The sequence below is a fragment of the Pinus tabuliformis genome, chromosome J (genome assembly GCF_031772625.1).
Source record: "Pinus tabuliformis cultivar Carrire ecotype Pingquan chromosome J, CPIR1, whole genome shotgun sequence".
NCBI classification, from domain to species: domain Eukaryota; kingdom Viridiplantae; phylum Streptophyta; class Pinopsida; order Pinales; family Pinaceae; genus Pinus; species Pinus tabuliformis.
This window is the reverse complement of record NC_142295.1, coordinates 1,347,251,143-1,348,404,575: the sequence shown is the minus strand read 5'-3', so window position 1 is coordinate 1,348,404,575 and position 1,153,433 is coordinate 1,347,251,143. Positions and strand designations below refer to the sequence as shown.

The following is a 1,153,433-nucleotide window of genomic DNA, read 5'->3' as shown; positions in this document are numbered from 1 at the left end:
ATTTGCCACTACAATATGTAATATTTACCGCAAATGATTTCTTACCAACATTTCAAAAACTACTTATTATATATTGGGGTCATCTCCCCTGTATATCCATGTTTTATTACTATTTTCAATGTGTTTAGGTGACAGTGTTATTCTTATTTTGTTTTTCTAAACTCATGCTTTTATAATTTCTATTTTTGTAGTTTTCATATTGTTGTGGGTGTTTAAAACCTTATGCTTGATAAGTTATATGGTTTTTTAGTTTTTTATGTGTTCTAAAATCCTCCATAAATTCTCACATGTGTACTTTTCTAGAGTGGTTTTCCCGAGGATGCATTCATTTACCTAGAAAATACGAAGGAAAATTCTAATATTGTCTAGGTTGTATTGCATGTAACTGTGGAGGTGGTATTATTGTTCTCTTCACATTGCAATTTTTTTTCATTTTTATCTAAGTGTCCTTATTTATATATTTTCAAACTTCATGTAAATTATAGTTATTGTGAATAAAAACACTCGAGAGAGGTAAAAAGGTGTGCAAGCTTCTCTGTCAATGTTGGATTTACAAGTTTCAAGCAAGGTGTCATTAGCTTTTGACCTTACTTTTAAGGGCTTCCTAAAAGGTGTCTCATTATTTTTTCCTTCATGTTGTCTTAGGATAACATTCATTTATCTTGATGTCAATATAATTTTATCCTATTTTTATTGGGTTTTAGCTAATTTAATATAAACTAAGAGATTTACATTGTATGTAATTTTGAAGTTCATTTGAATGTAAATTTCTACATAATTATATGAAATTAGAGATTTAGAAATTTACATATGATGTTGAGCTAGGTTGTCATTGATGTCAATATGGCAATATTCTGGATACTAGAGGATGACATGAAGCCAAGGGGATGCAGAGCAGATTCATGAAGAGACAGGAGCAAGCCCATTAGGATAGCCAAGCCATAAGCAAAGAGGAGTTACCTAAGGAGGCATATCAAAGCATATTATAGGATATCAAAGCAAGAGAGGCATTCATATATGCAAGGAGGTCTTTGAAAGACACTGCCAAGCCAGAGGAGCCACATTGGACTAAGAGGAGCTGCAGAAGAAACCATAAAGCAAGGAGGCATATCAGAGTCATCAGGAGCCATCGAAGGAGCAATGGAGACGAGAGGAGCAGATGGAGACGAGAGGAGCCATAGAGGAAGCAGACAGAGTTAGAGGAGCCAAGAGGAGCACACAAGAGGAGCCAAGAGGAGCACACAAGAGGAGCCAAATGGAGAACACAGAATGTTGTAACACTATCCACGGCATAAACATGCATATGGTGGCAAAGACTTGTATATGCATGTAACACAAACAGAGCTATCAAAGGCGGAAGACTTAGACTCATATGAAAATACACTGACGAAGTGAAAAAGGTAGAGTTTATATTGTATGAGCAGGCTACGTTATCGGGCTTGTAAAACCCATGTATGCATGCTTTAACAACTGTTGAACACTGTTGAAAAAGTTGGAGAAAAGTTGTTAAAACATCAATTTCTCTGTTGCTGAAACACCAGTTTCAGTGTTGCTGAAACACCAGTTTCGGCGTTGCTGAAACACCAGTTTCGGCGTTGCTGAAACACCAGTTTTGGCGTTGCTGAAACACCTCCGTGATGAAATTATATTTCTACGTTGCTGCAACACCAGTTTCAGCGTTGCTGTAACACTAGTTCGGCGTTGCTGAAACACCAGTTTCAGCGTTGCTGTAACACCAGTTTCGGCGTTGCTGAAACACTAGTTTCGGCGTTGCTGAAACACCTCCACGATGACATTATATTTCCGCATTGATAAAACACCTTCGTGACGACATTATATTTTTGTGACAAAACATCAATCGAAGGTAATCATGAGGAAGATAAAGCGAATGGAGGAGGGAAGCCGGAAGGTCAAGCGAGTGTTGAGGAAGCCGAAGCTCAAGCGAGCGAAGAGGAAGCCAAAGAGCCATTGAGTAAGCGGAAATGAATGGACAAAGGTATGAGAATTTATAAAACAGTAAAAACAGAGAGCTGTGGGAGTTGGAGCTATTGTGGTTGTGGCAAAGAACCAGAATGTATGCCAACAGACGCAGTAGAGGTGGTTAAGCGTTGTATAATGTTGTTGTAGCTGCTGTTGGTGTTGGTGTTGCTGCTGCTGCTGTTGTTGCTGCTGCTGTTGCTGGAGCTGCTATTGCTACTATTGTTGTAGTTTTTGTTGTTGCTGCTGCTGCTGTTGCTGCTGCTGTAGCTGCTGCTGTTGTTGCTGCTCTGTTGTTGCTGTTGCAGCTGTTGTTGCTGCTTTGTTGTTGCTGTTGCTGCTGCTGCTGCTGCTGTTGTAGCTGTTGTTGGTATTGTTGCTGCTGTTGGTGCTGCTGTTGTTGCTGTAGCTATTGTTGCTCTAGATGTTGCTGCTATTGTTGCTGTTGTTGTAGCTGTTGCTGCTGTTGGTGTTGCTGTTGTTGCTGTCGCTGCTGCTGCTGTTGGTGTTGTTGTTGTTGTTGTAGCTGCTGCTGTTGTTGGTGCTGCTGCTGTTGCTGTAGCTGCTGAAAGTTGCTGAAATACGCTGTGAAGGTCGTTACAGCTGCTGAAAGCTGCTGAAATGCGCTGGAGGAAATAGAGGCCATGTGAGGGTCCAACAGAACAGAAACAGGGTGCAGCAGAACATAAAGAGGGATGAAGGACCAACAGAATAGTAGGCAGTCGAAGGGGAGAAACAGCCAGTAGAAAAACAGTCATGCTGAAGCATTCATTGTGACAATGAGAACATAAGCTTGAATAGAAAATTGTTCTTTATACAGAGTTTAGTGCAGCTAACAGAAGATTGACTAAAGCTGTGTGAAGACATTATCAGAGAGAAAAATGGCTATTGGAGACTATGTGTGGGCAGTTTGTAGAGTTGTAAAGACTCATTCTTAAGAAGACCAGTTGTCATTGATACTGTAGCCTGGAGACTACACTGAAGCTGTAAATAGACAGAACTCAGCAGAGAAGAGTTCTGAGAGCCAAAGATTACCATCAAACAGTGCCTTGACAAGATAGGATTGGAGTCCTTGGGGCTGGTGCCTCAAAAGCAAGAAGGATTGGAGTCCTTGGGTTGGTGCCTCAGAAGTAAGTAGGATTGGAGTCCTTGGGGTTGAAGCCTCAGAAGTAGGAAGGATTGAAGTCCTTGAGAGTTTGTGCTCCTAAGTCCAAGATTGGTGTCTTGGAAAAATAGAGTTGGTGCTCTGGAGGTTGGAGCCTCACCAAAGTCCAAGTTGGAGCTTGGAAACTGATTGCAACCATCTATATATTGTATCTATTTTACTGCACAATTTATATTAATAAAAGCATTTATTCTTGTTGTTCATCTTGTGTTCTGAATATATATGTTTTAACTGGTAAAACAATAGTGGGAAAAAGAAATACTGATTCACCCCCCCTCTCAGTATTTCCAACAATTGGTATCAGAGCAGGTACCTTCATTCAAAGCTTAATAGCTTGAAGGTCGACATTAGGAACACAAATGGCGAAGTCAAGGAAGAAAGTCTCCAATCCTCCTAAGGATGTGTCTCCCTCTACTACTAAAATAGAAGACAATCAATTTGATGAAGCTCCAAGGCTCAATGGGAACTTTAATATATGGGAAGCAAGAATGAGGAATTTCTTACAGACTCAAGGGATTGAAATCTGGAAATCAGTGATTGAAGATAGCAGGATGGATAGAGAATCCAAGGAGTACAATGCAAAAGCAGCAAAGGCAATCTTGAATGGGCTACCTGATTCTGTAATAAACAATCTAGGAAAATATTCATGAGCAAAGGATATATGGGACAAACTTCATGACCTTCACTCAAAAGGAGCACTGACCATGACCATCAATCAGGAAGGAGATCCTAAACCTATCATAGAAGCTGAAAATGAGAATGATGACATCAAGGCTAAAACAGACTTAGAAGATGAAGAGAATGAAAAAGATTTTGTAGAAGAACTCCTCGCTAAACTTATGATTGCCATGGAAGAAATTAACAATTTGAAAGAGGAAAATGAGGAACTTAAGAAGAGAGCAATAGTTGGTAACCAAGATCAAACAAGAAAGAAAGTTGACCTCATCAAGCTTCAAGTACAAGAAAGGGATGAAGAGCTTGCCAAGCTTAAGAAGGAATATCATCAAAGCAAAAGAAAGCATCATGAAGAAGTCATATCCATGACAAATAAATTGGATAAGGCAAAGAAGCAGGAAGATATCTTGTCAAGCCAACTTGAACAAAGGCACAAGAGCTTGAACAAACTTGAAGAAGAGATTGGTCAGTACAAGGTAGAGGTCTCCTCCCTTAAGTCTCAATTACAAGAAGCCAGGAAACAGGCACAAGGAGCTGAGAAGAGAATGGAAAGCAATCAAGCAAAGAATGAAGAAATCTTCAAAGTAAAGTCAGATATCATCTCCCTTAAAATAGAAGCAGATGAAGCTACTCGTATCAAGGAAGAAACTGAGGAAAAACTTGCTAAGAAGAATAATGAGTGTGAAATATTGGAAGAAGAGATTATCTTCCTCAGAACAAAGGTTGAAAGGATGAACAAAACCTTGAAGAGCTCTCAAGCCTTGGATGATATGCTCAGCTATCACAGATGTCCATCTGATAAATCAGGTCTCGGATATGTAGGTGAATCCTCAAACAAGAATGAAAATGCTTCAAACAAAAGAGATGTGAAGAAGCTAGAAAGAAATGGTGATGCTCCCAGTTCCAGCAAAGGCAAGGAGAAAAATCAAGGCTACAATAGAAGAAATCCTATTCCAAGAAGAAATCTTGCTCCAAGAAGAAATGTAGATGATGACAAAGATGCAAGAAGAAATGGTTATCATCAAAGGATATCAAGGCAGAAAGGTTTCAGAAGTACATCAAGGAAACCTCCATCTCCCAGGTACCAAAGTTCATTTTTTGGTTATTGTTATTCTTGTACAAACTTTGGTCACATGGCAAAAGACTGTAAAGCATATCATAAAGATAAATGTTATGGTGCCCAACCACTCTATAGAGATAGATATTATAGTCCCCAACAATCTACAAGAAAGAATTTTGCAGGAAGAAATCATGAATTCTTATTCATGAACAATGTAGAATGCTTCAAGTGTCATAACATTGGTCATATGGCACATGATTGTAACTTACCATGGGCTCTTACACAAGCTAGAACCATGCAAAAGAAGAAAGTTACACAAGTATGGAGAAGGAAGGAAATACAATCTGAAAGTCCCTTGAGCTCTCCAGCCAACAACATATGTCATTGGCCTAAATTTTGACAATCTAAGAATCTTATAAGAAGACTCTGCCAAAAGGAGATGATGCATACAGTTAGGGAATTTTAATATGAGAACAGAGAAACTCTAGACACTAATAGAGGCAGTCTTCAAACAAACAGATACATCTGGAATAGAGTTTGAGGTAAGAGCAGCCGGGAGCATATAACAAAATTGAAGCATTGCATGAAGATGCAAATCAGTAGAAGCAAATCAGCAAAACAAATTTAAAGGACAATTACAGATTGGATATATGAATCTACAGAGATATGTACAAGAACACAAGGAAAGGATGGCAGTGAGTTAATAAGAAGCACAGAGACACAAATGAACTCAAATCTGAAGAAAGACAGCAAGAAAGACAATCTCAATGGCAGTTTCTCTTGATTTGGACTATGAAGATTTCTCAATGTTACCTGTGGAGACAGCAATATGGATTGAAGTATAAAAAGCCTGGACTTGGACACTTGGTGTATGACCGTTTGCAATCTAAATGAAAGCATTAAACTAGAGCATCATTAAGTATTGTTGAAGCCATGATAAAGCAATTCTAAGACATGAAGAGGGAATAATGTGCAAATTGATAATAAAATATCAATCCTTGTATCTTGAGTAAAAAGGAGAAGAGCACTATGACAGGGGGAGTCACAGACCCATGAAGATCTACCATTCATGAAGAACAGAAGCAGTTTGATAGGGGGAGTCCCAGAGCACTCCTTTGCCATTGATGTCAAAGGGGGAGAGAAGAAGAATATTGCCATCAATAACAAAGGGGGAGATTGTTGAGCTAGGTTTTCATTGATGTCAATATGGCAATATTCTAGATACTAGAGGATGACATGAAGCCAAGGGGATGCAGAGCAGATTCATGAAGAGACAGGAGAAAGCCCATTAGGATAGCCAAGCCATAAGCAAAGAGGAGTTACCTAAGGAGGCATATCAAAGCATATTATAGGATATCAAAGCAAGAGAGGCATTCATATATGCAAGGAGGTCTTTGAAAGACACTGCCAAGCCAGAGGAGCCACATTGGACTAAGAGGAGCTGCAGAAGGAACCATAAAGCAAGGAGGCATATCAGAGTCATCAGGAGCCATCGGAGGAGCAATGGAGACGAGAGGAGCAGATGGAGACGAGAGGAGCCATAGAGGAAGCAGACAGAGTTAGAGGAGCCAAGAGGAGCACACAAGAGGAGCCAAGAGGAGCCAAATGGAGAACACAGAATGCTGTAACACTATCCACGGCATAAACATGCATATGGTGGCAAAGACTTGTATATGCATGTAACACAAACAGAGCTATCGGAGGCGGAAGACTTAGACTCATATGCAAATACACTGACGGAGTGAAAAAGGTAGAGTTTATATTGTATGAGCAGGCTACGTTATCGGGCTTGTAAAACCCATGTATGCATGCTTTAACAGCTGTTGAACACTGTTGAAAAAGTTGGAGAAAAGTTGCTAAAACATCAATTTCTCTATTGCTGAAACACGAGTTTCAGTGTTGCTGAAACACCAGTTTCGGCGTTGCTGAAACACCTCCGTGACGAAATTATATTTCTACGTTGCTGCAACACCAGTTTCAGCATTGCTGTAACACCAGTTCGGCGTTGCTGAAACACCAGTTTCAGCGTTGCTGTAACACCAGTTTCGTCGTTGCTGAAACACCTCCGCGACGACATTATATTTCCGCGTTGATAAAACACCTTCGTGACGACATTATATTTTTGTGACAACACATCAATCGAAGGTAATCATGAGGAAGATAAAGCGAATGGAGGAGGGAAGCCGGAAGGTCAAGCGAGTGTTGAGGAAGCCGAAGCTCAAGCGAGTGAAGAGGAAGCCAAAGAGCCATTGAGTAAGCGGAAATGAATGGACAAAGGTATGAGAATTTATAAAACAGTAAAAACAGAGAGCTGTGGGAGTTGGAGCTATTGTGGTTGTGGCAAAGAACCAGAATGTATGCCAACAGACGCAGTAGAGGTGGTTAAGCGTTGTATGATGTTGTTGTAGCTGTTGTTGGTGTTGGTGTTGCTGTTGCTGCTGCTGTTGTTGCTGTTGCTGTTGCTGGAGCTGCTATTGCTACTATTGTTGTAGCTGTTGTTGTTGCTGCTGCTGCTGCTGTTGCTGCTGCTGTTGCTGCTGTAGCTGTTGCTGTTGTTGCTGCTCTGTTGTTGCTGTTGCAGCTGTTGTTGCTGCTCTGTTGTTGTTGTTGCTGTTGTTGTTGCTGATGCTGTTGTAGCTGCTGTTGGTATTGCTGCTACTGTTCGTGCTACTGTTGTTGCTATAGCTGTTGTTGTTGTAGCTGTTGCTGCTGTTGCTGTAGTTGTTGCTGTTGTTGCTGTAGCTGTTGTTGCTGTTGCTGTTGGTGCTGTTGTTGTTGCTGTAGCTGCTGTTGTTGTTGGTGCTGCTATTGTTGCTGTAGCTGCTGCTGTTGTTGGTGCTGCTTCTGTTGCTGTTGCTGCAGCTGCTGAAAGTTGCTGAAATACGTTGTGAAGGTCGTTACAGCTACTGAAAGCTGCTGAAATACGCTGGAGGAAATAGAGGCCATGTGAGGGTCCAACAGAACAGAAACAGGGTGCATTAGAACATAAAGAGGGATGAAGGACCAACATAATAGTAGGCAGTTGAAGGGGAGAAACAGCCAGTAGAAAAACAGTCATGCTGAAGCATTCACTGTGACAATGAGAACATAAGCTTGAATAGAAAATTGTTCTTTATACAGAGTTTAGTGCAGCTAACAGAAGATTGACTAAAGCTGTGTGAAGACATTATCAGAGAGAAAAATGGCTATTGGAGACTATGTGTGGGCAGTGTGCAGAGTTGTAAAGACTCATTCTTAAGAAGACTGGTTGTCATTGATACTGTAGCCTGGAGACTACAGTGAAGCTGTAAATAGACAGAACTCAGCAGAGAAGAGTTCTGAGAGCAAAAGATTACCATCAAACAGTGCCTTGACAAGATAGGATTGGAGTCCTTGGGGCTGGTGCCTCAAAAGCAAGAAGGATTGGAGTCCTTGGGCTGGTGCCTCAGAAGTAAGTAGGATTGGAGTCCTTGGGGTTGAAGCCTCAGAAGTAGGAAGGATTGAAGTCCTTGTGAGTTTGTGCTCCTAAGTCCAAGATTGGTGTCTTGGAAAAATAGAGTTGGTGCTCTGGAGGTTGGAGCCTCACCAAAGTCCAAGTTGGAGCTTGGCAACTGATTGCAACCATCTATATATTGTATCTATTTTACTGCACAGTTTATATTAATAAAAGCATTTATTCTTGTTGTTCATCTTGTGTTCTGAATATATATGTTTTAACTGGTAAAACAATAGTGGGAAAAAGAAATACTGATTCACCCCCCCTCAGTATTTCCAACATATGAAACTTGGATGTAACTTATGAATTTAATGCTTGTTAATCACAATTTCAATAATCTTTCTGAATTTTCTTACCCAATTACAATCATAGTTATTCCTAAACTAGATATGAACCAAAAAATTGGCTATAGAGTTACAATCAAGGCTTTTAGTTGAAACTAATCAATGTGTTGTGATTTTTGTGGTCATCTCAGTGTTTACATATGATATGTGGGTTTGCAAGAGTCATTCAAGTTTGATGCTTCCACCATCCCAGCCTCAAGGATTGTGAAAACAATAAGACATTAACAACTTGGGTTGGGTACTAAATGTTTCAGTAAATTCTTATTTAATTTCTTTCTCAATCCAAAATATGGATCCAAACTCTTTTATAGAATGAAATTAATTGATATTTGTTTTCAACATATCCAAAAAAATATACAAGACCAATTGAGAAGGGAATGTACTATGTTTTAACATAATCATAAAAAAAAATAAGAGGAAGAAAATTTTCTATAAAGACATCTCTTTGTCTCATACACCCTTCATGGACATTATTGCAAATTACAAATTGTTACACTTTAAGTTTCTTAAAGCTAAACTACAACCATTCTGCAGATGTGTCCCTTCCCTACCATTCCCTTGTCCTAAAAAAAAAATGCAACATAGGAAGAACTGAATTCCACCAATTCAACATAGGTAGAACTCCATTATAATATAAACATTACTCTTTTAAACCTAACTACTTTAACTAAATCTAACCAGTGCAACATAGGAAGAAATCCATTTGTGTAAATGGTTTTTTTGAACACAACTACTTTAACTCAATCTAACTAGTGAAACATAGGAATAAATCCATTCCAAAAAAAAATGCTATTTTAAAGACATACTTCATCTCAATCTTAGCCCATTTAGTAATTTTGACTAGAACCATAAACTAAATATTTGTATTTATCTTAAACAATTATCTAAATTTACAAAAAAAAAATGTAATTGCAATCTCAATCCGTTAAATAATTTTAACCAAAACCTTAAACTAAATATTTTCCTTCCTCTTAAACAATTATCAAAAATTTTAGTGAAAACAAGTTAAATACAAATAATGTTAGATCCCTATAATACTAGTGATTACCCCATTACTATTATAATTGTATCCCTTATTAATATTTTTTTTCTTGTATTGTTCCCATATTATTATTATTGTGCCCCATAGGAACTCTCTATTGTTATTTTTGTGCCTTTATATTATTATTGTTAGGTAGGCTGGGTTATATTGTGACTCCTTATATAGAAAGGAGGTTTTTTCATTTGTACCATGGAAGAATTGTTCATTTATGTAATGTAAGGAGTTTTCCCACTTGAAGAGGCTGAATTCTAAGGTGTTGATCTATCTTTTCTATCTTTTCTTGAGCTGGTTTCATGACATTTGGTATCAGAGCTTTGGATTCTAGGGTTTCGCTGCTCCACACAGGTCATCATGGAATTTTCACTAAAACTTTTTTTCTGTGATGTTTCAGAAGCTAAAAAAAAAACATTTGATAAGACATCGCTCTGAATCTCGGGTGCAAATTTCATAGCTTTTCACGCTATATTTGCGGAGATAGGATCTGAGGAAGTTGGTCTTTTTGCAGACTCCTGAATTACATTCCAAATAGGTGACCTGGGGAAAATCATCATAACATTCTCTCTGAGCATCAGATTGAAATTTTGTAAGAAGGTATAGAAAGAATACGGACTTTAGTTTTCTTTTATATATTTCTCGGAGCCAAAGGTTGAAATGGTGACTCGTGGCAAGTCGTACAAATTCGCTCTACTGAACTAGTCTATAATCAGGTCACTGTGGGAGATTTGGCATAAATCTTCCCTGGAGAATCCAATTTGGATCACACTAGTGGCATTGGAAAGAGGACACAGAGGGCTATCACAGCTTTCAATTTCAGAACTAGATGATTCGAAACTACAGAGATACATCACATTCAATATCAAGCTCCTACAAAGTGAAAAAACGTGTGTAGTTTTTTTAAATTTTTGCATAAGCTTGGTCTGAAAAATTAGTTTGAAGGAATTCAAAGGGCATAGTAAAGCATTATTATCTGTAATTGATAACTCGAGGGAAGAAAATGCAAACACCTAGTAGGCAACCTGAAAGCTCTATCATGACTCATGAAGAAGAGGAAGAAATGCAACATGATATATCAAAATTACGAGACCAAGTGCAACAAGTGTCACGTGCACAAAAAGCAATAGAATCTAAGGTGGATGGTTTAAAGAAAGATGTAGAAGCTAAGATGGATGGTTTAAAGAAAGGCATAGAAGCTAATATTGATTGTTTAAAGACAAGCATGGAAGATTTGAAGACAGATTTGACAAAGTTTCTACAAGAAATGCTTACTAATGGTGAAAGGGTAGTAAAGGAAACTCATGATGAGAACAAAAGAAATGTTAATCATGATTTTATAGACTCTAATGTTGGATCAAATACCCACCATATTCCAAAAATCGATATGAGGAAGTTTGATGGCAAGGATCCGGCAACATGGATATTACAGATGGAGCAATTTTTCGATCTCAATAATGTGAAAAACACACAAAAGGTACATATTGCAACTTTATATTTGGAACCAAATCAGTTTGTATGGCATCAATGGCTTTGCTCTCGTAAACAAATTATCACTTGGGAAATTTTTACAGAAGAATTGACAGCACATTATGAGGATACAAAAAGCAACAATTTTTTTAGCAAATTGATAAGTCTCAAACAAAAGGGTTCAATAATGGAGCACATTGAGGAGTTCCAAAAATTGAACATAAGGGTAAAAGATATTCCAGAGGAGCATAGGATTGATGTGTTCATAGGGACATTAAAGGATAATATCCAACATGATGTTCACCTTTGGCAACCTGATTCATTAGAGAAGGCATTCAGGTTAGCAGGACAAATGGAAAGAAAAATTATGGCAACCAGGAAGCATACCTCACACAACTATAAAGATGGAAGTGTTGTTACCCCTAGTCTTCCACAACCTATAAGGTTGACACCACAACAATTGGATGAAAAAAGAGCAAAAGGGATTTGTTACAGTTGTGATAGCCAATACACTAAAGGTCATAAGTGTGCTGAGAAGAAATTATTCTACATAGATTGTGAAGAGGAAGAAGAAAAGGAGCAATAAAGGTCAAAAGAAGAGGATATACTCCAGGAACAAATCCTAGATAAAGAAGAAAATGAATCCGACCATATCTTGTAATGCATTGGAGGGAATTACCACTCCTCAAACCATCAAGATAGAAGGACAAATCAAGAAGAAAAAGGTAATAGTGTTGATTGATTCAGGAAGTACCCATAATTTTATTCATTGTAAGGTAGTAAAAGAATTGAATTTCTTCTTATATCCAGCACCAGAGTGTCAAGTGATGGTTGCAAATGGAGGAACAATAAATTGCTCTGGAAAGTGCCATAATATCAAGCTATCCATGGGACAATATGTATTGACTAGCCCAATGCTTTCCATTCCAATGGGAGGTGCAGATGTTGTACTAGGAGTCCAATGGCTATAATCCTTGGGTACAATATTTTTTAATTTTAAAGAACTTTTCATGAAATTTTATGTGGAAGGAAAGGAAGTTGAAAGGGGTATGTAGGGAAACCATGAAAGATAATCAACTCTAACGGTACGAAAAAGCTTCTAAAAAAGGAACAAAGAGGTGTAATTGCACAATTATGTTCGCTAGATGTTTCCACATCGGAATCATATATTTCTCCAGATCTCTAAAGAGTCTTGGACAATCATTCCAAGGTATTTGAGACTCCCAAAGGTCTCCCACCTATTCGTGATCATGATCATGCTATTCATCTGATTCCAGGAAGTGTTCCTCCAGACATCAGGCTGTATAGATATCCCTATTCCCAAAAGAGTGAAATTGAATGTATGGTTGCAGAAATGCTAGAGGGTGGTATAATTCAACCTAGTCAAAGTTCTTTCTCTGTTCCAGTAGTATTGGTGCACAAGAAGGATGGATCATGGCACATGTGTCCAGATTATAGGGAGCTCAACAAGCTCACTATTAAACATAAGTTTTCCATTCGTGTCATTGATGAATTACTGGATAAATTGCATGGATCAATTTACTTCACCAAGTTGGATCTTCATTCAGGATATCATCAAATCAAAATGGAGACTGAAGACATTTCGAAAACAACATTTAGAACTCATGAGGGTCATTATGAATTTTTGTTCATGCCTTTAGGCCTTACCAATGCATCTGCTACATTTCAAGGTTTGATGAATTCCATTTTCAAACCCTTCCTTAGAAAATTTGTGTTAGTATTTTTTGATGATATACTAATCTACAGCAAGTCTTGGAAAGATCATGTTGAACATGTTGACAGGGTGCTACAACTATTGGTGGAGAAACAATTATATGCAAAAATATCCAAATGTTTCTTTGGAGTACAAGAGGTGGAATATCTGGGTCATATTGTATCTCATGAAGGAGTTAAGTTAGACCCTAGCAAAATTAAAGCCATTAAGGAATGGAAAATCCCCACATCCGTAAAGCATCTGCGAGCATTTCTCGGTTGACAAGGTATTATCGCAAGTTTGTTAATGTAGAGATGTAACTAGGGTTTCTCACACCACTAATTATTCCACATTAATAAGTCAATCCAGGAACGTTTTGTTATTGCAAGAAGTAGCTCAATCCGAGGCTATTTGTCCGAGTAATGCTTAGTAGTACAGGGTTGAGAAGATCAAAGGAAAACAGATGCTAAGCTGTAACTAAACTAACTTAAAAGATGGAGTCACACAAAACAGTTGATCAGTCAAGGGTACGGAAACAATATCCCATCCCTTTAGAAACTGATTAAAGAAGGGAAATTAGAGCATGGACTTATAGGTCTGGGAGCTAAGCAGTGTCTTGCTGAGGCTCACTACAGCCTTAGGCCTTCTCTCACACCAAATCAACAAAGGCAGGCAAATAAATCAGCGGAAAGTAAAATGGAACAGCGAAATGGAAATGGGACAGCAATAAATGGTACAGCAGTAAAATGGAACAGCAATAATCAAATGGAACAATAGTAATCAAATAGAACAGCAAATGGGACATCAGTAATCAAATGGAACAACAATCCTTAATGAATTACGAAACAACAACCATCACCCGTATGTACATGATTTACATTAATATAGCAATCTGAGAGTATTGAATGATACAACTATGTTTCTAAACAGAATGATGCTACTCTCGAATCCCACAAATATGGTTTAACATAAATCCAATGACAGTAACATTCATACCAGTACTCTGTTACAGAAATGGCTGAATAAAGATACAATCTGACCCTGTGTAAATCCAGTTATACAGTGCAGAATCTTTACATAGAGAAATCATTCATTCATTAAACATACAGAGTATAGTGTATCATATAAAGAATTCATCAGACTGCTAAGCAATAAAGATAAAAAAACCACAAATAACCATATAATGATACAAAAGCAAGTGTCCTTCGGAGCCGGGCCCTTAGCTGCCAATGGTACACTGCCTTAAATTACTCCAGACGCAGAGATGGAATAAACACCAAGTCTTTTATATTAATCGCATCCACAAAAGTATAACAAAATCAGGTCTCAATGAGACTCAATGATTAAAGTTTGTTCTGGAACTGAAAAATTACAAAAACAATCCTCCTCTTGCTTAATGATGCTATGCCATTATATAATAGAAATGACGGAGATATCTAGATAATCAGAGATAAGTAAAGCAGCGATCCCTCAGGATCGAAGATCCTGAGGGATTCGCTAATCGTTCAATCTTTCCTGCGTTTGCCGAGCCGGTATCCCGCATTCTTTTCCTGGACTATTCAATTCTGATTTTGCTTGATCGTGTCCGCATCCGGTTCCCTACTGGAGGAACAGCAGTTATTTTTCCTCTGCTTCTCGCTTTTGGGCGGGAACTCCTTGCTCGCATGTCTTCCTGCATAGAAAACGTCAATTATTAGCACTTGAGCTTCCTTTGTCTATTTTTGCACATTTTATCAAAATCCTTTATCTTCTTCGAATTTCTCATGCAGAAAAGGTTACAATTATTATTGAAAAACCACTAGATTGCTAGTCAAAAGCATACCTTCCAGGTGCTCCACACACCCCCCTGCTTACCCTGTTTCATGGCCTCATGAAAACATTGTAGTTGACATGCAAGGCGGTGAGAGAATAGGTTGGAGAAGGGATCTCTTGAGGAGGCCGACAACCGTGATGAGCAACTAGATTATCAAAGAACTGATCTATTTGATCTGCAGGCATCTCATACAAGGCCTGATATCTGGGTGCAGGGTGCCAAAAAATTGGATTGTGAAATCGATACCCTAACCAGGATGGCCCTGCTTGCAGAATCCGTTCCCCATAAAGGTTCAATCGGCTGGCAGCCAGCTCAAAATTCTCATATTTGAATGGTTCCCTGAGCTGGATGTTTGGACTAGAGGTCCGGTATCGAAATTTTGCAGCATCGAGGGCAAGATCTTTAATAGTCAGGAAATATTCCAGACCATTTCGGATCAAGTCTTCGTGCATGGGTCCTATTATCTCAATGGCACCTGGGATCCTCATAAGACTCCTATGCTCTCTCCATAGTGTCACTGGGTCTCTAGGTTCAGCTCGTATCCACAAGTCTAGGCTATTTTCTTGTCTCTGAAAGGTGTTATAAGCTCTGAGCCATTTCACCTGATTAACCCCAAATGAGATGAAGGCTTGGGATTGTATATCGCCAACAAAAGGGCCAGGATTTAAATCAGTTTCCTGGTCTAGCACAAGTTTGTGCAAGTAAAACTCGCACAATAACCTTTGAACCTTAACCCCATAATGCTTGCAACAGTCTATAAAATCATTAACAGTGTTGATGTGGATAGGTGCTCCTGCCCTAACGGCTTTTATTTTCAATCTCAAATATCTTTCAAGAAAAAATAAAGCATAATTTTTAGCAGGGGCCCTACAAGTCAAAACGTCATTATATAAGGAACACACAGTGTCCATCTGCTTAACAACACTATCTAATCGACGAGTTACCTTAGCAACCTTTTTCTTGTTCCTTCTGCCACCCCTCAAAGGCTTGGCTTTCAGATTGACTAATATTCTGAAGTTGCTGTTGTAATTCTTCATATTTCTCTCAGGGGATTCCTTGCTCCCTTAGTTGTTCAGCTTCTTGTTGGGCTTGCTTCATCATCCTGTGCAATTTTCTCGTTTTTGGATCCTTGTTCCATTGAGCCGTAGAGGCCGGGAATTTTGCCTGCAACTTTTTATTGCGCTGTCTAGAGTTCAGAACCCGAATAACCCCTGAGGGTGGTGCCTCTGTTTGGGTCTCCTTATTCTCTTTCTCTTTCTTGACACGAATGAAAGGTTGCTGAGGTCCCCCTGCCATTGGAACATCTTGCTGTTCTTCTCTCTTAATTGGAATGTCGATTTGTTCTCCAAGGTCAGATGGAACAACAGTCTGTTCCTCTATGTTATTTGGAACAGCACCATGTTCCTCATTAACATTTGGAACAACAGACTGTTCCTCGGCAGTAGGTCTCCTGATGGGGTTTCGACCAACAAAACGGGTTCTTGTCCTTGGGGTTTTTGCTATAGTGGCCCTCCTCCTTTTCCTTGAGGTCATTTGTATTCTCAAATCGGCTTTCAGAATTCGAATTTGCTGCTATTTCTTCTCCTGCCTTTTCTGCATGTGCTTCCTCAGGTAGTTCTTCCTCTGCGGGACTGTCAGGGACGCCTGCTATGCCGGAGGGCTGGCCATATTCCCCCATATTGGCCAGAACTGCTGCCAATTCCTCTTCACCTACAGGGTCCTGCAACGGGCTACCCCCTGGCTGTGCTATTTCTTCTTCTTGATTGCCCTGTTCGGTAACCCTTTCTTCCTCAGAGTGCTCATTTTCTTGATTGTTCTGTTCGATAACCATTTCTTCCCCTTCCGGCTGGCCAGTCCCAGGCCCTGATTGCTCCACATTTCCTTCGGAAGGTCCTCCTTCTGGTTCTGGAGGTTCGTCCTCAATTTCAATTGGCTGAGCCGTTGCTTCCTGAATTCTTTCCAACCTTCCTCGTATCCGGGCCAGCCGAGCTGACTTCCTTTGTCTCTCAGGTAGGTCGGACGTGCCAGCAGGTTCTCTGGGTTCCTCTGGTCGTTCTGGCGTATCGGAAGGTTGTTTCCATTTTGAAGCGGCATGTCTTTCTGTTGCTGTCTTCTTGCGTTTCTCTAATCATTTCGGCGTGCTAGAGGACTGTTCAGGTTTTGGGGGTGGTGCAGCCAATCCTCCTTCGACTATTGCGATCAATTCCTCCCAAGTGCTTTGCTGTTGAGTGAGACTGTGGCTCACTATCAACCGAATCAGCCCATGGTGGCTAACGACTGCATCCGTGTGCTGGGCCTTTCTCAGGTTTCGGGCCGCGTCATGTAGTAGCGAATTTAAAAGTGCAGGGAGATTTACAGAACATTTTCCTTTTAAAGCAGCTAAAAGTTTCAAGTGACGAGGTCTTACCATGTCTTTTCTCCCTTCGCAGGTGATATAACTTTGTACTGTCTTTGCTAGCTCGGTCCAGGGTTCCCCTAGTGTTGCCGGCAGAACTCCTTTCCCTTTGACTGTCAAGCTTTGACCTTCGTCTTGGAAAATTTCCATAGCTTTTTGTAATCTTTCCTTCTTCGGCGTCCATATGGGTCCAGCAGCTGGTAATCCTGAAACTTCTGCGATAATATCCTCTGTAACCGCTATCCGCTTCCCTCCTACTATGGAGTAATTTTCCTGCAAATTCTGCAGGAATTCCAACGCCACGGCTTCATTTGATTCTTGCAGGTGGCTGAAGTAATTCAACCACCCTACGTTTTCCAGAATTTCGCGAGCAGCAGCGGAAACTGTCAGCTTGTGAGGTTCACTTCGGACCGTCTTTCCGCCCATGATTCTTCTCAGAAATGGAACATCAACTGCTTGCAGTGTTTGCCACGTAGAGAGGATGATCACCGAGCATGCAACTAAAATAAAAAAAAGATCGTGGATGGCAATTTCTGTAGAATGGAAGCATCATACCGTTAACCATGTCATTCCTTCGTACATTGTCTCGCCCGAATGGTGTGCAGCCACGTAATCATAGAGTAATGAGATTACCTTCCCCCCTGCGATCTGATAGGCTGTCCCCAGCCGTCAAAGAGAGGAGCAACAGCCAGTTCAAAGGTCCAATCATAAAGTACAGCATATGAAATTATGCCATGTTTTAGAAAAACAACGAAGTGCCGAAACCGAGGCAAAAAGGTAGATCGCGTTTTGCATAAGAGCCTGCATGATATAATGAGGAGCTAGGGGATGGGACATCTGTCAAGCGTACGAAGTCTCCAGTGGTCACTGTCAGTTCCGTTGCCATGATTGGTGGTAATAAATATTCATGCGATATATTCATCGGGTGTGACATATGATCTTTGCAAAGGATAAGAGACAGAAAAATTTAATATCATACCTGTTGGTGTAATTATTACGACTTCTATGCCATTAACAGAGCTCTGCTGCCAACAGGTGTTCATAACCTTGGCAGAGTTGTTTATTTCACCCTCCGGAACCATGATCCTTTGTGTATATTCTGAAGAGTGCTTTGTCAAAATGCAGGCCATTATGCTGGCTTGGTGACCAGATAGCCATAATGCCATTCACAAGGTAGGCATGAAACGTGGTCAGGCCGGCTCGCGATGAGACCTCCTATTCCAAGATTTGCTTGTTAATTTACCTTTGGACCATATCCCTGGTGTGGTGGCCATTATGGGAATGCCACTTCGCTTCCACCCTTATGATCATGGTAGGCCGGCTCTGAATGAGACCCCCTATCCTGCATTTGACAATTTTCATATTTGTTTTTGTTTTCTTTTGCAGAGCACCTCTCTTGTTTATTTTCACATAAGGGTGGTTCCGCACTCCTTAAGAGCGGGGAATGGTGGAAGAAGTCTTACGATCCCAACAGATAAATATAAATCGTTCGTTCTTACTCCTCAGTAATGATCAAAAAGATTTTTAGGGGAATCGTCATGATAAAGATCACCAATAACAATGGTACCGGTAAATGACAATGACAGCGAAGATGAAAAGTTCACGTCCCTCCTCTTGTCCTCTTATACATACTGGCTTCATAGTGATAGCGATTTATGATGTGCTGATTTCGGTATATCATGGCTTTATGTTCACCGCATAAGTTCATTGTTGTATCTACAAGATTGAGGAGAACATGGGGCAGAGCATCCTCCATAAGGGCAAAAACATGTCGATGGCATTCCTGAGAGAAGAATTCATTCGTAGGATACCATTTCTTTGAGAGGAACAACGGAAAATCGCAAATGTTGTTCCTTTTGAGAAAGGAACAGCAAAGACACTCAAATGTTGTTCCTTTTGACAAGGAACAGCAGACGCACTCAAGTGCTGTTCCTTTTCGCAAAGGAACAGCAGGAACACACAAGTGTTGTTCCTTTTTGCAAAGGAACAACGGGAACACACAAGTGTTGTTCCTTTTCGCAAAGGAACAACAAAAACACACAAGTGTTGTTCCTTTTCGCAAAGGAACAACAAAAACACGCAAGTGCTGTTCCTTTTCGCAAAGGAACAACAAAAACACACAAGTGTTGTTCCTTTTCGCAAAGGAACAGCAAAAACACACAAGTGTTGTTCCTTTTCGCAAAGGAATAGCAAAAACACAAGTGTTGTTCCTTTTCGCAAAGGAACAGCAAAAACACACAAGTGCTGTTCCTTTTCGCAAAGGAACAACAAAAACACAAGTGCTGTTCCTTTTTGCAAAGGAATAGCAAAAACACACATGTGCTGTTCCTTTTCGCAAAGGAACAGCAAAAACACAAGTGTTGTTCCTTTTCACAAAGGAACAGCAAAAACACACACGTGCTGTTCCTTTTCATAAAGGAACATCAAAAACACACACGTGCTGTTCCTTTTCGCAAAGGAACAGCAAAAACACGCAAGTGCTGTTCCTTTTCGCAAAGGAACAGCAAAAAACACACAAGTGTTGTTCCTTTTCGCAAAGGAACAGCAAAAACACAAGTGTTGTTCCTTTTCGCAAAGGAACAGCAAAAAGCACACAGGTGTTGTTCCTTTTCGCAAAGGAACAGAAAAAACACAAGTGTTGTTCCTTTTCGCAAAGGAACAGAAAAAAGCACTCAAGTGTTGTTCCTTTTCGCAAAGGAACAGCAAAAACATGCAAGTGTTGTTCCTTTTCGCAAAGGAACAGCAAAAACACAAGTGTTGTTCCTTTTCGCAAAGGAACAGCAAAAACACACACGTGCTGTTCCTTTTCGCAAAGTAACAGCAAAAACACACACGTGCTGTTCCTTTTCGCAAAGGAACAGCAAAAACACGCAAGTGCTGTTCCTTTTCGCAAAGGAACAGCAAAAAACACACAAGTGCTGTTCCTTTTCGCAAAGGAACAGCAAAACACTGGGAGTAAAAAAATAAAATCAAGGAAACATATATACAAGATATTATGTACAAGTTATAAAATGAATTTCTTAAGCTATAGGTGAGGAAGATTTCGCTTCCTCTCCTAAAATTTCCATATCAGTATTTTGTCGCAGCTGTTGACAGAAGGATTCCCGAGTGAGTGGCTTTCGATAAAGGCGAACTCAGTGGCCATTTACTTTGAATGCATATCCATAACCGTCAATTGTGATCAGGGTAAGGGTCCCATTGTCATGTACCTTCTGGATTTCGTATGGTCCTAACCATCGAGTCTGGAGTTTCCCCGGGAAGTCCTGAAATCAAGAGTCATATAACAAAGCCCAGTCTCCTTCATGAAAGAATTTATTCTTGATAAGTGCATCATGCCATTTAGCTCACTGTTGTTGAATTAATGTTGTATTTTGTAATGCAGAGAGCCTGATTTCGTCCAATTCATTAATCTGCTGTAATCGATTGATTTGTGCCTCACTCAGATCTAGGCCGACTTCCTGTGTAGTTCGTAGCGTTCGGATTTCGAATTCTATGGGGAAAATTGGCTACTTTCCAAACACTAATTGATAAGGTGAATAGCCTGTAGTACTTCTCCATGTGGTTCTGTAAGCCCACAGTGCCTCAGGTAGTCGAGCGGCCCAATCTCGCCGATGCGATGCAATGGTATTTGTTAAAATTGATTCTATTGCCTTATTACTACTTTCTACTTGCTCATTTGCCTGCGGATGGTATGGGGTAGTGATCTTATGTTGGACATGATAATTGTTAAGTGTTGCAGCTAATTTATTTCCAACAAATTGTGGTCCACCATCGGTGATTAGTTCTCTCAGAAGTCCATAACGTACAAACAAATGGAACAAGAATTGTATCACAGAGTCTTCTGTAACCCTAGGCAATGATTCAGCCTCGACCCATTTAGTAACATAGTCTGTCGCCACCGGAATGTATGTCCTCTGATTTGATGATGGATTGATGGGCCCAACGAAGTCCAGAGCCCATCGTTCAAATGGCTCAATGACCAACTGTGGTCTCAGAGGCATTTCATCGGCTTGGCCAGGTCTTCCTGCTCGCTGGCAGCTGTCACAGGCTTGTGCAAATTTTTTCGCATCCTTGAAAATTGTAGGCCAATAGTATCCGGTCTGGAATACTTTATGTGTTGTTCTTTTTTCAGCGAAATGTCCCCCGCATGGCCCATCGTGGCAAGCTTTTAGAATGTCGAAGATTTCGTCTTCTCGAATACACCTTCTGATTTGCATGTCTGCCCCTGTATGGAACAAATGGCCTCCAATCCACGAAAACCGAGTGCTCTTCTGAACAATCTGCTTGCGTTCCTGAGGGGTTAAGTGTTTTGGTAGCTTACCGATTGCAAGGTAATTAGTGACATCATCATACCAGGGTGTTCGAACAGCAACAGCAAACAGGTGCTCGTCAGGAAATTGATCTTCCATTGTTGCTGTTTCAATTGCTTTCGGTATTCGTGAGAGAAAATCAGCTACAGGGTTCTCCTTGCCAGGTCGATCCTTGATTGTGATGTCGAACTCCTGCAATAAGATCAACCATCTGGTTATTCTAGCTTTCGTAACAGGTTTATTTGCCAAATATTTGATAGCAGAATGGTCTGTATATAACACAACGGGATAGCCTGTGATATAATGTCTAAATTTTTTAACAGCATGTATTACAGCCAGGAATTCCTTTTCCGTAACAGTATAATTGAGTTCGGCAGAGGATAAATTTTTGCTGATATAGTAGATAGCGTATGGTCTCTTATCCTCTTCTTTCCCTAGGACTGCACCAATTGCTGTGTCCGAGGCATCAGATGAGATTTGAAATGGCAAATTCCAGTTGGGTCCTCGAAGGACTGGAGCTGTTGATAGCAGGTTCTTCAATTCCTTAAAAGCCTGGTCGCATTTTTCTGTCCACAAGAAATCAACATTGCTAGTTAAAGCATATAGAGGTGCAGCAATACGTGAGTAATGTTCTATAAATCGTCTGTAATACCCAGAAAAGCCAAGGAAACTGCGTACCTCCGTTTGAGTAGTGGGGGTAGGAATAAGCAAAAGAATCTAAATTTTAGCCGGGTCTACCTGGATGCCAGCTGCTGAGATGTAGTGCCCTAGAATGAGCCCTTCTGTCATCATCATGTAACACTTTTCGTGACTCAGACAAAGTCTGGTAGCGATACAACGTTGTAGGACTTTTTCCAGGGTATCTAGAGCTGGGTCAAAATCATCTCCATATGGTGTAAAATCGTCCATATACACTTCAAGTCCATCATTTATCAGATCTGCGAAGATACTAAGGACAACCCTTTGGAATGTAGCAGGGGAATTACATAGGCCGAAGGGCAAAACTCGATAGGCAAACGTTCCCCAAGGGCAAGTAAAGGTAGTTTTATCCTGGTCTTTAGGGGAAATTTGGATTTGGTTATATCCGCTGAAGCCGTCCAGAAAAGAAAAGAATTTCTTTCCTGCCAAAGTGTCCAATACTTGATCTATAAACGGGAGAGGGAAGTGATCCTTCTGTGTGGCTTTATTTAACTCCCTGTAATCTACGCAAATCCTCCATTTTCCGTTTTTATTGGGTACCACCACCAGGGGAGAGACCCACTTACTGTCGGAGATGGGATAAATAAAATTAACATCTAGAAGTTTCTGAAGTTCGGCTTTTACTACCTCTTTTAGATGGGGGTTAAGTATTCTTTGCGGCTGACGAACAGGTTTTGCATCTTTTTCTATGTAGATGTGGTGGGTGAATAATTGGGGATCAATCCCTTTCATGTCAGGGTAATCCCACGCAAATGCTCCTTGATATTTTCGTAACAGATTTACAAGTTTTGCTTCTTGGTCTGGTGTAAGGTTGGCGTTGATATTTAGGGCCTTACCAGGTTCAATTTCCACTACTTTACTATTGGCAACAATAGTCACTGGTATTGTTTGGTCATGTGCGTCTTTCAAAGGGTCTTCCTCTAGCTCACTATCAAATGCTGCCTCTATCATAAAACACTGTGTGTGAGATCTAGATTCGGTTTGACTAATGAAGTTATTGATGGCATCATCTTCTATTTGATCTTTAAAATCTAAAGCCTTCTGTACAGTCAATGGGGCTCTGATATTGTTAGTAAGGTATGACACAGGATACTGATTTCTTTTGATCATTGGTAGGCTTGGCTGTGCTGGAGGATATAGAACTAGATTTTTAACATCTGGTCCTTTAGTTATAGTCATGTTTTCCTGCCGACAACCAATGTAGGCATCGGCAGTAGCAAGCTAAGGTCTTCCTAATATTAGCGGATGTCCATCCAGTCGGGTTTTTGGATTAATTATCAGGAAATCAGTTGGATATTCCCAAGAATCTACAGAAACCATGACATCGTATAGAGTGCCTTCTGGTGGAACTACAGATCGATCTGCCAATTCTAGCAAAGTAGAAGTAGGTTCTACTGATGTGATGCCAAGCTTTTGGCAGGTAGAGGTTGTCAAAATATTGATTGCAGCTCCTAGATCAACTAAAGCGTTAGTCAGGGTTTGGCCATAGATTTGGACAGTCACAATTGGATTTCCGGGATCTTCATATTTGATAGGTGTCTCTTTCCCTGATAATAAGTCAGATAAGGTGCCGACGACTTGGACTCTTGGGTTAGTGGCTGTATTCCTCCTTGATTTTTTATGCACAGTTCTTTTATAGTTTGTGCGTATATGTGAATATCTTGAATGGCCTGGAGGAATGGAATTTTTATGTACAGGTTTTGTAACTCTCCCAGAATGTCAAAGTCTGGATGTTGCACTGGTCGTGGTATGACTAATCGTTCCGGGAAAGGAGGAGAGGATGTATTTGTTTGTTGATGGGTCTGTTCCTTATTTACACCCTCTTGTTGTGGTGGTTGTTCTATTGGTAACTGATTTTCAATGTGAACTGTTTTGTCTCCCTCTGTTTCTATGATACGTCCAGATCGTAACTGAAGGTCATTGCACTCCCTTAGGTCAAGTCCAGTTTCTAATGTTTCTATAATTTGGAGGGATTGGATTGTTCTATTATTAGGATTGGGATTGGGTTGGGCTGGGAGTTGCGGCCTTAAATTAGACTGGGGGTTTTGTTGTAAGGCTGGCAGAGTCGGTTGAGGGAGTGGAATAGTTCCTGTTGACTGATATTTCGATCTTGGCCAATTTGTCTACCAGGGTGAACCTTGTGAAGTAGGGGGAATCCATTGCGGAGGGTATGAGTTATTCTGCCAATATGGTGGGGTGTAGGGAAAATTTGGCCATCCTAATTGGCTTGTCTGATTCATCCATGGATTTGGAGAAGGAAATGGCTGTGATGACCAATTCGGGACTGGGGGTGTAGATTGGTTTTGCCACATTGTATTGCGGAGGCTGAAAAGAAGAAGTCGGGTCAGAAAACATACCAGATTGCCTAGGTTGCCATTGGCGACGTTGGTTAACAAAGTATGCTGGTTCTGATTCTTCTTCTGCTTCCTTGTATACAGCCTTCAATCCAGGAAGTGAGGGGCAGCTCTCAGTAAGGTGGTCTTTCGTACAGATAGCACATGTTTGAACTGTATCTAGTGGACATTCCTTGTGGCTGTGTTTTCTTCTGCATCGGGGGCAGAAAATTGCTAGATTTTGCTCTGCCTCCATTTGCTTTTGTTTAGCCTGCACAATATCAAGCTGAGTAGTTAATGTCCCCAGAATATCAGTTTTAAAATTTTCTAATAAATTCCCTAATTCTACACGTGTTACCCTTTCTGTTGATATTTTGTTGTCTTTAACAAACCTATCATATTCTGTTGATTTTATCCTTGTGCTGCCTCTTGAACTCCTGATGCATAAATTAATGATATCAGCAAAATTTTCTTGGTAAATATCCCCTTTTCCCATGATATTCAATGTTTCAATCCAATGCTCTTTCATTCCTGTAATCAGTGCAGTTTTCAACACGTTATCGGGCAGAGGTAGTGATGCATAGGGGGATGTCTGTAAATTATACTGGAAACGTTCTACGTATTCTTCCAAAGTTTCATTTGGTCTGGCCGTCATTTGGAAAATTTCATCTTTTAGCTCTCTTGATCTACAATAATCCTGATATTTTTTAAGAAAGGATTCTTTCATTTGCTCCTAGTTGTTTATGACTCCACCACCTAAACCCATGAACCATCTCAGAGCTGCTCCTTTTAAAGTGGAGGGGAACAGCTTTAATTTCTGGGGGTCAGTGGTGTAATCGTACCCTCTACATAGCACATCGAATTCAAATAAAAATGCATCGGGGTCTTCTGATATAAGTCCATGAAACGTCGGGATGTGTTGAAGAGGTATTGCTTTCATGGGTGCATTTGCAGCAGAATCTACTATAGGATATTGCAATGTAGAAGTTTGAGCCTTTGGCTGATTCTGCGCCATTGGATCAAATATGTGCCAATATCTTTCCGGAATTTCTAGGATGGTATTCCTAGGTTGAGAAGGGATGGCCTTGGCAAGAACTTTTTTAATGACAATTCCCTTATCTGGGATCTCTGTCTGAGGGAATGGGGTGCCTTCAAGGTTAATTTTGGCAGCGCTTCCTCTGTCTGGGCTGTTTAACAATTGGATTATCCTAGAAGGAGACCTTGGTTCCTCTATTTCCCCTGTTTCCCCTTCTCCTTCACAAATATTACTTAAATTCCCTTCTTGCAGCCGTTCTGACACAGAATTTTCAATTTCTTGGAAGTCCTGTTCATCGGTCTGACTATGCACCTCAGCGTAGGCTCCAGATGGTGATGTTGTAGCCTGAAGGGAACTAGTAGGCTGCTTAGAATGAGTCTTTCTGAGGCCTACTGACGGCTGAGATTCGGTTTTCTTATAGATTTCGTCTATGAAGGTTGTTCGGCCAAGGGTCACCGGTCCTTTGGCTTTCTCAGGTTTGACTAGAGGTTTGATATTCTTTTCTAGCTTTCTCTGCTTAGTCATGCACTCTAAAAACTACTGAATCCTATTCAACCAACAATTCTGCTAAGAGAGCGGACGGTGGAGCAGGGCTTTTACATGCTCCGTACGCAGGTTCTTACCTTCCGTTTTTAAAAATCCAACTCCCCCCTAGCAGCTTTGTGCATTACTCTGTAAAGGGCAAATGGCTATACTCCTTCCCTGGCAACGGCGCAAAAAAGTAGAGCTGTAACTAGGGTCTCTCACACCACTAATTATTCCACATTAATAAGTCAATCCGGGAACGTTTTGTTATTGCAAGAAGTAGTTCAATCCGAGGCTATTTGTCCGAGTAATGCTTAGTAGTACAGGGTTGAGAAGATCAAAGGAAAACAGATGCTAAGCTGTAACTAAACTAACTTAAAAGATGGAGTCACACAAAACAGTTGATCAGTCAAGGGTACGGAAACAATATCCCATCCCTTTAGAAACTGATTAAAGAAGGGAAATTAGAGCATGGACTTATAGGTCTGGGAGCTAAGCAGCGTCTTGCTGAGGCTCACTACAGCCTTAGGCCTTCTCTCACACCAAATCAACAAAGGCAGGCAAAGAAATCAGCGGAAAGTAAAATGGAACAGTGAAATGGAAATGGGACAGCAATAAATGGTACAGCAGTAAAATGGAACAGCAATAATCAAATGGAACAACAGTAATCAAATGGAACAGCAAATGGGACATCAGTAATCAAATGGAACAGCAATCCTTAATGAATTATGAAATAACAACCATCACCCGTATGTACATGATTTACATTAATATAGAAATCTGAGAGTATTGAATGATACAACTATGTTTCTAAACAGAATGATGCTACTCTCGAATCCCACAAATATGGTTTAACATAAATCCAATGACAGTAACATTCATACCAGTACTCTGTTACAGAAATGGCTGAATAAAGATACAATCCGACCCTGTGTAAATCCAGTTATACAGTGCAGAATCTTTACATAGAGAAATCATTCATTCATTAAACATAACAGAGCATAGCGTATCATATAAATAATTCATCAGACTGCTAAGCAATAAAGATAAACAAACCACAAATCACCATATAATGATACAAAAGCAAGTGTCCTTCGGAGCTGGGCCCTTAGCTGCCAATGGTACACTGCCTTAAATTACTCCAGACGCAGAGATGGAATAAACACCAAGTCTTTTATATTAATCGCATCCACAAAAGTATAACAAAATCAGGTCTCAATGAGACTCAATGATTAAAGTTTGTTCTGGAACTGTAAAATTACAAAAACAATCCTCCTCTTGCTTAATGATGTTGTGCCATTATATAACAGAAATGACGGAGATATCTAGATAATCAGAGATAAGTAAAGCAGCGATCCCTCAGGATCGAAGATCCTGAGGGATTCGCTAATCGTTCAATCTTTCCTGCGTTTGCCGAGCCGGTATCCCGCATTCTTTTCCTGGACTATTCAATTTCGATTTTGCTTGATCGTGTCTGCATCCGGTTCCCTACTGGAGGAACATCAGTTATTTTTCCTCTGCTTCTCGCTTTTGGGTGGGAACTCCTTGCTCGCATGTCTTCCTGCATAGAAAACGTCAATTATTAGCACTTGAGCTTCCTTTGTCTATTTTTGCACATTTTATCAAAATCCTTTATCTTCTTCGAATTTCTCTTGCAGAAAAGGTTACAATTATTATTGAAAAACAACTAGATTGCTAGTCAAAATCATACCTTCCAGGTGCTCCACAGTTAAGAACTATGGGAGAATAGCAGCACCTATAACAACATTATTGAAGAAAGATTCATTTTCATGCACTCCAGAAGCAACAAAGGCCTTCAAACATCTTAAAGAGGCAATGTGCCAAGCACTGGTCTTAGCTACACCAAACTTCACAAAAACCTTAATTGTGGAATGTGATGCTTCAGGAAATGGAATTGGTGATGTTTTAATGCAAGATGAAAGACCCATTGCTTTTGAAAGTCGTCTAATCAAGGGAAAGTTTTTACACAAAGCTATTTATGAGAAGAAAATGTTGGAAATACTACATGCACCTAGAAAATGGAGACCCTACCTAATGAGAAGACACTTGAAGGTAAAAACGGATCATGATAGCCTTAAATACTTTTTAGAACAAAGATTATCCTTGGAAGAGCAACAAAGTGGGTCACAAAGATGTTGGGTTATGACTTTGAAATCATCTACAAAAAAGGGAAGCAAAATGTGGTGGAAGATGCACTCTCAAGAAAGGATGAGGATGTGGAAGCATTGTTGTGCACCATTTCTATTATCCAACCAGATTGGATAAATGAAGCAAGGGAGGAATGGAAGAATGATGAAGAAATGTTGGCACTTATTCGAAAGTTACAACAATATTCCATTACATCTGATACATTTAGCTGGAAAAATGATTCGTTATGGTACAAAGATCGCTTATACCTTTATAAGAATTCCCAACTGAAACAAAAGATTCTTATGTAATTGCACACTTCTCCCTTAGGAGGGCACTAAGGATTTTTAAAAACTTACCACAGGGTTAAGAAGGAATTTTTTTGGGATGACCTTAAATCGGATATTCAAAAGTTTGTGGCGGAATGTTTTGTTTGCCAACAAAATAAAGTTGAAACAATTAAGACCCCGGGCCTATTACAACCTTTATCCATTCCAAGCCAACGTTGGGAGGAGGTTTCAATGGATTTTATCATAGGTTTACCCAAGTCTAAGGGAAAGAATGTCATCATGGTGGTAGTTGAAAATCTTACCAAGTATGCACATTTTTGTGCATTATCACATCCATTTAAAGATAGCACAGTTTCTACTGAATTTATGGAAACAATTCGAAAGCTACATGGAAATCCAAAGATTATTGTAAGTGATGGAGATCCCATCTTCACCGGAAATTTTTGGATAGAATTATTTTCTTGTCTTGGTACTCAGTTAGCTCATAGTTCATCCTGTCATCCTCAATATGATGGCCAAACTGAGATAGTAAACAAATGTCTGGAAGGATATCTTCGTTGCTTTGTCTCTGATAAACAGACAAAATGGGTCAAATGGTGGTGTCTATCTGAATGGTGGTATAACACATCCTTCCATACAACAACAAAAATGACCCCATTTATGGCACTTTATGGATATCAGCCACCATCCATCACATCATATTTAAGAGAAAATTCTAAGGTTCAAGCATTGGAACATCACATCGAACATCAACAACAAGTCCTTCAACTCTTAAAGGATAACCTCGTGTTGGCACATAATAGAATGAAACAACAGACAGATCAACATCGCAGTGAAAGAAGTTTTGATGTAGGTGATTGGGTATTCCTACGGCTACCACCATATAAACAAATGTCCCTGAAGCAAGCTAGGAAGGATAATAAATTATTACCAAAGTATTATGGTCCATACAAGGTGTTGCAAAAGATTGGTACTATGGCATACAAATTGGAGCTTCCTGCAGCTTCTCGAATGCACCCAGTTTTCCATGTTTCATGTTTAAAGAAGGTTATAGGTGACAAGCTCCCAGTTTAAACAATATTTCCAGAACTTGACAAGGAAGGAAAAATTATATTGGAACCGGAAGCAGTTACAGAGACAAGAACTAGACAGCTATGAAATCTATCAATTTCAGAGTATCTCATCAAGTGGAAGAACTTATCCGCTAAACATTCCACATGGGAGGATGAGAATTTTATACAGAAGCATCCAGATCTACTCAAGTGTTGAGGACAACACTTTATTGAAGGAAAGGGGCATGTTAGATCCTTATAATACTAGTGATTACCCCATTACTATTGTAGTTGTATCCCTTATTAATATTGTTGTGCCCCTATTGTTCCCATATTGTTATTATTATGACCCATAGAAACCCTCTATTGTTATTTTTGTGGCTTTATATTATTATTGTTAGGTCGGCTGGGTTATATTGTGACTCCTTAGACTCCTATATATATAAAGGAGGTTTTGTCATTTGTATCATCGGAGAATTGTTCATTTATGTAATGTAAAGGAGGTTTCCCCCTCGAAGAGGCTGAATTCTAAGGCATTGATCTATCTTTTCTATCTTTTCTTGAGCTGGTTTCATAACAAATAAACTCTAACTTTGTTGAAGTTCAAGCCATTGAATTTGAATGTATTTTTAGACAATTGAGAAATATTTCTCCACAACAACATCCATGGAACTTGAACTTGAACTTAGAGGGTGGGGATGGTGGGAGAGGGTGCAATGTCTGAATTCTATGGTATGGTTTTCATTTATTGTTAATGAGATTGTATTAATTGTATTGAAAAAATACTACATATATAACATTTTAACAACACTTAACATTTTTATAATAAAAAATATCTAATATAATTATAAATAAATAAATAAGATATTACATATTATAATATTATAATGAATATGTTGTTATGATATCAATTATGAGTTCATGAGTATAAACAGAAGGTATTTCAACAAATTTATTTTATTTCTTAATATCTCATAAATATGTAATGAAATTCACTATTATTTAAAACTTTACTAAAAAACAAAAAATAATCACAACCAATAAATCTTAATGACTAAATAGAACATTAAACATACAGGTATACAAATGCTCATTTACATCGGGAGATGGATATGCATATGTATAATGTACAAATATTTGTTTTTCAACACTAGCAGCTAAACCTTCATTATGAATTAACATCACAGTCTTTTAAGAGAAACCAACAAAGACAAATAAAATTAAATCCAACTTCAACAACAATCATTAAGAAATAAAGAGGATAGATGTATAAACAAAGAAAATTTGTAACATGTGGAAGATTATAGTCATGTGTGATGAATCCTGACAACTTCTTGAAGATTATATGGTATGATGATTCCTCAGTACTCCTTTAGGGGTGTATGGAAAATGGAATTTTTGAAATACAGCCTGAAGGAATAGGTTCAATTTAATTTTTCCTCAGTTGAATGAATCAACTTAAAGAGAATCTAACAAATTGACTAATGCAGAAAGTAGTAATGCAGTAATTGCGAACTAGGTGTCATTCAGTTACAATAATTGAAGCTAATTTGAGGGGGATGGGAAATGGTAATACAATTGTTGTGAATTAAATGTGAATCTAAAACAACAACTGAATCTAATATGAATGAGATTCATAATCACTTGGAAATAATGGAGATATTAATAAGTGTTTAGATGTGCATTATAATTAGGAATTATTATTAACTATCCTAGTCTTATGCATATTTATAAGGTTATAATTAATTGTTGTTAATTCAATGAAGAGGGTAGCACTATGGGAAGCTGTAGGGACTCCTCACCCAAGGAATATCGATTTCATTCAATATTTTGTCTTCCTATCTTTATAGTTGGTATCAGAGCGTGCGGTTAGAGGTGTTTTGGTCGTCTATCAAGTGAGGCATTTGCAACCTCGTTAATTAGTTATAAAATATAGCCCCATTAATTATCAAGAATGTTTAATGATATTATGTATTTGTGGCACCTCAGGCTATGTAATCTATGTTGACGATTCATTATATTGTGTATTGAGTGTGATCTCTAGCGATGCAGAAAAGGGAGCTGCTATAGAATGAATTGCTCGTGGGAGAGCAACATTGTCTAGCTCGTGATAAAAAGAATTAGTGGTGCTATAAGGATCTAGGTTGTTATGCTTTTATGTGACCGGTGAGCATGTATCTATCAATTGATGCAGTGATGTGTTAGTTAATTGATGTCGAGGAAGATTTCAGAGCGATTAAAGGATGTTTTTAGAGCGATTTGTAGCAAGAAACCAAAAGAAGGCACGTAGTTGTTGAGTGGCTGCAAATACACCTACTCATCTGTGAAGAGGCTATATGTAAAGATACCAGTGGCATGACTGTGTATTCGCGAAGTCCGTCGATCTACCAAAGAGAGTCAAAGTCATAGTTGTTGCATTGATCGAGCCCTGAAGTTGTGAAAAGGTAGAAAATCCATGCAGCCAATTAGGTGGAGCACCGATCATGGTGGGATGAGATTCTATGAAGAGATAATCTAAAAAGGTGGAGAGGTGCAAATCATTTGAGTCTTGTAAAAAGGTGTGTTGATAACAAGAAACTTAATAAATTAAAAATATTGAAGGTGCAACACTGGTTAGGTCTATCAAGTATTTTGTTTCTTCACCAAAGGAGAATACGTTGGTCAGTCCTGCTTGTCTTGCTCAAAGGAGAATATGTTTGATACTGAAGTCCTACCTAAATTGGAGGTGAAACATTGGTTAGGTCTATCAGATACTACATTTCTCCGTTAAAGGAGAATACATTGTTCACTCTTGCCTGTCTCAGCCAAAGGAGAATATGTTGATCACTCTTTCATGTCTTGGTCAAAGGATAATATGTTGGATACCGCAGTCCTGCCTAAATTAGAGGTGTAATGATGGTTAGTTCTTTTGGGTATTGCCTTTCTCGGTCAAAGGGGAATTCATTGGTCACTCTTACTTGTCTTGGTCAACGTATAATACACTAGACACTACAGTCTTGCCTTAATTGCAGGTGCAATGTTAATTAGTTATGTTGGGTACTGTGTTTCTTGGTCAAAGGAGAATACATTGGTCACTCTTACCTGTCTTGGTAGAAGGTGAATATGGTTGATACTATAGTCTTGCATAAATTGGAGGTGCAAGGCTAGTTAGTTCTATCAGGTATTGCATTGTTTAGTTGAAGGTGTATAAGTTGGTAACTCTTTCATGTCTTGGTCCAAGGAAAATACATTGGATACTACATTCCAACCTAAATTGGAGGTGTAACACTGGTTAGTTATGTCAGGTATTTCATTTTTCAGTCAAAGGATAATATGTTGGTCACTCTTTGCTATCTTGGTCAAAGCAGAATACATTGGATACTATAGTCCTGCCTAAATTGGAGGTGCAATATTGGTTAATTCTATCACGTAATATGTTGCTTGATCAAAGGAGAATACATTGGTGACTCTTGCCTCTCTCGGGCAAAGAAGAATATGATGGATAATGCAGTCTTGCCTAAATTGGAGGTCAAAAATTGGTTAGTTTTTTTGGGTTTTGTGTTTCTCAATAAAAGGAGAATACATTGGTCACTCTTACGTGTCTCAGTCAAACGAGAATACATTGGATATTGTAGTCCTCCCTAAATTAGAGCTGCATTGTTGGTTAGTTTTATTTGGTATTGTGTTGCTTGGTCAAAGGAGAATAAATTGGTCATTGTTTCCTATCTTAGTCAAAGGAGAATATGTTTTCCACTCTTTCCTGTGTCGGTCAAAGGAGAATTCATTGGATAATGCAGTCCTACCTAAATTTGAGATACAACACTGGTTGGTTATGTCGGGTATTTCATTGCTCGGGAAAAGGAGAATATGTTGGTCAATCTTTCTTGTCTCAGTCAAAGGAGAATATGTTAGATAGTACATTCCTACCTAAATTGGAAGTGCAACATTGGTTAGGTATATCGGGTATCCGTTTCTCGATCAAAGGATAATATGTTGGTCACTCTTTCCTATCTAAGTCAAAGGAGAATACATTGGATACTGCAGTCAATCTAAATTGGACATGAAATGTTGGTTAGTTTAGTCAAGTTATACATTCCTCGACCAAAGGATAATACGTTGGTCACACCTGCATGTTTCGGTCAATGGAGAATGCGTTACATATTGTAGTCTCGCCTCAATTGGAGGTGCAACACTGGTTACGTCTATCAAAGACTTCATTTCTCAATCTGAGGAGAATATCTTGGTCACTCTTGCATGTATTGGTTAAAGGAGAATACGTCAGATACTACAGTCTTTCCCAAATTGAAGGTGTAACATTGGTTTATTATGTCGGGTATTGCATTGCTCAGTCAAAGGAGAATACATTGGTCATTCTTTCCTGTCTCGATCAAAGGAGAATACGTTGGATACTGCAATTCTACATAAATTGCATGTGCAATGCTCATTAGTTCTATCATATATTTCATTTCTCGGACAAAGGAGTATATGTTGGTAACTCTTTCTTGTCTCGGTTAAAGGAGAATATGTTGTATACTACATTCCTACCTAAATTGTAGGTGTAACACAGGTTATTTTTTTTGCATAATGCATTGCTTAGTCAAAGGGAAATATGTTGGCCACTCTTTCCTATCTTGGTCAAAGGAGAATATGTTTGATACTACAATCCTGCTGAAATTGGAGGTGCAATGCTAGTTAGTTCTATCGGGTATTGCGTTGCCCGGTCAAAGGAGAAACCATTGGTCACTCATTCCTATCTCGGTAAAAGAAGAATATGTTGGATACTAAAGTCCTATCTAAATTGGAGGTGTAATTCTCATTATATATATTGGGTACTGCATTGCTCAGTCAAAGAAGAATATGATGGTCACTCTTTCCTATCTTAGTCAAAGAAGAATATGTTGGATACCGCAATCCTCCCCAAATTGGAGGTGAAATGTTGGTTACTTCTATCGAGTATTGTGTTTCTTAGTCAAAGAAGAATACGTTGTTCAGTCAAAGAAGAATATGTTGTTCACTCTTTCCTCTCTTAGTCAAATGAGAATACATTGGATACTGCAGTCCTACCTAAATTGCAGTTGAAATGTGTTGTCACTCAGAAGTCTTCCCTAAAATTTATAAAAAGAAGGAATAATTGAAGGTAACCACAAACCTAATATTTGAGACTCAGGTTCTAACCAACCTAAGTCCGGAGGGGGCTCTCCTTTTATAATTTAACTTTGTTTTGGGTGGGATTTCAGGCTAGTTGTTAGTGCTCATGAGGTTTTGATTTTGTTTGGGTGGTGGAATTTTGGGAACAGATGGGCAGAGCAAGCCTTCAAGCCATTGGGTTATGGATTCAATCAAAGAGTGGCTTAACTGGATCAGATCAAATACTAAGGGATAATTTCACAAGGCAGGATATCGCAGTAAATAGAAAATCTGTAGGTTCAAATGGATGAGGTAGTCCTAACCAGGGAAAATTGGCAATGAAGAATCCTTAAACTGGGATCAAGATGAAGAACAGAGGGAAATTAGTAGCAAAGGGAAACTAAGAATCCTTTACTATGGCCTGAGGGGGGAAAATACAACAGTAAGGGAGAAATTAAGAATTCCCAGACTAAGATAGTTTAGTGGAAAACAATGAGAATGTAAATAGTCAAGACAGAGAGAATTAAAACTAATTCTAAAATATCATTCCTTGCTTACCATTCAGATTTCATAGAGAAAGATATGAATATTTATAAATATGAATAGAAAACAATAATAAACATGAAGATATAATACTTATTTGATTTCCATTGTGCACAAGAATCCTGTGAAATGTCTTTAACTTTATTCCATGATCTAGCAGCCAATCCAGTCTTGATTACATTAGCTCTTTAACTTGATATGAAATTTCTACAAAAATGTCTTTGAATCCACCCCAGTTACTTCCAAATATGAGGTATTTATACAAAAAATATTACAAAATATCTCATAATAGTTTGAGAATTATTCTAGGAAATGAAAAATATCTTCAAGCATGAAGATAGAGATAGATGGAAAACTATTTCTTGCTATCCCTTTTATTGTGATTTTGCTGGATGTTGTAGTTCGAATTCGGCTCTTTCATTTGATAAATATCTGTGTGTTGGAATCACTTTATGTCTCTAACCTACTGATACTCTTTACCTGCTACACTTTGACCCTGTTTCACCTGTTTTACCTGGCTGCCATATGGATTTACTGCAATAACTTTATACTAAATCTATTAATTTTACCCACCATTCATCTTCAAGTAATTTTATTTTTAACATCTTTCTATATGTCTCATCAGCTTCGTTGTACTTGGAAAAAATTGGCTTGTTGAAAAACAGGTGTTTTACCTCATGCTCTAAGAAGAACAAATTTTCGAGATTATCATACAATACCTTTCCTGTGGGTAAAGCTTTTACCCCTGAAGTACTAGCTTGGTCCCTTGACAACTTTTTTAGTCTTTGACTGTAGTCCTCTTGGGTCATAAGCTTGTCATGGATGACCATAGGATTGGGGAGGCATTTTTCCCTCAAAATACCAAACTTTATCATGAATCTATCAATATTAGCTTGTATGGTTTGGTATTTCTTCTCAAGATTGAGCATAAGGTTCCTTTTAGTAAGAACCTTCTTGATTTCTATGATGGTTCCTATCCTATATTCTATGCATAGTTTATCCAATTGATACATGTTCTTTCTGTTCAAGAATTTTATCAGTTGGTTGGCCTCCTCAAGCTTGTCTCCCAGATCTTCTCTTGTCTTTTGAATTGCTTCAGTTGCCACTTTCACGAGTTTAGTTTGCTAAAAAATTACTTGAATTGATGAGCAAGCATCATTAGCAAAATCAATGATGTTGGACCAGAGCATCTCGTTTGTTTCTCCTAGTGGTTGTTGGAATGTTAAGTCCTTTTCAAGGAATTTTATCCTTTCACCCATTCTTTGACTCTTCTAAGCTTCTTATTTCTATTGTATTTGTGCAAGCTTGCAGTGAGTTTCAAAACTTGACACTTTTTCACTAAGCCTTTTAAGTTGTGTATCCTGGATGGTCATTTCCTCCATGGCTTTTACTAATTCAGTTGTCTTCTCTGTAGATGTACCTGAACTTGTAGATGTACTTGTGTCTAGAATGGTTGTAGCTAGTGGAATTATTGGTGCTATGGAAGTAGCCAATGTAGAAGGCACTATTGTAGAGACTGTAGGAATGATAGTCTGTGGAGTGGTGGCCAACTCACTCTGTTTAGACTGAACCAGTTTGCGTAGCACTTTCTCTGTTTCTTTTTATTGATCATCTAGCTTGAGGACTAAGTCCATAAGCTCCTCTTGCTCCTTTTGGGTTTCTAGTACTTCAGTTGTTTGTGGATGATATAGATGGGGGATTTTGAGTTTCTTTTTCAAGGCAGCTATGTCATCATTCTTCATTCTTATTAGCCTTTCTGTAGCCTTTACATCCTTGGGATCATGCCCCAACTCTATGATTAATTCCTCTAAGGACTTTATCCTTCTATCCTTGACCTATGAAGAGGCCTTTTCTAGTTGGAATTGCGTTGATATATTGTTCAACAAATTTTGTAGCTCATTTGCTGCAATGGCCTTGTCGGTCAGTGTGGAATAGACCATTTCTCCAGTCTATTTATGCAATTCTATTTGGTCGATAGGATGTATATCATTCGCCAGCACCTCAAAATCTATCTTTAAGTAATCTTCTATAGAGCTGGGCATCTGTATGGTGGGCTTCGTGAAAGTCATTTGCATCTTACCTTCTTTTACATCAATGGCTGACATTAGCCTTCTTTGATTAGTTGGAGCCATTTTAAGGTATTTTGCATTGCTTTGAGCCTTCCATCTTTCATTTCTGGCCTTTATTTCTTTGTACCTCTCTCTAATGTCCTAGTCCTGGCCAGTTGGAGCCCTGAATGAGGATACTTCCATTCTCTATTGTCTTTCCAACATTTGAGCCTATGTAGTGGAAGGTTCTTGTGTTCCTCCAGAGGGAGTGGCCTACCTGCTCTCTTCCCTTTCTATACCTGTGGTTCCAGTTGTTTCCTCTATGACCTCTTGTTCTAATAAAGGATTTAACCTTTGCCTTTTGACATAAGTCTATGCAATAGGTCTGCTAGAAGAAGTGGCCTCCTCCCTGTCTCTTTTGGTATTATTTTCCTCATTTAGAGGAGTCTATACAACAGGAGGAGTACTCATGATGTGTTATGGTTGAGCCAAATATTCTAATATATCTGGTTGGTCTGATTCTTCTTGCTCTTGAGGTCTTTCTTCTTATGTTCTTGTGTTTCCCTTTGGGACAGGGATTCTCCTGGCTCCTGTACAAAATAATCTTCATCAAGTCTCCTTTCTAGATCAATCAACACATTATCAACAACAACTTACATGTTATCTCTATCTACTAGAGTGTTCTCCACCCATTCTAGTTGATTTTCATATTGTTCTATCTCAGGATCCTGTGATGGATATAGGGAGACAATTTATTGTTTTGTCTTCTATTGCAGATGAAATCAAAAAAGTCATATCTCCATATGAAGCTTTGTTTCAGCCTAAGCCTTCGAAGGATTTCTTTTGCTTCTCTTCAAACTTCCCTACTGATGCATATACAGGGGCCAAGATGGTCTCTTATTCTGATTTGAGCTTTCTTCTTGGCCTTTACAAAATGTACCTCATCTGAATTAATTATTTTCCTATAGTACTCTAGAGAAAACAATCTCATGGGGAGGTATCTTGGTAGTTTGTAGGGTGCTAACTCACATCCATATATTCTGATTTCAGTTTGATTTTGGTACAAGTACCAATCTCCCACTTTGTATTGTTTGGACAGCTATAGGACCCTCCTCATATCTACACTAATCCTGCGGGGAGGACTTCCTAACAACATAGTTGCCACTGGGTGCACAAAAAGATCTATGAATTCTGTATAAGTATATGGAGAGTCATATTGTTGGATTAATGGGGTGCAAAAGACTACTGATCTAGGGTTGCCTCTGGTATCAATCTTTTGAAGTGTAAATGGGAATTTATCAGCTTGATAGTGTAGGAAAAGATGATATAAAACTGATGAGTACTTGAATACTCTTTCATTGTCCATTCTCATGAATTGATCATGCATTTTATTTGCAATGAATTTGGCATAACCAAACATGATGGCAAGGAGTTGTCCAGGGGTGTAAATGGACATGAATGCTACAATAATCTCATCAACAAACTCACTGGTAGTCTGTCCTAAAACACTAGATATCATTGATATAATGTCTCGGCCAAGTTCAGAGCATATGGTCCAAATATATGGGGGGGGTTCCTTTGGAATGTATTTCTATTTCATAATGAAGGTTTGGAATAATTTAGCATGTTTGATGGAGGTGATTCTACGGAATCTGTCAAGTAGGTCTCCAACAGAACTGGGGGTCACGATTTTCCTTGGTTGCAACTACATTATTTCATTGATGGATTTGGCAATGATGGTGAATAATACAGTATGATCAGGAGTCATCACCGTCCTTTGGCTGGGACTATAGTTCATATGGTAATAGTGGATAATTTCAGGGAAAATATGAACTCTAGGGAATTGGTACTTGGGAAAATTTGATTCCCAAAGACCTATTTTGTCTGCGTGGTTTAAGTATTGGTCTCTATACCTGTAGTATAACTTCAGTGGGGATTCATGGACAGAGGTGTCTTTGATTTGAAAGTCATTGTCTGCCAAAGGGAGATGGTCTAAGTCCTGGTGGGGAGTATTACTTGGTACGAAATTCAGCGCAATTAGAGAAGCCATTGTTGTACTTACCCATCTACTCATCCTACCATTTTTACTTCTCTTTATTAGGGTTCACTTAAGCTAGCAAACCCTTTATCAAAACTTTTCTTTTCTTTTACAAAAGTAATCTATCTAAGTTTAACCTTATTACATCCAAGGGCTCAGATTAAACAATTGAGCTCCTTTTATTTACTCTAACCATTTACTAATCTGCCGACATTAAACAATTTGGTCATATTTTATTCTCTATTTCTAAGTATAAAATTGAAAACATGAAATAGCCAAGTTTAAACATTTTGACCATCCATGGATTGTGGCAAAGGTAACAAGTTGCACACAATCTTTTATTCTGCATAAAAAGTAATAGTAGTTGCATTTTGACTTGCACACTCTCATGGTATTTTTTCTTTCTTAAAGTTCATTTTTTTATCTTTTTTGACCTTTTTTTTATTCTTTTTCTCCTTTGATTTTTCTTTTAAGACATACCATTTTTACATTTTTCCATTTTTTTGATTTTTTGAATATGGAAAACATTTGAAGAAAACAAAGGTATGTACATATTATAAATTTGACCCTACCCATTCAAAACTTATGACCCCTATTGGTATAGGAACATAAAAATGGCTCCACTTAGGGATGTCATTTCCTAGTCAAATGTCAAGAACTAGTAGATCAATGGCCTTCTGAGTTACTAAGATCTTACTCTACAACTTTTCCCTTTTACTTTGCTTCATTATTGGTATTTATGACAGTGAACCTTTGAAGCTTAGGGACTTCTCTTCGGGTTTCAACTCCAACATTACCATCCAATCAACACTAAAATTTTGAAAAATAGAATATGTACAAGTGATTAGTGAAATCAGTGACTAGGATCTATATAGTGCTTAAGCATTCGACTGTTAACGGGTCCTCCTTCTACTTCTGCACCATCCAATTCTTTGAGGAAAGAATATTGATTACCCCTAAAAGCATAAGTAATGTAAGGGCCTCTCCATAGGAATTAGAACTTCCCATGTTTACCTTTATCCTCCCTTCTGGAGTCCCATTTCAAAAAATTTATCTCCTAGGTAGAAACATTCTTCCTTAGTCCTTTTGTCAAAATATTTCTTGATTCTCTCGTGCACAACTTGGGATCTGATATACACTTCTTTCCTAGTCTACTGTAAGTGAATTGTCTAGCTAATCCTCATTTGAATATAATTTGGCTCAAATTGTACTTCTTGGAGAAACTTCATCACTCGTGTTCCCAAGGGAGATGGGAAAACAACCTCCATTCCATAGACTAACTGATAAGGACTGGTACCAATGGATTTCTTTGTGGTCAGCCTATCTACCCATAAGGCATTCACTAGCTTCTTGTTCCAGGTTTTCTTGTTATCTTCCATAATTTTTTTGATGATATTGACTAAGCTCTTGTTGGAAGATTCTACTAGTCCGTTTCCTTGGGGATAGTAGGTTGTGGAGTGATCTAGGCTTATATGATATTTGTTGCGGAAATCAATCATCCTCTTTGATTTGAAAGCTGTTGCATTGTCTATGATGATTTTGGTTGGGCAACCAAGTCTAGACAGAATGTTGGCCTCAAGGAAACCTATTATGACAATATCAGTAGCTTGTCTTGAGGGTATGGCTTCTATCCACTTTGTAGAATAATTTGTAGCAGTCAAGATCCATCTATGTTGGGTAGAGTAAGGGGGCCGAATTTCACCAATGAAGTCAAGAACCCACTATTGAAATGGTGCTTTAGTAGATATTAGCATTAAAGGTAATGACAAAAGTTTTATTTTTCCTTCAAAAATATGACATTTATGACATGAGGTTACAAACTTCTTTACATCAGAAAACAGACTGGGCCAGTAAAAACAATCTCTTAGGATCTTTTCAGCTGTGGCTTTCTAGTAAAGATGTCTGCCATAGTCATCTGCATGAAACTCTTATAATATCTTGTCAGATTCTTCCTTTAGCAAACAATTAAGAAGGATGCCTTCATGATTTTTCAAAAATAAAGCATTGTCAATTATGCAAAACTTCAAAGGTTTCATCTTTAAGAACCTACTTTTAGTCCTGGATAATTTAGGAGGAGATTGAAGATTTTGTAGAATGTATATATTGTCAGCATACCATGGTGATTCTATGAAGGCTTGGTTGATCTATGGAGTCGCCATCTCCTCTTCATTATCCAATTCTGCAATTAAATTAATGTCTAGGGCCTAACAGTTCGATTCAGCCATAAGATTGGCTAAACCTTGGCCTTTGATCAATTTTGTAGGTTTAATTTCTAAGTCATATTCTAATATAGTAGATATCCATTTCCATCTCTTTCCATCTGGACCATCCTGTATTAGGATGTCTTTGACTACAACATTGGGAACATAAGCTATTACATGAGAATATAGGATGTAAACTCTAAAATCTTTAATGGCTTTGACTAGAGCGAAAGCTTGCTTTTCCATTATATTAGACTTTAAAGGTGCACCTCTCAGGGCTTTGCTAAAGAAGGCTATTGGTTGTTCAAAACCCTGATCATTTTTCTGTAGTATGACTGCAACAATGGTATGTTCTGAGGCAAAGGAAAATATGATGAAATCCCTATCAAACATTGGACTGATGAGAACTGGTGTTTGTGTCAAGGCTAGCTTTATATATTCTAAATATATTTTAGCCTCAAGTGTCCATTTAATAGTCAAATATTTATTTATCATGTTATTTAGTGCTCTAACTAGTTCAGCTATGTTAGAGATAAATCTTCTCAAAAGGTTTATTTTACCTAAAAGGGCTTGTAGTTCTATGATGTTCCTAGGATGTGGTATACATAAAATGGCTTCAATTCTCGTTGGGTCGATCTGGATACCATCTTTGGTGATTATGTGGCCTATTGATTTTCCCCCTTCCAACCCAAGTAAATATTTTTTAGGATTCAAAGAAATTACATACTTCCTACACTTGGTGAAGACCTGTCTTAGGTGATCCAGCTGTTGCTGATCCAATTTATAGAATACCATGATATCATCCAGGTATATTACAAGGGAGTCATGGATTTCCTTAGCAATGGCTATGTCCATTTCTCTCTGAAAGGTGGCCCCTGCATTTTTTAACCCAAACGACATCTTCACATACATGAAAGTTCCCCAAGGAGTAGTGAATGGAGTTTTTGCCTAATCGTCTCAGTGGACTAAAATTTGGTTATAACCAGAAAACCCATATAGCAGTGAGACTCTTGTTGAACCTACTACCCTCTATAATATGCGATCCATTTTGGGAAGAGGGTAGTTATCCTTGAGTGGAACTTTATTTAGATTCCTAAGGTCAACACACAGTCTAATTTCACAAGTTTTCTTTCTTGTAGGTACCAAATTAGAAACCCAATCTGAGAATCTAATTGGTGAAATGATCTTGGCTTCGTACATTCTTTTGATTTCCATTTCAATAGAAGGAAACAGAATGGGGTTAATCCTTCTAAGCTTCTGTCTAAAAGGCTTTTGGTTTCCGTTTAAGGGAATGGTGTGTTATATTATGCTGGTATCATAGGATTTAAGGTCCTCATAACTCCAAGCAAAAACATCTTGGAATTCCTTTAATAGTTCTATGTATTCCACTTTTTCATTAGGAGGCAAAGACTTCGAAAATCTTATCAATTTGGGATATTCTTCAGAGCCTTTGTTACACTCCGCTATGTCTGATTTTAAGGGTTCCATTTTTCAGCTTTCTATGGACATCATTTGAGTCAAACAAGTCCTCCGAAGGAGCTAATTCTTTGGGAAAAAAATTGTCATTAAGATTGATGACTTCAGATTTGTTACACAGTAATTTGTCACCATTGGTCACCGTCCCTGTTACCCCTGTTTCTGTACATTGGAGGATGTATTCCGGGACCTGTGAGCAGTGACATAACCTAAAAGCACTTGCATTATGTTCCCCTGAATATGTACTTCATGTTCCCTGAAGACACTTTCTGCAAAATATCCCTGAAAAGTGCCCTTTTTCCATTAGCGCGGGTCCACAATGTCTTACCCGCGCCAATAAATGAGATCCTCAAAAGAGGGTGCGACCATTGGCGCTCTGTCTTAGAACAACACCCGCGCCAACCAAATTTGGGAAAGATTTTTGACAAACGCACGCCCGGATGTTTTTTCCTTTTATTGTCATCAGTCTTTTTGGAATAAAGCTGGCTTTAAAGATGTCGAGACTCATCATCTATCCTCATCATCTATCCACAGCAGCTTTTTGGGGATAATGTCAATCCACAATGAGTGTCTGGATGCATTGTATATTCTTCCCTTCTCCATCTATAAAAGCCCATCCTCATGCACTTGACAAGCTAGTTCCGAAGTGCTGGAGTTCTTGAGTTCTGATGTATTGGTGCTAGTATTGATTATAGTGAGTTTATGCTGCCGGAAGTCTGAACTGTGTATCCACAAGTAAAGAGAGAGAGAAGGATCTATTGCAAGGCATATGTAGCTGCTTGCCCAGCCAGAGGAGAGATTCAACGTCAGAACATTGGTTGTAATTTTCTCTGTTTGTTCATTAATAAACGACTATTATTATGGTTCCAATCTTACTGTTCATGATGATGATGTTTGATTTATGTCCTTTCTGACTGATATATAGTTGTATATAATGGATTTTATGCTTGTATTCGCTTCGTTCTTTGCATGTGCAGGTGTCCATATGCGGAGATCGTTAGGATTCTGACCTGCCGGAGCTGGAGAACGGAGATATCGACTCGTCTATGACAATAGCATTGGATTCCAACTTGGTTCTTCTTATCCACTTTCGATTTACAACTAGGAACTTGCATAATAGCGTGATTGATTGTTGCTAGACCCATTTTGGGCTAGTGGGATCGCCTCTGTCCGCAAAGGGGATTTACCTCTCCAACAAGATTCTTCATTGATTGCCTCATCAATGTCAATTTGTTTTAGGTTTTGAAAATATGATTTTGAAAACTTTGTGGGATGGAATTTATCTATCCTTCCATCTTCTAATTTGTTAATTTCTATTTTATCAGTGTAATCAAAATCTAATGGTATGTCAGTATCTATGTTGCTACTTGCAAATTCTTCATCTAAAGTCAGAAAATTGTTAATTTGTTTATCGTTATTGAATACTTGCTAGTTCTTTAAGTTGTCAGGAATCTTAGGTCTATGCCTAAACTCAATAGTGTATTGATGGTTAGGCTGAAATGGTAACTTGCAAGTACTGGAAAACATAGACATACTATGAGCTTGCATATTGTCTTTTCTTGGATTAACAACAAGCTTGGTTTCTAAAAAAACTATTTAATATTGTTCCTCCATTATATCCTAACCTAGAATCCTTAGTCATATAAACATCATTGATATGTTTTATTAACAACTTAGAATATCCCATAATAAAGACTCTTATGGCTCCTAACCTTTTGCCCAATTTGAGACCTAAAACAAGTGCTTCATACTCAGCCATGTTGTTTGTACATTTGAAGTTCAATTTGTAGGCATGACCCTCTAAATGATCATTTTCTAAGTTGTAAATCCATACTCCTACTCCTGCACCTAGTTTTTTTACTGACCCATCGAATTCAAGATGCCACATAATTTCATGTTCATAATTCTTACTGTCTAGGGGCACAAAATATCCTTTCGCTAAGGTGTCTAGGTAATCTTTATCATCTAAAATATCTCGAATTTGGACACTTTGATTTTCTTTTAATTTCTTTTGGTTCTGAAATAATGTTGTTTGAAGTGTCTTGTTGGTTTGATTCAGCATTGTAAAGAATGAAAGAATATTAGAATGCATTGAATATATAGTAAAGTTTTCAAGTATCTCCTGGGTACTCACTACATACTTCATCAGAGTCCCTCTATAAAAATTTTAGGATGTCAAAAGACTGATATGGTAGTTCACGACATATCAACTTGTAGAGATCCCTGAAGTTTAGCACCCCACGATCTAGACAATAGCATTCCATATTTAGGAGGTATATCAGCAACAACTATGTCCAAAAGAATGGTCTTAGCAGGGTACTACACTAGGGGAACACACAGGTCTTCTATAAGTCTTAGGAACTTAACTTGGCTTGAATCAAATGAAGACAGGTCTTTGTAAGGCCTAGTGATATCCAAGTTTAGCTTCTCCATAATCTAGATTTTGGCATCAGACTGTGTGAAGCTCTAGAGTCTAGCATGGAATTATGTAGGATTTTATCGTGGATGTTAAGGCGAATGTAGAAGGGTGGTATCCCTCCTTCCACTGGTTTTCCATTAACATCAGGATCGAAAACTAACTCATGTTAACCATCAAATAAGTTAATAGAGTCTTCATTCTCAACGAAGTTTAAAGATTTTCTTATTTGATATTTGTAAGTTTCATGTTTAATCAGTTCTGTTAAAGGAACTGAGATTTTAAGTTTGGCCACCTCTGCTCCCAAATTGAAAGGAAAAGGGGATTTATCTATTTGAACATTTGAAATATTAACAAGGGTTTACTGATGAATTCTAGGTGGGACAACTAGATATTTTCAAATCTAAAAGGTCTGTTCTTGGGAGTACCAATGCCCTTGATCTCTAATTGAACTGGCTAGTGATCTGAGTCTCCGAAGGGAAGAACTCTCGCTATTACTTCCTTATCTAAAAGCATAAGATCCTCTAAGATAATGAATATGTCTAACTTATAGGCTACGTGAGACTCTCCTCCTCTTTTATTGTTCCAGGTAAAGAGGCCCTTATTCATATCCGTATCAACTAGTTTCATATTATCTGTAAAGGTTTGAAACCCTAAAGAGTCTTTACTTAGAGCTCTGGTTCCCCCTTTTTTCTCTGAAAGCGATTTGATCATGTTGAAGTCCCCTCCCATGATTCAAGGAATTCTTGGATGTTTGTCCCTGAGATCCACAAGGGAATCTAGAAACTTGAGTTTATCATCTATTCTTTGAGCGCCATACACATTCGTGACCAGATAGGTATCCCTTTCTCCTACAGGTTGAATAACCACTGATAAATAATTCCTAGATGCCTCTACATCTATTATGCCAATTTTTTGGGGATTCCAAAGAGTGAGAATTCCCCCCGCTGTATTCTCTGCTTCGACTTCTAAAAACTCAAATCTACTGAGCCATTTGCTATGAATTTTTCTTAATTTTTGAATGGGACATTTTGTTTCCTGGATGAAAATTATATCCAACATTGCTTATCTCATTCTATCGCTAAGCAATGTTTTCTTTCATTTACTACCTAGACCCCTAATATTCCAAGATGTGAACTTCATGATTAAATATTTGTAAAGGAGTAGTTGGTTAGGTCTTTCATCTTACCTAAATATATCATTAGCCTTCCACACTCCATCAAGAGTTCATTCTGTTCTTTTCTACCTCTTTTCTTCCCTAGGTTTCTGGTAGCTAATCCAAGAGTTGTTTTCATGGCTTTCACACCTTTGTTGTCCTGCTTGTCAATTTTTTTCCCCTTATCCACACCTTTGGCCTGACATTTTTGTTAGGGCCTAAATCTGCCTTAGGCTGAGAAAGGCAGAATCTAGGGTAACATCAAACCACACTTAACCTGGTAGCTAGCACTACCAGGAGGGGAGAGGGCTCTCTCCTTGTCAATATCAGAATAATATGGTCAATATAGCTTGAGATGAGTAATGTAAAGACTAATTTTAGGCTAGGTATATGCTCAAAGGAGTTTGATTGAATTTAATTCTAGTTTGCTCGCTCAAATGTAAAAGGAAAATTTGGGTCTGGGGAATGGACACAGTCTTGTAGAGATCTCTATGGTGCGAGGTAGGCAAATATTTTAGTACTTTGAAATAAGTGAGATGGAGAGGCTTAAGATTGGTGAGGATTTGGGGAGGGCATGAAAGTCTCGGGGATCCTCTTCAAACAACGGAAAACATAGATAACTAAACAAACCCTAGGTAGAGAATTGCAACATCAATGAATTCTACCTTTATCCTTGATTCATTTAGTTAATATGAATGGAAAGAGATGATGGCATACATAAACACATTTAAACATGAATTACAGAAGGAAAAACAATACCAAATCAACTTGCCACAAGAATCCCACAAAGTGCTGCAAACCCTGGTCTATTCCTTTGCCAAATTCAGAGAATGAATGTACAATAATGCTCAAAGAATTCACACGAGTCCAACCTTTACAAATGACTAAAAAAATACTAGATAGAGCCAACAGATAACTCATGCTAGGCTTTAGGGGTCGAATTCATGAGTTTAGGAGCTGTTTCAAAAAGATCTAAACTAAGAACTGAAAAGTAGGTAGTGAAACAGCTTGCCTTTAAAACCTAGGAAACTGATTCATTCAGTTTCAAACTACCCTTTCATGATGTATCTACCACCATGAGTGAGTTTTTAGAATATTTACATCAAAGTCAATCAAGTTAAATAAAATTACATCATGGTTTTGACTATGAGAGGGAGAAAATTCAAACTGAGAAAAAACTAGGCAAAAAAATAGAATTTTTTGGCAAAAAAGTTTAATTTTCCATCCTCTACGCCGTGTCGCTGTCCTTGTGCATCGCGCCTTTTTGTAGCTAATTTTGGAGGCCTTCCATTGCACCAAATTTTCTCCAAGTGGGCTTGCTGGAAAGATATGTCTGTCTACTTCTAGAACATGTGGAATTTCTGAACTTGGTGTCCATTTACCCCTCCAGAAGTGAGTTCTCCCAACACTACTTCTTGTGTGACCAAAAAGGGGTAGAAAGGGTATTTTTGAGGTGTTTTTGACCTTTTTGGAAGCTCAAAACTTGACAAAATCTCTTTTCCATTTGTGGGAATTCATATTTTTTTATGAGGAATCCAAAAATGTTGATTTTTCCACCAGAGGAGGTCCCTAGCAAAAGCACGCACCAGGTGGCACGGCGTACCAGCTAGAAAAATATGTGTTTTTCTTCAAAAATTCAAAATTGACAAAATGTATTCAAAATTTCTTGAAATTTGGGCTGAGTGTCTTGCATCAAGTGATATGTTGGGCTAAGGAAGCCTCAGCAAAAATCTTGAGCTTATCTTGCTCTTTCTTGCTCCTAAAAGCTTTCCTCAACTTGGCCTTCAAAATCCTAATTCTCACTTTGCAAACATTATTTCTCGCCAAATAGTGATAGGCCATGTGCCTCAATTTTTTTTTCTCTTTGTTGGCCTTCTCCAGCATCTTTTCCAAGTACATTTTTTCCCTCTCAAGTCAAGACTCCTTGTCATTCTCTATCTCTTGTTCAATGGAAGTCAACGTGACATGGTCCTCTTCGTCATTTTGCTTCTTCAGTTTCAGCATTTCTAGCTCCATTAGGCTTTGCTTATCCTCCAAATATTTGTTTGTTTTCTTGTTTGTCATCTATATCATCCTCATGCATCTTCTCTTTTCCTTTGCTTTTCTGCTTATGTTTCTCCATAGAACTACCACTCATTGTCTCTTCCTCATAGTGCTTGTCTTAAGAAAATGATGAGATGAAGGTATGGTGGAAAAAATTGATTATGAAAGAGTGATGAAAGAGAACAATGGTGATATGTATGAAGAGATTTTACTCTTGGGAAATTAAATTGGGGAAAGAAGGGAATAGTTTTGGGAGATTAGGGTTTAGTGAGGGATTTAGGGTATTATGAGGGAATTAGTTACTTTAGGGGAGTGGGATATGGGAAAATAGGATAAATGGAGTGTATTAGGGTAATAAAAGAGCGAAAAGAGTTTTTCATGCTATATATAGTGGCTTTTAGGGAGTGATAAGGTTTGGGGATGCCAATTAGGGTTTGGGGATAGTAGGAATTAGTTATTAGGGTTTTGGGTATAAGGGGATAGATGAGTGTGAATGAGAGGGGTAAGGGATATGAAATGAGGGGAGCATAGTGGAGGAATGTGAAAATTATTGCAAGGAGCAAATAGCAACAATGACAATTTTTGCAAACCCTAGACAACTTTTTCAATGGACTGTGCAACAAACTAGGATTTGAATTTGCACCTACCTAAACACCATCAAGGAGGAGGAAAACTCTTGTAAAGGCACTTTAGGATGTTTCAATTACTTGGAAGGAAGAATTTTTCAAGATTTGGAGGCTTTTCAAGATGATTTGAGTGAAATTTGTGCTAAGCAGGCAGGTGTGTCGCGCCACTACCCACGTGAGCCGCGCCCTTTTGCATAGCAGTTTTGAAGTTCTTCTCGGTGTCCAAATTGGGCATAGGATAGTTTGTTGTTAATATTATTGAGTATAATTTCCAACTTGGAGTTCATTTTCCAACTTTTGAGTATAATAGTTTGGGCTTGAATTTTTCAATTTGGAGTTCATTTTCTCTTTCAAAAGTCAAATCTCCCAAGACTGGTCAAAATGTGCAAAATGAGGCTGCCTAATGGAAGAGTGTTATTGTAGTCAACTTTTGAATGTCTTCCTCAACCCCAAATTGAGCTCATGATAGCTCATTAGAATTATATTTTTGTCTAGTGATCATTTGACTCATCAAGAAAGTTATTAGGCCAAACCAGCTAGGAAAAATCTTGATTTTCCCAAGGTCACTCCAGAGGCGCATCAATTCTCCTGAGGCAACTATATTTTTGACATTTCTGTATTACCATGACACATGTGTGACAGGTGAAGGAGTTTTTTCTTCCTTGGCCTATTTTGGAGAAAACCCTCTCTCAGGTTTCCCAAATTCATCTTTTCTTGCTCAGAAACATGATTGGAGTAAAACCTATCCCGATGTGTGCAACAGGGGATTTGTCAAAATGAAGTGAAATGAATAGGATAAGGGGCTTCTAAATTCTTGAGAAAATTTTGGGAAGTAGGGATAGATGTTGGGAAGCAGGGGAAAGTGGAATTTCAAAGATTGAGTGAGGGGAAGGGATCTGAAAGGGAAAAACACGGGCCTAGCCTAGAAAACTGTCAAATTGTAACAAGAAACTAGGGTTCAGGAATTTGAGGGATATTAGTGATGGGAAGTGTTTAATAAGGTACACTAAGAATAAGGGAAGGTGTATGAACATTAGGACATAAGTTTTGCTAAAGATTTGACCATCCAAGAGAAATTACCTTCAAAACCTTAGGAGAGGGAAATGAACCTTACCTAGGCACGATTGAGGCATGAAAAAGGTGTAAAATGACCCATTTGAACCTGACATGATGATGGAAACCCTCTGAATGATGGTACACTCAACTGAATGGTGACATGGACTCACACTTGGACATCTTTTAAAGGAGTGAAAAAAAACCCTAAACCTAATACCCAGTGACCAAATTTTATTTGAAGACGCACTAAAATGACAAAATTTGACCTTAACACCTTAAAATCACTTTGTAAGAGCATGTTTTATCACTAGAGGAAGGCTGCAAATGTTGACACTAACATTGGCTCCAATGGGGATGGTAACAACTTGGAGTTGTCAAGAACGATAGATCTTTGGGAGAGTAGACGAGTGCCTTATCCATTGGGCAATGGAATCAAAAACTCAAGCTGAAATGCATGACTGAAAACTGAAGACTTGATGAAACAAACTGACTCTCACTCAACTAAAACTGACTCGATACTTAAACACAATCGATAAACTAGAAATTATTCTCAAAGTAGAGATTATTCATCAAAACCTACTCTAGCAGTTTCATTCATCACATGATCAAGTAAAATGAAACAAACATTGCAACCAAGTAAGTATTCTGGCTGCTGTTTGAATTCTCCGCAAGTTCTTTCTTATGAACCATAAGAGAGAACTACTAAAAGGAAAATCCCTTTAAAGCTTGTGAACAGATCCGTTGAATACTATGGATTCTCTATCTGCCTCTAAAAACACTACATAATGATTTCTAAATTCATGCACACTGGGACTTATCTCATCCAATGGATTTCTTCTCTTCTCCTCATACCATGAATGCAAACTTTGATCTAAGCTTTGTGACGAGACTCCTATTGAAAATGACAAAGAAACCGGCTGCTGGATGAAGTTTGTATCAATAATTTTGTGAGGCTCACAGATAGGAGAAGGACTTTGACTGCAAACATCATCCAACACATCAGCTATTGGATCATGAAAAACTTTAAAATATTGTTGCAACCCATTTTCTATTGAGTCTGATGAAATTACATGATTTCCTACAGGTTGCTCATTTGAATATATACTATGCAATTTTCCCTTTAGAAACTGAAATGATTCAAAACAAAATGGTACGGAATCATCTTGCATCATTTGATCATATGGTCTAGCTTCTAATTCTTCATCTGCAACTTGACAATCAATGGTATTCAGATGCTGCAAATCTGTATATGAAAATTCTTGAACAAGGTTTTCATTGCTCTCAAGACAGTCCAGATCAAGACTTGTCGAGAGTTGATTTTTGATTGGTTGAAAGTTGTCTCTGATGAACTAAAATGAAGCAAAACAAAAAAGGCAAAGATTTGTCACTTACTTCAAAATTTGTTGCACTTTCCTCATCATTTCCATAGCTGATATGCATTGGTTGATCACTATATTCGGGCTGCTAAAAGTGAACTTCCTCCTTCCACAAACTAGCTGTTGATTTGTTTGCAAGAGTAGCTTCTGTTTGGAGAACATAATCATCATCATACTGATCAAACTGAGGAAAGTTGTCAGTATAAAATACATCATCAAGCATACATTTCATATCAACAAATCTCTCTTCTCCAAGATGATCTATAAAGAAATCATTATTAGATGTATGACAACTCGAATAGGAAAGAAGATGTTTTGGATCAACAACTTGTTCTTCTTCAATCAATGAGTGATGGGCTTGAACATTATACTCATTCCTTGTGTTGATCCTTTGTATCATCTCTTCCACTGCACTTACCAAAATGTCAAGCTTTACCTCTAGAGATGTTGATTCCTCTAGATCTATGCTTGTCATCTCTTATTCCTTCAACATTTCCATTCAGATTATTAAATGAGCCTCTACATCTACTTCATTGTTTTGCATCTCTTCAAGTGTTGTAAGATTCCTTTCTCTTAGCTGAAACTCCATTTCAGGATCAAAGCCATCTAGGTAGTGCAAGAGAACGGATCCAAGAGGAGGTCTTATATTAACCAGCAACGAAAAATAGACTTGGCTAAACCTGGCAGAAAATTGTTGTATTGTCTCCCCTAGCAATATTTTCAGCTGGTTATACTCTTCTATAATCAAGAAAGGGTTTTGTCTGATCATCCACTTGTCGAGGAAAACTTTGATGAACTACTGGAAATTTGAGAATGCTCGCGATAGGCATGGTTTTGTACCAATTCTTGACTTTGCCTTGCAAATAAAAAGAAAAAAGCCTAATACTGAAATCTTCTTCATCAAATTCAAAAAGGTCAAGAAAGAACTCAAAATTCAATACATGTCTCTCAGTAGTGACGTTGTCACTTTCACTGTCAAATCTTGGTAGATATAGATCATGATTTTTAGGTAAGGCATGGAATATAGGAGATAAAACCAAAGGCTTGTATCAATCTGCAATTTTACAAGGTATAGGGATATGTATAGAAGGTGTAGAATTAGTCTTGGTCTCTTTATGCTCATCAGTTTGAAAACGGTCATCACAAGATTCAGAAGAAGGGTCTTGATCAAGATCAAAGGCGTGCGAATATTTGGTATTCACAATATTCAAAGGGAAGGAATCAAATGCAGGCCGAGGATCTTTTCTCAACTACAATATACTTTGCAAAGCCTTCTTAACATTGTCAGGAAAAGAGAAGAAATAATTTAGAACAAAGAACAAAATGTCTTGGATTAAATTCCAACTTGAATACCTGATTTTTCCATATTTTCCTTCCATGTTTCTGCTGGTCAGGTTCATCCTCCACTGGAGTCCTTGGATCTGATCTCAAAACTGATTTAGAGTCGCAAGGTGAATGATTTCATCCTTGCAGTGTCTGATCGTTGTCCACCATCAACAATTAGATCTGAACTTGATTATATTTCGCTAAGGAAACCAGATGTTCAGTTCATAAACTAAATCGGAGATTCACTGAAGCAACGTTCACCTATCATGCACTTGCAGAGCAAGAGCAGTTCGAAGGCTACCTAGCTAACTTCAGGCTCTATCTGTAGTTTATAAAGCAAACTTTTCATTTTCCCAGTGGAGTCGCCAATATGTTAGAGCCTAAATCTACCTCAGGCTGAGAAAGGCAGAATCTAGGGTAACATCAAACCACACTTAACCTGGTAGCTAGCCCTACCAGGTCGGGAGAGGGCTCCCTCCTTGTCAATCTCAAAAGAATATGGTCAATAAAGTTTGAGATGACTAATGTAAAGACTGATTTTAGTCTAGGTATATGCTCAAAGGAGTTTGATTGAATTTAATTTTAGTTTGCTGCCTCAAATGTGAAAGGAAAATTTGGGTCTGAGGAATGGTCACAGTCTTGTACAGATCTCTATGGGGTGAGGTAGGAAAATGCTTTAGTACTTTGAAATAAGTGAGATGGAGAGTCTTAATACTAGTGAGGAGTTGGAGAGGGCATGAAAGTCTTAGGGATCCTCTTCAAACAACTGAAAACATAAATAACTGAACAAACCATAGGTAATCAATGAATTCTACCTTTATCCTTGATTCATTTAGTTAAGATGAACAAAGAGAGATGATGGCATACATAAATACATGTAGACTTGCATTACAAAAGGAAAAACAATACCAAATCAAGTCGCCACAAGAATCCGACAAAGTGCTCCAAACCCTGGTCTATTCCTTTGACAATTTGTAGACAATGAATGTACAATAATGCTCAAAGAATTCACAAGAGTCTAACCTTTACAAAATACTGAAAAACTACTATATATAGGCAAAAAACAACTCATGCTAGGCTTTAGGGGTCGAATTCATGAGTTTAGGAGCTATTTCAACAAGATCTAAACTAAGAACTGAAACCATGGAAACCTAGGAACAACATGCTTCTAAAACCTAGGAAACTGATTCATTCAGTTTCAAACTACCTTTTTATGATGTATCTACCTCCACGAGTGAATATTTAGCATATTTACATAAAATTCCATGAAGTTACATAAAATAACATCATGAGTTTGACTATGAGAGAGAGAAAAGTCAAACTAAGAAAAAACTAGGCGAAAGACAGAGTTTCTTGGCAAAAAAGTCAAATTTCCATCCTGTGTGCCATGCCACTATCCTTGTGCATCGCTCCTTTTTGTAGTTGATTTTTAAGTCCTTCCCGTGAACAAAATTTGTGCCAAGTGGGCTTGTTGGAAAGACATATCTGTCTACTTTCCATAACATGTGGAATTTCTAAATTTGGTGTCCATTTTCTCCTCCAAACATGAGTTCACCCAACACTGCTTCTTGTGTGGCCAAAAAGGGGTAGAAAGGGCATTTTTGAGGTGTTTTTGACCCTTTTGGGAGCTAAAAACTTGAAAAAATCTCTTGCCCATTTGTGGGCATTCATATTTTTGCATGAGGAATCCAAAAATGTTGAGCTTTCCTCTAAAGGAGGTCCCTAGCAGAAGCGCACACTAGGTGGCATAGCGCACTAGGCAGAAAAATCTGTGTTTTGCTTCAAAAATTCAAAACTGACAAAAAATATCCCAAATTTCTTGAAATTTGGGCTGAGTGTCCTGCATCAAGTGCTATGTTGGGCTGAGGAAGCCTTAGTGAAAATCTTGAGCTTATGTTTCTCTTTCTTGCTCCTCAAAGCTTTCCTCAACTTGGCCTTCAAAGTCCTAATTCTCATTTTGCAAACTTTGTTTCTCACCAAATAGTGATATGCCATGTGCCTCAACATCTTTCTCTCTTTGTTGGCCTTCTCCAACATCTTTTCCAAGTGCATGTTTGCCCTCTCAAGTCAAGACTCCTTATCATTCTCTATCTCTTGTTCAATGGAAGTCAAAGTGACATGGTCCTCTTTGTCATTTTGCTTCTTCAATTTCAACATTTCTAGATCCATTAGGCTTTGCTTATCCTCCAATTGTTTTCTTTCTTTCTTGTTTGTCATCTATATCATTCTCGTGCATCTTCTCTTTTCCTTTGCTTTGCTGCTTATGTTTCTCCATAAAAATATCACTGATGTCTCTTCCTCATAGTGCTTGTCTTAAGAAAATGATGAGATGAAGGTATGATGGAAAAAATGAAAATGAAAGAGGGATGAAAGAGGACAATGGTGATGAGTAGGAAGAGATTTTACTCTTGGGAAATTAAATTGGGGAAAGAAGGGAATAGTTTTGGGAGTTTAGGGTTTACTGAGAGATTTAAGGTATTATGGAGGAATTAGTTACTCTAGGGGAGTGGGATATGGGAAAATAGGATAAATGGAGCATGTATTAGGGTAATAAAATAGTGAAAAGGGGTTTTGATGGTAGATATAATGGTTTTTAGCGAGTGATTTGGTTTGGGGATGCCAATTAGGGTTTGGGAATAGTAGGAATTAGATATTATGGTTTTGGGGATAGGGAGATAGATGAGTGTGAATGAGAGGGGTAAGGGATATGAAATGCAGAGAGTGTAGTGGACGAATGTGAAAATGATTGCAGAGAACAAACAGCAACAATGACAATTTTTGCAAACCCTAGACAACTTTTTTAATGGACTGTGCAACAAACTAGCGTTTGAACTTGCACCTATCTAAGCACCATCGAGGAGGATGAAAGCTCTTGCAAAGGCACTTTAGGATGTTTCACTTACTTGGAAGGAATAATTTTCCAAGATTTGGAGGCTTTGCAAGATGATTTGAGTGAAATTTGCGCTAAGCAGGCAGGTGCACCGCACCACTACCCAAGTGAGCCACTGCATTTTGCAGACAAGTTTTGAAGTTTTTCCCGATGTCCAAATTGGGTGTGGGATAGCTCATTGGAAATATTATTAAGTATAATTTCCAACACGGCTTTAATTTTTTAATTTGGAGTTCATTTTCTCTTTCAAAAGTCAAATCTCCGAAGACTAGTCAAAATGTGCAAAATGAGGCTGCCTAAAGGAAGAGTGTCATTGCAGTCAACTTTTGAATGTCTTCCTCAACCAAAAATTAAGCTCATTATAGCTCATTGGAAAGATATTTGTGTCTCGGGATCATTTGACTCATCAAGTAAGTCATTAGGCCAAACCAGCTAGGAGAAATCTTGATTTTCCCAAGGTCACTTCAGAGGCGCATCAATTCTCCTGAGGCAACAATATTTTCGACATTTCTGTAAAACAATGACACCTATGTAAAAAGTGAAGGAGTTTTTTCTTCCTTGCCATATTTTGGACAAAAAACTCTCTCAAGTTTCCCAAATTAATCTTTTCCTGCTCAAAAACATCATTGGAGTAAAACCTATCCCGATGTGTGGAACAGGGGATTTGTCGAAATGAAGTGAAATGAAGAGGATAAGGGGCTTCTAAATTCTTGAGAAAATTTTGTGAAGTGGGGAGAGATGTTAGGAAGTATGAGAAAGTGGAATTTAAAATATTTAGTTAGGGGAAGGGGTCTGAAAGGGAAAAACATAGGCCTAGCCTAGGAAATTTGTGAAATTGTAGCAAGAAACTATGGTTGAGGAATTTGAGTGATATCAATGATGGGAAGTGTTTAATAAGTTACATTAAGGATAGGGGAAGGTGTATGAAAATTAGGACACAAGTCTTGCTGATGATTTGACCATCCAAGAGAAATTACTTTCAAAACCCTAGGAAAGGGAAACGAACCTTACCTAGGCACAATTGAAGCATGAACAAGGTGTAAAATGAACCATTGGAACCTGACATGATGATGAGAACCATATGAATGATGGTACACTCAGCTGAATGGCGAGATGGACCGAAATTTGGACATATTTGAAACGAGTGAAAACAAACCATAGAACTAATACCTAGTGACCAAATTTTATTTGAAGACTCACTGAAATGACAAAATTTGACCTGGACACCTCAACATCACTTTGTAAGAGCATCTTTGATCACTGGAGCAACGCTGCAAAGACTGAAACTAACATTGGCTCCAATGGGGATGGTAGCTCCTTGGAGGTGTCAAGAACGACAGATCTTTGGGAGAGTAGACAAGTGCGTTATCCATTGGGCAATGGAATCAAAAACTCAAGATGAATTGCATGACTGAAGACTGACGACTTGATGACACAAACTGACTCTCACTCAACTAAAAACTGACTCGATACTTAAACACAACCGACAAACTGGAAATGATGCTCAAAGTAGAGCTTATTAATAAAATCCTACTCTAGCAGTTTCTTTCATCACATGATCAAGTGAAATGAAACAACCAATGCAGCCAAGTAAGTATTATGGCTGCTGTTTGAATTCTCCACAAGTTCTTGCTTATGAACAACAAGAGAGAACTACTAAAAGGCAACTCCCATCAAAACTTATGAATAGATCCAATGAATACTATGGATTCTCTATCCGCCTCTAAGAACACTACATAATGATTTCAAAATTCATGCACATTGGGACTTAGCTCATCCAATGGATTACTTCTCTTCTCCTCATACCATGAATGCAAACTTTGATATGAGCTTTGTGATGAGACTCCTGTTGAAAATGACAAAGAAACCGACTACTAAATCAAGTTTGTATCAATACTTTTGTCAAGCTCACAGATAGGAGAAGGACTTTGACTGCAAGCATCATCCAACACATCAGCTATTGGATCGTGAAAAACTTGGAAAGACTGTTGCAACCCATTTTCTATTAGTTCTTATGAGATTACATGATTTCCTACAGGTTGCTCATTTGAAGATATACTATGCAATTTTCCCTTTAGAAACTGAAATGTTTTAAAACAAAAAGGTACAAAATCATCTTGCATCATTTGATCATATGGTCCAGCTTCCAAGTCTTCATCTGCAACTTGGCAATCAATAGTATTCAGAGGCTGCAAATCTAGATATGAAAAGTCTTGAACAAGGTTTTCATTGCTCTCAAGATGGTCCAGATCAAGACTTGTCAACACTTGATTTCTGATTGGATGAAAGTTGTCTCTGATGAATTGAAATGAAGCAAAACAAAAAATGCAAGGATACTTCACTTACTTCAAAATTTGTTGCACTTTCCTCGTCATTTCCATAGCTGATATGCATCGGTTGATCACTGTATTCAAGCTGCTGAAAGTGAACTTCCTCCTTCCACAAAGTAGCTGCTAATTTTTCTGCAAGATTAGCTTCTATTTGGAGAACATAATCATCATCATACTGATCAAACTGAGGCAAATTGTCAGTATAAAATACATCATCAAGCATACATGTCATATCAATAGATCTCTCTTCTCCAAGATGATCTATAAAGCAATAATTACTAGATGTATGACAACTGGGATAGGAAAGAAGATGTTTTGGATCAACAACTTGTTCTTCTTCAATCAGCGAGTGATGGGCTTGAACATTATACTCATTCCTTGTGGTGATCCTTTGCATCATCTTTTCCACTGCACTTACCAAAATGTCAAGATTTACCTCTAGAGATGTCGATTCCTCTAGATCTATGTTTTTCATCTCTTCTTCCTTCAACTTTTCCCTTCGGATCAACAAATGAGCCTCTACATATACTGCATTGTTTTGCATCTCTTCAAGTGTTGCAAGATTCCTTTCTCTCAGCTGAAACTCCATTTCCAGATCAAAGCCACCTGGGTAGTAAAAGAGAGCGATCTAGGAGGAGGTCTTATATTAACCGACATCGAAAAATAAACTTGGTTAAAACTGGTAGAAAATTGTTGTACTGTCTCTCCTGGCAATATTTTTAGCTGGTTATACTTTTCTCTAATCAAGAAAGGGTTTTGTTTAATCATCTACTTGTCAAGGAAAACTTTGACGAATTGCCGGAAATCTGAGATGCTCGCATCAGGCATGGTTTTGAACCAATTCTTGACTTTGCCTTGCAAATAAAGTGAAAAAAGCCTAATACTAACATCTTCTACATCAACTTCAAAAAGGTCAAGAAAGGACTCAAAATTCAATACATGTCTCTCAGCAGTGACGTTGTCGCATTCACTGTCAAATCTTGGGAGATATGGATCATGATTTTTAGGTAAAGCATGGAATATAGGAGGTAAAATCAAAGGCTTGTATCGATCTGCAATTTTAGAAGGTATAGGGATATGTATACAAGGTGTAGAATCAGTCTTTGTCTCTTTATGGTAATCAGTTTGAAGACGGTCATCAGAAGATTTAGGAGAAGGGTATTGATCAAGATCAAAGGTGTGCGAATATTTGGTATTCACACTATTCAAAGGGAAGGAATCAAATGCAGGCCGAGGATCTTTTCTCAAATACAATATACATTGCAAAGCCTTCTTGACATTCTCAGGAAAAGAGAGGAAATAATTTAGAAATAAAAACAAAATGTCTTGAATTAAATTACAACTTGAATACCTAATTTTTCCATATTGTCCTTCCATGTTTCTGCTGGTCAGGTTCATCCTCCACTGGAGTCCTTATATCTGATCTCGAAACTGATTTAGAGTGGCCAGGTGAATGATTTCAGCCTTGTGGTGTCTGATGGTTGTCCACCATCAACAACTAGATCTGAACTTGATTACATTTTGCTTCGGAAACAAGATGTTTAGTTCATAAACTAAACCAGAGATTCACTGAAGCAACGTTCATCTACTATGCACTTGCACAAAAAGAGCAGTCTGAAGGCTACCTAGCTAACTTCAGGCTCTGTCTATAGTTTATAAAGCAAACTTTTCATTTCCCGAGTGGAGTCGCCAATATGTTAGGACCTAAATCTACCTCACGCTGAGAAAGGCAGAATCTAGGGTAACATCAAACCACGCTTAACCTGCTAGCTAGCCCTACCAGGTCGGGAGAGGGCTCACTCCTTGTCAATATCAGAAGAATATGGTCAATAGAGCTTGAGATGACTAATGTAAAGACTGATTTTAGGCTAGGTATATGCTCAAAGGAGTTTGATTGAATTTAATTTTGGTTTGCTGGCTCAAATGTGAAAGGAAAATTTGGGTTTAGGGAATGGACATAGTCTTGCAGAGATCTCTATGGGGTGAGGTAGGAAAATGCTTTAGTACTTTGAAATAAGTGACATGGAGAGTATTAAGACTATTGAGGAGTTGGAGAGGGCATGAAAGTCTTAGGGATCCTCTTCAAACAACTAAAAACATAAATAACTAAACAAACCCTAGGTAGAGCACTGCAACATCAATGTATTCTACCTTTATCCTTGATTCATTTAGATAAGATGAACAGGGAGAGATGATGGCATACATAAATACATGTAAACTTGCATTACAAAAGGAAAAATAATACCAAATCAAGTTGCCACAAGAATCCCACAAAGTGCTGCAAACCCTAGTTTATTCCTTTGCGAACTGTAGAGAATGAATGTACAATAATGCTCAAAGTGTTCACAAGAGTCCAGCCTATACAAATGATTGAAAAACTGCTAGATATAGGCAAAAAAAAACTCATGCTAGGCTTTAGGTGTTGAATTCATGAGTTTAGGAATCTATTTCAACAAGATCTAAACTAAGAACCGAAAAGTAGGCAGTTGAACAACTTGCCTCTAAAACGTAGGAAACTGATTCATTCAGTTTCAAACTACCTTTTCATGATGTATCTACCTGCATGAGCGAATTTTTAGAATATTTACATCAAAATCCATCAAGTTACATAAAATTACATCATGAGTTTGACTATGAGAGAGAGAAAAGTCAAACTGAGAAAAAACTAGGCAAAAAAACAGATGTTTTTGGCAAAAAAATCAAAATTTCCATCATGTGCGTCATGCCACTGTCCCTGTGTGTCATGCCTTTTTGCGGCTGATTTTGGAGGCCTTCCCATGCACAAAGTTTGTGCCAAGTGTTCTTGTTGGAAAGGCCTGTATGTCTACTTTCTAGAACATGTGGAATTTCTAAATTTAGTGTCCATTTTCTCCTCCAAACATGATTTCTCCCAGCACTGCTTCCTGTGTGGCCAAAAAGGGGCAGAAATGGCATTTTTTAGGTGTTTTTGAGCCTTTTGGAAACTCAAAACTTGACAAAATATCTTGACCATTTGTTGGCATTCATATTTTTGCATGAGGAATCCAAAAATGTTGAGTTTTCCTCTAAAGGAGGTCCTAGCAAAAGCGAGCGCCAGGTGACGTGGCGCACCAGGCAGAAAAATTTGTGTCAAGAAATTTGGGCTGAGTGTCCTACATCAAGTGCTATGTTTGGTTAATGAAGCCTAAGCCAAAATCTTGAGCTTATCTTGCTCTTTATTGCTCCTCAAAGCTTTCCTCAACTTGTACTTCAAAGTCCTAATTCTCGTTTTGAAAACTTTGTTTCTTGCCAAATAGTGATAGGCCATGTGCCTCAACATCTTTTTCTCTTTGTTGGCATTCTCCAGCATCTTTTCCTTGTGCATGTTTTCCCTCTCAAGTCAAGACTCCTTATCATTCTCTATATCTTGTTCAATGGAAGTCAAAGTGACATGGTCCTCTTCATCATTTTGCTTCTTCGGTTTCAACATTTCTAGCTCCATTAGGCTTCGCTTATTCTCTAACTCTTTGCTTTCTTTCTTGTTTGTCATATATATCATCCTCGTGCATCTTCTCTTTGCCTTTTCTTTGCTGCTTATGCTTCTCCATAGAACTATCACTGAGTGTCTCTTCCTCATAATGCTTGTCTTAAGAAAATGATGAAATGAAGGTATGGCAAAAAAAATTATGATTAGATAGGGATGAAAGAGGACAATGGTGATGAGTAGGAAGAGATTTTACTCTTGGGAAATTAAATTGGGGAAAGAAGGGAATAGTTTTGGGAGTTTAGGGTTTAGTGAGAGATTTAGGGTATTATGAGGGAATTAGTTACTTTAGGGGAGTGGGATATGGGAAAATAGGATAAATGGAGTGTATTAGGGTAATAAAAGAATGAAAATGGGTTTTGATGCTGGATATAGTGGTTTTTAGCGAGTGATAGGGTTTGGGGATGCCAATTAGGGTTTGGGAATAGTAGGAATTGGGTATTAGGGTTTTGGGGATAGGGAGATAGGCAAGTGTGAATGAGAGGGGTAAGGGATATGAAATGAGGGGAGTGTAGTGGAGGAATGTGAAAAGGATTGCACGAAGCAAACAATAACAATGACAATTTTTGCAAACCCTAGACAACTTTTTCAATGGACTCTGCAACAAACTAGGGTTTGAATTTGCACATATCTAAACACCATAAAGGAAGATGAAAACTATTTCAAAGGCACTTTAGGATGTTTCACTTAGTTGGAATAAAGAATTTAGCAATATTTGGAAGCTTTGCAAGATGATTTGAGTCAAATTTGGGCTAAGCAGGCAGGTGCGTCGCGCCACTACCCAAGTGCGTTGTGCCTTTTTGCAGACCAGTTTTGGAGGCCTTCCTGGTGTCCAAATTGGGCACGAGATAGCTTTTTGGAAGTATTATTAAGTATAATTTCCTGCAGAACTTGAATTTGTCAATTTGGAGTTCATTTTCCCTATCAAATGTCAAATCTCCCAAGACTGGTCAAAATGTGCAAAATGAGGCTGCCTAAAGGCAAAGTGTTGTTGTAGTCAACTTTTGAAGGTCTTCGTCAACCCCAAATTGTGCTCATGATAGCTCATTGGAAATATCTTTTTGTGTAGCTATCATTTGACTCATCAAGAAAGTCATTACTCCAACCAAGCTAGGAAAGATCTTGATTTTCCCAAGGTCACTTCATAAGTGCATCAATTCTCCTGAGGCAACTGTATTTTTGACATTTCTCTAAAACAATGACACCTGTGTAAAAAGTGAAGGAGTTTTTTCTTCCTTTTTTCTATTGTGGACAAAAAACTCTCTCCTTTTTCAACAAATTCATCTTTTGTTTCTCAAAAACATCATTGGATTAAAACCTATCCCGATGTGTGGAAGAGGGATTTGTCGAAATGAAGTGAAATGTAGGGGATAAGGGGCTTTTAAATTCTTGAGAAAATTTTTGGGAAGTAGGGAGAGATGTTAGGAAGCAGGGGAAAGTGGAATTTCAAATATTGAGTCAGGGGAAGGGGTCCAAAAGGGAAAAACACAGGCCTAGCCTAGAAAATTGTCAAATTGTAGCAAGAAATTAGGGTTTGTGCAAAAGTGAGGAATTTGAGGGATATCAGTGATGGGAAGTGTTTAATAAGGTACATTAAGGATAGGGGAAGGTGTATGAGCATCAAGATACAAGTTTTGTTGATGATTTGACCATCCAAGAGAAATTACCTTCCAAACCCTAGGAGAGGGAAATGAACCTTACCTAGGCACAATTGAAGCATGACAAGGTGTAAAATGAGCCATTGGAACCTAACATGATGACGAGAACCCTCTAAATGATTGTACACTGAACTGAATGGTGACATGGACTGATATTTGCACAACTTTGAAAGGAGTGAAAACAAACCCTAGACGTAATACCTAGTGACCAAATTTTACTTGAAGACTCACTGAAATGACAAAATTTGACCTTGACACCTTAAAATCACTTTGTAAGAGCATGTTTGATCACTGGAGGAAGGATGCAAAGACTGAAACTAACATTTTCCATAAGAATAATTGTTGTATTCTATTGAGCTCTTCTTGTGGCAATGAATCTACCCCTCCCATGGTTCCCTTAATCAAGAACCCTTCTAGATCTAGGTGCTCTTTATCAAGAATATCTTGTAGCTCATGATCCTCCTATTCAATTTCACTCTGGGTCATCTCCTGATCCATCTCCAGTTCTATATCACTTATCATGGTCTTTTTATGAAGATCAATATCCTCCGTTTGATCACGGTTTTCTTCTACCTCCTTTTCCTCATAACTTCCTCCCATTGCTTGATCTTCTTTTGTGGTTTCTTCTTCTTCTTCAAGAACATGCAACTTGTTCTGACTGACTTGTTACCCTTCATTTTGATGTAGCTTTGGCCCACTCTTGCTGCCTTTTCCTTTATTTACCATTTTGTGAAAGTTGTCAGTATCCTTCATTGTGTTAGCTTTTCTCTTTTTTACTTCTTTACTAAGCGGGCAGTACTGAATAGGTGCCCATGTTCATGACATCTGCAGCATCTAAATGAAATGTGCTCATGGTCTATTGTTTGCACCCAATCTTCATCAAAAACTTCCAAGATCGCCTAATCTGGAACAGTTCCTGATAGGTCCATTTCCACACAAATCCTTGCAAAGGAAGTATATTTTCCCCTTCTTGTAGCTTCAGAATCTTTAACAAAACACCCTAATTTATTGCCTACGGCAGCTAGTGATTTAGTTTGCCAATAGTCAAGAGGTAGAGATTGGAGCCTTACCCAGATAGGTATCGAAGTAAGAGTTTCCCATTCTGGGACAAAATTCATCATCCATGGCCTCATATAAAGGCCAAATGCTGCATAAAAGTAGGGCCCTCCTTCAAACACTCTTTCTTTGTCTTCAATATTTGTAAACACCACAGTGGAGAATCCCTTTGACCCTGGATGTAAGTCAATGCTCCCTTTAGGTTTCCAGTGGTACTTAGTCCATGTCTGTAAAGCTTTTTCAGTAGGCCATACTCCCATGAATTTACAGATGATTGCATAAGTCTATATGTGGTCTCTATGCACCTGTAGAGAAGGATCATTTAATACTACTCTAGGTGTGATCTCAGCTTTGGGTTTGCAGGGTCCCTTTTGTTTTTTGTCTTTGGATCACTATTTTTTGTCTTCTTCCTCCTTGTCTTTAGTGCTCTTATTTTCCTTAGTTTTGGTTCCTTCTACCTCTTCTTCCATATTTCATTTCCCTTTCTCAATAGTGCCTCTGGAATTCTCTAGAGGTTTCTTGCCTATGATTGCTATGGCCTACTTATAGGAGGGAGTAGAGCTGCTTCCTATGTGGATTTCCATGAAGATCGACCCCTGAAACTGTCTAAAACCCTCATTATTCACCTTGTCTTCGCTCCCCCGATGAAAGGTCAACTATATCAGCTAATTCTGAAATATCATTCCTTGTTTACCATTCATATTTCATAGAGAAACATATGAATATTTATAAACGTGAAGAGAAAACAATAATAAACATGAAGAGATAATACTTATTTGATTTCCACTGTGCACAAGAATCCTGTAAAATTTCTTTAACTTTATTCCATGATCCAGTAGCCAATCAGTCTTGATTACAATAGCTCTTTAACTTGATATGAAATGTCTACCGAAATGTCTTTGAATCCACCCTAACTACTTTGAAATATGAAGTATTTTGTACAAAAAATATTACAAAATATCTCATAATGGTTTGAGAATTATTCTAGAAAATCAAAAATATCTTCAAGCATGAAGATAGAGAGAGAAGGAAAAATATTTCTTGATGTCCATTTTATTATGATTGTGCTGGATGTTGTAGTTCAAATTTGGCTCTTTTAGTTGATCGATATTTGTTTGCTAGAATCACTTTATGTCTTTAACTTGCTGATACTCTTTACCTACTACACTTTGACCCTTTTTCACCTGTTTTACTTGGCTACGATATGGATTTACTGCAGTAACTTTATAGTAAATCTCTTAATTTTACCCACCATTCATCTTCAGGTAATTTTGTCTTCACCATCTTTCTATATGTCTCATCAGCGTCGGTGTACTTGGAAAAATTTGGCTTGTTCACAAACAAGTGCTTTACCTCATGCTCTAGGAAGAACATATTTTCCAAATTGCCATACAATACCTTTCCTATGGGTAAAGATTTTACCCCTGAAGTACTGGCTTGGTCCCTCGTCAACTTGTTTAGTCTTTGAACATAGTCCTCTTGGGTCATAAGCTTTTCATGGATGACCATAGGACTGGGGAGGCCTTTTTCCCTCAAAATACCAAACTTTGTCATGAATCTATCAATATCAGCTTGTATACTTTGGCATTTCTTCTCAAGATTGAGCATAAGGTTCCTTTTAGTAAGAACCTTCTTAATTTCCATGATGGTCCTGTCCTATCTTCTATGCCTAGTTCATCCAGTTGATACCTATTTTTGCTATTCGAGAATTTTATCAGCTGGTTGGCCTCCTCAAGCATGTCTTCCAGATCTTCTATTGTCTTTTGAATTGCTTCAGTGGCCACTTTCACCAGTTCAGTCTACTAAAAAATTACTTGAATTGATGACCAAACATCATTGACAAAGTCAATGATGTTGGACCAGATCATCTCCTTTATTTCTCCTAGTGGTTGTTGCAATGTTAAGTCATTTTCAAGGAATTTTATCCTTTCACCCATTCTTTGACTCTTTTGAGATTCTTCTTTCTGCTGTATTTGCGCAAGCTTGCAATCAGTTTCCAAACTTGACACTTTTTATCTAAACCTTTTAAGATTTGTTGCCTAGATGGTCATTTCCTCCATGGCTTTTACTAAATCAGTTGCCTTCTTTGTAGATGTACCTACACTTGTAGATGTACCTGTGACTAGCATGGTTGTAGTTGGTGGAATTGTTGGTGCTAAGGAAGCAACCAATGTAGAAGGCGCTGTTATAGAGACTATAGGAATGACAGTTTGTGGAGTGGTCACCAACTCATTCTCTTTAGAATAAACTAGTGTACCTAGCTCTTTCTCTATTTCTTTAAATTGATCATTTAGCTTGAGGACTAAGTCCATAAGCTCCTCGTGTTGCTTGTGGGTTTCTAGTACTTCAGTTGTTTTTGGATGATGCAGAGGAGGGATTTTGAGCTGCTTTTTCAAGACAACTATGTCATCATTCTTCTTTATTATTAGCCTTTTTGCAACCTTTACATCATTGAGATCATGCCCCAACTCTATGATTCACTCCTCTAAGGACTTTATCCTTGGCCTATGAAGAGGCCTTTTCTAGTTGGAATTGCGCTGATATATTGTTCAACGAATTTTGTAGCTGGTGTGCTGCAATGGCCTTGCCAATCAGTGTGTAATATACCATTTCTTCAGTCTATTTGTGAAATTCTGTTTGGTTGGTAGGATGTATATCCTTTTCCAGCACCTCAAACTCTGTCTTCAAGTAATCTACTATACACCTAGGCTACTTTATGGTGGGCTTCATGAAAGTCATTTTCATCTTACCTTCTTTTACGTCAAAGGCTGACATTAGCCTTGTTTGATTAGTGGGAGCCATTTTAAGGTATTGTGCATAGCTTTGAGCCTTCAACCTTTCATTTTTGACCTTTATTTCTTTGTATTTCTCTCTAATGTCCTGGTCCTCACCAGTTGGAGCCCTGAATGTGGATGCCTCCACGCTCTATTTTCTTTCCATCATTTGAGCCTTTGTAATGGAAGGTTATTGTGTTCCTCCAGAGGGAGTTGCCTGCCTTCTCTCTGCCCTTTCTGTACCTATGGTTCTAGTTGTTTCCTCTGCAAACTCTTGTTCTGAGAAAAGATTTAACCTTTTCCTTTTGATATAAGTCTGTGCAATAGGTCTGCTATAAGGAGTGGCCTCCTCCCTATCTCTTTTGGGATTCTTTTCCTCATTTATAGGAGTATTTACAATAGGAGGAGTACTCATGCTGTATTCTAGCTAAGCCAGCTCTTCTGATATATCTAGTTGTTCTGATTCTTCTTTCTCTTGAGGTCATTATTTTGCTTGTTGCTCACTGTGTTCCTATGTTTCCCTTTGGGACAAGGATTCTCTTGGCACCTTCACAAAAGAATCTTCATCAAGAATCCTTTCTAAATCAATCAACACATTATCAACAACAACTTATGTGCTATCTCTGTCTACTAAAGTGTTCTCCACACATTCTAGTTTATTTGCATATCGGGAGACAATTTGTTCTTTTTTCTTCTATTGCAGATGAAATCAAAAGGGTCATATCTCCATATGAAGCTTTGCTTCAACCTAAGCCTTTGAAGGATTTCTTCTGCTTCTGTTGCAGCTTCCCTACTATTACATATAAAGTGGCCAAGCTGGTCTTTTATTCTAATTTGAGCTTTCTTCTTGCCCTTTACAAAATGTACCTCATCTAAATTAATTATTTTCCTGTAGTACTCAAGAGAAAACAGTCTCATGGGGAGGTGTCTTGGTATTTTGTAGGGTGCTAACTCACGACCATATATTGTGATTTCGATGTGATTTTGGTACAAGTACCAATATCCCACTCTGTATTGTTTGGACAACTATAGGACCCTCCTGATATCTACACTGATCCCAGGGGGAGGACTTCCTAACAACATATTTGCCACTGGGTGCAAAAAAGATCTATGAAATCTGTATAAGTATATGGAGAGTCAAATTGTTAGATTAATGGGGTCCAAAAGACTACTGATCTAGGGTTACTTCTAGTATCAAGCTTTTGAAGTGTAAATGGGAATTTATCAGCTTGATAGTATAGGAAAAGATGATATAAAACTGATGAGTACTTGAATACTCTTTAATTGTCCATTCTCATGAATTGATCATGCATTTTATCTGCAATGAATTTGGCATAATCAAACATGATGGAAGGGAGCTGTCCAGGGGTGTAAATGGACATGAAGGCTATAATAATCTCATTAACAAACTCATTGGTAGTCTGGTCTAAAACACTAGATATCATTGATATAATGTCTCAACCAAGTTCAGAGAATATTGTCAACATGTATGGGGGAGGGTCCTTTGGAATGTATTTCTCTTCCATAATGAAGGTCTGGAATAATTGAACAAGTTTGATGGAGGTGATTCTAGGGAATCTGTCAATCATGTCTCCAACAGAAACGGGGGTTAGGTTTTTCACTGGTTGCAACTGCAGTATTTCATTCATGGATTCGACAATGATGGTGAATAATACAGTATGGTCAGGAGTCATCACTGCTCTTTAGTTGGGACTGTAGTTCATATGGAAATACTAGAAAATTTCAGGGAAGATATGAACTCTAGGGAATTAGTACTTGGGAAAATTTGATTCCCAAAGACCAATTTTATCTGCGTGGTTTAAGTACTGGTCTATGTACCTGCAATATAACTTCAGTGGGGATTCATGGACATAGGTGTCTTTAATTTGAAAATATTTTCCTGCCAAAGGGAGATGGTCTAAGTCCTGGTGGGGAGTAGTAATTGGTATGACATTCAACGCAACTAGAGCAACCATTCTTGTACTTAACTGTCTACTGATCCTACCATTTTTACTTCTCTTTATTAGGGTGCACTTAAGCTGGTAAATCCTTTATCAATTTTTTTTTTTTTTTTTTATGAAAGTAATCTATTTAAGTCTAACCTTATTACATCCAAGGGCTTAGATTAAATAATTGAGCTCCTTTTATTTACTCTACCCATCTACTTATTTTCCAAGATTAAATAGTTTGGTCAGATTTTATTCTCTATCTCTAAGCATAAAATTGAAAACATGGAATAGCCAAGTTTAAACATTTTGACCATCCATGGATTGTGGCAGAGGTAACAAGCTACACACAATCTTTTATTCTGTATCAAAAGTAAATAGTAGTGGCATTTTGACTTACACAATCTCATGGTATTTTTTCTTTATCAGGGTTCATTTTTTCATCTTTTTTGACCTTTTTCTTTTAATTCTTGTTGTCCTTTTATTTTTCTTTTAGGACATAACCTCTTTACGTTTTTTTTATTTTTTTTTTATTTTTTGAATATGGAAAATATTTGTAGAAAGCAAAGGTACATACATGTTATAGATTTTACCCTAGCCATTCAAAAATTATGACCCCTATTGGTATAGGAACATAACACAATGCTCATTAGTTCTGTCAGATATTGCATTCCTCGGTCAAAGGGAAATACATTTGTCACTCTTTCCTATCTTGGTCAAAGGAGAATATATTGGATACTGCAGTCTGTCCTAAATTGGAGGTGCAACGCTGGTTATTTTTATTGAGTACTACATTTCTTTGTCAAAGGAGAATAAATTGGTCACTCTTTCCTATCTCGATAAGAGGAGAATAGATTAGATGTTGCAGTCCTACCTAAATTATAGGTACAATGTTGGTTAGTTTTGTTGGGTACTGCGTTTCTCGATCAAAGGAGTATATGTTGGTCACTCTTTCTTCTCTCGATCAAAGGAGAATACATTGGATACTACAGTGCTGCCTAAATTGGAGGTGCAACAGTGGTTAGTTCTATTGGGTATTCTGTTTTTGGTTAAAGGAGAATACATTAGTCACTCTTACATGTCGCAGTCAAAAGAGAATATGTTGGATACTATAGTCCTGCTTATATCGGAGGTGAAAAATTGGTTACTTCTGTTGAGTACTACATTGCTCAGTCAAAGGAGAATATGTTTCTCACTCTTTCCTATCTCAGTCAAAGGAGAATATGTTGGATACTATAGTCCTCCCTAAATTGTAGGTTCAACTCTGGCTAGTTCTATTGGGTACTATGTTTCTCAATGAAAGGAGAATACGTTGTTCACTCTAGCCTCTCTCTAGTTAGTTATGTCAGGTACTACGTTTCTCAACAAAAGGGTAATTCATTGGTCACTCTTGCTTGTTTCATTCAAAGGAGAATACTTTGGATACTACAATCCTGTGTAAATTGGAGGTGTAATGGTGGGTAGTTCTATCGGGTACTATGTTTCTCAGTCAATGGAGAATAAATTTGTCACTCTTTCTTGTCTTGGTCAAAGGAGAATATGTTGGATACTCTAGTCCTACCCAAATTGAAGGTGGAACATTGGTTACTTTTGTCGGGTACTGCATTGCTCGGTCAAAGGAGAATACACTGGTCACTCTTCCATGTCTTGATCAAAGGAGAATATGTTGGTCACTCTTTCCTATCTCGGTCAAAGGAGAATACACTGGATACTACAATCCTTCCTTTATTTTAGGTGCAACTCTGGTTAGTTATATCGAGTACTCTGTTTCTCGTTCAAAGGAAAATACATTGGTCACCCTTTCCTGTCTCAGTCAAAGAAGAATACATTGGATTTTGTAGTCCTCCTTAAATTGGAGGTGCAATGCTGGTTAGGTATGTTGGGTACTATGTTGCTCCTTCAAAGGATAATATGTTGGATATTGCAGTCCTGCCTAAATTAGAGGTGCAATACTGGCTAGTTATGTTAGGTATTGCATTGCTTGGTAAAAGGATAATATGTTGGTCATTCTTGAGTGTCTCGACCAAAGGAGAATACATTGGATATTGCAGTCCTTCCTAAATTTGAGGTGCAACTATGGTTACTTTTATTGGCTACCACATTGCTCAGTCAAAGGAGAATACATTGGTCACTCTTGCTTGTCTTGGCCAAAGGAGAATACTTTGGAATCTATAGTCCTGCCTAAATTGGAGGGAAATATTGGTTAGTTATATTGGCTACTATGTTGTTCGGTCAAAGGAGAATACGTTTGTCACCCTTTCTTGTCTCAGTCAAAGGAGAATATGTTGGATATTGCATTCCTACCTGCCATAGTTGCGCTTTTCTCAACACTTACAAGGTGTTCATTTCATTTAGGTCGCTTAGCTAATATGTGCATAGATACTGCCCCTTGGGATGACATATATTCTATTGTCTTCATTGGAGCATTCAAAACCCATATTTTAAAAAAAATGAGAGGCCGATGGTGGTTGAATTGGAGTGTTCAATTTGAAAGCCAATATTCAAAGTTTGCTTAAAAGAGGCTCTCACATGTTTTTCTAAGGGGAGCACTAATTTGAAGTTTCTTTTGGAAAGGAGTCGTGATATTTTTTTGGGGATCTCATCTATACATAGATATATATATATATATATATATATATATATATATATATATATATATATATATATATATATATATATATATATATATATATTGTTTTAAAAGAAAATAAGGGCTTTATCTTTTGTTTTGTTTCATTAATCCTAAATAAAATTTTATTTAGCCTCTGTCTAAATCATTTGAAGCATGTGGAAGTACTTTTTAAAGACAATGGGAGAAGATGGTGAATCCTCTTGCAGAGACATACTTGAATGAAGCCAATAAGGTAGATGGAACAAACTATGTCAACTGGAAATTCAAGTTGTAGACACTGCTAGAAGGCTATGGTTTTTGGACTATTGCAAAGGGGCATGAAGCAAAACCTGTTGCAGGCATGACAACGGCAACATTCAAGACTGGGAGAAGCAAAAAAAATAAAGAAAGGGCACTGCTTAGAATGTCTGTCACAGATAGAATAATTCCTCATATCTGTGATTGAAAGACTTCTACTGAAACTTGGAATGCACTAAAGGAATTATATGAGACTAGAAACACAAATCAAGTTCTCTTCTTGAAAAGTAAGCTCATGTATGTTAAAATTGAATAGAACAAATTTGTCAATGCCTTTATTTCCAAAATTAAACAATTGAAAGATAAGTTGGGAGACATAGGAGAGTCAACACCTAGTATTGATCTGGTAACAATCACGTTGAATGGAATGTCAGAAGACTACCATATGTTTATTACAGGTCTTGCAGCTAGGGAGAAAGAACCAAATTTTGAGGAATTGATAGGTATACTAATGAAGGAAGAAGAAAGGTGTAAGAATTTGAAACCCTAGAATATAGATCTAGTGCTTGTGGAAAAGAAGAAATTATTCAAAAGGAAAAAAATACGAGAAAATAAAGGTGGAAACTCATCCCAGAAAAGGCCATTTCGGAAATCAAATCAAGGTATGTCATCTAGAATAATTTTTTTGTTCTTGTAGAAGTTAAAATATTTATAGAGACTATTATAATAAGAAAAATGATGAAACTAGGCATAAACATTGAAAACAATCAAGACATTTTGGAGGAGAAGCCCCAAATTCTGATCTCAAATATCTCAATCTATTTGTGTCTAATATTGTGTTGTCTGTTGAAACAGATGATGCTAATACATGGTTTATGGACTCTAGAGAATAGATTCATATGACATGCAATAAGGATTGATACAAAAACTTCAAGGAAATTACCAATGGCAAAAACATCTAGCTTGCAGATGATCATGCATGGAAGATCATGGGATATGGTGATATACATGTGAAATTATTGAATGGAAGCATGATGTGCATCCATAATGCTATGTATGTGTGTGGGATCAAGAAAAAATTCATCTTTGTGGCTACAATTACATATCAGAACCTGAAGGTTGAATTCTTCAAATAAAATTGTATAACGAAAGATTTGCTAGACCACTGCAAACATATTTCTTCAAGAGTCATAGTTGGAGGCTTGTACAAGCTTGATGTTAGCATCAAAAGTAATCAAGCACTGAATTCTACAACTATTTCAACAGAAGGTCTTTGGCATAAGAGGTATGGTCACATCAATCATCATTATTTATTGTTACTATAGAAACAAACTATGGTCAAAAGTATCCCTATGTTAAAGAATGAATATGCTGCTTTTGAAGGTTGTCCATTAGGTAAAATTCACAGAGAGGAATTCCGTTCGAATTCTTATAGGAGAAGAAGAGATGGATTAGAACTCGCGCATTTTTATGTTTTTCGTCCCATGCAAACTAGATCCCTAGGAGGAGCTTATTATTTTCTCTTGTTTATTAATGATTGCACAAGGTACACTTGGGTGTACTTCCTTAGGAAAAAGAGTGAACTTTTTTAGTATTTCAAAGAATTCAAAAACTTGGTAGATAAGTAGACATGGAAGTTTGTAAATATCCTTCGTTTAGATAAAGGGGGAGAATATAAATTGGGGAACTTTGTCAAGTACTACAAGGATCATGAAATGGTGCAACAACTAATAGTACCCTACACTCCACAGCAGAACGATGTTGCAAAAAGGAAAAACATGAGATTGGTGGAGTGTGCATGGAGTATGATCAAAAGTAAGAATCTCCCAAATTATTTTTGGGCATCCATTAGTACTATTATTTATCTAAAGAATAGAATTTAAACAAGGTACCTTGATTTCAACACTCCATTCGAAGCCTTGTATGGTTTTAAACCAACATTTCATCATTTGAGGATATTTGGGCATAAGGCCTTTGAACATATTCTAAAGGGAAAAAAAAAAAAAAAAAAAAAACTTCATTCTAAAGGTATCAAATGTATTTTTGTAGGATACTCTTCATAATTAAAGCATATAAAATGTTTGATCCATCTACTCACAAGTATTTGCGAGTAGATATGTAATTTTCCATAAACATATAGATGAAGGAAACAAGGATAACAACTGTGAAAGATGGCACATTCTTCCTGAAGTTGAAGACAATAAGGTAGAGGAAATAGTAGAAGACAGTGAGAAACACAAGCTTGGGGAAGAATCCAATGATGTTAAAATCATCAACAATTAGAGCCCAATAGGTAGTGGAGAAGTACTTTTAGAGAAGAGAGGTGAAAATAGTGAATCATGAAGGAGATCTACTCGGTAGATTCAACTATCTAAAAGGTACAAGGACTATTCTCTCATGAATAGTGATTTGAATGTCATAGAACCCATGCATTTTAATGAAGCTATTGAATATGAAGAGTGGAGAAAATGTATGGGGAAAGAATATGAATCTACAATTAGAAATAAAATTTGGGAATTTACTAAATTTCCTAAAGGAAAAGATCCCATAGGATGAAAATGGCTATACAATCCCAAGTTTAAAGTAGATGGAAGAATAGATAAATATAGAGCTATATTGGTGGAAAAAGGGTACTCTTAGAAAGAGGGTATTGATTATGAAGGAAAATTTGCACCTATAGCTAAATTGCACATCGTTATATTGTTAATTACATTAGCTACAAAGTATAATTGGAATTTGCACAAACTACATGTAAAATTTTCATTTCTGAATGGTGACTTAAAGGAGGAGGTGTATTTGACACAACTTGAAGGCTCTGTGTAAAAAGGGTAGGAATATTTAGTTTGCAGATTAAAGAAATCTTTGTATGGGCTAAAACAAGTACCTAGGTCGTGGTATGAAAAGATAGATTCTTTTCTTTCTCAACATGGTTTATGAGAAGTCAAAGTGATCTGAATATGTATACTAAATTTGATGCAAAGGGGTATGTGGTGCTGACTTCTTTACATGTTGATGACTTGATCATTACATGAAATTCAGTCAAGTTGATTAATGAAATTAAGATGCAGAGGTCACAAGTATTTGATATGAGAGATCTTCATGAGTTGCATTACTGTTTAGGTCTTCAAATTTCATGAGATGTTGGTTGGACTTTTGTTTCACATGGTAAATATGTCATCAAAGTGCTTAAATTTTTTATTATGGATCAACGAAAAGTTTCTTTTTTTCCTATGCAACACAATGTGAAGCTTCATTTTGATGATGGTTCAAAAGAGGTTGATGGTATATTGTATAGATAGCTAGTTGGAAGTTTGAATTATCTTACTACCACCAGACGTCACATTGCATATTTAGTTAGTATATTGAGTCAATTTATGAAAGGAACTCTAAAAAGCCATTAGAGAGAAGAAAAATAAGTACTCAATTATCTTAAAGGTGCAATTGATTTTGGTCTTAATATACTGATTCATTTGATATTAAGATGACATGTCACTCATATTCAGATTGGGTCAATAATCAAGATGATAGAATATCTATTATAGGTTATGCATTCAATATTAGACTTGGTATTGTTTCATGGAGCAACAAGAAGTAAACTATTATATCTTTGTCATCTATAGAGGCAAAGTATAAATCTTTGTGTGAATCAACTTGTGAATCCCTTTGGTTTAGGCGAGTTCTTCAAGATGTTGGAGAAGAACAAAATAAGAATACAATGATCAAGTGTGACAACCAGAGCTCAATCAAGTTGGAAAATAATCCAATCTTTCATGCAAAGACAAAGAATGTTGATGCCAACTTTCATTTTAATAGAGAGAAGATATAGTTTAAGGATTTTTTTATTTAATGTTGCAGTACTTGTGAAAATGTTGCTGAAATTTTCATAAATCCCCTTAGGAAGATAACATTTGAATTGTTTAGAGACATTCTAGGTTTAAATCAATCATTTCTCCATTAACAGGGAAACTTGAAAATATTGGAGAGACAAATAGTTGTTTGGTTGTGTGTTGTAATTAGTAATTAGTTCCTCATTTTTTGGAATTAGTTCAAACTATCTTAGTCCTATCCATATTTATAAGGTTGTAATTGATTTTTGTTAATCCAATGAATATGACAGTGATGTGGGTAGCCTCAGGGACTCCTCACCCGAGGACTATTGATTTCATTTAATATCTTGTCTTCCTATCTTTCTCGTTAACCCAATCCATATAACACATAACCAATCTTGAGTTTAGAGGAATGTTGGTGAATTGCATATATTATTCTTGATTTTCAAAAGAAACTAGGGTTATTCAGTATTAGTAGAATCTCATGACCAAAAATGATAAAGAAAAAGATTATAGTGTTAGAACAGAAAACCAATTATGATGCCCTACAAAATGTTATTTAAAAACTCGCACCTTCGGATCTTAATAACACTGAAACATGGAGGTCCCAATAAAGATAAGATAAAAATAATATTTCAAAACTCCCAAAACCAACAATTATCAATGTTTGGCTTATAGTGAGAGAAGGGTATATACATTCTCATGGATGTACGGAAGTTATTCACCCAATATGTTCTATTCATAATATTTACTTCGAAAACAACTCTTGGTTTTTAGAATCTAAAACTATTGTGCGCAACTCCAGTGGTAAAGTAGTATTGACGACCACTTCCAAGTTCCAAGGTTTGTTGAAAACATGTAAATGGAAACAAAATGTTGTAATTTCTTAATGATTTCATATAAATTTAGTATACAATTTATAGTGAACTTTACTTCAAATACCAAGAACGCCTAGCCCATCAAAATATTCTAGAAGATATTTTATATGTAAGAGAGAAAATTTAAATAGTCACAAGGAGTACAAATCAAATTAAAATTCAAAAAACCACAAACCAAATTTCAATACTTGAATCCAGATAACACTGTCGAATTTAATCCTAAAGTAAATGGTGAAACAAAATAATAGAGAATGCAAGGCATAAAGTGTTTAAATATTGCAATCCAACATATTCAAAAGCAAATGGAGCACATTTGGGAATTTAATCCTAGAGTGAAAGGTGAAATGAAATAATAGAAAATGCAAATCATGGAGCACTAAAATAATACAACTCAACATATTCAAAAGAAAATGGAACACATTTGGGAAAGAAAATATTTTTTTTTTGTTTTGTTTTGTTTTGTAAATATTTTTTTTTATGCTACATGTGTAGCTGATGGGCATGAGAAGAGATTCCCAAAAGGATTTAGACTTTACTTTCTCATAAAAACACCTTTTCAAATTTTCATAGAACCAATTTTGATTTTTCATAACCACGAGTTTTATAATTGTTACTTTGAATTTTACTTTTATGTCTCCAAACCCTTTTATGTCTTAAATGCCAAAAAAACTATACATCTCAAAGAATTTAACTACAAGATGCCATAAAAAATGCACCGCAAAATTTATATGAAATGTTTGAAAATTTTAAATTTTACTGTTGACTTCCTCTCAAACATTTATTAATATTTAAGTTTACCATGCTTCTCAGAATCTATCCATTAATCATGTAATCACATGCTTTGTTGATATTGGAAAACGAAACCTCGTGTATAATAAATTTCTCCAGTTCAAGCTTTTGCAAACAATAAACAAGGATGTTAGATTGGAAGCTTCTACAAAAAATAAATAGGTTAGATTGAAAGACAAATTACATTGAGACCAAAGAGTAGTGATTTCTACCAGTAAAGAAAATCAGCGAGCATGGCTCGAGAGTGCCATTTCTATCCTAAAATATAAGCAATGAAATGAACCTTGATAGAATAAAAAATGATAGAACACTAAAAAAATATATATTCATAAGAGATAAAACAAATATGCCACAAATACCATGAAATTTGATAATCAATGAAACTACACCAAAATTGTGACCATATTAAGAATATTTTACCATTCAAAACAAGTAAATGAAAGAACCCTATCCAAGTTACCTATGAATTTAATTGGGCTGTCACTTTGTAAAGTAGATGCATACACTCTCTAAAATTTAATTACCTATTTTTTGTGCATAACTCATTGGTTCCCACTAGAGTTGAAGCTCTTCCATGGATGAACAATCATGGTAGAAGATAATTCTTCTCCACTTGTTCTATCGTTACCTAGAAAATTTTCATATATTAGCATAATAAAATTTTCTAGAGCATCAAGATATATGCATGTGTACAATGAAATAGAGCATCAAATATACCTGGCATGGTAGGTAAGGTTTCATGGTCTCACATGTCCCTTTGGTCTTATTTTATTGCCATGGTTGTGGATTTTTGCATCACTATAAAAATAAACATATCGCCTGTTAAAGAATGATGATGAATAAATATACAATTCTAAATCCATCACTCTATTCAACACATGAAACTAACCTAGAACCATATACATGACACTATTTCATCAAGGACATCCTCACCTATTGAGGTATTGAAACTCAAATGGTCCATATTCTAATGGATCAAAATGTAAATCAATTTCCAAACCGTTAATGTATCTATTTCTTCTTCATTTCTTTGTGGGGCTAAGGAAACTATTATTCCTATTCAAAGATGAATCAAAAGAACCCAACCGAGGTGTGAAATCAAAATCCATAATGTGCAAATTTTTGTCCTCATCTAGCATGTTTTTAATTAGACTAGTAAACTTGGTTGCCTTCACCAAGGTAATTGGAGGGTTATCTAAAATGAAATGTACATAGCTAAAAAACTCTATTCTTGCTAGATGAAGTTCCTCGGCATCTGCATCAACAATATTTGTGGTCATAAGAGTGGCATCAACATCTACATTAGGATTTTGGGGCTCTATATTGATATTAGGAGAGTCATTGAATATGCTATCCTTTGTATCTTGATGAAGTAATGGATTTGAATTATCTGAGTGGAAATACAACCAATTAATCCTTATGACATGCTTGAAAATGTTTCCATGAGTAGACCATATACATTCACACTTTATAAAATCCATGTGATACCATGTGACAAGGTATTTTTTACCTTGATCTTTTTTACTTCTCATCGAGTAGGCACGGGTTACGATCTCATGAGGAAAACAATCCCTATTTGGAATGTTTCTTACTCTTTCCACTTATGATTCGCGTTGTTTTTCTTTCTTGTAGTTGTTTATATATTCTTCTTATTTTTTTAGTTCCTTGAACCAATAACAAGATTCAAGTTTTTTTAGTAGTATATTCAACAATCAATCCATCTTATAGGCACACTGTTTTCTTCTATCATATAGAAAGACTATTTTTAAACAACAAAGGAATGACTGAATAACATTATTGGTCTCCTAATTTTCATGAGGAACTCCTAACAACATTTCACCAACATCCCTAATTGCAAAGAGAATTATGTTAGTCCTTCAGATTTATAGATAACAAAAATGGATACACTATGGAAACTTTGTTAACTTACAAATCCTATCTCCACCAACCCAATTGTTGTCGAAGTAGTTTAAGAACTTCTCTTCATCTGCAAATTTGATAAACAAAAGTATTGATTGCATTATCCACTTCAGTATTGAGAGTGTGTTTCATGATTAAAGTGAACTTGTTGAACATATAATTGGATTTTCTGGAACTAGTAGCCAATTAGTTGACATTTTCTAACAATTCCCTTCATACATGCCGAACACATAAGATCACATCACAAATTGTGATCTTCTTACCATATTCAATGCATTTTAGTATGATATTTTTAGAATAAATTAAATTTTGATTATATCATGAAAACATTAAAAATACCTCAAGGCAGTGAGTTCATCTAATGCATCATCATTGGATTTCCAATCAGGATAGCTTTGGGAACACATGTGCATGAGATGCTCCAACCATATTGTTATAGAGATTTTTGGGCACTGAAACCCCAATCATAAATGTCCATAAACTAGGGGCTATTAAGTCCCTAAAAGTGTTGTTCCAACCTCTCAAAGGACAAGGTCAACTGATTACATCTTCTCCCAGAAGTTCTCCATGAAAATCTACTCAGAACTGATCAAAACTGGACCATCTCACCTGCTCCATGGTCAAAGTGCGCTGCATCCCACCTAAATACACATGGGAGGTGTGATGCATACTGAAAAGCCCTTCTATGGGGTGCGATGGGCGAGAGTGGACAAATGGCAGGGTCAATCTGCAAGGTGGAGGATCATGGAATCTTCCAGAAACTTCTCCTGTGACACTTGCCTCTCTGCATTTGCCCAGGTATGAGTAAGAGATCATCAATCTCCAAGTGGAATCAAGAACTATCAGAGAGAGGACACTAATCAAATCTCAAAATATGACTCACTCCCCTTGCAAACATCTATATATGGATCCCTCATCCAGAGATCCAGAGGCTAGAATTTTGTATGTTGTAAGGAAGTGCTGTTGGTTTCTTGGTGTAACATCATAGCGTTGGGTGATCTAATATTTTCATGAGGTGAAGAAGGGCTTTCTTGTTGAGAGGATGATGTTGGGTCAGAAAAATTGGTTGTAATCTTCTTTGCTATTCTTGATTATTAATAAAGCTATTCAAGTTTTCCTTCACATTCTTGTATGATTGATGATATATGCATTCGTGTGGTCAGTATATATCTAGTCCTATATTGTTTATGATAGTAGATCTATGTTCTTATATAGTTTTATGTTGCTTTGATTCTACAAGTTCTCTTTAAAGTTGGGTAGAAGAGGAAGCGAGTGGCAAATATCTATCAGAAGGGAGAGGAATCAAGTGAGGAACCAAGCGCAAGACAGAGGTTGGTCTCCTTATTTCCCCTCTTATCTACCTCTCATAAAGGAAAACGAAAGTTGTTTTAGTTTGTTTGTTTCTAAGGTAGCTACCAGCCTTAGTGGGACTAGCAACTCTGCATAGACACTAGATTTCCCGATAACAAAATGGCGGCTCCGCTGGGGAGTTAATAGATTGTTTGTTTGTCTATATTTGTTTACTTTATAAACTTACAGATGAAGCCTGAAGTCAAGCTAGCTAGCCTTCGAACTGCATTTTCTATGCAAGTGCAAAGTAGATCAATGTTGTTTAAGTCTATCTCCGAGTTTTGTTTATAAACTGAACAATCGTTTTACAAGCTCTCTAATTGCCCTTGTGGTGTCTCTAGTAACCTCCTTAGAGCTACCCCTGTGATTTATTTACTGATTACCACTTGCTCAGCCTAAATCCCTGAAATGAGCTGCAAACTCTGACCTGGAACCCAGTTGAAGCCTTGTCCCTGGATCATCGCACTATCTCTTCTTTGGAATCTGGATGCATCGCACTTCCTGAGTGTAGTAGGTGTGCTGCATCTCACTTTCCCTGTGTTATAGGTGCGCTGATCAGACTGGACCTCTTCTGCTCCTAGATTTTGGTTTCTCTCTTCACTCTTTTCAGCTCTATTCAGGAGTTTTGCTACCTCTAGTCAGTATGCCTCTATTGAAACCCCCTTCCTTGACATTATTCCACCTCCATTGTGCAAAGAACTGTTAATTTTTTTATGTATTTTGAGCCATTTTCAGTTCTGTTTTACAAACAAGTAGCGTAATTGAACTGGCGTTTCTTCATTTGAGAGTGTTTCAAGTGTCATTTTAAGTCATAAAAGAGAATCTAATTTTTTTTGATAGTCGATTACACTGTTACTCTTGTATTTGATTTGAATTAGTAGTTTTTCAAGTGTCGAAAGCAAGTTTTCAATTCCAAATCGCAAAGTGTCGTCATTGTCTTCATTTTGTCTTGAAAAGAAACTTTTTAGTAATGTCGCTTTGAAAAGTAATTCAGATTTGCGATTAGCTTTCTTTTTATCATTCACATATTAAGGAGGCTGAAAACAAATACATGCATGTGCATTTGCATTTAGACTGTTTGATGGTTTGATTTAGGACAGTGCATTTAGTGTGTGCTCTCTGCTCTATGATGAAAGAATATCATCTCTCTTTCCTTAGTAGCTAGGATTTTCATTGCAAAAAGAAGATTAAACGATTGTTTATAATCTTAGATTGCATTTTAGGAATTGTACATCTACATCACACGACGAACCTGAAAGGAAAATTTCTTAAGCAAGATCAACTGTAAAATAAATTTAATGAATCTAAAAACACTTTGGAACCTAACGCACAACATTTAGAAGTCTAGGCTAGAGACGTATTCCGGTGTCGTAAAGCCTGGTAACTCTTGTTTTCATTGCTAGTTGGGTGATTCCTCCACTTTGAGACGACAAGTGCCAGTATGGACTTGTGCTCCCACGTACCGTTGAGTATATATTGGGGGACCACAATAGGCTTTATCCTTTAGCCATAGGAAGCTGTGTCTACCACCCTATCGATCGCAATGCACCAAACACAACATTCGGGAAGATTGACTGCCATACCGTAAAAAGTATTCTGCAATTTTGCGATTGGTTTGGTAATCCCTCTGTCTAGATTTCCATAGTAGTCTCTTTCATTCCTTTTCAGACTCCTTAAAGGAAAAGGTCCATCTGAGCACTTGTCACTTTAGGCTCATTAACAATCGAAGGTGACTAGAGTCATATTTTTTTATCGACTCGTAAAAATTGAAAAAACAAGTTGTGTCAAAGCCTCTAAAATTCACTTAATTTGGAAACATATTTCCCCTTGATTTTTAGTTGCTCAAGTAATCTGCAATCGTGGAACAAAGTCAATTGAAACCCCGTCGTTCGTGGAGGGTTACGAGTCAACCATCTTTGTGTCCAGAATAAAAATTGTTACGGACAAAGCGAACTCGTTTAACCGGTTCCAAATCCCCTGGTAAAGTTAGAACGAGTGTTCCAACGCCATCGGAGACTCTGGTTACTCCAAACATTTCTGGTATCCCTGCCTTTACAACAGAATTTCCGTAGCCACCAAGGGATAGCAGGGCTGAGCCTAGTGTGAAGGTAAACACTTGTATTACTGAACCAGCTCCATCTACAGCTGATTCAGAAGGTGTTATTCCCCAAACATTTTTTGTTGCAGATTCTATACCTTCTTCGGCACCAGAAATATTTTACGGACCTGATGGTCTACCTCTTCCACCTAGTCTGATTGCTATAGAAGAGATTGTGGAGGATCCTCCATCCAGTACTCCATCGAAATTTGGAGTTGGGATCACCCTATATCCTTCTTCGTCAGAAATTAGTCTACTGTTATCAAAAGCTCTTGTTGAATCACTAGGAAATATTTTGGATAGACTAGAAATGTCTAAACAACCGTCGACATCTAGGACTGTGTCATCTGACACAACAACGACAGAATTTCCTGCTGTCACTCCAACAATGTTCGCCGGCATACCATCTGTCCCAACTAGCTCTCAATCACTAGATGGGGTCCACTCAGGGGCTATTTTGACAGTATGGTCCGTTCCTGTTTGTCCATCTGGAATAATATCCGGGAACTCTTATGTTGAGTCTCAGTAAATTGATCCTTCATTGTGTCAATTTGGGCAGTTCGGTCCTTAAGGTCAAACCATTCCTTTAAGTACCGGATTACCGTTGTATGGGGGGCAATATACCCTTTCATTGTCTCCTCCGGGAGGACAACCATGCGAGAGTTCACAACAAAATTCAAGCTATGCTGGAATTACATCTAGCGGTTGGGTGCCAATACTGCCTCAAAAACCAAGAGTTGTATATTCGATGCAACAATGTTTACCTATGTCAAATATACCAACTACAATGGCTATTTCGATGGTGTCACAGGTACAAACATTGCCTGTTGTATGCGAACGTCAGGTTTCTCAGGTTGTAATGCAACAGCCTCTTGTCCCTGTGACTCAACCAGAATCGCCAACTAGGGGAATGACATAGGCCCAAATAGGTATAATTACCCCTCATCTTCGTCAAACAGCCAATATTGGACAACAGCACATGGCTTCACAACCATGGCTGGTGCAATATCAACAACCGTAATTCCAACAAGTATACCAAGGATCTAAGCAACAAATATTTGTAAATAATGGGCAGCCATATATTCAAAATAGTCAAAATCAACCATTCTATAATGGTTATGCCCATCAACCTTACCAAAGTTACTAGCATCAAATGCATTATGCTAGTATGCAAAGACCAACTGCTCAAGCAATTCCATCTTATCCTCGGTATGCTTCGCCAAACCTGAATCAGCGGTTACCCTTCGTGGCAACTTTATAGTTACCGAATCTAAATCGACTAATGGACGATCCAATTTCTTATTCCCCTTGGTGGCCAGTGATTCCGCATAAACTTCCGTCAGATATTCCTAAATTTAATAGAAATTCGGGTGAAGACCCATCGAATCATGTGATGACCTTTCATCTGTGGTGATAATCAAACATCGTAAACGATGCTTCGATTAGGCTTTGCCTTTTTCAGAGGACATTAACTGGTCCGACAGCAAAATGGTATATCGAATTACCTAGAGCTTCGTTTGACAACTTCAGTGCCCTAGCCACAACCCTTTTAACCCATTTTCAGTTACCCATAAGGTACGAAATGGGAACAGAACTTCTTACCAATTTCAAGCAAACAACGATCACTCACATATCTGATCATATTCATGAGTGGCGACGTCGTCATAGAATGGTAAAAATGTATGTTCCTGATCAACTTTTAGCTCAATGGTTTATTAAGTCATTATTACCTTCCATTACAAAAGATGTGGTAAAAGGAGGAGTCGTTACTGAAGAGCAAGTTATTTCTCGTGTGAAATATTTAAACTTGATTTATACTCAGTCTGGCACGCTCTATGATAAGATTCCTGACACACCGAGGCCAGAATTTTTCGTTCCTCCCCGTCCTAAATTGAACAATGACTCTCATGCCGCCGATGGCGTGATTGGCACGACAGACACGAAATCGACAAAGGCTACATCTGAAAAGGCCCGTAAGATTTCTAGTCAAAATGCAAAAGAAGAATTTCTAGCCTCGGAAGTAAATGTCATCTCAAATGATAAAGGCAAAGAAACCAAGCAACCAGGAGGCAAGAAAAAAAACAAAGGGAAGAAGAAGAAACAAGAGGAATCATCACCTGAAAAATCTTCTGCAAACCCTTATGGAGATAAGAAGCCAACTCGTCCATGTCTAGTATGTGATGAGGATCATTGGCTAAGAGATTGTCCATATAAAGCTGAGCTTAGAAAATTCTTCAAGAATTCAAAAACCTCGGCGGTATTGACTGATCCGTTTCCAAATCTTGGAACAAATCTATTTGCTAGTGACAATGCTTCCCCATCCCAAGTGCTGATGTTGTCGGTTTCGAAACAGCAAAATGATGCTTTGATATCGACAAGGAATAAATATTACGGGAATCCACAGCTGTCGAACAACAAGGATAAAGATCAACCTAGTAGTTCAACAACAACTTCGACAAAAGTTACGCCACCCATCGTTCCAGAGCTAACAATAAAACTGCTAAAGGGAGTAGTACACAAGTCGACATTTAATCCTCGTGCCAGAGCAGCACAATATTATAATATAGTGGAAGATCTGGCCCAATCGCCATCCGCTATGTCGACACTTGAGGTACTGCAAAATTTCCCCTCCCAAAAGCAGGCTTTATTGTCAGCAATAGGTGGGATAGACCCAAAGGATTCTAATCTTGTGTCCTTTAATCACAAAGGATATGATCCTCAGTTACCAGCACAACTAGCTTTCCTCATTCAAGTGAAATCCCTCAACAAAAATGTTCATCGAACAATTATTGATGGGGGGGCATCTACATGTATTATGTCGATGAGTTGCTGGAAAACTTTAGGATCTCCAACCTTGTCGCGATCTTCGACGACATTAAAAGCATTTGATGGACGAACATATACCCCATATGGGATTCTAAGTAACTTACAAGTTGAACTGGGGGGAAAAACAACAGAAATAGATGTTGAAGTAATCGAAGGAAACCTCGATTACAACATCCTACTGGGAAGGCCCTGGATATATGCTATGGCTGCCATTGTGTCGACCTACATTCGGAAGATTACATTTCCTTTTCAAGGAGGAATTACGATCGTCGACCAACAAACATTTCTCCCCAATAGTTCCCAAGTTACGCGAAGCATTCCAATGATGCATGGAAGCCCCCATTCGCTTCAAAATATCGGAGTAGGCCTATTGAAAGACCCTTTACTAATGGGGACTTTTGCCCTCCCGCCTCCAATAAATCTAGCGGAAGTGGTAACAGTAGGAATCTGCAATATGATATCTTCCATTTAAAAGATCTCGGAAAACGATATTAACATGGATAATTTGCAGGTATTTTCTCCAAGCCCAATAGAAATATTGTAGCAATCAATGTTTTTGGCATGGGAGGCAGACCTGAATCCATGCTCATCAAGCGTTTGGATAGATAGGTCTAAGGAATATGGCACCCCTTCAGATCCTTGGTCACAAGTGCATTACATCGACGAAGGAATTGTTCAGTCAATGATAATTGGAGGGTGCCATGGGAAGATTACCACCATCGTTCCCATCTTCCAGATTGTCAAGAAGATACTCTTGATGACCTTCATCATCCCTCAGTTTTTGATTTCATATCAAATACTGTAAACACGGTGGATTCCGAGTGAAACTTGTCCAATATTGAAGAGACTATCGACATAAATATCTCGACCAGAATATTTATGTTGGAAAATGTTGTTCTCCTTCAGAACTGGAAATATATAACGCTCTTTTTCACGAATTCAGAGATGTCTTTGCTTGGTCATATGATGAAATTCCAGGCATTGACTCGAGTATAATTGAACACGAAATAAAGATGTATCCATATGTCAAACTAGTACGACAATAGCTACGGTAGGTGCACCCCATGAAAGCCGCTGCCATCAAGGCAGAAGTCGAAAAACTTCTCCATGCTGGTTTTATTTACTCGGTTACTCTAACCGATTGGGTATCGAACATTGTTCCTGTGATGAAAAAACAAGGAATGATTAGAGTGTGTGTCGATTATAGGGATGTAAATCAAGATTTTCTGAGAGACAACTACCCTACACCCTTTATTGACCAAATAATTGATGAATGCGCCGGATGTGAAATCTTTTCATTTATGAATGGATTCTCCGAGTATAGTCAAATAAATATCTGCCCACAGGACGAGTCAAAGACTGCATTTATTTTTCCGTGGGGCACATTTGCATATCCTAAATTACCCTTTGGTTTAAAGAACTCAAGGGCAACATTTCAGAGGGCAATGAATTATGCCTTCCACAACATCAAAAACATCGTTCAACCATATCTCGACGACCTTCCAGCTCATTCGCGAAAGCGGACCGATCATCCGGAGCATTTGAGAGAAATATTTCTACGTTGCCGACACTACAAGATATGTGTTATGAAACCAACTCAAGAAAAGATAGAAAAGATAGATCAACACCTTAGAACTCAGCCTCTTCGAGGGGGAAACCTCCTTTACATTACATAAATGAACAATTCTTGGATGATACAAATGAAAATACCTCCTTTCTATATATAGGAGTCTAAGGGGTCATAACATAACCAGAGCCGACATAACAATAATAATGTAAGGGCACAATAATAACAATAGTAGGCTTCTATGGGGCACAAGAGTAACAATATGGGCACTACATGGGTACATCAATATAATAAGTGGGTTGTACTAATAAAAATAAGGGGTTACACTAGTAGTATAGCAGCCTAACATGCCCCTCTCCTTCAAAAAGTGGTGTCCTCAACGCTTGAGTAGTTCTTGATGCTTCTGTATAAAATTATTGTCCTCCCATGTGGAATCTTCAGCAGGTAGGTTCTTCCACTTGATGAGATACTATGAAATTGATCGATTTCGTAGCTGTCGAGTTCTTGTTTCTGTGACTACTCTAGGTTCCAATATGATTTTTCCTTCCTCTTCAATTTCTGGCAATATTGTTTGAATTGGGATCTTTTGCAACTTTTGAATAAGTGGCCATACTTCTTTGTCCTTCTTCCATTCATCCCTTGCTTTGCTTATCCAATCTAGTTGGACAATAGAAATAGCACAAAACAATGCTTCCACATCCTCATCCTTGAAGAGTGTTCCCATTCGGTAAGGTTGCCATTTTTTAAGTGCGTGTAGTATTGCCAATATTTCCTTCTCACAAATAGCTTGCTTGAGATGTAGCAATAAAAATACCCAATCACCTACATCAAAACATTTTTCACTACGATGTTGATCTACCTGTTGTTTCATTTGATTTTTCACCGAAGTGGCGTTATCTTTTAAAAGTTGGAGAACTTGTTCTTGATGCTTGATGTGATCTTTCTCTACTTGAACCTTTTTCTTTTAGATATGTCCTTCTACCTCTAGAGTTTGAGGAGTGATAATTTCTTCCAATCCTTTACAAGATATGGTTGGATTCATTTCTTGATGCTCGATGTGATCTTTCACTTCTGGAACATTTTTCTTCTTGATATGTCCTTCTATCTTGATAGTTTGGGGAGTGGTAATTTCGACCAATGAATTACAAGATATGGTTGGATTCATTTCTTCTTTCTCGATGTGATCTTTCACTTCTTGCACCTTTTTCTTCTTGATATATCCTTCTATCTTGAGAGTTTGAGGAGTAGTAATTCTTGTCAATGCTTTACAAGATATGGTCTGATTCATTTCTTCTTTCTCTGGGGTGGGGTCCTGGAATATATCCTCTTCTTTTGATGTTTCTTGATCCTTTTCTTCCTCCTCTTCATATTCTATGTAAAATAATTTCTTCTCATCACACTTATGACCTTTAGTGCATTTTTTATCACAATTGTAACAAAACCCTTTTTCTCTTTTTTCTTTCAATTGTTGTGGTGTAACCCTTGTAGGTTGTGGAAGGCTGGGAGAAGCAACAGTTCCATCTCTATAGTTGTGAGGGGTATGCTTCCTGGTTTCCATAATTTTTATTTCCACTATGTAACAAATCCCTTTTACTCTTTCCAATTGTCATTGTGTTGCTCTAAAGAAGGTGTTGCTCTTTATATCCTCATAATGTGCTATCATTTCCTCCATGAAAATTGACCACGTAACAAGTTGTTTAGGAGAAAAAAGCCCTTTATACCATAAAAATTGATCTGGTTGTAAATATGAAGATGGGATACATACCTTTTGTAACAGTGGTACACCATGTAGATCAAAATATTGCTCCATCTGAAGTATCCAATTTACTAGATCCTTCCCATCAAACTTCCTCATCTTGTTTTTTCTTGATTTTATGAACTCGATCTTGAAACGACTGTAACTCTGTACTTTTGGATAATCAAGTTCTAAAATTGCGACCTGTAGTAGCCCTCTAAGTCCTCTTTCTAATTCCACCAATCTAATCCAAATTGAGTTCTCCAAGAAAGAGTTATGCACAATCTCACAAGATGACCTGATTATAGACATTTCCAGAAGAGCGAACTTGTATGAAGTTCCACATGTCACTGTTTCGACCTTTGACTCTGAAAGATATATAGAAGAAACTACAGTCCTTCCTCTTTCTGTACCTTCTTAAAAAATTTCAATCCAATGCTCAGAGAGAAAGTTATGACGATTTTCCCCAGGTCACTTGTTTGGAATGCAATTCAGGAGTCTGCAAAAAGACCCACTTCCTCAGATCATATCTCCAAAAATATAGCGCAAACGTTGGGTTGTGTTATATTGTTTCCATGACTAACCTACGTAGTGAACCGGGGCGTTAGAGGGGGGCTGGATCCCCCCCTTCGTTGCGCTGATTGCGCAACAAGGGGGTCACGGGGGGGCGGCAGCCCCCCCTTTCCGGGGGGTTTGAGGGGGGTGGGTAGCCCCCCTCTACGGGGTCTGGGGTAGCGCCCCAAGAAATTTTTTTTTTGGACACTATATTAGGTTGGGCGAACCTACCTATGGTTTTCGGTCCATGGTTTTGGATGCGATGGTTTTCGGTCCATGGTATTGGATGCTTTGGCATGTATAAATATGTATTGTAACATTGAAAGGAATATAATGAAAAATCAAGCTGGTAGTCCCGGTTTTGGGATCCAGTGGGAAAATCTCTGTGTATATGTGTTTTATGTGTTATTCTCTCCCATTGTTTATTTTCTAAGATTTATAATTCGTATGCAGGTAATTACTGTACGGGGTTAAAAACTACATTTGGTATCCGAGCTATTTTGGCTTCAAAGGGATGCCTTTGTTGCTGAGGGGTTTCGCTCGGGCCTGTGGTAGACCCTGTTCAGTGGGAGATCTGTGAGATCGATTCTGGTGGTGAAAGAAGATGGCGAGCAGTGGAAAGATAGAGATCAAGAAGTTCAATGGTCAGAGTTTTGAGTTGTGGAAACTCAAGATGGAGGATTTGTTGGTGGATAAAGATCAGTGGATCGTGCTAGATCTAGGTACTAAACCAATGGGAGTGACCGATGAAGAATGGAAGAAGTTGGATCGGAAGGCAAAGAGAACAATACGATTGTGTGTCTCAGATTCAGTATTTTTGAATGTATCATGGGAAGCTACGACGAAGCCTTTGTGGGACAAGTTAGGGACTTTGTACCAATCTAAGTCTCTGGTGAATAAACTATTCCTGCGGAAAAAGCTGTATAACCTAAGGATGAAAGATGGAGACTCGATGACAGAGCATATGAATGCATTTTATACTGTGGTAAGTCAGTTAACGTCTATTGATATTAAAATTTCAGATGAAGATAAGTGCATCAGTTTGTTGTGTTCTCTACCAGATTCGTGGGATAGTCTGGTTATTGCAAGAGGTAGCAATGCAACTGCTTTGCAGTTTGATGAAATACTCTCAGCCTTGCTGACGGAGTAGATGAGACGGAAAAATATGGAGAGCCAGAATGGTGATGCCTTGTCTATACAAGGACAGTCCCAGAATAGAAACAAAAATAAGTCATCGAGTGGGAGATCTAAATCTATAGGGAGATCTAAATCTCTAGGAAAAGCTCTAAAGGTGGTGTGTTGGAAATGCGGAAAGGAAGGGCACTTCAAAAGGGACTATAAATCTAAATCTCCTGATAAAGGAAAGGGATCTGATGATGCTCCTTCTGCAGAGGCGAAAACCGCCTCAGATGAAGGTGGGGATGTGTACTTGGCTTCTTCAAGTACACATGTAGATCATGAGGCATGGTTGATTGACTCAGGTGCATCCTTTCACTTCACTCCCCATGGAGAGTGGTTCTGCGAGTATGAGAAATACGATGGTGGTGATGTCTTCTTAGGAGACGATAGGAAGACTAGAATCATTGGTCGTGGAAAAGTAAAGTTGAAGTTGCAAGGTGGAAGGGTTAGAACACTTTCGGGTGTTCTGCATATTTTTGCATTGGCCAGAAATGTGATTTTTGTAAGCAATTTGGATGATGCAGGTGTAAAAACAGTGTTCGAGAAGGATACCTGCAAGGTGGTTCGGGGAGCACTGGTATTGACACGGGGAGTTCGGACTGGAACTCTGTACAAGCTGCAAGGTATCACTGTTGTTGATGGGTGCAATAGTTCTGTGGTTCCTGAAAGTGGAGCTGAAAATCTAGTGGTCTCTGGAGAGAAGACCATGCTGTGGCATCAAAGGCTTGGACATATTGGAGAGAAGGGCCTTCGAATTCTTCATGGTAAAGGTATGGTAGAAGGTATGAGTAATAGCTCTCTGGATTTTGATTTCTGTGAAAATTTTGTATATGGGAACCAGAATCGAATGAGTTTCCCCTCTGGTGTTAAGAGGGCAAAACAGATATTAGAGCTTGTGCACAGTGATGTGTTTGGACCCGTGAAAGTTCCATCACTGGGTAAGTCTGTGTACTATGTATCATTTATAGATGACTTCTCAAGGAATACATGGATATATTTCCTTAAGAAGAAATCTGAAGTCTTTGACAGGTTTAAAGAATTTAAGGCTCTGGTGGAAAATCAGACAGAGAAGAAGATAAAGGTGCTGAGGACAGATAATGATGGAGTGTTTTGCAGCAAGGAATTTGAAGAATTTTGTAAGAAGTGTGGTATAGCACAACAAAAGACTACCCCATATACACCTCAACAAAATGGAGTCGCAGAAAGAATGAACAAGACGTTGATGGAAAGGGAAAGAAGCATGCTCAGTTGTGTGGGGTTAGGACAGGAATTCTGGGCAGAGGCGGTGGATACTGCATGTTACTTGGTCAACGGGTCACCTTCATCAGTGTTGGAGGATAAGACTCCACAAAAAGTATGGATTGGTAAGAAATCCTCTCTTTCACATCTGAGGGTATTTGGATGTGATGCATATGTACATGTTCCAAAGGAGAAACGAACCAAGTTGGATAGTAAATCTGAAAAGTGCATCTTTATTGGGTATAAGGATGGTTTAAAAGGTTATAAGCTTTGGAACCCAGTCACACGGAAGGTTGTGTACAGCCAAGATGTGGTGTTCAGAGAGGTAAAAGATGTTATTAAACATGAAGTCAAAGCAAAGGAACCTGAGAAGATAGAGTTTGAGCTAAATGAGGAAGAATCAGGCTCTGCAGCAGAGGAGGAATCAGCAGATGACGAGCCACAAACTCTGGTTGTGAGAAGATCAGTTCGAGAAAGAAGGCAGCCAGAAAGGTATAGTCCATCTGCTTTTTGTTCAAATTTTGCTTTATCTATTATTGATGATGATCCCATAACTGTGAAGGAAGCAGTAGATTCAGAGGATGGAAAACTCTGGAAAGAGGCCATGGTTGATGAAATGGCATCTTTGTACAAAAATGAGGCTTGGGATCCGGTGGAGTTGCCGACTGGAAAGAAACCCATTGGCAGCAAATGGGTGTTCAAAAAGAAGACAAATGCAGAAGAGAAGGTGGAGAAATACAAAGCTCGATTGGTAGCAAAAGGATATTCCCAAGTGCCGAGAATTAATTTTGGTGATATTTTTTCTCCTGTTGCCAAGGTAACTTCTATTAGATTACTTTTATCTGTTGCTGTTGCTTTTGATTTTGAGGTAGAACAGATGGATGTGAAGACAACATTTCTTCACGAGGATTTGGAAGAGGAAATCTACATGAAGCAACCTGAAGGCTTTGTGTTGAAGGGTAAGAAGGAACTGGTATGCAAGTTAAAGAAGTCTCTTTATGGGTTAAAACAGTCACCAAGGATATGGTATCAGAAATTTGATACATTTATACGGGGACTTGGCTTCACTAGAAGTAAAGTAGATCACTGTGTGTATTTTAAATTGATTGGTGACCGTGTTATTTATCTGGTCTTGTATGTGGATGATATTTTGCTGATTGGAAATGACAATGAAATTATCCAGGACTTGAAGACCCAATTGTCCTCCAAATTCGACATGAAATATCTTGGTGCTACAAACTATATTTTGGGCATATAAATTAAAAGAGATCGGGCAAAGAGGAAGCTCTCGTTAAACCAGAGGAAGTATGTCGACACAATACTACAGAGGTTTAATATGCAAGATAGTAAATCGGTGAAGGTTCCTATTCCTGTAGGTGTGAGGTTATCTACTGAACATTGTCCCAAGACACAAGAAGAGGAAGAGGACATGTCTCGTGTTCCATATGCAAGTGCAGTTAGTAGCCTGATTATATGCAATGGTCTGTACTAGACCAGACATTGCACATGTAGTGGGAGTATTGAGCAGGTTTATGTCAAAACCAGGGAAGGAGCACTAGACAGCAGTGAAGTGGGTTTTCAGGTATTTTCGTGGCACTAGTGATTATGGTTTGTGCTACTAAGGAAGACTAGGATTGGATAGAGTGTTGGATATTCATGGCTTTTGTTGATGTAGACTGGGCTGGAGATCTGGATCAGAGAATATCTACAAGTGGGTATGTGTTTAACCTATTTGGAGGTGCTGTCAGTTGGATGAGTAAGAAACAATCTATAGTGGCACTATCAACTACAGAGGCAGAATACATGGCAGCCACTCATGCAAGAAAGGAAGCAGTTTGGTTGCAGAGATTGTGTTCAAGTATGGGGTTAGTACAGGGAGCTATAAGAATAGACTGTGACAGCCAAAGTGCAATTTTCTTGGCAAAGAACCTTGCTTATCATTCAAAGACAAAGCACATTAATGTTCAGTATCAATTTGTGAGGGATATGATAGAAGACAAAAAGGTGTTGCTGGTAAAGGTGGACACTTTGAAGAATACTGCAGATGCATTGACAAAATCTGTGAGCTCTTAGAAGTTCTCTCGGTGTAGAGAAACAATGGGCATTTCAGGGTTGGAAAAATGACTAAGCTCTCTTGTGGTCCCCTGTGGAAAGAAAACAACAAGTGGGAGATTGTTGGGTTGTGTTATATTCTTTCCATGACTAACCTACGTAGTGAACTGAGGGGTTATAGGGGGGGTGGAGCCCCCCCTTCGTTGTGCCAATTGCGCAGTAGGGGGTTCACAGGGGGGCGGCAGCCCCCCTGTCCGGGGGGTTTGATGGGGGCGGGTAGCCCCTCTCTATGGGGTCCGGGGAAGCGCCCTGGGAAAATTTTTTTGGACCCTATATTAGGTTGGGCGAACCTACCTGTGGTTTTTGGTCCATGGTTTTGGACGTGATGGTTTTTGGTCCATGGTATTGGATGTTTCAGCATGTATAAATATGCATTGTAACATTGAAAGGATATAATGAAAAATCAAGCTGGTAGTCCTGGTTTTGGGATCCAGTGGGAAAATCTCTGTGTATATGTGTTTTATGTGTTATGCTCTCGCATTGTTTATTTTCTATGATTTAGAATTCGTATGCAGGTAATTACTGTACGGGGTTAAAAACTACAGAAAAACGCTCTGAAATTCGGACCCGAGCTTCAGTGTGATCTTATCTCAAATGGTTTTTTTTAGCTTCTGAAACATCGCAGAAAAAAAGTTATAGCGAAAACGCCACGATGACCTGTTTGGAGCAGCGAAACCCTAGAATCCAAAGCTCTAATACCAAATGTTATGAAACCAGCACAAGAAAAGATAGAAAAGATAGATCAACGCCTTAGAATTTAGCCTCTTCGAGGGGGCAACCTCCTTTACATTACATAAATGAACAATTCTTGGATGATACAAATGAAAATACCTCCTTTCTATATATAGGAGTCTAAGGGGTCATAACATAATTAGAGCGACATAACAATAATAATGTAAGGGCACAATAATAACAATAGTGGGCTTCTATGGGGCACAAGAGTAACAATATGGGCACTAAATGGGTACATCAATATAATAAGTGGGTTGTACTAATAACAATAAGGGGTTACACTAGTAGTATAGCGGCCTAACAATACAACTCAATCCATGCAAATGTGTGTTCTGTGTTAGTTCTGGTCATTTTCTTGGCTTTGTAGTCTCAAAGGATAAGATCTGTCTTGACCCCTATAAGGTTCAAGCAATCATAAATTTGCCTCCACCTTCAAATTTGCTTTAGATTCAGAAACTCCAAGTGAAAGCAAACTTTCTGAGGAGGTTCATTCCAAATTATGCTGAACTTGCTAGAGGTTGTACATGTCTATTGAAAAAGGAAGTACCCTTCGTCTGGGATCAGGTCGTGCAAGCTTCCTTTGATGCTTTAAAAGAATCACTAATGAACGCATCATTAATGTACGCTCTTGATTATCAAAAAGACTTTAACCTGTATCTGGCTGCAGCGAATTCAACCATCGCAATGACTTTAGTTCAAGAAGACAACGGAATTGAACATCCTATATATTATTTGAGTAGGAACTTAAATGATACAAAAATCAAGTATTCCTATGTTGAAAAGTTGGCTCTTGCAGCTGTTCAAGCGATTCAGAGATTTCGACATTATGTCCTCTTTCGAAAAAGTACCATTTTGTTAGATTGCAACCCCATGACTTATATATTGTCGCGACAGTTGCTGTGGGGTAAATATTCAAAATGGATAGCAATTCTCCGAGAGTTTGATCTGGAATTTGTAAAATCCAAATCAAAGAAATCCCTGGTTTTCGCAGAATTACTATGCGATCTCCCATCGTCATCCAATGATGAAACATCCGAAGAAGCCATCGTGGATGAATCTTTCTTTCTACTATATTCAAGAAATCCGTGGTATGGAGATATAATCATCTATCTCCAAACCCAAAAATATAGGTCTAATACCTCTCTCTTGGAACAAAAACACAGTCGATACCAATCAAAAGACTACATGATCGTCGGTGATACACTTTATCGTCATGGTGTCGATACAGTTCTGAGGAGGTGCCTCACCCATGAGGAGGCCGAAAAAGTCCTGAATGATTGCCATTCAGGCAAGTGTGGGCAACATTAATCTGGTTACTCTACGGCGCAAAAAGTTTTACGAGCATGATACTTCTGGCCAACAGTGTTCAAAGATTGCATAACCACAGTCAGAATTTGCCATGCATGTCAAATTTTCAATAACAAAACCAGAAAACCACCCACACCTCTACAACCGATTTTTGCTATCGGGCCATTCACCAAATGGGGCATTGATTTCATGACATGTAACCCCACCTTGACCGGGGGGCATGGATATATCATAGTCGCAGTAGACTATTTTACCAAATGGGCTGAGGCGATGCCTACATTAGATAACACTGGTGAAACAACTGCCCTTTTCTTTTTCAATCATGTAGTCGCCAGATTCGGCATTCCACAGGCTATAGTCACATATCATGGACCACATTTTCCCAATCACATGATGGTCGAATTGGCTGCCAAATTGGGGTTGTCCCATGATAGCTCTACTCCATATTACCTGCAGGCCAATGGACAAGTTGAAGCAATCAACAAAGTCCTGAAGCGAATGTTGCAAAGGATGATTGGAGTCCACAAAAGGAGTTGGAACCTGATCTTGTACTCAGCCTTGTGGGAATACCGAACATCGGTAAGGAATGCAACCGAGTTCACACCTTTTCAACTGGTGTATGGCCTAGAAGCAATCTTACCAGTTCAGTGTGAAATCTCGTCTCTCAAACTCGCAGTCGACCTTCTCCCCAGAACTTCAGAAGAGGAGGCTCATTTCTTGGAACTAATCCAATTGGATGAAACCTATCATGATGGTGCATTGGCTAATGAAGGCCATAACAAATGAGTCAAGGGGAAGTTCGATAAGAATGTCAAACCCCGCGTCTTCTCAGAAGGTGACTTGGTCCTACTTTATGACCAGGAATCCCATAAATTGGGAGTAGGTAAATTCAAGTCTTTGTGGATGGGCCCCTATATTGTTAACTGTGTATTAGCAAAAGGATCCTATGAGTTCATGGATTATGACGAGATTCCACTGGTGCAACCCCGTAACGGGTTGTACCTTAAGCATTACTACGCATGATTCAGTGTGGTAACCCATATGCTTTTGTTACATTTTTGTTTTCGCTGAGAGTAATCATTTTTGTCAAGTAATCCACTTTTTACATTTGTCACAGATGTCGAACCTATTGGAATCGTTTGTTCGATATGCCGACGGGGCGAGTCGTAGTTCGCGGAACCTATCTTCTGCGGCCTAGGCCATTTTTGATCCAAGCGGCGAGTTAGTAAGTTTCAGAGGGGTATGTATTGGTCAGTCAACAAATAACATCGTTGAATATAGCGCGTTGATAGAACTTCTCTCTGATGCCATAACACATGGCATAAGCCGACTTGTCGTCAGGCTAGAATCACAGCTCATCATAGTACAACTCACTGGTATCTACTCCGTCCGAAATCCAGCTATCTATCGCATGTTCCTAAGGGTCAAGATTTTGGAAAGACAATTTGATTTTATTCAATATCAGCATATTTCCAAAAAATTAAACACATTAACAGACTCGTTGGAAAATTATGTGTTAGATAGACATTTGCAACATTTATAAAAAGAAGAATTTTATGAGTATTTGCATTAGGATCATGTAACTTAACCAAAATAAAACTCCGAAAATCAAAAATATATATATAACTGTTTATGGTTTACACATAATGTTCTGTAACCAAGACAAAATTGTTCAAATGACCCAAAACTCAAAATGCTAGGGGGCACCCTAGTCTAATGATGTTGGTGATAACAAGTCATCGCCTGTGCAATCATGCGTAAAAGCCTAGTCCATCGACTCGGCACGCCCGTAGTATGTTGCTGCAACCTCAGAGGCAGCTCGTCGGTCCTCACATCCGGAATACCAAGAGTGAGGCCTTCGACCTGATCCTGCAATGCTGAAAGAGTCTCGACCACATCAAGGTCGCGAAGGATAGCCCTTCCCACAGCCTCTCTTGCTGGAGTGGCAGCTGGCACTCTCAGGCGTACTACTCGTCGGACTGGTCCAACATCTGCATGAGCACATGAGTTTTGATTAGTCTTGATAGAAGAAAGAACAAGAACATTATAAAGAAATGATAAACGGAGATATGGTCAGAGAATTTACCGATTAGACCCCACTGCTCACCAGCAGGCAGTACCAAATCCGGATCACCCCGGAAGACCATACCAACATATGGATACTCGGAAAAAACCATCTCCTGATGGTTGAAGCACTCAAAAAAGGTATCAGAAAAGGAGACTTGAGACTGACCAGCATGTCTGGCCATAAGGTCGACCCATCTCTGCATCCGTGGCTCAGTCGGTGGAGGTAAACCAAGTGAAACATATTGCGGCTATATCAGCGGGATCTTTTCCAAGGCAAAAGCTGTCAAGATAGAACCATATCCAAAGTTCTTCAATCTTCCATTTTTCACCTTGGTCAGTTGTTCTTTCATCACAGAGAGTACTGCATCACACCAGTTGAACACCTTTGGTTCGAGGCATTCCAAGGCATACTGCATATAAGACCTGTTGGCCACGTGAAGTGCCGCACTACCAGCCAGTCTAGCAAAAGTGAACAGAATGGTCCTCAGGGACCTTTCAGTGACATCTCAGATATTGATCTTTCCATCCTTACTCGACTGAGATCCCTCTCTGCAATACCTGCAAATGTAATCTCTCACAGATTCACCCCCACAGGCCGAACCTGATAATGAGATAGGGGAACCCCGCCTCGATAAGTCGGTCAAAAAATAAATGTCCACGACAGTCAAGGGGATGGACTTGCCCCTAATCTGGAACACCTGGGTGGTAGGGTCCCATGCATCGAGAAAATATTGCAAGAGGTTGATTTGTTGCCTCATGCAAGAGATGCGGAAAAACTTGAACATGCCACAGTTCCGCAGTGCATTTACCATAACCGGATCATGTAAAGCAAGCATGTCCTCTTCTTCATGCTCATGTTCTCACCATGTAACATGAATTTTTCTCGAATGAATCTCTAAAACAAGCGAGAGAAGAGTTAGGATCCTGATTTGGTGAAAAATAGGCAAAAATTTCCATGAAAAAACTGTGCATAAATTTCCCTCTTTGCGTCCATCACACCCCCAACAGTGTTCTGGGTGGGATGCATGCTGACTGGCCAATGGCCAAGCTAGCATGCATCGCACCTTTTGATATAGAATAGGTGCGATGGAGCCAGGGAAAGTTTTTCAAACCCCAGAGGCTCAGAAAAACCACAAAACATGCTTAGAATTCAAAAAGGAAAGGATGAAACTGAAGAGCTCAGGTTTAGCTCCTACCTGGTCCAGACGGCGCCGAGAATCATCCAAAGAATCTCCCAGAATCAGCTAGTGAAAATCAAGGGGGAAAGGACCTCCAAAGATCCAACAAACCAAAGTTCAAATCAAATGGTAAAATGAGAGGTAAAAAGCACTTTTAAATTACTTTTCACGTAATTCAAGTAAAATATTAGTGTTTTAACTCAATTTTTAAACATATATTGTTTGTTTCTAACTAGTTTGATGAAGCAATTGAGCAGGCAGTACAACCTTTGAAAGAACAAAGTTGTCAATGGTAAAATCAAGATAATCAATGACCATTATATTGAGCAGTTTTAACACGGAATTCAAACTCGTTAAAAAATAAACATAAGCAATGAGAAAATGTTCCCCCAAAGTTTAATCTCATTAAAAAATGAACCATTTTCCGGTAAATAACCATCGTGAATGTATTATCATCAGCCTTTAAATCCTTGGTCAAGTTCTCATCATCACCTCCACTCTGTATTGGCCAATCATTCACCTCCATTTGATTGTTTACCCTTTTTGAGGAACAACTGCGAAGAGTGATCCTGTTAGCCATCCTTGTGACACTGCCATGATTGGAAAATTCCAAACCTTACTTGGAATTAGCTGCTACCCGAATTTATCACTCGTTTCTCAAAAAGCGAGTCTCCTTTAAGCTCTTTTCAATTGACTCGTAAAATATGAAAAGATTGTCGAGCAATTGGCCTCTCCAGCTAGTTAAAGTGACCGGAAGTGCTATCCCTCCTTTATATTTTAACCTTTTTGGACTTCAGGGATTATTACACAAAAAGATCGAGCGCTTGTTTTGTTCAGCTCATTAAAAGTATCGAAAATTCATCCCTTTTGTATTGTTTTATACTTTTTCGGACTCAAGGGATTATATGACGAAAAAGGATTATTGGATTTTTCTTTACGTCCCTTTTTCGGACTCTCTAAAATTGAAAAGGACCGAGTTATCTTTGTCATTAAACTCGTTAGAACCAAATAGCGACAAACTTGTCCATACAGACAAGAACGACTTTCACTATCGCTAGGCTCGTTAAAACATAGCAATGTGTTTTCCCGAAGGGAAAATTATAGAACAAGCATATGTTATCCTCCTCAAGCTTGACAAAAATAAAGAGGTACTCGTCAGTAATGACTAGGGAAAACTTGAAGAAACTTTATTGGTAGCAAGTCGCTCTTGAGCATGACACTTTCACTCCGCATCCGAGCCATGTTCGGTTGTTCTGTTCACTTGTCATATCACCATGGGTCCATCACACCATCCATATTTGGGGTTAACGCTACCAATCCATCATGTCAGTGTCGCTGATATGTTCAAGAGAAGTCGCTCAGTGAATTCATCGGTGTCTCACCCACTGTAATACATTAACGCTCCATTCTTTCATGACCACCACCATGAACCTTATATCACTAGATCGTTTTCACCTCCATTAAAATCATTTGCTCTGTTCTATGTCATTGATGTGGGACTCACTAAGGCCCTCCTATGATGTATCGATTCTTGTTGACATTAGCTCATTATCCAAGAATTTGATCTAGGAACAACCCTTTCAGTACTTTGAAGCTTGCATGCCTCAATGGCAAGTTTCTCACTTCCGGCGACAGTGGCCTTCGACCGAAAGATTTTCCCATGGTGTTCAACGCCAAGTCCCTTTAGTCACACCACGTGAATTGTATTATAGTACCTTGAGGGTCATCATCATTATGGGTGATTCCTCTCGCACCTGTTAACAGATTACATCATTGGCTGGTAATCAGGTGATGTCTTTCCATGTTCGACTCCAGAACATCTCTCAGATGGATCGACTTGTACTTTGAGTGAATATCAAACGAGATTGAAGATCCCGGATCTAGTTTCATCCATCTGGGTTATGATATATATTCAGGAAAATAAAGACATCAAATGTACATCATTACTGCACAGATAATCATCCAACATAAGGGATGATGGCTCTACTAGAATCATTAGTCTACACTTAGACGGTTGTCTGTCTTATGTACATGAAAATGAATTTATAAAGTTGAGCATGGGAATGCCCACCTCAGCTAGATCATGAAAATATTATGAAGATAATGTATTGTATTTTATCTTATTACAGGTCACCTTCCAGCTCGAAAAAACTTCAGATCCTCATGATAAAGCATTTCACCCAACATCAACAGATTAACGACCTCATGCTTTAGGGGGCAACTGTTATAGACATTTTTGGGCACTGTAACCCCAATCATAAATGTCCATAAACCAAGGGCTCTTAAGTCCCTAAAAGTGTTGATCCAACCTCTAAAAGAACAAGTTCAACTGATTACATCTTCTCCCAGAAGTTCTCCATGAAAAACTACTCAGAACTGGGCAAAACTGGACCATCTCACCTGCTCCATGGTCAAAGTGCGCTGCATCCCACCTAAATACACACGGGAGGTGTGATTCATACTGAAAAGCCCTTCTATGGGGTGCGATGGGCAAGAGTGGACAAATGGCAGGATCAATCTGCAAGGTGGAGGATCATGGAATCTTCCAGAAACTTCTCCTGTGACACTTGCCTCTTTGCATTCGCCCAGGGATGAGTAAGAGATCATCAATCTCCAAGTGGAATCAAGAACTATCAGAGAGAGGACACTAATCAAATCTCAAAAGCTGACTCACCCCCCTTGCAAACATCTATATATGGATCCCTCATCCCAGAGATCCAGAGGCTGGAATTTTGTATCTTGTAAGGAAGTGCTACTGGTTTCTTGGTGTAACATCATAGTGTTGGGTGATCTAAGCTTTTCACGAGGTGAAGAAGGGATTTCTTGCTGAGAGGATGATGTTGGGTCATAACAATTGGTTGTAATATTCTTTGCTAATCTTGATTATTAATAAATCTATTCAAGTTTTCCTCCACATTCTTGTATGATTGATGATATATGCATTCGTGTGGTCAATATATATCTGGTCCTATATTGTTTATGATAGTATATCTATGTTCTTGGATAGTGTTATGCTACTTTGATTCTACAGGTGCTCTTTGAAGCTGGGTAGAAGAGCAAGCGAGTGGCAAATATCTATCAAAAGGGAGAGGAATCAAGTGAGGAACCAAGCGCAAGACAGAGGTTGGTCTCCTTCTTTCCCCTCTTATCTACTTCTCATAAAGGAAAATGAAATTGGTTTTAGTTTGTTTGTTTCTAAGGTAGCTACTAGCCTTAGTGGGACTAGGAGCTCTGCATAGACACTAGATTTCCCGATAACACATATTGCAATATCATCTGATGTGTATCATCATGCCATGACCCATGCAACTAGCACCCCGCTTTGTTGTTCATCAAATGCCACAAGTGTATACAACTAATACAGTCATATTCAATGTACCATAAAGCCAAATACAGGTTATTAATCATATTGAATGTCTACAACTTAAATAATTATATTTAATCAATCATTAAGATCTGACCTACCCCATATTTATTTGTATTAAATGTTGAATCCAGGGAAATTAAGATATTGGGCAATAGCTTGACCATTATCTCCAACATCCACTTTGTTTGAATCCCTATTACAAAAGGGACCTCAAGACCATCGCGATTCTAGTAAAATAAGAATCTTCTCCATGATTTTGATACCAAAGGCTTACTCTCATTTAATCCTTCTTGTGGAGATGATAATTTCCCTTGGAAAATTTGTTATATATTTTTACAATATATTTCTTGCATAAGATGAAATCCCTATCTCAAGTTGCTACATCGATGTCAACATGTCTCTTAATGTGGGTTCTATGCACTATATCAATTGACACTCCTAGAAATAAAAAGCTCTCTACATACACAACAATATCCCTTGAAATATTTGACCTATGCAAGGCCTTGGTGTCAGTTGAAGTGTCATGTTGATGATGAACAATATAACCTTCCCCATTTTCATGTTCTTAGGTATTTGAAGTTAGTATTACTCTATCAGGACTTTCGTTCATAACCTTAACAATAAAATGGCATTGATAACCCCTCTTGTGCACAAATGAGGTCATTTGTTTAGTTGAAATCTCTCCTCTTATATCCTTTGGGCCAAATTAACAATGATATATAAACCAAAATTTTTGAAGTGTTAGTACATACAAAGAAAGATAAATGCAGTTTCAAAGTGTTGAGAAATCTAAGGCATAAGAGTTGAAATATTCTATGCTTGATAATTTATTGTGATATACTTTTACCTTTTAGCTTATAATCTTCTCTTCATTATATTATTATTGTGTTATTTTCATTAAAACAATTACTAATATGCACAACAGAAGACAAGTGATAGAGTATGTGGACTTGTCCGCCAGGGCCAAAACCTCTCACCTCTTGAGAGGAAAAATCGATCGGAAATTCTTCTTATAGATCTTCAATTGATGAGTACCAAGACCATGACAAAGACCGTTGACTCTAATATCCTCCCAAGAACCTTGTCACTGCCTTTGATGTTCAGCCTCTTCCATGTCTCAACTTCCTTCTTGATCTTCAAACTGCTTTCCATGACTTTCTATCCTTCACACTACTTCTTCTTGGCTTCCGCTAGAGAATCTCTGTCTCTAGGATCTCACTAGTCTCCTCTAGAGAATATCATTCTCTATCTCAATTCCTATCTCGGTTACCTAGAGAATCTCAGTCTCTTAGGTATACCTTAGATCAGAAACCCTAGTTTCCTTAATCAATACCTATATTGCTTCTCTTTTGTTTCTGACAAGTTATTCTTTCTATCACCTTGTGATGTCTTCATTCCTTCTTCCGTTACACGTTGGAGAGAATATATAACCCAATACAAACCACAAAAGAATCCTTCCTTCATTGATCGAGAAGAATCCATCCTTTTCTATCCCCGGAAGAAACCTTCCTTCACTATACCCGAAAGAAGCCTTCGTTCGTTATACACAAAAGAATCCTTCCTATCGATTCTTTGTACTTCTATTTTTTAGGCATCTTCTTCGCACTTATATTCACTTAGTTTCTTTTCGAGTTTCTTCTCTCTAAGTGAGGCTAAGTGTGGCTACTTGTACACATCTATTCATGTCCCTTAGGGAAATAGGATCTCAAATAGGGAGGCTGAATTCTTCTAGCAAGTTCTTTCTTCATTGTAGGCTGACTTGAAGAGGATAAGTGACAAGGTCTTGGACGATACTTTACATATACAAGTTTGACCTTTTACAAAGTGTAACATGACTTCATTACATGACAATGAATCTATCATTTTATGACTAGATGATAAATAATTCCTAAAGACTTTCAATGGGAGCCTTGACTCAAAAATAAAATACCTTGCTCATGAAACCCACGAAGAAAGAAATAAAATAATTTTATTTTTCTTATTTACTTCTCATTACATAAAATCATAATTACATGTTATTATGAAGACCGAACCTAATTACACCTTTCAACACAAAGGACCTAGACAATCGATTTTTCAAATACTTATATTTCATATTGCAATGGAGTGATAGCTCTTTGTCGTGGTTTTTTGTTTTGTTTCTCTATGAAAATACGTCATGTAATTATATTTTCTTCCTCCCCTATGATAAATACAGAAACTCTTTGTGAAGGTACTAAATAAACTCAGTCAATACTATTTTTATTTCAATTTATTTCAGTCCAAACTAAGTCTTTACTAGAGAAGGTCATGTTGTATTTGAGGTCTTTCACCTCAAGATCCATGATATGTTGTCATTTTCTTGGTTATTTTGAACTGATGTTGTCATAAAATATTAAAGCACATCAAATAAATATCCCATATAGAAATATGTTAGCAACAAAGCTATCCATTCTAAAGAAAAACAACAAAAACAAATTGATCATAGAAAAAATGTGAATGGATAATGGGAATACAATAGATAAAAACCAATCTGTATAGATCAAGAATCCATGAAAAATTACACCTATTATGTTTTGTTTCACTCATATATATCTAGTGGAGTACAATGTATAATGCATGCAATGGAACAATCTCCTTGACAATATCTAGTTCTAGTCGTTTTATACATTTTCCTATGTCTCAAGTGGTAGTGCCTTAGGGGTCATTAGTTGTTTCCCGAGATTGTCATGATGTTGAAATTTCAAATTCATTCTTAACCACAGGTTCATGTATGCCCTTTTTACCTTCTCTTTGTTATACTAGCTCATATCAAAAGGAGAGGGAGAATGAAAATTCATTTTTTTGGATGAAAAAATAAGTTGTATAGAGCAGGTTAGATTCAAAGCACTCAAAAATAGGTTACTCAAACTCAAGAAGAATAAGAGGTTCTATAATATTATAACTAGGTTCACTAGGTTCCAATAATAATTAAGACCTTGATCACCAGTTTTTGGGTGTTCCACACATGGTAAAAGGAGCCATAATAGAGGAAATGAAAGGAAATACGGTGCCCTAGAGGGGAATTTCATTCTAAGATAACAGGTTAGAAATTTCATCCCAATAATCTAATAATATTGAAATGTTAATAAAATTGTTCTTGTAACAACACTTTTCCAACATTTCAATTCCCTTGAAATATAGCCATGACAACTATTGTTGAAAAGGCATCTAGCAACAAGGTTCCATTAACATGGGAGTGAAGCATGAGTTATTGTATATAAGATCCTGTCAGTTGAACTTGCTTGATTGAGTTCTATCTTTCTACAATATTGATAAAAAATATGGACGAAGCCTTTTAGAAAGGAATCAAGACTGACTCAAAATTATATGTATGTGCTAGAGGATTTTCTCCATGTCGAGGTGACGTGAATTTAGTAAGTGTAAGGAAATAATTTTAGTCAAAATATGGTTATTTTATTAGTATGGAAATTTTGTTCAAATCCAAAGAAACTAGTAAAAATTATCAACAATTAGAAACAATAAACTTCATAAACTCCTAATCATGTTGAGTACAACTTAAACATATCTCAATATGAGGAAGCATTTCCCTTTTATTTATAAAAGAAAATTGAGTATTGTTTCCCTTCTGTTTGTAAAAATCCATTATAATTTCTTAGTAGAAAAGTGATTTGACATGGAGGGCCTTCTAATCAATTTGTTTGTTTAGAGAATCATATGATATCTATGGAGTAATTTTATGCATCAAAATTCTACGTTAGTCAGCAATGTTTATGGATAATAAGAAACTTTTCAAGAGCGTATAGATAATAATACATTTATTTATTTACTCTATTTCTTTCTAATATAAATGAGAATTTGTGCTGAAATTATTTGAATAATAAATTTAGGAAATATGTTGTAATTTGATTAACAATAGAAAAGTGAAAAATTAGACCAATCGCTCTTTTCTTTGTCGCTGTCACTTTATATTGAATTGAATTCATTATATCCTTATGTGTTATGCTTTTTTTTACATATGGGAAAAGCCCCATACATAATGGTATTGTACTTGTTGGTGGTTTATATGAGAAACTATTAGAAAATTAGAGATAGAGAGCAAAGAGAGATTGGGCACACAACAAAAAAACTACGCACTCAATTTTTTATCACATAAATGAGTTATATATATATATATATATATATATATATATATATATATATATATATATATATATATATATATATATATATATATATATATATATATATATATATATATATATATATATATATATATATATATATATATATATATATATATATATACATATAGATATAGATATATATATACATATATACATATATATATATATATACATATATATATACATATATATACATATATAATAATTAGATCACCAAATTTTAGATGATATGATCTAAAGAAGATGGATCTATGACGCATAGACAACTTACATACATATGGAAATAACTACTTCTAGAATCACACCTAAAGACTCATAATAACACATGGAAGAATTACTTCCAACACCCTCCCTTAATGCTTACATGCAATACATTGAAAACACATATTACAAAAATAATATTAATATTTGTCTCAATGGTCTTCATTAGTAGTTACACCCATTCTGAAATCTCGGAAAGAGCACTCTTTCTTCACTTCCACATCTTTCAGATGTTACTTGATCCATTTAAGTCATAATTGCTTCAGACCATCTTTGACATTTTTTTGCAGAATCGATGCTTCTTGACCTCCCAGATCATGATGGGTCAACCTTGATATTGAACCATCCTATGGACGTATCTCCATTTTTTGAACACATGGTCTTACGTTGTATTCCCAAGTTATCTACGAAGGCAACCTAAGTACTGAATGCATTAAAAAGTCAATTATACAAGGTGACCTCTTAAACACATAATCAAATTAACCAGTAAGTTGATGTTCGTGGCTCCAAACGACACCACCAGCTTATAACAGATTATATATAATCAAACTAGTAATATGTTCTTATGTCACCATATTCATAAAAAACAACTGACTTGAAAATATGTTAATATGTTCTATAATTGTTCTTCATTTAATTTTTCACATTACATTGTTGGAAAGGCGGAGGAGACAAAGCATGAGTTCACACATAAAATATGAGTTGTTGCTCTTCTATTGATCACACAAAACATGATTCTTACAATGAACGCAGTGAAGGGTATTTGACATTTTCCAAGTAGTGACTTGCCTAAAATATCTTGACATGCACACACTTAACTCAGTTAACTCACACTCTAAATATGGACTGGTCTTAACTAGTCATCCATCACTTGACCTCACTCAACAATCACTTAACTTCTTCAGTCGTCACTCACTTGAGTCAACGCTCATAATTGATTCTTTAATTTCAGCTAACTCCACATTCGGGAGTAATTACAATTTCTAACACTCCCCCTTAATTATGACTGTATGACTCAACATGACTTAACTATCACGTAAACATGCCCATTGTTCTATGTCTCAACTAGGCTTACAATGACTCAAGAATTTTACAATTTTTCATTTTCTTTTTCTCGTCCTCCGGATTCCATATCCTTGAAATTGCTTCATTCTTTGTTGAACTTTCTTGCTGTAGGCTTTATTCACTTGTTACTGCTGCAATTTTACTTTGACATGTCTTGAACTTGTTCTGAAAAACAATTGGATCATATCTTCTACAAATTTCTCTTCAAATATTTGTTCAACTATGGATTGTTGCCATAACATTACATCTTCAAACTATTTTATTTGTTTTTCTTCTTGTGCTTTATATTCCATATTTTCTTTCTGCCATATTTCTTGATAGAAAAATCTTATCTCCTCTTGACTCCATTGTTGAAAAACAGTTTCAATGCATTCATGTTTGTCTTCAGAAACACCCATATCATTATTTTTACTTTCATCATCAAGTACTACTACTTTTTTCCTGTAGTCTGCATGCTCAAGATAATTATTCACCATTTCATTCAATTCTTTTATTCCAGATGCTACTTTAAGACTCGCTTCAATTTTTTCTATTGGTTTCTGAATCCATTCTTCAATGAGCTTCAAATATACATCAAATTTATTAACAACCTTTTTTTCAAGTTCTCGTCCCATGCTATTTTGAACACCTTCATATTCAAAAACAATGTTAAAAAAATCTCTAATATGGATCTCTTCAGTAAGAGATTCCTGCTCTACATCTACCTTCTTTTCAACTACATGGAGGTCGTCTTCCACTGATATGTTGTTAGTGGATATTCTCACTAGAAATTCTTAAAACACTTTATCATGTTCTTGATTATCAAGCTTTGCTAGATGACATACTGCTTTATGAATAGTTCCAACTGTTCCATATCTTGCTTCTATAGTTGCAACTTCAACCTTTAATTATTCATCAAACATGGTGCTTATCATATTGCCATAATCAATCCCTGTTTCAGAAACGAAACCACAAATATCATCAACATAATGTTCATCCACACTATGGTGGGATACCTGTGCATGCATGTGCTCATTGTCAATTTCATTGATAATTTCAAATTCACCAAATCCATCAACTACAGCTAGACTCACCAAATCACATATAACTTTGCAGTCATCATCCACATGTGTCTCATCACAGTGGGATTCACAATCATCTGTATCATCCACATTACAGTGGAGTCCTTGATAATTTATTTCTCTTGATCTGCTTCACATACAGAAAGATAGAGGTGGCTCCAAGCACATGCAGAAGTCCAAGAGGACTCAAAAAGGGTCAAAATTCAAATTGGTTAGATTGCTCCCAAACTAGCACCAGATTGAAGTTCTCTTCGCGTTGATTCTAGCAGTGTTAATGGCACTCAAATCCCAGCTCGTATGGGGCAAACAGAGCTCTTCAAAGTTTGACATGAAAACAAAAGAAGCAAGGCCCACAATGCACCACATGGCATCCCAATCAGCAAGTGGGACCCACAGATTAGATAACAATCAACTAATGGCCTATTAGTCATTGACACTTGGTGCTCATCCATTGGTTCCTTATCTCTTGCAAAAGGACAAAAAAGACATGATATTAAAATATCTCATAAAATATAAAAATAAACATGATAACCAAACTTCATATATATATTAACAAAAACAAAATTTAGTATATTAGAAAAATGTTATTATATTAAACACATGCCTTAAAAATTGGGCATATTAAAATTCATCGAATATTAAAAATAAAAAGGAGATATGGTTATATGAACCATAGTTATTGACAAATATATGGTTATAAAAATCCCAACGTATACAACCAAACCTTATTTATGGGCCAGCGGAAATCGAGCCCGCTTGGCTACATGGCTCTCCCACTCCACATGCGATCTAACACAAACATAAACATCAAACTACTTGCCTTTAAAAACAAAAACTGTCATAACAAAATATCCAATGGTCACACCATTTAAATCAAATAATTATGCAATATAACAGTTAATTCAATCAAAAGAATCAAAGTCACATATATTTTCGAGGAGTCGGGATTTGATCCCTTGACCCCTGCACCTCTATTCGTCTACCGCCACCAACATGCCACAACGACATCATTGTTAACTATTCCCTCAAACAAATATATAAAACCTTTCATTCATTATCTCGGTAGAAGGGAAAGTAGAATGGAGGCCAAGGCAGAGCACAGAGTTTGAGATTTTTTTTTTTTAATTGCAGGTGGAACCATGAGTGTGGAGTAGAGGCAGCTAGAGCCATGATTGAGCCCAACTTTTAGGGGGGGCAAAATTTTTCCAGTGTCCAAATTGGACAAACTTTATGTCGATCCTACACCTCTAGAAGACATGAACCTGATGTTGCAGAAAGAATTTTGATCTGACAAGCATGTCTTTGAATGACCCAGAGAAGGGAATCTTTGAGGAATCTAGGGGGAATCTGAAAGATTCTTATAGCCCCAGATTTTCAGTTTGTCAGAATTCTGAAATTTGACAGTCAATTTTACACTATTTGATGCCACAAATCTAATGGTGTGATCAGATTTTCCATTTGATCATTTCATTTTTTGACCACTTTTCAAAGTGGAGTGCAGGTGTCAACATTTAATGTGTGAGCAGTGATTTCCATGATATTCGATGCCACAAAATTGATGGTATAGCCAAATCCAATAGTTTATCATCCTCTTCTTCAAATAAATCTATGATGTGAGGTATATGCAATGTGATCATGTACTTCTTTGTCTCATTGCTTGAGATGCATTGTGTTGTATAGATCCTTGTTTGATGTTTGATGTGGGATCTTATTTTTTTCTTGATGTGAGATTTAGTTATTGTCACATTTTGATTGAGATACCTTTGTCACCATGTTGACGAGATACTCATGTGTTGCCATGTATGTTTGAATGAGAGTTCCTGCAATGGAACATCTCGTGGAGCCACTCTTGCGTGAGGGCATATTCCCTGCATGATAGAGAAAACACATGCATGTGCATCATCACTCTTTCCACCACTTAATGAGGCTACCAATACCATCTTGACACCGGCCCTAGAGATGTAGTCCACACTGGATGAACTACATTATCAATGTCTTGTGTTCTATGTTGCTGATTCTTGTCATGTTCCATCTTCTTTACAACGTGAATATATGTTCCTTTATGCTCTTTTAAATGCAACTCTAACAACATCACGGAAGTCAAATATCTTGGTTAAATCCGGGAGTTGAGTCAACTTGGATCAAGTTTGGTATTAGAGTTGTCTTCTCATGAATGTGAATTGCGAGCGTGAACAACGGAATGTGCTGTGATTGAGGATGACAAAGAGATGTACAGGACCATGCTCAGAGTGTCCCAAAAGGTGGAAATAATGTATGAAGCTCTACAAGAAGAGACATAGGAAAAGAAGTGATTGCAACTTTAGTTGCGAGCCACGGAAGAGGCCCTAAAAGAACTGAAGCACAACAGCCAGAGTCTTCAAGCAGAGAACATTGAATTGAAGATGCTCCTACACGAAAAGAAAGACAAGAAACAAATTTTTCTACAATAGTAGCAGGCTAAGTATGAGACCTTCGAAAATCTATAGCATGACCCATGTGAGGTAAAAATTAATTCTCCAAATTCATGTATGTTTCCTAATGATGATTTCGTTGTTTTTGAAAATCATACTATAGGAATTGGCTCCAAACTATTGAAGAGAATGGTGTATGAAGGAAAAGGCTTGGTCATTAATGGCCAAGTGTTGTGGGGAAAAATGCCTATGCAGGACGATCCTATCCACCTAAGGTGTGACAGTGCCTTAGCAACAAACAGAAACAACTATTCTAGTATTCTTCCTTTATGAATTAAGAATGAAGAGAGATGGATGGACTAACCAGTGTCTTCCGTTTTTCCCTCGATCCGGTTTCTCTTCTCTTTGAGAGTTCTCAGCTACTTGCCTTCTCGCTCGCCCAACTTCAACAAGTTCCTGCAAGATCACAAGAAGAGAACGCTACACAAAGACATAGATTCATATTCATAACTAGTTCAGGATTAGAAATAAACTAAACATACTAATGCAATCATACATCAAAGATACATCAGTATATAGGAGAAACCAAGATAGCTTTATTGATGAATAACAAGGTTCAGGAGGAGATACAACCAAGAGGGCTCCAATCCAGCATCTACCTCCTAGCGAATGAAATTCCTATCTTCACCTCCCTTCAAAGCATTAAGCACCCAATGATTCTAATCTCAAACCAACAACAATTCTTTGCAATAACAAAATTCCAGCCTCCTGGATCTCATGGAGGAGAGATCCATATATAGATGTTTGGAGAGAGGATGAGTCAGCTGGAGATCTGACTAGTGTCCTCTCCCTCTATCAGTTCTTGCTTCCACTTGGAGACTAAGAGCCTCTTACTCATCACTAGTCCAATTCATTGAGGCAAGTGTCATTGGAGAAGATTCTGGAAGCTTCCAGGGTCTTTCCACCTCGTTGAATGAACTTGCCATTTGTCATTTCCCGCTCAGCACACCCTGGTAGTGCTTCTACCTGTGTTGCAGTGCACCTAGCCAGTGTAATCTCTGCATTTCAGTGCAGACAGATAGTGGAGCCTCTGAATTGATCCTGAATTGACTTGTTTTTAGCAGTTTCTGGTGGAGAACTTCTGTGAATTGCTGTGGTTTGTTAGCCTTGTTCCTCTAGGGGTAGGAACAAGATGTTTAGGGAATTTGGATCCCTTAGATTATGGACATTTCATGCTCAATGCTGTAAGGCACAAAAATGTCTATAACAGTTGCCCCCTAAAGTATGAGGTCGTTTATCGGGTGAAATGCTTTATTAGGAGGATCTGAAGTTCTTTAAATGCTGGGAGGAGACCTGTAATAAGATACAATACAATACATTATTTTTCATACTGCTTTCATGATCTAGCTGAGGCGGGCATTCCCATGCTCAGCTTTATAAATTCATTTTTCTGTACATAGAACAGACAATCGTCTGATGGTAGACTGATAATTTTGATGAAATTATCATCCTTTGGGTAGGATGATTATCTGCTGCAATGATGTACATGTCAATGTCTTTATTTTTCTTGAATATATATCACAGCCCGGATGGATGAAACTAGATCCGGGGTCTTCAAACTCGTTTGATCTTCACTCTAAGTACAATTCGATCCATGTGAGAAATGTTCTGAAGTCGAACATGGAAAGACATCGCTTGATTACCGGTCAATGAGGTAAACCGTTAACAAGCGCGAGAGGAATCACCGATAATGATAATGACCCTCAAGGTATTGCAGTACAATTCACGTGGTGTGAATAAAGGACTTGGCGTCGAACACCATGCAAAATCTTTCGGTCGAAGGTCATTGATGTATACCTGTTGCCGAAAGTGAGAAACTTGCCATTGAGGCATGCAAGCTTCAAAGTACTGAAGGGGTTGTTCCTAGATCAACTTCTTGGATAATGAGCTGATGTCGACAAGAAGTGATCCGTCAAAGGAGGGCCTTAATGAATCCCACATCAATGACATGGAACGGAGCTAATGATTTTGATGGAGGTGAAAACGATCTGATGACATATGATTCAGGGTGGCGGTCATGAAAGAGTATAATGTATGGTAGTGGATGGGACACATGTGACTTCTCTGAACGACTTCTCTTGAACATATGGCGACACTTATGCGATGGACCGGTAGCATTACCCCAAATATGGATGGTATGGCGAGACCATGGTGATGTGACCGGTGAATGAAACAACCCAACCCGACTGTGGTACGGAGGAAAAGTGTCATGTTCAAGAGCGACTTGCTACCATCAAAGTTTTCTTGAGTTTCTCCCAATTTTTCCCCAGTCATTGCTGACCAGTACCTATTTATTTTTGTCAAGCTTGAGGAGGATAACATATGCTTGTTCTATAACTTGCCCTTCGGGCAAGCCCATCGCTATGTTTTAACGAGCCTAGCGATAGTGAAACTCGTTCTCGTCTAAAGACAAGTTTGTCACTATTTAATGCTTTTAACGAGTCTAACGACAAAGATAACTCGGTCCTTTTCATTTTTAGAGAGTCTGAAAAGGTACGTAAAGTCAACTCCGAAAGTCCTTTTTCGTCATCTAATCCCTTAAGTCCGAAAAAGTATAAAACAATACAGAAGGGATGAGTTTTCGATAGTTTTAACAAGCCGAACAAAACAAGCGCTCGATCTTTTTGTGCAATAATCGTTCAGGTCCAAAAAGATTAAAATCTAGAGGAGGGATAGCTCTTCCGGTCACTTTAACGAGCTGGAAGGCCGAAACTCGGCAATCTTTTCATATTTTACGAGTCAGATAAAAAGAGCTTAAAGAAGACTCGTCTTTTGAGGAACGAGTGATAAAAAGGGTTAGCAGCTGATTCCAGGTACGGGTTGGAATTTTCCAGTCATGGCAGTGTCACAAGGACGACTAGTGAAATCACTCTTCGCAGCTGTTCCTCAAAATGGGTAAACAATCATATGGAGGTGAACGATCGGCCAATGGAAAAGTGGAGGTGATGGTGCAAACATGACCAAGGCTTTAAGGGCTGATAATGTTACATTCACGGTGGTTATTTACCGAAAGATAGTTCATTTTTTAACGAGCTTAAACACGGAAAAGCACTGCTCAGTCTTATGTTTATTTTTTAACGAGCATGAACTATGTCCTAAAACTGCTCAGATCTTGCGTTTATTTTTTAACGAGCATGAACTGTGTGCTAAAACTGCTCGATTAATCCAGTCATATGATAAGAATGTCTCATTAAGATTCTATTTTTTATGGAGCTTCATCTTACAAAGCTTTGCTCCGGATCCTTTCTTTATGCAAGTTTGGAAACGACTAATCCTACGAGTTTAAAGGGTTAGAGGTCCTAAAAATTTAAAAAATAAATAGCCGCCCCTTGCTTGCACTCCAAAAGGTTTGCATGCCCCCAGGCATAAAGTACGATTTCAAGGTTACCCCTCAATTTGCAGATAAAACATTTGTTTTACCAGGAAAGGCCTACCTCTTTCAGGTTACCCAAAGATTGTTTCATCAATGTAGCGAACAAAACACTTCTTCGGCGATGTCCACCGAGATAGACAAAGGTGAGAGACTCCGTCTGTAAACTCACATAACTTTGACAAAAGAATCTTATTCTAGAATAACCCCTCTTCCAAGACGGACGGGGTACAGACTAGTCATATTCTCCCACGGAAACATACACTATACCCAAAGTTTTCCTGCCGAAGCAGACCAGGACGCATGCCCCCTGGGTTCTAGTCATATCCCTCCGAATTACTCACGCTCATCGGGAGGACGGACCGTGGGTTGAGACATTTCTTGCGTGAAGAGACCATTTAGGGATGGTATATGACTATTTGCGATGCGTGATCCAGGAAATGAAAGCTGGTCCACGAGCTTGACCACTCCTCCTTTGTGCGGAAAACACATTACTCTAAAGAGTGAGGAGACGATGGATCCCATGCAATATATATAGTCTCGTCCAAGGAGTAGGTTATAATCCAAGGGTCCTTGAACGACCATCACATTCATTTGAACGGTCTTCCCTTTCAATGTGATAGGCACATTGGGGAGGATCCATAAAGGTCGACTGGTTCCTTTATCAAAGCCCGTCAGATTTCTCATTTCAGGCAAAAGTGCTGGCAAACCAAACGCTTTCCAAGCAATAGAGGAAAGGATACTCACAGATGCCCCCTCATCAATGATAGTGCCAACCATTACCATTCTGTATATTTGAACGATAATTCTGAATGGTATGCTTGCCAGCAACCGGGGTCTGCCTAGTCAGTTCCAATCGAAGGATACAACTAGGTTGCTTGGTGGTGGGACCGAATATATGCTCGGGTATGACTCTGACGAAGTTCCTTCCTGCGATAAAGGAATGGGAAAATTTCCCCCTTGTTCGTTGGAGTCTGTGTTGATGAAGAGAATTTGGACGGTGTCGTCTTTATTCTCTTCTGTGATGATATCATTCGAAGATAAAACCTCTAAAGGCAAGACCGGGTCAACTGCCGCCTCGACCTTTTGACTTTCGTCAGGTATGGATTTGGACGGTTCATCCTCAATGATAGGTGCTTCGGCTGACCCCCTGAGCGGGCCAGCCGGGTTCTCAACTGGTGAAGGACATGGCAGGAGCTTTTGATATCCAGGAGGAAGTCACGCTGGTAAAACCGGGTGATCTTACAAAACTCTTTTAGCCTCGTCTAAGAAGGGACAACGGTGGATGGCATGGTCGCCTTCACACAGTTTGCAGGGAAATCTAGCTTTCCCTCTCTGTCCTGTGGCTTCACTTTCACTAGTTGACAGTGTGCTGTCAACATGGCTATCAGAGGTTGACGCCACCGAATTGTGCAAACGGGGAGACCAGTCCCTTAGTATCCGAGGGATGCAGGGACAATCTCTGTGGAAGTGGTCTCCCTTGCATATGACACATGGCGATTTAGGCCTAGTCAGTGCTGTGTGTGGATTTTTGTCAGACGACACTTGTTTGCCCCCAGTCGCTTTTGGCTCCTTCTTCTTCTTCTCTTTCTTCTTCTTTTCCTTCTTCTCCTTAGGAACTTGGTTTTTTGTTTTACCAGTTCCGTCAAGCGAAGAGGAAGGAGGAGAGGAAGAATTAGATGAAGTAGAAGGCTGGTGGGTAACTCTGGTCTGGTCTAACTGTTGATTCGACTGTTCAGGAATAGTGGTGTTCTGAACGACATTGGTTGAGAAGAGCCAGACCGGCAAGCCAATTGTCAGTCCTGGAAGCGACAATGTGGCCATATGTGGCGCACCAACATCTCCCCAAGAGGAGAAGGGACTAGGATTTCCACCAAGGGGAATTCCTTGGTTGGTGTGCTCCATTTTCTCAACCTAAAGATCAACGCAGGAAAAAGGGGTGATTGTTCCATTTAAAATAAATTTTAACGACGCTTTAGACACAACTTTCTTTTTCAATTTTAAAGAGTCGAGAAAAAGCTAAAGATGACTCTAGTCTCCTTCGATGTTTTAACGAGCCCGAAGTGACAAATGCTTGGATGGACTTTTTCCGTTATAGAGTCTGAAAAAGGCCAAAAGGAACTGCTCTGGAGTTCTAGGTAGAGGGTGTGCCAAACTTTTCGCAAAACCGCAGAATACTTTTTAAGGTACGGGCGGTCAATCTTCCTGAATGCTGTGTTCAGTGCATTGCGATCAGTAGGGAGGCCGACACGGCTTCCTAAGGATAAAGGTTTTATGCCTATAGGGGTCTCCCAATATATACTCGACGGTACGTGGGAGCACAATCCATACTGGCGCTATCGTCCCTCAGGAGGAATCACCCACCATCAGCGAGATCAACAGTCACCATGCTTTACGACGCCGGAACACGTCTCTAGCTTAGACCTCTATGTTGTGCATTAAGTTACAAAGCGTTGTTAAGTTCATTCAATTTATTTTAGGTTGATCTTTCTTAGAAGTTTGCCTTTTGAGGTTCACCACGAGATGTAGATACAACTCCTAAATGCAATCTAAAAGATGATAAGCAAATTTTATCTCTTTTTCAACAATGAAAATCCTAGCTACAAAGGGAAAAGAAAGACACCATCTTTTCTCAAAGAGCAATCAGCACACTCTAAATGCACTTTTCCTAAATCAAACATGCAAACTATCAATATGAAAATGCACAATGCAGGTGTTTTTTTTCCGCTCTCTTAATATTGATGCCTAAAAAGAAAGCTTTTTGTACAACTTTGAATTTTCTTTTAAATGACAAATACAAACAATTTTACTTTTTTGAAATGAGAAAGGGTAGAAGAGAATACAACACTTTACAACTTTCAAAATGAACACTTGTTTCGACACTTAAAAGAGACAAACTCAAACCAAAAGCAAAAGTAAATGTATAATCAACTGTAAACAGCCAATGAACTCTCTCCTAAGATCACAATCAATAGATCTGAATCAAGGGCTACAGGATGACTATTGCACTCTTGCAAAGGAAAATTGTAAATGACGCCACAAACACATAAAAACACTCACAGTCTTTTTGTACAGAAGGAGGCGGAATTTAAGCAGAGAAAAGGAGTTATCAGACAGGTACCTATGCTGGTTACAGGCTGTAGAAATCAGAGATCAAAAAAAGGCAAAACAGAGCAAAGAACCCCAGCTGCACAAGGCCTAAACTGGATCAGCGCACTCCTAACACAGAGGTTTTGACATTCAGCACAGGTAGCCTTCACGGGACCTGCGTTGAAATGCAGAACCTCTTCACAGAGTCTGCGCTGAAGCAGAAACGAGAGTTGTTCCTGGGTTCTGGGTTACAGTTTGCTGATTAATCTACGGTTTCAGGCCAAATAAAAGCAACAAGCGAGGTACAATCAAAGGGATGATTTGAGGGAGGGCTAAGATCTATCACAAAGGATCATCAAATCATTTGTGAGTCCATTGTTCAGATCATAGACAAATCCAGTGATTGGATCACAGCAGCAGCCATCTACTTTGCATCTGAAAATAGCAGATGCAGTTCGATTGCTGCTCTTGAGTCTATGAAACAAAGAATGATAGAGACACAAATAAAATGACTAAACAGATCTCCCCAGCGGAGTTGCCAATTTGTTGTGGGGAAAAATTCCTATGTAGGACGATCCTATCCACCTAAGGTGTGACAGTGCCTTAGCAACAAACAGAAACAGCTATTCTAGTATTCTTCCTTTATGAATTAAGAATGAAGAGAGATGGATGGACTAACCGGTGTCTTCTGTTTGTCCCTCGATCCGGTTTCTCTTCTCTTTGAGAGTTCTCAGCTACTTGCCTTCTCGCTCGCCCAGCTTCAACAGGTTCCTGCAAGATCACAAGAAGAGAACACTACACAAAGACATAGATTCATATTCATAACTAGTTCAGGATTAGAAATAAACTAAACATACTAATGCAATCATACATCAAAGATACATCAGTAATAGGAGAAACCAAGATAGCTTTGTTGATGAATAACAAGGTTTAGGAGGAGATACAACCAAGAGGGCTCCAATCCAGCATCTACCTCCCAGCGAATGAAATTCCTATCTTCACCTCCCTTCAAAGCATTAAGCACCCAATGATTCCAATCTCAAACCAACAGCAATTCTTTGCAATAAAAAAATTCCAGCCTCCTGGATCTCATGGAGGAGAGATCCATATATAGATGTTTGGAGAGAGGATGAGTCAGCTTGAGATCTGACTAGTGTCCTCTCCCTCTGTCAGTTCTTGCTTCCACTTGGAGACTAAGAGCCTCTTACTCATCGCTAGTCAAATTCATTGAGGCAAGTGTCATTGGAGAAGATTCTGGAAGCTTCCAGGGTCTTTCCACCTCGTTGAATGAACTTGCCATTTGTCATTTCCCACTCAGCGCACCCTGGTAGTGCTTCTACCTGCGTTGCAGTGCACCTAGCCAGTGTAATCTCTGCATTTCAGTGCAGACAGCTAGTGGAGCCTCTGAATTGATCCTGAATTGACTTGTTTTTTAGCAGTTTCTGGTGGAGAACTTCTGTGAATTGCTGTGGTTTGTTAGCCTTGTTCCTCTAGGGGTAGGAACAACATGTTTAGGGACTTTGGATCCCTTAGATTATGGACATTTCATGCTCAATGCTGTAAGGCACAAAAATGTCTATAACACCAAGGCATTGTCAACCCCATCACAGTAGAGGAATTACACCGTCAGGCAGGACTTGGGTATGTTAGGAAAGAAGTTGGGGAATCCACCAAGGAATACAGTGAACCACCAACAACATATGATGAGCAGCCCTCATTGTTTCTTTCCAACTTGACAATGGAGGTAAAAGATGTTGATTTCCCTTAAGTTTTGTCTTCACATAGTTTGATTTCTATTGGAAATGTGGAGATACCATTACAGGGACAAACATGAGGCTCCTTACCAGGATGAGGTACAAGGAGGAAGAAGGACTTGTTGTTAATACCTAAGGCATAACTCAACCATTGGGGTTGTGCAAAGACCTCAATTTTTACGCTTGGGATACACCGAAGGAGAATGCTCAATGGTGTCAGATGCTTCTGAGACATCATCGAAATTTTCGAGGAAAGAGAATGATGGGAACACATCCCCATCATCCCATGGCAGTGCCCGTTGCAGGGAAAGAGCTGAGAAAAGCTCTCATCGCCATAATGACACCAAAGACAACAAGGAAAGGTATAACAAGTCTAAATATTCGAATGTTAATTTTGATTACAATCATGTTGTTAATGATGGACATAAAAATCATCGAAAAACATGTGCCTTTTGTGGTTTACATAACCATATATTTTCTATGTGTTGGAAAAGAATAGCAGTAGAAAAAAGGATGAGGCGTGAGAGACCCTCTCAACAGTAGGAAAAAAAGAAGGTAAAGTAATTCTGGAGGAGGAATACCTATTGCAGTCATTGTGACAAAGGTGGACACCAAAGATCCACGTGTTGGAGGCTCCATCTAGAGTAGCGCCTCAAGGAAAAATCATATGTGCATGAACTTGGGGAAACAGTCATTCAACAATCTAAACCACCACATGGGGATGACCCATTCACATCAATAAATGAAAAATGGTTTCTAGAGATATTATCTTGTCATGCTTGTGCTTTTTTAAATCATTTGTTGCATTTTAAATTGTAAAGGTGATGGTGTGTTTTCCATCACTTGTTGCAGCAACAATGATGTCTGGTCTGATTTTGTGATGCATGTTAAACAATGAAAGTCATGTTTTGTTTCCATTACTTGTCAAAGCAACAATATTGTTTGACATTATTTTTGCAAATCATGTGTTGTAGTGATGATGTGTTTTCCATCACTTATTGAAGCAACAATGATATGTTGGCCTTGTTTTCATAGCCAGTGTATTGTTTTCATTTTGATGTAAACTTGACCACCAAGTGTGTGTTATAAACTCGTGGAAAGCATGGGATGCTTGGGTCATTACTTGGTCTTGTAAATCAAGGATGTAATTTGAAAAACAATGTACTACAAGTTTACAGAGGTTGTAGGTGTCAACTCGTTGCTTATGGATCCAAAGGACAAAGGTGAAGGAGAAGGAAGGGTGACTTATCAGATACTTGTAAGTGCAGACAAGGTACAAATGCAGATTATTTTTCATGCTTTTGGAGGACCAAAAGCTCATCCGTGGGAAGGATTAATCCAAGTGGCTCCACACACATGGCAAAGTCCAAGAGAACTCAAAAAGGGTAGAAATTAAAAGTGGTCAAATCGCTCCCAAACCAACACTAGATTGAAGTGCTCATCACCTTGATTCCAACAGTGTGAACGACACTCAAATCCGAGCTTGTATGGGGGAGATAGAACTCTTCAAATTTTGACATGTCAAGGGCAAAAGCGGAGCACACAATGCGCCACATGGCATCCCACTTAGCAAGTGGGATCCACAAATTACATGTCAATCGACTAATGACCTATTAGCCATAGAAACTTGGTGCTCATCCATTGGTTCCTTATCTCTTGCAAAAAGACAAAGAAAAAATGATATTAAAATATCTCATAAAATATAAAAATAAACATGATAAAAAAGTTCATATATATATTAACGAAAACAAAAGTTAGTATATTAAAAAAGGTTATTATATTAAACTTATGCCATAAAAATTCAGCATATTAAAATTCAACGAATATTTAAAAAAAAGAAGGGAGATATGGTTATATGAACCATGTTTATTAACAAATATATGGTTATAAAAATCTAAACGTATATAACCAAACCTTATTTATGGGCCGACGGGAATTGAACCCGCTCGGCCTGCTCCATGGGCGGCCCAACCCAAACATAAACATCAAACCGCATGCCTTTAAAAACAACAACCGCCACACCAAAATATCCAATGGCCACACCATTTAAATCCAACGGTTATGCAATATAATGTTAATTCAATCAAAATAATCAAAGTCACTTATATTTTGGAGGGGTTTGGATTTGATCCCCTGACCCCTGTACCTCTATTCATTTGCCACCACCATCATGCCATAATGACATAACTGTTAACTTCGCCCGCAAAAAAATACATAGAAACTTTCATTCATTCGCTCAGGAGAAGAGAGGGAGGAATAGAGGCCAAGACAGAGCATGAAGTTTGAGACAATTTTTTAATTAATTGTAGGTGGAACCATGAGCATGGAGCAGAGGCAAGCATAACCATGATTTAGCCCAACTTTTAGGAGGGCAAAATATTTCCATTGTCCAAATTGGAAAAACTTTATGTCGATCCTACACCTCTCAACGACACGAACCTGATGGCATGGACAAAATTTTGATGTGAGCAATAGATATTTAGATGACCCAGACAAGAGAGTCTTTGAAGAATCTAGGGGAATCTAAAAAATTCCTGTAGACCAAGATTTTCACTTTGTCAGAATTTAAAAATTTGGCAGTTGATTTTACATTATTTGACGCTATGAATATGATGGTGTGATCATATTTTTCCTTTGATCATTTCATTTTTCGGCCACTTTTCAAAGTGGAGTACAGGTGTCAACATTCAATGTGTAAGCAATCATTTCCATGATATTCGATGCCATGAGATTGATGGTACAACCAGATCTAGCAGTTTATCTTCCTCTTCTTTAGATAACTCCTTGATGTGAGGTATATGCAATGTGATCATGTACTTCTTTGTCTCTTTGCTTGAGATGCATTATGTTGTATAGATCCTGGTTTGATGTTTGATGTGGGATCTTGTTTTGTTCTTGATGTGAGATGTAGTTATTGTCATGTTTTGATCGAGATCCATTTGTCACCATGTTGACGGTATATGCATGTGTCACCATGTATGGTTGATTTGAGATCCATTTGATGTCATGTTGGCGGGATGCTCATTATTATCATACATGAAATTATGTCATGCTAATATGAGTCCTTTTGTGAATGAGAGTTCCTGCAATGGAACATCTCGTGGAGACACTCCTGCGTCACGGCATATTCCTTACATGATAGACAAAACCCATGCACGTACATCATCACTATTTCCAACAGTTAATGAAGCATCTGACACCATTTTGACATCAGACCCAGAGACGTAGTCCATACAGGACGAACTCCATTATCAATGTCTTGTTTTTAAATTGTTGATCCTTGTCATGTTCCATCTTCTTTACAACATGCATATATGTTCCTTTATGCTCTTTTAAATGCAATTCTAAAAACATCACGGAAGTAAAAAATCTTGGTTAAATCCGGGAGTTGAGTCAATTCGGATCACAGAGGCTACTGCTTCTCTCTTTGCAATATTTGTTGTGTCTTCTTCATCCATGTGCATGATTGTTTAATGGGTTTCAATTTTATGGTTTTGACAACCATCATCCACTTTTGACTGGGGTTCTCCAAGCTCTGTTTTCCTTTTAGAGTCTTTCTCATCTACTCTTAGATCTGTGGTTGACTTCTTTGCTTGTGACATAACCTGCTACTGCATGTCACTCTCCCTTGCACCAAACTCTGCTTCCATGAATTTCCATGCTTCCTTGGAAGTTGTAGCTTTTGCTACCCTGCACAAACACTTCTCATCCAATGCTTGTTTTATAAAATTGAATGCTAAAACATCACATATGAGATCATATGGGTTATTAGATTCGTACTCAATTAACTCTCTAGCTCGAAGAAAAGTTAACATCTTGATAACCCAATGATTAAAATATTTACATGTAAACACAGGAGGTGATAGCAAATCAATGCTACAGCAATCACTCTCGATTTCTTCTTTGTCTTCTACTAGACTTCTTAGTTCCTCAACTCCTTCCTCAACCTCTCTAAGCATGGCAACAATCTATGCCTCTTCTTTTTTATTCTTTTTCTTAGTCTTCTTTAGTTGCGCTTTGCGACTCGTAACTTCTGTCATTCCTTTTCTTATGACTGCTTCGCTAATTGCATGAGGCTATCTTCCATATCGCCCTCGAAAAAAATATGATTTTCAATATGCGCCCATATAAAGCACAATATTCACCCAAAAATTATCATGCTTGAAAAACACCAAAAATTAACTAGCTTTACAGAGCCCTCTAAATTCTCTGGCCAAAATAAACCTTGTAAAAATTTCTTAATCCAAAATTTTATATGTTTTACCTTAAAAAAAAATTAGTTTTCCAAAACCCTTTTAGAAAACTCCTTTGATTTCTCAAAAAAATTATTTTCTTTACACCACGTGCTTTTAAAAATGTATCTCTGTAACACCAATTTGTTACTTGAATAGGTCAAATCACGCGGAAAAAAGCAAAAAACCTTTCGAATTTTTTTGTAAAAAGAACTTCGCAGCATATAAGCCCCGTGTTTATTAACGGGTGCCTGTGGTGATGGAGAGCGTATTAACACTCCCACGGTGATGAAGGAGAGCGTTAGTCCTCTAACTCTACACCAACAATCGTGACCCGTGTGCATGCAAATCGACACAAAGCAACGACGGGTAATGCGGCTCTTTGATGAGTTCGGCTGTGGGTGCGTTATAAAGCCTTGTTAATGCTTAAACCACGGGACAAAATAGATTTCTCCTTTCACACAGACCATTGCAAATCCGTTTTCTTTAGTTCTTTGTAAACCTGCCTTCATATTAATTTGTTGAAAAGGTGGAGAGACAAAGTATGAATTCACACATAAAACATTTCAGTTGGCGCTTTTTTATTGATCAAACATAATATAACTTTTACAGTGAATTCAATAAAATATCTTAACATACACATTTAATTCAATTAACTCACACTCTAAATATAAACCGCACTTAATTCTTCATCGATAACTCCTTCGCTCAAAGCTCACTTAACTCCTTCACTCAAAGCTCACTTAAGTTCTTCATCCATCACTCACTTGACTCGCGCTCACTTAACTAATTTTTTAATAATAAAAAGCTTTGACAACAAGGCCGATCAACTATTCTCCTCTGAACATAAACTCTTCCCATAATTGCTGGAATTTTTCAAGAATTATGCTCACGTCCTCCAACAAATAATGCATTAAGTGACATCCATCCTTCGTCCTCGACTGTCGTGCTGATCGGCGTTATTGGGCGATTAATTCTGCTTGAATCAAATTCTTACCCACCAATTTTGAGCACCCGCTGGACATTGACTTTTCAATGATCACAAGGTATCGTGAGGCATACAGATTAAAAAGGGGTCCCAGATACCCACACTGGCACCCTTTGGGTATCACACCTTGATTTGCGTCGGCGGCACAGTTTAAATATGCAACCTGACAACAAGGCATCACGTTGACCATCAAATTCACGACGCTGACCATCTTGTAGGCATCAGTGCAGAGAGTTTTGTAGAGCAGACGTTCGTGTTTGTCTATTTCAATCTCCAAACTCCGTTAGGGATATAGGGTTTAGTCGTTCCAGTGAAGATGAAGAACTTGCGCCATTTCTGCGAGTTGACCCTATGAAATACGAACGTATTTGAGAAGTGCCTGCTCCGCTTCTGCCAATTGGGCCTATGGAGGACTAGGTTATTCTAATAGCGGCTGGACGAATCTGATTGATGTATCTTAACATGTGGTCAGCCTTTCCAAATTATGTAATGGAAGAGAACAAACAACTTTGGATTCGACCATCTCCTTGACTGACTTTTGATTGGAATTTTGTGAAGCTTGTCCACTAGATCAGTGATTGTAACCATGTACATGAATTCTGCCTTGTCGGACAGAGCGAGAGCTTTTGACAAAAGTCACGGAAGGAAGCCAGTCAATACTTTCACCCTCGGTGCCAGCTGAAATATTTAACGGACCTTCCAGATCTTAGCAGTTGTAAATCTCCTAAAGAAAACAGATCTCTCGCTTTAGATCAAATTCTTTGGATTTTGTTTTACCAATTTGATCCACGCTAGAAATAAATAAAATAAACAAATATTTCCATGCTACCTGATCCATGCGGCCACTACGTCCTTGGGAAGTATTGAAGAACGTAACAAAAGAGCCTGATCTTGGTTTACTGAAGCGAGGGAATAACCCTGATCCGTTGTCTTGGAAAATGACGTCTCTAAGTTTCTTTCGATAAAATTGGTGGCCCGAGCAGCTCAAAAACACACAAAAACAAATCTAAACACAAAAGGTAAAATTTACGTACATGCTCACAAAAAATACATCAAACACTCTTCTACCCTATCTATATACTGAGAATTTAATATAGCTAAATTGCATAATCAAAAACCCTATACTCTTAATCGAAATCCCTAAGATTCAATTTTGAACTACCTTTGATACCATATTAAATTGAGCACACAATACAAAATTAAACATTTAATCTTTTGTTATATAAAACAGTTACATATATATAAATTAGATCATCTATTTTTAGATGACCAAGATCTGAAAATATAAATCTACCATTTATAGAAAATTTACGCACATAAAAAAATAACCACTTCTAAAATTATACCTAAAGAGTCACAATAACGCATAACGCATAGAAACATTACTTTAAACAAAAATACCTTTACAATAATATGTAATTTGTAACCTGTAGACTTTTTATGGTTAAAAATAAAATAAAAATATGTGTGGCCACAACGTGTTGCCACTTTAATCAACTTGATGATCAAATAAAGACGATGAGAAATGCAGTTCAACGTGAGTGATTGATAACCACTATCGGGAAATCTCCAATTCCTTGAGACCATAACTTCATCAACAATAGTACCACGAAATATCCAAATTCAAATTCTCTAAAACTAGATATTCTTCAATATTAAGAGGCTTGATTGAAGAGAATTATTCGAGTACTTATTCAAAGTCCATTGTTGACTTTCTCCCATATCCATTAAAGGAAATATCAAACAAAATCCTATGTTTCAAAAAACAAAAAAAAAAGAGGTTGATGAGAAAAATACAATACCCATTCTCTATCATGGTTTTGAGGATGTCCTTCCTCTGGTAGGTTTTTTGCGAGTTTGATGGAAATGGTGGCAAGGTTCGGGGATATTTTAGTTGCACCTGAGGATTTATTAGATCAAGTTGATTTAAAATTATCTATAAATTAATATAAGATTTATTTGAATTTAAGAATCATTATTTGTTGAGACCATGAGTTTACCACCGAAGGAATTATGAATTCTTTAATGATTAATTAAAGAATTAAAAATAGGGAAAGTTCAAAATTTAGGTTTCAAACTCTCTCAATTTAAAGGAATGACGAGACCTTTAATGAAACTTCATAGTGGAGAACATGTAATAACAAGGGCAACTGCATAGCGGTAGTACTCGCGGACATCGGTCTATGATTTCATTTCACTCCATTTCAGTGAATGTTGTTATCAGTTGGGAAACCATAAAGAAATTTATTTAATTAAATGAAAAATGGAACCCAAAATCAACCCCAAAATCTTACCAGTTTGGCCTCTACATTCTACTTGCTTAGAGATTCCCCTCGTTAGGATAATTACTCTGCTGCTATGGCCTATGTCTCTGTATCCTTTGGCTGTACTGATACTGATGAGTGGGTCCACTACTAAGTTTGCATAGGCCAAGCCCAGCCAAATTGAACGATGTTTTCATAAGTTGAAATTCTGTGAAGGTTGTCCAGTGAAACGAGTTGCTGTGAGGCCTAAGCTGAGTGGACACCAGTTTGTTGATCGTATTCGTCGGGCCAAATGAGTAATAGTGCAAAACCAAGGATAGGAGTCGGGAACCTCCTTATGTTCACCTCGACTCGAGTGAGCTATTCACCGGGAAGGAGAGGACATGCCTTTTGGTGACCATTTTTTTATATAAACTATATCATCTGGCCACCTACGAAGACATAAAGCGTGTCGCACATGTGATTATCATGCATGTATAAGCTAGTGCCAGTTGATCTATCTATCTATATGTTCCCTAGGCTCATTATCATTATTAGTGAAATAATCAAACATATGAGTTCAAGGCAGGCTTATCCCGATCTCAGTTATTAACTTATTAGTACCCTTCTCCTCCCTAGTTCTGGTTCCTAGAGATATCTGCGAATAAGATGTATAACCCACCTACTAACGAACAAATGGATTCTCCATGGCGGATGAGAATTATAGATATCTCGTGTTCCCATTGAAAGGCTGGCTCAGGATGAGATTCCATAATTCGCTCCAAATTTGGTGCGTTGTGCTAAATCAATAAATAAATTCGGGTTATCAACTATTCTAGCTGGTTCCGAGCTTCTGAGACCTGACCTTGAATTTGTTCATGAAGGACTGGGGATTCCTAACCACTTTAGTTCCTCACACTCGACGAGGGATTGCAGAGAAAATTTATTACTCACTTGCTTGTAAATGAAACGGTAGGGGGTTAGCTTACCTACGCCCTTTATCTATTTATTCCATGCTCCTCTCAGCCCTCAAATAGGTATTCACCGGTTATTCTATTTGTAGGAGGGTTGATCAGGGAGGCAGAGTTGGCATGGTAGGAAATGGAAACTGCATCCTTTCGTTACTTGTTAGCCGGGCAGATCTCCCAAAAAAGAATGGGCTTATTCATCAAGTCAAGTTGACCTCATCGGCCAGTTGCGCCTTATGTCAGAAGGTGCTACCACATTGGCTTCGTACCATTCCTCCATTCGAGCTCAGACTCTAATCATAGCATGGTCGGGTTCTCGTTCATTTTCGATACGGGCTTTTTCTTTCAACTCTATATTTTTTGTTTCGATCCTTCTGCTAGAGATGTTTTCTCTGCATAAGTATTCGATTAAAACCCCCTTCGGCTTCAGGAGCTTCTATTTTCGGATGGTAAATATCCTGACGGCTAGATCTCTTCTTAAAATAATCCTTCTATGGAAGAGATCATTGGTATTTTCTAGGCTATTTGAATGTTCTCTACCCTGGCCTGATTCGGTAATAAGAATTTCTGAAACTTATATTCAGTACAACTACAATGGCGACCACTCTGATGTTTAGACTTGTAATATATTTTATGATAGCCAAAATAATAAATTTCAACATATATTTCACAAACCTTTTATCAAAGCCCAGTTTTTTTATGGATTGATCTTTCTATATTTTTTTTTGGTAAACAAGCCTTTAAGGATTAATGAGTGTATTCTGCTAAAGAAATTTTATCCATTTTTTTAGAAGAGTTTTCCATGGAAATCACATCATAGCATTTTAAACCAATCAGTGTGGTTCATGGTTAGGGCAAGTTCAAGAAGGAGATCATGGTTGCAGTATAAATAGAGAGAGCAGGTTATCTAACGGCTATATTTGAACAAGAACGACTATATTTGACCAGTAGACAGGGTAACCTCAGGTCATCTAACGGCTATATTTGACCAAGAACAACTATATTTGACCAGGAAATGACTACATTAGACAGGGTAACCAAACAAGACCGTGAGATATGGAAAGGGACCTATAATAAGTCAATTCAATAATTAATTAGTTAATTCTTAGTTGAATGCAAGCAATTTCCATTTAATCGCAAAAGAATTAAAACTAACTAATTAATTATTGAATTGACTTATTATAGGTCCCTTTCCATATATCTTGGTTTAGACTGGTTAGCCTGTCTAATGTAGCCATTTCCTGCTCAAATATAGCAGTTCCTAGTCAAATATAGCTGTTACATAACCTGCTCTCTCTATTTATACTGCAACCATGATTTGGTTCTTCAACCTGTCTTGACGATGAAACACATTGGTTGGTTTGAAATGCGTCGACAAATGAATTATGATGTGATTTCCGCCGAAAATTCTTCTAAAAAATATTGATATATATCACAAAACTCTAAATTCAACAAAATTTATCCATCTTAACCATCTATGAAGGGTGAGTTTCTCTGAAAAACTCTAGAATCTTTCCTTGCATTAGTGCTAAATAGTTCTAGCCATAGGCAATGTTATCAAGATCGTCTATCTAATAGAGAAAATCCTACACGGTATAGAGAAATTTAGTAAGTTGTGTTATATCACAGGGCTTTTGTTTCATAAGAAGGTCAAATGGTAATTGTTCGTCAATCGGTGCATTTCTATAGAAATCAATTTTGGCTGCTCTAATTAATTCTCCAACAAGTTTTTCAACGTCCATTATTCTCAGTTTTTCAATGAGCTCTAGTCATTCCCACCATGGTTCTAAGTTCCCTATGAATCCCCATGTCAGTGTAAGAGCTAAATCACTCCATGCAACTCTGTTGTGAACATGGAATTTTGGGTTTTGGCCCAAACAATCCATATTTGCAAGATTCAATATTTCCTTTTGTTATCTACAATTTAAAATAGAGATAGCAACTGAATCAATATTACCCCTTACTGATTGAGGATAAATCCTTATTACTAGGATCATAGGGAAACTTTCTGTTGGAGCCATATTTGGCATCATACAACTTCTTCCATGCATAGTGGAATGGTCTTCCAAGAACATCATCTTCAACAATTCTGGGAATATCATGAGTTATTCTGGATGTTTCTTCGCACTCATGATTGACCATTATCATCATTAGCCATTGTTTATTTGCTTTATGTTTTAGTAAATCAGCAAGTTGAGATTTTACCAATGTAATTTTCTCCCTAATTAATTTGAAGGCTGATTTTATTTTCTTAATTTTCTTGGTATCATATTTTGAGTTGTACGTATCAATCATGCTCTTTTCCTTTGGAAAAGCTCAGTGAATCGGACACCACATTTTAGATGCACAAGAGTTTGAGGAAACACTGAAAAAAAGCCATCTCCTTTCAGATTGTTTTGCAAACTATGAACGACTTCCAAGAGTGATTCTATTTTTTCGTGCAACTCTTGTACTGCATAATGCAAACCCTCATTGTGCATCGCCTTTGTATTAGGGGAGACTAACTCTGGATATTGAAATACAAGAAACTTATAATTTAAATTTATATTAAATATTTATTCTTAAAAGTTAAGACTTTTAAGTATTAAATATATAAAGTAAATATATTTTATAACAAGTATTCTAAATTTAGTATATAATAAACAATTTAATAAATCATATAATGATAATAATTTAATAAATCATCTAAGGATAAAACTTTTAAATCGGAGTGTCCAGATTTAACAACCTATGTATGCTAGCTATTCTTAGTTTATAGCCAAGTGGTGTTGCATGCATTCAAGCAGTTCTCCCATTTATTGGTCGCTAGCCTCTCCAATGTTTTTTTTCTACGCCATGGGAATGGCTTGGCTCTTCTTCGCCATCCAAATGTTTTTCAAGAGACCATCTAGTACATCACTCTATACAAAAGAATCCTTGGTTAGTTTCCCAAATTGGTTTTTTCTCTCGACTGCCTAGACAATCAATTCACCTTCAATAGAAAAGATGCATTGAGCCACCACCAAAGGAAAACATTGTGTTGGGCTAAAAAAGTAAAAATTCTCAAGCATCAACAATTTAAATTAGATGAAAATTGTGCAATTTAACATATGGATAGATGTATTGTGTAAGTTATCCATCATGATGTATCTGTAACATGTTTTTGTAATATGTTTTTAAACCTCCTTGGCAATTAATTTCTAAAGGTTTTCGATGAGCTAATAATGAACCAAAAAGGCTGGAAGACAGGCATTTGGCCGTCATTGTTGAGGTGAAATTGAGAAACTTCAGATTAGTTAGTGCGCCGCTGGACCTTACCAAAAGACTACCTAATGAGCTTTGTGCAGGTTAGAGAGGGTTAAGTTTCTCAAGCATTAATGCCAGTAACGATCTCAAATAGGATGAAAATTGTGCATGTTAACTTATGGACAGGTACATTGTGCAGGCAAACCATTATGTTCGTGTAGAATATTGATTAAGTAGATGCAAAAGAATGTTATTTCAAGGGGAATTATAGATGTTATTTGAAACTGAATTACACTTATAATACTCGAATGGTAATTTTATTTACAATGCTTGAATGAAAATTTTATTTATAACTGTACCTGGCATAAAATCACATACAGAAAACCATTTCCTAATTTACGTCTGTCACAGCTGGAAACATATAAACTATTTCCTAATTTATGGTATAGGGTATTTATGTGAAACATTGAAAACTAGATTCCTAATTAGTTATGGTATAGGGTATTTATGTGAAATTTGAAGTGAACAAGTGGCGAAGAGGTAGGTGGAAAATATGAAATAAACAAGGGGAGAAGTAGGTGTGTGGCAACAAAGGAAAGGAAAGGAAACATGTGGCATCACACTAATTGACACCTCAATATAGAAGCGATAGTGAGTGAAAAAAGGTTAGTATGCATTCATGAACATTAGATATGATGAAAAGCACAATACAACCGCTTGGGGTAGCCAATTTCTTTTAGATGGTTCATGCATTCAAATTTCACTATTATTGGAATAGGAATAGCGAAAAACATTGGATAGAATAACATTGGATATGCTATCAATTCAGAATATTGCTTTCACATTAGTTTCTTTGGATTAAAAAACTTTGGATAAAATAACACTAGTCTTTCTTTGGATTAAAAAACTTTAGATAAAATAACATTGGTGGATTGTAGCAACTTCGATATACGTGAAGTTTGTAATAAAAGTTCCAGCACAAAAGTTTGGTTGAATTTTGGTGGAATGAGATAGCGAGAAAAAAAAGATTGGTTAAAATTTGGTAAGAAGTTTGTTCAACTCAAACTCATATGAATTTAATGATAGGCTGATCACTATTGTTCCATAATAGAGGTAGAGAATAATAAGAACAAGGGATGCTGCATGGCAGCAAGTCCTTGCTTTGAGCTGGATAGCTCTACAAGGAACAGTACAATGCAATTTAATGCTTTAGAACAGTACAATGCAATTTAATGCTTTAGAGGAATATTTCGTCTGGATGTTGGTCAAGAATGCAGCCCTCACAGATTCATTAGCATAATTTTCCTTTGAGTTTCATTAGCAAAAAGCACCATTCACTTGTAATCCAGCCCAAGCAACTCACTCCATTTCATTCTTTCGATTAGGTAATGAATAAAAGATATGGAAAAGCTCTCTTACATCATAGAAGATGACGAAGAATAAGAGGAAGATGTTGACAAAGGGTGCCCCCAAGGTATGGCCTGTTCTTGCAGTCTGTCAAATACTTGATGAAAAAGTTGCAGTCCTTGAAGAGCCTAACAATTGCATATGTATTCCAATCCATCCAACAGAAGATGATAAGTGGATGGAGATGCTGATCAGATCTCTAAAAGCTAAAGATAAAGATAGCAGAGGAGTCATCACCCTGGCTTCGGATGCCCTACAGAAGGACATTGATTAGAGTGGAATATGTGATGCAGAGGAACAATATTTTTCTGTTTCATTGACATTGATTAGAGTGGAATATGTGATGCAGAGGAACAATATTTTTCTGTTTCATTGATGGTGCCAAGGGTGGTAGAAGCATTAGTCAACATTACCCTAACCGGTTGGTTGAGAGTAGATGGTTTCTCCACCGCTCTAGTATCCAGAAGGTCAATAAAAGACTACATTGTGGACAACAGAGGAAGTTGGATTGCTACCAATGCATTTTTAAAGAAATCTCACCTATATTCTAATCCAGAAAACACTAGTGTTTGCTAGGTGCTCACTTTTAGAGGTGCTATTCTTAGCTTTGGAACCCTATCTTTTACAATTGGTTCTGTGAACTTGATTTTCTCTGTTGCTTGGGCTGTGCTAATTGCATTGGATGGAGGTTGTGGAAAATGGTATGAACTGTGCACTGAGGTACCCTCTAATGGTATGAACCGGTATGAACCGCTCACTGAGGTACCCTCTAACCTTGTTGTTGATTTCATAATGGTAGATGTTGGTATAGATTTGGTAATATTCTGGTTGCAGAGATTTATTTTAGAACTGTCTCTACATAAGAAATGTCATTGGGGTTAGAAATATGCTTCAGACAAATTGGTGCTCTTTGAGATGGATTTTAAAGAATGGAGTGTTCCCTATGGCGTTGTTTCGTGTGATGGTGCATATGGTAGTTCCAGTGTTGTAGATATGGTGCATAATAGTAGGGGTAAGATCACATTTAAGTGCTTATGGGAGATGGATTTATTGTGCTCCCCAACTTATGGTTGTCAACCCTAATTGCGAGTACAAATAGGCCTTTGAGTTCTTAATTACCAAGAAAACTACGAGTCTACTACACTTTCCCAACAATTAGCTGTCAAGAAGCTCGCCTTCATGGTCCATCCCATTTTACTGAAGCGTTTGGCATTTTCTTGGGATCCCTTTGTTCGGTAGCAACCCTTTGTTCGCCAGCATAAGAACACATGTCCACATGTGCAAGAAACCAAGTAACACTTGCAATGACATTTATATGTTGAATTGGAACGCAACCACATTTTTTATATTTCCCAAATATGCAAGTACCTAAGTAACACTTGCAATGACATTTATAGGTTAAATGGGAACTTAGCCTATATGTTGAATTGGAACGCAACCACATTTTTTATATTTCCCAAATATGCAAGTACCTAAGTAACACTTGCAATGACATTTATAGGTTGAATGGGAACTTAGCCACATTTCGTATATTTTGCATGCAAATATTGCATATTTTATGGTAGTAAGTCCTTTGAAAAATTTTCATTGTCATATCCTTGAAATATGTATAAAACAGAGGTGGGTAGTTAGAAAGAGGCAGACAGACCTTAAAATATAATTATTTATTTCCCCTCCCCAAGTCTACCTTTAGTTCAAAACTAAAATGAATGCCAGCAGGGAACCCCTCCAAACACCTACTGAACTTGTTGAAATCTAATTCTAATGAAATGAAGAAATGTTTTTTTTTTGAAATGGAGGAAAGCAGGTAACCTGATGAGTTTGCTTAGCCAGTCATATTGCATGTTATGGTAATTCAATCATGTGAAATGAAATTCTTAAAGGTGCATTTACCATCCTAAGTAATGCCAGCCGTAACACCCCCAAAATATGTGAAATTGACTAAATAAAGGTGGCGTTGCTATCCCGCCCATTGATCGAGAACCCGCTAGGCATTGGATGCATGCAATGCATGTGTCTGTACCCGTAGGTGATGAATAAATGTCTATATTTGCGTCCCCAATATCTGCATTTTACAGAGAGATAGCCCGTGGCTCTTCCAGTTTCTCTTCAACGAAGAATATCAATTTTATCTGATGTTAGATTGTTATTTGCCTTTTTGTTTTTCCGCTTGCAAGATTTCTTATGTCAAAATTCATACAGATACTCTGTAAAGTTACTGTTTTGTGAATTCTTATCAGTGACAGCTGATTACGGTGTAAAGAGTAGTAAGGACAAGTGGAGTTATGATTAGTGCAACAATGATGGGCATATCCAATTTGAGCGCTAGGTTTTGTGTAGAGAATGGAAATATTCCTGTGTTTGTGTTAAAGGGGGTGTGTTTACACTTTCATAATGTAATGAGGTAAGAGCGCAGACAGTTCTTTCGTAGAGGAATTCCTGTTCCGCTCGGTCAGGTTATCATGCCCCCCAACTGTCAAAAGGCACTTAAGTTGAGCGAAACGGGGTTAGTAGTAATATTATGTATTTAGCATTATCAACTTTGGTGAATAGTTCGAGTTTGTATTTCCATTTTCTCAATTATTAGACTGTAAAGTGATTGAAATTATGCAAATTCTTCTTGATATTCCAGAATTTTATACAATGGAGTGTCTGCACTTTTTAACATATTGTTCATAATTTAGTAGTCTACGAATCTGGTAGGCTTGAAAATGTATTCTCATATCCACACTCCACATCAAGCTATAAACCCTTTAATATGACAGATACTTCAACAAGTTTGTTGCTATTGTTGCAGTCATTTCCAGTGAAATAGCTTAAACCCCATATAACATAGTCTTTTAGAGTGGGTGTCTTCTGGAAATTTTATAGCTGTAACACTCCTTGCCCTACATGCAATACCTTTCCATTTTTAGGTAACTCCATGCTCTTCAATACTTGACGAAGAAGTAGCAGTGAATACAGAGGCTTAGAAAAAAGTAGTATCAATGAATACAAAGGTGCAGAAAAAAATAAAGCCTTGCAATAGCTTAATGTGTTTAATGTGTTATGCCTCTTCCATGCATGCACTGGGGGAGACCCAATTGAAATACGGAGAAAAAAATAGCAAAAGGAAAACAAGTGAATTGGGGTTACCAGAACGGTCTTGTTCGTCGCACCAAGAGGGGTGATAATCAACTTGTCTCCCTCCCTCCAAACCATCGACTCCTTCCTTTTCAATGAAGGCCCAGAATCTGTTGTCGAACTCATCATGCCAGGTTTCCTTTGGGACTAAGTCTTAATGTCAAAACAAATCTGAGATGTTTAACACTATAAAAACAAATATGAGATGTTTCATAACGTATATTCATATGTACAATAAGTTAATATTATCTCTAGCATTCATGGAGGATGTAGCTGAGGAAAGATCAGAAGCCCAATTTGCTTGATCTGAAAGTCGCTACTGCCACATCACGCCCCAGGAAGGAACGAACACAAATTTAGGATGAGGAAAGATCAGAAGCCCAATTTGCTTGATCTGAAAGTCGCTACTGCCATATCACGCCCCAGGAAGGAACGAACACAAATTTAGGATTAGTAATGGGATGAGAAAGATCCTTTTCAAATAGCTATTGTTCATATTGGCCATGCTGCAGTGACACCGAAGCACCATGCAGTAACTGGTGGCAACAGGGGCAAGCACGGGTGGCAACAGCCGCAAGAAACATGCAGTAACGGGTGGCAACATGGGACTCTCAATGTTTTATGAAGCATAATATGAACCAAATATTATGGAAATAGCATTTAATGTTTGTTAACTAATGCTAATATGATGTTTGCTCTAACACTGGGGAAAAAATAAATATAACTTATGTTTTTGCCTCTGGCCTTGGGAAGAGGCCCAATAACATAGTAAGTTACTATGTACCAAAAAACTTTTGGTATACTCCTTCAACCGACAGTAAGAAGCAGGTCACAAGCAGGTCAACTAATGTTAACATCATAATGTTAACATCATAGTTTCTGATTACTATAGTCCCTGACAATTGCCAAACAGCAAGGAATAATAAAAAATTAAAATACATTCTACATGTTCATTGCTCTAAGCCACACATTTTACCTATCAAATCCATTAATTTTTTTCGGAAAGAACTAGAAAATAAACGCTATTCCTTCCATCCAAGTGGTGGTTTTGTTTTCCACCCAAATGAAGAATATCATAGAAAACTATGATTCTAGTATGGAAAGGAGGCAAGAGAGAGCAAAGCATTTTGGGGCTTCGCTTGCCACTTGTAATGATAATATGTTGCCAAAAATTTCCAATTAATCAACGATGCACGAAATAATGAGTGAGTAATTTGCAAATAGAGAAAACACCAAAAAAATATCTCATGATAAGGTGATTAAAAAAATATTTGCTACTCTATAAATCAACGAGACAATCACAACATAACTTTTGCATGAAAATAAAAATAGTTTTTTTCTTTTTTCTCATTCTTTACCTGCAAATGTTGCTGATAGTTTTGGATGTCTTCTGAGTTATTTGGTAACCTGCAAATGTCGCTGATAGTTTTGGATGTCTTCTGAGTTATTTGTTACCAAAAATTGATCAACCTATTTTTACTCAGAATGACCGTAAAAATCCCTACAATGAATATTATTGAGTTATCTATTTGGAGAAATCGGGGGAGGAAGTGTATAAGGCTCAATCACTGTGTATTTTCTCGGAGTGGATGCAAAAATGGCTCAATTGAAATGGAAAATATGAAATGAGTAGCAATGAATATCGTCTAGTTGTACAATGAGATGGAGTACACACATGATTTTGAATTTTTGTCGTTTTGGAGAGACTAGTGAGCAATGATCGTCCAGCTACCACCCTGTGAATTAACTAGCAACCGTTGGATAGTATGAACTCTGACTAGTCCCTGTCATTCGTAACTCGTAGACGTTCTAGACTTTGAATAATCCCTGTCAGACGGACCACTGCTGACTATGTTTTGATATCGCTATTCTCGATGTGCAGAAACTGAATTTTTCCCGACCCACACCAATTTCCAGTTGACACTTGGGTAGACTTCTCTGATAATTAAATAAAGTTGATGGATGAGCAACCTGAGGTACTTGGAATCCTATAGTTGTGTGTGATGATAATACATGCTCCTTCCTAGGGTTGGAATTTATTTTACGGTTTAAAAGATCATTTCTTGGGATGGGTTTTGAAACGGTTTTGAAACGTAGAGAACTTATTCTTAACGGTTTATACTTTAATGAAAGCGTCATTACTATCTGTGAAACCGTTGAAAGACACTTTCTCTTGAGCAACCTGCCTAGAATTTGATGGCACGTATTTACTTGTGAAATATTATATTGACACCTCAATAATTAAGTGTTATGATATTTCAAAGTCATGTCGTAATATTTTCTTTTATTTAAATATGTTAGGTTTATGTTACTTAAAGATATATGTGTATTATTTTATGGAAAAGATTATATTTTCCATTTTTACAAAACCCTTATCCTAATATGGTTTATGCCATGGTTATGTTTTTTCTAAAGTTGTTTAAGTCTTTTCACACGCTTATTAATAAACTATAGGAAAACAATTGGCAAAGTATACAAAGGTTTTAGAACAAACATAAAGTGGTTTTAATTCTCATCTAAAATAGGATGAAACAAATCAGATTGGAAGTCGTGCTCATTAGATGGTATCTTCTTTCAGACTCTAACGCAGAACTATTCCGTGTATGTCTTACCAATATGAAATCACTTTAGGACATGAGATGAATACAATTTTAATATTATTCAAGATACCCACAATGACCGAATCAAACAAAATAAAAGTTTGAAATTAGAATTGAAAATGGGAAGTTGAAATTGGAATTGAAAATGGGAGGTGGTCAGAAGATATTGAGCGAGTGACATAAATGTGGGTAGATGGAAGAGTAAATGAATGAACTATTGAATAAAATTGTTATAAAAAAAAGACTAGGATAAAAAGAGATTAGAATTTTGAGGTAGAATCAATTGTAGTTTATTGATAGATCTGAGCATATTGATAACATGAATTCATTATAGTTTATTAATAGATTTGAGCATATAAAGAGAAACCACATGCCCAAATTATGTTGAAAGAAAACATATAAGCAAATATGCATGTAGTGGAAGTTCTTGAGAAAACTATATTGTGGAGTTATTAGAGAAAGTAGGGATCATGAATTTTTAGGAATTTTACATTATGGATGCAACAAACATTCCAGAACTATTACACCATTACCATGGTTCAATAATCACTAAGCTATCAAATTCTAGTTTAAGCCATACTTCCAAGATCTCCCTAGTGTGATTTGCTAGTTCAAGTTTCATCCTTGATAGGATGGTCACATGGAAGCTACCTAGAGCATGAGGAGAATTTTTCTCTAAAAAGTTGTGTAACATTTTGAATTCTTTAAATTTAGAAACCCGTACAACACTTTGGAAGCTTTGATAAGTTGTGGAATGCCATGGAAAATACCATCTTGGAGGAACCAATGGTTGGGCTTAGGAAGATTGTAGCAGAGCTTTAGCACAAATTATACTTCAATACAACATGTTGAAGTGTTCTTTGACCCTCATTACGTTAAGAATGGGATGTTTCCTAACACTTTTTACTTCATCGGGAGTGTAGATATTATTACCCAAGCTAATCCATATGAGTTTTAAATGTATTTAAGTCTCTTACCATTAATAATATGTTTATTACTATGAAATATGTTTTCTGTAATTTACTATTTCACATACCCCCTTTAAGTTGCAAGCTCTCGAAACCTCTTACTCAAATAGATGCAACTTATTTTTATAAAAAAATCATTTCTTTGTTCTTCTTAAGAATCCTCTGCTAAAAATTTCTCATCATTACTAACCAACAAAACTTGCTTTAGGCTTAACCAAATACATTTTTTTTAATTAAAATTTATAACAATTTATAATTTAAGTAGTGGAAGGAATACTCATCTAGTTAAAATACGCCTAATCACATTACTAAAAAGTTAAGTTTGGAGAGTTATTAAGCCTGAAGTTTTGCGAGGCCAAATCTAAAATCAGTGCAAAGGAGCCAAAGTGTTTCCATTAGTCTAACATTGTAAATTCAAAAGTAAGAAATTTGCATTAGAAATATTATCTACCTTTAGACTTTTTTTTTTCAATTCTACAAATTCAACATTATATCTACAATTTTCGTAGAATATGTGACAATTTTGATAGAATATGGACTAGTGCATGTGACTTTTGCAGGTCACACCAAGTACCTCTATTTAGATGTGGTGACTATAAAAGAGTACACCTTACGAATTGTTCACTTGACAATAAAGCCAAAATTCCTACAATTGAAAATGCCTCCAAAATTCCTCTGAACTCACCACCATCACTAAAACAACCATATACAAGATATAACATTAGGAAAATAAATAGTTTTAAATTTTGACGATGGTTATGAAAAACAAAGTTAAAAATGATATTTGTTTATGTATGATTGACTACCTGATACTTTCCCAAAGATTAAAAGTTGTCATCTTAATGATGTAGTGGTAATGGTGTACCCTACTCTCTTTGTTTGTCACTGACGAGAAGGAAAATAAATAAGGTGGATTATAGTTGAGTTGGTTATTAATGTTAGATGTAGTAAGTTTTTTACAGTACTGATTCTTTGTCCAATTTTATGATTTCCACTATTGATAATAGGCTATCGACCAAGACTCCTATGTAAAACTTTATGAAATATTAAAACACTTTTAATACATTGTCTTGGTTTTACTATAAATTTGGTAACCACATTCATTCCATGTGATTATGATGGTGGAGAGGACAACTACGGAGTCCTTGAAATGGAAATTTCTTCTTGGGAAACATTCATGTTAGCATTGGTGAAAAAAATCCATTTGTTTGTTTTGAAATTGCAACATTTAAATGCTTTGATAGAAATCCAATTTGAGAATATTGAAATAGTAGTAGATTGATTGCAGGCCATATGTGAGTAGAATATATTTTTAGATTTTCCCATAATTTTTGTATCTTGTGTTTTAGAGAAGAACTCATAAGTGGAATATGGTTGGTTTGGGAGTTGTGGATATGTGAGTAAAACAGACTTCATGATTCAATAAATTGTGTTATGGTTATGTTGTTTTTTCTCTTGTCATAAATATGTGGAAACACTTTACATAATTGTGTTATTGAAGGGCATTGTTTAATTAAAAAATCATTGGCGAAGGGTCAATTTATTATCAGAACATTATAATCGAACGAAAAAATATAAACATAACGTTTTTGGATGGGAAACCCAAAAACCCAAAACCTAAAAAAAATATTATTTCATCGGTAATGAAAAATCCAAATTCCAACCATGGTAGAGAGGACAAGGAGCCTAGATTATAAGTCAACTCCAACGTCCTTGAAATGGAAATTTATTCTTGGGAAATGTTCCTATTGACATTAGCGAAAAAATCCATTTGTTTTTACTGAAATTGTAATATTTAAATGCTTTGATAGAAATCCAAATTTAGAATATTGAAATAGGAGTAAATGGATTGCAGGTTAGGTGTGAGTAAAATATATTTTTAGATTTTCCCATAATTTCTGTATCATGTGTTTGGGAGGAGAATTTATAAGAATATGGTTATTGAAGGGTAATTTTTTAATTAAACCATTATTGGTGAAGGATCAATTTATTATCATAACATTATAGCCGAAGAGAGAAAATTTAAACATACCGTTTTTGGATGAGAAACCTAAAAACACAAAACATAAAATAAAAAAAAATTGACAGGTAATGAGAAATCCAAATTCCAACTCTTGTGGAGAGGACATGGATCTTAGATGATGAGTCAACTCTAGAGTCCTTGAAATGGAAATTTATTCTTGTGAAACTTTCTTGTTGGCATTGATGAAAATACATCATTTGTTTTTACTCAAATTGCAACATTTAAATGCTTTGATAGAAATCCAAATTGAGGGATCTTAGATGCTAAGTCAACTCTAGAGGCCTTGAAATGTAAATTTATTCTTGGGAAACTTCCTTCTTGGCATTGGTGAAAAAACTCCATTTGTTTTTACTGAAATTGCAACATTTAAATGCTTTTACCGAAATCCAAATTGAAAATATTGAAATAGGAGAAGATTGATTTCAGGCTAGGTTAGAATAAATTATATTTTTAGATCTTCCCATAACTTTTGTATTATATGTTTTCGAGAAGAGTTCATAAGTGGAATCTGGTTGGTTTTGAATTATGTATCGTATTGACAAGTGAGTTAAATCATCCCATCAATATGTCAATAAAATGAAATTTATGATTCAATAAAACATGTTATGGTCATGTTGTTTTTTACTTATAATAAATATGTAAAAAAAAAATTAACATAATTGTGTTATTAAAAGATACATTTTAATTAAATCGTTATTGGTGAAGGGCCAATTTGTTATTAGAACATTATAATTGAAGAGAAAAAAGTTAAACCTAACATTTTTGGACACGAAACCTAAAAATCCAAATGTAAAAAAAATAATTATTTAACGAATAATCAGACATCCAAATTCCAACCCTACTTCCCTAAAAAGTTCTCCATGACTATTCATCAAACTATGGCTAGCAGTGTCCACACGTCATTGCAGCATTAAATGTTGCTAAACGACAAGATGGATATTGGTCACCTTTATTTATAGTGTGTAGTTTAAACACCGTTTGTTTATGATGCGTAGTTTAAATATTTAAACTTTAAATTTATCTGGACTTAATTTTTTAATAATTTTTGTTTAAAATTTGGTGATTTTTTTTTAATTTAATAATAATTTAAAAAATATTTAAAAAATAAATATTAAATTCTGAAATTAAATAATTTCTATAGTTTATGATCTTGACTTTATCTACAAATTTAAAACATTAATTTAATTAAAACCAAATCATTTCAATGTTAATCGTTTTTTTAATTTCTATAGTTTATGATCTTGACTTTATCTACAAATTTAAAACATTAATTTAATTAAAACCAAATTATTTTAATGTTAATCGTTTTTTTAATTTAATGTTATTTATAAGTTAACAAAATGATTTTTAATTTACATTTCATATTTCACATTATTTATTTATTGTTTACTTTTAAAATTAGCAACGTGATAATAATGGAAATGCTAATAAAATTATAAACACGTTCTTTAAAGTTCTTTTACCTTTGACTTAATAGTTAAATGGACACTTAACTTTAAGGGAAATCCCCCTGAAACATAGCCGCGTTTTCCACAGCACTTTTTTTTTACCATTTATTTTTGAAATTAACAACGTGACAATGATTAAAGCGTTAATAAACCTATAAAGATAATATTGATTTTACTATTTAATTATTATTAAATGGACACTCAACTTTAAGGACAATCCCTAGACACATAAATGCATGTTCCACTATTTTAAGCATTTTTTAAACGATTGAATGAAATCAAATTGTGAGGATATTGAAAGAAAAATCCCTTCATTACATAAGAAACATAAACGCATTTTATATTATTTTTAAGTATTTTCCAAAAGATTGAAACAAATAAGATATATTGAAAGTTATTTTATGTGAAGTCAAAAAACTTAAAAAGTAGAGATATTCAAAATCAATGAAAAGGATTAGGAAAATATAAAATGAAGTATATGTGAATTTTATATATATATATATATATATATATATGAATTTCATTTGGGCTAATCTCTTTTCCTATGAATAAAAGATATATATAAATAACAGAAATTATAAATAATAAATAAATAATTAATAATTAGTGTTGAAGAGTCATGTCTCCAAACACATGAATATTTATTAATGGGTGTCTACTTAGTATATAATTGAGAGCTTCAGTGGTAACATGAATATTTATTAATGGGTGTCTATTTAGTATATAATTGAGAGCTTTAGTGGTAATCAAATGATATCATATATCTTCTTGTATGTATTGTTGATGTTCTATCTCCAATTACTATCAATGATGATAAGACATTGAAGTAATTGTTTCAAACATAGAACATACCAAAAAAATTAACATGGTATCAAATATTTAATGTAGAAAGGCCTCAAAGGAGTGTTAAATTTCTGGGGTTGTTATAATATTTACTTACAATGTATTTAATCTTGTACTCCTGAATGCAAAGAATTCCGTAAATTATGGTGGGAAGTAATTCTTGTTAAAGGTGGGAAGTAATTCTTGTTAAATATGTCTAATTACCAATATATAAACAATGTAAAGAATTGAATCAATTATCGTGGGGCGTAATTCCTATTAAATATGTCTAAATAAAAAAATATAAAGGAAACAAAGAATTACATGAATTATGGTGGGAAATAACTACTAGTAAATATGTTTAATTAATGAAATATAAAGTATGTATTGTCTAATAGTATTTTTTTTTAAACAATCTACAATATCTCTGTCGATATGGAGTAAGGCATAATTGAAAGTCTATGATTTAAGCATATGCCTTTTGAAGCCAGTTTACTCAAATAAGGTTGGTTAAGACCCTCTTTCAAAAATCTTGTTTGGCATTAGAATAAATAGGTGACAAGATTGAAGAGCTTTCAAATTTACATATTGCATTGGCTCCTAGATTGATAAAAGTTTCCATGCATAACATACTATAATGTGAGAACTAAGTTTAAAGATCAATGACTTCTTGAATCATTGGAATGAAAGTTATGCATCATCACTACAATATTGTTTGAAGTATTCTTAGATAATATCTTATCATCATAGGAGAATCTCTGTTAGAAATCCGATGACTTGCATCATAATATTATGATATACCAAAGTGTGATCCTACATTGACTAAAATAATAAGTACAGTAGAGAGATGAAGCGGTTCAAATTTTCATTAAGGAGGGTGTATTTGAAGTCTCCTAGACTAATGAAGAGGCTTTAGAGGGAAGATACGACCCTCGCATGAATTTTTGATGTTTATAATTAAGTAACACATACTATGAAGCTACTTTCAGTTCTTCAAGAAGATGAGTAGGATTCATGGTTACATATTGAAGAATGTAGTATCTCATTAGTCTCAGAGGGAGTTGTCTGTTGAAGCCTCTAGTTAATTATAACAAAGGATTTCCCTATGGAAGTGAATTGTTAGAAGCACACCATGTTGATTGGTAATTATTTAGGTTATTGCATCCAATAATGAGCATGCTTCCACGTGGATCGTTTGTATTACTGCATGCACCTTAAACTAGAGGGAGTCTCATCGTATGAGAGAAAATTGTGCAAAACAGACATTGGGGCTCCTTCATGAATTAGACAAGATTAGGCTCATGGTTTCCTGAGTGAGAGAGAGTAAGGTTAGTTAAATATTCTCTTTAACATGATTTTTGATTTGGTATCTTGGATGTACAGGAAATAGAGGATTACTCAAACCATTGCTGCTAGAATGGCTAGTTGTAAGACATTGTGTTTTGAATAAGCTCTTTAGTGAGGTGTGATCATCTATATGTTGTTGGGAGGAGAAATGAGGCTCCCATTGATGGATGGTAAACTTTCTAATATACTCACAAAGACTTTGGGAAGGAAAAAGTGTAGCCTTCAGAGAGAAACATTCCCTACATAGAGCTATTTTTATTAGGTTAAGCATTGAGTTGTAGGAGCTTCTAGGGGCCTAGAGTACTTCCTGGAGTTATATGCGCATAGGGTGAAAAGTTTTCCTTCCATTATGGAGTACACTATATGAAAAGAGGGCGAGTGATTCACCTTCCCCTATGGAGTACATACACCAACATGTGAGTAGAGGGTGAGTGGTTCACCTTCCCTTATGGAGTACGCTATAAGGAGACAGGGTGAATGGTTCACCTTCCCCTCTATAGTACATATTCTAACATGTGAGAATATGGTGAGTGGTTCATTGTCCCATATGGAGTACACTATATGAAAACAAGGTGAGTGATTCACCTTTCCCTGTGGAGTACATACCCCAGCATGTGATAATACTATGAGTGATTGACCTTCCCCTATGCAGTAAAATATATTAAAATAGGGTAAGTGGCTCACCTTCCATTACCAAAACCCCAACATACATCCTCCCCTTCCAATATAGGACTCTTGGGAAGTACTTCTCATCAGGACAATGAGTTGGGAAAAGTGGTTATCATTAATTACTACTGCTGATGGACTCGTGAGGTACTATTGTATTCCCTATGACTAGGATACATGATGTTCAATTGCTTGATCTCTAAGGGATGAATCCTGATGTGGGATCTATCCCTAGACATAAGGACTTGCCTCTGTCATTTTGGTGAGGATGGAAGGGTCTTGTTACCCACCCTCTTTCATTACTTTCTCAGTGGACTATGATTTCAATCTCCGATAGAGATGAGACAAGTTGCATAGATGTCACATGATCGACACAATGACCTAACAATGCATGGATGCTAACAAGGTGAAATTCCTTCCTAATTGAGAGGAGTGTTAAAGAGTGCAAATAGGGGCTAATTCCCCTTCCTAGAAACATGTTATGAATAATATATTATTATATATATATTAACAATCATCAATAATGAATAATTAACTATTAATTAGTGTTGAAGAGTCATGTCACCAAGAACATAACCATTTGTGAATGGGTACCTACCTGAGTATATAATTGGGACCCTCAGTTGTAATAAAATGATCTCATATATCTTCTTGTATATATTATTGATGTCCTATCTAGAATTATTGTAAATTGTGATAAGACGTTAGGGTAATTATTGCAAGCATAGAACACACCATAAAAGATTACAATATCCTATTAACGTTTATATACTAATATACTTCTAATTTTATCACCCATTGTGCTTTTCCAATTACTTCTTTTCTTAGTGCTGAAAACATTTTAAAAGGTTGAAGATATTGATACTATCTAAGTTAGTGAAAGAGAATTCTATGTTGTAGAAAATATAATAGAAAACATTGATTAGTTATACAAAGGGTATATCAAATTAAGTAATGCAGTTCAATCTTATTTTAATATCTCCTAGTGTTTTTATTTAATTTAAATAATTTTAGATTAATAATTTATGAGTAATTTAAGTGTTTTGCTTATATTTTTAAAAATATGTTTTCTAATAATAATTATTAATGTTTATAAAGATTTTTGACTATTTTTAATTAAATATTAAAACATATTTTGAAGTGCAGGAATTGATGTTATGGATCATCTTGATGAAGGTGATCTGTTGATGAGGTAATATGTAGTCTCCACTGCGTCTGCCTAGAATTCCTGTCCTAACCCAGCACCACTGAGCATACTTTTTGCCCTTTCCATCAACGTCTTGTTCATTATTTCTGCAACTCTATTTTGCTCAAGTGTGTATGGTGTAGTCCTCTGCCATGATATACCACACTTCTTACAGAACTCTTCAAATTCCTTCTTGCAAAACTATCCATAATTATCTATCCTCAACACCTTTATCTTCTTCTATGTCTAGTTTTCCACCAGAGCCTTAAATTCTTTAAACTTGTCAAAGACTTTATATTTCTTCCTGAGGAAATATATCTATGTATTCCTTGAAGAGTCATTTATAAATGATACATAGTACACAAAATTTTCTAGGGATGGAACTGACATAGGTCCAAACACATCACTCTACACAAGCTCTAACATTCATTTTTCCCTCTTACCAATAGAGGGGAAACTCAAATCATTCTGCTTCCCGTATACACAATCTTCAAAGAAATCAAAATCTAGAGAGAAATTGAACATAGCTTCTACCATACCATTACGATGAAGTACTCAAAGGCCCTTCTCTCTAATGTGTCCAAGCCTTTGATGCCATAACATGGTATTTTCACTAGATAACATTAGATTTTTTGCTCCACTTTCAAGACCATAGAACTATTGCACCCATAAATATCAGTGCCACCTGGAAGCTTGTACAGAGTTCTAAACCGAACTCCCTGCATCAATACCAGTGCTCCCCAAACCATCTTATAGGTATCTTTTTCGAACACTGTTTTCACACCTGCATCATCCAACTTTCTTCGATAAATAAGATTTTTGGCCAATGTAGGAATATGCAGAACACCCGGAGTGTTCTAATCCTTCCACCTTGCAACTTCAAATTAAATTTTCCATGACCAATGATTCTATCCTTCCTATCATCTCCTAAGAAGACATCACGACCAATATATTTCTCATACTTCCAAAACCACCTCTATGGGGAGTGATGTGAAAGGATGCACCTAAGTCAATCAACCATGCCTCATGATATACATGTGTACTTGAAGAAGAATCCAAGTACAGATCCCCACCTTCATCTACAGTGGTTTTCACCTCTACAGAAGGAGCATCAACAGATCCATTTCCTTTCTCAGGATATTTAGATTTACAGTCCCTTTTGTAGTTCCCTTCCTTCAGCATTTCTAGCACACCTTTATAGGTTTTCCTGGAGATTTAGATCTCCCACTTGAGGACTTATTTTTGTTTTTCTTCTGGGATCTTCCTCATACAGACAAGGCATTACCATTCTGGCCCTCCATATTTTTCTTTCTCATCTCCTCCGATAATAAGGATGAGACTATTTCATCAAAATGCAAGGAAGTTGCATTACTATCTATTTCAACAACCAGACTATCCCATGAATCTGGTAGAGAATGCAACATACTGATGTACTTATCTTTATCTAAAATTTTAATATCAATAGATAACATTTGACTTACCATAGTATTAAATGTGTTCAAATGCTATGTCACTAAGTTTCTGTCTTTCATCCTTAGGTTATACAACTTTTTCTGTAGGAATAGTTTTTCACCAGAGACTTAGATTGGTACATTATCCCTAACTCGTCCCACAAAGCCTTTGCCTAAGCTTCCCCTGATACATTTAGCAATACTGCATCTGAGACACACAATCATATTGTGCTCTTTTCCTTCTGATCCAACTTCACCTGGCCTTGAGATGACATTGTTGTTGGTTTAGTACCTGAATATACCATGGTCCACTGATCTTTATCCACTAGAAGATCCTCCATCTTGAGTTTCCGCAACTCAAAAATTAACCATTAAATTTCTCAATTTCTATCTTTCTTCTTCTTGCCATCTTCTTTCATCACAAGAATCGATTCCAAAGATCTCCCACTGAACATGTTCTACCACAGGCTCGAGAAAAAACCCCTCAGTAGCAAAGGCATCCCATTAAAGCCAAAACAACTTTCATACCAAATGTAGGTTTTAACCACATACAGAAATTCCCTGCATTCGAATTCTAAAAACATAAAATAAAAAATGTCAAGAGAATAAAACATAAAATAGATATACACAAACATTTTCCCATTGGATCCCAAAAACAATATTCCCAGATTTATTTTTCATTATGTCCCTTTCAATGTTACAATACATATATATACATGTTGAAGCATCCATAAACCCCAATTCATTAACCTTGGATTAGAACATAACTCTAGTTCCCTTGACCGGATCTACAAAATAACATGGACAGTGAACAAACATGCCCGAAACCATGTGTGAAATCCATGCATAAAACCATAGGTAGGTCCGCCCACCTAATATAGGTCCCAATTTTTTTTTACTACGGTGCTGCCCCAGACCCCGTGAATGGGATAGCCATGGAAATAATATAACACAACCAAACATAAATTACCCACATTTGAAAATCCATCTCCCATGTAGCTTCATTAGGCCCAAAGTGCTTCCACTACACTTTAACTTGCTCGAGTGCTCTATTATGGAGCCTGAGATGTTTCCGCTGCAATATGCATTTAGGTTCCGACTAGAATTCTCCTTCTTTCTCCACCTATGATATAGACCAATCAATAACATGATCAAAATACTTTACATATCTTTCAAGCAATGAAACATGAAAAACATTGTGGACCTTCATTTTCGGAGGCAGTGTAAGTCTGTAGACCACTGGTCCAATCCTCTCATGGATTTCAAAAGGCTTACAATATCGTGGTGCCAACTTGGCACATGATCCAATCCTCAATGAGCTCTTCTTGGGCTTGATGTGCAAATACACATGCTCCCAGCCTTGAAACGCCTTACATGCCCTATGCTGGTATGCCTAACTTTTCTGTTTCTCTTTTGTTGCTTTTAGATTATCCTTTATAACTTGCATATCTTGTTTGATGTTTGCCAACATGTCTATTCCAATACCATGTTCACTGGATAACTCCAGCTAATGGGCAAGTTACAACTCCACACATACAGTGCCTCAACGTTCCTCATCCTCAATGACTCCTCATAATTGTTATTTTATGAAAACTTAACCAATGGAAGGTAGTCCTCCCATCTCCTCCGCTAATGCATGACATACATCCTCAACATCTCCTCCAATATCTTGTTTACCCTCTTTGTCTATCCATCTCTCTGTGGATGATAATCTACTCTAAAGGCTAACCTTGTCCCCAATCTAGCAAACAACTCTTTCCAAAACTTGTAAGTGAACCTAACATCTTTGTTTGGCACATTCTTCTTTAGAACACCATGTAGTCTCATGATCTCCCTAATGAAGACCTATGTTACCTCAATATTTGAATAAGTATTCTTCACTAGAATGAAGTGAGCTACCTTTATCAACATGTATACCACAACCATGATAGAATCATGCTTCCTCAACGTCCTTGGAAGATCTGTAATGAAATCCATGGAAATGACCTCCCATTTCCACTCCTTAATCAGAATAGGTTGAAGCAACCAACATGGATGCTCACACTTTGATTTGGCCTATTGAAATTCCAAACATCTTGCCACAAATTCTGCCACTTCCTTCTTCAGATTCAACTAGTAGTAGAACTTCTTTACTACTGTCAATGTCTTATGATATCCTGGGTGAACTAAATATGGTTTTTCATGAAACTCCCTCATGGTAAGCTTCTTGAGTTCAATATCATCCAACCATAGATATTTTCCCTAAATATCACCAAGCCATTTGTTGTAATATGATAATCCACATTCTGATCACTTGTAGCCTACTTTAACCTGTGCATAAGCTCCCTATACTTGTCATTTTGTTGTCCTTCCTGTAAAATCTGATCTTGTAAATCTATCCCATATGAGGTCATTGTTGCATCATGGTTCAACTACACTTTGCTATTGATGGTATCCACAAACCTACTCTCATTTCCCTTAAAGTGCTTGATCTCAAAGTCAAACTCACTAAGGGTAGCCAACTATCTGGCTTACCTAGCATTCGGATTCAACTAGTAAAATAAATATCTCAACCCTCTATGATCGCTCATCAACACAAACCTCCTACCAAGAATATAATGTCTCCACATATTCAAAGCATGAATAATATCTACCAACTCAAGATCATGAGTCACATATTTCTTCTTGTGCTCATTCAATTTCGTGGAATCATGGCATATCACTTGTCCCTCCTACATAACGAATCCACCAAGAGCTCTCTTGCAAGCATATGTACACACTATGAACTCTTTTTCCGGGTTTGCAATCTTTAACACTGGAGCATTTGTTAGTAACTTCTTCAACTACTCAGAACTGGCTGTGCACTCCTCTATCCATTCAAACTTCTTACCTTTCCTCTGTAATGATGTAATAGGATATGAAATGTGTGAGAAGTTCTTGATGAACCTCCTGTAGTAACTTACTAAACCAAGGAATGATATGACTTCCTCCACATTTCTTGGAGGTTCCCAATCCATGATAGCCTTTATCTTCCTTGAGTCTACTTCTATGCCATTATTGGAAACAACATGTCCCACATAGTGTACTTATGTTTGAAAGAAATTTCATTTCCTAAGCTTAGCATACAACTAATCCTCTCTTAGAAATCTCAACACTACCGCTAAATGCTCGACATGATCTTCCTCATTCTGAGAATATATGAAGATGTCATCAATGAATACAATATCAAACTTGTCTAGATAAGGACAAAACACACTATTAATCAAACACATAAAATTAGTTGGAGCATTAGTCAAACCGAGTCAAACTACAACAAACTCATATTCCCATACCTCGTCTTGAAGGCAGTCTTGTAGATTATCTTTTCTTTGATGTGTAACTAATGATATCCTAATCCTAGATCAATATTTGAGAACATTGTTTCTCCCTTCAACTGATAAAATAAGTTGTCAATCCTTGGAAATGGGTATCTCCTCTTGATCATCTTCTTGTTGAGCTACCTATAGTTAATGCAAAATCTAAGAGTACAATATTTATGCTTCAGGAACATTACTAGTGCACCTCAAGGTGATAAACTTGGAATAATGTATCCCTTATCAACCATTTCCTTCAGCTACAACTTCAACTCTACTAATTTTGGAGTTCTCATCCTATAAGGTTCCTTTAATGCTGATGATGCCCCTAGTACCAAATCAATATAAAAGTATACTTCCCTGTGTCAAGGAAAGTCTAGAATTTTTTTGGGAAACACATCCTAAAATTGATGCGATACTGGGTATCTCTTGAATATTAATATATCCTCAACATCCTTAACCTTGTGACTGGAAATATGAAGTACAATCATCACATACCCTTTTCTACAACTACGTTTAGCCTAAATTGTTGTGACAACCCTAACTGATGTAGGCTTCTTCCTTCCTTAGAGGGTTCTCTTCTCTCCATTATCATCCAAGCATTTAATAACCTTGTCATAGAAATCTACTTTGGTCCTGTGAAGATACATCCAATCCATACCCAAGAACATACTATATGATCCCAATGGAAGTACATTCAAATGTATTACTATAGGCATACCATTCTATTCAAATTCACACACTCTTATCAAGCTATGAAATATCTTCTTCATACCTATAGCCAACTGCAACAACCAAGACTCTACATGCACTTTTTTTCTCAAGCCACACTTATCCACCAAGTCAATATTAACATAACTATAATTAGATCTAGAATCAATGAAAATAGAAATAACGTGATCACAAATCTTACCATCCGTCTCAATTATAGATGCCTAATGATCCTTCTGCCTATTTTCCACATCTGCATAAATTAGAGGAATACTATGTCTAACATCCCCAACTGTCTGCACCTAGTGAGCACTATAAATTTGAGGCCTACATCCCTAGTACAATGGACAATCCTTCTTATAATGATCTTTACCACATATACAACACTACAATGGTGCTCTACGATCACCTCTACTCTACTGCGCTCTAGGCTACAATACATTCCCCTTCTCAATTGTACTGAACTTCTTGTAAGGAGAAACATTTTACTTCACACCTTCATTTGGAGGTCTTCCTCACTTCGGTGGCCATTTTCCTTTTACTTTCTTGTTTCCATACAATTCATGCTTAGGATCAACTTTTCACTTTGATTGCTCATGAAAATGCTTCAATTTACAGATGACTTCCTCTAATGAACTAGGCTCATCAAACTAAATATGGTCTCTATATGTTGTTGGTAATCCACTAATGAATCTATGAATCTTAGCCTTCTCCTCCTTGAGATGTGGCACATACCTCAACAACTCCATGAATCTACAAGTGTACTCATCATTTGTCATAGAACCCATCTATAATGCATAAAACTCCTTAGATCTACCATCATAGTACCTCTCTGATAAGTACTTCTTCTTGAAGAGCCTCTTGAACCCATCCTAAATCAAGTCTTCTTCCTAGATGCCCTTCACATTCTTCACATCCTCCCACCAGATATATGCCCTCTCTTTAATACTTAAAATGACTATCTTAGCTTTCATGTTCTTTTAATAGATGTGAAATCTGAAGAACGTCCTCATTCCTAGCAACCATGGCTCTGCATATTTCGACTTCATCATCTCTTCATCAAATGTAGGATGTTTCACCTTCCTAAATTCCTCAGGGAAATACTCCTTCCTCCTATAAGGGTAATGATGATGATGACTGTAATGATGTATTTTGGATGAGGAACTAGAATGATTCCCATACACACCAGTCCTGTTGTTAGGTGTATCCAATGATCCTCCACCTATGATTGTGTCACCTGTATCCAACCTATATATGGACAAAGATATTCTACCATAGGCTCCATTAGTTTTCTCTTATTGCTCTTGACTAATACTCAATTGTCCCTGTCTATGTAGCTCTGACAAGCTCTAAAGGATTGATGCATTAACCTCTACCAACTTCTCCTGAGACATTACATGTCTTTCCTGAGCCTCAACCAACCTATCATTATGTACTTTGCAACTTCTAATCTCTTCCCTCAATCTCTTGAATGTATCTTCTAGACGAGGAGAATACACTTTTCCTTTTTTCCCAACTGATCTGTAGGGGGAGTCACGGGAACTGTAGTCTAAAATCTTTATTTTCATCTTAAATTCTCTTGTTCTTGCAAGGATAACACTTCATATAAACCAAAGAGATACCTCAACCAAATCCATACCTTAGTGATTTTCAGGGGAGGCTTATCTCATCTACAAGAGCAATCCACATTAACATGTACATGTATAATCATAAACATATCCATGTAATAACATAACATCACAACAATATCATGGATGATCATACCACTTGTATACCATGATCACATGCATGACAACCATAACCTTGAAAACATTAGAATTACCCAAATAGAGTGAAAAGAAGCTCTGATGCCACCTTGTGGTATCAGATATCAGCCAAACAAAGAACAACCCACTCTAATACCACCCTGCAACGTCACCTCCTCTGACATCTACCCACTTTCACTACCTTACCTGATGTAAGCATGTTATGAGGGGTTACTATGATATGACTCAACCTCCCAGATGACCTTAAGGCAATAGAGTTGACAAAAAAAGACTTTACTAACTTCCCTCAGGTGCCACATGACATCCAGGAGTAACAAAACCCTGTAGGTGTCCAAATCCTGAGAAAACTGACCTTTTACCTGAGCTAGAGCCCTAATCTCTCCCTTTCCAATCCCTCCATGTGACTATGGGTTCTGAGTCACTACCATAGGCCTACATTAGTGTGACTATGGCCTTTTTCTGCCAGTGTTGTGCCAACGACTGTGAGAATTACAGCTGATTTCTAGCTTTGGGGCTAAGACTCTACCTAGAAATCCATCAAAATTCCAAAAATCATTAAATACATGAAGAAAATGCTTGTAAATCAAAACTAGAACGAAGACTTAAACTGACTATCCTCAACTGGGACTCAGATTATATCAAACACTTGGTAGATATGTCACCTACAGGTCATGAATGCAACTGTGAATATAAGGGACTGAAAACTCATATCTGGTTTAACAAGAAGGGTCTCTACTTTCTTACATTAGCTATCATGATATTTGTTAGGTATTTAATTCATTATTTATTCAGTTATAAGTGAAAACACTAAAAGAGCCATGACTGAGATCTGTCATAAACCGTGCTTATAACCAACATATAACCGGATAAATAACCATAAGATAACAACCATTAAAGCCACATAGTAACCAACATATTTCCTTACCAAAAGAAAGAGAAACTTAGCTTTTATTAACCATAGGCAATTACCAATTAGGTTCAGGTCTTCCACGTTCCACCTTACCATATATTGGGTGAACCATATCTTTCTTTCAACAAATCACCCCCATGCCATATTTTAAGAATGAATGTGGGATCTCATAGGACAAACCAATCCAAAGACAACCAAGGGAATCGAGAGGTTAAATAACATCCACCCTCTCCATACCGTGATCACACCTACACTAGTGCCGAGATCACAAAACCAAACCAATCTTGGATGCCTCAGAACAGGGAAAATTTGAAGGATGGAAGTCTATATTAAAATTTAGAAACCATGGCAAATCTTACTAGTCTTGAATATGGAAATTGTAAAAATTTGGTTCACGTTTTTGTAGAAAAGTTTAGATTTCCAATGATTTTATATTATATGATTTAATATTTTGGCGATTTTTAAGGTAAAATAATGGTGTACTATAAAATTTTGGTGAATCATTTCAGTAAAAAATGGAAATTGGCTAATATTTTTTTTGGAAAAAACATGGAAAATTAGCCCATCCACGAATATTAGACCCTAAAATTTTCCTTGCCTCAGAATGTCTTCACCATCCTTGAGGAGTTTTATTCTCTCCACCCTTAGGCTTTACAATGTATCCTGCCACTACTGGTTAAGGGATTCCTAGGCCTTTCAGAATTTTTCTGAGACCACCTCACCCTAGATTCCAAAACCATTTGCTAATCCAAAGCTCAAATTGGGAACAATCCCATCACACCATGGATATCCACAAATGGAAAGGAAAGACTAAAATCCGTTGTTGAATCCTGAAAAAGTCCATTCCAATGATAACAAAAGAACCAAATATCAACATGCACATACCATGCATGCCAAAACTAGCTAGGGAATCACACATGCAAACTATTGCCTATAACTATTCTTGCTGAACTACTTGATACATGCCTTTATTTTCTTTTCCTTTTTTTCTTTTCCTTGCTTTTCCTTTCCTTTCATTGCTTTTCATTTCCTTTCCTTACTTCCTTACTTCCTATCTCCTCTTTGTGCTTTTCCTCCTTGAGACAATGCTAACAATATCTAAAAAAATACTAACCAAAAGCTACCAACTAATACTCTCAGGTCTTATTATTGATGAGGCCTATAATTTATTCAATTTTCCATTATTTTCCTCCTCACATGCAACCTATGACCTTTGACCTTCCTTTTCTCCTAATTTCCATTATTTTCATAAATAATGTGCCAAGAATACCTTTTTTCCTTTCCAAATCCTTAGCCATTTCTTTTTCCAATTTCCATTAGCCATAAAACACAACTAATGATGCCCACTATGATATTTTTCCCAACATTTAGCTTGTTATAAGTGTCCCTTTCTCATGGTCTTATTTTATTTTTATTAGCATTTATTACATGAACTTTTAATCCGAGGTTGTTACAAATTTTCTGCATTTCATTTAGATTTGATATAGAGTTAGATTAATTGATTTCATTCTTAAAATTCCCCTCACACAAGGGAAAACCTTAGGTGTAGTTTATCTCAGCCATCAAATAAGATTAATGGTAATTTTCTTCGAAGGGCTCTACAAGAAAGTGGATCTGATATCTCTCTTTCATTAGTGAATAACTAGACATATTATAAGTCAGTGAGGAGAGAGAGGGGATGATTGGACACAATAGAAATAGTCAGAGCCATCATTTAAATGGATAAGAGTATGATTTGGGACTATGACCGTATGACCTTCCCAAATTTTCATGAGGTCATTTTTGGCCATAAACAAGAGGATAACTTATGAATGAAAAAGAAATGTAGTCCTGAGGCATTTTTGTCGCATATGCCAAAATGATGAAATTGAAGAAACACTAGGGATGTTGTTTACTTCAAAGGGGGGAATGTGATACCCCTAGTGTATTTTTTTTTTTTATAGACATGATTTTTTGGATAAGGTTGTCATTAATGTCAATATGATCTCCAACATTGTTGATATCCCTAAATGATCAAAAGCCCTAGATGTTTGATGACATGCTTGGTGATTTTATGATATCCTAGAATTTTTGGAGCATACGATATGAAAAATACATGAATTAAATCCCTAGCATAAGAAACCCTAGATATGATGTATATGCCAAAATTAGTTTTCCTGCATGGAAGAAACCCTAAAACAAGGTTGCAAAGAAATACAATTGATATTGTTAATCAAAGAAATAACTTCTTGAAAAAATAATTGCACTAGCTTTTGGAGGGATTCTACCCCTTTTTAATGAGTACTCACGTTCCATTTAAATCCTTTTTCTAGGGCAATTTATTTTTTGAAGTAAAAAATGTATTATTTATTAAGCCTACATAAGCCTACTCATGACAACCTTCTTACACATAGGTCACCTCTTCAATTCTCATGACAGTTCAAACATACAAGACAAGTATAAAAATGAATCTAGGGTAGTTCATTTATGGAATACAATTTTGTTCATACATATACACAAGAATAAGAGGAGTAAATCTAGTTCACAACTAGTGAACATAGAGAGGCAATGAAGAATAAGAATTGAAGAACATTTTGTTGGATTTTTTTTGTGGTTGAACTTTGTTTTATCTCTAGTATACTGTGAAGAATCCAGACCTATAACACAATTGAAAAAACCTATGTAGCCTTAGACCTATGATAGGTATGGACAACATAAAATTATGACATGTGACAAAAGTGCAGAAGCCTTAGAAGGCTCAGATCTATATCTTCAAAACCTATGGAAGATTAGAGCTTGACAAGTGAAGACTTATTCAAAATATTGTGACGTTTGGATATTCATGATCTGAGGTTTTTTCTATGTTGTGGAGTCTTTTCATTCTTCATATATGTGGATAATATTTATATTCATACCTATAAATGTGTGAATAGCCTTTAGACCTATGGTGAAAAGATTGAGCATAGCCTTGTGGAGAAAAGTTGTGATAGTAATATCTCAAGACGGTAAAAAAAAATCCTTTGAAAATGAAATAATAGGAGTATCAAACATGCATTGAAGTCTTCAACAACATAAGACATAGACAATGGAGAAACATTTATCCTTTGACTATTTTTAACGATGACAAAATTTTGAGACAATTTGAGAATTAGAGGTATTGAAGAATAAATACTTCACAATTGAGAGTCGTTGGATAGTGGATAACTTGAAGCATTCACTAGTGAAGACAAAAAAGTATGTTTTTAATTTCCCAATCAAGTTGCAACTTTGAATTTTCTTTAAGGATTGAATTCTTAACTATTTTACCAAGTTGGAGCTTGGTGGGATTGGTGTCCTAGTTATTTATCAAGTTGGTGCTTGGGATTGATTGTGAGGATTAAGTTCCTCATCCAAGATTGAGGTATTGAGAAATTTTTGTAAAGGTTGGAGCCTAATTTGTTGAAATAGGATTGGAGCCCTCATCATCTTGTTAATAAAATCATTTTCATCTTTTTGTATTTTATCTTTTGGGTCATTTTGTGAAAAAAAATATTAACTGGCATAAATAACTATTGAAAGAAATATGGATTCACCCCCCTGCCCCCCAGTATTTCCAAAAAATATTATCAGATCCAACTTATTTATAATCAAATTAACAAATGGAAGAAGGATTTTGAGTCAGAATGGCCAGTATGGATGTAGGAAGCATCCCTCAATTTGGTGGAACAATTTTTTCTTTCTCAAAAGTTAGAATGGAATTTTACTTAATGTCTCTTGGAGTTGAAGTTATGTAATCTGTCACCAATGGATACAAAATCCCCTATTCTCCTTCAACAAAACAAAATGGAATAGAGGTGAATATGGAAAATGAAAATTCCTTAAATGCTATTGCAAGTGGTCTATCAGATTCAGACTTCACTAAGGTCATAAGCATTAAAACATCTAAAGGGATGTGGGACAAGCTCATTAGCATCTATGAAGGATATGAAAAAATTTAAGAAGGCTAAGCTCCAAACCTTTACAAGGTATTTTTAAGGAATCAAAATTGTTGAAGAAGAGAACATTGCTTCATTTTTTCAAGGGGTAGATGAAGTTGTAAATTCTCTCAAATGTCTTGTTGAATATATCAAGGAGAATACCATTGTGATTTTTTTTTTGAGATCTACCCTAAACATTTTGATGCCAAATTCAGTGCCATAGAAGGGTTAAAATACCTAGACACCTTATCAATGGATGAGATTCATGGACTTTTCATTTCATATGAAGTGAGAATAGGAAATTCAAACAACAAATAAGATGCATTTAAGGCATCAAAATCATCAAGAAAATGGAAGAATTCTAGCTGGAGTAGTGATGAGTCTAATGTTGAAATAGAATTGGAAGAATTGGTGAAGAAGCTAAATAAAGGATAAAAAATCAAAGGTAAGTTCCCTTTAATTTATTATAAATTTGTTAAAATAGAACATTATGATGCAAGGTTCCCTTTCATTGATGATAGTGATGATTCAAATGGACCCAAAAGAAGAGCATTCAAGAAGAAAGGACCAAATAAGAATAACTTTTTCTCCAAACAAGAAAGTGATGATTTTGATGAAGATGAACCTAAGAAAATATTATTCAATAAGAAAGGATTTACCAAAAGGAATTTATTCCCTAGGCAATATAGTGATGAGTCTAATGATGATTATGACTATGTTGGAAGTAGTGAAGTGTTGTTCATGGCATTCACAAATGATAATGAACCTGAAGAAGAAGAGGAAGAAATGTGGATGATTTGTTGATTAGTGATATTAAAGAAAATGAAAAACTAAGGAATAATATCATGTCCCTAAAAATTGAAAAAGAAGCAGCAAAGATGACATAAGAAATCTTGAACAACAAGTTGAAGGAAAAATACGAAATCTGTGAAAAATTAGAAGCCAAAGTTTTCTCTTTAAAGAAGGAATTGAACGGGATTAATAGAAGTTTGCAAGTATTTCAAACCCTTGATATCATCCTCAACACTCAGTGACCACAACATGATAAATAAAGGCTTGGATTCATAAGTGAATCATCTGAATCAAATGAGAACACCTTGCTCATCATGAAGAAATACCAAAAGGCTATGCTGGTGTTGTTTGTAATGATCCAAAAGGAGAAAAGAAGTTCTGTCCAAGTAAAAAATCATATCACAATAATCCAAGGAATGAAAATAAGTATTTTCCAAAAAGGGATGTCTCATCAAGCCAATGCCATCGTAATAGGTACCAAAGTACTTTCCCTCGTCATTTGTCCTTTTTTGAAAATTGTGGTCAGTAAGATAAGCATTGAAAGGGTTGTGGAAAGAATGTTAACTCAAGAGGGTATAGGACCAACTTCTCAAATAATTATGCTAATTCAAGGAAACAAGATCAAATTAGTACTTATTACTTATTTTATCCTTTATCAAACTATAGTATAGAATTCTCCAAATTTAATAATCAAGTTCATGAAGCACAAAATTGTCCACTTGAACAAAGAGAAAACATTTGGAGAAGAGAGGAATCTACTACAGATAAACGTGATCTACATTTGTGTGCACAAAGTAAGGAAAAGAAGTGGTTTGTTGATAGAGGATGTTCTACGCACATGACTAGTGACCAAAAGAATTTTGTATGACTAGAAAAAAAGGATGGAAATGTATCTTTTAGAACTAGATCTACTAATAATGTTGGTAAAGGCATAGTGACTCTTGTTAATGGGAAGGGAAAAGCACAAAATTCACTACTCATTGAAGGAATCAAGCACAATATTATAAGAGTTAGTCAAATTTGTGATCAAGGACATGATATGATTTCTTGTGCCAAGGATTATGAGATAAGAAAGTCTGCCTCTTCAGGAAAACTTGTGGGAAAAAATATGAACATCAAATAATGTATATGTTCTCAGTGAAATTCAAGAATAAAAATAATACATAAGTCAAGAATATAAAATTTTGTTATGGCACAAGTGATTGGGACATCTAAACTTTGACAATTTGGTGGTGATAAATAAAACAAAACAAACGAGATACATTCCCATAATTTTAAAACCTGAAATGTTATTTGTGCACCATGTTAACATGGCAAGCAAACAAGGACCATCTTGAAGACCAAGGAATCCTAAACATCAAAGCATTTAGAGATCATCAATTCATATATATGTGGACCCACTAGAACTCCACTCTACTAGGGAAAAGTTTAGGGGCTATGTGCTAATGTCCCAAAAACAAATCGCCAATTCCCATTTTTTCCTAAAAATGATTCGCCCAAATTTTATAGGAAAAAAAGTTTTACCTTAAAAATCAACAAAATTTTATAGAGAATATATAAAATCATTATAAGTTTGAATATTTTTACTAAAATATCACCAAGCATTTTTCATTTTGCATATTATGGGTTAGTAAGATTCGTTGAGGTTTCTAATCTTTCAGATAAATATCCATCCTTGAAATTTTCCATGAACTCTATAAGGGGAAAGTTACTTTGTATTACTTGTAGATGATTATGCTATAATGACATGGTTATTTTTCAAAAGAGTTAAATCTGAAGAACTATAATGTTTTAACAATTTGAATTTTCTTGTCGAAAATTAAAGGGACTCAAAAATCAAGTCCCTTAGAATAGATAAAGGTGCAGAATTTATCAAAATAATTCAATTAACTTTATGAAACACATGGAATCAAAAGGGAATTTTCCATTGCTAGAAATACATAACAAAATGGAGTAGTTGGTCGAAGGAACAAATAGGTACGAGAGTTGCCAAGAACAATGTTTCTTGCAGCTAAGTTGCAACCAATTTTTTTGCAGAGAAGTAGTTGAGGCAATAGTATATACTATGAACAAGGCTCAAATATGAACAAATAGGGACAAAAATCCATATGATTTTTTTAAAGGAAGAACTAATTCAGTGAAATATTTAATAATATTTGGAAGTTAATTCCTTATGAAGATAAATGATCATTCACCAAGCTAGTTCGATTCTTGTGTTGATGAAGGAATATTTATTGTATATTCTACAATAAGTAAAGCCTACAAATCCTTAAACAATTAGTTGAAAAATGTATTTGAAAGCATTGATGTAAACATTGATGAGGCACTTCTTGAAAAATAAGATGAAACCAATGAAGAAGATCTTATTCTTGGAGAACTTGATGAAGATGCTCTAAAGGAAGAAAAATAAAAAGAAAATAAAAAGGAACCATTTCAAACTCCATCACAGATAAAGTTAATTCAACATCATCATCCAATATATGAAGTTACTAGTGATATAAATGATGGAATACTTTCTCAAAGGAATATGACAAATACACCAAAAAGGAATGATGTTGCCTTACTATACATGTTAGAACAAGAAAATTTCACTCAAGCTAATAAGGATACTCATTAGATAAAATCAATGGAAGAATAGATGCATCAAATTGAAAAGAATAAAACATGGGAGTTAGTACCTCATCCAAAGGACAAAAATGTTATAGGAACCAAGTGGGTGTTCGAGAACAACATGAATGAAGATGGATATATCATCATAAACAAGACAAGGTTGATGTGTAAAGGGTACTCACAAATGGAAGGAATTGACTTTGAAGAATCCTTTTATCTTGTAGCCTAATTGGAAGCTATAAGGATGTTCTTAGCATTTTCTTGTTCAAAAGGTTTTGAATTTTATCGAATGGATGTGAAATCATATTTTCTAAATGGTGACCTAAGAGATGTTTCCATGGAACAACCAAAAGTGTTTGATTTAGAAGAAGGAAAGAAATTTGTTTACAATTGAAAAAGCCTTGAATGGATTAAAAGAAGGTCCAAGATCTTGGAGTGTGATATTAGATCATTATATTCAACACCAAGGATTCAATAGAGGAGTAGCTTGTTATGCAACTAACTCACAAAATAGAAGAAAAAATAGATCGACAACTTCAAAATCAGCTTCTTGGACGAGGCAACCTCATTTACATTACAGCTGAACAATTCTTGGATGATACAAAAGACAAGACCTCGTTTGTTTATATAGAAGTCTAAGGGGTCACAATATAATCAGAGAAAACATAACAATAATAATGTAATGGCACAACAATAACAATAGTGGGCTTGTATGGGGCACAATAATAAAAATATGGGGACAACATCGACACATCAATAACAATAAGGGGCTAAAATGGAAATAATAATAAGGGAATGTACACTATTATTATAGGTACCAAACATACCCCTATCCTTCAAAAAAGTGTTGTCCTCAACGCTTGAGAAGTTCTGGATGCTTCTGTATAAAATTCTCATCCTCCCATGTGCAATATTCAATGGGTAAGTTCTTCTACTTGATGAGATACTTTGAAATTGATCGATTTTGTAGTTGTGGATTTCTTGTTTCAGTGATTGCTTCAGGTTCCAATATCATTTTTTCTTCCTCATCAAGTTTTGGAAATATTGTTTGAACTGGGAGCTTGTCAACTATAAACCTATTTAAGCATGAAACATGGAAAACAGGGTGCACTCAGGAAGATGTAGGAAGTTCCAATTTGTATTCCATAGTACCAATCTTTTGCAACACCTTGTATGGACCATAATTCTTTGGTGATAATTTATTATCCTTCTTAGCTTGCTTGAGGGATGTTTGTTTGTATGGTTGTAGTCATAGAAATACACAGTCACCTACATCAAAACTTTTTTCGCTGTGATGTTGATACGCCTATTGTTTCATTTTATTCTACGCCAAAGTCAGGTATCCTTTAAGAGTTAGAGAACTTTTTTTTATGTTTGATGTGATCTTCCACTGCTTGAACCTTAGAATTTTCTCTTTGTTATGAAACCAGCTCACAAAAATATAGAAAACATAGATCAATGACTTAGAAATAAGACTCTTTGAGGGGGAACCTCCTTTACATTACACAAATGAAAATTTCTTGGATGATTCAAATGACACAACCTCCTTTATATATATAAGAGTCTAAGGGGTCACAATATAATTAGAGCCAACATAACAATAATAATGTAAGGGCACCACAATAACAATAGTGGGCTTCTATGGGGCACAAAAATAACAACAAGGGGGCTACACTAATAACAATGAGGGAATACACTAGTATTATAGGGACCTAACATGCCCATCTCCCATTATTTCTAGATTGTTTTGTATAAAATTCCCATCATCCCATGTGGAATATTCCATGGGTAAGTTCTTCCACTTGACGAGATACTTTGAAATTGATCGATTTCGTAACTATCAAGTTTTTGTTTCCATGACTTCTTCAGGTTCCAATATGACTTTTCCTTCCTCGTCAAGTTTTGCCAATATTGTTTGAATTGCGAGCTTGTCACCTATAACCTTATTTAACCTTGAAACATGGAAAACTGGGTGCACTCTCGTAGATGTAGGAAGCTCCAATTTGTATGCCATAGTACCATTTTTTTGCAACACCTTGTAAGGACCATAATAGTTTGGTGATAATTTATTATCCTTATTAGCTTGCTTGAGGGACATTTGTTTGTATGGTTTTAGCCATAAAAATACCCAGCCACCTACATCAAGACTTCTTTCACTGTGATGTTGATCTGCCTCCTGTTTCATTCTATTCTGTGCCAAAGTGAGCTTATCCTTTAAGAGTTGGAGAACTTGTTGCTGATGCTCGATGTGATATTCCACTGATTGAGCCTTAGAATTTTCTCTTAAATATGACATGATGGATGGTGGATGATATCCATAAAGTTCCATAGATGGGCTCATTTCTGTTGCAATATGGAAGGAAGTGTTATACCACCATTCGACCAAAGGTAACCATTTGAACCATTGTGTTTGTTTATCAGATACAAAGAACAAAGATATCCTTCCGAACATTTTTTTACTTAGTTTGCCCATCTGATTGAGAATAATAAGATGAGATATGAGCTAATTGAGTACCTAGACAATAAAATATTTCCGCCCAAAAATTTCTAGTCAAAATAGGATCTCTGTTGCTTACAATAATCTTTGGGTTTCCATGTAGCTTTTGAATTGTTTCCATAAATGCAGTAGAAAATGTACCAGCTTTAAATGGATGAGATAATGCATGAAAGTGTGCATACTTGGTAAGTCTATCAACTACCTCCATGATGACACTCTTTCCTTCGGACTTGGGTAACCCTGTGATAAAACCCATTGAAACCTCCTCCCAATGTTGACTTGGAATGGATAAAGGTTGTAACTCACCGGGGGTCTTAATTGTCTAAACTTTATTTTGTTGGCAAACCAAGCATTTCGCTAATTTTTTTCAATGTTGGGTTTAAGGCCATCCCAGAAAAATTCCCTCTTAATCCCGTGATAAGTTTTTAAAAATCCTTAGTGCCCTCCTAAGGGCAAGGTGCAATTACAGAAGAATCTTTTGTTTGAGTTGGGAATTCTTACAAAGGTATAAGAGATCATTGAACCATAATGCATAATTTTTCCAGCTAAATATATCACATGTACTAGGATCTTGCTGCAACTTTTGGATGAGTTCTCACACTTCTTCGTCATTCTTCCATTCATCCTTTGCTTCGGTTATCCAATCTGGTTGGATAATAGAAATGGAATAATGAAATGCTTCCACATCCTCATCCTTTCTTGAGAGTGCATATGCAACAACATTTTTATTCCCTTTTTTGTATATGATTTCAATGTCATAACCCAACATATTTGTGACCCATTTTTGTTGTTCCTCTAAAGATAATCCTTTTTATAAAAAGTATCTAAGACTATCATGATCTGTTTTTACCTTCAAGTTCCTTCCCATTAGATAAGGTCGCCATTTCTTAAGTGCATGTAGTATTTCCAACATTTACTTCTCGTAAATAGTTTTGTGTAAATACTTTCCTTTGATTGGATGAATTTCAAAGGAAATGGGTCTTCCTTCTTGCATTAAAGCATCACCAATTCCATTTCCTGAGGCATCACATTCCACAATAAAGGTTTTGGTGAAGTCTAGCATAGCTAAGACCAGTGCTTGACACATTGCCTCTTTAAGATGCTCGAAGGCCTTAGTTGCTTCTTGAGTCTAATAAAATGCATCTTTCTTCAATAATTTTGTTAGAGGTGTTGCTATTCTCCCATAATTTTAACAAAATTGTGATAATACCCTGTCAACATGAGAAATCCTCGCAGATGATTTATGGATGTGGGGATTATCCATTCCTTAATGGATTTAATTTTGTTAGGGTCTACCTTAACACCATCATGAGATACAGTATGACCCAAATATTCCACCTCTTGTACTCTAAAGAAACATTTGGAGGTTTTTGCATATAATTGTTTCTCCTCTAATAGCTTGAGAACCCTGTCAGCATGGTCAACATGATCCTTCCATGACTCGTTGTAGATTAGTATATCATCAAAAAATACCAACATAAATTTTCTAAGAAAGGGTTTGAAAATGGAATTCATCAAACCTTGAAATGTAGATGGTGCATTGGTAAGGCCAAAAGGCATGACCAAAAATTCATAATGACCTTCATGAGTTCTAAATGCTATTTTTGGAATGTCTTTAATCTTCATTCTTATTTGATGATATCTTGAACGAGGTTCCAACTTGCTGAAGTAAATTGCTTCATGTAATTCATTCAACAATTCATCAATGACAGGAATGAGAAATTTATCTTTAATCATGAGCTTGTTGAGCTCCCTATAATCCATACACATGCACCATGATCCATTCTTCTTGTGCACCAATACTACTAGAGAAGATAAAGAACTTTGACTAGGTTGAATGATACCTGCCTTTAGCATTTCTGCAATCATTCATTCAATTTCACTCTTTTTGGCATAGGGATATTGGTAAGGCGTAATGTTTGGCGGAATACTTCCTGGAATCAAATGAATAGCATGATCATGATCATGAATAGGTGGGAGGCCTTCGGTAGTCTCAAATACCTTGGAATAATTTTCCAAGACTTTTTGGAGGTCTAGAGAAATAGATGATTTTGATGTTTGAACCTCTAGAAAATATAATTGTGTAATTACGACCCATTTATCTTTCTTTATAAGCTTTATCATGCTATTAGAGTTGATTCTATTTCCTGGTTTCGCTCTGATACTACATAACTCAACTTCCTTTCCTTCCCAAAAAAATTGAAGAAAAGTTCTTGAAAAGTAAAAGTTATTGTACCCAACGATTGTAACCATTGGACTTCTAGTACAACATCAAAACCACCCACTGGAATGGAAGGAATTGGACTATTCAGTAAATATTCTCCCATGGATAGCTTGATATTATACCACTTTCCATAGAAATTTATGGTTCATCCATTTGCAACGATCACTTGACACTCTGGTGCTAGATATAGGAAGAAATTTAATTCCTTTGTTATCTTACAATGAATAAAATTATGGGTACTACACGAATAAATCAACACTATTACCTTTTTCCTCTTGATATGTGCTTCTATTTTGAGAGTTTAATGAGTGGTAATTCTTGCCAGTGCATCAAAAGATATGTTCGGATTCATTTCTTCTTTCTCAGGGGTTGATTTCTTGTGTATATTCTCCTCTTTTGATGTTTCTTTTTCGTTTTCTTCCTCCTCTTCAAAATCTATGTAGAATAATTTCTTCTCAACACACTTATGACCTTTAGTGTATTTGATATCACAAGAGTAAAAAGGCCCTTTTGCTCTTTTTTCCTCCAATTGTTGTGGTGTCAACCTTGTAGGTTATGGAAGACTAGGAATAGTAACATGTCTATCTTTATAGTTGTGATTGGTAGACTTCCTTGTTGCCATAATTTTTCTTTCAAATTTTCTTGCCACCCTGAATGCCTTCTCCAAGGAATCAGGTTCCTAAAGGTGAACCTAATTTTGGATGTTATCTTTTAAGGTCCCTATGAAGACATTAATCCTATGCTGCTCTGGAATATCGGTTACCCTAATATTCAATTTTTGGAAGTCGTCAATGTTCTCCGCCATCGAACCCTTTTGTTTGAGATTTATCAATTGGCTAAAGAAGGTGTTGCTCTTTGTATCTTCATAATGTGCTATCATTTCTTTCATAAACATTGATCATGTGACAAGTGGTTTACAAGAAAAAAGCAATCTATACCAAAAAAACTAATTGGGTTCTAAATATAAAGATGCAATATGTACCTTTTGTGAGGGTTGCACATCATGTAGATCAAAATATTGCTCCATCTATATAATCCAAGTTACGAGATCCTTTCCATCAAAATTCCTCATCTCTATGTTTGGAATGTGGTGGTTCTTAAACCCCACATGGGAGTCTCTAAAATCATGATTGATTTTTCTTTTGTATTCATCATGATTTTCATGGATTGACTTGTCACCAATGGGACGCCTTTCTTCTAGCAACTTTGACAAACTTTCTTTCAATCATTTTATCATGACATTCATCATTGATTCCATGTCTGATTTTAAACCATCATTCAAAACTACCATGTCCATTTTTATACCATCTATCTTAACATTCATCATGGCTTCCAATTCATTTTTTGTTACTTTTTGCGAGAGCAAGATTTGTTGCATTTGGTATTGCAATTTTGATATATCATGTTGCATTACTTCCTCTTCTTCATGTTTCATAGTGGAGCTTGCATGTTTCTTTCTAGTTGTTTCCATTTTCTTTCTTCAGGGGATCAATTAATGATAATTATTCTTCACTATTCCATTTTGAATCACTTCAAACTAATTTTTCAAACCAAACTTATACAAATTTTTAAAAAGACTACATACATTTTTTGCTTCGTAGGAGCTCGATATTGAATCTATTGTATCTCTACAATTTTAGATCTCCAAGGTCGGAAATTTCATCCTATGGTAGCCCCATGAAACATCTTTGCAAACCCATAGGTATGATCAAGGTTGGAGTATTCAAGAAAGAGTTAGGAAAAATTTCCCACACTGACGTGGTTATGGATTTCTTGAGTAGTTCAAACTTGTACAATGTGCCACACATCACTATTTCCAACTTCGGACCTAAAAATGCTACAATGAAAACTAAAGTCCATCCTCTTTTTGTAACTTCTTACGAAATTTCAATTTTATACTCAAAGAGAAAGTTATGAAGATTTTCCCAAGGTCACATGTTTGGGATGTAATTCAGGAACCTAGAAGAACCCTAACTTCCTTGGATCATAGCCCCGAGAACATAGTGAGACAAGCTCTGAAATTCGGGCCCACGCTTCACCATGATTTTGCTTCACCATAATTTCGGTTTAAATCGGTTTTAATTTCGGAGTCTGAACCTTCGTAGAAACAAAGTTATAGTGAAAATACCGCGATGATCTATTTGAGATAGAATTATGGAGCTTGCAAAAAACATAACTTCCTCAGGTCATATCTCCAAAAATATAGTGAGACAAGATCTAAAATTTGGACCCGAGGTTCAAAGCAATTTTGGATCAAATGGGTTTTCTTTTTAGCTTCTGAAACTTCGTAGAGAAAACATTATAGTGAAAATTCCACGATGGCCTGTTTGGAGCAGTGAAACCTCAGAATCCAAATCTCTAATACCAAATGTTATGAAAGCAACTCCCAAAAAAATAGAAAAGATATATGAACAACTTAGAAATAAGCCTCTTCAAGGGTGCAACCTCCTTTACATTACACAAAATGAACAATTCTTGAATGATTCAAATGACACAACCTCCTTTCTATATATAAGAGTCTTAGAAGTCACAATATAATCAGAGTCGACATAACAATAAGAATGTAAGGGCACCACAATAACAATAGTGGGCTTCTATGGGGCACAACCATAACAATAAGGGGGCTACACTAATAACAATGAGGGAATAGTGGGCTTCTATGGGGCACACCAATAACAATAAGGGGCCTACACTAATAACAATAACATAATATACTAGTATTATAGGGACCTAACACTCTTAAATATGATGTGATGAATAGTGGATGATATCCATAAAGTGCCATAAATGGTGTCATTTTTTTTGCACTATGGAAGGAAGTGTTATACCACCATTCAGCTAGGGGAAACCATTTGACCCATTGTGTATGTTTATCATATACAAAGCCATGAAGATATCCTTCCAAATGTTTGTTCACTATATTAGTTTTCCCATTAGATTGAGGATGATAATATGATCTATGAGCTAATTGAGTACCGAGACAAGAATATAATTTTCTCCAAAAATTTCCAGTGAAAATATGATCTTTGTCACTTACAATAATCTTTGGGTTTCCATGTAGCTTTTGAATTGTTTCCATACATGAAGTAGCAACTATATTGGCTTAAGAGGGAAATAATGCAGAAAAGTGTGCATACCTAGAAAGTCTATCAACTACCACCATGATGACACTCTTTCCTTCAGATTTGTTTTTTCAAGAAAAGTTCTTGAAAATTAAAAACTATCGTACCCAAAGATAGTAGCCATTGGACTCCTAGTACAACATTAGCACCACCCATTGGAATGGAAAACATTGGACTATTCAGAACATATCCTCCCATGAATAGCTTGATATTATGGCAGTTTTCAGAGCAACAACACCTCCATCTTTATAGTTGTGATTGGTAGGCTTCCTTGTTGCCATGATTTTCTTTCCATTTTTCTTGCCAACTTGAATGTATTCCCCAATGAATCAGGTTCACAAAGGCAAACCTCATGTTGGATGTTATCATTTAAAGTTCCTATGAACACATCAATCCTATGCTCCTCTGGAATATATTTTACCCTTATATTCAATTTTTAGAAGCCCTCAATGTGCTCCACCATTGAATCCTTTTGTTTGAGATTTATCAATTGGCTAAAAAAGATGTTTGTTTTTGTATCGTCATAATGTGCTATCACTTCTTCCGTAAAAATTCTCCAAGTGACAATTTTTTTACGAGAGAAAAGCCATTGATACCATACAAATTGATTCGGTTCCAAATATAAAGTCACAATGCGTACCTTTTATGTGTTTTGCACGTTATGGAGATCAAAATATTGCTCCATTTGTAGTATCCATGTTACAAGATCCTTGTCATCAAACTTCCCCATATCAATCTTTGGAAAATGGTGGCTCTTCATTCCAATGTTAGTCTATGAAATCATGACTAGTAACATTTTTTTTCTTATTATGAGTTTCCTCTACTACCTTTTCACCATTAGGAAACATCTATTGTAGCAAGTTTGCTAAACCTCCTTTCAAAATTTCCATGACTTTCTTCAAATATTGAATATTTACCTTTAAACCATCCATATTAGCTTTCACACCATTCATCTTAGCTTCCATGCCATTCATCTTAGCTTCCATGCCTTTCGTATTAGCTTCCACGCCTTTATTTAAACCCTCCATATTAGCTTATGTTACATTTTGTGAGAGTGAAATTTTTTGCACTTGGTATCTTAATTTTGATATATCATGCTGCATTTCTTCATGTTCTTCATGAGTCATGCTAGAGATTTCAGGTCGCTTACTAAGTGTTTCCATTTTCTTTTTTCGTGTCATAAATTAATGATAATTATGCTTCACTATACCCTATAAATTCCTTTAAACTAACTTTTCCAACCAAAATTATGCAAACTTTCAAAAAGAATACGCACATTTTTCACTTTGTAGGAACTCAATATTGAATATGTTGTATCTCTATAATTTCAAATCTCTAAAGTTTGAAATGGCGTCCTGAGAAAGTCCTCTAAGTTCTCTTTCCAACCCCTCTAGTCTGATCAAGATTGGATTTTCCAATAAAGTGTTATTCCAAATCTCCCATGATGACTTGATTATAGACTAGTTTAGCAGAGCGAACTTATACGGAGTTCCACATGCCACTGTTTCTACCTTCAGACCTGGAAAGGATACACATAACGCTACAATCTGTCTTCTTTCTGTACCTTTTTACTAAATTTCAATCTGATGCACAAAGATAAAGTTATGATGCCTTTACCTAGGTCACCTGTTTGAGATATAATTCGGGAGCTTGCCAAAACCCTAACGTCCCTGGATCATATCTATTAAAATATAGCGAGAAAAGATCTGAAATTCGTACCTGAGGCTCATCACTATTTCAGCTGAAACGGGTGTTAATTTCAGCTTCTGAAACAACGTAGATTTTTTTTTTATCGAGAACATGCCATGATGACCTGTTTTGAAGCAACAAAACCCTAAAATCCAAAGCTATGACACCAGATGTTATGAAACCAACTCACAAAATAGAAGAAAAGATAGATCAATGTCTTCAAAATCAACCTCTTTAAGGGGTGAACCTCATTTAGATTACACAAATTAACAATTCTTGGATGATACAAATGACAAGACCTCCTTTCCATATATAGGAGTCTAAGTGCTCATAATATAATCAGAGCCAACGTAACAATAATAATGTAAGCGCACAACAATAACACTATTTAACTTCCATGGGGAAGAATAATAACAATATGGGGACAACATGGGCACAACAATAACAATAAGGGGATACAATGCCAATAATAATAAGGGAATACACTAGTATTATAGGGACCTAACATAGTTGGAAGTAAGCTTAAGATGAGTATATAAAATGACAACTAGTTAATTACACTTGAGTATGTTGATGACCTGATTTTTGCGAGCAACAATGATGAGATGGGTCATGAATTTGCTCAAATATGTCAAAATAATTTGAAATGTAAATTATTGGTGAGTTATCCTACTTTATTGGACTTCAAGTAACTCTCAAACAAGAAAAAATATGTTCATATCCCAAACAAAATATCTTAGAGACATGATTAAGTGATTTGGAATGGAAGAATGTGTTATTGTGGGCACACCTATGACTACAAATTGAAAAAAAAATACGATGAATCCCCTGTGGTATATGATACTCATTAAGATCAATGATTGGAGCTCTTTTATATATGAGAACTTCATGACCAGATATCATGCAAGCAATAGGAATGGTGTCAAGATTATAATAAGCTCCTAAGGAATCTCATTTGCTAGATGCCAAAATTATACTCATATATATTAAAGGAACTCTTGACATTTGATTGTGGTTTTGTAAGAGCTCAACCGTTATCTTAACAACATATAATAATGAAAATTGAAGAGGAAGCATTGATGATAGAAAAGGTACTAGTGGGAATGCATTCTCTCTAGGAGATTCTCTTATACCTTGAATTAGAAATAAGAAATCATCTATATCTCTTTTCAATGCTAAAGTCATGTACATAGCATTATAGATTGTTTAAAAAGATCTTATGGATGAAGGAAGCCTTGAAATATTTCAACATAGAAACAAATTTTCCGGTCACCATATACTGTGACAACACCAATGCAATTTGCCTTTGAAAGAATCTTGTGACACATTCAAAGACAAAACATGTCCCAATCAAGTATCAATTTCTCCAAGAATAGGATATAGAACCAAATATTATATTAGAGTACATGTCAACACAAAGGATAAACTCACATATATCTTCACAAAACCCCCACCATGTGAAGCATTTACATATCTTCGTCAAAATATCAGGATCATATCTCTTATATCCCATTAGAGCATCTCTTTTCTACTCATTCAAAGAGGGGGCTTCATGATAGGGGGAGAAACATGATGTCAAAGGGAAAAGGAGAATGATAAGGGGAGCACCATATGAAGAAGTTACCATTGATGTTAAAGGAGGAGAAAATGTTGAAAGGGGGAAAGTATTTCCATCAATGACATTGGGGGGGATTGTTAGATAAGGTTGGCATTGATGTCAATATGATGTCCAACATTGTTTGTAACATGTTGATGGCCCAAAATGACCATGTCAACATTATAAGGCACCACCAGATTGGGAACATAAAGAATATCCTTTTCAGTTTGGGAGTGGTTTTGACTACTTCAATTGGGTCAAGTTACCCTCTCTCTTTAGCTACTGTATTACAGTATGTCTATTACTTGCCAATAGGAAAGAGACATCAAATATTCTGTCTTCTAGAGCTCATGCAAGAAAGTGATCCTTAAGTTCAATTAATGGCTCAATTTAGTCGCTCTAAAGTTTGTCCCTATGTAAGAGGACTTCTAGAATGCAATAATTATAACTAATTGCAAATGTACTCTAAGTAACGGAGATTAAATCCTAAATCTATCTCAATTGAAATAAGGATTAGTCCCCATCTCAACTAAGAGAAAGGTCAAAGGGGATTTGAACCAAATTTGAATTTGAAATAAAAATGAACTCAATAAGCCAAAGAAATAGTTACAAGGCCTATTACTTATTCAAGAAAGTATATGTATTCAACTATATAATGAATATTCATGAGATCTCTCATGCACATACATCAAAATTCAAATAAAATGAATTTGTAAAATGATATATGACTTCATTAAGGAAATAGTATTCATAAAACAATCATTTAAAGCTAAAAAAAACATTTCATGAATTTAAATATTTAAAAAGTATTCCTGGTTTATCTATTTGAATTTCCAATTTAACTTGACAAAAATTAAATCCATCATTAAAAGATAGGTTTCAAATGATTAAAATAAACATGTATTAAATGAATTCACAATAGTGAAAAAATTTCAAAAACACATACTTATTTGGATCTAAAATTGCCTCAAATTTTATTAATTGTAGGCCGTCAATCAACCTCTACCTCTCACAATAGTGTACAAGAATTGAAGATCTGATTACAACCTTTGAGTACATGAAATTATCACAAAATTTCATCATAGCATGAAATTTTCACAGCTGGAATATATCTCTTTCTAATCTCCACAAGTCTTATCCAAGCTAGCTAATTCCGTACAAAAATATTTCTCCCTACAATAGTGAAAAAATAACTCTCTTTGTAGAGAAGTTTCTCCCCAAGTTTCAAATCTGGAAACCCCCTTCTTAATTCAACAAAAGCCATATTTATAATAACAAGATGAAAACCAAAACAAGAGAGTTGTGGGAGAAATAAATTTTCTTCAATGAATTGATTAGCGAAAATTCTATTTCCTCTCTTGCTGGAGAAATTCCATTGTTCCATGGCTTATCTTCCTCATCTCCCAAATTTCTCTCCTTTCAAAAACCAATCAGAAGTAAATTAAATTAAAAATCAAAATTGGAATTAAAAAATTCAGGAAAAAAAACATTCCTAATCAAAATTCAACTAAACAAATAAACAAAAAAGAAATATGATCTTCCCATTGATCCTTTTAAATATCTTGTTGATCATAGAGAACATAATTGAATGGGTCTGCAACCAATAAATGATTTGGGAAAATGAAAAAACTAAACTCAAAAAATTAGTTTAGGTTACAAATTCAAAGCTTACCTTTTTGCAAAATTTGAGACTCAGTTACTTTCTAAATATGGTCATTCAAACACTTCATGAATATTATCCACTATTTGTCTATCTAACAAGTCATCCTCACCCTTATTTGGCCAATTGAAACTCAACTTATGAGCTTACAAAGTTGAGGTGTCAAACTTGTCATAGTTCCGGAAAAATGTATGCCTAGGAAAAAATTAAACAAATTTTAATTAAAAATTAGTCATAATTAACTCTATAATTAAATTTAACTATATTCAAATCAATTTAAATCAATTTAATTAATTACAAATTAAAATTTAATTTAATTAAAATAAATTTAAAGATATAAAATAAATAAAATTATTTAAGTTAATGTGTAAGAATTACATTGTACTTCTTGTGATATTATAAGTGGCTATTGACTCCACGAATGGGCCTTAGTGGCTTTGGTCGCACATGTATGAAACATCATGAGACTAAGTGGGAGGCGTAAGGTGCTTTTTTATATAATACATCAAGAAATGGAGGTCGTTTTAATTAAACAAACCTAATGTATTAACCTTTGTACAAACCCCCATTATTTTATATGACAAACCAAATTGAATTTTCTAATGAGCTCATCGAATTTTAATATGGAAAACCCATTAGGGTTATGCTTTATAGAGGGTATGAAGACGTCGGGATCTTGGTCATTGGATATCAGAGGTGCTCAATATTGTAATTTTATAAACAGATGCTCCGATATCTATAATATTCAGAGGTTCTAACATTTTTATGTGCCGAGGAATGTATTGTTAATATTAACAATCATAAGTAAGAGAACCACATCATATCAGAAACCATCGAAGAAAATATCGGAGGTTTAATTTTGAAGAGGACCCTATATAGGATTACATCGAGGTATGGGGTATCAGAGGTATAAAGATATCGAAGGTTCTTTCAATTGAGCTTTGATATTATAAAAATTTTGAGGTTTGGTGGATGAGTGAATTAATAAGAGGGAGTAAGGTATGGTGTGAATATGGAGAGGAGTGCCCGATGGAGTGCGAAACTCTCTTCTATATATAATTTACAACCACTTGTAATTAAAGTCCCAACGTAAAAATTAAAAAACTACAACTACCTCTAATTTTGGGATTTCGGATCCTCTTAATTTTTGAAATTGGGATTTGGAATAAACTTCTGAAATCCCGAAAACACATAATTTTAATTGTTCTAAAATTTGGTTGTGGTGATTTTGTAGGACCATTAGTAAAAAATTAATTAATTAGTAAAATTTAATTAAAAATGAATATGTACAATTAATTTACAAAAACCAAAATAAAATAGATTTTTTACATTTTTAAGCCCTAGCGGTAAAAATTATCGAACATCGGATGAGCACCATTTGCAAACCATGCATCCAAATGCGAGGAAACAAGAACTGATGGAAATATTTTGAAAATTCGAAAACAATGAAGAAATCAAAGGAAGAATATAAATAAAATTGAAATTTTCCAAAATTTGTAGAACACTTGATCGAAAGAAAATATTAAAAAGCGATTTAACCAAAATTTATGTAAAGGGTCCCCATTATTTGAAATAAATAAGTCAAATATGGGGGTGTTTAGTTTTCATCTCAAAAATTGGCGACACATGGGCAAAAACCAGTTATTTGTCGTTAAATGATGATGAACTTCACTTTACCCAAAGGTTAAAAATCATGGACTCCATCAAATCATTAATCAGTAAAACATTTCGCGTGGGTCCCATATTAAATAAATTAAGGAATATAGGTTTAAAAAGTTAAGTAATCAACGTTGATTGAGTTTAGAATCATGAATCCAAAATTTGGGAAAATTTATTTTAAGATTATCTCATGTGGAAAATAGAAGAAGGTACAAATATGAGTGGTTTGATAAAGCATATATGCATCGATATGAATGATATATCACATCACTTCACTTCCAGCAAGCCTAAATATCACCCCTATGAAGTTTCCTTTTATACCATACAAGCATGTCCCCACTGCCAAGGAGCATACATAGCCCCAACGAGTTGACTTGTACTTCCCATGCTTCCCCTTTTGATCATCCTTTTTATAAATGCATTTGAGAGCTTTGTTTATGATTTCCATGTGTGTAAGAGGTGGGATGGTAAAATAGAGTTAAGAAAATGGATATAATACTTCCATAATGTTGACTCCATGTCTTTTCTCTTGACTATCAATTAAAGGTTTTTACATGATGTGGAGGGATGGGAGGGATCCGTTGAATTAAACTCAAGTCAATTCTTTCTTTGAAAATGTGAAATACATCACTTAGAAAGGATGTGTGTTCCTTTGAAAAATATTTAATCTAAGGGGACTTTATGATTCCATAATGATATACCTTGGAGGTAAATGAAACTCATTGAAGTAGACAAGATAGAAAATTCCCATGTCTTCCAACAAATATTAGGTGAGAAGAAATGCCTTACACATTAATCTTGGCGGAGTCACCAAAATAAGAACATAACGAATATAAAGAAACAAAAGAAATGAAAATTTAAGTAAAAGAAATCAACAAACTCGAAAAATGTAAAAATGAAAGGAAAAGATAAAAGATAAACCCCCACATGACTAATTATACAAATGTCTCAACAAAAGAGTGAAATAAGACAAGCATGTGGGTTCATATTATGTTGAGATTTAATAAATTCTATCTTACAGAGTTATAAGAAATTAGGATCGCAATAATAAGGTGAATAAAAGTCATGACAAATAATAAGATAAATGGTAAGTTTCCTCCTTTGCAATATTTTTGGTTTCAAATCAAAGTCTGCATAAAAGCATCTTAACAATGTTTCTAATAAAGAAAAGTGCTTGACGACCAGACTAAAAAGTTTAGGGACTCCATAATTAAGCTGATTTGTTGGACATTGTGACTACTCTTATAAAAATCAAATTCAAACAAAAAAGGGAATGAATGCCAAATATGAGTTGGTAGAGGTGCAAAAATAACTCATGGAGACCTGCAAAACATAGTTTAGAGGTGTGAAAATAACTCATGGAGACCTACAAAACATAGTTTTATATCAACAAAAACTATAACAAGGCTGAAACAAAAATCAAGAAAATAAAAGGGATGAAAATGGGCATATGAAACTTACCATTAGAGAATTTCACTTAATTTTACGTGAAAGATGTTGATTTTATCCAACAAAAGATAACTTCATCTTTAAATTGGAATTAAAATCATGAAGAAGTGACTTTCAATATAGTTTTCACTGGCCCAAAATCATAACCTTTTAGAGCTAGACTAAAGTAAGCTATAAAACTATAAAAATGATGTCTCATGTTCAAGGAGTTGGAAGAAGAAATAAAAATCCATCAGAAATGATAAAAAAATATGTTTTTTTATGAATTGTAGTGGGAATTGTTCTCTTTATATTTTAGATTTTATATCTACTCCATGATTTTTGCAAAATATTAAAATTCAAAACCAAGATCCAACCTATGTAGTACTTATGTGTGTATGTACATATCTTGAAATTTTTCATGCAAAATATGGATTGATATATCAAAAAATTCAACAAAACAAAATTCAAACATGAATTAACCGTGATCCATACTTTTACATGTTCCAAATTCTTAGCAGCTGGTTGCATCATCATAGCGGTTGTTAAACAGTTTCTTTAAAAAGAAAATAAATATGCATATTAAAATCTGATTAGGATGATGGGATGAGCATCTGAGAGTAGGATAAAGATGAAAATGTAAGTGAGACATCGGTGATGCACTTCTCATTAGCTAGGAAGATCTCCCTGAAGAGTAAAAGGAGGCCCAAATGCACACACAATGAAGAATGTATATCCCCAAAGTCACTTAGTCACTGTGACAAATGAAAGCTTGGATGTTGGAATAAATCATAACTAAAAATGCATCCAAGCTCTTGAATACTTGAGTAACATGAAAGTAAACTTGAAGATACAAAGGTAAGCAAAGATGACTCCATGTGAGTATAATGATAAGTCGGACTAGATAGTAGTGGATTAATTTATGAGAGGCCAAAATATTATATTAGTTTGATATCTCATTTAGTCCGAGATGTTAAGAAGAACAAAGGAAATCTCAGGAAGAAATTTTAATTGATTAGTGATAATAACCTGATATACCGAGGTTCTGAATTTCAAAGAGACTTGGGAAAGATTTCTCGCAAAGTCTTTAAATAAGAGTTCTGATAAAAAGGAAGTCTGAGGTTACTTATTTAGTAGAGATATAATATCAGAAACTCATATAGAATGATAATTTAATGTAACTTTATGAGACTTCAATGCTGAGGAGATCGGGCAGAGAAATAAAATAGGCCACATGGATCTCGGAGAGACAAATTTCAGAATCTGTTTTAAAATGATTATGATATAACATAAACCAAAGGGTCTAATGTGCCAAAAGGTCTGAAATCTCAAGATTTTTAAGTAAGGGGTTATGAATGACATTAGCAGTGGAAATGTGGTTAAGGTGATGTGAAATGAATGAATGCAATGGAAGGTTTTTGACTGAACCAAAAATTGTAATAATCATAACACGCAAAGGTAATATCATGGAAAAAGTATTTGTTGAAACATTTTTACAATTTCCTTTGCTTGTAGAAAATATAAACAAGAATGAGTCTAACATTCCATTTTAGCTACATTAAGAATTATTGGTTCATCTCATGCATTTGTGAAGAAATGAAATATGAACATAATAAAAGCTTTAAAATACCAAGATTTTGATTAAAGAACAAATATTTCCCTGAACCTATTGCAGATGGGATAGGGTTGGTTGCTCATTTTATTATAAATCTAACTCAATTTTCTTATAAAAATCAAGTCTCCAAATTAAGCTAATGAATACCTGCAAAAAGAAGCAAACAAAAATAAGAAGGAAACTATGAAAAAGTAAAAGTAATAGTAGATGAACATGAACATGTTTATGCATACCCAGAAAAGTCAAATTGCGAGAGTAGCTTATTGATTTCAGCATTTTCTTATGTATTATATCTGATTTTACATATGTTATAGATAATCTCATTGTTCAGTCCAAATTAACTACTAAGTAATGAGCTATTGATTTATATTCACTTCATATTGAAACACAACAACGGTGGAAGAGCAAGAATGAAGAACAAGATCACAAGATCACAAGATAGTAAATATGTTTTGAGCCACTCTTTACCAAAAACCCAATGAATATTAAGGTAAATTTTTGGGCTTCATTACTGGTCTAATGGAAACCAACAATATTGCAAAAATGAAAGAGAAATATAACTAAACTAATTATTTTCCTAATCTAATTGACTAAGAAAGAATATGACTATGTATACTCATACTTACATTATAGCCATGCAAGAATTTTATTTATTGTGCATATGAAGATGTCACAGATAAACAACAGAAATAAAAATGCATCTAAATTAGTAAAAGAAAAATCCAACCTACTATGTACATCTAACAAGTTTGGAAAAACTAACTTATTTACAAAGTTCTTACCTCGAAATTATTCCAACCATATGCCTATAGGATCATAAAAATTAGCATGTGTTTCAGTGAATGGTGGAAAGAAATTCACAGGAAGATGAAATAACAGGTCTGAATTGAATGATAAACCTCTAAATCTCATAACTTGCTGAAAATTGGAAATGTTAGGAATATTCTTGAGCACTCGAACTTCTAGATATGACTGGACATTTGAAAATCAGAAATAAATCAGCCAAACATGATCATCAAATAAAATTTAAAAAAAAAGTTAGCTGATGTTCACGCTTGAAATTTTGAAATTGATTTTCATATATGCTCACTAATGTGCCTCATTAGTGTTGAATGTTTGAGAACTCAAAATTCTTGTACAATGTGCTCAGAAATTAAAAAGTTAAATTCGAAAGGAAAACAAAATCAAATTGGGGAAAATGAAAATGAAGAAAATTAAAATTTACATTAATGTTATAAATAATAGTATGACATGGGTACAATTCATTTGCAAAGATCTACTTCCCACAAGTATCAACTAGAATTATGAAATTAAACTCATAGCTTGCATTATTTTGTGGGATTGGGAAGATTTCAAGATTATGATCCAAAAGGGAATTCCATCATCATAGGAATAAAAAATTGGGATAGGCTCTTGAATACCAAAATTATGATGATTTCATGTTTGAAAACTAGAATCGATCGGAATAATTCCTTGATTAAATTTCTCTTTATCTTTAAAACCAGATTAGCCTAAGGAATTGGGAATATGAGAGTCAGAAAAAAACCATGTATGAAGAAGAAAGAGGTTGAATATTTTCATTTTCCAAGTCATCATCACAAATAACTTCTTTATCTTTCTTTCCCTCTGAATTAAATAAATCAGAACCAGATCATTAATTGAATACCAAATTAAGAAAATATTGAGGATTATTGATCAAATAATTGATTGAGTTATCTCTACCCATATTAGAAATTCATAATTCATTATTAATATCAGTCACTATGTTTTCTAAAATTAAATGTTATAAAACCAGCTCACAAAAAGATAGAAAGGATAAATCAACGACTTCAAAATCAACCTCTTCGAGGGGGCAACCTCCTTTACATTACACAAATGAATAATTCTTGGATGGTACATATGACTAAACCTTGCCTCTATATATAGGATTCCAAGGGGTCACAATATAATCAAAACCGACATAACAATAATAATATAAAGGCAAAACAATAACAATAGCGAGCTTCTATGGGGAACACTAACAACAATATGGGGACAATAGGGGAACAATAATAACAATACGACCTACAATGAAAATAGTAATGGGGTAATCAATAGTATTACAACGACCTAACATGTCCCTCTCCTGAAGAAAAGTGTTTTCCTCAATGCTTCAGTAGTTCTAGATGCTTCTGTATAATATTCTTATCCTCCCATGTGGAATCATCAGCAAGTAAGTTCTTCCACTTGATGAGATACTATGAAATTGATCGATTGTGTAGTTGTCGAGTTCTTGTTTTTTTGAATGCTTCAAGTTCCAACATGATTTTTCCTTCCTTGTCAAGTTCTACCAATATTCTTTTATCTACGAGCTTGTCACCTATAACCTTCCTTAAACATGAAACATGGAAAATTGTGTGCACTGGGAAAGCTGCAGGAAGCTCCAATTTGTATGCCATAGTACCAATCTTTTGCAACACCTTGTATGGACCATAATACTTTGGTGATAATTTATTGTCCTTATTAGCTTGCTTGAGGGACATTTGTTTATATAGTTGTAGTTGTAGGAATACCCAGTCACATACATCAAAACTTCTTTCGCTACGATGTTGATATGCTTGTTGTTTCATTCTATTATTTGCCAAAGTGAGGTTATCCGTTAAGAGTTGGAGAACTTGTTGTTGATGCTCGATGTGATCTTCCACTACTTGAACCTTCAAATTTTCTCTTAAATATGATGTGATGGGTGGTGGATGATATCCATAAACTGCCATAAATGGGACCATTTTTGATGTAGTATGGAAGGGAGTGTTATACCACCATTCAGCCAGAGGCAACCATTTTGACCCATTGTGTCTGTTTATCAAAGAAAAAGAAATGAAGATATCCTTCCAATTTTTTTTTACTATCTCAGCTTGACCATCGGGTTGAGGATGATAAGATGAGCTATGAGCTAACTGAGTGCTAAGACAAGAAAATAATTATGTCCAAAAATTTCCATAAATGCAATACAAACTGTAGTGGCTTTAAATGGATGAGATAACACACAAAAGTATGCATACTTGGTAATTTTGTTGACTACCACCATGATGACACCCTTTCCTTCAGACTTTGGTAAACTTACGATAAAATCCATTGAAACCTCCTCCCAACACTGGCTTGGAATGGATAAAGGTTATAATAGACCTAAGGTATTAATTGTTTCAACTTTATTTTGTTGGAAAACCAATCTATCCACCACAAACTTTTGAATATCCGATTTAAGGCCATCCAAAAATAATTCGTTCTTAACCCTGTGGTATGTTTTTTAAAATATTGAGTGCCCTCCTAAGGGAGAAATGTGCAATTCCATAAGAATATTTTCTTTGAGTTGGGAATTCTTACATAGGTATAAGTGATATTTGTACCATAACGAATCATTTTTCCATCTAAATGTATCGGATGTACTGGGATCTTGTTGTATCTTTTGAATGAGTGCCCCACTTCTTCATTATTATTCCATTCATCCCTTGCTTCATTTATCCAATCTTGTTGGATAATAGCAATGCCACAAAGCAATTCTTCCACATCCTCATCCCTTCTTGAGAGTGCATCTACCACAATATTTTGCTTCCCTTTTGTGTAGATGATTTCAAAGTCATAACCGAATATCTTTGTGACCGATTTTTGCTGCTTTTCTGAAGATAATCTTTGTTATAAAAAGTATTTAAGCCTATCACGATCCATTTTTACGTTGAAGTGTCTTCCCATTAGGTAGGGTCACCATTCCTTTAGTGCATGTACTATTTCGAACATTTCTTTCTCATAAATAGCTTTGTATAAATACTTTCCTTTGATTGGATGACTTTTGAAAGAAATGGGTCTTTCTTCTTACATTAAAACAACACCAATTCCATTTCCTGAGGCATCACATTCCACAATAAAGGTTTTTGTAAAGTCTCGCTTAGCTAAGACCAATGCTTGGCTCATTGCCTCTTTAAGATGTTCAAAGGAATTTGTTGCTTCTGAAGTCCATGAAAGTGCATCTTTCTTCAAAATGTTGTTAAAGGTGCTGCTATTCACCCATAATTCTTAAAAAACTTGTGATAATACCCTGTGAACCATAGAAATTCTCACAGATGCTTTATGGATGTGGGGATTTTCCATTCCTTAATGGCTTTAATTTCTCTAGGGTCTACCTTAACACCTTCATGAGATATAATATGACCCAGATATGCCACCTCTTGTACTCCAAAGAAACATTTGGAGCTTTTTGCATATAATTGTTTCTCCTCCAATAGTTTCAGCACCCTGTCAACATGTTGAACATGATCCTTCCAAGACTTGTTGTATATTATTATATCATCAAAAATTACTAACACAAATTTTCTAGGGAAGGGTTTGAAAATGGAATTCATCAAACTTTGAAATCTAGAAGGTGCATTGTTAAGGCCAAAAGGCATCACCAAAAATTCATAATGACCCTCATGAGTTATAAATGTTGTTTTCAAAATGTCTTCCGTCTTCATTCTGATTTGATGATATCCTGAATGAAGATCCAACTTGGTGAAGTAAATTGATCCATGCAATTAATCCAATAATTCATCAATGACAGGAATGGGAAATTTATCTTTAATAGTGAGCTTGTTGAGCTCCCTATAATCTGGACAAATGCACCATGATCCATCCCTCTTGTGCACCAATACTACTGGAGCAGAGAAAGAACTTTGACTAGGTTGAATTATACCAGCCTCTAGCATTTCTGCAACCATACGTTGAATTTCACTCTTTTGGGCATAGGGATATGTATAAGGCCTGATGTTTGGAGGAACACTTCCTGGAATCAAATGAATAACATGATCATGATCATGAATAGGTGGGAGGCCTTTGGGAATCTCAAATACCTTCAAATGATTGTGCAAGACTATTTTGAGACATGGAGAAATAGATGATTTCAATGTGGGAACCTTTAGCGAACATAATTGTGAAATTACGCTTCATTGTTCTATCTTTAGAAGCCTTTTCATTCCGTTAGAACTGATTATCTTCCCTTGTTTCCCTACAATACCCCTTAATTCAACTTCCTTTCCTTCTAAAAAAAATTTCATGAAAAGTTCTTGAAAATTAAAAGCTATTGTACCCAACGATTGTAGCCATTGGACTCCTAGTAGAACATCAACACGACCCATTGGAATGGAAAGCATTGGTGCATTCAATACATATTCTCATGTGAATAGCTTGATATTATGGCACTTTCTAGAGAAATGTATGGTTCCTCCACTTGCAACTGCCACTTGACACACTAGTGCTAGATATAGGAAGCATTTCAATTCCTTGGGTATCTTACAATGAATAAAATTATGGGTATTGCCTGAATCAATCAACATTATTACCTTTTTCTTCTTGATATTTCCTTCTATCTTAATAGTTTGAGGAGTGGTAATTCTAGCCAATACATTACAAGAGATGGTTGGATTCATTTCTTCTTTCTCCAGAGTTTTTTCCTGGTGTATATCCTCTTCTTTTGATGTTTCTTTTTCCTTTTCTTCGTCCTCTTCACAATCTATGTAAAATAATTTCTTTTCATCACACTTATGACCTTTAGTTTATTTGCTACCACAATTGTAGCAAAGCATTTTTTCTCTTTTTTATTCCAATTGTTGTGGTGTCAACCTTGTAGGTTGTGAAAGGATAGGGGAAACAACACTTTCATCTTTCTAGTTGTGAGTGGTAGGCTTCGTTGTTGCCATAATTTTTCTTTCCATTTTTCTTGCTGTTGGGTGTGGTTTTTAAACTATTTTTTTCACATTCTTTCCATAGTTTTGACCTTTCTATCCTCTAGGCCTATGTCTTTACATGATCAAATTCCCTATATTCTTACCTTTTTAACCTATTCTACTGTCATGTTACTTTGTTGTATTTTAACGAATAATACGAGGCTTTATTCCTTTTTTTTGGGTAACTAGGAGAGTATTGAAGAAGTATTTTGGGAAGCTCTTCTTTTCAGGTGATGGCTCATGAGAACAAAGCTATAAAGTAGATAGGCAATGTGGATTAACTGTAGAAAATGGTAGAATGGTTTGCTGTTACACATTGGATGCTATTAAAGGATGCTGTTACACCACGCACAAATACAAGAATCCGCTGTAACACCAAAAGAGTTGTCGCTAGTAATGCCGTAACATCCCAAACCGCCATTCATTCGATGATGTTGTGCTGAATCTAGGCAATGTGGCTACTATTGCACATAATAGTTGTCGGCAGTAGGGATTTTTTATTTTTGAAGAAAGAATACCCAAACAGTTGCAATTATAACAGATGTATATTTGTATTTAGAAATAGTTGTAATTAATTTAATTTTTTATCAGCATGAGAATCATGAGATTCTCATGACTGATCTGTTTCTAAATTCAGCTTGTAATAAGTATAAAGGAACTTCATTTTTCATGTACAAGGATACATCATATGGAAAATCATTGCTACTCTGCTTCTGTAATTCTGAGTTTATTTTTAATATCAATCAACACAGTGATGATACTATTGTTCTTCAAGTGATTTGTTTATCACCTTTGTGTTATTCCTGCACCCTACTGAGGAGGAAGGGCCCTCCTCTTTGGCAGGGATTGTAGTGATAGGAGTAGTGTACATTATATTTTAGTTAATTGATTTATGGTTTCTCATTGTTGTTGTACAAATCATGAATTACATTCGCTGCTATTTCCATTTATATTATGTTGTTACACTGAGTTAATCAACAGAATGTTTGTACCCAACAGGAGTAGATATTAGTTCCTATGTGTCGTGCCTTTACTTTGATAGCTATGAGTTGTGATTTAATTCTATAGAGCGTTTTTATGCCTACATGCATGGTTTTATTCAACAATTTAGATCAGAGACATCCTTTATTTTTTTCTGCATTTTCTTGTTCTTGGTTGGAGTGTATTAACATAGACAATGCGAACACCATTGAAATAGAGATACCTACCTTGGGTTGAAAATTAAATGTTGCAATCCCAGTCAATTAAGATTGATTAAAACAAAACTACATTTTGGTGTCATTACTGAGGATGGTAGTTGGAGACATAGTTAGCCAGGTTGTTTTTTTGATATATAGTGTTCCTAGTCCACAGTTGTTCGGCGGTAAGATGAGAGGTAAGAACCTGTGAATTGCTCTAACATACTTGGGCGGGCTCACCATTGTGATTACTAGGATACTTAGAAATTTTTATGTTTTTATTCTTGTGTCTTTAGCTCTTTAGTTGCTGGGTGGTAAGACAAGAGGTAAGAACCTGTGAATCACTCTAACATACTTGGGCAGACTCACCACTGTCAAAGAATGAGATACTTAGGGTGTGATTTAATACACATAGGGTTCATGTGTGAACTTGTAGGAATTACAGAGATAATGAAAGCACCCCAAGTCTAATAAGTCACAGGAACAATGTGTCGTGAAAAGGAAAGGAAGGGTGAAGATTTTGGAAGGAAGACATTTATCCAGGAACTAATCTCCAAGGCAGAAAAATAACAATCCATATCTCAAAGGAATGCAAGGAAAACATGACCACAGAAAGTTGTTACTCGCATATTGAAAGCAGAAACCTCTAATTCCTCCATCTCGGGACCGTATCATTCTAATTCTAGCACCCATACCCCCAAGATGAAGGATTCAATTGATGAACAAGAAGAAGAATTTAGTAGCCAGGATTTGAGGACCGAGGGACAAGGGGAAACTGAGGGGGAACATCAGACACTTGAGATGGAAAAGCACATGTTGGTTTATCAATATCCAGATATAGGTAGTGCAATGAAACAACCAGCCCTAGGGGTATCTGAGGCACTAATCACGTCTACAAGGCCATCACAAAAACAATATTAAGGACATCTGCTACAACAAGGGTTAGAAGAATTAATCATGGGGGACAACAATGATAACAATGACAACAATTCTAAAATAGATGCTACTATCACCATCTTTGAGTTTCCAATTGGGAATATCAGAGGTGAAGCTCCTATAAAAAATATTCCTCTATCATCCTTACCATCCTTTCAGGGGATGATTGGGGAAGATCTAGACACCTTTTATTTGCGTTTGATGTGTTATGTAGAAGTTATGATGATACCATAGATGCTCAGAAATTAAATCTATTTCCTGCTACTTTAAAAGGGGCAGTCTTGATATGGTTCATGGGATTGGGCTTCTCTTCTATTTCAATGTGGAATGATATGAAGGAGACATTCTTATCAAAGTACCAGTATTATTGCAGGACTAGGGACTTAAGGGAGAGATATTTAGAATGACAGAGAAGGATGATGAAAGCCTGGAAGATTATGTGGAATGGTTCCACTATAATATGCACAGGTCTAAACACAATGATTTAGATCAGGAAATCCTGAAGACTATATTTATCAGAGGAATGAGGGATGACTGCCTTGACAACCTAAACCTATTAGGAAAAGGAGATATATCACAAGATTCATTCGCTAAAATTGTAAAGATCTGCCTAAGATTATCTCGAGGATCGTCAAAAGGAAGGAGTACAATTCGAGATGCCTCTGCCTAGATACAAAAATTTGTAGGCGGAGGAGTAACCAGAGTGGAGATAAGGAATTTGTTTGAAAATTTCAAGACCAATATCATCAGTACTCACTCTGCACAGTTAATAACAACACAGATCAAGAAAACACAAGAAGAAGCTGACACATCTCTTACTGTGTTCTATCTAAATTGTCAGAAGAAACATCCTTTGAGGGAATGTAAATTAAATAACATCAGCCTATGCAATATTTGCAAGCCGTAGCACTCGATAGAGAAATTTCTAGAGCTTCCTAGACTAGAGGAAGTTCTCATAGAGTCAACTGAGGAGGTGTAGTAATCTTATTTCATCGCACCAAGGAGGTCATGGAAACCGCGACCTTTAGGTATGTTTGAAGCCTTTTCCTCTTCCAATACGTGGAACAATGCATATAATACATAGCAATATCTGTGGAAATATCCTACCCCTCCTTTAGCATAATTTCATTCACCCTAGAACCAATGGTCCCCATCTCCTCCTATTAAAGATCCTCAATCTCAATCGTATCCTTGGAACCAAAATTAGAGAGGAAATGCCAAAAATTCAGCTCTCCCTGGACTACCCATGCAATAATAGCTACAATTACCTCCTTTCCAAGCTCCTCCTCCTCCACCACCTGTGAAACCCCAACTACCTATGAAACCTATCCCAAACCCAAACAATAAAGAAGCTCAGGGCATATCGGCTCTTACGACCTTACAGACCGTTATTACCCCCATAGGACTTAATGAAATACAATTGCAATTAGGCAAGGTAATTAACCCAAGTCACTCCCCTATCATTACAGAGGAGGGTTGTGAACCATCTAGAGGAGATGTCAGACGTTTTGAGGCGACTACTCCACTTACAACAATTGATATAGAGGAAGTTGTTACATCTGTAATAGTCGACCCGTGAAGAACTATTACTACTATAACAACCATTTTGGGGAAGGCTGATACACATGTAACAGAATATTTGACTATTTTAACGTGGGAGCCCCCGTATCCTGAGAGATTGAGTAAACCTAGGCTAACGTCATGGACCAAATCTGATTTTCTTAGGGAATTGCAAAATTTGCGTGTACGAATTCCTCTACCGCAAGCCCTTAAAGAAGTACCTATTTATGCTAAGATAGTGAGAGATTTGTGCATCAAGAAAATTAGGAGGAAGCCTAAAGACCTGCCACCATACATGTGATGGGAAAATTATCCAAATTAATGTCTAGTCAGCCTCTCCCAACTAAGTACAATGATCTAGGAAACCTTATGGTCACTATCTACATTAATGATCAACCCATATCCAACACATTGATCGATCTTGAGGATGCCATTAATGTAATGGCAAAGGACCTATTTATCGCTCTCAGGCTACAGGGACTCAGACATACTCCTACTGTGCTCGAATTAGCAGATAGGTCCCGTGTTAAACCTGAGGGGATGCTAGAGGATATAATGATTACAATAGCTTGCTAGAGATACCTGATTGATTTTCTTATCTTACAGCCCAAATTCAATTTGGGGGGCATCCTTTGATCCTAGGGAGACCTTGGCTGGCCACTACAGTTGCAGTTATAGGCTATTAGATAGGATCTATGTTGATCTCGGATGGAAATGAAACATAGAAACTTAATCTTTATCCCCCAAAACCAAATGTGGATGTGTACAACCCTTGGTGGGATGAGTTTGAGCCTGAGTCAAATATTTCCCTGCCACTCCTCACTCTGGGGAAAGCCCAATATTTCAAAGATGAGACAGAAGATGATGTCATTAACAATTTTATTAGTAACTCACTTTCTGTTGCTTCTGTTAAGAATGCAAATGAGGAAGAAGAGGTGTAAGATATAGATTTTGAACAGATGAGAACCACCACGAATATTGATAACAGTCTGATTGAGAATGAATCTGTAAAGCTTTTGAATGTTAATCCCAAATTAGCTGCGGAGAAAAACGAATGGTTGTTACAATTGTTGCAGAAATATAAAAAGGCATTTGTGTAGGACTATACAGATATGAAAGGGATCCACCCTAACCTATGCACTCACCATATTTATTTGAATGACTGTTGCAAACCAGTTAGACGCCGATAGCGCTGCATGAACCCTGCAATAAAGTTGTGGTGAAAGAATAACTACAAAATCTCCTGAGTGCTAATTTTATTTATCCAATATTTGAAAGTCAGTGGGTGTCACCACTTATCATTGTTCTTAAAAATAATGGCAAGTGGAGAGTCTATGTTGATTATAGATAACTCAATAAGGCCACTCAAAAGCACCATTTTCCCTTACCATTTATAGATCAGGTCCTTGATATCCTCTCCGGAAATAAATTATTTTCATTTTTGGATGAATTTAGTGGCTACAATTAGATATAGATTGCCCTAGAAGACTAGGATAAAATGACCTTTACTTTTCCTTGGGGAACCTACGCGTACAAAGTACTTTCTATTAGACCCTGTAATGCGCCAACGACCTTTCAAAGGGAAATATTGGGAATTTTCTCTGACTTTTCTCTGACTTCCTGGAAATCTTCATGGATGATTTTAAACCTTATGGAGATGCTTTTGAAATAGCATTAGTGAATCTAGAAAAAGTGTTGGAACGGTGTGTATAGTCTAATGTTTCTTTGAGCACTAAGAAATGTCACATGATGATGACTAAAGGGATCGTGTGTGGACACTACATTTCTATTGACATAATTAAGATAGACCTTGTAAAAATAGAGGTAATTCTAAAAATTCCAACCTCCAAAATGCAAAAGAGGTACGTAGTTTCTTGGGGTATGCAGAGTATTATAGGAGATTTATAGAAAAAATTTCAAAAATGCATCACCATTATTTTCCTTGCTCATGAAGGATGTTTATTTCTTGTGGACAGGGAAGTGTGAGTAGGCCTTCTTAAAGTTAAAACTATTAGCAGCTCGGTCTTCTGAGGACCTAATTGGGAACTGTCGTTTCACATAGCTATGGATGCATCGAATATTCTTGTAGGTGCTATTTTGGGCCAACTAGATGATAAGAAACCTTATGATATCTACTACATAAGAAAAAATATAACCTCGACTGAGCTCAACTACATGGTGACCGAGAAGGAGTTCTTAGCAGTCATGCATGCCATTAATAAATTCTGACATTACATCACCTGGTATCAAGTATTTGTACACATTGACCATTCTACCATTTGTTTTTTAATGAACAAGCCAATTACCAATGGTAGGATTACACGCTGGTTATTGTTCTTACAAGAATTTGATATCACTATTGTAGATAAGCCTGGAAATGATAATGTAGTAGCTGACCTTTTTCTAGGCTAACTATTGATGACAGTTGCACTCCCACTGAAGATTCTTTCCTTGATGAATATATTTTTGATATTTCAACTTACTCGCCTTGGTATGCAGATATATCCAATTATCTTTCTGCAGGGAAGTTTCCACAGTATTTTTCCTCCAAGGAGAAAAGAAACATCATATATAAAAGTGCTACATATACCTGGATAGATGGGAACCTCTATCACACTGGGCCATATTTCCAGATCAGATGCTGTGTTAGAGAAGATGAGGTCTTTGATATCCTTAAAGCCTGTCACAAGGAACCTTGCGGAGGACACTTCATAGACAAATGGACAAGGTACAAGGTCCTTTCAACATGGTATTATTGGCCAACAATATTTTAGGATGCCAAGAAGTTTGTGAAGGGATGTGATAGTTGTCAATGATTGGTCCAACCATTGCAATCAGACAATATTGTGTTATAGCCCCAAATCGTCTTAGAACCATTTGAGAAATGGGCTCTAGATTTTTTGGCACCAATTAATCCTTCATCTAGATAGAGATCCTACATCTTGGTCTGAACTGAATATATCACAAAATGGGTCAAGGTGAAGGCATTAACAAGATCCATAGAGTCGACTGCCTCAGACTTTCTGTTTGAAGACATCTTTATTCGGTTTGGCATACCCAGGGAGATAGTCATAGACGGAGGGCCCCAGTTCACATCTCATAAGATCCAGGAGTTTTTCGAGAAATAGAAAATCCATCACAGAATCACAACACCTTATCATCCATAAGAAAATTTCCAAGTAGAAAGCACTAACAAAGTCATTGAGTGGATCGTTACTAAGACTGTGGCCAGTCACCGAAGAAATTGGGTTGACAAACTTCCAAAAGTGTTATGGGCATATAGGACTACATGGAGGAATACTACTAGATTCTCACCATATGAACTTGCGTATGGAAAGAACCCCTTATTCCCAATTGAATTTGAAATAAATACACTAAGGACAACATTGTATGTCAATTTGTATTTGGCTACAGCAAAATGGTAGAGATTGAACCAACTGAATGAATTGGAGGAGAAATAGTTGGCTGCTATCTAACAAATAGAGATTATCCAGCAACCGAGAGCTAAGTGGCATGACAGATTCATAAAGAAGAAGAAGTTCTAGAAAGTAGATTGGGCTCTCCTATATGACTCAAGATTTAAAGAGTTCAAGGGTAAGCTTTGCACCAGATGGCTAGGTCCCAATGAGGTAGATACAGTCTTTGATAATGGGACTGTAAATTCGGTGACCATTGATAGTGTGAGGACACCATTGCTTGCAAATGGGCACCATCTTCGGTTATATCACCAACCTACTTCAAGGGCTTCATTTGTCAACAATGTCACAAATTCAGATCTATAGATTATGGGAATAGGGAAAAGTCCCCCTGTGCTACAAAAATTTTAATTTTTTCAATAAGTGTAATAGCTGAAACTCAACATCAGTTGGCGACTATTACACCTTCAAAAAAAAAATTAAATAAATAAATATATATAACAGTAATAATAATATGGCTGTGAAAACCTTTCCCAGGCGCAGACATGCATTTTTGTAGCAGTTGAAAACCACCTGGTGGCGGCTGTTACACACTCTATAACAAAATTTGTTATTTCAAAGCATATCTTACGATAAGTGTTTTTACATGCTATTTTCTTCTTTATCTTTTTGTAGAAATTAAAATAATATATATAAGTCACCTTGGATGTTACACCTATAACAACCGATGAATTTTTAGGAATAGTGAGATATTTTATTGTAATAAGTAGCAGAACATCACCATGATCCTCATCATCAGAATTAAGTTTGCGTGTCTCGTTTCTGGAGCTTGGTTCGCGCGTCGCGCTGCCCATTACTTTGCCCCCCGTCACCAGGTATGTCACCAAAAGGGTAATATTGAATTCATTTTATTTTGTAATTATGACAACATAACATGACTTTTGATAGTCGAGGAGGACTGTCATATTGTGACATGATTGTGACATGATTTGTGATTATTTGAAAAACCCTGCAATTAAGGCATGATGACTTGGTAGTTATTGTTACTTAATGTTGATCATACCAAAAAGGGTAAGTGTACCATCAACAAGACCTCCCCATGACTCACCATTAAGGGAAAATGCATTTTGCAGTATAGACCATAAGAGCCAAATCCCAATTTGAAATCCTCACTTGCACCACCCTGCCACCCTACCATTTACCCCTGCTGGAAGCACTGAATCCCCAAGTGGAAGATATCAGCAGAGGTTGAAATAGCTTGGTTGTGTGTCAACCACCTCGAAGCACCTAAATGGAAGGAGAAGCAAGTGGAACAACACTAAATATGCATAAATAATTGGAGGAGTAGAAATACGGCACGAACCAGGGTGCACAAAAGCCTTGAAGGATTTCCTGAAAGCATGCCAGATTTTTAAGGATGTAGGATGCTTCGAATTCTTCAAAAGGTCGGAAGGATTAGACAATGGTGTTGCCATGGAATTTGCAAAGAATCTAGAGAGAAACTAGACATAGGTTAGAGGGTTAAAGCTCGAGGTCACGAAAGAGGTGATTGCTAGAGTAACAATATTTCCAGTGGAAGTGAAAAGGTGGTTCAACATGAAGGCCAATGACCCCTCACTGAAAGAGGATTTCCTTCAAGAAGAAGAGTTTTTGGTAAAGAAAGGAAGGGGAATTAATAGACTATCACTCACCTAGCCATAGGTGGATGTTTCCCTCTACCTCATCAAGTTCATTAATTGTGAGGGAAGGGCACCAATTGTGTTTAATTATCACCTTCCATTTCTGAACCACCTATGGCATCAGTAGTTGATCATCCTTCATTATTTATTGTTGGGAAACATTAGGCATATCGACATGGATGTGAAAACAATTGTGCATCCAGAAACGTGTGTTTCCAACCATGGCCTGATCAAACTCACTATGCTATATTCTTTGAGCCAATAAGGCAAGAATTCAGAAGAATTCATGAGGAAGAGGCCCAGGACCACCTGCAGAAGGCAAACGAAGACATCTAAGTAAGCTACAGAGGTGACAAAGGAGCAACCCCAACCTTCGACAGTAAGAGATAGCAATAGGTCTGTTGAAACCAATTGGTGAGAGGAGGCCGAAGTAGAGGATAATGGTTAGCGGGCACCCAGAGTCCCCATTCATGTCAAGGAAGAATAAAGAAGCAGTAGAGCAGAAGGATAGGGAGCAGGCTGAGCCAGAGGAACCTTCTTCACCTGGTAAGAGTGAAACCCAATCTTTGCTATCAAATATTGAAATTTTAGAGAAAGAAAATAGAGAATTAAGGGAACAACTAGAAGAAGGAAAGGTAGAGCCAAGAGCCCCATGGGTAGATACTTTGGCAGAGGTCATGGATAGGGCAAGAAGGGGAGATGTCTCAGGCACTCTGTGTATGGCCTCTGCTGAGAAGTTGGTGGCAGTAGGATTTAAAGTTTGTGCAGTAGATACCACCTCGAGGGAGACTCAAACTAAAATTTGGGAAGATGTTACACAAGAACCTATTGAGGATGTCGTTGGTACATAAGAACAACCAACCAAGACGACACAATCCACTAGAAGTGATCGGGTAATGGATACACATGAGCCCTTGGCTGATACTACTATTTCAGTAGAACCAGTAGTGGAGGAGGAAGTCATCCAAGGGAAGGAAGGGAAAGATAAAATCGATGAGCCTACGACCAACACTGTTGTTACACTAGAATCAACATTAAAGACAGAAGCCAATTTGGAGAAAAACAATGTACAAAGGTCTGTCGGTAACACTACTTCTACACAAGAACTAGCAGTGAGAATGGAAGCTAACCAGGAAGATAAATAAAACACGATAAAATCCACTAACAAAGTCATTGTTACATAAGAAACGTAGTTGAGGTGGAACAGTTTTGCCCTTAGGAGGCTGCTACGCCCTTAATTGATAGTGCATGTGGAAGAACACTGGGTCCCGATGAAGGATGGTGTTTTAAGAGATTGTTGTTGTTACCAAACTTGCAAAAGTGGAACCAACTATCACTCTCTCTACGGGAGGGATTGATTTCATTTGAAGTGCATAAAGAATGATGGATTCCCTGAGAGAAAAATGGCTAAAAGAAGAATGGTAAAGAGAAGAGGAAGCAAAAAGGCACAAAAAAGTTATAAATAAGAAGGATAAACAATTGTATTAGCTACATCAACACGTCTTAGACTTGATGAATGCTAAGACCAAACTCCATGACCTTGCTCTAAACCTGCTAGCATGGAGGTGGCCATCCTCGCCATACCTAGTGTTCCTTTGGGAACGTTATTACTTATTTAAATTAAAGGAATTTTTTGAGAATAGGTCCTATTTGGGTTCTTTAGCCCGTATGTTTTTGGAAAATTTTCGTTCCTGTGACCTTCATGACCAAAGCTTTCTGTGCAAATTATTCTTGCACAATATCATGTGCGAATATGTTAGCACGAAGATGATGGAAAATGTCTCATCCTACATGGGGGATTTGCAGTTGCATGCCTTCCTTTCATTCATGATGAATCATATTTAGTGGCACCTGGCAAAGAAAACAGCAGAAGCCAACGAGGACAAAACAACATTGTGGGTAGCGGCTAAACCTGGGATGGCTCATGAACTCTGAAGAGAGTTTAAACTATTCCTGAGCACTCCAAAAATCAAAGAACAATCGGCCACCTATAGAAAAAGGATCGTGAGGATCTGCCTCAACCTATATATAGATATGAAAAGCAAAGCATTGGTTAGATGTTTCAAGTGCACTGAGGCCTGTAGCACAACGTTATAGGAAGGGAATCCCTTTGAGTAGAGGAACTTCATGGCTGCTATTACACGGGTGCCAGAATATGCTCAGGTTGTGTAGACACTAGTGGCATTCTGGGTTGGCCTCAGATTCAAATTTTCTTTGATATGGTTGCCATTAGATGAGTATCATCCTGATTACCACTTATGTGACTATGAATAGGAATCTTGGCCACGTCAATTGATGGCCATTCAAGGATTCAGAGCTCCCCATGAAGACACTATTGATGCCTACAATCTCACAAAATTGCATCGACGATACAGTAGAAGGAACTGAGATTCTGTATAGGGACTATTAGTTGCTTCAGCTGGGGGGAGATGTTCGGTGTGGTTTTTTAGCTATTTTCTGTACATTCTTTCCCCAGTTTTGACCTTTCTATCCTCCAGGCTTATGAATTTACAAGATCAAATTCCCTTTTCTTACCCTTTTAACCTATTCTACTGTCATGTTACTTTTTTGTATTTTACCGAATAATACGAGGCTTTATTCCTTTTTGTGGCTAACTGGGAGAGTATTGAAGAAGTATTTTCGGAAGCTCTTATTTTTAGGTGATGGCTCATGAGAACAAAGCTATGAAGCAGACATGTAGTGTGGATTAACTACAGAAAAGGGTAGAACGGTTCACTGTTACACCCTGGATGGTGTTACAGGTTACTGTTACATAGTGGATGTTGTTACACATTGGATGCTGTTACAGGATGCTATTACTCCACGCACTGATACAAGAATCCACCGTCACACCAAAAGCATTGTCGCTAGTAATGTCGTAAAATCCTGGACCATAATTCACTCGATGATGTTGTGCCAAAGCTAGGAAATGTGGGTACTATTCCACATGATATTTGTCGGCAGTAGGGATTATTTATTTTTGAAGCAACAAGACCCAAGAGCTTGCAATCATAACTGGTGTATATTTTTATTTAGCAATAGGTTGTAACTACTTTTATTTTTTATCAACATGAGAATCATGAGATTATCATGACTGATCTATTTCTAATTTCGGGTTGTAATAACTATAAAGGAAGTTGATTTTTCATGTACAAGGATACAGCATATAGAAAAGAACTGTTACTCTGCCTTTATAATTCTGAGTTTATTTTTAATATCAATCAACACAGTGATGCTACTACTATTTTTCAAGTGATTCGTTAATCACCTTTGTGTTATTCCTGCACCCTGTTGAGGAGAAAGGGCCCTCCTCTTTGGCAGGGATTGCAGTGAGAGGAGTAGTGTACATTCTAGTTTAGTTAATTGAGTTATGGTTTCTCGTTGTTGTTGTACAAATCATGGATTACATTCATTGTTGCTTCCATTTATATTATGTTGTTACACTAAGTTAATGAACAGAATGGTAGTAACCAGCTCAAGTAGATATTAGTTCCTGTGTGTCACGCCTTTACTTTGATAGTTGCAAGTTGTGATTCAATTCTGTAGAGTGTTTTTATGTCTACATGCATGGTTTGATTCAAAAATTTAGATCAGAGACATCCTTTACTATTTTCTGCATTTTCTTATTCTTGGCTGGAGTGTATTAGCATAGACAGTGCGAACTCCATTGAAACAACAAGACTTACCCTGGGTTGAAAATTAAATGTTGCAGTCTTGGTCAATTAAGATTAATTAAAACGACACTACACTTGTCAACCTGAATGCCTTCCAAAAAAATGGTGGTGGGCTACCAACCCCGCCACACCACAAACAAATACATAACCAAAGGAGGGGCGGGCCATGATCCCTGACCCCTCCCCTAGCCACAAAACTTACAAACATATAATAGGAGCGGAGTGGGTGGGCCAGCCCTTGGGGCACGGACCAAACCTGAAACCAATAATCCAGCACAATATTACAATGGCCATCACCAGAAAAGAATGCAGAGTGGAAGAGGGTATGGTGGGTGGGCCCGACCCAACCAAATCTCCAATTTAAAAACAATTTTGTTGGTGGTGTATAAAAAAAGGAGGAGGTAGGGTTTGACCTCCCGACCTCCTCCATGTTAAACAAATCCTTGACCAACTGCGCCAACAAATTTATTGAGATATCCACCCCATAATTTATATTTAAATGTAATCTTTCAGTGCGCTCAGGTAGAGGAGGCAATGCACGCGGTTCAAGGCAGAATTTTGTAGGAGAGGCGAAATTTCACTTTGTCAGAATTTGACAAATTTTATATGGTTTCAACACTTCTCGACGCCATGAATGCAATGGTACTGTCCATTTCTCCATCAGAGTTTTGCATTTTTCAGCCATTTTTCAGTATGGAGGTATAAGACTCCTTTTTGTAACTAATGCTTGTACTCTTCCTTTACATGCCACTTAATGAATGAAGGCCTCCCCATTCATAGAGAAGGGTCCAAAGACGTAGTCCAAGTTGTATGAACTCTGTTATCAAGTCTTGTTGTCTTCTTTCATGCATTATGTGTTTCTCCTCTCGTATCATGTGCACATTAAGTTTTCTTTATTAAGCTACAATTTATGCATGTAATTTTTTAACACATCTATAAGCAAAAGATTTTGGATGAAGTGGTATCAAAGTAGGTCTTTTTTAGATGTGAATTACATGTTTGTATGCTAACAAGAAACAGGCTTCAAAGAGGTGAAGGGAAACTAAAGTCTTTTGATCCCGAAGCAGGGTGTGCAGATCGAAGGAGAAACATGGCAGATGAAGAGGCTCGTCATGAAGAGGAGCACAATTTCTGCAAAACTTTCTATACAATGGTAGAGAATGTTGGTTAGTTGCTTCCAAGGTTGGAGAAAGAAGAAGAGAGAAATCCAGAATAAAAAGGTTCAGTGCATGGAAATGGTTGAGAAGAACCCCCTCCTTCTCCTTCCACGAGTGAAAGTTCTTCTTCCTCTCATCACGATAATCATAGAAATTCAAGGGATGCATCTAAGAAACCTTTATTTAAATTAGATGTCAAATTTGATCTTCCCATGTTTAACGATGAAAGTAATGTAGAAAAGCTTAAGAACTGGATTAGGAAGATTGAAATCTACTGTAGGATTCAGTAGATCGATGAGGATGAGGAAAATATTCAACTGGCCTCTCTTCGGCTGAGTAGCACCGCTCTCGTTTGGTGGGAGAGAAAATTGTGAAGCAGTAAGAGTGTGGGTAATCTTCTTTCCTAATGGCCTAGTTTCATTTCTGCATTAAAGGAACAATTCTATCCCTTGGGTTACAAACAAGAAGCCTTAATGGATTGGGAATACTTAAGGCAAGTCAGAGGTCAGGATGTTCAAATCTTTACAGAGGAATTTGAAAAGCAGGCACTTAATTTGGACATTGCACTTGACTCACCTGAAGTAGTAACTAAGTATATTGGATCATTACATAGTTACCTTAGACATTCATTATTATTGTTTGAACCAACTACTATTGACTCTGGCAGTGTGAAGGCAATCCATCTTGAGAACGGGGGAAAAAAATGAAAGAGATGATCATTTCCGGAAACCACCTTTCAAACCTGCAAATAGTAAACCTAAAATGAAAGGAAAAGGAAAGGAGAAGAGGACCGCATCAACCAAGAAAGATGAAGGAGAAATACCTTATTGCAATCACTACAAAAAGGAAGGTCATGACGATGATCATTGTTGGAAACAGTACCCGGAAAAGAGACCAAAGAAGTATGGAGGAAAAGGAAAGAAGAAGACAGTGGCAACTATGCAGCAAGACCTTGGATCCGATTTGAGAGATGAAGCATTGATCACAGTAGCAGGAACGAAAGGTACTCTTACACATGTTAATTTTGAATCACATGAAGGCACTAGTTCAATAGATGAGTCTGTTCCTAATGAACGAAAGAGAATTGAGCTATTTCATAATAGCGTTGTCACAAATCATACAAAAGTGGAAACTCTATTTGATACTGGATCCTAATCAAACTTAATTTCAGAGTCCTTGGTAAAGAAGTTAGGCTTGGAAACTACACCACATCCAAAACCTTACCCACTCGGATGGATACATGATAAGGCAAAACTGAATGTAACTAACTAGTGTAAGGTTAAATTTGTGATCACTTCTAAGTTAGTGGATGAGGTAAAACTTGATGTAATACCATTGGATATCTATGACATGGTGTTAGGGAGTCCATATCTATATGATAGAAAGGCAATCTTCTTCCATCATGAACACAAATACCAAATCACAAAATGTGGGGTAGAATATATTATAAGGGCTTATCAAACTAAAATTAGTGCTAGCCTTGTAAGTGCGGGACAAATGAAGATTTTGGTAAATTCTAGTAAGGGTTACATGCTTATGATTGTAAGGGGAAAAGATGTAGAATTATTTGATGCTTTCCTAGGTTGTGATCATGCGCATAAAAAGGAATTATGTGAATTAATTTCTAACTATGGATGTTTCAGGAACCAAAGGGATTACCTCCGAAGAGGGAAATCCAATATGAGATCCATTTGCAACATGACGCTGATTTACCGAATATTGGCATGTACAGGATGTCGATCATTGAGATGGAGGAGATCAAAAAGTAGGTATAGGAACTATTGAACCAAGGGGTCATCAGACCGAGCATGTCTCCATGCGGCTCACTGATTGTTTTAGTGCCGAACAAAGATGGCACATGGAGGATGTGCGTGGATTATTGTGCACTAAACAAAATCACAGTGAGAAATCGCTACCCTCTTCCCCGCATTGATGACTTATTAGATCAGTTAAAGAATGCTATCTATTTCACCAAATTGGATTTGCGTAGTGGTTATCACCAGGTCAAAATTACAGAGTAGGATGTGTGGAAAACCGCTTCAAGACCAAATAGGGGTTTTTCAAATGGATGGTGATGTCATTCGGACATTGCAACACTCCAACCACTTTCATGAGGGTCATGAATGTTCTCTTTAGGCCTTTCATTGATGAATTTGTTCTTGTATATCTAGATGATATCCTCGTCTTTAGTAAAAGTTGGAATGAACATGTATGTCATGTGAAGAAAGTGTTTGATGTATTGAAAAACGAAAAAGTCTATGTAAAATTGTCATAGTGTGAGCTTGGGAAAACTTCTTTGGTTTACCTAGGTCATATTGTTGGTCATGGTTAGTTGAAAATTGATCCTTCTAAAGTTGAAGCAATTGTAAATTGGCCTAAACCGACTAGTGTAACTGAGGTTCACAGCTTTTTGGGTGCAGTACAATATTGGAGGATATTTATTGCCAATTTCTCTATTATTGCAACACCTTTACACGCATTGACACGTGTAAAGTAAGTCTTTCAATGGGGATGAAAGCGGCAGAAGTCCTTTGAAACATTGAAAGAAAAGATCAGCACCGCACCAGTCTTGGCCTTACCACATCTCCAACAGCCATTCAAGATCGAGACAGATGCCATCAGGTATGCCATGGGAGCTATACTGATGTAGCAAAGGAAGCCGATAGGTTACCATTCCGAGAAGTTCTCTCAGGCTGTGATAAACTATCCCACTTATGACAAGGAATTATATGCCTTGGTCCAGAGTGTGAAAAAATGGAAACACTACCTGATCGACAAGGAGACCATAATCCATACGGATCATCAGCCCTTATAGTATCTTCAGTTGTAAACCAAGTTGCAACAATCTCATCATTTCAGGTGGATGGGTTTTCCTTAGCCGTTTCATCCCCCAATAAAGTATAAGAAGGGCACTAGCAACAAAGTGGCCGATATGCTATCTCACCCTCGTATTTCTGCTTCTGTTATTTTGCATAATGCTTCAAATTATCTTTTGAAAGTTATGCTAAATAATATGATAATGATGATGACTTTAAAGAGATTTATGCAAAACTAACCCATGGTTCACAGGTGGACAACTATCACTTGTAGGGGAAACTATTGTATCACCTTGGAAAATTGTGAATACCCATAGGAGGAAGGGTACATGTAATCCAAGAGGCCCACACCTCCCTTATGTCTGGTCATTTTGGTGTTGAAAAAACTTTGTGTCATGTACAAAGATTTTGTTTTTGGCCTCATATGAAGAACATTGTGACTCGCTATGTAAAGGGTTACGTGATGTGTTTTGTTTAAAAGCCCTCTAATAGAAAACTCGGGCTGTACACACCATTCCTTATTCCTAGTCATCCATGGGAAAGTGTTTCGATTGATTTTGTAGGAGGTTTGCCTTTGTTTAGAATTTGTATGTCGTCGTTGACCATTTTAGTAAAATGTGTATTTTAATGCCTTGGAAAAAGCAGATCACTGTAGAGCAGACTGCTCATCTTTTCCTTCAGCATGTTTGGGTCCATTTTGGGTTACCCACATCGATTGTGTCAGATCGAGACTCTTGAATTCTCGGAGAGTTTTGGACCAGCTTGTGGAAGATGATGGAAACCAATTCGAAAAGAAGAATGCCATTCCATCCACAGACTAAAGGAGAGATAGAGGTTGTAAACTGCACAATGGTACACTTGTTACAAGGCTATGGTGGGAAACATCCTAAGTTGTAGGATGAGCATCTTCCATATGTGCAACATTCCTACAACCGAGCAGTGCACTCATCTACGCAGCGTTCACCATTTGAGACATGTTTTGGTTACCTGCCAAAGGACCCTTTTGATATGGTATTTGGAAGGGAAGATGACTACAGTCGACGTAATGATTGGGACAAAGCACAACAGTTCATTTAGCGGATCCAGTTGATTCACCAAGCAGTACAGGAGTCGTTTGAGAAAAGTCAAGCCTATTACAAGGCTCAATATAACTAACACCAAGTTGACCATCAATTTCAAGTGGGTCAAAAAGTGTGGTTCCATATCTGCAAGGACAAGATGAAGGAAGAAGGGAAGAAGTTGTGACCAATCCGGTATGGCCCATTCACCACTTTGGAGAATATTGAAAACAATGCCTTTTGTCTCGATTTGCTAATATATATACAGATGTACTCCGTAGTGAATGTGGAGAACTTAAAGCTGTATGAGCCACCATTGATCATGGACACCGAAGAGGTGGGCACAGTTCCTATAATTGATGATTTTGCACCAGAGTGTCTCGATGAGTTACCTGAAGACATCATCCTTGATAGAAGAACAAGGACTTCATGACGGGGGGATGTGGAATACCTTCGAGTTCGTTTCAAGGGGATGCACCCTAGCAAGGCAAAATGGCTGGAGAAGGAAAGAATGAGGGAACAATTCCCTCACTTTTCGATTGACTGATAAATATTTTGGTGGTCCAAAAGCTCCTCAATGGGGAAGATTGATCCAGGTGGATCTTCAGACGTAGTGGCATGGAAAAAGCTCAAAATTCAAATGGTGAAAAGCTGATTAACTTGACATCAGATCGAAGTGCTCAGCTCCCTAATTCCAATGGTGCGAACGACAGAGATGAAGGAGATAGAGGTAGTCAAAGTTGGGTTGACATTTGATTACTAGGCGGGTTTAACGAGGACACAATTCACACTTTTTTGACAGACGGAATCCTGCCAACTCTAGCTAAATTTCGGGAAAAATTGTGGCCTCGTTAAAATGACCCCTTCGGTCCAAAACTATATTTCCAAAATTGCATAATTTGTTTTTATTAACAAAAAGAAATTAAAAAAAAAGGTGGTGGGCCACCAATCTCAGCACCCCAAAAACAAATACATAACCAAAGGAGGGGCGGGCCACGACCCTCGACCCCTCCCCCAGCCACGGAACTTACAAACATAAAATGGGAGCGGAGTGGGTGGTTCGGCCATTGGGGCGCAGACCCAACCCAAAACCAACAACCCAACACAATATTACATTGGCCATCACTAAAAAACAATGTAGAATGGAGGAGGGTATGGTGGGAGGGTTGCCCAAGGCGAGCCCAACCCAACCATTACTTTAATTTAAAAACAATTTTGTTGGTGGTGTATAAAAAACGGATGAGGCGGGGTTTGACCTAACGACCTCCTCCCTATTAAATGTATCATTAACCAATTGTGCCAACAACTTTATTGAGAAATACGCCCAAGAATTTATATTTAAACGAAAATTTTTAGTGCACGTAGGCAGAGGAGGAAGTGCACACGGTTCTAGGTAGAATTTTGCAAGAGGGGCGAAATTTCACTTTGTCAGAATTTGACAAATTTTATATGGTTTCAACACTTCTCGACGCCACAAACGCAATGGAATTTTCCATTTATCCATTATAGTTTTGCATTTTTTGGCCATTTTTTAGTATGGAGGTATAAGGCTCCTTTTTGTAACTGATGCTTGTACACTTCTTTTACATGCCACTTAATGAATGAGGCCTACCCATTGATCGAGTAGGACACGAAGACGTAGTCCAAGTCAGATGAACTCCGTTGTCAAGACTTGTTGTCTACTTTCATGGTTCATGTGTTTCTCCTCGTCTCATGTGCATGTTAAGTTTTCTCTGTTAAGCTACAATTTATGCATGTAATTTTTTAACACATCTATATGAAATTGATTTTGGATCAACATTCTAGTTTAGTTAATTGATTTATGGTTTCTCATTGTTGTTGTACAAATCATGGATTATATTCACTGTTTCTTCCATTTATATTATGTTGTTACACTATGTTAATCAACATAATGGTAGTAACCAGCTCGAGTAGATATTAATTCCTGTGTGTCGCGCATTTACTCTGATAGCTACGAGTTGTGATTTAATTCTATAGCGTGATTTTATGTCTACATGCATGGTTTGATTCAACAATTTAGATCAGTGACATCCTTTACTATTTTCTGCATTTTCTTATTCTTGGTTGGAGTGTATCATCATAGACAGTGCAAACTCCATTGAAACAACAAGACTTACCCTGGTTGAAAATTAAATGTTGTAGTCTCGGTCAATTAATATTGATTAAAACAACACTACACTTGCCAACCTGAATGCCTTCCATAATGAATCAGGTTCCCAAAGTCAAACCTCATGTTGGATATTATCCTTTAAAGTACCTATTAACACATAAACCCTATCCTCCTCTGGAATATCTTTTACCTTTATATTCAAGTTTTGGAATTCCTCAATGTGCTCCATCATTGAAACCTTTTGTTTGAGATTTATCAATTTGCTAAAAAAAGTGTTGCTCTTTGTATCCTCATAATTTTCCATCATTTCTTCCATAAAAATTTCCCAAGTGACAATTTGTTTATGAGAGTAAATCCATATATACCATACAAGCTTATTTGCTTCCGAATATAAAGTTGCAAGGCATACCTTTTGTGTTTTTTTCACATTATGGAGATCAAAATATTGCTCCATCTATAGTATCCATGTTATGGGATCCTTGCCATCAAACATCCTCATATCGATCTTTGGAACATGGTGGGTCTTTAATCCAATGTTAGAGTCTATGAAATCGTGATTAACATTTATTTTGTTCTCATCATGGGTTTCCTTTACTACCCTTTCACGATTAGTAAACATTTTTTGAAGAAAATTTGTCAAATCTATCTTCAAATATTCCATTTTAGCTTCCATTTCATTCATCGTAGCTTCCATGCCTTTCTTTAAACCATCCATCTTAGTCTCCACGTCATTCATCTTAGCTTCCATGCATTTCTTTAAACCATCCATCTTATCTTCCATGCCATCCATCTTAGGTTTCACGCATTTCTTTAAACCATCCATATTAGCTTTTGTTACTTTTTGTGAGAGTGAGATTTGTTGCACCTGGTCTCGTAATTTTGGGATATCATGTTGCATTGCTTCCTCTTCTTCATGAGTCATGCTAGATATTTCAAGTTTCTTACTAGGTGTTTCCATTTTCTTTCCGCGAGGCATAAATTAATGATAATTATGTTCACTATGCCCTTCAAATTCCTTCAAACTAATTTTTCAAACCAAACTTATGCAAAATTAGAAAAAAACTATACACCTTTTTTCACATTGTAGGAGCTAGATATTGAATCTGATGTATATCTGAAATTTTGGATCTCTAAGGTCTAAAATTGCAAAATTCAGTATCCCTCTGAGTCCTCTTTCCAACTCCAGCAGTCTGATCAAAATTGGATTCTCCAAGAAATAGTTAAGCCCAATTGCCCAAGATGGCCTCATTATACATATTTTTCATGGGGTGAACTTGTACGAAGCTCCATGTGTCACTGTTTCAACCTTCGAACCTAAAAATGATGCAAAGAAAACTACAATCCATCCTCTTTCTATAACTTCTTACTAAATTTGAATTTGATACTCAAAGAGAAAGTATCATGATTTTCCCACGGTCACATGTTTGGGATGTAATTCAGGAGCCTGAAAAAACCCTAATTTCCTTAGATCATATCACCGCAAATATAGCGAGACAAGATCTGAAATTCAGACATAAGGATCCTCGTGATTTCGGCTCAAATTGTTTTTTTTAGCTTCTAAAACGTTACAGAAAACAAGTTATATCGAAAATTCCATGATGTCCCATTTTGAGCAACGAAACCCTAGAATCCAAGGCTCTGATATCAAATTTTATGAAACCAGATCCCAAAAAGATAGAAAAGATAGATCAACGACTTCAGAATCATCCTCTTTTAGGGGGAAATCTCATTTACATTACAAAAATGAACAATTCTTGGATGATACAAATGACTAAACCTCCTTTCTATATATACGAGTCTAAGGGGTCACAATATAATCAAAGATAACATAACAATAATAATATAAGGGCACAACAATAACAATAATGGTCTTCTATGGGGCACACTAATAACAATAAGAGGACAATCAAGATACAATAATAAAAATAAGGGCTACAATGACAATAGTAATAGGGGAATCACTTGTATTATAGGGACCCAACATTAAATCTATATTGAAAGACACTGCTGATTGATTATGAATTACATTATTATTGTTAAAGATATCAGGGTAGAGAGAAGAATAGGAAGTTGAATATATATACCTGAAGGTTTATCTATGCATAGATGATTTTTAATTTTCCAAAATAGACAATTCAAATTCTTCATCCATTTGATTTGATTTGTGAATTGTTGATGAGCTTCTCTATCATTTGCATTTTATTATCAACAACTTGTGAATTAATTTCAGCAATAGAATGTGCATTTCCAACATTCTTTGGTTGATTTAATTGTTTATGGTTTCTGTTAATAAGTTGTGCATTTCGTTGAATTTCTACTTAATCAACATTATGTAAATTTGGAGTAGTTCTCACATAATGATTAGTATTTATAATTTCAATTTATGAAGAACCAAAGTTGTTATTTTGAGTAATTGATCATTATCAATAATGGATATAATTTTTTGTTCTTCATAGTTATTACCGGGAAAAGACACTAAATGTTTGAACCATCTGATTAATTGGAATTGAGGGGAAAATATTTGGATTGAAATTGCATCAAAATTAATTTAAATCTAATATAAAAAATATTTGAAGTCTCACCTTTGATCACATGTGATTATTCTAACTGATCACACACCTTTTTGTAATCATATTCCTAAAAAACATGTAGGAAACTCTTTGAAGACTCATCCCAACTATGTATGGAGGCAACTGGAAGAGATAGGTACAGCCTTTGGTGTCCTATCAAAGTGAGAGTGAAAATCCTGCAAATAATATCTTCATCAATATTGAAATTATTGCAACTTAAAATAAATTGAAGGAGATGATTAAAAACAGATGTCTTACCATTATATCTTACCATAGAAAAGGTCTAGACCACCTTTATCGGAGTAGTAGCAAGATGAAGTCCAATAAAGAAACTCCAAGGAGGTATTTTACATTGAACCATAGCAATAAGATAAAACCTTAAATATATTCAAAGAAAACAATTTACTATTCCCTCCTTCCAATGCCAAAAATGTCGATGGCCCAAAATGACCATGTTAATATTATAATGGAGACGACCTGATTGGGAACTTAAATCAACTCCTTTTCTGTTTGGAATGGTGGTTTTAACTAGTTCAATTGGGTTTAGTTACCCTCTCTATTTCTCTACTGGCTTATAGTATGTCTATTACTTGTCAATATGAAAGGGACATCAAATCATCCCTCTTGCAGAGCTCATGAAAGAAAGTGACCCTTAAGTTGAATTAATGGCTCAAGCTAGCCACTATAAAGTCTGTGCCTGTGTAAGGGGACTGCTAGAATGTAATAATTAAAACTAAATGCAAATCTACTCTAAGTAACAGAAAGTAAATCCTAAATCTATCTCAATTGAAAGAAGGATTAACCCCCTCTCAACCAAGAGTAAGGTGAAAGGGGATTTGAACTAGCTTTGAATTTGAAATAAAAATGAAATCAATAAGACAAGAAAATAGTTCCAAGACTTGTTACCTGTACAATCAAGTACAACTATTTAATTGTCTAATAAATAGTCATTAGATCTCTGGTGCACATACATCCCAATTCAAATAAAACGGATTCAAACTAAAAAGATATATAACTGTGTTAAGATTTTTTTTTTATAGGAAAATCATTTTAAACCAAGATAAACATGTCATGAATTTTCTAAATAGTTAACAAGTATGCCTTATTTATCTATTTGCATTCAGAATTTAACTTGACAATAATTAGATCCATCATTAAAATATAACTTTCAAATGATTAAAACAAGCATGCATTAAATGAATTCACAATAGTGTAGAAGTTAAAAGACACATACACATCTGGATAAAAATTTCCTCAAACTTTATTAATTGTAGGCCACTAATCAACCTCTATCTCTAACAATAGTGTACAAGAATTAAATATATGATTACAACCTTGGAGTACATGAAATTCTTAGAAACTTTCATGATAGCATGAAATTTATAGAGTTGAAATAGATATCTTTCTAATCTCCAGAAATGTTATCCAAACTAGCTAATTCTCTACAAAAATCTTGCTCCCAACAGTAGCATAAAAATCCCTCCATTTGTAGAGAATTTACTCCCCAAGTTTCAAATATGAAACCCTCCTTCTTAATTCAAGAAAAGCCATATTTATAATTACAAAGATTAAATCCAAAATGAGAGAGTAATTTGCTTCAACAAACTGATTGGCCAAAATTATATTTCCTCTCTTGCTGGAGAAATTCCATTTTTCCAAGTCTTCTCTTCCTCATCTCCCCAACTGCTCTCGCCAAAAGCCAATCAAAAGTAAATTAAATTGCGAATTAAAATCATAATTACCAAATTTCGAAAACAAACATTTCCAATCAAAACTCAATTTTAAATAAATAAAAGGAAATTTGAGTTTCCCATTGATCCTTGTAAATATCTTGTTGATCCAAGAGAACAAAATCGAATGGATGTGCAATCAAGAAGAGCTTTGGGAAATGAAAAATCTAAACTCAGAAAATTAGTTTTGGTTACAAATTCAGAGCTTAATTTTTTGCTACATTTTAGACTTTGTTATTGATCAAACGTGGTCATGCAACCACTTTAGAAATATTCTCCATGATTTAATGTATCTAACGAGTCATCCTATGCCTCATTTGGCCAAGTAAAACTCAACTTATGAGCTTCCAAAATTGAGGTGTCAAAACTATCACAGTTCTAGAAAAATGTCTGTATTAAGCAAATTTTAATTAAAAATTAATCCCAGTTAACTTTAAAATCTAAGATAATTAATTATTAATTAATTATAATTAAATTATTTTTACTCAAATCGATTTAAATTAGTTTAATTAATTATAAATTAAAATTTAATTTAAATAAAGTAATTATAAAAATATAAAATAATTAAATTATTTAAGTTAATATATAAGAATTACATTTTACTTTGTGACATATTGTAAGTGGCTATTAGCTCCACAAATAGGCCTTAGTGGGTTTGATCTCACATGGATGAATCATGGTGAAACTAAGTGGGAGGCATAAGGGGCTTTGTTATATAATACATCAAGAAATGGAGGCCTTTTTAATTAAACAAATCTCATGTATTAACCTTTGTACAAACCCCATTATTTTATATGACAAACCAAATTGAATTTTATAACGAGTTCATCAAATTTTAATATGGAGAACCCATCGAAGTTATGTTTTATGAAAGTATGGAGACCTGCGGAGCTCAGGCTTTCGATATCATAACTTTTATAAATGGATGCTCTGATATCTATAACATCTCGAGGTTGTGACATGTTAATGTGCCGAGGAATGTATCGAGAGTATTAACAATCAGTGGAGGAATGTAGCGAGAGTATTAACAATCAGTGGTAAGAGAATCACAACATATTTGAAGCCATTGGAAGAAAATAGTAGAGGTTTCATTTTCAAGAGGACCTAATATAGGACTACATCGAGGTATGGTGTATCGGAGGTGTAATGATATCGGAGGTTCTTTCAATTGATCTCCGATATTATAAAATTTCTAATGTTTGATGGATGAGGGAATTAATAAGAGGGAGTAAGCAATAGTGTGAAGGGGGAGAGGAGCGCCACTTGGAGTGTGACTCTTTTCTTATATATAAAATACAACCACATTTAATTACAGGATTTCAGATTCTATTAATTTTTGAAATTGGGGTTTAGAATAAATTTTCGAAATTCGAAAACATATAATTTTAATTGTTATATAATTTGGGTGTGGTTATTTTGTAAGTCTATTAGTGAAAAATAAGTTAATTAGTAAAAATAATTAAAAATCAATATCTACAATTAATTTACAAAAATTAAGGTAATATGCATTTTGAACATTTTTTAGCCCTCGCATTGAAAATCATCAAACTTCAAATGAACACCATTTGCAAATTGTGCATCCAAATGAGAGGAAATAAGAACGAATAGAAAGCTTGCAAAAATTTGAATGCAATGAAGCAATCAAAAGAAGAATCTGAAGAAAATAAAAATTTGGAAAAATTCTAGGAAACTTAACCAAAAGAAAATATTAAAACGTGATTTAACCATTATTTATGTAAAGGGTCCCCACTATTTGAAATAAGTAAGTAAAAAATGGGGGTGTTGAGTTTTCACCTCAACATCACCCTAGATATTTCATGAGATGGTTGGTGATTTCATGAGACACTAGCCTTCTTAGAGCATACCCTATGCCAAATACATGAATTTAATCCCTAACATAAGAAGCCCTAGATACAATGGCTATACAAAATTCCTTTTTGTTGCATTGAAGAAACCCTAAAACAGGGTTGTTAAAGAAATAAAATTTATATTGTTAACAAAATAAATAACTTCTTCAAAAATAATTGCATCATCTTATTGAGGCATTCTATCCCATTCGATGTTGAGATTTTTTTTGTTTTAGACGAAATAGGCAAAAATCCCAGTGTGTGAAAACAATAGAAAATCTGTTGCTGGATTAGCTCCAGGTTGTTGGGAGAAAATTAATGCATCCTAAATTTGATGTGAGAGGCAGTTAGATTCTCCTTGCTATAAAATAGGTAGTCATACAGATAGCTGGGTTGAGTGTGAGAGTTTATGTAATCTCCTGTTTATTGATTAATAAGGTTGTCGATGCCTTAGTTGTGTGGATGTAGCCCAGATTGGTTGGGTGAACCACGCTAATTCCTGTGTTGCTTGTGCATGTTTTTATGGCTCTATATATGCTTTTATGTTTGTTGTGCATCTGGTCTCCAACAATTGGTATCAGAGCAAGTTGGAGATGCTGAGATTGCGTGCTGGAGGTGCGTATGACTGGAGACGTATTGCTGGAGACGTGGATCATTTTACTGTGCGTGGAGGCATGTACATTACTGTTGGTGTGTTTGACTGGAGCGTTGTGCACACCAGATCAGCGTGGACCTGCGTGGAGGAATTACCAGCGTCTGCGTGGACAAACTTTGTCATTGCAATACGTATCAATTCCAAGGTGCTGTTGGCACATCATTGAATTGCAAACAACGACATCTTAGCACAGCGGAGGAGTGGTTGGACCTGAAACGGGCGTGGCACGTTGCTGGAGGAGCTGCGCGGCACGGTTTACACCATTTTTATAGTGGAAAATCTATAATCAGTGTGGATATATATATGCGAAAACGGCGTGGATCTACGAACAACGTGGGTATGTTTTTTAAAACAGCGTGGATATGTTTTTTTTTAAAATAGCGTGGATATGTTTTTTAAAACAGCGTGGATATATATTTTAAACACCGGCATAGTTAAATTTTAAAACTCCAATATATGCACTGTGTTTTTTAAATATATGCGCTGTGTATATATGGTGTGCTGCGATTGGCGCGGATTTTATTAATGACAGTCGCGCCAACAAATTAATTAAGTGCGCCAACGAATGAATTAGCGCGGATACGAAGTAATTAAGTGCGCCAACGAATGAATTAGCATGGATACGAAGTAAATTAAGAGCGCCAATGCGCTAATGAGCCGATTGGCGCGCATATGAGTGCGATTCTCGCGCCAATTTGTCACCACTTAGAGCGTTTTTTAATAGGCGCGCTTCAGGTGCTCATCAGCAAGCGCCATTTGACTTTTACATTAAAATCTGAGCTTGAAAGCACAGGGGGTTGTTGTTTTTTTTTAAGGCGAAGATAATATGAGGCATAGGCATTTATTGACATTCAATTTTGTTTTTTTGTTAAATTGAAATTGGAGATTCTTTGTTTTAGCCGAGATGGAGAAAACTCAAAGTGCCCGGTTCGAAATCGAGAAATTTAATGGAAAAAATAATTTCAAGATCTGGAAGGTAAAGATGCATGATCTGTTGGTACAGCAGGGCGTGGCAAAGGCGTTGTTGGGCCGGTCCAAACTGCCTTCCCCCGTGACAGATGATGAATGGTCTGAATTGGATGGAAGATCCTTAAGCGGAATTCAGTTGTGTTTGGCTGATCATGTTTTATTTAACATCGTGTCAGAGAAGACTGCAGCTGGTTTGTGGACGAAGTTGGAGAAGCTGTATATGACGAAATCCTTGACAAATCGGATTCTCCTGAAACGGTAGCTTTACGGTTTGCGAATGAAAGAAGGTACCTCAATCACTGATCACCTGAATGTTTTTAATACCTTACTGGTGCAATTAGACAGTCTAGATGTGAAATTTGATTCAGAGGATAAGGCAATAACTCTATTGTGTTCATTTCCCGAATCCTGGGATCACTTTGTTACTTCCATAAGCTTTAGTAGAGCAGAAATTCTTGAGTTTGATGATGTTTTTGGAGCCTTGTTGTCTGAGGAGACGAGGAAGAGGTCGAATGCAGACACCTCTACGTCAGAGGTTATGATGGCCAGAGGTCGCTCAAGAGAGAGACACTCCGGGGGAAAGCATAGCGACTCTCGTTCAAAGTCCAAAGGAAAGAAGACAAAGGTGAAGTGCTGGCATTGTGGCAAGGCTGGACATCTGAAAAAGGATTGCTGGAAGCGAAAGCAGGCTGCTAAAGAAGGCTCTTCGACAGAAAAGAAGGAAGCCAACACCACAGATACAGGTTCAGTATCTGGTTCAGGTATGAGTGATGAGGTGTTGTCTGTTAATGCTTCAAAACATGATCAACATTGGTTGTTAGATTCCGGGGCATCTAACCACATGTGTATACATAGAGGCTGGTTTAAGACAGATAGATCAGTGAATGATGGAGTCGTGTACATGGGTAATGATGTCACTTGTAGTATTGTTGGAATAGGAAGTATACAACTGCAAATGTTAGATGGCACAACCAAATTGTTAACTGATGTGAGACATGTACCAGATCTAAGGAAAAATCTAATTTCATTAGGAGCACTGGATACGAGTGGATATAAAACTGTAATTCAAGGTGGAGTTATGAAAATCTATAAAGGTATCTTACTAGTGATGAAGGCTAAGAAGGTAGGAAATCCTTTTCAATTAAAAGGTAGAACTCGGTCAGATCATGTGTCGGTGTCTGAACAGGACAGTAGTTCCATTCTCCTATGGCATCAAAGGTTGGGCCATTTGAGCGAACGAGGGTTGAAAATTTTGGCTAACCGCAAGTTACTTCCTAATCTAAGATCTGGAAAGTTAGATTTCTGTAAACATTGTTTGTTTGGTAAACAAAGTAAGCAAAATTTTAAAACAGGCAAACATACTAGTAAAGGAATACTTGATTATATCCATTCAGATGTTTTGGTCCAACCCCTACAGTGTCATATGGTGGCTCGTCATATTTTGTATCGTTTATTGATGACCTTTTTAGAAAAGTGTGGGTCTACATGTTGAAAAGGAAATCTACTGTTTTTACAGTTTTCAAGCAGTTTAGAGCATTGGTAGAAAACAACACTGGTAGAACTATAAAATGTTTAAGAACTAACAATGGTGGTGAGTTTACTTCCAAGGAGTTTGACAGCTATTGCAAGGATGCAGGGATCGAGAGACATAAGACCACGGTTTATACTCCTCAACAAAATGGAGTTGCTGAACGCATGAACAGGACTCTTCTAGAGAGAGCACGGTGTATGCTGAGTAACGCCGGGTTGCAGAAGGAGTTGTGGACGGAAGTAGTGGCAACAAATTGTTATGTGATAAACCGATCTCCATCAACGGCGATAGGCTGCAAGGTTACGCAAGAGGTATGGAAAGGACACCCTTGTGACTATTCTAAACTCAGAGTGTTTGGTTGTGAAGCATATGCTCTAGTGCCTAAACATCAGCGAACTAAATTAGATCCGAAATCGAAAAGGTATGTCTTTGTTGGGTATGGGATCCTACTACCCGCAAAATCATCATCAACAGAGATGTAAAGTTTAATGAATCCTCTCTTGTACAGTTAGATGTAGATAGTAGATTGAAACAGGATGATGTATTTGATTTCCAGCACATTCAGTTTGACAGCATTTCTAATGATAGTCATAACGACCATAGTTCAGATTCTAGTCATGAATAGGTTTCAGAATCAGATTATGAACAGGGTACAGATGGAGGTCATGAACAGGTCTCAGATGGCGATCATGAAGAAGTTCCTACATATGATAGAAAGCCAATTGTGGAAGCACCAGAAACATTCTTAAGGAGGTCTACAAGGATCAAACGCCCTCCGAGAAGGTATGATGATCATGTTACTTCAGTTGCTTTGACCGCTAATGATGATGAACCTTTGTGTTATCAGGAAGCTGTAGAAGGTTCAAATAGTGACAAGTGGAAAGCGGCCATGAAGGACGAAATGATGGCCTTAAGTAAGAATGGTACATGGGATCTGGTTGAGCTTTGAAAGGCAGGAAAACTGTGGGGTGTAAATGGGTTTTCAAGCTGAAATGGGGTGTGAATGATATGGAAGACAGGTACAAAGCACGGCTGGTTGCAAAAGGGTTTTCTCAGAAATTCGGTATTGACTTTCATGAGATTTTTTCACCAGTGGTTAAAATTGTTTCAATTAGAATTGTGTTAGCGTTAGTGGCTTTGCTTGATTTAGAGTTGCAGCAGTTAGATGTTAAGACTGCATTTCTACATGGTGACTTAGATGAGGAAATATATATGGAACAACCGGAAGGGTTTGTTCACCATCGTAATGAGAAATTTGTCTGCAGGCTCAAGAAGTCATTATATGGCCTGAAGCAGTCGCCTCGGCAGTGGTATAAGAAGTTTGATTCTTTCATGTTGAGTCAGAAATATGTAAGAAGTGAATATGACCATTGTGTTTACTTTAAGCAATTAAATAATGGTATGTTCATTATCCTAGTATTGTATGTTGATGATATGCTTTTAGCAAGCAAAAGAATTGAAGAAATCAACAGGTTGAAGACTCAGATGGCAAGGACGTTTGATATGTAAGATCTAGGAGCAGCAAGACAGATTTTGGGCATGGAGATTTTCAGAGACAGGAGTAATGGTAAGCTGTGGCTATCACAACAGAAGTATGTTGAGAAAATAATTTTGAGGTTTGGTATGAATAATGTGAAGCCTGTGTCAGTCCCTTTAGCTTCCCATTTCAAGCTTTCTTCCAGTTTATGTCCTAATACTGATGAAGAAAAGGATTGTATGTCTCGAATTCCATATGCCAATGTAGTAGGATGTTTGATGTATGCGATGGTGTGTACGCGACCAGATATTTCACATGCAGCTGGGGTTGTCAGCAGGTACATGGAAAATCCGGGTAAAGAGCACTGGTCAGCAGTAAAATGTGTGCTTCGGTATTTGAGAGGCACCAATAGTTATTGTATTACTTATAATAAGAGTAGTGAATCTGTTTGCGGATATGTTGATTCTGATTTTGCAGGTGATTTGGATAAGAGAAGGTCAACTTCAGGGTATGTCTTTACTCTTGCAGGTGGAGCTATTAGCTGGATGTCAAAGCTACAAAACATTGTTTCTTTATCCACTACTGAAGCATAATACATTGCTGCTTCGCATGCTTGCAAAGAGGCAGTTTGGTTGAAAGGTTTGCTTGGTGAGTTTTGTAGGTTACAAGACAACATCAGGTTACTTTGTGACAATCAAAGTGCAATACATTTGGCTAAGAATCCGGCCTATCATAGTAAATCAAAGCATATTCCAATTAAGTACCATTTTGTAAGACAGGTTATCACTAAAAGGGGAGTCTCTCTTGAAAAGGTGCATACAAAGGAAAACTGTGCAGACATGTTCACGAAACCAGTTTTGTTAGAGAAGCTATGTTGGTGTTTGGCTTCTCTTGGCTTGCAGAAAAAATAAAAATAATAAACAAACAGGGCATCAGGCTAATTGTTGTCAAGGTGGAGATTGTTGAGATTTTTTCTGTTTTAGAAGAAATAGACAAAAATCCCAGTGTGTGACAACAATAGAAAATCTGTTGCTGGATTAGCTCCAGGTTGTTGGGAGAAAATTAATGCATCCTAAATTTGATGTGAGACGCAGTTAGATTCTCCTTGCTATAAAATAGATAGTCATACGGATAGCTGGGTTGAGTGTGAGAGTTTATGTAATCTCGTATTTATTGATTAATAAGATTGCTGATGCCTTAGTTGTGTGGACGTAGCCCAGATTGGTTGGGTGAACCACGTTAATTCCTGTGTTGCTTGTGCATGTTTTTATGGCTGTATATATGCTTTTATGTTTGCTGTACATCTGATCTCCAACATTCGAATCAGTACTCACATGCTCTAACTCATTTTTCTTGAGAAGAATTTAATTTTTAAAGTAAAGAACAGATTATTAATCAAGCCTACATAAGTCTACTCATTTCATCCAATACACACAAGTCGACTCTTACATTTTCATGAAGGTTCAAACATAAGAGAAAATTATAAATACAAATCTAGGGTAGTTTGTTTATGGAATTCAACTTTGTTCATAATACATAGATGAATAGAAGAAGAGTAAAGCTAGTTCAGAACTCGTGAACTCAGAGTGGTTATGAGGAATGAGAAACGAAGAATATTTTGTTTGTATGGTTGAACTTTGTTTTATATTGTGTATAATGTGAATACTTCAGACCTGTGACACAATTATAGAAATCTTAGTAGCCTCGAACTTGTGAAAATTGTGGACAACATAAAATTTGAAATTTTGACACAAATGTAAAAGCCTCGGAAAGCTTAGACCTGTAGATACTTTTTACACATTGGAGATATGGATAGTACTTATATTTAGACCTTTGGAGAAAGCTTCAACACAAAACTGTAGAGAAAAGTTGTGATACTAATATTTCAAGAATGTCTGCATAATCCTTAGACAATGAAATAACATGAGTATCAAATGCACATTGAAGTCTTGAACAACAAAAGAAGCGGACAATGGATAAATAATGAACACTAGACTATTTTGAACAGTGAAGAAATTTTGAGACAACTAGTGAATTAGAGAGAATTGAGGGGTGACGACTTCATAGCTGAGATTCTTTGGATATTGAAGAACTTGAAGCATTGATTATTCAAGCAAAAAAGTAAACTTTTTTTTTCAATCAATTTAGAGCTTGGTATTTTCTTTTAGGATTGAAGTCCTAATTGTTTGACCAAGCTGGTGCTGGGTGGGATTGGTGTCTTAGTTTTTTTATCAGGTTGGTGCTTGTGATTGATTATGAGGATTGAAGTCCTCATCATTTTCTTTATAAAATCAATTTTCATTTTTTTGTCTTTTAGCTTTTGGGTCATTTTGTGAAAAAAATATTAAATTCCATAAATAAAAATTGGAATAAATAATGGTCCACCACATTTAAGTATTTCCAATAATTTATTTTATATTTAATTGTAAATATTGTTTGACTATTTGGTTGTGGGGCCATCACTGGAGTAGACTGATTTATGTAAATATTTTTATAATGAATAAATATTTTATTCCTCTTCGAAATATTATGGGAAATGACACATGAGTGATGTTGGTTTCATTCAAAATAGTGGCCTTTCCCAAATTCTCCTTCCCAAAATTCCTCGGAGAAAGATTGCCACAAGAGAAACGAAATAACGGGCAATAAATAAAATGTTGTGTGGAAAGGTAAGGTTAGGTAGAGAGAAATTTCATGTTTGGTAAAATATAAACATAAGCATAGTGGGAGAGAAAGGTGTGCTTATGACGAAAAAACCTTAAGATAAGCCTAGTTAGAGAGAAATGTTAAGTTGAAAAAAGAAAGATATGTTTCTTACCTTGAATAAAAGAAAGTTTAGGAAAAAATGCAAGTACACTTGAAAACCAATATGTTGCTACAAATATGCTGGGAAGAGAATTAATAAATACCATTGAGTGGAAATACATTATATACCCTTGGCATAGAGAAACCAAGAATGAATCAACGAGCCTAAGATCGAGGGAAATTATGAGGCATGAAACTCATGGTTGGAGGAATGTGCCTTTTTTTTTTAGCATTTCCAGGAGAATATTGTTCGTCAAATAAGTGGGTTTTGAATTATGAAATAATAATTGGATATTGTAATTTAATTTTAACAAATTTGTTATGAATACGATGAGGGTTAAAGATTGGAATAGTATGAACTTTGGTCAAAGTGATGGATGGATATTTTCTATTCCATTTAGAATAAATTAATGAGATTTTAGGTGTTACTTCTAAACGAGAGTTATTATAGCATGAAAGGAAAGGATGTGTAGGTAGGTTATTTAGTAATTTCTTAGAAATTAGTGAACATTGACACATATTAATGCATGTTCCTATATAGTTATGGGTATATGTGTTTTCAACTATAATATAATAAATTCAAAAGAAATACTGAATCCTAGTTACTCTACCTCTAACAATTCAAAAAAGGTATGTTGAAATCTTTATATATACTACCATAGAAGTGGTAGTAGGAAAGATTTTACATAATTCTAGCTACAGAGCTTTGATATGTTTAATGAACTCCTATTTAGTTTATTGTACACTCGTGGATGAAGATGTATGTATGCCAAATATGCTTGAATAATTTAACTAGAGATTATTATAAAGAAAAGGTAGTTAATGATTATTTCTTATTGTTTCTAGTTGTCCATATAATTGAGCAAGGGACTAAGATAATTGAACTGGAGCCAATAGTTTACTTTATTGGTCATAATACAATATGGGAATCTTAACACTTAAACAAGTATATAGTCATAAATTATAGTGTAACACCAAGTTAATAGAAGTAAATTATTCTATAGATCTATAGAATAAGAAAACATGGAAAATAATCTTATAAAGTATTCAAGTCTATGTGGTAATAAGAAGCCATATATTTTTAAAATCTATTACTACTACAATTAAATTAAGTAAAGAGAAACATAGAGTTAAGTTGTATAACTCTCTTGTACTGAAATTCATCTTTATGGTCCAAAACAGGTTGCTAAATTAACTAGGAGAACCCTATGGGTAATAGACTTCATGATTCCTATGTATACTATAGTATTAAATAAGAAATCGAGAAAAAAGATATGATTATTATGCTCATGAGTGAGATTATAAACTATATTTTTTCCACTTCAATTAAGATGGAAATACCACATGTTAAATAATAGAAAGGGTATAATGGTTAATATATGTGGTATATGGATTCTATATTCTAGAAATGTATCAGAACTCAATTATACATCTAAAGTTTGGTATAAAATAGACAAATGAAACCCTTGGAGAATTTTCTCTTGAATTATCTATAATGGGGTATTTAAGCCTTAAGTAATTGTGTGCCACAAAGAAGAAAAAACCTACAAGTAAAAGAGTGACGAAAAAAATAACAAAAAACTTATGACAATTTTATATAATTATAGTGGTAAGGAGACTAGCTATGGTAGGAGGCATAAATTGCTAACATTTTCACTTAAGAAGATATTTACTGACTAATATGCACATACACCATATTTAAAGTTACACATTAATGGTGATATATTGGTAGGAAAAATATGTAGATATAGGAGACATATCAATCATGGAAATTCCATCCAAGAGTATTAAATATTACATAAAAACACTAAATATGGCTTAAAATAAAAATTGTTGAGTTAACTACACATTGTATGATAAGAACCTGAACCGAGCATGCACTTTGACTATTGAGCCAAGTGTAATAAAATTCCTACTCAGGTTTCAATACATGTTGATTAAATTGAGAGATATTTTTTATACCATACGAAGTTGATGTCAGAAGAGGAAAAGAATATAAGCATGAACCCCAGAAGAACTTGCAAAGGTATAGAAGAATTAGCTTAACAATGGTACCAGGGTTTCACTTGAAAGAAAGAACGTGGGGTCATGTTTTTCTAAACCAACTTGCAACAATGCCATAAAGAAATTGAGGTTATAGTAACTAACCCAATGATAATAAGGAAAGGGTAGTAAACACCTAAAAAATGGAAACTTTCTTACCTATTTCACCATTGTGCGAAAGCGCAATGTTGCAATTTACTTGGGACATACATTTCCCATGGTTAATAACCCTTTTAAAAAATAAACATAGTGCAATATGAGAACATCACTCTGGAAACCATGTACATTTAGTGATTCCTGAGAATGAGCATAGAAGTAAAACTTGAATGACAAGGGTAAATTTCCTATAGGGTTGAAAGTGAGACATTATTGACGTGACTCCATGGAACATCTCATCAAAGCATTTAACATTGTTGGTAGTAGGGAGGATTCCTTTGGCAATTGACCACTATAAGTAAAACTTTAATAGTATGTTAAACAAAACCCCAAAATTTGGAAGAATCCATACAAAATAAGTCCTAAAGTGGAAGAGGTGGATATGGGTTGTTTAACTAGGAAGTCACGATGAAGGAGGTTTTGTCACCTTAGCCAAGAGACAAAGATTCCTCTCCCCTCATAGCAGAGTAGTAATCGTTGAGATGACCTGAGTGAAAAATCCATAAGAACCCCAAGGAGGCTCTTTGCATAACATAGAAACATCATTAGACTCTGAAATAAATAATGAAAGACAAAAAAAACACAAATATCAAAGAGAAAATGCATCATTCAATTCTTCGTTGGACCCCTTTAAACATCCACCAACAACCAAGTGAAATGAAATAGTTGGATTCATGGTAATTTTGTAAGGAAATGTAGGGAGAGTTACAAGGGTTACCCTTAGTAGAGTAGAGCTACGGTCAAAGAAAAATGAAAAGTAAAATGATGACCACGTGGGGTAGGTATCTATTTCAGAAAAAACCCTATTCCCTCCATATAGTTGTATCATTTCATAACATCTAAATTATCCACAAAAGTACCACACAAATCATCAAGTAAAATAAATGCACTACCGCTTATTAGGGGGAATGTTACAATACCACGTGGCAAGTCCACATGCAATAGAGCTCACCATAAATTTGATTAATCATCCAGGATAATGAGTTATTGTGTAATATGTACGTATGTTATGAGTCAGTGTGTTACAACATCGTGAAATGACATGTGAAAGATGGTGTTTTAAGTATGTATTAATGTATATTATATTATAGGTTAATGGGTGTTCTCAAGGTGGAGAGGTGGAATATCTTATTCTAGTCCTAAGAGAAGATTGTTATAATTATACACAAAGGGTGATAATGGTATGGATAAAACCAAGTTTCACTTAATGTCAAGGTAAATATTATACCAATGGTCGATGTTATGTAGTGGTACTCAAAAGATTATAAGTGGTCAAACCATGGACATAACCTAATATAAGAAAAGGAACTTGGGTAACATATTGATATATGTGTATAGAGTAGGAGGAAAAAACATGGTCTCTATTTTTGACGTATGTACATGATGAATTCTAATGGTGATGAGGGAACACCATTAGAATTACTTTGTAAACCTGCAATAGGTACCAAGTGAATTAGAAAGAAATCCATAGCGAATTGATTGTTACAATGTGTGTGAGGTGTGTGAATAAGAGAAAATACTATTCCGTTTTCTATGTAAGTCATTCTTAAGAGTAGATTTGTTTAGGAAATAAAAATATCATCGTAAGTATGTGCATTACCAATGAGGTGGACATCTTTGGAAGTGGAAAATTATCAATCATCAAGCTATTTTGTGTATGTAAAGAAGGGTACATTATAGAGCAAATGAGAAAACAGATCATAAAGACTTATTAGACCACCCGGATTAGGTTTACAATGTCACAAAATTGAAAGAAGCATCAATCACTACCAAACAAAATTGAACGAAGCACCCAACCTTGACACAAAAAAACTAAAATTTGAAATGAAGTAATAGATATCACCAACAATAGGTCAGTTCAACCATATTTTCAATATATATGATCAATTATAGACAAAGGATGAAAGGCATAGAGTCATTGTAGTGGGGCTTGATGAAAACCATACCAAAATATTATTCTATCGAGATAAGTCACTCTCGAACAATAGGAAAGGAGGGTGCCCACTCACTACAATGAGAATACCCATGGATCAATGAACCCTTAATGGTTACTCTGTAAATGGCTAAAGGGGAGCGACTAATGTCGAAGTGTAAAACTTTAAGGATAAAGATACTCATATCTAATCAATCCAAAGAAAATATAGCTTGTTATAGGCCTAAACATGGTTGAAATAGATAGAGAATCACTTAGGCACAGGTAAAAGTCAAAATTCAATACCAAGGAAAGATAAATAAAAAAGTAGGTAAAGACTCCTACTCAAGTTTCCAATTTTGTTACCTCTAAATATTTCCAAAAGGTAATTAGTTATTACTACATATATGTTTCCCTTAGATCTATAAAACTCATGTGGTAAAGAGGACATGAATTCTCAAGCACTAGATCAAATACAAACTATTCATCTCATTAAGTAAGACATAAGATACATACTTGAAACCCTCATAAACCAGTGAAGTTTGCAGAGCCTGTGGACAACTTTGGAAACCTTGCTTTAGCTTGAAGATCCAACTCCTCGCTTCTTGATCCAATTCCATACACATGAGGATATTCAAATAGAATGATGTTTTGCCTCCATAAAAGGTAGGTCAACATGTACTATCAATAATTGTAACCACATACACATAACAAAACAAAAAATATGTAGGACAAAACTCACAAATACTTTTATTAATCAAAATAGTAGAAATAAATTATATATTGATGTATATATGAAAACCTCTTTTATCCTTGGCATGATCCTTCCTTGAAATCACTATAAGATTGGGATTACCTCACATATAAAGGATGATTTTGTACAAATATACCAGCAGAAATGAGCTATATTTTTTATTTGTTACCTTTCCTCCTTATAGGTTCTCTATATACAATATTTTTTCTTTTTTTAACTCACTAGGATGTATTTAGACACCTAGACCCACACTAAGTTATGAAAATTCCAAAATAATTTACCCTAAACTCATGATTAAGTGAATCGAAGTAATCTCCTTAGGAGTAACCTATTCTAAAAAGATTACCTCCATCACTCCTATGCCAATGGAAAGCATGGAACCTAGGTGTTAGGTTGTCCCATTGCAAGGGAGAAATGGGAGTTAAGATGGCAAGATTGTGGGACCAATGGAATACTAAAAATGCATTGTAAAGAATGTATAAGATTTTATTCATGCCAACAAGTCACAACGTGGAACTGGGGTTTCTATACTTCACATAAGGTGGAAGAAATGGGCTATAATATAAGGTAGTATTCTTCCTTAATAACACCCCTAAAAGATCCCCAAATGGGTACGAAAATAAGAATTACAAAATCCTCTATGGTCTTTTGTTCGCAGTGTGTATCCTATCAATCCTTGACATGGGGGATAGAGTTAGGAGTGAAAAGGTAATATTTTCTCTATCAATAATAGTGTTGATATACAAATACCCTTCTAGAAAATGTAACAATTTATTTAGAGAATCCACATCTATCTGGCCTTCAACTATAGGAATATCAAAACTACCTTGTACCTTAAAGGATGCGACACCTCCAAAGTGGATGTTTGATGAAGATGCATTTTCTGTTGTATATTATCAAAATATTTGGACAAAATTGTCCATCAACTTCTTCCTTTTTTGGATGAGTCCTTCCCTAAGCAACAATATAATAGGATCTACTGCTCCATCATATTTTTTTCCTTCTTCCATGGGTGTCCATTGGGGTGCACCATCTCTTCAAAATTACTTATAAAATTATTTTCCATATCAACATATTAATACGATAACTCTTGAATTTCACTTTATAGAGGAAAAACACCTCAATGGTTTCCATCCTTTACTCTCATTATCCTGCATCAAGTAACATTGTAATGATCCCACCATTTTTTTTACTTGAAATCCTAGCATGGCTTGATTGTTCTATTGGTGTAACATAACTCCAATCGCAAGCTTAAATATGATGAATTTTATTTTTTTCCTCTTTATAGTACATTATGCCAACCCATCTAACCGTTTTTCAGGACTTACACATACAAATGTGACTACTCCTATATCATTACGTCAACACCTGATATATCTATATATATATATATATATATATATATATATATATATATATATATATATAATAATAATGACCAAGCTTACAATTCCAAATCCATGTATAACATATTTGGAATGTATATCCTTGATATTATTCTCCATGAAAAGTTATATAATTATTGATAGTGAGCAATGTTTTCGACCTTGAAGGGCCTCATATAATTGGTGTATACATGGAGGTTATTTCGCATTTCTATCACACATTATGACCACATGGAAAAGGGGCCTTCATATATCAATCAAACCCTATCCATGTGTCATGATCAACAATGGTGATCGATTTGGCTCGACTGACCTTACACTTCCAAATCCATCTATATTTACAATGTATATCCTTGATATTATTCTCCATGAAAAGTTATATAATTACTAATAGTGAACAATGTTCTAGACCTTGAAGGCCCTCATATAACTGGTGTATACATGGATGTTGTTTGAAATTTTTATACCGTGTTACGACCACATTGAAAAGGGGCCTTCATATCTCGATCAATTCCTACCCATGTGTCATGATCAATAATGGTGATCGATTTGGTTTTATTGATAGTGGTGATTGATCCATCACCATTAGGGTAAGTACCACCCTCATCCTCTCCACTACAATGGTGACATTTTCATTTTGAATCGGTTGAGACCTGAGCTCTGTAACCACACGGTTATTTTGCTAAAATGACAATGGTTCTACACAATGTTCGACTAATTTACCACTGTATTTAAATATGTGTAGCTTAGCACTATAACAAGGATGAATATTTATTTCCATACAAGATATGATGTGTTGAATAGGTCCTAAACTTTACCCTATTCATTCTAATTTATTATTTCCTCCTTGTTATACTTATCAGTGCAACTTTGCAAATATGAACTTAGATTGCAACTATTAATTTTCTTAGTTTGGTGATATGTTTGCAGGTCAAATTGTGGCTACTTCTGAGGATTTTTCATAGCACCTAACCTTTATCATGATTTCTGTAGTATATACACATTTCTCATGGGCTACCACGACAATAATTTTCTTAGAACCTAAATTTAGATTAAAAATCCCGATTTATTTTCTTCTAGAAAGGTTTCTTTATATATATATATATATATATATATATATATATATATATATATATATATATATATATATATATATATATATATATATATGTATGTATGTATGTATATATATATATATATATATATATATATATATATATATATATATATATATATATATATATATATATATATATATATATATATATATATATATATATATATATATATATATATAAGCTATTTAATTTTATTTTCTATTGAATTAAGGAAATAGATAGGATATTGTTCACTTACCCTTCCTTAAGGTAAGATACTCATTGCAATATATTTTTTAATAATATTTGTATAAAAATCTTGGTTAAATCAGGACAAAACTAAGGAGTTTCCTTTTATTTCCCACATGTTATCCTTCAACCCCAGCTTAGCTTTCATTTTAAGACATTTTTGGGTTTACTTACTTACAAGGTTTCTTATTTCTACTCGACCTATTATGCAACTAGATTAGAAAATAGAAGAAGAGATAGATCAATGATTTCAAAATTAGCCTCTTCGAGGGGAAAGCCTCCATTACATTACACAAATGAACAATTCTTGGATTATTCAAATGACAAAGCCTCTTCTCTATATATAAAATCTAAGGGGTCACAATATAATCATAGCTGACATAACAATAATAATGTAAGGGTACAACCATAACAATAGTGGGCTTCTAGGGGGAACAAGAATAACAATATGGGCACTACATGGCACAACAATAACAATAAGGGGGCTACACTAGAAACAAAAATGAGGGAATATATTAGTATTATAGGGACCTAACATGCCTCTCTCCTTCAAGAAAGTGTTGTCCTTGACGCTTGAGTAGTTATATATCCTTCCGTATAAAATTTTCATCCTCTCATGTGGAATCTTTAGCCGGTAAGTTCTTGTACTCGATGAGATACTCCAAAATTTATCGATTTCATAGCGGTCAAGTTCTTGTTTCCGTGGGTTCGACTGTGATTTTTCCTTTCTTGTCAAGTTAAGACAATATTGTTTGAACTGGGAGCTTGTCACCTATAACCTTCTTTAAGCATGAAACATGGAAAACTGGGTGCACTCGAGAAGATGCACGAAGCTTTAATTTTTATGCCATAGTACCAATCTTTTACAACACCCGGTAAGGACCATAATACATTGGTGATAATTTATTATCCTTTTTATCTTGATTGAGGGACATTTGTTTGTATGATTGTATCCATAAAAATACCCTATCACCTACATCAAAATGTTTTTCGCTGTGATATTGATTTACATGTTATTTCATTCTATTCTACACCAAAGTAAGGTTGTCTTTTAAGAGTTGGAGAATTTGTTTTTATGCATGATGTGATCTTCCATTGCTTGGAGAACATAATGATTGTCCAAGACTTTTTGGAGATATGGAGAAATATATGATTTCAATGTTTAAACTTCTTTTGAAATTATGCCCCATTTTTCTTTCTTGAGAAGATTTTTCATGCCATTAGAGTTGATTATCTTCCTATTTTCCCTGTGATACCCCTTAATTCAACTTCCTTTCCTTCCCAAAAAAAATTCAAGAAAATTTCTTGAAAATTAAAAGCTCTCGTACCCAAATATTGTAACCATTGGACTCCTAGCACAACATTAGCACCACCCATTGGAATGTAAAACATTGGACTATTCAATACATATTTTCCCATGGATAGCTTGATATTATGGCACTTTTCAGAGAAATTTATGGTTCCTCCATTTGCAACCCTCACTTGAAACGCTGGTGCTAGATATAGGAAGAACTTCAATTCCTTGGCTATCTTACAATGGATAGAATTATGGGTACTACCTGAATCAATCAACACTACTACCTTTTCCTTCTTGATATGTCCTTCTATATTGAGTGTTTAAGGAGTGGTAATTCCTACCAATGGATTAAAAGATGTGGTTGGATTCATTTCTTCTTTCTCTGGGGTTGGTTCTTGGTGTATATCCTCTTCTTTTGAGGTTTCTTGTTCCCTTTCTTCCTCCTCTTCACAAACTATCTAAATTAATTTCTTCTCAACACACTTATTACCCTTAGTGTATTTGCTATCACAACTGTAAAAAACACTTTTGCTTTTTTTTTTCCTTCAATTTTTGTGGTTTCAACCTTTTAGGTTGTGGACGGCTAGGAACAACAACACTTCCATGTTTATAATTTTGACTGGTAGGCTTCCTTGTTTCAATAATTTTTCTTTCAATTTTTCATCGCAACCTGAATGCCTTCTCCAACGAATGAAGTTTCGAAAGGTGAACCTCATGTTGGATGTTATTCTTTAAAATCCATATGAAGATATCAATCCTATTCTCCTCTGGAATATCACTTATCCTTATATTCATTTCTTGCATTAGGAAAATTTTGAGGTCTAAAATAGGCTCCCTAAGCAAATTATAAAGTAATAGTGGAAATAATAAAATAATATTAGATTACATCACCAAAATGTTAGAGGGAAAAAATAAAAACTAATTTTTCAATTCCTTTTTTCAACTTATCTCCTTATGGGTTTACTCAAATTTTGGGCGGCAACACTCGGATGGAGAATTTGATTCCTCAACCAAGGATTACCCATATTTCATATTTATGATGGACCCTACTACACGAAAAATGAGAAATACATGAAAAACATAATTGTAATCACATGTTTTCATGTGTTTCTCATTTTTCATGTAGCATGGTCAATTGAAAGTATGAACATGGGTACTCCGTGGATGAGAAATTAATTTTTTCATCCAACAAGTACTCTCACTCGACATTTGAGTAAACCCTTAGGGAGATAAGATGAAAATATGAGTTGAAAAAGTAGCTTTATTATTTTATTATTTCTTAATCTTTTTACCTTTTTAGTGCAAAAATGGTGAATGGTCCCCCATGGTTGAACTTATCATCTTGAATCCTATTGGTTCATATAAAGATTATTTTGGTTGTACATTTTTCTTAGCAGGTTCACTTTAGACATCAAAATTCTCCTAATGGAATTCCTCAATGTGCTCCACTATTGAACCTTTTGTTTGATATTTATCAATTGGCTAAAGGAGGTGTTTCTATTTTATCCTCTTAATGTTCTATCATTACGTCCATAAAAATTGACCATGTAACAATTCCTTTACAAGGACAAAGCCATCGACACCATACAAACTAATTGGGTTCTAAATATAAAGTTTCAATGTGTACCTTTTGTGTGTTTTTCACATTATGGAAATGAAAATATTGCTCCATTCGTAGTATCCCTGTTACCGGATCCTTGTCATAAAACTTCCTCATATCAATGTTTGGAGTACAGTAGGTCTTCAATACAACACTACAGTCTATGAAATCATGGTTAACATTTATTTTGTTCTCATCATGAGTTTCATCTAATAACCTTTCGCCATTAGGAAGCATTTCTTGTAGCAACTTTGTGAAGTGTTCCTTCAACCCTTCCATGTTTTCTTTTAAACCATTCTTCAAATATTCCATGTTGCCTTTCATTTTTTCTTCTATACCATCAATCTTAGCTTCCAAACCTTCCATGTTTGATTTTAAACCATTCTTAAAACCATCCATCTTAGCTTCCATTTCATTTTCTGTTACTCTTTGTGAGAGTGCAATTTGTTGCACTTGGTTGTGTAATTTTGATATATAATGGTACATTTCTTCCTCTTCTTCATGCGTAATAGTAAAGCTTTCAGGTTCCTTACTAGGTGTTTCAATTTTCTTTCTTCGAGGAATTAATTAATCATATTTGTGCTTCACTATGCTATTTGAATCACTTCAAACTAATTTTTCAAACAAAACTTATGAAAATTTAAAAACAATACACACCTTTTTCTTTCTTTGTAGGAGATCAATATTGAATCTATTGTATTTATGTCATTTCAGATCTCTAAAGTCTAAGATGTCATCTTGTGGTAGCCCTCTGAGTCGCATTTATAACCCCACGAGTCAAACCAAGATTGGATTCCTCAAGAAATAATTATGCCTGATCTCTCACAATTACCTAATTATAGACAAGTTACATAGATCGAACTTGTGTGGAGTTCCACGTTCCACTATTTTGACCTTTAGCCCTCGGATTGTTACATGAAAAACTAAAGTTTGCGCACTTTCGACTAATGTTTACAGAATTCGAATCTGATGATTGAAACGAACGTTATGACGATTTTCCTTAGGTCACCTGTTTGAGACAAAATTATGTAGCCTTCAAAAACTGTAACTTCCTAAGATTCATATCTCCAAAAGTATAGATAACTAAGCTCTAAATTTTTTAAAGAAAATGCACCCATATTTTGGATCCATGTGATACAAATTTTAGCTTCTAAAGCTTCATAGAAAAATATTTATAGTGAAAATTCCAAGATGACATGTTTGAAGAAGGAAAACCTTAGAGTCCAAAACTTTGATACCAAATGTTATACAACTAGCTCACAAAATAAAAGAAGAGGTAGATCAACAACTTTAGAATTAGCCTCTTTGAAGGGGAAACCTCCTTTAAATTACCCATATGAAAAATTCTTGGATGAATCAAATTACAAAACCTCCTTTCTATATATAGGAGTTTAAGGGGTCACAATATAATTAGAGCCGACATAAAAATAATAATTTAAGGGCACAACAATAACAATAGTGAGCCTCTATGGGGCACAATAATAACAATATGGGGACTGCGTGGGAAGAAAAATAACAATAATGGGGCTACAATGACAATAAAAATGAGGGAATACACTTGTATTATAAGGACCTAACATGATCCTTACATGTACTCATTTATTGTACCCCATACACCTTCCAAAGCGATATTCAGGCTTCAACTTGTATGTGGTTTGCATACATTTTTTGTAGTTAGGTTTTCTATGAACACGTCCTTGACTGGCCAAGTTTTAAATTTTCTTTTGTTATTTAACTTTTTGGATGTTTTCATTAGAATTTTTGGTGAAAAAAGCTCGGTCATCATAGACAAAGTTTTATAAAAGTTATTTTTAAGTGAAGGTTTACCCCTTTTGTTAACTTCAAATTTTCTTACTCTATGACTCGGACTGTGGCCCATACTCATATGTACAAAAATGTAAATTTATCCTCTATATTTTAAGAAAAGAAATATGTATTTTATTATCTTATGTGATATTGTGCACGCTGGTAGAAACAAAATCATAGTTTTTACTACATTGTTAGATTATTTCCTTTCTATATCCATGCATGCATACAAGTGTATTTTTGTTATTATAAAAGTGCACTATGACATCTATATTGTTATGACCACACACAGATATATATATATATATATATATATATATATATAGATAGATATATAGAACTATGGGACTATTAATTAATTTAAAAAACACTAGCTAGGATAGAAGCCTGGTGGACTCTTGACATGAGTGTGCACCTAAGGATTTCGTTAGGCCCTACTAGTTTATTGCCATAGATTGCATGTCGTTTATCTAGTTGACAGAGTTTTCCTTCCTTGTCCATGGCTTGTAACATGATAACTTGGGTTATAAAATTTACTTGATTTTTATATAAAAGATTTTTTACTCTTTAAAACATATTATTTGCATGCTTCTACTTTCCATGGATACTTGGGTAAACCACTACGTTAGTTCATTCTTATTGTTTCTCTTTCTAACTTCACTTGTATAGTGAATAGCAAAAAGGAATTTTTGACACAGGAAATTTTTGGTCTTTAAATGTCATAAAACCCATAGTTAATCCCACTATTCCTTATACATCAACCTTCTTGCAACTAAAGATAACAAAGATACATATATATACATACATTTCATTCAAAGAAATACTAGTAAGTTTTAGCCATTCACTTTATTGAATATACCTAGGAACACATTTAACCATAACGAAATCCTACTTCTCATTCATAACTCTGAACTATAAAAGTATTATATTTAATGCATATTCTTCTAGTTATTTAAGTACTTATTTAAATATTTCTTGGGAATAGATTAAGGACTTGTTGACAAGGCATTTTGGACTATACCTCAATAAGAGGATGTGGCACATACTAAAGTTCCTCACACAACCTAAGTCATTTAAATAACCATTCTCGATGGGTTTAGAGGCTCTGTTAGCATGTATATCTCTTATTTTTATGAGGGAAAGAGAATGGGGGAATCCTAAAATGTTATCACCTAAAAGATGATAAGCTAGCCATTTCTTACTAGGTTGATTGAAATACACCATATAGGATGAGTTCTCCCATAGTAAACCCACTTTCACCATAGTAAATAATTTAGCAAACCATTTTTCATAAAATATTTCTCATTAAAATCCAAAAGCCCCATGAGAATAATTAAATACATAATTATTCATTTATTACTCTCTAGAAAGAATCATTACATCAGTATTTGATGATTATTTCTTATCAGTTTTGAATTAATCATCTTCGAAAAATTAAATAATTTGTTATCTATTTATTATTCTTAATTTATTCCTTATCTTACTTTGGAGATAATTGTCAAATTATTATTAAATAATTATTTTGAATTCATAGTTTTCTTAATTCTCACAAAGTGATTAAGAAATCATTTATATTTGCTAATTACTTCAACCACTTTATAAATAAAGATAATTGACCATTTTGAATATATTTTACCTCTCAAAAAATATAATAAAATATTAACAATGGCTAGATTTCCAGTAAATAATATTTTATTCTTTTTTTAATTCTAAATCTATGCTAATATTTTGTTATAATTAGATGGTTTTATCTCCATTCTTGACCATGGCCATTTTCATCATCCCCATTATCGTTTCATAGCATTTGAGCTCCCAATTGAGTTCAATAATATATATTTTCCCTTTTCATATAACATTTTAGGAGGGAGAAGCACGTTGTTGAAGCACAAGGTGAGGAAGGACCCATTCCATGGAGGGGGGTCTACATACCCAATTTTATAAGTTCTCCTCACCAAGTGTATCATTTTGATTACTAAAGATTACTTATTCATATTATCCATTGGGTTTCTACACATTTATTTCTAATGATATATGTCTCTATTTCCATACCATCTTTTGATACAGGGTTTTTCTTATGTTTTGTTGTAGATGTGAAGCACAAACACAACCATATTTTGTGGTTAAGCTTATAATTCACCTATAACTTAAGTGATGGGTTTTCGCTCACTTGTGGAAAAACTTTACACTAACAAATGGTGACTCCTCTGGGTCTATGAGGATTTTGTCATCAACAAATTGTGACTCGAGTGGTGTAATGATTCAGAACCTTGGTGATTGTTCTCTGAAATTTGTTTAGTTTTTTTCTAGAAAAATGTTTCCTCACAATTTCTATCTTTTAATTTTTCCTATTTTTTGGAAAATTTTATGTTTTTGTAGAGGTTTAGCATCTTTCCATAGGTCACAATTACCATTCAAGATTTGCATGAGATCTTCCAAGTGAAATATTTGGGAACATAGCACACTTATTGGTCCAAAATAAGCTTTTGGCCACACTTTTAGGCAAAAATATGCTTCGGGGGGCACTTTTCAAGTTTGATAATGTGCCCTCCATTTTTTCCAAAAAAAATCATTTTTTCCAGTTTTTTCTAAGATTGTTGTGTGTGCTAGGAATTCTTTTTGTCCATTCTTGAGTCACCCCTAGGCCTAGATCCACTTAGTAGTTTCTAATTGAGTAAGGAAAAAACCCCTAGGGTGTAGAGTGAATCTCTATCATTTAGGAAGAGAATGGTTTAGTTGAGGAGTCTAGTGTGCAACATTTTTAGTTGTTTTTTTTTAGTGCTTTTCCCAATATTTTGCAGTCATTTTATTCATGTTTTTACAACGTTTTATTAATTTAGAATATTTTTTCCTTTTTTATTTAGGGGCTCCTTGTGTATCCTAATTTTTTTATATTATTTCTTGTAGCTTCATTTGATGAATTGTCAATGCAGTTAGACATCTCTCAATCATCACTATAATGGGTCTCTTCTTGTTTTTGGTAATTTAAAACTTCCATCAGGTCTCACTTTGCAGCCTATTCAATTTGAATATTTTCATATGAGTCACCCATACTATGGTACCACTTTCACTTTGCACTTGTTCACATATGTGTCAATTTTCGTTGTGAGTAACCATTATTTACTCATGTTTTTATGGTCCCCTTTGGGCCTCCCCATTGTAGCGGCATCATAGAGTCACTTGTCTTCATAACATCTGAGACAAGTCTCCCTTATATCCATGGAGTCTATTATGAGTCCCACCAAGTCCTATTATAGTACATCATAAATATTTGTGTCACATTCATCTTATTTTTCTCACATATGACCTCCAGCTATTTTGGCCTATCTATGAAAAGTCATCCTTTGATTACTTCACCATCCCCTGTCGAATTTAGTATGTAATTTCCAAGTAAATGATGAAAAATATTCTGTGACAAGGGAATTCGTCATTCCACCACTACTATTATTCTTTCTTCATCGTCCCTAGTATCAATCTATTAGATAAATTACTATATCCCTCGTGCCTTTGTTAAGGAATCTGCATTGCCTCAACTCTAGCCGGTCCTCTTTTGTCGAAATCAACACATATTTTCGAGTTGAGTGGTCTAGACTGTGGTGCACCTTGGTTACAACCTTCATCATTTTTCGGTACCTCACATTAGGAAAAGACAATAATGATATCCCTTTGACTTGGTTATTTCCCGTGTGCTCAACTCTCGCTCATTATGTAGGATCAAGAATCATACATGTAATGGGATAGTGATCTAGAAGATTGTACCAACCTTTCCTAGGTATGTGTGAGATGTTCTAGATCTCCTGAGGGGGTGGCCCTTCAGATATCCCCCCACATGCCTTGATGTGAGTAGATCATGATTCAACTTCTAATGTAGTTATGTAGATTTGACTGGCTCATTTTCCACTAGTTGCAGATTCCAAAACATGCATGTCTCCTTTAGATAACCCATTCATATCTTCATAGCACTTTCATTTTCACTCGGGCTTATCTACTTGTGATCTCCCCTCATCATGTCAACTTCAGGGGCACTATGTCTCATGTAGTCAAATTATAGGATTTCATTGTATCAATCCTAACCTTTGTTTTCTAAGTATATTATGTATATGGGACTCATTATATCATTGTATGACCTTCTTCCCATTGATCCAAGCATATCATGTATCATGTAATTTTTTTCTCAGACCCACATTGTTGGGCATGTCATTATTATTTGTGCTTAATTATCTTTGCAGGTATGGGTATTTCTTCCTAGCGTCATTTGAGATTATGTATATACCAATAAAATGTGACTTCCATGAGATAAGTAGGTCTCGCCCCCTCCATTCTTAGTCCTTCCTTGCCTTGAGTCAACACATGCTTTCTCTATATATGACTCCCCTTCTGTGTCCCATGAAAGTGCAACCTACAACATATTTCGATCATACAATTTCCTCTTGATACTCTTACATTGAGAGGCAATATGTTATAACTAAAAAAATTATCACCTAGCCATTTCTTCCAAGGTTGATAGAAATATACCATGTAGAAATATCATTCTCTAGAAATAATTATTTGATCATTATTTCTTATCAATTTTGACTTAATTACCTTGGATAATTGAATAAATCATTATCTATCTATTATTCTTAATTTATTCCTTGTTTTCCTTCTCAGATACTTGCTAAATAATTATTTCAAATTCATATTTTTATTGATTCTCACAATGTGATTAATAAATCATGTTTATTTCTCAATGACTTCATCCACTTTCTGAATAAATATATTTGACAATTTTGAATATATTTTCCCTCTCAAAAAATAAAATAAAATATTCACAACTACTAGATTGTGATTTAATCAATAATATTATATTATTTTCTAATTCTCAATCTACTTCAATATTTTTTAATAAATAAAGAGTTTTCTCTCTATTCATGACCATGGCCATTTTCATCATCCCCATTATTGTATCATAGCATTTGATCTCCCACTTGAGTTCAACCACTTTTCCTTCCCATTCCATCTAACATTTTGAGAGAGAGAAGCATATTGCTGAAGCACAAGGTCAAGAAGGACCCATCCCACTGAGGGGATATATAGAACCAAGTTTATAAGTTCTCCTTGCCTGGTGTATCAATTTGATTAATAAAAATATCTTATTCATATTATCCATTGGTTTGCTATACTTTTATCTCTATTGTTATATGTTTACGTTTTCATACCATCTTTTGCTACATGGTTTTTCTTGTGTTTTGTTGCAAATATGAAGCATAGGCAAAACCATATTTTGTTGTTAGGGTTATAGATCACCTATAATTTAAGTAAGGGATCTTCAGTCACTTGCAAAAAAAAACTTTACACTAGCATGAAGTAATCCTAAAGTTATATATGCATTAACCTAGAGTTAATATTTTATGTTAATGTACTTAACTAATAGGATACAATGATAGAGTTATGGCTTATTAATACATAATTCTAGAATACAATGAATGATATAAAAATTATATAAGAAATATAATACAAAAGAATATAAACCAAAAACTTATGTAACTGTTAAAGAAAGAATTATATTATGGTTGTACAATGTTGTATATTCCAAATGCAAATTGAATAAGTAAATTTAAATAATAAATGCAATTAATTCTTAATGCAATTAGGTTGTACAATGTTGTATATTCCAAATGCAAATTGAATAAGTAAATTTAAATAATAAATGCAATTAATTCTTAATGCAAAGTTTTGATAAAAGATAGAAAATAATAATTGTGCAATTCCCTTGTCCTTTCAAATAAATGCAGAGAAATTTTAACTCATTTCACATCAAGAATCAATATGAATGAAGATATGTATATAGAAATAACTAATACTATCTCAGCCCAGGCAAAATTAAATAACGATAACAACTCCCATAAAATAATAAATCTTTTAGCGCTTAAAATCTTGAAATCATTCAACAAGCAAAGGCTATGTAAACATAGAAATTATTACAATCCAAGTATTAGTTCCACATATATGAAAAAAACATACAGGAATGACCTAAATCCCCAAAATTCATTCTAAAAATTCATATCTGGGCAATGGAAAAATTGAAATTATCTTATAAAACATTGGCCTTAAAAGGATACACAATCAAATATCTATATAAAACAGAACTAGTATAATAAGGAAAGATGGAAATACATTATTGTTTATTTTGAGACCATGATAAGACAATAATAGTGTTGATCCTTCATAATTTCCAAAAACATGGTTATAAAAAACTTATAAAGGATTCATAGAAAACTATGGATTTCAAATATCATATATAATTAACTGTTGATTTGTTGAATTATTTCAAACAAAACCGATACTTATATTTAACAAAATGTATATGAAATGTTCCACAGTCACCAAAATTTTAGTATCATCCTCCTCCGCATTCTAAAAAATTGAGGCTCTTATATAAAACAAAACTACATATGAGAAATAAAAATAATCTCCCAAAAATAAGAACCATAATCTAACTATCTTGACCACTTGACCACTCGGGTTGAATCATAATTGTTTCAAAAGAACATGGCATGAATAACTAATAAAATGGGCACACGTGGTTCCAAATGGCATGAATAACTAATAAGATGGGCACACGTGGTTCCAAATAGTTGAGAGATATCCACAACAACCAACATAATGAGAATCAATGCCAACATTCGAGAGATGTGGATTAACTGTTACAAATCGAAAGAATGAAGTTAATAACTTATATTATTATCAACACAAGACATGTATAACATCTCACGTTCTGTACATTCCTTTAAAACTATCAAACTAAATAATATAACAAAGCATACCTTGGAAAACTTCCAAGCTATAAATGGGAAATCGACATCATATTACTCAGCACATTTTTTATCTTCATAATCTAAAGTTACCACTACTTTGACATTCATATACTTAATAATAATATGAGTGTCTGATGACTATGGTTTTTCCTCTAATCTAGAAGCCTTGTTATTCTTTTGGTTTTCCCTAAATTGGTTCATCATTCTTAGTTGGTTATTTTCTTGTTGAAGTTGTTGGATTCTATACTCCAGACAAGGACCCATAACAAAGTATCATTGCTGTCAATACATGCTCTGTTTACACATATTTGAGTCATCTTTGTATTGATAGTGGCTATCACAATTATTATCATTATATTTAGTATGAGTATTGTCATCGACAAATTCACAATTTTGATTTGGTTTAGGTTTTATCGTTTTCAACATATGCTTATCATGAGAATGCACATCGACGAAAATGTATTTAACAAGGACCTTATGCCTATATTTTGTTATGCTCAAGGTATTTTATGATCCAACTATTTACTTTTAATTCAAGGTTGAAGTTCTGCACTTGGTCTACTATTTTCTTTGTTGTGTCCATATTGGTTAAACACACTACGCTCGACATCTTCGTTGAAATTAGGTTTCACCTCGACATGATGAAATCCAATTTTTTCACCATGTTATGGGTTATTCAAGTGAGAACCAAACTAGGTGTTACCGCTGGTTTGAACACATACATATGACTCATCTAAATGGCATAGGTTAGCACTGCCCAAATTGTCAATGTTGTGAGACATTGAAGGTTTTGGATTAATTGCTTGAAGACTAGGGGAAAACTTAGGAGGGATTTATTTCCTATCAGTAGCATCAAGTTATTCAAAACCATTCAAGCAAAGGAATGAGTCCCATACACTCCCTGAATTAAGAAAATAATTCTTAATTGGAATACAAATCAACCCATGATGAAACATGGATTGTTCATGGTTTTTGTGCTTGCCTTGGTATCAAATAGCCACGTAGGAAACTCCTTTGTGGAAACAAAATGGAATATTGAGCTTGAGTATGAGAAACACCATCAAAGGGTATATATGATAAAAAGAAAAATCCATGTCTACCTTTTCATCTTAGTATTTTGTGAACCAAATTGAATCTTTGAAACTTATTTTCAGATTAATCAAATCATCATTATTTGTTGACCAATGTTGAACCTCTAAACCAAATTAGAGGGTCCAAAACATCGATAAAATTAATCAAAAATCAGCTTCAAGGAATCCATATCTACCCTAACAAGTAATAACAAATGTAACAAAATAAACTACATCCTTTCATTTGGTTTTGAGGGATTGAATATGCATACCTTCACAATATAGGTGTAGTTATTTGAAACCAAAAACTATTTCCAAAGAATGGCACGTGCAGGAACATTTTTAGACTAGTTTTCATTCTCAAAATAAAGACATGTCACTTCAAAAATGAATGTTACATCCACACGCACCTCAATATCACCAACTTTTATATTTTTCCATTGTAAGTAAAGGAAAAAACTTTTATCACATCATCATTATTACCCTAGAAAATCTAAATGAGATCCCACCATCTAGCTTCTTGGAATAGGGCAAGGAATTACTCATAGGCCTCAATAAAATCATATCCAAGAAGCTTTGTTTAGACCACAAGTGCCACTACAAGGTATTCAAGAGAATTTGGCCATGGTTTAGTTTGAAAGGGCGGTCATACTCCAGACAGGGCTTCAAGGTACAAACCTTAACCTTACATAGCCACAAGTAAAGGTGTAAACTCGAAATTTGAATGTAGGGTATGCAAGAATAGAACCCCAAGTCCCAAAATGGCCAATTGGCATGTAGTACTAAAAATCCTAGGCTATACTGATAACATTTCAAAGCAGTAATAGAACCACATACTTGGAGATATTACAGTCATGTAATGAGCTTCTAAGTATTAAGAAATTTTGTTTTCTAACTCCGATAGGTAAAGCCATGTCATCACATAAACATATAATTTCTTGAACACCAAATCCCACCATGTTTACATATATCACCTATTCGTGTCAAGCATTACATATATGAATTATAACCTATCCATTGCACAGGTGCATAGAGATTTACCGATTATGAATATAACCATGAAAATAACAAATGTTCAAAGTGTTAGGTTATGCCACCTTAAATCATAATAACAACTGCTCAAACATATGTAACAAAAGTAGTAGTGCTAGCTAGTTTTAAATGATTTTAAAGCCAAACCCTTTTTATATAACATGGAAGATGAAAAACATAGTTTCACATCTAATAAATTTTGAAATAATAATTAAATCATTCATTTCCCATGACGATATAGAATATAAAAACACCTTGTCAATAGCAAAGTTCAATCCATATCTAGAGAGAAGGAAGTCCGCAAGAATAAAAATAATAATTCCAGGTTTATATGTGGACTTGACCCAACAGATGTGTAACATTATCAACCTCGTCATAATAAGAAAAGAAATGTGATATCTAGAGCAGTATAAGGATGATGTTACATTGTTCATGTAATAAAAGACATTTATCAACCAATTTTTTTAGGATTTAGAATATTCCCTTTAGTTCATTTATGATCAACCTATGAAAAGAAATCATGTAAATTTATAAAACAAATTAACACACTCATATCACAAGAATAAAATATCTTCTTGGAAAGCTTAATCATCATTCCATATCACTAAAGCAAAGTAACAAATCCAAAATAAACAAAAAGATAAGAAGAAGGGTCCATTTCATTTGAAAAATGTAACAAGAGTTGGTTGGATAGCAAAAAATGTTTTCATGTTTCTCCCAACCATGAACTACCTTTCTCAATAGTTTCCCCACAAGATATGCTCCTTACTATTAGGGAAACAACTTAGGATTTCTTCCTCAACTTCCTTAACCCCTAGCAATGGCGTGCTCATTTCTAGATTTAGGTCCAATATTTATCTCTCACTAGCCATTATTTTTTAAATATCATTTTATGTTGTGGTCATCCTTAAACAAATTCGGCGGATGAGATTTATCTTCTATCATGAAATCCTTTTGGTGGCATGCTTCAGACAACATTTTTTTTTTTAGGATTTCCATTTTTTGTTCCTGCCTTACTCTTGGGCATAACTGCTTCCAATTGTTTTTCTGGTGCTTAGGAGTAAATTATCTCTCATGATAGCCTTTAATATATTTCTAGGAATAATAATAAACAAAAAAAAATTATTAATCAAATAAAATTTACACATCATAACATTACATGTACCACTTGACTTTTTGGTCACATGTCCAAGATAAAAGTCATAAAAAGACAAATTTACCAGGGGTATCAGATGGGGTCAATGAGGATAACCTTTAAAAGGCCTAAGTAGTTCTAGTCATATCTCTTTATTGTGGACATGCAAAAAACAAGTAAATAGTAGACCACTCTTAAACACTAATGTGAATTTATGAAGGGAATGAAATTGAATAAATAATGATAACAAAAAACAAAAGGATGTAGTAAAACTTGTCCTTTGTTAATAAATGGAATGTGATGAAACTGTGAAATATGTGGAATGAAACAAAATCACTTGAATGGTGCTAGCTTATCTCTAAGATGTGACAATTGCAATTATTTTCATAATTGGTATTGCAATGGAACACGAAGTGCAAGAACTAATATGCTTGTTGAAATCCTATCAGAGTGTTATATAGTATAAATATTTTTGTAGCATCATCACTACACTTTCCACACCACAGTGTCTTTCCATTCAACTATAATTTTCTTCCAAAATTAGCTTTCCACGCTCACTTGAAGGAACATAGAAATGGCCAAATTGCATTATGTTTCATCTTAAAGATGAAATTTAATGATGGTCATGCATGTGCTCAACATTTTGTAGGTGTTAAAAAAGTTAGGATCACTTTCATAGTGTTTGGGCCATAGATACACCTCTTGTCCATAAGAGTGGAGCGTCATGGTTAGTGTTGCAACTAGGGGTCAATTGATGAAATCAATGATGTGATTGGTTCTCCTTATCTTATATTTGATATTGATATGAAATTGTTGCAAGTATGTGCACCACTTTTGATGACAATTGTTTTGTGATTTTTATTGTGTCTACATGTACTGCAGATGCTTCTCATTAGTGTGGATGATTATCTCCTTCCTGAGAATGTAATGCTTCCATTTGTAGTAGGATTCTATAATGGATACCAATTATCAAGATTTATGAAGGGAATGAAATGTAATACAAATTTATAACAAAAACATAGAGATATCATAAAACTTGACTTTTATTGATAGATGGAATGTGTCAAAACTATAACAGATGTAGAATAAAACAAATTTACTCAAATGGTGGTATATTATCTCTAAGAAAATATGCGATTGATACATGCATATGCCAAAGTTTATTACAATGAGTTTGGAAGGCCCCTTTTAACATAAAATAAGCAATGAGAAAACCCTAAACAACCAAAACTTAACCATAAAAGGTGAAATGCCATTTTTTTATCCTGATAGGGTTAATTAGTACATCAAATTCCTAAGGTTGTAACTTATACATACAATCTTTCTTTGGCACACTCAATATCCCATTGTAAATTTTTAGCTAAGAAGTACACATTTCCACTAGGCCCAAACTAGAGGTGATGGTCATCAAGTGCGCCTTTTCCAAGTCAAGAAAACATTGTCTAGTGCCTCAAAATGGCCCTATTAAAACTCAAGAACCTTTAAAAAATTTCTACCAATATGGAGAAACATGCTTTGAGAGAGTGGAATAAATGGGTGGCCATTGATATCCACCTCGATCAAATTCATACTTACCTCAACACATCACCCCTTTTCTTTTGATATATTTATATTTTAAACTCATTCTATATCTTTATTCTTTATTTTTTTTCATGTTTTTTACTTTTCATTATTTTATATTATAGTCTTTACCTTTTTTAGTATTTTATGTTATTATTTATAATTTTTATATAATTTAATTTTAAGCTTATACTTTATTCTTATTGTATTTTTTTTAACCTTATTATTTTTATTATTCATACTTTACTATTTATACTTCATTATTTTCATCCTTATCTACTCTATTGAGATTTTAAACGTTAGATAAGTAGCGTACAATATGTTTAATTGTATAATTTAATCCATTATATTGAATTTGAACTTTATTAATTCTAGTAAACTATATCATAGAATGCCTATTTCCATAGAAATATATAGGTTAATATATTAATTTATATTAAAAAAAATATGTTCCTAATTTTTTTCCAAAGAAACCCATATATTAGATACTATAATTTTCGACCAAATTAGCGGTATGGATAGCATAGCCCCCAAGGATCACACAAAACCAACAAGGTTTAGGGAGCACAACTAACTCGGCCAACACAATGAGAGTTATATTACTATGCTTTGTAATGATTTAAATCAAAATTATCCAAATACATCTATTTATTTGTGTTTTTAATTATAGTTGACAATATTTTTATTTAGTGGATATTTTATTTTTATTTTACAATAGACATGTTTCAACACTTAGTTGAGTACCAAAGAAATTACATATCTCCCTTATAGTAGGGTATAAATTGTGCTTCTCAAAGAAATAATTGTATCTTTTTGTTTTTGTATAGGAATTATATAACACTAAAATAGTATTTGGTTAATTATCAAGTAATACTACATTATTTCTATACTTCCTATAGAGGTTTCTAGACTAATGAGGAAAAATTCCCTAATTCTCTAATGACCTAATAGATCGAGTTAAAGTTAGACTAATGAAATTTCAAAGTTAATATGATAATTAGATATTTTATAGGTTACAACCTTTCATTCTAATTGTACTTTTTTTTCATATATATATATATATATATATATATATATATATATATGTAAAATTGGTTTCCTCTCAAAGTGTACCCAAAAACAAGGAAGGTTGTGTACAACCAAGATGGGATGTTTAGAGAGGTGAAATATTTTATTAAACATGAAGTCCTACTAAAGGAACCTGAGAAGATAGGGTTTGAGCTAAAGGAGGAAGAATCGAACTCTACAATAGAAGAGGAATCAGAAGATGAAGAGCTACAGACTTCGGCTGTGAGAAGATAAGTTTGAGAAGGAAGGCAACCAGAAAGTTATAGTCCATGTACTTTATGTTCAATTTTTTATTTATCTATTATTGATGTTGATCGCAGAACTATGAGGGAGGCAGTAGACTCAGAGAATGGACAAATCTAGAAAGAGGGTGTGGTTGATGAAATGACATATTTGCACAAAAATGAGTCTTGGGATCTGGTGGAGTTGCCATTTGGAAGGAAACCCATTGGAAAAAATAGGTGTTCAAGAAGAAGATGAATGTAGAAGGAAAGGTGGAGAAATAAAAAGCTCGGTTGGTAGAAAAAGGTTATTCCCCGGTATCGGGAATTGATTTTGGTGATATTTTTTCTCCTATTACCAAGGTAGCTTCTATTAGATTACTTTTATCTATTGCTACTGCTTTTTGATTTTAAGGTAGAACAGATGGATGTGAAGACAACATTTCCTCGTGGGGATTTGGAAGAAGAGATGTACATGAAGCAACCTGAAGGATTTGTTGTGGAGGACAAGAAAGCATTAGTATGCAAGTTAAAAAATTCTTCGTATGGGTTAAAACAATCACCAAGGACGTGGTATCAGAAATTTGATACATTTATATGGATACTTGGATTCACGATAAGAAAAGTATATCATTGTGTGTATTTTAAATTAATTGGGGAGTGTGTTATTTATCTAGTCTTGTATATGGATGATATGTTGGTGGTTTGAAATGACAAAGAAATTACCTGGCATTTGAAGATCCAATTCTCCTCCAAATCCGATAACAAATATCTTGGTGATGTAAACTATGTTTTGGGCATGGAAATTAAACAAGATTAGGCAATGAGGAAGGTCTGGTTAAACTAGAGGAAGTATGTGAAGACAATACTAGAGAGGTTTAATATGCATGATAGTAAACTGGTGAACGTTCCTATTCCTGTAGGTGTAAATTTATCTACTAAATAGTGTCCCACAACACAAGAAGTGGAAGAGGACATGTCCCATGTTCCATATGCAAGTGTTGGCGGTAGCCTAATGTATGTAATGTTTTGTACTAGACTAAACATTGCACATGTAGTGGGAGTATTGAGAAGGTTTATGTCAAAACCATGGAAGGCGAATTAGACAACAATGAAACATGCTTTCTAGTATTTGTGTGGCACTAGTGATTATGCTTTGTGCTACCATGGAAGACCATGCTTTGACAAGGTTTTGGACATCCATGGCTTTGTTGGTGCAGAATGGGTTCGAGATTTGGATTAGAGGAGATATACAAGTGGGTATGTGTTTAAACTATTTGGAGGTGAAATTAGTTGGATGAGTAAGAGACAGTCTATAGTGGCACCCATACAAGAAAGGAATCAATTTAATTGTAGAGATTGTGTTCAGGTATTGGGTTAGTACAACTGTCTATATGGATATATTGTGACATCCAAAGTGCAATTTTCTTGGCAGCGAACCTTTCTTATCACTCAAAGACAAAGCACATTGATGTTCAGTATCACTTTGTGGCGGATATGATTGAGGACAAAAAGGTGTTACTAGTAAAGGTGGACACTTTGAAGAATATTGCAGATGCATTGACAAAGTTTGCGAGAATTTAGAAGTTCTCTTGGTGTAGAGAAACAATGGGCATTATAGGGCTGGATCAATGACTAATATCTCCTGTGGAAAGAAAACAACAAGTGGGAGAATGTTCGTTTGTGATATATTCTTTCCATGATTAGCCCACATGCACGGGCGTTACAAGGCAGGCATAAGTTCCCCTTGTATGCTACGCAGGTTGCTGCCAGGGGGTCACAGATGGGGTATACAGGGCGGAAGTAGCCCCCCTACACGAGGTTCAGGGCAATGCCCCAGGAATTTTCTTTGGACCCTATCTTAGGTGGGTGGACATACCTATGGTTTTGTGCATGGATTTCGCACATGGTTTGGGGCATGTTGGTTTATTGTCCATGGTATTTTATAGATATGGTCAAGGGAAATATGGTTATGTTCTAATCTAGGGTTAATGGATTGGGGTTTATGGATGCTTTGCCATGTATATATATGTATTATAAAATTGAAAGGAACATAATGAGAAACCAATCTGGTAGTCCTGATTTTGGGATCTAGGGGAAAGTATTTGTGTATATATGTTTTATGTTTTATGCTCTCACCATTGTCTATTTTCTGTTTTTAGAATTCGAATGCAGGTAATTTCTATACAGGGTTAAAACCTACAATGTATCCTTCATTGTTTGTGAGTGAATGAAAATGAGCCTTGGTATCTGTAAATATTTATGTATGGTTTCTATTGTAAATACCACAATGAGTTAAGTTTTAAAGCTCCAATAAGCGGTATGGTTGTCATGTTGTCATATTTTACATTACAGGTTTTCTTTTGAGCAGAATGTTATTGTAAATACTGCAGCGAGATGGGCTATAAATCTCCGTGGGAAGTATGCTCTTTCCCTTCATCAGTTTTTCTGGGTATAGGTTTTTTTTAACACCGAGGATGGTGTTCCCCTAAGATGGAGGGGTCTGTAATAGCCCTGGGTTAAAATTTCATGTAATAAAAGTTGAAGAAGGTAAAACCAACCTAGATCCATCTTAACCCCAGACCTATCAAGCATCGAGAGCGATCGAATATCTCGAGTTGCAAACCTCTTTCTTTGAGTGAAAAACTTGAGGAAAGGTTTGCACGTCGAGAGATTTGATGCCTCTAGGCGTTTGATAGTTCCAAGGTTAAGATGGATCTAGGATGGTTTCAATCATGTGCAGTCATACAAAATTTGTTGAACATATAATTATTTTGATCATTTTGAATATGTTAAATATGTTTAATATTAATTTGGTCAATTTAAATTTAAATTTTCTTAGTTACCTTAGTTTGATGAGATGAGAGAGACTCTTAGTAACTAGAACGATGAAAAATGATGAAATAAAAATTTTAAGTGCAAAGTGACAATGTAACAATGTTGAACGATGGAAAATGTGAATAATAATAATATAGTGAATAAAAAAAGTCTTCATTGCGATCAATTTGAAACTATTTTCATCTACTAATGTTATTGTCACACCTATTAGTTATTTTTTATTACCGCGCTTAAATGAAAAGTGATTAACAATATTGAATAATGGAAAATGGGAATGATAAGAATGTAGCCAATTGCAAATAGTTTACATTTTTAAGAAGAAGAAATTTTGGGTAAGTGAACACTTTATTTAGGATGAAATTTCAAGTATTGTATTTATTGTTGAATTACTATAACAAAGAAATCCAGTCAAGTCATGAATAATGTAGATGTGTGCACACTCAGAGAGAGTTAGTATGTTTTCAGGGTGAGATAGAGATATATATGGAGGGGGGAGGGAGGGAAGAAAAGAGACGTAAGGACATGGAGGAAGCAAGAGATATATATATCGAGAGAGAAGTGTTAGAGAGAGAGATAAGGGGAAGAGAGAGGGGGAGTGGAAAATGGAGGGAGGGGGAGAGAGACAGATAGATATGGAGAGAGATTGTGGATGTTTGGGGGTTGAGATAGAGAGATGAAGAAGGAGAGACAATGGGAGATAGAGATATAGATGGAAGGGGAAAATATATGCTTATTATGAAATCAGTGCACACTAATAATCTAATTACTTTGCAATTAATGTACATCATACATCTAGTTGCATCAAATTAGAAATAAAAATCTACACTGAAATCAATGCATCTAGTGCAATCAATCAAATAAGATTCGAAATCAATAGCTACACTAAAATCAATGCATCTAGTGAAAACAATCAAATACATAAAAAATAAACATATACGCTAAAATCAATACATCTAGTGCAAGAAATCAATATATAAACTAAAATCAATGCATCTAGTTGATCCAAATCGAAAATGGCATCCACCCATGGTATTCATCCACCCATGTTATTTACCCATGGTATTGTAAGTGAAATCCTTCGATGGTATCTTAAGTGATCCGAATTGGATCCAAGAAGAGTTATAAGAGAACCATGACTCCATCATATCGGGATAGAGTTCAAAGAATTAAGAGCATAGAGCGATCAGAAACACCTCTTAACAGTGGCAGTTGGTAGCCAGCATGGAACAACAAGGACCTCAGTCAAATTGCGTTGACTGAGGCCCATGGAGACTACAAAGGAGGCGAAACTAGCCCCTGGGAAGCCCGGATCAGGAAACAGAGGCATTTTTTGATGCGCAATTAGCGCTTAGCACTAATCGCGCATGGCTACGCAAAACCCCTCGAGAAGGAGAGGCCCCAAGCACTCAGTCGCATGGGGGCCAGGAAGATCATGGGGAAAAAGGCTAAAGGCTAAAGGTGTGACCTGCACTCAAAAACTGGTTGTATTTATCGGGGGCACCCTTGGGCGGTAAGCAGATTTGGCGAAAACGGAGCAATTCCACTCAGTGCCCGACGCATGGCAAGTGAAGGAGAGAGAAAACCATTGCTCATTGTGTGCTAATAGTCGAGCAAGTCAACTGCATGAAATGATTGAATGGCATCGGATCTAGGGGATCCAGATCTAATGGCTGAGATCGCGCCCAATGGGGAGACCGAAACTGACAGGGGATTAAGCCGCGATCTATAAGAATTTGAGGTCTGATTTGACAACCAAGGTGGTGGATGACCCATTCCATGACGTAACTAAGAAACCGAACCGATGAATCAAGTTGGCACAGTTTGCAGGAGGACAAGTGGCCACTCCGTGTGAGCCTGATGATGATGCCGAGACAGGGAACTCCAAGCGAAGCTGCAACAGGAGATCCGACGAAAGTGGAAGGGCAATCAAATAGACATGAGAATGAATGGATTTAAGGCCATGAATAGAGAAATTTGAAGACACCGAACACAAAAGAACAAAGAAGAGAAGAAAAGGAAGAAGATAGAGAAAATTAAGAAAGGACAGTGAAGCAAAAAGTAGAAAGAAGACAGAGGGCCGAGCCGACCAAAGGCAGCGTCAAGCACCAGAGAGCTTGAGAGATTCAAGCCATCCCTCAGAGGATTTGTCAGGACTGAGCACCACATTAGTCTCCTTCCATTAAAGACCAGAGAGGTCAAGAGCTGGTAAGGAAAAGAGTCTCTGCACTCTAGTGGCTTGGGGAATCCAGGGACCACCCTGCCAAGAAATTCTGTTTCAAGAGACTCATATTGAGCTCCTTCATCGTAATTCTCTGCTTTAAGACACAATAAAATAAGGCCACCACTGAGAGCTGGACCAGAGATGTAGCCTTGGAGGATAGGGTGAGCTCCTTATTAACTTTTTGTGCTCCTGTATTTGCTTACTGTGTTTCTCTGATGTTTTCCATTTCATGTGTCTATTTTTTTGCAATCTGATCGATCTATTACCTAAATAACATAGACACACACCAGCACATGAGTCTGTAATACCTTCATCTAAGAAATATTTAATTGAGATCACTCATAGGGTGATTATCAAATCAAGTGGTATCAGAGCTCTAGACTGTAAAGGTTAGACAAGATTGTGTTGGTTTAGCTATTGAATGCTCACTAGATCAAAGATCAAATTAGGAGAAGGAGAGTTGGTCGAAACTAATCCTAAAATTGGGAGAGTCTATCCTCAGAAGACAATGTCAGAGGAAGGTTCTATGGGGCTAGACCCTCAATTCATAGAATGTTTCCTAGCCATAAAGTCCATGGTAGAAGAAATGTATAGGGACTTTAGAAAACACAAGGATGAAGATTCATCAGGTTCTAAACAAGACAAAGAAGAAGATGAGTCTCACTTCCATGACCACTCCAAAAAAAAAGGGGAAGGGGAAAGCTCTCTCACACTTCCTAATAGCCCTGTGCATAACAAGAAAGCATCTTTGATCAAGCTAGATGTTAAATTTGATTTGTCTATATATGATGGAGAGCTAAATGCAGAAAAGTTGGACAATTGGATTAGACAAATTGATGTTTATTGCAGAGTACAGAACATGGACTCAGACAAGCGCAAGATTCAGCTGGGAAGCCTATGCCTAGGAGGCACTCCCTTGGTTTGGTTGGAAGGCAGAACCCAAACTGACATGAAAAGACATGATAAGACTATCTCTGTCTGGAGTGAATTTGTTTCTGCACTTAAAAAGTAGTTCTACCCATTGGCCTACATGCAACAAGCCATGATGAGTTGGCAAACTCTTCAGCAGTTGAAAGGGCAAAGTGTGCAGGGGTACACTCAAGAATTTAGAAAGAGAGCATTGATTCTAGGAATCTCATTAGACTCACTAGAGACTCTTTTGAGGTACATTGGTGGTCTACACAGCTACATGAGGCATACAATCCTCATGTTTAATCCCACTAGTATAGATGAGGTATATGTACAAGCTACTCATCTAGAAGCTAAAGGAAAGAATGGAAATCTAGAAGTTGGGGGACCATCCCAACCCACTGCAAGCAAGAGAAAGGAGAAAAGAAAGCAAAAGTGGAAAGCAAGGAAGGCTAACACTGCACAGAAAAGTAAAGCTTCATGCACTCACTGTAAAAGGATGGGAATGATAATGAGCATTGTTGGATTCTGCATCCAGAGCTGAGACCTAAGAAATTGGAGGGCAAGAAGAAGAAGATTGTTGTAGCTATTTAGAATGATTTGGGGTCAGACTTGGGAGATGAGACAACCATTGTAGCCACAGGTATAAAAGGTAAGAATTCTAAAGCATATACTAGTAATTTTGCTCAATCTATTATTGATGAAGAGAATGAGAGAAAAAGATATGAGCTTTTCCATATTCGAGTTGTTTCCAAAGATCAAAAGATTGATACTTTGTTTGATAGTGGCTCACAAGTAAATTTAATTTCTGAAGCAATTGTAAAGAAGTTGGGATTTGTAACTACACCTCACAAGAAATCATACCCATTAGGATGGTTGAATGATAAAGCACAACTACAAGTGACTAGACAGTGAAAACTCAAGTTTTCTTTTGGGTCAGCATTTGTAGATGAGGTTGCGTTACACATAATTCCTTTGGATATATGTGGAATTGTTTTAGGAAGTCCTTACTTGTATGATAGAGAAGCTATTTTCTATAGAGCTGAGAATAAGTATCTACTAGTTAAAGATGGAATCAAATACTTTGTAAGAGCTCATAAGCTCAAGAATAACTATACTCATAAACTCAGGGCAGATGAAAAGAATGATAAATTCATGCAAACAATTCTTACTGATGGTTGTAAAGGAAAATAAACCTGATAAAACCAATGTATTTGAGGGTTGTAATGCTAAACAATAAGCTGATATAGAAAAGGTTGTTTCAGAGTATGATGTCTTGTTTCAAGAACCTAAAGGTCTGCCACCCAAAATGGAAATAGTACATGATATTATTTTCCAGCAAGATGCTCCATTGCTTAACATTGGAATGTATAGGTTGTCTGCTTTAGAGAATACTGAAATCAAGAAGCAGGTGTAGGAGTTGCTCGAGAAGGGGTTCATTAGGCCTAGCACATCACCATGTGGGTCACCAATCATTTTGGTGAGAAAGAAATATCGCTCGTGGAGAATGTGCGTTGATTACCGAGCATTGAATAAGATAACAATAAAAAATCATTATCCCCTTCCTCGCATAAATGATCTTTTGGATCAATTGAAGGAAGTTGTTTATTTCAACAAGCTCGACTCGCATAGTGGATAACATTAGGTCAGAGTTGCAGAACAAGATGCATGGAAGACTGCTTTCAAAACAAAGCAGGGATTGTATGAGTGGTTGGTTGTACCTTTTGGCTTGACCAATGCTCCTGCTACTTTCATGATATTAATGAATGATGTCCTCAGACCTTTTCTTGATTATTTTGTTATTGTGTATCTGGATGACATTCTGATTTTTAGTAAAACATGGGAAGAACACTTAAAGCATGTCAAGCAAACATTATATGTTTTGAAAAGAGAAAAAATTCATGTTAAACTCTCAAAGTGTGAATTTGGCAAAACATCTCTAAATTATTTGGGTCATATAGTAGGGGGTTGTGAATTGAAAATAGATCCCTCTAAAGTGGCAGTCATTGTAAACTAGCCTAAACCCAACTCTGCTACAGAAGTGAGCAGCTTCTTAGGAGCAACACAATATTGGAGGAAGTTCATTTCTAACTTTTCCTCAATTGCAACTCCCTTACATGCTTTAACAGGATTGAACAAGGTGTTTCAGTGGGGAGGCAAACATTGGAAAGCCTTCGACACCTTGAAAAAAAAGATTAGTACAACACCTGTACTAGCACTGCCTGATCTACAAAGACCATTTGAGATCCAAACAAATGCCAATGACTATGCCATGGGAGTAGTGTTGACACAACACAGTAAACCCATATGTTATCATTCCGAGACTTTTAATCATGCAGTAGTTAACTATCCTACCTATGATAAAGAATTGTATGCATTAGTTCAGAGTGTGAAAAATTGGAAACATTACTTAATGGGCAAAGAGATAGTAATACATACTGATCATCATCCACATCAGTATCTACACTCCCAAACTAAGTTCCAGCAATCAAGACACTACAGATGGATGGGTTTTCTACAATAGTTTCATTTAGTCATTATATATAAAAAGGGCATACATAAAAAAGTTGCAGACATGTTATCTAGACCCATTATAAATGCATCTACTATACTTAAGCATAATTTTGTGATACATGAAAGCTACATTGAAAAATATGCTCAAGATATAGACTTTAAAGATGTATATGCAACTTTGTGTCAAGGAAAAAGAGTAGAAGAATTAGATTATCATGTAAAGGACCAACTCTTATACCATTGTGGGAAAATCTGCCTTCCACAAACTCAGAGATTAAAGATAATTAGAGAAGAACACACTTCTCTAATATCAGGTCACTTTGGGGTAAGTAAGACAGTTGCACAGTTGCAAAGATTTTGTTATTGGCCAAACGTGAATGAGACATTTTCTAGATATGTAAGAGGGTGTACTATGTGTGCTAAAAGCAAGCCCAACAATAGAAAACTAGGCTTGTACACTCCATTACTAGTTCCTTCTCACCCTTGGGAAAGTGTTTGCATGGATTTTTTTGCGGGACTACCTAAATCTAGGAAAGGTCATGATTACCTATATGTTGTTGTGGATAGGTTAAGCAAAATGTGTATTTTGATACATTGTAGAAAATAGATTACAGCTGAACAAACTGCAACATTGTTCTTTGAACATGTATGGGTTCATTTTGGATTACCCACTGCCATTGTATCTGATCGAGACACCCAATTTGTGGGAAAGTTTTGTTCAAGTCAGTGGGAACTGATGGACACCAAAGTAAAGAAAAGCACAACTTTTCATCCACAAACAAAAGGCCAGACAGAAGTAGTTAACACGATAGTGATCCAGTTACAGAGAGGATATTGCAGCAAACATCTTAAGCTTTGGGATGAGCATTTGTGTTATGTGTAGCATGCTTACAATAGAGAAAAACATTCTTCTACATGGAGATCTCCTTTTGAGACCTGTTTTGGTTTCACACCAAGGTCTCCTTTGGGTTTTGTATTTGGTAAAGATACCATAGTTGAGGGACACAGTGATGTGGACAAGGAAACTAGGTTCAATGAAAAATCCAGGAGATCCACCAGGCAATACAGGAACAGTTGGAAAGGAGCCAAGCCAAATACAAGGCTGGGCATGACAGGCATTGGATGGAGCATAGTTTTAAAGATGGTGACCAAGTTTGGTTGTATATCAGCAAGGACAGGATGCAAGGTGAAGGGAAAAAGCTAAAGCCTATCAGGTATGGACCTTTTAGGATACTTGAGAAGATTGGTGAAAATTCCTTTTGCCTTGATCTACCAGCTTACATGCACATCTGCTCAGTCGTAAATGTAGATTTCTTAAGATTGTTTGAACCTTGTCTGATTAAGGATCTTGAAGAGCAAAGTCAATTACCTTCTATTGACGACCTGCTACCTGAATATCTTAATGAATTGCAAGAAGATATAGTGCTGGATAGGAAGGTGAGGACGACGCACAGAGGAGATGTTGAGTACCTCATAATAGGGCTCAAAGGTTCAAAGCTCAGCAGTTCAAAGTGGATTGAGATTGGACAAGTGAGACAACAGTACCCTCACTTAGTCGATGCTTGAAAACCAACTTTTGGTGGTCCAAAGATTTTTCAATGGGAAGGTCGTGATCTGAATTGGATCCGTGAAGAGTTATCAGAGAACCATGACTGCATCAAATTGGGACAGACTTTAAAGAACTAAGAGCATAGAGTGATCAGAAACACCTCTGAACAGTGGAAGTTGGTAGCCAGTGTGAAACGAGGAGGACCTCGGTCAAAGCGTGCTAACCGAGGCCCATGGAGACTGTGTAGGAGGCAAGACTAGCGCCTGGGAAGCCTGGATCGAGAAAAGGAGGAAGTTTTTGATGTGCGATTAGCGCTTAGTACTAATCGTGCATTGCTGGGAAAAAACCCTCGAGAAGGAGAGGCCCCAAGCGCTCGGTCACATGGGAGCTGGGAAAACCATTGGGAAAAGGCTAAAGGCTAAAGGCGGGACCCACACTACAAAACTAGTGCTATTTATCGAGGGCACCCTTGGGCAGTAAGCAGATTTGGTGAAAATAGAGTGATTCTAGTCAGCACCCGACTTGTGGCAAGCGAAGGTGAGAGAAAACCACCGCCCATCGCGTGCTAACAGTTGAGCAAGTAAACCACGTGAAATGAGCAAATGGCATCAAATTTGGGGGATCTAGATCTAACGGTTGAGATTGTGTTTGATGGGGAGATCGGAATTGACAGGGGACTAAGCCACGATCTATAAGAATTTAAGGTTCGATTTGACCACCAAGGTGGCAGCTGACACATTCCATGATGTAACTGAGAAACTGAACCAATGAAGAAAGTTGGTGTAGTTTGCAGGAGGACAAGTGGCCACTCCTTGTGAGCTTGATGATGATGCCGAGATAGGGAACTCCAAGCGAAGCTGCAGCAGGCGATCTGACAGAAGTGGAAGGGGAATCGAACAACCATGAGAATGAATGGCTTTAAAGCCATGAACAGACAAAGCAGAAGACACCAAACACAAAAGAATGGAGAGGAGAAGAAAAGGAAGAAGACAGAGAAAACAAAGAAAGGATAGTGAAGCAAAAAGCAGAAAGAAGACAGAGGGCCGAGCTAACCAAAGGCAACATCGAGCGCGAGAGAGCTTGAGATATTCGAGCTATCCCTGAGAGGATCTGCCAGGACTGAGCACCACATTGGGCTCCTTCCATTAAAGACCAGAGAGGTCAAGAGATGGTAAGGAAAAGAGTCTGTGCAATCTAGTGGCTTGGGGAATCCAAGAACCACCATGCCAAGCAATTCTATTTCAGGAGACTCATATTGATCTCCTTCATTGTAATTCTCTGCTTTAAGACACAATAAAATAAGGCCACCACTGAGAGCTAGATCGGAGATGTTGCCTTGGAGGATAGGGTGAACTCCTTATTAACTTTTTGTGTTCTTGTATTTGCTTAATGTGTTTCTCTATTGTTTTCCATTTGAAGTGTCTATGTATTTGCAATATGATCGATTCGTTACCTAAATAACATAGACACACACCAGCACATGAGTCTATAATACCTTCATCTAATAAATCCTTAACTAAGATCACTCATAGGGTGATTATAAAATCATTAAGTGGCATCCACCCATGATATTCATTCACCCATGGTATTGTAACATCCACCCATGGTATTCCTTCACCCATGGAATTTACCTGTTGTATTCTAACAAAAAAAGACTATAAGTAACAAGTCACATTTTGTAAAATGACAAATTGTCCACCACAATGTATCTTTTACAGTTATTCTCCATTTTAATAAAAAAATTCTTTGTGGTTTTGTTTATTGGGCGTTCTCCTCTTTTTCTTCTGGCAATTCAATTTTTCATATCTTGGGGGCCTACCCCCCAAAATCCATTTCAATATTTTAGTTCTTGAGGGCCTCCCCCAAAGATCCAGATCAGTGGCACCAAAGCAGCCTGCTCTTACTTTGGTTTTCTTTGCATGTCCCCAACAAGGTTGAGATATAAGGAGTTAGGGCTTGCATTGGTTGAATCCTTGCAAGACGAGCCTCACAAATCCCGATGGCCTCCCATGGTAAATGAAAAGAGAGATGAGGGGGTAGGAGATCTTATCAAAATATTACTACAAGAAGCCCTCGAGTGACAAATGAATGTGATGATGGACAACATTGACTAGATCCTTTAGCGGCTACCCATGGGCAACACATCTACTTCCAAGAGCTACTCTGGAAGTGAAACACCCTTTAAGGTACATGTTAACTTTGAAAATCCCATATCTTAGTGCTAGATAGATGTAGATGCCATAGATAAATTGTTAAATCTACTAGAAGGATATTTTTCTGTTCATGATTTTTCCAGCCAGGAAAAGATCACTTTTCTACTTCCTAAAGCCGCCCCCCACGTCAAGGACTAGTGCGAAACCTACTACAAGCAGAAATATGAAAATACAGCCTCATTATTTTTAGCCACACCCACTTAGAATTCATTCTAGGATGCCATCAAGGAGAAGTACTACCCTATCGGAAGCTATGAGGAGCAATGCATAGAGTGGACCATGCTGCGATAGGGAAGGGACCAACACGTGCTAGAGTCTACCAATATTTTTCATACCCTTCACACAAAGTTAAGTATCAAGGATTTTGAGTGGAATTTTGTGCTAAAATATCATAGCTACCTAGACAGATACATCTAGGATGAGATGGATTTATTGGACATCTCCTCCCTTGGCACGTTGTACCGATATGTTGTTAATATTGAGTAGAAGTTTAAACAAAATAAGTGAGACTTTTGATCTGTGAAACCGAGGAACAAAGGAAAAATCCAAGGCGGGGTGATGCAAGACAACCCTTCAAGGCTGCAAGAAAATAACACCACCACGAAGTCAATGAAGCACATAGAAAGGTGGTGTGAGATCCATAAGAGACCCATTGCCAACACAAGTGAGTGTCAGGCCAAGAAGTCACTGGTGGCCGAGTTGAATGCTTCAAAATGAGATGCATGTTTTGAACCTGAGTCAAAACTCGACAAGAGGAATGACAAAGGGAAGAATATTATTGATGTGGATCCTACCACAACTATTACCACTACCAAGATCCAAAAGAATGAGCCTAATGATGTAGAGGAGGGGGAGCATCTTTTCCACTCACAAATGTGGGTGAAGGGTTCACCGCTACAATTCATTATTGACAATGGCAACCAAATGAACCTCATTTCAGTAGAGGTAGTGAATAGTCTAGGCCTTCTCACCATACCACACCCACAGCCATATAACATCAGGTGGATTCACCAAGGATGAGATCTCTGAGTCAGCCAACATTGTCACCTTCCCTATAGAATCATGCCCTTCACATATGAGTTATTATTTGATGTTGCTCCTCTTGATGTTTTTGATGTATTATTAGGACAACCATACTTGTGGAAGAGACATGCTATATATGAGTCTATACCTTACTATACAATTATTTATTTGGGTAACACATTATACAGGACACTGGAGGTAGCCCCACCTAATCGCCACCTCTTTGATCTCTCCCAAGAAATGTAGTAAGATCATCTCCCAGTCTAGGAAATTTATTTTCTTTTTACTTTTATCTTAAAGTAAGGTGAAGATCATAGCCACATCCATGGCCCCTGTGAAGGGTTCCTCCATGTAACAGATTCAGGTGGATATGGTCATGAAAGAATATAGGGACATCTTCTCCTCACCCACAAGGGTGTCGTTGCACTATCAGGTTAAGCATTCATTTGATCTAACTCCCAGAGCACCTCTACCCAATGGGTCAATATCATTGCTCCATTGTGGAAAATGCCAAGTACAAGCAGTGACATGATCAACATTAGGTGCCACACAAATTTCAGGTGGGTGACAAAGTTTGGTTGCATTTATAATGCCTTACAAGAGCCCATCAGAAGCTTAAACCACTCTGATATGGTTCGTACACCATTACCAAGGTTGTGGGAAATAATTCCTTGGAGCATAAAATTCTCCCATTAATTGTCTTGCACACATTATTCAATGTGGACCACCTTCGATCATGTTTCCCACCATTACTGGACATGTCAGAGACTGTAGAACAACTCACTAGGGACCAAGTTCATCAGATGTTTCTCCATCTCATGGAGGAACTCAACACAATGGGGGATAATTGTTTCCTAAGCGAGGAGGAATTATCTAGGTGAATTTTGGTGGCCACCACCTATTCCACTTGGACCTCCACCATTGCCTCTTTTAGTTCATTAGTTTCCTTACTTGTAGCACAATTTACTATTTTTAGCAGTTTTTCGGTACTCAACTTCCGGAGCCATTTTAAGGCACTAAACTATGTTTTTTTAGAAAATTTGTTTCAATGATTTCAAAGGAATTCCTCATAAGTTGTATTCCTTGGAGATATATTTTCAAGGAGGTATCATAGGCATCAAATGGAGATACTATGACCAAGTTACGACCTTGGGAAGTTGGTTGTCCAAGTAGGCCCAATGGTGCCCATAAACTCTTGGTGTTACATCTCCTTCAAATTTAGGTTACGATTCCATGGGAATGAGGTTTTGATGCATATTTCAGTTTCACATTTTTGTAGAAATAGTCAACAAACTTCAGGCATCTGCTACAACCTCCGCATAACACTTTCTTGGGCAAAGCAGGAAGAATTTTTCTTTTTTCTTGCAGGAATGTTTTCTTGGGTGGTGATTTTGCAGATCAGATATGAAACTTTTGGTACAAAATTTACAATAATAAGTAGAAGATATAGATTCCTTGCGAAAAAATACCCAATTTCAAAAACGAATCAACTGAATCTGAGTCTGGATGTGGGAGATATCACTGATTTAAAATTAGCTATGTTGTAGAAATTTTTCTGATGACAATTCGTGGACGAGGACTCTCCTATCAATTTTTGCAGTTTTTGTGCAGAATTTAATAAAAATTATTATATAGTGGAGCTCCTATCAAAAAATCAGCCAATTTCAATAAAACAATTTCTCAAATCAAAGTTCGGATAAGGGAGATACTCTCGATTTAAAATCAGCTATTGTTTTTCAGAAATTTTGTGATGGCGGGACAGTTACAGCACGAAACTGATTTTCCAGAATGTCCATGTAGGGATTTCAATCACATGGTAAAATTCACAATGGTCATTCTATTTCTAAATATAGGTTGTAATAAATATTTAGAGTTATATTGACCGAGTTACGCCCATTCTAGATCTAGAGCAATATTCAGAGCAGGTTCCCTTTGGAGATGTGCCATCCCACCCTACCATGATTATGGGTCAAATACACAAAATTCTTATCATAGAAGTCCATTTACTATGACTCACTCTGTTAGTATCACACATGGTCACAAGCATTACAGGGTATCACTATCCTCACATCTTCGTTTTTCATGGTTATGGGTCATCAACAAACCCACACTTCATCGAAGTCCATTTTCTAGGCCACACACTATTAATATCGTAGTTGGTCACAAGAATTACATGGTATCTCTATCTTTCGATATTTGTTTGTCATGGTTCTAGGTCATCCACAAATCCACACTTCATCAAATACCATTTACTAGGCCGCACATTGTCAGTATCATAGATGGTCATAAGCATTACATGGTATCTTTGTCCTCAGATCATTGTTCATCATCGTTATGAGTTAACCACATAAAACCATTCTCTTCAGTGGATATTCATATTCAACAAAGCCTTCACAGGAGGGAACTTCACACAATGGGGACCATTTCTTCTTAAGGAGGGAGGAATTATCTAGTTGGAAAATGGCATCCACCCACGGTATTCATCCACCCATGGTATTCATCCACCCATGTTATTTACCCATGGTATCGTAAGTGGCATCCACCCATTGTATTCATTCAACCATAGTATTTTCCCATAGGATTCTGGCATCCACCCATGGTATTAATTCACCCATGGAATTTACCTATGGTATTATAACCGAAAATGGCTATAAGTAACAAGTTGCATTTGTAAAATGACAGATTGTCCACCATAATGTAGCTTTTACAGTTATTCTCCATTTTAATAAAAAAGTTTCTTTGTGGTTTTGTTTATTGGGCGCTCTCCTCTTTTTCTTCTGGAAATTCAATTCTTCAGATCTTCGGGGCCTCGCTCCCAAGATCCATTTCAATCTTTTAGATCTTGGGGGCCTCCCCCTAAGATCCAGACTACCAGTGCAAGCAATCAAATAGGGGTAGAATTCAACATCTACAATGAAATCAATGTATCTTGCATAATGTATTAAATAGGATTAGAAATTGAGATTGACACTCAAATCAATGCATCTAGTGCAAGCGATCATATAGGATTATAAATTAATATCTGCACTGAAATAAATTCATCTAGTATAAGGTATTAAATAGGATTAGAAATTGACATCTACACTAATTTAAATCAATGCATCTAGTGGAAGCGATCAAATATGAGTAGAAATCAATATCTACATTAAAACCAATGCATCTAGTGCAAGCAATCAAATAGGATTAGACCTCCACATCTACATTGAAATGAATGCATCTAGTGTAAGCTATTAAATAGGATTAGAAATTGACATCTACACTTAAATCAATGCATCTAGTGCGAGCGGTAAAAAATGATTAGAAACCAACAACTACAGTAAAATCAATACATCCATTTTAGTGGAAAAATAAAATATTCATTGCTTTATAGATCCAAATTATATGTATATATTTGTCTATTTGTGTCTCTTTCTTCTTCCCTCTCTCTCCACCTTCCATTATGTTTCTATCTCCCTCCCTCTCTCCGCTATCTCTCTCTCTCCACATATCCCTCCCTTTCTCTATATTTCTCCACTTCCCTCTCCCCCGTGACATCTATATCTATACCTCCCTCCATCTATCCTTATTTGTCTCTCTATATTATCCCCCTAAACACATCTCTCTCTCTCTCTCTCTCTCTCTCTCTCTCTCTCTCATATCTTTGTCTATTCCTCCCTTCCTCTATTTTCCTCTCTCTTCTTCCCTCTCCCCCACTGCTCCATCTATATGTCTATCTCCTCTTGTCTCTCCTTCTCAACCCCAAAACATACTCCCTATCTCTCTTTACCTCTATCTCTCAATGTATTTGTTCTTATGTCCCTATTTTCCCCCTCCCAATTGCATCTCTTCCCCCCCTCTCTCCTCTCTATCAAGTCCCCTCTGTCTTCCTTCCTCTCACTTCCTTTCTCTCCCACCTCCCTCTATCTATTCCCCCATCACACACTCTCTCTCTCCACCATCAAGCTTTGTCACTATATCCCTCTCTCTCCCCTTCTCACTCTCCTCCTCTCACTCTCCCCCTTTCTCTCCCTCCATATTTATGTCTCCCTATCTCATTCTTACTCTTATTTCCCTATCTCTATCCTCTCATTTTTTCTCCCTTCCCTCATCTCCTCTCTCTATTATTCAATCTTCATCTCTCCCTTATCACTCTCTCTATCTCTCTCTCCACCTCTATCTCTCAATGTCTTTGTTATTCTCTCCCTTTCTTTCCCAATCCAAATCCATCTCTCTCTCCCTCCCTCCCTCTCTCCTCCTCTCTCCTCCGTCCTCTCTCTCTTCCTTCCTCTCTCTCCCCGTCTCTCCCATATCTATGTCTCTCTCTCCAACTCTATTCCATTTCCATCTCACTCTCTATATCTTAAATATGATCCCATTGTATTGTATTTAAGAAAGTATCTAAATTAACAATATATATAATCGGTTGTAAAATGATAAACCTATATTTTGGATCAATCATTTCAAAGAAAATACAATAATAAAAAAATTAAAAGAATCATGAACTATCTTTCTTCTATCATTGTTAGCCACTTTGTTTATCTCTTTTCTTGGATCCTTGGTTAAAATGAACGTGCCTCAAAAGTAATTATAACAATTTTTCTTTTAGATTTAATTAAAAAAATATAATAAAATTAAATTAAAATAAAGTATTTCTAAATTTTTTGATTTTGAAATAAGTTATGGTTTTTGGGCATGTTGTATTGATAAGCCATGGCATTGGCCCATGGAATTGTAAAAATGCCTCTTTAGAAGCTAATAATATCCATGGTAAATATTCATGATTAAAACTCTTGTTATATTGTAAATATTATTATTATTTAAATTTAAATATGGTTATGCAATAATTATTTTAATTTGTATGAAAAAATGGACGTTAATTTATAATTACTATTTAGATGCTATATATTTTAATGTGATATGTATATTATACTTTCTTTTATCTAAAAAATCATTCGTAATTTTATTAATAAAAATAAAGCTAGAATATTAAAAAAAATGAATTTAAAAAATATCTCACAGCTAATGCTCACCCATATAACACTTACGCATCTAATGCTCACTCATCTAACGCTTGCCCATCCACCCTAAACTAGGTTGTAGAGCACCTCTGAGTGCAATAATACCACAGACAAGGGACACTTATTCTAAGCTAAATGTTGAGCAAAAGATCATGGTGGGCATCACTTGTTGTATTTTATGGCTAAGGTGAAATTGGCAAAGGCAATGGCTACGGCTTTGGAAAGGAAAAAAGGTATTCTTGGCACATTATTTATGAAAAAAATGGAAATTAAGAGAAAATGAAGGTGAAAGGTCATAGGTTTCATGTGAGGAGGAAATTGAAGGAAAATAATGGAAAATTGAAGAAATTAGAGGCCTCATCAATAAAAAAAACCTCATTGCATCATTTCATAGCTTTTGGTGAGTCTTTTGTTAGTCATTGTTAGAATTGTCTGAAGGGCCAAAATCACCAAGAGGAGAAAGGACGTAAGCAAGCAAGAAATGGAAAGGAAAAGCAAAGAAAGAAACGGAAAAGAAAAGGAAGGCAAGGATCTAGCAACTTTAGCGGGAATACTTGCAGGTAATAGTTTGGATGTGTGATTTTGTAACTGGTTTTGACATACATGGTATGTGAATGTTGGTCTTTGGTGTTTTTGCTGTCATTGGCATGGATTTTGTTGGGATTCGACAGTGGATTTTATCCTAGCCTTTCCATTTCTAGATAGCCATGGTGTAATGAGATTTTTCTCGATTTGAGCTTTGGATTTCTGGATGGTTTTGGAATATGGGGTGAGGTGGCCTCAGGAAAATTCCCAAATGCCAAGGAATCCCTAGATCAATAATGGAAGGATACATGGTAAAGCCTGAGGGTCGAGAGAGGAAAATCACTCAAGGATGGTGAAGGCATTCTGAGGCATCCAAACAAGGTTTGGTTTTGTGATCTCGACATTGGTTTAGGTGTGATCATGGTATGGAGAGGTTGGAGCTGGTTTAATCTCTGGATACCCTTACTTTTCCTTGGATTGGTTTATCCCATGGGATCCCACATTCATGCTTAGAATCCGACATGGGGGTGATTGGATGAAAGAAAGATATTGTTTAGCTAATCTATGGTCAAGTGGAACATGGAAGTCCCAAACCCAATTCGCAATTGCCCATTGTTAATAAAAGCTAATTTTCTCTTTATTTTGGTAAGAAAATGTACTAGTTATTATGTGTATTTATTGGTTATTCTCTTATGGTTATTTATCTGGTTATATGATGGTTATAAGAATGGTTTTAGGACAGATATGAGTCACGACTCTTCTCATGTTTTCACTCATAACTGAATAAATAATGAATGCAATACCTAATGTATGTCATGATAGTTAATTTAAGAAGGTAGAGACCCTTCTTGTTAAATTACGAACAATTTTTTAGTCCCTTATGTTCAGACTTGCATTCTTGACCTGTAGATGGCATATCTACCAAGTGTTTGACATAATGTCAGTCCCAGTTGGGGCTGGTCAGGTCACGTATTGGGTCTAGTTTTGGCTTGCAAGCATTGTCTTAGCATTTATTCTCGAAGTCGTTGACGCAACACTAAAAGAAAAAGGCCACAGTTTCACTGATGCATTCCTATGGGAGTGACTCAGAACCCAACGTCACATGGAGGCCATGGCAAGGGAGAAACTAGGGCTCTAGGTTAGGGAAAGGGTGAGTTATCTTAGGGGTTAGACACTTGGAGGGGTCAGGTTACTCCTGGAGGTCCTGTGTGATCTAGGTGGCTCCAGGAACACAATCAAGAAAAAGAGGACTCAGGAACACTCAAAAATCAAAGTGATCAGAATGATTTTAGACTAGGACTAGAGCGTAGATCTCATTGTCCTAATTGCGGTGGTGTGAACGGTATGTCAATCCGAGATCGCAAGATGGAGAACGAGCCAATCAAAGTTCTCGTCAAAGTTGAGCTGTGGGCTAGGTTTAAGTGTCCTATAATTTGACTGGCCTCGAGGCATGAAACCTATCTCCCGAAATTTTCAAAATTATGGCCACGTTAATTCGCCCAATATCCCTTATTTTCTAAAGGTTTTAAAATCTCCCCTTTTATTTTAAACTCAAAAAAATAATATATATATATATATATATATATATATATATATATATTGTGGCAGGCCATGACCCTCACCATTGCCCTCGGACCCCAAAACTTACATAACAATTATAAAAATTTTGGTCCAACAGGCCGTGAACCCCATCGGCGCCTCCCCTTCCCAAGCATTACAAAAAACTAAAAAAAATTATCACTCAGTGGCCATCACCATGACGAGCTCTCCACCATACTTGTAACCATAAAACATTATGTATTAATGGGGTGGGCACAGGCCACCTCCGGTGGACCCAGCCCACACCTTGAGACCTCTCCTAAATAAACAACGATGCCAGAAATTGGGTAAGGGAGCCAGCGGGGGTCGAACCCACTCAGCCCACGTGGCCGACCCTCGAACGGCTGGCCCCATATAATACAACAAAACCTTTGATGCACCCACGGCACTGTAACACACAACGTGCCGATGAAATAAATGCGCCCAACAGACAACGACATTTACAACATACAAAGGGCTAAGGGGCAGGCCGCCCAATGTGGACCCGACCTCAAAATTATTGTTTCAGTTTTTGAAATGGCGCATTAAAATGGAGGGGTTGGGGATTGACCACCTCACCTCCTCCTTCTTATTTGAATTCCTAATCATTTTCTCCAAACAAGTCCATTGATACCTTCGACCGAAAAATGATATAAACCTTCATTTTCCCAGTGTGCCTAAGAGATGGAGGAACCAGGAGAAGGCACGGATTTTGAGGTGGATGAGGTAGTGCACATAGTTCGAGGCAACATTTTGCAGGAGGGTTGAATTTTCACTTTCTCAGATTTTGACAAATATTATATGGTTTTAGCACTTCTCAACACCACGAACGCAATGTCGTTGACCGCTTCTCCATCATGTGCTACATTTCTAGGCCATTTCTCAGTATGGAGGTGGAACCATGACTGTTGTAGAAATAGGGAGCAGAACCATGATCGTTGAAATTTTCGAGACGAGATAATTTTTCTCCATGTCAGAATATAGTCAAGTTTATAGTCGTTTTTTCACGGTTTTCCACACGGATCACAATGGCGAGGATGGATACAACTTTTGAGTTGTAGATTTCCAGTCCACCCATGGAGTAGAATCTTTGAGGAATCTAGGGGAAATCTAAAAAATTCCTTGAGCCCCAGATTCTCAATTTCTCTGAATTAAAAAATTGGACAGTCGATTTTGCACTATTTGACATCACAAATCTGATGGTGAGTTGAGATATTTCATTTTCGCATTCTTTTTTTTATCCACCTTTCTAAGTGGAATGGAGGTGTCAACATTCATGTGTGAGCAGCCATTTCCATGCGATTGATGTCGTGAGATCAAGGGCACAAATAAATTCAACAGTTTCACTTCCGCTTTTTCAGATGGCCCCTGGTTGGGAGGTATATGCAGTGCGTTCATGTACTTCTTTTTCTATACATTGTGTTGCACAGATCCATGTTTGATGTTGATGAGGGATCTTGTTTATTAGTTTTTTTCATGATTCCTGATTGATGTGACGCAGAATCGTATATGTGATGTACTTGTTCTCATGATTCGTCATGTTGTGTTTTGACATCCCTTTGTTGTATTTTGGTGGGATACTCATGTTTTCGTCATGCATGCATTAAGATCCCTTTTATGCCATGTTGGCGGGATGCTCTTAATCATCATGCATGAGTTTGTGTCAGACTGATAGGAGTCCTTTTGACTGAGAGTTCCTGTAGCGAAACATCTCTTGGAGCCACTCCTGTGTGAGGGCATTTTCCTTGTATGATAGTGACGTCATCTCTTATGTACATCATCACTATTGACAACACTTAATGCAGTGGCCTACACCATCTTGACACTGGGGCCCAGAGACGTAGTCCCTCTTGGATGAACTCCGTTATCAATGGCTTATTTTTTTATGTTTCTAATTATTGACATGTTCCTCTTCTTTATAGCATGCACATGTATTCATTTATGTTATTTTAAAAATGTAATCTAACACATCACGAAAGTAAAAGGTCATAGAAGGGTCCTTTGCCACACCCCGACCTGGATCATTGTGGCACCTGAGGGAAGTCATTAAAGTCTTGTTGTTTTGACTCCGTTTCCTTAAGTTCATATAGAAGGTTGTGTCATATCATAGTAACCCCTCATCTCATGTTTACCCTAGATAAGCCAATGAAAGTGGGTGGATGTGAGAGGAGGCGACGTTACAAAATTAAAGGAAACTAATCTAATTTTATACTTAGTAGATAATTCCCAAATACCATGTGAAAGACTTTGAACAAATTTGGGATTTAATACATTCTTTTAATCATGAATAATAGATTGCAGAATAAGCTATAACATCTATTTGAAGATTTAAAATAGTGAATGATTAGCCACTTAAGCTAGGAAATAGTTCACTTAATTTTAATGACAATTAAATTTATTTTAGATAGAAAATTTATGAGTGAATAGTTACTGAGAAAATTGATTTAAGTGCATGAGGAAAGTAAATATCAACAATATATCCATGTGAGTAATGGATCAAACAGATTCAGTATAAGACAATAATAACCATATTTAACAAAAGTGCACAACATGAAGTAATGTACACAAATCTACCATAAAAAAACGATTTTTTCATTACAAATAAAAGTGATTAAATACAAATTAGTAAACTTGTATTCTTTTTTTTGTTTCCCAATGGATCCCCAACAATCACTTGAAAATGATCAGCTCTTCTTGTAGAATGAAGAATTGAAAAGGTGCAAGTTTTTCCCCATTAAGAAAGATTTATCTCTAAAAATAAAACCCCCAAATATCTTGAGACATAATTTTTCCTCATTATCTACAAATTAAATTCTCTCTACAAATCTTCCTAGGGTCTCTAAGTTGTAGAGAAGATGAACACCTTCCTCATTCTCATAACTAATATTTATAGTTTACAAGAATAAATCTAAAATTGGAAATTTGTTTGAGGTAGTTATGATCCATCAAATTTGGAGCTACCATTCCTCTTCTCGTTCTTTGTTGGTGAAATCTTATTGATCCAAGATCTCTTAGCTTCATCCTCTCCAATAGATTCCCTGTAAAAACCAATCAAAATTGAAATTAAAATCAATCAAATTTGCATATCAAATTGGAAATACAAAATTGGGAAAATACATTTCTCCAAACAAAAGTTAATAAGATAAATAAAATAAAATAAAATAAAATTATGCCTCCCATTGGTCCCTGTAATAATCTCTTCAGCCCGAAGAGGTAGCCTTTGAATGCATTTGAAACAACAGAAGTTTCATCCAACCAAATTTTCCAAAACAAATTTTGAAATTGGTTTCTTTTTGTGCAAATTCAGATCTCCATTTTCTGCTAATTTTTAGGCACAGTTAATGACCAAATCAAATCATTCAGCCACCCAAATGTTTTCACGATAATGTTATCTTTCCAATGACCCATCATCGGCCTCATTTGGATATTTTATTAAAATTATAATTTTACACTATACATCTAAAATTTTATTAATTTTAATAAAAATATCTTAAACTAAATCATTATTAAACTAAAGTATTAATATGTATATATATATATATATATATATATATATATATATATATATATATATATATATATAGATATATATATATATAGATATCTATAAATATTAAACCAAAAGAGAAAATATAAATATATATATATATATATATATAGATATAGATATATATTAAGAAACTATTCAATGGGTTTTTGGGTCCCTGAAAGAGCCTGAGAGTACTAATGGAGAGGAAAGGAAGTGAAATGACCAAATTTAAATAGAGGGTCCCAATTATCATTAGGAAGATAATAAAGAAAAAAACTAAGGGTTTTTATTTCCACAATAATGGTCACATGCGTGGAAGAATTAGTTATCTTTCATTAAAAATATAATGAGTTCAAATTTACGAAAAGGTTGAAATAATGAATTCTATAAATCCCCCAAACATTACAACATTTTTCATGGGTCCCACATTAATTGGTCAAGCAATATAAGCTCAAAAGATAAGTACTTAAAACAAACTGAGTCTAAAATCATGAATCCATGTATTTAGGGAATATTCAATTTTACATTTAGCTCATGTGATTGAAAAACGAGGTACAGATAGGAAGTTTCAAATAAAGCATATATCCAATTATATAAATTGTCTCTCACATTCCTTAGCTTCCATCTAGCTTGCGAAGTAGCTCAACGAAGTTGTATTTAACGGTGTAAAATCATTTCCCCACTATTAGTGAGGTTGGTTAGTATCCCGATAGGTTTACTCGTACTTCCAATACTCTCTTTTTGATCACCCATTTTATCATTATATTTGTGAGATAAGTTATAATCTAGCTGAGTGAAACGAGTGAGATGGTAAAAGAGACTAAGGAAAATGGATATAGTAATTTCAAAAGGTTGACTCCCTCATCTTTCCCTGGGACTATCTTTCTAAAGGCTTTTTATGTGAAGTAAGGCAAATGGGTGGAATTTATTGAGTAAGACTTAAACCAATTATTTCATTGAAAAGAGGAATTATATTACTCAGAAAATATGAATGTTCCTTCATGGAAAAAATAATTAAGACCACAGGAATTAGAATTCAATAAAGATGTCCCATTGCGGTAAATGAAAACCCATGAAGTTAAGAGAGTAAAAATTTCCCATGCATGCCAACCAATGTTAGGTAGGAAAAAATTCCTTCCATATACATTTTGGTAATATCATGAAAACCAATCCCAAGAAAAGGTGAAATCAACACTCCAAAAAGTTTCAAAAAGAAGAAATGAGATGCAAACTAAAAGCGAAAATTTGAAAGAAAAGCTCAAATCGAAATAAAAACTCAACAAGACAATTCATGAAGAATATCTCAACAATAGAACAAATATGAGGGAAAAAATGCAAGTTTTTCTTAGTCTAATATTTTGTTAAGTTATCTTGCAAAGTTGTAATTGATTAGACCTATATTAGAAAATAAATTATAGCTCTAGGATAGAAGTTATGAAAAAAAGTGAAGCCAAATAAGAAGTTTCCTCCCATTGACATTTTCTTGTTACAAAATTAAACTTGCATGGAAACATTGTAGGAATTTTCTAATAAAAATAAGGTTTTTGAATCAAACTATAGGTTCAGAGACTCCCAAATTTAGCTAATTTGTAGCTTGATCAACATCATAATTGTTTTTCCAAAGCATGAAAGAAAGCAAAACAAGGAGAGTAAATTCTAATTCTGAACAAGCAGGGGTGAAATGTTTTCAAAGAAATTCTTCAAGATCTACAAAACCAAAGCTTTAGATAAAAAAACACTAAAAACAATTCTGAAATAGTGTAAAGAAAATGGAAACAAATGAAAATGAGAATAGAATACTTACCATTGTATAATTTCATTTAAATTTAATTGGAAGATGTCAATTTTTCTCAGAAGAAAGAACTCTTATTTTGATTGAGATAAGAAGTATGAATGGATTACATTCTATGCGGGTTTCATTTGCCCAAAATAATCAATTTATTAGATCTAAACAAGAGTGAGAATTAATCTAGAAGAATAATAAATCATGTTCAGAAATAAGTACGAAAATTGTGCTTCATTACGAATTGTAGTAAAAATTATTCCTCTGGTCACTTTTAGTTTTATACCATCCCTAAAATATATGTAAAATCTCATGGAATCAAATCCAAGTTTCCCACCAATGAAAAGATTCATATAAACATAGAGAGGGGAATTGATTCTCACATGCTCGTTGAAGTGGAGCACTACATCAAAAAACAAAAAAATCACAAGAGAATTGTAAATCAAACATAAATTGACCATGATCCATTACCCTTGTGTATTCCATATTTTCTTACCAATCTGCCACATTACCATAGTGGTTGTTTAGGAGTGTCCCAAAAATATGAAAGGTGCACACCAAAAAGAAGGTCAAAAGAAGGTTACGATGATGAGATCTAAGATTGAGAGAAATATTAGTAAAGGGATGTAGTTGTAGTATCCTGGAGGAAGTTATGTCAGCTTATCCATAAAGGTGAATTAGAAATGTTTTCTGGCTCGAAAGCACTAGGTATATCACTAGTGTAAAGTGGGACCTATCCTATCTTATAGAATCGAAGTTCCCATAAGAGAATTGAAATGCAATTTTATTAATTAGTCAAGCTTTCGGGCTTCTGGACTTGCAGGTGTTAGAAGAGTGAGTGTCGAAGTAGTTTGCTAGAAGGGAGTGACCATATATAGTTAGAATCAATTTCTTGGTATTAGAGGTGTGGGCTTAGTTGACGAGAAGAGTAACTAGAGCCTAGATGCTCGAAAATTATTATGAATTGGAATCTAGAGAACGTTATGGGGTTATGGGTTCATGGGTTATTGAAGCGGATTGGTTCCATTACTGATAAAATAGTGTGGTAATATGTAGGAGTTGGGGTGAAACCCTTTACTCCTATAAGTTGAAACTAGTGATCACGTGGATCCCGCATTCCCGAAATCTTTTCCTTTATATTCTAAAAATTTACGGGCTTTTGGGTGCCAGGGGTAGCATAAAATATGTGCCAAGATAGACTGAAGGTAAAAGAGGATCATATATACTTGTTATCTTGGAAGAAATGCTCTAGAGACCACTGATATGAGGTGGTTTCAAGCTCAAATGGAAAACCAAGAATGAACGCCAAACCAAAATACAACAATAAATACCCATGTGCACACAACATATAAAATGGATAATCCCATAGGGAATTTATTCATGTTGGGGTCTCAAGTAAAGGGTAAGATACATGAAGAACAAAAGTTATAACAAAACCCTACCAAATGAAAAATCCGAGAAAGGGTAGAAGTATAACCATGGAAAGGAGTTTTTTTGCAATTGCCGCAAAATTCTTTGCGATTTTCCTTTGCTTCGAGTAACTTTCTTTAATTTTCTATTAAAATGTAGAAAGATACAAACCCATGGAAAAGTTAAAGGAGAAGGGGAGTGTTATATTTCAGCTGCATCAATAAGAAACAAAAAAATGATCATGACTTATCTCACACATCTAGAAAGTAAAGGGAATATGAAGCAAAACAATTGTACAAAGCATAAAAAATAAAAATTATGATGAGAAAATAAATAATTCCCTGAACATATTTGTGACTCGGAAAAGGCTAACAACTCTCTTTATTCATTCGACCTCCATTATTAAAAGAGAAAAAAAATGGAAAAACAAACAAACTAAAATAATTCTACTCATATCCTAACTGCATGAGGGAAGATATGACTAGGTATAGTCACACTTCCAATTTAACTATTCAAGCACTTTATTTGTTGCATGTATGTATACATAAAATATCAATAAAAAAGGTATGTTTATGTTTAATATATATATATATATATATATATATATATATGAATGGAATATGTACATCTTTTGCTAACATGTCTACCAAAAGAATCTTATTTACAATAACTCTATCTTCAAGGTTTGTTTCCAACCAAATCTCCATTGGATCATAAAAATATGGATAAATATTTGATAGGTAATGGAACAGTAAAATGAAAGAGAGGTCGAGTAATCATTAGTGTTATGTACATAAGACAAACTATTAGTAATCTTCTGTTGAAATTTAATTTCCAAACAACTTTTGAATGGATCAATGAAGTGTGGATGGAACATTAATGAATCTATTAGAACATATTTAATTGAATTATATGGTTGCTCATATTGTATTAATGCACTCCCAATAGTTGATTCATGTGGAAAATGAATTCTAGAAGAAATAGTAAGTTGATAAGACACGAACATCAAATGAATTTGGAATATTAAAGTATTTTTATATTCATGATTAAAACTTTGAATTTCATATTTACATTCTTCATGTAACATAATTTCTAAGTTATTTAGGCTTGATTGTTGAATATGATAGAATAAGTTATCGAAAATTTGAAAAATGAAACAAAGAAAGAAAATCTAAAAATATCCATAAAAATGAAACAAAAATAAGAAAATGAAATCATTATTCGCAGTAGTTTTATAGTTAGTGTTACAACACAATTGGGACTTGTTTGAAATAATTTCCTTCCCACATGAGTTATCCAAGATAATACAATTAAAATTATTACTGGCATCTACTTCTGGAAGAGGTAAATGCTCAAATACTATGAAAAAAGTGAGAACATGATCATTGTAATAACAATACATTGGGATGGATTCTTGAACACTAAAATCATCAAACCGATTGAATGTTTAGAAATGAGAATTTAGAACAATTTATAAATTCAGGTTTTCTTCATTTTCAAATATGTCTTGACTTTGAACATTGAGATTTAATGAAGGGTACTAGAAACCGATATTCTCTATGTCTAAATAATCATCATAAATGACTTCACAACATTCATTAGCATTCTCTTCCTTCTTGTAAGATACACCAGAACAAGAAGAATGATTGAACATATTTTCACTATTGTTGAAAGAGTGATCATTGTATGTCGCTTTGTCCTGATCAAAACTAATTGGTGGTTCATTTATGTTAGCTCCTATGTTATCTTAAATAACATTTATGCAAAGAGGAATTGAATTGCTATTAGAAAAAAGAAAAAGGGTAAAGAGAGAAATGAGAACTGGAAGAAATTAACTTGAAAATTTCTGTTTCCTGTAAATTCTTCTGCATTATTTCCAATGTGAATTTCAGATTCATAATCATTAATTTCCCTGATCAAAATTTCCTCAAGATTGGTGTTTAGCTACCTCAAGTTTTGTAGTTGATCAAAATGGGAAAATTCATAAATTTCTGTGGCAAAATGCACTTTATTGGAATTTGCAATTTTCGTTTTTTCTTGTTGATAAGCTTCTTGATTTTTAGATTTTATTACTTGATGATTTGGAAATTTATTGCCATTTGATTCTTCAAGTATGTTGTTGATATCTTCATGAATATTATTATTGGATTATTCAAAGCTTTGTGATTGTGAATTATTAACATCAGAAAGAACATCATGGCCCTCATTAGAATTGTAGGAAGTATGCACCAATTGTATGAATTTATCATACATGGTTGATGCAATTTCATGATGATTAGCATGCACATCTTCCGTATCTGAATTTTCATTCATGTTAATAGAAAAAGAGGGTGAATCCTCAAAGATTGAAATTTTCTCATATGGATTTTGAATACAAGGAAGAGAAATCATATTTTTAAACCATCCTATTAACTAAAACTATGGAGATAAGTATTCATATTGAAATTGAAAAAAAAAAGGAACTAATAAGAAAATCATCTAAAGGAACACCTTTGAATTGGTGAAGCTCATCAAGATGCTCTGAAATGTTTTCATAGTCGTACTCCTCAAAAGCATGTAGAATGCTTTTTAGAAACTTGTCCCAAGTGGGAATGGACGAAAATGGTAATGACTTACACCAGTCTTTAGCCAATCCTTTCAAAGTGAGAGTTAAAATCTTGCACACAACACCTTCCTTGATATAAAAATTATTACAACCTAAAGTGAATTGAAGAACATGATTAAAAGTAAAGACATTAATATCACTGTTAAACTTCACCTTTGACAAGAGCTTTACTACCTAAATTGGAGTGGAGATAGGTGGAATTCAAGTGAAGAAACTCCAAAGAGTTCATTTAAAAGGAACCATTAGAATGAGATAAAACTTTTTAAACCAAAAACTTTTAGAAAGACAACTTAATGTTGGTCCTCTTTCTGGCACCAAAAAAATTGGTGGGAAAAAATGACTTCATCAAAATTTGGGAAAGCCATCGAGTACGAGTCCTAAATAATATTCTTATCTGTTTAAATGATGGCTCTGACTGGTTCTATTGGGTCCAGTGACCCTCTCTCTCTCCTTAGTGGATGATAATATGCCTAACCATTCACCAACTAATATATATATATATATCAGATATACACTCTTGCAGAGCTCTTTCAAGAAAGTGACCCTTAAGCTTATTCGATGGCTAATCCAAACCACACCTAATGTTTCCCCTGTGTGAGGAGACTTCTAAAAAATAAATTAATTAATGTAGCTCTAAATGTAATCTAAATGTAGTGCAGAAAATTAAAGGAAACTAATATAACTTAATACTTAGGAGATAACTCCCAAATAACAAGTGCAAGACTTTAAACAAATTGGGGATGTAGCACATTCGTTTAATGATGAATATCATACTTCAGAAGAAGTTCTAACAAATTATATAATAATCCCATAACATGTTTTGTTTGGATATTTAAAACAATGAACAATTAGCCACTAAATCTAAGAAATACTTCACTAAATTTTAATGACAATTAAATAGAGTTTAGATAGAAAAATTATGAGGAAGTAATTACTCAAAAATTTGGTTAAGTGCATGAAAAAATTGAATATCAACAAAAAAATCCATGAATTTAATAGATTAGATAGTTGATCTATCAGACAATAATACCCATATTTAGCAAAAGTGCACAACATGAAGTGATTTACACATATTTTCCATAAAAAAATAAATTTACATTTGTACAAATAAAATTATTTAAATACAATTTGGTAAACTCAAATCCTTTTTCTCTGTTTCCTAATGGATCTCGGAGAATCTCGTAAAAATGATGAGCTCTCCTAATACAAGGAAGAATTAGAAAAGTGCAAATTTTCCCCCATTAGCAGAGATTGAATTCTGAAAAGAAAACCCCAAAATAACGTTATATATTAGTTTTCCTCATCATCTACATCTTGAAATATCTGTAGAAAATTTCCTAGATTCTCTAAGATGTAGAGAAAGGAACCCCTTCCTCAATCTCATAAATAATATTTATAATTTAGAAGAATACATCTAAAATTGGAAAGTTGTTGGAGGTGTTCAGATCCATCAAATTTGGAGCTCTCATTCCTCTTCTCTACCTTTGCTGGTACAATATCATTTCTCCAAGATCTCTTACATTCATCCTCTTCAACATATCTCTTGAAAAAACTAATGAAAATTAAAACTGAAATCAATAAAATTTTCATATCAAATTGGAATACAAAATTGAGAAAATAAATTTCTCCAAACAAAAGCCAATCCAATAAACAAAGTAAAAGAAAATTATGCCTCCCATTGATCCCTATACTAATACCTTTGGCCCAATTAGGTAGTCTTAGAATGAATTTTCAATAGCATAAGTTTTATCCAACCAAATTTCCACAACAAATTGAGAATTTGGTTTTTTTGGGTGCAAATTCAAAGCTCCATTTTTTGCTAATTTTAAAGCATAGTTAATGACCAAATAAAGTCACTCATCCACACCAAAAGTCTTCTATGTGATTTTATCTTTCAAATGATCTATCTTGGACCTCATTTGACCAAGTAGAATTCAAGATAAAGCCTTCCAAAGTTAGGGTTTTAATACTACCAATATGATAAAAAGTGCTTGCATGAATTTTTTTTTGATATTTTATTAAAATTTTTATCTTAAACTATACATCTAAAATTTTAATAATTTCAATAACAAAATCATTTAAATTAAATAATTATTAAACTCAATTATTAATATGTAAAAAATTAAAGTTAAAATTATAAATTAATTAAATTAAAATAAAAAATCTAAAACAATTATATTACATGAAATTATTTATATATATATATATATATATATAATTCAAATAATTAATAAAATATTAAAAAGTGATTCAATCACCTTTTTCTCCATTAAAGAGGCCGAGAGTATTAATGGACATGGAAGGGAGTTATAAGGAGGTGGAGTTTGAGGTAAGGGAGGGCCCACAACCCGAGAGGAATAAGGAGAAGGAGAAGAAGAGAGGGGGGAACCCAGAAGCCTGTAAGGGAGGGGATCCCAAAGGAAATTAAAAAGAAGAATTTGGTATGTTATGGTGAGGAAAGGAAAGTAAGGAGAGGAGGCCCATCTGGGTGTGGGACCCTCCCTCCAATACTACACTATTTAAAGAACTACAACCACTATTATGTGAAGCCCAAGAGCCCTATAACCCGTAATTCTTATGGAATTGATATCCAAAATGAGTTATGGGTTTTAGATTTTCTTTTTTAATTATAATATATTTTATAATATATTGTTTTTTTAAATAGTTAGAGTGAATTTTGTTCTATAGTTTACTTTATATATATAGGTTCTGTATATATAGGTTCTTGGTTGCAGTGGTTCTGTAAGATAATGAGTTAATAAAATAAAAAATAATAAAAAACTAATTAAATTAAATATTAATACTTATAATTAAATTAATTAAGTAAATTACAATTAACGTATTTAATCAAGGTTAGTTAAATAAATTAAATATTAATATTTACAAATTTAAAATTAATTAAATTTACAAAATAAAAGCAAAATACATTTTCAATTTAAGCCTAGGCGATGGAAATTAACTGAACTTTGAATAAGTTCCATTTACAATCCATAAGTCCAAGCTCAACGAAATTAGAGCCATTGGGAAGCTAGAAAAAAAACAAACGTTCAAAAAAAAGATGAAAATCCAAAACAAATAACAAAATAAAAGAATGAAGGAAGTGAAGTAACAAAAATTTACATAGAGGGTCCCATTATTATGATGAAGATAATAAAATAAAAAATTGGGGTTTGTTTCTTTTCCGTAACTCCTCCTCATCAATAAAGTGCTTCGATTGCACTTTACTTTGAGTGATGGATCAATTTCAGAGTAACATTTTCTCTTGTTTGAAAATCAGACTCAATTTCTAGCATGTTCTTAACCATGTTTAAATAGTGCTATTGAATTTTCGTTCATGCACCAAACAAGGATGATTAACATGCACCTAACAAGGGTTAGCAACACTAGAATAAAACATCATCAACAACAATAAATATTTTTTTCCACTTAACCAATGACTATGCCTAGTGATGTGAAACCCATTAAATGTTTTAATTGCAAAATTCAAATAACGGACTTACCACTTTACACAACAACAATAATCTTTTAATGACTAATTTCTTATCTTGCCTCTTATGGTGAGTCATAGCAAATCACATGTCATACCAAGAAGCATTAGTAAGTTGTTGTCTTGATATAAACATATCAATTTTGCATCAAAAATGCACAACTATAATTTTGGGCAAACTCCATTATTTTCCACATTCATAGTTATTATGTTACTACTTCTTATACCGAAGTGTAATTAACCATGTCTAGCTTAATTTTTCTACCACTTTTTTTTATTCATTTTTTCATTCTTAAGAGTACAAAAAACATACCACAAGGGTAAGAGGAAGCAGAAAAATAAATAACTCAGATTGGTACCAACACAGGAAGCTCAGAGGTATCTTGACATGTTCAAGTTTCACGGTCAAAAAAATAAAAGCATTGTAACAATATTGACATACTCATTGAGCATGATTCTTCTCCCTATGATTTCATCCTCCATTTTCCCACTCTCTTGAGTTTTTATTGTGTCATGCATTGCATGTTGTTGATGGACATTCTTGTTAGAGAATTCCGAGGAATTATAGAGGATTGATAAAAAATAATGAGATGCCTCTGTAGGTTAAATATAATAGGCTAAACATGGTGTGTCCTAGGTCATAATTTTCCCAACACCTTCTCACTATCTAGAATTACTCAGGATTTTGACCTCTCTTTCCCTTAGTTTTCATTCGCTAATATTTTCTTGGTATATAACCAATTTAATTTCATCTTTGTTTTTTGTTCTCTCATAACTACAAAGTTTTATAGCAAGAACCTTTTATATATTCAATGGACCCCTTAATTCTGGTAATTTAGGATAGGTGTAAAAGGATTCCTGTTAGGTATCAACCATACCTTTAAATCATCATAGGATCTCAATACTTTAAGTTTCTTGGATCTTACACTTACCCTTCAACTATTTTTTTTATTTGTAATATATTTTTAGGGTTTCTAATATAGAAATTTACATTTAGAATGACTCTCAGAGACACGACATCCCACAGATCCATAAAATATTCTCTTTTCAACCAATTCTCTCCTTTGTAAACTTCTTTTATTTTCTTATGTACATTTACAAGGGTACACACAATAATACCATTTATGGGAGGCTTGAATCTTATATTTCCACTTAGGTTCTTCATTATAGTATAATGGGATATTCTGCTGGGTAAAAACATCATTTCATATTATTGGGTCTGTGTTATATTCTTTGCACGACTAGCCCCAAGTGTTGTTACATTGCACCAGGTGTAATACGGGAGTTTGCATAGGCGTGATAACTTCCCTACATGGGAAAAAATATTATGTGGACCCAAGGACGGTAGGGAGGACCCAATATGGGGGAGGGGGGGACATAAGGATGGTGTGCAAACCCACCCATGGTTTTCCACATTTTTTTTGTGCATGGTTTTGGACGTGATGGTTCTTCCCATGTTATTTTTTAGATCCATTCAAGGGAACTATGATTATGTTGTAATCTAGGGTTATTCAATTGAGGTTTATGAATTCTTCTACATGTATATAATTTAGTGTAACATTGAAAGGAATATAATGAAAAATCAATATGTTCTTCCTGATTTTGGGTTTCAAGAGTAAAATATCTATGTATATTTTTATGTTCTCACCATTTAATAATTTATATTTTTTAAGAATTATTTTCAAGATAGTTTATGTAAAATCTTAAAACCTTCATTTGGTATCAAGCTAATTTTTCTTCAATGGGATGCCTTTGTATCTAAGGGGTTTTGCTCGGGCCTGTAGTAGACCCTATTATAGTGGGGGATATATGGGATTGATTCCTATGGTGAAAGGAAATGGTGAGAAATGGAAAGATAGAGATTGAAAAATCCAACGGACAATGTTTTGATTTGTGGAAACTCAATATGTAGGATATGTTGGTGAATATATTTCAGTAGACTATGGTTGATCTAGGTACTAAACCAACAACAATATCTAGACATGACTGGACCAAGTTGGATCGAAAGGAAAGGAGTATGATATAGTTGTGTGTCTGATCCAAATTTAAATAGGAGCACAAAAAATTACAGATATAACCATAAATACAAAGATGTAGCAAAAATAACACTTCATTTCATTAATATCAAATACTGAAATATGCTTACAAACATAATGGAAATAAGACTAGCTCAGGAGATGGTAGCTCATCTTTGAGAAGATATGTGGTGGATACATGCCTCTGAAGTTTGTTACAATTAGGCTCCAAGGCCTATTTATTATTGAGAAACAATGGAAAACCCTAAACATCCAGGAACCTAACCCTAGGAGATGAAGCACCAAAACTATGGGCCTTGTTTGGGTAAATTGGTACATCAATTTCCCATGGTCGTAACTTTGGCATACAATCTCAGTTTGGTTATCATAATGCCCCCTTTTGAATATTTGAAAAAGTAGGCCAAAAACAAACCAACTACCCTTTTTTTTCAAGGTCTCCATCGTTTCCAAAAAAACATCGTTTATGTCCTTAAAACGGCTCCAGATGTTGAAAAACCTCCAAAGATAGTAAACTATGCTACAATTAAGGAAACTGAGAAAATGAAAGAGATAGTGTTCAAGGTCAAAGTGAAATAGGAGGATGGCCACTAATATCCACCTGGATCAGCCCTCCCCCCTTAGGAAGCAATGGTCCCCATTGCATTAAGTGCCTACGTGAGATGGGGAAACTTTTGCTGGACTTGGTCCTTGTTGAGCCATTTACCTTGGTGAAGGAGTTGGCCATCTTTGACAACCATATACAATTGGATATTTTGTTGGCGAGTCTTCTTGACATGTTTTTCCATAATCTGATTAGTTGTGGCCTGTTCCATGTAGTCCCAGTTTAAATCTGTTCGTGTGAGTTGTTCTAGAATGTTTGATGTGTCCAACAATGGTGGGAAGTATGGTCGAAGGTGGTCCACAATGAACATTGGGTGTAGGCCAAGGAATGGGGGAATGTTGAGCTCAAAAGTAGTGTCTCACACAACCTTGGTAATCGTGTAAGGACCATATGGTAGTGATTTGAGATTATGATGGGCTTCGGTAAGGCATTCTTTCTACAAATGCAACCAGACTTTATTGCCGACCCAAAACTTGTCTGGCACCCAATGTTTATCATGTCGTTCTTGGTACTTGGAAATTGACTTCTCTAGGATGTCATGAGCCTACTAGCAGATGTGTTGGATGCATTCAATAAATCAAGTTGCTTTATCAGCCTCGGACAGTGCATGTGTGGATTTTGACTGCGTGGTCACATGAGGCATGGCAACATCAATCGAAAACAATGGTTGAAATCCTAGACCCACTTGAAAGGGATTGTAACTAGTAAAGATATGGAGAGCTCTATTATAACTCTGTTGCACATATGGAAGACTCTCATCCTAGGTTCAAGGATGCTTGGAGTTGTACATGCAGAGTATGTGTATTATCATCCTATTGACGACCTTCATTTGACCGTCAATCTGGGGATGGAAGGTAGTCGATTTGGTGAGCTTGGTATCCAATAGTGTCTAGAGGCTTGATCTGATAATCACCCTATGAGTGACCTCAGTTTAAAAATTTATTAAAAAAAAGGTATTACAGACTCATGTGTTGGTGTGTGTGTTCTGTGTTATTGAAACAACAAATCGATTAGATTGCCAATACACAGAAAATAAGTGGAAAGACAGTAGAGAAACATAGTAAGCAACACAAAGACACAAGAAATTTTAATAAGGAGTTCACCCTATTCTCGAGGGCTACATCTCCGGTCCAACTCTCAATGGTGGCCTTGTTTTATTGTGTCTTTAAGCAAAGTATTACACATATAGGGACTCAATGCGAGTTATGCTGAAGTAGGTTTGCTTGGTAGGGTGGTTCTTCGATTCCCCAAGCCACTCGGAGTACATAGACTCTTGTTCATCCTACTAGCTCTGTGACGCTCGGTCTACAGTGGAAAGAGCCAACTGTGCTGCTCGATCTGGACAAATTCCTCTATGGGAAGGCTTGAATCTTCAAGCTCTCTGGTGCTTGATGTTTCCTGTGGTCAGCTCAGCCCTGTGTCTCCTCTACTTGGATTTACTGCTCTCTGTGTTCACTGTCTCTCTTAGTTTCTTGGACTCCTCTAAATTCGGGTTTCCAATTAATTCTTCTCTTCTCTTTGTCTCTCTTTATGACTGTCTCTATTCATGGCTTTAGTCATTCGATCCCTATGCCTGTTCGGTTCCACTCTCGCCTGCGGCGATTCAACTTCTGCAGCTGTGCTTGGAATTCCTTGTTTGGCGTCAGCACAAACGCTCAGAAAGTGGCCACGTGTCTCCATCTAACTAGTGCCAGCACGCTCCATCGGTTTGTTTCTTCCATTACGTCGTGTATGCGTTCTTTCTCCACCGTGATGGTCAAACAGACTCCAAATCTCTTTAGAACTCGGCTTAATCCCCTATTGATTCCGCTTCCTCCATCGGGCGCAATCTTAGCCATCTGATTTGGGCTCCTCTAGATCCAACGTCATACACACGTCGAGCGTGGTTGACTTGCTTGACCAATAGCACGCGATCAACGGTGGTTTTCCCACACCTTCACTGCCACGCATTGATCACTAAGTTGGATCGCTCTGCTCTCCTCCAAAACCTCTTACTGTTCAAGGGCACCACGATCAATACCGCCAGTTTTCTAGAGCACTGGTCCTGCCTTTGTCCTTTAGCACTCTTTGTTTCTCCGCCCGTGGTTCTCTGACTCCCAACGCGACCGAGTGCTTAAGGCTCTTCCACTTTGGCGCATTTTGTCCAACGATGCATGATTAGCGCTAATCGTGCATCAAAATCGCCTCCTTTTCTTGATCCGGGGCTCCCATGGGCTACTTTGACCTCCTGCATAGTCTTCATGGGCCTCGGTCAGTGCGCTTTGACCAAGCTCCTCGTCATTCTACGTTGGTGGCCATTGCCACTAGTTCAAGGTGTTTTTGATCGCTATTTTGGAATTTTCAAGGATTTGCTCAACTTGATACAGTCCAGGTTCTCGACAGTCTTTGTGGATCCAATTCGGATCATGGCCTTCTCGCTGAAAAAGCTTTTGGACCACCAAAAGTTAGTTTTCTTCAAGCATCGACTAAGTGAGGAAACTGTTGTCTCACTTGTCCAACCTCAATCCACTTCGCACTACTCAACTTCCAACCTTTAAGCCCAATCTTGATGTATTCCACTTGTCCACTGCACGTCACCCTTACCTTCCTATCCAGCATTGTATCTTCTTGCAACTCATTAAGATACTCAGGCAGCAGGTCGTCAACAGAAGGTAATTGACTTTTCTCTTCAGGGTCCTCAATCATTGAAGGTTCAAACAACCTCAAACAGTCTACATTTACAATTGAGTAGATGTGCATGTAAGCTGGTAGCTCAAGGCGGAAGGCATTTTCACCAACCTTCTCAAGTATCCTAAAGGGTACATACTTGATAGTGTTATAGACATTTTTGTGCCTTACAGCTCTAAGCATGAAATGTCCATAAACCAAGGGATCCTAAGTCCCTAAAAGTGTTGTTCCGACCCCTAGAGGAACAAGGTCAACAAATTACAGCTTCTCCCAGAAGTTCTCCACCAGAAACTGCTCAGAATTAGTCAAATCAGGATCATTTCAGCTGCTCCACTAGGTAGCTGTGTTTCAGAGCACCCAAGTACACTAGCTAGGTGAATTGCAATGCACCTAAATGCACTACCAGGGTGCGTTGAGCGGGAAATGACAAATGGCAGTGTCATTCCGCGAGGTGGACAGACAATGGAAGCTTCCAGAATCTTCCCCAATGACACTTGCCTCACTGAGTTCGACCACAGATGAGTAAGAGGCTCTCAGTCTCCAAGTGGAAACAAGAACTGACAGAGAGAGGCCACTAGTCAAATCATAAGCTGACTCATCCTCTTTGCATACATCTATATATGGATCCCTCATCCTAGAGATCCAGAGGCTGGAATTTTGTACATTGTAGAGAATTGTTGTTGATTTTGAGATAGATATCAGAGTATTGGGTGATTTATGCTTTGTTGGAGGTGAATAGGGGACTTCTATGCTAGGAGGTTGATGCTGGATCAGGAATCATCGGTTGTAACTCCTTCTGGATATTCTTGTTATATCAATAAAACTATTTGAGTTTCTCCTACATGCTTGTGTATCATTGATGTTTGTTACATTTGTATGTTTAGCTTAAATCTGATCCTAAGCTATTTATGAATATAAGTCCATGTCTTTGTGTAGTTTTCTTCTTTTTTGATCTTACAGGAACTTGGTGAAGCTGGGCAAGTAAGGGAGTAGGTAGCTGGAAGCTGTCAAAGAGGAGAGAGATTGGATCAAAGGACTAGCGCAAGACACATGTTGGTTCATCCTATTCCTCTTCATTTATAGTTCATAAAGAAGAATACGAAAGTAGTTTTCTCTGTTTGTTTCTAAGGTCACTGTCACACCTTAGTGGGATAGGGTCATTCTCAATAGACACTTTTCCCGTTAACAAAATGGCGACTCCGCTGGGGATCGTGTATAGTTAGTTTGTTTGTGTTTCTCTTGTTGTTTGTTTCATAAACTTAGAAGTAGTAATCGAACTGCATTTTCCATTAACAAATGCAAAGTAGACATCTGCTACTTCAATCCATTCACTAGATCTATTTATGATCTGAACAGCTGATTCACAAATGATCTGATTACCCTTTGTGATAGCTCTTAGACCTCCTTTAAATCTACCCTCTGATTGTGCATTACTGATTGCTTTTACTCGGCCAAAAACCATAGATTAAACTGCAAACCGTGACCCAGAACCCGGATAGAATTCTCGTTTATGCCCCAGTGCAGGCTCTGTGAAGAGATTCTGCATTTCAATGCAGTTCCCGAGAGGGCTACCTGCGCTGCAATCCAGTTTCTCTGTGTAACAGGTGCACTGATCAGCCTAGCCTTGTGCAGCTGAGGTTCTTTGCTTTTTTTTTTTTTCAGTTTTGTCTTTGATTTTTGCAGCCTGTGATCAGTGTATGTGTTTGTTTAAAAACCCCTTTTCTTTGCCTTAATTCTGCCTCCTTTGTACAAAAAGAATGTAGATGTTTTTTTGTGTTTGTTACATCATTTACAGTTTTCCATTGAAAAAGTAGAATAGTCATACTGTCGTCCTTTGATTTAGATCTGTCATAAGTGTCGATTTTGATCTTAGGAGAAAGTTTATTTGCTGTTGACAGTCGATTATGCTTTTACTTTTGCCTTTGGTTTGAATTTGTGACTTTCTAGTGTCGAAACAAGTATTTATTTCAAAATCATAAAGTGTCGTAATCATCTCTACCTTTTGATTTCGAAAAGAAGCTTGCTTGTGTTTCTCACTTGAAAGCAAATTCAAATTTGTACATCAACTTTCTTTTTAGGCATCAATATTAAGAAAGTGAAAACAAATACATGCACATGTGCATTTGCATATTGACAGTCTGTTTGGCTTGATTTAGGAAAAGTGCATTTACAGTGTGCTCTTTGCTCTTTGAGAAAAGATTGTGTCTTGCTTTTCCCTTTGTAGCTAGGATTTTCATTGCTGAAAAGAGATAAAAGTTTGCTTATAATCTTTAGATTGCATTTTAGGAATTACATCTACATCTCGTGGTGAACCCAAAAGGCAAAATTCATAAAAAAGATAAACTTAAAATAAATTGAATGAATCTAACAACGCTTTGGAACTTAACGCACAACATTTAGAGGTCTAGGCTAGAGACGTATTCCGGCGTCATAAAGCCTGGTAACTATTGTCCTCACTGATGGTTGGGTGATTCCTCCACTTTGAGACGATAAGTGCCAGTACGGACTTGTGCTCCCACGTACCGTCGACTATATATTGGGAGACCCCTATAGGCTTAAAACCTTTTATCCATAGGAAGCCGTGTCGGCCGCCCTACTGATTGCAATGCACCAAACACAGCATTCGGGAAGATTGACTCCCGTACCATAAAAAGTATTCCGCAGTTTTGCAATTGGTTTGGTACTCCCTCTACCTAGATCTCCAGAGCAGTCCCTTTCGTTCCTTTTCAAACTCCTTAACGGAAAGGTCCATCTGAGCACTTGTCACTTCAGGCTCATTAAAAATCGAAGGAGACTAGAGTTATATTTTGTTTTTTCTCGACTCTTAAAAATTGAAAAAACAAGTTGTGTCAAAGCGTCTAAAAATTTATTTTAAACGGAATATTCATACCCTTTTCCTACGTTGATCTTACGTTGAGAAAATGGAGTCTACCAACCAAGGAATTCCCCTTGGTGGAAATCCTAGTCCCTTCTCCTCTTAGGGAGATGTTGGTGTATCCCATATGGCCACATTGTCGCTTCCAGGACTCACAATTGGCTTGCCAGTATGGCTCTTCTCAACCAATGTCGTTCAGAACACCACTATTCTTGAACAATCAAATCAACAACCAGACGAGTCCAGAGTTGCCCACCAACCTTCTACTTCCTCTAATTCTTCCTCTCCTCCTTCCTCTTCACTTGATGGGGCTGGCAAAGCCAAAAGTCAAGTTCCTAAGGAGAAGAAGGAGAAGAAGAAGAAAGAGAAGAAGAAGAAGGAGCCAAAGGCGAATGGGGGAAAACGTGTGTCGTCTAACAAAAATCCACACACTGCACCGACCAGGCCCAAATCGCCATGTGTCATTTGCAAAGGAGACCACTTTCACAGAGATCGTCCTTGGATCCCTCAGATAATGAGGGACTGGTCTCCTCGTTTTCACAATCCGGTGTCATCAACCTCTGATGATCATGTTGAAAGCACACCATCAACTAGCGAAAGTGAAGCCCCAGGACGAAAAGGGAAAGCTAGATTTCCTTGTAAACTGTGCGAGGGCAATCATGCCGTCCACCATTGTCCCTTCTTAGATGAAGTGAAAAGAGTTTTGGATGATCGTCCGGTTTCACCGTTACGACTTCCTCCTGGATATAAAAAACTCTTGTCGAGTCCGTCGCTAGTTGAGAATCCAGCTGGCCCGCTCAAGTGGTCGGCTGAAGCGCCTATCATCAAAGATAAACCATCTGAATCCATACTAGACGAAAGTCAAAAGGTCGAGGCGGCAGTTGACCCGGTCTTGCCTTCAGAGGTTTTATCTTTAGATGATACAGTCACTGAAGAGAACAAGGATGACACTGTCCAAATTCTCTTCATCAACACAGACTTCGATGAACATGGGGGCAATCTACCCATTCCTTTACCGTAGGAGGGAAGTTCATCAGAGCCATACCCGGCCGTCTACTCGGTCCCACCTCCAAGCAACCTAGTTGTCTCCTTTGACTGGAATCAACTAGGCAGACCCCATTTACCAGCAAGCATACCATTCCGAATTATCGTTCAAATATATAGAATGGTCATGGCTCGTACCATCATAGATGAGGGGGCTTCTGTGAGTATCCTTTCCTCTATTGCTTGGAAAGTGCTTGGTTCACCATCGCTTTTGCCTGAGATGAGAAATCTGACAGGCTTTGATAAAGGAACCAGTCGACCTTTAGGGATCCTTCCCGATGTGCCCATAACATTGAGAAGGAAGACAGTTCAAATGAACGTAATGGTTGTTCAAGGACCCTTGTATTATAACCTACTCCTTGGATGAGACTATATTTATTGCATAGGAGACATCGTCTCCTCACTCTTTAGAGTAATGTGTTTTCTACACGAAGGAAGAGTGGTCAAGCTCGTGGACCAGCTTTCATTTCCCGGATCACGCATAGCAAATAGTCATATACCATCTCTAAATGGTCTCTTCACACAAGAAATGTCTCAATCCCCAGTCCGTCCTCCCGATGAGCGTGAGTAATTCGGAGGGATATGACTGAAACCCAGGGGGCATGCGTACTGGTCTGCTTCGGCAAGAAAACTTCGGGTATAGGGTAGGTTTCCGCAGGAGAATATGACTAGTCTGTACCCCGTCCGTCGGTGGAAGAGGGGTTATTCTAGAATAATATTCTCTTGTCAAAGTTATGTGAGTTGGCGGACGTCATCACTCACCTTTGTTTATCTTGGTAAACATCGCCGAAGAAGTGTTTTGTTTGCACCGCGAATAGAACAATCTTTGGGTAACCTGTAAGAGGTAGGCCTTTCCTGATAGAACAAATGTTTTGTATGCAAATTGAGGGGTAACTTTGAAACCATATTTTATACCTGGGGGCATGCAAACCTTTTGGAATGCAAGCGAGGGGCGGCTATTTATTTTTTAAATTTTTAGGACCCCTAACCCTTTAAACTCGTAGGATTAGTCGTCACCGAACTTGCATAAAGAAAGGATGTGGGGCAAAACTCTAAAAATTGCCATTTTATATGAGCCATTCTTATCATATGACTGGATTAATCGAGCAGTTTTAGCACATAGTTCAAGCTCGTTAAAAAATAAACATAAGACATCAGCAAATGTTTCCACCTGTGTTTAAGCTCGTTAAAGTGAACTATTCCCTGGTAAACAACCACCGTGAATGTAGCATTTCAGCCATTAAAGCCTTGGTCGTGTTTGCACCGTCACCTCCACTTTTCCATTGGCCGATCATTCACCTCCATTTGATTGTTTACCCATTTTGAGGAACAGCTGCGAAGAGTGCTTTCACTAGCCATCCTTGTGACACTGCCATGATTGGGAAATTCCAAGCCTTACCTAGAATCAGCTGCTACCCATTTTATCACTCGTTCCTCAAAAGATGAGTCTTCTTTAAGCTCTTTTCAACTGACTCGTAAAATATGAAAAGATTGCCGAGTTTTGGCCTTCCAGCTCGTTAGAGCGACCGGAAGTGCTATCCCTCCTATAGATTTTAATCTTTTTGGACCTGAGGGATTATTGCACAAAAAGATCGAGCACTTGTTTTGTTCGGCTCGTTAAAACTATCGAAAATTCATCCCTTCTGTATTGTTTTATACTTTTTCGGACTTAAGGGATTACATGACGAAAAAGGAATTTTGGAGTTACCCTTCTGTACCTTTTTATGATCTCTAAAAATGAAAAGTACTGAGTTATCTTTGTCGTTAAACTCGTTAAAAAGATTTTTAGCGACAAACTTGTCTTTAGACGAGAACGAGTTTCACTATCCCTAGGCTCGTTAAAACATAGCGATGGGTTTGCCCGAAGGGAAAATTACAGAACAAGCATATGTTATCCTCCTCAAGCTTGACAAAAATAAAGAGGTACTGATCAGCAATGACTGGGGAAAAATTGGGAAGAAAAATCAAAGAATCTTTATTGGTAGCAAGTCTCTCTTGAACATGACACTTCCACTCCGTGCCTGAGTCGGGTTGGATTGTTTCATTCACCGGTCACATCACCATGGTCACACCATACCATCCACATTTGGGGTAAGTGCTACCAATCCATCACGTAAGTGTCACCGACATGTTCAAGAGAAGTCATCCAGAGAATTCACCCGTGTCCCATCCACTACCATACATTATACTTCATTCTTTCATGGCCGCCATCCTGAACCATATATCATCAAGTCGTTTTCACCTCCATCAAAATCATTTACTCTGTTCCGTGTCATTGATGTGGGATTCATTAAGGCCCTCCTTTGACGGATCGCTTCTTGTCGACACTAGCTCATTATCCAAGAAGTTGATCTAGGAACACCCCATTCAGTACTTTGAAGCTTGCATGCCTCAATGGCAAGTTTCTCACTTCCGGCGACAGGTATACATCAATGACCTTCGATCGAAAGATTTTGGGTGGTGTTCAACGCCAAATCCTTTATTCATACCACGTGAATTGTACTGCAGTACCTTGAGGGTCATGATCATTATCGGTGATTCCTCTCGCGCTTGTTAACAGTTTACATCATTGACTGGTAATCAAGTGATGTCTTTCCATGTTCGACTTCAAAACATTTCTCATATGGATCGACTTGTACTTCGAGTGAAGATCGGACGAGATTGAAGACCCCGGATCTAGTTTCATCCGTCTGGGCTGCAATATATATTTAGGAAAATAAAGACATTGAAATGTACAGCACTGCAGCACAGATAATCATCCTACCAAAAGGATGATGGCTCTATCAGAATCATCAGTCTACCATCAGATGATTGTCTGTCCTATGTACACGAAAATGAATTTATAAAGCTGAGCATGGGAATGCCCGCCTCAGCTAGATCGTGAAAACAGTATGAAGATAATGTATTGTATTGTATCTTATTACAGGTCTCCTCCCAGCATTGAAAGAACTTCGGATCCTCCTAATAAAGCATTTCACCTCATAAATGGTCTCATACTTTAGGGGGCAACTGTTATAGACATTTATGTGCCTTACAGCTCTAAGCATGAAATGTCCATAAACCAAGGGATCCTAAGTCCCTAAAAGTGTTGTTCCAACCCCTAGAGGAACAAGGTCAACAAATTACAGCTTCTCCCAGAAGTTCTCCACCAGAAACTGCTCAGAATCAGTCAAATCAGGATCATTTCAGCTACTCCACTAGGTAGCTGCGTTGCATAGCACCCAAGTACACTAGCTAGGTGCATTGCAACGCACCTAAATGCACTACCAGGGTGCGTTGAGTGGGAAATGACAAATGGAAGTGTCATTCCGCGAGGTGGACAGACAATGGAAGCTTCCAGAATCTTCCCCAATGACACTTGCCTCACTGAGTTCGACCAAGGATGAGTAAGAGGCTCTCAGTCTTCAAGTGGAAACAAGAACTGACAGAGAGAGGCCACTAGTCAAATCATAAGCTAACTCATCCTCTTTGCATAGATCTATATATGGATCCCTTATCCCAGAGATCCAGAGGCTGGAATTTTGTACATTGCAGAGAATTGTTGTTGGTTTTGAGATAGATATCAGAGTATTGGGTGATTTATGCTTTGTTGGAGGTGAATAGGGGACTTCTATGCTGGGAGGTTGATGCTGGATCAGGAATCATCGATTGTAACTCCTCCTGGATCTTCTTGTTATATCAATAAAACTATTTGAGTTTCTCCTACATGCTTGTGTATCATTGATGTTTGTTACATTTGTATGTTTAGCTTAAATCTGATCCTAAGCTATTTATGAATATAAATCCATGTCTTTGTGTAGTTTTCCTCTTCTGTGATCTTACAGGAACTTGGTGAAGCTGGGCAAGTAAGGGAGCAGGTATCTGGAAGCTTTCAAAGAGGAGAGAGATTGGATCAAAGGACTAGTGCAAGACACATGTTGGTTCATCCTATTCCTCTTCATTTATAGTTCATAAAGAAGAATACAAAAGTAGTTTTCTCTGTTTGTTTCTAAGGTCACTGTCACACCTTAGTAGGATAGGGTCGTTTTGAATAGACACTTTTCCCGTTAACAGATAGGTTTTAGCTTTTTACCTTCACCTTGCCTCATGTCCTTGCTGATATACAGCCAGACTTGGTCTCCAACTTGAAAACTATGCTCCATCCGATGCTTATCATGCCTAGCCTTGTACTTGGCCTGTCTCTTTTCCAGCTATTCCTATCCTACTTGGTGGATCTCCTGGATCTGTTCAATGAACCTAGTTGCCTTGTCCACATCACTGTGTCTATCAACCATGGTATCTTTACCAAAGACAAAATCCAAAGGAGACCTCGGTACGAAACCAAAGCAGGTCTCAAAAGGAAATCTCTATGTAGAAGAGTGTTTGGCTCTATTGTAAGCATGTTGCACATAACACAAGTGTTCATCCCAAAGCTTAGGGTGTTTGATGCAATATCCTCTCAGTAACTAGATCACCATCCTGTTAACTACTTCTGTCTAGACATCTATTTGTGGATGAAAAGTTGTGCTTTTCTTTAGTTTGGTGTCCATTAGTTCCCACATACTTCACCAAAACTTCCCCACAAATCGGGTGTCTCGATCAGATACGATAGAAGTGGGTAATCTGAAATGAACCTATACATGTTCAAAGAATAATTTTTCAGTTTTTTCAGCTGTAATCTATTTACTACAGGGTATCAAAATACACATTTTGTTGAACCTATCCACAACAAAATACAGATAATCATGACCTTTCCTAGATTTGGGCAGTGCTCCAACAAAATCCATGGAAATGCTTTCCCAATGGTGAGAAGGAACTACTAATGGAGTGTATAAGCCTAGTTTTCTATTGTTGGGCTTGCTTTTTGCACACATAGCACACCCCTTTACATATCTAGAAACTATTTTATTCATTTTCGGCCAATAGTAGAACCTTTGCAGTTGTACAACTGTTTTACTTACCCCAAAGTGACCTGATATCAGAGAAGTGTGGGCTTCCCTAATTATCTTTACTCTCTCAGTTTGTGGAATGCAGAGTTTCCCACAATGATGTAAGAGTTGGTCCTTCACATGATAGTCCAATTCTTCTACTCTTTTGCCTTGACTCAAAGTCGCATATACATCTTGAAAGTCCATGTCCTGAGCACAATGTTCTATGTATCTTTCATGCAACACAGAATTATGCTTAAGTATGTTACATGCATTTATAATGGGTCTCGATAACATATCTGCAACCTTTTTAAGTATGCCCCTTTTATATCTGATGACTAAATGAAACTTTTGGAGAAAACCCATCCATCTATAATGTCTTGACTGTTGCAACTTAGTTTTGGAGTGTAGATATTGAAGTGGCTAATGATCATTGTGTATTACTGTTTCTTTGCTCATTAATTAATGTTTCCATTGTTTCACACTTTGAACTAATGCATACAATTCTTTATCATAGGTAGGATAGTAAACTACTGCAGGATTAAAAGTCATAGAATGATAACACATGGGTTTATCGTGTTGTGTGAACACTGCTCCCATGTCATAGTCACTGGAATCAGTTTGGATCTCAAATGGTCTTTGTAGATCTGGTAGTGCTAGTAAAGGTGTTGTACTAATCTTTTCATTCAAGGTGTCGAAGGCTTTCTGCTGTTTGCCTCCCCACTAGAACACCTTGTGCAATCCTTTCAAAGCATGTAAGGGAGCTGCAATTGAGGAAAAATTTGAAATGAAATTCCTCAAATATTGTGTTGCTCCTAATAAGTTTCTCACTTCTATAGCAAACTGGGGTTTAGGCTAGTTTACAGTGACTGCCACTTTAGAGGGATCTATTTTCAATTTACCTCCCCCTACTATGTGACCCAAATAATTTAGAGAGGTTTTGCCAAATTCACATTTGGAGAGTTTAACATAAAAATTTTCTCTTCTCAAAACATCTAATGTCTGCTTAAGATTCTTTAAATGTTCTTCCCACGTTTTACTAAAAATCAAAATGTCATCTAGATACACAATAACAAAATAATCAAGAAAAGGTCTGAGTACATCATTCATTAATCTAATGAAAGTAGCAGGAGCATTAGTTAAGCCAAAAGGCATAACCAGCCATTCATACAATCCCTACTGTGTTTTGAAAGCAGTCTTCCATGCATCTTGCTCTGCAACTCTAACCTGATGGTATCCACTGTGCAAATCCAGCTTGGTGAAATAAACAACTTCCTTCAATTGATCTAAGAGATCATCTATGCAAGGAAGGGGATAACGATTTTTTATTGTTATCTTATTTAGTGCTCGATAGTCAATTCACATTCTCAACGAGCCATCTTTCTTTCTCACCAAGATGATGGGTGACCCACATGGTCATGTTATAGGCATGATGAACCCTTTCTTGAGAAACTCATGCACCTGCTTCTTGATTTCAGCATTCTCTAAAGCAGACAACCTGTACATCCCAATGTTAGGCAAAGGAACATCTTGCTGCAAAATAATATCATGTACTGTTCCCTTTTTGGGTGGCAGATCTTTAGGTTCTTGAAATAAGACATCATACTCTGAAACAATCTTTTCTATATCAGCTTGTTGATCAGCATTGCAACCCCCAAATACATTGGTTTTATCAAAATTCTTTTCCTTTACAACCATTAGTAAGAACTGTTTACATGAATTTATCATTCTTTTCATATGTCCTGAGATGTTGAGAGTATAGTTATTCTTGAGCTTATGAGCCCTTACAAAGTATTTGATTCCATCTTTAACAAGTAGATACTTGTTCTCAACTCTATAGAAAATGGCTTTTCTATCATACAAGTAGGGACTTCCTAAAACAATTCCACATATATCTAAAGGAATTCCATCTAACTCAACCTCATCTACAAATGTTGACCCAAAAGAAAACTTGAGTTTACACTATCTAGTCACTTGTAGTTGTGCTTTATCATTCAACCATCCTAATCGGTATGGCTTCTTATGAGATGTATTTGCTAATCCCAATTTCTTTAATATTGCTTCAGAAATCAGATTTACTTGTGAGCCACTATCAAACAAAGTATCAATCTTTTCATTTTTGGAAACAACTCGAATATGGAAAAGCTCATGTCTTTTTCTCTCATGTTCTTCATTACTAACAGATTCAACAGAATTACTAGTAGATGCTTCAGGATTCTTACCTTTTATACCTATGGCTACAATGATTGTTTCATCTCCTGAGTCTAACACCAAATCTTTCTGAATAGCTGCAGCAATATTCTTCTTCTTACCCTCGGACTTCTTAGGTCTCAGCCGTGGATGCAGAATCCAATAGTGCTAATCATCATGCCCCTCCTTTTTACAGTGAGTTCATGAAGCTTTGCCTTTTTGTACAGTGTTAGCCTTCCTTGCTTTCCACTTCTGCTTCCTCTTCTCCTTGCTCTTGCTTACAATGGGTTGGAATGGTCCCCCAACTTCTGGATTTCCACTCTTTCCTCTGGCTTCTAGATGAGTAGCTTGTACAGATACCTTATCTATACTAGTGGGATTAAACATGAGGATGGTATGCCTCATGTAGCTATGTAGACCACCAATGTACTTCAAAAGAGTCTCTGGTGAGTCTAATGAGATACCCAACATCAATGCTATCTTTCTGAACTCTTGAGTATACCCTTGTACACTTTGCCCTTTCAATTGCCGAAGAGTTTGCCAACTCATCATGGCTTGTTGCATGTAGGCCAATGGATAGAATTGCTTTTTTATTGCAGCAACAAATTCACTCCAGACAGAGAGGGTCTTACCATTCTTCTTCATATCAACTTGGGTTCTTCCTTCCCACCAAACCAAGGCAGTGCCTCCTAGGCGTAGGCTTGCCAACTGAATCTTACTCTTGTCTGAGTCTATGTTTTGTACCCTGCAATACACATCAATTTTTCTATCCAATTGTCCAACTTTTCAGCATTTAGCTCTCCATCATATATAGGAAAATCAAATTTAACATCTAACTTAATCAAAGATGCTTTCTTATTATGCACAGGGCTATTAGGAGGTGTGAGAAAGATTTCCTCTTTCCCCTTTCCTTTGGAGTGGTCATGGAAATGAGACTCATCTTTTTCTTTATCTTGTATAGAGCCTGATGAATCTTCATCCCTATGCTTTCTAAAGTCCCTATACCTTTCTTCTACCATAGACTTTATAGCTAGGAAACGTTCTATGAATTGAGGGTATGGCCCTATAGAGTCTTCCTCTGACATTGTCTTCCGAGAATAGACTCTCCCAATTTCAGGATTAGTTTCCACCAACTCTCCTTCTCCTAACTTGAACTTTGATCTAGTGAGCATTCATAGCTAAACCAACATAATCTTGTCTAACCTTACGGCCTAGAGCTCTGATACCACTTGCTCTGATAATCACCCTATGAGTGACCACAATTTAAAAATTTATTGAACAAAAGGTATTACAGACTCATGTGCCGGTGTGTGTGTTCTGTGTCATTGAAACAACGGATCGATCAGATTGCCAATACACAGAAAATAAGTGGAAAGACAACAGAGAAACACAGTAAGCAACACAAAGGCACAACAATTTTTAATAAGGAGTTCACCCTATTCTCGAGGGCTACATCTCCACTCCGGCTCTCGGTGGTTGCCTTGTTTTATTTTGTCTTCAAGTAGAGTATTACACATACAAGGACTCAATGCGATTTGTCCTGAAGTAAGTTTGCTTGGCAGGGTGGTTCTTGGATTCCCCAAGCCACTTGGAGTACACAGACTCTTGTTCGTCCTACCAGCTCTGTGATCCTTTGTCTACAGTGGAAAGAGCCAACTGTGATGCTCGATCCAGACAAATTCCTCTATGGGAAGGCTTGAATCTTCAAGCTCTCTGGTGCTCGATGCTGCTTGTGGTCAGCTTAGCCCTATGTCTCCTCTGCTTGGCTTTATTGCTCTCTGTGTTCATTGTCTCTCTTAGTTTCTTGGACTCCTCTCAATTCGGGTTTCCAATTAACTCTTCTCTTCTATCTCTCTCTCTTTTTTACTGTCTCTGTTCATGGCTTTAGTCATTCGATCCCTATGCCTGTTCGGTTCCTCTCCCACCTTTGGTGATTCACCTTCTGCAGCTGTGCTTTGAATTCCTTATTCAGCGTCAGCACGAATGCTCAGGCAGTAGCCACGTGTCTCCATCTAACTGGTGCCAGCACGCTCTCTCAATTTGTTTCTTCCGTTGCGTGGTGTATGCGTTCTTTCTCCATCGTGGCAGTCAAACAGACTCCAAATCTCTTTAGAACTCGGCTTAATCCCCTGTCGATTCTGCTTCCTCCATCGGGCGCAATCTTAGCTGTCCAATCTGGGCTCCTCCATATCCAACGTCATAATCACGTCGAGTGTAGTTGACTTGCTCAACCGACAGTGCGTGATAAACGATGGTTTTTCTCTCACCTCCACTGCCACATGTCGATCACTGAGTGGGATCGCTCCACTCTCCTCCAAAACCTCTTACTGTTCAAGGGCGCCCCGATCAATACTGCTGGTTTTCCAGAGCATGGGTCCCGCCTTTGTCCTTTAGCGCTTTTTGTTTCTCCACCCACAGTTCTCTGGCTCCCAATGCGACCGAGTGCTTAAGGCTCTTCCACTTTGGCCCAGTTTGCCCAGCAATGCACGATTAGCGCTAATCGTGCATCAAAATGGCCTCCTTTTCCCGATCCGGGGCTCCAAGGGGCTGATTTGACCTCCTACACAGTCTCCATGGGCCTCAATCAGTGCGCTTTGACCGAGGTCCTTTTCGTTCTACGTCGGCCACCATTGCCCACTGGTTCAAGGCATTTTTTATTGTTTTTTTAGAATTTTCAAGGATTTGTTCAACTCGATACAGTCAAGGTTCTCGACAATCTTTTGTGGATCCAATTCAGATCAAGACTTGACGAGAATGTGCTCATGAAACTGCTATCCCAATTTGATATAATGGTCTGTGGGATCAAAAAATGTACCGATGCTTGTTCAAAGACTATTTTGGCAGTGTCCTCTACTGTGATAATCTTCTTGTAGGCCGCCAATATAGCTATCTTGGAAAATTTATCCACGACCGCAAATACACAGTCATTACCATGCTTGGTAGAAGGGAGGATAGAAATTTAGTCCATGGAGATGGATTCCCATGGCTGGCTAGGAGTAGGTAGAGGAGTGTATGGGCCTTGCTTCTTGATGATTGGCTTGGAAATGGTGCAGGCGGTGTAGGACTTGATATATTTCCCAACATCCAGTCAATGTTTTTTCCATCAAAAGTACTTTTGTAGTACCAACACATTTTTCTCCAAACTAATGTGTCCTGCGACCCAAATGTAGTGTGCCTCGAAAATCATCTTGGCATGCTCCCTTGAAGGAACACAAAGGTGGCCCAGGTAGCATAATAATGCGTCCTAGAGGTGGAAATTAGAAACTTGTTTTCCAACTAATAGCATCTGGTATATTGAGGTGAACTCTGGATCATTTTTATATAGTTGTGTCCATCCAGAGGTCTCATGACCACAAGAGTTGAGAACAATAGTCAGTGTTGCTACTAGGGATCAGCTGAGGCACTCTACAACATGATTGGTTCTACCCTTTTATATTTAATGTTCATGTCGAATTGTTGTAGATATCTATACTAGCTCTAATGATTATCATTCTACAGCTTCCCTTGTGTTTGTATAAACTAAAGAGGTCATTGATCGACGTGGATGACCGTCTCCTTCCTTAGAATTTAGTGCTTCTGTTGTCGGCAAGCATGCATGATGGAATAGGTCTCTTTGTCATAGGTGGGGTACTTCCAAATTGTATTGGAAATTGCCTCACTGTGATCGACCACTGGAGTTTGTGTTGCGTGAGGACTACACCAATGCCATACTCTGAGGCGTCTGTCACAATTTCAAATGGTTGTTGCAGTTATGGATGTGTGAGTACTAGTGTAGAGTAGATGTGGAACTTCAACTCAACGAATTCCTTTAGTTAGGACTTGGACCAGGAAAACTTTTCTTTTGCCCCGTCCTTAGTAATCTGATTCGAAGGCTAAGTGATATTGGAGAATCCCAACACGAACCTCAGATAAAAATTTGCAAGGCCAAAAATTTGCGCAGCTCTGTTAGAGTGGTCAGGTTTAGCAAATCCCAAATGAAAAGGATCTTGGTCAGGTTCACATGCATGCCACACTCATCTATGATGTAACCCAAGTATTGGACATCTCTCATTCCAAAGGTGCATTTCTCCAAGTTGGCACACAGTTTGTGTTGTCGAAGAGTTTTAAGGGCCTGCCGAATGTGTTGCAACTATTCTTCCCAACTCTTACTGAGGATGAGGATATCTTCCAAATAAATAACCATGAATGAGTTGGTGAAGGGTCGTAAGATATCATCCATTAGCCTCATAAAAGTAGCGGGGGCATTTGTTAACCTGAAGGGCATAATCAACCATTCAAAAAGTCCTACCTTAGATTTAAAGGTGATCTTCCATAAATCTATGGGCTCTATTGGAACCTGGTGATAGCTAGACTTCAAATCAATCTTCCTCAAATACTTGGCTCCCTTGAGTTGGTCCAGCTGGTCATCAATATGTGGGATTGGATACATGTTCCTGATAGTGATTTTGTTTAGTTCCCAATAATCAATGAAAAGCCTCAAGGGCGCATCCTTCTTCTGTACAAGTACAATCAACCTTCCACAAGGCGAGGAACTTGGTAGAATGTTCCCTTTCTCCAACAACTCCTAGATTTTCCACTTGATCTCTTCATTTACCAGAATGGAGTGTTGATATATCAACCCATTGGGTAGAGGTGCTCTAGGAGTCAAATCAATTGAATGCTTGACCTAACAATGCAAGGGTACCCGTGTGGGTGTGGAGAAGATGTCCCTGTATTATTCCACAACTATATCCACATGCTTCTACTACTTAGAGGAACCATTCCGAGGGGCCATGGATGTGGCTATGACCTTCTCCTTACTTTGAGAGAAAATAAGAAAAATAAATAAAAAGAAATAAACTTAAAAGTAAAATTAAAAAAATTAAAAAATAATAAAAAATTCCTAGTGTGGGAGATGACCTTATTGCATTTCTTAGTAAGGATCAAAGAGATGGTGGTAGGTGGTGCTACCTCCGATATCCTGTATAACTTAGTACCCAAAGAATTAATAACAGACCAAGGTCTAGACTCATATACAACATGCCGCTTCCATAAGTATGGTTGTCCTAATAATACATAAAAAACTTCAAGAGGAGCAACATCACACAATACCTCATCCGTGAAGGGCCTGATGTTGTAGGGAAGACAACACTATTGGTGAACACAAAGATCTCATCCTTAGTGAAGCCACCCAATGGTATATGACTACGTATGTGTTTTAGTCAGTAGGCCTAGCTGCTTCATGAACTCTGCTGAAATGAGGCTCTTTTGGATCCCGCTGTTGACAAACAACTACAGTGGAGAACTGTTCTCCCACATCTGTGAGTGGAATATGTGCTCCCCCTGTTTTGGATCTTCAAATTCAATATTCTATATCTTGGTGGTGGCCACAGTGGTAGTGGGATTTGTGTTAATGATATTCTTCCATTTTTCATTCCCCTTGTTGAGTTCTGACTTAGAGTAAGAACATGCATTAGACTCACAAGCCTTCAGCTCGACCACTAGTGGCTGCTTGGCTCGACACTCGCTTGTGTTATAAGTGGAGCTCTTATGGAACACACACCGCATTCCCATGTCCTTATTTGTCTTCATGGTGTTGTTCTTTTCTTGTGGCTTTGGCAGGTTCTCTTGGGTTTCCCCACCTTGGCCTTTCCCTATGCTCTGTGGTTTGCGGGCACCTTTCATAGATCCAAAGTCTCAATTTTCATGTTTGAGCTTATGCTTGATCTTGAAAACGGATCGACAAGTGAGGAGATGCGAAGGAACTCCATCTCATCCTAGATGTACCTATGTAGGCAACTATGGTACTTGAGTACCAAATGTTTCTAAGAATCCTTGATACCTAACATTGTGAAATGGTATGAAAAGAATTGGTAAAATCTGACACGTCTTGGTCCATTCCCTGTTGTGATGTGGTCCACTTTATGTATTTATCATCATAGCTCCCGATAGGGTAGTAATTTTCCTTGATAGAGTCCCAGAATGAATCCTAAGTGGGTGCGGCTAAAAATAGTGAGGGCATATTTTCATCCTTCTGCTCATAGTAGGTTTCCCACTAGTCGGTGATGTGCGGGGTGGCTTTGAGAAGATCAGAATTAATATTTACCCTATTGGAAAAATCATGAATAGAAAAATATCCTTCTAGTAGATTTAAGCATTTATCTACAACGTCCGCATCAATCTGACCCTAAAATATGGGAATGTCAAAATTATCTTGTACCTTAAAGGATGTTGTACTTCCAATATAGCTATTTGAGGTAGATGTGTCACCCTTAGGTAGCCGCTAAAGGATTTGGGCAAAGTTGTCCATCATTGCGTTCCTCTATTTCTCGAGGGCTTCTTCGAGTAATATTTTGAAAGGGTCTCCTACCCCCTGATATTTCTATTCTTCCCCCATGGGAGGCCATTGGGATTTGCAAGGATGGTATTGAAAAGGTTAGACCAATTCAAGCCCTAACTCCTTATGTCTTGACCTCGTCGGGGACTTGCAAAGAAAAATAGAGAAAGAGGAGACTGCTCTGATACCACTGATCCAAATTTAAACAGGAACACAACAAATTACAGATATGACCATGAATACAAAGATGTAGTAGAAATAATACTTCATTTCATTAATATCAAATACTTAAATATGCTTACAAACATAATGGAAATAAGACTAGCTCGGGTGATGGTAGCTTATCTCTAAGACGAGATGTGGCATCTACCTACCTTTGATTTATGTTATAATTAGGCTCCAATACCTATTTATTATTTAGAAACAATGGAAAACCATAAACATCTAGAAAGCTAACCCTAGGAATGTTGGAAATAATATTGAGAGGGGGGGTGAATCAGTATAATCAGATCAATAATTTAATTTTCAAAACTAATTTGTATACGCTACTTTAGCTAATTGAACTAGCATGTATATGCAACTGTACTTAAGGCAACCAGCGTATATGTAGAGATTTTTGATCTACCCAAGTTATCATGCATTGAAATTTAATCAGTATATCAGGTATTCATTAGACAGTGCAGTAAAAGCAGAATAAAGCATCACACATAAGTAACACACATGAACACCAAGATATAAGGTGCAAACCCAATGTGGGTGAAAACCACCTGCTGCAGTCGTCTCTGTCTTCTCTTAATAATAATAAAATATGTTTACAATTTTTGTACTCGTGTAGTCTTATACTAGTATGCAGGCTTCTACCTGCAGAAGGCTACAACCTTCTCCCATTTTTCAGCTTCCACTGGAAGGGAGCTACTACCCCCAACTTTTGTACTAGCTGATATATTTTCTAGTATGTAGGTGCCGACCTATAGAAGGCTATGACCTTATTTCTTCCTCCAGGGAGCAGGTTTCATAAATTTTCAGACTAGATCAATCAACAACATCATAAGAGTAATTAAATCATCAAATATATCTGCATCAACCAATCACCTTTAGAACCAACCACAACCAAATCAATCAATCACTTTACCAACCCATCAATTTGATCATTCAGAATACTGTCACCAGAAAATAGTAACAAAAACCCAAACCAGAACCCAGAATTCTGTAACAACAAACAGAAGAAACTAAAACATATTTTATAAGGTATACGTTACTTTCATGTGTCGAACCTGCCTGTGTATGCACTTTTTCCAAAGAAAACAAGTGTACAGATCTACAAATCAAATTTATTATGTATACGCTACTTTGATATGTAGAACCAGTGTGTATACACTTCTTTTCTAAGTGAACTTGCGTACATATCTGTAAATGATGATTTAAACACTACAACTATTCCAGATTTCAGTGATACCCAGATCATAATATTTATAGACTACAACATGCGCTAGTTATTCAGATACATGATCAAACCACATAAAGATAATTCATTTCAAGCCTTCAGATCCCAGAACGTCATTAGATCTTATCCTTCATCAAATGCTAAGGTTCATTCTTGGTTCATATCAAGCACAACACCATAAGCTAGTAACCTGGATATTAGATCTCAAACTTCATCAAATATTCGATACTTGCACACCTTGGCCTAATGATCTTCTCCTCCTTTTATACTTCTAGGCCTCTCTCAATACCATGGACCAAAACCACTTAGGACCAATACCTTGGACCAAATACTTAGGGTCAATACCTTGGACTAGAACCTTGGACTAATACCATGGATCAAAATACCATGGACCAAAACAAAGTTTTCGAAGCTATACATGCTTTTCCATTTGTGAAAGTGCATGTGTACATATACGTGACTTATAAACAGTGAACATGTATGTATACATGGCTTGGTCAATGGTGAACCTCCGTATACCTATCTTTCTTCATTCTATGAAGATTGATCTGTAATTCTTTGTTGTTTACCTGCTATACTATGATCTTTCATCTGAGTGAGTTTCCATCCAGGAAAATACCTGTATCATAATGCCAACAATCTCCCACTTTGGACTTGATGGAAATAGCCACACCAAGTCACTCGCCCCCTTTGACATCAAGGGAAAAGGGTCATGCGCCCCCTGAGTACATGTTGAAATCTATGATATGCTCCTCCTGAGCATAAGCAGGGTCTGCAAAAAGATGTTCTAAAACATTAATCTATACATACATCACCACTAACTAATACATACATCCATCTGCCAACCAAGTGGGGATATACTAGATTTGACTCATCTACCCAACCAAGTGGGGATATACCAATTGTTTATACGTGAAAAAAACAAGAATCATTACATCATCCATCCCATGGATAGTGGGGTTACAAATTAGGTCTTTTCATGAACTTTACATTAAATTATATACGTGATATAGAGACAAAATATCTTAAACAAGACTATGATAATCATAAGCAACTATCATATGATCTACACCATCAGCAGCATTTATCAACATCATAGAGATCAGTAGCCTGTAAATGTCCGGAAATATATCAACTTGTCAGCATATATCAACGCATACTCTTGATCTCATAAAGATCAACTTGCTACGTTCCCTTATCATAATCTTCCATGAATAAACTAAGCATATGTCACATCTCCAAGTGATAGAACATTAAATCATATGTATGTGAAAACACCATAGACATCATTATCAAAAACTGTATGATCTTTCACAAGAACCTTTATTATATCATCACAAGGGAACATCCCATATCATCAACCATGATAATCAACATATGTGAGTATCAACCTATCATCATAATGTAAGAACTCATCATCATTGATTAGGTACTGAAGACTTCTAGACATAGTGCCAAGCCTTCCATGTTCTCCCCTTGAACCTATTCCACCTATTCACTGTCAGATCTGATCATTGCATATGTCAGTAACAAATATCAAAACATCATCATCAATCAGATATACATCAAGTTATCAACAACTTTATGAGGACCAATATATTTCCACATGTTATCAACAGATTGTAACCATCATAAACAGAGCAGATATTTGATAGAACCATAATAGACCCCTTTTTCCTGAGTCTGTCCCACTGCTTTTCTTCAAACGAACATGTACGCGACTGTGCCCACAGAAACCCGCGTATGTATGTGGCTACGCTTCATGAAACTCGCGTATAACCACCTTTCTCTAAAAAAAAAAACAATATGACTTAACAACAGGATGATGTAGAAACTACTCCGAAATTTTGTTTGAGATATTAAAATGTCTCTCTGGGTAGTGATTTACTGAATATATCAGCACCCTATCCTTTGGAGAGAACATACTCCAATTTGACCTTTTGTTCAAGCACTTGTTCACGCAGAAAATGATATTTGATGGGTATGTGCTTAGTCTTGGAGTGCATGACTAGATTCTTGGAAACACTGATGGCACTTGTATTATCACATAGAATGGAGATGGGTGGAGTGCATGTGATCTGAATATCTTGCAAGGTTTGCATCATCCAAAGTAGTTGTGTGCAACAAGATGCATCGACCAAATATTATGCTTCAGCTATAGATAATGCAATTGAACTTTGTTTCTTGCTGAACCAAGACACTAACCTGGAACCCATATAGAATGCACCACCACTAGTGCTTTTCTGTCGTCAACACTTCCTGCCCAATTTGCATCTATATATGCATGAAGTGTAAGGTATGTATCTCTAGGATACCATAAACCAAAGTTTTGTGTTCCTTGAAGATATTTGAAAATCCTTTTGACTATCTGAAGGTGTGATTCCTTTGGATTTGCTTTGAATCTTCCAACTATTCCCACTGCATGCATGATGTCAGGTCGGGTACCTATTAGATAAAGTAGACTGCCAATCATGGATTTGTAAGTTAGTTGATGTACTGCTACTAATCCATCATTTGATCTAAGACTACATCCTATTACCATTGGGGTACATACTAGTTTAGAATCTTCCATGCCATACTTTTTGAGAATTTGTTTGAGATATTTCATTTGTGAGAGAAAAATGCCATCTTTATTTTGTTGAACTTGTAGACCAAGAAAATAGGTGAGCTCACCAAGCAAGGACATTTCAAATTCTTTATACATTACTAAAGCAAAATTCTGACTCATGGATTCTTTATTGCTACCAAAAATGATATCATCAACATAAACAACAATTATTAACAATTTTCCAGTGTCAATATTTGTATATATATTGCTATCTGCTGACCCCTTTGGAAAACCATGTTGGTGGAGATATTTGTCAAGGTGGTAGTGCTAGGCCCTTGGAGCTTGTTTTAGACCATAGACAGCCTTTCTGAGTTTGCATATAAGTTTTTCATCATTTCTAAGAATGAATCCTTCTCGTTGTTCAATATGGACTTCTTCTAAGTCTCCCTTAATAAAGGCAGATTTTACATCCATTTGGTATACTTTGAATTTTGAAAACTAGAAAGAGCAAGAAACATTTTTATGGCTTCAAGTCTAGCAATAGGTGCAAAAGTTTCTTCAAAATCTATACCTTCTTGTTGAGCATATCCTTCACAAACAAGTCTGGCGTTGTTTCTAATAACTTCTCCAATTTCATTGAGCTTGTTTTTGAATATCGATTTAGTTCCTATGATATTCTTATCATGAGGTCTAGGAACTAATTCCCAAGTATTATTATTTTCAATTTGCTCAAGTTCTTCATTCATGGCCTTGACCCAACATCCATCTTTGCATGCTTCATTTACATTTTGAGGTTCGGTGGAAGATAGTAATGCTAGATAGCTTGAAGCTTCTGTAATAGTTCTTCTTGTCTACACACCTACCTCTTTCTTCCCTAAAATTTGATTTTTTGGATGATTTGTCTGAACATAGCTGGATGGAGTCTCTTCTTTTGCTGTTGTCTCTTCTTCTGGTGCTTCAATGGTTTCTTCTTCCGAATTAGTGTGATTTGATGTGGGAGGATAATCCTCATCTTCTTCATTGTCATAATCTTCGGTTTTTGTTTGTTTTGGATTTTTGCATGCTCCATCAACCACAACATCAATACTTTCAATAATTTTCCCAAGTATTTTATTATAACATTTATATCCTTTACTTCGGGAAGAGTAACCAAGAAGAATACCTTCATCTTCTCTGGGTTCAAAATTACCAAGTTTTTCATCAATCCTTTTGATGTAACATTTGTTTCCAAAAACTTTGAAGTATTTTACAGTAGGAGTCTTACCATACCAAAGTTCATGTGGAGTTTAAGTGTTGTTTACTCGAACATTTGCTAGGTTGAGAATAGTGATGGCGGTGAATGCAACTTCACCCCGGAAGGTTGTAGGAGTTCCATATTCATCTGGCATAGCTCGAGCCATTTGTTGAACAGTTCTGTTCATCCTTTCTAGCACTCCATTTTGCTAAGGAGTCATTGTGGTGGAGAATTTCCTTTTTATTCCATGTTGTTCACAAAATTCAAAGAATTCATCCGAGGTAAATTCCCCTCCTCAATCATATCTGAGGCATTTCATTTTGCGATCTGATTCATTTTCAACCAAAGCTTTGAAGGATTTGAATTTTTAAAATGCTTCATCTTTATGCTTTAGAATACCAATCCAACACATTTTGGAAAAATCATCAATGAATAATATAAAGTATTCTTCTCCACGAGGTGACTTTTTCCTTGATGGTCCACATAAATCAGTATGAACAAGTTCAAGAGGCTTACTAGCTGACCCTTTCTTTTCAATGAAGTGAGATCTGGTTTTCTTACCAAATTGACATGATTTGCATATTGTATTTTCAAGAATGTTAATATCAGGAAGATCACGAACAACCTGGAATTTGCATGCTTTTCTTATTTGAGAAAAGCTTAGATGCCCCAATCTCTTGTTCCATAGCCAGTGTTCATCATTTTTTCTTAGATATCACTGTTGTTGTCCTCCCTTGAGTATGTATAAGTTGTTTGGAGTTATTGTACCTTTGATCACTATTTCTCCTATATCAAGCTCATGAACAACACATCCATTTGATCGAAATACCACTTCATTTCCTTGATCACACATTTGAATGACACACAACAGGTTATGCTTTAGACCATCAACATACATAACATTCCCAACTTTAACATTTTCTTTCAAGAAAATAGAGCCTATACCTTTTATGAGAGTAGGAGTGTCATTTCCAAATGAGACATTCTTTTCCTTTTCTAAGGAATTATATGAGTGAATTTTTTCTTTGTCTCCTGTCATGCATTTTGAGCATCCACTGTCGATGTACCACTGATTTTATCGTCCTTCTACATACAAGGCTATACCACATCTTTTTGTTTGTGGTTCTTTCTTTCTCCATATTTTTGGTTTTAATGGATCTTTCTCCTCTTGAGATATTTGCCGAAATTTACTCTTGCATTTAGACTCGTCATGGCCGAAGTTATTACATATTGAGCATTCTATTTCATTTTCAAGAAGAGAAAAGTTATTATAGTAACTTACTTGATCCCTGTCACATTCCTTTGATTTCGTGCTTCTCTAGTCATGATGGTCTTATAAGCAACACATTGAGCAGCTTTGTGTCCAGAGTTATGACATGAAAAACATTGGCCATTAAAGAAGTTCCTGCGATTATCGAATCTACTGACCTGGTGATTGTAGTTTCTATTGATATTCATCTTTGAAGCAAATTGAGTATGGTTTACCTGAGGTTGGTTGTGGCTTTTGTTCATCCTTGAAGTAAATTGAGCCTCATTTACCTGATGATCTGCTTTATGCCTTTGCTGACGATTGTCAAACTGTTCACTTCTCTTTGATGCATTAAGATAGCTTTTAGTGGAGGTTGACAGCTTCTGTGATTGAGATGCTTCTTCAGTATATCCAAGACCTATCTTTATTAGAGGAGAATGCTGCACTTTGATAATTTCATTTAAAGTTTTTGATCCTTTAGCAAATCTAGGATTGAGAGCTTTTGTTTTCTCAAGATCCTTTATTAGACCCATAATTTCACATTCTAGTTTTTCATTGTGTTTTTCTCTTTCATCAAGTTGGTATGTCAAGGTATCTATAATCATATTATTTTCTTCTAAGCAGATTTTGAGTTTAGAGATTTCTTCATAAAGGTTATCTTCATCTAAAGCATCCCAAAAATTATCATCTTCATAAGCCATCAGAAGTCTATAGTCATTACTATTTTCATATTCATCACTATTTGATAAACCATCACTATCTTCATGAGTATAGTAGCTCTTTTTACTTACACTCTCTTTTCTATTCCATTTTACAGATTCCTTCCCTTTATCATATTTATCTTTATGAGGAAATTTGGTAGCATAATGACCGCCTCTACCATAGGCAAAACATTTGAAAGGTAGTTTAACTCTGGATCTTCCGGAACCCCGTTGAAGCTTCTTGACAAAGTTTACTTCATCTTCTTCTTCTTAAATATGTCATGATTCATTGAGTTCTTCTTTTCCCTTTGTTGAAGCTTTAAATGTGGCTTCTCTCATATATGATTGGCCTCCTTTTCTCATCTCAAAGGCAGTTAAGATTCTGTGAAGCTGTGTCATAGTAATAGTCTGTAGATCCTATTTTTCTTCTATGGTAGATACTTTTGGTTCAAATTTAGCAGACAAGGATCTTAAAACTTTCTCAACTAAGGTAGCTTCCTTTATCTCTTCACCCAGATTCTTCATGCCATTAACAACCTCATCTATACATAAGAAGTAACTAGCTATACTTTCATCATTATGCATCTTAAGAGTTTCGTATTGAATTCTGAGAGTTTGCAGTTTAACACGTTTTACCTAAGAGTCTCCTTCGTAGATTAGAATGATTTTGTTTGATATTTCTTTGGCTAATTTGAGCTACATAACTTTGACAAACTCTGATTGTGACGGACTTCCCAATAATGTGTTGACATCCTTGGCATTGGTTTCATATTGGTTTTTACCTACTTTATCTGTAGGAATTACTGATGGAAATTTATATCCTCCTTCCATGATCTCCCATACATCTGTTCCAAGTGATTGAAGATAGGTTGTGGTTCTTATCTTCCAATAAACAAAGTTGCTCCCATCAAATATTGGTGGTCTGATGGATCTCCCATTTTCTTTATTACTTATGATGATGGATCTTCCTTCAAGCGACCAAGCTTCTTCTGAAGGACCTCCTTTGATACCAATTGCTGGAAATAATACTGAGAGGGGACGTGAAACAATATTTTCAGATCAATAATTTAATTTTCAAAACTGATTTTTATACACTACTTCAGCTAAGTGAACTAGAATGTATATGCAACTGTACTTAAGGAAACCAGCATATATGCAAAGATTTTTTATTTACCCAAGTTATCATGCATCGAAATTTAATCAGTATATTAGGTATTCATTAGAAAGTGAAGTAAAAGAAGAATCAAGCATCATACATAAGAAACACACATGAACACCAAGATATAAGGTGGAAACCCAATGTGGATGAAAACCACCTACTTCTATCGTCTCTGTCTTCTTTCAATAATAAGAAACTTTGTTTACAATTTTTGTACTGGTGCAGTGTTATACTAGTATGTAGCCTTCTAGCTACAGAAGGCTAGAACATTCTCTCATTTTCTAGCTTCTACTGGAAGGGAGCTACTAACCCCTAGCTCTTATACTAGTTGATATGTTTATTAGTATGTAGGTGCCGACCTACAGAAGTCTACGACCTTCTTTCTTCCTCTAGGGAGCACGTTTCATATATTTTCAGACTGGATCCATCAACAACATCATAAGAGTAATTCAATCATCAAACATATCTGCATCAACCAATCACATTTTGAACCAACCATAACCAAATCAATCAATCACTTTGACAACCCATCAATCTGATCATTCAAAATACTTTCACCAGAACAGTAACCAGAAGCCAAACCAGAACCCAAAATTCTTTAATAGCAAACAACAACTAAAACATATTTTATAAGGTATACGCTACTTTCATGTGTTGAACCTCCGTGTGTATGAACTTTTTGCCAAGAGAACCAACGTACAAATCTACAAATCAAAGTTATGATATATACATTGCTTTGATATGAAGAACCAACGTGTATATGCTTCTTTTCTAAAGTGAACCTACGTACATATCTATCAATGATGATTTAAACATTACAACTATTCTAGACTTCTGTCATACCCATATCATCACATTTACAGACTACAACATGTGCCAGTTATTCAGATGCATGGTCAAACCATGTAAAGAAAATTAATTTCAAGCCTTAAGATCCTGATACATCATTAGATGTTATCCTTCCTCAAATGCTAAGGTTCATCATTGGTTCAGATCAAGCACAACACCATAAGCTAGTAACCTGCATATTAGATCTCACACTTCATCAAATATTCGATACATACACACCTTGGCCTAATGTTCTTCTCCTCCTTTTATAGTTCTAGGCCTTTCTCAATACCATGGACCAAAACCACTTAGGACCAATACCTTGGACCAAATACTTAGGGTCAATACCTCGGACTAGATACCTTGGACCAATACCATGGATAAAAATACCATGGACCCAATACTTCATACCCAAACTTAGTTTTCAAAGGTATATGCGCTTTTTTTTTGTGGAAGTGCATGTGTACATATACGCGACTTGTATACAGTGAACCTATGTGTATACACGACTCCGCCAATGGTGAACCTGCGTATACCTCTCTTTCTTCATTCTCTGAAGACTGATTTGTAATTATTTGTTGTTTACCTACTATACTATGATCTTTCATCTGAGTGAGTTTCCATCAAGGACAATACCTGTATCATAATGCCAACAAGGAAATGAGGTTTCAAAACTATGGACCCTGTTTGAGTAAATTGGTACATCAATCTCCACGGGTCGTAAATTTGGCATATCATGTCCATTTGGCTATCATAATAACTTGTTTCAAACATCTCAAAGATTATGCTGAAATACAACCAATTGACCTATCTAAGGATTTTCCATTCTCTCTCTTTCCCCTAAAACCATCGTTTAGGGCCTCAAAATGGCTACAGTAGTTAAGCACCCGAAAAACTATGAAAAGTACTAAATTGTGCTACAATTAAGGAAACTGAAAAATTGAAAGAGATAGTGTTGGGGGTCGAAGTGGAATAGTATGGTTGCCAGCAATATCCACCTGGATTAGTGTCTTATATTATGTATTTCTAAATATTTCATGAGAAGCCACAATGAATGCTTTGTGAGACAAGTTAGGCGCTTTGTATCAATATAATTCCTTGGTGAACATGTTAGCCTCCTATACTAATAGGGTTTCATATTTCATGATTGACAGTGGAAATGATAAAAATGATCATCTTTGATGATACCAAGGTTCCATTTTTGTGGACAAAGCAAAAAAAAGTTAAAAAATGTAAAGAGGGTATGCCTTAAAACAATAATCAAAAGGCAAGAAAATGAAATGGTCAAAAGAAAAAAGAATTGAAATGAACCCCAAAGAAAGACCAGGAAAGTGTCCAATCAAAATGCCACTGCTATCTTGATGGATGGCTCAAGAGCTTAATCTGGGCCATGCCATGATTTAAATTGCTTGTTTTAGAGTAGGTAATGAGCACCTGTTCAAATAGTTCAAGCTTGACAGATGACTAGCTGGATAGAGAAAGAAAGGAGCCCACTAGCTTAATCTAGGCCCTTGGAAGATATAAGGGTAGATTTAGATAGGAGGGCAGCAAAAAGAAAAGAGCATATGAGGGTTTGCAAGTCTAAATGCACCCTCCCTGAAGTAACAAAAAATGCTAGGTTCTAGGTTGGGTAGGTAGCCAGAAGTTGCAGAATCCTGATCCTATTCAGTTTCACCTTGTTCAAGAAGGCATATGTTGGCAGTTGCAAAGGTATCCATGTAGCATTTTGAAGGCACATATAGAAGCATGTCTGACTCCCCTGTTTTTTCCCCAAAGACTCTCTTTCTAACATCCCATGGAGGTCTTCAGGATTTTCCAAAACAATCCTCCTTGTATTTCTTCTTGGAAATTGCATGGTACGTTTTCACTTTCTTCTCCGAAAAGAAGCCACATTTCTTGTGTAAAATCATTCCCCATCAACTCCTAAAAATCTAAGTTTACTCACTAAACTTAGTTCTCTATCCCACACTTCCAACCTCTCATATCCCCAATTCACATTAACTTCTAACTTTATTATCTAAATCCCTATGTTCCCCCTTTTCCCCTACTACTATATCACTGTTGTGAAAAAGGCCCACAAAATATGTAAATACCCCCCCCTTTCTTGGCATTATAGCCATATGTTCAATATTTGGAGAAAAATGCAGAATCAAAAGTTTTGTTATATTTGGTTCATTCAAAGTGAGGGATTAGATTAACGTTTGGTTAGTTTAATAACCCAATTCTACCCTTATCCCCTTACAAACCCATCACAATGCATTACCCGCAGCATTTGTATAAAACCATGTTACAAACCCACTTTTGATCGATTTTCCAAAGTATCTGTTTCGACGTGCTCACCACAAAAAACAAAAAATATATTATTAAATCCCCACCGGGACCCGCCGTATCCAGCCATCACCTCAGCAGCCCGTCGACCGTCGGATCCGGGCCCTCCCATCCGACGGCCCACAGCAATATCGGACCGCCTCCGACGCCTGAACATTAGCGCCTGAAATTGGTTAGAGGGTGACGTCAGGGCTCGGACGCGTGTTGTTCCCAGGTTGTGTCAGGCGACCTCCTACCAAAACCACTCCCGTACTATAAGCAGTCCGAAATTACTGCTTACTGCCCTCCAACTTCCATCTTACGTCACTCCCACGGCACCATTACTTCATTGCCGCCTCAGCGTTACAATGTCGCCCCATCCGCCCTTGCTCCGAGCTGTCCGCCATGTCACCTACCCACGTGGAGCCACTCACTGGCTGCCATGTCATCACTCCATACCCGACCCCACCTATGACGTCATGTTGATGTCATTCTACAAAGGGCGCCGAAGGTCGAATTTCCATATTTTGCCCGAAAAAGCCACTTTTTCCCGTTATTTACAAAATACAAACTGTTCTCCTGCATGAGGGACGACGCTGCTTGCCCACCAACTCTCAAGACTGCTTCCTTGCTGCTGTCGTCGTGAATTCACCGGTATATCGACGCCGTTGACGCATTGAACCTAGGTATTTATCGGTTTCCCTCTGCGTACCGTGGTTTTTGCATAATTCACCAAAACAAGCAAGAAAAGAGAAAAACACAGTAATTACCAGGAACCTTCAGTAACCAAGCTTCATTTCACACTGTAAGCCCGAATACACCTACAGAGGTTCCACATTGTGCCAAATTACCACAAATTCACAGTTTGTTTGCGCATTCACAAACCTAAACCTCTGCTAGACAAATCCACCGAGAAAATAACTCTCAAATCCTAGCATTTGCCCCTTGAGTCTCTCCCAGGAGCATTTCAACTCAGTTTCTCCCCTATTAATCTTGTCCTCTATGCAAATTGCCCCCCTCATTGGAAATTCACTGCTCTATATTGTTGTGCCCAAGAAACAATTTCAAATATCATTCCAAGTATCAGTTAACCATGGAGACTCCTGTGGCATTAAACACTGCCCCATTAAATGCTCCACACAAGAACCTGGAATGGTTAGCCCTGGCTGACAGAGATTATCAGATGAGAGAAACTGTAGAAATGGGAATCACATACCACATAGAGATAGTTTGTGAGTTGAGAAAGAAGCACAGAGATGGTACAAACCTCCTGGGAATCTAGAAATCCAATTTGCCAATTTACTATCTCCCTCAGGTCAATGAGTTCCCTGACTTGATTCACCAATGCTGCACAAACTATGACCCCACTCAAAGAGCTGTTCTGAGTCCTTCAGGCTCTGTCTTGTTCCATATCACTCCTGAGGCCATCAACCAAATGCTGCAGTTCCAACCTACAAGGCCATTGGTTCCTCTTTCCATGCAGCTTTTACTAGAGCAGGGTGCCAAGCTCTCCAATTAACAAATTACAAGAATTGGCCAATTATTTATGCGCCCAGAGTACCAGCCCGACAGCCTCCCCCTTATCTGCATGACTGGTTCAATGACATAGGTAGACTGCTGGTAGACATCATATCTTCCATCCTAGGGTTCAAGACCAGTGAGTTTGTGGATGAGACAACACTGGTGGTGCTATCCATTGTTACTCCAGGACAGCCCCCTGTTGTCCAGTATGACTATGCTACATTTATAGCCAACAAAATTCATGAACAGTTCATGAACTTGGAGAGAGAGAGGGTATTCAAGTAAACCTCCTACATATATCATCTTCTATTATACAATCAGCCTGGCAGCTTTCCTGTCTCCCTCAAGAAGTTAGATGCAAAGGGAAAACGAAGATCTGTAATATTCTGGACATCAGTCTGTCATCACATTCACTATGCACCATACAACTACTGTGAGTTTATTGACCTATTCATTCATCCAGCCTTGTCACTGCTGTAGAGTTCCCCTCCTCCTAGACTCACTGATGATATGCAGAAAATCCTCCAGCTGTCCAAGAACTATAGCATTGGGGATTGGTACTTTTACCAAAACCACACAGTGATCAGGATATATGGCTATGAGTTAGCACCATAAAGGCTACCAAAGTATGTTCCCATGAGACTCTTTGCACTAGAATACTTCATGCCGTTTGGCAATGCAGATATGATTCACTTCCATAGAAAAAACAAGAAGCCACAGCTGAAAATAAAGCTTCAATTGGGTCCATTCATCTTTAACAAGAGGGAAGAAGCTTGGGATGAGGCAAACCAAATGCTAAAAGCCCTCCAACTCAAGACAAGATTCTTTTGGGCACCCTATGACCCTAACCATTTCATAAGCCTCAGAAGAATCAAGCATAATCATGCCACATATGACCACATTAGAATTCCAGAAGTTGAAAAATATGCTAATCAATTAGAGTGGAAGGAAGGCACATTAGTGCAAGATTATACTGAAGAAGAAATAGCAGAGAAACCTATTAAAACTTTAGAAAAGGCAGTTGACTTAGAATATTTTGGACAGGTTTGGTCTTCAGGCTCTCGGCATCTTGGAGAAGCTGCTTCTTCATCCACCATTCCCCAGCAACCTGCCAAAACAACTGACCCAGCAACAGACATGGCTAAAGGCAAAGCAGTGCAGCAAGAAGTGCCACCTCCAAATGTGGAGCAGCAAGAAGAGCAGCAGGAAAGTACAGCCAAGAAACCTACCTCCACAGAACAGCAAACACATGAGTCAATCCTTCCAAGGAAAGAGGTAACAGTTGAATCCTCGGTTTTGCAAGCACCTGCCAATGAGGAAAGAACAAGGAAGAGGGATAGGCAAGAGGACACTCCTCTTACTACCTCTACGGACCATCAAGGAGACAAAAGACAGAGGTTGAACCCTTTTTCAGAGGAGGAAGTACTTGTTCCTCCTCTGAAAAAGGGACAGGACATCCCACATGGGGCAGAGGTGAGCTTTTCAAGGCAGAAATCTAAGGCGGACTCTAACATCAAGCAACAGTTCATAGATATTAAGAAAAGGAATGAACCCCTCAAAGAACAAATCTACAACCATCTATTGAAGATGGCACCAACTAATCAACAGAGATTAATGTCTGCTTATGACATTCAAGAACAAAAAATGACTCTTAGTCATTTCAGGCCTACCATGCAGCAACCTCAAACAGCTGCCGATTATATCAGAACTAATCTAGAAATCTTTGCCAGAGACATCCACCCCTTGGATCAGATTGAGCTACACAGGCAAACTGGGGAGATGATATATTCCACATTAGCTGATAAGACCCTACTGGCACACCAATTACAGAATTCTCTACACAACACCGCTGCTCAGCTGGAATTGGAGAAAGCATCATCCCAAGCCAAGGACAACAGAATCAAGTCCTTGGAAGAGATCATTATAGAATTGGGTCATGATCCAAAGGACCCCAAGGGTGTGTAGGCACTGTTAAAGAAAAGAGATGAAGATGTAGCAGCTATGAGAAAGCATATCAAGCTGCCAGCTACCCTTCACCCTCAAACTCGAGAGGTGGCAGAGAAAAAGAAGGATCAGGATGTAGTTGCTTTACTCCTGAGTTTATACAAGAGATTGATGGAGACAGAGAATGCACTAGAGGTAGCACTAAAATCAAGACAAGGTGAGGCAACAATGCAGCCAGTACAGACATCTGCATCTACTGAAGGTGTGCCACTATCTACTACTACAGTAGGCCCTCCCACAGGACAAACATCATAGGCAGGTCCTTCAACCTCATCACCAACTACAGGAGCATCAGCGCCAGCAACAGCACCAGATCAGGGACCCAGCCTAAGTATGCAGAACATGATGAAGGAGCTGGAAGCTTTAGAAGCACAGATGGCTGAGCTGCAAGAGACCAAGGATAAATTGGCTGCCATTGAGGAAAAGTATGACAAATCATAGCAAAGTGTAGCTGAGAAAACAAGAGAGGTAAGAGCTCTTGAGAAGAGAATAAAGGAACTGGAGAAAGAGCTCTCTCTTGATAAAGTTGTAGTTGAAATTAAGAAGATCCTGTGGGCCAATATTGGCCAATCTATAACAGATCAGTGGCAATATATTGAAACCATCCATGAGCATATGGATCTCATAGGCAGGGCCCAAAAGGAAAGTCAAAGAGCAAGGGCATCTCTAGGCAATATGTCTGAAATAGCCAATAGGATGATCAATGTCCTTAACAACCGCACTGGTCCTCAGCTGGCAGCAATGGGTATCACTAACATAACTGATACCATTTTACTAGTGAAGAGAGTGCTCACTCTGAGAAATCATGTACAAACATTGGACAGAAGGTGTCAAGAAATGCAGACAGAGGTGAACAAATTCATTGAGAAAATTACAGCATTAAATAATAGAGGCCTCCCCAGCTTAGTAACCAGTGCAGGAAGGTTACTATCTCATGAAAACTATGCCAAGAGGGTAAATACATATGCTACAAATCAGATCACTGCAGCAGCAAGTGCCCCAGAGGAAACAAGGCCTCCATCTGGGCAGAGTCTCTATGACAAAATAGAGAATTTGTTTTTTATTGTGAATGAGATCAGACACCTTTTTGAAGTGCCTCCAAACTACTACAAATATACTGAGGCAGATGAAACCTTGGGCATAATCTTAAGACACCAATTGCCTACTCAGGAATGGTGGACAGGCATGATAGAAACACTGCTGTGAAGAAACAGGTTGTTCACCATATTTTTGTACTTCTGTCACAAGTCAGCATTTTGAGAAAATTGATATATTCGCTTTGACTAGCAAAGCAATTAAAAGGGCCAACTCAGCAATCAAATTTGACCACCAAAGCATATGCCTATAGATGCAGATGACGGGGCTGAGATAGCGCACCACGACAAAGCAGTAAAGGGCGTATTACTCAGAATCAATGCGAAGCACCCAACCGACCCAGTTGCCTCCAAAAGTCAAAGAATTTCTAACAGAGCTGAAAAGTCATTCATTGTCAATTTAAAGCAGCAATAAATACTGTATTTGCTATTTTAGAAAGTTGGTAAAGACAGTTATTGAGCAAATGACTCATCGATAAGATATTTTGTAGAAACTATTATATATATATCCCCACGCATAAACTTATTGTGGTTGTTGATTTTTCTTCTGGAGAAGCTATGCTGTAATTTCAGACATTCAATATAGGAAGCTAATGGAATTTCTGAAGTTCTGAGTTGTTTGAAGTGTTGTGGTGTGCTTGCTTGCTGCTACAGGATTCCTACGTTATTTCATGTCACAATAAGTTTTTCTGAACCATGTTTTTATGTATTCCATTCTTTCATAATCCATTTATGCTATATGTTTCATATGTTTGGCAGTAGAGAAAAAGAATAGTTTTGGATTTGTTCACTGAACACCCTAAACTCAATATGTGCTGTTATGAATGTTTTCTTCAGAATTAGTTGTGAATGTGTAATTCTTAATTGCTCACTTTCATACTAAATCTTTCATAGTAAATGCTTTTTAGGAATTCTAATCTGCTCCTGATTAATATTTCATTCTTTCACATGACCAGCTTAGTGACAGATTCTTAGTTACCTCTCACTGGCTGGAAATATTCCATATTCCAAATTTGAAGTTTGTTTCATGAGTACCCATATGGCCCTGTAGTTTCATCACTCTTACTCTATTCCTCAAACAACACATAATCACAGACTCCATTGCCCAATGGACTGAACCTCCTGAAGATCACATCTCAGCCACTAGAAGATATCATTCAACCAAAACTTTAAGAAAATTTCAGTACATCATAGCTAGCCTAAAACTTTATCAAAACAACACTAAATCCTAAAGAGAGAGCCCTCTCTGATTGCAGGTGGGCTAGGACCTGTAATCCAAAGATTGGTTTGTGGTTACCTCGGCCGTATTCCCTTGGGAGTCAAAGGGAACAACCTGAGTGATAACATTACTGGCGACTCCACTGTGGACGAACTGATGTTTCGACTGCTTCCTGCTCTAGATAGTGGTTCTAAAATTTAAGCAATCCCTTGACCATTCTAAAAATACTCTCAAAAAACACCAAAAACAAGCTCAGAAGCTGGCTCCCAAAAAGAGAACTAGGCATACCAGGTAAAATACTGACCCAAATCCTCGACCTATTTTCGATAACCCTAATTTGATTCCCACAACTCTTAGGAACCAAAAAGAACTAGAAGAATCTGTTGAGTCTAGCCCTGAGGCAGCTCAACAAAATTACATCCCAACCCCTGCTAAACCATCAGTTCACCTTCATGTAACCCATTCTTCCCCCTCTTCCTCATCCACTTCCCAAAACATACTGTCCACACCCCCACCCAATACACAAATTGCTATTGTTGTTCCTGTTGTTCCAGTCATTCCCCTTCTGCATATTGTCCCACTTATCCCTCCAAATATGGCTAACCGTTATGCTCCCCTTTAGTTACCTGGTAATCCGGGGGCTATGCCTCAAGACTACCAAAGCAAGATCACTTATTTTGATGGAACCAATACATACACTGCCCTACAGCATACCAAGAAAATGCAATATTACTTCGAAAACTATGAGATAGATGATGATGATGTCAGAATGAAAATTTTTGTACAAAGTCTGATAAGTGAAGTAAGAACTTGGTTTAGAGCACTTACTGCAAATTATATACCTCATTCAGGTGCTCTTTATCAGTCCTTCCTGAACAGATGGGAAAGGAAAAGGATCCTCTACACATTTTATCTGAATATGACACCATAAGGAGAGGCCCACAAGAAATTGTCTTGGACTATTGCACTAGATTCAATACTATCTATAATGCCATTCCTAAAAATCGTAGACCTCCACCTGATCTTGCCTTAATCAAATTTCCGGATGGGTTTGATGCTGATATGGCATATCAACTAAGGGAAAGAGCCCCTGCAACTTTGGAAGACATGCAAAATATAGCTCTCAGCGTAGAGGAAAATCTGATTGCTAAAAGAAACCGGGAAAGAACTGAAAGAAGAACCACTTTTAAGGAAGGACCCTCATCATTTGAGCAGAAGCTAGATACAATCATCAAAGGTATGGATAGACTTGGGGACAGGGTGGAAACCATAGAAAGAAAATCATCATGGGAAGGTCAACTGAGCAATATTAGAAACCCAAACTTCAGAAAGAATCAAAATCCTAATGTTGGAAGGACTGATCCTGACTAGCATGTTAGACCTCCTTTCCAAGAAAATTATGCGGAGGCTTCAACATCTAGTGAACCTAATGAGGACCCTCACATCAACCTAATGGGTTTGGATAGTGAACATCAAGTCTTCCTAACACAAGAAGATCAAGAGGTTTATAATGACAAACAATTCCACACTAAATCAGGAGAATCATTTGATTTCAGAGAAGGTTATGAGGCAGCTGTTTATGAGGTACACAAATAGTATAAACTAAGGACTAGAACGATAGATGTACCTGAACCTCTTAGACCAAAGGACAATAAGCAACCAAAAAAGACCAGTGATAAGACTGCTCTCCCACAATCAGCTGACAATTCAAACCCAAGCTCCTCAGAAGTCACTGTGGAGGATATCTCAGAACAACAGACCTCTGAAAACCAGCCAACCCCACTCCATCCAGCAAAAATAAAGTCAGATCACATCCCTGGAAACAAACATGGTACCAATTTTACTCAAAACCATACCAACCATGAACAAAAGATCATTGATAACCTAGCTGAAAAACAAAAACTTGCTACACTTAATGCCAAGATGCAAATTGAAAAGCCCTTTAACTTGGAAACAGAAATAAGTAAGCTGAAGATATCAGCTCCTCTGTCGGAATTAGCCAAACATGAAATATACAGACAGTAGATTAACAAGTCACTCCAAGTATCAAACAATAAAGATGCTATGAATGTCCTAGATGACCAACCAGAGTTGTTGTTCGGCCCTGAGGTTAATGGAAAAACAGAAAATGGAGGGGTTCCACCCTTTTATGTCAGTCTAAACATTCATGATAAGGTTCTACACAATGCAATGTTTGATTCCGGGGCCTCACACAACTTAATGCCCAAATCTGTAATGGAAAAACTCGACTTAGACATCATAAGACCTTATAAAGATTTATTATCATTTGATTCAAGCCAAGTGAGGTGCTTAGGATTGATTAAAGATTTATGTGTCTCCCTGGTCCAATACCCAACCAAAACAATCTTGATGGATGTAGTGGTAGCTGACATACCTCCTAAGTATGGTATGCTCTTGTCCAGATCCTTGGGGGCCAAACTCCAAGGATCTTTACAATTGGATATGTCCTATGCAACCATTTCAGTCTTTGGGTAGCCAAAGAGATTATAGCATGAAACATTGATGAAATATGTGGTAAGTAGTCAAGAGAAGCCCCAAAACTTCCCAATCTATTCAATACACTCTGACATGGATTCATTTATTCTCTACAATGCTGACATCTGCAACAAGGCTTATTCTGAGCTATTAATAGCAGCAGAGGCAGAGGAATTAAATGAACAAAGTGCCCCCCAACACCGAAACACTTTAGGTACAGTTGATAAAACAAAGGGACATGATATATCAAGTGACTTGCATGAAACCAACCTGCCCATGATCCAATTCTCTAAAGACCTCACTTCAAATCTTGATCATGAAACCTTATGGTATTTAGAATTTGATCGTTCTGTAAACAAGTTAGGAGCTGGGGAAGGAGTCTGGATCCATAACATGCATAATGACCAGGCCGAGGGTCATGCATATAGGTTAAACTTTCGATGTACAAACAACATGGCTGAGTATGAGGCCCTTTTGCTAGGTCTCAAACTCATAAAAAATTTGGGTGCAACCAAAGTTTCAATCTTAGGGGATTCAGATCTAATCATACAACAAATCAAAGGAAACTTTACCACAAATGATTTAAGGTTGAGAGCATATAAGGAAACAGCTATTCATGTACTTGATACCTTCTCACAATCACAATTGACTAAAATTTCCAGAGAACTCAATCTACATGCTCACAGCTTGGCAACCTTTGCTAGCACTTGTAAGCTGCCTTTCAAACCCAATCATACTTTTACTGCTGAAATCAAACACAGACCTGCAGTTCCAGACAACATCAAAAATTGGCAAGTCTTTGAGAGTGACACTCAGATAAATAATTTCCTCACTCTAAAAGAAGAATTCTCTGGCATTAATATTGACTCAATTACTAGAGATGATCAACAACAAGCACACATAAATACATAGAAAATATCAGCTGAAACAGTTAATTTGGTTTTGCACACTACCACATTCAACAACGGAAGTATACAAAAGTTGAGGCAAATAGATGAAGATGAACTGGCTGAAACAGAAGCAGAGGTAATTGAGCTAAAAGATAATTTTCTGCCCACAGGTTTAACCCCTTTGGAGGACTTGTTTGATTCAAATGATATCTCAAGAAAACCAAAAATGCAACCTCTGAGTGCCGAAATTGAAGATTGTAACATTGGGACTACAGAAAATCCCAAAATGATAAAGTTATCCAAAGCATTACCACCTGAGCAAAAACTGAAATACATTGAGTTATTTAAAGAGTTCCAAGATGTCTTTGCCTAGAGCTATGAGGACCTCAAATCATATGATACCTCAGTCATCCAACACACTATACCTTTAAAAGAAAACAAAAATCCTTTCAAATAAAAACTTAGAAGAGTGAACCCGGTGCACCTTCGTCTCATTGAAAAAGAGGTGAAACGTATGTACCCAGCAGGAATCATTGCTCCAATAAGATTCTCAGAATGGATTTCAAACCTAGTGCCTACTAGGAAAAAGACAGGAGAAATCAGACTGTGTGTTGACCTGAGAAATTTAAACAAAGTATCTCTCAAAGACCACTACCCCCTACAAAAAATGGAACATATCCTACAAAGGGTAGTGGGAGCTTCTAGGATCTCATTATTAGATGGTTTCTCAGGATTCAATCAGATTCTAGTACACCCAGATTCTAGTACACCCAGATGACCAAGACAAAACTGCCTTCACAACTCCTTGGGGAACTTTTAAATATGTCAAAATGCCTTTTGGGCTTAAGAATGCAGGGGCAACCTTCCAAAGAGCAATGGATATAGCCTTTGCCAAAGATATTCATGACTTTCTAGTGATCTACCTAGATGATCTAACTGCCTTCTCAAAATTAGACCAAGAACACTTAGAACACTTGAGGCAAGTTTTCACAATTTGTAGAAAATATGGCATATCTTTAAACCCAAAGAAATCACTGTTTGGGCTAGAGGAAGGTAAACTCTTGGGACATATAATCTCAAAAGATGGTATTAGGATCGATCCAGACAGAATTCAAGCCATCCTACAAGTACCACATCCAAGAAACATCAAAGAACTACAAAGCTTTCTAGGAAAAATCAACTTCTTGAGAAGGTTCATTCCTAATTTGGCTGAGCTCACAAGACTGTTAAACAACATGCCGAAAAAGGACTCCAAGGTCAAATGGACCATGGAAGCTAGAAAAGCCTTTGAGGATATTAAAAGAGAATTGACCAATACACCAGTCCTAACAAGCCCTAGGTTTGATAGAGATTTCATCATTTTTTCTTTTGCTTCTGAGCATAGAATTGCTGTTGTTCTGTTACAGAAAGATGACCAAGGCTGTGAAAAGCCTATTGCATTCTTTAGTAGAGCTCTTAGGGATGCCCCCTTGAAATATCAGATTATGGAAAAACAAGCCTATGCACTGGTAAAAGCAATCAAGGACTTTAGAATCTATATCCTGTACTCCCACATCATTTCTTATGTCCCAAATGCAGTAGTGAAGGACATTTTGACCCAAGAAGGAATCGAAGGGAGGAGGGGCAAATGGATTGCCAAAATTTTAGAATATGACATAGAAATCAAGCCTACCAAACTAATAAAAGGACAGGGTCTAGCCAAGTTGATGGCTGAAACCAATTTCCAAGCCCTTGACATTAATGAACTGGACAACGAACAGGAGATGGCGATTCCACAAATCAACCAAGCCTTTATGCAATCCCCCTGGTATACTGATGTATGTTTTGTATTGTTAAACCTGCAAGCTCCTCCAGGGTTGTCCAGAACTAAGAAAAGGTTCTTGAAAATGAAAGCATCAAAATTTTGTGTGATTGACAATGTTTTGTTTTGGAGAAATCATGAAGGAATCCTTCTTAGTTGCTTAACATTGGATGAAACTGACAACGTCCTCAAAGAATTTCATGCAGGTGACTGTGGAGGACAATTATACTGGAAATCCACAGCTGATAAAATCCTAAGGGCTGGTTTTTATTGGCCCTCCTTGTTTACTGATGTAAGAAAATTTGTAATGTCTTGTCACAAATGTCAAATCTTTGAAGGGAAAAGAAAGCCGTTGCCTTTACCACTCAAACCTGTTTCAACTGAAAGACCATTCCAGCAATGGGGTTTAGACTTTATTGGTGAAATTCATCCCCCATCCTCTGGCCAACATAGGTGGATTCTGACTGCTACAGACTATTTCACCAAGTGGATAGAAGCTGTCCCCTGTAGGTAGGCCAACGACTCCATTATCATCCAATTTCTAGAGACCAACATCTTGTCCAGGTTTGGCTGTCCAGAAAAAATTATCACAGACAATGCTGCCACTTTCAAGTCCAAAAAATGATCAACTTTTGTCACAAATATCATATGACCTTAGGTCATTCCACAGCTTATTATCCTCAAGGCAATGGCCTAGCTGAGTCTTCCAATAAAAGCCTAATCAACATCATCAAAAAAGTTTTGGAGGAAAACAAAAAGAATTGGCATAAGAAGTTAGTGAATGCTCTATGGGCAGATAGACTAACCACCAAAAGGTCCATTGGTACAAGCCCATATGAACTGGTTTATGGAATGGAAGCAAGGTTCCCTTCATCTTTAGGTGTTCCTGTAATCAAGTTACTGCAAGAGATACAAGCTGAGCCAAATGACATTCAGAGAAGGATCAATCAGACAATTCACCTACAGCAAACAAGGGAGGAAGTTTATGAAAGAACCCAAGTACTACAAGAAAAGCTCAAAAGAATATTTGACAAAAGAACCAAAGCTGAAGACTTCTCTATAGGAAACAAAGTGCTGAGATGGGATTCCAGGAGGGAGGACAAAGGAAAACATGGGAAATTTGACTTCTTATGGAAGGGACCTTATGTAATTTATGTTGTACAAGGTAACAACACTTATTTTCTAAAGAGCTTGGATGGCTCAAACACTGAGGAAGGCCCAGTCAATGGGAGGATGCTTAAGCATTACTTTGATCCCCTCTGATCAAGCACTGCTCAGATGTATATTGTACATAAATTTGTATTTTCAGTATGTTTATTTTCAGCGGATAGATAGAGCTCCAAATGAAGCATATTTTGAGAAAAACTAAGGTGCTGCACTATTTTGGTGAATATTATTCACCTTATCATGGGTAAATAAGAGAAGGTACTTGGAAACTATCTGGGAGATGAGAAACAATCAGAGAAGCAAGGCAAAAACAGGGCTGTAATTTCACAGCAGATCAGCTTAAGGAGAATTGCAAGTAAGTTTCATGGATTCAGATGTTTAGTGTTCAACAAAAGGAAAGGTTAAACTATAGAAGGGTGAAAGGAGAAGGCAATCTGACCTACTGATCTTGACTTTTCATTTGGAAAAGTCATCCCCAAGTGGCGCCACTGTTAGCCTCCTATACCAATAAGGTTTCATATTTCATGATTGATAGTGGAAATGCTAAAAATGATCATCTTTGATGATACAAAGGTTCCATTTTTGTGGACAAAGCAAAAAAAAGTTAAAAAATGTAAAGAGGGTATGCCTTAAAACAATAATCAAAAGGCAAGAAAATGAAATGGTCAAAAGAAAAAAGAATTGAAATGAACCCCAAAGAAAGACCAGGAAAGTGGCCAATCAAAATGCCACTGCTATCTTGATGGATGGCTCAACTACTTAATCTGGGCCATGCCATGATTTAAATTGCTTGTTTTAGAGTAGGTAATGAGTACCTGTTCAAATAGTTCAAGCTTGACAGATGACTAGCTGGATAGAGAAAGAAAGGAGCCCACTAGCTTAATCTGGGCCCTTGGAAGATATAAGGGTAGATTTAGATAGGAGGGCAGCAAAAAGAAAAGAGAATATGAGGGTTTGCAAGTCTAAATGCACCCTCCCTGAAGTAACAAAAAATGCTAGGTTCTAGGTTGGGTAGGTAGCCAGAAGTTGCAGGATCCTGATCCTATTTAGTTTGGCCTTGATCAAGAAGGCATATGTTGGCAGTTTCAAAGGTATCCATGTAGCATTTTGAAGGCACATATAGAAGCATGTCTGACTCCCCTGTTTTTTCCCCAAAGACTCTCTTTCTAACATCCCATGGAGGTCTTCAGGATTTTCCAAAATAATCCTCCTTGTATTTCTTCTTGGAAATTGCATGATAAGTTTTCACTTTCTTCTCCGAAAAGAAGCCAAATTTCTTGTGTAAAATCATTCCCCATCAACTCCTAAAAATCTAAGTTTACTCACTAAACTTAGTTCTCTATCCCACACTTCCAACCTCTCATATCCCCAATTCACATTAACTTCTAACTTTATTATCTAAATCCCTACGTTCCCCTTTTTCCCCTACTACTATATCACTATTGTGAAAAAGGCCCACAAAATATGTAAATACCCCCCCCCTTTTTTGGCATTATAGCCATATGTTCAATATTTGGAGAAACATGCAGAATCAAAAGTTTTGTTATATTTGGTTCATTTAAAGTCAGGGATTAAATTAACGTTTGGTTAGTTTAATAACCTAATCCTACCCTTATCCCCTTACAAACCCATCACAATGCATTACCCGCGCCATTTGTATAAAACCATGTTACAAACCCACTTTTGATCGATTTTCCAAAGTATCTGTTTCGGCGCGCTCACCACAAGAAACAAAAAATATATTATTAAATCCCCGCCGGGACCCGCCGTATCCAGCCATCACCTCAGTAGCCCATCGACCGTCGGATCCGAGCCCTCCCATCCGATGGCCCACAGCAATATCGGACCGCCCCCAACGCCTGAACATTAGCGCCCGAAATCTGTTAGAGGGTGACATCAGGGCTCGGACGCGTGTCGTTCCCAGGTTGTGTTGGGCGGCCTCCTGCCAAAACCACTCCCGTACTATAAGTGGTCTGAAATTACCGCTTACTGCCCTCCGGTTTCCATCTTACGTCACTCCCACGGCACCCTTACGTCACTGTCGCCTCAGCATTACAATGTCGCCCCATCCGCCCTTGCTCCGAGCTGTACGCCATGTCACCTACCCACGTGGAGCCACTCATTGGCTGCCACGTCATAACTCCATACTCGACCCCACCTATGACGTCATGCTGACGTCATTCTACAAAGGGCGCCAAAGGCCAAATTTCCCTATTTTTCCCGAAAAAGCCACCTTTTCCTGTTATTTACAAAATACAAACTGTTCTCCTGCATGAGGGACGACGTTGCTTGCCCCCCAACTCTCAAGACTGCTTCCTTGCTGCTGTCGTCATGAATTCACCGGTATATCGACGCCATTGACGCATTGAACCCAGGTATTTATTGGTTTCCCTCTACGTATCGTGGTTTTTGCATAATTCACCAAAACAAGCAAGAAAAGAGAAAAACGCAGTAATTATGAGGAACCTTCAGTAACCAAGCTTCATTTCCCACTGTAAGCCCGAATACACCTACAGAGGTTCCACATTGTGCCAAATTACCACAAATTCATAGTTTGTTTGCGCATTCGCAAATCTAAACCTCTGCTAGACAAATCCACCGAGAAAATAACTCTCAAATCCCAGCATTTGCCCCTTGAATCTCTCCCAGGAGCATTTCAACTCAGTTTCTCCCCTATTTATCTTGTCCTCTCTGCAAATTGCCCCCCTCATTGGAAATTCACTGCTCTATATTGCTATGCCCAAGAAACAATTTCAAATATCATTCCAAGTATCAGTTAACCATGGATACCCCTGTGGCATTAAACATTGCCCCATTAAATGCTCCACACAAGAACTTGGAATGGTTAGCCCTGGCTGACAGAGATTATCAGATGAGAGAAACTGTAGAAAGGGGAACCACATACCACATAGAGATAGTTTGTGAGTTGAGAAAGAAGCACAGAGATGGTACAGGCCTCCTCGGAATCTGGAAACCCAATTTGCCAATTTACTATCTCCCTCAGGTCAATGAGTTCCCTGACTTGATTCACCAATGCTGCACAAACTATGACCCCACTCAGAGAGCTGTTCTGAGTCCTTCAGGCTCTGTCTTGTTCCATTTCACTCCTGAAGCAATCAACCAAATGCTGCAGTTCCAACCTAAAAGGCCACTGGTTCCTCTTTCCATGCAGCTTTTACTAGAGTAGGGTGCCAAGCTCTCCAATTCAAAAATTACAAGAATTGGCCAATTATTTATGCGCCCAGAGTACCAGCCCCGACAGCCTCCCCCTTATCTACATGACTGGTTCAATGACATAAGGAAACTGCTGGTAGACATCATATCGTCCATCCTAGGGTTCAAGACCAGTGAGTTTGTGGATGAGACAACACTGGTGGTGCTATCCTTTTTTACCCCAGGACAGCCCCCTGCTGTCCAGTATGACTATGCTACATTTATAGCCAACAAAATTCATGAATAGTTCATGAACTTGGAGAGAGAGAGGGTATTCAAGTACACCACCTACATATATCATCTGCTATTATACAATCAGCCTGACAGCTTTCCTGTCTCCCTCAAGAAGTTAGATGCAAAGGGAAACTGAAGATCTGTAATATTCTGGACATCAGTCTGTCATCACATTCACTATTCACCATACAACTACTGTGAGTTTATTGACCTATTCATTCATCCAGCCTTGTCACTGCTGCAGAGTTCCCCTCCTCCTAGACTCACTGATGATATGCAGAAAATCCTCCAGCTGTCCAAGAACTATAGCATTGGGGATTGGTACTTTTACCAAGACCACACAGTGATCAGGATATATGGCTGTGAGTTAGCACCATACAGGCTACCAAAGTATGTTCCCATGAGACTCTTTTCACTAGAATACTTCAGGCAGTTCAGCAATGCAGATATGATTCACTTCCATAGCAGAAACAAGAAGGCACAGCTGAAAATAAAGCATCAATTGGGTCCATTCATCTTTAACAAGAGGGAAGAATCTTGGGATGAGGCAGACCAAATGCTAAAAGCCCCCCAACTCAAGACAAGCTTCTATTGGGCACCCTATGACCCTAACCATTTCATAAGCCTCAGAATAATCAAGCATAGGCTTGCCACATATGACCACATTAGCATTCCAGAAGTTGAAAAATATGCTAATCAATTAGAGTGGAAGGAAGGCACATTAGTGCAAGATTATATTGAAGAAGAAATAGCTGAGAAAGCTATTAAAACTTTAGAAAAGGCAGTTGACTTAGAATATTTTGGATAGGTTTGGTCTTCAGGCTCTCAGCATCTTGGAGAAGCTGCTTCTTCATCCACCGTTCCCCAGCAACCTGCCAAAACAACTGACCCAGCAACAGACGTGGCTAAAGGCAAAGCAGTGCAGCAAGAAGTGCCACCTCCAAATGTGGAGCAGCAAGAAGAGCAGCAGGAAAGTACAGCCAAGCAACCTTCCTCCACAGAATAGCAAACACATGAGTCAATCCTTCCAAGGCAAGAGGTGACAGTTGAATCCTCGGTTTTGAAAACACCTGCCAATGAGGAAAGAACAAGGAAAAGGGATAGGCAAGAGGACACTCCTCTTACTACCTCTACGGACCAACAAGGAGAAAAAAGACAGAAGTTGAACCCTCTTTCAGAGGAGGAAGTACCAGAGAGACCAATTGATAATATGCCGCCTCCTAGCATTGAAACATCGACCAGTTCCTTACAGCAAGGACAGGACATCCCACATGGGGCAGAGGTGAGCTCTTCAAGGCAGAAATCTAAGGCGGACTCTAACATCAAGCAGCAGTTCATAGATATTAAGAAAAGGAATGAGCCCCTCAAACAAAAAATCTACAACCATCTATTGAAGATGGCACCAACTAATCAGCAGAGATTAATGTCTGCTTATGACATTCAAGAGCAAAAAATGACTCTTAGTCATTTCAGGCCTACCATGCAACAACCTCAAACAGCTGCCGATTATATCAGAACTAATCTAGAAATCTTTGCTAGAGATATCCACCCCTTGGATCAGATTGAGCTACACATGCAAACCGGGGAGATGATATATTCCACATTCGCTGAGAAGACCCTACTGGCACACCAATTACAGAATTCTCTACACAACACCGCTGCTCAGCTGGAACTGGAGAAAGCATCATCCCAAGCCAAGCACAATAGAATCAAGTCCTTGGAAGAGATCATTATAGAATTGGGTCATGATCCAAAGGACCCCAAGGGTGTGCAGGCACTGTTAAAGAAAAGAGATGAAGATGTAGCAGCTATGAGAAAGCATATCAAGCTGCCAGCTACCCTTCACCCTCAAACTGGAGAGGTGGCAGAGCAAAAGAAGGATCAGGATGTAGTTGCTTTACTCCTGAGTTTATACAAGAGATTGATGGAGACAGAGAATGCACTAGAGGTAGCAATAAAATCAAGACAAGGTGAGGCACCAATGCAGCCAGTACAGACATCTGCATCTACTAAAGGTGTGCCACTATCTACTACTACAGCAGGTCCTCCCACAGGACAAACATCAGAGGCAGGTCCTTCAACCTCAGCACCAACTACAGGAGGATCAGCGCCAGCAACAGCACAAGATCAGGGAACCAACCTAAGTATGCAAAACATGATGAAGGAGCTGGAAGCTTTAGAAGCACAGATGGCTGAGCTGTAAGAGACCAAGGATAAATTGGCTGCCATTGAGGAAAAGTATGACAAATCAAAGCAAAGTGTAGCTGAGAAAACAAGAGAGGTAACAGCTCTTGAGAAGAGAATAAGGGAACTGGAGAAAGAGCTCTCTCTTGATAAAGTTGTAGTTGAAATTAAGAAGATCCTATGGGCCAATATTGGCCAATATATAACAGAGCAGTGGCAATATATTGAAACCATCCATGAGCATATTGATCTCATAGGCAGGGCCCAAAAGGAAAATCAAAGAGCAAGGGCATCTCTAGGAAATATGCCTGAAATAGCCAATAGGATGATCAATGTCCTTAACAACCGCACTGACCCTCAGCTGGTAGCAATGGGTATCACTAATAGAACTGATACCATTTTACTGGTGAAGAGAGTGCTCACTCTAAGAAATCATGTACAAACATTGGACAGAAGGTGTCAAGAAATGCAGACAGAGGTTAACAAATTCATTGAGAAAATTACAGCATTACATAATAGAGGCCTCCCCAGCTTAGTAACCAGTGCAGGAAGGTTACTATCTCATGAAAACTATGCCAAGAGGGTAAATACGTATGCTACAAATCAGATCATTGCAGCAGCAAGTGCCCCAGAGGAAACAGGGCCTCCATCTAGGCAGAGTCTCTATGACAAAATAGAGAATTTGTTTTTTATTGTGAATGAGATCAGACACCTTTTTGAAGTGCCTCCAAACTACTACAAATATACTGAGGCAGATGAAACCTTGGGCATAATCTTAAGACACCAATTGCCTACTCAGGAATGGTGGACAGGCATGATACAAACACTGTTGTGAAGAAACAGGTTGTTCACCATATTTTTGTACTTCTGTCACAAGTCAGCATTTTCAGAAAATTGATATATTCGCTCTGACTGGCAAAGCAATTGAAAGGGCAACCTCAGCAATCAAATTTGACCACCAAAGCATATGCCTATAGATGCAGATGACGGGGCTGAGATAGCCGCACCACGACAAAGCAGTAAAGGTCGTATTACTCAGAATCAATGCGAAGCACCCAACCGACCCAGTTGCCTCCAAAAGTCAAAGAATTTCTGACAGAGCTGAAAAGTCATTCATTGTCAATTTAAAGCAGCAATAAATATTGTATCTACTATTTTTGAAAGTTCGTAAAGGCAGTTATTGAGCAAATGACTCATCGATAAGATATTTTGTAGAAACTATTTTGTAGAAACTTATTATGGTTTTTGATTTTTCTTCTGGAGAAGCTATGCTGTAATTTCAGACTTTCAATACAGGAAGCTAATGGAATTTCTGAAGTTCTGAGTTGTTTGAAGTGTTGTGGTGTGCTTGCTTGCTGCTACAGGATTCCTACGCTATTTCATGTCACAATAAGTTTTTTTGAATCGTGTTTTTATGTATTCCATTCTTTCATAATCCATTTATGCTGTATGTTTCATATGTTTGGCAGTAGAGAAAAAGAATAGTTTTGGATTTGTTCACTGAACACCCTAAACTCAATCTGTGCTGTTATGAATGTTTTGTTCAGAATTAGTTGTGAACGTGTAATTCTTAATTTCTCACTTTCATACTAAATCTTTCATAATAAATTCTTTTGAGGAATTCTAATCCGCTCCTGATTAATATTTCATTCTTTCACATGACCAGCTTAGTGCCAGATTCTTAGTTGCCTCTCACTGGCTGGAAATAGTCCATATTCCACAATTTGAAGTTTGTTTCATGAGTAGCCATATGGCCCTGTAGTTTCATCACTCTTACTCAAATACTCAAACAACACATAATCACAGACTCCATTGCCCAATGGACTGAACCTCCTGAAGATCACATCTCAGCCATTGGAAGATATCATTCAACCAAAACTTTAAGCAAATTTCAGTACATCATAGCTAGCCTAAAACTTTATCAAAACAATGCTAAATCCTAAAGAGAGAGCCCTCTCTGAAATCAGGTGGGCTAGGACCTGTAATCAAAAGATTGGTTTGTGGTTACCTCGGCCGTATTCCCTTAGGAGTCAAAGGGAACAACCTGAGTGATAACAGAACAAATTATCTCTAAGAAAACATTTGTATAAATTGAGGATGGGGGATGAAGTCTCAGTGAAAAAGTGTCTGAACACATTCAATATAATGATAATGATCCAGGAGGATTTTTCAGTCCAGTGTATCCAGAGAATTCAGGTCACGTTCAGCCTCGTCAATTTCACTAGTGTTTTTAGTTCTTCCAAGGTTGGTTTCGTCGATAAGGTCTCATCGTGAATATGTCACAACGTGACAATTGGTTTTGATGTGGCTCATTAAAAAGGGACATGAGCTATGGTGTTTTAACTAAGATTCAAAACCTATGTTAAAATCTAAAACCTAACCTACCACATTAATACTATGTATCAAGCCTAGTTCTAAACAAGAACAAACTATGACACAAAAAACTAACCTAAAGACTCATGGGTGTAAAACACATTGCAATACATAAAAAAACATTATAAAACCACATAATAGTCACATAATTGTTATAGCTCCAAATCTCACGCTTGGGGTTTGTGATGCTACACTCATGGCCCAGCGAAACCCCTCCTTCCAGACCTGGTCAGAAATTTAAAAATCAATGCTTTATTCCCTATACATGACGTTTCCCTAAGCTAAACATGTGTATACATGGGTCTGTGTATACCAAACCCATGTATATGTCTTAAAACACTTAAAAAAAATTAAATCTCCTTAATTTCGGGCGGAGATCGCGGGTTTTACCGGCTGATCACCTATTAGTGCCTGTGGTCCAACTGTTCCCAACGAATTCCCAACTAAAAAACTACTTTGGGAGAAGTATAAAAAGGCTTCAATGGGAAGGCCTAAGGGAGGAGGGAGGAGAGAGAAAGGTTATTATGCTGAGATTTCCCTAAGCAGGTATGAAGATCCTAGTGCCTCCTACACTTCCCCCATTTACAGGAAACCCTTGTTTCCTTATGTGATGATGTCTATCTACTACTTGTGATATCATGGAGTAAGTCATGGAAGGAATTTGCTAAAGGCTTGAGACTAGATGTATCTGGAGGACAGTTCTGCTTGGAGCCTGTGAAAGGACGAATCAGGTGAAATTATTCATTTCTGTACTTTATTTGTCTATAATAAAAGAAACACTTGTCTTTGTTCCTGATATAAATATTCTTCCTGTTTATGATATCCATGTTATAATTCATGTATGAATGGTTGTTTAATTGCATAACTAACTACCTTTCAATATATCATAAAGATGATTTATTTATGATGTTTAGTCCATATACTGTTGTACTTTCTTGAATTGGTCGTTTTGCAAGTCAAAGGAGCGAAAGGAACTCCAAGAAGGGTTTGGACCCCGGAAGGACCTTCTCAAACGTAGGACCTCAGGTATGCCCCTTATCGTAGAGTTCGCTTATATTAGCATCATGGCTGTATGGAATGTGTGTTTCTCTGTATAGACAACTTTCAGTCTGCTAGGGTATTAGCCCAAGACCCTAGGGGAACTTTTCCCTTAATAGAATTGGTGACTCCAATGGGGACAACACCATTGTTGTTCCTAGTTTGGGTGTGTTCAAGCCAATTCGAGCTTAGCTGTCTGTTTGCTTACTATTGCTGTGTAGTCTATTCCTGTAGGAACTTGAATTGTAAGTTTGGTCAGTTTCTTCAGACTGTTTTTTGTTTTTTCTTGAAATATTTTATATACAATGTTTTTGTTGTTTACAGAAGCATATATATGCGTGTTTCCTTAAGTGAAACCGCGTATACGCAGGATTCCTTAGGCACAATCACATATACACACAACTGTACATTGATACAGTCATGTATATCTTGCAATTTTCAATATTTTTTAAATCTTTTTGTCTCTGAAGGTCTATCTGCTGGTTTGATTCAGTATTGAATAGTTACTTTCCAGTGTTAGTTGTTAGCTTTACAACAAGTATCTGATTTCAAATTCTCTCTGATTGTGAGAAGTGTTGGTCTTATTTTTGTTTTTTCAAGCGTCATCGTTTTTTGCTTAAGCACGCAAGATTTCTTGCTGGGAATATTGGCTGCTCTCGTTCATTAGGGTAGGAAGATTGATCTCAATCTTCATGTTAAATCTTTTTTTTGGTGACCTTTTTGTTTTCTTGACAAAACTGCTTTTTGTGACCGTCTGCTTTTCTTGTTTAATGAAAGCTGTTGATTGACACTTTCTTGAAAATTGTCTTTTTGATCTTTTGGTCTTTGATTCCAAAGCTTTCATTCCTGCTTTTGATTGTTAAGAGCATCTTTAAAAACATTTCTTTTTGTTGAGTTTTCATCCATTGTGTGTTGTCAACTTGCAAAAGTGTTTGTTTCCTATTCTTCAATCATAAAGTTTTAGTCTTGTTGAGAGCATTTTTGAAAAGACATTTTTTGTTTTTGCTTTTGAAAAACCTCGTTTCGCTTTCTTGAACTTTGTTTTGATTTGGTTTCCTTTTAGTGAATGAAAGTGCATTTTTTCTTGTCTTGAAACTTGTTTTTAGCGTTTAGACGAAATGAATGCTAGCAACTCATATTCCATCTAAACATTTTAAGTGGAAAAATAAAAATTGATAAACAAGTAACTTTCATTTCTTGATTTAGAGTAGTCTTAACTCTTGCATCAGCATGTACTCATTGCATTAGGACAAATTTGCACATCTTTTTAGGCATCCATAGATTTGTTAACTTTTGTGAGTGTGGAGCGTGAGTAAATGAGAAGAAAAGAAAATTTGTTGTTTTTCTTGAAGTTCTTCTGAACCCTGTAGAAATTTTTTTTCATCGAAAAACAAAAACAAGTGCATTTGCATGTATTTTGGTTTTTATTAATTTCTTTTGCGTCAAAACACCACTAGTTTCACTTCCGCTTATCCCTTGACTTAAAGAACAGCCCATTTAAAAACAAGCACCAATTAAAATATACTAGAACTTTTTATAATTCTCAAGTTAGACACACCAACAAGTTTTAGGATATTTTAGGGCCTTGGATTAGGTGAGTGGAGAGATAACTCTCCAAGGCCATTTAAAATGTCAAACATAGGAGTCTGAATACTGAGTGAAAATCCAATAGCGTTAGGGAGGCCTAACTTTCAATTTTTTCAGTCTTTAGCTAGATCTTAATAAAAAATTCAAAGTGGCTGACCGATCACCTAGACAGCCTTGAAGACTTCGTGATCTTTCACCACCAAGTTTAGAGCCTTCTCCTAGAAGGTGAAGAGGTAATACTGCTGGTGGGTTTCGTCCCACAGCAACTGATGCATCAGGGATTGATCCTTCTCTCTGGGGAATTAGTGTTCAAGTAAGGCCTGGCACTTCCGTAGAACAAGAGAGGAACACTCCAGTTCTTTCTCAAGTTCTCTTTCAAATAGAGAATAACATAGAGGTAGAAGAACTCTCAAAGTCATTAGTGGCTCCGAGATCTCCCCTCCAATCTAGCTCTCCGGAAGTATTACAATACGTTGGGACTCCGATGCATAGACTTTCAAGTCCAGGTCACATTACGCACTTACCGTCGATGACCACTACTCGAAGCATGGCTCCTACTACAAGTGCTACAACTATGCAGACTCCAACATCAGTACAAGGGGGAGGAATGATTTCAATCTCCTATGCTTCTTTGCTTGGGTCTTTTTCTAGCACATCTTTAGTTGGGTCTACCTCCATTCCTTCCACGAGTGGAAATTCCCAAACCAATGCTTTTAGTTCTAGATTCTTCCCATTTGGCACCCATTCACAGGGTATTCCTTCAGTTCCATTTAGTACCTCCACATCCATGATGAGTGGATCGAATTCATTCTAGGGTTTTCCTTTTAGAATTTTTCATATACCACATTCCAACTCGATAGTAGGATCTATGCCTTTTTCTTCTACAGGACAAAGCAACAATCCTTTCAAAGGTTGGACTAACCCTGCAGTTAGTGGCATGGGAGCTGGGAATCCATTTTTTGGCCAACAAGGGAATAGGCCATACTCCACAGTTTTCTCTTTTCAAAGTATTCCTCCCTTAGATTCTGTTTGGAATCCGTATCTGTTGACTCCTTATAATCCTTTAGGAGGAAGCTTTGCTGGTTATGGAGGTTTTGTGGCTGGAGTTGGTCAAACTTTGAATTTTGCTGGATCACAAGGCTTGCCTTTTGGTTTGGCTAGTTCTGCTGGTTACTTCGGGTAGCCTGGTGCTTTCTAAAATCTAGGCCAATCTTTTCAGAACTTTGGGAGCTCCGCCCAGTCTGGGTGGAATCCCCAAGGTCCTCCTAGGCTTCCATTTCTAGCAGCTTTGAACTTTCCAGATCTCACTAAATTAACAAACGATCCAATCAAATACAATCCGACCTGGCCTTCGGTCCCAACCAAACTCCCTTCGAACATTCCAAAATTCGAAAAGAAGAGCGGTGAAGACCCAGGCGACCATGTAACCACATTCCATTTGTGGTGCTCATCTAACTCCCTTATCAATGACTCGGTTAGGTTGAGACTTTTCTAATGCACCTTCACTGGTAATGCGGCCAAACGGTATATAGAGTTGCCAGGGGGAAGCTTTACATCTTTTGCTGACTTAGATAATATTTTCTTAAATCATTTCTAGTTGCATGTCCGTTATGATGCCTAAACTAAACTTCTGGCCAATTTTCGTCAGGACATGACAAATCACATTTCTTATCATATTCAGGAATGGAGACGGAGAAAGAGGCTCACTAAAGTTGAAATCCCTATGAAGTACCATCTCGAATGGTTTTTGAAATCTTTACAACTTGAGATCTCTAAGGATGTCTCCATGTCTGAAGTCTATTCTGAGGAGCAAGCCATTTTTAGGTCCCAGCAATTAGAATTGATATACTCTCAGTCTGGGATCCTACAAAAATACTTGCCAGATGCTCCTGGGTCTAAGGTTGATATAGCAAAGTCGAAGCCAGGTCCCCATGTGGATGGTATCGTTGGATTAGACACAAATGCGATGAACTTGTTGAGACAATTGCAGTAGTTGTCTTTGCAAACTGCTCCTAACAACCAAGTCACATCGTCTAATGCTCCGGCTTCCCAACCCTCTTTGATTAATACCGTCCAATCTGATAACCCTAAAGGAAATAAAAATTCCAATGGGAAAAAGAAAGGACGAGGTAAGGAAAATAACTAGGATGGGAAGGCTGTCACAAATAAATTCGTCCATGATGCTGGTGGTGGTAGAAATGAGTCTAGAAAGAAAGTCAAGTTTCCATGAAAGTTGTGCAGTGGAGACCATTTAACACATCTCTTCCCAAAGATTTAGGATGCTCAGCGGTTGTTAAGGTAGCAAGGGTGTTATAGAAATTTTTGTGCACTCCAACCCCAATCAATTATGTCCATAAACCGAGGGCTCCTAAGTCCCTAAAAGTGTTGTTCCAACCCCTAAAAGAACATGGTCAACTAATTACATCATCTCCCAGAAGTTCTCCGTGAAAAACTACTCAGAATTGGTCAAAACTGGACCATCTCACCTGCTCCATGGTCAAAGTGCGCTGCATCCCACCTAAATGCACACGGGAGGTGCGATGCATACTGAAAATCCCTTCTATGGGGTGCGATGGGCAAGAGTGGACAAATGGCAGAGTCAATTTGCGAGGTGGAAGATCATGGAATCTTCTAGAAACTTCTCCTATGACACTTTCCTCTCTGCACTCGCCCAGGGATGAGTAAGAGATCATCAATCTTCAAGTGGAATCAAGAACTATCAGAGAGAGGACACTAATCAAATCTCAAAAGCTGACTCACCCCCCTTGCAAACATCTATATATAGATCCCTCATCCCAGAGATCCAGAGGCTGGAATTTTGTATCTTGTAAGGAAGTGCTGCTGGTTTCTTGGTGTAACATCATAGTGTTGGGTGATCTAAGCTTTTCATGAGGTGAAGAAGGGCTTTATTGCTGAGAGGATGATGCTAGGTCAGAACAATTGGTTGTAATCCTCTTTGCTATTCTTGATATTAATAAAGCTATTCAAGTTTTCCTCCACATTCTTGTATGATTGATTATATATGCATTTGTGTGGTCAATATATATCTGGTCCTATGTTGTTTATGATAGTAGATCTCTGTTCTTGGATAGTGTTATGCTGCTTTGATTCCACAGGTGCTCTTTGAAGCTGGGTAGTCAAGGAAGTGAGTGGCAAAGATCTATCAGAAGGGAGAGGAATCAAGCAAGGAACCAAGCGCAAGACAGAGGTTGGTCTCCTTTGTTCCCCTCTTATCTACTTCTCATAAAGGAAAATGAAAGTAGTTTTAGTTTGTTTGTTTCTAAGATAGCTACCAGTCTTAGTGGGACTAGCAGCTCTGAATAGACACTAGTTTTCCCAATAACAAAATGGTGACTCCGCTGGGGAGTGAATAGATTGTTTGTTTGTCTATATTTCTTTGCTTTTTAAACTTACAGACGAAGCCTGAAGTCAAGCCAGCTAGCCTTCGAACTGCATTTGCTATGCAAGTCCAAGGTAGATCAATGCTACTGCAGTCTATCTCTGGGTTTGGTTTATGAACTGAACAAGCGATTTACAAACTCTCTAATTGTTCGTGTGGTGGCTCTAGTAACCTCCTTATATCTACCCATGTGATTTATTTACTGATTATCACTTGCTCGGCCTAAATCCCTGAACTGTGCTGCAAACTGTGATCAAGAACTAGATCAAAATTCTCGTACTGTACCATCGCACCCTCTCTTCAAGGATACCAGTATGAATCGCACTTCACATGTGTTGTAGGTTGGATGCATACTAGAATCCCTGTGTAACAGGTCCGCTTATCAGAAAAGGCTAATTTTGTCTCCAGACTTTAGTTTTTCTTCACTCTTTTCAGCTCTATTTAGGAGTTTTGCTGTCTATAGTCAATATACCTCTGTTGGAAACCCCCTTCCTTGCCATTATTCTGCCTCCATTGTCCAAAGAACTGTAAATGTTTATATGTATTTTGAGCCATTGTTAGTTCTCTTTTACAAATGAGTAGCGTAGTTGAACTGTCGTTTCTTGATTTGGAAGTGTCGCAAGTGTCATTTTCACTCATAGAAGAGAATCCAATTGTTCTTGATAGTCAATTACACTGTTACTCTTGTATTTGATTTGAATTAGTAGTTTTTCAAGTGTCGAAAACAAGTTTTCATTTCCAAATTGCAAGGCTTCGTCATTGTCTTCATTTTATCTTGAAAAGAAGCTTGTTAGTAATGTCGCTTTGAAAAATAATTCAGATTTGTGCTTAGCTTTCTTTTTATCATTCTCACATTAAGAAGGCTAAAAAAAATACATGCATGTGCATTTGGATTTAGACTGTTTGTTGGTTTTATTTACGACAGTGCATATAGTGTGTGCTCTTTGCTCTATGTTGAAAGAATATCATCTCTATTTCTTTAGTAGCTAGGATTTTCATTGCAAAAAGAAGATTAAACGATTGTTTATCATCTTAGATTTCATTTTAGGAATTGTATATCTACTTCACGCGGTGAACCTGAAAGGCAAATTTCTTAAGTAAGATCAACTGTAAAATAAATTTAATGAATCTAAAAACGCTTTGGAACCTAACGCACAACATTTAAAAGTCTAGGCTAGAGACGTATTTCGGTGTTGTAAAGCCTGGTAACTATTGTTTTCATTGCTCGTTGGGTGATTCCTCCACTTTGAGACGATAAGTGCCGGTACAAACTTGTGCTCCCATGTACCATCGAGTATATATTGGGAGACCACAATAGGCTATATCCTTTATCCATAGGAAGCCATGTCTGCCGCCCTATCAATCGCAATGCACTGAACACAACATTTGGGAAGATTGACTGCTGTACCGTAAAAAGTATTCTGCAGTTTTGCAATTCATTTGGTAATCCCTCTGTCTAGATTTCCAGAGTAGTCTCTTTCATTCCTTTTCAGACTCCTTAAAGGAAAAGGTCCGTCTGAGCACTTGTCACTTCGGGTTCATTAAAAATCAAAGGCGACTAGAGTCATCTTTTGTTTTTTCTCGACTCTTAAAAATTGAAAAAACAAGTTGTGTCAAAGCATCTAAAATTTATTTTAATCGGAATAAACATCACCTTTCCTACGTTGGTCTTAGGTTGAGGAACATGGAGTCCACCAACCAAGGATTTCCCCTTGGAGGAAATCCTAGTCCTTTCTCCTCTTGGGGAGATGTTGGTGCACCCCATATGGCCACATTGTCACTTCCAGGATTGACAATCGGCTTTCCTGTATGTCTCTTCTCGACCTCTGTCGTTCAGAACACCATGTTTCCTGAGCAATCAAGTAAGAAACTAGACGATACCAAAGCTACCCCCCAACCTTCTACTTCCTCTCATTCTCCCTCTCCTCCTTCCTCTTTGCTTGATGAAGCTGGTAAAGCCAAAAGTCAAGTAACTAAGAAGAAGAAGGAGAAGAAGAAGAAGGAGAAGAAGAAGAAATAGAAGAAGAAGATGGAGCCAAAGAGAACAGGGGGCAACCAGGCATCATCTAGTGAAAATCTGCACACTGCACTGTCGAAGCCTAAATATTCATGTTTCATTTGCAAAGGAGATCACTATCATCGAGATTTTCCTTGCATCCCTCGGATCTTAAGGGACTGGTCTCCTCGTTTGAGCAATCCGGTGTCAACAACCTCTGATGATCATGTTGAGAGTACACCGTCAACTAGTGAAAGCGAAATGTCGATACAGAAATGGAAAGGTAAATTCCCTTTGTAATTGTGTGAAGGCGATCATGCCATCCACCGTTGTCCCTTCTTAGATGAGGCTAAAGGATTTTTGGACAACCGTGTGGTTTCACCATTACCACTTCCTCCTGGATATAAGAAACTCTTGCCAATTCCATCACTAGTTGAAAATCCGACTGACACACCATTGTGGTCGGGTGAAGCATCTATCATTCAAGATAAACCCTCTGAATTCACACCAGACAAAATTCGAAAGGTTGAGGCGGCAGTTGACCCAGTCTTGCCTTCAGAGGGTCCATCTTCAGATGATACAGTCACCGCAGAGAACAAGAATGACGCTGTTCAAATTATCTTCGTAAACACAGACTCCGATGAACATGGGGGCAATCTACCCATTCCTTTACCGCAGGAAGGAAGTTCATCAGAGTCATATCCGGTCGTCTATTTGGTCCCACCTCCAAGCAGCCTAGTTGTTTCCTTCGATTGGAATCTACTAGGAAGACCCCGTTTACCGGCTAGTCTACCATTTCGAATCATTGCTCAAATATACAGAATGGTCATGGCCAGTACCATCATAGATGAAGGGGATTCTGTGAGTATCCTTTCCTCAACTGCTTGGGAAGCACCTGTTCACCATCGCTTTTGCATGAGATGAGAAATCTAACAGGCTTTGACAAAGGAACTAGTCGACCATTAGGGATCCTTCCGAATGTGCCGATAACATTGAGAAGGAAAACCGTTCACATGAACGTAATGGTAGTCGAAGGACCCCTAGATTATAATCTACTTCTTGGACGTGACTATATTTATTGCATGGGAGCCATTGTCTCCTCGCTCTTTAGAGTGATGTGTTTTCCGCATGAAGGAAGAGTGGTCAAGCTCATAGACCAGCTTTCATTCCCTGGCTCACACATAGAAAATAGTAAAATACCATCCCTGAATGGTCTTTTCACGCAAGTAATGTCTCATAAATCTCCAGTCCGTCCACCCAATGAGCGTGATTGATTCGGGAGGACATGACTGGAACCCAGGGGGCATGCACCCTGGTATGTTTCGGCAGGAAAACCTTGGGTATAGGGTAGGTTTCCACGAAGGATATATGATTGGTTTATGAGATTAGACTGGAATAAGATTTCTCCGTCAAATTTATGTGAGTGGAGGAAAGTTGCGCCACTCACCTTTGTCTATTTAGGTAGACATCGCCGAGGAAGTGTTTTTTTTGTAGTGCGGATAGAACAATCTTTGGTAACTTGGAAATTTCACTATACCTAGGGGCATGCAAACCTTTTGGCATGCAAGTGAAGAACGACCATTTATTTTTTAAATTTGTAGGTCCTCTAACCCTTTAAACTCGTAGGATTGGTCGTTTCCTAACATGCATAAAGAAAGGATGTGGGGCAAAGCTTTGAAAAAATGCCATTTTAGATGAGACTTCATTATTATAGGACTGGATCCAGCAGTTTTTATGTGGAGTTCAAGCTCCTTAAAAATTAAACATAAGCAATGAGAAAATGTTTCCCCCAGAGTTTAAGATCATTCATTAAAAAATGAACCAATTTCCAGTAAATAACCATCGTGAGTGCATTATCATCAGTCTTTGAAGCCTTGGTCGTGTTCTCATCATCACCTCCAGTCTATATTGGCCGATCATTCACCTCCATTTGATTGTTTACCCTTTTTGAGGAACAGCTGCGAAGAGTGATCCTATTAGCCATCCTTGTGACACTACTGTGATTGGAAAATTCCAAACCTTACCTGGAAATAGTTTCTACCCGAATTTGTCACTCGTTCCTCGAAAAACAAGTCTCCTTTAAGCTCTTTTCATCTGACTCATAAAATATGAAAATATTGTTGATAAATTGGCCTCTCCAGCTCGTTAAAGTGACTGGAAGTGCTATCCCTCCTTTAGATTTTAATCTTTTTGGACCTGAGGTATTATTACACAAAAAGATCAAGCGCTTGTTTTGTTTGGCTCGTTAAAATTTCCGAAAATTCATCCCTTTTGTATTATTTTATACTTTTTCGGACTTAAGGGATTATATGACGAAAAAGGATTGTTGGAGTTTTCTTTACATCCCTTTCAGACTCTCTAAAATTGGAAAGGACCGAGTTATCTTTGTTGTTAAACTCGTTAAAAATGAATAGCGACAAACTTGTCCATACCAACAAGAATGAGTTTCACTATCGCTAGGCTTGTTAAAACATAGTGATGGGTTTGCCTGAAGGGAAAATTATAGATAAAGCATATTTTATCCTCCTCAAGCTTGAGAAAAATAAAGAGGTACTGGTCAGCAATGACTGGGGAAAAATTGCGAAGAAAACTTGAAGAAACTTTATTGGTAGCAAGTTGCTCTTGAACATGACACTTTCACTCTGCATCCGAGTCGGTTTGGGCGTTCCGTTCACTGGTCATATCACCATTGGTCCTTCACACCATCCACATTTGGCACTAATGCTACCAATCCATCATGTCAGTTTCACCGATATGTTCAAGAGAAGTCGCTCAGACAATTCGCCTGTGTCTCATCCACTGTAATACATTTACACTTCATTCTTTCATGACCGCCACCCTAAATCTTATATCATCAGATCGTTTTCACCTCCATTAAAATCATTCACTCCATTCCGTGTCACAGATGTGGGATTCACTAAGGTCGTCCTATGACGGATCGCTTCTTGTTGACATCAGCTCATTATCTAGGAAGTCCATCTAGGAATAACCCTTTCAGTACTTTGAAGCTTGCACACCTCAATGGCAAGTTTCTCACTTCCGGCGACAGGTTTATATCAATGGCCTTCGACCGAAAGATTTTGCGTGGTGTTCGACGCCAAGTACCTTATTCACACCACGTGAATTGTACTGTAGTAACTTGAGGGTCATCATCATTATCGGTGATTCCTCTCGTGCCTGTTAACAACTTACATCATTGGTTGGTAATCAGGCGATGTCTTTCCATGTTCAACTCCAGAACATCTCTCACATGGATCGACTTGTACTTTGAGTGAAGATAGAACGAGATTGAAGACCCCGGATCTAGTTTCATCCATCCGGGCTATGATATATATTCATGAAAATAAAGACATCAAATTTACATCATTGCTGCACAGATAATCATCTAATCTAAGGGATGATGGTTCTACCACTATCATCAGTCTGCACTCAGACGATTGTCTGTCTTATGTACATGAAAATGAATTTATAAAGCTGAGCATGGGAATGCCCGCCTCAGCCAGATCATGAAAATATTATGAAGATAATTTATTGTATTGTATCTTATTACAGGTCAACTTCCAGCTCGAAAAAACTTCGGATCCTCATGATAAAGCATTTCACCCAACATCAAAAGATTAACGACCTCATGCTTTAGGGGGCAACTGTTATAGACATTTTTGGGCACTCCAACCCCGATAAATTATGTCCATAAACCGAGGGCTCCTAAGTCCCTAAAAGTGTTGTTCCAACCCCTAAAAGAACAAGGTCAACTGATTACATCATCTCCTAGAAGTTCTCCATGAAAAACTCCTCAGAATTGGTCAAAACTGGACCATCTCACCTGCTCCATGGTCAAAGTGCATTGCATCCCACCTAAATGCACACGGGAGGTGTGATGCATACTGAAAAGCCCTTCTATGGGATGCGATGGGCAAGAGTGGACAAATGGCAGAGTGAATTTGCGAGGTGGAAGATCATGGAATCTTCCAGAAACTTCTCCTGTGACACTTACCTCTCTCCATTCACCCAGGGATGAGTAAGAGATCATCAATCTCCAAGTGGAATCAAGAACTATCAGAGAGAGGACACTAATCAAATCTCAGAAGCTGACTCACCCCCCTTGCAAACATTTATATATGGATCGCTCATCCCAGAGATCCAGAGGCTGGAATTTTGTATCTTGTAAGGAAGTGCTGCTGGTTTCTTGGTGTAACATCATAGTGTTTGGTGATCTAAGCTTTTCATGAGGTGAAGAAGGGCTTTCTTGCTGAGAGGATGACGATGGGTCAAAAAAATTGGTTGTAATCCTCTTTGCTATTCTTGATATTAATAAAGCTATTCAAGTTTTCCTCCACATTCTTGTATGATTGATTATATATGCATTTGTGTGGTCAATATATATCTGGTCCTATATTGTTTATGATAGTAGATCTCTGTTCTTGGATAGTGTTATGCTTCTTTGATTCCACAGGTGCTCTTTGAAGTTGGGTAGACAAGGAAGCGAGTGGAAAAGATCTATCATAAGGGAGAGGAATCAAGCAAGGAACTAAGCGCAAGACAAAGGTTGGTCTCCTTTGTTCCCCTCTTATCTACTTCTCATAAAGGAAAACGAAAGTAGTTTTAGTTTGTTTGTTTCTAAGATAGCTACCAGTCTTAGTGGGACTAGCAGCTTTGCATAGACACTAGTTTTCCCGATAACAAAGGGGCTTCTAGTTCTCAAGTTGTGTTAACCAACCCTTTTCCCCAAGGGTAGTAATTACTTGCTGGCGCGAGTTCAAATTTGGGTACCTCCTCTCGGGCTAGCCAGGAAGGGGAAAAACCATCAAATGTTTTCATGGTGGGTTCTAACGTCCATGTGGCTACTCGGTCACGAGATTATGGTGAAGCTGAAACTTCCAAGGATAAAACTACTCCCGGAAATACCGACCTTCATATTGAGTGACCCCCTATTGAGACTATACCACAGATACCGAAAGGTTCCGCTAAACACACGACTATTAATCCTAATGCTAGGGCTACCAGAACTACTCCATTGTTGAGGATCTGGGTCATAGTCCATGCGCCATGTCCACTTTAGGGGTTCTCTAGTCGTGTCCAGCTCAGCGAAGTGCTTTACTCTTGGAAATTGGGGCAGTTGATCCAGCTAACTCTTTAGTGCTCACTTTCGACATGTTAAACGTAAAAAAGCGACTCCCCCATCGTATGGATTTTCAGATAAAGTCTACCTACCAGAAAATGAATATTTTTCGGACGGTTATAGGTAAGGGAGCTTCCATATGTGTCATGTCTATGTCATGCCGGAAGGCCATTGGATCACCATCGGTTGTTCCTTCACCTACCCTCTTGAGAGAGTTTGATGGTCATTCTCATAGGCCATACGGGATTATCCCGGCCTTTCCTATATGTGTTGGGGGGAAGGTCGTTAATATTGAAGTAGAAGTCATTAATGTTAACCTAGAATATAATGTCGTCTTAGGAAGGAACTAGGTATATGAAATGGAAGCCATTGTTTTGACTTTATTTCATGTCATTTTCTTTCCTCATGAAGGTAAAATTGTTAAGGTTGATCAATTGGATTATTCTCCAGTCGATCCTCGAGCAACTTCGGACTCTACTGTTCCCTTAGTGGATAACCTCGTCCACCTACTAAGAATCTAGGAGTCAGGATGTACTCTTCATTGATGGGTACATTTGATCTTCCCCCTCCTACGGCTAGAATAGGTACAATTTCATCCTCTAGGGACCCTTTACGAAAAGAGTTTGTTCAAGCTCGTTATTTTTTGGATCCTAGACCCTTATCTTCATCTGTGACCACATCAAATGATGGTAAGGTGGGTAAAATAGAATCTCTTACGTCTGCAATAGAGCCTAGATGTGAGTTTATCACGAACTCTGCAGACAACCATTCTACTTCTTCCTTTGAGAATGAGATAGATGGTGATGTGGCTCATCCTCGGAACCTTGATTCCACTTCTGCGTTGGATTGCGCAGATATCGTTTTTCCATCTAAAGATGTGATACTCGAAGCAATGATAGTTGTAGATCGACCTTTGGAAGATTTACATTGTCGGTCATGTTTTCATTCCCCTTTGCATGAAGTCGAATCCAGGTCCTCCAGTCTGACTAGCGATGTTTGTACGGTCACTCTGGCTCCAACATAGTCACATGCCGAAGGAAGTGTATTGATTGGTTCGATAATTGTACCAATAAACATCCCTAGGAGCAAGTGGGTGGAGCCCCCTGACGGGCTCTACCTTAAGAAGTACTTTTATTAGCAGCTAGGCTTCTTTGTACATTATGTATATTTGTACATATCTCATCGAGAGTTTTTGATATCAACACCTTTTGGTCTGCTGTGGCAGGTGTTGATGGATGACTTGGTCTATTTTGGGTTCACCGATGGTGCAAGTCGGCACACTCGGAATCTCGCTTCCGCAGCTTGGGTACTCTACTATCCAACTGGTCAATTGATGGTATCAAGGGGCGTATTCATTGGTACCGCTTCAAATAATATGGCTGAGTATACTGCCGTCATTAATTTACCATCCAATCCAATTTCTTATGGAATCAACTCATTGGTAGTTTATCTTGATTCACAATTGATAATGTCACAATTGAACAACATTTATCGGGTAAGAGATCCATGTTTATATCACCAGTTTTTAAGGGTGAGGTTTTTGCAAAGATCATTTACTTATATTAATTATTTGCACATTCCAAAATCTCATAATTGGTTAGCAGATTCTATCACTAATCAAGCATTAGACTGGCACATCAATCATTCATCACAATAAAATCAAGCATCAAAAAGTGAAAATGTATATATATATATGTATATATATATATATATATATATATATATATATAGATATATATATATATATATATATCATAAAACATCTCGAGTGTACATAAGTCTATCTAGAAAATATACAAAATTGGGACTCAAATTCCCATAATCATGTCTGGTATATCTATTGCCTTGGCTCAGGATGAACGGCTATGTAGGTAGCTATTGCATTGGCTACATGCCTAAAAGTGCGAACCCAATCATGTGGCATGCCAACCACATGATGCTGCATATCCTCAGGAAGGTCCTCTATGGCAGCCATCAGTACTCGGTGAGTTAGTCTCACCAAGTGTCACTGAACTGTATGTAGAAGTCGTTCTGTATCAGCAGCTGCCTCTTCGGCTCCTCGGCCGCGCCGTCCATGCCGTGGGAACCCATCTGGTCATACCGGCCCAATATTTGGAACATGATAATCATATTAGTCATTTGAATCCCATCAAAAATATTTTTCAAAATTCATTATTATATTTAAAAATAAAAAATAAAAAAATCATAAAATCAAAAATACTTACCAATGTCACTCCATGTTGCGGTCGGTGGTAACACTAGATCAGGATCTCCTTAGAAATCCAACCCAGCATAAGGTTAGTCATCTATGGTGATGATCTGCTGATCCCACTAGGAAAAGAAGTCATCTTCAAATGCAGTCCGTGGGATGTCCCCACCCCCTAGACGTTTCAACAGGTTGGCCCACCTGCCCATGTGGGGATCTCTTGGGGTGCTGGTGGAAACCGCTACACTAGGGCGGAGTGCAGGGACCCTCTCAAAGACGAAAGAGCACAGAATAGTCCCATATCCAAACTTTTTGGTCTTTCCTCTCTTAATGGAAGTGAGCTGGCTTTTTAAGCTCGCTAGAAGAGGAGTACATGAGTCGAATACAGTGGTGAGACAGTCCACCGCCAAGCTCATGGTTATCCGTGATGCCTGGTGCAAAGAAGCTGATCCGTTCACTCTAGCTATGGTGAATAGGATTATCCTCAGTGATAGACTCGCCACATGTGTGATGGAAATCTAACTTCCAACCTTCTTTGGATGTCCTAGGAAATATATCTGTACATAGTCCTCGATCGAGAGACTACTTCGTGTCCTACCCCAGGAATGTACTACCTCTCCCCTTCGGGAAAGGCCTGTGATGAAATAGATATCTTCCACTTCCATCCTGAGTGGCATCTGGTCAATCATAAAGCCATCCTTCTTGATATTCCAGTAATCAATGAGCATCTCAAGCAGATGTGTGTTTTCTTTCATATTCGGCTGTTTGAAGAATTTAAGCAAACCACATCCTCGTAGGGCATCCAAAGCATCAGGATCATTCATGACCTCATCATCCACTACGGTATGCTCTCTTTCTCACCAAGTGATCGGCATCCTGAAGAAAAAATGATTTTCAACCATTAGTTTTTTTGTTTAAAATGTTTCGTAACGTATACGCGGTTCCCTTTGCACACAGTCGCATATAGGGCCTGCGTGTACGTGGGTTTCATATTACCAACTCACGTATATGCTGCGGCGAAATTTTTGGCAAAAAATTCAACGGTAAACCATAAATTAAAAATTCTAAAACTAGTCACAATGGATTGCAAGACAAGTGTAAGAGTTACCTGGCATTTTGGAAGAATCTGAATGGTTTAATTTGGCGTATGGAAAACTTGCTTCTTTTGCTCCACTTCTCTACTCTCAAACTCAAATGGTGAAAATGGTGAGTCCAAAAAACTCTTTTATAGGTTTTGAAAATGCAAAATTTTTTCAAAATTTTATTTTGTTTGGCCTCATGTAACTTTTAACTTGGGAGATTGGAATGTCGAGAATGGTTTGATTTTCAGGACATTTTGGACGTTTTTCGACAGTTTTGAGATGGTTCCATGACTACTGACCCTCATGGAAGGTATCGTTTTCTCACTGGCATATAGGTTAGGGAAGCCATTTTTCCGTTCCATTATGCATACTGGCCTTCATTTGTCAATACATATACCATAGGGTCGATCCCATCGTGTTATGGTTCATAAGCCATCTTCACTCACCGATTTCTTAAATCATGACACAATGGTAGAAGCCATCCTTTACATGGGCATCGTAGTTAGCACCTCACTGACATTTGTTGCCCATGATGCTCTGATCTGAGTAGGCTCGGGATTCCTCCTTAGTCCTGCTGTGACTTATGCGACGAAGCCTCATTCCTCTTTGCTTCTTTGCTTCGTTCTAGACTTATACCCTAGAGGCTCATTTGTGTTGAGTTATACCACTGCATTGCATTTTGACCATTTGCAACTTTTGGCCTTGAGTTGGCTTCACTTGGACACACGTTTAAGCCAACTTTTAACCATGTCGATTGCAAAATCAAACTTGCATACCTTTAACTTCTGCAACTTGACGCACCTTGACCCGTGGAAAGAACACACCTTTGAGTGTCATTGACCAGTTTTCACCTCCCTGCATTCAGCATAGGAATGTTTGAATCCTAGGAACTATATCATTTGTTTCACCGACACTCGTTCCTTCCACCATACTATATCATTCTTTTATTCTTTTTCCAGCTTAAAATAAAAAGATAGAAAAATTATATATTCCAAAAAAGAGCGGGAATGGGAAAGTATTTCCATCTATTGTTGGCAGCTAGAGTCAGTCGTGTCGCCCTTGAATAAAGCACTCAAAAAAAAGTCTCCTCCATTTGGGTGGGATTTAGTTTGACTTAGGTACGCCTTAACCTTGTTATTGAGTTAGTTCTCCCGCGATTGGTTATCTCTTCCAATCATATGGAGGGTTCATTCGTGCCTCCTGCATGATGAACTTATACAGAGTCATCATATGCTGCCACATAGTCACATTGAGTCATGCTTTTGTTCAAGGGAAGTTAGCCTGAGTCGGCCTCTCTGCGGTGTCTCTTGACTCATTTTTCAGTTGCCCATCCCTAGTTGTTAGTATCATGTCTATCATCACATCAGTTATATTGGTCCTTCACTCATGCCGGTTTGAGAAGGTCTCCATTGACTTCTTGTTGGTGGGTCTTGTCCTTATCGACGACGACATCTTGCTCTGAGCACAAGCCTAGACCTGCACCCTGGCCCTATTTTCATTATTGATAGGTCACCTTGTGCTCAACATCGATCAGTAGCATGGGTCTTTGACTGAGTGGTTTCTCTTGTGTTCGACATCAGCTTATATTATCACATATTAGGATTCGTGCAGTACTTTGGTTTCCATTTGACCCTATTGGTGGATACCTCACCTCTGTGTCAGCTTCCATTATTGGTTGGATTAGAGGGTTTATGTCGTGCACTAGCCACATCTTGTGTACGTCGGAAACGTACTTCGGTCGGGTTACTACATCTCTTTCATCAGATTCCATCCACATTATTGGCCTACGGGTTACACTCATGCTACATTGATGAAGGATGCCTTAATGCCTTCCTTCTAGCAGATCTTTCCCTATCGACTCCGACTCATTGCTCTGGGGCAAAGATTTAGAGTCCATCTGGTAGTACCTTGGCATTTTCAGTCATTAGTGGCAAATAATTTGCTATCGACAGTGGGAAACCATCATTGTCTCCTGATCCATAGATTCTTACAGGTGTTCGACTCTAGCTCATCTATTCACACTTGTTAGATTGTACTGGGTACCTTGACGCTCATTCTCATTATCGGTGAGTAGTCTCGCGTTTGTCAATGGTATACATCAGTGACCGGTAATCAAACGATTTATCACATGGTCGACTTCAGATCATTTATTCCCATGGTGTAGAAATGTACCACGACGGTCAGTGAAGACCTCAGGTTGTATCAACATTCATTGGTTCACTTGATAGTTTCTCCTGCTACTGCTAGTTGATACCCTTCCACCTTATATGTTGCAGTCAGTCATAGCGACATTCTATATGCTGGCGCCTGAGTTTGCAATGTAGTACCATCCTATTCCATCATGTTCAGTTGGTACCTTTTGTGATCAATCCTTGATATCAGTGATCCGGTTCATCCTTCAGCATCATTGACATTCTTATATGTGATATTCAGGCATGTACTTGTTTGATCATGATCAGATGATCCATTATGTTTTTTCCAGTTATTTATACTTATATACTTACTGGATCTGCTTGTACTTGATATGCGGACATGCTTTACTTTTTCTGAGGATGGGTATACCTGCCTCAGATAGTGTTTCTTTCTGATCTCCTTTTATCACTTGGCATCTGAACTCTGGTGAAGTCCTTCTCAGTTTTTGACAGATTTCCTTTCCATATACTTGCTTAATACATTTCGGCCATCATGTACCCCTTCTGACCTCATATATTAGGGCGCATTTGTTATAGCTCCAAATCTCACTCTTGGGGTTTGTGATGCTGCACTCATGGCCCAGGGCAACCCCTCCTTCTAGAGTTGGTCCAAAATTTAAAAAGAAATTTTTTATTCCCTATACACGACATTTCCCTTAGCTAAACGCGTGTATACGCGGGTTTGTGTATACCCAACCCATGTATATGTCTTAAAACACTTAAAAAAATTTAAATCTCCTTAATTTCGGGAGGAGATTGTGGGTTTTACCTGCTGATCACCTGTTAATTCCCGCGGCCCAACTATTCCGAATGAATTCCCAACTAAAAAACTACTTTGGGAGAAGTATAAAAAGGCTTCAATGGGAAGGCCTAAGAGAGGAGGGAGGAGAGAGAAAGGTTATTATGTTGAGATTTCCCTGACCAGGTCTAAATATCCTAGTGCCTCCTACACTTCCCCCATTTACAAGAAACACTTGTTTCCTTATGTGATGATGTCTATCTACTAGTTGTGATATCATGGAGTAATTCATGGAAAGAATTTGTTAAAGGCTTGAGACTGGACAAATCCGAAGGACGATTCCGCTTGGAGCCTGTGAAAGGATGAATCGGGTGAAATTATTCCTTTCTGTAATTTATTTGTCTATAATAAAAGAAACACTTGTCTTTGTTCCAAATATAAATATTCTTCATCTTTATGATATCCATGTTATGGTTCATGTATGAATGGTTATTTAATTTCATAACTAACTACCTTTCAATATATTATGAAGATGATTTCTTTATGATGTTTAGTCCATATACTGCTGTACTTTCTGGAATTGGTTGTTTTGCAGGTCAAAGGTGTGAAAGGAACTCCAAGAACGAATTGGACCCTGGAAGGTCCTTCTCAAACGTAGGACCTCAGGTATGCCCCTTATCGTAGAGTTTGCTTATATTAGCATCATGGTTGTATGGAATGTGTGTTTCTCTGTATAGAAAACTTTCAGTCTGCTAGGGTATCAACCCAAGGCCCTAGTGGAACTGTTCCCTTAACAATAACCGTGGGCCTAAACTGCATGGGGACCAATGTCCATGTGAGAAGGTAAGAAGGTATGTTAATAATCGGGTTTGGAAACCATGATGTTAAACCACAACGGGAAATGTAACCATGTGAACGAGATTTTGGGGCTAACCGTAACTTCAAACCTTAACTACACCAGAACCGTACCGCGAAGTAAACCTCAGCATATGAACAGAACTATAAACCATCAACATCTTGCCGTTAGCGGAACCGTCGAACGTGATCTACAATGATTTCATCCTGTAGTTTGCCTAACAACCTAATCACATGGGCAGTTAGCAACTCCACGTCGTTAACCTGGCCGCCGGAGGGTTATTTTTATAATATGGTTATTTGTGGGTTTTATGTTGTTTAAATGTAAAGTTTTTAATTCGGTGACCATGCCAACCTAGCCTAGGTGGCAGTAAACAAGAAGACCGAGTTTGTAAACCTAACTAGATACAACCAAATGCATCTACAAATTAGGCCAAGGTGGTTTCATGAACTTGGAGGCATTTAAGAGGTGAATTTTCCTTCGTTGAGTAGAGGAGAGTGAATTTGGCTTTCATTTGCAATTTCTGGAGATCATAAGCAGTTTGTTTTCAGTGTAACAGGAGCATCCGAAGTCAGAATTGGAAACTGTGATAGGCATTGGAAAGTTGTTTCAAAGGGATATTGGTTGACATTGATCAGAAGTACTTGCGTTCACATTTTTTATGGTCTTTTCTCTGTGTAATCAACTTCTCCTGTTTCAATCCTAATAAAGTGGTTGCCCATCTTGAAAGCAAACCCGGAGACGTAGTCCATCAGGGATGAACTTCGTAATCAAACTTGTTGTTTGGTATCACTATGCTTTTACTATTTTCATTTTTGTTTGGCATCTATCTTGTATTTAATTAGCTATTGTAAAGTCATATTATCAAGCAATTTTCCCTGATTTCTGCACTTTTCAGCTAACATTCATTTCAATCATGGCTAATCAATTCTACATCAGTTTTAATGAATGATAATTTTGGATCATATAATTTGATATCAGAGTAGGTTGTGTTTGTAGAATTTTCCACTGAATGTTAACCAGGTCAAATTCACAATGAGGAGAAGGAATCCTTGAGCAGATTGATCCAGAGATTGGAAAACAATGAGTCATTCATAAATTGACCATGTCAGGACCTAATGCAGGTGAAAACACTGAAACTAAAATTAGTGAAGAACAGTTTCAGCAAGCATTCTTAACCATGTAGTAGATGTTAGGAGAATTGTATGAAGACAAGAATTCAAGAGATGCAACTTCTTGTTCAAAGACATTGAAGAAGGACAAAGGTAAAGGCAAGGCTGATAAACCTCCTTAACATCCATCATCTCCATCATCATATTCTTCTTCCTCTTCTTCCAGTTCAGAATCTGAAACGGAAAAGAAACCTAAGAAAACATCTCTTTTGATACTTGATGTGAAATTTGAATTACCTATTTATGCTGGTGAAATGAATCCTGAAAAGTTAGATAATTAGATTAAGCAGATAGAAGTGTATTGTCATATTCAAAACATCTTTGACCATAAGACAAAAATTCATTTAGCTACACTTAGAATGAGGGGAACAACTTTAATCTGGTGGGAAAGTAAAACTCAAATAGATGTAAAGCGAAAGGGAAAAATCATCTCTTCATTGTCTAAGTTTTTAAAAGCTCTTAGGAAACAGTTCTATCCTTTGGGATACATGCAACAAGCTGTTATTGATTGGTAGCATCTGAGGCAAGGTAAGGTCATAACATTCAGGATTTTACTCAGGAGTTAAAAAAAAAAGCATTGGTGCTTGGTATTTCATTGGATACATGTGAAACTCTATTAAAATACTTTGATAATTTACATTCATATTTGCAGCATACATTATTGATGTTTAATCCTGATGATTTTGATGAAGTGTGTGTTCAGGCCATATGTATTGAATCAGGTGGAAAGCCATTCAATTTTTACAAAAACCAACCAGACAATTGGAAATCAAGGATTCTAAAGACATCAAGGAGAAGGGTAATCTGAAGGGAAAGAGGACAACAAAAACTCATAAGGAAGGTGAAAATCCTACTTGTACTCACTGCCAAAGGATCTGACATGATGAGTCCAAATGTTGGAAACTTCATCTAGAACTCAGACCGAAGAAGTTTCTTAAGAAGAAAGGTGAGAAGAAGGCCAATACAACAATCCAACAATATTTGGGTTCTGACTCAGGTGATGAAGGTAAAATAATCACAATGGTTTCAATAGGTAGAACTTCTGATACTGGTTGAAGTTCTAATACTTATATACCTTCATCAAATCGAAATCATCTAAATGAGGATAAAAGGGTTGAATTATTTCACATAAGGATAACTTCTAGTCACACAAAGATAGATACATTATTTGACAGTCGACTCACATGCAAATCTAATATCTGAATATTTAGTTAAGAAATTGAGTTTGGAGACACATAATCATCCAAGACCATACCATCTAGGTTGGTTGAATAAAGAAACTCATATTAATGTCACAAAGCAATGTCGATTAAAATTTTCCATTACAAATCATTACATCGATGACGTAGATTTAGATGTGATTCCAGCTAATATATGTGGAGTAGTGTTGGGAAGTCCTTATCTCTATGATCGTGATACAATGTTTTATAGGAAAGAGCATAAATATCATCTTAACAAAGATGGGATTGAATTTATTGTTAGGGCACATAAACTTAAAACACACTTGGATTTAGTTTCAGTTAATCATATGAAGATATTAATAAGTTCAAGTAAGAAATATGTACTTTTGGTTTTGAAAGAACAACATAAAAATCGACAAGATGCTTTTTCAAGTTGTGAATCTCAGTTTAAAGATAGTTTGGTTAAAGTGGTATATTCTTTTCAAAATCTATTTAAGGAACCAAAAAATCTTCCTCCAAAAAGAGAAATACAACATGAAATACAATTAATGTTATATGCCCCTCTTCCTAATATTGGAATGTATCGCTTGTCAGTTATAGAGTACGAAGAAATAAAGAAACAATTACATGAATTTGGTTGAAAAAGGTTTTATTCGGCCTAGTTCATCTCCATGTGGCTCACCCATAATTTTGGTTCCTAAGAAAGGTGGGACATGGACAACGTGTGTCGACTTTAGGACCTTAAACAAAATAACAATAAAAAATAGGTATCCTCTTCCTAGGATAGATGATTTACATGATCAACTGAAAAATGTTGTCTATTTCACTAAGTTAGATTTAAGAAGTGGGTATCATCAAATTCGCATAGTAGAAAATGACATCTGGAACACTGCATTCAAAACTATATAGGGACGATTTGAATGGTTGTTAATTCCTTCTGGTTTGTGTAATGCACCAAAAACTTTCATGTGGGTTATGAATGGTGTTTTCTGCCCATACATTGATAAATTTGTCATAATCTACTTAGATGACATTCTGCATTTCAGTTCCGGTATAGATGAACATGTTAAACATGTTAAGCAGTTTTTTGAAGTACTAAACAGGGAACAATTGTACCTTAAGCTTTCCAAATGTGAGTTTGGGAAAACTTCACTGAATTATCTTGCTTAAATATTTGGAGGTGGAACTTTAAAAATAGATCCAGCTAAAATCGATGTGCTTGTTAAGTGGCCAAGGCCATAGAATCTGAATGAAGTTAGAAGTTTTTTAGGTGCAATTTAATATTGGAGAAAATTTATTTCTCAGTTTTCCTTGATTACTTCGCCATTACATGGTTTAACATGTTCTAAAGTTTCCTTTCATTAGGGAGGAAAACAACAAAAATATTTTGATACACTTAAGCATAAAATAGTAACAACACAAATCTTAGCTTTACCATACATACAACAACCATTTGAAATTGAAATAGATGCTAGTCGTTATGCAATGGGTGCAGTCTTACTTCAGAAAGGGAAACCAATTTGTTTTCGTTCAGAAAAATTTTCTAAAGCGGTAATGAATTATCTGACATATGATAAAGAACTATTTTCTTTGGTCAAAAGTGTTAATAAATGGAAACATTATTTAATGGATAAGGAAATAGTGATTCAAATAGACCATCAGCCGCTTCAGTACTTACAATTTCAAACTAAGTTTCAACAATCTTGTCATTATAGATGGATGGGGTTTCATTATGAAACCAACTCACAAAAAGATATAAAATATAGATCAATGCCTTAGAAATAAGCCTCTTGGAGGGGGAAACCTGCTTTACATTACACAAATGAACAATTCTTGGATGATACACATGACAATACCTTCGTTTGGTGCATATAATTATCACCCTTTATCTATAATTTTAATAGTGTTCTGTTAGGACTAGATTAATGTATTCTACCTCTCCACATTGAGCATACCCATTAACCTATACTTATAACAATGTCTTTGACATATTAGTTCATGAGATTGTATGAATTTCCTCATAAGTTAGTTGTATTATACATAAACCCATAATACTACATGATTAATGGAATTGATGGTGATCACCATGGCACATGGACTTACCACATAGTGTTATAACATTCTCCCAACTAAGTGGTAGAGCATGGATCTCACTAGGTGATTTTTGTGGTGCTTCCTTGGACAATTTAGATGCCCCATAACAATATAATGGTGTAGAAGGAATAGATTTGTTTTTGAAACAAAGATATACCCTAGATCATGCTCATTTTACATTTTATTTTACCTCGCATATAGCTCCACTCTACTATAGGCAACCCTTCTAACTTCTCCCTGCATTTCTTGATTCATTTACCATGAATCCCATCATTTCATCTCTCTTTGTTATTGCTATAATTTCAAAGAGATCCGATAAAGAATTGACTGGTACATTTTCTCTTTGATATTTATATTTTATTTGTTTTCAAGGTTTACTCCTCAGTCTAATTATGTTTCTATGTTATTCATAAGGCCAAGTCAACATTTCTTGTGGATTCCACACCCATGTTGGCTCATCCCTTATTTCCCTATTGTGGAGAATATTTATCTCTTGGCTGAGGTGATAGAACCTCCTCTAATGTAACTTCTATGGTAAACAACCCCTATCATCCTCTCCCTCTATTGAAGGCTTAATTCATATTGATTCTACCAAATTTTGGGTTTTGGTTTCACTTATTGTTCATGGTTTACTTTACTTGTTATGGTCAAGTGCGAGAGGAATTGTCCCTACTACCTACAATGTTAAATGGTTTGTTGAGGCACGCCTTGGTGTCACATCAACAAACATTTGCTTCCAACCGTGTAGGCAACATACTGTTGTCATTGAAATTCAACTTCTCTTCTCTTTCTAAAGAATCATTAAGTGTACATGGTTTCCAATGTGATTTTAGTATATTATGTTGTGTCTTTTTTGTTAGAAGGGTTCTTAACCATGGATATTGTATGTCTGAGTTAAATCGTGACACTGCCCTTCTACCCATCAATGACATAAGTAAAAGAAATCGTTTCCTTCTATTTTTTGTGTGTGTTTATTGCTCTTTCCTTATGATTTCTGGCTTAATATTAGTTCTTCTATCATCAATTCCATGTTTTGTGTTCTCACCAGCTTGGTTCAGTGAACCATAATTTTTCATCCTTTGTTCCAAGAAAGATCGAGTTATTTCTATCAAGCTAATTCATCTCTACCCTTTGTAGGTTCTTCAAGGAGTCATGTGTTTTTTTCCCCATGCCACCTTGGCATAGTATACCATGAAATTTGTCTCTTGATTTCACAGATATTTGGGGAATCTTAGTAGGAATTTAGTTGCACTTGGCTTAATAGACAATGTACATGCTTAGTTTTTCTTCTTATCAAAAAATGTGTAGTTAACTCAATGGTTTTTGTTTTTGAAACCATGTTAAGTTTCCTTATGTGATATTTTCTACTGTTGGACATGGTTTCCATAATATATGTCTCCTATATGCACATAATTTTCCTACCAATATATGTCCATTAATGTGTACTTTTGAATCTAGTATATGTGTATATTAATGTGTCAATATCGTCTTCAGTTTGTATACATATAGATAATAAGTTATGTTTCTTACCATAGCTAGTGTCTTTACTATTTTACTTATTTCGAGAAGAATTTATAATTATATAAAATTATTCTCAACTTTTATGTTATTTCCTTTGTTACTCTTTTACTTATGGGTTATTTCTTCTTTGTGGTGCATTGTTACTTATGGCTTAAAAACCCCATTAGAGATAACTCTAGAGAAACCTCTCCATGGGTTTTCCTTTTTTATTTTATTCCTGACTTTATATATATAATTGAGTTATGATACATATATTTTATGTAGAATCCATATTACACATATATCGACCAATATCTATTATTCATTACCCTATATTCCCATCTTAACAAAAATGGAACAAATATAGGATGTAATTTCACCCGTAAGAATACTGACCTAATCTTCATTTGCTCAATTTCTTCTTTTCATACTATAGTGCACATAGTAAGCATTAATTATAGTACCTATATGATTCTCCTAGTTTATTTTAGGAACATGTTTTGGCCCATAAAGATGAATTTTAGTACTAGAGAGTTATACCCCTCTTGATGTGGGTTTTATAACATCTGTCAAAAAAGGAGATGCAGCCTAGACAAGAGGTCTTTAAATAACACAAGTTATTTTCTGTAGCCTCTCTCGATAGGTTTTAAGGCTCCACTCGCCTTTGGATCTTTCTTCTTGTCAAGAAGGGAACCAGGGGGGAATAATGCCTACTGATGTTAATATTTAAAACCTAAATTATAGTTAATATGCCTAAAACTATTTGTTAATAAATAATAAATTACAATCAAGAGGTTAAATATAATGTATATAACATATCTAAACTATTATTTATATACCTAAAATTATCAATTAAGAAAATACAATACAGATTATCGTTAGTGATAAAAATACAATGAATTATGTATAAATAATGTTAGAATTGTAGTACAACAAAGGATAAGACCAGAACTTAATGCAACTAGTTCAAATAATTGACTATTATTATCTCTCCAAGAATATTATGTAATAAAAATTAATTTTAATTCATATATGCAATTATAAATTAAAATAAAAAAATAATCCTTGATGCAAGTGAAGAAAAGACAAATAAGTGTGAAAGTGCAAGTATCTTATCTTTTAGACGAACAAAAGAAAAATAACGATCATTTCATTAATTCAAATAAGGAATAAATAATTAATGCATAAAGCTAAATATTACTATCTAACTACTATTTCATGGATGAGGTGTACAAAAAGGATGGCTGAAACAATCTCTATTAGCTAAACAACCTTCTAATCATTCGTTTATGAATAAAACCAATAAAACAATAATGAAATAAGAATTCAAATAAGAAATTTTTGCAGTAGATACATTAATTCAAATCATACACATAAGATGAAGTTTCTGTATATCCTAAATCTTTGGAATCAACTGAGAGAAATTTAAATGAGATATATGCCTAGATCAATTATCAATCTCAAGACACAAGTCACAACAGAATGATAATGACTGAGAATAAATAAATTCAAATTCAAATAATGTGAATCATAAAATATATGAAATTAACATGCAAGTTATTAATTGACTCAAATCATAGTAAAAACAAGCCTTTTCCTTCTAAATCTTGAGAAGTCAAACTGCATAAAACCCAGAAGACAATAAAAAATAAATGACTATGGAATATAGAAATAAAAAAGTATATTCAACTAAATCAAACCAAGTCCAACAACTTATAAAGATACTTAAAGGTATTCCATAGTCACAATAAAATTGACCATCACTTATTTTCTCCAAAATCGTCTCTCCTTAAACTGTTCGAATTGTAGAGTTCAGATATAGGCTAGAGAGATTATTTTTGTTCAAAACTAAATTCAGAAAGTAAAATTTTCATAAAATTACAATATACTTTCTATTTGACTAGTTGGTCATATCCTAACTAATTAAAATAAATAACATAAAAAGATAGATAAGTAATCCTCGAATAGCTATAACAGATCCCCATCAACAACTTTGTTGAAATTAATATCACTAGATGGAAAACTTGTTAGCCAAAAAAGCGAACATGATTAATGACTTATGATAATAGTAAACCATGGAATACTAGAAAATCAATATTTTATAGTGATTATTCTTAAATTTAGTAAATACAAGAAAAATAAAACCATAACTCAAGCCCAAATTAAGCGAGATTCAAATATAGAGAAACAAGAACCTTAAGATTTGATGATTTAATAACTATATGAGTACCCCTAGATGACATATTGACGTTCATTTTAGTAGTTTTTTGTTTATTTTGACTTTCTCTAATCTGGTTTAGGGCTTTGAGTTGTTCACTTTCTTGTAACAACTAGTTGATACGAATTTCCAAGCAAGGCACACTGAGTAAGAATTGTTAATGCTAATATAGATTGAGCAAAGTAGGGTTAGAGTAAGAATGGATCCGAGGAGTCTTCTTTGTGTTTTTGTTATCAACAGGTTCAATTTTAACATTGTTAGAGAAATATGAATGGTCATTAGCATAAGGTTTGGTATTTTTTGTCGAAGGCTCGGGTGGAGCTTCCAAATCAACAAATTCATCCTTTAAAAGAGTATTCGTTCGCCTATTTCGATGATCTCTAGAAATATTTCTTTCCATTTGGTTGGACTTCATTCAATATTGCAAATCACACTCTGACTGACTAACCTATTCTTGTTTTCTGTATATTAATTTAGGGCCACAGGGAAAGGGTTTTAAATCTTGTTTTTCCTAAATTCAAGTTTTAATTCGCTATCGTGAAATTCAATATTTTTCGCCATACTCCAAGTAGCATGGGCTAGCATAATTTCATGGCTTTTCACTTCATTACCATCAGAGTCATCTACTTGATCTGCATGGGATGACCCTTGAGGACTATCCTCGAAATGAGAATCAAACAAGATTGGCTCAGCGAGTGAAGGACTAGATGAAACCTTATCCATAGAAATCAGTTGTTCAGAAAAGTTGGGTTTCGAAAACCCATTATGAAGGAGAAACATATTCCATTCATCACCACACTCAACTAAATAATTATTAAACAAAATACAAATGAATTCAATGTAAAATAATGCCCCGTCGAGGATTTTTCTTTAGGCTCGATAAGATTTGGCCATTTTGGTCGAGCTTTTATACAAAAAAAAATATGGAATATTTAATTCATGCCCCAAAAACACCATAAGGAGATGAATATGGTAAAAGAAAACTAATACATAACTCCCCTCACACATAATATAATGGCATAGAAAATGTAACATTTCCTTCTTTTTAGGCTTGAATAAAGAGACAGGCATGCCTTTTATACCATAAGTTTAGCCCTTGTTAACTAGAAATTTCTTCCAAGGTATTTCACAAACTGCAAAGTTTCTTGATATTTTTTCTCCTTTTGTGGGAATATGAGGCACCTCAGTGATGAAACTGACATCTATAGAAATTTCCATGTCACTAACTCTCACCTTTTTACCATTGATTTTGGTAGTAAAAATTTGGACAACTACCTCATTACAACCTTCAAATAGTTGGAGAAATCTCCACCACCCGACCTATTAGAATAATGGAAGATACTCGTTATATGTCTGGATAAGATCAATGTCAATGGGTTTGGTCCAGATAACTAGTGGCATGGTCAAATTTCTGATAAAAATTGGAAAAGGGTTCATCTCAAAAGGGTGTAATGAAATAATGAGAGGCTTGAAACACTGATATTTCATAGACCCACACAAGTGGGTTGGGTAGTGAAATGAAACACATTCATAGGTGAAACAAAACCCTAAAACGTGAATTGGAAGACCAACAAAATGAAAGGTACTAAGAAATAACTATGACAACCTGATAAGTATTGTGACTTGAAAACTGAAGATAGGATAACAATGAGTGATAGTAACAGGTGGAAGAACCCATAGTTGACAGTTCAGATGTGTCCCTCCATGTCATCAAAAATCACTCATAATTTTCTTCGAATTGAATTTCCTTAGATCCACTTACACTTGGCACATATTGTTTCATTTTGTAGTGGATCAAGAAGCTTAGTATCACACTTAATGCCATATGGAACTAGAGGTATCATTAATAATTTCAATGGGAATCAAACCAAAATTACATGTCAATGCATTAATCAAGAGATTGATAATAATCAATGGTATGATAGGGTCATGAAATGACAAGATTCAGAGCATATAAAAATATAAACCCTTTGCCAAAGAAATACAAACCCATACTAATATATAATTCACAATTAATAAACTCATGAAATGTCAACACCATCATATATAAGAATAAAACCTTCAACATATAGCCAATAAACTAATGTTGTTAGAAATCCAAAAGCTAATAAAAATCATAAGCCATTTTGAAATGAAAACATAATAAATACTTATATAAAGGAATTGAATGAAGATATTTACAAAAACTAGGATGAAGACTTTTATCTCAAGGGTTTGGCTAGGTTCTTTAGATTTCTAGCCACATAAAGTGTTTTAAGAACATAGTTTACACATCGCTACAAAATCAAGATAAGTAACTAAAATTAATATATTAAAGATCATTATCATGCTTAGGTAGAGCAATATTCCATTCACAAACATAAGGTCTTATTAAGGTCTATATTATAATAAAAAATTCAAATGAAAAGGGAGGGGATTGTATCATTTTGAAAAAGAGAGGAGAGTCTATTAGGTACACAAGAATCGGTGACTTGTTCAGTGAACCAGTTATCTCTATCTTGAATTAGATTCAATGAAAAGGACAAAGATAGAATGTTATACGAAAATAAATACTATGATGATTCAAAAATGTTTTCCATATTCCCACTTAATCATAATTAAACTATTCATAAATACCTATTCAAAAATTAAAACAACAAACAAAAAATCATATAAAATCCATACAAATGTCTAGAGAATCCAATAACCAAATGAGTGAGAATATAAAAAGGATATGCAAGTTCATGTTGTAATTTTTTACTTTAATACCACAAGTGTTACCTCTGATGACAATATGTATTCATAGCCTCTACATGGGTTCCCTTTAATCCATATTAGACACTAGGATCCCATTAGAACGATTATATGTTCATGGTCTAGCATTCTCATTATTAGCTACTAGGTAAGAAAATTCAGAAGCCCCTTAAAGGCATGGATGACATGTAGATTATGAAAAATTAATTTACAATTTTTTGAGAATAATGATTTGGAATCCCAAATGTCACAAATGGAGCCACCCTGCCAGCAAGTGTCTATAGCCTCACTAAATACGCTTTTTACACCGATTTTACCTGAGCTCTTTTATCTCAACAAATCAAAATAAACAGAAGTTGATGTCATGACTAATTTCTTGTAAATCATGACTGGAATTATCTATCAAATTGGGAAGAAAGTCTTAAAATCTCCTTAAGATATGGAATGGTGTGAAATTTTTTAAATGACCAACTTCAAATTGATCACAATTCTGAATTTAAAATTTTGTTGGTTGTGTCATGGATTCCCTTCAAAAAGTAGGGTTATAACAATAAGAGTATTTTCTATAGCACTTAATTAAATGTAGTAGGAATTTTGAATAGAAAATGGTTCCTATTATCAATTGATATTACAACAAACATATTGAATATTTAAAGCATAAATAAATGGCATATGCTTCAAAAATATCCTTGAAACACATTTCAAACAAAATTATTCATGTCTAGGCTGTGGAATTCATCACACAAGCAAAAGAAAATAGTGGAATAAAGATACTGAAAATAAAGTTCAAGGAAGAAAAATATTTACAAAGATAAGAATTCCGATTGACTGAAAGGGGTTTTGAATGCCCTTGCATTGTTTGCAAATGGAATGTACTAGGACCAATATTTTTTGTAAAAATGAATGTTCTTAGCCACAACCACTAAAACTTGGAATGTTTTCCATTATCCTCATGTGATTTGTCCCACTTTAGAATCAAGTATCCTATCTCAATATATATTCCAAAGAAAATTTTGTTATCAAATGAGTGTTTCATAATGTACCAGTGTTGATGTACTTTATGTTTTGACTATTCTCTCTCTTCTTCCAATTTCAGCATGGTATCTATCCTATTTTATAGGGTAGAGAACTTGGTTTCCTATATCTATGGGGACAATTATAGAGAAGAAAATAACATGTTAGGGGGTAAGAAGGCTTCTCTCCCATAAACAAGAAAAAAGGGGGAACTCCTAATAGCTTCTTTGGGGGTCACCCAATTATCACATAACACATTGAAAAGGGAAGAATGCCAATTTTTATGATGTTCAGAAAATGTTCTTTTAAGGATTTTAATCAAATTTTTATTTTAGGACTCAACAAGACCATTCCCTTGAGGGTGATAGTTTGTTCATTATTTAATTTTAATCTGCTTATTAGAATCATAAGTATCCCATTCTTGAGAAGCAAAATAAGAGGTATTATCAAACACTAAAAATTTCGGAACCCCAAAACGAGTAAAAATCTTATAATTTAAAAATGCAATCGCCTATTTAGCATTGACTGCTTGTAGAGGCACTTCCTATACCCATCTCAGAAAATAATCTATAGCTTTCAAGATATATTCTTGTTGTTAAGAGGACAGAGGGTTCATGGGACCAACAATATCTAGGCCCCACTATTGAAAGGGGGTTTCTATAGTAATAGGTTGAAGGGGAAAGTTGGTATTTTAATCCTACTAGTGGAATTTTGGAAAGTACCACATATTGATAAAAGGGCATGAGAATATTTAAACAAGGTGGGCCAATAATACCCAACCCTTAATACTTTGTGAGTAGTAGTGTCAACACCAAAGTGACCCCCAGTAGGAAGAGAAAGGAGTTCATGGAGTACTTTTTGGGAATCACCTTGTTCTAAACAATGAAACAATACATCAAAATAATTTTTTCGAATTTCTTTTTATTAATTAACCGATATGGTGATAACTTGATACTTTGTTATTTTTTATTTTTAGCATCAAGATATGATGATGATGTACCATGCTGCAAATTAAATATGATGTCAAAATTCCAAGAATTAGGATAATATAGAACATAAAATCTTCATTTTGCAGCATAGATATTTCATTATTAGAACACAATTTTTTATTCAAAAGGTTAATAGACTCAACAACAAGTTTACAAAGACATTGATCTCCAAGTCATATTCTGGGAGAGTTTTCATCCAGTGGACCCTTTTTTCTCCCAATTCTTTTTGTAGAAGTAAGCTTCTTACTATTGTATAGGGAACTATTACCTTGGTTTTATATTTTAACAAATAAGATATGAAATTATTTATTTCCTTAAAGGTAGTGAAGACCTATTTATCTAATACTAGGTGATTTACCTCATCTCCGTTAAAAGAAGAGCTCCTAATCCAATCATAATTTCACTGTTAGGCTCTGTTTTCTTTGTAAGGACAATAATGTAAGCATAAACTGAAGCGAAGGTATAGATTATTATTGGAAACCTAATCCTCTATGGGTTGGTGTGGAATGTGAACAACCACCAGAGTCCATGAGATCACTTGGAATATGAATCCAAGGGTCACATCAATGTACTATATATATATATATATATCATGTCAATAATATATGCAACTCAATGTTCTATCATTTACAATTGTTTACATTCCATGTGAGTCTAACATGGTATCAGAGTGGTCATTCTCCAGCCCTGCTCAAATTTTAGCCATTGTTTTGTGGCCTTTGTAGCTCTGAGCACTTCTCCTTATCAGTTTTGTGCCTTTCGGAACTACTTTATTGTCACTTCAATTCTTCTCTTCTCTAGATGCTCATTTACCTAAAAATATGGTTGTCCTCTCTCCTGAGCTACCCAACGACATATCTATATAGAAATTGTCATCTTCCATAACCGCTCCTACATGAAATCATTTTCCATCCAAGTCGTTTCCGCAGGGTATTCCTACTATAACGCTCTGAAATTTTCACCTACTCCCTAGCTCCAGTGGATTCCGGAAACGCTCTCTGCCATTGCATAAATGTAGCTCTATCATTTTGGATGCTCTCTGACACACTGCTTTTTTGCTAGCATTAGTCATGGTATTCATCCCGTTCTCAAGCTCATGGGATTAACCCTACGTTAAAATGCATTGAATAATGTGCATTGTCTATGCATTTGGAGTGTTAAAACCCTAGTGTCGTTCGATAAGAAAGTTCGAAGATAATTCTCGTCCACTTTGAGGGAGATTTCAACCATCTCTGCTTGAAACAGACATAAGTCATGTGTGGGAACCTTGAAGACAAGCTTGTCGTCCATATTATCATCCAATACAATACACAAGGTGTTTTTTTAGAACATGATGGAAATCGCACCGTAATGTTTGACTGGTATACTTACTCCTTCATATTCCTAATTTCCGTTGAAGGGATGTCCAACATTGCCATAGTAAGCCATTCTGTCACTGAGTGACTCATAACCTCCTGGGTAGCCTAGATTGCCACCATGACCACATGGTTTGTGAGCATTTTCATTATATCTAGCCATTAGGCCACTACACTATGTTGAATTTGACTTAGATTGGATGGTTGATATTACTATTGCCGCATCCGTGCTTCTCAACGTACAATTCTTCTTGATATTTAGCCAATTGAGCTCGCATGGATCTTAGCTTCTCTTGGTATTGAAAAATAATTTCTCTAGTGCACTCCCCACTGCACCGATCTACATATGCTCCTCATTGATACATGTGCTCCAAACATCTACTTCTTGCTCATGCTCAAATCTTTTCACATCTTTGATGCTCATTTTTTCATGTTGTTCCTTGGGACCTAGAATTTGACTTTAATAAAATAGGGAGCTAGCTGCATCAAGACCTTTCGGAATATTTCTTCAGTTTCCTCATTCAAGAGGGCCTTGACTTTATTTATATATGTGAGGAGGAATATTTGTTACCTTTCCTAGGAAGAAAGTGTGAGAAAGTAGAGGTGATAGTTATAATTTGGTAACCAGTCATGAATTCTACTGAGATTTGATGGGAAATCAGACTTTTATCTCACCAATTATTTTGAAGACAAAAACATTATTAATTAATTCATTTTTTCCTAAATAAGACAAATATTTCTTGTTCGGTCAAATTCAGTTCTAACATTCGAGGCGAGAATTTATTTTGTACAATCGTGCTTCAATTCTTGCAAACATTTTTTATTGCAATTGACGATAGAGAATAATTTTCTAGTTTTGTTAATATATATATTGACCATGATGGATTGAAATTTGATGTTCAACTAGTTTATATTGTATGTTTTTCATGACTGACATATGCGTTGGTTGAGGAGGATGAAATATGTTGCTTCCTTTTCTTACCTGCAGCAGAAGTCTCATTCGCTTTAGCTAAGTTAACCTTTTGTTAGCGACATTGGATTGTTGTAGGCCTTCAAGGAGGAGGACGCAGCTGCTTTTCTAGGCGCCATTACAAAGGAGAGATACAACAGTGTCAAAAGACTACAGAGACCATATACGGATGTGAAAGGTTTGAATATAACATGTACCTAATAGCTATTGTTTGAAGGTAAATGAATATTGTAGCATTTACTTGCCATTTTACTATGCTCTCATTTACATACTAGTTCCAGAAAATTAGCAGAGAGGAACAACAAAGATCACTCAATATTTGCGCATTTACTGGCCACTCTATATATTCTGCAACTTGTTTTATTAATTGGTGAGGTTGAATTGTTTGAAAAATGGCTCCAATTGTTGGCGTAATAGAGTTACTAAAAAATATGGTACTCTTTACTATTGATAATACAATCGAAATCAATAAGGATTTTCTCATTGATATTCAGAGTTGTTTACAACATGCACAACAAAAGATATATTTTCTACAGCTTGAATCGCACCTACAACAAGTGGAGTTACAATATAAAAGGCATGATTCTCAACTTGTTTATTTTCATAACAGTACTTTTTTTAGGATGGAGACAGATTACCATCAGCAACAAAACATTGTAGATGCAATACCCATTTCAGAAGCAGATGTTCAGAAAGATGCAAAATTTCAAGATACACTTCCTAAGCCCATCTTCAGAGCTTACGAGGAGCTTGTCCATAACAAGCATAAAATTGGTCTTGGATATGACAAGGATGTGTCCTTTTATATTATAGATTACTCAAAGCCCATCCAGTTTCATAGTGCTAGATTTCTTTGTGACAGTTCACCTTCACCTCCAGTCTCTACTCCACATTCACAACCAAAGATTGTGAAATGCCAACATTCTGAAAGAGTTGGCCATATGAAAGATCATTGTTTTGATCTTCATACATGTAAGGATTGTCTTAAAACCTATCTTCTCCAAATGGATGCTTCAAAAACAAGCCTCCTACAAGAACAGAGATTCATCCTAGATGGATTGCTTCTTGGAAATGGGATTCAATAGCCAACAAGATATTTTAGTCATATGTCAGAACTTTTTCTAGAGTATCGAATAGTCTTGCAGCTAAGTTTTCTTTGTCATCTCACCTTGTATTTGACAAGGGGGAAGTGATGGTCATCTAGAAGCTTCAAAGACACATCAAGCGAGCCTGAGCCACAACCTTCCATACCAGATTCAAAAGTTGTAGCCAGAGACATAAACACTCCTAAGCATGCCTTCAGTTGGTGATGCCTCTTCAAAGAATTGGGGACACTTCATCTAGAAGAAGACTTCATCTTCTTGTCAGTTTTGGAAGAGTTCTAAGAATTGCATCAAGCATTCCAGAGTTGGTGGTCATCCTTGGACAACCGTAGGTTGTAGACCTCCCTATTTCAGGTTGAAGGTATCCCTCTCCAAATCATTGGGGACACTTCCTCTAGTATAATACTTTATCTTCTTTCCAGCTTTAGAAGAGTTCCAGGAACTACACTAAGCATTCCAGTGTTGGTGGTCATCCTTAAACTGCCCCCTTATACCAACATCTCATAGAGCACATTCAGCTTAGTGTTGTCATGCATGTTTCTGCACATTTTGTATTATAGTTATCTTCTTGGACTTGTGCATAACCCTTTGGATTATTGGGGGGAATGTTGCACACCTAATCCTCCGTAGCTTGGTGTGGAATGTGAATAGCCACCAGAGTCCAAGAGAGCACTTGGAATATGAATCCAAGGGTCACATCAATGTACTATAAATATATATCATGTCAATAATATATGAAACTCAATTTTCTATCATTTATGACTGTTTACATTCCATGTGAGTTTAACAAGTATAAAATCCATACGAAAATAAGGGCTCAACAAGGCAAGAGCTTCATAAATGGCTTGTTTTATAGAACCAAAAGCCTATTTTTTTGGGTCTCTTGACTTATAGTTGGCATTCTTTTTTACAGGATCTTCAAGTGGCTTAACCACCTCTGAAAAACTTGGCAGAATCATTTAACAAAATTATTTTTTACAAGTATTGCATGGCATTTTTGGAGTTACGATGCAGTAAGTTATCAATGGCTTGTGTTATTTCTTGGTCAACCATTATACCATATTTGGACATGATACACCCTAAAAGCTTTCCTTTTGTGACAACAAAGATAGAATTTTGGCGATTTAAATAAATGCCAAATTTACTACAACGCTAAAATAGATTTCTCATATGGGAGATATGATTAGATCTCAATTTAGAATAAATGTTGACATCATCAACGCATATCACAATAGATTCATTTATCAACCCTTGAAAGGTAATATCCATTACCTGCTCGAAAGTTTCCCCAACATTAATTAGGCCAAAGGGCATATTTCTATAGGGAAATGTTCCCGATGGAGTTCTAAAATATGTTTTAATCTGATCAAAGGGAGCCAACATAGCATGTTTATAGCCTAAGAAACTATCCAAGAGGGAAAACATCTCAGAGCTTAAAACCCATTGTAGGATTTTCTCCATGGAAAGTACTATGTAGTTATCTTGGTGAGAGTGTTTTTTTTAATTTCCAATAGTTATATAGATATGTATGTCTTCGTTTTTTCTTTCTAACTGGGAGTAAATTCACGACCCATTAAGTGTGATGGACATGGAAGATAGTTTTGGCTACTAAGAGTTTGTTAAATCCACTCTTGACAACTATCTCTAAATGGGGAAGGATTTTCCTCAACTTTTGTTGGAAAGTCTTAGTGTGATATTTATTGGGAATATTATGTTGTATGGTATTGGGGTCAAAAGTTTTAAGGTCCCCATAGTCTCACGTGAATATTTATTTATACTCTTTGAATAAATGGATAAAATCAACATTTTCTTAAGGGATACATTAACTCCCAAATTTATATTTTGAGGTTTCCCTTTATTTCACAAGTTAATGAATTTTTATTGAATGATTGAAATATTAGTCATAGAATTAACCAATTTTTTAAATATGTCCTACAATTCATAAAAAAATTCAAGCCTAATAACAGGTCGATGGGTTTACCAAATTAGCTGACTTGTCCACTGACCATTTACTTTGAATCCAAGAGATGTCATGAAGGTACTCTTCATGTGTGAACTCATAAATTAGAGTATCATGGAAACCATATTTTGAATGGAGGAACTTAATTATGTTTCGATCATGATCAATGACACGTCAGTTACCAACATTATCAAGTGTTGATGGTCTAAATATGAGTACAACAGAAAAATAATCAGGCTCAAATCCCCAGTAGATATTAATCTAGATGCTACATTTGCTAGCAAATCAATTTCCTCATTAAGAGATCTAGGTATGAAAACTATGTTAAATATTGAAATTTTGAGATTAGGTCACATAACTCTGTTTGATAATTTTTAAGTGAGATGAAATGCAATGTATGACATTCTTTACTTGCTCAATGATTATTTGAGAATCATCATAAACATTTAAGCACTAAATTCTAAGGTATAGATCCTTCTTGAGTACTAAAATGAGTGCCTCATACTCTGAAATGTTATTAGTGCATTAAAAGTCTATTATACAAGCAATAAAAACTTTATTATCTTTAGGATCCATGAGGAGGCAACCTCCACTTGCACCTTATTTCCATTTTGATCCATCAAAATACAAATACCAAAGTTCACATTTGGAATGAAAATTAACATCGACTAAATTTTTATTTGTTGTTACTAATTTAATCATAATCAAAATTTTAGATTGTTGCTCATTTCTTGCAAAACGAGAGATATCAACGACAAAGTTTCCAAAGAATGAATGAATAAAAATTACTTAGTTTGTTTGGACCATTAATTTCAGTAACGACATGCCTCATATATGTTTCTATCTTGACACTAATTTTATTAGGTCCCCCTTTCCAGAGTAGCCACAAGTGATTTAAGTCAGTATCCATGTATCCATTTAGATGTTGCATACAATCTCATCTTAGGAATAAATTATATGTTTTTGGAGTGTCAGCGGTAACTATGTCTGTTATGTAGACAAATCACAAAATAGAAGAAAAGATAAATCAATGACTTAAAAATCATCCTCTTTAAGGGGGAAACCTCCTTTACATTACATAAATGAACAATTGTTAGATTATACAAATTATAATACCTCCTTAGTATATATAAGAGTCTAAGGAGTTATAATTTAATCAGTTCCTATATAACAATAATAATGTAATGGAACAACAATAATAATAGTGGGCTTCTATGGGGTACAACAATACCAATAGGGGGGTACACTAACAATAATAATAAGAGGGATACACTATTATTATTATAGGAAAGTAACATGTCCCTCTGCTTCAGAAAAGTGTTGTTCTCAACACTTGATAATTTTCATATGATTCTATATAAAATTATCATCCTCCCATGTGCAATCTTCAATGGGTAAGTTCTTCCACTTAATGAGATAATCTAAAATTAATCGATTTTGTAGCTGTCAGAATCTTGTTTATGTGACTGCTTTAGGCTCAAGTATGATTTTATCCTCTTTGTCAAGTCCTGGAAACATTGTTTGAACTGGGAGCTCGTCACCGATAACCTTCATTAAGCATGAAACATGGAAAACTGGGTGTACTCGGGAAGATGTAGGTAGCTCAAATTACTATTCCATAGTACTAGTCTCTGGAAACACCTTTTAAGGACCATACTTCTTAGGTCATAATTTATTATCCTTCTTTGATTTCCTGAGGAACATTTGTTTGTATGGTTGTGGCCATAAAAATACCCAGTTGCCTACATCAAAATTCTTTCACTACGATGTTGGTATACTTTTCATTCGATTATATGTCAAAGTGAGGTTATCCTTTAAGAGTTGGAGAACTTCTTTTTGATGCTCAATGTGATATTCCATTGCTTCAACCTTAGAATTTTCTATTAAAGATGATCTAATGGATGGTTGATGATATCCATAAAGTTCCAAAAATGGGGTCATTTTTTCTACGATATTGAAGGAAGTATTATACCACCTTTCAACGATAGCTAACCACTTAATCCATTGTGTTTTTTATTAGATACAAAGAAAGAAATATATCCTTCCAAACATTTTTTCACTATCTTATTTTTCTCATTGGATTTAAGATGATAAGGCGAGCTATGAGGTAATTGAGTACCAAGACAACAAAATAATTACGTTCAAAAATTTCCAATGAAAATGGGATCTCTCTCACTTATAATAATCTTTGGGTTTCAATGTAGCTTTTTAGTTATTTCCATAAATGCAGTAGCAACTGTACTAACTTTAAAAGGATGAGATAATGCACAAAAGTGTGCATACTTGGTAATTCTATTAACTACCACCATGATGACACTATTTCCTTCAAAATTTGGTAAATCTGTGATAAAATCCATTGGAACCTCCTCCCAACACTGACTTGGAATACCTAAAGGTTGTAACAGACCCAGTTTCTTAATCATCTCAACTTTATTTCATTGGAAAACCAAACATTCTGCCACAAACTTATGAATATCAAATTTAAGGTGATCCCAAAAAAATTCCTTCTTATCCCTATGATAAGTTTTTAAAAATCTCAAGTGTCCTCCTAAGGGGGACATGTCTAATTTTAAAATAATATTTTTCTTGAGTTAGGAATTCGTAAAAAGATATAAGTGATCCTTGTATCATAATGAATCATTTTTCTAGCTAAATGTATCAGATGTACTAGGATCTTGCTGCAACTTTGAATGTGTGTCCACACATCTTCATAATTCTTCAATTCATCCCTTCTTTCGGTTATCAAATCAGGATGGATAATAGAAATGACATAAAGCAATGCTTCCACATCCTTGTCCTTTGCGAGAGTGCATCAACAACAACATTTAGCTTCCCTTTTTTGTAGATGATTTCAAAGTCATAACCCAACATCTTTGTGACCCAATTTTCATTAGGGGAATTTTGAGGTCTAAACTTGGTCTCCTAAGGAAATTATAAAATAATAGTGAAAATAATAAAATAATATTAGATTACATCAACAAATTTTAAATGGAAAAAAATCTATTTTTTCAACTCATATTTTCAACGTATCTCCTTATTGGTTTAATCAACTTTTTAGTGGAAACACTTATTGGATGCAGAATTTCATTCCTCATCCAACGAGTACCCATGTTTCATACTGTCAATGAACCCTACTACACGAAAAATGAGAAATACATTGAAAACATTATCACCTTCAGGTTTTTCGATGTATTTCTCATTTTTCGTGTAGCAAGGTCGATCAAAATTATACAACATGGGTACTCCTTGGATGAGGAATTAAAATTTTCATCCAATGAGTACTCCCACTCGAAATTTGTGTAAAACCATAGGGGTATAAGTTTACAATACGAGTTGAAAAACTAGTTTTATTATTTTATTATTTTTTAATATTTTTACCTTTTTACTCCAAAAACGGTGAATCACCCCCCACAATTCACATCATCATCTTGAATCCTATTGGTTCTTATAAAGTTTATCTTGGTTTGTGCATTTTACTTAGGAGGTCCATTTTAGACCCCAAAATTCCCCTAAAGGCTACTCTTCTAAAGATAATCTTTGTTCCAAAAATTATTTAAGACTATCATAAACTGTTTTTACCTTGAAGTGTGTTCCCATTAGGTAAGGCTGTCATTGCTTTAGTGCATGTAGTATTTCCAACATTTCCTTCTCATAAATGGGTTTTTGTAAATAATTTTCTTTGATTGGATTACTTTCAAAAGAAATAGGTCTTCCTTGCATTAAAACAACACCTATTCTTTTTCCTGAATCGTCAACTTCCACAATAAAGGTTTTTGTGAAGTTCGGCATACCTAATAATGGTGCTTGGCACATTGCCTCTTCAAGATGCTCATAGGCCTTAGTTACTCCAGGAGTCCAAGAAAATGCATATTTCTTCAGTAATGTTGATAGAGGTGTTGTATTATCCCATAATTCTTAACAAACTTGTGACAATACCCTGTCAACCTGAGAAATACTCAAAGGTGCTTTATGCTTGTGGGGGATTTCAATTCCTTAATGGCTTTAATTTTGCTAGGGTCTAACTTAACACCCTCATGAGATATAATATGATCCAAATATTCCACCTCCTATGTTATATAACTAGGGGGGATAATATGGGGTACCAAGGGAGGTACCCAAGGTAATAATGTAATAATGGGATGGGCCATAGTAATAAATAAGGTGGTTAACCCATATCATGTAAGGGACCACAAGTAGTTAATAATAATGTAATGGGCCCATGGTATTAGTTGATGGTATGAGGGAACCATGGTAATGACCCATGGTGTTGTATGTATGAGGCCTATATAGAGGCTAGAGACTCCATGTCAAGAGAGTCAAGGATTATTGTATGAACATGAATATGGCTTGTGGAGTGTTCTCCTTCCTTGAGGAGTGAATGTATGGTGTTGCCCTACCTTAAGGGTTTGATCAATAAAGAATCATTTCTTATTGTTTATGGGTTTATTTGCATTATCTTATATTTTCGTATCAGATCTATAGTGTTTCCGGGTTAGATATATAATATTCTTGGATCAGATCTACAACAAGTGGTATCAAAGCTATAACAAGTGGTATCAGAGCTATAACAAGTGGTATCAGAGCACTTTCTTGGGCACAAGGGGAGAATGTTTTTTAATTTTTGCAGGATTTCGGGGGCAGCGAGTTTGCAGATAAGATCTGTATGTTTTGGGTGAGAGATCTACAAAATATAATTGTAGATCTGTATTCTTTGTGCAAAAATAGCCGATTTCAAAAAAAAAAACGGTTGAATCGGAGTCCGGATGAAGGAGATATTGCTGATCTAAAAATCAGTGGGGTTGCGAACAATTTTTCAGGGCAGCGAGTTGGCGGCATAGATCTGGACGTATTGGTGCAAGCTCTGCAAAATATAATTGTAAATCTGGATTGTTTGAGAAAAATTACCCAATTTCAAAAAACAAATCAGTCGAATCGGAGTCCGGATGAGGGAGATATCGCTGATTTAAAATCAACTCTTTTTTGTAGAAATTTTGGTGACGACGGGAGAGTTGCAATGCAGATTTCTAATTTCATTGCCTGGATCAAGATTTCTAACACATGGGCAGATGCAGGATGATTGTTCCATTTCTGAAAACGGGTCATAATAGGGATTCTGAGCAATATTGACGAAATTGTGACAATTTCAAATTTTCGCCAGGTAAGTGAATTTTTCCCAAACCCTCTTCATGGAGATGCTATATTTTACAGGGAAAGATGAAGGTCCTACTATTGAAGAATTCATAAAGAGATACAAGTCCATACATGGGACATATTGGAAGATTCCAATGAAGCTTAATATGAGAGATGAGGCTGAAAAATGGTGGTTATCAGTTGACCAAACTTTCAGATGCAGAATTTGAAAAACTCGTTTTGGACAAATGGTCTCAGGCTAGAAAAAAGGAGAATGAGACACATAAGGGGTTATTTGCTACAGGTGTCTCCTTATTGCAGGTTCATGGATTGATTCAGAAAGAGAAGATCATTGTTTCTATAAATCCTAGTTGCAAGCATAATTTCATCAATGCTAATTTGGCAAAAAAATTGCAAGTTCCAGCAAAAAAAATTGAAAGTGCACAGGTTGATGATGAGGTTGTTCAAATTTATAAGGATTTGAAGCTTTCTATGGATAAGTATGTGTTCCATGGTGATTTTTATACTTCAGATATGGATAATATGGATGTTGTTTTGGGATATCCTTGGATGGAATCTGTGGGTAGTATTAATGTGCAGAAGAAATTCCTGAAGCTCTGGTATAAAAAAGAAGAAAATTACATTACACGATATTTCCATTAATAAACAGGTAGAGTCCAAGGAGGCTGAAGAAGAATATGTTCCAGGGTCTGACATATTAGATGATGAGCCGGTGATGATAGACAATCAAACATAAACAGAGGCTGAAGCAAAAAAGGTTACAGGTGCTGATACATCAGAGGAGGGCTCAGTGGTTGAAGTCATATTTGTTATAGACATTTTTGTGCCTTACAGCATTGAGCATGAAATTTCCATAATGTAAGGGATCCAAAGTCCCTAAACATGTTGTTCCTACCCCTAGAGGAACAAGGCTAACAAACCACAGCAATTCACATAAGTTCTCCACCAAAAACTGCTCAAAAACAAGTCAATTCAGGATCAATTCAGTGGCTCCACTAGCTGTATGCGCTGAATGTCAAAGCCAACATTGATTACCTACACTGCAACGCAGGTAGAAGCACTACCAGGGTGCGCTGAGCGAGAGTTGACAAATGGCAAGTTCATTCGAAGAGGTGTCAAGACCCAGGAAGCTTCCAGAATCTTCCTCAATGACACTTGCCTCAGTGAATTCGACTGGTGATGAGTAAGAGCTTCCCAATCTCCAAGTGGAAGCAAGAACCTCCAAGTGGAATCAAGAACTGACAGAGGGAGAGGACACTAGTCAGATCTCAAGCTGACTCATCCTCTCTCCAAACATCTATATATGGATCTCTCCTCCATGAGATCTGGAGGCTGGAATTTTGTTATTGCAAAGAATTGCTGTTGGTTTGAGATTGGAATCATTGGGTGCTTAATGCTTTGAAGGGGGTGAAGATAGGAATTCCATTTGCTGGGAAGGAGATGCTGGATTGGAGCCCTCTGGGTTGTATCTCTTCCTGAACCTTGTTATTCATCAATAAAGCTATCTTGGTTTCTCCTATATACTGGTGTATCTTTGATGTATGATTGCATTAGTATGTTTAGTTTATTTCTAATCCTGAACTAGTTATGAATATGAATCCATGTCTTGTGTAGTGTTCTCTTCTTGTGATCTTGCAGAAACCTCTTGAAGCTGGGCGAGCGAGAAGGCAAGTAGCTGGGAACCCTCAAAGAGAAGAGAGACCGGATCGAGGGACAAACGGAAGACACCGGTTAGTCCATCTATCTCTCTTCATTCTTAATTCATAAAGGAAGAATACTAGAATAGCTGTCTCTGTTTGTTGCTAAGGCACTGTCACACCTTAGGTGGATAGGATCGTCCTGCATAGGCATTTTTCCCCACAACAAATTGGCGACTCCACTGGGGAATCTGTTTAGTCATTTTATTTGTGTCTCTATCATCGTTTGTTTCATAGACTCGACAACAACAATCGAACTGCATCTGCTATTCCCAGATGCGAAGTAGACCGTTGCTGCTTTGATCCAATCACTGGATTTGTCTATGATCTGAACAATGGATTCACAAATGATTTGATGATCCTTTGTGATAGATCTTAGTACCCCCTCAAAGCATCCCTTTGATTGTACCTTGCTTGTTGCTTTGATTTGGCCTGAAACAGTAGATTAATCAGCAATCTGTGACCCAGAACCCAGTGAGAAACTCTCGTTTCTCTTTCAGCGCAGACCCTGTGAAGGGGTTCTGCATTTCAACGCAGGTCCCGTGAAGGCTACCTGCGCCGAATGTCAAAACCCCTGTGTTGACGTTGCACTGATCCAGTTAGGCCTTGTGCAGCTGGGGTTCTCTGCTCTGTTTTGCCTTGTTTTGATCTCTGATTTTTGCAGCCTGTAACCAGCATAGGTACTAGTCTGATAACTCCTTTTCTCTGCTTAAATTCCGCCTCCTTTTGTACAAAAAGACTGTGAGTGCTTTTATGTGTTTGTGGCGTCATTTACAGCTTTCCTTTGCATGAGTGAAATAGTCATCTTGTAGTCCTTGATTCAGATCTGTTGATTGTGATCTTAGGAGAGAGTTCATTGGCTTTTTACAGTTGATTATACATTTACTTTTGCTTTTGGTTTGAGTTTGTCTCTTTTAAGTGTCGAAACAAGTATTCATTTCGGAAATCGTTAAGTGTTGTAATCTCTTCTACCCTCTCTGATTTCGAAAAAGTAAACTTGTTTATATTTGTCATTTAAAAGAAAATTCAAAGTTGTACAAAAAGCTTTCTTTGTAGGCATCAATACTAAGAAAGCGGAAAACAAACACCTGCATTGTGCATTTGCATCTTGATAGTTTGCATGTTTGATTTAGGAAAGTGCATTAGAGTGTGCTGATTGCTCTTTGAGAAAAGATGGTGTCTTTCTTTTCCCTTTGTAGCTAGGATTTTCATAAGTTGAAAAGATATAAAGCTTGCTTATCATCTTTAGACTGCATTTAGGAATTGTATCATACATCTCGTGGTGAACCTCAAAAGGCAAACTTCTAAAAAGATCAACCAAAAATTAAATTGAATGAACTTAACAACGCTTTGCAACATAACGCACAACATAGAGGTCTAGGCTAGAGACGTGTTCCGGCGTCGTAAAGCCTGGTGACTATCGATCTCGTTGATGGTGGGTGATTCCTCCTGAGGGACGATAGCGCCAGTACGGATTGTGCTCCCACGTACCGTCGCATATATATTGGGAGACCCCTATAGGCATAAAACCTTTATCCTTAGGAAGCCGTGTCGACCGCCCTACTGATCGCAATACACTGAGCACAGCATTTAGGAAGATCGACCGCCCGTACCCTAAAAAGTATTCTGCGGTTTTGTGAAAAGTTTGGCACACCCTCTGCCTAGAACTCCAGAGCAGTTCCTTTTGGCCTTTTTCAGACTCTATAACGGAAAAAGTCCATCTGAGCATTTGTCACTTCGGGCTCGTTAAAACATCGAAGGAGACTAGAGTCATCTTTAGCTTTTTCTCGACTCTTTAAAAGTGAAAAAGCAAGTTGTGTCTAAAGCGTCGTTAAAATTTATTTTAAACAGAACAATCACCCCTATTCCTGTGTTGATCTTTAGGTTGAAAAAATGGAGCACACCAACCAAAGAATTCCCCTTGGTGGAAATCCTAGTCCCTTCTCCTCTTGGGGAGATGTTGGTGTGCCCCATATGGCCACATTGTCGCTTCCAGGACTGACAATTGGCCTGCCGATCTGGCTCTTTTCAACCAATGTCGTTCAGAACACCACTATTCCTGAACAGTCCAGTCAACAGTTAGACCTGACCAGAGTTGCCCACCAGCCTTCTACTTCATCTAATTCTTCCTCTCCTCCTTCCTCTTCACTTGACAGAACTGGTAGAACAAAAAACCAAGTTCCTAAGGAGAAGAAGGAAAAGAAGAAGAAAGAGAAGAAGAAGAAGGAGCCAAAAGCGACTGGGGGCAAACAAGTGTCATCTGACAAAAATCCACACACAACACTGACTAGGCCTAAATCGCCATGTGTCATATGCAAGGGAGACCACTTCCACAGAGATTGTCCCTGCATCCCTCGGATACTAAGGGACTGGTCTCCCCGTCTACACAATTCGGTAGCGTCGACCTCTGATAGCCATGTTGACAGCTCACCGTCAACTAGTGAAAGTGAAGTCACAGGACAGAGAGGGAAAGCTAGATTTCCCTGCAAATTGTGTGAAGGTGACCATGCCATCCACCGTTGTCCCTTCTTAGACGAGGCTAAAAGAGTTTTAGAAGATCGCCCGGTTTTACCAGTGCAACTTCCTCCTGGATATCAAAAACTCCTACCAAGTCCTTCACCAGTTGAGAACCCGACTGGCCCGCTCAGGTGGTCAGCCGAAGCACCTATCATTGAAGATGAACCGTCTGAATCCATACCTAACGAAAGTCAAAAGGTTGAAGCGGCAGTTGACCCGGTTTTGCCTTCAGAGGCTCTATCTTCGAATGATACCATCACATAGGAGAATTCACAGAGGAGAATAAAGACGACACCGTCCAAATTCTCTTCATCAACACAGACTTCGACGAACAAGGGGGCAATTTGCCCATTCCTTTATCGCAGGAAGGAACTTCGTCAGAGTCATACCCAGCCGTCTACTCGGTCCCACCACCAAGCAACCTAGTTGTCTCGTTCGACTGGAACCAACTAGGCAGACCCCATTTGCCAGCAAGTATACCATTCAGAATTATCGTTCAAATATACAGAATGGTAATGGCTGGCACTATCATTGATGAGGGGGCATCTGTGAGTATATTTTCCTCTATTGCTTGGAAAGCGCTTGGTTCGCCAACGCTTTTTCCTGAAATGAGAAATCTATCGGGCTTTGATAAAGGAACCAGTCGACCTTTAGGGATCCTCCCCAATGTGCCCATAACATTGAAAGGGAAGACCGTTCAAATGAACGTGATGGTTGTTCAAGGACCCTTGGATTATAACCTACTCCTTGGACGAGACTATATATATTGCATGGGAGCCGTCGTCTCCTCACTCTTTAGACTAATGTGTTTTCCGCATGAAGGAAGAGTGGTCAAGCTCGTGGACCAACTTTCATTTCCCGGATCATGCATCGTAAATAGTCATGTACCATCCCTAAATGGTCTCTTCACGCAAGAAGTGTCTCAACCCACGGTCCGTCCTCCTGATGAGCGCGAGTAATCCGGGAGGATATGACTGGAACCCAAGGGGCATGCGTCCTGGTCTGCTTCGGCATGAAAACTTTGGGTATAGGGTAGGTTTCCGCGGGAGAATATGACTAGTCCGTACCCCGTCCGTGAGTGGAAGAGGGGTTGTTCTAGAATAAGATTCTTTTGTCAAAGTTATGTGAGTTGGTGGGCATCGTCGCTCACCTTTGTCTATTTCGGTAGACATTGCCGAGGAAGTGTTTTGTTTGAAAGATTAACGAGACAATCTTTGGGTAACCTGAAAGAGGTAGGCCTCTCTCGGTAAAACAAATGTTTTGGTGGAGGTGAAGTAGAGGTAACCTTGAAATCATATTTTATACCTGGGGGCATGCAAACCTTTTGAAGTGCAAGCAAGGGGCGGCTGTTTATTTTTTAAATTTTTAAGTCCTCCCTTTAAACCTGTAGGTCTAACCCTTTAAACTCGTAGGATTAGTCATTTCCGAACTTGCATAACGAAAGGATCCGGAGCAAAGCTTCGTGAGATGAAGCTCCATAAAAAATAGAATCTTGATGAGACACTCTTATCATATGATTGGGTAAACCGAGCAGTTTTATCGTATAGTTCATGCTCGTTAAAAAATAAACATAAAATCGAGCAGTTTTAGCGCATAGTTCATGCTCGTTAAAAAATAAACATAAGATCGAGCAAATGTTTCCACCCGCATTTAAGCTCATTAAAAAATGAACTATCTCGGTAAATAACCACTGTGAATGTAATATCATTAGCCATTAAAGCCTTGGTCGTGTTTGCACCGTCATCTCCACTTTTCCATTGGCCGATCGTTCACCTCCATATGTTTGTTTACCCATTTTGAGGAACAGCTGCGAAGAGTGATTTCACTAGCCATCCTTGTGACACTGCCGTGATTGGAAAATTCCAACCTGTACCTGGAATCAGCTGCTAACCCGTTTTATCACTCGTTCCTCAAAAGACGAGTCTTCTTTAAGCTCTTTTCATCTGACTCGTAAAATATGAAAAGATTGCCGAGTCCTTGGCCTTCCAGCTCGTTAAAGGAACAGGAAGTGCTATCCCTCCTCTAGATTTTAATCTTTTTGGACCTGAAGGATTATTGCACAAAAAGATCGAGTGCTTGTTTTATTCGGCTCGTTAAAACTATCGAAAACTCATCACTTCTGTATTGTTTTATACTTTTTCGGACCTAAGGGATTAGATGACGAAAAAGGACTTTTGGAGTTAACTTTATGTACCTTTTCAGACTCTCTAAAAATGAAAAGGACCGAGTTATCTTTGTCGTTAGACTCGTTAAAATCATTAAATAGCGACAAACTTGTCTTTAGACGAGAACGAGTTTCACTATCGCTAGGCTCGTTAAAACATAGCGATGGGCTTGCCCGAAGGGCAGGTTATAGAACAAGCATATGTTATCCTCCTCAAGCTTGACAAAAATAAAGAGGTACTGGTCAGCAATGACTGGGGAAAAATTGGGAGAAACTCAAGAAAACTTTGATGGTAGCAAGTCGCTCTGGAACATGACACTTTTCCTCCGTACCACAATCGGGTTGGGTTATTTCATTCACCGGTCACATCACCATGGTCTCGCCATACCATCCATGTTTGGGGTAATGCTACCGATCCATCGCATCAGTGTCGCCATATGTTCAAGAGAAGTCGTTTAGAAAAGTCAACCATGTCCCATCCACTGTCGTACATTATCCTTCATCCTTTCATGACCGCCACCCTGAATCATATTTCACAGATCGTTTTCACCTCCATCAAAATCATTAGCTCCGTTCCGTGTCATTGATGTGGGATTCATTAAGGCCCTCCTTTGACGGATCGCTTCTTGTCGACATCAGCTCATTATCCAAGAAGCTGATCTAGGAACAACCCCTTCAGTACTTTGAAGCTTGCATGCCTCAATGGCAAGTTTCTCACTTCCGGCGACAGGTATACATCAATGACCTTCGACCGAAAGATTTTGCATGGTGTTCGACGCCAAGTCCTTTATTCACACCACATGAATTGTACTGCAGTACCTTGAGGGTCATTATCATTATCGGTGATTCCTCTCGCGCTTGTTAACGGTTTACCTCATTGACCGGTAATCAAGCGATGTCTTTCCATGTTCGACTTCATAACATTTCTCACATGGATCGACTTATACTTAGAGTGAAGATCGAACGAGTTTGAAGACCCCGGATCTAGTTTCATCCATCCGGGCTGCGATATATATTCAGGAAAGATAAAGACATTGACATGTACATCATTGCATCAGATAATCATCCTACCCAAAGGATGATAATTTCATCAAAATTATCAGTCTACCATCAGATGATTGTCTGTTCTATGTACAGAAAAATGAATTTATAAAGCTGAGCATGGGAATGCCCACCTTAGCTAGATCATGAAAGCAGTATGAAAAATAATGTATTGTATTGTATCTTATTACAGGTCTCCTCCCAGAATTGGATGAATTTCGGATCCTTCTGATAAAGCATTTAACCCGATAAACGGCCTCATACTTTAGGGGGCAACTGTTATAGACATTTTTGTGCCTTACAGCATTGAGCATGAAATGTCCATAATCTAAGGGATCCAAAGTCCCTAAACATGTTGTTCCTACCCCTAGAGGAACAAGGCTAACAAACCAGAGCAATTCACAGAAGTTCTCCACCAGAAACGGCTCAAAAACAAGTCAATTCAGGATTAATTCAGTGGCTACACTAGCTGTCTACGCTGAATGTCAAAGCCAACACTGGCTACCTGCACTGCAACACAGGTAGAAGCACTACCAGGGTGCGTTGGGCAAGAGTTGACAAATGGCAAGTTCATTCCAAGAGGTGTCAAGACCCAGGAAGCTTCCAGAATCTTCCTCAATGACACTTGCCTCAATGAATTCGACTGGTGATGAGTAAGAGGTTCCCAATCTCCAAGTGGAAGCAGGAACCTCCAAGTGGAATCAAGAACTGACAGAGGGAGAGGACACTAGACAGATCTCAAGCTGACTCATCCTCTCTCCAAACATCTATATATGGATCTCTCCTCCATGAGATCTAGAGGCTGGAATTTTATTATTGCAAAGAATTGTTGTTTTTTGAGATTGGAATCATTGGGTGCTTAATGCTTTGAAGGGGGTGAAGATAGGAATTCCATTTGTTGGGAAGGAGATGCTGGATTGGAGCCCTCTGGGTTGTATCTCTTCCTGAACCTTGTTATTCATCAATAAAGCTATTTTGGTTTCTCCTATATACTGGTGTATCTTTGATGTATGATTGCATTAGTATGTTTAGTTTATTTCTAATCTTGAACTAGTTATGAATATGAATCCATGTCTTGTGTAGTGTTCTCTTCTTGTGATCTTGCAGAAACCTCTTGAAGCTGGGCGAGCGAGAAGGCAAGTAGCTGGGAACCCTCAAAGAGAAGAGAGACTGGATCGAGGGACAAACGGAAGACACCGGTTAGTCCATCTATCTCTCTTCATTCTTAATTCATAAAGGAAGAATACTAGAATAGCTGTCTCTGTTTGCTGCTAAGGCACTGTCACACCTTAGGTGGATAGGATCGTCCTGCATAGGAATTTTCCCCACAACAATATTGGAAAAGAAGACACCACAACAGGCACCACAACAAGGTGAATTAAAGAAAAAGACATCGTGGGTTAAAACTTCAACATATCATCACCCACATCACCCTGCAAGACAACCATCAAGATGGAAACCAAGTAGTCACAAGGACAACAACCCCCGTATGATGGATAGCGAGGAGAGAAGATCCACCTACTACACATCAACACAGAAGAGCTGCCATAGTCAACTTCCATCTCAAGCGAGTGAGGCATCAGCGAGATCGAGGGTTCACCTTTCTCTTGGATGGCTAGATGCATGTGCATGGTATCAGTGGACTACTCTTTTGAGTAGATCTTATTATTTGTGTTCTTCCCATGTTTCAGGGACGAAACATTCTTATGGGGGTGGAATGTTATATACCTAGGGGGGATAATATGGGGTACCAAGGGAGGTACCCAAGGTAATAATGTAATAATGGGATTGGCCATAGTAATAAATAAGGTGGTTAACCCATATCATGTAAGGGACCACAAGTAGTTAATAATAATGTAATGGGCCCATGGTATTAATTGATGGTATGAGGGAACCATGGTAATGACCCATGGTATTGTATGTATGAGGCCTATATAGAGGCTAGAGACTCCATGTCAAGAGAGTCAAGGATTATTGTACGAACAGGCATATGGCTTGTGTAGTGTTCTCCTTCCTTAAGGAGTGAATGTATGGTGTTGCCCTACCTTAAATGTTTGATCAACAAAGAACCATTTCTTATTTTTTTTGGGTTTATTTGCATTATATTATATTTTCATATCAGATCTATAGTATTTCCGGGTTAGATATATAATATTCTTGGATCAAATCTACAACATCCTATACTCCAGAAAAAAATTCGAGTTTTTTTAAAATTATTTCTCCTCCAATAGTTTGCGCATACTGTCAATGTGTTGAACATGATCCTTCCAAGATTTCTTGTAGATTGGTATATCATCAAAAAATACTAAGAAAAATTTTATTAGAAAGGGTTTGAAAATGGAATTCATCAAACCTTGAAATGTGGAAGGTGCATTAGAAAGGCCAAAATTCATGGGATAAAATCACAGCGACCCTCATGAGTTAAGAATGATGTTTGCAGAATGTCTTCAACCTTTATTCAAATTCAATGATATCCTGAATGAAGATCTAGCTTGGTGAAGTAAATTTCTCCATGAAATTCATCAATGATAGGAATGGGAAATATATCTTTAATAGTGAGCTTGTTGAGATCCCTATAATCTAGACACATACGTAATGATCTATCCTTCTTATGCACCAATACTAGTGGAGTAGATAAATAACTTTTACTAGGTTGAATTACACAAGTCTTTAGCATTTTTGCAACCATATGTTCAATTTCACTCTTTTGGGCATAAGGATATTTGTAAGGTGTAATGTATGGAAGAAAAATTCCTAGAATCAAATGAATAGCATGATCATGATTACTAATAGCTGGTACGTATTTGGGATTCTCAAATACCTTGGAATGATTTGTTGGGTGTGGAACATGATTATTTAGAGGTCTTTGTTTTAGTTGAATGTATACCCCAGGAAGTTTGTACACCCCTCCACACGGGGGGTGCGGGGGTTTGGGGGCAGTGCCCCCGAAGCTAAAAATAGATGTAAAATTGCCTTATAAAAGTCTACTAATTTCTAGTCAGTCTGGGCCGTTTATTAGGCAGATGATCTGACGGTAGAAGTTATGTTTAGTTTAGGGTTTTTTACCATAGAAGGAAACCCCTCACTATATATGAGGGAATTGTATTGCGTCTATGTAGATCTGTATTCTGAGTGAGGAAGAGAGAGGAGATTGAGAGCGAAGAGGGAGTTACAGCAAATCTGTTGTAGGTTGTATCTCTTTAGTTTGCTGGATAATATAATAAAAGAAGGACTGGTTGTTTCTCCGTGGACGTAGCCCAAACTGGGTGAACCACGTATATCTGTGTCTCTCTTGTTTTATGCGTTTTTTGTGTTTATATTTCTGCAATATTTTATCTGTTCCATTGCTTTGTAATATATAATTTTCTAACAACTGGTATCAAAGTCGAAGGTATATTTGGCTGACAAACTTGTAGGAGAGAAGGGTTCCTGGCTCGAGTGGGAGCAATGGCGAAAGATGGTAAGTTTAGGGTCAAGAAATTTAACGGCCGAAACTTCTCGCCGTGGAAGATGCAGATGGAAGATTATCTGTATCGGAGAGATCTGTACCTACCATTAACTGGAAAGACAAAGAAGCTGACGAGTATGACAGACACAGAATGCGGTATTCCCGATAGAAAGGCACTTAGAATAGTACGGTTGTGCCTCGTAGCATCAGTTTCCTTCAAAATTTCAAAGGAAACAACGACAAAGGGTTTGATTAAGGCATTGGCGAAACAATATGAAAAACCCTCGCCCTCAAACAAGGTATTTCTTATGAAACGGTTATTTAATATGAAGATGTCGGAAGGTGGATCTGTTGTAAACCATTTAAATGATTTTAATACAGTCACAAGTCAGTTAAGTTTTGTAGGGGTAAACTTTGAAGATGAAGTTAGATCTCTGTTATTCTTGTGCTCATTGAAAGAAAGCTGGAATGGTTTAGTAATGGCCATTAGTAACTCTATTTCTGGATCTAGTACTTTAAAGTTTGATGATGTTGTCGGCGCTATACTTAGCGAGGAAATGCAAAAAAAAATATCCAGTGAGACATTGGGTAATTCTTTAAGTGCAGAGTCTAGGGGAAGAAAAATGGAAAGAGGAAAGAGCTGAGGATATCGCAGTAAATCAAGGAAAGGAAGATCCAAGTCCAGATTGGTGATAGTGTGCTGGAAATGTGGAAAGAAAGGACACCTAAAGAAAGACTGTAGAACTCGGAAGGGAAAAGAAGGAGATGCACAACAAGAAAACAATCATTAAGCAAATGTGACAGGTGAGGTGTTACAAGATTCTTCGATTCTTTCTTTAGAAAATATTACTGATTCCTGGGTGGTAGATTCAAGGGCCTCATTCCATGCCACACGTGATAAGAAATATTTTCATGACTATGTTCAAGGAGATTTTGGACATGTCCATTTGGGTGATGATAAACCCTGTAAAATTATTGGAATGCGTAAGGTTCTTGTAAAACAACAGAATGGAAACCAATGGCTACTAGAGGAGGTAAGGCATGTTCCAGATCTGAAGAAAAATCCGATTTCAACAAGGCAGTTAGGCTGTGAAGGTTGTGTGACAACTTTCACAGATAAAGCTTGGAATGTCACCAAAGGAGCCCTGGAAATAGCAAAAGGCGAAAGGGTTGGTACATTGTATTTATGCAATGGTATTTATAACTCTATTAATGCTTTAACTTCCAAAGGAGTAGATGTAACAGTATGGCATCATAGGCTCGGACACATGAGTGAGAAGGGGATGAAGATTCGTCACTCAAGGAATTTGTTGCCGGGTTTGAAGAATGTTGATTTGGACTCCTGTGAGAATTGCATTTATGGAAAACAGAAGAGAGTCAGATTTCTTAGAGTTGGGAAAGAAAAGAAAAGAGAAAAAATAGAGCTTGTGCATACAGATGTATGGGGACCTGCTCAGGTATCATCTCTCAGTGGATCTCATTATTATGTTACTTTTATTGATGATGCAACTAGAAAAACTTATATTTATTGTATTAAGAATAAATCTGATGTATTTGATACTTTGAAGAAATGAAAATCTTTGGTTGAGATTGACACAGGAAAGAAATTGAAGTGTCTCAGACCAGACAATGGAGGTGAATATTACAGCAAAGAGTTTGATAGGTACTGTTCAGAGCATGGAATTCACAGAGAGAAGATAGTTACAAGAACACCACAAGAAAATGGTGTGTCAGAAAGGATGAATAGAACAATCATGGAGCATGCAAGGTGCATGAGATTGCATGCAGGATTGCCTTTACAATTTTGGGCATATGTTGTAGATACTGTTGTTTATATACTAAACAAAGGGCCTTCAAGTTCCTTGGATGGTGGTGTTCTAGAGGAAGCATGGACAGGTAAAAAGGTAAATTACTCCTTTTTAAAGCCTTTTGGTTGTGAGGCATTTGTCCATATTAATAGAGAAAATAGAACAAAGCTTGAGGCAAAATCAAAGAAATGTACCTTTATTGGATATGGTGTTAATGATTTTGGTTATCGCTTATATGATTATGAAAATCACAAAATCATTATGAGAAGAGATGTAATATTCAATGAAAAGGTATTGTATAAGAATCAGTCGTAGGAAAAGAAACAAGAAAAAGAAAACAAGGAATACAGAGTTATTGATGAGATCACTAAAAAGTAAAGGTGCCTGAAAATAATAATAATCAACAACCACAACAAAAACAACCACAACAAGAGCAACATGCACCCCAAACACCTGAAAGTGGTGTTAGAAGATCTACCAGGATAACTATACCCCCTGAACAATACTCTCCTTCATTACATTATTTATTGTTGACTAATTCTGGTGAACCTGAATGTTATGAAGAAGCAATGCAGGTTGAAAGCAGGAAGAAGTGGGAGCTAGCCATGGAAGAAGAGATGGACTCCTTAATGCATAACCAGACTTGGGACTTAGTCAGGTTGCCTACAGGAAAAACTACAATGAAGAATAAATGGGTTTACAGGCTGAAGGAAGAAGATGGAGGAAAACAAAGGTACAAAGCTAGACTTGTGGTGAAGGGGTTTGCACAGAAGAAAGGTATTGATTTTGATGAAATTTTTTCTCCTGTTGTTAAAATGACTTCAATCAGAACTATTTTAAGTCTAGTAGCAGTTGAAGATTTGCATCTTGAGCAGTTAGATGTAAAGACAACCTTTCTCCATGGGGATTTGGAAGAAGAGATATATATGCAGCAGCCACGAGGATATGAGTTGAAAGGGAAGGAGAAACTAGTGTTCAAGTTGAAGAAGAGCTTGTATGGCTTAAAACAAGCACCAAGGCAGTGGTATCTAAAATTTGACAAGTTTATGTCTGAACGAGGTTATACTAGATGTCACTCTCATCATTGTGTTTATCTGAAAAGCAAAATGATGGTAGCTATATTATATTGTTATTGTATGTGGATGACATACTTGTTGCAGGGTCTAACATGCAGGAAATAAATGTGATCAAAAGAAAATTGGAAAATTCATTTTCAATGAAGGATTTGGGAGCTGCAAAACAAATCCTTGGTATGATAATAACTAGAGACAGGAAAAATCGCAAATTAACATTGTCTCAAAATGAGTACATACAAAAGGTGTTGAAAAGATTTAATACGCACAATCAAAAACCAGTTAGTATGCCTTTTTCTAGCCATTTCAAACCTAGTAAGGAAATGTGCCCAAAGACCCAAGAAGACATGGATTATATGTCTAAATTTACATATGCATCAGAAGTTGGAAGCTTAATGTATGCAATGGTCTGCAAAAGGCCTGATATTGCACATGCAGCGAGAGTTGTAAGCAAGTACATGAACACTCCAGGAAAGGAACATTGGATGGTAGTGAAGTGGATTCTTAGATATTTGAAAGGTACCACAAATCAAGCATTATGCTTTGTTGGTTCAAACATTTCTCTACAGGAATATGTTAATGCAGATATGGCAAGTGACAGAGATAACAAGAGGAGCACTATAGGATATGTATTTACTGTAGGTGGGACAACTGTCAGTTGGGTTTCAAAAATCTAAAGTGTTGTTGCACTTTCAACAACAGAAGTAGAGTATGTTGCTACTACAAAGGCTAGTAAATAAATGATTTGGTTACAAAGGTTTATGGGTGAATTGGGTAAGAAGCATGATATGGGCACGTTATACAGTGATAGCCAAAGTGCCATTAGTCTTGCAAAGAACTTAGGATTTCATTCGAGGACTAAACACATACAACTCAAGTACCATTTCATACAATCAATGCTGGAAGATGGAGAGTTGAAGCTGGAAAAGATACACACTAGCCAGAATCCTGCAGATATGATAATAAAAGCTGTAACAAGGGAGAAACTAAGAATATGCTTAGTTTCAATTAGTCTTCAAGGATGACGATGAAGATGAGAAACAACTAGGTCCAAAGAGGAGTCATTGTCCAGCAAATGAAGTAGCAGTGAAGTTGCTACAATCATTCTCCAAGTGGGAGATTGTTGGGTGTAGAGCATGATTATTTAGAGGTCTTTGTTTCAGCCGGATGTATACCCCAGGAAGTTTGTACACCCCTCCACACGGGGGGGGGTGAAGGGGGGACTTGTACCTCCCTGTGGGGGTTCGGGGGGGCTGATCATCCCCAGCTGGGGGGAACGGGGGGCAGCAGTCCCTCGGTGGGGGTTAGGGGGCAGTGGCCCCAAAGCTAAAAATAGATGTAAAATTGCCTTGTAAAAGTCTAGTAATTTCTAGTCAATATGGGTCGTTCATTAGGAGGATCATCTGACGGTAGAAGTTATGTTTAGTTTAGGGTTTTTTTCCCTAGAAGGCAACCCCTCACTATATATGAGGGAATTGTATTGCGTCTATGTAGATCTGTATTCTGAGTGAGGAAGAGAGAAGAGATTGAGAGCGAAGAGGGAGTTACAACGGATCTACCATAGGTTGTATCTCTTCAATTTGCTGAATAATATAATAAAATAAGGACTGGTTGTTTCTCCGTGGACATAGCCCAAACTAGGTGAGCCACATATATTTATGTCTCTCTTGTTTCATGCGTTTTCTATGTTTATATTTCTACAATATTTTATGTGTTCCATTGCTATATAATATATAATTTTCTAACATGATTTCCAAGTCTTTTTGGAGATTTGGAGAAATAGATGATTTCGATGTTTGAACCTTTAGGGGACATAACTGTGAAATTATGCCCCATTGTTATTTCTTCATAATATTTTTCATGTTATTTGAGTTGATTATATTTCCTAGTTTCCCTGTGATACCCCATAACTGCACTTCCTTTCGTACCTAAAAAAAAGTTCAAGGAAAAATATTGAAAATTAAAAGCTATAATCCCCAATGATTGTAACCATTGGACTCCTAGTACAACATCAACACCACCCATTGGAACAGAAAGCATTCAACTATTCAATACATATTCCCCCATGATTAGCTTGATATTATGACACTTTCTAGAGAAATTTATAGTTTCTCCATTTGTAACCATCACTTGACACTCTCATGCTAGATATAGGAATAAATTTATTTCCTTGGTTATCTTACAATGAAAAAATTATGGGTACTACTCGAATCAATTAGCACTATTAAATTTTTTTTCTTAATATATACTTCTAACTTGAGATTTTTAGTGTTAATTCCCTCTAATGCATTACAAGATACGATAGCATCATTTTCTTGTTTCTTTGGGGTTGTTTCCTGGTGGATATCCTCCTCATTTGATGTTTCTTATTCTATTTCTTCCTCCTATTCACAATATGTATAGAATAATTTCTTCCCGGCACACTTATTATCGTTAGTGTATTTGCTATCACAATTGTAACAAAGCATTTTTTCTCTTTTTTCCTCCAATTTTTGTGGTGTCAACCTTGTAGGCTGTGGAAGGCTAGGAGCAACAACACTTACATATTTATAATTGTGAGTGGTAGACTTCGTTGTTGCCATCATTTTTATTTCATCTTTTGTTGCCACCCTTAATGGTTTGTCCAAAAACATAGGTTTCCAAAGGATAACCTCATGTTGGATGTTGTACTCTGAAGTCCCTATGAAACATCAATCCTAAGCTCCTCTAGATTATTAGTTACCTTGATATTCAATTTTTGTATGTCCTCACTGTGCTTTGATATTGAACCCTTTTGTTTGAGGTTTATCAATTGGTTAAAGAAGGTGTTTCTCTTTGTATCCTTGTAATGTGCTATCATATCCTCCATAAAAAATAACCAAGTGAAAAGTGTTTTATGAGAATAAGGCCATCAATGCCATACAAACTGATTGGGCTCTAAATATAAATATGAAATGTGTACCTTTTGTGTGTGTTGCACATCATGGAGATCAAAATATTGCTCAATCTATAGTATCCATGTTACTAGATCATTTCCATCAAACTTCCTCATATCGATATTTGGAATATGATTGTTATTAAACAAAACATTGATGTATTTAAAATCATAATTCATATCCCTTTTGTTCTCATCATTATTTTCATGGATTACCTTATCACCATTGGGAAACCTTCCTTCTAGCAACTCTGACAAACCTTCATTCAACCCCTCTATCTTTAAATTCATCATTTCTTTCATGCCTTCTATTAAACCATCATTCAAAACTCCCATGCCATTTTTTATATCATCCATCTAAACTCACATGTCCATTTTTATACCATATATTTTAACATTCATCATGGCTTCTATTTTTTTTTGTTACTTTTCGCGAGAGCGAAATTTGTTGCACTTGGTCTTGTAAATTTGATATATCATGTTGCATTTCTTCGTCTTCTTCATGAATCAGGGAAGAGCTTTATGGTTGATTACTATGTGTGTCTATTTTTGGTTTTAATATATTTTGGAATCAAACAATGATATCTATACTTCATTATTCCCTTTCAATCACTTCAAACTGATCTTCCAAACAAAAGCTATGCAAACTTTAAAACAATACACACCTTTTTCTTGATTTTTAGGAGCTCGATATTGAAACTATTGGATCTCTATAATTTCATATCTCCAAGGTCTAAACATTCATTTTATGGTATGCCTCTGAGTCTTCTTTGCAACTCCATAAGTAATACATAGATTAGGTTATTTAATAAATAACTATGCCTAATCTCCCACAATGACCTGATTATAGACTGTTTCAGTAGAGCTAACTTGTACAGAGTTCCATGTGTCATTGTTTCTACCTTCAGCCTTAAACATGATACATAAAATGCTACATTCTATTCAATTTCAGTCACTTTTACGAAATTCAAATCTGATGCTTAGAGAGAAACTTATGATGTTTTTCCCTAGGTCACCTATTTGAGATGGAATTCTGGAGCTTGTGAAATATCTAACTTCCTCAGACCATATGTCCGCAACTATAGAAAACAAATATATAAAATTTGTATACAAATTAGACCAATATTTTTTCTCCATGTGGTTGAAAATTTAGCTTCTTAAGCCTCATAGAAAAAAAAAATTATAGCGAAAATTCCAAGACGACTTGTTTGAAGAAGAAAAACCCTAGAATCCAAATCTCTAATTCAAAATGTTATGCAACCAACTCACAGAACTGGAAAAATATAGATCAAAAACTTAAAAATTATCCTTTTCATGGGGGAAACCTCCTTTACATTACATAAATGAACAATTATTGGATGATACAAATGATAAGACCTCCTTGGTATATATAGGAGTCTAAGGGGTAATAATATAATTAGAGTTTACATAACAATAATAATGTAATGGTACAAAAATAAAAATAGTGGGCTTCTATGGGGCACAACAATAACAGCATGAGGGATAAATGTTCACAAAAATAATGATATGGGGTTACACTAATAATAACAATAATGGGTTATTTAAGCCTCAAAAATCGTTGTGACAACACGAGGAATAACCACCTGGTTCGAACCTTAAAAGGAGCTCCTTTTCCATTTGGTATAGTGGCTCCGACTAGGGATAATGGGACCAGTTTCCCAGAGAGGATTGATTTGATAATGTTGATGGGATGATATAAGATATAATGGAGAATGATTCAACTAAGTGGAATATAATCTAAATAAAAAACACATGCATATATATTAATCTAACATTTTCTGACTATAAATATACCCGACAATAAACTAAGATATGTGTTCTACATAGATGTCTCAAAGAAATTGGTAATCAAGATCATTAAACTACAAAAAGAAATAAAATCATTCATGATAATTATTTTCGATAAATACTTAGACAAAACAATTGTTCACGTATTCAATACAGAATCAGAGCTGAAACATCATATAAAATTGCAATAATGTGTAACTATAACTCATATTTTCATACATAAAACAATAAAAGAAAGAGTATTGCTAATGCATAAATAAAACATGATCATATGATAAAAGTACCATATATGAAAGGTCCTCATCATGGGCTCAACAATATTGATCCACTTTCATCCAATCAAATGCACTCTAAGAGCATAGAAGTGCAATTTTAGTAGAGCATTCTCAATATTCAAGAAAATTAGATCTTGTTCCAATAATTTCATCAAAACCTTCCCAAAAATACAAAAGTGTAATGTCTTGAAAAGTGTTTTTGATAAAATTTTGGACACCTCTCTAAATGCTTGAGAGGAGTTTAAATACTATAATACATGCCTCAAAAATAGATTATTATAGAAAAAGTTAAGGAGGTTTCAAACAACCTTCCTCAGAGTAAGAAAAAATAAAACTAAAAATAGAATTAAACTTATGACAAGCTTCTTTCAACTTGAATTATCTTAGTTGCCTAACTTTATCTTTGATATTGCAAATGTCGATGATTGTCTTGACTTAGGGTGGCTCACCAATTTTGGATTTTAACTGTCCTGCAAATATGGCATCTAACAGAGCTGGCACCATTTTCTGTGTAGAGGTAGTTAAGCATTGCATAGTCATCCACTGGGTATGTGGTTTTACCAAATACTGCCAGTATTCCTCCCAATTGAGTTTCGTCAACTGTTTGATTTCTTCTTCTTTGGTCTAAGTTGTTTGCTTCCACTGTTTTTCTAGTTGTTTGATATCTAGGAAAGACCCTGGTACGCACTCCTTGACAAGGTTGGAACTATGGAAGTTTTCATTAATGGCCTCAATTATACTATTTTATGCACTTAATGATGTCATTGTCGCCCTTTCTGCCTTCTTCAAACGTGTATCCCAATCTGCAAATAGAATGTATTTGTGGGATTCTTCTATTTTTGGTAGATCATCCTTTCTTCGCTCATCATATTCTTGCCAGGTATTAAATTCAAAAATTGTTTTATGGATTTCTTCATATTCAAACCTCAAATCAATCACTTGGTTTGTCAATTTATCACTTGTCTCACAGTAAGGGTTGATCTGTGAGATTTTCTAACAGAACATCTCTTGTTGCTCTATTAATAGGGAATTTATCTTGATTTCTTATTTGATGAACTCATCTATTTGAGGATTATCTTTAAATCTATCTATCATGGCCTGAGTTTGGAAAATTTGTGAGTCATTTTCTGATATGCTTACCTGGTGTGGTAACCTCATTTGCTCGAATTCCCTCTGAAGTTGAGCTACCTGATGTTTTTCTTACTGATTGGTTTTCTCTTATTCTAATTGATGTTCAAGCAGAACAATTCTTTGTTCTTTTTCTTTTAGCAGCAATCGAACTTTTGTTGCTTTATCAATGGTTGCTATGGGATAGGCTCTTGCAAAATGTGACAACTTCGTAAGTTTTAAGATGGGTCAACATCAGTGTCTTTCCACACAACACCCATTGATTCATTCTCTAAAGTTGTAATAGCCATGGTGTCTAATTTCCACTTCTTTATTTGTCTTTTTGTAGGTTTTAACCTTGTACACAAATTACCTGCATACGAATTCTAAAAAACAGAAAATAAACAATGCGAAAGCATAACACATAAAACACATATACATAGATATTTTCCCCTAGATCCAAAAAGCAAGACCACTAGATTGATTTTTCATTATGTTCCTTTCAATGTTACAAGACATATATACATGCCAAAGCATCCAATACCATTGACCGAAAACCATCCCACCCAAAACCATGTCCGAAAAACATGCACAAAATCATAGGTAGGTCCACCCCCCCGGACCGCTTAGCTATACAATAAGCGCAAAGAAGGGTGGGCTCCTCCCCCCCTCAAACCCCTCGGTTAAGTAGGGGGTTAGTCGTGGAAATAATATAACATAGCCCAACATTCTCACAATTTTTGTTTTCTTTCCACAGGGGGCCACAGGACAGATTAGTCATTTATCCATCCCCACAACACCCATTGTTTCTCTAAACCAAGAGAACTTCTCATAGCTCACATATTTTGTCATTGCATCTGCATTATTCTTCAAAGTGTCCACCTTTACCAGCAACATATTTTTGTCTTCTATCATATCCCTCACAAAGTGATACTAAACATCAATGTGCTTTGTCTTTGAATGGTAAGCAGGGATCTTTGCCAAGAAAATTGCACTTTGGCTATCACAGTCTATCCTCATAGCTCCCTTTACTAACCCCATACTTGAACACAATATCTGCAACCAAATTGCTTCCTTGCTTGCATCAGTGGCTGCCATGTATTCTGCCACTGTAGTTGATAGTGCCACTACAGATTTTTCTTACTCACCCAACTTCTTGCACCTCCAAAAAGGTTAAACACATACCCACTAGTATATCTTCTCTGATCTAGATCTCGAGCCCAGTCTAGATCAACAAAGCCATGAATATCCAAAACTTTGTCCAATCCTCGTCCTCCTTTCTAGCACAAACCATAATCACTAGTGCCATGCAAATACCTAAAATCCCACTTCATTGCTATCCGATGTTCCCTCCCTGGTTTTGACATAAATCTGCTCAATAGTCTAACTGCATGTGCAATGTTTGGTTTAGTACGTACCATTGCATACATCAAGCTACTGGTTGCACTTGCATATGGAACAAGAGACGTGTCCTCTTCCTCTTCTTGTGTCTTGGGACACTATTCAATAGATAAATTTACACCTACAGGAATAGGAACCTTCACCGGTTTAATATCCTGCATATTAAACCTCTACAATATTATCTCGACATACATCCTCTAGTTTAACCAGAGCTTCCTCTTTGCCCAAACTCTTAGTTTCCATGCCCAAAATATACATTGCAGCACCAAGATATTTCAAGTTGAATTTTGAGGACAATTGGGTCTTCAAATCCTAGATAATTTCTTTGTCATTTCCAACTCGCAACATGTCATCCACATAGAAGACCAGATAAATAACATGGTCACCAATTAATTTAAAATACACACAATGATTTGCTTTGCCTCTGGTGAAGCCAAGTCCCCATATAAATGTATCAAATTTTTGATACCACATCCTTGGTGACTATTTTAGCCCATACAAAGACTTCTTTAAATCACATACCATTTCTTTCTTACCCTTCACCACAAAGCCTTCAGGTTGCTCCATGCAAATCTCCTCTTCCAGATCGTCATGGAGAAATGTTGTCTTCACATCCATATGTTCTACCTCACATCCATATGTTCTACCTCAAAATCAAAAGCAACATCAACAGATAAAAGTAATCTAATTGAAGTTGCCTTGGAAATAGGAGAAAAAATATCACCAAAATTAATTCCCGACACTTGGGAATAACCTTTTGCTACAAACTGAGCTTTGTATTTCTCCACCTTTCCTTCTGCATTTGTCTTCTTCTTGAAGACCCATTTTCTTCCAATGGGTTTCCTTCCAACCGGAAACTCCACCATATCCTAATCCTAATTTTTATGCAAAGATGTCATTTCATTAAGCATGGCCTCTTTCCAGAGTTTTCCATCCTTTAAATCCACTACTTCCTTCACAATTCTGGGACGATCATCAATAATAGACAAAGAAAAATTTGAACAGAAAGCAGATGGACTATAACTTTCTAGCTTCCTCTTTTCTTGAAGTAATCTTCTCACAACCAAAGTTTTTCGCTCTTCATCTTCTGATTCCTCTTCTGTTGTAGAGTCTGATTCTTCCTCCTTTAGCTCAAACCCGACCTTATCAAGTTCCTTTGATGGAACTTCATGTTAAAAAACATTTTTCACCTCTTTGAACACCACATCTCGTCTCTACACAACCTTCCTTGTTACTGGGTTCCAAATCTGATAACCCTTTAAACCATCCTTATACCCAATAAAGATGCACTTTTCAGATTGACTATCCAACATTGTTCTTTTCTCCTTTGGAACATGTACATATGCATCAGATCCAAATACCCTCAGATGTGAAAGAGAGGGTTTATTACAAGTCCATACCTCTTATAGAGTCTTATCCTCCAACATTGACGAAGGTGATCTGTTGACTAGGTAACATGTTGTCTCCACCGCCTCTGCCCAAAATTCTTGTCCTCAACCGTCACACTAAGTAGCTTCTTTCCCTTTCCATCAACATCTTATTCATTCTTTCTGCAACTCCATTTTGCTCAGGTGTGTATGTAGTAGTCTTATGTCATGCTATACCACACTTCTTATAGAATTATTCAAATTCTTTGCTACAAAACTCTCCACCATTATTTGTCCCTCAACACCTTTATCTTCTTCTCTGTCTCGTTTTCCACCAGAGCCTTAAATTCTTTAAACCTGTCAAAGACATCATATTTCTTCTTGAGGAAATGTTTCCATGTATTCCTTGAGAGGTCATCTATAAATAACACATAGTACATAGACTTACCCAGTGATGGAACCTTCATAGGTCTAAACACATCCTTGTGCACAAGCTCTAATATCTGATTCTCCCTCTTAGCAGCACAAGGGAAACTCACCCGATTATGCTTCCCATATACACAATTTTCACAAAAATCAAAATCCAGAGAGCCATTAGTCATACCTTCTACCATACCTTTACCATGAAGCATGCAAAGGCCCTTCTCTCTAAAATGTCCAAGCCTTTGATGCCATAGCATGGTCTTTTCTCTAGATACCACTAGATTTTCTGCTCCACTTTCACGAAGCATAGAGTTGTTACACCTATCAGTAATAGTGCTACCTTGTAGCTTGTAAAGAGTTCCAATCTAAAATCCCTACATTAATATCAGTGCTTTGCGAACCATCTTGTGGGTATCTTTCTTGAACACTATTTTTACACCTGCATCATCTATATTTCTTACACAAATCAGATTTCTAGCCAATGCTGGAATATGCAGAACACCCGTAAGGGTTCTAACCCTTCTGCCTTACAACTTCAACTTTACTTTTCCGCGACCAATGATTCTAGCCTTCCTATCATCCCCTAAGAAGACATCACCACCATGATATTTCTCATACTTGCAGAACCACTCTCTATGGGAAATGAAGTGAATGGATGCGCCTGAGTCAATCAACCATGCCTCATGATCTACATGTGTACTTGAACAAGCCAAGTTTACACGCCCACCTTCATCCGAGGTGGTTTTCACCTTTGTAGAAGGAGCATCACCAAATCCCTTTCCTTTGTCAGGAGCTTTAGATTTATAGTCCCTTTCGTAGTTCCCTTCCATTCCACATTTCGATCAGACCTTTACAGGTTTTCTTGGAGATTTAGATCTCCCTCTATATTTAGATCTCCCACTCGATGACTTATTTTTGTTTTTTCTCGGACCATCATCGTACAGACAAGGAATCACCATTCTGGCTCTCCATATTTTTCCGTCTCATCTCCTCCATGAGCAAGGCTGAGACTATTTCATCAAACTGCAAGATAGTTTCATCTCTACCTATTACAAGAACCAAATTATCCCACGAGTGTGGTAGAGAACATAACAAACTAATGCACTTATCTTCATTTGAAATTTTAATATCAAAAGATAATAACTAACTTGCCACAATATTAAATGCGTTCAGATGCTCTATCACAGAGTCTCCATCTTTCATCTCAAGTTATACAGCCTTTTTTGTAGGAACATTTTATTCACCAAATACTTAGATTGGTACAAAGTCCCTAACTTGACCCACAAAGCCTTAGTCATAAATTCCCCTAACAAATTCAGCAATACTGAATCTGAGACACACAATCGTATTGTGCGCTTTGCCTTCTGATTCAACTTCTCCCATTCTTCATCGGACACTTCTGTTGGTTTAGTACCTGATCTGCCACGATCCATTGATATTTATTTACCAACAGTTCCTCCATCTTGAGTTTCCATAAACTCTGACCATTAAATTTCTCGATCTTTGTCTTTCCACTTCTCACCATCTTCTTTCACTACCAAAATTGATCCTGTAGATCTCCCACTAAATAGGGTCTACCACAGGCCCGAGCGGAATCCCTCAGAAACAGAGGCATCCCCTTGAAGCCAAAAAAACTCTGATACCAAACGTAGGTTTCAACCCATGCAGAAATTACCTACATATGGATTCTAAAACACAGAAAATAAACAATGCGAGAGAATAACATATAAAACACATATACACAGATATTTTCCCCTGGATCCCAAAACTGGGACTACTAGATTGATTTTTCATTATGTTCCTTTCAATGTTACAATACATATATATACATGCTGAAGCATCCAATACCATGTTCTGAAAACCATCTCTCCCAAAACCATGTTTGAAAACCATGCACAAAACCATACTTAGGTTTGCCCCACCTAATATAGGCTCAGAAAAATGATTCCCTGGGGCCCTGCCCCAGACCCTATAGAGGGGGGCTACCTGCCCCCATCAAACCCCCTAGACAACGGGGGCTGGAGCCCACCTTGTGACCCCCCTGTTGCACAATCGGTGCAACGAAGGGGGGCTAGTTCTCAAAAGAATCTAACACAACCCAACACTTTTAACTACAACCTTATGAGTAGGACTGTAGAATATATCTAATGGAGGTATCTCTTCAATTTTCAAGAAAATTTTAGATATGAGAAAGGCCGAAATAACATCAATATCTTGAGTGTCTTTAGCCCCTTGCTCTATTGTCTCTGGATTTGCTTTATGATGGGTCTGTTTGGGGGACTGAAATCCAGATGTTTCCTTAAGACTTGTGCCTGTTTGGAGCTTCTGACTGAATTTCTCCCATTCGTTGTCTAGGTCAATGACTGGAATCTTACCTGTTTGAGCTAAAGTGAAGCCGATATCTATTTGCTTCTTGGCCAAGGCCTACTTGACTGTTTCCTTAGTATTTCCTTTTGTATCGTTCTTAGAATATCTATTAGGACTCACTTCTATATTTCAAGATTTTTTCTCTGACTGTTCTAACTCATGACTTGATTTCTCTTGTATTTCCTCATCAGAATTTTCCTTTGAACTTCCCTCCAAGATCATGCTAGGAGTTGGTTCTCTTATTGGCTCAATTTGTAATAGGTCTAATGGGATCTTTAATAATATTTTATTCCTATGTACATGAAAATAATTAATATCATTTGGGCTTAACTATAACGATGCTAAATGTAGGACCTGTGCAAATTATTTGGCTCCTTGAAGGAGGTCATCAAATGGATCCTCTTCATGAGTAAACTATTTTAATTTAACCATGGTCGTGAAGTCATTAGCAACTTGATTTGGGTCATATTGTTTCCCTGGAATTGTGGCCAATTTTAGAGATATAATATTCTCTACTTCTTTTACTGCATGCCCATAGTCATGTAGTGTGAAAGCACCACATTGTAATGGGAAGGTTGGCCAAATGGCTATCTTCTGCTCCCTTAGGACTTCGGTTAAAACCTCCACTGATGTCTGGTAAGCTATCTCTCTTGCTAATAGCTTGCCTGGAACATAATATGGGAGGACATGTGGAGTTGCAATTCTCCCAAAAACTATGATATAAGTGGATGTTTCTTCATCAAACCATCTTGCGACTGGTAATATGTCTATCTTGGCTTCTTCGAAAACCATGGGGACCATTTTATAAAAAATGGTTCTATAAATAGGCAGCATAATACCATGGAAGATTTTGTAAAAATGGGAATTGAAATGGGATTCCTCCAAGATTTTATGGTACACATGGATGGGGAGAGGGTTCTATAAAATCCACTTCTAACCCATGTTTGGAAATTGAGAAAAAAACAAATGGCGTCCATTACATAAGTGCTCATATAAAAAGGGGGAATAATTCTTGAGGAAACACTTCACTTTTTCTTATATTCCCTAATAGCCATATCTAAATTGTTTGATAAAAGTTGAATCCAATTCATAATCATTACTTTAACTACTAAATCAATTGGTGAAAGCCACTCTATAGAAAATTTGGTACTATCATCTTTACCAAATAATCTACACATAACCGCAGTTGTGAAATTTTGTGGGGCATAGACGGATGCAATTGCATACATACCGGATTTCTCCTGTTTGAATTTTCCTTAGCTTCACCTACAGGTCTATGTAATGTCCAATGGTTCCTCATTGTCTTTGGAAAAATGCTCAAGGAAATCTTTGTCATAGAGCTTTTGAGGCTCGAGTAGATGGTACATCTGGCTCAAGTTGTCTGGTGTAAAAGACCCCATCACCTCATGTCTTGTATTCCTGAATGTTCTATCGGAGATATTCACATTATCAATCACCCATTTTACCATATCTATGTATGGTAATATCTTAAGTCTTGCAGCTATTTTTTGTAAAAATGAACATGCTGCTTGAAAGTAGGAAATGCCAGATGATTCTTTGGCATTAGTTGTTTCCTTTGTTTCTAGTGGTCTGGGTTTCTCTTCTTCCATTAGGTTATACATAGCTTCCAATGATGTGGTTTGCCCGTCTTTACTATAGGTGGTATCAGAGAAGAGTGCTATCATGTCAAATTTCTAATATGTTGTAGCATTTCCATTCTTTGCCATCTTTTCAAATGTTGTTCCCTTCGGAGGTTCCCTGAAATTGAGTAATGGAGATTATCAGATAAACACACAAAGCAAAAATGACAGTGAAAACACAACGATACAGTTAATTTTGAAAGGTGACAAGGAAGAAGATTTTATTCGAAAATGCAGATTAAAGATATTAAATCATGTCGAGCCTTTTTAAACGTAAATTTCATTAAAACCCATTAAATATGCACTAAGATATTTTATTATTTCCTTTATTACTCATTTAAGCCATTTCATCACAAATGTGTAAGAAAAAATTCAAGTTGATGAGTTTAATTGCGTAATGCCGATTATGCGATTGCGATAAAGATTATTGGAATATCGCAAATCGCAACATCGCACTTTTGGTTATGCATTATTTTGATGTTATTTATAATTTTGCAACATGCGATGTGAGTGGCGTACCTTTTATCGTTCTGAGCGCATTTTTCTTGAATGAATACTTATTGCGTAAAGTAACCTTTTACTATGCGCAAGACCTAACTAAAGTTATAACGATTATCACATACTTCCATCGGGTTTGAGGCATATCATATTTCACAACCTTTCATGGTTCACAACATTGGCCCTTGTGTAAGTGCCACGATGCGATGAGTGCTCAACTAGTTATATCACAATTTCACAAATCGCTCATTCTAAAGGTTTTTCTTGTTTATGATTTTCTGAATGTCGTTATGCGATTGCGATAGGTACTTTATTTTGAAAGAAATACTTTAAGCCTTATTTATAATGAAAAGATTAATGATACCATAAGTCTATTACGGTGTTCCCTCTTCTGGCAATTCACAGATCCCGATTGTTAATCAACCTTTGGCAAACATGGTCCAATGATATGCGATAAAGCGAGAACAGCTAGTCACAAATGGATTTTGGCTTGATACCTTATGTTTATTTAGAAATTTCTTTCTAATAATTAAAATAAGAAGCACTTAAGTGATATGTTTTTTGGAGAAATTTTATAAAGGGTCCCCATTTATCAATAGAATATTAACTATTAAATCAATAAATGGGGGGGTTGTTGAATAGTACAACAATTAGTGACTCACTGGAAAAATCAGTGATCTCTGATAGTTTTTTTAAACTTCTAAAACTTCAAAAATAATCATAGTTCAGAAAATAATAATTACATGAAATTTAAGATAAGTAACATTTCTTTGAATAAGAAAACAAAACTCACCTAACTATCATCCACTTGATATCCTCTTCAAAATGAAAATTCCTTTGTCTATATCAGTATTTACTTTCTTTAAAGATAAAGTATGGGGCTCTTGTAGATTATCTTTTAGATGTACTCATTTCTCATAGGTAGAGCCTCTGTTGCCAGGAGGCATCCATAGCCTTGACAAGGTTACCTTTTAACCATCAATGATTCAGTATCCCATCCAGATAAGAGTGCAATTTTTATAGATAAATTAAGAATCATATACTTATTCTCTTCTTTTTCCTTTTTAAACAGTTTATTTTCTTCTAATTTTTTTCTACTTAAAAGTCATTGTCTTGGTTTGGTGGCCAAAAAGTGACAATGCCATTCACTGGTTGTAATTCAACTGAGCAAGCTGGCTCATGATGAGACCCCTTGTCTTTTGAGTAAAATAATCTCAAACCATTACCCTATCTTGATATGCTGTATTGGTAATGTCAGTTTATTATTTCCCTATGAATGTGGTAAGTCGGCTCTTAATGAGACCTCTTATCTTTTAAGTTTTAGTATACTTTAGAATTACACTCTAAAAAGAGAAAAGTTTACTGGATAGGGAGAATAATTGACTCCTTAAGAGTTTCTAGATGACAATTATAGAGTTAAAGGTGCTTATCTGCAGAGTCTTTGCTTTGTTAAAGATACTTTTCTTGACTGATAATAGAACAAAGGTCTCTTTATAAAGTTGGGGTTTCACAAAGAACAAATAATTATGGTGGAAACAAGAAAATTTTAGAGATATATAACTTATCTTAATTTTAAAATTTCATAATTATCTTCTTAACAATCTCTAATTATACAAGAGAAAAATAAAAATATCTAAAGAGATTTTTATTATAAGGCCAAAAGTAAATACTATTTAACTTTTATTTTCCTAAGAAAAGTAAAGTCAGTAGTGTACAAGGGATAGAAGAGGTTATATTCTATGAAAAATATTTCTTCAAAATCTTCCCATTGAAAGGCAAAGAATCTCTCTTGCTTGATAAATCTCGCAATAGAAACCTTGATGGGCCGATTTTTTCTGCAATTTGAAATGTGCCAAGCCACATTCCTTGGAATTTGATATGCCTACCCTTTTCCTTGTGTGATTTATCCCACTTCAATACAATTTCTCCGACTTGAAAAGATTTAGGACTTATAGAATTTGCATCAAATGAAGATTTGACTAACTATTGATGATGTGCATGTATGATCTTGGATTTATCTCTTTCTTCTTCGAGTTTGAGGATTTGTGATTGCCTATTTTTTTTTTTAACGAAGTCGGGTACTTATCTATTATAAAAGCCTGAGTTACATAGATCTATTACATTGCAGAGGAGAAGTTTTTGACCTGAGGAGCAAAAGCGGGTTCGCAGACCCATATTCCTCAATACTTCTCTTGTTTAATCTGAAAGCAAAATGAAGACGGCTGTACTGCCTTACAAAGGAACCTCCTATCCAGCTAAATTTACATTGCATCTGTTAAGGGAAGTGTTGGGTGACAGAATCCTCCTGGTTCCTTGCGCTTGCCTTGGTTGAAGCTTCAGCCTGGTAACTCTGGGTAAGGGATCGGATGTGATCCATGGCCGCCTCCAGGTGGCTGCAGCGCTCTTTCAACCCTTCGATCTCATTCTTCCTTTTGTCCAGCTTTTTGCGCTTTGAGTTCCTATCAGAGTGGTAATCATCTTGCAGCTCTTTAAGCTGCTTGGTTAGCCGATTGATCATAATTGTATGGGCCTTGCACATGGTGCAGTCCCTGTTGTTGAAGATGTTGTCCATTGGATTGGCTGGTTGAGCTTGGTCAGCTTGTTGGTTCTGTTGATCGGCCATATTAGCAAACAGAGGACTGGGATTCGAAGGAGGAGAAGTTCCAAGATGAACGAGGAGCTGGAGAGTAAAGAGAGGGGGCGTGGTGTCACAGTGGTGCTGGCTCAGGCGAGGGGAGAGCGAAGGGATCAGAGTGTTGAGGGTAGGCTGTGGAAGAATGTCCAGAGCTTTCCTGCCAACCAGAAGCAAAGATATCAGATGATATAACACAATCAAACTTAAAACAGCAGTTACCAGGAGCGTTCTGCTGATCTTTGCGTCCCGATGAGTGATGATGCCTTCGGCGAGGTGTCTTCTGCTTATGAAAATGCTGTGGAGGTGCAGAGCGTTGCCCAGAACTGTGACCACTGTTACCCCAGCTTGTTGATAGTCTTTGAATCCCGTTGAGTAGAGCTGCCTTCAGCAAGGTGATTTCGACTTGAGAGAATGTAAAGGAGTTGCTTATCTTTGCACGAAGCTGTGCGAATGCAAGAACCCTGAGTTCGATTTATAATACCATGAGAGGTCCTCCCGATCTCGAGTAGAGTCTGAGCAGATCTAATCTCGGGAGAGGGAAGATCTATAGGTTTGATATGGTTGCTGTTGAGGGGCGTGCTGAGAAGATGGGCGCAGCCCCCGTTTCTGAGACTGTCTGCGCTGGTCAGATGGAGGATCCCGATGAGATATAACACAATGATGGTAGACAGATCACGAGGGAGATTGGATTTTTGATGGAACTTGGTAGTGCAGTAGGGGGAGGGCTGGGTGAGGAGGGGTTTGTACCTGCTTTGACTAAAATTCTTGGGAGGGGCAGCGAGAGAGGCCCGCTTATGGGATGTCTTTCTCATATACCATATCATTTTCCTTGACTTGACCCGTTTGCCTTTCGGTAGCCTTGTTTGCCTGAACATCTGCTTCCACATTGTTTGTTCGAAGGATGTGTTTAAAGGTGGCTCCTCCAATAGTTTTGATGTTGTCCATTATCCTTCCTTTAATGTTGTTTAAGGCTGCTTGATTGAACTCTTTCCCTGTGATCATTGATGCTATGATGATGGCAGAATCGCCAACGATCAGTAGGTTTCTTATGCCCAGGTTCCTGGCGATGGATGTCCCCAGAAGGAGGCTGTATGCCTCTGCCTTATTGTTTGTCATGATGCCCAGACCCCATTCATACGTGACTAAGTTTTCCCCTTGCTCATCTTTGATAACTCCACCTGCTCCCGCTTGACCTGGATTGTTCTTTGATGCACCATCAAAGAAGAGGGTTGGTCTATTTTGCTTCTGAATCCAATTTTTAACTTCTTCCTTCGTCCCTCTTAATTTCCATTCCATATGCCTGCTTCCTTTGTTTGCTAATTTTTGAGTGCTTCTGTTGCAGTTGAATTTGTTGGACCACTCTTTTATTTTTGCATCTGTCGGTTCCGATTCCTCCTGGGCTATACCATTTGCCTCTAGGGACTCAGAGATGAGGGCCATCGATTTGGCTAGAACGCTGGAGGTACTAGGCTTTTTGTTCTTGAAAATGCATTTATTCCTTGCAATCCAAATCTGCCAGCAGAGGTTTGCTGGGATGTTGTTCCAAATCCTTTTGGCTAGGCCCTTGCACTTACCAGTTTGAGGGAAGTTGTTTCCCCATTGCTTCTGGAAGAGAGTGATCTGGTTGGGAAGGTCCCTGATGGTAAGAGGGCTGGTGATGAGTTTCCAGCACACTCTTGCGAAGGGGCAGTCCATGAAGAGATGGTTACTGCTTTCCTCTTCCTTCCTGCACATACAGCAAATTGAAGGGCCTTGGATGCCCTTCTTCCTGAGGTTTTCAGCAGTCAGGATTTTGCCATGTAGAAGAGTCCAGTTGAAACACTTAACCTTTGGCAGACATTCGGTTTTCCAAGTTGCGTTGTGGAGTGGCCAATTATTTAGTGCTGAGGCATTTTGCAAAACTTTATATCCCTCTTTTACTGTATATCTACCTCCATTAGGGTCCCAAACGAATTTGTCTTCCACCGTTCGATTTGTTGGGGCTGAGCCTGTCAGCGAAATCTTGAGCTCAGTCCAGAGGTTCTTGAGGATCTCAGGGAGGGGGAGTGGTCTCCAACCTGTCCAGCGGTTCTGTTCCCAGAGAGAGATATCATGCAAGGTTTTGATCTTTGCCTCATCCATCCATCTTTGAAGGGGCTTAAATTTGATGAGCGTTGCCCTTGCCTCCATGCCCATTATCCTGTCCTCCCATATATTAATATCTTTGCCATTACCCGGGGCTCTTGAAATGTAAGATTTGAAGTGAGGAAGAGTCTTTTTAATCAGCTTCCATACGGGAGTACATGGTCTTTCGATGATGTTTTCTGATAGGATGTTGCTATTGACCCCATTTAGGTACTTCCTCTTGATGACCTCAGTCCACCAGGTCCCTCTCTCATTGAGAATTCTCCAAACCAGTTTGTAGCCCATTGCCATATTTGCTAGCTTTGGAATTCTGATGCCAAGTCCTCCTTTTTCTGGGGGGAGAATGACTTTGTCCCACTTAACAAGGCTGAGTTTTTTTGTGTCCTGCTTTCCTCCTTTCCATAGGAACCCTCTGATAATCAGCTCCATGTGTTTGTGTATGCCTGCCGGGGCAAGAGTAGTAGCAAATTGATAGATTGGGAGGGCTGAGAGAATGGCCTTTATGAGGATGATTCTGCCTGCCAGGTTTAGCCAGTATACTCCCCAGCTCTGAAGTTTCCCTCTCAATTTCTCAATTAAATTTGTCCAGATCTCGGCTTTGATTGATTCTTTAGCCAGAGGTAATCCTAGATAAGTGAAGTGAGACCAGTTCCCTTGGGCAGGGATTTCCATGATTATGGAAATTCTCTGGGTGATATTTCTTGGGACATTCCAAGTGTAGATCATACACTTGTTGTTGTTTAGTTTGCCGCCAGAGGCTTGGAGGAAGAGATCCAAAGCTTTCTTGAACCTACGGGCCATTATGCTGGAAGCACCCCCTATTAGGAGAGTGTCATCTGCGAAAAGGGAGTGATTAATTCCCTTAGATCCTCGGACTATCTCCACCCCTGTTATTTCTTTGACTTTTCGCTTGTTTTCCAAATGTAAGCTGAGGGTCTCAGCCATAATAATGTAGAGAAAGGTGACAATGGGCACCCCTGCCTTAGGCCTCTGGAACTCTTGAAGGCGTTGCATGGCCTTCCGTTGATGAGGGGTGCTGTCCAGTTGTGGGAAATGCATTCCATGATCCTGCTAGTAAAGTGCTCTGAGATACCAAATTTCATAAGGACTGCCTGGAGGAATGCATGGTTAACCCGATCAAAGGCGTTTGCCATATCCAATTTGATGATCATGCCCTTCTCCTTCCTAGATATGCTGCTGTGTATTGCCTCCTGGATGAGTATGACATTATCCGTTATATGTCTCCCGGGGACAAAGCCACCCTGGTTTTCGGAAATGAGGGAGGGGAGGACCTTTTTGAGCCTGTTCGCCAGGATCTTGGTGATAATTTTGTACGAGACGTTACACAGGGAAATAGGGCGAAATCTGTCAAAGGATTGGGGGCTAGGATCTTTGGGGATAAGGGCTAGATGAGAGGACTTAATACTGCTACCCAACTTACATTTTGCAAAAAAAAAATTTGCCATTCTGACATAATCCTTCTTGATAGTTTCCCAATGGGTTCTATAAAAGGCCACTGTAAAGCCATCAGGGCCGGGAGCCTTTTCCAATGGCATGCTGTAGATGGACTTTTCAATCTCCTCCGTTGTGATTTCCTTATCTAGATCTTTATTTTGAGCCTCTGTGATTTTGCTCTCAATTATGTTTAGGAATTCTGGTTCTTCCATGTAATGAGGGTCAGCAGTTAGAAGCGTTTGGAAATGCCGGGACGCTGCCTCCTTAATCTCACCTTGCTCTGTTAGAACTCTGCCCTCAACGGATATTTTCCCAATGTTGTTCCCTGCTCTCCTCATTTTGATGCTATTATGAAAAAAGGATGTGTTTTTATCACCTGATTTGAGCCAGAGGCATCTCGATTTTTGCCTTTGCTCTTCTTCTTCCACTCGATTCTGCTTGTACAGCTCCATGTACAGGTCATTTTCTTTCCTTATGTCATCTTCTGTGTCTTGGCTTTTCTCTTTTTCTTGGTTCCACTCCGCTAATTTCCTTTGGAGATCGGTTTTCCTTTTCTCTGCCTCTGTTGCATAGTTCCTCGCCCATTGTTTGATGGCTATCCGGAGGAGTTTTATCTTTGTTTCCCATACATAGTGCGGGGATCCTTTGATTTCAGTTGTCCAGGTGTCCCTTACCAAGTTCCTGAAGACCTCGCTGCTGTCCCACGCTCTGTTGTATTTGAAGGGTAGCGGTCCCAGGTTTTCCCTTTTAATCAAATTCAGAGCTACAGGTTTATGATCTGAGATAAAACCTTGTATTATTGAGCTTTGGATCCTTGCGTAGTTGACCACGATTCTTTGCTGGACTAGTATGCGATCCAGCCTCTCTTTGATATTGTTTTTACCGGTTCTTTTGTTTGACCAAGTGAATCGCCCGTTCTGAGGTGGTATGTCAACAAAACTGTGCTCTTGAATGATTTTTTCTAAAGCATCCCTTGAGGGGTCTGCGAAGAAATTTCCTCCCATTTTTTCCTCAGCATTCCTTATTAAATTCAAGTCTCCTCCTAGGAAGATGCTTCTGCCCTGGGCATTCATTAAATCAGCTGTAATTGACTCCCAACAAGCGGCTTTTTCTCTGAAGTGGGGTGGGGCATAAACATTGTATATGGTGTATTCCTCAGTCCTGGAGACGTTTTGCACATCTGTTCTTAGCCACCACCTATTCTGTCTGCTGTCCTTGAGATTCCATTTGTTTTTGTCCCATATTGTTCCTATTCCTCCTGAGGCCCCTGATGCGCTCAGTGCCATTCCTTCGTAGCTTCTGCTTCTTTTCACACTGCTCTGGAATTCTTGTTCAGTTATTTTGGTCTCCTGAAGTAGTAGAAAGTCTGGGTGTTCCAGTTTGAGGAGGTCGCGGACTGCATTAGTTTTTAGGGAGGAGCCCATCCCCCTACAGTTCCAAGAGACCAGATTCATCATTTACTATATTTGTTGTGTGTTCCTCCTTTCTCCTTCATCTTCTCCCCGCTTCCTTTGGCCTTATCTAAGTATGTATCCATTGGCTGTTGGGTCCCTGTTGCCATTTCTTTTGCTGCGTTCTCATCCCTGATCTCTTTATTTGATTTCCTTCCAACTTTCCTGGGTGGATCGGTGGATGTGATGATTTCCTTCGTCTTGTTCCTTGTTAGGATTCTTTCGACTGTTGGGGGGGGGGAGGACTGAGGGGGAGAGGGAGGGGCAGTTCTGGGGCCTCTCGGTGAGAGGGGGGGGGATGGAGGGTCTTCAACTGAAAGAGATTCGAAAGGGTTAGTGGAGGGGGGGGGGAAGAACCAGATCCGGAGGGGTGAGAGGGAGGGGTAGGGGTTTCAGATGAGGGCTTTGAGGAGGTTCCAGGGGGGGGGTTTGTTTTCTTCTTCTTAACCTTTTCCCATACTTCTTCAGAGGTTTCATCATTGTTTTCAGAGTTTATAGGTTTATTCTTACTACATCTATTAGCAAAATGCCCATATTCATGACATACCTTGCACTTGAACGGCAGCTGTTCATAGTCCACTTGCTGGATGTGCGTCCACTGGTCGACCTTGAGCTTTATCGCTTCTGGTAGTCCTTTCCCCAAATCCACTTCTACGCATATCCGGGCACATGCGTGCATGTTTTCTCTTGGCTCCGATCTGTCGATGTATTTCCCTACTGCGTTACCTATAGCTTTCACCGATTCGTCTCCCCAGCAATGGAGAGGCAGATGGGGAAGACGGACCCAGACCGGTACCGCGCTGGGGACGTCCATCTCGGGGTCAAAGTCGGGAGTCCATCTGTTGAGGTAGAGTCCTCTGGTGTCCATGAAGTATGGGCCGTTCCTGAATATGAGATTGCGATCTTCCACCGTTTCGAAAAGGAAGGTGAAGAAACCCCTCCCGCAGAATCTTATTGCGATCTTCCCTTGGACCATTGTGTTCCAGTTCCTTTCTACCCAGCGTTGGACTGTGCGAGGTGAGGGCCATAATCCCGTGAACTGACCTACCAAGCCCCTATCTGCCAGGGCGACGGCTGCTCTCCTCGGAAGGGCAGGAGGGAGCGAAACTTCTGGGATTTCATCAAGCTTCTTAATAAACTTTGAGGCTGTAGGGCGAACTTTCTCATTGGTATTCTCTTGGATGAGGGAGGCAAAAGACTTCTCCAGATCCTCCTGATCATGGGATGGGGGATCCATTGCAGGGACGGTCAGAAGCACAGGGGGCGCTCCAGGTGAAAGCAGAGAGAGGGAAGGGCCGCAGGCCCCCAAAGGGAATGGGCAGAAGGCCCCAGGGTGACAGGGAGGGCTAGCGGAGGAGGAGAGCAGCCCAGCAGCAGCGCTGCCAGGCGCAGGCGCTCAGGGGGTCAGGCTACGCAGCAGCAGAGGCCGCGGGGAGCAGAGCGCGCGCCATTTCTTCCCAATACTATTTGATTTGTGATTGCCTATTAGGTCCCTATAATACTAGTGATTCCCCCATTACTATGGTTGTCATTCCCTTATTACTATTACTGTGCCCCTATTGTCCCCATATTGTTATTATTGTGCCCCATAGAATCCCTTTATTGTTATTTTTGTGCCTTTATATTATTATTGTTAGGTTGGCTTGGTTATATTGTGACCCCTTAGACTCCTATATATAAAGGAGGTTTTATCATTTGAATCATCCAAGAATTATTCTTATGTGTAATTTAAATGAGGTTTCCCCCCTCGAAGAGGCTGAATTCTAAGGCATTGATCTATCTTTTCTATCTTTTTGTGAGATTGTTTCATAACATTTAGTATCAGAGCTTTGGATTCTAGGGTTTCACTTCTCCAAATAGGCCATCGTGGGAGTTTCGTTATAACTTTGTTTTTGTGACATTTCAGAAGCTAAAACAAAACCCATTTGAGACTAAATTGTGCTAAACCTCTGGTCCAAATTTTAGATTTTGTCTTGCTATATTTTCGGAGATATGATCTGAGGAGGTTAGTGTTTTTGAAAGCTCCAGAATTTCATCTAAAACACGTCATCGTGAAATTTTCACTATGATTATGTCATACGAAGTTTCATAAGCTAAAAAGGAAAACCCATTTTAGAATAAATCATTCTAAACCTCGGCTCTAAATTTAAGATCCTATGTCGCTATATTTTCAGAGATATAATCTAAGGAAGTTAGGGTTTTTCCAGACCCCCGAATTACATTCCAAGAAGGTCACCTTGTGAAACTTGGTGGGCTCCAGTATTGTAGCAATAATGCTACAACTCCTGGAACTCCCTTCTTTAATTTTATCAACCCCGTAGTTCGTAACAAACTTGGAAGCGACGGTGTTGTATGCACAAGTACTAGATCTTGCCGCAGCTGTCACTTGGTCAGATGGCACAAGTCCGCTAGGGGCTCAAGCCAACTTCTATGAGCTCTTAGAAGAAGCTTTTTAACTAATGGACGAAAGCTAACTCAAAGGAAGCTAATCTACTTGCGGAAAGAAACTGAAAGCCAAAAAGAAACACAAACCCTAGAAAACCCTAATTCTACCAACTAGTCCTACTGATGCAAAGGAAAGAATGAAAACTACGAAAAGAGATGTCATTACTTCTAGGAAGGTAAAATGCATGTGTCTAAGTTATCACTATCTGAAGAAAACATCTTTTTCTATTTTTGCTTAAGTTGTTGAAATTATCATGCATGTGCTTCTAACTATTTTTCCACTGTGCAGGGATGGATCAAGGGATGAAATGCTTTGGGAAAGGTTGGGATGGTATAGAGAGGGTCTAAGGGATCCCTAACATTCTTTCTGAGAGTTTCACAAAGTCTGGATGCCATGCAACCGTGTTTATGAACTTCTACAGGAAGTCTGCAGGGGTTTCTACAGGAAGTTCTGAAGTTCTTCTACAGGATGTTTCGAAATGGGATTTTTGGGGATGGGTGATTGATGGAAGATGCATGGATGGTTATGGAGGTAGGATGGGGGTCTGAAGTGACCCAGGAACTGATGGATGGAGTGGTGAGATGATATGTGGAAGGCTGATTTGGCTTTAAGGTACTTGAGACAACAATGGAGAAGAAGGTAGGGTTACGTGGGCAAGAGGATGGGTGTGAAGCGAGAAGCCTAGATATGGGATGAATCAGATGGCTCTGATGAAGCTTGACCATGTGAGTGAGTGATAGAGATGCCCTGCACAATGCACATTCAACCGAATCAATGAATTCTTTCAAACAAAATAAGTCCTAGCTAACTTAATCTAACTGTCAATGAAATGAATAAACAACAGCCTCGTTTGGAAAGAGAACCATGTACATCACGTGAGCAAGAACATTCCGAAAGATCTAAATGCATGACAAACTCCTACCAATCGATTCCCAAACATAAAAAGCTACTTTAACCAACAAAAACAACCAAAATAACAAAGCAAGATCTAAAGAGCAGATTTTATTTTAAGAACGCAGCAAACACACATAAAGATAAACAGGGGAGGTACTGGGCGCTTGAGATGGGCCCAACCCCAAGAGCTACAGCCTCCCAAGAGAGATTTAGAGCTGGTGCAAAGCTGAATTCATCTTTATTAATCATGAATGAAGAGTTACATCATAACTGTCCACAAGGAGAGCTTGAGAATGAGCTGAAAGCAAAGCTAATCTATTGCATACAAATCGAATTACAAAATGACTACAACAAGGCTATGAAATGACTAACTACTAGCTACTATCTACTGGCTAACTAGCTAACATCCACTGGCTAACAAAATGACTAACTAGCTAACCAAAATGAGGCCCTAAGCCTTCTTATTTATACAATTTGAGGACCCAACAGTCATCCTAAAATTTAGGGACTCGGCTGCCCAAGACTTGGAGTTAACAGCACTCCTACTTGACTTGCTTGGCTGCCCTTGTGCTGATTGATTCGGTGGCCCTTGAACTCCGAGCTGATGGTGGAGAATTCGAGGTAAGGGCCCATATATGAAGGGGACACCTTCCTACAAATCCTCTAGCTTGTTCTCCCACGAATTTGGCTGCCAAGTGCTCATTAAGACCTTCAATTTTGTCTCCAAGTGGACCAAAAAGGCTACACAAAGCACCCATTAGACTTGTTGGCATAATGACTAACCAAATTCACTCTATTAACATAAATATAATCAAAAACATGCAATAAACTAATGAGAATGGTGGATTAAGTCAAATTAGGAGGTTGAATGAGCCCAAATAATTGTCCATTTTTGGGGCTCATAAAAAATCATGATAAATTTCACTCTAAACATCAGATTGAATTTGCATAAGTTACAGAAAGAGAATGGACTAATTTTTAGAACCTAAAGTTGAAACAGTGACCCGTGGCACAGCATACAAGTTCATTCTACTAAACCAGTCTATACTCAGGTCATCGTGGGAGATTTGGCATAACTCTTGATCATACTTGTGGGGTTAGAAATGTTACTGAGAGGGTTACCGCAGAAAGCATTTTCAGACCTTGGAGATCCAAAATTACAGAGATACATCAGATTCAATATCGAGCTCCTACAAAGTGAAAAAATGGTGTGTAGTTTTTCTTTAATTTTTACATAAGATTGGTTTGAAAAATTAGTTTGAAGGAATTCAAAGGGCATAGCAAAGCATTATTATCAATAATTGATGCCTCGAAGAAAGAAAATGGAAACAACTAGTAAGCAACCTGAAATCTCTAGCATGACTCATGAAGAAGAGGAAGAAATGCAACATGATATATCAAAATTACGAGACCAAGTGCAACAAATTTCACTTGCACAAAAAGTAACAGAAAATTAGATGGATGGTTTAAAGAAAGATGTAGAAGCTAATATGGATGCTTTAAAGAAAGGAATGGAAGCTAATATGGATGGTTCAAAGAAAGGCGTATAAGCTAAGATGAATGATGTGGAAGCTAAGATGGATTCCGTGGAAGCTAAGATGGATGGTGTGGAAGCTAAGATGGATGATTTAAAGAAAGGCATGGAAGATTTACAGACAAATTTGAAGACAAATTTGACAAGGTTTCTAAAAGAAATGCTTACTAATAGCGAAAGGCTAGTAAAGGATACTCATGATGAGAAAAAAATAAATGTTAATCATGGTTTCATAGACTCTAAAATTCGATCGAAGAACCACCATGTTCCAAAGATTGATATGAGGAAGTTTGATGGCCAGGATCCCAGAACATGGATACTACAGATGGAGAAATTTCTCGATCTCCATAATGTGCAAAACACACAAAAGGTATGCCTTGCAACTTTATATTTGGAACCAAATGAATTTGTATGGTATCGATGGCTTTGCTGTGATAAACAAATTGTCACTTGGGCTATTTTTACGGATGAAATGATAGCACATTATGAGGATACAAAAAGCAACACTATTTTTAGCTAATTTATAAATCTCAAACAAAAGGGTTCAATGACAGAGCACATTGAGGACTTCCAAAAGTTGAATATAAGGTAAAAGATATTTCAGAGTGTTGGCTACGTGGGGCCTGACCCAGGTTCAACAGTGAGTTTAGCCAAGCAAATCATGGTACTACTGGCCCTTTCGGCAACAGTCTGTAGAGCACGGACTGAGGTCTCACCTAAGGTAGTATCGGAGGGTTTTTAACCAGGTTTCCGCACCCTATGGATATCTTGATGCAGGAGATCGGTACACGATCCAAGCTTCGCGCTTACTAGATTGCGTGTACCCAATAGCTTCTGGCATTCTATGCATAGCTTAAGCCGCAATGCGATCAATATTAATTACCGAATTCTTCCTTAATTAGGGTTTTTTCTTTAATTACTAAGAATATTCTCAATCATAAGCATACATATAAGTGCCCACAAATAAATAAACAAGTGTCATCAAAACATAACATTCAATTACATATGGACCAAATGCACAATATATCAGGCTAGCTGATCTTTATTAATAATGCCTTCAAAGAATGATCCAGTATAAAGTCAACTCCTTCCTGCGCACTCAGCTACAGGGGTCCATGCACTTAATTGCGGACTATACTAGGCCTCTGCACACTCAGCTACAGAGAATCTACCCTTTACTATGACCCAATACCTTTAGATCTACTTCTATTCTCTAATAAGACCTTCACATCTACCTATTCCATGTCAAGATTCATTAAGACTGACTTTTACACTTAGAACCTCACTCTATTTATACAATCCCAATGGGTAGGGCAACATACTTTACATTAATTCATATTATTTTAGGGCAAACAACCCTAGACTCTTGCGATCTGCGCCCACATTTTGTGGGGTCTTTACATTACATTGACCGAAACTCGGGCTTTAAGCTCCAAAAACTTGCTATGGGGGGATCCGCTGCCCAACAGGCCCCCAACACGATCATTGTGACTCGTCCCGAGTCACTCGGCCAGTGCAGTGGTCTTCTCGCAGAGGCCATCCAACAACTTCTGCGCTTCGTGTAAGTCCACAACATATTCTTCCATTGTCCCTTGTACTAGTTGTGCGCGTATCTCCAATGTGTCGTTTTCAGGTGCATCTCCTTGCCGCAGTGCATATATACTCTGCATCTGCACCAACTTTCCCTTGATCTTGGGGATGACCGTGAATGCTTCCTCGAGCCAAGGTTGGATGCATGCTTTAATCACTGACTCTTTCTATCGCTCGGCATCCACCTATTCCTTTAGAGCCTAGGACTTCCTCATCTTTGCCAGTTGCTGAGTAAGGACGACCGTCTGCACGGTCCCCTAGATATTGTCATAGGCCTGCTTCTACTCTCGTGCTTCTGTCACTAAATGCTATAATGTTGGGTCTTCTTGCAATCAAGTGAGCATGAAGAGCGACTGATCAAGCAAGCCCATGCAATCCTGTATGCCACGCTGTATTTCTTCCAACCCCGATTGAATGGCATGGCGGCGCCGCTCTTTGACTTCTAGGGGTGTAGAGGGTTGCACCTTCAGTCGTAGCTCCGTAATCTACAAGTTGAGGTCCAGCTGGATGCTCGTAGCTTCCTCCTTTGCTTCACGGAATACACTGGTCAATTTGTGGATCCACACTCCCACTGGTAAATCTGTCGCAATCTCTAGCTCGGGAATGCGGCGACATGCTTCCTCGATGATCTACTCCAACTACTAAGTCTGTGCTACGGCTTCATCATGTTGGAGGCTCAGTTGCTCGAGGTTGATTCATTGTTCACTGAGCATCTGTACTGAGCAGCCTTCCCTAGCATGGAGCTCTGTCGTCACTCCATCTTACAACTGGTATAATATGTCTTGCGGAAGGGCTGCTATGTTTAGGCCAAATCCCGTGAGCCAGCCTACCATGGCTCTATCCTCCAATATTTCTACTGCCAGTGCTCCTTCTAACAGTGTGATGGTATTTTCCATTTTCACCCACAACAACTGCTTTGTTGCTAATGTAACCATAGTCCTGTAGACAGCTACCATTCCCTACAGAGGGTGTCACACATGAAGTTTCTGGAGTTGCGTCCTGAGTGCCCCCAACACATTCTGTTGCTCTGCCATAGCTTCCTCAAGCGCTTCCCTCATGACCTCGTGAAATGTGTTGCTGATGTCGTACAGGTCACCCTCGGTCAGTGTAATAAGTTCCCAATGTGATTTGGAAGGCTTGGTCATTTTCGAGGGCCTTATCCGTTCCACACTGTGTGACCATTTTAGCTTTGTCGAAGACGTGTTTGTTTCCATGCCTTCTGTCATATCGGTTGTCCCTTGCCTTGTGGGCTATACCGGGCCTATTTCCTCTTGCGCTATGGTGACCCTAGTTACTAGTGTTGCTGCTACTTTTTCCGCAACCTTGGTCTTCTCTGTCGCAGCCTTTGCTACCTCACGAGAGGCCCTCACCTCCTCGGCGTACTTTTCGTTCCGCCTTTGTTGTGCCAATAGCTTATCAGCATCCTTCTTCCTTTGAACTGCTGTCTCATCGTGTGCTGCCAGATCCGGTGCACACCATTCAGGTGGCCAGGAGTCGAGCACTGCAAGAATAGCTTCATCAATTGTGATGAAGGGGAGGGTGGTCCATTTTTGTTGTGGATCCTTCCACACCCTAATGTACACATTGTGCATATCGGCCTTAAAGTCTGCAAAGCTCCGTAAACTGTCATATACCGTGGGGGATAGGTGCAGCCATTTGTTGATCCACATTCGTACACCCACCTCCATAAGTATCGAGAAGATCTTTGTCTGCCTCTGACAAATCCTGGTCAATGGGAGGAAGCTGACTGTCCTCTGGCAATTCCCCTGCAACCAAAAGGATGGATAAGAGTAGCCATGCATAGTGGAGGTCTTACTCTACTCTTGGGCCTCCCTGTAGTTCGTCAAGAACTCCTCGCAGAGGAACTGCACCTAGTTGAACCGTACCCCCTCTGCGCATTGTTTGGTGAGTGTGGTGATTGTTGCTGGTACCTCGTTGCCACAAAATTTTCTCATTACTTTTCCTGCCAGTGACTGGGTGGCTACGCGGACCCCTTTGTCTTGAATGCTAGTAATAACGTAACCCCTATGCTTTTTCTCCAACTTGTATTTCTTTTTCATGGACTTTGCAATCACCATGTCTCCACTTGTGCCGACTATCTCCGCAGGGTTCCTTCCCGTACAGGGAAGCCAAGAAATCCTATGAATAAGCTCTGCCATGATGGGAATGGGCTCCTCCAGTGACGAGTACCCATTGTGCACCAAGAAAAGCAATTTCTTGATGACAAATATAGTTATTAGGGCCTGATGAAAGTGTGGAATCCATAGGAGGTGGAGTAGCCCAACCTCCTCCACCCCGCACAACCATTTTTGTGGCTGCAACACTATAACTGCCCCCTCCTTGCTCTGTTTCATCAGTTGGCTAGTTTCCAAATGAGGGAACTTTTCACTATCTGTGAGGTCCCAGTATTCAAACTTCATCGTGGGTACGTGGCCCAAAGCTGATCCTTCGAACAAAATTCCTTCGAGAAGGAATGGGGTTTTGACGGTGCATTTAACAATATCCAAATGTTTAGGTAATTTTACTCTCCCTTTCTGCAAAGGGACATACTTGGGCAGCCTTGCGGTAGCACATACTCACTAAATGTCTTCCTCCATTTCTACCTCTAGTTCAATCTCTTCTATGAATGCGTGGAGATTCTCCTCCTCATCATCACTCTCAATATTAACCATTTTACCATTATCTTCCATAGACAGCTTACCAAAATGCGGGTTTCCCGGAGACATATGGGCTGGTCCTGCTCCCTGTGGGTCCTTTTTAGGCCTCGACATTCAGGGAAATTTTGAAATTTCCGATGCATCCCCCACCGGTGAAATCAGGCTCGGCGTGGCTTCCTTGGTTGTTGACATCGCTCTGTTCAGAATGTCCTGCGTCTCTTTCGGTAAAGCTTCAAACATTGAACTTGCTTTCAAAGCCTCTAAAGTCGTAAAGTCCATAAGCAATTAATAGCACAACAAAATAAATTCTCAGGATGCCAACGGTTGTGTGGCGAATGACCCTCTGTGATTTATAGGCCTGCTAGAATTCAAATTCGACCATTCCTCCCTCCCTCAGCTCATTAATGCAATATTGGCAGTAGATTGTTTCAAATCTGGGTCTGACTCTGTGTCTTAATTTCTTGCCGCCCGCTCCTTGTTGTCTTAAATGGGATGTCTTATTATGAACAGTGACCCCAACGGTCACTTCCCAGTCTACCTACGTGACAGTGTGGCCTCTCATGCACGGACATGACCTTTGGAACCAACTGACCCTGCGTACAGTCCTCCTATCGCGCTACTTGCATACAGACTTTTTTATAGTCCCGCACTCTCTTCCAACTGCTTGGAGTGCTGAGATTATGCTTTCTATGGATAGTTAGGTGGTTATGCCACCTGCGCAAGGCTTCCCTGGACCTTCTGACTTAGTCCATGGGTACCTTGCAACTACCATGACATACATCAACGCTTCACGTTCGTCTTTATACGGTGCGCTCCCCCGATTCCTTTGTCCAGTGGGGTGCGGCCACAACCATGCTAGCAAAGTCACAAATTCTTCTAATGCAGTAGTATGGTTGCCTACCTTTTATTTTGTTAGGCTTAGTTTCTTAGCAAAGCCTGCCGGTGTGATTTCGGTTTCTAGTTTGTTGATTTCTTCGTCCATGATCTTGCTTTTCTTCCTTAGCCATACTCGATCTTCTTCGAGTTCGCGAATTTTCAAGTACCCCTACCAAATGGCTACCTGAATCTCCACATGTTTTCTCCTGCACAACTGCATAATTCCTTCACCCTTGTCCCTACGAATCGTTCCAATTATGTGAGGATTCCTTCCTCTCAAACCTATGGCCTCGACTCTCCCCGTCATCTTTAGGATCATCTTTGCGCTCAAATTCTTGTACATGACCCTAGAGGCCCATCAAACCACTGGTACACGCCGGTCCCGAGTAGTACGTCTAGCCTGGTGAACCTTGTTGAAGATCCCACATACCCTTTTGAATGCTTCTATGTGGGACTTTTGCAGTGTGCATCACTTTTCCTACTGCTGCAGCTAGTTCCGAGTGTCGATCCTTAGTCCGGAGTGTACGGTTATGGACCACACATCCCACGTCCATCGATATAGTTGAACGCGAAACCTTCTCTGTCCTAGCTACCTGAAATTCTTCTAGTGCTAGGGGCTTCTAACCCGTAATCACATCCACCTTTTACCCTTGTGCCAGCTTACCATGGCCTTTGGATGTGTACTCCCTCGTCGTGTAGGTCTCACACACAGAGCCCTTTCCATCGTCGCGTACCGCTACTGCTCCGGTACTGTACTTTCAGATTTGTCCACGAATTCCTCTACACCTGTCACGTCATCATGTGTTGGTAGTTCCCTTGCTTCTGTCCTTACGCAACATAATGATCTAATCATCATGTTACAATTTAGTGTCGTCATCTCATGCAACCGGTTCTCCCAGCGTTCTACTTCCTCATCTGAATCTGAAGTGTATGGGCTGTCGCGCTCCCACGAGATTCTTCAATCCATAGTCAGCTTTACTCGATCTTGGTCCTACACAGTTATCTAGTAAATGCAATCCAGCTCATCGTCGCTTTCATCGTCGCGCTAGGGTTCAGTGTAGCATGCTCCTTTGGATGGGTCTAACGAGACTACTACGCGTAGTGATTTTTTCTCAAATATCATCTTCCTCTTCCTCAGATTGATGACTCCAATCATATCAATCGCCCATTCTATTCCTAACAACACGGGATAAGGATTTCTTTCATCAACAATTTCTATCACTTCAAACTCTATTTGTGTGCTCGCGCCCTCAATATCAATTGTTACTCCTTGCAACCTTCCCATGGACATGATCTTCTGTTGGTTTTCCATTCGTAATTGAATAGGGGACCACTCCAACATGGGCCTACCCAAGCATTCCCAGGTTTACTTAGGTAACATGTTCGCGTCCGACCCCAAGTCTAGGATAACCCGATCCATTTCCAATCTGCGTTGTCTTTCTCATTTCCCTCCCGGTGCACAATGTATGCTTTCCCAGTTTTTGGACTACGCATGGTTCTTCCTACCCTATGCACCAAGTGATCAACTCTTGTAGTCCTTTAACTACCTTATTGTTGGGCAACATCTTCATGCAGGTCTCCAGAAAGGTAGTAAGCATGGAAGGATCACTTTCCGGTTCTGGTTGGTCCTTACTACCTGAAGTGGAGGCTTTTGTGAATCTCTTCTTAGCTTCCATAAATGTCTAGTTTGTGCATTCCAAGTCAAATTTAGGTTCCTTTATAGGAGCTTTGTGAACTAATGTATCCTCCTAATTTTGCTTCCCCTCATCTTCCCCTATGGTCAGGTCACTTCTGAGCATCATGTTCACGTTGGGGTTTTCTTCGAAGGGTTTAGATTTCATCATTTGGATATTCTAAGTCAGAGGGGGCTAGAATACCCCTTTCTCATGCGTCTGCATGATCAACGTAGGACAATCTATCATTTCATGATCAAACTGTTTGTAATATGAACAAGACATTCTCATCGGGTTAGTACAATCGCAAGCATAGTGCCCTAGTCCTTCGCAATTGTAGTAAATCAACTATCTGTGGCGCCTTCCTAGTCTCATTCCTCCTTGTCCTCAACTTTGCCCTTAAAATCTAGTGAACGCCATCCCCACAGTTGGGTCAAGCCTTCATGCTTCTGTCTACATCCTATAGGCTAAGGTCCGGTCCATCATGAGCTCGTAGCTGCGACAGGTGCGCTCGTCGTGAGCTACCGACCTACAGAAGTTACAATACAACATTCTAGGGAGTCTTCTTATATTTCTACAACAGATGACAATTGTATGTCTTGTGTTTTCCTCCTATCTGAAAAATCGTGCACCATAACACTAGTGTCATACTCAGCCCTGCCTGTGCTTTTGGTCTCAACGACATAGGTCCCCCTCCTACCAAGTAGTTTGTGAATACTGGACAGTGATCCTTGTCATGACCCTGACCTTTACATTTTATACACCATACTTCTTTGTGCGCGTCTAGCCATGGTGCCCTATCCTACTTCAAACTTTGCATCTCCAAGCATATATTCTATAGTTGCACGTGGATTTGTTGAACTCCCAAGCCAAGGTCTTGTATCGACGTCTCATGCAACCTCACCACCATTTCCAATGCTTCGACCTGGGTTGAAAGCTTCTGCTATGACAACGTCGTCCTTAGGTGTGGTGTAAAGGATGCAAAAAACCATGTGTAGTGCTGCATGTCTGTGAGTGTCATATTAGCCTCGCAGAACGTACTCTTCAGTTATTGATCTCGATCCCAGGGGGTCTCATCTGGGAGCATCGCGATCTCTTTGAACCCAATGATTGACTGCATCTCGGATTTCGACTGGCTAAATTCTCTATTCAATGAATTTTGGATCTCTGCTATCGCTGCGTTTGGGTGATCGTTAGAGTGGTTGTTATACCAAGTCAGCGTGCGATCCTGCAACATTCTCACCAATGTAGCCTTCTTAATGTTATCATCTGTGACCCCTTGCGCTTCCCACACTGCTCTTACTACGAACTAGAACTGGTCTAGGTGCTCATTTCCTGCTTCTTTGAATACGGGTAGCTTGATTGCGTTCGCCATGCTGAACTATGGGATTGATGAAGGTTGAATGGGAGGAGATGTTGGTGAGGGCGGTGAAGCGAGTGGTGGTGTTGGTGGAGTTGGTAACTGCAAAATCCGGTGCTTTATCAAATTGACCACACTTCTCAGAGAGAACCGAGTGAGCTCTTCCTCGCCCTCTCACGAAGGTGAAATTAGGGGACACTTTTCTAGTTCCTCACTACCTTCGTAGATCTTTCCGCTCTGCGTCATCCCAAACATTAATGTATTCACATAACCCTCTTATCACATAACAACATCTTAATCCAAGTATTCAAAGATTTGATGTACCTACCTCGCGGTCCTTTGAGAAAACATTGTTCAGCTTCATTGTAGCTGACGGTCATGTCTATCGCGAACTCAGTGATGAATCCCCCTATTATCTGGTTGAGCTAGTGGCCCAAAGCTCTCGCAATCTTGTCTTCTGATGCCTCTAGTTTGTGCACCAAGTCCTGGGTCAACACTATTGGTTGGTAGAGGTTATACCTTCCCCGACTGTCAGCTAATCTCGCGATCCAATCATACAGTTTAGATGGAAAGGATGAAAAGAAAATATCGTGGATTTCTGTATACACGTAGCGATCCAGCCACCTTTTCTCAGATAGCTCCGGAATTTTGTTTTCCTGTGTCACGAACTCATGAATCTTTTGATCTAGCCACTCTTCAATTTCTTTCTTTGTTGGGTTCCAATGACACGACATCAGACATCCCTTGGGCAGATCCCAGTCCTGGCAACAAAACCATTTGTTGGCTATGTGGGGCTTGACCCAGGTTTAGCAATAAGTTTAGCCAAGCAAATCCCAGTAGAAACACTCCGTGGAGCGTGGACTGAGGTCTCACCTGAGGTAGTATGGAAGGGTGTTGGAACCAAGTTTCCGCACCCTAAGGATTTCTTGATGCAGGAGATCGGTGCCTGATCCAACCTCTGTGCTTACTAGATTATGCATATGCAAAAGATTCTAGCGTTTTGTCTGTATCTTAAGCCACAGTGCGATCAATGTTAATTACCAAATTCTTCCTTAATTAGTGTTTGTTCGTTAATTAATAAGAATATTCTCAATCATAAGCATACATATAAGTGCGTGCAGATAAATAAGTAGGTATCATCAAACATAACATTTAATTAGAGATCTATGGACCAAATGCACAATATATCAAACCAACTCATCTTTATTAATAATGCCTTCAAAGCTTGATCCAATACAGACTCGACTCCTTCTTGCGTACTCAGCTGCAGGGTTCCACGTACTCAACTGCAAACTCTACCATGCCTCTATGCACTCAGCTGTAGAGCCTCTACCCTCTACTACGACCCAATACCTTCAGATCTAATTCTATTCTCTAATCAGACCTTCACATCTCGCTATTCAATCTCAAGATTCATTAAGAGTGGCTTTTACACTTATAGCCTCACTCTATTTATACAATCCCATGGTCCGTGAACCATGGGTAGGCTGACACACATTACATTAATTTACATTATTTTAGGGCGGACAACCCTAGACTCTCACACTCTACGCTCGCATTTTGTGGGGCCTTTACATTACATTGATCAAAACTTGTGCTTTAAGCCCCAAAAACTTGCTATAGGGGGATCTGCTACCCAAAACAGAGGATCATAGCATTGATGTGTGCATAGGGACTTTAAAAGATAACATCCAACATGAGGTTCACCTTTGGGAACTAGATTCATTGGAGAAGGAATTCAGGTTGGCCAGAAAAATTGAAAGCAAAATTATGGAAACAAGGAAGCATAGCACTAATAATCATAAAGATGGAAGTGTTACTACCCCTATCCATCCACAACATACAAGGTTGACACCACAACAATCGGAAGAAAAAAGAGAAAAATGGCTTTGTTATAGTTGTGATAGCAAATACACTAAAGGTCATAAGTGTGCCGAGAAGAAATTATTTTACATAGATTGTGAAGAGTAGGAAGAAAAGGAACAAGAAATGTCAAAACAAGAGGATATACACTAGAAACAAACCCTAGAAAAAGAAGAAATGAATCTGACCATATCTTGTAATGCATTCCGTGGAATTACCACTCCTCAAACTATCAAGATAGAAGGGCATATCAAGAAGACAAAGCTAATAGTGTTGATTGATTCGAGAAGTACCCATAATTTTATTCATTGTAATATAGCCAAGGAATTGAATTGCTTCCTATATCCAGCACAATAGTGTTAAGTGATGGTTGCAAGTGGAGGAACCATAAATTTCTCAGGAAAGTGCCATAATATCAAGTTATCCATGGGAGAATATGTATTGATTAGCCTAATGCTTTCCATTCCAATGTGTGGTGTTGATGTTGTACTAGGAGTCCAATGGCTACAATCCTTGGGTACAATAGCTTTCTCTTTTCAAGAATAGATTTTCAGGGCTTTTAATAGCTTTTAATAGCTTTTAAGGGCATATCAAGAAGAAAAAGGTAATAGTGTTGACTAATTCGGGAAGTACCCATAATTTTATTCATTGTAATATAGACAAGGAATTGAATTGCTTCCTATATCCAACACTAGAGTGCCAAGTGATGGTTGCAAGTGGAGGAACCATAAATTTCTCAGGAAAGTGCCATAATATCAAGCTATCCATGGGATAATATGTATTGAATAGCCCAATGCTTTCCATTCGAATGGGTGGTGCTGATGTTGTACTAGGAGTCCAATGGCTACAATCCTTGGGTAGAATAGATTTTAATGTAGTATACCTAGGGTTGATAATATGGGCTACAAAATGAGTTACCCAAGGGAATAATGTAATAATGGGATGGGCCATAGTAATAAATAAGGTGGTTAACCCATATCATGTAAGGGACTACAAGTAATTAGCAATAATGTAATAAGCCCATGGTATTAGATAGATGGTATTGAGGGAACCATGGTAATGACCCATGGTATTAAAGGTATGAGGCTTTATAGAGGCTAGAGACTCCCCATTGAGAGATGTCAAGGATTATTGTATGAATAGGCATATGGCTTGTGGAGTGTTCTCCTTCCTCAAGGAGTGAATGTATGATGTTGCCCTACCTTAAGGGTTTTGATCAATAAAGAAGAATTTCCATCTATTTCTATCTTATTATTTCTGGGTATATTTGTATTCTCATACTATTTTCGGGTCAGATCTATAACAAGTGGTATCAGAGTATATTCTTGGGCCAAAACAAAGTATTTTTTTTAATTTTTTGTAGGATTTTTTTGGGGGGCGAGTTTTCATATCAGATATGTATGACCTAGTGCAAAATATATAGAATCTAATGGCATTTCTGAGTTTTTGGTCAAAAAATACCCAATTTGAAAAAAGAAATAGCCGAATCGGAGTCCAAATAAGGGAGATATTGCTAATTTAAAAATCAGCTGTGTTGTAGACATTTTTCAGGGTGGATTGATTGTAGATCAGATCTATACATTCTGGTGCAAACTATATACAATCTAATTGCATATCTTAGTTGTTGGTGAAAAAATACCTAATTTCAAAAAAAAAATTAGTCAAACTGGAGTCCCGATGAGGAAGATATTGCTGATTTAAAAATAGCTCTTTTTTGAGAAATTGTTTGTGATGGCGGGACAAGTGTAGTGTGAATCTGAAATTCCAGTGCCTAGATCAAGATTTTTATCACATGGGAAGAAGCAAAAGGGTTGTTCCATTTCATAAAATAGGTCATAATAGGGATTCTGAGCAATATTTACTAATTTGTGGCCATTTCAAATTTTCGCCAAGTAAGTGAATTTTATTTTTTCAAAACAATCTTCATGGCGGTTCCAGATTTTATAGGAAAGGATGATGGTCCTACTATTGAAGAACACATAAAAGAACAAAACACATTATGCGAAAAACATTGGAAATTTTGGGTAGTGGCTAAATTTAGAGGTGAGGCAGCCAGATGGTGGAACTCAGTTTACAACAAAGAGTTGTCTGAACTTTTGGATAAAGAATTTGAAAAACTTCTTTTGGACAAATGGTCACATGCTAGACAACATGGGAATGAGACATGTAAGGGGTTATTTTCTACTGGTATCTCCCTATTGCAGGTTCATGGATGTATTTAGAAAGAGAAAATCATTGTGTCTATAAATCCTAGTTGCAAGAAAAATCTTATAAATGTCAATTTGGCAAAAAAATTACAAGTTATTGTATGAACATGTATATGTCTTGTGGAGTGTTCTCCTTCCTTAAGGAGCGAACTTATTGTGTTTCCCTACCTTAAGGGTTTTGATCAATAAAGAAGCATTTCTATATATTTCTATCTTATTATTTATAGGTATATTTGTATTCTCATATTATTTTCAGGACAGATGTATAACAAGGAACAATAAATTGCTCAGGAAAGTGCCATATATCAAGCTATCCATGGGAGAATATTTATTGAATAGCCCAATTCTTTCCATTCCAATGGATGGTACTGATGTTCTACTAGGATTCCACTGGGTATAATCCTTGTGTACAATAGCTTTTAATTTTCAATAAATTTTCATGAAATTCTCTTCAGAAGGAAAGGAAGTTGAATTAAGGGGTATCACAAGGAAACCGCGAAAGATAATAAGCTCTAACGGAGTGACAAATCTTATAAAGAAAGAACGATGAGGCATAATTGCAGAATTATGTTCACTAGAGGTTCCCACATCGAAATCATCCACTTCTCAAGATCTCCAAAAAGTCTTGGATAATCATTCCAAGGTATTTGACACTCCCAAAGGCTTCCCAACTATTCGAGATCATGATCATAGTATTAATTTGATTCCAGGAATTGTTCCTCCAAACATCAGGCCTTACAGATATCCCTATGTCCAAAAGAGTGAAATTGAACGTATGGTTGCAGAGATGCTAGAGGATGGTATAATTCAACCTAGTCAAAGTTCTTTCTCTGCTTCAGTAGTATTGGTTCACAAGAAGGATGGATCATGGCGCATGTGTCTAGATTATACGGAGCTCAACAAGCTCACTATTAAAGATAAATTTCCCATTCCTATCATTGATGAATTATTGGATCAATTTCATGGATCAATTTACTTCATCAAGTTGGATCTTCGTTCAGGATCTCATCAAATCAAAATTAAGACTAAAGATGTTCCAAAAGCATCATTTAGAACTCATGAGGGTCATTATGAATTTTTGGTCATGCCTTTTGGCCTTACTAATGCACCTTCTACATTTCAAGGTTTTTTCAAACCCTTCCTTAGACAATTTGTGTTAGTATTTTTTGATGATATACTAATCTACAACAAGTCTTGGAAGGATCATGTCCAACATGTTGACATGGTGCTCAAACTATTGGAGGAGAAACAATTATATGAAAAAATCTACAAATGTTTCTTTTCAGTACAAGAGGTGGAATATTTTGGTCATATTGTATCTCATGAAGGTGTTAAGGTAGACCCTAGCAAAATTAAAACCATTAAGGAATGGAAAATCCCCACATCCATAAAGCATCTACGAGGATTTCTTGGGTTGACAGGGTATTATTGCATGTTTGTTAAGAATTATGGGAGAATAGCAGCACCTCTAAGAACATTATTGAACAAAGATGCATTTTCATGGACTCAAGAAGTAACGAAGGCCTTTCAACATCTTAAAGAGGCAATGTGCCAAGCACCAGTCTTAGCTACACCAAACTTCACAAAAACCTTTATTGTGGAATGTGATTCCTCAGGAAATGGAATTGGTGTTGTTTTAATGCAAGAATAAAGACCCATTGCTTTCAAAATTCGTCCAATCAAAGGAAAGTATTTATACAAAGATATTTATGAGAAGGAAATGTTGGCAATACTACATGCATTTAAGAAACGGTGATCCTACCTAATGGGAAGACACTTGAAGGTAAAAACAGATCATGATAGTCTTAAATACTTTTTAGAACAAATATTATCTTCACAAGAGTAGCAAAAATGGGTCATAAAGATGTTGGGTTATGAATTTGAAATAATATACAAAAAAAGAATAAAAATGTTGTGGAAAATTCACTCTCAAGAAAGGATGAGGATGTGGAAGAATTTCTTTGTGCCATTTCTATTATCCAACTAGATTGGATAAACAAATCAAGGGATGAATGGAAGAATGATGAGGAAGTGTGGGTACTCATTCAAATGATACAACAAGATTCTAGTACATCTGATACATTTAGCTGGAAAAATGATTCGTTATGGTACAAGGATCGGTTATACCTATGTAAGAATTCCAAACTCAAACAAAATATTCTTAGGGAATTGCATACGTCTCCCTTAGGAGGGAACTAAGGATTTCTAAAAACCACCACAGGGTTAAGAGGGATTGTTTTTGGGATGGCCTTAAATAGGATATTCAAAAGTTTGTGGCGGAATGTTTGGTTTGCCGACAAAATAATGTTGAAACAACTAAGACCCTAGGACTATTACAACCTTTATCCATTCCAAGCCAACGTCGGGACGAGGTTTTAATGGATTTTATCATAGGTTTACCCAAGTCCGAAGGAAAGAGTGTTACCATGTGGTAGTTGACAGACCTACCAAGTATGCACACTTTTGTGCATTATCTCATCCATTTAAAGCCACTGCATTTATGGAAACAATTCAAAAGCTACATGGAAACCTAAAGACTATTGTAAGTGACAGAAATCCCATTTTCACTAGAAATTTTTGGACAAAATTATTTTTTATCTTGGTACTCAGTTAGCTCATAGCTCATCTTATCATCCTCAATCTGATGGGAAAACTGAGATAGTAAACAAATGTTAGGAAGGATATCTTCATTTCTTTGTATCCGATAAATAGACACAATCGGTCAAATGGTTGCCTCTGGCTGAAAGGTGATATAAAATTTCCTTCCATACTGCAACAAAAATGACCCCATTTATGGCACTTTATGGATATGATCCACCATCCATCACATCATATTAGGAGAAAATTCTAAGGTTCAAGCAGTGGAAGATCACATCGAGCATCGGAAACAAGTTCTACAACTCTTAAAGGATAACCTCACTTTGGCACAGAATAGAATGAAACACCAGGCAAATCAACATCACAGTGAAAGAAGTTTTGATGTAGGTGATTGGGTATTCCTACAGCTACAACCATATAAACAAATGTCACTCAAGAAAGCTAAGAAGGATAATAAATTATCACCAAAGTATTATGGTCCATACAAAGTGTTGCAAAAGATAGGTACTATGGCATACAAATGGAGCTTCCTACAGCTTCCTGAGCGCACCCAGTTTTCCATGTTTCATGCTTAAAGAAGGTTATAGGTGACAAGCTTCCAGTTCAAAAAATATTGCCAGAACTTGATGAGGAAGGAAAAATCATATTGGAACCTAAAGAAGTCAAAGAATCAAGAACTTGACAGCTACGAATCGATCAATTTCAGAGTATCTCATCAAGTGGAAGAACTTACCCGTTGAAGATTCCATAGGGGGGATGAGAATTTTATATAGAATCATCCAAAACTACTCAAGCATTTAGGAAAACATTTTTTTGAAGGAAAGGGGCATGTTAGGTCCCTATAATACTAGTGATTCCCCCATTACTATTGTCATTATATCCCTTATTTTTATTGTTGTGCCCCTATTGTCCCCATATTGTGATTATTGTGCCTCATAGAATCCCTATATTGTTATTTTTGTGCCTTTATATTACTATTGTTAGGTAAGCTTGGTTATATTGTGAACCCTTGGATTCATATATATAGAAAGGAGGTTTTTTCATTTGAATCATCCAAGAATTTTTCATTTGTGTAATGTAAAGGAGGTTTCCCCCTAGAAGAGGCTAAATTCTAAGGCATTGATCAACCTTTTCTATCTTTTTGTGAGTCAGTTTCATAACGTTGCCTTAATTGCATAGAAGAGCAAGGACTTTCTTCAATAAATTGGACTAGGGCTAGAGAGGGAATAGCTACATTTGTAGGAATAACAACCTCTTTCCCATAGACCAAATTAAAAGGAGAAGTGCCTATTGAGGCTTCTCTGTTATTCGATATTCTGATAGAGAAAATGTTAAAGATATATGCAAGTTTTTCTGACTCTGATCAATAGCTCGTTTGATGATCCCTATGAGATTTTTATTTGTTGATTCAGCTAAACCATTTCCCTGAGCATAATAGTTAGTAGAATATTTAAGTTTGAAACCTCATTTAAGAGAAAATTTTGTCATAGCATTGCCTATGAAATAGGATGCATTGTCAAACATGAGGGCAGTTGCTACGCCAAATCTGGTAATAATAAATTGATCAATAAATTCAATGATGTTTTCAGAATTTTCTACCTTGAGTGGAATTGCTTCCACCCACTTAGTGAAGTAATTCGTTGTCATAAGGATATATCTATGCTGCTTTGAAGAGTGAGGAATGATCTCACCTATTATGTCGAGTCCCCATTTATCAAATGGTTGTTCAATGTTGACCAGTTGTAATGCTAATACGGGTTTCCTTTGTCTTCCAACAACTGTTCGACAAATTTTGCACATCCTTACATATTTGTGTGCATATTTGAATAAGTTTGGCCAACAATGGGCAGCATGCAGGATTTTATGCACTGTTGTTTCTCCTCCAAACTTTCCACTAGCTGGTCCATCATGGAGTTCCTGCAAAACGTTTTCTTCCTTAGATTTTTCAAGGCACCTAAGTAAAATAGAATCATAATTATTCCTAAACAATACATCATTGATGATTTCATATTGCTTAGCTTTTAATCTTAAAGCACTTTTTCTTTTGTAACTGAGCTGCATAGGGGCATATCCATTTTTAAAATAAAAGATGATATCATAATTTTTAGATGCATTTTCATTGAGGCTTACCTTGCATATTTGTATAGCATTACTTAAATCCCCTGGTGCTGGTAGGTTGGATGCCCATCTAACATTATGCAAAAACCTTAACCTCTAATAATTCTAGCTGGTCTAATCTCAATGTCATATTCTTGCAATGTTGTTACCTAATTTTCTCTTTTGTCACCTAATTCTCTTTGCATTAATAATTTTCTCACTGATGAGAATGGAACTATTACTTTAGTGTGAGTTTTAAGAAGGCAAGGTCTGAAATGTTTTATTGATTTGAAAATAGAAAAAGCCTTCTTTTAAACATCTGAGTAATTGAATTCAACACCTTGCGAATTGGAGCTAAATAAGGAAATTGGTGATCCGAGTTTCTCATCATTGACCTACGCGAATATATTAGTTGCATATGATGTTTTGAAAGCAAAAGTATATAAACTAAAATGATTAGAATTTTTTCAGAGTTTCTAAAGATGGAGAATTTATGCTTGCTTGTTTGATAAGATTGAAAGCTTCATTCTTAGTATGTCCCCATTTAAAAACATTATTTTTCTTTATCATAGGTGGGAGGGGTAAAACATTTCGTGAAAATTCAAGGACAAATATTTTGATAAATTTTATCTGGCCTAGGAAAGATTACATGGATTTTTTATTATGAGGCAAAGAGATTTTAGAAATTTCTCTTATACTATCAGGATCTATGTGAATGTCATCTTTAGATACAATAAGACCCTAGCACTATTATAACCTTTATCCATTCCAAGCCAACATTGGGACAAGGTTTCAATGGATTTTATCACAGGTTTACCCAAGTCCAAAGGAAAAAGTGTTATCATGGTGGTAGTTGAAAAAATTACCAAGTATGCACACTTTTGTGCATTATCTCATTCATTTAATGTAAGTAAAGTTTCTACTGCATTTATGGAAACAATTCAAAAGCTACATGGAAACCGAAAGATTATTGTAAGTGACAGAGATCCCATTTTCATTCGAAATTTTTGGACAAAATTATTTTCTGTCTTGGTACTTAGTTAGCTCATAGCTGATTTTATCATCCTCAATTTGATGGAAAAACTGAGATAGTAAACAAATGTTTGGAAGGATATCTTCATTGCTTTGTATCTGATAAACAGACACAATGGGTCAAAAGGTTGCCTCTGGCTGAAAGGTGGTATAACACTTCCTTCCATACTGCAACAAAAATGACCCCATTTATGGCACTTTATGGATATCATCCACCATCCATCGCATCATATTTAAGAGAAAATTCTAAGGTTCAAGCAGTGGAAGATCACATCAAGCATCAGAAACAAGTTCTCCAATTCCTAAAGGATAACCTCACTTTGGCGCAGAATAGAATGAAACAATAGGAAAATCAACATCACAGTGAAAGAATTTTTGATGTAGGTGATTAGGTATTCCTACGGATATAACCATATAAACAAATGTCACTCAAGCAAGCTAAGAAGGATAATAAATTATCACCAGAGTATTATGGTCCGTAAAAAGTGTTGCAAAAGATAGGTACTATGGCATACAAATTGGAGCTTCCTACAGCTTCCTGAGTGCACCCAGTTTTCCATGTTTAATACTTAAAGAACGTTATAGGTGACAAGCTTCTAGTTCAAAAAAATATTGCCAGAACTTGATGAGGAAGGAAAAATCATATTGGAACCTAAAGCAGTCAAAGAAACAAGAACTTGAAAGCTACTAAATCGATCAATTTAAGAGTATCTCATCGAGTGGAAGAACTTATCCATTGATGATTCCACATGGGGGGATGATAATTTTATATAGAAGCATCCAGAACTACTCAAGCGTTGAGGAAAACACTTTTTTGTAGGAGAGGGGCATGTTAGGTCCCTATAATACTAGTGATTCTCCCATTAATATTATCATTGTATCCATGTTTGTTATTGTTGTGCCTCTATTGTCCCTATATTGTTATTATTGTGCCCCATAGAATCCCTCTATTGTTATTTTTGTGCCTTTATATTATTATTGTTAGGTCGGCTTCGTTATATTGTGAACCCTTAGATTCCTATATATAGAAACGAGGTCTTGTCATTTGAATCGTGCAAGAATTGTTCATTTGTTTAATGTAGAGGAGGCTTCCCCTCGAAGAGGCTAAATTCTAAGGCGTTGATCTACCATTTCCATCCTTTTGTGAGTTGGTTTCATAATGTTGCCTTAATTGCATAGAAGAGGAAGGAGTTTCTTCAATAAATTGAACTAGGGCTAGAGAGGGAATAGCTACATTTGTAAGAAGAACAACTTCTTTCCAATAAACCAAATTAAAAGGAGAAGTGCCTATTGAGGCCTCCTGTGTTATTTGATATTCCGATAGAGAAAATGTTAAAGATATATGCAAGTTTTTCTGACTCTGATCAATAGTTTGTTTGATGATCCTTATGAGATTTTTATTCATTGATTCAGCTAAACCATTTCCCTGAGCATAAGAATTAGTATAATATTTAAGTTTGAAACCTCTTTTAAGAGAAAATTTCGTCATAGCATTGCCTATGAAATAGGATGCATTTTCAAATATGAGGGTAGTTGCTAGACCAAATCTGGTAAGAATAAATTGATCAATAAATTCAATAATGTTTTTCAGAATTTGTTACCTTGAGTGGAATTGCTTCCACCCACTTAGTGAAGTAATCAGTTGTTGTAAGGATATATCTATGCTGCTTTGAAGAGTGAGGAACGATCTCACCTATTATGTTGAGTCCCCATTTATCAATTGGTTGATCAATGTTGACCAGTTGTAATGCTAATACAAGTTTCCTTTGTCTTCCAGTAGTTGTTTGACAGGTTTTGCACATCCTTACATATTTGTGTGCATATTTGAATAAGGTTGGCCAATAATAACCAACATGTAGGATTGTATGCACTGTTGTTTCTCCTCCAAACTTTCCACCAGCTGGTCCATCATGGAGTTCCTGCAAAAACTTTTCTTCCTCAGATTTTTCAAGGCACCTAAGTAAAATAGAATCATAATTATTCCTAAGCAATACATCATTGATGATTTCATATTGCTTAGCTTTTAATCTTAAAGAACTTTTTCCTTTGTAACTAAGCTACATAGGGGCATATCCATTTTTCAAATAAAAGATGATATCATAATATTTAGATGCAGTATCATTGAGGCTTAGATTTCATATTTGTATAACATCACCTAAATCTCCTGGTGCTAGTAGGTTGGATGCTCCAGCTAACATTATGCAAAAACCTTAATCTCTAACAATTTTAGCTGGTCTAATCTCAATGTCATATTCTTGCAATGTTGTTACCCAATTTTCTATTTTGTCACCTAATTCTCTTTTCATTAGTAAATTTCTTGTTGATGAGAATGGAACTATTACTTTAGTGTGAGCTTTAAGAAGGAAAGGTCTGAAATGTTTTATTGATTTGAAAATAGCAAAAGCCTTCTTTCTAACATCTGAGTAATTCAATTCAACACCTTGCAAATTGAAGCTAAATAAAGAAATTGGTGTTCCGATTTTCTCATCATTAACATGTGCGAATATATTAGCTACATATGATGTTTTGAAAGAAAAAGTATATAAACTAAAATGATTAGAAAAATTTAGAGTTTCTAAGGAGGGAGCATTTATGCTTGCTTGTTTGATAAGATTGAAAGCTTCATTCTTAGTATGTCCCCATTTAAAAACATTATTTTTCTTTATCATAGATTGGAGGGGTAAAATAATTCTTGAAAAGTTAGGGACAAATATTTTGATAAAGTTTATTTGGCCTAGGAAAGATTGCATGGATTTTTTATTATGAGGCAAAGAGATTTTAGAAATTTATCTTATCCTATCAAGATCTATGTGAATGCCATCTTTAGATAGAATAAACCCAAGGAGTTTAACTTCTCTTAAAGCAAATAAATATTTCCTTGGATTTAGAGAAATTCCATATCTAACAACATTCAAAGATTTTTTTTATGTCCTTTAAATGATTACTGCACTTTTTTGAATACACAATTATATCATTTAAATAAATTACCATTGTTTTATTGACCAAACCTTTGAAAGTTATATCCATGGCTCTGTGAAAGGTTGCACTAGCATTGATTAATCCAAATTGTATCTTTTGATAAGTGTATGTTCCCCATTCAGTTCTAAATGATGTCTTCAGACAATCATTTCGATTTACGAGAATCTGATATAACTTGAAAATCCATCCAGAAAAGACATTAACTCTGAGCTTGGAACTGATTGCAGTATCTGTTCCGTAGGGGGCAATGGAAATTTGTCCTTCTGACAAGCTTTGTTGACATTGTGAAAGTCTATAAAAATTTGAATATCACCATTCTTTTTCCTAACTCGAACTAGGTTAGAGACCCACCTTGAATGTCTGACAGGAAAAATTATTTTGGCTTTGAGAAGTTTATTCAATTCAGATTTCATTTGATTTTTTAGGTTTGGGTGAATCTTTCTCAACTTTTTTTGTACAAGATTTTCGTCGGATATCATAGGAGTGGTATGTTGAATGAAGGAAGTATAATATGTCTTAATATATTCATAATTCCAAGCAAAAAAAATTTTGTATCTTTTCAACAAATGAATAAGGGCTAATATTTCATCGGGTGTAAGACGAAGACCTAGGTTAATATTTCGAGGTTTAAGGTTAGTTCTAATATTACTTAACTCAAACCTCAAAGTTGAACTTTGAAGCTTCGAGTTTGTTGGTTTCTTGAATCTGTCCTTAAGATCATACAGGTCTTCGAACTTAACCACAGATTTAGGTATGGCATTTACACTTGTTTCTTGCTTAAGATGGTTATCATGCTCATCTTCTTCTATTATCTGGTCATCGTTAGAGCCTTCATATGTTAGAAAATTTATGATATTCGGATCACTGTAAAAGACTAGCCAATTGGTGATGTTATTGAGAATAGAAGGCCTAAAAATTACTTCTATAGAAAATCGATCAGGACTATAATCTCTTGATGGTACGAGCTTGGATGCAACATTAACCAAAAGATCCACACTTGCATTTTGAAGTCTTGGAATGGGGGAAATGTTGAATGCTAGGAAATGTGAAGGGAGGTCCCAGACTAATGATTGATAATGCTTCAAATGTCCATAAAGACAGTGAATAGTATTCCTCACTTGTTTGATTACAATTTCCGAATCTCCAAATACATGAAGGTATTTAATATCAAGGACAATGTCTTTATACAACCCTTGAACTAATGCTTCAAATTCTGCAGTATTATTCATGTATTCAAAATAGTTTTTCTCCTTCGGGGCTAACCAATATGCAACCTGCCCCAGCTCCATCATTAGATTTAAATCCGTCAAAAAATAATTTCAAAAATACAGACTTGACCATAGGTTTAACTACAAAATATACACATTTAGAAGTATCCTTTTGAGAATAATTTTTATTTCCGATGTAACAAAATTTTCTAGAAAGGGTGATGTATGGGCATTAAAAATACCTAAAAATGATTCGACTAAATAGTTTCCAATGATGTTACTATGGTATGTGACAGGCTTATTTTCTATTTCCAGTTCTCTGATGATATACTTTAAATGTTTTTCACGGTCAACCCTTATTTGATTTGGCTTACCATTATAAGGAAGCCACATCATGGACCAGTCTCTTGCGAAATAGCCATCAATATTTTTAGACCAATCCCTACTAATGATCAAACTGTAGAATTCAGGGATATTGTGCACAAGAACGTCAATCACTTGACATACATTCTGATTTGTTGAGATTATAATGGTAACCTGATTGGTTTCTCCTATGATTTCAACTTGAGATCAATCTAACGGTACAATGTGAACAATAGATTTTTGGGGTCTGACATTTAATTTTGCACAAACAATTTTTGGTAAAATGTTGGATGAGGCTCCAGATTTTACTAAACCATTATGCAAATTTTTATTGAAGACTTCAAAAGTCAAAATAGAAGGAGGTGTATGGGATTTACATCTTCCACCTATTAAAGCAACATTAGTTGAACTCGTTTTGTCTGATGACGTACTGGGAGGCCTACCCATTTCTTGAGCCGCCTGAGAAATTACAACAGTAAGAAGAGGAGAAGTGGTGATTGCTTTTAATTCTTTGAGAAATATCTTATGTTGATGTTTTAGCTAGCTAAGATCATGTAACATGATATTATCTCTAGTCTTGTTCATGTCTGCAATGATGCTATATTCCATATCATCAGATACTAGTAAGGTTTTGGCTAGAGGTGAAGAACTAGATTGACGACGAGTGATTTGAGTGGATTTGGGAGAATATTTCTTACCTATTGCTTTATCTTAGAGAGTAGGAGTTGATTATTTTTTTTTTATTTGTTTGTTTTAAATTAATAGTGCTCTTGCTTTTAGTAGTGATAGGTAATGCTTCTTTTGATTCTTCATTATCAAACACGGGAAGAATAAAACCCCACATTCCTTGTACTTCAATTCATTCTTTGTGATCAGTTTATTCTTCAGCTGTCGATACTTCTTCTTCCTACACATCTAATTCAACATTTGATATTGCATTTGGAGGTTTAGGATCAGAGGGGGAATTTCTTTTATAAAGTCTAAAAGATTTCCTAGAATGAGTCTCAGCTACCTGCTTTTTAATGTCGACCATTTCGTTAGACATGGTTTTAAGTACCTTTTGCAGACCTTCAATATCGAAAGGATCTTTAGGTTATTTTTTCTTGGATTCATCCTTGAAATTGACCTTCTTATATTTTCTTATTCTAATGCATTCTTATTTTCTAAGGCTAAAATTCGTTTTTCTACAACTATTGTTTCTTTCATGTTTTTACCCAAAGTTGGTTTGGTAGCTCTATCTACAAAAATAGTTGCACTTGAGGGAAGAGAAGAAATGTAAAATTCATTTTTAACTTTAGTGCTTGGCCTGGATGCCACTGGAAATTTTCTTAATAATTTTTTAAAAATGGAATTTAAGTACTTAATCGTCTCTTTAGATTCAGCCTTTAGGTTGGAGTGATCATTAAGAAGAGTAGTTTTTGAATGACCATCTCCAAAGTTGGTTAGGAACTGTTCCTAAAATGCATTCCAACGATCAATAGAACTAGATGGTAATGAAAAGTACCAGGATCTTGCTGATCCTTGAGAAGTATAAGGGAATAAGCGTACAATTAAGTCTTCTTCCCCAACTCCATTTATATTTATGGACAACATGAAGCTGTTTATGTGTTCTTTGATAGGAATACCATCATTGGGATTGAATTTTAGCAACCATATCAATGGATGAGCATGTAAAGGATGCAATGGCCCTACCATTTGAATAACTCCGCAATTTGTCCATGGTATTTGAGCCATTATGGGTATATGTGTGGAATAATATGTACCAATGATTGAAGGTGATTGGGTAAAGTAGGATTGTGCTCCTGTACCTATGTAGACCACGATCTAAGATGGTGAAGTGGATGATTGAGTTTGTGATGAAGAAGATGAAATGAATGAGGGTGTTTGTGGTGACGATGAAAGAATCTCACTATGAGTTTCAGAGTCTGGTTTCCTAGTTTTCCTTCGAGGAGGAGGTAGCTGAAATTCAAATGGAGGTATTACAAAATTTTCACTCTCTGATCTAGTTAATCTTCGAGAGGAAGGAAAATGAGGAGAAACATTGGCTTGAGATAATTCACATTCTTCTTGAGACAGAGAAATCCCTTCTAACTTGTGAATTAAAGACTGAACCTCAGGAGTTTCTGCAGAAGAAAGTTGATCAGATTTCCTTGGAGAAGCACTCTTCACAACTTCTCATTTAGGATTTGGGGATTTGGAATGTGACCAAGAAATCAGAGGTGATGGTGAGGGAGTTTTACTCTTAGAATGGCTTTTTGATTTAGATTTTCTTGCCATTTATAATTGGGACCTCCTTCTAGTGCGAAAATGTTGAAGCCTTGAAATTCATTGCGACAACATGGGGGATAACCACCTGGTGCGCACCTTAAAAGAAGCTCCTTTTCTGTTTGGTATAGTGGCTTCGATTAGGGATAATGGGACCAATTTCTGATAGAGGATTGATTTTATAATGTTGATGGGGTGATATAAGATATAACAGAGAATGATTCTACTAAGTAGAATCTAATCTAAATAATAAGCACATGCATATATCTTAATGTAAAATTTTCTTACTATAAATATACACCGGAATAAACTAAGATATGCGATATACAAACATGTCCTAAATAAATTGATAATAAAGATCATTCAACTTCCAAAAGAAATGAAACAGTTCATGATAATTTTTTTGGATAAATACTTAGAGAAAAGAATTGAGAAAACTATATCACATATAGTAATTGTTCACATATTCAATACAAAGTCAGAGCTGGAACAACATACAAAAGTGTAATAATGTATACCTATAACTCAAATTTTCATACATAAAACAATCAAGGAAAGAGTATTGCTAATGCATAAATAAAAGACGATCATATGATAAAAGTACCATATATGAAAGGTCCTAATCATGGGTTCAACAATATTGATCCACTTTCATCCAATCAAATACACTCTAGGAGTACATAAGTGCAATTTCAGTAGAGTATGCTCAATATTCACGAAAATTAGATCCTGTTCCAATAATTTCATCAAAACCTTCACAAAAATACAGAAGTGTAATGTCTAGAAATGTGTTCTTGATAAAATTATTGACCTCTCTCTAAATGCATGAGAGGGGTTTAAATACTATAATACATGCCTCAAAAATAGATTATTACAAAAAAAGATGAGGAGGTTTCAAAAAATCTTCCTAAAAGTAAGAAAAAATAAAAATAAATAAGAATTAAACTTATGAAAATCTTCTTTCAACTTGTATTATCTTTGTCGGCTAACTTGATCTTTGACATTGCAAATGTCGATCATTGGTTTGACTTGGGGTGGTTGGTCAATCATGGATTTTAATTGTCCTGCAAATATGGAAACTGACAGTGTTGTCACCATTTTTTGTGGATAGATAGTTAAGCATCACAGAGTCATCCACTAGCTATGTGGTTTTACCAAATACTGCTAGTATGTCTCCAAATCTAGTTTGGTCAGCTCTTTAATTGCCTCTTAGTTGGTCTGAGTTGTTTCTTTCGACTGTTGTTCCAGTTGTTTGATATCTGGGAGAGACCCTCGTATGAATTCCTTTACAAGGTTGGCACTATGGAGGTTTTCATTAATGACCTCAATTATATTTTTTGTTGCAATTGTTGTCATTATCACCCTTTCTGCCTACTTTAACGATGTATCCCAATCTACAAATAAAATGTCTTTGTGGGATTCTTCTATTTTTGGTAGATCATCCTTTCCTCCCTCATCAGATTCCTACTAGGTATAAAATCAGAAATATTTTTATGGGTTTCTTCATATTCAAACCTCAGATCAGTCAATTGGTTTGTCAGTTTATCACTTGTCTCAGAGTAAGGATTATTCTGCGAGATTTTCTGGGAGAACATCACTTGTTGCTAGGGAATTTAGCTTGATTTCCTCTCTAATGAACTCATTCGTTTGAGGATTATCACTAAATCTATCTATCATGGCCTACATTTTGAAAATTTGTGAGTCATTTTCTGATATCGTTGCCTAGTGTTTTAACCTAACTTACTCAAATTCCCTCTGAAGCTGAGCTACATGTTGTTCTACTCACTGATTGGTTTTCTCTGGTTCTAATTGTTGTTTGTTAGGTCGCTATACTAATAGTGTAACTCATTATTGTTATTAGTACAACTCCCTTATTATATTGTTGTGCCCATGTAGTCCCCATATTGTTATTATTGTGCCCCATAGAAGCCCACTATTGTCATTATTGTGCCCTTACATTATTATTGTTATGTCGGCTTTGATTATATTATGACCCCTTAGACTCTTATATAGAAAGGAGGTCCAGTCATTTGTATCATCCAAGAATTGTTCATTTGCGTAATGTAAAGGAGGTTTCCCCCTCAAAGATGCATATTTATAAGGCGTTCATATATCTTTTCTATCCTTTTGTGAGTTGGTTTCATAACATTTGGTATCAGAGCTGTGGATTCTAAGGTTTCGCTGGCCCAAATAGGTCATCGTGGCATTTTCACTATAACATTTTCGCTATGAAGTTTCAGAATCTACAAAAAAAACTCATTTAGAAGAAATCGGTATGAACCTCGTCTCTGAATTTTAGATCCTGTCTCACTATATCTTTGGAGATGTAATCTGAGGTAGTTAGCATTTTTGCAGACCCTCGAATTACGTTCCAAACAGGTCACCTTGGTAAAATCGTCATAACTTTTGTTTTGAGCATCAGATTGAAATTTTGTAAGAAGCTTCAAAAAGAGGAATTCTAGTAGTTTTCTGTATATAATTTTTAGGTACTAAGGTCGAAACAGTGAGATGTAATACATTGTACAAGTTCGTTCTACTAAACTATTCTATACTCATCTCACCGTGGGAGATTTGACATAACTCTTTCTTGGAAAATCAAATTCTGATCAGACTTGTGGAGTTAGAAAGTAACTCAGAGATATACCACAGGAAGAAATTTCATAACTTGGAGATCTGAAATTACAGAGTTACAGTTATTTCAATATCAAGCTCCTAAAATCAAGAAAAATTGAGATGAGGAAGTTTGATGGCAAGGATCTGGTAAATTGGATACTACAGATGGAGAAATATTTTGATATACATGGTGTAAAGGGATTTTTTCTCGTAAATGACTTGTTACATGGTCAATTTTCATGGAGGAAATTATAGCACATTATGAGGATACGAAGAGCAACACCTTCTTTAGAGAAACGCCACAACAATTGGAAGAAAAAAGAGAAAAAGGGCTTTCTTACAATTGTGATAAAAGAATACATTAAAGGTCATAAGTGTGCTGACAATAAATTATTTTACATTGATTGTGGAGAGGAGAAAGAAAAGGATCAAGAAACATCAAAGGAAGAGTATATACACTAGGAACCAACCCTAGAGAAAGAAGAAATGAATCCGACCACATCTTGTAAAGCATTGGAAATAATTACTACTCCTCAAACTCTTAAGATAGAACGACATATCAAGAAGAAAAATGTTCAAGAAGTGAAAGACCACATCAAGAAATAAGAAATGAATTTGACCATATCTTGTAATGCAATGGCCGGAATGACCACTCCTCAAAATATCAAGATAGAAGGACATATAAAGAAGAAAAATGTTCAAGAAGTGAAAGATCACATAGAGCATCAAGAAATGAATCCAACCATATCTTGTAATGCACCGGAAGAAATTACCACTCGTCAAACTCTAAATATAGAAGGAAATATCAAGAAAAAAAAGATTTAATCATTGAAAGATCACATTGAGCATAAAAAAAAGTTCTCCAACTTTTAAAGGATAACACCACTTTGGTGCAGAATCGATTGAATCAACAGGCAGATCATCACCACGATAAAAGAAGTTTTTATGTAGGCGATTGGCTATTTTTATGGTTACATACATACAAAAAAATGTCCCTTAAGAAATTTATTTATGAGAAGGAAATGTTGGTAATACTACACGCACTTAAGAAATGGCGACCTTACGTAATGGGAAGACACTTCAAGGTAAAAACAGATCATGATAGTAGTAAATATTTTTTAGAACAAATATTATCTTTAGAAGAACAAAAAAAATGGGTCACAAATATGTTGGGTTATGAATTTGAAATCATCTACAAAAAAAGGAAGAAAAATGTTGTTGCAGATGCACTCTCAAGAAATGATGAGGATGTGCAAGCATTATTTTGTGCTATTTCTATTATCCAACTAGATTGGATAGAGAAAGCAAGGGATGAATGGAAAAATGATGAATAACTGTGGCCACTCATTCAAAAGTTGCAAAAGATCCCAATTCAAAAATATTTCCAGAACTTTACGAGGAAGGAAAAATCATATTGTAACCTAGAGCATTCACAGAAACAAGAACCCAACAACTACAAAATCGATCAATTTCAAAGTATCTTATCAATTGCAAGAACTTACCTACTGAAGATTCCACATGGGAGGACAAGAATTTTGTATAGAAACATCAAGAACTACTAAAGCGTTGAGGACAACACTTTTTGAAGGAGAGGGGCATGTTAGGTCCCTATACTACTAGTGTAAGCCCTTATTGTTATTAGTACAACCCCCTTATCATATTGTTGTGCCCATGTAGTCCCCATATTGTTATTATTGTGCCCCATAGAAGCACACTATTGTTATTATTGTGCCCTTATATTATTATTGTTATGTCGGCTCTGATTATATTATGACCCCTTAGACTCTTATATATAGAAAGGAGGTCTTGTCATTTGTATCAATCAAAGAATTGTTCATTTGTGTAAGGTAAAGGAGCTTGCCCCCTCGAAGAGTCTTATTTATAAGGCATTCATCTATCTTTTCTATCTTTTTGTGAGACGGTTTCATAAGATTATTCAATCAGAATAATTCTCTCTTCTTTTTCTTTTAGTAGTAGTCGAACTTTTGTTTCTTTATCATTGGTTGTTGTGGCATAGGCTATTGCAAACTATGAGAAATTTGTAAGGTTTGATGATGGCTCAAGAGGAGTGTATTTCGCCACAACATCCCTTGATTCGTTCTCTAGAATTGCAATAACCGTGGTCTCTAATTTCCTCTTCTTTATGTGTGTTTTAACTATAGCCTTATGAGTAACACTGTAGAATATATCTAACGGAGGTATCTCTGCAACTTTCAAGACAATTTCGGAAGGGGGAAAGGCTAGAATAACCTTAATATCTTGAGTTTTTGTAGCCCCTTTCTCTGTTGTCTCTAGATTTTCTTTATGCTGGGTCTATTTGGGGGTCTGAAATCTAGATGTTTCCTCAAGACTTATGGTGAAGTGGAGCTGAAGTGGAGCTATCATTAACCGATGTATCAATTAAAGGAAGCCACTCTATATAAAATTTGGTACTATCAACTTTACCAAATAATCTACACATCATCGCAGCTGCGAAATTATGTGGGGCACAGAGGGATGTAATTGGGTACATATCATCTTTATCCCATTTGAATTTGCTTAAGCCTGACCTCCAGGTCTATGTAACGTCTAATGGGTCCTCGTTCTCTTTGGAAAAATTCTCAAGGAAATCTTTTACATAGAGCTTTTGAGGATCTGGTAGATGGTACATCTAGCTCAAGTTGTCTGGTGTGAAAGACCCGGTGACCTCATGTCTTGTATTCCTAAAAGTTCTTTCTGAGATAGTCACATTATCAATCTCCCATTTTACCATATGTGTGTATGGTAATATATTAAGTCTTGCAGCTATTTAGTGTAAAAACGAACATGATTCCTCAAAGTAGGAAGCGTTAGATGATTCTTCAGCATCAATTGTTTCCTTCATTTCTAGTGGCCTAGGTTTCTCTTCTTCCAGTAGGCTATACATAGCTTCCCATGATGTGTTTCCTTTTCTTTGTTGCAGGTGGTATCGAAGAAGAGTGGTAACATGTCCGATTTCTCAGATGTAGTAGATTTTCCCTTGTTTCCCATCTTCTCAAATGTTTTTCCCTTCGGAGGTTCCTTGAAATTGAGCAATGGTGATTATCAGATAAACACACAGACTGAAAATGATAGTGAAAATAAAATGATACAGTTAATTCTGAAAGGTAACAAGGAAGAAGCTTTTATTCGAAAATGCAAAGGAAAGATATCAAATCATGTCGAGATGTTTTTAAAATAAATTCCAATTAAAATCATTGAATATGCCCTAAGATCTTTTATTATTTCCTTTATTATTCATTTAATCCATCCCATTGCAAATGTGTAAGAAAAAATTTAAGTTGACGATTTCAAAGTGCGTAATGCCGATTATGTGATTTCGATAAAGATTATCACAAAATCGCAAATCACAACATCGCACTTTCAGTTATGCGTTATTTCAAACTTATTTAGAATTTTGTGACATGCGATGTGAGCGGCATACCTTTTATCATTTTGAGTGAACTTTGCTTGAATGAATACTTATGGCATAAAGTAACATTTTACTATTGCAACGAACCTAACCTAAATTATAATGATTACAACATACTTCCATCGAGTTCGGGGCATATCGCATTTTGCAACCTTTCGTTGTTCACAATATTGGCACTTGTGTAAGCGCTGTGATTCGATGAGTGTTCGACTTGTTATGTCACAATATCGCAAATCGTCTATTCTAAAGGTTTTGCTTGTTTGCAATAGGTACTTTATTTTGAAAGAAATAATTTAAGCCTTAGGTTTAATGAAAATCTTAATCATACCATATGTCTATTATGATGGTACCTCTTCTCGCCATTCACAGATCTTGATTGTTAGTTAACCTTTGACACACATGGTCTAGCGATATGCGATAAACAGAGGATAGCTAGTCACAAATGGATTTTGGCTGGATACCTTATGTTTATTTAGAAATTTATTTCTAATAATTCAAAAAGGAAGCACTTAAGTGCTTTGTTATTTGGAGAAATTTTATAAAGGGTCCCCATTTATCAATAGAATATTAACTATTAAACGAATAAATAGGGGGGTTGTTGAATAGTACAACAGCGGGAAACACTAGTATTATTATAGGAACCTAACAGTGTCAATTTTTTGGTCAAATTTGTGATATGAGGATACTTTAATAAGCACATCAATAAGCTCTTCTAGTACTATTAGCAAGACGAATATCTTGTCTTGCATACAAGACAACATCTCCCTAGATTTAATGACCGAATCTAGTAACAAATAGGAAAGCTAGTAAATCTTTATTTACATTCATTCCTATTGAATCATAAGAAATAGTATTGGAATATGAAATCCATACCTTTCAAATGGAATTCCTAATGAAGATCCTTGTTATGGTTTGATGCAGTTTCTCAATATTCATTGTCCATACCTGCAAACACAATAACAACAAAGGATTAATGTCATGTGATAGATAAATAACTCAATAAAACCCATACTAGTGAATAAGGAGACTAGTACATAATATAATTATAAATGGAAAAATGGAAGTAAACATATAATACATCAGATCCATTCAACAATATAGTGAGAAACAAACACTCTTTTGTATTATAATTAAATGAAAATGAAAATTACAACCTTAGCCTTGATGTTGTAAACCTCCTTCTAATAGTCTCCAATCCTCTCTTAAGTGACAATCTTCCAACCTCAATTTGACATCTTAATTTTACCTTCAAAATCCATCACTTTTCCTTTGGTCTCTGTTAAATTTATAGGCCAAGAGGAAGAGATTTGAGATCATGTTCTCAAGGGATGATATCCATGAAGAGAGGTATTAGGTTCCACAAATAGAAGGAGTTCAATCCATAAGTCAAGGGATGAGGCCCAAGTAAGTAGGATTTTCAAGCCTTTTAGTTTGGAAATATCCCCCAGCAAGGCTTCCAGAAATTTCTTTTTATTTTTACCTACATTACGAGGCTGTCACACATTTTAATGGAAGATAGAGCGTACGATTGTGTAGGATATAATGACCAAAACTACATTTGAATATGTAGTAACTAGGAAAAGTGCAACAATGCTTGAAAATAGGCCTTTAAGCAAGATAACTTAGGATTCTTGTTGTCTATGGGATTTTGTTTCTTCCAACATTGTAGGGTATTTCTTTGGAACACTTCATCAAATAGTGAGAGAAATGGGTTGGTGGTCATTTACCTAATGGTGAAAAAATGACATGTAACAACTACATTTATACTCATTCTGTCAAGTTGAACATTTTTTTGTTTGGAAGGCTTCATTTGGGCATTAAATTTATTACACACAAAGATAGGCATGGTATTCACGGAGGCCCATGAGTCTATCCTACAATCATGAACACTTTGGTTAAATATATCATATGTAAGAAATAATTGGGGTCGTTTTATTTTTTGTGTAGGAGGGTTTTCTAATGGATTTTTTAAAATTTGCAGATCATCATTTAGAGGTTTATCAAAGGTAGATATATTTCCATTTGTAGCAGTTTATTTTTAGTAGAATTTTCAGAAAAATATTGTTGAAATTTCTGTTGTATTAAATGGATTTTCAGTAGCTCCAATGATGAAATGTTATATTTATATTTTTTCAAGTATTTTATTGGTTCATATTCTAATTTTATAACAACATTTCTATGAACGCTTACTGATTATTTTTTGGTTTTTTCACTTTATCAACAGGAGGAGAATCCTTATTTTCAGCCAAGATTTTGTTGCATGCGTTGTATAGGTATTGGCTAAAAATAATTGGCATCCTCCTTTGTATCACTTTCATTAGAGGTAACATCAACAATAATTTCCTATATAATATCTAACAAGCCTTTAGCAGTAAGGGATTCATTCAGAAGAATAGGTTTGTTTGAGATGGCTTCCTATAAGTTTTTTTAAAATTTGTTGTGTTAGAACTACCCTCTGCTTAAATTCTTTCTGGATTTGATAGTTTGTTAAGAGCCTTTTCAGCCAAGATTTTGTTGCATGTGTTGTACTGGTATTGGTTTAAAACAGTAGGCAACATCCTCTATATCATTTTCATTAGAGGTGACATCAAGAATAATTGCCTAGATATTATTTAACAGGCCATCAACAGTAAGGGATTTATTCAGAAGAACAGGTTTGTTTGAGATGGCTTCCTATAAGGGTTTTTAAATTTGTTGTGTTAGAAGTACCCTCTGCTTAACTTTTTCTAGATTTAATAATTTGTTAAGATCCTTTTGAAATCTTTCCAGATCAAAAGGAAATGTTCCTTTTTTTGGAGGGTTTTTTTACTCTAATTGTTTACTACAAGATGAGGTTGAATTGCTCTATCTAGCAAAATTAGATTTCAGACTAATGATATCCATTTGTACGTACAAAGCTTCATCAAAAGCTACTTGTAAAGTAGGTTTTTGGGGTTTCTTCACCCACATGGGAGGGTTTTTTTACTCTAATTGTTTACTAGAAGATGAGGTTGAATTGCTATATGTAGCAAAATTAGATTTCAGACTAATGATATCCATTTGTACATACAAATCTTCATCAAAAGCTACTAGTAAAGTCGCTTTCTGGGGTCTTTTCACCCACATGGAAATTTCAATAGGCAAGGATTAAATGTAGTAGGCTATAATAAAGTTTTCTGTAGGCATAGATTGAACAAAAAACTTATTTTTTATTGAGGGAAACCATACATTGAAATCCTTTACCTTTTCTTTGTTTTCCATTTTCCTGTTTGATAATTCTATAACTAAGACCTTTGTAGTTTTATAGTCTACAAATTTCTCTAAGAATGTAGTTCTAAGAATGTAGTTCAAATTGTGCCCATGAAATATTACATTGAGAGGGCTAAGTGAGTAGCAAGTAGTAGCCTTCCCCTCGAATGTATAAGAGAACAATCTACAAATTATGTCTTCATGTCAAACGCTTTTCTTTCAAATAGCCAACAGAAAGCTTAATTACGATCCTCAGCTAGCTACTTAGAATCAATTTAAAACATAAGGAGAAACATGTGAGGGTTTTTGGGTAGAGGATGTTGTGTGCTAGGAAAGGAAACAACATCTTAATGAAGCCATTGAGCTACATGATTATTTTTTTTGCGCCTTAGTTATTTATTAGGTTTCCTTTCTTATTATTCATTTTTGTGGATCCCTCAAATTTTGATAACTCATAGGAACCTTATTCATTAGAGGAATATTTCAAAAAAGAAGGAGAGCTTGGTGAGGAAGGGGGAGAGCCAGAACCTCCAAAAAGGGTAGGTTGCTTGGATTCACCAACAGGTATCTCACATGTCAATTGATTGAGATTGATGATCCTACCAGTCAAAATATCACGTAGTCTATTGTTGAAGGCGAGGGTATTCTAAGGAGTGTCTATGTGGGGATTTCATACTAAATGTTCTTCTAGCTGGAAATCAAGAGGAGTGGTGAGATGCTGTGATATTTACCTTTGAGTATATCTACCATTTTCCAATCTCTCTTGAGTTCTGGAAAAAAACTTTATGAAACCTTTGGATTACTTCATCGATCTCATATCAAACACGTGATTGGGTTAGAGATGTAGGCTCCATGTTTTTCTATTTAAGTTGAGGTTGCAAACTAGAAGAAGTCTCGTCATGTGGAGGGTCTATTTGACTTCTTGTGACAATGGGGTACCTAAAAATTTAACTCGTATGGCTTCCTTTCACCATTTAAGGTTGGGTATGCCCTCCTTATAACGCCATTTTATTGATGTGGGTTTTATTACCTTTATTAAAAAAGGATAAGTGACCCACAGAGAAGCTCTTTAAATTTCCAAAGTTGTTTGGTGTGGTCACTCTCAATGGGTTTCCAGATTCATTAGCCTTTGGATCTCTCTTATTGTGAGGAAGAGGACTAGGAGGAACTAACACCTACTGATGCTAATATGCAAAACCTAAACCATCTTTAATATGCCTATAACTATTGGTTAATAAATAATAAAATACAATCTATACGTTAAATATAATATATATAATAAATATAGACTATTGATTTTATACCTAAAATTATTAGTTAAAAAATACAATACATAAATTAGATTATTGTTAGTGATAAAAATACAATGAATTATGTACAACTAATGTTAGGATTATAGTACAACAAATGAGAAGACCAAAACTTAATGTAACTAGTACAAAGAAATGAGTATTATTGTCTCTACAAGAATATTACAGAATGCAATTTAATTTTAATTCATATATGCAATTATAAATTAAAATTAAAAAAATAATCCTTGATGTAATGAAGAAAAGATACATAACTGCGAAATTCAAGTCTCTTACCTTTCAAACCAACATAGATAAAAAAAAAAAGGTTTGTTTCAATAATTCATATAAGGAATAAATAATAAAGTGGAAAGTTAATTATTACTAACTGACTATTATTTCTTAGTTGAGGTGTATAGGAAGGGTGACTGCAACAATCTCTGTGAGCTAAACAACGTTTCAATCATTTGTTTATGAATCAAACCAATATACGAATAACAAAATAATAATTCAGATAAGAAATTGTTACAGTGGAGAGATTAATTCAATTCATAGATAGAAAATTACATTTATGTATATGCTAAATATCTCAAATCAACTCACAAAAATTTAGAGCGGATGAATGACCAGATCAATTATCACTCTTAGGTTACAATTTACTAGAGAATGATATTGATAGAAAATAAATAAATACAAATTGAAGTAATGTGAATCAGAAAAGAAATAAAATTAACATGTTAGATGTTAATGGATCCAAATCATAGTAATAGAAAGCTTATGTCTTTTATATCTTGAGAAGTCAAATTACACAAAACCTAGAAGACAATAAAAGAATGACTATGGAAGATAGAAACAGAATAAGTATATTTGACTAAATCAAACAAAGTCCAAATAGTTACATTTATACTTAAAGTTATTTCACAGTCCAAAACCTCTCCCTAAACTACTCAAATTACAAATCTTATATATAGGCCTAAAAGCCTAATTCTTGTTCAATAAATAAATTCAGGTAATAAAATTGTATTTATAAAATTACAATATACTTTTTGTCTGACAAGTTAGTCATATCCTAACAAATTGAAAGAAATAACATAAAAGCATTGACAAGGGATCTCTACATAGTCAAAAGGTATCCCCAGTAACAAGTTCGTTGAAATCGATATCACCATATGGACAACCTGTCAGCCAACAAAGTGAACAAGATTAATGAATTATGATAATGGTAAAACATGGGCTGCTAAAATATCAAGATTTTGTAGAATCCATTATTAAATTCAATAAATATAAGAAAAATCAAAACATACCTGAAAAGATCTACCGAAACATAAATAAACATAAGCCCAGCTTAAGTGGGATTCAAATCTGGAGAAATAATAACCTTTATATTTTAGGATTTAATAATTCTAATAATAAACTTTATATTTGAGGATTTAATAATTATATGAGTATCCCAAAATTGCATCTTCACTTCAATTTCAATAGGTTTTTTTTTATTTTTACTTTCTCTTATCCATTTTATGGATTTGAACTGATAATTTTCTTGTAATGAGTAGTTGATACAATTTTCCATGAGAGGCACATTGGCTAAGAATTTCTTATGCCAATACAATTAGAGAAAAGTACGGCCAAAACCATAATGGATCTGAGGATTCTTCTCTGTGTTTCTATTACCATTGGGTTCAATTTTATCATTGTCAAGGAAATGACACCATTCTTTAGCTTGAATTTTGGTGTTTTTCAACGAAGGCTTGTGTGGAGCTTCCAAATCAATGAATACCTCCTTTATCGAGGTATTATTTTGCCTATTTATCTAAGATATAGAAATATTTATTTACATTTGTTAAGCCTTCATTATAGATTGTAAATCACACTTTGACTAACTGACTTGTTCTTATTTGTAGATTTGAACGTAGGGCTACAAAGCAAGGCTTTTGACTCTTATTTTCTATGAATTCAAGTTTTAATTCCTCATGGTCAAATTTAACATTTTTTTCCATACTATGAGTAACACCGGTTTGAATAATTTTAGGATTTACCACTTCAATACCATCAGATTCATTTTTAGAACATGGGGTTTCTAAAACGAATTCTTAAGGAGACACAAACTTCATTTATTGTTGCACTTGAATAGGTAATGCTTCACAAAAATACAAATAAATCTTTGGTGAAATAAGGACCTGTCATGGTTCTTTCGTTGAGCTTGGTAAAATTTGGCCATTTTGGCAATGATTTTATACATAAAGTATGGAAGATTAATTCATGCCCAAAAAACACCATAATGAGACATTATGGTAAATGAAAACTAATCTATAACTCCCCCCACAAGTAATATAATGATGCAAAAAAAATAAACATTTCCTACCATTTAGGCTTGAAGAAGGAAACATGCATACCTTGTACATCATAAGTGTTGTCCTTGTTAACCAGAAATTTCTTCTATGGTGTGTCATACACCACACAATGTTTTGACCATTTTTCTCCCTTTGTGGGAAGATGAGTTGCATTGATGATGAAACTGACATCTATAGGAATTTGGAGGTCACCAACTCTCACTTTTTTACCACCAAATGTAGCTTTAAAATATCAGACGACACTCTCACTGTAGCCATGAACCTGTTGGAATGTCCACCACCTAACCTGTTGAAATAATGGTAGATACTAGTGATATGTCTCAATAATATTAGATCCAAAAGGTTAGGTCTAGATTACTAAAGGCATGGTCAATTTTATGATAAAAAATGGACAAGGGTTCAACTCAGAAAGGCGTAAAGAAACAATGAGAGATTTAGAACTGCGATGGCTCATAGAGCCACATGAGGGGGCTGAGTAGTGAAATAAAATGCATTCAGAGGTTAAAAAAATCCTAAAGAGTGAACAGGTGGACTAGTGGAACCAGAGGTACTATGACTTGAAAACTAAATTTAGGATAATGGTGAGTGATAGTAGCAAGTGGCAGAACCCATAGTTGACAATTCAAATGTGTCCTGCCAAGTCATCAAAAATCACTCATATTTTATTTGAAATAAATCTTCCCTAATCTTCTTACAGTTGACACATATGTTTTCATTATGCAATGGATGAAGAAGTTTTAGTATAACACTTAATGGCAAGGAGAATTAGAGGTTTCATTAATAATTTCAATGGGAATCAAACCATAGTTGCAGGTCAATGCATTAATCATGAGATTTGAGAATAATCAATAGTGCAACAGGGTTATTAAATGTCAGGATTTAGAACATATAGACATATAAACCCCTTTGCAAAGAATTAAAATCCCATACTAAAATATAATGGGCAATCAATAAAACTCATGAAATGTCAACACTATTGTATATAAGAATAAAACCATTAACATATAACTCATAAACTAATATTGATAGAAAGTCAAAATCCAACAAAATTCATGAAACCTATTGAAATGCAAACATGATTAATAGTTATATAAATGAATGGAATGAAAATATGTACAAAAACCAGGATGAAGACTTCCATATTAAGAGATTGGCTAGTTTCTTTAGATTTGTAGCCACACAAATTATTTTCTGAACATAGGTTACATATTGCTAAAAATTAAGATAAATAACCCAAATCAATATATTAAAGACAGGTATTGTGTTTTCATTAGAGTAATGTGCCAAATAGAAAAAGGATGTCTTATTAAAGTCTAGACTAGAATAAAAAGTCCAAAATGAAAATATAGTGGCCCATATCATTTTGAAAATGAGAGGGGAGTTGGTTGGGTAGCGAACAACCCCTTATCTCTATGTTTCTCATACTTAATGTAATTATAGTGGTAATAAGGTTTAAAAATCTATGTCTTCTTACCACTACATGTTCTTGAATATGTTATAAGAATCTATTCCTTTTTTTCTTATTTCTGTAGAGTTGTGGAATAATTGAATTTTATTCACTTGGTGTTACTATCATTTTTGAGTATATACGTTTTTATGTCTTCAATTTTCCCAACATGTATTATAGACAATCAAGTAGACTATTGGCTCTAGTTCAGTTATCTTACTACCTTGCATAATTATATCGACAACCAGACACAATAAGAACTAAAAATTAGCTATCTTATTTCTATAATGATCTATGGTTAAATAGTTCAAGTATATTTAGCATACATACATCTTCGTGAATGAGTGAATAGTAAATTGAAAAGAAATAATTTAAAAATATCAGAACTTTGTAGCTAGAATTATGTAAAATATCTCCTACTATCACTTCTATGGTAGTGTCTATATAGATAATTCAACATAATTTTCTTTTAAGTCTCTGAGTTAGAGTCACCAACTTTCAATTTTTCGTTTGAATTTATTATATTCTAGTCGTTAGCAACTACAACCAAAATTACATAGGAACAATCATCAATATGTTTCAGTGTTCAGTGATTTTGAAAGAATATCTAAATAACCTACATACACATACTTTCCCTTCATGCTTTAGTAATTATTGGTTAGAACTAATAGTTGTAGGTTTTAACCCTATACAAAAATTACCTTCATACGAATTCTAAAACAAAGAAAATAAAAAATGTGAGAGCATAACACATAAAACACATATACACAGAGATTTTCCCCTGGATCCCAAAACCGGGACTACCAGCTTGATTTTTCATTATGTTCCTTTCAATGTTACAATACATATTTATACATGCTGAAGCATCCAATACCATGGATCGAAAACCATCGCGTCGAAAACCATGGATTGAAAACCATTGCGTCTAAAACCATGTGCGGAAAATCATGCGCAAAACCATAGGTAGGTCTACCCAACCTAATATAGGGTCCAAAAACAAAATTTTTTGGGGCCCATTGAGTGGGCTTACCTACACCCCTCAAACCCCTTATGACTCCCCCTGCTATGCAATCAGTGCAACGAAAGGGGCGCTCTACCCCCCTTCTAACCCCCTGGTTAACTACGTGGGCTAGTTATAGAAAGAATATAACACAACCCAACATTCTCCCACTTGTTGTTTTCTTTCCATAAGGGACCACAAGAGATTAGTCATTTATCCAGCCCCACAATGCCCATTGTTTTTCTACACCAAGAGAACTTCTCAGAGCTCACAGATTTTGTCAATGCATCTGCATTATTCTTGAAAGTGTCCACCTTTACGAGCAACACCTTTTTGTCTTATATCATATCCCTCACAAAGTTATACTGAACACAATGTGCTTTATCTTTGAATGATATGTAGGGTTATTTGCAAGGAAAATTGCACTTTGGCTGTCACAGTCTATCCTTATAGTTCCCTGTACTAACCCCATACTTAAACACAATCTCTGAAACCAAACTACTTCCTTGCTTCCATGAGTGGCTACCATGTATTCTGCCTGTGTAGTTGATAATGCCACTACAGATTGTTTCTTACTCATCCAACTAACTTCACATCCAAATAGTTTAAACACATACCCACTTGTAGATCTTCTCTGATCCAAATCTCCAGCCCAATTTGCATCAACACAGCGACAAATATCCAACACTCTTGAAAACCCTGGTCTTCCTTGGTACCACAAACCATAATCACTAGTGCCATGCAAATACCTAAAAACCCAATTCATTGTTGTCCAATGCTCCTTCCCTAGTTTTGACATAAACCTACTCTATAATCCCACTACATGCGCAATGTCTGGTCTACTATAGACCATCATATACATAAAGATACCAATTTCACTTGCATATGGAACACAGGACATGTCCCCTTCCTCTTCTTGTGTCTTAGGACACTGTTCTGCAAATAAATTTAAACCTATAGGAATAGGAACCTTCACCGATTACTATCTTGCATATTAAACCTCTGTAATATGGTCTCGACATATTTCCTCTGGTTTAACCTGATCTTCCTCTTTGTCTGATCTCTTTTAAATTCCATGCCCAAAATATAGTTTGCAGCACCAAGATCTTTCATGTCGAATTTAGAGGAAAAATGGGTCTTCAAATCTTGGATAATTTCTTTGTCATTTCCAACCAGCAACATATCATCCACGTACAACACCATATAAATAACATGATCACCAATTAATTTAAAATACACACAGTGATATGCTTTTCTTCTGGTGAAGCCAAGTTCCTGTATTAATGTATCAAATTTCTGATACCACATCCTTGGTGACTATTTTAACCATACAAAGACTTCTTTAACTTGCATACCAGTTCTTTCATACTCTTCACCACAAATCCTTCAGGTTTCTTCACGTAGATCTCCTCTTCTGGATCCCTGTGAAGAAATGTTGTCTTCACATCCATCTGTTCTACCTCAAAATGAAAAGCAACGGCAACAGATAAAACTAATCTAATAGAAGCTACCTTGGCAACAGGAGAAAAAATATCACCGAAAGCAATTCCCGGCACTTGGGAATAACCTTTTGCTACCAACCAAGCTTTGTATTTCTCCACCTCTCCTTCTAAATTTGTCTTCTTCTTGAACACCCATTTTCTACCAATGGGTTTCCTTCTAGCTGGCAACTCCACCAGATGCCAAGCCTCATTTTTGTGCGAAGATGCCATTTCATCAACCATGGCCACTTTCCAGAGTTTCCATCCTCTGAATCTACTGCTTCCTTCATAGTTCTGGGATCATCATCAGTAATAGATAAAGAAAAATTTGAACAGAAAGAAAATGGACTATACCTTTCTGCCTGCCTTCTTTCTCGAGCTGATCTTCTCACACCCGAAGTTTGTGGCTCTTCATCTTCTGATTCTTCCTCTGCTGTAGAGTTTGATTCTTCCTCCTTTAGCTCAAACTCTATCTTCTAAAGTTCCTATGGTTGTACTTCATGTTTAATAACATCTTTCACCTCTCTGAACAACACACCTCATCTATATACAACCTTCCTTGTTACTGGGTTCCAAATTTTATAACCCTTTAAACCATCCTTATACCCAATAAAGATGCACTTTTCAGATTTACTATCCAACTTCGTTTGTTTCTCCTTTGGAACATGTACATATGCATCACATCCAAATACCCTCAAATGTGAAAGAGAAGGTTCCTTACCAGTCCATACCTCTTGTGGATTCTTATCCTCCAACGTTGATGAAGGTGATCTAGTGGCCAGGTAACATGTTGTCTCCACTGCATCTGCCTAAAATTCCTATCTTAACCCGGCACCATTGAGCATGCTTCTTGCCCTTTCCATCAATGTCTTGTTCATTCTTTCTACAACTCCATTTTGTTGAGGTGTATATGGAGTAGCCTTCTTCTGTTCTATACCACACTTCTTACATAATTCTTCAAATTCCTTACTGTAAAACTCTCCACCGCTATCTATCCTTGGCACCCTTATCTTCTTCTTTGTCTAGTTTTGCATCAGATCCTTAAATTCTTTAAACCTGTCAAAGACTTTAGATTTCTTCTAAAGAAATATATCCATGTATTCCTTCAGAAGTCATATGTGAATGATACATAGTTCACAGACTTACCCAGTGATGGAACCTTCACATGTCCAAACACATCACTGTGCAAAAGCTTTAATATATGTTTCTCCCTCTTACCACCACAGGGGAACTCACCCTATTCTTCTTCCCATACACACATTTTTCACAGAAATCAAAATACAGAGAGCTATTACTCATACTTTCTACCAAACCTTTACCATGAAGTATTCGAAGGCCCTTCTCTCCAATATGTCTTAGCCTTTGATGCCATAGCATGGTCTTCTCTCGAGAGACCACTAGATTTTTTGCTCCACTTTTAGGAACCATAGAACTGTTGCACCCATCAACAACAATGCTACCTTGCAGCTTGTATAGTGTTCCAATCTGAAATCCCCGCATCAATACCAGTGCTCCCCAAACCATCTCACAGTTATCCTTCTCGGACATTGTTTTTACACCTGCATCATCTAGGTTTCTTACAGAAATCACATTCTGCCCAATGCGGAAATATGTAGAACACCCAGAAGTGTTCTAACCCTTCCACCTTGCAACTTCAACTTTACTTTTCCACGACCAACAATTCTAGCCTTTCTATCATCCCCTAAGAAGACATCACCACCATCGTATTTCTCATACTCGTAGAACCACTCTCTATGGGGAGTGAAGTGAAAGGATGCACCTGAGTCAATCAACCATACCTCATGATCTACATGTGTACTTGAAGAAGCCAAGTATGCATCCCAACCTTCATCTGAGGTGGTTCTTGCCTTTGTAGAAAGAGCATCATCAGATCCATTTCCTTTGTGAGGAGATTTAGATTTACAGTCCCTTTTGTAGTGCCCTTGCTTTGCACATTTCCAGCAGACCACATTTACAGGTTTTCCTAGAGATTTAGATCTCCCACTCAATGACTTATTTTTGTTTCTATTCTGGGACCATCCTTTTACAGGGAAGGCATCACCATTTTGGCTCTCCATATTTTTCTCTGTCATCTCCTCCGTCAGCAAGGATGAGACTATTTCATAAAATTGCAAGGCAGTTGCATTGCTACCTATTGCAATAACCAGACTATCCCATGAATCTCCTAGAGAACACAACAAACTAACGCACTTATCTTCATATGAAATTTTGATACCAATAGATGATAACTGACTTAAAATAGTATTAAACACATTCAGATGCACTGTCACCGAGCCTCCATCTTTCATCCTTAGGTTATACAACTTTTTCTGTAGGGATAGTTTATTCACCAGAGACTTATATTGGTAAAAAGTCCCTAACTTGTCCCACAAATCCTTTGTCGTAGCTTCCCCTGATACATTCAACAACACTAAATCTAAGACACACAATCATATTGTGCACTTTTCCTTCTGATCCAACTTCTTCCATTCTTCATCAGACACTCGCGTTGGTTTAGTACCTGGATCTACCATGATCCACTGATATTTATCCACCAATAGATGCTCCATCTTGAACTTCCACAACTCAAAACTCCGACCATTAAATTTCTCAATCTATATCTTTCCACTGCTTGCCATCTTCTTTCACCACCAGAATAGATCCCACAGATCTCGCACTGAGTGGGCTCTACCACAAGCCTAACATAAACCCCTCAGCAACAAAGGCGTCCCATTGAAGCCAAAACAACTTTGATACCAAATGTAGGTTTTAACCCTGGACAGAAATTACCTGCATACGAATTCTAAAACAAAGAAAATAAACAATGCGAGAACATTTCATACATCAGGCTATCGACTGCACTTGCATATGGAACACGGGGCACGTCCGCTTCCTCTTCTTATGTCTTAGGACACTATTCAACAGATAACTTTAAACCTACAGGAATAGGAACCTTCACCGATTTACTATCTTGCATATTAAACCTCTGTAATATTGTATCGACATATTTCCTCTGGTTTAACCATAGCTTCCTCTTTGTCTGATCTATTTTAAATTCCATGCCCAAAATATAGTTTGCAGCACCAAGATCTTTCATGTCGAATTTGGAGGAAAAATGGGTCTTCAAATCTTGGATAATTTCTTTGTCATTTCCAACCAGCAACATATCATCCACATACAACACCAGAAAATAAGACGATCACCAATTAATTTAAAATACACACAGTGATCTGATTTTCTTCTGGTGAAGCCAAGTCCCCCTATTAATGTATCAAATTTCTTATACCACATCCTTGGTGACTATTTTAACCCATACAGAGACTTCTTTAACTTGCATACTAGTTCTTTCTTAATCTTCACCACAAAGCCTTGAAGTTGCTTCATGTAGATCTCCTCTTCTAGATCCCTGTGAAGAAATGTTGTCTTCACATCCATCTGTTCTACCTCAAAATGAAAAGGAGAAGCAACAGATAAAAGTAATCTAATAGAAGCTACCTTGGCAACACGAGAAAAAATATCACCAAAATCAATTCCCAACACCTGGGAATAACCTTTTGCTACCAACCGAGCTTTACATTTCTCCACCTTTCCTTCTACATTTGTCTTCTTCTTGAACACCCATTTGTTGCCAATGGGTTTCCTTCCAGCTGGCAACTCCACTAGATCTCAAGCCTCATTTTTGTGCAAAGATGCCATTTCATCAACCACGGCCACTTTCCAGAGTTTTCCATCCTCTTAATCTACTGCTTCCTTCACAGTTCTGGTATCGTCATGAGTAATAGATAGAGAAAACATTAAACAAAAAGCAAATGGACTATACCTTTCTAGCTACCTCCTTTCTTGAACTAATCTTCTCACTCCCGGAGCTTGTGGCTCTTCATCTTCCGATAACTCCTCTGCTATAGAGTTTGATTATTCCTCCTTTAGCTCAAATTCTATCTTCTAAAGTTCCTTTGGTTGGACTTCATGTTAAATAACATCTTTCATCTCTCTCAACAACACATCTCATCTATATACAACCTTCCTTGTTACTGGGTTCCAAAGTTTATAACCCTTAAAACCATCCTTATACCCAATAAGGATGCACTTTCCAGATTTACTATCCAACTTGGTTCATTTCTCCTTTGGAACATGTACATATGCATCACATCCAAATACCCTCAAATGTGAAAGAGAGGGTTCATTACCAGTCCATACTTCTTGTGGATTCTTATCGTCCAACGCTGACAAAGGTGATCTATTGGATAGGTAACATGCTCTCTCCACCTCGTCTGCCTATAATTCTTATCTTAACCCGACACCACTGAGCATGCTTCTTTCCCTTTCCATCAATGTCTTTTTCATTCTTTCTGCAACTCCATTTTGTTCAGGTGTATATGGAGTAGTCTTCTTCCGTTTTATACCACAATTCTTACAAAATTCTTCAAATTCCTTACTGTAAATCTCTCCACCATTATCTATCCTCGGCACCTTTATCTTCTCCTTTGTCTAGTTTTCCACTAGATCCTTAAATTATTTAAACCTGTCAAAGAATTCAGATTTCTTCTAAAGAAATATATCCATGTGTTCCTTCAGAATTCATCTATAAATGATACATAGTACACAGACTTACCCAGTGATGGAACCTTCACAGGTCCAAACACATCACTGTGCACAAGCTCTAATATTTGTTTCTCCCTCTTACCACTAGAGGAGAACTCACCCTATTCTTCTTCACATATACACAATTTTCACAGAAATCAAAATACGGAGAGTTATTACTCATACTTTGTACCAAACCTTTACCATGAAGTATTCAAAGCCCCTTCTCTCTAATATATCTAGGCCTTTGATGCCACAGCATGGTCTTCTCTCCAGAGACCAATAGATTTTTTGCCCACTTTCAGGAACCACAGAACTATTGCACCCATCAACAATAGTGCTACCTTGTAGCTTGTATAGAGTTCCAATCTGAAATCCCCGCATCAATACTAGTGCTCCCCAAACCATCTCATAGTTATCCTTCTCAGGCACTGTTTTTACACCTGCATCATCCAACTTGCTTAGAGAAATCATATTTTTGGCCAATGCAGAAATATGTAGAACACTCGGAAGTGTTCTAACCCTTCCACCTTGCAACTTCAACTTTACTTTTCTGTGACCAATGATGCTAGCCTTCCTATCATCCCCTAAGAAGACATCACCACCATTGTATTTCTAATACTCGCAAAACCACTCTCTATGGGGAGTGAAGTGAAAGGATGCACCTGAGTCAATCAACCATAACTTATGATCTACATGTGTACTTGAAGAGGCCATGTACACATCCCCACCTTCATCTGAGGTGGTTTTTGCCTTTCCAGAAGGAGAATCATCAGATCCATTTCCTTTGTTAGGAGCTTTAGATTTACAGTCCCTTTTGTAGTTCCCTTCCTTTCCACATTTCTAGCACACCACATTTACAGGTTTTCCTAGAGATTTAGATTTCCCACTCGATGACTTATTTTTGTTTCTCTTCTGGGACTGTCCTCGTACAGACAAGGCATCACAATTCTGGCTCTCCATATTTTTCTGTCTCATCTCCTCCATCATAAAGGATGAGACTATTTCATCAAACTGCGAGGTAGTTGCATTGCTACCTATTGCAATAACCAGAGTATCCCACGAATCTAGTAGAGAACACAACAAACTAATGCACTTATCTTCATATGAAGTTTTGATATCAATAGATGATAATTGACTTACCATAGTATTAAGCACATTCAGATGCTCTGTCATCGAGCCTCCATCTTTCATCCTTACGTTATATAAATTTTTCTGTAGGAATAGTTTATTCAATAGAGACTTATATTAGTACAAAGTCCCTAACTTGTCCCACAAAGCCTTTGTCGTAGGTTTCCCTGATAATTCAACAACATTGAATCTGAGACACACAATCGTATTGTGCTCTTTTCCTTCTGATCCAACTTCTTCCATTCTTCATCAAACACTCCCGTTGGTTTAGTACCCGGATCTACCGCGATCCACTAATATTTATCCACCAATAGATCCTCCATCTTGAGTTTCCACAACTCAAAACTTTGACCATTAAATTTCTTGATCTATATCTTTCCACTGCTCACCATCTTCTTTCACCACCAGAATAGATCCCACAGATCTCGTACTGAATGGGCTCTACCACAAGTCTGAGCTAAACCCCTCAGCAACAGATGCATCCCCTTGAAACCAAAATAGCTTTGATACCAAATGTAGGTTTTAACCCTGTACAGAAATTACCTGCATACGAATTCTAAAACACAAAAAGTAAACAATGTGAAAGCATAACACATAAAACACATATACACAGAGATTTTCCCCTGGATAGGAAAATCGAGACTACCAGCTTGATTTTTCATTATGTTCCTTTCAATGTTACAATACATATTTATACATGATGAAGCATCCAATACCATGGACGGAAAACCATCGCGTCTAAAACCATGCACCGAAAACCATCGCATCTAAAACCATGTGCAAAATATCATGCACAAAACCATAGGTAGGCCCGCCCAACCCAAGGTTAATTTTAGGGGCGAATAATCGCCCAAAGGCGAAATTTAAGGCTTTTTATATTTTAATGGGGCGAATTTTTAATTAAAATAATAAAAACTTTTTTATATAATTAGCCCTCATTTTATTTAAAAATTAATTTATTTTTTTATTTTATCCCAGGGCGGATAAACTAACCGAATCGTATTTTTCTTAAAATCGCCCCATTTTGATATTTGCTCCCGGTTTGGGATAGCAAAATCGCCATTTCTGATTTACAGTTTGGGTTTTCTGATTTGGGAGTGGGGTTTTCTGGTTTGGGAGTGGTTTGTGAGGGTCGATTTGGTCCTGGGAGGTTAGATTTGTTTTGAAATGGAGGGCGGAGCTTAATTTGTTTTCAAATGGAGGGCGGCTCCCTGTTTTCAGAGATTCAGCTCGCTGTTTTCATGAATTCCGGATTCATGGTGTATATGGCTCCCTAGGTCCCTGTATAAAAATGGTTTTGAAATAGGTTTTTTCAACATAGTTCAGAAATCTAAATGTTCTAGTTAGCAGCAACAGTTTCGGTGCCGGTGCGATATTTTTGCATTTTCAATCCGCTTATTCTTCTCTTGTTTTGGTATCCATGGTTTCTTGGATTTGAACGGCTCATGCCACTGCAGCAGCAAAAACAACAGTCGGTACTTGACAGAATTGTTGGCTGAGCGCGAGAAATTAGGCCCCTTTATGCAGGTCCTGCCCATCTGTAGCCGGCTTTTGAATCAGGGTAAGTGGCTTCATATGTCTGCCACTTATTAGTAATTTACCATTCAGTTGCCTTGTGTAGCCAATTCTGGAAAATGTTACTATGGACATTTGCAGTTTGTTTTTATCTCATTTTATTCAATTGTTTACAAAGAGCATATATACAGGCATATTCAAGCAGTCTCTTATAACTGATTCTGTGATGTTTCTAAGGGACAGTATTCTGAAATAATATCATCACACCAGATTTTGACTAATTGCTAGTCAAAAGAGCTCACATCCAAGTAGTACATTTTACGTAGTTAAATGCATTCAAATGCATGTATTTGGTCCATCAACAATGTTGCAGGCGTCCAATTAGTCAAAAGGTCATGTTCTTTTATTTATCAATTATTTGGGCAGCATCAAAATTTTATATTTTTTAAATATTCCATTGTAAAGCAAAACAACTCTGATCAATGTCTATAACATTATTTAATCTTGTGATGTGGAGATGCAAAGGGTCTAGGTAATTGAATGAGTGAACTTTAGATGCTGCTAATCCTTACAATTTCCATGTCCACATGTTACCTGAGGGATCTTGAATCTTTATGTTTAGACGTTGTGTAGATTCAAATATTGACTATTGTCATTTGGGATTTAAACTCAATGTTGGTTAAAATTGAAGGAGTTTTTCAATTTGACAGGAAAGCATAACGTGAAGAAAATGGTTCTAACCCTCAGGAAGACATGCTTTAATAGATCCCACACAAAATTGTTATGAGCTGCATCATTTGGAATCTATCGAACTCTGATGGAGTAAGGGTGCACAAATGGCAATGAGAAAAACTCTTCTTGTTTCAGAGATTTGAAGGATTGATCTGTATTGGAGAAGGAAATGGCAGCAATGAATTTGTTGTGCTTGATCATGTGGAGATCAAGACCATTCATGGTCATCAATTTGCATTTCATGGTGAGTGGGAAGTGTTTTCTCTCAGACCCTCCTAGAATAAAATCCCTAACCTCACTCAAAGGGGGAGTTGGAGGACACAATCAAGTGGGTCACTAGCTATCACTTATTAACTCACTCCGCTCTTTAGGCTAAGAAAATTCCGTACCAAGGGGGGAAATCCCTACACTAACCCTAAGACTATTGTTGATATAGCAGAGAAATCTCGTTTAGGATTAGTCTCTACCTAACTAACTCAATCTGGGGGATGTTCTAAGTTTGGAAACAAGAAAATTCTCAAAGGAAAAGTCAGACACAAACGGTGGCTTGGATTAATTTGTTTAATGTGAAGAAGTATTTGCAATTTTTACAAAGCCCATCAGAGTGATCAAATGTCAAATGTCAACCGTGAAAGTGTTGTTGTCATGACATAATGGGTTGGTGAAAAATGCTTACTAAGAAATCTTGTGGAATAAAATTATCTTGCCTTATCTACAATTCTGGATCTGTGTTATTTGCTAAGGTTCAATGTTCACCATTTTGCCCAAAACGGGAACTAGACATGCTTAAACCTTCCACACTCCTCAAAATAGTTTCGCTTACACTGTTTGATTTATAAAACAGAGAATGCCAAGCCAACTGAGCAATGGCATGAATGACATTTTTAAGGGTTCATATAAAGTATGCTCAATTGTATTGAATGTTTCTTTATTTTGCTGCCAAGTTTATCCACGGTGACTGTTTTTATATACAACACTGGAGCTACTCGTAGTATGCATAATATTTGACTAGACCATGTCGAGCATTGCAAAAATTTGCTTTTCTCTTAATTTTACCCATGGCTGAATCTCTGCTTCCACTTATTCTGCTATGTTTTTCAGAGCATGCAATGGATTTTTCATATTTAACATTATCTTGCCATTTACCCTGGTCATTTGGACTTTGATAAACCACTGACAACACGTTTTTAACAAGCAAAGTGGCCTACATTGTTGAACCATTTGAGGAATGATCCAAGATATTTAGCAGCAGTGGATTTCTCATCTCAGAAATTTTAAATATCCCTACGGTTGATGTTAATGGCATCTCTGAAAACACTTCTATAAGGATTCTCTCAATTTGTATTGGTGTTTTTGAACAATAGCCTGTCAATCCCAAGGTTTTGCTCTCCAATTGCCAAAATATTTCAATGCAAATTCTTTCTTATACAAGTTAGAATTAGTGGCTTGCTTGGTTATGAATTTCTTTCATCAAAAGGTTCAATGATGCACACACTTTAAGCCATGACTTCACTGCCCTTGAATGTGCAGAGGTGGTCTGCTCATGTTTGGCAGATGCCTCCCAGGATCATCTAGCTAGGTCATCTCAGGCATGGGTACTTTTCAGGGCCCAGGCAATATCGTTAGAAAGTGTATTGGATCATTCTTAGTGATTGATTCCATGGTAGATTCTTCTTTTTACCCTTTTCCTCTTCATCCTGTCTTTTGTAACTCTAATTAATCTCTTGCACTCTATCCTCTTTCCACTTTTTTGATCTCATATTTAGTTCATGTTCTCTTGTTTGATCCTGTTATATTTTGTTTTATGCTTTTGGGGTAGCATAGGGTGCCCCTACATATTGGCATCACTGGTTGTACTTCTTAGTCCTGTTTACCTATCTGTCAGGCTTTATTTAGACTTAAAATAAAATTATCTTGCCTTATCTACAATTCTGGATCTGTGTTATTTGCTAAGGTTCAATGTTCACCATTTTGCCCAAAACGGGAACTAGACATGCTTAAACCTTCCACACTCCTTTCCTAGGATGACACATGCTTAAACGGGAACTACCAGACAGCTAACACCTATGCGCCAACCTTGTGCATTGTGAGTAATCATTGTATTTTAAGACAAGTCTGACTCCTAAAACATCTCAAGCTAAAAGTTGTATGGAAATCATTTGATTTCTTTGGTTCTGTACATAAGGGGAATGATTCTAAAAGGATAAATTGTATTCTCATCGATACATTCTTTCCAGTAATTCATTGTAATTTCACCCTATGTCATTATGGTAACAAAGAGCTCCTATATTTATTGCTTTCTTCAAAGACAAAATGTCTGCCACTTATTAGTAATTTACTGTTCAGTTTCCTTATGTAGCCAATTCTGGAAAATGTTACTATGGACATTTGCAGTTTCTTTTCATCTCATTTTATTCAATTGTTTACAAAGAGCATATATACAATTATATTCAAGTAGTCTCTTATAACTGATTTTGTGATGTTTATAAGGGACAATATTCTGAAATAATATCATCACACCAGATTTTGACTAATTGCTAGTCAAAAGAGCTCACATCCAAGTAGTACATTTTACGTAGTTAAATACATTCAAATGCCTGTATTTGGTCCATCAACAATGTCACAGGCGTCCAAGCAGTCAAAAGGTCATGTTCTTTTATTTATCATTTTTTTGGGCAACATCAAAATTTTATATTTTTTAAATATTCCATTGGAAAGCAAAACAGCTCTGATCAATGTCTGTAACATTATTTAATCTTGTGATGTGGAGATGCAAATGCTCTAGGTAATTGAACGTGTGAACTTTAGATGTTGCTAATCCTTACAATTTCCATGTCCACATGTTACCTGAGGGATCTTGAATCTTTATGTTTAGACGTTGTGTAGATTCAAATATTGACTATTGTCATTTGGGATTTAAACTCAATGTTGGTTAAAACTGAAGGAGTTTTTCAATTTGACAGGAAAGCATAACGTGAAGAAAATGGTTCTAACCCTCAGGAAGACATGCTTTAATAGATCCCACACAAAATTGTTATGAGTTGCATCATTTGGAATCTATCGAACTCTGATGGAGTAAGGGTGCACAAATGGCAATGAGCAAAACTCTTCTTGTTTCAGAGATTTGAAGGATTGATCTGTATTGGAGAAGGAAATGGCAGCAATGAATTTGTTGTGCTTGATCATGTGGAGATCAAGACCATTCATGGTCATCAATTTGCATTTCATGGTGAGTGGGAAGTGTTTTCTCTCAGACCCTCCTAGAATAAAATCCCTAACCTCACTGAAAGGGGGAGTTGGAGGACATAATCAAGTGGGTCACTAGCTATCACTTATTAACTCACTCCGCTCTTTAGGCTAAGAAAATTCCGTACCAAGGGGGGAAATCCCTACACTAACCCTAAGACTATTGTTGATATAGCAGAGAAATCTCGTTTAGGATTAGTCTCTACCTAACTAACTCAATCTGGGGGATGTTCTAAGTTTGGAAACAAGAAAATTCTCAAAGGAAAAGTCAGACACAAATGGTGGCTTGGATTAATTTGTTTAATGTGAAGAAGTATTTGCAATTTTTACAAAGCCCATCAGAGTGATCAAATGTCAAATGTCAACCGTGAAAGTGTTGTTGTCATGACATAATGGTTTGGTGAAAAATGCTTACTAAGAAATCTTGTGGAACAAAATTATCTTGCCTTATCTACAATTCTGGATTTGTGTTATTTGCAAGGTTCAATGTTCACCATTTTGCCCAAAACGGGAACTAGACATGTTTAAACCTTCCACACTCCTCAAAATAGTTCTGCTCACACTGTTTGATTTATAAAACAAAGAATGCCAAGCCAACTGAGCAATGGCATGAATGACATTTTTAAGGGTTCATATAAAGTATGCTCAACTGTATTGAATGTTTCTTTATTTTGCTACCAAGTTTAACACGGTGACTGTTTTTATATACAACACTGGAGCTGCTCGTAGTATGCATAATATTTGACTAGACCATGTCGAGCATTGCAAAAATTTGCTTTTCTTTTAATTTTACCCATGGCTGAATCTCTGCTTCCACTTATTCTGCTATGTTTTTCAGAGCATGCAATGGATTTTTCATATTTAACATTATCTTGCCATTTACCCTGGTCATTTAGACTTTGATAAACCACTGACAACACGTTTTTAACAAGCAAGTGGCCTACATTGTTGAACCATTTGAGGAATGATCCAAGATATTTAGCAGCAGTGGATTTCTCATCTCATAAATTTTAAATATCCCTACAGTTGATGTTAATAGCATCTCTAAAAACATTGTCGTAAGGCTTCTCTCAATTTGTATTGGTGTTTTTGAACAATACCTTGCCAATCCCAAGGTTTTGCTCTCCAATCGCCAGAATATTTCAATGCAAATTCTTTCTTATACAAGTCAGAATTAGTGGCTTGCTTGGTTACGAATTTCTTTCATCAAAAGGTTCAATGATGCACACACTTTAAGCCATGACTTCACTGCCCTTGAATGTGCAGAGGTGGTCTGCTCATGTTTGGCAGATGCCTCCCAGGATCATCTAGCTAGGTCCTCTCAGGCATGGGTACTTTTCAGGGCCCAGGAAATATCGTTAGACAGTGTATTGGATCATTCTTAGTGATTGATTCCATGGTAGATTCTTCTTTTTACCCTTTTCCTCTTCATCCTTTCTTTTGTAACTCTAGTTAATCTCTTGCACTCTATCCTCTTTCCACTTTTTTGATCTCATATTTAGTTCATGTTCTCTATCCATGTTCTCTTGCTTCCAGAAAAAGTTGAAAGGACAACCTCTATCTCTCAACCATATCCTTAAGCTTCGAAATGGAGACAAGCAGTGCGTGTCACATTACCAATCCACCAGGTATATTACAGAACTTAAAATATTATAAAATACTTAGTGAGATATTAGACCTGTCCTTGAGCGTCTGACCAAGATACGAAAGAACATATTATAAGAATTATCAGTGTGGATGATATGGTGGAAGCTCCTGCCATTTTTGTGTACCAGGGGAAGATGAAAATTTATTGCATATTACAAACCATCAGCAAATGAAGGTATGAAAAGCCACCAATATTTGTTTCCTGCTTGATGGCTTTATTTATAGGTCGTTGTAATACCTCTAACTGATTTTATTACCTTGTATTATTGTATTAGCTTACTATTGAGTATTGAGTGATTGACATTTTGTGCTTGATTCTAATAAGCGTTATTAGTACAGTGTGAGCTATATACCCACACCTGGTATATTAGTATTCTAAAGCCATATACCCACACCTCGATATCATTCTTAGTGATTGATTCCATGGTAGATTCTTCTTTTTACCCTTTTCCTCTTCATCCTGTCTTATGTACCTTTAGTTAATCTCTTGCACTCTATCCTCTTTCCACTTTTTTGATCTCATATTTAGTTCATGTTCTCTTGTTTGATCTTGTTATATTATGTTTTATGCTTTTGGGGTAGAATAGGGTGCCCCTACATATTGGCATCACTGGTTGTACTTCTTAGTCCGTTTACCTAGATAGAACTATGTAATAAAGGCAGGGCAACCTTTAAATCTGAGTCTTGACTTGCAGCATCCTACAAGTTGGTCAGGCTTAAATTTTTCTGTTGGCAGGTATTGAACGATGATACTATATCTATAAAATATATTTCTTTTGTACTAACTGTATTGCCTAGAATATTTTGGTCATTGAAGTTGTGGGTTGGCAAGCTCTAATATCCCACTTGAAGCACAACCCCTTGAAATATTTGACTTTAAGAAGAATTACATGAGAAAATTTATGTCACTTAGATGTCAGTAAAAACAGGTAGGTCTTTAGACTTTTGATCATAGTTGAGAACATTCCTGAGATAACTTTCTTTGATACTCCAGACTATAAAATTTCTGAGAATGCTGCAAAATGGAAAACCTCTTGAGGAAATATCTTTAGCAAGAAGCCAAGCAGAATTTGAATATTTTTCTTAACCAGACCATAAAAGATTTTGTTGTTATCACGAAGAAACTTGGCCAGCTTTACCCTTGACTAGTATATCATAAAGGAGATCCTTCAATGAAAAAGGTTTGCTTTGATCATAAAAAGCAAAATGCAGGTTTTGATAATTCTGGATTTGTGTTATTTGCTAAGGTTCAATGTTCACCATTTTGCCCAAAACGGGAACTAGACATGCTTAAACCTTATGCACTCCTCAAAATAGTTCCACTTACACTGTTTGATTTCTAAAACAGAGAATGCCAAGCCAACTGAGCAATGGCATTCATCAACTCCTATATCTTCAGACTTGATTGTTTCTCTTGAAGTCTAATCTTCCTAAGGCTAGTGATTGCTCAGAAAGAAGCCCTGACTTTCAGTAGATGAGATTTTCTCTAAACAAACCTCTTGATGTGGAAGTAATAGTGGCTTTCCTTGACCCTGTCAAGACTTCCAAATTAAGCTTTCCCTCTTATTATATTTTAACCATTTATCTTTCACATGCTAACGGATGGAGGCTCTACCCTTTCCATACTTAGATTTTTGGTTGTTCAAATTTCTTCCTCAGGTAGCAATACCCTTTCATTTGGCTTAGCATCAGCTTTTGAGTTTTGGGCATGGTAGACATACTGTAAGCTGGCTTGGGAGGAGGGGACCAGATCCTGAATCCTGTCAACCAACTTCTGTAGGAAATTAGGAATAATTCAAAGAAAGTGATGTTGTTTCAATGTTATACAAATGAATTATTATATTTTGTCTTAAAATTTAATAGTTTCCCATTATCACTGTTAAATAATTTTTGTGAAATTCCAATTTACCTCAATATTCAATTTCTGATATATGTTCTTTCAATGTTGACTCAACAATTATTTTGCAAAGTACAATTCTATTTTCTATGAACAAGTGAATTTATATGAAGCATATCTCAATGCTTGAAAACTGTTGATGCAGGTTTGCAGATCGATTGAAAATTTTACTTGTGGAATATTTAGTGAGATGTCAAAAGATAATCATGGGAAGAAACCATTAAGGCAAACATATGTATTATCATACTTTCAAAAGGCTCCATCCAAAAATACACATTCTCTTCATGATTCAAGCTCCTTTGAACAATCTGTTACTCAGAGAGAGGTTAACTCTTGTGGAAATGCATTTGATATCCATACGATGGATGAAGAAATAGGTTCCTCATGTGGTCAGGGTGAGATAAATGCAGTTTCAACAGAAATTGGTGATGAAAATGTTAAAGATTTTTCCTTGGAAAGTGACACAATCCATTCGCGGAAAAGGAAAAGAGGCCAGTGGGCCATAGGGAGACGATTCCAAGAAAATTGGGTCTCAAGTTTTCCATTTATTGAAGAAATACCTCCTACAAATGAGAAAGAGGTTTTCCGACAAGTTAGATGTATTGCGTGTAGTTGGAAAACTCAAAAGGAAGTGAAATTTCAGATGAAGCTAGATACGGTACAAAAGCATGCAGGAAAGGTGTATGAAAAGAAAATTGTAAATGGTAAAGAGAAATCTATTGTAAGATGGAAATCTTCCGAGGAATGTCGACATGTTGAATATGCAGAAGAATATAAAAAATATTTATTAAGTAAGAGTAAACTTGAGGCAGATGGAGGAATCATCATATTGTAGAGCTGTAACAAGGGTCTCTTTCACCTCTAGTTATGCCACATTAATAAGTCAATCCGGGAACGCTTTGTTATTGCAAAGAGTAACTCAATCCGAGGCTATTCGTCAGAGTAATGTTTAGTAGTACAGTGTCTAGAAAATACAAGAGTAAACAGCTGCTAAACCTATGACTAAATTTCTTTTAAAAAGAATAAAATCACACAACGCAGTTTATCAGTCAAGGGTACGGAAGCGATAACCCATCCCTCTAGAAATTGATGGAAAGGAAATTAGAGCATGGACCATAGGTCTGGGAGCTAGGCAGCGACTTGCTGGGGCTCACTACAGCCTTATACCTTCTCTCACACCAAAACAATAAATGCAAGTAACTGGAATGGCATAAAGTAAAATGGAACAGCAAACAGAAAATGGAACAACAAATCTGAAATGGAACAACAATCCAATAAACTAAATCTCGCAAGTCAGACTAAGCTTGCTCTATTGAATTAAACTCACATCATGCAACCAAATAGCAATCTTCTTTCTAAGGCAACTTCAATGAATTATACCTTATGGAACAATATTCACAAATGAATTATGGAACAACAATCACCAAACATATATACACAACACACTTACTATAGCAATCTGATGATTGAAGAGAATATGACTATGTTTCCAAATAGAATAATATTACTTTCGGATTCCAATAACTGAGATTTCAAATGAATCCAATACAGCAATATTCAATATGAAGGCTCTGTAACAGAAACAGTTGGCTTAGACTGTATAAATGTTCTCGAAAGAAACCATTAATGAATTAATTGTAACAGAGCATGGAATAGCATATGAAAAACATGTCAGATTACCGAACTGTAAAGATAAACAAACCACACAGAAACCAAATTATAATGATACAAAAGAAAGTGACCTTCAGAGCCGGGCCCTTAGCTTCCAACGGCACACTACCTTAAGTTACTCCAGACGCAGAGATGAAATAAACACCAGGTCTTTTGTATTAATAAATCAACAAATGTACAGCAAAACAAGTCTTAATGAGAGTCGATGATCAAAGTTGAATCTGGAATTCACAATTACATATATGAAAAAAAGTCCTTTTGCTTAACACTGCTGTCCCTTTTTATAAGAGTAACAACGGAGGTATTTAGGTAGCAAAAATAAGCAAAATAGTGATCCCTCAGGATCAAAGATCCTGAGGGATTCGCCAAGCCGTTAATCCTTTACTTTTCTTCCCCTGCTTCGCCGAGTCGATAATCCTTCTTTCTTTCCAGGGTCGTCTTGCTTCGATCTATTCGATCTTGTTTGCATTCGGTTCCCTCCTAAAGGGACAACAGTTATTGCTTCTTTGTCTTTTCCTTTCGAATGGCAATCCTTCGTTTCCACCCTTTCCTGCATGGAAAAATAACAATTATCAGCGATTAAGCTTTCCATACTAATTCTCACACATTCTATTAAAATTCTTTATTTCTTTAAGCTCATTATACAGAAAGGGTGACAATTGTTACTGAAAAGTCACTAAATTGTTCGTCAAAAACATACCTTTCCCATGCTCCACACACCCCCCTGCTTACCCTGTTTCATGCCCTCATGAAAAAATTATAGTTGACATGCAAGGCGGTAAGAGAATAGGCTGGAGAGGGAACCTCGTGTGGAGGCCTACAGCCGTGATGAGCAACTAGATCATCAAAGAACTGATTTGTTTGACCTTCAGGCATTTCATACAAGGCCTAATATCCGGGTGCAGGGTGCCAAATAATTGGACTACGAAATCGATACCCTAACCAGGATGGCCCTGCTTGCAAAATACGCTCACCATAAAGGTTCAATCGCCTGGCAGCTAGCTCAAAATTTTCATATCTGAATGGTTCCCTGAGCTGGATGTTTGGGTTCGAAGTCTGGTATCGAAATTTTGCAGCATCGATGGCAAGGTCTTTAATAGTCAGAAAATATTCCAGATTTTGTCGGATTAGGTCCTCGTGCATGGGTCCTAATGTCTCCATAACAACCGGGGTTCTCATAAGGTTCCTATGTGCTCTCCATAATAGTACTTGGTCTCTAGGCTCGGCTCTTACCCACAAGTCTAGGTTATTTTCCTGTCTCTGAAAAGTGTTATAAGCCCTGAGCCATTTTAGCTGATTAACCCCGAAGGAAACGAAGGCTTGCAATTGGATGTCCCCAACAAAAGGGCCAGGATTTAAATCAGTTTCCTGGTCTAGCACGAGGTTATGCAAGTAAAATTCACATAATAACCTTTTAACCTTAACTCAATAATGCTTGCAACAATCTATGAAATCATTAACAGTATTGATTTGTATAGGGGCACCTGCCCTGACAACTTTTATCTTTAATCGTAAATATCATTCAAGCAAAAATAAAGCATAGTTTTTAGCAGGGGCCCTATAGGCCAGAACGTCATTATACAAAGAACACACAGTGTCCATCTGTCTAACAACAATATCTAATCGACGAGTTACCTTTGCAACCTATTCTTGCTCCTTTTGTCAGCCTTCGAAGGCCTAGCTCTCGGACTGACTAATATCCCGAAGTTGTTGTTGCAACTCTTCATATTTCTCCCGGGGGACTGTTTGTTCCTTCAACTATTCAGCTTCTTGCTGAGCTTGCTTCATCATCTTATGCAAGGTTCGTGTTTTTGGATCCTTTTTCCATAGGGCCGTAGAGGCCGGGAGTTTTACCTGAACCTTTTTATTATGCTGTTTGGAGTTCAGAACCCGGATCACCCCTGAGGGTGGTGCCTCTGTTTGGATCTCCTTATTCTCCTTTTCTTTCTTAACCTGAATGAAAGGTTGCTGTGGTTACTCTGTTAATGGAACATCATCCTGTCCCTCTGCCCCAAATGGAACGGCAGTCTGTTCTTCATTATCAATTGGAACAGCAGTCTGTTCTTCATCGTCAATTGGAACAGCAGTCTGCCCCTCAGCGTCATTTGGAACAACAGTCTGTTCTTCTGTGACAATTGGAACAACAGTTTGTTCCTCAGTGTCATTTGGAACAACAGCAGGTCTTCCAATCGGGTTTCGACCAATAGTGCGACTGTAGTCCTTCGTCTTCTTGTTCTGCTGGAGTTTGCTGCAGTGGTCCTCTTTCTTTTCCTTGTGGTCCCTTGTATCCTCAGACCGGCTTTCAAAATCTGAATTTGCTGTCGGAGCCGGGCTATAGTGTTCAGTAGCCTCTGCTATTTAGTCCTTAATTTCTTGATTTCCCTTGCTTCAGCAGAGGGTTTACGACTGGCCCTTAAATCTTCCCCTACTCTATCTAGAGTTTCTTCTGGTGCCTTGGGAACAGATTGTTCTTGGTTGGTGTCCCTTATTTCTTCCTCATGAATGGGCGGGTTTTCTTCTCCTTCCTTTTCTGCATGCGAACCCTCAGGTATGACTTCCTCTGGAGGTTCATCGGGAGGACTTGTTGGGCTGGAGGGTTGGCCATATTCCCCCAAACTGGCCAGGATTGCAGCCAATTCTTCTTCGCCCACAGGGTCTCGCAGCGGGCTGCTTTCTGGCTGTATTACTTCCTCCTCCCGATTGTCCTGTTTAGTGACTACCTTAGAGCGTTCAGCTTCCATTTCTGTTTCAGAGTGCACTTCTCTCTCCTCACCTCCTCCTCTGGCTTGCTCAGCTTCGCCCCCAGATTGCCCAGCATTTTCTTCGGAAGGTACTCCTTCTGGTTCTGGAGGTTCGTCTATGATCTCAATTGGTTGGCTCGTGCTTTCTCGAATCTTTTCCAGCCTCCCTCGAATTCGAGCTAGCCAGACTGATTTTCTTGGTTTCTCTAGTTGTTCAGGTGTAGAAGCGACAGGTTTTTCTGCTATCACTTCTCTGCGTTTTTCTGGTCGTTCCGGTGTGCTAGAGGAAGTTTTAGGTTTTGGGGATGGTGCAGCCAATTTCCCCTCAATCAATGCAACGAGCTCCTCCCAACTGCTCTACTGTTGAGTGAGACTATGACTCACTATCAATCGAATTAGTCTATGGTGGCTAACGACTGCTTCTACGTGCTGTGCCGTTTTCAGGCTTCGGGCCGCATCATGCAATAGTGAATTTAAAAATGCAGGCATATTTACAGAACATTTCTCTTTCAAAACAGCTAAAAGTTTAAGATGGCGTGGTCTTACCATGTCCCTCCTTCCTTCGCACGTAATGTAGCTCTGTACTATCCTTGCTAGTTCGGTCCAACGTTCTCCTAACGTTGCTGGCAGAACTCCCTTTCCTTTTACTTTCAAGCTTTGGGCTTCGTCCTGAAAAATCTCCATAATCTTCTACAGTCTTTCTTTCTTCAGCGTCCATACAGGTCCGGTGGCTGGTACGCCTGAGACTTCTGCAATTACATCGTCAGTGACCGCTATCCGCCTTTCTCTTACTATGGAGTGGTCCTCCTGCAAGTTTTGCAGAAATTCCAACGCCACTATCTCGTTTGATTCTTGTAGGCGACTGAAATAATTCAACCATCCAGCCTTTTCCAGGATCTCCTGAGAAGCAGTAGAGACTGTCAATTCTTGCGGTTCACTTCGGACTGCCTTTCCTCCCATGATTCTACTAAGGATTTTCAATGGAACAGCAACTACCTGTGTTGTTTTGGGATGCAGAGAAGATGATCGTCGCGGAAAAAAAAACAGAGTATGCAGCAAAAATGGATTGTGGATGGCAACTTTGCGTAAAATAGAATTATCATACCGTTCAACCATGCCATACTTTTGTACACTATCTACCCCGAATGATGTGATGACACGTAACTCGTGGAGTAATGAGGTTACGTTCCCCCACGCGATGTGATAGGCTGCCTCAGCCGTCAAATAGAGGAGCAGCAGCCATCGTGTAACCAGTCATAAAGGAACAACATATAGAATTACGCCATGTTTTAGATGGACAATGAAATACCGAAATCAAGGCAAAAAGGTGGATCGCGTTTTACATAAGAGCCTACGTAATATGATGCGAGGCCGGGGGATGGGACGTCTGTCAATCATATGAAATCCCCGGAAGTCATTGTCAGTTCCCTTGCCATGATTGGTAGTAATGAGTGTTCGTGCGATATGTTTATCGGGAAAAAAAATATGAATTATTCATAGGATAGAAGAGACAAAGAGGTATTAATATCATCCCTGTTGGTGTAACTATTATGACTTCGATACCATTAACAAAGCTCTGCTGCCGACAGGTGTTCATAACCTTGGCAGAGTTGTTTATTTGACCCATGGAACCATGATCCTGTATGTGTATAAAAAGTATTTTGTCAAAACGCAGGCCATTATGCTGGCTTGGGAACCAGGTAGCCATAATGCCATTCACAAGGAGGGTGCGAATCGTGGGCAGGCCGGCTCGTGATGAGACCCCCTGTTCCAAGGTCTGTTTATTTAGTGTACCTTTTGGACCATATCCGTGGTGTGGTAGCCATGTTGGGAATGCCACTTCGCTTCCAACCTGATGATCATGGTAGGCTGGCTCGTGATGAGACCCCCTATCCTGCATTTGGCAATTAATAACCCATATTCATTATCATTTCTTTCTTTCCAAAGGACTTTTTTATTTATTTATTTACACATAAGGGTGGTTCAGCACTCCTTAAGAGTGGGAATGGTGGAAGAAGTCTTATCATCCCAACAAGAAGATATAAATCCTCTGTTCTTATTCCTGTGTAATAATCAGAGAAAGATTTTTAAGGAAATCGCCATGATAAAGATAACCAACCAGGACAATGGGAATAAGTCAATGACAACGGTGATTAGAAGTAAGTATGTCCCTCCTTTTGTCCTCTTATCAATACTAGGCTCCATAAAGATAGTGATTTTATGATCTGCTGACTTCGGCATGTTGTAATTTGATGTTCATTGCATAAGTGTATAGCTGTATCTTAAAGACTGGAGAGATCATGGGTGAGAAGGATCCTCAATATGAATCATCACTGAGAGCAAAGATGTAGCTATGGTATTCCTTTTGGAAGAGAAGAATCCATGCAAACAAATAGTTGGGATGCCGTTCTTTGAGGAGAAATAGCCTAAGATCATGAGTGTTGTCTGCAAAAGCTCTCAACTGCTGTTCCTTTTGAAAAGGAACAACAATAACTCGCAAATGTTGTTCCTTTTGAAAAGGAACGGCAAAAACACGAAATTCTATTCCTTTTGAAAAAGGAACAACAAAAACATGAAATGTTGTTCCTTTTGAGAAAGGAACAGCAAAAACATGAAAATAAGAAACTGCTGTTCCTTTTGGAAAAGGAACAGCAATAACTCTCAACTGTTGTTCCTTTTGAAAAGGAACAACAAAACCCCAAAAATTTTGTTCCTTTGGAAAAGGAACAGCAAAAACTAACACCTGCTGTTCCTTTTTGAAAAAGGAACAACAAAAACACGAAATGAAGCAACTGTTGTTCCTTTTGGAAAAGGAACAACAAAAACCCAGAAATGTTGTTCCTTTTGAAAAAGGGACAGTAAAAACACAAAAATGCTGTTCCTTTTGAGAAAGGAACAACAAAAACACGGAAACAAGCAGCTGCTGTTCCTTTTGGAAAAGGAACAACAAAAACTCTCAAGTGTTGTTCCTTTTGAAAAGGAACAACAAAATCACGAAAACAAGCAACTGTTGTTCCTTTTTGGAAAAGGAACAACAAAAACACGCTGACTGTAAAAAGCAATCTTAAGAAAAGAAAGATCAACGTATATAGAAGAACTTATGTACAGGTCAAAAAGATGCGTTCCTTACTGAACTATAGGTGAGGAATATTTTACTTCCTCTCCTAAAATTTCCATGTCAGTGTCTTGACGTAGCTGTTCAGAGAAGGATTCCCGAGTGAGTGGCCTGCAATAGAGACGAACTCGGTGGCCATTTACCTTGAATGCATATCCAGAACCATCGATTGTGATGAGGGTAAGGGTCCCATTATCATGTACTTTCTGGATTTCATATGGCCCCAACCAACGAGTGTGCAGTTTCCCCGAGAAATCTTGAAACTGAGAGTCATATAACAGAGCCCAGTATCCTTCATGAAAGACTTTATTTTTGATAAGTGCATCATGCCATTTAGCTCGCTATTGTTGAATAAGTGCTGTGTTTTGTAATGCAGAGAGCCTTATTTCGTCCAGTTCATTGATCTGCTGTAGTTGATTGATTTTTGCCTCACTTAAATCTAGGCCAACTTCCTTTGCAGTTCGTAGTGTTTGGATTTCGAATTCTATGGGGAAAATAGGTTGTTTCCCAAACACTAATTGATAGGGTGAATGAACAGTGGTGCTTCTCCAGGTGGTTCTATAGGCCCAGAGTGCTTTAGGTAGTCAGGCGGCCCAATCACGCCTATGTGAAGCAATGTTTTTTGTTAAGATTGATTCTATTACCTTATTGCTACTTTCTACTTGCCCATTCGCCTGCGGGTGATATGGGGTAGTAATTTTGTGCTGGACGTGATAATTGTCAAGTGTTGCAGCTAATTTGTTTCCGACAAATTGTGGTCCTCCATCTGTGATTATTTCTCTCGGAAGGCCATATCGTACAAACAAATGGAACAGGAACTGTATTACCGAATCTTCTGTAGCTCTAGGCAACGCTTCGGCCTCAACCCATTTGGTAACATATTCTGTGGCTACCAAAATATATGTTCTCTGATTTGATGATGGGTTGATGGGTCCAACGAAGTCAAGAGCCCATCGTTCAAATGGTTCAATGACTAATTGTGGCCTCAGAGGCATTTCGTCGGCTTGACCAGGTCGTCCTGCTCGCTGGCAGCTGTCACAAGCTTGAACAAATTTCTTTGAATCCTTAAAGATTGTAGGCTAGTAGTATCCCGTCTGCAATACTTTATGTGCTGTTCGTTTCTCGGCAAAGTGTCCCCCACATTGTCCATTAGGACAGGCTTTTAAGATGTCGAAAATTTCATCTTCTCGCATACACCTTCTAATTTGCATGTCTGGCCCTGTGTGGAACAAATAACCCGTGATCCACGAAAACTGAGTACTCTTCGGAACAATCTGCTTACGTTCATTAGGGGTTACGTGTTTTGGTAGCTTACCTACTGCAAGGTAGTTGGCAACATCAGCATACCAAGGTGTTTGAACAGCAACAACAAACAAGTGCTCATCCGGAAATTGGTCTTCCACTGCTGCTGCCTCAATTGATTTTGGTATTCGTGAGAGAAAATTAGCTACAGGGTTTTCCTTGCCGGGTCTATCTTTGATTGTGATATCGAACTCCTGCAATAAGATCAACCATCTCGTTATTCTAGCATTTGTAACAGGCTTATTTGCTAAATATTTGATAGCAGAATGATCTGTAAATAAAACAACGGGATAGCCTGTAATATAATGTCTAAATTTATTGACAGCATGTATTACAATGAGGAATTCATTTTCGGTGAAAGTGTAATTTAATTCAGTAGGGGATAAATTTTTGCTGATATAATAAATAGCGTATGGTTTTTTATCCTCCTCCTACCCCAGCACTGCACCGATTGTTGTGTCTGAGGCATCAGATGAGATTTGGAATGGTAAATTCCAGTTTGGTCATCGAAGGACTGGGGCTGTTGATACAAGCTTATTTAAATCCTGGAAAGCGCGGTCGCATTTTTCTGTCCACAAGAAATGAACATTACCAGTTAATGCATATAAAGGTGCAGCAATGTGTGAATAATGTTCTATAAATCGTCTGTAATACCCAGAAAATCCAAGAAAGCTGCGTACCTCTGTCTTAGTAGTGGGGGTGGGGATAAGCAACAGAATTTGAATTTTGGCTGGATCTACCTGAATTCTAGCTGTTGAGACGAAATGTCCGAGAATGAGTCCTTCAGTCATCATCATATAACATTTTTCGTGGCTTAAACAAAGCCTCGTATCAATGCAACGTTGTAGGAATTTTTCTAAGGTGTCCAGAGCTGGATCAAAGTCATCTCTGTATGGTGTAAAGTCATTCATGTATACTTCAAGCCCATCATTTATTAAATCTGCAAAGATGCTAAGAATGGCCCTTTGGAATGTGGCAGGAGCATTACATAGGCCAAAGGGTAGAACTCTATAGGCGAACGTTCCCCAAGGACAAGTAAAGGTAGTTTTATCCTGGTCTTCAGGGGAAATCTGAATCTGATTGTATCCATTGAAGCCATCCAGGAAAGAAAAGAATTTCTTTCCTGCTAACATGTCCAATACTTGGTCTATGAATGGGAGGGGAAAATGGTCTTTTTGTGTGGCTTTGTTTAACTCTCTATAATCCACGCAAATCCTCCATTTCCCATTCTTCTTAGGTACAACCACAAGTGGAGAGACCCACTTACTATCAGAAATAGGATAGATAAAATTAACATCTAAAAGCTTCTGAAGTTCTGCTTTTACAACATCTTTTAGGTGAGGGTTGAGTCTTCTTTGCAGTTGACGGACAGGTCTTGCATCTTTTTCTATATAAATATGGTGGGTGCACAATTGGGGGTCAATCCCTTTCATATCGGGGTAATCCCACGCAAATGCTTCTTGATGTTTCCGTAACATGTGGATGAGTTTTATTTCTTGATCCAGTGTAAGGTTGGAATTGATGTTTGGCGTTTTTCCCGGTTCAATTTCTACTGCTTTACTATTTGCAACAGAAGTTACAGGTATCGTTTGGTCATGTGTATCTTTCAAGGGATCTTCTTCTAGTTCGTTATTGAATGCAGCTTCTATCATAAAACACTGTGCATGAGGTCTAGATTCAGTTTGACTAACAAAGTTATTGATGGCATCATCTTCTGTTTGGTCTTTAAAGTCTAGGGCCCTCTGTATAGTCAATGGTGATCTGATATTGTCAGTAAGGTATGATACAGGGTGCTGGTTAGTTTTTATCATTGTAAGACTTGGCTGTGCTAGAGGGTATAGGACTAGGTTTTTAATATATGGTCCTCTGGTTATGGTCATATTCCCCTGCCGGCAACCAATGTAAGCATTGGTGGTAGCAAGCCAAGGTCTACCTAAAATTAGCGGGTGTCCATCCAGTCGGGTTTTTGGATTAATTACCAGGAAATCAGTTGGGTATTCCCAAGAATCTATAGAGACTATGACATCATATAGAGTTCCTTCTGGTCGAACTATAGATCGGTCAGCCAATTCTAACAAAGTAGAGGTGGGCTCTACCGATGTAATGCCGAGCTTTTGACAAGTAGAAGTTGTCAAAATATTGATTGCAGCTTCTAAATCAACTAAAGCATTAGTCAAGGTCTGGACATAGATTTGGACAGTTACAATTGGATTTCCTGGATCTTCATATTTAATGGGTGCTCCTGATAACAGGTCAGATAAATTACCGACTACTTGGACTCTTGGGTTAGTGGTTACATTCCTCCTTGGTTTTTTTATGCACAATTCTTTTATAGTTTTTGCATATATAGGGATGTCTTGAATGGCTTGGAGGAAAGGAATTCGTATGTACAGGTTTTGTAGCTCTCCCAGAATGTCAAAGTCTGGATGTTGCACAGGTCGTGGTATTTGTACCCTCTTGTTGTAACGGCTGTTCTATTGGTAACTGATCTTCAATGTGAACTATTTTATCTCCCTCTGTTTCTATTATACGTCCAGATCTTAACTGAAGATCATTGCGCTTCCTCAGTTCGGGTCCAATTTCTGCTGATTCAATAATTTGGAGGGATTGGACCGGCCTGTTATTAGGATTAGGATTGGGTTGGGTTGGGAGTTGCGGTCTCAGATTAGACTGGGGATTTTGTTGCAAAGCTGGCAGAGTCGGTTGAGGGAGTGGAATAGTTCTTGTTGGCTGATATGTCAATCTTGGCCAATTTGTCTGCCAGGGTGAACTTTGTGAAGTAGGGGGGATCCATTGTGGAGGGTATGAGCTATCCTGCCAATATGGTGGGGTGTAAGGAAAATTCGGCCAACCAAATTGGCTTGGCTGATTCATCCATGGATTTGGAGAAGGAAATGGTTGTGATGACCAGTTCGGAAATGGGGGTTGAGATTGGTTTTGCCATATACTATATTGCTGAGCGTTATATTGTGGAGGTTGAAAAGAAGAAGTTGGATCTGAAAACATACCTGATTGCCTTGGTTACCATTGGCGACGCTGGTTAACGAAGTATGTTGATTCTGGCTCTTCTTCTGCTTCCTTATATACGGCTTTCAATCCAGGAAGTGAGGGGCAACTTTCAGTAAGATGATCTTTTGTACATATAGCACATGTTTAAACTGCATCCAGCGGACATTCCTTGTGGCTATGTTTTCTTCTACATCGGGGGCAGAAGATTGCCAAATTCTGTTCCGCCTCTATCTGCTTCTATTTAGCCTACACAATATCAAGTTGTGTAGTCAATGTCCCCAGGATATCAGCTTTAAAATTTTCTAATAAATTCCCAAGTTCTACACGTGTTACTCCTTCTGTTGATATTTTGTTATCTCTGACAAACCGATCATATTCTGCTAGCTTTATCCTCATGCTACCTCTCGAGCTCCTGATACATAAATCAATGATGTCAGCAAAATTTTCTTGATAAATATCCCCTTTTCCCATGATATTTAATTTTTCAATCCATTGTTCCTTCATGCCTCTAATCAATGCTGTTTTTAACACATTATTATGTAGAGGTAGTGATGCATATGGAGATCTCTGCAAATTATACTGAAAACGTTCTACATATTCTTCTAGTGTTTCGTTTGGTCTAGCTGTCATCTGAAATATTTCATCCTTCAGTTCTCTAGACCTACAATAATCTTGATATTTCTTTAGGAAAGATTCTTTCATCTACTCCCAGTTATTTATAACCCCACCACCTAAACCCATAAACCATCTTAAAGTTGCTCCTTTCAAAGTGGAGGGGAACAACTTTAATTTCTGGGGGTCAGTGGTGTAATCATATCCCCTGCATAATACATCAAATTCAAATAAGAATGCATCACGATCCTCTGATGTAAGTCCATGAAATGTAGGAATGTGTTGAAGGGGAATTGCTTTCATCGGAGAATTTGCTGCAGAATCCACTATAGGATATTGTAATGTAGAAGTTTGAGTGTTTGGCTGATTCTGCGCCATGGGATCGAATATGTGCCAGTAACCTTCCGGTATTTCTAAGAGGGTATTCCTAGGCGGAGAAGGAACAACCTTAACAGGGATTGTTTTAATAGTACTTCCTTTATCTGGAATAACGAGAGTCCCTGTTGCTTGAGGAGATTGAATCCCTTCAACAATGATTTTTACAGCGCTTCCTTTATCTGGGCTTTCTAATGGATGAATTATCCTAGGAGGAGATCTTGGCTCCTCAACTTCTCCTGTTTCCCCTTCTCCTTCACAAAGATTGCTTAGATTCCCTTCCTGTAGTCGTTCTGGAATAGAATTTTCAATTTCTTGAAAGTCATGTTCATCAGTCTGACTATGCACCTCAGCGAAGGCTACAGATGGTGATCCTGCGGCCTGAAGGGAGCTAGTAGGTTGTTTAGAATTGGTTTTCCTAAACCCTACTAATGGCCAAGATTCAGTCTTCTTATAGATTTCGTCTATGAAGGTTGTTCGGCCAAGGGTCACCGGCCCTTTGGCTTTTTCGGGTTTGAACGGAGGTTTGATAATTTTTTCTGGCTTTTTCTGCTTAGTCATGTACTCTATAAACTTACCAAATTCTATTCAACCCACAATTCTGCCAGGAAAGCGGACGGTGGAGCAGGGCTTTTACATGCTCCATACACAGGTTCTTACCTTCCGTTTTTAAAATCCAACTCTCTCCTAGCAGACTCGTACACTACTCTGTAAAAGACAAATGGCTGTACTCTTTCCCCGGCAATGGCGCCAAAATGTAGAGTTGTAACAAGAGTCTCTTTCACCTCTAGTTATGCCACATTAATAAGTCAATCCAGGAACGCTTTGTTATTGCAAAGAGTAACTCAATCCGAGGCTATTCGTCAGAGTAATGTTTAGTAGTACAGTGTCTAGAAAATAAAAGAGTAAACGACTGCTAAACCTATGACTAAATTGCTTTTAAAAAGAATAAAATCACACAACGCAATTTATCAGTCAAGGGTATGGAAGCGATAACCCATCCCTCTAGAAACTGATGGAAAGGAAATTAGAGCATGGACCATAGGTCTGGGAGCTAGGCAGCGACTTGCTGAGGCTCACTACAGCCTTATACCTTCTCTCACACCAAAACAGTAAATGCAAGTAACTGGAACGGCAGAAAGTAAAATGGAACCGCAAACAAAAAATGGAACAGCAAATCTGAAATGGAACAACAATCTAATAAACTAAATCTCGCGAGTCAGACTATGCTTTCTCTATTGAATTAAACTCACATCATGCAACCAAATAACAATCTTCTTTCTAAGGCAACTTCAATGAATTATACTTTATGGAACAGTATTCAGAAATGAATTATGGAACAGCAATCACCAAACATATATACACAACACACTTACTATAGCAATCTGATGATTAAAGAGAATATGACTATGTTTCCAAATAGAATAATATTACTTCCGGATTCCAATAACTGAGATTTCAAATGAATCCAATACAGCAATATTCAATATGAAGGCTCTATAACAGAAACAGTTGGCTTAGACTGTATAAATCTTCTCGAAAGAAACCATTAATGAATTAATTGTAACAGAGCATGGAATAGCATATGAAAAACATGTCAGATTACCGAACTGTAAAGATAAACAAACCACACAAAAAACGAATTATAATGATACAAAAGCAAGTGTCCTTCGGAGCCGGGCCCTTAGCTTCCAACGGCACACTACCTTAAGTTACTCCAGACGTAGAGATGAAATAAACAACAGGTCTTTTGTATTAATACATCAACAAATTTACAACAAAACAAGTCTTAATGAGAGTCGATGATCAAAGTTGAATCTGGAATTCACAATTACATATATGAAAAAAAGTCCTTTTGCTTAACACTGCTGTCCCTTTTTATAAGAGTAACGACAGAGGTATTTAGGTAACAAAAATAAGCAAAACAGCGATCCCTCAGGATCAAAGATCCTAAGGGATTCGCTAAGTTGTTAATGCTTTACTTTTCTTCCCCTGCTTCGCCGAGTCGATAATCCTTCTTTCTTTCCAGGGTCGTCTTGCTTTGATCTATTCGATCTTGTTCGCATCTGGTTCCCTCCTAAAGGGACAACAGTTATTGCTTCTTTGTCTTTTCCTTTCGAATGGCAATCCTTCGTTTCCACCCTTTCCTGCATGGAAAAATAACAATTATCAGCGATTAAGCTTTCCATACTAATTCTCACACATTATATTAAAATTCTTTATTTCTTTAAGCTCATTATGCAGAAAGGGTGACAATTGTTACTAAAAAGTCACTAAATTGTTCGTCAATAACATACCTTTCCCGTGCTCCACACATATCTCTATTTGAAAAGATGATGGAAAGAAATTTGTTATCCAAGACGATACAATTGAGCACTGTATTTCACATCTTATCTAAAGGTCGTCCTATGACAGATTATCCATATCACATGAAATCACTATCTTTTCTTCAAGTGCCAAACTTTCCATCTTCTCATTGGTCTGTAACTAGTGGTTGGGGATGGGCAAGATATCTATCTCAAGTAGAAAAGGATGATTTGAAAGAGAAGATTGCAAATGCTAGGTTTTTGGCACAGTCTTTGGATGAGGTTACAGCGATAGATAATACTTCATGGATTTGCATGAGCATTTATATGGTTAATGACCATATTAGACATTCCTATCTACTTGGGATTAATAATATGAGAGAGACTTCTACAGCTGAAAATATTTATGAACTTGTTCTTAATGGATTGAAGGAAAGTGGTATGGATGAATTAATGATTGCAAAAAAGTTGGTATGTGTTGGAGCAGATGGAGCAGCGGTAATGCAAGGACAAAGTAATGGCCTTTGTGTTAGGCTACAACTATCAGCTTCACCATATATGCTTAATATTCATTGTATGGCTCATAGGATGAATCTTGCATTTAAAATAGTAAGCAAGTTTCCATCAGTTTCAAAAGTTGAAGATCTTGTACGTGAGACTCATGCATACTTTTCTCGTAGTCCCAAACGATATTTAGAGTTTCAACAATTTGCAGATGGTATTACGGATGGAAAAAAACTACTGAAAGATGTTGATACAAGATGGATCTCATTAAATGGACCAGCTCAAAGACTATTTAGTGAGTTCAAATCTTTGGTAGGGTTGATGTATGAAAATAACTTTAATGTAGACAGAGCTCAAGATCTTCTTTCTCAACTAACTAATATAGAGACATTATTGACATTGGCTGGAATACTTCTTATGCTACATGAAATGAATGTCCTCGTGAAAATGTCTCAGAATCGCGCAATGTATATTGCGGAATACACAAATGCAAGAAAGTCAGCATGTCTTGCATTGGATAATTTGTATATGATGCCAGAATCTTTTACTGGTCCAGAGTTTAAAAGTTGGACTGAGATCATCAATATAGAAAATACTGAAATTTTTTTGACCTTTGATGAAAAAGGGATACTATGTATCATAGTGCGTGGGTATATAGTTCCCTTTCATTATATTAGTAAGACAGGACGAATCACCAAAGATTTCCCCGTGTCAAGAGACCAATTTGATAATATTGTGATTTCAGTGAGACAAAATTTGATAGAAATTGCAAGATCACTATCATTAGAGATAAGAGAATGATTTCCTCGAGATGAATTGTTGGAGGCCATGTGTGTGGTATACCCTCAATATTGGAACAATTGTCAATGTCGAAGAACTTTAAAAGTTGATTTTCAAAAAAGATTAAAATGTTTAGTAGACCATTTTTGCAAGAAAGTCTCGATACATGGAGAACAAATTGAAGGTATTTTAGATTCATCAAAATTGTATCAACAAGGTGGATGCTTTGCTGAAACAATGTGGAAGCAATATCCTTTTTTGGAGAATCCTAATGAAAATGGTGCTATAACAAGATTATGGACTACTTTAAGTGCTAGCCAATACCTGCAAGAAAACATATCAGAATATTTCAAATTAGCAGATTTGTCTCAAACCATGATTTTGGGATCAGTGGAGGATGAGAGAATGTTTAGTGCATTACCATTCTTGAACTCAAAGTTGAGGAACAAGCTTGATAAACATGTGGATACATGTTTAAGATTATATGTAACAAAGTATGACATTGCCAGTTTTCCATATGAAAGAGCGCTAACTCTTTGGCGATCAGATTGTGATAGAAGGGGAGAAAACAATATAATAAATCTATCTAATGAACTTGATATAGAACATAATGTTTTGGAGGCTCATAATGACAGTTCATTTAGAGAAGATCATGTTCACAATGTAGAAAATGAGGACCAAGATGAGAACTGGGAAATTGAAATACCCTAGGACTCTTACTTTGGTATCCATGTTCCATTGATCATGCAAAATTACTATATGTCAACTTCAGGTAAAAATAGGTTCTATATTTGTATTTTTCATTGTAACATTGCAGCAACATTATTTTGATGTGTGTTATTTTAAGATTATGTTTCATATTTAATCATTACATTGTTTGTTTCTTATCTGTGACAGGAAATAAAGCTGGATTTGGTGAGTTTGGGACCTATTTCTTTTCACATAGATAGTGTCTGACTATTATTAAATGATAAATAACAAATTTAACAAGACTTTCAAGTCATTTGCTAGCCATTTCTTGTCAGTCATTTGTCAGCCATGTTTTCAAGTCTTTTAGGTACTAAGTTGTTCGGTTCCCCACATGTCCTTAGGACCATTAAGGGATGAGATAACATGAGTCAGTCCAACTCATGCCCCGAATTTACTTTTTACCTATTGATGTAAGTGTTTTGTTACCACTTATCACCAACAAAATTCTACCATAACATAAACCAACTTGAAGACGACACTTCTCATCTTCCTTTTACATAAATTCTCTATGGATCTCCCTACTATACTTTTCCGAGACCAACATCCATTCTTGGTAGGTCTCTCCACCATACCACTAATCACACAATAGTAACTACTGCCTTCTATAAATCTCTCTAGTCTCAGTTATTGGTGTCCCTGTCACACTCGACCAATATAATCTTGCAGGTCTACTTTTTTATCATATCTTTATTTTTTGTTATTTTGTGTATTTAACATTAGCACCATCCAAGAGTAACGAGTTAGTGTCCTTTGGATTTGATCTTTGATTTGAAATGAAGTCGGATTTGATGAAGCTGGGACATAATTCTTTTCACATAGACAGTTTCCTAGTATTAAATGATAAATAACTAATTTAAGAAGTCCAACGCTAAGCAACAATGGGCTTATTCAAGTACATGAAATTGCGTTGATGTCTAGCTCTAATATCTTAGAAAATTTTAGTAGTTTGTTTGCTGCTTGTTTAGAGGATTTTGTCATGTTTGAAATTTTTGGTTTGTTTTGGTCATATTTTTTTAGTCGCTTGACTCATCATGCATAGATCGACAGATCTAGTTTTATTTTTATAATTTTTGTTCTTCTCTTTATATATTTGGTGGTTTGAGGAAAGATATTTGATTTCCTTTCACTTTCTAGCATGATTTCAACATCTTCACCTTTTAGAATATAGTAAAATATTACTCTTATTTTATGTTTTCTTGGAAAAGAATTATTGATATTTGGAAAGGGAAATAAGCCCTAGGTAGCTGAGCGAAGAGAAAAATGGTCTATGTACTAGGTTCCTGCGCATTCATCGTAGGAGACCTATTGGCATGAGACCGACATTCCTTTTATGCAATTACACTTTTTCAAGGCGGAGCTGAGTTTGCTGACTTGGGAAGAACAGTGACTGCTGATCATAATGCTAAGGAGATTATAATGTTGGTTTCAAAAAGAGGATTGTGAAAATTGTTTGCACTAGTTCTTCTTTTGGTCATATTTAATACCAAATTTGTCTCTTGCTGATTTTTTACATTTGTAATGACCTTGTGCAGAGATGGTTTGAAGAGCCCGATGTTAGAGTGTGAAGACTCTCTACAAATTACAAGGACTACATTTTCTTGGAGGGCACTCGATGTTCTTGGTGTTTCTGAGTCTCTTCACTTGAAGCGTAAATGGATACAATGGTATGGCCATAACATCACTTAATTTGATCCTCTTTACTAATCTCCTAATATCATTTCAATACATCAAATTTTCATGGAATCCAGAGATACATCAGTAATGTTATTTTGTCTTGGAAATACTAAATTATTTTGGTTTGATATCACCCAGTTTGAGTTGTTCTTTGCAACTACCACTTGATCCTTTAACAAGCATTTGAAATTCAAAGCGCAATAAAGCTCTTTTAGTTTTTTTCCAGAAGAAGATTAGATGTTGCACTTGGTACCATAGGCCTTGTAAAAGGGTTGTACTCCATCTTAGTCTATGGCAGTAGACTAATTTCTAACTGCTCCATGTACCCACATATGATATAATATTTTTCATTTTTGGCTTGCTGAATATACAAAGAGAAAATTGCTTAACAATATTGCTTAATTTGACAACAATTTTACTTTTATTTGATACAAGAGTGGAGGTAGTCTTGGTACCGGCTAGTTGGTATGAAAATAATTTTGTGTCACGAAGTTCATTTTTATGTCCTTTTATGGAGGTGGGGTTATCAAATGTGGTTACTTAAGTCTCGAGGATCTCATATGTATACCTTTAACTACTAGCCAAAACAGTTTAATGCTTCTGTCAGATGTTTCTACTTTTAAGTTACTAATTGCATTACAATAAGAAAGTATCTTAACAGGGGCCAGCTTGTGTCAGATGATTTTGTCTTAAATATTAAAGAAAATAACAGGGAGAAATGTATGACACTTGTTGTTGCATATGGAAATTAAATTTTTGAAGTTAATATGCATTTGTTTGTTGTTTTAGGCTTTTGACCACTTGTAATGATGGAATTGTTAGGCAAACTTTATTTTAAACTGATGATACAGTAACAAATAGATCTTGAAGAAACTCCAGTTGCATTTCACTATAAAAACACCATAATGCTACTCATTACACATGTTAGCCAATGTTGTTTAAAAAATATGTTAAAGGATAAATATCATTTTAGAGGATTTTAGTAAATCTGCATTTTCATAGCTGAGTCAATTACCCATAAAATTATGCCTTACATTATACTATCAAATTATGAGGCTGAGGCTCTCTTACAGTAGAATTTCCCTTGAATTTACCCGAAACTTTGAAATGGTTTCCAAAACACGCAAGGATATGGTTACCTGGGTCATAAATCCAAATGCAGCAGTTACGTGTAAACTTGGAAACACTCTTTTTATATGTTGAATTTTGTTCCTTTTTTGCAAATTTTTATGTTTCATTTAGAAAGATTCTGCTATTTTTTTTAGTTTTGTTGTTCTGAGTGGGTACCACAAGGTTTGGGTTCCTCAAACCTGCAATTTATGAAACAAGATTCTGAAGAAATGCAGAGAACAACGTTATGTTGGCAGTTGGCACATTTCTGTTTTGGCAACACCTCAGAAAATTGTCAGGGGCATTTCTAGGATGTTTTGTACCTCAAAATGGTTCTGCTACATAAACAGGTGGTTAGGTTGCAGGAGTTTTCAGCAACCTTACAAAGACTTGGTAGGTAATAATATTTGTCTTATTCTGAAGAACTATATTGATAGAATTGAGTTATAGAAAATCTATATGATTCTGCATTTCCTAGGTTTGAGTCTACTTTTGAGTTTGGTAAGCAAAAAAATGTTCAGCAAATCACACTTACAACACACAGCTGTAGCTGGCCTTCAGATACAGAAATATGGCCAAAGTACTGATATGGTCATATCTGGCCATATATATGAATAATACTGTCGATATGTCATGGACCTTATTTTTGTTATATATTGACTGTATTGTATTTGGTTGTATTTTATCGTATTCAGCTGTATTTGCTTTTTCCAAATATAAATTTTGGACTAGACTCTTATTTTGGTCATATTTGTTTTTTCCTCAAATATGGATATTTATGGTATTTGTACATGTATGCACCAAATACAGCAAACAAGCATTTTGAGTTAGAGAAATATGATTCTCTTACCATATATTCTCAAAGCTACAAAAACTTGAAAATGCAAAAATAATCTTCGGTAGATGTATAGATATAAATTTGTTATAGCCCATGCGTGCATTTGAGATAACCCTAGATTCATCTTGGCCACAATCATGGATCCTGCTTTGAGAGTAGCTTTGCCTCCCCCTCCAGGCCCTGAAGTGGCTGTGTTTCGAAGTTTGGTGTCTGCATTAGGGAAATCTTTAAAGTCTCAGCCAATTTGTTTTGTGAAGAAGCTGGAGAACATTCTTGAAGTCTCCATCCCTATTTCATCCTGAAGGCATAAATGTCTCTGGTCACAGCGTTGCATCCCAACTTGCCCAACAAAATGAGTTCAACTTAAGAAAACCTTCTTCATACCATTATGACTTCTCTTAGGATTTTTGGTATGCAAATTACCTCAGTAAATATATATTATTTAGAACTATGTTGTAATTTTTGTCAGGGTTCATGTTTAGGTTCAACTGTCACTGGCTACCCTATTCTAGAAGAGATTTTGCTCTCCTGAAGACATCTTGATCTAACTCTTCATTCTTTGTTTTCACCTCCATAAAAAATCTCTAGTGGGTTCATAAATTTTCCTTTTATTGTGACAGACTATTTTATGTGGTATTGTTGGCATACCTCCTTCAAATGGTGTTATTCCTGAATCTCCAATGCACATGAAAGGCTTAGCTACCCTCAAACATCAGGTACCAATATATTGGAATTATCAATTGCAGCTTCTCAGGGAAAAGACACAATTCAGACATTTTATAGATGAGTAACTTACAAGTACTTTTGTTACAGTTGGTGCTTAGCAAGTTAGTGACAACAATCCGGAAAAGTATGCAGAAAAATTCAACCTTAGGGCAATTATACGGCAACATGCAGGAAGCCTATGAGCAAATGCAGACCCCAATGGTTTATCAGCCTCCACCTGCCTTGGTAATGGTCTTATTTTTGAGTTTGGGTGTTTCATTTTATCTAATTTTCCTCTCCCTTGATTTATTTGTCTTGTCATGTCCCAACCATTTATGTAGGCACTTAAGGAATTGAAAGAGACCACAATTCAGTTGGCTGCAAGTACTGGGAATATGGATGCCCCAGTTGATGAATCAATTTTTAATGTTGACAAGGACATGGATGACCTGCTTCTTGTTGAGGTGAAAGAACAACAATTGAGTAATTTGTTGCAATCTCTGATGGTGGTTGGCTGCCTTGCAGTAATGCCCATCATTAGAAAGATCCCAACTTCTATGCTTTGGGGTTACTTTTCCTTCATGGCCATAGAGAGTTTGCCAGGAAATCAATTTTGGGAAAGGCTATTTCTTCTTTTCACTGCTCCAAGCCGTAGATACAAGTATGAACTTTATTCAAACTATAATGTGATTGAATTTAATGCTTGTAATATAGTTTTCAAAGTTGATCAATGTTGAACTGATGGTTACAGAGAATTTTAGGAGTATCATGCTACATTTCTTGAAACGGTGCCTTTCAAGACAATTGCCACTTTCACCATTTTCCAGACATGTTATTTGCTGGCATGTTTTGGTATCACATGGGTGCCTATAGATGGTGTTCTCTTCCCACTACTAATCATGTTGTAACTTGTTAGTCCCAGCGAGGCAGTATATCCTTCCCAAGTTTTTCAAAGGAGCACATCTTCAAGAATTGGATGCAGCAGAGTATGAAGAAGCCCCTGGAATGCCATGCAATATAACAGTGAGTGCAAGACACATATCAAACAAATTTTAAAAATATTACTCAATTCTATTTCATAAGCCCTGCAGCATGAACAATAATAAATTGAACTGTAACATATATTGATTGCAGGAAGCTGGAATTCAGGGGTTCGGACTAGGAAGCATGGGAACAGGTGCAAATGATGGCGAATTTTTGGATGAGATGATTACATGAAGTTGCGGTGAGGAAAAACACATATATAGTCCACAGATAACTAGCTCGAGTGATTGCACACCAATTCATGGATCTGAGTCTACATTAAGTCCCCAAGTTGCAGAAGCTAAACAAATATATAGCCCCCGTATAAGTGAGATCAGACGGACACATAGCCCTCACAGAGGGGAAAAGCAGTCGGGCATTCCCCTGGTTAGTCAAGGAAAAAATACGAGTCCAAGTGCATTTGGTTTGAGGCCACATAAACCAACTTCCAATTAGGTGTTTGGAGTCTAAATCCTCGGCTAGTAATCTTTCCCTTGAGTGAGCATATCTTATGTTTAATAGTACATATTTTGTTGGCTTATCATTATTTAATCATTGTGCCATAAATCACTCGGTTGTATTTGGTGTGTCTTCACAAAGAACCTCTGTCCATCTCAGAGGACAGGGTAGACCATATAGTGCGTGTAAAAAAATGTAATGGAAGTCAAGCTTGAAGTATTTCTGTTTTCTTGAAGCATGAAATCTATTATGTCAGTCTTGTGGTTTTGTAGACCCCGGGCATGCCAAATAAGCATGGTGGTATTAAAGGGTCTTGTGAGTGGTTTGAGCTTCATAGAAAGTCATCTTTACTCTACCAGTTGGATCATAACCACAAAGTTTGCAGCCTTTAATGTTTCATTGAAATAAAAAATGTGGAAATTAAACTTGACAAATGAAAAGGAAATGGTAAGGCTTACAATATTAGAACTTCTGTAAATGTTTAGCCATTACCTTTAAAAACTAACGAAGGGAAATGTCAAATGATCAAGGATATGTTGAGATGGAAATATCTATTTTTCATGATAGTAAAACATTTAGATAATGGAAATAAAGAATATGTCCATTCAAGTTAAATCAGATTTATCTTGAATGGTTGGGAAGATTTCTTATTATCTTTAATAATTTAAGTCTTGTAAAGCAAATTCAGAAGGAATAATTTAAGTCTTGTAAAGCAACAAACTTGAAGAAAAACAAAGAATATGAAGCCATATACAAGGAATATGAAGCCTGCGTGTTATGTTAAATTATGAGCAGTTTTATGCTCTGCAGTATAATCTGTGAGAAAATTGGCTACAATATTCAATAGATAGGACATTATGAGTTTCTCAATTTGTGTTATTATATGCTATGGATTTTCTAACTGATATCTTGAAAACGCGGTCTGTACTTGCCATCTATGCCTGCGTTTTGCAGCGGTTTGTTACTTTCAAGCCATGCCTAATGTCATATTGTTTGTTGCAACTTTAATGTAGACAGCTAACCAGGAAGGCATTAGGTCATTCATAGAGGATACTTAGGCATGATTCCAGGCTTTCGAAAATAATTATGATTTCCATCAGTAGTCATAGCACTTGATAGAAAGTTGGGATATTCATGAGTGTGAATTTATGTTTGTGTGTTTACATACTTTCTTATGAATTAACTAATGCTCAGTAGCAATAAACATTGGACAAGTATATTTGTATACTTCTGTTTTAAACTGAAACAAATCCAGGGCTAAAAGGAATGGATTGATTGCACTAGTCATCCTTCTATATCTTTCCAACATAGGCTGGAGTAAATAGATTGTAATTTGGGTAATTTTTCTAACTGCAAACAGAAACATACTTGTGTATTGGCAGGGAAGCTATGATGGCCATTATGTCAGGCCAGGTGATCGCACTCCCTTGATCGTGAGCACGATTGTGATCAAGATGGAAGACTTCATAGTCTAGATTGATTGTTTAGCAGTGATAGTTAGTGGGCTCATTCACAAAAGCTTCTATTTCACTAATCCTTTTTATAGAGTTGTCAGATTCAATTTCCAAAGGTTTTAAGTACACTATAGAGTTTAGTTCTGAGCGAGTTGTGATTCACAGTGTTAAGTATAGCAGCTATGCCACTTGAATGAAGACAAGCATAATAGAGGTATCAGACTATGTTATAAGCTTACCTACATATTATAAGGGACTTGGTTGGTTTTTTTATAATTTTATAGACAAGTTCCATGTCGTGGAAATGTGAAAAAAAATAGTGATATTGCCACCATGTGGCTCTTATCATATATGGTTTTATACTTCTTCAAAAAATTCTCTAAGAGTTCACAATGCTAAAATTCACTAGGTCTTTACAAAGTTTTATTATTTAGTGAAAGACTTGCCAAGTTTTTACAAGATTTTATAATTGAGTAAAATATTCGCCATGCCTGGTGAGAGATTCGCCAGAAAATTATATATACATATTATATTATTGATAAAATCGCCTTCCATTTTTCCTATATACCATGGAGATTCACCCAATTATTATATTTATAAATTTGGGGGGGGGGGGGGGGGAGTTCTTAAAATTTTCCCTGGCCCAACCTAATATAGGGTCCAAAAACAAAATTTTCTGGGGCACTGCCCTGCATCCGATAGAGAGGGTTACCTGCACACCTCAAACCCCCTATGACTCCCCCCACTACGAAATCAGCGCAACGAATGGGGGGCTTCGGCCCCCTTCTAACCCACTCTAGTTAAGTACATGAGCTAGTCATGGAAAGAATATAACACAACCCAAAAATAGCTAAAATCTCATTAATTTATTCTAACAGATTAGAAAATATCAATACAGACACTTCAACAAAATTTCATATAATTCCAATCTTTAAACCCTCATTATATGCATAACATATTTATTGACATTCAATTGTACTTTTAAAATGTTATTTCATTACGCAAAGCCAACTTTTCTGATGAACACAATTTGCTTGAAAATGCTACAGAAACTGGCATGTTCCTACCATCCATAAGTTTCATGCCTCAAAAATCCCCCCAAGCTCAAGCTCATTTCTTAGTTCTTGGTTTCTCTTTTCCAAGTGTGGTCCAAATTACTTCCCCTCAATGGTATTTATTAATTATCTTCCTAGTAAATTTTTAGTAGAATCTTGATTTTAAGGTCTACCCTCCTTTTTTCTTATTTTTTTCATTTTTCCAAGATAGGAAAACACTTTTCCTTTTTCCAACTTAGAATTTCTCTTGTTAGGATATTCCGACACATAGGAAATAGTTAAGTACAACTTGGTCTAGTATAGAGTTAGGTATAGATTTAGGTAAAGTGTGTTTCTTTACTATGTACATTTTCTAACTTACAATCTGATGGTCACGATATGCAGTGATCCGACGGTTCATTCTCGCCTCGGTATTACTGACACTTGATCTGTGGCTTAACACCCGATTGGTCCATGATCTCTATTTAAAGAGCATGGAGGGTCATTTGTAGTAAAATACGTCTATGAGAGAAGAATATGTAAATTTTTCATTCTTTTATTAATAAATTGCCTAAAGTGGCTGTGTTGGCTCAGGCCGTGGACTGTTTCCCTCTTTGAGGGTTTTAACGACGTCAAAAGTACTGGTGTATTGATCTGCAATCTATTTTTGAGCGGTGTCCCTTGGTGTTCTGTCTGAGGAACTTACCCCGTAAATTCCTACATGGTATTAGAGCTATTTGAGGGCCGCGTCCATTGGTGATCCAAATCTGAAGCCGGTAGAACAACATCCGACTACTGTTTCCTAGATCTATTGTTTTTTACTGCTTTCGGCCGAGAGGACTGCTCTGTTGTGTTGGGAGCATCTGTTCCAGTGAGGAACCCCTTTTATTTCACGCGAAAAGGTTCCTGGTAGCCCTAGATGCGTCATTTTTAAGATCTGGAGGTATACAGTGTTTACAGGCCAAGAGACCAAATCAAAAGATGAAGACAAGGCAGCTAAATGAGAAAATAGGCAAGACCAAGCACGTGGGTTGATAGGGATGTCCATTTCTCTAGATCTTAGATTCCATATTGCAGAACTTGATACTCCTGATGAAGCAATAAAACAGATTACTAAAGTCTTTGGAATTAAAAATGAACTTAAAGCCCATCAACTTGAAAATGAATTGCTTACATTGGACCCCAATAATTTTTCTTACATTGAAGATTTTTTGTCCAAGTTCAAGACCCTTAGACTTCCCTTGGAAGGTGTCAAGCTTAAGAAAGAAGATAGTAGCCTTATCTACTCCATTCTTACTAAGTTGGGACCAGCCTATTCTGTGTTTGTTTCCACCTTCCATTCTATAAGAGAAGCCTTCATTTCTCAAGGACAAACCTACAATTCCCCTTCCTTTGATTCCTTTTGTGATTCTTTAATAAGAGAACAAGAAAAACGCTTACACCTTGGTCTTCTTCATCTTGGAAACTCTTCTAATAAAGCGTTAGCCGCCCAACAACAACCAAATCCAAAGAATCCTAAGAATTTCTATCCTAAAAAGAATGGTCCTAAACCAAGCAAGGGTCCTAAGCAATTTCAGCCTCAAAATGAAAAATCATTTCAACAAAATGATAAGACAAATAAAAACAAAGGGAAGAATACTGATAGACATTGCAACTTATGTAATCGAGATGGCCACTTAGAATCCAAATGCTTTAAGAAGATGGAAGCCTTGGAAGCAGCAATGAAGAAGCATAACATCCATTTGGAGCAATCTTCAACTTCAACTTCATCTTCAGGAATGGCACTTTCTGCATGTGGTTGTCAAGCATCTCGGTCTAGCTATGCACTAAATGTATCTTCGTCTTCTCATTCTCATGAGTGGCTCCTTGATTCTGGAGCTTCTTATCACATGGCCAAAAAAAAACCCATGTTTTCTTCTTTAAATGATTGTAACACCAAAAATATATATGTTGGTGATGATAGATCTCTTAGTGTTGTAGGGTCTGGAACTGTTCATCTAGACAATGTTCACTTTAATGATGTATTATGTGTTCCAACCTTATCCTGCAACCTTCTATCTATATATCAGATAACCCATTCAGGTGAAGGTAAAATCGTTGAATTTTCACCTCATGATGTTGTAATTAAGGACCTAAGAGATCCTAGATAGATTTTAGCTACTGGCATTGCTGATGATTCTACAAGGTTGTATAAGTTTCACAACTTTGGGTCATCAAATCTTCCCTCAGTATTTGTTGCTCATAATGATGAAGTGAGAAAACTTTGGCATGAGCGATTTGGTCACTTAAACTATCGATCTCTTCAGAATCTATGTAAAGAAAATATGGTGACATGTCTTCCAATGGTATCTTGCAGAGATGGTGTTTGTTCTGGATGTGTACTCAGAAAACATGATCGAGACAGTTTTGAAAAACGTGCCTCTTGGCACGCCTCGGCCCCTTTACAGCTCGTGCATAGTGATTTATGTGGTCCACTTCCAATTGCTTCATTCTCTAGCTACAAGTATTTCTTAACTTTCATTGATGATTTCTCTAGATGCACTTGGGTATACTTCTTAAAACTCAAGAGTGAATTATCTAACATGTTCTTGGCCTTTAAGGCCTTTGTTGAAAAACAATCTGGACATCAAATTCTTAAGCTAAGATCTGGTAATGGCGGAGAATATGTTAAAAACACATTCATCAACTTTTGCATTGAGAATGGAATTCAAATGCAACATACTATTCCATATACTCCACAACAAAATTGTGTAGCTGAAAGGAAGAATAGCACCTTAAAGGAAATGGCTAATTGTATGCTTCAATCTAAAGGACTTAGTCTTAATTATTGGGAAGAAGCAATTAACAGTGCAAATTACATAATAAATCACACTCCTACTAATGTTTTAAAGAATATCACTCTAGAAGAAGCATGGAGCTCAATCAAACCAGATGTAAGTCACTTTCGTGTTTTTGGAAGTGAAGCATGGGCCCATATTCCAGATGAGAAACATAAAGCTTTAGAACCTAAGAGTGAAAAATGTATTTTTTTGGATATTTTGAAGATGTCAAAGGGTATATAATTATTTCACTTAAGTCCAAAAATGTTATCATTCGAAGAGATGTAAAGTTTGCTGAAAATATATCAGCCTGCAAGCCTAGTTCGGCAGATGTGCCACCTCTCCCTCTCTCTTCTACTTTTGAAAATATTTCTTCTTTAGATGATGAAAGCGAGGATGAAAATCCTCCCCCACCTTCTCGGGATCCTCCTTCATCTCCTCAGCTTCCAAAATGGGTCCGTGCTACTCGGGATGCAGCAGGTGATCTTGTCGGTGATCCTACAGATCAACGACGTACACGTTCTCACTTCCATAGAGCCTCTTTTTTACTGGCTCAAGCTTTGGTGAATTATGATCCTGACACCTTTGCAGAAGCTTCAGGCCATCTAGATTGGGAAGCAGCTATGAATGAAGAATATCATTCATTATTTGCAAATGATACATGGGATCTTGTTCCTCTACCAAAGGGACAAAAACTTGTTAGATGCAAATGGGTTTACAGAACCAAGTATGGACCAGATGGGAATGTTGATAAACATAAAGCTCGTCTTGTTGCTAAGGGTTTTTCACAAGTTGAAGGCATTAACTACACTGAAACCTTCTCCCCTATTGCCAAAATGAACTCTATCCGCCTTTTTCTTTCCCTTGTTGCCTCTTTCGAATGGGAAGTCCATCAGATGGATGTTAAATCCGCCTTCTTACATGGGGACTTGCATGAAGAAATCTATATGGAACAACCTATTGGCTTTATACAAATATACTCCAGCCTTGTATGTCAGCTTAAGAAATCCCTTTATGGTCTCAAGCAAGCTCCTCGAGCTTGGTATGCCAAAATGGATAACTTTCTTTTAGAAAATGGCTTTTCTAGGTGTCATTCTAACAATACTGTCTACACCAAGAAAGTGGGCAAGTCTCTTATCATTCTTGTTCTTTATGTTGATGATCTTATCCTGACTGGTAGTGATCCCAACCTCATAAACCATGTGAAGTCTAGTCTTAAAAGGAAGTTTGAAATGACAGACTTAGGACACTTACATTATTTTCTCGGTCTTCAAGTCTTGCAATCCAAGGAAGGTATTTCCCTTTCTCAGTCCAAGTATGCCTATGATATTCTACGCCATTTTCACATGGAAGACTGTAAGCCATCCCCTTCTCCCTTTTAGTCTGGAGTCAAACTTTTAGTCACTTGTACTTCTCCTGAAGTTGATGCTACCTTATACCGTCAACTTGTAGGAAAACTTTTGTATCTAACCCATACTCGTCCTGACCTTTCCTTTGTCGTTGGCCTTGTTGCTCGGTTTATGAAATACCCACATGAAAGTCATTGGAAAGCAGCTAAAAGAATACTTCATTGTGTTCGAGGTATGGTTTAGTTTGGGATTCATTACAGTGCCGAAGCAGCTCCTCTATTGGTTGGTTTCACTGATTCCAATTGGGCTTGTGACCCTGATCATCAAAAGTCTACTGCACGTTATGTGTTCACTCTTGGTTCAGGACCTATTACATGGGCTTGCAAGAAACAAGGTGCCATTTCTCTTTCTTTAGCAGAAGCAGAGTATCATGGTGTCGTAGAAGCTAGTAAGGAAGCCTTGTGCTTCGCCAGATCCTGTCAGAGTTTGGCTTTCAGTAGCAGCATCCGACTACACTTTGGTGTGATAATCAAAGTGCCATTCAACTATGCAAAGATCCAGTCCAACATCAGCGCAGTAAACACATTGAAATACACATGCACTTCCTCAGAAAGCTCATTCATGACCATGTTCTTGAAGTGCAATATTGTTCAATAGATGATCAAGTTGCAGACATCTTTACAAAGGCTCGCACAGAGGCGAAGTTCACTAAACTTCGATTTATGGTTGGAGTTCATGAAGTTGTCACTAAGGGGGGATAGGCTCTAGTGCCTCCTTCCTTCTCCTATTGTGTCATATCTTTAAATCCTTCAATCCTATCCCAAGTTGTTCTTAGGGGGGATGTTAGGATATTTCGACACATAGGAAATAGTTAAGTACAACTTGGTCTAGTATAGAGTTAGGTATAGAGTTAGGTAAAGTGTGTTTCTTTACTATGTACATTTTGTAACATAAAATCTGACGGTCACGATATGTAGTGATCCGACGGTTCATTCTCTCCTCGGTATTACCGACACTTGATTCGTGGCTTAGCACCCGATTGGTCTATGATCTCTATTTAAAGAGCATGGAGGGTCATTTGTAGTGAAATCCGTCTATGAGAGAAGCATATGTAAATTTTTCATTCTTTTATTAATAAATTACCTGAAGTGGCCGCGTTGGCTCAGGCCGTGGACTGTTTCCCTCTTTGAGGGTTTTAACCACGTCAAAAATACTGGTGTATTGATCTGCGATCTGTTTATGAGGGGTGTCCCTTGTTGTTCTGTCTGAGGAACTTACCCTGTAAATTCCTACATCTCTCAAGTTAGGATTATCTTAGGATTTTTCTTTCATAATCACTCTCTCCAGATGTGAACTTATATTTTACCCAGCTTAGCATTTCACTCGAGCTAAGGTTATCTTTCCACAAAGCATAATCGTATCTCCCATTATGTTGTTTCTCTTATGGAAATATTTCTCTTGATAATTTTGGGCAGAAAAATTTGGGAGAGTCCACCATTTGGAATTATCCAATTAAAATTTTCTTGGACAACGAGGATTGCCACAACACTCACATGTCATTTTCCATAATATTCCCAAGAGGAATAAAATATTTATTCATCATAAAAATATTTACATAAATCAGTCTACTGAAGTCAGGGTTTGATGGCCAAATATTTAAATAAAATTTACAATTACATATAGAATAATCACATCTATAAAAGAATTTGAACCTAGGGTACCACAAGGTCATAGAGATTTTTTTTTTTTTTTTTTATGGCCTCATAAATATTGTTTCCATTGTCTAGGGTTTGAATTATTTTTCCATGTAGATCATTATAGTTTTTGCTTGTTGTTTACCTCCATGAAATTGTGAATTGAAACTTTATTTGAATTTGAGCTTGGTTTTTATCTAAGTTTCATGAGTCATAGTTCAATATTTTTCATTGCAAAGCCTTATTTTCTATGTTCTTAGTGCTTTTTGGTGATCTTGATTTTGCATTGTTTAAGAGTGTTTTATTTTTTGTTATGAGTTTTTTTTGTAGATTCGTCCTTTTATGAATTTGAGGAATTTCAGAGAAATCATTGAGAATGAATGTGAGGTTTTATTTTCCATTTGGAAAAACTAAAAGACATCCTCTACCCTTCCTTAGATAGTGTTCAATGAATTGGACATGGAAATTACACTTCATGTAGCTTGCATTAAGATTGGAATTGACCCTTTTACAAACTATCTTGGTTGCACTCCGTACCCATGAGTAATCAATAGAAAAAAATAAAGTTCAATAAATTTTATTAGAATTTTTTTACTATTGAAAAGCAATACTACCTTAGCATTGTAGAGCCTTCGAAAAGGATTTGGAGAGGGAATCATTCATGGCTATAAAAGCTAAACTAGATGTAGTAAAGAGTAAAAGTCGATTTTCACATAACTTTTTTTCCAGAAAACGCCTTTCACACAGGTTTAAAGTACTTGATCTAATCGAGAATCTATGGACTGACATCTCCACTCTTAGGTTACTAGTGTCCATTGAATTATGCACATTAGATGGGAATATCTTTTAGAGGTGTATGCCTCTCTTTGAGAAATCCCTAAGGACTTTCTGAGCTTAGTTACATTAACTATGCATATGGTTCCAATCACGTGTAACATAGACTTTTTTATTGTGAAGTGGTAATCTTAGCGGCCTATCATCTACTTTTGTTACCTAGGTGAATGTGGGTGTCAAGTCCCCATAGCACCTAAGGTAAACATCAATGACCATATCAGTGCTCCTAGACAGTGATGCTTAACCCCATCAAGGTCACTTACATTAGCTAGGGTTGATATAAGGAGGTTGAGGTAAATACTTCACAAGTCATTTGTTACTCCAAGGTAATTCAAAATTTCATCACCTCAAGCATCTTAAATTTTGTGAGATACCTTAATTTGTTATTTTTCCTATTGAATATATTAGAGACTTTATAGTGTATAATTCTTGGTTCATCTATAGTTGGAAATAAGGGTGTATAAATAAATTTATTAAATAATAAACATATATTCATGATGGTTAACCAACTTTTTTTTCATTCTTGAAGACTACTAAACCTTTCTCCTAAAGAGGAGGATCCGCAACCTCTTAGACATAGGTTAGCCCTAGTTTTGGAGGACATACATCAAACAAAAGTTGGGGTGGAATAACCTTGGTTATGGGGGGTAACACTTACTCACTCTTGAAGTTGCAGATGAAATTATTCCACCACACATCACCGCACCTCTATCTAACACTCTAAACCACATACTTATATAGTTGAGTGCCTGTTTATGAGAATATTTATCCTTGTTCTCTTATCTAATGTTTGGTGAGAGTGGTGCTTCTACCATGGGGAGATGGGAACCTCATCGTCATCCACGTTACAAGTGTCTTCTGTCATATCCTATTTACCTTTAATAAGTGTGATAGGTCCCACTACATCAATTTCATCTACACCCATGTTCCCTCAGTATGCCATGTGTTGATAAATGGGAATAAGAGAGTCCATTTTAATTTGTCCTTGAATTAAACTCATAATTAAATTCGAATTATATTCTCATAGCAACTTAAAAAAGTTAAATTAAGTTTATTAAACTTACATAACTTAGGAATTTCGAGTTGGAAGTATTTATGAAGTCATGGATATGTTCTCCCTTCTTTATAGGAGTCTACTATGAGTTAATTGTCAGTTGTAAAATAGAAGACTCAGTTCCATGAGTCAATTTAGTTAAATTAGTTGTCAAACTGATTAAAAGAACTAATAGTGAGTTAATAGTTAGTGGTGTCACTAATGAACTCCATCAGCGCTACTCTAGTGAACTGAATATTTACTCATAAGAAACTAATGCATTTTGATTTTGAGAAAGACCCAGTTGAGACTAGAGTGTAGGGACAGTGTACTATTTGTTGTATAATTTTCTAAGTTTTACAGATAGTGCATGCAATCACGAATTGATCCCTGAGGGGATTGCACAGTTATGGATGAGGAATTTCCCATTAAATACAAGCTAATTCTCTTATGAATTTTGCAAAGAATTAGAAGCTTGGAGGCTTGGAAATTTGGCTAAGTATTGGCCAAAGGAATTCATCAAGTGGAGGATAGGAAAAACTTGTCCAAGTTAAGCTCAAGGTTGAGAAGAGCATATTGTATTCATCAAAATGCTTTGACCAAGGACGCATTGGAATAGAGACTTGGAGAGTTTGTGAAGAGGCTATACTTTAGCCTTGAGCTTTCTTATGAGTTAGAGATTGAATTTGCTGAGCGTTGGGATTGTTCTAGAGAGAACAAGCATTGTAATTTTGTCTTGATTTTCCATATTAATACAAAACAAATAGTAGGGTTTTGAGTTGTGCCTTTCCCCAGATATTTATTGTGTTATGTTCCTTTGTTTCTCTTCCTCTATTTATTATTGTTTTCTTGATAATTATGGGCTTCCTCTGTAAAGAGTAGAAGTAGATTCTTGTCTCTTGCTTTAGAAACTTGCATTAGCTTGTCAATATACATGATTTTCTACATGGTATTAGAGCAAGATTGTTTTTTGGGCCGAGAGTTTGCAAAGAAGGTATGAAAAATTATATGAAAAGATTTTAGAAACAAATTGAAAATATGGATTCCTTGGGAAAAGATACCCAAATTCAAAAAAAACATTGTTCAAATCATAGTTCAGATGAGCGAGATATCATTAATTTAAAATAAGCTCTCTAGAGGAGATTTCAAAGTTTTGAGTTTTTGGGTTATAAGTGAAAGTCGAATTTTCAATACATACTTCAGGATTGGAAGATGGAGTTCCATGGGTTAAGGCTTGAGTATCCCTTGGAAGGCAGCTCAAATTTCATAGCCTACAGGGACATGATGGAGGTTGTGCTTGAGGATTATGGCTTGAAGGAATTTGTTGAACAAACATTTCCTAAGCCAACAGCTACTGATGCACATAACTTGGCCGAGTGGAAGAAGTGTGTGGTGAAGGCAAGCTGGAAATCCTTGAGGTAGTTTGAGATCATATTGTCTTGAGTCTCCATGGAAAGGAAACCCCACATGCTATGTGGAAAACATTGACAAACTTGTATCAGAATAATATTGATCGAAGGAAGTTTTTCACTGAAGGATAAACTTCGTAAAATCAAGATGGAGAACGGCGAGATGATTCCAAAATACTTGAACAAGTTCACTCTGTGTGGGGATGAACTTGGAACTATTGGAATCATGATTTCCAAGGAGGATATGGTGAGCCTTTCTCTTCTTGGACTCCCAAAGAGTTGGCATAGCTATCATGACTCTGTCAATGGTCAGGAGAAGCTGCCTGATTGGGAACGACCATGGTCGGATTTGATGCAGGATTAGATTAGGAGGAACACCAGGGATGGCTCTTCATCAAATACTGATGATGAAGAGAATTGCACCTTGGACTTTAAGGCGAGGAAGGGGAAAGGTAAAATTTTCCATTCCAAATCAGACTTTTATCATGGAGGTTAGAAGAAGGACATGACCAAAGTTAAATGCTTTCATTGTCACAAGATGGGTCACCTTGCTACAAATTGTCCATTGAAGAAGTCCAAGGAGAAGTCCTCAAGGGAAGCGATGGGTGAGGCTTTGACCTCCCAATTCGAATTGGACTTTTCCTTTATTGCATGCATGGTGTCTTCAATGTGTTGGGTGTGGAGCCTGATTATCTTAAGTATTCAAAGGTATCATCGCATTGGACCCCAGTTCATAATCGGGTGGCAACATTGCCCGTAAAATATACGCTGCAGGGGGGTCTGGAGGGCGTAGTTGCCCTTGAGGCTAAAAATAGACATAAAATTGCCTTGTAAAATGTTGTAATTTCGTAGTCAATCTAGGTCGTTCATAATGCAGAGATCTGGCGGTAGATGTTACATTCAATTTAGGGTTTTTTTTTTCCCTAGAAGGCACCCCCTCGCTATATTTGAGGGAATTGTATTGTGTCTATGTAGATATGTATTCTGAGTGAGGAAGAGAGAGGAGATTTAGAGTGAAGAGGGAATTACAACGGATCTACTTCAGTTTGCCGGATAATATAAAAGGAAGAACTAGTTGTTTCTCCATGGACGTAGCCCAAACTGGGTGAACCACGCATATCAGTATCTCTCTTGTTTTATGTGTTTTATGTGTTTATATTTATACAATATTTTATGTGTTCCATTTCACTGTAATATATAATTTTCTAACAATTGGTATCAGAGCCAAAGGTCTATTTGGCTGATAAATGCACAGGGGAGAAGGGTTCCTAGTTCGAGTGGGAGCAATGGAGGAAGATGGTAGGTTTAGGGTCGAAAAATTCAACGGCTAAAACTACCAACTGTGGAAGATGCAGATGGAAGATAATTTGTACCAGAGAGATCTGTACCAACCATTAAGCGGAGAGGCAAAGAAGCTGACGAGTATGATAGACACAGAATGGGATATTCTCCACAAAAAAGCACTTGGAACGATACGGTTGTGCCTAGTGGTGTCGATGGCATTTAATATTTCAAAGGGAACGACAATAGAGGGTTTAATGTCAAAATTGGCCAAACTATATGAAAATCCCTCAGCCTCAAATAAGGTATTTCTTATGAAGCGTTTATTTAATATGAAGATGTAAGAAGGTGGATTTGTTGTTCATCATTTAAATGAATTTAATACAATTACCAGTCAGTTAAGTTCTGTAGAGGTAACTTTTGATAATGAAGTTAGGGCTCTATTATTTCTGTTCTCATTACCAGAAAGTTGGAATGGTTTAGTTATGGCCATTAGTAACTCTGTCTCTGGATCTAGTACTTTAAAGTTTGATGATGTTGTCAGTGCAATCCTTAGTGAGGAAATGCAACGGAAAAGTTTTGGTGGGACATCATATAATGCTTTGAATACAGAGACTAGGGGAAGAAAATTGGAAAGAGGAAAGAGGTCGGATATCACAGTAAGTCAAGAAAAGGCAGATCCAAGTCCAAATTGGGGATAGTGTGGTAGAAATGTGGGAAGAAAGGACCCCTAAAGAAACACTGCAAGTCTCGGAATGGAAAAGAAGGAGACGTGCAACAGGAAAACAATCATGAAGCAAATGTGATAGGTGATGTGTTTCAAGATGCTTTGATTCTTTCATTAGAAAATATTATTGATGCCTGGGTGGTAGATTCAGGGGCCTCATTCTATGCCACACCTGATAGGAAACATTTTTGTGATTACTTTCAAGGAGACCTTGGATAGGTTCGATTGGGTGATGATAAACCCTGTAAAATCATTGTAATTGGTACAGTTCTAATAAAATAGAAAAATGGAAACCAATGGATATTGAAGGAGGTAAGGCATGTTCTAGATCCGAAGAAAAATCTAATTTCAACGAGGTAGTTGGGAGGTGAAGGCTATGTAACTACTTTCACATACAAAACTGGGAAGGTCAATAAAGGATCCCTGGTAATAGCAAAAGGAGAAAAGGATGGTACATTGTATTTATGCAATGGTATTTCCAATTCTGTTAATTCTTCAACCTCTCTAGGACAAGATACAGTAATGTGGCATCATAGGCTTGGGCACATGAGTGAGAAGGGGATGTAGATCCTTCACCCAAGAAATTTGTTGAAAGGTTTGAAGCATGTTGATTTGGAATTTTGTGAAAATTCTGCTTATGGAAAACAAAAGAGTCAAATTTCTCAAAGTTGGGAAAGAAAATAAGAGAAAAAAATTAGGTCTTGTACATATAGATGTATGGGGATCTTCTCAGTTATCATCTCTCAATGGCTCTCGTTATTATGTCACTTTTATTGATGATGCAAGAAAAAAAACATGGATTTATTGTATTCAAAATAAATATGATGTATTTGATACTTTCAAGAAATGGAAAGCTTTGGTTGAAAATGAGATAAGAAAAAGGTTGACGTGTCTCATATCAGAAAATGGAGTTGAATATTGTAGCAAAGAGTTTCATAGGTACTATTCAAAAAATGGAATTCGTAGAGAGAAGACAATTCTAGGAACACCACAACAAAATGGTGTGTCAGAAAGGATGAATGGGACAATCATGGAGTGTGCAGGGTGCATGAGATTGAATACAGGTTTGCCTTTACAATTTTAGGAAGATGTTGTAGATACTATTGTTCATTTAATAAACAGAGTGCCTTCAAGTTATTTGGATGGTGGTATTCCAGAGGAGGCATGGATAGGTAAAAAGGTAAACTACTCTTTTTTAAAGACCTTTCATTGTGAAGCCTTTGTCCACATTAATAAATAAAATAGAACAAAGCTTTAATGGTGTTGGTTATCTCTTTTATGATTATGAAAAACACAAAATCATTAGGAGCAGAGATGTCATATTGAATGAAAAGATTTTGTATAAGGATCAGCTGCAGGAAAATAAATAGGAAAAAGAAAACAGAGAATACACAGTGCTTGAAGAGATCACAGACAAAGTGATGGTGCCTAAAAATCATAATGATCCACAGCCAGAACAACAACCACAACAACAAAAAGCACCTCAAACACCTGAAAGTCGTGTTAGAAGATCTACTAGGGTAAGTAGACCCCCTAAACGATACTTCATTATATTATGCATTTTTGATTGATTCTGGTGAACCAGAATGTTATGAAGAAGCAATGTAGGTAGAAACCAGGAAGAACTGGGAGAAAGCCATGTAAGAAGAGATGGAGTCCTTAGCACATAACTAGACTTGGGACTTAGTCAAGTTGCTTGCAGGTAAATCAAGATTGCAGAATAAACGGGTTTATAGGTTGAAGGAAGAAGATGGAGGTAGAAAAAGGTATAAAGCTAGACTTGTGGTGAAGGGGTTTGCATAGAAAAAGGGTATAGAGTTTGATGAGAGATTTTCTCCTCTTGTTAAAATGACTTCAATTAGAACTATTTTAAGTCTAGTAGCAGCTGAAGATTTTCATCCTAAGTAGTTAGATGTAAAGACATCTTTTCTCCATGGGGATATGGAGGAAGAGATATATATGCAGCAACCACAAGGATATGAGGTAAAAGGGAAGGAAAAACTAGTGCGCAAGTTGAAGAAGAGCTTGTATGGCTTAAAACAGGCTCCAAGGCGTTGGTATCTAAAATTTGACAGGTTTATGTCTGAACAAGGTTATACTAGATGTCACTTTGATCATTGTGTTTATGTGAAAAGACAAAATGATGGAAGTTATATTATATTGTTATTTTATGTAGATGACATGCTTGTTGCAGGTTCTAACATGCAAGAAATAAATGTGCTCAAAAGAAAATTGGCAAACTCGTTTGCAATGAAGGATTTGGGTGCTGCAAAACAAATCCTTGGTATGAGAATAACTAGAGACAGGAAGAATTCCAAATTAACATTGTCTCGGAGTGAGTACATACAAAAGGTGTTGAAAAGGTTTAATATGTAGAATGCAAAACCAGTTAGTATACCTTTGGCTAGCCATTTCAAACTAAGGAAACGTATCCCAAGACTCAGGAAGAAATGTCTGATATGTCTAAAGTTCCATATGCATTAGTAGTTGGAAGCTTAATGTATGCAATGGTCTACACAAGGCCTAATGTTGCACATGTAGTGGGAGTTGTAAGAAGGTACATGAAAAATCTAGGAAAAGAACATTGGATGGAAATAAAGTGGATTCTCAGGTATTTGAGAGCTACCACAAATCAAGCATTATGTTTTGGTGGTTCAAACAGTACTCTACAGGGATATGTTGATGCAGATATGGCGGGTGATAGAAATAACAGGAGGAGCACCGCAAGGTATGTGTTTACTATAGGTGGAACAACTATCACTTAGGTCTCAAAACTGCAAAGTGTTGTTGCACTCTCAAAAATAGAAGCAGAGTATGTTGCTGCTATAGGGGCTAGTAAAGAAATGATTTGGTTACAAAGGTTTCTTGATGAATTAAGTAAGAAGCAAGAGTTGGGCAAGTTATACAGTGACATGCAGAGTGCCATACATCTTGCAAAGATCACTGAATTTCATTCCAAGACAAAACATATACAGCTCAAGTATCATTTCATATGGTCAGAATTGGAAGATGGACAGTTGAAGCTGGAAAAGATACACACTAGCCAAAATCCTGTAGACATGTTAACAAAATTTGTAGCCAGGGAGAAACTGGGATTTTTCTCAATTTCAATTGGTCTTCAAGTATGATAAAGAAGTTGAGAAACAACCAGGTTCAAAGTGGAGCCATTATCCAACAAATGAAGCAGCAATGGAGTTGCTATAATCAGTCTCCAAGTGGGAGATTATTGGTGTGGAACCTGATTATCTTCTGTATTCAAAAGTATCATCGTATTGGACCCTAGTTCATAATGGGGTGGCAACACAGCCCATAAAATATACTCTGCAGGGGGGGTCCAGGAGGGTGCGGCTGCCCCCAAAGGTAAAAAGAGATGTAAAATTTCCTTGTAAAATGTTGTAATCTCGTAGTCAATTTGGGTTGTTCATTAGGTGGAGATCTGACGGTAAATGTTATTTTTAATTTAGGGTTTTTTTTCCCTATAAGGCAACCCCTCACTATATATGATGGAATTTTATTGTGTCTATGTAGATATGTATTCTTAGTGAGGAAGAGAGAGGATATTGAGAGAGAGGAGGGAATTATAGCGGATATGTTGTATGTTGTATCTCTTCAGTTTGCTGGATAATATAAAATGAAGGACTGGTTATTTCTCCATGGAGGTAGCCCAAACTAGGTGAGCCATGTATATCTGTGTCTCTCTTGTTTTATGCATTTTCTCTGTTTATATTTATGCAAGATTTTATGTGTTCCATTACTCCGTAATATATAATTTTCTAACACAATGATGGGAAGTGTCTGTTACGTAGACAGTGGATGTTCTTTACACGACTAGCAAAAAATAGTTATTCAGTCAACTGGAGGAGAAAGATTTCAAGCTACATATCGAGATTGGTGATGATGGTAAGTATAGTGTTACTGGTGTGGGAACTATTACTTTTTAGAGGGAGCATGTATCTACTCACCTTAAAGAATGTTATCCATGTACCCGGATTGATGAAGAACTTGGTATCCATTTCCATGGTGGAGGATAGAGGCTATGACATGATCCTTTCGAAAGGAAAGGCGTTCCTTCGACACATAGCCATGCGTCAAGTAAAGAAGATGAGGATTCGATTTCAAAAAGTCTATAAGATAGAGGTAGAGGATTTTGTTTCTTTGAGTTCAAAAGTGGAAAATATGTTGGGCAGTGATGTCACTGAGTTGTGGCACATGTGATTGGGCCACTTGCATCATGCGGCTTTAAAGATATTGCAACAAATCTCTATTGGTCTTCCCAAAGATATGCTTGAGCAAGTTGATACATGGAAGCATTTACTTTGTGAAAATACACCAAGTCTTACTTTGGAGATAGAGATAGTTGAGTAGAGTCTATTCTGGAGAGAGTCCATTTAGATCTATGTGGACCATTCTTGAAAGTATCCACAACCGAACACATGTATTATGTTATATATGCTGATGACTATTCTCATAAATACTAGGTATTTTTTGTGCAGAAAAAGGAACAAACTTTCGCAGAGTTTTGTGATTTTGAGGCATTGGTAGAGAAAGGGTATGGTAAAAAGGTGTTGTATCAGCTACAATCACCCTCTAAAATTTTTCCTTAGATTCGTTTTAGAGCCTCCCTACCGACCATCCTCATAATCATTTCCTGCACTATCAAGCATATCAACTTCAGCTCTTTCATAGAGTCTCGTCAACCTATGCATGCAAGTTTGTTCCACCCACGTCACAGGTTACTTTCCGGACTTATTATCAGTTGCGGGTTGAGCAGCTCCCTCTAGGAATTTCACAATTCTGGAGGGGAACTAGCCTTCCCTCTAGAAAATGCACAAACCCAGATGGACACTCAGCTGGGCTCCAAAATTGCACAATTCTTCCAGATAGTATTCCTCTAAGAAATTGCATAATTCATCCTAGGAAAGCTGCTCATCCTAGAAATTGCACAATTTTGGGCAGAAGTCACCTGCTACTCCCAAAAATTGTGCAATCTCTCTAGGAAAACCAACGTAGCAGCGAGCAAAAATTGCGTAAATCCAGCCAGGCAACCTGGCAGGCTTAAAAATTGCACAATGCAGTGAGACAGGCTTCCTTGAGAAAATTGCAAGGTCTGACCTCGGACAGCTACTCAAGCCAGAAATTGCGCAATCCTAGGAGACATTCATTTGTTCCTCTTAGAAATTTCATAATCCCTCTAGGACCGCCATCTCTATTCAGCCCAAAAACTAAGCATATTTTCATCTGAGTCTCTCAGACTGATTCATGTGCCTTCAGGTTGACTAGTTCCCTCTGAGACCGAGCAAAATTGATTTACATCCATGGACTGCTTCTCCCAAGGCAGCATGCAAAGGAATCCCTTGATTCAAGGATCTATTTTTAGTAGTTGGAGTTTACATGCAAGGACCATTTCAGAAACCTCCCGCCAAGTGTTGCTTGTCTTAGATGTGTGGCATGAGCGTCACAACCTCAATTTTATCAAAACTCATCAACTAGATGTCGCGGAGCTCATTCCTCACACCAAACTTGCAGCTCTAATATCCCACATTGCATCTAGGAGTTGTTGGCACATTCAACTCAATTGTATTTGGGTAAGCCCGACTTTCATGTCTTGCATTGTGTTTATGTCACTTTCTACATTTCACTTTGTGTGAGTGCTATCTACTTGATTTTAGTGAGAGTTTGCTGTTGTTTTAATGTACGTTAGCTTGTGGAAGCACCATTTTAGTTTTTGTTCGCATATCACTGTTGTTACATGCATGACACTATTTTTGCATGGACAGTCGACGTTGCGGAGAATTGCTTCACACATATGCATGCTTTCCCATTATCTAAATCCTACACTTATTGTTTGCATGTATGATCATTCACTCTTGTTTTCACACATCTCACCATGCATTTAAACTTCTCATGTTTTCAATGGCCCGTCAACCGAACGAGGCTGCCTTGGCCCAAACCATGCCTTGTTAGGCTAGCACTACACATTTCTCGAAGTGGAGGCTCTGCCTTCCCTCCAGAAATTGTGCGAGCCTGGCCCAACACTAACCTCAATGCTTGCATTGCACAATTCTTCGAGGCAACGTCCTGCTGGCCTCAGGAACTACTCAATGTAGTTTGCTAGTTGCATGTTACTGCTGACTGAGATTGTGCATTTTGCAGTTTCATTCCTCAACAGGCTAGGCTGGACTATGCATTGCATAGTTCCAATATTCTGTCAGCCTCCTAATAGCCCGAACTATGCCTTGCATAGTTTTGGTAGTTAGTCTCCCGACCTCCCAGCAAAAAGTGCACAACCTTCATGTTCAATCACACAGGTATGTGGCAAGTTAGTCCTCACATTTGTTTTGGTTTTTGACTGATAGGTTCCTTCCTATGGGTGTTTCTATGTCTCCAGGAATCACAGGCGTTTGTTTGTATCTCAGCATCACAAGTACAACGACTTCCAGGAGAGCAGATTCAAAGACACAATCAAGAGCACAACTAGGGATGTAGTCGGTCAAGTGTCTATGGACTTGACTATCCATACATACATCAAGTTGTTCATGGAAAAGGATATCAAGATCAATCGTAACGGCATCACAGTGACCATCACCATCACTAGCGGCAGAAGGCAACACACCTTCACGCGACGAATGCAAGAGGTAGGTTGTTGACAACATAGAGGCAGAGAAAATCTACAAGTTCAAAGAAGATCCACTCATGATGAAAGAAGCTTTGGGGACTAAGGCTATGAGGTAATAGTGTGGCATGAAGATCACGTGAAGGCACAGAAAGGAACAGAGAAGGAGTTGCATGTGCTAAAGCAGCAACTCAAGGAAGAAAAATAGATGCATAGATAAGAGAATGAGTTGTAGCGGGAATAGGTACAACAGGGGGTGTGACATGCATAGAAAGATGAATTTGTGCCCATACAAGTTATGGATCTATCCCTGGAGCTGGCATGGAGTAGACATGGTGATAATTGTTTTTGATTGCATGCAAGGGAATTTAGGAGCATGCATGTCATTGTGCGCACGCATTCGATCCCACCCATTGGGCACCCTCATCGAGGTAAAGGCAAGATGCATGTCCAACTGTAGTTGAACATGTATTTTGACAAGTTGATGTGCATGACCACTAACACATACTTGGAGATCAGTGTAGACACTATCCATCAACATGTTGTCAGTCCGGTGGCACCTAAGACGACCATGCGCATGCTATCAGATGAGCTGGATGAAGGAGTCATATTAGTGTACTTGAATGCAATAGAGGCAATAGTTCGTTTTAGAAGGATGTCACCATTGAGTGCACGGAAACCATCATTGATTATCAAGCTTGGAATCAGTTCGCAACCATCGACCATCACAAGAATGTCAAAGAGTTGGCCTCAACAGAGCAGTTCGACTATTAGGGATGTCTTGCATGGCTTGCTCAAGCCATTTTGTCTCACATGGGTACATGTACAGGAAGTATGTAACATCTTGTCAAGTGGAAGGTCGAGTGTCAATAGTTGGATGTAATAGTCATAGAGTAGATGAAGAGTCATGAGGATAGATAAACTGTGACAAAGGGGAATTTGAAGGGCCACCCCACCCTTTTCTATAAATAGTCCCTCATAACTCATTGTAGAGGCTTTTGGTCAACCAAGCTTCTGATGGGAGTGCCTTAGAGAAATCTTGGATAGTATTGTAACGAGCCTTGGCTTCTCCACTATGTAGAGCTAGTATATCTCTTTGGAGGAGCAAGCGGTTGTGGATGCAATGTTCCACTACCGAAACTAGTGGTTGGACATGGATGTATTGTATGACTGGAACTTACACTTCTTAATATAACAGAGCCATCATGTTTCGTGCATGTGTAGTATTTTATTTCAGATATCTTGAGTACAATTAATGATATATGTATCTGGTTTCTTACACATTTATGTGTAGCTCTTTATGAATATGTATGAATATTTCTAAAATGTGTTGTTGGTTTAACCATCACTTTGGATTGCTAGATAACCTTCCTTCGATGTTGTGATGTAACTTTGCTTGTGTGTTCCCTTCTTAACTCTGTGCTATCATAGGTTTCAAATGAGAACACTCACCTCACCCTCTGTGTGTTAGAAGCTCTCATTCACCTTTCTTCACTTACTACATGTGTCACACCCTTGCTATCAACAAGTACATCTTACTTGCCTCTATGCCAAACCACGGTCAAGGCATTCCCATATGAACTAGTGCTGGGACTCCTACACCAAACAGTCTGAGGTCTAATTGGGACTTCTTATCGGTGAGATCCCTTGACATGTTGGCGGGTCCAGCATCATCAACATTTTTTGTGCTAAAAGGAGGGCCAGATGAGAAGATATCTACTCTCATCTTGTTTTGAACCTTAGCACATCTATCATGGAGTCTTGCACACTCAACCCTCCATGATGTCTATCGCATGCCGAACCTGTCCACATCACAGGGGAGTTTTTTTTATCTCTAAATGTATGATGGTGAAGGTGAAGTGGCCTGGCTTGTGTTCTTACATGACTTCCTTGCGATGCTTGACAAGGAAAATGGATGTTCTGATGAACAGGCCAGTTTGTTGCTTGCATACACACATCATGAATCCCCACATCAGTGGCTCTGCAATCTACTGGCTGGCAGCTTGCACTCACTTTAGCATTTCTATGATCTCATTGAAGATACTTTACATCATTTTGATCTGGAACATCTTGAACACAAATTGTTACAAACGGAAGCCTCCGCATGAATAGCCGAATGATTTTTGGCATCCTTTCCGTGTTTTGCAGTTTGAAGTTTCAATATCTCATTGACAGATTTGAGTATTTCCTTATGAAATCTATCAATCCTAAGAAGAAATATGAGTCCAAGCCTTTCTCAACATACTTTAGTGATGGAGCTATGCAACCATAGATGGATACGGTCACTGTCACAAGTGATTTTCCATCATCCCCTCATCAAATAGCTCCACCACTTCAGAGTGATGCAAGAGAACAGGCACACACATCAGTTCAACTGTCACATCTTCCCAACATCACTTCACTTACTTTTTGTGCAGATTTGGTTGTGATTCGATTAAATTTCCATATGCATTCTATACCACAACCTCTGTCTTCATACTCGAATGATCCTCCGGATGATATTGTCTTATGTTCTCCCATTTCAGAGTCTATAGTTGTTGTGAACGAGGATCAAGCCGTTGACAAAGTTCATGTTGCACAACCAACATGCATTCTCGTTCATGAAGAGTATGACTGGGAGCTTGAGTATCAAAAATCGGTGAAGGATGACTCCCATCTGTTTGAGCCCCCTCTGTTATTTCTTGACATCTTTTGTGAACCTGGCATCCATGATTTCACTTGTGTACCTTCATCTACAATGTACCCATTGTTGATCACTCGCAGGACACACCAGATATCATTCCATCATCAGAAAACAGAGAGGATAAATTAATCATTGAAAATCCACTTGACTCTTCATCTGCCTTTTTTGGAAACATAGAGGATGAATTTTTCTGCTTCTCATCTACCCCTCTATTTGATTTATCAGATCATGAGGATGCCGATGAAATCGTTGATTTTTCTGATCATAGCTGTCGTGATCCATTTACTCCCATATTCAATCACAATGATGATTCTATCGCAATTGATTTTTTGAAGCCACTTGTTTATCATGATCTATCTAATAACGAAGTCGAAACACCCCATACTATCAAGGCACTTCAACCCAAACCGATGGTTATATCAGGCCCTCACTATCCTAAGGTTGGTTTCACTTCCAATCAGGAAATTATTCAATCACCCAAGGCTTGTTGGGTATGGGATCCCCCCAAGGCAAGTTTTGGGGCTTGAAGCCTAAGTTTTGACTAAGTCCAATGTAAAGACTCTATTATTTGTGGGCATGGAGGGCGAAGTTGTAATTGAGTCATAGGTTTGTCTGCCCTTACTTTTGTAATGTCATGTCAGTTTGAGAGATCTACACATGGTCCATAGACCATGGGATTGTATAAATAGAGTGAGGCTCTAAGTGAAAAATAATGGAATCAGTTCAAGAAAATATCTAATAAGGAAGCATTGATTCGAAGTGTAGAGTCATGTATTTTGGTTGTAGGGTAGGAGAAGGCTCTGCAGCTGAATGCACACAGGCCTAGTAGTCCATAGCTGAGTGTGCGGACCCCTGGAGCTGAGTGTGTAGGGCAGGTTGAGTCTGTAACCAATTGAAGCATTAATAAAGACAAGCTTTACAATATTTCTGTGTATCTTTTCTTATTTTATGCATTGAAGTATATTGGGTATGAATTACAAGTTTACTATTTATTTGTTGCACGAACTTATATGAATATGTTGAATAACTAAATATGATATAAGGTATCTGTTTACGCGAAGATAACTAACTGTTATAAGAAGATAAGTAAGATCTGTGGTGTGACTTGGGGAAATAGCGCAGATCACTACGCTAGCAGCACGAAAGCCCGAGAACCCCTGGTTAGGGCTACACGGAGGCGATTATAGCAAGAGCACGAAGGCCTCACAGGTGAGGAAAGTGTGTGAAGTAACCCGCGTGAAGGTATTCACAGTTGGACTGTATTGACCCCTCAGACATCTCAAGGGTGCAGAAACCTGGTTCCAACATCCCCCCCATATTGCTTTAGGTGAGACCTCAGTATACGCTCCATAGACTATTGCTGAAAGGGCCAATAGTATAGGGATTTGTTTGGCTAATTAACTTCGAACTTGGGTCAGGCCCCATCAAGCCGAAAAATTGTTCCATTGCCAAGACTAGAATTTGCATAGAGATTTATGATGTCGTATCATTGGAATCCAACTAAGAAAGAAATTGAAGATTGGTTGGATGATAGAATTCATGAGTTCGTGGCATAGGAGAATGGGAATCTATGTCTATCAAAGGAAAATTGGTTAGACTGCTACCTGTACACGGAGATCCACAAAATTTTATTCGCATCTTTTCCTACTGATATGTATGAGTGGATCGTGAAGCTAGCAGATAGCCAAGGAGGGTGGAAACTCAACAATCCTATTATGTGGACCCCAGAGTTGCTACGTAGATTGGAAGTATCAGAGTATGAGGTCACGCACGCTGTTGGTCACTGGCTCAATCGGATTATAGGAGGATTCATTATTGATTTTGCAGTAGATACTTCAGTCAGGTGTAGTGAGGCAGAGTGACACTTTCTCAATGGACTACGAGGTAAGTACGTAAAGTCTCTCAATACCTCGATTAAAATGTTATTGTGTGAAAAAATGGTTATGCAATTACCTTGGTCTTCAGAGCTATGCGAAGTGGAAAAAGCTACAGAAACGAAGGAAGTAAGCGACTCGAGAATAACCCTTTGATTTCACCTCCGCGAAGGGACGAGGAAGAGCTCGTGAAGGTCTCACCAGGAAGTGCGATCAATTTGATAAGAGATAGGATTCCGTGCATACCACCCACACCCACACCACCACCAACCTCACCTCCTTCACCTCCATGTTCACCCGTACCACCTTTGCCACCACCATGAGTCAATATGGTAAGCGCGATAAAGTTTTCGGGTTCAAGGGAGTAGGAAATGAAGATCTGGACCAGTTTTGGTTTGTGATAAAGGTCGTATGGGAAGCGTAGGGAGTTACAAATGACAATATAAATAAAATAATGTTGGTCAGTGCTCTACAGGATCATGTGCTGACCTGGTATATTAAGCATTCTAATGACAATCCAAATGCAGGGATCGCAAATATCCAAATTGCACTCAATAGAGAATTTAGTAGGCCGAAGTCATAGGCACAGTCGATCATTGGATTCAAATAAATCACAATGCTACCAGGCGATAATCCTTGGGGGTTGGATCAGAGACTAAAGTGCACAATTCGTGAAGCTAATATGACTTCGATAGATGGAAAACACCACGAATGGTTTGTAGCATCACTAAAGCCATATTTAAGGAACGCGCTATCACAATAGAGGTTAACGACTCAGGTAGAGGCCTTGGAGACCGCGATGAGGCTAAATGCGGCCCTGATACAAGATCCTAATCTGGGAGTTTAGCAGAGATATGCGCAGCTAAAAAACTTATTCCTTGAGATGCAAAGTCTAAAACAGGATAGGACAACTCGCCCGCATGTGCGCAAAGAAGTATGGTGCCTAAAATGCAAGGGTCATGGACATGACAAGGACTGCTTCCCTGTGTTCACGAATTACCTCATGGAAGGAGGGCCGATGCCATTAAGACTGGAGGCACAAGCAGGACCTAGCACAGGGCCTACTTTATGGTGCATGGTTTGTCAAATAGGAGAAAAGCATGTTATGGACAACTATCATCTATTGTAGAAGTACACGCAGAATTCACAACAATTGTTCTACAATTATTGTGGATCAGTGCGACATGATGAGTGTACCTATAGAAGCTATGACCTAATGATGGATAGGACTCCCACCTATAGAGTTCAAGCTGAAATGCGACCACTTGACCAGAATGCAAGTGTGGCCCAAACTAGATTCTAGGGGCACGGACAAGGCCGAGGTGAAGGAGGACCTAGAAGAGGTCACGAAGAGCTGATATGTTACAATTGCATGGGGCTAGGACATTATGCCCATGATTTTATGAATCTAACGCATCCATCATGTCTGTATTGTACATTGTTTGATCATGAAATGGAGGATTATCCCACACTGGTAGCTAGGCTATGCGATAAGGGAATGCTCCAACCTCCCCCGATTCAGAACCTGCAAATGATGAGGTCTGAGCCGCGTGTGGAAGACCCAAATCTGAACATTATGCTCTGATGTGGAACTACAACAAGAGATGATAAAGGAAAACAACCTGAATATAGTACTTAGGTTTGCAAGGCTCTGACGAAAGAACCAGAGTTTGATTTTGAGCTCACTAAGGAAACTTTCATGGAAGCTAGGAAGAGCTTCGTTGATGCCTCCACTTCAGGAAGAAAAGACAGACTGGAGCCAGAAATGGACCCATCAATGTTCGTGACATTCCTATAAACATGCATGAAGCTACTGTGTGATATTAAGGCTATAAATGGATTGTACGAACTCATTAATAAATGTGTTGGGACTGTGCCAGAGAACCGCGTGTAGTCTGGAAGATTGGAAAGCATGTGACGAGGACAAGAAGAGAAATGAGGTTGAATGTGTAGGTTGGAGAGTATGAGATTTACCAAGTGATTCTAGACATAGGATCAGATGCAAACGTTCTGCCAAACTAGACATGGGATCAATGGGAAGGCCTACGGTACAATGGTCTCTTATCCAGCCACAAATGGTGAACCAGAAAAATATCATACCTATGGGGAGATTGCAGGGAATCACCATGGATATTGAAGGGGCAAGTGCACTAGCAAACTTTGAAGTGATAGAGATTGTTGATGACAACAATCCCTACCCCGCACTCCTAGGAATCGATTGGGCCACTAACATGAATGGGGTGATAAATCTAAAGAAGCGCAAGATAATTTTTGAGAAAATGTCTTTGCACGTAGTCATACCTTTGGACCCTACTGAGGGATTTCATTACGTTGAACCAATGCACAACTATGAAAGTGACGATGAATTAGATTGCATCTACAAGATAACCACACGAGAGCAAGATTGGGTAAATCCCACCGTGAATGGACGGATCTCATGGGAGCGTGAAATCTCCTATACATTGGATTCTGATGAGGAGATAGAGCGATGACAGAACTGGTTACATGAAGTAACCACGCTGAACTGTAACATGATGACAAGATCATTGCACTGCATATCGACAGAAGTGAGGGATCTGCCAACTTATGATGGGTTAAGTCAGGTATATGCTTTCTTGAACAGACTTGAAAGGGAGGTGTCAGAACAGCAACATTTTAAGGATTTGAAATGGGTACTACGTGCTACGCCCACGAGGTGGTGGGGTATGCACCAAGGAAGCTTTGAGGACTAGCGCGAATGCAGGGAATGATGCACATGCATTTTGGGAAGCCTGAGATGTGACTAACAGAAAAATATGACAGATGGGATGATCCGCGCGCGCACCTAGCCAAGTGGACAAAGGTCTACGGAGAAGAGCCACAATATAAGTGGGTGCACCTGTTTTGTTATACCCTAGATGTTATACCCATGAAATGGTATACAGAGATGGAGCTTGTCCGTGGGATGAGTGAATGGGATATCCTGCATGAAGGGTTCCTGTTAACCTTCACTTTTGAGGATCGTTGGTGGGACACTGTTGATGATGCGCTACAAGCAATAAAAGCAGCTATCTTTAACATACCACAGGAGCCAATAGAATTGATTCAGCCTGAATGGGCTACTCAGGCGAGATGCACGCTGGAGTGTTATAATGTAAATACTGAAGAAGACAACGAGGATCCACGAAAAATTAGCATTCCAGAAATGGAAGGCCATCATGAGGTTCAGCGACCACTGATTGAAGACCCTGACATAACCACATCGGTAAGGACAAAGCAGATGAACATTGGTATGGAGGTCGAACCTAAGTATGTGAGGCTCGACAACTACTGGGATGACGTGATGGTGGATAAGGTCACTGATTTACTCCATGAATACTAAGACTTATTCCCGACCAAGATCACGGACTTAAAAGGAATCATCAGAGATTTAGGAATGATGAGGATCACATTAAGGCCTGACGTGAAGCCAGTTAAGTAGACGCCTTACCACTTGAATAAAAAATACAAGGGGAAGGTCACATAGAACTAGACAAAATGCTCGCAGCAGGAATTATTGAGCCAATGGAAGAATCCAATTGGGTAAGCCCTATGGTGGCGTAGGAAAAGAAGTAGAAGGGCGATATCAGAATATACATGGCTCTTAGAAAATTGAATGATGCAAGTGTGCATGACCCATTCCCAACTCCGCTCACAGATGAAGTATTGGAAAATGTCGGTGGGCAAGCAGCATATTCTTTTACTGACGAGCTCTCAAGGTACCACCAGATCAAAATCGTGCCAGAAGATAGGAGGAAGACCATCTTTGTGACTGAGTGGGACTTCTTTGAATACACTATTATGGCATTTGGGTTGAAGAACGTGTCGGCCATATTTTTCCGCATAGTTGTTGTAGCAATCAGGGAACATATCCACAAGTTCCTAGAGGTTTATCTCGATGATTGGACTGCATTTGGGCTACTTAAACACTATGTAGAGAGCTTACGCTTGATGCTGGATACCTATCAAAGACACCTATTGGCGCTGAACCTCAAGAAGTGTACGTTCCTCATGCCTTTTGGGAACCTGCTTGGACATGTGGTTTGCAGACAAGGACTCATGGTCGACCCCGCGAAGATTATGGTGATTCTGAATTTGGAAGCATTGTGAAGTTTGAAACAGTTACATGCTACCCTGGGACATACTGGGTACTACATGAAGTTCATCAGAAGATATGCCCAAATCACCACGCCGATGGAGAAGATGCTGAAAAAATATGTCACGTTCTGCTAGAACAATGACTGCAAGAAAAACCTAGATGTACTAAAAGAAAAGATGGCCTCTGCGCCGATCTTGGTATTCCAAAAATGGGACGAGGAGTTTCATGTCCATGTTGACACATTGTGTATATCGTTGGGAGCAGTACTAACACAGGATGGTGGAGAGGGTTTGAATCACCCTATCACATTCACAAATCGTGGATTGTCTAAAGAAGAAAAGAACTATTCCACCATTAAATGTGAGGGATTAGCTATGGTGTATGCGCTCTAGAAATATCGACACTATTTTCTAGGGGGACACTTCAAGATGTATACAGATCATTCCGCGCTGAAATACTTGGTCAATAAGCCTGTGTTGGGGGGGAAAATATGCAAGTGGCTTTCATTGTTCCAAGAATATGATTTGAAGGTTCTTGTGAATCCTAGGTGCCTGAACGCGGGACCAGATCACTTGTCCCGCATTGAGGTAATAGAGGAACCTACTAGTTTACAGGAAGAATTACCTTACACACAGCTCTTTGTTGTGTGTATTGTAGATGTACACTTTGAAGATATAATCCACTTTCTCACAATGGGAACTGCGCTGAAAGAGTACTCCATCCAACAGAAGAAGGAGTTGGTGGTGCACATGGTAGATTTTTCTGTCATTGCGTGGCACTTATATAAGATGGGAAATGATGACATACTGCAAAGTTATGTAGTTGAATTTGAATGAAGCCAGATCCTTGTGGATGCGCATGATGGTGCTGCGAGAGGACACTATGCGGGGAGAGGGACTGTGCAAAAGATTCTCCGCACAGGATTATGGAGGCCGACCATTCATCAGGATTCAAAAGTACATTGCAAGGCCTATGATGTTTGCCAAAAGAACAGGTAAACCATCGTAGAGCAATGAGATGCCTTTGAAGATGCAAATGACACTGCACCCCGCTAAAAAATGGGCGATTGACTTCGTAGGATCTATCAATCCTCAAGGAAAAATGGGAGTAAGATACATTATCTCTGCGATGTAGTACCTGACTCATTGGGTAGAAGCGCAGCCAATTAAATATTGCACGGCCGCGAAGTTTCTATTTGAACACGTATTGACATGATTTGGATGTCGGAAGATCTTGATGAGAAATCATGGTACACCTTTCCTAAATGAAACAATCAGTGCGCTGACAAAAGAGTTTTAGGTGTATTATTAGAAAAGAACCCGTTATGACCCCCAGCCAATGGGACAGTAGAAGCATTTAACAAAATACTAGAGACTGTGTTGGCCAAAGTATGTAACACACAACGAAGTGATTGGGACCTGCGCACACCTGCAATATTATGGGCTTATAGGACAACATGTAAGAAGCTGATAGGACAGACACCTTTCTGATTGGTCTATGGAGTAGAAGCCATAATGCCAATGGAGTATATCGTGCCTAGTCTACGCATAGCAGTGCTCACAGGTATGATGGATCACGTAGCCCTGGAGGAGAGGCTTGTGTAGTTGGAGGAACTCAAAGAGGAATTTTTTTTGGCTAGATTCCATCAGCATGTACAAAAGTAGCATGAAAAGGCCTGGCACGATTGACATATCAAGTTGCGCACCTTCAAGGTAAACGATTTGGTGTTACTAAATGACAGTAAGTTTCATAAATTCCTTGGAAAGTTCAGAATGCATTGGTTAGGACTGTATGTTGTTAAGGAGGTCACAGAAAGAGGTGCGGTGCAGCTGGTAAAGCTAAATGGAGGACCTTTCCCAGGCAATGTGAATGGTAGTTGGTTGAAGCAATACACGGGTGGCTCGGCTATTTGACTAGTCGACAGAAGCACAGTCTTTGTTCTCTAGGTAGCTGAAAGAAGGCACATGACTATAAACAGATGCAGGGGAGGCAAGAAAAGATATAGGGGAGCAGTTCTAACACTGCAGTCTCAAAAAAACGTGTACAAGAGATACAGCAGGTAGCCACTAAATGCGTTACCGACCTTGTAGCAGTTCGAGCCGAGTTGGGTGGTCTCCACTCAATGATCTGAACACCGACAGAGTGACTGGAGGGTGAGTCGTGATGATTGTGTTGGGGGCCTATTGGACGTCGGATCCCCCCAAGGCATGTTTTTCTTATTGAAGCCCAATTTTTGACTAAGTCCGATGTAAAGACTCCACAATTTCTGGGCGCAGAGCACGAAGTTGTAACTGAGTCACAGGGTTGTCTGCCCTTACTTTTGTAATGTAATGTTGGTTTGAGAGATATACCCATGGTCCACGGACGATGGGATTGTATAAATAGAGTGAGGCTCTAAGTGAAAATAAAGGGAATCAATTCAAGAAAATATCTAATAAGGAAGCATTGAGTCAAAGTGTAGAGTCATGTCTTTGGGTCGTAGGGTAGGAGAAGGCTCTACCGCTGAGTGTACAGAGGCCTAGTAGTCCGTAGCGGAGTGCACGGACCCCTGCAGCAGAGTGCATAGGGAAGGTTGAGTTTGTAACCAATTGAAGCGTTAATAAAGAGAAGTTTTACAATATTTCTGAGTATCTTTTCCTATTTTATCCATTGAAGTATATTGGGTATGAATTACAAGTTTATTGTTTATTTGCTATGTGAACTTATATGAATATGTTGAATAAGTGAATACAATATAGGGTATTTGTTTACGCAAAGATATCTAACTATTATCAGAAGATAAGTAAGATCGGTAGTGTGACTTGGGGAAATAGAGCAGATCGTCGCTCTAGCAGCGTGAAAGCCCCACAGCCCCTGCTTAGGGCTGCATGAAGGCGAATATAACAAGGGCACGAAGGCCTCGAACTCCAGGAAAGTGTCTGAACTAACCTACATGAAGGTATTCACAGTTGGACTAAATCAACCCCTTAGACATCTGAATGGTGCAGAAACTTGGTTCCAACATCCCCCCCATACTGCTTCGGGTGAGACCTCAGTCCATGCTCCGCAGACTATTGCCAAAAGGGCCAGTAGTACAGGGATTTGTTTGGCTAATTAACTCCAAACCTGGGTCAGGCCCCATCAAGCCAACAAGGCTCCTCATCACTCAACTGTATGAATTGAAGACCAATCTCACACAAATATCATACTTCCTCCACTCAAACTGAACGATCCCATCACTCATGCATTAGAGGAATCTTACATTGCAAGCACACATGCATGATGCAAGTTGTCTTTATTTCTTTCGTTTGCTTGGATTTCACAATCAAGAGTATGTGTATGCTTCACAGCAGCATGCAGTGTTGCACAACACCGAGATAAGTCCAAGGACTTCATTTCATGTACTTTCACTCACTTATGTTCTATGGACACATTTAAGCTTTAAGTGTGTTTGTCTTCTGTTATAGACATTTTTGTGCCTTACAGCATGAAGCATGAAATGTCAATAATCTGAGGGATCCAAAGTCCCTAAACATGTTGTTCCTACCCCTAGAGGAACAAGGTCAGCAAACCACAGCACTGAAAATCAGTTCTCCACCTGAAAAAACTCAAAAACAAGCTAATTCTGGATCATGTCAACTGCTCCACTGAGCATCTGCGCTGAATGTCAACTGCTCCACTCTGTACCTGCACTGAATGTCAACTCTAATGAAGGCTACCTGCACTGGGCGAGATTGGCCAAGTGGCACAGTCATTCTGCAAGGTGTCAAATGCCCAGGAAGTTTCCAAAATGACACTTGGATCAGGGAATTCGCCTTGTGATGAGTAAGAGGATCTAGATCTCCAAGTGGAAGCAAGAAACTCCAAGTGGACTCAAGAACTGAAGTATAACTGAAGTGGGAGAGGACACTAGTCAGCTTCATGCCAAGCTCAAGCTGACTCATCCTTTCTCCAAAACTCCTATATATAGAGCTCTCTCATGAGGTCTAAGGAGGCTGGAATCTTGTGAATGTAAGGAAGTGTTGTTGGTTTGTGCATAGAACTATTGGGTGATTTGCTTGAAGGAGGTGAAGAGGAGATTTCTTTCTGCTGGGAGGTGTTGCTGGATTGGGCCTTTTATGGTTGTAATACTCTCAGAACTTTACTTCTTCCATTAATAAAGCATTCGAGGTTCTTCTATATGTATGTGTCTCTGTGGCGTATTGATGCTTGTATATTTGATTTATTCTAATCCTTGAACCAATTATGGATGTATGCTTCTTGTAGTTTCCCTTTCTTGTGCTTTTGCAGGATCTTTGTGTAGTTGGGCCAGTGAAAGAGCAAGGAGTTGGGAGCAAGCAGCAAAGAGGGAAGATTGGATCAATCATTAGCAGAAGATAACGGTTAGTGGATCTATTTCTCCTCTTTCTTACATCTCATAAAGAAGTAATCTTGAATAGCTTTGCATTCGGTTGTTGCTGAGGTACTATCACCCTTAGAGTGGGATAGGGTCATTCCGTATTGGATACTTTTCCCAACAAAAAATTGGCGACTCCGCTGGGGATCGTATCTTGTTGGTTGTTTGTGTTTTTGCTATTCATTTCATAAACAAAGGGAGTACCGAATCAAACTGTATTTGGATTTTTCAAATGCAAAGTAGAGGGCAGCTACTCTAGCTCAGTTTCTGGGCAAGTTTATGATTTGAAGAGCTGATCCAAAAGGACTCTAATAAGCTCTTAGTGATAGCTTTTCATCTTCCTTTTCATCCCTTAGTGTGTCCTTGACTGATAGCTTCTGATTTGGCCAAAAACTGTGAATTTTTGAGCAATCTGTGACCCGGAAACCAAGAGAAACGAAAGTTTCGTTCTTCAGTGCAGGCTGTGTGAAGGCTGTCTGCATTTCAGCGCAGTTCCCGAAGGGGCTACCTGCGCTGAAGGTCAAACTGCCTGTGTACCACCTGCGCTGGACCAGTCTTGCCTTGTGCTACTGGGGTTTCCTGCTGTTTCTTGCCCTGTTTTCACTCTTGTTTTTGCTGCCTGTCACCAGTCAATGTACCTATCTGAAACCAACTTTCCTTGCCACTATTCTGCCTCGCCTGTATAAAGAAACTGTATTTGTTCTTTGTGTATTTCTTATGCCATTTACAGTTTCCGATAACGAAAGTGAACTAGTCTTGCTGTGACCTCTTAGATCTAGACCTGTGATAAAGTGTCGTTTTGATCTTAAGAGTTAGTTCGTTTGTTGTTCATAGCTGATTGAGCTTTTGCTTTCTTCATATGGTTTGAGTTTATATATTTCTAGTGTCGAAACAAGTAAATCTTAAGGTGTCTTTCGATTTTGGACAAGCTTGTTTGCTTTCACTTGAAATTGAATTCGAAATTATACAACAACTTTCTTTTTGTATCGCACAAACATTAAGAAAGAGAAAAGAAATACCTGCATTTTTGCATTTTGCATATAAGTTTGTATGTTGATTTAGGGAAAAGTGCATTAGCGAGTGCTCTTTGATCTGTGTGAAAAGATTTTGTCTCTCTTTTCCCTCAGTAGTTAAGATTTTCATAAGTCGAAAAGATTGAAAAAGCTTGCTTCTCATCTTAGACTGGATTTAGGAATTTGTATCAATACATCTCGTGGTGAACCTTGAAAGGCAAACTTTAAAAAGATCAACTTAAAATATATTGAATGAACCTAACAACTCTTTGAAATATAACGCAAACATCTAGAGGTCTAAGCTAGAGACGTGTTCCGGCGTCGTTAAACGTAGTGACTGTCGATCTCGACGAAGGTGGGTGATTCCTCCTGAGAGTCGGTGGCACTAATACGGAATTGTGCTCCCACGTACCGTCGCGTATATATTGGGAGACCCCTATAGGAACAAAGCCTTTATCCATAGGAAGCCGTGTCGGCCGCCCTACTGATCGCAATGCAGTGAACACAGTATTCACGAAGATCGACCACCCGTACCGTAAAATGTATTCTGTGGTTTTGCGAAAGGTTTGGCACACCCTCTGCCTAGATCTCCAGAGCAGTTCCTTTTGGCCTTTTTCAAACTCTATAACTGAAAAAGTCCAACCGAGCATTTGTCACTTCGGGCTCGTTAAAACATCGAAGGAGACTAGAGTCACCTTTAGCTTTTTCTCGACTCTTAAAAAGTGAAAAAGCAAGTTGTGTCTAAAGCGTCGCTATAAAAATTATTTTAAGCGGAATAATCATCACCTTTCCCTCGTTGATCTTCGAAGTTAGTCCACCACAAGTGGAAGTTCCTATAGAATCGCTAAGAAATCTTTTGGATAGACTAGATATGTCTGAACAACCGTCGACATCTAGGACTGTGTCGTCCGACACAGCAGCAGCAGAGCCTCCTGCTGCTACTCCAACGATGTTCGCTGGTATACCATCTATCCCGGCAAATTGTCAATAACAAGCCGGAGTCCAATCAGGGACAACAACATGGTTAGTTCCTATTTCTTCATCCGGATTATTATCTGGTATTTCTTATGTTGAAACTCAACAAATTGATCCAATGTGTCTTCAACGGCCAATTTACCCTTTAAGTACTGGATCTCCACCATATGGAGGGCAGTATGCTCTTTCATTGTTCCCTCCCAGAGAACAACCATATGGGAGTTTACAACAAAGTTCAGGTCAAATTGGAATTACATCCAGCGGTTGGGTACCAATACTGCCTCAACAACCAGGGGTTGTATATTCAATGCAACCAGTACACCCTATGTCGAATATTCCCACCATACCTGCTATAGTGAATGTGTCGCAAGTACAAGCTCCACCTGTTGTATGTCAACCCCAAGTTTCTCAGGTTGCAATACAACAACCTCTTGTCTCAACGACTCAATCACAATCTCAGGGTAGTGCCTCCTTATCTGGAGCGACTCAGGCTCAAACAAGTACTATGACTACTCATCCCGGTCAATCATCCAGTATTGGTCAACGGCAAATGGTCCAACAACCAGAGCTGGTTCAATCTCAACAACCGCCATTCCAGCAATCATATCAAGGACCTGAGCAACAAGTCTTTGTAAGTAATGGGCAACCATACTATAATGGTTATGCCCATCAACCTTGTCAAAGTTGCCAGCATTATGCTGGTTTCCAAAGACCCATTGCTCAGGCGATCCCATCTTATCCTGGGTATGCTTCGCCTAACCTGAATCAACAGTTGCACTTTGTAGCAACTTTAGAATTAGCAGATCTAAACTGGCTGACGAATGTTCCAATTGCCTATGCTCCTTAGTGGCTAGCGATTCCACATAAACTTCCGTCAGATATTCCTAAATTTAATGGAAATCCAGGTGAAGATCCGTCGAATCATGTGATGACATTCCATCTATGGTGTTCATCGAACACCCTGAATGATGATTCGATAAGACTTCGCCTCTTTCAGAGGACGTTAACGGGTCCAGCGGAAAAATGGTACATTGAATTGCCTAGAGCTTCGTTCGACAACTTCAGTACCTTAGCCACAACCTTTTTAACCCATTTTCAATTACCGATAAGGTATGAAACGGGAACAGAACTTCTTACCAACTTCAAACAGACGACTGCCACCCACATATCTGATCATATACATGAGTGGCGTTGTCGTCGTAGGATGGTGAAAACATATGTTCCCAATCAGCTGTTAGCTAAATGGTTTATAAAGTCGTTACTTCCTGCCATAACGGAAGATGTGGCCAAGGGGGGAGTCGTAACAGAGGAGCAAGTTATCGCTCGTGCACAGTATTTGGACTTAGTTTATACTCAGTCCGGCACGCTCTACGACAAAATACCCGACTCTCCTAGACTGGAATTTTCAATTCCTCCTCCTCCTAAATCAAACAATGACTCTCACGCCAGCAATGGCGTGATTGGCAAGCACAAAATTTATAGTCAAAATGCAAATGAAGAACTTCTTGCCTCAGAAGTAAATGCCATGTTGACCGACAAGGGCAAACAACTGAAGCAACCAGGGGGAAAGAAGAAAAAGAAAGGGAGAAAAAGGAAACCCCCAGTAGGGTGTCATATATGCAATGAGGATCATTGGACGAAAGATTGTCCACATATAGCTGAAGTTAAGAAACTCTTTAAGAGTTCAAAAACCCCAGCAGTATTGACTGATCCGTTTCCTAATCCACGTCAAAATCTGGTTGCTAATCAAAATGCTTCCCGATCCCAAGTGCTTATGTTGTCTACCTCAAAGCAGCAAAATAATGCTTTGACGAGGAATAAAGATTACAGGAATCCAAAGCTGTCGAACAACAAGGCTAATGAACAACCTAGTAGTTCGACAACAACTTTGACTGAAGTTGTGCCACCCATCGTCCATGAGCCAATAATAAAGTCGCAAAAGGGAGCAGTACACAAATCGACATTTAATCCTTGTGCGAAAATAGCACAGATAGAGGACCTGGCCCAATCGTCGTCCGTTATGTCGACACTTGAGATACTGCAAAATTGCTTCTCCCAAGAACAAGCTTTATTATCAGCAATAGGTGGAATTGACCCAATGGATTCCAATCTTGTCGCCTTTGATCATAAAGGATATGACCCTCAGTTACCACCTCAACTAGCTTTCCTTATTCAAGTGAAAGCCCTCAACAAAACTGTTCATCGAACAATTATTGATGAGGGGGCATCTACATGTCTTATGTCGATGAGTTGCTGGAAAGATTTAGGCTCACCACCCTTGTTGAAATCGTCAACGACGTTAAAAGCATTTGATGGACGAACATACACTCCATACGGGATTTTAAGTAACTTGCAAGTTGAACTGGGGGGCAAAACAATAGGAATTGATGTTGAAGTAATTGATGGAAACCTCGATTACAACATCCTACTTGGAAGGCCCTGGATCTATGCCATGGCCGCGGTTGTGTCGACCTACTTCAGGAAGATTGCATTTCCCTTCCAAGGAAGAATTACAATCGTCGACCAACAAACTTTTCTCCCCAACAGTTCACAAGTTACGGGAAGCATTCCAATGATCCATGGAATGAATCATTCACTCCAAAATATCGGAGTAGGTCTCCTAAAAGACCCTGCCTTAATGGGTACTTTTTCCCTACCGCCTCCGAGTAATCTGGCGGAAGTGGCCATAGTGGAATATGAAACCTTCTACATCTAATGGATTTGGACGCCGAGGACGGTTCTTATCTTGTGTCAACCTCATTAAAAAATGAAACAAAACCCCTTTCTCAGAGGTAAACCTTCATTCCAACCACCAAGTTGAATGCAATGAAGCTTGGGGGGCATGCACCTCGATTTGCGCTGGGGGCATGCAAACTTATCAACGAGCAGTTTTAGCAAACTTCATGCTCATTAAAAAATAAACGCACAATTGAGCAGTTTTAGCAAGAGTTCATGCTCGTTAAAAAATAAATGCACCTGTGAGCAAGCTTCCCCCCCAGAGTTCAAGCTCATCCAGAAAAAATGAACTGGTAAATAACCATTTGAGACCGTAAAAGCCTTGGTCGTGTTTGCACCTGCCACCTCCACTTTCATTTGGCCGATCATTCGCCTCCATATGATTGTTTACCCATTTTTAGGAACAGCTGCGAAGAGTGATTTCACCTAGCCATCCTTGTGACACTGCCGTGATTGGAAAATTCCAACCTGTACCTGGAATCAACTTCTATCCCTGTTCATCACTCGTTCCTCAAAAGATGAGTCTTCTTTAAGCTCTTTTCAACTGACTCGTAAAATATGAAAAGATTGCCGAGTTTTGGCCTTCCAGCTCATTAAACGACCGGAAGAGCTATCCCTCCTCTAGATTTTAATCTTTTTGGACCTGAGGGATTATTGCACAAAAAGATCGAGCGCTTGTTTTGTTCAGCTCGTTAAAACTATCGAAAACTCATCCCTTCTGTATTGTTTTATACTTTTTCGGACTTAAGGGATTAGATGACGAAAAAGGAATTTTGGAGTTAACTTTATGTACCTTTTCAGACTCTCTAAAAATGAAAAGGACCGAGTTTTCCTTGTCGTTAGACTCGTTAAAATGATTAAATAGCGACAAACTTGTCTTTAGACGAGAACGAGTTTCCCTATCGCTAGGCTCGTTAAAACATAGCAATGGGCTTGCCCGAAGGGCAGGTTATAGAACAAGCATATGTTATCCTCCTCAAGCTTGACAAAAATAAAGAGGTACTGGTCAAAAATGACTGGGAAAAAAAAATTGGGAGAACCTCAAAGCTTTAATGGTAGCAAGTCGCTCTTGAACATGACACTTTGTCCTCCGTATCACATTGGGTTGGGTTGTTTCATTCACCGGTCTCATCACCATGGTCCTCGCCAAACCATCCACATTTGGGGTAATGCTACCGATCCATCACATCAGTGTCGTTATATGTTCAAGAGATGTCGTTCAGAAAGAGTCAACCGTGTCCCATCCACTGCCATACATTATCCTTCATCCACCCATGATCGCCACCCTGAATCATATTTCACAGATTGTTTTCACCTCCGCTAAAATCATTAGCTCCATTCCGTGTCACTGATGTGGGATTCATTAAGGCCCTCCTTTGACGGATCGCTTCTTGTCGACTTCAGCTCATTATCCAAGAAGTTGATCTAGGAACACCCCCCTCAGTACTTTGAAGCTTGCATGCCTCAATGGCAAGTTTCTCACTTCCGGCGACAGGTATACATCAATGACCTTCGACCAGAAGATTTTGCGTGGTGTTCGACGCCAAGTCCTTTATTCACACCACGTGAATTGTACTGCAGTACCTTGAGGGTCATTATCATTATCGGTGATTCCGCTCGCGCTTGTTAACGGTTTACATTATTGACCGGTAATCAAGCGATGTCTTTCCATGTTCGACTTCAGCACAATTCTCACATGGATCGACTTGTACTTAGAGTGAAGATCGAACAAGTTTGAAGACCCCGGATCTAGTTTCATCCATCCGGGCTGCGATATATATTCAGGAAATATAAAGACATTTGACATGTACATCATTATAGCAGATGATCATCCTACTCAAAGGATGATAATTTCAGCAGAGAATTATCAGTCTACCATCAGAGGATCGTCTGTTCTATGTACCAAAATGAATTTATAAAGCTGAGCATGGGAATGCCCGCCTCAGCTAGATCATGAAAGCGGAATGAAAAATAATGTATTGTATTGTATTTTATTACAGGTCACCTCTCAGCGATTGAATGAACTTCGGATCGTCCTGATAAAGCATTTCACCCGATAAACGACCTCATACTTTAGGGGGCAACTGTTATAGACATTTTTGTGCCTTACAACATGAAGCATGAAATGTCAATAATCTGAGGGATCCAAAGTCCCTAAACATGTTGTTCCTACCCCTAGAGGAACAAGGTCAGCAAACCACAGCACTGAAAATCAGTTCTCCACCTGAAAACACTCAAAAACAAGCTAATTCTGGATCATGTCAACTGCTCCACTGAGCATCTGCGCTGAATGTCAACTGCTCCACTCTGTACTTGCGCTGAATCTCAACTCTAATGAAGGCTACCTGCGCTGGGCGAGATTGGCCAAGTGGCACAGTCATTCTGAAAGGTGTCAAATGCCCAGGAAGCTTCCAAAATGACACTTGGATCATGGAATTCGCCTTGTGATGAGTAAGAGGATCTAGATCTCCAAGTGGAAGCAAGAAACTCCAAGTGGACTCAAGAACTGAAGTATAACTGAAGTGGGAGAGGACACTAGTCAGCTTCATGCCAAGCTCAAGCTGACTCATCCTTTCTCCAAAACTCCTATATATAGAGCTCTCTCATGAGGTCTAAGGAGGCTGGAATCTTGTGAATGTAAGGAAGTGCTGTTGGTTTGTGCATAGAACTATTGGGTGATTTGCTTGAAGGAGGTGAAGAGGAGATTTCTTTCTACTGGGAGGTGTTGCTAGATTGGGCCTTTTATGGTTGTAATACTCTCAGAACTTTACTTCTTCCATTAATAAAGCATTTGAGGTTCTTCTATATGTATGTGTCTCTGTGGCGTATTGATGCTTGTATATTTGATTTATTCTAATCCTTGAATCAATTATGGATGTATGCTTCTTGTAGTTTCCCTTTCTTGTGCTTTTGCAGGATCTTTGTGTAGCTGGGCCAGTGAAAGAGCAAGGAGCTAGGAGCAAGCAGCAAAGAGGGAAGATTGGATCAATCATTAGCGGAAGATAACGGTTAGTGGATCTATTTCTCCTCTCTCTTACATCTCATAAAGAAGTAATATTGAATAGCTTTGCATTCGGTTGTTGCTGAGGTACTATCACCCTTAGAGTGGATAGGGTCATTCCGTATTGGATACTTTTCCCAACAACATCTTCATTGTTATATCTTTCTTGTTTGTTGGTTTTCACAACTAGGTTTCTCATAGACCAAGCCTCCACCAACATGGGTCAAACAATGCACTGATGGCTACATTTGAAGTATCACTTCATGTGATCGGGCCCATGCACAATTAGCTTAGGACTAGGTGTAGTGTTTGCTTTTAGTTTGTTTTCTTGCATGTTTGTTTGCTTTATTGCTTTCCATGTTTGATTGTCTCCTTGTTTTTTTTCTTACTTACATTTCTTTCACATTTACTTCTGATTTCACTTTGTTTTTTTCTTTTTCTTGTTTTGGTTCGTAGGTTAGTTTCACATGAAACCATGCATGACTCTTGAAACAAGCTGGTTAAAGTACAAGAGGCCTTGTGCCACTACTCTCTTATCTGTCATCCTACCTTTGTATGAAGAAATTGTTACTTTTAGTCCATGATATGTTGATGGAAAATATGTACTGTTCAAAGTGAACCTTGGTGAAAACACAACGCTTGCATGATAACTAGTGTCACCTACTCTAGTCCGTTGTTTTTCGGTGAACCCTTGGCAGCTCAGTCAAGTATAATAAGGTGAGGGGGAAAACCTTAATGGGCACATCAGAGGTATATAATAAAATAATTCTCTAGAGGAACAACCTCTTCTGCTCTCAATAAGTCAAGATCCCTCCTCCACCTGTAAAATGAATCATTGCTATGCACAATTATGAAAGTGAAAAAATGAAAAGTGAAAAAAAAATGAAGAATGAATAAGGTCAAAGAAGAGAAAGGCCTCCTACATAGAGAGGTGGTGCAAGTAACATCACTGGGGTACTGACGAGGCTCGCTGGTAGTGGAGCACTACTTGTGTTCCTGCATGCCTCCCGCAGGATACTGTCCAGGCCTACTGGTATCAAAGCAACACCAGAGATGAAACTAAGACTGTCACTACTATACTACTTGTGCAGCAATATATCCCTCAACCCCACTCAAAACAACTGTGCTGAATTGGCTTCGAATGTGTGTCGACTGACCAAGATCTTGGTAGATGATACATCTTACAATGAGGTAAGTGTGGAAACCAAGATGACCAAACAACTGAACAATACTTCCAAAAGTGTTAGGCTTTCTTTTCACGAACAAGGTCCATTCAGAGAGATGGATTTATACCAGTGTGTCACCAATTTTTGTAGCAGCTACACCCACCCTCCAAAAATTTTCCTTATCTTCATTTTGGAGCCTCCCTCACGACCATCTTCAGCAACATGTCTTGCACTATCAAGCACATCAGCTTCTGTTGTTTCATAGAGTTGTGTGAGCCTGAGCATGCAAGTTTGTTCCACCCCCTTCACGGGCTACTTTCCACACATTGTATCAGTTTCTAGTTGAGAAAATCCCTCTGGTAATTGTGAAAATCCAGAGAGGAACAAAACTTCCCTCCATAAATTGCGCAAACCCAACTGGACACCCAACTCAGCTCTAGAATTGCGCTATTATTCTTGACAATATTCCTCTCAAAAATTCCACAATTCATCGCAGGACAGTTGCTCAGCTCAAAAATTGTGCAATTCAGGGCAAAAATCACCTACTTCTCCCAGAAATTGTGCAATCTCTCTGGCACAACAAGCCCACCAGTTAGCAGAAATTGCGAAAATGCAGCTAGGCAGCCTGCTAGGCTCAGAAATTGCGCAATGCAATCAGACAGGCTTCCTTGAGAAAAATGTGAGGTCTGGCTTAGGACAGTTGCTCAACCCAGAAATTGTGCAATCCAGGGAGACAACGACCTATTCCTCCTAGAAATTGTGTAACCCCTTTGTAACTGCCATCTCTGCTCAGCCAAGAAACTATGCAGGTTTCCATCCCAAGCTCGCAGACCAATACATGTGCATTAAGGTTGACCATACCCTCTAGGACCCAGAAAAATGGATTTGCATGCATAGACTACTTCTCCCTAGGCAGCATGCAAAGGCATCCCTCGATTCAAGGATCTATTTTTAGTAGCTGGAGGTTACATGCAAGGATCATTTCAGAAACCTCCGACCAAGTGTCACTTTTCCTAGATGTGGGGCATGCACGTCACAACCTCGATTTTATGAAAACTCATCAATCGGACGTTGCCGAGCTCATTCCTCACATCGACCTTGTAGCTCTGACATCCCACATTGCATCTAGGAGTCATCAGCACATTCCACTTAGTTGTTTTAGGATAAGCCAGCCTTTCATGTCTTGCGTTGCATTTACGTCGCTTGATATGTTTCACTTTGTGTGAGTGATGCCTTCTTGATTTCAGTGAGCGCTTACTATCGTTTTGATGTATATTATCTTTCGGAAGCATTGTTTCAATTTCCATTCGCAACTCACTATTGTCACATGCATGACACTATTTTTGCACAGACAGTAATCGTTCCGGTGACTCGATTCACACACATGCATACTTTCCATTTTCTAAATCCTACACTTGTTGTTTTCATGTATGATCATTCACTCTTATTTTCACTCATCTCACCATGCATTCAGACTTCTTATGTTTTCAGTCGCCCGTCGGGCAGACTGGGCTACCTTGACTTAGATTGTGCCTTACCCGGCTAACACTATGCATTTCATAAAGCAGAGGTTTTACCTTCCCTCTAGAAACTTTGCAAGCCTAGCCCAACACTGACCTCTAGGCTTGCATTGCACAATTCTTAGAGGTAGTGTCCTATTGGCCCCAGAAACTATGCAATACAGTTTGTTGGTTGCATGTCACTATTGAGTGAAATTGTGCGTTATGTAGTTTTACTCCTCAAGAGGCTAGGCTAGACTATGCATTGTGCAGTTCCAACAATTAGTCAACCTCCTGATAGCTCGAACTGTGCCTTGTGTAGTTTTGGTAGTCAGTCTCCCAACCTCCCGGTAGAAATCACGAAACCTTCACGTTCAATCATATACGTATGTTGCATGTCATTCCTCAAGTTTGTTTTGGTTTTCAACTGACAGATTTCTTTCCATGCATGTTGCTATGTCTCCAGGAATTATAGATGTTCATTTGTCTCTCAGCAGCACAAGTACAACGACTTCCAAGAGAGTAGAGTCAAACACACTGTTAAGAAGGCAACTGTGGATGCAGTTGGTCAAGTGTCTATGAACTTGAATATCCACAAAGACATCAATTTGTTCATGGACAAGGATATCAAGATCAATGGAAATGACATCACAGTGAGAAACACCATCAACAACAGTAGAAGGCAACACACCTACATGTGACAGATGAAAGGGGAAGGTTGTTGACAACATAGAGGCAAAACAAAGTTGCAAGCTCAAAGCAGATGCACTCATGACAAAAGAAGCTTTGGAGACTGAGGCTATGAGGTGATAACACAACATGAATATCACGTGAAGGCAGATAACGAAACAAAGAAGGAGTTGCATTTCCTAAAGCATAAAATAAAGAATAACAAGAGTTTCATAGACGAGAGAATGATTTGTAGTAGAAACATGTACAACAGGGGGCACAACATGCATATATGGATGAAAATGAGCCCGTACAAGTTATGGGTCTATCCCAGTAGCTCGCATGGAGCAGAAAAATGAGCATTGTTGTTGATCTCATGTAAGGGAATTTAGTAGCATCCATGTCATTGTGTGCATGCATGCGATCCAACCCATTGGGCACACTCACCGAGGCAAAGACAAGAAGCAAGTATCACTAGAGCTGAACATGTATTTTGACAAGTTGATGCACATGTCCACCAACACATGCTTGGAGATCATCACATAGACTATGCCTCAAAAGTTTACCATACTGGTCACACCCAGGATGACCATGTGCATGGTATCAAACGAGTTGGATGTAGGAGCCATATTAGTATACCTGGGTGCAACAGAGGCATGCTTTTGTTTCAGTAGAATGTCACCATTTAGTGCATGGACACCATCACGGATGAACAAGCTTGGCATTAGTTTTCCACCATCGACCATCACATGCATGTCAAAGAGCTGGTCTCACCACAATAGTTCAAATTTTTGGGATGTCTTCCATGGCTTGCTAAAGCCTTTTTTTCTCACATGTGTACATTTGCATAACGTATGTAACGTCTTGTCAAGTGGAAGTTCAACTGTTGATACTTGGATGTAACATTCATAGAGTAGATGAAGTGTCAAGATGGTAGATTAACTGTCACAAAGGGGACTATCAAGGACCACCCCACCCTTTGCTATAAGTAGTCCCTCATAACTCATTGTAGAGGCTTTTGGTTAGCTAAGCTTCCAAAAGGAGTGTCTTAGAGAAGCTTGGATAGTGTTTTAATGAGCCTTGGCTTCTCCACTGCATAGAGCTAGTATATCTCTATGGAGGAGCAAGCGGTTGTGGATGTAAGATTCTGCTACCAGAACTAGTGGTTGGACATGGATGTATTGTATGACTGGAACTTACACTTATTAATATAATAGAGCTAGCATGTTTCATGCATATGTTGTATTTTATTTCAGCTATCTTGAGTACTCTAAATGATATATGTATCTGTTTTCTTACGAATGTATGCGTAGCTATTTCTGCATATGTATGTATGAATCTTTCTAAAATGTTTGTTGGTTTAACCATCACTTTGGATTGCTAGCTAGGTTTCCTACCATGTTGTGATGCATCTTTTTCATGTGTTCCCTTCCTAACTTCGTTCTATCACAGGTTTGCAAGGGGTACACTCACCTCAACCTCTGTGTGTTAGAACATCTCATGCACCTTCCTTGACATACTACATATGTCACACCCTTGCTACCAATGGGGACATCTTACTTATCTCTGTGAGAAACTGCAGTCAAGGTATTATTGTACGCCCCACTGTTGGGACTCCTACACCAAATGGTTTGAGGTCTAATTGGGGCTTCCTACTAGGGAGATACCCAGACATGTTGGCGGGTCTAGCACCATCAAAAGAAGGTTAAATCTCTACGGAGCGATAATGGTGGTGAGTATGTCTCCAATGATTTTAAGAATTCTGCGCAGCGGAAGGGATTAAATGAGATTGTATGGCACCCCATAACCCTCGATAGAATGGGGTTGCCAAGAGGAAGAATAGGAGCATAGTAGGGGCAGCAAGGGTGATGTCGCATGATCAGGGCCTACCACTAATCTCATTGGCCCAGGAATGCAACGCAATGGTTTATGTCCAGAACCGTAGCCCATATTGGATACTTAAGATGAAGACGGCAGAGGAGGCTTATTCCGGTAAGAGGCCAAATGTTGGTCACTTCAGGATTTTTGGGTCATCAGTTTATTTCCATGTGACCAAATATACACGAAAGAATCTTGAGCCAACAATAGATTTTAGGATCTTTGTTGGATACACTGATACACCCCACAACTATCAGCTGTACATGCTGACCAGTCGGATGATAGTGGTTCAGAGGGATATTAGGTTCGATGAGGAGAAGGCCACGTAAGTTTCCCTTGAGAGGGACCTTGAGCTACATGTAGATGAGGAGATTTTAGCTCCTAAGGTTGAGGGGCCTCAGATTGATGTGGAGCAACCACATGCAGAGGCTCAGAGAGTGGATACATCCACTCAAAAAGAGTCTTCTAGAGAGGGAATAAAGCACACTAGAGAGGCTGACAGATTGTTGGATGATGCACAAGAGAATGTGGAAGCAACCTCTTCCCAGCGTAGATAGAGGAGGTTAGTATAGAGCTACACTGGATACATGGCACTTATGGGCGCATGTGTTGTGATAGATCCATCTTCCTTTCAACAAGTGGTGCGGCAACCAGTTTGGGTTTATGTGATGGTGGAGTATAACTCCATAGTTTGAAACAATGTTTGGGATGTGGTCCTGAGACCGAAGGACAAGTCAGTTGTGATCTCCCATTGGCTTTACAAGGTACAGAATGTTGCAGATGGTAGTGTGGAGAATCATAAGCACATATTTGTGGCCTGTGTCTTTTCATAGGTAGACATGATTGACTATGATGAGACCTTTGCTCTTGTTGCAAGGTACTCATCAATGAGATCTATTTTGGCACTATCAGCACACATGGGTTGGAAGATCCATTAGATGGATGTGAAGACTACCTTCCTCAATGGCATGATTGAGGAAGAGGTGTATATAGACCATCTCAAAGATTTTGAAACCTTGGACCATGAGTTACATGTTTTCCGACTCAAGAGAGCATTGTATGGGTTGAAGAAAGCACCCTATGCTTGGTACACCAAGATAGATATCTACTTCACTAGGTTGGGCTTCGCGAAGATTGAAGTGGATGACAACATGTATCACATAGTGGTGGAAGGTATGTTGTTGATCATTGTACTTTCTGTAGATGATATCATACTAACAGGCGATGAGAAACTCATCAAAAATTGCAAGGAGGACCTTGCAAGATAGTTTGAGATGAAGGACATGGGGTTCATGCATTAATTTCTTGGCATGTAGGTATGGCAGAGAGATGGGGAGATTTTTGTATCTCATAGAAAGTATGCCAATGAGATACTGAGGGGATTTTGCATGGAGGGTAGTAAACCCATGGAGACTCCTCGAGCTGGTAACTGGAGGATGGAGGATGCTACATTAGGGGAAGTAGTGGAAGCTACTGTTTGCAGGAAACATATGGGTTCACTCATGTACTTGGTGAAAACATGACCAGATATGTTCTATGTAGTTAACCAACTTAGTCAAGAGATGGTTAGGGCTACTGTTGGGACAGGGTCCCCTAGGATCAATTTTGGGGCAAAAGCCCAACTTTTGGGGCAGAAAGCCCAAGTTTTTGTTATATAAAGCAAAAATTCTCCACAAAGTTACAATCGCGCACTGCATAGATATTAAAGTGTCATAAAGGGTTTTACACTTCTTTTATGTAAGTTTTTTCGGCTTTAGTAGATCTATCCATGGCCCGCGAACCATGGGATTGTATAAAAGGGAGAGTCTTACAGAGTCTAAGGTAACTCATGATATTGAAGAAGATGAATGTAATGGGTCAATAGAAGAAAAGACCGAAGAGTCTTAGAGTAGAAGAGAGGCTCTGTAGCTGTATGTGCAGAGACCTAGAGTAGAGTTTGCAGCTGAGTGCGTGGACCCCTGTAGCTAAGTGTGCAAGGTAGTTTTGAGTCTGTAAGTAGAACCGAGGTATAAATAAAGATATTATTCGAGAAATATTTATGTTTTGTCTATTTACTTATGTTATGAATGAATGTGTTTACGCTGTAGTGAATGATGGATTTATGATTTAATATTGTATTGATGTGTGATTCTACATGTTTTACATTTTTATATGAACACAAGTAATATTATATATTTATGCAGAGAATATCTTAATTCATGTCAAAGTTATTAGATACTTAAGCCGATCTAGGTATTTATAGAAGTAGGAGTAATCATAGAGGCACGTAACTAGTTGATTCACATGTTTAGGGTCTGCGAAAGATAGTTATAGAGCTTCCCGGAGATGCAGAGGTTGAGTAAGAGAAGCATATCGATAAGCCTTGGAAGTCTCATCAATCTACATGAATGCATGTTTAGGGCGTAAAGGAAATTGCACTAATCTCTCAGTGCGGAAAATTGGTTCAAGCATCCCCCCATACTACTTCGGGTGAGACTTCAGTCCGCGCTTCGCGGGTTGATGCCAAAACGACCAATAGTGTAGGGATTTGTTTGGAAAACATAACTCTAAACATGGGTCAGGACACACTAAGCCAACAATGGCGATGTTGTCGGCACAGGGATCTTCATAAAGAGATCACCGGAATCCAACTAAGAAGGAAATTGAGGAGTGGTTGGATAGAAAGATCCATGAATTCATGGCACAAGAAAACAGAAATCCATGATTGACGAAAGAACAGTGGTTGGAAAGGTATCTTTACACAGAGATAGAAGAAATTTTCTTATGTTCCTTCTCAATCGAACTATACGAGTGGATCACCGAATTGGCAAACGACCAGGGAAGGTGGAGGCTTGATGGTGCAATAGTGTGGACCCCAGAGTTAGTGCAGAGATTGGAAGCCTATGAAGATAAGATCATGTGTGGTGTTGAGCACTATCTTGATCGTATCATAGGAAGATTTGTGACAGAATTCACGGTCGATACCTCGGTTAGCTACAGTGAAGCAGAGAGATGCTTCTTCAAGGAACTACAAGGTAAGTATTTAAGATCTTTGAATACTTGGATTAAGATGCTCTTGTGTGAAAAGTGGGTTATGCAATTACCTTTATGTTTGGGGCTACGAGAAGTGGGAAGATATTTTTGGATAGAGGAAGAACAGGTCCTGAATATAACCTATTGATTGAGCCTCCTCTGAGTGATGATGAAGGAGCAGCACAGGCTTCACCATAGAGTGCAGTCCAGATAATAAGGCAAGAGTTCCTGTGAATACCCCATCCACCCACACCACCTTCGTCTTCACCGACACAACATACACCTTCACCCACACCACCACCACCTTCGCCACTATTCAATATGCCGAATGCAGTGAAGTTTCCCATTTTCAAGGGCTTGCGAAAGGAGGACCTGGACCAGTTTTGGTTCGTTGCAAAGGTCATATGGAAAACCCAGAATATTACAGAAGATCGAATGAAGAAATAAAAATTGGTCACTGCTCTATAGGATCGTGCGCTAACATGGTACATTAAGTACTGTATTGATAACCCGATGGCTGCGTTAGCACATATTCAGACTGCGCTGAATAAGGAATTCAGTAGGCCCAAATCTAAATCACAATCAATTATTGGGTCAAGGAAATCATGATGAGGCCTGCCAAAACACCCTGGGAACTCAATCAAAGGTTGAAATGCTAGATCCGTGAAGCTAACATGAATCTTATGGATGGACAACACCGCAAATGGTTTGTAGCTTCACTCCATGGAAAATTTTACGGGTGAATTTTCGCCCTTGGGCTAAATTAAGGGGTTTTATATTTTTATTGGGCGAATATTTTGTATCATAATACATTGTTACAAATCGCCTCAAATTTATTTTATAAAAAAATTAGGTATGGAGGTTAGCCCACCTTATTTTAAGGGAGAGGGTAAAAAAAGTAAATTTAGCCCTTCAAATTAGGAGTTACAATCTTCCATTCACTCTCATTTTCAAGAAAATGTATTTATGATAGTTATAGATAAAAATATAAATACAGTGAAGGTATGGTAAATAAATAAAACCTCTATTTATATTTAGTCCATAACCCTCTTTCTATTTAGGAAGGCTAAAAAACGAGGTTTCATTTAAGTGAATCCTATGGGCCAAATACCATATTTATAAAAGAGGTATGCTAAATTAATAAAGATATAAATAAACGAGAGGTATCATAAATAAATCAAACATTTTTTTTATATTTACTCCATATGTCACCTTATATTTATGAACACACAAGTGTGTAGATAAATAAAAATATAAATAAATTGGAGGTATGGTAAATAAATAAAACCTCTTTCTATATTTAGTCCATAACCCTCTTTCTATTTAAGAAGGCTCAAAAAGGAGGTTTTATTTAAATGAATCCTATGGGCCAAATACCATATTTATAAAAAGGGTATGGTAAATTAATAAAAATATAAATAAACGACAAGTATGGTAAATAAATAAAAGATTTTTTATATTTACTCCATAAGCCACCTTATATTTACGAACACTCAAAAATTATATGATATTTAGGTGAAGCCTATGGGCCAAATACCATGGGCCAAATTATTATTAATACCATGCAAAAAAATTATTAACTTTAATATTAGTATTAATTAAAATAAATATGGAACATGGTATTGACCCATGGTATTCAGATGGAATGCAGCCTATTTAAAGGGGGGAATTAAACTAGCATAGATCCATCTTTACTTGGATCAAATATCGTGATCTGCAAACTAACATAGAGTGAAGAAATATTTGATCCGTCTCGAGGCTTGGTAGATCAAGAGTAAAAATGGATCTTGTAGTTTAATGTCACTTAAACATTTTAACTTGGTTAAAATAAAAAATAAAAATAAAAATCAATTATTAACTTTATTAATTTTTATAAATTACTAATAGTAGTTTTTAAGCTCCAGGTTTATGGTAACCCATGGTAATACCATGGTATTCATGTGAGCATAGACTATTTAAAGGGGAAATTATATCAGCTTAGATCCATCTTAATTATGGGTCTACCAAGTGCTGGGAGGGATAAATAGATTTCATCCCTCTAAGAATGGTAGATGTGGAGTTAAGATGGACATAGGTTGGTTTTTATGATAATGAAGATATTAAATAGACTTAGGAAATTATATTGTAAAAAAAATCTTAAGGTGAATGGTTAAAGCTACGTTTAGTCACTTCACAAAATTTAGTAAAAAATACCGATATCTCCATTAATATTGGTTTTTCTGATTTAACAAAAAAAATTCAAAACAACAAAATCTTAACTCTTTCCGCATCATCCTCGGAGGAGAGAGATAGTCGCTGCCTAGATTTCCCACCATTTTTCAAACATTCTCAATATGATATCTTCATGAAAAAGTTAAGGTACTCATCTTGGATTAGTTGTTTGAAAAATATGTTGGTTTTTACAACCTTTCATCTTCTCTGCTATTCTTAGTTTGTTGTAATGGTCTATAAGGGTGATGGGTCTAGCCCCTCTTTACACTCGCCAACCTTAATGAAGGGATATAAATTAACTAAAATGATTAATAGTTTGATTAAATGTGTTATTCATTTATTCGGCAGTTGATTACAATGATTTATTAGATATTTGGCTCCCGGTATTTATGAATTGTACCAGTGTCACTAGTTCTTGGACACATGTCCACTCCTCGATAATCTCACTCTCGCCTTGGTAAGTGATGCGCAAATCCTATTCTCCTGTTCATTTGCTCGTCATTCTCTTAGAGGTCGAGGGTTTCACCATATAGTCCTTCTGGTGTGATTTCACTGTAAGTTTATGCTGCTTCTTGTGCTTTGGTTCGGTCTTCGACCTAGGAACCTATTCAGCTTCACTGTCTGGTAAGATATGCTTGCTCGATACTAATTTTCTATTGTTCTTCCATATCAGCACTTAGTATACTTTGTTGTGTTCAGGAAATTTGATTATTTGAAAAGACTATGTGTTTCTCTAAGTACGTGGTTACAGTTGGTTGTTTTGCTGGACTATGTGATTGTTCCTTTCTTGGTTTCTTTGATTCAACCGTTCTCAGAGTTCTCTGGTCATTTTACTCAATTTCATTGACAGGTTGTGATCTTAGGGTCTTCGACTTCGGTTTATTTTCCAACGGCAAAGGTAAGGTCCCATTCTATGCGATCATTCCTCTCCCCTTGTTACGCATTTGTCTAACTCACTTGCTCCTTTATGAGTAGAGGTATCCTCGGTGACTACAACCTAGGTGCTCCGTCTCTGCACTAGTAAGTTTGAGCCCTATATATCTGTATTTTCTGTTCCTCGTTTCTTCTATCCGTATCATGGAATGCTCATACTTTTGTTGTTGGTGTTCTCGTTGCAGGTGGGTTCGTCCTGGAGATCTTGGCTTCGGCTATATGGTGTGCTGGCTAGACCCGGGTAGGGTTGCTCCTTGTCAAACTTGTTCACTTGTTTATATCTATCACTAGCTTAAGTTATGGTAGTCTGTTGTGGAGACTTTTGGCTGTCCGATATGATGTAGCCGAGTCTATTAGACTTGCATTGCTTCTATTCTGAGTTGCTATTGTAGGCTTGTTTTTAGTTAGGGTTTCTAAACCCATCCATGATTACAAATGCATTTGATTTGTACAACGTTATTTTTCATAGACTGTATGTATATTGAACAAAGATTTACGGTTACTTTTGTGAATAAAAAAGAGAGGGTTTCTTCTTCAGAAAATACCTGTATTATTGGTCTCTTTCTTTGTTGTTCGGAATTTGTGTATCTTCCAGGAACTCCTTTCGCTCTTTTGATTTAGTAACTTCTTGGACTATGCGGCCTCGTCTCTGTAGTTTCTTCCGTGTCTATACTTGCAATATTTTGTTGATTTGTCAGCCTTTTTAGTCAATACAAGTAGAACAATATATATATATGCTTTGTAGAATAGATACCAGAGAATTTGCTTTCATTGTATCAAGCAATTTAACAAATTGTAGATAGACAACTGTGGGATGTCAAAATATATCTTGTGTGCTGAGAGATGTTTTTATTATATTTCTCTTTCTCTAAAAGTCAAACCTGTTACAATGCATTCTTTCTCCTTCTAAATAATTTCCTGGAAACAGTTTCTCTTAACTACTGTTGGTTACATTTTGATAGTTCATTTTCAGTTCTAAAACTTTTTATTTCCCTACGCTATGATTTGTAAAAGTTAACATGAAAAATAAAAATAATTAACTACAACAATTTGTTTAATTTCAACTTTTATCCTCCTAAATGTTGTTTCTCTAAGAAATTAAAATAATAAAAAGGAAACGACTACAGTTTTCACTTGCAATTTCCTCCTCAGTCCTCTCAAAGACCAAACAACCTTCTGTCATGATGACCCATCAGTTAGATGCTCCTGCATCAGGCTCTCGGGATAAATAAAAAAAATCATGGCTCCATTCCATGATCTCCTCGACAGAGTAGCCTGCCTTCTGTATCTGTGTCGCGTCGAGCCACAAACTATCCTTAATAGGACGGTTCTTCCACTTGACAAGGTACCATAGATACTCCTTCCTGTGAGTCTGCTTAGCCACATGTGTGTCGAGAATTTTCTCTATCTCATGGGGTTGAGCCGAAGGCATTTGCCTCATCCAAGAACCGCCTTGAAACTGGGTATCCCGTTCTGGCGGTACCACACTATCATCTTCAGGGTTGGAAGTATATGGGAATAGGTCTGCCATGTTGAAAATAGGCGATATGCCTATATCCAGTGGCAGTTGTATTTCATAAGAGTTGGCTGAGAATTTATGCAAAATTTTATAGGGACCAATCTTCTTAAATTTCAGCTTGTTATATGCGCCCTTAGGAAGCCTTTCTTTGCGTAAGTGTGCAAGGACTTCATCCCCTACATTGAATTTCACCTCTCGCCACTTTAAATATGCCTGTTGTTTGTATTTCTGAATGTTGTCCTGCAACTTTGATTTCACTCGCTCGTGTACATCATATATCGCTTTGGTGAATTCTTCCCCATTAGCACTTCTCTTCTGCAATTTTCCCAGATCCCACAACTCATGTACTCCACGAGGATGCATGCCATACAGGATTTGAAATGGAATGTGTCCGGTGCCGTGGTTTGGCGAATCATTATAAGAGAATTCTGCTTGAGCAAGCGCACGATCCGATAACCATGAATTTTCTCTAGTTAGGCTCTGTAGCAGGTTCCCCAAACTCTTGTTCACCACTTCCATTTGCCCGTCAGTCTGCGGATGATATGCAAAGCTGAAGTTCAATTGTGTATCCAACTTCTTCCACAGGGTGTGCCAAAAGTGTCCTATGAATTTCACGTCCCTATCAGAAATAATAGATCTGGGTAGGTCGTGTAATCTAACAATCTCAGTGAAAAACAGGTGAGCTAAATGAGTGGCATCACTAGTTTTTTGACAAGGGATCAAAAGTGCCATTTTCAAAATCCTGTCTACCACCACCATCACCGAGTCATAACCTCGCTGCGTTCTAGGCAATCCCAAGACAAAGTCAATGCTGACTGAGTCCCATGGTCTACTTGGAATAGGCAGTGGTGTGTAAATTCCAGTGTTTTGACTATGTCCTTTCGCCAATTGGCAGACTTTACACCTACTCACATATCGCTGCACATCCCTTCATATTCTTGGCGAGTAATAGTAGTGTCCGAGCTGATCTAAAATTTTGTCTATAGCGAAATGTCCGGCTAGACCTCCACTGTGCTTCTCCTGAATAATATTTTCCCTCATTGAACAATCAGGAATACATAACTATCCCCCTTTAAACAATAGCTTCCCCTCCAAGTTGTAGTCCAACCATGGACTATTGTTCCTTAGCAAAGGATTCTAACAGGCTTCATAAGCCTCTTTGAAATCTGGATCGGTCTCATACAAGTCTTTTAAATGCTCAAAGCCTAGCACTTGTATCGTACTTTCTTGTAGGAGCGAGGCTCTTTTGCTCAACGCATCTGCCACCTTGTTGGCCTGTGCACTGATGTGTTTCAACACAAATGTGAAACTCTGCAAATATTCGACCCACTTGGAATGCTTGTGGTTTAGTTTATGTTGTTGCATCACATATTGCAACGCAGAAGTATTACAAAATAACACAAATTCACTCCCCTGCAGATAGTGTCTCCAATGCTTCAGTGCTTGGACAATAGCATAGAATTCCTTGTCATAGGATGAATACTTTTGCCTGCTTTTGTTCAACTTCTCGCTGAAAAATGCAAAAGGTTTGTCTTCTTGGCTGAGTACAATGCCAACAGCTGTATCGCTTGCATCGCAGCAAACCTGGAAAAGCTTATTAAAATCTGGTAACCTTAAAATTGGCCTTTCTGTAATTTTCTTCTTTAGGGGCTAAAAGCTTTTCTCTGCTGGCTCGGTCCAACGAGAAGGCTGACTTGCCTTTTTGTAGTGGCCAACATAGGCATGCAGATTTCACTAAAATTTCTTATAAATTTGCGATAAAAACTTGCCATCCCATGAAAACTATGTACTTAAAACAAGATTTTTAGGGATGGCCAATTAATGATTACTGCAATCTTTTTTGGGACCATCTTCAACTCATTTTCTGCAATTACAAAGCCCAGAAAAATCAGTTCTCTTTGTAGGAAAGTACATTTTTTAAAATTTATCAGTAGCTTATTCTGCTACAATTTCTCCAACACACTTCGAACATGTCGAAAGTGTTCCTCCTTAGTTCTTGCTGAAAATTAATATGTCATCAAGATATACTATCACAAACTTTTCGATGAACTCTTTCAACATTTCATTCATCAACCGCATAAAAGTACTAGGGGCATTACTCAAACCGAACGGCATGACTAGCCACTCATACAACCCTTCATTGGTCTTGAAGGTTGTCTTCCACTCATCTCCTTCCTTGATCCAGATCTGATGATAGCCACTCTTTAGATCAATCTTCGTGAAGTATGCTGCCCCACTCAGGCAGTCCATCATATCATCCATCCGTGGTAGTGGAAATCTGTACCTAATGGTGATTTTATTGATGGCCCTTGAATCCGTGCACATTCGCCATTCTCCTCCTTTATTGGCAGCAAGAACTGTTGTTACTGCAAAAGAGCTCAAACTCTCCCTTATCAGCCCTTTATCTAGCAACCTCTGCACCTGTTTTCTAATCTCCTCATTATCTTTGGGGCTCATCCGATATGTTGCCTTATTTGGTAGACTCGCTACAAGTATAAAGTCAATATGATGACTCATGCTTCTTTTGGGAGGCAACTTTCCTGGCAAATGGAACTCCTGCAACATCTTCTGAATTTCTTCAGGAAAATTCAACATTTCTGTGTGCAATACCACTGTCTTTGCCCTCCTCACAACACCATAGTTCACTTCACTTTCTTCGATCTGTTTCAAAAACTGTTTTCCACCCATTAGAAATGCTTTCATCCCAATTGTTTCTGTTGTCTCCTCCTCCTTGATGGGCACAAGTGTGTGCTTCATCCCATCTTTAACAAACTTGTAGTAATTCGTATTCCCATCATGTACTACCTTTCAATCATATTGCCATGGTCTTCCTAGAAGTATGTGACACACGTCCATTGGCATAATATCACAAATAACTTTGTCTTTATACCTTCAAATGTGGAACTCAACTTCACACTGTTTGTCAACCAACAATTGGTGGCATTTCTGCAGCCATGACACCTTGTAAGGGGTGGGGTGCTTCAGCCACTTCAAACCCAACTTCTCTACCATCTCGGTGGCAGCCAAATTTTTGTACTCCCACTATTGATGATCAACTTACAACATTTCCCGTGCGATTTGCAAACTGTCTGGAATAATGCTTTCCTTTGGGTTTGTTAAGCTATTTCTTTGGCTGGTTTCAACAAAAATTTATTAAAAACTAAGGCTTCCCCTATTTCCGACACATTTTCTACTTCTTGGGGCAGTGCCTCTGCTTCCTCAGGCTGTGCGACAAACGTTCCTCTCGGGCTAGGTTATTCCACTTCAATGCATTCAAAAGATCTGTGCCCCCATTTGTGGCACTTGTAGCACCGATAATTAGCTCCTCTACCTAAGCCTTTCCCTCTTCCTTGCTGATATGGCCTGCCACCTCTAGTGTTGTCTCCTTTTTCTGCTATTCCTGAAGCCTTGGAGCTGATGTCCTCTTTGCTCTTACTGTTAGTTTGTCCTCTACCATAGGATTTTCCTCATCCTCTGCCGATTCCCCATCCTCTCCTAGCATTTTGTTTTCTAGTAATCTTTTCCTCGGCCTTCACAACACTCTGATAGGATTCTTCTATACTTCTCTGGGAAGGAATGGTAATTTCATCCAATATGTCCAGACTCAAACCATTTACGTATCTTGCTGTCTTCTCCGAGGTGTCCTCAGTATAACCAGCCCTTAATTTTACCCGGTAGAATTCTTCCATATACTCCCTCACTGTCATCCCTTTTTGTCTCAAATTTTTCACTTGTCGATCCAGTGAAACTTGATAATCCTTAGGCAGAAGTCTACCTTTCAGCTTGGCCACCATCCTTGGTCACTTCTTTATTGGTAACTTGTTCATCCTTCTTCTTTTTGCTTGGACACTGTCCCACCACAGTGCTACATGTCCCTTCAGCTTCATTGTAGTGAACTTGACCCTCTGGTCCTCACTGACCTCTTCACATTCAAAATACTTGTCCAATTCGCTAATCTAGTCCAACAGAACTTCTGTGCACAAGCTTCCATCGTAATTTGGGATCTTCGGTTTGGGCTTGCTGCTAGCCAATAGGACCGACCTCAACAACCTCATCTCCGGCCCTTCCTCATCTGATCCATCTGTTGTAACTATGGCTTCTTCTTCACTGTCATCTCCTATCTCTAGATCCCTTCACCTTCCTGCTTCAACTACCTCCAAACGAGCAGTAAGGATCCTTATTTCTGCTCTCAGTCCTACATCTGCTACTCTGCGCACACCTCTCCCACATCCTCATCTTCCAACTTTCATGTCTGTCTTGGCACTTCCAATTTCCTACTCTGATACCACTTGATAGATCCAACCCCTTGTTACACTCACTAACCTTAATGAAGGCATATAAATTAACTGAAATGATTAATAGTTTGATTAAATGTGTGATTGATTTATTCGACGGTTGATTACAATGATTTATTAGATATTTGGCTCCCAGTATTTATGACTCCTACTAGTGTCGCTAGTTCTTGGACATGTGTCCAATCCTCGATAATCTCACTCCCACCTTGGTAAGTGACCTGCGAACCCTATTCTCTCGGCCATTTGCTCGTCATTCTATTAAAGGGTGGAGGGTTTCACTATGTAGTCCTTCTGGTGCGATTTAACTGTAAGTTTACGCTGCTTCTTGTGCTTTGGTTCGGTCTTCGACCAGGAACCTGTTCGGCTTCACTGTCTGGTAAGGTTGGCTTGCTCAATACTGAGTTTCTATTATTCTTCTATCTCGACACTTAATATACTCTATTGTGTTCAGGAAATTTGCTTATATGAAAACACTGTGTGTTTCTCTGAGTATGTGGTTACAGTTGGTTGTTTTGCTAGACTATGCGACTGTTCCTTTCTTGGTTTCTTTGCTTCAACCGTTCTCAGAGTTCTCTGGTCATATTGCTCTATTTCATTGACAGTTTTTGGTCTCAAGGTCTTCAGCTTCGATTTCTTTTTCAACGGAAAAGGTAAGGTCATGTTCTATGCCATCTGTTAGTTCCAGTCTTCGCAGCCTGTTGCAAGGGATCAACATGAGCTCCTACTATGTCTGGTTTTGTTAGATGTTTTTCACATGATGTTCAGCACAAAACATGTCATAAGTGTGTCCACCAAAAGAAGCCTAGAAAAATATTTCCAACAGTATACAAGGCTGAGCGTGGTTTGATGTGGACCTAGAACCTTGTCTTTTTAGCCTGAGGCAAATACAGGCTCTAACACCATCATTCCTGTCCCCTTGTTATGCATTTGTCTAACTCACTTACTCCTTTGTGAGAAGAGCGACCCTCGGTGATTGCAACTTGGGTGCTATGTCTCCGCACTGGTAAGTTCAAGCCCTATATAGCTGTATCTTTTGTTCCTCATTTATTCTATCCGTGTCACGGAATGCTCATACTTTTTTTGTTGGTGTTCTCATCGCAGGTGGGTTTGTCATGGAGGTCTTTGCTTCGGCTATATGGCGTGTTGGGTAGACCCGAGTAGGGTCGCTCCTTATCAAACTTGTTCACTTGTTTATCTCTGTCACTAGCTTAGGTTAGGGTAGTCTATTGTGGAGACTTTTGGTTGTCCGATATGATGTAGCTGAGTCTATTAGACTTGCATTGTTTCTGTATTGAGTTGTTGCTATAGGCTTGTTTTTAGTTAGGGTTTTTAAACCCGTCCATGATTACAAACTCATTTGATTTGTACAACATTATTTTGCATAGACTCTATGTATATTTAACAGAGATTTATGGTTACTTTTGTGAATAAAAAAGAGAAGGTTTCTTCTTCAAAAAATACCTGTATTATTGGTATTTGTCTTTGTTGTTCGGAATTTGTGTATCTTCCAGGAACTCCTTTCGCTCTTTTGATTGAATAACTTCTGGGACTATGCGGCCTCGTCTCTATAGTTTCTTTTGTGTCTATACTTGCAATATTTTGTTGATTTTTTGGCCTGTTTAGTCAATGCAAGTAGAACAATATATATATGCTTTGTAGAATAGATACCAGAGAATTTGCTTTCACTGTATCAAGCAAGTTAACAAATTGTAGATAGACAACTGTGGGATGTCAAATATATCTTGTGTGCCCAGAGATGTTTTTATTATATTTCTCTTTCTCTAAAAGTCGAACCTGTTACAGTGCATTTCGTCTCCTTTTCAATAATTTCCTGGAAACAATTTTTCTTAACTATTGTTGGTTACATTTTGATAGTTCATTTTCAGTTATAAAACTATTTCTTTCCCCACGCTATGATCTGTAAAAGTTAACATGAAAAATAAAAATAATTAACTACAACAGTTTGTTTAATTTCAACTTATATCCTCCTAAATGTTGTTTCTTTAAGAAATTAAAATAATAACAAAAGAAACGACTACAATGTTCACTTGCAATTTCCTCCTGAGTCCTCTCAGAGACCAAGCAACCTTCTGTCATGATGACCCATCAGCTAGATGCTCCTGCATCGAGGGGTTGGGTCACTGCACCATATTGTCCTAAACGACAGAGATTGTGCACCGAAAAGGAAATTAATCCACATGTTACAATGCTGTTAAAAATGGTATGAAGGTAGTGAATTATGCTAATAAGAAATTCAGATTGGGAGAGACGTAGTTAAATTTTATTATTTAATTGAAGATTTCCAATTAAAATAATAATAAATCTACATTTATATATTTATATATACATTGGAAGGCTTCTGACAACGGTCACTTCTTTCCATTAGATCCCCTTAAGGCCTTTGGGATACCTACTACTTCATTATATTATATAGTTGGGGCTTGCCACTTGTTGGCATGTTGGGGTAAACAAACTTGATGTGTTTTTTTTTATCTCGCAGTTGGAGTCTATGGAATAAGAAATAAGTTTGATAGCTTGGAAAAAGTGGTAGCTTGAAAAAAGTGGTAGAGAAAACATTAATCTCTCCTACCATGACAAACATGGCCACTAAAACTTGCAACATTGTTTGTAGGAAGTAAAAATTATGTTTCTTTTTTCCAAACATGTATGTTAGTATATTACAGTTTAATGAATATGTTTTATTATTATCATATATGGTTTGATTCTTTAACAAAACATTCGCCAAGACTTCACAATGTTTTATTATTCAAGGAAATATTTTCCAAGATCTTACAAGATTTTATAATTCAGTGAAAGATTCACCATGATTTTACAAGATAATATAATCTAGTGAGAGATTTGCCAATATATATATATATATATATATATATATATATATATATATATATATATATATATATATATATCGTGATAAAATCGCCATTTTTCTTATGTATCATGGGGATTCGCCCATTTATTATACATATAAATTTAGGGTGGTTCTTAAAATTTTCCGCGCTTCACTCTTGCCTCACCTAAGGGTTGCTTTATCACAACAAAAGGTTGTGACCCAGGTGGAAGCCCTGGAGATTGCGATGAGACTGCGTGAGACACTCATTTCAGATGCTACTTTGGGAGTTCAGCAGATTCACACAGAGTTGCAAAATCTTTGCCTAGAGATCCAAAGTCTAAAGAAAGAGAGAGTTGCTCGGCCAAAGGTGCACGAAGAAGTTTAGCGTCTGAAGTGTAAGAGTCAGGGGAAAAATAACTATCACTGCCCTATCTTTGAAAATTATGTCGTAGGAGGAGGGCCAATGCCTCTAAGGCTGGAAGCCCAAGCAGGGACAAGTACAGGGTCCATGCTGTGGTGCTCTATTTGTTAGGTAGCTAGAAAACATGTGAAAGACATTTTCCATTTGTTGTAGAAATTTTTGCAGACACTGCAATAGCTCATCTGCAACTTCTATAAATCGGTGGGGCATAATGAGCGGAACTATCATAGCTATGAGTTATTGATGGACAGAACGCTTGCCTATTGAATGCAGACATAAACTCAACCTCTAGATCAAGGCACTAGGGGAGCACAAAGAGGATACTAAGGGCACAAACGAGGCTGAGGGGGTGGAGGACCTGGTAGAGGTTGGGAGCAAGTTATTTTCTACAATTGTGGAGTGTTAGGACACTACACATGGGAGTGTACAAACCTAACATGCCTTTCATGCAAACATTGTACTCAGTTTGATCACGCAATAGAAGATTTCCCTATATTAATAACTAGGATGCTGGAGAAGGCGATGTAGCCTCAGCAACCTACGCAGAACATACAGATGATGAAGGTTGAACCCCGCGAAAAGGATCCTAATGTGAATACCGTGTTGTGAAGTGGAATGACAACTAGTGAGGATAAGGGAAAATGGCCCGAAGAAAGTGAATGAGTCCACAAGGCCCTAGAAAAAGAGGTTGGGATTGACCTAAAGCGTGTGAAAGAAACATTCATGGAAGCAAAGAAAATCTTCACAGAGGCTTCTACCTTAGAAAGTGAGCATACGAAGTCTGAAGAAATGGACCCCTCCATGCTCACTACATTCTTAGAGAGTTGTATGAAGCTGCTAAATGATACCAAGTCCATGAGAGGCTTGCAGGAGTTGATAAATAAGTGTGCTGGGAAGGAAAATGGTCCTAACGGGCTGTGTGTAGTCAGGAAAGTTGGTAAGGATAAGGTAAGAACAAGGCGTGACATGAGGCTCACTACGCAAATAGGGGAGTATGAAATGGATAAAGTTATTGTGGATCTTGTGTGAGACGCGAACGTATTGCCTAAACAGATGTGGGGAGAATGGGGAGACCTGCGCTATAGTGGTCTCCGATCCAATTGAGGATGGAAAATAAATAGAAGATTATCCCCATGGGAATATTGCAGGGAGTGACAGTATTTATTAAAGTCATCAACACATTGGCTAATTTCGAAGTGATAGTTGACAACAATCCCTAACGCACACTCCTTGGGATTGATTGGGCTATTGATATGAATGGGTTAATCAATTTGAAGAAGTGGATGATGTCATTTGAAAGGAAATTGCACTGCATAGTAGTACCTTTGGACCCTGCAAAGGGACCATGGTATACTGAACTGGTCCACAATTATGAAAGTGACGACGATTTGGACCCGATTAACGCAAGATCAATATTGGGTGAATCCGACAACATATGGACGTATTGCATGGGATTGTGAAAGCTCCTTCACATCAGATTCAGATGGAAAAATGGCAGAATGGGTTGCACAAAGTGTCTATGCTGCACTGTAACATAATGACTAAATCATTGTGTTGTGTATTGTAGAAGGTAAGAAGTTTTCCTTATTATGATGGTCTAAAAAATGTAGATATATTTGTGGATGCATTTGAAATGGAAGTGCTTGAGAAGCATCGCTTCCCAGAATTGGATTTGGCACTATGCACTACGCCCGCAAGGTGGTGGGGTATGCATAAAGACAATTTTGATGGATTGCACAAGTACAAAAAAATGATGAGGTTGTGATTTGGTTGCCCAAAATTGCGATTGACGGAGAAAATCATGGGAGGATTGATCCACACGATCACCTAACAAAATGGATTGACGCTTATGGAGCAGAGTCACAACTGCAGTGAGGGAATTTATTCTGTCACACTTTGGATGTAATACCAATGAATTGGTACCTATAAATAGAGCTCTGCCATGGCATTGACAAATTTGATATCTTGAGACAAGGATTTTCGTTGACCTTTAGCATTGAATATGGATTTGAATGCATTGATGAAGCATTGCAAGAGGTCAAGCCAGCAATCTTTAGAATACCACAGGATCCCTTGGATTTGATTCAGCCAGACTGGGCCACCTAGATGAGCCATGTGCTGGAGTGTTGTAATGTAACTGTTGAAGAAGAATACGAGGATCCAAGGAACATTAATATCACAAAGAATGAAGGTCACCACGAAGTTCAGGGACGACAGCTAGAGAATCCATATATCATCGTGCCACTAAAAACCGGACAAGTGAACATTGGCATAGAGGTGCAGCCAAAGTTTGCGAAGATAGGGGACTACTGGGATGATGCCGCAGTAGATAAGGTCATTGAGTTGCTCTACGAATATTAGGAATAGTTCCATACAAAGTTTTCAGACTTGAAAGGGATTATAGAGGACTTGGGTGTAATGAATATTATCTTGAAGACAAACGCGGAGCCGATTAAGTGAAGTCCCTATCACCTTAATCCAAAGTATAAAGAAAATGTTCACTTGGAGTTGGAGAAAATTCTTACAATAGGTATTATTGAGTCGACGAGGAACTTGATTGGGTAAGCCCAATGGTAGATCAGGAAAAGAAGCAAACAGATGAAATAAGGATATGCAGATATCTTAGGAAGCTGAACGATGCTTGCGTTCATGATCCTTTCCCAACTCCATTCACTGATGAAGTGTTGGATAATGTTGGCAGGTAGGAGGCCTATTCATTCACTGATGGGTTCTCTAGAGACCATCACATAAAGATCACACCAGAAGAAAGGAGTACAACTACCTTTGCAACTGAGTGGGGATGATTTCAATATAACTTAATGCCTTTTAGACTTAACAATGCACCGATGATATTCTCACGCATAGTCATTGCAGTGTTCAAAGAGTTCATTCACAAATTTTTGGAGGTATATGTTGATGATTGGATGGTGTTTGGGATCATAAATCACCATGTGGCTGGTATGCGCTTGATGCTAGATACATGTCAAAGGTATCAAATCGCGTTAAACTTCAAAAAGTGTTTATTTTGCGTCCATTTCAGAATCATGTAGGCTCATGTATTGTGTAAAAAAGGATTAACAGTATACCCTGCTAAGATCATGGTTATAATCAATTTGGAGGCACCAAGGAGTGTTAAAAAGTTGCGTGCAACGCTGGTTCATACTAGATACTATTGAAAGTTCGTCAAGAGTTATTGCTAGATTACCACACTGATGGAAAAGCTATTAAAGAAGGATGCTACATTCTATTGGGATGAAGAATGTCAGTGGAGTTTGGATATATTGAAGGAGAAAATGGTCAGCGTGTTGATCCTAGTCTTCTTGAATTGGAAGAAGGATTTTCACGTGCATGTGGATGCGTCATGTATAGCATTGGGAGTAGTACTGACACAAGTCGATGAAGGAGATTTGGATCACCCTATAGAGTTTGCGAGTAGGAAGTTGTCTAAGGATGAAAAGAATTTCTTGACGATAGAGCATGAAGGTTTGGCTATGGTGTACACACTCCAGAAGTTGAGACACTACTTGCTAGGTGGTCACTTTAAGATGTATACAGACCATTCTACATTAGAGTACCTAGTCAACAAGCCTATGTTGGGGGCGGAAATATGCATATGGTTGTCGTTGCTTCAGGAGTACAATTTCGAAGTAATTGTGAAGCCAAGACTATTGAATGCAAAGCCAGATCATCTGTCACGCATTGAAATAGGAGAGGAGCCTGCCAATTTGGAGGAAGGGCTACCTGACGTGTAGCTCTTTGCGGTGCGCATATCAGACAATAATTTTGCAGACATTATCAACTTCCTGACCATGGGAACAGTGCCAGAAGGACACACTAGTCAACAAAAGAAGGAATTAGTGGTGCACGGGTAGACTTTTCTATGATTGTAGGCCACTTATATAAGATGGGATCAGATGAAATACTATGAAGTTATGTGCCTCACTTTGATTGGAATAGTTTCCTTGTTGAGGCTCATGGAGGAGCTGTGGGAGTCCATTCTGCAGGAAAAGCAACAACACAGAAGATTTTATGCGTTGGGTTGTGGTGGCCAACATTTCATAAGGATTCCAAAGCATATTGTAGGCATGTGATCCATGTTAGAGGATGGACAGGCTAGCATGGAGGGATGAGCTGCCTTTGAATCCGCAGGTATCATTGCATCCACTTGAGAAATGGAAAATTTATTTTGTAGGACCAATTCAACCTCCAGGAAAGAAGACAGGTGCGTGGTATATCATCACCGCGACTGAGTATTTGACCAGATGGGCAGAGGCACAGCCTGTGAAGGACTGTACAGGGGAAATAGCAACAAATTTCTTGTTTGAATATGTGCTGACAAGGTTCAGCTGCCCAAAGATTTTGATGAGTAATCGCAGTGCGCACGTCCTTAATGAAACGATCACCGTGCTGATGGAAGCGTTCATAGTTTATAATCAGAAGAGTACACCATGTCACCCTCAAGAAAATGGGATGGAGGAAGCATTTAATAAGATTTTGGAGAATGCACTGACAAAGGTTTGCAACGCGCAAAGGAATGATTGGGACATGCATGTACCAGCTGTGTTATGGTTTCATAGAACTACATGTAAGAATCTTATTGGTCAGACACTGTTTAGGCTGGTCTATGGAGTAGAGGTTGTGATGCCTATGGAATACATTGTGCCTATTTTATGCATAGCAGTGTTCACAGGTATGGTGGACTGTGGAGCCTTAGAAGAAAGGCTCGCACAACTGACAGAGCTTGAGAAATATTGATTTTTGGCTAGATTCCATCACCAAGTTTAGAAGGAGCGAAAAAAGGCATGGCACGATCAGAAAATCAAACTGTGCACCTGCAAGGTAAATGATTTAGTTTTATTATATGACAGCAAGTTTTATAAGTTTCAAGGAAAATTTCAAATGCATTCGCTGGGGCAATATGTTATCAAAAATATTATCGGTTGTGGAATAGTTCAACTTGTGAAATTAAATGGAGATTCATTTCCGAGAAAGGTAAATGGAAGTCGATTGAATCCATACACGGGGATCCAACTCGATGATTACATGGCAATAGCATAGTCTTAGCACTCGAGGCAGCTGTAAGGAGGTCCAGGAATATAAATTACATTGCCCGGGTTATACAGCTGCATGACAAGGGGCCTGCACTAAACAAGAGGGTGTCACAACATTAGCAGGAGTGAAAAGGGAGCTACGCTATAAGGGAAGAGACTACACAACACAACTAGAAATTTACCGTTACCATCACTATTCATGATTTGACTACTAGGAGACACTTAAAAGGAGCGGGGGCAACAACATTTAAGGAAATTACGGTTTAATTTAAGAGTAAAATCCTGGGAAATCTAACACCAATCTAGCATTTATGGACCGACTGTGGGGGGGACAGTTGAATTTGAATTCAAATTCGCCTTTAAATTACAGGTGGTCATCCAATGAGAAACACTTTGTGTTTTGAGAATTTCTAAGTTGTGCGAACAGTTGTGCATGAACCATGAATTCATTGAGGATTTTCTTATAAGCCTCGTGTTTGATCAGTATCCCAAATCTGACCGCAATCTTATCATGAAATCATGTTAGGACCGGGTCCCACAAAAACTGCAAGTGCCTTCTTCCAAACCAAATAGGGATTTCTTGGGATTTAAAGAAATTCCATATTTCCTACAAGTTATGAATATTTGCCTTAGATGTTTCAAATGTTCTTGGTCAGATTTTGAGAAAGGTGTGAGGTCATCTAAATAAATAACAAGGAAGTCATGAATCTCTTTGGCAAAAGCAATATCCATTGCTCTTTGAAAGGTTGCTCCTGCATTTTTTAACCCAAAAGGTATTTTGACATATTTGAAGGTTCCCCATGGGGTTGTGAATGCTGTTTTTTCCTGATCATCATGGTGAACTAAGATCTCGTTGAAACCTGAGAATCCATCAAGTAGAGAAATTCTTGAGGCTCCCACTACTCTTTGCAATATGTGATCCATCTTGGGTAAGGGGTAATTATCTTTTAGGGATACTTGATTTAAGTTCCTTAGATCAACACAAAGCCTTATTTCACCAGTTTTCTTTCTTGTAGGGACCAAATTTGAAATCCAGTCTGAAAACCTGATTGGTGCTATGATGCCAGCTTTAAACATCTTTTGTACCTCTTTTTCAATTGAAGGGAGAAGCATAGGGTTGATTCTCCTCAATTTCTGTTTAAAGGGTTTTTGATTGGGCTTAAGAGGGATTGTGTGTTTGATCACAGAGGTGTCATAGGATTTTAAATCCTCATAACTCCATGCAAAGACATCTTGAAACTCTTTGAAGAGGTCAATGTATTTAGGCTTCTGATCAGGTGGTAAAGATGCAGACAATTTAATTATCTTGGGTTTTTCAATAGTTCCAATGTTGCACTCTTCAATGGCAGCATTAAGAGGCTGCAATTTTGGTTTTATAGGGATATCATTTGAGTCAAAAATGTCCTCTAATGGAGCTAGGCCTGTTGGAAGAAAATTGTCTTTCAATTGTATAACTTCAGCTTCAGCATCAGCTATTTCCTCAGAGTGTAATTGTTCAAGTCATTGTATTTTCTCCTGGTCAAAGTTTGTTGGACAAAACATTTGATTTGTTGTATCGAGTGAGATATTTGTTTGTTGCTGTTCACCTAGTATTTGTGAATCTCTTGCAGCCTCAGTATCAATGTTTAGTCCTGAAAATTCTTGCTGCAAAGTCAAGGAATTGTTTATTTGTGTATCATCCTCAAACACTTGCCAATCCTTGACATTTTTTGGGACAAAAGGTCTGTGCTTTATCTCAGCTGTAAAGCAATGGTGGGGTTCAAAAGGTAGTTTACAAGTGCTTGCAAATGTAGCCAAACTATGAGCATGAAGATTATGGGTTCTAGGAATTTTGGCAATTTGAAATTCAGTGAAGGAATCTAGTATTTCAGCAGCAGCAGACCTATAAGATCTCAGTCTTTTGTCATTAGTGACAAAATTTCCCTTTACTTGTTGGATAATTAGGTCTGAGTCTCCCATGATTGAAACTTTTATGGCTTGTAAGGATTTTACTAGCTTGAGGCCTAGTAAGAGAGCTTCATATTCTGCCATATTGTTGGTGCACCTGAAGTTTAACCTGTAGGCTCGGCCCTCTGCATGACTGTTTTGTTTGTTATGTATCCAAACCCCCGCTCCTACCCCTAATTTTTTGAATGATCCATCAAACTCAAGGAACCATAAGATCTCATGTTTTAAGGGATTTTCAACATTCTTTCTATAATTTGGGATTGTAAGCTGGAGTTCTTTTTTGTCATCTGGTTTATTTTTTAGGAGTGACTCATCAATTGGTTTCTCAATTTGGATCTCTTGGGGACTTGGTTGCTTACTCTCATGCATGTTTTGTTCAAGTGCGACTGATTTATTATCACTCTCCGGGCTTGTACAATCATTGAACAGAATAAAGGAATCCATATCTGAATGGACTGCATAAATGGGGAAATTCTGAGGCTTTTCTTCACTGCTCACCATGTATTTCATAAGTGACTCTCTATATAGCCTCTTGGGTTGACCAAAGACTGAGATGATGGCATATGACATGTCTAGTTGCAGGGAACCTTGGAGTTTAGCCCCCCATGATCTTGATAACAACATTCCATATTTGGGTGGGATATCAGCAACTACAACATCCATTAAGATAGTTTTGTTTGGATACTGAACTAGGGATGCACATAGATCTTTTATCAATCCTAAACACTTAACTTGGCTGGAGTCAAATGAAAATAGGTCCTTATAGGGTCTTGTAATGTCTAAGTTGAGTCTCTCCATCACTGATTTAGGCATAAGGTTATGAGATGCACCTGAATCAAACATTGCATTGTGTAATATTTTATTATGAACATGCAAGCTGACATAAAAAGGTAAGATCCCTGTAACTGCTGTCTTTCCATCAACCTCTGGACCAAAAAGTAGTTCTGGGGTATCATCCAACACAATGACATCATCTTTATTATGGGTAAGTTGAAGGGACTTTTTTATTTGTTGTTTGTAAATGTCATGCTTGGCTAGTTCTGAAAGAGGAATGGCTATCTTCAATTTTCCTATTTTAGCTTCTAAGTCAAAGGGTTTTTCAGCTTGGACCTTGGTGTTGTGGTTGACAACCCTTTCTTTGTTGTTCAAGTTTTCTCCTTGGTTTTCACTCTGATCTTGAGGCTTGTCCTTCTTACTCATCTTCTGCGAAGTAATGCTTGGATTAGGCTGCAAGGGTGATGTAGCCATTGCTTGTTGTTTTGGGGAAGATGTTTCAGTTATTTCTTCAACTGTTATTTCCTTTGTCATACAATCAGTTTTGTCAATTGGCTTTGTGACAATGGTTTTCTTGGGCAGAGGAGTGTCCTTTTCTTTCTCAGGCTGTGTCACATTTATAGTTCTGCTTCTTAGCTTGTATTGTTTATGAACTTCATAAACAGTTGTGTCATAACCTTGTTTAAAGTCAAATGACTCACCTAACTTGGTTTGAAACTGTTTAATATCATCATCCTTATGATCTTCTTGACTTAGGAAAACTTGTTGATCATCATTCAGGCCGATTAGGTTAATGTGGGTGTCATCTATTTGTTCATTGGAAGTGGATGGTTCTGTATAATTTTCTTGGAATGGAGGTCTAATTTCTGGTTCAGAATTGGCTTTACCAACATTAGGATTTTGGTTTCTTCTGAAATTAGGATTCCTAACAGGGTTATTATGTGGTGCTTCCCATGATGACTTCCTCTCAACTGATTCTACTCTGTCACCTAATCTCTGCATACCAGTGATTATTGCATCCCGTTTTTGATCCCAGCCTGAAGGTTCTTCTTTGAAGGTGGTGTTTCTCTCAGTTCTTGTCCTATTTCTCTTGGCTATCAGATTGGCTTCCACACTTACTGCTATATCTTGCATTTCAGCTAAAGTTCTGGGAGCCCTTTCCCTTAATTGATATGCCATATCTGAATCAAACCCATCAGGGAAGGTATATAGAGCTAGATCCGGTGGGGGTCTAAGATTTTGGGGAATAGCATTGTAGACATTGTTAAACCGGGCACAGTAGTCCAAGACAGTTTCTTGGGGACCTCTTTTGATAGTGTGTATTCAGATAATATATGGAGTGGGTCCTTATTCTTCTCCCATCTGTTGATAAATGTTTGATAAAGGGCTTCAGGGTCAGCTATGGAATTTGGTGTAAGTGACCTAAACCATGTTCTTACATCCCCCGTTAAGCTTTGCACAAAAATTTTCATCCTAACCCCATCATCATCTATTTCATAGTTTTCAAAGTAGTCCTGAATTTTCTTAGTATGTTGAAGGGCTGGATATGAGCCAGTACCATCAAAGTATGAGATCTTGCTTTGGTACTCTTGAGGCAGAGGAGCTGGATTGGCCGGTAACTACAGTGGGGCATATCTATTAGCCATGTTTGGTGGGACAACAGGGGTAACAGGGATGAATGGGACAAGTGGAGGAAATGGGATGAAAGGGGTGTGTGTATTTGATGGAGTGGTTGGGAGGATACCTTTTGAAGTGGATGAAGAACTAGGAGATTGTGGGCTAGTTGTATGAGGATGCAGAGAAGCCTTAGCAGGGGTTGGAATGTCAGTTTGGAGACCTGCTTCCGAACTTGAACCTGATAAATTGCTTTCTGATTTGTGTCTCTTGAGGATTCTTGCAATCAGGTTTAGATTTTGAAACTCAGGTGCTGGATCAAGATCTGGGTTGGATCTTGTGTGACGAGTTTTCTTCTTAGGAGCCAGCTTCTATAACTTTCTTTCTGAGAATTCCTAAGGAGGTAGTGATCTTTTGATAAGGATTGGTTAGTTATAGCACAACTATATGAGAATTAATACTGAATAAAGATTGACTAAGGCAACCTTTATATATTCCTGCAAATGCAAAGCAGAGGCAGTTTCTAAGGCTACCTGGCTGTCCCTCAGGCTTTATCTACAGCATTAAGAATCAGATAGGAGGTTGCAAAGTTTATCCAGGTCCCCAGTGGAGTCGCCATTTATGTTAACACCCAGGTTGTTCCCTTTGACTCCCAAGGGAATACGGCCGGGTTAACCACTAACCAAGCTTTGGATTATAGGTCCTAGCCTACCTATAATCAAAGGGGGCTCTCTCTTTAAGTTTTAGCTCTGTTTTGTGAAAGATTTTAGGCTAGTTGTGAGTTCAGTTTTTGTTTCAAGATTTTGGCTGAATGATGTCTTTCAGTACCTAGGGTGGAAATCTTCAGATAATGTTAGTTCATTGGGCAATGGAGTCTGTGGCTACAGGTTGTTTGAAATATTGAGTGGGGATGTTGAAACTGTAGGGCCTTTTAACTATTTCATGAAACAAACTTGAAATTGTGATGGTGAAGCATGTTTAACCAGTGAAAAGCAATTAAGAATTTTCCACTAAGCTGGGGAGTGAGAAAGAGATCTATTGCACAGGAGCAGATTTGAATTCCTGAAAAATAGCTCATGTGAAAGATATAGTTTGAAGATGCAGCAATTAAGAATTACACCTTTATAACTATAACTGAAGAAAAACATTTATAACATCATAGATTGAGTTCAGGGTATTCTATGAATAAATCCTAGAACTATTCTTTTTCTCTGCTATTAACTGTGAAACATAGCATATGATTGGGTTATGAAGAAGTAATAAAAACACATAATGAAGAGTTTAAAGGAAACTTATTGAGTCATGAAATACGCATGAATCCTGTAGCATTCAACAAACACACTACAACGCCTCAAACAACACAGAACTTCAGAAACTCCATTAGCCTTGGTATTAATCCTCTGAAAATTTGCAGCATAAGATCTCTAGAAGAGAAAATCAACAACCCCTGCAAGCTTATGCGAGGGGGAATATATACAATCGGTTACACAAAATATCTGAACCGCTGAGTCACTTGAGAAGTAAATATGTTTACCAACTTTACAGAATAGCAGATAAGGAAGTTATTGCTGCTCTTAAATACAAAATGAATGCTCTTTAATTCTGTCAGAAGACTTTTTGACCTTTGGAGGCCACTGAGTCGGTTGAGCGTTCTGAATAAATGCTGAATGATGTGTCTTTATGCTCTGTCATGCTGTAGCTTTCTCAGCCTTGTCATCTGTAACTGTCAGTGCTGCTCTGGTGGCCGAATTGGTTTGCTGAGTTGGCTCAGTCCTTTCTTCTCCATTCATAATGAATAAATCAACTTTTCCTGTACATGATAACTTATGTTTTTTGATGAAAAAACTTGATGAGAGGCTCTTGCTCACAGTATTAATTGTATCATTTTGGTCCACCATTTCTGTTTGGGCAATTGATGTCTCAAAATTGCATCTAAGGTCTCATTTGCCTCTGTATATTTGTAGAAGTTTGGAGGCACTTCAAACAAATGTTTGATCTCATTCATAATGAAAAATAAGTTCTCTGCTCTGTTATAGAGACTTTTCCCAGATGTTGGCCCTGTTTCTTCTGAGGTACTTGGTCTTTCAGTGATCTGATTGGTAGCAAATGTATTGACCCTTTTAGCATAGTTCTCATGCGAAAGTAGTTTCCCTGCACTGTTCAGTAAGCCAGGGAGACCTCTGCTTTGTAATGCTGCAAACTTGTCCATAAATCTGTTTACTTCTGTCTGCATGTCCTGGCTTCTCCTTTCCAGTGTTTGTACCAGGCTTCTCAATGTAAGGACCCTCTTTATCAGTAGGATAGTTTCAGTTCTGTTAGGGATTCCTATTGCTGCCAGCTGAGGAACTGTACGGTTATTTAGCACGTTAATCATTCTGTTGGCTATCTCAGGCATATGGCCTAGAGATGCCCTTACTCTCTGGACTTCCCTGTGTGCTTTGCCTATGAGCTCGATTTGCTCATGAATGGTCTCTATATACTGCCACTGATCTGTGATTGATTGGCCAATGTTGGCCCATAAAAATGTCTTGAGCTGAGCCACCACTTTGTCAAGGGTAAACTCTTTCTCCAGCTCCTTTATCTTCTCTTTGAGAGCCTTCACTTCTCTTCCCTTTTCAGCTATGCTTTGCTTTGACTTGTCATATTTTTCATTGAGCTTAGCCAATTCTCCCTGGCTTCATTTAACTCTGACATTTGGGCTGCTAAGGCCTGAATTTCATTCTTCAGCTTCTGCATATCAAGGCTTGGAGCCTGCTCTGTTGTTGGTGCTGGTGTTGATGTAGAGGGCGTTGTTTGAGCTGTCTGCTCTGTAGGAGGAGCAGTAGTTTGAGGAGATTACTCAAGGTTGATTATTTGTGGAGGGGGCTGTGATGTTTGGCCTCCTTCCTTCTGTTGTAGGGCTGCTTGCAGCACAGCCTCTGACTCTCCCAATTTCTCCTGTGTCTGGATCAGCTATTTGTATAATGATACCAGCATAGCCGCAACATCTTGGTCATGCCTTAGCTGGCAACCTCTTCTGTCTGTGGATGAAGAGTTGCTGGGATCTTGATCATTTTTCTTAGTGCTGCCATGTCTGCATCTCTTAATTTCAACAGTGCTTGTATAGCCTTGGTGTCCTTGGGATCATGCCCAAGCTCTACGATGATATCCGCCAATGCTTTGATTCGGTTGTCTTTTGCCTAGGAGGATGCTTTCTCCAACTCAAGTTGGGCAGCTGTGTTGTTTAGGCTATTTTCCAGCCTATAATTAACCAAAGTTTTGTCTGCATGAGTGGCATATACCATCTCACCCATTTTCTTGTGCAATTCAATCTGATCCATGGGGTGGATGTCTTTTGCAAGGACCTCAAGGTTGGTCCCTATGTAGTCTGCAGCTGACTGTGGCTGCAGCATGGTTGGCATGAAATGACTCATTACCATTTTTCCCTCATGTACATCATATGCAGACATTAATCTCTGCTGGTTTGTAGGAGCCATCTTTAATAAGTGGTTGTAGAGCTGCACCTTGAGTGGCTCATTCCTCTTTTTGATATCAATGAATTGTTGTTTGATGCCTGTTTCAGCTCCCCTTTGGTGGCTTGAGGAGCTGACTTCTCCTCCAACTGTCCTTTCCTGTTCCTGCTGAAAGGAACTTGCAGATGCTTCCATGCTTGGTGGGCCCATGCCCAAAGATTGCCCTATAGGCATTTCTTCTTTAGAGAGGGGATTCATTCTGTGCCTTTTCTCCCCTTGATTTGTGGATGTGGTGAGGGGAGTCTCCTGCTCTCTATCCCTCTTCTTTCCTTTTTCTTCCTTTTGTGGAGTTTGTAGCACTGAGCCCTCCACTGTCTTTTCTTGGCTAGGAGGCACATTCTCTTGAGCCTCTTGCTCAGTGGATATTGGGGCTTCAGATGTTTGTTCTTGCTGCTGTATTGGCTGCCCCTCTTTTTGCTATTCTTTTTGCTGCTGTACTTCTTCATGAGGTGGTTGTTCTGGCTCCATCTCTTTCTCTTTGCCTTTGCTGGAAGCCTGATCAGTAGCTTTGGCTGCTTGCTGATGTGCTGTTGAAGATGAGGCAGCTGCTCCAAGTTTCCTTTGATATGAAGAGGAAACCTGTCCACAAGTTTCCATGTCAGCCTCCTTTTCAATATTCTTTGCATTTCTTTGTATCATTTTCTCTCTAGTAACTGCCTCTTCTAGGGTGCCCTCTTTCCAACTCAATAAGTTGGCATACTTCTCAATGTGAGGCAACCTGACATGAGCATAGCCACCCAATTTATGTTTTACCCTCCTGAGAGAAATGAAATGATTAGGGTCATAAGGTACCCAGTGAAAGCTGGTTTCCAATCGGAGGCGTTCTAGCATGCCATCTGCTTCCTTCCATCCCTCCTCCCTTATGTTGTAAAGAAAAAGGCCTAGCTGGTTCCTGAATTTTAGTTGCACTTTCTTGTTTTTACTATGGAAATGGATCATGTCTGCATTTCCAAACTGCCTGAAATACTCCAAGGAAAATAGTCTCATAGGGACATATCTTGGCAGCCTATAAGGGTCCAACTCACAGCCATATATTCTGATTACTGTGTGGTGTTGGTAAAAGTACCAATCACCAATGCTGTAGGACTTAGAGAGATGGAGAATTCTTTGCATTTCATCAGTCAATCTTGGAGGAGGAACACCATATAATAAGGTCAAAGCTGGATGAATGAAAAGGTCTATGAATTCACAGTATGTGTATGGCGAGCAAGCGGTGTGATGAAAAACTGAAGTCCAAAACACAACCGACCTTGGATTTCCCTGGGCATCAAGTTTCTTGAGAGGAATAGGGAAACTGTCAGGTTGATAAAATAAGAACAGATGATATATGTATGAGGTGTATCTAAACACCTTTTCCCTTTCTAGATTCATCAGTTGCTCATGAATCTTGTTTGCAATGTATTCAGCATAGTCATCGTGCACAGCATGAGGCTTCCCAGGAGAAAATATGGACAGCATGGCCATAATGGTGTCATCAACATCCTCAACTCCATTGTAGCCCAGGACATAGCTAATCAAGTCTACAAGCATTTTCCCCAAGTCATTTGGATATGGATTTCCAATAGGAGGCGTTCTCACAGCTTCAGAGCTTGGCTTAATAAATAACTGATTAATTTTGATGATTTGGGCACTGGACAGGTTGCCCCCCTTCTTTAATAAGTCCAACATGGAGAGAGGAGTCAATGGTCTTGCAGAGTGAAAGTGCAGCATCTCATTTATGGCCTCAGGGGTGATGTGGAATAAGACTGAGCCTGTGGGATTGAGGACAGCTCTCTGACATGGATCATAGCATTCACAGCATCTATGGATCAAGTCTGGAAGGGAGTTGACTTGAGGAAGGTTGAAAATGGGCAAATTGGAGTCCCAAATCCCCAAGATATCAGCTCCACTGAGGTGTTGGGCCTTTAACTCATTCAGCAGATGGATGTTAAATTTGGAATTCATTGGAAATGAGTCTATCATCTGATAATGTTTATCCCCCAGGGCCTTCCACTCTAACTCTCTCTGTGGGGCATTGAGAGGTGCTATATTTAATGATATTGGTGTTTCCATGGCTAATAAGGCCTCTGATTTGTATGTGAACTGGTGTTACTGAACAGAGCAACACAGAGGGGTACTTCTGGAACAGAGAGGTGAATTGCAAAGGAAAAGAGGGTAACTGGTAGTGGCAGCAACTGAAAAACATCACAGAGGACTGATAGAGCGAATGTCGGGACTGGTAAACTCTCTCCAAGGTGAATTAGTGGAGCTCGGGTCTTTAAGTTCACGAATGTGCGAACTAACTGTGAATTTGGGTAAATTTGATTGAATGCAGGTTCTGTAGATGAATTTCGACCCAACTATTGAAAATAGGAAATGGTTACTGGCATTTGCTGGTAGGTACAGTGTTCTTCACTCGTTTTAAGCTATCTTTGGAGAATTATGGACAAAACCAGGCGCAAAGGGAATGATTTGGATAAATACCTTGTGTATTGCCGGCAATGGTCACATATGCAGGTAGATTGGATGCGCCCACGGTCTTTGTAGCGATTTCTGCTGGTTGGCGACAGAATGGTCGTAAAATGCATGCAAAGCAGAGTAATAGTTGTTTTGGCAAAAGTGACAAAAAACGCAATTTTCGGCGAAAATATGGACTTTTGGGTCATTGGCGCCTTTTTTTGATGACGTCAGCATGACGTCATCAGGTGGGGTCAGGGTCGGGTGACGTCAGCATGACGTCATCGAGTGACGTGGCGGCCTGTGAGTGGTCCACGGGGAATGGTGAGGTGGCGGACAGGTCAGAGCATTGTCGGACGGGGGCACTGATGCGGCGGCGATGTGGCATGACGTGTGCACGACGTGGCGATGACGAGGACGTGACGTGAGCGTGACTGGTCAGCGGAAACTGGAAGTGGTAAGCGGTAAGTTCTCGGACCGCTCTGGATACGGAAGCAGTATTGTCAGAGGGCGGCCCGAGAGAATGTGGGGGTGACGCGTGGCAGAGGCCTGACGTCACCCTCTGACAGTTTCTCGGGCGATAACGGCAGTACATCGGGACCGACCCGATATGGATATGGGCCGTCGGATGGGAAGGCCCAAATCCGACGGTCGACGGGACATCAACCTGTCAGGGCGATACGGCAGTGGGCGGGAGAATAAAATAATATTTTTTGTGAAATGCACACCCGGCGGAAACTCTAGAAAAGTGGGTTTTGAGGCTGTGTTACGGGCAAAATGCATTATGCGCGGGTTTATTAATAAAGCCGGATTAAGGTTATTAATCCAAGCGGATCTTGGATTAATCCTAGGATTAATGTATGAGCGCTCTTTGGGTCGCGCTCTAATGTTTTAGTGCTTAAATCATTTAAAACCAAGCTTAGAGCTATAATGCTCGGGGAAGGGGATACATAGGCATTTCAGGGTTTTTTTGCATAATTTACATAGTAATAGGGTGAATAGGGGGTATAGGGAGTTAAATAGTAGAAGTTAGGGGTTAATATGAGTGGAAGAGGTGGATGAGGAGTGGAAACACTAAGTTTCATATGAAACCAACTTAGTTTAGGGAGTAGATCAAAATGAAAAGAATTTTACACAAGAAATGTGGCTTTTTGAAGAAACAAGAACCACCATAAGACCTTGACTTTCTTTCATGAACATAAATGAAAATGGGATGTTAGCAATGAATGTGAGGGGGGGAAAACAGGAAGTTAGACATGCTCCTTTGTATTGCTGCAAGATGATGGAGAAGAGGAACTTCTCTATCCACTGATGTTTCCTTTATGTTAGACCAGAAAAATTCAACTGAAAGGAATGACATTTCTGCAACCTCCTCTACCTACCCATTAACTTTCCTAGCATTTTGTGTTCCTTCATGGAGGGTGCACTTAGACTTGCAGACCCTCATGTGCCTTTTCTTTTGTTTTGGCTTTTTCTTTTGATTTTCTATCTAGAAGTACCCTTATTGCTTCCAAGGTCCCAGATTAAGCACTTGGGAACCTTAATTCTCTACGTAACTAGTGGTCTGCCAAGATTGAACAGTTTGGACATACTTCTTTCTCTATTCTACAACAAGAAATTGAAACATGGCATGATCCAGCTTAAGCTGTTGGATCACCCATCCAAAATTGAGTCAAGATCAAGCTATGTACACATATTACCTTCTCTTGAAAATATGGGATCTTTGCATCACCAAAGCAGAGCATATTTGGAACTTTCTTTGCCAATCATGAAATATGAAACCTATTGGTATAGGTATCTAATAGTGGCTCCACCTGGGGATGGTTTTTCCATTTGAAAGACCAAGAACAGCAGGTCAGAATGCCTTGGTCCTAGATTTCTTTCATCAAAACTTGGAGTTTTCCCCCTTGAAATCTGAAAATTGTGCTCTGTCGTACTTGTGGAACTTGCTGAACTAAAAGCTCTTTCATGGTTCTGCAGGACCCTTCAAACTGAGTTATTCACATGCTGAAATAAAATATTATATACAACAGATTATGTACAGGGGAACAACCATGCTATGTTGATGGAAAGTAGTCAAAATAGTGCTTCAACATCCTTCCATTCACAGGACCTTCATCCAAGTCAGTTTCATCCAGATTTTTTAGGAAATAAGTGTTGTTTCCTTGCACTGCTTGGATGACAAATGGTCCTCTCCAAAGGGAATCAAATTTTCCATGTTTTCCTTTATCTTCCCTTCTTGAATCCCACTTAAGGACTTTGTCACCCATGTTGAAATCTTCAGCCTTAGTTCTTCTATCAAAAGCTTTCTTTAACTTTTCTTGTAAAACTTGAACTCTGCTATAAACTTGGTCTCTGGTTTGCTGTAAACATATAATTTGATTTACCCTTCTTTGCACATCATTTGGTTCAGCCTGGCTTTCTTGAAGAAGTTTCATGACAGGGATCCCTAGTGATGAAGGAAATTTGACTTCTAATCCATAGACTAACTCATATGGGCTGACCCCAATGGATCTTTTGGTTGTTAGTCTATCTGCCCATAAGGTATTGACCAACTTCTTATGCCAATTCTTCTTATTTTCTTCCAACACCTTCTTTATGATGTTTACAAGGCTTTTATTTGATGATTCAACAAGGCCATTTCCTTGGGGATAGTATGCAGTAGAATGGCCCAAGGTAATGTGGAATTTGTGGCAGAAGTTCACCATCTTCTTGGATCTAAAGGCAGCAACATTTTCTGTTATGATCTTATCAGGACAACCAAATCTAGAAAATATGTTATTCTCCAAAAACTGAATGATTGTTGAATCATTTGCCTGTCTACATGGGATGGCCTCAATCCATTTAGTGAAGTAGTCTGTGGCTGTGAGGATCCATCTATGTTGGCCTGAAGATGAGGGATGAATTTCCCCAATGAAATCCAAGCCCCATTGTTGAAAAGGTCTCTCTGTTGGAATAGGCCTCAAAGGAAGTGGCAGTAACTTTGTCTTTCCCTCAAACACTTGGCATTTATGACATGAAGTGGTAAATTTTTTGACATCAAAGAACACAGTGGGCCAATAGTAACCAGCCCTTAGTATTTTATCCACAGTGGACTTCCAATATAGGTGTCCACCACAATCACCTGCATGAAATTCTTTCATGACATTGTTAGTCTCATTCTCAATTAAGCAGTTTAACAATATACCCTCATGGATTTTCCAAAGCAAATTGCCATCCATGACATAAAATCTTGAAGCTTTCATTTTTAGGAACCTACATTTAGTTTTGGACAATCCTGGGGGAGCACATAGGTTTTGCAATATATAACAGATGTCAGAATACCACAGAGATTGTTCAAAGGCTACATTGATCTTTGGAGTCGCCAACTCCGGTTCACTGTCCAGTTGGTTGATGTCCAAGGCTTGGAAATTTGTTTCAGACATTAATTTGGCCAAACCTTGCCCTTTTATCAGTTTTGTGGGTTTTATTTCAATGTGAAATTCTAAAATGTTGGCAATCCATTTTCCTCTTCTGCCCTCTAAGTTCTCTTGAGTAAGTATGTCTTTCACAATGGGACTTGGTACATAAGCTATAACATGGGAGTATAGGATATAAATCCTAAAGTCTTTGATGGCTTTGACCAAAGCATATGCTTGCTTTTCCATGATCTGATATTTCAGGGGTGCATCTCTGAGAGCTCTACTAAAGAAAGCAATAGGTCTCTCATTTCCTTGGTCATCTTTCTGTAACAAGATAGCAACAATAGTATGCTGGGAGGCAAAAGAGAAAATGATAAACTCTTTGTCAAATTGTAGATTTGTTAAGACTGGAGTTTGGGTAAGGGCAAATTTTATTCCTTCAAAAGCTTGATTTGCTTCTACTGTCCATTTTACTTTTGAATCCTTTTTAAGCATGTTATTGAGTAATCTGCTCAATTCTGCCAAATTTGGGATAAATCTCCTTAGGAAGTTGATCTTCCCCAAGAATGCTTGTAATTCTTTGATGTTTCTTGGGTGGGGCATTTGCAAGATGGCCTGTATTCTGTCTGGATCAATCCTAATGCCATCCTTTGAAATAATATGATCCAATAACTTGCCTTCTTCCAAACCAAATAGGGATTTCTTGGGATTTAAAGAAATTCCGTATTTCCTACAAGTTATGAATATTTGCCTTAGATGTTTCAAATGTTCTTGGTTATATTTTGAGAAAGGTGTGAGGTCATCTAAATAAATAACAAGGAAGTCATGAATCTCTTTGGCAAAAGCAATATCCATTGCTCTTTGAAAGTTTGCTCCTGCATTTTTTAACCCAAAAGGAATTTTGACATATTTGAAGGTTCCCCATGGGGTTGTGAATGCTGTTTTGTCCTGATCATCAGGGTGAACTAAGATCTGGTTGAAACCTGAGAATCCATCAAGTAGAGAAATTCTTGAGGCCCCCACTACTCTTTGCAATATGTGATCCATCTTGGGTAAGGGGTAATTATCTTTTAGGGATACTTGATTTAAGTTCCTTAGATCAACACAAAGCCTTATTTCACTAGTTTTCTTTCTTGTAGGGACCAAATTTGAAATCCAGTCTGAAAACCTGATTGGTGCTATGATGCCAGCTTTAAACATCTTTTGTACCTCTTTTCAATTGAAGGGAGAAGCATAGGGTTGATTCTCCTCAATTTCTGTTTAAAGGGTTTTTGATTGGGCTTAAGAGGGATTGTGTGTTGGATCACAGAGGTGTCATAGGATTTTAAATCCTCATAACTCCATGCAAAGACATCTTGAAACTCTTTGAAGAGGTCAATGTATTTAGGCTTCTGATCAGGTGGTAAAGATGCAGACAATTTAATTATCTTGGGTTTTTCAATAGTTCCAATGTTGCACTCTTCAATGGCAGCATTAAGAGGCTGCAATTTTGGTTTTCTAGGGACATCATTTGAGTCAAAAATGTCCTCTAATGGAGCTAGGCCTGTTGGAAGAAAATTGTCTTTCAATTGTATAACTTCAGCTTCAGCATCAGCTATTTCCTCAGAATGTAATTGTTCAAGTTCTTGTATTTTCTCCTGGTCAAAGTTTGTTGGACAAAGCATTCGATTTGCTGTTTCGAGTGAGATATTTGTTTGTTGCTGTTCACCTAGTATTTGTGAATCTCTTGCAGCCTCAGTATCAATGTTTAGTCCTGAAAATTCTTGCTGCAAAGTCAAGAAATTGTTTATTTGTGTATCATCCTCAAACACTTGCCAATCCTTGACATTGTTTGGGACAAAAGGTATGTGCTTTATCTCAGCTGTAAAGCAATGGTGGGGTTCAAAAGGTAGTTTACAAGTGCTTGCAAATGTAGCCAAACTATGAGCATGAAGATTATGGGTTCTAGGAATTTTGGAAATTTGAAATTCAGTGAAGGAATCTAGTATTTCAGCAGCAGCAGACCTATAAGATCTCAGTCTTTTTTCATTAGTGACAAAATTTCCCTTTACTTGTTTCATAATTAGGTCTGAGTCTCCCATGATTGAAAATTTTATGGCTTGTAAGGATTTTACTAGCTTGAGGCCTAGTAAGAGAGCTTCATATTCCGCCATATTGTTGGTGCACCTGAAGTTTAACCTGTAGGCTCGGCCCTCTGCATGACTGTTTTGTTTGTTATGTATCCAAACCCCCGATCCTGCCCCTAATTTGTGGACTGATCCATCAAACTCAAGGAACCATAAGATCTCCTGTTTTAAGGGATTTTCAACATTCTTTCTATAATTTGGGATTGTAAGCTGGAGTTCTTTTTTGTCATCTGGTTTATTTTTTAGGAGTGACTCATCAATTGGTTTCTCAATTTGGATCTCTTGGGGACTTGGTTGCTTACTCTCATGCATGTTTTGTTCAAGTGTGACTGATTTATTATCACTCTCCGGGCTTGTATCATCATTGAACAGAATAAAGGAATCCATATCTGAATGGACTGCATAAATGGGGAAATTCTGAGGTTTTTCTTCACTGCTCACCATGTATTTCATAAGTGACTCTCTATATAGCCTCTTGGGTTGACCAAAGACTGAGATGGTGGCATATGACATGTCTAGTTGCAAGGAACCTTGGAGTTTAGCCCCCCATGATCTTGATAACAACATTCCATATTTGGGTTGGATATCAGCAACTACAACATCCATTAAGATAGTTTTGTTTGGATACTGGACCAGGGATACACATAGATCTTTTATCAATCCTAAACACTTAACTTGGCTGGAGTCAAATGAAAATAGGTCCTTATAGGGTCTTGTAATGTCTAAGTTGAGTCTCTCCATCACTGATTTAGGCATAAGGTTATGAGATGCACCTGAATCAAACATTGCATTGTGTAATATTTTATTATGAACATGCAAGCTGACATAAAAAGGTAAGATCCCTGTAACTGCTGCCTTTCCATCAACCTCTGGACCAAAAAGTAGTTCTGGGGTATCATCCAACACATTGACATCATCTTTATTATGGGTAAGTTGAAGGGACTTTTTGATTTGTTATTTGTAAATGTCATGCTTGGCTAGTTCTGAAAGAGGAATGGCAATCTTCAATTTTCCTATTTCAACTTCTAAGTCAAAGGGTTTTTCAGCTTGGACCTTGGTGTTGTGGTTGACAACCCTTTCTTTGTTGTTCAAGTTTTATTCTTGGTTTTCACTCTGATCTTGAGGCTTGTCCTTCTTACTCATCTTCTGTGAAGTAATGCTTGGATTAGGCTGCAAGGGTGATGTAGCCATTGCTTGTTGTTTTGGGGAAGATGTTTCAGTTATTTCTTCAACTGTTATTTCCTTTGTCATTAAATCAGTTTTGTCAATTGGCTCTGTGACAATGGTTTTCTTGGGCAGAGGAGTGTCCTTTGCTTTCTCAGGCTGTGTCACATTTATAGTTCTGCTTCTTAGCTTTTATTTTTTATGAACTTCATAAACAGTTGTGTCATAGCCTTGTTTAAAGTCAAATGACTCACCTCACTTGGTTTCAAACTGTTTAATATCATCATCCTTATGATCTTCTTGACTTAGGAAAACTTGTTGATCATCATTCAGGCCCATTAGGTTAATGTGGGTGTCATCTATTTGTTCATTGGAAGTGGATGCTTCTGTATAATTTTCTTGGAATGGAGGTCTAATTTCTGGTTTTGAATTGGCTTTACCAACATTAGGATTTTGGTTTCTTCTCAAATTAGGATTCCTAACAAGGTTATTCTGTGGTGCTTCCCATGATGAATTCCTCTCAACTGATTCTACTCTGTCACCTAATCTCTGCATACCAGTGATTATTGCATCCAGTTCTTGATCCCAGCCTGAAGGCTCTTCTTTGAAGGTGGTCTTTCTCTCAGTTCTTGTCCTATTTCTCTTGGCTATCAGATTGGCTTCCACACTTACTGCTATATCTTGCATTTCAGCTAAAGTTCTGGGAGCCCTTTCCCTTAATTGATATGCCATATCTGAATCAAACCCATCAGGGAAGGTATATAGAGCTAGATCCAGTGGGGGTCTAAGATTTTGGGGAATAGCATTGTAGACATTGTTAAACCGGGCACAGTAGTCCAGGACAGTTTCTTGGGGACCTCTTTTGATAGTGTTGTATTCAGATAATATATGGAGTGGGTCCTTCTTCTTCTCCCATCTGTTGATAAATGTTTGATAAAGGGCTTCAGGGTCAGCTATGGAATTTGGTGTAAGTGACCTAAACCATGCTCTTACATCCCCCGTTAAGCTTTGCACAAAAATTTTCATCCTAACCCCATCATCATCTATTTCATAGTTTTCAAAGTAGTCCTGCATTTTCTTAGTATGTTGAAGGGCTGGATATGAGCCAGTACCATCAAAGTATGAGATCTTGCTTTGGTACTCTTGAGGCAGAGGAGCTGGATTGGCCAGTAACTGCAGTGGGGCATATCTATTAGCCATGTTTGGTGGGACAACAGGGGTAACAGGGATGAATGGGACAAGTGGAGGAAATGGGATGAAAGGGGTGTGTGTATTTGATGGAGTGGTTGAGAGGATACCTTGTGAAGTGGATGAAGAACTAGGCAATTGTGGGCCAGTTGTATGAGGATGCAGAGAAGCCTTAGCAGGGGTTGGAATGTCAGTTTGGAGACCTGCTTCCGAACTTGAACCTGATAAACTGCTTTCTAATTTGTGTCTCTTGAGGATTCTTGCAATCAAGTTTGGATTTTGAAACTTAGGTGCTGGATCAGGATCTGGGTTGGATCTTGTGTGACGAGTTTTCTTCTTAGGAGCCAGCTTCTATAACTTTCTTTTCGAGAATTCTTAAGGAGGTAGTGATCTTTTGATAAGGATTGGTCAGTTATAGCACAGCTATATGAGAATTAATACTGAATAAAGATTGACTGAGGTAGCCTTTATATATTCCTGCAAATGCAAAGCAGAGGCAGTTTCTAAGGCTACCTGACTGTCCCTCAGGCTTTATCTACAGCATTAAGAATCAGATAGGAGGTTGCAAAGTCTATCCAGGTCCCCAGTGGAGTCGCCATTTATGTTAACACCCAAGTTGTTCCCTTTGACTCCCAAGGGAATACGGCCGGGGTAACCACTAACCAAGCTTTGGATTATAGGTCCTAGCCTACCTATAATTAGAGAGGGCTCTCTCTTTAAGTTTTAGCTCTGTTTTGTGAAAGATTTTAGGCTAGTTGTGAGTTCAGTTTTTGTTTCAAGATTTTGGTTGAATGATGTCTTTCAGTACCTAGGGTGGAAATCTTCTGATAATGTTAGTTCATTGGGCAATGGAGTCTGTGGCTACAGGTTGTTTGAAATATTGAGTGGGGATGTTGAAACTGCATGGCCTTTTAACTATTTCATGAAACAAACTTGAAATTGTGATGGTGAAGCATGTTTAACCAGTGAAAAGCAATTAAGAATTTTCCACTAAGCTGGGGAGTGAGAAAGAGATCTATTGCACAGGAGTAGATTTGAATTCCTGAAAAATAGCTCATGTGAAAGATATAGTTTGAAGATGCAGCAATTAAGAATTACACCTTTATAACTATAACTGAAGAAAAACATTTATAACAGCGTAGATTGAGTTCAGGGTATTCTATGAATAAATCCTAGAACTATTGTTTTTCTCTGCTATTAACTGTGAAACATAGCATACGATTGGGTTATGAAGAAGTAATAAAAAAACATAACGAAGAGTTTAAAGGAAACTTATTGAGTCATGAAATACGCAAGAATCCTGTAGCATTCAGCAAACACACTACAACGCCTCAGACAACACAGAACTTCAGAAATTCCATTAGCCTTGGTATTAATCCTCTGAAAATTTACAGCATAAGATCTCTAGAAGAGAAAATCAACAACCCCTGCACGCTTATGCAAGGGGGAATATATACAATCGGTTACAAAAAATATCTGAACCGCTGAGTCACTTGAGAAGTAAATATGTTTACCAACTTTACAGAATAGCAGATAAGGAAGTTATTGCTGCTCTTAAATACAAAATGAATGCTCTTTAATTCTGTCAGAAGACTTTTTGACCTTTGGAGGCCATTGAGTCGGTTGAGCGTTCTGAATAAATGCTGAATGATGTATCTTTATGCTCTGTCATGCTGTAGCTTTCTCGGCCCTGTCATCTGTAACTGTCAGTGCTGCTCTGGTGGCCGAATTGGTTTGCTGAGTTGGCTCAGTCCTTTCTTCTCCATTCATACTGAACACATCAACTTTTCCTGTACATGATAACTTATGTTTTTTGATGAAAAAACTTGATGAGAGGCTCTTGTTCACAATATTAACTGTATCATTTTGGTCCACCATTCCTGTGTGGGAAATTGATGTCTCAAAATTGCATCTAAGGTCTCATCTGCCTCTGTATATTTGTAGAAGTTTGGAGGCACTTCAAACAAATGTTTGATCTCATTCATAATGAAAAATAAGTTCTCTACTCTGTTATAGAGACTTTGCCCAGATGTTGGCCCTGTTTCTTCTGAGGTACTTGGTCTTTCGGTGATCTGATTGGTAGCAAATGTATTGACCCTTTTAGCATAGTTCTCATGCCAAAGTAGTTTCCCTGCACTGTTCAGTAAGCCAGGGAGACCTCTGCTTTGTAATGCTGCAAACTTGTCCATAAATATGTTTACTTCTGTCTGCATGTCCTGGCTTCTCCTTTCTAGTGTTTGTACCAGGCTTCTCAATGTAAGGACCCTCTTTATTAGCAGGATAGTTTCAGTTCTGTTAGGGATTCCTATTGCTGCCAGCTGAGGACCTGTATGGTTATTTAGCACGTTAATCATTCTGCTGGCTATCTCAGGCAGATTGCCTAGAGATGCCCTTGCTCTCTGGACTTCCCTGTGTGCTTTTCCTATGAGCTCCATTTGCTCATGAGTGGTCTCTATATACTGCCACTGATCTGTGATTGATTGGCCAATGTTGGCCCATAAAACTGTCTTGAGCTGAGCCACCACTTTGTCAAGGGTAAACTCTTTCTCCAGCTCCTTTATCTTCTCTTTGAGAGCCTTCACTTCTCTTCCCTTTTCAGCTATGCTTTGCTTTGACTTGTCATATTTTTCATTGAGCTTAGCCAAATTCTCCCTGGCTTCATTTAACTCTACCATTTGGGCTTCTAAGGCCTGAATTTCATTCTTCAGCTTCTGCATATCAAGGCTTGGAGCCTGCTCTGTTGTTGGTGCTGGTGCTGATGTAGATGGCGCTGTTTGAGCTGTCTGCTCTGTAGGAGGAGCAGTCGTTTGAGGAGATTCCTCAAGGTTGATTATTTGTGGAGGGGGCTGTGATGTTTGGCCTCCTTCCTTCTATTGTAGGGCTGCTTGCAGCGCAGCCTCTGACTCTCCCAATTTCTCCTGTGTCTAGATTAGCTGTTTGTATAATGATACCAGCATAGCTGCAGCATCTTGGTCATGCCTTATCTGGGCAACCTCTTCTGTCTGTGGATGAAGAGTTGCTGGGATCTTGATCATTTTTCTTAGTGCTGCCATGTCTGCATCTCTTAATTTCAACAGCGCTTGTATAGCCTTGGTGTCCTTGGGATCATGCCCAAGCTCTATGATGATATCCTCCAATGCTTTGATTCGATTGTCTTTTGCCTGGGAGAATGCTTTCTCCAACTCAAGTTAGGCAGCTGTGTTGTTTAGGCTATTTTCCAGCCTATAATTAACCAAAGTTTTGTCTGCCAGAGTGGCATATACCATCTCACCTGTTTGCTTGTGCAATTCAATCTGATCCATGGGGTGGATGTCTTTTGCAAGGACCTCAAGGTTGGTCCTTATGTAGTCTGCAATTGACTGTGGCTGCAGCATGGTTGGCATGAAATGACTCATTACCATTTTTCCCTCATGTACATCATATGCAGACATTAATCTCTGTTGGTTTGTAGGAGCCATCTTTAATAAGTGGTTGTAGAGCTGCACCTTGAGTGGCTCATTCCTCTTTTTGATATCAATGAATTGTTGTTTGATGCCTGTTTCAGCTCCCCTTTGGTGGCTTGAGGAGCTGACTTCTCCTCCAACTATCCTTTCCTGTTCCTGCTGAAAGGAACTTGCAGATGCTTCCATGCTTGGTGGGCCCATGCCCAAAGATTTCCCTATAGGCATTTCTTCTTTAGAGAGGTGATTCATTCTGTGCCTTTTCTCCCCTTGATTTGTGGATGTGGTGAGGGGAGTCTCATGCTCTCTATCCCTCTTCTTTCCTTTTTCTTCCTTTTGTGGAGTTTGTAGCACTGAGGCCTCCACTGTATTTTCTTGCCTAGGAGGCACATTCTCTTGAGCCTGTTTCTTAGTGGATATTGGGGCTTCAGCTATTTGTTCTTGCTGCTGTATTGGCTGCCCCTCTTTTTGCTGTTCTTTTTGCTGCTGTACTTCTTCATGAGGTGGCTGTTCTGGCTCCATCTCTTTCTCTTTGCCTTTGCTGGAAGCCTGATCAGTAGCTTTGGCTGCTTGCTGATGTGCTGTTGAAGATGAGGCAGCTGCTCCAAGTTGCCTTCGATATGAAGAGGAAACCTGTCCACAAGTTTCCAAGTCAGCCTCCTTTTCAATATTCTTTGCATTTCTTTGTATCATTTTCTCTCTAGTAACTGCCTCTTCTAGGGTACCCTCTTTCCAACTCAATAAGTTGGCATACTTCTCAATGTGAGGCAATCTGACATGAGCATAGCCACCCAATTTATGTTTTACCCTCCTGAGAGAAATGAAATGATTAGGGTCATAAGGTACCCAGCGAAAGCTGGTTTCCAATCGGAGGTGTTCTAGCATGCCATCTGCTTCCTTCCATCCCTCCTCCCTTATGTTGTAAAGAAAAGGGCCTAGCTGGTTCCTGACTTTTAGTTGCACTTTCTTGTTTTTACTATGGAAATGGATCATCTCTGCATTTCCAAACTGCCTGAAATACTCCAAGGCAAATAGTCTCATAGGGACATATCTTGGAAGCCTATAAGGGTCCAACACACAGCCATATATTCTGATTACTGTGTGGTGTTGGTAAAAGTACCAATCACCAATGCTGTAGGACTTAGAGAGATGGAGAATTCTTTGCATTTCATCAGTCAATCTTGGAGGAGGAACACCATATAATAAGGTCAAAGCTGGATGAATGAAAAGGTCTATGAATTCACAGTATGTGTATGGCGAGCAAGCAGTGTGATGAAAAACTGAAGTCTAAAACACAACCGACCTTGGATTTCCCTGGGCATAATTTTCTTGAGAGGAATAGGGAAACTGTCAGGTTGATAAAATAAGAACAGATGATATATGTATGAGGTGTATCTAAACACCTTTTCCCTTTCTAGATTCATCAGTTGCTCATGAATCTTGTTTGCAATGTATTCAGCATAGTCATAGTGCACAACAGGAGGCTTCCCAGGAGAAAATATGGACAGCATGGCCATAATGGTGTCATCAACATCCTCAACTCCCTTGTAGCCCAGGACATAGCTAATCAAGTCTACAAGCATTTTTCCCAAGTCATTTAGATATGGATTTCCAATAGGAGGCGTTCTCACAGCTTCAGAGCTTGGCTTAATAAATAACTGATTAATTTTGATGATTTGGGCACTGGACAGGTTTTTCCACAATACATAAGGTATTTATCCAAATCATTCCCTCTGTGCCTGGTTTTGTCCATAATTCTCCAAAGATAGCTTAAAAGGAGTGAAGAACACTGTACCTACCAGCAAATGCCAGTAACCAGTGCCTATTTTCAATAGTTGGGTCGAAATTCATCTACAGAACCTGCATTCAATCAAATTTACCCAAATTCACAGTTAGTTCGCGCATTCGTGAACTTAAAGACCTGAGCTCCACTAATTCACCTTGGAGAGAGTTTACCAGTCCCGGCATTCGCTCTATCAGTCCTCTGTGCAGTTTTTTAGTTGCTGCCACTACCAGTTACACTTTGTTCCTTTGCAATTCACCTCTCTGTTCCAGAAATACCCCTCTGTGTTGCTTTGTTCAATAACACCGGTTCACATACAAATCAGAGGCCTTATTAGCCATGGAAACACCAATAGAATTAAATATAGCACCTCTCAATGCTCCACAGAGAGATTTAGAGTGGAAGGCCCTGGGGGATAAAGATTATCAGATGATAGACTCATTTCCAATGAATTCCAAATTTAACATCCATCTGCTGAATGAGTTAAAGGCCCAACACCTCAGTGGAGCTAATATCTTGGGGATTTGGGACTCCAATTTGCCCATTTTCAACCTTCCTCAAGTCAACTCCCGTCCAGACTTGATCCATAGATGCTGTGAATGCTATGATCCATGTCAGAGAGTTGTCCTCAATCCCACAGGCTCAGTCTTATTCCACATCACCCCTGAGGCCATAAATGAGATGCTGCACTTTCACTCTGCAAGACCATTGACTCCTCTCTCCATGTTATTAATCAGTGACCAGGGTGATCAGTTGATGGTCTTCGTAGCGATTTCTGCTGGTTGGCGACAGAATGGTCGTAAAATGCATGCAAAGCAGAGTAATAACTGTTTTAGCAAAAGTGACAAAAACGCAATTTTCGGCAAAAAATATGGACTTTTGGGTCATTGGCGTCATTTTTGGATGACATCATCAGGTGGGGTCAGGGTCAGGTGACGTCAGCATGACGTCATCGAGTGGCATGGTGGCCTGTGAGTGGTCCACGGGGAATGGTGAGCTGGCGGAAAGGTCAGAGCATTGTCGGATGGGGGCGCTGATGCGGCGGCCATGTGGCATGACATGTGCACGACGTGGCGATGACAAGGACGTGACGTGAGCGTGACTGGTCAGCGGAAACCAGAAGTGGTAAGTGGTAAGTTCTCGGACCACTCTGGATAAGGAAGCAGTATTGTCAGAGGGCGGACCGAGAGAATGTCGGGGTGACGCGTGGCAGAGGCCTGACGTCACCCTCTGACAGTTTCTCGGGTGATAACGGCAGTACATTGGGACCGACCCGATATGGATATGGGCCGTCGGATGGGAAGGCCCAGATCCGACGGTCGACGGGTCATCAACTTGTCAGGGCGATACGGCAGCGGGCGGGAGAATAAAATAATATTTTTTGTGAAATGCGCACCCGGTGAAAACTTTAGAAAAGTGGGTTTTCAGGCTGTGTTACGGGCAAAATGCATTATGCGCGGGTTTATTAATAAAGCCGGATTAAGGTTATTAATCTAAGCGGATCTTGGATTAATCCCAGGATTAATGTATGAGCGCTCTTTGGGTCGCGCTCTAATGTTTTAGCGCTTAAATCATTTAAAACCAAACTTAGAGCTATAATGCTCGGGGAAGGGGATACATAGGCATTTCAGGGTTTTTTTGCATAATTTACATAGTAATAGGGGGAATAGGGGGTATAGGGAGTTAAATAGTAGAAGTTAGGGGTTAATATGAGTGGAAGAGGTGGATGAGGAGTGGAAACACTAAGCTTCATATGAAACCAACTTATTTTAGGGAGTAGATCAAAATGAAAATAATTTTACACAAGAAATGTGGTTTTTTGAAGAAACAAGAACCACCATAAGACCTTGACTTTCTTTCATGAACATAACTGGTAATGGGATGTTAGCAATGAATGTGAGGGGGGGAAAATAGGAAGTTAGACATGCTCCTTTGTATTTCTGCAAGATGATGGAGAAGAGGAACTTCTCTATCTACTGATGTTTCCTTTATGTTAGACCAGCAAAATTCAACTGAAAGCAATGACATTTCTGCAACCTCCTCTACCTACCCATTAACTTGCTTAGCATTTTCTGTTCCTTCATGGAGGGTGCACTTAGACTTGCAGACCCTCATGTGCCTTTTCTTTTCTTTTGGCTTTTTATTTTGATTTTCTATCTAGAAGTACCCTTATTGCTTCCAAGGTCCCAGATTAAGCACTTGGGAACCTTAATTCTCTACCTAACTACTGGTCTGCCAAGACTGAACAGTTTGGACAAACTTCTTTCTCTATTCTACAACAAGAAATTGAAACATGGCATGATCCAGCTTAAGCTGTTGGATCACCCATCCAAAATTGAGTCAAGATCAAGCTATGTACACATATTACCTTCTCTTGAAAATATGGGATCTTTGCATCACCAAAGCAGAGCATATTTGGAACTTTCTTTGCCAATCATGAAATATGAAACCTATTGGTATAGGTATCTAACATCACCAACCATCTTTGAGAACTATCTGGGTATGCAAATTTCAAAGTGGACTTCCACCATATTTACATCCGGGCATGGAAGGACTTAGATCAGAAGTGGTACGACTTACCATACCTGGCCATCGATGATAATATTGTAGAAGTCCTCAATTGTTGGCTAGCAGATTGACACACAACATCAAATTTGGCCACCGAGACTAGAAATTCCATGGAGAAGTAGAAAATTGAAGCGACCTGTCTAAAGTTTCAGCAGTTGGTTGAAAAGAGGAAGAAGGAGACTGAGGAGAAGGCCCAGGCAAAAGAGGAGCATGCCGCAAAGGAACAAGAAGAGGAGGAAGAGCATGGCTCTGATAGAAGTCAGAAATCTCCTTCAGCCCAAATGGAGGAAGAAGAGTGGTCAGAGAAGGGCAGTGTTGATGAGGAGAGCACTCCCTTTCATGTAAAGCAACATACGGAACAGGAAAGGGAGGGGCAAAGAGAGAATACCAAAGCCTCCAAGTCACCACTCGGTCCAATTACCTTGCTCGAGGGTGACGTAGATGATATTGCTGATAAGCTAAGGGATAGGACAATAGAATTGCTACAGGAATTTGAGCAGTAGTAGAAGCAAACATTGGTCACCATACAGATGGGTCTACGCGAGCTATAGATGCAAACAACTAGACTCCAGGCAAGTGCAGGACATGGTAGCACTGCATCAACTAGTTAGGTGCCAGGCACCAATCAAGCAACAGAGTTAGTGTTATAGACATTTTTGTGCCTTGCAGCTCCAAGCATGAAATGTCCATAAACCGAGGGCTCCTAAGTCCCTAAAAGTGTTGTTCCAACCCCTAAAGGAACAAGGTCAACAAATTACAAGTTCTCCCAGAAGTTCTCCACCAGAAACTGCTCAGAATAAGTCAAAACAGGATCATTTCAGCTGCTCCACTCGCTAACTGCATTGCATAACACCTAAACACACTAGCTGGGTGCGTTGCAATGCACCTAAATGCACTATGAGGGTGTGTTGAGCGGGAAATGACAAATGGAAGTGCCATTCCGCGAGGTGGAAAGACAATGGAAGCTTCCAGAATCTTCTCCTATGACACTTGCCTCACTGAATTCGACCAAGGATGAGTAAGAGGCTTTCAGTATCCAAGTGGAAGCAAGAACTGACAGAGAGAAGACACTAATCAAATCACAGGCTGACTCATCCTCCTTGCATACATCTATATATGGATCCCTCATCCCAGAGATCCAGAGGCTGGAATTTTGCACATTGTAAGGAATTGATGTTGGTTTTGAGATATAGATCAGAGTATTGGGTGATTTATGCTTTGCTGGAGGTGAAGAGGGGCTTCTTTGCCGGGAGGTTGATGCTGGGTCAGGAATCATCGGTTGCAACTCCTCTTGGATCTTCTTGTTATATCAATAAAACTATTTGAGTTTTTTATTCCATTCTTGTGTATCATCGATGCTTGTTACATTTGTATGGTTAGTTTAAATCTGATCCTAAGTTGTTTATGAATATAGATCCATGTCTTTGTATAGTTTTCTTCTTCTTTGATCTTACAGGTACTTGGTGAAGCTGGGCAAGTAAGGGAGCAGGTAGCTGGAAGCTGTCAAAGAAGAGAGGGATTGGATTAAAGGATTAGCGCAAGACACAGGTCGGTTCTTTCTATCCCCCTCTATCTTTAATTCATAAAGGAAATACAAAAGTAGTTTTCTCTGTTTGTTTCTAAGGCAGCTGTCACACCTTAGTGGGATAGATTAGTTCTAAATAGACACTTTTCCCAGTAACAAAATGGTGACTCCACTGGGGAGAATGTCTAATTAGTTTGTTTGTGTATCTCTTTGTTGTTTGTTTCATAAACTTATAAGTATCATTCAAACTGCATTTGCCATAACAAATGCAAAGTAGAGATCTGATGCTTCAATCCATTCACTGGATTTGTTTATGATTTGAACAACTAATTCACAAATGATCTGATTGCCCTTGTGATAGCTCTCAGACCCTCCATAGATCTACCCCTGATTATGCATTACTGATTGCTTTTACTCGGCCAAAAACCAAAGACTAAACTGCAAACCGTGACCCAGAACCCAGACAGATTCTCGTTTCTGGCCCAGCGCAGGTACTATTAAGAGTTCCTGCATTTCAGCGCACTTCCTAAAAGGGCAACCTGCGCTACAATCCAGTTTCTCTGTGTTACAGGTGCGCTAATCAGACTAGCCTTGTGCAACTGAGGTTCTTGTGTTTCATTCTTTCCAGTTTTGTCTCTGAATTTTGCAGCCTGTGATCAGTGTATGTCTGTCTAAAACCACTTTTCCTTACAGTTATTTCGCCTCCTTTGTACAAAAGAACTGTAGATGTTTTTGTGTGTTTGTTGCGTCGTTTACAGTTTTCCATTGCAATAGTAGAATAGTCGTACTGTCGTCCTTTGATTTAGATCTCTCGCAAGTGTCGATTTCAATCATAGGAGAAAGTTTGATTGTTGTTGATGGTTGATTATACTTGTAGTATTGCCTTTGGTCTGAATTTGTGACTTTCTAAGTGTCAAAAATGAGTGTTCATTTCAAAATCTTAAAGTGTCGTAATCATCTTTATCTTTTGATTTCGAAAAGAAGCTTTTTTGTGTTTGTCTCTTGAAAGCAAATCCAGATTTGTACATCATCTTTATTTTTAGCATCAATATTAAGAAAGTCGAAAAAAAATACATGCACATGTGCATTTTCATATTGACAGTTTGTTTGGATTTATTTAGGAAAGTGCATTTACAGTGTGCTCTTTGCTCTTTGTGAAAATATTGTGTCTTTCTTTTCCCCTAGTAGCTAGGATTTTCAATGCAAAAAAGAGATAAAAGTTTGCTTATCATCTTTAGATTGCATTTTAGGAATTACGTCTACATCTCGTGGTGAACCCAAAAGGCAAAATTCATAAGAAAGATCAACTTAAAATAAATTCAATGAATCTAACAACGCTTTGGAACTTAACGCACAACATTTAGAGGTCTAGGATAGAGACGTATTCCGGCGTCGTAAAGCCTGGTAACTGTTGTCCTCACTGATGGTTGGGTGATTCCTCCACTTTGAGACGATAAGTGCCAGTACGGACTTGTGCTCCCACGTACGGTCGAGTATATTTTGGGATACCCTTATAGGCTTAAATCGTTTATCTATAGGAAGCCGTGTCTGCCGCCCTATCGATTGCAATGCACTGAACACATCATTCGGGAAGATTGTCTGCCGTACCATAAAAAGCATTCTGCAGTTTTGCGATAGGTTTGGTACTCCCTCTACCTAGATCTCCAGAGCAATCCCTTTCGTTCCTTTTTGGACTCCTTAATGGAAAAGGTCCATCTGAGCACTTGTCACTTCAGGATCATTAAAAATCGAAGGAGACTAGAGTCATCTTTTGTTTTTTCTCGACTCTTAAAAACTGAAGAAACAAGTTGTGTCAAAGCGTCTAAAAATTTATTTTAAACGAAATATTCATTACCCTTTCCTACGTTGATCTTGGGTTGAGAAAATGGAGTCTACCAACCAAGGAATTCCCCTTGGAGGAAATCCTATTCCCTTCTCCTCTTGGGGAGATGTTGGTGCGCCCCATATGGCCACATTGTCACTTCCAAGACTGACAATTTGTTTGCCTGTATGGATCTTCTCAACCTCTGTCATTCAGAACACCACTATTCCTGAACAATCGAATCAGCAATTAGACGAGTCCAGAGTTTCCCACCAGCCTTCTACTTCCTCTAATTCTTCCTGTCCTCCTTCCTCTTCGCTTGATGGGGCTAGTAAAGCCAAAAGTCAAGTTCTTAAGGAGAAGAAGGAAAAGAAGAAGAAAGAGAAGAAGAAGAAGGAGACAAAGGCGAATGGGGGAAAACGAGTGTCGTCTAACGAAACTCCACACACTGCATCGACCAAGCCTAAATCGCCATGTGTCATTTGCAAAGGAGACCACATTCACAGAGATTGTCCTTGCATCCCTCGGATATTAAGGGACTGGTCTCCTAGATTGCACAACCCGGTGTCGTCAACCTCTGATAATCATGTTGAAAGCACACCGTCGACTAGTGAAAGTGAAGTCCCAGGACAGAAAGGAAAATATAGATTTCCTCGTAAACTGTGTGAAGGCGATCATGCCGTCAACCGTTGTCCCTTCTTAGAAGAAGCTAAAAGAGTTTTGGATGATCGTCCGGTTTCACCGTTACGACTTCCTCCTGGATACAAAAAACTCTTGCCGAGTCCGTCACTAGTTGAAAATCCGGCTGGCCCGCTCAGGTGGTCAGTTGAAGCACCTACCATTGAAGATAAATCATATGGATCCATACCAGACAAAAGTCAAAAGGTCGAGGCACCAGTTGACCCGGTCTTGCCTTAAGAGGTTTCATCTTCAGATGATACACTCACTGAGGAGAACAAGGATGACACCATCCAAATTCTCTTGATAAGCACGGACTCCAATGAACATGGGGGCAATTTACCCATTCCTTTACCGCAGGAAGGAAGTTCGTCAGAGTCATACCCGGTCGTCTATTCGGTCCCACCTCCAAGCAACCTAGTTGTCTCCTTCGACTGGAATCAACTAGGCAGACCCCGTTTACCGGCAAGCATACCATTCCGAATTATCGTTCAAATATATAGAATGGTTATGGCTGGTACCATCATAGATGAGGGGGCTTCTGTGAGTATCTTTTCCTCAACTGCTTGGAAAGCGCTTGGTTCGCCATCGCTTTTGCCTGAGATGAGAAATCTGACAGGCTTTGATAAAGGAACCAGTCGACCTTTAGGGATCCTTCCCGATGTGCCCATAACATTGAGAGGGAAAAACATTCACCTGAACGTAATGGTAGTTCAAGGACCCCTAGATTACAATCTACTCCGTGGACGAGACTATATTTATTGCATGGGAGCCATTGTCTCCTCACTCTTTAGAGTAATGTGTTTTCCGCACGAAGGAAGAGTGGTCAAGCTCGTGGACCAGCTTTCATTTCCTGGATCACGCATAGCAAATAGTCATATACCATCCCTAAATGGTCTTTTCACGCAAGAAATGTCTCAATTTCCAGTCCGTCCTCCCGATGAGCGTGAGTAATTCGGAGGGATATGACTGAAACCCAGGGGGCATGCATCCTGGTCTGCTTCGGCAAGAAAACTTCGGGTATAGAGTAGGTTTCTGCGGGAGAATATGCCTAGTCTGTACCCCCGTCCGTGAGGGGAAGAGGGGGTTATTCTAGTACAGGATTCTCTTGTCAAAGTTATGTGAGTTGGCGAGCGCCGCCACTCACCTTTGTTTATCTAGGTAGACATCGCCGAAGAAGTGTTTTGTTTGTGCTGCAAATAGAACAATCTTTGGGTAACCTGTAAGAGGTTTACCTTTCCTGATAAAACGAATGTTTTGTCAGCTCGAATAGATGGTGACCTTGAAACTTTGTTTTATACCTGGGGCATGCAAGCCTTTTGGTGTGCAAGCGAAGAGTGACTATTTATTTTTTAAATTTTTAGGACCTCTAACCCTTTAAACCCGTAGGATTAGTGGTTTCCTAACTTGCATAAAGAAAGGATGTGGGGAAAAACTCTAAAAATTACCGTTTTATATGAGACATTCTTATCATACGACTGGATTAATTGAGCAGTGTTACCGCAAGGTTCAAGCTCGTTAAAAAATAAACCCGCACCGAGAAAATGTTTCCACCCGCATTTAAGCTCATTAAAAAATTAACTATTCACCAGTAAATAACCGCCGTGAATGTAGTACTTCAGCCATTAAAGCCTTGGGCGTGTTTGCACCATCACCTCCACTTTTACATTGGCCGATCATTCACCTCCATTTGATTGTTTACCCATTTTGAGGAACAGCTGCAAAGAGTGATTTCACTAGCCATCCTTGTGACACTGCCGTGATTGGAAAATTCCAAACCTTACCTAGAATCAGCTGCTACCTGTTATATCACTCGTTCCTCAAAAGACGAGTCTCCTTTAAGCTCTTTTCAACTGACTCGTAAAATATGAAAAGATTGTCGAGCCATTGGCCTCTCCAGCTCGTTAAAGGGACAGGAAGTGCTATCCCTCATCTATATTTTAATCTTTTTGGACTTGAGGGGTTATTGCACAAAAAGATCGAGCGCTTGTTTTGTTCGGCTCGTTAAAACTATCAAAAATTCATCCCTTCTGTATTGTTTTATACTTTTTCGGACTTAAGGGATTAGATGACGAAAAAGGAATTTTGGAGTTACCTTTACGTACCTTTTCAAACTCTCTAAAAATGAAAAGGACCGAGTTATCTTTGTCGTTAAACTCGTTTAAAATATTAATAGCGACAAACTTGTCTTTAGTCGAGAACGAGTTTCAGTATCGCTAGGCTCGTTAAAACATAGTGATGGGTTTGCCCGAAGGGCGAATTATAGAACAAGCATATGTTATCCTCCTCAAGCTTGACAAAAATAAAGAGGTACTCGTCAGCAATGACTAGGGAAAAATTGGGAAGAAAACTCAAAGAATCTTTATTGGTAGCAAGTCGCTCTTGAACATGACACTTCCACTCTGTGTCCGAGTCGGGTTGGGTTGTTTCATTCACCGGTCACATCGCCATGGTCACGCCATACCATCCACATTTGGGGTTAACGCTACCATTCCATCACATCAGTGTCGCCGACATGTTCAAGAGAAGTCATCCATAGAAGTCACCTGTGTCCCACCCACTACCATACATTATAATCCATACTTTCATGACTGCCACCCTGAACCATATATCATTAGATCGTTTTCACCTCCATCAAAATCATTTGCTCCGTTCTATGTCATTGATGTGGGATTCATTAAGGCCCTCCTTTGACGGATCACTTTTTGTCGACATCAGCTCATTATCCAAGAAGTTGGTCTAGGAACACCCCATTCAGTACTTTGAAGCTTGCATGCCTTAATGGCAAGTTTCTCACTTCCGGCGACAGGTTTACATCAATGGCCTTCGACCAAAATATTTTGCGTGGTGTTCGATGCCAAGTCCTTTATTCACACCACGTGAATTGTATTGTATTACCTTGAGGGTCATTATCATTATCGGTGATTCCTCTCGCGCTTGTTAACAGTTTACATCATTGACTGGTAATCAAGCGATGTCTTTCCATGTTCGACTTCAGAACATTTTTCACATGGATCAACTTGTACTTCGAGTGAGATCGGACGATATTGAAGACCCCGGATCCAGTTTCATCCATCCGGGATATGATATATATTTAGGGAAATAAAGACATTAAATGTACAGCATTGCAGCACAGATAATCATCCTACCAAAAGGATGATGGCTCTATCAGAATCATCAGTCTACATTCAGATGATTGTCTGTCCTATGTACATGAAAATGAATTTATAAAGCTGAGCATGGGAATGCCCGCCTCAGCTAGATCATGATAAACAGTATGAAGATAATGTATTGTATTGTATCTTATTACAGGTCGCCTCCCAGCATTGAAAGAACTTCGGATCCTCATAATAAAGCATTTCACCCGATTAACAGCCTCATACTTTAGGGGGCAACTGTTATAGACATTTTTTTGCCTTGCAACTCCAAGCATGAAATGTCCATAAACCAAGGGTTCCTAAGTTCCTAAAAGTGTTGTTACAACCCCTAAAGGAACAAGGTCAACAAATTACTACTTCTCCCAGAAGTTCTCCACCAGAAACTGCTCAGAATAAGTCAAAACAGGATCATTTCAGCTGCTCCACTGGCTAGCTGCGTTGCATAGCACCTAAACACACTAGCTGGGTGCGTTGCAACGCACCTAAATGCACTATGAGGGTGTGTTGAGCAGGAAATTACGAATGGCAATGCCATTCCGCGAGGTGGAAAGACAATGGAAGCTTCCAGAATCTTCTCCTATGACACTTGCCTCACTGAATTCGACCAAGGATGAGTAAGAGGCTTTCAGTCTCCAAGTGGAAGCAAGAACTGACAAAGAGAAGACACTAATCAAATCACAGGCTGGCTCATCCTCCTTGCATACATCTATATGTGGATCCCTCATCCCAGAGATCTAGAGGCTGGAATTTTGCACATTGTAAGGAATTGTTGTTGGTTTTGAGATAGAGATTAGAGTATTGGGTGATTTATGCTTTGTTGGAGGTGAAGAGGGGCTTCTTTGCTGGGAGGTTGATGCTGGGTCAGGAGTCATCTGTTGTAACTCCTCCTGGATCTTCTTGCTATATCAATAAAACTATTTGAGTTTTTTCTTCCATTCTTGTGTATAATTGATGCTTGTTACATTTGTATGGTTAGCTTAAATCTGATCCTAAGCTGTTTATGAATATAGATCCATGTCTTTGTATAGTTTTCTTCTTCTGTGATCTTACAGGTACTTGGTGAAGCTGGGCAAGTAAGGGAGCAGGTAGCTGGAAGCTGTCAAAGAAGAGAGGGATTGGATTAAAGGATTAGCGCAAGACACAGGTTGGTTCTTTCTATCCCCCTCTATCTTTAATTCATAAAGGAAATACAAAAGTAGTTTTCTATGTTTATTTCTAAGGCAGCTGTCACACCTTAGTGGGATAGAGTAGTTCTAAATAGACACTTTTCCTGGTAACAGTTAGTTTGATCCTTGGATCTCTGGGTAGTCACGCTACTTGATGAAGCTCTGAGCATGGAGGTGGATGCTAACAAGGCTACTGTCAATTCTTTGAGGAATATTGGTCTAAACTTGGTTGCTCTCCCTAGTGGATTCCTTCACACACTACAAACAGGTGTGATCGGAGAGATTCGGGCCCAAGAGCAGTGCACATTGAGCATGATCAGTGAGTACAATGTCAACAATGAACATAGGTTCATTGAGAAGGCAGTAGCGCTAGAAGCATGTAAAACAGTTCATGGGAAGAATGAGAAAACTACAGTCGTGGTGGTTGAAGCATGTAGAGCAGTTCCTAAACTGCATATACCAGAAGAAACATCATTCGAGGCCAAGATTAGGAAGATGGATATAGCTGTGCCTGACGCGAAGTCAGAAGTGGCCAAGGTTCAGTTCGAACTAAACTTTGAGATAACAGAGCTCAAGTTGAAGTCACAGCCTTCAAGTTCACCAAAGGTCAGAGAACATCGTCCAGCTGCTATGAAATATGGAGTCGCCACAGTAGATGTCGCGGCGGTGGAATGTACTACGCTCTTCAAGAAATCTATGGAAGTACTTACATCTCTACAAGAAGATCCTAACTTACATAGGTTGAACACAGAGGCCCATGAGGTATAATAGCAAGATGAAGCAAGAGAGACAATGTGCACCATCGCTATAACACAAAGATTGGAAAATCTACAGGAGGTAAAGCAATTGCTCGAACATGTGGAAGCAGCGCAGCAGAAAGAGGCAGTCCTCAAGGAAAGATTGGGGCCTTGGTTGGATGGCCTATGTTATCTGACCGAGCATTGGGGAAAATGTTATGAAACCAGCTCACAAAAAGATAGAAAAGAGAGATCCACGCCTTAGAATTCAGCCTCTTCGAGGGGGCAACCTCCTTTACATTACATAAATGAACAATTCTTGGATGATACAAATGAAAATACCTCCTTTCTATATATAGGAGTCTAGGTGGTCCCAATACAATCAAAGCCTACATAACAATAATATTGTAGGGCACAACAATAACAATAGTGGGCTTCTATGTGGCACAATAGTAACAATATGGGCACTACATGGGTACATCAATATAAATAGGGGTATAACTACAATAGTAATGGGGGAATCACTAGTATTATAGGGACCCAACATGCCCCTCTCCTTCAAAAAAGTGTTGTCCTCAACGCTTGAGTAGTTCAGGATACTTCTGCATAAAATTCTCGTCCTCCCATGTGGAATCTTCAGCGGATAAGTTCTTCCACTTGATAAGGTACTCTGAAATTGATCGATTTCGTAGCTGTCGAGTTCTTGTTTCTATAACTGCTTCCGGTTCCAATATAATTTTTCCTTCTTCGTCAAGTTCTGGCAATATTGTTTGAACTGGGAGCTTGTCGCCTATAACCTTCTTTAAGAATGAAACATGGAAAACTGGGTGCAATCGAGAAGCTGCAGGAAGCTCCAATTTGTATGCCATAGTACCAATCTTTTGCAACACCTTGTATGGACCATAATACTTTGGTGATAATTTATTATCCTTCTTAGCTTGCTTGAGGGACATTTGCTTATATGGTTGTAGCCGTAGGAATACCCAATCACCTACATCAAAACTTCTTTCACTGCGATGCTGATCTGCCTGTTGTTTCATTCTATTCTGTGCCAACACAAGGTTATCCTTTAAGAGTTGGAGGACTTGTTGTTGATGTTCGATGTGATGTTCCACTACCTGAACCTTAGAATTTTCTCTTAAATATGATGTGATGGATGGTGGTTGATACCCATAAAGTGCCATAAATGGGGTCATTTTTGTTGCTGTATGAAAGGAAGTGTTATACCACCATTCAGCCAGAGGCAACCATTTGACCCATTGTGTCTGTTTATCAGATACAAAGCAACGAAGATATCCTTCCAAACATTTGTTTACTATCTCAGTTTGCCCATCAGATTGAGGATGATAAGATGAGCTATGAGCTAACTGAGTACCAAGACAAGAAAATAATTCTGTCCAAAAATTTCCAGTGAAAATGGGATCTCTGTCACTTACAATAATCTTTGGGTTTCCATGTAGCTTTTGAATTGTTTCCATAAATGCAGTAGAAACTGTACTGGCTTTAAATGGATGTGATAATGCACAAAAGTGTGCATACTTGGTAAGTCTGTCAACTACCACCATGATGACACTCTTTCCCTCAGACTTGGGTAAACCTGTGATAAAATCCATTGATACCTCCTCCCAACGTTGGCTTGGAATGGATAAAGGTTGTAATAGACCCGGTGTCTTAATTGTTTCAACTTTATTTTGCTGGCAAACCAAACATTCTGCCACAAACTTTTGAATATCTGATTTAAGGCCATCCCAAAAAAATTCCTTCTTCACCCTGTGGTAAGTTTTTAAAAATCCTGAGTGCCCTCCTAAGGGAGAAGTGTGCAATTCCATAAGAATCTTTTGTTTTAGCTGGGAATTCTTACAGAGGTATAAGCGATCTTTGTACCATAACGAATCATTTTTCCAGCTAAATGTATCAGACGTACTGGAATCTTGTTGTAGCTTTCGAATAAGTGCCCATACTTCTTCGTCATTCTTCCATTCCTCCCTTGCTTCATTTATCCAATCTGGTTGGATGATAGAAATAGCGCACAACAATGCTTCCACATCCTCATCCTTTCTTGAGAGTGCATCTGCCACCACATTTTGCTTCCCCTTTTTGTAGATGATTTCAAAGTCATAACCCAACATCTTTGTGACCCACTTTTGTTGCTCTTCAGAGGATAATCTTTGTTCTAAAAAGTATTTAAGGCTATCATGATCTGTTTTTACCTTGAAGTGTCTTCCCATTAGGTAGGGTCGCCATTTCTTAAGTGCATGGAGTATTGCCAACATTTCCTTCTCATAAATAGCTTTTCTTAAAAACTTTCCCTTGATTGGACGACTTTCAAAGCAATGGGTCTTTCATCTTGCATTAGAACAACACCAATTCCATTTCCTGAAGCATCACATTCCACAATAAAGGTTTTTGTGAAGTCCGGTGTAGCTAAGACCGGTGCTTGGCACATTGCCTCTTTAAGATGTTCAAAGGCCTTTGTTGCTTCTGGAGTCCATGAAAATGCATCTTTCTTCAATAATGTCGTTAGAGGTGCTGCTATTCTCCCATAATTCTTAACAAACTTGCGATAATACCCTGTCAACCCAAGAAATCCGTGCAAATGCTTTATGGATGTGGGGATTTTCCATTCCTTAATGGCTTTAATTTTGCTAGGGTCTACCTTAACTCCTTCATGAGATACAATATGACCCAAATATTCCACCTCCTGGACTCCAAAGAAACATTTGGATCTTTTTGCATATAATTGTTTCTCTTCCAATAGTTGTAGCACCCTGTCAACATGTTCAACATGATCCTTCCAAGACTTGCTGTAGATAAGTATATCATCAAAAAATACTAACACAAATTTTCTAAGGAATGGTTTGAAAATTGAATTCATCAAACCTTGAAATGTTGAAGGTGCATTGGTAAGGCCAAAAGGCATGACCAAAAATTCATAATGACCCTCATGAGTTCTAAATGTTGTTTTCGGAATGTCTTCAATCTTCATTCTGATTTGATGATATCCTGAACGAAGATCCAACTTGGTGAAGTAAATTGATCCATGCAATTCATCCAGTAATTCATCAATGACAGGAATGGGGAACTTATCTTTAATAGTGAGCTTGTTGAGCTCCCTATAATCTGGACACATGCGCCATGATCCATCCTTCTTGTGCACCAATACTACTGGAGCAGAGAAAGAACTTTGACTCGGTTGAATTATACCAGCCTCTAGCATTTCTGCAACCATACGTTCAATTTCACTTTTTTGGACATAGGGATATCTGTACGGCCTGATGTTTGGAGGAACACTTCCTGGAATCAGATGAATAGCATGATCATGATCACGCATAGGTGGGAGACCTTTGGGAGTCTCAAATACCTTGGAATGATTGTCCAGGACTTTTTGGAGATCTGGAGAAATAGATGATTCTAATGTGGAAACATCTAGCGAACATAATTGTGCAATTACACCCCTTTGCTCCTTTTTTAGAAGCTTTGTCATACCATTAGAGCTGATTATCTTTCCTGGTTTCCCTGCAATACCCCTTAATTCAACTTCCTTTCCTTCCACAGAAAATTTCATGAAAAGTTCTTGAAAATTAAAAGCTATTGTACCCAAGGATTGTAGCCATTGGACTCCTAGTACAACATCAGCACCTCCCATTGGAATGGAAAGCATTGGGCTAGTCAATACATATTCTCCCATGGATAGCTTGATATTATGGCACTTTCCAGAGCAATTTATTGTTCCTCCATTTGCAATCATCACTTGACACTCTGGTGCTGGATATAGGAAGCAATTCAATTCTTTTGCTACCCTACAATGAATAAAATTGTGGGTGCTTCCTGAATCAATCAACACTATCACCTTTTTCTTCTTGATTTGTCCTTCTATCTTGATGGTTTGAGGAGTGGTAATTCCCGCCAATGCATTACAAGATATGGTTGGATTTATTTGTTCTTCATCTAGGCTTTGTTCCTGGAATATATCCTCTTCTTTTGACCTTTCTTGCTCCTTTTCTTCTTCCTCTTCACAATCTATGTAGAATAATTTCTTCTCAGCACACTTATGACCTTTTGTGTATTTGCTATCACAATTGTAACAAAGCCCTTTTGCTCTTTTTTCTTCCAATTGTTGCGGTGTCAACCTTGTAGGTTGTGGAAGACTATGGGCAACAACACTTCCATCTTTATAGTTGTGAATGGTATGCTTCCTAGTTGCCATAATTTTGCTTTCCATTTTTCTTGCTAACCTGAATGCCTTCTCTAATGAATCAGGTTCCCAAAGGCGCACATCATGTTGGATATTATCCTTTAAAGACCCTATGAACACATCAATCCTATGCTCCTCTGGAATATCTTTTATCCTTATGTTCAATTTTTGGAACTCCTCAATGTGCTCCATTATTGAACCCTTTTGTTTGAGATTCATCAATTGGCTAAAAAAAGTGTTGCTTTTTGTATCCTCATAATGTGCTATCAATTCTTCCGTAAAAATTGCCCAAGTGATAAATTGTTTACGAGAACAAAGCCATTGATACCATACAAACTGATTTGGTTCCAAATATAAAGTTGCCATACGTACCTTTTGTGTGTTTTGCACATTATTGAGATCGAAGAATTGCTCCATCTGTAATATCCATGTGGCGGGATCCTTGCCATCAAACTTCCTCATATCGATTTTTGGAACATGATGAGTCTTCGATCCAACATTAGCGTCTATGGTATCATGATTAACATTTCTTTTGTTCTCATCATGAGTTTCCTTTACTACCTTTTCACCATTAGTGACACTTTCTTGTAGCAACTTCTTCAATTCATCCATCTTATCATCCATGCCATCAAATTTAGCGTCAATCTTAGCTTCCATGCCATCCATCTTAGCTTCCATTCCCTTTATCTTAGATTCCACGCCATTTACCTTAGATTCCACGCCACTTATCTTAGCTTCTGTTAGCTTTTGTGAGCGTGACATTTGTTGCACTTGTTCTTGTAATTTTGATATATCATGTAGCATTTCTTCCTCTTCTTCATGAGTCATGCTAGAGCTTTCAGGTTCCTTACTAGGTGTTTTCATTTTCTTTCCTCGGGGCATCAGTTACCGATAATAAAGTTTTACTATGCCCTTTGAATTCCGTTAAACCAAGCTTACACAAAAATTAAAAAAAAACTACACACCTTTTTTCACTTTATAGAAGCCTGATATTGAATCTGATGTATCTCTGTAATTTCGGATCATCCAATTCTAAAATTGCTACCTGTAGTAGCCTTCTGCGTCCTCTTTCCAATGCCACAAGTCTGAGCCAAATTGGATTCTCCAAGGAAGAGTTATGTGAAATCTCCCACAGTGACTTGCTTTTAGACTGGTTCAGTAGAGCGAACTTGTACGACGTGCCACGAGTCACTGTTTCAACCTTTGAATCTGAAACACACACAAAAGAAACTACAGTCCATCCTCTTTCTATACCTTTTTACGAAATTTCAATCTGATCCTCAGAGAGAGAGTTATGACGATTTTCCCCAGGTCACCTGTTTTGAATGTAATTCAGGAGTCTGCAAAAAGACCAACTTCCTCAGATCATATCTCCGAAAATATCACGAGAAAAGCTCTGAAATTCGGATCCAAGGTTCAGCGCCAATTCTTCTCAAATGGGTTTTTTTTGCGACTTCTGAAACGTCACAGAAAAAAAGTTATAGCGCAAATTCCACGATGACCTGTTCGGAGCAGCGAAACCCTAGAATCCAAAGCTCTGATACCAAATGTTATGAAACCAGCTCACAAAAAGATAGAAAAGAGAGATCCACGCCTTAGAATTCAGCCTCTTCGAGGGGGCAACCTCCTTTACATTACATAAATGAACAATTCTTGGATGATACAAATGAAAATACCTCCTTTCTATATATAGGAGTCTAGGTGGTCCCAATACAATCAAAGCCTACATAACAATAATATTGTAGGGCACAACAATAACAATAGTGGGCTTCTATGTGGCACAATAGTAACAATATGGGCACTACATGGGTACATCAATATAAATAGGGGTATAACTACAATAGTAATGGGGGAATCACTAGTATTATAGGGACCCAACAGAAAATTTGGCAAGCCGGTAGAGGATGCAGTAGAAGATCTAGGAAGACAATGCAGGACTAGCAATAGAGCAGCTGGTGGAAGAGATCAAGCAGGAAGCCACGCAGAGCATGGCTAAGGTAGCAGTGGCACAAGTGGAGCTTGGTGGTCTTTACAGTAAGATCTCCACACCAACAGAATGACTCGAGGGCAAGTCATGATATTTTTATTGGGAGCCTATTGGGACAAGGTCCCCTAGTGTCAATTTTTGGGCAAAAGCCCAAGTTTTTGTTATGTAAAATGCCAAGTCTCTGCAAGTTGTGGTCGGGGAGTGCATAGATAATAAAGTGTCATAAATGGTTTTACCCTTATTTTATGTGAGTTGTGTCAGCTTTAGTAGATCTACCAATGGCCCGAAAACAATGGGATTATATAAAAAGGAGAGTCTTAGTGAGTCTAAGGCAACTTATGATATTGAAGAAGAAGAATATAATGGGTTAGTAGAATAAAAGAGCGAAGAGTCTTAGAGTAGAAAGAGAGGCTCTCTAGCTGTGTGCAAAGAGACCTAGAGTAGACTCCACAGCTGAATGCATGGACCCCTATAGCTAAGTGCGCAGGAGCTAAGGGTAGTCTTGAGTCTATAAGCAGATATGAAGTATCAATAAAGAGATTATTTGAAAAATAAATGTGTTTTGTCTATTTACTTCTGTTATGAATGAATGTGTTTATGTTGTAATGAATGATGGATTTATGATTTAATATTGTATTGATGCGCGATTTTGCATGGTTTACATTGTTATATCAACACAATTAATATTGTTTGGTTATGTGGAGAATATCTTAATGCATGTTAAAGTTATCAGATACTTAAGCCGATTTGGGTAAATACAGAAGTAGGAGTAATCAGAGAGGTGAGTAAGTAGTTGATTCACCTGTTTAGGGCCTACAAAAGATAGTCATAGACCTTTGTGAAGGACTAGAGGTCAAGTAAGAGAAGTATATAGAGGAGCCCTAGAAGGCTTATCGATCTTCATGAAGGCAGGTTTAGGGTGTAAACAACATTAGACTAATATCTAGGTGCAGAAACTTGGTTCCAAAATCCCCCCATACTGCCTTGGGTGAGACTTCAAACCGTGCTCTGTAGGTTGATGCCAAAAGGGCCAGTAGTGTAGGGATTTCTTTGCTAAACTTAACTCTGAACCTGGGTCAGGACCCACTGAGCCAATAACTACCAAGTTGTATTGGAAGGTGGGAAAGCATGTATTGAGATACCTCAAAGGCACTAATCAGTTTGGGTTATGGTTTAGATGGACAGAGGGAGCGAAGCTTGAAGGCTTCATCAATGCAGATTGGGTAGGGAGTCCATCAAACATGAAGAGCACATCAGGAGGGATATTCAGTATTGAGTCAGCGACAGTTTATTGGTATAGTAGGAAACATAGATCGGTTACACTTAGTTCAATAGAGGCAGAGTACATGGCTGCAAGTTAGGCAGCATGTGAGGCTATCTGCATGAAGAAGATCCTTATTGGTTTGTTTGGTCAAAAAAAGGATCCAATAGAGTTTTACCATGATAATCAGAGTTGTATCAAACTCTATGAAAATCAAGTTTTTCATGATCGGTCCAAGCATATTGATATCCAGTATCATCATCTTAGAGATTGTGTATTGAGGTGGATCATGTTTTTATATTACATTCCCATGGAGGAGTAAGATGCTGACATCTTGACAAAGGCATTGTCAAGATGTAAATTTGAGTTTCACAGAGATAGGATCGGGGTAGTTGATAATCCCTTTCTTGTTGAGAGGGAGTCTTGAGAAATTGCAACAAGAGAGTCCAGTTTAATTTGTCCTTGAATTAAACTAGGAATTAAATTTGAATTATATTCTCATAGAAAATTAAAATAGTTAAATTAAGTTTATTAAACTTATTTAACTTAGGAATTTTGAGTTGGAAGTATTTTTGAAGTCATGTATATGTTCTCCCTTCTTTGCAGTAGTCCAATATGAGTTAATTGTGATTTTTAAAATAAAAGACTCAGTTTCATGAGTCAGTTCTTTTAAATTAGTTGTCAAACTGATTGAGAGAACTAATAGTGAGTTAATAGTCAGTGGTGTCGCTAATGAACTCCGCCAATGCTACTCTAGTTTCCTGAATATTTTCTCATCAAAAACTCATGCATGTCGATTGTGATAAAGACCCAGTTGAGACTAGAGTGCAAGGACAATGTACTATTTTTTGTATAATTTTCTGAGTTGCACTGATAGTGCATGCAGTCAAGAACTGATCCCTGAAGGGTTTGCATAGTTATGGATGAGGAATTTCCCTTTAAATATGGGTTAATTCTCATAAGATATGTGCAAAGAATTAGAAGCTTGGAGGCTTGGAAATTTAGCTCAGTATTGGCCAAAGGAAGTCATCAGGCAGAAGATAGGAAATACGTGTGCATGTTAAGCTCAAGGTTGAGTAGAGAATATTGTACTCATCAAAATTATTTGACCAAGGATGGATTGGAATAGAGACTTGGAGAGCTTGTGAAGAGGCTAAGCTTTGGCCTTGAGCTTGCTTATGAGTTGGAGATTGAATTTTTTGAGTGTTGGGATTGTTTTAGAGAGAACAAGCATTGTAATTTGATCTTGATTTTCTAGATTAATACAAAAAAGATAGTGGGGTTTTGCGTTGTGGATTTCGCCGTATATTTAAGGTGTTATGTGCCTTTGAGTCTCTTCCTCTATTGATTATTGTTTGCTCAATTTTTATGGGCTTCCTCTATAAAGAGTAGAAGTAGATTCTTGTCTCTTGATTTAGGAAATTGCATTATCTTGTGAATCTACAAGATTTTATAAACCATCCCATGGGTTGCTATCACAACCCTAACAAATATTTTGAGTTTGTTTTCATCCCTCGCCTCAACAATTTTTTTGTTTAGAATAGAGGAAAATATGAGTTAATTCATAGAATCTAGGTGGTTTCCATGTGGTTCAGCTTTCAGTATAGTATAAATCTCTAGTATGGGTTCGTCATCTTCAACAAAATTGCGAGGGGGATCTATGTTTTTCCAATGTTTATATAGGGTAAATAATGTTTTCATGGCAACCTATAATGCTTGGGGTAATTTTTTTTTTTTGGAGGAATTCCATTCTTTGAAATTTTTCAATCCTTTAAAGAGGTTACATTACCTGAGGGATTATCCCTACAAGTGCCACTATGCCCATGAGTTTTTCAATTTACAGTGGTGGTTTTTCACTAACAGGTATTCCTTCTACTATTGGGTAAAATCCCATTCACAATCATGCCTTAGGGACTTTCATTGTCTTTGGGGGAAATGCTCTTGGGGGTTATCATCCTTTCACCATGATGGATAGTCCAATGACTTAGTAATCTATCTCTAGTAAACAAATTGGTCAACATTCATATTCAAGAAATTTTGTTATGTTGTGATCACAAGGTCTATGTGGGGATCCTTTCCTACCTTTAAACACATTCAACCAAAAAAATATTCCATCTCTAACATCTCCTGATTTGATGGATTTGTAAAAGTTAATGAAAAACCCCATATGGCATGATCCTATGTGGCCTCCAATTCCCACTAAACCATTATATGAAATTCCCATGTTCGAACAAAATCCAAGATAGAACCCAACCACCCATATCACCACCTATATTTGGTTTTCATCTAACTCTTTGTTGGTTGATTTTGTGATCTTTTGTCTTGTCTAAAGAACCCTGACCAAATATGTCATAAAATGGTATTTCAAGTTAGATATGACACCCTATGGTGACTGGTGAGCACTAGTATTTCAGCAATAATGCTGCATCTCCTGGGCTGCCTACTTTAGTCTTATCAACCTCGTAGTTCGTAACAAACTTGGAAGCGATGGTGTTGTATGCACAAGTACTAGCTCTTACTACGCTGTCACTTGGTCAGCTAGCGCAAGATCACTAGGAACTCAAGCCAACTTCTATGGATACTAGAAGAAGCTCTATATGTGATGAAAGAAAGGAAAACTTACTCTACAAAGGCTACTCTACTTGTAGAAAGGAAAAGTAGACTGAAATGGAAAGTAAACCTAGCAGACCCTACTTAACCAACTAATCCTACTTTTGCAGAAAGAGAAATGAAAAACCATGAAATGAATGTCATTACCTACTTAGGAAGTATAAAATATCTACTCAAGCTATTTCTAGAAGTAAATGGGAAAAAAACCTCTTTTTGGATTTTTATGTATTTTTATGTGAAATTGTCATGCATGTAATTTGTTCGATTGTGAATGTGACAGCGATTAGGCGCTGATGGAGGGTAGTTTTGGGGCCTGAGAAGATGTAGGATGGTGTGGATGGTTCCTAGAAGGTCTCACGTGACCTTATGGAGGTTTTCCTGCAATCAGACTTCGAAAAGAAGCCTACAGGAAAATCTACAGGAGGCTGCAGGGGATTTACAGGAGGTCTACAAGAGGATGCCGAGAGCATTTTTGGAGATTTTGAAGGTGTGAGAGTGGGTGGAAATAGTAGATGAAGGATGGGATGATGTGTTAAGGTGCCTAGGGTTCACCAAGGATTGCTAGGAGAGGAAAATATGGTCGGGAGAGAGAAAGAAATCCTATGGAAAAACGCAGAAAACTAAGGCAGATTTGTGGTGAAATTTGGGTGACCTGTAGGCCCTACATTAGGGAGAGAAGGTGATGGATGATAGCTAACTTGCTATGAGAATATATTTTCTGAAAGAGGACCTGAAAATCAAACAAGGAGATCAAGCAAACAAGGAAACTAAATACAACAAAAAACAGAATTTTGCATCAAGCTAATGTAGATTATGATCTATGGAAAGAAATGCTAAAAAATGGTATAATGAGAGAAAGCATGGATGGAAACTTATTGCAAGATAGAAATGAGCATGGTGAAAGAGATCTAAAGCAAAGCATTAACCTTCTAACAAACTCCAACACTACAAATCGTATGGAGAAGGCAAATCTGTGTGTTTTTATAGCAGCAAGAGGGTCTTGGCCTTAGTTCATGGTCCCAAGGGAAGGAAAGGAGGAAAAGGCTCTGTTGATGGCCTTTTTTTATCTTCTTTCTATCGTTTTTCAACCTACTATAGAAAACTCAAATGGAAAAAACCTTCTAAATCACCAAAAGCAACCTATTCTTAAACAAGAAAGAGATTTATCTAACAACAACTAATCCATAAACGGAAACAAAGCATATAAATACAAACAAGAGGAGCTTGGCTGGTTAGATTGGGCCCTAACCCAAGAGCTTCAGCCCTTCGATGTAACTCAGTGCTAGCTCAAAAAGGATCTCACCTTTATTATCAAAATAATAATAGGATTACATGAAAATGTCAACAAAAGTAAGCTTGAAGTTGACCAGAGAAAAGCTGCAAAAAAAATTCAAAAATTTGACTAACTTCCCAATGAGGCCCTGGGCCTTTCTACTTATACAACTGAAGCTCCCAATAGCTTCCTTAAAATCAAGGAGGCTTGGCTCCCAAAACTCCAGATAAACATAAGTTATCCTCCACTTGCTCGGCTACCTCCTAGTGCATTGATTGCGTTGTTTGTGCTCCGAACTGCAAGAAGGAGAATTTGAAGTGGGGAGTCATAAATGAGGGGGATACCCTCCTATAAATCCTCTCCTTTGTCCACTTTGAATTATTGCTGCCAATTTTCCATTAAATCTTTGACTTTGTCTTCAAAATTCAACAAAAATTTTCGTTAAACACATAATAGACTCCATGGCAACATAACCAACCCAACTCACTCCATAAGCATAAATATAATAAAACAACATGCAATAAGCTAAGAGAATGGTTGATTAAACTATGTTAGGAGGATAAATGAGCCCATATAATTACCCATTTATGGTGCTCATCATCACCCCCTACTGAAGGTTTTTCTCATCCTCTGAGCAACTTAGTCCATCTCCTCATCTTGGATGGCCCTGATGGCCTCCCTGACATCCCATGCTTCTGATGTGAGCTCCTCTTCTTTGTTATGGAATCTTGCCTTTCTGTCCACCTCTTCCGACGTTTTTTGTTCTTCTTCCTCTTTTCTACCTTCTAGCATGCCTAGTAGCAGTAGGGGACACAATTTGAGACCAATCCAATTGACCTTCAAATTCTACATAGAGCGCTTATACAGTGGCACTCTCCTTAATGTTTCTTTCATCCTTGTTGGGGAATGATACTCCCTGGTCTATAAATTGTGTGGTAGGGTGTTCCACCTCCTCATACAAGCATGAATACAATCATCCTGAGTAACCTTTCCATGTCGTCAAAATGTGCAATGGCCTAAGCTTGATCATTGATATGCTTAAGGGCAATTTGGGGATTATTTCTAAGTAGCTCGTGTGTGCTGATGAGCGCCATGGGATATAATGGCTCAACTCTAATCATTAAGGGCTCATTCTGCTCCATAATCATCAACTTCCTTATCTCTACTGCCCTTAATTCCTCATGATTCATCCATGATGCCATGGCCATTAGCTCCAGGTCCCCTAGCCTAGCATTGGGGTCCCACACATTCATATCGGTGAGGTACATGTAATGCAAATAGAACTCTGCTATTTTTGCCTTGTCTTCTGATGAACTTTGGTCACATAGGTCCATAAACTGTCTGTAATCTTGGAAAGGCATTGTGCCTCTATGTTCCAAAGTCTTTATCTAAAACTGCAGCCATTGGTCCTTGAGGTATAATCCATATGATTTTGCTAGTGTTCTGCATTGCAATGCCTCCATGGACTAGCTGTCCATGCATGCCAATTGTGTCTCTTTTTCTTGCAGTTGTCTTTTTAGCAATTCATTTTCTGTTTGAAGGTGAGTCCTTGTGATTGCTTCTCTATGTATGACAACACTTAGTTCTCTACCTATTTCTCTGAGTTGATTCTCCATATGGCCAATATCCTCAACTCCCTTGGATTTGGAAATTTTCATCCACCTATGGCTTCTTATTCTTTCCTTCTCCAACTAAAAGAAAAGTGGGATTGCAAATTTCTATGGAATGATTCTTCCCCCCTCAAGAAGATTGTAGTAAGAGCCCTACGCTAGGGGTCAGGTCCTTAAGTCTCTATTGCTTCCTCCTTCCCGTGTGATTATAGTTCTAGTCTTTTTTCAAGTTTTTCAGTCTCCTGTAGTCTTGACAGGTTCTCCTGTAGAACAGTTTGTGCCTCCGGTAGGACTATTTTTGAGTCCTGTAGTTCCATATTTTCCTTCCATGTGGGAGATCTAGGATTCCCCCTTTCATAAGTAATATGTGTGTTGGAAGGGGATTCCTTCCCTTGGGCAGAGGGTGAATCCTCAATAACAATGGGCACTTTAGATGAAGGCTGGGATTTCCCTTGTTTGATCCTTGTGCTCTTCCTAGCCGTGAAATACATAGACGTCTGCCTCTTCCTCCTTTGTTTGGGTTTAATTGGGGTGTTGAGTGCAGCGAGAGTAGCTGCTGCCTCTCTTTTTAGGGTCTGAGGAGACACCTCTATCTTTTCTGCCCATTTTTCTTCTCCTTCTGTCTTTTTCTCTGTCTCTGTTGGTTTTGTTTCCTCCTGTTCTACTTGGGTTTCTTCTATTTTGGTTTCTTCCTCGTTTGTTTTGGTTTCTTCCTTCTCTCCTTCTTGTTCCTCAATTTCTTCCCCTGCTCCCCCTTGCTTCTCCTCCTCCCCACTATCAGAAGGACTGATATCACATGTGAGGGCCTTTATGTCATCTTCTACTGTCATGTTTCGGAAAATCTCCCATGCTATGGGGATTGTGAAGGTATGGAGGGCTTCTTCCACTAACATTTTAATTAACCCATGGTGAGCTAGCTCATCTAGACCTCCTTCCTTTAACTTAATGCTGGAGTCTATGAGGGACTATAGGAGAAAATAGGGGATGCTGAGTTTCTAGTGTGTTGGAGTGTCCATGCCATATCTCAGCTCATGGAGGAGTCTAAGATGGTAGCCGTAGACTATGTTATACCTCCCTTAACAGGAAATGTATTTGATGATTTGGTAACTAACCTCATCCCAAGGGTAGGGTATGCTTGTCCTTCTAATGCCATTTTTTCCTTGTACAGGATGTTCATTGTTTTGGAAGAAGTTTTTCTTGGCCACCTGTCCAATTGGTTTTTCATCTTTGCTCCAAGGTAATCCAAGAGGAAGGGTCGTAACCCTACTGATAAATTCTAGGGTGATTTCCATGGAGAGATCTATAAAAGTAACAGTGGCATGGGTCCTTGAGTCGGGTACTAAAGAAAGGGAAATTTCCTGAGCAACTTCTTCATCAAACCCTCAGAATTTCTCAAAAAATGGCATCCAATTTGCTCTGGTGAATATGGCTACTGCCTAGGGATGTTCATGGATCTTAGTTGAATTTGAGGGCTCCTTCCTCATGAATCCCCCTTTCATTTTTCTTATACCCCTTTTTGAACACCAAATGATGGAGACAAGAATTTGTAGAAAACAGGAAAACAGAGAAAAACTGTGTTTTTTTTTAAAGAAAACAAGCAATTTTTTTTATGTAATTCCTCTTCTTCTTTGGACATAATTCCTCCTTAAAATTATATCATTCCTTGCACATATTGATAATCAAGGTGGGTATGCACATAACCTACCTCCTCAAGCTATAAATCGAGCAAAAACCCCGTGTTTTCTCCTTAAAAATAGCTTACTGCCCCTCCTGTAGAACTGCTTGTAGGTGCTCCTGTAGAACTCCGATAGCAGGAGGATGGATGAAAGCGATGAAGAATGACGGTTTCGAGGCTATGGGGGTGACAAAGAGCTTGTTGTAGCTAAGTGGATGAGGATGAAATGAAAGAAAAAGTGGTGAAGGAGTTTCAAGGAGGAGTACTTATTCCTTCTTTTAGATTTTTCCGGTGAGGGTGTGAGCTGGAAAAAAATGTATCTTGCCATATTTGGACTGTTGGTACCCACTCGCCTTGTCATCATGCTTTCTTCCCACAATCACCTCGCATCATTGCATTAGAGTTTGCAAACCCTCCCCTACCTGTCCTTGGGATTTTTCTCTAAGTTTGACTACACACACGTGTGGTGGCAACTCTAGATGAGCGCAGTCAAGTGGATGAGGGTGGCCAGTTAACTAGCCACCCTTTCTCATTCAACCATAACCATCTCATTCCCTTATGCATATTTTTCAACTACACCAATGCAACAAAGGAGCAGTTTAGTCACCTACCTGTGAGTCGAATGTATGTGCTGTGAGGCATTTTGGCTCCTTTTTTTGCTGCATGCTTGTATTTCCTTTGCTGCATGCCTGTATTTCCTTTGTTGCATGCTTTCTACTTTCTGATGTATGGCTAGTTGTTTTTTGCAGGTATCCTCTTGCTAGAGCTAGCTTCAGATATCTCCTTTAATCCCATGGTTGCGCTTCTTTTGCTGTTGTGTCTTGAGTTTAACAGGATCAGCTGCTATAAGAATTCCTACAGGAGCTCCTGTAGCTGCTTCTCCCTTTAAAATTTTAGATGATTTTTCTGCTGGGAGCAGTGAGGATGATGCCAAAGATGTTGATGGAGATGGAAAGGTACTTGGTAAGTTGCAGGTGAGATTTGAGGTGCTGCTCCCTTTATTTTTTTGTTTTTTCTAAAAGCTGGTTTCTGTGTTTCCCTGTGATAGGAAGGAAAAAATGATGATGATGATGTGGTGTGGGATGGATGAAAAGGAGTGTGGATAGCTGCAGGAGGGTTTACATGCTCTTTATGAAGCTTCCCAGCCCATCAATACTTCTTTTGGAACCATTTCTAGCTCTCGGTGGTTTCTACAGGAGCCTCCTGTAGAAAACATAGGGCCTCACGTAGAACACACAGTTTTCGAACGAAGAACACAGTGGGGTGGAAGGAAGGTAAAAAATGATGGAGAAAACTGTGGAGGAGATGAACTAGGATTTGTAGCATCTTCTCTTGCTCCCTTTGGTCCTCCTGCAACTTGCAATGCACATTAAAATTCAATTTCCTTTTTCTTCTTTTCTCTGTTTTTTTTGTTTTCGTTTTGTTATTTGTTCTTTTGTTTTCTTTTTTTTTTGAAAGACAACTAGGGTGCCTCAAGGAGGTGTTCACCCTGATTTCCTACTCTAGTCACCTCCAAGGGAGGTTTTCATCTATGGATTTTATTCTTTTTTCTTTTTTGCATCACCGAGCCACCTCAAGAAGAGGTTTTCAACCCAATGATGGGAGTCAAGCACCTCATGGAGGTTTTCACTTGAGTCCTTTTTATGTTTTCTTTTTTCCTGTTTCTTTAGTGTGTGGAGGCTGAGACATGCCCCACTACCATCACTGTTTTATTCAGATCTTCAATGAACTCTTACTTGGAGAGGGGCTTATTGTAAATTTTCAACCTATGTTCATTGACAAGCATGGGGATGGCTTCCTCATCAATGGTTCTAATCGGAACTAAACCATTGTCATTGCATTTTTCCACAGTGTAGGGTCCCAGCCATCTTGTCCTTGGCTTGCCCTTGAAGTCTTTATACCTTGAATCATAGAGTAGTGCCTATTCTCCCTCGTGGAATTGCTTCTCCTTGATATTTTTATCATGCCATACCTTCCTCTAATGTTGAACTACCTCTGTGTGGAGTAGGGCCTGCAATCTTTGTTCATCCAATCCATTGAGCTGGAGTAGTATTTCCTTCTATGCATGGTTGAGATCTAGGTCCAGCTAAGCTACCATCCTTAGTGTATTGTATTCAAATTCTATTGACAACAAAGCCTTCTTCCCATAGACCAGTTCATAGGGTGTGAACCCTGTGGTGGTCTTCCATGTTGTGCTGTAGGCCCAGGTGGCCTCAACTAATCGATCTGCCAAATATTTTCTGCTGCTGCTCACTACCTTGGTCAGAATTCCTTCCAAAGATCTGTTAGTGACTTCCACTTTCCCATTGGCTTGTGGATGGTAAGGGGTGGAAGTCCCATACTTGATTTTATGATGTGTGAGCAGGTCTTCAATCAAATTGGAAGTGAACTGACTGCCTTGATCTGTGACCAATTCTCTTGGATACCTGAACTTGTAGAATATGTTTTCTCTTAAAAACTCATCTACTTTTTCCTCTGTTGCTGCTTTGATTTGTTTTTCCTCTGCCCACTTTATCAGGTAATCGGTGCACATAATGATGTACTACTTCTTTTTTGAAGGAGGGTTGATAGGACCCATAAAGTCCATGCCTCACTTCTCAAATGGCTCCAAGGTCACTTGAGGTTGCATGGGCATCTCATCCTTTGGAGTAGGTTTCCCCATCCTCTGACGCCGATCACATTGGTTGGTGTATCTCCTCACATCTTAATGAAGAGTGGTCCAATAATAGCCTGCTTGCAACATTTTGAAGATAGTCCTCTTTGTTGCAAAATGGCCTCCACAAGGCCTGTCATGACAGGTCAAGAGAATGTGAAAAACTTCCTCCTCCTTGACACATGTTCTCAAGATCTGATCTAGGCCAAATTTGAAGAGATTACCCCCAATCCAAGTGAAAGGGGCACTTTTCCTCATGATCTTTCTCTTCTCCTTTGAGGATAGGTGTGGTGGAAACTGTGCTGAAAGCAAGTAGTTTGCTATATCAACAAACCATGGAGAGAGTATTGAGATAGCAAACAAGTGTTCATCTGGCATTTTATCATCCAATATTCCTTCTTCACCTGTAGGCAAATTTACTCTAGAAAAAAAGTTAGCAACAACAATTTCCTTACCGGGCTTATCAACAATGGTCAAATATACCTATTGCAGTAAAAGAAACCATCTAATAATGCGAGCATTTACATCCGGTTTTTTATTAAATATCTAATTGCAGCATGATCAATGTGCACAAAGGTTTGATAGGCTATGATATAATGTCTGAATTTTTTTAATGAATGCACCACAGCTAGGAGTTCCTTCTCGGTCACCATGTAGTTTAACTCTGCCTTTGACCAATTTTTGCTTATAAAGTATATGGCATAAGGTTACTTTTCATCAGTTTGTCCTAAAGCTGCTCCTATTGTTGTGTTCGAGGCATCTGTGTGAATGTGGAAAGGTAGGGCCCAGCTTGGGCCTCTCAAAATTGGGGCAGTCACAAGTTTTGTTTTCAAGGTATCTAGGGCTTCTTTATAGTTTTCAGACCATATGAACTCGACATCTTTTCCCAAAAGACCAAACAAGGGAGAGGTTAACTTACTGAAATATTTAATAAATCTTCTATAATATCCATCTAAGCCTAGGAAACTTCTAACATCTCTCACCTTTTGAGGAGGTGGGACCCTTTGGATGATGGCAACTTTGTTGGGGTCCACTTGCAATCCTTGTTGAGATATTGCATGACCTAGCACAGTCCGTTCTGTCGTCAAAAATTCACATTTTTCCGAATTGAGGGACAGGTTCATTTCAATACACTTGTCCAAAACTTTTCCTAGGTTAGAGAAAGCTTCCTGAAAGTTGTAACCATACGGAGTGAAATCATCCATATATATTTCCAGTACATCATGAGCCAGTTCATTAAATATGCTCAATACTTCTCTCTGGAAATTGGCTAGAGAGTTACACAAACCAAAAGGAAGGACTCAATATGCAAGGGTTCGATAAGGAGGTATAGGACTAACTGTTTGGACATATGCCCATTCTTCTTGGTCATGTTCCTAGCTTGATAGCTGATATAGGCATCAACAGTGGCCAACTAGGGTCTTCCCAGGATGAGAGGATACCTAGTGAGCTTTACCTTCAGCTAGAGAACCAAGAAATCAGTAGGATACTCCCAAGAATCAATGGAGACCATCACATCTTCCACAATCTACTTAGGGGTCATGGTGGAGCGGTTTGCTAGCTGCGGTACTGTCTTGGTCTTCCTCAAGGAGCCCTGGAGGTTGAGTTTGAGCATGGTATCCTTTGTCATCACATTAATGGTGGCTCCCAGATCAATCAAGGTATGTGGGATCATGGTTCCATTGATGTGTACATCAACTACTGGGCTTCCAGGGTCTAGATGTTTCAGACAGATTACTTGCCCCAACATCAGGTCGAACATTTGTCCTATGACAATGATGGTTGGGCCATCTCTCTTTCCCCTACCTGGATGGCTAAAGCACTTATGTTTGATCAATTGATTCTATATAGGCACATCTTGTATGGCTTGGAGAAGTGGTATCTTTACGTGTAACTGTTTCAATTCTCCCAAAAGTTTAATTCCTTCTGGGGTGGGCTGTGTTGTCCCATATAGTCTGTGAGGAAAGGGTGTAATTACTTTAGGTTCACTTTCCTCTTTGTCTTCCTCAACCTCCCTAGGGGGAGGCTAGCTATCTAGGAGAACCTTCCCAGATCGCCGGTTAATCTCCTGAATCTCCACAGCATAAGTTGGGCATGATGGTTCCCCACTATATATTTGTTGAGCTTGTCTGTTTTTCGGGTTCAGCTGGGTAGGCATTTGGGGTTGCCTTGGTGGAGCAAGAGGAAATGGTTGTGGTTGAGTAGGTGTTGGAGTAAAACGGGTAGGAGGATAGTTGTACTCGGCCCTCCACCCCTGATGAGAAGGATTCCACTAAGGTTGTGGCTGAGCATAGGATTGGAATGAATGAGCAGCTGGTTGGGCATGGTATTGAAATGGAAAGGACCAAGGAGGAGGCATGAACCAGGAAGGATGAGTAGGAGGTCCCCAAGAAGGTATGGAAGTGACTTGGTTGGGGTTGTATTATGCTTGAGATGTCCCTTGCATCCCCTACTGACATGGTCTAGGCCCATGCGGTCTCCTTTGGTTCATGAAATAGAGTGGTTCGGTGGCTCCTTCGGCCCCTTGGTATAGAACTTCAATTCCAGGCAAAGAGGGCACTTGTCTGTAGAATGATCTTCTTCACATATTGAACAAACCTATATAGGATTCAATGGGCATTCATTCCTAGGATGCCTCCTTATGCACCTAGGAAAAAAAATGGCCAAAGCCCTCTCTTCTTCCTCTTGTTTCCTTTCGATATGCAAGGTATCCATTTGCATGGCAAGAGTCTGCAGCATCTCACTCTTGAATTCTTGCAGCATGTTTCCAAGTTCACCTTTGATGGATGAATTGGATGAGGAGGTACTGACTATGGGTTGACTCCCCCTACCTCTCTTTCTTGCTACTCTAGAATGGTTTCTAAAGATAGTCTTTATGTCCTCATAAGGTAGCTGGTAGATGTCTCCCCCAGCCAATAAATGGAGGGTGTTTAGAAGGTCTTCCAGAATTCCCCTGAGTAGGACCAACTTTAGAGATTCAAGGTCAAGTGTCCACCTGGCCCTTTTGTAACTGAGTTGGAACCTCTCTTCATAATCTTCCAAGGATTCATCACTTCCCATGGTCATTCGGAAGATTTCTCCCTTGGCATCTTTCAACCTATAGTAGTCTCAGTATTTGTTGTTAAAGGCCTATTAAATATGAGCCCAAGTTGTGATGCTATTTCCAGGTAACCCCACGAACCAGTGCAATGTTGCATCTATGAGAGTAGAAGGAAATAGTTTCAACTTTTTCTCATCTTCTGCATAGTCATAGGTTTGATAGATGACAAAAAACTCAAACAAGAAGGTGTCATGATATTCTGTGGTCAAACCATGGAAGTGTGGTAGGGCTGAAAGACTTATATTCTTCATTTCGGTGTCCCCAATGGTCTCCCAACTGGGAAAGGTATGCTTTATTCTTTCTCCATTCCCCTATCATTTCTGTTCTCAGCCATTGTCTCAGGAGGGATGTTTTTTCTTCTTCTTCTTCCCCTATAGGTTCTTCAAATATCTCTGGTTGTTCACCTAAAGGTTCTTCTTGACCACTGCCACCGAAGAAGAGAGAAGGGTTGCTATGTGAGGTAGTGGGGGTGTTGGACAAGAATTTTCATGAATTATCTATATTCCTACGAGGCATGAAACAAAATCTTTTTGGTTGGTTTTTTTTTCACTGCTTGTACCTACAAAATTGAAATTGATTGAATGAACAAATTGCAACTAACTGAAATGAACTTGCTGAAATGAAATTGCAAAACTGAAAAGGAAAGCAAATGAAATGAAAAACTTAACGCAAGGTAATGACTAATCTACTTTTATTGAAATGAAGTTTCTAAAATTAAATTTGTAGAGTTGAAAATGAAATAAAATGAAATGAAAAACTGAAAGCAAGGAAATGACTAATCTACTTTTGCTGAAATGGAAATTGTAGAATTGAAAATGAAAGCAGGGAAATGTGGAAACTGAAAGAAACAACTACTCTACTTTTGCTGAAATAAACTACTTAGCAGAAGGTTGTGATAGAAAATGGAATAAAGCAGTAATCACAAAATACTTTGATGCTTCCTCGGTAATGGTGCCAAAAATATGGTGAGTACCAATATTGCAGCAATAATGTTGCAACTCCCAGGCTACCTACTTTACTATTATCAACCCGGTACTTCGTAACAAACTTTGAAGTGACGGTATTGTATGCAAAAATACTAGTTCTTACTGCGGCTGTCACTTGGTCAACTGGTGCAAGATCACTAGGAACTCAAGTCAACTTCTATGCATTCTAGAAGAAGATCTATATGTGATGAAAGAAAGGAAAGCTTACTCTATAGGGGCTACTCTACTTGCAGAAAGGAGAAGAAGACTGAAATGGAAAGTAAACTTAGCAGACCGTACTTAACCAACTAATCCTACTTTTTCAGAAAGAGAGATGAAAAACAATGAATGAATTCCATTACCTACTCAGGAAGTAAACAAAATCTACTCAAGCTATTTCTAGAAGTAAATGAGCAAAAAACATATTTTTGGATTTTTATGTATTTTTATGTGAAATTGTCATGAATGTAATTTATTTGATTGTGAATGTAGCAGTGATTAGGTGGTGATGGAGGCTGGTTTTTGGACTTGAGAAGATGTAGGATGGTGTGGATGGGTCCTAGGAGGTATGAAGTGGGCTTCTAGAGGCTTTTCTTGCAATCGGACTTCAAAACGAAGCCTACAGGAAAATCTACATGAGGCTACAGGGGATCTACAGGAGGTCTACAGGAGGATTCCGAGAGCAGTTTTTGGATGTTTTGAAGGTGTGAGAGTGGGTGGAAAGGGTAGCGGAAGGCTGGGATGATGTGTTAAGGCACCTAGGGGTCACCAAGGATTGCTGGGAGAGGAAAATATGGTTGGGAGAGAGAAAGAAATCCTATGGAAAAACACAAAAAACTAAGGCAGATTTGTGGTGAACTTTGGTTGACCTGTAGGGCATAGATTAGGGAGAGAAGGTGATGGATGGTAGGACGACTTGCTGTGATAAGATATTTGCTGCAAACGGATCTAAAAATTGAACAAGGAGATCAAGCATGCATGGAAACTAAATACATCAAAACACAGAATTTTGCATCAATCTAATCTAGATTATGAGCTATGGAAAGAAATGATGAAAATTTATATAATGAGAGAAAGCATGGAAGGAAACTTATTGCAAGACAAAAATGAGCATGGTGAAAGAAATTTAAAGCAAAGCATTAACCTTCTAACAAACTGTAACACTAGAAATCCTATGGAGAAGGAAAATCTGTGTTTTTTTGTGGTAGCAAGAGGGTCTTCGCCTTAGTTCATGGTCTCAAGGGAAGAAAAGGAGGCCAAGGCTCTGTTGATGGCCTTTTTGTATCTTCTTTCTATCACTATTCAACCTGCTATAGAAAGCTCAAATGGAAACAACCTTCTAAATCACCAAAAGCAACCTATTCTTAACCAAGAAAGAGATTTATCTAACAACAACTAATCCATAAAATGAAACAAAGCATATAAATATAAACAAGATGAGCTTGGTTACTTGGATTGGGCCCTAACCCAAGAGCTTCAGCCCTCTGAGGTAACTCAGTGCTAGCTCAAAAAGGATCCCATCTTTATTATCAAAATAATAATAGGATTACATGAAATTGTCAACAAAAGTAAGCTCCAATTTTAGCAGAGCAAAGCTGCAATTTTTTTTTGAAAATTTGACTAACTTCCTAATGAGGCCCTAGGCCTTTCTAATTATACAACTGAAGCTCCCAATAGCTTCCTTAAAATCAGGGAGGCTTGGCTCCCAAAACTCGAGATAAACATGCGTTATCCTCCACTTGCTCGGCTGCCTCCTAGTGCATGGATTTGGTTGTTTGTGCTCCAAGGTGCATGAAGGAGAATTCAAAGGGGGAGTCATAAATGAGGGATATACCCTCCTATAAATCCTCTCCTTTGTCCACTTCGAATTATTGTTGCCAATTGTCCATTAAATGTTTGACTTTGTCTTCAAAAGTCAACAAAAATTTGCATTAAACACATACCATCGCAACATAACCAACCCAACTCACTCCATAAGCATAAATATAATAAAAAAACATGCAGTAAGCTAAGAGAATAGTTGATTAAACTATTTTAGGAGGCAAAACGAGTCCATATAATTACCCATTTATTGGGCTCATCAGTGACTATGCTTCTTTGGAAAAAATGTTTTTGAAACAATTTCAATTACCTCCATGCCAATACATTGGCACTAATCTCTTTTCTACATTTAAGTAGGACACCTATACACATATCTATGATCACATTAATGAGTGGAGGCATAGAAAGTGGTTGATTAGGACCGATATTCTTGACAAGTTACTTAAATATTTTCTTACCCCATCCTTGCTACCAAGTATTTCCAAGGATGTCGCTATGGTCGAGGAAACTACTAAAGAGCAAGCCATTTATGTGCTAATCATCTAGACATGATTTACTCTTAGTTAGGAACTTTATATGATATCATCCCTTACACTCCTTGGACTCTAACCACTCCACAAAGACATAGACCGGGACCACATTTTAATGGTGTTATTGGTTCCATACCTTCTTATGTTGTGATCCAATTGGTGGTTGAATTATGATAACCAATTGTTACTTTGAAAGAATTGGCAACTATGCCCTATTCTCAACAAGCCTCCTCTTCTAAGCAAACAACCAATTTTCATATCATGCAATCCATGCAACCTAACAATCAACCTAGTAGGAAAAAGCAGGAAATCAAGTAGAAAAACACTTTTAGACCTACTCAGGAGAATGAATATTCCCAACCTAATCATAGTGGAGGCACAAAGGAGCATTGTCAAAAGGTTGAATTTCCTTGCAAGATCTATCAGTGGGACATTTAACTCATGAGTGCTTGAGAATGTATGAGATTCATCACCTTTTTGTGCAACTAGTTGCCACTCAACAAATATATCTTAGTTATATAGAGGATATATCAAATTAAATAATCTAGATGAATTTTATTTAAATTTTTTAATGTTTTTCTTGTATCACAGAGGAACCTAGCAAGTCACCTAACACGTAGGTACGAGTATACCTCTAGGATCTATGACCTATTGTTGTAGGGAAAAGTATCCGACTCAGATGACCCTATCCCACTCTAAGGGTGACAGTTCCTTAGCAACAACTGTAAAACAAACTACTTAAGGTTTACTTCTTTATGAAAGCAAAAGAGAATGGAGAAAGCACTAACCATTGCCTTGCGCTTAATGTCGAATCCAAACTCTTCTCTTTGACCGCTTGCTCCTAGCTCTTTGTCCTTCTGCTCGCCCAGCTACGATGAGATCCTGCAAAATAACAAAGAAGGAAACTACAAGAGGCATGCAATCATAACTGGTTCATGGATTAGTGTAAACCAAACATGCAATCATCACAATATATAATTGAAACAAGAGCACATAGAAGAACCTCAATAGCTTTTATTAATGAAGAAATAAAGGTTCTGAGAATATTACAACCATTGAAGGCTCCAACCCAGCAACACCTCCCAGCAGAAAGAATTGCTCTTCTTCACCTCTCTCAAACAATCACCCAATAACTCAATAGTGAAACCAACAGCATATCATTACTTTGCACAAAATTCCAGCCCCCTGAGCTCATAAGAGAGAGCTCAATATATAGATGAATTGAGAAAGGATGAGTCAGCTTGCAACTGATGTGTAGCTGCCTTGTGTCCTCTCTCTCTTCAGTTAATCTTTAGTTGATCTTCAGTTCTTGAGTCCACTTGGTGAACCTTGCTTCCACTTGGAGAAACAAAGCCTCTGACTCATCACAAGGTGAAATACCTGATCCAAGTGTCAATTTTGGAAGATTCCAAAGCTATGACTCACTCTGCCACATGTCCAAACTCGCCCAACGCAGGTGGGCTTTGTTCTGCCTGCTTTGCAACGCAGGTACACCATGGAGCAGTTGTGTTTCAGCGCAGAAACCCAGTGGAGCACCTGCTTTGATTTTAGGATTGTTTGTTTTTGAGTGTTTTCAGGTGGAGAACTGATCTGAGAGCTGTTGGTTTGCTGACCTTGTTCCTCTAGGGGTAGGAACATCATGTTTAGGGAACTTTGGATCCCTTGGATTATTGACAATTCATGCTTGTTGCTGCAAGGCACAAAATTGTCTATAACACCTATCTTCCTCTCCTTAAACCGGGTTAGAACCAAAGGGATTTGAACCCTTGGTCTCTCAAATTTCATATATTTCATATCACTTTGATCACCAATTGAGTTTCCCCCTAGGGACTTAATGTTTTTATTTAATTTAAATATATTTAAATTAACAATTTATTAGCAATTTAAGTATTAAATGTTCATTGTAAAATATTTTTAGAATATTTATTATTAATATTTATAATTACTATTCATAATTAATATTTTTTTTTTGTCTCTAATCAAACATAAAAAAAAAAAAAATAATTATTTTTAAAGGTAGGTATTGATGCTTATTAATTATTTTAATGAAGGAAGTTAGTTTAAGTATATTACGAATCATGTGCAAAAAATAAAAGGGTTAATAATTATATTCCACTTTGAGGGGAACCTCCTCTTACAATGAATTCAATACACAATATAAGTTACGATGATTTTAAGACTAGCTCTCATTCATGTGTGTGTATATATAAGAGAGAAAGGATATAGTTAAAATGAAAGGTCATAACCGAGAGAAAACCTAATAATCATATATTAGATCTAGAGTATTTAGCACAAAAACTTTGCAATTTTACTAGTGCAACTTTGCCTCCATCTATTAGGTCATTGGGTCATTTTTTAATGGGATTTCAACTTCATAATCAACTCAAATAATGCAATAGAATGAAATTCAAGTATGCAATTTGTATTACTCAATACTTCACCAAATGGTACTTAAGTGTCACATAATTTCCATATAAAAACCAAAAAGAAATATTGCACCAAGAAGCACAGGTTGTAACTTAATATAAGGGAGATATGTCCCTTCTAAAATAAAAAATAATATATTCACTAAATACAAACAATGTCAACTATACTTAAAAACAAAAATAAAGATACAATAATGTCACTCTAACTTTGCTCAATAATCTCACTCTCACTATGCTTGCTTAGCTAGTTGTGTTCTGTCAACCTCACTAGGTTCATGGTTATCCTGGTGGCTATGCTATCCATATCTCTTCTTTTTTCTAAAAGTAAGCTATCTGACATATATGCTTGTCCATAAAAACATTAGAGTGAGAAATTAAGACACATAAATTTGGCACTTTTTTTTTTTACTTTTTGTTTTTCTAAATTAATATATTCATCTATATTTTATGGTTCACAATTTCAATGGCAATATAAATAATATTATAGAGATCGATAAAATTAATTAAGTCAAAATTTATGGATGGAATTACATAATTAAACCCAACATAAACATATTATGCACTACGTTTAATACATTAAACCTAAAAATAATGGTTTCTTTACAATTACATAAACAATATAGATTAAGAAAATATAACATTTAAACTATGAATAGGACACATAATGATGAAAATAGTGAAGTATAAATAATAAAGTTTGAAGAATAAAATTATTAAGGTAAAAAAAATAAAAAATTGTAATACAGATAAAATACAGGCCTAAAATTAAATGGTATAAAAGGGATAAATATTAACATAGGATAGTAAAAGTAATAAAGAATATAATATAAAGTAATGAAGAGTAGAAGAAAACAAAATAAATTAAAAAATAAATCTATAACTAGTTTAAGTGATAAATATGTAAAAGGAAGAATATGAAAGTTTGTTAAGACCATATAGGGGAGATCCATATTAACTCCACATCTATCGAGTGTCCAACAATGTCAAATCTCTCAAGATGCAAAAGCATTTTGAGTGTAAAACAACTCGCGAGATGCAAACCCCTTTTTGAGTGCAAACAATGAAGAAATGTTTGCACCTCAAGATATTTGATCCCTCTCAACTCTTGGTAGATCTATGTTTAAGATGAATCTATGTTGGTTTTTTGCAACACGCTCTAGAATGTTTTAACTAGAACATTTTTTATTTTTTTCCCTTGTCTTGTATAATATATCCCTAGTTTACATTTGAAAGTTTTGTAGTTGTTTGAAAAACATGGGAAAATTATAGAAATTTAAGTCATTTGGCTCCATTTCTCCATTCATGTGTTGGGGCATTTGGATTGTGAGAAAAGGACACAAAGATGTCACAATCAACTACTACATATTTGGATGGATATTTTGCATATCAAATCTGCTTCTGATTCTTGTTTCCAAGTTTATGGGGAGTGAAACACAGTAAGGCTCATTGTCTAAAGAAGACATTAAGATATATTGTGAGCAATGGCTCATAGAAGAGAATAGCATAGCGACATTTTATGACTACTATCATCCACCATTCGGAGAAAGTGATATTCTTGATTAACAAAATGTGGGTACATAAAAAAAAATAATTATGTGTACTTTTTTTTTCATTTTTTTTTTGTAATCTTGGTGGTACCTTTCCATTAATTTTTGTAAATAAAGCAGGTTACATCCATATGTCTGAGAGTTGGGTGGCCTCAACCTGCCCAGTGGGAAACCAGATCTGTTAGCCACCTAACCACAAAATATGGTATCCACAAACAAAAAATGATAAGTTAACCACCTACGCTATGTAAACCTAACAATATTTATACTTCCTACTTTCTAAATTATTATAAACATAATTGCTAATAAGCCTAAATTTGGGACTGAGTCATGCAAAATGAAAAACAAGGATACAATGTCGCTACTTATCATCAGTTGAATCTATCGGAACAGTACCCTCCACAGTGGAACCCGAAAACTCTGTGTGGGGTATGTAATAGATATGCTGCTCAGTTTAAATTAGCCAACCAATCTGTTGCTATAATTGAAATTGAATTTTTTGAAATTCCTTAGTGTAATCTGAATGACCTTGAGGGTTTACATGCATTTCAGGAGGAAATTGCTCGAGTGCTTTCACTAGAATTCTCTTCATCATCCAGAAAAGATGGACTAACTTCTTCTATTGAGATGATCTGTCACAAGTTTGGCTTGGGTCCAAAATCACTACTTTCCATGCATCTGTATCCAATTTGAAATCTTGCTCGGTATGTCAGGTTTCAACCTTAAACTGCAATCGATTACTTGACCAGGTTGTAGTTGTTAGCATGGTATGCTTGAGCCTCTTCCTGAATTATATGAGAGGTAGGCTTGCATCCACAACCCATCCCACTATCCCTACCAGAAAATCTGGTTGGATATTTGGTGACAAAGTGGCCTTCCTCTGTTTTCCCTGGCATCACCCACCAAGACCATTCTTTCCTGTACCAGTTTCATGCACCATGCTTTTCCTGCTACCTGACAAAGGCTCCCCTTTTTCCAAGTCTGGGTAGCGATTGAAACAAGGTCGAAACTTGGGTGCCCGAAATTCCCAAGGGTCGTGCCCATGCCATAGACGTGTTAAATTAAATTCAAATGAAACCAGCCAAGTAAGGAATCCGCTCCAAATTTTTCTATCGACCAATTGCCAACATAGTACAAGGGTATTATCTTTTTCATTCATATTCCTTTGCCCATTGCTGGGCCTTAATGGAATAGCCATGCCATCTATGTTCAGGACCTTAGAATTATCCTAGCACGTCCCATATCTTATCAAATTCATGAGCCAAACACTTTACAAAGAATTAAAAACAAATTTGATCTCGAAACTACAATAAGCCCGCATCCCAACGAACCCCTTATAAAAAGACTCCATACAGAGAGCCCAAACCACAGAAATCAAATCCTCGTGCTCGCAAGCCAACTTATGGTGACAAAAATCAAGCCATAACCATCTCCGAAACTAGAATTGACCCCTAGCTAAAAAGGGATTCCCAGTGTGATAGACTATGTTCCATAGGACTAGATTGACCCAAAAAAAGACCACCAGGGTTCTTCTACCTGCGCTCCTATGGAAGCAAAGGACATAGCTGGAGTTTCAGATACCCACAGCTCGACTTCGAGCTTGCCCAAAGCCTAAATACCTTGGAACCAAACGAAATTATTCACAGACCCAAATGCCTTCCAGCTCTTTCTTTCTTGAGCATGGGGAACTTCCACATCCAAAACCCGTTACCACCCAGAGAATGAAAGCAGCCATATGAGACAACCAAATTGCATACTTAAAAGACACTCATACATACAAAAAGACGGACTCAACCGCAACCATAAACCCAGTGAGGCCATGCCTCTAACAATTCCAATTATCATTCCTCCAGAACACAAACCCAATCATCTCATTAGTTAAAGGTTGAATAGACTGGTCCATACAAACAAAAGGTGCTAAGTGAAGACCGAAAACATACCAGTGAACACTACCAGAACCTGGAGAAGATTACGACCACCTACTGCCTACAATCACCCTCTTAAACCAAATCCATAGGAATGTAAGTTCATAGAATAACTTGCTCAACAAGCCGGAAGGAATCCTAAGTGTTCCAACTGTCCTTATACCTCTTCCATATTTGAGATGGGGAATTAAACATTTCATGTGCATTTCCACCTCTCAAAGTGTTTCATGCATGTAGAGGGTGGTTGGAACAATCTGTTGAATTCACATTAATCATTCGTCCAGGACAAGCCTAATGGGGTCGACTCACACCCTGATCAAGGGTTATATTTTTTTCATGTTATTAATATAAAGAATAATAATTTTAATTTTGTTTCAGAAAAGTTACAATGAAAATTCCACCCATGTTTGGATTTGTGTATGTAGCATACTTTCATTGTTTATATTTTGGGTAGCCTAGTGATTTGTATAAACAATGTTTATGGCAATGAGGACTTTATATACATAATTTACTTTTACAAGATACATATACATATATATATATATATATATATATATATATATATATATATATATATATATAGATATAGATATAATTTAGTGATCTAGGTTTTTGAAGTGCAAACATTTGAGAAAATGTTTTATATTAAAGAATATTTTACACTTTTCCTTAAAATGTCTTTATAACCTGTAACTTATAATTTAATCATTTTAAAATTTATTGACATTCAAACAAGTCCAAATTTTGAAATTGATTCTAATAAAATACAAATTGTTTCCTTGCACTTTAATTTCCATATATTCTTCTCATAAGAGTATCGTCTTGTCTGATTTAGAACAAGGAAAATTCTTGAGTGAAGATGCTGCATATGGAAATTCAGCTAAATATCTTATTTGAACAATTAATGGTTGCATCGTCTGATAAAGAATGAAAAATAACAAAACATGGGGCAAAGATTGCTCTTCTCAATATTATGAATCAGTTAAATAAGATTACATTGGAAACATCATGAATAAATGACTGGAGTGAAACTCAACTAAATTGAACTAGGACACTTTGATGGACAAATGTGACACCTAGTAGGTGGTTGGAATTAGATTCTCCAACACTCACCCTTAATTACAACCACATACAAATTTAATTAAGATGTATGTTGGTCTAAGTCTCACGTAGGCTTACAGTTAAAAAAATTACAGTTTCCTTTTCTTTTTCTATTCTTCAAGATCTTGTAGCCTCAAAATTGTTACAACTTGTATGTGGACTTCTTCCACATGTCATTTTTTTTGTGTTCTTTTCATCAACAATATTCCTCTACAAAATAACTTTATAATCAAAAAATATTTCTTCACGACTCCACTTCATGAAAATATCATTAATTTTTTCATCATCTATGTTGTCATCAACATTCATTTCTGTAACTTCTATGCGGACTTTTTCAAGACATGGTGTTGCAAGCCATGCTTCAAGGAACCTTAATTCATCTTCAAATGTCTTTGCTTCTGCCTGGTTGTTTCTTATATCTACACACTCAAAATCAAATTAAGATTAAAAACATTTGCAGGATCATATTCTTTCTTCTTTGCAATGAGAGTTTTCACTTTGTGGGCTTCCTTCTCTACCTATTCCTATATATTTCTCTCTTCCAATTCTTTACTAACATGTGTTGTTGCAAAGAGGTTGTGATCCACATGGTTTCTAGACTCAAGTGGGTTTCTCTCACCGAATAGGATACTATCGATATGATATTCTTATTGCATCATTTGTAACCATTCATCTTGAGGCAACAATTCTTCATAAAATTTTACATCAACAATACTAATTGCTAGATTCACCATCACATTGGATGCTCCAATAGCACCTTCACTGTTATCACCAAGCTTTGTTGTTAGATTCACCAAACCTTCATCCACTTGTAGCTTTTCATAGTGGGATCCATGACCACATATGTGCTCCTTTTCTTCCTCTTTTATAAATTCTTCACAACCATCATCCATTTTTGGCTAAGCGTAGTGAGATTCACCAAAATCTTTATCTTCAATTGAATAAATCCCCCTTACACCAAAATTCCTCTCAAGGGATTTCTAGGCCTCATTGGTTGTCTTTGCATCTCCAATGAGGGGAATATTGATATCATCAACACATTCCCTTAGGCATTTCAGTCCAAGGGCATTGTTTTTATTTTTCACTTCCAAATCTTTTAAGAAGGCTTCATACGTTTCTAGCCAATGTTTCAACTTTCTTAGCCTCCTGGATTTTTCCATTTGCTGAGGGTTGGCTAACTTTGACTCAACAAGTAAATCGATCTGTAGACATAACAATTTCCTGTAATAAAATACGTCCATGGTGGCTTCTCTATTGCTCAGTTTCAGAAACAAATTCGTTTGTCAACTCTGACTTTGGCTTTGGCTTTGGCTCACGGTGGTGGCATGCAACAATGCTGACTCAAGAATCTCAAATGGATTCTCATAATAATACGATGACCAATTAATGTTAAATCACTTATTTTCATATGTCTTTGTGTTGAATCTCTGAATTTTATATGTCTTTGTTGACCAACACACTTACTGTATATGCTTAAGTACATTGATCAACAAAGACATACGAAACTGAGAGATTTATCAACCCAATGCAACATCGCTATGTCGAAGGATGCGCTAACGAACTAATGCCAATTTAAAAAAAATATAACACTCTCTTCTTTAAAAAAAAAAACTTTGATAAAATCCATTTTTGTTTCAATAGCAAATTCCTTCTCTTCAATAACGACTTTATATAATAATGGCTTCCCCTTTAATAAACTACTTGCTTCAACACTTTTTAAAAAAATTACATAAACCCCTATTGAAATAAATCCTTTTCATAACCTTGTGTTTGCCTTTACCTTTAAATGGAGTCTTTTCAACGAAGGCATACAATTGGAGCTTCAATTTAATGAATAAAAAAATACTTTTATTAAATCACACAAGGCACGTTAAACAAACTTATGTTTTAATAACAAATCACCGTTTTATCCTTTTTTAATAAAATTCCTTTTAAAAGAACCTGTAAAAGGCGTTTAAAACAAGAGTTGGATGCAACGGTAGTCCCTGCCGGGAAAGTCAAGCGCTGGACATGAGGGCCTTTTTTAAGACACATTTCAAATTTTTGGTTCTATTTTGAAAGGCACCTGATCGCATGTTGTTGGAACAAAATTGAAAAATGATAGAATATATATATATATAAAACCAGAATAAAAGATGACATTTAAAGCTAAACATAGAAATTTCTCAGAGACACATGGACGAAGTATCAGATTCACTGATACGCATAATCAGGGACTTGAGCCTACAGGTGTGTATAGGAGAAAAGTAAGCAGTTTACATAGTAGGAAAGCACCTCATTCATGAAACGCTAGAGTTTACATTTTCCATGGTAAAAATTTGAATAATTCAGGTCATGTAGATATAACGTAGACCAGGACTTACCACAATAATCTCAGCTGTAATGTCCAGTCGTTTTATTGTAGCAGCATTTCATTCTCCAAGACACGAAAGAAGCATAATGTGCAGAAGCACCAAATGTGATAGGGTTTAGGAATTAGTATATTATGTAAATCAATTTTTCTTTCGTTGCATATTTATGTTCTGGATTTTCCTTTCTTGGCATATTTATTTCTATGTTTATATTTTGTTTTTAATGTAGTGTTTCTTAACAATTACGGGATGGTATTTTCAAATTCATTAGCTTTCTTTTTTAAATTAACTTAATCATGATAATCAAGAATGCTATTTTCAAATTCATTAGCCTTCTTTTTTAAATTAACTTAATCATGATAATCAAGAAATCCCTTTTCAGCAAATTTTAATTCCTTGTATTCCATTTAATATGCTAAGTAAAATTTAGTACCTTTGTTCAAACAGCTTGTGTCATAGAAAAAAAGCTAGAAGTGAGAATGAAGTTTCAATGTATATTGAATAACCACTAAATAACTATTAAAAAAATTCAATCTTCTATTAAAAATTATGTTTCACAATTAATCCGTTGCACTGTATGGTCCTTAAAACTTTGTCAAAACCCTCTACTCTAATTTGGTTTTGAGCAAAGTATTTCTTGAATGTTGAGCTTTGGTTTCATACTCGCATTAGTTTCAAGCAAAGTATTTCTTGAATATTGAGCTTTGGTCTCACACTATCAGAAATGAATTTCACATAAGTTTGTGCCAGATGTTCCCTCACATAGTATTGCCTCACAACCCTCTATTGATCTAATTTAGAATATTAGTTTGCAGTGCTAATATCTTCCTTAGATTATAAAAAAAATGCTTTCATTGTGCTTAAGGATTCATCAATTTTTTCATGTAAAATGAAGAGTTTTTATGTTAATTTGATGAGCAATTTAACATAAACCAAAAACTGAACAACAACATAAAAATGTACAGAACATCATCACAAAGACATTAAAACAAGCATATGATAAAGGAGTTCAACCCTCTTGGGCTACATCTCCTTGGTCCAACTTCTAATGGCTTGGGCCTCTCTATTATGCTCAAAAGTGTCAAAATATGTGTTTATAATGCTCAAATGCTTTTGAAACCTACTTCAATCAGTCCAGAATACTAAAAAATGGCTATTTAGTCTCTTTTTACAACCAATTTGGTGGAAAATTGAAGAAGTTATGACTTCTCCTAGTTTTCCCACTATTTGTTCGACAAATTACTCCACATCTCACAGGAAACAACAATTTCTCTCCAGAAATATGCTAACCAAGCGAGAATTTTTCCAAGCGACAGGCCATAATCCATCGGAACTGACTATCCATCGCAAATCGCAATCGATGGAGTTCTGCAAGCTTAAGGTCTGTGAACAAAGTGGGCAATGTGCGATTGCGATGTGGAAGACATGACGGGAATATTAACTAGAACCTAAAGTCACTCTGAATCTAGGATCCTTTCGCATTTCGTAATTGGCCAATAACCTGGGTCTGATACATATGCGGGACCTGTCCACCATGTTGTGATTTGTGATTGTGATATCGCATCACAACCTGATACCTACCGTAGGGGGATTCTATAACACCAACCCTTTGCCGATTTGTGATTGCGATCCATCACATTGCACCTCCCGCCATTTCTTCAAAACCATCCCACCTACCTTATTGCATTGCACCCTTCCCTATACAGGGGGCGATTTCTAACCCCAACCTGCCTAAAATTTTGATTTGCGACATGCGGGGGCCAATGGCACCTTGCCACTTGTCACCTCCTCATTTGTGGAAGGACCTTGCCACATCATCCAATCCTTCCATGTAAGCAAGTCAAATCTGAACTTTGACTTGTTCTAACTTCTGCATACGAGCTCAAATTTGAGTGTCGTTCACACCGTTGGAATCAAAATGACTAGCTCTTTGATCTGAAGCTACGTTTAGCAAAATTATAACACTTTGAATTTTTAGCATAATTTTGAGCACTTGATCACTCCTCCCCACTGGAAGCCTTTCGGACCCCAAAATAATCACTTTCAATTGTTTAGTAGGTGAGGGTATAGTTCCCTCAACTTTCCATCCTATATCCATTTTTATTTTGAAGGAATTATACCTTTGATCCCCACTCGAAGATTATCAATACTTCCCCCTTTCAATTTCCTTGTTGTTTTTCCATGTATAGTGTCTTGTTGAAGCACATCAAGGAATTCTAGAGAAAGGTATTCAATAGATAGAATTTGAACATTCTCTCCTTGATCTTCAATCAAAGGAGGCTCATAAAACCTTAAATTATCAACATTAACAACAACATAAATTTTCATATATGAAGGAAAATCCAACGTGAAGGCATTATTACCAATCTTTTCCAAAATTCTGAGTGGACCATATCTAATTGTCTTTATCTTTTCACCTTCTCCTTGGAGCCTCTCTTTGTTAATGTGAAGCCAACCTTCATCACTAACTTGAAAGTTGTGATCTTGGGGATGCTTATCGTGCCTTGCTTTGTACTTTCCTTGGCTTTTCTAAAGCCGTTCCTGAACCTTTTGGTGTACTAATTGTATTTGTTCAATGAAATTTCTTGCTTTGTCAATGTCGTTATGACCTTCAATAGAAAAATCTTTTCCAAAAATAAAATCCAAAGGAGATTTAGGCAAGTATCCATTGCATGTCTCAAATTGCGAAGTTTGAGTGGAAGAGTGCTTAGTTCTGTTGTAAGCATGCTGAATATAGTGCAACTCTTCATCCCACAAATTAGGAAGCTCACTCCAATACCCACACCGAAGATGTATCATTGTTTTCTTCACTACCTCTGTTTGACCATCTATTTGTGGGTGAAAGGTTTTACTCTTCATTAATTTGGTGTCCATGAATCCCCACAAGTTTGAACAAAATTTCCCCACAAAGTGAAAATATCGATCACTAACAATGGATGTGGGAAATCCAAAATGTACCCAAACATTCTGAAAGAATAACTTAGCGATTTCTTTAGTTGTAACTTGCTTTTTACATGGCATAAAAATAAACATTTTTCTAAACCTATCCACGACTACAAAAAAATAATCATGACCTCTTTTTGACAATGGAAGACCTCCTACAAAATCCATCGAAACACTCTCCCACGATCGTGAAGGAACCAGAACTTGTATGTATAATCCTAACTTCCTATTACTAGGATTACTGATTGCACATAATGAACATCCATTAATAAAATGAGACACACTTTCAAGCAAAAGAGGCCAATAACAATACCTCTGTAGATGTGACATCGTCTTACTTACACCGAAATGACCAGCAGTAAGAGAAGTATGTGCCTCTCTTATGATGTTAACTCTTTCTCCCTGTGGAATACTAATCTTGCCAAGATGGTACAACAAGTTATCATGCAAATGATAATCCAATTCCTATACTTAGTTACCTTGACTCAATCTTGCATAAACATCTTGAAAGTCATTATCTAATGCATATTGCTTAATATAACTTTCATGTAAAAAAACAGTATGCTTCAGTAAATCAGTTACATTAACAATCAACCTACAAATCATATCAACAACTTTATTATAGATACCTTTCTTATACCTAATTACCAAGTGGAATTGTTGAAGGAAACCCATCCATCGAAAGTGCCTTGATTGTTGAAACTTTGATTGTGATTGCAAGTATTGCAATGGTTGATGATCAGTGTGAATGATTGTTTCCTTAACCATCAGGTAATGTTTCCATTTTTTCACACTTTGCACCAATGCATACAATTCCTTGTCATATGTAGCATAGTTAATCATTGCACCATTAAAATTTTCCGAATGAAAAAAAATAGGCTTACCATACTGCATGAGGACGACACCCATAGCATAGTCACTAGCATATGTCTAAATCTCAAATGGTTGTGTCAAGTCTAGAAGTGCGAGTACAGGAGTTGTACTAATATTTTGCTTCAACACATCAAAGGCCTTTTTCTTTTTTCCTCCCCACTGAAAAACTTTTTTCACGCTTGTCAACGCATGTTATGTTGGCATTATGGTTCAAGTGTTGTCCTTGATGGCAACTCACTCAGTGGATGGAACAGGTGCTCAAAGGTTAGTACAGGTGATGACAACTTAATCAGAAGACAGATCTCAGTACAGCATGGCAAGAAAGCTCATACACGCTGTTTCGTTAAGCCCAAGTCGCGTGTACACGCAAGTTCGATTCAGAAAAAGCGCGTGTATGTGGAAAGGTTCCTTTGGTTCATGGTGGTTAGACCTTGGAAGTTGTGCCTATGATTTCGGACCATTATGTCTCGACGGGCGTGTCGATCCCTAGTTTTAAAGTTGATGGTATTGTGTTACTATGGTTTTGGCTCTTGGTATTGAGAAAGGCCTAAGGCTATATAAGGAGAAGAAGATCACTAGGCAAAAATCATCTTTCGACAAGGCATGAATATCTAAGAGAGAAAGAGATCTGATATGCAGGTTCTGAGTTGGTTGATCTGAGCTAAGGAGAGATCTCATCGGTTGATGGAGAACTAGATCTAAGGAGAGATCGGGATCAAATGGTTTGAAATGCACTATCATGATATGGTTGATTATGCGTATTTCTAGATCTGCATATTGTCGCAATGTTACGTTCTGAGTCCAACTAATATCTGGTACAGCTGCAAATTTAGAAAAGTTTATTTTTTAGATCTGTACGCAGGTTGGCTTCGGTAAAAGCGCGTGTATACGCGGTTTTTGCTCATTAAAGTAGCGTATATCTTTTTGAAGCTTGTTTTGGGTTTACAGTGGGGTCTGACTGTTATTACAGAGTTCTGTAGTCTGCTTTGTGTTCTGGTAACTGGTGATTGACAGGGTTCAGTGGTTCAGTGATTCAAAGTTGGGTTGTTTTGTACTTCAATGATCTGTTGTGAAAATTGAATGAATTGTGGTCTTCAGATTGTAATGTTGTGCTTCAGGAATATCCAAGTCTGAAAATGTATGAAAAGTGATACCTGGAAGAAGAAAGATTGTAGGTCAGCACCTACATACTAGTATCTTGGCTAGTACAAAAGCAAAGGGGGTTGGAGCTCCCTTCCAAGGAAGTTTGGAGAACGAGAGAAGGTTGAAGCCTTCTGCAGGTTGTAGCCTGCGTACTGGTATAAGGCTGCACCAGTACAAAAGATTGTAAACTGAAGTTTCATATTAAGAAAGATAGAGACAACTTGCAGCAGGTGGTTTTCACCCACATTGGGTTTCCACCTTATATCTTGGTGTTCATGTGTGTGGTTTTTTATCTGTTCTGTTATACTGCACATGCTTACTGTTAATATGATGAATAATGTCCTGATGCAATTAATTGAAGAATAAGCCAGCTAAATTGAGAGTTTTCTGCTTATACGCTGTTTTACTTCATCACAGTAGCGTGTACACGCTGGTTCACTTAACTGAAGTAGCGTATATGTTTTGGATATTTAAAAGTTTGATTAATCTGATAATACTGATTCACCCCCCCCCTCTCAGTATTATTTCCAACAATTGGTATCAGAGCAGGTCCTTCAGAGAAGCTTGATCGCTTGAAGGAAGATCATTCATCATGAGCAACTACGAGAAAGAAGCATCAATCAGGCCACCGGTTTTTGATGGAACAAATTTCAATTATTGGAAGGTAAGAGTTACTGCATATCTTCAATCTCTTGGTACAGAAGTTTGGGACATTGTAGAAAAAGGCTATGTTTTTCCTTCAGCTACTCCTACAGATCCAGATGAGAAAAGGGCATATGAAACAAATGCAAAAGCAGTCGCTACCCTATTAGGAAGTATATCTCAAACAGAATTCATGAAGGTCATGCACTTCAAATCAGCAAAAGAAATATGGGACAAAATGATCACTAGCTATGAAGGAGATGAACAGGTAAAGGAAGCTAAACTTCAAACACTCAGGATTCAATATGAGACTCTCAGGATGTATAATGATGAAAGTGTGGCTAATTATTTTCTCCGGGTAGATGAGATTGTTAATTGTATGAAAAATTTGGGTGAAGAAGTAAAAGAAACTATAGTTGTTCAAAAGGTTCTAAGATCTTTATCTCCCAAGTTTGAATCTAAAGTATCTGCAATAGAAGAAAAAGAAAATCTCCGTATTCTCACTATGTCTCAGCTACATGGAATTCTAACCGCTTATGAAATGAGAAAGGGAGGTCCATCTGACAGAAGGGAAGCTGCTTTTAAGGCATCAGGAAAAGAAGATTACTATGAAGCAAGACAAGTTCCAGAAGAAGAGGAAGAAGAATCAAATTTTGTCAGAAATCTTCAAAGGGGTTCTGGAAGGTTCAGAGGTAAGCTACCTTTCAAATGTTTTGCTTGTGGGAAAGTAGGTCATTATGCTGCAAAATGTCCTTATAAGGAAAAGGAAAAGAACCTGCTAGATGGAACAAGAAACAAAGTGCAAATAGGAAAAGCTACTACACACATGAAGATAGTGATGGCTTATCAAACAGTGATGAAGATGAACAAGGTAATAAATATAAGCTGTTAATGGCATTTGAAGATGATGATTATGAGGATGCTATAGATGTGGATAATCTCTATAATGAAATCACTAGACTCAAGAGAAGCATAGAAGAAAGGAATGTGATTATTGATACTTTGCAATTTCAGATTGATGAAAAGGAAAAACATCTTGAAAAACTAGAAGGTGAAATTGTTGGTCTCAGAAAAGAAATTGAGAAAACAAAAACTATTAATCTTAAATTTGTCAAAGGATCTGAAACCTTGGATGAGATTATTAGTGTGCAGCGGTCTCCTCTAAACAAAACAGGTTTGGGCTATAATGGAGAAACCTCTCAAGCATCCACCTCAAAAAGTTATCTTGATGCAGCAAGAGGAAATGAGCGGAAGAACAATGAAGATAATCAGGTAAAGCAGGGACGAGTTACAAACAGAAACTACCAGGGACAATCCTCCTTAAGGATGAACAAAAGCTACAACCAACCACAGGTAAAATCTTCTCAGTTTGGCTCAAGAATAGATGAAAATAGAAATTACAATCAGTTGGCTGGTAGATTCAATAACCGCAGAAGCTTCTTCAATGGACAATGCTTTTCTTGCCACAACTTTGGTCACAGAGCAGCTCAATGTGTTGCATATAAAACAATCATGACTAGGGAAGCTCAAAAACAAAGAAGTATGACAGGGATTACAAAAGGGACCTATAACAACTTTTCGGTGCTTGAAAATGAAGTTGAATGTTCTATTTGCAATAATTTTGGTCATAAAGACTCTGAATGCAGGAGCAGGTTTCAGGAGAAAAAGGAACAAGCCACAAGCACCAAAACATGGAGAATAAAGGAACCTCAAACAGAAAGATGTGGGATAGCATTTTATGCAGAAGGACAAGAAAATCTATGGTACATTGACAGTGGATGTTCGAAACATATGACAGGTGATAAAGAAAAACTTGAATCTTATTCTACTTTAGAAAAGGGAAAGAAAGTCTCTTTTGGAAATGATACTCCTGCAACTATAAAAGGAAAAGGTATTGCTCCTTTAAAAGAAAAAGTCAAGGCTGGAAATGTTTTGTATGTTGATGGATTGAAACATAATCTTCTAAGTGTCAGCCAGATGTGTGATCAAAAAACAGAGGTTATTTTCAGATCGAATGGATGTCTTGTTCGTGATCTTGATACAGGTGAAACAATTCTCAAAGGCAAAAGAACTCCAAATAATCTGTACATATTTGAAGAAGAACAACAACAATGCTATCTTAGCAAGGATGAAGAGCACTGGTTATGGCATCGAAGGTTGGGACATCTAAGCTTCTCACAAATAAGGAAAGCATGCAAATATCAGGCAGTTCGCGATCTTCCAGATATCAAAATTCCAGACAACACCATATGCAAATCTTGTCAGTTTGGAAAGCAGACCAGAACTAACTTTCCAGAGAAGGAAGGATCAGCTAGCTTGCCTCTTGAGCTAGTCCATACTGATGTATGTGGTCCATTTAGGAAAAGGTCACCTCGAGGAGAAGAATATCTGATATTATTCATTGATGATTTCTCAAGGTTTGTTTGGTTAGGGCTTATGAAGCACAAAGATGAAGCATTCGAAAAATTCAAATCCTTCAAAGCATTGGCCGAAAATGAATCAGGACACAAAATCAAGTGCCTCAGATCTGACAGAGGTGGGGAGTTCACATCAAATGAATTTTTTGATTTCTGTGATGAACATGGGATAAGAAGAGAATTCTCTACAGCTAGAACTCCTCAGCAAAATGGGGTTGTGGAAAGAATGAACAGAACTATCCAACAAATGGCTCGTGCTATGCTCGATGAATCAGGTACTCCTGCAACCTTCTGGGGAGAAGCCGCACATGCTGCTGTTATCATTCTTAACAAAACAAATGTCCGAGTAAACAGCACTCAAACACCTCATGAGCTTTGGAGTGGTAAAACTCCTTTCGTGAAGCATTTCAAAATCTTTGGGAGCAAATGTTATATTAAGAACACTGAAGAGCAACTTGGCAAACTTGAACCTAGAGCAGATGAGGGCATCCTTCTTGGTTATTCTCCACATAGCAAAGCATACAAGTGCTACAATAAAAGACTTGGCAGAATTGTTGACAGTATTGATATAGTGGTTGATGAGAAGGGATATATTCCTAGGCAAGTTCATCATGAAGAAGATGAAGGTTACTCTCAAAGGAGAAATGATGAAGAAGAAGAACCTCAAGAAGAAGAAGAATCTCAAGAAGAACCAGAGGAGCAGACAAGAATAGAAGAGAAGACTCCATCCAGATATGTCCAAAAGAATCATCCAGAAACTCAGATTGTGGGGCAGAAAGAAGCAGGAGTACAAACAAGAAGGACACTTGCAGAAGCTTCAAGCTACTTGGCTCTACTCTCCTCCATTGAACCACAAAATGTGAAAGAAGCATGCAAAGATGAATATTGGGTCAAAGCAATGGATGAAGAACTTGAGCAAATCGAAAGGAACAACACTTGGGAATTAGTTCCTAGACCAAAAGATAAGAATGTAATAGGAACAAAATGGGTCTTCAAGAATAAGTTAAATGAAAATGGAGAAGTAATTAGAAACAAGGCCAGACTTGTTTGTAAAGGGTATGCACAGCAAGAAGGAATAGATTTTGAAGAGACCTTTGCTCCTGTGGCAAGACTAGAGGCCATCCGAATGTTCCTTGCTCTCTCAAGCTTTCAAAACTTCAAGGTATTTCAAATGGACGTGAAATCAGCCTTCCTGAATGGAGACTTAGAAGAAGAAGTATATATTGAACAGCCAGATGGGTTCATTCTTGGGAATGATCCAAACCTTGTATGCAGATTGAAAAAGGCTCTCTATGGGCTCAAACAAGCCCCAAGGGCTTGGTACTATCGGTTGGACAAATATCTTCACCAACAAGGCTTTTCAAAAGGATCAGCAGATAGCAATCTCTATATAAAAGTTGAAAATAACAAATTGCTAATTCTTGTTGTTTATGTAGATGATATTATTTTTGGCAGCAATGAAGAAACTATGAGTCAAAACTTTGCCTTGGTTATGCAGAAAGAGTTCGAAATGTCACTTCTTGGAGAATTGACATATTTTCTTGGATTGCAAATCCAACAAAATGAAGGAGGTATCTTCTTGTCTCAAACCAAATACCTCAAGCAGATCTTGAAGAAGTATGGCATGGAAGAATCAAAACCAGTTTGTACACCCATGGTTACAGGATGCAGCCTCAGTGCAAATGATGAATCAGCAGCAGTTCACCAACCCACTTATAGATCCATGATTGGGAGTTTGCTTTATTTGGCAGGTACTCGACCAGATATTACTCATGCAGTAGGGATGGTTGGAAGATTTCAAGCCAACCCAAAGGAAACCCATCTTCAGGCAGTCAAAAGAATCTTCAAATATCTTCAAGGGACCCAAAACTATGGCTTATGGTATCCTAGAAATACAGATCTCACTCTTCATGCTTACACAGATGCAGATTGGGCTGGAAGTGTGGATGATAGGAAAAGCACAAGTGGAGGTGCTTTCTTCATGGGTTCCAGATTAGTATCTTGGTTCAGCAAAAAGCAAAGTTCGATTGCCTTATCTACAGCTGAAGCAGAATATGTGGCTGCAGCATCTTGTTGCACACAACTTCTTTGGATGATGCAGACCTTGCAGGACTTTCAAATCACTTGCACTCCACCTGTCTCTATCTTATGTGATAATACAAGTGCAATCAGCATTTCAAAGAATCCAGTCATGCACTCAAAGACCAAGCACATACCAATCAAGTACCATTTTCTTCGGGAACAAGTGCTTGAGCAGAAGGTCAAATTGGAGTATGTTCCTTCTAAGGAGCAAGTTGCTGATATTGTCACAAAACCACTGCCCAGGGAAACTTTTGAATATCTCAGACAAAAACTGGGAGTAGTTGATGCTTCATCCTGTTGTTGAAATTTGTTTGTTCTACAGAAAAGTTGGTATACGCAGGTTACGGAAGGGATGTGTGCGTATACACGCGGATTTATGGTGAGTAAGTCGCGTGTATGATGGACGCTTGTTGCAGAAAGAATATCCGCGTACATACGCTGTTTTATACAGGATAAAACGCGTATATGAAGTTCTGAACAGCAAAGGAAAACTCTGAAGTTCTGAACAGCAATAGGAATGTCAGAAGTTTTCAGGCTCAGTTTCAGGGAGTGCAACAGGCACAGGTTCAGGGGGAGCAGCTCCAAAGTCTCATAAAGCATTGTTGGCATTCAGATGTTTTGGTTGATTGGTTTAAGAAGGAGCTCAGAAAGAAGTTGCTGATCTAAAAAGATGATTATCAGATGCTGCTGATGTCTTTTCTAAGTCATGTATCTCTCTTGTCTCTTTTATGGTGTCAAGGTCATGTAACGGCCTTTGTTGGTTTCCCCACTATGCCTGGGATGAATGATGAAATGTTCATGTATTATCATGGTTAGGTGGATGAGTCTATATTGATGTATCCCCACTTGGTTGGGTGGATGAGTCATTTTTTTTGAATATCCTCACTTAGTTGAGAGATGGATGTATGTATGAGTCTTTGGTGATAGGAAGGTCTTTTATGATGTATAGAGTCATGTTCTTCTTGAAGAACATCTTTTGCAGATCTTGCCTACAGTCAGGAAGAGCATGAACGGCACACTTCAGCAGCACAGAGATTCAGCATGTACTCCGAGGGAGCATGGACAGATTGGTACACCTTGGCATATACAAAGGGGGAGTTTATTCAGAGATTTCAGCAGGTACTCAGGGGGAGTATGGACAGAGGAATGATTCAGCAAAGGAAGAGAATATCTTGGTCCACCCTTTGCCCTTGATGTCAAAGGGGGAGAGTGATTTGGTGTTGTTGCCATCAAGTCCAAAGGGGGAGATTGTTGGCATTATGGTTCAAGTGTTGTCCTTGATGGCAACTCACTCAGTGGATGGAACAGGTGCTCAAAGGTTAGTACAGGTGATGACAACTTAATCAGAAGACAGATCTCAGTACAGCATGGCAAGAAAGCTCATACACGCTGTTTCGTTAAGCCCAAGTCGCGTGTACACGCAAGTTCGATTCAGAAAAAGCGCGTGTATGTGGAAAGGTTCCTTTGGTTCATGGTGGTTAGACCTTGGAAGTTGTGCCTATGATTTCAGACCATTATGTCTCGACGGGCGTGTCGATCCCTAGTTTTAAAGTTGATGGTATTGTGTTACTATGGTTTTGGCTCTTGGTATTGAGAAAGGCCTAAGGCTATATAAGGAGAAGAAGATCACTAGGCAAAAATCATCTTTCGACAAGGCATGAATATCTAAGAGAGAAAGAGATCTGATATGCAGGTTCTGAGTTGGTTGATCTGAGCTAAGGAGAGATCTCATCGGTTGATGGAGAACTAGATCTAAGGAGAGATCGGGATCAAATGGTTTGAAATGCACTATCATGATATGGTTGATTATGCGTATTTCTAGATCTGCATATTGTCGCAATGTTACGTTCTGAGTCCAACTAATATCTGGTACAGCTGCAAATTTAGAAAAGTTTATTTTTTAGATCTGTACGCAGGTTGGCTTCGGTAAAAGCGCGTGTATACGCGGTTTTTGCTCATTAAAGTAGCGTATATCTTTTTGAAGCTTGTTTTGGGTTTACAGTGGGGTCTGACTGTTATTACAGAGTTCTGTAGTCTGCTCTGTGTTCTGGTAACTGGTGATTGACAGGGTTCAGTGGTTCAGTGATTCAAAGTTGGGTTGTTTTGTACTTCAATGATCTGTTGTGAAAATTGAATGAATTGTGGTCTTCAGATTGTAATGTTGTGCTTCAGGAATATCCAAGTCTGAAAATGTATGAAAAGTGATACCTGGAAGAAGAAAGATTGTAGGTCAGCACCTACATACTAGTATCTTGGCTAGTACAAAAGCAAAGGGGGTTGGAGCTCCCTTCCAAGGAAGTTTGGAGAACGAGAGAAGGTTGAAGCCTTCTGCAGGTTGTAGCCTGCGTACTGGTATAAGGCTGCACCAGTACAAAAGATTGTAAACTGAAGTTTCATATTAAGAAAGATAGAGACAACTTGCAGCAGGTGGTTTTCACCCACATTGGGTTTCCACCTTATATCTTGGTGTTCATGTGTGTGGTTTTTTATCTGTTCTGTTATACTGCACATGCTTACTGTTAATATGATGAATAATGTCCTGATGCAATTAATTGAAGAATAAGCCAGCTAAATTGAGAGTTTTCTGCTTATACGCTGTTTTACTTCATCACAGTAGCGTGTACACGCTGGTTCACTTAACTGAAGTAGCGTATATGTTTTGGATATTTAAAAGTTTGATTAATCTGATAATACTGATTCACCCCCCCCCCCTCTCAGTATTATTTCCAACATGTTATGGAACTAGCTCAAGAAAAGATAGATCAACGCCTTAGAATTCACCCTCTTCAAGGGGGCAACCTCCTTTACATTACATAAATGAACAATTCTTGGATGATACAAATGAAAAGACCTCCTTTCTATATATAGGAGTCTAAGGGGTTATAACATAATCAGAGCCGACATAACAATAATAATGTAAGGGCACAATAATAACGATAGTGGGCTTCTATGGGGCACAATAGTAACAATATGGGCACTACATGGGTACATTAATATAATAAGTGGGTTATACTAATAAAAATAAGGGGTTACACTAGTAGTATAGGGGCCTAACATGCCCCTCTCCTTCAAAAAGCGTTGTCCTCAACGCTTGAGTAGTTCTTGATGCTTGTGTATAAAATTCTTGTCCTCCCATGTGGAATATTCAACGGGTAAGTTCTTCCACTTGATGAGATACTCTGAAATTGATTGACTTCGTAGCTGTCGGGTTCTTGTTTCTATGACTGCTCCAGGTTCCAATATGATTTTTCCTTCCTCTTCAATTTTTGGCAATATTGCTTGAATTGGGATCTTTTGCAACTTTTGAATAAGTGGCCATACTTCTTCGTCCTTCTTCGATTCATCCCTTGCTTCATTTATCCAATCTCGTTGGATAATATAAATAGCACAAAATAATGCTTCCACATCCTCATCCTTGAAGAGTCTTCCCATTCGGTAAGGTCGCCATTTTTTAAGTGCATGTAGTATTGCCAACATTTCCTTCTCATAAATAGCTTGCTTGAGATGTAGTAGTAAAAATACCCAATCACCTACATCAAAACATTTTTCACTATGATGTTGATCTACCTGTTGTTTCATTTGATTTTGCACCGAAGTGGCATTATCCTTTAAAAGTTGGAGAACTTGTTGTTGATGCTCGATGTGATCTTTCTCTGCTTGAACCTTTTTCTTCTTGATATGTCCTTCTATCTTTTGAGGAGTGGTAATTTCTTCCAGTCCTTTACAAGATATGGTCGGATTCATTTCTTGATGCTCGATGTGATCTTTCACTTCTTGAACATTTTTCTTCTAGATGTGTCCTTCTATCTTGATAGTTTGAGGAGTGCGTTGTGGGGAAAAATGGGAGTTGTCTATAATGCGACTTTTTGGAGATTCCGGTGACGGAATCCGGCAGAAGAAAGTGAGGCTAAATCTTGATTTTTTGCAGTTAAAATGGTTTTTTAACTGCATATTTGGATTCAGCACACTGGAAAACCCCTGGGACACTTTCATTGTGCAGAAACTAGCTATAAACTTGCGAATCCAATAAATTCCTGCCGGATTTCGACCGGAAAAACCTGCCGGAAAGGCTTTCAAAAAGTCGCGTTATAGACAACTATGGAAAAATGCCTATGCAGGACGATCCTATCCACCTAAGGTGTGACAGTGCCTTAGCAACAAACTAATACATCTCCTATCCACCTAAGGTGTGACAGTGCCTTAGCAACAAACGAGTACAGCTATACTGGTTTCTTCCTTTATGAAATGTGAAAGAAGAGAGATCAATAGACTTACTGGTGTCTTCCATTTGTCCCTCGATCCAATCTCCCTTCTCTTTGGGTGTTCACAACTACTTGCCTTCTTGCTTATCCAGCTACAACTTCCTACAAGATCACAAGAGAACAGCTACTTGCGACAAGAGAACAACTACTTGAGACAAGAGAAGAACACTACACAAAGACAGATGTTCACATTCATAACTAGTTTAGGATTAGAAATAAATCAAATACACTAATACATTCATACATCAAAATACATCAGCATATAGGAGAAACCAAGATAGCTTTATTGATGAATAACAAGGTTCAGGAAGAGATACAACCCAGAGGGCTCCAATCCAGCATCTCCTTCCCAGCAAATGGAATTCCTCTCTTTCCCCCTTCAAAGCATTAAGCACCCAATGATTCCAGTATCAAACCAACAACAATTCTTTGCAATAACAAAATTCCAGCCTCTAGATCTCATGGAGGAGAGATCCATATATAGATGTTTGGAGAGAGGATGAGTCAGCTTGAGATCTGACTAGTGTCCTCTCCCTCTATCAGTTCTTGAGTCCACTTGGAGGTTCTTGCTTCCACTTGGAGATTTGGAACCTCTTACTCATCACCAGTCGAATTCCTTGAGGCAAGTGTCATTTTGGAAGCTTCCTGGGTCTTGACACCTTGAGAAATGAGCCTGCCACTTGTCCACTCTCGTTCAGCGCAGGTAACCTTTGTTCCAGTTGACATTCAACGCAGGTAGCCAGTGTTGGCTTTGACATTCAGCGCAGATAGCTAGTGTAGCCACTGAAATGATCCTGAATTGACTTGTTTCTGAGCAGTTTCAGGTGGAGAACTTTTGTGAATTGCTGTGGTTTGTTAGCCTTGTTCCTCTAGGGGTAGGAACAAAATGTTTAGGGACTTTGGATCCCTTAGATTATGGACATTTCATGCTCAATGCTGTAAGGCACAAAAATTTCTATAACAGTTGCCCCCTAAAGTATGAGGCTGTTTATCGGGCGAAATGCTTTATCAGGGGGATCCGAAGTTCATCCAATGCTGGGAGGAGATCTGTAATAAGATACAATACAATACATTATTTTTTATACTGCTTTCATGATCTAGCTGAGGCGGGCATTCCCATGCTCAGCTTTATAAATTCATTTTTCTGTACATAGAACAGACAATTGTCTGATGGTAGACTGATAATTTTGATGAAATTATCATCCTTTGAGTAGGATGATTATCTGCTGCAATGATGTACATGTCAATGTCTTTATCTTTCCTGAATATATATCGCAGCACGGATGGATGAAACTAGATCTAGGGTCTTCAAACTCGTTCGATCTTCACTCTAAGTACAAGTCGATCCATGTGAGAAATGTTCTGAAGTCGAACATGGAAAGACATCGCTTGATTACTGGTCAATGATGTAAACCATTAACAAGCGCGTGAGGAATCACTGATAATGATAATGACCCTCAAGGTACTACAGTACAATTCACGTGGTGTGAATAAAGGACTTGGCGTCGAACACCACGCAAAATCTTTCGGTCGAAGGTCATTGATGTATACCTGTTGCCGGAAGTGAGAAACTTGCCATTGTGGCATGCAAGCTTCAAAGTACCGAAGGGGTTGTTCCTAGATCAACTTCTTGGATAATGAGCTGATGTCGACAAGAAGTGATCCGTCACAGGAGGGCCTTAATGAATCCCACATCAGTGACACGGAACGGAGCTAATGATTTTAATGGAGGTGAAAACGATCTGTGACATATGATTCAGGGTGGCGGTCATGAATGGATGAAGGATAATGTATGGCAGTGGATGGGACACGGTTGACTCTTTCTGAACGACTTCTCTTGAACATATGGCGACACTGATGCAATGGATCGGTAGCATTACCCCAAATATGGATGGTATGGCAAGACCATGGTGATGTGACCGGTGAATGTAAAAACCCAACCCGATTGTGGTACGGAGGAAAAGTGTCATGTTCAAGAGCGACTTGCTACCATCAAAGTTTTCTTTGGTTTCTCCCAATTTTTCCCCAGTCATTGCTGACCAGTACCTCTTTATTTTTGTCAAGCTTGAGGAGGATAACATATTCTTGTTCTATAACCTGCCCTTCGGGCAAGCCCATCGCTATGTTTTAACGAGCCTAGCGATAGTGAAACTCGTTCTCGTCTAAAGACAAGTTTGTCGCTATTTAATGATTTTAACGAGTCTAACGACAAGGATAACTCAGTCCTTTTAATTTTTAGAGAGTCTGAAAAGGTACATAAAGTCAACTCCAAAATTCCTTTTTCGTCATCTAATCCCTTAGGTCCAAAAAAGTATAAAACAATACAGAAAGGATGAGTTTTCGATAGTTTTAACGAGCAAAATAAAACAAGCGCTCGATCTTTTTGTGCAATAATCCCTCAGGTCCAAAAATATTAAAATCTAGAGGAGGGATAGCTCTTCCTGTCCTTTAACGAGCTGGAAGTCCAAAACTCGGCAATCTTTTCATATTTTACGAGTCAGTTGAAAAGAGCTTAAATAAGACTCGTCTTTTGAGGAATGAGTGATAAACAGGGATAGCAACTGATTCCAGGTACAGGTTGGAATTTTTCAATCACGGCAGTGTCACAAGGATGGCTAGGTGAAATCACTCTTCGCAGCTGTTCCTCAAAATGGGTAAACAATCATATGGAGGTGAACGATCGGCCAACGGAAAAGTGGAGGTGATGGTGCAAACACGACCAAGGCTTGAATGGCTGATGATATTACATTCACAGTGATTATTTACCGTGATAGTTCATTTTTTAACGAGCTTAAACATGGGTGGAAACATTTGCTCGAACTTATTTTTATTTTTTAACGAGCATGAACTATGTGCTAAAACTGCTCGGATCTTGCGTTTATTTTTTAACGAGCATGAACTTTGTGCTAAAACTGCTCGAATACCCAGTCATATGATAAGAGTGTCTCATCAAGATTCTATTTTTTATGGAGCTTCATCTCACTAAGCTTTGCTCCACATCCTTTCTTTATGCAAGTTAGGAAACGGCTAATTCAAAAAACAGATAAATAACCGCTCTTTGCTTGCACTCCAAAAGGTTTTCATGCCCCTAGGTATAAAGTACGATTTCAAGGTTACCTCTACTTCTTTTCCTTCAAAACAAATTGTTTTAAAGAGAGAGGCTTACCTCTTTCAGGTTACCCAAAGATTTTCTCGTTAATCTTTCAAACCAAACACTTCCTCGGCAATGTCTACCGAAATAGACAGAGGTGAGTGACGATTCTTGTCAACTTACATAACTTTGATAAGAGAATCTTATTCCAGAACAACCCCTCTTCCAACCATGGACGGGGTACGGACTAGTCATATTCTCCCGCGGAAACCTACTCTATACCCAAATTTTTCCTACCGAAGCAGACCAAGACGCATGCTCCCTGGGTTCCGGTCATATCCTCCCGGATTACTCGTGCTCATCAGGAGGACGGACCGTGGGTTGAGACACTTCTTGCATGAATAGACCATTTAGGGATGGTACATGACTATTTACGATGCGTGATCCGGGAAATGAAAGTTGGTCCACGAGCTTGACCACTCTTCCTTCATGCGGAAAACACATTACTCTAAAGAGTGAGGAGACTATAGCTCCCATGCAATATATATAGTCTCGTCCAAGGAGTAGGTTATAATCCAAGGGTCCTTGAATGACCATCATGTTCATTTGAACGGTCTTCCCTTTCAATGTTATGGGCACATTGGGGAGGATCCCTAAAGGTCGACTGGTTCCTTTATCAAAGCCTGATAGATTTCTCATTTCAGGCAAAAGCGCTGGCAAACCAAGCGCTTTCCAAGCAATAGAGGAAAGGATACTCACAGATGCCCCCTCATCAATGATAGTGCCAGCCATTACCGTTCTGTATATTTGAATGATAATTCTGAATGGTATACTTGCTGGCAACTGGGGTCTGCCTAGTTGGTTCCAGTCAAAGGACACAACCAGGTTGCTTGGTGGTGGGACCGAATAAACGCCTGGATATCGCTCTGACGAACTTCCTTCCTGCGATAAAGGAATGGGGGCATTTCCCCCTTGTTCATCAGAGTCAGTGTTGATGAAGAGAATTTGGACAGTGTCGTCTTTATTCTCCTCCGTGATGGTATCATTCGAAGATAGAGCCTCTGAAGGCAAAACCGAGTCAACTGCTGTATCAACCTTTTGACTTTCGTCAGGCATGGATCCAGACGGTTCATCTTCAATGATCCGTGCTTCGGCTGACCACCTGGGCGGGCTAGCCGGGTTCTCAACTAGTGAAGGACTTGGCAAGAGTTTTTGATATCCAGGAGGAAGTTGCGCTCGTAAAATCGGGCGATCTTCCAGAACTCTTTTAGCCTCGTCTAAGAAGGGACAACGGTGGATGGCGTGATCGCCTTCACACAGTTTGCAGGGAAATCTAAGTTTCCCTCTTTGTCTTGTGGCTTCACTTTCACTAGTTGACAGTGAGCAGTCAACATGGCTATCAGAGGTTGATGCTACCGAATTGTGCAAACGGGGATACCAGTCCCTTAGTATTCGAGGGATACAGGGACAATATCTATGGAAATGGTCTCCCTTGCATATGACACATGGCGATTTAGGCCTTGTCAGTGCTGTGTGTGGATTTTTGTCAGACGACACTTGTTTGCCCCAAGTCGCCTTTGGCTCCTTCTTCTTCCTCTCTTTCTTCTTCTTTTCCTTCTTCTCCTTAGGAACCTAGTTTTTTGTTTTACCAGTTCCGTCAAGCGAAGAGGAAGGAGGAGAGGAAGAGTTAGATGAAGTAGAAGGTTGGTTGGCAACTCTGGTCTGGTCTAACTTTTGACTCGACTGTTCAGGAATGGTGGTGTTCTGAACGACATTGGTTGAAAAGAGCCAGACTGGCAGGCCAATTGTCAGTCCTGGAAGCGACAATGTGGCCATGTGGGGCGTACCAACATCTCCCCAAGAGGAGAAGGAACTAGGATTTCCACCAAGGGGAATTCCTTGGTTTGTGTGCTCCATTTTTTCAATCTAAAGATCAACGCAGGAATAGGGGTGATTGTTCCGTTTAAAATAAATTTTTAACGATGCTTTAGACACAACTTGCTTTTTCAGTTTTAAAGAGTCGAGAAAAAGCTAAAGATGACTCTAGTCTCCTTCAATGTTTTAACGAGCCTGAAGTGACAAATGCTCGGATGGACTTTTTCTGTTATAGAGTCTGAAAAAGGCCAAAAGGAACTGCTCTGGAGTTCTACGCAGAGGGTGTGTCAAACTTTTCGCAAAACCGCAGAATACTTTTTAGGGTACGGGCGGTCGATCTTCCTGAATGCTGTGTTCAGTGCATTGCGATCAGTAGGGTGGCCGACACGGCTTCCTACGGATAAAGGTTTTATTCCTATAGGGGTCTCCCAATATATACGCGACGGTACGTGGGAGCACAATCCGTACTGGCGCTATCGTCCCTCAGGAGGAATCACCCACCTTCCACGAGATCGACAGTCACCAGGCTTAACGACGCCGGAACACGTCTCTAGCCTAGACCTCTATGTTGTGCGTTATGCTACAAAGCGTTGTTAAGTTCATTCAATTTATTTTAGGTTGATCTTTTTAAAGTTTGCCTTTCAAGGTTCACCACGAGATGTATGATACAAATTCCTAAATGCAGTCTAAAGATGATAAGCAAGCTTTATATCTTTTCAACTTTGAAAATCCTAGCTACTAAGGGAAAAGAAAGACACCATCCTTTCTCAAAGAGCAATCAACACACTCTAATGCACTTTTCCTAAATCCAACATGCAAACTATCAAATGCAAAATGCACAATGCAGGTGTTTGTTTTCCGCTTTCTTAGTATTGATGCCTACAAAGAAAGCTTTTTGTACAACTTTGAATTTGCTTTTAAATGATCGATACAAACAAGTTCACCCTTTCGAAATCAGAGAGGGTAGAAGAGATTACAACACTTAACGATTTTCAAAATGAATACTTGTTTTGACACTTAAAAGAGACAAATTCAAACCAATAAGCAAAAGTAAATGTATAATCAATTTGCAAACAACCAATGAACTCTCTTCTAAGATCACAATCAACATATCTGAATCAAGGGCTACAGGATGACTATTTTACTCATGCAAAGGAAAACTGTAAATGATGCCACAAACACATAAAAACACTCACAGTCTTTTTGTACAAAAGGAGGTGGAATGTAAGCAGAGAAAAGGAGTTATCAGACTGGTACCTATGCTGGTTACAGGCTACAAAAAAAACAGAGATCAAAACAAGGCAAAACAGAGCAGAGAACCCCAGTTGCACAAGGACAAACTGGTTCAGCGCAACCTCAACACAGGGGTTTTGACATTCAGCGCAGGTAGCCTTCACGGGACCTGCGTTGAAATGCAGAATCCCTTCACTGGGTCTGCGCTGGAGGAGAAACTCTCGTTTCCCTCAGGTTCTGGGTCACAGATTGCTCTTTAATTCACTGTTTTAGGCCAAATAAAAGAAACAAGCAAGGTGTAATCAAAGGGATGCTTTGTAGGGCTACTAAGATCTATCACAAGGATCATCAAATCATTTGTGAATCCATTGTTCAGATCATAGACAAGTCCAGCAACTGGATCAAAGCAGCAACTGTCTACTTTGCATCCGGGAAAGATGCAGTTCAACTGTTGCTGTCAAGTCTATGATGCAAACAATGATAGAAACACAAATAAAATTACTAAACAAATCTCCCTAGTGGAGTCGCCAATTTTTTGTTTGGAAAAATGCCTATGCAGGATGATCCTATCCACCTAAGGTGTGACAGTGCCTTAGTAACAAACGAGTACAGCTATACTGGTTTCTTCCTTTATGAAATGTGAAAGAAGAGAGATCTATAGACTTACCGGTGTCTTCCATTTGTCCCTCGATCCAATCTCCCTTCTCTTTGGGTGTTCACAGCTACTTGCCTTCTTGGTTATCCAGCTACAACTTCCTGCAAGATCACAAGAGAACAACTACTTGCGACAAGAGAACAGCTACTTGAGACAAGAGAAGAACACTACACAAAGACAGATGTTCACATTCATAACTAGTTTAGGATTAGAAATAAACCAAATACACTAATACATTCATACATTCATACATCAAAATACATCGGCATATAGGATAAAACAAGATAGCTTTATTGATGAATAACAAGGTTTAGGAAGAGATACAACCTAGAGGGCTCCAATCTAGCGTCTCCTTCCCAGCAAATGGAATTCCTCTCTTTTCCCCATTCAAAGCATTAAGCACCCAATGATTCCAGTCTCAAACCAACAGCAATTCTTTGCAATAACAAAATTCCAGCCTCTAGATCTCATGGAGGAGAGATCCATATATAGATGTTTGGAGAGAGGATGAGTCAGCTTGCGATCTGACTAGTGTCCTCTCCCTCTATCAGTTCTTGAGTCCACTTGGAGGTTCTTGCTTCCACTTGGAGATTTGGAACCTCTTACTCATCACCAGTCGAATTCCCTGAGGCAAGTGTCATTTTGGAAGCTTCCTGGGTCTTGACACCTTGAGAAATGAGCCTGCCACTTGTCCACTCTCGTTCAGCGCAGGTAGCCTTTGTTCCAGTTGACATTCAACGCAGGTAGCTAGTGTTGGCTTTGACATTCAGCGCAGACAGCTAGTGTAGCCACTGAAATGATCCTGAATTGACTTGTTTCTGAGCAGTTTCAGGTGGAGAACTTTTGTGAATTGCTGTGGTTTGTTAGTCTTGTTCCTCTAGGGGTAGGAACAACATGTTTAGGGACTTTGGATCCCTTAGATTATGGACATTTCATGCTCAATGCTGTAAGGCACAAAAATGTCTATAACAGAGTGGTATTTTTGTCCATTGAATTACAAGATATGGTTGGATTCATTTCTTCTTTCTCGATGTGATCTTTCAGTTCTTGCACCTTTTTCTTCTTGATATGTCCTTCTATCTTGAGAGTTTGAGGAGTGGTAATTCTTTCCAATGCTTTACAAGATATGGTTTGATTCATTTCTTCTTTCTCGAGGGTGGTGCCCTGGCGTATATCCTCCTCTTTTGATGTTTCTTGATCCTTTTCTTCCTCCTCTTCATATTCTATGTAAAATAATTTCTTCTCAGCACACTTATGACCTTTAGTGCATTTTCTATCACAATTGTAACAAAGCCCTTTTTCTCTTTTTTCTTCCAATTGTTGTGGTGTAACCCTTGTAGGTTGTGGAAGGTTGGGAGAAACAACACTTCCATCTTTATAGTTGTGAGGGGTATGCTTCCTGGTTTCCATAATTTTTCTTTCCATTATGTCACAAAGCCCTTTTACTCTTTCCAATTGTTGTGGTGTTGCTCTAAAGAAGGTGTTGCTCTTTGTATCCTCATAATGTGCTATCATTTCCTCCGTAAAAATTGACCACGTAACAAATTTTTTACGAGAACAAAGCCCTTCATACCATAAAAATTGATCTGGTTCTAAATATGAAGATGCAATACATACGTTTTGTAACAGTTGTACACCATGTAGATCAAAATATTTCTCCATCTGAAGTATCCAATTTACCGGATCCTTGCCATCAAACTTCCTCATCTTGCTTTTTCTTGATTTTAGGAGCTCAAACTTGAAATGACTGTAACTCTGTACTTTTGGATCTTTATGTTCTGAAATTGTAGCCTATAGTAGCCTTCTGTGTCCTCTTTCCAATTCCACTAGTCTGATCCCAATTGGATTCTCCAAGAAAGAGTTATGCACAATCTCCCGCAGTGACCTATTTGTAGACTAGTTCAGTAGAGCAAACTTGTATGAAGTGCCACGTGCCATTGTTTCAAGATTTGACTCTGAAAAATATATAAAAGAAAACTACAGTCCGTCCTCTTTCTGTACCTTTTTACAAAATTTCAATCCGATCCTCAGAGAGAAAGTTATGACGATTTTCCCCAGGTCACCTGTTTTGAATGTAATTCAGGAGTCTGCAAAAAGACCAACTTCCTCAGATCATATCTCCGAAAACATCACGCAAAAAGCTCTGAAATTTGGACCCAAGGTTCAGCGCGATTTATTCTCAAATGGGTTTTTTTTGCGACTTCTGAAACATCACAGAAAAAAGTTATAGCGAAAATGCCACGATGACCTGTTTGGAGCAGCGAAACCCTAGAATCCAAAGCTCTGATACCAAATGTTATGAAACCAGCTCAAGAAAAGATAGAAAAGATAGATCAACGCCTTATAATTCAGCCTCTTCGAGGGGGCAACCTCCTTTACATTACATAAATGAACAATTCTTGGATGATACAAATGAAAAGACCTCCTTTCTATATATAGGAGTCTAAGGGGTTATAACATAATCAGAGCCGACATAACAATAATAATGTAAGGGCACAATAATAATAATAGTGGGCTTCTATGGGGCACAATAGTAACAATATGGGCACTACATGGGTACATCAATATAATAAGTGGGTTATACTAATAAAAATAAGGGGTTACACTAGTAGTATAGGGGCCTAACAACGCATGCAAAGGAGCTTCCATAAGAGAAAAATTAGCAATGAATTTCCTCCAATATTGGGCTGCTCCATGAAAACTTCTTACCTCTATAACTGTCTTGGGCCTTGGAAAATTTACAATCACATCAACCTTGGAGGGATCTATTTTCAACACACCTCCTCCAACAATATGACCCAATTAAAGTAAAGAAGTGTTTCCAAACTCGCACTTGGACATCTTAAGATACAACTGTTCTTTTTTCAAGACATCAAGTACTTTTCTTACATGCATCACATGTTCATCACAAGACTTACTAAAAATTAATATTCCATATAAGTAGACTATGAAAAAATCATCAATAAATGGCCTCAACACATCATTCATCACATGCATGAATGTAACAGGAGCATTTCATAAACCAAATGACATAACTAGTCATTCAAGCAAACCATGTCCATGTTTTATTTTTAGCGTTGTCTTCCAAATGTCTCTGTCTCTTATAATTTGATGGTAGCCACTTATTAAGTCCAACTTAGTAAAATACTTTTCATATTTCAACTTATCAATTAAATCATCTATTATGGGCAATGGGTAACAATTTTTTACCGTAATTTTGTTCAATGCACGAAAGTCCACACACATGTGCCATGTTCCATCCTTCTTTGGAACCAAGACAATAGATGAACGGCAAGACGAGGAGGATGGTATGATGATACCTTTATTCAACAACTCTGGGATTTTCGTCTTTATTTATGCGCTTTCCATCACTAACATCCTGTACATGCCAATGTTAAGAAGAAGACAATATTCTTGCAATTGTATCTCATGTTGGATTCCTCTCTTATCATGTAACCCCATTGGTTCCTAAAACATTTCATCATATTGGTTAACTACATCAACTAATTCATATTTCAAATTTGTATCAAAACCTTTAAAAGCTTCATTATCAACATCATTTTTGGGTTTGATCATGAGAAGCACAAAATTCTTTCTCAAATTCACCAGTCTTTTGATCTACCCAGCATTAACAAGCAAAATATGTGTTTTCTTGCTGTGAGCTCTCACAATATATTCGACTACATTTTAAAATAAATGATATTTATTTTCATGTCGATGGAAGATAGCTTTTTTGTCATAAAGTTATGGGCTGCCCAAAACCATGCCACAGATATCTAACGGCACAATGTCATGCTCCACTTCATCTATGAAATTTGCAGTAATAGCGAATCTTAGTTTACACTTTCTAGTAACCTACAATTGCACATTGTCACATACCCATTCCAGTGGATAGGGTTTGTGATGTGGAACAGTTTCCAGATTTAAACTGTTGACAATTTTTTCAAAGATAATATTAGCTCGAGAGACACTATCAAACAACATATCAATCTTGTTATGTCTCGATATCACCCTTTTGTGAAACAATTCTATTCTCCTCTTTTTTGGAGTTTCATTTTGCAAGTCTGAAGAACTAGTGCTAGAAATTATTTCTTTTCCTCTCAACCCCATGGCTGTGATTTTAGTTTCATCATCCAAATCGGATCCCAAATCCTATTGAGTGGTTGTAGTTGTCTTCTGTTTTCCCTTGTTGTTGTTCCTTTCTAGTTTCATTTTGGGATGAAACTTCCAACAATGAGCTTCATCATGACCTTCTTTGGAATAGTTTTTGCATGTAATTTTCTCTCTTTTTTTGATAGACGCATTTTTCTTTTTCTTCCCTTTGAAAGCATTTTCTTTTCCTTTACTCTTAAATGACTTTTTAATACCTTCTTCCGGGGTTTTTTTCCCTCTTGCCTCAAGATGAGTGGCTTTCACACACACATCATCTAGATTATTGGGATTAAAAATTAATATAGTATGCCTAAGGAAACTGTTTAAACCCCCTATGTACTTCAACAAAGTGTCTTGTGACTGCAAATTTACATCTAACATCAGAGACCTTTTTCTGAATTCTTGGGTGTAATCTTGCACATTTTGACCTTTTAGTTGTCTAAAGTTCTTCCAATTCATGATGGCTTTCTGCATATAAGCTATAGGGTAGAATTATCTTTTAATTGTAGTAATGAAATCATTCCAATAAATTAAGATCTTACCATGTTTTTTAATCTCCTCTTGGGTCTTTGATTCCCATCATACTAGTGTTGCACCCTCCATTATCAAGGAAGCTATCTGAATCTTTATGTCATCCTCTAGAAGGTTTTGAATCCTGCAATATACCTCCAACTGAAGAATCCAATTATCAAGCTTCTCTACATTCACTTCACCATTTTACATGGGCAAATCGAATTTAACATAAAGTTTTAGAAAAGGTGATTTACTAGTTCCTTTTGAAGAATGATGATGACTAAGAGTAAGGGTTGTATTAGTGGAAGAGTGTGAAGATGCTTGCGAAGAAGAAAATGAAGAAGATGGTGGAGAGGGTGGAGGTTTTTCTCCATTCCCATTACCTCCTTTTCTGTTACCTCCTTTTACATTACCTCCTCCTGAAGGTCCTTTTCCGTTGGGAGGTCTGCAACATTCTCCTTGCAATCTGCTATTCCTCACTTCATAGAGGACCTTCACCATCTCTGTCATATCAAAGAAAGCTTCTCTAAACATATTCTTGTCTTTTGTCATGTTTTTAGGTTCTCCTTCAAGAGACATGATCTCTAGAGTCTCAACTACAACTTGAGGCTGAGCTGGTGTTGGAGATTGTGGCAAACTTTCTCTTATTCCCCTTAATCCAACTTTAGGGCTTCCAACCAGATTTGCTTCACCTCTTTTTAGTTTTAACCTTATAAGCATGACATAAACTTGTAAACAGTTAAATCCTTCTTTCAAAAAGCAAAAACTAGCACTCCGATACCAAATTAATCTAATTTAGATTATTATTTTGCAGTGATAAGATCTTCCTCATATTATAAACAAAATTATTTCATTGTGCCTAAGGATTCATCAATTTTTGCAAGTAAAATGAAGAGTTTTTATGTTAACTTTATAAGAAATTTAACATTAACCAGAAACTGAAGAACATCCTAAACATGAATAGAACATCACAAAAAATAAATTACAACAAGCACATGATAAAGGAGTTCACCTCTCTTGGGCTACTTCTCCTTGATCCAGCCTCCAATGGCTTGGGCCTCTCTATTATGCTCAAAATTGTACATCAAAATTGTGTTTAAACTTCTCAAATGCTTCTGAAACGTACTCCAATCATGTATGAATTTATAGGGTAAGTTCCTCGGATAGAACAACAAAGGACACCATTCACAAATAGATCACAGATCAATAAACTAGTGTTATTGATGTGGTTAAAACCCTCAAAGAGGGAAACAATCCACGGCCTGAGCCAACATGGCCACTTCATGCAATTTATTAGTAAAAGAATGAAAATTTGCATAAGCTTCTCTCATGAATGGTTACACTACAAATGACCCTCCATGTTCTTTAAATAGAGATCATGGACCAACCGGGTGCTAAGCCACAGATCAAGTGTCGGTAATACCGAGGAGAGAATGAACCGACAGAGCACTACATATCTTCACCGGTCAGATTGTAAGTTACAAAAGTACATAGTAAAGAAATACACTTTACATAATTCTACATTAGACCAATTTATACTTAACTATTTCCTATGTGTCAGAATATCCTAACATCCCCCCTTAAGAAGAACTTGGGATAGGATTGATGGATGTACAAATATGACACAATAGGATAAAGAAGGAGGCATTAGAGCCTATCGCCCCTTACTGACAACTTCCTGAAATCAAAACATAAATCGAGGTTTAGTAAACTTCCCCTCTATGAGAACCTTTGTAAAGATGTATGCAACTTGATCATCTGTTGAACAATATTTCACTTTAAGAAAATGGTCATGAATGAGCTTTCTGATGAAGTGCATGTGCAGTTCAATGTGTTTGCTGTGCTAATGTTGGATTGGATCTTTGTATAGTTGAATGACACTTTGATTATCAAACCAAAGTGTAGTCAGATGCTGCTGCTGGAAGCCAAAATCTGACAGGATCTCACAAAGTCACATGGCTTCCTTACTAGCTTCTACGACACCACGATACTCTATTTCTGTTGAAGAAAGAGAAATGGCACTTTTTTTCTTGCAAGCCCATGTAATAGGTCCTGAACCAAGAGTGAACACATAACCTGCAGTAGACTTCCGATCATCAGGGTCACCAGCCCAATCGGAATAAGTGAAACCAACCAATAGAGGATATGCTTCTACACTGTAATGAATCCCAAACTAAATTGTACCTCGAATATAATGAAGTATGCTTTTAGCTACTTTCCAATGACTTTCATGTTGGTTTTACATAAACTGAGCAATAAGGCCAGCAACAAAGGAAAGGTCAGGATGAGTATGGGTCAGATACAAATTTTTTCCTACAAGTTGATGGTATAAGGTAGCATCAACTTCAAGGGAAGCACAAGTGACTGAAATTTTGGTTCCAGAAAGAAAGGGAGAAGCGGTTGGCTTACAGTCTTCCATGTGAAATTGGCATAGAAGATCACAGGCATACTTAGACTGGGAAAGGGAAATACCTTCCTTGGATTTCAAGACTTGAAGACCAATAAAATAATGCAAGTGTCCTAAGTCTATCATTTCAAACTTCTTCCTAAGGCTGGACTTCAAATGGTTTATAAGGTTGGGAGCACTACCAGTCAAGATAAGGTCATGAATGTAAAGAACAAGAATGATAAGAGATTTGCCTACTTTCTTGGTGTAGACAGTATTATCAAAATGACACCTAGAAAAGCCAGTTTCTAAAAGAAAGCTATGCGTTTTGGCATACCAAGCCTAGGGGCTTGCTTGAGACCATAAATGGATTTCTTAAGCCGGCATACAAGGCTGGAGTCTATCTGTATAAATCGAGTAGGTTCTTCCATATAGATTTCTTCATGAAAGTCCCCATGTAAGAAGGAAGATTTAACATCCATCTGATGGACTTCCCATTTGAAAGAGGCAGCAAGGGAAAGAACAAGGTAGATAGAATTCATTTTGGTAACAAGGGAGAAGGTTTCAGTATAGTCAATGCCTTCAACTTGTGAAGAAACCTTAGCAACAAGACGAGCTTTATGTTTATCAACTTTTCCATCTGGTCCATCTTGGTTCTGTAAACCCATTTGCATCTAACAAGTTTTCGTCCCTTTGGTAGAGGAAGAAGATCCCATGTATCATTTGCTAATAATGAACGATATTCTTCATTCACAGTTGCATCCCAATATGGATAGCTTGAAGCTTCTCCAAAGGCATTAGCATCATAATTCGATGAAGCTTGAGCCATTAAAGAAGAGGGTCTATCAAACTGATAATGTGTGTGGCACTGATCTATAGGATCACCAGTAAGAGAAACTGTTGCATCCCGAGTAGCATGGATCAATTTTGAAAGCTAAGGAGGGGAAGGAGGATCCTGAGAAGGTGGGGGAGGATTTTCATCCTCTCTATCATCATCTGAAGAGAAAATATTTTCAGAAGTAGAAGAGATAGAAAGAGGTGGCACATTTGTAGAGCTAGGCTCGTAGGCTGATATATTTTCAGCAAACTTTACATCTCTTCTAATGATAACATTTTTGGACTTAAGTGGAATAAGTCTATATCCTTTGACATCTTCAGAATATCCAACAAAATACATTTTTCACTCTTAGGTTATAAATCTTTATGTTTCTCATCTGGAACATGGGCCCATGCTTCACTTACAAAAACACGAAAGTGACTTATATCTCATTTAGTTGAGCTTCATTCTTCTGCTGGAGTGGTATTCTTTAAAACCTTAGTAGGAGTGCGATTTACTATGTAATTTGCATAGTTAATTTCTTTTTCCCAAAAATCAAGACTAAGTCCTTTAGACTGAAGCATAGAATTAGCCATTTCCTTTAAGGTGCGATTCTTCCTTTCAGCTACACCATTTTGTTGTGGAGTATATGGAACAATATGTTGCATTTGAATTCCATTCTCAGTGCAAAAGTTGATGAATTTGTTGTTAACATATTCTCTGCCATTATTAGATCTTAGCTTAAGAATTTGATGTCCAGATTGTTTTTCAACAAAGGCCTTAAAGGCCAAGAACATGTTAAATACTTCACTCTTGAGTTCTAAGAAACATACCCAAGTGCATCTGGAGAAATTTTCAATAAAAGTTAAGAAATACTTGTAGCCAGAGAATGAAACAAATGGAAGTGGACCACATAAATCACTATGCACAAGGTGTAAAGGGGATGAGGCATGCAAAGAGGCATGTTTTTCAAAGCTATCCCGATGATGTTTTCCAACTATACATCCGAAACAAACACCATCTCTGCAAGATACCATTGGAAGACCTGTCACCATATTTTCTTTACATAGATTCTGAAGGGAGTGATAGTTTTAGTGACAAAATTGCTCATGCCAAATTTTTCTCAGTTCATTATGAGCAACAAATACCGAGGCAAGATTTGATGACCCAAATTTGTTAAACTTATACAACCTTGTAGAATCATCAGCAATGCGAGTAGCTAAGATCTGTCTAAGATCTCTTAGGTCCTTAATTACAACATCGTGAGGTGAAAGTTCAATGATTTTACCTTCACCTGAATGAGTTATCTGATATACAGATAAAATGTTGCAGGATAATGTTGGAGCACATAATACATCATTAAACTGACCGTTTTCTATATGAACAGTTCCAGTCTGTACAACACTAAGAGATCTATCATCACCAACATATATATTTTTGGTGTTACAATCATTTAAAGAAGAAAACATGGCTTTGTTTTTGGCCATGTGATAGGAAGCTCCAGAACTAATGAGCCACTCATGAGAATGAAAAGAAGAAGATACATTTAGTGCATAACCAGACCAGGATGCTTGACAGCCACATGCAAAAAATGTTATTCCTAAAGATGAAGTTGAAGTTGAAGAGTGCTCCAAATGGATGTTATGCTTCTTCATTGCTACTTCCAAGGCTTCCATATTCTTAAAGCATTTCGATTCTAAGTGGCCATGTCGATTACAAAAGTGGCAATGTCTATTAGTCTTCTTCCCTTTGTTTTTATTTTCCTCATCATTTTTTTGAAATAATTTTTCATTTTGATAGGGACATTTCTTAGGACCCTTGTTTGGGTTAGGACCATTATTTTTAGGATACTGCTTCTTAATATTCTTTGAATTTGGTTGCTATTGGGTGGCTAAGGCTTTCTTAGAAGATTTTCCAAGATTAAGATGACTAAGATATAAGAGCTTTTCTTGTTTTCTTATTAAAGAATCACAAAAGGCATCAAAAGAGGGGGACTTGTAGTCTTGTCCTTGAGAAATACAAGCTTCTCTATTAGAATGGAAGGTGGAAACAAACATAGAGTAGCTTGTTCCCAACTCAGTAAGAATGGAATAGATAAGGCTACCATATTATTTCTTAACCTTAACACCTTCCAAGAGAAGTCTAAGGGTCTTGAGCTTGTACAAAAGATCTTCAATGGAAGAAAAATTATTGCGGTCCAACGTAAGCAACTCATTTTCGAGTTGATGGGCTCTAATTTCATTTTTAATTCCACAAACTTTAATGAGTTGTTTCATTGCCTCATTAGGAGTATCAAGTTCTTCGATATGGAATCTAAGGTCTAGATAAATAGACATCCCTATCAACCCACATGCTTGATCTTACCTATTTTCACATTTGGTTGCCTTATCTTCATCTTGAGGTTTGATTTCTTAGCCTGAGGCTATTCTATAAATACCTTTACTTCTAAGTAAATCCACAGTGTAGGACCTCCATTGGAAGTAGTTGGTGTTGTCCAGAATAACTTGGAATGGACTTTCCATTTTAACATAAACTTAAGCTGTAGATGCTGAAACTAAGTGTTCGAAGGAAACGATCTCAAAAAGTTAGGTCGATTAAAAAAAACAACTTTGAAAACTACTTCCTAATGAAGAAGTTATGGTTTTTTCAAGAAAAGTTGTTCAAGATGTCAACAAAGTGCATGAATGTGCAGAAATGAATGATAATGTTATATTTAAAAAAAATATCCCCCTTTCCAAACATAAATCTAATTAGCTCACTTTTAAAAAAAATGTGTGACTCAATTTTATAAATAAGTGAAAGTCACTTTTACAATCGTACTTTATGAGCTACCCACTAAATTGTAACTTAAGTAAAAGATAAAGAGACTTTATAGTTATGAGTGACTCACTTTTTATAATGGGTGAGAACATGTTTACATAAAACTAACTTTAAAACATAAGTTACATGTGCTTTTTGAAAAAGTGACTCAACAAAAGGAAAGACATGAACCCAAGGCCTCTATTTTCATAAAGTAAGTTTGGACCAAGTGAGCTAGTTTAAAAGGTTAGTAATTTTTGGAAAAGAGGAAGGGGAGTTGTTTTTTTTTAGTCACTGAAGCTTTGGGGTGCGTGCTTACTTAATCGACATACAAAAAAAAACAAACCTTAAGTCTTGAAGTTACCTTTAGCCCGAAACAGAATATTTTCCTCAATGTTTTTGATTTTCCGAGATCACACTAAGGCACGACAGAAAAGAGCATATGCATGAGAAAAATCCTTCCTTTCTATTTTTGTTTTGCCCATATCACACAAAGTCATGGGGAAAAGAGCATACGCAGAAATGAAAGGTATAGATTCAGTAAGAAGAAACATAGAGCTAAATGAACGGAAATAAACAGAGAGAAAATAACTAAAAACTACAAATAAACATTGTATACCTCCAAATCTTAAAAATGAAGTAGCGAGGGCTACCAGAAACCTTTTTGCGTCAAATGGAATGGGTTCCTCACTGAAATAGATGCTCCTAACACAATAGAGTAGTCCCCTTGGCTCGAAAGCGGTCAGAAACAATAGATTTAGGAAATGATAGTCAGATGCAGTTCTACCGGCTTCAGATTTGGATCACCAACAGATGCAGCCCTCAAATAGCTCTGATACCATGTAGGAATTTACAGGGTAAGTTCCTCACATAGAATACCAAAGGACACCACTCACAAGTAGATCACAGATTAATACACCAGTATTATTGATGTGGTTAAAACCCTCAAAGAGGGAAACAATCCATGGCCTGAGCCAACACGACCACCTTAAGAAATTTATTAATAAAAGAATGAAAATTTACATAAGCTTCTCTCATGAAAGGTTACACTACAAATGACCCTCCATGCTATTTAAATAGATATCGTGGACCAATTGCTTGTTAAGCCATGGATCAAGTGTCGGTAATACCAAGGAGAGCATGAAAAATCAGAACACTACATATCATGACTATCAGATTGTAAGTTACAAAAGTACATAGTAAAGAAGCACACTTTACCTAACTCTACACTAGACCAAGTTATACTTAACTATTTCCTATGTGTCGGAATATCCTAACAAATCAGTCCAAAATACTAAAAAATGGCTATCTAACCTCTTTTTTCAACCAATTTATTGGAAAACTGAACAAATTAAGACATCTCCTAGTTTTTCCACCATTCGTTCCACAAATTTCTCCACATCTGATAGGAACCCACAATTTCACTCCAAAAATCTGCTAACAGAGTGAGAATTTTACCGAGCGGTGGGCAATAATCCATTGGCACCGACTGCCCATTGCAAATCATAATTGACGAAGTTCTACAGGCTCAAGGTCTGTGGACAAAGTGGGAAACGTGCGGTTGTGATGTGGCGGACCCAATGAGAGTATTAACTAGAACCTAAATTCGCTTCAGATTCGAGATCCTTTCGCATTTCGCAATCGGCTAATAACCTGGGGTCTTATACATATGTGGGACCTATCCACCATGTTGTGATTTGTGATTATGATATTGAATCATAACCTGGTACCTAATGGGTGCCAATTCTATAACACCAACCCTTTGTCAATCTATGATTGTGATCTATCGCATTGCACCTCTGACCATTTCTTGCAAGCCATCTCGTCTACCTTATCGCGTTTCACCCTTCCCTATACGGGGGGCTATTTCTAATGACAACCTGCTGCGATGTGATTTGTGACATGAGGGGGCTAATGGAACCTTTCCACTTGGCACCTCCTCATTTTCTTAATGACCTTGCCACATCATCCAATACTACCATGTAAGTAAGTGAAATCTAAACTTTGACTTACTCTAACTTTTGCATACAAGCTCGGATTTAAGTGTCACTTATGCCATTGTAATCAGAATGACTAGCTATTCGATCTAGAGCTAATTTTGATAAAACTCTAACACTTTGATTTTTGAGGATAATTTTGAGCACCTGATCAACTATGAAGCCTCATATATTTTTGGAAAGGAATCCTAAGTCTACTTGTTTAGATCATGTCCTTTGTTGTTGTTGAAGCTTCTTTTAGATGGCATAACCTATTATTTTTATGCTGAACATAATCTTTTGAATTGTAACTTCTTCTTGTATTACTTCTCTCAAGTATATCCAACAAAACGAAACAGAGTATTGTTACAAATAGGAAGTAAATACAAAATTAAACCCACAAGACATGAAGAGAAGTATTGCAGAGAATTTTATATTAATTGGTTGTGTTGTTATTTAGGAATAATTAGAAAATCTATTTTCATATCTGTAGAAGGGAACACAAAATTAGTTGTGGTTTATGTTTAAATAATATTGACAATAAATTTAATGTTGTAAATGAACCCGAACCATGTTTTTCTCCAATGTTATCCGGAAAACTAGTGTCTATGCAGAGCTGCTAGTCCCATTAAGGTTGGTAGCTACCTTAGAAACAAACAAACTAAAATTACTTTCATTTTCCTTTATGAGAAATAGATATTGAGGGGAATAAGGAGACCAACCTCTGTCTTGCGCTTGGTTCCTTGCTCGATTCCTCTCCTTTCTGATAGGTCTTCGTGTTAGGCCCCTATACTACTAATGTAACCCCTTATTGTTATTAGTATAACCCACCTATTATATTGATGTACCCATGTAGTGACCATATTTTTACTATTTTGCCCCATAGAAGCCCACTATTGTTATTATTGTGCCCTTACATTGTTATTGTTATGTCGGCTCTGATTATGTTATGACCCCTTAGACTCCTATATATAGAAAGGATGTCTTTTCAATTGTATCATCAAAGAATTGTTCATTTATGTAATGTAAAGGAGGTTGCCCCCTCGAAGAGGCTAAATTCTAGGGCATTGATCTATCTTTTCTATCTTTTCTTGAGCTAGTTTCATAACATTTGGTATTAGAGCTTTGGATTCTAGGGTTTCGTTGCTCCAAACAGGTCATCGTGGAATTTTCGCTATAACATTTTTTCTGTGACGTTTCGAAAGTTGCAAAAAAAACCCATTTGACAAGAAATTGCGCTGAACCTTGGCTCCAAATTGCAGATCCTTTTGCGCAATATTTTCGGAGATATGATATGAGGAAGTTGGTCTTTTTGGAGACTCCTCAATTATATTCAAAATAGGTGACCTGGGGAAAATCGTCATAACTTTCTCTCTGGGGATCGGATTGAAATTCCGTAAGAAGGTACAGAAGGAGGACAGACTGTAGTTTTTTGTATGCTTGTTTCAGATCCATAGGTTGAAACAGTGACTCGTGGCACGTCGTACACGTTTTTTCTACTGAACTAGACTAGAAGCAAGTCACTGTGGGAGATTTCACATAACTCTCGCTTGGAGAGTCCAATTTGCATCAGACTGGTGGCATTAGAAAGAGGACGTAGAGGGCTACTACAAGTCACAGTTTTACAACTTAAAGATCTGAAAGTACAGAGTTATAGTCGTTTCAAGGTCGAGCTCCTAAAATCAAGAAAAAGCAAGATGAGGAAGTTTAATGGCAAGGATCCGGTAAATTGGATACTTCAGATGGAGCAATATTTTGATCTACATGGTGTACAGCTGTTACAAAAGGTATGTATTGCATCTTCATATTTAGAACCAGATCCATTTTTATGATACGAAGGGCTTTGTTCCCGTAAACAACTTGTTACGTGGTCAATTTTCATGGAGGAAATGATAGCACATTATGAGGATACAAAGAGAAACACCTTCTTTAGAGAAACACCACAACAATTGGAAAGAGTAAAAGGGCTTTGTGACATAGTGGAAAGAAAAATTATGGAAACTAGTAAGCGTACCCCTCACAACTATAAATATGGAAGTGTTGTTTCTCCTAGCTTTCCACAACCTACAAGGGTTACACCACAACAATTGGAAGAAAAAATAGAAAAAGGGCTTTGTTACAATTGTGATAGCAAATGCACTAAAGGTCATAAGTGTGCTGAGAAGAAATTATTTTACATAGAATATGAAGAGGAGGAAGAAAAGGATCAAGAAACATCAAAAGAAGAAGATATACGCCAGGACCCAGCTTCAAAGAGCACCTGTAGAATCAAAGCGGTGTAACACTATCCAAGAACATAGATCTATTATCATAAACAATATAGGATCAGATGTATATTGACCACACAAATGCATATAACATCAATCATACAAGAATGTGGAGGAAAACTTGAATAGCTTTATTAATAATCAAGAAAGAGCAAAGAGGATTACAACCAATTGTTTTGACCCAGCATCATCCTCTCAGCAAGAAAGCCCTTCTTCACCTCATGAAAAGCTTAGATCACCCAACACTATGATGTTGCACCAATAAACCAACAACACTTCTTTACAAGATACAAAATTCCAGCCTCCAGATCTATGGGATGAGGGATGCATATATAGATGTTTGCAAGGGGGGTGAGTTATCTTTTGAGGTTTGATTAGTGTCCTCTCTCTAATAGTTTTTTATTCCATTTGGAGACTGATGATCTCTTACTCATCCCTGGGCAAATGCAGAGAGGCAAGTGTCACAGGAGAAGCTTCTGGAAGATTCCATGCTCCTCCACCTTGTTGATTGACCCTGCCATTTGTCCACTCTTGCCCATTGCACACCATAAAAGGGTTTTTCAACATGCATCGCACCTACAGTGTGTATTCAGGTGGGATGCAACGTACTTTGACCATGGAGCAGGTGAAATGGTCCACTTTTGACTAGTTCTGAGTAGTTTTTGTTGGCATTATGGCTAAAGTGTTGTCCTTGATGGCAACCCATTCAGGTGATAGATCACAGTACTTCAAGTCAGCAGCAGAGATTGATGATCAGCTATCAAATATTGAAGAAAATAAGGGGTACGCAGATACACCTTGCATAAGATGCATACACGCAGGTCAGTGTTACATAAAGTGCGCACATACCCGCAGTTATCCCGTTCAGGAGGTGCGTACCGCTAGTCCACACATTTCAAGGCAAAGAAATTCACATGTGGGGTTTTCTTATGTTTTACTCTTGGTATTTAGCCGACGGTATTGTGTTATTATGGTGTCGGCTCGTGGTATTGATCCATGATTTAAGGAAGAGCTTTCCTATATAAAGCAAAGGAGATCATTTGGCTTGAGCATGTTTTTGGTTAAATATCTTATGAGCGCTAGATCTGGTCTAGATCTAAATAAGGCGAATCTACTGATGGACCGAGATCTCTTCGGCGCATGTTCAGATCTCTAGATCTGACTGTCTGGGTTATTTCTGAAGTCTTGAAATCATCTATGCTCGAAGGTACGCAGGTACAGTGAGAGAAAAGTGCGTACATACACAGGAACGAAGCGTTTTGGGTGCGCCGGTACGCGTTGTAGCTCCCTTCCAGGAGAGACTGGAAAACGAGAGAGAGAGTTGTAGCTCTCTGTAGGTTGCAGCCTGCGTACTGGTAAAGGACTGCACCAGTACAAAACCATTGTAAAAGGAGTTTCTAATTTGAAAGAAGATAGAGACATATTGCAGCAGGTGGTTTTCACCCACATTGGGTTTCCACCTTACATCTTGTGTTCTTTGGTGTGACTATCTGTTTTCTTTTGTTCATGCTCATTATTTTATGGTACTGACATGCAAAAATAATTCAAAGAACAAATAAAGAAGATTTATTAAAAGAATTAGATAATACTGATTCACCCCCCCTCTCAGTATTATTTCCAACAATTGGTATCAGAGCAGGTCCTTCAGAGAAGCTTGATCGCTTGAAGGTAGATCGTTCATCATGAGCAACTACGAGAGAGAAGCATCAATCAGGCCACCGGTTTTTGATGGGACAAACTTCAATTATTGGAAGGTAAGAGTTACTGCCTATCTTCAATCTCTTGGTACAGAAGTTTGGGACATCATAGAGACAGGCTACGCTTTTCCTTCAGCTACTCCTACAGATGCAGCCGAGAAAAAGAAGTATGAAACAAATGCGAAAGCAGTCAGTACTCTATTAGGATGTATATCTCAATCAGAATTCATGAAGGTAATGCACTATAGATCCGCAAAAGAGATATGGGACAAAATTGTCACGAGCTATGAAGGAGATGAACAGGGAAAGCGTGCTAAACTTCAAACTCTCAGAATTCAGTATGAGACTCTCAAAATGTATAATGATGAAAGTGTGGCTAACTATTTTCTTCGGGTAGATGAGGTTGTTAACTGTATGAAAAATTTGGGTGAAGAAATAAAAGAGGCTATTGTGGTTGAAAAGGTTCTAAGATCATTGTCCCCCAAGTTTGAATCTAAAGTATCTGCAATAGAAGAAAAGGAAAATCTACGAATTCTTACTATGTCTCAGCTACATGGAATTCTAACTGCTTATGAAATGAGAAAGGGAGGTCCATCAAACAGAAGAGAAGCTGCTTTCAAGGCATCAGGCAAAGGAGATTATTATGAAGCGAGCCACGTCCCAGAAGAAGAGGAAGAAGAATCAAATTTTGTCAGAAATCTTCAAAGGGGTTCTGGAAGGTTCAGAGGTAAGTTACCTTTTAAATGCTTTGCTTCTGGAAGAGTAGGTCATTATGCTGCAAAATTTCCTTATAAGGATAAAGGAAAGGAACCTGCTAGATGGAACAAGAAACTGAATGCAAATAAGAAAAGCTACTACACTCATGAAGATAGTGATGGTCTATCTAACAGTGATGAAGATGAACAAGGTAATGAATATAAGTTGTTAATGGCATTTGAAGATGATGATTATATGGATGCTATACATGTGGATAACCTTTATGATTAAATTACTAGACTCAAGAGATGTATAGAAGAAAAGAACATGATCATTGATACTCTACAATTACAAATTGATGAAAAGGAAAAACATCTTGAAAAATTAGAAGGTGAAATTGTTGGTCTTAGAAAAGAGATTGAGAAAACAAAAGCTATTAATCTCAAGTTTGTCAAAGGATCTGAAACTTTGGATGAGATTATCAATGTGCAGCGGTCTCCACTAAACAAGACAGGTCTGGGCTATAATGGAGAAACTTCTCAAGCATCCACCTCAAAAAGTTATCTTGATGCAGCAAGAAGAAATGAGCAAAAGCACAATGAAGATCATCAGGTAAAGCAGGGACGATGTTATGAAACCAGCTCACAAAAAGATAGAAAAGAGAGATCCACGCCTTAGAATTCAGCCTCTTCGAGGGGGCAACCTCCTTTACATTACATAAATGAACAATTCTTTTATGATACAAATGAAAATACCTCCTTTCTATATATAGGAGTCTAAGTGGTCCCAATACAATCAAAGCCTACATAATAATAATATTGTAGGGCACAACAATAACAATAGTGGGCTTCTATGTGGCACAATAGTAACAATATGGGCACTACATGGGTACATCAATATAAATAAGGGGTATAACTACAATAGTAATGGGGTAATCACTAGTATTATAGGGACCCAACATGCCCCTCTCCTTCAAAAAAGTGTTGTCCTCAACGCTTGAGTAGTTCAGGATACTTCTGCATAAAATTCTCGTCCTCCCATGTGGAATCTTCAGCGGATAAGTTCTTCCACTTGATAAGGTACTCTGAAATTGATCAATTTCGTAGCTGTCGAGTTCTTGTTTCTATAATTGCTTCCGGTTCCAATATAATTTTTCCTTCTTCGTCAAGTTCTGGCAATATTGTTTGAACCGGGAGCTTGTCGCCTATAACCTTCTTTAAGCATGAAACATGGAAAACTGGGTGCAATCGAGAAGCTGCAGGAAGCTCCAATTTGTATGCCATAGTACCAATCTTTTGCAACACCTTGTACGGACCATAATACTTTGGTGATAATTTATTATCCTTCTTAGCTTGCTTGAGGGACATTTGCTTATATGGTTGTAGCCGTAGGAATACCCAATCACCTACATCAAAACTTCTTTCACTGCGATGCTGATTTGCCTGTTGTTTCATTCTATTCTGTGCCAACACAAGGTTATCCTTTAAGAGTTGGAGGACTTGTTGTTGATGTTCGATGTGATGTTCCACTGCCTGAACCTTAGAATTTTCTCTTAAATATGATGTGATGGATGGTGGTTGATACCCATAAAGTGCCATAAATGGGGTCATTTTTGTTGCTGTATGAAAGGAAGTGTTATACCACCATTCAGCCAGAGGCAACCATTTGACCCATTGTGTCTGTTTATCAGATACAAAGCAACGAAGGTATCCTTCCAAACATTTGTTTACTATCTCAGTTTGCCCATCAGATTGAGGATGATAAGATGAGCTATGAGCTAACTGAGTACCAAGACAAGAAAATAATTCTGTCCAAAAATTTCCAGTGAAAATGGGATCTCTGTCACTTACAATAATCTTTGGGTTTCCATGTAGCTTTTGAATTGTTTCCACAAATGCAGTAGAAACTGTACTGGCTTTAAATGGATGTGATAATGCACAAAAGTGTGCATACTTGGTAAGTCTGTCAACTACCACCATGATGACACTCTTTCCCTCAGACTTGGGTAAACCTGTGATAAAATCCATTGATACCTCCTCCCAACGTTGGCTTGGAATGGGTAAAGGTTGTAATAGACCCGGTGTCTTAATTGTTTCAACTTTATTTTGCTGGCAAACCAAACATTCTGCCACAAACTTATGAATATCTGATTTAAGGCCATCCCAAAAAAATTCCTTCTTCACCCTGTGGTAAGTTTTTAAAAATCCTGAGTGCCCTCCTAAGGGAGAAGTGTGCAATTCCATAAGAATCTTTTGTTTTAGCTGGGAATTCTTACAGAGGTATAAGCGATCTTTGTACCATAACGAATCATTTTTCCAGCTAAATGTATCAGACGTACTGGAATCTTGTTGTAGCTTTCGAATAAGTGCCCATACTTCTTCGTCATTCTTCCATTCCTCCCTTGCTTCATTTATCCAATCTGGTTGGATGATAGAAATAGCACACAACAATGCTTCCACATCCTCATCCTTCCTTGAGAGTGCATCTGCCACCACATTTTGCTTCCCTTTTTGTAGATGATTTCAAAGTCATAACCCAACATCTTTGTGACCCACTTTTGTTGCTCTTCAGAGGATAATCTTTGTTCTAAAAAGTATTTAAGGCTATCATGATCTGTTTTTACCTTGAAGTGTCTTCCCATTAGGTAGGGTCACCATTTCTTAAGTGCATGGAGTATTGCCAACATTTCCTTCTCATAAATAGCTTTTCTTAGAAACTTTCCCTTGATTGGACGACTTTCAAAGGCAATGGGTCTTTCATCTTGCATTAGAACAGCACCAATTCCATTTCCTGAAGCATCACATTCCACAGTAAAGGTTTTTGTGAAGTCCGGTGTAGCTAAGACCGGTGCTTGGCACATTGCCTCTTTAAGATGTTCAAAGGCCTTTGTTGCTTCCGGAGTCCATGAAAATGCATCTTTCTTCAATAATGTCGTTAGAGGTGCTGCTATTCTTCCATAATTCTTAACAAACTTGCGATAATACCCTGTCAACCCAAGAAATCCGCGCAAATGCTTTATGGATGTGGGGATTTTCCATTCCTTAATGGCTTTAATTTTGGTAGGGTCTACCTTAACTCCTTCATGAGATACAATATGACCCAAATATTCCACCTCCTGGACTCCAAAGAAACATTTGGATCTTTTGGCATATAATTGTTTCTCTTCCAATAGTTGTAGCACCCTGTCGACATGTTCAACATGATCCTTCCAAGACTTGCTGTAGATAAGTATATCATCAAAAAATACTAACACAAATTTTCTAAGGAATGGTTTGAAAATTGAATTCATCAAACCTTGAAATGTTGAAGGTGCATTGGTAAGGCCAAAAGGCATGACCAAAAATTCATAATGACCCTCATGAGTTCTAAATGCCGTTTTCGGAATGTCTTCAATCTTCATTCTGATTGGATGATATCCTGAACGAAGATCCAACTTGGTGAAGTAAATTGATCCATGCAATTCATCCAGTAATTCATCAATGACAGGAATGGGGAACTTATCTTTAATAGTGAGCTTGTTGAGCTCCCTATAATCCGGACACATGCGCCATGATCCATCCTTCTTATGCACCAATACTACTGGAGCAGAGAAAGAACTTTGACTCGGTTGAATTATACCAGCCTCTAGCATTTCTGCAACCATACGTTCAATTTCACTTTTTTGGACATAGGAATATCTGTACGGCCTGATGTTTGGAGGAACACTTCCTGGAATTAGATGAATAGCATGATCATGATCACGCATAGGTGGGAGACCTTTGGGAGTCTCAAATACCTTGGAATGATTGTCCAGGACTTTTTGGAGATCTGGAGAAATAGATGATTCTAATGTGGAAACATCTAGCGAACATAATTGTGCAATTACACCCCTTTGCTCCTTTTTTAGAAGCTTTGTCATACCATTAGAGCTGATTATCTTTCCTGGTTTCCCTGCAATACCCCTTAATTCAACTTCCTTTCCTTCCACAGAAAATTTCATGAAAAGTTCTTGAAAATTAAAAGCTATTGTACCCAAGGATTGTAGCCATTGGACTCCTAGTACAACATCAGCACCTCCCATTGGAATGGAAAGCATTGGGCTAGTCAATACATATTCTCCCATGGATAGCTTGATATTATGGCACTTTCCAGAGCAATTTATTGTTCCTCCATTTGCAATCATCACTTGACACTCTGGTGCTGGATATAGGAAGCAATTCAATTCTTTTGCTACCCTACAATGAATAAAATTGTGGGTGCTTCCTGAATCAATCAACACTATCACCTTTTTCTTCTTGATTTGTCCTTCTATCTTGATGGTTTGAGGAGTGGTAATTCCTGCCAATGCATTACAAGATATGGTCAGATTTATTTGTTCTTCATATAGGCTTTGTTCCTGGAATATATCATCTTCTTTTGACCTTTCTTGCTCCTTTTCTTCTTCCTCTTCACAATCTATGTAGAATAATTTCTTCTCAGCACACTTATGACCTTTTGTGTATTTGCTATCACAATTGTAACAAAGCCCTTTTGCTCTTTTTTCTTCCAATTGTTGCGGTGTCAACCTTGTAGGTTGTGGAAGACTATGGGCAACAACACTTCCATCTTTATAGTTGTGAATGGTATGCTTCCTAATTGCCATAATTTTGCTTTCCATTTTTCTTGCTAACCTGAATGCCTTCTCTAATGAATCAGGTTCCCAAAGGCGCACATCATGTTGGATATTATCCTTTAAAGACCCTATGAACACATCAATCCTATGCTCCTCTGGAATATCTTTTATCCTTATGTTCAATTTTTGGAACTCCTCAATGTGCTCCATTATTGAACCCTTTTGTTTGAGATTCATCAATTGGCTAAAAAAAGTGTTGCTTTTTGTATCCTCATAATGTGCTATCAATTCTTCCGTAAAAATTGCCCAAGTGATAAATTGTTTACGAGAACAAAGCCATTGATACCATACAAACTGATTTGGTTCCAAATATAAAGTTGCCATACGTACCTTTTGTGTGTTTTTCACATTATTGAGATCGAAGAATTGCTCCATCTGTAATATCCATGTGGCGGGATCCTTGCCATCAAACTTCCTCACATCGATTTTTGGAACATGGTGAGTCTTCGATCCAACATTAGAGTCTATGGAATCATGATTAACATTTCTTTTATTCTCATCATGAGTTTCCTTTACTACCTTTTCACCATTAGTGACCCTTTCTTGTAGCAACTTCTTCAATTCATCCATCTTATCATCCATGCCATCAAATTTAGCGTCAATCTTAGCTTCCATGCCATTCATCTTAGCTTCCATGCCATCCATCTTAGCTTCCATGCCCTTTATCTTAGATTCCACGCCATTTACCTTAGATTCCACGCCACTTATCTTAGCTTCTGATAACTTTTGTGAGCGTGACATTTGTTGCACTTGTTCTTGTAATTTTGATATATCATGTAGCATTTCTTCCTCTTCTTCATGAGTCATGCTAGAGCTTTCAGGTTTCTTACTAGGTGTTTGCATTTTCTTTCCTCGGGGCATCAGTTACCGATAATAATGCTTTACTATGCCCTTTGAATTCCGTTAAACCAAGCTTACACAAAAATTTAAAAAAAAACTACACACCTTTTTTCACTTTATAGAGGCCTGATATTGAATCTGATGTATCTCTGTGATTTCGGATCATCCAGTTCTGAAATTGCTATCTGTAGTAGCCTTCTGCGTCCTCTTTCCAATGCCACAAGTCTGAGCCAAATTGGATTCTCCAAGGAAGAGTTATGTGAAATCTCCCACAGTGACTTGCTTTTAGACTGGTTCAGTAGAGCGAACTTGTACGACGTGCCACGAGTCACTGTTTCAACCTTTGAATCTGAAACTCACCCACAAGAAACTACCGTCCGTCCGATTTATGTACCTTTTTATGAAATTTCAATCCGATCCTCAGAGAGAGAGTTATGACGAATTTCCCCAGGTCACCTGTTTTGAATGTAATTCAGGAGTCTGCAAAAAGACCAACTTCCTCAGATCATATCTCCGAAAATATCGCGAGAAAAGTTCTGAAATTCGGACCCAAGGTTCAGCGCCAATTCTTCTCAAATGGGTTTTTTTTTGCGACTTCTGAAACGTCACATAAAAAAATTTATAGCAAAAATGCCACGATGGCCTATTTGGAGCAGCGAAACCCTAGAATCCAAAGCTCTGATACCAAATGTTATGAAACCAGCTCACAAAAAGATAGAAAAGAGAGATCCACGCCTTAGAATTCAGCCTCTTCGAGGGGGCAACCTCCTTTACATTACATAAATGAACAATTCTTTTATGATACAAATGAAAATACCTCCTTTCTATATATAGGAGTCTAAGTGGTCCCAATACAATCAAAGCCTACATAACAATAATATTGTAGGGCACAACAATAACAATAGTGGGCTTCTATGTGGCACAATAGTAACAATATGGGCACTACATGGGTACATCAATATAAATAAGGGGTATAACTACAATAGTAATGGGGTAATCACTAGTATTATAGGGACCCAACAGATGAATTACAAACAGAAACTATCAGGGGCAATCCATCTTAAGGGTGAACAAAAGCTACAACCAGCCACAGGGAAAATCTTCTCAATTTGGTTCAAGAATAGATGACAATAGAAATTACAATCAATTGGATGGTACATTCGATAACCGCAGAAGTTTCTTCAATGGACAATGCTTTTCTTGCCATAACTTTGGTCACAAAGCAGCTCAATGTGTTGCATATAAAACAATCATGACTAGGGAAGCTCAAAAACAAAGAAGTATGACAGGGATTACAAAAAGGACCTATAACAACTTTTCGGTTCTTGAAAATGAAGTTGAATGTTCTATTTGCAATAACTTTGGTCATGAAGACTCTGAATGCAGGAGAAGGTTTCAGCAGAAAAAGGAACAAGCCTCAAGCACCAAAACATGGAGAATAAAGGAACCTCAAACAGAAAGATGTGGGATAGCATTTTATGCAGAGGGACAGGAAAATCTATGGTACATTGACAGTGGATGTTCGAAGCATATGACAGGTGATAAAGAAAAACTTGAGTCTTGTTCTACTCTAGAAAAGGGAAAGAAAGTCTCTTTTGGAAATGATACTCCTGCAACTATAAAAGGAAAAGGCATTGCCCAGTTAAAAGAAAAGGTCAAGGCTGGAAATGTTTTGTATGTTGATGGATTGAAGCATAATCTTCTAAGTGTTAGCCAAATGTGTGATCAAAGAACCGAGGTTATATTCAGATCAAATGGATGTCTTGTTCGCGATCTTGATACAGGTAAAACAGTGATCAAAGGCAAAAGAACTCCAAATAATCTGTACATATTTGAAGAAGGACAACAACAATGCTATCTGAGCAAGGATGATGAGCACTGGTTATGGCATCGGAGGTTGGGACATCTAAGCTTTTCACAAATAAGGAAAGCATGCAAATATCAGGCAGTTCGCGATATTCCAGATATCAAAATTCCTGACAACACCATATGCAAATCATGTCAGTTTGGAAAACAAACCAGAACTAACTTTCCAGAGAAGGAAGGATCAGCTAGCATGCCTCTTGAGCTAGTACATACAGATACATGCGGTCCTTTCAGGAAAAGAACACCTCGAGGAGAAGAATACTTGATATTATTCATTGACGATTTCTCCAGGTTTGTCTGGTTAGGACTTATGAAGCACAAAGATGAAGCATTCGAAAAATTCAAATCCTTCAAAGCCTTGGTTGAAAATGAATCAGGTCACAAAATTAAGTGCCTCAGATCCAACAGAGGTGGGGAATTTACTTCAAATGAATTTTTCGATTTCTGTGAAGAACATGGGATAAGAAGAGAATTCTCTGCAGCAAGAACTCCTCAGCAAAATGGAGTTGTGGAAAGAATGAACAGAACAGTCCAACAAATGGCTCGTGCTATGCTTGATGAGTCAGGAACTCCCGCAACTTTCTGGGGTGAAGCTGCACATGCTGCAGTTGTTATTCTCAATAAAACAAATGTCCGGGTGAACAACACTCAAACTCCTCATGAGCTCTGGAGTGGTAGGACTCCTTCAGTAAAGCACTTCAAAATCTTTGGGAGCAAATGCTATATCAAGAATACTGATGAGCAGCTTGGCAAACTTGAACCTAGAGCAGATGAAGGCATTCTTCTTGGTTACTCTCCACATAGCAAAGCATACAAATGCTACAATAAAAGACTTGGCAGAATTGTTGACAGCATTGATGTAGTGGTTGATGAGAAGGGATACATTCCTAGGCAAGTACATCATGAAGACATCGAAGAAGATGAAGGCTACCCCCAATGACAGAATGATGAAGAAGAAGAACCTCAAGAAGAACCTTAAGAAGAACCTGAGGAGCAAACAAGAATAGAAGAAAAGACTCCATCCAGATATGTTCAGAAGAACCATCCAGAATCTCAGATTATGGGGCAGAAAGAAGCAGGTGTACAAACAAGAAGAACAGTTGCAGAAGCTTCAAGCTATTTGGCATTACTCTCCTCTACTGAACCACAAAATGTGAAAGAGGCATGCAAAGATGAATGTTGGGTGAAAGCAATGGATGAAGAACTTGAGCAGATCGAAAATAACAAAACTTGGGAGCTGGTTCCTAGACCAAAAGATAAGAATGTTATCGGGACAAAATGGGTCTTCAAAAACAAATTGAATGAAAATGGAGAAGTAATTAGAAACAAAGCCAGACTTGTTTGTAAAGGGTATGTGCAGCAAGAAGGAATAGACTTTGAAGAAACCTTTGCTCCTGTTGCAAGACTTGAGGCCATCCGAATGTTCCTTGCTCTCTCAAGTTTTCAAAACTTCAAAGTATTTCAAATGGACGTGAAATCAGCCTTTCTGAATGGAGACTTGGAAGAAGAAGTGTACATTGAACAGCCAGATGGGTTCATTCTTGGAAATGATCCAAATCTTGTATGCAGATTGAAAAAGGCTCTCTATGGTCTCAAACAAGCTCCAAGGGCTTGGTACTACCGTTTGGACAAATATCTTCATCAACAAGGCTTTTCAAAAGGATCAGCAGATAGCAATCTTTATATAAAAGTTGAAAATGACAAATTGCTAATACTTGTTGTGTATGTAGATGACATTATTTTTGGGAGCAATGAAGAAGCTATGAGTCAAAACTTTGCCTTGGTCATGCAGAAAGAATTTGAAATGTCCTTGCTAGGAGAACTGACATATTTCCTTGGTTTGCAAATCCAACAAAAAGAAGGAGGAATCTTTTTATCTCAAACCAAGTATCTCAAACAGATTTTGAAGAAATATGGTATGGAAGATGCAAAACCAGTATGTACACCCATGGTCACAGGATGTAGCCTCAGTGCAAATGATGAATCTGCAGCAGTACATCAACCAACCTACAGATCTATGATTGGAAGTTTACTTTATTTGACAGGTACTCGACCAAACATCATGCATGCAGTTGGAATAGTTGGAAGATTTCAGGCAAATCCAAAGGAGACTCATCTTCAGACAGTGAAGAGAATTTTCAAATATCTTCAAGGGACTCAAAATTATGGCTTATGGTATCCTAGAGATACAAATCTTACACTTCATGCTTATACAGATGCAGATTGGGCCGGAAGCGTGGATGACAGGAAAAGCACAAGTGGTGGTGCGTTCTTTATGGGTTCCAGACTGGTATCTTCGTTCAGCAAGAAACAGAGTTCGATTGCCTTGTCTACAGCTGAAGCGGAATATGTTTCTGCTGCATCTTGTTGCACCCAACTCCTTTGGATGATGCAGACTTTGCAGGATTTTCAAATCACTTGTACACCACCAATCCCCATCTTATGTGATAACACAAGTGCAATCAGCATCTCAAAGAATACTGTTATGCATTCAAAAACCAAGCACATACCAATCAAGTATCATTTTCTCAGGGAAAAAGTGCTTGAACAGAAGGTCAAGTTGGAGTATGTTCCTTCTAAGGAACAAGTTGCTGATATTCTCACCAAACCATTGCCCAGCGACACTTTTGAATACCTCAGGCAAAAGCTGGGGGTTGTTGATGCATCATCTTATTGCTGAACCTCTTCTGATTGATGGTACAGGTTCAGGGGGAGCATATAATGCATTGTTGGCATTATGGAGGATGTGCAGAAGGAGATCTTGGAAGTAGCTGCAATATGTCTCTATCTCTTTCATGGTGGATTATGGTTCTTCGTTGCAAATCTGGTTCATATTCAGGGGGAGCATGTTCTTAGGGGGAGCATAACCCTTTGCCCTTGATGTCAAAGGGGGAGAATGAAGCTGAAGCTTTGAGGTTGCCATCAAGTCCAAAGGGGGAGATTGTTGGCATTATGGCTAAAGTGTTGTCCTTGATGGCAACCCATTCAGGTGATAGATCACAGTACTTCAAGTCAGCAGCAGAGATTGATGATCAGCTATCAAATATTGAAGAAAATAAGGGGTACGCAGATACAACTTGCATAAGATGCGTACACGCAGGTCAGTGTTACATAAAGTGCGTACATACCCGCAGTCCATTCAGGAGGTGCGTACCCCCAGTGCACACATTTCAAGGCAAAGAAATTCACATGTGGGGTTTTCTTATGTTTTACTCTTGGTATTTAGCCGACGGTATTGTGTTATTATGGTGTCGGCTCGTGGTATTGATCCATGATTTAAGGAAGAGCTTTCCTATATAAAGCAAATGAGATCATTTGGCTTGAGCATGTTTTTGGTTAAATATCTTATGAGGGCTAGATCTGGTCTAGATCTAAATAAGGCGAATCTACTGATGGACCGAGATCTCTTCGGCGCATGTTCAGATCTCTAGATCTGACTGTCTGGGTTATTTCTGAAGTCTTGAAATCATCTATGCCCGAAGGTACGCAGGTACAGTGAGAGAAAAGTGCGTACATACGCAGGAACGAAGCGTTTCAGGTGCGACGGTACGCAGGCACAGAAGGGTTTCAGGTGCGCCGGTACGTAGGCACAGAAGGGTTTCAGGTGCGCCGGTACACAGGCACAGAAGGGTTTCAGGTGCGCCGGTACGCAGGCACAGAAGGCTTTCAGGTGCGCCGGTACGCAGGCACAGAAGGGTTGCAGGTGCGGAGGTCCGCAGGCAGTTCAATGGACTCAGAGCGAGGTACACAGGCTAGCAGTTGAGCAGGGTGCGTACGTAAGCAGGCGAGCAGTTGAGCAGGGTGCGTACTGTAAGCAGGCAAGCAGTTGAGCAGGGTGAGTACTGTAAGCAGGCCAGCAGTTGAGCAGGGTGCTTACGTAAGCAGGCAAGCAGTTGAGCAGGGTGCTTACTTCTCTTAAAATATTTGTTTATCATTGTTGTGTTCTGGGCTTGGTCCTATTATTGTTGATCTAGTTACTACAGTTGACTGGGTGATTCTCTTATACTTGATGATTATTTGATGCTTATGGATCCAGTTTGAAAATTTATGAAAAGTGGTCCTTGTAAGAAAAGAAGTAGGGGGTTGTAGCTCCCTTCCAGGAGAGACTGGAAAATGAGAGAGAGAGTTGTAGCTCTCTGCAGGTTGCAGCCTGCGTACTGGTAAAGGACTGCACTAGTACAAAACCATTGTAAAAGGAGTTTCTAATTTGAAAGAAGATAGAGACATATTGCAGCAGGTGGTTTTCACCCACATTAGGTTTCCACCTTACATCTTGTGTTCTTTGGTGTGACTATCTGTTTTCTTTTGTTCATGCTCATTATTTTATGGTACTGACATGCAAAAATAATTCAAATAACAAATAAAGAACATTTATTAAAAGAATTAGATAATACTGATTCACCCCCCCTCTCAGTATTATTTCCAACAGTTTTTCATGGAGAAGTTCTAGGATATGTTGTAATGAGTTGACCTTGTTCTTTTAGGGGTTGGAACAACACCTTTAGGGACTTAGGAGCCCTTGGTTTATGGACATTTATAAGTGGGGTTGCAGTGCCCAAAAATTTCTACAACAGTTGCCCCCTAAAGCATGAGGTCGTTAATCTTTTGATGTCGGGTGAAATGCTTTATCATGAGGATCCGAAGTTTTTTCAAGCTGAAAGGTGACCTGTAATAAGATACAATACAATACATTATCTTCATAATATTTTCATGATATAGCTGAGGTGGGCTTTCCGGTGCTCAACTTTATAAATTTATTTTCATGTACATAGGATAGACAATCGTCTGAGTGTAGACTGATGATTCTGGTAGAGCCATGCCGCAATGATGTACATTTGATGTTTTTATTTTCCTAAATATATATCATAGCCCGAATGGATGAAACTAGATCCGGGGTCTTCAATCTCGTTCGATCTTCACTCAAAGTACAAGTCGTTCCATGTGAGAGATGTTCTAGAGTCGAACATGGAAAGACATCACCTGATTGCCAGCCAATGATGTAAGCTATTAACAGGCGCGAGAGGAATCACCGATAATGATGATGACCCTCAAGGTACTACAGTACAACTGACGTGGTGTGAATAAGGGACTTGGCATCGAACACCACGCAAAACCTTTCGGTCGAAGGCCATTGATGTAAACCTGTCACCAGAAGTGAGAAACTTGCCATTGAGGCATGTAAGCTTCAAAGTACTGAAAGGGTTGTTCCTAGACCGACTTCTTGGATAATTAGTTGATGTCGACAAGAAGTGATCCGTCATAGGAGGGCCTTAGTGAATCCGACATCAATGACACGGAACAGAGCAAATGATTTTAATGGAGGTGAAAACGATCTGGTGATATAAGGTTCAGGGGTGGCAGTCATGAATGAATGGAGCGTGAATGGATTGCAGTGGGTGAGACACAGGTGAATTCCCCGAGCGACTTCTCTTGAACATATTGGCCAAACTGACATGATGGATTGGTAGCATTAACCCCAAATATGGATGGTGTGACGGAACCATGGTGATGTGACCAGTGAATGGAACAACCAACCCAACTCGGATGCAGAGTGAAAGTGTCATGTTCAAGAGTGACTTGCTACCAACAAAGTTTCTAAAAGTTTTCTTCCCAATTTTTCCCCAGTCATTACTGACTAGTACCTCTTTATTTTTGTCAAGCTTGACGAGGATAACATATGCTTGTTCTATAATATTCCCTTCGGGCAAACCCATCGCTATGTTTTAACGAGCCTAGCGATAGTGAAACTCGTTGTTGTTTGTTATGGACAAGTTTGTCGCTATTCGGTTTTAACGAGTTTAACGACAAAGATAACTCGGTCCTCTTCAATTTTAGAGAGTCTGAAAAGGGACGTAAAGGAAACTCCAAAAATCCTTTTTCGCCATTTAATCCCTTAAGTCTGAAAAAGTATAAAATAATACGAAAGGGATGATTTTTCGGTAATTTTAACAAGCCGAACAAAACAAGCGCTCAATCCTTTTGTGTAATAATCCCTTAGGTCAAAAAATATTAAAATCTAAAGGAGAGATAGCACTTCCGGTCACTTTAACGAGCTGGAGAGTCCAATGGCTCGGCAATCTTTTCATATTTTACGAGTCAGTTGAAAAGAGCTTAAAGGAGACTCGTTTTTGAAGAACGAGTGATAGATTCCGGTAGCAGCTGATTCCAGGTAAGGTTTTGAATTTTCCAATCACGATAGTGTCACAAGGATGGCTAACAGGATCACTCTTCACAACTGTTCCTCAAAAGGGGTAAACAATCAAGTGGAGTTGAATGATCGACCAATACAGAGTGGAGGTGATGATGAGAACACGACCAAGGCTTCAAAGGCTGATGGTAATACATTCACGATGGTTATTTACCGAAAATTGGTTAATTTTTTAATGAGCTTAAATGCTAGGCGGAACACTTGCTCATTGCTTATGTTTATTTTTTAACGAGCTTGAATTCCGTGTTAAAACTGCTCGATATAATGGTCATTGATTTTCTTGATTTTACCATTAGTAACTTTGTTCCTTCAAAGGTTGTACTGCCTACTCAATTGCTTCATCAAACTTCTTAGAAATGAACAATATATGTATGAAAAATGAGTTAAGACACTAATATTTTACTTGAATTACGTAAAAAGTAATTTAAAAGTGCTTTTACCTCTCATTTTACCATTTCATTTGAACTTTGGTTTGTTTGAGCTTTGGAGGTGCTTTCCCCCTTGATTTTCACCAACTGATTCCGGGAGATTCTATGGATGATTTTCGACGTCGTCTGGACCAGGTAGGAGCTAAACCTGAGCTCTTTCATTTCATCCTTTCCATTTTTCATTCTGAGCATGTTTTCTGGTTTTTCTGAGCTTAAGGGGTTTGAAAAACTCGCCTTGGATCCATCGCACCCTTTCTATATCGAAAGTTGTGTTGCATGTTGGCCTGACCATTGGCCAGTTAGCATGCAACGCACCCAGAACACTGCTGGGGGCGCGATAGGCGCAAGGAGGGAAATTTGTGCACAGTTTTCCATGGAATTTTTTTTCTATTTTTTACCAAATCAGGATCTAACTCTTCTCTTGGTTGTTTTCAGAGATTCATTGGAGAAAAATGCCTATTACATGGTGAGAACGTGAGCATGAAGAAGAGGAAATGCTTGCTTTGCATGATCCAGTTACTGTAAATGCACTGCGGAACTATGACCTGTTCAAGTTTTTCCGCATCTCTAGCATGAGGAAACTAATCAACTTGTTGTAGTATTTGCTCGATGCCTGGGATCCTACCAGCCAGGTGTTCTAGATTAGTGGCAAATCTATCCCATTGACTATCGTTGACATCTATTTTTTGACTGGCTTATCGAGGCGGGGTGCCCCTATCTCATTATCAGGTTCGGCTCGTGGGGGTGAATCTATGAGAGATTACACTCATAGGTATTGCAGAGAGGGATCTCAGCCGAGTAAGGATGAAAAGATCAATATCTGAGATGTCACTAAAAGGCCCTTGAGGACCATTCAGTTCAATTTTGCTAGAATGGCTAGTAGTGCGGCTCTTCATGTGGCCAGCCGGTCTTATATGCAGTATGCCTTAGAATGCCTTGAACCAAAGGTGTTCAACTGGTGTGACGCAGTACGCTTTTTGATGAAAGAACAATTGACCAAGGTGAGAAATGGAAGATTGAAGAACTTTAGATACGGTTCTATTTTGATCACTTTTGCCTTGGAAAAGATCCCGCTGATGCAGCCGTAGTATATTTCACTTGGTTTACCTCCACTGACTGAGCCACGGATGCAGAGATGGGTCGACCATATGTCTAGACATGCTGGTCAATCTCAGGTTTCCTTTTCTGATACCTTCTTCGGGTGGTTCGATCGTCAGGAGATGGTTTTTTCCGAGTATCCATATGTTGATATGGATTTCCGAGGTGACCCATATTTGGTACTGCCGGCTAGCAAGCAGTGGGGTGCTATTGGTAAATTCTTTGACCATATTTTTGTTTATCATTTCTATCTATAATGTCCTTGTGCTTGATTCTGTCAAGACTAATCAGAACTCATGTGCTCATGCAGATGTTGGAACAACTCGGCCAGTAGTACGCCTGAGAGTGCCAACTGCCGCTCCAGCAGGAAAGGCTGTGGGAAGGGCTATCCTTCGCGACCTTGATGTGGTGGAGACTCTTTCAGCATTACAGGATCAAGTTGAGGGCCTCACTCTTGGTATTCCAGATGTGAGGACTGATGAGCTGCCTTTGAGGTTGCAGTGACATACTATTGGCGTGCCAAGTCGATGGACTAGACTTTTACGCATGATTGCACAGGCGGTGACTTGTTATCACCAGCATCATTAGACTAGGGTACCCCCTAGCGTTTTGAGTTTTGGGTCATTTGACCAATTTTTGTCTTGGTTACAGAACATTATGTGTAAACCATAAATAGTTACATATAATTTTGATTTTCGGAGCTTTATTTTGGTTAAGTTACATGATCCAGATGAAAATATTGATGAAATGCTTCCTTTTATAAATGTTGCAAATGTCTATCTAACACATAATTTGCCAATGAGTATGTTAATGTGTTTAAGTTTCTGGAAATATGTTGATATTGAATAAAATAAAATTGCCTTTCCAAAATCTTGACCCTTAGGAACATGCGATAGATAGCTGGATTTTCGGACGGAGTAGATACCAGTGAGTTGTAGTATGACGAGCTGTGAGTCTAGCCTGAAGAAAAGTCGGTGTATGCCATGGGTGATGGCATTAGAGAGAAGTTCTATCAACGCTCTATATTCAGCGATGTTATTTGTTGACCGATCAATACATACCCCTGTGAAACTTACTAACTCGCTGCTTGGATCAAAAATGGCCCAAGCCGCAGATGATAGGTTCTGCGAACTACGACTCTCTCCGTCGGCATATCCAACAAATGATTCCAATAGGTTTGACATCTGCAACAAATGTAAAAAGTGGATTACTTAGCCAAAACGATTACCCTTAGTGATAACAAAAATGTAACAAAAGCATATGGGTTACTACACTGCATCATGCATAGTAACGCTTAAGGTACAACCCGTTACGGGGTTGCGCCAGTAGAATCCCATCATAATCCATTAACTCGTAGGCTCATTTTGCTAATACACATTTAACAATATAGGGGCGCATCCATAAAGACTTGAATTTACCTGCTCCCAATTTATTGGATTCTTGGTCGTAAAGCAAGACCAAGTCACCTTCTGAGAAGACACGGGGTTTGACATTCATGTCGAACTGTGCCATGACTTGTTTCTTATGTGCTTCGTTAGCCAAAGCGACATCACGACAGGTTTCATCCAATTGGATTAGTTCCAAGAAACAAGCCTCCTCTTCTGAAGTTCCGGGGAGAAGGTCTATTGCTAGTTTGAGGGACGAGATTTCACACTGAACTGGTAAGATTACTTCTAGGCCATACACCAGTTGGAAGGGTGTAAACCCGGTTGCATGCCTTACTGATGTTCGGTATGCCCACAAGGCCGAGTACAGGATCAAATTCCAACTCCTTTTGTGGACTCCAATCATCCTTTGCAGCATGCACTTTAGGACCTTGTTGATTGCTTCAACTTGTCTATTGGCCTGCGGGTAATATGGAGTAGAGATGTTGTGAGACAACCATAATTTGGCAGCCAATTCGGCCATCATGTGATTGCGAAAATGCGATCCATGATCTGTGACTATAGCCTATGGTACGTTGAATCTGGCGACTACATGATTGAAAAAGAAAAGGGCTGCTGTTTCACTAGTGTTATCTAATGTAGGCATCGCCTCGACCCATTTGGTAAAATACTTCACTGAGACTATGATATACCCATGCCCCCTGGTCGAGGTGGGGTTACATGTCATGAAATCAATGCCCCATTTGGTGAATGGCCCAATAGCAACTATTGGCTGTAGAGGTGCGGGTGGTCTTCTGGTTTTGCTATCAAAAATCTGACATGAATGGCAACTTCTAACTGCGGTTATGTAATCTTTGAACATTGTTGGCCAGAAGTATCCTGCTCGTAAAATTTTTTGTGTTGTAGTGTAACCAGATTGATGCCCCCCACATGTGCCTAAATGGAAAACATTCAGGACTTTTTTGGCTTCCTCATGGGTGAGGCACCTCCTCAGAACTGTATCGACACCACGACGGTAAAGCGCATCACCGACGATCATGTAGTCTTTTGATTGATATCAAATACGTTTTTGTTCTGAGCGGGAGGTATTACACCTATATTTTTGGGTTTGGAGATAGATGATTATATCTCCATACCACGGATTGCTTGAAGATATCAGAAACAAAGATTCATGCACGATTGTTTCTTCTGATGTTTCATCGTTGGATGACGATGGGAGATCGCATAGTAATTCCGTGAAAACCAGGGATTTCTTTGACTTGAATTTTACGAATTCCAGATAAAAATCTTGAAGAATTGCTATCCATTTTGAATATTTCCCCCCCAGCAACTGTCGCAACAATATATAAGTCATGGGGTTGCAATCTGACAGAATGGTAGTTTTTCGAAAGAGGACATAGTGTCGAAATCTCTGTATCACTTGAACAACTGCGAGTAATAGCTTTTCAACATAGGAATATTTGCTTTCTATATCATTTAAGTTCCTACTTAAATAATATATAGGATGTTCACTTTCGTTGTCTTCTTGAACTAAAACCATTGCGATGGCTGTAACTGGTGCAACCAGATACAGGTTAAAGTCCCTTTGATAATCAAGAGCATATATTAATGATGCTTTCATTAGGGATTTTTTTAAAGCATCAAAGGAAGCTTGCGCAACATGATCCCAGACGAAGGGCACTTCCTTTTTCAATAGACGTGTATAACCTTTAGCAATTTCGGCGTAATTTGGAATGAACCTCCTCAGAAAGTTTGCTTTCCCTTGGAGTTTCTGAATCTGAAGCAAATTTGAAGGTGGAGGCAAATTTATGATTGCCTGAACCTTACATGGGTCGAGACGAATCCCATCTTTTGAGACTACAAAGCCAAGTAAACAACCAAAACTGACACAGAACACAGATTTGTGTGGATTGAGTCATATCTTGTAGTGTCGGCAACGTAGAAATATCGCTCTCAAATGATGTAGATGATCGGTCTGCTTTTGCGAATGAGCCAGAAGGTCGTCGAGATATTGTTGAATGATTTTTTTGATGTCATGGAAGGCATAATTCATTGGCCTCTGAAACGTTACCCCTGCGTTCTTTAAACCAAAGGGTAATTTGCGATATGCGAATGTGCCCCACGGACAAATAAATGCAGTCTTTGACTGGTCCTGTGGGAGGATATTTATTTGATTATACCCGAAGAATCCATCCATGAATGAAAAGATTTCACATTTGATGGTTTCATCAATTATTTTGTCAATAAAGGGTGTAGGGTAGTTGTCTTTTGGACAAGCTTGATTTACATCCCTATAATCGACACACACTCTAATCGTTCCTTGTTTTTTCATCACAGGAACAATGTTCGATACCCAATCAGTTAGAGGAACCGGGTAAATGAAACCAGCATGGAGAAGCTTTTCAACTTCTTCTTTGATGGCAGTGGCTTTCTTGGGTTGCACTTGCCATATCCGTTGTCATACCAGTTGACATCTGGATACATCTTCATTTCGTGTTCAACTATACTCGAGTCGATGCCTGGAATTTTGTCATATGACCAAGCAAAAACATCTCTGAATTCGTGAAAAAGAGCGTTATATATTTCCAGTTCTGAAGGAGAACAACATTTTCCAACATAAATATTCTCTACAACATCCATTTTGGTTGAGATATTTATGGCGATAGTCTCTTCAATATTGGACAAGTTTCGCTCAGAATCCACCGTGTTTACGGTATTTGATAGGAAATCAAAAACTGAAGGATGATGAAGGTCATCAGGAGTATCTTCTTGATAATCCAGAAGATGGGAACGATTGTGGTAATCTTCCCATGGCACCCCTTCAATTACCATTGACTGAACAATTCCTTCGTTGGTGTGATGCACTTGCGACCAAGGATCTGAAGGGGTGCCATATTCGTTAGACCTATCTATCCAAACACTTGATGAGTGTTGATTCAGGTCTGCCTCCCATCCCAAAAACATTGATTGCTACAATATTTCTATTGGCCTTGGAGGCAATACCTGTGGATGATCCATGCTTATATAATTTTTTGAGATCTTTTGAATCGAAGATATCATATTGCAGATTCCTACCGTGGCCACTTCCACCAGATTGATTGGAGGCGGGAGGGAAAAAGTCCCTATTAATATAGGGTCTTTTAGTAGGCCTACTATGATATTTTGAAGGATATGTGGGCTTCCATGGATCATCGGTATGCTTCCCGTAACTTGGGAACTATTGGGGAGAAATGTTTGTTGGTCGACGATTGTAATTCCTCCTTGCAAAGGAAATGCAATCTTCCTAAAGTAGGTCAACACAACTGCAGCCATAACATATATCCATGGTCTTCCCAGTAGGATTTTGTAATCGAGGTTTCCATCAATTACTTCGACATCTATTTCTACTATTTTCCCTCCTGGTTCAACTTGCAAGTTACTTAGAATACCATATGGGGTATACGTTCATCCGTCAAATGCTTTTAATGTTGTCAAAGATCGCGACAAGGTTGGAGATCCTAAAGTTTTCCAGCAACTCATCGAGATAATGCATGTAGATGCCCCCTCATCAATAATTGTTCGCTGAACAGTTTGTTGAGGGCTTTCACTTGAATGAGGAAAGCTAGTTGAGCTGGTAACTGAGGATCGTATCCTTTATGATTAAAGGACACAAGATTAGAATCCTTTGGGTCTATCCCACCTATAGCTGATAATAAAGCCTACTTTTGGGATGGACAATTTTGCAGTACCTCAAGTGTTGACATAGCGGATGGCGATTGGGCCAGATCTTCCACTATATTATAATGCTGTGCTGCTCTGGCACAAGGATTAAATGTCGACTTGTGTACTACTCCCTTTGGCAGTTTTATTGTTAGCTCTGGAATGATGGGCGGCGCAACTTCTGTTGAAGTCGTTGTCGAACTACTAGGTTGATCTTTATCCTTGTTGTTCGACAGTTGTGGATTCCCGCAATCTTTATTCCTTGTCGATATCAAAGCATCATTTTGTTGTTTCAAAACCGACAACATCAGTACTTGAGACGGGGAAGCATTTTCAATAGCAACTAGATCTGTTCCTGGATTTGGAAACGGATCAGTCAATACTGCTGAGGTGTTTGAATTCTTGAAGAATCTTTTAACCTCAGCTTTATGTGGACAATTTTTTTTCCAATGATCCTCATTGCATATTAAGATGGATTTTTTGGTTTCCTATCTTCAGGAGGGCTTGCAGAATAATTTTCAGGTGATGATTCCTCCTGTTTCTTCTTCTTCCCTTTGTTTTCTTCTTGCCTCCTGGTTGCTTGGTTTCTTTGCCTTTATCAGTCGAGATGGCATTTACTTCTGAGGAGAGAAGTTATTATTTTGCATTTTGACTAGAAATCTATGGGCCTTTCTAGATGTGGGCTTTGTCGATCTCGTGTTTGTCGCACCAATCACGCCATTGCCGGCATGAGAGTCATTGTTCGATTTAGGAGGAGGGACGGAAAATTCCAGTCTAGGAGCGTCAGGGATTTTATCGTAGAGCGTGCCAACTAAGTATAAATCAAGTCTAAATATTGTGCACGAGCAATTACTTGCTCTTCAGTGACAACTCCTCCTTTTTCCACATCTTTTGTAATGGAAGGTAATAATGACTTAATAAACCATTAAGCTAAAAGCTGATCAGGAACATACATTTTTACCATTCTACGATGACATCGCCACTCATGAATATGATCGGATATGTGAGTGGTTGTTGCTTTTTTGAAATTGGTAAGAAGTTTTGTTCCCATTTTGTACCTTATTGGTAACTGAAAATGGGTTAAAAAGGTTGTGGCCAGGGTACTGAAGTTGTCAAACAAATATCTCGGTAACGCGATATACCACTTTGCTGCCGAACCAGTTATTGTCCTCTAAAAAAGGTGAAGCCTAATCGAATCATCATTTAGGGTGTTTGATGAACACCACAGATGAAATGTCATCACATGATTCGACAGGTCTTCACCCGGATTTCCACTAAATTTAGGAATATCTGAAGGAAGTTTATGCGAAATCGCTGGCCACCAAGGGGAGTAAGAAATTGGATCGTTCGTTAACCGGTTTAGATCTGGTAACACCAAAGTTGCCACGAGGGGTAACTGTTGATTCAGGTTTGGTGAAGCATACCCAGGATAAGATGGGATTGCCTGAGTAGTTGGTCTCTGCATACCAGCATAATGCATTTGATGCTGGTAACTTTGGTAAGGTTGATGGGCATAACCATTGTAGATTGGTTGATTTTGACTGTTTTGAATATATGGCTGCCCACTATTTGCAAAGATTTGTTGCTCAGATCCTTGGTATACTTGTTGGAATTGCGGTTGTTGGTATTGCACAAGCGATGGCTGCGAAGCCATGTGCTGTTGTCCAATATTGACTGTTTGACCAAGATGAGGGGTAATTGTACCCGTTTGCGCCTGTGTCATTCCACTAGTTGGCGATTGTGGTTGAGTCGCAGGGACAAGAGTCTGTTGCATTACAACCTGAGAAACATGAGGCTAGCATACAACGGGCAACACTTGTACTTGTGACACCATCACAATAGCCAGCGTAGTTGGTATATTTGACATAGGTAAACATTGTTGCGTTGAATATACAACTCTTGGTTGTTGAGGCAGTATCGGGACCCAATCGCTAGATGTAATTCTAGGATAACTTGAATTTTGTTCTGAACTCACGTATGGTTGTCCTCCCTGAGGAAACAATGAAAGGGTATATTTCCCCCCATACGGCGGTAATCCAGTACTTAAAGGAATTGTTTTCCCTTGAGGACCGAACTGCCCAAATTGACACCCTGAAGGATCAATTTGCTGAGACTCAACATAAGAGTTCCTCGATATTATTCCAGATGAACAAACAGGAACGAACCATACTATTGAAATAGCCCCTGAGTGGGCTCCTTCTAGCGATTGAGAGCTATTTGGGACAGATGGTATTCTGACGAACATTGTTGGAGTGACAGAAGGATGTTCTGTCGTCGATGTGTCTGATGACACAGTCCTAGATGTTGACGGTTGTTCAAACATTTCTAGTCTATCCAAAAGATTTCCTAGCGATTCTACAGGAGCTTCCGATGATGGTAGACTAATTTCTGATGAAGAAGGATATAGAGTGATCCCGACCCCAAATCGCGATGGAGTACTAGATGGAGGATCCTCCACAGTCTCTTCTATAGCAATCAAACCAGGTGGAAGAGGTAGACCGTCTGGTCCGTAAAATATTTCTGGTGCCGAAGAAGGTATAAAATCTGCAGTGACAGATGCTTGGGGAATAACACCTTTCGAATCAGCTGTAGATTGAGCTGGTTCAGTAACACAAGTGTTTACCTTCACACTAGGATCAGTTATACTGTCCTTTGGTGGCTGCTGAACGTCTTTTGTAAAGGCAGGGATACCAGAAATGTTTGGAGTAACCGGAGTCTCTGATGGTGTTGGAACGCTTGTTCTAACTTTACCAGGGGATTTGGAACCGGTTAAACGAGTTCTCTTTGTCAGTAATAGTTTCAACTCTAGAGAAAAATATGGTTAACTCGTAAGCCTCCACGAACGACGGGGTTTCAATTGACTTTCTTCCACGATTGCGGATTACTCGATCAACTAAAAATCAAGGGGAAGTATGTTTCCGAATTAGATGAATTTTAGACACTTTGACACAACTTGTTTTTTCAATTTTTAAAATTCGAGAAAAAACAAAAGATGACTCTAGTCACCTTCAATTTTTAATGAGCCTGAAGTGACAAGTGCTCAGATGGACCTTTTTCGTCAAGGAGTCTGAAAAGGAACGAAAGGGACTGCTCTGGAAATCTAGATAGAGGGATTACCAAACCAATCGCAAAACTGCAGAATACGTTTTATGGTATGGCAGTCAATCTTCCCGAATGATGTGTTTAGTGCATTACGATCGATAGGGCGGCAGACACGGCTTCATATGGATAAAGGATAAAGCCTATTGTGGTCTCCCAATATATACTCGACGGTACATGGGAGCACAATTCCGTACTGGCACTTATCATCTCAAAGTGGAGGAATCACCCAACCAACAGCGAGAACAACAGTTACTAGGCTTTACGACATCCGAATACGTCTCTAGCCTAGACTTCTAAATGTTGTGCGTTAGGTTCCAAAGCGTTTTTAGATTCATTAATTTTTTTTTATAGTTGATCTTGCTTAAAAAGTTTGCCTTTTAGTTTCACCGCATGATGTAGATGTACAATTCCTAAAAATGCAATCTAAGATGATAAACAGTCATTTAATCTTCTTTTTACAATGAAAATCCTAGCTACTAAGGAAAGAGACATGATTTTCTTTCAACATAGAGCAAAGAGTACACACTATATGCACTGTTCTAAATCAAACCAACAAACAGTCTAAATGTAAATGCACATGGATGTATTTGTTTTCAGCCTTCTTAATGTGTGAATGATAAAAAGAAAGCTAAGCGCAAATCTGAATTATTTTTTAAAGCGACAATTACTAACAAGCTTCTTTTCAAAACAAAATGAGGACAATGACGACACTTTGCTATTTGGAATTGAAAACTTGCTTTCGACACTTGAAAAACTACTAATTCAAATCAAATACAAGAGTAACAGTGTAATCAACTATCAAGAGCAATCAGATTCTCTTCTATGACTGAAAACGACACTTGCGACACTTTCAAATCAAGAAACGACAGTTCAATTACGCTAGTTGTTTGTAAAAGAGAACTGAAAATGAATAAAAAATACATAAAAAAATTTATAGTTCTTTGCACAATGGAGGCGAAATAATGGCAACGAAGGGGGTTTCAACAGAGGTGTACTGACTACAGGCAGTAAAACTCCTCAATAGAGCTGAAAAGCATGAACATAGAAGCCAAATTCTAAGAGCAGAAGAGGTCTGATCAGCGCACCTGTAGAACAGGGAAACTGAAATGCAACGCACCTACTACACTCGGGAAGTGCAATGCATACAGGTTTCAAAGAAGAAACAGTGCGATGGACCAGGGATGAGACTTTGGCTGGTTTCTGTGTCACACTTTGCAGATCAGTTCAGGGATTTAGGCCGAGCAAGTGGTAATCAGTAAATCAATCATAGGGGTAGATCTTATGAGGTTACTATAGCCACCACAAGGGCAATTAGAGAGCTTGTAAATCAATTATTTAATTCATAAACAAAACCTGGAGATAGACTGAAGTAGCATTGATCTACTTTGCACTTGCATAGAAAATGTAGTTCGAAGGCTAGCTGGCTTGACTTCACGTTACGTCTGTAAGTTTATAAAGTAAGGAAATGTAGATCAACAAACAATCTATTCACTCCCCAGTGGAGTCGCCATTTTGTTATCAGGAAAACTAGTGTCTATGTAGAGCTTCTAGTCCCACTAAGGCTAGTAGCTACCTTAGAAACAAACAAATTAAAAACTACTTTCATTTTCCTTTATGAGAAATAGATAAGAGGGGAATAAGGAGACCAACCTTTGTCTTGCGCTTGGTTCCTTGCTCAATTCCTCTCCTTTCTGATAGGTCTTCGCCACTCGCTTCCTCATCTACCCAGCTTCAAAGAGCACCTGCAGAATCAAAGTAGCATAACATTATCCAAGAACATATATCTATTATCATAAACAATATAGGACCAGATGTATATTGACCACACAAATGCATATAACATCAATCATACAAGAATGTGGAGGAAACCTTGAATAGGTTTATTGATAATCAAGAAAGAGCAAAGAGGATTAAAACCAATTGTTCTGACCCAGCATCATCCTCTCAGCAAGAAAGCCCTTCTTCACCTCATGAAAAGCTTAGATCACACAACACTATGATGTTGCACCAAGAAACCAACAACACTTCTTTACAAGATACAAAATTGCAGCCTCCAGATCTCTCGGATGAGGGATCCATATATAGATGTTTGCAAGGGGGGTGAGTCGGCTTTTGAGATTTGATTAGTGTCCTCTCTCTGATAGTTTTTGATTCCACTTGGAGACTGATAATCTCTTTATCATCCGTGGGCAAATTCAGAGAGGCAAGTGTCACAGGAGAAACTTCTGGAAGATTCCATGCTCCTCCAGCTTGCGGATTGACCCTGCCATTTGTCCACTCTCGCCCATCACAACCCATAGAAGGGTTTTTCAACATGCATCGCACCTACTGTGTGTATTTAGGTGGGATGCAATGCACTTTGACAATGGAGAAGGTGAAATGGTCCAGTTTTGACCAGTTCTGAACAGTTTTTCATGGAGAACTTCTGGGAGATGCTGTAATTAGTTGACCTTGTTCTTTTAGGGGTTGGAACAAAAAATTTAGGGACGTAGGAGCCCTTGGTCTATGGACATTTCTTATTGGGGTTGGAGTGCCCAAAATGTCTATAACATCGAATCTAGTCGTCTCCTCCACTGGCACGAAGTAAGACAACTAATCCTAGCTTTTTCAGTGAACAAGGCCAGCCTTTACAAATTGTCATCAACATTTTGTTCACATGCTTACTATCTAAATTTATTGTTTGCAGAAGATCACCCTCCAATTTTTGTATCATGATTGGTGACCTCATACTAGAGTTCTTGGGGTTGAACTTAGTACTTAATATAAATGTTCGACATGGGTAACAAAAAGGTCTAAACAAAGAGTGAAGAACATCAAGCTCTTAGTTCAAAGATTGTATTGCCCTATCTGTGGTCTGTCTAAAATCGGGGGTTGTTCTTACAATTTACAGTAATGCCTTGCTCCTGGTCAAATCTTCGATTTTGTTTACATCCATGCAGCTCCTCAAGCCACCATCTCTATTCAAAGCTATGATATGAATTGATAAAATATGCAATCCTGGTTAGGAAAAGATTCACTATTTATATTTCCCAATAAAGGTTTCTTGCAACACCCTGTAACAAAAAACGATCCAATTAAAGATATGTCTTTTTTTTTCCCTTCAATCCGTATAGAAATCAATACTCTTCCATCACCAGTAATTCGAATCCAATTTCATTAATGAAATGTGAAGGATGAGGGATAAGGTTTGGTGCCATTCATGTTGCATTGTTGAAATCTCTTATTAATATCTCTTTAGGAGTGACCCTCTTTTTCTGTATCTTTGATCATGTTTCATCTAACAAAAATCGTAAGCCTCTTTTCTCTCTCACAGAAGCGACTCTCTAACAACAAAAAGATATGCTTATTCTCCTTTGTCCTCTCCAAACTTGTGTAATAGTATCAAAGCTCTTTCCACAACAAATAAGGTTAGGCCCAGTGCAAGGGATAGTTGTTTGACATAAATGCTATGCACCATTGTATTGTGTTGAAATAGTCTAGAGAAATACCAATAGTTCAAAAATTATATGCACGTAGAAACAAGTTTACCACCTCTTCATACTTTTCCATTATCAATTTTGAACCTTGTATATTGATAGCAGTTAACATATTAAATAGACTATGTTTAAAAAAAAATTGGAAATAGTATTTACTATTAAGTTTAATCCCCTACAGTGATTTTATTTCACTTTCTCCACCTAAAATATGATATAGCTTGTTTTTTAGTATGAATTTTGTAGACATTTAACAAGGAATGAAGATATTTTTAAAAATTATTTAAACAGATCATTCCTTGATATGAGGATTATACAAGGAGTTGTAAACTACTTCCCATTTGTGTCTAAAATCCATCTTGTGCAAAACTTGGGATGAATATCACAACTTTTCAATGCCACATCCTAAGCAGGATATTGTAGGCATCATATGAGCATATTCACATATTTAACAACACATTCTAATACATCTCTGGAAGCTGAAATCCCTGTATAAGCTAGAATCTTGCCACAGCCATGATGGGCATGTCCTGCAATCAGAGCATTCCAGCCAACTATGTTTTTCTCTAGCATTTTAGGTATAGAGATTGCGAGTCCTATGATAAGGTCAAGTATCTCTTGTTAAAGTTTTGAGCCAACATATGTAATCTGATGAAGGTGTTTTGATAAGAATATGTAATAAAATATGGTGAAATTTTGCATCCATTGATACCCTTCACTATTGTAATTTTTTTTTACATTGAAATTTCAGACATACTTCAATTGTTCTATGAGTACCCATATTGGGTGGATGTGCTATTGTATACAAGTTGATATATAAGTTGTTTCCTAGATAGAAACTTTTTCCAATTATATAGAATTTTTTTTTTCCTAATTGGGTAGTTGAGTTGGCTTGGGAGTAAAACCAATTTGTTGTTATGTTGTTGCATGTCGAATCCCAGTCTTTTTTTTCATTCAAATTATGTTGTTATGACCAAAGTCCTTATAATTTCAGATTTTTCGTTTTTGTTTCATTCTGTATGTGACTGAGGATGATAAATGAGTTCCCTAAAACAAAAGAGAAAAAAATGTCTTGGACTTGTACAAGGTAGGAAATGCCCTAAAAAAATATATTTCCTTTTCCAAATTGTTGGAGAAATTCAAAATTTATTTACATAATTGTTATAGTCCTTTGTACACACAAGTTTCAAACTATAAAAGTTTTGCTTTGTACTGATTAAGGTTTTCTATAGCAGGAGGAAGTGATCCAAAATAAATATGTAAGAATTGTACAAAAACAACCTCTGATTTCGAAGGCAGCAAATCACGATCTATTTCTTCAACATAGGGCTCATGATTTGTAAGGCTCAAGGAAATAGTAATGTAGTAAGATTTCATTATAGCATGGTCCTTGCAATTTCTTGATTTTTTTTTTGTCTTTCAATAGTGGTGAAATAAACATGATTCATTCAGATAGGACACTTAGTCCATTTGACATAGTTGTGTCACTTTTTTGGTTATCACAGTTTTCATCGCTTAGTTATTTTCCACACAATTATGTACTTAGAAGCACATTTCTATTAATTCTACATAGCATAATTTTGTATATATGACATTGTTATAGTTCTTCTAAATCATGGTTGATCGAGTGATTCAGTTGTCAATAGTTGTTTCAAATAATTTTTTTATGTAAGACTTTTATTTTCATTCAATTAGGAAAACCACTCATTTTTTTGGTGTCATGTGGTCTATTTAATATCTCCTTAAGAATATGTTTGTTCGATAGTGAAGTAATAAAGAGTCTAATATCTCTCTTCTCCTCACACTTTGCATTAGAAATTTCATACTTCATTTCTACAAACTTTTTCATAATGACCAAGTTTTCCACAATTATAGCACTTGCATTTGATACATTGATGCAGGTGCATCTAACCTACGTCAAATATTTACTAGAGGAGTTAGTTCTCAAAGTTAGGACTTAATTAGTTAATGTATTTTTCTATAGCTTTAGGAGAAAATGATAATTCTTGTAAATAGGAGAAGATTCAAAAGTATTTTGGAAGGTTTCAGAGATTTAAGGGATAGTTGGATCTTACCTAGGAATAAGGGATTAGATAAGAGATTTTAGGGATCAAGAGAGATATATTGGGAGTTAGTTTAGGGATCTAGAACCTAATTGGATTCTAATTCATTTGTATAAATCTAGGTGAGCCCATGAGGCATGTATGTATGTAGAAGTGTGCGAGTGAGTGTGAGTAATGAGAGGCCAATCATTGGGCCAATAGTTTTCCTGTAAATATATTATTATTTCTTAATGAATTGTTTTTTAGAATTTGTGTAATTAATATTGTGTGAATTTCGGTTAGTTTTTATGTTGTGTGTGTTTATTCATGATTGCAGGACCTATGGTTAGTTGTTGCATCAAATTTTTTGTATCAAAGTAGGTTATGAGAATCAAGCATATGATTGTTGTGCCGAGTGAGTTTGTTGTGGTAATGAGAATTTTTGGTGCTATTCTGGCATGTCACCACTGGATTAAGCCACAGGTGTTGCTGTCGGTACATGGAATGCTGAGTGTTGTGTAGTTTGTGGAGGATCTACTGTTGCATATAGCTACTTGAGCTAGAATCAAGTGGTATAGCTAACGTGAGGAGAGACCGACATGTGGAATGTCCTAGAACCTAGGTTGCTTGCAACTTGGAGTGTTCCTACCATGGTAAGCATTGTGAATGTTCAATGTGAAGATTGTAGGTAGATTGGTGTATAAACAATGTCTATAAGATAATCACTAGGTGGATACTCAGAATTGCATCAAATTTGGGGAATCATTGCAAGGAAGAAGTAATAGACATCATTGATTCTCATGGAGTTGTTTCAAGATTAAAACGCATTTCCAAACTTGACTAACTTGTGGAGTGGTGTAGATACATTTTAAGAGCTTTGAAGTAGATGAGCTATGTAAATCAGGAAAAACCTATCTTGCAGAGCTGCATGCAAGATGAGTTATGTGGAAAGTGTTCTGCACTATGGAGTCGAATTTTGCGTGAAGGAGGAACTCGTAGGTGTTGTATCATCATGTTGAATCACAGTGGTACATTGTAATGGATGTGTGAAATAAAATCCTCAAGAGGGAGATGAAAGAAGCATGAAATGAATGTTACATTGTACAATTTAATATTAGTTCATTATTCTACTGGATGTGTTGTATGAGTTAACATCTCACCTCCAGTTTCTGGCACTGTAATAGATTTCTTTTTCTTTCCATCACTGCTTTTCATATGTGAGGCAAGGTTGACATTAAAGGGGATGAATGCTACAAGAGTGGTTGACATCTCGCAATCAAGTTAGTATTTCACCAAATGAAGTCAAAGTGGAATATCACAGTGGAAGAGTGGTTTATAATGCTCTTTTAGAAGGAATATTTTCATGAAGATTCGTAGTTTCAAACGGTGGTCCACTTCACTTAAGACATTTATAATGCACGAAAACTCATGACCGGGAAGATAGATAGGAGTAATTTATTCCAACATGTCTTTTTATTTAATAAATATAGCTTACATTTATTAAAGAAAGTAAATGATTTAATGAATATTAAAAAGTCTCCATTTTTCAAAGTTTAAATATCTTTGACTAATAATATTTATTGTAAGTCTGTATTTGGAAGTACATGTTTTAAGAGAAAATGTAAATTGTTGGATTCAAATCTATGGAAAAAATCAAACTCAAGTCTAATTGTAAATGGGAAGAGACTTATGCGAGGGTTGATATGCTATGAATGAAAGAATTTCTCAATGTAAGGATCAAGTCAAAGTAGAAGAATCTAGAAAATTGTGTCAAGGTCAAATTTAAATGTTTTTATTTTGAGAAAATTTTGATAAAGTCAAAATTGAATATTTTATCAAGCGAGTTTTTCAAGTCAAGTAAAGTATTTGCACAAATTGAGAGTCTTTCAATGTAAAAACAATTCAAGTCAAGGTCCCTTAATAGTTCATGTCAAATTAAAAGTCTAGGGTGGAAACAAAACTTAGAGTCATAAGTCAAAAGTGCATTGAATTTGAGTTGTTGACTATAATGGGTGCATGATCGACAGAGCCCGACACCCAAAGTCTAGTCATTATAAAGACAATTTGAAGATATACTATAATTGTTTGTAGAAAAGGAAGCAAAGAGGAGTAAGGAGTGCTCAGGAGAAGGTTCAAGTGAAGCGAACCATTGGCCAACTTTAGAGGAGATGACTTGGTAAAGTATTTCAATTGTAGGTTACAGTGAACAAAGTGAAGTTCATGGAAGGAAATGAAGATGACTATGTAGAATTTAGAAGAAGGCCACAATGATGCCATAGCAGTTGGCACACATGACGAAGAAGTTGAGAGAGATATCGATGACTTAAGGGCACGACTTGAAATATTGATGGAGCTACTACAAAATCAGAGACATGGATGGGTAATAAAGAGAATAGTTAAATGACCAATCAATCAATTGATTGAAAGGAGGAATAAACACAAGGTAAAAAATTTGATTAGAGAAGCAGAGAAACTCCCAACAAATGTATGTATTTGTGAACCATAACAAAGCTCATTATTTGGTGGCGACGATGATGATATGAACGTGGGTTCGATTCCTACAGATGGCACCACAAATTGTTTAGAAGAATCGCATATGATGACTATATCGTCGATGGAAGATAAATATTATGTTGGTTTTAAATCTAACAAGTGGTGTGTGGATTCAAGATATGTTGCTGATATTGACTTTGTGTACAATAATGATACAAAAATGAAGCTTAAGGATGCTGAAGATGGAAAAATAATGGAATTTGCTAATAAAATAGAAAATGATCATCAAATAAAGGGTCAAATGTCAACATGAGAGATATTGCAGCAGAACTAAAGTTTCTAGAAGAATGGTTGGACAATCCGAAGACAGAGGAAATTATGGTGGATTAAAACAGACCTTCAACTCAACAAATATGGCACAATAGAAACCTAGAGATGGACAAAAAAATTCAGCAAAGAAACAGTGATGCACATCGTCCAAAAGACAAGTTATATATCGAAATTAAAGAGATGAAGAAGTCGATGTTGGAAGAATCTCAGAAGATGTTCGTCGAACAAAGAAAAAGAAAGGATGATAACAAATTACTAATAACTAAGAATGTATAGATCAGCAAAGGAAGAGGAGAACCACAACATAAAGTTTTGAACTCTGGAAGACAAAAATAAACAACAATAGAACGACAACAGTATGACAAAGTAATTTATCATTGTGAGACTAAAGTTTGGGATCCAGGAGGATGTATAATCAATTATCAGGACATATGGTCTGGAAACCATGAATTATTTTTACCTAGAGAGTCTCATGCAGGTGAATCTAACCTAGGTCGAATATTTACTAGAGGAGTTAGTTCTCAAAGTTAGGATTTAATTAATTAATGTATTTTCTATAGTTTTAGGAGAAAATGATAATTCTTGTAAATATCAGAAGATTCAAGAGTATTTTGGAAGGTTTGAGAGATTTGAGGGATATTTGGCTCTTACCTAGGGATAAGTGATTACATGAGAGATTTTAGTGATCAAGAGAGATAATTTGGGAGTTCGTTTAGGGATCTGAAACCTACTTGGGTTCCAATACATTTGTATAGGTGAGCCCATGAGGCATGTATGTATGTAGAAGTGTGTGAGTGAGTGAGGAATGAGAGGCCAATCATGGGCCAATACTTTTTTCTCTAAATATATTATTATTTCTTAATGAATTATATTTGAGATATTGTGTACTCAATATTGTGTGAATTTCAGTTAGCTTTTATGGTATGTGTTTATTCATCAGTGCAAGTTCTATGGTTAGTAGTTGCACCATACATGGGTTGAAGTTTCCTCTTTTTCATGATTTGAAGTTTTGATCTCTTTGCCTTCGTGTCTGGTCTCTTTCTTAATATTTATTACTTTCAACAGCTGTTAAAGAGGCATAAATTAATGTTATATGCTATGGCCTTACGATGTTTCCTAAAGAATAATTTTTAACTTCAATCATAAAAACTAATCCACTCTACAATATTTATTATATTTGTATATAAAATTGTTGGCATTATGATACAGGTATGATACAGGTGTTGTCCTTGATGGAAACTCACTCAAATTACATATCATAGTACAGCTAGAATGATCATAGAGGTATACGCAGGTTCGCTGTGACGATAATGCGTATACACATGGGTTGACCATATACCAAGTTGTGTATACGTACACACACATGTTTACAGAAGGAAAGGTGCATACATGTTGGGAATCTAATTTTTGGTCTGTGGTATTTAGTCCATGTTATTTGGGTATTGGTCCATGGTATTTGGTCCGAAGTGTTGAACCCAGGTATTAGGTCCAAGGTATTGGTTCTACGTGGTTTTGGACCATGGTATTGAGAGAGCTTTAAACCTATATAACGAGAGGATCATTAAGCCAATAGGGGTGCAAGTAATGAATATCTGATGAAGTGTTAGATCTAGTATGCTGGTTATGGGTTTGTGATGCTTTGCTCAATCTAAACCAAGGAGGCACCTATGCGGTTGATAAAGGTTGATGGATTGGGATCATGAAGACTAAAATGCATTATCATTATATGGTATGATCATGAATCGATCTGAATACTGACCCATATCTTATCCTTTATATCTTATGTTCTGGGTATATCTGAAGTTGAAAATTACAATAGAGGTATAAGTAATTATTTTTAGATCTATACACAGGTTCTCTCTGGTGAAAAGGTGTATACACGCTGGTTTGACACATTCAAGTAGCGTATACATTATGAGATTTGATATTTCAGGTTGTTGTTGGTTATAGTGGTTGTTGTAGAGTTCTGGGCTCTGGTCTATGTTCTGGTGTGTGTTTTGATGACAGGGTTTCATTGACTCAGTTGTTGGGTAATTCAGAGTTAATGATTGTAATGCAGTGGTGATTGTTTTGTATTTATGGATCCAGTCTCAAAATTTATGAAATGTGGTCCCTGGAAGAAAAGAGAAGGTTGTAGCCTTCTGTAGGTTAGCACCTACATACTAGTACATTAGCTAGTACAAGAGCTAAGGGGGTTGTAGCTCCCTTCCAAGAGAAGCTAGAGAACGCGAGAAGGTTGTAGCCTTCTGCAGGTAGAAGCCTGCATACTAGTATAAGACTGCACCAATATAGAAATATTTTAAAAAGAAGTTTCTTATTAAAATAAGATAGAGATGAATTGCAGTAGGTGGTTTTAACCCACATTGGGTTTCCACCTTATATCATGGTGTTCATGTGTGCTTCTTATGTGTGATGATCTATTCTGTTTTATTGCACCTGTTTACTGTTTATATGGTTAATAATATTTTGATGTACCCATTAAAGATCACCTAACTGAATCATAAGACTATTGGATATACGCTATTTGCATTAACCACAGTTGCATATAACGCGGGTTGCCTTAACTAAGGTAGCATATATGAATCTAGCTATAGAAAAGAAAAGATTATTGATTTGCTAATACTGATTCACCCCCCCCCCCCCCCCACCACCTCTTAGTGTTATTTACAACAATTGGAATCACAGCAGGTCCTTCAGAAGAAGCTTGATCACTTGAAGGAAGATCTATCATCATGAGAAATCATGAAAGAGAGGGATCCATTATACCACCAATCTTTGATGGGAGGAATATTGTCCAGTAGAAGATAAGAATCACAACATATCTAGAATCACTTGGAACAGATGTTTGAGGAATCGTGGAAGGAGGATATATATATCCATCAGCAACTCCTATAGATATGGTAGGTAGAAAGCAATATGAACTTAACGCCAAAGCTGTTACTATCTTATTGGGAAGTTTTTCACAATCAGAATTTTTCAAGGCCATGCAGTTCAAATTAGCCAAAGAAATATGGGATAAAATCATTCTAAGCTACGAAGGAGATGATCAGGTAAAACGTGCTAAGCTTAAAACTCTTAGAATACGGTATGAAACTCTTAAGATGTAAAGTAATGAAAGCATATCTAATTACTTCCTGCATATAGATGAGATTTTCAATTGTATGAGGAATTTGGGTGAATAAATTAAGGAAGTTATCTTAGTTGAGAAATTTTTTAGATCCTTGTCTACTAAATTTGAATCCAAAGTGTCTGCTATAGAAGAAACAGAGGATCTGCAGAAAATCACTATCATGCAGCTTCACGGAATCTTAATTGCTTTTGAGATGAGAAAAGGAAGACCATTAGATATGAGAGAAACCGCATTTAAAGTATCAGCAAATGGAAAAGAAAAAATCAGTGAATCAGGGTATATTTCAGAAGAAGAATATGAAGTAAATTTTGTCAAGAATCTTAAACGGGGATCTAGAAGGCTCAAAGGTAAGCTACCTTTCAAATGTTTTTCTTGTGGTAGAGTTGGTCACTACGCTACTAGATGCTCTCATAACAAAGAAAAGATGTCTAAAGAAGGTAATAGAAGTAATTATACTCATGATAAATGTAATGACTCATCCAATAGTGATGAAGAAATTAAAATTCTCATGGCATATGAAAATAAGGACGTAGAAACAGAAGAAATTACCAGATTAAAAGAATAGCTGGAGACAGTAACCATAGTAAGGGAGCAACTGCAGTATGTAGTAAAAGATCAGAGCATAACAATTCATCGACTTGAATATAAGATCTTCTCTCTAAAAGAAGATCTTAAAGAATCAAAGAAGCAGAATAAAGAAGCTATTGAAGAACAAGAACATGAAGTGCTCGAATTAAGGCAACAAGTGGAAGAAGGAAGAAAAGTTGAAGAAAACATAAGGAAGCAATATCTGGAAAAGGAAGAAAAACATCAAGTTGAGGTAAATATCTTAAAACGTAAATTAGAAGAAAAGGATAAATTGTTACGATTTCAAGGCAGTACTAAGATTTTGGATGATATTCTTAGTAGTCAAAGATACCCTACTATCAAAACTGGTCTTGGTTTTTATGAAACTGTCGAAGGTGAAAATAGCTCATAGGGTGAGGAAAGGAATTCTAATGCAAAATTTCAAATGATCAATGAAGAGATAAGTGGTCAACCCTAGCAAAAACCAAGGAAATAAATTCTTCAAAGAAGATCCATTCCTCCTAACTATGGAAGTGATAGTCAGTTGTTTCCTCAAATGAATAATGTTGAATGTTATCTATGTCATAATTTTGGACATATTGCAGCTAGATGCAGAAGCAAAATGGGTCAAGACCATCACACAGAAATATCATCACGCTCCAAGTACTTCAAGGGATATTGTTTTTTTTTGCAATATGTTTGGTCACAAAGCCATTGACTGCTATAGGAGGAATGTGAAACATGTAAGATGTTATGCATCGAACACGTTTGGACATAAAGTAAGGGAATGCAGAAGCAAAATTCTAACTCCAAAGCAAGAGGATCGTACATCATCACAATTCCAGGTATTGAAGAAGACAAAATTAGAGACAGAAAGATGAGGCATAACTCAGTTAGCTGACATAATAGACACATGGGAAACTGAAAGTGTATACCTTCAGTATTCCAATTTGCATATGCAGATATTATGAGATAGGTCGCGTCTATACATGAGTTAGAGGCTTCAGAGTCGCGTATATGGAGCTCTGAAGAAAAATCAACAGAACAAACTCAAGAAATGGTTCGATCATGGTATATGATGGTTGGCACAGGCTCAGGAGGAGCATATGCTTCGAATAATGCATTGTTAGCATTATGGTTAGAAGTCCTTGTTGATGATGCTTATTGACACATCTTGCTACTGATTGTTTATTGGGCGCGAAGAGAATGGATTGCAGGTTATAGGTCTAGATGCTAGTGATAGATGCTTATAGTGTAGATCATACAGTGTATGATAGTTACTGATGACTATCATGGTCTTGTTTAGACTCGGCATGTGCTCATGGGGATCATGGACGGATTGGTACATATTGGCATGTACAAATGGATAGCTCAATCAAAGATTTCAGCATGCACTCAGGGGGAGTATGGACAACAGAATGCATATCAAGGGAGAGAATATCTTGGTCTGCCCTTTTCCCTTGACGTCAAAGGGGGAGAGTGACTTGGTGTGGATGTTGCCATCAAGTCGAAAGGGGGATATTGTTGGCATTATGATACAGGTATGATACAGGTGTTTTCCTTGATGGAAACTCACTCAGATGACAGATCATAGTATAGTTAGAATGATCAGAGAGGTATATGTAGGTTCGTTGTGACAATAATGCGTATACACGCGAGTTGACCATATATCAAGTCGCATATACGTACACACACATATTTATAGAAGGAAAGGCACGTACATGTTGGGAATCTAAGTTTTGGTCCATGGTATTTAGTCCATGGTATCTGGGTATTGGTCCATGGTATTTGGTCTGAAGTGTTGACCCCAGGTATTGGGTCCAAGGTATTGGTTCTACGTGGTTTTGGAACATGGTATTGAGAGAGGTCTAAACCTATATAAGGAGAAGATTATTAGACCAAGAGGGGTGCAAGTAACGAATATCTAATGAAGTGTGAGATCTAGTATGCTCGTTATGGGTTTGTGATGCTTTGCTTGATCTAAACCAAGGAGGCACCTATGTGGTTGATAAAGTTTGATGGACCGGGATCATGAAGACTAAAATGCATTATCATTATATGGTATGATCATGAATAGATCTGAATACTAATGCATGTCTTATCCTTTATATCTTATGTTCTAGGTATATCTGAAGTTGAAAATTGCAGTGGAGGTATAAGTAATTATTTTTAGATTTGTACACGGGTTCTCTCTAGTGAAAGGGTGTATACACGCTGGTTCAACTGTTATATACCTAGGGGGGATAATATGGGGTACCAAGGGAGGTACCCAAGGTAATAATGTAATAACGGGATGGGCCATAGTAATAAATAAGGTGGTTAACCCATGTCATGTAAGGGACCACAAGTAGTTAATAATAATGAAAGGGCCCATGGTATTAGTTGATGGTATGAGGAAACCATGATAATGATGCATGGTATTGTATGTATGAGGCCTATATATAGGCTAGAGACTCCACATGGAGGAACATGAAGAGGAAGAGAAGGATTATTGTATGAACAAGCATATGGCTTGTGGAGTGTTCTCCTTCCTTAAGGAGTGAATGTATGGTGTTGCCCTACCTTAAGGGTTTGATAATAAAGAAGCATTTCTATATATTTTGATCTTGTTATTCTTGGGTTTATTTATATTTTCATATATTTCTGGGTTAGATATACAACAATTGGTATCAGAGCTACAACAATTGATATCAAAGCTCTGATACCAATTGTTGTAGATCTGATCCAAAATATAAGAGAATACAAATATACCTGATAAATAACAAGATCAAAATATATAGAAATGCTTCTTCATTATCAAACCCTTAAGGTAGGGAAACACCATACATTCACTCCTTAAGGAAGGAGAACACTCCAAAAGCCATATGCATGTTCATACAATAATCCTTCTCTTCCTCTTCATGTTCCTCCATGTGGAGTCTCTAGCCTCTATATAGGCCTCATACATACAATACCATGCATCATTACCATGGTTTCCTCATACCATCAACTAATACCATGGGCCCCTTACATTATTATTAATTACTTGTGGTCCCTTACATGACATGGGTTAACCACCTTATTTATTACTATGGCCCATCCCATTATTACATTATTACCTTGGGTACCTCCCTTGGTACCCCATATTATCCCCCCTAGGTATATAACATTCCACCCCCCTAAGCATGTTTCGTCCTCGAAACATGGGAAGAACACAAATAATAAGATCTACTCAAAAGAGTAGTCCACTGATACCATGCACGTGCATCTAGCCATCCAAGAGAAAGGTGAACCCTTGATCTCGCTGGTGCCTCGCTCACTTGAAATGGAAGTTGACCGTGGCAGCTCTTCTGTGTGTAGTAGGTGGATCGTCTCTCCTTTCTATCCGTCATGTGACTACTTGGTTTCCATCTTGATGGTTGTCTTGCGGGGTGATGTGGGTGATGATATGTTGAATTTTTAACCCACGATGGCTTTTGCTTGACTTCACCCTGTTGTGGTGCCTTCTTTTTTAATATGACTTCAACCACTGAGCCCTCCTCTGATGTATCATCACCTGTAACCTTTTCTTCTGCAGCCTCTGTTTGTGTTTGATTGTCGATCATCAAAGGCTCATCCTCTGATATCTCAGTCCCTCGAACATCTTCTGCTTCAGCCTCCATGTGCTCTACCTGTTTATGGATGGAAATATCCTGTAATGTAATTTTCTTCTTTTTATACCATAGCTTTAGGAATTTCTTATGCACATTAATATTGATAGTACCCACGGATTCCATCCAAGGATATCCCAAAACAACATCCATATTATCCATCTCTGAAGCATAAAAATCACCATGCAACACATATTTATCCATAGAAATCTTCAAATCCTTGTACACTTGAACATCCTCATTATCAACCTGTGTATGTTCAATTTGTTTTGCTGGGACTTGCAATTTTTTTGCCAAATTAACACTGATAAAATTATGTTTACAACTAGGATTGATAGAAACAATGATTTTCTCTTTCTGAATCAATCCATGAACCTGCAATAAAGATATACCAGTAGGAAATAACCCTTTACGTGGCTCATTCTCCTTTTTTCTAGCACGAGACCATTTGTCTAAAAGGACTTTTTCAAATTCTGCATCTGAGAATTCGGTCAACTGTTTGTTATCAAGTGAGAAATTCCATTTTTGAGCCTCTTCCTCTTCATGTTCCTCCATGTGGAGTCTCTAGCCTCTATATAAGCCTCATACATACAATACCATGCATCATTACCATGGTTTCCTCATACCATCAACTAATACCATGGGCCCCTTACATTATTATTAACTACTTGTGGTCCCTTACATGACATGGGTTAACCACCTTATTTATTACTATGGCCCATCCCATTATTACATTATTACCTTGGGTACCTCCCTTGGTACCTCATATTATCCCCCCTAGGTCTAAACCTATATAAGGAGAAGATTATTAGACCAAGAGGGGTGCAAGTAACGAATATCTAATGAAGTGTGAGATCTAGTATGCTCATTATGGGTTTGTGATGCTTTGCTTGATCTAAACCAAGGAGGCACCTATGTGGTTGATAAAGGTTGATGGACCGGGATCATGAAGACTAAAATGCATTATCATTATATGGTATGATCATGAATAGATCTGACTACTAATGCATGTCTTATCCTTTATATCTTATGTTCTAGGTATATCTGAAGTTGAAAATTGCAGTGGAGGTATAAGTAATTATTTTTAGATTTGTACACGGGTTCTCTCTAGTGAAAGGGCATATACATGCTAGTTCAACACAGCCAAGTAGTGTGTACATTATGAGATTTGATATTTCAGGTTTTTGTCGGTTCTAGTGGTTGTTGTAGAGTTCTGGTCTCTGGTATGTGTGCTGGTGACCGTGTTTTGATGACAGGGTTTTAGTGATTCAGTTGCTGGGTGATTCAGAGTTAATGATTGTATTGCAGTGGTGATTGTCTTATGTTTATGGATCCAGTCTCAAAATTTATGAAACGTGATCCCTGGAAGAAAAGAGAAGGTTGTAGCCTTCTGTAGGTTATCACCTACGTACTAGTGCATCAGCTAGTAAAAGAGCTAAGGGGGTTGTAGCTCCCTTCCAAGAGAGGCTAGAGAATGAGAGAAGGCTGTAGCTTTCTGCAGGTAGAAGCTTGCGTACTAGTACAAGACTGCACCAGTACAGAAATATTGTAAAAAGAAGTTTCTTATTGAAAGAAGATAGAGACGAATTGCAGCAGGTGATTTTCACCCACATTGGGTTTCCACCTTATATCATGGTGTTCATGTGTGCTTCTTATGTGTGGTGATCTGTTCTATTTTATTGCATCTGTTTATTGTTTATATGGTTAATAATGTTTCGATGCACTCATTAAAGATCAACTAACTGAATCATAAGACTGCTGGATATACACTAGCTGCATTAACCACAGTTGCGTATACACGCAGGTTGCCTTAACTGATGTAGCGTATATGAACCTAAGTATAGAAAAGAAAAGATTATTGATTTGCTAATATTGATTCACCCCCCCCCCCCCCACTCTCAGTATTATTTCCAACAAAAATTTCTATTTTTATGCTTTTTAGACTAAATTTTATAGCAAATATATATATTTATTTTCCTTCTTTTGTATATATAAATACATGAATTACAAATATGGCAATTCCAAAAAAAATAATTTTCATAATAAATAATTATTTAAATAATTTTAAAAGCTTTTAATCTGTACAATGATATTAGGCAATGCAAAATTTTGTTGATAAAAATATATTTTTATTTAAACCATTGTTAAATTAAATATTTTTTCATTATTTAAAAAACTAATTATAAATATTAAAAATAATAGTTTAATGAGTTGATATTTTAGTCATAAATAATTTTTGGCCGACTTTAACAAAATTTGCATGAATTTTTTTAAAATGAGAATTATAGTTGTCAATTCCACCATCAAAAGAATAATTCAAATACTCCTACAAACTTCCAACAAAAATATTGCCTTATTAAACAACATTATAATAAAATATCTATATATCTAATTATAAATAATCAATATTTTTATAATAAAAAAATATAGATAATGAATATTAAAAAAAACTTAGATACTCCACCCTCACCCTAATCAGAGGTTAAATTTGATGGGTACCACTAACCGTCATAGAATTTTTTTGTGACGATTTTATTTTTAAATTTTCCTTCATATTACTTTTAATATTTACTTTTACCATGCATAACATTTTTTTCTACAAACATAATGAATGAAAAATCATCATTTTTATTCCTTTTCTAAAGACATTTCTTGATATACGCATCCATACATACTAGACACCACCTATAATAAAACTGCTTCCAAACATTTTTTTTTTAATTCTTGAAAATGTCCCAAATCAGACAAAATAATATACCAATAGTTTTGGCAACATATGAGTATGGTTCATAAAACTTACATATTGGGTTGGTCTTCGACTTTTGACTCTCCTTTTTCCGCTTACATAGAGAAATCTCTGCTCCCTCAAAAAGGACTCCATGATGCTTATTATTTATAGTGCTAGTATCCACATTAAGATGGGTGTTTTTGACAGGTCTGGTACACTGGTACTGCTTACCCATATCAACATGTCAAGTTAAAAGCACAACTTCATTCAAATCATTAGGGTGGTAACGACCTAAGTGATCTAAACATCAAAATAATATACATAAAAAAACTATTCATCACCCAAATACCATACATTTTGTTAGATCCTTAATTGATTTCATAAGCCCCTCTTACTAGGCCAATTGAAATCACCAATCTATATATCACTAAGTCATACATAAGCCACTCGTAGTAACCCCATTGAAATCACTATTAACTATATCATAAATCCCTACATAAACCCTTCTCAACAATCGCATTGAAATCACTATTATCTATGTCATAAAGGTTTCCATAAAGTCATTATAATAACCCCTATGAAAAAACTGACTTTATCCGGGCTATCAGCATGCCCATGCCTCAATTCCTAGCATGTAGCTTTGTTTACAAAGGAAAATGTAGGAAATCCTTCATCATCCTTGGCTTTCACATTCCATGAAGTATCTATGATCCATTGTGGTAGATCAAAAGCATATAATTGACCAATCTATTCACACACGCATAGAAAATACTAATCTTTGTCACAAAACCTTCTTTGTGATTGGTTTATTTACAAAAACACATAGAGAAAAATTTAATCTCTTCCATCAACCTGTATTCAGTTTGGTTCACACATACATACTTTAGAACCCAATTTATCACACGAGATAGATTTGGGTCTTGTTCACATAGAGAAAAAGTGATATGTCACCAACTTGGCCTGGGTCTGATTCATTTGTACCATCATATCTACCAACCAAGAAGAAATCAAGATTAGCTTCAGTGTATATCTTCACAATATCTCCTTGAATAGGTGGTGGATACTGACCCCCATGAGGAGCCTCATATGGATGGTGGGGTTGAGTATGGTGGTGTCTATGCATTCTCTTAGACCTTCACACACAACATTCATGTCCATCTCCAATTTCAAACATTATGACTCTTCACTTATCGAAAATTGGTCAGTTCCACCACTAAGGTTGAGGGTCCTAGTTCCTACCATATCTATCATTGGTATCCATTAGTATATTTGTGGTGTTCGCATAAGGTTGTCAATTCTAGATATTAATGGGTGGCAAGGCCTCTAGTTTTCCATTACATGGAGCATGCAAGTATACATACCAATTGCCTTGTGGGTGCCCCAGATTCCACCTTAAGGAGGTGGGCCATGATGATAGGGTCCTTGTTGTGCTACAAATTGAGATTCAAGTGATGAGGGACAAGGCATTAGGGTTACAAAAATTTATTGTTGAATTTGAAATGGAGAACCAATGTTGTGGCTACACCTTTTCATGAAAATAAAAATAATCTATTGGATTGAACTATATAAATTATTTAAAACTAATCAAATTGAAAATAGATGGCTTGCAACAGATATTGGAACATGTGTTATTTTGACTATTCAAGGTTTCATTCATGATCCAATTGCTCGTATTTTCTTCCTTCATGTTCATTGTGAAATAAATATACATTATTTTGTAAATATACACTTCCATCTTATGATTAATCTTGATTGAAAGAGACATCTCTTGAATATTTGATTGAAAGAGACATGTGATGAATCTTGACTGAAAGAGACATCTTCTTATATTAGAATCACAACCTCAGGCATGGACATATTCATCTTAACCTTTTGGATTCCATGAATTCTTAATCCTTTTTCAGTCCATGCATTCACGCAAACTACGTCTGATAGAAATGTTTGAATTCTTTGGTAAATTCAACTACACAAATATTATTAATGGGAGCAAGGTTTTATCTTGGTGATGGGTATTCATGTGTCTTCTGAGAGCTTGTGATGTGGAAAAAGTTGTCGTAAAAAACCTGAACTGGAAAGGTTTTTCACACGAAACTTCATCCTCAATATGTCGCCTCCTTTTATCTGCATGGGTTTAAATATGCAAATTACATCATAGATTAAACTAACTACTCTAAACAAACATTTTAGATATATTATGGAAGGGATACTTTGAGAAACATGCATCAGATAAATTATGGAATTGATGAGACTTTCGACACAATTATAGAATGTAGAAAGGGACATTAAAATTAGACCTAGTTAAACTCCATTGGATCAAAAGGGTTGAACACATAGAAAATTTTAGGGGGGAATCTTCGCCCTTTGGCGAAATTAAGATGTTTTAAATTTTTAGTGGGCGAATATTTTGTATCATAGTACATTTTTACAAATCACCTCAAATAGCCCACCTCATTTTAAGGGAGAGGGTGAAAAAGGCAAATTTAGCCCTTGAAATTAGGAGTTACAACCTTCCGCTCGCCCATTTTCAAGAATAGGTTTTATTTAAGTGAATCCATTCGCCTATTTTCAAGAATAGGTTTTATTTAAGTGAATCATATGGGCCAAAGGCCCAAATACCATATTTATAAAAGAGGTATGGTAAATAAATAAAACATTTTTATATTTACTCCACAAGTCACCTTATATACATGCAAGGGTGTAAACAAATAAAAATATAAGTAAAGTGGAAGTATGGTAAATAAATAAAACGTCTTTTTATACTTACTCAAAAGGTATGGTAAATAAATAAAAATATAAATAAACTAGATGCATGGTAAATAAACAAAACCTCTTTTTATATTTAGTCCATAACCCTCATTCTATTTATGAAGGCTCAAGAAAGAGGTTTTATTTAAGTGAATCCTATGGCCAAATACCATATTTGTAAAAGAGGTATGGTAAATTAATAAAAATATAAATAAATGAGAGGTATGGTAAACAAATAAAACAAATTTTTATATTTACTCCATAAGTCACCTTATATTTACGAACACTAAAAAAATGTGTTATATTTAGGTGAAACCTATGGTAAAAATACTATGGGACAAATACCATGGACTAGATTGTTATTAATACTATGCAAAAAAACATTATTAACCCTAATATTATTATTAATAAAAATAAAAATGGCACATGGTATTGACCCATGCTATTCACCAAAATGGCACATGGTATTGACCCATGGTAATACCATCATATTCATGTGAGCATAGGCTATTTAAAGGGGAAATTCTATCATCTTAGATCCATCTTAATTCTCGGTCTACCAAGTGCTCAGAGGGATAAATAGATTTCATCCCCCTAAGAGTGGTAGATGTGGAGTTAAGATGGATATAGGTTGGTTTTTATGATAATGAAGATATTAAATAGACTTAGGAAATTATATTGTAAAAACATCTTAAGGTGAATGGTTAAAGAATATACATTAGACAAGTATATTTGTATACTTCTATTTTAAACTAAAACAAATCTGGGGCTAAAAGGAATGGATTGATTGCACTAGTCATCCTTCTATGACTGTCCAACATATGATGGAGTAAACAGATTGTAATTTGGGTAATTTTTCTAATTGCAAACAGGAACATACTTGTGCATTGGCAGGGTGGTTACGAGGTCCCTAGAAGTGATGAATTTGAATTTTTCTTGGTTTTATATATAGTATTAGGTTTTTTCTCATGCTTTCTGTGAATGGCACGGGTGAATTTTATCCTACACCCACTAGGTTATCGATATGTAATTTCAGTAATTTTGATTTCAAAAGATATTTTAAACAAATGCAATGATTTCATTTGTGTATTCAATAAACACAAGATTTTATTATTGAGTAAAATATTCGCCATGCCTAGTGAGAGATTCGCCAAAAAATTATATATACATATCATATTATTGATAAAATCGCCTTCCATTTTTCCTATATACCATGGAGATTCGCCCATTTATTATACATGTAAATTTAGGCGGGGTTCTTAAAATTTTCCCTCGTTGAACACAAGTAGGGGCATTAATATTGCAAAAAAGTACTCTTAGAAAGTTGTCTGCAATAGTTCAAAAATTCTCCAAAGATCTTTTTTATAATGCTTTGCTTAAATCTAATTGTTTTGACCTTGAAAAGCTTACCAAATAACTAGGAAAAGCTATTGTCTTTGTATCCATTTAATGGTATCGTAATGAATGTGAAGCATACACCACTGTTTCACAGTAAAAGAGATGCATGTGTTGCTATATATATATATATATATATATATATATATATATATATATATATATATATATATATATATATATATATATATATAGATAGATAGATAGATATCAATGCATGCATCTCATTTACTATGAAACAGTGGTGTACGCTTCACACATACACACACACAGATCTCTCTCTCTCTCTCTCTCTCTCTCTCTCTCTCTCTCTCACTATATATATATATATATATATATATATATATATATATATATATATATATATATATATATATATATATATATATATATATATATATATGTATGTATGTATGTAAAATTTAAAAATTGTATTATTTTATATGCCCATCATTTTTACACTTTTTCTCAATTATTTGTTGATTCACAATGAGTCACATGTTTAATTAAAATAAATTGTATTTTACAGCTAAAACGAGAGAAAAAAAAAGTAAACAAGCATTATATTTAAAGATTGACCCTTATCTTTAAGAGATTGTTGGATCAATCCTATAGTTAGATCAAGTTGATGGACGATCACCAGGAGGTACATGGGACCCTTGACATGCGTGTTATGATATCACACACTTCTGCCTCCAAAATCCTTCTCGAGCTTTCATCTAAAGATGGCACACAATATCCACGCAACATTGAACATTAAATGTTGTCGCTTGGTCTCAGGATATTTCAGATTTTTTTGGATTCTTTTTTCATAACTTTGATATCATTTTCTTTTCTCAAATTTATGATATCAAAATGTCATAAATTAACCAGACTACTTTTTTGCCTTGAAAATCATGGAAATTCAAACAAGATTTTGATAAAATCCAATAGGGATTTTTGCAAATCCCCGTTATATCTATGAAAATTCAAGATTTTGGGTAACCCAAATGTTTTTTATGGTGTTGAATGCATTTCCACCATAAAAAACATGATTCAACCACTGTGATGCTAAGATTTGTTGAATTGTTTTTGCCTAGATTTCAGCCATTTTTTACCATTCGGGAATTTCCTCTGCCTTGATAGAAGACGCCTATCAAAAGTTTATGTTTAAGTTTCATTTTTTTTTTAATATTAATATTGCAAAATTGTTATTATGAATATTTTTTTCTTATCTATTATTTTTAATATGTATTTTTTCCTCGACTAACGCTTATTTTTGAAATTTTGATTTTTCTAATTATTTCTTTAGATTTGAAGGTAGTTCAAAGCATAGATATGAGTCATTTTTGTTTACAATGGATAATTCAAATATTAATTTTATTCTTTTAGTTGATTTTTCCATTTAATTAAAAAGAAAATGTTGAAATTTTAATTAAAAGCATAAATATAATTTTTGAAATTAGGAAAAAATTATTTAAAATTTTAATCTACACATAAATTCAAATTTGTAATTTCTTAAAACAAGAATTCCAAGGGCTAGTAGTAGGTGGGTGGGTGTTTAATCTCAATGGAGATTGAGAGGTCAAGTTCATTTGGAGTTTGGGGAACAAATCAGATAATCTAGCAGATTTATATGGGCTTCATCTTATCTACAATTGGCCAGAGCTAGATGCATCTCTTCTATTGTCATTTTGGGTGATTGCTTAATCTATATTCAACACCTTCACTCCGACCTCCTCCCAAAAAACAACCTTCTTTCCTCTCTCCTTGAAAGAATCAAAAGCATATTGGAATCATTCTCGCACAACACATATTTCCATATTCTTTGCAATCAAAATAAAGAGGCTGATACAAGCTAATCTTGCATGTAGACTGAAAGGAAGGAACTACATTGTCAATTATTCCCAATGGATAATAATCACATGAAGAATGTTAAAGGCCTCCCTAGTCTCATCTAGAGTTGAATGTTCAAACATCAATAATCATATGGTCATGTTGAGGGATATATGTTACCCTCTCAACCCTTACCTCATGATGGATAGATATAGAACCAACAAATGTTGTCAATCAAAGGTCATTTCCATTGAGGTGGCATCCATAGAGTCAGAAATATATGGTGAAATTTATTCTTGGCATGTGAACCTCATGAATTTTGGAGAATAACACTCTTCCTCCTTCACCTTTGTACTGGGTTTGAGGATGAAGAGACTGATTGAATTAATGGGGGTTAAAATGATATCAACTTGATAATTGTGGGAGATTTCATAAGGCAGTGATGGAATCACAAATGCTGACCTCATTCTCATATCTGAGGATCCATCATGATGCACTTCATTTTGGAATTAACACATCTTGATTACGGGAAATGGTTTCATGAAAATCCTACCTTCATCATGCTTCAAAACAACTAATCTTCAGGTGATATAATTATTAAAATAACTAGAAAATGGGTTAGAGATTGTAAAGTGACAATACCGAGGAGAAATTGGGTGCACTTGCAATTATCTGGAATGCACACAAGTTTCTCATTCTCAACATGCTTGTTTCATATCAAATCCTTACGATCTAAATTTGACTTATTATCTCCACTGAAACCTGTCATTTATCAAATGTTTATGTCCCTCCCCTCCCAAATGATAAACTTCATTTTCCCAAATATATCATCAATGAAAGTAATTTTGTATTTCCCTTCCCCTCAATCTTATATGAAAGCTTCAACATGATAAAAACCATGGAAGAAGAAATAGATGTGATAACTTGAAGACTATATGTCGATTCCATTCATTTTTAGGATACATTGGTGAGCTCCTGCCTAGTTTATTTGGACACTAAAAATGGCACCTTTACCTAGAATAACTTGATAGGAGGTACCCAATAAGTGGCCTCCAAAATACATAGCTTCCTAGTGTCAAAATCTATAATGAGCTCAAACATATTTTTGTAAGCATCTATTCTCCCTAACCATGGCTCTAATAATTGGCCTATATCTTTGAATATTGAAACTTGTCCCAGGAATAAACCCTTTGGTATTGAGAAATTTTGGTTTCATTGTCCTAATTTTCAAGGCAACATAAAAACCTAGTGGAATGTAACTGAAACTTTGGAAGGAACCTTAATGTAAAGGTTAAGAAGAAGATTTAAACACATCAAATGGTATCTCAAATTATGGAACAAACAAAAATTTGGAAACATTTTGGAAGAAAAGTAGGAACTGGAAAAGAAAATGGAGACAATTTAAGTGGAATCCATCCTCCATGGAAAATTAAAAAAACACTAAATAAATAAGAAGTAATTACTCTTACCAACTTTATGAACACCAAAATCAAGAACAACTACTATGGAAATAGAAATCAGCAATACGATGGCTCGGAGAGGGGGAATGGAATACAAAATTCTTCCATAGATCCATGTTGCAACATCACCATCACAATCACATCTCCTCTCTCAAAAACCATGAAGGAATTAGGTTGCAAGACTATGAGGATAGAGCTCAAGAGCTCAACAAATACTATTAGGATCTTATAATAGAACCCCTTCCTAATAGACAAGAAGTGATCCAACAAATCACAAATCATATTCCTTCATGTGTAACAAAGGAACAAAATGAAGTTATCCTTGGAGAAATATCCATTGAATGAGTGGAACAAACTATCCAATAAATTCTTGGTAACAATATTCTTATCCTTGATGGTTTCATTGTAGAATTATTTCAGAAGTGCTATCCCACCATAGGCCATGATTTCTAAGAAGTGGTGGAAGAATATCAACAAAAAAAGTTCATGTTGTAGGTCCTAGATGATACCTTCCTCGTGTTGGTGTGTAGAAAGGATGAGGTCGAGGATCCTAATGGTGACATACACATAATTTTGTGTAACGTCATACATAATATCATTACCGAAGTAATAGGTAATTGACTCAAACCACTACTTCCAAAGCTCATTTCATTAGATAAAACTACTTATGTTGAAGCTCTTCAGATACCTCACTAACATCATGGTCACCCATGAAACCATCCAATACCTAACGCTCTAAAAAAATGGTCATGTTTCTGAAATTAAATCTCTCAAAATCCTTTGAAAAGATCATCTGAAAATACCTTTCTATCATCGTTAGAGCCTTTGGATTTGATCAATATTTGATCAACTAGATAAACAACCTATTATCATTAGCTTTTATCATAATCTTGGTTAACAAATCCCCTACCTTCCGATTTAAATCTGTTAGATGTTTAAGGCAAGGAGACTTTCTCTTTGCCTTCATTTTTATATTAGTTACGGAAGGACTAGGAAGAGCTCTCAAAGTAGTTATAATGGAGAAAATAATCAAAGGACTTCATTTATTTGGATCGAATCTTACCTTATCCTGTTAACAATTTTTTATTATACAATGTGTATTGGCACTCCCACTATCCAAAAAACAAGGAACTTTACGCACATTTTGAAAAGCATATTTCAAGCTTCTGGTATGCAAATAAACAAAATTAAGTCTCGGGTTTTCTTTTTCAATACTCTATCCTTTGTTTAACAACATATATAAAAATCCTTGGTTTCCATATCATCCAAATCCCCTCTAAATACATGGGTGCTATGTTGGCCGATATTTCTTTCAAGTCGAGTTTATAGGAGGAACTTGTAAACAAAATCAACAACAAGTTAGCTAGTTAGACCTTCTGTTTCCTCAACATAGTTTGATGATTTGTACTCTTAAAGGAGATCCTTCAAGACATCTACATCTACCTATGCTCAGAGTGTATGAGACTAGCCTCTATCGTACATGAAATCCTTCAGTTATGGCACTCTTTCTTATGGGAAGATTGCAACCTGGAAAAAAATTTCCTCAGTTGCCCCGAACAAACTTTGTGTGACCAAAATGAAAGGATGCTTGCCTTATGTGATGCTTCCACTATGGCAACAATCTTGACCACCAAATCCTAGTGGATATAGATACAAGGAGGCTCATATCTATGGAAATCTATTTGGCATAAAAAAATAATGCCCAACACACTTCCCCTCAACTTATGACACAAATGCCACCTACCCACTCTAGCTCATCCATATCGACCTTGGCCAAAAAAGGAATGAATCTGATCTAGAAAAAATATTTTTGGGTAGTAAAGGATAGATATTTTGCTCTATACTAGGAGGACTTGTGCAACAATTCCATGAACTCCAACATCAACAAAAACTAGAAAAACTTCACCTATAGATGATAATTGAGGGACTACTCACAATTAAGGACTACTAGACCAATTCAAGAAAGAGTTAACAGTGGAGACAATGATTAACATAATAAAATTGGTAACCCAAGCAACAGGGGGAAGAACAGAGTCATTTGTGGCACAACCTCCAACAAATTTTAATCTCATTCTCCTTCTAACTAGATAAACTATGATGGGGATATAATTCAAAGGGGTCCCAAACAAAAAAATATAAAACGAAGTAGATGCCAATTATTAAAAAAAAAGGCTGATGAACAACTTTATTTTTTTATAGCTTTTCAATTTTCCCACCCAATGTCATGCTTTTTAAAATATTTGTAGAATCAAATAAAACTCTTTAAATATTTTAACGGGTTATTAGGAGCGATGGGCATTTTGTGTTTTTAAATTACTTATTTTAAAATGTTTAAAAGATTGATATCTTCAGAGTGAAAGAAAAAGTATTTTGCGTTGTATAAAATATAGTGCTAAATATATATTAATTATATGAAGGGTGTATTAAATTAAATAATTTGTTTGTGGTTTTAAGGGTTTGGGTATTTATTTTTGTTATATGCTTTTGGGTTTTGGGTAGTTAATCCGTTTCCTTATGTCTAACGAAAACGAGTTCTTAATCAAGTAGAAGTAGTTTTAGGACATACACTAGACTGAGTTTTATTATAACTAGTATATTAAATTTAATTAATTCAGTTGAATTTTATTATAAATAATATATTAAATTAAATATTTCATTTCAGTTTTGTTTTAAAAATTTTAATGTTTTTATTTAATTTAACAAGTTATGAGCAATTAAGTATTATATATTTATATAAAAATAATTTTTCATAGCTATTTTTCTTTTAGTTAAAGGTTAAAACATATATTAAATTAAATATTTCATTTGAGTTTTATTTTAAAATTTTTATGTTTTTATTTAATTTCATAATTTATGAGCAATTAAGTATTATATGTTTATCTTAAAATATTTTTTCATAAATTTTCATAGTTATTTTTCTTTTAGTTAAAGGTTAAAACATATTTCCAAAGGATACGCAAGAAGATAATTTGAGTATATTATTAATGATTTGTTTGAGATTAAAATGTTAATGATAATAGTTCATTTTGATATAGAATTAAAAACAAGTTATAATGATTTTAAAACTAATTTTTTTTATTGCTTATGTGTGTATACAATTAAAATGAAAAAGGGCTCACAGGGAATTCAATCATCAAATACTAGATCATGTGGTGTATTCAAGACGGCAAAAATCTCTAATTTTACTAGTGAAACTTTGCTTCCATCTATTAAGTTATTAGTTTGATGGGATTTCAACTTCACAATAAACTCAAAGAATACAACACAATGAAATTCAAGTTTTCACTTTGCCTCATTGTTTGAAAAATAATTGTAAGAAGCCCAGTAATAACATAGTATTACTTGATACTTACACTAATGGTATTCAAATGTAATTCAAAATAATATTGATCAATTTCAGTGAACTTTAACTTACAAAGAGAACTCTTATATTGGTTCTTGAAATTTCAACCTCTCTATATTTATTTGTAGAGGCTGCAAGTAAGGCATCCACAAGATTATGTGCTATGTTGGGGTCATTCTAGGCAATGTGCTCATCTATTATTTTCTCTAACAATTGGTCTTGTTCCTTATGCACCTTCCTCATCTGATGGTTGAGACCTTGTAAGTCCATCCAGTCTAAATAAGGTACAAGATCTCCAATATGAAATGAAAACAGTAATGGAAAGCTTTCTCTAACCATAAGAGAAAGCTCTTAACTCTTGCTCCGAATACTTTTTACTGAAGGTTGTCCTGCAAATTATATCCATCGAAAGGGATGTCATGGTTTGATTTATGTTTAAGGGAAGAGATTCATCTGAATTAACAATAGGCCGAATCATGACATATAGGTGGTAATCAAGTGCTAACCCGCATAGTGCTGCACCGCATTAGACTTGGATGTCAGAACCAGCAAGGGTGCGGGGAGCTTGGCAGAAAAGAAACAAAAGGATACAACAAAGATGGATGTGTAAAACATGGTTGTGCAATAGAAGAAGGAAGTCACAAAGAAGGATCAGATCGAAAAGGAACACGCGGTGAAGAAGCAAGTTGAGCAGGAGCAACGTGAATCACAGAGAAGTTGTAAATCCCATTCGCCCACAACCAAGGAGGAGGAACAGTCTAAATAAGGCAGTAGAGCAGTTGAGGGGCAGAGCAACCCCTTTCAATTGAAAAAGAGCTCATAGGAGTAGTGGGAAGGTCCCCGCAAAAAGAAAAAATTAGAAGTCACATAGTGATCCCATGGTCTTAAGGGAGGGTGATTTAGACGAGATCGGTGATAAAAATCCGAGACACTACCACTGAAGTGTTGTAGAAGTTCGAGAAGTAGTACATGTAGATGCTTAGGAGCATCCAGAAGGTTCTACTTGAGCTGCAGATCTAGGCCAACATGATATAGGTGGGTGCAGGTCACGCAAGTGCAACACAAGTGAGCTTGGCATCGATGACAATTCGGGCTGTAGAATTGGTAAGGACCCTAGACCTTCGAACTGTTGCTTTACCAAAAGGGTCCCTATGTGAAAAATCAAATGATGAAAAAATCAACTTAAGTACCCTTAAGGAAATCATGCTGAACATTTCAGTGTTCCCCAATGAATTTGTTCATGCGCTACAGGAAGGGGTGACAGAGGAATTGAGAGCTCAGAAGAAGCGTGCTCTCAATTTGATAAGTGCATACAACATGAACAATGAACAAATTTCCGCTGAGAAAACACAGGCCTTGAAGGATAAAGATACAATATAGTCACAGAGTTCCAGGCTAGAGGCCGTAGTAGAAAAGGTGTGTAGAACAATGCCAGAGTTGCACATCCCAGAGGATGCACACCCTGAAGCCAAGATTATGAAATTAGCTATAGGAGTGCACGAGGCAAAGGCAAAAGTTGGGAGAGTTCAATTCAAACTAAATATTATGATAACAGAGCTACAACTCAAACTACAGCCAAGACTCCGCCCAAGGTCAGGGAGCAGCGTGGAGCCGCCATCAAGGAAGGGATGACCACTTTTGATGCCACAGCTGCTAACTACATGACGTTCTTTGAATAGGCAATGGAGTTGCTAACAACTCTGTAGGAAGACCGAAACCTGAAAATCTTGAATACAGAGATTCACGAGCTCCAAAAGTAGTACGATGAGGTCAAGGCCATGGTGCACTCAATTTCTACAGTGCAACGCCTCACCAAGTTGTAGGAGGGGAAGCAGCTCCTCGCACAGCTAGAAGCAGCTTAGAAGAAGGAGGTCGTGCTTAAGGCTAGATTGGGACCTTGGTTAGAAGAAGTTTACCAAGTATCAACCAACATTCAGGAGAAGCTAACGAGCTTGCAACAAACAGAGTAAAAGATGAAGCTGGCCGTGGAAGGACTAGCTACAAAGTAGCTCGTAGAAGAAGTCAATGAGGGGCCTATTGGTATGGAGTCCCCTGGGTCAGTTTTGGGGTTGAAAACCCGAGTTTTGATGTAAATTTTGGTAAAAATATGTAAATTCTTTGCAATTTTTGGATGTGGAGCAAGTAGATAGTTAGAAGTCGAAAATGGTTTTTAGCCGCTTGTCTATGTAAAGCCGAGTTGGTTTTAAGATCCACCCATGGTCCGTGGACCATGGGATTGTATGTAGAAAGCTATAAATAGGTTTGTCTTAGAGAGTTAAGATAGATCTATATCTAAGTCTAAGAGAAGGAAAAGGGAAAGTAAGTAGCAAGTAGATAGAGGGGAAAAGGATCCATAGGTGAGTGCGTGAAGGCCTAGTGTAGAGTCTGCAACTGAGTGTGCAACCCTTGTAGTCGAGTGTGCAGACCGCTGTAGTTGAGTGCACATGGCAGTTTTGAGTTTGTAACCTCATATTGAAGATCAATAAAAAATATTGCTGAAGAAATTCATTTGTTTATCCATTTACTTTTGTTATTTATGTTTGTGATATATGTTGTGATGGAATAATGTCTTTATGAAATAATGATGTATTGACGTGCGACTCTATTGGATATGTCTTATTAACTGTACAAAATGCATGTTAAGTATTTACATGAAGATTATAATAAATTCTGTTATGTTTATTGAATACATAAGTAGATCTGAGTAAACTCAAATCTAGGGTTATTTTATGGTACATGTAAGTAGTTGATTAATCTTTTAAGGGTCTGCAAAGATCTATCGTATACCTTCATGAAGGTTTGAAAGACGTTTAAAGGCAGTTGCAGTACCTAGCCGAATGGGTTTATAGGTCTACGTGAAGGCAGGTCTAGGGCAATAAGAGACACCACACTGATCTCTCAAGGCAGAAACTTAGTTCTAGCATCCCCCCATACTACTTCGGTTGAGATTTCAGCCTGCGCTATGAGGGTCCATGTCGAAAGGGCCAATAGTGTAGGGTTTTGTTTGGCACAATTAACTCTGAACTTGGGTCAGGACCCACTAAGCCAACAAAAGCACTTCTACTTATTTTACTGAGCAGATTCCTAAGGAAACTTTGTCTCTAATGAGCACTCTTGACCTATGGTATGGAGATATTATTGTTTATCTTCAAACCCAAACCTTCCGATATGAGTTGTCCTGATCTAATCGATGCCGCATCTAGTATCAATCCCAACCCTATCAGATTCTTGGTGATACATTGTATCGAGTTGGTGTTGACTCTGTTCTTCGCAAATGTCTAACACTTGAAGAGGCTAAGTGGGTCTTGAAAGACTAGCACTCTAGGGAATGTGGTGGTCATATGTTAGGCTATGCCACTACTCAGAAAATCCTTTGCGCCGATCATTTCTGGCCTTCCATCTTTAAGGATTGTATTTTGGCTATTTATAAATGCCATGAATGTCATATTTTTAACCGCAAGCAGTGCGGCCCTCCAACATCCTTAAACCCAGTAGTTATCATTGGCCCATTCACTAAATAGGGAATAGACTTCATGATATGTAACCCTCACTCGAGCAGGGGGCATAGCTATATTATCATTACCGTCGACTACTTCACTAAATGGGCCAAGGGGATGCCCACATATAATACTAATGGTATCACTTCTGCTCAGTTCCAATTCAACAATGTCATAGCATGTTTTGGCATTCCTCAAGCCAATGTAACTAACCATGGATCACATTTTCATCAGTACATGATAGCTGAGCTGACTGTTCAGTTGGGCCTTCATCATAATAGCTGAAACCCTTACCATCCACAATCCAATCACGAAGTCAAAGCAATTAATAAAGTTATTATTACTTTGCTTCAACACACCATTGAAAAGCACAAAAAAGACTAGCATCTGATGTTATTCTCAGCTCTCTAGTCTTACAGGACTTCTGCTAAGACGACCACTGGATTCACTCCATTCTAGCTGGTTTATGGTTTAGAGGCAACTCTCCTAATTAAATGTGAAATTCCTTCGCTCAAATTAGCTGTCAAACTTCTTCCTAATACATCGCCTGAAGAGCAGAGGTTATTTTACCTTGAGAGGGTTGATAAGACCCATCGCATTATCGCGATGGTAATCAGAGACCAAAAGAAATGTGTCAAAGCTCAATTTGATCAAATTGTTTCTCTTCGTACTTTTTTTGAAGGAGACCTAGTCCTCCTTTATGATCAAGCTAACGATAAGTTAGGCACTGGAAAGTTTGAACCTATTTGGCATGGGCCATATATCGTCAAATGTGTCTTGCAAAAAGACACCTATGAGCTAGTTGATTATGAAGGAAATGCATTGTCACAACCCCGAAATGGTTGTATTTGAGAAAGTATTATGTGTGAAATTAGTGTAATTACATTTTGTACATTAGTGTGTGAATCCATTGGTGTTCGTTTTTTTATTTTTGGTGTGTTTGTTTTCTTTTCAGACATGTGTTTTCTCCTTACCTTTTGTTCCACTGAGTTTTCAGATGTCATCAAGTCATTATACCAGTTTTATTGATGGTGGCTTTCGTAGCACATAGAATTTTCCTTCCGCAGCTTGGGCACCCTTTTCCCCTAATGGAAAGTTGATTGACTTATAAGGTGTATACCTCGGTCGAACAACTAAAAATATTGTTGAATACAGTGAAGTCATTGAACTATTGTGAGAAGCATTTGCTCTTTGCATTAGATATTTAAATGTAAAGTTTGATTCACAACTCGTTGTATTACAATTAAACAATCATTATTCGGTAAGAAATCCACAGATATTGCATATGTATCTACATGTTCAATTACAGGAAAGAAATTTTGATTTTATCACATATCAACATATTCCACGCAATTTGAATACATTACCCAATGCATTAGCAAACTATGTTCTTAATAAATGTTCGTGTAATTTATAAAATGAATCACATCATCATGATACATGGACACATAAGTAGCAGTAAAACATGAATATGTGTGTGTGTGTGTGTATATCGTGTCTGTTAGAGTGTTTACATCAAAATCTAAAAAAAAGTGTTATAAGACAATTAGCTTTCAATAGCCTACAAAATGTGTAAAAGAAACTAGAAAGGCTATCAGCCCACACAATGCTCGTGGTAGCATGAGACTGTTATGATCACTCAGCCTAACAGTCGACACAATCTCGTTGACACTCCTACGGTGTGCCTCTACCATCGTAGTGGCACCTCACCTATGGTGGCATTCTCTGGTATCCCTTGGGTAACCCCATTTAGGTTGTGCTCCATCTCTACCAAGGGTTCTGCCCCTTCCTCATAATAAACACCTACTATTTGATGGGTTGCTCATCATGTTATTGGGGACATGCCAGGCAGTCTTTCTAGTCCAACATCTACACATTTGTCACAAGTTAAATCTTAGTTACGCATTTACAAAAAAATTCATAAAACTTAAAAAAATCCAGAAACAAGTTTTACTTGTGTCAATCTACTGTTCTCCCGATGGCAGAGGTATATCTAGATCCCATCTAAAATCTATGTCAACATAAGCATAATCATCCACAACAAATAATTGGCATTGCAACCAAGTGAAAAAATGTAGAGGGTAATGCATCTCCTGACCCCCTCCTCCTCGGCGCATGCGTTCACTCCACCTCACTAGCCTAGGGTCCTAGGGGGCAAGATTTGGTACCTCTACCAACTGATTTCAAAATAAGGGCACTCACTCTAGGAAGAAAGCCACTAGTATCGAATCAAAACCAAAGTGTTTCAGGTCCCCTCGCTTAGCCTTAGTTAATTTCCTCCTCATATTCGCCAATAACCCTCCATACTAATTGAATATGGTTGGAGTCAGAAATTCCACTGCATATTGGAATTACAATTTCGAACTCTCATGTAGGGCTTGCGTCCCAAATGCACGAGCTATGGTGTACAATATTTCTCTCAAGGGAAGTTTGTCGACAATTTCTATCTTCTCCTTCCCACTCATCATAATTTTAGAACCTGGGCATTGTCTCATGATTATAGTACTAGTACTCTCACCACCTGGACGAGATCTAAAGAGTTGGACTGTCTCTCCTCTTTGAGACAATCCCATGATAAAGTAAATGTCGTATTCTTCCATTTCCAGCTCATGGCCTTTTATTATGTAGATTTCTTGATCTACATACCAAATACTGATCAAGTAGGGCAACAATTCCATCTGAGCTCTCAGTCTTGTAGTCCTGGAGAACTTCAGCAACCCACAATTTCTCAAAGCATTGATACATTCTAGATTCTGGACTACCTCTTCTTCTTTGGCCCCATGGCCTCTTTAATTCCATTCTAGAACCATGATCTCCTGCAAAACATCATTAAACATAGATTATAAGCTTTTTCATGGATCAAAACTAAGAATTTTTTCTTTAAAGAGGGTTTTTCCTTCAAACAACTCTGCCCTGGAACCATCGTGCCTATTTTTATTAATAGAGTGATTTCATTGTTAGAGCCTTTCAGCTTGAGAGAGATCATCATGAGTCTAATGAGCAAACCCACGATGATCGTCTGCATGATTTAAAAAAAAAACTCCTCCTACTGAAAAGCAAAAACTGAATGAAAAAACATAAAAATATAATGAATTACAAGAATACAGGTAGAGCTCTTACATGATAAAGACGACTCGAGGAATGATGCACTGGATCTCCTGCATTGGTGATTTTAAAATCGAGAAAAATACGGCACAAATGCACTCTCAAATTTTACTTTGGTTAAATGGTAAAATTATTTTTACTTATGGCCTATTTATAATTTTTGAGTTCATTTTTGTCAATATTTTATCATTATTTCTTGATATCAGTGATGGGTGAATTTCCTTGTGCAGTTACAGGTACTTGCTGGTGAACATTTGATTATTATTGATTGATTCAAAATGAGTTTTTTTTTTATCTCTTTTTCGAACTCATTAAAAATAAACAGAAAAGGAACCCCCATGGAGTCATCTTTAAGCTCTTTTATGACTCTCAAAAAATGAAAATATCGTCAAGCACTTATCATTTCTAACTCATTAAATTAAATGAATTGACGTCGTCTCATTATACGTTTACCCATTATTTGTGTTGAGATTGACTATTTACAAAAGAGCTACACCTTGGTCGACATGGTCAAGAGGTTCTCTCGAATATTTTTTTCAAACTTTTCGCGTTTGAGGGTTAAATTATGGAAAGGGACATGATGGAGTTCTCTTTTTGTCTTTTTTTTTCAAACTCTCTAAATGTCAAAAATATACCGAATAATTCTTACGTCAGACTCATTAAAATTTTATGATGAAAGACACATCGCCATGATGAGACCAAGTTTATCCTTCCCAGGACTTGCAAAACTTACTAGGATGGATTCATTCAAAGAATTAACTTACATGAAAAGCATATGTTATCCCCTTCAAGCTTGTGAAAAAATAATTAGAGTACTCACTAGAAATAGTGGGGGAAAAACAAAATGAAACATCCTTTGTATAGGCAGTATGTTGCTCTTGAACATGACACTCTTTTTCTTTCATGTCAATTTTGGGATATCCTCACTCAGTCACTTGTCCTCCAGGGTTTAGGTTATCCATTTTTTCCTCTCATTTTATTGCTCCATTTTGTCATCATGACATTTAGTCCTATGTTGAGTCAAATGCTACCACACTCCAGAGTCGTGTGGCCAATGTTCAAGAGAAGTCCTATTTGCAGTTATTTTCCTATACATTCTCTGACCTATTGTTAGAGTCATGGTCCTTATTTAGTTTATTCCAATTTATTCCTTCTTTTGTGTCAATGATGGGGGATTCATCATTTCCCTCCTTTGAGATGTCACTTCCTATCGACTTCATCTCATTATCTAGGAAGATGATTTATAAACTCCCTTTCAGTACATTAGAGCTTGCATGCGTTAATGGCAACTTCTTTGCATTTGATGATAGGATTTCATCATTGGCCTTCTATCAGCTGATTCCACGAGTGTTCAAATTCAGCTTGATTATCACATTCACAAATTGCACTATCATAACTTGAGAACCATTGTTATTATTGGTGATTTCTCTCATTCCTATTAATGGTCCACATCATTGGCCAGTAATGAGGTGGTTTTCTAGAATCTTCAACTTCAACACATTCATTCGCTTATTAGAATTAGTTCTTTGATCGGGTTGGGATGGAGCACGAGACCCTGAGTCTTGTCTGGTATGACTAAGGCTGAGTGGAGTTATGTGGTATTCATGATTGTACACATGTTCCCGTTATACGAATGGTTGTGTCCATACCTTGGATCTTAGATTTACAGATGATCCTTCTCATTTGGATGGTTGCACCCATACAATGGATCCTTTCATGTAGTCGTTGTCATCTCGATAGTTGCATCCATACCATGGATTCATGTTTTGATATCAGATATGTATATGTATACGCGTCCTTGATTTTCAGGTCTCCTAATGGTGTTTTTCCTCATCCCTGCAAAAGCTCATAAAGCATATCAGCCATCACACCCTGTTCTGCCTTCATGCTTTAGGGGGCATCTGTTACACATTATTTTGTCACACCTACTATACATCCCTATGACATACCCCGAAGTGCCCGAAAAATCACCATTATGCAGTGTCCTCATTTATATATGCAGCTCAGATCCTCCTTATTATATCCATTGGAAAATTCCTTGAGATTCTCTTGAAGGAAACAACTCTTAAACCCTAATTTTGGAATCATCGCTCTTAGGAGACTAAGAACTACGATGTTCACTTGCTGTATTAAAATTGACTCGCGACGGCATCGCACTATTTACTTGTATTCCTGTGATGATCCCAAAAAGGCAATTTTCCGAAAGAGGATGAAAAGGTTCGTGATCTAGAAGCTTCCAAAGTGGTGAGCTGGAGGTAGTTCGACATAGATGAGGTCAAATTCTCTGAACCTGGCCTCTTGGTCTTATCCCTATGAGCTACCTCCTTGAGATGAGGGCCTACTCCTATCTTTTGAGAGATCATAACTCCCTTTCCTAGTCTATATATTCATCCTCTCTCATTCCCAAATGGTTGGTCTATGTCTATTTGCACCCTGATGCTAAGATTATGCCTATATGCTACTCATTTGGCTTGGAGAAGGAGTGCTTGGAGAGCTTAGCTTGAACTTGGAAATTCATTCAAGGAGAGCCTATAAACATCAAGGCTTGGTTGTATGCTTCCCCTTATTTTCTATTAACATACAACTACTGGTTCATTTTCCATTGATGTGTATGCTCATGTATCATCTATCTTAACATTCCTTGATTAGTTAAGTATCTTGCTTTTGAATATGCTATTTGTATTCGCACACATAGTTGTGTCTTGATATCTTTTGCATGTGCATAAACACTATGAGCAATAGGAACAAACTCATGAAACAATTGATTCAAGATCTTCAAGGAAGGATGACTTGATAGCATTAGAATGAGGTGGGCCATCTTCTTGGTCTCTCTTTTCAATTGTAACTTAGTAAAGTGTCTAGTAGATTGTCACGTAGCTTGCTAGTCTCACTCATTTGGCTAGAGGGATCATCTCTATCCGTAGAGAGTATTAACTAGACAAAAATGATGATGACTTTAATAAGGCTAACAACAAATGGAAGGGCCCAAAAGATCATCCCCCTTAACCGTTCAAGCTGGGAAGTATTTGTAGAAAAACAACTATTTCAACCTCCTCTCACTTGAGAAATCTTGGATCCTCCTGTCGCTATAACATCTCCTAGAATTGAAATGTTGTTATAGACATTTTTGTGCCTTACAACATTGAGCATGAAATGTCCATAATCTAAGTGATCCAAAGTCCCTAAACATGTTGTTCCTACCCCTAGAGGAACAAGGCTAACAAACCACAGCAATTCACAGAAGTTCTCCACCAGAAACTGCTAAAAAAAAAGTCAATTCAGGATCATTTTAGTGGCTACACTAGTTGTTTGCGCTGAATGTCAAAGCCAACACTGGCTACCTGCGTTGAATGTCGAATGGAACATTGGCTACCTGCGCTGAACGAGAATGGACATGTGGGAGGCTCATTTCTCAAGGTGTCAAAACCCAGGAAGCTTCCAAAATGACACTTGCCTCAGGGAATTCGACTAGTGATGAGTAAGAGGTTCCATTTCTCCAAGTGGAAGCAAGAACCTCCAAGTGGACTCAAGAACTGACAGAGGGAGAGGACACTAGTCAGATCTCAAGCTGACTCATCCTCTCTCCAAACATCTATATATGGATCTCTCCTCCATGAGATCTAGAGGTTGGAATTTTGTTATTGCAAAGAATTGCTGTTGGTTTGAGATTGGAATCATTGGGTGCTTAATGCTTTGAAGGGGGTGAAGATAGGAATTCCATTTGCTGGGAAGGAGATGACGGATTGGAGCCCTCTGGTTTGTATCTCTTCCTGAACCTTGTTATTCATCAATAAAGCTATCTTGGTTTCTCCTATATGCTGATGTATTTTGATGTATGAATGCATTAGTATGTTTAGTTTATTTCTAATCCTAAATTAGTTATGAATGTGAATATCTGTCTTTGTGTAGTGTTCTTCTCTTGTCACAAGTAGATGTTCTCTTGTCACAAGTAGCTGTTCTCTTGTGATCTTACAGGAACCCTTTGAAGCTGGGCGAGTGAGAAGGCAAGTAGTTGTGAACTCCCAAAGCGAAGAGAGACCGGGTCGAGGGACAAATGGAAGACAGAGGTAAGTCCATTTATCTCTCTTCTTTCACATTTCATAAAGGAAGAAACCAGAATAGCTGTACTCGTTTGTTGCTAAGGTACTGTCACACCTTAGGTGGATAGGATCGTCCTGCATAGGCATTTTTCCCCACAACAAATTGGCGACTCCGCTGGGGAGATTTGTTTAGTCATTTTATTTGTGTTTCTATCATTGTTTGTTTCATAGACTTGACAGCAACAATCGAACTGCATCTTTCCCGGATGCAAAGTAGACAGTTGCTGCTTTGATCCAACCACTAGACTTGTCTATGATCTGAACAATGGACTCACAAATTATTTGATGATCCTTGTGATAGATCTTAGTACCCTTCAAAGCATCCCTTTGATTACACCTTGCTTGTTGCTTTTATTTGGCCTAAAACAATGAATTAAATAGAAATCTGTGACCCAGAACCTGTGAGAAACGAGAGTTTCTCCTTCAGCGCAGACCCAGTGAAGGGATTCTGCATTTCAACGCAGGTCCCGTGAAGGTTACCTGCGCTGAATGTCAAAACCCCTGTGTTGAGGTTGCGCTGAACCAGTTTGCCCTTGTGCAGCTGGGGTTCTCTGCTCTGTTTTGCCTTGTTTTGATCTCTGATTTGTGCAGCCTGTAACCAGCATAGGTACCAGTCTGATAACTCCTTTTCTCTGCTTAGATTCCACCTCCTTTTGTACAAAAAGACTGTGAGTGTTTTTATGTGTTTGTGGCGTCATTTACAGTTTTCCTTTGCATGAGTGAAATAGTCATCCTGTAGCCCTTGATTCAGATCTGTTGATTGTGATCTTAGGAGAGAGTTCATTGGCTGTTTGCAGATTGATTATACATTTACTTTTGCATTTGGTTTGAGTTTGTCTCTTTTAAGTGTCGAAACAAGTATTCATTTCGAAAATCGTTAAGTGCTGTAATCTCTTCTACCCTCTCTGATTTCGAAAAAGTAAACTTGTTTGTATCTCTCATTTAAAAGCAAATTCAAAGTTGTACAAAAATCTTTCTTTGTAGGCATCAATACTAAGAAAGCGGAAAACAAACACCTGCATTGTGCATTTGCATTTGATAGTTTGCATGTTGGATTTAGGAAAAGTGCATTAGAGTGTGCTGATTGCTCTTTGAGAAAAGATGGTGTCTTTCTTTTCCCTTAGTAGCTAGGATTTTCAAAGTTGAAAAGATATAAATCTTGCATATCATCTTTAGACTGCATTTAGGAATTGTATCATACATCTCGTGGTGAACCTTGAAAAGCAAACTTCTAAAAATATCAACCTAAAATAAATTGAATGAACTTAACAACGCTTTGCAACATAACACACAACATAGAGGTCTAGGCTAGAGACGTGTTCCGGCATCGTTAAGCCTGGTGACTGTCGATCTCGTGGATGGTGGGTGATTCCTCCTGAGGGACGATAGCGCCAGTACAGATTGTGCTCCCACGTACCGTCGCGTATATATTGGGAGACCCCTATAGGCATAAAACCTTTATCCTTGAGAAGTCGTGTCGGCCGCCCTACTGATCGCAATGCACTGAACACAGCATTCAGGAAGATCGACCGCCCGTACCCTAAAAAGTATTCTGCGGTTTTGCGAAAAGTTTGGCACACCCTCTGCCTAGAACTCCAGAGCAGTTCCTTTTGGCCTTTTTCAGACTCTATAACGGAAAAAGTCCATCCGAGCATTTGTAACTTCGGGCTCGTTAAAACATTGAAGGAGACTAGAGTCATCTTCAGCTTTTTCTCGACTCTTTAAAATTGAAAAAGCAAGTTGTGTCTAAAGCGTCGTTAAAATTTATTTTAAACGGAACAATCACCCCTATTCCTACGTTGATCTTTAGGTTGAAAAAATGGAGCACACCAACCAAGTAATTCCCCTTGGTGGAAATCCTAGTCCCTTCTCCTCTTGGGGAGATGTTGGTGCGCCCCATATGGCCACATTGTTGCTTCCAGGACTGACAATTGGCCTGTCGGTCTGGCTCTTTCCAACCAATGTCGTTCAAACCACCACTATTCTTGAACAGTCGAGTCAACAGTTAGACCAGACCAGGGTTGCCAACCAGCCTTCTACTTCATCTAACTCTTCCTCTCCTCCTTCCTCTTCGCTTGACGAAACTGGTAAAACAAAAAGCCAGGTTCCTAAGGAGAAGAAGGAAAAGAAGAAGAAAGAGAAGAAGAAGAAGGAGCCAAAAGCGACTGGGGGCAAACAAGTGTCGTCCGACAAAAATCCACACACAGCACTGACTAGGCCTAAATCGCCATGTGTCATATGCAAGGGAGACCACTTCCACAGAGATTGTCCCTGCATCCCTCGGATACTAAGGGACTGGTCTCCCCGTTTGCACAATTCGGTAGCGTCGACCTCTGATAGCCATGTTGACTGCTCACCGTCGACTAGTGAAAGTGAAGCCATAGGACAGAGAGGGAAAGCTAGATTTCCCTGTAAACTGTGTGAAGGCGACCATGCCATCCACCATTGTCCCTTCTTAGATGAGGCTAAAAGAGTTCTGGAAGATCGCCCGATTTTACCAGTGCAACTTCCTCCTGGATATCAAAAACTCCTGCCAAGTCCTTCACTAGTTGAGAACCCGGCTGGACCGCCCAAGTGGTCAGCCGAAGCACCTATCATTGAAGATGAACCGTCTGGATCCATGCCTGACGAAAGTCAAAAGTTTGAGGCGGTAGTTGACCCGGTTTTGCCTTCAGAGGCTCTATCTTCGAATGATACCATCACAGAGGAGAATAAAGACGACACCGTCCAAATTCTCTTCATTAACACTGACTCTGATGAACAAGGGGGCAATGTCCCCATTCCTTTATCGCAGGAAGGAACTTCGTCAGAGCGATATCTGGCCGTTTATTCGGTCCCACCACCAAGCAACCTGGTTGTGTCCTTCGACTGGAACCAACTAGGGAGACCCCGGTTGCCAACAAGCATACCATTCAGAATTATCGTTCAAATATACAGAATGGTAATGGTTGGAACTATCATTGATGAAGGGGCATCTGTGAGTATCCTTTCCTCTATTTCTTGGAAAGCGCTTGGTTCGCCAGCGCTTTTGCCTGAAATGAGAAATCTATCAGGCTTTGATAAAGGAACCAGTCGACCTTTAGGGATCCTCCCCAATGTGCCCATAACATTGAAAGGGAAGACTGTTCAAATGAATGTGATGGTCGTTCAAGGACCCTTGGATTATAACCTACTCCTTGGACGAGACTATATATATTGCATGGGAGCTATAGTCTCGTCACTCTTTAGAGTAATGTGTTTTCCGCATGAAGGAAGAATGGTCAAGCTCGTAGACCAACTTTCGTTTCCTGGATCATGCATCGCAAATAGTCATGTACCATCCCTAAATGGTCTATTCACGCAAGAAGTGTCTCAACCCACAGTCCGTCCTCCTGATGAGCGCGAGTAATCCGGGAGGATATGACTAGAACCCAGGGGGCATGCGTCCTGGTCTGCTTCGGCAGGAAAACTTTGGGTATAGGGTAGGTTTCTGTTGGAGAATATGACTAGTCCGTACCCCATCCATAGAGGAAGAGGGGTTGTTCTAGAATAAGATTCTTTTGTCAAAGTTATGTGAGTTGGCGGGCATCGTCGCTCACTTTATCTATTTCGGTAGACATTGCCAAGGAAGTGTTTTGTTTGAAAAACGAGACAATCTTTGGGTAACCTGAAATAGGTAAGCCTCTCTCTTTAAAACAATTGTTTTGAAGGAAAAGAAGTAGAGGTAACCTTGAAATCATACTTTATACCTGGGGGCATGCAAACCTTTTGGAGCGCAAGAAAAGAGTGGTTATTTATCTGTTTTTTGGGTTAGCCGTTTCCTAACTTGCATAAAGAAAGGATGTGGGGCATAGCTTTGTGAGATGAAGCTCCATAAAAAATAGAATCTCAATGAGACACTCTTATCATATGACTGGGTATTCGAGCAGTTTTAGCACAAAGTTCATGCTCGTTAAAAAATAAACGCAAGATCCGAGCAGTTTTAGCACATAGTTCATGCTCGTTAAAAAATAAACATAACCACTGTGAATGTAATATCATCAGCCATTAAAGCCTTGGTCGTGTTTGCACCATCACCTCCACTTTTCCATTGGCCGATCGTTCACCTCCATATGATTGTTTACCCATTTTGAGGAACAGCTGCGAAGAGTGATTTCACCTAGCCATCCTTGTGACACTGTCGTGATTGGAAAATTCCAACCTATACCTAGAATCAGCTGCTAACCCTGTTTATCACTCGTTCCTCAAAAGACGAGTCTTCTTTAAGCTCTTTTATGCTGACTCGTAAAATATGAAAAGATTGTCGAGTCCTTGGCCTTCCAGCTCGTTAAAGGGACAGGAAGAGCTATCCCTCCTCTAGATTTTAATCTTTTTGGACCTGAGGGATTATTGCACAAAAAGATCGAGCACTTGTTTTATTCGGCTCGTTAAAACTATCGAAAACTCATCCCTTCTGTATTGTTTTATACTTTTTCGGACTCAAGGGATTAGATGACAAAAAAGGACTTTTGGAGTTAACTTTACGTACCTTTTCAGACTCTCTAAAAATGAAAAGGACCGAGTTATCCTTGTCGTTAGACTCGTTAAAATCATTAAATAGCGACAAACTTGTCTTTAGACGAGAACGAGTTTCACTATCGCTAGGCTCGTTAAAACATAGCGATGGGCTTGCCCGAAGGGCGGGTTATAGAACAAGCATATGTTATCCTCCTCAAGCTTGACAAAAATAAAGAGGTACTGGTCAGCAATGACTGGGGAAAAATTGGGAGAAACTAAAGAAAACTTTGATGGTAGCAAGTCGCTCTTGAACATGACACTTTTCCTCCGTACCACAATCGGGTTGGGTTGTTTCATTCACCGGTCACATCCATGGTCTCGCCATACCATCCATATTTGGGGTAATGCTACCAATCCATCGCATCAGTGTCGCCATATGTTCAAGAGAAGTCGTTCAGAAAAAGTCAACCGTGTCCCATCCACTGCCATACATTATCCTTCATCCTTTCATGACCGCCACCCTGAATCATATGTCACAGATCGTTTTGACCTCCATTAAAATCATTAGCTCCATTCTGTGTCACTGATGTGGGATTCATTAAGGCCCTCCTGTGACGGATTGCTTCTTGTCGACATCAGCTCATTATCCAAGAAGTTGATCTAGGAACAAACCCTTCAGTACTTTGAAGCTTGCATGCCTTAATGGCAGGTTTTTCACTTCCGGCGACAGGTATACATCAATGACCTTCGACCGAAAGATTTTGCGTGGTGTTCGACGCCAAGTCCTTTATTCACACCACGTGAATTGTACTGCAGTACCTTGAGTGTCTTTATCATTATCGGTGATTCCTCTCGCGCTTGTTAACGGTTTACATCATTGACCGGTAATCAAGCGATGTCTTTCCATGTTTGACTTCAGAACATTTCTCACATGGATCGACCTGTACTTAGAGTGAATATCGAACGAGTTTGAAGACCCCGGATCTAGTTTCATCCATCCGGGCTGCGATATATATTCAGGAAAGATAAAGACATTGACATGTACATCATTGCAGCAGATAATCATCCTACTCAAAGGATGATAATTTCATCAAAATTATCAGTCTACCATCAGACGATTGTTTGTTCTATGTACAGAAAAATGAATTTATAAAGCTGACCATGGGAATGTCCGCCTCAGCTAGATCATGAAAGCAGTATGAAAAATAATGTATTGTATTGTATCTTATTACAGGTCTCCTCCCAGCATTGGATGAACTTCGGATCCCCCTGATAAAGCATTTCGCCCGATAAACAGCCTCATACTTTAGGGGGCAACTGTTATAGACATTTTTGTGCCTTACAGCATTGAGCATGAAATGTCCATAATCTAAGGGATCCAAAGTCCCTAAACATGTTGTTCCTACCCCTAGAGGAACAAGGCTAACAAACCACAGCAATTCACAGAAGTTCTTCACCAGAAAGCTCATTTCTCAAGGTGTCAAAACCCAGGAAACTTCCAAAATGACACTTGCCTCAGGGAATTCGACTAGTGATGAGTAAGAGGTTCCATTTCTCCAAGTGGAAGCAAGAACCTCCAAGTGGACTCAAGAACTGACAGAGGGAGAGGAAACTAGTTAGATCGCAAGCTGACTCATCCTCTCTCCAAACATCTATATATGGATCTCTCCTCCATGAGATCTAGAGGCTGGAATTTTGTTATTGCAAAGAATTGCTGTTGGTTTGAGATTGTAATCATTGGGTGCTTAATGCTTTGAACGGGGTGAAGATAGGAATTCTATTTGTTGGGAAGGAGATGCTGGATTGGAGCCCTCTGGGTTGTATCTCTTCCTGAACCTTGTTATTCATCAATAAATCTATCTTGGTTTCTCCTATATGCTGATGTATTTTGATGTATGAATGCATTAGTATGTTTAGTTTATTTCTAATCCTAAATTAGTTATGAATGTGAATATTTGTCTTTGTGTAGTGTTCTTCTCTTGTGCAAGTATCTGTTCTCTTGTCGCAAGTAGCTATTCTCTTGTCGCAAGTAGTTGTTCTCTTGTGATCTTACAGGAACCCGTTGAAGCTGGGCGAGTGAGAAGGCAAGTAGCTGTGAACTCCCAAAGAGAAGAGAGACGGGATCGAGGGACAAACGGAAGACACCGGTAAGTCCATTTATCTCTCTTCTTTCACATTTCATAAAGGAAGAAACCAGAATAGCTGTACTCGTTTGTTTCTAAGGCACTGTCACACCTTAGGTGGATAGGATCGTCCTGCATAGGCATTTTTCCCCACAACAAATTTTGAACTCTAATCCTCCTTCCTGCACCTCGACTAATTTCCCCCTTTCTTCATATGTGACCCCTCCTCTCCCCCCCCATCCCCTAACACCAAGAAATCTCAAATAGTGGCCCAGACCAATCCAAGGATATGGAGCGAGATATCCTTGACTTCCTTGAAATCACTAAACCTTGGAAAGGAAGGACCTAACACATTCCCACGACACCAATTCGAAATCCCAGACAAAGTTTATCTCAAATCCCTCCAGTATTGCTTCAAATCATCCTTAGGGTAACCAAACACTGGGACAATGGGAGTCCAATCCCAGTTAATGAAGGAGACAAAAAAACCCCACCTGGGAGACATGAAAAACAAAGGAAAATCAACCAATAAATATTCAAAGAACTAGGAGACATGTTGTTCGACTGATGATGAATCAAAGAGATCATGGAGGTTTATCCCTCTACCAATACACCCACAACATGAAGATAATTTGTTGGAACATCATAGGTCTCAATTAGAAAGGAAGATAAAGGCTCCTTAAAGGAAAATGGTTGTATGAAAATCCCACCTTCATGATGCTTCAAAAAACCCAACCTTTAGGTGATTTAATTAATAAAACAACTAGAAAATGGTTTAGATATTACAAAGTGATAACTCTAAATTCCGAGGAGAAATTGGGTGCACTTGCAATTATGTGGAATGCACAAGAGGTTCTCATTCTGAACATGATCACTTCATATCAAATCCTTGCAATCCAATTTCGACTTATTGTCTTTGTTGAAACTTTCCATGTATCAAATGTTTATGGTCCTTCGCACTCAAATGATAAACTTCATTTGCTCAAATATATCATCAACACGAGTAATTTTTTATTACGCTTCTCCCCAATCATATATGGCAACTTCAACATGATAAAAAGCATGGAAGAAGAAAGAGGTGGTATAAATTGAACACTAAATTTTGATTCCATTCATTTTTAGGATACATTGGTGACCTCCTTCCTAGTTGATTTGGACACTACAAATGGCAAGTTTACCTAGAATAACTTGAGAGGAGATACCCAACAAGTGGCCTCCAAAATAAATAGGTTCATAGTGTCAAAATATATAATGAATTGGGACACATTTTTGTAAGAATCTATGCTCCCTAACAATGGATCTAATCATTGGCCTATATGTTTGAATATTGATATTAAAACTTGTCCCAGGAATAAACCCTTTGGTCTTGATAAATTTTGGTTTCATCATCCTAATTCTCAAGCCAACATAAAAAAATGGTGGAATGTAAAGGAAACTTTGGAAGGAACCTTAATGTAAAGGTTAAAAAGAAGCTTTAAACACGTCAAATTATATCTCAAAGGATGCAACAAACAAAAAGTAGCATCATTTTGGAAGAAAAGCAGGAACTAGAAAAGAAAATGGAGACAATTCAACATGAAGCCATCCTCCATGGAAAATAAAAACATTAAATAAAGAAGAAGAAATTATTCTAACCCAACTTGAGGAACAATAAAAACAAGAATAACTTTTATGGATACAGAAATCAATAATACAATGGCACAGAGAGGGGGAATGGAATACAGAATTCTTCCATAAATCCATGTTGCAACATCACCATCACAATCACATATCCTCTGTAAAAAATCATGAAGGAATTCAGATGCAGGAGTATTAGGATATAGCTCAAGAGCTCAAAAAATACTGTCAAGATATTCTAATAGAACCACTTCTGAATAGACAACATGTGATCCAAAAAATCACAAAGGGTATTCCTTCATGCGTAACAAAGGAACAAAATGAAGTTGTCCTTGGAGAAATATCCATTGAATAAGTGGGAGAAACTTGTTGGAAATAATACTGAGACGGGGGGGGGGGGGGGGGGGGGGTGAATCAGTATTAGCAAATCACTAACCTTTTCATTTCCATAATAAGATTCATATACGCTACTTCAGTTAAGGGAACCCACGTGTACACGCAACTATGTTTAATGGAACTAGCGCATATCCAGTAAACTTATGATTCAGTTAATCCATTATATGTTGCTCTTTAAATAATGCATTAGAACTTAATTAACCATATAAATAGTAAACAGGTGCAGTAAAACATAACAGATCATCACACATAAGAAACACACAAGAACATCATAATATAAGGTGGAAACCCAATGCAGGACAGAAACCACCTGCTACCGTCTTCTTTTAATATAAGAAAAACCTGTTTACAATCTTGTACTAGCATAGAATCATACCAGTACACAGGCACCCACCTATGGAAGGCTACAACCTTCTTTCATTCTCCAGCTACTACTGGAAGGGAGCTACAACTCCCTAGCTCTTGTACTAGCTGATATGTTTACTACTACGTAGGCGCCGACCTACTGAAGGCTCCAACCTTCACTCAATTTCCAGTTGCTACTGGAAGGGAGCTCCAACCCCCTGGCTCTTGTACTGGATGATATACTTACTAGAACATAGGTGCCAGCCTACAGAAGGCTATGACCTTCTCTCTTCCTCCAGGGACCACGTTTCATAAATTTTCAGACTGGATACTCCTTAGGCACAACGCCATAATATGAAGGCCACGTTTCATCCAGTTTTTATACTGGACCCATTAACTACATTGAATCACAAAGTCAATCACCACTACAATACAACTATCAACTACGCCTGCATCATCAATCTCTGAATCGCCCAATACTAAATCACTGAAACCCTGTCAACAAAACACAGTCACTAGAACACAGAGCAGAACACATAACTCTACAATAACAACCAGATCCAATTGCAACTTCAAATATCATACTTCATACTGTATACGCTAATCTGATGGTCCGAGCTAGCATGTATACGCACTTTTACCAAAGTGAACCTGCGTACAGATATGCAAATATTTACTCATAACTTTGTAGCTATTCCAGACATTAGTCATACCCAGACCATAACATTTATATAATAAAACATGCATCAATAATTCAGATCTAGTCTATCCATGATCAAACCACATAATGATAATACATTTTTTTAGTGCCTAGATTTAGCTCAGGCTAAGGAAGTTACGATCCAGGGCCAACATCAAACCACGCTTAACCTGGTAGCTAGCCCTACCAGGTTGGGAGAGGGCTCTCTCCGGGTCAATCTCAGCAAAATATTATCACTGAAGGCTTGAGATGACTGATATAACTACTGATATTAGGCTACGTATATGTGCAAAGGGTCTGATTGAATAAAATAATGTGTTTCTTGGCTCAAATGGAAAGGTGGATTTTGGGTGCGGGGAATGAGGCTCAGTCTTGTAGAGATCTCAATGGGGCAAGGTAGGAAACTGATTTTGGCACTTCAAATCGAATTTGATGGAGGGTTTGGATAGGTAAGGAGTTGAAGAGGGCAGGAGAAATCATGGATCCTCTTCAAACAGCTGAAAACATTAAGAAACTAAAGCAAACCTCCAGTAGAGAACTGCAATTTCAACGGATTCTAGTTACACTCTTGTTTGATTTAGCTGAGAAGAAATAAGAGAGATAATGGCATACAATCACATAAATAAATTCACAATTACAAAGGAAAGCACTCTACCAAGACAGATTTCCACATGGATCCCAAAGAGTGTTGCAAACCTTGATCTCAATTCCTTAGCCAAAATGCTGATATGAGTGTACAATGAAGCACAAGGCTTTCTCAAAAGTCCAACCATGCTAATGATTGAAAAAAAATAAGATATAGGCAAACAACAACTCATCCTAGCCTCAAGCGGTCGAGCTCATGATTTTAGGAGCTGTTCCAACTAATTCTAAACTAAGAACTATAAATTAGGCAGTGGAACAACTTACCTCTATAAACTAGGGAACTGAATCATTCAGTTTCAAACAAATTTTTAACAGATGAATCTACCTCCATAAGTGAAAAACAGAGTATATTTGGTCAAACTGGAAAACATTTCCTCTATGCACTGTGCCTGATTCTCTATGCATAGTGCTTGTTTGGACCCACTTTTGGAGCCATTCCTGATGTCCAAATTCACTCCAAGTGTTCTTGTTGGAAAGTTCTGCCTGTCTAATTTCTAGCCCAAGTGGAATTTTTCAATTGTGCCTCAATTTTCCCCTCCAAAATTCAGTTCTCCCAACATTGCTTCCTGTGTGTCAAAATAGGGGCAGTAAGGTCATTTTTTGAGTGTTTTTGACCTTTTTGAGGGCTCAAAACCTGTCAAAATTTCTTGGAAATTGGTAGGAAATCATATTGTTCCATGAAAAATCCAAAAATGATGAATTTTTTACATTTGGAGGCCTCCATCAAAAGCGAGCGCCAGGTGGCGCGGCGCATTGGACAAAAAAACCTGTGTTTAAAAATTTCTATGCCTAGTGCCTTTTTGGAGGAGATATTTGGAGGCCTTCCGGGTGTCCAAATTGGGCATGAGATAGTGCGTTGGAAATATTATTGATTCCAATTTCCAACCAAACTTGAATTTTTCAATTTGGAGTTCATTTGCCCTGTCAAAATTCAAATCTCCCAAGACTGGTCAAAATGTGCCAAATCAGGCTGCCTCAAGGAAGAGTGCTGTTGCAGTCAACTTTCGAAAGTCTTCCTCAACTCCAAATTGAGTTCATGATAGCTCATTGGAAATATCTCTGTGTCTAGTTATAATTTCACTCATCAAGAAAGTCATTTGGCCAACCAAGCTAGGAGAAAACTTGATTTTCCCAAGGTCACTTTAGAGGTGTATCAATTCTCCTAAGGCAACTATATTTTTGACATTTCTCTAAAACCATGACACCTGTGTAAAACGTGAAGGAGGTTTTTCTTCCTTGGCCTATTTTGGAAAAAAATTCTCTTAGTTTTCTCAAATTCATCTCTTCTTGCTCAGAAACATCATTGAAGTAAAACCTATCCTGATGTGTGGAACAGGGGATTTCTCGAAATGAAGCGAAATGAAGGGGATAAGGGCTTCTAAATTCTTGAGAAAATTATGGAAAGTAGGGAGGGATGTTAGGAAGCAGGGGAAAGTGGAATTTCAAAGATTGAGTGAGGGGAAGGGGTCCAAAAGGACAAAACACAGGCCTAGCCTAGAAAATTGCCAAGTTGTAGCAAGAAACTAGGGTCTGTGCAAAAATGAGGAATTTGAGAGATATCAGTGATGGGAAGTGTTTAATAAGGTACATTAAGGATAGGGGATGGTGTATGCACATTAGGATACAAGTTTTGCTGATGATTTGACCATCCAAGAGAAATTGCCTTCAAAACCCTAGAAGAGGGAAATGAACCTTACCTAGGCACAAGTGAAGCATGAACAAGATGTAAAATGACCCATTGGAACCTGACATGATGATGAAAACCGTCTGAATGATGGTACACTCAACTGAATGGTGATATGAAGCTCTTGGGACAACAATTAGGGTTTGGGAATTTTTAACTAGGGTTTGGGAAAAATGGGAATTGGGGATAGGGATGATTGAATATGGAAGTTGGGGAATGGGTGGATAAGGTGAGAAAATAAATGGAGTGAAAAGTGAGGGAGTGGTAGAATGAACTTGGAAGCAAAATGACAAATGGCAAACCCTAGGTAAATGGTTTTTTGAGAAATGGCAAGGAAATAGGGTTTGAATTTTTTCACACTAAACCACCATAAATTTTTAAGAAAACTCTTTCACTTGTAAGGAAAAGAGCTTGACTTACTTGCACATTTGAAGATTTGAGCAATTTTGGCAACTTGAGAGAGTTTAGGATAAAATTGGGCTTGGCAGCTCTATGCGCCGCGCCTCAAACCCAACGCGCCGCACCTCCTATGTGTGCCACGCCAATCCAAATTAACACTGAGGAGAGTGGCTCTATGCGCTGCACTGCTTGTATGCACCGAGCCACTCACCCAATGTGCCACGCCTCCAAATGTGGAACTCTTTGATGGGATTTTTCTTTCTTTCTCCAACATGACCTTCACTTTGCTCAATCTTTCTTCTTTGAGTGCCAATGAGCTTTTGAATTGTAAAGATGATTTATATACAAGATCTTTTGATTTTTGCTTCATAAAATCTAGTTTTATAATGCTTGCAATGCGACTTTACTTGTCAACTCTGTTTTTTGAGCTTTTCACTTTTTTTTTGCTTTTGATGAACTGAATGACTTGATTTTTTGTTCGCCTTACAAGGCATGGAGCTGCTGAAGCATGACAAGGTGACCAGGGCTGCCACTGAAGTGATTTACATGCGAAGAACTAAAAGTACATGAATTTATACAATAAAAGCCTAAAATACTCTGTTTTCCCTCAAAACAAAGTTTTTGAGGAAAAATACATTTCTGAGTGAAATTTATTGATACTGGAACTTTATTCAACCACCTCATGCACCTTCTGACTGTTATTGGACATTTTGGAGGCTTTTTGATGAAACCCTAGACCTAATGAAAGTGAAACCCTAGAAATTACTCTTGCAAATTTAAATACAAAAAGTTGCTATAGATGATCTTGATGAATGGAAATGGGCCAACAGGTAAAGGACATGAGGGAAAATGTACAACAAGCCACTACCATCAGATGATCCATGCTCCTATTGGAATACAGCTGACTCAGCGAGACACCTAATATGCAATGCAACAAGAGAACTTGGTCTCTGATGGAGGGATGAAGATACTGACACTAACACATTCCAATCCGTGTGATCCCAGTCCATCATCCATCATCAACCGCATAGGTGCATCCTTGGTTCAGATCAAGCAAAGCATCACAAACCCATAACCATCATACTAGATCTCACACTTCATTAGATATTCATCACTTGCACACTTTCACTTTGGCCTAATGATCTTATTCTCCTTATATAGAGTTAGGCCTCTCTCAATACCATGGTCCAAAATAGCATAGGACTGATACCTTGGACCCAATACCTGGGGTCAATACCTAGGACCAAATACGATGGACCAATACGAAAATACCATGGTCCAAAACATAGTTTTCTGACATGTACGCGCCGTTCCTTCTGTGAAAGTGCATGTGTACATTATATGCGGGTTTGTATATAGTGAACCTCCGTATACCTTTTCATATACGTGATTTCGTATATAGTGAACCTATGTGTATATGAGACTTGGTATATAGTGAACCTATGTATACCTTTCTTTATTCATTCTGTGAGCCTGAACTGTGATCTGTCACCTATGTGAGTTGCCATCAAGGACAACACCTATGTCATAGTACCAAATCTATATCATAATGCCAACAAAACTATGAAAGCAATTCTCAGTAACAATGTCCTTAGCCTGGATGGTTTCATTGTAGAATTATTTCAGAAGTGCTAGCCCACTATAGGCAATGATTTCTAAGGGGTGGAAGAATAGAAACAATAAAACCCCATATTATAGGTCCTAGATGATACCTTCCCCATGTTGCTGTGTAGAAGGGACAAGTGTTGTGTGTGGAGCATGATTGTTCAGAGGTCTTTGTTTGAGTCGGATGTATACCCCAAGAAGTTTTGTACACCCCTCCACGCGGGGGGGACTTGTCCCCCCCACGGGGGTCCGGGGGGGCCCATCCCCCCTGGCTGGGGGGTCTGGGTGCCAGCGGTCCCCCGGCGGGGGCTCGGGGGCAGCGCCCCCGAAGCCAAAAATAAATGTAAAATTGCCTTGTAAAAGTAGAGTAATTTCTAGTCAATCTGGGCCGTTCATTAGGCGGATGATCTGACGATAGAACTTATGTTTGTTTAGGGCTTTTTGCCCTAGAAGGCAACCCCTCTCTTTGTATGAAGGTATTTTATTTGAGGTTGTGTGATAGATGTGTATTCTGTGTGAGCGAGAAACAGAGAGGTGAGACTGTGAGAGAAAACAGAGGATATTACAGCGGATTTGCTGTAGGTTGTGTCTCTTCATTTTGCTGGATAATAGAAAGGAAGGAATGGCTGTTCAGGGTGGACGTAGCCCAAACTGGGTGAACCACGTATATTTGTGTCTCTCTTGTTTTGTGCGTCTTCTGTGTTTATATTTCTGCAATATTTTATGTGTTCCATTTCTCTGTAATATATAATTTTCTAACAACTGGTATCAGAGCCGAAGGTCTATTTGGCTGATAAAATCGTAGGAAAGAAGGGTTCTTGGTTCGAGTGGGAGCAATGGCGGAAGATGGTAAGTTTAGGGTTGAGAAATTTAACGGCCAAAACTTCTCGCTGTGGAAGATGCAGATGGAAGATTATCTGTATCAGAATGATCTATACCTACCATTGGGCGGAAAAACAAAGATGCCGACGGGTATGAAAGATGAAGAATGGAACCTTCTCGATAGAAAGGCACTCGGAACAATATGGTTGTGCCTTGATGCGTCAGTCGCCTTCAACATTTCGAAGGAAACCATGACAGAGGGTTTGATGTAGGTGTTGTCGAAACTATATGGAAAACCCTCGGCCTCAAACAAGGTATTTCTTATGAAATGGTTATTTAATATGAATATGTCAGAAGGTGGATCTGTTGCAAACCATTTAAATGATTTTAATACAGTTACAAGTCAGTTAAGTTCTATTGGGGTAAACTTTGATGATGAAGTTAGAGCTCTGTTATTCTTGTGCTCATTACCAGAAAGTTGGAATGGTTTTGTAATGGCCATTAGTAACTCCGTTTCTGGATCTAGTACTTTAAAGTTTGATGATGTTGTCGGTGCTATCCTTAGCAAGGAAATGCGACGTAAAAGCTCTGGTGAGACATCAGGAAATGCTTTGAGTGCAGAGTCTAGAGGAAGAAAAATGGAAAGAGGAAAGAGTTCAGGATATTGCAGCATATCAAGGAAAGGTAGATCCAAGTCCAGATCGGGAATAGTGTGCTGGAAATGTGGAAAGAAAGGACACCTAAAGAAAGACTGTAGATCTCGGAAGGGAAAAGAAGGAGATGCAAAGCAAGAAAACAATCATGCAGAAAATGTGACAGGTGAGGTGTTACAAGATGCTTTGATTCTTTCTTTCAAAAATATCACTGATTCTTGGGTGGTAGATTAAGGGGCTTCATTCCATGCCACAACTGATAAGAAATACTTTCATGACTATGTTCAAGGAGATTTTGGACAAGTTCGTCTGGGTGATGATAAGCCCTGTAAAATCGTTGGAATGGGTATGGTCCTTGTAAAACAATAGAATGGAAACCAATGGCTATTAAAGGAGGTAAGGCATGTTCCACATCTAAATAAAAATCTGATTTCAACAGGGCAGTTAGGCGGTGAAGGTTGTGTGACAACTTTCATAGATAAAGCTTGGAAGGTCACCAAAGGAGCACTGGTAATAGCAAAAGGCGAAAAGGTTGGTACATTGTATTTATGCAATGGTATTTCTAACTTTGTTAATGCTTTAACTTCCAAAGGAGCAGATGCAGCATTATGGCATCATAGGCTTGGACACATGAGTGAAAAGGGGATGAAGATTCTTCACCCAAGGAATTTGTTGCCGGCTTTGAAGAATGTTGATTTGGACTTCTGTGAGAACTGCGTTTATGGAAAACAGAAGAGAGTCAAATTTCTCAGAGTTGAGAAAGAAAAGAAGAACGAAAAATTAGGGCTTGTGCATACAGACGTATGGGGACCTGCTCAGGTATCATCTCTTGGTGGCTCTCATTATTATGTTACCTTTATTGATGATGCAACTATAAAAACTTGGATTTATTGTATTAAGAATAAATCTGATGTATTTGATACTTTCAGGAAATGGAAAGCTTTGGTTGAGATTGAGACAGGAAAGAAATTGAAGTGTCTTAGATCAGACAATGGAGGTGAATATTGCAGCAAAGAGTTTGATAGGTACTGTTCAGAACAGGGAATTCGCAGAGAGAAGACAGTTCCAAGAACACCACAAGAAAATGGTGTGTCAGAAAGGATGAACAGAACAATCATGGAGCGTGCAAGGTGCATGAGATTGCATGCAGGATTGCTTTTAAAGTTTTGGGTAGATGCTGTAGATACTACTGTTTATCTAATAAACAGAGGGCCTTCAAGTTCCTTGGATGGTGGTGTTCCGGAGGAAGCATGGACAGGTAAAAAGGTAAACTATTCTTTTTTAAAGCCTTTTGGTTGTGAGGCCTTTGTCCATATTGATAAAGAAAATAGAACAAAGCTTGAGGCAAAGTCAAAGAAATGTACCTTTATTGGATATGGTGTTAATGATTTTGGTTATCGCTTATATGATTATGAAAATCACAAAATCATTAGGAGCAGAGATGTAATATTCAATGAAAATGTCTTGTATAAGAATCAGTTGCAGGAAAAGAAGAAAGAAAACGAAAACAAGGAATACGTAGTTCTTGATGACATCACTGAAAAGGTAAAGGTGCCTGAAAATAATAATAATGAACAACAACAACCACCACAACAGCAACAGGCACCCCAAACACCTGAAAGTGGTGTTAGAAGATCTACCAGGATAAGTAGACCCCCTGAATGATACTCTCCTTCATTATATTATTTATTGTTGACTGATTATGGTGAACCCAAATGTTATGAAGAGGCAATGCAGGTAGATACCAAGAAGAAGTGGGAGTAAGCCATGAAAGAAGAGATGGACTCCTTAGCACATAACCAAACTTGGGACTTAGTCAGGTTGCTTGCGGGTAAAACAACATTGCAGAATAAATGGGTTTACAGGCTGAAGGAAGAAGATGGAGGAAAACAGAGGTATAAAGCTAGACTTGTGGTGAAGGGGTTTGCACAGAAGAAAGGTATTGATTTTGATGAAATATTTTCTCCTGTTGTTAAAATGACTTCAATCAGAACTATTTTAAGTCTTGTAGCAGCTGAAGATTTGCATCTTGAGAAGTTAGATGTAAAGGCAGCCTTTCTCCATGGGGATTTGGAGGAAGAGATATGTATGCAGCAGCCACAAGGATATGAGGTGAAAGGGAAGGAGAAACTAGTGTGCAGGTTGAAGAAGAGCTTGTATGGCTTAAAACAGGCTCCAAGGCAGCGGTATCTAAAATTTGACAAGTTTATGTCTGAACAAGGTTATACTAGATGTCACTCTGATCATTGTGTTTATTTGAAAAAGCAAAATGATGGCAGCTATATTATATTGTTATTGTATGTAGATGACATGCTTGTTGCAGGATCTAACATGCAGGAAATAAATGTGCTCAAAAGAAAATTGGCAAATTCATTTGCAATGAAGGATTTGGGAGCTGCAAAACAAATCCTTGGTATGAGAATAACTAGAGATAGGAAAAATCTTAAATTAACATTGTCTGAGAATGAGTACATACAAAAGGTGTTGAAAAGATTTAACATGCACAATGGAAAACCAGTTAGTACACCTTTTGCTAGCCATTTCAAACTTAGCAAGGAAATGTTCCCAAAGACCAAAGAAGACATGGATTATATGTCTAAAGTTCCATATCCATCAGCAGTTGGAAGCTTAATGTATGAAATGGTCTGCACAAGGCCTGATATTGCACATGCAGTGGGAGTTGTAAACAGGTACATGAAAAATCCGGAAAGGAACATTGGATGGCAGTGAAATGGATTCTCAGATATTTGAAAGGTACCACAAATCAAGCATTATGCTTTGGTGGTTCAAACATCTCCCTATAAGGATATGTTGATGCAGATATGGCAGGTGACAAAGATAACAAGAGGAGCACTACAAGATATGTATTTACTGTCGGAGGAACAACTGTCAGTTGGGTTTCAAAAATCCAAAGTGTTGTTGCACTTTCAACAACAGAAGCAGGGTATGTTGCCGCTACAGAGGCTAGTAAAGAAATGATTTGGTTACAAAGGTTTATGGGTGAGTTGGGTAAGAAGCATGATATGGGCACGTTATACAATGATAGCCAAAGTGCCATTCATCTTGCAGAGAACTCAGCATTTCATTCCAGGACTAAACACATACAGCTCAAGTATCATTTCATACGATCAGTGTTGGAAGATGGAGAGTTGAAGCTGGAAAAGATACACACTAGCCAGAATCCTGCAAATATGCTAACAAAAGTTGTAACCAGGGAGAAACGGAGAACATGCTCAGTTTCAATTGGTCTTCAAGGATGACGATGAAGATAAGAAACAACCAGGTCCAAAGAGGAGCCATTGTCCATCAAATGAAGCAGCGGTGGAGTTGCTACAATCATTCTCCAAGTGGAAGATTGTTGTGTGTGGAGCATGATTGTTCAAAGGTTTTTGTTTGAGTCGGATGTATACCCCAGGATGTTTTGTACACCCCTCCACATGGGGGGGACTTGTCCCCCCCGCGGGGGTCCGGGGTAGCGGTCCCCCGGCAGGGGCTCGGGGGCAGCGCCCCTGAAGCCAAAAATAAATGTAAAATTGCCTTGTAAAAGTATAGTAATTTCTAGTTAATCTGGGCCGTTCATTAGGCGGATGATCTGACGGTAGAACTTATGTTTGTTTAGGGTTTTTTGCCCTAGAAGGGAACCCCTCTCTTTGTATGAGGGTATTGTATTTGAGGCTGTGTGATAGATGTGTATTCTGTGTGAGCGAGAAACAGAGAGGTGAGACTGTGAGAGGAAACAGAGGATATTATAGCGGATTTGCTGTAGGTTGTGTCTCTTCATTTTGCTGGATAATAGAAAGGAAGGACTGGCTGTTCAGGGTGGACGTAGCCCAAACTTGGTGAACCACGTATATCTGTGTCTCTCTTGTTTTGTGCGTTTTCTGTGTTTATATTTCTGCAATATTTTATGTGTTCCATTGCTCCGTAATATATAATTTTCTAACAACAAGGTGGAGGATCCCAATGGTTACCTACCCATCACTCTTTGTAACGTCATATATAATATCATTACCAAAGTAATAGTCAATCGACTCAAACCAATACTTCCAAAGCTTATTTCATTAGATAAAACTAGATGTGTTGAAGCTATCCATATCCTCGATGACATCATGATTTCCCATGAAACCATCCAATCCCTAAATATCTCAAAACAACTGTGGATGTTGGTCAAATTAGATCTCTCAAAATCCTTTGAAAATCTCAATTGATAGTACCTTTCTAGCATCTTGAGAGAATTTATATTTGATCAAGATTGGATCAACTAGATAAAAAACTTATTATCATTATATTTTTGCGTAATCCTCGTAAACAGATCCTCTACCATCCCATTTATATATTTTATATGTTTAAGGCAAGGAGACTTTCCCTTGGCTTTCCTTTTTATATTCACTGGGGAAGGACTAGCAAGAGCTCTCAAAGCGTAATGGAGAAAAAAATCAAATTACTTCATATATTTGGATCGAAGCACTTCTTAACTTGCTAACAATTTTGTATTATACAATGGGTATGGGAACTCCCACCATCCATGAGGTAAGGAACTTTACGTACATTTTGAAAAAATTCATTCAAGCTTCAGGTATGGAAATCAACAAAATGAAGCCTTAGGTTTTATTTTTCAATTCTTTGTCCTTTATTTAGAGACATATAGAAAAATCATTGGTTTCCATATTATCTAGATACCCTATAAATACATAGGCGCTCTGTTGGTAGATATTTCTCTCAAGTGGAGCTTATGGGAGGAACTTGTAAACAAAATCAACAAGCTAGCTAGTTGGACGTTCTATTGCCTCAACACAGTTTGATGCTCTGTACTCTTAAAGGATGTCCTTCAAGCCATCCCCATCTACCTATGCTCATATTATATTGCACTAGCCTCCATCTTACAATAAATCCTTCAACTATGACACTCTTTTCTATAAGAAGGATCCAACCTGGAAGAAAAACATCCTTAGTTGCAAGCGAAAAGCTTTGCATGACCAAAACGAAAGGAGGCTTGTGCTTATGCGTTCCCTCCACTATGGCAACAATACTAAGCAACAAAACATGGTGGAGATGGATAAAAGGAGGCTCAATCTATGGAAATCTATTTTGCATAAAAAATATACCCAACAATTATTCTAACAAGGATTCGTTAAGCATTCAAAACACCTTTGCTCAATAGTGAAGCCAAGTCGTTTCTAATCCCATCCTCAATCACATATGGAAACTCTATCCTCGCTTCCTACTATAACAATGTAAACTTTGAGATAGGAACTATGAACTCAAAAAAGAGAACTCTAGCAAAAAAATCCCAAAACAACATGAAAAACAGTGCTAAAAAGGAAAAGTGTTGATGCTGGAATAACACTTTTTTTTTAGGGTAAATTTTCAACACGTTTTAAAAATGGTAGTGAAGACCAATTTTTTATGCAAAAATTGTGTAAAAAACATTCTCAAAACGAAAAGTGTTGATGCTCGAATAACACTTTTTTTTTCAAGGGTAATTTTCAACATTTTGAAATAATGGCGTACAAGATTGTTCTTCCTGTGAGAGGTTTTGGAATGCTTTGCCTGGTTCCATCCATCTTCCTTTCCTTTTTCTTCCACCCCTTTGGACGGCAATCTGTGGCAAAATGCCTGTAGACATGGCACTTCCAGCATTTGAATGGCAGCGGTTCATAATCTAGTTTCTGTATGTGAGTCCAGGGACCAACCATTATTTTGATGGCTTCCGACAGTCCAACCTCCAGATCTACCTCTACAAAGATTCTGGCACAATCATATTGATCCTTACTGTTAGCCTTGTCTATGAATTTTCCAAGGGTGTTGCCGATATGCTTAAAAATTTCCCAGTTCCAGCAATGAACTGGTAGGTTGGGGAGCATCACCCACACCGGGACCGTTGTGGGCACGTTCACTGCGGGGTCGAAGTCTAGTGTCCATTTATTTAGGTACAGCCCTTAGGGGCCCATGAAGTAGGGGCCATTCCTGAAAATTAGATCTTTGTATTCTTTTGCAGAAAATTTGAACAAGAAGTAGCCTCTCCCGAGGAAGTAAGAGGTTACCTTATTTTGGATCAAAGGTGCCCAGTTCCTGGCAACCAAGTTCTCGGTCATCTTCGGGGAAGGCTAGAGTCCTGTAAACTGACCTACCAGAGCCTGATCTGCCAGAGAGAGAGCTACTTGGATCAGCCCTTCCATCGAGAGAGCGATCTCTGGGATGTCTTCCTGCCTTTTTACAAACTACGTTGCTTCCATGCATTTCTTCTTAGGTAGGGAGGCTAGAAGGGTTTTGAAGGCCTCTGCTGCAGAGGGAGGAGGAAGAGAAGGCTCCTCCATGGTGAGAAAGTTCCAGCCAGGGCGGCTGCAGTTGGGAGAAGGACCCACGGCGGATCCCCGCAGGCGCAAAGACGAACCCTCCGCGAGTGCCCTCGCAGCCTCCAGACAGGCCTTCCCATGGACTCCTACGTAGGCTCAGAACATGTGGTGAGCGGCTGAGGACGTAGGCTCGGCTCCCGCAGGGTGCGGGCTTCACAGATTGCAGCTCGGAAAAAGTTGACGTGCTGTTTGCAGATGACAACTTGTTAATGGGAGGGGCCTCTAAAATTATTTTAAGTTGTTTTCTGTTACGCATACTTTTTAATATTCATGCTAGATTTTCAAATTGTATTAGGTGCATGGGTCTAATAAGGAATCCTCATTTCGTACAATGGCGTACAAGATTGTTGATGTTGGAATGACACTTTTTTCTAGGGTAAATTTTCAACATTTTGAAATAATGGTGTAAAATATTTTATCCTGTTTCTCGAAAACATTAAAATTTCAAAAGAATAATGAAGACATAAAATTAAATAAAACAATGAAAAAAACATTAAAAAAAATAACAAAACATAAATAAAAATGTATATTTAAAACAACACAGAATTAAAATAAATAAATAAATAATAAAAAATCAAACATATAAAAACAAAAAAAAAAACTTAAAAAAAAGTCAATCATAAAAATCTTAAAAAAGAAATAATAACCTAGAAAGATAAGAATTAAAAAAATAAAAAAATAATGAAGTAATATAAATAAATAAATAATAAGAAAAACATATTTTGAATAAAATGTAATAAAAAATAAATAAAAAATTATACCATAACCCATAAAATAATTTGGAAAAAAGAAAAAAGAAAAAAATTAAAAAAACTATAAAATTAATTTAGGTAAAAATAGAGACATTTAAAAAAGCATTAGCAAAAATATAAAAAAAATAAAAATTAAATTAAATTAAAAACAAACTGGATTTAAAAAAATAAAAAATCAACAAAAAGAAACCAAAAATAAATTTAAAAACTACTAAAATTAAGATTAAAAATGTTTAAAAAAACCCAAAAAAAACCACTCAAATTAAAATAAATAAATAAATAAAAATTAAGATTATATATATATATATATATATATATATATATATATATATATATATAATTTTATTTAAAAAATAAAACCCTTTAAAATAAAAATAAAAAACAAAATATATTTTTTATATACAAATAAAAACATTTAAAGTATTTTAAAAACTATATATACTTAAAAAACAATTAGAATTTAAAATAAGAAAATCTACTTTTGATTTAAAAAAAAAATATTTAAAATATATATATATATATATATATATATATATATATATATATATATATATATATATATTATTTTTAAAATACAAAAAAAAAGTTGAGGCTCTCTACTATCGCTCGACTGCCCTTCGGGGCACTTCCCTAGGCGATGGAGCTGCATGCAGCCTCTGTCGCCCTGTAACTTCGCCTTCTGGGGATGTGCCGCTACAGGCGGTCGGGCAACTCTAGGCAAGTTCAACTTTTTTTTTTTTTTTTTTGTTAAATAAAAAATATATATTTTTCTAAAAATAGTTTAAATGTTTAAAAAAAAATATCAAAATCAATTTTCTTATTTTAAATTTGGAATGTTTCTTAAATATATATAGTTTTTAAAATAGTTTAAATGTTTTTTTTGATCTAAAATATATAGTTTTAGATAATTTTAAATGTTTTCTTTTAAATAAAAAATAAGATTTTTTTTTTAAGTTTAAATGATTTTTGATTTTTTCCTAAGTTTGAAAATATATATATTTTTTAAATTTTAATTGTTTTTCTTTCCTTTTTTTAAATTTGAGTACATTTTTTTTTTTTTGGTTTTTTTTATGTTTTTAATCTTAATTTTAGAAGTTTTTTTTTTTTTTTTTGGTTAATTTTCTATTTTTTTTTATCTAGTTTGTTTTTATTTATTTTTATTTTTATTTTTTATTTTTTTTAGATTTTTGTTAATGCTTTTAAAAAAAAATTAATTTTGTTTTTTGTTTTTTTGTTTCCAATTTTTTTATGGTTTACGAGACGGATTTTTTTTTAATTTTTTTGTCTTTTTCATTTATATTTTTATATTTGTTTTTTTAAGTAATCAACATTTAAAAGAAAGTAAGACAACTAGAAAATTTGTTAAGTAATTATGATTTTAAAAAAATGGACATAAAATAGCTTAAAGTGTCAAAAAATATGTAGCATTTAAAAAAAAATATCCACGCTTAATACTTTAAGAAATTTAAAGTGTTAAAAATGAGCCCTCTAAAAAAAGGTTGATGCTGAATCAACACATTTCAAAATCAGCATGAAAATCGCTAACATTTAGAAACAAATAATTATATTTGATAGATAAGAAAATTTAATGTGTCAAAAATATGCTCCGAAAAGAAAAGAGTGTATTCTATATCTCCACTTTTAAAAAATGGGTCACTTTTTTCTACCTCTATGAAACAGATAATAATATTAGTTCTCGTTTCAAAGTTTACATTGTTCTATGGTTTACATGAAAGGAATGCAACTGCTACATTTTCAAAAACTCCTCAATTCCTCTCGATTCTCTCTAGAACATCATTCAAAGGAATATGAAACAAACCATTAGCATAATCCCTTGGTTCCCACAAGACTAGAAGGTGTATCGTATAGAAGCTAAACTTCTTAGCATACAAAAACTTGCCTCCATCACCCTTGCCTCTCTCTCCACCCCAGTCCAACAACCTACCCTAGTTATCCCCTTACCTTGATCTCCTTGACCTCGATCCTTTCTTAAACTAAAATTTGATGATGCTTCAAAGGTAATCCCAGTTGAAGTGGCATATTCATAAATCATCTTGCTTTACCACTCTACATATACTGTAGCACATTGGGCATCAATAGAAATAATGCAACAGAGTTAACTATTCTCCTCGAAGGCCTGGATAGAACACAATTAAAAAAGGATTTTCTAAAGTTTTTGAGGAATGATATTCCCAACTCATAATCCATATGCTCTATAAACTCCAAAAGGACATACCTATTCATGGAGTATCTAGGAGACGACACTTGGAAGAATTGTTAGTCCGAGTCTCCACTCAAATCACCAACCTCCCTATCATTATTCCCCTCTATATTCGATGATTGAGGAACAAGGTGGTTGGCATGCTTGTGAATTATGTTTTCTTGGACTATTTTCCCAAGATCTCCTCCACTTGGAATCTTCTAGTAGAAACTCCTCTCAAGAAGGCTTGTTGGCAACTCATTCAAAAATACATACAATCTTGGGATAGGGTGTTAAACATGTGAAATGTTGAGGAGAAGGTTGTCACCATCCCACTTGTTCATTCAACTGGGGAACATGATAGCCTGCCCCCTAAATGTCATTAAGTTCAATCCTAGAACACAATCTATGATAACCATGATACCATGTTCACATGTTCCATCTCTCCCTAGCATCACCCTTGTCTAATCAGCTTTGTTTTCCTTGCCACCACTCAGTTCAATCGCCCCATTCTCCCTCGTGTAAATGTACAAGTGCAATAACTAACAAACATGGTATTTACAAACCTTATTACGGATATTCAAGGTTGTTATACTACCAATCATGAGGAGCCAATCTAGGTTGCAACTAGAGACTCAAATCCCATGTGCTAGCTTTATATTTTCGTTATGTCTCTAGTCTCGTACTCTCCTAATAGTTCTATTTGTTTTCATAGCCTAAAAAAGCCACATATTAGCATATGAGTGTGTTACTTTGAACTTTTTGGAAGCTTTTTATATGCAACCTCTCTCAACAAAGTGAACTTTTGGATATGAACGAGCCTCCTGATTATAGACAAGTCTAAAACTCTCACCTTGTTATACAATCCCTGTTTAAAGTTAATGCAAATCTTACTCCAAAAAATTATACATAATGTCAATATCATTTTAATTTTATAATTTATTTTTTTGCAAATACAACTTAAATATTCTATTACCAAATAAATGATATTAATTTAACTTCAACTTAATGTAAATATTACTTGATATAAATATTAATACTATATAAATGTAAAACACCCACTCTACCAAATGATATCAATGACCAAAATCATTAGTCACTTTAAAATGAAAAGAATATATTAATTGCAAAATAATTACATATTTTATATTAAAAAACAAATTATAATGATTTTAAAACTAACTCTTTTTAGTGCTTATGTGTGAGTACAATTAAAATAAAAAAGAGCTCAGAGAGAATTCAATCATCAATGTGAGTACAATTAAAATAAAAAAGAGCTCAGAGAGAATTCAATCATCAATGCTAGATCTATCCGGTGTATTCAACACAAAAAAAATCTCTAATTTTATTAGTGCAACTTTGCTTCCATATATTAAGTTATTAGTTTCATGGAATTTCAACTTCACAATAAACTCAAAGAATAGAACACAATGAAATTCAAGTTTGCACTTTTCCTCATTGTTTGAAAAGCCATTGTAGGAAGTGTAGTAATAATATAGTATTACTTGATACTTACTAAATCGTATTTAAGTGTCATAATTTTCATATAAAAATAAAATAAGATAGTTGTTTCCAATACTCTATTCTCTAGCTTAATATAAGAGCTATACATAACTTCTTTACTCTTGAAACAAGAGTTGACATGCGTCTCTTTTTAACTAAAATTAAATTATTTACTACATAAAAATACAAAGCAATTATAATAAAAAAACAACAAATATACATATAATTAAAAATAAATTATTTACTAAATAAAAAATAAAACAATTATAATTTACAACAACAATAAATATACATGTTTTGGTAATTGTAATTAAAAACATTATAAAACATCAATAATCTCATTCTAATTGTCAATATATTCATTTAGTTAATTGTGTTCGCTCAACTAAGGTTAAATTTTTGGTATCCTTTTAGGATATGCCATCCATATCTCCACTTCGTTTCGAAAATATGCTATATGACCTATGTAGTTGTTTGAAAAAACGTGGCTGAGATTAAGTTGCACATTAGACTTATATTTATGTTATTTTATATTTTTATTTTATACTCCACAATTTTCTAGGAATAGGCATTTTATGAGAGATGATAAAATTAATCAAATTGAAATTAATGCATATAATTACATAATTAAATTCAGTATAAACATATTGCATAGGGGTTTTAATACATTAAATGTAGAAAGAACGTTTTCTTCACAATTAGATGAAGATTATGACTTATCAAAAGTTAGCATTAAAAATATCAAATGAGTATATAATGATGAAAATAATAAAATATATCAAATTTCTTGAGTGATAATTATATAATTTCATGTTAATTAATAATAATTATGTAATTTTATCAAAATTACAGATTCTCTACAAATTCTCATTCCATTAAAAAATCATAAAAACAAAATATTAAAGCATAAATAATAATGCCTGAAGTTCTATTTCACCAGCATTTTATTTCCATGCATTTACGATAAAAACACTTCTATTTCCACACAGTTTCATTCCAAATCTGAAATTCTATTTCACCTGCATGTTATTTCCATACATTTATCATAAAAACACTGATATTTCCACGCAGTTCCATTCGAAATCTCAAGTTCTATTTCGCCTGCGAAATGCATTTTAGGCGTGGTGTTGGAATAGCCCACAGTTCTCGAGCCTTGCCCAGTGTGACTCCATTAAACCTTTCAGTCATATCCAGATCTTGAGTTTGCGCACTTGTGTCATCGAAGGGAAGCCTCCAATTGAAACAGTGCAAGAGCTGCGCTAGACCAAACTCTGCAACAAGCGTTGCCATTTGCTGTGCCGGGCATCTTCTCCTGCCTGCTCCAAAGAGAAGGCACGCGAAGTTTTGATCTCCATTTTCATCTACCTCTGACCCAACTCTTTCCATGAATCTCTCTGGCATGAAATTTTCAGCGTCCTTCCACCACTTCGGGCTCCTCATAATCGCCCAAACATTGACGAGAACGCGGGTATTCTGGGGGATTTCATAGCCCAATACATTGCAGGACGTGCCAGGTAAGTGGCGCACCAAGAAAGGCCCCGATGGGTGGAGTCTAAGCGTTTCTTTCACCGCAGCTTGTAAATAAAGGAGCTTAGGCAGGTCAGATTCGCATACCATGCGATCCATTCCAACTACACTTTCCAGCTCATCCTGAAGTTTCTTCATCACTCGCGGATTTCTCAGCGCTTCCGACATTGCCCACTCTATCGCTGTTGGTGCTGTCTCCGCGCCACTAACCAGCATGTCCTGCGAACATCGATAGCATGATCATGACATTTCCAGTATCAAATTACACTAATGCAATCTAAATCTAATTCAATATAAAATGACCAATTTCAACTTACAAAGAGAACTCCTTTTATGCTATTTCGTGAAATTTCAACCTCTCTATCTTTATCTGCAGAGGCTGCAAGTAAGGCATCCACAAAATTATGTGTGATGTTGGGGTCATTCCGGGCAACGTGTTCATCTATTATTTTCTCTAACAACTGGTCTTGTTCCTTATGTACCTTCGTCATCCGACAGTTGAAACCTTGTAAGTCCATCCAGTCTAAATAAGGTACAACATCTCCAATATTAAATGACCCCATTAACAGAAAGCTTTCTCTGACAATTGAAGAGAAAGATCTTAACTCTTGCTCCGAACACTTTCTACCGAAGGCCGTCCTGCAGTTTATAGCCGTCGAAAAGGATGTCATGGTTTGATTGATGTTTAAGGGAAGAGAGTCATCTGAATTAACAATAGACTGAATCATCGCAGAGACTTCCTCTTCTCTAATAAAGCTGAAGTACTCTAAGCGCTTGGGGCACAGCAACTCCACAACGCAGAATTTACGCATGTGCCTCCAGTAAGGGCTATACGGAGCAAAGGCAATATCCGCAAAATTGAATGACAATTGCTTCGTAGCGGCCGAGGGAGGTTTGTTAGCGAAACGCAGATCGTGGGTTTTGAGAAACTCCTTGGCCATCTCTGGAGAGGAGACGACTAAGGCGAGGGCGGAACCGAAGCGGACAGACATGAGCGGTCCGTATTTCATAGAGAGAGCTTCCAGGGCTCGGTGTGGAAGCTCTCCCAGCATGTGAAGATTGCCGATAATGGGCCACGAGAAAGGGCCAGGAGGCAGCCTCTTCTTACTTCCTCTTGAGTAAAAGCTCCATGCCGCTGTCAGCACCACGAAAATAAGAGCAGTGGGGAGTCCGACATAAAACATCACGCTCTCCGAAACTGGCATCTGCCAAAATCCCAACTCCGTCTTCATTGTCCTGCTCGTCCAGGGACTGTTAATAAAGCACAAACTGTTGCATAAACTGATGCACAAACTGATGCACAAACTGAAGCTACAGAAAGCACAAACTGTTGCACAAACTGATGCACAATATTTATAATTGTGTCCAGTACTTAAAAATGCAATCTCTCTACATCACTATATTGATTCTACGAATCCGAAATTTCATCACTATGACGAATGCAATCTCTCTACATCACTATCGCCGAAATTTCATCACTATGACGAATGCAATCTCTCTACATCACTATCGCGATTCGCTACCTGCGCACGAATAACAAAATCCCGACCAAAATCTACCCAGTTAATAGCCATACGCAACTTCTAAATTGTGCAACTATTTTATGGAGAGTTAATAAAAAACTTCGTGGTGAAATTACAAGGGACGTTTTTTAATTTTTTTCTTTCAAGAGCATTTTTAAACCATGTAAATGAGTGGGTATTTGTAATTTCAATTTTGATTTTGATGATAATTCATAGTTATAATAAATTGACACAGTTATCATCGATTCGTCAATATAGATAAACTTTTGCAACCATGAATTATCAACATTAAAGTCAAGATTATGGTTAACATTGTTATGGATTATTGGTATGTGTTTAGTTTTGAAAAATGAGCCATTTTCTAATGCATAGAAAATTTTAAGAACTACTCTAAATTTATATATATATGATAAATGGGTTAATCTCCATAATACATAAGAAACCATGGGAGGTGATTTTATCAATAATATAATATGTATATATAATTTTTTTGGCGATTCTCTCACCAAATTATGTTATCTTGTACAGTGATGGAGAATCTTTCAGTGAAATATAAAATCTTTTAAGGTTTTGGCAAATTTTTTACTAAATAATGAAACATTGTGAAGTCTTGGCGAATGTTTTATTAAAGTATGAAACCCTATATGATAATAAGAAAACATATTCATTAAATAGTAATATACTAACATACATGACATACATGTTTAGAAAAAAGACACATAATTTTCTCTTCCTACAAACAGTGTTCCAAGTTTCAGTGGCTGTGTTTGTCAAGGTTCTTACAATACACTCTTTCATATCCTTCTATTAATTTTGATAATATTCCACAACAAAGTTCTTGTAGGTGTTGATATGGACAACGAGTTTTGTCAAGGTAGGAGAGATTAATCTTTTCTCTACAACTTTTGTCAAGCTACCACTTTTTTCAAGTTATCAAATTTCTTTCTTATTCCATAGACTCCAACTTCGAGATAAAAAAGACACATCAAATTTGTTTACCCCAACATGCCAAAAGTAGCAAGCCCCAACTATATTATATAAGAAAGTATTAGGTATCCCAAAGCCTTGAAGGGGATCTAATTGAAAGAAGTGACCATTGTGAGAATCCTTTCAATCAATATATGAATATATAAATGTAGGTTTATTATTATTTTAATTGCAAATCTTCAATTAAATAATAAAATTTAATTAAGTCTCTCCCAATCTAAATTGCTTATCAGCATAATTCACTACCCTCATAGGTCTCACATCTTTTTAATAGCGTTGTATCATGTAGATTAAATTCTTTTTTGGTGAACAATCTCCATCTTTGAGGAAAATATGGTACAGTGGCTCCAACCCCTACAGATCATTAGGACAAACTAAGAATATCACAAAAGATGAAAGGTTGTACAAACCAACCTATTTTTCAAACAACTAATCGAACATCAGTGCCTAAACCTTTTCATGAAGATATCATATTAAGAATGTTTGAAAAATAGTGAGAAATATTCTGCAAGTGTGATGTGGAAAGAGTTATAAGGTTTCATTGTTTCGAATTTTTTTTCGTGAAATCAGAAAAAGTTAAAAACCAATGTTAGTGGAGATATTGATATTTTTTACTAAATTTTGTGAAGTGACTAAATATAGCTTTAACCATTCACCTTAATATGTTTTTACAATATAATTTCCTAAATCTATTTAATATCTTCATTATCATAAAAACCAACCTATATCCATCTTAACTCCACATCTACCACTCTTAGGGGGATGAAATCTATTTATCCCTCTGAGCACTTGGTAGACCCGAAATTAAGATGGATCTAAGATGATAGAATTTCCCCTTTAAATAGTTTATGTTCACATGAATACCATGGTAATACCATGGGTCAATACCGTGAGTTATCATAAACCTCGAGCTTAAAAATTACTATTAGTAATTTATAAAAATTAATAAAATTAATATTTGATTTTTATTTTATTTTTTATTTTAACCAAGTTAAAATGTTTAACATACATTAAATGACAACATCCATTTTTACTCTTGATCCACCAAGCCCTGAGAGGGAACAAATATTTTTTCACTCTATATGCTAGTTTGCATATCACGATATTTGATCCCTCTCGGGGCTTAGTAGATCCAGAGTAAAGATCGCTCTACGTTGGTTTAATTCCCCCATTTAAATAGACTACATTCCACGTGAATACCATCGGTCAATACCATGTGCCATTTTTATTTTTATTAATACTAATGTTAGGGTTAATAATTTTTTTTGCATGGTATTAATAATAATCTATCCCATGGTAGTTGGCCCATAATATTTTGCCCAAAGGTGTCACCTAAATATAATGCATTTTTTGAGTGTCCTTAAATAGAAGGTGTCTTATGGAGTAAATATAAAAAAATTGTTTTATTTGTTTATCATACCTCTAGTTTATTTATATTTTTATTAATTTACGATACCTCTTTTACAAATATGGCATTTGGCTCATAGGATTCACTTAAATAAAACCTCTTTTTTGAGACTTCATAAATAGAAAAAGGGTTAGGAACTAAATACAAAAAGAGGTTTTATTTATTTACCATATGTCTAGTTTGTTTAGATTTTTATTTGTTTACATCATTGCATGTATATAAGGTGACTTATGGAGTAAATATAAAAATTGTTTTATTTATTTACCATACCTCTCATTTATTTATATTTTTATTAACTTACCATACCTGTTTTATAAATATGGTATTTGGCCCATAGGATTCACTCAAATAAAACATGTTCCTGAAAATTAGGGCAAATGGAAGGTTGTAACTCCTAATTTCAAGGGCTAAATTTACCCTTTTTATCCTCTCACTGAAAAGAAGGTGGGCTATTTGAGGCAATTTGTAAAAATGTACCATGATACAGAATATTCTCCCACTAAAAATTTAAAACCCCTTAATTTCGCCTCAGGATGAACATTGGCCCCTAAAATTTTCCATGTTCCAATGTGAGTTGGTTTCTATGAAATTAGATAAAAAAAAATTAGCGAAATTTACAAATTAGTTTTCATAGATTTAAGTAGGTAGTGGTTTATATTTTGATAGCTATATCAAAAGTATTTTAATAACTAAATAAATAAATAAATAAATAAATATATATATATATATATATATATATATATATATATATATATATATATAAACACATGGTGACAATTTCCAAAAGGTAAGTGCAGTGATATTGCCACCACTTGACTTTTGCTTCTTTAGATTTTAAGATAGTTCAATACATAGATATCAGCACCACTTAGCTCTTGCTTTATTTAAAAAAAAAACAATGTCGTGACAATTTCCAAAAAGCAAGGGTAGTGACATTGTCATTTGTCACCACTTGACTCTTGTTTCTTTAGATTTTCAGATAGTTCAAGGCATAGATATGAGCGAGAGGTGGCTCTTGTTTTCTTTTAAAAAAGACACATGCTGACAATTTCCGAAAAGCAAGGGCAATGACATTACCACCACTTGAATCTTGTTTCGTTATATTTTAATATAGTTCAAAGCATAGATATTAGCACCACGTGGCTCTTGCTTCTTTAGATTTCAATATAGTTCAAAACATAGACATGAGCAAATTTTTCTTACAATGGATAACTCAGATATTTAATCTTATTCTTTTAGTTATTTTTTCCATTTAATTAAAAGGAATGTTGAAAATTTAGTTAAAATCATAAATATAATTCTTGAAATTTAAAATTTTATTTTATATATAAATCCAAAATTGTAATTTATTAAAAGAAGAATTCCACGGGATAGTAGGAGGGGTAGAGATTCTCGTTAATCTTGATGGAGATCAAGAAGTCAAGTTCACCAGGGATTTTGGGCATAAATCTAGTAATCTAGGACAGTTATATGGACTTCATCTCAGACTACAATGTGCCAGAGCTAGAGGCATCTCTTCTATTATCATTTTAGGTTATTTCTTAATCTCTATTCAACACCATCACTCGAGATTCCCAAAAAAACAACCTTATTTCCTCTCTCCTTAAAAGAATCAAGAACATACTGGAATCATTCTCGCACAACACCTATTTCCATATTATTCGCTGTCAAAATAAACAGGCTAATACCCAAGAGAATCTTACATGTAAACTGAAAAAAGTTACATTGTCAATGATTCGCCAAATTAAATAATGATCCCATGAAGTTTGAGCAAGGCCTCCCTAGTCTCATCTTTATTATTAGAACTGAAATTTCCAACCTCAATAATCCTAAGGTAATGATGAACGATATATGCCACCCTCTCAGTCCTTCCCTCATGATGGATAGATCTAGAGGCAACAAATGTCGTCGATCAAAGGTCATTTCGACTGAGGTGGAATCCCTAGAGTTATGGTGAAATTTATTCTTGCCATGCATAATTAATGCATTCTAGACAATAGCACTCTTCCTCCTTTGCCTTTGTACTAGGGTTTGAGGATAAGGCACAGGGGTTTCACTCAATGAACCTCTGACCTATCACGTGCATCTGTGATAGATTAAAAAATACCCTTAATTTGACTACATATTGGAAAATACCCCTAAAAATCACATTATTTAACCCCCTACCAATATCAACCCAATACACCTTCTCGATTTAGAAAACACATAATTCCACTAGATATTGTAGGTATCCATTTTTTCATTAACATTTTTTATACCCCTTTATATTTTTCATTAACTTTGAGCTCCACTTTTTATACCTGTAAATATAAAAAGCCTTTACTCCCTATATATCCCCAAATATATTATTCCATTTTTTCCTCAATATATATCCCCAAATATGAACCCATGTGGTATGGTATTTCTCCCTCAGTAAACCCCTATGAGATGAGGCGACAAATTGAATAAATGGGGATTCAAATGGTATCAACTTTAGAATCGTGGGAGATCTCAGAAGGCAGGGGATTCAATCATGAATGATGACTTGATGCTCATGTTTGAGGATCCATCTCCATGGCCTTTATTGTGGCATTTCCCTCGCTCAAACCTTAATTTCTGGTATAGTGACTCTCTGTCCTATGTGTTGGGGAGGTATTCAGTTCCATCCTCATCTGAAGAACCTAATTGGAGTTCCTAAACTATCTTTCCTCCTAAATTTCTCCCTGCATATAGTAATTCTCAAGTATATATCGATTTTGGGCAAAGAATCACTCCCTAGGATTTTTAGGAAGAATAATAGGAAAATCCCAAATTCATCAGCGAAGGTATCCAATTTAGCTAGACGAGGCTCTTCATTATCTTCCAAAACTCCATCTGCAATTCAATTAGGTAGAGGAGGTTAGTGGTGTGGACCTTTGGCCTAGTTTGTAGAAAACATAGCTAGAGCTTTCTCATAGAGGTATCATGCAAATTGGAATGTTGTCTCGTTTGATTTAAAAGGCTCCTTTGGCTGGAGTAGTCCTTGCCTACCAAGAGAGTTAAGTTTCTATAGAAATTCTAGTTATAGCTGCACCATGAACAACTCTAATGCCTATAATCATTACCCGTATTCCTCGATAGACAATCATGTTGAGATTCTTTCCCTTCATCAGTAGCTCGATCGAGAGTCATCCACTATCTTATTCTTGGCAGAGGAACTTTGGGGACTTCAACAACACCACTCCTGGATTTCTCAATTGGAAGATGAACTAGACTAGATTCATCACTAGATAGCAAACCTACAATCCTATTGTCTTGCAGATGAGAATTGAAGTACGATAGGCAGTGCATTAGGTGGCCCTCTGGACAAGATGTCCATAGACCCACCTCCATAATATATGTCTGCTCAGCATAAGTGAATTTTTGTTAGGTGGTCAATATCGTCGAATATATAATAGTAATGGTTTGGGCATTTGGAATGACTATAGTGAAAGGTTTGTGGTAAATTTTGAAAGGTCTATTCCTCTCTCCCTTAAAGGCCTTATCTTTGGAATAGAATGTAAATTGTTCCATGAATTTCTATCCAAAGTGGGCGTAGACTTAAGAGAAATCTTTCTCATTTATGTCAAACGAAAAGAACATGAATTCCATTTTTTTTTAACAATTGTGATATTCGATTTTTGAGATTTCTATGAATTGCTAAAAATGTCCATAAAATCTTATGGTTGAACTTAGACTCGTCTATTTTGGGGTGGGGACTCTTCAATAATAGTAGTTTATTTGATTTTTCTTTTTTAATTTTAATATTAATAACTAGAATTAGATCATTTTAACACTTTAAAACTTTTTAATTTAATATTATAATTTAAATAATTGTAAAGTATTTAATAAAAATGCTTTAAAAGGTTAGTCTTAATCTTGAACTTCTCCAAAAGCCTAATATTTAAACATAGACTTACCCATTTTGTAGTGGGAAAAGTGCTTGGTAATGTCAATGAATTTGGGATTTTTGATGCAACTCTATTAAATTTTTATAATTTGATTTAGCAGGTCTAGGGTGATTGGTTTATGCAGGGTTTAGTTCTTATTAAGTTATAGATTCAAATTATATAGAAAGAGATTAAAGTTACCAGTTATTATTGAGAGGATTAAACTATTCTAAAGTATGTTTAAACTCAATACCAATTATTATTGAGAGGATTAAACTATTCTAAAGTACATTTAAACTCAATTTTGTTTCACAAACACAATTAAGTTTCACACAATCTTTATGATAACATTCGATTAATAAAAGAATCAACCTTCCATCCAACATTGAAACTATTATAAAACTACCTTAGCCTCATTCTTGAGAGAAAACCATGAGGAAGGCCCATACTTTTCATTCTCTAAATTTTGACAAGTATGAAAACTAGCATTTCAAGTCCTACTAGAGATTAAATTTAAATTTTTTTTCACATGGTTGCTCGAGTTCTATGACATGAAAGTGACCCAACTTTAGCCTAAGCTTTTAATAACACATAAATTGTGTAACCCCAAACCAATCCAATCTGACCTGGAACATTTTTAAGCGAGAAATGTATAGTATGTTGAACATCAGAAGTTACCATCTTTAGTAACTGTGTTTTCTTGTTCATATAGTATAATAATGGTAACTATGTGATAGCCAGCTCGATGCAATTTTATCACTGAAATAATTTTGGAACATTTCACTTTTATCCTTTTTAATTAGCTACTTAATTTTTGTCAATTTTTATTTTAAGAAAATATTTATCTATATTTTCTAAAATAAATTATTTTAATATACCAATAATAATAAAAAGATGAATAACTATATACCATTATTAAAATTTGAATACATATAAAAAATATTATTAAACATTTAATAGTTTTGATTTCATTCTTAAAATTTTCCATTATAAATCATACGCTTAATATAATATCAATATTACAAAACCTTAGCTACTAAGTATTATGTGATTATTAAATTACTCTTCTTATTGCTAGTGCTAGCGGAAGGAGCGGAGTTCCTTTATACCATTGAACTGCAACATAGTACAACCAGGTTGAATGACCTTTTGCCTCAAACCCTTAGGTTTCTAGCCAAAACCTTGAGGTGGATCATCAAAACGGTTTTCCACCTAACGCCCCACTAGGGAAGCAAATGGCAAGAAACTACCTCCCCAAAGTAGCAGTAGATCCAAAAATTGAAGTACAATATAACTATATTGTGGAAAATATGAAACACATGTGAGATCATGCTCCCATTAGGAAATTCATAGGTATTTGGCCCTCAGTGGTAGCACTTTCTCATTAGATGCAACTAAAATTGAAACCCAAGGGGCAAATCAATCTAGAAGTAGGCACCAAAGGTTTGTGCACTATAATATTTGCAATTATTGAAGATAGAAAATATGTCTTTGAAAAATGACCAGTACTCCTTCAACTTCGATGGACTCTACCCGTACTTTTGGACAAAGATGTTTGTACCCAATAAATAATATTTAACTGTAGCTCTAATCTCGATCAAAATATACTCATTGCCATGGGAATTATAAGATGGAGAAACCTCCACTAGCATCTCCAACTTCATTGGGAATTTTCTAAAAGCCTCAAAAGCAACAAAGGAAGACAAATATATCTCTTATGAATGTATCTATGTTTATAAGATCAACTCAAAGCCTCTTCTAGTGTCTATCAATATTTATTGTCACGATGAACTTTGGAAATAAACCTAAAATTACAAGCATGTCCCTTTCGATGCCACAGATTCCATGATTATGGTCATCTTGATAGAAATTTTCCTCTTCTAGCTGTGAATTCTGACAATGATACTATTAACACCTCATATGATGATAGCTTTACTAAGGCTAACTACAAATCGAAGGTCCTAAAAAACCATCCCCCTTAACCCGATCAAGTTGGGAAGCATCTACACACCAAAAACTATTTCAACCTCCTCTCACTCGAGAAATATTCGATCCTCCTATGACAATCCCATCTACTAAAATGGAAATTTCGAACTCTAATCCTCCTCCCTGTACCCCGAATGATTTCCCCCTTCTTCATATGTGGCCCCACCTCCCCCCGCCCCCCAACACTAAGAGATCTCAGAAAATAACCTAGACCAATCCAAGGATATGGAGTTAGATACTCTTGACCTCCTTGAAATCACCAAACCTTAGAAAGGAAGGACCCAACACATGACCACAAAAGAAATTCAAAAACCCAAACCGAGCTTATCTCAAATCCCTCTAGGCTACCTTCAAATCATCCTTAGGGTAACCCAACACTGGGACACTGGGAGTCCAATCCTAGTTAATGAAGGAGACAACAAAACCCCACCAGGAAGATAGGAAAAATGGAAGGAAAAGAAACAAAAAATATTGGAAGAATTAGGAGATATGTTGTTCAACTCATGATGAATCAAAGATATCATGGAGGTTTATCCCTGTATCAATACACCCACAACATTAATATAATTTTTTGGAACATTAGAGGTCTCAACTACAAAGGAAAATAAAGGCTCCTTAAAGGAAAATGGTTCCATGAAAACCCCACCTTCGTGATGCTTCAGAAAATCCAATCTTTGGGTGATCTAATTAATAAAATAACTAGAAAATGGGTTCAAGATTGTAAACTGATAGCTTTTAGTGCCGAGGAGAAATTAGGTGCACTTGCAATTATCTGGAATACACAGGAGGTTCTCATTCTTAACATGCTCGCTTCATATCAAATCCTTATGGTCCAATTTCGACTTATTGTCTCTACTGAAACCTTCCATGTATCAAATGTTTATGGCCCTCCCCTGTCAAATGATAAAATTCATTTGCTAAAATATATCATCAACACTAGTACTTTTCTATTTCCCTTCTCCTCAATTTTATATGACAACCTCAACATCATAAAAACCATGGAAGAAGAAAGAGTTGGTATAACTTTAACACTAGATTTTGATTCCATTCATTTTGAGGATACATTGTTGACCTCCTTCCTGGTTGTTTTGGACACTACAATGAGCCCTTTACCTATAATAACTTGAGAGGAGGTACCCAATAAGCGGCCTCCAAAATAGATAGGTTCATAGTGTCAAAAACTATAATGAACTGGGACATATTGTTGTAAGAATCTATTCTCCCAACCATGTCTCTAATCATTAGCCTATATGTATGAATATTGATATTAAAACTTTTCCGGGAAATAGACCCTTTGGTCTTGAGAAATTTTTGTTTCATCATCCTGATTTTCAAGCCAACATAAAAACCTAGTGGAATTTAATGGAAACTTTGGAATGAACCTTAATGTAAATGTTAAAAAAAAGCTTAAAACACATCAAATGGTAGCCTAAAAGATGGAACAAACAAAAAATTGGAAACATTTTGGACGACAAGACGAAACTAGAAAAGAAAATGGAGAAAATTCAACTGGAATCCTTCCTCCATGGAAAATAAAAATACATTAATTAAAGAAGAAGAAATTACTCTGACCCAACTTGAGGAACACCAAAATCAAGAAGAACTACAATGGAAATAGACATCCATAATACAATGGCTCAGAGAGGGGTAATGAAATACAACATTCTCCCACACATCCATGTTCCAGCATCACCATTGCAATCACATTTCCTCTCTAAAAAATCATGAAGAAATTAAGTTGTACGAGTATTAGGATATAGCTAAAGAGCTCAACAAATATTATCAAGATCTTATAATAGAACCCATTCTGAATAGAAAACAGGTGACCCAGCCATTCACAAAGAATATTCCTTCATGTGTAACAAAGGAACAAAATGAAGTTATCCTTGGAGAAATATTCATTGAAGAAGTGGAAGAAACTATCAAAGAAATTCGCAGTAACAAAGTTCTTAGTGTGGATGGTTTCATTGTAGAATTCTTCGAGAAGAGCTAGCCCATTATAGGCCATGATTTCTAAGAAGTGGTAGAAGAATATCAACAAGCGAATCTCATCTTATAGGTCCTATATGATACCTTCCTCATGTTGGTGTGTAGAAAGGACAAGGTGGAGGATCCTAATGGTTACCTAACCATCACTATTTGTAATGTCATATATAAGATCATTACCAAAGTAATAGCCAATCGACTCAAACGAATACTTCTAAAGCTGTTTTCATTAGATAAAACTACATATGTTGAAGCTATCGAGATCCTCGATGACATCATGGTCGCCCATGAAACCATCGAATCCCTAAATCTCTCAAAAAAACTGTGCATGTTGCTCAAATTAGATCTATCAAAATCCTTTAAAAATATCAACTAACAGTACCTTTCTAGCATCCTTAAAGCCTTTGGATTTGAACAAGATTAGATCAACTAGATCAAAAACCTATTATCATTAGCATCTCACATAATCATCGTAAACAGATCCCCTACTTGCCCATTTAATTATTTTATATGTTTAAGGCAAGGAGACTTGCTCTTCGCTTTCCTTTTTATATTAGCTATGAAAAGACTAGGAAGAGCTCTCAAATTAGTTGTAATGGAGAAAAAAACAAAGGACTTCATCTATTTGAATGAAGGATTTCCTTAACATTCTATCAATTTTGCATTATACAATGGGTATGGGCACTCCCACCATCCAAGAGGCAAGGAACTTCATGCACATTTTGAAAAAATCCATTCAAGATTTCGGTATGGAAATTAACAAAATTAAGTCTTGGGTTTTCCTTTGAATACTCTGTCCTTTGTTTAGATACATATAGAAAAATGCCTGGTTTCCATATCATCTAAAGCCTCTCTAAATATATAGGCGCTATGTTGGTCGATATTTCTCTCAAGTGGAGCTTATGGGAGGAACATGTAAAGAAAATCAACAACAAGCTAGCTAGTTGGACCTTTTGTTTCCTCAACAGAGTTTGATTCTTAGTAGTCTTAAAGGAGGTTCTTCAAACCATACCCATCTACCTATTCACATATTTTATGGCACTAGCCTTGATCTTACAAGAAATCCTTCAGTTCTAACACTCCTTCTTATGGGAAGAAGCCAACCTAGAAAAAAAAAGTCCTCAGTTGCATGGGACAAAATTTGCGTGACCAAAATGAAAGGAGGATTGGGATTATGAAATCCGTACACTATGGAAACAATATTAAGAACCAAAATATGGTGGATATGGATACAAGGAGGCTCATATATATGGAAATCTATTTGCCATAAAAAATATGCCTCACACACTTCCCCTCAACATATCACACAAATGCAACCTACCCACTCTACACACAAATGCAACCTAGCCACTCTAGCTCATCCGCATGGAACTTGGTGAAAACAAGAATGCATCTAATCTCGAAACATTCTTTTTGGGAAGTAAGTGATGGATCTTTTTCTCTATACTAGGTGGACTCATGCAATAACTCTATAAGCTCTAGGATCAACAAAAACTAGAAAAGCTTCACCTACAAATGATGCCTCAGGGCCTACTAACAATTAAGGACTACTAGACCAATTCAACAACGAGTTAACAATGGATAAAATTATTACCACAAGAAAAATGGTAACTCTTGTGAGAGGGGGTAGCAGAGAGTCAATTATGGCATAACCTCCATCAAAGTTTAATCCCTTTCTCCACCAAACTAGAAAAACTATGATGCGATATAATTGAAAGGGATACTTCACCATTTGAAAATCTTACCATCTGGAAGCAAGGCATGAAGAAATACAAAGAGTTATGATCTGGATGAATATTTGGAAGAATAACACTTGGGCAAAGATCTCTTTCTTATTTTGGCTCTTCAAGTAAAACCAAACCCTAATATGGGATAATATTAAAAAACACAACCATCAACGTCACTCTAGCTTCCCTCTTTGTCTCGTCCACTTTAAAATCCTTGAACATTTATTAGATAGTTGCATCTTCTCCAATGGCCTTTCGTTTTCATTGGATGATTTCCTTAATTGTTCTAACTAGGATTCATTAAGCATTCCAAACACCATTGCTCAATGGTGAAGCCAAGACTTTTTTAATCCCATCCTCATACACATATGGAAACCATTAAATAAAGTTGTCATTGATGGCATCATATTTGAATTGTTGAAGCCTAGATATTGTGCAAACCCTAGGAGACTTAAACCCTAACTACTTGACTAGACCCTAGGTGCATGTGTATATTAATGAAATTCTAGATGCACTTGCCATAATGAAGTGCTAACAATGATGTCATTATGATATCATGTTTACATTGTTGAAGCTAGGCATGTAGGTCATTAATGATGGCAAGCTAATAACTTATCCTTATATGCATTTCCCAATCTTTTTTGGAGATGCCCTAAGAAAGAAGTTACCTTGTTGAAGATTCCCATGAAGACATATTGACAAGGCACCCTATCCTTGTTGAATGATGCTCATAATTCCCATGTGATGAAGCGCTAATATAGTAACCCTAGATGTATGAATATTTCAAAGAAACCATATTCCTTGTATGCAATCATAATGCATGAAGATCACATGCGCTAGAATGTCAAAATAGTGAAAAACTTCTAATCCACTTGATCCTCTATTTCGATAAAAGAAATTATTTAATAGGGTTGTTATGAAAAAATAGGGATATGATGAAAGAAAAAATAAAATTCCATCATTAGAGGTCATATCTTGAAGGGAATACTATATTAGCTTATAGAGGAGGTCATAAGATTTCCAATGAGTACTCACTTGTGTCCTAATTCCTTAAACTTGAATAGAAATCAATTTTTGAAATTAGCATATGTCAAAAATTGTCACTGTCCAAGCCAACTTTAGTAGGTTCATAACACTTGGCAAAAAGACATGTCCTTTCAGAATATGGAAAAAGCACTATAAATATAAACCTAAATTTGTTGATTGTAGCTCATTTTTTTGGTGGAGAGAAGACAAGATGTATAGAAGTAGCAAGAGCCTAGAAAAGCAAGGAAGAGAAGTTTATGGAATTATTCTTGGGTTAAATAGTCTCCCACATGTTCAAGCTAGGATCAGATAACTTTTCGTGGTCGAAGTTGTCGTAGTTTTTATCGTCAAATTTTTCATAGTTGTCGTGGTCGAAGCTATTGTAGTTGTTGCAGTCGAAGCTATCATAGTTGTCGTTGTTGAACCTGTCATGGTTGAAGTTTTCATAGTTGTTGTGGTCGAAGTGTTGATTTATTGGGATTGGAAAAATAGACCTTTTTGAAGTCTTCTCTTGAGAACATAGTAGGGTAGAGTTAGAGAACTTTGTGAAGCTGCATATTGAAGATTTGTGGATATCATTGAAGAACATGATGCATTGAAGGCGTTGAGATGACCTTGAAGAAGTTTTGTTTGGGTAACATGAAGAGTTGTGGAGACACCTTCTGAGAAGACAAATTTTTCATTTATGAACTAAGTGCTTTGGAGATCAAGGGCATTATTGAAGGTGAATATTATTGTTAGTATTGTTTGCAGAACATATTGGGAGACTTGAAGAACTATTAAACTTATCTTGATGAATTGAAGCCACTGGTTGGAGCCCTAGAGGATTAGAGTCCTCAAGAAACCAGGTCGGATCGTGAAATAGATATAGGGTTGGAGCCCTTGAGGTTGGTGCCTCAAACTTGACAACGTTGGAGCATTGGAAATCCAAGTCAGTGTTTGGCAAATACAAGTTGGAGCGTGGGAGATTGAAGATTGGTGTCTTCATCTAGGGTTAGATCCCTACATATATTGTACTTGATTTATTTTAAAGAAGAAATTAATAAAATCATTTATTCTCATTGTTCATTTTGTGTTCCAAATATAAGTGGTCTAACTGGTTGAAAAAATAACAATTGAAAAGAAATATTGATTCACTCCCCCTCTCAATATTTTCAAGAACTAGTTTCAGAGCCAGTGCCTTCACTGAAAGCCTAACAACTTGAAGGTTGATCCTTAGAACACAACTGGAAAAGCAAAAGAAGAAAACCTCCAGTCCTCCTAAAGATTTGTCTTCCTCAACCATGAAAACTTAAGACAATCAAAGTGAGAAATTTCGAGTGTTCAATGGAAACTTTGATGTATGGAAGGTAAAAATGAGAAATTTCTTAATGGGTTAAGGCATTGGAGTATGGGAATCAATGATTAATGATAGAAATATGGAAGATGAATCCAATTACAATACAAGAGCAATGGAAACAATTTTGAATGGGCTACCAAACTCTATAAAGGGAAATTTGGAAAAGTGTTCATCAGCAAAGGATACATGGCATAAAATTCATGACCTTCACTCAAAAGGAGCATTTTCCATGACCACTAGTCAAGAAGGTTATGGAAAGCAAGAAAGAAGTCCATAACCGATGAAGGAAGAAAAAAATAAGAATGATGACATTAAGGCGAAAGAGGACCTAGAAGAAGAAAGCAAAGAAGACTTTGAAGAAGATATCCTGACTAAACTTATAGCCGCCATGCAATAGATTGATAGTTAGAGAAATGAAATTGAGGAACTTAAGAAGAAAGTGCAAGATAGTGACCAATAGAACACAAGGAAGGAAGTCGACGTTTTCAAACTTTAAGTACAAGAAAGAGATGAGGAGCTCACCAAACATAAGGGGGAATTTCATTAAAACAAAAGAAAGTGTCATGGAGAAGTCATATACATGACAAATCAATTGGATAAGGTAAAGAAAAGGGAAGAATCTTTGTCAAGTTACTATCCCACCTCGTCATTCGAGGAGGGGACATGGCGACCCATCCCCCTAAATGTCATAAATTCTAATCCTAGAACACAATCCAACATAACCCTGGCACCATGTTTCCATCCTCGATTTCTTGCTAGCCTCACCCTTGTCTAATCAGCTTCGTTTTCCTTGCCACCACTCGATTCAATCACCCCATTATCCCTCATGTAGATGTACAAGTTCAATAACTAACAAACATGGCATTTACAACCCCTATTATGTATATTCAAGGTTTCTTTACAACCAATCATGAGGAGCCAATCTAGGTTGCAACTATAGACTCAAATCCCAAGTTCTAGCTTTATATTTTTGTTATGTCTCTAGTCTCCTACTTTCCTACTAGTTCTATCTGTTTTCATAGCCTCGAAAGGCCACATATTAGCATATGTATGTCTTATTTTGGATTTTTGGGAAGATTTTTTATATACAGCCTCTCTCAGGAGAGTGAACTTTTAGATATGGTGGAGCCTCCCTAGTGATGGACAAGTCTAAAACTCTCACCTTGATATGCAATCCCTGTTTTGAAGGTAATAAAAATTTTACTCCAAAATAAATAGATAATCTCAATATCATTTTCATATTGCAATTAATTCCTTTCAAACCAATTTCAATAAGTACAACTTAAATATTTTATTACCAAATAAATCATATTAATTTAAGTTCAACTCAATGTAAAAATTACTTGATGTAAATATTGATGCTATATAAAATGTGAGACACCATTATGCCAAATGATATCAATGACCAAAATCATCTTTTACTTTAAAATGAAAAGAATGTATTAATTAAGTATTAGGGGTTTTTGCAGTGCATTATATTAGATATCATTTTTTGGGACTCAATCGTGTTAACTAAGTCATTCATCTATGACCATTTCCATGAGAGGTAGTCATAATTGACTAATTTCTCATGATTTTGGAATAGTCCACTTAGCACTGATTGCATCGGGTGATGCTCACAAGGGTGAAGAAGTGGGATTGACACTAGTGAAATAAATCACATAGCGTGGGATTGACACTAGTGAAATAAATCACATAGCGTCAATCATCACTTCCAGAGCTTGCGCCCTGGTAACCAGGACTTCTCGGGAGATCACCCATCCCAAATCGCCTTTGGCTCAAGCGTGCTTAACTGTGGAGTTTTCCCCACAATCAAGCCCACTTAGCTTGCTACCCCATTTGCAAAACCCTAGCAAGTATTGTGCCTCTTGAACCATTCAAGTAGACTTCCCTTCACTCTTTTGAATTAAGTATTGGGTTTTTGTAGTGCGTTATATGAGATATCATTTTTTGGGATTCAACTATCTTAAGTAGTGATCCATCTATGACCATTTCCATGAGAGGTAGTTGTAATTCACTAATTTCTCATGATCTTTGAATAGTCCACTTAGCACTCATTGCATCAGGTGATGCTCACAAGTGTGTAGAAGTGGGATTGAAACTAGTGAAATAAATCACATAGCGTCAATCATCACTTCCGAGGCTTGCACTCGGTAACCAGGATTTTCCGGGAGGTCACCCATCCCAGATTGCCTATGGCTCAAGCATGCTTAGCTGTGGAGTTTTCCCCACAGTCAAGCTCACTTAGTTTGCTACCCCATTTGCAAAACCTTAGCAAGTATTGTGCCTCATGAACCATTCAAGTAGACTTCCCTTCACTCTTCTGAATTAAGTATTGGGGTTTTCGCAATGCGTTATATTAGAGATCTTTTTTGGGGATTCAACTACGTTAAGTAAGTCATTCATCTATGACCATTTCCATGAGAAGTAGTCGTAATTGACTAATTTCTCATGATTTTTGAATAGTCCACTTAGCACTCATTGCATCAGATTATGCTCACAAGGGTGAAGAAGTGGGAAAGAAACTATTGAAATAAATCACATAGCGTCAATCATCACTTCCGGGCCTTGCACCAGTGACCAGGATTTCCCCAGAGGTCACCCATCCCAGATCACCTATCGCTCAAGCGTGCTTAACTATGGAGATTTCCCCACAATCAAACCCACTTAGTTTGATACCCCATTTGCAAAACCTTAGCAAGTATTGTGCCTCATGAACCATTCAAGTAGACTTCCCTTCACTCTTTTGAATTACGTATTGGGGGTTTTCGCAGTGCGTTATATTAGAGATCATTTTTTGGGATTCAACTACATTAAGTAAGTCATTCATCTATGACCATTTCCATGAGTGGTAGTTGTAATCGACTAATTTCTCATGATTTTTTAATAGTCCATTTAAGATTCATCACATCAGGTGATGCTCACAAGAGTGAAAAATTAAAAAAGAATTAGATAAAATCATTTTTTACTTTAAAATGAAATAAATATATAAATTAGAAAGTAATTACATATTTAATATTAACATATTTATTTTAATTATGCAAAAATAAAATTTTAAGAATTTCAACTACTCTTTAAATCCAATTTCAAAATGATTAATTATTATATTATAACTACACTATTAAATATTTTTCTTTAAATTAGTTTTAAAAACTATTAATTATTATTATATTATTATATTAAGAATTATATGAAAAAGTTGGGTTGGAATGATCTACAATTATATGAGATGTCAACTCTTACGAATTTGTGGAAATGATGGCAGCATTACAATTACATGAAATGCCACCTCTTACGAATTTGTGGAAATAATGGCAGCATTACTGAATCCTAATTGATTGCCAATAGTAGCAATTCACATTGCAGGCTTGCAATTTCCGCGTGGATTTATTTTAATTTAATTTCTAAATTTCAATTAACAAGGCGGTCATCAATTTACATCGTACATTTTCAATCAACATCTTTCGTTAAATGGTTATGTTTAGAGTTAGCAACCCGATAATATGACGTGGAAATAAAATTAGACTAAAATTCGAAAGTCTAGCACCATTGACGTTTTTTATCATTAATACTTAAATAAACACTTAAAATCTCTTAGAAACATCAACGCATTTTCTATTATTTTTTTAAGAGATTGAATCCAGTAAAATCTTTGAGTATATTAAAAGGAAAATTCGTTCATCCACACAAGAGCAATCCTTAGAAATATAAGCGCATTTTTTATTATTTTTACGTATTTTCCGAAAGATGGAATCACAATCAAAAGAAAGATGTTAAAAAGATGAGTCATTCAAAATCAGCGAAAAGGACTCTCTCACAGAAAAATATAAAACCAAGTAGATGCCAAATATTAAAAAATAAAAAAATCGGGTGAACAATTTTATTTTTGTATCTTTCGAAGCTTTTTTCAAAATAATTGTAGAATCAGATAAAAAAATTTAAATATTTTAAAGGGTTATTTGGAGCGATTGGCCTTTTTGTGTTTTTAAATTACTTATTTTAAAATTTAAAAGATTGATATCTTCCAAAGTCAATGAAAAATCATTTTATGATGTAGAAAATATTGTGCACAATATATGGCATTGTGTGTTTTTTAAGTTATTTAATTTAAAAATTTAAAAGATTGATATTTTCTAAGTCAATGGAAAATTATTTTATGATATAGAAAATATAATGCACAATATATGGTATTTCATGTTTTTAAGTTACTTATTTTAAAAAGTTTAAAAGATTGCTATCTTCCAAGTCAACCAAAAATTATTTTATGATGTAGAAAATATAGTGCACAATATATATCAGTTATATAAAAGACATATTAATTTAAATAATTTAAATAGTTATATGAAGGACATATTAATTTAAATAACTTGTTGGTGGCTTCTAAAGGGTAGGTATTTATTTTTGCCCTAGCCATATGGGTTTTGGGTAATATGTATTTTTACATCCAAAAAAAATGAGGTCTTAGTAAAAAAGAAATAGTTTTAGGGCATATTTTAGGGCACGCGATTTTTTTTTTTAGTCAAATAAGAGTGGAGCCTTATATTAACCACAAGAAAGATTAGATATGTTACATGGCTTTCCAAGTGTAAGGACCAACAAGGTCTAACCGAATGAAGATTAACCAATTACACAACCCAAAACAAACCTGAAACCTTATACCTAAAGCTTACATCTAAACCTCTGCCCATTATCCAACCTGATGGCCATTCAATAAGACCCCCAATGATCCAACTGTCATTAAAGAATTTGCTTCAGAGATATGCATGACCTTTACCATCTTTATGAAGCCAATAGGGTAAATAAATAGTCAACGTATAAAACTCTGGGTCCGTTCTTGGACTTAACCTCCTCCCATGTTGAAACCTGATGTCATTTCGATCCAAATCCCGTAAGATCTGACCGTCACGAACATTATGGCCTTGGCAAAATGTGCCCCTTTTACCCGGTTCATGGATCCGATAAGGTTTATGAGCCATTGGTTTATAAATGTTCGGGTCCAGTTTGAGACTTAACCTTCGATCACTTTTAGAACCCGAAATCCAAACGATTAGGCCCCTGTTGATCTAACGGTCCTCCGAGATATCGGATCAGAAACATTCATGGTCTTTAACTTCCTTTCGGATCTGATGAAGATTATGAACTGCTAATCTAAAAATCTTTGGGTCCACTTGAATAATTAACCTTCGATCACTTTACCACCCAATGGCCATTCGATGACGAAGGCTATGAAGGTTTGTGGTCTACGACCTTCTGAGAAGCCTACTATTTACCAGGTACCCCTCCCCTGTAGAAAGCTATGTTTTAAGCATTTCGAGGGATCAACAGTTAAGAATGACTTCCGCTTCCTCTTTCTCCTGCATCCACTGGTCTTCCTTCTTATTGATTCCTAATAGTCTGGAAGTTCTCCATGTCTTTGGCCACCTATCTTTGACAATCCTCACGTAATTTCCCTGAGGGTGTCGAATCCCAAGCATACCTGCTGCAACTTTCCTTGCAAAACACTCCTTCATTCACCAAATGATTAACTACAATATTGGCTTTCCTTCGCACATGATTGAAGCTAACTATTCTCAGGGTTTGTAGATGGGAATGAATCCTCTGAAAGACCTGCAGAAGCCGCCAATGTTTTGAAACTTTTCCAGGTGCCTTTCCATTACATATCTCCTTGGCCGCATTAATAACCAATTCAAAGTCTACTTTAATGATGGCATTATGTAAATTTAACTCAATCAGTATTTCCAGACACTGCTCTAAGGCCATGAGCTCCGACATGTTATTAGTGGTAGTCTCCATATGGCTATGAAAGATATCCTTTATGCATCCCTACTCATCTCTGATGACCCCACCAAAACCAGCCATCCCTCGGTTACCTTTTGAGGCTCCATAAATATTGATTTTCAAGAAACCATGAGGAGGAGGTTGCCAAAAGTCTTTACAAGCATTTATCTGGCTCACACTCTTATATATGCTTTGGGGAACTAGCGAATGGAGACCCAACTACAGTAGTATACGAGCATCCTGGGGCAGAGTCGAGTCCTTAGGAGGTCTCCATAAAAGGGCTCCAATAGTGTCTTTGAGCTGTCTTAATATTTGTGCAATAGTGTTTTGGGTTGAGCCAGTTTTGTTCTTAAAAATACTGCCATTGTGTTCTTTCCAAATATCTCAGATTAAGAAGCCTAGAACTAGAGTTGAAGCTTTGTTGATGATTTCATTACCTGAGAAGTCTTTTCTCCAATTCTTTAAAGTGTTGGTAATACTGAGTTTGTCCCTGTCAGTTTTCCTGAAGACTGAGGCCACCCAATCCCACAAGGTTGAGGTGAATGGGCAGAGGTTGAGTAAGTGTTCCATCATCTCCTGTTGTGAATACATAGATGGAATCTGAATGGGCCAACAAAACACAATTTCAGAAGATTTTCCCACGTTAGAATTTTCTTTTGTTGAACCAACCACATAAACAACTTTATATTCATCCAGTGCGATTGCTGCCAAAGGTCCTTCCATGCCTTATCAGGGTTTTGATAATCAAACCCTAGGGCTATTCGTTTAGCTTCTTTGAGGTTAAAGTTACCTTCTGTTGTTCTTCCCCATCTCACTTGGTCAAATGAGGATGATACCAAAATATTCCTCTTTTCCAAGTCCCGAGCAAGAGAACCTACCTGAGCTTTCAAAGGGCTCTCTCTACTATAGCCCAAATCCCTCCATATTCTCATTTACCATTATCCCTTACCTGATCCCAGAAGTCACTTACCATACATAAACCTTTATTGTCAATGTCATTCTTGAGAGCGGTTAGTTCTTCCCTAAACAAGTTTGGTTCCCGCTACGAGTTGTCCTCCTAGAATCTTGGAGGTTCCCAGCTTGAATCTCCCAAAAGCTATGCTCCTGGAAAATGGCTCTATCTTCCCAAGTAAGATTCCAAATGTCGGAGCCCTTGATAAGTCCAAACATTTGAATATGATCCCTCTCCTGCCAATTATTTGCATATTTCTATTTCCAAAGCTTGGCCCAAGGGGTTGTCGATTCCTTAAGCCACATCAACCAAAGTTTTGCACCCAAAACTCTGCTGAGGGTTTCACGGTCATGAAGCCGCAAGCCACCATGGACCATAGGTTTGTAGAGCTTGTCCCAAGCTACCAAAGCCCATTTATTCTTCTCTTCCCCTTTGCCCCAAAGAAAATCTCTTTGAATGTTCTTGATCTGCTGCATAACTCCTTTAGGAGCAGGAAGATCTGACATCATGAAAATGGGTATGGCCTGTAGGACAACTTTTGTGAGCATAAGGCACCCTGCCAAATTCAGAGATATACATGTCCATTTCCTGATCCTATCCTGAAGTTTGGTAATTACCGGCTCCCACACTCCCGTACGTAGAGGCTTGTCTATAAGGGCAATTCCAAGCTACTTAGAAGGTAACTGATCCCTTTGGAACAGTAGAATTCTGGTGAGGTTTCTCTAAATAGCAACATTAGCGTTAAAAAAAACTTTCCATTTGTCAAGGCTTACCTTTGTACCAGCAGCCATAGCAAAGTCGTTCAAGATTTGTTTAAAAGCTTTGGCTTCCTTGACCATGGGAATGTCCTATAGCATAGTGTCATCCACAAATTGTTGGTGAGTTGAAGCAACTCAATCTATGGTAAGTTCCAATCCCTAGATTTTTCCTTTAGCACTTGCTATTTTTATTGCTCTGCCTAGCTCTTCCATCATGAGCACAAAGAGGAAGGGGGAGAGCAGATCTCCTTCTTTGAGACCTCTAGAAGGCATAAAGGTTCTTGAGGGTGAGCCATTAAGAAGGATTGAAAAAATAGCCATGGATGCAAGGGCCATAACCCATCTAATACAGTTGTGGTTGAAACCATAAGTTCTCGGCACTGCCTTGATGTAAGATCAACTTAGCTTGTCAAAGCTTTCGCTAGGTCAAGCTGTATGATGATATGAGCTTGCTTATTGCTCTTAAGAGAGTATACCATCTCATGAGGTTGTATGATGTTATTGAGAATCTGTCTTCCTTCCACATAACCAGTTTGTTCCTCTGAGACAAGAGATGGAAGAAGGGGCTTGATTCTATTAGCAATCACTTTGGAAATGATTTTGTACACCACATTACATAAAGCTATGGGTTTGAATCTATTCGGTGTCACAGATTTTTCCTACTTTGGAATCAAAGCTATGAAAAAGGCATTGAGAGCCTTCAGAACCATTGTGGCTCTTCTTGAGTCTTCTAATACATCAAGGATGTCTTGTTTGACTGTTTCCCAACATGCTTTTAAGAAGTCCACATTGAATCCATCTGGGCCATGATATTTTCCATTTTTCATCTCATTGATAACTTCACTGACCTCATCTTAAAACACTGGCCTATTAAGATTTTGATTATCTTCCCTTGTTACAAGCTTGGGAATGTACTTTGTGAATTTGTTAATGAACTATGACCTGTCTAGGAGAGGCTCCTTTGCGATTCTAAGTGTTGTACTAGGGAAAATTCCATTTCTTTGTGGGTGATGAGCTCTGTCCCTTGAAAATATGCAAGTTTTGAAATTTTGTTATGCGACCTATGACTCAAAGTTGATTTATGAAAAAACTTTATGTTTCTTTCCCCTTCTCTAATCGATTGCACTCTCGATTTTTGCCTCTAGAAAATCTCCCCTTGCATGCATCTATCTTCCCATTCCTTCTGAAGAGAATCACCTTGAGTTTTCCTTTCCTCAGTAAAACCATCTGTGATTATGATCTGACTAATCCCCTAGAGTTTCTGTTCAACTTCTCTTTTGGATTTAAAAATATTACCAAACTTTTTTTTGTTGCAATCTTTGAGTCTAGATTTGACGTGTTTAAGTCTTTGTTGCAACATGAACATTTTAGTGCCTTGAATGGGAAAATCTTCCATCGACCATTTGTCAATATTGTTGATGAAGTAAAGGTGAGATAGCCACACATTTTCAAACCTAAAAGGTCTATTCCTTGGTGTACCCATAAAAGTGGCTTCAGGATGGACATGCCAGTGGTCCGAACCTCCAAAGGGAAGGATTAAAGTTGTCATGTCAAAGCTCGTGAGAAGGAGATCATGTGATATTATGAATCTATCTAGGTTAGAGGCAACTTGAGAAGCCCCTCCTCTCTTGTTGTTCCAAGTGAAAGTTCCATTTATTGTTTCAGCATCCTCTAGTCTCATGTTGTTTATGAAGTTCTAGAAGGCAATGCACTCTCTGCCTAGTATTTTGGTGGCGTCTTTTTTCTCTGTAAGAGATTTGATCATATCAAAATCCCCTGCCAGAATTGAGGGTATATCAGGATATCTCTCTTTTAGCTCCTCAAGGAAGGTGAGAAGCTTGAGTTTTTCTTCTAGTTTTTGAGGACCATCGACATTTGTAATCATGTAAATCTCCCTATCACCCAAAGGTTTAGTCACCATCGACAGATAGTTTCTGGATGCTTCCGCATGCAGGATTCCAAGTTTCTGGGGATCCCAAAGCGTAAGAATCCCTCCTACCGAGTTATCTACCTTAACCTCTAGATACTCATACTTTCTTAACCATTTTCTATGTATTTCTCTATTCTTGTCCATCAAACGCTTCGTTTCTTGAATAAAAACCATATCTGGTTTTTCTTCTTTTATTCTACTACTAAGATTTCTTTGTTTCCTTTTACTTCCTAGGCCCCTAATGTTTTAGGTTGCAAGCTTCATTAAGAAAGGTTTTTAAAGGAGTAACTGGTGAGATCTCTCATCTTACCTAAGTTAATCAGGAGTTTTCCACTTTCAGTCAGCAACTCATTCTGTCTTTTTCTTCCTCTTTTCCTACCCAGGTTCTTGGAAGAGTGCCCTAGTGTTTCCTCCATTGTTTTCATCCCTCTATTCTCCTAGCTGCCATGGTTTCTTTTGACTCCAGAACCCTTCGATTGGGATCTCCAGAGGAAGAGTTGTTGAACCCTGTCAAACTCCTCTTTTGGCAGGGTGTCAACCCCTTTGGCAATACCCTGCTCTAGAAAATTTTCTAGATCTAAGTTCTCGCTTTCAAGAATCTCCTGCAGTTCATAGTCCTCCATTTCTGCCTCACTTGGGGTCATCTCATGGTCCCTAATAAGCTCCACAATGCTCGGTAGATCATCCGTTTGCTGGTTTTTCTTTGGTATATCCTCCATTCTAGCATCCTTATCCTTCTCATTGGTATTATTCTATGATTCTTGGTTAGCCCCATTGTTTCCAACTTCTTCTTCTAATATTTTGAGACTATTGTGGCTCAGTTGCCCATACTCGTTGATTTTCTTTTGGTACCGCCTTCCTCCTTTCCCCTTACCCCCCACCTTAGTGAAACCCTCAAGATCTTTTCCTGTGGTTGTTTTTGTGTTGCCCTCTAGGTTGTTTGATGGGAAGTCTCTGTATAGGTGCCCGTGTTCATGGCACTTATGACTCCTAAATGGGACATTTTCATAGTCCACTGCCTACACCCATTCTCATCATACACTTCTAAAATTATCTCATCTAGAAGTGCCCCATATAAGTCCATTTCCACACAAATCCGGGGGAAGGAAGTGTATATACCTCTTAGTGTCGCATCTGATATCTTTATAAAATTCCCTAGTTTGTTGCCGATAGCCTTTAGAGACTCCGGCAACCAATAATCTAAAGGAAGGGAGTATAGTCTTATCCATACCAGTACTAAAGTGAACATTTCTGGTTCTGGAACAAAATTCATCACCCATGGTCGTATGTAAAGGCCTGCAGCAACGGAAAAATAGGGTCCTCCCTCGAACACTCTGTCTTTATCTTCTAAGCTCATGAACACCACCATAAAGAAGCCATTGGATTGAAGGTGATGGTTTATTTCCCCCTTTGGTTTCCAGTGATTCCTTATCCATGCATATAAGTCCTTCTCCGTCGGCCAAATCCCCATAAACTTGCATAAAACCATGTGTTCTGCCATGTGATCTCTGTGCACTTGTAGCGCTGGGTCACTTAAAATGACCTATGAAATGATAGTCGACTTGGGTTTATAGATCCCTGTTGCACTCATAGGTGCAACTTTCTGATTGCTACCCTCTTTTCTCTTCTCATTTCTATCTTCCTCATGATTTTCTTTCTATCTGTGAGGTTCAATATTTCCTGTGTTAATATCCTCAATTAATACCTCCATTGGTTTCTTGAAGAAATGCCGACCAACTCCCTTGCTTCTGTTCGCGGCTATTTGACTGTACGAGGGTGCATAACTCCCTCCTCCACAACCCACCATGGTTCCCAGTAGTCAAACCCTGACTCAAACCCTAGTTCAGATTGCAGAGCCACACCAAAATCTTTTTTCCCATGAATAATAGTCCCGGTGGACGAATTTTATTATAACTAATATATTAAATAAAATAATTCATTTAAATTCTATTATAAATAATATATTAAATTAAATATTTCATTTCAATTTTATTTTAAAATTTTTAATGATTTTATTGAGAAATTGAGTATTATATGTTTATTTTAACATAATTTCTCTATAATTAGTTTTCTTTTAGTTAAAAATTAAAACATATTTCTAAAGAATATGCAAGAAGATAATTTGAGTATATTATTTAAGATTAAAAATATTAATGATAATAGTTGATTTTGATGTAAAATATAGAAAACAAGTTACAATGATTTTAAAACTAATTATTTTTAGTGTTTATGTGTGAATATGTGTGTATAAAGTTAAAATGAAAAAAGGTTAAGAGAGAATTTAATTATCACATACTAGATCTGGTATATTCAACACAAAAAATATCTAATTTTACTAGTGCAATTTTCCCTCATCTATTTGGTGATTAGTTTGATGGGATTTCAACTTCAAAAGCAAGTCAGTTTAAGTGACTTAATGTCAGTTAAATAACTTCCAACTGATGGAGGAACTAGTAGGAGGTCAGACACTAGGGTGATTCTTCATGTGTTCAACGAATTAACTGATGATTCAATCATAAATAGCTTATGCATGTCAGATTTCAGGGTTACCTAGTTGAGAATGGAGTTTAAGGGCAGTGTACTATGAGTTGTATAATCATCTAACTTATACAAGTGGTGCATGTAGTCAAGGGAAGGACTATGAGGATTGCGCAATTCATTTAGAGGAATTGCCCAAATTAATAGGGGACTAATTACCAAGGAAACAACACAAGGAAATAAGGACTTGAGCAAGCCAAAATTTGTTTAAGTATTGGCCTAGGCTTGTCTATGAAACTGTGAGATAGATAAAGATAGTATAGAGGTTTCTCGGGCTTGAGAAAATCATTAAAATCTTCTCATATTTTCTGACTAATGCAAGATACATATAGCAGGGATTTTTAGTTGTGGTTCTCCCTAGGAAATCGTTATGTAATGTGTTGATTGAATTATTTCTCTTGTATGATTCATGATTTCATGATCATTTAATTGTTTTCATTAATGAGTAGAGTAGATTGAAGTCTATTGTTTTAGTAAATTACAATTAGTAGTTTGAATCTACAAGTAATTTCTACATGGTATCAAAGAAAAACTCACTCTAGAAGTGGAGAATATGAGTTTGTCTTTTGTAGATGAAATTGAATTTGTAGTATCATTCTTCATTGCCAGTAGGATGCCATTCTATGGATTGAGACTTGAATATGCCCTTGAGGGTATTTCGAACTATATTTCTTGGAATGAGAGGATGGAGGAAATGTTGGAAGACAACGGGATGAAGGAATTCATAGACAACTATATTCTTAAGCCTCCAAAAATAGATGCTCAAGATCTATCAGAGTGGAAGAAATGTGCTTCAAAGGTGAGAAGGATCATACTAGAAGGAGTTCTAGATCATATTATCATGAACCTCCACGAGAAGGATACACCATCTGCAATGTGTCAAGCATTGATCTACATGATTCATAATAGCAGTGACCATAGGAAGCTATCACTAAATGACAAGCTTCAAAAGATCAAGATGGAGAAGGTGAAACAATACCATAATACCTGAGAAAATTCACCCAATGTTGGGGTGTGCTTGGGAGTGTTGCTATTACAGTTGTTGAAGATGATCTAGTCAGCCAAGCACTTCTAGTTCTTCCCAAGAGCTGTCACAACTAACAGGATTTGATAAGGAAGAGATAAGGTGGAGCACTAGAGATGGAACCTCATCCAAGCATGATGAGGAGTAGGATTTTTCCTTTGCTAGAAACGAAAAGAAAGGGAAAGGAAAGAAATTCTAATCCAAAGGAGATTCCAGTCAGGGTGGCAAGAAGAAGGACTTTTCAAATATTAAATGTTTTCACTGTCTTGAGCTCAAACATTATGCCATGAATTGTCCACAAAACAAGGCCAGCAAAAATCCCTCAGGAGGAGTGATAGGTAAAGCTCTCGCTTCACAGTTTGAGTTGGATTTCACCCTCATTTCTAGCATTGTGACATCAGTGTTGGGTAGTGTGTGGTATCTAGATAGTGGAGCCTCATTCCATATGACCAAAAACAAATAATTATTCAGTGACTTGGAGGAGAGGGAGCTCCAAATTCATATCAAAATTGGATATGATGGAAGGTATAGCATCACTAGCATTGATATTGTTACTTTTCAAAGAGAGTTTGATTCTCATATCACATTAAAATATTTCATGTATGTTTCGGGTCTGAAGAAGAATTTAGTTTTAGTTGCTATGTTGGAGTACCATGTCTACGATGTGATATTTAGCAAACGAAAGGTTTTCCTTCATCTCATAGCCACAGGACAAGTGAAGCAGATCGCAGTTTCGGTGAAAAGCCTCTACAAATTAGATGTAGAAGATTGTGCAACATTGAGCACAAAAGTATAGAAGGTGAAGAGTCGAGACATCAGTGAATTGTGGGATAGAATATTGGGCCACTTACATCTCAGAGCATTGAATAACATGCAACCAATTTCTACAAGACTTACCAAAGGTGCAATAGAGAAGAGAGATACATACAAAGAGTGTACATTAGGGAAGTACACCAAAGCCACCTTTCATGATAAGTACAATTGAGCGCAAGCAATCCTTGAAAGAGTTCACTCAGATGTGTGTGAACCATTCTCAACAACCTCCACATCCAAGCACATTTATTACGTAATATCTGTAGATTATTTCTGACGTAAGTCTTGGATTTTCATCATGCTGAAGAAAGATCAAACGTTCTCTAAATTTTGTGAATTTAAAGCACTCATTGAGAAAGACACTTGAAGTAAAGTGAAGGCTCTCAGTAATGGTAATGGTGGACAATATGTGTCAAACGAATTCAACAGCTTTTGTGCATCAGAAGGCATTTGACAGGAGTTAATAGCACCCCATAACCCACAACATAATGAGGTGGTTGAAAAGAATAATAGAACTATTGTGGGAATTGCAAGGGTAATGTTACATGATCAGGGCCTACTCTTTCGCTTGTGGGTTGTAGCATCCAACACAACTCTAGACGTGCAAAACATGAGTCCTCATTAGATTCTGAGGATGAGTACAAAAGAATAAGCTTTTTCAAGGAAGAAACCAAATGTGGAACACTTCAGGATTTTTGGTTCAATAGTTTACTATCATATTACTGAGGATGCAAGGAAAAATCTAGCCAACAACTGAGTTGGACATATTTTTCGGGTACACTAATACACCTCACAATTATGGGGTGTACCATCCTTCTCATAGGAAGACAGTGGTTTGTAGAGATCTAACGTTCGATAAAGAGAAGGACATGAGATGTTCCCTTGAGAGGAAGCTTCAATTGCATGTAGATGAGGAGATTTTCCTGCCAAATTAAGAACCTCAAGATGATGTGGAAGAGCCACATGCAGACAAGCAGAGAGAGGAGGTACCCACTCATGAAAAGATTTATAGAGATGGAACGAAGTGCACCAAAAAGCTAACATATTGATGCATGATGGTAGAGAGAATGTGGGATCACCCACATCACAACGCAGGTAGAAGAAGTCACCAAATCGGTACACTGGCTACATGGCTATGATGAGTGAGAGTGTAGTGATTCAACCATCCTCATTCAAGGAAGCAGTGAAACAACCAGTATGGGTTAATGCCATGGTAGAGGAGTATGACTCCATTATCAAAAAAAGTTTTTTGGAAGTGGTCCCAAGACCAACAATCATGTCAGCGGTGAGTTCCATATAGCTTTATAAGGTAAATCAAGTAGTATATGGGAATGTCGAAAAACACAAGGAAAGATTTGTGGCCAGAGGGTTCTCTCATGTGGAGGGAATTGATTATGAGGAGACCATTGCTCTAGTAGAAAGGTACTCTTTAATCATATCTATTCTAGCACTTTCATCACAGATGGGATGGAATATACATTAGATGGATGTGAAGACAACATTCGTCATTAGAGTGATTGGGGAAGAGATGTATATTGAGAAATCGAAATGATTGAGACCTTCAATAGAGAGTCACATGTGTGAAGACTCAAGCAAGCATTGTATGGATTGAAACAACCACCCCGTGGTTCGTACACCAAGATCGACAGTTATTTCAACAAGTTGGGCTTCACCAAAAGTGAAGCAGATGCAAACCTTTACCATATTCTGGTTGAAGGTAAATGATTGATTATAGTATTATATGTCAATGATTTAATTCTAAAAGGTCGTGAGAAGCTATTAAAATATTTCAAAGAGGATCTTGAAAGAGAATTCAAGATGAATAGCAAGGTGTTCATGCATTATTTCCTTGGTATGGAAGTATGGAAAGGAGATGAGTAATTATTTGTCTTTCAGAGGAAGTATGCCAATGAGATACTGAACAAGTTCCACATGGAGAGCATCAAACCCATGAATTGGAAGGAGGATGCTACTTTAGGTGAACTAGTGGAGGCTACTATTTACAGGCAGCTTGTGGGCTCACTTGTGTATTTGGTGAACACATGACCGGGCATACATTTTGCTGTTGAATAACTTAGTAAATAAATGGTTAAGGCAACCAAGCTCTATTAGAAGGCAGATAAACATGTGTTGAGATACATCAAAGGCACCACTTAGATTTATCTTTGATACATATAAACATAGTGAGTGAAGATTCAAGGCTTCACAAATGCGGATTAGGTAGGGATTCCATCTGATAGGAAGAGCACATTAGGGGGAATCTTCGGTATTGGGTCAGCAACAGTTTCTTGGTATAACAAGAAGCAGAGACCAGTTGCACTCAATTCGACAGAAGAAGAGTACATGGTTGCTAGTCAAGCAGCTTATGAGGTTTTTTGGATGAGGAACATCCTTGTTGGGTTATTTGGTCAGCAGATGGATCCTACAGTGGTTTAATATGAAAATCAGAGTTGTATCGAACTCTCTAAGAATCCAATTTTTCATGATGGGTCCAATCATATCGACATCCAATATCACCATCTACAAGATTGTGTGCAAAGGCAAATCATGTTGCTGGAATACATTCCTACATAGGAACATGATGTAGACATCTTGACTAAGGCACTATCAGTACGAAAATTCGAGTTCCATAGAGGAAGGATTGGGGTATCTGATAATGCCTTTCTTGTTTAGAGGGAATGTTTAAAATGCAACAATAAAATCATGATTTAATTTTGTCCTTGAATTAAATTCAGAACAAAATTGTAATTCTACATCACAAGACAACTTTTATGAGTTAACTAAGTTAATTTGACTTAGTTGGCTCAATTAATTTGAGTTTAGGGTGTAACTTGAGTCATGTAGAGCATATCTTACTTTATAGGAGCCCTGGTTGAATTTATTTTTACCTGTAATTAATTAATTTAGTTTAATTGAGTTAAAATCAATTGAACTAGTTTGAACGGATGGAGGAAGTAGTAGGAGGTTAGAGAGTGGGGTGATGCTTAATATGTTCAACCAGTTAACTGATGATTCATTCATAAATAAGTTATGCATGTCAAATCTAAGAGTTACCCAGTCAGGAATGGAGCTCAAGGGAAGTGTACCATCAATTGTATAATCATCCAAATCGTGCAAGTGGTGCAGGCAGTCAGAGGAGAATTTGACACACTGAGCTTAGTGTTTTCTATGTAAGTCCACATTTCATGTCTTTTGATGCTTTTATATTGATTTTTGTGTCTCGGTTTGTGTGAGTGTTGTTTGCTTGGTTTCGTTGAACAATTGCTTTTGTTTTAATGCATTTTAGCTTATAGAAGCATTGTTTCAAGTTTTTCATTGCATCTCACTATTTTCACATGCATGACATTGTTTTTGCAATGAGGGTTATCATTGCCACGACTCGATTCACACACTTACTTATTTTCCCGTTTTCTAAATCACGTACTCACATTTTATATGCATTATCATTCACTCTTGTATAAACTCAACTTTTCCATGCATTCAACCTTTTTAGGTTTCCAGTCGTCCATCGGCAAGTCTAGGCTACCTTAGACTGGACCTTGCCATGCCCAGCTTCTACTACACATTTTTGTGAGTGAAGGCTTTGCCTTCCACCCAGAAATTATGTACAACTTTCCCAACACTGTCCTCTAGGCTTGCTCTATGCAATTATGAGAGGTAATGCCTTTGGCCCCCAGAATTACACAAATAAAATTTTATGGGTTGGAGTCATTGCTAACTGAAACTGCAATTTGCACAGTTGCAGTCAGCAACAGTTCAAGTTGGACTATGATTTGCGTAGTTTTAGTAGTCAGTCAACCAAGTAATAGTCCAAGTTGTACTTTACACATTTTTGGCAGTTAGTCTCCCAGCCTTCTGATGGAAATTGCGCAAACCTTTGAGTTAGTCACCCAGGTGTGTTGTATGTTAGTCCTCAAGCTACTTTTAGTTTTCAACTAACATTTTTCTTTCCATGACTGTTGCTCTGTCTCCAGGTATCATAGGTGTTCGTCTGTGCAACTGGAGATGTAGTTAAGAAAGTGTCTATGAGCTTGCCAATCTATGAAGATACTAAGTTTTTCATAGACAAGGAGATCAAGATTAAATGGAAAGACATCAACGACTCCTTTTTAAGCACATTTGAGGAGAATCTGGACGATTATAGAGTCTAAGTCAACATACACAAGTTTGGCTTGTATCGGATTGCATGCAAGTATCCCACATTTCCATGCATAAACATGATCCACTAGATTGTCTCGCATAATGATCCAAAGATGATGGTGTTGAGTAGTGTCAATGGAACAAAACTTTCTACCTTTAGGGAAAAGGACCTTCACGAGATGTATTAGTTTTTGAAGCTAGTGACCACAGTGGATACACCCTTCACCAGACCCAACAATAGTGAAAACTCAAGAGACATCATAAAGAGATGGGTTTAAGAGTCGTCATAGTTTAGGATGACACCCAACTAAGTGTACAAGACAAGGATACTGCAGAAGGCATATTAGCTCTTGGTCATCTTCACATGTCACTTATATGACCAAGAGATCATAGAGACCTTCCAATAGATTTTGGTGATTGTGTTGGATCAACTGGCGAGTGAAGGAAGACCTTTCAACTAGTCAGACATGTTGTCTCTTAGGTTGAAGGAACAAGTGATAGAAGCTTGGCATCTGCCTAAGGGTTAGCAAGTGAGGCTATTCATGTCTGCTAACATACTTGATGCAAGTTGTGCCATCAGTAGTTCTAGAGCTTGTGTTGGGCATTGACACCTTCAAAAACCTCTATGCACATGTACTGTATGTTGTTCTCTGAGTGCAACTTCTATGGAGTTATCATACAAATATCAGACCACTTCGTCACCCCGGTATACAAAATGATCTTTGAGTAGGATCTGCCTTGCATGTTGTAGGCTGTGATGGAGGTATTGGTTAACATAGAATATTGATATGCCTCACCCCTTCGCACCTACATACGAATGTGATGTGCACAGAAGTCTCTGCATGTTTCACTGAAGTTGGCCATGGATAAGCTGGTCATGCAAGAAGCTTCATATCACATCTCGACAGGCTTATGAGCAAGATTGCACAGGTAGAAAAAGGCACCTTTTCCCACTTTTCCTTTGCAGATTAAGTTGTATGAGATCTGAAATCTAAATCATGCTAAGGCCAAGATGGTAGAATTCAATAGATTCACCTTCGGCACCGGAAGCTTCAACTTGTATGACCCGCGTTTCTTATTAAAGGACCACTGTGCGAGTGCATCATCCTTGGATCCATGGGGTGTGTCATTGGCCTGAGAAATACCCATGGAGATACTAATATCTCTTCTCAAGGCTCAATGAAACAGCCATCATAGTTTTAAAGTGGTTAGCAAAGCAAAAGGCAACAACATCTCAGAGAGCAACACCATAAAAAAAAATAGAGGCAACCGACCTTCCCTTGACAAAGGAAAGAGGAAGGTGGTAGATAACGTAGAGGTGATGCGAAGATGACAATTCAAAGCATACGCACATGTGTTGAGAGTAGCTTTGGATATTGAGGCTAAGAGGAAAAAACAAAACAGAAGGATTGCATAGAGGTAGAGGGAGAAGCAGAAGTTGGAGGAAGCCGAAAAGGAGTTGCAGGAGTTGAAGTAGCAACTTAGGGAAGAAAAAGAGTTACGCAAAAGACAGAAGGGAACACAACAAGAAAATGAAAAATAGGAGGCACATCATACACATATTGATGAAACTGTTCCCTTATAGGTTATTGACTCATCCGAGCACCTAGCACAGAGTTGACGGGTGAGTAGTCGCAGGAGTGGCACTTTGCTCAAGAGATTGAATAGATGCTAGAGCATACAGACATAGATATGGTAAAGCTAGAGTCAGATCAATATATTGATGCCATGCCGAAGAACCAAGAGGTCACTCCATCAGCTTCACCATATCGAGATGAAGAGCAAGTCCCAACCGATCAAGGAGACACTGAAATCCTTGAGGATAATCTTGAAGCAAAGATGCACAACATTTCTTTCGATGAGTTAGAACATAGAGTTGTGCAGTCATGCAATGTTCCCACTCCGTATGTCCTTGTATCTCCTATGCAACTTGAAGATCGAGTGATCAGAGATGGTGTGTGTAGACATCCAGCTGCATTTGTCGATGCCATCAAAGCATATGCCAAAGCCACCAACTCGAGTGCTAGATTCTTGATAGCTTCGAACAAGAACATGACTAATGAGTTAGAAGAAGCCAAGAAGGGAGAAGAGCAAGTTACAACATCCTCCAGAGTAGAGTTGACGAGAGTGATACTAGATGAAGTATCATCTCTCGAGACAGCCATGTAGAAGTTGTAATTTAGATTTGTCAACGTGCATAAGTCAGTTATCGATCTCAATGGTTGGCAACAATGTTGTGCTAGGAGAGCACACATCTTGTTAGATCTACACACTGTCGTTGATCACATGCATGTATGGAAAATGAGGTACAAGGGATCCCAACTACAGTTGCCAAATACGATGAAGGCAAACGTGGTAGAGTTGAAGGTATGCATCTAGAGTCAGATCCATAACTATGAATAACTCCCACAACTCCCCACTAGCTTTCAAGCTTCACATGACTGGGTGTTCATGAGCATGGATGTCATTTTATGCATGCATGCAATCCCATCCTTTGGCACAGTCACTGAGGCGAATTTAAAGAACTAAATCTGACTAGATCTTGACATGTACTTTGATCAATTGATGTTAGTAGCCACCAGCATAGACTTGCAGATGAGCATAGACATTATGCACCAATATGTTGTTGGCCTGGATTCACTTAAGACTATGATGCACATGTTATTTGATGATTTGGACAGAAGTGCCAAATCAGTGTACTTGGATGAAATGAAGGCAATAGTTTTCTTTTAGAAGGATGTCACCATAGAGTATGTAGACACCATAATAGAATACCAAGCTTGTCATCAGTTCACCACCATTGATCATCATGAGGATGTCGAGGAGTTAGTCCTCCCACAACTCTCTGAGTCTTAGTGATGCCTTGCATGGCTTACTCAAGCCCATTTTTGTCTCACATGGGTACATGTGAAGATTGTAATGTAAACATGTTGTAAAAGTGAAAGACCAAGTGTCAATAGTAGAATGTAATAGTCATGTGTAAGTGGAAGAGTCATGAGGGTAGGTGAAGAGTCACAAAGGGCAATGTTAAGGGTCACCCCACCCTTTGATATTTATAGAACCTTGTAAGACATTGTACAAAATTTTGGGAGCCAAGTTTCCTATAGGGATAACTTAGAGAAAGCTTGGAGTGTATTGTAACGAGCCTTGCCTTCTCCATAGTGCAGATCTAGTACATCTATTTGTAGGAGTAGGCGGCAGTGTCTGTAATGTTCCGCTATCAGGGCTAGTGGAAGTCATGGTTGTATGTATGACTGGATATTTCACTCTTTTAATATAAAATAGCCAACACTTTTGATGCATATGTTGTTATTTTAGTTCGACTATCCTAGTTACTCTCATGATATATGTAGTTGTTATGTACACATGTATGTATGGAGTATTTCGTATGTGTTTGTATGAATCTTATTGAAGCATGTTGTTGATATAACTCATCACCTTGGATCACTGGCTATCCTACTTTCCATCTCGTGATATCTTTTGGCTCATGTGTTCCCTTTCAAGCTACACGCTATCACAAGTTTCTAAGGGGCACACACTTCCCCCCTTCTGTGTGTTCAAACCTTTCATGCACCGTCCTTAACTTGGTACAAAGTCACACCCTTGTTATGAACAAGGACATATTTCTTACCTCTGTGCATAACCACAGTCAAGGCGATACCGTACTACCCATTACTGGGACTCCTACTCCAAATGGTATTGGATCTAGTTGTGACTTCTTACCTGGGAGATCGCCTAACATGTTGGTAGGTCCAACATTGTCAACATTTCTGGTGCTAGAAGGAGGGCCAGATGACAACCTAAGTCCTCACATCTAATTTTGAATCTCCACACATATATCATGGATATCATTGTAGTTAACCCTCTACAATGTATGTCTAATGAACATTCCTTTGAAATCACAAAGGAGTTCTTTGATCACTTGTCTAAAATCATGTATGATGGTGAAGGTGAAGTGACCTAGCCTAAGAACTTCCATGACTTCCTTGCATTTCGGGAGGATGCGGAAGATTTTGAGGAAGTAGAGGTCAGCATGTTTCTTGTAACCAAACTTCGCCAATCCCCACAATGATGGTGCCGCAATCTACCTCACAATTGTGTGCACTCATTTAAGCACTTCTGTGGTCTAATTGAATCTATTTTCCGTCATTTTCATCCTAAATCTCTTGACAAGAAAATGTTAAAACAATGGAAGGCCTTGCATGAATCACCAATGGATTTTGGCAGCACTTCCGTGTACTCCTATTTGAAGCTCTAAAAAGTAAGATGAAATTCCAACATCTTATGGAAAGATTTGAATATTTCCTTACCAAATCACTATGTCCCAAAATGAAGTTAAATTTTAAACCCCACTCAAAATACTTCAGTGATGGTGCTACACAATCACAAGTGAATTTCCCTTCCCATCATCAAACAACTCCACCCCTACAGAGTGATGTGGGAGAACATGCACACATGTATGTTCAACTGTCACATCCTCCCACCCTCACTACTCTAAATTTTTGTGCATATTTGGTTGGCAAGCCCATGTGTTGTCATACACACTTGTTACCTCAACCTCCATCTTCTCATTCTGTTGATCCTTCAGATTGCACTGTCTTGTGTTCTTCCTTTTCGGACACTAGACCTGTTGTGAATGAGGATCAAGCCATCGACGGAGTTTATGTTGCACAAACAACCTATGCTGTCATTTATGATGAGTATGAATAGGGATCTGAACATCAACTCACGGTGAAGGATGGCCACCTTCTGTCTACACCTCCTCAACTTTTACCTGACATCATTCATGATTTCTCTATCTATAATTTTCCTTGTGTAAATCCATCCATAGATGCATCTACTTCCAATCATTTACAGAACACACGCAATGTCAGTACATCATTTGATAGCTAAGAGGACAAATTATTCATTGAAAATCTACTTCATTTTTAACCTACTTTTCTGGAAATGCAGAGGGTGAGCATTATTACTTCTCATCTACCCCTTTGTTTGATTCATTAGATCATGAGGATGTCGATGAAGTCATTGATTTTTCTGATCCTAGTTGTCATGATCTATTTACCTCCATATTCGATCAAGATGTTGATTCTATCATTGTTGATCTTTCAAAGCCACATGTTTATGATTATCTATTTATCGATGAAGTCAAAACCCTGCACGCTGTCGACGCACTTCAGCTTGAGCTGATGGTTATGTGATGCCCTAATTTTCCTAAGGTTAGTTTCACTTCTGATTAGGAAATTGCTGAAACACCCAACGCTCCTCATAGCTCATCTATATGCATTGAAGATCAATCCAACACACAGATTTCACTTCCTCCACTTGAATCACATTATCCCATCGCTCATGAATTAGAGGAATCATACACAAAAAACACACTTGCAAGACGTAAGTTGTCTATGTTTCTCACATTTTCTTGCCTGTCACAGTCAAGAAAGTGCATATGCTTAACATCTGCATGCATTGTATCACAACACCATGGTAAGTCCACAGAGTGCTTGTCATGCACTTTCACTCATTTCTTTTCTGTGGATGCATTTAAACTCAGATTTCATTTGTCTTCATTGTTATATCTTTCATGTTTGCTGGTTCACTTGATTGTGATGTTCGTGAACCATGCCTTCACCAACGTGGGTCAACTAATGCACTAGTGGCTGCATTGGAAACATCACTTCACATGAGAAGACCCATGCACAGTTAGCTTAGGACTAGGAGTAGTGTTTGCTTGCATGCATGTTTGATTTCTTGCTTTGTTTGTTTGTTTTCTTGCTTGCCTGATTTGCTTACTTTCTTTTGTTTCACTTTTAGTTATGCTCTTTTCTCTTTTGATTTGTTTGTTCATTTTACATTTGTAGGTTAGTTTCACATGAAACTGTGATAGATTCCTAAGACAAGTAGCGTAAAGTACAAGAGGACTTGTACAACTACCAACATTTTGTTATTTTTTGTCCTCTCTCTTTATGTAGAACTTGTTGTCTTCAGTTAATGATACACCAACGGAAAATATGATATGTTCAAAGTGAACCTTGGTGAAAATCCAATGCTTGTGTGCTAACTAGTACAACCTACTCTAGTTGGTTGTTTTTGGGTTAACCCTTGTCAGCTCAGTCAAGTATAGTAAGGTGAGGAGGAAACCTTAACAAGTATGTTAGAGGTATTTACAAATTATACTTCTCTGAAGGAACAACCTCTTCTACTCTCAATAATTCGGGATCCCTCTTCCACCTTTGAAATAAATAAGTGCCTATGCATAGTTCTTGAACATGAAAAATGAAAAATGAAAATGTAAAATTTTTTGAAAAATGAATAAGGCGAAACAAGAGAAAGGCTTCATGTACAGAGAGGTGATGCAAGTAATTCCATCGGGGCACTGTCGAGGTTCACTCACAACAGAGTGATGCTTGTATTCTTGCATGGCTCCATTCAGGTATTGTCAAGGCCTACTGGCAGCAGAGAAACATGAGTGATGAAACTTAAACTCTGATAGCCATATTGTTTGTGTACCAAGATACCCCTCATCCCCGATCGAAACAATTTTTTTGACTTGGCTTGGAATGTGCACTGACCGATCAAGAGCATGGAAGGCACTACATCTTTCAATCAAGCCACTGTGGAAACCAAGACGATCTAAGAATCGAAAAATAATTTTGGAGGAGTTAGACTTGCTTTTCACGAAAAAAGGTCCATTCATAGAGTTGGAGTTATGCTAGTGTGTCGCCAAGTGTTGTAGCTTCATTTTGGAGAATCCCTAGCAAGAATCGTTAGAAGCATGCCTTTCATTGTCTAGGTACATATGCTTTAGCTGAGTTTCAGTGGATTATTGGCTTGTGTCTACTAGCTTGTTTTCCTCCCACTCCCAAGTTGACATTCTGGAACTTGGTCATTTTTTGGTTGTTGGGCTCACTTGGAAAATTACACAGAACTGGAGGGGAAACAACCTTCCTCTCCAGAATTATACAGACCATCTAGGAAACCTGCTCCTCTCTAGAAATGCACAGAGAAGGTAGGCATCCTTCCCTTTGGAAATTGCGCAAAATTTGTGCAGTTCTGGCTAATATCCAAGTCTTCAGTCTAGAAATTACATAGAGCTAGAGGGGCATCCATACTGACCTAGTCCAGAAGCTCTGCAGAAGTCACTCCAAGGCTTGTAGTCCATGGCATGTGCTTCCCTATTGACTAGTTCCCTCCAAGACTAACCAATATTGCTTTGCATGCATGGGCTTCTTTTTCCTGAAAAAGAAAAAAGAAAAAAGAAATAAACATACCTAGATTTTAGTGATCCACTTTTAACAACTGGAGGTTACATCCAAAATTTGTTTTAGAAACCTACCACCAAGTGTCTCTTTTTCCAAGATTTGTGTCATGCGTGTCATAATCCTTGATATTATCGAATCTATTTATTCGACACTTCAGAGATAATTCTTCACTTTGATCTTAGGTATCTGGCATTCCACATCACATCTAGGGGAATTTGTCACACTCAACTCATATTTTTCTGGGTACATCTACTTTTCATGTATTTTTCTACTTTTCTGCCGCTCTTTGTATTTCAGTTTGTTTGAATGTTGTTTGCATGGTCTTTTTTGAACACTTGCTATCGATTTAATGCATCTTATCATGTATAAGCATTATTTCAATTTGTTCATTTCGTCTCACTGTTGTCGCATGCATGGCATTATTTCTACACTAACGGGCACCACTGTGTGACTCGCTTCACACACTTACTTTTTTTCCTGTTTATTGAATCCTGCACTAAATTTTTGCATGCATTATAATTCACTCTTGTCTGCACTAAGCTTCATGGTGCATTAACGCTTTTCATGTTTTTAGTCACCTGTCGATGGGTTTGGGCTGCCTTGGCCTAGACCTTTCTTTTCCCAGCTTGCATGGTGCATTTCTAAGAGTGAAGGCTTTGCCTTCCCCCTAGAAATTGTGTAGATATTTCCCAACACTGGCCTCTAGGCTTACTCTCAGAAATTCTGAGAGGCAGTGCCCGCTGGCCCCCAGAATTGCGTAGATGCAATTTTTTGGGTTTTAGTCATCACTGACTAAAACTGCGCATTGCGTAGTTTCAGTCCTCAGAAAGCCAAGATGAACTATGCCTTGCATAATTTCAGCATTTAATCATCCCACTGATAGTCCAGTATGTTTTCTACGCAGCTTTGGTAGTTATTCTCTTAGCCTCAGGGTGAAAATTGCACAAACCTTCCAGTCAGTCACCCAGGTGTGTTGCATGTTAGACCTTAAGTTGATTTTTGTTTTCAACTGACATTGTTCTTGCCATGACTTTTACTTTGTCTCTCAGCAGTATAGGTACAATGGTTTCCAAGAGAGGAGGGTCAAAGGACACTATTGAGAGTGCAACTGGAGATGCAGTCAAGCAAGTGTTTATGAGCTTGCCCATCTATAAAGATACTAAGTTGTTCATAGAAAAGGAGATCAAGATGAAATGGCAAGACATTAATGACACACCTTTTCAAGAACATTTGAGGAGAATCTAGAGGATCGAAGAGTCTATGTCAACATACATAAGTTTGGCTTGTACCAGATTGCATGTAGGTATCTCGTGTTTCCATGCACGCACATGATCCACTAGATTATCTCTCATACTAATTTGGAGATGATGGTGCTGAGTAGTGTCAGTGGAACAAAACTTACTACGTTCAGGGAAGACAACTTTTAAGAGATGTATCACTTGCTACAGTTCGTGATCATCATATATACACCCTCCACCGAACCCAGCAGTAGTGGAAACTCAAGACATCTTGAAGAGCATGGTGAAAGAGTTGTCCAAGTTTAGGAACACACCCAACCAAGTGTACCAGACAAGGATACTATGGAAGGCATATCATCTCTTGGTCATCTTCGCATGCCGGTTATAAAACCAAGAGAGCATAGAGAACTTCCTATAGAGTTGGGTGATTGTGTTGGATCAAATGGTGAACAAAGGAAGACCTTTCAACTAGTCCAACATGTTGGTTCTTATGTTGAAGGAACAAGCGATAGAACCCCGACATCAGCCCAAGGGACAACAAGCAAAGCTATTCATGTCCGCTTACATACTTGATGTAGTTTTTTTGGGCATGGGCACCTTCGAAAACCTATGTGCACACGTATTGTAGGTTGTTCTCCGAAGCTAGCTTCCGTGTAGTTATCATACAACTATCAGACCACTTCATCACCTCCTTATACATAATGATCTTTCAATAGGATCCACCTTGCATGTCGCGGGCAGTGATGGAGACATTGCTTGAAATAGAAGATTGTTATGCCTCACCCCTTGGCACCTTTATACTGTTGTACATCGCGGAGAAGGCTCTGCATGTTTTACCAATTTTTTCCAGGGATAAGTTGGTCATGCCAGAAGTGTCATATCACATCTTGATACAGTTGTCAACAAGACTGCATAGGAAGAATAAGGCATCTTAGCTCACTCTTACTTTGTGGATCAGGTTGTATGGGATCCAAAATCTCAAACATGTTGAGGCCGAGAGGAAGGAATTCAAGAGATTCACCTTCGACACCATAAGTTTCAATTTCTATGACCCAAATTTGTTATTAAAGGACCACTGTGCGAGTGCATAATCCTTGGCTCCATGGGGCATGTCATTGGCCTGAGGATGACCCACAGAGATTCTGCTATCACTTCTCAAGGCTAAATGAACCAGTCAGCATAGTTGTAGAGTGTTTAGCAAAGTAGAAGGCATCAACATTTTAGAGAGAAACATCATCAGTAGTAGAAGAGGGCAGCAAACATGTGCATGACAAAGGCAAGGGGAAAGTTTTAGATAGTGCAGAGGTGGAGAAAAGCTTCAAATTCAAATTAGACCCACTTATGGTGAGAGAAACTTTGGAGATTGAGGCTAAGAAGTGACAAAGTGACAAAAGGATCACACAAAGGTGGATGGAGAAGATGAAGCTAGAGGAAGCAAAAAAGGAGTTGCAAGAGTTGAAGAAGCAACTGAAGGAAGAACAAGAGCTCCGCATAATAGAGAAGGAAACACAATAGGAATAGGAACAGTAGGAGGCACATCATGCACATATTGATTAAACTGCACCCATATAGGTTATTGACTCATCCGAGCAGTTGGCACAGAGCTGATAGGGGGAGTAGTCATAGAAGAAAGATTTTTCTTAACAGATTGAATAGATGCTAGAGAAGATGGACATGGATATGGTTCAGCCAGAGTTAGATCAAGATATTGACCTCATGCCTAAGAACCAAGATGTCACTCCAACGGCTTCACCATATCTAGAAGCAAATCAAGTCCCAAGCGATCAAGGAGAAACTGAAATCCTTGAGGACAATCTAGAAGCAGAGATGCACAACATATATTTCAATGAGTCACAACACAGAGTTGTGTAGTCACGTAGAGTTCCCACTCCATAAGTCCATGTATCTCTTGCGCAGTTTGAAGAGTGGGTGATCATATCCGATGTGCATAGACATCCATACACATTGGTCAATGCCACCAAAACATATGCTAAAGCGACTAGCTCAAGTGTTCGATTCTTGATAGTTGGGAACGAGCACATGGCTAAGTTACAAGAGGCCATGGAGGGAGGAGAGACAGTTACAGCATCCACGAGAGAAAAGTTGAGGAGAGTGATACTAGAGGAAGTATCATCTCTTGAGATAGTCTTGCGGAAGCTGTACTTCAGATTCATCATAGTGCATAAGTTGGTTGTCCATCTCAATGGTTGGGAACAAGGCTGTGCTATGAGAGCATGCATGTTTTCAGATCTACACACTATTGTAGATCACATGCAAGTATGGACAATGAGGTACAAGGGAGCCCCACTACACTTGACAAATATGATGAAGTGAAAGGTGGTAGAGTTGAAGGCACACATCTAAAGTCAGATCCAGAACTATGAATAACTCTCACAACTCATCACCAGCTTGTAAGATTCACAAGCATGGGTGTTCAGAAGTATGGATTTCATTGTGTGCATACATGTGATCCCATCCTTTGGCACACTCACTGAGGAAAATTCATAGAACCAAGTCTGAGTGAAGCTGGACATCTACTTTGATCAATTGATGCATGTAGCCACCTGCGTAGACTTGTATATGAGCACAAACGCTATGCACCAGTATCCTCTTGGCCCGACTGCACTCAAGACTATGATGCACACTTTATTTGACGAGTTGGACAGACGTGCCAAATCAGTGTACCCAGATGCGATAGATGCAAGAATTTTCTTTTAGAAGGATTTCACCACAAAATATGTGGAGACCATAATAGACTACCAATCTTGGAACCAATTCGCAACTGTCGATCATCGAGAGGATGTCGAAGAGTTAGTCTTCCCATAACTGTCTAAGTCTTAGTGATGCCTTGCATGCCTTACTCAAGCCCATTTTTGTCTCACATGGGTACATGTGCAGATTGTAATGTAAACATGTTGTAAAAGTGAAAGACCAAGTGTCAATAGTAGAATGTAACAATCATGTGTAATTTGAAGAGTCATGAGGGTAAGTGAAGAGTCACAAAGGGGAATGTTAAGGGTCTCCCCACACTTTTCTATTTATAGAACCTCATAACTCATTGTACATGCTTTTGGGAGCCAAGCTTCCTATAGCGATAACTTAGAGAAAGCTTGGAGTGTATTATAAGGAGCTTTGGATTCTCCATAGTGTAGAGCTAGTACATCTATTTGGATGAGCAGGTAGCAGTGTCTGTGATGTTCCATTATCGAGGCTAGTGGCATTCATGGTTATATGTTTGATTGGATCTTTCACTCTTTTAATATAACAGAGCCAAAACATTTCATGCATATGACGTCATTATGGCTCGACTATCTTGGTTAATCTAATGATATATGCAGTTGTTATTTACACATGTATGTATGGAGTATTCAGTATGTGTTTGTATAAATATTATCGAAGCATTTTTTTGATATAAATCATCACTTTTGATCATCAACTATCGCACTTTCCATCTCGTGATGTCTTTCTTCTCGTGTGTTCCCTTTCAAGTTGCATGTTATCATAGGTTTCTAAGGGGCGCAATCTTCCACCATTCTGTGTGTTCAACCCTTCCATTCACCTTTCTTGAATTGTTGCAAGGTCACACCCTTCCTACCAACAAAGACATCTTACTTACCTCTGTGTTCACTCGTATTTAAGGCAATACCGTACTACCCACTACTATGACTCCTGCTCTAAATGATATCAGGTGTAGCTGGGACTTCTTACTAGGGAGATCCCCTGACATGTTGATGGGTCTAGGACCATTAACATTTCTAGAGCTAGAAGGAGGGCCAAATGAAAAGTTTAGTCCTCACATCGTATTTTGAATCATCGCACATATATCATGGATATCATAGCACTTAAACAGTCACGATTTATGTCCAATGCACTTTCCTTTGAAATCACGGAGGAGTTCTTTGATCACTTGCTTGAAATCACATATGATGGTGAAGGAAATCATGTATGAGGATGCAGAAGAGTTTGAGGAAGTAGAGGTCAGCATGTTGCTTACAACCAAACTTCCTGAATGCCCACAATGATGGTGCCACAACCTACCTCACAGTTGCGTGCACTCATTTAAGCACTTATATGATATAATCAAATATGTTTTCCATCATTTTGATCCTGAATCTCTTGAGAGAAAATGTTAAAACAATGGAAGGCCCTCCATGAATCGCCTATGGATTTTTGGTGGCGCTTCTATTTACTCCAGTTTGAAGCTCTGAAAAGTGAGATGAAATTCCAATATCTTATGGACATATTTGAATATTGCCTTACCAAATCACTTTGTCCAAAAATGAAGTTAAATTTCGAACCCCGCTCAGCATACTTTCGTGAAGGAGATGGACAATAACAAGCAAACATAGTTGTTGTCAAAAGTGACTATCTACCTTCCCCTCATCAAGTAGCTCCACCCCCACAGAGTGATGTGGGAGAACATTCACACATGTCTGTTCAACTATAACATCCTCCCACCCTCACCACTCTCATTGTCTATACATATTTGGTTGGAAGCCCATGTGTTGTCATATGCACTTGTTACCTCAACCTTCATCTTCGAGTTCTGATGATCCTACAGATTGCACTATCTTGTGTTATTCCTTTTCAAACTTTACACTTGTTGTGAATGAGGATCAAGCCATCAATGGAGTTAATGTTGCATAACCAACCTGCGCTATCATTTATGATGAGTATGACTAGAGATCTAAACATCAAATCGCGGTGAAGGATGACCTCCTTCTGTCTGCACCTCCTTGGCTTTTTCTTGACATATTTAGTGATTCTGTTGTCTCTAATTTTCCTTGCGTAAATCCATCCACAAATGCATCTACTTCTGATCATTTGTAGAACATATCTGATGTCAGTAAATCATTTGATAGTGGAGAGGACAAATTCTTCATTGAAATTCCACTTGATTTTTCATCTGCTTTTTCAATAAATGTAGAGGGTAAACATTCTTGCTTCTCATCTACCCCTCTGTTTGATTCATGAAATCATGAGGATGCTGATGAACTCTTTGATTTTTCCGATCGTAGTTTTCATGATCTATTTACCCCCATATTCGATCACAATGTTGATTGTATCATTGTTGATCTTTCAAAGTCACATGTTTTTGATGATATATCTGTCAATGAATTTGAAACCCCATAGGCCATCGAGGCACTTCAGCCCAAGTTGATGGTTATGTCAGGCCCTCACAGTCCTGAGGTTAGTTTCACTTCTGATCAGGAAATTGTTGAAACACCCAAGGCTCCTCATAACTCATTTATATGCATTGAAGATCAATCCAACACACAGATTTTGCTTCTTCCACTTGAATCACATGATCCCATCTCTCATGCATTAGAGGAATCATACACAACAAGCACACTTGCAAGATGTAAGTTTTATATTTTTCTCACATTTGCTTGCATATCACATTCAAGAGAGTTCATATGCTTAACATCTACACGCAGTGTATCATGGCACCATGGTAAGTCCACAAAGTGCGTGTCGTGTGCTTTCACTCATTTCTTTTTTTTTGGATGCATTTGAATTCGGAGTGTCTTTGTCTTCATTGTTATATCTTTCAAGTTTGTTGGTTCGCTTGATTGTGATGTTAGCGAACGATGGCTTCACCAACATGGGTCAACCAATGTGTCAGTGGATGCATTGGAAATATTAGTTCATATGATCAGACCCATCCACAATTAGCTTAGGAGTAGGAGTATTTTTTTCTTGTATGCATCTTTGCTTTCTTACTTTTTTTGTTTGTTTTCTTGCTTGCCTACTTTGCTTACTTTCTTTTCTTTCAAATTTACCTCTACTCTTTTCTCTTTTGCTCCATTTGTTCGTTTTAAATCCGTAGGTTAGATTCACATGAAACCGTGACAGGTTCTTAAAACAATAATGGTAATGTATCAGAGGAATTGTAAAACTACCAATATTTGGTTTTTTGTTGTCCTCTCTCTTTATGTAGAACTTGTTGTCTTTAGTCAATGATACACCAATTGAAATTATTTTCTATTCCAAGTGAACCTTGATGAAAACACAACACTTGTGTGCTAACTAGTACCACCCACTCTAGTCGATTATTTTTGGGTTAACCCTTCTCATCTCAGTCATGTAGGGTAAGGTGATGGGAAAAATCTTAACAAGTATGTAAGAGGTATATACAAATTATACTTCTGTAAAGGAGAAAAATCTTCTTCTCCCAATAAGTCAGGATACCTCTTCCACCTTTGAAATAAATATGTGCCTATGCGCAGTTCTTTAAACATGAAAATGTGATTTTTTTTTTTAAATGAATAGGGCAAAAGAAGAGAAAGGCTTCCTATGCAAAGAGTTGATGCAAGCAAATCTTCCAAGGTACTGACCAGGGTCGCTAGACAAGGAGCGATGATTGTGTTCCTGTGTGCCTCCATCGGGGTAATGTCCAAGCCTCCTGGCAACGAAGCAACACCAAAGATAAAGATTAAACTTTGACAATCATATTGCTTTTGTACCAATATACCCCTCATCCCCAATCAAAACAACTGTATTGAATTGGCTTAGAATGTGTACTGAACAATCAAGAGCATGGTAGGTGCTACATATTTCAATCAAGCTAGTGTTGAAACCAAGATGATATAAGAATCGAACAATACTTTCGAAGAAGTTAGACTTTCGTTTCATGGAAAAAGGTCCATTCAGAGAGTTGGAGTTCTACCAGTGTGTTGCCAAGTGTTGTAGCAGCTATAAAACCAATCCAAAATTTTTCTTTAGCTTCATTTTGGAACCTCCCTACAAACCATCCTTACCAACATGTCTTGCACTCTCCAGGTACATATGCTTTGATTGAATTTCATTGGATTATTAGCTTGTGCCTGCTAGATTGTTTGCCTCCCACCCGCAAGATGACATTCTGGAACTTGGCCATCTTCTGGTTGTTGGGCTCACTCGATAAATTGCACAAAACTAAAGGGGAACCAACCTTCCTCTCTAGAATTGAGCAGACCATCTAGGCAACTTGCTACTCTCCAAAAATGAGTAGAGAAAGAAGGTAACCTTCCCTCTCATAATCGTGCAGAGAAACCCATCACTAGGCTTGCTCTCAAAATTTGCTCAATTCTGGCTGATAACAAGGCCTTCAGTCCATAAATTTCATAGAGCCTGAGGGGTAGCCAGACCAGCTCAGTCTAAAATTTGCATGGAAGTCACTCCAAGGCTTGTAGTCCATTGCATGTGCTCCCAAGATGATCGATTCCATCGATGAATAACCAATCTTTCTTTTCATGGATGGGCTACTTTTTTCCAAAAAAGTAAAAACGAAAAAGCAAAAAACATCCCTAGATTTTAGGGATCCATTTTTAGCTGCTAGATGTTACATGCAAAAGCCATTTTAGAAACCTCCTGCCAATATCACTTCTTCCTAGATTTGTGGGATGCGCGTCATAAGCATCGATCTTATCAACACTATTTCATTTTTTTCATTGCATCTCATTGTTGTCAAATTCATGATGCTATTTTTGCACTAATGGTCGTCGTTGCGGCGACGCACTTCACACACTTATTTGTTTTCCAGTTTATTGGATCCTGCACTGACTTTTGCATGCATTATCATTCACACTTGTCTACAGTCAACTTCACGTGCATTCATCCTTTTCATGTTTTCAGTCAACCATCGGCGGGTCTCTCTGCCTTGGCCTGGACTTTGCTTTTCCTAGTTTTCACTAGACATTTTTGAGATTGAAGGCCTTCGCCTTCCTCCCAGAAATTGCACAGAGATTTCCCAAAACTAGGCTCTAGTCTTGCTCTATGCCATTCTGAGAGGCAATGCCCGCTAGCCCCCAAAATTGCACAAATGCAATTTTCTGGGTTGTGTCATTACTGACTCAAAATGCACATTACGTAGTTTTAGTTGTCAATAGGCCAAGATCGACTATGCTTTGCACAATTTCAGTAGTCAGTCAACCCACTAATAGTCTAGGATTTGTTATGTGTAGTTTTGGAAGTTAGTCTTCCAACCTCCATGTGGAAATTTCTTAAACCTTCTAGTCAGTCACCCAGGTGTGTTGCATGTCAGTGCTCAAGTTGAATTTGGTTTTCAACTGAAATTGTGCTTGCCATGATTTTTTCTTTGTCTCCAGATATCACAGGTGTTCGTATGTCTATCAACAATATAGATACAATGGATTCGAAGAGACGAGGGTCAAAGGACACTATTGAGAGTGCAACTGGGGATGCAGTCAAGAAAGTGTCTATGAGCTTTACCATCTATGAAGATACTAACTTGTTCATAGAAAAGGAGATTAAGATGAAATGGAAAGAAATAAACAAAACCTTTTCAGGCACATTTGAGGAGAATATGGAGGATTGAAGAGTATATGTCAACATACACAAGTCTGGCTTGTACCGCATTACATGCAAGTATCTCGTGTTTCCATGCACAGACATGATCCACTAGATTGTCTCTCATATTGATCCGGTGATGATGGTTTTGAGTAGTGTTAGTGGAACAAAACTTGTTACCTTCAGGGAAAGTGAATTTCAAGAGATGTATCACTTCCCGTAGCTGGTGATCATGATGGATACACACTTCACCGGACCCAACAACAGTGAAAACTCAAGAGACATCTCGAAGAGCTTGGTGAAATAGTCATCCAAGTTCAAGAAGACACCCAACCAAGTGTAGAAGACGAGGATACTGCGAAAGGCATATCATCTCTTGGTCATCATCGCATGCCATTTATAGGACCAAGAGAGCACAAAGACTTTCCCGTAGAGTTGGGTGATTGTGTATGATCAACTCACAAGAGACGGAATACCTTTCAACTAGTCCGACATGTTGTATCTCATGTTGAAGGAACAAGTGACAGAAGCCCGACATTTGCCCAAGGGACAAAAAGTGAAGATATTCATGTACGCTTACATACTTAATTCAGTTTGTGCTAGTCAAGAGTTCCAAGGCTTGGGTTGGGCATCGACACCTTCAGAAACCTCTATGCACACGTGTTGCAGGTTGTTATCTGAATGAAGCTTCCGTGAAATTATCATACAACTGTCAGACCTCTTCATCACCCCATTATAGAAGATGATGTTTGAGTAGGATCCACCTTACATGGCACAGTCAACAATGGAGGCATTGGTTGATATACCACATTAGTATGCCTCACCCCTTAGCACCTTCATACGAATGTACAGCGCAGAGAATGCTCTGATTGTTTTACCAAATTTCTCCAAGGATAAGTTGGTCATGTAAGAAGGGTCATATCACATCTCGACAGGTTTGTCAACAAGATTGCATAGGAAGGAGAAGGAACCTTGGTCCGCTCTTCCTTTGCAGATCGGGTTGTATGAGATCTGAAATCTCAAACATGTTGAGGCTGAGATGGAGGAATTCAAAAGATTCACCTTTGGCACCAAAAGTTTCAATCCGTATGACCCACATTGTTTAGTAAATAACCATTGTGTGAGAGTGCATCATCCTTGGATCCATGGGACATGTCATTGGCATAAAGAAGACCCATGGAGATACTGTTATCACTTCTCAAGGCTCGATGAACCTTTCATCATAGTCTTATAGTGGTTAGTGTAGGATTTAACCCCATACAGAAATTACCTGCATATGAATTCTAAAACACAGAAAAATAAACAATGCGAGAGCATAACACATAAAACACATATATATAGAGATTTTCCCACTGGATCACAAAATCAGGACTACCAACTTGATTTTCATTATGTTCCTTTCAACGTTACAATACATATTTATACATGACGAAGCATCTAATACCATGGATCGAAAACCATCGCGTCGAATACCATGGACCGAAAAACCATTGCGTCCAAAAAACATGTGTGAAAATCATGCACAAAACCATAGGTGGGTCCGCCCAACATATCAAAGGGTCCAAAACCAAAATTTTCTGGGGCACTGCCCCGGACCCCATAAAGTGGGGTTACAGGTGCCCTTCAAACCCCTTGTTAACTACATGGAAAGAATATAACACAACCCAACATTCTCCCACTTGTTGTTTTATTTCCACAAGGGGCCACAAGAGAGCTTAGTCATTTTCCCAGCCCTGAAATGCCCATTTTCTCTCTACACCAAGAGAACTTCTCAGAGCTCACAAACTTTGTCAATGCATCTGCAGTATTCTTCAAACTGTCCACCTTTACCAGCAACACCTTTTTGTCTTCTATCATATCCCTCACAAAGTGATACTGAACATCAATGTGCTTTGTCTTTGAATGATATGCAGGGTTCTTTGCCAAGAAAATTGCACTTTGGCTATCACATTCTATCCTTATAGCTTCATGTACTAACCCCATATCTAAACACAATCTCTGCAACCAAACTACTTCCATGCTTGCATGAGTGGCCGCCATGTATTCTGCCTCTGTAGTCGATAGTGACACTACAGATTGTTTCTTACTCATCCAACTGACTGCACCTCCAAATAGGTTAAACACATACCCACTTGTAGATCTTCTCTGATCCGGATCTCCAGCCTAGTCTGCATCAACAAAGCCACAAATATCCAACACTTTGTCCAATCCTGGTCTTCCTTGGTAGCATAGACCATAATCACTGGTGCCACACAAATACCTAAAAATCTGCTTCACTGCTGTCCAATGCTCCTTTCCTTGTTTTGACATAAACCTGCTCAATACTCCCACTGCATGTGTAGTGTCTGGTCCAGTACAGACCATTGCATACATCAAGCTACCGACTGCACTTGCATATGGAACACGGGACATGTCCTCTTCCTCTTCTTATGTCTTGGGACATTGTTCAACAGATAGCCTCACACCTATAGGAATAGGAACCTTCACCAGTTTACTATCCTACATACTAAACCTCTACAGTATTGTCTCGACATACTTCCTCTGGTTTAACCAGAGCTTCCTCTTTTCCAAATATCTTTTAATTTCCATGCCCAAAATATAGTTTGCAGCACCAAGATCTTTCATGTGGAATCTGGAGGACAATTGGGTCTTCAAATCTTGGATAATTTCATTGTCATTTCCAACCAGCAACATATCATCCACATACAAGACTAGATAAATAACATGGTCACCAATTAATTTAAAGTACACATAGTGATCTGCTTGGTTTCTGGTGAAGCCAAGTCCCCGTATAAATGTATCAAATTTCTGATACCACATCCTTGGTGACTGTTTTAACCCATATAGAGACTTCTTTAACTTGCACACTAGTTCTTTCTTACCCTTCGCTACAAAGCCTTCAAGTTGCTTCATGTAGATTTCCTCCTCTAGATCCCCGTGAAGAAATGTTGTCTTCACATCCATCTGTTCTACCTCAAAATCAAGAGCAGCAGCAACAAATAAATGTAATCTAATAGAAGTTACCTTGGCAACAGGAGAAAAAATATCACCAAAATCAATTCCCGACACCTGGGAATAACCTTTTTCTACCAACCGAGTTTTGTATTTCTGGACTTTTCCTTCTGCATTTGTCTTCTTTTTGAACACCCATTTTCTACCAATGGGTTTCCTTCCAGCCAGCAACTCCAGAAGATCCCAAGCATCATTTTTGTGCAAAGATGCCATTTCATCAACCATGGCCTCTTTCCAGAGTTTTCCATCCTCTGAATCTACTGCTTCCTTCACAGTTCTGGGATCATCGTCAGTAATAGATAAAGAAAAATTTGAACAGAAAGAAAATGGACTATACCTTTCAAGTTTCCTTCTTTCTCGAACTGATCTTCTCACAACCAGAGTTTGTGGCTCTTCATCTTCTGATTCCTCCTCTGCTGTAGAGTTTGATTCTTCCTCCTTTAGCTCAAACTATATCTTCTTAGGTTCCTTTCGTTGGACTTCATATTTAAAAACATCTTTCACCTCTCTGAACACCACATCTCGGCTGTACACAACCTTCCGTGTGATTGGGTTCCAAAGCTTATAACCCTTTAAACCATCCTTACACCCAATGAAGATGCACTTTTCAGATTTACTATCCAACTTGGTTCGTTTATCCTTTCGAACATGTACATATGCATCACATCCAAATACCCATAGATGTGAAAGAGAGGGTTTGTTACCAATCCATACCTCTTGTGGAGTCTTATGCTCGAACGCTGATGAAGGTGACCTATTGACCAGGTAACATGCAGTATCGACTACCTTTACCCATAATTCTTGTCCTAACCCGGCACTAATGAGCATGCTTCTTGGCCTTTCCATCAACGTCTTATTCATTCTTTCTGAAACTCCATTTTGTTGAGCTGTATATGGAGTAGTGTTCTGCCATGCTATACCACACTTCTTATAGAATTCTTCAAATTCCTTACTGCAAAACTCTCAACCGTTATTTGTCCTCAGCACCTTTACCTTCTTCTCTGTCTAGTTTTCCACTAGAGCCTTAAATTCTTTAAACCTGTCAAAGACTTCAGATTTCTTCTGAAGGAAATATATCCATGTATTCCTCGAGAAGTCATCTATAAATGATACATAGTACACGGACTTACCTAGTGACAGAACCTTCACAGGTCGAAACACATCACTATGCACAAGTTCTAATATATGTTTCACCCTCTTACTACCAGAGGGGAAACTCACCCGATTCTGCTTCCCATATAAACAATTCTCATAGAAATCAAAATCTAGAGAGCTATTACTCATACCTTTTACCATACCTTTACCATGAAGTATTCGAAGGCCCTTTTCTCCAATATGTCCAAGCCTTTGATGCCACAACATGGTCTTCTCTCTAGAGACCACTAGATTTTCTGCTCTACTTTCAGGAACCACAGAACTATTACATGCATCAATAATAATGCTACCTTGCATCTTGTACAGAGTTCCAAACTGGACTACCTGCATTAAAACCAATGCTCCCCGAACCATCTTGCAGGTATCCTTCTCGAACACTGTTTTACACCTACATCATCCAACTTCCTTACAAGAATCAGATTTCTTGCCAATGTAGGAATATGTAGAACACTCGAAAGTGTTCTAACCATTCCACCTTGCAACTTCAACTTTACTTTTCCGTGACCAATGATTCTAGCCTTCTTGTCATCCCCCTAGAAGACATCACCACCATCATATTTCTCATACTTGCAGAACCACTCTCTATGGGGAGTGAAGTGAAAGGATGCACCTAAGTCAATCAACCATGCCTCATGATCTATATGTGTACTTGAAGAATCCAAGTACAAATCCCCACCTTCATCTGAGGTGGTTTTCGGCTCTGCAGAAGGAGCCTCATCATATCCCTTTCCTTTGTTAGGAGCTTTAGATTTACAGTCCTTGTTGTAGTGCCCTTCCTTTCCACATTTCCAGCACACACCTTTACAGGTTTTCCTAGAGATTTAGATCTCCCTCTAGATTTAGATCTCCCACTCGATGACTTATTTTTGTTTCTGTTCTGGGTCCGCCCTCGTACAGACAAGACATCACCATTTTGTCTCCATATTTTTTTGTCTCATCTCCTCTGTCAGCAAGGATGAGACTATTTCATCAAAATGCAAGGTAGTTGCATTGCTACCTATTGTAATAACCAGACTATCCCATGAATCTGGTAGAGAACACAACAAATTGATGTACTTATCTTCATCTAAAATTTTAATATCAACAGATGCTAACTGACTTACCACAGTATTAAATGCATTCAAATGCTCTGTCACCGAGTCTCCATCTTTCATCCTCACGTTATGCAACTTTTTCTACAGGAACAGTTTATTCACCAGAGACTTAGATTGGTACAAAATCCCTAACTTGTCCCCCAAATCCTTTGCCGTAACTTCCCCTGATACATTCAACAATACTAAATCTGAGACACAATTGTATTATGCTCTTTGCCTTTTGATCCAACTTCTTCCATTTTTCATCAGACACTCCTGTTGGTTTAGTACCCAGAGCTACCGTGATCCACTGGTCTTTACCCACCAATAGATCCTCCATATTGAGTTTCTGCAACTCAAAAATCTAACCATTAAATTTCTCGATCTCTATCTTTCCACTACTTGCCATCTTTTTTCACCACCAGAATCGATCTCGCAGATCTCCCACTGAACAGGGTGTACCACAGGCCCGAGCGAAACTCCTTAGCAACAAAGGCATCCCCTTGAAGCCAAAACTACTCTGGTACCAAATGTAGGTTTTAACCCCATACAGAAATTACCTACATACGAATTCTAAAACACAAAAAAATAAACAATGCAAGAGCATAACACATAAAACACATATACACAGAGATTTTCCCACTGGATCCCAAAACCATTAATACCAACTTGATTTTTCATTATGTTCCTTCCAATGTTACAATACATATTTATACATGCCGAAGCATCTAATACCATGGACCGAAAACCATCGCGTCCAATACCATGGACCAAAAAACCATCGCATCTAAAAAACCTATGTGAAAATCATGCACAAAACCATAGGTGGGTGCGCCCAACCTAACACAGTGTCCAAAACCAAAATTTTCTGGGGCACTGTCCCGGACCTCATAAAGTGGGGTTACAAGTGCCCTTCAAACCCCTTGTTAACTACATGGAAAGAATATAACACAACCCAACAGTTAGGAAAGCAGAAGTCAACAACCTCTCAAAGAGTAGTACCATCATTAGCAGTAGAGGGAAATAAACTTGTGCTTGACAAAGCCAAGAAAAAGGTTGTAGATAGTGCAGAGGCGGAGCAAAGCTGTAAGTTAAAATTAGACCCACTTTTGTTGAGAGCAACTTTGGAGATTTAGGGTAAGAGAAAACAATGTGACGAAAGGATCGTGCAAAGGTAGAGGGAGAAGAAGAAGATGGAGGAAGCATAAAAGGAATTGAAGGAGTTGAAGCAGCAACTCAGGGAAGACCAAGCGCTGCACAAAAGAGAGAAGGAAGCACAAAAGGAGCAATAATAGTAGGACGCAGAACATGCACATATTGATGAAACTAATCCCATACAGGTTATTGACTCATCCATGTAGCTGGCACAAAGCAGACAGGGTGAGCAGTTACAGGAGTAGGACTTTAATCAAGAGATTGAATAGATGCTAGTGCAGATGGACACAGATATGGTTCAACCAGAGTTAGCTCAGGATATTAACCTAATTCCTCAGAACCAAGAGGTCACTCTTCCATCTTCACCATATCTAGAAGTAGAGAGGGTCCCAAGCGATCAAGGAGACACTAAAATACCTTAGGACAATCCCTAAATGGAGATGCACAACATATTTTTCGATGAGTCACAACACAGAGTTGTGCAATCATGTAGATTTCCCACTCCGTATGTCCATGTATCTTCTGCGTAGTTTGAAGAGTGATTGATCATATTCGATGTGCACGGACATCCGACTGCATTGGTCGATGCCACCAAAGCATATGCCGAAGCCATGAGCTTGATTGTTAGATTCTTTATAGGTGAGAACGAGTGCATGGCTAAGGAGTTACAAGCAGCTAGGCAGGGAGGAGAGCAAGTTACAACATCTGCTAGAGCAGTGTTGCAGAGAGTGATACTAGATGAAGTATCATCTCTTGAGACAATCATGCGGAAGTTGTACTTCAGATTCGTTGCCATGCATAAGTCAGTTGTCCATCTGGATGATTAGTACTAGCATTGTGCTAGGATACCGTGCATCTTATCATATGTACGCACTGTAGTTGATCACATGTAGGTATGGAAAATGAGGTACAAGAGAGCCCCACTGCACTTGCTAAAGATGATGAAACCAAAGGTGGTAGAGTTGAAGGCACACATCTCGAGTCAGATCCAGAACTATGAAGAACTCCCGTAGTTCCTCACCATCATGTAGGCTTCACATGCACGGGTGTTCAGGAGTGTTATCACTCAGGTTGTCCCTTTTGACTCCCAAGGGGATACGGCCGAGGTAACAACAAACCAACTTTGGACTGCAGGCCCTAGCCTGCCGGCAGTCAGAGAGGGCTCTCTCTTTATGATTTAGCTTTGTTGAAAGGGGTGAATTTAGGCTAGATATGATGCGCAGGGTTTTAATTGAGTTTTGGCGGGAAAACTGACACTTTCAGGTAGAGAGGCTGAGTACAGTCTGAATGTTTCAAACCATTGGGCATGGAGTCGAGGAGGGGAACTGTTGGTGTTTTTCTTTAATAACAGTGAGGGGAAAATGGAGCGAGATAACTGAGGCAAAAGCAACTTTCAGGTTCAAGGGATGGTAAGAATGCTAAAGAAAGAGAGGCAGTTAAGAATCTCTCCAACAGATTAGCAGAGGAAACAACAAGGTGCTACCTAGGAGCAATTAAGAATTCCTAGATAATTGGCCAGCACAGGTGAACTGGGGTAAACATGAGCCAGAAGGAATTCAATGTTCATAACCAATTCATTCAGGATAAAACATCAAGAAACAACAGGAATTGAGCATAGAGAGTATTTAACTAATTCTAGGCTATTCTTTCTTCCTGCTATTTAGATAATGGCAAACACATAAACAGAGATAAGAGGCACTTATTGCTTCAGGCCGCAGCACAGGAATTCCATCTCCAACTCTTCATCACATTCATCAACAACAGACAGTTCGCTCTCCAAGCTTTAAGCAATCTTTGATTACAGAAACGTTCAGGTATACACAGCGAGTCTCTAGTGAAAATTATCAATTGACCAACCCTTAAAACTATACAGAGGGTGGTATATATAGGGAAAAACTCTTTGCAGACTTTCCTTTATTACATTTTGACCTAATTAGGTCATAAAAATGACTACTTGACCTAATCCTGTCTAGAAATAAATTCAAAGAATGTCTTGGGCCGTACTCAGGGCCGATGTGTCAAAACTGAATGAATAATGTTGTCCTCGGTGGCTTGCTGCAGTGCTTTCTGCAATAAATGGGTATAGGTCTCTGCTTCCTTGCTATCCTGGTGCCTTAAATGTCTTGACGGTGATTTGAAAGCAAGGATGGGCTTATGCTTATCGATTTGATTTTCTGGGGGCTTCATCAATGTTCAGGTGCCTCGAGCCCCTAAAAAATCATGACTGATTCTTTCTGGCGTCCTTTCTTCCACTGATACTCTCTGACAAAATCTGGGCTGTTGATCTGCTATGCTACGTGTCTAATCACCAGTAAATGGTCGTTGTTCGGCCTCTGTATCATCTGGAATTGTCTTCTGATCATTTTGGTATGCTTTGTGAAGAAAACGAATCATTTCTGCGCCTTTTCGGGATTCCTGGGGCCGCATGGGGCAAAGATTCCTTAAAGATTCCCTGAAGATTATCCATTCTGGCCGAAAAAATCTTGCGATGAGCGATTTTCAAAAACTGCCTCAGAATTCGATTCCAGGGCTCCGAAGTGGGATTTTCGTGCCTCTGCATCCAAAAAAGGGCTGATGATGTCAACATGACGTCAACATTGTACGGCGGGTGACGTCAGCATGATGTCAGCATGGCGACGTGGCGGGATGACGTCAGCATGATGTCATCACGTACGGACGATGACGTGGCAGGTATGGTGGCAGGACACATGGCAGTGACGTGGCAGGAGGCCACGTAGGTGGGTGACTCATCGGATGACTGTACAGTGGGGGTGACGTGGGCTGTTGACTGTGCAGGGGTGACGTGGGCTGGTGACGTCACCGAGCAGTAAGCAGTATGTGGCGCACCGCTTATGGGGGATGGTGGTTTCGGAGGGAGGGGCTCCGCCACAGCCCGACGCCTGACGTGTGGCGGGAGTACGACGGCGAAACCGCCGAACTCCCGGACGTTAAAGGCCGGGCACGTCGGGGATGAGGATGCCCGCCAGCCGTTGATCTGCGGGGCTGTGGATCGAACGGTTGGTGGTGAACGCGACGGGACAGGGGTTAACGGGCGGGAATATTTGTTGGGATATTCCGAGTTTAATGTGCGCGGGGGATGGGTAAGGACTTAGGGAAATGGGTTTAAGGGGTTTTTACAACGGTGGGGTGGATCTTTACAAGGGGGAAGGTGAAAACATGGGTTTTTTGGGGGTTTTTGGGGTTAAGGGAGAGGTTACTCGCTGACCAGATGTCAAACCAGTTCCTCAATGACTCAGATGGGCTAAAAACAGTCCCAGATGGACTGAGATTTCCCGGACTTAGGAAAAGTATGGCTATAATGCGAGGGAGGGGTATTTACATAGGGGGATTTATATACATGGTTTTAATAGGGGGAGGGAAAAACTAATAGGGAGTTACATAAGGGCGATGAAAAAAGATGTTAGTGAACTCCAGCCTGAGTGCCTCCAACTGAAAAACTACCTCAAAGCAAAAATGGATTGCTTTATCAAAACTGGAACACAGCAGTGGCCTTTAGACCAGCCTAGTCTCATGGATACTTTCTGGCCATCGGTAGCAAATATGGAGCATTGCAGCATGCATAGCACAACATATTTGGCATGTAAAACTGTCGATCATGAAAGATGATTAACCTGCTGCAGCAGGAGGCTAACGGTGGCTCCAGTTGGGGATGGCTTTTCCTTGTGAAAAGTCAAGAACAACAGGTCAGACTGCCTTGTATTCAATTGTTACTATGTTCTGCAAATTTCTCTTGGTTGGCTGCCTTATTAATCCTACCTACCAACCTACCCTAAAAAGCACTTACTTTGCTATTAGGTGAAGTGAAATAACCAATGCAACCACTTAAGTAATAATAACATGAGTGGGCTTTGCTGCTTATGCTTGCTAGTGACATCAACTGAGATTTTGCAATTTGTTATGGCTTTGTCAATCTTTGAGAAGATCAGGAAGCTACTGACCTCCTTTGCGGTGTTTAAATACTATACAAAACTATCCTGCAACATATATATACAATTTTTTGGCTGAATTAAAGAACTGTACAAAGGTCTAGGAGCACTACCATGCCTTGGTGTCGGGAGATCATTGTCAACTCGATACTGAGCCTTGCAGCCTGTTGATGGCATCGTGCACTGATTTCTTTCACCATTTTGCCTGCCAGCGGATAGGTCATTCAATACTTGCAGAGGTGCTTGTAATTTATTACAATCTGGCTCGAATAGGGCCGGACTGATCTGTGCGGGCTGCTGGTCTTCTTCTTCTTTGAATAATTCAGATGGCTGAAAACAAAGAGGCAGGGGATCCATTTGGATCATCTGGTCATATGCTTCTGCTTCTGGGTCTTCCTCGATCTGATATTCAATGGCACTATTTTTGTTTCCTCCCTGACCGTATGATGACCTTCAGCAACATTTGAAAGCTGCTGCTCTGATGTGCAAGGAGGCTTTTCAACAATCTTTTCCAAAGGAAAAACACAAAAATTTGACATAAAATCGCTTTTAAAGTACAATATGCACAACAAAATTTGGTGTAGGAGAAAGAACATGATTTCTTGGATGATAGTCCAAGTCGAGAGCCTGATCTGCTTATACAATTCCTTCGGGTTCATTTCTATAGCGGAGTCTTTATTATGGGGATGATGTGGAGTCGCCAGGTGGATGATGTGACCTTAAAGTGCCTGATCTCTATCCACCGTCACAGATCAGAGCTGAACATGAAAAACCCTGAAGAAAAGGAACACTTTCTCCAGAAAACGAGGCGAACTAGTCAAAATTGAGGATTTGCACTAATAAACATATGATTCATCTCCCCAGTGGAGTCGCCATTATGTTATCACTCAGGTTGTCCCTTTTGGCTCCCAAAGGGACACGGCCGAGGTAACCACAAACCAACTTTGGACTGCAGGCCCTAGCCTGCCTGCAGTCAGAGAGGGCTCTCTCTTTATGATTTAGCATTGTTGAAAGGGGTGATTTTAGGCTAGATATGATGCACATGGTTTTGATTGAGTTTTGGCGGGAAAACTGACACTTTCAGGTAGAGAAGCTGAGTACAGTCTGAATGTTTCAAACCATTGGGCGTGGAGTCGAGGAGGGGAACTACTGGTGCTTTTCTTTAATAACAGTGAGGGGAAAATGGAGCGAGATAACTGAGGCAGAAGCAACTTTCAGGTTCAAGGGATGGCAAGAATGCTAAAGAAAGAGAGGCAGTTAAGAATCTCTCCAACAGGTTAGCAGAGGAAACAACAAGGCGCTACCTAGGAGCAGTTAAGAATTCCTAGATATTTGCCCATACAGGTGAACTGGGGTAAACATGAGCCAGAAGGAATTCAATGTTCATAACCAATTCATTCAGAAGAAAACATCAAGAAACAACAGGAATTGAGCATAGAGAGTATTTAACTAATTCTAGGGTATTCTTTCTTCCTGCTCTTTAGATAATGGAAAACACATAAACAGAGATAAGAGGCACTTATTGCTTCAGGCCGCAACACAGGAATTCCATCTCCAACTCTTCAACACATTCATCAACAACAGACAGTTCACTCTCCAAGCTTTAAGAAATCTTTGATGACATAAACGTTCAGGTATGCACAGCGAGTCTCTAGCGAAAGTTATCAATTGACCCACCCTTAAAACTATACAGAGGGTGATATATATAGGGCAAAACTCTTTGCAGAGTTTCCTTTATTACATTTTGACCTAATTAGGCAATAAAAATGACTACCTGACCTAATCCTATCTAGAAATAAATGAAAAGAATGTCTCGGGCCGTGCTCAGGGCCGATGTGTCAAAACTGAATGAATAATGTTGTCCTCGGTGGCTTGCTGCATTGCTTTCTGCAATAAATGCGTATGGGTCTCTGCTTCCTTGCTGTCCTGGTGCCTTAAATGTCTTGACGGTGATTTCAAAGCAAGGATGGGTTGATGGTTATCGATTTGATTTTTTGGGGGCTTCATCAATGTTCAGGTGCCTCGAGCCCCTAAAAAATCATGACTGATTCTTTCTGGCGTCCTTTCTTCCACTGATACTCTGACAAAATCTGGGCTGCTGATCTGCTGTGCTGCGTGTGTAATCACTAGTAAATGGCTGCTGTTCGGCCTCTGTATCATATGGAATTGTCTTCTGATCATTTTGGTATGCTCTGTGAAGAAAACAGATCAGTTCTACGCCTTTTCGGGATTCCTGAGGCCGCATGGGGCGAAGATTCCTTAAAGATTCCCTGAAGATTCTCCATTCTGGCCCAAAAAATCCTTTGGTGAGCGATTTGCGCTAGGCGCAAATCGCTCATCGCAGGATTTTTGGCGCAAATCGCTCATCAAAAACTGCCTCAGAATTCGATTCCGGGGCTCCGAAGTGCGATTTTCGCGCCTCTGCGTCCAAAAAGGGGCTGATGACGTCAGCATGACGTCAGCATTGTACGACGGGTGACGTCAGCATGGCGACGTGGTGGGATGACGTCAGCATGATGTCATCACGTACGGATGATGACGTGGCAGGTACGGTGGCGGGACACGTGGCAGTGACGTGGCAGGAGGCCACGCAGGCGGGTGACTCATCGGATGACTGTACAGGGGGGGTGACGTGGGCTGTTGACTGTGCAGGGGTGACGTGGGCTGGTGACGTCACCGGGCGGTAAGCGGTATGTGGCGCACCGCTTATGGGGGATGGCGGTTTCGGAGGGAGGGGCTCCGCCACAGCCCGGCGCCTGACGCGTGGCAGGAGTACGGCGGCGAAACCGCCGAACTCCCGGACGTTAAAGGCCGGGCGCGTCGGGGATGAGGATGCCTGCCAGCCGTTGATCTGCGGGGCTGTGGATCGGACGACTGGCGGCGAACGCGACGGGACAGGGGGTTAACGGGCGGGAATATTCGCTGGGATATTCTGAGTTTAATGTGTGCGGGGGGTGGGTAAGGACTTAGGGAAATGGGTTTAAGGGGTTTTTACAGCGGTGGGGTGGATCTTTACAAGGGGGAAGGTGAAAACATGGGTTTTTTGGGGGTTTTTGAGGTTAAGGGAGAGGTTACTGGCTGACTAGATGTCAAACCAGTTCCTCAATGACTCGGATGGGCTAAAAACAGTCCCAGATGGACTGAGATTTCCCGGACTTAGTAAAAAGTATGGCTATAATGCCAGGGAGGGGTATTTACATAGGGGGATTTATATACATGGTTTTAATAGGGGGAGGGAAAAACTAATAGGGAGTTACATAAGGGCGATGAAAAAAGATGTTAGTGAACTCCAGCCTGAGTGCCTCCAACTGAAAAACTGCCTCAAAGCAAAAATGGATTGCTTTATCAAAACTGGAACATAACAGTGGCCTTTAGACCAGCCTAGTCTCATGGATACTTTCTGGCCATCTGTAGCAAATATGGAGCATTGCAGCATGCATAGCACGACATATTTGGCATGTAAAACTGTCGATCATGAAAGATGATTAACCTGCTGCAGCAGGAGGCTAACAAGGAGCATGGATGTCATTGTGCACATGCATGCGATCCCATTAATTGGCACACTCACCAAGGTGAAGTCAAAGAACCAAGTCAGATTGGAGCTAGATATGTACTTCGATCAGTTGATGCGGATAGCCAGCAACATAGACTTGTATATGACCACATATACTATGCACCAATATGTTGTTGGTCGGGTTGCACTCAAGACTGTGATGCACATGTTATCTGATGAATTGGATAGAGGTACCAAATCAACATACCTAGATTGAGTGAATGCAATAATTCGGTTTCAAAAGGATGCCACTATAGAGCACGCAAACACCATAACATACTACCAACTTTGGCATTAGTTCACCATTGTCGGTCATCGTGAGGATGTCAAAGAGTTAGTCTTCCCACATCTGTTCGTGTCTTAGTGATGTTGTTCATGGCTTACTCAAGCCCATTTTTGTCCCACATGGGTACATGTGCAAATTGTAATGTAAACATGTTATAAAAGTGAAAGACTAAGTGTCAATAGTAGAATGTAATAGTCATGTGTAAGTTGAAGAGTCATGAGGGTAGGTGAAGAGTCAGAAAGGGGAATTTCAAGGTCACCCCACCCTTTTCTATTTATACAACCTCATAACTCATTATACATAATTTTTGGACCCAAGCTTCCAATAGGGATAACTTAGATAAAGCTTGGAGTGTAATGTAATGAGGCTTTGGCTTCTCCACAGTGCATAGCTAGTACATCTCTTTGGAGGAGCAGGCGACACTTACTGGAATGTTTCGCTATCAGGGCTAGTGGAAGTCATGGTTGTATATATGATTGGATCTTTCTAGGATTGATAGATAACATTATAACAATAACACACCAAATCTATAAGGATTTATTGATTAATTAAAAATTGAATAAATTAATCAATTAATTAAAATTAATAAACAATTAAACATGAAATAAATACAAAAATAAAAATAAAAATTAATTATAAACATATTAACAAATAATAACTAATAAATTAATAAATTAAATTTAATCAAACAAATTAGATAATTAGTTAAAAATATTAATAAAAGTAATTAATCATATTATTAAATAACTAATTTCACATATAAAAATAAAAAATAAAAAATAACAATTTAAATAAACTAACAATAAAATTAAATAATTAATCAAACAAACAAATTATTAATATAATAAATTAATAAACATATCAATAAAGAATAATTAGTAAAATTAATTAATTTATCAATATTCTTTTAATTAATTAATTAAACTAATTAATTAAAATAAGTAATAAATCAATTAAAAAAATTAATTAAAACATTAAAGCAAATTATTAAACATAATTAGGAATTATATAAATAATAAAATTAATTAAGTTATCCCTTTAACCTATTAATCAATTAATTTATCTTTTGAATAATAATAATAATAATAATAATAATAATAATAATAATAATAATAATAATAATAATAATAATAAAATTAATTAATTAAATAAATAATGTAGAAATTAGTAAAATAATAGCCTACCTATTTTCTTACATATTTTCTTTAATATCCTATATATATATCCTAAATTCTAGCTCTTGGATACATCATTAAGATTTGAAAATATCTATTGACCATCCCCTGATGATGGCCTCACTTAGTAGTCCGAAAAGTTGGGTTCACAAAACTCTATAACAGGTCATTCCTCCTCTACTGAAAACTATCTTTACCTGTATGGATTCATTATTTAACAACATATAATTGATCAATCAATTCACATACACATAAAAAAAACTAATATTTGTCACAAAAAAAGTTTTTGTGTTTGGTTTATTTACAAAAACACACAAGAAAAAAGTTAATACTTGCCATCAACATGTTTTGGATTTGGTTCACACATAAATACTATAAATACCTAATCTCTCACACAACAAAAATTTGGCTCTTGTTCATAGAGAGAAAGAATGATATGTCACTAACCTAGCTTGGGTCTGATTCATTTGTCATTTCCATGACAATACTGCCATGTCTAGAAGTAGAAATCGGGATTGGCTTCAGAGTATATCTTCACAATCTCTCCTTGAATAGATGGTGGATATTGACCCCGATGAGGACGCTCATATGGATGGTGGGGCTAAGGGTCATGCCATCCATGCATTCTCTTAGACCTACAGACATCATTGACAAGCACCTTGAATCTCAGACAATATGACTCTCCAGTCATCGAAAATTGGTCAGTTCCACCCCTGAGCTTGACGGTCTTAGTTCATCTCATGTTTTTCGTTGGTTGTCATTGGTATATTTGTGGTGTTCACACGGGGTGATCAGTTATAGATATTACTGGGTGGAAATGCCAGTTGTTTTCCATAACATGGATCATTCAAGTCTGCATATGAATTTCCTTGTGGGTACCACAGATTCCACCTGAATGGAGGTAGGATATGATTATAGGGTCCTTCTTGTGCTATAAATTGAGATTGAAGTGGTGAGGGAATAGGTGTTGGGGTTCCAACCAATTGTTGTTTAATTTTAGATGGAGAACCAATGTTGTGGCTGCCCATTTTCATGAAACAAATAATCTATCGGATTGAACTATATACATTATTTTAACAAGAACAATTTGAAAATAGATGGCTAATAACAGAGATTGGAACAAGTGTCCTTTTGAGTGTAGAAAGCTGTGTGCATGATCCAACTACTCACCTTTTCTTTTGGCATGTTCATTGTGAATGAAATATACGTGATTTTGTAAAGATACGCTTCCAGATTAAGATGAATCTTGATTGAAAGAGACATCTGAAAATTCTTTGATTGAAAAATACGTGATGAATCTTCATTGAAAGAGACATCTTGTTATATCATAATCAAAATCTGATGCATGCACATATTCGTCTTAATCTTTTGGATTCCATGCATTCTTAATCTTCTGCAGTCCATGCTTTCACACAAACTACATCTGCTAAAAATGTTTGAAGTATTTGGTAAATTCAACTACAAAATTATTTTTCATGGGAGAAAAGTTTTAGCTTGGTGATGGGTATTCATGTGTCCTCTGAGCACCTGTGATATGGAAAACATTGTCAAACAAAATATGTATGGGAAAGGTTTTGGAGAGGCAATGTCATCCTCAATAGGTCACCTCTTTTTCTCTGCATGGGTTAAAACAGGAAAATTACATCATTATTGGAGAGGCAATGTCATCCTCAATAGGTCACCTCTTTTTCTCTGCATGGGTTCAAATATGAAAATTACATCATAGATTAAACTAACTACTCTAAACAAACATTTCAGATATCTTATGGAAGGGCTACTGTGAGAAAAATGTATCGGATAAATTGTAGAATTGACCAAAATTTTGGCACAATTATAGAATGCGCAAAGGGAGTAAAAAATTAGACCTAGTTAAATTCCATTGGATTAGAAAGGTTTATCACAAGTAGGGGCATTAATATTGCAGAAAAGTACTCTTAGAGAGTTGTCTACAACAGTTCAAAAATTCTCCAGAGATCTTTTATATAACACTCTACTTAAATATATTTTTTCTGACCTTGAAAATTTGACCAAATAATCACTAAAAGGTGTTGTCTTTGTATTTGTTTAATCATATCCTACACCAATGTTGTACGATAAATGAGATGCATGCGTCGAACCCCACATATATATATATATAACTTAAAATTTTCATTTTTTTATATCCTTGTCATTTTGACTTTTTTCTCAATTATTTGTTGATTCACACTGATTCCTTTAGTTTAAAATAAACTATATTTTATGGCTAAAAATTGAGAAAAATATGTAAACATCATCAAATTTTAAACTTGACTCTTATCTTTTAGAAATTGTAATATTAGTGGAATAGTTAGAATTGGAAAAACATTTCATTGTAAAATGTAATGGGTTCAAAGACATCATAGAAAGTTATAGGAAAATGTTAGCATCAGTTTCTTGGCATTCAATTTTCAAGGAGAAAATTGTTAGAAAATTAGATTCAGCTCATCATAAATATGAATAAGAAAATAATTGAATTCTAAAAATCTAAAAGATAAAGAAATGATAGTGGTCCCATGAACTAATTTTTATCAAAGTAAACATTAAAATACCATTTCATTTCAAATTTACATAGGCAGTACATAAAACCATGGACTTACGTGTGATGATATCACACGCTCCCACCTCCATAATCTTTCTCGAATTTTCATCCAAATATGGCATGCAATATCCATGCAATATTGAACATTAAATGCTGCCACTCGACAGTGCGATATTTCCAAGTTTTTTATTTTATTTTTATATTTCTTAATTTTGATATGATTTTCTTTTCTCAAATTCATGATATCAAAATTTTAAGTTGATATTTCATTTTTTTCTCCAAATATTAATATTTTAAAATGGTTAATTATGATTTTTTTTTTTAATATTTATTTTTTCCTTTACTAACGATTGTTTTTGAAATTTTGTTTTTTTTTTTATTATTTCATTAGATTTTAAGGTAGTTGGAAGCATAGATATGAGCAGCTTTTGTTTTCCATGGATAATTCAAATATTTAATTTTATTTTTAGTTGATTTTTTTATTTAATTAACAAAATTGTTGAAAATTTCATTAAAAACATAAATACAATTTTTAAAATAAAAAAAAAATGAAATTTTAATCTTGTAATTAATTGAAACAAGAATTTGGAGGGGTGGTAGGACGAGGAAAGGTTCTTCTTAGCCTTGATGGAGATCAAGAAGTCAAATTCATCTAGGTTTTGGTACATGAATCAAAGATTTGATAGAGTTATATTGACTTCATCTTATCTACAACTAGCCAGAGCTAGATGCATCTCCTTTATTGCCATTTTGAGTGATTCCTTAATCTCTATTTGACACCTTCACTCAGGCTCCCTCCAAAAAAACAACCGTGTTTCATCTCTCCTTACAAGAATCAACATGGAGTCATTCTTGCACAAGACATATTTCCATATTCCTTGTAGTCAAAATAAAAAGGTCAACACCCTAAAGAGGTCAACACCCAAGATAATATTGCATGTAGACTGAAAGAAGGGCACTATATTGTCAACGATTCCCAAAATTCGATAATGATCCCATGAATTTTGTTAAAGCGCTCCTCAGTCTCATCTTTTTTATTACAACCGAAAGTCCAAACCTTAAAGCGCTCCTCAGTCTCATCTTTTTTATTACAACCGAAAGTCCAAACCTTAATAATCCTATGGTCATGTTGAGGGATACGTTCCACCCTCTCAATCCTTCACACATGATGGTAGATCCAGAGCCATAAAATATTGTTGATCAAAGGTAATTTCCATTGGTTTGGCATCCCTAGAGTCGGAAACATATGGTTAGATTTATTCTAATGAATTTAGTGCAACTAATGAATTTTGGACTATAGGCTCTTCCTCCTATGACGTCGTATTGGGTCTGAGGATGAAGACTATACTGATTGAATTAATGGGGATGAAAATGGTATCAAAATTCAGAATCATGGGAGATCTCATAAGGCAGGGATGCAATCACGAATGTTGACATCATGCTTATGTCTAAGGATCCATCACAATGGGCTTCATTATGGCATTTACGTGACATTTTCTTCAAACTTTAATTTCTCTTGTAGTGCCTCTCCTATTTGGTTCCATCCTCATCTTGAGAGTAGAATTGGAATCCCTAGACGATCTGTCATCAAAAGTTTCTCCCTCCCTACTATAATTCTCAGGTATATATCGATTTTGAGTAGTGAAGTATTCCCGAGTATTTTTAGGAAGAATAAAAGGAAAATACCAAATTCATCGGCAAAGGAGTTCAATTTAGCTAGATGGGGTTATTCATTGTGTTACAAAACCCCAGCCACAATTCAAAGAGATAGAGGAGGTGCTTTGGTTGTTTTATGGAATATAGAATAGTAATAGTTTGGACATTTAGAATGACTATCACAAAATGTTTGTGGTAAATTTTGAAATGTCTATTCCTCTCTCCTGAAGACCCTTTCTTCTGAAATACAATACAAATCTTCCCATGCATCATTTTTCACGAGTGGGTGTGGACTTAAGACAAATCATTCTCATTTATGTTAAAAAAAACAGTAATTTCAATTTTATTAATAATTGTGATCAATTTTTGAGATTTTTTATGAATTGCTCAACAATGTCCCTAAAATATTATGGTTGAGCTTAGTCGTGTATGTTTTATGGTGGGGACTCTTCAATAAAAGTAGTCTATTTGATTTTATTTTTTTTAATTGTAATACTAATAACTAAAATTGGATAATCTTAATAGTTTTTAAAATAGCTAATTACTTCTGAAGGGTTGGCTAAAATTATAAAGTCTTTTAATCAAGTCAAGTTATGTCATAGTCGAATTTAGTGTGTGGTTTCATGTCAAGTTATTTTAGGTGAGTCGTTAGTCAAAAAAAGTTTAAATACACTTGACTGAGTTCATTGTAATAATCAAGTTTTTTTGTGATTAATAGAAGAGTGTTTAAACTATTTGTGTTATTTTGTGTCTTATCTCCTTTTCTTTTCCAACAAATTGGTATGATAACTGAAGAAGGATGACAAGATCCGTAGTACCTATAGAGCTAGTGAAAAAGAAAACCTAAAAAATAAAGCGAACCTCTTTTTTTTTTTTAAATCACATTACAAAATTATTGCACCCTTAAAAGACTGAAAAAAGTGGTGCGAAATCCGCACACATTTTAGTACATAAACCACACAAATATAGTTAAACTTCGATGCTAAAAAAAATGGGTTATGTGTGCAGTGTGTTAGTTAAGAGAGTGTGCAAACCCCATCAAAGTGTTAAGTAGGCAATGAAATTCAAACATTAAAAGTCGGAGGACAGATCTCATTGTTTTTTTATTAGTTTATATGGTGAGAATTTGTTTTAATTCATAATGCTCACTTGGGGTATTCAAAAGAGCTTCGAACGAATTTTAAAGAGTAAGGTTTTATAAAGGTTTACTCTATATAAAGATAGTCTCTATATAAAGTAGTCTCTTTAGTTCGAGTGTTTTATAAAGGTTATAACAATTTTTTATAAATTTTATATAATATTTTTTTTATATAAATAGTCTTTTCAAAAACGTATTTTTTAAAGTTTATAAAAGGAAAAGTTGGAGAGTTTTATTAGTTTAAGAGTATTTTTTTTAAGAAGATGGTTTTTTCAAATTTGTAGCTTAGTTCCCACCGTTTATAGGGAAGGATTATGATTTGTGGTCCATTAAGATAGAGACCACGTTGAATGCTCATGATGTTTTGGATCATGTCTAGTTTGGATTTCAAAACCTAAGGATGAAGTAGAAGAACTAGCTCTCACTAATGTAGAGAGGGAACTATGGAAGAAAGACAAAAATAAGAATGCCCACGAATTATAACTTTTCTTGTAGGGAGTGGAAAAAGCATTGTTCTAGAGGATTATGATCATGTCTTCAACAAATAAAGCATGGAAGACCCTGACGACAAACTATAAAGGTATATCCAAAGTCAATATTGTTAAGTTGCAGAATACTAGAAGATATTTTGAAAGGATTCACTTGAAAGAGACAAAGGAAATCGATTATTTCATGAATCGAGTCATGACTATTGTAATTCAGTTAAAATTTTATGGTGAAGATATTAAAGGTCAATTAGTGGTTGAGAATGTTCTCAGATCTTTGTCTGCCAAATTTGATGTTGTGGTAGCATCCATGGAAGAAGCCAAGGATTTGGCATCACTGGTTGTTGATGAGTTGATGGGATCACTTCTATCACATGAGGCAAGGATAGACAAAAAATATGATTCCAATTTAGAAATTGCTTTCAAAAATAAAGTTTCTATTTCAAGAGACAAAGTTCGAGGTATAATTAAATCGAGAGGAAGAGGATGAGGTAGAATACATGGTGGTTAGAGAGATGGCAGAGAAGAGCATGAAGATGAAAGTGGAAGAAACAACAAAATCTTCAACAATAATCAAAGCGTTGATAAATCCAAGCTGATATGTTATTATTACAATAAATTTGGTCACTATGCTAGTGATTGCAGGAAGAGGATAACTGATCAAGGAAACCAAAGAGCTAATGTCACTATAGAGAGTACTAACTCCAAGTTCCTATCTTGCCATAGCATGCATGAACCTTATGATAATGTGTGGCTATTAGACAGTTGTTGTAGTAATCACATGATAGGCAACAAGAATTTGGTTGCAAATTTGGATCAATCTATGAAGACAAAGGTAAAGTTGGGACTGACAAGACTATGGATGTAGATGGAAAATGAATGGTCAACATTCTGACAAGGAAGGGGGATACGAAGGCAATCTCAAAGGTATATTATGTCCCTGGTCTCAAACATAATTTAATAAGTGTTGGTCAATTAACTCAGAAAGGATACAAATTTATATTTCAAAGACAAGGATGTGTTATATATGACAAAAAGCTAAGCAAGCAACTGATAGAAAATGTGTAGATGATGAGGAACATATGCTTTCCTCTAGTTATGAATTGTTGTGATCAAGAAATTTATTTTAGAGTTGTGTGTTCTCATGGTTATAGGTTATGGCACTCTTAGTTTAGACACTTGCAGTTTTATAGTTTAAGATTGTTGCAGCACAAAAAGATGGTTGGAGGATTACCCCCAGAAAATAACCTCTTATTACTTGTGAGTGTTTCATCTTGGGAAAACAACACCATGAGATTTTTTCTGAAGGGAGTTTCACAGAGAGAAAAGCAACCACTTGAGCTGGTGCATAGTGAGTCTTGTGGACCTATGAGGACACAATAGATTGGTGGAAGTTGTTACTTCCTCTCTTTCATTCATGACTATAGCATAAATACTTGGGTTTACCTCCTGAATTATAAATCTAAAACTTTTTTGAAATTCAAAGAAATCAAAGCCTTAGCAGAGAAACAAAGTGATTGGCAGATGAAGGTATTGAGGTCAGATCATGGTGGAGAATATGATTGTAATGCATTCCATGATTAATACAAACAACATGGAATTAGAAGATAATATACAACTAGTGGCACACACTGCAACAAAATGGTGTAGTAAAGAGAAATAATGGGGCAATTATAGGCATGGGAAGAATCAAGTTGAAAGGAAGAAACTTGTCTAATGAGTATTGGGAAGAAGTTGCTGCAGGTGTTGTTTATGTGATAAACCAATCTCCTTCAAAGAGTGTTATGAACAGAGTACCATGAGAAGCATGGTTAGGTATCTCTTGAAGCATACCTCATCTCACAAGTGTTTGAATGTGAGCTTATGCATATGTTCCTAAAGAGCTAACAGGTACGTTGGATGATAAAAGTGAAAAATGCACATTTACTGGTTGTAGTGAGTAATCAAAATCTTACAGGTTGTATAACCCCATTCCAAGAAGACCATAATTAGTAGAGATGTTGTGTTCAAAGAACAAGAGTCATGGAATGGGAGTATAGTTAAGATAGTTAATGCACAAGTGCCACTACTGGAAGAAGAGGATGTAGCAGAAAATGAGTAGCACGGATCAAAAGAGTAGACACCAAACAGAGTCATGCTAGCAAGGGCTCTAAGATTTCTTTAGCACCATGGATCTTCAAGCATATATACAGAGCATAATTCGCCCATCAATCAATGAAGTGATGAATCAACAAATGGTAAGAGAAATATGAGAAGTACGAAAGATATTTATGATGATTTAGATGTTAGTTAAAACTCCACATTGTTGTCATTGCAACATTCTTCATTTGAAGAAGCAATCAAAGATGAAAATTGGGTGCAAGCCATGGATGAAGAAATTGAAGCTATTGAAAAGAATGATACATGGGATTTGCGTGATTTTCCAAAGGATAAAAATGTCATTCTTGTGAAATGGGTGTACAAGAAAATTTTTAATGAGAAAGGTGAAATTGACAGATTTAAAGCAATACTTGTAGCAAAAGGATTCTCACAGCAATTGGGAATAGATTTTGGAGAATCATTTTCTTCGATATCCAGGTTGGATATTGTAAGATAATTTCTAGCCACAACAGTTCAGAACAAGTGGAAACTATATGAGATCGATGTGAAATCAACCTTCTTGAATGAAATTCTAGAAGAAGAAATTTATGTGTAGCAGCCTCTAGGATATGAAATTGAAGTTAAAGAACATAAAGTTTATAAGTTGAAGAAAGTGCTTTATTGACTCAAGAAAGCACCTAAAGCTTGGTAGAGCATAATTGAAAACTAAATGATCAAGAGTGGGTTTTGCAGAAGAAACATTAAGCCTACCTTATACACAAATGTAAATTAGAACGAATAGATTTTGATTGTTTGCTTATATGTTGATGACATGATTTATACAAGCTATTTTGAATTGGATGAATTTAAAGAAGCCATGATGAAATAAATTTAGATAACAGATCTTAGTCTCATGAAATATTTTCTTGGCATAGAAGTTGACCAATTTGAAAAAGGGATTTTTATCTATGAAAATAAATATGCCAAAGATTTCCAAAAAGATTCAGGATGGTGAATTACAAACCTATTACTACACCAGTTGCAACAGGTACAATTTTAATGAAGGATGATGAAGGATCAAATTTCAATCAAACTCTATTCAAAATATTGCTTAGCAGCCTCATGTATCTCATAACTATAAGACCAGATATTATGCAAGGAGTAAGTCTTATTTTCAGATTTATGGAGACTCCAAAACACACACATTGGAGAGTAGGAAAAAGAATTCTGAGATGCATATAAGGAATTAGAGATTGTTGCATAATGTATGGAAGTACATAAAGGAAGTATTTGATTATATATAATGATAGTGATTATGTAGGTAGTTTGGATGATAGGAAGAGCACTTCCAATTATGTGTTTCATCTTGGTTTAGGTGTGATCTCACGAGCATCTAATAAGAAGCCTAATATGACACTTTCATTAGTAGAAGCAGAATAGGTAGCAGCGACATCAACATGTCAAGTTGTGTGGTTAAGAAGAGTATTTGATGGACTCAGTAAGAAGCAACAAGGATCAACAACAATATATTGGGACAATATCTCAGCAATATCACTATCCAAGAATAGTGTGTTTCATCAAAAGAGAATGCATATTGATACTTGATATCAGTTTATTAGAGAACTTTTGAGAAATGGATAAGTTCACTTGAAGCCTTGTAAATGTAGTGATCAATTCGCAGATATTTTTACTATGTCATTAGCATAAGATGTGTTTGAGTTTCATAGAAGAAACTTGGGTGTTGTAAGCCTAGTCAAGACATACACTAGCATGCATCTTTGAGTTGTGATGATTCATGTCTTAGTTTAGGGGTCTTAATTAAGGGGGAGTGTTAAAATAGCTAATTACTCTCGCATGAAGAGTTGGCTAAAATTAGAGAGTCTGTTAACTGAGTCAAGTCAGGTTAAGACATAGTCGAATTTAGTGTGTGGTTGCATGTCGATTTATTTTAGGCAATTCACTATTCAAAAAATGTTTAAATACCCTTCACCAAGTTCATTGTAATAATCAATTTTTTCTATGATCAATAGATGAGCCGCAAATTGTGTAATTGTGTGTGAATTATTTGCGTTTTTTTGTGCCTTTACCTCCTGTACCTTTCCAACAAAATAATTACAAAAATTAATAAAAAATTCTTTAAAAGTATTTAAACATAGACTTACCCATTTTGTAGTGGGAAAAGTGTTTGGTAATTTCAACAGACTTAGGACTTTTGATACGACTCCATTAATTTTTTTATGATAATTTCCACTAAATTTGATGTAGGAGGTGTAGGTTTATCTATTTGTGTGGGGTTGAGTTCTCATTAAGTTATAGATTCAAATTATATAGAGAGAGGATGAAATTATGAACTATTATTGGGAGGATTAAATTATTATAACAAACATTTAAATTTGTTTGAGCCTCATACAATCCTTGTGATAACATTCTACTAATAAAAATATCATTCTTCCATCCAACATTATATCTATCCTAAAGCTACCCTTAAATTCATTCAAAATAAAGAAAACCGTGAGGAAATAAATAGATGGATGGTCATGTAATTCAGCAAAGACTTTTAATTCCTTAAATTTTGAGAAGTATGAAAGTTGGAATTTCGCGTCCTACCAGAGATTAAATTTAAATTTTATTGAACATGATTTCTAGAGTTATATGACATGAAATTAACCCAACTTTAAACTAAGATTTTAATAATACATAAATTGTGTCAACCCAAACCAACCCAATATGACCTAGAGATTTTTTAAGCGAGACATGTATAGTATACTGAACACCAGAAGTTAGCATCTTTAATAACCGTGTGTTTTCTTGTTCATATAGAATAATAACAGTAACTATGTGGCTAGGGAGTTGGATGCAATTTTATCACTTATTTTTTGAATAGGAATTAATTTTGCAACATTTCACTTTTATCATTTTTAATTAGCTACTTAATGTTGGTAAATTTTTATTTTAATAATATATTATTTAAATTTTCTAAAATAAATTATTTTAATTTATAAACAATTAAAAAAAGAGTGTAAATATATAACATTACTAAAATTTGAATTTTTACAAAAAAAATATTATTAAACATTTTACAGTTTTCATTTCTTCTTTAAAATTTTTCATTATAAATACTATGCTTAATATAATCTCAATACTGCAAAATCTTAGCTATTAAGTATTATGTGGTTGTTAAATTGCTCTTCTCATTTCTAGTAATAGTGGGGGGAGTAGAGCTCCTTCATACTATTGAATTGCAATAGAGTACAACTGGGTCGAACAATCTTTTGCATCAAACCCTCACGTTTTTGGCCAAAACCCTAAGGTGGATCACCAAAATAGTTTTCCACGTGACTCCCCACTAGGAAAATGAATGCCAAGCAAGTACCTCCTCAAAGCAACAATAGATCCAAAGTTTAAAGTAAAATCTATCCATATGGAATATATGCAACAAATGTGAAATCATGCCCTCATTAGGAAATTCGTAGGTATTTGGCCCTCAGTGGAAGCACTCTCTCATTGGGCGCAATTAAAATGGAAAACCAAGGAGAAAATCGAGCTAGAACTAGGAACCAAAGGGTTGTTCACTATAATAATTTCTATTATTCAAAATAGAATGCATGTCTTTGAAAATGGCCCATACTTCTTCAACTTCGATGGACTCTACCTATAATTTTGTATAAAGATATTTGTACACAATAAATATTATCTCACTATATCTCCAGTCTAGATCAAAATATACTGATTTCCATGGGAATTCTAAGATGAGAAAATGTTCGCTGGCATCTCCAACTCCATTGGAAATTTTTTAAAAGTCTCAGAAGCAACAAAGAAAGACATATACATCTCATATGCTTGTATCTGTGCTTATACGATCATCTTAGATCCTCTTCTAGTGTCTATCGAGATTTATTGTCATGATAAGCTCTCGAAACAAACCTTGGATTACAAGCACATCCCCTTTCGATGCCATCTATTCCATGAGTATGGAAATTTTAAAGAAATTTTCCTCTTCTAGCTGTGAATGCTAACGTTGATCCTATTACCACTTCAGTTGATGATATCTTTACTAAGGCTAAAAATAAATGGAAGGGCAAAAAAGACCATGCTGCTCAACCCAATCAAGTTGGGAAGCATCTACACACTCACAACTATTTCAACCTCCTCGCACTCGAGAAATATTATATCCTCATGTGACTATGTCATCCCCTAAAATTGAAATTTTGAACTGTAATCCTCCTACCTGCACCGCGACTGATTTTCCCCCTTCTTCATATGTGGTCCTGCGTACCCCCCCCCAACACCAAGACTTCTCGAAGAGTGACCTAGATCAATCGAAGGATATTATCAAGGATACGGAGATATATACTCTTGACCTCCTTGAAATCACCAAAGCTTTGAAAGGAAGGACCTAACAAATTCCCACAACACCAATTCAAAATCCTAGCCTAAGATCATATCAAATCCCTCCATTCTACCTTCAAATCATCCCTAGGGTAACCCAACGTTGGGACGTTTGGATTCCAATCCTAGTTATTGAAGGAGACAACAAAAACCCAGCTGGGGGAAAGGAAAAAGGGAAGGAAAAGAAAAAAACAAATATTGGAAGAACTAAGAGACACAATGTTCAGCTCATGATGAATCGAGGTGATCATGGAGGTTTATCCATCTACCAATACGCTAACAACATGAAGATAATTTTCTGGAACATTAGAGGTCATAACTACAAAGGAAAATAGAGGCCCCTTAAATGAAGATTGTTCTATTAAAACCCCACCTTCATGATGCTTCAAAAAACCCAATATTTGGTGATCTTATTAATAAAATAACTAGAAAATAGGTTAAAGATTGTAGACTGATAGCTCTCAATGCCGAGGGGAAATTGGGTTCACTTGCAATTATTTGGAATGCACAAGTGGTTTTCATTCTCAACATGCTCGCATCATATCAAATCCTTACAGTCCAATTTCAACATATTGCCTCTATTTAAACCTGTCATGTATCAAATGTTTATGACCCTCCCCTCCTTAATGATAAACCTCATTTTCTGAAATCTATCATCAAAATTAGTAATTTTTTATTTCCCTTCTCCTCAATATTATATGGAAACATCAACATGATAAAAAAGAAGGAAGGAGAAAGAGGTGGTATAACTTGAACACTAGATATTGATTACATTGGTTTTTAGGAAAAATTGGTGACCTCCTACAAGGTTGTTTTGGACAGTAAAAATGGCACCTTTACCTAGAATAACTTGAGAGGAGGTACCCAATTAGTGTCCTCCAAAATATATAGGTTTCTAGTGTCAAAATATATAATGAATTGGTAAATATTTTTGTAAATATCTATTCCCCCCAACCATGGCTATAATCATTGGCCTATATGTTTGAATATTGATATTAAATCTTGTCCCAAGAATAGACCCTTTGGTCTGTAGATATTTTGGTTTCATCTTCCTAATTTTCAAGCCAACATAAAGGAAAATTTGGAAGGGACCGTAAGGTAAAAGTTGAAAAGAATCATTGGACACATAAAATTGTAGCTTAAATGATGTAAAAAACAAAAATTTGGCAACATTTTGGAAGAAAATCAAGATCTATAAAAGAAAATGGAGATAATTCAATTGGAAGCCATCCTCCATGTAAAATAAAAAAATAAAATAAGTAAGAAGCAAATACTCTGACCTAACCTGAGGAACACCAAAAGTAAGAAGAACTATTATGGAAACAAAAAACAACAATAAAATGGCTCGTAGAGGGGGAATGGAATACAAGATTCTTCCATAAATCCATGTTGCAACATCATCGTCACAATCACATCTCCTCTCTCAAAAATCATGAAGGCATTAAGCTGCATGAGTATTAGGATATAGCTCAAGAGCTCAATAAATACTATCAATATCCTCTAGTAGAACCCCTTCCCAATAAACAACAAGTGATCCAACAAATCAAAAATCACATTCCTTCATATGTAACAAAGTAACCAAAGGAAGTTATCCTTGGAGAAATATCCATTAAATAAGTGTAAAAAACTATCATAGAAATTCTCGGTAACAAAGTTCTTAGCCTGGAGAATTATTTCAGAAGTGCTAGCCCACTAAATGCGATGGTTTCTAATAAGTGGTGTAATAATATCAATAAATAAAGCCCATATTATAGGTACTAGATGATACCTTACTCACGCTAATGCGTAGAAAGAACAAGGTGGAGTATCCCAATGGTTACCTACCCATCACTCTCTACGATGTCATATATAAGATCATTACCAAAGAGTAATATCCAATCGACTCAAAATAATACTTCTAAAGCTCATTTTATTATATAAAATTGCATATATTTAAGCTCTCTAGTTCCTTAACAACATCATGGTTGCCCATAAAACCATCCAATCCCTAAATCTCTCAAAAAAATTGTATATGTTGCTCAAAATATACCTGTCAAAATCATTTGAAAAGCTCAACTGATAAAACCATTCTAACATTCTTAGAGCCTTTAGATTTGATGAAGATTCGATCAAATAGATCAACAACCTGTTATCATTAGATTTTTTCGTAATCCTTGTAAATAGATCCCCTACCTTCCCATTTAAGTATTTTAGATGTTTAAGGAAAGGAGACTTGCTCTTGTATTTTCTTTTTATATTAGTGGCGAAAGGATTAAGAAGAGTTGTCAATGTAGTTTTAATGGAGAATGTAACAACCCTTGTCAAAATTCCATGTAATAAAGTTAATAAAGGAAAAATAATAACCAAGGTCGTGGGACATGTATTCCGAGTAAATGTTGGGCAAAACATCCTAGTGGTTATTCATTTAGTTTATTATGGCTAAGAAAAATTGGCAAACCCTGGCATTTTATTTGTGAAAATAATGGAAATTGGGATAAAAGGAAGGTGAAAGGTGATAAGTTGCATGTGAGCAAGAAAATGAAGGAAAATAATGGAAAATTGAAGCAAATAGAGGCCCCATGAATAAAAAGGTTTCTGAGGATACGTTGGTACCTTTTGTCAATTCAGTTTTGGAGCTCTCTCTAATCTCTCTCTCATAGTGCATTCTTAGAGAACTCTAGCATTGGATCAAGGAAATAAAAGGAAGGACAAAGAAGGAAAGGGGAAGCAAATATCAAGCAAGAAATATTAGGATCAAGCATATAGAATGTGATTACTTGTAGGTACCAATTTGCATGTGAGATTTCCTTGCTACATGTGGCATGAATGGCACATGCATGTATGTTATTGGTTCTCTTGTTGTAATTGGCATGGGATTTTCTAGCTCTGACATTGTTCTTCATCCTTGCCTTACCATTGCTGAATAGCCATCGTGTGGTGGGTTCAACTGTATTTGGTTAAGATGGAAGGTTAGATGGACTTGAAGCTGAGTCAAGTGTTCTGAGCATTATTCATAAGGCCTAGAAATCCTAGAATGGATATATTGTAAATGTAGGTTGTGAACACATTGATTGGGCCTAGAAATCCGCAACTGGTGAATGGTTGGATACACGGTAAATCTTAGAGGTGAATACACTTAATTAGGCCTCATAATCCCTTGACCTATCTTGGCGGGATAGATGGTAAATAGCAAAGGGTGGAGACCTCGTAGGCGTAGGAAACCCTTGATCAATAATGGTGGGAAACATGGTAAAGCCAAGAGGTTGAGACATATAAATTCATCATGGTCTAGGTGGAGAGATTCAAAGGCATCCCTACTTGTTTAGGGCCTAGTGATCTAGTGGGAATTGCAGTAAAGCCTCATTGTGTTGATGAGGGTTTGGGCCTAAGAATTCCTTGGTGGGATATATGGTAAAGGCAAAGGAACCCCTGGTTGGTTTTGTTGTGAGACCCACATTCATGCTTGAAATATGGCATGGGGGCGATTGGCTAAAAGAAATATTTGGTTCAGCCCAATCTATTGTCGAGTTGTTCGTTGAAGTCCCAGACATGGTTGGCTTATGAATTCATTAATAAGAGCTCCTTCTCCTTCGTATTTTATGTCTAAATGCATTGGTTCATATGTGATTCTTATGGTTGTTATATCCTTTTTTGGTTGGTTATATGTTGGTTATGAGAATGTTTTATGATAGAATTGATGTAAATCTCTCATCATGTTTTGATTTGGAAATGAATGTATAATGAATATATGACGTAATAGATAATAGTGCAGCTATTTTGACAAGGCATCAATGTTTCTTTATGAATCTCAGACAAATATGAGACCCCTATGCTCAAATATGTTGTTATGACCTGTAGATTACATATTTGTGACATGTTTGACGAAATTATTATCATGGATAGTAGGGGTTAGGTCAAGAACTTGTACCAATGATTGTATTAGTAGCCTTATTTGAATGCTTTTTACCATTTTCTAAAGGTTTCCTAAATTTCCGGGCAGTAGTCAGAGATCTAACCCTTAAAAAGTGGCTTAGAATCTAGGGTTGTTCACTCGTAACTAGCTAAAAAAGTCCACAGTCACTAGCATGCCTTGTTGTTGGAGGTACTATAAGGCCTCATTTGCATGCTTGGCTTTTCATGAGAGTGGTTGAGCATCGAAATTAGTAAAATGTCAAGCTGCCTCAGGGGTTAAGCACTTAGAATGGTTGGTTGCCTCCTGAAGGGTTTGTAGCTCCTGAGGTAGCTTAAATTGGTTTGGTTTTGTTGGTTCTACTTCCTTAGCTATATATGGTGAGTTGAACCACATAATAGTAGCCTCTTGTCGCATGTTTACCCCAGGAAACTAATTAACTGGGGTAAATGTGGGAGGTGGCCATTACCAAGTGGTATTAGAGCATGGTCGACCCCTTAGACTAGATGAGCGGTTTGTTGGTCAAGCATACATGTCTGTCGCATATGTGTTTTTTATACTTGTGGTCTATGTGCTTGTTCTGTATGCATTGTGGTGTTCATGGTCGAAGTTTTGTATCCATGTGAAATTTGATGGTGTTTTTGTTGGATGTGTTTGTCGTGATTGTATTTCGGTTATGCATTCTTTATGCATGTCAATGTTTATATGTTGTTATGGATACATTGACATGGTTATAGTTATCATGCATGAGATCATGGTGTGTGGTTTGTATGGTCATGCATGGTAACTGGATTATGGTTGAAATAATTATATGTTGAAAGGATTATGTTTATATATGTATTGTGCTAATCTTGTTAATCTTACGGATGAGAGATATCCTCCCCTGAACTATACTCAGGTATGTTGAGTATGTTATGTTTTTGTTTTTATCTCACATGGTATACTTGCATGAAATAAACCAAGATTGCTATAAATATGGAAGACTACAACCCATGATACTCTCCCTATGGATCAGATGAAGAAAGTTGTGTTGGGAATTCTTCTGACTTAGCAGACACATTGAGAAGTTTGAAGGCATAAATAAGAATTTGTAAAGAAGATAATGACAATATCATTCAGGAACGGGGCAAGCAAGAAAAAGTAAATGCAGTCATTATTAAGAGTTTGTCATAATTGCAGAGACACGGACCGCTTAAGATAAACCATGGGTAGGAGGATAAGACTAATGGTGAATATGGAAATAGATCTCATGGTTAGAACAGGTCGGATAAGGATTACATGATCCGGGAAGGAAAGCTCTTGGATACACCTGATAGGAGAGGTGATGGATACATGTTCTATTCTAGTTTTTGTTCTAACATACACTATAATCATCATCATTATCATCCTTATAGGAGGTGTGATGAGGGATATTTTCTAGACGAGTTCAAGAAAGCTAAGAAACCTATGTTTGATGGATATTTGAAGAAGTCACAGGATGCACAGGAATTGTTACTTGGGAAGAATAATTTATTTGAGTTGCACTAATACACAGAGAATATCAAGGATAGAATAACTATCTTCATCCTCAAAGGGAAATCATACATCTAGTGGGAAGATGTGAAGCGGGTTAGAGACATTAGGACAAAATACTTGAGTTGGCATGAATTCAAGAGACCTTTCAAGAAGAAATTCTTGTTAGAGAGGTACTACGAGAGCAAAACCATGGAATTCTATGAGCTAAATATGGGATGAATGATATATGAGGAGTATAGGACCAAGTTACTACATTAATTTAGGTATGTACCGTATCTTAAGGATGAAAAAACTATAGTTCATATATTTTTCAGTGGATTGCCATTCGAATTTAGAGATCATATTGAGTATGATGAGACTCAGCTGCTTGAGGAAGTCATTGGGAAATTGAATCATTGTTATATACAATAAAAGTGTCAGACACAATATTAGTAAGATTGGAAAGGGGAATGCAAAGCTAATGTTAAATGGAAACCGAAAATAACATGACCTCAGAATGCATAAGAGAAAGGAAATGTTGCACCTTACAAAAGGTTCAACGTAGTTAGACAGGGACATGGGTCCGAGCCTGGAGGGAAGAAAAATAAAGGTGATGGCATGGGACAATTGGAGTGATGGATATGTGTGAAGAAAAATATCAAGAGAGATTGTCCATAGTATCAGGGTGGTAGGCCTCAGATCTATAGTGCACATCATGCATAGATAGTTAGGGATATTGGGCAGATCATTCCTCATATCTATTCAGAATTGCCTAAGAGTGTAACGACCAGCCTCCTAGATTTAAATACATTAACCAGTACGCTGGGTCAAAATGTTACAAAAGGCTACTATAATGTTATCCAACACCTTATGCACAGTTAAAGAAGTGGAACCCAGAAAAACAAAATCTTGACCTTCCACGCATGCTACAGAACCTTTAGGAGCCAACCAATCCCTCCCTGTCACCAACCCCTGAGAAAACTTGACATTTCACTAGCCTCGACCCCCAACCACTCCCATAATAAGGCATACATGTGACTGAGGCCTTCCAACCACTCCCACAACAATGGCATGCCAACGATTGTGGACTTTTCCAGCTATCCTAAGCTAGTGAACCCATATTTTGTGCCACGTTTTGAGGGCGAGGACTCAAGCAACTTCCTGTAACTTCATGAAACTTTCAGAAAATTACATCATTAGTTGAGAGGCAATGTCAACCTCAATAGGTCACCTCTTTTTCTCTGCATGGGTTCAAATATGAAAATTACATCATAGATTAAACTAACTACGCTAAAAAAACATTTTAGATATCTTATGGAAGGGCTACTGTGAAAAAAATGTATCGAATAAGTTGTAGAATTGGCCAAAATTTTGCACAATTATAGAATGCGCAAAGGGAGTAAAAAACTAGACCTAGTTAGATTCCATTGGATTAGAAAGGTTTATCACAAGTAGGGGCATTAATATTACAGAAAAGTACTCTTAGAGAGTTGTCTACAACAGTTCAAAAATTCTCCAGAGATCTTTTATATAACACTCTACTTAAATCTATTTTTTCTGACCTTGAAAATTTTACCAAATAATCACTAAAAGGTGTTGTCTTTGTATTTGTTTAATCGTATCCTACACCAATGTTGTACAATAAATGAGATGCATGCGTCGAGCCGTATATATATAATTTAAAATTTTCATTTTTTGATATCCTTGTCATTTTGAAATTTTTCTCAATTATTTGTTGATTCACACTGATTTCTCTAGTTTAAAATAAACTACATTTTACGGCTAAAAAATGAGAAAAATAAGTAAACATGCGCCAAATCTAAAACTTGGCCCTTATCATTAAGAAATTGTGACATTAGTGGAATAGTTCGAATTGGAAAAACCTTTCATTCTAGAATGTAATGCATTCAAAGACATCATAGAAAGTTATAGGAATGTGTTAGCATCAGTTTCTTGGCATTCAATTTTCAGGGAGAAGATTGTTAGAAAATTGGGTCAGCTCATCATAAATTTGAATAAGAAAATGATTGAATTGTAAAAATCTAAAAGACAAAGAAATTGTGGTAGTCCCATGAACTAATTTTTGCCTTGTAGACATTAAAATAACATTTCATTTCAAATTTACATAGGCAATACATAGAACCATGGAATTACGTGTGATGATATCACACGCTCCCACCTCTAGAATCCTTCTCGAATTTTCATCCAAATATGGCACGCAATATCCATACAATATTGAACATTAAATGTTGCCACTCGGCAGTGCGATATTTTCGAGTTTTTATTTTTAATTTTATTTTTCTTAATTTTTATATGATTTTCTTTTCTCAAATTCATGATATCAAAATTTTATGTTTATATTTCATTTTTTCTCAAAATATTAATATTTTAAAATGGTTAATTATGATTTTTTATTTTTTTTCTAATATTTATTTTTTCCTATACTAATGATTAATTTTGAAATTTTGATTTTTTTTATTATTTCATTAGATTTTAAGGTAGTTGGAAGCATAGATATGAGTAGCTTTTGTTTTCAATGGATAATTCAAATATTTAATTTTATTTTTAGTTGATTTTTTAATTTAATTAACAAAATTGTTGAAAAATTCATTAAAAGCATAAATATAATTTTAAAAAAAAAAAAAAAAAAAAAAAATTAATCTACATATAAATCCAAAATTGTAATTAATTAAAACAAGAATTTCTAGTGGTGGTAGGATGAGGAGGGGTTCTTCTTAACCTTGATGGAGATCAAGAAGTCAAATTCATCTAGGCTTTGGTAGACAAATCAAAAATCTGGTAGAGTTATATTGACTTGATCTTATCTACAATTGGCCAGAGCTAGCGTCTCCTTTATTGCCATTTTGGGTGATTCCTTAATATTTATTTGACAGCTTCACTCAGGCTCCCTCCAAAAAAACAAGCTTGTTTCATCTCTCCTTACAAGAATCAACAACATATTGGAATCATTCTCGCACAAGACATATTTCCATATTCTTTGCAGTCAAAATAAAGAGGTTGACACCCAAGATAATATTGCATGTAGACTAAAAGAAGGGCACTACATTGTCAATGATTCCCAAAATTGGATAATGATCCCATGAATTTTGTTAAAGGCCTCCCTAGTCCCATCATTTTTATTACAAATGAAAGTTCAAACCTTAATAATCCTAAGGTGAAGTTCAGGGATATGTTCCACCCTCTCAGTCCTTCACTCATGATGGTAGATCTAGAGCCAACAAATATTTTTGATCAAAGGTAATTTCCATTGAGTTTGCATCCCTAGAGTTGGAAATATATGCTTAGATTTATTCTTGGCATGTGCAACTAATGAATTTTGGACTATAGCGCTCTTCCTCCTATGCCTTCGTATTGGGTCTGAGGGTGAAGACTATACTGATTGAATTAATGGGGATTAAAATGGTATCAAATTCAGAATCATGGGAGATCTCATAAGGTAGGGATGGAATCATGAATGTTGACATCATGCTCATGTCTAAGGATCCATCACAATGGGCTTCATTCTAGCATTTACGTGACATATTCCTCAAACCTTAATTTCTCTTGTAGTGCCTCTCCTATTTGGTTCCATCCTCATCTTGAGAATAGAATTGGAATCCCTAGACTATATTTCATCCTAAGTTTCTCCCTCCCTACTATAATTCTCAGGTATATATCGATTTTGAGTATTGAAGCAGTCCTAAGCATTTTTAGGAAGAATAAAAGGAAAATTCCAAATTCATCAGCAAAGGAGTTCAATTTAGCTATATGGGGTTATTAGTTGTGTTACAAAGCCCCAGCCACAATTCAAAGAGATAGAGGAGGTGCTTTGGTCATTTTATGGAATATAGAATAATAATAGTTTGGACATTTAGAATGACTATCACAAAATGATTGTGGTAAATCTTGAAAGGTCTATTCCTGTCTCTCTTGAAGACCTTTTCTTCTGAAATACAATACAAATCTTCCCATGCATCATTTTTCCTAAGTGGGTGTGGACTTAAGACAAATCATTCTCATTTATGTTAAAAAAAAAACATCAATTTCAATTTTATTAATAATTGCAATGTTCAATTTTCGAGATTTTTTATGAATTGCTCAAAATTGTGCATAAAATATTATGGTTGAACTTAGTCTTGTATGTTTTACGGTGGGGAATCTTCAATAAAAGTATTCTATTTGACTTTTTGTTTTTTAATTGTAATACTAATAACTAAAATTGGATAATTTTAAATGTTTTTAATTTAATGTTATGATTTAAATATGTTAAAATAGCTAAATACTTCTGAACGGTTGGCTAAAATTAGAGAGTCTTTTAACTTAATCAAGTCAAGTCATAGTCGAATTTAGTGTGTGGTTTCATGTCAAGTTATTTTAGGTGAGTCGTTAGTCGTAAAATGTTTAAATACCCTTCACAGAGTTCATTGTAATAATCAAGTTTTTGTGTGATCAATAGAAGAGTGTCTGAGCTATTTGTGTTATTTTGTGTCTTATCTCCTTTTCTTTTCCAACAAATTGGTATGATAACCGAAGAAAGATGACAAGATTCATGATACCTATAGACCCAGGAAAAAAAAAACATTTTTTTTTTTAAATTGCATTAAAAAATTATCGCACCCTTGAAAGAGTGACAAAAGTGGTGTGAAATCCACACACATTTTAGTACATAAACCACACAAATATAGTTAAACTTCGATGCTAAAAAAATGGGTTATGTGCGTAGTGTATTAGTTACGAGAGTGCACAAACCCCATAAAACTATTAAGGAGGCAATGAAAGTCAAACATTAAAAGTCGGAGGACACATCTTATTGTTTTTTTATTAGTTTATATGGTGAGAATTCATTTTAATTCATAAAGCTCACTTGGGGCATTCAAAAGAGCTTGGAACAAATTTTAAATAGTAAGGTTTTATAAAGTTTTAATCTATATAAAGATTTTTCATAGTAAAAGGATATTTTTAAAAGTCTCTTTAGTTGGAGTGTTTTATAAAGGTTATAACATGTTTTTATAAATTTTATATAATATTTTTTTATATAATTAGTCTTTTGAAAAATGTATTTTTTAAAGTTTATAAAAGGAAAATCTTGAGAGTTTTATTATTTGAAGAGTATTTTTTTTTTAAGAAGATGGTTTTTTCAAATTTGCAACCTCAGTTTCCACCATTAAGGAAGGATTATGATATGTGGTCCATTAAGATAGAGACCACATTGAAGGCTCATGATGTTTTGGATCATGTCTGGTTTGGATTTCAAAACCTAAGGATGAAGTAGAAGAACTAGCTCTCACTAAAGTAGAGAGGGAACTATGGAAGAAAGACAAAAATAAGAATTCCCACGAATTATAACGTTTCCAGTGGGAAGTGGACAAAGAATTGTTCCAGAAGATTATGATCACGTCTTCAACAAAGAAAGCATGGAAGACCTTAGTGAAAAACTATAAAGGTATATCCAAAGTCAATATTGTTAAGTTGCAGAATACTAGAAGATATTTTGAAAGGATGCACATGAAGGGGACAAAGGAAATCGATTATTTCATGATTTCATTGATCACTATTGTAATTTAGCTAAAATTTTATGGTGAAGATATTAAAGATCAAATAGTGGTTGAGAATGTTCTCAGATATTTGTCTACCAAATTTGATGTTGTGGTAGCATCCATGGATGAAGCCAAGGATTTGGCATCATTGATTGTTGATGAGTTGAGGGATCACTTCTATCACATGAGGCAAGGATGGACAAAAAATATGATTCCACTTTAGAAACTGCATTCAAAAGTAAATTTTCTATTTTAAAGAGATAAAGGTCGAGGCATGATTAAATCGAGAGAAAGAGGATGAGGTAGAACACATGGTGGTTAGAGAGATGGTATAGAAGAGCATGAAGATGAAAGTGGAACCAACAACAAAATCTTCAACAATAATCAAAGTGTTGATAAATCGAAGCTGATATGTTATTATTACAATAACTTTTGTCACTATTATCGTGATTTCAGGAAGAGGATAATTGGTCAAGGAAACCAACGAGCAAATGTCATTATAGAGAGTATTAACTCCATGTTCCTAGCTTGCCATACCATTCATGAACCTTATGATAAAGTGTGGCTATTAGACAGTTGTTGCAGTAATCACATGACAGGCAATGAGAATTTGGTTGCAAATTTGGATCAATATATGAAGACAAAGGTAAAGTTGGGGACTGACAAGACTATGGATGTAGATGGAAAATTAATGGTCAACCTTCTGACAACGAAGGGGGACCCGAACAAAATCTCAAAGGCATATTATGTCCCTCGTCTCAAACATAATTTAATAAGTGTTTGTCAATTGACACGGAAAGAATACAAATTTATATTTCAAGGACAAGGGTGTGTTATATATGAGGAAACACGAAGCAAGCAACAGATAGAAAAGGTGTAGCTGACATGGAACATATGCTATCCTCTAGTTATGAGTTGTCATGATCAAGTAATTTATTTTAGAGTTGTGGTGTTCTAATGGTCATAGGTTATGGCACTCTCAGTTTAGACACTTGCACTTTTATAGTTTAAGATTGTTGCAGCACAAACAGATGGTTGGAGGATTACCCCCCATAAAATAACCTGTTAGTACTTGTGGGTGTTGCATCTCAGAAAAAACAACACTGTGAGATTCTTCCAAAGGGAGTTTCATACAGAGAAAAGCAACCACTTGAGCTAGTGCATAAAGAGTCTTGTGGACCTATGACGACATAATCAATTGGTGGAAGTTGTTACTTCCTCTCTTTCATTGATGACTATAGAATAAATACTTGGGTTTACTTCCTGAATTATAAGTCTAAAACTTTTTCGAAATTCAAAGAACTCAAAGCCTTAGCAGAGAACCAAAGTGATTGGCAAATCAAGGTATTGAGATCAGATCATGGTGGAGAATATGATTGAAATGCATTCCATGATTAATACAAACAACATGGAATTAGAAGATAATATACAACTAGTGGTACACACTACAGAAAAATGGTGTAGTAAAGAGAAATAATGGGGCAATTATAAGCATGTGAAGAATCATGTTGAAAGGAAGAAACTTGTCTAATGAGTATTGGAAAGAAGTAGTTGCAGGTGTTTTTTAGGTGATAAACCAATCTCCTTGAAAGAGTGTTATGAACAGAGTACCATGAGAAGCATGGTCAGGTATCTCTTGCATCATATCTCATCTCACAAGTGTCTGAATGTTAGCTTATGCACATGTTCCTAAAAAGCTAAGAGGTAAGTTGGATGATAAAAGTTAAAAATGCATCTTTACTAGTTGTATTGAGTAATCAAAATATTACAGGTTATATAACCATGTTGCCAAGAAGACCATAATTAGTAGAAATGTTGTGTTCAAAGAAAAAGAGTCATGGAATGGGACTATAGATAAGATGGTTAATTCACAAGTGCCACTATTGGAAGAAGGGGATGTAGTAGAAAATGAGCAGCAGGGATCAAAAGAGCAGACACCAAACAGAGTCATGCCAGCAAGGGCCCAAAGATTTTTTTAGCACCATGGATCTTCAAGCATATAAACAGAATATAATTCTCCCATCAATCAATCAAGTGATGAATCAACAAATGGTAAGAGAAAGATGAGAAGTATGAAAGATATTTATGATGATTTAGATTTTAGTTAAAAATCTACATTGTTGTCATTCCAAACTTCTTCGTTTGAAGAAGAAATCAAAGATGAAAATTAGGTGCAAGCCATGGATGAAGAAATTGAAGCTATTGAGAAGAATGATACATGGGATTTGGTTGATTTTCCAAAGGATAAAACTCTCATTCTTGTGAAATGGGTGTACAAGAAAAATTTTAATGAGAAGGTGAAATTGACATATTTAAGTCAATACTTGTAGCAAAGGGATTCTCACAACAATTGGGAATAGATTTTGGACAATCATTTGCTTCGACAACCAGATTGGATACTGTAAGAGAGGTTCTAGCCACAACAGTTCAGAACAAGTGGAAACTATATCAGATATATGTGAAATCAACCTTCTTGAATGAAATTCTCGAAGAAGAAATTTATGTGTAGCACCCTCTAGCATATGAAAATGAAGTTAAAGAACATAAAGTTTATAAGTTGAAGAAAGTGCTTTATTGACTCAAGAAAGCACCTAGAGCTTGGTATAGCATAATTGACAACTAAACGATCAAGAATGGATTTCATTGAAGAAACATTAAGACTACCTTATACTCAAATGTAAATTAGCACGGACAGATTTTGATTGTTTGCTTATATCTTGATGACATGATTTATACATGTTATTTTGAATTGGATGAATTTAAAGAAGCCATGATGAAATAAATTTAGATAACAGATCTTAGTCTCATAAAATATTTTCTTGGCATAGAAGTTGACCAATTCAAAAAAGGAATTTTTATTTGTGAAAATAAATATGCCAAATATTTCCGAAAAGATTCAAGATGGAGAATTACAAACCTATCACTACACCAGTTGCAATAGGTACAATTTTAATCAAAGATGATGAAGGATCAAATTTCAATCCAACTCTATTCAAAATATTGCTGAGCAGCCTCATGTATCTCATAACTACAAGACCAGATATTATGCAAGGAGTAAGTCTTATTTCCATATATGTGGAGACTCCAAAATGCACACATTGTGGCATAATTAGAGATTGTGGCATAATCTATGGAAGTACATAAAAGAACTATTTGATTATATATAATTATAGTGATTATGTAGGTATTTTGGATGATAAGAAGAGCTCTTCCAATTATGTGTTCCATCTTGGCCTAGGTGCAATTTGATAAGCATGTGAGAAGAAGCCTATTGTGACACTTTCGTCAGTAGAAGAAGAATAGGTAGAAACGACATCAACAACATGTCAAGTTGTGTGGTTAAGAAGAGTATTTGATGGACTCAGTAAGAAACAACAAGGATCAACAACAATATATTAGGACAACATCTCAGTGATTTCACTATCCAAGAATAGTTTGTTTCATCAAAAGAGCAAGCATATTGATACTCAATATCACTTTATTGGAGAACTTTTGAGCAATGGAGAAGTTCACTTGAAGCCTTGTAAATCTAGTGATCAATTGGCTGATATATTTACTATGTTATTAGCAAAAGATGTCTTTGAGTTTCATAGAAGAAACTTGGGTGTCCGTAACCCTAGTTGAGACATACACCACCATGCATGTTTGAGTTGTGATGAGTCATGTCTCAGTTTAGGTGTCTTAAATAAGGGGGATTGTTAAAATATCTAATTACTCCCACATGAAGAGTTGGCTAAAATTAGAGAGTCTTTTAAGTCAAGTCAAGTTAAGACATAGTCAAATTTAGTGTGTGGTTGCATGTCGATTTATTTTAGGCAATTCACTATTCAAAAAATGTTTAAATACCCTTCACCAAGTTCATTGTAATAATAATTTTTTTTTGTAATCAATAGAAGAGCCGCGAATTGTGTAATTGTGTGTGAATTATTTGTTTTTATGTGCCTTTACCTCCTCTACCTTTCCAACAAAATAATTAAAAAAATTAATAAAAATTTCTTTAAAAGTAAAATAGGCTTAAGCTTAAACTTATCCATAAACCTAGTATTTAAACATAGACTTACCCATTTTGTAGTGGGAAAAGTGTTTAGTAATTTCAATAGACTTAGGACTTTTGATACGACTCCATTAATTTTTTTATGATAATTTCCACTAAATTTGATGTAGGAGGTGTAGCTTGATCTGCTTGTGTGGGGTTAAGTTCTCATTAAGTTATAGATTCAAATTATATATAGAGAGGATGAAATTATGAACTATTATTGGGAGGATTAAATTATTCTAACATACATTTAAATTTGATTGAGCCTCACACAATCATTGTGATAACATTCTACTAATAAAAATATCATTCTTCCATCCAACATTAGATCTATCCTAAAACTACCCTTAAATTCATTCAAAAGAAAGAAAACAGTGAGGAAATAAATAGATGGATGGTCGTGTAATTCAGCCCAGACTTTTAATTCCTTAAATTTTGAGAAGTATGAAAGTTGGAATTTCATGTCCTACCAGTGATTAAATTTAAATTTTATTCAACACGATTTCTTGAGTTATATGACATGAAATTAACCCAACTTTAACCTAAGATTTTAATAATACATAAATTGTGTCAACCCAAACCAATCAAATATGACCTGGAGATTTTTTAAGCGAGACATGTATAGTATACTGAACACCAGAAGTTAGCATCTTTAATAACCGTGTGTTTCATTGTTCATATAGCATAATAACAGTAACTATGTGGCTAGGGAGCTGGATGCAATTTTATCACTTATTTTTTGAATAGGAATTAATTTTGGAACATTTAATTTTTATCCTTTTTAATCAACTACTTAATGTTGGTAAATTTTTATTTTAAAAATATATTATTTAAATTTTCTAAAATAAATTATTTAAATTTGTAAATAATAAAAAAAAGTGTAAATATATACCATTATTAAAATTTGAATTTTTACAAAAAAAATAAAATATTATTAACATTTTACAATTTTCATTTGTTCTTTAAAATTTTTCATTATAAATACTATGCTTAATATAATCTCAATACTGCAAAATCTTAGCTATTAAGTGTTATGTGGTTGTTAAATTGCTCTTCTCATTTCTAGTACTAGTTGAGGGAGTAGATCTCCTTGATACTATTGAATTGCAATAGTACAACTCGGTCAAACAATATTTTGGTCAAACCCTTAGGTTTCTAGCGAAAACCCTAAGGTGGATCACCAAATTAGTTTTCCAAGCAACTCCCCACTAGGAAAGTGAATGCCAAGCAACTACCTCCTCAAAACATCAATAGGTCCAAAGTTGGAAGTAAAATCTATCCATATTGAGGAATATATAAAACAAATGTGAAATCATGCCCTCATTAGGAAATTCGTAGATATTTGGCCCTCAGTGGAAGCAATCTCTCATTAGGTGCAATTAAAATGGAAAACCAAGGAGAAAATCCAACTAGAACTAGGCACCAAAGGGTTTTTCACTATAATAATTTCTATTATTCAAAATAGAACACATGTCTTTGAAAACGGCCCATACTTCTTCAACTTTGATGGACTCTAACTATAATTTTGGATGAAGATATTTGTACATGATAAATATTATCTCACTATAGGTCAAGTCTAGATTAGAATATACTGATTTCCATAGGAATTCTAAGATGAGAAAACGTTCGCTCGCATCTCCAACTCCATTGGAAATTTTGTAAAAGCCTCAAAAGCAACAAAGAAAGAAAGATATATCTCATATGCTTGTATATGTGTTTATATGATCATCTTAGATCCTTTTCTAGTGTCTATCGATATTTATTGTCACGATAAGCTCTCGAAACAAACCTCGGATTACAAGCACATCCCCTTTCAATGCCATATATTCCATGAGTATGGCCATTTTATAGAAATTTTCCTCTTCTAGCTATGAATTCTAACTTTGATCCTATTACCACCTCGGTTGATGATATCTTTACTAAGGCTAAAAATAAATGGAAGGGAAAAAACACCATGCCGCTCAACCCCATCAAGCTGGGAAGCATCTACACTAACAATTATTTCAACCTCCTCTCACTCGAGAAATATTAGATCCTCATGTTACTATGTCATCCCCAAAAATTGTAATGTTGAACTGTAATCCTCCTACCTTCACCCCGACTGATTTTCCCCCTTCTTCATATGTGACCCCGACTAACGCCCCCCCCCCCCCCCAAAACACCAAGATATCTTGGAGACCAACCGAGACCAATCCAAGGATGTCATCAAGGATATGGAGCTATATACTTTTGACCTCCTTGAAAGGAAGGACCTAACAAATTCCCACAACACTAATTCAAAATCCTAGCCTAAGATCATCTAAAATCCCTTCATTCTACCTTCAAATTATCCTTAGGGTAAACCAACATTGGGACGTTGGGATTCCAATCCTAGTTATTGAAGGAGACAATAAAAGCCCAGCTGGGTGAACGGAAAAAGGGAAGGAAAAGAAAAAAACAAATATTTTAAGAACTAAGAGACACAATGTTCAATTCATGATGGATCAAGGCGATCATGGAGGTCTATCCATCTACCAATACACTAACAACATGAAGATAATTTGTTGTAACATTAGAGGTCATAACTACAAAGGAAAATAGAGGCTCCTTAAATGAAGATGGTTCTATTGAAACCCCACATTCATGATGCTTCAAAAACCCAATCTTTGGGTGATATTATTAATAAAATAACTAGAAAATAGGTTAAAGATTGTAAAGTGATAGCTCTCAATGCCGAGGGGAAATTGGGTGCACTTTCAATCATTTGGAATCCAAAAGAGGTTGTCATTCTCAACATGCTCGCATCATATCGAATCCTTACAGTCCAATTTCAACATATTGCCTCTATTTAAACCTATCATGTATCAAATGTTTATGACCCTCCCCTCCCTAAATATAAACCTCATTTTCTCAAATCTATCATCAAAATTAGTAATTTTTTATTTGCGTTCTTCTCAATCTTAGATGGAAACATCAACATGATAAAAACGAAGGAAGGAGGAAGAGGTGGTATAACTTGAAGACTAGATGTTGATTACATTGATTTTTAGGATATATTGGTGACCTCCTACATGGTTGTTTTTGACACTAAAAATGGCACCTTTACCTAGAATAACTTGAGAGGAGGTACCCAATCAGTGTCCTCTAAAATAGATAGGTTCCTAGTGTCAAAATATATAGTGAATTGGGACATTTTTTTGTAAGAATATATCCCCCCCAACCATGGCTATAATCATTTGCCTATACGTTTGAATATTGATATTAAATCTTGTCCCAAGAATAGACCCTTTAGTCTATAGAGATTTTGGTTTCATCTTCCTAATTTTCAAGCCAACATAAAGGAAACTTTGGAAGGGACCCTAATGTAAAAGTTGAAAAGAATATTTAAACACATCAAATGGTAGCTGAAATGATGGAACAAACAAAAATTTGGCAACATTTTGGAAGAAAATCAAGATTTGTAAAAGAAAATGGAGATAACTCAATTGGAAGCCATCCTCCATGGAAAATAAAAAAGTAAAATAAATAAGAAGAAAATACTCTGACCCAACCTGAGGAACACCAAAAGTAAGAAGAACTACTATGGAAACAAAAAAAAACAATAAAATGGCTCATATAAGGGGAATGGAATGAAAAATTCTTCCATAAATCAATGTTGCAACATCACCGTCACAATCACATCTCCTCTCACAAAAATCATGAAGGCATTAAGCTGCATGAGTATTAGGTGATAGCTCAAGAGCTCAACAAATACTATCAATATCCTCTAATAGAACCCCTTCCCAATAAACAACAAGTGATCCAACAAATCACAAATCATATTCCTTCATATGTAACAAAGTAACCAAATTAAGTTATCCTTGGAGAAATATCCATTATAGAAGTGTAAAAAACTATCATAGAAATTCTCGGTAACAAAGTTCTTAGCCTGGATGGTTTTATTATAGAATTATCTCAAAAGAGCTAGCCCACTATAGGCCATGGTTTCTAATAAGTGGTGTAATAATATCAATAAATAAAGCCCATGTTATAGGTACTAGATGATACCCTACTCATGCTAATGTGTAGAAGGAAAAAGGTGGATGATCCCATGGTTACCTACCCATCACTCTCTACAATGTCATATATAAGATCATTACCAAAGTAATATCCAATCGACTTGAAACGATGCTTCTAAATCTCATTTTATTATATAAAACTGCATATGTTTAAGCTCTCTAGTTCCTTAATGACATCATGGTTGCCCATAAAACCATCCAATCCCTAAATCTCTCAAAAAAATTGTATATGTTTTTCGAAATATATCTCTCAAAATCATTTGAAAAGCTCAACTTATAGTACCATTCTAGCATTCTTAGAGCTATTAGATTTGATCAAGATTCGATAAAATAGATCAATAACCTATTATCATTAGATTTTTTCGTAATCCTTGTAAACAGGTCCCCTACCTTCCCACTTAAGTATTTTAGATGTTCAACGAAAGGAGACTTGCTCTTTGATTTTCTTTTTATATTAGTGGCCAAAGGATTAAGAAGAGTTGTCAATGGAGTTTTAATGGAGAATGTAACAACCCTGGTAAAAATTCCATGTAAGAAGGTTAATAAAGGAAAAATAATAACCAAGGTTGTGGGACATGCATTCTGAGTAAATGTTGGGTAAAACATCGTAGTGGTTATTCATTTATTTTATTATGGCTAAGCAAAACTGGCAAAGTCTGGAATTTTATTTGTGAAAATAACGGAAATTGGGAGAAAAGGAAGGTGAAAGGTCACACTTTGCATGTGAGCAAGAAAATGAAGGAAAATTATGGAAAATTGAAAAAAATAGAGGCCTCATGAATAAAAATGTTTCTGAGGATAAGTTGGTACCTTTTGTCAATTCAGTTTTGGAGCTCTCTCTACTCTCTCTCTCTCATAGTCTTGGACACTTAGAGCATTCTTAAACAACTCTCGCATTGTATCAAGGAAAGAAAAGGAAGGACAAAGAAGGAAAGGGGAAGCAAATACCAAGCAAGGAAGATTAGGATCAAGCGTATATAACGCGATTACTTGCAGGTACCAATTTGCATGTGAGATTTCCTTGCTAGATGTGGCATGCGTGGCACATGCATGTATGTTATTGGTTCTCTTGTTGTAATTGGCATGGGATTTTCTAGCTGTGACATTGTTCTTCAACCTTGCCTTACCATTTCTGGATAGCCATCATGTGGTAGGTTCAACTGTATTTGGCTAAGATGGAAGGTCAGATGGACTTGAAGCTGAATGAGGTGGTCTCAACATTATTCACAAGGCCTAGAAATCCTAGAATGGATATATTGTAAATATAGGTTGTGAACACCTTGATTTGACCTAGGAATCCTCAACTGGTGAATGGCCAGATACACGGTAAATCTCAGAGGTGAATACACTTGATTAGGCCCCGTAATCACTTGACCTGTCATGGTAGGATAGACGGTAAATAGCAAAGGGTGGAGACATCATAGGTCTAGGAAACCCTTGATCAGTAATGGTGGGACACATGGTAAAGCCAAGAGGTTGAGATAGATAAATTAATTATGGTTTAGGTGGAGAGATTTATAGGCATCACTACGTGTTTAGGGCCTGGTGATCTAGTGGGGATTGCAGTAAAGCCTCGTTGTATTGATGTCAATTCAAGCCTAGGAATTCCTTGGTGGGATATAAGGTAAATCCAAAGAAACCCCCGGTTGGTTTTGTTTTGAGTCCAACATTCATGCTCGGAATATGGCATGGGTGCGATTGGCTGAGAGAAATATTTGTTTCAGCCCAATCTATTGTCGAGTGGTTCGTGGAAGTCCCAGACATGGTTGGCTTATGAATTCATTAATAAAAGTTCCTTCTCCTTTGTATTTTATGTCTAAATATATTCGTTCATATGTGATTCTTATTGTTGTTATATCCTTTTTTTGTTGGTTATATGTTGGTTATGAGTATGGTTTATGATAGAATTGATATAGATCTCTCATCATGTTTTGATTAGGAAATGAATGTATAATGAACATATGACGTAATAGACAATAATGCAGCTATGTTGACAAGGCATCGATGTTTCTTTATGAATTTCAGACAAATATGAGATGCCTATGCTCAAATCTATTGTTATGACTTGTAGATTACATATTTGTGACATGTTTGATGAGATTATTGTCATGGAGAGTAGGGGTTAGGTCAAGAACTTGTACCAATGATTGTATTAGTAGCTTTATTTGAATGTTGTTTACCATTTTCTAAAGGCTTCCTGAATTTATGGGCAGTAGCCAGAGATCTAACCCTTAAAAAGTTGCTTAGAATCCAAGGTTGTTTGCTCGTAACTGGCTGAAAAAGTCCATAGTCACTAGCATGCCTTCTTGTGGGAGGTACTATAAGGCCTCATTCACATGCATGGATTTTCATAGGAGTGGTTGATCATCGAGATTAGTAAAATGTCAAGTTTTCTCAGGGGTTAAGCACTTGGAATGGTATGTTGCCTCCTGAAGGGTTTGTAGCTCCTGAGGTAGGTTAGATTGGTTTGGTTTTGTCGGTTCTACTTCCCTAACTATATATGGTGAGTTGAATTACATAATACTAGCCTCTCGTCACATGTTTACCCCAACAAACTGATTAACTTGGGTAAATGTGGCAGGTGGCCATTACCGAGTGGTATTAGAGCATGGTTCAACCCTTAGACTAGATGATCGGTTTATTGGTCAAGCATACATGTCCGTCGCATATGTGTTCTTTATACTTTTGGTCTATGTGCTTGTTTTGTATGGATTGTGTTTTTCATGGTCACGGTTTTGCATCCATGTGATATTTGATGGTGTTTTTGTTGGATGTGTTTGCCGTGATTGTATGTCGGTTATGCAATCTTTATGCATGTCAATGTTTATATGTTGTTATGGATACATTGACATGGTTATAGTTATCATGCATGAAATCATGGTATGTGGTTTGTATGGTCATGCATGGTAACTGGATTATGGTTGAAATGATTATATGTTGAAAGGATTACTTTTATATATGTATTGCACTAATCTTGTTGATCTTACAGATGATATATCCCCCTTGAACTATACTCAGGTATGTTGAGTATGTCAAGTTTTGGTTTTAGCTCACATTCTATACTTGCATGAAATAGATCAAGATTACTATAAATATGGAAGACTACAACTCATGAGGCTCTCCCTATGGATCAAATGAAGAAAGTTGTGTTGGGCATTCTTCTAACTTAGCAGACACATTGAGAAGTTTGACTGCAGAAATAAGAATTTGTAAACAAGATAATGACAGGATCATTCAGGCATGGGACAAGGAAGCAAAAGTAAATGTAGTCATTATTAAGAGTTTGTCACAATTGTAGAGACATGGACTCCTTAGGATAAACCATGGGTAGGAGGATAAGACTAATGGACAATATGGAAATAAATCTCACGGTGAGAACAAGTCAGATAGGGATTACATGATATGAGAAGGAAGGCTCTTGGATACACCTAATAGTAGAGGTGATGGATACATGTTCTATTCTAGTTTTTGTTCTGACATACGCTATAATCATCATCATTATCATCCTTATAGGAGGAGTGATGAGGGATATTTTCTAGATGAGTTCAAGAAAGCTAAGAAACCTATCTTTGATGGATATTTGAATAACTCAGAGGATGCACAAGAATTGTTACTTGGGAAGAAGAATTTATTTGAGTTGCGTGGATACACAAAGAATATCAAGGATAGAATAACTATCTTCATCCTCAAAGGGAAATCATACATCTAGTGGGAAGATGTGAAGCAGGTTAGAGACATTAGGACAAAATACTTAAGTTGGCATGAATTCAAGAAACTTTTCAAGAAGAAATACTTGTCAGAGAGGTACTACGAGAGAAAAGCCAAGGAATTCTATGAGCTAAATATGGGATCAATGATAGATGAGGAGTATATGACCAAGTTCCTGCAATTATTTAGGTATGTACCGTATCTTAAGGATGAATAAACTATAGTTCATATATTTTTCAGTGGATTGCTGCTGGAATTTAGAGATCGGATTGAGTATGATGAGATTCGGTTGCCTGAGGAAGTCATTGGGAAATTGAAGCAATGTTATGAACAATCAAAGTGTAAGACACAATATTAGTAAGATTGGAAAGGGGAATGCAAAGCTAAAGTTAAATGGAAACTGAAAATAACATGACCTCAAAATGGAGAAGAGAAAGGAAATGTTGCACCTTACAAAAGGTTCAACGTAGTTAGATAGGGACATGGGTCCCAGCCTAGAGGGAAGAAAAATAAAGGTGATGGCATGGGATAGTTGCAGTGACGGATATTTGTTAAGCAGAATATCAAGAGATATTGTCCATAGTATCGGGGTGATAGGCCTCAAATCTATAGTGCACATCATGCGTAGATAGTTAGGGATGTTGGGCAAAGCATTCCTTGTATCTATGCAGAATTGGATAAGAGTGTCACGACCAGCCTCCCAGATTTAACTAAGTTAACCGGTACGCTGGGGTAAAGATGTTACAAGAAGCTACTATAATATGATCCAACACCTTATCCATAGTTAAGGAACTGGAACCCGCAAAAACAAAATCCTGACCTTCCACACAAGCTATAGAACCTTTAGGAGCCAACCAACCCCTGAGTAAACTTGATATTTCACTAGCCTCAACCCCCAACCATTCCCATAACAAGGCATACATGTGACTGAAGCCTTCCAGCCACTCCCACAACAATTGCATGCCAACGACTGTGGACTTTTCCAGCTAGTTCTGAGCCCGTGAAGCCATATTTTGTGCCACCTTTTGAAGGCCAAGACTCAAGCAACTTCCTGTAACTTCATGAAACTCTTAGAAATGATAAATAACATCGAAACAAAGGTAGTAATTCAAACACTTTATCAATGAATTGACTAGACCCCTACTAGCCTGACATGAATTTGGACAAACATGTCACAATTATACACACTACAAGCCATAACAACATATCTAAGCCTAGGGCCCTCATACTTATCTAAGAATCATAAGCAAGCACTTATGACTTATCAAAATAGTTGCATTATCATCTATTTATTCATATATTAATTTTTAATTCATTTAAAAATCAAAACATGATGAGAGCCATACATTAAGACTATCATAAAGCATGCTCATAACAAACATATAACCAACAAAAATAGCAACGATATAACAACCATAAAAACCACATATGAACAACCATATTTACCCATTAAATACAAGAGGAATGAATCTCTTATTAACATATGTAAAATGCAACCAGGTTTGGGACTTCGACGTACAAACCTACCATATATTAGCTGAAGCAAATCTTTCTTTTAGCCAATCAACCCTGAGCCATATTCATGAGCCATATTCGCAGCATGAATGTGGAATCTCATAAAACAACTCAAGAGAAACAAAAACAGGAATTCTAGAGGCCAAACCACCTCAACTCTCAACTAATCATTCCACCTCATGGTCAGACATCACTAACAATCACCAGATTAGTCTCTACCCAAGTTGTCTAGGGTTCTAGAGAGTTTTTTTTTACCAGGGCTTCCAAGACTAGTAACTCAACCCACAACTGTTGTCGAGCTTCCAGAGCATTTTTCCTACCATGGCTTCGAAGACTATTAACTAAACCCACAAGGGATTCCAAATTTTTTTTTCCAACTAGGGCATCCAGGACTAGTAACTCAAGCAAAATTTTTATAGTTTTTCCATGATGTTTTTCCAACCAAACCTTCTAGGAACTAGTAACTCATCCCACATCCCTAGGGAACATGAGAACCAACAAGAAAAAAAAGGAAAAACACCCAGAACAATATGGATATCTAGTAAAATCCAAGGCCAGGTGAATCCATTGGCAATCTAGGAAATCCTCCATGCCAATGACAAATCATGAGCAAGAAAGCTCATGCATATACCATGCATGCCAAAACTAGAAAGGAAATCATACATGCAACTTGCTACATGCAAATAAAACCCATTATATTTGTTGATATTGATGTCCTCTTACGATTTCCTACTCTTTCTTTTCCTTCCTACATCAAAATCCAAAGTATGCCACACTCCTCCAAGAGTGCTCCAAGAAAACTCTAACTGTCCAAGAGTATGAGAGAGAGTAGAATAGAGAGCTCCAAGCAAAAACTAGCAAAAGTTTGAATTGATAAAAACCATGAAATGATTATAAGAATTTTTTTATTAATGAGGCCTCTAATTTCTTCAATTTCCCATTAATTTCCTTCATTTTCCTCCTCACATGCAACCTATGACATTTCACCTTTCATTTCTCCTAATTTCCGTTATTTTCCTAAATAATATGCCAATTAATGCCACTTTTCCTTTCCAAATCCTTTTCCATGTCCCTAAATTCTGACCAAGTCATCTGCTATGAGAGAGTAGTCCAAGTCCTGATTACATGTATGCTACTATAACCTATGCATAAGCTCCTTCTACCTATCATCCTGATGACATGCGTACTGTTGGAAATAATACTGAGAGGGGGGGGGGGGGGGGGTGAATCAGTATTATCAGATCAATAAAACCTTTTCATTTCCATACTTAGATACATATACGCTACTTCATTCAGGGGAACCTGCGTGTATACACAGCTGTGTCTAAAGCAACTAGCGTATATCCAAAATACTTATGATTCAGTTAAACCATTAAATGTTGATCTTTAGTTAGTGCATCAGAACTTCATTAACCATATGAACAGTAAGCAAGTGCAGTAAAAATAGAACAGATCATCACACACAAGAAGCACACATGAACACCATGATATAAGATGGAAACCCAATGTGGGTGAAAAACACCTGCTGTAATTCGTTTCTATCTTCCTTTATTAAGAAACTTCTTTTACAATGTACTGGTGCAGTCCTTTACCAGCACGTAGGCTACAACCTGCAGAAGGCTACAACCTTCTCTTGTTCTCCAGATTCTCCAGGAAGGGAGCTCCAACCCCCTTTGCTCTTGTACTATCTAAGATACTAGTACGTAGGCACCGGCCTACAATCTTCTCTCCTCCAGGTACCACGTTTCATAAATTTTCAGACTGGATACTCCTGAAGCACAACACATAATCTAAAAGGTCACGTTTCATCCAATTTTCATACTGGACCCTTAACTATCATTGAAGCTCAAAACAATCACTACTAACATCATCAATCTCTGAATCACTGAAACACTGAAACCCTGTCAACAACACAGTTACCATAACACAGAGCAGACACAGAACTCTGCAAAATCAATTAGACCCAACTGCAACTTCAACATCAAACTTCAAAATGTATACGCTACTACGATGAATCAAACCCGTGTACATACGCGCTTTTTCCAAGGTCAACCCGCGTACAGATCTCAAAATATTTTCTTATAACTTTGCAGCTGTATCAGAGATCAATCATACTTATAACATTTGTAGAACATTACATGCGTCAGTATGTAGATCTAGAATAAGCATAATCATCCATATAAAGATAGTTCATTTCAAACCATTTGATCCCGATCTCTCCTTAGATCTTGTTCTCCATCAACCGGTGAGATCCCTCCTTAGCTCAGATCAAGCAATGTATTTCAACCCATAACGTGCATACTGGATCTCATACTTCATCAGATATTCAAGACTTTTCGGATACCCTTGCCTAATGATCTTCTTCTCCTTTTATAGTCTTAGGCCTTGTTCAATACCACTCTCCAAAACCATAATAAATCAATACCAAGAGCCCAATTCTTGGGATCAACATACTTGTCGAGATACCATGGTCCAAAACCATAGGTTCAAATACTGAGGACTAACTACGACGGACCAAAAGTAAGCTTTCCGACATGTACGCGCTTTTCTGTGCATAAAACTGTGTGTATACCCTACTTGGTATATAGCGAACCTGAGTATACGTGAATTGGTATATAGTGAACCTGCTTGTATACCTTACTTGGTATATAGCGAACCTGCGTATACGCGACTTGGTATATAGTGAACCTGCGTGTATACCCTACTTGGTATATAGTGAACCTGCGTATATATATTTTCTCTTCATACTTGTAGTCTGATCATCAATTCCTTGCTGCTATCCTTCTGCACTATGATTTGTCATTAGTGTGATTTGCCATCAAAGACAACATTTGTCTCATAATGCCAAAAATCTCCCCCTTTGGACTTGATGGCAAAGCTAACTCGTCACACTTAGAACTTGATCTTCTTGTTCCTTTGAGCTGTCTTGCATCCCATGCATTTAGTCACATCTGTAGATTGATCTAGTTATATGTAAGTGAGATGTTCTTCTAGGAGAGGGTTGCCATCAAGTACAACACATGCATCATAATGCCAACAATCTCCCCCTTTGGACTTGATGGCAACAACATCAAATCACTCTCCCCCTTTGACATCAAGGGAAAAGGGTGGACCAAGATATTCTATTTCCTTGATAAACATTCTGCTGTCCATACTCCCCCTGAGTACCTGCTGAAATCTCCAAATGTTCTCCCCCTTTGTATATGCCAAAGTGTACCAATCTGTCCATGCTCCCTCTGAGTACATGCCAAGTCTTTGTACTATTGAAGTTAGTTGTTCATGCTCCCCCTGACTATAAGCAAGGTCTGCAAAAAGATGTTCTACAAGAAAGAAAACGACTCTATACATCATAAGTGACCTTCCTAGCACCAAAGACTCATACATACATCCTTCGCCCAACTATGTGGGGATACATCAGAAGTTTACATAAGACAACCAATTACATTAGATCTTCATCCCAGGCATAGTGGGGAAACCAATATAGGTCGTTACATGACCTTGACACCATGAAAGAGATACCACAAAAGAGATATATGACATAGAGATGAAATATCAAGACTATGCAAATCATCAATAACTACTATCAGCAGCATCTGTCAATCACTGTATATATCAACAATCATGTTCACCTTCTGACCTTCTTTCTGCAGCTGATCCACCTGAGCCAAAAACAACTTAAGTACTAGACCCAAGAGCTTCTAAGGTAATGCCAACAATGAATTATTAGAAAATTATCTGCTCCCCCTGAATCTGTGCCAGATGGACTCTGACATACCCATATCAGACTCTCTACAACCAGAGTCTGTCCCTGCTGATTTCCTTCAAAAACTCCATATACGCGTCTGTATCCACAGAAACTAGCGTATATACGCGGATACTCCTTGTGAAACTCGCGTACAACCAATTCCAGATCAACAACCTGTAAATGCCCTGTAGAGTATAAGTCATCAACCTATAACAAGGTATGTCTACATCAATTCATCCCTTTGAACCACCATAGCCATTTCATCAACATCAAGATCTACATGATCCAAGTATCATTGTTTGGGAACATTTGCATCAATCAACATATGTACGAAACAACCTATCATCATATAGGTAGGAACTCATCATCATCATGTCTCCAATAATGCAACTTGAATAATCATCCATGTATCCAACCAACAATCCTCATCCATATATGTGCCAAGAACAATCATAATTGTATGATCTTTATGTATATGATGACAACAACGTATGAGTGGCTCATCACCAAGTAAAGAGGATCACCATGTAATCACCATATATGCATCATCCACAAATCTGATCTGAACATCAACTATGTAACTCCAAGAATCATATGAGATGGACAACTCATAACCATATCATAGCAAGCTATATCATTTAGCCATATAGGCATCATCACCAAGGACTATTAACCATAATGCCCACAATGAATTATTAAAGGCATGTGCTCCCCCTCAACCTGTGCCATCTGTTAGATCTAATCATGCATATATCAACAATAAGCATCAAGACATCATCATCAAGTTAGGATCAAACCCTTCTAAACATATTACAGGTATCAAGACATTTCCATACATCCTTAGCAGTCTGTAAAACAGAGAAAATAATGGACTGAAACATAACAAATCCTGTTCCTGAACCTATCCCTACTGCATTTCTTCAGATAAATCATATACGCGACTGTGCAGTATCAAATTCGCGTATATACGCGACTTCCCTTTATGGAACTTGCGTATGAGATTCAAGACACTGAAGTTTTATAGTTTTAGCTCCCTCTGAGTCTGTTATGTCTGTGCTGTGTTGTATCTGAGTACATTGTGTTGTGCCACATCTTTCTGACTATACTTCCTTCTTCTTCCATATCTTCAAGTGTGATGATGTTTTCTCCTTTTGGTGTGATGTCTGTCCTTTGTTCTGCATTCCTTTGCTATATGTCCAAGATTGTTACATGCATAACATCTTACATGTTTCATATTCCTCCTGTAGCAATTAGCAGCTTTGTGGCCAAACATATTGCAAGAAAAGAAATATCCATTAAAGTACATTGAATGTGATGATCTTTCTACATGATGGTCTTGAACCCTTCTTCTTCCACATCTAGCTACAACATGTCCAAGATTATGACATACGTAACATTCAACATTTTTCATAGGAGGAGTAAAAGATTTTCTTTGAGGAGTCTCTTTCCTTGATTGTTGATGGGGTTGACCTTTCATCTCCTTGTTGATCATTCTACATTTCTCTTTAGAGTTCCTTGCCTCACCTTGTGAACTAGATTCACCTTCAATAGATTCATGAAAACCAAGACCAGTCTTGATAGTAGGAGACCTTTGACTACTAAGAATATCATCCAAGGTTTTAGTACTATCTTGAAATCTCAATAGTTTATCCTTTTCTTCTAATTTACCTTTCAAGATATTTACCTCAACTTGAACTTGTTCCTCCTTTTCTAGACATTGCTTCTTCATGTATTCTTCAGCTTTCCTCCCTTCTTCCAACAGATGCCTTAGTTTGAGAATCTCCTTTTCTTGTTCTTCATTCAGATCCTGCTGCATTTGACGAATTCTGAAGGCACATTCTAGTTGAGATTTTAAGCTGATATCTTCATTTACCTATTTTTCAATAGCTTGGAGTAGATCTTTATTCTGCTTCTTTGATTCTTCAAGATCTTCCTTTAGCGAGTGAATCGTGGCTTCAAGACTTTCATAGTAACTGCATCTATCTCTGAGTCTCTTGATGGTTGTGCTTCTTTCATTGACTTGATCTCTTAATGATGTCACTTCACCCTGCAACTTTTGACATTGATTTTCCTTGTCCTTGAGTAACTTTCTTACCTTGTTTCCTTCCTCTGATTGAGCTTTTAGTTTGGTAACTTCTTCTTTGAAAGCACATTCCCTTTTGTTCAATAGATCTTGTTGATCTTTAATTTTGTCTATAAGCCTTCTAAATACTGCCTCTATTTGATACTTTTCTTGCTCACCCATAAAAGCAAATTCAGTTGCTTCACTATCACTTTCATCTTTTCCAAATGGATAGATAGTTGGAACATCAGAGGATAGCAAATTCATACCTGATAGCTCATCTTCATTCTGAAATGATTTTGAATCTGATTCTGAATCTAAAGAGCTTCTTATACCTAATCCCCAATCGATTCTCCCATTGTCATAGTTCTCCTGAGATGTCTTCTTCTTCTTAGGTGCTTTCTTCTTAAGCTTCTTTCCCATAGTTCCACGGATCTCCTTTAAGCGATCAAGCTTCTACCAAAGGACCCGCTCTGATACCAATTGTTGGAAATAATAATGAGAGGGGGGGGTGAATCAGTATTATCAGATCAATAAAACTTTTTCATTTCCATACTTAGATACATATACGCTACTTCATTCAGGGGAACCCGCGTGTATACGCAGCTGTGTCTAAAGCAAGTAGCGTATATCCAAAATACTTATGATTCAGTTAATCCATTAAATGTCGATCTTTAGTTAGTGTATCAGAACTTCATTAACCATATGAACAGTAAGCAGGTGCAGTAAAAATAGAATAGATCATCACACACAAGAAGCACACATGAACACCATGATATAAGGTGGAAACCCAATGTGGGTGAAAACCACCTGCTGCAATTCGTTTCTATCTTCCTTTATTAAGAAACTTCTTTTACAATGTACCGGTGCAGTCCTTTACCAGCACGCAGGCTACAACCTGCAGAAGGCTACAACCTTCTCTCGTTCTCCAGACTCTCCAGGAAGGGAGCTCCAACCCCCTTTGCTCTTGTACTAGCTAAGATACTAGTACGTAGGCGCCGACCTACAATCTTCTCTCCTCCAGGTACCACGTTTCATAAATTTTCAGACTGGATACTCCTGAAGCACAACACATAATCTGAAAGGTCACGTTTCATCCAATTTTCATACTGGACCTTTAACTATCATTGAAGCTCAAAACAATCACTACTAACATCATCAATCTCTGAATCACTGAAACACTGAAACCCTGTCAACAACACAGTTACCAGAACACAGAGCAGACACAGAACTCTGCAAAATCAATTAGACCCAACTGCAACTTCAACATCAAACTTCAAAATGTATACGCTACTACGATGAATCAAACCCGCGTACATACACGCTTTTTCCAAGGTCAACCCGCGTACAGATCTCAAAATATTTTCTTATAATTTTGTAGCTGTATCAGACATCAGTCATACTTATAAAATTTATAGAACATTACATGCGTCAGTATGTAGATCTAGAATAAGCATAATCATCCATATAAAGATAGTTAATTTCAAACCATTTGATCTCGATCTCTCCTTAGATCTTGTTCTCCATCAACCGGTGAGATCCATCCTTAGCTCAGATCAAGCAATGTATCTTCAACCCATAACCTGCATACTGGATCTCATACTTCATCAGATATTCAAGACTTTTCGGATACCCTTGCCTAATGATCTTCTTCTCCTTTTATAGTCTTAGGCCTTGTTCAATACCACGCTCCAAAACCATAATAAATCAATACCAAGAGCCCAATACTTGGGATCAACACACTTGTCGAGATACCATGGTCCAAAACCATAGGTTCAAATACCGAGGACTAACTACCACGGACCAAAAGTAAGCGTTCCTACATGTACGCGCTTTTTTGTGCATAAAACTGTGTGTATACCCTACTTGGTATATAGCGAACCTGCGTATACGCGAATTGGTATATAGTGAACCTGCTTGTATACCCTACTTGGTATATAGCGAACCTGCGTATACGCGACTTGGTATATAGTGAACCTGCATGTATACCCTACCTGGTATATAGTGAACCTGCGTATATATATTTTCTCTTCATACTTGTAGTCTGATCATCAATTCCTTGCTGCTATCCTTCTGCACTATGATTTGTCATTAGTGTGATTTGCCATCAAGGAAAACACTTGTCTCATAATGCCAAGAATCTCCCCCTTTGGACTTGAGGGCAAAGCTAAATTGTCACACTTAGAACTTGATCTTCTTGTTCCTTTGAGCTGTCTTGCATCCCATGCATTTAGTCACATCTGTAGATTGATCTAGTTATATGTAAGTGAGATGTTCTTCTAGGAGAGGGTTGCCATCAAGTACAACACATGCATCATAATGCCAACAATCTCCCCCTTTGGAGTTGATGGCAACAACATCAAATCACTCTCCCCCTTTGACATCAAGGGCAAAGGGTGGACCAAGATATTCTCTTTCCTTGATAAACATTCTGTTGTCCATACTCCCCCTGAGTACCTGCTGAAATCTCCAAATGTTCTCCCCCTTTGTATATGCCAAAGTGTACCAATCTTTCCATGCTCCCTCTGAGTACATGCCAAGTCTTTGTACTGTTGAAGTTAGTTGTTCATGCTCCCCCTGACTATAAGCAAGGTCTGCAAAAAGATGTTCTACAAGAAAGAACACGACTCTATACATCATAAGTGACCTTCCTAGCACCAAAGACTCATACATACACCTTCACCCATCTAAGTGGGGATACATCAGAAGTTTACATATGACAACCAATTACATTACATCTTCATCCCAGGCATAGTGGGGAAACCAATATAGGCCATTACATGACCTTGACACCATGAAAGAGATACCACAAAAGAGATATATGACATAGAGATGAAATATCAAGACTATGCAAATCATCAATAACTACTATCAGCAGCATCTGTCAATCACTGTATATGTCAGCAATCATGTTCACCTTCTGACCTTCTTTTTGCAGCTGATCCACCTGAGCCAAAAACAACTTGAGTACTAGACCCAAGAGCTTCTAAGGTAATGCCAACAATGAATTATTAGAAAATTATCTGCTCCCCCTGAATCTGTGCCAGATGGACTCTGACAGACCCATATTAAACTCTCTACAACCAGAGTCTGTCCCTGCTGATTTCCTTCAAAAACTCCATATACGCGTCTGTATCCACAGAAACTAGCATATATACGCGGATACTCGTTGTGAAACTCGCGTACAACCAATTCTAGATCAGCAACCTGTAAATGTCCTGTAGAGTATAAGTCATCAACCTATAACAAGGTATGTCTACATCAATTCATCCCTTTGAACTACCATAGCCATTTCATCAACATCAAGATCTACATGATCCAAGTATCATTGTTTGGGAACATTTGCATCAATCAACATATGTACGAAACAACCTATCATCATATAGGTAGGAACTCATCATCATCATGTCTCCAATAATGCAACTTGAATAATCATCCATGTATCCAGCCAACAATCCTCATCCATATATGTGCCAAGAACAATCATAATTGTATGATCTTTATGTATATGATGACAGAAGCATATGAGTGGCTCATCACCAAGTAAAGAGGATCACCATGTAATCACCATATATGCATCATCCACAAATCTCATCTGAACATCAACTATGTAACTCCAAGAATCATATGAGATGGAAAACTCATAACCATATCATAGCAAGCTATATCATTTAGCCATATAGGCATCATCACCAAGGACTATTAACCATAATGCCAACAATGAATTATTAAAGGCATATGCTCCCCCTCAACCTGTGTCATCTTTTAGATCTGATCATGCATATATCAATAATAAGCATCAAACATCATCATCAAGTTAGGATCAAACCCTTCTAAACATCTTACAGGTATCAAGACATTTCCATACATCCTCAGCAGTCTGTAAAACAGAGAAAATAATGGACTGAAACATAACAAATCCTTTTCCTGAACCTGTCCCTACTGCATTTCTTCAGATAAATCATATACGCGACTGTGCAGTTCAAACTCGCGTATATACGCGACTTCCCTTTATGGAACTTGCGTATGAGATTCAGGACACTGAAGTTTTATACTTTCAGCTCCCTCTGAGTCTGTTATGTCTGTGTTGTGCTGTATCTGAGTACATTGTGTTGTGCCACATCTTTCTGACTGTACTTCCTTCTTCTTCCATATCTTCAAGTGTGATGATGTTTTCTCCTTTTGGTGTGATGTCCGTCCTTTGTTCCTGCATTCCTTTGCTATATGTCCAAGCTTGTTACATGCATAACATCTTACATGTTTCATATTCCTCCTGTAGCAATCAGCAGCTTTGTGGCCAAACGTATTGCAAGAAAAGAAATATCCATTAAAGTACCTTAAATGTGATGATCTTTGTACATGATGGTCTTGAACCCTTCTTCTTCCACATCTAGCTGCAACATGTCCAAGATTATGACATACATAACATTCAACATTTTTCATAGGAGGAGTAAAAGATTTTCTTTGAGGAGTCTCTTTCCTTGATTGTTGATGGGGTTGACCTTTCATCTCCTTGTTGATCATTTTACATTTCTCTTTAGAGTTCCTTGCCTCACCTTGTGAACTAGATTCACCTTCAACAGATTCATGAAAACCAAGACCAGTCTTGATAGCAGGAGACCTTTGACTACTAAGAATATCATCCAAGGCTTTAGTACTATCTTGAAATCTCAATAGTTTATCCTTTTCTTCTAATTTACCTTTCAAGATATTTACCTCAACTTGAACTTGTTCCTCCTTTTCTAGACATTGCTTCTTCATGTCTTCTTCAGCTTTCCTTCCTTCTTCCAACAGATGCCTTAGTTTGAGAATCTCCTTTTCTTGTTCTTCATTCAGATCCTGCTGCATTTGACGAATTTTGAAGGCACATTCCAGTTGAGATTTTAAGATGATATCATTGTTTACCTGTTTTTCAATAGCTTGGAGTAGATCTTTATTCTGCTTCTTTGATTCTTCAAGATCTTCCTTTAGCGAGTGAATCGTGGCTTCAAGACTTTCATAGTAACTGCATCTATCTCTGAGTCTCTTGATGGTTGTGCTTCTTTCATTGACTTGATCTCTTAATGATGTCACTTCACCCTGCAACTTTTGACATTGATTTTCCTTGTCCTTGAGTAACTTTCTTACCTTGTTTCCTTCCTCTGATTGAGCTTTTAGTTTGGTAACTTCTTCTTTGAAAGCACATTCCCTTTTGTTCAATAGATCTTGTTGATCTTTAATTTTTTCTGTAATCCTTCTAAATACTGCCTCTATTTGATACTTTTCTTGCTCACCCATAAAAGCAAATTCAGTTGCTTCACTATCACTTTCATCTTTTCCAAATGGATAGATAGTTGGAACATCAGAGGATAGCAAATTCATACCTGATAGCTCATCTTCATTCTGAAATGATTCTGAATCTGAAGAGCTTCTTATACCTAATCCCCAATCGATTCTCCCACTGTCATAGTTCTCCTGAGATGTCTTCTTCTTCTTAGGTGCTTTCTTCTTAAGCTTCTTTCCCATAGTTCCACGGATCTCCTTCAAGCGATCAAGCTTCTACCAAAGGACCCGCTCTGATACCAATTGTTGGAAATAATACTGAGAGGGGGGGGGGTGAATCAGTATTATCAGATCAATAAAACTTTTTCATTTCCATACTTAGATACATATACGCTACTTCATTCAGGGGAACCTGCGTGTATACGCAGCTGTGTCTAAAGCAACTAGCGTATATTCAAAATACTTATGATTCAGTTAATCCATTAAATGTCGATCTTTAGTTAGTGCATCAGAACTTCATTAACCATATGAACAGTAAGCAGGTGCAGTAAAAATAGAATAGATCATCACACACAAGAAGCACACATGAACACCATGATATAAGGTGGAAACCCAATGTGGGTGAAAACCAATTGCTGCAATTCGTTTCTATCTTCCTTTATTAAGAAACTTCTTTTACAATGTACTGGTGCAGTCCTTTACCAGCACGCAGGCTACAACCTTCTCTCATTCTCCAGACTCTCCAGGAAGGGAGCTCCAACCCCCTTTGCTCTTATACTAGCTAAGATACTAGTACGTAGGCGCCAGCCTACAATCTTCTCTCCTCCAGGTACCACGTTTCATAATTTTTCAGACTGGATACTCCTGAAGCACAACACATAATCTGAAAGGTCACGTTTCATCCAATTTTCATACTGGACCCTTAAATATCATTGAAGCTCAAAACAATCACTACTAACATCATCAATCTCTGAATCACTGAAACACTGAAACCCTGTCAACAACACAGTTACCAGAACACAGATTAGACACAGAACTCTGCAAAATCAATTAGACCCAACTGCAACTTCAAAATGTATACGCTACTACGATGAATCAAACCTGCGTACATACACGCTTTTTCCAAGGTCAACCCGCGTACAGATCTCAAAATATTTTCTTATAATTTTGTAGTTGTATCAGACATCAGTCATACTTATAACATTTATAGAACATTACATGCGTCAGTATGTAGATCTAGAATAAGCATAATCATCCATATAAAGATAGTTAATTTCAAACCATTTGATCCCGATCTCTCCTTAGATCTTGTTCTCCATCAACTGGTGAGATCCCTCCTTAGCTCAGATCAAGCAATGTATCTTCAACCCATAACCTGCATACTGGATCTCATACTTCATCAGATATTCAAGACTTTTCGGATACCCTTGCCTAATGATCTTCTTCTCCTTTTATAGTCTTAGGCCTTGTTCAATACCACGCTCCAAAACCATAATAAATCAATACCAAGAGCCCAATACTTGGGATCAACTCACTTGTCGAGATACCATGGTCCAAAACCATAGGTTCAAATACCGAGGACTAACTACCACAGACCAAAAGCAAGCTTTCCGACATGTACGCGCTTTTTTGTGCATAAAACTGCGTGTATACCCTACTTGGTATATAGCGAACCTGCGTATACGCGACTTGGTATATAGTGAACCTGCTTGTATACCCTACTTGGTATATATCGAACCTGCATATACGTGACTTGGTATATAGTGAACCTGCATGTATACCCTACTTGGTATATAGTGAACCTACGTATATATATTTTTGCTTCATACTTGTAGTCTGATCATCAATTCCTTGCTGCTATCCTTCTGCACTATGATTTGTCATTAGTGTGATTTGCCATCAAGGACAACACTTGTCTCATAATGCCAACACGTACAAGATCCAATCCTATAATTTGTTCCATAGGAGATCATAGCTGCTATATGATTCAGCTATATTATCTTGCTAAGAACATCTGCAACCTTGTTCTCTTTACCTTTAATGTACCAGATCTAAAAGTCGAACTCATTAATCATGGCCAACCATATAGCTTGATTTGAATTTAGATTGAGATGGTCAAATATATACCTCAATCCACTGTGATCACTCATCAAGATGAATCACTTATGAAGAAGATAGTACCTCCACATCTTCAAGGCATGGATGATCGCTTCCAACTCAAGATCATGTGTCAGCTAAGTTTTCTCATGCTCATTCAATTTTTATGACTCATAGCATACAACCTATCATTCCTACATAAAGACCCCACTAACCCCTCTCTTGCAAGCATCAGTACATACCGCAAACTCTTTTTATGGATCAACAATCTTTAAAACTAGAGCATCTATCAACAACTACTTCAACTGCTCAAAATTGGCTGCACATTCCTCTATCAATTCAAATTTCTTACCTTTCCTTTGCATTGACATAATAGGATAAGAAATCTGTGAGACTTTCTTGATGGACCTCTTGTAATAACCAGCTAACCCCTTAAAGGACCTTACCTCATCTATATTCTTAGGAGGTGCCCACTCCATGATAGCCCTTATCTTCTTTAGATCCACTGTTATGCCTTCCTTGGAAACCACATGTCCCAACTAATGTACCTTTGTCTGAAATAAACCACATTTACTGAGCTTAGCATACATGCTCTCTCAGCAATCTCAATATTGCGACTAAATGTTGGGCATGTTCTTCCTCATTCTTAGAATATACCAATATATCATCAGTGAATAGAATAAAAAAATTGTCCACATAAGGATGCAACACACTATTCATTAACCACATAAAAGTAGTTGGATCATTAGTCAAATCAAATCGAACTACAAAAAACACATAATGCCTATACCTGGTTTGGAAAGTTGTCTTGTAAATGTCCTCTAATTTAATGCATACCTAATGATATCTTGATCTCAGATCAATCTTCAACAACATCAATGCTTCTTTCAACTGATCAAACAAGTCATCAATCCTCAACAACAGATAACTATTCGTTATGGTCACTTTGTTCAACAACCTATAATAAATGCATAACCTGAGAGTACCATCGTTCGTATTCACAAACAATACTAGTTCACCCCAAGGTGACACGCGTGGCCTATTGTATCCCTTGTCAAGTAGTTCCTTCAATTACAATTTCAACTCCACCAACTCTAATGTGATCATCCTATAAGGTGCCTTTGATGTTGGTGCTACCCCTAATACCAACTCAATAGAAAAGTCTACTTTCTAGTGAGGCGGAAACTCTGAAATCTTTGTCAGAAAGACATCCTGAAATTGTTGTAGAAATGGGTACCTTTTCAAGTCATCCACATCCTCAACTTCCTTACCATTGTCGTTGCAAATATTCATTGCGAATAACACACACCCTTTCCTACAACTATACTTCTCTTGTGTAGTTATCACCATTCTAACTGTTGTTCCCTTCTTCGTACCTTGCAATATTATCTATTCCACATTGTTAGTTAGGCACTAAATGGCCTTTTCATAAAAATCCACCTCGGTCCTATGAAGATACAACCAGTCCATACCCAAAATCATACTATATGATCCCAACGAAAATACATTCAAATGTGTTGATGTAAGCATACCATTCAACTCAAATGCACAAGATCTTACCAAGTGATGAACTCTCTTCTTTGTACCTATAAGAAAATGAACTAACAAATATTTTTCATGCACTTATTCATTAAAACCACACTTATCCACCAGGTCAAGATTAACATAACTATAATTATATCTAGGGTCAGTCAAAATAGAAACAACTTGATCAAAAAGCTTAACGTCCATCTCGATAATTGATGCCTTGTGATTTGTTTGCCTATTCTCCTCTAATGCATAAGTCCATAGAATACTCTATCCAACATCTCCCACTATCTATGCCTCTTGCGCATTTTAGATCTTTAATCTACCACCTGAATGTTGTGGACAATCTCTCTTTTGATGCTCTCCTCCACAATTTCAACACTACAAGGGCTTCCAACCATCACCCTCATTCTACTCCTTAGATCAAAATCTTTGTCCTCTATCAGATGCATTGAACTTCTTATGTAGAGTTGCATTCTCTTTGTTACTTGTATCTTTAGGTCTTGCTAGCTTCTTGTCCCATTTTCCTTTAATCTTTGCATTACCTTTCCAGTACGACTTAGTCTCAGATCTGTGCTTTGATTTCTCGAAAAATGCTTTAGCTTGTGGATGACCTCCTTCAATGATCTACGCTCATAAAACCGAATCCTATCTTCGAATGCTATTGGAAACCTGCTCATGAATCTTTGAATCTTGGCCTTATCCTCCTTGAGGTAAGGCACATAGCTTAATAATTCCATGAATATGCTAGTGTCATCCTCATCAGTCATAGATCCCATCTTCTGCTCATAGAACTCTTAGATAGACCCTCTTTGATAGATACTTATTCCTGAATAGTCTCACAAACTCACTCCAAGGGAACTCCTCTCCATAAATACCTCTGACATTTTTTAAATCTCCCCACCAAATATTTACTTTACCTTTAAGACTGAACATAACTATTTTGGCCTTCATGTTTTCTCAGTAATCATGTGATTTGAAGAACTTATTCATTCCAAGAAACCATGCTTTGGCATCCTGTGAATTATTAATTTCTCCATCAAATGTAGGTTCCTTTTATTTCTCTAACTCATTTGGAAAATATCCCCTGTCACTCCTCCTGTAAGGATGATAATGATGATGACCATGATACCTATCTAAACGAGAACTAGAATAATTCCCATGTCCATCACATTGTCTATCAGGTGTATCAAAGTATTTTCCATCTCTGACCGTGTCATCTCTATCCAACATGTGCCTACCGTGTGACCTGCTACCATATTCTCCCCTAGTCCTAACCTCCTTCCCATGAGTGAATGTAAGTGGTGCCTATATCTACAAGTACAAAAATATCTTAAGAATCACCACATTGACCTTTGTTTGTTTCTCCTGTGCCCTAGAAAGACTCGCTTGTGATTGAGTGATTTGGTCATTATCTTATTTTCAACTCCTTATTTCTTCCTTCAAACTCCTCAGAGTGTTTGTTATGTCAGGAGAATATCGCTCACCATTTTTCTCATCGGATCTATTGGGAGAATCTCGTGAGCTATATTCTACCATCTTGTTAGTAATCTTTCTTGTTCACTTCCTACAATGTATATCATGTCAACTAAACCAAATCATAAAAAACCAATGTATCTTACTTTTGTTCAAGGGGGGATATATCATCTCCAAGACCAACTAGATTAGAAGAATACATATATAAACATAATATTATCCACATTTAATCATCATCTTAACCATTATCTATTCACTAATGCATGACCATACCAACCACATACCATGACCTCATGCATGGAGACTACAACCATGTCAATGTATGCAGAACAATATATAAGCACTGACATGCATAACCAGTTCATAAACGACATATAATCATGACAAACAAATCCACCAACAACCATCCACTTTCACATGGTGACAGAAATGAAAACATGACCAATTACGCACATACACAACAAGTACATAGACCGCAAGCATAAAGAACACATATATGCAACTAACATGAATTCATGACCAACACACCACCCATCTAGTCGAAAGGGTGAAGCATGTTGTGATACCACTTTGTAACCACCCTCCTCTGACATTTACCCAAGTTAACTAGTCTGTTAGGGTAAACATGTGACAGGAGTCTACTACGATGTGAGTCAACTCCATATGTGTAGTTAAGGAAGTGGAACCGATGAAGAAAAATCATTATTACCTTCCACACATGCTATAGAACCTTCAGGAGCCAACCAACCCTTCCAGGTGACAAACCTGTGAGGCAACTTGACATTTAACTCACTTGGACCCTGAGCCACTCCCATGAAAAGGCATGCATGTGACTGAGGCCTTTCACTCACTCCCACCGCAAGGGCATGCCAATGACTATGGACTTTTCGACCTAGTTCTGAGCCAACAACCTGAGATTCTATGTGACATTTTCAAGGATATGACTCAGGCCACTACCTAGAACTTCATGAAACTTTTAGAAATGATAAATAACATCAAAATGAAGGTAGTAATGAAAACACTTAATCAATGAAATCACTAGAACCCTACTAGCCATGACAATAATTTCACCAAACATGTCACAATTATACATTCTACAAGTCATAACAATAGATATAAGCATAGGGGTCTCATAATTATCTGAGAATTGTAAGGAAGAATTGACGCCTTATCACAATATCTGCATTATCATATATTAGGTCATATATTCATTGTTCATTCATTTTTAAATCAGAACATGATGAGATCCATACATCAAGTCTGTCATAAAACATGCTCATAACCAACATATGACCAAAAAAAATAACAAAGATATAATAGCCGTTAAAACCACATATGAACAAATATATTTACCCATAAAATATAAGAGGAAAGAAGCTCTTATTAGAATATACAAAATTCAACCAGGTTTGGGACTTCCACATACCAACCAACCATAGATTGGCTTAGCCAAATCAATCTTTCATCTAATCACCCCCGTTCCATATTCCAAGCATGAATGTGGGATATCATAAAGCAAGTCAAGCAAAACTAAACCAAGGCTTCCAAAGGCCAAACCACCTCAACCCTCAACCATTCATTCCACCTCAATGTCAGACATCAGTAATCATCACTATATTGGTCCGTACCCAAGTTGTCTAGGGCTCCAGAGAATTTGTTCCAACCAAGGCTTCCAGGACTAGTAACTCAACCCACAACTGATGTCAGGCTTCCAAAGTGTTTGTCCAACTAGGGCTTCTAGAACTACTAACACAACACACCAAGGGCTTCTTGATAATTTTTCTGACCAAGATTTCTAAGACTAGAAACTCAACCTAAGTCGTTATAGGGATTCCAAAGCGTTTGTTCAACCAAGGCTTCTAGGAACTAGTAAGTTAACCCACAGCCATAAGGAACATGAGGACCAACCAGAAAACAAGAGGAGAAGCACCCACAACACCATGGCTATCCAGGAAATGGAAAGGCTAGGTGAATCCACCATCAATCCAAGAATTCCTCCATGCCAATGAAAGATCATGACCACAAAACCAGATGTATGTGCCATGTATGCCAAAACTAGCAAGGAAATCATACATGCAAGTTAGTACCTACAAGAAAAACCTATTGTAGTTATTGATTTTGATGTCCTCTTGCACTCTCCTTCTCTTCCTATGTTTTCTTTATCCAAAATACCAAGTATTTCACACTCCTCCAAGAGTGATCCAATAAAACTCTAAATGTCCAAGAGCATGAGAGAGAGTATAATAAAGAGCTTTAAGTTAAAACTGACAAAATTATGAACTCACAAAAACCATGAACTGATTCTTAGAAGCATTTTATTAATGATGCCTCTAATATCTTCAATTTTCCATTATTTTGCTTCACTTTCATCCTCACATGCAACCTGTGACCTTTCACCTTCCTTTTCTACTAATTTCCATTATTTTCATATATAAAATATCAATTAATACCACTTTGCCTTTCTAAAGCCTTTTCCATTGCCTTTTTCATTTTCTATAGGAATTAATTAATCACAAGTGATCCCCATCAGTATGATTTTTCCCAACATTCATCTTGGAATATGTGTCCCATGACAATGGTTTTTATTTTGTATTTTTTAACTTTATTACACAGATTTTTTATCAAGGTTGTTACAAACAAGTACACCGATCACCAGTCATCCATTATCGATATGGACGAGAAGCTTTGTGATCAAGATATTTCTATTTTGATTCACCCTTGATATAATTGTAGCTCTATTAACCTTGACTTGGTGGATAAATGTGGTTTGAGTAAATAAGTGCATGCATCATATTGGTTAGTGCAGTTGGATACAAGTAAAATGAAAAGAGTTCACCATTGGGTAAGTGTTTTGGGAAGACTCAGTGTTTCTTCAAATGCCTAAACCTATAGACGTAGTAGCTAGTCTAGAAACAACAGACAAAGTAATTCATCACTTTTCCTATAATTAACAGATAAGAGAAAGAAGAACAATGTTACCAACCTTCAACTTCTGCTCAATCCCTCTCTCCTTTGACTGACTTCACTGCTCCTTTCCGTACTTAACTCGATTGGAAAGTACCTGTACCTAAGCTGAGAAAGAAACCCATCAAGGCATACAATAACAATTTGTTAACTAACATATCATAGAAACAAGAATACGATATACATCATATAAACACATGAAGGGAAAAGGCTTAGAATTCTTTATTGATAGAACGAAAGATTACAACCCATGAATATTCATGCTCGATTCAGTGTCATCCTTCCAACTTCAAACCTTTCTCTCCTCATGAAGCCACAATTTGACATCATTACAATACTCTTACTAATCCCATTCAAACAACATTCCCTTAGCTCAAGAAATTCTAACCTCTAGACCAGCCTTGAATGCTTGGTCAATTTATAGCTGAATGGAGGAGGTTAAGCCATTAATGGCCCTCATGAATTCTCTACCAAAATTGGGAAGTGGTTCTCACTTAGTGCAGGTAGAACAAAGGCTAGGTGTGATGCATAGCACCCACATAGTGTAGTCCCTGCAATGCATTGCAGCCTGATAGAAGGCCACCTGTGCTGATCTGCTTAGGGGCATTTTTTGGATGAATAGTGACATGGAATCTCTTGGGGGCAAGCATGATGTAGGTTGACTTCAATAGTGAATGAAAAAAACTAAATTAGGGGTTGATGGACCCTAATAATACGGATCTGGAAGTCGAGGTTGATGTGCCCAAATTTTTCTGTAACAGTTGCCTTGTAAAGCATGAAGTCAAAAATAAACATGTCGAGTGAGATGCTTTACCACTTGGATAGAAAGTTTCGAAATGGAAGGAGACCTGCATCAATTACAATACATATATCATGATATTTTGATTTTCTCTCACAATTTAGCTGAGGGAAGGCATACCCATGCTCAGCTTATAAACATTCATTACATGTAAAAATATAGTTGTCTACAGATATAGACCCATGAATGGATGACCATGAATGTAAGGCCATTTGTACATTTGATATAGTACTCCTACAAATATATCGCAGCCAGGATGGATGAAACTAGATCTAGGGTCTTCAATCTCGTCCAATCTTCCACTCAAGCACAAGTCTAACCATGTGAATAGATGATCTAAAGTCGAACATGGAGAGACATCATCTGATTACCAGCCAATGATGTAAGCCATGAAAAGACACGAGAGGAATCACCGATAATGATAATGACCCTCAAGGTAATGCAATACATTCTGCATGGTGTGAATAAACAATTTGATGTCGAACACCATATGAAGTCTTTCGGTTGAAGGCCTGTGATGTCAACCTATCGTCGGAAGCGAGAAACCTGCCATTGATGTATGCAAGCGTCAAGGTACTGAAGGGGTGTTTCTAAGTCAACTTCTTGGATGATGTGCTGATGTCGACAAGAAGCGACTCATCACAGGAGGGCTTTGATGTATCCCACATCAATGACACGAAACAAGGTAAATGATTTTGGAGATGAAAAATCGGCTAACAACACAAGGTTCAAGAATGGCGAACATGAAAATCAAGGTTTACAGTATTGTAAAGGATGAAGTTTTGAACTGAATGACTTCTTTTGAACATATTGGTGACACTGAGGTGAATTTGTAGCATTTACCCAAAACAAAGTGGTGGATCGTATGATAGACCAATAGTGTGATAACCATGAAGATGAATGACCCAACCCAAATAGTCACAGTGATGAGGTGAAAGTGTCATGTTCAACAGCGACTTGCTACCATAAATTGTTCCCAGCTTTTTCCCATTTTCCCCAGTCATTTCTAACTAGTACCACATTATTTTTTATCAAGCTTGAGGAGGATAAAATATGCTTGTTGTATAATTTCACCCTTCAGGCGAATCCATCGGTATTTGATGTTTTAATGAGTCCAGCGAAGGTGAAACTCGGTCTTGTCTGGATGGAAAAGTTTGTCGCTATTTTGTTATGAAACCAGCTCAAGAAAAGATAGAAAAGATAGATCAACGCCTTAGAATTCAGCCTCTTCGAGGGGGCAACCTCCTTTACATTACATAAATGAACAATTCTTGGATGATCCAAATGAAAAAACCTCCTTTCTATATATAGGAGTCTAGGGAGTCACAATATAATCCAGCCGACCTAACAATAATAATATAAAGCCACAAAAATAACAATAGAGGGATTCTATGGGGCACAAAAATAACAATATGGGGGTTATAGGGGCACAACAATATAAATAAGGGGTATAAGTACAATAGTAATGGGGTAATCACTAGTATTATAGGGACCCAACATTCCCCTCTCCTTCAAAAAAGTGTTGTCCTCAACGCTTGAGTAGTTCTGGATACTTCTGCATAAAATTCTCATCCTCCCATGTGGAATCTTCAGCGGATAAGTTCTTCCACTTGATAAGATACTCTGAAATTGATCGATTTCGTAGCTGTCGAGTTCTTGTTTCTGTGACTGCTTCTGGTTCCAATATAATTTTTCCTTCCTCGTCAAGTTCTGGCAATATTGTTTGAATTGTGAGCTTGTCACCTATAACCTTCTTTAAACATGAAACATGGAAAACTTGGTGCAATCGAGAAGCTGCAGGAAGCTCCAATTTGTATGCCATAGTACCGATCTTTTGCAACACCTTGTACGGACCATAATACTTTGGTGATAATTTATTATCCTTCTTAGCTTGCCTTAGGGACATTTTCTTATATGGTTGTAGCCTTAGGAATACCCAATCACCTACATCAAAACTTCTTTCACTGCGATGTTGATTTGCCTGTTGTTTCATTCTATTTTGTGTCAATACGAGGTTATCCTTTAAGAGTTGGAGAACTTGTTGTTGATGTTCGATGTGATGTTCCACTGCCTGAACCTTAGAATTTTCTCTTAAATATGATGTGATGGATGGTGGTTGATACCCATAAAGTGCCATAAATGGGGTCATTTTTGTTGTTGTATGGAAGGAAGTGTTATACCACCATTCAACTAGAGGCAACCATTTGACCCATTGTGTCTGTTTATCAGATACAAAGCAACGAAGATATCCTTCCAAACATTTGTTTACTATCTCAGTTTGCCCATCAGATTGAGGATGATAAGATGAGCTATGAGCTAACTGAGTACCAAGACAAGAAAATAATTCCGTCCAAAAATTTCCAGTGAAAATGGGATCTCTGTCACTTACAATAATCTTTGGGTTTCCATGTAGCTTTTGAACTGTTTCCATAAATGCAGTAGAAACTGTACTGGCTTTAAATGGATGTGATAATGCACAAAAGTGTGCATACTTGGTAAGTCTGTCAACTACCACCATGATGACACTCTTTCCCTCAGACTTGGGTAAACCTGTGATAAAATCCATTGAAACCTCCTCCCAACGTTGGCTTGGAATGGATAAAGGTTGTAATAGACTCGGTGTCTTAATTGTTTCAACTTTATTTTGCTGGCAAACCAAACATTCCGCCACAAACTTTTGAATATCTGATTTAAGGCCATCCCAAAAAAATTCCTTCTTAACCCTGTGGTAAGTTTTTAAAAATCCTGAGTGCCCTCCTAAGGGAGAAGTGTGCAATTCCATAAGAATCTTTTGTTTTAGCTGGGAATTCTTACAGAGGTATAAGCGATCTTTGTACCATAACGAATCATTTTGCCAGCTAAATGTATCAGAAGTACTGGAATCTTGTTGTAGCTTTCGAATAAGTGCCCACACTTCTTCGTCATTCTTCCATTCCTCCCTTGCTTCGTTTATCCAATCTGGTTGGATAATAGAAATGGCACACAACAATGCTTCCACATCCTCATCCTTTCTTGAGAGTGCATCTGCCACCACATTTTGCTTCCCTTTTTTGTAGATGATTTCAAAGTCATAACCCAACATCTTTGTGACCCACTTTTGTTGCTCTTCAGAGGATAATCTTTGTTCTAAAAAGTATTTAAGGCTATCATGATCCGTTTTTACCTTGAAGTGTCTTCCCATTAGGTAGGGTCGCCATTTCTTAAGTGCATGGAGTATTGCCAACATTTCCTTCTCATAAATAGCTTTGCTTAAAAACTTTCCCTTGATTGGACGACTTTCAAAAGCAATGGGTCTTTCATCTTGCATTAGAACAGCACCAATTCCATTTCCTGAAGCATCACATTCCACAATAAAGGTTTTTGTGAAGTCCGGTGTAGCTAAGACTGGTGCTTGGCACATTGCCTCTTTAAGATGTTCAAAGGCCTTTGTTGCTTCCGGAGTCCATGAAAATGAATCTTTCTTCAATAATGTTGTTAGAGGTGCTGCTATTCTCCCATAATTCTTAACAAACTTGCGATAATACCCTGTCAACCCAAGAAATCCTCGCAGATGCTTTATGGATGTGGGGATTTTCCATTCCTTAATGGCTTTAATTTTGCTAGGGTCTACCTTAACTCCTTCATGAGATACAATATGACCCAAATATTCCACCTCCTGGACTCCAAAGAAACATTTGGATCTTTTTGCATATAATTGTTTCTCCTCCAATAGTTGTAGCACCCTGTCAACATGTTCAACATGATCCTTCCAAGACTTGCTTTAGATTAGTATATCATCAAAAAATACTAACACAAATTTTCTAAGGAATGGTTTGAAAATTGAATTCATCAAACCTTGAAATGTTGAAGGTGCATTGGTAAGGCCAAAAGGCATGACCAAAAATTCATAATGACCCTCATGAGTTCTAAATGCCGTTTTCGGAATGTCTTCAACCTTCATTCTGATTTGATGATATCCCGAACGAAGATCCAACTTGGTGAAGTAAATTGATCCATGCAATTCATCCAGTAATTCATCAATAACAGGAATGGGGAACTTATCTTTAATAGTGAGCTTGTTGAGCTCCCTATAATCCGGACACATGCGCCATGATCCATCCTTCTTGTGCACCAATACTACTGGAGCTGAGAAAGAACTTTGACTCGGTTGAATTATACCAGCCTCTAGCATTTCTGCAACCATACGTTCAATTTCACTTTTTTGGACATAGGGATATCTGTACGGCCTGATGTTTGGAGGAACACTTCCTGGAATCAGATGAATAGCATGATCATGATCACGCATAGGTGGGAGACCCTTGGGAGTCTCAAATACCTTGGAATGATTGTCCAGGACTTTTTGGAGATCTGGAGAAATAGATGATTCCAATGTGGAAACATCTAGCGAGCATAATTGTGCAATTACACCTCTTTGCTCCTTTTTTAGAAGCTTTGTCATACCATGAGAGCTGATTATCTTTCCGGTTTCCCTGCAATACCCCTTAATTCAACTTCCTTTCCTTCCGTAGAAAATTTGATGAAAAGTTCTTGAAAATTAAAAGCTATTGTACCCAAGGATTGTAGCCATTGGACTCCTAGTACAACATCCGCACCTCCCATTGGAATGGAAAGCATTGGGCTAGTCAATACATATTCTCCCATGGATAGCTTGATATTATGGCACTTTCCAGAGAAATTTATTGTTCCTCCATTTGCAATCATCACTTGACACTCTGGTGCTGGATATAGGAAGCAATTCAATTCTTTTGCTACCCTACAATGAATAAAATTGTGGGTGCTTCCTGAATCAATCAACACTATTACCTTTTTCTTCTTGATTTGTCCTTCTATCTTGATGGTTTGAGGAGTGGTAATTCTCGCCAATGCATTACAAGATATGGTCGGATTTATTTGTTCTTCATCTAGGCTTTGTTCCTGAAGTATATCTTCTTCTTTTGACCTTTCTTGCTCCTTTTCTTCTTCCTCTTCACAATCTATGTAGAATAATTTCTTCTCAGCACACTTATGACCTTTTGTGTATTTGCTATCACAACTGTAACAAATCCCTTTTGCTCTTTTTTCTTCCAATTGTTTTGGTGTCAACCTTATAGGTTGTGGAAGACTAGGGGCAACAACACTTCCGTCTTTATAGTTGTGAGTGGTATGCTTCCTGGTTGCCATAATTTTGCTTTCCATTTTTCTTGCTAACCTGAATGCCTTCTCTAATGAATCAGGTTCCCAAAGGTGAACATCATGTTGGATATTATCCTTTAAAGACCCTATGAACACATCAATCCTATGCTCCTCTGGAATATCTTTTACCCTTATGTTCAATTTTTGGAACTCCTCAATGTGCTCCATTACTGAACCCTTTTGTTTGAGACTTATCAATTGGCTAAAAAAAGTGTTGCTTTTTGTATCTTCATAATGTGCTATCAATTCTTCCATAAAAATTGCCCAAGTGATAAATTGTTTACGAGAGCAAAGCCATTGATACCATACAAACTGATTTGGTTCCAAATATACAGTTGCCATATGTACCTTTTGTGCGTTTTGCACATTATTGAGATCGAAGAATTGCTCCATCTGTAATATCCATGTGGCGGGATCCTTGCCATCAAACTTCCTCATATCGATTTTTGGAATATGGTGATTCTTCGATCCAACATTAGCGTCTATGGAATCATGATTAACATTTCTTTTGTTCTCATCATGAGTTTCCTTTACTACCTTTTCACCATTAGTGACCCTTTCTTGTAGCAAATTCTTCAATTCTTCCATGTCTGTCTTCATATCTATCTTCAAATCTGCCATGTCTGTCTTCATATCTATCTTCAAATCTGCCATGTCTCTCTTCAAATATGTCTTCAAATCATCCATCTTAGCTTCCATGCCCTTTATCTTAGATTCCACACAATTTATCTTAGATTCCACGCCATTTATCTTAGATTCCACGCCACTTATCCTAGCTTCTGTTAGCTTTTGTGAGCGTGACATTTGTTGCACTTGTTCTTGTAATTTTGATAGATCATGTAGCATTTCTTCCTCTTCTTCATGGGTCATGCTAGAGCTTTCACGTTCCTTACTAGGTGTTTGCATTTTATTTCCTCAGGGCATCAGTTACCAATAATAATGCTTTACTATGCCCTTTGAATTCCGTTAAACCAAGCTTACACAAAAATTTAAAAAAAAACTACACACCTTTTTTCACTTTATAGAAGCCTGATATTGAATCTGATGTATCTCTGTAATTTCAATTCATCCAATTCTAAAATTGCTACCTGTAGTATCCTTCTGCATCCTCTCTCCAATGCCACAAGTCTGAGCCAAATTGGATTCTCCAAGGAAGAGTTATCTGAAATCTCCCACAATGACTTGTTTTTAGACTAGTTCAGTAGAGCGAACTTGTGAGACGTGCCACGAGTCACTGTTTCATTATTTGAATCTGAAACACACACAAAAGAAGCTATAGTCCGTCCTCTTTCTGTACCTTCTTATGAAATTTCAATCCGATCCCTAGAGAGAAAGTTATGACGCTTTTCCCCAGGTCACCTGTTTTGAATGTAATTCAGGAGTCTGCAAAAAGGTGAACTTCCTTAGATCATATCTCCGCAAATATCACGCGAAAAGCTCTGAAATTCGGACCCACGGTTCAGCACGATTTTTCTCAAATGGGTTTTTTTTTCAACTTCTGAAACGTCACCAAAAAAACGTTATAGCGAAACTTCCACGATGACCTGTTTGGAGCAGCGAAACCCTAGAATCCAAAGCTCTGATACCAAATGTTATGAAACCAGCTCAAGAAAAGATAGAAAAGATAGATCAACGCCTTAGAATTCAGCCTCTTCGAGGGGAAAACCTCCTTTATATTACATAAATGAACAATTCTTGGATGATCCAAATGACAAAACCTCCTTTCTATATATAGGAGTCTAGGGAGTCACAATATAATCCAGCCAACCTAACAATAATAATATAAAGCCACAAAAATAACAATAGAGGGATTCTATGGGGCACAAAAATAACAATATGGGGGTAATAGGGGCACAACAATATAAATAAGGGGTATAACTACAATAGTAATAGGGTAATCACTAATATTATAGGGACCCAACATATTTAATGCTTTTAACGAGTTTAACGACAAAGATCACTCTGTCCTTTTCACATTTAGAGAGTCTGAAAAGGGACTAAAAGGAAACTCCACAAGTTCTTTTTTGTAAATTTGTCTCTCAAGTCTGAAAAAGCATAAAACAATACAAGAGAGAACCTGTTGTTCATGTTTGACCAACGAGTACCTTTTTTGTAGTTAATCTATCTCAGCCCAAAGAAAGAGTAAACCTATAATGATTAGATATCAATTCTAATCCATTAACAAGCTAGAAACGACAAGCACTCGGAAATATTTTCATGTTTAGAGAGTCTGGAAGGAGCTTAAAGTGGACTCTACTTTGAGGAATGAGTGGTGTGTAGGGTAGCAACTAGTTTTGGTGATGTTGGAACTTCTCAAAACATGTTGATTTATGTGAAGAGGCTGGCTAATTAGACCACTCATTGCAATTGTTCCTCAAAAAGGGTAAAACAACCAAGTGAAAGCGTATGATCAACCAAAGATATGGTGGTGATGGAATGAAACCACCAAGGCTCATCTGAAAAAAAGGTTGATAGAATGGCAATCACCAGGTTTAAAAATGGAAATGCGTTCATTTTTAGGCAAGCTTGAGCCATATGGAACTATGCTTGGATTTAGTTTCATGTTTACACAATCTTGAAATGACAAACTATGCTTGGATTTAGTTATCATGCCCCAAGCATGATGAAACAGAGAGTCTCCTATAACCAGATGGAAGGCATTGCGGTGAAGCAGGACAGTTATCCAACATCTCTTTGGCTTCGTCCAGATAGATAAAGGTGAATGGGATGATTCCCTTCACATAACCTACAGGGAAACTTAAATTTTACCATTAGTTGCATTCCCCCAAAGCTTCATTAAATTCACCTAAGTAGACTACTCGTGGCTATCAAGTGGATGAAATGAAGGTTCTTTTATGAGATCAAGTGAAAGACTTGACTGGGATTTTACCATATCTACTCAAAGAATTGACTTGGAACTTTTCTCCAGGGGACCTTGTTTCATTTTTTAATGAGCTTGGAACAAGACAAGGAACTCTGTTCAAATTCCTTGTTTCATTTTTAACGAGGTTGACATAGGACAAGGAACTCTCCTCATAAGAGTTGTTTCATCTTTTAACAAGGTTGACACAGTAAAAGAACTATCCTCATTGACTTGTTTCATTCTTTTTTAATGAGGTTGACATAGCAAAAGAACTATCCTCATACTCCCTGATTTCATTTTTTAATGAGGTTGACACAAGACAAGGAACTATCCTCATGGACCTATTTCATTGTTTAACGAGGTTGACACAGTAAAAGAACTATCCTCATTGACCTGTTTAATTTTTTTTATTGAGGTTGACACAACAAAAGAACTATCCTCGTACTCCTTGTTTCATTTTTTAACGAGGTTGACACAAGACAATGAACTATCCTCGGTTCCTTAATAAAAACTCATAAGAGGTCATGAAAGAGAGATCTGGTTCCAATGCCCCCGATACATGATGTACAATATCACTGAATTGATCATCAGTGGATGTAGGTATGGAACAGGTTGCTACATAATTAACCCGTGGCAGGGATGAGACCATTGGTACAAAAAGACCAATTAGGGAAGATGGTTGACTAGGAACCATATTTGGACCAGGACATGAAAGCTGGTCAATGGTGACAATCTTGCCTTCATGCGGGAAACACATCACTTGAAAGAGTGTTGAAACAATAGCTCCCATGTCATAAACATAGTCGCACCCAAGAAGTAAATTATAATATAAATGGCCTCGGACTACCATCACATTCAGATAAATGATTTTTCCTCCCAAAGTAATGGGTGACCAAGGGAGGATCCCTAATGGTTGACTCGTTCCTCTGTTAAAAGCCAGCATATTCTGGGTAATAGGCACAAGTGGCGGTGAACCGAGTGCTTGCCAAGCAGTTGAGGAAAGGATACTCATGGATGCATCTTCATCTATACTTGTGCCAGATACAATCATATTACAAACTTGTACTATGATTTGGAAGGGCACATAAGAAGGAAGGCAGAATCTAGCGAGTCGATTCCAATCAAAGGAGGTGACCACACTACTTGGAGGAGGTACCATAGAAATGGGAGGATTAATCCCTTGAGTTAGAAGAACTAGAGGATTTTCCTCCTATCTTGGTGTAACAGGAAGACTACCCCCAAGCTAATTAGAATCTAAAGAAACAAAAAGAACTTGAGTGGTATCATTTTCACTCTCTTTGGGAAGGGTACAATTTACTGAAGGTGAAATCAGGTCAACTGTTACCTTGACCTGTTGATTTGGGTTGGGTATCGACTCATAGGATTCACTTTCAGAGAGAGTGGGTTTGACCGACGGTTGATTTGAGTTAGTCAATTCATCAATTTGTGAAGGATTTAGGGAGAGTTTCATGTAACCAGATGGAAGTCACTGCGGTGAAGCGGGACAGTTATCCAACACACGTTTGGCTTCATCTAGATAGGGACAAAGGTGAATGGGGTCATTCTCTTCACATAACCTACATGGAAACTTAACTTTTCCCTTCTTTTCTTGATCTTTACTACCACTAGTTGATGGTGTGTCACCAACATGATCTCTAGAAGTTGATGACACAAGATGATGTGAACAGGAAGACTACTCTTCTAAGATCTGAGGAATATCAAGACGGTTTCGAAGAAGATGGTCTCCCACACAAAGCTTCCATGGATATCTAACTCTGTGAGGCTTGATAGATGGTTTCTGATGAGATGTTGCATTCAAAGCAATGGTTGCTTGATTGCCCTTCTGCTAAATTTGCTTCTTCTTCTTCTTCTTCCCTTTCTTCTTCTTCTTAGCCACCTGGTTACTAGTACCAATACTTCTAGTAGGCGAAGAGGAAGAGGGGGAGGAAGAAACAAATGAGGAAGAAGGCAAAGGGTCAACACTAGGATCAACTTGAGGATGATTTTATCTAGTTGAAGGTGTACTCGATTGCAGAGAAATCATGACATTTCGAACCAAGGAGGTTGAAAATAACCCTACTGGTAAGCCAATGGCAAATACCAAAAGGGACAATGTAGCCATATATGGAGCACCAATATTTTCGAATGGAGGAAAAGGACTAGGATTCCAATAAAAAGGAATTCCTTGATTGGTGGACTCTGGATTTGTTGCCATCTGTTTCAACCTAAGATCAACTAAGGAGCAAGCGTCGAGGATGTTATCTACGGTCAATTAATTTTTACGACACTGGAACACAACTTCGCTTTTACATTTTTAAAGAGTCGAGAAAAAACAAAAGACGACTCTAGTCGCTTTCAATGTTTAATGAGCCTGAAAGGACAAGTGCTCAGATGATCCTTTTCTTTTAAGGAGTCGAAAAGGAATGAAGGTGACTTCTCTAGAGATTCTAGACAAGAGGGTTTACCAAACTAGTCACAAAACTGCAATATACACCTTGGTGATAAATGAAGGACAAATTACCAAGGATTTAACGTAGAGAAGTCAATCTTCCTGAATGTTGTGTTCAGTGCATTGCGATCAGTAAGGCGGGAGACTCAGATTCCTAGGGATAAAGGATTGCAACCTATTGGGGTCTCCCACTATATACTCGACGGTATAGGGAGCACAAGTCCGTACTACCACTTATCGAATTAGAGAGGAGGAATCACCCAACCTCAATGAAAACGACAGCCACTAGGTTTGAAGACGTCGGAACATGTCTCTAGCCTAGACCTCTAGATGTTTTCATTAAGTTCCAATGCGTTATTAGGTTAATTGATGTAAATTTTAAGTTGATCTTCTTTAGAATTTTCCTTTGAAGGTTCACCATGAGATTTTTCCAAAATTCCTAAAAATGCAACTAGAATGAGAAGCACTCCTTCCCATTTAATTTTAGCAATGAAAATACTAGCTATGAGGGGTAGAGCATACAAGTACTTTTTGAAAAAACAACAAAGAGCACAAACTAATGCAATTCCCTAAACCATTCCTTTCAAGCATTCAAAAACTTTAATATGCACAAAGCATGTTTTTCTTTTTAGTTTATCTTAATGTGAATGATGCAATAAGAAAAACTAATGCACAAACGATTCATACCTCTTTTCATAAAAAATGATGATTTATGACAATTTCTCTTAAAGGGAAAGGAACATTGAACGAAGCTTTCAACTTTAAAGAAACGAATATTTTCAACACTTTAAAGAAAAATATGAATCAAATGCAGAAATAGATCAATCGATTACTTATGAAGGAAGATTTTACGACACTTCATTATTCAAAGAAAATGATGACTTTACAACACTATTCTATCAACAAAAATAATCGATCAAAAACTTACTTTGACTATAGGTTGATAATGACAAAGAAAACAGTAAAGAAACATTAATCAATCCAATCAATGTACGGCTAGAAGATGGAAATAAAAGACTGTTTTTAGAGACAAATCATCATTTGCACTCAACAAGCAATTCAAACAACTGAAAATTGAAAAAAGTTGTCAGTTCCTAGATGGGAAAAATGACCCTAAATGGATCATCGTGGGCATTAGATAGATACAATGTGATGCATCACAATGGATCTATGTGGGAAGTGCACTGCATCGCATTGTGTCAGTCACAGAAGTGCGATGATCACTGAAGGCAATTTTATGCTTAAAATTGACTTCAATTTTCAATGAATTGAACTTGAATTCAATAAATGACTGAAGGTATAGTATGTCAAATTGTTTTAAGAGATTGATAGGCTACTACAAGGGATAGGATCTCTTTCCAGCAGAGTCACCATTTTGTTTTGGGCAAATTTAGTGTTTCTTCAAACGGCTAACCCTCTAGACCTAGTAGCTAGACTAGAAAGAACAGACAAAGTAATTCGTCACTTTTCCTATAATTAACGGATAAGAGAAAGAAGAACAAATGTACCAACCTGCAACTTTTGCTGAACCCCTCTATCCTTTGATTGATTTTTCTACTCCTTTTTGTACTTCACTCACTTGGAAAGTACTTGCACACAAGCCGAGATAGAAACCCATAAAAGAATACAATAACGATTTGTTAAGTAAACATGTCATAGAATCCAGAATATGATATAGATCATATAAACACGTGAATGGAAAAATCTTAGAATTCTTTATTGATAGAAGGAAGGATTACAACCCATGAAGATTCATGCTCGATTCAGTGTTATCCTTCCAGCTTCAAACCCTTCTCTCCTCATGAAGCAACAATTCGACACCATTACAATACTCTTACTAATCTCATTCAAACAACATTTCCTTAGCTCAAGAAATTCAAATATATAGACTAGCCTTGAATGCTTGGTCAATTTATAGCTGAATGGAGGAGGTTAAGCTGTTAATGGCCCTCATGAATGCTCTGCCAAAATTGGGAAGTGGTTCCATGGTGGAAGGGATAATGGGTTAAGGTTCATTCATCCTCTTCCTCATCCAAAAGCGAGTTCAATCCATTTGGAAACTTCTAGAAGCATCCATTGGATGAGGAACCCAATGGATTAGTTTAAAAAAATACATGAATCTTGCTCAACACAGGTAGAACAAAGGCTAGGTTTGATGCATAGCACCCAGATAGTGTAGTCCCTGTAATGCATTAGAGGTTGAAAGAAGGCCACCTGCACTGATCTCCTTAGGGGAATTTTTTGGATGAATAGTGATATGGAAACTATTGGGAGGCAAGCATGATGTAGGTTAACCTCATTAGGGAATGCAAACATCTAAATTAGCAGTTGATGGACCCTAATAATACGGATCTTGAAGTCGGGGCTGATGTGCCCAAATTTTCCTATAACAGTAAGAGCTTGTGCATTTGAGTTGAATGGTATCCCTATATTTGCACATTTGAATATATTCTCATTGGGGTCATATAGTATGTTTTTGGGTATGGACTACTTGTATCTTCATAATATGACTAAGGTGGATTGTTATGATAAGCCTATTGAATGCTTGTATGACAATGGAGAACAAAGAATCTTGCTGGGTAAGTAGAAAGCTACATCGATTATAATGGTGACAACCATGCAAGAAAAGTGCAGTTGTAGGAAAGGTTGTGCCTTATTTGTAGTGCATATTTATAGTGATAAAGGTAAGGAGGATGAGGATGTTGAGGTATTGAATATGTACCCGATCTTATAGTAGCTTCTTGATGTGTTTCCAGCGGAGATTTTAGAGTTGCCACCTTAGATATAACTCAAAATTTCCATTGAGTTGGTACCAGTGGTAACACCAGCATCAAAGGCACCATCCAGGATGAAAACTCCAAAGTTAGTAGAGCTAAAGTTGTTGTTGAAGGAAATTGTTGGGAAAGGATACAATAGGCCAAGTCTATCACCATGGCATGCACCAATATTTTTTTGAAGAAGAAGGATAGTACTCACAACTGTGGGTCGATTACATGTAGTTGAACAAGGTGACCATGAACAATAGGTATATGTTGCTGAGGATTGATGACATGTTCGATTAGTTGAAGCAAGAAGAATTGTTCTTGTTGATTGATTTGAGATCATGATATCATCAATTATGCATTAAATAAGAGTACATTTAGAAGACAAATTTCCGGAACAGGTATGGGCATTATGAATTTGTTGTAGTTCCATCTGTTTTGACAAATGTTCCAACTAATTTTATGTGCTTAATGAATAGTTTTTTGTGTCCTTATCTTGAAAATTTTGTTATTATATTTATTAATGATATATTGAGGTATTCTAAGAATGAGGAAGACCATGCTAAAGATTTAGCAGCAATATTGACATTTCTTATAGAGTGTCAGTTTTATGCCAAGCTTAGGAAATACAGTTTCTTTTAGACAGAGGTACATTACTTGAGACACGTTGTTTCAAAGGAAGCATTAATAGTGGATTGAGAGACGATAGGCCCTATAATGGAGTGGGAGAATCCTAGAAATATGGATTAGGTAATATCACTCATGCGACTAACAAGTTACTAGATGAGGTCCATCAAGAACTTCTCTCTGATTGCATATCCTATTATGTCACTGCAAAGGCAAGGTAAAAAATTGTGATGGACAGAAGAATGTGCAACAAGTTTTGAACAGTTGAAGTAGTTGTTGATGAATTCTCCAATGTTAAATATTTCATATCTAGAAAAAGAGTTTTTGGTGTGTATAGATTCTTTCAAGAGAGGACTGGGTGGATTTCTTATGTAGGAAGGACATGTAGTTGCTACGAGTCTCGGAAACTAAATGAGCATGAACAAAATTATCTAACACATGATCTTGAGTTGGCAGCGATCATCCATGAATTGAATCTGTGGAGGCACTATCTTGTTGGCATGAGGTTTGTATTGATGAGTGATTAGAATGGACTGAGGTATCTATTTGACCAGCTGAATTTAAATGCCATGTAAGTTATATGGTTGGCCATGATTAGTGATCTTTACTTTGAGATCAGGTACATCAAGGGTAAAGAGAATAGGGTTGTAGATGCTCTTAGGAGAAGGATACATGTGAATCATATATAAGCTATGAGCTCTTATGGGACACAATTGCAAGACAGGATCTTACAGGAATGGCAATAGGATAGAAGGTACATGGAGCTTAAGAACATGTTAGAATAAGGAATATGTGAGCAATATGTGGACTATCATCCTATAATAGACAGTTTAATAATATTTAGGGATAGGATATATGTGCCAAATAGTGAGATCAAGAATCTTATCTTCATGGAATTTCATGATAAGTTGTATTCAGGTCACCGAGGATATCAGAAAACATTGATAGGAGTGAAGAAGTTTTATCATTGGCCGAATCTGAACGACATGGAAAATTTTGTGGCTAGATGCTTGGATTGTCAGCAGGTGAAAGTAGAATGTAAGTATCTAGGTGGACTACTACATTTGATTTTGATTCCAAAATGAAAGTGGGAGGTCATTTCCATGTACTTCATCACAGGTTTTTTGATGACATCTAGACAACATGATTCCATCATGGTTGTGATAGACTAATTGAAAAAGGTCGTGCACTACATTCTAGTGAGGTCTACTTATTTAAATAGCGATGTAGCACATGTATTCATAAAAAATGTAGTGATATTGCATGACGTTTTGAAGAATATTATGTAATACAAGGATGCTAAGTTCACTTGTAGTTTTTTGAAAGAGTTGTCTCCGGGTTTGGGGATAGAGTTGGCCTTGAGCACAACCTATTGGACAGACAAAGAGGGTCAATATGATATTGGAGGACATGTTGAGGAGTTATGTGATGCACCAAAATAGGAGATGGGAGGAGTACTTCCATTGGTTTGAGTTTTCTTATAATAATGGGTATCAGGATTCTCTAAGGACGATTCCATTTGAGGCTATCTATGGGCAGAGTTGTAATACTCTAATTAGTTGGAGTGATCCAATGGAAAGGGTGTTGATAAGACTGGATATGTTGGTAGACATGGGACAAGAAATGCATGTAATAAAGAAGAATCTGAAGGAAACATAGGATAAAAAGAAACGTTATGCAGATCATAACAAGATGTTTAAGGAGTTTCAGGTTGCGGAATAGGTGTATTTGTGCATCAATCCTCAGAAGAGCTCCTTGAGGATTGGATCATGTGCCAAGTTGTCACCTCGAATTTTTTGACCTTTCAAGATTATTGAAAGGACTGGACGAGTAGCCTATCCACTTGCATTGCCTCTGGCAGTGAAAGTCTATGATTTTTTCTATGTCTCATTCCTTAAAGGTATGTTAACATGTTGATCATGTGATTGATTGGCTTGTATTGTAGGTGGAGCCATATGGAGAATTCCGGTTGAAACCTCAGTGTATATTGCAAAAAAGGATGCTCATTCTTCACAACTGAGCAATTGAGTAGGTTAAAGTGTAGTGGAAGCACTTTGTTCCTGATGAAGCTACATGGTAGATAGCAGATCATATGTGGGCTATGTATCCTTCTCTATTCACAGGTTGAGCGAATGTTTTTGCTATTGTTTTAGTGTGATGTTTTGGTATATGTACATATGAATATGGATGCAAATACCACCATGAGATGTGTTATAAAGCTCCAATAAGAAGTATGGGTTTCAAGTCATTATGGTTGTCATGTTGTTATATTTGTCATTTTGGTATGCTTCTTAGTAGCTTGATCATTGTAAATATTGCATTGAGCTAAGTTATAAAGCTCCATGGGTAGTATGTTTTGTTTTCAGTAGTCTTGTTGGTTGTAGGTGTCATTGAAAACCGATGAAAGTTCCCCCAAAGGGGTGGGTTATGTAACAACCCTAGTCAAAATTCTATGTAATAAAGGTAATAAAGGAATAATAATAACCAAGGTTGTGGGACATGTATTCCAAGTTGAATTTTGGGAAAAAATCATAGCGGGTGTTCATTTGCTTTATTATGTCTAAGGGAAATTGGAAAAGACATTAGAAAATGCTTTGGAAAGGAAAAAAGGCATTAATTGGCATTTTATTTATGAAAATAATGGAAATTAGGAGAAAAGGAAGGTGAAAGGTCACATGTTTCATGTGAGGATGAAAATGAGGGAAAATAACGAAAAATTGAGGAAATAGAGGCCTCATTAATAAAAAGGATTATGAGGATTAGTTGGTACCTTTTGTCAGTTCATTTTTGGAGCTCTCTCTCTCTGATAATCTTCGACACTTAGAGGATTGTTGAAGAAGTCTAGCATTGGATGAAGGAAAGAAACGAAAGGACAAAGAAGGAAAAGGGAAGAAAAGATCAAGAAAGGAAGAGCAAGATCAAGAAGCTACAACAAGATTACTTGCAACTATCAATTTACATGTGTTATTTCCTTGCTAGATGTGGCATGCATGGTACATGCATGTGTGTTCTTGGTTCTATTTCTATCATTAACATGGGTTTCTCTAGGTGTGACAATGTTCTTCATCCTTGGATTTCCATTTCCAGATAGCCATGATGTGGTGGTTTATCTTGCATTTGGTTGATATGGATGGTCGAGTGGACTCAAATCTGAGTGGGGTGATCTCACGATTATTCAAAAGGTCTAGGAATCTTAGAATGAGATACACAATAAATCCTCGTTATGAGCACCACAATTGGGTTTAAGAATACCTGACTGGTGAACAGAGGGATACAAGGTAAATATCAGAGGTGAATACCCGTAATTGGGCCTAGGAAACCCTTGATCATTGTTGGTGAGATACATTGTAAAGCTTAGAGGGTGGAGACCTCATAGGCCTAGGAATCCCTTTATTGGTAATGGTATGATACACTGTAAATTTGAGAGGTTCGGATGAAGAAATTCCTCACACTTTCGGTGGATAGATCCGAAGGAACCCATGCTTGTTGAGGTCCTAATGATCCAGTGGGGATTATGGTAAATACTGGCTGTATTGAAGAGGGTTCAGGTTGAGGAATCGCTTGGTGTAATACACAGTAAAGCCTGATGAAGCCCTGATTGGTTCTTTTGTGAGTCCCACATTCATGATTCAAATATGTCACGGGGGTGATTGGTTGGAAGAATGATTTGGTTCAAAGCAATCTATGATCGGGTGGTTCATGGAAGTACCAAGCCTTGTTGGCTTATGCATTCATTAATACGAGCTCCTTCTTGTTAGTATTTCCTGCGTAAATTTATTGGTTCATATGTGATTATTATGGATATTATAAGCTTGTTATTTATGTTGGTTATATGTTGCTTATGAGTATGTTTTATGAGAGATTTGATATATGTCTCTCATCATGTTTTAATTAGAAAATGAATATACAATGAATATATTACCTAATATATGATAATGAAGATATTTTTATAAGGAATCAATGCTTGTTTACCAATATCTGATAAGCATGAAACTCCTATGCTCAAATATGTTATTATGGCCTCTATATTATATATCTGTGACATGTTTGATGAAATTCCTATCATCGGTAGTAGGGTTCAAATCAAGTAATTAGACCAATTATTACACTAGTATCCTTATTCCATTTTTATTTACAATTTCTAAAGGTTTCATGAAGTTCTAGGAAATGGTCTGAGACCTAGCCCTAAAAATTGGCTTAAAATCTGGGGTCAATTTGCTTAGAACTAGATGAAAAAATCTACAGTCACTGACATTCCTTCTTTGTGGGAGTGACTGGATGGCCTCAGTCACATGCATTTCTTTCCATGGGAGTGGCTGAGGGTCCAGATCAGTAACATTTCAAGTTGTCTCAAGCGTTAAGCTCCTTGAAGGGTTGGTTACCTCCTAAATGGTCTGTATCTCTTGAGGTAGGTTAGATTATTTTGGTTTTGTTGGTTCCACTTCCTTATCTATACATGGGGAGTTGAATTACATTGTTGTATCATCTAGTCACATGTTTACCCCAGTGGACAGATTAACTTGGATAAATATCGGAGGAGGGCATTACAGAAAAAAAATAAAAAAAAAATCAAAGGACATCATATATTTGGATTCAATCTTACCTTAACTTGCTAACAATTTGTTGATTATACAATGGGTATGGGAACTCCCACCATCCAAGAGGCGATGAAATTCAACCACATTTTGTAAAACTTCATTCAAGCTTTAGGTATGGAAATCAACAAAATGAAGTCTCAAATTCTCTTTTTCAATACACTTTCCTTTATTTAAGACATAGAAAAAAAATTGGTCTCCATATCATCCAAATACCCTCTAAATACATGGGCATTATTTTGGCCAATATTTCTCTCAATTGGAGCTTATGGGAGGAGCTTTTAAACAAAATCAACAACAAGATAGCTTGTTGGATCTTTTTTTATCTCAACATAGTTTGATTCTTATTACTCTTAAAGGAGGTACTTCAATAAATCCCAATATAAGTATGCTTAGATAGTATGGCACTGGCCTCGACCATACAAGAAATCCTTCAACTATGACACTCTTTTCTATGAGAAGGAGCCAACTTGGAAAGAAAATGGTCCTTTGTTGCATGGGATAAAATTTATGTGACCAAAATGAAAGGAGGCTTGGGCTTATATGATCCCTCAACTATGGAAACAATCCTAAGCACTAAAACATGGTGGAGATGAATACGAGGAGACTCAGATCTATGTAAATCTATTTGGCATAAAAAATATGCCCCAAACACTTCCCCTCAACATATCGCAGAAATGAAACCTACCCACTCTGGCTAATCCATATGAACCTTGGCCAAAAAAGGAATGCATCTAATCTAGCAATATTATTTTTGGGAAGTAAAGGGTGGGTATTGTTATACTCCTATACCAATAGGTGTCATATTTCATGATTGACTCGATGAGCTATGTAATATGTTCATTCCTTTCCTTGCTGTAAAGGTTTCCATATTATCAAAAAATCAAAAAATGTAAAAAATGTAAAGAGGGTATACCCTAAAAGAAAAATCAAAGTGTAAAAAGAATAAAATGGTCAAAAAAAAAAGTGAAAGAAATGAACCCCAAAGAAAGAAAGACCAGGAAAGTGTGCAAGTCCAAAATACTACTACTTTTTCATTTTCTGTAAATAAAGCATTGTGTGCAGCTTGTTAAACTTTTGCCACAATTGATGAATGGCAAAAATAGCATAATCTTGGCTAGTTCATATTTTAATTTCCTATTTTAGAGATAGAGAATAAAATCTGACCAAACTGTTTAATCTTGGCAGATAAGTAGATAGGTAGAGAAGCAAAGGAGCTCAACAATTTAATTTGAGCCCTTGGATGTAATAAGTGCAGACTTAGGTAGGCTTACCATGCAAAGAAAAGAAAAGTTGATAAGGGTTTGCTAGTCTAAGTGCACCCAAAGAAAGAAGGAAAGACGCTAGGCAAAGTAGGCAGGGTAGGTACATTGGTGTTGCAGAATGATACCTGTGATAGATTTTTTTCTCTTAAAATGTGTTAATATTTATATATATCACTAGTGCAATGGTAGACATTATACTTGGAGCAGCTCAAGTGAGGCAACGTTAAATAACTAACTCCCCTTCATACTTTTCCCTAAACATTTACTAATTTCCCCCCTTAAATATTAAGAATTTGCTCTTAATATCACTAAAATCACTCATCTCATTTCATAAACGTTTGCCTAAGTGAATTCCCATTTTACTTAGAAAAATACATTATATCACCTTAAAGCCTATTTTTCCATCATAAGCCTAAGTTTATAACTTAGTGATTTCATTTACATTTTTTCATATTAACTATTAACTTTTATTATATAAATCCCGCTTTATTACCCAATCACGTATTGTATATAAATACATTAAAAACCCCAAAATGCTATGTATCCCCCCCTGGTCGAATACGACCATAGTTGCTGTATAAACATGGAATTGATAAACTTATTGAAATTTATTGATAAGCCCCTCCTCGCCATGCAATCAGGGATTAGTTAACCTCCTGTTGATTAATAACCAAACTACCCCGATCAATCAAAACCGCCCTGATACATTTAAAAACACATTTTATTATGTCGGCCCCCACTGTTTAACTCTCCGCCATGTTCACTTCCCGTCCACCATCCGATCAACCCCCGCACATCCGACGGTTGATAACCAATATCACAACCCACCTTTCACGAATGTTTAACTCGCGGGGGACCGGCAGTTTTTTGCCCATACTCTGCCACGCATCGCTCATCCAACCTGTTTGCTTGCCCTCCAATCAATACCACTTGACCCCAAAAGCGGTGCGGGAAAAACTGTTTACCACCACCCTCTGCTGACATCACCCGCCACGTCCTCTGCCACGTCATCTGCACCTGCACTTACGCTGATGTCATCCATACTGCTTACATCATCCATCCTTCAAAATCATAAAATCCTGCCGAAACTTCATTTTGTCGAATAAAAAGGGTAAGATCATCATTTTTGCTATATTTCACTACAAACTCAGCTTCGGGCATAACAATGACTAAGGTCGCATTTTCAGTCTTCCAACCAGAAAGGCTACATCAACGAGCTAGCAGACTCAATCGACCTGCCAATATATAGTTTCCTCCTCTTTTTGACACAGGTACCTTTAAAAACTTTCTCAATAAATGGCTATCAGTGCATCAATTGCCAGGACTTCTTAACAATCTCTGCGAGAAGTTAGCATACTACCCATAGAAAGGTCTAAAGGAAAGGCATTGGAAGGTGCAGAGCAACCTCTAGTATCCCAAACAAACAGGTGTTTATCCATAGTTGCATTGTTACCCTTGGAAAAAGGGAAATTTTGGGCTAAATATTAGACAGAGATGAACAGAGATCAACATTAGCATTAAAGAATATCATATCATAATTAAAGAGCATCAAAACAAGTCAAAGAGTATCAGTTCAACATTAAAGTGTATCAGATCAGCGATAAAGGTGTCAGAGCAGAATTAAAGAGCAACAGATCAGAATTAAAGAGCAGAATTAAGACAAGAAGTCGAAGCAAAGTTACTAAACAAAACAGCAGCCAGCTGAATTAAAGAGCCTGCCTCCAACACAACACCAGTTTACTCTTTTCCTATCATAGAGACTAAGAGTGTATTTTTGTAACCTCTTATTAGTTAAACCTAGATATTATCTCACAACTGTTATGAGATATTTGTTGTACATATTTTTTTGTATAAATACCCCTCCATTAGAGTATTGGGTTGTGTGGATTTCTAGACTCTGCTGTAATATTGAACTTCTAGAATAAAGAGTTGTTGGAATCAACTGTTGTATGGCCTACTGGATGAAGAATTGAAGCAGAGTACTTGTCACAGATTTCTTGAATCAACCACTGGATCAATAAGTCCTCTATATCTTGTGTCTTACAGTTTTCTTGTTTATTATATCATCCGTGTTTCATAAATCTGAATGTTAAAGAAAAGGTTAATTTTAGAGTTTTCTTGATTGCACTCTCTTTTTAGTCTTTATTATTCTCTGTGTTTTCTTCAGAATTAGGATAAACAGTGAACTCTTAATTTCTCCTGTTTCCTAACTCTTTCATGTTGATTATTTGCTAAAGAATACTTAACTACCCATTATCAGTAATCATCCAGTTTCCCTCTTTCAATAGGTTGAAGGATTCTTAACTGCTCTTCACCCCAGTTGAGCCCATTCCATCTGTTTCAAGTCTCTATTTGTTCCTTGTTTGACTACCTTGTTCTGTGAAGCCATCCTATGTTAAGAAACAAAATCCAGAAAGCCATTTTCTTTGACTCCATTAGCCCAATGGACTGAAATACTCAGTTTTACCTCTCTGTTCTATCGAATCTCACCACCCAAACTCAAACAAAATCCTTGAACTCCATAACTAGCCTAATACCTTTTAAAAACAAAGCTAAATCATAAAGAGAGAGCCCTCTCTGGATACATATTGGCTAGATTCTATATCTAAAAGATTGGTCTGTGCTTACCTCGGCATCCTTCCCTTTCTTACAACTTTGGGGAAAACCTGAGTGATAACATCATTGGTGACTCCACTGGGGACCTAAATAATTGTTTGTTACTATTGTTTACTGCATAAACTACAGACGAAGCCTAAAGTTAGCCAGGTAGCCTTTGAAATGCTCTTGCTTTGCAATTGCAGAAGTAAATGAATGCTACTTCAGTCTACCTCTGGTCTAGTTTATGTACTTAACATCTAGCTCCAAATACTTGATCAGTTCCTCTTGTCAAATAAGGTCTTTAAGAAAGTTTAAATCTCATATCTAAAGCCTCTTAAAGAAATCATAGAAGTTGTTTTGAAAAGTCCTAAAAAATCAAAATAATCATAAAATACACAAAATTTGGTTTCCTGGAGAGCTAAACCTTTTCTTAGGAACTGTTTTACATGTTTAGATCTGATCTATGATGGTGGACAGGGATCAGACACACAAAGGTTAAAATCATCCACCTGGAAACTCCACATCAATGAGTCCACTAGAGGAACGAACCTGAAAGAAGCCTCAAATACTCAAGACTCCACTATTAAAAAAAATAAAAAAAATAAAAAAAATCCAGAGGTGTTGGGAACCTATGGTGACCCAATTTTAGCATTAAGTGTCTTCAAGATGAATTTAACAAATCAATGCAAGTATGCTCCTTTGGACAAGTAAAAAATTCTAGGTTTTCCAAACACTTTGCCCAAATTTGATTGGCCAAGAAATCTTCCATTGTTTAAAGATGAAATAGGAGATGATGCTGCTTTACGTTTAGTAAAATTTCATATGCACATTCGAAAGTTTAAAGTCAAATTCCATGAAGATTGTATTATGAAAATATTTATGCTAACTTTAGAAGAAGAAGCTAGATCTTGTTATGAAAATTTACCCGCCTCTAGCATATTTTCTTTAAAGCAGTTTCATGCTACATTTCATAACAAATAAAAGGAAATGTATTCATATCTATTGCTAATTCAAGACTGCTGTGAGAATTTTGAAAGTTTTATTCAATATCTTGAAAATTACTATGAGGATGATGATAATCAGTTCATGGATCATGAAATATTAGAGGTCTTATAAGAGAAGCCTTTTCAAAAAGTGGAAGCCTTGCTTGAATTATCTTCCCCTCTGAAAGAAAAAGATGATGTATGTTGTTCAGAAAACCATGAAGTTCCCCACAGGAAGAAATTCTTGCAGCACTACAAACTGATCAGAATAAAGAAGAAATGCAGTTCCTTGAAATTGCTCCAATAGAAAATAGCAATGAAAACCAGCAACTGTCCAGAGATATGGAGGTAGAGGAAATAGAGCTTAAAAATATTGAACCACAAGATCATCTTCAACAAGTAGTGGTTCCTTTAGAGATTAAAGAACAGTCAAAGTTATTTGATGAAAACGATGTCACAAATTCTCTTTCCTTGCATGCAAATGAAATGATACAACTTACTTTGATAGATCATGATCTGTCATCTAAAATTAATGAGAGTTTGCAACTCCTTGCAAGATTCTATATGACAAAGACAATGGTGAGGATTTTCTTTTTGTATGTGATAAGGTTGTTATATTTGATGAAGATAAAGAGTATTCAGAGCACTTGGATACAATAGAGAATAAGGAGGAGACATGATTGACCAATCACTTAAATCAAGCAGTAGTTTGGAATGAGGTTTGTTTTCCTGATACCAATCATCCAGAAGATCTTATATGGTAGGATTACCATTACCCTTTGGTCAATATGTTGCAGCCATTAGCGCAAGAAGAGATTAAAAATAGTTAACAAATTTCTACTAAATCCAACTACCATAGATCAGAAGATAGATTTATAAAGCAATATGTGGAGGAGAAAGCTCCTGATCTAATGTGTGTGTTTGATGACATTGCTTCTTTTGATGATTTTCCCAAATATGATCAGTATGATGATAATTATGTTCTCTAAATCCAAACTAACTTTACAAAGCAATCAAAAGCTAATTTGGGGAATAAAGATGTTCAGGTTCAACAACTTGAAAATAGTGTTCAACTTATTCACTTCAGCTATGAAAGTAAGGAAGAAAATGCAGAAAATTTGGAAATAAGTGAAACTTCTTCACCTCTCTGTTTTGAAACATAGGAAATTTTTGAAGAAAAGGAGGAGCAACTTGTATAAATCTCTGAAGTTCCATTTGAAATTGTATGTAGCAAGTTGCAACAATCCTTCCAAGTTCTTTATGATCCAATAGCTGATAGGTTGGATGATGAAAGTAATCATAATCTTTTAACAGACTATGAGGGTGAAAATCAAGATGATAGTGGTTTTACAAGATAGACATTACAATCAGTAGAAATATCATCACAAAGAGCAATTGAAAACGTGTAGGGTGATAAAGACAAAAGTGATTTTTCAATTCCATGGCAGTTTCTAGATTCAGCAAAGGAGATCAGGAATTTCCTTATATTCTCAAAGGTTGACAAAGCTATATTTGGTTGCAAGATCTCAATTTTAAACACCAACAAGAACAAGCAACAAAAGTCACCAATGTATATGATGCTTGAATGGTTGCATTGGTTGTTTCATTTTACCTAACCAGCAATCAGAAAGCTGATTAGAGTAAGTAGGTAGGATTTCGGTTTGATTTAATTCAGTTTTAGTAGATTATGAAATAAATCCTTAAATGTTTGAATCCAATCAAAAGGCCTCAAGATTTTGATGATTTACTAATTTGGTTTGAAAGTTGCAGCACCTTTTTGGTTTCAGGTCAGATCTCAATTTGTGCAGGATGAGGTTGAGAAGATTTTGATAAAAGGACCAAGGCTAAAAGTTCCTACCCAAGAGACAAGGTGCTCAAAGAGGGATTTAAGGAGGAAGAATAAATGTTTAAAGTGTTGATTGGATAGTAACTTGTTGGAATTTAAGCCCGAAGAGAAGGCCCTAAGCCCAACAAGTTTGCTATCATATATACAATAGAGCAACCAGCAAACGGCAGACTTCAGAACATAGTAATAGTTACTCAAAAGGCCATCTGACCTGTTGTTCTTGACTTTCCACCAGGGAAATCCATCCCCAAATGGAGGCACTGTTATACTCCTATACCAATAGGTGTCATATTTCATGATTGACTTGATGAGCTCTGTAATATGTTCATTCCTTTCCTTGCTGTAAAGGTTTCCATATTATAAAAAAATGTAAAAAATGTAAAGAGGGTATACCCTAAAAGAAAAATCAAAGGGTAAAAAGAATAAAATGGTAAAAAAAAAAAGTGAAAGAAATGGACCCCAAACAAAGAAAGACCAGGAAAGTGTGCAAGTCCAAAATGCCACTACTTTTTCAGTTTCTATAAATAAAGCATTGTGTGCAGCTTGTTAAAATTTTGTCACAATTGATGAATGGCCGAAACAGCTTAATCTTGGCTAGTTCATATTTGAATTTCCTGTTTTAGAGATAGAGAATAAAATCTGACCAAATTGTTTAATCTTGGCAGATAAGTAGATAGGTAGAGAAGCAAAGGAGCTCAACAGTTTAATCTAAGCCCTTGGATGTAATAAGTGTAGACTTAGGTAGGTTACCATGCAAATAGAAGAAAAGTTGATAAGGGTTTGCCAATCTAAGTGCACCAAGGAAAGAAGGAAAAATGCTAGGCAAAGTAAGCAGGGTAGGTAGATTGGTGTTGCAGAATGATACTTGTGATAGATTTTTGTCTCTTAAAATGTGTTAATATTTATCTCTATCACTAGTGCAATGGTGGACATTATACTTGGAGCAGCTCAAGCAAGGCAAGGTTAAATAACTAACTCCCCTTCATATTTTTCCCTAAACATTTACTAATTTCCCCCCTCAAATATTAAGAATTTGCTCTTAATATCACTAAAATCACTCATCTCATTTCATAAACGTTTGCCTAAGTGAATTCCCATTTTACTTAGAAAAATACATTATATCACCTCAAAACCTCTTTTTTCATCCTAAGCCTAAGTTTATAACTTAGCGCTTTCATTTACATTTTTTCATATTAACTATTAACTTTTATTATATAAATCCCACTTTATTACCTCATCCCGTATTGTATATAAATACATTAAAAAACCCCAAAATTCTATGTACCCCCCCCCCCTCGTCGAATACGACCATAGTTGCTGTATAAAGATGGAACTAATAAATTTATTGATAAACCTCTCCCCATTGCACAATCAGGGATTAATTAACCTCTGGTTGATTAATAACCAAACTGCCCTGACCAATCAAAACTGCCTCGATACATTTAAAAACACATTTTATTATGCCGACCCCCACTGTTTAACTGTCCGCCATGTTCACTTCCCGTCCACCGTCCGATCAACCCCTGCACAACCGACGACTGATAACCAATATCGCAACACACCTCTGACTGATGTTTAACTCGCGGTGGACCGGCGGTTTTTCGCCTGTACTCTACCATGCATTGCTCATCCAGCTTGTTCACTAGCCCTTCTATCAATACCACTTCACCCCAAAAGCGGTGCGAGAAAAATTGCTTACCACCTCCCTCCATCGACATCACCCACCACATCCTTCGCCATGTCATCTGCCCCCGTACTTATGTTGACGTCATCCATCCTTCAAAATCATAAAATCCCGCCGAAACTTCATTTTGTCGAATAAAAAGGGTAAAATCGTCATTTTTGCTATATTTCACTACAAACTGGGCTCCGGGCATAACAACGACTGAGGTCATATTTTTAGTTTTCCAACCAGAAAGGCTACATCGACAAGCTCGCAGACTCAACCGACCTGCCAATATATAATTTCCTCCTCTTTTTGACATAGGTACCTTTAAAAACTTTCTCAATAAATGGCTATCAGCGCATCAACTGCTAGGACTTCTCAGCAATCTCCATGGGAAGTTAGCATACCAGCCACAGAAAGGTCTAAGGGAAAGGAATTGGAAGGCGCAGAACAACCTCCAGTATCCCAAAAAAACAAGTGTTTATCCATAGCTGCACTGTTACCCTTGGAAAAAGGGAAATCTTGGGCTAAATATTAGACAGAGATGAACAAAGATCAACATCAGCATTAAGGAAGATCTAATCAAAATTAAAGAGCATCAAAACAAGTCAAAGAGTATCAATTCAGCATTAAAGTCTATCATATCAAAGATAAAGGTGTCAGAGCAGAATTAAAGAGCACAGTTAAGACAGGAAGTCCACACAGAGTTACTACAGAAAACAGCTGCAAGTTGAACTAAAGAGCTTGCCTCCAGCACAACACCAGTTTACCCATTTCCTATCATAGAGACTAGCTGTTTCTATTTTTGTAAACTCTTATTAGTTAAACCTAGATATTATCTCACAACTGTTATGAGATATTTGTTGTACATATTTTTTTGTATAAATACCCCCTCCATTAGATTATTGGGGTGTGTATGGATTTCTAGACTCTGCTGTAATATTGAACTTCTAGAATAAAGAGCTGTTGGAATCAACTATTGTATGGCCTATTGGACGAAGAATTGAAGCAAAGGACTTGTCACAAATTTCTTGAATCAACCATTGGATCAATATGTCCTCTATATCTTGTGTCTTACATTTTTCTTATTTATTATATCATCTGTGTTTCATAAATCTGAATGATAAAGAAAAGGTTAATTTTAGAATTGATTGATTGCACTCTGTTTTCAGTCTTTATTATTCTCTGTGTTTTCTGCAGAATTAGGATAAACACTGAACTCTTAATTGCTCCCGTTTCCCGATTCTTTCATTTTGATTATTTTCTAAAGAATACTTAACTACCCGTTATCAGTAATCATCCATTTTCCCTCATTCAATAGGTTGAAGGATTCTTAACTGACCTTCACCACAGTTGAGCCCATTCCATTTGTTTGAAGTCTCTATTTGTTCCCTGTTTGACTACCTTGCCCTATGAAGCCATCCTCTGTTAAGAAACCAAATCCAGAAATCCATTTTCTTTGACTCCATTAGCCCAATGGAATGAAATACTTAGTTTTACCTCTCTGTTCTATCGAATCTCACCACCCAAACTCAAACAAAACCCTTTAACTTCAAAACTAGCCTAATACCTTTTAAAAACAAAGCTAAATCATAAAGAGAGAGCCCTCTCTGGATACAGATTGGCTAGCTTATGTATCTAAAATATTGGTCTCTGCTTACCTCGGCATCCTTCCCTTTCTTAGAACTTTGGGGAAAACCTGAGTGATAACAGGTATTTTGATCTATACTGGGAGGAATAATGCAATAACTCCATGAGTTCTACAAGATAAAAACAATTAGGAAAACTTCGCCTACAGATGATAGCAGAGGGCTTACCAACAATTAAGGAATACTAGACCAGTTCTAACAGAGTTAACAATGGAGAAAATTACTACCACAATAAAATTGCTAACCCAAGTCAGAGGGAGAGGCATAGAGTCATTTGTGGCATAACCTCCAACAAAGGTTAATCCCACTCTCCTCCCAACAAGATAAACTATTATGGGGATATAATTCAAAGGGATCCTTCACCATTTGAAAATATTACCATCTGGATGCACTGCATCTAGAACTACAAAGAGATATGATCTGTATGGATATTTTGAAGCATACTGCTTGGCAAAAAATCTCCTTCTTCTTTTCGCTCTTGGTGCAAAACCAAATGCTAATATGGGATAATTTAAAAAAAAACATCCATCAACGTCACCCCTGGTGCCATATCTGGCTCCTACACTTTGAAATCCTTGAACATCTGTTAAATAATTTCACCTTCTCCAATGGCCTTTAAATTTGATTGGATAATCTACTCAATTGTTCTAACTGAGAGTGACTGAGCATTCCAAACACCATTTCTCAATGGTGAATCGAAGACTTTTCTAATCCCATCCTTAATCACATATGGAAACTCTCTCCCATATTCCTACTATGGGTTGCATGGAAGCAATGCAACTTCAAAAACTCCTCAACTCCTTTTGACTCTCTCTAAAACATCATGCAAAGGAATATGAAAGAAACAATTAACACTTTCCCTTGTTCCCCTCAAGACTACCAAGTTCATTATATAGAAGCTAAATTTCTTAGGGTACAAAACCTTTCCCCCATCACCCTTACCCATCTCTCCACCCCAGCCCAACTACCTATCGTAGTTCATGCCATAGTTATCCCTTCATCTCGATCTCCTCTACCTCACTCCTTTCTTAACCTAAATGTTGATGATGCTTCAAAGGTAATCCCATTTGAAATGGCTATGGTAGAATATTGAAAAAGAATCTTGGTTTACCACTTTACATATACTCTGGCACGTTGGGAATTAATAAGAACAATGTAGCAGGATTAACTATTCTCCTCAAAGGCCTAGATATAGCACAAAAAAAGGATACTATAAACTTTTCGTGGGAGGATATTCTCAATTCATAATCCATATCCTTTAAAACTCCAAAACAACATGCTTATTCATAAAGTATTTGAGTCGTCACTTGGAAGAATTGCTATTCTGAGTCTCAAGTCAAATTTCCAACCTCCCTATCATTATTCCCCTCCATATTTGATGATTGAGGAACTAGGTGGTCGGTATTCTTGTGAATTATGTTTATCAGAGCTGTTCGCCTAAGATCTCTTCCACTTGGCATCTTCTGGCAGAAACTCCTCATAAGAAGGATTTTTGGCAACTCATTAAAAAATACATACTATCTTGGGATAGGGTGTTAACCATGTGAAACGGTGAGGGGAAGTTTTTCACCATCCCATTTGGTCATTCGACTACGGGACATGGTAGCCCATCACCCTAAATGCCACAAAGCCCAGTCCTAGAACACAATCCATCATAACCCTCACAGCAAGTTTACATGCTCCACATCTCACTAGCCTCACCCTTCTCTATTCGGCCTCATTTTCCTTGCTACCACTCGGTTCAATCGCCCCATTCTCCCTCATATAAATGTACAACTGCAATAACTAACAAGCATGCTATTTAAAACCCCTACTATGGATATTCAAGGTTTCTATAGTACCAATCATGAGGATCCAATTTATGTTGCAACTATAGGCTCAAATCACACGTCCTAACTTTATATTTTTGTTATATCTCTAGTCTCTTACTAGGAGAGTAAGAGACTAGGGATATAACAAAAATACAAAGTTTTCATAGTCTCAAAAAAAGCACATATTATAATATGTACGTCTTATTTTGAACTTTTGGGAAACTTCTTATTTGCAACCTCTCTCAAGATAATGCACTTTTGGATACCTCCCAAATAACCAATATCTCTAAAAATCTCACCTTATTATACAATCCCCTACTTTAAAAATAATATAAATTTTACTTTTATATATAATATAATATCATTTTAATATTACAATTAATTCTTTTCCAACTAATTTAAATAATTACAATATAAATATTCTATTACCCAATAAATCATGTTAATTTAATCTCATAATTGGTGTTATACAAATATAAGACACCCACTCTGCCAAATGATGTCAATACACAAAATGATCTTTTACTTTAGCTCCCACATGGAATTAATTTTTCTCATGTGATTTGCAAATCTATGAAAAAAATTTGTCTTCCGGTCCCCCTCCCAGATCCAAAGGCCCTGCTCTTAAGGCACTAGGTTGATTCTTTAACAAGGAGAATATGCTTCTTTTTTAGTTCTAGTTCATGAATACAATTTCGAGTAGCATCTGGGAGGTATTGTGTACTCATATGGGGGCGATAACATCTAGTGCACGCATAATATCATGAATATCCTTATTTAATTGATATTTATTCTTCTTCTGCCAAGCTTTAACCTCCACCCGAAGAAACCCAAGCTTATCCAAGATATGCACCATAGGAAATGAGTCCCATACCCCATGTCGAACCCAAACATCATGCACAAGCTCATTAAAATCCGGGTCATCCAACCACACCCAATTGAATTTAAAAGGTAAACCAATTCTAAACTACCCCCTCCTCCATTTTAAGATAATGGGCATATGGTCAAAGATGTAATTGTTGATCACATCAAATTGAACATTCCCAAGTCTCTCGAGAACCTTATCATGTAAACGGAATCGATCCAACCTCTTCACAACATAAACCATCCCCACTCTACCATTCTCCTGTGTTCGAGCAACCGTAGAAGGATATATATCAACATAATTTCAATCCATAATAGCTTCTTTGATCACCTCTGCCATAGGGTCAACTTTTCTGGACTGCCTCCATACTTCATCCAAGCCAATCATGTAGTTTAGATCCCCCACAATGATGATAGATACCAGCTCTAGAATCACCGACGCAATCAACCTATGCCAGAAAACAACTCTATGCTTTTATGGGGTGTACACATTGAGAATATGAATGTGCCCCATAGGTCCTCTGATATGTCCTTCGAGAAGGATTCCAGCAAAACATGAAAAAGCCCTAATGTTGACCCATCGAGGGTCCCATAGAGCCACTAGTCCTCTGGACCGACCACCAACAGCCGTGGCAACCATATGCCAATCAGAAGCATCCTCCCGAAATATTTTATCACACGTGGAAACGAGTGCATGGTTTCTTGTAAAAGGATGATATATGGATGAAAAGAATGAAAAGGTTTCTTTAGGGACATATATTTTGGAGTAGCCCCCATGCCCAAATATTGAGAGATAGAATGAAATTCATGTTAAACCAGGTGTGGGAATCCATGCTCCAAGGGCTTGAGAAGAGGGCATAGTAGTGATGGGAATCTCAACAAGGAAATGGTCATCAGGAGAATTGAAATGTAGAGGCCTAGGGTGCCCTCAGAAGTGTCTACTATCATGGTTATGCTTCTGGCAAATAGTGATATTGCCCACTGAGGAGAGATTGATGTGTGGGGATGAGGAGCAAGGTGGTTTGTGGGTAGTAAGTGTACAAAGATCTAGGTTATTCCTCTGTAGGAGAAAATCCAGATTGCTACCAACAGAGTTTATAGGAGATGAAAGTGGAGAGTTAGATGGTGTAGGGCTAGTCCTAGGCCCTAGGGAATGATGAGTGAATTGTGAGGGGGACAAGACATGAGCATAAATAATATGCGAAGATGAGGGCACGTCATGTGATCTAGAAAGGTGTGGAATAACATTACGGGGAAGCAAGTCAGCAAAAGGAGGCTAGAAATATTCAGGGGGAACATGTTCTAATGGGATCCCTAAGTCATCAAAAGACAAAGGGGAAGAATGAAGAGTAATAGGTGAAGAGCCATAATTTGAGGACTTATGAACAGAGGGGTGTGCAAGAAAGGGACATTAGAAATACCTGTTTTAGACCGAGAATCATTTCGAAGCTATGGTGCCCCAGAATTGTAGACGTGAGCACCTTTTCCTTCATGTGTCGTCTCCGATGTACCAAAGAAATTCCACCCTTGTTCCTTATGTCTACCGCTATATGACGAGGGAAATGTGCCAGAAGGTGGCTAGTGCGAAGACAATTTAAACGTCGGAAAGGCACCCCTAGAAATCTAGGCGTTGGGTGAAATGAATACCCCCCCAATGAAATTCGATATGAAGGCAAATCTTTTATCTTGAACCCCCAAACATCGTGGGTCAACATATATAAAATTTCCAGTAGCATTCCCGACGTTCATGAGAACTTGCTCAGTCTAGAATTTAATAGGAAACCCCGATAGTTTAACCCAGATTAATTTGTTCTGAGGGCTATCTTTCGGAGGATTGAATCCAATATACCAGGAATGAAGTGATAATAAACTTTTACCTTTTATGCATGGAATGGCCTTAATTTTCATTAAGTTATCGTCACTGAGGAAGTGAAAACTGTACCATCCTCATAATAGTCTTACCACGGTAGGCATGTATCCCAGCATTGACTTCCATTTTGAATCTAACCTGATTCTCATTTTAGCTTCACTTAGATATGAAAAGTGTCACCTTCCAACGAGAACCCTCTTCTCCAAGCTGGTAATACGATATATCAACACATCATGGCCAAAAAGGAGAGCAGGCGTCGGGGTGGTGATATTAATAGAATGTTGTTCATGTCAGGATCATTATCCAATATCTGGGTGATTGATCCCATACAATTTGGAACCCGCATGCAGACCATCTGGCATTAGCATAGAATCTTGTTGAGCGTACCAAGTTTCCTAAACTTGTGTGCCCCCACACCGATACACCTCAAAATATAAATGAAAATTTGACTCAGCCTCCATGGTGACACAAACGAATTCCTTCTAAGCAGACATGTCCGAGTCCAGCACATCCATACTCGAGGTACAAAAAAATGATCAAACCCAAATACGTAGAAAGCGAAATAGTTGAGCGGTAGTCGTAAAAGAGTGTCAGAGCAGTAGATTAGTTTTAATGGAAAAACATAGGGAATCACTGCCAAAAATATAGCGATCATAAAAACACAACCCATAAAGAAAGTGGACCCACAGAGAATAATACCCACATCAGCCAAAAGGAAGGTACCACCACCATTTCAAAATCCAAAAAAGGATAAAACCGATTACAAGGAATATAAAAATGCAGATCCTAATATGAGATGGAGTATGAGGATCCCAAATCACATGAGCTATAGAAAAGGATGTCAGAAAGTAATAAAGAACAGTAGGTTCAAGTCCACTACAAGAGTAATGCCCACCCGCCACCCCAAGCAATTCAAAATCTACCAAAGAAAGAAACTTCCCGGCACTGCGAAATTCAAACCTGCCCAGAGCCAGAACCTGTTTACAGCAGAAACAGAGAACACCAAAAGAACACTGGGAGAAAGTTGATAGTAGGAAAATATTACTAAATGTCTTCACAGCAGCAACAAACCATGCAAGTCCACCACTGATTTCAAATCTGGACACCAAAATATTTGCATGGACGGGAGATAATGAATGATTTTATCCACCGATGCTAAATATAGTGGAAACTATTTAGATACAAACAAGTTCCCTCCCTAAGGAGACTTGAGGACAAACAAGATTTAAAATCTCAGTTCCTATAGGCATTTGGACACCTAGACAGGGGAGAGACGCGGGTCATAAAGATACAAAAAAAAGTTGAAGAACAATTTTATTGGTGTATTTTTTGAATTTTTCCACCCATCGTTCTTTTTTCAAAATATTTATAGCATCGAATATTTTTTTTTCAATATTATAAAGGATTATTAGGACTGATTGGAATTTTGGGTTTTTAAATTACTTCTTTCAAAAGGTTTAAAAGATTGATATATTCCAAGTCAATGAAAAAGTATTTTATGTTGTAGAAAATATAGTGCAAAATATATATCAGTAATATAAAGGATATATCCAATTAAGTTTTATTATAACTAATATATTACATTAGATATTTCATTTCAGTTTTATTATAAACGATACATTAAATTAAATAATTTATTTGAGTTTTATTTTAATTTTTGTTAATTTTTTTATTTAATTTAATAAGTTATGAGAAATTAAGTATTATATGTTTATTTTAAAATAAATTTTCTACGATTATTTTTCTTTTAGTAAAAAATTAAAATGTATTTCTATAGGATATGTAATAAGATAATTTGAGTATATTACTAATGACGTGTTTAAAATGGTTAACAACATTAAAGATAATAGTTCATTTTGATATAGAATATAGAAAACAACTTATAATGATTGTCACTTATCTCTCATTTCACTTCTATTAAAGTACTATAACCACTTTTTTTCAGCATGTAGCCTCACTAGGAATAGCTCAATAACTATATGCAATATTGGTTGGTTTTCGTATTACTACTTGAGTACTCTATCTTTGCTCATAGCTTATATGTTCATCCTTTATGTTCTCTGATTGTAATGTTGGGTAACAAGATATTCAACCACCTTTCAACATATGCTTTTTACCTTTGTTTTATTTCCCAATATTGTCTTTTACTTAATCGTATTACCTTAACTAGGTAGTTAACACCTTGGTTTCCTTACCCCCAAGGCATACATCTACTCGGGTTTTTATTTCACTTATGCATTGATATAAAAGAGCATCGGAGGTGGTTAGATATATTATGTATGGTGACATGTATAATTAACCCTAACCTCATTCATTCAAACCGTCAACTCTATGTGATTGATTGGTTGCATTTTCATTTTGGTATATCAATATTCATTCATTTTCAATGTTAAGGTATGGTTTATTGACTATTTTAGTGATTGTCACCACCCCATATAACATTAAATATGTTTTAACACTTTACACTAATGCATGTTCTTGTGGAATATGTAGCATCGAATATTTAATTAATAACTCATAATTGTATTTGAGTCAAGCCTTGCTGTGGAGGACATCTTAGATGTAAGGTGCAAGACACTTGGGAAAGATCAGCCAATACCAGTTATCCAATTCACCTGAAGTCACATGGCTTCCACATGACACATAGTCCTAGCTAATGTGGATGATGGGGATTCAATGAGGAAATACGGCGGTCAGGACTCATTCTTCCCTAAACACTAATCCCCTCATAACCTTGTTCCTTTCTCATTCGAACATTTTTTCCTTTTCCGTGTCATGCTAGATGCTGCACAACTGTCGTTTTGGTAGAATTCAATTTTTTATTCTTTATTTTAATTTTTTATCAGTCTACAACTGCAATAATCTTTCCAAATGGTGTGTGCCACAAAAGCTTTAAGCATATTGATATCGCAATATTGTTTGGATCGCCCTATGAGGGTAGCTTGTTTTCCTTCAGTGGAAGCATTTCATTTTGGTTTTGTTGTGTCCAGTTTGTTTTCCTATGTCTTTCGAGTTTTAGCCTGTGACTATTAACATGTTAATACTCTATTGTTTTATGTTGGACCAAAGAACTTTGAAGTCTACACCTTGCAAATCATTGAAATTTTCTTGAACGCCGAGGTAATTTTTTTCTTCAGATCTATGGTAAACAATAACCATCTTTCTTCGTAACCCAACATTTCTAATTATGGCCAAGTAGAATTCAGGGTTTCAATGTATTATTAATGTCATTGTTATTACTCTTCCCTTTCCACGATTTTTGCTACCAAGTTGTAAATTCGTGTTCCTGATACATACATAGGTTTTGATTATCTCAATCATTCACTGCTAAAGAAATTGGGGTTTTCCACTTATTATGCATGTGAAGCACTCAAAATAATCGTGGTGCTCATCTTCACACTGGTTACCTTTCTAGAGCACAGCCATGAGGGACACCCCTTCCCTTTGGCTTTCCCGACTTAAACCGATAATTATTTTAGGGATTGTGTTACATAGTTTGTAGTTTTCCTTGTTGATATCGCATATAATTATTATCTTACCAACATCTTGTTCAAATATCGTATAGGTTAGGCCTACTGTAGAGTTCCTGAGTCCTTCAAGTATCATTGGAAAACTATTTTACGAACTTATTGGAATGACATATTATCTTAATGACACATCAAGACTAAATTTGGAACCCTGCTCCATGTAAGAATTTAGGGCTTTTCTGTTCTAGGATTGCATTGTTTAGATTTCAATACTCTCCATTACTCCAGCTTAATATTTATAGATTCTCTTTGCCAGGTCGATGCTACTCTACACATTTTTTTAAGACTAACTGAAGGTTGCCTTAGTGGTGTTCATAATTGAATTAAGCCTTTGTGCAGGATACTTTCATAGTATAGCCTTGAGGGGTGTATCCAAAGGTGCACTTATTACTCTATAGGTCGTTTATCCTTAATAGGTAACCATTCTCGTGTATGCACTAAGAAATTTCCTTTGGATTTATGTCTTATTTTTTTTTACATCATTATGAAGTTGGGTTCTAGAAGGTTATCTTTGGATTTCCTTGATGTTTTCAATTGTTACAAACCCTTCCATAGAAACCTTTGAACCTAACTAATAGGGATTCATTAACTCAACATATTTCCATGACGTCTAGGTTAGTCTACTACCTCACTGAGACTCAAGTGCGATAGCTAATATTGACACATCTAGTGATTTGTTTGGTTATACAAGAATTTAGTAACAATACCCATGTCAGCTCTTACTAGTTTCCATGATGGTAGTATTATAATCCTCGAAGGCTCATCTTTACTTGTCTAGTTATTTATCTTGGTTTGTTTATATTGTTTCCAAGCTTAAGAGGAGGTGTTCTTTATGACCTTTAGCATACCATTGTTGGCTATGTTTTCCATTATAGCTATCATACCATGACTGACATGGAGTCAGGAATAGAATTAGATGCTCCTTTAGTATTTTTAAAACAAAATCATGCAAGTTAGTAATATGGATCGGGTTCAGCTTATGGTCACGAGAAGAATTATGGATTGTATTTATTTATTTGAAAATAGTATTAGTATATCTATTTTTATGTTAGATGTATCAAGTGTATCTTCTAGGTCAAATAGACCAAATTTCCTTTCCCTTGCTACTAATACATATCAATTATATGGATTGAGTTAGCTCCATAATATTGCATGTTGTTATTTGTTGTCTTTGATTGGATTCTACCCTAGCATTTATGTTATTATATATTTTATTTTCCATAACTCATTGGAATTAAATAAATTCCCTCAACTTTGATTTATCCTGTTAATAAAATTCCCCCGTTATCTCATTCCCTCCTTTTCTATAACAGTTTACAACTATACCATTGATTACTATTATGTGCATTACAATAGCAAGATTCACATTCAAGTTCTTTTAGTATATTAATATACCCAATTTTCATAAACAAAGTAAGTTCAACTTTTAAACCAATTCAAGTTTAGGTATATGGAATCACATTGCATTGTGAGGCAGTCCTGGAATAATTCCAAATTTCAGCATGCTAAGTTTATACTGTTAATACCATTAAAACTATACACCTAAACCATGATGCTTATCAGAACGAAATAATTTGATAACTCCATTTTCTTTGAGGTAAATTACCAATCAATTTCAAATTTCGAAAATAAGGTTGCATGGATCATATGAGTAAAATGCTACTTATTCAAATTATGTTTTCTTATTAAGAAAATTGATAACTAGTTAGATTCATCCCTTAATAAGTGAACCTTTCTAATCATCGAACATATTGCTATAGATAACCCAATTATTCTAAATATATTAACTTCAAATGTAAAAATAACCTCTAATTTACTTCAATTACAAAAAATCAATTGCAATGAAAATATAAATTACAACTAATTTGCACAAAATGATCAATAAAGGTAACAAGGGAATTCCACACCTTTCCCATGAATCTTATCTCCTAAACATTAGTTTATTAATCCTATACACATCCCATGTCTCTTGTTGTTAATATTGATATAGTAGTGACCTCTATCCCATATAACATTCACACCTTTGACCTTAAGCACAAATCTATGTATAGCTGAATTATAGTATTAAGCTAGGTATATAGCAGTATTCACTCACACTGAATGTTTTGTATAGTAGAGTTACATCCAGTTATGCTAACATTATTTAGATGTATCTTTGAATTCAATTTTACAGATTTCTTGCACAAAAATAGATAACTAACTATGCCTATCTATCTATGACCTTTTAATAAAACTTTCCATACCATATCCATGAGAAAAAATATCAAGGTAGCCCATATTTATTATGATTATATTTCAAGCAAAATACAATACTCACATAAGATTCTAGGTACTACAAAATAAATTAGGATAGTAAACAGACTAACTGGACACCTTCTCCACCCAACCTAGAATAGATTTCCTCTAGTTCACCCTCAAGTTGAGAAATTGTGCCCAGGAATCAACAACCTTTATTGACCCCTTCAACATGTATATGATACCATACTATCAATGAAGCTAATATATGATAATGAAGCTATTTTTATAAGGCATCAATGCTTCTTTATGAATATCTGATAAGCATGAGACACCTGTGCTCAAATATGTTATTATGACCTGTAGATTACATATTTGTGACATGTTTGAAGAAATTCCTGTCATGAGTAGTAGGGTTCATATCAGCTAATTAGACCAATTATTGCATCAACAACCTTATTCCATTGTTATTTACCATTTCTGAAGGTTTCATGAGGTTCTGGGAAGTGGCCTGAGACTTAGCCCTTAAAAAGTGGCTTAAAATTGAGTGCCATTTACTTAGAACTCGCCGAAAAAATCCATAGTCATTATCATACCTTTTTTGTGTGAGTGACTAGAAGGCCTCAGTCACATGTATTTCATTTCATGGGAGTGGTTGAGGGTCCAGATAATTAAAATTTCAAGGTGTCTCAAGGGTTAAGCTCCTGGAAAGGTTGGTTGCCTCCTAAAGGGTCTGTAGCTCCTGAGGTAGGTCATATTGTTTTGGTTTTGTTGGTTGCACTTCTCTAAATATACATGGGGAGTTGAATCACATCATTATATCCTCTTGTGACATGTTTACCTTAGTAGACTAGTTAACTTGGATAAATGTGGGAGGAGGGAATTATGGAGAAAAAATCAAAAGACATCATCTATTTGGATTGAAGCTTACCTTAACCTGCTAACAATTTTTTTGATTATACAATAGGTATGGGAACTACCATCCTCTACCACCCTCTAAGAGTCGATGAACTTCAAGCACATTTTGAAAAACTTCATTCAAGCTTCAGGTATGGAAATCAACAAAATGAAGTCAAAGATTTTCTTTTTCAATACTCTATCCTTTGTTCAAGACATATAGAAAAAAACTTGGTCTCCATATCATCCAAATCCCCTCTAAATACATCGGCATTCTGTTCGCCAATATTTCTCTCAATTGGAACTTATGGGAGGAACTTTTAAACAAAATCAACAACAAGATATCTTGTTGGACCTTTTGTTAGCTCAACATAGTTTGATGCTTATTGCTCTTAAAGGATGTCCTTCAATAAATCCTAATCTACCTATGCTTAGATAGTATGGCATTGATCTTGACCATACCAGAAATCCTTCAGCTATGACACTCTTTCCTATGGGATGGAGCCAACTTGGAAAAAAATGGTCTTGTGTTGCATGGGACAAACTTTGTGTGACCAAAATGAAAGGAGGTTTGGGCTTATGTGATCCGTCCATTATGGAAACAATTCTAAGCACCAAAACATGGTGGAGATGGATATAAGAACGCTCACATCTATGGAAATCTATTCAGCATAAAAAATATGCCCCAAAAACTTCCTCTAAACATATCACACAAATGCAACCTACCCACTCCGGCTCATCCATATGGACCTTGGCCAAAAAAGGAATGGATCTAATCTAGCAATATTATTTTTGGGATGTAAAGGGTGGATATTTTTCTGTGTACTTGAAGGAATCACGCAACAGCTCAATGAACTCCATGATAAGAAACAACTAGAAAAAATTGACCTACAGATGATAGCTCAGGTCCTACTAACAATTAAGGACTACTAGACCAATTCTATTATGAGTTAACAGTGGAGACAATAACTACCACAGTAAAATTTCTAACCCAAGCCAGAGGGGGAGGCGCAACGTCATTTGTTGTGTAACCTTCAGCAAAGGTTAATCCCATTCTCCTCCCAACTAGATAAACAATGATGGGAATATAATTCAAAGGGATCCTTCACCATTTGAAAATATTACCATCTGGATGCATGGCATCAAGAACTACAAAGAATCTTGGTTTACCACTCTACATATACTCTCGCATGTTGGGCATTAATACCAACAATGTAGTAGAATTAACTACTCTCCTCAAAGGCCTAGATATAGCACAAAACAAGGCTTTTATAAACTTGTTGTGGGAGGATATTCTCAACTCATAGTCCATATGCTTTAAAACTCCAAAATGATACGCTTATTCATAAAGTATCTTAGAGTTGTCACTTGTAAGAACTGTTATTTTCAGTCTCAACTCAAATTGCTAACCTCCCCATCATTATTCCCCTTCATATTTGATGATCGAGGAAGAAGGTGGTTGATATGCTTGTGAATTATGTTTATCTGAACTGTTCACCTAAGATCTCCTCCACTTGACATCTTTTGGCAGAATCTCCTCACAAGAAGGATTTTTGGCAACTCATTAAAAAATACATATAGTCCTAAGATAGGGTGTTAACCATGTGAAATGGTGAGGGGAAGGTTTTCACCATCCCATCTGGCTATTTGAATAGGGGACGTGGCAACCTGTCCCCCTAAATGCCATAAAGTCAAATCGTTGAACACAATCTATCATAACCATGGCACCATGTTTACATGCTCCATGTCTCGGTAGCCTCAACCTTCTCTTATCGGCTTCATTTTCCTTGCCACCACTCGGTTCAGTTGCCCCATTCTCCCTCATATAAATGTACGACTGCAATAACTAACAAACATGGCATTTACAACCCGTACTACGGATATTCAAGGTTTCTATACTGCCAATCATGAGGATCAAATTTAGGTTGCAACTACAAACTCAAATCCCACGTCCTAAATTTATATTTTTGTTATATGTCTAGTCTCTTACTCTCCTAGTAGTTATATTTATTTTCATAGCCTCAAAAGACTATACATTATAATATATATGTCTTATTTTAATCTTTTGGGAAACTTTTTATGTGTAGCCTCTCTCAAGATAATACACTTTTCGATATGGTTGACTCTCCCCAATAACAAACAAATCTAAAACTCTCACCTTATTATGCAATCCCCTCATTTAAAAATAATATAATTTTTACTGTTATATATATATATATATATTATAATATAATATAATATAATATAATATAATATAATATAATATCATTCTAATATTACAATTAATTCTTTTCCAACTAATTTAAATAATTACAATGTAAATATCTATTACCAAATAACTTATATTAATTTAACTTGAACTTAATGTAAAAATTGGTACTATATAAATGTAAGACAGGCACCGTTGACGTTTTCTATCATTAATACTAAAATAAACAATTACAGTCCCTTAGAAACATAAACGCATTTTCTATTATTTTTACCTATTTTTTAAAAGATTGAATCCAATAAAATATTTGAGTATATTAAATGGAAAATCCCACCCTACATAAGAGCAATCCCTTAGAAATATAAACACAATTTTTATTACTTTTACTTATTTTTCGAAAAATGGAATCAAATAAAATTTTTGAGTATATGGAAAGGTTAGGTCAAAAATAAGAGGTTAATAAGATGTTAAAAAGGATTCTCTCACGAAAAATATAAAACGAAGTATATGCCAATTATTAAAAAAACCAAAACTCATGAACAATTTTATTGGTATATTTTTCGAATTTTTCCACCAATCGTGCTGTCGTGCCTTTTTCGAAATATTTGTAGCATCAATTTTTTTTCTTTAAATATTATAAAGGTTATTTGGAGCGATTGGCATTTTGGGTTGTAGAAAATAGAGTGCAAAATATGTTTTATTATAACTAATATATTACATTAAATATTTCATTTGAGTTTTATTATAAACGATATATTAAATTAAATAATTTATTTGAGTTTATTTTAATTTTTGTTAATGTTTTTATTTTATTTAATAAATTATGAGCAATAAAGTATTATATGTTTATTTAAAAATAATTATTTTATAATTATTTTTATTTGTTAAAAATTAAAATATATTTGTATAAGATATGCAGTAAGATAATTGAGGTATATTATTAATGATGTGTTTAAAATTATTAACAACGTTAATGATAATAGTTTATGTTGATATAGAATATAGAAAATAAGTTATAATGATTGTCATTTACTTTTCATTTTACTTTTATTAAAGTACTGTAACTACTTTTTTTCCAGCATGTAGACTTATTAGGAATAGCTCAATAACCATATGTAATAGTGGTTGGCTTTTGTATTATCATTGAAGTAATCTATCTATGCTCATAGCTTATATATTCATCCTTTATGTTCTATGATTGTAATGTTGGGTAACAAGATATTTAACCATCTTTCAACATATGCTTTTCACCTTTGTTTTATTTCCCAAGATGGTCTTTTACTTAATCGTATTACCTTAACTAGGTAGTTAACACCTTGGTATCCTTACCTCCAAGGCATACATCTACCCAGGTTTTTATTTCACTTATGTATCGATATAAAAGAACCTCAGAGGTGGTTAGATATATTATGTATGGTGCTATGTATAATTAACCCTAGCCTCATTCATTCAAACCCTCAACTCTATGTGATTGATGCGTTGCATTTTCATTTTGGTATATCACTATTCATTCATTTTCACCGTTAAGGCATCATTTATTGATTATTTTAGTGAGTGTCACCATCCTATAAACATTAACTATGTTTGAACACTTTACACTAATGGATGTACTTGTGGAATATGTGGCATCCAATCTTTAATTAATAACTCATAACCATATTCAAGTCTTGCCCTGCTATGGAGGACATCTTAGATGTAAGCTGCAGGACGTTTGGGAAAAAGATCAACCAATACCGGTTATCCAACTCACCTTAAGTCACATGCCTTCCACACGGCACATAGTCCTAGCTAATGTGGACAATGGGGATACAATTAGGCAATCCGACGATCACCACTCATTCTTCCATAAACACTAATCCCCTCATAAACTTTTTCCTTTGTCATTCGACCATTTTTGCCTTTTTTGAGTCATGCTAGGTGTCGCACAACTGTCATTTTGGTAGAATTCACTTTTTTTTCTTGGTTTTGATCTCTCTACAACTGCAATGAGCTTCTTAGATGGTGTACGCCACAGATGCATGAAGAATACTGGTGTCTCAATATTGTTCGGATCGCCCTCTGAAGGTAACCTATTTTCTTTCTGTGGCATCATTTCATTTTGGTTTTGTCTAGTCCAATTTGTTTCCCTATGTATTTCAAGTTTAAGCTGGTGACTATTAACATGCTAATACTCTATTGTTTTATGTTAGACCAAAGAACTTTGAAGTCTACACCCTTCCAAGCATTGAAATGATCTCGACACTGAGGTAAATTTTTTTGGTTCGGATCTATGGTAAACAATAACCATATTTCTTAGTAACCCAACATTTTTATTATGGACAAGTAGAATTCGGGGTTTCAATGTACTATTAAGGTTGTTGTTATTTCTCTTCCCTTTCCATGGTTTTTGCTACAAAGTTTTAAAGTCATGTTCCAGATACGTACATAGGTTCTGATTATCTCAATCGTTCACTACAAAATCAATTGGGGTTTTGCACTTATCTTGTTGTTTCCAGGGATTTAATGGCTAACCGTCATGTGCAACACTCAGAATAACCTTGGGGAACATCTTCACACTGGTTAACTTTCTATAACATAGACATGAGGGACACCCCTTCCCTGTGGCTTTCTCGACTTAAACTGGCAATGCTTTTATGGATTATGTTACATAGTTTGTAGTTTTCCTTATTGATTTCGCATATAATTATTATCTTACCAACATCTTGGTTAAATATCCTATAGGTTAGGCCTACTGCAGAGTTCCTCAGTCCTTCAGGTATCGTTGGAAAACTATTTTATGAACATATTGGAATGATAGATTATCTTAATGATACACCAAGACTAAATTTTGAAACCCGCTCTAGGTAAGAATTTGGGCTTTTCTGTTCTAGGATTATGTTTCTTAGATTTCAATACTCTCCATTACTCCAGCTTAATATTTATAGATTCTCTTCACCAAGGTGGACGCTGTTCTACATATTTGTTTTGGATCAACTAAAGGTTGCCTTAGTGGTGTTCATAATTGAACTAAGCCTCCACATAGGATACTTACACAATATACCCTTGAGAAGCTTATCCAAAGGTGCACTCATTACTCTACAAGTCGTTTACCCTTGGTAGGTAACCATTCTCATGTATGCTTTAAGAAATTTACTTTGGATTTATGTATTAATTTTCTTTTACATCATTATAAAGCTGGGTTCTAGAAGGTAACCTTCAGATTTCCTTGATGTTTTCAAGTGTTACAACCCCTTCCATAGCAACCTTCAAACTTAACTAATAGGGATTCATTAACTCAACAGGTTTCCATGACATCTAGGTTAGTCTACTACCTCTCTGAGACTCAAGCACGATAGCTAAGCTTGACCCATCTAGTGATTTTTTTTGGTTATACAACCATTTAGGAACAATAACCATGTCAGGGCTTACTCCTTTCCAAGGTGCTAGTATTATAATGCTTGAAGGCTCGTATTTAGTAGTCTAATTATTTATCTTGGCTTATTTATATTGTTTCTAGGCTTAAGAGGAGGAGTTCCTTATGACCTTGAGCATAACATTGTTGGCTATGTTCTCCACTATAGCTCTCATACCATGACTCACATGGAATCAGGAATAGAAGTAGATGTTGTTTTAGTATTGATCCAGGTGGATCTTCAGACACAGTGGCAGGGGAAAAGCTCAAAATTCAAAGTGGTGGAAAGGCGATGAACTTGACATCAGATCGAAGTGCTCGTCACCTTGATTCCAACAGTGCAAATAGAACTCCAATCTGAGTCTGTATGGAGAAGATAGAAGTAGTCAAAGTGGAGGGTTGACTTACCCATGTGGCATGCTTAAAGGAGACACAATTTTAACCAAACCCAGCCACCAGATTTTGAGCAACCTGAGCTAGGTTCCGGGTGAATTTGTGGCCCAGTTAGTTTGTCTCCTTCGGTCTAAATATGAATTTCAGGAAGGTTCCAAGTTGTTACAATATATATATATATATATATATATATATATATATATATATATATATATATATATAGGCCGACGGGCCACCACCACCGCCGACCTTTCTAAACCACATACCAAAAATTAATTAAAAATAGGGGTGGATGACCATGAACCCACCACCCCACACGAAGGAACCACCACATATATATACAATATAACTCTGGGTGTGGGTTACCAACTCAGTCGCCCACCACCACTAGCCATATCTGATCAATGATAATGAGAAATGGGGGAGCGGGCCACTAGGACCAGCAAACTCACCTCCCAACATAAAAGTTGTTATGTAAACCACCTTATATGTATATAGCATATACCATGTGAAAAAAGGGAGGGGTGGGGTTTGACCACCCGACCCCTCCCTAACCATTTTCCAACTTTGCCACTGCGCCAAATGGCCAGTTTTGGAACTCTGCCCACAACCTCATACAAAAATCATTTTTGCTCAGTGCCGAGGAGGAGGAGAGTGCATGGATTTTGAGACTGTAGGTGGCAAAACCCTGAGCAGCTGAGAACAGAGGGTGGAACCTTACCTGAGCACAATTTCCAGGGGGTCATTTTTGGTCCAGTGTCAGAATTGGGCAAGTTTTCTATCAATTTTGCAGCTCTTAGCGACAGGAATCCAATGGTGATGCTAGTTTAGGCAACATAGCTATCCATTTCTCATACATTTTCCAGAATGGAGTTATAAGAATCCTTTTTGTAACTGATGATTGTATTCTTCTTTTTCATGCCATTTAATGAATGAAGGCCTCCCCATTGATCGAGCAGGGCGCAGAGACATAGTCCAAGTCAGACGAACTCCGTTATTAGGTTTCTTGTATTCTTCTCATGATTTATGTGTTCCTTCTTCTTCTCTCATGTGCACATTAAATTTCTATGGTTAAGCTGCAATTTCTACATGTGATTCTTTAACACATCTATAAGCAAAAGATTTTGGATGAAGTGGTATCAGAGTAGGTCTTTTTTTTAGATGTGAATTGCATCTTTGTATGCTAACAAGAAACAGGCTCCAAAGTGGCGAAGGGAAACTAAAGTCTTTCAAACCCGAAGTGGGGCATGCACATCGAAGGAGAAACATGGCAGATGAAGAGGCTCGTCTTGAAGAGGAGTGAAATTTCCACAAAACCTTCTATACAATGGCAGGAGTGTTGGTCAATTGCTTTCAATGTTGGAGAAAGAAGAAGAGAGAAATCGAGAAGAAAAAGGTTCAGTGCATGGAAATGGTGGAGAAGAACCCCCTCCTTCTCCTTTCACGAGTGAAATTTCTTCTTTCTATGATCACCACAACCGTAGAAAATCAAGGGATGAATCTAAGAAACATTTCTTTAAATTAGATGTCAAATTTGATCTTCCCATGTTTAACACTGAAAGTAATGTAGGAAAGCTTAACATTTGGATTAGGCGGATTGGAATCTACTGTAAGATTCAACAGATCAATGAGGATGACTCAAAGATTCAACTGGCCTCTCTTCGGCTGAGTAGCACCACTCTCGTTTGGTGGAAGAGCAAATTGTGAAGTAGTAAGAGTGTGCGTAATCATCTTTCCTCATGGCCTAGTTTCATTTCTACACTAAAGGAACAATTTTATCGCTTGGGTTACAAACAAAAAGCCTTAATGGATTGGCAATTCTTAAAGCAAGGGAGAGGTTAGGATGTTCAAAGATTTACGGAGGAATTTAGAAAACAAGAACTTAATTTGGACATTACACTTGACTCACATGAAGTAGTAACTAAGTATATTGGATCATTACATAGTTATCTTAGACATTCATTATTATTTTCTGAACCAACTACTATTGACTCCACCAGTGTGAAGGAAATCCATCTCGAGAACAGGGGAAAAAATGGAAGAGATGATCATTTCAAGAAACCACCTTTCAGACCTCCAAATGGCAAACCCAAAGTGAAAGGGAAAGGAAAGGATAGAAGGACAACATCAACCAAGAAAGATGAAGGAGAAAGACCTTATTGCAATCAATGCAGATAGGAAGGTCATGACAACAATCATTGTTGGAAACAATACCCAAAAAAGAGACCAAAGAAGGATGGAGGAAAAGGCAAGCAGAAGACGGTGGGAACTGTGCAGCAAGACCTTGGATCCGATTCCAGATATGAAGCATTGATGAAAACAATAGGAACAAAAGGTACGAGCTTACACCTCATGTTAATTTGAAACACATGAAGGTACTAGTTCAATAGATGAGTCTCTTCCTAATGAATGAAAGAGAATTTAGCTATTTCATATTAGAGTTGTCATAAATCATACAAAAGTGGAAACTCTATTTAATACCGGATCCCAAGCAAACATAATTTCAGAGTCATTGCTAAAGAAGCTAGGCTTGGAAACTACACCACATCCAAAACCTTATCCACTTGGATGGATAGATCATAAAGCAAAACTGAATGTAACTAAGTAGTGTAAGGTTAAATTTGTGATTGCTTCTAAGTTAGTGGATGAGGTATAACTTGATGTAATACCATTGGATAGCTATGGCATGGTGTTGGGGAGTCCATATCTTTATGATATAAAGGCAATCTTCTTCCGTCATGAAAACAAATACCAAATCACAAAAGATGGGGTAGAATATATTGTAATGGCTCATCAAACTAGAATCAGTGACATCCTTGTAAGTGAAGGACAAATGAAGAGGTGGGTGAATTCCAGTGAGGGTTGCATGCTTATGATTGTAAGGGGAGAAGATCCAGAATTATTAAATGCTTTCCAGGGTTATGATCACGTGCATAAAAAGGAATTATGTGAATTAATTTCTAACTATGATGAGATGCTTCATGAACCAAAGATATTACCTCTGAAGAGGGAAATCCTACATGAGATCCATTTGCAGCATGACACTCCTTTATCAAATATTGGCATGTACAGGATATCGACCATTGAGATGGAGGAGATCAAAAAGCAGGTACGGGAACTATTGAGCCAAGGGGTCATCAAACCAAGTACTTCTCCATGTGGCTCACCAATTGTCTTAGTGCCAAAGAAAGATGGCACATGTAGGATGTGCGTGGATTATCGAGCACTAAACAAAATCACGGTGAAAAATCGTTACCATCTTCCTTGCATTGATGACTTATTAGTTCAGTTAAAGAATGCTATCTATTTCACCAAATTGGATTTTTGTAGTGGCTATCACGAGGTCTGAATTATAGAGTAGGATGTGTTGAAAACAGCCTTCAAGACCAAACAAGGGGTTGTTCTAATGGATGGTGATGCCATTCGAACTTTGCAATTCTCCAACCACTTTCATGAGGGTCATGAATGATCTCTTCAGGCCTTTCATTGATGAATTTGTTCTTGTATATCTAGATGATATCCTTGTCTTTAGTAAAAGTTGGAATGAACATGTATGTCATGAGAAGAAAGTGTTTGATGTATTGAAAAATGAAAAACTCTATGTGCAATTGTCAAAGTGTGAATTTGGGAAAACCTCTTTGGTTTACCTAGGTCATATTGTTGGTCATGGTCAGCTAAAGATTGATCCTTCTATAGTTGAAGCAATTGTAAATTGGCTTAAACCTACTAGTGTGACCAAGGTTTGCAACGTTTTAGGTGCAGTACAGTATTAGAGGAGATTTATTTCCAATTTCTCTATTATTGCAGCACCTTTACACTCAGTGACAAGTTTAAAGAATGTATTTCAATGGGGAGGAAAGTAGTAGAAGTCCTTTGAAAAATTGAAAGAAAATATCAGCACCGCACCGCACCACACCAGATCTCAAACAACCATTCGAGCTCGAGACAAACGCCAGCGGATATTCCTTGGGAGCTGTATTGATGTAGCAAAGGAAGCCGATATGTTAACATTTCAAGAAGTTCTCTCATGTTGTGATAAACTATCCCACTTATGACAAGGAATTATATGCCTTGGTCCAGAGTGTGAAAAGGTGGAAACACTACCTGATTGGCAAGGAGACCATCATCCATACAAATCATCAGCCCTTGCAGTATCTTCAGTCACAGACCAAGTTGCAACAATCTCATCACTTGAGGTGGATGGGTTTGCTTCAACAATTTCATCTGGTAATAAAGTATAAGAAGGGAACTAGCAACAAATTGGTCGAGATGCTATCTTGCCCTCCTATTTCTACTTTCATTATTTTGCATAATGCTTCTTTATCTTTTGAAAGTTATGCTGAACAATATGCTAACGATGATGAATTTAAGGAGATTTATGCAAAACTAACGCATGGTTCACAGACGGAGAACTATCACTTGCAGGGGAAACTGTTATATCACCTTGGAAAATTGTTCATACCCACAGGAGAAAGGGTACATGTAATCCCAGAGGCCCACTCCTCCCTTGTGTCTAGTCATTTTGGTATTAAACAAACTTTGTGTCATGTACAAAGATTTTGTTTTTGGCCTCATATGAAGAACATTGTGACTCGCTATGTAAAGGGGTGTGTGATGTGTTCTGTTTCAAAGCCCTCTAATAGAAAACCTGGGCTCTACACACCACTCCCTATTCCGAGTTGTCCATTGGAAAGTGTGTTGATGGATTTTGTAGGATGTTTGCCTTTGTTTAGAAAGAGTCACGACTATTTGTATGTCATTGTTGACCATTTTAGTAAGATGTGTATTTTAATGCCTTGTAAAAAGAAGATCATCACAAAGTAGACTGCTTATATTTTCTTTCAGCATGTTTGTGTCCATTTTGGGTTTCCCTCATCGATTGTGTCAGATAGGGACTCTTGCCTTCTCGGAGAGTTTTGTACCAGTTTGTGGAAGATGATGGACACCAAGTTGAAAAGAATCACAACATTTCATCCACAGACAGACATACAAATGGAGGTTGTAAATTGCACTGTGGTACACTTGTTATGAGGATATTGTGGGAAACATCTTAAGTTCTGGGATGAGCATCTCCCATACTTGCAACATTCCGACAACCGAGCAGTGCACTCATCTACACAATGTTCACCATTTGAGACATGCTTTGGTTACCTACCAAAGGACCCTTTTGCTATGGTCTTTGGAAGGGAATATGACTCTAGTGGACGTAATGATAGGGACAAAGCGTAGCAGTTAATTCAACAGATTTAGTTGATTCACCAAGTAGTACAGGAGTAGTTGGATAAAAGTCAAACCTGTTACGAGGCTTGACATGACAAACATTGAGTCGACCATCAATTTCAAGTGGGAAACAAAGTGTGGTTCCATATTAGCAAGGATAAGATGAAGGGAGGAGGGAAGAAGTTGTGACCAATCCAGTATGGTTCGTTCACCATTTTGGAGAAAATTGGAAACAATTCCTTTTGTCTCGATGTGCTGATATATATGCAAACGTACTCCGTAGTGAATGTGGAGAACCTAAAGCTGTATGAGCCACCATTGATTATGGACACCAAGGAGGTGGGCATAGTTCCTAGAGTTGATTATTTTGCATCAAAGTATCTTAATGAGTTACCTGAAGACATCATCGTTGATAGAAGAATCAGGACTTCATGATGGGGAGATGTGGAATAACTTCGAGTTGGTTTCAAGAGGATGCACCCTAGCATGAAAAAATGGTTGGAGAAGGAAAGAGTGAGGGAACAATTCCCTCACTTACTAATTGACTGATAAACTTTTTTGTCGTCCAAAAGCTCCTCAATGGGGACGATTTATCCAGATGGATCTCCAGACATAGTGGCATGGGAAAAGCTCAAAATTCAAAGTGGTGGAAAGGCAATTAACTTGACATCAGATTGAATTTCTCATCTCCCTGATTCCAACGGTGTGAATGGCACTCCAATCCGAGTCTGTATGGAGAAGATAGAAGCAGTCAAAGAGGAGGGTTGACTTACCCATGTGGTAGGCTTAAAGGAGACACAATTTTCACCAAACCGAGCCACCAGATTCTGACCAAACTGAGCCAGATTCTTGGTGAATTTGTGGCCTGGTTAGTTTGTCTCCTTCAATTTAAATATGAGTTTTAGGAACGTTCCAAGTTGTTACACAAATATTTATATCTATATCTATATATATATATATATATATATATATATATATATATATATATATATAAATAGGCCGATGGTCCACCACCCTCGTCGAACTTTCCAAACCACATACCAAAAATCAATAAAAAATAGGGGTGGATGGCCATGACCCTGCCGGCCCACATGGCGGAACTCGCCACATATATATACAATATAACTATGGGTGCAGGCCGCCAACCCCGTCGCCCACCAATGCCACCCATATTTGATCAACGGCGACAAGAAATGGGTGAGCAGGCCATCGGGACCAACGGACCCGCCTCCCAACATAAAAGTTGTTATGTAAACTGCCTTATCTGTATATAGCATATGCCATGTAGAAAAAGGGAGGGGCGGGGTTTGGCTGCCCGACCCCTCCCTAACCATTTTCCAACTTTGCCACTGCGCCCAACAACAAGTTTGGGAACTCCGCCCATGACCTCATATAAAAATCATTTTTTCTCAGTGCGCAGGAGGAGGAGAGTGTACGGATTTTGAGGCTGCAGGTGGTGGAACCCTGAGCAGCTGAGAACAGAGGGTCGAACATTTCCTGAGCACAATTTCCAGGGGGTTATTTTTGGTCCAGTGTCAGAATTGGGCAAGTTTTATATTGATTTTCCACCTCTCTGTGACAGGAATCCAATGGTGATGTTAGTTTCCAAAACAGAGCTCTCCATTTCTCTGCCATTTTCCAGAATGGAGTTATAAAACTCCTTTTTGTAACTGATAATGGTATTCTTCCTTTTCATGCCATTTAATGAATGAAGACCTCCCCATTGATTGAGCAGGGCCCTGAGACATAGTCCAAATTAGACGAACTCTGTTATCGAGATTCTTGTCTTCTTCTCATTCTTTATGTGTTTCTTCTTCTTCTCTCATGTTCACATTAAATTTCTATGGTTAAGCTACAATTTCTACATGTGATTCTTTAACACATCTATAAGCAGAAGATTTTGGATCAATTATTTGTAAAATAAAATCATGTACTGTAATAATATGGACCGCCGGGTTCTGCTTATGGTCATGACAATAATTTTGGATTGTATTTATTTATTTCAAAATAGTAATAATATATCTATTTTTATGTTAGATGAATCAAGTCTATCTTCTAGGTCAAACAGACCAGATTTATTTTCCCTTGCTACTAATTCTTATCAATTATATGGATTGAGTTAGCTCCATAGTATTGCATGACATTATTTATTGTCTTTGATTGGATGCTACCTTAGCATTTATGTTATTATATATTTTATTTTCCATAACTGATTGGAATTAAATAAATTCTTTCAACATTGATTTATCCTGTTAATAAAATTCCCCCATTATCTCATTCCCTCCTTTTCTATAACATTTCACAATTATACCATTAATTAATATTATGTGCATTACAATAAAAGGATTCACCTTCAAATGCTTTTAGTATATTAATATACCCAATTTTCATAAACAAAGTAAGGTCAACTTTCTAAACTAATTCAAGTTTAGGCATATGCAATCACATTTCGATTTCATGCATTCCTAGAATAATTTCAAATTCTGGCACACTAAGTTTATACTGATAATACCTATAAAAATATACACCTAAACTAGGATTATTATCAAAATGAAATAATCTGATAGCTCCATTTTCTTCGTTGTAAATTACCAAACAATTTCAAATTTCGAGAATAAGGTTGCATGCATCGTATGAGTAAACTGCTACTTATTCAGGTTAATTTCTCTTGTTAAGCAAATTGATAACTAGTTAGATTCATCCCTTAATAGGTGAAACTTCCTAATCAGTGAACATATTGTTATAGATAACCCAATTATTCTAAAGATCTTAACTTTAAATGTACAAATAACCTCTAATTTACTTCAATTGCATAAAATCAATTGCAATGGAAATATAAATTACAACTAATTTGCACTAAATGATCAATAAAGAGAACTAGGGAATTGCACACCATTCATGTGAATCTTATCTCCTAGACATTAGTTTGTTAACCCTATACACATCCCATGTCCCTTGTTATTAATATCGATCTAATAGTGACCTCCATCCCATATAACCTTCATACCTTTGACCTTAAGCACAAATATATGTGCACTTGAATTATAGTATGAAGCTACGTATATAGTGGTATTGACTGACACCGAATTGTTTGTATAGAATAGTTACATCCAGTTATGCTAACGTAATTTAGATGTATTCTCGAATTCCCTTTTACAGATTGCTTGCATAGTAATAGATAATTGACTATGCCTATCTACCTGCAACCTTTTAATAATACTTTCCATACCATATCCATGAAAAGAAATATCAATGTAACCCAATGTTGGCCAGATAAATCGATCTTGTGGACAAGGGCCAATCTCCCTAGTATCAGAAGATAGTCTAGCAACAAACAGACAAACAAACCTATCTTTCTCTAGACATATGCAATTTATAAGTAAATATTAGAAAGGTGTTAAGTTCCTACCTTAGATCCAATGCTTGTTCGTAGTAGTCATTCTCTAGTAATTTGAAAGAGTTATCTTTGATGACCTACAATCACAAACAAGCAAACGTTAAATAGAACCTACATAGAAAATATTATAAATCATGCCTATTATGGTGATCAAGGAATCCATAAAATAAACAATGAATTAACAACTTATTGAGAAAAACAGATATATTTTTGTATTAACTTTGAAAAGTAGAAGAACTTTACAACCTTTTCAGCCTTGATGTTGAACAAGTTCTTCCTGGGGTCAGAAATAGGAATTTACTTACTTTGACAAGTCTTGCACTCTTCCAAGTGAGATTCATAGAGGTATGTAATCTCTCCTCATAAAAACTCAACTAAAGAAGACTAAGTTCCAACAACATTTTCCCACAAAAAATAGTAAGCTTCTAACTCCAACTAGTTAACCAGCTCAATGCCTCTTTTTATAGTGCAGAGGAGGAGGTTACAAGTCCACCTATGAAGGAATAGAATCCTCCTTCAAAGGAATAAGCTCATCACATCAAGGGGTTAGCCCCTTAAGGTATGGGTTACATGAACCTTAAAAGATCGAACTTGCCACCTCAAGCTTCCTTCTAGAAGCTTCTAGAAATAACTGAAAGTGAGCTTTTTAGAATATACTTGCGCCTTTTTAAATTTTACAAGGGTCCGCATCTTTAACACACAGAGAGTGTGGTCAGGTGCACCGGAGACATGACCATTAGGTGCGGGACCGCAGGTAAGACACAGAGAAAGTGCAGAACCAGAATTTTAAGAACTTTTGAGAGCTTTTCTGTTATTTTCAAGACTTGATATGAGGAACTGATGTTTTAGACTTGCAGAGGAGGAAGGTATGAGTGGTAATGAACTCACATAGATATCAGAATGTCAAGGTGACAATTTTCAGTGCAACACCCAAATTTATTACGATTATATTTCAAACAAAATACAATACTCACATAATCTATGTATTACAAAATAAATTAGGACAGCAAAGAGTCTAATCGGACACCTTCTCCATGCAACCGAGAACTGATTTCCTCTAGTTCACCCTCAAGTTGAGAATTTTTGCCAAGGAATCAACAAACTCTGTTGATCCCTTCAACATGTATATGATACCTTTCTTTCATGATAAATTTTCCTTTAGCTGTATCCCACATTCATGGAATTTGTATCCACTTTCCTAGTCTTTTCCATAAAATCCCACCTTTCTCTCTCATGTCACTTTTATGCTTAATCAAACTTACAACCTTTCTCCACCTAAGAAACTTAATGGTTTTTCTCTCCCATCCATTAAGATTATCTATAATTCCATCTAGAATTTGTATCATGAATGAATTACTCAATCTCATTTGCTAATGAGATTTTATTTGGAAAAATTCTCATTTCTATGTGTATCATTCCCAAGTACATGCATCATGTTTATTTATGTATTGATAAATACTTGCGTAATTATTCTAATATTCTTCATGGATTTTCCTCCATTCTTTATAGCCTAACGCATTCTAACTAACACAATATTTCAGCAATAGAGGGATATACTTTCTCCTTCCATTGTATTAACACCTTCCTCGGTGTTTGTTATCGAGTTCCCCTTTTTAGAACCTTTGATGAATAAATTATAATTCTATGCCTTTCTTATTCACGTTGCCAAGTATCCTCTTTGAAAGTAAGATACTTCCATTGTACTTAATCTCAAAATATGGTTCAATTGCGAAATGTGAACTCTTTCCACTCTAGGATGACAAAAACGGTATGTTCATAGGTCCTCCCCAAGTTCCACCTGCAACATTTACCAATCCAATATGTGATATCTATTATGTACATACCTTCTTAAGTATCAGTGCATGAAAATATTATAACTATAATATGACTGGTAATGCTAACTGATAAAGGTGATAAATTACATATCTCTCCACATGACCCACATACTTGTGGTGCTACTTTGAACGGGTTCCCATTTTGATGGTACCAAAAAAATATGAAATTCCCTTGACAATAATGAGAATTTGTCTTTTTTGTTTTCATTACTACACATGTCCCACATGCATCTCAAGTGTCTCCATCTTTCTTTAGTTTTTGCAATAGATCCAATATGAACACATATGTTCATTACATTTGTGTCATGCTTCTCTCTTGACATGCTTTTACACATGCAACCTTATGCTATGTGCATTTCATCTACACCCAACAACTACTCATACACATCTGAAAAAGATATGTAACAATTTAACAATATAACACTACCATACCATATATGGTTTTTTTATATCCCTTCACCTAGTTTTGTGAGCATTGTTATATGTGACATTCAAAATACAAAATGGCATGGCCATATTGCTCACATAAGGGTAACCATTACCAAGGTATTGTTTGTAGCATGTTATAGAGTGAGTAACTATTGCATTAATTGTATCTATAGTATTTTAGCCATTTTTTTGTTGCTATACAATTTCCAATTAGACTTAGCTATATCCACCTTTGACTAGTTTTCCTAACTATTCACAATCACTAATGTTAGTAGTAAAAAATAATTCATTGCTCACTAGTTTTCGTGATTCATCTTGTATAATGTACTTCACATTATGGTACTCATTTTTCCATTTCTTCATTCCAACATAAATATTTCTAATACCGAACTTGTGTTTGGGATCCTTTCATTGTTATAATTACTACTAATTCGCAGAGTTTCTTAGCCATTGTTAGGAACTAATTGAATTTATAATTGTTATTTTAATACTCTCATATCACTACACCAATGTCTTGCACATCTAGGTGAAGAATATTCTAGATGTGGTTCCTATATTTTATAAATTTCTTCCCAAAGTGGCTGAATCCAATGTCTTCTTATAGTGTTGCCACTTATTTTCTTGCACAAATGTTGACATTGGTTACACCGCATACTACTATTATTGTGGGTATTTAGATATTAACCTTCAAGGAATTTTCTAATTCCTCAATCGAGGAGGTCACTCTTGTAACTATTTGTTACTTTGATACTATATTTTCCCAAAATCTTATTAGTTGTTCTAATATTTTCATTGAAATGATCCTTCATAATTTTTTTTTTGTAAGCTTAGGTGGGACCTTCTCATTTTCGAGTTTTTACATGTCCGTTATTCACCCCATTTCCAGGGAGGGTAGCACAAGAATCGAACCCAAGATCTCCGGTTCGGTGAGACTTCATTTCCAAGGCCATTTCCACTTGAGCTACCCCATGCGGACTAAATGATCCTTCATAATTTAATTCTCAACCATAAAGGTGTAATATTTAGAATACTGCTACTATTAGCATTTCTTTTCTTGATAATAATAGTCTAGTTGTCTCATCATTCATATCAACAATGTTTCAAAAAATATTTACTTGCAACCTAATAGTTCATAATTTTTCTTTCAATCCATTTACTATCGATGTTAATATGCATTCCCACACCATATATCTTATGGATACATTGCATTCTTTTTCTTTCTAATGACAATGTTTTCTTAACAATTTTGTTCATAGAATACATGGTATTTTTAGCTTCTAATTCAAGTTCTTACCTTCTTCTAATGATAGTTCATGTATCTACTAGAATTTTTATTATGCAACGAGGGTATGTTTAATGCTTCCTTATTCATTGTAGTGCCACCTTCTTATCTTTGTAACTAATTTATCTGTTGCCCACAATCTTTTTTGTTGGTGACATTTCATCTTGTCTCGCTTATATACTATGTATTTGGTAATTATTTCCTAAATGCGTACGCTCATATTGCATCCTTTTCAAACACATGTTGAGTATGTAAGCCTTCTTTACATTTCATGATTGAATAATTCATATTATATACACACCTCTTCTTATCAACCAATTTTATTGGTTATAATTCTTCACAATATATCCTTTGTATGTCTTGTGAAGAAGGTTCACCCTAATCCTTTATCGGGATTAATAAGTTATTGTTTCATTCTTTTACCAGTAATAATATGATATCTAGGATTCCCTATTTAACTGTTCATAATTACATTTATTACTAGATACCAAAGCTTAATTACCAACAAATCAATTTTTTGAGATGTGTGAGTTATTTTAATTTGAAGGGAAGTCATACCCTTGTGGTTATTTTTTTTTTTTTGTTTTTTGTTTTGTTTGCACCCTTCTTTTACCAATGAAATATACATCCCAACTTTCATAACTTTATAACTATTTGGATAATGTCAAAATGGTAACTCGAAGTTACCTTATTATTTATTCCTCTATTAATCCAATTATGTTTAACTAGGCAAGGGTTCTTTAAGATTATATTGTGACCTCTTAGACTCCTATATATAGAAAGGAGGTCTTGTCATTTGTATCATCCAAGAATTGTTCATTTGTGTAATGTAAAGGAAGTTTTCCCCTCGAAGAGGCTACTTTTGAAGTCGTTCATCTATCTCATTCTTCTATTGTGTGAGCTCGTTGCATAACAATATACCCATATTCTTGCAACCCATGTATAGCCAACCTTGTTAAATTCATTTTATCATTTCATGGGTGGTCCAGAAGAGTGAATTATTATGCCAATTTCCTTCCTTTCCAAAGATTTTTGTCAAGGTTATTATGAGTAATTATTTGAATAATGTGTGCATCTCCTTATGTATGTATCTCCTCTTATTTAAAGAGTAAAGTTATCATTCTGCAATGAAAGCCATTGTAGGCAACCTTCTATGGGGTGAGTGCTTCCCATGCTCCATAACTTGAGTGAAGTCGTCTCTTAAATGGAATGTTTTTAAATCCTGCATGGAACCTATATAAGGAGAATTTCAAAACATAAGCAAACCCTTCTATGGTTAAGACAACCTTCAATTTCCCAAAGATGTCCAAGAGGGTTTATAATTTATTGTTAAGGCTTCCCATCCTATTTTACAACGACATAACTCAATTTAGGAGACCTATTGTTTCCTATCATTCATTCATACACAAAGCTTGGAATGTATTTACATTTTTTTTCTACATGAAATAACCAACAAAGTGTTTGTAGTGTAACACTCATGCAAAACCCACAAGAACATCATTGTATCAATTCAGTCATAAGTTAGTGTTAAATAAATTTTAAAGATACGCTCCCTTTATCTTGTCCTTGATTGTATTGTTCGAATTAGCCTGTTGCACTACCGTGTGAATGGCTTAAGTATAAGCATGGAGTTATTTCCCAGCAAATTATGGAAATCTCTATCTATGGATCATAAAAAAGGTTAAGCATTTTTTTTATCAGTTCAACAGTCTAGTTCCCATATAGGGACAAGCATAGCATTGCATGATAATAATAACCAAAAACCACAAAATATTGTAAATTTTCTTATGTAGCCACCAATATCAATTTATTTCATTTATATTTCATCTGAAGTATTTATCATTTCGCCACTATTTCTATTACATTTACTGTCTTGCTTTAATGATTAGTAATCAAACTCTTTTTTTTTAAAGATCATTTGGTCTTAGAGTTGAACCTAGGTCTCTGATACCATATGTGACGCACCTCCCATTTCACTTCTAGTAGAATAGTTTAACCACTTTATTTTATTTTTTTTCTAGTGTGTATACTTACAACGAATAGCTCAATAACCATACAAAATAGTGGTTGTTTTTCTATTACTACTGGAGTCCTCCATCTCTACTCATAGACTATATATTATTCCTTTATGTTCTCTCATTGTGATGCTCGGTAAAGAGATATTCAACTACATTTTAGCATATTCTCTTTACCTTCGTTTTATTTCCCAAGATGGTCTTTTACTTAATCATATTACTTTAACTAGGTAGTTAACACCCTGGTTTCCTTATCCCCGAGGCATACAACTACCCGAGTTTTTATTTCACTTATGCATCAATACAAAAAGAACCTCAGAGGTTGTTAGATATTTATGTATCATGCTATGTATAACCGACCTTAACCCCATTCATTCAAACCCTTAGCTCTATTCGAATAACAGGCTGCATTTTCATTTCGATATATCAATATTCATTCCTTTTCAATGTTAAGGCATGGTTTATTGATTATTTTAGTGATTTTCACCACCCCTTATAACATTAAATATGTTGTAATACTTTAGACTAATGCATGTGCTTTTAGAATATGTAACACCCAATCTTTCATTAATAACTCATAACCATATTCAAGTTGAGCCCTGCAATGGATGGCATATTAGTGTAAGGGGAGGACGTTTTGGAAAAAGATCAACCAATACTGGTTATCCAACTCATGTGAAGTCACTTGCCTTCAACATGGCACATAGTCTTGATTAATGTGGATGATCAAGATTCAACGAGGAAATCTTATGGTTTCCACTTGTTCTTCTGTAAACCCTAATCCCATCATAACCCTCTTCCTCTGCCATTGGACCATTTTTCCTTTTTTTGAGTCACGCTAGGTGCTACGCAGTTGTTGTTTTGGTAGAATTCACTTTGGTTTGTTTTTTTTTCCAGTTCTAATCTCTCTACAACTACAATGAGATTGCCAGATGGTGTGCGTCACAAATGCGTGAAGCATATCAATGTCATAATATTGTTCAAGTCACCCTATGAAGTTAATATGTTTTGTTTCTGTGGCACCATTTCATTTTGGTTCTTGTACGTTCAATTCATTTCCTTATGTCTTTCATGTTTAAGATGGTGACTATTAATATGCTAATACTCTACTATTTTACGTTGGACCAGAGAACTTTGAAGTCTACATGCTCCCAAGCGTTGAAATCGTCTGGACAGGGAGGTAAGTTTTTTTTGTTTGGATCTATGGTAAACAATAACCATCTTTCTTATTAATCTAACATTTTTTATTATGGCCAAGTAGAATTGAAGTTTCCAATGTACTTCTTAGGTTATTGTTATTGTTCCCTTTACACAGTTTCTGCTACGAAGTTGTAAAGTCGTGCTCCTACTACGTACATCAGTTTTGATTATTTCAGTCATTCACTGCTAAATCAATCGTTTTTTTCCAATAATATTGGGGTTTTTGGGGATTTAATGGCGAACTATCATGTGAAACACTCATAATATTGACACTCATCTTGACGTGCATTACCTTGCTAGAGCATAGCCACGAGGGACATCCCTTCCTCGTAACTTTCCCGACTTAAATCGGTAACGATTTTGGGGATTGTCTTACGTATGTTTTAGTTTTCCTTATTGATTTTCGCATATAATTATTATCTTACTGAAATCTTGGTTAATTATCCTATAGGTTAGGCCTACTACAGAGTTCCTGAGTCCTTGAGGTATGGTAGGAAAACTATTTAAGAATTGATTGCAATGAAAGATTATCTTAATGATGCACCAGGACTAAATTTGGAACCCCGCTCCAAGAAAGAATTTGGGGCTTTTCTCTTCCAGGATTAAGTTGTTTAAACTTTTGTACTCTCCATTACTTGAGCTTAATATTTCTAGATTCTCTTTGCTGAGGTGGACGCTGCTCTACATATATTTTTTTTGTACTAAGTGAAGGTTGGCGTAGTGTTGGGAACGGGTCCCTGGGTCAATTTTGGGGTTGAAAACCAAGTTCTGGGGCAAAAGGTCCAAATTTTGTATAAAGAAATGTAATGTCTTCACATTTTGTGGTGGCGGAGAGCGAAGATATAAGGAGTCAAAAATGGTTTCCGCCCTTAGTCTAGATAGGTTGTATCTGCTTGATGAGATCAGACCTTATTCTGTAGACCATGGGATTGTATAAAAAAGAGGTCTTAGAAGAGTCTAACGTAGGAAGTTTAGTTAAGTGGAGTCATTGATGAGTCTGTAAAGGAGGTAATAGTGAGGGTCTTAGTGTATGAATAAGGCTTTATAGATGAGTGCACAGAGACTTATGGTAGAAGTCTACCGCTGAGTGTTCAGACCCCTATAGCTGTGTGCACTGGGTAGTCAGAGTCTATGCTAAAAATCTGGATCATCAATAAAGAGGGTTATTATGAAATTGTTGTGTATTTTACTTCTATCAATTGCATGCGGTTATGTTATGTTAAGCCTTGGTTTTATGTCTTATTGCTAAATTGATGCGCGAATCTATATGTTTTCCTTTCTTATATGAACACAAGTAGAGATATATGTTTATGCAAAGATAATTTAAATTGCATGATAGAATTGGAAAACACTTGAGATAATTCAGAGAAATATATAGTAAAGTAGTTACACAGACGTGTAAGTGCAAGTGCTGAGATCACTTGTTAGAGTTATGCGAAGGATGATCCCATACCTTTGCAGAGGTTCTTAAAGACTAATAGAGAACTACATCGATAATCCCTAAAGGCTTATCAATCTACGAGAAGGCAGGGTTAAGGTATAAAACCGACATCACAACCACCTCAAGGTGCGAAAACTTGTTTCCTGCATCCCCTCATATTGCTTTTGGTGAGACTTCAGTCTGCACTCCGTGGATTGATTCTGAAAGGGCCGATAGTGTAGGGATTTACTTGGCTAAATAAATGCTAAACCTGGGTCAGGGCCCACTAAGCCGACAAATGGTTTCATTGTTGAGGCTGGGATCTGCATAATGAGATGTGTGATGTCACAACATTGGAATCCAACTAAGAAGGAGATTGAAGACTAGTTGGATAGAAAGATCCACGAATTCCCAGCGCAAGAAAACAAGAATTTGCAATTGAAAAAAGAACAGTGGTTGGAGAGATATCTGTACACAGAAATTCATGAAATATTCTTCTGTTCTTTCTTGGTTGAATTATACGAGTGGATCGCGAAGTTGGCAGATGGCCAGGGAAGGTTGAGCCTTGACAGTCCAATTGTCTGGACCCCAGAGTTAGTAAGGAAATTGGAAGCATCTGGAGATAAGATCACATGTGATGTCGATCATTGGCTCGACCATATCATAGGAGGGTTTGCGACAGAGTTCGTGGTTGATACTTTGGTTAGCTATAGTGAAGCAGAGCACCTCTTCTTCAAGGGGCCGTGAGGTAAGTATTTGAAATCACTAAATACTTGGATTAAGATGCTCTTATGTGAAAAGTGGGTCATGTAGTTACCTTAATGTTTGGAGCTATATAAAGTGGAAGTTCTTTTAGGGACAAAGGAAGAAAAGGCCTTGAGTATGGATGCTGATTGAGCCTCCTTTCAGTGACAACAAAGGAGCACTGCAGGCTTCTCTGTTGAGCGCTATTTAGTTGATAAGACATGGGTTCCCATGAATACCTACACCGCCTCCATCCTCATCGCATCCATCCACACAACCTCCATCCTCACCTCCACCACTTACCCCATCGTACACACTGCCGGCACCTCCACCACTGTTGAGCATGGAAGGCTTCGTAAAGCTACATGTATTCAAGGGTGTAGGAAATGAAGACCTAGAGTAGTTTTGGTTCATTGAGAAGGTTGTATTGGAAGCATAGGGTATCACAGTTGATCAAATGAAGAAAGCAACATTAGTTAGTGCTTTACAGGACCGAACATTAATGTGGTACATTAGGTACAGTACTGATAACCCAACATTCGCATTGGTAGATATCCAAACTACGCTAAATAGGGAATTCAGTAGACCTAAGTCTCAAGTGCAATCCATTATGGGATTCAAGGAGGTCATGATGAAACCTAGGGAGAAACCCTGGGATTTGGATCAAAGATTGAATTATATGATCCGTGAAGCCAACATGAACCTAATTGATGGGCACCACCACGAACGGTTTGTGGCCTTGCTCCTGCCCCACCTAAGGGTTTTGCTATTACAACAGAAGATTGGGACCTAGGTGGAATCCCTAGAAATCATGATGAGAGTGCACGAGAAACCAATGTAGGATGCTAATACAGGGATTCTGTAGATTCATGTGTAGTCGCAAAACCTTTGCCTCGAAATGCAAAGCCTGAAGACAGACAGAACAACGCATCCTAAGGCGTGTGAAGAAGTCTGTTGCCTAAAATGTAAAGGTCAGGTGCATGAAAATGATCATTGTCCAGTCTTTGTGAATTATGTTGCTATAGATCCAAGTACAAGGCTCGTGCTATGGTGTTCTAAATGTCAGGTAGCTGGGAAGCATGCGATCGAGAATTGCCATTTTTGTAGCAATTTGTACAGAGACCACAACAGATCTTCTACAGTTTTTGTTAATCAGTAGGTCATGATGAGCGTAATTATCATAGTTACGAGTTAATGATAGATAGGACATCTATATAAAGGGTGGAGGCAAAAATGCGGCCTCTGAACCAATGTGCTGGGGGAGTGCGAGGTGAGTATCGGGGGAGCGATCGAAGCTGAGGTGGAGGAGGCCCTAGTAGAGACTGAACGCAGCTTATTTGTTACAATTGTAGAGGACCAGGACACTATGTGAGAGACTTCTCGAACTCGATGTGACTATCATGCTGTTCTTGTACCCAGTTTGACCATGCAACTAAGGGTTTACCTATATTGTTGGCTAAGATTCATGAAAAGGGGGTGCAACCTCAGCAACCGACTCAGAACCTATAGATGATGAGGGTAGAGCCTTGCGTGGAAGACCCTAAGTTAAACATTATGCTAAGGAGTGGAATGATGACTAGTGAGGATAAGCAGAAGCAACCTGTAGATGGTGAGTGTGTCTGCAAAGCACTAGAAAAGGACACTCAGTTTGATCTAGAAAACACAAAAGAAACATTTATGGAAGCAAAGAAAAGTTTCATTGAGGCCTCTACCTTAGGATGTCAAGAGAAACCGGTTGAAGAAATGGACCCAAAAATGATTACCACGTTCTTGGAGACCTACATGAAACTACTCCACGATAGTAAGGTTGCAAAGTCATTGGAAGAATTGATCAATCGGTCTGTTGGCAAGGAAAACACTATTGGCGAACCACGTGTAGTCGGAAAGCTTGGTAAGCATAAGGTGAGTACTGGACGTCAGATGAGACTCACCACGAAGATAAGGGAATACAAAATGGACTAGGTTATCTTGGATCTCGGGTCTTACCTGAATGTTCTGCGAAAACAAACTTGGGAAATAATCGGGAGACGTGCTCTCTAGTGGTCTCCGATCTAGTTAAGGATGGCGAATCAATAGAAAATCATCCCAATGTGGAGGCTGCAGGGGGTAGCAGTTGACATCAAAGGTACGAGTGCACTGGTGGATTTTGAAGTTATAGAGATCGTGGATGATAGAAATCCCCACCTCATGCTCCTTGGGATTGATTGGGCCACTCACATGGCTAGAGTAATCAAACTTAAGAAGAGAAAGATGATATTTGAAAAGAAATCACTCCCCGTAGTGGTGCCAGTGGATCCTGTAGAAGGACCATGCTATACAGAACTGGTCCGCAATTATGAAAGTGATGATGATATGGACCAGATTTACAATATAACAACGCGAGACCAGGATTGGATGAATCCGACAACACACAGACGTATTGCATGGGATGGCAAGAGATCCTGCACATGAGATTCAGATGAAGAACTAGAGCACTCACAAAACTGGCTATATGAAGTATCTATGTTGCGCTGTAATATGATGACCAAGTCATTGAGCTATGCATCATCATAGGTAAGAAATTTTCCTCACTATGATGGGTTAAATGACGTTGATCACTTTTTAGATGCATTCGTAAGGGAAGTGCTCGAGAAGCATTTCTTCGATGCATTAGAGCAGGCACTGCACGCTACAGCTGTAGGATGGTGCAGTACACACAAGGACAATTTTGAGGATTGGCACGAATATAGAAGGATGATGAGTTTTCTCTTTGGCCACGTGAAGGTAAGACTAACAAAAAGGTATGATGAGAGGAATGATCTGTGCGATCATTTGGCCAAATGGATTGAAGTATATGGTGCAAAGACTCAATTGGAGTGGGTCCATTTGTTGTGTCATACCTTGGATGTTATACCAATGAATTGGCAATTGGAGACAAAAATCTGTCATGTCACTGAAGAGTGGGATGTTTTATGCCAAGGATTTATGATGATGTTTAGTTTTGAGGACGGATTTGAATCCATCAATGAAGTGCTACAGGAGGTTAAGACAACTATCTTTAGGATACCATAGGATACTCTAGACCTGACTCAACCTAATTAGAATATCCAGCTGAGCCACGCACTCGAGTGTTATAGTGTAACAACTGAAGAAGAAGACGAAGACCCGAGAAAGATTAATATCTTAGAGACTGAAGATCACTGCAGAGTTGAAGGACCACAACTAGAGAACCCAGACAAAATTGAGCCACTCAAGACTAGGAAAGTGAACATTAGCACGAAGGCAGAGCCAAAGTTTGTAAGGATTGGGGACTATGGGGACGATACGACAGTAGATAAGGTCATTGAAGTACTCCACAAATATCAGAACTCGTTCCCAATGAAGTTTTACAATTTGAAAGGGATAATAGGAGGCCAAGGTGTCATGAAGATCACCCTAAAGTTGGATGTGAAACCTGTGAAACAAAGATTGTATCGCCTCAATCTGAAGTATAAGAAAAGGGTCTGCATTGAGTTAGATAAGATGCTCATGGCAGGTATTATTGAAACGGTTGAAGAATTTGATTGGGTAAGCCCAATAATGGTTCAGGAAAAGAAGCAGAAGGAATAAATAAGGATATGCATAGATCTCAGGAGGTTGAATGATGCATGCGTGCATGATCCCTTCCCAACCCTCTTCAACGATGAAGTCCTGGATAATGTTGGCGGCCAAGAAGCGTATTCATTCACTGATGGGTTCGCTGGGTACCACCAAATCAAGATTGTGTCAGAGGATAGAAGTAAGATGACCTTCGTGACCGAATGGAGATGCTTCCAGTATACAGTGATGCCTTTTGTGTTGAAGAAGACGATGACGATCTTTTCATGCGTAGCCATTGGGGAATTCAAGGATTTTATTCATAGATTTCTGGAAGTATACTTTGATGATTGGACAACATTTGGCCTACTGATGCACCATGTGGCAAGTCTACGCTTGATGCTAGATACATGCCGGAGATACTAGATCATGTTCAATTTGAAGAAATGTTTGTTTTGCATCCCTTTTTGGATCTTGCTAGGCCATGTTGTATTCAGACAAGGCTTGATGGTAGACCTAGATAAGATCGCAGTCATAATCAACTTGGAGGTGCCAAGGAATGTGAAGTAGTTGTGCGCAGCACTGGGGCATATGGGATACTATAGGAAATTCTTCAAGAGATATGCCCAGATTATAGCACGAACGGAAAATTAAAAAAAGGAAGGATGTTATGTTCTGTTGGAATGAAGAACGCTAGAAGAGCTTCGATGTGCTAAAGGACAAGATTGTCACCGTGCCGATCCTAGTCATCCCAGATTGGAAGAAGGAATCCCATGTGCGTGTGGATGCATCATGTATTGAGCTGGGAGTAGTATTGATAGAGGCTAGTGAAGGGGACTTGGATCATCCTATAGCGTTTGAAAGTAGGAAGTTGTCCAAAGTGGAGAAAAAATATTCCACAACAGAGCGTGAAGGTTTAGCTATGGTGTACGCGTTCCAAAAGTTCAAGAACTATTTGTTGGGGGGACACTTTAAGATGTATACAGACCATTCCGTTTAAAATACCTGGTCAACGAACCTGTGTTGGGGGGAAAGATATGTAGATGGTGGTTATTGTTCAAGGAGTATGATTTTGAAGTTATTGTGAAACCAGAACATTTGAATATTGGACCAGATCATCTGCCACACATCGAAATGGGAGAGGATCCTACTGATTTAGAGGAAGGGATACGTGATGCGCAACTCTTTGTAGTTTGCATTACAGATAGTCACTTTCAAGATATTATACACTTCCTAACCACAGGCACAACTATGAAAGGATATACAAGCCAACAAAAGAAGGAACTGTTGGTGTGCACAATACAATTTTCTATCTTTGCAGGGCACTTGTACAAAATGAAGTTAGATGAAATATTGCGATGTTATGTGCCAGAGTTTGAATGAAACAACATCGTCGCTGAGGCTCATGACGGAGCCATGGGAGGTCATTATGTAGGAAAAACAATAGTGCAGAAGATCCTATGCGCTGGGCTATGGTGGCGAACCTTTCATGAGGATTCAAAATCATATTGTAGGGCATGCAATGCTTGCCAAGGAACGAGTAAGCCCTCGTGCAGGGATGAGCTACCACTGAATCTGCAGGTATCACTATAGCCCTTTGAGAAGTGGGCGATTGACTTTGTACTACCAATTCAGCTGCCAGGAAAGAAGATGGATGCACGGTACATCATCACCGTGACTGAATATTTAACCAGATGGGTGGAGAGGTAGCCTATGAAATAATGTACGAGCGCAACAGCCGCAAAATTTATCTTTGAGTACGTACTAACATGGTTTGGTTGTCCAAAATTCTAATGAATGATCAGGGTACACACTTTCTCAATGAAACGATCAGCGCAATGACGAAGGAGTTTCAAGTGTACCATCAGAAGAGTACCTAGCCTTCAACCCCACCAGAAGTCAGAGAGCAGTGCGAGACAATTATGAAGGACACCGTGGCAGTAGTAACAATGTCATAACAGAGTGTACTACAGTCTTCAAGAAGTTGCTCGGAGCAGTTACTAATTTGCAGGAAGATCCCACCTTGCAAAGTTTGGAAATGGAGGCTCGAGAGCTGTAGTAGTGAAACAATGAAGTGAAAGAGATGATACGCACTGCTGCCCTGACAAAGAGGCTAGCCAAATTGCAGGAGGCAACGATACTAAAGGAGCAGGTGGATGCAGCGTAGCGCAAAGAGAACATCCTCAAGGCAAGAATAGGGCCTTCGCTTGATGAAACCTATGCGGTCAATGCCACCATCGAAGGAAAGCTAGCTAGTATGCAGGCGACTCAACAGAAGATATAGTCAAATAGTACACGGCCCACGACGGAGCAGCTAGTTGAGGAGATGATGCAAGCGACAACACAGTGCGTTGTCAATGTTGCAGTAGTCTAGGTAGAGCTGGGAGGTCTGCACAACAGGATCTCTATGCCCACCGAGTGACTTGATGGTGAGTCACCATGTTTGTGCTGGGAACCTATTGGAAATGAGTCCCGTGGCGTCAATTTTGGGGTTAAAAACCCAAGTTTTGGGGCGAAAGGCCAGAATTTTGAATAAATAAATGTAAAGTCTCCACATTTTGTAGCCGCGTAGCATGAAGATATCAACAGTAAAAAAGGGTTTCCGCCCTTAGTCTAGATAGGTTGTGTCGGCTTGATGAGATCCACCCTTGGTCCGCGAACCATGAGATTGTATAAAAGCGAGGTCTTAAAGGAGTCTAAGGAAGGTAGTTCAATTAAGTGGAGTCATTACTTTATCTGTAAAGGAGCTAAGAGCGAGAGTCTTAGCATATGAAGAAGGCTCTGTAGTTGAGTGCGTAGAGGCCTAGGATAGAAGTCCACAGTTGAGTGTGGAAACCCCTGCAGCTTTGTGCACAGGGTAGTTAAAGTCTATATTGAACATATGGATCATCAATAAAGACAAGTATTTTGAAATTGTTGTGTATTTTACTTCTATCAATTTCATGTGATTATCTTATGTTAAGCACTAGGTTTATGTCTTATTGCTAAATTGATGCGCAAATCTATATGTTTTCCTTTATTATATGAACGCAAGTAGAGATATATGTTTATGCAAAGATAATCTAAATTGCATGATAAAATTGGCGAACACTTAAGATAATTAAGAGAACTATAGAGTAAAGTAGATACAGAGGTACATAAGCATCGAGATCCATTGTTAGGGTTACGTGAAGGACGATCGCATACCTTCGCGGAGGTTCTAAAAGACTAATAGAGATGTACATCGATAAGACCTAAAGGCTTATTGATCTACACAAAGGCAGGGTTAAGGTATAAAATTAACATCAAAACCATCTTAGGGTGCAGAAACTTGGTTCCTACATCCCCCCATACTCCTTCAGGTGAGAATTCAATCAGCATTCTATGGATTGATGCCAAAAGGGTAAGTCGTGTAGAGATTTTCTTGGTTGACTAAACAATGAACCTGGGTCAGGGCCCACTAAGCGACCACTCAAATGTGTTCATGATTTAACTAAGCCTTTGTGCCAAATACTTGCACAGTATAACACTAAGCAGCATGTCCAAACATGCACTCATTACTCTACAGGTCATTCATCCTTGGTAGGTAACCATTTTCATGTATGCTCTAAGAAATTTCCTTTGGATTTATGTCTTAAATTTGTTTTACAACATTGTCGATTTCAATTCTACAAGGTAATATTTGGAGTTCCTTGATGTTTTCAGGTGTAACAACCCCTTCCATAGAAACCTTCGAACTCAACTAATATGGATTCATTAACTCAACATATTTCCATGATGTCTAGGTTAGTCCACTACCTTGCTGAGACTCAAGTGCGATGGCTAGTATTGACCATTCTAGTAATTGTTTTGGTTATACAACATATAGGAACAATAGCCATGTCAACGCCTACCGATTTCCAAGATGCTAGTGTTATAATGCTCTAAGGATCGTATTTACTACTCTATTTATTTATCTTGGCCTATTTATATTGTTTTGAGGCTTAAGCTGAGGTGTTCCTTTATTACCTTGAGCTAATTTTATTGGCTATGTTCTCAACTATAGCTCACATACCATGAGTCACATGGAGTCGAGAATAGAAGTAGATGCTCTTTCAGTATTTTTAAAACAAAATCATGTAGTGTAATAATATGGACCAGGTTCTTCTTAAGGTTTGTTCGTGGTGACAAGAATTTTCAATTGTATTCATTTATTTCAAAATGGTAACAATATATCTATTTCTATGTTAGAGGAATGAAATCTTCTTTTAGATCGAATACACAAGATTTATTTTCCCATGCTACTAATACTTATCAATTGTATGTATTTAGTTAGCTTCATTCTATTGCATGACGTTATTTATTGTATTTAATTAGCTACTATGTTAGAGTTTATGTTATTATATATTTTATTTGTGATAAGTGATTGGAATTGAAGCAATTCTCTCAACTTTGATTTATCCTAATAATGAAATGCCTCTGTTATCTCATTCCCTCTTTTTCTATAATAGTTTACAATTCAAAAATTCATTACTATTATTTCGATTACAATAGCAAGATTCCCCTTAAAATTATTTTAGTATATTAATATACCCAATTTTTTGAAACAATGTAAGGTCAACTTTTAAGCTAATTCAGGTTTAGGTATACAAAATCACATTTCGATTTTAGGCATTCTTGGAATAATTCCAAATTATGGGAGGATAAGTTTATATTGTTAATAATTCTAAAAATATACACCTAAACCAATAGTCTTATCAGAACAAAATAATATGATAACTCCATTTTCTTCCTTGTAAATTACCAATCAATTATGAATTTCCAAACTAAGGATGCATGCATCATATGAGTAAAATTCTACTTCTTCAAATTAAGTTTTGTTCCTAAGAAAATTGATAAGTAGTTAGATTCATCTCTTAATAGGTGAACCATTCTAATTGGTGAACATATTGCTACAAATAACCAAATTATTCTAAATATCTTAACTTCAAATCCACAAATAACCTCTAATTTACTTCAATAACATAAAATCGGTTCTAATGAAAGTCTAAATTACAACTACTTTGCACTAGATGATCAATAAAAGTAACTGGGGAATACCACATGTTTCCTGTGAATCTTATCTCCTAAACATTAGCTTATTACTCCTTTCCACATCCGATGTCTCCTATTGTTATGATCGATCTAGTAGTGACGTCCATCCCATATAACCTTCATATCTTTGACCTTAAGCAAAAATCTATGTATAGTTAAATTATAATATTAAGCTACGTATATAGTGGTGTTCACTCACACCGAATTTTTGGTATAATAAAATTACATCCAATTATGATAATGTAATTTAAATGTAACTTTGAATTCTTTTTTACTGATTCCTTGCATAGCAATAGATAACTAACTATGCCTATCTACCTACAACCTTTTGATAATAGTTTCCATACCATATCCATGATAACAAATGTCAATGTAACCCAATTTTATTAGGACAATACTTCAAACAAAATACAATACTGACATAAAATTCTAGGTATTACAAAACTAAATCAGAACAACAAACAGTCAAACCAGATTCACTGTAACTTGGAACCTGAGGAATTAGACACCTTCTCCACCCAACCTAGAACTGATTTCGTCCAATTCGCCCTAGAGCTAAGAATTTTTTCCTGGTAATCAAAAACCTCTTTTCATCCCATCAACATGTATTTGATACCTTTGTTTCATGATAAAGTTTCATTTAGCAATGTCCGGTTTTCGTGGAATTTTTCTACTTACCTAGAATTTTCCATAAAAGCTTGCCTTTCTCTCCTGTCACGCTTTTATTCTTATTCAAGCTTATCATCTTTCTCCAGCTAAAATACTTAATGGATTTTTCTCTCCCATCCATTATAGTTATCTAGAATTTCATCTAGAACTTTTCTCATGAAAGAATTACTCAATCTCATTTATTAATGATATTTTGTTCGGAAAAAGTCTCATTTCTAAGTGTATCATTCCCAATTACGTGCATTTTGTTTGTTTATGTATTAATAAATACTTGGATAATTATTCTGATATTCTTGATGGATTTCCCACCATTGTTTATAATGTAACTCATTCTAACTAGCACCGTATTGCAGCAATGGAGGGATATTACAACGATCTTAAACTAGTTCTTCTTGGTGCCTATGTGTGAGTATACAATTAAAATGAAAAATTATTGAGAGAGAATCCAATGATATACTAAATCTGGTGTATTCAACATAAAAACCTACAATTTTACTAGTGCAACTTTTCCTCCATCTATTAGGTCATTAGTTTGATGAGATTTCAACTTCACATTAAACTCAGACATTACAATAGAATGAAATTCAAGTTTGCACTTTGCCTCATTATTTGAAAAATAATTGTAGGAAGTGCGGTAATAACATAGCGTTACTTTATACTTCACTAAATCGTATTTAAGTATCATAATTTTCATATAAAAAAGTATTGTTGTGCGTAACACTCCATTCTCTAGGTTAATATAAGGGTGATACATAGTTTTTATATTGTTCAATTAAGAGTTGACATGTGTCCCTTTTAAACCAAAAATAAATTATTTACTAAATAAAAAAATAAATCAATATAATAAAAACGAAAATAAATATACATATAACTAAAAATAAATTATTTACTAAATAAAAAACTAAACAATTATAATTTAAAACAACAATAAATATATATGCTTAGGTAATTTTAATAAAAGCATTATAAAACATCAATAATCTCACTCTCACTCTCAATGTGCTCATTTAGTTAGTTGTGTTCCCTCAACCATGCTAGGTTTTTGGTATCCCCATGAGATATGCTATCCATATCTCCACTTTGTTTTAAAAGTATGTTATATGATATACGTGCTTGTTTGAAAAAACATGAATGAGAATTAATCTTTTTTATGTTTATATTCTAAATTAATATGTTATTCTATACTTTTTATTTTGTAGTGCACAATTTTTATGGGAATAAATATTCTACAAGAGAGGTTGATAAAATTAATTAAGTTGAAATAAATGCATATAATTACATAATTATACTCAATACAAACATATTGCACACTAGTTTTAATAGATGAAACATAAAAATAATGTTTTCTTCACAATTAGATGATGATTATGAGATATCAAAATCTAACATTGAAAATATCAATAGGGTACATAATGATGAAAATATTAAAATATCTCAAAAGATCTTAGCTTGAGTGGTGTGATGAATAGTTAGTCTCTTGTTTGTGTGGGTTCAAATGTTTAGAGACATGTTGTAACTGGCTCATTAATGGAATTTATCTAACTTGATGGAAGCCATAGATTCTCTATAAATTCTTATTCCATCAAAACATAAAATATTAAAGAATAAATAATAAAGTGTGAAGAATATCCCAAAATGGGGTAGATAAGATGGTGAATGTGTGTTTTATTAAGGAAATCCATGGTGTAAAGCTCATACGTTTGAAACTACATGGGAAGAATTAAACCCATGCTAAGGTTCAGTGTGGCCCAGGACGAGTGTGATCCTCGGGTGATATTGATGGCTAAAAAATAAAAATAATAAAGTGAAAGAGAAAAAAATTACAATAAATGTAATAACATGAAATAGTAAGAGAAACCAAGGTTATACTATAAAATAATGAAAATTTAGCTCTATAGAAAAATCTCTCTCTCTCTTAGGTGGTAAACCAAGAATCTCATTAAGAAATATATCTTGATAGTCTCAGATAACTTCTAATTCATTCAAGGATTTAGCTAGCTTATCTCATGGGTGGTCCTCCACTTGAATGGAAAAAAAGTAGCATACTTTCCTTCAAACTCTCTTTAACTATAAAGAAAATATTTGTCGCACAAAAATGGGCATGGGAATATATTTTACAATTGGAGTTTCTCGATTTTCTAGAGTGCGGGTGCCAATTTTATCAAGGAAATTAATAATTTTCCTATGAACCTCCAATGAGTCCATCCCAACCAAAATGTCATATGAACCTAGTAGTAGAATGTTCAAATTCATAGTGGTCTAATTCCCATTTAACATCATAGGGCATGTCTTCACCCAATTAATAATTTTTCTTTTTGCTCCTACAGCTAAGTGGACAAACCATGAATTTTTGTATTTTTCTAAAATAATTTTGTATTTCTCTATAATATGGGGGCTAATATAACTCAAACTAGAACCAGGGTCTATCACAATAGAAAGAGGCTGGTTAGGAATGATATCTTGTATCTGCACCATGGCGGATTGATTTTTTCATTGGCACTCCTCCAACGTTGAGTTGAAACATGGAATATTCCTGGTCACATTGTTAATTGTGGAGGACCCTTGAATATTATGTAGATATTGTACAAATATTGTATTGTAAGGATAGTTATAAAAGAAATGGGGATCTCTAGAGCCTCAACTTTTGAAAGGTTATTTATCCATCCCATTAAATTGTTTATTACTTAATTTTGTCTGTTTAGACCTAGTATGAGTCTAAGTTTGTGCTCTTTTGGACAGATTGATGTTCTTATTGAAATTCCAATTTTTATCACCCTTACCAAATTTCTTAAATAGTCTTGGTTTTCTTCCTTTTTAACCCTGGGAAAATTTGTCCTTCTTCTTATTATGCAATGATTTTAGGTTCTCATTCCTCTATTTTCCTTTCTAATAGCCGATTCTTTCTTTTCTAATTTCCACAACTATTGTCTTGGGATTAATGTATTCAAGTTGTTCCTTAAAAAGGAGAGAGAGACAATTTATAAGGCAATGCAATTAAACTTTTTCTTCTCCTATATATGGTACATACTTGAAAACATGAGTAAATTTTTTCACTAACTTGTCAATTAACATTTGTCCAAGTTTAAAATGATGAAATTCCTTGCCCTTGTCATCAAAATAACATTCAATTAAGTATTTTTCTTTTAAAAGTCGCTGAAATTATTCCTAATTAACATCCTTATTCTCAAAATTATGCACTGTTTAAACTTCTGCCCACCACAAGAAATCTTTCCCTTGTAATATATACATAGATAATTTACCTTTTCATGCATTAGCATAATCATAAACTTTAAAATAAGTATTTATATTAGGTAACCATGGTTCTGTTGCTCCCTCATTTTCCCTGTCGTAGGTTGAGGATCTGATATTTTGGGAATATCCTTATAGTTTCATTTTGTTCTTCTTTCCAGGCTTCAAATGAAATTTTGGTAAAAAAATTTCTTTCTTCCCATCAGAGCTTGTTTCCTTTCTTTTCATTCACCTTTTAAAATATCTTTTTCTTGGATGTATATCTAGTGTTTCCTTCCTCAATTGTTGTTTCCATAATCATGGGATTGGATTTGTTTACCAATGTTTTAATAAGTATCTCTTCTTTTGCACTAACTTCCAAGAACTGCTCATGTCCAACAAAAAGATTCACTAGCTATGTTTTCAAATCCCTCACCATATTCAATAATTCCATGGTGGGGATTTGTTCTTGTTCACTTAGATGTACCAATATTCTATCTTGACCTATGTGAGTGTCTCCTTTTGGTTCTGCAATCACTTTTTCCTCCTATTTACGCCTCCTCTTATTCTATGAGAAAACAAGCATTCATTTTGTTAAACAGAATCATAATCAAATCAAGGGCCACTTGTTGGAACTTCACTTGCTCTAATACCATATATAATGTACCTATAAAAACACTTAGAAAAATAATTAAGAATTTATAGGAATTACACTATAATTTCCTAAAGACAATGTGCGTTAACTATCACACTAGCTAGATGGATCTTAAATTCTTCTTCATAGAGGTAACGCTCATTTGGTTTCCACATTATTTTCTTTACCTCTTCCATAACTACACAAATTGTAAAATATTTTCAATTCCTTATATTCCTTATTGAGTAAATGGTAATGAAGTTTAATATATAATCCTTATTGAGTATTCAATGATATCATTACAACCCCATAGTTGTGGCCTATGCTGGAGAATTGGTGCAACTAACCTAGCCCCATCATAGCTTAAGGATGTTGGTTCCTTTATGCTTTTTCTTTATACCATAGCCTAAATTTTATAACATTATATTAAAACTTGTATATCGATTTTGTAATCCAACTCTTACGAAATTATATGAAATCTTATTGTATGCATATGGTGGTGAACAACCTTCTGATTTCAAGGTTGTGCATTACATATGTTTATATATATTTCTCCTTGACCTTAATTCTCTCCATCGAAATTTTATACATATAAAATGCGGTGCAATGAATTTTCTAGATTGTGGACTTTGTGGCATCATATGTATCAATGGAAACCTTGTGTATATAACTCACATGATGACTATACATGGATGAGAGGCACATGTCATTAAAACAAATTGTAGGCTAGTGTTACATTCGATAATGCCAATGGTATCGAGGTTAATTTATGGTGAGGGTTTATCATTCACCATTAGGTTAGCTACTTACCCCAGGCTCCCACAACAATGGAATCATTTCCTCCTCTGCTTGGTTGAGAACCGAGATCTACAACCACTCGATTACATTGGTAATACAAGTGTTTTCTACCTTGTACATAAACGCTTTTTTACCATAATCTATTTATCTTATTTTACATTTCGATGAGAAGGGGAATGTTTCGATGGTTAACACAACGATTGAACACCAAGTCTACAAATTCACCCTTTTTATTTCATGTTCTCAATTTCCTCCTTTATTAAAAAAAATTGCATATTTTGCAAAGGTTTTCATGGGTTTTCGTCACTAATTTACTTGAGTGTTTATGTAATGGTAGGTCATACCCTAACATTTTTGGATCTCCTGATGTGGCTACTGTCCATTTGAAATTTTATGGCATTGATAGGGGTTTCAGGGAGGTCTTTGTGCTAGTAATCTCTTAGTAAAATCTATTATAAAATTTTGAACCCTACCTTTGTTTCTCAATAGAGAGATCCCTTTAATTAATTATGGCTACTAAATGTTTTTATTCCCTCCACAGAGTATGGTCACAATATTTCTTCTCATTTTCCTTGAAGATAAAAATATCGGTAGCAAAGGGATTGCCTTTTATTATATTCTTGTAAGGATTTAATGGACCATGTAAGATTTGGCAAAGGATTTATTACTCTCTATGTGTAGGTTGGTTCTTGGTTGCATTTTGGACATTTCTTTGAGACATTTCAAGTTAGTTTTTGTTCCATATTACTTATTTTGCCTCAACATCTAAAAGAACACATTTATAATCATTCTCTTATAGGTAATTCAACCATGATTAGATTCAACTTTTGACCATAGGCTACATGAAGTGTAATGTATTTATCACATTCAAAAAGAAATGACCTTAATCGACTAGGGTTTCCGATTTTCATTGAAATTTTCCTTGGAGTTCTATGGACATATTGGAAGGAAGTCAACTATCATAATAGAGTCATTTATTTTTTACTTACTATGAAGGGTTCACTCCTTTCTTATTAACAAATAATTTTATAACTTATACTTTTTGTTATGGTGGAAGATGGCATGGCCAAATTTTGTTTTTCATTCCTAATTTCATGAAGATATAACATTGTATTCATTCCTAGTTCTTTGTGCATGCCATTTCTAGTCTACTTTTTTATGTTCTATACATGCATACATAAAATATTTCCTTTTAAAATATGCACTTCAATTATGTGATGTGATAAAGCATGATTCTATGAACAACATAGTCATTCGTTTTAGTATATTCTCTTTTCTTAGATTTATATCAAACCAAGTTAGGCCAAAAACCTTGGCTAACTCTTTTCATGGGGTTCTTCCCAAGGTCTTCTTGACAACCCTATTAATAAATTACCAATGATTGCACATTCCATTGTTAATTAATGAGGTCTCCCTTCCTCGTCTATGGCTTGTGATCTACTAACCTAGAAATAACTATATATAATACTATTTTATTATCAAATATGCACTTGCTATTATTCCTCCACAAGTTTGTCAAGAAATCAGTTTTAGTGAAATTAAAACACTATGGAGTGAGATAGTTTAATGCATGTTTATGTTTCTTTTACTATTTGGGTATTCATTCACTTTAACTAATTTTCATTTGGTTTAATTTTCATATTCACTTATGTAGTAGGTACCAAAGTTGTTTCGAGGTATAATCTCTTTCCCCAACTTTGTAGAGTATAAAAATACTTTGTTCTATGTGTAAAACCATTAGATTAAATCTTATGTCATGTAATCTAGTGGCTTCAATGTAAAAAACAATCAAAATTCACATATATATCAATACATTTTATTTACAAAACATTATTAGGGCTTACTCATTCATCATCCTAACAAGAATTAGGAAAATATTGATAAATGAAATCTTATTTCTTTAATTGATAGCTCTGGACTACAGAAATTTATATTAGCACATGTTTCTTTCCATTTATTTATATAATTATCTAGGGATTCGTTGAAATAAATTAAAGGCTACCACTTTCCACCTAACTATGAACTACATTTTCTTAGTAGTCCCCTCCCCACCCCCACCCCGCCCAACCCCCTTGCGAGCTCTACTCCTTCATGCCATGAAAACAACTTAGGATCTCTTATTCAAATTGACCTCCTTGACCCTTTAGCAATGTCGTGCAAGTTTTTTTTTTGAGGTCCAACCTTTCCCTCTGATTTTTTTTTTCTCCCAAATCATCTCTTCACAACTTCCCCACATGACATTTTTCTCCAACTATAAAAATGTTTGGTGGTCTGCTTCAACCAATAGTTCAACTGTCTAGAAAAAAGGAGGATTTTTCTTCTTTTGTTCATTCCCCTTCTTGGGAATAAGTGATTCCAAATTTTTTCCTAGCATTTAGGAGTCTAATCCCACATGATAGCCTTTAATATATTTTTAAGAATAATAATACAGAAAAACAAGTTTTTTTTTCATTTTTTTTTATTTTTATTTTTTATTTTTTTATTTTTTTTATTTTTTTTTATTTATCATAATAAATATTTACATTTTCACATCATATCGATTGTCCCGCTTTAAACTTTTAGCCACATGTCAATATAAAATCCATAAAAATAAATTTTCGAGGGGGTATCACATCTCCCCTCCCCTTAAAAGGGAACACCATCCTTGGTGTTATCAAGATGCCATTTTCCTTGGAACAACATAGGAAAACCTTATTTCATTTCATCTTTCATCTCTAAGGTGGCCACTTTAGGTCCAAATTGCTTCCATTGCACTTTAACCTAGGTGATGGCTCAATTCCAAAGTGTAGTTTCCCTTTGCTAAAAAAATTGTAAAGGTTCAACCTAGAAGTGGCCTTCCGGTTCGACCTATAAACCATTCCATTCGATTATATGAGAAGAATCATGAATATAATTTTTCAAAAGGGACACATGAAATACTTTATAAACCCTAATGCAAACTGGTAATGCTAGCTAGGAGGTCATTATCCCTACCCTTGCTAGTATCTTGAATGTCCCAATAAAATAAGGGACTAGTTTAGAACATGTTCCCAATATTAAGGAAATATTTTTTGATTCCCTTTAATATACACATGTTCACCCAGTTGAAATTATTTATGTGTCCTTTCTAAGTTTTCATAACTTTGTTTCCTATCTTGTGATACTTTTAGGTTACATTGGCCTTTTTCACGATCTATTCCCACTCCTATAGTAGATCTAGCCCTAACATAAGTTGATCTTTAGGGCACTCTAAATTAAGGGAATATGGCACTTCCTTCCATGCATCACCACAAGAGGATTCATCTTGATTGATGCTTGATAACTATTGTTATAGAAAAACTCTACTAAATGTAGGTATACCTCCCATTTCATCGAGTGATTCATTACATACATGTGTAGCATGCCTTCAAGGACCTAATTAACCCTTTCTAATGTCCCATCTGTTTGTGGATGATATGCAATGCTAAAACTTAGCTTCGTACCCATTATAGTAAACATTGCATTCCAAAATTTAGAAGTGAATTTTGCGTCCCTATCTGCCATAACTATGTTGGTATCCCATGAAGTTGGAAAATTTATTTCATGAAGAATTATGCCACCTGTGCAGTTCTTTAAGTAGACTGAATATGTATAAAATATGTAGCCTTAGACAATTTGTCTACCATAATAATGATATAATTGTGTTGTCTCTGAGTCTTGGGTAACAAACTAATAAAGTCTAATGAATTCGCCTCCCATTTCCATTATGGTATAAGTATGGGATTCAATAATATTTTTGGGTGTTTATGTTATACTTTTGCCTGCTAACTTTCTTGGATTTTTTCAAGTATTCAACTAGCTCCTTTTTCATACTAGGCCAAAAAAAATCATTTTTAAGGCTGGTGATCATTTTCTAATAAACCAAATTAGTTGAGAAGGGTCTTCTGTGATGTTCATCTAATATGAATCATTTAATTTTGGCCGATATGGAACATAAAGTATACTCTTATATGTTAATAGTCCACTTTCATCAATTGCATAATTTAGCTATTTCCTTTTGTCAATTTTATTTTTTCATATTTTCATAAATATGATTATAACTCTTATCTTCTAATGGTTTCATTTTAATATGTTTAATGAAATATTATTCAACAGTACTTGCTATTAATTCACAAATTTGTTTCAGACTTCAACTTAACACATTTTCCACCTTGTTGTACTTCCATTTTATATCCTTAATTTCAAATTCATATTCACTCAACAAGGCCATCCATCTAGCTTTCCGAAAATTCATGTCAGGTTGGCTAAAAAATATTTTAAACTCACAAGATGAGTAATTAAGGTAAAACTCGTATTAATTAAGTAGTGTTTCCACATCTTAAGTGGATAGATGACTATAACTATCTGAAGGTTGTTAAGTGAAATTTTTCTTTCATGCTCCTTTATTTTGTAGGATTCATAAGCCACCACATGACATTTTTACATAATAAAACCCCCTAAACCTTCCAAACAAGCATAAGTACACACTAGAAAATCCTTTTTAGGGTCTATTATTTTCGACACAGGTACAACAATGAGTAAATATTTCAACATTTCAAAGCTTTTTTGACATTCTTGGCTCCACTCAAATTTTGCCCCTTTCTTCTCTAGGGAGGATATTGGGTAATATAATTTAGAAATTACTTCTACTAATGTGTTATAATATAGTGTGATATCCATGAATGATATTATGTCTACCACATCCTTGGGAATTGGCCAAATAAGAATGGCCTTTATCTTCTTAGGATCCATTGTTATCCAATCATTATATATCACATGTCCTAGATATTGTATATTGATAAAATTCAAATTTGTTGAACTTAACGTATAGATGATGTTCACACAAAGTATGCAACACTATTTATAAAAGTTAATTTTCTCCTCCACTGTCTTTGAATAAATCAAAATATCACCTATAAACATTAATACAAACTTGTCCAAATATTTACTAAAGACACTATTCGTCAAGCACATAAAGTTAGGAAGTGCCTATGTAAGCGCAAAAGGAAGCATTCTAATGTCGTAGTGTTTGTAATGAGTTTGAAAAGTTGTTTCTAGAATTTCTTCTTCATTAATACTTAGATGGTTAACAAAATCTAAGATATATTTTAGAAAACCGAGTTTCTTGTCTTACTTGGTCAAATAAATCACCCATTTTAAGCAAGGAATACAATTTTTTAATCTTCAATTTATTCAACTACTGATAGTCAATACATAAGTTGAACGTTTCATATTTCTTCTTGACAAAGAGGACTAGTGCACCCCATGGTGAAACATTGGGTCTAATATATCCTTTGTTTAATAATTCCTATAACTACATTTTTAACTCCATGAATTTAGGTACTCTCATCTAGTATGGTGCTTTTGATACTGGTGCTACTCCTAGTATTAGCTCTATAGAAAAATATATCTATCTCTTAGGTGGTAAACTAGGAATCTGATCATAAAATACATCTTGATTGTCTTGGATAACTTCTAAACCATTCAAGGATTTAACTGGCTTATCTTTTGAGTGGTCCTCCAATTGAATGAAAAAAACAAGGATAATTTCCTTACATCCCTCTATATTTATAAAGAGAATACTTGTCACATAGAAATGGGTCTAGGAATACCTTTTACAATTTGAGTTTCTCCATTTTCTAAAGTGTAGGTAGCAATTTTATCAAGGAAATTAAAGTTTTCGTAGTGCTCCTCCAATGAGTCCATCCGAAAAAAAATGTCATATGAACCCAGTGGCAGGGTGTTCAAATTCATAATTGTTTATATCCTATTTAATGTGATTGGGCACATCCTCACCCAAATAGTAATTTTTCTTTTTGTGTCAATAGCTAACTAGACCAACCCTGAATTTTTGTATTTTTTGATTGAGGCTTCTGTGATCCATATCAAATTTATGAGAGATTATTCGACATAAATCACATGAAATTTCATTTGTCGATGCATTTTGAACCAACTAGTGTGGTTCATCGTCAGGGCAAGTTGAAGAATCAGATCTAGCTTTGCATATTAAATAGTCAGAGCAGAACATCCAACGACTATATTTCTTGACAAAGAAACGGTTAAGTTTGAACAGGAGATGGTTAGTTGGACAAGATTAAGGGCGTGACCTATATTTTAATAATTAAGTTAATTCAAATAAATATCAAATTGTTAGTTAGTTATATTCTTATGAAAATTGAGGTTAAAGGGACTACAAACAAATATATCATAAAATAAATTAATTAATTTAAATTAATATATAAATAGTAGAGTAATGAATAATCATAAAATAAATTAATTAATTAATTATAAAATATAAATATATATATATATAATTAAAATAAAGGGACTTAGTTTATAAATTAACTATAAAATAAAATATCATAAAATTAATTTAAATTATATTAGTTAAAAAGTATTAAATATAGAATAATATACAAATATATATATATATATATATATATATATATATATATATATATATAAGGGACTTATTTTATATATTAAAATAAAATCATTTTTAAAATATTAGTTATTGATAGATATTATGGAAACTTTCTAGGGTGTTAGAAAGAATATTAATATTTTTTAAATTAATTAAAAGTTTAGTTAAGGGTTAAACTATCATATTATCCTAGATTGATTTCAAGGTATAGAATTATTATTAAGGTTATGAAAGGATTAATATAATAGTGTTATCATAATAATATTTCATAAATCTATTAATAAAGATGTATACTTATAACCTAAATATCCTATATAGATATCTTATAATAAATAACATAACCTTGAATAGTGACTAAGAGGGGAGGGTCAGGACTCAAAATCTCATCAAAGACTAAAGGCATATGAGAGAAGGATATGGGAAAACAAGCTAAAAGAGGAGGGAGGGGAGGAAGGGAAGAAAACAACTAGGAAGAGAGGGCTGGGATCCAGCAACTACTGATCTTCCATCCGTCTTCTCTATTGAGATTGTTTGGTATTTCCTCAATCTCAAGGGCTTCCCTAAATTTGTGGTGATGGAATTGCGAAACCTTAGAAATAACACTTGCCTCCTCTATACAAACATGATGTTTGGTACTCTCCACATGCTCATTTAAAGCGAAAGACTTGGTTATCCTATGCTTGAGGCCAGCTTACATCCTCACTAATCCTTTGATTAATGGAGTGACTAGTCTCACCAATATACGGGGTCCCACAGGAACAAGGAATAATATAAACCCCTTTCATGTCCTTAGGGTCGATAGGATCCTTCACAGATCTGAGGGATTTACAAATGGTGTTGAGGGGTCTAAAGGTCGAGGGGACATTATGCTTCTTAAGAATCCTAGCAATCTTATAAGTGGTCCCCTACACAAAAAAAAATATGGACACCTAGGACCCGCTTTGATATTTATTTGAATTAACTTAATTATTAAAATATAGGTCATGCCCTTAATCCTGTCCAACTAACCGTATCCTGGTAAAATTTAGCCATTGCTTGGTTAAGAAATATAGCCGTTGGATGTTCTACTCTGACTATTTAATATGAAAAGCTAGATCTGATTCTTCAACTTGTCGTGACGATGAACCACACTAGTTGGTTCGAAAGGTGTCGACAAATGAAATTTTGTATTTTTGTCAATATACTTTAAAATTTTCTATAATTTGGGGAATAATATAACTCAAACTCACACCACGGTCTATCAAAAAGGAAACAAGTTGGTTAAAAATGGTTCTTTCTATCTCCACCATGGTGGATTGATGTTCTGCTTGGTAGTCTTGCAAGGTTGTGTTGATCCATTGAATATTCTTGGCCATATTTTTAATGGTGGAGGTCTCTTGCTATTTTGTGTATGTTGTAAAGATCTTGTATTGTAAGGACAATTCCGTAATAAATGGGGTTCTCCACAACCTTAACATTTTAAGGGTTCTTTATCCTTCCCACTAAAACCATTATTACTTAATTTTTTTTGTCTAGACCCAATCTAAGTTTGAGTGTACATTATTTGTGTCTAATTGATGTTCTTACTAGAATTCTAATTCTAATTCCCTTACATAATTACCTAAACAATCCATCTTTTCTTCCCTTTCCATGGTGGGAAAATATGTCCTTCTTATTAAGCCATTATTTTAATTTTTCATTCCTCTATTTAGCTTGTTGATAGTAGATTATTTCGTTTCTAGTGGCCTCATCCATTGTTTGGGGATTAATGCACCCAATTATTTCCTTACAATAGAGGGACACAATTTATAAAGAACTACACTTTATATTTCTCTTCTCTTATATATCGTACATAGCTCAAACAATGAGTAATTTTTTTCACTAATTCATTCATTGACATTCGAACAAGTTTCCCATCATGAAATTCCTTGGCGTTGTCATCAAAATAAAATTCAATTATGTATTTTTCTTTAAAATGGTGTTAAAAGTCTTCCCAATTAACATCCTTATTGTCTAAATTATGCATTGTTAGTCTTCCTCCCAACATAGGTAAGTTTTCTCTCATAATTCATATGTAGCTAATTTAGCTTTTAACTCAATAAAATTATCATAAAATTGAAAATACCTATTGATATTAAGCAACCATTCTTTTGTTGCTTCGTAAGATTCTGCATCATAGGTTGGGGGTCTGATCTTTTTTAACTGTTGTTGTAATTCTATTTTTGGCTTCTTTCTAGGCTTCAAATGAAATTTTGGTAAACTTTGTTCTCTGTCCCCCTCAAATATTGTTTTTTTTCTTTCAGTCAAATATTCACTTCCACTTGGATGTCTCTCATATGTTTTATTCCTCCCTTACTATCTTCATAGTCTTGGGATTAGATTTGTTTGTCATGATTTTAATAAGCTTCTCCTGTTTTGCACTGACTTTCAACAACTTCTTGTGTCCATCATGAATATTCACTATCTCTGTCTTAAAATTCCTCATCAGCTAGATGTACCAATATCATTTCTTCTCCTTTTGGTTCTTCAATAACGTTTTCCTTCTGCTTACTCTTCTTCCCATTCTATCCAATGTTACTATATTCCGACACATAGGAAATAGTTAAGTATAACTTGGTCTAGTATAGAGTTAGGTAAAGTGTGTTTTTTTACTATGTATATTTTGTAACTTACAATCTGACGGTCAGGATATGTAGTGATCCGACGGTTCATTCTCTCCTCGGTATTACCGACACTTGATCCGTGGCTTAACACCCGATTGGTCCATGATCTCTATTTAAGGAGCATGGAGGGTCATTTGTAGGGTAACCATCCATGAGAGAAGCTTATGTAAATTTTCATTCTTTTATTAATAAATTGCCTGAAGTGGCCACGTTGGTTCAGGCCATGGACTATTTCCCTCTTTGAGGGTTTTAACCATGTCCAAATACTGGTGTATTGATTTGTGATCTATTTCTGAGCAGTTTCATTTGGTGTTCTATTTGAGGAACTTACCCTGTAAATTCCTACATGGTATTAGAGCTATTTGAGGGCCGCGTCCGTTGGTGATCCAAATTTGAAGTCGGTAGAACTGCATCCGACTATCGTTTCCTAGATCTAATGTTTCTGACTACTTTCAGGCTTGGAGGACTGCTCTATTGTGTTAGGAGCATCTGTTCCAGTGAGGAACCCCTTTTGTTTCATGCAAAAAGGTTTCTGGTAACCCTAGCTACGTCATTTTTAAGATCTGGAGGTATACAATGTTTATTTGCAGTTTATAGTTATTTTCTCTCTATTTATTTCGGTTTATTTAGCTTTTTGCTTTTTCTTATTACCGGATCTATACCTTTCATTTCTATGTATGCTATTTTCCCTGTTACTCTGTGCGATCTGGGCAAATTAGAAACAGAAAGAAAGGATTTTCTCATGCGTATGCTCTTTTCCACTACGCCTTAGTGTGATCTCAGAAAATCAGAAACCTTGAGGAAAATATTTAGTTTCCAGCTAAAGCTAACTTCGAGCTGTAAGGTTCGTCTTTTTGTATGTCCGTGTTGGGTTTTGTGTTTTTTGTTTTGTAGGGAAAAAGAGCTTTGTCAAAGCCCAAATCTTCAGTAAAAAAAAAAAACCCTTCCTCTTTTCCAAAAATGACTAAACTTTTAGTTTAGCTCACTTGGTCCAAAGCTACTTTATGAGAGTAAAGGTCTTGAGTTCAAGTGTTCTTTTTGTTGAGCTAATTAGATTAAGTTTGGAAAGGGGGCTGATTTTTTTTATAACATTATCATTCATTTCCGTACATTCCCACACTTCGTCGGCATCTTCATCAAATTTTCTTCAAAAAGCCATAACTTCTTCATTCGAAAGCCGTTTTCAGAGCCCTTTTTTTTGAACCAGCCTAATTTTTTGAGATCTTTCCATTCGAACACTTAGTTTCACCATCTCTAGCCTCAGTTTCTGTTAAAATGGAAATTCCATGCCAAGTTATTCTTGACAGCACCAACTACTTCTAATGGTGGTCCTACATTATGGATTTACTTAGAAGTAAAGGTCTCTACAGAATAGCCTCCGGCCAAGAAACAAAACCGAAAGACCAAGATAAGGAAGCTAAATGGGAAAATAGGCAAGATCAAGCATGAGGTTTAATAGGGATGTCTCTTTCTCCAGATCTTAGATTCCATATTGCAGAACTTGATACTCCTGAGGAAGTAATGAAACAGATCACTAAAGCTTTTGGAATTAAAAATGAACTCAAATCCCATCAACTTGAAAATGAGTTGCTTACATTGGACCCAATAATTTTTCTTGCATTGAAGAGTTTTTGTCCAAGTTCAAGACCCTTAGACTTCTCTTGGAAGGTGTTAAGGTTAAGAAAGAAGATAGTAACCTGATCTATTCCATTCTTACTAAGTTGGGACCAGCCTATTTGTGTTTGTTTCCACCTTCCATTCTATAATAGAAGCCTTCATTCTGAAGGACAAGCCTACAAGTCCCATTCCTTTGATTCCTTTTGTGATTCTTTAATAAGAGAACAAGAAAAACTCTTACACCTTGGTCTTCTTCCTCTTGGAAACTCTTCTAAGAAAGCGTTAGCCGCCCAGCAGCAACTAAATTCAAAGAATCCTAAGAAGTTGTTTCCTAAAAGGAATGGTCCTAAACCAAACAAGGTTCCTAAGTAATTTCATCCTCAAAATGAAAAATCATTTCAACAAAATGATAAGACAAATAAAAACAAAGGGAAGAAGACTGATAGACATTGCGACTTTTGTAATCGAGATGGCCACTTAGAATCCAAATGGTTTAAGAAGATGGAAGCCTTGGAAGCAGCAATGAATAAGCATAACATCCATTTGGAGCACTCTTCAACTTCAACTCCATCTTCAGGAATAGCACTTTCTGTATGTGCTTGTCAAGCATCTCGATCTGGCTATGCACTAAATGTATCTTCTTCTTCTCATTCTCATGAGTGGCTCATTGATTCTGGAAATTCTTATCACATGGCCAAAAACAAAGCCATGTTTTCTTCTTTAAATTATTGTAACACCAAAAATATATATGCTGGTGATGATAGATCTCTTAGTGTTGTAGGGACTGGAACTATTCATATAGACAATGGACAATTTAATGATGTATTATGTGTTCCAACCTTATCATGCAACCTTCTATCTGTATATCAGATAACTCATTCAGGTGAAGGTAAAATCGTTGAATTTTCACCTCACGAAGTTGTAATTAAGGACCTAAGAGATCCTAGATATATTTTAGCTACTGGCATTGCTGATGATTCTACAAGGTTGTATAAGTTTCATAACTTTGGGTCATCAAATCTTCCCTCGGTATTTGTTGCTCATAACGATGAAGTGAGCAAACTTTGGCATGAGCGATTTGGTCACTTAAACTATCGCTCCCTTCAGAATCTATGTAAAGAAAATATGGTGACAGGCCTTCCAATGGTATCTTGCAGAGATGGTGTTTGTTCCAGATGTGTACTTGGAAAACATCATCAGGATAGTTTTGAAAAACGTACCTCTTGGCACGCCTCAGCCCCTTTACAGCTTGTGCATAGTGATTTATGTGGTCCACTTCCAGTTGTTTCATTCTCTGGATACAAGTATTTCTTAACTTTCATTGATGATTTCTCCAGACGCACTTGGGTATACTTCTTAAAACTCAAGAGTGACGTATTTAACATGTTCTTGGCCTTTAAGGCCTTTGTTGAAAAACAATCTGGACATCAAATTCTTAAGCTAAGATCTGATAATGGCGGAGAATATGTCAACAACAAATTCATCAACTTTTGCACTGAGAATGGAATTCAAATGCAACATACTGTTCCATATACTCCACAAAAAAATGGTGTACCTGAAAGGAAGAATCGCACCTTAAAGGAAATGGCTAATTGTATGCTTCAACCTAAAGGACTTGGTCTTAATTTTTGGGCAGAAGCAATTAACTGTGCAAATTACATAATAAATCGCACTCCTACTAAGGTTTTAAAGAATATTACTCCAGAAGAAGCATGGAGCTCAATTAAACAAAATGTATGTCACTTTCGTGTTTTTGGAAGTGAAGCATGGGCCCATATTCCAGATGAGAAACATAAAGCTTTAGAACCTAAGAGTGAAAAATGTAGTTTTGTTGGATATTCTGAAGATGTCAAAGGATATAGACTTATTCCACTTAAGTCCAAAAATGTTATCATTAGAAGAGATGTAAAGTTTGCTAAAAATATATCGGCCTACGAGCCTAGTTTGGTGGATGTGCCACCTCTCCCTATCTCTTCTACTTTTGAAAATATTTCTTCTTTAGATGATGAAAGCGACGATGAAAATCCTCCCCCACCTTCTCAGGATCCTCCTTTAGCTCCTCAGCTTCTAAAATGGGTCCGTGCTACTTGGGATGGAGCAACTTGATCTTGCCGGTGATCCTACAGATCAGTGACGTACACGTTCTCAGTTTGATAGGGCCTCTTCTTTACTGGGTCAAGCTTCAGTGAATTATGATCTTGACACCTTTGCAGAAGCTTCAGGCCATCCAGATTGGGAAGCAGCTATGAATGAAGAATATCATTCATTATTGGCAAATGATACATGGGATCTTGTTCCTCTACCAAAGGGACGAAAACTTGTTAGATGCAAATGGGTTTACAGAACCAAGTATGGACCAGATGGGAAAGTTGATAAACATAAAGTTCATCTTGTTGCTAAGGGTTTTTCACAAGTTGAAGGAATTGACTACACTGAAACCTTCTCAACTATTGCCAAAATGAACTCTATCTGCCTTGTTCTTTCCCTTGCTGCCTCTTCCAAATGGGAATTCCATCATATGGATGTTAAATCTACCTTCTTGCATGGGGACTTTCATGAAGAAATCTATATGGAACAACCAATTGGATTTATACAAACAGACTCCAGCCTTGTATGTCGGCTTAAGAAATCCCTTTATGGTCTCAAGCAAGCTCCTTGAGCTTGTTATGCCAAAATGGATAACTTTCTTTTAGAAAATGGCTTTTCTAGGTGTCATTCTGACAATACTGTCTACACCAAGAAAGTGGGCATGTCTCTTATCATTCTTGTTCTTTATGTTGATGATCTTATCGTGACTAGTAGTGATCCCAACCTTATAAACCATGTGAAGTCTGGCCTTGGAAGGAAGATTTAAATGACAAACTTAGGACACGGTTTACATTATTTTCTTGGTCTTCAAGTCTTGCAATCCAAGGAAGGTATTTCCCTTTCCCAGTCCAAGTATGCCTGTGATATTCTACACCATTTTCACATGGAAGACTGTAAGCCAGCCCCTTCTCCCTTTTAGTCTAGAGTCAAACTTTCAGTCACTTGTACTTCTCCTGAAGTTGATGCTACCTTATACCGCCAACTTGTAGGAAAACTTTTGTATCTAACCCATACTCGTCCTGACCTTTCCTTTGCCATTGGCCTTGTTGCTCGGTTTATGCAAAACCCACATGAAAGTCATTGGAAAGCAGCTAAAAGAACACTTCGTTATGTTCGAGGTACAGTTCAGTTTTGGATTCATTACAGTGCCGAAGCAGCTCCTCTATTGGTTGGTTTCACTGATTCCAATTGGCTGGTGACCCTGATGATCGGAAGTCTACTGCAGGTTATGTGTTCACTCTTGGTTTAGGACCTATTACATGGGCTTGTAAGAAACAAGGTACCATTTCTCTTTCTTCAGCAGAAGCAGAGTATCGTGGTGCCATAGAAGCTAGTAAGAAAGCCTTGTGGCTTTGTCAGATCCTGTCAGAGTTTGGCTTTCAGCAGCAACATCTGACTACACTTTGGTGTGATAATCAAATTGCCATTAAACTATGCAAATATCCAGTCCAACATCAGCGCAGAAAACACATTGAACTGCACATGCACTTCACCAGAAATCTCATTCATGACCATGTTCTTGAAGTGAAATATTGTTCAACAGATGATCAAGTTGCAGACATCTTTAGAAAGGCTCTCACAGAGGCGAAGTTTACTAAACTTCTATTTATGGTTTGAGTTCAGGAAGTTGTCACTAGGGGGGATAGGCTCTAGTGCCTCCTTCCTTCTCCTATTGTGTCATATTTGTAAATCCTTCAATCCTATCCCAAGTTGTTCTTAAGGGGGGATGTTAGGATATTCCGACACATAGGAAATAGTTAAGTATAACTTGGCCTAGTATAGAGTTAGGTAAAGTGTGTTTTCTTACTATGTACATTTTGTAACTTACAATCTGACAGTCACGATATGTAGTGATCCGACGGTTCATTCTCTCCTCAGTATTACTGACACTTGATCCGTGGCTTAACACCCGATTGGTCCATGATCTCTATCTAAGGAGCATGGAGGGTCATTTGTAGGGTAACCATCCATGAGAGAAGCTTATGTAAATTTTCATTCTTTTATTAATACATTGCCTGAAGTGGCTGCGTTGGCTCAGGCCATGGACTGTTTCCCTCTTTGAGGGTTTTAACCACGTCAAAATACTAGTGTATTGATCTGTGATCTGTTTGTGAGCGGTGTCCTTTGGTGTTCTGTCTGAGGAACTTACCCTGTAAATTCCTACATCCAAAAGAAAGCATACATTTCGTTAAATAAAATCATGGTCACCACAAGGGCGAAAATGTTGAAACTCATCTTGCTCTGATATTATATGTACGATCCCTCTAAACTCACTCAGAAAAATAATAAAGCATTACTAGGAATTACATAATATTTTATTTTCTTGTAAACACAACACGCATTAACTGTCACATTAATTGGATGGATATTAAATTCTTATTTGTAGAGGTATCAATATTCTGGTTTCCACAATATTTTCTTTTCCCATTTCATAACTAAGAACATCGTAAAATCTTTGCAATTTAAATTTGGCTTGTGACCCAACTTGGACGGGCATGGTAATGAAGTTTATTGTAAATTTCTTATTGCATATTCCATTATCTCTTTACAGCCACAAGGCTATGGCCTATGATACAGAATTGGTCCAACTAACCTACCATCATCATAGCTTGAGGATGTTGGTCACTATTATATTTTTCCTTTATTTCATAACCTAATGTTATAACATTATATTAAATCTCATTGTATGCATATGGCAATGACTAATACTATGATTTCAATGTTGTGCATTATATATCTTAATATATATTTCTCCTCTACCTTATCTCCATCAAAATTGTATACATGAATAATGAGGTGCAATGAACATTATAGAACTTAGCCTCCTTGGTACCATATGCCTCTACGATTGCTTTTGTACACAAATCACCTAATGAAGATATGTGGACGAGGGGCCCATATCATTAAAACAAACCCATCTAGGTGTTACATTTCATTGTGGTGATGGTGTTGAGTTCAATTGATGGTGAAGGTTTATTATTCACCGTTAGGGTAACTACCTACCCAACCTCCTATCGCAATGGAGTCTTTTGTTTCTTGGCCCAATTGAGAGCCTAGCTCTTCAACCGCCAGATTATTTTGGTAATACAAGGGATTTATACCCTGTACTTGAAGGATTTTATACCATAATCTATTTAGCATTCTTAACATTTCAACAAGAATGGAAAAGGATTGATGGGCAAGACATGGTTTGAATGCAAACTCTAAAAATTCACCCTTTTTATTTTATTTTGTTGTCTTCCTCCTTGATAAAAACATTGTGCATATTTTGCAAACATTTTGAATGTGTCACCATAATGAATTTACTTGATTTTGTATGTAATGGCAAGTCATACTTTAACTTTTTCTCGCGGTTCCTATGCATTTGCCATCAACTACAATTTTTTATGGTGTTGATAGGTGTTTCATAGAGCCTTTTGTTCCAATAATTTATTCATAAAAAACTATGTAAAATTTTAAAACCTTAACTCTATTCCTTCTAGAGAGGGTTCATTTTAATTAATCATGGTTACTAAATGTGTTTTATGCCTCCATAGTATATGGTCCTAAGGGTTCTGCAAAGAGATTTTGATCTTCCTCGAAGATAAAAATGTCAGTTGCAAATATATTTAATTTTATTATATTCTTGTAAGGATTTAATGGATGCTCTGTGACAAGACTAACGGTTTATTACTTGCTATTTGTAGGTTAGTTCTTGGCTGCAGTTGGGTCTTTTCTGTAAGACATTTCAAGATTGTTTTCATTCTCAATTTCTTATTTCGCCTCAACACCTACATGTACTCATTTATAGTTATTATCTTACATGTTCTTCGACTGTGATTGGCATCATCCTTTCACCACTAGCTACATGATCTATATTGAATTTAAGGTGTTGAGAAAGTAAAAGGCTTTAACTGACTAGGTTTCAAATTTTCATTGTGATTTTCTTTGGGGTTTTTATTCACATATTATCACGAAGCCAACTATCATAAACAAAGTCTTGTAGTTTTTACTTAACATTAAGGGTTTACTCCCTTTCTATTACCAAATAATTGTATAGCTATACTTTTAATTATGGACATAGCTGGCATGACCAATTTATTTTTTTCGTTCATAATTCAGGAAGATACAATAATGTATTTACTCATTGTATATCTATGTGCAAGCCATTACTAGTTTATTCTTTTATGTTCTATACATGTGCACATACAAAATTTCTTTTAAATGTATGAACTTCAATTATGTGATGCTATACAGCATGATTCAATGAAAAATATGGTCATATCTTTTGTTTTTTTCTATTTTCTTACATTTATATCAAACCCAATTAGGCTAGAAACCACACGGTCTCCTATCATGGGAATCTTCCTAATTCCTTATTTATGGCCCTATTAACAACTTGCCAAAGGACTGCATGTTCCATGAACACGGGTGGGACTGCTGCAAATCGATTCCAAAGACCAAAACTCCAGAGATGTTAATTAATTATGAGATATCCATTCCTCGTCTATGGCTTGTCATATGCTAACCTAACATGAACTAATATATATATATATATATATATATATATATATATATATATATATATATATATATATATACAACATTATTTTACTATCAAATGCACATGTAATTCTTCCTCCACAAATTTTTCAAGAACTCATTTTTAGCATAATTGAAACACTAGAGTGTAATATAGTTTAGTCCACATATATTTTTCTTTTACTCTCTCGGTATATCATTCGCTTCAACTATTGTTTCTCAAGTTTAATTTTCATATTCACTTATATAGTGGGTATCAAAATTATTTCTTGGAAAGTCTTTTTCCGCAAATGAGTTGAGAGGTTCATTTTACAATCTAGTATGAGGGACATGTGTAAGTATTGCATGTCCTTAAAAAATAATAAAAAAAAATTTCACTATTGTCAACCAAAAAAAAAAATAGATAAATATCTAAATAAATAATTAAAAATTGTGTAGAGTCTCATTGAGCTGAGGCCTTTTCTACAATCTAGTATGAGGGACATGTGTAAGTATGTCACGTCAAAAAATAATAAAAATAATTTTCACTAATGTCAACAAAAAAAAAACAAAAACTAGATAACCGTATAAATAAATAATAATGGCGGAGAGGATCATTGAGCCGAGAGACTCTTTTATAATCTAGTATGAGGGACACATGTTAGTATGTCATGTCCTCAAAAAATAATAAAACTAATTCTCCCTAATGTCGACAGAAACAAAGCAAAAAAACAAAAAATAAATAACCATATAAATAAATAATTAAAATTGGCAGAGAGGATCATTAAGCTGAGAGGTTCATTGAGCTGAGAGGCTTATTATACAATCCAAAATGAGGGACATGTGAAAGTGTATCATGTCCTCAAAAAATAATAAAAATGTTTTTCTCTAATGTAAACCAAAAAAAAATAAAAAGTTAAATATCCATATAAATAAAAAATTAAAAATTGACGAGAGGCTCATTTTAGAATCCAGTATTTCACTTTTTTCTACTTGGTTCTTTGATATTTCACTTTCACTCTTCAAGTAATAAAAAAAATTATATTTCTCTTATAAATATCTTAATATAGAACTCAAATAAATTGTTTGAATATCCATATTAAGTAATGTATTCCAATATGAAGTCTCTTTCTCTGTTATGTATGTATTAATGTTTAACTTATCAAAATATTTCAAATATTTAAAAGAAAAATTAATTAAAGAAAAAATAATGAAGTTATTTGTTAATAAGAGGAAAACCTACAACTCATAAAAAATTTTAATATAGGATATTGATAATGATAAAATATTAAAAAATACAATATAAACAATAAAAAATTACCACTATAGATCTATCTTAATAACATATTTACGAAGCATTAGAAGGGATTAAATCTCTTGACCTGTAAATTTGTTTTCAAGTTTGAAATTTGATCCCTCTCGGCTCTTGGTAGATCCTTAGTTAAAATTGACCTATACTAGTTCTACAATCCAATATGGGGGACATATTTAAATATGGCATGTACTCAAAATTAATAAAAATAATTTTCGCTAATGTGAACCAAAACAAAAAAACAAAAAATAGATAACTATATAAATATATAATTAAAAATGGCAGAAAGGCTCATTGAGCCGAGAGGCTTGTCATGTCCTCAAAATATAATAAAAGTAATTTTCGCTAATGTCAACCAAAACAAAAAAATAAAAAAATACATAAGCATATAAATATATAATTAAAAATGGCGGAGACGCTAATTGAGCTAAGAAGCTTATTGAGCCTAGAGCCTTATTCTATAATCCAGTATGAGGAACATGTGTATGTATGTGACATCCTCAAAACATAATATTTTTTTTTTTTTCGCTAATGTAACCCAAAACAAAATAATAAATAAATAGATAACCATATAAATAAATAATTAAAAATGGTGGACAATCTTGTTGAGTTGAGAGGCCCATTGTGCCAAGAGGTTCATTTTACAATCTAGTATGAGGGACATGTGTAAGTATGTCATGTCCTTTAAAAACAATAGAAATAATTCTCACTAATGTCAACCAAAAAAAAAAATAGATAACCATATATATAAATAATTAAAAATGGTGGAGAGGCTCATTGAGCTAAGAATCTCATTAAGTTGAGAGGCTCATTCTACAGTCCAATATGAGGGACATGTGTAAGTATGTCACTTCTCAAAAAATAATAAAAATAATTTTCGCTAATGTCAGCCAAAACAAAAAGAAAACTAGATAATCATATAAATAAATAATTAAAAATGGGGAGAGGCTCATTGTGGGCAAAGGTTCATTATACAATCTAGTATGAGGGACATGTTAAGTATTCACATCGTCAAAAAACAATAAAACTAATTTTTTCTAATGTTAAGAAAACCAGAAAAAACAAAAGATAGATAACCATATAAATAAGTAATTAAAAATGGTGGAGAGGCTCATTGAGCCAAGAGGATTATTCTACAATACAGTCTGAGGGACATGGGTAAGCATTCCACATCCTCAAAAAACAATTAAAATAATTTTCGCTAATGTCAACCAGAACAAAAAACAAAATATAGATAACCATATAACTATATAATTAAAAATGGTGGAGAGGATCATTGAGCTGAGAGGCTCATTGAGATCAGGGGCTTATTATACAATCTAGTATGAGGGATATGTGTAAGTATGCCACGTCCTCAAAAATTAATCAAAATAATTTTCGCTAATGTCAACCAAAGAAAAAAAAACAAAAAATATATAATGATATTAATAAATAATTAAACATTGTGGAGAGGCTCATTATACAATCAAGTATGAGGGAAGTCACATCCTAAAAAAATAATAAAAATAATTTTTGCTAATGTCAACCAAAACAAAAAGAAAAAAGAAAAAATAGATAACCATACAAATAAATAATTAATGATGGTGGAGAGGCTCATTGAGTCAAGAAGCTTATTCTACAATACAGTATGGGGGGCATGTGTAAGTATGTCACATCCCAAAAAAATAATAAAAATAAATTTCTCTAATATCAACCAAAACAAAAGACAAAAATTAGATAACCATATAAAGAAATAATTAAAAATGTTGGAGATGCTCATTGAGCCAACAGGTTCATTGTACAATCCATTATGAGGGAAATGTGTAAGTATATCATATCCTCAAAAATAATAAAATAGTTTTTGCTAACGTCAACCATATATATATATATATATATATATATATATATACAATATAAATAGGTAATTAAAAATGATAGAGAGGCTAATTGAGCTTAGAAGCTCACTGTGCCCAGATACTTATTGAGATGAGAGGTTCATTCTACAATCCAGTATGAGGGACATGTGAAAGATTTTCAGGTCCTCAAAAAATAATATTTTTTTTTCACTAATGTCAACAAAAAAATAGAACATAGATAACCATGTAATTAAATTATTAAAAATGGTGGAGAGGTTCATTGAGCTGAGAGGCTTATTCTATAATCCATTATGAGGGATATGAAGTATCTCACATCTTCAAAAAATAATAAAAATTATTTTCACCAATGTCAACGAAAACAAAAAAACAAAAATTAGATAACCATATAAATAATTAATTAAAAATGGTGGAGAGGCTCATTGATCTGAGTGTCTCATTCTACCATCTAGTATGAGGGACATGTGTAAATATCTCATGTCCTCAAAAAATAATGAAAATAATTTTTGCTAATGTCAACCAAAACAAAACAAAAAAGCAAAAAATAGATAACCATATAAATAAATAATTAAAAATGGTGGAGTGGCCCATTGAGCCAAGAGGCCTATTCTATAATCTAGTATGGGTGACATGTAGGTATGTCACATCCTCAAAAAACTAATAAAATTAATTTTCACTAATGTCAACCAAAAGAAAAAAATAAAAATTAGATAACCATAGAAATAAAGAATTAAAAATGCGGGAGAGGCTCATTCTACAATCCAATATAAGCGAGATGTGTAAGTATGTCATGTTCTAAAAAATTAATAAAAATAATTTTCACTAATGTAAATACAAATAAAAATAAAAAATAAATAACCATATAAATAAACAATTAAAAGTAGATGAGATGCTCAATTTTATTCTACTTGGTTTTTTGATATTTCACTTTCACTCAAGTAATAGATACAATATTTCCATGTCTATCTTAAATAATATAATTTAAATAAATTTATAGAGATAAAGTAATCAAAAAAAATTATATTTCTCTTATAAACATCTCAATATAGAACTTAAATAAATTGTTTGAATATCCATATTAACTAATATATTTTATGAACTCTCTCTCTCTCTTTTGTGTGTACCAATGTTTACCTTAGTAAAATATTTCATAAGTCGAAAAGAAAAAGTGATTAAAGATAAAATAATGTAGTTATTTGTTAATAAGAGGAAAATATGTAACTCGTTTAATTTTTAATTTTAAACATTGATAATGATAAAATATTCAAAAATCCCGGAAAGCTGGTGAAAAGATGGACGGGATGCGTGTTTAAGGAGGGACACATGCAGGCCATGTGCTGCCTCAAGGATCAAGCATGCGAGCTGATATGTCGCTGGCCTCCAAGGAATAAAAGAATGGGAGTTCTACAGAAGCAATTCAATGCTCTGTCCGACTCACTGGTTCGAATGAAGCAAGCAGTAATGGCGGACGGGATTCGAGGTGGTGGTCGGGAGGTTAAAAGAGGTGGTGGTTCAGCTCTCCATGAGCCGGTTCATGCTCAGTTCATGGTTCTCGGTGTTCAGGCTCTTGCCTAGTTTATGGTTCTTCAAGCAACAGCTCTTGCTGTCAAAGCCATTTCCGTGACTGTTGGGGGCAGTCTTAAGTCTGAACGGTTATTCTATTCCATGTTGCTCCATACCCCTGGTGTTCCTGCAAATATGGTAAGGCCTCGACAGCGACTGCTCAGCCGTCGAGGTTCTGCCCGGGGTGGGTCTTCGCATCCTCCTGTTGATGCATCCAAATCCCACTGTTGCCATTGCCATTGTCATCGAATCTCTAAGGCCAACCCCCTTCAAACTAGCCAATTTCTGGACTCAAGCGCCCCTGATTCTGACCCGGCTCCCACGCCTGCCTTCGGTTCTGCCATTTTCAACTTTAGCAGCTCTCTGAATAAACCCCGAATCAGTGCCCATGTATCGGTTCTCTTCCTCGAAGACTCTCCGGATGGTGGCGATGTTCAATACAGTAAGGGGAAGCAACCTGGTGGCAGCTCAGAGGACGTCATGGAGAAGCCTGCGGATGCTCCAGAGAACGCATCTAATCTTCCTCAGGCTCAGGAGGTGTCGACTAGCAAAGGGGACAATGTCAACATGGACTCCTATCCCACTGCAGAGGAAATTGAGAAGTATGGATGGTGTAGAGTGGTCGAGGAGGAGCCGGACGAATAGAAGCCCATCTTTTCGGAATCATGACCTCCATCGCTGCTCAGGTCTTGTTTTGGTTTTACTGTTTATGTTATGTTGGCTCAGAGTTTGTTCATGTTATGTTTGTACTACCCGAGAGGGATAATGCTGAAGTTCTTTTGGTGCCCCTGCGAGGGATGAACTGTTTTGGTCTGGCGCCCCTGCGAGGGCTGTTTAGTTTTGGTTTGGCGCCCCTGCGAGGGCTATTCTTTTTTGGTATGGCGCCCCTGCGAGGGTTGTTTCTCTCAGATGTGGTGCCCTTGCGAGGGCTGTTCTTTTTGGTCACTCCTATTCCAAAGTGCCACAATTGGCCTCTGGTAAAATGATACTGTAAATGTAACTGTTTTTCTTGATACTGTAAATAATAGATTAGTTTTAACGAGAAAAAAAAAATATTCAAAAATACAATATAAAAAATTAAAAGTTACCACTATACGTCTATCTTAATCACATATTTACCAAGCACTAGAAGGGATTAAATCTGTAATGTTTTTTTTCAAGTTTAAAATTTGATCCCTCTAGGCTCTTGTCACATCTATGGTTAAAATAGATCTATACTGGTTCTATAATCTAATATGGGGGAAATGTGTTAATAAAAATAATTTTCACTAGTGTCAGCCACAACAAAAAAAAATCAAAAAATAGATAACCATATAAATAAATAGTTAAAAATGGTGGAGAGGTTCATTGAGCTGAGAGGCTCATTCTACGATCTAGTATGAGGGACATGTGCAAGTATGTCAAGTCCTCAAAAAATAATAAAAATATTTTTTTCAAATGTCAACAAAAACAAAAAATACATAACGATATAAATAAATAATTAAAAATGGTGGAGAGGCTCATTGAGCCAAGAGGCTTATTCTAAAATCTACTATGAGGGACATGTGTAAGCATGTCATGTACTCAAAAAATAATAAAAATAATTTTTCACTAATGTAGCCGAAAACAAAAAAAAGATTACCATATAAATAAATAATTAAAAATGGTGGAGAGGCTCATTCAGTTGAGAGGCTAATTCTACTATCCAATATGAGGGACATGTGTAAGTATGTCACATCCTCAAAAAATAACAAAAGTAATTTTCGCTAATGTCAACCAAAAAAAGAAAAAGAAAAAATAGATAACCATATAAATAACTAATTACAAATGGTGGAGAGGGTCGTTGAAGTGAGAGGCTCATTGAGCAGAGAGGATTGTTCCAAAATCTAGTATGAGAGATATGTGTAAGTATGTTACATCCTCAAAACGTAATAAATTTTTTTTTCTCTAATGTCAACCAAAACAAAAAAGGAACGAAAATTAGATAACCATATAAATAAATAATTAAAAATGGTGGAGAGGCTCATTGAGCCAAGAGGCTCATTCTACAATCTTATATGAGGGACATGTGTAAGTATGTCACCTCCTCAAAAGATGATAAACATGTATAAGTATGTAACCTCCTCAATAAATAATAAAAATAATTTTCACTAATGTCAACCAAAAAAGAAAAGAAAATATATAACCCTATAAATAAATAATTAAGGCTCATTGAACTGAGAGGCTTATTGAGCCGAGATGTCCATTCTACAATCCAGTATGAAGGAAATATGTAAGTATGCCATGTCCTCAAAAAATAATAATAATAAAGTTTGCTAATGTGAATCGAAAAAAAAAACAAAAACGAAAACAAAAGATAGATAACCATATAAATAAATAATTAAAAATGGTGGAGGGACTCATTGATCTGAGAGGCTTATTCTATAAGAAAAAATAATAATTTTGCTAATCTCAACCAAAATAGAAAAACAAAAATTAGATAACCATATAAATAAATAATTACAAATATTGGAGAGGATCATTGAGCCGAGAGCATCATTCTACAATATAGTATGAGGGACATGTGTAAGTATGTCACATCCTCAAGAAATAATAAAAACAATTTTTGCTAACGTCAGCAAAAAAAAAAAAAAACAAAAATAGTTAACCATACAAATTAATAATTAAAAATTGTGGAGAGGCTCATTGAGCTGAGAGCATCACTCATGATAGAGGCTTATTGATTCAAGAGGCTCATTATAGAATCCAATATGAGGGACATGTGTAAGTATCTCACGTCCTCAAAAAATAATAAAAATAATTTTCGCTAATGTCAACCAAATCAAAAAAATAAAAAATAGATAACCATATAAATAAATATTTAAAGATGATGGACAGGCTCATTGAGATGAGAGCCTTATCCCACAATCCAGTATGAGGGACATGTGTCTGTATGCCACGTCCTCAAAAAATAATAATAAAAAAATTCGCTAAATATTAGAAACCATATAAATAAACAATTAAAAATGGTGGAGAGGTTGATTGAGCTGAGAGGCTCATTCTAGTATGAGGGACATGTGTAAGTATGTCACATGCTCAAAAAATAATAAAGATATTTTTCTCAACCAAAATAAATAAATAAATAAAATACATAACCATAAAAATAAATAATTAAATATGGTTGAGAGGTTGATTGAGCTGAGAGGCTCATTGATTGAAGAGCCTTATTCAACAATCCACTCTGAGGGACATGTGTAAGTATGTCACGTCCTCAAAAAATAATAAAATTAATTTTTCACTAGCGTCAACAAAAAAAAGAAAAAACAAAATAAACAACAAAAATTAGATAACCATATAAATGAATAATTGAAAATGGTGGGGAGGCTCATTGAGCTCAGAGACTCATTCTACAATTCAATATGAGGGAAATATGTATGTATGTTACATCCTCCAAAAATAATAATAATAATTTTCTCGAATGTGAACCAAAAGAAAAAATCAAAAATTAGATAACCATATAAATAATTAATTAAAAATGGTGGAGAGGCTTATTTGCAGTCTAGTATAAGCGACATGTGTAGGTATGTACATCCTCAAAAAACTAATACAATTAATTTTGACTAATTTCAATCAAAATAGAAAAAACAAAAATCAAATAACCGTATAAATAAACAATTAAAAATTGACGAGAGGGTCATTTTACAATCCAGTATTTCACTTTTGTTCTACTTGGTTCTTTGATATTTCACTTTCAATCTTCAATTAATAGATACAATATTTCCATGTCTATCTTAAATAATATAATTTATATAACTTTATAGAGATAAAGTAATTAAAAAAATATATATTTCTCTTATAAATATCTCAATATAGAACTTAAATAAATTGTTTGAATATCCTTATTAACTAATAAATTTTATGAACTATCTCTCTCTATTTTGTGTGTACTAATGTTTACCTTACTAAAATATTTCAACAGTCGAAAAGAAAATGTAATTAAAGATAAAACAATGTAGTTATTTGTTAATAAGAGGTAACATGTAACTCATTTAATTTTTAATTTAAAATATTGATAATGATAAAATATTCAAAAATACAATATAGACAATGAAAAATTACCACTATACAGTTATCTTAGTCACATATTTACCAAGCACTAGAAGGGATTAAATCTGTAATGTTCTTTTTCAAGTTTAAAATTTGATCCCACTAGGCTTTTGTCGGATCTGTGGTTAAAATGGATCTATACTGGTTTGATAATCCAATACAGGGGACATGTGTTAATAAAAATAATTGTCGCTAGTGTCAACCAAAACAAAAACAAAAATAAAAAAATAGATAACCATATAAATAAATAATTAAAAATGGTGGAGAGGCTTATTGAGCCAAGAGGCTCAGTCTACGACGTTGTATGAGGGACATGTGTCTCATTCTACGATCTAGTATGAGGGACATGTGTAAGTATGTCACATCCTCAAAAAATAATAAAAATATCTTTTTTCTAATGTCAACCAAAACAATAAAAACAAAACATACATAACCATATAAATAAATAATTAAAAATGGTGGAGAGGTTCATTGAGCCAAGAGGCTTATTCTACAATCTAGTATGTGGGACATGTGTAAGCATGTCACGTACTCAAAAAATAATAAAAACAATTTTTCGCTAAGGTAACCAAAAAAAAAAAAAAAGGTTATCATATAAATAAATAATTAGAAATGGTGGAGAGGCTCATTCAATTGAGATGCTCATTCTATGATCTAGTATGAGGGATGTCTAAGTATGTCATGTCCTCAGAAAATAACAAAAATAATTTTCGCTAATGTCAACCAAAAAAAGAAAAAGAAAAAATATATAACCATATAAATAAATATTTAAAAATGGTGGAAAGGCTCGTTGAAGTGAGAGGCTCATTGAGTAGAGAGGATTATTCCACAATCTAGTATGAGGGACATGTGTAAGTATGCTACATCCTAAGAAGATAATAAAAACAATTTTCTCTAATGTCAACCAAAACAAAACAAAAAAAAAAATGAAAATTAGATAACCGTATAAATAAATAATTAAAAATGGTGGAGAGGCTCATTGAGTCAAGAGGCTCATTCTACAATCTTGTATGAGAGACATGTGTAAGTATGTCACCTCCTCAAAAAATAATAAACATGTATAAGTATGTAACCTCCTCAATAAATAATAAAAATAATTTTCGCTAATGTCAACCAAAAAAGAAAAGAAAATAGATAACCCTATAAATAAATAATTCCGGCTCGTTGAGCAGAGAGGCTTATTGAGTTGAGATGTTCATTCTACAATCCAATATGAGGGACATGTGTAAGTATGTCATGTCCTCAAAAAATAATAATAATAAATTTTGCTAATGTGAATAAAGAAAACAAAAACAAAAAGCAAAAAATGGATAACCATATAAATAAATAATTAAACATGGTGGAGAGACTCATTGATCCGAGAGGCTTATTCTACAAGAAAAAATAATAAAAATAATTTTCGCTAATGGCAACCAAAACAGAAAAACAAAAATTAGATAACCATATAAATAAATAATTAAAAATATTGGAGAGACATTGAGCCGAGAGGCTCATTATACAATATAGTATGAGGGACATGTGTAAGTATGTCACATCCTCAAGAAATAATAAAAACAATTTTTGCTAATGTCAACCAAGAAAAACAAAAAATAGTTAACCATACAAATAAATAATTAAAAATCGTGGAGAGGCTCATTGACATGAGATGATCACTCACGAGAGAGGCTTATTGAGTCTAGAGGCTCATTGTAGAATCCAATATGAGAGACATGTCTAAGTATGTCATGTCCTCAAAAAACAATAAAAATAATTTTGGCTAATTTTAACCAAAAAAAACAAGAAACAAAAACAAAAAATAGATAACCATATAAATAAATATTTAAAAGATGGTGGAGAGGCTCATTGAGATGAGAGCCTTAGCCTACAGTCTAGTATGAGGGACATGTGTATGTATGCCATGTCCTCAAAAAATAATAAAAATAATTTTCTCTAATGTAAAAAAAATTAGGAACCATATAAATAAATAACTAAAAATGGTGTAGAAGCTCATTGAGCTGAGAGGCTCATTCTATAGACCAGTATGATGGACATGTCTAAGTATGTGACATCCTCAAAAAATAAAAATAAAAAAATTGATAGCCATATAAATAAATAATTAAAAATGGTGGAGAGGTTCATTATACAATCTAGTATGAGGGACATGTGTGAGTATGTCACGTCCTCAAAAGATAATAAAAATATTTTTCTCAACCAAAAAAAAAATAAAAAAAAAATAGATAACCATAAAAATAAATAATTAAAAATTGTTGAGAGGCTCATTGAGTGAAGAGCCTTAGTCTCCAATTCAATATGAGGGACATGTGTAAGTATGTCACGCCCTCAAAAAATAATAAAAGTAATTTTCACTAGTGTCAATCAAAACAAAAAACAAAAAAAAAAAGCAAAAATTAGATAACCATATAAATGAATAATTAAAAATGGTGGGGAGGCTCATTGAGCGGAGAGACTCAGTCTGCAATCCATTATGAGGGAAAAGTGTATGTATGATAGATCCTCCAAAAATAATAATAATAATTTTCTCTAATGTCAACCAAAAGAAAAAACAAAAAATAGATAACCATATAAATAATTAATTAAAAATGGTGGAGAGGCTCATTTGCAATCTAGTATAAGGGACATGCATAAGTATGTCATGGCCTCAAACAATAATAAAAACAATTTTCACTAACATCAATCAAAATTAGGAAAAAAAAAAAAAAAAAACAACAACAACAAAAATTAAATAACCATATAAATAAACAATTAAAAATTGATGAGAGGCTCATTTTACAATCCAGTATTTCACTTTTGTTCTACTTGGTTCTTTGATATTTCACTTTCACTCTTCAATTAATAAACACAATATTTCCATCTCTATCTTAAATAAGATAATTATATATAATTTTATAGAGATAAATTAATCAAAAAATATATATATTTCTCCTAAGATAAAAAATAATTTTTCTGAAAAAATCACATTGAAGATTTTGGTTGACATGTTTCGAACCAACAAGTGTGGTTCATCTTGAGGACAAGGTAGAACTTAAATATTTCTCTTATAAATATCTCAATATAGAACTTAAATAAATTTTTTGAATATCCATATTAACTAATATATTTTAGTATGAACTTTCTCTCTCTTTATTGTGTGTGTATTAATGTTTACTTTAATAAAATATTTCAATGGAAAATAAAAAGTAATTAAATATAAAACAATGTAGTTTTTTGTTAAAGATAAAAATATTTTACTTACGTTAGTAAAATATTTCAATGAAAAAGGAAAAATAATTAAAGATAAAATAATGTATTTATTTGTTAATTTCTTTGCCTCTTCCATAACTAAGTAAATTGTAAAATATTTCCCTTTCAAATTTGGTTTGTGACCCAACATGGTTGGCCATGGTAATGAAGTTTATTATATATTCCTTATTGAGTATTCAATTATATCTTTACAACCCCAGGGTTATGGCCTATGTTAGAGAATTGGTGCAGCTGACCTAGCCCCATCATAGCTTAAGGATCTTGGTTACTTTATGATTTTTCTTTATACCATTCCATAAATTTTATAACATTATATTAACATTTGTATATCGATTTTGCAATCAAACTCTTACGAAATTATATTAATCTTATTTTATACATATGGTGGTCAAAAACCTTATGATTTCAAGGTTGTGCATTATATATGTTTATATTTATATATATTTCTCCTCGATCTTACTTCTCTCCATCAAAATTTTATACATATATAATGAGGTGCAATGAATTTTCTAGATCGTGGCCTTTGTGGCACTGTATGTGTCATGCCCCCAGGCCCACGGTAGCCTTCCAACCGTACTTGGCAAGGTGCGGCACCACCGAACACTTTCTTTTCACCAATACTTATGTTCATGGACTACCCCTAACCACTTGTCCTACTTATTTTGTGTCTTGCAACCAAGTATTATTATGTTTCCTTTATACCAATGAACACCCATACATATTCATTATCATTAGCAATTATACATGAAGAACACAATTACACAGTATAAAGGGAGGGGCAACTCCCTGAACAATGAGTCTACCCTAATATAATATATTATACACTTTACAATGTTTACAATGCTTTACAAGTATACTTAGAAACACCAAGTTTCATACTTATCCAATTTTACATCAAAGCCCCACCTTCGTGTGCCAACTAAGTTCCTTGCTTGAGTTGGTAGGCTCATCCTCACACGGACCGCCAACCACACTCCTCACCTGAGTCACCTGTTCACCTTCCATGACAGGCGGGCGACCTCATCCGAGTCACCCATTCACCTTCGCTTCACCTGGTGGTGACCTCACCCAAGTCTCGACCGCATACATTTGCATGGTGGGCTGGCAAACTCACCCGAGTCGCCACCCGCGCTCCTTCACCGAACAACAGGCACCTGCCTACCTTGCCTTCATCTGAACGGCGAGCGCCTTCACCTGCGGCCTCACCTAAGAACCGAGACCTATGCGTTATCTTTGTGCAGCCTCGCCCAAAGTTGGGCGCATAAGAGCTGCGCCTCACCTTACTATGGCTTCACCTCTAACTCGCACTTCTCCTTTCTCCATGAATGACTGTGTTCGAATTGATGATGCCAAATGCTCCAACTCTCCAGCAATATATATTCATCGTGAGTGGTCATGCCACCCTCAGCCGACGTGTGTTTTATGTCCAGCCGACGCCCTCACATGTTAATTCCATTGTCTTTTAATTTGGTCGGCCCATCCAACCTTGCCCGAATTGTTATCAGATGAGGTCAGCCTGTTTGAAGAATGCCTAGCTCGCTCCCTTATAAATACATGACTCGCTCTTTACTTTCATACGCCTACATCATGTGTTTCACTCTGCCACTTAACTCATCCAACCATACGCGCATTTGCCTCCAAACTCATCGCACGTCTCAGCGATGATGCCTTTCGACTGTAGCTCCTTACATCCTCCCCCACTTGAAATCATTGTCGTCCTCGACAATATCTCTTCTTGGCAACCATCTGTCACCAAGATCACCATACCAAGGTATACACCCCATCGGTATGTCATATATCGAAAATCATCTCAATCCATGACCATCAACCATCTCATTGCAATCTCCTCATGTTGCTCGCCATCGTGGAAGGTTGGCCCCTCCATCTCAAGCTACATGCTTCTTGCAACATCTCTTGTTGACCTCATCCTGTTTCATCCTCACGTGAACTGCTGCCATGATACTCCAACATATGCTAACACATCTATGCACATTGAGCTCCCTCATGGCTCAAACTAGTTGGGTAGCAAATCCAACTGTCATGCCCAAACCATGAGAATGCACATCCTCATGCCATCATCAGTCGTTTCTCAGAACATCCCGTCACATCCTCAACTCGATCAAGAATCCATCTCCATATAAGTGTAATCCATGCTCAAGTCCATGAAGTAGTCCTCATCTCATCTGCAACATGTTGTCTGTGATGTTTGGTGTCAATATGCTGCATGAAATCAGTCGCATCTATTCCAACATCATCATCCATCTCAAAACATCCATCTCCTCAAACTGAAGAGATCATCTTATCAAAATCCAACTCTCAATGTGCCACATCCAAGTCCATGAAGTAACCTCCATCATATATGTACGTGCCATCCCTCAAGTCTGCCATAGAAACAAGTATACACCTGTCTCACCTATACATGTGCTGCCCATGATCATAGATCAATCAGCTCCCATGTGTCAAAAGTGGTTAAGTCTTGGCTCAACCCATGCCCAAGTGTTGCCACCAAGGCATCATCATTGTTGTAACTCCATCACTCCAAAGTGTCCCATATCGATGCTCCACCTCAAGTCAGTCTTTCAAGTCAAACCCATACATGTACTCAAAAGTATGCATCCCATTCCTCCTCAAAGTCCCTAACCTCAGCTCCTAAATGCATAAGATCTTCTAAGTCCACCATATATGAAGTCTCCAAAAGTCAGAACAATCTCATGTCATCATGAGCTCCATGAATCATCTCCAACCAACACTCTAGCAAGCATACAAGTCTTGGCCCAAAGGTCTCTACAAGATGCCTTAGCTCTCCATGTAGTAGGAATGCTCCATAGTCTTCTCACAACTCCATCCAAGTTCATGGCCTTGTTGTACAAGAGTGCACAACCTCTCCATCGGCTCAAAATTAAAACATCTCCATGTCACATCAGCAAATCCACCTGCACAACATCCTTGCCTTGGCACTCCTCATTGGATGCCCATAAGTGACACCTCTACAAGTGCTCCTGCTTCATGTCCCTACATAAGACTTCCATGCTCCATGTCTCCAACCTGATGTCCATGACACAAGTTGCCCATGTAGTCCAACTAAGTAGACCCATCACAACAATCCGTCATCCCCATCCAAGTCTACATATTCGGTCTAGTGAACTCGTTCACCCAACCATATCATCATCACAAGTCCCTTCCATCATAGCTGCCCCACTAAAGGTTCCACCAAGGCTTGCTCTTGCTCTCGTCCATGAGAATTCCACCCAAGTATCATCATACTCAAGTGTGTTCCCTCCAATAATCTGTCCATGAGTCATGCTGGGCACTTAGCCAATTCTCCATGTGGCTAAATCATGACCCAATCCTCCACAATGATCATCATGTTCCTCCCTTGTCACGGCCTTTGCACCTTCTTCCATAAGGCCACAAACAACCCCAACAAGTCCTGCAACAGTCAATAATCCTTGCTTCTCCATACAAGGTCTCATCATAGACTTCCATGGTAAGATGTTCCCTTGCATCGACAAATTGGTTTTCGCCTTCCCTACATACGGTTCATCTACCAAATGCTCAAATGAAGCAAAAGTATCAATAGTACTTACATCATCACCATCACGAGGTTCCTCCATGGGAGTATCCTCATCCATCCATGTATGCAAACTGCATGATCCTGGTTCAACTTGATCAATCTCAAGTTCATCCTCCATCATTGTCACATCTGCAACATCCTCCACTATCCCGACTTCCTCTTCCTTGTTAGCACAGTCTGCAGCTTTAGCCTGCTTCATTGTCCAACCAAGTTGAATAAGTTTGTCTTCAACATTCTTTTCCAAGACTTCAAGTTCCTTTCGAATCTGAGGATTCTCTTCTTTCATCCACTTCAACCTATATAAGTTTAGCAAGAGCTTTCCTTCGCATTCTTCCAAACCTGCCATGCCTTGTCATTTAGTTTGGTCCAAGCACTAAGGTTCACCTCCACTAAACCTACTTCACCATTCGCCAACTTCACCAGGTTCCCTGCAATCATGAACCAGCCCTTGTTCCACTCATATGTGAAACCAACTTCCTTCACATGCAAGTACCCGCTTTCACTATTGTTATCGGGAAATCTAGTGTCCACTCGGATCTGCTAGTCCCACTAAGACTGGTAGCTATCTTAGAAACAAACAAACTAAAACCACTTTCGATTTCCTTTATGAGAAGTAGATGAGAGTGGAATGAAGGACACCAACCTCAGTCTTGCGCTTGGTTCCTTGCTCGGTTCCTCTCCCTTCTCACAGATCCTTGCCACTTCTCGTTCGTCTACCCAGCTTTAAAGAGCACCTGTGGAATCAAAGCAGCATAATACTATCAAAGAATAGATATCTACAATCATAAACAATATAGGACTAGATGTATATTGACCACACAATTGCATATATCATCAACCATACAAGGATGTGGAGGAAAAATTGAATAGATTTATTAATATCAAGAATAAGCAAAGAGGATTACAACCAATTGTTCTGATCCAGCGTCATCCTCCAGCATGAAAGCCCTTCTTTTACCTCATGAAAAGCTTAGATCACCCAAAACTATGATATTCCAACAGGAAACCAACACTTCCTTACAAGATACAAAATTCCAGCTTCTGGATCTCTGGGATGAGGGATCCATATATAGATGATTGTAGGGGGGTGAGTCAGCTTCTGGGATTCTGATTAGTGTCCTCTCTTTGATAGTTCTTGATTCCACTTGGAGATTGATGATCTCTTACTCATCCCTGGGCGAATTCAGAGAGGCAAGTGTCACAGGAGAAGTTTCTGGAAGATTCCATGATCATCCACCTCGCAAACTGTTTCTACCATTTGTCCACTCTCACCCATCACACCCCATAGAAGGGATTTTCAGTATGCATCGCACCTCCCGTGTGCATTAGGTGGGATGCATCGCACTTTGACCATGGAGCAGGTGAGATGGTCCAGTTTTGACTAGTTTTGAGCAGTTTTTCATGGCGAAATTCTCGGAGATGATGTAATCAGCTGACCTTGTTCTTTTAGGGTATGGAACAACACTTTTAGGGACTTAAGAGCCCTTGGTTTATGCACATGTTTGATTGGGGTTGCAGTGCCCAAAAATGTCTATAACTGTTTCCCCCTAAATCATGAGGTCGTTAATCTTTGATGTCGGGTGAAATGCTTTATCATGAGGATCCGAAGTCTTTTTGAGTTGGAAGGTGACCTGTAATAAGATACAATACAATACATTATCTTCAAAATATTTTTCATGATCTAGCTAAGTCGGGCATTCCCATGCTCAGCTTTATAAATTTATTTTCATGTACATAAGACAGACAACTGTCTGTGCGGGAGGCTGATGATTCTAATAGAGCCATCATCCTTTGATTCGGATGATCATCTGTGCAGCAACAATGTACATTTGATGTATTTATTTTCCTGAATATATCGCATCCCGGATGGATGAAACTAGATCTGGGGTCTTCAAACTCGTTCAATCTTCACTCAGAGTACAAGTCAATCCATGTGAAAGATGTTCTGGAGTCGAGCATGGATAGACCTCGCCTGATTACCAGCCAATGATGTAAGCTATTAATAGGAATGAGAGGAATCACCGATAATGATGATGACCCCAAGGTACTACAGTACAATTCGCGTGGTATGAATAAGGGACTTGGCGTTGAACACCACGCAAAATCTTGCGATCGAAGGCCATTGATGTAAACTTGTCACCGGAAGTGAGAAACTTTCCATTGAGGAGTGCAAGCTTCAAAGTACTGAAAGGGTTGTTCCTAAGTCAACTTCTTGGATAATGAGCTGATGTTGACAAGAAGCAACTCTCCGTAGGAGGGACTTAATTAATCCCACATGTACGAAACGGAACGGAGTAAATGATTTTAGAGGTGAAAATGATCTGATGATATAGCGTTCAGGGTGGGAGTCATGAAAGAATGGAGCGTGAATGTATTGTAGCGGATGAGACACAGGTGAATTCTCTGAGTGACTTCTCTTGAACATACCGGCGACACTGACATGACGGATTGGTAGTGTTAACCCCAAATTTGGATGGTGTAATGGACCAATGGTGATATGACCAGTGAACGGAACAACCCAACCCGACTCGAATGCGGAGTCAAAGTGTCATGTTCAAGAGCGACTTGCTACCAATAAAGTTTCTTCAAGTTTTCTTCCCAATTTTCCCCAGTCATTACTGACCAGTACCTCTTTATTTTTGTCAAGCTTGAGGAGGATAACATATGCTTGTTCTATAATTTTCCCTTCGGGCAAACCCGTCGCTATATTTTAATGAGACTAGCGACAGTGAAACTCGTTCTTGTCTGTATGGACAAGTTTTTCGCTATTCGGTTTTAACAAGTTTAACGACAAACATAACTCGGTCCTTTTCAATTTTAGAGAGTCTTAAAGGTACGTAAAGAAAACTCCAATAATCCTTTTTTGTCATGTAATCCCTTAAGTCCGAAAAAGAATAAAATAATACGAAAGGGATGAATTTTCGGTAATTTTAACGAGCTGAACAAAACAAGAGCTCGATCTTTTTGTGTAATAATCCCTTAGGTCCAAAAAGATTAAAATCTAGAGGAGGGATAGCATTTTTGGTCACTTTAACGAGCTGGAGAGGCCAATCGATCGGTAATCTTTTCATGTTTTACAAGTCAGGTGAAAAGAGCTTAAAGGAGACACAATTTTTGAGGAATAAGTGATAATTTTGGGTAGCAGCTCATTCCAGGAAAGATTTGGAATTTTCCATTCATGGCAGTGTCACAAGGATGGCTAACAGGATCACTCTTCGCAGTTGTTCCTCAAAAGGGGTAAACAATCAAATGGAGGTGAATGATCAGCTAAAACAGAGTGGACGTGATGATGAGAACACGACCAGGGCTCAAAAGCTGATGATAATGCATTCACAATGGTTAACTACCAGAAATTGGTTCAGTTTTTAATCAGCTTAAACTCTGGGGGAATGTTTGCTCATTTCTTATGTTTAATTTTTAAAGAGCTTGAACTACACATAAAAACTGCTCGTACCAATCATATAATAAGGATATCTCATCTAAGATGTCATCTTTTATGGAGCTTTCACCTTACAAAGCTTTGCCCCGGATCCTTTCTTTATGCAAGTTAGGAACGACCAATCCTATGAGTTTAAAGGGTTTGAGAATCTACAAACTAAGAAAATAAATGGTCGCTCTTCAATTGCATGCAAAAAGGTTTGCATACCCCCAGGTATAGTGAAAATTTCCAGGTTACCATATAGAAGTTCCTGCTTTCACAAGATAGTTTCCATCCACACCGCAAATAGAAACACTTCCTGGCTTAGTCCATCTAGACCAGGTTGGTTCTAAATCCCAACCTCCTAACCTTGACGAAGAAATCTTATTCCAGTCTAATCCCATTTTCCTAAATTGACGGGTGTGTCAGACCAGTCATATATCCTCTGCGGAAACCTACCATATACCCAAGGCTTTCCTGCCGAAACAGAGCAGGGTGCATGCCCCCTGGGATTCAGTCATGTCCTCCCGAATCACTCGCGCTCATCAGGTGGACGAACTAGAGATTGATGAGACATTCCTTGCGTGAGAAGACCATTTAGGGATGGTATTTGACTATTAGCTATGTGTGAGCTAGGAAACGATAGGTGGTCTACGAGCTTGACCTCTCTGCTTTCATGTGGAAAACACATTACTCTAAAGAGTGAGGAGACAATGGCTCCCATGCCATAAATATAGTCACGTCGAAGGAGTAGATTATAATCTAGAGGTCCTCGGACTACCATTACGTTCATGTAAATGGTTTTCCTTCTCAACGTTATGGGCACATTGGGAAGGATCCCTAATGGTCGACTGGTTCCTTTGTCGAAGCCTGTCAGATTTCTCATCTCAGGCAGAAGCGATGGCAAACCAAGCGCTTCCCATGAAATTGAGGAAAGGATACTCATAGAAGCCCCTTCATCTATGATGGTACCAAGCATGATCATTTTGTAAGCTTGTACAATGATTCAGAATGGTACATTGGTCGGTACCCGGGGTCTGCCTAGTAGATTCCAATCGAAAGAAACGACTAGGTTGCTTGGAGGTGGGACCGAATAGACGGCCGGATATGAATCTGATGAACTTCCTTCCTGCGGTAAAGGAACAGGTAGACTGCCCCCATGTTCATCAGAGTATGTGTTTATGAAAAGAATTTGGATGGTGTCGTTCTCATTCTCTTCAATGATTGTGTCATCTGATGACGGAGCTTCCGAAGACAAGACCTGGTCGACTGCGGCTTCAACCTTTTGACATTCATCTGGTATGGGTTTGGTGTGTTTATATTCAATGACAAATGCTTCAACCGAACACAATGGCGTGTCAATTGGATTTTCAGCCAGTGATGGACTTGGCAAGAGTTTCTTATATCCAGGAGGAAGCCATAACGGTGAAGCCGAATGGTCATCCAAAACTGTTTTAGCTTCGCCTAGGAAGGGACAATGGTGGACGGCGTGATCGCCTTCACACTGTTTACAAGGAAATTTACATTTACTTTTTTGTCCAAATGCTTCGCTTTAACTAGTTGATGGTGTACTTTCAACATGGTCTTCAGAGGTTGATGACACTGGGTTGTGCAAATGAGGAGACTAGCCCCTTAAGATCCGAGGGATGCAAGGACAATCTTGGTGGTAGTGGTCTCCTTTGCAAATTACACATGGCGATTTAGGCCTGGACGGTGCAGTGTCTGGATTTTCGCTAGACGATGCATGGTTGCCCCCTTTCGCCTTTGGCTCCTTCTTCTTCTCTTTCTTCTTATTCTCCTTCTGCTTCATAGTTACTTGGTTTTGGGCCTTACCGGCTTTATCAATTGAAGAGGAAGGAGGAGAGGGAGAATCGGATGAAGTAGGAGGTTGGGGGGTAATTTTAATATCATCTAGTTGCTGACTTGATTGTTCAGGAATCACGGTGTTCTAAACGAAGGAGGTCGAGAAGAGCCATATTGGCAAGCCAATCATCAATCCTGGAAGTGACAATGTGGCCATATGAGGTGCACCAACATCTCCCCAAGAGGACAAAGGACTAGGATTTTCTCAAGGGGAACTGCTTGGTTGGTGGACTCCATTTCCTCAACCTAAGATCAACACGGGAATGGTGATATTATTCCAATTAAAATAAATTTTAGACGCTTTGACACAACTTGTTTTTCCAATTTTTAAAAGTCGAGAAAAAACAAAAGATGACTGTAGTCACCTTCAATTTTTAATGAGCTTGAAGTGACAAGTGCTGAGATGGACCTTTTCTTTAAGGAGTCTGAAAGGAACGAAAGAGACTACTCTGGAAATCTAGACAAAGGGATTACCAAACCAATTGCAAAACTTCAGAATACTTTTTACGGTGCGGTAGTCAATCTTCCCGAATGCTGTGTTCAGTGCATTGCGATCGATAGGGCGGCAGACACGACTTCCTATGGATAAAGGATATAGCCTATTGTGGTATCCCAATATATACTCGACGGTACGTGGGAGCACAAGTCCATACTGGCACTTGTCATCTCAAAGAGGAGGAATCACCCAACCAACAGTGAAAGCGACAATTACCAGGTTTTACGATGCCAAAATACATCTCTAACCTAGACTTCTAGATGTTGTGCGTTAGGTTCCAAAGCGTTTTTAGGTTCATGAAATTTATTTTACAGTTGATCTTTCTTAATAAATTTGCCTTTCAGGTTCACCGTGTGATGTAGATGTACAATTCCTAAAATGCAATCTAAGATGATAAACAATCATTTAATCTTATTTTTGTAATGAAAATCCTAGCTACTAAAGAAAGAGAGATGATATTCTTTCAACATAGAGCAGAGAGCACACAATAGATGCACTGTCCTAAATCAAACCAACAAGCAGTCTAAATGCAAATGCACATGCATGTATTTGTTTTCAGCTTTCTTAATGTGTGAATGACAAGAAGAATTCTAAGTACAAATCCGAATTATCTTCTCAAAACGACAGTACTAACAGATTTCTCTTCAAAAACGAAAGGAAGATAATAACGACACTTTACTTGAAAACTACTTTCGGCACTTGAAAAACTACTAATTCAAATCAAATACAAGAGTAACTGTATAGTCAACCATCAAGAACAATAGAATTCTTTTTTTTGACTAAAAACGACACTTTCAAATCAAAAGACGACAGTTCGACTATTCTACTACTTTATAAAAGAGAACTAAAAATGGCGGAAAATACATAAAAACATTCACAGTTCTTTGCACAGTGGAGGTGGAATGATGGAAAGGAAGGGGGTTTCTATAGTAGTATACTAATCACAGACAGCAAAAATCCAGAATAGTGCTGAAAAGAGTGAAGAAAAACCAAGACCTAGAGGCAAAATTAGCCTTTTTTGATCATCACACCCGTAACATAGGGAAATAGGGATGCATCCCACCTACTGCACATGGGAGGTGCGATGCATATTGGTTTCCTTGAAGAGAGGGTGCGATGGTACCAGGACGAGACTTTACTTGGCTCTTGGTCACAGTTTGCACCTCATTCCAGGGATTTAGGCCAAGCAAATGATGTACAACAAATAGAAATCATAGGGGCTAACCTAATGAGGTTACTAGAGCCACCACTAGGGAAATTAGAAAGTTGGCAAATCGATTGTTCAGTTTATAAACAAAACCTAGAGATAGACTGACGCAACATTGATCTACTTTGCATTTGCATGGCAAATGCAAATCAAAGGCTACCTGGCTTGACATCAGGCTCCATCTGTAAGTTTATAAAACAAACAAATATGGACAAATAAACAATCTATTCGCTCCCCGGTATGGTCACCATTTCGTTATCGGGAAATCTAGTGTCCACTCGGATCTGCTAGTCCCACTAAGACTGGTAGCTATGTTAGAAACAAACAAACTAAAACCACTTTCATTTTCCTTTATGAGAAGTAGATGAGAGTGGATTGAAGGACACCAACCTCAGTCTTGCGCTTGGTTCCTTACTCGGTTCCTCTCCCTTCTGACATATCCTTGCCGCTTCTCCTTCATTTACCCAGCTTCAAAGAGCACCTGTGGAATCAAAGCAACATAATACTATCGAAGAACAGAGATCTACAATCATAAAAAATATAGGACCTGATGTATGTTGACCACACAAATGCATATATCATCAAACATACAAGAATGTGGAGGAAAACGTGAATAGCTTTATTAATATCAAGAATAAGCAAAGAGGACTATAACCAATTTTTCTGACCCAGCGTCATCCTCCAGCATGAAAGCCCTTCTTTCAGCTCATGAAAAGATTATATCACCCAACACTATGATATTCCAACAAGAAACCAACAACACTTCCTTACAAGATACAAAATTCCAGCCTCTGGATCTCTGGGATGAGGGATCCATATATAGATGATTGTAGGGGGTGAGTCAGCTTCTAGGATTCTGATTAGTGTCCTCTGTCTGATAGTTCTTGATTCCACTTGGAGATTGATGATCTTTGACTCATCCCTGGGCGAATTCAAAGAGGAAAGTGTCACAGGAGAAGTTTCTGGAAGATTCCATGATCATCCACCTCGCAAATTGTCTCTACCATTTGTCCACTCTCGCCCATCGCACCCCATAGAAGGGCTTTTCAGTATGCATCGCACCTCCCGTGTGCATTAGGTGGAATGCATCGCACTTTGACCATGGAGTAGGTGAGATGGTCTAGCTTTGACCAGTTCTGAGCAATTTTTCATGGAGAACTTCTGGGAGATGATGTAATCAGCTTACCTTGTTCTTTTAGGGTATGGAGCAACACTTTTAGGGACTTAGGATCCCTTGGTTTATGGACATGTTTGATTTGGGTTGTAGTGACCAAAAATGTCTATAACAACTGTCATCAACTGTCAAGCTTCTTCAACCCTGAAACAGCTTCAATATCATCTCTCACGAAGTGCAGATAAACACCAGCTCCAACCGAGCTCTAATACCACCAATCGCACCCCAGGCCTATGGTAGTCTTCCAATCGTACTTGGTGAGGTGCGGCACCACCGAACACTTTCTTTTCAACAATAATTATGTTCATGGACTATGCGTAACCACTTCTCCTACTTAGTTTGTGTTTCGCAACCAAGTATTATTATGTTTCCTTTATACCAATGAACACCCATACACATTCATTGTCATCAACAATTATACATGAAGAACACAATTACATAGTATAAAGGGAGGGGCAACTCCCTGAACAATGAGTCTGCCCGAATACAATATTATACACTTTAAAATGTTTACAATACTTTACAAGTATACTTGGAAACACCAAGTTTCATACATAACCAATTTTACATCAAAGCCAGACCTTCGTGTGCCAAACAAGTTCCTTGCCCGAGTTGGGCAGGCACATCCTCACACAGATTGCCAACCGCACCCCTCAACCAAACTTTGTTCACCTTGCATGACAAGCGGGTGACCTCACCTAAGTAACCCGTTCACCTTCGCTTCACCCGGCAGTCACCTCGCCCAAGTATCCATTGCATACGTTTGCATGATGGGTGGGCAACCTCACCGAAGCTGCCCCCTGCGCTCCTTCACCGAACGCTGGGCACCTACCTACCCGTGCCTTCGTCCGAACGGTGGGAGCTTTCACCTGCACCCTCACCCAAGAACCGAGACCTATGCGTCATCTTCGTGTAGCCTTGCCCAAAGTTCGGTGCATAAGATTTGCACCTCACCTTGCTATAGCTTCATCTCTAACTTGCACTTCTCCTTGCTCCACAAATGAGTGTATTCAAATTGATGATGAAAAATGCTCCAACGCTTTAGCAATATATATTCATCATGAGTGGTAGTGCCACCCTCGACTGACCTATGTTTTATGTCGAGCCGACGCCATCATATGTTAATTCAGTTGTCTTTTAATTCGGTCAACCCATCCAACCTTGCCCGAATTGTTATCACATGAAGTCGGCCTGTTCGAACGATGCCCAACTTGCTCCCATATAAATACATGACTCACTCTTCACTTTCGCATGCTTGCATCAAGTGTTTCACTATGCCACTTAACTCGTCCAACTGCGCACTCATTTTCCTCCAAACTCATCACATGTCTTGGCAATGATGCCTTTGGACCGCAGGTCCTTACAGTATGCATCCATGGAAACCTTGTGTATATAACTCACGTGATGACTATACATGGACGAGAGGCCCATGTCCTTAAAAAACCTATAGGCTACTGTTACATTTGATAATGACAATGCTCTTGAGGTTAATTCATGGTGAGGGTTTATGATTCACCATGAGGGTAGCTACCTACCCCAGGCTCCCACAACAATGGAACCAAGCTCTGCAACCACTCGATTACATTTCTAATACAGGGGTTTTCTACCATAATATGTTTACCTTGTTTTAAGTTTCGATGAGAAGGGGAAAGTTTCGATGGATTGAACACGAAGTCTACAAATTCACACTTTTTATTTTATGTTCTCAATTTCCTCCTTTATTAAAAAACAATGCTTATTTTCCAAAGATTTTTATGGGTTGTCGTTACTAATTTACTGGATTGTTTATGTAATGGTAGGTCATACCCTAACATTTTTGAATGCTCTGATATGGCTACTGTCGATTGCATATTATATGACATTGATAGGGGTTTTAGGGAGGTCTTTGCGGTGGTAATCTCTTAGTAAAATCTGTTCTAAAATTTTGAACCCTAGCTCTGTTTCTTCAATCGAGGGATCCCTTTAATTAATTATGGCTACTAAATGCCTTTTCTGTCTCCCCAGAGTATGGTCGCAAGATTTCTTCTCATTTTCCTCGAAGATAAAAATATATGTATCAAAGAAGTTTCTTTTTATTATATTCTAGTACGGATTTAATGGACCCTGGAAGACTGAACTAAGGATTTATTACTCGCTATGTGTAGGTTAGTTCTTGGCTGCATTTGGGACTTTTCTCTATTTCAAGTTAGTTTTTGTTCAATATTGCTTATTTTTCCTCAACATCTACATGAACACATTTATAATCATTCTCTTATAGGTAATTCAACCATGATTAGATTCGGCCTTTGGCCACAGGCTACAAGAAGTCTATTGTATTTATCACATTCAAAAAGAAAAGGCCTTAACCGACTAGGTTTTCAAACTTTCATTGAAATTTTCCTTGGATTTTTATCGACGTATTGGAAGGAAGTCAACTATCATAATAGAGTCATTTATTTTTTCCTTACTATTAAGGGTTCACTCCTTTCTTATTATCAAATACTTTTATAACTTATAATTTGCATTATGGTGGTAAGGGGCATGGCCAAAATTTGTTTTTCATGCGTAATGTCATGAAGGTACAACATTGTATTTACACTTAAAAACAAATACAACACAAAGACACACAACTTCATTCCTTCAATTGCTTAATTACATAACACTTATATAGGAAAACTTATGCAACCAATTCCTAACCACTCACAACTAATTCTTGTTCAACTGCTCATAACTAATTCTGTTCAACTGCTTCATAACTAAATCTATTTATGCATTATTCTAACATCCTCCCTTAATGGAGAAATGGATTCTCTACAATACCTAACTGACTTCTAAAAACTTCAAATTTGATTTTACCAAGGGGCTTAGTAAATATATCAGCCACATTATCCTTGGTGTTACAAAATATCAATCCAATTTCATTTGACTCAATTTTCTCACAGACAAAGTGGTACTGTAACTCAACGTGTTTTGTTCTAGCATGGTAAACTGGATTATGTGCTAATTTGATAGCACTCTGATTATCACAATTGATACATGTTGCACCACTTTGCTCTTCTTCAAGATCTTCAAGAATTCTTCGCAACCAAATAGCTTCACAGGTGGCATTGGTCAAAGCTTTGTACTCTGATTCTGTTGATGATAAAGAAACAGTTGGCTGTTTCTTACTACTCCAAGATACGACTCCTGATCCAATATGAAATGCATAGCCAGAGGTAGATCGTCTGTCATCTGGATTTCCTGCCCAATCTGAATCAGAAAAACCTGTCAGTGCAACATCAGATACATCAGTATACGTAATACCAAGATTCACTGTTCCCTTTAAGTATCGAAGAACTTTCTTTGCAGCAATCCAGTGATTTCCTGAAGGCTTAGCCATGAATTGACTAAGGATACTGACTGAGTATGCAATGTCTGGTCTGGTAGTGGTGAGATAGTTCAAACTTCCCACTAACTGACGATATAATGTTCCATCTGCCTCTTTCGATCCATCTTCTTTGTACAACTTTGCATTATGTTCTAAGGGAGTTGACATAGCTTTGCAATCTGTCATATTGAACTTTTTAAGAATCTCCTTTGTATATTTGCTTTGAGTGATCAAAGTTTTACCAGGCTCTCTCCATACCTCAATTCCTAAGCAGTAATGCATTTCACCCAAATTTTTCATTTCATGCTTCTCCCAATCTTGAGTGGCAGTAGGAGGTTGAGGCTTGGTCTCGTCACCTTTGACAATCGGCCAGAGATTGTATGCCTCCAGTACTGTTATGATCTTAAATTTCCAATTGACATAATTTTCTCCATCAAGTTTTGTAGACTCATTTAAATATGAATCTGCAAGGGGATTAGCCATTTCTCCACCAATGACCAAATTCAAAAAATTGCAAGCTTCTTACACACGCTATTTCAAAAAAAACTTCAAACAAAACTTGCAAACTTGCTCCAGGAAAACTGGTTAATACATAAAACGCTGCACACGATCTTAAAAATGCACCACAAAAACACCTTTAATAATATGCTGCCACTGTTTTAAAAAAAAACTGATAATCCGCTGCCACCGTGTTAAACAAAAACTGTTTTCAAAACTCAGTTCAGCCGAGGACATACGAGAGCAAGAACAAGAAGTATCTTCTTGCTGTTAAGATCAAGAAAGTAAAGATCAAGAAAGTATGCAGGGCTTACGATACAGTAGTTCTGCCGATTCCGACGTCACAGGAGGTGATGACACAACATGCAAGCTTCGGCGATACAGGTACTGTCACTGCGCACACTCTAATGGAAGAGTCATTCACTGCCCGTGAAGAGGAGAGAGGCGCAGACAGAAGGATGCTCTGATACCAACTTAAAAACAAATACAACACAAAGACACACAACTTCATTCCTTCAATTGCTTAATTACATCACACTTATATAGGAAAACTTATGCAACCAATTCCTAACCACTCACAACTAATTCTTGTTCAACTGCTCATAACTAATTCTGTTCAACTGCTTCATAACTAAATCTATTTCTGCATTATTCTCACATTTACTCCTAGTTCTTTGTGACGCCATTGCTAGTCTATGTTTTTATGTTCTATACACGAATACATAAAATATTTTATTTTAAAATATGCACTTCAATTATGTGATTTTATAAAGCATGATTCTATGGAAAACATAGTCATTTATTTCATTCTTTTCTCTTTTCTTAGATTTATATCAAACCAAGTTAGGCCATAAACCTTGGCTAACTCTTGTCATGGGATTGTTTCCAAGCTCTTCTTTAGAACCTTATTAATAACTTGCCAACGATTGCATGTTCCATTGTTAATTTTGAGGTCTCCCTTCGTCGTTTTTGGCTTGTAATCTACTAACCTGGAAATGAATATATATATATAATACTATTTTATTATCAAATATACACCTTCTATTCTTCCTCCATAGTTTTGTCAAGAAATCAGCTCTAGTAAAATTGAAGCACTATGGAATGAGATAGTTTAATGCATATTTCAGTTTCTTTAACTATCTCGGTATTCATTCACTTTAAATAATTTTTGTTTGGTTTAATTTTCATATTCACTTATATAGTAGGTACCAAATTGGTTTCAAGGTATAGGCACTTTCCCCAATTTTGTAGAGTATAAAAATACTATGTTCTACGTGTGAAACCATTAGATTAAATCTTGTGTCATGTAATCCATTTGTTTCAATGTAAAAAGACAACCCAAATTCATATATATATCGATACATTTTATTTACAAAACATTATTAGGGATTACTCATTCATCATCCTAAATACATTTAGGAAAATTCCGATAAATGAAATCCTACTTCTTTAATTCATAGCTCTGAACTACATAAATTTATATTAAGACATGTTTCTTTCCATATATTTGTATAATTATCTAGGGATTCGTGGAAATAAATTAAATTATACCACTTTCCACACAACTGTGAACTACATTTTCTTAGCAGTCCCGCTCAAGCTCTACTCCTCCTTTCCAAGAAAACAACTTAGGATCTCTTATTCAAGTTCACCTCCTTAACCCTTTAACAATGTCCAACAAGTTTTTCGTTTGAGCTCCAACCTTTCCCTCCCAATAGAATTTATCTCCCAAATCATCTTTTCATAGCTTATCGAGATGACATTTATCTCCAACTATAAAATTGTTTGGTGTTTTGCTTCAACCAATAGTTCCACTGTCTAGAGAAAAGGAGAATTTTTCTTCTTTTTTTCATGCCCATTCTTAGGAATAAGTGATTCCAAATATTTTCCTAGCATTAGCAGTCTAATCCCACATGATAGCCTTTAATATATTTTCAAGAATAATAATACACAAAAATAAGTTTTTTTTTTTTTTTTTATCAAAATAAATATTTACATTTTCACATCATATCAATTGTCCCACTTTAAAGTTTTAGCCACATGTCAATATAAAATCCATAAAAATAAATTTACAAGGGGGTATCACATCTCCGCTCCCCTTAAAAGGGAACACCATCCTTGGTGTTATCATGCTTCCATTTTCCTTGGAACAACAAAGGAAAACCTTATTTCATTTAATCTTTCATCTCTAAGGTGGCCTCTTTAGGTCGAAAGTGCTTCCATTGCACTTTAACCTAGGTGATGGCTAGATCCCAAAGTTAGCTTCCCTCTGGTCAAAACTTTCTAAAGGTTTTACCTGGAATTGGCCTTCCTGTTCGACCTAGAAACCATTCCATTCAATTATATGAGAAGGATCATGAATATAAATCTTCAAAAGAGACCCATGAAATACTTTATGAACTCTAATGCAGACTGGTAATGCTAGCTAGTAAGTCACTATGCCTACCCTATTTAGTATCTCGAATGCCCCCCAAAACCAAGGGACTAGTTTATAACAATTCCCCCATTTTAAGGAAATATTTTTTGAGTGCCCCTCAATATACACATGTTCACCCACTTGAAATTATTTATGTGTCCTTTCTAGGTTTGCATAACGTTCTTTCCTATCTTGCGATACTTTTAGCTTACGCGATCTTATTCACCATCTATTCCCATTCCTATAGTAGATATGGCCCTAACATAAGCATATCTTTATGGAACTCCAAATTAAGGGAATATGACACTTCCTTCCATGCATCTCCTTAAAAGAATTCATCTTGAGTGATGCTTGATAACTATTGTTACAAACAAATTGCACTAAATGTAGGTAGTCCTCCCATTTCATGGGCTAGTTCATTACATACATGTGTAGCATTGCTTCAAGGACTTAATTAGCCCTCTCTTTTTTCCCATCAGTTTGTGGATGGTATGTAATGCTAAAACTTAGCTTCTTACCGATTCTAGTAAACAATTCATTCCAAAAGTTAGAAGTGAATTTTTCATCTCTATCTAATGTAACTATATTTGGTATCCCATGAAGTTGGAAAATTTATTTAATGAATAATTATGCCACCTATGCGGCTCTTTAAGTAGATTGAACATGTATAAAATATGTAGACTTCGACAATTTGTCTACCATAACCATAATATAATTGTTTTGTCTCCGAGACTTGGGTAACAAACTAATAAATTCTAATGAATTCACCTCCCATTTCCATTTTGATATAGGAAGGGTGTTCAATAATAGTTTTGGCTCTTGACATTCTACTTTTCCCTACTAACTTTCTTTGATTTTTTCAAGTATTCAACTACCTCCCCTTTCATACTAGGCAAAAAAAAAATCATTTTAAAGGGTGGTGATCATTTTCTAATAAACCAAATTAGTTGAGAAGGGTCTTTTGTGGTGTTCATATAATATCAATCATTTAATTTTGGCCAATATGGAACATAAAGTATACTCTTATATGTTAATAATCCACTTGCATTAACTGCATAATCTAGCTATTTCCTTTGGTCAATTATAATTTTTCATATTTTCATAAATATGATTACAACTCTTACCTTCTAATGTTTTTGTTTTAATATGTTTAATGAAATATTGTTCAAGATTATTCATTGTTACTTCACAAATTTGTTTCAGACTTCAACTTACTGCATTTCCCACCTTGTTTTATTTCCATTTTGTATGCTTAACTTCAAAATCATATTCACTCAGGAAGGCCATCCATCTAGCTTTCCTAACATTCATGTTAGGTTGGATAACAAATATTTTAAACTCACATGATAAGTAATTAAGGTAAATTTCTTATTAATTAAGTAGTGTTTCCACATCTTAAGTGCATATATGACTATAACTATCTCAAGGTTGTTAATTGTAAAGTTTCTATCATGCTCCTTTATTTTGTAGGATTCATAAGCTACCACATGATATGTTTACACAAGCACACCCCCTAAGCCTTCCATACAAGCATGAGTACACACTACAAAATCCTTTTCAGGGTCTGTTATTTTCGATATAGGTACAACAATGAGTAAATATTTGAACATTTCGAAGCTTTTTTGACATTCTTGTCTCTACTCAAATTTTGCCCCTTTCTTCTCTAGGGAGGTTATGGGGTAATCTAATTTAGAAATTTCCACTACCAATTTGTGATAGTATCATGCGATACCCATGAATGATATTACGTCTACCACATACTTAGGAATTGGCCAATTAAGAATGGCCTTTATCTTTTTACGATCCACTGTTATCCAATCATTATATATCACATCTCCTAGATGCTATATCTTGATAAACTTCATATTTGTTGAACTTAATGTATAGCTGATGTTCACAGAAAGTATGCAACACTATTTATAAAAGTTATTTTGCTCCTCTTGTGTCTTTGAATAAATCAAAATATCATCTATAAATATTAATACAAACTTGTCCAAATACTTACTAAAGACATTATTCATCAAGCACATAAAGGTAGCAAGTGCCTCTATAAGCCCAAAAGGAAGAATTATAAAGTCATAGTGTGTCTAATGAGTTTGAAAATTTGTTTCTAGAATGCCTTCTTCATTAATACTCAAATGGTGATAACCACACCTAAGATATATTTTACAAAACATAGTTTCCTATCTTCCTTGCTCAAATAAATCATCCATTTTGGGCAACAAATACTTATTTTTAATTGTCAATTTATTCAAATACTGATAGTCAATACATAACTTGAACGTTTCACCTTTCTTCTTTAAAAGTAGGACTGGTGCACCCCATGGCGAAACATAGGGTCTGATGTGTCCTTTTTATAATAATTAATGTACCTACATTTTTAACTCCATCAATTTAGGTACTGTCATCTGGTATGGTACTTTTGATACTATCACTACTCTTGGTATTAGCTCTATAGAAAAATATATTTATCTCTTAGGTGGTAAACTAGGAATCTTATTAGAAAATACGTCTTGATCGTCCTAGATAACTTCTGAACCATTCAAGGATTTAATTGTCTTATCTTGTGAGTGGTCCTCCAGCTTAATGGAAAACACCTAGAATCCTTTCCTTATATCCCTCTACATTTATAAAGATAATATTTGTCAAATAGAAATGGGTAGGGAATGCCTTTTAGATTTGACTTTCTCCATTTTCTAGAGTGCATGTAGCAATCTTATCAAGGAAATTAAAAATTTACTAGTGCTCCTCCAACAAGTCCATCCAAACAAAAATGTCATATGAACCCAGTGGCAAATTGTTCAAATTCATAATTGTTTATATCCTATTTAATGTGATTGGGCACATCCTCAACCAACTAGTATTTTTTCTCTTTTTGCTAATAGTTAATGAGCCCAATCATGAATTTTTGTATTTTTGTTAATATAATTTACATTTTTCTAGAATTTGGGGAATAATATAACTCAAACTCACCCCAGGGTCTATCAAGAAAGAAAAATGTTGGTTAAAAATTGTTCTTTCTATCTCCACCATGGTGGATTGATGTTCTGCTTGGCACTCTTGCAAGGTTGTGTTGATCCATGAAGTATTCTTCGCCACATTTTTAATGGTGGAGGCCTCTTATTTATTTTGTGTATGTTGTAAAGGTCTTGTATTGTAAGGACAATTCTGCAACAAATGGGGTTCTCCACAACCCTAACATTTTAAGGGTTCTTTATCCTTTCCATTAAACCAATTATCACTTAATTTTGTATGTCTAGACACAATCTAAGTCTGCGTGTACATTATTTGGCTCTAATTGATGTTCTTACTAAAATTCTAATTTTGATTTCCCTTACCTAATTGCTTAAACAAACCATGTTTTCTTTCATTTCCATCATGGGAAAATATGTCCTTCTTATGAAGCCATTATTTCAAGTTCGCATTCCTTTGTTCAGCTTGTTGGTAGTAGATTATTTCTTTTCTAATGGGCTCATCCATTTTTTGGGGATTATCACACCCAATTATTTCCTTACAATAGAGAGGGAGACAATTTATAAAGAACTACACTTTAGATTTATCTTCTCTTATATATGGTACATAACTCAAGCAATGAGTAAATTTTGTCACCAATGCATTCATTGACATTTGACCAAGTTTTCAATCATGAAATTACTTGGACTTGTCATCAAAATGCCGTTCAGTTATGTATTTTTCTTTAAAATGTTGTTAAAATTCTTCCCTATTAACATCCATATTGTCTAAATTAGGCATTGTTAGTCTTCCTCCCAACATAAGTAAGCTTTCCTTCGTAATTGATATGTAGCTAATTTAGATTTTAACTCATTAGAATTATCATAAAATTGAAAATACCTATTGATATTAAGAAACCATGCTTTTTTTGCTTCCTCAGATTCCGCATCATAGGTTAGGGGTTTGATCTTTTTTAACTTTCCTTGTAATTCAATTTTGACTTATTTCCAGGCTTCAAATGAAATTTTGGTAAATTTTGTTCTCTGTCCCCCTCAAATATTGTTTCTTTTCTTTCATTAAACTATTCACTTACATTTGGGTGTCTCTCATATGTTTTATTCCTCCCTTACCATCTTCATAGTCTTGGGATTGGATTTGTCTTTCAAGATTTTAATAAGCTTCTCTTGTTCTGTAGTAACTTTCAACAACTTCTCATGTCCATCATGAAGACTCACTAGCTTTGTCTTAAAATCCCTCATAACTTTCAATAATTCCATGGTGGGGATTTGTGCTTGTTCTCCTACAGGTACCGATATCCTATCTTCTCCTTGTGGTTCTTCAATAACTTGTTCTTTCTGCTTACTATTCTTCTCATTCTACGATAAAGCAAGCATACATTTCATTAAACAAAATCATGGTAACCACAAAGGCGACAATGTTGAAACTCATCTAGCTCTGATATTATATGTAAGATCCATCTAAACACACTTGGGAAAATAATTAAGAAGTACTAGGAATTACATAATATTTTATTTTCTTCTAAACACAACATGTATTAATTGTCACATTAATTGGACAGATCTTAAATTCCTCTTCGTAGATGTAACAGAATATGGTTTTTGTTGATGGTGTTGGAGTTGCCAACATTCAGGGATCACCCTGGTATGAAGTCCTAACTAGAACTCACACTGTTTGGTGTGGCAATCCCATCTAGTATGATGGCCTGGTTTCCATTGTCTTAAGGATTTGCCTCAACTCTTGCTTGTTAGCACAAGGGAGTGGTTTGCTTTGTATTTGAGAAGTGAGATTCACATGCCTGGTGAGTGTAACTGTACTTATTCAATGGTTATTTCACTATGTGGGGAAAGGGTGAAGGTGAGTTCCATATTGAAAGGGATCAGTCCCAACTTGTCTAGGAACACACATCACAAAGTGCATACACAGCTTCTGGTGGAGCAGTCCACTCGGTTGCATTAGTCACAACATACAAGGTAAGATAACATGTACATCACTCATGGATCAGTCTGAGATGAGTGCAATGGTTGTTACAACAAGGTTCATGTGAAAGGTCTATCTGATGTCTAACAGAGAAGTTGACATGGACAAGACAACATTAACAACACATACAACACATTTCCATTAATAGATTATGCATTACAAAAAATGAATCGGTTCAGACGTAGAACAAATGGTTAAAGAAACATGCATTACAGGTGTTAAATTTCAGTCTTACAGCAAATACAATACATGTGAAAACATGTTGGCCTATTTACAGGCTTCTAAATTAATACAAAGTTCCAAGACACATCGTTACACCATACATCACCAACCCCTTTAGCGAGGCGTCGGAGCCATTACTTACTTCTCAAAGAAAATATTACAGACTCTCTTGGCTATGTGGGAAGAGCTGAGGTGAAAATTCCTTTCATGTACAAATGAGGGGTGTATTTATAACCAAGGGTGAAACTAACCCTTGTGGTTGTTCGACTATCCTCATGACCATTGGAATTCCCTGAATTTCTTAATTACATGATTTTATGTTCAAAAAGTGGGTCTCTTGGACTTCCACATTACATCACATTGATTGACAACAAGCCCATATTAGAGATGTGGGAAACATGACACATGACTTCACTCGACATGACCTGAAATAAAAATATTGGTACATTTGTGGTGGTGTTGGAGTGAATGTTGAGCTAGAGTGTCGCTAAGTGATGGATGTCTTCATGGTGTATCATAGCTTCACCTTCGGATGGCGAAGTGCGCGGAGTCTTTGATGGTCCTTGGTTCGCTTGAGGAAGCTTTAGCATGTTGTTCCTTGCTTTCATGCTAGAAGGCTTGATAGGCTCACTTGTTCGTGAAGGTGCATGTTCATTGTGTTTTCCCACTTCTCATGCTTCGCTTGTTCTTCTGTTGATGAACATGTCCATCTGCATGTTCTCCCTTCGTTCATCCCGTTCGTGACCGTGGCATGTTTGTTGGTGTACCTGTACCTACATTCACGCATGATGAGACAAATATCAAATCCAAAACCTCCTAGTCTAGCATGACACATGATCATTCGAATGCAAGTGGGAGAGATAGCAGGGTTGTGATGCGGGATGATGGCTTTGGGCGACTGCGGATGAAAATTACACAACAATCACTGAGAGATGGAAACAAACGATCTGAGTCGATAGTGACTGACTGCAAGTTCTCGCTCAGTTGGGAGGTAAAATTGTGCAAATTTTGGGCAGAACAATTCTTGGAAGGGAAGGTAGGCATGCTCTGTGCATTTTTTGGAATTAAAATTTAGCAGTGCTAGATAGTCGAATTTATGCAATTTTCTAGAGGAACGGGTTGGATTGCAAGAAGGTTCAGCAGGCAGGGATTGCTCAATCTTTTTGGGGAACTGTCCCAGAGACTGTCAGCCAGACCTACACAATTCTAAAAGGGAACTGCTAGTTGGCTGCCTAGGAGATTGACAGCCAGATTTGCGCAATTCCCAGAGGAAACTGCCTGTTGGATGCTAGGGTCAATAGAAGCCAAACTTTCAAAATTCCCAGAGGGAACTTTCAGTTGGCTATTGGGTCACTAGGAGCCAGATCTACGCAATTCCTAGAGAGAACTCCCAGTTGGCTGTTGGGGTCACTAGTAGCCAGATCTGCACAATTCCCAGACAGAACTTCTAGTTGGATACTTAGTCACTGGTAGTAGAAACTAGGTAATTCCTTGAGGGAATAGGAAGTATGCTACTGTAAAAATTACATTAAGGGGGGGAGGCCAACCTGCTGATCATCTTTGCACAATTTTTAAGCTGAGCTGACTCATGGGTAGCAGGAGGCCTACTAATTAGCTGTGTGCAATTTCCGAGATGAACAACTAGTCCATTGTTTGAGTGGCCAGTATGAGTTCTAATTGAATTGCTTGCAGGTAACACAATTTGAAGGTACTAGCTTTGTATTTCTGCACTGTTCTGACTAACAGTCAATCGAGTCGAAAGAAAGGTGATGGTCTGGCTGTCAGTGAGGAGTTTGGTTGTCAGAACTTCATAAAAAATTACTAAGTGTGTGAACAATAGATAGATTGATAGCTGATCATATGGACACACACTCCCATGACTTGACGATGGAACGACTAAACCATCCAGATACACATGTTCAACATGACTAACAGATGGTGCAAGCGACAAGCCCAACAATCGTTACTGATCATTCATGATTGAGACAACGCCTGCATGAAAGTGAATGTGAATCCATGTGTGAGTGTGACAAATGCTTTCATTGTGAACACATCAAATACATATGAAGCAAATACTTTGAGCATAACCAAAACATCGCCGCAAGCATGACTTAGACATCAACATGAAGAGACTTGAGTGAAGTAAAGAAGTAAGGTGAATGTAAAGACTCACACGGGCTCACGGAGTGAACCTGGGTGTGTGTAGTCATCAAGTGAATCTCTTCAAGGGAGGCTTCGAAATTGATGTAGGCCAAAATTTTAGAGGGTGGTTGTAGCCACTAGAATACTTGCTGACACACTGGTAGGACTCCAACTTCTATGTTTTAGTTCATTGCTAGAACAAGGCCTTAGCCTTTCTAGAATTACTGAATCATTGTCTAGGTTAGTTTAGATTCCCCATTTACCCCATGGACATACATGGTTCACCCTTTTCCAACTCAGTCAAACACAATCAAAAGTTCAGCTTAGATCTCAGTGTTTTCATTCTAGGAAGTGTAGTTTAGCTCACGAGTTGAAGATTTTCAGAGTATAATTTTTAATCTCTGGTGTTGCTCCACTGCTAGCAGGCCTAGACAGTACCTTGATGGAGTCATGCAAGAACACAGATATTATTCCACTTCCAGTGAGCTTGGTTAATACCCTGATGGAGTTGCATGCTTCACCTCTCTGCATAGGAAGCCTTTCTCTTCTGTCGCCTTTGTATTTTTTAAGAGAAATGTGCATAGGCACTTATTTATTTTTGGGGTGGAAGAGGGATCCCGACTTATTGAGAGCATAAGAGGTTGCTCCTTAAGAGAAGAATTTAAGGCCTCTGACATATGTTTTCTCATTTAGATTTTTCCCCTTCTCCATTTCTACTAATTGGATTAGCTTCAACAAACAGAGCAAAAGGTTGAGTACAGGCATGGGGCTTCCTAGTGTGGACACAGGTTCATGGTTGGACTAAATCTTCCCTTAGAGATGGTTCATATATACTATTAGGACTTCATCGGCAGAAGGTTGTAACCAAGCACAAAGGAAATGGACACGAGACTAGCCAAGTGTTTGAGTGTCGCAAGTCTCTTCAAATTTCAGCTAGATACTCTATTCTAGAGACAAAACATAGTAGTTGGTAGCACTTATTTCCGAGAACAAAATAGTAGAATATCAAAAAAAAAATGTACTTGAACAAAAATAGTAATCAAAATAAAATAAATCAAGAGAAAAGATAATAAGAAAAACAAAACAAATGACACAACAAGCAACAAGCTGACTATGTGCAAGGCACAAGCGCAGCTTGACCTACTGAACTAATGTTTGAGGACTTGGTTGTTTGACAAGAAGATTATCAATGTCCCATCAAGAGATTGGAAATGATAGGTGTGTGAGACAAGTTTCTCATGGACCAGTGACGATACACTGGGCTACGCTACCGTAACCTGGTGGCACTCCAAAAAACCTTCAAGTGAAGACATCACTACTGTCTCAGGTACTATGTGCAGCATGGGCTCGGATGATGGCATATGGTAATTGTTTTGCCTCTGTGAAGGCTTCAAGTTTCTGAATTCAATGCGTAAGTGGATCTTCCTAGATTTCGTATGTGAAGGATTTAAGTGAGAAAACTAAGTGTGATGATGAACTTTGAAAGTAATCCAAACAATTCAAATGTTAATCAATCTATTCGGGGGAAGGAGTACAAATGACATGTATTTGTTACCTATTCTTTGCTACAATGGCTCATCTTCTCCTTTACCCGGAATCTTGTATTGGATTGTTCACATGTAGTGGGTACTCAGGTCATCATCTACTCGTGCAGGTCCATCCTAGTACTGCTCGATCAAGTGGTCAACAATTGGTCGATGTTGTAGTGTGTAACTTGTACCGAGGTTAGCTGTCTTCGGGTCATGGTGGATCCCCAAGTTGCTCTGTTTGCTCATAGTGTTTTTCTATTGTGTGTTCAGGATGAGTGCTTCAACATAATTGTTTATGATTCTAAACTTCAAACAACTTAAAATCGTGCATAATTCCTTGTTTTGGATGACTGAGATGCACTCGGTCCTTGAGTCATCATGCATTCCTGATTTATCAAGGCTCATGGTCCACAACTTGTTTGTACATGGACCGTTTGGCATGCTAGTACTAATGCTACTATCATTGTTGCTATTACTACTACTAATAGAAAAAGAAATTGTACGAGTTTCATTATCATCAGTTGGGCGTGGAAGGAGTCCCAACTTCTTATCTGATGAGGTTGGGGTTGGGTGTGTAAGATAACACTGCAATTTCTTTTCTAGGAAGAAGTTGCCAAACATGGGTTCTGCGAAGGCCAATGGTTCATTCTTGGCATCAAAGAGAGTGATATTGTGTTTCATATACCTCTTGGATAACACCGGGATTTGGTCACATTTTCCCTTATATGGAAGCCACAGGTGAGACTAGTCTGTAGCAAAGTATCCATCTAGCTTACTGGACGAGTCTTTGTTGAGTAGTAGACCATATGCTTCTGGTATGTCCACAACAATTATGTTGATGGACTGGTGGACTCGACTGTCATGAGATAGTTGGATGATCACATCTCATAGTTCACCAATGGCTGGTATTGATGTTCTATCATGTTGGATGATTCTTGCGGACGTTTCGCTCCATTGTGCATTGATATTCTTAGTAATGGAGAGCGACGTGAAATTGGTTACTGCGCCAGAATCAACCAACTAGTTGTGGACGTTGTAGTTGAAAACATCAAATGAAAGTAGGAATGGGGGCAACCCGAGTTTTCTTATTCCATCCAAAGAGTATTAAGCACAGTGGATGGTGATGTGGGAGGTGTGCATGATCCCTTGTTGGTAGAGGTCGCGCTGTATGTTTTCATTTGTCCCAATGCATGCAACAGGATATCTTGGTGGCTCAAGACTTTGGCTAACTCGAGCAAACTAATGTTTGCTCAAGTTTTCTTCATGTCATAGACTATGTTGTAATCCAGAGGTGCTAGACTCATTGAGGTGTCTGGGGTCGAATGGATTCTCGTGTTGTCTGTCAGATTGTTCTACAACTTGTTGCTCACGGATGTGTTCTTTTCCGCCACTCTCTTCCTAGACATGCTTTGTGTTGGTTTCTTTGAGGAAGCTGGTGGATCGGCCTTCTTTTTAAGCTGTCTCACTTATCCTTGCATATCATGAAGTGTCAGGGGAGCCCCTTTACTCCTAAGATTGTGGTGATCATTTTTCTTTTGGGGTTGTTTCTCACTATTCATCTTCGAGACTACTTTCGAGCATTGATATGCATTCACCACATGCCTAGAACTTGGTGCTTCATCAGGTGCAACCTCTTCGTTATCATCAGTGTCTTGTGGTTTCTCTTGTATGTCGCTATCCGCATTGAGTGAATGAGTACAAACAGAGGTAACAACTCACTTCCAATCCGAACAAGAGTTCTTGGGATGAAATTCTTCATGGAAGGAATAGTACTTAGGATCAACACATTGATTGAGTTGGAACATAGGCTTCTATGTAGATTTGGAACTAAACTAGTTGTTACTTGATGAGCTGGTTGATGAACTACTTTCCTATCTCTGTCTGGGTGAATGACTATTCATGAATGTGTTTGTCTTCCACTGCTCGAGTTCAGACACTTCGGTGGTCAAGTTCTTGACAAGGTGAGTGAGGGTTTCAATGTTAGTTGCTTCCTTGTATTTGCCTTTGCTCGTTGTTGCTTGGGGCTTTCTGCTTACATCCTTCAAATCTTTCATTAATTCGTCATCCTTGATGACTCTAATGGCGCGCAAGTCTTTCTCAATAGAAATAGCCTCTTCACAACTTTCTAGCAGTATTGGCTTCGTAGCTCACTTGACAAACTGGGCAATGGTGGTTGGTAGTGCAGATGTATAATAGTAGGCAGTTATGGAGTCATGAGGTTTGGTGTCTACTGCAAACTTGTTCAAGATATGCATAAACTTCTAATTGAATTCTTTTACTTTCTCTTTTCTCTCCATCTTGAGGCATCCCAATTCTTTGAGTAGCATGGTTGGAGTCTTGTCATCAACAAACTTTTCAAGGAACATACATTTGAAAGAACCCTAGTTTTGTATACAGTTGGGTGAAAGTCTGTGATACCAGGTAGCTGCCCAGTCATCCAAGGTTCATGGAAACAATCTACATGCTATGTCATCATAATGTACCTCAAGCATCTGTAGCTGTAGGTAGAAGTTGTCTAAGTGGTCTTCTGCCTTCACCACACTGTCAGGGTTAAACTTGATGTTCATTCTCTCCGCCTACTTTGGAATCTTGTGCAGAACATTCAGGAGATCCAATGGTCCCTGAGTCATCCATTCAAGATTTGGGTCAGCCATCTCTTCATCCTCTTCATATTCTTCCTCTCCTTTGGAATCTGATGGTTCTGGATCTAAGTCTATTAGTTCATCTCTGCCTCCACTTCCTCCATTTCCTTCCCCTCCACCTCCTATACTGGAGTTTGATCCCAAGACCATAAGAGTTCCTTGTTCATCTTCAAAGAAGATTGGAGTTTCCTCTTCATCTTCGATATCTTCTTCCAAACCCTCAAGAGTATTAAGGACTGCTTCTTCCTCCGATAATACAACAACCCCTGTGGGAGTCGCTTTTGACTTCATCGATACATGTGGAAGATACTATACACCTGGGATCAGTCCAACTAATTTCGCAAACTTGCAAGTGATGTGATGGATGGAGTGAAGGTGTTGATATGAAATCTCATGTACAATTCTGGTAGATGAGGAGTAACCAACTGCTGAGTCATGAGAGAGGGAGTGTGAGTTACTACCTTGACTAGATGGTTGATGAGTGAGTGTGAGGGGAATTTCATCCATGTACAACTAGCTACCCTCCTTCTAGCACCAGAAATGTTGACAATGCTGGACCCACCAACATTCAGGGGATCACCCCGGTATGAAGTCCCAACTAGACCTCACATCATTTGGTGTGGGAGACCCATTTGGTATGATGGCCCAGTTGTCATTATCTCGAGGATTTTCCTCAACTCTTGCTTGTTAGCACAGGAGAGTGGTTTGCTTTATCTTCGACAAGTGAGGTTGACATGCCTAGTGAGTGTAAGTGTACTTGTGTCAATGGTTATTTCACTGTAAGGGTAAAAGGTGAAGGTGAGTTCCAAGTTGAAAGGGATCAGCCGCAACTCGGCTAGGAACACACAACACAAAGGACATACATAGCTTCTGGCGGAGCAGTCCACTCGGATGCGGTAGTCACAACATACAAGGTAAGATAACATGTACATCACTCACAGATTAGTCTCAGACGAGTGCAACGAATGTTACATCAGGGTTCATGTCGAATATTTGTTTGATGTCCGACATAGCAGTCGACATGGATAGGACAACATTAACAGTTCACATATAACACATTTCCATTAATAGATTATGCATTAAAAAAAATAAATCAGTTCATATATAGAACACATGGTTAAATCAACATGCATTACAAATATTAAAGATGGGTCTTACAAGAAATACAATACATGTGTGAAAACATGTTGGCCTGTTTAGAGGCTTCTGAATTAAGAAAAAGTTCCAAGACGCATCATTACACCATACATCACTAACCCCGTCAACGGGGCATTGTAGCCACTACTTACTCCTCAAAGAAAAGATTGCATACTCTCTTGGCTATATTGGAGGAGCTGAGGTGATGTGGGGGGTATTTATAGCCAAGGGTGAAACTGACCATTGTGGTTGTTCAACTACCCTCATGACCATTCTACTTCCACGAATTTCCAACTTACATGTCTCTATGCTCAACAAGTGGGTCTCTTGGACTTCTACGTTACATCACATTGATTGACAAAAATCCCATAGTAGAGATGTAGGCAACATGACTCATGACTTGCTTCGACATGACTTTGACATGGTACATTCGTGGTGTTGCTGGAGTGCATGTCAAGCTAGAGTGTCGTTGAGTGATGGATGTCTTCATGGTGTATCATAAATTCACCTTTGCATGGAGAAGTGTGCGGAGTCTTTGATTGTCCTTGGTTTGCTTGATGAAGCTTTAGCATGTTTTTCCTTGCTTTCATGTTGGAAGGCTTGACAGGCTGAGTTGTTCGCAAAGGTGCATGTTTGTCGTGTTCGCCCGCTTCGCATGCTTCACTTGTTCGTCTGTTGGTGAACATCTCCATCTGCATGTGCTCCCTTCATTCATCCCATTCGTAACTTTGAAATTTTGGTTGGTGTACTTGTACCTACAGTCACTCATGATGGGACAATATCAAATCCAAAACCTCCTAGTTTACCATGACACATGATCATTCGAATGCAAGTGACCAGAAGAGGCAGCATGGTTGTGATGCGGGATGATGGCTCCATGCAACGACTGATGAAAATTATGCAAGAGTTTCTGATAGATGGAGACAGACGATCTGAGTTGACAGTGACTAACTGCAAGGTCTAGCTCGATTGGGAGGCAAAATTTCACAAATTTTGGGAGGAACAGTTTGGAATGAACATTTAGCAGGGGCTAGACAGTCAAATTTGTGCAATTTTCTAGAGGGACAAGTTGGGCTGCAAGAAGGGTCAGCAGGTAGGGATTATCCAGTTTTTCTGGGGAACTGTCTTGGAGACTGTTAGCCAGATCTTCCTAATTCCTAGAGGGAACTACTAGTTGGTTTCCTAGGAGATTGGTAGCTAGATCTACGTAATTCCTAGAGGGAAATACTAGTTGGCTGCTGAGGTCACTAGTAACCTGACTTGCTCAATTCCTAGAGGGAACTGCTAATTGGCTGCTAGGGTCAGTGGTAGCCATATCCACACAACTCCCAGAGGGAACTCATAGTTGGATGCTATGGTCACTAGAAACAAGATCTACACAATTCCTAGAGGGAACTTCCAGTTCGCTGCTCAGTCACTGGTAGCAAAAACTACACAATTCCTAAGGGAACATGGAGTATTCTGCTGGGAGCTGCTGGATGGGAAAATTGCATTAAGGCCCGGAGGCTGATGTGTGGATCATCTCTACACAATTTTTGAGCTGAGCTGACTGATGGGAAGCGGGAGGCCTGCTCATGAGCACTCTACAATTTCTTATATGAACAAACAGTCAACTTTCTGGGTGGTCAGCATGAGTGTTGATTGAATTCCTTGGAGGCATCACAGCTTGAAGGAAATAACTTGGTACTTCTACATTGTTTTGGTTGATAGCCAATCAAGTCAAAACTTGGGTGATGGTCTGACTATCATCGAGGAGTCTGGTCATCAAAACTTCATAAAAAATGACTAAGTGTGTGAACAATCGACAGATGCATAGGTGATCATACATACACACACTCGCATGACTTGACGACGAAATGACTAAACCATCCGGATACACATGTTCAACTGATCCAAATTTAAAAAGGAACACAAAAAGTTATATATATAACCATAAATAAAGAGATGCAATAGAAATAATTCTTCATTTCATTGTTGTAAAATATTGAAATATGCTTACAAATAGAAATGGAAATAAATTACCTTGGGCGATGGTAGCTTATCTCTGAGAAGAGATGTGGCAGCTACATTCCTTTGAACTATCTTACAATGAGGCTCGAAGGCCTATTTACTATTGAGAAACAATGGAAAACCCTAAACATCCAAAAACCTAACCCTAGGATATGAAGCACCAAACTATGGGCCTCGTTTTGGCTAAATTGGTACACTAGCTTCCCGGGGTCATAACTTTGGCATACGATCTCTGTTTGATGCTCACAATACCTTGTTAGAAAGATCTATATGAGGAATACAACTTTTTAGTGAGGAAAATCCATCTATAAACCCATGTTGCTCCCAAGTTTCCCAAAAAAATATCGTTTAGGGCCTCAAAATGGTGCCGGAAGTTCACAACCAGAAAAACTTCCAAAAATAGTAAATTGGACTACAATTAAGAAAACTGAAAAATTGAAAGAGATAGTTGTGGGGGTCCAAGTGGGCTAGGTTGGTGGCCACCAACATCCACCTGGGTCATTCCTGCCCCCTTAGGAAGCAATGGTCCCCATTGTGTTGAGTGCCTCCATAAGATGCAACAACTTCTGGTGAACTTGTTCCCTAGTGAGTTGTTCTGCAATCTCTGATGTTTCCAATAATGGTGGGAAGCATGGTCGAGGGCGGTCCACATTGAACACTCAATGAAAGACAAGGAATGGGGAAATGCCTTGCTCCAAAGCGTTCTTTCCCACAGCCTTGGTACTGGTGTAAGGACCATATCAGAGTGCTCTGAGCTTCTGATGGGCTCTTGTAAGGCATTCTTTGTATAGATGTAACTAGAATTTGTCGCCCACCTAAAACTTGTATGTTACCTGACGATGATCATGTCATTACTTATAATTGGCATTTTCCAGAATGGAGCGGCGATATATCGACCAGTTGGGTAGAGGTGATCTAGGAGTCAGATCGAATGAATGCTTGTCTTGATAGTGTAACGATACCCCTATGGGTGAGGAGAACACGTTCCTGTCTTCTTTCATGACTATATGCACCTGATTCTACTGCGTGGAGGAACCCTTCCTGGTGGGTTCATGGGTGTGGCTATGATCTTCCTCTTTCTTTGAGAGTGAACCAGAAAGAAAATAAATTTCCTAGTTTGGGAGATGATCTTACTTCATTTCTTAGTAGAGATCAAATAGGTGGTGTTTGGTGGTGATACCTTTGGTATCCTATATAATGAATTACCCAAATAAATAATAACAACACGAGGCCTTGAATCATACATAGAATGTTTCCTCCATAAGTATGGTTGACCTAATAATAGATCACAAACATTAATAGGTGCAACATCACACAATAACTCATCTGTGAAGGGCTTGATGTTGTAGGGAAGGCGACACTATTTGTCGACTTGGAGATCGCGTCCTTGGTGAAGCCAACCAATATTGTACGACTGTGGATGTGGTGTGGTTGATAGCCCAGCCACTTCACGACCTCTGCTGAAATGACGTTCTTTTTCCTCCCACTGTCAACAATGAACAACACCAGCAATCCCTTCACCCACATATGTGAGTAGAAAAGACACTCCTGCTCCTCTAGATATTCGGGCTCATTCTTATGGATCGTAATGGTCGCAACAGTGTCAATGCCATCCACATCAATGGTTTCATCCCTTTCTGAAGCCGTCAACTTGCCCATGAGTGACTGCCTGGTCCAAAACTCACTTGTGTTATGAGTGGGGATCTTATGGAACTCACACCAATTTCCTATGTCCTTCTTTGACTTTGTGGTGTTGTTCTTTTCTTATGCCTTTGATGGGTTGCTTGGATCACCCCCGCCTTGGCTTTGTCCTTTGTTCTGTTGATTCACACTTCCAAAGTCTCTCTTCTTTTGCTTAAACTTCGTCTCGATATTGGCAGTGTATTGGTACGTCGTGCCAACTGAGTAGATGTCCAGGAACTCCATCTCATCTTTGATGTACCTATGTAGGCAACTGTGGTATTTGAGTACCAAATGCAACTCAGAATCCTTGATACCCAAGTTTGTGTGAAGGGTATGAAAAATATTGGTAAACTCTGGCACGTCTTGTTCCCCTGCTTGCCGCAGCGTTGTCCACTTTATGCATTTATCCTCATAGTTTCCACAGGGTAGTATTGCTCCTTGATGGAATTTCAGAATGGATTCTAGGAGGGTGTGGCTGAAAATAGTGAGGACATACTTTCATCCTTCTGCTCATAGTAGGTTTCCCACCAGCCCGTGACGTGGGGGCCGACTTTGAGAAGAGCGAAAGTAATATTTTCCCGGCCGGAAAATTTATGAACATAAAAGTACCCTTCAAGAATATTTAACAATTTATCTACAACATCTACATCTATCTAACCCTCAAATATGGGAATGTCAAAGTTAACTTGTACCTTAAAGGGTGTGGCACTTCAAGAGTAACTGCTGGAAGTAGATGTGTCGCCCCTGGGTAGCCGCTGAAGGATCTGGGAAAATTTGTCCATCATTGCATTCCTTTGTCACTCGAGGGCCTCTTTGAGTAAGATTTTGAGAGGATCTACTGCCCCCTCATCTTTGTCTTCATCCCACATGGGAGGGCATCAGATTTGCGAGGCTGGTCTTGCAAAGGTTCGACTAGTTCAAGCCATAACTCCTTATATCCTGACCTCATTGAGGACATGCAAAGAAAAATAGAGAAAGAGAAGACCGCTTTGATGCCACTGATCAGGATTTAAATAAGAACTCAACAAATTACAGATATAACAGTAAATACAAAGATGTAATAGAAATAACTCTTCATTTCAATTATGTAAAATACTGAAATATTCTTACAAACAGAAATGGAAATAAACTAGCTCGGGCGATGGAAGCTTATCCCTGAGTAGAGATGTGGTAGCTACATGCCTCTGAACTATCTTACAATGAGGCTCAAAGGTCTATTTATTGTTGAGAAACAATCGAAAACCTTGAACATCCAAAAACCTAACCCTACAAGATGAAGCACCAAACTATGGGCCCTGTTTTGGGTAAATTGTTACATCAAACACTCGGGGTTGTAAGTTTGGCATACGATCTTTGTTTGATGCACACAATACCTCGTTGGAAAGATCTATCCAAGGAATACAAGTTTTGAGTGTGAAACATTAGTCAATGGACCCATTTTGTTCCCTGTTTTCCCAAGAACTGTCGTTTAGGGCCTCAAAATGGCTCTGAAAGTTCAGGACTCAAAAAACTGCCAAAACTAGTAAATTTTGCTACAATTAAGGAAACTAAAAAAATGAGGAAGATAGCTATGGTGGTCCAAGTGGGCTCAGTGGGTGGCCACCAATATCCACCTGGATCATCAACATGACTGACCGACGGTGCAAGCGACAAGCGCGAGACTCGTGATTGATCCTTCGTGATCAACATGACGCTTGCACTACAGTCAATGTGACTCTATGTGTGAGTGAGATAGATGCCTTCATGGAGACCATATAAAACACATACGAAGCAAAGAATTTGAGCATAACCAGAACATGGTCACAGGAAAGAATGAGACAACAACATGCAGAGACTTCAGTGCAGTAAACAAGCAAGGCGAATGTAAAGACTCACACAGGCTCACAGACTGAACACAAGTGTGTGTAGTCATCAATCAAAATTCTTCAAGGGAGGCTACAACATTGTTGTAGGCCAAAATTTTGGAGGGCGGTTGTAGCTGCTACAATAGTTTCCACAATATTTTCTTTTCCTCTTGCATAACTAAGCACATTGTAAAATATTTGTAATTCAAATTTGTCTGGTGACCTAACTTGGATGGGCATGGTAATGAAATTGATTTATATTCCTTATTGCATATTCAATGATCTCTTTACAACCACAAGGTTGTGGTCTATGATAGAGAATTGGTCCAAATGGCCTACCACCATCATAGCTTAAGGATGTTGGTCACTATTATATTTTTTCTTTATACCATAACTTAAATGTTATAGCACTAGCTTAGATCTCATTGTATGCATATGGCAGTGACTAACACTATGCTTTCAATGTTGTGCATTATATATGTTAATATATATTTCTCCTCAACCTTCACTCCATCAGAATTTTATACATATATAATGAGTTGCAATGAGTGTTCTAGAACTTAGCCTCCTTGGCACCATATGCATCTACGATGCCCTTGTGTACACAACTCACATGATTAAAATATGTGGTCGAGGAGCCCATATCATTAAAACAAACCCATCCAGGTGTTACATATGATTTTGTTGATGGTGTTGAGGTAAATTTATGGTGAGGGTTTATTATTGACTGTTAGGGTAACTACCTACCCAACCTCCTACCGCAATGGATTCTTTTGTTGCTTGGCCTAATTGAGAGCCAAGATCTGCAACCTCCAAATAAATTTTGTAATACAAGGCATCTATACCCTATAGTTGAAGGATTTTGTACCATAATCTGTTTATATTTCTTAACATTTCAACAAGAATGGAGAAGGATTGATGGGTGAGACATGGATTGAATGCCAACTCTACAAATTCACCCTTTTTATTTTATTTTCTCATTTTCCTCATTGATAAAAACATTGTGCATCTTTTGCAAACATTTTGAATGGGTCACCCTCACTAATTTACTTAATTGTTGATGTAATGGTATGTCATACTCTAACTTTTTATGGAGGTTCCTATGTGACTACCATCCACTATAATTTTTATGGTGTTCATAGGTATTTCATAGAGCCTTTTGTGTTGATAATTTATTCGTAAAAAATATCTAAAATTTTAGAACCTTAACTCTATTCCTTCTAGGGATGGCTCCTTTTAATTAATTATGGTTACTAAATGTGTTTTGTTCCTCCACAAAATATGGTCCTGAGGGTTTCACAAAGAGATTTTGATCTTACCAGAACATGAAAATGTCAATTGCAAAGAGATTTATTTTTATTATATTCTTGAAAGGGTTTAATGGATGCTCTATGACTGATCCAGGCAGCTCCAGAGGCACACACAGGACAAAGAAGGCTTACGTAAGCTCAAAAATCAAAGTGATAGGAATTATTTTGAACAACGGCCAGAGTGTAGATCTTGTCGTCCTAAACATGGTGGTGTAAATAGTTCATCGAACCAAGTCTATATGTGAAAGTTATGAGCAGTCAAAGTTCACGGTCGACTTAGATGACTCAGCACGCTTAAGGAGGCAGAAATTTGGACAAAATTCAGCCACCAAATTCCGGCCAACCTGGGCTAGATTCTGGGAAAATTTGTGGCCTGATTAATTTGTCTCCTTCGGTGATTTTTCAAATTTGAAAAAATGGCTAATTTTTTTTTAAAATAAAAAAAAATATATATTTATTATGGGGTGGTGGGCCACCAACCCCACCACCGCCGAACGAACCAAAACTAAAACTAAAATTGGGCCAGCAGGCCGTGATTGCAATCAACCCACCCTACCAACCAACATAAAGCAATTTAAAAAAAAGAAATCTAAATAGGCTGACGGCCCATAACCTCTGTCGGCCTCCCTCAACCAACGCACCATAAAACATTAACTATGGGGTGGGTGGGCCACCTCCGATGGACCCGACACACACCCCTAAAACCACCATACCAATCGAATGTCATATGATGGACCGTGGGTGGCGGGGTTTGAATCTGCTCAGACGAGATGGATAGCCCACCACTCGAGCATCCACACAACTACACCATTAAACATGCTAGCCCAATCCACACCCTTTACTCTACCAACAAACAAAACAATGCACCATAATTAAAATTCAAGAAAAACTGCTATGTGTGAATTTGGCAGAGGTAGGGTTGGAACACCTGACCTCCAACATTTTATGCCGATGCCTAACCATTCCACCATGCGGGCCTGTTGGTCATTCCTCCACGCAATTTTATATATAAATCCTTAAAATTCACTTGCATGAGGGAGGCAGATTTGAGAATAGGAGAACAAGAGAACAGAACCCCGTTATGTAGAGAAGCATGGAGCACCCAAGAGCATGCATGTGGATTGGGGTGATTTTTTAAATTAATTAATTAATTTGCAGGGCAGAACCATGAACTTGAGAAAAACGCAGGTGGAGCCATGATAGGCAAAATTCTCAAGAGGGTGAAATTTTTGCAATGTCCAAAATTGGACAAACTTTATGCTGATCTTACACCTCTCAGCCACACGAACCTAATGGTGTAGTCAGTGTCCTGATTTGAGCAACATATCGTCAGAGGACCTGGAGGAAGGAATCTTTAAGGAATCTAGGGGGAATCTGAAAGATTCCTAAAGCCCCAGATTTTCACTTTGTCAAAATTCAGAAATTTGGCAGTCAATTTTGCACTATTCGACACCACAAATATGATGGTGCATTCAAGTATTCCATTTTCTCATTTCATTTTTCAGCCACTTTCCAAAGTGGAGTGTAGGAGTTAGCGTTCAACCTGCGAGTAGTCATTCCATGAGATTCGACGTCACGAGATTGATGGTACGTCCAACTTCAGCAGTTTGACATCCTTTTCTTCAGATGGCCCCAGGATGTGAGGTATATGCGATGTGTTCATGTACTTCTTTCTTCTATGCATTGTGTTGCACAGATCCCTATTTGGTGTTTGATGTGGGATCTTGTTTCTTACTTGTCTCATGATTCCTGCTTGACGTGATGCAGAATCATCTGTGGGATGTACTTGTTGTCATGATTCATCAGGTTTTGTTTTAGATCCCTTTGTTGTTATTTTGATGGGATACTCATGTGTTGCAATGTATGTTTGCATTGAGATCCCTTTTATGCCATGTTGGTGGGATGCTCATTATCATCATGCATGAGTTTATGTCATACTGATAGGAGTCCTTTTTAACTGACAGTTCTGGTAGTGGAACATCTCTTTGCTCCACTCTTGCGTGAGGGATTTTTCCTTGTATGATAGTCACGTCACCTTTTATGTACTTCATCACTATTGACAACACTTAATGCATACTTCCTACACCATCTTGGCACCAGGGCCCGGAGACATAGTCCCTCCTAGACAAACTCCATTATCAACGTGTTGTGTTTTATGTTGCTGACTATTGTTGTGTTCCTTCTTCTTTACAACATGTATTTATGTTCAATTATGATATTTTAAATGCAATTCTAATCACATCACAGAAGCAAAAAATCTTGGTTAAATCCGAGAGTTGAGTCAAATCGGATCAAGTTTCGTATCAGAGTTGCCTTGGCATGGATGTGAATTGAAAGCGTGAAAAATGGAGTGTGCAGTGATAGAAGATGAAAAAGTGATATATGAAACCATGCTCAAAATTTTCCAAATGGTGGAAATAATGTATGAAGCTCTATAAAACCATACAGAGGAAAAGCAACAATTGCAGCTTTAGTTGTGAGCAATGGAAGAGGCCTTGGAAGAACTGAAGCACAACAACCAGAGTCTTTAAGCAGATAACGTTGAATTGAAGATGTTTAAACAGTAAGAGAAAGAGGAGAAACAAAGTTTGCTACAACAACTGCATGCTAAGGATGAGGCCTTGGAAAATCCGTAGCATGACCCTTATGAGGTCAAAACTAATTCTTGAAATTCGTGTATGTGCCCTGTTGATGATTTTGTTGGTTTTGAAAGTCATACCACAGGAATTGGCTCCGAGTTGTTGAAGAAAATGGGTTACGAAGTAAAAGGCTTGTGGCATTAATGGCCAAGGCATTCTCAACCCCATCAAAGAAAAACAATTACCTCGTCAAGAAAGACTTGGGTATGTTAGGAAAGAAGTTGGGGAATCTGCCAGGATAGGCAATGAACCACCAACAACAGATGATGAGAAACCCTCATCAGTTCTTTCCAACTCAATAGTGGAGGTAAGGATGTCGATTTCCTTTCAGTTTCTTCTTCGCATAGTATGATTTCTGTTGGAGATTTTGAGATCCAAATTATAGTGACAAACATGAGGCTCCTTACCAAGATTAGGTACAATGAGGGAAAAGAACTTGGCAGTAATAACCAAGGCATAACTCAACCATTAGAGGTTGTGCAGAGACGTCGATTTGCAGGCTTGGGATACACCAAAGAATAATGCTAGAAGTTGTCAGATTCTTCTAAGACATCCTCGAAATCATCGAGGAAAGAGAATGATGGGAAAACATCCCCATCATCCCATGGCAGTGCCCATTGTAGCAAAGGAGCTGAGGCAAGATCTTATCACCATAATGACACCAGAGGCAGGAAGGAAAGGTATAAACAGTCTCGACATTCGAATGTTCATTTCGATTATAATCATGTCATTAATGATGGACTTAAATCATGGAATTGAAAGACATGTACCTTTTGTGGATTACATAACCATACATTTTCTAAGTGTTGGAAAAGAATAGCAACACACAAAAGGAGGAGGTGTGAAAGACCTTCTCAAGAGCAGGAAAAGAAGAAACATGTTAACTAGATCTGAAGGAAGAAGATGTATTACAGTCATTGCAATAGAGGTGGCCATCAAAGAGCCACTTGTTTGAGGCTCCATCCAAAGTAGCGCCTTAAAGACAAAGTGTTAGTGCATGAACTAGATGAAGTAGTTGTTCGACAACCAAAACCACCACACGGAGATGACCCATTCACATTGATATTTGAAAAATGCTTTCTAGATATTTTAGCTTGTCATGTTCATGCTTTTGTAAATCATTTCTTGCATTTTAAGATGTAAAAGTGATGACGTGTGTTCCATCACTTGTTAAGCAACAATGATGTCTGGTCTTATTTTGTGTTGCATTTTACACCCTGAAAGTGATGTTGTGTTTCCATCAATTGTCAAAGCAAAAATAGTGTTTGACCTTATCTTTGTAAATCATGTGTTGCAGTGATGATGTGTTTTCCATCACTTGTTGAAGTAACAATGGTATGTTGGCCTTGTTTTCATAGTTGGGGTAGTGTGTTCATCTTGATGTCAACTTGACCGCTGAGCATGTGTTACAAACTCGTGGCAAGTATGGGATGCATGGGTCATTAGCTGGTCATGTAAGACAAGCATGTAATTTGCAAAATAATGTACTACAGGTTGCAGAGGTTGCAAGTGTCGGCTCATGGCTTAAGGCTCCGAAGAACAAAGGTGAAGGAGATGGAAGCGAGACCTTTTTAAGGATGCTTGTGATGCATAAAAGGTACAGAGAAGTTGCAGATTATTTGTCATGCTTTTGGAGGACCAAAAGCTACTAAGTGGGGAGGATTGATCCAAGTGGCTCTAGAGACACACACAGGACAAAGAGGGCTTATGGAAGTTCAAAAATCAAAGTGATCAGAATGCTTTTGAATTAGGACCAAAGCATAGATCTCATTGTCCTAATCGTGGTGGTGTGAATGGCTCATCAAACCATGTCCGTATGCGAAAGTTAGGAGCAGTCAAAGTTAAGGGTCAACTTGGGTGACTAGGCAAGCTTAAGGAGGCAGCAATTTGGACAAAATTTGGCCACAGGATTTTGCGCAACCTAGGCCATATTCCAGGTGAGTTTGTGGCATGATTAATTTGCCTCCTTCAATCATTTTTTGAATTTTTAAAAATGGCTAGTTTTTTTTAAAATATATATATATATATATATATCTATCTATCTATCTATATATATATACATATACATATATATATAGATAGGTAGATATATATATTTATTTATTTATTTATTATGGGGTGGTGGGCCACCAACCTTACGACCCCCCAACGAACCAACACTAAAATTAAAATTGGGTTGACAACCCATGACCCCCATCGGTCAACCCTACCCACAACATAAAATAATTAAAAAAAAATTCTAAACAGGCGGACAGGTCATAAACCCCGCTAGCCTCCCTCAACCAGCACACCATAAAACATTAACTATGGGGTGGGTAGGCCACGTCCAGTGGAGTCATCCAGCACCCCCAAAACCACCATACCGATGACATGCCATATGATGGACCTTGGGCAGTGGTGCTTTAACCCGCTCCGCTGGGACGGCTAGCCCACCACTCGGGTGCCCACACAACTACACCATTAAACGCGTTGGCCCAATCCACTCCCTTTACTCCGCCAACAAACAAAATAGCATACCATAATTAAAATTAAAAAAAAAAGAACTGCTATGTGTAAATTTGGAGGAGGCAGGGTTGGAACACCCCACCTCTCGCCTTTGATTCCATCGACCAACCGTTCCACCACTTGGGCTCGTTGGTAAATCTTCCACGCAATTTTATGTATAAACCCTTAAAATTTATTTACACGGGGTAGCAGATTTGAGAACGGGATAGTAGGAGAACGAAACCCTGTTATGTAGAGAAGCATGGAGGAGCCAAGAGAACGAACACAGATCGAGGCGATTTTTTTAATTAATTAATTAATTTGCGGGGTAGAACCATGAACCTGAGAAAAACACAGGCGGAACCATGATTAGGCGAAGTTCTCAAGAGGGTGAAATTTTTGCAGTGTCCAAATTGGACAAACTTTACGTTGATGTTACACCTCCCAGTGACACAAACCTCATGGCACAGTCAATTTCCTTATCTGAGCAGCGGATATTCAGAGGACCCTAAAGAATGAATCATTAAGGAATCTAAGGGGAATCTAAAAGATTCCTTAAGCCCTAGATTTTCACTTTTCCATAATTTAGTAGTTTGATAGTCGATTTTGCACTATTCGACGGCACAAATCTCATGGTTCGTTGAGATTTTCTATTTTCTCATTTCATTTTTGGGCCACTATCCAAATTGTAGTGTAGGTGTCAACGTTCAACGTGCGAGCAATAATTCCATGAGATTCGACTCCCGGAGATTGATGGTCTGGCCAACTTCAGTACTTTGACATCCTTTTCTTCAGAGGGCCCCAGGATGTGAGGTATAAGGAGTGTGTTCATGTACTTATTTTTTCTATGCATTGTGTTGCACAGATCCCTGTTTGGTGTTTGATGTGGGATCTTGTTTCTTACTTGTCTCATGATTCCTACATGATGTGATGCAGAATCATCTATGGGATGTACTTTTTGTCATGATTCGTCATGTTTTGTTTGAGATCCCTTTGTTGTTATGTTGATGTGATACTCATGTGTCGCCATGTATGTTTGCATTGAGATCCATTTTATCCCATGTCGGCAGGATGCTCATTATCATCATGCATGAGTTTATGTCATACTGATAAGAGTCCCTTTTGACTGAGAGTTCCTATAACAGAACATCTCTTGGTGCCACTCCTACGCGAGGGAATTTTCCTTGTATGATAGCAACGTCACCTGTTATGTGGATCATCACTATTGACAGCACCTAGTGGGTATGAAAGTTTTTTTCTGGTAGAGTCTCTTTCCCCAAATTTCCATAGTAGAGAAATATCGTGTTCTACCTATAAAACCCTTAAAATAAATCTTATGTCTCATAATGAAACTTCTTTGGCTTTAAGATAATAAACTAGAAACAAGCACACACACATTTTACTTAAAAAATATTATTAAGGTTTACTCATTCATCGTCATGAATACACTAAATGATATCCTACAGATTTCATTCATAATGTTGAACTACAAAAAATTATATTAAGACAATTTTCATTCAAGGTATTTATATACTTATCTAAGGATTCCAGGAAATAGAATAATGGTTTCCAAATTCCACCCAACCATGAACTCCATTTTCTTAGTAGTTTCCCTCGAGCTCCACTCCTCCCTGTTAGTATAACAACATAGGATATTTTCTTTAGCTTCACCTCGTTAACCCTTTAGCAACGTCCTACTAGTTTTTGGGTTTAGATCCAATCATTCTCTCCCATTAGCCTTTTATTTAAAAAATGATTGTCTTTTTCTCTCATAGCCTTATTTTCAGAACTTCCATGCATGAAATTTATCTCTAGCCATGAAAATGTTCGGTGGTCTTCTTTAACCAACAATTAAACTATCTAGGAAAAAGAAAAAGAAAATTTCTTTTGTTCCTACACCTTCTTGACCATAACTAGTTCATGTTATTTTTATGACATTTAGAAATTTAATCTCACATTATAGCCTTTAATATATTTTCAATCCTAATAATACACAATTTTTTTTAGAACAAAATAAATATTTACATTGTCAAGAACTCATTTTTAGCATAATTGAAACACTAGAGTGTAAGATAGTTTAATCCACATATATGTTTCTTTTACTATCTCAGGATATCATTAACTTTAACTATTGTTTCTCAACTTTACTTTTCATATTCACTTATATAGTGGGTATCAAAGTTGTTTTCTGGTAGAGTCTATTTCCCCAATATTCCATAGTAGAGAAATATCTTGTTCTACGTATAAAACCCTTAAATTAAATCTTATGTCTCGTAATGCAACTACTTTAGCTTTAAGATAATAAACTAGAAAAAAACACACACACATTTTATTTACAGAATATTATTAAGGTTTACTCATTCATCATCATGAATACACTAAATGATATCCTACATATTTCATTCATACCGTTGAACTACAAAAACTTATATTAAGACTATTTTCCTTCAAGGTATTTATATACTTATCTAAGGATTCCAGGAAATAGATTAATGATTGCCAAATTCCACCCAACCATGAACTACATTTGCATAGTAGTGCCCCTAGAGCTCCACTCCTCCCTGTTAGTAAAACAACTTAGGATATTTTCTTTAGCCTTGTTAGATCTGCTACATATTTGGGCACTTTGAGGGTCAACTACAGGTCTAGACATGTGGTTTGTGCTTAAAGAAGGTTCGCATCAGTCATCTTTCATATTCTCCTTCACTCCGCTTATACTCTCATAACCCCTGCAATCTCTGTTTTCCTCCAAAACTCTATATAAACCCATATTCCCTCAGGTCCCCGGGCGCAAATTTTAAACCCATAAGACTATGATTACATGACTGCGCGCTTTCACAAGCCCTTTCCCAGTCACATCCGACGAAAACATGTGCAATTAAACCCTGCCGTCCGATCACCTACCACACAATCCGATGGCATTCGCTCCTCCCACACCCGCAAGCTGCCCACGCTTTAACTCGCGATAAAAGTGATTTTCGCCAGTTCCCTGCCACCACGCGTCGCTTTCTGAGTGGGATCGCACCTCGTTGTAAGATTACCGCTTTCCACCCAAATGAGGTGTGATAAATACCACTCACTACCAAAACCGTCCTCCCCTCTCGTTAAGCTCTGCATATCTCCTCCGCATGATGACCGTTGGATCTGTCCACTGGAGATCCAACAGCTCAGGATTGTTTAGCTCACACTTCCTCCTGATACCTTCCACCAAGCATCCTCTGCCATCCATCTATTTGATCCAACGACCGATGTCCCTCCTCCGCCCTACTCGTACATCCGCCATGCAATCCACTCACCTTGATCATGCCATGCACCCGAAGGATGAAGGTAATCACCTACCAGTACCCAACACATTTCATCCTTAAAAATTGCATTCAAGAAATCATATGGCTGAGGAGAGAAAGGACAGAGTCCAATCAGGTGAACGCATTTAACAGTTATGGAGTTTTGTCCTCTAGGACACTTCACCTGCTCAAGAAGTACAACAGAGCATCCAAGAAGATCAATTTTGTTCACTATAGTAAGAAATTGCACTCAGAAGTTCTGCCAGGCAGTTAAAGTGGTTGGTGGTCCATTATGACCCCTCCACGCATAGAATAGCAGAACATTTTTGTAATCAAACTCTATATGTACCCAAAAAACAGATGTAATCAGGGTTGATGGTTGTTGTTTTGATGTAAGCTTCAACTTCTGGAGACTGTAACTACTTTGATACTTGCAGCATCTCGTCTTCATTTTCAGCTAATACAATCTTATTTTGTTGTTAATTGCTCACTTTCCATCTCTTGTCTGTTCTAGGTTGTGTTTGATATGCATTCTTCTTGAACTCTTGATGTTTAGCATTAGAGGGGCTATCATCCCACTTCTGTGTTATAATCTTCCATGTATCAGTAAATGCGTTAATCAAGTTTCTTTTCTCTTAGTGACAGAGAGCTATCATCTTGTCTGTGCACTAGGGAATTGTATTTTCTGACCTTTTACTGGTTGCAGCCGGTCATCACAGGGTCCTATGCATCTGCTGGTCTGATCAGTATTCTCCATATTTACACAATCCTTAACTGTGAGTAATTGGTGATCTAAAGCCTTGTAGTCTGGGGTTGTTCAGGCATGTCTGGAGTTAAGCAAAGTAGAAGTGGTTATTTGTCTTGAGTAAGCATCATTCCTTCCATTCATCCATTTCCAACATTTAGTTGAGTTTGTAATGTTCTCGAGCATCTCCGAGCTACAACCTAGGAGAGTTTCTTAGGGTGATAACCTCGATTGGCGCCATTGCTGGGGAGAGGAGATTGAAGCTCAGCTTCCCTGGGAGAATGACACAATTCCATGTTTTGATGATAGACAAAGTCTAGACACATTTCTGGTTGTAATCATCTATCTGACGACTCTACTAGAGAACCTACCTTGTGGCGACTCCACAATTCAGTTCTGGCTCAGTTTGTGAGGCATACCCGGAGAAATCCTCAGAAATCACCAGCTGACCTAGTGCCTGACCCTGAGAACATTTCTAAGCAGAAGAAAACATCGTAGAAAGGAGCATAAAGATCACGTAAGCACAAGAAATCTTATGTATCTTTGAAGGAGAAGATTATAGCTGGGGATATACAGTTCGAAGATTCAGAGCCTAGCACTATTAGTAAAGAAATACCTTCAAAGATTCCTACAGCTCCTTGTTCTGTCAGTTCCCCTTTGGATCTTAGTCCAAGGAAAGCCTCCCATAGTGTCCATCAATTTCCTTCATTTATGTCATCTATTTCATTACTTCCTACCATTCAATCTGCCAGTAGCCTTCCACCTATCCTAGTCATTGCAGGCCAGCAAGCTCCCACGAAGATGGAAAGAGTCATAGCTGCTAGGTATGGATGCCTAGTCTTGCATGTTACTTTTAATGCTATGCCTGCAGGAGAATGTCATAAATATATGCCCAAATTCACTGGTACAGAGGGGGTAACAGGTGAAGAGCACCTTGAGTCTTTTTATAGTTATGCTGATAACTTAGATATCAGTGAAGATGATGTATGGATGAGAGTTTTTGTCTAGAGCCTTGATAGAGAGGCTAGAAAATGGTTCAAAGAATTTCCACATAGGTCCATAATAGGCATTGAGGCATTGGATGATGCATTCCTGAAGTAATGAGGAGATAGAAAAGATCTACTCTACTACCATACAGAGTTTGGAAACCTAAAGAGGGAGAATGGGTAATATTTGCCTGATTTTAATAAAATATTTAACCGTATGTATAGTAAGATACCAGCTGAAGTAAAGCCTACCCCCACCTCTGCCAAACTTACTTATGCCAATCCTTTTAACTCATATTTTTGCTTGCTTTTGAGAGAAAGAAGATGTGCCACTCTAGCTGATATGCAGGATACAACACTAGAGGTGGAATGAAATATTATGGCTGTAGAAAAGCTTAAAACTATAGAAGAAGACAGAGAGGTGAGGCTTCTTCTTCCTCTGCTTCATCTTCAGAACCCAAATTAGATAAAATGACTAAAATGATAGAGTCATTAGCTACTGAGATATCTAAGCTGAAAGTTAAGCAGAGTTCTTGGAAAGCAAGGTTTCAAAACACATTTGCTCAGAAAAATCTAAATCCATTTAGAAGAGAAACTGAATAATTACAAGTCCTTCAAAGGGGTAAAGAAGCAAATGAAGAATAAAGAATTAAGGCCCCTTTCCAAAATGTAGTCATGGAGGAGGAGTAGTTTGAAGAAGAGGATGAAATTCATTGCATGGAAGACAAAGGTAGTGCTACCTTTTTGGCATTGGCTGCATATGGAGAATCATTACTACAGGACCAAATCAGTCAAGAGTGGGACAGAGAGGTTTTTCTGCAGACTGGTGAACAGCAAACATATAATTTGAGGTCAAAAGCGAACAATGTCAAGGAGAATCCTACCCAAAGAGCTGCTATCCAAATAGAGCAACAAAATATCAGACAGAAGAAGCCAACAACTGATCCAGTCATCCTCAAAGCACCATCTCAAGAGGTAAGAGGTCCTGACAAGTCCCCTTCCCCTTTCAGTTTCAAATCAAAAGTCCAAAAGCTAAAAATATATGTGCCTCTGATAGAACTGGTAAGGAGTGAAGCTTTTAGAAATCCTATCCTTGATTCCCTTGAGCTAAAAGCCACACAAACCCCCACTGACTATGTCAATTTGCAAGATGATAAGCTTGCAGTCGTTCTTAGCCCTATGATCGAACCTGCTGATAATAATTCCCCATCATTTTATGTCTCCTTCACCATTCATGACAGAATCCTCGACAATTGTCTCCTAGACACAGGGGCCAGCCACAATTTGATGCCTAAAACTATCATGGAAGAGTTAGGCCTTGATATCACTAGACCATATCATGACTTATTCTCATTTGATTCAAGAAAGGTAAAATTCCTAGGATTAATCAAAGACCTAGCTATTATCCTAACTCAGCTACCCATGAAGAGCATGATGATGGACATTGTGGTAGCAGATGTCCCTCCTAAGTTTGGCATGTTGTTGTCCAGAGGGTGGATTAAGAGACTAGGTGGGACATTACAGAATGATTTATGTTATGCCACTATCCCAGTCTTTGAAGGAGAAAGAAGGAGATTGTACGGAGAAGCACAACTAGCCTACATCATCAGTGATGAGAAGAATCCTTCTAATCATCCCATATATGTTGTGGACACCGACTTTGGAGATTGTATTCTCCAAATAGAAGAATCTCAGAAGGCCTCAATGTAGCTCAGGAAGAAAATAGTTCATGCTAAAGAAGAGCAAGGAAGTCAGGTTTGGGAGATGTTCTTTGAGGGAGCATGTCCCACAGAGACTGTAGGAGTAGGGGTGGTGCTGATATCTCCAGAAAAAGAAAGCACCCATCTATCTTTCAAGCTGGCTTTTCAAGTCACAAACAATAGAACAGAGTATGAGTCTCTGATATTGGGCCTCAATGCAGCTAAAGACAGAGGAATCAGAAACATAAAGGTGTTTGGAGATGCTGATCTTATCATTCAGCAAGTGAATAAAACATTTCAAGCAAAGCACCCAAGGCTGAGAGCATACAGATATGAGGTATGGAAACTTAAAGAAATGGAATCTTAAAGAATCTTTTGATAATTTTTGTATCTCATATATCCCTAGAGCCAAAAATCAGCTTGTTGATTCCCTTGCTATATCTGCTAGCATGTTTATCCCTCCCATGCCTACCAGACTAGTCTATGAAGTTCAAATGAAATATAGGACATCCTTGCCTGATAATGTCCAGCATTGGAAAGTTTTTGAAGATGATGATGAAGTGAATAGGTTTCTGCGAGTCATTGATGAATTTTCTGAAATGCAAATTGACCAAGAAAATGAAGCCTTGGAAGAAAGTCCCCAATCCCAACTTAGAAACAAAATTGGCAAAGATAGCATTGTCCAACTGCCGAGCAATCATATAGCTAAAGGTTTGGTTCCACTAGAAAAGTTGTTTAACCAGAATGATGTGCCTTATAAGGCTACCCAAAAAGAAGACCAATCTGCAGTCTGTAAGCATAATATAGGGAGTCCAGATCAGCCCAAATATATAAAAATGTCCACTCATTTGTTTGATGTCCGGAGTGTTGAATACTGTAATTTAATGAAGCAATTTGCTGATGTCTTTCCCTGGGAATATAGTGACCTGGAAACATATGACAAAAAGATTATCCAGCATAAAATCCCTTTAGAGAAAGACCCCATCCCTTTCAAGCAGAAGCTGAGACCAATAAATCCTTTGCTGCCCCCTTTTATTGAAAAAGAAATCAAGAAATTATTGGCTTCCAAGATCATAGTTCCTCTCAGATATTCAAAATTGGTAGCCAACTTAGTGGTAGTGAGGAGAAAAGTGGAAAAATCAGACTCTGTGTTGATTTCATAAACTTGAACAAGTGCTCTAAAAAAACAATTACCCTTTACCCAAGATGGAGCATTTGCTGCAAAAGGTCTCAAGAGCCAAAGTGATGTCATTCCTGGATGGATTTTTAGGCTATAACTAGGTTGATGTACATCCAAATGACCAAGAGAATACTGTTTTCACCACCTGTTGGGGCACTTTTATGTATTCCAAGATGCCTTCTAGATTGATGAATGCTGGAGCCACCTTTCAGAGAGCTATGGATATACCATTTGTGGGGGAGAAGGATAAGTTTGTCCTTGTTTACCTTGATGATATAATAGTGTACTCCAGCAACCATCAAGACCATTTACAACATTTAAAGAAATTGTTCCTAAAGTTCATAAGGTTTTGGATTTCAGTCAATCCTAAAATGTCACAGTTTCCTTAGAAGAGGGTAGGGTGTTAAGACATGTTGTTTCTGCTGAAGGTGTTCGAATTGACCCAGAAAGAGTAAAAGCAATACAGCCCTTGTTTGTCCTGGGATCAAAGAAAGATATCTAGTCCTTTCTGGGCAAAATAAATTTTGTGAGGAGGTTTATCCCAAATTTTGCAGTACTTGTAAAGCACATCATCTCCATGGTGAGAAAGGGGTCGGAGATCAAATGGACTAATATAGTAAGAAGATCCTTTGAGTCCATTAAGAAAGCTATTATGGAGGCTCCCACTTTAATAAGTCTAGATTACAGCAAGGAGTTCAACATATTTTCTTTTGCCTCTAAAAACACCCTTGCAGCAGTTTTATTGCAAGCAGATGAAGAAGGCCCAGAGCATCCAGTGGCTTTTTTCAGTAAAACCTTAAGGGATGCTGAGATGAGGTATGATATTATGGAGAAACATGCATATTCTCCTATCAAGTCTTTGAAGGCTTTCAGACTTTATATTCTGCATTCCAAAATAATTGGATATGTACCCTTTGCTTCAATAAAAGATGTCTTAACACACCTTGATGCTGATGGAAGAAGGGCTAAATGGATTGCAAAGTTAATTGAATTTAATATAGAAATGAAACCCACCAAGCTTGTCAGAGGTCAGGGCCTTGCCAAGTTATTGGTTGAAGAAAATTGCAGAATGCTGGACACAAATCTCATGGGTACAATTGCAGAAAATGGTCAAACAGAAGAAGAGGAAGCAATTGAACCAGGGAAAGAACAGTCATTAGCAGGAAATCTAGCTTCTTGTGATTGGTACTCTGAAATAGCTAAATTATTGTTGAAGCTAGAAATCCATCCAGGCCTTAAATCAAGCCAAGACAAAACTGTTAAGCTCAGGGCAGCAAAATATTGTGTTCATGAAAATCTGCTTTATTGGAGGGACCCCTCTGGAATTCTTTTGAGATGCCTAGATAAAGAATAGTGAATGGAGGTTATGCAACGATTTCATTCCAGCATATGTGGATGGCATCATTATTGGAAAACTACATCCCACAAAATTTCCAGAGCTGGGTACTATTGGCCCACCTTGTTTTCTAACGTCTTTTCATTTGTTAAATCTTGTGACAGGTGCCAAAGTTTTGAAGGAAAGCAACAATTGAAGTCCCTACCCTTGAAACCAATACATGCTAATGGACCTTTTCAGCAGTGGGGCTTGGATTTCATTGGAGAGATCAATCCACATTCCAGTGGCCAACAAAGATGGATATTAGTAGCCACTGACTACTTTACTAAGTGGATTGAAGCAATCCCTACTAGGAAGGTTGATCATAATGTGGTCATGAAGTTTTTGACAGAACATATCTTCACCAGATTTGGTTGTCCACATAAATTAGTCACAGACAATGCAGTAGCCTTCACGGCAAAAGAATTGGTGGATATATGTGACTCAATGGGTATTAAGCTGGTTCATTCCACCTCATATTATCCTCAAGGCAATGGTCTAGCAGAATCTTCAAATAAAAGCTTGATAAGGATAACTAAAAAGCTGCTGGAAGACAACAAAAAGAATTAGGATTCTAAGCTCAAATATGCACTATGGGTTAACGGAGTAACCACCAAGAAATCCACAGGCAATTCTCCATTCAGGTTGGTATATGGCACTGAAGTTATATTCCCAATTTAGTTAATTCTCTCAGTGGAAAAGTTCTTACAAGAAGAACAGAATGAGGATGAATAAATGGCAAAAGGGATCACTGATTTAGTAGAAGTGCACCAAATTAGAGAACAACTGGTTGAAAAGTCTCCAGCACATGAGAAGAAGATCAAGGAATCTTTTTACGGAAAGACAAAATCAGATAATTTTTAGGTTGGAGATCTGGTTCTAAAGTGGGATGCACTTAAAGAAAAGAAAAGCAACCATGGGAAGTTTGATGGTTTCTGGATAGGTCCCTTTATCATTTCTCATATTCAAGGGAATAATACCTTCCTACTACAAAGTATGGGAGGAGAAGCACTTTTTGATGGCCCAATCAATCGGTGTTTTTTGAAAATTTATGTGATTTAACGTCTTTTGGCCTCAAAGTTGTAAATATGTTGTTTTATCAGTTTTAGTGTAAGATCAGTTAGACTCCATGCCCAATGGAACACTAGGAAATTTAGCAAATTTGTTTTCACAGGAAGGAATTGATATGCAAGTTCTTGAGACCTCACAGGGAGGATCTCATCCCCAGAAGGAGCCAGTGTTAGCTCTTCTACATATTTGGGCACTTTGGGGGTCAAATATAGGTTTGGCTGTGCGGTTTGTGTTTAAAGAAGGTTCACATCAATCATCTTTCATATTCTACTTCACTCCTCTTATACTCTCATAACACCCGCTATCTCTGTTTTCCTCCAAAACTCTGTATAAACCCATATTCCGTCAGGTCCCCAGGTGTGAAGTTTAAACCCATAAGACCGTGATCAAATGACCACGCACTTTCACAAGCCCTTTCCCCATCACATCCGATGAAAACATTTGCAATTAAACCCCGACGTCCAATCACCTACCGCGCGATGTGATGGCATTCACTCCTCCCACACCCGCGAGCTGCTCGCGCTTTAACTTGCAATAAAAGCGGTTTTCACCTATTCCCCACAACCATGCATCACTTTTTGAGTGATATCTCACCCTGTTGTACGATTACCACTTTCCCCCCAAAGGTAGTGCGATAAATACCACTCACCGCCAAAACCATCCTCCTCGCTCATTAAACTCCGCATATCTCCTCCGCCCGATGATCGTTGGATCTATCCACCAGAGATCCAACAGCTCACGATTATTTTGCGCACACTTCCTCCCGATACCTTCCGCCGAGCATCCTCCGCCATACATCCATTTGATCCAACGGCTGATGTCCCTCCTCCACGCCGCTCGTACATCCGCCATGAAGTCCACTCACCTTGATCATGCCATGCACCCGAAGAACGAAGGCGATCACCTACCAATACCCGACACATTTCATCTTCAACAACTGCATTCAAGAAATCGTATGGCTGAGGAGAAAGAGGACAGAGTGCGAGCAGGTGAACACATTTAAAGGTATGGAGTTTTATCCTCTACGACACATCACCTGCTCGAGAAGTACAACAAAGCATGCAAGAAGATCAATTTTGTTCACTACAGCAAACAATTGCACTCAGAAGTTCTGCCAGGCAGTTAAAGCGGTTGGTGGTCTGTTATGACCCCTCCATGCATAGAATAGCAGAACATTTTTGTAATCAAACTCTATATATACCCAAAAAATAATAATAGATAACAATATAAATAAATAATTAAAAATCGTGGAGAGGCTCATTGGGGCGAGAGGCTCATTCTACAATCCAGTATGAGATATATATGTAAGTATGTCACGTCCTCAAAAAATATTTTTTTGCTAATTTCAAGCAAAAAAAATACATAACCATATAAATAATTAATTAAAAGTGGTGGAGATGCTCATTGGGCTAAGAGGCTTATTCTCTAATCCAATAGGAGGGACATGTGTAAGTATGTCACATCCTCAAAAAATAATATAAATAGTTTTGGCTAATGTCAACAAAAACAACAAAACAAAAATTAGATAATCATATAAAATAATAATTAAAAATGGGAGAGAGGCTCATCCTACAATCCAGTATGAGGGATATGTGCAAGTATGTCACGTCCTCAAAAAATGATAAAAATTATTTGTCTAATGTCAGCAATAACAAAAAATGAAAAAACATATAACCATATATATAAATAATTAAAAATGGTGGAGAGGCTCATTGAGCAAAGAGGTTTAGTCTACAATACAGTATGAGAGACGTGTAATTATGTCACCTCAAAAAGTAATAAAAATAATTTTGGCTAATGTCAACAAAAACAAAAAACAAAAATTAGATAACCATATAAATAAATAATTAAAAAAGGTAGAGAGGCTCATTCTACAATCCAGTGTAAGGGACATGTGTAAGTATGTCACTTCCTAAAAAAATAATAAATATGATTTTCACTAATGTCAATCAAAACAAAAAGAAAAACAAAAATTAAATAATCAGATAAATAAACAATTAAAAATGGAAGAGAGGCTCATTTTACAATCCAATATTTCACTTTTATTCTACGTGGTTGTTTGATATTTCACTTTCACTCGTCAAGTAATAAATAGACTATTTCCATGTCTATTATAAATAATATCATTTTATATAACTCTATAGAGATGAACTAATTATTAAAAGAAAATATATTTCTCTTGTCAATATCTCAATATAGAACTTAAATAAATTGTTTGAATATCCATATTAACTAATATATTTGACTATGAACTTTTTCTCTCTACTATGTGAGTATTAATACCTTAGTGAAATATTTCAACATTGGAAAAGAAAAAGTAATTAAAGATAAAATAATGTAGTTATTTGTTAATAAGAGAAAACGCGTAATTTATTCAATTTTTAATGTTAAATATTAATAATGATAAAAATATTCAAAAATACAATATAAACAATGAAAAATTACTACTATAGATCTATCTTAATCAAATATTTACCAAACACCAAACCTGTTATTTCAAATTTGAGATTCGATCCGTCTCTACTCTTAGTAAATTGGTTAAAATAGATCTATACTAATTTAATTTCTAAATTAAATATTAAATTTTAAATTAACAAAATAATAATCTACTTACATCCTAAATCCATTTTTTTTTCATTTACCGTTTAGTTTAAAATCAGGATCCATTTTTTTTTCATTTACTGTTTAGTTTAAAATCAGGAACGTGATAGCGATGACGCCATTAGGAAAATTACAAAAATAATCTTTAAGTTTCTTCACCATTGACGTTGTGTACGATTAATAGGTAAATAATCACTTGGGGACGATCCTTTAGAAGCATTATCGCATTTTCTAATATTTTTACTTATTTTTTAAAAGACCGAGTCCAATAAATTCTTTGGGTATAAGCGCATTTTTAATTATTTTTACCTATTTTCTAAAACATTGAATCAACGATCTTTGAGCAAATTCACAGCAAAATCCTTGCACTATATATGGGCACTCTCTCGGAAAAATAAACGCCTTTTTAATAATTTTTACGTATTTTCCAAAAGATTGAATCAAATAAGATCTTTGAGTATATTGAAATATTAGGTATTTTTATGTAATCTCAAAAATAAAATGTTAAAAAGTTGATATATTCAAAATCAATGAAAAGGATTGGCAAATCAAATAAAAGTCTTGAAATATATTAAAATTAATGTGATTCGGAGCAATTGTCATTTTGTGTTTTTTTTTTTTAATTACTATTTCGTGACGTTGAAAACATTTTAAAAGGCTTGAAAGTGATACATTCGTAGGCCATGAAAAAGCATTTTATGTGGTAGAAAATATAATAGAAAGTATATATATCCTATATATACAGGATATATCAAATTAAATAATCTACTTGAATCTTATTTTTAATATTTTTGAATTTAATTTAAATAAGGTTAAATTAAAAATTTATGTGTAATTTAACTATTAAATTTTTATTTTTAAAATAATTTTTTACTTGTATTACTGCTTTAAAATCTTTTTTAATATATTTTTTTCAATTAAAAATCAAAACATATTTTTAGAGTAGATATCAAATTACATTAAAATATATTTCTAAGTGGTATGCCTTGGTGTTATGGATCATTTTGATGAAATGAAATAATTAGAGTATATTTCAAATCATGTATTCAAAATTATTTTAAAAAGTGGATGACTATATTTTTTTTTTTTCATACAATGAATTCTATATATAAAATTATGATGATTTTATGACAAGTTGTATCTTAATCAATGATTGAATAAGTGTGAGAGAGATTAAATCTAGATTTGAATTTAGGGATATTTGGCCCCATTGCTCCGTGATAGATTCTGATATTTGGCCCCCTTATTGCCCCCTCATAGATTTTTAGGGGCCAAATATCACGAGCAATGGGGACCAAATATTTCTAGATGAAAATGTATATCATTTTTCATTATTTAAATTACATTTGTGAATGCATAAATGGATTTATGCGTTGAAAATCTCCTTGATCATTTGGACCGTGTAGACTACACAACTTAAGTTTCATTTTTGAATTTTGTGCAAAATGTATTAAAAAAATATGCCTCGAAATGGGCCAAATTTTAGGTTAGTGCTTTGTTTGAAATGTTTTAACCATAACATTATATATTTTACAGTTTCTTTCTATAATATATGCCTAGATTTCTTTTTTAGCCCCATATATATATATATATATATATATATATATATATATATATATATATATATATATAAAATCAGAAAAAAGATAGTCATTGGAAGATGAGACAAAAATACGTTATTCATATATATATAATTATTAGATATATGTTTTAAATGTCAAATATTAATTTTATATTAAAAGTTAAATGAATTACACATCTCTTTCTTATTATTTTTACTAGGAAATAGTTTGAAATTTTTCTTTGAATATCTTCTTTTCTCTATACATTGAAATATTCTATTATGATTAACACACACATACACACACATGTTAATACTTTCTCTCCATATATATGTATTTATGAAATTGATATTTAAATAGTTTTGTTAGTATAAATATTCAAATAGTAAGTGTTGTATTAATTTTTTTTTTAAAGTATAAGAATTATATATCTTGTTGTTGATGGTACTAGAAGTCTCCCAACAAAGGGATATCCTCGAGATGAAGTCACAACTAGACCTCATAGTGTTTGGAGTAGTAGCCCTAACCATGAGATAAGAGAGGTTTCCATTATTATTAGGAATTTTCCTTGGCTACAATTATCAACATAAAAGATTATACACACAATATTTATAACAAGAAATTAAGTTGCAACTATGAGGCATATAGTTGCAATGTATATAAGGTGCTTCCACTACAAGGACAGAGAGAGTGAGCCTCTAGAAGAAGATTAATAGTACTATTCTAAAAGTGACACAAAAGAGCATTAGGGAAATCGTTGATTAACCTACAAAGTAGTTCAAAATATAACATTAATAATAAAAGCAAGTAACATCACACATTTAACAAGATACATACTAAGTTAATGAAATAACTCATTTTCGTTAGTATGTGTTAACATAAACATACACCGTAAACAATAACAGAATAGTCTCACACTTGTTCACAGCATATGCATGAAAGTGTGTCGACTATGAGAGATTCATATATTAAGTGAAAGTACCAAGATGGAAACTTACAATGCTACCACACTAGCCCCAATAATGGAACATTAAGTTACCACTTTCTCCTCCAAAGAAAGATCTTCTCTCCTATGGCAAACTAGAGAAGCTAGGTGAAAAATCAAAAGTCCTTTCTCTTGATCTATGAGGGCATGTTTATAACAAATGAGGTGACTCTCCACCTCCCATGCAACTCTTGATCTTCCCTCATGACTCTTGATTTGTTATGTGACTTTTCAAATTCCTACATGACCTTCGAGATTTTACATGACTTCAGAACTTTCTAGTGACTTTTCACATTCCATTTGGAACCCTAGGGCTTTCACACATTTTACATTTTCTCTATTTTTTGGAATTTTCATATATATTCCACAAGTGATTTGGAAAAATGCGTTGACACATATGAATTTGTAACGAGACCTTGAGAAGCTATGACTTAGTGATGGTGAGATAAGATTTCATTTCATTAGTTCCAATCTCTTCTCCTTCTTTTTATGACTTTGAATTCTTCATGATTGATGTTTACTTGTTCTCCATATTAACCCTCCGTAGGGTCTAAATGAGTATCAGAACCTTCCATGTTAGCATGATTTTTCATGTATTTTTCATTGTCCAAGCTTCCTTCATGTTCTTCACGATGCTTCTTTCTTTTGCTCCTTCTTCGCAAGTCCTCTCTTGTAGCCTCTGCTTGATGATGTTACTTGACGATCACCTTGACATGTTAAAATGGTAACAATTGCAGATCAAGCCCACTCATGAAAAGCCAAAATCAGTCCAAAAACCACCTATTTTACGTTTTCTTTCTCATGGAAGATGATGATTGTGATGAGGCAATGAAAAAAGGGTTTTGAGAGAAGGAAGTGAAGTATTGCACAAGTGAGGGCTATAGGAACCAAGGGATGACCACACTATCCTCTAAAACTGTGGAATTTGAAATTAGGGAAGCCTTTCCAAGGTTCTATGTAGTGGGATGTCTAGGAGAGAAGGTGATGAGTTTATTGATTGAGGATGAAGAGTGCTCAAGGAAGAAGAGGAAGAGATTGTGTAGTTAAGCATCATAGGGGCTAAGAAATGACCCCACTATCCACTAGAGCTATGAAATGTGAAGTAGGATGAAAGAAAGGAAAAAGTATTGTGTAGTGAGGGGTTTCAGTTAGAAAGAGGGGGAGGACTAGCCACTGTAACTGTGAAATTATTAGTGATTGAGGGGAAAAATCCAAGGATTCCACAGTTGGCAGTCCCATTGACCTATTTCCCACTATAATTGCGCAATGTGTAGTTGGAAGCCCACTAGATGAAGGGATTGCATAATTTAGCAAGTTAGGGAGATAAGGAGGTAGGTTAGGGCATTCTAATTTTGCAATGCATAGTAATTAAGGAGGAAGCTTAGGTTACTCCATAGTTAGGAATAACAGTTACACAAGGAGGCCCCATTATCCACTGAAATTTTGCAATGTGAAATCCAAGGAAGGAGGAAGCATGAGCTTCATAGTTGGAAAGGCTAGGAAGCCAAATTTATCATCTAGACTCCAAATTTTCTCAATCTATAAGTGGAGGAGGTTGTCCTTAAGACGAGAACAATGCACAGGTTAGAGAGATAATGATTTCATCACTGATACTTAGGAGTGGAAAGTAATCATCACTTTCATGGAAGATCAAGTATGCTCCTAAGTTGTGCAATATGTGAGGCTAGGGATGAATCTATAATCGGTTGCATTGGATCAATGGAACAAGCGAAAAAATATGATGTATATGAGTTCCAAAACCAAATCAAACACATTTGTACAATCAAAACATGCTAATATAATGCGTTGTAATCAAAATCCACATCCATACCTTGAAATGACAACAAAATGAGACTTATTTTTATGTATGACTATTGAAACATAGTTTTGCGAACCTTATAATACAGGTTACAACACAAGTTTCAATTACAACCAGAAAGTGCGTTAAGCTATGGGAGAGTTCCTAACACATATTCTTATGATTTATATCATCATCTAATGTAGAAGAGTTCACTATAGGTACCTCTAGAGCTGCACCATAGTGTAACACATGTAGGAGTGAAAAAAACCATAAGAGACACTTTTGGAAATAAGAATAACTGAAAAAGACACTTGATAAAGATTAAAGAAAGTGAATGAGACACATGTGAAATTTGAAGAAAGAAAAAGTGACACTTGTGAAACTAAAAGAAAAATAAAATGACAGTTGCAAAAGTGAAAGTGACACTTATGAAAGCAAAAGCACACAAAAGTGACAGTTGAGAAAACTCACTAGGATGATGATACACTTAAAACTAAGAGTGAGGGAATCTGTCAACTAAAATTCCACACTACATGTTCACATGAATTGCACAGTCATTATCCCTATCAATTATGCGGGTACTGTCATCAGGGACTGCACAATATCTTAGAGTTGGTGAATGTTTTCCCCTAAGGACTACACAGTCACTATTTTGAGAGACTGCACCAACATTACTCTCAAGGACTGTATAATTCTTATCTTCAAAGATAGATACTGACCATTAAGATTAATGGGAAGATGTGTGCCTATAGATTCATTGAAAGCTAAGCATGTGCATGCAAGTGACCTCAACACTTTAGACTCTCATAAGAAGACCTAAGCACTTTGAAAATATCAATTGACGATGACGTGGAAATGGACAACTTGACAAATAATAAGGTCAAAAGAAGACTCCAAAATTAAAGTGTAGGAAAAATTTTGGAGGGTGTTTATCGCAACAACAACACTTGTTCATACTCATACGTAAAATTATTATGCTTTCTTAGATTTAGTTATTTTATTTTTCCAAATTTTATATAAAATTATGTTACTTCACATGGAGGATGAAACATTTTCTCTATGGTTGAGAGTGAGAGTCAAATTTTCTTACCACATCTCCTTCAAAGTATATTAATTTTTATTTCTTAGTATAGTTGAAATGATTTTTTAATTATTTCTAGAATATTTTACATTAATTTAAAAGGGACACGTGTCAACTCCATATTTAGGATTGATGGAATCACTCATCTCCCTCATATTGAGCTATAGAATGCTCATCTTGGTGTAATGGTATTCAAGTATTCGTTTTTCCTCATTAATCTATAACCCTCTATAGGAAGTGCGGGAATAACACCATATTAATTGATAATTTAACCAAATGATACTTAATTCTCATATAATTTCCATCTAAAGAATGAAAGAAACATTATTTCTTTGAGAAGCACATTCCAGAGAAAATTTGAAGGATGTAAAGTTATCTTGATGTTTAAAAACATTAAAGAATCTCACTAGTCCGTAATATGCAAACTATAAAATGTTCGTTGATGTATTTGTAAAATTATTCAAATTTATCATGATTTTATATATACTATCTATATAATGTTGGTGAATTTTAGGATAAAATAAATTTATATTGTAAAATTTGGGCAAATGATTTTGATAGAAAATGGAAATTGGTGAATCTTTTTTTTGGAAAAATCATGGAAAACTAGCCCACCTACAAATATTAGCCCCTAACATTTTCCATGGCACATTATATAGCCAAATATATAAGAGATATATGTAGTTTCTTCAGTTTTTAAGTAAGATTTGAAACATATTAATTCTAAAGTAAAAAAAAATATCCACTAAATAAAAAATGATCTCAACTTATAATTAAAAACACAGACACAGACACAGACACACTCACACATATGAAATTTTAATTAAAACTATTATTACACATCCATACTATCACTCTTGTTGTGCTTGTTTAGTTAGTTGTTCTCCATCAACCTTTCTTAGTTTGCGATTATCCTTGGATACTATGCTACCCATATATCCAGTTTATTCAAAACTATGTTATCTAGGATATGTGATTCTTTAGAAAAACATTTGTCAAAAATTAAGTGACACATAGATTTTGAATACCATTTTTTTTCTTTTACTCTGAATTAATATTTTAACCTATATGTTTATGGAAATAGAAATTGAAGGATAGATATTAATAAAATTAAATTGATTGATATTGGAGTTAGTCAATAGAGATATAATTAAAGTTAATATAAACATACTGTACACTAGTTTTTATATGTTTCTTTTGGAGGGATAAAATTGTATTTCCTTCTAGACTGAGATTTACATCGATATTCTAGTGATGTTGCCCTATTATTTCACTAGGGAGACTGGATCATAGACAAGAATTCACTATTAACAGAGAGACACGTGATATAATGCTTTACAAAAATGAGTAGATAGCATTACTTTAGAATGAACAACAATCTAATGCTGAAATTAACGTAACCAATTCAATAAAGGGTATTAGACATATGTAACACACAATTCAGTCTAGAATCTTGACTGAACAAAAAATGCGAACCAGAATCATCTATCCTCACGGTAATCAGAATGGCACTAACTTTACAAACTAACAATAATAAATAGTTATAAGAATATACGTAAATAATTATAACACAATTGAAGTAGAAGATCTCTTATTGATTGTGCCCAAAGTCTCCATAAGTCCACACTGTTAGATATTCAGAATACGATTATGGATGAAATACAATATTATTTATTAAAATCAATAACAGACTTACAAAATCACCGTGACGAAAGTATTATATGTCCAAAACGGATATTTACAATCTGCGAATTCCTAACTAGATGTTCAATTCACCTCACAACTTTATATAACTTTTGGAGAAATAAATGGATAGAAGTGAATCCTAAGGATCAGGGGGTCCTGAGGATTTCACAACACTCGATCTGATTTCATCATAGAATAGTATTGATCCTCCTGGCCTTCCACTCTCTTCCATACTCAAGACACTGTCTTTTTTCCTTTCCTGGTTGTTGTTGTTCTCTCAATTGAACACGAATCGTCCAATCATTTCCTCTATTTTTATTCACAAAATGAAGATAAACATGTGAATACAAATGCTTAATTGAGCTATTTATGAGGAGAAAACATACCTTTTCCTTGCCCCAACATAATCCCCTGCTTACCTTTTTGCATGTCCTCATGCAATAAGATGATTAAGGTGTAGTTGAGTTAAGGAATAAAAAGGATATACTTCCTCCTTATACAGCCTAAAACCATTTTTTTGTTTGAGCATTACAAAATCCTAGTTCACGTAACGATCTGACAAGTTATAATCACTACAGTACCCATCTCGAGGATACTAGATAATTGGACTTCTATATCGGTACCTTGTCCAATCAGGGCCCATGCCTAGGATGATATTGCTATATTTTTGTAAGCAACTGGAGGAAACATTGGAAATTTTGAACCCAGATGACTCCCTATTCCTGAAATTATTGTTGGAGGCTTCCCATCTTTATCTGGCTGGAGACAAAGCTTCTTCTTTGATTTCTTGGAATTATTCCTTTCTTGCCTGTATGTTGTTTCTGTGGAGTGGTCCTAATTTATCCACAACACCCTTTCGTTTCATGAATTGTTTGTGCTGGATAGAGAGGTGTAGGGGTTTTGTGGGTTCTCCCATAACCCATAAGTCTATGTGATATCCTTTCTTTTGAAAAGTATTATGGGCTTTATCCCATTTGATATGATTAGTGGCAAAGGAAAGAAAAGCTTGAAATTGGATATCCGTTATGAAGGGGCCAAGATTACTATTTAAGTCATCCTCTAAGAAAAAATTATGCATGTACAATTCAGACAAGAGGCAATGTACCTTTTCATTCTATTCTCTAAAACACGTGACAAAGAATTGGGTGGTATTAATTTCCAACAACTTACCAACTTTAATCACTTTAACCTTCAACAAGAGGTATCTTTCTAGCATGAACAATGCATAGATGGTGGCAGGAGCTCGGCATGACAAGGCATCTGAGTAAAGAGAGAAAACAATCTCCATTTTCTCCTTAGCCTTCTTTAACTTGACCTGTTCTTTTTCGAATTTGTTCTGTTCATTCTTGGAATTAGAGAAAGTCTCATCCTTTGTGACAGTGAGTGCCTCAAATTTATTTCATAATTCCTGATGTACATGAAGGGGTACTACCTCCTCTTTCTGCCAAGTCAATTCCTGCTAAGTCTTGGCTAGTTCATTCTACAATTTCCTAATGATTGCTTCCATTACCAGAGGAATCTAGTGAGGCATCTCCTCTATCTAGATGTCGTCATCCTGTTTTACTATTGTGTTAGTTTAAACAACAAACTCAATCGCTTCTCGGGTCATACAACAATTAGCTTGGGTTTTTTCTTCAGTATCAGTTTGAATAACAATTTTATTTGTTCCTTGGATCATATAGAAGTATTCCTGAATATTCTCTACAAAATTTCTTTGGACAAAAGCAACAGTAGTGGGGATGTTCATTTGGGTCTCCTGTGGAAAAACACAAGGATCTTCTATCTGCATTTCACTATTTTCTAAAAGGCATTGCTCTCTTTGGGTTTCTTTTGAATAAACCAAAATGGCCTTAGTCTGGGTTTCATTATATTCCCCAGAGAAGTGTTCTTCTTGGGCCACTGTGTTCTCCAACTATGCTTTCAATTTTCTGACCATAACGGCTTCCTTCTGTTGGAAATACTGAGAGGGGGGGTGAATCAGTATTTCTTTTTCCCACTATTGTTTTACTAGCTAAAACATATATATTTAGAACATAAGATGAACAACAAGAATAAATGCTTTTATTAATATAAATTGTACAGTAAAGTAGATACAATATATAGATGGTTGCAATCAGTTGCCAAGCTCCAACTTGGACTTTGGTGAGGCTCCAACCTCTAGAACACCAACTCTATTTCACCAAGACACCAATCCCCGACTTAGGAGAAATAACTCCCAAGGATTTCAATCCTTCCTATTTCTGAGGCATCAACCCCAAGGACTCCAATCCTACTTATTTCTAAGGCACCAGCCCAAGAACTCTAATTCTTCTCACTTCTGAGGCACCAGCCCCAAGGACTCCAATCATTCTCACTTCTGAGGCACCAGCCCCAAGGACTCCAATCCTTCTCACTTCTAAGGCACCAGCCCCAACGAGTCTAATCCTTGTCACTTCTGAGGCACCAACCCCAAGGACTCCAATCCAATATTGTCAAGACACTTTTGGTAATAATATTATGCTCTTAGAACTCTTCTCTACTGAGTTCTGTCTGTTTATAGCTTCACTGTAGTCTCCATGCTACAACATCAATGACAACCAATCTTCTTATGAATGAGTCTTTACTATTCTGCACACTGCCCACACATAGTCTCCAATAGCCTTCATGCTCTCTGATAATGTCTTCACACAGCTTTAGTCAGTCTACTGTTAGCTGCGCTAAACTCTATATAAAGAACAACTTACTGTTCAAGCTTATGTTCTCATTGTCACAGTGAATGCTTCAGCATGATTTTTTCTCTACTGGCTATTTCTCCCCTTCGACTACCTACTGTCCTGTTGGTCCTTCATCCCTCTTTCTGTTCTGCTACACCCTCTTTCTGTTTTGTTGGACCCCCACACGACCTCTATTTCGTCCAGCATATTTCAACAACGTTCAGCAGCTGCAGCAGCCTTCACCAGCGTTAACTAGCGAATTCATACAAGGCTTAACCACCTCTGCTGCTTCTGCTACCTCATATTCTGGTTCTTTGCCACACCAATAGCTCCAACAACAACAGCTGCAATAGCAGCAGCAACAACAACAACAACAGTAGCAGCAGCAACAACAGCAACAACCACAACAGCAAGAGCAACAGCAGCAACTGCAGTAATTGCAGCAACAAAAACAACAGCAACAGCAACAACAGTAATAACAGCAATCAGCAACAATAGCAACAACAGCAACAACAGCAGCAACAACAACAATCATCAACAATAGCTACAGCAGCAACAGCAGCAGCAGCAACAGCAACAACAATAACTACAGTTCTCTGTTTTTACTGTTTTATACATTCTCATGCCTTTGTCCATTCATTTCTGCTTACTAAATGGCTCTTTGGCTTCCTCCTCACTCGCTTGAGCTTCGACTTCCTCAACACTCGCTCGACCTTCCTGCTTCCCTCCTCCATTTGCTTTATCTTCCTCATGATTACCTTAAATTGGTGGTGTCACGAAAATATAATGTCGTCGCGGAGGTGTTTCAGCAACGTGGAAATATAATGTCATCGCAAAGGTGTTTCAGCAACGACGAAACTGGTGTTTCAGCAACGCCAAAACTGGTGTTTCAGCAACGCTGAAGCTGGTGTATCAAAAAAATTTTCACAAGTGTCGGTGTTTCAGCAATGGAGAAATTGGTGTTTCAACAATTTTTCTCCAAGTGTTTCAACAGTGTTCAACAGCTGCAGCAGCCTTCACCAGTGATCCCCAGCAACTTCATACAACGGAAATTTTTCACAAGTGTCGGTGTTTCAACAACGGAGAAATTGGTGTTTCAGCAAGTTTTCTCCAAGTGTTTGAACAGTGTTCAATAGCTGCAAAAGCATGCATAGATGGGTTTAACGTAATCTGCTCATACTATATAAACTCTACCTTCTTCACTTCATCAGTGTATTTGCATATGAGTCTAAGTCTTCCGCCTCCGATAGCTATGTTTGCGTTAAATGCATATACAGGTCTTTGTGGCCATATGCATGTTTATGCCATGGATAGTGTTACAGCACTCTGTGTGCTCCACTTGGCTCCTCTTGGCTCCTTTTCTGTGCTCCTCTTGGCTCCTCTAGCTCTATCTGCTTCCTCTATGGCTCCGATGGTGGTGCTTCATGATCTGTTAGCTCCTCTCGTCTCCATCTGCTCCTTTGGTGACTCTTGATGACTCTGATTTGCCTCCTTGCTATATGGTTCGTCCTGCGGCTCCTTTTAGTCCAATGTGGCTCCTTTGGCTTGGCAGTGTCTTTCAAAGACCTCCTTGCATATATGAATGCCTCTCTTGCTCTGATATCCTGTAATATGCTTTGATATGCCTCCTTAGGTAACTCCTCTTTGCTTATGGCTTGGCTATCCTGATGGCCTTGCTCTTGTCTCTTCACGAATTTGCTCTGCATCCCATTGGCTTCACGTCATCTTCTAGTATCCATAATATTTCCATATTGACATCAATGACAACCTAGGTCAACAATCTCCCCCTTTGTTATTGATGGCAATGTTCTTCTTCTCTCCCCCTTTGACATCAATGGAAAAGGAGTGCTCTGGGACTCCCCCTATCAAACTGCTTCTCTTCTTCTTGAATGATAGATCTTCATGGGTCTGTGACTCCTCCTCTCATAGTGCTCTTCTTCTATTTACTCAAGATATAAGGATTGATATTTTATCATCAATTTGCACATTATTCCCTATTCATGTCTCAGAACTGCTTTATCATGGCTTCAACAATGCATAAGGATGCTCTACTTTAATGCTTTCATTCAGATTGCAAATGGCCATACACCAAGTGTCCAAGTCCAATATTTCATGCTTCAATCCATATTGATGTCTCCATAGGCAGAATTAAGAGATCTTCATAGTCTGAATCAAGAGAAACTGCCATTGAGATTGTCTTTCTTAATGTCTTTCTTCAGATCTGAGTTCATTTGTGTCTCTGTGCTTCTTAATTCACTGCAATCCTTTCCTTGTGTTCTTGTACATATCTCGGCTAGTTATTTCCTCTTAGTAGATTTAGATATCCAATCTGTTACTATCTTTTAAATACAATTGATGATCTGCATCTTTTGCAATGCTTTAGTTTGTTATATGTTGCCAGCTGCTCTTACTTCAAACTCTATTCCAGATGTATCTGTTTGTTTGAAGACTGTCTCTATTAGTGTTTAGAATTTCTCTGTTCTCATATTAAAATTCCTTCCAGTAGTAGCTTCAGCAATAATGATCAAGAATTACAGGCTCCCCCTAACTGTATGCATCATCTCCTTTTGGCAGAGTGTTCTCATAAAATGCTTGGATTGTCAAAATTTAGGCCAATGACATATGTTGTTGGCTGGAGAGCTCAGGGGACTTTCGGATTGTATTTCCTTCCTTCTCCATACTTGTGTAACTTTCTTCTTTTGCATTGTTCTAGCTTGTGTAAGAGCCCATGTTAAGTTACAATCACGTGCCATATGACCAATGTTATGACACTTGAAGCATTCTACATTGTTCATGAATAAAAATTCATGATTTCTTCTTGCAAAGTTGTTTCTTGTAGATTGTTGGAGACTATGATATCTATCTCTATGGAATGGTTGGGCACCATAACATTTATCTCTATGATATGCTTTACAGTCTTTTGCCATGTGACCAAAGTTTGTATAAGAATAACAATAACCACAAAATGAACTTTAGTACCTAGGAGATGGGGATTTCCTTGATGTACTTTTGAAGCCTTTCTGCCTTGATATCCTTTGATGATAACCATTGCCTCTCGCATCTTTGACATCATCTACATTTCTTCTTAGTGCTGGTTTTCTTCTTGGAGGAGGATTTTTTCTATTGCAGCCTTGATTTTTCACCTTGCCTTTGCTGGAGCTGGGAGCATCACCACTTCTTTCTGCCTTCTTCACATCTCTTTTGTTTAAAGCATTTTCATTCTTGTTTGAGGATTCACCTACATATCGAAGGCCTGATTTATCGGATGGAAATCTGTGATAGCTGAGCATGTCATCCAAGGCTTGAGAGCTCTTCAAGGTTTTGTTCATCCTTTCAACCTTTGTTCTGAGAAAGACAACCTCTTCCTCCAATATTTCACACTCAATATTCTTCTTAGCAAGTTTTTCCTTAGTTTCTTCCTTGATACAAGTAGCTTCATCTGCTTCTATTCTAAGGGAGATGATATCTGATTTCATTTTGAATATTTCTTCATTCTTTGCTTGACTTCTCTCCATTCTCTTCTCAGCTCCTTGTGCCTGTTTCCTGGCTTCTTGTAATTGAGACTTAAGGGAGGATACCTCTACCTTGTTCTGACCAATCTCTTCTTCAAGTTTGCTCAAGCTCTTATGCCTCTGTTCAAGTTCGCTTGACAAGATATCTTCCTGCTTCTTTGCTTTGTCCAATTGATTTGTCATGGATATGACTTCTTCATGATGCTTTCTTTTGCTTTGATGATATTCCTTCTTAAGCTTGGCAAGCTCTTCATCCCTTTCTTGTACTTGAAGGTTGATGAGGTCAACTTTCTTTCTTGTTTGATCTTGGTTACCAACTAGTGCTCTCTTCTTAAGTTCCTCATTTTCCTCTTTCAAATTGTTAATTTCTTCCATGGCGATCATAAGTTTAGCGAGGATTTCTTCTACAAAATCTTTTTCATTCTCTTCATCTTCTAAGTCTGTTTTAGCCTTGATGTCATCGTTCTCATTTTCAGCTTCTATGACGGGTTCAAGATCTCCTTCTTGATTGATGGTCATGGTCAGTGCTCCTTTTGAGTGAAGGTCATGAAGTTTGTCCCATATATCCTTTGTTGATGAACATTTTCCTAGGTTTTTCGTTACAGAATTAGGTAGCCCATTCAAGATTGCCTTTGCTGCTTTTGCATTGTACTCCTTGGATTCTCTATCCATCCTGCTATCTTCAATCACTGATTTCCAGATTTCAATCCCTTGATTCTGTAAGAAATTCCTGATTCTTGCTTCTCATATATTAAAGTTCCCATTGAGCCTTGGAGCCTCATCAAATTGATTTTCTTCTATTTTAGTAGTAGAGGGAGACACATCCTTAGGAGGATTGGAGACTTTCTTCCTTGACTTCGCCATTTGTGTTCCTAATGTCGACCTTCAAGCTATTAAGATTTGAATGAGGGTAACTTCTCTGATACCAATTGTTGGAAATACTAAGAGGGTGGGTGAATCAGTATTTCTTTTTCCCACTATTGTTTTACCAGCTAAAACATATATATTTAGAACATAAGATGAACAACAAGAATAAATTCTTTAATTAATATAAATTGTGCAGTAAAATAGATACAATATATAGATGGTTGCAATCAGTTCCAAGCTCCAACTTCGATTTTGGTGAGGCTCCAACCTCTAGAGCACCAACTCTATTTCACCAAGACACCAATCCTGGACTTAGGAGAACAAACTCCCAAGGATTTCAATCCTTCCTATTTCTGAGGCATCAACCCCAAGCACTCCAATCCTACTTATTTCTAAGGCACCAACCCAAGAACTCCAATTCTTCTCACTTCTGAGGCACCAGCCCCAAGGACTCCAATCCTTCTCACTTCTGGGGCACCAGCCCCAAGGACTCCAAGCCTTCTCACTTCTGAGGCACCAGCCCCAACGACTCTAATCCTTCTCACATCTGAGGCACCAACCCTAAGGACTCCAATCCAATATTGTCAAGACACTTTTGGTAATAATATTCTGCTCTTAGAACTCTTCTCTACTGATTTCTCTCTGTTTACAGCTTCACTGCAGTCTCTATGCTACAACATCAATGACAACCAATCTTCTTATGAATGAGTCTTTACTATTCTGCACACTGCCCACACATAGTCTCCAATAGCCTTCATGCTCTCTGATAATGTCTTCTCACAGCTTTATTCAGTCTACTGTTAGCTGCACTAAACTCTGTATAGAGAACAACTTACTGTTCAAGCTTATGTTCTCATTGTCACAGTGAATGCTTCAGCATGACTGTTTCTCTACTGGCTATTTCTCCCCTTCGACTGCCTACTATCCTGTTGGTCATTCATCCCTCTTTCTATTCTGTTGGACCCCCACACGACCTCTATTTCCTCCAACGTATTTCAACAACGTTCAGTAGCTGCAGCAACCTTCACCAGCGTTCACCAGCGACTTCATACAACGCTTAACCACCTCTGTTGCTTCTGCTACGTCATATTCTGGTTCTTTGCCACACCAACAGCTCCAAAAACAACAATTGTAATAGCAGCAAAAGCAACAACAGCAACAACAGCAACAACAACAACAGCAACAACAGCAACAGCAGCAGCAGCAGCAACAACAACAACAACAGCAACAACAACAACAACAACAGTAGCAGCAACAGCAAGTGCAGTAATTCCAACAACAAAAACAACAGTAACAGCAACAGCAGCAACAACAGCAATCAGCAACAACAACAACAGCAACAACAACAACAGCAACAACAACAGTAGCAACAACAGCAATCAGCAACAACAACAACAGCAGCAGCAACAACAGCAACAGTAGTAACTATAGTTCTCTGTTTTTACTGTTTTATACATTCTCATGCCTTTGTCCATTCGTTTTTGCTTACTCAATGGCTCTTTGACTTCCTACTCGCTCTCTTGAGCTTCGACTTCCTCAACACTCGCTTGACCTTCCGGCTTCCCTCCTCCATTCGCTATATCTTCCTCATGACTACCTTCGATTGGTGGTGTCACGAAAATATAATGTTGTCGCCGAGGTGTTTCAACAATGTGGAAATATAATGTTGTCGCAAAGGTGTTTTGGCAACGCCGAAACTGGTGTTTCAGCAATTTTTCTCAAAGTGTTTCAACAGTGTCCAACAGCTGCAGCAGCCTTCACCAGTGTTCACCAGCACCTTCAAACAACACAAATTTTTCACAAGTGTCAGTGTTTCAGCAACGGAGAAATTGGTGTTTCAACAACTTTTCTCCAAGTGTTTCAACAGTGTTCAGTAGCTGCAAAAGCATGCATACATGGGTTTTACAAGCCCGATAACGTAACCTGCTCATACAATATAAACTCTACCTTTTTCACTCCATCAGTGTATTTGCATATGAGTCTAAGTCTTCTGCCTCTGATAGCTCTGTTTGCGTTAAATGCATATACAGGTCTTTGCCGCCATATACATGTTTATGCCATGGATAGCATTACAGCACTCTGTGTGCTCCACTTGGCTCCTCTTGGCTCCTTTTGTGTGCTCCTCTTGGCTCCTCTAGCTCTATCTGCTTCCTCTATGGCTCTGATGGTGGTGCTTCATGATCTGTTAGCTCCTGTCGTCTCCATCTACTCCTCTGGTGACTCTTGATGACTCTGATTTGCCTCCTTGCTATATGGTTCCTCCTGCAGCTCCTTTTAGTCCAATGTGGCTCCTTTGGCTTGGCAGTTTCTTTCAAATACCTCCTTGCATATATGAATGCCTCTCTTGCTCTGATATCCTGTAATATGCTTTGATATGCCTCCTTAGGTAACTCCTCTTTTCTTATGGCTTGGCTATCCTGATGGCCTTGCTCCCGTCTCTTCATGAATTTTCTCTACATCCCCTTGGCTTCATGTCATGTTCTAGTATCCATAATATTCCCATATTGACATCAATGACAACCTAGGTCAACACCTTCAAACACTCTCTCAACTCCTTAACTATTTTCTTTTTCTTTTTTTACTTTTCAAAAAACTTCCTCAGTCTATCCTTGTATGTTTTTCTTTTCGTGAGGTCATTAACCAGTGGTGGTACAACAATATTTACTTCAGGTTCATGTTTAGGTGGAATTTTGTCAATATCAAGATGGGGTTCTAATGGAACCGTGTCTCCTAATGGATTTTCATTTTCCAGGTCTCTTTCTTCATGATCTTCCCTCTCAGGAGACTCGAAAGGGACGGTGTTTCCTGAGAAATTATCATTTTCAAGGTCTTCTTCTAGATGGTCCTCGTCCTCTGGTGACTTCATAAAAATAGTGCCCCCTAGTTAATTTTCACCCTCCAAGGTTTCTTATGTAGGGTTTTCCTTAGTTGCGGATTCTAGTGGATCAGTAGCTTCTGCTTGATTTCCCTCCCTAATGGTTTCCTTTGCATGCACTTCTGCTTCAAGGGTCTTCTCCATAGAAGGAACTGGTTCCATATGTCATTCCAAATTATTAGTAAATGGAAAGGTTTCATCTTGACCATGACTGCTAGCAGGGGCGGACTAGTTGGAGGCATAGCTATTCCCTTTAGAATTCTACGATATCTCCCTTCCTTCACTGAATCTCCCCGTATTCTCCAGTACTCGGGCAACCTCTTCCTCATAATCTTGAGAAGAGTCATCTTGTAGAATTGGAGGGGGCATGTGAGGTGACCCTGCCTCATCTATTTTAATTGGAGTGTGTTGTTGTGACTTTATCCTCACAAAGCATCTTCTTTTTATTGGGCCTGATGCGAAAGAGGTATTCTTCCTTTTCTGTGTCCTTTTCGGACCTGTTGCTCTTGGCCCCTACTGTTTAGTTGTTAGGTTTTCTATAGGTGGGGTCAAAGTAGCTAGTGATGGTCCAGTCCATGAATGATGATTAATTTGACTAACCCAGGATGGTTGATGATTGTATGTGGTTCCTTTCCTTTTAGACCCGAAGAGCAACTTCATGCAATAAAGAATTTAAATAAAATGGAAAGTTAACTATATTTTTAGTTTGAAAATAGATAATAGTTTAAGTTGACAATGTTTTAATATGTCTTTCCATCCATTGCACGTGGTATAGCTACGCACAATAGCTACCAAATCCTGCCATGGCTATCTTAAACCTGTAGGGTGAACCCCTTTTCCTTTTCACATCAATTGCTCGTCTGGTCCTGAAATACTATGACTACATCCTGCAAAAGGACATGTTTTTCCATCCATATTATTCCTTCTAATGGAAGTCCAAAGACTTTAGTTATGACTACTTCAAAGAATTCTATGTTCCCGCCTTTCACCATGGTGCGGCCATTCTGTAAATTCTGCAAAAATTCAAGTGTCATTTCCTCATGAAATCCCTGTAATTTGGTAAAGTATTGTAGCCAGCTAGTGCACTCAAGAATCACATGAGCCTGGTCTAATACCCTGAGCACTATGGGTTCACTTCAAATGGATTTTCCTCCCACGGCTGTTGTTTCTCTGTGGTTGGTTCACTTGCATTCACTTCTCTCACACTTTAATAGTTTGGAACAACACTAGAGAACATTAAATCTATTGATAGAAAAATGATGTTGTTTTGAGAGTTAATGTCAAAGGCAATTACGTTATTTGTCTCATCAAAATATTTGGCGCATGAACATAATCAATTCGCATGATATCCATAATGGTTGCCTTCTTTGGTCCAATCAGAAATGGTTTGATAATTATGACACACGCACATTCATCATGCAGTCCTTTTACCAAAAATCAATTTAATAATCATCACATAAACTATCCATAAATTTTCACACATGTTGTTCATACACATACCATCCCCCCCACCAATCAGAAAAGTTCATCCATGGCCACCAAACATGGGAAATAGGGAGAAAGCGTCAGTAAATTATAAATGCAGGTAACCGATCATTAAAAGCAACATAAAATACGACAACGATAATCAAAGCAGTAGACGTCAAATTATTTGAAATTCTCATAAAAAACATAGATATTTAGATCATTATGTAAATAGATATTTATCTTAGGTGGAAAAGTGACAAACTCATGATCGACGATAAATATTAATGACTGTCGGTAAAGTGATTGGACAATAATTATATAATGCACATAAGCTATAGGTTACCATGCTAATTAAATTAGAAATGTTGTTCAAGTGGAAAATTTTCCTTTAGAAATTAATCCATAGGTGGTAATAGGATAGAGAGAATTTGGTAGTGTAACATAGTACTTCAATACCACAAGTAGAGCCACTACTACTAGCAAGTGTCCATAGCCTCGAGAGGGTTTCTTTTTAACACCAAAAATGAGCCAAAGTCCTCCTTTTAGTATTTAGATGATTCTCTTGCTATAGAGACACCACTATGCTGGCATGGTAAATAGATAATCATAGTGCTAGTCACCAGGATACAGAAAAGTGATCAAACTGGCTCATGATGAGACCCCTTGTCCTTATGACAGTTTTAATTATCAAGAAGGTCATTATCTTGGTATGGTGGCCATAATGGAATGTCACTTGTTACATCCTTATGATCATGGGAGGTTGGCTCGTAGTGAGAACCCCTATCCTCTTTAAGACAATGTTTGCTACATTTTCATCTTTTTATATTTTCATATTTTTATATTTTTATATTTTCATATTTTGATCTTTTATTGTAAATATAGGAAGGCTCATTTACTCATTAAGAGTCAAGGATGGCATAAGAAGTAAAAAAAATTCCAATGAAAGTTATGTTTTTACCCCCATATCATCCTATCAAAGGGATTTATCCATTTGAAAGTGTGAAAGATAAACCAACATGGTATTAAAATAATAAATAATTTTATGATGTGTCCAAAGGGAAGATATTCAGTCAGTCATTACAGAGATGCACCATGTCATATTTTGAATAAAGATGACCATCAAAAGGTTTCATAAGTCAAAATGGTATTAACATTACTATTTTTCTTTATCTTAGGCACAAATCCAACCCAATGGTTTTTATTCAAAACATAGAAGAGAAAGAAAATGGCAAAAGAATGATAGTAAAAAGAAACCATAGCTATTCATTCTACCAAACAGTGGTTGTTCAATCGATTGAAAAACAGTTGTTCAGTTGATCGAATAGCGAACACACGAAAGCAAAATTGGGTTTGTTCAATTGATTGAACAACAATCGTTCAATCAATTGAGCATCATACAGAGAAAAAGAAATTAGTTTTGTTCAATTGATTAGATATCAATCGTTCAATCGATTGAACATCATACACACAAAAAGAAATTAGTGCTTTTCAATTGATTGAACAAGAATTTTTCAATTGATTTAACAACATGCACACAAAAAGGAATTAGAGTTGTTCAATTGATTGAACCTTTCAAGTGATTGAACAACAAAACATGCAAATAGTGTTGTTCAATTTATTAAACAGAAATCATTCAAATGATTGAACAACAAAACACGCAAAAAGTGTTGTTCAATTGATTGAATAACAATGGTTCAAACATTTGAACAGAAAAACACACAAAAAGTTTTGTTCAATTGATTGAACAACAATCATTTAGTCGATTGAACAACAATCGTTTAATCAGTTGAATAGAAAAACATACAAAAATAAGTAATTGATGTTCAATTGATTAGACAATAATCATTCAATCGATTGAAAAACAAAACACACAAAAAGTGTTATTCAATTGATTAAACATCAATCGTTCAATCGATTGAACAACAAAACATATGAAAACAAATAAGTATTGTTCAATTGATTGAACATCAATCTTTCAATCGATTGCACAACAAAACACACAAACGTATTGTTCAATTGATTGAACAAAAATCGTTCAATCGATTGAACAACAATCATTCAATTGACTGACTAACAAAATACATAAAAAAGTGTTGTTTAATTGATTGAACATCAATTGTTCAATCGATTGAACAAAAATCATTTAATCAATTGAACATCAATCACTCAATCGATTGAACAACAAAGCACACACAAAAAGTAAGTGTTGTTCAGTTGATTGACCAAAAATCGTTCTATCCATTGAACAAAAAAACACATAAAAAAAAAATTAGTGTTGTTCAATTGATTAAACAACAATCATTTAATCAATTGAACAATGAAGCACACAAAAGGAATTAGTCTTGGTCAATTGATTGAACAACAATTACTAAACACACCCAGAAACAAGAGAAATCCTCATATTTACATGGTGATGCCTAACTAGATTGCAACCAATCGTAAAAGCATATATACATTATTTACAGCTGAAGAAAGATACATTTTTACGAGAGCAAAGCTACTGGGTCATCACTCCCTATAGCTAAAATTTTGATAGTGGGGTCATCATGTACCTGTTGATAAAAATACTCTCTGGTGAGTGGTTTGTGATAAAGATGCACTTGATGCCCATTCACCTTGAAAGAATGGCCAGACCCATCAATGGTAGTCAAAGTGAGAGTACCATTGTTATGTACTTCTTGAATTTCATAAGGGCCAAGCCACCTTGTCTGTAACTTGCCTAGAAACTCTTGGAATCTAGAGTCATAGAGGAGTGCCCAATCTCCTTTTTTAAATGTCTTCCTTTTAATCGGACTGTCGTGCCACTTTTCCCTTTGCTGCTGAATAATTGTGGTCTATTGTAGAGAAAGCAGTCGAGCCTTGTCCAATAAATTTATTTGTTGAATTTGTTACGTTTGGGCCTCTGTCAGATCCAATCCAACTTCCTGAGATGTTCTGAGTCTTTATTTCATATTCAATTGGAAATATTGATTCTTTTCCAAATACAAGTTGGTACAGAGAATATCGAGTAGTATTTTTCCAAGTTGTGCGATAGGCCTACAAGGCCTCTGACAATCTAGCAGCCCAATCCCATTGACGTGTTGAGATTGTCTTGGTCAAAATTTCTTCGATGACCTTATTGGTGCTTTCAACATGCTGATTTGCATATGGGTGATACGGGGAAGTGAATCTATGTCTAATGTGGTGGTTCCTTAGATTGGTTGTAATATCGTGTCCTACAAATTGCCCTCCTCCATCCATTATCACTTTCCGAGGTAAACCATAGAGCAAAAATACCCCGAAAAGGAAATTAATTACATATTCTTCTGTAGCTCTTGGAAAATCTATTGTTTCTACCCACTTCGTTACATAATTTGTTCCAACCACTATGTTGCAATTTTGGTTTGATGGTGGATGAAATTGGCCAACAAAATCCAATGCGCATTGTTCAAAATTTTCTATCACCAATTGGGGCAACAGTGGCATTTCATCAGATTTACCAGGCCGACCCATCCTTTGGTATCTATCACAAGCTGGGCATATTTCTTAGCATCTTTAAAACTACTGGGACAATAATATCTTGTCTATAGTACCTTATGCCATGTTCTATGATTTGGGAAGTGTCCTCCACAGCGCTTGTCATGGAAATCCTTTAGGATGTCATAAATTTCATCCTCATGAATGCATCTCTGTATACACATATCAAAACCTGTATTAAAAAGGTATCTACCAATCCAAGAAGATCAGGTGTTACACTGGACAATCTGATTCCTTTCCCTTTCTGTCAAGTGCCTGGGAAACTTTCCTACTGCTAGATAGTTTGGCACATTTGAATACCATGGCATCTTGACTGCTACGAAAAAGAAATGTTCATCTAGAAATTGGTCGTCCACTGTTAATGGATCATTTATCCTTGGAACTCGAGACAAAAAGTTAGTGACTTGGTTTTCCTTCCCTGGATGATCTTTGATGGTGATATCAAATTCCTGCAAAAGTAACAACCAACGAGTCACTCAACCATTTGTAATAGGTTTGCTAGCTAAGTACCTAATGGTAGAATGACCAATATACAATAAAACATGGTGGCGAGTTATATAATGTCTAAACTTGTTTATGGCAGAAATGACAGCTAAGAATTCCTTTTCTATTACTGTATAATTAAGTTTAGTAGCAATAAGATTTTTGCTGATATAATTTAGAGCATAAGGTTTTTTGTCCTACTCTTGGCTGAGGACAGCGCCTATTGATGCATCTGACACATCTGTGGAGATGTGAAAGGGAAGCTCCCAGTGAGGTCCACGTAATAATGGCGCTGGCAAAACTAATTTCTTTAAATCTGTAAAAGTTGTGTTAGATTTTTCACACCATTTAAAATAAAAATTTTCAGTTAAATCATATAAATGCACAGCGATTTGTGATTTTTTTTTTTATAAACTTGTGATAATAGCTTGCATCTCCAAGGAAGCTACATACCTCTTCTTGCATACATGGTGTAGGTAGTAGCAAATTACCTGTATCTTTGTTGGATCTACCTGTATCCCTACAGCTGAAATGTAATGTCCCAGGATTACACCTTCTTTCATCATCATGTGACACTTGACATTGCTTAAACACAGCCTCATAGCAATGCATCATTCCAAAACCTTATCTAATGTTTGTAGCGCTTGATCAAAGTCGTCCCCATATAGGGTGAAGTCATCCATGTAACTTCAAGTCCTTTTGTTTATCAGATCAGCAAAAATGCTGAGTATAAGCCAAATGGTAGCACTTTGTAAGTGAATGTACCCAACAAAATGGTGAAGGTTGTTTTGTCCTGGTCTTCAAGGGCAATTTGAATCTGATTGTAGTTTTCGAAGCCATATAAAAAGGAAAATAATTGCTTCCTTGCGAGAGTATCAAGGACTTGATCAATAAATAGAAGAGAGAAGTTATCTTTCTGTGTTGCCTTGTTCAATTCCTGATAATCCACACAAATACGCCACTTCCCATTTTTCTTGTAGACAAATACCAATGGAGAGACCCATTTGCTATCCGAAATGGGATAAATGAAATTCACATCCAACAGCTTTTGTAGCACATCTTTTACAATGTCCTTGAGATGTGGATTCAATCTCCAATAAGGCTATCAGATAGGATGAGCATCCTTTTCGGTCTAGCTATGATCTATACATAACTATGGGCCTATGCCCTTCATGTCAGATTAGAAACAGGAAAAAACCCATTTATATCTTTTTGCATGACCCGAATGAGTTTTTGACATTATTCATTATCGAGGCTATAATTAATGTTTTAAACCATGCCTAGTTCAAGCTCAATAGGCTTACTATTATGAATAGCAGTTGTCTAGATATGTTGATCGTCAGTATCTTTCAAGGGGTCTTCCAAGGCTTCATTGTCAAGAATTTCTTTTAACATTTGACATTTGACATTATCCACATTAGCTAGTTGATTGATAAAGTTGTTGATAACATCATCTTCAGTATGATTCTTGAATTCAAGTGCCTTGCTACTGTAACTGGTGAATGAATGCTTTCTTCCATGTATGTGGATGGTTGTTTATGTATTTTTACAATGTGAAGAAATTTTTTGGTAGGAGGATATAAAACAACATTTTTTACAACATCCCCTTTAGCAATGGTCATGCTACGTTCTTAGAAGCCTATATAAGCATCAACTATTTCCAACCAACGTTGGCCCAAAATTAGAAGGTGCCCATCCAATCAACTCTTTGGGTTTATAATGAGAAAATCTACCAGATAATCCCATGAATAAACAGAAATGGTAACATCTTGTAAAGTTCCCTCTGGTCTTACCACTAAACAATCAACAAGTTCTAGCAGGGTGGTGGTTGGTTCCAGAGCTGTAATACCAAGTGTCTTACAGGTTTTTGTTATTAATATGTTAATGATTGCACCCAAATCAACTAGTGTGTTTGGAAAGGAGAGGCAATATATTTGAACTATAACTATGGGATTCCTAGGATCTTCATACTTTACTATAGATTCCCCTCCTAAGAGAAAATTAGACAAGGTCCCTATAACGTGAATAGTGGGAAAATTTTTTGCTTTCCTCATAAGCTTCTTCACACAAATCTCTTTAATTGTTTTAGCATAAATAGGAATATCTTGGATGGCCTCGAGGAGAGGAATTTTAATACAAAGATTTTTCAGTTCCCCTACAAGATCAAAGTTTGGATAAACTATTGATTTAGGTATTGTTAACCTTTCGGGGAATGGGGGAGAAGTAACTATGAGTTTTTTAGGGTCTTTATGCTCATTTGTATCTTCTCATTGTTTTATTTTTGTGTCAGTCATAGTCGATGGCGTATGTACAGGCGAGGTTTCTAACTCAATTGATTGTTGGTTTCTGTTTTCCTCAGGGGTGATAATGTGTCCTAACCTCAATCTAAGTTCATTACATTCTTTTTGTTCAATCTAATAGTATGATCTTTCGACAATTTTCACCAACTGTACCAGTCTGTTATTGGGATTCGAATTTGGTTGAGCTAGAAATTCACGACGTAGAAGGGGCTAATGATTTTTCTATAATGGATATGGGGCTGATAATGTAGGTTGAGGTTGAGGACCTATCCACATAGGTGTATTAGATATCCCTAAAGGTCACTGCCAATTCAGAGACTAGTTGGGATTTTGTGAAGTAGAGGCAAGCCACTAGGATGGATATGGATTACCTTGCCAAACAGGAGTAAAAGGAGAATATAGCCAGCCATTGCCAGAAAAGGACTGAGTTGGCCAAGGTGTGATAGGAAATGTTTGGGATTTCCAATTTGAGTGAGGTGATTGACCTTTCCATGTTTCCACGGGGTTCTATTGCTGATTAAATGATGAAAATGGAAAGAACAAGGATGTGTCTTGTGACATACTTGTGGGTTTGGCCTGCCATTATCGATGCTGGTTCATTAAGTATACTAGTTCTATCTCTTCTTCTGCTTCTTTGAAAACTGCTTTCAGCCTGGAAGTGATGGACATTTTTCAGTGGTGTGATCCTTGGTGTAGATGAAGCATGTCTGGACAATGTCCAATGGACACTCCAGTTGGTTGTGCTTCTTTCGGCAGTGTGACCAGAAAACGACCAAGTTTTGTTCTATTAAGGTTTGTTTTCGTTTAGCCTGTAGCATGCCCAGCTGTGTTATAAGTGTACCCAAGATGTCCATCTTGAAGTCTTCTAGGAAGTTATCGATTTCCATTCTTATTACACCTCCAATGTGTGGTTTGTTGAGGGTCATAGGATCTCAGCTTCCTGACACGACGCGTGTGCTACCTCTCGAACAACTGATACACAAGAGAATGATTTCATCATAATATTCTTGAGAAATATCTCCCTTCCTCATTAGATTTAGATTTTCTATCCATTATTATTTTATTCCCTTAATTGAGATAAATCTCAAGACTTCTTTCGATAAAGTGGTGTGAGGGGATCTCTGCAAATTATAGTGAAACCATTTGACATATTCTTCTAGAGTTTCATTATCCTTTGAAGCCATCTTAAAGATTTCATCTTTTAATTCCATAATCTTGCAAAATTCCTGGTATCTTGTGAGGAAAGAAGTTTTCATGTCATTCCAAGAGTTAATAGTGTGACTAGATAAACCCATGAACCACTTGAAAGCTGCTCCTTTTAGAGTAGAGGGGAAAAATTTTAATTTGTGAGGGTCGGTGGTATAGCCATACCCTTTGCAAAGGACTTAAAACTCTAATAAGAAGGCATCCATATCCTTTGTGATCATCCCATGAAAATTTGGGATGGTTTGCAAGGGAATAGCTTTCATTGGGGCATTAGCCACTTGGTCAACTATGAGTATTCCAATGTCGAGGTTTGACCTTGAGGCACTTAGTTTGCCATTTCGTCGAAAATATGCAAATATCCTTCGGAATTTCCGAGGGTGTTATTCAAGTAAGCGGAGGATTCCCAACCTGAGTTGGTTTTGTAACACTGCCTAGATATGGGATCACATGAGATCCTTGTTTAGAAAACAGTGGTCCTACCTTAGCAGTTCCACTAGTTTCTCCCTCTCCTTCTCTTAAGTTGCACGATTTTCACTCTTTTAGATGATCAGAATGTAAATTTCCTATAACCTAAAAACTTTGTTTAGATCCTCTAATTTGCCTATCAATCTCAGCATAAGTTGCAGATGGTGAGCCATCTGCCTGAGGGATTACAGTAGGGCTTTTTGTACGTACAGTCTGGAATCCTACTTATGCTTGAGACACTGCTTTTCTTACTATTTCACCTATAAAAGTTGTTCTCCCAAGGTTCATGATCCCTTGGGTTTTTTGGATATAGGTGGGGCATTCTTATCTTTTTCTATCTTTTTATTCCTAGTCATTCATAAAAAAACCTATTCCTATTTAACCTCTATGGAATTGTTGAAAAGCAGGCTAAGGAGCAAGCACTTTACTTGCTAGTTACACAGGTTCTTACCTCTTGTTATTAGAACCCAATTATTTTACAACACGATAAAAATAAATCACTTTGAAACACTCTCCGCAGCAATGATGCCAAAATTTTGGTGCACTAAGATGTCTTATTTCAATCAATTTGAACATCTACATTAATCATCAACCCAGGCAAAGTCTTTTTATTTCAAGAGTGTCAGCACTGTATATGCAGCGAGTTCGAAGGTCAATTAATAATGAAAGAAGTTTTAATTGTTGCAATTTCTAATGCTTATCTCTCTAAATTCAATCCAAACAATTCTGAAATAAATTCATAACACACTCTCAAGTCTACTTAATCGATTCTGCAAGAAACTGAATTAGAATGAAAATAGAAAGAAAAACTCTCAGAAATCTAACTGGTATTGAAACTAATTCATTTAAGATGAAGGAATGCTATAACAAGTGAACAAAAAATAACCATATATCATCAAAAGCAATCAACTCTAGCTTCGAAATCTGTGAAAGTGTTACTTTAGGATGAACAACAACCTAATGCTGAAATTAACATAACCAATTCAATCAAGAGTATCACGCAAATGTAACACAGTGAAATCTAGAATCTTAACTGAACAACAAACGTGAACCAGAATCATCACTCCTCATAGTAATCATAATGGTGATAACTTTACAAACTAACAATAATAAAAATTTATAAGAATAAATAGAAATAATTATAATACAATTGAAGTAGAAGATCCCCTATTGACTACGCCCAAAGCCTCCAGAAGTCCCCATTGTTAAATATTCCAAATACGATTATGGAAGAAATGCAGTCTTCTTCATTAAAATCAATAATAGAGTTACAACATCACTGTGATGAAAGTATTATATGTCTAAAAATAAGAGTTACAATCTATGAATTCCTAACTAGCTATTCAATTTGCCTCATGGCTTTTTATAAATTTTGGAAAAGTAAATGGATAGAAGTGAATCCTTGGGATCAAGGGATCCTGACGATTTTGCAACACTTAATATGTTTTCATCATAGAATAGCATTAGTCCTCCTGATCTTGCATTTTCATTCATACTCAAGAAGTTGTCATATTTCCTTTCCTGGTTACTACTTTTCTGTCGATTGAACAACAATCGTCGAATATGTGTACCTACATAGAAAGATAGTGAAAGTCAGTTTTTGATGCCTAGATTTATCTAATTTGTTAATAATTGATTTTACCTAGATTCTGCTATTTTTTCACTACAAGAAAAAAGGACATTGGTGAGGGACGAAAAATGTCACGATAAACTTATTGGTGACTATCAAAAGAGCCTTTGTCACCAAAAACTGAACTTCACCAAAGGTGGCATCACCAAAAGTATAGGTCTTTTGGTGACATTCAAAGTTGTCACCAATAATGATTTATAGTGATGGATAGCGACCGTCACAAATTTATATGAGAAATGGTGATGGAACATAGCCTCGGTTACCAAAAATTGAATCTCACCAAAATTGTAAGTGTTATGGTTACATTCAAGGTCCTTCACGAATATTGATTATAATGACGGATAGTGACTGTCACCATTTCATATGAAAAGCAATGATTTATGGTGATGGATCCTTCATGGTCGTCACTATTGGTGAATTTATATTTGATGTTCGTTGATAGTCACCAAAATCCACACTACCAAAAGTATAGGTGTTGTGGTGACATTCAAGGTCCGTCACGAATAATGACTATGATGATGGACAATGACCATCACCATTTCATATCAACAACAACAATTTATGGCTATGGACCTTTCATGGTTGTCACTATTGATGCGTATATATGGTGGCGTTGGTTGACCATCACCATTTCATATTCTGGTGAGGGTCAAAAAATATCACCATAAGTTCATTAGTGATAGACAAAAGAGCCTCCATCACCAAAAAATAATCATCGTCATTCCATATGGATATCAGGACACAATGGAATTGAACCACCAACCTCCTACTTGTAAAGAAGGTGCTCTTCCATTGAGCTATCACCCTTTAAAGAATTATACTTTTAAAAATTATACCTTGAAACTTCATAAACTGTATATTCTACAACTTTCAATAAATTAAAGTCTCAACAATATTTTACTAAACAAGCAAAGCATCATCGAAGCTGTAGGTCCCTACCTAATGGTTATGGAAGTTATGAAAAGTGGGTGGAGGGAAAAATAGTTATGTATAAGAGAATGAATATGTTCAGTTGAGTACTCAAGTAGAAGTGAAACCTTGAACACATTTATAACCTATAAATGACCTATAACTAGGAAATGCACCAAATATTGCAACGGAAATTTCATAAGTGGATAGCATATGGAAGAAAAACATTGTTGAATATAGACGAAACATATTATAGGTTGAGTGAGAAAACAATATCAATGTTGTTATTGTTGGGTGTTTGGATATCTAACCGATATCTAAACATTTTTTCAAATGTAACACGGATCTCCAAAAACCATGAATGATATAGGATAAAAAAGTTATATATATAATTTGGAATTTCACAAGTCCGCGCTCAAAACATGACAACAACCAACAAATAATTAAAATTGACTTGGACAAAAAGCAATAGCTTCACCTTCATTCTTGAGTTTCTTCTATTCATTTGAATTTGACTTGGGACATTATTTATCTAATAAGGAATCAAAATCATCACTAGTATTAAACTCATCCAACGCAGACTTTGGAGATCTCACATACATCTGTGTTTTTGTTGCCATGCTTGAAAACCATGGAGATCCTTGTCAATAGTAGAATAAGATGTGTATCTAATACTCAAGAACACATTCCTTATTAACCATTTTAACATGACAGAAACCAAAGAGAAAACAAAATCTCAACATACACAAAATCCCATACCGAAATATAATCATAACTTAGCTAAGAAGTCTAAAAGATGTTCTTAATTAATAAACTTTGTATTTGGAAATTTTGTTTATTTAGATCTTAAAAATACTATGTTGTACAACACTTCTATCTATTTATCCATACAATTATATCATAGCATATGTCATGCAGTAGCAATTTACAATACCTAAAGTAAAAGGACAAATTTGCTCAAGAAAATAGATTTAGAAAAGAGCTTTGAAATCTATATGTTGGTCATCAAAGCTTTAATTAGTTTAACATCAAACTAGTTGGAGTTTAAAAATCAAAATCATTCATAAGAAACAAACAGACAATGGCCAAAGTCCTTATTCATATAAATAAATATAGAGTCAGTATTGCCATTGCAGATAACAGAAATTTTGGTAGTGGTCTAATAGTTAGAGCTTATTTGCAGGGGTGACTCGTCAATACCATCATTTTTTTCCCCCGATCTGTTGTGTCTCTAGATCCAAAACAGATAGCTAGCTATTCTCAAATTCTACCTTTCAAGTACTGATTTTTTACTCACCCTTTAAAACACAATTATAGCACTCCATTTGATTTTGTTTTATCAAGAGAATTGGCAGGACCTTCCCATCCTCTATTTTACAACAATCAATAACCATTCACCAATAATATAAAGAATAACAGATACAGAACAAAGGCCAAAGATGCACTTGTTGTATACCTATGTTCTAAGACTCATATGACCTTACTGGTGCAAAGAGCTCATCCTAAAAAAACAAAATCCACGTGGAATTTAAAAACTTTTTAAAATCAAGCTCCAAGTAAACCAAACAGAATATGAACATTATTTTGATCAATAAAATCTCGGACTTAAAATAAAAGGGGCCTAGAATTGAACGTTATATCAACCATGTTAGGTAACCAACACCGGGTGAGAAATACAAGCCATGTATATTGGATTAGTGAAAGAATTGATTTGATAAAGCTCAAAATCGAACAAATGACTGACAGCTAAGAAACGCAAATAAATGACGTGCAACTAAGACATGAGGTTGCCCTTTCAAACCTGACATTAAATAACTCTTATTTATGTCATAGACCATTCAAATTTTTCTAATACTAAGTGGAAGTGGTATCATAACATTAACCTTTGAGAGAGTCTGTGTCCACGACTAATTCTCAATATTCCCTCCATTACTAGCATTTGGGGTTAGATAGAGACATGCAAAAATGATCAATATGAAAATGAAATCTACATCCTTGTAAAAAATTGGGAGGAAAAAAGATCCACAAATTGAAATAGACTGTAGAATAACTCATTCTTGCAGTGTTATTATCTTGTCATGAACAACAAAAAAAGAAATCAAGAGAAATGTATTTTTTGGCACATTTTGACAATCATTTCCTTTTGCATATTCTATGAGCAATTGATGAAAAAAGTAAGATAAACCTTGTTAACATTAGGATTATAGTAAAACATAAAGGAACAGATCCAACACATATATAATCCTAAACATAAATATCTATACATATAAGTATTTATTGAGGACATTGTATTTTGAGAAAATATGGAAGTCAAATCTCTGAAATAACACAATTTATGGTACCACTTCCTTATGAATTCCATTCATTGGAGTATTTACGAAGTCCACTTAAGAATTTCTTCAAAGCTCAAAGTTAAAAAAAATTAACATGTAGCCTAAAAAAGCTCATATTTGAAAAGGAGATGACCCAAATATGTAGAGTATATCTCACATTTATATATCCTCATTTTCAGACATTGAAATGACACTTTTTAGCATACTATTGTGAATTCAGCCCAAAATGCTAGAAAAAGACATTGATGGTTGTTTTCGTTAAGAATGGAAACTAGGGCCAAATTCCATTTTGAACAACTCCTTTGGGAAAGATAATTGTGGCATTGAATTCCACTTTTTGAGAGGGCTACTACAAATAATAGATCCATTGTAAGAAGAAAAAGGTTGCATTGTTTGCAGATATTCAAGGGCTAGAGCAGCATGCTTCAGAATTCCCAATCCAAAACCACAAAGATAATATCAATGATGACCTTAATGTGGTCATAAACTAGCTCCTTAAGCTAGCTAAAGGGAGCATCATGTGAAATAAGGAAGGTCGCAGTAGAAAGGAGGTTTTCTGGATCAATCAACTTAGAAAGGAGTGGACTGTTGTTGCCCTAGGCTTCTACAATGAAATGATTTGTCCTCTATGAATATACTGCCAATATTATAGGATTGAATGGATCTAAGAGAAGTGATGCCTAATCTTCATATTGGAAAGTTATTTTATATCATTGTACTCTCTCTCTTTCTCCGCTGAAAATTGGATGATAATTATAAGAAGATTTGATCAAGGGCTTTCCTCATCTTGGGGCTTTTACTGGGCTTAAGCCATATTCTCATGTCTTTCTATCTTGGCTTTTCCTCTTCATCTACCATTTATGTTCTTTTGTAAGTTATTTTTATATAATGTATAATGTAATAGGTAAAGGAATTAATGGGAATATGGTTGAATGAAGTATATAACCTAAGAAAATAACACGTTAGCTAAAAATTAACATGGTATCTAAGCTCAAGTGAGGACAATCCAAAGCTTGAAGAGATTGCAATCACTAATTGATTTCATTGATGCCTCCAACTCTCTTTGGTAAATCAAGTCAGAGTTGAAATTTGGGCTATTTATTAAGGCCTTCTTCAAGCCCTAATCGGTAAACATGGGCACCAATCCTAAAGATATTCAACTATCACAGGAAAAAGTTGCAATACACCAAGGTATGTTCATGTAATTTATAATATTCCTACTCAACAAGCTTAATATTGTATCATCATCGTAATCTTATGGAAAGATATTTTCTATGATCCTTGGAGGTAAGGTAAATCCTATACAAATATATCTTTGAAGTACTATTCTCGTCTCTAGAGGACTTATCACGTGCAAGATATATCTATCTAAGATATATGGAATACTTTAGATAATAGGCATAGGTTGCATTCATTCTATCATTACTTTTGAAGTTGAGATTCTCTCCTAAGAAGCTATAGTGCTAGGCATCGATTAAGAGTACCAAATCCTTGATGAAAACATATTTCAGAAGGGTTCTTGAATATAAAATTACTCCATCAAATTCTGAGCATCATCACCGTGATCATTGATTAGTATCAATTGTTCAAAACCTATTCTCTCTATCAGTGCCTATGGTTTTGGAAGGATATTTTTCTTTAAAGATAGAAATTTTCTGCAATAGGGTCAAGTCACTATGATGCCTTGCTTGAAGGATCAAATCATTTGACTTGATGTAGGAATAAGGCCGAGGGATTGCGTAACAAAAAAGTTAAAGAAGGATCATATTGATCTCAAGAGACAGATTATGATTATGTTGGAGGTATCCATAAAATAAGGTTATCGATAATCTGAGCAGAGCAAGGTTCAATTAGTGAACACTAGGCACTCAAAGGTCATTTTACATAATCTCTTGGCCTCCTTGAAGATCATTTTTGTAGTTAAATTATAGTATATTCCTATTGGTGAAAGCTACAGTAACTATGTAGACTTGGTTATTATTATTTGGAAGGCTCATATTTGAACCTTATTGCATATTCAACTTTCTCGTTGACTTAAGCATGGTAACCTTGTCATTAACATAACTTTGGCCTATTTGAGAGAACCGATTCATTATACCATCCTGAAACTCGCAAGTTGATTGGACATTACCTTTAAATCTATGTGAGCATGAAATTTTATGTTAGTTCCAGCCTTCGTAGCCTGTCACCAGGGATCAAAATGGGCTCTTACTATGTCTAGTTTTTAGATATGTTTTCACATGAGTTTCAATACAAATTATATCCTAAGTATGTTCATCAGAAGCAACTCAAAAATAGACTTGCAATGGTATATTGCACACATGAAACTGGTTCCTTGATTAGAAGATATGATTGAAATGAATGATTGATTCTTGGTTAAGCATGATGCATGTTTTCTTATAATTTTACATTGTGAAAAATTCCTTCATCTTTTTCATGGTTTATAGCTGCAAATCCAGTGAACAATGGTCGATTATGTGAGCTATAATGTGTGGAAGAATTAGTGTCAATATTATTTGATTTATGAAGGAGGTGATTGGCATGATTTTTTGGGGTTTTGAGGTCATTTGCTGCACACGGGCACAAGTTTACTGCAAAATCAGTTTCTGAAGTAATGGAGATGAATTTTACAAAAGTGAAAGAGGTTTTTGTCAATCACATACCAAATAAAGAAAAAAAAATCTCCTTTTGTTTATGCACAGGTGTTACTATGTGGGAGATATGCAGTGAGATTTGAAGCCTACAATAAAACAAAACAAATTTTGCATTTGTTTTACTGTTTTAGTCATCGTATTTTTGCACCATTTTATAACAGATGGAAAGTAATTTTGACAAATCCAAGGATGTTTTTTCAACCACTAGCTATACAACAAAAACCTCTTTCATTTTATTCACAGGTTTCGTGAATTGGAATATTTGACTAGACATTTACAGACTATTTTTATAGATTTAAATATTTATTGATTTCCTTTTTTAGAGATTACTTTGTGGCACAATTACGAGAAACTGGAACCAAATTTCCAAAATTTGAGAGACGTTTTTCTCAAAAATAACCTTATCTACCAAAAACCTCTTTCAGTCTTGTAAGAAGTGTTATGGTTCAAGAGATACGAGTTCATCTTTAACCCCTATTTTCAGAAATTTGCTCCCTATTCTTAGCAGGGAATGCCAAATTTAATGAAACTGTTTCTATATTTAGGGAGATGGTTGAGCTCGACTCCCTTAGTCTAGGGATGAGCTAATTGTATATATTTTATGAATTTCAGAGTGTAAAGGATTCGAATTTTTCAGGAGAGGAAAGATGCTATTGGACTATGTAAAGCTTAAACTTTTCTGAATATTATTTTTAATGGAGCAGTTTCTGCCTTTTAGATTTGGGATCCATCACGGTGTTTAATGTCCAACATGTATTCCTTGTAATATCACTTCCATACTTTGTTTTTTCTTCTAATTCTTGTTATAGCATTATCAAAGCGAACTGTTAGGAATCTATCCATGAACGATGCTCCTTTCACAATGATTTTGTTGTGAAATGTAGTGGTTATCTTTGCAGAATCCATCCTTTGTTAGATGCTCTACTGAGTAACCCTGTGCTTCTCTTTCTTTTAAATTTGCCACTATAGATCCATCCCCTAATTGATTCTTGCAAGGCAACGATATTTTTCCTCTTTTCTTCTCTCATTATATCTTTAATCTCGCTGAACATTGTGCTTACTTTGCCCCAAGTTTGCCGATAGAAACTAGCCTTGATTCCATACCCCAATGGTCCCTTCTCTTGTTGTTTTCGACCCACAATTTTCAACCAAATCCTCGTTCTTCATAGCTAGCCTAAGATTCATTTATTTCAGCAACCCTTATCTGGAAAAGAGAGAGCTCGCTCTGGTCTGGCAGGGCTAAATGGTAGATCAAAAGCTTGGTCTGTGGTTACCTCAGAATTGCCTCTTCTCAACCTTTAGGTTCATTCTAAGTGCTAACAGTTTAAATAAGTCATATTTGTCAATATTATGATAGAGGTAGACTGTACTAGCAAGACCAAGATGACTCTACGGAAGCGTATTGAATAGACAGAGGTACGTTTACAATTATGAATAACCATACGAAAATAATAGTTCTAAATATGTGTTGTTGGATTAAATAAAACATCTCAATGAACATGTATGCAAGCAGATGTAACGTATAGTTGAAGCAGACAACCTTTGCAGCAAACCAATATAGATATTCTTTTAGGCCCTCTTCTTGCTTAATATTTAGTAGTATCAATAAGTAAGGGACATACTCAATGCACTCTATTGTGGCATACTTCTGGGAATTTGTTGTCATTAGTACTTCATAGTTATGCAGTAAGGATTTGAAGTGAGACATGCATTCATCATTTAAGGAGGTTTCACTATTATAATTCTTCTATAGAAAAATTTGTCAGTGAGAGTGTTTTGCAACTATAAAGGTACAAAAATCTACTCAGTCAAAATATTGAAAAATGAAGGAGCACCATGGTATATGTGTAGTTGGGGTATCAAAATTTAGTTGTAAGAGTTTCTTTTTCTAAAGATCATGATGCATTTGAAGGGCTTTGTAGTAATCACTGTAAATAGGCCTACCATATATATCTCCAAATCAATTTATGGACTGGAAGTTTGCTTAATTCTTTTAAGGGTTTCATTAAGCTCATTTACATGTGGTTTCATTCTCCATCTGTAATTTAAGACAGTTTGAAATTCCTAGAAATAGAAGGCTCAACCCTTCACTCACTATTCTATGTATATCATTCTCATGATTTGGTTATTCTGCTTCATTTGGTACCACTATAGTATTAAGATCTCTAGAGCAAACGGTCTCCAAGTTTAATGAAATATCACTAAGACTTGTGCCAAAAAAATTAGTATGTATGTCATATTATTGCTCCTCTTCTTCATGTGGAAGGCATAAGAATTTTAGAAAATTAATCAAAATACAAACTATGGATATGTTGGAACCCATCAATTTTCCTTTTCTATATATGGTAAGAGAGAAACAAAAGTCCATGAGGATTGTGATTATGTGCATGTGAAATCATGATACTACTTGGAATGACAAGCAAGCCACTAATAGTGACTCATGGTAATTGTAGGTGGTCATAAAAATATAAATGGAAGTATGTATCGAAGGATTTTAACAATCATTATTTGTTCTTAATGAGATAGTTTAAGGAGCCCAATATAGAGATAAATTATAAAAAATCCTTAGTGATTGAGTACGGTTGGGGAGGATATAAATATATCCTCTCAAGTGCCTGAGATAGACCAAGAAAATTGTGTACAATCATACTCAATCACTAAGGATTTTTATTAATTCATGTGTGAACTCTAAATTAATTAGGAAAATATCCTGAGAAAATAGAAAACACATTCAATTGATTGGATTTAAAATATTTGAAAAGACAAGTACTTTTGAAAAGATTGATTTTATGGTTGCAGGGGCCTCCGTGTGTGGTCAATGATTGTTGATGTTGTTTGTAAAGCTGAATTGATGCTAGTAGGGCTCCAATCAGGTTGCTTCTGCTTCACCAAAGTTGCAATGCCAACTATATCCGGTGTCGCCATGCTTGTCCCTGATATCATGACAAATCCTTCTCCTTGATAATTGACTTCATCAATGCCAGTAGGAGACTATACTGTCCATATTAGAGGACTATGAGCTAGAATATATAGCTTTAAAACATCAGTGTCCTGAAAGTTGGAATCATTAATATCTAGCCCTCTAGAAGAATAGAATGCTACCTGAGGAGTTGTACCTTGATATATAGGCTTCAACCCATTTCCAATGGAAGCCTTAGCTCCAAACCTTATGATTTGACCTGATGGATCCCTTATTGTTGATATATTATAGTAATCTACAAGAATATATGTTTAATCTACTTCTTTTATAACAATTCCTAGAATTCCCACTAGAACTGGATCAAATTTAGCACCTGGAGACGGATTCTCAAAATTTAGAATGAACCCAACTGCACCTAAACTCTTTGTAGTTATTAACGAACTTCTTATAGATGGAGCACCATATGAAAAGTTTTATGAATATCCACAAACTAGAATGTTCCCCTGAATCACAGTCTTGTTAAAATCTTCAGGGTTTTCATAGTCAGATGGACTGGATACCATAGTTTATATTTCCATTTTATGGTAACTTAATATCTATTAGACCTAGGAATGTCACAAGGATATTCCTACTCTAAATTACAAATGTCAACAAGCTACCATTTATCACCATTCATATCTAATAAAGAATTAGGTGTTGAGATATTGATCATATATGGCTTTTGTACATATTCATTTTCATACCAATATGTTGACTCTTCTTTTTCATCTTGTGTAATAGCTAGCAGCTCATGGATATATTCTTCCTCAGATAAATTCACACGATCTGGAATAAAAGATTCAATAATTGAAAAAAAAAAGTTTCTCTGTCTTCTTCATAAACTTTGACATTCTCTTCAAAATTACCTGATTCCTCAATGAAATGCACCCCAGATTCCATGATGATTTCATCAATCCCATCCTTATGAATTGGATGATCATTTACTTGCATTTTAGTTACTGCAAAAATTTCTTCATTTTTCTAATCATCTTGATAGAGTTCAGACCCAGTTTTATCTACTAGTGGTTTAAGCAAAGCACCTTAGGGAAGATCAATGTGTGCATTGGCTTCAAGCTGAAGATGAAGCGAGTAATTTTTTGCTTCATTTTTAAAGCTTAAGTCTTCAGGAGCAGACAAATCCTCAACAGATAGACAAGGTGGTTGTTCCAAAATTTCTAAGGTTGGGAATTCAAAAGGTTTTTCCTCAGGCAGAACTGGATGGTCCTTTTGCAATTTATTAGGAATTGGAAAGGAACAAATTGAATCTTTCCCACTAGGGACATAGTTCGATGCCGATTTGGAAGAGACCACAGATTCCATATTCAAACTAACTTTTTATGATTTGGGGAAGTGTCAAACTCTTCAATAAAGTCGATAGATGTGTCAGAAGATAAGCATTCGCTAGAAACATAGTTCTACTCCAATTTGGGATAGGCCTCAGATTCCACATTCAAAGCATGTAACTTTTTTAGATTTGATTTTGGCTTTTCAAACAGCTCAAAGTCTTCAAAAAAGTCAAGAGATATGTTAGAAGCTATTTTTTTTTATAGCAGATTTAGGACCTGGTGGAAGGATATCCTCAATGACTTCTTCACAAATTTTCCGTACATTTGTACCAACTACATCAACATGATTTTCAACATACTTCATTGCATCTTGTAGTACAATAGAAGAATTTTTAACCCACCATCGTGATATATATTTAATATGTATTTTCACCATGGTGATATATATAGTTTAATATATAGTTTTCAACTTTGTATCTGTGCCATAGTTATTATATGGTTTTAAAATAGGTATCTGCATTTGAAAACTATGCCACCATAGTATTTAGGCTTTAACAGCTGGTTTGTAACTCAAATTCTCACCAGGCACATATTAATGCACCCACATTAATTAACATATGCACATTTTAACCAATCAAACCCAAAAACTAAAATTTATCCTTCTTGACTTCGCTGATTTGACCACTTCCACTTTTTGAGCTCTGTGAATGCCACATGGCCAACAAGGCCCCTTTTTCACCTGTTTGACATAAATTTCAACGGGGAATTTCTCCTTCATCTGGAGGCCAAATGTGAAACCAAGGACACTTCCTTATTTAGCACGATGAGCTCTTTAGCTTGGCGCTATTTATGGGAACATCTGAGACCTTTGAACTTGGAGAAAATTGAGGATCCTCCTAGATCATTGGCTTAAAGAGACTAAAATAATTTTTCTACTCCAAGTCTTGATCTCTTCATTGTGAAGTTTTAAAGACTTACAAAATTAAAAACACCAATGCTAACATCACTAGCCTCTACACCCTCAATAGTCACCAACAAAACATTGTTCGCAATATCACCAATGTTCTTGCTATTGAAAATTTCTTGTCTGTTCGAGTATTTAAGGTGGATAGTCTTAGCCCATACCTGATTTGGGTTAGATGATGAAGCAAAACATGAAACCATTGAAATTTCTTAATTTAAATCTTCCTATAAGGCATCACAACAATAATCAAAACTAAGAAAAACCATTATTTCTAAAGAAAATATTCCTATATGTCATGAGGAATTGCAATTTGTAAGAAAAAATATTAAGGTCAGATATTCCACCTATTATCCATCTAAAATGTTTAAGGAATGGCTTCCAAATCTTGAAATAGTTAATCAATGCCTGAAGCCCATGGTGAAAAGGACAATTATAAAAACAAAAAGAGAACCTTGTCATGGGAAACAATTATAAATTCAATTCCATTTTCACGAAATACCCACGTGACATCAGAGAGAATACCAACATGATCACCACTACAAAATCTAAGTCTCAATGCATGCAGATTGGATCGGGTCAAACACTTCTTATCGCCAACCAGCCATATGTTTGGTTTTTCAAACAATTCAAGGGAACTCACCTAAGTTGACCACAATTTATGTATTTGTATATCTATTTACGAGTCTGTATATATCGTTGTCTATCTATGTGTGTATACCTATCTATCTATCCATATGTCTATGTCTATGAGTATATATCCCTAAAATCTCATAATATATCCATATTATTTCAAAATGCTTATATGAATAACGTGACATACATTGGGGACGCTTATCTATGGATGCCTTCAAACAATTGATTACTCATCGTTTTTTGTTTCTAAGATCACTGGGAAACCATCTATATGTTTGATGTAATACTCCTTCACATCTAGAAAACAAAGACATAAAGTCCAATCAGTACACTAAAAGAGAAACATGAGTAAAATAGTTAAATACTTGATAAAAATGTAGTCTCTAAAATCGGTGTGTCAAAATCTATACATGATAAGCAACAGGTCCTTCAACATCAATGTGCCATGAAAAATACATACTGCATGTCAGTTGAAGTGCATATAGTGTCAAACAAAAGCTTTGGCCAGTGTTTGCATTTAGTTTTCTATGTTATTTGACTCCAAGAAGGCTCCTTTATGGCCTTGTTAAGAATATTTTTCATTTTTTGGTATCCAATACATCTTGGAAAGCACAATCTAGAAGCATATCAAGTACAAGAGTTGGAAAAGGATGACGAGAATTGTGAAATTTTGATGTTGTCAAATCACCTAGAGGATGCACTTTCAATTTCTTTCTTGAAATAGAACACATTTTATATATAGAGAGAGAAAGAAAGAACTACAAATACAAAAATTAAATATAGACATAAACATCCACATTTTCTAAAAAATAAAACATTTACAAAACATGTGTACACATATACATACATGGAAAACTAGAAATACAAGTATTGAACATGACATAGAGGAAATGGAAATACAAATATCTAACATGGAAAATATGCCTATGTTAGATACTTCTATTTTCATGTCCTTCATGTCTAATTTCCTAGTGTCATATGACTTAGCATCCATCATATTTTCTAAGGAAATTAAAAAACACACACATTTGCATTACTACAAATAAAAGGATTACGTATGGTAACTCGTCCTACCAATAAAGATATAACCAAAAGGCATGCAAAAAAGCATTCGACAATCACAAAAACTGATTTCAAAAGGAAATTGTTAGTGGCATTAAAGAAACAAAAATAAAAGGCATTGTCCTAATCCACTATTCACCAAATCACTTCACAAATCAATTAACTGGATTGGGAGGATCTCTTTACCCACATCTCCATTAAAGCATCCATTGTTTATTTAAATTGAAGTGTAATATCATTATCCAAAGTTTCAAAGGGGAACAAAGCACATGGAAACAAGCAGAGAAAGGATCTGGATTATGTAATTTACTTCAACTTTGTCTCAGGATGAAGATAAATTTATTGGAAATAAGAAAAAAAAATGTTCAATTATGACTAAAATAAGTTAATGAAATTTATAAGTACAAAAACTATTGTGAAAAAAATGATTGTTAATATTCCGCACCTCAATTCTCCCCAGTGACATATTAAGTGTATATCAAAAATATTATTATAATAACTTTGTGCGTTGTTAAATAGTGTTATGCTTTAAAGATCCTACCTTTGCTATGGGATGGAAACAAGGTACTTGAATAAAGATAAAAATAAATAAAATACAAGAAGCACAAATAGGAAAGCAGTAACATGAAAGGAATATCTTAAAAAGGAAACATAAAAAGAAAAAAGTTAGATTCGTAGGAGGGCAAGCATCAAAATAAGAAGCATTAATAGGAAGAATCATTATTAACCTGAAAGAGCAGTGATGCGTTCATGGATCTTTTTTCCACATCAGCGATGAATACTAACAAGATCACGATGTGACTTAGGCAACAGCATTGTGTCCTTAATCTATCATTGGAAAGATCAAATATATTTAGTTCGGGCCTTCATGGATGAAAATATTAGTTGAAGAAATAGAATGGAGTTGACAACAAGAAAGCAGCAAAATTGAGTTCAGCAACGCAAAATCTTGCATTAGCGTGATGTACTACCGTGCAAAAGAATTTTAATGAACTGAACCTTCAGTCGTTTATGAAATTTGAAAACAAAGGAAAGAATGAGATAACTATATCTTGTGTTTCACCTCCCAGCACCATAGACACGTTTCAGATTCATCTTCGAGAACATCAGCATCTGCTTTTGGAATTCCATAGAAAGGACATTGTCCAATAAGCAACATTAAACTTCTTACAGCTTCCAGTCTGATTTCTTCTCATCCATTTTGATCTATTTTGTCTTTCAACTTATCAAACATGTTGCAATAATTTTGAGTATGGAAGCCTACTTTCTTCTAGAAATCGTACAACAATCACATTGGTACTGTTGCTGCCCATATCCATGATTCCATCAGAGCCTTAAGAGATATATTTTTCAAACCCTTCACTGAAATACTGGAACACCAAAGAAATTTCCTCCTCAAATTTCCTGCTTTAGACTCTAAACCTAAGGTTTGCAAAAATAAAAAATGCTTTCTCTTCGACCCTTTTTTCGTTGAAGGTGTACGTGACACTGGTGAAACCTTTATTTTACTATCGCTGCTACCAGATGGCTTTACAGGACCGTTGGGGTTTATAGGGGTCATCATAATATCATTGGTGCATAAAACATATTTCTCTTCAGAAGCTCTAGGCTCATTTAAGTCGCCCAATCTCTTAAATTGTGTGGTTCCAGTAGAGGAATTTACATCTGCTTTAAGGGTACAAGATTTCAAAGGCAACGAATCCAGTTTCATGTTCTTAGACTTTGGCAACAACACTATTGTTGCTTCGGCAGCTAGACCAGGGAAACGAGATGAATGTAAAGGCGAGAGCTAAGGCTTTATGCCATCACAACTCGGCAAAAAAGTTACAACGTTTTTCGGTGGTCGCCAAGCATATTTTATAGGAAGATACTCCTTTTTGTTTCATTTGCAGTTGGGAGGGGAATTTAAATTGTTTTTTGGAGGTTAGCCACGAGATTTAGATGAAGGATTACAAAGTCGTGTCTCATTTTCAGTAACCACCGGTTTAAAAGGCTTTTATTCGGTGTTCTTTTCCACCTTTCCCCCTTTTACGATGCCCGACATAGAAACAACTTCAGCCATCACCTAAAGGCCTAGATACCAATTTTGAATTTCAGAAAAGCAACCGCGGCAGGAGCAAGCCTATTAAAAAATTAAAATAATTTATTACTGAGAAGGTTTTGCATACCTGATATTCGTAATTTATTGTGATTTCTTGGGTGCATCCTTTCACAACAGCTCGGAGTGGAATTAACAGGGTGCCAAGGATTGCATAGGCAAAATCATATCTTGCTAAAATATCAATATTTAACTTCCAATCCCTACAAAATGCACATCCACAGAATCGGTGAAGTATCAAAAACTTGATTCAGTGTCTGAATTGAGAAATGAAACACCCTGAGATCTCAAATTTCATGGTACTGCACTCTCTGTGGCCTCAACGCCTACCATGAATAGGCCTCCTTAATCTAGATAGAATGGGCATTCAGTGTGGTCACAATGGCGAGCCCAAAAAAAAAGGTATCAGAAGTTTAACGATATGAGAAGATTGCGGGAAATGCAGATGGGGAAATGGAGAAATTGGGTTCCCTCTAAAATGTTGTCCAATTTAAAATTCCCGCCGATATTTTAACTTTGCCACTAGATTTTCCAAACTTTCTAATATTTAAATATTTACCACCATTTCACACCATTGGCGCTACGGAGATCCATGACAAGAATTACTCTAAACTAAACCAGCGTGGCTATGGGTTTGATTCTTCCACCCTTAGTATCTAAACTAAACCAGCGTGGCTATGGGTTTGATTCTTCCACCCTTAATATCTAATGTTAGAGAACACACAAACCTAGCGTAAAGGAGTTTGATTTATTAATGGAAGATTGAAAAAACATACATATTAGAAATGGAAAACAATATAAAGAATGTAACAAAGTCATATAGGTTAGATAAAATGAAATATAATGTTAAATTTAAAGGATTTAATTTAATAGTAAATATATAATATATATAAGGTGTCTGTTTTTATCATTGGATATATATGCACTATTATCATAGGAACTTTATCCCAATATCGTATGGAACAACCTATTATTTGCTTTTATAGATAACATATGCTAAATTAAAGTTTTGAATAACTAATTATATATATAAGTCAAAATAATATAATTAGCTAAAACTGTAATATAATATAATAATATAATTAGCTAGAATTATTATATTTTAGAGAATAGGTTAGGGTTGTTTTTTAAATGTATATGATAAGTTCGTCTTAGTAAATTGGTTAGGGTTTATTTTGTAGGGTTTGAATGCTTTATTGTATGGAAGTAATTTCTTTTGCGTTGTTGCCAAACTGATCTAGATCTTAACTTATATATTGGGGCATCACAGCAGTCGTGGCGAGTGCCTCAGGGGGTACAAATCCCTCTTTTAATAATGTGGGTGCAAGAGATGAAAATTCTGGTTTGAGCCATCAGATGCAAGCTCCCCATTGATCAACTTTGGTGCCAAGTTTTGTGGATAGAAACAAAGACGATCCTCCACTAAGTTGAATTGGAAAATTTGTATGAAGAAAGATGCCTCCCTAAGGCAGTGAAGAATATGAAATATGAAATATGAAATAGACTCAAAAAAAATTGGGAGTTGCATCCAACATATGAAGGATTGTGCCTTAATATGCAAGCTCATTGGGATTTGGCCAAGAAAGAGAGCATTGCTTAGATGGATCCAATTAACATGGAAATTGAAGGGAGACATTGATATTGAGGTAAGAGCACAGGATTTATTCACGATTATTTTTGAAAATCTAGAAGACAAAGATAGAGTATTCAAGAACGACCTAGAATTTTTTAATAATGCAATGGTATTCATGAAATTCTAGCAAGAAAGGTACAACCCAAAAAAGAAATCCTCAGAACACTATTTCGAGTTCCCCTATGGAGAATCTTACATAGTATTGGAAACATGATTGGAGATTTTGTGAAAATATTCAAAGGGGCCAAGCGTGGATGCAACACCTCATATTAAAGTTTATGTGTGTATATGAATGTCTCCCAACCACTACAAGAATCAATCAAAATCTACTACCATGATGAGGTTTGGAAACATCCTCTAGATTATGGGCATGTAGTGTTAAGGTGTTGTAGGTGTCATGAATAAAACCATTTATTCAGGGATTGTCCCTTGAGTATCATAAAGGCAAAAAAAAAATTCAACCAAAATTAGATAACGAGGATTTTCATAAATTCCAACATCTTCGAAAAAATCCTCAAGCACAAAATGGGGTGGCACTAGAGGATCCCTTTCAATCCAAAAACCACTATGAGGCAGTGACTAGAGAGAAGCAAGATATGTCGAATCAAGTACATCCTTAATAAATGAATCAAGAGAAGGGAATTAGAAAACTAAAGGTGGAAGCTCATACGAGAAAAATGACAAAGGAATCCACAAAGAACGCACCAATACGGAAAATTGATATGTCAAACATGTAAGGAACAGGGAATGTTATTGGGTAGGAGAACATGGAAATGGGTGAATTCAATCTTTCAAACCCCATTGAAGAATGGAAAGGTAAGGACCGAGGAAAGACACTAGATCAACAAAAAATTATTTATACAGACATATCTACGGAGAATTTGGGTTGGGCATAGCATTGTTTTGTCAATGACCTGGTTGGGTTCCCAAGTCGCAAAAAGCATAAAGCTATATATGAGGGCATGATAGCTAGGGAGTGGCAAGGTGTTCCAAGGAATGCCAACAAATACTAACACATGCTAGACAGTTCCAAAGCATTTTATGCATGCCAAGACATTTCAAGTGCTAGGGCATGCCAATTAGTTCTAGGTTTCAGGGAGTGGCGCCAACACATGCTAGGGAGTGTTAGGGCCAAGTTCCAGGGGAAAGCAAGGGAGAAATAATTGCAAATGTAGGGAAATTAATGAATAAGACTGTGACAGAGAGTGTTAATGAGTATGAGGTGTGCTAAGTGTTAGGGAGTGGTAGGATGTGTTAGGGAGTGCCAAAGCATGCCAAGAAATGTAGGGGATGTGAACACATGCTACATAGTGCCAGGGGATTATTAGGCGTGCCAGGTGATATGCCATGTGAAGATGTAAAGTTTTTTTCTTAGTTATTTTAAGACCACAATTGTATGTGACCCTTGTCTTCGTAACTTGTTAAATTGTACAGTTTGATATTCAACACAAGTAGCCTAAGATGAGTTATAGGAAGTTCTTAGATGAACAAGGCATAGTCTAGTTGTAGTAGTTGTAACTTGGTCATATTGTTGTTATAGTTAAGGTAAGATTTGGTTTGGTTCCCATGTTGCAAAAAATGTAAGGGTATTTGTGAGGGAATGATAGCTACGGAGTGCCAGGGTGTACTAAGGAATGAAATGTGTTCTAACACATGCCAGACAGTGTGAGTGCATGCCAAGGAGTCTTGGGGAGTGCCAGGGCAGGGAAAAGCATTATTTTTTCAATGACTTGGTTGGTTTCCTAAGTCACAGAAAACGTAAGGCTATCTATAAGGGCATGACATCTAGGGAGTTCCAACATGTGCCAAGAAATGCCAAGAAGTTCTAACATGTGCTAGACAATTTCAAGGCATCTTAGGCATATTATTGGGGCCTTCATTTTGAGTTTTTCATAGAAGACAAGACATGAATAGGTGGCAGGGATGACCAGTCGGGTTTCGGAGTTGACAACTGGGGGGAAGAGGAACTAGGAGTGGTCCGATAGTTGTAGAAATGTGGCGGGGAGAGCAAGAGCATTCAAACAAGAGAAATCGAGCAAGTAGAGAGAAAAGGAAGCCAAAGGTAGAGTTAGCCAAGAAGGAAACAAGTGGAACTTGAAGTCTAGGTGTGGAGCAGAGGATAAAAGGTAGACGAAAGGATGGGAAAGCGTTGGTGAATACTAGTTGTCGATCATGGACCAAGTGAGCTAAGAATTATTGCAGCCTTCTTGAGTTGTGGAGGGCAGTTATACCCATACTTTATTGGTCTCTGATCTATGGGTTGGGTCATTTTTGTTGTTTATGATCAGGCTTCAAGCATTCTATACTTATGTAGGTATTTATTTCTATGAAGTGTAATTAAAGAGACAGTTGAGTTCTATACTACTCCTTTAAAAAATTTAAATATCTATCTACATGTTGTATGATTTCCTAAGGTAATGTGAGTAGAATAGTATGGTTGGATTACAATAGGTGCTTCATTGTCATGAGTTAAGATTAGTTGCGGGTTGTGGTTCCTTACAATTCAGTCATGGAACACCTCAGGTGAGACTCCTTACCCTCTTCGGGTAAGGTGAAAATGTCAACGTTGTCCTAGACTACAAGGAAGCTTTGTTGGCTCCTTGTTCCTAAACCCAAGGTCTCTTCCTTATTCCCATTTTTTTTCCAACACATGTCAATTCATGCCAAGTTATAAGGCATGCTAAAATGTGCCAGGTGTTAGGGTGTGCTGCCAACACATCCTAGGGAGTGTTAGGGAGTTCCAGGAAACACAAGGGAGCACTAGTTTCAATTGCATGGAAATGAATGAATAAGACTTGGTGATAGGGAGTGTTAGCGAGTTCCAAGTGTGCTAAGGAGGGAGTGAAAATGTATGTTAGGTAGTGCCAAGGCATGCTACAGTGCTGGGGAAGCATGCTAAGATGCACCAAGTCCCAAGGTGTGCCAATATATGCTAAGGAGTGTTAGCGAGTGATAGGGAAGCACAAGGGAGGACTAGGTCAAAATGCATGGAAATGAATGGATAAGAGTGTGTGACAGGAAGTGCAGTGAATTATAGGTGTGCTAAGGAGGTAGTGACATGGTATGCTAGGTAGTGCTATGGAATGCTAGAGTGTGAGGGTAGCACCCTACCAAGATGTGTCAGATGGCAAGGTGTGCCAACGTGTGCTAGGAAGTGTTACATAGTGTCATGGAAAGACAAGGGACCACTAGGTAAAAATAATGCATAGAAGTAAATGAATAAGATTTTGTGAAAGGAAGTGTCAGTGAGTTCCAAGTGCATTGAGGGAGGGGTAAGATATTATTTGCAGTGCTAAGGCATCCTAGAGGCCAAGGCAACGATATGTCAATATGTGCCAATTGCTAGGGTGTGCCAATGCATGCTAGCGAGTGTTAGCGAGTGCCACTGAAACACAAGGGAGTTCTAGTTTCAAATGCATGGAAATGAATGAATAAGAGTATGTGATAGGGAGTATCAGTGAGTTCTAGGTGACTTAAGGAGTGAGTGACAAGGTATGCTAGGTACTATCAAGGAATGCTAGAGTGCTAGGGTGACATGCCAAGATGATCCAAGTGTCAGGAAGTGTTAGGGAGTGCCATGGAAACACAAGGGAGAACTATCTCAAAATGCATGGAAATGAACGAATAAGAGTGTGTGATAGGGAGTGTGAGTCAGTTTCAAGTGTGTTAAGGAGGGAGTGACAAGATTATATGCTATGCAATGCCAAGTCATGCTAGATTTCCAGGGCATGCCAGGGAGTGCTAGGGAGTGCCAAATCATGCCAAGGAATGTAGGGGGTGCCAACATGTGCCACATAGTTCCAAGGGATTTTTAGATGTGCCAAGTTCTATGGAATGTCAATATGTAGACTATGTTGCTCAGTTTTTTTATGGCCACAATTGGACATGAGCCTTGACATGGTAACTTGTAACTTGTTAAGTTGGATAAGTTGAAATTATACATGAGTAGCCTAAGATGAGTTATAGCCAGTTATTAGGTGAACAAGGCATAGTCTAGTCGTAGTAGCTGTAACTTGGTCAAGTTTTTGTTGTCGAGGCAAGACTTGGTGGGTTCCCAAGTCCCAAAAAAAGTAACGGTAGTTGTGAGGGCATTATAGCTAAGGAGTGTCAGGGCGTGCCAGGGAATGAAAAGGAATGCTAACACATATCAAACATTTCCAAAGCATGTTGAGGAATGTTAGGGATTGTTAGGGCATCCCAAGGGAGAACTAGGTCAAAATACATAGAAATGAACAAATAAGTGTGTATGCCGAGTGTCAACGAATTCCAAGTGTATTAAGGAAGAGGTGTGTTAAGAGAAGGTTAAAATAGGAATTGTACGAGGAAAGCCAATGGAATTATAAGGGGTTGCTCAAACAGTTTCAGACAAAGGGAGACTTTGGGTTGGGCACAACACTATTTTTCCGATGACTTGGTTGGGTTCCCAAGTCACAAAAATAGTAAAGCTATCTACGAGGGCATGAAAATTAAGCATGTTAGGCATGCTAAGACAAAGCAACTGCTAAGGGATGCCAAGATGTGCTAGGTGCTAGGGTGTGGCGCGAATGCATGATATGGAGTACTAGCGCTAAGTACCAAGGAAACAAAAGGGAGCACTAGTTTGAAATGCATGGAAATGAAGTGTCGTTGAGTTCCAGGTGTGATAAGGAGGGAGTGAGAAGGTATTCTATACAGTACCAAGGCATACAAAAGTGCTATGGAATCATACCAAGATGTGCAAAGCACCAAGGTGTGCTAATGCATGCTAAGGAGTGTTAGGGAGTGCTAGGGAAACATAAGGGAGCACTAGGTCAAAATGCGTGGAAATGAATGAATAATAGTGTGTGACAGGGAGCGTCAGTGAGTTCCTAGTGTGTTAAGGAGAGAGTGACATGGTATGCTAGGTTGCATTAAATCACGCCATATTACTAGGGCGACATGCATCCAAGATGTTCCAGGTACCAGAGTGTGTCAACATGTGCTAGGAAGTGTTAGGGAGTGCCAAGGAAACACAATGGAGTAACAAGGTCAGTGAGATATAAGTGTGTTGAGGGAGTAACAAGGTATGGTAGTGTTGTGGTCACCAACAACCCCCCTTCTTCACTTGACATTAGCAATAACGTCAAGCAAAGAGGGGACCCTGAACAATAATCCCAAAAAAATATTTTTCTAAAGTTTTTTTTTATATTTCTCTCCCCAAGGCTTAAATCGCATCGCAAAGAAAGGCCGAAGCATTACTCGAGCGCAAAACGCAAGACCGCGAATGAGCGATGCGAAGTTCATCGCGTCGCATACATCACACGCGCCCCTTTAAAAGAAGACCTTCGAAAAACGCCGACCGCCGATATGCGAAATCGCAAATCGCAAACATCACGCTATACGGCATAACCATTAAACAAAATTTTGCGATATCTGCGATTTGCGATCTGCGATGGTAGCTATTTGCGATCTGCGATGGCAGCGATTTGCGATCTGCGACGGCAGCGATTTGCGATCTGCGATCTCAAAAGACTTATCACACAACAAGCCCAGGATTAAGTGCGCGCCTTGAAGGAATTTAATGACCTCATGCTTGAGTATCAAGGAATGATTGCATCGCATTTATTGAAGAGTCAAGCCATGATGCATGTCAGGATTATGCATTCATTAGAGTTTAATGCTTTCATGTCAATCTTTTCATTTCCCTTCTTCTTTGCGTAGACTGCAAGACACGCAACTGATATAAATCTATATGCAGGAAACATCTGAGAGAAAGGGGAAAGCACCAATCAAACAACAGAGAGAAGATGCCTTCGCAAACGAATGCCGCATGCAGCAGGACCGCGGATTCTAGACTATCAGACAACCGGCACTGATGAAATTAGACTATCCAGGACTCAGAGTCAAAGGCGCACAAAAGCAGCGTGTTCAGAAAAGATCCTGAAGCTCAGACTTGGTAAAGCAGAGAAAGAAGCGCATGAGAAGGAAGACGCTTCAGGAAAACCTGGAACAAAGAACGGAAACAATTCTTAAAATAGGGGGATGTCCATACAGCACGACTCCTAACCCGCTCAGTCATTTGCACAACCGGAAACCGAAAGCAGCAACAACAAAATCAGTTCGAGAAGAACCTGGGTTGTGCTAAGTATACACGCGGCAAATACACCCAGCTAGAGAAAGGTTTTCGAAAATATCTTCCGGTCTGTCAGAAGGAAGTGCCAGCTCCTGTTATTTCCACTTTTATCTCCCGAGCAAAAGAAGAAGGCAGTCAGCCAACTCTTCCCAGGAAAACGTTGCGCTATTGACAGCACTAAAGAGAATATACAGAAACGGTCAGAAATTAGATTTAAAAAGTTTTAGAAATAAATTTGCTTTTAGTAAAGGGCGGTCATTTGAAGCCGATTCCCTAGATTCGTGTAAATAATATCAATTAGCTAGTAGTATTTAACCCTTCTCATGGTTTTTGGAGAAGGGTCCAGAAATCTGTCAAAAAACTTATCCTCAGAACATGCACTTCTGCACCCTCAGAGGAGGTTTTTGATGAATGGATGGATCAAGATTTATTTATGTTTGCATTTTAATATCTGTTACTGATGTTGCACTTCTGTACTCTTAGCAGATGTTAGAACAAGTAGAAATAAATCATTATTACTTGAAGTTTATTGGTGAAGTTAGTCATAAATGGTACTTTTATCTCTTGACTAGATTCTGCTAGTATCCCTAAAGTGATATGTAGCTGAGTTCTTTATATGTTATTGTATGAATGTCTGCATTACCATTTGGCACTTCTGTACGGTGGGATCATCTAATCATGCTTAACATATAGAAAACTGATTATGCAATATGCTTTTCACAACTACTCTGCCTAACTTCTTATGCAGAACGGTTTATCTTTATTGGTTTATATTCTGATATCAGTTGAATGATCTTTATTACCAGCTGCTGTTAGAAATCTTTCTAGATCGCATAAACAAAAGAAAAACACCCCGGGTTAGCATAGATCAGATGTATTTCTCTTCATTAGATTACATTAGCATAGAGTTAGTTTAGCAGTTAAAATCAAGACTAGTTTAGAAAAACCTCTAGATTAATATCATCAGACTCTACGCACACACACACACCCATCACATTGGGAAACTGGTCCCATTACCCCCAGTCGGACCCGCTACTCCAAACGGGCAAGGAGCCGCCAACCAGGTTCCGGACCGGGTGGGTATCCCCCTTGTTGTTGACCCGACTTCGGGGCCCTCAACATTTCTGGCGCTAGGAGGAGGGCCAAGCTATGAATGGCGCATAATTCAAAATTCAAATACCATTCTAAGAGCAAGTCACCCTCACCAACTTCCCCGACTTCCCCGGTATGACTAAACTCGGAACTGGAAGTCGCTCGGACATCCACCGCTGCTATACATCCCGATACATCAGAACAACTTATTGTCGATCCCCCTGAAGTTCAAACCTTGATCCGTAAACTCCAGGGATTCTCTATTTTTAACCAGAAATCTGATAAATCTAAAGGCAGCTTGACTTCGCAATACAACCCTGCTCATCCTCTGACCCGATTGAAGAGTGAAAAGTTCGGCATTTAGCCAACTGAAATCCCTCTCCCCACTAGGAAAAGAGCAAGGAAAGCACTTCAAGAGTCTGACAGAGAGACTCTTTCATCCACCTCGTCCATTTCAACTCCTTCTCCGCGAAGTCAACCACCCACATCTCCACCTCAAATCACTCATCCATCTTCCGCAACCCTTCCTCCACAATCGTCAAAGATCGTAACATCTCTATCTTCTCAACCTCGAAGATCATCTTCTACACTTTTATTAACCAGCAACTCAGCGATGGCACAATCTCCATGGAACAACCTGGGGTGGTTTTAATGCCTCCACCCCTGAGTCCAATACCTGCCCATCCTGAGAAGTGGTTACCAAAGTTCAATCCAGAAACTGGAATGCTAGCTGAAGAACATATCAATAATTTCATGCTTTCTGTTAATCTCAATGGGGTCACCAACGAAGATGCCGTGGTCCGACTCTTCCCCTATACGATGCAAGGGACAGCCGGATCATGGTACTTTTCGCTCCCCTCCGGATCTATCACCAGCTGGGATATTTTTCAAAATCAATTTCTCACCAAATTCGGCGATGATAGATCGACAGCGACACTGATCAACGATCTGTCCAATCTTAAAGCTGAGGCTAGGGAACCCATTAAAGATTTTAACTTACGGTTCAACAAGATCCTCAATAAAATCCCCGCTGCTTCCCAGCCCAGCGAGGAAGTAAGATGCGAATGGTACATCACGGCCTTACCTTCAAACTTGGCCATCTTCGTAGATAGGGCAAGCAAGACAACCTTAGTCGAAAACTTGGCTGAGGCATTGGCAGTCGAAAGACGCGTAGTAGCCCTAGAAAAGAGATCTACAATCGAAGAGCGTAAATCTAAGAAAATCTCTTTCAAAGAAGAAACCAAGAAGAAGCAAACGAAGGATCCTTTCGACATGGAAGGATTACAAAAAGTCTTGAAAGCCATGTCTAATGAGATGATTGACATAAGAAAGCAAGTAGCAGAATCGTCCCCAAGAAAGCCTTTTAGGAATTTCAAAAGAAATCCCCTATGGAGACGAAGCCACCCAACGTGGTCTCGAATGTGGAATCTGAAGAAGAAGAAGAAGAGAGCACCATCGAAACGCAGACCGACGACGAAGAAGTGGTGGAACTGCAAGGAATGTGGGATTTCATCCTCCCACAAGAGGAAGATCAAGAAGCACTTCCGGTTAGCACACGAAGCAGAAATCAACTTGATCCTCCCCAGACTACCCCAAAACAGAAGGGCGCAAGCCCTCCAGCGAAAGAAAAGGTCGCAACAAAGAAGACAACCCCTAAAGCGACCTCATTTAGTCCAGTCCAATCAAAGCAATCGCCTCCATTAAAGACACTAATAGTGTCGGATGAAATGGAGTATAATATCATCGACGACATGAAGAAGACTAGGGCTAATATCACCCTGTACGAGTTGAGCAAATTGAAACACCAACAGAAGATCATGATGAAAGAGTTACACGCCGTACCTACTGCACCTCTACCTACAGCTATAGCTTCCCATAATATAGGAAGACCCCCAATCAACGCGATCAATAAAATCGATCCAAATGACATCGCTTTGATTGGAGGGAGGTCTAGATCTCACACTCCTCCTTTCCTCCTCACTTATGAGATCATTAACAGAAACGTGCATAACTGCTTGGTTGATTCTGGTGCTTCAACCAATATTTTACCGAAGTCAATATGTGCCAAACTTAATGTTCAACCGCAAAAATCCACAGTGCGCATAGTTCAACTTGATCGATCACAAGTCGAAGTGATAGGCGAACTTAATCAAGTGAACATAAGACTGTCGTCCAACCCCAAGGTATGCCAGGTCATCGATATTCTAGTTGCTGACATCCCTGAATTTTATGGTCTAATTCTTAGCAGGGATTGGTCCGAGAAGCTCCACGGATATTTTTCGACTGACTGGTCACACATGTGGTTACCCTTCAACGGGAAGCCAAATCAAATAAAGGTTGAACGAGAACTGCACCAAAAGTACATAGTGACGGATTTGGAGGGAGAGAATGAAGCCATAGCATACAACAGCAGCATCATCAGCAACTACTCGGTAGACTCTTTCCTTGGAAATTTCAATGCTCACATATCACCATATTTAGAAAATTCAGTCGTGTCCCAAGTAGAAAACGTTTCCCAGACTGATGATTAAAAATGTGTTAGTTTCTTAGATAACCCTGTAAATACTTCTTTATTTTGGAAATTATATTTTGATGGCTCTAAGTCCAATGAGGGAGCGGGAGCAGGATGTGTCTTGATTAGCCCCGACGGAAATAATACCATGCTCACATGCAGGCTGGAGTTCGATTGCACGAACAACACAGCGGAATACGAAGCCTTGGTGCAAGGCCTATACAAAGCAATCGGCTGCAACGTCAAATATCTTCAAGTCTTTGGAGATTCCGAGATCGTCGTCAAACAGGTACGTAACACCATACACTGCCTGTCTAGTCATTTAAAGCACTATCAGTCTTTAGTGCAAGATCTCACTGCGCATTTTACAGCATTCAATATTTCATCAATCCCAAGACTTCACAATGCAAGCGCAGACCTGCTAGCAAACGTAGCCTCCAGACTCATCCCCTCCGAAGACTTTAGTCCAGATAGGTTTTCCATAGAGTTAATTTTTAAGCCGTCTATCCCTAACAACATCACCAACTGGAGAGTATTCAACGACGACCCAGACATCGTAAGTTTCCTTACCTCTGAAGGATCCTACTCAAACCAGATAATCGACGAGGACTGTCATGACCACCAAATACAACAAAATGGCACGGATAATGCTATACCCAAATCAGTGGTCAAATTAGAAGATTTGTATGACTTAAAAAGTCGGTTCAAAAGATCAGCTAACGCCAAACTTTACAGTTCAACTCTGAACTACGAATCAGTGAACTTAGGAACCGAAGAGAAACCCCAGAACGTTAATCTAGGCCAAGGCCTAGCTCCTGAAGAAAAGTCAGCATACATCCGTCTTCTACGACAGTACAAAAACGTCTTTGCCTGGAACTACGATGAGCTGAAAACTTATAACACTTCTATCATTCAGCACACTATCCCTATGATTGACAACGAGAAACCCGTCCAACAGAAGCTCAGGAAAATCCACCCTAACCTGGAAAATCAGATAAAAACTGAGCTGAATAAGTTGTTGAGAGCCAGAATAATTTTCCCGGTCAGACATTCCAAATGGGTATCCAATATGGTACCTGTTAGGAAGAAAAACGGAGATATTAGAATCTGCATCGACTTCCGAAATCTCAACAAAGCCTGTCAGAAAGACAATTTTCCCCTCCCACCTATGGAGCAAATACTACAGGTTGTAGCAGGCTCAGAGTTGATGTCTTTCCTGGATGGATTTTCAGGATATAACCAAGTGCTGGTACACCCAGACGATCAGCTAAAAACCACCTTCCGAACTAAATGGGGTACCTACGCGTATCGGAAGATGCCATTCGGTCTGATCAACGCCGACGCTACTTTTCAAAGGGCTATGGACATTGCGTTCAAAGGGTTAGTCAATAAATCAGTAGTGATTTACCTGGATGATATAACTGTGTACTCCAAGAACCGAAGCGACCATCTCAAAGATTTGAAGCAAATCTTTCAAAGATGTTTAAGGTATGGAATCTCGCTTAACCCGAAGAAATCTTTTTTCGCGTTGAGTGAAGGAAAATTGCTAGGTTTCATAGTGTCCAAATCGGGCATTCACATTGAACCTGACAGAATCAAAGAAATTTCCGAGATATCCATGCCCCATAACAAAAAGACCATGCAATCTTTCCTAGGACAGATCAATTTTGTGAAAAGATTTGTCCCAGATTTTTCACGCATTATTTCTCCTTTACAAAAAATGATAAAAAAGAATTCAAACTTTAAATGGGGTCTAGACGAACACGAAGCGTTTAACTTAATCAAACAAGCCATCATCAACGCTCCATCCCTAGCAACCCCAAATTTTTCAGAACCATTCATCTTATACACGTTTGCCTCAGAAAATTCTTATGCTGCGATCTTGACCCAGGCAAACCAAGAAAAGGCAGAAGCCCCAATCGCATTCTTTAGCTCAAACTTACAAGGTGCTGAGCTGAAATATCCGGACGTAGAGAAACAGGCGTATGCCGTTTTCAAAGCGGTCAAATATTTCAGACCCTTCTTGCTAAAGGCCCATACCAAGGTCATAGTACCATTCCCAGCGGTAATAAACCTCCTGATTCAGAAAGACGTGGGTGAGAAGAGAGCGAATTGGATCACCGCCTTGCAAGAATACGACCTGGAAATCAAGCCGGCACACATCGTAAGAGGCCAAGGCTTCTGCAAGATGTTAGCTGGAGCATCGCAAATCCCCGAAGAATCGCCTGAAGAGGTACACACGTATGAGGTAAGCCTAAACGACGCAGAATCATTTTATGCTGACATCATTTATTTCCTCAAAAACGGATATGCTCCATTTCACCTGGATCACATCAAAAAGAGAGCCCTGAGGTTGAAAGCCAAACAATATCAGCTCGTAGATGATGTCTTATTTAAAAGAAACTATGATTCTGTGCTTCTTAGATGTCTTGAGAAAACTGAAGCCGAAAAGGTTTTGCAGGAACTCCACGATGGACCAGCAGGTGGACACTATGCTGGAGAAGCCACCGCACACAAAATCTTACGTGCAGGATACTACTGGCCCACGCTGTTCAAAGACTCGTACAATCACGTAAGAAAATGCCAAGCCTGCCAAACGGCTGCAGGGAAACAAAAGAAGTCATCCATGCCACTGCAGCCGGTTAACATCGAACAACCGTTCAGCCAATGGGGTCTGGACATATAGGTGAGATCGTTCCTCACTCCTCTAAACAGCATAGGTATATCCTCACTGCAACTGACTATTTTACTAAATGGGTAGAGGCAGTTCCTCTCAAGACAGCCAATTCTGAAAATATTATTGAATTCATAGATCAGTTTATCATTACTAGGTTTGGATTGCCAACGGCCTTAATATTCGATAACGCTTCATATTTTTCTGGAAATACCATGACTGAGTTCGCGCTCAAAAGAGGGTTCAAACTAAAGTATTCTGCCAACTACTATCCGCAAGGTAATGGGTTGGCTGAATCAACGAACAAGAACCTAATTAGGATTATCAAAAAGACAGTCGACCAAAGCCAAAAGAATTGGCATAAGGCGCTAGTAAACGCCCTGTGGGCGGACAGAATTACAAAGAAAGCCTCTATCGGCGCTTCTCCCTTTAATTTAGTTTACGGGAGAGAAGCAGTTCTTCCTACTCACTTAGTCATTCCCTCCTTGTCCTTAGTACAATACATTGATGAAGTATCCACTTCTCCCTTACAACTAAGGCAAATGGAAATAATCAAGCTAGAAGAACAACGAGAACAGGCCAAGAAAACCCACGCTCACCACCAAGCGCTGATAAAATCCTCTTTTGATTCGAACATAATGACCAGAAAAAACTTTCAGATGGGAGATCTAGTTTTGAAGTGGGATAAGGCTCACGAAGAGAAGGGCAAACATACGAAATTCCAGAAGCTATGGCTTGGTCCTTTTCAAATCGTAGAAGTCATAGGCCCATCGACTTTTGTGTTGCAGGACTTGACAGGCAGGAGAGATTCTCTACCTGTAAACGGACAAATCCTCAAAATGTATTTTCCATAGAAGGTTATCCTTCTAATTTTTGTAGGATAATTTTAGTTTTATTTTAGTTTTATTTTTTAAATATAAATAAGGTTGGTTGTGAGTGATCATAAATTGTATTTATGAAGTATATACCATTTCTCTATCAGATTTTGATTTCACTTGTATAAATAGTAAAACTTTTCGAAAAATCTGACTTTTATTATTGACAAGTAGAGTTAACTTTAGCCTGAATGTGATGTTAGTTTCAACTTTACAAAGAAATCTGGGATGAAGGTAACTTTTGGCAAAAAATTGTTCTATGCCAACGCAATGAAAAGTATCATCAATAGCAAAATAAGTATTCTCTGCAAAACTGCTGTTCTTAAACTCTATTATTGTCGTCCAGAGCTTTCTTAAGGAAAAACAATGACTTCCTCCCTGTTAAGGAAAATCGCAGCATCCAGAGAAACAATCCAAGAAAACACTATATCTCAAAGAATAAGAGGTCTCATCACGAGCCGGCTTATCATGATCACAGATATTATAACTTGCTGACTTTGCCACTACTGTCTATCAAAACAGGGCAACGACTCAAGATTGTTGCAATCAAAAGACAAGGGGTCTCATCGCGAGCCAGCTTGTTCAGCAAAAGTGTAAATCAAGTGAATGACTGTGTCATAATTTGGCCACCAAACCAAGACATTGTTCTTTAGAGAAATAAAAAATTAAAAAGGAAAGAAAAAGTGTCAAAAGGGTTTTTCTCTGGAATGTTGTAAATAACCTCAAGCAGGAAAAAGGATCATTGCTGGATAATATGGTAACCCTGTCGAGGCTATGGACGCTTGCGGGCAGCAGAGGCTCTACCTACGACAAATGAGCATACTTTACAAAGCCAGTACGCAGAGAAGACCTTATTTTGTCTTTGAAAAGACTGAGTAATGTCTAGGTGTAAATACAAGAAATAGCCCAGAGGAAGCAAACAGTCGGAATGAAATAAAAAGTTGTGACGAAACATCATTGACAGGATAAGGGGTAATACTCTATCTGTCCATAACAAAATTTAGGGTAAGAAAACTTTTCTGTTTTGGAAGTGAAAATGCAATAGAACAAGCAGAGATAACTGGTTCTTCACAGTGAATCGCCATTGTTGTGGTCACCAACAACCCCCCTTCTTCACTTGACATTAGCAATAACGTCAAGCAAAGAGGGGACCCTGAACAATAATCCCAAAAAAATATTTTTCTAAAGTTTTTTTTATATTTCTCTCCCCAAGGCTTAAATCGCATCGCAAAGAAAGGCCGAAGCATTACTCGAGCGCAAAACGCAAGACCGCGAATGAGCGATGCGAAGTTCATCGCGTCGCATACATCACACGCGCCCCTTTAAAAGAAGACCTTCGAAAAACGCCGACCGCCGATATGCGAAATCACAAATCGCAAGCATCACGCTATACGACATAACCATTAAACAAAATTTGCGATATCTGCGATTTGCGATCTGCGATGGCAGCGATTTGCGATCTGCGATGGCAGCGATTTGCGATCTGCGATGGCAGCGATTTGCGATCTGCGATCTGAAAAGACTTATCACACGACAAGCCCAGGATTAAGTGCGCGCCTTGAAGGAATTTAATGACCTCATGCTTGAGTATCAAGGAATGATTGCATCGCATTTATCGAAGAGTCAAGTCATGATGCATGTCAGGATTACGCATTCATTAGAGTTTAATGCTTTCATGTCAATCTTTTCATTTCCCTTCTTCTTTGCGTAGACTGCAAGACACGCAACTGATATAAATCTATATGCAGGAAACATCTGAGAGAAAGGGGAAAGCGCCAATCAAACAGCAGAGAGAAGATGCCTCCGCAAACGAATGCCGCATGCAGCAGGACCGCGGATTCCAGACTATCAGACAACCGACACTGATGAAATTAGACTATCCAGGACTCAGAGTCAAAGGCGCACAAAAGCAGCGTGTTCAGAAAAGATCCTGAAGCTCAGACTTGGTAAAGCAGAGAAAGAAGCGCATGAGAAGGAAGACGCTTCAGGAAAACCTGGAACAAAGAACGGAAACAATTCTTAAAACAGGGGGATGTCCATACAGCACGACTCCTAACCCGCTCAGTCATTCGCACAACCGGAAACCGAAAACAGCAACAGCAAAATCAGTTCGAGAAGAACCTGGGTTGTGCTAAGTATACACGCGGCAAATACACCCAGCTAGAGAAAGGTTTTCGAAAATATCTTCCGGTCTGTTAGAAGGAAGTGCCAGCTCCTGTTATTTCCACTTTTATCTCCCGAGCAAAAGAAGAAGGCAGTCAGCCGACTCTTCCCAGGAAAACGTTGCGCTGTTGACAGCACTAAAGAGAATATACAGAAACGGTCAGAAATTAGATTTAAAAAGTTTTAGAAATAAATTTGCTTTTAGTAAAGGGCGGTCATTTGAAGCCGATTCCCTAGATTCGTGTAAATAATATCAATTAGCTAGTAGTATTTAACCCTTCTCATGGTTTTTGGAGAAGGGTCCGGAAATCTGTCAAAAAACTTATCCTCAGAACATGCACTTCTGCACCCTCAGAGGAGGTTTTTGATGAATGGATGGATCAAGATTTATTTATGTTTGCATTTTAATATCTGTTACTGATGTTGCACTTCTGTACTCTTAGCAGATGTTAGAACAAGTAGAAATAAATCATTATTACTTGAAGTTTATTGGTGAAGTTAGTCATAAATGGTACTTTTATCTCTTGACTAGATTCTGCTAGTATCCCTAAAGTGATATGTAGCTGAGTTCTTTATATGTTATTGTATGAATGTCTGCATTACCATTTGGCACTTCTGTACAGTGGGATCATCTAATCATGCTTAACATATAGAAAACTGATTATGCGATATGCTTTTCACAACTACTCTGCCTAACTTCTTATGCAGAATGGTTTATCTTTATTGGTTTGTATTTTGATATCAGTTGAATGATCTTTATTACCAGCTGCTGTTAGAAATCTTTCTAGATCGCATAAACAAAAGAAAAACACCCCGGGTTAGCATAGATCAGATGTATTTCTCTTCATTAGATTACATTAGCATAGAGTTAGTTTAGCAGTTAAAATCAAGACTAGTTTAGAAAAACCTCTAGATTAATATCATCAGACTCTACGCACACACACACACCCATCACATTGGGAAACTGGTCCCATTACCCCCAGTCGGACCCGCTACTCCAAACGGGCAAGGAGCCGTCAACCAGGTTCCGGACCGGGTGGGTATCCCCCTTGTTGTTGACCCGACTTCGGGGCCCTCAACAGGTAGGTAGTGCTAAGGGATGCTAGAGGGTAGGGAAACATGCCAAGATGTATGATGTGTTAGGGTGTGCCAATGCATGCCAGGAGTGTTATGGAGTTCCAAGGAAACACAAGGGATCACTAGTTTCAAGTACATGGAAAGGAATGAATAAGAGTGTGTGACAAGAAGTGTTAGTAAGTTCTAGGTGTGGTAAGGAGGAAGTGACAAGAGATGTTAGGTATTATCAAGTGATGCTAGAGTTCCAGGGAAACATGCCAAGATGTGTTAGGTGCCAAGGTTTGCCAATGTGTGCCAGAGAATCTTAGGGGGTGCTATAGAAACACAAGGGAGAACTAGTTCAAAATGCATGAAAATGAAGAAATAAGACTATGTGATAGGGAGTGTCAACGAGTTCCAAGTGTTCTAATGAGGGAGTGACAAGGTTATATGTTAGGCAGTGCCAAGGCATGCTATAGTGCCAAGGCATGTCAGGGAGTTCTAAGGTGTGTTAGGGAGTGCAAAGCATGCCAAGAAATGTAGGGGATGCTAACACACACCACATGGGTCTAAGGGATTGTTAGATGTGCTAGGTGTTATGGCATGCCAAGATGTAAACTATGTTGCTTAGTTGTTTTATGGCCATGTTTGGATGTGATCCTTGACTTGGTAACTTGTTAAGTGGACTGAGTTGAGATTGGACATGAGTAGCCTAAGATGTGTTATAGGCAATTCTTAGGTGAAAAAGGCATGGTCTAGTTTTAGCTATAGCTTGGTTAAATTTTTGTAGTCGAGGCAGGACTTGGTTGGGTTCCCAAGTCTCAAACAAAGTAAGGGTGGTTATGAGGGCATGATAGCTAAGAATTTCCAGGGTATGCCAAGGAATGAAAAGGCATGCTAACACATGGCAGACAATGTAAATGGATGTTGAGGAGTGTTAGGGAGTGTTAGGGGAACACAAGGGAGAAATAGGTCAAAATGTTTGGAAATGAACGAATAAGAGTGTGTGCTAAGGAGTGTTAGTGAATTCTAGTTGTCCCAAGGACAAAGTGTTTTAGGAGAAGTTCAGAATAGGACTTGCAAGAGGCAAGCCTATGATTGTGATAAGGCATAGACAAAGAGATTTTAGAGGAAGGGAGACTTTTGGTTGGGAGCAATATTGTTTTGCTAATGAATTGGTTGGGTTCCCAAGTTGCAAAAAACGTAAGGCTATCTATGAGGGCATGAAAACTAGGGAGTGTCAAGGTGTTCTAGGGAATGTAAGGCTCCCTAGTCATGGAAAAATGTAATGCTAGTTGTGAGGGCATGACTGCCAAGGTGTGTTAGGGAATGCTAGGGCATGCTAACATGTGCCAGATAGTATGAAGGTGTGTCAAACAAGCTATGATGTGCCAAGTGTTAAGGCGCGTCAATATGTGCAAGGGCATAACAATGCATGCCAAGGGCTGTTAAGGCAACAAAAGGAGAGAAAAGTTAAACTACAAGGAAATGAACACATAATAGCGTTAATAAGTCACAAATTTACCTTTTCCATGAGGCGCGTGCTAGGCACACCAATAACAGGTGACAATAGGTGCCAAGTGCCAAGTTTCAGTGCATTCTAAGTGCCAAATATTCCTTCGTTGCTTCTCATCTACTTTCCAATAATTGATCTCAAATAACTTTAGTATTAAACCATGCAAAAGCATACCAACTCATCTCAACGCATTCCAAACATGCTAAGACTTGCCAAGTGCCAACATTTGCCAAGTTCCAATGTGTATCAGGGAGTGTGATCCATGCTATGAAGTGGTAGAGCATGTCGAAGAGTTATAAGGTTTGCTAGAGAGTGCCAATGCATGTTGAGAAGTGTTAGGGAGTAATACGACAACACAAGGAAGCACTAGGTAAAAATGCATGGAAGTGAATGAATATGAGGGTGTGTCAGCGAGTGTTAATGAGTGTTAGTTGTTGTGCCAAGGAGCAAGTGACAAGGTATGTTAAGCATGAGTAAGCCTTCCCAGGGAATATCAGGGCATGTCAAGAAGTGCTAGAGTGTGCTAGGTAATTCCGGGATGTGCTAATATGTTCCAAAAATTGCCAGGTCATGCTAAGACATGGCAGGTGCTAATACATGCTAGGATGTGTAGGGTGCCAGAGTATGCAAATATGCATTAAGGATTTTCAAGGCAACAAAATGGATAACCAAGCTAAAATACAAGGAAATGAACACATAAGAGGGTAAAAACATTGGACTTTATATCTTTCAAAATGGGAATTTTAGGTACACTAATAATATGTTCCAATACATTCCAAGTGCCAATGTGTGTGAAATTTTAATGTATGTCAATGCAATATTGTGCCAAGGTGTTCCAAGGCATGCTAGGGACTACAGGGCATGCCAACACTAGCTAGGGGAGTGTTATGCTATTTTAGGGTATGCCAACATGTTCTTGGGAATCCTACTCATGATAATATGTTCTAGGTACAAAGATGTTCCAAGACATGGGAGGCGCCAAGTAATGTTAGTGTGTTCTAAAGCATGTTAAGGTGTGCCATGAGCATTGAGGATTTCTCAGTCTCTCTCATTAATAGAATTGATAGATCTTGATTATGTATTAAATAATATAGTTCCTACACACACTAGTGGAACTTTCTCTAAATGGAATTCGATAAAAAAAAAACCTAATAGAGATGAATCATGTGTTCACTAATAGGAAAACTATATTCTTATGACTTGAGGGAAATGATACACACTAATTATTTCTTTAAAAAATTGTCTAGCTCTAACCACTATGGCCTTCAATGGACAGGTAATGAAACTAAATCTAGAACAATGTTCTTAAATCACTATCTTTTGACAAAAATATAGTAATAGGTACATAGCGTCACCAAAAACTCCTTGGAATGATCAATGATGATGAGCATTTTTTGACCGTCACCAAAATTAACCAAAAATAGCATTGGTGATGGTCAATAAAGAATCATCACTAGAAGTGTTAGCAAAGAGAGAACTACTGATGGGCCTTTAACAAACCTCACAAAAAGTGTCACCAAAGAGAGAATTAGTGAGAGGCCTTTAACGACCCTCACCAAAAGTGTCATTAAAATGGCTTTGGTGACAAACCTTAAAGGACCATCACTATATACACTTACAGCAACGCTTTTTTAATGACCATCACCATATGAGACATTGGTGATGGACCTTAAAGGTCTATCATAGGCATGACCCTCACCAATGACCTTTTTTCTTGTATTGTTTCCTCTATTTTTATTCATAAAACAAAGATAAACATGGGAAGACAAATTCTTAATTGAGCTATTTATGAGGAGAAGACATACCTTTTTCTCGGCCCAACAACTAGTAGGTGTGTTTTGGAGAATTTGGTATCTACTGATAAATACTAATTCCCTATATATGTAGCCATATCTAGAACAACAATTTAAAGCACTTTAGCCTTTTCCTATAACCAATAGATAAGAGAAAGAAGATGAGAAGACCTACTTGTAGTTCTGGTTTCCTCTTGTCTCCTTTGTATCAATCATATCACTCCTTCTTGTACTTAACACGCTTGAGAAGTACTTATAAACATCAATAGAAGACAAAGAACCGAACAAAGCAAAAGATCTATTGAATACAAGTAAACGGAATCAGATACATTCACACATATAAGCATCATATAACAAGATAATCATATGGGAAAAAGGTTCAAATATTTTATTGAATAAAAGAAGGAATTACAACCATCAAGTCTAATTCGAAGTCACTCCTCCAACTTTGGTTCCATCCACATAACATCATAAGCATGACATTCCGGCAGCATAATGACACTTACAATAGTCTCAAATCTCAAACTAACATTATCTCCTTACAATCATCAAAGTCTAGCCCTTGATCACTTGGATGAGTGCTGAATTGATAGGAAGATGGAGGAGGTTTTGTCATAAATTAGGGTATTGAATGGCCTTCCAAACTTAGAGTTAGTTCCCATCGAGGAAGGGTTGAGAGGATAGGAGGTTAATGGATCCTTAGCCTATCCAATTTTGAGCTCATAGGAGGGGAAAAGAGGTGGGATCCTTCTAGAATGATGTAGAGCCAAGGAATATTCCCAGAACCCTATGCAAATTTCACTCCATCTAGCCTAGCACAGTTCAAAGTCGGCCTAAGTTCTCTGGAGAGCACCCTTGCATGGGCCTAAGTGCTATGCAGAGAACCCTTACATGGACCTACCTGCGTTGGTCCTTCGAGGAGTTATTTCAAGATGTCTTTAGGCCATGAAATTGTCTGGGAAGGAGGCATTCAATAGGTTGACTTGTTTAGGGCATGTAGCAACTGAAATTAGGGTTTGATGAGCCCTAAAAAAATGATCTAGATGATGGGAGTGATGTACCCAAATGGATCTATAACAGTTTCCCACTAAATCATGAAGTTGAAAATGTTAATGTCGAGGGATATGCTTTACGATGTGATGACGAGGTTCCGAAGCGGATGGTGACCTGCATCAATTACAATACATAATATCATGATATTCTGATTTTTTTCTCATGAATCGCTGAGGGAAGGCATACCCATGCTCAGCATATAAACTTTCATTACAAGTACATATACAGTCATTTATAGATATAGACCCATGATCAAAATGACCATCAATGTAAAGCCATTGTATGGATGATTTGGTACATTTCCTAAAATCGGAGCTCGAATGGATGAAACCAGATGCAGGGTCTTCTATCTCATTCAATCATTTGCTCAAGTACGAATCTGACCATTTGAATATATGAGCTAAAGTCAAACATGGGAAGACACCATCTCATTACCAGCCAATGATGTAAGTCATTAATAGATGCCAGAGAAATCAGTTATAATGATAATGATCCTCAAGGTATTGCAGTACATTATACATGGTGTGAATGGATGATTTTATGTTGAACACCATACAAAGTCTTTCGGTCGAAGGCCATTAATGTCAACCTATCGTCGGAAGAGAGAAACCTACCATTGATGTATGCATGCCTCAAGGTACTAGAAGGGTGTTTTTAAGTCAACTTCTTGGATAATGAGTTGATGTTGACAAGAAGCGACTTGATGTAAGAGGGCCTTGATGTATCCCACATCAACGACACGAAATGAGTGTAATGATTTTGGAGATAGAATTTGACTGACAACACAAGGTTCAGGAATGGAGGTCATGAAAATAAAGGTTTATGAGTATTGCAAAGGATGAATTTTAATTGAATGAATTCCCTTGAGCATATTGACGACACTAAATGCATTGGTGGCATTGACCCAAAACCAAAGTAATGGATGGTGTGATAGACCATAGGTATAATAACCATCAAGCAGATAAGCCAACCCAAATAGTCTGAATGAATTTGCAACATTGACCCAAAACCAAAAGTGATGGATGGTGTGATAGACAATAAGTATGATAACCATCAAGCAGATAACCCAAACAAAATAGTCACAGAGATGAAGTGAAAGTGTCATGTTCAAGAGTGACCTACTACCATAAAGTAGTTTACACATTTTTCCCATTTTCCCTAGTCATTGCTGACCAGTACCTCTTTATTTTTTATCATTCTTGAGGAGGATAACATATGCTTGTTGTATAATTCCACCCTTCAGGTGAATCCATCGCTATGTGATGTTTTAATGAGTCTAGCGATAGTGAAACTCGGTCTTGTCTAGATGGAAAATTTTGTTTCTATTTGATGTTTTAGCGAGTTTAACGACAAAGATAACTCAGTCCTTTTCATGTTTAGAGACTTTTAAAAGGGACAAAAAGAAAACTCCACAAGTTCTTTTTTGTAGATTTGTCTCTCAAGTCCAAAAATGTGTAAAAAAATACAAGAGAGAACCTATTGACTATGTTCAATCAATGTATTCCTTTTTCGTAAGTAATCTATCTCAATCTGGAAAAGGGTTAAACTTGTATTGAGTAGATGTCATTTCCAATCCATTAATGAGCTGAAAGGGACAAGCGGTCGACAATATTTTCATATTTCTAGTGTCTAGAAAGAGCTTAAAGAGGACTCTGCTTTGAGGAATGAGTGTTGTCTAGGACAGAAACTGGTTCTGGTGATGTTGGAACTTCTCAAAACATGTTGATTTATGTGAAGAGGCTATCTCATAAGACCACTCACTGCAATTCTTCCTCTAAAAGGGTAAAACATGCAAGTGAAAGCATATGATTGGCCAAGAAGATAGTGATGGTGGAAGGAGAAAAACCAAGGCTCATTTGGTGGAAGAGGATGATAGAATGGAAATCACGAGGGTTAAAATGGAAATGGGTTCATTTTTAGAGAAGCTTGAACCATAGGGAACTATGCTTGGATTCAGTTTCATGTTTACACAACTTTGAAATGAAAAACTATGCTTGGAACTAGTTTCATTCTAACTATGTTTGAATTCAGTTTCATTTTTACACAAGCTTGAAATGAAGAACTATGCTTGAGATTAGTTTACATGCCACCAACATGATGAAAGGGAGAGTCTCCCATAACTAGATGGAAGTCACTGCGATGAAGCAGGACGGTTATCCAACATCTTTCTGGCTTTGTCCAGATAGGGACAAAGGTGAATGGGGTGATTCCCTTCACATAACCTACAAGGAAATTTAACTTTACCACTAGGTGCATGCCCCCCAAGCTTCATTACATTCACCTAAGTAAACTACTCATGGCTATGAGGTGCATGAAATGAAGGTTCATATACAAGATCAAGTGAAAGACTTGACTGGGATTTTATGATATCTAATCAAAGACTCAAATTGGAACTTTGCTGAAGGGTCCTTGTTTCATTTTTAACTAAGATTGACACATGACAAGGAACTCTACCCATATGCCTTGTTTCATTTTTTAACGAGCTTGACAAAAGAAAAGGAACTATGCTTATACTTGTTGTTTCATTTTTTAATGAGGTTGACATAAGACCAGGAACTATCCTCGTATTCCTTGGTTTCATTTTTTAATGAGTTTGACACAAGACAAGGAACTATCCTCATATTCCGTATCTCATTTTAATGAGCTTGACACAAGACAAGGAATTGTCCTCATATCCTTGGTTTCATTTTTTAATGAGATTGACAAAAGACTAGGAACTATCCTCATATTACTTGTCTCATGACCCATAAAAGGTCATGACTTCCAAGAGGTCCTCATCAGATGGGAGAACAATGCTCTGGAAGGAGAGATCTAGTTTATATGGAACATAATGTGAAACATCACTGAATTGATCGTCAGTTGACGTAGGTATGGAACGGGTTGCCACATAATTAACCTATGGCAGGGATGATACCATTGGTACAAAAGGACCACTTAGGGATGATGGTTGAATGGAAGCCATATTTGGACCCAGAAATGAAAGCTGGTCAACGGTGACAATTATACATTCATGCGGGAAACAAATCACTTGAAAGAGTGTTAAAAAAATAGCTCCCATGTCATAAACATAGTCGTGCCAAAGGAATAAATTGTAATCTAAATGGCCTAGGACTACCATCACATTGAGATAAATAATTTTTCCTCCCAAGGTAATAGGTAACTAAGGGAGGATCCGTAATGGTTGATTGGTTCCTCTGTTAAAAGCGAAAATATTATGGGTAACAGGAACAAGTGGTGGCGAACCGAGTGCTTTCCAAGCAGTGGAGGAAAGGATACTCATAGATGAAACTTCATCTATAATAGTGCCAGATACAATCATATTACAAACTTGTACTATGATCTAGAACGACGCACAAGAAGGAAGACGAAATCCTGCTAGTTGATTCCAATCAAAGGAAGTGACTAGAATAGTTGGAGTGGGTACTATAAGAATGAGAAAATTATCTCATAGAGTTATGAGAATGGGAGGATTTTCCTCCTGTATTGATGGAATAGGAGGATTGCCCCGAAGCTCCTTGGAATGTGAAGAAACAAAAAGAACCTGAGTGGTACCATACTCACTCCCTTCGAGAAAGTTATGATTAACTAAAGGTGAAATCGAGTCAACTATTACCTCGACCTATTGATTTGGGTCAGGTATAGACTCATAGCATTCAATTTCAAAGAGAGTGGGTTTTGCTGATGGTTGATTTGAGTCAGACAATTCATCAACTAGTGTAGGATTAAGGGAGAGTCCCCTGTAACTAGATGGAAGTCACTACAGAGAAGCAGGATGGTTATCCAACACTTTTTCGGCTTCATCCAGATAGGGACAAAAGTGAATGGGGTGATTCCAAAACTTAACTTTACCCTTCTTTCCATGAACTTTACTACCACTAGTTTATGGCATGTCACCAGCATGATCTCGAGAAGTTGATGACATAGGATGTTGTGAACGAGAAGACCACTCTTTTAATATCTGAGGAATATCATGACAATTTCGAAGAAGATGGTCTCCCGCACAAATTTTGCATGGATATCAAACTTTTTGAGGCTTGATGGATGGCTTCTCATTAGTTGTTGCATCCAAAGCAATGGTTGCTTGGTTTCCCTCTACTGAATTTGATTCTTCTTCCCTTTCTTATTCTTCTTAGCCACCTGGTTACTAGTACCAATACTTTCACTAGGCGAAGAGGGAGAAGGGGAGGAAGAAACAACTGAGGAAGAAGGCAAAGGGTCAACTTTAGCATCAACTGGAGGTTGATTTTGTCCAGTTGGAGGGGTACTCGATTGCTGAGAAATCATGAAATTTTGAACCAAGGAGGTTGAAAACAACCATATGGCAAGCCAATGGTAAATCCTGGAAGGGGCAATGTATCCATATAAGGAGCACCAATATTTCCAGAAGGAGGAAAAGGACTAGGATTCCCATAAAAAATAATTCATTGATCAGTGGACTCCAGATTTGTCACCATATGTTTCAAACTAAGATCAACTAAGGAGTGATCCTCGAGGATGTTATCCATAGTCAATTAAATTTAATTTAATAAAAATAACATAACAAAACAAAAGAGGGATAATCTAGGCAAAAGTTTTACCAAGCAACTATGAACCGCAGAATACCTCCCAACGAATCGAGAAGTACAAGCAGGAAATCTCCTCGAATGATGTGCTTGGTGTATCACATTGTACAAGGTGGCTGACTCGGCTACCTAAGATGGATAGAAACCTAGTTTTGTTCTCCCATATATACCCAAAAGTAAATGGAGGCCCAATCTATATTAGCATTGTTTAATGCAAAACCGCATAGTGAGAGCATTCCCATATAATTTACGTACTGTAACACCACCCAATATATCCGAAGGTACATGGACGAGCTACGATATACTCACTTACATGTAATACGGTATGGCACCCCAAATGTATTGCAGACAAGTTAGCGACAACTACCATGTTTTACGATGCTAGAACACGTCTCTAGCTTAAACCTCTAAATGTTTTTCGTTAGGTGACAATGCTCCATTAGGTAAATTCAGATAAATTTTAATTTGATCTTCTTTATAATTTTCCTTTCAAGGTTCACAATGTGAGGTAAGTTTGCAATTCCTAAAATGAAACTAATATGATCAGCATTATTTTCATTCAATTGAACAATGAAAACCCTAGTTAGTAGGGATAGAGCAATCATATCTTTGACAAAGAGCAAAGAGCACATCTAATGAAATTTCCGTAGCTATTCCTTTCAAGCATTCACAAACTACAATATGAACGATGAAAGTTTTTGTTTTCAAATCCCTTAGTGTTATGATGAACAAAAAGGAAACTAATGTAGATACAATCAATCAATATTTTTATAAGAATGAAGACTTTATGACAGTTCAGTTTTGAAGTAAAACAAGACTTTTACGACACCTTCTTTCAAACAAAGATTAATCGACTATATTATAACTTTGATGATGAATCGATAATGAAAAATAAGTCATCTAAGAAATGTTAATCAATCAATTCAAAGTAGGGTTGGAAAGAGGAAATACAAGTTGATTTCAGAGACATACTACAATCATTGATCTTTCAACAAGCATAAACAGAAGGAAATTTGGAGAAAAAACCAAATCCAAAGGTGAAAATTTTCCCTAAGATGGATCAACGCAGGTCAAAGAGGGCCTAATTTCATTGTAGAGCATTGCCTCTCACTCAAGGGTGCTCTGCATAGCAGTGTCCTCTGACCAAGCCTATGCTGATTCCTGAGAGGCCACTCAAGAGTCATCTAACCTCAATTTTTGACCAAATAACAGTTCAACAAGGCTGAAATACAGTCAATTAAAGGATGTAAGGTTTGATAGAGTGTCCTAGGACGTGGATAAGTAACTTAGAATGAAGATCGTTCCCCAGTATGGTAACCAATTTGTTTTCCAGAATTTGGTATCTACGGACAAATACTAATTCCCTAGATAAGTGGCCATATCTAGAACAATAGTTTAAAGCACTTTATCCTTTCCTATAAGAAATAGATAAGACAAAGAAGATGAGAAGACCTAATTGTAGTTCTACTTTCCTCTTGTTTCATTTGTATCGATCCTGTCGCTCCTTCCTGTACTTAACATGCTTGAGAAGTACTTGTAAACATCAACATAAGACAAAGAACCAATCAAAAAAAAATATCTATTGAATACAAGTAAATGGAATTAGATACATTCACACATATAAGCATCATATAACAATGTCAGCATATGGGAAAAAGGTTCTAATACTTTATTGAATAGAAGAAGGAATTACAACCATCAATTATGATTCGAGGTCATTACTCTAGCTTTGGTTCCATGCACACCACATCATAAGCATGACATTCTAGCAGCATAGTGACACATGCAATAGTCTCAAATCTAAAACTAATATTATCGCCTTACAATCATCAAAGTCCAACCATTGATCACTTAGATGAGTGCTCAATTTATAGGAAGATGGACAAGGTTTTCTCATAAATGAGGGTATTGAATGGCCTTCCAAGCTTAGAGTTAATTTCCATGGAGGAAGGAATGAGAGGATAGGAGGTTAATGGATCCTTAACCTATCCAATTTTGATCTCATAGGATGGGATAAGAGGTGGGATCCTTCTATAATGATCTAGAACAATGGAATATTCCCAGAACCATATGCAAATTTCGCTCAATCTCACCCAACGCAAGTCAAAGTGGGCATATGTGCTCTGTAGAGCACCCTTGCATGGGCCTAAGTGCTCTGCAAAGCTCCCTTACATGGGCCTACCTGTGTTGGTCATTCAAGGAGTCATTTCAGGATGTCTTCATGCCATGAAACTGTATGGGAATGAGGCATTCAATAGGTTGACTTGTTTAGGGCATGTAGCAACTGAAATTATGGTTTGATGAGCCCTAAAACAATGATATAGATGGTGGGAGTGATGTGCCGAAATGGATCTATAATGAATCTCACCAAAAGCGTCAGTAAAAAAGGCTTTGGTGATAAACCTTAAAGGACCATTAGTGTATACACTTACAACAACTCTTTTTTAAGCACCGTCACAATATGCAACATTGATGACGGACCTTAAAGGTTCGTCATAGGCATGACCCTCACCAATATCCTTTTTTATTGTAGTGATTCCTCTATTTGTATTCATAAAACAACTATAAAAATGTGAATACAAATTCTTAATTGAGCTATTTACGAGGAGAAAACATACCTTTTCCTCGATCCAACAACGATTAGCTAGTGGAGGAATTCCCATATGATGTTTAATTGTTATAGCCATATTGCAATTTATTTTGGAAACATATTATTCACATTTACTTGAAAATATTATGAAAGTATTAACTATAGGGTGTTAACGATGCTAGATGCCACCAACAGTAGGGTATCTCCCTAGTACGAAGTTCCAACTAGACCTCACATCGTTTGGGATAAGATCCCCATCTAGAAAAAACCCATAAATACCAATTATTCTTAGAGATTTTCCTTGGTTACAGTTATCAACATAGGATATCATACACAAAAATTGAGATAAGTGAGTAAGTTAACATTGTGAAGCATACAATTTCAATGTATATAAGGTTCTTCCAACAACAAAGTAGAAAGAATGGGCATTTAATAGAAATGTAATAGTACTATTCTAGTAAAGACACATAGGAGCATAGAAATAATTGTTAGTTAACTTGAAAAATAGTTGACAATGAAACATTGATCAAAAAAGTAAGTAACAATGCACATTCAACAAGATGTATACCAAAGGCAATGAAATAGTTCATTTTATTTAGTATATGTGAACACAAAACATATGCTGCAAACATTAAAATAATACTCTTACAATATCCCCGCTACATTCATGAAAATGCATCAACTCTAAGAGCTTCAAATATTAAGTGAAATATTCAATATAAACAATTAAAATGAGGCAACAACAGCCCCAATAGTGGAACATTAAATCACTACTTGTTCCTCCAAACAATGATCTCCTCTCCTATGGCAAGGTAGAGAAGCCAAGGTGAAAATTCCTTTGGTTGAGATGTGAGGGTTTATTTATAGCAAATAATGTGACTCTCCACCCATTTTAGTCTTGATCTCCCACATGATTCTTGAGATTCTATGTGACATTTGACCTCATACATGAGTCAAGGACTTCCTAGAAACTTTCCACATTTCGTGTGTGACCCTCGGGCATCCACACATTGTACATTTTCTCATATTTTGGTAATATAAAATTACATTCCATAAATTGTGGCAAAATGCATGGACAAAAAAAGAGTTTGGCAATAATGACATAACATTTCATTGCAATCTATCAATTCCAAATTATTCTCTCTGCTTCTATGTATTCAATCCTTTATGATAGATCTATTTTGTACTTCATCTTCACCCTCCAAAGGGTTTGGATAAGTACTGGAACCTTCTATGATTTTCCATATCTTTTTCCTACTCCAAGATTCCTTTGTAGCTGCATGATAGAAAATTTTTCTCTTGTCTCCATGATTTTCCTTCTTGTAAATGCTTCTTTATGACCTCCTTGAGCATCCCCTTATCATGATAGGATGATAACACTTGAAAATGAAATTCAGTGATGTGAAAACAACATCAGCCCGAAAATCACTTATTCAATCTTGTGCATATACTTACTACAATAGGAGAGTGTGCAAAGGTGAAAAGATAGGATTTCTTGGTAGAATGTGCAGGGTCAAGAGGCAAGGAGTGGAGGACTAGGCACTAAAAGTGCCTTATGTGCAACGATAAGGAAGGAAGAGGTAAGCTTATGTGCATTACGTAGGTACTAGAGGTAGAGATGGAAGGCTTGCTCGTTGAGAATTCTTAGTGAATATTGCTTGAGAAGGGTTTAGGTGTTGTGCAATTGAACATTGCACGGGTTAAAGGATTACCCTACTACTCACTAAAAGTGCACAGTGTGTAGTGAAGGAAATGTTGGTCTAGGCATTGTGTAGAGGATACATTTAGGAGACAATGGTTGCAATTTTGGGCACTGTGAATAAGTAGTGTACAATGGCTAAGGAAGAGCCTCAAGAACTCGTGTACGTTTTGACTATAGGGGTCCAAAAATGGCCCTAGTATTGACTACGAAGGTGCAGTGTGCACAGTGGACAAGTGTTAGGAGGAAGGTTTAGTGGTTGTGCTCCAAGGTTTCTCAATGCGTGGTGAAGGAGGTTGTCCTCAAATGGGTGCAGTACATAAGTCCAAAAGGTAAAGGTTTCATCACTGAGGCTTAGGAATGCACAATGCACTCATCACTTAGATGGAAGTTGAATATGCTCATGACTTGTGAAATATATCATGACAAGGATAAACTCCAAAATTAACTAAGTGTTAGATGTGTAGGATGAGAGAGAAAGAGTATGGGCATTAAAACAGGTCCTAAAGATGGCTAGACACAAATATACAACCAAGTGAAATATAAAGATATGTAGTACCCAAAACCAATACACATACAGTGAAGCAACAACAAGAAAACCCTTATTTTCAAGTGCAACTTTAAGATGTATATCTTTATGACATAAGTGTCAAATGTAGCCAAAAGGTTCATTATATTATGGGAGAGTGTCTAGCACATGGTCTTATGATAGATAACATCACTTACCACAAGAGAGTGAATTGGAGTTGCCTCTAAAAGTTGTGTCGAGGTGCTCTTAGGATATACGAAAGTCACACATGCAAGACTGGAAGCATCACATGCGAAAATAAAAGAAAACAAAAGTGACACATGCAATAATGAAAATCAGCAAAAAGTGACACATGCAAGGGAAAAAGCGACACTTACAAAAGAAAAAGTGATAGTTGAGAAACTAACCTAGATGATAGCAAAGTTGCAACCATGAATGATAAAATTCTCCTTGTGCTGTAATAGTGAATATGGATGAAAAGTGAAAGATGGATGTGATGTGAGATTTGGGTTGGAATCTTTATATAGGGAGAGAAGATAGGTAGTTAGGGTAAGGATTTTTGAGGCCGCTTAGTTCATGTGAGGAAACTAGGAGTCAAGGGTGAATTGATTTCCACTAAGAGGTGTGAAATTAATGAATTGAACATGTACACTCTTAGTGTCAACAAAAAATGAGCAATCACTATTTGTAGAGAATGCCCTTACCTTGTCACTCAGAACTGTGTAATCACTACAAGTAAGAAATGCACAATCATTTTGGGTAGGGACTATGTAGTCACTGATGGTAAGGAATACATAATAAATGTTATCAAGGATTTATAGTGGCTATGAGTACAGGTTGTGTAGTCACTGTCACTGGAAATTGCATAATTATTGTTGGTAAGGATTGCACATTCACTGTCTCTAGGGACTGTGCAATAACTATTCCTAGATATTGTGAAATCACCATGCATGTGTTATCTTTTGAAGACTTCAAGCGATCTAGGTGGATATTGATGGCCACCCATCTATTCTACCTCCACCAGCAATGCTATCTCTTTCCATTTTGCTAATTGTAGCATAATTTACTATTTCTGGAAAATTTTGTGTCTGAAGCTCTTGAAGCCATTTTGAGGCCCTGAACAACATTTTTTTTGAAAAACATGTTTCCCATAGCCAAATTGTAGGGGATTTGTTGGAATGTTTTTGTCCTCAGATAGATCCTCCTAATGAGGTATTGTGCATGCTAAATGGAGATCATATGGCTAAATAATGACCCTAGGAAGTTAGAATTCCAACTAATCCCAATGAGGCCTACAAAATTTTGGTGCTTCATCTCCTAGGTTTAGGTTTTTGTATGTTTAGGGTTTTCCCATTTTTTCTTAAAAATAAAAAAGCCTCTAAGCCTCATTGTAACATAGTTCAGAAGTCATGTAGCCATCACATCTTTCTTGGAGATAAGCTACCATCGTTTGATCCAAACTTAAACATGAATGAATCAAATTACAAATAAAATGAAAAATATGGAGATACATCATAAATAACACTTCATTTAATTAATTTCAAATAATGCAATATGTTTACAAACATAATGGAAACAAGACTAGCTCAGGAGATGGTAGTTTATCTTTGAGAAGACATGTGGCATCTACATGCCTCCAAACTGTGTTACAATTAGTCTCAAGGGCCTATTTATTATTGAATAACATGAGAACACCCTAAACAACCAAGAACCTAATACCACGAGATGTAACACCCCGAGTTCATGGGCCACATTGGGGTTAGTTGGGCAACCAACTTCCCCGGGTCATAACTTGGTCATATTATCTCCGTTTGGCGAGTATGATACCTTGTTCGAAAGGTCTTTATAAGTACTACAGGATTTTTCACAAGACCTAGCCCATGACAATGGTCTTGCAATGAACCTCAAAAAAATGACGTTTAGGGGGTTACAACTACTATGGAAGTTCAGGACCGAAAAACTACTAAAAATAGTAAATGCTAAAATAGAAAAGGAAACAAATGAAACCGACAAGAGGAATAAGAGGAGTAGGTGGGTGGCCAGCAATATCCATGTAGATCATTCCTCCCCCCTTAGGAAGAAATGGTCTCCATTTCTTGCAGATCCTCCATGAGGTGATCAAATGTCTGTTGAACCTAGTCCCTAGTGAGCCACCTGCCTTGGTGCAAGACTTAGCCAACTTTGACAACCCGGTATAGTTGGATTTTCTGCTAGCAATTTTTCTTGATCTATTTGTCCATAATCCAATTGGTTGTGGCATGTTCCATGTAGTCTAGGATTAACTTTCTTGGAGTGATTTTTTCAGCAATATTTGATGTGTCCAGTAATGGTGGGAAGTATGGCTGAAGGTATTCCACATTGAACATTGGGTGTAGGCCAAGGAATGAGGTAATGCTTAGCTCACAAGAATTGTCTCCCATAGCCTTGGTAATGGTGTAAGGTCCATACTAGAGTGGTCCGAGCTTCCAATAGGCTTGGGTAAAGTGTTCTTTCTACGAATGCAACCAAAATTTCTCACCCACCTGAAACTTGTGTGGCACTTGATGTTGATCATGTCATGGCTTGTACTTTGCATTTCACTTCTCCAGGATGTCATGAACCTACTGGTAGATGTCTTGGATGAATTTAATAAATTTGGTCACTTTATCAGCCTTAGTCAATACATGTGCATATTATATCTGTGTAGTTGCGTAAGGCATGACAACATCAATCCTGCACAATGGTTGAAATATTAGACACACATGAAAGGGACTGTGATCAAACAACCTATGGAGACCTCTATTATAATTGTGCTAAAAATATGGAAGACTCTCATCTCAGGTGAAATAATTCTTGGCGTTGTACATGCAAAGTATGTGCACTATCATCCTATTGATGACCCCGGTTTGGCCATGAATCTAGGGATGGAAGGAAGTCGACTTGTTTAGATTTGTGTCCAATAGTATCCAAACGCTTGACCAGAATGTGCTCAGGAACCTGCTATCCCAATCTGATATAAGGGTCCACAGGATCCAAAAATGTACCCATACTCATTCAAAGAAACGTTTGGCAATGTCCTCCACTGTGATATTCTTCTTGCAAGCCATCAATATATCAATCTCAAAGAATTTGTCCATGACCACAAATGCACAGTCATTACCATGCTTGGTAGAAGGGAGGCCAGGCACATATTCCATGCAGATGAATTCCCATGACTCGCTCTGAGTAGGAAGAGGAGTGTACATCCCTTGTTTCTTGATTGTTGGCTTGGAGATGGCACAAACAGTGCATGATCTGATATATTTCCCAACATCGAGTCAGAGTTTGGGCCAATAAAAGTCCTTTTGTAGTACAACAACAATTGTATCCACATCAAAGTGTCTTGTGATATGACTGTAGCGCACCTATCAAATCAACTTGGCACACTCGCTTGAAGGAACACAAAGGTGGCCTAGGTAGCATACTAATGGGTTATAGAGGTGGAAATCAGGAACTTGCTTTCCATGTACTAGCATTTGGTATGTGGAGGTGAAATCTGGATCATTTTTATATAGTTGTGGCCATCCAGAGGTCTCATGACCACAAGAGTTGAGAAAAATAGCTAGCGTTGCAACTAGGGAAATGTTGGGGTAGTCTACAACATGATTGGTGCTACCGATTTTGTATTAAATGTTCAAGTGGAATTGTTGCAGATATGTAGACCACTTTTGATGATGACTGTTCTACAACTTCCCCTGTGTCTGTATAAATTGAAGAGGATAGTGATCGATGTGTACGACTATTTCCTTCCCAAAAATGTAGTGCTTCCACTCTTGACAAGCTAGCATGATGGAATAGATTTCTTTATCAAAGGTGGGGTGCTTCCGAATTGTATCAAAATGTGTCTCACTATGATAGGCCGCTGGATGTCGTACTAGGTTAAGATTGCACCAATAGCATAGTTTAAGGTGTCTATCTCGATATCAAATTGTTGTTGCAAGTTTGGCAATGTGAGTACCAATGCTGAGCAGAGGCAATGTTTCAAATCAACAACCACCTTCTGTTGGGACTTGGACAAAGAACATTTTTCTTTCACCCTACCCTTAGTAATCTCACTCGAAGGCCAAGTAGTATGGGAGAATCCCAACACGAACCTTCGATAAAAATTTGCAAGGTTCAAAAAGCTACAAAGCTATGATAGAGTGGTCAAGGCTAGCCAATACTGAATGACTTGTATCTTAGTGGGGTCCACATGCATGCACCCTCATCTATGATATAACCCAAGTATTATACCTAGCTCATGCCAAAGGTGCATTTCTCCAAGTTGGCACATAGTTTGTGTTGCCGAAGGGTTTGAAGGACCTTCTGAATGTGTTGTAACTGTTCTTCCTGACTCTTGTTGAATTTGAGGATGTCGTCTAGATAAACCACCATGATCGAATTGGTGAAGGTCCACAAGATGTCATCCATTAGCCTCATAAAAGTAGCATGAGAATTTGTCAACTTGATGTGCATAACCAATCATTTGAAAATGCCTTCCTTGGATTTAAAGGTGGTCTTTCATAAATTTGTGGGCTTTATTAGAACCTGGTGATAACGAGACGTCAGATCGATCTTGCTGAAATACTTGGCCCCATTGAGTTGTTCTAGTAGGTCATTAATCTATGGGATTGGATACCTGTTCTTGAAATTTATTTTGTTTAATGTGTGATGATCAATTTAGAGCCTCCAAGTCCCACCCTTGTTCTCTACAAGTACAACTGGGCTCCCACAAGGTGAGGAGCCTGGTCGGATGCTCCCATTTTGCATAAACTTTGGGATTTTCTGCTTGATCTCTTCATTTTCCAGAATGGAGTGGCGATATATCATCTAGTTGGGTATAGGTACTCTAAGAGTCAAATTGATTGAATGCTTTCCCTAACAATGCAAGGGAACCCCTGTGGGTGAGGAGAAGAAGTCCTTATATTGTTCCATGACCGTATTCACCTACTTCTGCTACATCGAAGAACCCTTCCCTAGGCCCACGGATGTGGCTACGACATTCCCATTAATTTTAGAGTGAATCATAAAAAAAACAAATTTCTCAGTCTGGGATATGACATTACTGAATTTCTTGGTAGAGTTCAATGGGATGGTGGTGGGTGGGGATACCTCTGGTATCCTTTATAACTTACTACACAAAGAAATAATAACAGAGCGAGGTCTAGAATCATATACAACATTTCACTTCCATAAGCATAGTTGCCATAATGATACATCAAAAAATTCAAGAGGGGAAACATAACACAATACCTCATCCATGAAGGTCTTGATGATGTTGGGAGGGCGGCACTGCTAGCTAACATGGAGTTCTTGTCCTTGGTGACGCTACCCGATGGTGTATTACCATGGATTTGCTATAGTTGGTAGGCCCAACCTCTTCACAACCTCTACTAAAATGAGGTTCTTTTCGCTACCGCTTTCGACAATGAAATGCAACGAGAACCCTTCACAAACATTTGTGAGTGGAATAGCCATCCCCCCTCCTCTGGATCTTCAGGATCGATATTTTGAATCTTGGTGGTGGCCACAATGGCACTAGACTTTGGGTCAGTGATTTTATTACATTTTTAATTCCCATTGTCAGGTTCTGGATCATAGTCCTAATATGCGTCTAACTTGGAAACCTTCACCTCGACCACTAGTGACCGCTTGGACCAACACTCACATGCGCTGTGAGTGGAGCTCTTATGGAACTCACACCAATTTCCCATGTCCTTCTTTGTCTTCATGGTGATTTAATTTTTTTGCAGCTTTGGTGGGTTATCCTTGGTTTCCTTGCCTTAGCTTTTCCCTTTGTTCTATGTTCTAGGCGCACCTTTTCCTTGCTTCGAATTAGCAAATCCAAAGTCTCTCATTTTCTATTTAAACCCTTGCTCAATCTTGATGTCGTACTGGTACACTATTCCAAGTGGGGAGATGTACAAGAACTCCATCTCACCTTGGATTTACTTCTGTAGGTAGTTGCGGTACTTGAGTATCAAATGTTTCTCAGAATCCTCGATACCAAACTTCGTGGAAAGGGTATGGAAAAAATTGGTAAAATTTGACATGTCTTGGTCTCTTCCCTACTGTAGCATGGTCAACTTTATCTATTTATCCTCATAGCTCCCAAAAGGTTAGTACTTCTCCTTCATAGCATCTCAAAACGAATTCCAAGTGGGTGTGACTGAAAATAGTGAGGGTGTACTTTCATCTTTCTTCTCACAATAGGTTTCCCATCAGTACTTGATGTGTGGTGGGCTTTGAGAAGTGAAAAAATAATCTTTTCCTATCTGGAAAGATCGTGAATAGAAAAATATACTTCTAGCAAATTTAACCATTTATCTACAATGTCTACATCTGTTTGACCTTCAAATAAGGGAATGTCAAAGTTAAATTGTACCTTAAATGTTTTGTTGCTTCTAGAGTAGCTTTCGGAAGTAGATGCGTCACCTTTGGGTAGCCATTGAAGGATCTCCGCAAAGTTCTCCCTCATTACATTCCTTTGTCCCTCGAGGGCTTCTTTGAGCAACATTTGGAAAGGATCTCCTACCCCTTTGTATTTCTTCTCTTCTGCCATGATAAAATACTGAGAGGAGGCGTGAATCAGTAATCTAATTCTTTATTTTTTGCTCAACTTAATATTCTTGTCATGGTGTTAATGATTTATGATTCTTCTCAATAGTTATTGATTCCTTTTGTAGATTTCAAGGAGAGAAGTTTGCAAATTTGTTTAACAAGAATTCAAATCATTCAGAAAACATGCAAGGACTAAACACATGAACACACTATATGTAAGTGGAAACGCCAAAGGGAGAAAAGCACAAACTTTAGGCTGAAAGTGATGTCAAGGCAAGCTGCTACTCCTTTTTACATCAGATTTTTGTATGCTTCAACCTACAGGAAGATCCTAACTCAACTCCCACAAGTTTTCTATAGGCTACAACCCACAGGAGGCTCCTACCTCAGCTTGCTACAACATGTTCTTTTTCAAGCTGCAACATAGAAAATAAGAGAAGTTCCTCAAGTGAGAAATGATGTTTACCTCATATCCAAATTTTTTGTCAAGATTTATGTTGAACTGCTTCATATTTTCACTCTTCTTCTCTTTTGCTACTGATCATTCTTTCTCTAATGCAGACCACTTCGATTCGAAAAGAATATCATCAGTTTCATTCCACATTGTATATTCTATAAGAAAACCCTCTTTCTCGTTTGTATTCTTTGGAGGAATACGAAATGAAGCATAGTCTCTTGGACTTCCAAAAATGATCAGGAGCTTGTCCTTTCATTTTCAATTCAGAAAATTGTTTGTAATAAAAATTAGATATGAATTAACAACTCATTGATTAATAATTACAAGAGACACATGAGGTTTATATTATCTACATTTTCTGTTAGAACATATATATGTATTCCAACCATTGTTTCAATTTTTAGCTTTCACATTGATTAGCATAGCCTTTGCACTTCACATCACTTTTAGCATTTTGTATTCATCATTCAAAATTTATGAACACTCTCCATTCAACATGAATTATAAATAATGTGCTTAGTCACATAAATAACATTTATCAACATGAACCTATCAGCTTAACTTGACATCAATGTCAATATTTCCAACAATATCCCCCTTTGACATTGATGGAAACTCAACTCATTTGTCTTCCTTCTTCAATCCTAGAAGATATTTCTCATTTCTGCCCATAACCTCTATTTACCTCCCCATTTGAAATCAATGGAAAGGGCTTATAGATTTCTTTTATCCTGCAATGTATTGTTCTGCATCATTTGTTGATTGGTACTCTATATGGTTTATTAGAGCTTGTATAGATTGAATGAATGTTACTCTAGAAACATTGGTCAAAATAAGATATAAAAATTTATAATAATGTAATATATTGTTGTGAGAACAGTCTGAAAAATAGTGCAAGAATATTGTTGAGAGGACACTTTGTAAGGTATTGCAATTTCATATAAATAAAGGAGTTTTGAATTATACTCGCCAAATAATAAGTGCATGAAACATTGTTGTGAGAGGATATGAACACATAGAACAATAAGTACATGAGACATTTAGTATGTGAGGCAAGTATCTTAGAATCAACATGTAACTACATAAACCTATATGTAATAGGCAATAAATCTACAAAAAATGAGCATTGAACCATTGTAGCAACCTCGAACATCCGTTTCATCTGCATCATGGATTTTCAAACTTCCATAGGGGTTTCATCTGAAGCATATATATATATATATATATATATATATATATATATATATATATATATATATATATATATATATATATATATATATATATATACATATATATATATATATATATATATATATATATATATATATATACATATATATATATATATATATATATATATATATATATATATACCACAAATGATAGACGATGGGATCAAGTACTTTCTTGACAAATAGAAAGACGAAAGCCGAGCTAATTCTCTCACTGAGGTATGCGAACCAGGACCACTCCTCAGGTCTTCATTCTCGCCTTAAAATCTCCAAGGTCTTTTGAGAATTACAAAATTGTCCTCAAACAGGTGGCCCAATCGGCTTCTATATTAAATCAAGCAAAATGTCCATACCATGTGAATAAAAACATAAGAGAGCCCATTCTGAAGGATGCCTTCCCTCTTTTTTTTTAAAACACTTATTTATAGACCAGAGAAGTCTCCTCGGATCTGAAATCCAAATTTCACACCTAAACTAAGAATCTAGAATGATTGATGGTCATGCCAGGAATTGTACCCGCACAGTGTCTACTCAATATTTCATTTACAAAAGAAAATATTCTTATGTACAATTTTATTCACTGTGACTATAGTCACAGATGCACGGATTCATTCCAGAGTCATTGCAAGTCTTATTGACATCTTCCTCCATTTGTCTTTCTAGAGCCTCTAGAATATATTTGATATCCACTTCCTCTAGAATGGGGTCTGGCTAAGCATCTTCATACCATGGTGGTGCTGGATCAACCTATTTAGTTTTCAATGATTGTCGGGTTTCGATATTTTTTTTACTTAGCCATCATGTCGTATCTTAATTTTTTTCATAGATCATCTGCATGTGCTAGGTTGTCTACTTAAAAACTTTGAATCCAAACTTTATCGACATTTACATGTTTGACATGATTGATAGGAAGTTCTATTCCAGCAAGATCAAAGAAATCAATTTCTTTATAATTTGAGTGTTTTATCCACTGCATACATTGCAGATTTATGTCTTTCCCTCTAAGTTGGTGATTATAAAACATGACATGTCTACAGCTTCCTGAGGTTAACATCAAGAAGATCAAACATAATGTATCATCATTCCAATTTCCTGAACAAATTATTAAAGTGATTAAGGATTTGACATTGATAATTAATCTGATTCTTCTATCTTTTCCAATTATTCTTTTTGCTTCTTTGATAATTGCCCTTTTGTGAGATAATTCTTTTTCTATAAATGTTCGAAACCATTTTGAAACATCTTGAATTAATTGTTTATTATAAACCAGTTTGAAGGCTCTTGCTAATGTTCCTACTTTTTCCCATAATTGATCAAATGGGTTGAATGATAAATCATCTATAAAACCAATGGTTTCCCATAGTGTAGATGTCATCCTTAAATATTTCATATATTTTTCAATGCTTTGAGATATTTGTATCTCTCTCTTTTTCTTGCATCTTACATCCTTTATTATCGAGTCAGCATGAGGTTCTAGAATATTAAACATGGGAAAGTTGTCAACTGTTGCACAGTCTTCTACCCAACTTTGATGGAAAGCCTGATTTAATTCTTCCCAAATATTTGGGATTCTTAATGATCTGATCCATTTTGCTATTTCTTCTTGGATAGGAATATTTCCTTGATCTAAAAATTTGGCTGAATTATATATCCCCATTCCAATATCTACACATCCGACTAACTGATAATAGTTGATGATTTTTAGAACCTATATCAATTGTGGTGTCCATGTGATAGACCATAAACTTGTAAGGGATATGAATAAAATTTTTAACTTCATCCCTTCATAGGGGTAAATTTTGCAGAGCTCATCCCTGATTCCTAGTTGAGTACTAAAGTTCTTTGTTTTATAACCTCTGATTTTGTTAATCCATTCATTTCTTCTCATTCTCATTCCTACCAAACTTCTTATTTCATCTGTAAGTTTTTGTGTTTGTTTTTCTAAAAGTTGAAGCCTTTGTTCTAATGTTGTTTGGCTATCTTCTGTTCTTGCAATCTCAAAAGGAGAATTTGATTGAGTATGAAATATGAGTCTGAACATCGTGTTCATTTCTCTTGTTAACACATCTGCTAACCAATTTGAGTTTCTTGGTATCCATTAAACTTCAAATTCATACTGTTGGAACCATATTTGCCAAGATAGTAATATACCTCTAGCCATTTGTCATCCAATTTTTTCATCTAAGAAAAATTGAAAATTCTTGCAATCTATTTTGATTAAAAATTTGACGGGTGCAAGGCAAAATTCAAATTTCTATATTCCATTGAATATAGCCAAGGTTTCTTTTTCTACTGTGAAATAATTCTTCTGACTAGGAGAAATGTCTCCTGATTGATATGCACAAATTTTTTCTTCTTGATTTTCTCATTTTCAAGAAATATTTCTCCCGAGTATTCATCTGATGCATTTGTCTCAAGAATTAATTGTATTGTTCCTATAGATTTGAGTTTTGGCAGGCTTTATGCCTCCTTTTTTATCTGCTGCACTGATCTGGTCACTGAACCGCCCATTTCTCCATTGAAGTGTTTTCTAATAGCTTTTGTTTTTTTAGATAATTTAGGAATATATTTATGTACATAATTCAAAATTCCCAAAAATCTTTGGATTTGATTTTTGTCTTGTAATTCATCTAGGAAACTAGTGATCTTCAATACAATGTGGGGTTGCTTCTGAATTTGTCCATTGATTATGATTTTTCCTAGAAACTCAATAGTTTCTTTGAACAAATCTATTTTTCGATCTGATAACACAATCTCATGTGCTTCCTCTTCTTTTATGAATATATACAGATGGAAAATATGTTCTTCAATATTTTCACTATGAATTAACATGTCATCAATATATACAATTATGAAATCATACCTGCTAAAGATGTTGTCCATTCGTTGTTCAAAGAAAGTAGGTGCATCTTTTAGATCAAGTGGAACTACATTCCATTGGAAGAAACCAGTCGAGAAAGTGAAAGTTGTTTTGTGTTGATCCTCTAGTTTAATTTGTATTTGATAATATCTGCTCTTCATATCATATTTTGAGAAGATTTTTGACTTTTATATCTTATGCATTATAACCTCTTTCCATGGTAGTGGATATTTGAATTCCTTTGTGATTTCATTAAGTGGTTTATAATTAATCACCATTCTGGTTTTTCCCCTTACCACTTCTGCCAAATTTCTAACAATGAAAGCTGAGCACGAATATTGAGATGTAGATTCTTCAATTAAAATTAGTTTAAGAGGTTCCTTTACCTGAGCTTCCATTTCTTGTTCATCTTGAGATGTGCATGGAATAACACCTCCTTGCACTCCATTATCATGGAGTGTTTCAATGTCATTCATTGGACTTGTTTTCTCCCAAAATTCTTGGGGATCACTGGAACATAATTTGAGTAATTTTTCTTTAATCTCATTTTTTTCCGTCTGACTAGTTTTCTCCTCTGATAGATTTATTAAGATGATGTTTCTCTTCTTTTTCCTCATATGTTTGCAATACTTCTTGCCAATCATTGCTATATTTTTTTGGTTTCCTCATCTTTTGTTTTTTGTTGGTTTTTTTTTATGTTCTACATATGATTCTGCTAAAGAAATTCTATTTGCACAAACTGCCTTTTTTTATGTTGCAAAATATTTTATCTTTACCTATTGTGATTGGGAGGATTGATTTTATAAAGGGCATGCCCAATATTAGAATACTGGACTGATCATAATACTGGATCACTGAGATATTCATAATGCTCCCTCCTATCTTCATAGGTATATTATCTACATAATGGGTGAGAGTTACATTACCTCCAATGGTTTCTGAATTGATTATGTTCATTAATGGTTTCCATGAAGATTTGGACAAACTTAGTTTGGCCAAATTTTTGATCCTCCTAAATCGACGAAGGCATCTACCTCAACCCATTCTTTTCCTAATTGAATTTCTACTGTTATGTAGAATTGATAATTTTCCCTAACTATTTTCTTCGTTAGGTTCGTTTCAGCTTCTAAGTCATACTGTTGGGAGAAATCTATCTTGAGAGAGTAACCAATGTTCTTGGGATCTCGACAAAAGCTTGGAGCCTTTGAATATGTATCGCTTATTTTTCCTTTTCCTTTGATTGTTTCTAGATCTGCAACTTTCTCCTCTTCCTCTAATTCTTCTGATAATGTTGGTTATTTCACTAAATTCTATTTGGCTGTATTCACTAATGGTTTTTGGTTCTGACTCTATCTCACAATCTGATCCAATACAAATATTCATTTTCTGACTTGTATCTAGACCTTCTCCTTCTACTGTGTCTTCAATTTCATATAGAATATATACATCAACGCATTCATCCTCACCATCTACAACAGACGAATTATCTACAAATTCAATCATTTCCATACATTTTCTTAATTTTGGTGAACTATTTTTAGGACATTTAGTAGCAAAGTGTCATTTTTTCTCACAGATAAAATAGCGTCCATCTTTAATTGCAACATTTCTTCTTTTTATGTGTCTCTATTTTGGAAATGGTTTCCTTGGATTTTCTACCTGTTTTATCCTGTATTTCCCAAAGTGTATTTCCTTATGATTTTTTCTTTTCATCGGAGTCCATGGGAGTATTTCTTTACAACATTCTTGTGATGGTTTGGTAGCATTTTCTTGAGCTTGTTTTTTCTAGCAAAGATATTTCAATTTTTGTTTACACTGCTTTATGAGATCTACCCAATATATAGCTTGCAGCTTTCTGTCCCTTTGTTCTAGGTCTTTCATTACTAAGTCACCTATGTTGTTTGGGAGTTTTCACAGAAATGTGACTTTATTCATTAAATCATTTCTTAGCTCTATTGGTATTACCAGCCTGAAATATTATTTGGAGAACTCTTATAATCTTTTGGCATATTTTAATTCCATATGAGCAAGATCCACCATTGCTTGTTCCTTAGATTCGTCTGGTTCTATACATAACTGAGTCTTGAGTAATTCTCAAAAAAATTTAATCTTGCTTTTATGACCTCTTCTCTTTATTCTTGTGGTGGTGTTCTCCACTACATGTAGACTATTCCAGTCATTCTTTTCTCTGCCAAGTTCAAGATTGCAACATTATCTAATTTGGTTGTTATTTGCATTTTCCATAAAGCACCAATCCATAGCCTGATCAAATATTCTAGGTTGTTTGTGTGATCTAAATCTAAAATATAGCTATTTCTATTGGGTGCCATTAGATCTTCTTCTACTTTTGGATATTTTGGGACAGAATGGAAACCATGTGCTTTGTTTAGACTGGGCTTGATAAAGCTTGGAAATTTATTGGCTGCATCTTCTAGTTTCAAATCTCCTTTTTAAAATTCAAAGAATGTTTGTTGCTTTCTACTTAACCCTTCTCCCTCAGAAAAAGATAATACTTCTATTCGACTGGGTTTGGCAACAAATTGAGAACTTGTAGGTTTGGAGTCTTCTTTATGGGATTGCCATGTGCCTAGATTGTCAAATCTATTAGATTATGATTTTTTCTTCATTTTTTTTAAGTTCGCATTTCTTCCTTCACTGATCTTTCGCTTGTCTATCTAAAGTTTGATTATCGTGGATTAACTTTAGAATCTGCAGAATTTTTTCTACTTGACACCCTCGATCATCTATGGCTACCTCTGCATGACTACACCAATTAGAAAGATGATTTTAAAGTTGATAGGATTCATCTAAATCTTTCAGGGATGTTGTCACATGTTCTATCAGTGGAGCACAGTTTTCCCTTGTAGCTGGCTGATGTGATTTATTGTCACTGGTTGTGCAGTATTTGGCCCTAGGTGGCCATTTTCCACCTTTGTGAAACCTTCTATTCTGAAACTCCCATTCCTCTACTGGGGGTATTGAGTATGGAATAGTATTCCTGAAGGCTTTCTGGTTTATAGAGTATTTTAATGACCTGTAGCCCTTTGGTAATGATTTTTCTTGAAATATAATCCCTTTAAACCTGAATGCTTTAGCCATGAAAGGCTTTTCTTCAGGAATAATCAAATGATTGCTACTTTCAGATCTATTTTACCTACTGCTGCTGGGTCTGCTAGACCTTTCTGTGTATAACAAGTTCTATGGGATATCTATTAATAACCTGGGTGGTCGAAATATAGGTCTTTATATCTGATCTAAATGTGAAGGAACAAATTGAATATTTCCTTCATATGAAACTATCCTTTGTGGACCTTTTTCTTTCTTTAATTCTTTGTTTGCAGCTTGATACTCAAATTACCAATTTTACGGCAATATTATTGCTTCATATGTCAGCCCTTGGTTATACGTAGTCACTAAGCCTATAGTGACATAGTCTTTAAGTATGGGTTGTTTCATTTTTGAGTGAGCTGTATTTGTTAACTGGAAATAACCTTGCATTATTATTGAAAAATATTCAGACTCTCGTAACATTCTTAGATGTTATACTCCCACCATTAACTTCCAGTCATCTTTTAGATGTTTACCTGATAGGCTCATGGTGTAGTTTGGATAAATAGTACCATACTGACATCCTGCAATTAGGTTGCCTGTTATGGACCCAATTCAAGCCTACTTATAATATAGATGTCTAGAGTCGAATAGCTCTGCTAAGACTGGAGCATTTATTCCATTCCTGAATAATGGAACTAAAACAAGTCTTATTCCTCCAAAATCGATATAGGAATATTTTTAGGATTTTACATATTCTTTAAATTTTTCTAGCTCCTTACCTTGAAACAGTTGTAACCAAACAATTTGAGTTGCTTCTCCAGAGATGCGAATTTTTAATTCAACTTCTTTAAGAATGATTTTCTTTGTAAGTATAGACATAGTAGTATCTTTATAGACCTGGGAGCTTATGAGCTTAGGGTGGTTCTATTTGGACAGGTCTATTAAAGGCTGTTCTTCTATATCATATTCAACTTCTCTACTACTTACTTCAGCTATATGGGTTCTATTAACCAAAGAAAATGCTTTCATCATTCTATCCATGTTAATGAGTAACTAGAAACAGAATGAAGGCTCTCATACTACAAATGCTAGATGTTGGACTCAAGTAATTACCAAATGCTAGCTTTTGGACTCAAGTACTTACTTGACAAATAGAAAGACGAACGTCGGGCTAATTCTCTCACCGAGAGACACGAACCACCACCAATCCTAAAGTCTTCATTTTCGCCTTAAACTCTCCAAGGTCTTTTGAGAATTACAAATTGTCCTCAAACAGGAAGCCCAATATGATTCGATATTAAATCCAGCAAAATGTACATACCATGTGAATAAAAACATAAGCGAGCTAATTCTGAACCATGCCTTCCAATTTAAAAAAAAAAAACTTATTTGTAGACGAGAGAACTCTCTTCGGATCTGAAATATAGATTTCAAACCTAAACTAATCATCTATAATGATTGAGGGTCTTGCCGGGAATCATACCCGCACAATGTGTACTCAATCTTTCTTTCACAAAAGTAAATATTCTTATATACAATGTTATTCACTGTGACTGTAGTCATAGATGCACAGATCTATTCTAGAGTCATCGCAAGTCTTATCGGCATCTTCTGCCTTTTTCTTTCTAGAGCCTCTGGAATATATTCGATATCCAATTCCTTTAGAATGGGGTCCAACTGAGCATCTTCGTACCATGGCACTATTGGATCAAATCGTTTAGCTTTGGATGATTATCCGGCTTCGATCCTTTTTATTTACCCATCATCTTGTATCTTTCTTTTTGCATAGAGAATCTGTATGTGCTAGGCTATCTACTTCAAAACTTTGAATCCAACTTTTATCATCATTTAGATGTTTGACATGATTCACAGGTAGTTCTATTCCAGCAAGATCAGAGAAATCGATTTCTTTATCAATTGAGAACTTTATCCATCGCATACATTGAAGATTTATGTCTTTTCTTCTAAGCCATTGATTATCAAACATGACATGCTATAGCTTCCTGAGCTTAACATCAATTAGAGCAAACATAATGTATCATCATTCCAATTTCTTGAACAAATCATTAAAGTGATTAAGGATTCGACATTGATAATTAATCTTACTATTATATCTTTTCCAATTGTTCTTTTTGCTTCTTTGATAATTGCCCTTTTGTGAGATAATTCTTTTTCCGGAAAGGTTTGAAATCATGATGAAACATATAGAATTAATTGTTTATTATAACCCAGTGTGAAGGATCTTGTTGATGTTCCTACTTTTTCCCATAATTGATCAAATGGTTTGAATGATAAATCCTCTATTAGACCAATGGTTTCCCACGATGTAGATGTCATCCTTAAATATTTCAGAGATCTTTCAGTGTTTTTATATATTCATATTTCTTTCTTTTTTGTGCATCTTCCATCCTTTATTATCGAGTCGGTATGAGGTTCCAGAATATTAAACATCGGAAAGTTGTCACCTGCTGCACAGTCTTCTCCCCAACTTTGATGGAAAACCTGATTTAGTTCTTTCCAAAAAAATTTGGATTCTTAATGATCTAATCCTTTTTTCTATTTCTTCTTGCATAGGAATATTTTCTTGATCTAAAAATTTGGCTGAATTATATATCCCCATTCCAAAATCTACACATTTGACTAACTGATAATTGTTGATGATTTTTAGAACATGTATCATTTGTGGTGTCCATGTGATAGACCACAAACTTGTAAGTGATTTGAATAATAGTTTTACCTTCATCCCTTCACAGGGGTAAATTTTCCAGAGTTCATCCCTGATTCCTAGTTGAGTACTAATTTTCTTTGTTTTATAACCTCTGATTTTGTTAATCCATTCATTTATTCTCATTCTCGTTCCTACTAGCCTTCTTATTTCATCTGTAAGCTCTGGTATTTGTTGTTCTAAAAGTTGAAGTCTTTGTGCTAATGTTGTTTGGCTATCTTCTATTCCTGACATCTATAAAGGAGAATTTGATTGAGTATGAAATCCGACTCTGGACATCTTGTTCACCCCCCTTGTTAACACATCTACTAACCAATTTGAGTTTCCTGGTATACATTGAACTTCAAATTCATACTGTTGGAAACATATTTGCGAGGATAGTAATTTACCTCTAGCCATTTGTCATCCAATTTTTGCGTTTAAGAAAAATTGAAAATTCTTGCAATCTGTTCTGATTAAAGATTTGACGGGTGCAAGATATAATTCAAATTTCTGGATTCCATTGAATATAGCCAAGGTTTCTTTTTCTGATGTGAAATAATTCCTCTAACTAGGAGAAAACTCACCTGATTTATATGCACATATTTTTTCTTCTTGATTTTCTCCTTTTTCAAGCAATACTGCTCCCCAGTATTCATTTGATGCATCTGTCTGAAGAATAAATTGTCTTGTTCATAGAGGTTTTAGTTTGGGTAGGCTCCATGCTTCCTTTTTTATCTGTTGCACTGATTTGGTTGCTAAATTGTTCCATCCTCCATTCAAGCTTTTTCTAATAGCTTCTGTTTTTCAGATAATTTAGGAATATATCTATGTACATAATTCATAATTCCCAAATGTCTTTAGATTTGATTTTTGACTTGTAATTCATTTGGGAAACTATTTCTCTTCTATACAATGTGGGGCCACATCTGAATTTGTCCATTGATGATGATTATTCCTAGAAACTCAATAGTTTCTTTGAACAATTCTATTTTTTGATATGATAACACAATCCCATGTGCTTCCACTTATTTTATGAATATCTATAGATGGAGAATATGTTCTTCAATATTTTCACTATGAACTAATATGTCATCAATATATACAATTATGAAATCATACCTGCTAAAGATGGTGTCCATTCGTCGTTGAAATAAAGTGGGTGGATTTTTTAGACCAAACAGAACTACATTCCATTGGAAGAAACTAACTGGACAGGTGAAAGCTTTTTTATACCAATCCTCCAATTTAATAAGTATTTGATAATATTCGCTCTCCATATCGGAATTTGAGAAGATTTTTGACTTTTGTATCTTTTGCATTATAACCTCTTGCCTTGGTAGTCGATATTTGAAGTCCTTTTTGATTACATTAAGTGGTTTATAATTAATCACCATTCTATGTTTTACCCTTACCAGTTTTGCATGATTTCTAAAAATGAAAGTGGAGCACAAATATTGAGATGTAGATTCTTCAATTAAATTTAGTTTAAGAAGTTCATTTACCTGAGATTTCATTTCTTTTTCATCTTGAGGCATGCATGGAATAACACCTCCTCACACTCCATTATCATGGAGTGTTTCAATGTCCTACATTGGACTTGTTTTATCCCAAAATTCTTGGGGATCACTCGAATAGAATTTGAGTAATTTTTTTTTGAATTTCCTTTTGTTTGTCTGACCAATTTTCTTCTCTGATAGCTTTATTAATATGATGCTATTTTTATTTTGCCTCATATGTTTGCAATACTTCTTGCCAATCATTGCTATCTTTTTCTGGTTTCCTCATCTTTTGTTTTTTGTTGGTTTTTTTATTTTTTACATCTAATTCTGCTAAAGAAACTCTATTTACATAGACTACCTTTTTTTTTTATGTTGCAGATGATTTTGTCTTTAGCTATTGTCACTGGGAGGATTGATGTTATAAAGGGCATGCCCAATATTAGACCACTGGACTGATCATAATACTGCATTATTGAGATTTCGATAATGCTCACCCCTATCTTCATAGGTATATTATCTACATAATGGGTGAGAGTTACATTACCTCCAATTATTTTTGAATTGATTATGTTCCTTAATGGTTTCCATGAAGATTTGAACAAACTTGGCCTAGCCAAATTATTTGATCCTACTGAATCGATGAAGGCATCTACTTCAACCCAAGCTTTTCTTGATTGAATTTCTACTGTTATGTACAATAGATCATTTTCCTTGACTATTTTCTTCATTAGGTTCGTTTCAGCTTCTAAGTCATACTATTAGGAGAAATCAATGTTGGTAGAGTAACCAATGTTCTTGGGAACTGGACAAAAACTTGGAGCCTTTGAATATATGTCGCTTATTTTTCCTTTTCCTTTGATTATTACTTGTTCTGCAACTTTCTCCTCTTCTGTTGATTCTTCTGATATGTCATCTATTTAACTAAATTCTATTTGGCTATATTCGCTATTGGTTTCTGACTTTGTCTCTATCTTGCAATCTGATCCAATACAAATATTCATTTTCTGACTTGTATCTAGACCTTCTTCTTCTACTATGCCTTCCGTTTCAGATAGAATATATACATCAACGCATTCATCCTCACTACCTACAATAGACTAATTATCTAAAAATTCATCCATTTCCATACATTTTTAAAATTTTGATCAAGTATTTTTAGGACATTTAGCAACAAAGTGTCCTTTTTTCTTACAGATAAAACAACATCCATCTTTGACTGGAGCATTTCTTCTTTTTATGTATTTGTATTTTGGAAATGGTTTCCTTGGATTTGTTACTCATTTTATCTTGTATTTCCCAAAGTGTCTTTTCTTATGATTTGTTCTTTTCATTGGAGTCCATGGGAGTATTTCTCTACAACATTCTTGTGATTGTTTGGTAGCATTTTCTTGAGAATTTTTCTGCCAGCAAAGATATTTCAGTTTTTGTTTACAATGATTTATGAGTTCTACCCAATATATAGCTTGTAGTTGTCTATCCCTTTCTTCTATATATTTCATCACTAAGTCACCTATGTTGTGTGGGAGTTTTGAAAGAAATGTGACTTTAGTCATTAAATCATTTCTTAGCTTTGTTGTTATTAGCAGCCTGAAATGTTCTTTGGAGAACTCTTGTAATATTTTGGCATCTTTTGATTCCATATGGGCCAGAACCACCATTGCCTGTTTCTTAGAGTCCTTTGGTTCTATACAAAACTGAGTCCTAAGTAATTGCTCAAAAAATTCTAATCCTGTTTTTATGACCTCTTCTCTTTCTTCTTGTGGTGGTGTTCTCCACAGCATGTAGACTATTCCAATCATTCTTTTCTATTCCAAATTAAAGATTGCTGCATTATCTAATTTGGTTGTTATTTGTGTTTGCCATAAAGCACCAATCGATACCCTCATCAAATCTTATGGGTTGTTTGTATGGTCGAAATCTAAAATATAGCCATTTCTATGGGATGCCATTAGATCTTCTTCTACTTTTGGATATTTTGGGATAGAATGGAAAACATGTGCTTTGTTTAGACTGGGTCTAATAAAGCTTGGAAATTTCTTCATTGCATCTTCTAGTTTCAAATCGCCTTTTTTAAATTCAAAGAATGTTTGTTGCTTTCTACCTAAACCTATTAGGTTCCTATACAAATAGGAATCATAATTTTAAATGACTAAGGATAAGCCTTGAAATACTGTACATACCTTTGCCTTCTGCAAATGTTTTCCGTATTAAAAAATTTAAAAATGTAAAGAGGGTATGTCCTAAATGAATAATCAAGGGATAAAAAGAATGAGAAATGGTCAAAAAATGAAAATATATGAACCCCCGAAAAAAACAAAAAGAGACCATGAAAGTGAGCATGTTTAAATGCCACTACTATTTACTTTTATGCATAATAATGATTGTGTGCAGCTTGTTACTCATGCCACAATCCATGGTAATCAAACTGTTTAATCCTGATTATATTGTGCTTTGAATTTTATGTTTATAGTTAGAGAATGAAATCTGACCAAACAGTTTAATCTTGGCAGATCATTAGATAGATAGAGAAAATAAAAGCAGCTCATCGGTTTAATCTGAGCCTTTCAATGATATAAGTTTAGAAATAGATAGTTTGGTTTATTAAACAAAAGAAAGAATAAGGGTTTTCTAGCCTAAATGCCCCAAATAAATGAAGAAAAAATGTTTGGGTAAGAAATGGGTAAGTAGAAGAAAGCTTGCTGAAGTATAAATTTAATTGGATCAAAGTACATGCATCATGCTTACACTCATATTTCAATACGTATGATCAACTTTGAAATAATTTTTTTTTTTTTTCGCAAGTTAGTATGATTTACTCCCCTCATTCATTCTTCCCCTTTACTTACTAATTTCCTATCCACAAGTATGTTCTAGTACTTTAAATCCTACAAGTCATAGAGGCTTAGAGCATTTCCCTGAATTTTGGTGTGACCGGACCCTCGGCTTAATGATTTATGGACACAAGTGCTAGAATACCCTTCATAAAATTCATATCCCTTCATTTCCCCTCATTAGCTTAATAAAACCCCTTTTCCTAAGGAAAAACTTCATTTGCCTAGGGAAAGTAAAAACCACCATGCAAATTCTATTTCATTCAAAAACCCACAAACAATACTTTATCCTAAGTATCAAATGCATGAAATGAAATGTGAAAATTTTCCGTTTAGGCTAAAGGAATAGTCACTCCGCTCATTAAATATTAATTTCTAATTTTATTATATAAATTCCCCATAATTACCTTTTTCCCGTATATTAATTAAACCCTTAAAATAAATATCCCAACCCTTAGTTTTAATAAAAACTATATAAATTACCCATATCCCATCATTAACCTCACCTGATTCCTTAATCCCACGATTAAGCACCACCCGATCACTTAACCCAGGATTAATTCCTACATTAATCACAAACCACTGTGATTAAAACCCCTAGGCTCCCCCTCAGCTCCTGTTAATTTCCTTTGCGCATCTTCTCCGCCCGACTACTGTCAGATCACAAGTGCCTAAATCTAATTGATCACGTCCATATTGGCCGAGCCCAATAGCTGACCTTTAGCCACCTGATAAGGTGAATTTCCCTGACCCCCCAAAGGCTACGTGCCGCGTTAGAAATTAGATCAGGTGACCGCTCCTAAAAACCGCCCACGCAACAAAAGCGGTATGATGGCCCTCTAATACCACCTCCTCACTCAACCCGCCAAAACACCTACTGTTTATTCATAAACTTTCTGCCAAAAATTAACCATTGCACCATAAAAGGCCGAGAAACCCTTCTTCTCATTTTTTTCGCTCATTTTCTCTATGAACTTCTACAATCTACTGAACTCTGCAAATGCTGAATTCACCATTTAAACTCTAAATTCAACCCTGAAGAAAGTTGCAAAGAGCCGAGTCAACCTCTTAGTCCGTACCAGAACCATTCGAACTTCTGTAGTTGCCTCCAAATTTATAGATTATTCATCCAATTCTAGGTATTTGACCACAAATTATCACTCACCCTTTCAAATTCGTAAATGCTCAACCCTGTTCAGTGTTTCAATTAAGTAAAATTAATTGAATAAATACTTTAAATTTTGAAACCCATGGCCAAACACTATGAAAAATCCCAGTTGCTGTAAAAAACTTTTGAATAAACTTTTAAGGCCTAATTTAAATCCACAAGAACTAAATTATGGCTGCCCCTATTTCCCTGAACATTAGACCTATCATGAGTTCCCATTTGGGCCTTCACCACCTTCCCTTAGCTGATAGGGATTTCCAAATTAAGGATACATCTACCCAGAACCTACTGCTTAAAATCCATTGTTTAAGTAGGGACATATACCTCAACCGTGTTGATGATATTGGCCTTTGGGAGTCAAATTTTCGCAAATACCAGTTCCTACAGGTGCATGCTTTACCTGAAATTGTCCACCAGTGCCATGCCTATTACATTCCTAGCCTAAGAGCTATTATGTCCCCTGACCAAAAGATTTTGTTCACCATTACAACTGAATCCATAAATGAAATGTTGTAACTCCAACCAAGACCAAACCTGACCCCACTCTCAATTGGAGATTTGTTAGACCAATATTCCAAGTTAAATCCCTCTAGACTGGCCCAATTGTTTCAAAATTTCATTGTTGAAGAGCAACCCATTTCTAAAACTCCACCCCCCCCCCCCCCATATCTTTTCTCCATGTTCTATGAAAGGGACAAACAAATCGTGACCATGATATCATGTGTCATAGGCTGCTCCGCTGATGAATTTGTTCATGAACTTATCCTGGCCTTCATGTCAATCTATACCCCAGGACATCCTCCTGTTGTTTTGTATGATTATGGTGAGTTTATAGCTGAGAGAATGCATGAACAGTTCACCAGGATGCACAAATGAAAGAGTGTTCAAATACTCATATGTCCTCTACCATATGTTCCCATATTATCAGCCAGACATATTTCCTTTTCCCCTCCAGAAGCTAGATACTAAAGGCCAGCCCAGGTATGTCATTTTTTGGACTCCACTATTCCATAAGTTTGAGTCACCATATACCTATTTAGGTTTCATAGATTATTTTTTCCATCTAGTCATGACTATTCTAATAGGAAGCCCTCCACCCAGGATAAGTCCAGAGACCAAAAGGGTCCTTCAGTTGTCTAAACAAAGAAAAGTGGGACATTGGTACCTTTACCAAAACCACACAGAGATAAGGATTTATGGTTTCCACCTTGCACCATATAAACTACCCAAATACCTCCCCATGAGGCTATTTCCTCTAGAGTACTATAGGAAAATAATGAACTATCATGACATAAATTTTGTCTCAGCCATGATAATATCACAATTCGAAGCACAAAACCAGTTAGGCCCCTTCACCTGCAATTCTAGAGAGGCAGGGGAGGAAGTAGACCAAATATTGCAGCAAATGAAGTTCCAAAAGAGTTTCATGTCGAGGTATGACCCTCAATAATTTATGACTAGATTGAGAAAAAAGGCCAAGTTTGGACCTTATATCCACCACCCCATACCAGAGATAAAAAGATATGAAAATCAATCTCAGTGGGTGGAAAACACTCTTGTAGACAGAGACAATACAAAGGTAGATGTAGAGAATGCCTTATGTGACTTATAAAGTCAGTTTGATGAGAGCTCATTTCTGCACGTACCTAAACAGCATGAACCAACCATTAGTACCCTTCATATTATGCAGACTTCTCAGAATAAGGAAAAGAACCCCAAAAGGCCTACGGAGGAACCATCAAGTTCAGGAATGGGCACATCAAATGTATAGTATGAGACTAGTCAGAGCAAAAAACCTAGGCTGAATCCTGTTTCAAAGCAGGAAGACACAGAAGGGTCAGTAGAAATAACTGATACTGAGCTGGATAAAATTAAAGGCATAGCTCTATCTGAAGAAACACATGGACCCTCCATATCATAGGTCCAGATCTTAGAAAGGCAGCTAAGTGTAAAAGTATCCTCATTCAGTAGGCTTGCTGATAAGGATAAGGATATAGAAGATAGATATAAAGAGATAAATATGAGAAATGAGAAACTAAAAGCCCCAACTTATGCTCAATACCTCAAAATCACACCCACCAGTCAGACAAGGTTGATGTGAGCTTTTTACATCAAGGAGGGAAAATTACAGATGTCCTTTATAAAACCAATTGCACAATAACCATGGACATCAACAGATTATAAGAGAATTGATGTTGAAGTGATGGCAAGGGATATTCATCCCATACACCAAATCAAGTTGCGCAAATAGGCTGGAGAGATGATATGCTCCACCCTCAAAGGTAAGGCCATAGTTGTTCATCTGTTACGGAATTCATTGAGCAATATCTCAGCTCAATATCAATTAGACAAGGCCTCCTCATAGGCTAATGATACTAGGATGAAGTATTTGGAAGACTTAGTAATTGAATTGGGACATGATCCCAAAGATATTAAAGCCACAAAGTAGCTGACTAAGAGAAAGAATGATGACATTGCTGCACTAAAAAAACAATTAAAGATACCTCAGCTACAACATCCCCAAACACAAGAGGCCTTAGAAAGCCAAACCAGACATGAAGAGTTGATGGACTTGGTCCTAAAACTTAATGATCAGTTAAGGGAGACAAAGAAGGAATTAGACACTTTAATTCAATTTAAGCAAAGTGTAATTCAATTTAAGCAAAGTGATATTTCCATTACATTTGCAAATTTCATCCCAACAGTCTCAATAGCAGTCCCTTCAATACTAGCAGCCCCGTTGGCTCCCATAGCTCCCATTCCTACAACATAGCCAGTTTCAATAGAGACTACATCCGCAATAGGTGAATCAGGAGAAAAAGAAGCAAAATTGGTCGGAGCCATGGAGGAAATGTCTATTCAGGCTACATAAATGAAAAAACTGAAAGAAAAGGTGACAAGCTTGGAAACAGATTGCAAGCTTGCCAAGATCATGCACAAGGAAGAAGTGTATAAAGATGCCAGAATGAATGAAAGATTAAAGGTCATGGAGAAAGATCTAATACTAAAGGAACCCCTTGGGCAAGCCAAGGAACTATTATGGGCCAATATCATTGACCATGTCAATGATATTTGGCCATCAATTCAAGTGATTTTTGAACAAATAGACCTCATCAAGGTAGCCATGGAAGCTATCCAAAAAGTCAAGGAAGAACTAAGATACATGCCTGAAGATGCAACCAGACTTATCCACTTCCTCAATAGTAAGAACAAGTATGAAATTCAGGAATTGATATAGGGCATAGGACATAAAAAAATTTGGAGGTAAGAAAGGTCGTTTCCAAGAGAAGCTTAATGATAAACTTGGATGACAAATGTCAAAATATACAGGTCGCAGTTGATAGATTGATGACCAAGTTTCAAATTTTAAGAGACAAAGGGTTTCCTAGTCCCTTGTTCATAAATGATAAACTCATGACACAACAGGATTATAACAATGAAATCAAAGAGCTAGCTAAAGAACATGCTAGTACATCATCAGTAAAGGCATTGCCAACAGGTAAAGTTCTTAGCAGACATTTGAAAACCTGTTTTTCCTCTAGCATGAGGTGAAACACCTTTTCATCACTAGGCCTACTTTTACTAAGTACACCGAGGCATATGAGATATATAGAAGGATGTTGAAAATCAAGTTACCTAAATTATGGGAATAATTGATTGATTTACTATAGTAAAATGTAGTAAAAGGTTAATGTACAATCAACAGAGTAAAGGGTAGAGACAGGTCAGCATGGCCAAAGAGTATCAGATGAAAGAAAAAAGAAACTAAAGCCTCCAGCATGAAAGTTCAAAGAGAAAAGAGCATAAAGGGCTACAAACCAAACCATAAAGGCCAGCAGCACCAAAATAAAAGGGACAACACGAAAGCAGTTCAATAGTTGTCTCTATCTTCTTGCAAGAAGATATTTGTATTTGTGTGTAGTTTTCTTTCGGAGTTCTCACATCCATAATTGTTTGCATCGACGTTTCGAGCCATCCACTGTGGCTCATCATTAGGATAGATCAGTAATTGTGTAAGACAGATCTCATTGGTATGAATAAATAGAGTTATGAGATGTAAAGGAAATGAAAGCCGACCCTGTCATAATTGTTTTATGATATTTGGTTTTAATCTAATTATATAATAATAATAAAAATAGAATGATTTAAATTGAAATATTTAATTATATAATAAGAATTTTAATTATTTTTAATTTAAATTGACTTTTATTTATTTTTATTTGTAAATAGTTATTTTATATTTGTTTTTATTTCATTTTATAATTAATTTTATTCTGGTTTTGCTCTTACTTTTAGAGTTAATTAATTAGATTGATCTTAACAATAATCTTATTAGTGTTAATTAATACTAAATATTAATATTATTGTTGTTTCTAGAAATTTTTATAATTTTAATGATTTTTGTTTTATTTATGATCTATTGTAGTCTTAAAAGCTAACAAAGGTAGTGCAACTGTCATAATGAACACAATTGATTATAATGAAAAGATGATAGACCACCTCACCAACAGTGGTTGTTACATTGAATTAAACAAGAATCCCTTAAAAATGATCTCTAGGAACGTACATAATATGATAAAATCAAGTAAAGAACACAACATTAAAAATCTATTAGAAAACAATCCATACACCCCCAGAATCTATGGAGCCCAGAAGATACTCAAAGAAGGCGTCCCATAAGACCCATTGTCAATACTATAGGAGGTCCCACTTACCAGTCGGCAAAATATCTAGCTAAAAAAGTTAAAACCTCTGGTTGGCAATACTAGTTCCTTTGTCAAAGACTCTGCCCACTTCATCAATGAGATCAAAAATCTAAACCTAGATACCAATGACATATTAGTCAATTTTGATGTGAAATCTCATTATACCAACATTCCCATTTATGAAGCCATGGAAGTGATCCATAAAATCACGAACTCAGAGGTAGCCAAATTAGTTGAGATCTATCTCAAATCTACCTTCTTTAGTTTTAAAATTGGAATTGATGAAAAGACACGCGATGTAGCCATGGGATCTCCTCTATCTCCTATCATTGCAAATCTCTTCATGGAGGATTTTGAAACTAGGGCCATTGAATCTGCCCTATTAAAACCCAAACTTTGGAAAAGGTTGGTCGATGACACATTCATTATCTGGCCTCATGGAAAAGAAAAATTAAACACTTTCCTGCAACACCTAAACAATCTATCCAATTCTATCAAATTTACCATGGAAATAGAGGAAAATGATAGTCTTCCCTTTCTTAACATCCTAATCAAAAGAAACAAAGATGGCTCCATATCACACTAGGTATATCATAAGAAAACCCACACAGAACATTACCTACATGCCAACTCTCACCACCATCCATCCCAGAAAATCGGTGTTCTCAACACTCTAACAACCAAGGTCGTTCGTATTTCGGATGAAAATCACTTTGAAGATGAGAATAACCATCTTATGAATATATTTGTAGAGAATGGATACAATAAACACCAAGTGATGAAGGCCTTTAAAAATACAGAGAATCCTAAAAACAAACAACCACTAGATGATCATTTAGGTAAAGTGCACCTCTCTTACATATTAGGCACGACAGATTAAATTGCACACATTTTTAAAAAGAACAAAATGAGAACCATTTTTAGACCCATGAACACCATTAGCAGATGCCTAAAATCTATCAAAGATCTTGTCGATCCCAAATGCCACAAAGGAGTTTACATGGTTCCATGTTCATGCGGAAAAGCATACATTGGAGAAACTGGTTGATCTATCCACACTAGTATTCAAGAGCATGTCACCAATATAAAACATAACTGCTCAAAAACCTCAGCGCCAGCTGAACATTCCAGCAAAACCAATCATCACGTCTGCATTGAAAACTCTAGGGTAGTAGCCAAAATTGATCATTATCACCATCGCAAACTAAGAGAAGCCATAGAAATAGGTAAAAACCCTAACAACCTCAATCGAGATGAAGGATGGAAAATAAATGACAACTGGATTCCTACTTTAACATCCTAGAATGCCCTCTCCTAACTCAACCCTTCCCCCATTACGCTTGACCTCTCACCTCACTCTCCAACCTCACTTCTCTCTTCTTAAAATTTAAATATTAATTTACATTTTATCTATAAACAAAGAATCTTAGATAATTGAGAAAATTTTAACAAATAATTAAATTAATTTCATAAATCATTACTAATACTAACATTAATATAAATACTTTTGAGAATAATAATACGACTCCAAGTTAACTTATATTCGAAGAATTTTATGAGAATTTCATTTAAGAAAATTGATAGGAATCTCAGATAAATGTAAATAAATTCTAAACAAATAATTAAATTAGCTTTCATTACTAATATTAACATTAATATTAACTAGTATTAATTAATATTAATAATATTCCTCATTTATATTATTTAAATCATATAAACCAATTCAAAATTTTTATAATAATTTCATTTACGAAAATTAATAGGATTCTTAGTCAGGATTAAAATTCATAGATCATAAATAAAACAAAAATCATTAAAATTATAAAAATTTCTAGAAAAAACACTAATATTAATAATTAGTATTAATTAACAATAATTAGAAACAACACTAATAATAATAATAATCTTAATTAGCATTAATATTATTAATAAGATCAATCTAATTAATTTATTCTAAAAGTAAGAACAAAACCAGAATATAATTCATTATAAAATAAAAGAAAAACAAATATAAAATAACTAGTTACAAATAATAAAAAAATAGAAATCAATTTAAATTGATAATAAATAAAATTCTTATTATATAATTAAATATTTAAATTTAAATCATTTTATTTTATTATTATTATATAATTAAATTACAACCAAATATTATAAAACAATTATGACAGGGTCGACTTCCATTCCCTTTACATATCTTAACTCTATTTATTCATACCAATGAGATCTGTCTTACACAATTACTGATGTATCCTGATGATGATCCATGGTGGATGGCTCGAAATGTGGATGCAAACAATTATGGATGCAAGAACTCCGAAAGAAAACAATATTTGTATTTCCTAGATTAAATCTCAAGTTAGTTTGAAATATTTTGTAATCAATTTTTATATAAATAATTCACAAATCGAAGTATGTAGGGTGGATTCTTAGACATTTATATAGACTTCTTGATCAAAAGACTAGAAAGTTATTGTATCACTGACTGGACCAGCAAGCTAGACTGATAAATAAAGACAAGATATTTCACAGGATTCATGTGTAGAGCGAAGTGCAGACAAGTATTTTCTCATGTTGTTATTATCTTTCTGAATTTTTTTCCACAATCTTTAATGTATTTTTGTATCTGAATGCTATGACATGGAATGATATCTCAGAATTTTCTTAATTTCACTCTGTTTTAACTATTATAAATTTAAATGTTTTCCACTGATTATCTATGTTAAGGAATTCTTAATTTCTCCTTAGTCTATGTTGTCTCTCTGTAATCTATAGCAAAGGATTACTAAGTTCCCTTTGTTTTTGATTATCCTCTATTCCTTGTTTTAATCCCGGTTTGAGAATTCTTAATTGCTTTCTCACCCTGCTGAAGACCATTTCACCCCTTTGACCCAAAGACCTGCACTGTACTCTGCTAGCTTGCCCTTTGAACACTCCATTTAGTGAGTTAATTCCAGTTATGTTTCCCTTATGTTGACTCTAAAGACATCATTCTATCCATTTATTTTAAGGATTCCACCATCCAATCTTCAATACAAATCAAAAATCCCCCTTAAACATCCAGAACTAGCCTGAAATCCCAACAAACAAAGCTAAATCACATAGAGAGAGCCCTCTCTGATCCATAGGTTGGCTAGATCCTATGCTTAAAAGTTGGTTTGTGGTTACCTCAGTCTTTTTCTTTCTCCTGATAACTTCTAGAGAAAATTATGAGTGATAACATAGTGGCGACCATACTCAGGACATCGAATCCGTTGTCCTAATAAAGCTTTAAAAAATTATAAATCTACATTGTTAGTATCCTAAAGTCATTTGTTAGAAGTTTTCTTGAAAAAATCTCACAAAAAGAACTAAAAAATTTGAAATTCTGGCTTCCAGGAAGACTCATTTTACTAGGGCTAATCCAAACCCAAACCCTTCCCTAGTAGTTGATAATCCCAACGTAATTTCAAGAAAATCCAAAAAAGAAGAAAGTTCAGTTAACTAGATACCATTGGTTAAAGATAATTCACATCCTGATGAGTGGTTATTTTTAGAAGAACTTCCCTTTGATGTGCCATTTGATCTTTCATTATTTAGAACAAAATCCGAAAATGCACTGAGTGAAGTTGTTCTAGATCCTAACTTTATTGAAGACCCTGAAGTTCAAAAGGCCAAGAAATCCATTGATGAATACATTCTGAAATGTCCACAATCATCCATCAATACTGCCATATCCCCCGAGCATTTTGAACAATTGTCCATTACCTTGAGTTCACCATTGTTCCCTTCAATTTCATCAATAATACCTTCTGAAGTCCATTCTTTACCACCATTTATACCTACTCTCCATCACGAACCTATCACCTACTAGTCATGGTTCTTCATCCAGCACTACATCATCTCTGAGTACCTCGACCCCACATCATAGCCCCTCCCATATTAGAGTAATGGAAAATAGATATGCTCCTCTTGTTTTACCTTCCCAACTTGGTGCTATGCCAACAGACTACCAAAGTAAAATTGTTCAAATTGATGGCACGGGACATTACACTGCATAGAAAGATGCCAACAAGATAAAGATTAATTTGAGTTTCATGAAATTAACACAGATAATGTTCGAATCGAACTCTTTTCCTAGGCTTTAGATGGTGATGTTAGGAAATGGTTTAGAGCATTGTTTGTTAATAGTATTGATAGTTTAGATGAATTTCATCAACAATCTTTGAACAAATGGGAAAAGAAAAAGAATCCCTTGCAAATCCTTTCAGAATATGAGAATATTGGAAGAGGACCTAATAAAACTGTTCAAGATTCTGCACTAGATTCAATAATATATATAACGACACCCCACTTAATCTTACACCCCCACCTAACTTAGCGTTAATAAAGTTACCTAATGGTTTTGACATAGATATGGCATACCAACTTAGGGAAAGAAACCCCCCAACATTAGAAGAAATGAAAAGTGTAGTTGTTAGTGTGGAAGCGAATTTGTTAGCTAAAAGGGCTAGAGTCAGAAATGAAAGAAGAGGAACTACAAAGGATGAAGCTTCACCCTCTGAAATTAAAAGAGATAGGTTAGCCAAAAATATGGAAAAACTAATGGATAGAATAGATAACATAGAAAGGAAACCTTAATGGGATAACCAACAAACACCTCCAATTAGAAACCCAAATTTTAGAAAAAACCAAAACCAAAAAATTGGGAAAAATGGATCGAATCAAAACATTAGGCCTCCTTTTCAAGAAAATTATGCAGAGACATTCTATCCTGAAGATCCAAAACAAGATACACAAATTAACATAATGGGAATAAATGATGACAACACTGTTTTTCTAACCCAAGATGAGCATGAAATGCATATGCTGCAGTAATTACAGATACAGTCAGGAGAATCATTTGATTAAAAACAAGGATAGTGAAAATTATGATCATGAGATATTATGGAATTTAGAATTTGATGGATTAGTCAATAAGTTAGGAGTAGGAGCAGGAGCGTGGATATATAATTTGGAAAATAATCGCTCAGAAGGCCATGCATATAGATTGAATTTTAAATGTACCAATAATATGGCCAAGTATGAAACATTAATTTTAGGTCTTAAGTTAGTTAGGACTCTAGGAGCTAAAATATTTTCTATCATAGGAGACTTTGAACTAATTACAAAACAGATTGATGTTGTATATATGACAAAGGACCCTAGGTTAAGTTGTTATAGAGGAGCTATTGTAGAAATACTTGACACTTTCATAGAATCAAAACTTGCAGTAATCCGTAGGAAACAAAATATGCAAGCCCATAGTTTAGCAATGTTTGCCAGCACTTGCAAATTACCCTTACAACCTAACCATCAGTATACTGCTGAAGGTAGGCATAGGCTTGCAATTCTAGATAATTTGAAGAATTGGAAAATATTTTCTAATGACAAACAGATAAATAAATTTTTACTTTCAGAAGAAGAGTTTGTAAATAACAATATAGATACTAATACATCCATGGATCCTTATACTAAGGATAAGATAGAAATAAACAAGATAGAAGGTGACAAACTATCTAGAGTCAATACAACTAAATTTACTAAATTAGATGTAGATAACTTAGATCAAATTGAGATTGATGAAATAATCAATGAAGAAATCGAAGTAATTAATGTCAATGATAATTTTTTACCAAAGGGATTAACCCCTCTGGAAGATTTATTTGATTCAAATGATGTTTCTAGGAAACCTAAAATGGAGCCATTAAGGTCTGATATATAGAAAGGTAATATAACCACCAATGAAAGTCCTAAACTGATCAAACTTTCAAAATCATTCCCTCCAACTGAAAAGGTGAAATACATTGAATTGTTAAAAGAATTTCAAGATGTCTTTGCTTGGAGTTATGAGGACCTCAAATCCTATGACACCAACATCATCCAACACACAATTCCTATTAAAGAAAATCAAAAGCCTTTCAAACATAAACTTAGAAGTATCAATCCTATATTATTGCCTACAAATGAAAAAGAAATTCAGAGGATGTATGATACCAAAATAATTGCACCAATCAAATTTTCTGATTGGGTCTCGAACTTGGTGCCAACTAGAAAGAAAACCGGCAAGATCGGACTCCGTGTGGATCTTAGAAACCTCAACAAAGTGTCACTGAAAGACAATTACCCTCTCCCCAAAATGGACCACATTTTACATAGAGTAGTTGGATCAACTAGAATCTTATTTTTGGATGGGTTTTCTGGTTACAATCAAATCTTGGTTCATCTTGATGACCAACCCAAAACTACCTTTACTACTCCTTGGGGAAAATTTATGTATGTGAAAATGCCTTTTGGGCTAATGAATGCACGAGCCACATTCTAGAGGGCTATGGATATAGCCTTTGCAAAAGAAATTCATGATTTCCTTGTGACATATCTAGATGATATTATTGTATTTTCAAAATATAAAAATCGACATTTGGATCATCTAAGGCAAGATTTTATTAAATGTATAAAATTTGGAATCTCCTTGAACCCCAAAAAGTCCTTGTTTGGATTATAAGAAGGAAAGTTGTTAGATCACATAATTTTAAAAGATGGTATAAGAATAGACCCTGCGAGAATACAAGCCATCTTGTAAATACAACACCCTAGGAAAATTAAAGAGTTACAAGCTTTCTTAGGAAAAATTAACTTTCTTAGAAGATTTATATCTAATCTAGCAAAATTAATTAGATCACTAAACAACATGACGAAAAAAGATTCCACCATAAAATGGATTGTTGAGGCTAAAAAATCCTTTGAAGATATTAAACTGGCCTTAGCAAAAACACCTGTGTTAATCAGTCGTACATTTGACAGAGATTTCATCTTGTTCTCCCTTGGTTCTGAGCACACAATTGTTGCAGTTCTATTACAGAAAAATGACGAGGGCTATGAACAAACCATTGCTTTCTTTATCAAAGCCTTGAGAGATGCCCCCTTGAAATATAATATAATGGAAAAACAATCATTGGGTTTAGTCAAATCCATTAAGGACTTTAGGGTATACATCTTATATTCTCATATAGTAGCCTACGTTCCAAATTCAGTAGTCAAAGACATCTTAACTCAGGATGGTCCTGATGGAAAAAGGGGAAAGTGGATTGCTACTATTTTAGAGTATGATATAGAAGTCAAACCTACTAAGTTAATCAAGGGCCAACGTTTAGCCAAGCTCATGGCTGAATCGAACTGTCAGGCCTTGGATATAAACTTTATTGCAACAATAGATGATGGAGAGGAGATGATGGCTCCACTAATCAGCTAGGCCTTTATTGAATCACCTTGGTATGATGATATTATTTATTTTTTACTAAACTTACAAGCTCCTCCTAAATTAACTAGAACTAAAAGCAAGTTTCTGAGGATAAAATCCTTGAAATTTTGTATATTAGACAATGCTCTATTTTGGGTAGATCATGAAGGTATTCTTCTTAATTTCTTATTAAAAGATGAATCTGACAAATTTTTTCAAGAGTTTCATGTAGGTGACTATGGAGGACACCTTTACTGGAAGACCACTGTAGATAAAATCCTTAGAGATGGTTTCTACTGGCCTACCTTGTTTGTTGATGTCAAAAAATATGTGACCTCCTGTCACAAATGTCAAATTTTTTAGGGGAAGAATTTTTTTTTACCTTTACCCCTCAAGCCAATCTATGCTAAAATACCTTTTCAACAATGGGGTTTATACTTCATTGGTGTAATTCACCCACCCTCCTTTGCCCAACACAAATGGATCCTCACAACCACAGACTACTTCAAAAAATGGATAGAGGCCATACCTTCAAGTCAAGCCACAGATACTGTTATCATAACCTTCCTTGAAAATAATATTCTATCAAGATTTGGATGTCAAACTAAGTTCATTATTGATAATGTAGCAGCCTTTAAATCCAAAAGAATGATATATTTATGCAATAAATATTATATCACGCTGAGCCATTCTATAGTCTATTACCCTCATGGAAATGGATTGGAAGAATCCTCAAACAGAAGCCTGGTAAACATCATCAAGAAGTTACTAGAGGACAATAAGAAAATTTGGAATAAAAAGCTAGTCAATGCCTTATGGGCAGACATATTGACTACTAAGAAATCAATTGGTACTTCTCCCTATCAACTAGTTTATGAGATGGAAGCTATCTTTCCATCCTCTTTGGGGGTACCAGTAATGAAGATGTTTCAATAACTACAAGTTGAACCAAATAATATCCAAAGAAGAATCAGCCAAACTATTCATCTACAACAAACCAG

General features: G+C 37.2%; 1 protein-coding gene and 1 pseudogene across 1 annotated transcript; both read right to left on the bottom strand.

The window, feature by feature from the left end:
- Positions 1–758,413: 758,413 nt before the first annotated feature.
- Positions 758,414–760,167, bottom strand: LOC149232370 (cytochrome P450 71AU50-like). Its single transcript, XM_089376474.1, has 2 exons — positions 759,182–760,167; positions 758,414–759,083 (listed from the first exon to the last, which is right to left on the bottom strand). Exons 1-2 carry the CDS (start codon positions 760,094–760,096, stop codon positions 758,430–758,432), a joined length of 1,569 nt encoding a protein of 522 aa, XP_089232600.1. The 5' UTR covers positions 760,097–760,167; the 3' UTR covers positions 758,414–758,429.
- Positions 760,168–1,080,771: 320,604 nt separating this feature from the next.
- Positions 1,080,772–1,081,943, bottom strand: LOC149232369 (uncharacterized; annotated as a pseudogene).
- Positions 1,081,944–1,153,433: the final 71,490 nt, after the last annotated feature.

Coding starts and splice junctions, on each gene's coding strand:
- LOC149232370 (XM_089376474.1), bottom strand. CDS start 760,096: ATGAAGACGGAGTTGGGATTTTGGCAGATGCCAGTTTCGGAGAGCGTG. Junction 759,084..759,181: donor GCATAAAAGGAGTTCTCTTT/GTAAGTTGAAAT, acceptor CGATGTTCGCAG/GACATGCTGGTTAGTGGCGC.